Source organism: Ambystoma mexicanum, chromosome 8, assembly GCF_040938575.1.
Source record: "Ambystoma mexicanum isolate Mex_15411 chromosome 8, UKY_AmexF1_1, whole genome shotgun sequence".
Taxonomy (NCBI): Eukaryota; Metazoa; Chordata; class Amphibia; order Caudata; family Ambystomatidae; genus Ambystoma; species Ambystoma mexicanum.
In genome coordinates this window covers 538593996-539747428 of record NC_090929.1, presented here as the reverse complement: position 1 = coordinate 539747428, position 1153433 = coordinate 538593996, and the positions used below count along the sequence as shown (strand labels likewise).

Below are 1153433 nucleotides of genomic sequence, written 5' to 3'. Positions count from 1 at the left end.
ACAAAACTGGAAATGACTTAGCTGATCAGCTGGCCAAAACCGGGGCCATCCAAGGGGATCTAATTGAGATTGAGTCCCTGTTGGGGGAAATCCAGGTCACTGCTATCACTAGGTCCCAGCCAAATGCTCACAACGACCTTTCAATTGCACAATGGAGTAAGGAGACCCCTGATGCCGATTTGATTACAGCTCAGAAGGGGGATCCAATTATTGGTAAATTTTACCAGCACCTTGAGGACCCTGAGAACTTTCCCCTGACGGATACCGATTACATTGGGAAAGAGGACCTAAGAGTGTTGATGAAATGTCCAAAAATGTTCCGAATCCAAGACGGTTTGCTGGTAAGGAAATCCAAAGCTGGCCACGATCAGTGGGTGGTTCCTACCTCATTCGGAAGCCTGATGTTAAGTCACGCCCATGATGCGGCCACCGCCGGTCATAGGGGGTTTCACACAACATTGGAAATCTTAAGAGAGGTTGCATACTGGCCACACATGGGGCAGGACCTCGACCAATACTTGAAGGGGTGTCTTGTGTGTGCACAATTTCAGCCATCATCCCTCACGCACCGCGCGCCTCTCCAAAAGCGGGGGATGACACTGCCATGGTCAGATTTACAAATCGACTTTGTAGGCCCCGTGATTCGCTCTGCTAGGGGGAATAAGTACATGTTGACTGTGACATGCTTGTTTACCAAGTGGGTGGAATGTCTCTCAGCCCCAAATTGCAAGGCAGAAACGGCAGCTGCCCTGATGATTAACCACATCTTTTCTCGTTTTGGTCTACCTCAAAGGATTGAGTCAGACAGACGTAGCCACTTCACCAGTGAAGTAATGACAAAGATGTGGGAGATACTGGGGGTCAAGAGAAAGATACACATTGCTTATAGACCAGCTTCTTCTGGGGCAGTAGAGAGATATAACCGAACCATTGTGAGCATATTAAAGAAGTTTGTGGCAGATTCTGGGCAAAGTTGGGATATCCGATTACCTCTGGTCCTAATGGCCATCAGATCTACCCCTTCATCTGCAACCAAAATGTCACCATTTGAATTGATGACTGGGCGCAAGATGGTGCTTCCTCAGCATTTGCTCTACAGGACCCAAGAGCAGACACTAATAAATGCCTCCACAACTCATGAGTATGTGGAGAATTCAAGGAAACACCTCCAACATGCTTTTGCTTACGCTCAGCGGAATCTAGAAAGATCGGCTGATAGCATGAAGACCCACTATGACCTGAAGACTTCCAGGAAGGAATATCAGGTGGGGGACCGGGTCTATCTATACAACTTCCAAAGAAACCAGGCAAAGCAGCACAAATTTTTGCCTACATGAAGGGACCCTTTGAGATCATCGACAAAATCTCCCCTGTGGCCTACAAAATCCACATCCCCAAAGGTCCTTTGGCAGTGGGGGAAGACAAGTGGGTCCACATAAACCAGTTGAAATGTTGCCATCCCAGGCACACTCTGCAACAACTGGAGGAATCCTCTGGAATCCTAGCGGGTACTGTCTCAGACTAATTCAGTTCCAACCATAAAACATACCACATCTAGTCTCTAAAATATTGTGATTTGCATGAAACTGTCTCTTAGTTATACTGTTTTTTTTTCAAAATAAGAATGTAATGTTTTGTTATGATGAAATGCATATGCTGCCCCACTATCTCAACAGTGGTGGAAAAATGTCTATGAATAGGTATTGCCGCTCTTCCTTTGTCGTCCTAGGAGAAAGAAAACCTGGAGACGGGCCAAGGAGGATGATCCGGAGACCGGGAGCAGAGACGCAACGGGCCCGGGGTACCGCCCAATATTCCCATCAGGACCGGCGAGGAGAACCAATCGATCAGTACCGGATGGAGGAAAAGATGCTGAACTGTGCCATCTACTGGAAGAAGATGAGAACTACATCCCAGATCTTGCGTGTCCCACCAGTGAAGGATCAGATGGCCACCGCAAGAAGGGGGGCTTGTGGGATGTATTTACCCATGCATCCGAGCCCTACCTCAAAACTGTGCAGTACTGACATGAAAACATCATGATGGCCAGAGCTTCCCAGAAAATGCACAGGGAAATGCATGAAGAATAGGCTGCCACTCATTTTTGCCAATGTTATGGGCACAGAAGGAAACTGCCTAAAACCACCATTGGACTACCCACACAGTAGTCTGAAACCATTGGGAATGGCAATGCTGATTGCCAAAAGCAAACCCATAACTGTTGGGAATTCATTTTCTTAAATCCCAAAAAGGGGTGCAGTACCAGTACTCACCACTATCAGAAAGCCGGCGTTTTAAAACCACCAGATTTTACTTTTTTGTAGAAAACTGAATAAATGAACCCAAAACAGGCCAAAGAAAGACTTACTGAGAGGTGGATACAATGTAAAGTTATATTCTGAAGTGACTTGAAGGTTTATAACAAGACTGGCTGAGCTGTGGATTTCAGCAGTTTAAGTAAATTTGGACTGAAAGACACTAAAAAAAATCTAAATGTTTAAATTGACTGAATGACCTACTTTTGAGTGTCACATAGGTTGCAATTGTTTAAATGTCATAGTTTTAAACTTAGAATCAGCCTTCTAGCTGCATATGTGAAAATGTTTAGTTTTATTTGAATGCAGAAACTGGGGAACAGAAATGACATGTAGCTAAAAACTGGCTTAAAGAGATTCCAATTTGCCTGGCAACTACCCCCATCAGGAGTGAAACTTGAGTCACAGCTGTGTTCCCAGGCCTAGCTGCCCTTTTGCTGCTCACACCAAAAGGGATATGACACTTCCCTGATTGAATTACCTGGGCTCTGCAGGAAATTGAACAAAGCCCTGTCTTGACTCAGGCAAATGTTTTATGGCGGGAGTCGTAAATGGAGATTTCTCCTGGAAGCACAGGGGAGGGGCACTGCCTGTGAGAGCAAGCTGGCTTGGCAGAACTGGAAAAGCCAGAAATTCAACCTTGTGCTGGAGGAAAACCACACCCCTTTGGGGCCAGAACATAACTCTAAAAAGATGAATAACTCATAGAGCGGACATGTGAAAATTGTATAAATTACACCATAATTCTTGTGATTTTTCTGCCCACATTTTAAGAGGTTTTTAGAACCGGTGGCATCTTCAGGGGGGTTTTAGCGGAAAAGAGGATATTACTCAAAATGTGTGCATGTGAAAAATCTGACACTTCATCAACTAATGTCCATACTCCTTGCGCACATGTTTGTAAATTTGGGTTAATGTCCAAAATTTCGAAACCAGTTAAAAAGTGAAATATGTGCCATTTTTGAATGCAAGCCCCCAGGAAGAGCAGATTTGGACAGGGTATACCTCCTGTGATATGTGAAGGGTGCATGTAATTTTAAACAAATGTGTACCTGTGCAAATATGTTTTTTTGAGCAAATATAGATTGTGTGTAAAGTTGACAGGGGTGGGTTCTCTGTATCATAAACAGACCTCATCATGATGACACTTCATTTCATTCCCCCAATCAAGTGGAAGCGGATGAAGTGGCCAATGACAAGTGGAGAGGGGCTGGCTAGTGATGCTGCTCACACACACCCATTTTCAAAACACATAAAAGCAGAGAGACAGGACAGATAGGGACTTTCAAATCCATTTGCAGCTGGAAGCTCTGCCGGGAAAATCCATACTTTACCTCCATCAATCTCCAGAGAAAGCTGTGCAGAAAGATCCAGACTTTAAATCCCTCAATCTTCAGAATCCAGAGAGAGAGCAGACCCAGATCACTGGGAAATGCAGAGACCAGAGTCCCGTCTAAAACCTGACCAGATCCATGGCGAGGCCCATTTCACTCAAGAATATAGTGTGAGTACCTAGAAAACTGTGCAGAACCAATCTCCTAGTTAAAATAATATAATTCAATCTAGCTTAATCTAAGTAGAACTGTCTCCTAACTGTCACCTGTCATTTGCAAAGCTGTCACCTGTCATTTTCTAGTTGCAAGCTGCACTTGTCTTTTTGAACTTTAAAAATTTCAAATCTGAAAAACGACCTTTATTTAATCGCTCATATCTCCGTGACCGTTTGTGCTAGAGACTTGCAGTAACTTTCATCTGGAAGCTGAGATCCTAGGCTTTCCTAGGGCCCCAAAACGATATTGCTAGCCCTTGTAGTCCCTCTGTAATCGCACCAGACGCATTCGCGAATTTTACCGCGATTTGCAAATTTCTCCACTTGCAAAAAGATAGCTGCTTTTGCTTTCCTCTGAAAGAAATTCGTTTGCCTCATAAAAACCATCCCTGCATCATTGCTAGTGTGAGCCTGGACTAATATTAACTAGATACCACTCACCCTGAACCTCTAGAGGGAATTAAAAGCATTTTAGCATATTTTTTCTTCATTTCCAGCACATTTAAAAGCATTTGGGCCTGTGTTTTCAACTTCTGTAGTCTAAGTTGCTGGGGTGAACTGAATCACATTTGATTGCATTTCTGAGAACTGTGTGCTTCCCTCCATTTCCTTGCATTGCATAAAAAGGGGGGGTGAATTGTCCAAGAAAGTGATTACTTTGTCTTTGCTGAAATCCTATCAAGTTATTTTCTTTACTGCATTTCATTCCACATTGCATCCATTTGAAACCATAAAAGTATTGTTGCTATCTTATCCATTTCATGTCAACTCCTTAGTGATTATAAAGAAGTGTGCTAGTGCCTGATTCTCCGTTGTTAATCTTTATCATATCAGATTAAGTGTGCTATTCAATTATTAATTTATTATAAAGTGTGATATATATCTATATTGTTTAAATTCTCAAATAAACCTTTTAACTTGCAAAACAGAACTACTTCTTGGCTCAGTGGGGTCAGGGGGATTCCAATAGAGGGGTGTTATATAGGGGTAGTCATCCAGAACGCATGAACTGGACATAAAGATATATCAATAAGGGTTTCCATTCAGTATCCCAGACTAGGCATTGACTTGGCTGTAGTGTTGACTTGAATCCTCTTACACACCCTAGGCCAGGAAATAAGCAAGTTAAAAACTGAGTTACAGGAAAGTAAATTGGCCCTCCAGGAGCTAAGTAAACTAAGAACTGAGCATGGGAAGCTACTGGAGTACGCCAGACGGGTAGAAGGTGATCTGAAAGAGAACACCCAAGCCAAAGATACACAAACCCAGGAGATGAATCTCCTGTAACAGAAAATATCTCAGTATTCCCAAAACATGCAGGGAGCGCAGAGAGACAATGAGGCCCTCCGTGAAAAAATGTATGGGCTCCACCAACAAGTGGCAGCACAAGAGCAGATCATTGAGAACAATAAGGCCTTGATAGATGAACGAAAGGCTCAGATCTTTGCTTATTACCAAGAACTAGGGGCTGAAAAAGAAAAGCTAGCAAGGTTGGAGAAAGAGGGTTCTGGACAAAATCCTAACTGGAGGGACCCTGAACAGGTAGAGAGGGACAGGGCAACCCCTGATAATAGCATAAGGACCTCTGTACTCAGGGACTCAAAGCCATTCAATACCATAAACTCTGCCAATTTCATGTGTACTGGCTCACATGAGCTGGGAGCCATTGGGCTGGCAGAATTCAATAGAAGTGGTAAAATGGGACTGACAGATCAGCGCCTCCCAGAAATTGATGAACGGGTGTCCCTGTACAGATAACCAAATGTTAGGGCTGATATCTCTGACAAGGAAGAACTCCTATGAGGGGAGGGTCAGGGAATCAGATCCACTGAAATACCGCCTTCCAAGGGACCAGTTGGTTAAATTTGAAGGGGAACTAAAGGAAATAAGTCACAAAAAGAGCATCCTGAAGACCTCTACCCAGTTAGGGCAGTGGGGAGGATACTCCATCAACCCTGGGAGCAGGGAAGAGTCAGAAGACTCTTCTGAGAACCACTGGTGTAGAGAAACTAGGCCCCAACATTCTGCGAGCCCTTCTCAAGCTCGCAGAATCTAGTGTGCCTATAGGATCAAGAAGGGACCACCAGTAGCAGCGCCTCTGAGTCTGAGGACGAGTGGACTTGGGTGATTAAAACAAAGCAGGCAAACAAACTTAAGAGAGCTATGAACAAAGATCCCATTAGGCAGATTAAGGCCGTTAGGAGTGTCATAACTCCATATCATAAAAATGCGAAGTATTCTGTTTGGGAACACTTATAAGCAAATGATGGATACTTTTCATATGAAGGACAGCCAGAATTGCATAGAATATGTAAAATTGTCCTTCTCCCCCGAATACTCAAGTTTCTTTGCGGGACTGGAGGACCAGAACCACTCCAGATGGTCCACCTACAGGGCGGCTATCTTGAAACATTTCTCTGCTCGCAGAAACCCCCTAGAGGCCCAACAATCTGCAGTGCGGGGAAGATCATCGCCCCCCAAGAATTTGTGCAGGAGCTCAAACGTGCCTTTGTGCAGACCACCTGGAGGGTGTGCACAGATAGTCGGGAGTTCATCACCACCTTTTTTCATGCACTCCAAAAATATATAATGACCCAGTTGGTGAGGGACTTTCATGAGAAAAGATCGCTGGACTGGGTCATAGAGCAGGCAACCTGCATTTATGAGGTCCAAAAACCTGCAGATAACAAAACTCCAAACAAACGCCCCAATCCAGCCAACAGGCCTGCTGCTGCTAAGGTGGTGGAGGTGAAGGTTGCCCACATTTTAGATCTGAGGATGGGGGGGGCTAAAAATATACAAATCAACCCAATCAAAGACCCAGAAGGCCCTCGGGCCAATCCCAGACAGGTGGTAGTAAGGGAGGCAATCCCACAAATGGGATCCCTAACTCCCCTGATTATATCAGCCCCCAATACAAGGGTAACAGACCAATTCTGGGGTAAGTATGGACTCCCCCAGCCCAATTTAGGGGTCCAACCAGGTAAGTGCTGCCCCAGGAAACTTCCCTCCTAACTTTCCCCAGGCGGGCAGTAATCCTCCAAATGCCGGATTGAGTTTCTTTCCCCGGTACCAACAAAACCCCAACCTGCAGGACAACCCTCCTTTCTTTCCCTGCTTTCTGGAGCCCAGACAGCCCAATCCGGGAGAGGGGAGGCCAAGGGTGGAGGGTTACCCACATTTTCCAATACCAAGGGTACTATGGGAGAAGGGGCTCACCTAGGGTTGACCAGAGACCCCTATACCAGCCGGAACGGGTGTCCGAACTGGAGCGCCAGGTCCAGAACCTGTCCCAGGATCTGGGTCGCATGTTGAGGGCTCAACAGAACCCTCAGATGAACATAGCTGCAACGAAGGGTCTGGTACTCCAGAACAATGACGGGAAAGGAACCACAACAACTTACTGGTTCCAGAGAAGGAGGCACAGGGGGAAGGCAGGTGTAAAGCCCTAGGGGAAGCTTCCTTCGTCACCTTTGAAAAGCCCCTGGACACCCAGGAGCCGGAACAAAAATCTGCCCCCGAAAACCTGCCATCCAAGGAACAGAGGGTGGGTAGGAGAAATAAAGAAACCAAAAATACCCATTTTGTGGAGGAGGTTAGTGCCTTCCAATTTGAAGGAGAGGAATCCTCAGAGGATACTGGGAAAAAAAATCTTCTCCTTCAGGGGCGGGGGAACTCCTCCCAAAGAAAAATGGGTCCCAAGAGATCCAAATGAAGACTGGGTGAATGTGGGGACTGAGTCAGAATCTCCCATCATTGAACCCCAGAATGAGCCTCAAGGAAACCACCCTGTCCAAACCAAGTCTGGGGACTGCCTACAAAAAGGGGGGTGGCCCAGAATCAGAAAAAGGGGAGCCTAGAACTCCCCACATATCCCAATATCAAATTCTTCTTTCAGATCCCCAAACTCCAACACCGAATCATGCCCAAACTACCCATGTGTCGAAATCAAAAATAAGGAAATGTACCACCAAACTTGCCCAGAATGCCCATTACCTTTGCCCCTTGGAGGAGAAGGAGGGTAGATTTTACGCCCCAATCCAGATGCAAGAACAGTGTACATTTTCGGCACTGGTGGACACTGTATCCCAAGCCCCTCTTCTGTTAAAGAGGGCCTTTGATCAGCTGAATTCAGGAAGGGAGAGAGATACCAGATCCCTCTCACCCCTCTTCCTGGACAACTTCAGAACTTTGATGGGAATGAAATTCCTGTCGAGGGGACTGCGGATTTGGAAATAAAAATTGGGCGACACAAGGTGAAACACCCGGTCATAGTCGAGACTCCAGAGGGCACACCCTGTCTACTGTGAAATGACATCCTGCGTAGGTTGTCCCCCCTAATAGACTGTGAGAACAAGGTCCTCTGGACCCAGACTAACAGACCGATAAAATTAAAACATAGTGTCAACCATGTTAGTTTAAATGGCACATGCCACATGGTTGAACAAAAACCTGATCATATTGAGTTCCATTTTCAGAACAACCAAATACCTGATGTGACAGTAATTGCTGTAGGACAACAAACGGGTGATGGGAACTCCTCTCCATTTCTGAAAATCAACCTTTCAAGTGGCATTCCACACTGGAAGGAAACATTTTGAAATTCTATACCAATGCACAATCTGAAAATCCCAATTCCCAAGAAACTTTAAAGACTTTTATTTCTGTAGCAAGAATTAGCAAAAACTTAAATGTTTGCAGTTTTTAACTTAATTCTGTGGGCTATAGTTTAAAACTTGGTATAACTCATTGCCGCATGGGGAACAGAAGTTACGAAATATGACCAATTCCAAGGAAAGTATTAATGTGGCAAATATAAGATTTTGTACATACTTCCCTGGGGACAATTCGCATTTGTGTATAAAATTGTGGAATTTTAGGACAAATCTTTAAGGTGTAAAATTACCAAAATGTGTCAGAAAGGCGAAAAAAGGTCGCACAGACTGGAGGTTTGGACCAATCTGTGCTGCACATCATATGTAACCTGTGGGTATAATTTGCCAAGAGATTGCAAGTGTATAAAGGTATGTTTTTGGCAAAATCAGATTTTCAGTAAATTAAATGTGGGAGTTTCTGGACATTATAAACCTCACCTCATAAACATGACATCATTCCCTTGGAAATGCAACCAGCAGAGAGCAAGGCGGAGATGACTACCCTTGACCAATCCTATTGTTAGGTGTGTGTGTAGTCAAGCCTGCCCCTGTCATATACTGTGATGATGTCACCTGGCATTATAAATAAGAGCCCCTGACAACACACAGGACACACTGATTCCTGACCGAAGACTGATTTCCTGCCCGGCGTCCTGTCCTGTTCCTGTCTTCATCTTACATTTATTCATCTAGACTCCAGATCCCAACCTCAAGGCCAAACCTTTTTGATCTTGCTTCAGCTAGGCCTCAATTTTAATTAATCCCAATAACCAAGGGAAATGCTGTGGTGTTTTGGTAAGCATACTGAACTAACCTGGGTTGCCACTCACTGCATGCTGCTGCCATCCTGCTCTCCTGATGCCCTATAGTATCCAGTAACCAGGATTGCCAGTCCAGAAGAACTATCCTTTGGTATCCAGTCCCTGCCCAGCTGACCCTGTCCCGCTGATTTTGTCCAGCTGTCCCGTGTTAGACCAGATGTTATGCCATGGCCACAGAGACCGATGGCGGCTCATGGAACTTCTACACTTACCCGATATGTTGTCCGACTACGTTCTGCCAGGTGTGGCATGTTTTTATGTCACCGAATACGGAGCTTTGTGGCCCCATTTCATAGACGCTGGAGGTTACATTAAGGGTCTGTGATTCGGATGGACTTCAATTCCCATCTTCCTTGGTTCCGTTCTATCATCCAATAGGAATCATGGAGACTCGCTTTGAATTGCATATTACGTTTCATCTAACACGGAAGTACGCTTCCTATTGAAGTTACTCCGGTGCTTTGTTTCTCCTGAAGTTCCGTCTTCACTTACCTTAAGCATTCTTACCTTGAAGATTTCTGCCTGTGTACTGAACCTTCAGCCTGTTTACGGACCATTCTCTTCGAAGCTGCTTTTGCCTTGATTCACTTCTAACCGTGTTCCGGACCTTGACTGCTATACGGATTGGCTTTGGAACACCTCCACTCTACAGTGCGAAATAGCGCATCCCAAGTATCTTTGTCCTACCTGGGTAACCTAGTTTGTCTTTTCTGTGTGTTCTTGCTTCTTACCAGTTAAACTGTTTCCTCATAATTTTTCCTTAACTTACCTCCTCTGTGCACGAACGCTCTGCACCACCACGACTCTAGAGTGATCTGCATGCCGTCGGGTGTAGTTCCCCTACTAATCTTCCTATTTTTTGTTTTCTTTACTCTGTCTACATTAAGCTCCAATCAACACAGTTAGACTAACAGCTCAGTACAAACTTCTGCTTCTTCAGTTTTTTACCATGTTATAATTAGTTCAGCTTCCACTTATTCCATTGTCATATCTATCTTCAGTGTTAGGTTACCTAGAGGAAGAATCAGCTATAGTCAGTGAAGGTGTTATTATTATACTGAGAATTAGCTGTGTTGAATTCTCTATCCTTCCTTGATATTAACACATTTTCATTTCTTTACAGCTCGTGTCTATAGCAGTGTGTGTTCCCTCTCTTTTGAGTGATCGGTGTCCTTGATTGTATCTTTTGAACAGTCTGGGGACATATTGCTAAAAAGAGTTATTTTCCCTCAACAGAGAGGAGGCCCTGGTTAGGTCTAACTATGGGCTCTACTATCAAGTCCTGGGTCAAGGTTCTGCAGTATCACCAGGATTACCACCCGGTGAGTGACACCAGATCCTTGTGGTGACTAGAACCACTGACTGTCCAAAATCCAAACTAAAAGTGGACTGCGAGTAATAATAGGAACCATAGAAAACATAGCATACCTTGCCTTGCTTTGTTCCATCCCAATCTCTAGGTCATCCTATACTTATCCTGATAACTTGTAATATTGTCAAAAATCTTTCTTGAAACCCTGCTTTGATTTCTTGCGCTAGCCCCAACATCTTTAATAATTTTGTCTTGTAAAATCCTAAGCGATTAATCCTGTTTGGAGTGATCGGAGTGGGTGCGCCAGGGCGGGCGTGGAGGTGCTAGGGTTGAACTCGCGAGTCAACCCCAGAGCTTACTGTCTCTCAATCTGGTAGCCTAGCCTGAATGCACTAGTGTACAGTAAAACTGTCCTTGTCAAAATTGATTTCCGTTATTTTTATGCACCTTAATTTTCTGAAAAACGCACCTCACTAGATCTTGCATAACTCACTCAGTTTAACAGCTAAATACCTCATTTCACTTTTATATTGTACCTATGATCCAGAGCTAAACCGCAACACAAAATCTGCATCGCGATTTACAATAATTCACCTATTTTTATGAAAAACTGTTTTGGTAAATACAGGCGGGATTTGCAAATGTGTGTTAATTTTATAATGTGTCATTTTGAATATAGACTGTTTTCAATCTTCCATTCAATTTCGATTGTATGCTTTTGCTTGATCCATTGCTTGTGATTGCTAGTATCTGTCCAGTGTTGCTCCAGTAAAGAATTGTTTTTGTTTCAAGAGTTATACCTATTCATTCATTTATTCATCCATTTCCAAGTGTCAGTTTAGCATTACCAGGGTTTGAAATCCACTTGTTTGGGGAGGGAAGGTCGGATTTAAATTCTGTTTCTTGTCTTTCATTCCTGATTACCTGCTGATTCTGTTTATCCACTTAAAATTGATTATGTGTGGGTTGAGGGAACATTGCAGTGGGAAATTGTAACTCCAGTGCTATGTTACCTAAAATCAAGAAGTGCTCCTATTCCCTAGTGTTTTGTAGTTGTGTCAATAAAAGGTTATACTAAGTGCATTGCTTACATTCATATTGTTCTCATCACCCCATTGGTGATTGCTGCCCCACATTAAAAATGTGTATGATTTCTTTAGAATTTTGAAATAAATAAATAAATATTATTTTTTTTTTATCAATCAGCCTGGTTCATGGTCCATTGTGACCCAGGGTATTTGAAAATGGAGTGTGATATGAGTTGTGTATCATCTCAATATTGAATCTAATCTAACATAAGCATTTCAATTGCGCGCTGCATACTGGGCCGAGACTAAGGTGTGTGTCGCCTGATTGAAATCCTTAACAGTTTATACCTCCGGTGGACATGTATTATTAGATAACTAGTTTGGGGAATTTTATCAATTACCTTTTTTTTCTTTAGAATGGGACACTAGATTGCATCATAGGTTTTATCCCTAATTCAATTACCATTGTTGGATAATGGCTACCTGTCGTAGTTGTTGCCGGGTGCATCATGACAAAACCCACCCTTATCACTAAAAATAGGAAAACCCTTGTATCTAAAGTTTTTCTTTGTGTATGTAGGTAGAACCCCATCATTGGATGTTTACTGGGAACACTAAAGGTATGGCACACACTTAGCATGTTATTAGGATCTTTGACCTTAAACCCAAGCGTAGCACTGCAAAATTCAAATAGTTCAATGCAATATGGATGAAAGATAAAAGCCAATGATGCATCGTTTAATAGCAGGCAATCTCCTAATAATCAGATTATGTTTATTTTTATTATTACTAGATACTTGTGATTAACGAACACCACCACACACACGCAGTGGAATTGTGGAAATAGATAATTGGGCTGAAACAATTGCATTGAAGACATTTAAATATCATGGACTTTGATCTATTTAATTTTACAAACATAGCGTGTTTGCCTTACAAATACAGGATAGCTCAGCATTAACCTTAATACATACATGTGCTCTAGCACCTTGAAGCATCTGTGTGCTAGATGGAATTACCAATAAAATATCTCAGACCAAACAACCAGACAGACCCAAAGGAGATCATAAACTTCTGCTTTAATCCCAACGAAGTAAAGTAGGATGAATAAACACACATCAAATCGATTCATGCGGGATCACAATGTCTTTTCGATTATACTCAGTTTATATAATGCTAGATGCATCATCTATGATGTCATCCTACGTGGCAGACTGTAAAACTTATCAAGGGGTGGGATTGGATTAGGGGCACATGTCTACATAGAGAATATGTAAATATTAGTTTCTCATTGGGTTGGATCTCTGTACTCTACTTTGACACTGCCGTTGTTTTTTCTCTACTGTAATGACATTGGGCCACATTACGAGGTTGGAGGCAGCCATTGAGCAATTAGCTCCATGGCTGCCTCCAAAACCCTTCTGACTCCGCCCTGGTGAATAGAGCAATTACCGGTCCATTCCGAGGTCGGAGGGACCAGTAATTCCCCATTGACCAGGGCCATTCCCCATTCCCATTTGAGCCCCCATAGGGCTAATTGGGAATGGGGAAGGCGCTAATAACGATACCACAAATTGCGGTACCGTTATTAGCTCTAGAGTCCCTTTGCGGGTCCCGTCCTTAACGCCTGCAAAAACCAGGCGTTAAGGAAGGACCCGCAAAGGGAACTCATAGTAGGGAGGTAAGGGATTACCGGCACTGGTGCCCTTACCGGTGCCGGTAATCCCTTACCTCCCACCTCGTAATGAGGCCCATTGTGTTGTTCTCTACTGTATTGGCATTCCATTGCATTGCCTGCATTATTTACTTCTGGTTTCCTTGGTTGTGCACTGTGCCTTTGTTGGGTTGGGTCTCTGTACTGTACTTTGACACTGCTGTTGATTTTTCTCTACTGTAGTGACATTGTGTTGTTCTCTACTGTATTGGCATTTCATGGCATTGCTTGCATTCTTTACGTCTAGTTTTCCTTGATCGTTTATTGTGCTTTGCTGATGGGTTCTGTATAGCACCTGATTTTGTAGGTCCGTTTTTTCTTGTTCTGTGCTGTGCTCCTCTCTCTGTTGTGTCCCCTTTGCACCTACCTGCTGTCTGCCCCCAGTGCTATCCCCCACCCACTGCTTGGGTTCCACTCCCCCACCCTCTCTTCTGCCCGCACCCTCTATTGTGGTCTCTGTCTCCCTTATCTTCTCTAACTACTATTCTATCAACTCTCCTATCCCTCTCACTAAGTCTGGCAGGAAGAAGATCTAAAGGGTCATCCCGGTCTCATCCTGGTCTCCAACCCAGGCCTCCCTATCGCTGATACCTACACCAGTGCTTCCTCCAGACAGACCCTTACCGACATCTTCTTTGTCATTCCCTCTCCAGGCCTATGGACCCCCCATATGGTCTCTGTTCTCTCTCCTTTTTCCTCATCTCCCATTAATGATGTCACCCGGTGGGAGGTGCTCCTGCCCCCCTTCCACTGCTCTAAGACCATCACTAATATCTACCTAAATGGCACAGTTTTGGTCCGGGCCCTCAGGCCAATCTCCTCCTTTTTGATAGACTCTTCCCGCGCCATACCCTTTGTTGGTGTGGATTGATTTTTGTTAACAAACCAGATGTGTCCAGTCTTACTCTTATTGATGTATTTGAATAAAAATCTTGGATCACTTCTAATATGTGGTTCGGGAAACCCCATGAATGCATCTTCTCCCATAGCCTCAATCAGTTTACCATATCAAAGGCTTCGGTGAGATCTATGAAGGCCATATAGATTTTCTTCCCCTTCTTTCTCTCCACTTGTGCTTTCAGGAGGTTGATTAGAAATATGTTTAACGCAGTTCACACTCCCTTAATAGATCCCGGCTTGCCATCTGTCTCTGCGGTTTGCTTCTATGCTCCACGGTCTCAAGCTCTTCAAGAAGAGTGATGCAAAGATCTTACCAGCCACATCGAGCAGGGCTATAGGCCGATAGTTGCTCAGGTTTGTTCGGAGACCTTTTTTAAATATCGAAAGGATAACCGATGCTTTCCTGGAGACAGCAATAGCTTGTTTTTCCACAATGTGCTGAAATAGGGTCGCCAAAAATGGAGCCCATTCAATTGGGTGTTGCTTCAATTGTACATTCGTTAGCCCATCGGGTCCAGGAGCTTGTGAATTGTTCAGTCTGCCTATTGCGTTCCGTACTTCCTCAAAGTTGACGTCAAATTGGTCCCATGTCTTAGTGTTCATATTGTCAGCTGTTGGTTCAGGCGCCTCCTGGTGGCAAAATTTCGCAAAGTATGTTACCCAGGTTGTTGCAGCAATTGGATTAGAGAGTAATGCATCTTGCCGAGCATCCATGTTGTTGATAATGGACCAGATTTCTAATGTATTTTTAGTTCTAATTATGTCTAGCATAGTATCAGCGTCCTGTTGAATCAAGAACTTCTTCCGCTGCTTCCTTCAATTTCGATAATGTTGTTTCAGTTCAGCAATCCCAATTGATGGGTGGGTGTGGTGGTGTGTGTGTGTCATCTGTGTGTTACATGAGCTTTCCCTCTGCCAGGATAATAGTATGTTATATGGGTGCCTTATTGTGGTTGTGTGCATGGCCATTGTTGGGTGCCCACTTCTGCTGTACCTGTATGGAGTGGAGGGTTCCGGGCGGTGTGCCAGGTATGCTACCTGCAGTTCTAAGGGGGTTGGCAAATGCCTGTGTTGCACCCACTTGTATCATTTCCATCCGCAATGCCTGTAACAATATCCAGTTCAATGATGGGAGGCACCTTCTGTTCCCAGCTGTCCGGATGATGGTGTCTAGTTCCCCTTTGCCGGTGTAGTTCTTTGCCCCTTGGGCCCTTGAAATCCCATTACGCATTGCATGGTTCAGATCATTCCATTACTTGCACAGGTCTCCCTTCTCTCATGGAACCGCAGCAACCGTATTGATAGCCGCTACAATGGTTGCCCACATGTTCCTCTTCTCGTGTCCAGTGTTTGTCTGGGCCTCTCATCCGAGGCAGGAGCACTTTCTAGTCTCTCCCACTTACACTTTATCACATGGACACTTCAGTAAACAAATGACGTGATCTGTTAGGCAAGTTGCAAGACGTTTCCATTGAGTGTTAGCACAATTAGTAGGATGACAAAATGATCTCCTTTTATAACATTATTGCAACAAGACCCTCCCAAAGAAGAGTGTGTCCCTGTTGTTCAAAGCATTATGAGATTTGAATGAATAATTTTATCTTTGATGTTAGAACGTCTTTTAAATGTGAACATGGTTTCACTGACCATTGGTTATTAATAGAAACGCTTTGTTAAAAATAGACTCCAATGTCTGCAAATAATTGATTACAATTTCTCACCCATGGGATCGTGCCAGTTCACATGTTAATGAGTCCGAATTTTTGTGCTGCTCAGATTTATGTTAAGTCAATTCACACGATTTACTTCTTGACCTAATGATTCTTTATTTCTGACCAATAACCCCTTTCTATGAAATTCTCCGCCATTTTAGATGCAATAATTTCAAACTGATCTAAACTTGTAGAAATATCTCTCACTCATCCAAATTAAGAAGCTCTCTAGCCCTCAATAAAGGCAAAACCGAGCTGCTTATTATGGCTTCTGCCCAAAGGCTCAAGAAACTCAGCCCAGAGTACAGCAGCTTCAGTATTGCTGTCAATTTCATCAGTGTAGCCAAAAGCGTAAAGACCTCAGGTGTGCTTCTCGACTCTGAACTCAACATGAAATCACACGTTTCGCACACCAGGTCCTCTTCCGCATTCACATCAAAGCACTACACCATATTCTGCCTTTCATCTCAGCCAGTAACTGCCCCAATATAGCCACTTCTTCAGTAAATTCAAAGCTAGATTATTGTAACTGTTTGTTGGCTGGTACTGCGCAATCAAAACTGCACTCCCTCCAAGTCTCTCAAAATGGCGCAGTGTGTGACATCTTTGGCCTGGCAAGACGTAACCGTGTTTCGGATGCCAGAAGGGAACTACATTTGGTCCCCATCAGATACAAGATCACTCATAAGATGCTGAAACTTTCTTATAAGTGCTGGACAGATAAGGCCCCTCAATACCTGAAGGACCGGATGAAAGTCAACATACTAGGCAGCCTCCTGCATTTTCCCAGGATCACCACAAATTGTTTCAACCTAGGCACAAGCTTGTCAGGTTTGACAGCACAATCTTTGATGTCTAGGCCCTCTGACCTGGAATGCATTACCAGCCTGGATCAGAGCTGCAGGATGGAATGGTCTTTTTTTTAAATGGGGAAGCGCCACCTATTCGACCTCAGTCCTGGCTAAAAGCCTTGTCTGTTTTTCTTTTCATTGGCACTGACGACCTTCTGGAAAACTGTATCTGTCTTGTGTGCTCTGTTTTTCGTCTTTCTGTTTTATAAATGCTCTGAGGTCCATGGGTATGTGACGCAGTACAAATATTAAATAATAATAATAATAATAAAGATAATACTATTAATAATAATATTATGGTAAACCATAAAAAGTACATTTAGGATGCTGCAAACCTGGTGATTAAGGACTATTAGCATCAGTTAGTTTAATATACAAGGAAGCAATGCTGTTTCCTGTTGCAATTCAATCCATCTAGCAGGAAAAGTGATTGCCCTAGGACCAACGATATTCATTAATTTAATGTGTGGATTCAAAGCATTTAACTCACTCAAAAATACATCTAAGGATTCACTGCCCTCATTCCACACAATGGAAATAGCCTCAACGTAATGGAGCCAGTGGACCCCCCTTGCCTTGCTGTTACCATAAATACAAAGTCAATATCAACTCTTTCTTGAATTTCTCCATTAACAAAGAAGTAGAATTACGAGTAAATGGGGAGGATGGATAGCTCAGGGACAAAGCGTTTGTCTTGGAATCAATACAACGCAACACAGCTTCGAATCCCGATCCTGTGCTTCGGAACCACTCTTTGGTATTAAGCGCAGTTATAAACGAACACGTAAAAAAATATAAATGTGTCACCCCAAAGATGTCTCAGTAAACTGCCTGTAGTAATAAAAAGTTGAATATTTTTTTAAATCTGAGATTCAAGTGTATTAGCAGTACTTTCCTTAATGTTAATATGAGAGACCATGCAGGATTATGGGGATTTTTTATAAAACAAAGCCCTGGCTATGGGTCTAGCATGGAGCACCTTTTAAAAAAACATATATGTGTGTGCTATGAAAAAGACGAATGTCAGACATGACAACATAACAGTAGGTCTGCATGAATTGTACAGCTGAATGAAGAAAAGTTACTTTTTGGGCTGACTGCCCAAAATACCCAGACTTGTCATTAGTGGAAAAGGTTGCTTTAATGTGACAGGCTGTGGCTTACAAAAAAACACGCTAACCTGGCTCCCTAGCCTTACTGACTAACAGATCAATTAACCATCGCCAAAACAACTAAATAAATAAACAATTCAAATTCATCACTTCCTGCCCCTTGCTCCCTCCCCTCCGTCAAGTCCTCTCAACCTTCATTCCTGCTTTCTCCCATCTTCTCCCGGAGGCCACGTCCCTCCTTCTTCAATACCTCTTCCCCCTCTTTGTACCCCCGGGGTAGCCTGTTTGTGCAAACAGCACTACCCACCCTCCTTAACGCAATAATCCTTCAGCTTCAACCAACCACCATTTAACCAACCGTGTCCCAGGCTACCGTCCCACTATCCCCAATCTCCCCAAAGTAAAGTCTGAAGATCCCCAAACTTTCCACCAATCTCCTCTTCTATGAAAGCCAGACTGGCCTGCCACATCAGCAACAAGAAACACCACAGTACAAATATTCCTTTCTTTCTAACTGCCGTGACCTGTCACCAAAAAGAAACCACTTACTCTCCTTATTAATCACCTCACCTTAACCTGCACACCCCTAGAAGGAAAACACTACCTTCAAACCAAAGTTAACAGGGTAGGAGGGCGGGCAACATAGAACGGTGTTAACTGCCAAAAGTTACTGCACCTTGGCCGGCACCCATATATACCAGCTAATGAGGACAATCTAGCCCCCACCCAACTGGCTGGTCGGGGGCAGAGCCCAAAACCTCCCCAGGGAGCAACACGTTCTGCATGCTCCCGGGGGCCCCTCTTCTTAGATGGGCCCAATGGAGGTGCAGATCTCTTGAGAGACTAGCAAAAACACATTACCGTTTGTCTGGCAGCAGTTCCTATGCAGATGACCAAAGAGGTACAGACTGTCAGAAACCCTATCATCATGTTCTCTTTGGGCTTTACATCTCAACCAACTGCAATTTCAAGGGAAGCGTATGTGTGTGCTGTATTTGCAAGGTTGTCTATAGTGTGAAGCAATGGAACGCTGCACACCATAGGAATACAGTAATGGGCACAATACTATGGACACATATAGAAGGATTGCAATAAGGGGTACACGTGGAGGGGCATAGAGAGGGGGGATAAGAGGGTAACAGGGAGCAAAGACTAAAGGGGAAAAAGCAGACCCAGACTGGATTCATTTGTTGGTGGAGCCTGAGCTGTGTTCGCGTTTAATATCAATTCCTATGAGTTTGCCATAGTCAGGCCTTCCTAATTGCACTGTTGATTCCCTGGATCTGCATCAACGAATCTCTGGTATTCATTTCTTTTTCAAATGTATATGTTTAAATAGGTTCTGCCTTCTGTGCACTGAGAAAATAAAGTGGAGCTTGTGAGCTAGCTGATAATGTTTGAACCAGACTATTGCAACATGATATTCCTGGAACTTTCCCAAAGACCAATGTAAACTATGCATGGTTCAGAACCAGGCAACTGGACAATTTCTGGCCCCGGAGGAATTTGATCATAGCTTACTGGCCCTAAAACCAATCTGCCAGCTCCTGGTGGAATTCACGGTCACATTCCAGAGAGTCCATACCATACCTAGGCTCAACTACACTCTACCCTAGCAGGGAACCGCAAATAGGTGAGAGATGGTGTAAAATCGAGTCGTCTCTAGAGGACCAGACTGTGGAACTCACACAGACCATCCAGCAGAACTACCTTACCTTCAGAAAGAGCATGAAGGGAGGTGAGTCCCAAAGGGTAAGCTCAACAGGCCGGCGTAGACCGGTTTTGGGGTGAATGCATGCAGAGCTCTCATGTTTCCTATGGTCATGCGTGTAAACCTCATCCGGTCCTGTTTTTTTCCCTTTTGGATTCTAGGACTTGTATTTTTCATTTCCATTTGAAATTTATGAAAAATACAAGTGCCAGAATTCAAAACAAAAGCAGGACTTTTGCCTTTTGTCTTGTCATGACTTGTTATTTCTTTTATGTCTTGTCATGTATTCGTGTTTGTATGTAGATACACATATATGAGATGCATATAGTGTGAACCTAGTTAGCAAGCAATACAAGGGAGAGAATACGGAGGGAGGGCCGGAGATATGAATGGGAGGGTGTGCGAGAGGGGGACTCAAGCAACACTAGGGGTACTGAGAGAGGACAGGGAGATATGTATGGATAGGAGATTGTGCGAGAGGGGGAAGAGGCCCCACCAGGGGTACGGAGAGAGGACAGGGAGATATGGATAGAGGAATGTGTGAGAGGGGGAAGAGGCTCCGCCAGGGGTACAGAGAGAGAGGACAGGGAGACATGGATAGGGGAGTGTGTAAGAGGGGGGAGGGGCTCCGCAAGGGGTACAGAGAGAGAGGACAGGGAGACATGGATAGGGGAGTGTGTAAAAGGGGGGTGGGGCTCCGCAAAGGGTACAGAGTGAGGACAGGGAGATATGGGTAGGGGAGAGTGCGATAGATGGAAGAGGCGTACGGAGAGAGGACAGGGAGGTATGGATAGGGGAGTGTGCGAGAGGTGGGAGAGGCTCCGCTAGGGGTAACGTGAGAGGACAGGGAGCTATGAATAGGGGAGTGTGTGAGAGGGTAAGGGGCACTGCAAGGGGTACGGACAGAGGACATGGATATATGGATAGGGGAGTGTACGATAGGCAGAAGGGGCTCCGCTAGGAGTACTAGGGGTACCGAGAGCAGGCAGGGAGATATGGATAGGGGAGTGTGCAAGAGGTAGAAGAGGCTCCGCTAGAGGTACGGAGAGAGGACAGGGAGATATGGATATGGGAGTGTGTGATAGGCAGAAGAGGTTCTGCTAGGGGTACGGAGAGAGGATGGGGAGATATGGATAGGGGAGTGTGTGATAGGGGGAAGAGGCTCCACCAGGGGTATGGAGAAAGGACAGGGAGATATGGATAGGTGAGTGTGCGAGAGGTGAAAGCGGCTCTGGCAGGGGTAAGGAGAGAGGACGGGGAGATATGGGTAGGGGAGCGTGGGAGAGGGGGAAAAGGCTCTGCTTGGGGTACGGAGAGAGGACAGGGAGTTATGGATAGGGAAGTGTGCGATAGGGAGAAGAGGCTCCACCAGGGATACAGAGAAAGGACAGGAAGATATGGATAGGGGAGTGTGCGATAGGGGGAAGAGGCTCCACCAGGGATACAGAGAAAGGACAGGAAGATATGGATAGGGGAGTGTGCGATAGGGGGAAGAGGCTCCACCAGGGGTATGGAGAGAGGGCAGGGAGATATGGATAGTGGAGTGTGCAAGAGGTGGAAGAGGCTCCGCTAGGGGCATGGAGAGAGGACAGGGAGATATGGATAGGGGAGTGTGCAAGAGGTGGAAGAGGCTCCGCTAGGGGTCTGGAGAGAGGACAAGGAGATATGGATAGGGGAGTGTGCGAGAGGGGGAAGAAGCTCTGCAAGGAGTACAGAGAGAGGACAGGGAGGTATGGATGGAGGGGTGCAAGAGGGGGAGAGGCTCTGCAAGGGGTACGGAGAGAGAACAGTGAGATATGGATAGGGGAGTGTGCGATAGGCAGAAGAGGTTCCGCTAGGGGTACGGAGAGAGGATGGGGAGATATGGATAGGGGAGTGTGCGAGAGGTGAAAGAGGCTCTGCCAGGGGTACGGAGAGAGGACGGGGAGATATGGATAGGGGAGTGTGCGATATGGGGAAGAGGCTCCACCAGGGGTATGGAGAAAGGACAGGGAGATATGGCTAGGGGAGTGTGGGAGAGGGGGAAGAGGCTCTGCTTGGGATACAGAGAGAGGACGGGGAGATCTGGATAGGGGATTGTGCGATAGGGAGAAGAGGCTCCACCAGGGATACAGAGAGAGGACAGGAAGATATGAATAGGGGAGTGTGCGATAGGGGGAAGAGGCTCCACCAGGGGTATGGAGAAAGGACAGGGAATTATGGATATGGGGAGTGTGGGAGAGGGGGAAGAGGCTCTGCTTGGGGTACGGAGAGAGGACAGGAAGATATGGATAGGGGAGTGTGGGACAGGGGGAAGAGGCTCCACCAGGGATGCAGAGAGAGGACAGGGAGATATGGATAGGGGAGTGTGGGAGAGGGGGAAGAGGCTCTGCTTGGATTATGGAGAGATGGCAGGGAGATATGGATAGGGGAATGTGGGATAGGGGGAAGAGGCTCCGCCAGGGGTACAGAGAGAGGACAGAGATATGGATAGGGGAGTGTGCGATAGGGAGAAGAGGCTCCACCAGGGATGCAGAGAGAGGACAGGGAGATATGGATAGGGGAGTGTGGGAGAGGGGGAAGAGGCTCTGTTTGGGGTACGAAGAGAGGACAGGGAGATATGGATAGGGGAGTGTGCGATAGGGAGAAGAGGCTCCACCAGGGATGCAGAGAGAGGACAGGGAGATATGGATAGGGGAGTGTGGGAGAGGGGGAAGAGGCTCTGTTTGGGGTACGAAGAGAGGACAGGGAGATATGGATAGGGGAGTGTGCGATAGGGGGAAGAGGCTCCTCCAGGGGTATGGAGAGAGGACAGAGAGATATGGATAGGGGAGTGTGCGATAGGGAGAAGAGGCTCCACCAGGGATGCAGAGAGAGGACAGGGAGATATGGATAGGGGAGAGTGCGGGAGGTGGAAGAGGCTCCACCAGGGATACAGAGAGAGGACAGGGAGATATGGATAGGGGAGTGTGCGATAGGGAGAAGAGGCTCTACCAGGGATACAGAGAGAGGACAGGGAGATATGGATAGGGGAGTGTGCGATAGGGAGAAGAGGTTCCACCAGGGATGCAGAGAGAGGACAGGGAGATATGGATAGGGGAGTGTGCAAGAGGTGGAAGAGGCTCCTCCAGGGATACAGAGAGAGGACAGGAAGATATGGATAGGGGAGTGTGCAAGAGGGGGAAGAGGCTCCACCAGGGGTACAGAGAGAGGACAGGGAGGTATGGATAGGGGAGTGTGCAATTGGCAGAATAAGTTCCGCTAGGGGTACGGAGAGAGGACAGGGAGATACGGATAGGGTAGTGTGCGATAGGGAGAAGAGGCTCCACCAGGGATACAGAGAGAGGACAGGGAGGAATGGATAGGGGAGTGTGCAAGAGGGGGAGGAGGCTCCACCAGGGGTACAGAGAGAGGACAGGGAGGAATGGATAGGGGAGTGTGCGATAGGGCGAAGAGGCTCCACCAGGGATACAGAGGACAGGAAGATATGGATAGGGGAGTGTGCGATAGGGGGAAGAGGCTCCACCAGGGGTATGGAGAAAGGACAGGGAATTATGGATAGGGGAGTGTGGGAGAGGGGGAAGAGGCTCTGCTTGGGGTACGGGAGAGTGGACAGGGAGATATGGATAGGGGAGTGTGCGATAGGGAGAAGAGGCTCCACCAGGGATACATAGAGAGGACAGGGAGATCTGGATAGGGGAGTGTGCGATAGGGAGAAGAGGCTCTACCATGGATACAGAGAGAGGACAGGGAGATACAGATAGGGGAGTGTGCGATAGGGAGAAGAGGCTCCACCAGGGATACAGAGAGAGGTCAGGAAGATATGGATAGGGGAGTGTACGATAGGGGGAAGAGGCTCCACCAGGGGTATGGAGAAAGGACAGGGAGATATGGATAGGGGAGTGTGCGATAGGGAGAAGAGGCTCCACCAGGGATACAGAGAGAGGACAGGAAGATATGGATAGGGGAGTGTGCGATAGGGGGAAGAGGCTCCACCAGGGGTATGGAGAAAGGTCAGGGAATTATGGATAGGGGAGTGTGGGAGAGGGGGAAGAGGCTCTGCTTGGGGTACGGAGAGAGGACAGGGAGATATGGATAGGGGTGTGTGCGATAGGGAGAAGAGGCTCCACCAGGGATACACAGAGAGGACAGGGAGATACGGATAGGGGAGTGTGCAATAGGGAGAAGAGGCTCCACCAGGGATACAGAGAGAGGACAGGAAGATATGGATAGGGGAGTGTGGGACAGGGGGAAGAGGCTCCACCAGGGATGCAGAGAGAGGACAGGGAGATATGGATAGGGGAGTGTGGGAGAGGGGGAAGAGGCTCTGCTTGGATTATGGAGAGATGGCAGGGAGATATGGATAGGGGAATGTGGGATGGGGGAAGAGGCTCCGCCAGGACTATGGAGAGAGGACAGAGATATGGATAGGGGAGTGTGCGATAGGGAGAAGAGGCTCCACCAGGGATGCAGAGAGAGGACAGGGAGATATGGATAGGGGAGTGTGGGAGAGGGGGAAGAGGCTCTGTTTGGGGTACGAAGAGAGGACAGGGAGATATGGATAGGGGAGTGTGCGATAGGGGGAAGAGGCTCCGCCAGGGGTATGGAGAGAGGACAGAGAGATATGGATAGGGGAGTGTGCGATAGGGAGAAGAGGCTCCACCAGGGATGCAGAGAGAGGACAGGGAGATATGGATAGGGGAATGTGCAAGAGGGGGAAGAGGCTCCACCAGGGGTACAGAGAGAGGACAGGGAGGAATGGATAGGGGAGTGTGCAATAGGCAGAAGAAGTTCCGCTAGGGGTACGGAGAGAGGATGGGGAGATATGGATAGGGGAGTGTGTGATAGGGGGAAGAAGCTCCACCAGGGGTATGGAGAAAGGACAGGGAGATAGGGATAGGGGAGTGTTCGATAGGGGGAAGAGGCTCCTCCAGGGGTATGGAGAGAGGACAGAGAGATATGGATAGGGGAGTGTGGGAGAGGGGGAAGAGGCTCTGCTTGGGGTACGGGAGAGTGGACAGGGAGATATGGATAGGGGAGTGTGCGATAGGGAGAAGCGGCTCCACCAGGGATACAGAGAGGACAGGGAGATCTGGATAGGGGAGTGTGCGATAGGGAGAAGAGGCTCCACCAGGGATACAGAGAGAGGACAGGGAGATATGGATAGGGGAGTGTACGATATGGGGAAGAGGCTCCACCAGGGGTATGGAGAAAGGACAGGGAGATATGGCTAGGGGAGTGTGGGAGAGGGGGAAGAGGCTCTGCTTGGGATACAGAGAGAGGACAGGGAGATCTGGATAGGGGATTGTGCGATAGGGAGAAGAGGCTCCACCAGTGATACAGAGAGAGGACAGGAAGATATGGATAGGGGAGTGTACGATAGGGGGAAGAGGCTCCACCAGGGGTATGGAGAAAGGACAGGGAGATATGGATAGGGGAGTGTGCGATAGGGAGAAGTGGCTCCACCAGGGATACAGAGAGAGGGCATGGAGATACGGATAGGGGAGTGTGCGATAGGGAGAAGAGGCTCCACCAGTGATACAGAGAGAGGACAGGGAGATATGGATAGGGGAGTGTGCGATAGGGAGAAGAGGCTCCACCAGTGATACAGAGAGAGGACAGGGAGATATGGATAGGGGAGTGTGCGAGAAGTGGAAGAGGCTCTGCTTGGGGTACGGAGAGAGGGCAGGGAGATATGGATAGGGGAGTGTGCGATAGGGGGAATAGGCTCCGCCAGGGGTACACAGAGAGGACAGGGAGATATGGATAGGGGAGTGTGCGATAGGGAGAAGAGGCTCCACCAGGGATACAGAGAGAGGACAGGGAGATCTGAATAGGGGAGTGTGTGAGAGGGGGAAGAGGCTCCTCCAGGGGTTCGAAGAGAGCACAGGGAGAAATGGATAGGGGAGTGTGCGATAGGGGGAAGTGGCTCCACCAGGGATACAGAGAGAGGACAGGGAGATACGGATAGGGGATTGTGCGATAGGGAGAAGAGGCTCCACCAGTGATACAGAGAGAGGACAGAAAGATATGGATAGGGGAGTGTGCGAGAAGTGGAAGAGGCTCTGCTTGGGGTATGGAGAAAGGACAGGGAGATATGGATAGGGGAGTGTGCGAGAAGTGGAAGAGGCTCTGCTTGGGGTACGGAGAGAGGGCAGGGAGATATGGATAGGGGAGTGTGCGATAGGGGGAATAGGCTCCGCCAGGGGTACACAGAGAGGACAGGGAGATATGGATAGGGGAGTGTGCGATAGGGAGAAGAGGCTCCACCAGGGATACAGAGAGAGGACAGGGAGATCTGAATAGGGGAGTGTGTGAGAGGGGGAAGAGGCTCCTCCAGGGGTACGAAGAGAGGACAGGGAGAAATGGATAGGGGAGTGTGCCAGAGGGGGAAGAGGCTCTGCTAGGTGTACGGAGAGAGGACGGGGAGATATAGATAGAGGAGTGTGGGAGAGCGGGAAGAGACTCTGCCAGGGGTCAATTGCTGACGGTCCGGCCTTCTATTGCTGTACCTTGCTAGGGTGTGCCATGCAATGTTATTCTATGTTATGTTATGCTAGTATAGCGATCTGTGCCCTCTTTTTGCATTTGATTGAACCACGCAGCCATACAGCTATACATGTCGAAGCAGCACAATGTGGCTGGATATCCACCATACACTAGCAACTTGTATGGTCGCAACCACAGCTCTTTGCAATATTGCTCATCATATCCACATTTTCATGCTGGCGGGTGCTATTAAAGGGTAGCCTAGTAGGCTATGAGTATTTGCCAAGCAGTTTGGCATGCTGTTATGTTATAATTGCAAGGTTTAAAGTCCTTGCCGCCTCCCACCGAACTCTACAATAATACAGTTGATTTGCCGCACACAAATTAAGTGCACTCTATCCCCCGCTCTCGCCACCTCATCATACACGTGCACAAATCCACCTGCAGGTGACAGGCTTCTCTGAACACCAGCGCCAAGCCCAACTGTAAAGCAAAGCACACGGAAAGCAGATGCGCACGACCAACAGTACAACCTGGACTGCTATGAACAGCAGATTTTTCCGCAACATCTTCTCCGCTCCCTCTGATCCCACTAACCCATCCATAACCCCAGGCTTTCACATGGAGGACCCGAAGTGCCACAAGGCCATGTGGGTGACAAATGCTTTGTAGTAGCTAGCCCCAGTAACATAAAGACACACCTGGGGCTCATTACAGGGTTGCCAGTATCCCTGCCTTACCGATATTCCAGGTGGCAGAGTGACGGTTAGTTCCCACTCCCATGGGATGGGAATTACTGAATCACTGGGATCGTTAGTAACGGTGCCAGTAATTAAGGCATTTGCTTGCCGGTCGTATCCGTGGCCCCCACCAGCAAGCTTAAAGTGTGCCGGTCTGGTAAAAAGGCAGGAGCCGGAATTGCCAGCATTGTTACCTGAATTTTTACTGCACCGACACACTTGTAATGAATCCCTCTAGAGTCACTGAGGCACAAATGCATATCCACAGAAAAACGGGAAAATTCTAAAAAAGATACACAGATACACGACTTCCAATAAAGCGCTCATAAACGCATTATGACACTCAGATATGCACTTATAGACAGTTGCAGAAATTTGCCAGAATTGACAACATTTTTCCAACTTGAGCTCCACCTTTTCCGGACGGCAAAACAAAAAGAATGAGAGAAATGAAACCAACACCAAAGAATTGGGGGAAACCAGGTATCATTGGTGAATGTGTTACCTCCGGTGCAGACACTAACCTCAGTGTAAAGAGGAGAATTCACAGAAACAAGACACAGTAAAGACATAATGCAAATGTAAAGACACAAAAGTCGTGAAATGTACTTCAGTATTATATTTCCTTAAGAAATCTTCTGAACCTGCCTAAGTCCAAGTGTGACACTTTCGGTTTTTTACATATGTGTATGTGCCTGTACGTCATCGTTCACTCATTATTTGGCATAAATCAATTTGACTTCCCCATTCTCCTCCTCCCAGGTTCTCTCGGTTCATTTTCTAGGTGCATTTCAGGCGTGGGCCTGGCATTCTTGCCGTTGCAGGGAACACAATGGATCTTATTTATAAACTAGCCTCATTAGTGCCAGGAAATGAAATAGGGTATTTACTAACACGACACGGTACTAATCTCGGTATTCATTGGCTGCGGCAATTGGCTCGCTTATACCTTTACTAGAGCCCTTTTGAATTTAAAATACCTGGTGGAAAGCATGAACGCACTGTATAGAAAACACATACAGCTCAGAGGGATTTAAAATTCTCACGTGCAAAACAGTGGGAGCTAAGCCCAAAGGCAGTCCCTTCTCTGCTGCGTCATGTATTCTTACCTCAGCAGGGCCGGTAATCCGTGCTCAGGCTCAATCGCCACCAGTGCTTTATTTGTACATAAGTAAGTGCCAGCCCCAGCTCAACTATTTTCTAGCACGCATGTGACATATGGGTGCTGCGCCGCGATTGCACTGCTGACACCCACTGTTGCGCCCTACTGTGCCCACATATCTGTGGTTGCAGCTGTAAATCCCACCGACTCATTATGGGTGATTTGTGCAACACCAATGGCAGATGTGCAATTTACAAATACTAACAAAACAACATGACAAGATAACATAGGAGAGTAGTTGTATCTTGAAATGAGACACCAAGGGCCCAATTCATAGAATATTTTCCCAGTGCAAAGTGACTTTGCACTGCTGAAAAGTGACTTTGCACCGCCGACACAAACCCTGATTCATGGAACTGTGCAAAGTGTATTTTTGCTGTGCAAAGTCTGGGCAAAGTCATTTGTACTGTAAAAATGACTATGCGCTGACTTTACACTGCAAAAATACACTTTACACGGTTCCATGATTCAAGGTTTGGGTCGGCCGTGCAAAGTCACTTTTCAGCAGTGCAAATTCACTTTGAACCGTGCAAAATATTCTATGAATCGGCTCCCAAATGTTTAACTGCTTCTTAAACACACCACTACTGTTTGATTGCTTTCTTCATATAGTAAAGTGGTTGACAAATGCATAAAAAACTGATTGCTAAACTAATCAAATTGCCTGTCTAACACCTTATCCGGATCTTCTGTAGGTCCGCACTCAGCACAGGCACTAGTCCGTGCCAATGGCTTTTCCCTGGCCGTGCCCCTCTGCCGGTGCTGTTGACTGTCTTGTTGTCCCTCTGTGTGCTGGTTGTCCTAGTAATCCCACTTGCCACTGTTCAGCACCAATCACAATCCTATGCCAGTGTGTGTTTAAGACTCAGTGAGTTGCCGGCCTGGCACGAGCCTACGTATTGGTCCACCCCATGCTGGCTTCATACCAGAAGAAAAAGGAGAAGTGCCCAGCTAAATAAGGTCCTTCATGTGCCTGCTGAGAGCCCCCTCCTGTGGAGGTGCGGCCAGGCTAAACACCAGGTGAGCTCCCCGATCTTCGGAGTAGTGAACATCAGCCAAGGAGAGCACTGCTGGGTGACAATCACAAACCTAATGCTAATCACCTAAAAGCAATTCAGGGACTACATCAGATTTTATAGAATAAATGGAATATTGGGCAAAGAACTTGCAGTCCAACTAGGGCCGAAACAACAAATAAGCCACCAAACATGTGCAATTTGCCTTGGATGGGTAATGTAAGAGATCTGAAACACTTTTGTATAGGTTTGTTTGTTTTATTTGCTTGTATAGCGCACCAAGCCCAGGGGTATCTGGGTGCTTTTCTTGAGGTAGATGTCACATAGTTATATGCAGTAAAAAGATACAAGGTACCTTGAATTATACATTGGAATATAAAGGTAATCAACATTTACAAATATATACATGGTATTAGAGATTTACAAAATGTACAATAAAGTTAGGTTCATTATTAGAGCTAGTAGGACTACAACTGGCTTTGGATGGCATAGGAGTGAGACCTAACAAGGCTCTGGGCATAGTCGAGTGGGTGGCAAGGGTTTGGAAATCACAATAGGTCAGAGTGGTTCTTTAGTTGGATTGTGAGAATAACCAGCATTTTGTTTTGTTCCGAGAGGAACACAGGGTCGGTTCTTAGAGCAAGTGGGAGTTTGTTCCAGGTCTTGGCTGCTAGCACCGGGAAGCTGGAGCCCCCTGCTTTGTTTAGTTTAAAGGTGGGAATGTTTAGGCAGTGGGAGTAAGTAGATCTGGTAGGCCTAATGAATTCTCTCCTAGAAAATGTATTCCTCAGGTATTTAGGCGCTGAGTTATTGAGGCATTTGTGGGTGATCATGAGTGTTCGGAAGGTGATCCTGTCTTTGATTGGGAGCCAATTAACGTTGTGTCTAGTTTGTGTGCTGTGACTAGAACGAGGAATGTTGAGTGCAGCCCTAAGGGCAGTGTTTTGCAATACTTGAAGTTTGAGTAGATTCTTTTGACTGTGCCCAAGTAAAGAGTATTGCAATAGTCCAATGTGGACATTATGAGGGCTCTGGCAAGGGTGAGACAACTGTTGGAGTTCAGAAATGGTAGACAGGCATTTATCAATTTGGATGTGTAAGCCGTAGATGAGGCAGTAGCATTGATTTGTCTTTGGAGGAGCGTTATAAATGCCATATCATATCATATCTCAAAGCTCCAAGAGAAAACACACATAAAGACACGCATAAACATACACACACGCTTGTGCACATGAATGTATGCAAGCACACACGCGCACACGCATTGATGCATGTACACACATACACATGCACACCATGCATGCACGCAGGCACACACAAACGCACAAACTCCATTGTTTTCTAAAGAAACATTGTTGTATAGGCAACCCAGTTCCTTTCATCTGCTCAGCCACAGGGGCCCTGCAGATAAAGGGCGCCACCAGCTCACACAATGTAAAGTGTCAGTCAATTACTTTCTATTAGTGAGTTTCTCACTAATAGACACTTTACATGACAGTGAGTGACAGAGGCGCAGTGCCAGTGCCTATTCAAGAATCACGCTGTGCCTCTTTCAAATGCAACAGCACCCTGCAAACTTTGACCCCGCCCCCCAGAGAAAGGGATTTGTTTGTAGTCTACAGAACGTGGGATGGGGGGGAGGGCGCTGCTAGACCTGGAGCCGGCACTGATCCTAGGTGTCCCTGCAGCGTCCTTTGGACCATGCTCATCCCCTGTTAGCTATTCCATGTGGTCGGGTACAATTTGTACCACACATGGGAGCCGATGAGTATGCAACAATATCCCTCTGCTCCACGTGGCAAATCCAACACTGGTTCCAACGGTACACCAGCTGCTCAAGATGGATGCACCCCTTATGCCAGTTGATGCCGGTGGACAGTCATCTGAAGTTGACGTCAATTGTACGATGAACGGGGAGCACACTCACTGTTTTTAACTCAGATCTTATTAAATTGCCTAAAGGTGAAGAGTAACACTTCACTAAACAAGATAAATACACACAAGTACGAGCTGTGCACAAAAACCTCCCTTGCAGTCCTTACTGTGATATATATAGCCTCCAAATGGGGGGATACATTGCTTACTTATAACTCCACAGTTAAGGAGGCAATATTTTGTTTCCATGAACCCAGATACAAATAAAAAATCCTAAATATTTCGAAATATCTACAAACCATGATCTTGAAATTCAAGGCACGACATCTCCCACGCGCATCGCACTGTAATGCGATACATGCGATGCCGATAGCCGCCCAGGCAATCTCTGGGGATGAGTTCTGCGTTGCACTGCTCTTCCGGTTGCGATGGAAACCTGTGGAATGGATGAGCAAGTAAACTTTCCAGCCTCCCCTTCGGTCAATGTGTAACCCTGGAATCCACAGCGTTTTATCACTTCGCGTGAAAATAGCTGCACAGATCCCATGCTGCGAGTCTCTAGTAGAGAGCGGCTATGCAGGACAGCTCTGTGCCACAGTGGTAGTTCTCACGTGAAAATATCTGCACAGATCCCATGCTGTGAGTCCCTAGTAGAGAGCGGCTATGCAGGACAGCTCTGTGCCACAGTGGTAGTTCTCCCGTGAAAATAGCTGCACAGATCCCATGCTGTGAGTCCCTAGTAGAGAGCGGCTATGCAGGACACCTCTGTGCCACAGTGGTAGTTCTCCCGTGAAAATAGCTGCACAGATCCCATGCTGTGAGTCCCTAGTAGAGAGCGGCTATGCAGGACAGCTCTGTGCCACAGTGGTAGTTCTCCCGTGAAAATATCTGCAGAGATCCCATGCTGTGAGTCCCTGGTAGAGAGCGGCTATGCAGGACAGCTCTGTGCCACAGTGGTAGTTCTCCCGTGAAAATAGCTGCACAGATCCCATGCTGTGAGTCCCTAGTAGAGAGCGGCTGTGCAGGACAGCTCTGTGCCACAGTGGTAGTTCTCACGTGAAAATATCTGCACAGATCCCATGCTGTGAGTCCCTAGTAGAGAGCGGCTGTGCAGGACTGCTCTGTGCCACAGTGGTAGTTCTCCCGTGAAAATATCTGCACAGATCCCATGCTGCGAGACCCTAGTAGAGAGCGGCTATGCAGGACTGCTCTGTGCCACAGTGGTAGTTCTCCCGTGAAAATATCTGCACAGATCCCATGCTGTGAGTCCCTAGTAGAGAGCGGCTATGCAGGACAGCTCTGTGCCACAGTGGTAGTTCTCCCGTGAAAATATCTGCACAGATCCCATGCTGTGAGTCCCTAGTAGAGAGCGGCTATGCAGGACAGCTCTGTGCCACAGTGGTAGTTCCTATTACTGCAATGAAGATTATTTGACTTCTGAACACTGAAATGTTATGCCAGCCCAATGAACAAAGTGCAATCTCTGCATCTACACACTGGTCTGACTGTCACCGAGGGCTTTCTTGGTTTCATTGGCGTAATACCGTCTGCTAGTAGACTGTTTCCTTGCTGTGGTCAGGGCAGGACTGGCCTATATGGTATGTTATGCAATGCTATTGAGATTTATTCAGCGCACCACTACTCTCTAGGCGCTCTGGCGGACATGAAAAGGGAGGGATTGGGAGGGGTTAGTTAGTGGGATTATGAGGGAATTTATAAAGCACAAAATACGGCTAAAAAGGCATCTAGGCGCTATAGAGAGCAAGCTGAAAGATTAAAATAGATGAGTTTTCAGGGAATTGCATAACCAAGAATGGTCACTGGTGTCACGGAGATGGAAAGAAAGGGCATTCCACAAAGAGGGGGCAAGCCAAGAAAAAGAGCGGCCTCCCGCATGCGCCCTTCAATAGCGCGGGATTCTAAGTAGATTTTGCAAGGCTGAACGCAAGTATCTAGTAGGGTGATAACAAACCAATTTAGATTGTATATAGTCTGCACCCGTGTTGTGGATTACTCGATGTGCAATACATAACATGTTGAAATTCATTCAAGCACTTACAGGCAACCAGTGGAGCTGGCATAACAAGGACTGTGAATGAGTAAACCTGGGTGCGCCAGGGGCAAGACGAGCTGCTGAATTTTGAAGAATTTGTACAAGATGAATAAGAAACGCAAGTTGGCCGAGGTATATTCCATTACAGTTATTAACGAACCCATAATGGAAAAGGTGACCACCATCGTCTGGCAGCCAGACAGCATAAATTTCACTTTTTAATGCATTACTGGGGACAGGACAGTGTCCCAGAGAATCAGGCCAATATCAGTGCTCCAGAATGTATTGCAATGAGGAGGGCCAATCACCACAACCTCCATTTTCTCCCCATTAAGCTTCAACCAATTAGTGTCCTGTTGGCTGTTGTGGAGTGTCAGTGAACTTTCTGTAGTTTCTGGTGGTTTTTGTTTTGTTTGCGGCAGAGTTGTGTGTCTTGTTTTTTTTGGTTTTGGAGGGTGGATATGCAGAGTATTTGAGAGTTTTTGAGTAGGGTTTGTTGGCGGTCATCTGAGTCTTTTTCTGCCATTTGGGTTGATCCGTCAGGCTAATATTATTCTATGGTGTTGTACGGTTGGAAGATTTATTTATTTGGGTGACCCTGTTTTGGGGTTTCAGGTTTTCAGTGGTTTCATTTTGTTGCGTTGGCAGTTATCCTTCTGTTGGGATGCATGTCCAGCTCCCCTGTCCATCTAACCGATTCTGGTTGAGGAAAATATATTAGGAACGCAAAGAAATTACAATGCATGGCAGTAGGGAACCTGGGGGTTGGGGGTGCAATATGCAAAGCTGGGGTAGTGTTTTGCGAAAAGGCATAGTGGATCAGGGCTAGACATCGTGTGTGTATGTGTGGGATAATATAATATAGTTATAAAGCAACAAGAATGACTGACTTGTAGCCCCCAGTCCTGCGGCAGGAAACACTGAAGAACCGCCACACTGAAAATTGAGGCCTAGTTTGGCACAGGCTGCAGTAAAAGCAGCAGCACATCATGGCACCTAGTCCTGAAGCACTTTCCCATCCCCTTTCCCAGCACGGGAGCTAAACGAGAGGTAGATAAAATATAATTGTATAGTGTTGCAGGCCTGTGAAACTAGAAAGGAATGTGAATGGCTGAGCACGGTAGGGCTGCACCTGTCCCGAAACGAAAGGACAAGCCCCTGGGATCTGGGACAGATGTCTTGAGCTACCAAAACATCCCAACCCAGATTTAGGGCACTAGCGCCCCCCAGGATAATGGTCATTCTATTTGAACCGCCAGATGCCCATAAAACAATGGTCATTCTATTTGAACTGCCAGATGCCCATAAAACAGAACACCTGAAGCCCTCACAATTTGGCTGATTAGTGTGGTCTTGGAGAGGCCCAGGTGAAGACTCGGGGAGGGGATGCTGCCAAGGGGGATCACAGAGCACAATGTCCTGTGATTTGTACTACGAGGTGCGAGGGGTGATGCCAACAAATCCACTCTTGCGACGAGGAGGCATGTCGGGGGCACCTGCATGTGTGGGATAACGAGAAGTACTTCTTCATTCTAAAAGGCTAAGTTGACCGTGAAAGTGCCCACTGAGCTCATGCCAACGTCCAGGTGCGCATCACGTGATTCGGCCCACAGGGAGGGTAACATTCTTAAATGCCAGCCAATCATGTACAGAGAACTAAAGGTGGTGGGGCAACAGACCACGTGCTGCGGGGTTAGAATACGTTGGATATGACCAATCAGTTGAAATACTATAGGAGACTGGTAGTATGTATATAGGGGGTAACCAATAATGAGGGTGGGGAATGAATACTGTATACTGCTTGCATCACGAAGGACGACATTGTCTCTTAAAATGCTGTGTTTGCTTTGAACTAGCCCAGAGAGAACTGTGGCAATTCAGTTCTATATTACCCTCTGGCACTTCCTTTCTTTTGTATGCAAAATAAACCTTGTTATCCTTGCAAGAAGTGCACCAGGCCTTTTTTCCTTAGAGTATTGTTTTTTATTGTCCGGTGGTCTTCCTTACACTTTGCTGGTGTTTCCTCTTTAGCTTGGTGAGTTAAAGAGCCGCAAACATTCCTCCTCTTGTCATGCACCCACTCCCTGGAACTCGATCCCGTTCATATAAGGAGATAGAATTACTATATGGTCCCAGCCCAATTCCTACCTTGAATGGTGTACCTCGTCACAAGGTTGCGGATAGTAGGTGGTCCGGAATATTAAATATCAAAGCTGTCCTCAATTTATATATTTTTGTCTTAGATTGGCATTTTTCATAAAGCCAAACAGAGGTTTTTTGTTTAGAGTCCCTGGGTAATACAAAAACATGAAGGCATATCACAACTTTTATTATGACCTGCCCACCTTGGGGGCCGTCTCTTGGATAGGGATCCTTCAATCCACCCTCAGCCTCACGATTGGGCACAAAATAAGGTAAATGTATACGGAAATAGTAGTTTCGTTTTAAGGTTGGGGCACGGTTTCTGGGTCTCTCCATGACACAATTAAGGAATATAGCGGAGTAAAGAATAATAATTACTCAGCAGGGCGATGGCATGGAGCTTGAGATGTAACCACTTTCACATGCCCCTCCTTCTGTGTTTTCTGCCCTTAGGATCCAGCACTCCTCATTTAATATACATCGAGGACAGCTTTGATATTTGATATTCCGGACCACCAAGTATCCGCAACCTTGTGACGAGGTACTTCATTGAAGGTAGGAATTGGGCTGTGGCCATATAGTAATTCTATCTCCTTATATGAATATGAGTAGGAGAGTAGTATGGAAGACTCAATGTATTTCCTTTGTAGGCAGTTGCTGCTGAGCACCCCACATATGGGGGATGTCTCCATACAGTGATCGACGAGCTACGACTTAACTAGGTAGGTAGCCATACCATGTGTTTGTCACTAAGCTTATGTTACTTCCTCCTAAAAGAAATATGTCACACTCCTCCCTTTTGTTCTGTTCCCCTTGTAGAAACAATACACATTTGGCTGTGTACGCTATAAACTATATTTCGTCCTGATGAAGGCTGCATAGTTGTGACACCGCAGTGGGTGAGGAGACGGTCAAAACACACTGTGTCGACTTTTACATACAGCTACCACCATCACTGCTTAAGTTAGGGCATATTTTACACAAATAGAAAAATTGGAATTGAAAATAGAACATTGGAAAACACTAGTGTTTGGATTTTGTGTCTGTAATAGATATGTATTGTTATTTTTGTATAAAACATTGTATGAAGGCCTGTTTATTTGGGCCAATGAAAGTGTAAAAGTGTATATGGTTTTGTTGCAAAGAATATACATTTGTGTTACCCTGGTACAAAATAAAAAACATATGTTTTTATGAGAAATTAAAAAGTGTTATGGTACTGGTGTGAAAAGAAGGGGAGTGTGACATAATAGCCTTGGCGAATTTTTGTTTTGTTTGCCTATAACAGGCCAGTTGGTTGATGCACAGGGGCGGACTGGCCTACAGGGAACGCTGGAGATTTCCCAGTGGGCCTCTCTTGAGTGGGTACCCTCTCTTCCATGCTCACCACCCCATTGAAGATTATTTTATTAAAACTCCCAGTATGCAATTCCTAATTTTTATCAAAAGGTATAGGTCCGTTTTTTGTTAGATTTAACACATTTTGATCCATATTTCGTGGAAAATGTGTTTTAAAAAATGACTATTTTGACTGACTTTGTCCAAATGTTCTTGTGGGAGAACTCGCTAAACCCTACTTAGTGGGATTTGGCTTGCTTGCATGGTTCCATAATAGGGCACTTTGAAAGATATCTCCAGAGCCGCATTGGTTTGCCCGTCTACCCCTTTTGATGCATGGTATCCTGCACGCAATTCTTTGTACCTCCAGAAGTTAATTAAGGTATTTCAGAGCCAGGGTGATTTTCTCACTAAGGGTAACTTTAGCTACATGGTTTTGGAGTAGTTGGATTGTTAGAATTGTGTGACGTGCACGGCGACACCATTGCAGTAGTCTATGGCATGAATACAGATGTTCTCTTCACGTCAATCGTGTGTTTGTGCCTCAAAATGGGTCATGTATTCTCGAAGAGGTGGATATGAAAGTGAGTGTTCTGTGTGGCTGCCCTCCCCTGGCGGACGAAGGATAATGTTGCATTAAATGTGCGCCTGGGTACCGCTCCTGTGGTGACAGTGCGCGGTACAAATACCTTTAACATTAACATTAACAAATGAGATGCCCAATTTCTAAGCTTCGGCAACTGACTTACTATCGTCGGGGAAGAGGGAATCTAATATTCAGGTCCATTAAACTGCAAGATATTGACATTGGTTGTACCAAATACCAGGATGCCAACCTATGGACCATTGAGATCAAGACCCACATATAGTTGTGCATTTTGGTCGGGCACATTGTTATGTGGTGTGCACTTTTCCCTAGGCAGATCTATTGCATGCAATGGAAAAGCATGATGTATTTGCCTATCCAAATGGGTTGAATCACATGAACGAAAAAGCAGCTAAAACAAGAACACACAGCTGGAATGCTGGAGCCAATGTGACAATTTTGGATGTCCAGGGCAAAATGCTGGTTCGGCACGGATCGCATGTTTTTATATCCAATATGGGCCCCTGGGAAACCTGCGGCTTGTAACACTCTAGCCACCTGCCTAGAATTGCCACCTGCATAGAATTGCCTTATCGTAGCAAGGCCTAAAACCGCTAAAACCGAAGCCCTCTTGTTTCCTTCTTGTTGTACTGTAGCTTCCCTCCCTATTCCTTTTCTTGTTTCCCTCCTGTCCATCTTCTTCTCTCTGATATTGCACACATCCTTGCCATTACTTTTGACTCCTTTCTTACTTTCCCTACTCATATCGCTAATATCTCCAGAAGCTGCAGCTACTAACTGTTTGATATTCTAAAAAGCAGCCGTCAACTTTCTATTTCCACTGCCAATATCCTTGAGTCTGCACTTGTATTTTCTCGCCTTTTTTTTACTGTTCTTGCCTTTTCATGGGCCTCCCTGCTTTTCGTTTAGCCCCACTTGGCTCTATTTATAACCATTATGTTCGAATTGCCCTTTCTCGCCCGCTCGGCCTTCTATTTCTGCAGCTGTCCACTCACTCTCCTGGCTCTCCTTAGGATCCCGTCTTTTTCCCCCATTTTCTCTGTCTTTTATTTAAATGCTTTCATGTTCTTGCCCCTCACGATCTGTCTTCACTTATTCCTTTTTATTCCCCCGTCTCTTCGTTCTCAATCTTTCTTCCTTCTGTGCCCAGATCACCCGCTTTCGCTCTTTCACCCTTCTTGCCCCTAAGTATTGGAACTCTCTCCCGCTTTCTATCCGCTCTTCATCCTCCCGTCCCCTGATTCGCTCTCATTCCAAAAACTCATGTTATCTCTTCTCTTCCCCAAAGTAATTGGTTGCTTTTACCATTTCCATTTGTTATTGTACTGCATTATCCTATTGTACAGCGCTACAGCGCAAGCGCTTTATAAATAAATAAAAAATACAAAATACAAGGCACTGGCCAAGACCTACGGCAGGGCTCCTTCTGCACCTGGGGAGGTTCAAGGGAGATATTGCTCCCTCTCAGAACAACTTGGCTGCTCTTGGTTTGTGGCATGCTAGCTCTTTGCTGAACCATGAATTGCCTCCTTTATGGGTGTGTAACCTTTTCCCGTGTACTGGTATGGCTAAAGGGTGCGGTATGCTTTCGATTTCATGGTGCCAATCACCTATCAGGATGTATGGGGTAGGGGATCCTTCACGCTATTCCTGTGAAGGGCGAGAGCGTTGAAAAATGCTTCCTGTGTTGTGTATTTGGTGAGTCGTATTCTTCTGGATTCTGGTTGACTGGTGTTTGGTTTAGTGAGTGGGGGCATAGGGTAAGTCAAAATTCCTGTGATTCCACAGTGACCCGTTCATAACTGCTCCACAGAGATCGGGTGTTTCATGTTGATGGAGGAGGTGAAGAGCACATCAACGGTATGGCCACCTTTGTGGGTTTGGGCTTGGACTACTTGGGTAAATCCCAAATTGACCATTTTATTTAGTCATTCTAGTGATTGGTCATCCAGGTACATTTGTAGGTCTTGCATAACCAATAGTTTCTTTTCTGGGGTTTGTAAGTCTTGCATTAAGGCCTATCATGTGTCTAGTCATTACCTACAAAGCGGTCACAAATAAAATACCACTCTGCCAGCAGAGAAAGTCACCTTGTCAGGAGGCCAGTGCACCACCAGAAGCCATGACATGGATTAAGTTAACAAGCCAGACAAGACTGGCATCTCCATCCCTACCTTTCAAAGAACATCTCGCAAATTGCTCATCGCTCCACTGAACCCCAATTTTCACTCCTCTCGAGCTCTGCATTCCCTTGCTCCCATTGGCCATCTCAGCTCCTCTGCTACCTCATCATCCTTACTTGCAACCACCTGAGTGCTCCCCCAATCTACAGTGCTCCTTTGCTTCCCAGCTAAAGCGGCGCACGTTGCATTCCATACATACATGGGGAAAAAATGTTTTTTTAATCATGGGGCAATATTTAATAAATATGGTGGAGGATGGGGTGTAACTGAAAATGACTGGCACAAAGTAATGGTGCCACGCTGCTCTTTCTTCAATTTAATGCAGTGCCTCAGGTTGTCTCAGTGTGTCTCCACGGTCACGTATGCAGGTTGTTTATTTACTGGTTATGTTGTATCGTGTTGGAAGCACAGAGTCCAGGTTGGTGGTACAGCTGTTTGTGAACCATTTTTCAGTGAGGTCAAAAAGAAAAGGTCTCAGGTGTGTGAGAGCGTTTTGCAAATTGGGCGTGTAAATGTTGGCCGAGTGGTCCTTTATAGATCACAACACTGTGTTGTTCTGAGCATGGTTGATTTGTGAGTTGGATGGCTTTGCAGGTTGAGTAGGGCACCTATAATCTGACCCACTCTGGGGTTTCTCATGGAAAGGGATTACGGGAAATCTGGTATTTGCTGGAGGAATGGCCTGCAGTTATCCCACTTGCGATTAGAACCAATGAGTTTCTCTGTTCATTTGGTCGAGTGTGGCTCCTAGCGCCGGTAGGTTACCAGTGTGGGGCTTGGTTGTTCAGTTGCTATATCCCCTTGAAAATCATTTTCTTGATTGACTGACTTTTGCAGTGGGGAGGTACCGGGTGTGGGGTGTTGTATATAGAAGACAGTGTATCTATTAATCAGTCAGGGTGAGGGCAGTTTTCTGATTGTTGCCATACCAGTGTGGGCTTGGGTGGAAGAGACTGTAGTATATTATACGTTTCTCTCCCTATCACCTTTTGAACCCTTAGTAAGGGGCCACAAGAGGCCAGATGTTTTGTTGAAGGGGTGAGAGGGGAGACATGACCAATATTGTAGGTACATTTGTTATTTGGGGTGATCAGGGTGAGACAGAAAGCCTTAGCTGGGGTTTGGGGGTTCTAATGTAATTTGTTTAGCTTTAGTGGATGACTGAACCTTGCACTGAGCATGTTATGGTGGTACTTCTTGCTTGGGTCGTGGAAGTGTTTTTGTCGCTTTAGTTAATAGTATATTTGCGGATGATGGGGAAAGTCTCCGTTATTATCGATCTTTCAGCACCTTGAATGAGAATGGTGTTGCTGTGTGTGCTGATTCAGAATGTGCTTGATCTACATTAAAGCACTGCACTGGGGTATAGTCAATTTTCTGCACTTAACGCCTAGTCAAGCATTATTCCGGTGGGACAGAGAAGAATCTGTTTGAATGATTGCAACGACTTGCATTGCAAGATAACACCTCAAAGTGAATCACCCATGAGCACTTCTAGACTAAGCAGACTGGCCCCATTAGTGATAGGTAAGTAAAGTAAGTAAAACTCAAGAAAATACAGTTATTTGCCCAAGATCACACAATGATGGTGAAATAAGGTGAAAAACTAGGTCTCTTACTTTCTGAAAATGGAAAAGCGGTGAGTCAATACAATGCTCTGAATACCTATGCACAGACCTGGAATTATCCAACTTACAAAAACAAATCCACACTAAATATTGAACATCCTAGCTGAAAATTCTATTGTTGATCATGATTTTAACATCCGGATTCACTGTGTCTGCGACCAAATGTCTGATATATGATAGGTTATTTATAACGCGCTTAATACCCAGAGGTTTCTAAGCGCGGACCCGGGGATCGAACCCATGTTGCTCCGTGTCATCTTGCTTCCAAGGCAAGCACGTTGCCGTTGAGCTATTCCTAATTGGTCACAAAACATCTTTAATCGATATTCCTAATTGGTCACAAAACATCTTTAATCAAATGACTGATAATCATGTCCGGAAAGAAGATGCAAGGTCCTCCATTTAGGAAACCTGGTAGAGTCACCACTAAATTTAAGAATCAGGAGACCAATAGCAGCCGGAGGTGACTCAAGAGCATCACTGGATGCCTGCTGTGAACTGCCTAGAGTGGTATGGGGGTGGCAAACTGCGGGTTTGAGGCAAAGAGATTCCCTCCAGTTGGCCATGCATGCTGGACAGCTGGAGGAAATCCTTTTGGGATCCAGGAGGCCAGGGGTGGGGCAGAAGAAGGGCTACTGCCATCCTGTAGCTGGCAAGGTCAGCTGCTTTGACTTCACCACTTGCCAACACCTGCAAGCAGTTTCTGCCTCTAGGTTGAGTGATGATGGAAAGCAGGTAATGCACAGTGAAGGCTGGGGAAGAGGTACTGCCAGCAGAGTTTTCAGTAGCCGTGCCTCTAAATTTGGAGGCCCTGGTAGAGTTAGCAGGATGGAGCTTCAATCTCCTTTCGTAAAACTCTAAATGAGGCCATTGTTGTCTCTACCATCGGAAAATCAAATACTTAATGTTCTCACCAGCTCCCAAATATTACTTAAGGGCTTACTCATTATTCACTATTAAAGGCTTAATGCACTGGTGAGTAACTCTATGGCTTTCGACTGAATCGTTTCGAAGTATTCAAGATGCATATTTAAAGTTGCCTCTTCCAGCACCCGCTGATGTTTCTGATCAGCGTGTGCAAGGTTGCCATTGAAGACTGTGTCTTGGAGCGGATGCAGCCTTTTCCTGGCGGGCTGTTGGTAGTAAATGCCTGTCCCTCCTTGGCTCCTTATTCTCTTTTTGTGTGCTGAGGAGTGCCCATGGCTCTGCTCTGTCCCCTCGATTTGCCTATATTCATGCTAATGGCTTTAATTTCTACCTTCATAAAGATGGCCCAAAGATCTCTCTCCCTCTGGATCAGGGTGCACAGGTATGGCTCTGATCAGATTCAGGGCATGGACGTAGCCTGGCGTTTGCTGGATGTGCCACAACATACCTGAAAGTGAATCGCTGCCAAATGGTGAACTTAATTGTGAGAGACAAAGCGACCGGCTGGGCACCTGATTTTTGCCATAGCTTCCTGTAGCAGTGTCCTGAGGTAGCGGATGCATGTCTTTTGGGGGTCGCGATGGTTTCCACGCACTACCCGCATGTAACTCCTTGTGTGCCCTGTGGAATGCTTTGCCAATACTGAGATTTAATCCATCTGACTAATGATTTTCTATTTCAATTTCTATATATTTATAGAGCTCCAAATCCCCCAAGCATCCAGGCGATACATAGAAGACAAATTGACAGGAACAGGACAGAATACGATAGCAGGTGGTCAGGACTCTATCTAAGCGAATAATCTGGTCTTCAGAAGTTTCCTCAAAATCGGATGGTTTTTCTCCTTCCTTGGTGACTCAGGAAGCTCGTTCCAGGCCTGTGCCTCCCGAATAGGAAAGGAACGACGATTCCCCCAGACTCTCTTAAACGATTAATTTTCAGAGTACAAGCCTCCATTGAGCGCAGGCTCCTGCTTGGTTTATAGACCTCGAGTTTCTCCTTTAGGTATCGTGGAGCGGCCCCAAAGAGGATTTGTGTCTCAGCGTCAGCATCTTAAAATTAACTCTAGATTCCACGGGAATCCAATGAAGCTCCCCGCGGGCCGTAGTTACTGAGTCTCTACGTGCAATTTTGAATATTAAACGCACTGCTTCATTTTGGAGCTTCTGCAGTTTATAGATACATTCCTTGCTGATCTATTGATCTATTAAGACTATGCAGCTCTCCTAGTTTCAGTATCTAACGGCTTATGGCTGTTAGGTAGAAATGTGTGTTCACTTACACTGCCTCAAGTCCTCTAATGCCATGCGGACTGCAGAGTTTACAGTGGTCGTGGATTTCACTTCCACTACTCCTATGATTTCAACGAAATGATGCTCCGTATCGGACTCTTTGACACTGCAAGGTTTGCAAAGAGTTGGCTCCCTGCGAAATTCAAGCAACGCATGAGTGCAGCAGAGCTTTTGCTTTCTAGGTACATTTCCGGAGATGATATTACCTAGAAAACTAGGGGAGCAAATAATGGCTGCCAGGCACATTGACTATGCCCAACTTCAACTACTGGATGCCACTTCAGAGACTCTGATTAGTTTCCAGCTCGGTCTTTGCTCTTACCCTATGATAACACATGTCACCTCTCCAGGTTCTTTCAGGCTAGAATGTGGAAACTTTGCAAGCACATCGCTGTTCTGAAATCTGGCCAGGACTTTGCCGTCCACCCCGAATCCGCAGTGGATCAATGTGAGTGGGGCAGCTTTGCAATATGCGCCTCTTTGCTCACAACAGCAATGCCTGGATGAAGGTCTGCAGGGGACACCAGAGCTCCTTCCATTCGTTCGATTTTGCAATGCAAGACCAGGGCACATTCCCAGGAGCTCTTGGGAGGCTATGTCCAAGTGCACGAGCTGCAGTGTGAAACGCCCTTTCATATGACAGTGATGAGGCCTTCTTCCCAGCCCTGTCAATCATCAGCTTCTCGAAGGGATTTCCTGCTACTGCTGAATGAAAGACAATGCATCTGGCAGGCAGAGAAAGGCCCAGTTTGCAGTCTAAGGATTCTTGCCCGGGACCAGTCTACGAGCAAACATCTGGCGCAGTATTACAGAAACTTTGTACCAGTGCAAGTACAATTAGCACCAAGGCAAAAATTGCTCTGATATAAAAAATATATTCTTTCAACGCATTTTTCCAATGGGGCGAACATTGTCCTGGTGCATACATGCATTAAACAAATAGGTAAACATTTTCAGTAATCCCGCTCCTGCAATATGACTAAACACTTCGGAGAGATGCTATAGAAATGACCCTGCGCACTCACCCCAGGTGCACAAAGAAACGCAAGAAGTAAAAAGCCACATTGTCACGTCTAAGTCTCCACTTCATTCATTGGACCTGACTTTCATTAAAGATACATTGCATTACATCCCCTACCTGCTAAGCTGAATTGAAGCTATACCATGCATAATGATGCATAGCGGCTAAGTGGCTCCATGTCATCTGACGGGCCAGTTCGGGTTTTGTGCATGGCATGCTTGGACTTGTAGGCCTGTGTTTTTTTCATTGGGGAAAAGGAAGCTACCTGCGCCACATGCAATGCAGAAAACCAGGACTGGCCAACGGCATACACATAACATGAGGCCAATTGGCAGCTCTGAAAATATGTGTACATGCTTCTATCCAGAGGTGTACCGGCCCAGGGGGTGGGGGGTAGGGGCAGCTTGGCCCCACAGTGGGTCTTTTAAGAGCCAGACTGGGACATTTGGCTGTGAGACACCTCTCCCGTTCAGCACCTTCATTCACAATGAGGGCAACGAACCGGAACGGTGCCCCGTAGGCAGGACAATGCACCTAAATGACAAGTAGGTCCCGCAATATGCAGACCCCCTCAGCAGGACAGCATAAATCCCGCGTTTGCTGCGGGCTGCCTGTGAGGTGGTCGGCAGGACGCGGGACCCACCCTGTCCTTTTGGCCTTTTCTGGGTTTACACTTTCGTGTGTAGGCAAGAGGGGGGCTCTCCCAGGGACCTGACACATTGCTCTGTATCAACAGAGCATTACAATGGGAGCCATTAGGCACTGATGGGAGGGAGTGGGGACTATTAGCAGGGACTTTTGTCACTTAAGAAATGTGAATGGGGTGATCAGAAGTGAGAAGGGTGCATAGTGCTGCATGCATTATGAAATAATGACTACGGCTTAAAAACCCAAGGTGAACCTGTTAGGCTCACAATAATCTGCATTTATCCTGTTTTTGACCTTTTTCATTTGTGCGTTGAAATGTACATATAATGAATTAAGTTTTGTATTTGATAAAAGTTGAGTTTCTCAGCTAAATTCAATAAAAAAAAAATAATAATCTGCATTATGCTATGGTGACTTTGCATGCAGAATGGGGCAAATAAAACTAAAGCCATACTCATATTGCTCAACATATTTCTATTAAGATGTATATAGCGTAATGTTAGTTTATTATGAAAGGCTAGTTTATTAGGTAATGTGGTTTGCTTCCCAGGCAATGCTATAAATAAAGTATTATTTAAGAACATGAAATGCAAATCAAAACCTTAGTAAATATCTATATGAACTAAACCTGGGAAGATGTGTTCAGTTGCCTAAATTGTCCACATCCCAGTTTCACCATTTATCCAAACTGTGTGATCCTGCGAAAATCAATTAATCAAACTGTGCCTTATCTGCAGCTCCATGAGTCAATTAATAGCTTATGTTAATATATCATGCTATTATAAAAAAAAAAGCCTGATGATTATAGAGTTGCTCATACATAACAATAGTGCAACTTAGGTATTTTGTACCACAAAGCTATTTGCCACTTGGCTTACTCATGGCAACTTATTCTAAAGTCGCTTCCATGGTGCCTCCAAGTATCAAAGACTGATGATGCACCTTGAGATGTCCTTTTCTGTGAAGTCATTTCTGTTGGTGCAATCCATATGCAAATTAGGAGGTTGCATGTATTCTGCCCCACATAGCCTGGGCAGAGCTGTAATAGATGTGTTTCCTGCACCTGTAATGGTATTGCAGTTTTACTTTATTTGTGTTATGCGTATGTGTTCAAATTCGATCTGCCACTAATGTTACCAAAAACGTTGATGGGCGGGTGGGGTGTGGGGGGAGCGAATGATAACGTATGGAGTTGCACGCACTGCATTTAGAGGGAAGGGGTAGCAGGGCTTGTTTCGTGGCATGCCCTTCCCCTCCCCCGCCACTCTTGCAATGCTGGATACTACCCTGCTTCTATCCAGGACAATTAACTGGAGCATCGAGGAGAGTGCTTGCTTGTTAATCAGGAGTCATTGAATCCCCCACAACTAACCAACTGGAGATCCAAAGGCTTCTGCCACTGGTGTCCAACATGGAGGCCACAGGCTGGAACCCCGCAGATGTGCAATCCACGCTTTCGTTTTACAGAGTCTGGTACATTGAGTAACTATAACTGGTTAATAATAATGCGAGGCATTCACAGAAACCGAGGTAGAAAATGCTATTTAAAAGAACATCTATGCAAGTGTCGTTAGGGTGTCCACCTGGAGGCAATAGCACGGATTAAAACACGTAAATAAATCATAAAAAAAACACTTTAAATGTCAACGTTTTCATTATCTTCTAGTGGTGGAGGTTGGTTTGTTTCTAAACACTATCACATTTCATAGATTAATAAAATGAGGCACGGGAGAGGATGAACGTTTCCCAGCATCACACAATAAACCCAATTAACGAGGCTGGGATCAGAGCACCAGCTTCCAGTGGTAAGGACAGACCATCTCCCATGTATACTGTGCTTTAAGCGCTATATCCGGAAAGAACACACACACGGCAGAGGTACCAAACAAGAGGAAACACTTGCTTTGTAAGAAGAAGCCGAGTGTAGGGGCCTCCGGGTGGCAAGTGAACGCCCTGTGCTGGCTTCCCTGTTGAGGAGGCAGCTTCGCCGCTTTGACCCCTTCTTGACTCCAACGTACGTGCCTTCGTCGTGCGTACGAGGTATTTCCGAAACTTGCAGGTTAACAAGTAACTTACCTCCGAGATGTGTTGGGTATCTGCCAGCCGGTCGCCTCTTGAGAAACCGCAGTAAAGTTATTTTTGCTATGGATCGGTGTTTTCAACCCGCCGGACCACGGTTTAGAGAAAAGTCTCAAGTATACATGTGTTGAGAAGGCCGCCCGTGAGCTCGATGGCCGAAGGCCAGGCGCCCCGGGCTCCGTTCCAGAGCTGCTTCGTAGAGTGGGAGAAGGGGAAGCCTCGCGCTCTGCCGCTTCCCCCGAGAGTTGAGCCCCTGTGGACTGTGTGTTTTGTTCTAAAGTAGGAGGGGGAGGAGAAGAAGGGGAGGAGATGGGCCTGACCATTCCGGCCTTTCATAGGAGAATTCAGATGCCATCTGCAGCTGACTCAACGTGATGACCCGACTAATGTAGGCACTGGAGCAGAAACAAGATCCTGCCTTCGTTTCTGTGATTTGTACATAGTTGGCATAGGCGTAGGGAGGGCAGGGCCTAACCTTGGAGGAAAAAGCTAATTACATGTTGCCACACACTGTGCTGCTGGTCACTAACCTGTACACAATTGGCTTATTAAATGTACTGGTAGGTGTGTTAAATTCATCCTACGGTTGGCAGGGCCCGTGCTATTACTAGGCAAGGTTAGGCGCTTGCCTATATGTTGGAAATGTTAGAGCGGCTAAATGCTGCGTTAACATCTCCAAACGAATTACTGCCTTTCCTCTAGTGATAGCACCGGCCCTGCCCTGTTGTTACACCGTCTGCAGGCTAGCTGCAGCAGCAGACCAGGTGGCGACATGAAAGTTGGGACTTGGGGTCCGGTCAGGGTCATGAGTGGCATCGGCATGGCACACTGGCTCCTGCTTATTAGCACACCACAAAGCACTGCATCTGACCCCTTGACCGATTGTCGACTCAATGGTATTAGTCAGTGAAAGCTGCAGTGCACTGTGGAGCCTGGCTGAGCCCCCTGAGCCTGGTAACTTGAATTTGTCCGGACTGTCAGACGTGGTTGCCGCCTGCGCACCCTGCACTAGCTGCGGCCATGGAGCAGCATTTTGCTGTGCGCTGCACCAGGCCAGTGCCTCTACTAGGCCACCCAACTCATCCTGTGGTGGCTGCTGTGAGAGCGGCCCGGTGCAGGGCCCTGGCTGTGCTGAGAGAGTAACAGTCCAACGCAGGTGAGGACTGAGGTGCCATGCGGACTACTGCCGAGCGACACCATGGTGCATCATGCATGCAGTGCTCCCCAACCGTATGTCTTAAATGCTAAAAGTAACAGCCCCTCAGGGAATGGGGCCGCCTCAAGTCTGCTGCTGCGGCTTACAGCAATATTATGGAAAATAATGGAATCCGTTTTTTACGCATTTACTGATAATTTGTTATTGTTATAGCGCGTTCGCTGTATGAGTTGCTCACATTAGCATATACTGCATAATCTTTGTGCCCTGATGCAAGTGAACCAGTCCTGGATACGCCTCTACCCCTTGTCCCACCAGGACACTAGACCCCTGATCTCCTCTCTCAGTTACACACTGCACGGTCATTGCCGTCGTCAGCCGACCCTATTCTTGCAAGTAGCATGCCGACTTTCCAGTCACTGCCTGGCTGCCCCTCTGTGCCCTGCTCCTGTGTTCTTGTCCCAGTCGCCTCTGCTCTTCTGTCAATGTCCCACTCCTCTCCCGTTCTCTGCCGCCTGTGCATTTCCTCCTTTACTCACACCCTCCCTTGCCCTTAGTACTTACTGCATTCCCCTATGTCGTCTTTCTGACAACGTGCCTTTGCGGCTTTGCCCTGTCTCTGCCTAACAGCCTCCGTCCTTCTACCATGCTCCCTGGTCCCATCTTCGTTTCCACAACACTGTGGCTGGGATGCCATCTCCCTTTCTCTAGTCTATATGCCCTTCTGTACCCACTTTTAATCCCTGTGTCCCTTAGACCAGCCCTCTACCTGGCCCCTTTCTTCTGCCGCCTGCCACTCACCTGCCCCTATGCCCTATCCACATATTACCATCCCTCTATCCTGACTGTGTGCATCCCTGTCTGATCCCCTCATGTTTCCAATGCCCCCTTTCTCTTTCTAGTTTCCTGTTCTTGTCTACCTATCTTGTTCTCACTGTTTTCTTCCCACATCTCACAGCAATGCCCCTCTTCTTGACCCGTTGCATTCTCGCCTATATCCGATAATCCAATGCCTGGTAAATCTAGTCTCCTCGGCAATGGTCATGCTGGGTGGGCCGAGTTGCCCCATCGTCCACTGTCCCCTCCGACTGCTGCAAGGAAGTCGGAGGGGTGCCTTAGCAATAAGCACATCTTAAGGTTACCACAGTCCACGGCAACCCACAAGATCACGTGTAGGGGGTATGCTGAGAAGATACCCACGTCTACAACTCCCCTGTGCCTCACCATGCAAAGAACCTGTCCGTGCCCGTTTGCCCTTCTTTTTGAGCCCCCGGCTTTCAGTCAACTGATACGTTCTGGTGACTGTAGATTTGGTTACAATTTTTAAAGAAAAAAATGCAGTTGGGCCCAGGCCTGCCACAATGGTGATGGAGGTGGCGGGCAGAAGGAGCAGTTGTCCTGCAGTCCTGGACTTCACGCAGGCCATGTGATGAGAGCAATGTCATGGTCACAGGCCTCAGAACACAAAAACCACACCATCTAGAGATGTGGGCAATGGGTCACTTGACTCACTTATGTCCCTTTGGGAGCCATAAACACAGGGGCCCAGGCTGCACTCAGTCCTGGCGCCTTTGGCGCCAGTCTCATATAGAGATGTGAGCAGGAACACTTTATTTCAGTGCAGGAGTGCTTTTACTTTATTTCAGTGCAGGAGTGCTTTTATTTTACAAGCACTTTCCAGGAGATGAAAGCCTTTATTCCAGAGAACATCCTCTTGTGCTGACTCATCGGGTGTGGCTCCCTAGCCCTGGTCTTCATGTGCTGACTCATCTGGTGTGGCAGGGTGTGGCAGGCAGGCTGAACCTGGTGGGCGTGGCTTCAGAAACTCAAATATATCAGCTGCCCCATCCTTAAGGCTGGTGCTTCACGTTACTGTGCACTTGCGTACAACACAACGCTCACCGCCGCTTGGACCAGTTTACTTACCTTTGAAACTAGGGGTTCTCCTGCATACTCACCTCCAGGAAACCGGTGCTTAGTCGCTTCATCTGCAGACTCATCTCCTGACATCCAGTGATCTTGATCACGACGCCGCAGCACTGCACTCTGCATCCACAAACTCAGACCCTGTGAAGACGAAGAAAGACAAGGTTAGACCATCCGTCCTAGGGCTGCACCGCATTTAAACCCCACACGCCCCCTAGTTAACAACTTACCAGCTACTGTACCGCTGCAGCTTTGTTCCTCATTCACTCCGGCTGCTGCCTCGAGCTCTGCAATTTCTGCTGGGCTGGCAACATCACCTGCAAGGGAAGAAAGCAAAAGAGCGAACATCAAAAGTGGAACAGACAGCAATACAAGACAACAAACTTTACAATACAACAAAAACAGATGAGGAAAGACAAAGGCAAACAGGAACACTTACCTGGAGCATATTGGCTTAGTCGCAGCAGGACTGGACTACCACGTGCAAGGGACCAGTGAAGGAACTCGGCCCAGATCATACAAGCGCCCCTGCCAGAAGCAGCAGGACGGACTGCTCGCCAAAACGAATCAACAGGTAAGCTTTCCAGGGACAGCGCATCCCACGGGTACCACGGTTTGGAAGAAGGTGGGAAGGGGATCAGGCATACAAGCTGGCATACTCACGCCCCCTATTCTCCACGCAGGAGCAGTCCAGAGCTGCATCACCTATTACCACCAGTCACCACATAAGCACAGAGGGCGAAGTCGTACCCGAGCCGCCTCACCCCCGGAAGGGCTGCAACCGTGCCCCAACGCCTCCACAGAGACCAGGTGAGCTTAACAGAATGCAAAGCCTCTTCGAATCTGTGCCTGAGCGTTATGGAAACTTCTGAAACAGACCAGTTTGCCCAATTACTGGGAGAGTTACGGGCTGAAGTTCATGCCTCAAGACAGGAATCCAATGCCCTAAGGAGGTATCTAATTGTGAACCGGGAGCGGACAGATGAACTAGCAAGGTAAATGCTCCAGCCACAGGCAGGCCAGGTCCCTCTGCCGGGGTATGCCCCTCCTGCCGTGCCTCCACAGCCCACGCCAGTACAGGTGGTTCTTCCAGGGGGGGTTCCCATGGTCCCACCAGAATGCTTCACAGGTGATCCGAATAAGTACGCCATCTTCATGAATCAATGTCGCCTACATTTCTTGTGCAGACCTGGGGCATTCCCCAACGATCAAGCCAGAGTGGCATTTGTACTCTCATATTTGGGAGGCAGTGCAGCGGAATGGTCAATACCCTTGGTAAACCAGGATGATCCTTTGCCTCGAGACTTCAGAGATTTCCAGCGTGAAATGGAGAAACTATTTGCACGGCATACTCAAGGGCGGGCTCTGGACAATTAACTGTTATTACTACGGCAGGGTAATAAAGACTTACTAACATATATCACTTCCTTCAATTGTCTGATAGCACAAATTAACTGGCCAGAGGAGAAAAGAACTATGCTCTTTTCCCGAGGTTTGCAAGGGGAACTTAAGGACGTATTAACCCAAGTAGTAAATCACCCAAAAAGATGTGCTGAATACATCGACCTGACAGTGCAGCTCGATCACAGATTGCAGGATCGGAAGGTGGATCAGGCCAAGGCCGAGGGGCAGTCGGTCTATGTGCGACCCCGTAAGAATCAAAGCAAATCACACGACTAGTTCGAGCCAATGCAAATCGGAGGCTTGCGGAGCGCACTCACCAAGGCAGAAAGGGAGAAAAGGAGACAGCAGCAGCTTTGTTTGTACTGTGGTAAGGCAGGTCACTATCTCCAAGAATGCCCGGTAAAACCACCCAGGAAAGCAGTTGGAGCAACTGACAAGGGTGAAGAAGAAGAATAGGACTCGGGGAAACTCCAACGAACGGCAAGCATAGGGGTCCACTTGTCGAGCGGTGAAAAGGAACCTATACAGACCTCACATCTAGTCATCCCTGTGCTCCTGGTAAACCACAAGCAACCGTCGAAAATACATGCCTTGGAGGCATACATTGACAGTAGGACTGTGGAAATTTACATGGACCAAGATCTTGCTACCCGGATAGGCATTCCTCTCTGACAGAAGCAGGTTTCGGAAAATGTCACAGAAGTTGATGGATCTCAGCTATCATCCGGCCCAGTGACGCATTACACCGAGAAGGTCACGCTTCTGTGTCAGGACAGTCACCAAGAGGACATCACCTTCGAACTCATCGGCGCTCCTTAGTTCCAGATGATATTGGGAATGCCCTGGCTGGAGTCCCAGGATTGACTGGTGTAAATGAGTTCTGACCTTTCCCCAAGACTGTGCCAACATCTGTTACAGCAAGGGATTCTCATTAAAAGCTCTTACCAACCCAGGTTCATCGAAGAAAGAAACCATACTGGGCCTCACCAGTTCACTACCACCTGAATACCTGGATTACCAAGATGTCTTTCAAAATGAGCAATCAAACACCCTACCTCTGCACAGACCATATGACTGCCAAATTGATCTGGTAGCTGGAGCTCAAGTCCCTGCAGCCGGATTTACGCCCTAACAGTATAACGCTCACCTGGTATCCACAGGGACGTCACTCAGCCTGTTCTGCCCTCATACGACCTCGAACCCTTCCCTGGAGTCTACTCGCCTGGAGACTGGGCCTGAAACACATGATTGGTAGAGTTTAACTCCCTATTGTCTCTGTGTGCTTGAACCCCTTCTTCCCCAGGGTCCAACCCTTCCCTTTGATCCACAGCTCACCTGGTTTTCTTGGAAAGTGTGCTCTCCATCCGCTTTCAGCGCAGGGGCGCGTTGATTGATGCAGGCTCGTTGCTGCCTAGTTACTTCACTGGCAAGAGTCCGACAGGTAAGTATAATGAGTCTTTTGAACAGTTCTCTAACTTCGTTCCTTTCCTTCCTTAGATGATGGCCGGTGTCTGGGGATGGCGACGTACTGCCGAGATGAGTAGCGCTGAAGGTGAGTGAGAGTGCGATGCGCGGTGCGACCCTTTCGTATTTGTATTGAACTGAGTTATTTTTCTGTGTCTTTTAGGTGCCGCGACGTTTTCAGCATGGATGCCGGTTATGAAGAAGAAATGCGGTGAGTAAGCACGGTATGCGGCGCCTCTAGATGTTTCCACGCTAACCTGGAGTGTCTTTTCCCTCTTGCAGATGGATGAGAAGTTCCGGAGACAGAGTTCCCCCAGAGCAGCTGGGATTCAGGTAAGCGTTTGAAGCTCGTACAGTCTTTAAAAATAAGTGAAGATTTGCTGAATGCTAACTAATGCCTTTTTTCTGTTCTTTTCTCTTTTCCTTAGGAAGCGGCATGCTGGGATGGGAATGACACCACCGAAGATGCCTGCAGAACAGAAGAAGCGATGAATGATGGGCAGAAGCGCCGCAAGGTAAGGCTGTTCCTAACAGTGTTCTTGTTCTTGCAGGAGCTGAGTGCAGAAGAAAGATGCAGGCCTCCTGGAGACCGATCCGAACACGGTGAGTGTCACGCTGCAGGTGCAGAAAACACAAAGCATGTTTCTCAGCCTGGGCGTGGCTTAAATAGTCTCTGGGTATCCCAGGTGTCTCTGGGCTGAACCACACCCAAAAGACTAGACTGCACATGCAATTCTGGGAACCGAAATATGTGGGGGCATCCATCTTGTCCCCATCAATGCACTACAAGTCCAATCCCCAATGTTATCCTGTGGGAGTGAGTGAGTCTGGTGCCACAAGCGCCAAGTCTGACTCCAAGTGGGTCTTTGGAGGGATGGAGAGGCCCTTGAGGGCCATGTAGGTGATTGTGGCCTGGCTCCAACCTGACATATTGGAGGGCTGGGGACTGAGGGGAAGGAATCATGACAAACAGAACAGGAAAAACAGCATCTAAAAACCTACCTCGATCAGTATCTGGCAAATGGCTTCATTCGTCCGTCCAAGTCCCCTTCATCCTCGCCCGTCTTTTTTGTGCCTAAAAAGGAGGGAGACCTGAGAACTTTAATTGACTACAGAGCACTTAACCAGATCGCGGTAAAAAAACGGTACCCGTTACCGCTTATACCCGAGCTCTTGGATCAAGTCAAAAACGCTCAGATATATACAAAACTAGACTTACGAGGGGCCTACCATCTAGTAAGAGTCAAAAAAGGAGACGAGTGGAAGATGGCCTTTCGCACGAAATATGGCCTTTATAAATATCAGGTAATGCCCTTTGGACTATGTAATGCCCCAGCAGTGTTCCAATTTTTCATGAATGACGTGCTCCACGAATTGTTGGAAGTCTGTGCTCTTGTCTATATTGATGACATTCTTATCTATTCAACCACCAAGGAGGACCACGTCAATCTCTCAATGAACAGCTGTATGATCTTAGCCAGAGCCCTTATCCTCTCCAAAATAGACTACTGCAACGCCGTATATATCGGAGCTAATAAATACATCATTATTAAATTACAGATACTCCAAAACAACACACTTAGAGCTCCACTAAATATATCCAGGAAAGAACACATATCCGACATCAGAAGGAAGCATAAGTGGATAGCTACACATTAGAAAATTAAAGTAAAAACAGCATCCCTCATCCACAAATGCCTGAACAACAAAGCACCACAATAATTAATTGAACGATTTGCTAGAAAAGTAGCCACTAGACCTACGAGACTAGTGAACTCCAACTGCTTACAGGTGCCTCGCTTTAAACTATCCACCATTGGGGGTACTAGTTTCCCAATTAAAGCTTCCCAATTGTGGAACTCACTACCTACCCCACTCAGAATGGACCAAACCTTCACGAAATTCAGACAAAATCTGATTACATGGCTTCTAGAGAATGAGTCTAAATAAAGTCTGCAGACCTTGGACACCTTTGTAAATAACTGTACATTGCAAATAACTTTATATTGCCCTGTATTTACTACTTGTATTTCATTACCACTGATTCTACTCGTGTACAATGTGAATACCACCTGCAGTTACTTACTACTGAGCCTCTCTATGTATAGTGGGAATAATTGTGAATGACTATTAGTTTAGCGTTTGATCTGTTACTGTTGTAGCATATGTAAATTTGTAAATCATGTACTAAGCTGTATGACTTCTTTAATTACCGCGCCCTGATACCCTTGGGTCTGGCGCGCCTAATAAATTCTAAACAAACAAACAAACAAACCATATCCAGGAAGTTTTGGAGAAACTGCAGCAACACCGACTATATGCCAAATTGGAGAAATGCTTCTTTCATGTGAAAGAGGTAGAATTCCTCGACTTTATTCTCACACCACAGGGCGTACGTATGGACACGTGCAAGGTAGACGCTATCCTTAACTGGCCCTTACCGACATCCATAAAGGGAGTACAGAGTGTACTCAGGTTTGCCAACTTTTATCTCCGCTTCATTCCCGGGTTCTCCCAGATCGTCCACCCAATCACCTTTTTCCTATGGAAAAATAAAAAATGTAATTGGTCCGCAGAGGCAGAGAAAGCCTTCCAGGAGCTAAAACAAGCATGTACCACAGCATCAATTCTACTGCATCCTCGACCAGAACTACCATAGGTGGTCAAAACTGATGCTTCCAACATAGCAATCGGGGCAGTCCTGTCACAACGAGACCCCGAAACATGTCAGTTGCATCCCGAGGCATTCTGGTCTCGCAAGTTTTCAGCCCCTGAATTGAATTATGCAATCACTGATAAAGAACTGCTAGCAATAAAGGCAGCGTTCAAAGCCTGGAGAGATTATCTTCTTGGAGCTAGACATACAGTCACCGTCGTCATGGATCATCGCAATCTACAATATCTGAAGACCGCTAAAGCGCAATCATCACGCCAACTCTGCTGGGCTCTCTTCTTTGCGGAATATGACTTCGTCATCACCTATAGACCCAGAGTATGCAATGGAAAAGCGGACACCCTGTCTCGCATGAGTGAGGGAGAAGAGGCATTCACTACACCAGACCCCGTGGCCATCATCCCTGAAGGACGAATCCAAGGCATGATTGCTGCAACCACCACTCTAGACAATTTAAAATCTGACCTGCAACACTTGATGAGTCCACCAGCGCAACAGGAATGGCTAGGGAAGGGTGACCGGTATACGATCGTGGACAACCTACCATACTACCAAGGACGATTGTACATCCCGGATAACAAATTACAGAATCAAATCATCGCAAACTATCATGATTCATTAGGAGAAGGGCATCCGGGAATAGCCAAACCCCCAGCTAAAATAAAGAAAAATTACAGGTGGCCAACTTGGCAAAAGGACATTGTCCAGTTCATCACAACTTGTGGCACCTGTGCACAACACAAGTCCCAAAAACAAAGTCCCGCAGGTCTGCTACGTCCTTTAGAAGTACCCCCAGCACCTTGGCATACGCTATCAATCGATTTTATTACAGACCTTCCCTCCTGTAACAGATACAATACCATCTTAGTCGTCATAGATCTGTTTTCCAAAATGGCCCACTTTATTCCCCTGAAAGGTCTCCCAACTGCTTCTACTCTGGCTAGCGGGTTTTTTTGAACAGATCGTCAGGCTACATCAATATTGATATCAGACTGAGGAACTCAGTTTGTCTCTGTATTCTGTAAAAGGTGTTGTAAAATTGCCAAAATCGACCTCCGTTTATGTACAAGCCATCACCCCCAGACTGACGGCCAGACCGAACGGACTAACCAGACCCTCGACCAATACATAAGGTGTATGCTGCAACAAACTGAGGATACCTGGAAGGACATACTTTTGGTAGGAGAATACGCATATAGCAACTCAATTCACACCAGTACGGGACAAAGCCCATTCTACATAGTGTACGATTGACATCCTCGGACATCTGTTTTTGACCCACTCGAATCATTAGAAATGCCTGCTGTAACAACCTTACACAAAACCATCACCCAGGTTTTTAAGGAAGCAGCAGAGCATCTTGCCAGAACCAAAGAGAAACAGAATCAGTTTGCGGATCGACAACGAAGGGAAGCTCCCAACTACCAAGTCGGAGCCAAGGTTTGGTTAGCATTCAAAAACAGTCCCCTGTAAGGACCACGGGCGTTCCGCCCCAGATATCTGGGACCCTACACTATCAAGGCTATGATCAACCCTGTGGCAATTAAATTAGAATTATCGGCCCACATGCGGATCCACCCGGTGTTTCATGTCTCCCTCCTAAAACCATTGAGACCAGGTACATGGATCGATACTCCACCGGATCCCAAAATAGTTGAAGGAGAACCAGAATACAAAGTTAAAAGGATCCTAGACTCTAAGATGGTCCGGTCCAAGTTATACTACCTTATAGACTGGAAAGTTCATGGACCCCAAGATCGGACCTGGGAACCCAGTGAGCATGTCCACGCTACACGATTAATCAGGTAGTTCCACTGCAATAACCCCACTAAACCAGGGCCAGGGAGGAAACCACCCATGAGAGGGGCCTTGAGGGGGAGTGTTGTCATGGCCACAGGCCCCAGAACACAAAAACCACACCATCTAGTCATGGGGGCAATGGGTCACTTGACTCACTTATGTCCCTTTGGGACCCATAAACACAGGGGCCCTGGCGCCAGGCTCATATAGAGAAGTGAGCAGGAACACTTTATGTGCTTTTACTTTATTTCAGTGCAGGATTGCTTTTATTTTACAAGAGCTTTCCAGGAGCTGAAAGCCTTTATTCTAGAGAACATCCTCATGTGCTGAGTCATTGGGTGTGGCTCCCTAGGCCTGGTCTTCATGTGCTGACAGAGTGTGGCAGGCAGGCTGAACCTGGTGGGCGTGGCTTCAGAAGCTCAGCTATATAAGCTGCTCCATCCTTAAGGCTGGTGCTTCGCATTACTGTGCACTCGCATGCAACGTGACGCTCACCGCCACTTGGACCAGTTTACTTATCTTTGAAACCAAACGTTCTCCTGCATACTCACCTCCAGGAAACCGATGCTTCATCACTTCATCTGGATACTCATCTCCTGACATCCAGTGATCTTGATCCCGACCCCAGAGCACTGCACTCTGCATCCACGAACACAGACCCTGTGAAGAAGAAGAAAGACAAGGTTAGAACTTCCGTCCTAGGGCCGTGCCGCATTTAAACCCCACGCGCCCCCTAGTTAACAACATACCAGCTACTGTACTGCTGCAGCTTCATTCCTCATTCCCTCCGGCTGCCGCCTCGAGCTCCGCAGCGTCTGCCGGGCCGGCAACATCACCTGCAAGGGAAGAAAGCAAAAGAGCAAACATCAAAAGTGGAACGGACAGCAATACAAGACAACAAACTTTACAATACAACAAAACAGACGAGGAAAGACAAAGGCAAACAGGAACACTTACCTGAAGTATAATGGCTTAGTCGCAGCAGAACTGGACTACCACGTGCAAGGGACCAGGGAAGGAACTCGGTCCATATCATACAAGTGCCCCTGCCAGAAGCAGCAGGACAGAGTGCTCGCCAAAACTAATCAACGGGTGAGCTTTCCAGGGACAGCGCATCGCACGGGTAGTACGGTTTGGAAGAAGGGTTCTGGAAGGGGATCAGGCGCACAAGCTGGCATACTAACACCCCCTATTCTCCACGCAGGAGCAGTCCCGAGCAGTCACCACATAAGCGCAGAGGGTGAAGTCGGACTCGAGCGACCTCACCCCCGGGAGGGCTGCATCCATGCCCCAATGCCTTCGCAGAGACCAGGTGTGCGTAACAAGCATTTAATTTTTGTTTTGGAAAGCACCACCTATAATCCGAACTATTGCATCTGAGTGGGCAGCAATGGCGTATGAGTAGGGAAACAAAGGGTGTCAGCGTTGTTTGCTTATTGACCCATCCATTGACTACCCAAATGCCATGCTAATCCCTATGCCATTTCAACCCACTTTCCGCCCAAAATGCATCCACTCCTGGGATGTCTTTGAGCTTGATTTACTCAAGCCTTATCATACAACTTTGCACTTGTAGTGCCTGCCAACGGTTTTTCAAAGCATTCTTCTGAGAGTTATTCACTTAATTTGTGCTGTACATGCCCTACTGATATCATAAAAATGTCTTTCCAGGCCTGCCTACCGTCACTCGATTCAAAAGCACTATGCTGTCCTTCACTGAAGTACTGTTAAAAACAAGCATTGACAAAGTCAACATTTTTGACTTGTGTGTAGGTATTAGGCATTTGCCAGGCACTGCAGTTATATGCCCAGGTACTCGCACCATTTGCACCTGCTACCAACATTGGCCAGTTAATACCACTATGGCAGTGCCATGCAAATGTCTTTCCCTTGTCCGCAAAAAGGCCCAAAGTATTGGCATTACCAATGCTTGTTTCTTTTGGTGGTGTGGTACCAAAGCTGGCTGGGCACCTGGAACAGCTGTTTTGAACTGCCCCACATTTATTTGCTGATTTCTTTTTATGCATGCTGGCCTAGAAGTCAGCCCCTCCTGCAGGGCAATTCACACCTTGTGCACACAAGGCTGTTGGGTGTGTGGTTATGATATGATAGGTTATTTATAGAGCGCCTAATACCCAGAGGTTTCTAAGCGCGGACCCAGGGATCGAACCTGTGTTGCTCCATGTCGCCTTGCTTCCAAGGCGTGCACGTTGCCGCTGAGCTATCGTCCTGTGGTTTGTGGGATGAGGGCAATTCAATGAGAGTGAAGGCAGCCGGCTTATGCCAACAGCTGTCTTCCGCCCTTTAACCTGGGAGCATGCTTTTACATGACTCTGCTCTTTTTTTAAAAAAATGATCAGTTCATCTTTTTTGAAATGTAGAAGTGAGGTTTGTTTGATTAAGTTTGTCTACTTCTCAAATTTTATTTCTCAGCATGTGTCCCTCCTCATTTTTGACATGCCACTTGGTAGTGTTACACAGACGTGTTTCTAATGTTTTGATCAACCTATTTTATGGTGTTAACGTTTGAAGATATACATTTCCTCCTGTGGTCATTTCTCCTCTAAAAGCAAACTGGGTATGTTTTGCATAACATGTTGGCAATTCACATATGAGCCTCAGTTGTTTCTCAGAAAACCCAACCAAATGTTTGGCTATGTTTGTTGGGGGAGATATTCTGCAAGGTGGGTCTTCGAAAGACAATGGATCTATGGGATATTTGTGTCAAACTGTTGAAAGTGCATGCATGTAATTTGGCAACATGAACACTGGATCAGAAAAATGGATGATTCAGGTTACCGAAATTGTTTAATCCTGTCGCTCAGTCCACTTACGTTTCTAAATTGTGAGCGCATGAACCTGCAACCTACATGAAAGATATGCAGATAATATTATCACCCAACCAAAGCTGGTATCCAAGCATTGTCCTTGGAAGGATACAAGGTTGTGTTGGCCATGCCCGGATTCCAACATGCACCTGCAGATCACACACAGAACGCTGCAGTGAGCGCTGAACCCACTATCTATCTTATGGCTTACATTCCTATGTTTACGTTGCATTTCTAGGAGGTTCTGTAGATGATTATCCAAACCCGTTCCCAAAAGCCTACTCCCCAACAGCCTTCAGGATGAAACTAGGGGGGGATTTCAATAGCCTTCCCAGGAAATTTGGTAAGGTAACTTTTAAAACTTATTTATAAAATTAGTAAATAGCTGCAACAAATCTGGTCTTTCTACAGCTCATCACATTGGATGGAAGAGGACTTAGCGGCACTGTTTCACTGAACCATGCACAAGTATTTGATGGAGTAGAAGGGGGTTTGCGGTAATTGGTAACAAAATGAGGACGGTTGGTTGAGAACGGTTAGGATATGGAGTGAGGGAGCACCAAACTGACAGTTTGCGTAGGGTGGCAAAATTCCTTGCACCGGTCCTGAAGCTTGGAGAGTCTTTGGTCATGCATGCAGGCAATACACTGACACATTCGGTATGTTGAAAGTAAGGCTGGCACGCCACACAAGGCATCCCCTACCTAGCTATCACTTGAGGCTCAGGAGGATGTCAGCGACCAGCATGGCTAGCCTTATGGCAGGAACCCCGAGTTTAAGAAAGATATATAGAACCTAAAGGCACACCTGTTTATGATGTTTATCTCATCAAAACTAGTTAGATGAAGTGGGGAAATTGAGGATGAATTTGAGGTGCGGGGGGAGAAAGGCTCAACCTTGGCATCTGGGTTGGAAAAATAGAACAAGTATGGTTGTTCCCAAAAATTCTTTGGGAACTCCCATCCCCTGCACACTGTCGAATATCTAAAAAATCAGATCAATAACTCAAAGGAGTTTTTTGGAGTTTTTTGTTTAGCATATTCTTTTAGGCAAAATTTGGCCAACAGTAATTTTGACAAACATTTTTTGTAATACATAAACCATTTTTCTTAATCAAGTAAGAGATATTTTGAAGAAACAAAGATTTTGGTGAAAGTATCTTTTCCTTTATTGTACATAGTACATGATGATGCCCAACGCGTTTTGAGTTAATCAACTCTTCTTCAGGGGCAATGGCACAATTTTTTCAATTTTTCTACAAAGTGAAAAGAGGACATAAGTCATATTTTTTGGTCCATTATAACAATTCATATAACTTGTCTCTGTTTTTAACTCAATAAAACAAGTGGCGATTTCGTTAGACACATGATGACAATTTTCAACAAATAGTAACTGTTTGGGAAGTAGTGGGCATACATATATTGATTTGAAAGCAAATCCTTGGAAAACACATAGTGATGTTCTTGATTTACACAAAAGAAAAGAAAAATGTAGCTCCTATTCAGCTAAACCTATCTACTTTAAATCAGATCATAAATTCTTAAAAAAGATTTTGTTGCTGCGGTCATATCTAGAACCATTTTAAGTAATAGTATGTACAAAAATGCCTTTAAAAAGCGTTTTATGTTGTGATAGGTGAAGAAGTATAGAGGAGCGAAAACTTACATATCTTAAAAGGATCGATAAAGTGTAGTGAATGCATAGTGCATCTGGTCGCTGTCATCAAACACGGACGGATTATAGGAGGCGCTCAAAGTCGGAAAACTACTGTTAACCAAAAAGATCAAGGTGGAGGTAAGTATCTAGAAATAGCCTTCAACTAATCTGAAAGGCGCCAGGTGGCAGCAAGTACTTGCATCGAGTCTTTTATAGAAGGCGTTCTTCGGATGGTCGCATCTGCCGGTCTGGAGGTAATGCGCATGTGTAGATAGGATTCGTCATGTTTGCTAATGTTTACCAGAACAAAGGTGTTGCTTTATGTACGTCAGCCGAGTGACGTCCCATTCACGCTTCTCAAGAAAAGGTAAACAAAGTAAAAGAGAAATGGAAAGGCGAGCAAGGGGATGCTCGAAAATAAAGCTGTAGTACAAATTATAGACTGGATGTTATAAAATCCGTACGGTTCAGTAAACGCACTCGGATGCTGTTTAGATGATAAATAGTGTTATTAACCTAAGATGGTGTGGCATTCTATAGACAAACAGCGTCAGTCGCGTAATGGACTCAGAAGAAAGGAAAGTTGTTTTGCATAAGAGGAGAAGAAATAGTCAATAATTGGTGTAGTATGCTAAAAGGAGTCAGCAAGTCAATCTGAGTCGAATGCATAATGATATAAACAGAAAAAAACATTGGTCTAATCATGGATGTGAGAATTTCTATATAGGTGTACAAATTGACCTTTCTGTTGATATCAATCAGTCTGTGTTACATCAGCAAAGAAATCGGTATGGATGTATATTTTTTCCTGCTCCAAATGGATGTACATTCTAATTCTGTAGACTGGACCATGGTACACACAATTTCTGAAATGTGCATAATATTACAGCGGCAGAACAACAACAATGTAAAGAGATGCTAAATTATAAGTAAGGGCCTAAGTAATACTCTTCATTCATCCCTAACGGGGTAGGAGAATCAAGGCAGTGTATCCAGTATAATTCTCTTTGTGACAACATTTTTTGTAGATCACCACCTCTTGGGAGAGGAAGTACGATTTCAAGAATTACAACTCTCATTTGGGCCACGTTATGTTTGTGGTCTCTGAAGTGTCTATATACTGGGGATTTTGTATTTTTGGTACGGATGTTTGATTTATGCTCCGTCCAACATTCTTTTGCTTTTCTGGCTGTTTTTCCCACATAGTACAGTCCACAGGGACAGCGTAGGGCATAAATGACATTTTTTGAGTCACAGGTGGCATATTGTTTTAATAGTATTTTTTTACCCGTTTTGGCATGTCTAATGTGATCTCCTTTTATCACATTTGAACAATGTTGGCAGTTCAGACAAAGAAAGGTACCATTTTTGGTTTGTTTAAAAAGGTCTGATTAGGAATCTTCCACTTTTCAGCTTTAATTAGTTTGTCTTGAAAGTTCCTGCCCCTTTTGTAGGCGAGCATCGGTGTTTCTGGGAACAGCTGATTGAGCTGTGGGACTGATTTGATAATGTCCCAGTTTTTGTAAATTATCCTTTTTATCTGAAAACTTTGACTGGAGTATTTCAGTGAGTGTATCAAGTTGGTTTTGGTTTCCTTGGGTTTAGTAGCCAATAGGTCAGTTCTGGTCTGTCCTTCTGTTCTGAGTATTGCCTTGTCTATAAGTTCAGTTGGAAAGAGTCGATCTTCAAATCGGGATTTCATAATTGAATATTCTTCTTGAAGTTTGTCAGCCTCTTAGGTAATTCTCTTCAGGTGAAGGAGTTGGCTATATGGTAGGTTTTCTTTAAGATGTTTTGGATGAGAGCTGTAGAAGTGGAGAGTACTGTTGACATCTGTAGGTTTTCTGTAAATTTGTGTCTTAAGTGCTGAGTTGAAGATCTCTATAGTAACATCCAAGAAGTTGATAGATGGTTTTCCAATTTCAATTGTCAACTGGATTCTGTCATTACATTGGTATAAGAATTCCCAGAAGATCAGTAGCTCAGATTCCGTGCCCTTGAAGATGCCAAAAATGTCGTCGATGTATCCTTACCATTTTTTAATTTTTCCTTTCCATGTTGGATTTTCCAAGACATAGGTGTATTCAGAGAAATGCATAAAAATGTTGCCATAAGCAGGTGCCACTGGGGACCCCATCGACGTCCCCGATGTTTGTAGAAAATATTGTCCGTTAAACCTGAAGTAATTATTGAACAGGATGATATTGATTAATTCAATGGCAAAGGTCTTTTGTATCTTGATTTCCTGATGTTTAAGGAGGAACCATTCAAGCACTTCAATACCTTGGTTGTGCGGAATTGAAATATACAAGCTACTCACATCCATTGTGAATAGTATAAGGTCAGGTTCAGTCATGTCAAGATCTTTGATGTTCTGTAGAAAGTGGGTAGTATCCTTAAGATAAGTATTGGTTTCCTGTATTGGCGGTTGTAGTGCTGTATCAAGGTAAATGGCAAGGGGTTGAAAAATGCTTTCTGTCCCTGAGACAATGGGTCTTAGTGGTGGATCAGTTCTGTGTTTGTGGATTTTTGGGAGGCCATAGAACACTGGAGTCACTGGATTTTTGTTGATTAAGAAATTGCTGGTATTTTCTGAAATCCAGTCTAGTTCTTCCGCTTTTTCAACAGTTTTTTTGATGATTTCCATGATGTCAGTGATAGGGCCATGATCTAGTTTTAGATAAGTGTTCTGGTCCGATAAGAGTTTAAGGCAACCTTCATTGTAAAACGAGGTATCCATGATAACTAGGGCTCCTCCTTTATCCGCTTTTTTGATTGTGATCTGATTGTCTTCTGCCAAATTCTTAATGATATTCAGTTGATGTTTTTTGATATTTTGTCTGCTCGAGGATGTGAATTTCAATTTCTTCAGAGCCATAGTAGTCTTAGTTTTGAATAAGTTGACCAATGGATGGTTAATCTGGGGATGAAAATTGCTTTTATTCTTCATTTCTAGGAATGGACATTTTTCCTTTTCTCTAGTATCCGGATTAAGATTATCAAAGAAAATTTTGAGCTCCATTTTTCGGATCAACTTGAAAAGATTTACCTCTTCTTCAAAAAGAGTTGAATTGTTAGTAGGTATGAAGGACACACCTAGATTCAGGGTGTCCATTTCTGATTTTGTTAACACCTTAGAAGAAATATTTCCAATTATCGGTTCCTTCAGTGTTTGGTCTTCTGACGGCCTTTTCTTTTTCCCTCGTCTTGCTTTTCTCCTCCTCCTAAAAAAGGTTCTGGTGCAGGAGTAAGGTCTCTGGCTGGAGGTGGAACCACGCTATGTGGTTGTGCAGCTGGAGTTGTTGTAGGTGGTGCGGCGTTACTGGAGGAAGGCCTCTCTTCCAATTCTCCACTAGTAACTTCACTGCTGTCTGTATTATTATTAGCAGGGGCTGGTCTTGGTTGTCTTGGGTTAAAGTTGGTAGGTCTGTTGCTATACAATTCTTGCCAGGAATAGACAATGTCTCGGGCGTAGTCAAGAGTGTCACGTCTGAACTTTCTGATCTTTCTCTGTTCTATTTCTTTTTTATAATTATCCAATTTGTTGTTAGTATCTTCCAGAATAGCCTGCAGTTCTGCTGCAGTTTTTAATTTGGATAGTTGTGAGGAAACTTCATCAATTTCCTGATTGATCTGTATAAGTGATTTAGATAGTTCTTCAATTGTCAACAATATAACATCCAAGGAGCACTTGTTCAATATTTGTTCCCAACGTTTTACAAATTCGTTATTGTCCTTACAGAGAGTGGGGCGTAGATATATCTGCAATCCTCTAGGTATTCTTTTTGCTTTAAAATATTGTGACAAGTGAACAAGTGCTCCTTGGATGTTATATTGTTGACAATTGAAGAACTGTCTAAATCACTTACACAGATCAATCAGGAAATTGAGGAAGTTTCCTCACAACTATCCAAATTAAAAACTGCAGCAGAACTGCAGGCAATTCTGGAAGATACTAACAACAAATTGGATAATTATAAAAAAGAAATAGAACAGAGAAAGATCAGAAAGTTCAGACGTGACACTCTTGACTACGCCAGAGACATTGTCTATTCCTGGCAAGAATTGTATAGCAACAGACCTACCAACTTTAACCCAAGACAACCAAGACCAGCCCCTGCTAATAATAATACAGACAGCAGTGAAGTTACTAGTGGAGAATCGGAAGAGAGGCCTTCCTCCAGTAACGCCGCACCACCTACAACAACTCCAGCTGCACAACCACATAGCGTGGTTCCACCTCCAGCCAGAGACCTTACTCCTGCACCAGAACCTTTTTTAGGAGGAGGAGAAAAGCAAGACGAGGGAAAAAGAAAAGGCCGTCAGAAGACCAAACACTGAAGGAACCGATAATTGTAAATATTTCTTCTAAGGTATTAACAAAATCAGAAATGGACACCCTGAATCTAGGTGTGTCCTTCATACCTACTAACAATTCAACTCTTTTTGAAGAAGAGGTAAATCTTTTCAAGTTGATCCGAAAAATGGAGCTAAACATTTTCTTTGATAATCTTAATCCGGATACTAGAGAAAAGGAAAAATGTCCATTCCTAGAAATGAAGAATAAAAGCAATTTTCATCCCCAGATTAACCATCCATTGGTCAACTTATTCAAAACTAAGACTACTATGGCTCTGAAGAAATTGAAATTCGCATCCTCGAGCAGACAAAATATCAAAAAACATCAACTGAATATCATTAAGAATTTGGCAGAAGACAATCAGATCACAATCAAAAAAGCGGATAAAGGAGGAGCCCTAGTTATCATGGATACCTCGTTTTACAATGAAGGTTGCCTTAAACTCTTATCGGACCAGAACACTTATCTAAAACTAGATCATGACCCCATCACTGACATCAGGGAAATCATCAAAAAAACAGTTGAAAAAGCGGAAGAACTAGACTGGATTTCAGAAAATACCAGCAATTTCTTGATCAACAAACATCCAGTGACTGCAGTGTTCTATGGCCTCCCAAAAATCCACAAACACAGAACTGATCCACCACTAAGACCCATTGTCGCAGGGACAGAAAGCATTTTTCAACCCCTTGCCATTTACCTTGATACAGCACTACAACCGCCAATACAGGAAACCAATACTTATCTTAAGGATACTACACACTTTCTACAGAACATCAAAGATCTTGACATGACTGAACCTGACCGTATATTGTTCACAATGTATGTGAGTAGCTTGTATACTTCAATTCCGCACAACCAAGGTATTGAAGCGCTTGAATGGTTCCTCCTTAAACGTCAGGAAATCAAGATACAAAAGACCTTTGCCATTGAATTAATCAATATCATCCTGTTCAATAATTACTTCAGGTTTAACAGACAATATTTTCTACAAACATCGGGGACGTTGATGGGGTCCCCAGTGGCACCTGCTTATGCCAACATTTTTATGCATTTCTTTGAATACACCTATGTCTTGGAAAATCCAACATGGAAAGGAAAAATTTAAAAATGGTACAGATACATCGACGACATCTTTGGCATCTTCAAGGGCACGGAATCTGAGCTACTGATCTTCTGGGAATTCTTAAACCAATGTAATGACAGAATCCAGTTGACAATTGAAATTGGAAAACCATCTATCAACTTCTTGGATGTTACTATAGAGATCTTCAACTCAGCACTTAAGACACAAATTTACAGAAAACCTACAGATGTCAACAGTACTCTCCACTTCTACAGCTCTCATCCAAAACATCTTAAAGAAAACCTACCATATAGCCAACTCCTTCCCCTGAAGAGAATTACCTCGGAGGCTGACAAACTTCAAGAAGAATATTCAATTATGAAATCCCGATTTGAAGATCGACTCTTTCCAACTGAACTTATAGACAAGGCAATACTCAGAACAGAAGGACAGACCAGAACTGACCTATTGGCTACTAAACCCAAGGAAACCAAAACCAACTTGATACACTCACTGAAATACTCCATTCAAAGTTTTCAGATAAAAAGGATAATTTACAAAAACTGGGACATTATCAAATCAGACCCACAGCTCAATCAGCTGTTCTCAGAAACACTGATGCTCGCCTACAAAAGGAGCAGGAACTTTCGGGACAAACTAATTAAAGCTGAAAAGCGGAAGATTCCTAATCAGACCTTTTTAAACAAACCAAAAAATGGTACCTTTCCTTGTCTGAACTGCCAACATTGTTCAAATGTGATAAAAGGAGATCACATTAGACATACCAACACGGGTAAAAAAAATACTATTAAAACAATATGCCACCTGTGACTCAAAAAATGTCATTTATGCCCTACGCTGTCCCTGTGGACTGTACTATGTGGGAAAAACAGCCAGAAAAGCAAAAGAACGTTGGACGGAGCATAAATCAAACATCCGTACCAAAAATACAAAATCCCCAGTATATAGACACTTCAGAGACCACAAACATAATGAGAGTTGTAATTCTTGAAATCGTACATCCTCTCCCAAGAGGTGGTGATCTACAAAAAATGTTGTCACAAAGAGAATTATACTGGATACACTGCCTTGATTCTCCTACCCCGTTAGGGATGAATGAAGAGTATTAATTAGGCCCTTACTTATAATTTAGCATCTCTTTACATTGTTGTTGTTCTGCCGCTGTAATATTATGCACATTTCAGAAATTGTGTGTACCATGGTCCAGTCTACAGAATCAGAATGTACATCCATTTGGAGCAGGAAAAAATATACATCCATACCGATTTCTTTGCTGATGTAACACAGACTGATTGATATCAACAGAAAGGTCAATTTGTACACCTATATAGAAATTCTCACATCCATGATTAGACCAATGTTTTTTTCTGTTTATATCATTATGCATTCGACTCAGATTGACTTGACTCCTTTTAGCATACTACACCAATTATTGACTATTTCTTCTCCTCTTATGCAAAACAACTTTCCTTTCTTCTGAGTCCATTACGCGACTGACGCTGTTTGTCTATAGAATGCCACACCATCTTAGGTTAATAACACTATTTATCATCTAAACAGCATCCGAGTGCCTTTACTGAACCGTACGGATTTTATAAGATCCAGTCTATAATTTGTACTACAGCTTTATTTTCGAGCATCCCCTTGCTCGCCTTTCCATTTCTCTTTTACTTTGTTTACCTTTTCTTGAGAAGCGTGAATGGGACGTCACTCGGCTGACGTACATAACGCAACACCTTTGTTCTGGTAAACATCAGCAAACATGATGAATCCTATCTACACATGCGCATTACGACTACCTGCCGCGCATGTCATTTTCTTAACAAACAGCATTACCGTCAGTATAAAAGGAGATGTTTCACGGGTTGGACGCATCTCCAGACCGGCAGATGCAACCATCCGAAGAATGCCTTCTATAAACGACTCGATGTAAGTAGTTGCCACCACCAGGCACCTTTCAGATTAGTTGAAGGCTATTTCTAGATACTTACCTCCACCTTGATCTTTTTGGTTAACAGTAGTTTTCCGACTTTGAGCGCCTCCTACAATCCGTCTGTGTTTGATGACAGCGACCAGATGCACTATGCATTCACTACACTTTATCGATCCTTTTAAGATATGTACGTGTTCGCTCCTCTATACTTCTTCACCTATCACAACATAAAACGCTTTTTAAAGGCATTTTTGCACATACTATTACTTAAAATGGTTCTAGATACGACCGCAGCAACAAAATCTTTTTTAAGAATTTATGATCCGGTTTAAAGTAGGTAAGTTTAGCTGAATAGGAGCTACATTTTTCTTTTCTTTTGTGTAAATCAAGAACATCACTATGTGTTTTCCAAGGATTTGCTTTCAAATCAATATATGTATGCCCACTACTTCCCAAACTGTTACTGTTTGTTGAAAATTGTCATCATGTGTCTAACGAAATCGCCACTTGTTTTATTGAGTTAAAAACAGAGACAAGTTATATGAATTGTTATAATGGACCAAAAAATATGACTTATGTCCTCTTTTCACTTTGTAGAAAAATTGAAAATATTGTGCCATTGCCCCTGAAGAAGAGTTGATTAACTCGAAACGTGTTGGGCATCATCATGTACTATGTACAATAAAGAAAAGGGTACTTTCACCAAAATCTTTGTTTCTTCAAAATATCTCTTACTTGATTAAGAAAAATGGTTTATGTATTACAAAAAATGTTTGTCAAAATTACTGTTGGCCAAATTTTGCCTAAAAGAGTATGCTAAACAAAAAACTCCAAAAAACTCCTTTGAGTTATTGATCTGATTTTTCAGATATTCGACAGTGTGCAAAAAAATAATTTTTGGGAACAACCATGAGGAACCCCGAGTTTGTCATGGTTGTGGTGAGAGAAGGCGCAGCAGGCGCCCTATTGAAATTAAACTTGCCCTGCAATTGTGAGTGGGGTGCATTTAATAACAATAGGGCGCTGTGCCTTCGCATCAGCACCTATTGAAAAATGTGCCCACTCCGCATTATCGGAATTCATCAAAAAAATCAACAAAAAAAAAATTCGGCACTGAGAAAAAGAACAAACAAAAAAATGTTTGAGTAAGGGGAGCAGTGTTTGCAGTGGGGTCCCCCGCTCTCCTTACTCACCAATAATGGAAATCGGTGGCAGCGGGGGTGTCCCCTATGTCTCTAAAAAGGAAAGCGGTGGACAAATTAAGATTACAAAAAAGTAAAATAGCCCCCTGCGGCAGAAGTTCTGCCTTTCAATGGGGAAGCAGAACTTGTGTCGCAGGGAAAGAGCTGTGCAGAGGAGCAGCAGGTACGTGAGCGCCGTGCAGAGGAGCAGCAGGTAAGTGAGCCGCAGAGGTAAGTCTGGATGGTAGGTGGGTGCAGGGTGGGGGATAACGGCCAGAGTTGGTGTGCGTGATTATTTCGTAACAGGCATTTAGAATTAAATAATTTTCGAATTCGACATTTTCCTGTATGAAAGCAATACATACAACCCGCGTGACCAGGGGCTTGCTGGGGGTCGCCAAACATGTGCTGCTGCTGCAAAGGCAGTGCCCGCAATCAGCCGTGACATAGGATGAACAAGAGCTCTTCTCTGCCATCAGTGAGCAGCCTGCAGTTACAAGCTCGAATCACAGCATGGTCGAATCAGACCGAATACTTCCAGGCCAATGGTCGATTGATTGAGGACCATTAAAGTGGTTCATAATACCTAGTATTGCAGCGCGTAGAAGTAGGAGTGTTTCCAGCATGAAGCGATGGATATAACAGTGATATTATTTTCAGGGATATAAAATAAAAAATTCTCTTCTGCAAAAAATTGAGGAAAAAACTCCACTATCAGGTGCTGTAGAAAATATGCTTTCTTCTTTTAAATATCTATAATAAAAAAACGACACCCTGGCACCCTTTAAAAAAATCATATGGTCAGCAGAAGTGATACCAGAAGTGACTTTTCGTTTGACCACATGATGACATCACATGAACTTTAAGATTTGGCCTTCACAGTAAGTAACACCACACAACCTTTGACTGGGATGTAGGTACAAGAATCGAATGCAAAAAAGATTACACTAAGGGGAAAACAAACAAAACCCTAAAACCTTACAGACGCTGAGGCCTATGAGTCGTGGGGGAGAGGGGGCAGATGGGCTTTTTATTGGTGACCTCCCTCCCCCTGCCCCCCCCCAAAGACAGTTCCATTTCGTTTTATGTACCCTACGTCCATTTAAATACCAGGCTTCCTTTTCTGGGTATTCGTGTGCATCAGGAGGCAAGGTATGGTAAATCGAGACCCCTTTTAAGGGGCTGACCCCTTAACCAGTTCTATTTTTTTGCAGGCAGAATTTCGGAAATTCCTTCAGCCCTCTTCTTAAGGTCAGCATTCTCAAGAATAGCATACATAAGTCCCAGATGTTGGCATGGCAGCGTTGTACAGCTATCTGAAACACAACCTAACATCTACCACAACAAATACCAGGGTGCAGAATTCTGGGGCCGCAGCAGAGCCACTTCAGCTGGCCCCAGGAAGAACTGTACTGCAGCCCTAGAAGAGGGGGCAGTCAAAAGCACGGACTGACAAATGGGTCAGGCCGGGCCATAAAAAGAAATATACACCAGAAGTGAACTATTCGGTAGTGACCCCGACTCGGAACAAATGCGCCCCGAAGTGAAACCTTTCACATGGAATTAAGTGACATTGTCAGTGTGGTTAATCATCTTAATTGTCGAATCGTCATCGCAGATTATGGCTGGTTCGCCTGAAAATGAACTCTAATATCCCATTGAAGATGTCTCATTCTCTCTTATTTAAATTGTTTAGTAGGGGAATGTGAATCTTGGAGTTGTCACTGCTGTCTGTTCCTTGCTACCATATCAAGGAGGAGGCAGTAAGGATGCATAGGGCAATGCGCATCTCTGATGGTGTAGGTGCTAGGAGTGCCAGGGGCACGTGGGTGGCAATTTGAAAACTAAAGGATCGCTTTCAAGACTAATGACAGTCGTGGCTGGAGGGGAAAGGTTGCTGCCATTCTTTCAGTCAGTCAGTCAGTCAGTCAAAAAGACTTTAATTAGGTTGAGTGCCATAAAATCCGGGTACAAAAATCAAATATCTTCAACATAATGAATTCTACAACATACAAATTTCAAAAGGTAATACACATATTTATATATTACCATGTACCTAACATTTCATCATCCAAGGGCATATAAATCATAAATTCATTAAATGATTGCATATAACTAAATGGCTAGAATTCCAACATCCTAGCACATATAAAGTAATATGTACTTTATATGTGCTAGGATGTTGGTCTGTGAGGAGAAACCTGAGCATATTCTCACTCCAACTCCCCTGGGATCTTCTTCTCAAGTGGCCAGGTAAAGGCCATCGCTTTTGGATCCTGACCCTGGGGCTAGACACACAAGGGAGGATCACCTGGGTCAAGTGTCCTTGGGGATTGGGAGTGAGGTACCTGCAGGCGAGACATCGTATCCCCCGTTGGCTTTAGAAAGTCAACCAACCTCTACCAAGTCTGTCTGGACTATTACAAGTCATCTCCCTTCATTTTCCCACCTTTGTCCTTTAACAGTACTGTGACGAGGAAGTGGCGACTAGAAATAATGACCACTAACAACTCCCATGTCCACTTTAACACTGAGACGAAGAAGATGCCTGCTAAAAGCTAGTGGGGTTAGGCATGTCCTCTTAATCAAAGTCAGGCAGAATTGGACAATGGTAAACACCTGCAGCCTATTGAAGGACTACAGGTATATCAAATGAGAAACCAAGAAGTGAACAGAGAGAGAGACCTGGGGAACTGTCGAGGCAGACAGCAGCACAAAACCCTGGAAGACTGGAGGCAGCAGCGGTGGAACCTGAAGTGGAGTCGGGACGCCGGCCGACATCCTCAAGCCATAGGTCTCGGGAGAATGGCTCAGGGGCAACCTGCTTGCCTTGGAAGCAAGACTACACGGAGCACCACAGGGTCGATCCCCGGGTCCGCGCTTAGAAACCTCTGGGTATTAAGCGCGTTATAAATAACCTATCATATCATATCATAGGGAGCCTCCGATGCAAAGTGGGAGCAAACAGAGCAGCAGAAATGCCAGAGCGAAGAGGACGCTGTGTCTGTCCTCGCAAAAGCAGAGCAGCAGCCGGTGCTAGCCGAGATCCAGTCCACTGGCGAGCGGGGCTCATTGAAACAGAAGCAGCAACCAGAGCAGAGGAGAAAAGCAGCGAGTCTTCCAGAGGAGGAAGCCGACGACCGGTGAGTGCTGGGAAAGCCACTCAAAGACTGGGGAACTCAGGGCGGTCTGCAAAATCATAGAACAGTGCTGAAGGAATAAATGCTTCAGTTACAGATACATCTGTGATAATAAGTGAATGCAAGAAAGTCAAGTTGCGCGAGGCACAGTAATTGCCAATATGGAATAATGAACTGAAATAAAGTAGCAAGTCAAGTTAAGGACTTGGACTACAAAGCTGAAGTCAAGTCTGAGAAACCATTTGTTTGTTGAATAGGGAACTGATTGAACCCTAAAACCGTGCCCAGAGGACAGTAACCTACATACTTGAAAGAAGGTAAGCATGAAGGGGGAAAAAGGGGCACCTAAAGAAAAGTGTGAATAAGAACCTGAAATACAGTGAGACATTTAATGTGTATAAGGATGCCAAGGGCTGGCTCAGAGATATGTGGTACTCTACAAAAAACCTAAAAGACTGATACAAGGAAGTCAAGGAAACTCAAACACAGAGGCAAGATACTGAGGAGCCTATGTGTGAGCAGGAGAAAAAAGGGTTCCTGGTTGCATGACCTGTGACGGGTGGACCGTGTGGTCTAACAACTGCGTCCAGACCAGAGAACCCCAACATGTTGAAAAAGGTCAAGATACATATGCCAAGTGTCATAAAGGAAAACTATCACTGTTTTTTTTAATTTTATTTTTTTATTTACGAGATTTAATTACACTAGTAATTTTTACAAGAAAGTATTGCAAATGGAAATAAGTTCAAGTCTGTTTGGAGTTATTTAAAACTACTCCAATCTGAAAACGACTGTAGTGCAAAAAAATTCTTAGTCTATACAGGCAGAACTGAAGACCGAAAAACGGTCATTTTGTCTGAGTAGAAAATGTGTTCTAAAGTCTTGACCGTTGCAATTGCCCAGGAAGTCTTTTCCCCACCAATAGGGCGGGTCCACCAAAGTTCTTCCTCGTGGATTCGTGATGCGGCCAAAGCTTCTTTCAAGTAAGGGGCTCTAAAACTACTTGTGCTCTGGCACGACAAAAGGAGGTGACGTAATGTTTCAGTCTCTAAGGCGTTTCGACAGAATCTGCAACTGTTTGTCGTTGAGATGCCTCTGATTTTTAAGATTTAATTAGAGGGCAAAAGATTCAGCCTTGCTCTAAGTAAGATGTCACAAAATGGCCTGCTTGGATGTTTCTTCAGAAAGGGCTGGAAGTCATTTAGTTTTCTAGCTACGACCGGTAGATGTAATGTGATCTTGTATTTTGTTGCTTTATCTAAAGTAGTAATCCAGTCAAACTCGTCCAGCCTTTTTTTTTGTCTTGGTGGGATTGTGGACTTATTCTTCAGTCGAACTCCCGATCGACGCTAGTTTGTCTTTGCAGGCTTTTTCCCAACAATTCAGCAGTGTACAGCGGCCGTTTGTCATCTCCATCCATATCATGGTAAATATCACAGGACTAGATGGATCCACTATTTTCCTGTAGAGCATAATTGTGTTTCGCTCCACAATTGCCTCTAAGGAAGTCAGGGACAGTTCCTGTCTGATTAAGGTGATGGGTGTAGATTTTGGAATATTTAGGACGGATCTCCAAAAAAAGCTCTCCACGGTTGGCCATATCGTTTTAGGAATACAGGGTAAAGCTTCCGCTCCATAAGTAATAGCAGGTACAACTTTGTTTCTGTAAAAATGTATTGTTGGCAAAAGTGAAAAGCGGCCATATCTTTTGTCCACGATTTTGGCTTGTGAGGGCAGATTTCTTATTTTCCTATGGAGGGACTGTTGCTGAGAGATTTCCATTTTCGAACTGTCCAGTGATACTCCCAAGTAGATGAACTCAGCTACCTTTTCTATCGGCTTTCCGTCCAGAAACCATTTTGAGTTTTCTCCTTTCTTTTTGCTTTTCTCGATGATCATAATCTTTGTTTTTGCCTTGTTGATTTCTAGGTCGTTTGACAATACGTAGTTGGAAAGATTGTCTAGTTGCCGTTGTAACCCGATAGCTGTCTGGTCAAGCTGAATCAGGTTATCCGCATATAACAGTCTCGGGATTTTTTCCAGACTGATGGACGGAGGAAAACCTCTTGTTGAAGGGTTTGCATCTTTATAATCCCCAAAGTATGATAGAAAAAGTGCTGGCGCCAGGGGGCATACTTGTTTTACTCCCCTAGTAGTACGGATGCCAGCTGAAAGTAGGCCTCGTTGGATTAACCGTACATAAACGTTAGTATCATTGTGCAAAGCTTTTAATGGTCCTAAGATTCCTGGCGGGCACTTCCAGTTTTCCAACTTCTGCCACAGTTTGACTCGATTGACTAAGTCAAATGCTTGGATGAGATCTATAAAAGCCAAAAACACCTGTGGCTCTCCATCAAGGATCTTAGCCTTTATGATGCTCAAAATCATGATGTTGGCGCTTGTCCCCGTGATCTTCTTAAAGCCTGTTTACAAGGGGTCAGCACATGGTGCATTACTTGCCCATGTTTGAAATATGCTCAAAAGTAGTGAGCCGTAGACCTTCCCAATAACATCAAGTAGGGTGACTGGTCGAAAGTTACAGGGGTCGTCCTTTCTGCCTTTTTAAAATATCGGCACTATGATTGATTCAGTCCAAGATGATGGAATTTTCTTAGGGTCTGCACATCTCTTGAAAACAAGGCTTATAAAGGATGACCATTCTTCCGGTGATTTCTTTAGATCGATACACTATCACTGTCACATTTGAAGCTTGGGGAAGGAAACCCTGAGCTGTGAAGAATTTGAACTCGTAGACTTCGGACCTTTAAGACGAGGTAGCAATACTTAGAGATGAAGGGGGATGCAGAATTTACTCAAGCATCAATAATCAAAACCGACTCAGGATGTTGGCAAAACTTTGTTCAGTTTTATTTGCAATTATCTAAAACAGGGAGGTTACAACGGACATCATACGAAGTTCGCTTGAGCTCTCAATACATGTCATAAAAACATAACTTTTATAGTCAAAATTCGTCATCATTGACATCACACTACGTGGCAAACTACAAAAACCTACTTTGAGATGTGATAGGCTTACAGGGAACATCTAAGTACACATTCCATACTAACGAGGGTAGAGATTGAGTCTCTAACATCAGGTGGACAACTAAGCCCTCCTCTAGTGCAAGTCATCTTCATCATCATAAAATACACGACGATTTATTGGTTACACAAACTATAAGGCTCTTTGATAAATGGCCCTCTACAATTGGTTGGCACACTTGTACCCTTCTGGAATATTCCACATGCTAGCAGCACGCAGGCTACCACTCCAGGTGCTGGGAGGGTCGGCGTGGTCATGCCTCCCCACCCAATTAGACCAAAATCTATCATCACTCTTGCGGTCTAACATTCAATAAAGGCTTTGAGCTTGGTCTTGCAGAAGCTCTCTGTGCCTGAGAATTAAAGGGAGTTTGGCATGGTCTTATCTTCTGGTTTCGGTGTAGCTTGACCCAATGTCTATTTTCATCACACCATGTGACTGGAGACCACACTATCGAGCTCTTTGCTGCATATAATACTATTAAATGATGAACTCTTGGCACCTTCAGTGTTTTTCCATTTCACCTCAAACAGAAGTTTGTTTCTTTTTCACGTTCATTGTAACTACTTGATGGACAACCAGACTCACTGCGGCCTTGACTCTTGGTGCTGGGCCAACCAAGCCTTTCTTGAATTTCTATTTCAGCATTAGCTGTTTTCCAACTGCACCACACTTAAAACCTTTCCATACACAGTGTTTCAAGCCTTGCTAAAGTTCATTATGGAACATCCAGGTTTTATACATTCCTATGTATATACATTGGCACATCGCCACAAACTATTCACTACTTAGCCAGCCTTAAGATCACTTCGTCTACTTGCGTTACTGCATCTGTACAAGCGTAAAATGACTTTGCATTTTCTTCAGCGTTCTTTTGCATGAGCATCTTCATCTTGAGCCCGAAAATGTTGCTCATCTTCAACACCTCCTCTTCAAATCTTATAGAATTTTTATGTTTTCCATCTTTTGTATCTTTTCAGGGTGCGCCAGTTCTGCTTCGCATGACGTCACCAATCTTCTTTCTTGCTCACTCTCATACTTCTTCCAGAACTTCTTCCAAAAGAACGTTATTTCTTTGTGCATGCATGCAAATTCTGGTTCCCAACATGTAGGCAACATGGGGGTGGAGCTTCTGGTAGGGATACTTGGCTCTCCTCTACAAATTGTTGGACATTACCTTGAGGACAGAGCCTCAAGACCATTTCTTTTGTGATCACTCTTACATTGAACTTGGGAGGGGAACCCCAAGACCTTCTGTGATGAGACTGTATTGAACTTGGGGAAGAGAACCCAGAGAAGGGCGTGGAACTGTATTACCTTGAGTCTAAGAGAAGGTAACTTGAAAAGTGTTGTGAACTTGTTTGTACTTGGGGAAGGGGAGCTGAAGAAAGAGCCCTGAGCTGGAAATAGCTCAGAACTTTACTCTTGGAGCACTGTTCGGTTTATGATTGACATCCCTACACATTGTTTTACTTTAGGTGTGAGGGCAAGCATAGGTTTTGGACAAAGAAAGACTTTTAATTTGAACTGAATGACACAGACTATCCTTAGTTTCGTTAGCTAGGGAAATCCCACCTTAGCATAGAGCAAGTTAGGCCTTACACCAGCCTGACATTTAACTTAATACAAGTATTTCCGTTAAATATTGTATCTGTTGTCTGTGTTGTACTTCATGATGCCTTCACAGGTCCCAGAGTTGGATTCCATTTTTGTTAGACAATGTTACAATTCTTTAGGCCTGAGGAGACACATAATGCACCAACAAGCACAATATAATACTAACAAATTCACCTCTGTCAAGAAGTCTCACAAGGTAGAAGTTTCAGGAAAGCAATTTTTTCAGCCAAGATCTATGAGTATATTTAGCTACTGCAAACACATTAGAAAGATCATCCAACCTTCTACAGATTGGCATAGCTTAATTTAAAGTATTAATACCAAACCAATGGCATCTTGGCCTCAAATACAATGTTCTATAAGGGATATACAACGGGCACTAGTAACAAGAGTTCAAGCGATTCTATCCCATCCTGGCAATACGGACATTTGATTGATTCAGTGGCCTTCCATTTGTTCCGTACAGCAGCCACTGGCAGAATGCTAAACCTCAGTTTTACATACAACCAACGTAAATATGGCCATGTCCAGCCCTCCTCCTGTTTCGAGTACATAGACATCAGGCAGCCCACACTGCATGGTTACGCCTGCTGCTTGCATTGCAGGTGTCAGCACTTCGGTTTAGAAAAAAGAAAAGGCGACACCTTTTATTTTTTCTAACCCGAAGTGCTGACACCTGCAGGCAGCTCGTGTAACCGTGCAGCCTCTACAATGGCTATGGGCCTCATTACAACTCAGGCGGTAAGGGGTTTACGGCGCCGTAAACAGCGCCGACCCTTACCGCCTGAGTACGAGGTCCCTTAGCGCCATGGCGGATTTAACACCTGCTTTTAGCAGGTGTTAAAATCCATGGCGCTAAGGGACCATGGAGTTAATTACGCCACCGTAATTTACGGTGGCGTAATTAACGCCTTCCCCACTCCCATTATGCCCTATGGGGCAAAAATGGGAATGGGGAAGGGTAAATGGGGATTGGGGACTTACCGCCCCGCCAAACTCGGAATGGGGCGGTAAGTCCGCCAACCACCATGGCGTAAACGTAGTTTACGCCATGGTGGTAAAGTCACGGCCCAGGCGGTAACTTACCGCCTGGGTCGTAATGAGGCCCTATATGTCTTAATAGGCCACCATATCAAACCAGAAATGGCCTTATGTTTATTTTTACCAAACTGCCACCATGCCTAGGAGCACACAGTTTTGTCATTCTAAAACTGCTTGTAGAATTTCCAAGGTATTCACGTTTTTATTGCTAAAAAGGCCAATGCGAAATTTACAATATCTTTGGTTTTATTCAGGGTAGCAAGAAATTCTTTGGAGGGAATCTTCCTTAAGTAGTCCTGAATATTCACCTTTTTAGCAGATTTGGGGTAATACAAATCTGTTTTACACTTTTAGTGAACACAATTGTCTTGGGTACTTTCTAAAATGGAAGTTTCATGGTAGCTAACTTTTCGCTGGCATGTCAATTGCCCTTAACCAGCAACATGTATATAGGGGGTGTTTTATGTGCAGATATTGGTAAATTCCATTATAGGCCCAATGTTGGGGCGGTCATCTGGTACAGACCCACCAGCACCAGTTTTAAAACAAAAGAGCTTTCCAAAAGTGAGACTGTTTAGCAGATCTGACCTCCATGGCAGAATCTATTTACTAGAGATACTGAAATATCAGACAATTTGGGAAATCCCCCCAAGCAGATAGAATTCGGTCACAGGCACGACGCACCTTTTACTGGCATAATGCGCATAGCCAACACAATGAGTGTTCAGATGGGGCTACACTGGCCAACGTTGGTGCATCGAGTATGGAATTGTTTTCTTTATGAGCAAAGCCAATATGAGTGTTCTTATGTGGGAATATTGCCCTATATTGGTGCAGCTAGAATGAACATTTTCTTACACTGGCATGATTTTTTTTACTGGCATGATAGGCAAAGTCAACTTGATGAGTGCTGTTACATGTCCATACTTGCCTACATTGATGCAACTAGTATGGACATGTTTTCCTTCAGTGGCATGGCTTTTTGACTGGTATTGTCAGAAAAGCTAAAGAGGAAATACCAGAGCAGTTAGCTCAGGTGCCATGTACTCACAAATGTGGTTATGAAATAACCCTGTGAATTCTATAGTGAACTTCCTAAAGAATAATGAACTCCAAGATTCAAGAATTTCAAAAAAAGTATTTAGTAATCCATACGTTTCTCTATAAAACTGATTGTAAACTTTGTGGTTTTTTAAACATCATTTTGTACAGAAAAAGTACTGACAAATGCTTTATAATGCACCATTTTAACAGATTGCCCTTGGTGGGTTTGGGCTCCCTCGCTTTGCTCAGACTTTCCTGCATATTCATGGGAATTATTCACACCCCTCCAATTAAAAATATCACCTGCCACCATTGACCACTGGCAACTCCTAATAGCGTCCTTGCCTCTGCAGTCCGTTAACAATGGAGTTGCCGCCCTGTAGACAAGAGAAGATGCTGTTGTGCGGCTATAGATGATACATAGGGAGCTCTTAATGTTTAGCTTCATTCAATCCAGGGAAGACAATCGCGTCGAGCAATCAACATGGAGCCCTAAATTCCACAAGTAGCATTCTTCTAAACACAGAAATAAATATGTAAATAAATAAAAGGCCTTCAACTCCCCAAAGTTTTTTGTCTGACTGGAGATTATTAGCGTCTCAGTTCTGCTTATGCTTCCTGCCCAGCAGAGCTGCTATTTTACCAGATACTAAACTCTGCGACTTTTTGTGGAAAGAGCAGGTCTCAGGAATTCAGGAACTCAGGAATTTTCACCAGTCGTGGGACTCAAAACCAGGGCCATCTTAAGCATTTTTGGGGCCCCCTCCACCAAACCAAATGAACTAAGACATCAAGAAGACTGGCACCGCCCTCCCACCCGTCGCGCTCTCAACCTATAGGTTGATATGCTGTCTCGCAGCATAGTAAGCACGTTTACTCCCTTAATGTCCACTTACCCTCTTAATTCTTGCTCTAATCAGAATGATAAACAAGTAGCATTTGAAGACCAACATTAGCAGTCTACGAATCAGTTATTGTTCTAGTACATACAGGATACCTTTTATCAATAGCATCCAGGAAGGTATGCAGCCTGTAGTACTAATGCAGGACCGTATGTAAAAGGTACATGTAACCCATAATAGACAGAGAACTTACATTAGCTGCCTCACAGAATGCAAAAGCGCTCATGCATGGATTGAGGAGACCAATTGGAAGGAAGGAGAAAGCTACACTTACTGTAGCATGGATAGTGGATGCAGATTCAAAGCTACCAGGAAGGTGTCTTTATCCAGACAGAGATTAGAAGTGGGATATGATTTTCAAATAGTGTTGCCATTAGATATCAAAGGAACAAATGCCTGTGGTGTGCGATATAAATATGCTACTATTAAATGGAAGGAACCCTATAGCCAGTGAAACCGTGAATAAGGCTTTTATGAAGATCATACCATGAAAAGGAAATCACTCTGAAGGGCTGACAATTTTGAAAGGTTTAGGGACTGGCAATATTGAGAGGTTAGGCAATACAAGATTAAATAAGATGCCCAGGATCGCACATTGGTTAAGGGGTGAAGGGGTTAAACTGGGATTAGTGCCAACTCTGCAATTTCTGAATTTCTTTTCCGGGTCTTACCATGAACTAAAACAATCTCATTTTATGAAAACAGACTTGGAAAGTACACAAATGACATTACCAAGCATGACGATTTTTAAACAAAATATTATAGAAGGGTGTTATACAAAATGGGAATGATTCTAGCTTTATTCTCTCCATCATCAAGGGAAGTATATAAGTACCAGCATACCAATCGATGTGATTTAACAAATTTAATCTGGGTTTGTCTTCTGTATTTTAAAGCTTTAAATATTTCCAAAACAATGGCTTGTGCCATTTTCATTTATAAACGTGCATAAAAACCGTTGACTTTTACCAAAAAGCAAACCATTTTTTTTTTGTGTCAAACAAGCAGATCTTAAAATATGCTTGCCTGAGGCCTACAACATCTGGTCCGCTCTCTTCTGTCTACCAACCCTTCGACCCAAATGGCCTACATAAGATGAAATATCAAGTAATGGGCTAAACGATACAAGCACCATGCAAGAAGGCAAACTTCACAGAAGACAACACAGTAATGTAAGATATATTAGATGATTTGACCAGAATCACTGTAACGTCTGCTGGCAAATGCAGGATACAAACATGAACGCAACAAAAAAGGTAGCAGGCGCCCCTCTCTCGAAAGAACACGGCATGATAACCTGTTCAGTGGTTATTAACCACATAGAGAGTTCGCAGCCATTGCTTTTTGCTCACTGTACCTTCACAGATGGGAAATACCCATTTGCATATCAGTCTTTGTCCCGCCCACAACGGCAGTCCAGCACCGAAATGCTATGGCAATTCCTCTCTGAACAAGAGTACCATCAGCAACCCCATACACGTGTTTCAGCCTTGTTGGGCATCATCAGTGAGGTGAAGCTGAGCCTCTCTAAGCACAGTGAGCAGGGAGTCCACGTCTGGTTGCCCCCAGGTAACCTAGGGTGACCAACCCCAAGTTCCTTTCAAAAATGCAAAAAAGGTAGCAGGCGCCCCTCTCTCGAAAGAACACGGCATGATAACCTGTTCAGTGGTTATTAACCACATTGAGAGTTCGCAGCCATTGCTTTTTGCTCACTGTACCTTCACAGATGGGAAATATCCATTTGCATATCAGTCTTTGTCCCGCCCACAAGGGCAGTCCAGCACCGAAACGCTATGGCATTTCCTCTCTGAACAAGAGTACCATCAGCAACCCCATACACGTGTTTCAGCCTTGTTGGGCATCATCAGTGAGGTGAAGCTGAGCCTTTCTAAGCACAGTGAGCAGGGAGTCCACGTCTGGTTGCCCCCAGGTAACCTAGGGTGATCAACCCCAAGTTCCTTTCAAAAATACAAAAAAGGTAGCAGGCGCCCCTCTCTCGAAAGAACACGGCATGATAACCTGTTCAGTGGTTATTAACCACATTGAGAGTTCGCAGCCATTGCTTTTTGCTCACTGTACCTTCACAGATGGGAAATATCCATTTGCATATCAGTCTTTGTCCCGCCCACAAGGGCAGTCCAGCACCGAAATGCTATGGCAATTCCTCTCTGAACAAGAGTACCATCAGCAACCCCATACACGTGTTTCAGCCTTGTTGGGCATCATCAGTGAGGTGAAGCTGAGCCTCTCTAAGCACAGTGAGCAGGGAGTCCACGTCTGGTTGCCCCCAGGTAACCTAGGGTGACCAACCCCAAGTTCCTTTCAAAAATACAAAAAAGGTAGCAGGCGCCCCTCTCTCGAAAGTATTGTCGATGCTGATTTAGAATTCGACAGAATACATTTCTTTGCTATAATACAACCCATGTTAAACAATCCGTGGATTTTAATGCTAAACTTTCCTATGTCCCCCAACAAATATTTGAGGGTGAAGAGGGTGGGAGGAATCTTGGTCATTGCATGCAGCACTTCAGCTACCTCCTGCCAGAATTCTGCCACCTTCGCACAGCACCAAAACCTATGCATTGTGTTTGCTCCCTCTTTTCTACATTTCAGGCATTTATCTGACGGGTTAGGGGAGAATCGTGCTACTTTTGCTGGTGTTTAATGCAGCTGATTCAGCACTTTGAACTGTATAAGTCAGAGTCGTGCATTGAGGGAGATTTCCTTTGATAAAAGAGAATACCTTTGCCATTTAGTCTCATCTATGCTTGCTTCTATGTCCACCTCTCTCCTCCCCTTAACCGTGTTATGTTGTTCCCTTCCACCCTGCACTGCCCCATATAGCCTTAACATCAGCACGCTCCGGTTATTACCCGGCAATATAACTTTGATGCAGTCACATGGCATCGGTTCCTGGGGGAATGATGGCCACCTATTCCACACTGCTGCTCGTATACAAAAATCTTGTAACATCCTAACATGATTATCCGCCAATTTCAGTTTGAATACTTCCTCCATTACAAATCTACCCTCTGGGTATAAATCTCCCAGTTTCATGTCCTTTCCTGGGTCCCATGATACTTGGATATCGATATCAAATGCAGGGGGAGGCCCGGACAATTCCACAATGGAACTTTGTTTCTATAAGGGGCATCTACGCCCAGGCATTTAAATATTCGACTCCATGCATTTACCGTTGTGCATGAGCCCACATAGTGGTCATCCAGAATGACCGATTTGAGGTCAGTCTGGCCGCCCGTAGTGCTCTAGTGCCCGGTATGGAGGGCTGTGGTCCGGTCTGTACAAAAATCCTGCATGATGTGCTTGTGCTACCAGGTAGTACAACTCGAAATCCGGGGCTGCCAGGACCCCTCTATCATAGGGCTCTGGCAGAGCCTCCCAGTTCATGCGGGCCACTCTGCCTCCCCACACAAATGGCACTGCCAATGTCCAGAGCTTCACAAAAAATGTGTGCCCTCGCCGTATTGGAATGGTATGAAAATAATATAGCAGTTTGGGTACCACTACCATCTTCAACAGAGAGATTCTGCCATATAGTGACATTGGGAATTTAGACCAAACATTCACTTTGACTGCTAGTGGATTGAGATATATTTCGTGATTTCTTTCATATAGCAGTTTCTGTGTTCATGATACTACAACCCATAGGTATTTCAAACTAGACAGAGCCCAGCGGAATCCACAGAGATCCTCTGGTTCGTCATTGCTCTCCGTGAGTGGCAATAATTCAGATTTAGCAGTATTGATCTTGTACCCTGAATGTTTCATAAACCTGGCTACCTCTTCCATTACTGGCTTAATGTTTAGTCCGGGGTTCCGCAAATATAGTAAAGTATCATCAGTGTATAATGGAATAATCTGTGGGGGTCCTGCTATATGTATCCCTCTGTGCCCGTGGTGGCCTCTCATTTGTCGTGCAAGTGGTTCTATTGTGAGCGCAAACAGGAGAGGGGAGAAGGGACAGCCCTGTTGTGCAGGCCCTGGCAGTCGGGTTGGTATATAGCAGTCTCACATATACGATAAAGTCCCCAACCAATCCAAAGTGTCTAAACACACCAAATAGAAAGTTCCAAGAAACAGAGTCGAAGGCCTTTTCGGCATCCAATGAGGCCGCAACCTGTGAAATAATCCCAAAGAGGTGTCGCAGATTTAAGGCTGTCGATCTGCCAGGTATAAAGCCTGATTGGTCGGGATGTACGAGACTGGGCATGTGTGAAAGGAGCCTGTTCCCCAGAACCTTCGCAAATACTTTTGCATCAGAATTTTTCAACAACAATGGTCAATATGAGGATTCTTCTCCAGGGGGCCTTCCCGGTTTCAGCAATACCATTATGACTGCCTCAGATAGTGATGATGGGAGAAGTCCGTTAGTGCAAGCCTTCTCCCATACCTTGAATAGGCGAGGGGTCAGGATATCCTTATACATCTTATAGAGTTTGATTCCCAATCGGTCTGGACCCAGTGATTTGCCCGTGGCCAGCTCTTCTAGGGATATCAGTCCACCAAGCGCCTCTCTGGCTTCATCGTCAAGACTGGGGAGCGCTATCCCATCTAGGTACTGGTGTACTTCCTCCTCACTACTAGTATCTGCATTTCCATATATTTCTTCATAGTACTTCAGATACACTTGTTTATCGCATCTGTTTCTGTTATAAATTGTCCTTCTGACCCTTCTATGCCTGCGATAAGTTGCGTCCCCCTCTCGCCTCTTGCTACTCTAGCCAGGAAATGTCCAGGTCGATCCTCTTCCCCATATCTATGGGCCTGAACCGGTTTTGCCATAAAGCGTACTTCTTGGTCAGCTAACTCGCGAAACCTCAACAGGTTCCCCTTAATGATCCCTATGAGAGCACTGTCACCGGATGACCCATATTCATTTTCGAGCATGCGCAGCTCCTGCTCTATCCCACCCAGATCCCGCCTAGTGTTCTAAACCCGTATACCCAACACTAGGCCCTTTAAGACGAGGTATCAATAATTTGAGATGTATGGAGATGCAGAATAAACTCAAACATCAATAAACAGACTGACTCAGGAAGTTGGCAAAGAACGTCTGTTTTAATATCAATTATCTAAAATAGGGAGTTACAACGAACATCAACGAACATCCGCTCAATCTTCTCACTCAACGAATTTCATAAAAAATACATCTATAGTAAAAACTTGTCATCATTGATGTCAATATACGTGGCAAACTACAAAAACCTACTTGGGAAAGTGATTGACTTAACAGGAACATCCAGGTATACGTTCCATACTTGTTGGGAAGGTGATTGGGTCTCTAACATCAGGTGGGGCAACTAAGCCCTCTTCTAGTGCAAGTCACTATGAACGTCATCACATACATGATGTCCCATTGGTTATACAAACTATAGGGCTCTCTATTACGTTTCCCTCTACAATTGTTGGCACCCTTGACCCCTCTGTACTATTCCACACATGCAAGCAGCATGCAGGCTGGCATCCAGGTGCTGGTGGGCTGGTCATAACTATAGCTTCACACCTCATTAGCCTGTCATCTAGCATCACTCTTGTGGTCTGCCAGTCAATTAGCCCTTTGATCATTGGCCTTGGAAATGTTCTCTGTGCCTGAGAATAAAAGGGAGTAGAGGCATACTCTGTCTCTTGGTTTCGATACAGCTCAACTCAGTATCTATTTTCATCCATCCACGTGACTAGAGACCATGTTTCAGAGCTTTTCGGTATTTGAAATACTATTAAATTATGAACCTCTGACGTCTACAATGTTCTTGCTCCTCACCTCAAACAGGAGTTTGTACTTTTCACACGTTTTGGAGCTACTGAATGAACATCCTGGCTCACGGTGGCCTTAACTTCCTGCTACTGGGCCAACCAAACTCTTCTTGAATCTACCCCCGGAATTAAGTCGTTTTCCAACTGCACCACACTGAAAAAGCCTGTTTCTTTACTGGGGCCAAACTCTGCTAAAGTGCGTTGTGGAACATCCATAGTCTATACATTCCTATGCATATATGTTCGCGCATTGCTGCAATCTATTCACCTTGTAGCCAGCCTTTAAGAATACTTTGTCTACTTGCGTTACTGCATCTGTACAATTGTAAAACACTTGATGTTTTCTTCATTATTTCTGTAGCATGAGCATCTTCATCTCGAGGCCGAAATGTTGCTCATATTTAACACCTCCTCCTTAGATCTTCATAGAATACTTACATTCTTCAGCCTCTTGTCTCTTCTCTGGATACATCAGCTCTGCTTCGCATGATGTCATCAATCTTCTCTTTTGCTCGTTTTTCACACTTCTGGGATTTCAATCAAATGGCCATCATACTGTTGGGGATGCGTATATGGCTTTCTCAATGGGTAGCTTACTTCCAGGATTCTTTTCGGTATATGTACTCTCACTGGTACTGCACGTCTCTCACACTCTGGCTCTCAACATATAGGCATCATGGGGTTGGAGGTTTGAGTGGGGGTACTTGCCTCCACCTCTACAGTTTTTAAGTATTCCGGAAGTGGCCAAGATCGCTGTTCCGCGTAGCCATACCTTGAATCTCTCCCATACCGTTGTGTAGCATGACACTGGCTCAAAAAAACCTTCTATTTCTTTATGTAGAGTTGATACCAGTGCAGCATCCGATAGTGCCGCTGGTGCCATCCTCCACAGGGGTCAGGGTCTAGGTTCTTTATTTAGTGACAGAGACATCACCACCAGGGAAGGGCCTGACAGGGTGTGCTGCAAAATCTTACTTCCACGCAATCTGTGCAAGCAGGTCACTGACATCAATCAGAAGTCGATTCGGGACAGCGCGTCATGAACCATTGAATAATATGTATACTCAGCAGTCCTCGGATGTTCCTCCCTCCGAAAGTCCACCAATTCATGTTGAATCATTATCTGCCTAATCGTTTGGGCTGCTGCTGTGATCCCTCGCTGTCTGGTGCTGGATTTATCTTTAGTTATGTCTAGGATTGTGCTAAAGTCCCCACCCCACAATGCAGGGTTATCCACCACCCTCCCTAATGGTTTTGATGTGTGGACAAAAAAACAGAGGTCGCTGGTGTTCAGACCATATTTGTTCACTAACTCTATTTTTTCCCCAGTGATTACCCTGACAACAATGACATATCATGCCCCTGTGTCTATTTGAATGTCCTCGGCTTGAAACATTAATGATTTATGTATTAAGATAATTACCCCTCTTGCTTTGTGACGAATATGAGGTATAGTATCTTTGCCACCCTCATTTTGGTGCCAATCTATTGAGTACTGAATTCAAAGCATGTGTTTCTTGTAGCATTACAATTTTAGGGGAGTGTCTTTCGAGATAGGACAGAACCTTTCTGGCTTTTACGGGGTTGTTAAGGCCTCATACATTCCACGACATCAGTACTATTGGTTCACCAATTTGTCTCTTGTTATTGGACATACTGTCTATGTGTGCCCATCCGCGCCCCAATAATTGCCTCTCGATGCCGCCCCAGCCTGTCCACCTGTCTGCCAGCTTGTATACACCAACTTATCTTCCCAATCCCTCTATCTGGTCTTCTTGGCTGTTCATTCGAAGTCCCTCCCATTGCCCCCTTCCCAACTTGTTTTACTCCCCTTGCCTCCTCCCTACCGCACCATCTACCCCAACCTGATGATGTACCCCCTGCATAACCATGCAAACTCCTTGAGGCGTGTTGTTGGCAGCCATACCTTCCCATGTCTGCTACGATAGCGCCTCTGTCTTGGCTTCAAATAAATGATCTTTTGTGCCTGCTTACATTGTCACAGAATCGAACATTAGTACCCGGCACGCGCGGCGCAAAGGAAATACTGTGTGGTTATTGGCTCATTTGCGAGCCATACCACACGGTATTCCCAGCTACGCCGTGCGTGCCGGCTACTCTGTTTCTGGCGAGGGGCGTGGCAGCCCCTCAGCCAATGAGGAGGTTCGAATCGGGGCCATCCCCGCTCCGAGCCTCCCCGCGGCTGAGAGGCTGCCTTCGCGCCCCGCCGGGGACTCGGGTAAGTCTTTTTTTTATTCCCTTCCCTCACACCGACCCCCCCCAACTTACCTTCTTGTTCCTGCGTCCCCAACGGGGGATGAGGGAAGCCTCCAGCCGTGTGGAGACTCCGAGTGGGGCCATCCCCGCTCTGCGCCTCCACACGGCTGGGGGCTTCCCTCGTCAGGTACGTTTTTTTTTTTATCCTTTTTCGGGAGCGGACGCGCTGGGAACACTTGTGTTTCTATGAAAGAAAGAATTACGTTTAAATCTCTCACTATGGTTCACCGCTGCTTATACGGCAATGCACCAGCTTACCTTAAGAAACATTTCAAGTGGTATGCGCCAACTAGGCGGCTCAGATCCTCTAATACAGGCCAACTGCAAACCACCACAACAAAAAAGCAGCACGGACTTGGAAAATCCTTTCCGACTCTAAGCATAAAAAAATGGAACGAACTTCCCACCTCACTGAAGCTCGAGTCCAACTACATGTTCTTCCGAAAAAAATTGAAAACATTACTTTTCAATTAACTTCGAGAAACAGGCTTAATCATTCTTGAGGAAATCGGTCAATTCACACTGTGTCCTGTTTTTCACCATTCGTTGTCCTGTCTTTTTGTCAGCGCTCTGATGCCCGCGGGCTTTCAGCGCTTTACGAACAAATAAATAAAAAATAAATAAATAGCGCGTCCGCTCCTGATGGCCGCTATGGAAAGGGAAAACGGAGTCCGTTTTCCCTTTCCATGGCGGCGGCCATTTTCTTGGTTGTTTTTTTTTTTCTGTTCAGAAAACAGAAAAAAAAAGCAATTAGTACCCCGGTCTAATGGGCCGGGGTACTAATGGCAATAAGACCCTCGGCGGCACGCCAATACCACCCACGGTAATGCCTGGGGCTTCGTTAACTACGGCCCCGGGCATTACCTGGAGAGTTATTGGCCCGCTGCCTCGGGTCTTATTGCCACAATAACAACAATAGTGACTCCTGCTCAATACCCGACATTCTCCTGATCGCCTTCCCCTCTCAAGGCCTATTTTGATCCCTGCCCCAGACCAACAGTGAAACAGGGATGGACGCTTCCATGTAGGTCATTGGGCCTCATTCCGAGTTCGGAGGTAACCATGCCGCTATTTGCGGCATGGCTGCCTCCGAACTTGTCCAAACTCCGGCCTGGTGAATGGAGTAATTACCGGTCCATTCCGAGGTCAGAGGGACTGGTAATTCCCCATTAACTAGGGCCATTCCCCATTCCCATTTGAGCCCCCATAAGGCTCAATGGGAAGGGGGAAGGTGGCAATAACGGTACCGTAAATTACGGTACCGTTATGGACCCCGGAGTCCCTTTGTGGGTCACGTCCTTAACGTCTGCTAAAAGCAGGCATTAAGGAAGGATCCGCAAAGGGAACTCGTAGTAGGGCGGTAAGGGTTTAACAGCACCGGTCTCGTTACCGGTGACCGTAAACCCTTACCGCCCTACTCAGAATGAGGCCCATTGTGTCCATCGAGTTCTCAAAAAAATGTCCTCTCCTACCATGCTATATTTGTAGTTTTGCTGGAAATATGAAGGCATAGCGGACTCGTCATGCTCTAAGTAGCCGTTTCACCGGATCGTATGTTCTTCACTGGGACTGGAACCCGGCGGCAAAAATCCAGGTAAATATAGATGATTGTTTGCTTCATAGAATAGCGTTCCTTGCTCTCTGGACAACTTCAGGATGGTGTCTCTGTCTCTGTAGGTAAGCACTTTTGCAATGATCCTGCGCAGTGGCGCTCTGGGTCTTGGCACCGGGGCAAGAGTTTGATGTGCATGCTGGACCAAAATGTGTGTTGAAAAGGTGGCGGTATCAAACAGGGTCTTTAGGAGTGCTTTGATAAATGGTTCCATCGGGTCTTTACATGCCGCATCCGTTAGGCAACAATGCGCACATTATTCTGCCTAGATCGCAAAATTAGGTCATCACATTTATTCCTTACTTTGACAAGTTCTGTTTTTAGAGTTACAATATCGCGGTCATGTTGGCCCACCTTGTCTTCCTCTTCACTAATCCTCATTTCTACTTCATTGATGCGTCCGCTCTCCTTCTCTAATTTGAATTGGAGGGACCCTATTTTTGCTACTATGTCATCCAATTTCACTTTAATTGACATGAAGCCGTTTTGCATGGCTGTTAGGAGGTGGTCTTCATGGGAAATGTCTTCCATTGCTTCTGCCCCACCCTCACGGGACAGGCCGCTGGTCCCGGAGTGGAGGCCCGGGGCTGGCGAAAGAGGCCATTGGATCTTTGTTTTTACTGCCACCTTTTTTCATACTGTATTGCCAATTACTGATGGAGTTATTTCTTATTCTATTCTTAAGGCTTCCACCGTCTTCTCTCACCTGCACACGTCTGTGGTATCCGTCGAAATCAGTCTTGCGGTGCACCAGGATTTATTGTACTGTGGGCCTTTTATCAGAATGTGCCGTAATGGCCTTTCTTTATGTGATAGTCTATAGTGGAATGCTGTATCTTCTTCTATTAGTTAAGTGTCTCGAGGGATCTGTTCCACAAGGATTTTCGTCCATACCCCTCCTAGTGTGGAACCAACAGTTCTCTGCACGCCTCGTGGATCATTCGGAGGTCCCAGGCCTGTGGTCAGGCTTCAGGATTAAGAGGCAGTGCGAAAGCAGGCTCTCAGCGCACAGCATCTAGTTGTCTCTATTCCAAATATAAATGCTGTTGTGTCTGTGCTGGGTGACCAGGTCGTTGCGCTGCTGGATTAGGTGACTTGCTGCATGCAAACTAATCACAACAGTGCATCAGGTGTCACCCCACTGCCTCCTTTTTTAATCAAAAATATAAATGCAGCAGAGGGAGAGAGTTTAATCCCTTAAATGCTGAGCTATAGGCATTTCTATGCAAATAGGGCAAGCATACTCGTCCTCAGCACTTACAATGATGTATACAGATGGTTCCCGTAAGAGTCCATTCCTTTGACAACAGCAGTGTAAAAGCAAAATATAACTGGCAGGGCAGGAAGCATGCCAGTACAGGAGACACATTGGGCACTGCACTGTTGGAAACTTAAACATTGATGCCCACCCTCACTTGAAAATGTCCTCAGGGCCACCCACGTACCCTGCCATTATGACAAAGTACATAATGCCTAGGCCCTCTCAGGCAGAGACGCTAGATCCATTAATTGGTGCACTCTGAGCGCTGCTTTTTTACCATTGCAGCATGCAGCAGACCCTAAATGCCCCGGAAGAAGCCTGGAGGCGCATGCCGGCACCATATAAAACACCAAAACAAACAAGACTGTATTGTTAATGCAAACTGCTAAAGGCCTGATTCTCTTGGAAGCAAGACCACAGAGCAACAGGGGTTCGAATCCCGGATCCACCCTTAGAAACCGATCTCAGGTATCTCAGGAACGTTATACAAAACCAATTAAACTATTAAAAGGCTTCTGGTGAATCAGGCCCTAAGTGTTAGTTAAGGTGTGACTTGCAGTTCATTTGACTGATTGTAGTATCCTTTGCGTTGACGTTTTCAAGATTTGTAGAATTTACTTTTAATAGGTAATACCCTTATCTCCCTGTAGCAATAACAACACCAACAGTATAGTTGAGGTAACATCAAACTTTACATTGGAAAATGCTAACACACTTTCCTCTTTACTTTTGTTCAAGTTCATGAAATTTCACCAAATTTAGCAGCTCCCAATGCACACGCACAGTGGCCAAACCTCAACACGCATGATTAGTTTAGGGAGTTTCATCAATGTTTCATGCAGAGAAACATTGCTAAAACAAATGTTTTTTTGCATTGAGCTACAAAAAAAATGCACTAATTAGCCCCTGATTTCTAAAAATTGTCTGTCTTGATTTTCAAGAGTTTGGGCACACACCTATACCTTAAGCTGCAATTGTGCATGCTACAAAAATTTAAATAATTTGATGAGCTTAATTTGAGAGATTCACTTTTGAGGCAAGAAAAAGTATCAATATATTCGAACAGGGCGGTAGGTGCCAAGAGAGAAACGGAAGAAAAACATACCGCAAACCACTCAAAAACATCTGCAGCCTCCCAAATAAAAACACACGCAAACCTATTCATTCATCTGCAGTAGGGTGGGTAAGGCAAAACAAAATATACCACACAATGAATAGATTTTTCAAAATGCACAAAATAACCTCCCATGAAAAGCACGCAGCAGGGCCATTGTACATGCGCAGAAGGGTCTGAGGGACAAAACAAAAATGAAACATAGGGTAAATGAACAAATGTTCTGCAAAACGTACAAACACAAATATAGGTGCAGTTCCCAATACACACACACATTCAGTCAAGCAGGCTACGGCTAGAGGGACACAATTAAATAAAAAAACTTCAGCAAAATGAAAACTTTTAAACAAAAGACACAAGCACATCTGTAGACCCCAATACACAAGCATACAACTATTCAAATGTGCACACTACTGTGGTAAAGGTGCTAATTTAATGCCGGATAGGAGGACGCACCTTCCAACTGTGGGAGTAAAGAAGATGCACAGTGGGGGTGGCCTACTTGGGGAATAACACAGATACTCTGAGCCTCAGGCACACTGTATAAAGGATTTCACCGGGAATGGTGGGGGCGTAACGATACTTTGGATGTAAACTTGGTCCAAAACACTGCTCTATGATTAGCTAAAGGAGGGGGAAGGACACAAATAGCACAATCATAAATACGCGTAGTGGGAAATCCTTCGGGGCGGGCTGGACCTGAGAACTTTCGATCAGTAAACACGTGATCACAACAACAAGGATCTGCAAAGGAGGGAGGAGGCTCAACTTAGTCTTCATAAGGGAATTAGCACAACCGGAACTGGGTGATATAACTGCAGGCGGTCAGCCAAATAAGCCGCCCTACATGGTAGCGGGAAGGGAGGCTCTGTTCCAGTGTACTGGTCACTTGACCGCCGATACCTATCGGCAGGCAGCAGTGGGAAGGAAACACTGGACAGAGTTGCGTTCCTGGGATGACCAATCAGACGGTAAGTTCCTGAGCTCTGACGAGGTAGCCAGACCCCAAAGTATCTATCACAGAGTTTGCGAAGGTCATTATCTAACATGTATTGTGTAAATGTCCTCTTTCCCACCAGCTGCAGGGTGTCTTGTGTTCCGTTCTCAATGGTGCTGACCAGTGGCATTGTATTAAAGTTCTGGCAGTCAGCACACATGTTGTTTCATTAATAACAAGATGTTCCAGGGTGGGTTGTGAATAAAATGTGATACCGCATGGGGAGGTGAGCGGAAACTATTAAACTGTTTGTTCTAATTACGCTTCACTAATTAATGTAACTAACGAGGGGGAGGAGAATGCAAACCAATCAAATCCCTGGGGAGCGCAGAAAAACAAATTCACCAACTTGCAAGTTTCTCCTGGCTTCCGACTTTTGCATTTCTTGTTATAAAAGTACTGTTCGTAGTCCATTCAGATGTGAGCCTCTCTATCAGAGCTAATCCACTGTTCTGTTTTTTTGAGTATGTGTTTTTTTTACTATGCACTAATTAGCGGGCACCTGACTGCACTACCATCAGAGGGGCAATATTCCGTTGTGTGAAGTAGAATTGAAAGGGCAAAACAAAATGAAAAATATAGTGCAAAATAAAAAGATTCCACAAAATGCACGAGATGATCTAGCACACCAAACATCGATTAGGGTCAAAGAACTTGTGCAGTGGGTCTGAGGGACAAAATTAAATGAAAAATTATATTGCAAAATGAAAATTATTCTGCCTCTAAAAAATCAGTAACAACACACCTATCTACAATCACACTAAAGCTAACCAACACAGCGCGCAAATGAGGAGGATGCTGTGCAAAAAAACATGCCCCAACATCCCCACACATCACAGCATTCAAACAAAAAAATATGAATGAACCTAGTCATACAACAAACACTATCACAAATCATACAACTCCCAGCAACACAGTCGCAGGGACCAACTTCTACTGTGGAACTTATGGTCAGAGGCACACAAGGGAATTAGGAATGTATACTACAACATAAAAAAGACTATGTCCCACAACAACAAAAAAGAATCCACCACAAATGATCAGTTGGTCAGCTGGCGCAAGTGCATCTAGGTCATGTGCCCACTCCTTCGTCCTCTTGCTAATCTAAGCAAACCTTTTGCTACTCTTTTTGGTGCTCTCGACTGCTCCACCTCTTGATTTCACAATGTATGCTGCCTCCCTGCCCCTTTTCCTTTGCAGATGGTCAGCTGCTGCAAGTGGGTCTAAGTCATGAGCCCTCTGCCACGCTCACCTGCTAATCGCTGCTAATATTTAAGTCAACTTTTAGTGCTCTTTTTCTCTATCCCGCCCCAATCTTTCTCTTGCAAAGCTGCTTCTCTTGCTCTTTTCTTTTGCAGTTTGTCAGCTGATGCAAGTGGGTCTAGGTCACACGACCCTCCCCTTGTCACCTGCTAATCACTGCTAATCGTTTAGTGCACTTTTGGTGCTCTTTGTGTCAGCACTCTCCCCTGACACCACCAACAGCCATTCACCACTGAAACCTTGACACAACAAACATAAGCCCTCCACGCATTGGTACTAACAGGAACTCCTCTACCACAAGAGTGGCATAAACTGACAAGAAAAGCACTGGTGAAAATCCCACAAAGTAGAAATTCTCACCTTGACAACCCTCGGTTCAGCATGAAGGACACTCATCAATCATGATAGCCAAATCAAAATACTACAGAGAAACCACCCTGGAAGCACACCACAAGAGCAAACTGATCTTCCAAGCCATGAAACACTTCATCAACCCTCTGCCGGACCCCGCTATACCAAATCCACAAACAAATGCAATGCCATCAGCAACCTTTACACAGACAAGACAGACAAGGTAACACACTGACAGACGTCTCACTCACAGCAGCCTGCCACAAACCAAGATGGACGGGACTCAGGACAATTAATCTAGAAGACCGACCAACATTCTTACCACCCTCAAACCCACCACGTACAAAGATGGCATCCTGCCCTTCTCCTTCTCAATGTCATCAGCCCATCCCTCACACAAGGCATCTTACCAGATGCAGTGAAATGGAGCAGATCCTCTCCCCGCTTAAGAAACCTACACTCGACCGGGATAAGCTGACCAAGTGCCCCAACACACACCTACCCTACCTCATCAAAGTGTTTGAGAAGCCAGTCTCTATCAAGTTGTGTGAAAGAATCACTCAGCATGATGTTATGATGCAGCACAGAGACCTCCACCATCCAAGTTATCAATGAGTATTGACATGCATTGGACAAAGGAGACATCTGCTTGCCTGTCCTGCTGAATCCCTCTGCCTCCATTGATATCATTGGCCATGAAGCCTTCCTCAACATCTTGGCCCCATGCATGGGCTTCTACTGAGCAGTGCTGCAGGGGTTCACCTCCACCTCTTCAACAGAGATCAACCTGTCCAGATGGACCCCGATAGATCACAGCACCACCCAGTAACCTGCTGAGTTCCACAAAGACCCATCCTGTCCCCTGATTTCTTGACCCTCTACATTGAAACTCTGGGGGTACTATTTGCCAACACCTACATCAAGATACATATATAATACACACTTTGACCTAAAAATCAATTGTATCAATGTTATCCATTGACTAAAGAACTGTCTGTTTCACATACCTGACAAAGATCAAATTAATTATCCTAACATTCACACCCCAACTGTCACCCAGTGAAAACTGTCACTGCTCCACCATTAAATGTGACCTCTCATTTAAAATACATGATTGCCAATAAGATGCAAGTGGCATGGCACCAGCTGGTGCTCCTACGCAAAGTCAAGTCATTCTTCACTGCCCCAAGAAACTCACCATCTCCAGAAACTAAATATCCATTGCCACAGTACAGCATACTCTTACAGCATGGAAATGAGAAGTGTATAGGGCAAGAATCCGCCTCAATACAACAGCATACTATCTCCATATTCAAACATGACTTTAAATCACATAGGCAAAGGTAGTAAAACATGTGCACATTACAAATAATACAACTCACAGTAACATAGAAACATGCTTGAAGGGACCATTTAAATTAAGATTTATACCATGCAGTATATAGTCAAAGGGGCATAACAAAATGAGGAATATACAGCTCAAAAAACAACACCATCCACAACAACATATCCATAGCATGTAACACAAATGAACCGTAAGAAAGTCACAATACAAAACATAACTCACACATCATCATAAAATGTAACCATTAGCATGCAGAACAAACACACACACACACACATGAACACCATACATGTCCGTACTTGGCAAGTGTGACACCAGGGTGGTGGCACTTTCCCAACTTCTCAACGAAGAACAATTTAAAACACACATAAAAGACAAGCAGCACAGCATTGCATCACACTTTCACACTCTTCCAGAACAATCCAGTCAATCATCAAATCGCATGCACAGCTTTGGCAACCGTGGACACACAGTTATGACTGTCAAGCCTCTGAATGCATACTCTTAACACACCCCACTAATGGAACGCTTCCCTCTTTCTGTTGCAAACCACAAACAGAAAAGATCCCGGAATCAGCGGAAGCTGTAGCCAAATGCAAGGCACTTCAAACATTATGAATTTGATGAATACTGTATGGCAACACTGTGAATGCACAAAGGTCTTGGATGTTTCTCACATAGATAGATCCGTTAACGCGCATTGTGTTTATTTCTCATTGATGTAATGGTTTATTGAGGACATTGATTGTGCATTGTTTAGATGTGCTTTTATGTAATGCGCTTTCAAAATAAATCGGAACTAAAGTAAGCTGTCCTTAATACATTTAATGGTACTGAGTTTACTGACTTCCTAAGGATGGAAGGCTCAGTTATTTTTGCCTCAGGATTCAAGCTTGTAAAGTGCAGGCTGGCCAGATGTGAGGGCCAGCCTGCACTTGACTTGCTCTTGACTTGCACTTAACTTGTGAGCAATCCACCTGGTAGAACACTGCCTGCACTTCTCAGTTATTTTCACACATTGAGTACTAATGGAAATACCACTGTTGTGGTTATTAATCCAAAAAGACGTAAACAAGCACTGGAAAAGCCAACAGTTTTGGCAGTTGCTTGGTATGGAACAGATATTTGCCATGTGCTTTCATAACGTTACTACCTGTCCACAAGAGGGCATCAGCTGACAAATGGTGTGATTACCTGTACAAATGTTGTTAGTGCCTGGCACATGCCTATCTAATGCCCATACAGAAGCCAAAAGCGTTGGCCTAGCCAATAATAGGAATTCAATGCAACTAACAGATGCGAGGACACACAATGGGTTATGAATCCATTGGATGAAGTCACTCTAGGTTACGATATTTGTATTACAACAGGTACAATTAAGCCAATACACTTCAGAAGACGTCTTATCAATAACAATGGCAGCCTCATAAAAGCCCTTTGTTTGTTGTTACTGTGTGAAAGAGCTAGCACAAATAGATCTCAGGAGGATGTGTTTTGGCTGGGGAAAAGTGGGTAGTGGGTGGCAATGGCCATTGGTGGTCATTGGGTTGGTAAATAACCAAACCACACCTACTTGCTGTGTCTCTCTTCACATTTCATCTGACTCTTAGGTGTACTCAAGTGCAATATTTGCAGGTTATAGATGTTGCCTATTGTTAGGCAGGATCCTAAGCACTACAGAAGATTAAGACCACAGGTGTATGCAATAAATCCCCTTTGGTATCAGTCTGTACCAAACAGATTTAGTAGGTAGCTGTGGCTGAGCAGTCAGACTTATTCCAAGAGGGAGATGAGCAGTATTCAGGGTTTACACAATAGGACTACAATACTATGGAACAAGGAAACACTGACCAAAGCTTTGTGTCAAAAAGAACATATATATATTTATTTTACACAATCTTAAGTTCAACACACACATCACTATCCTTAAAGCAAGTTAAAACAGTCAAGATAAGTATACACAACTCCCTATTTAAATTGTTGACAAGTCTGAGCAAGAGTGAAAACTGAGCAAAATGGTACATTTTAAACCAAGCAGAAATGGCACTCTAACAATTTCTCAAAAGGGAGGGAAAGGACAAGTTATACAGGTTTAGACTCTAAAACACACCAGCAACACTCCCCAGTTAGATTGTGAACAACTTAGGCAAAGCAGTACTTTAGCATAAGCAATACTTAGGTGAAAACCGAGCAAAATCGCACTTCACAATATTAAAAAGGAGAAGGAAAAGGTGGTTATAAGAATTTAGGTGCACCAACACATTTCTGGGTGAAAAGCAATCTAGAGAAGGCAGTTGTAACAGATTTAGCCAGAGTCAATTGGCCTGTGCCAGAGTCAGTGGTACCAGGCAAAGTGCCCAGGATCAAACGGTTCTAGTAGCTGCAGTCAAGTCTTTGTTTAACGATTTGGAAAGGCTGTTGCAGAAGGTAAAAGATAATGTTAGATGATAGGGGCGGCCAACCCAGTAGGTAAGTAAAGGATTTAAAACATCTTTAGCAGTACCCAATGAAACGGGAGGCCTGGCGGAACAATGTACCTTAAAAGTGGAAGAGGCTCCTGCTGTGGTGGTAGTTCCTGGCAGTTCCGCCAGTTTGGGAGATCCAGCAGAGGAACAGAGGCTCTCGCCGTGGAGGAAGGTTCAAGTTACTGCACTGCCCAGGGATGAAGCCAGCCGCGGTGCTGCCAAAACTAAATAAAAGGTACGCTCCTTTAAATCGTGGTTGTGGTGGACGGGTGCCTGGCTATCCAGTCTCCTAGTATAGGGTATGGCGATTCGACCAAGGCAGCTCCTTAAAGGTGATTGGCGAACTGGTTGGCCCCACCAGCTCAAGGGAAGAAGACTCTTGCAGGTGAAGATCATCTCGAGTCGTTGGAGAAAAGTGGTGAGGATCTGCAGCAGGGCTTCGCCGGTGGTTTAGTGGTTGCAGATGTCTTCAGCTTCTCTCCTCTTTGGGTTTCTTAGTTCCAGTGGCAACATCTTGTCCTCCAGTCCTCAGAGCCCTGCTTTTATGCAGAAAACCCCCCATTCACACAGCTTAGCTGTCATTCACACAGTGGGGTGGCTATCCTGGTGAGATAACCCCCCAGCCTATCAGGGCAGAGTGTGACTTGGGTTGCCTAGGTAACCCTGTCCAGGATGCCTATTCCCCCTCCCACACATCCTGTCTCCCCCAGACTCAGTGGCGCCGAGAGGAGGGCTTCTGTGCAGAAGCCCGCCAAAAGGACGAACAAAGGATCCCTTTGTTCCCTAGGATTTCAGAGAAAGACACGAGAAAGAAATATTATCAAAGATCTGGCAATAAAAACCTACCGGAGTAAAGTTAATGATAAAATAAACCGCCGTTTATGTTAGAGGCTGTCAGTAAAAATGGGAGCCTCGAACAATGGGAAAATCCCATAGGGAAATATTCGCGGTCGAATATTTACAGTAGTAACCACTGCCACCAGCCAGAAACTTTGGAGAGGGACTGAACGGTACCCTCTCGAAAATGAACACCAGGGAAAAACTATTAACCCTTTCCAGTACTTCCATAGTAAGATGGGTTGTACTGGTTTTGTTCATAATTATTGACTAGTAAAGTCAATGGGGACTTTGCATGCCCTGGGAGACAGTAGTCAGTCCCAGGGTATGGATTCTATGTTTGGGAGTCACTATGCCACCCCTGTGTTACTGCACTGAGGGTGCTGTGTAACACACATGTAAAAAGATGATACCTATGAAGGTGAGAAACACCCCATAGACCATAAGCACAAAAATAGCCTATAACATACATCAGCAATATGTCTATGAGTGGGAAAAAGAGTCTCACTCTTAGCAGGAGAAAAAAATAAACCCTTCAAATCCAGCAAAGCTGCTGGGGGACTCTATAGGTAAGGGAAATTAGCCTTAGAAGAGAATTCTCCCTAACCCTCACCCCCCACCCCCAGACTAAGGGACAGGAGGATCTAATCCACTCCTGGATGAGTCTCTTACCTCCAGTCAGTTAAAAACATCCTAGAGTGACGACCAGCATTTTAGTGGTGACATCCTGACCTGTGCTCAATGGTAAAATCAAATCCTTGGAGGCAGATTGACCATCTTGGGTTCTCCCCTTTCTTTTGCATCAACCATCTCAAGGGTTGGTGGTCAGTCTGAATATTAAAAGTAGAACCATACAAGTATGGCCTAAACTTCTTCAGAGACCACACAATGGCAAAACATTCTCTCTCAATAGTTGCCCAGCTTGTCTCAGGTTCCTTCAGTTTCCTACTGATGAAGCAAATGGGTGTTCCTTACCTTTCTAATCCAGGTGACTAAGGACTGCACCTAAGCCTGTATTGGAAGCACCTGTTTGCACAATGAAGGGTTGGTGGTAGTCAGGAGCTCTTAGAACTGGAGCTTGACAAAGGGCTCTTTTCAGGCTTTCAAAGGCCTGATTGCACTCCTCATTCCATTTTACCTTTTTATGGAATTTTGGAGAGGAGATTACATTCAGTGGAGAAGCTATGTCCCATAGTTCTCAATGAAATTCCTGTAATACCCAGTGATGCCTAAGAAGGCTCTCACCTGGCTTTGAGTAGTAGGTGTTGTCCAATTTTGCACAGCTTCTATCATGCTGGGCAATGGCCTTCTATCACCACCTCCTACCTCATGACCTAGGTAGACCACTTTACTCTGACCAATTTGACATTTACCTGCCTTTATGGTCAGTTGGGCCTGCTCAAGAGCCTGTAAAACATATCCTAGGTGGTGAACATGTTCTTTCCAAGTAGGGCTGGACACTGCAATGTCATCCAAGTATGCCATGCAGAAGTCCTCCATCCCATTCAGAACCTGATTAACCATCCTTTGGAATGTAGCAGGTGCATTATTTAATCCAAAAGGCATAACCTCAAAATGGTATAAGCCAAATTGGGTGGAGAATGCAGTTTTCTCCTTGGCATGGTCAGTCAGGACTATTTGCCAATAGCCTGACGTGAGATCAAATGTGCTGAGGAACTAGGTTGAACCAAGTCTATCCACCAGCTCATCTGTCCTTGGCAAAGGATGGGCATCAGTCTTAGTGACTGCATTTAAAGCTCTATAGTCCACACATAATCTCAACTCCTTGGATCCTGCCTTTGATACTAACACAACTGGGCTAGACCATGGACTAGTAGAGGGTTCTATTAACTTGAGATCAAGCATCTTGTTGACCTCTCCTTTGATGTGGGTTCTTACATTCTGTGACATTCTGTAACCCCTGCTTTTGACAGTTAGACAGTCACCAGTGTTGGTGGCATGCTGGCCCCAAGGGGTAAAGCCTGGTGAAAGTGAAAACAGGGGGCAAATTGATTAAACAAAACTTTGCATTCCTCCTGTTGTTCAGAAGTCAGATTAGAAGAGAGATTAACTGATTCTATTTTCTCATCTAAAGGTTCGCCTCTGAGAAGGTCAGGCAGAGGTTCACTCTCCTCCTCCTCTTGAGCTGAAGCTAGAAGCAAAGCTCCCAGTTCTGGCCTCGAGACATAAGCTTTTAGACGGTTGGTGTGAAAGACTCTCGATGCTTCCTTAGGGTTGCCTAAGTCCATCAGATAGTTCACCTCTCCAGGTTTTCCTACAATCTTGAAGGGTCCTATCCACTTGTTCTGCAAGGCCCTCTGCCTTGTTGGCACCATAACAAGAACTAGCTGGTCGTGAGCTAACTCAACCATGTTGGCCTTCTGGTCATGCCAATGCTTAACCGGAGCCTGACCTGCTTTCAAGTTATCACTTGCCTCAGCCATCATGTGTGACATTCTCCTCCGGAGTCCCATCACATAATCAGTCACTCTGACTGGCTTGGAGGAAGGAACACTCTCCAACCCCTCCTTAATCAGGGCCAATGGACCTCTGACTAGATGGCCATAGAGAAGTTCAAAGGGACTGTAACCCACTCCTTCCTGAGGTACTTCTCTATATGCAAAGAGAAGGCATGGCAGTAGGAGGTCCCACTGTAACGCTCACCTGATTCCCGCAGAGGCGCCGGTCTTGACTGGGTGAATGCCGTATCTTCAAAGGTGATGTGTAACACACGGTTGGCTCTTTGGGCTGGACCTCTGTGCACTGTATGTCTGACTCGAAGAGTAAGATGTCTGCAGATAGAAAATATGGGATTAATGAACTGGGGTTATTGGGTGCCTCTCTCCTCTTCCCTTTCTCTTCTCCTGTAGAACCCCAATGGTTAACGCCCTCACCTTAGGTAAGTGAACGCCGAGCTCTCCATCTGCCTCGGGGCAGGGTGCCGTAACCAGTTTCTTCACTGGATAAGGGTGCAGGCCTCTTGACCTCAGAGGACTGCTGTCCGTCGTTAACTGCACGAACGGTAAGTTCTGGGCACTTCAAATGTCTTAAAAGTCTTTTGTAATGATATCTCTTGTTTTGCAGGGTTCCGGCGATGGCGGATGGCGGGCTGATGAGAGTTGAGGATCGAACCCGCGTGAGGAATAGAAGCGCCTGGAAGCACGTAAGTAAGCGCTTGTAGCCTGCTTCACGATGCGCACTAACTGTCCCTTTTATCTTGCAGGTACAAGTTCAGAGCTTTAGAGAAGCTGAAGGGTGCTGGAATACCCACTGGATTCGGCGTGGGAAGGAGTAATGGCACGTGAGTAATAAAGTTGCCCAATGTCTTTAAACGCACCTTCTTTTGTCTTTCAGATGCGGGATGCAGCGCCGAAGGCCTCCGGAGCGTGCGAAGAGCTGGTAAGCTTTTGTCTTTCAGATGCCGGAATGCAGCGCCAGGCGTTGGTGACAGCCGATGGACCAGGTAAGAGATGCGCAGCCACTGAAGACCGTAGTGCTAACCTGTTCTTTCTTTGTCTTTACAGGTGCTGCTGAAGACTGGATTCCAGGATGGTAAGCCTTTGTTCCCTTAGGCCCAGGATCAGAAGCAGAAGACACGATGAGCGTTCTGCTGCAGAGAATGCAGAATAACACAAAGCAAGATTCATCCATCGGGTGTGGTTTAAATAGCCTCCTGTAGTCTCCTTCCACAGCCACGCCTAGGTAAGAAAAGAGTTCCTGCTTTCCAGAAGAGTTCCAGTGTTCTGAACCTAGGGAGTGGCTCCTCCCCCACCCAACAGGAAAAGTAGTCCCAAACAGAAGAGGATCAGGGGTTCAACTGGCAGGTAAGTAAGCAGCATGGTCTGCTGCAGGTAAGTCCACCCAAGCATTATGAGCCCGGCGCTTCCAGCGCTGGGACTGGGCATCTTTATGAGCCTGGTGCCACTGGCGCCAGGACAGGGTCCAAAAGGTCCCAATTGGGACTGGCTGGCACTCGGAACCGGGGTTATGGGTCTGCTTCCAAGGGAGTCGGGCAAGTCCTGATCTTTTGGAAGCAGAGATCATGACAGCACCCCCCCTCAAGGCCCCTCCCAAACCGGGCTTCTCCGGGGGTTTGGGCTTGTTAGGAAATGTTCGATGAAATCTTTTGATTAGACGAGGCGCGTGGACATATTCTGCAGGTTCCCAGGATCTTTCTTGGGGACCGTAGCCTTTCCAGTCAATCAGGTAAAATAGTTTAGATTTGGAGATCTTGGAATCCAGGATGCTTTTGACTTCAAACTCGAGTTCTCCATCAACTAGAATAGGTTTTGGAGATGTAGTTATTCGGGTTTGAGGTTGCACGGGTTTTAATAGAGAGACGTGGAAGACCGGATGTATCTTCATGTGAGGGGGCAAGTCCAACTTGACCGCTACTGGATTTACTATGGTAGTGATGGAATAGGGACCAAGGTATCTTGGGTTGAATGTGCGTGGTCCTTTTAGAGGTAGATATTTGGTGGATAACCAGACTTGATCTCCTACTTGATATTGGGGGGCTTCCTTCCGATGTTGGTCTGCTCCTTTCTTGTATTGTTCTTTAGCCCTTTGAAGGTGAGAAACGGCTTCCTTAAAGGCTTGGGTGATTGTAGAATGCAGGTGGTCTACTGCTGGTGTTCCAAGATCTTGGAGTGGATCCAACTCCAAGGTTCGAGGGTGACTACCGTATAAAAGAAAAAACGGGGTCTTCCCAGTTCCCGAGTGGACAGAGTTATTGTAGGCATATTCGGCTATCCAAAGGATATCTTTCCAAGTTTTTTCAGTTTGTTGTAGCATGCAGCGCAAATACTGTTCCAGAGTTTGATTGGTCCTCTCGGTTTGTCCGTCGGTTTGAGGGTGGTGGCTGGTCGAAAGTCTCACATCAATTTGAGCCGACCGACAGCAACTTCGCCAAAAATGAGAAATAAATTGACTACCTCGATCCGAAATTAGAACTGAAGGAAAACCGTGCAGTCGGACGATGTTTTCGAGAAATTCTCAGGCCAGAGTTGCTGCTGTTGGTAAGCCTTTGAGTGGAATGAAATGCGCCATCTTGGAGAATAGGTCCACGATTACTAGGATCGTATTGTATCCGGAGCATGGAGGTAGATCGGTGATGAAGTCCATAGAAAGCGCATGCCAAGGGCGAGGCGGGATGTCAATAGGGCGTAAGAGGCCGGCTGGTTTTTCCTTTTGACTCTTGTTTTGGGCGCATACTCCACAGGACATTATAAAGTCTCTGATATCTTTTTTCCAAGACGGCCACCAGAAGTAGCGCTTGATCTTTTCTGAGGTCTTGGTCATACCGGGATGTCCTTCCATTAAAGAATCATGATAACAAGAGATTACCTTTTTCTGTAAATCTGTGCTGGGCAGGTATAACCGTTCTTGGAAATATAATAGGTTGTCCTTCACCGTAAAGTCCTTTCCCTGCAGATGCCAATTCTGTATGTCTGCTGGAGTTACCAGTAGCCTGGCTTTATCCTTAACTTCCTCTATGGATTGTGTGGCGATTACACCTAGAATTCTTTGTTCGGGAATGATATGTACAGGTTTAGGATTGATCAAATGTTCTTCCACTCCCATCCGAGAAAGGGCATCAGCTTTACCGTTTTTTGTACCAGGTCGATAGGTAATTATGAAGTCAAACTCGGCAAAGAATAGTGCCCAACGGAGTTGCCTAGAGGATTGAGCTTTTGCGGTTTTCAAATATTGCAGGTTTCGGTGATCTGTAATCACAGTAACGGTGTGTCGGGCCCCCAGAAGATAATGCTGCCAAGCCTTAAAGGCGGACTTGATAGCTAGAAGTTCCTTATCAGTAATAGTGTAATTGATTTCAGGAGGCGAGAATTTGCGGGACCAAAATGCCACGGGATGCAACTGATTGGTTACTGGGTCCTTTTGTGATAGAACTGCCCCCATGGCAAGGCTCGAAGCATCAGTTTCAACGATGTAGGGGAGTTCTGGGCGAGGATGTTTTAAGATCGGTGCAGAGATAAATCTAGTCTTCAAATTCTGGAAAGCTTGTTCCGCCTCGGTAGTCCATTCAAAACGTTTGTTTTTCTTTAACAAGGCGGTGATGGGCTGGACTATTCGAGAGAAATCGGGGATAAACCTGCGGTAAAAGTTAGCGAAGCCTAACATGCTTTGAACACCTTTTACGGAGGATGGCGATGGCCATTTGAGAATTGCATCGACCTTCTTTGAATCCATACGCACTCCGCTAGGTGATAATATGAATCCCAAGAATTCAACTTCAGTCACGTTGAAAACACATTTTTCCAACTTAGCGAAAAGTTTGTGTTGACGCAATCTCTCGAGGACCATTTTCACGTGTTTCCGATGTTCAGTTTCCGATGAAGAATAAACGAGGATGTCGTCAATGTAAACAACAACACACACATCTATGAGCTCTCTGAGGACATCGTTCATAAAATATTGAAAGGCGGCCGGGGCATTGCAAAGTCCGAAGGGCATGACCTGATATTCAAATAGCCCATACTTGGTGCGGAAGGCCGTCTTCCATTCATCGCCCTCTTTTACTCGTACCAAGTGGTAGGCTCCTCTAAGATCCAGCTTTGTATATATGCATGCTTTTCTGACTTGGTCCAGGAGTTCAGGGATCAAAGGTAACGGATATCTATTCTTAACGGTGATCTGGTTCAGGGCGCGATAATCTATACAAGTTCTATGGTCCCCTTCTTTTTTTGGAACGAAGAACAAAGCTGAGGAAGCAGGGGACTTGGAAGGACGAATAAACCCATTCGCTAGGTATTGATCCAGGTATTGTCGGAGGTGAAGATTCTCAGGCTCGGTGAGGGCATAAATTCTACTACAAGGAGGAGTAGATCCAGGTATCAGGTCTATCTGGCAGTCATAAGACCTATGAGGAGTTAGAGAGTTAGCCTGATCCTTCCGGAAAACATCTTGGAATTCTAGGTATTCAGGAGGTAACTGGGGAGCCTCCGAGGAAATTGCTGCCAGTGCAACACCAGGTCGAGGGTGACAAGTAGAGACACATTCTGGAAACTGAACCGTTCTTGCTCGCCAATCGATCTGAGGATTGTGCTTCTCTAACCAAGGAATTCCTAGAATAATCTGGAACTGAGGGGCCTTGATCACATCGAACACGATCTTCTCATGGTGTCCATCTTGACTTACTAGCGTCACTTCTTGGGTGGTATGCGTTACTGGTCCGGAGGCTATCTCCGTACCATCCACCGTAGTAATGACGTCCTTTACAGCCTTTGGACAAAGAGTCAGATTCATCCTCAAAACCATTTCATGATCCACATAATTGCCGATGGCACCGCTGTCGACGTAAGCTTCAATCGCATGTAATCGATCCGGATGTTCAGGGCTAATGAGGACCATAGGTATCACGAAATGCGAGGTCACTGAACTGGTTTTAACGCTCGGCAAGAGGACCTCTATTCTTGTCGGGCGAGGTTGTTTCCCTGCTCAGAGTTTGTGACCCTGGTAACTGCAGCTCCTACTGCCTTCTTGGCTGGTTTCACCGGACAGTCTCGAAGAAAGTGCCCCGAGTTTCCGCAATAGAGGCATAATTGCAGCTGTTTTCTCCTTTCCCGCTCCTTTTGTGTTAGTGGTCCTTTCAGGCCCCCTATTTGCATGGGTTCCCCGGAGTCTACTCCTTTGGTAGGAGTTGGTGGTTTGGAAAATACTCGAGCATCAAACTTGGAACGATCGGCCTTCCTGTTCTGCAGTCTGTGGTCAATTTGAACGACTAAGTCAATATAGTCCGAACAGTCTTGCGGGGGATTCACTACTTCGGCTAACACATCTTTGAGCTCTCCACATAGACCTCTATAAAACAGCGTAATCCTTTTGTCCTCAGGCCATCGAGTTTCCACTATCAGTCTGTTGAAAGACGCAATATGAGCCAAAAGGTCTTGATTACCCTGTCGCAATGAAAGGAGCTCATTGTCCAAGGCCTGCCCCTGTGAATGTCTTGCAAACAGTTTTTCCATACTGAGCTGAAAAGCTTGAAAATCATGGAGAACCGGATCATCTTGATTAACTAGAGGGATCGACCAGTCTGCCGCATTGCCACTAAGGTACGAAAGCACGAAAGCTACCTTAGCTTGATCAGTTGGAAAGGCTGCTGGCCGGCATAAGAAGTGCAACCGGCACTGATTAATAAATACTGCAAACCTCTTTGGGTCACCAGAAAATCGTTCGGGCGGAGCCAGAGGTACATTCCCAGGTAGGTTGATCTGCACTGGGTTCGTAGAGGATGTTGAAGGAAGATTTGCCCCTGATGCGGGTAACAGAGTTTGTCCGGCTTGTGACTGTAGCAATTGTCTAGCGAGATCGTCTGTTCGCTCCTTGGAAATAATCAGTTCCCTTCTTAGGGCATTCGTTTCCTGACGGGCTGCATGCACTTCTGCTCTTAGTTCTCCAAGTAACTGGGCTAGCTGGTCGGTATCCGAGGTTTCCATAGCGCCTGGGAGTTTTGCGGTAGGCTTTGTGTTCTGTAACGCTCACCTGATTCCCGCAGAGGCGCCGGTCTTGACTGGGTGAATGCCGTATCTTCAAAGGTGATGTGTAACACATGGTTGGCTCTTTGGGCTGGACCTCTGTGCACTGTATGTCTGACTCGAAGAGTAAGATGTCTGCAGATAGAAAATATGGGATTAATGAACTGGGGTTATTGGGTGCCTCTCTCCTCTTCCCTTTCTCTTCTCCTGTAGAACCCCAAAGGTTAACGCCCTCACCTTAGGTAAGTGAACGCCGAGCTCTCCATCTGCCTCGGGGCAGGGTGCCGTAACCAGTTTCTTCACTGGATAAGGGTGCAGGCCTCTTGACCTCAGAGGACTGCTGTCCGTCGTTAACTGCACGAACGGTAAGTTCTGGGCACTTCAAATGTCTTAAAAGTCTTTTGTAATGATATCTCTTGTTTTGCAGGGTTCCGGCGATGGCGGATGGCGGGCTGATGAGAGTTGCGGATCGAACCCGCGTGAGGAATAGAAGCGCCTGGAAGCACGTAAGTAAGCGCTTGTAGCCTGCTTCACGATGCGCACTAACTGTCCCTTTTATCTTGCAGGTACAAGTTCGGAGCTTTAGAGAAGCTGAAGGGTGCTGGAATACCCACTGGATTCGGCGTGGGAAGGAGTAATGGCACGTGAGTAATAAAGTTGCCCAATGTCTTTAAACGCACCTTCTTTTGTCTTTCAGATGCGGGATGCAGCGCCGAAGGCCTCCGGAGCGTGCGAAGAGCTGGTAAGCTTTTGTCTTTCAGATGCCGGAATGCAGCGCGAGGCGTTGGTGACAGCCGATGGACCAGGTAAGAGATGCGCTGCCACTGAAGACCGTAGTGCTAACCTGTTCTTTCTTTGTCTTTACAGGTGCTGCTGAAGACTGGATTCCAGGATGGTAAGCCTTTGTTCCCTTGGGCCCAGGATCAGAAGCAGAAGACACGATGAGCGTTCTGCTGCAGAGAATGCAGAATAACACAAAGCAAGATTCATCCATCGGGTGTGGTTTAAATAGCCTCCTGTAGTGCTTAGGTGTCTCCTTCCACAGCCACGCCTAGGTAAGAAAAGAGTTCCTGCTTTCCAGAAGAGTTCCAGTGTTCTGAACCTAGGGAGTGGCTCCTCCCCCACCCAACAGGAAAAGTAGTCCCAAACAGAAGAGGATCAGGGGTTCAACTGGCAGGTAAGTAAGCAGCATGGTCTGCTGCAGGTAAGTCCACCCAAGCATTATGAGCCCGGCGCTTCCAGCGCTGGGACTGGGCATCTTTATGAGGCTGGTGCCACTGGCGCCAGGACAGGGTCCAAAAGGTCCCAATTGGGACTGGCTGGCACTCGGAACCGGGGTTATGGGTCTGCTTCCAAGGGAGTCGGGCAAGTCCTGATCTTTTGGAAGCAGAGATCATGACACCCACTTTCTTTTAAGGGGGTCTTCTAAAGCTCCTATCATGCTCTTCATGGTTCTGTTAAACCTTTCTACCAACCCATGTGTGTGAGGGTGGTATGGGGTAGAGAACTTGTAGGTAACTGTACTATGAACAGTTTTTCAACATGGCCTTCATGTAGTGGGACATAAAATTTGACCCCCTGTCGGACATTACCTCCTTAGGAAACCCAACCCTGGTAAAAAATACCAAGGAGGGCCTTAGCCACAGCCTGAGCTGTAACTGTCCTCATAGGAATTGCTTCAGGGTAACTAGTAGCATGGTCTACTACAAGTATAAACCTGTTGCCTGAAGAGGTTGGAGGGTCAAGAGGACCGACTATGTTGATTCCCACCCTCTCAAAAGTACTCCCACCACAGGGAGAGGCACTAAAGGTGCCACACTCTTGGAGTCACTTTTACCAGAAGTTTGGCAAGTGTGGCATCTCTTGCAATACTTATCTACCTCAGCCCCCATTTTAGGCCAATAAAAGTAGAGAGAGAGCCTTTCCTTGGTCTTCTTGAAACTCAAGTGACCAGCCAAAGGTATCTCATGGGCTAGTTGCAAGAATTGGAGTCTGTTCTCTTGGGGCACTACAAGTCTTTTGTACTCTCCAGGGCTTGACTCAGTCGGTTCACTGTAGAAGAGGCCATCTTCCCAGAGAAAACTATACTTCCCAGGCTCTTGCCTGGTGGTGAAGACCTTCTAGAGTTGGACATTCTCTTTGCCCCCCACTGAAGTCTGCCCTGTTGGGTCCATCTTCTGTCAGTAAAGACTGCAGCTCAGGATGGTCCAAAGGGTCCAGATCTACAATAAGATCCTGGCCTTCTACTAGATCTGAATCCTCAGGCTCTAGTTCAACCATACAGGGTTGTACCTCACTCTAAGCCTCAGCTGGAGGAGGAATAACAGGTGTGATTCTGGACAACCTAGTGGATGTCCTTGTTGGAAGCACAGGAGTGCTTGCTGCTGGTTTCTTCTTAGAAGTCTTGGGTTTCCCCTTTGCCTCTGGTTGCTTAGAAATTGCAGTTAGTAGCTCCAGTGGAGTAGGAGTGATTTTTTGTTCTATCATCTCCTTGGGAGAGCCTCTCAAGGTCCTCTCCCTTGCAGGTCTGGTGAGCTCCTGTAATCTTTTACTATGAGGTCTGGGAGTACTTGACACTACTCAGATTGCACACTAACAGGTATCCTGACAGTCATGTCATTGCGCTGGATGAAAGCTGGTAACTGGGGAAGCATCTGCACAGGCCCTCCAGCTAACTTGGTGAGGCGTTTGGGTGCCTTAGCAACATCCTCCACCTTGAAAAAAGATTCATCCACCACAGTTATTCTGGATACAGTGTCTCTAATGGCAGGGGTCTCCTGCCCATTCACTAGGACACTGTCTTTATAATACTCTTTAGTATTATTTGGGATAGAATTATACACATCTAAATTCTGTTGTTCCCACAACCCCAAGGATACTAAAGATACACTAGCTGAGACTTGGATGGGGTCTTCAGCTAGGTGTTGAAAGTTTCCACTGGTCATTGGTACTTCCTCATCTAGAGTGAAGGCTAAAGAGACAGTGTGGACCCCTGAAGGTTTACCCTTACATCTGGGATCCCCTTTCACATGGTCAGTAGAACCACAAACATAACATTTTCCAAATGTCTTTAAGAAGGGTGGCTTTCTAGCCTGATTCGGTTTCCCTTGTGGCTTACCCTTAGAGTTTTGTTTGTGGCCCTCTTTGGAATTGGAATTATTTGAATTCTCTTTGTTGTCTTTCTTCGGCTGCTTTCCCTCATCCTTTTTCTGAGTGGCCCCAGAATCCTTGTGAGTAGCCCTGTTGGCCACCCACAAGTCAGCAGCCTTAGCTAGTTTCCTGGAATCTATTTCCTTTGAATCAGCCAAGTGTTGTCTGAGATCAGGAGAGCAGGCATCATAGATAGACTCCAACATGACAAGATTTTTCATTCCTTCGTAAGAGTTCACTCTGTAACCATCCCTCTAAGTTTTTTAAACACTCACTCACCCAGGTAGCCCAAGGCGTACTGTCATGCTTTTTGAGGGTCCTAAACCTCTTAAGGTACTGGGAAGGGGTCTTCCCAAATCTAGCAACTAAAGCTAGCTTCACACATTCATAATCCATCCTATCCACCTCACCCAACTCCATTACCACATCAGATGCAACAGGGGGGAGCCTAGAGAATAATCAGGGAAGCAACTGATTCCCTGTGATTTTCTGGAGCTCATGATTGTATTCAAACATAGCTAACCAATCTAACACATCCAACTTAGGTTCATACATACCCACAATCTCTTTAGGCATCCGGGGTCTCTTTGGACTGGAAGATTTAGAGGATGCGGGGAGAGAAGCATTTTCCAAAGACAATTTCTTCATCTCTAGCTCATGATTGAGCTCCATTTCTTTGAGCCTTAGTTCTTGGTGTTTCTGTTCAGTTTGGGCACTAATTCTTTTGAATTCAAGTTCAAGCCTCATATTTTCTAGTGAGAAAAATCCAGGACTTAATGTGGGACATGACAATGGTCCAGTAGCCAAAGCTTGAGGCCTTTCAGCAGGCAGAGGGCCAGAGGGCGTTACATTGTCAGCCTCCTATTCCTCAACTGCTTCAATAATAATATCATCAACATTATTATCCTCAATGTTTGCTACATTTGCTGGAGGAGTAGGCACTACAGCCCCATTCTCCAGACTTGTTTTTCTAACAATCTTTCAATAATTTCTGATTTCTTGCCTTTGACAGGAAGACCTTTCTGTCTACACAGATCCCTCTCTGGCTCTAGCTTTCCATCTTTGACTTTTTAAAATTAACTTTTAGTGATTGTTAAGCATTGTGGTTAATTGAACCAAGGTACTAGCAGCACTCTAAAATGTAAATCCAATACTGTTATCCTCACCCCTGTACACCAGTGTTAGGTAGAATCATATGCAGTTACCTCAGGGAGCACTATAGAAGATTAAGACTACAGGTATATGCAATAAATCCACTTTGGTATCAGTCTGTACCACACAGATTTAGGGGGTAATTCATAGAAATCAGCGCACAAGTGGCGCACACGGCTGACGCACAGTGTGCGTGTGCGGCAATCTGCGGCAGTCTGCGCCAGCCGCGTGCGCCAAAACCCATTTCAGCGCACAGCGTATTCATGGATTTCAACATCCATAACCAGCCGTGGTGCAGAGTGGTGCAGCGACCCTGCAGCAGCGCCATTTACGTCCCCAACCCGCCCCATGCACCATGAACAGCGCACAAATCCAGTACATAGCGCAAAGGCCAGTGGACCAGCATACAGCCCCTCAAACATGGAAACGCATGTAAAACTCCCTGCGCACACTCCAGAATACACGTACCCCGCTCGCGCCAGCGAAAACACATGTAAAACTCCCCGCGCACCCCTCTAAATACACGTACCCGGCTCGCGCCAGCGAAAACACGTGTAAAACTCCCCAAGCACCCCTCTGAATACACGTACCCCGCTCGCGCCAGCAAAAATGCGTGTAAAACTCCCCGCGCACCCCTCTGAATACACATACCCCGCTCGGGCCAGGTAAATTGCATTGAAAAAGCACCTCCCTGTGGCGTGGGCTGCCTGTGGGCCATGCCCATGGTGGATGGGGTGCCTGCGTGTATTTGGGGGGAGCGTGGGAAGTTTCACACGTGATAGCCCCTGTGCAAGCGGGGTATGTGTATTTGGGGATTGCGGGGGATGTTTCACACGCGATATGCCCTGTGCGAGTGGGGTACGCATATTTGGGGGGTGCGCAGGAAGTTTCACATGCGTTAGGCCCTGTGCGAGTGGGGTACGTGTATTTGGGGGGTGCGCGGTAAGTTTTACACGCGATATGCCCTGTGCGAGTGGGGCACGTGTATTTGGGGGCTGCGCTGGAATTTTCACATGCGATAGGCCCTGTGTGAGCAGGGTACGTGTATTTGGGGGGTGCGCACAAATTTTACACGTGTTTTCGATAGCGCGAGAGGGGTACGTGTATTCAGAGGGGTGCTCAGAAAGTTCCACATGCATTTTGGCAGTGAGGGCCCTCCCTGGTGTGTCCCTAACCCCCTCCCCATGCCCTGCAGGCAACCCTCACTACAGGAAAGCACCCTACACTGCCTGGGCATGCCCCACAGGCAGCCCATCACCCCATGCCATGCCCCGCAGGCAGCCCATCACCCCTGGGCATGCCCCGCAGGCAGCCCGCATGTCACCATGCATCTGGGAGCCTTGACACATGTCCCCCACCCCACCCACCATTGACGGGTATCTGCCAGAAGGCCCCGACTCATGCCCCCCCAACCCCACCCCCAGTGACGGGTACCTGCCAGCAGGCCCCGACTCATGTCCCCCCACCCCCACCCCCAGTGACGGGTACCTGCCAGCAGGCCCTGACTCATGTCCCCCCACCCCCACCCCCAGTGACAGGTACCTGCCAGCAGGCCCCGACTCATGTCCCCCCAACCCCACCCCCAGTGACAGGTACCTGCCAGCAGGCCCCGATACGTGACTCACCAAATACCATGTTCTCTCAAAACAGACACATGGGCCTAATGCCTACACAAATCCCCCCTGCCCCCCAGTCCAAGCACGCAAGCATCCACTGCCCCCACTCACAAATTACACATCCAAGTCTCAAAAGAACCACCATGGGCATGCATAAATGTACAACAGAGCCACAAAGTGGCAACACATGACAGAGGCAATGCTCATTGAGCAATGCCCAAAACCAATGAGAGTACACAACACCAATAATGAAGAAATATGATGTGTATTAAAATACGTAATTAAAAAACAGAAAGAAAAATCAAACTAGTAAATGAAGAAAAGACAAAATCCAAAAATGGTGATGAATCCAATGTAAATAAAAAAAAACACAAGAGGAAAAAAGGGAAGTGGTCCATTTCAAAAGTCCAAATAAAGTACTTGAATAAATAAAAAAAAAACATTGATCCATGGTGATGACAGAATATGTACAAGTCTTCAATTATATACACTGAAAGTTTGAAGGGTCCATGATGGCCAAACAATAGGAAACCCACCAAAAAACCCTATAAAAATACCTATGTACATAAAGTGGAGCAAAGTCCATGAACTCCAAAATAAAAAAAACAAAGGAAACCTAGCACTAATGAACTATATACAATGGCGGCGGGAAAGTCCTACGGCTCACTAGTTGATTTCCCAGGCCAGGGCATTATCGAACTCCTGTTAAACGTCCTGGAGGCGGCCCTGTTCCCTGGCCCCGAGGCCTCCCACGTTGAGCCTGCCGCTGCCTCCGACGCAACTGCCTCTGCCAGCACGACGGCATCCAGGCTGATGGAATTGACCGGCGCCGTTGTGCACGTGCCCTGCCCGATGATGCTGGCACTTCCTCCATCTGCTGGGTTCCAGTTGCTTGGGTGTCCAGCCCTGCTGGACCTCCGACTCCTGACTGTGGCAGGGATGGGATCTCCACCGAGCTGGCTGCGTTGGTCGGGGCAGGTGCACAGGAGGCCCTGGTGGCATCTGGGCCGGAAGACGGCATGGAGAACGACTGGCCCATAGTCTCCACAAAGGAGGAGAGGGCCGCTAGAGTGCCTGACACATGTACGAAACCCCCAACCATGGCCCCTCCCAACTGGGCCACGTTGGCACGCAGCTCTTCATGATGACGTGCGTGCTCCCCCCAGGAAGCACGCACGTCATCACGAATGTCACACATGCACAACGTGACACCAATCAGGACGGTCTCCATATGGTCACGGGACCCCTTGTCCGCAGGACGGGCCAGGGATGGGGCATCCCTGCTGGTGCATGGTGGTGCAGTCACAGTGTCAGGGACAGTGACATGCACAGGCCCCTCCACAGTGACCTGTGCTGCCTCCTGCCCCTGCCCCTGGACTGCACCACTTGCACCAGTGGTACCACCCCCACCAGGCCCCATGTGCGGCTCAGTAGCGGCCTCCTTCTCCTCTTTGCGAACCACCCACCAGGATGGCTCCACACTGTCTTCCGCTGTTGCAAGCCCCTGTGGGGGCTCACCAACCCCTTCTTCTGCAGCTGTAGTGGCAGACGCGTCACCAGTCCCCTTGCTCCCGGATGATGGTAATTCCTGGGATGGTGACTGGGCCTTGCATCGCCGGCCAGTGGAGGGATCCCCGCACTTTTGCTCCACAGTGCCGTCTCCGCCCTCTTCTTCACTCGCCCCTGTGTAGAGGGAGACATAGAAAACAAGCATCAGGGTACTGTACAATAGTCTCCTAGACAGGAAGCAATAGCAGATGAGTGGCACTGTCAATCGTCACTTCCATCATGTCTCCCAACAACACATGGGTCAGTGCAGGCAACGCACATGCAGGAACCGGCATGGCACATGCAACTAACATTTGCATCCATATCCAACGCACCGTAGATACATCCAATGGTGGGCTGAAACTCACATGCATCATGGGACATGCTGATCACATGCACACGCATGACGGGAGGGTCATGCATCTGGTCATGTATGCCCACAGACACAGTGGATACAAGTATGAGTAGGCTGTATCAGTGATTCGACACATCATCACAGACATGTGTCATGCATCCATGACGCGCACACTACTCTGACACACGGACATGTACTTCATGCATGTCCATGACAGCAGCAGACATCTGTCACACCACAAACATGTCACGGTACAGACACAGGCATGCATACATGTGTGGATTCCGCAGGCTGCTCAGCATGATGCATTGTAACACATACACCATCCATGTTGATCAGGCCTGACTAGACTCACATGCAGCACCATCATTTCCCTGCACACACACATCCATACATGACCCATGTGACACATGCAGCCGAGTAGCTAACTACCACCACGCTTCAACATGCACTGTTTCAAACGTGAATGCATGGGCACTTACCGCTCGACTCCAGGCGGGCCTGCATCATGAGGATCTGGTGGTGAAGCACTGGGCGAATGCGTTCCAGGACCCTCATCTGCTGGGTGGTAAGCTGGGCCCCGTGCGCCACTGCATCCACTGCCTCCAAGAGATACCGGGCCTTCTTGAGGGTCCTAGATTTCTAGTCCTCCCAGCGCTTCCGGACGTGTTTGATGTCGTGGGGTGCCCCCACCTCTGCATTGATGGCAACCACTATGTCCTCCCAGATCCTCTCCCGTCCTTCCTTGTCGGCGCGCCATGGTATAAAGAGGGCATCATAATGCCCCAGAACTTGCTCCACCAGGATACCAACTTCCTTATCGCTGAAGCTGGTAGCCCTCTGCCTCTCTGGCTGGGGGTCGCCAGTGGTCTCTGATGGTGTTCGCCCCGACATGGCGACCACCGAGGCAGGTGTGGGTGGGCAACTGGGTCCTAGGGCTGGGCTGTGGAGTGATGGTACACCAGTCGGGAGTCTTCTGTTCCAGCAGGGGTGGTCACAGCAGCTGGACCCCTGCAGATGGCAGATGTGCAGGCACCAAATGGCAGGGCACGGTGGCAGCAGGCAGGCAGGCAGCAGCAGTTGGCTCGTGGGAGGCTGCTCGGGGCTCTGGAGGGCAGGAAAATGGCCTTCTGAGCAGGAGAGTGGTCTTCCGTGTATTGTCACGTGGCCAGCTTGATAAGGAGTGATTTGGCACGTGAAAAAACTGCACGTCAGCGTGTAATTCGAGGAAAGGCCCTTTGCGCATAAGCGTGTATGTGACATAACACGCGCAGGCGTTTCCCTGGCACGGGTTGAGGGTCCCACGTGGGTTTCCATCGCTCTGTACGTGCTTTTTGTGGGAAGCAGTGCATGTGTTTTCCAGGCATTGGGGTTCACATGCGATTACTTCACAGCGGGTGGGTGTTGGCTCCGCGTTCTTCTTCTACACGCAAGGCCGACGGTGAGTCGCACACGCTATTTTTCCCAAAACGGGTGTCCATGTTTGTCGTGTACCCCTTTTTTTATGGGCATACTAGCCTGCATGTTGATCGCATGCGTATTTTTTGTGTTCCTGGCTGCCACAGCGTACTGCGTGTGTTTTTTTACACACACGTGGGCAGCACAGGTTGCTTATCTCTTTTTCTTGCTTTTCTGGGATACCTGTGCATTACGTGACACGTCTTTTCTCCTAGGGGACCACAGAATGGGACATTCATTGTAGCAGTATATATGTGTTTTTTGTGTGCGCACATTTTTGTAATGCGCAGGGACGCTACCGCCTGCCTTCGTGTGGCGGACGTGTTTAGGCCTGTGCGTGTGTTTGGCCGTGCGCGGGTTTCCCCTATTCGATTCCATGAATACACGTGGTTCGTGTGGGCGTTCCGTGTATTTCCCTGCAGTACTTCCCCAGTTACACCTTCTTTTTCACGCGTTGTTCCCCATTCCGTTACGACCCATGTTCCGCCCACTTTTTGGTGTGTGCGCTAAAGTTGTGCGCTTTCGCTGTGCGCATCGCGCACGGCGTTCAGGATGTTTCAATGACGTGTGCGCCCGTGTGCGCCACGCACGGATTTGGCGCACATCCAGAGGGAAACACACGCAGGGCCTTCCAAGGCGCGTGCGCCAGCTTTTTCACGCTTGCGCCAGCTTGCGCCAAGATTTTCGGCGCACATTTGTTTCATGAATCGGCCCCTTAGTTGGTAGCTGTGGCTGAGCAGTCAGACTTATCTCAAGAGGGAAATGAGCAGTATTCAGGGTTTGCACAATAAGACTACAATACTATGGAACAAGGAAACACTGACCAAAGCTTTGTATCAAAAAGAATATATATATATTTATTTTACACACTCTTAAGTTCAACACACAAATCACTATCCTTAAAGCAAGTTAAAACAGTCAAGAAAAGTATTCACAACTCCCCATTGAAATTGTAGACAAGTTTGAGCAAGAGTGAAAACAGAGCAAAACGGCACAGTGTAAACCAAGCAGAAATGACACCCTAACAATTTCTCAGAAAGGAGCTAAAGGACAAGTTATACAGGTTTAGAATCTAAAACACACCAGCAACACTCCCCAGTTAGATTGTGAACAAGTTAGGCAAGGCAGAACTTAAGCATAAGCAATACTTAGGTGAAAACCAAGCAAAATGGCACTTCACAAAATTAAAAAAGGGGAAGGAAAAGGTGGTTATAAGAATTTAGGTGCACCAACACATTTCTGAGTGAAAAGCAATCTAGAGAAGGCAGTTGTAACAGATTTAGCCAGAGTCAATAGGCCTGTGCCACAGTCAGTGGTACAAGGCAAAGTGCCCAGGATCAAACGGTTCTAGTAGCTGCAGTCAAGTCTTTGTTTAACAATTTGAAAAGGCGGTTGCAGAAGGTAAAATATAATGTTAGATGATAGGGGCGGCCAACCCAGTAGGTAAGTAAAGGATTTAAAACACCTTGAGCAGTACCCAACGAAACAGAAGGCCTGGCGGAACAATGTACCTTGAAAGTGGAAGAGGCTCCTGCGGTGGCGGTAGTTCCTGGCAGTTCCTGCCGTTCAGGAGATCCAGCAGAGGAAGAGAGGCTCTCATCATGGAGGAAGGTTCGAGTTACTGCACTGCCCAGGGATGAAGCCAGCCGCGGTGCTGCCAAAACGAAATAAAAGTTACGCTCCTTTAAATTGCGGTCGTGGTGGACGGGTGCCTGGCTATCCGGTCTCCTAGTGCAGGGCACTGGCGATTCGACCAAGGCAGGTCCTGGAACGCGTTTGGCGAACTGGTTGGCTAAACCAGTTCAAGGGAAGAAGACTCTTGCAGGTGAAGATCTTCTCGAGTCGTTGGAGAAAAGTGGTGAGGACCTGCAGCAGGGCTTCGCCGGTGGTTTAGTCGTTGCAGATGTCTTCAGCTTCTCTCCTCTTCGGGTTTCTTAGTTCCAGTGGCAACATCTTGTCCTCCAGTCCTCAGAGCCCTGCTTTTATGCAGAAACCCCCCCATTCATACAGCCTTGCTGTCACTCACACAGTGGGGTGGCTATCCTGGTGAGATAACTCCCCAGCCTATCAGGGCACAGTGCGACTTGGGTTGCCTAGGTAACCCTGTCCAGGATGCCTATTCCCCCTCCCACACATCATGTCTCCCCCAGACTCAGTGGCGCCGAGAGGAGGGCTTCTGTGAAGAAGCCCGCCAAAAGGACGAACAAAGGATCCCCGACCCAGGTTAGGATTTCAGAGAAAAACACGAGAACGAAATAGTATCAAAGATAAGGCAATAAAAACCTACCAGAGTAAAGTTAATAATAAAATAAACCAGCGTTATGTTAGAGGCTGTCAGTAAAAGTGGTATTCGAACAATGGGAAAATCCCATAGGGAAATATTCGCGGTCGAATATTTACAGTAGTAACCACTGCCACAAGACAAAAACTTTGGAGAGAGGGACTGGATGGTACCCTCTCGAAAATTAACACCAGGGAAAAACTATTAACCCTTTCCAGTACTTCCATAGTAAGATGGGTTGTACTGGTTTTGTTCATAATTATTGACTAGTAATGTCAATGGGGACAGTAGTCAGTCCCAGGGTATGGAGTCTATGTTTGGGAGTCACTATGACACCCCTGTGTTACTGCACTGAGGGTGCTGCGTAACACACATGTAAAAAGAGGAGACCTATGAGGGTGAGAAAAAACCCATAGACCATAAGCACAAAAATAGCCTAAAACACACATCAGCAATATGTCTAAGAGTGAGAAAAAGAGTCTCACTCTTAGCAGGAGAAAAAAATAAACCCTTCAAATCCAGCAAAGCTGCTGGGGGACTCTATAGGTAAGGGAAATTTGCCTTAGAAGAGAATTCTCCCTAACACTTATGCATCACCTAATAGCCCAAACTAAAAATGGAAGACATGACGGCCTGGCAGAGAATCATGGGGCCTTGTTCTAGCGCCATGTCAATAGGTGGTCAGTAGTACTAGCATTCCAAAGGTGGGGCAAAGTCATAGGACAATGATGATTGACTGAAGCTACATGTTAAGTTTTGAAGTTTGCTGTCGTAGGTCGGAGAGCAGGAGTGTAAGAGGGCCAGAGATCCTTCACTCATTACCGTTTGTTTTATTGCCATGTTCCGCTGACATATCACCACCACGTCTGGTGTAAGGTTTTTTTAATAGCCTGGGTAAAGCATAATTTTGCTGCCCTCTATTTATTTTTAAAGCCTCACACAGCCCCTGGGCATCGAGGGGCTGTTACAGGAATTGTTCGGTTTTTTTCCATCGTGTAAATGTGTTTTTTTTTTGTCTTAGTTGCTTCTTTATAATGCACTTAAACACCCAGAGGTTACTAAGCGCAGACCCGGGGATCGAACCTGTATTGCTTCGTGTCGTCTTGTTCCCAGGGAAAGCACGTTGCCACTAAGCTATCCTCCCAGTCAATCACTGCATGCTCTAGCCCAAAAGTATCCACTGCCTTTCCATGCACCAACAACGTACCTACAACCATCACATGCCATGCCGCAAATGTGCCTGTGGTCCTCATGCACATCCAGTCTTTCTCAAATACACATCATCAACCTTCCCTTTCGGCCAATTTTTTTTACACCTTCGTTTTTTAAATGTTTACATTTAAACGCTCCATTTCTCCCTTGTACACACGTATACTTTCTGATACTAAGGCAGGATTAGAAACCGGGACTATAAAAAGCAGGATAGACATCAAATCCATTAAGCACCACCTCGAGTCAAGCCCCGGCTCCAGCCATCCTTATGGCAAGGTTCCCAGCAGGTTCTCTCCTGTAAGACACCCTTCTAATCCTTGTCTTTTCTATATTTAGGGTCACTTATTTTGACCACCTCCTTTTATGCACCTGCCTTATTATATTGCCTATTTGGCTTATTTATTTTATGTTATCACACTGTTTTAAATAGCACGAACATAGCTAAAAGCAACAGAGCAGCAACAATATATATACAATTACAATTAGAAACATGATGCAATTAACAAACCAACAATCAAATATTGTACCAGTCCTACCATTCACGCACATGAAACCCTCACACTAAAATCTGATTATGGTCACTAAAGGTTCTCGCTTGCTGTCCTTTTCTCTTCACTTCACCACTGAAAGTCTGAAATGCTGCCCTAATACCCTGCAAGTCAGGAGATTCGTCCTTCTTCTTGCAGTTAGGCTTTGGCAGTGATTGTCTCATTGAGTGTTCTGATTGGTCGGTTTCTCCATTAGTGTGGTTCGTGATAAGTGCACTCCTAATAGTACCACCTCCTCCCCATGTGCATATCCCTTTGACTCACTTATTGAGTATAAAGGGCCTGATTTAGAGAAAAAGCGCAAAGACCCTGAAAAGTACTATGCGCGTAAAACAACGCGCAAGTTGCACCTTTAACGCCCACAACACGCTCCCACGTAAATAAAAAACATTGCCAAAGAGCAACCTTTGCATTTATCTTTGCTCCTACCTTTGCCCCATCATCGAGCACCCCGGCAAAACTGTGCACCGTCCTCCGTAAGTCAAGGCTGTACCCTGGCAAAACTGCATCTGCGGTCCCTCATAAGTCAAGGCTGCCCCCAGGTTGAAACTGCGCGCTGCCCCCTGTAAGTCAAGGGTGCACCCCTGGGAAACTGCATGCACAGTCCATCGTAAGTCAAGGCTGCAACCCTGGAAAACTGTGTGTAGTCCCCCATAGGTTAAAGCTGTACTTCAGGGAAACTGCACACGGCCCCCCGTAAGTCACGTCTGCACCTTTGGGAAATTGCATGCGCGGTCCCCCAATAAAATAAGGATGCACCTTGCGAAACTGCAGACTGTCACCCCTACTCTCAAGGCACCCAAACTGCTGGCCTATAACCCTAAGTCATATCAGCCCCCTCAAGTCCTGTCATCACCCACCAGCCCCCCTGTCTTCTGCTACTACAGCCAGGCAGCCCCCTCAAGTCCTGACACCACACACCAGCTCCCCTGACCTTCACCACTACCCCAGTCAGCCCCTTGACAGTAAACCCCCTCCCAACAACACCATGACCTCTGCCACTAGCCCCAGGCAGCCCCGTCAAGTCCTGACACCTCCAACCGCCCCTCGTGACCGCTGTCACTACCCCAGTCAGCACACACCCCTCCCCACACCCCTTGACCTCTGCCACCACCCCAGTCAGCCTGCTGACAGTACACCCACTTCCCCACACACCCATGAACTCTGCCACTACCCCTAGGCAGCATCCTCAAGTCTTGACACTAGCCTCCTGACCTCTGCCACTACCCCAGTCATCCCCCTGACAGTACACCCCTCTCCCCACAACCCACCAGACCTCCACCACCACCCTCAGGCAGCCCACTCAAGTCATGACAACACCCACCAGCCCCCTGACCTCCACCACTACCGCCAGGCAGCCACCAGACAGTACACTCCACTCCCCACACACCCCTGACCCCCACCACCACCCTCCGGCAGCCCCCTCAAGTCCTGACACCACTCACCAGCCCCCCTCATCTCTGCCACTACCCCAGTCAGCCCCCTGACAGTACATCCTGCTCCCCGTATCTCCATACCTTCGCCACTAACCAGAGACAGACCCCTGACAGTCTGCAACCCTACCAGTCCAATGTGGAGCTGCAACTTACCTCAACCTCTCTGGTCTGCCTCCACCATGAAGTACACCTGCCATATGTCTTCCACCAACACGATCAACTGGTAGCACTCTTGTTGAATCCAGGACTGGAGCATCTCCTGCCACTCCCTGGTAGCACCTCAATTGTGCAGCACACTGTTGCACTACCTACACTCTGGCCACCCCATGTACATGTGACATGTAAATGCAATGCAAAGTGTCAGGTGTATAGTGCCCATGTGCCATTGCAATTACCTCAAAACTCTGCAAGTGAATGCCTGTGGAGGACAGAAGTACACAGAATCATAGATTGTGCATATCTGCAAAGAATGACTGGGTGCATTTTAGCCTGTGCAAAAGTAGCCAGGGTGATAGGGGTGGCAGAGTCCCTGTCAGGGAAAAAACATGACAGGCCTGTGTATGGGAAGCCAGTCAGAGAGTGTGTGACAGGAAATATGTGCCGTCACACTGAAACAGCAATATGGGACTCATCTTCATTCTAGTGTCAGAGGTGGTTCATGACATGAAAACAGGCAGTGCGTGACTGCAGATGTGTGTGGGTGGGTGACCATGACATGCGAGTGACAGCAATCAAAAGTCAAATGCACAAGTGATTTGTCCAGGCCACCCATCCACAGTAGCCCACTTCCCACTGCAGCACTCACAATGCCAAATACAAACAACAGTGAATGGAATGTGAGCACATGCACAATCCAAAGCATGTGCCAAGGGAACACCTGAACAGCAGTGGACCTAGAATGAAATCAATGCAAAATAAACTCTACCTCCAGTAGTAAATGTGCAGAGGCAATATCGATGACACCAGATACAACTCACAATGAAAACATGTAAAACATGTGGCAATACAAATGAACAGGTGGCTATGCATCCCCAATGAGAGAGTACAAAAACCATCATAAGACATCCACACAACCATACCCGTATGTGCACCATCACACACACAACTGAAGCATTCACTCCAACAACACCAACAAACTGACACCACACAAGCAGTGCCCCTGCACACGGAATGGAATCTGAAAATCATCCAGTGCACCGTCAAGCTGTCAGATGGCCATACTCCAACATGTCAGGCACATGTGCACCTGTCCCCCAGCAAACATCACAGCATCAACATAACACACACAGTGAGGTCACAATACACAGGACCGACAATGAACAGATGCACTGGAATAACATTAAATAATAAAATGTGTAGACAGACGAATAGACTGCAGAAAATGTGAAATAAACTGATGCAAAACCTGCATTAAAACTGAAGTATATACACAAGAAAATGGAAGGAAGATCAAAATAGTCCAGAGAAATAAAATAAATAAAATAAAAAAAATGAAACCTAATCCTAAAGAACTATTTACAAAGGCAGCAGGCCAGTCCTCTTCGATCTCAGACAAAGCCTCGACCAGGGCTGATTCACAAGCAATATCCTCCTCCCTGAGGCGAGCCTCCGTTGTTGCCTGGAGGGCTTGCAGTGTGGCCATCATCTGCTGCTCTGCCTCCTCTGTCGACCTGCAAGTAGCCTCCGGGATGGCAGTCTGCCTCCTTGCTCGCTGCAGCGCCACCTCATCCCTGGCCACCATCACTGCTGTCTCCCTTGCATGCTACCTCTATGCTACCAGTTGCCTCTGGTACCTTCGACAAAGCTTGCATGGCCTCCCTTTGGTCCTCCTGTCTCAATTGTGCCACATGCCGCCTCTGGGTGGAAACTCCAGTGATATTCTGCCTCCTCATGGCTGCCACCTGCTGCCGCTGTGCAGAGTGCAAGCTATGTAGGTACGCCCTCAGACCTGATGGCTGTCGTTGGGGGTCGTACAGCACCTGCACTGCCCCGAGGTGCCTGCTGACCACCCACTGCCTGTGTCTGTTTTGATACCTTTGTAGGCACAGTGACCACATCATCTGATGTAGTTGGGACTCCCACCTCGGGTAGGGACGTAAGCTCAACTTCCACGGTGGCATGTACAGTCTCATGCCCCTGGGACAGGGTTGCAGCATGTACACCCTCCTTGAGGGCCCCACCTGACCCCATGGGCTGGCCTGCGATGGCCTCCTCCTCCACATCCACCTCCAGCAACCTGGATGACTCGAGGGTGTCTTCTCCTTTAGATGGCCCCTGTTTGGCATCACCTTGTGCAACTGCTGCTGAGGTGTCCCCTGCCTCCTTCAACTCCTGGATCTTACACCCAGCAGCCACGCCCGATGAGGAGCTGTTACGGTGGAGTGGCTAGGGGTTGCGCCTTGGTCTGGAGGCCCAGTCCCTGCATCCATGCTCTACAGCACTGCTTCTGCCATCTTCGCCAGCTGCAGCAACTGTGGGGAAGCGGACAAAGAACACAGACATCAGTCAACAGTGTCAAAGCATGTGTGGAATACACAACATTTACATTAACATAAAGTCACCGTGTGTCAACCAGCAACAGCCACACACACATGCCCACATGACCCATGAGTGTAGGGTCAATGATGAGTCACGACACATTCACATGTCAACACTGCACATAGACGGTGGTCCACAAACACATAGCAAGAAACATGACATGGCACAACAACAATGCCAAAGTGACCCAACTGTAACCTACTGCGTTGCCATGCGAGTCATGGCACAGGGGCACAGCAGTGGGCAGGGAGTCAACTGGTAGGTTGGCCAACCACAGAATGCATGGAAGCACAGATGGGGAGGGGTACTGCCTGGAACACATTGGTGGCAAGACACCCAGTTGAATGCTGAATCAACGTCCCTGAAAGGTCAATGCACCAACATGGCAATCACCAACATCCATACACACTTGACACCGCCAGTTATTGAGGGTGGATGGCTACACAATAATTAGTTCTGCATGCATGCCGCTCACATGGCACAACCTCATAATCTGCCATCCTTACACTCCAAGCATGAGTAACCGTCAACTGACATTGCATGTACACGAGTGGCGCAAGTCACCAACTATGAACACTGTACATAACAGCGCATGTCCAATCAACAGATGTCTGACATCACAGATGTCAAGCATTGTCTGGGGGCTGCATGCCGCGGTGGATCACTGAAACACACATGCTGAATACAGAAGGGAATAACTGCAATTATGCGTGCCCATGCGCAACCCACACGCACTGTAGAGCAGTGCTGCACATGGCTACTCACCAGCAGCATCCAGTCATTGTTGCCACTCACAGATCTGGGGATGGAGCTCTGGGTAGAACCTCTCCAGGACCCGCAGATTGGCTGATGAAAACTTGAAGCAGCCTGCACGGTGCACCTCCACTGTGGCACCGGCCTCGATGGCTGCTAGAGCCTGTCATGGCCAGAGGGCAAGGACCACAAGTTACATCACTTAAAGGGTCCAGTTGGATCCAGTCCTGGCACCTTTGGCGCCAGGCTCATGAGAAAGTGTGCTCTGCACACTTTATTCCTAGTGCACGTGTTATTTCATCTCTTGCAGGGCCCCCACGTGCATCCAGGCCGGGCGTGGCATAGGAATGCATTGGGCTACACGTGCAGCATCTTCTGGGAGTGGCAGGGTTGAGCCATCAAGCAGAGCAAAGGGGCGTAGCTGGGACCAGGCTATTTAAGCCTGCCCCGCCCACATGCCAGCGCTTTGTGTTAGGCTGCTCATGCAGCGTAACGCTCAAAGCTGCATGAAGTTCATCTTACCTGATTCCAGCAATACCATCGCCCGAAGCCTACCATCGCCAGAAGCGCATCTTACCTGCTTTCAGCTATACCATCTACCATCTAAAGCCGGTCTAAAGCGCACCTACCTGTCTCCAGCAATACCATCGCCTGCAGCGCTCCTTACCTGCTCCGCAGGTCCAACACTTACGCGGGAGCTCTTCTCTACCAGCATCCTCGGGGCTGCAGACATCTATCAGCTGCCGACAGATCATCGGACAGCTGCTCCTCATCTGACAGCGCGAGGCCATACCTGCAGGAGAAAAGGACAAATAAGGTCAGAAACCACATAAAGACAATTTGCTAAGGTCACGCGCTACTCAACCTTCGCGCTGACTCTAGGGCCCAAACATACCATCTATTCTGGGACATTGAATCACTTCCAGCACCATGACTCCACTGGGCCTTCATCACCTATTTGGGAGAAAGAAAGACATTACTAGGGATACAAACACTAATCATGAGAAAAAATACATTGTAAACGAGTACGGACAATAATCATTGTTGAAGAACACTTACCTTCGAAGTGGATCAGCCACAGCCGGTCTGGGCTGCCACGCACAAGGACCAGTGAAGGAACTAGGTCCAATTAAGGCACCCCTGCACCTAAGAAGCAGGACAGAGAGCTCATCCTCATAGTGAAACAAGTGAGTCTATATGGGCAAACGTATGCTCAGCACATTCTGGAAAGAATGGTTAGAGAATTACAGCCATATCACAGCATCCTCACGACCTCTCGTATCCTCACAGGGGCAGTTTCAACCACCAGAGCAGTCCACAACACGGGAGCAGGGGAAGCAGCCTGATCCAGGGAAGACAGATCCTGGGAGGACTGCAACCGTGCTCCAACGTCCCCGCAGAGACCAGGTGAGCGTAACAGAACGTAAAGCCTCTCTGAATCTCTGCCTGGGTATTATGGAGACATCAGAAACTGACCAGTTGGCCCAACTACTGGGGGAACTGTGGGCCGAAGTTCATGCTTCCCGATAAGAAACCAATGCCTTACGAAGGGACCTAATTGTAGCCTGAGAAGGAACTGATGATTTGGCAAGACAGATGCTTCAGACTCACGCAGGTCAGGTTCCATTACCAGGGATTGCACAGCCTCCTCTGCCGCAGCCATCACCACCAGTCCAAGTGGTACTTCTAGGGGCAGTGCCACTGGCCGCGCCCAAACGTTTTACCGATGACCCAAACAAGTATGCTATATTTATGAACCAATGTCGTCTTCACTTTCTGTGTCGCCCTGGAGCCTTTCCTAACGATAGCGCAAGAGTCGCCTTTGTTCTTTCATATTGAGGAGGTAGTGCAGCAGACTGGTTGATATCATTAGTAAACCAGGATGATCCTCTACTCCGAAACTTTGGGGAATTTCAACAGGAAATGGAAAAGTTGTTTGCTAGGCACACCCAAGGACAAGCTCTGGATATCGAACTATTGTCCCTCAAACAGGGGAACCAAGATCTGCTGACTTATATTGCCACCTTCAATTGTCTCGTTGCACAGACAAAGTGGCCAGAAGAGAAGGGGACCACACTCTTTATCGGGGATTGCATGGGGAACTAAAGGATGTGCTAGCCCAAGTGGTCAACCCTCCTGAAGGTTGTGCGGAGAACATCAATCTGACGGTAGAACTTGATCACAGGTTGCAGAATCGAAAAATGGATTGCGCAAGAACAGAAGGGAGGTCGGTCTATATGCGACGTTGGGATAATCCAATCAAAACCCATGAACCAACAGAACCGATGCAGATTGGGGGATTACGGGCTCTTATCTCCAAGGCGGAGAGAGAGAAGAGGAGACAACAACAACTTTGTTTATACTGTGGAAAAGCAGGACATTGGCCCTCATTCCGATCTAGGAGGTAAGTACAGGTACTTTCCGGCATGGCGGAAAGTACGACACCGGCCTGGTGACAGACCGCTAATTGCGGCCCATTACGACCTCGCGGACAGGTGCTTTTCACCATGCTGGAAAAGTACCTAGCGGCATGCTGCTAAATGACCCGCAAAACCCCCAACCGGCATGCTGCGACACGTACATTACAACACCGCCTTGGAAGCAGCAGCGTCTGTAAATAACGGTGACCGTAATTTACGGATCCCGTAAATTACGGTCACCGCAAAACAACAGAACCGGAAATTTCGTCATCGCACAGGAACGGGAAGGAGCGCGGCGGCCATCTTTAAAAACATAATCCATTGCCATCCTCATCAGGCAGCACCCTTGGGAGCAATCCGAAGTCGGGGAAAGGACCACAAACCCAGGAAGAATGCCTAAAGCCCCAAAGAAGTCTGCGGACCGGCTCCGCAAGAAGAGATTCAGCCCTGAAGAGCTGCAGGCCATGGTGGACTACCTGGCAGAGCACGCTGACGTTGTGTTCAGCTCCGACATGCGGAGAGAGTCAACAATCTGGAAAAAAAGCATCTGGGTACAAACCGCCCAAAGGGTGAGCGCAGTAGGCACCACCCCCCGCACCCCTAGGGACTGCCCAAAGCGGTGGGATGACATGTGGGTGTGGGTGCGGGGCCTCCTCTCCGCCAACCGGAGTCAGGCAATGCAGACCAGAGGGGGCCCAAGTTCCCCAGTGAGACTTGAGCCATGGGAGGAGACATGAGCGGCATTGATCGGGACCGAATCGATTGAGGACGTCGGCGATATGGAGTGCGGGGCAACGTCGTCTGCCGATGGAGGTGAGTGTCCAAAGTCAACACTGCCAATGGCAATTGCATGATGTATAATCCCCCAAGGGTCATCAAAGGCACCTTGTCATGTTGCCTTCCCCCCCATCCAACTAATGCAGAGCCAACTGCCACGCAATCAAGGGCCAAGTGCAAGTACATAACGTACATCAACCATAGTGCACTAACTTGCACATCCCATCATGCACACTGTGCAGCAGGTTCGGCAGTGTGCGAGCCAGACTGCACATTACCAGGGGAGGATGAGTCACTCTGACACCTGCGTACATTTCATACACATGCATATGTACTAGTACTGTTGCAACGCCCAAAAGGCCACAAACCCCAAATGACTGAAATGTGAATGCAGCCATCAATGCAATTACTGCATCAAACAATCACTCATGTTGTCCCTCTCCTCTACCCCCACAGGCACCGATCATGACAGCGGGGATCCCCAGACGAGCCGTCCAACCACCTCCACGGGCAGAGGCAGGTCCAGCCGCATTCCAGCCTGGAAAAAAACACCCACCCCGGCTCCCCAAAGGTCAGTGGAGGATGCACCATCACAATCCCTCCCTGCATCGGCACCTGCCACAATGGCCACCCCAAGATCAGCAGAGTCGAGCATTGCTGGGGAGGTGGCAGCTACGGGCCCCCAGGAGAATGTGGACAGCCCCATATCCATCTGTGGGGTGTCCGAGGAGGAGTTCTACCCCACAGTCCACACCCATAGCCCAGCAATGTCCCCCTGGCATCGTGCAGTGACTCTGGGGAGCCTGAAACACCTGGCCGTAGTACTCCTGCCGAAACACAGGGAGACGCCGATCGTGGCCCAAGTTCACCAGTGGAGGCCATGCCAGGGCACGTAGGCCCAACATCCTCCAGGGAAGAACAACCATTAATTGATGCACGTCGTGCAACTCAGCTGACTGACCTCATCACTGTGTTCATGGAGGACACCCGCCAGGCCATGGTGGAGTGGGTAGATGAACTCTGGCAAATGCGTCAGGCGGTCACTGAGAACTCAAACAGGTTGTGTGAGGTCCTAGGACGCATTGCAGATGCCCTTTAGGCTGCACCTAACAATCAGCAGCATCAGCAGGAGGACACGCCCTCATCCAGTGGTGCCACACCAGCAAGCCCACCAAGACACACTCTGCATTCCATGCGGCGCAGGGACATGCCTCCCCCGGGCCCCGGGAGCATGGATTAATCGGCAATGCTGCCACATGTGGCTGTAACGTACTACATGGGACTACTGTTGTGGAGTTGGGGGGGAGGGGGGTGAGGGTTTGTTGTGGAGTTGGGGGGGAGGGGGGTGGGAGGAGGGTTTGTTTTGGAGTTGGGGGATGTGGGGGGTGGAGGGAAGGTTTACACTCATCCATTTTTTTTCAATACACTATTGGTGTTGCAAAGTTTAACCGTTGTGGACATTCATCATTGGGCATGTGTATTATGACGTCTGACAGTGCATAGTCTACAAGTATACACACACCCAGTACCCTGTGTGTCCATGTAATGCCGCCCTCTGCTGACTTGTGTTTTGGTTATTATGTCCAATCATTGTTTGGCACACGACATGTCCCTCAAGTGCACCGCCTCCATGATGCTTTCTTGCCACTTCCTCCTCCTCCTTCACTCCATCTTCATGTGCTGCTAGAAGTCCCATGTCAGGGGACAGAGCCACATTCAAAGGGATGCACATTTTGTTCAGCTTTACACATGACATGGGGATCTTGGACACCACATAACAGTAGATGGGTCCCCCACAAGTCCAGCTTCGGCAACTCATATGTGCCTTATGCAAGCCAGGTGACTGCTTCATCTCCACGCATGCACGGGTATGGCCAGTGTTTTAGTGCTCCCTTGGCCTGTTCTGTGGGTTGCTGACAGGGGTCATGTACCATGGTGTCAAGGGACAGCCACCAACACCTGCATGTCTAGCCAATTAAGGTAAGTGTTTGAACTGTCACGGTGGAGAACTGAACTTGGCTGACATGGCAGCGTGTTACTGATGGCCATACGCACATGTCCATGGATGCATTTAGCCCATTCATGGCCACAATATGTGTCTACTGCAATGGAATGCTGTAGGGGGGTGCGTCTACAAGATGGTCCATGAACAATGGCACGGACATCTCGTGATACATGCTTCGTTGATGCATGCAGCAGTCTTGATGTTATATCCATTAAGTGCTGTGTACTGTGTGAATCCGTAGTTGGGTGTGTTGGATGTAGTCAGTGGCTCATAATCATCATACTGCTCTGATCCACACTATGGTGAATTCCAACACTCCTATGGGTGTGCCAAACCGGTGACGTGGTGTGGTATCCCTGCTGCCCTCAGTTCAATCCACTCCCAGGGATGAGTCTCCGGTGTGGTGCCATGCTGGGGGCAGCCACATTCTGCATATGCAGTGTGTCTTCCTATATGCCCTTACGGTTGTGGTGGCCGCCAATGAGTGGTGCATGTGTTGCGGGATTTGGCTTTGTCAGATGTTGGTAATGTTGTGTTTGGTGTGTGCCTTACTCCATCGATGTGGGAATCTGTACTCATGTGCCGTTACACTGGCTCTGTGGCAGGATGTTTGGTGGGGTGAACATTGTGCACTGGCTTAATCATTTTGACCAAGTTTGTTCATGCAGGCACCCACCTCATGACACCAATGCACTGCCATGACACAGTCAGACGACTCACCAAGCAGCCAGGCACGTCATCCTGCATGTCGCCCCATGCGGCATGGTAGCCTGGAGTTCAGCTGGCCCATTGAGTCATGAGTTGTTCCTTGATGTCGGGCCCACCAATGTGTGATGTTCTTGCTTGCGTTGCATTCCGTCTGCACATTGGGGAAGTGGTATTGCTTGCAGTTGCAATCCGCCACCTGCATGCCATGCTGGTCCACCTAAGACATGTGGGTGCTGTCAGGGGCACCATGTCATTTGGCATGCCTGCCAATTCATGGGGGCCACCTTTTGTGTCGTATATCTCCTTGGTAGTCCATGTTAGGGATTTGTAGGCCCTTGTGTGCTTGGTGAGGTGAACCAGCACTTGTTAATGCGTCCGTGTAATGGACGGTTGTGACATGCCATGCATGGACCCCACTGTGTGCTGGTAGGTGCCTGTGGCATGTGTGTGGAGCACAGGCAACACCTTCAGTTGTGCCGGGATAGCAGTGTGTATTTGTATGCTGCTCGCTTATCTCGTTATTTCTCGGCCCAAATATGGTGGTGATGGTGTCACAGTCAAGCTGGTAGGGGGTGTGTATCTGCTCAGAGGTTTCCTTGAGGGACCGGATATGCTGCGTGGAAATGGGGGCTGCTGGGGTGGTGACGGAGGCTGCACTGGTGCTGCATGCTGGGCCTGTCTCCCCCTTCTTCTCACCCTGTGTCTCCTCAGTGGGGGGGGCTGGTGTTGTTGGTGTAGTTCTTGTGGTTGTGCCCTTGCTGGCAGGGCCACCTGCTTCATGTACTGCTACCACATTGGTCTCATCTTGGTGTGGGAGGGGGTGTGGTGTGTGGGTGTGATCCTTTTCTGCTGTGGCAGCCTCCACTGCCTCCACCTGTGCTGATTGTGTGCACTTGTGGCTCTGGGAACCACTGCTCAGGGTTCTTTACTCCTTCTCTGAGATGCCTGTATGTACTCCATGCCGGTAAGGTACTTTACGGCCTTAAGGAGGCCGTTATTTACGTGTGCTCCTTACTTGTGATCAGCTCCGGTTTACGCCATACCGCTAATTTCGGCATGGTGGGGTGCGCGCGCGACCCAAGACCAGTATTTACAGCATCATAGATTACGGTGCCATAAATAGCAGTCTGACCGGTTGGAATGGCCCGTAGCGGTAAGCGATGCCGGTAATCCTTTAGCGCCATTGTTTTTCCCTTTACTCCAACCTCGGAATGAGGCCCATTTCCTTTGGGACTGCCCAATCAAACCCCCCCAAAAGGATTGTAGGTGCAACGGACAATGGTATCGAAGAAAAATAACAAAATCCGGAAAACTCCAATGCCCGACAAGCGTAGGGGTCCACTTGTCGAGCAAAAAGAAGGAATCTGTACAGACCTCACATCTGGTCATCCCGGTACTTTTGGTCAACCATCAGCAACCAAAGGTACATGCCTTAGAGACATATATTGATAGCGGAGCAGTGGGAAATTATATTGATCAAGATCTGGCTGCACAAAGAGGCCTTCCTCTCCAGCAAAAGCTCAAATCGGAAAACGTCACAGCGGTGGATGGTTCTCAGTTGTCATCCGGCCCAGTGACGCAACATACCGACAAAGTCATGCTGATGTGTCAGGATGGTTATTGGGAAGACATCTCCTTTAATCTTATTGGGGCTCCCCAGTTCCAGATGATCTTAGGAATGCCATGGCTGGAAGCACACAACCCAAGGATCAACTGGCAAACACGAGTACTGACCTTTCCTCCAGAGTGCGCTAACATCTGCTACCACAAAGAAGTGAAGAGCAAGGAACTAAAAACAAAACCTATCTTGGGACTCTCTGGTTCCCTACCCCCGGAATATCTGGATTACTAGGATGTGTTCCAGAAGGAGCAAGCAAACACCTGCCTCCCCACAGACCTTATGACTGCCAGATCGATCTGGTGCCTGGAGCACAAATTCCCTGCAGCTGAATTTACGCTCTAACAGAGCAAGAAAACCAGCATCTGAAGTCTTACCTGGATCTGTACCTACCCAACGGTTTCATCCGCCCGTCTAAGTCCCCTGCCTCCTCAGCTCTTTTCTTCGTACCAAAGATGGAGGGTGATTTAAGAACCTGTATAGATTATAGAGCACTGAACCAAATCACAGTAAAGAACAGATACTGCCTACCACTCATTCCTGAGCTGCTTCATCAAGTTAAGAATGCTCAAATGTACACTAAACTGGACCTACGAGGGGCCTACCATCTTGTAACTGGTTAAAAAAGGAGACAAATGGAAAACGGCATTGCAAACCAAATATGGACTTTTCGAATATCAGATCATGCCCTTCGGATTATGTAATGCCCTGGCGGCGTTCCAATTCCTCATGAACGATGTGCTTCACGAGTTGTTGGACGTTTGCGTACTCATTTACATCGATGACATTCTTATTTACTCTACGTCCAAGGAGGATCACGTCGGCCATGTAAGAGCAGTTCTGGAAAAGCTTTGTCAGCACCGGCTGTTTGCTAAACTGGAAAAATGCTTCTTCCATGTAATGGAAGTTGAATTTTAGGGCTTCATGCTTACCCCATGAGGAGTTCACAGGGACACACGCAAGGCGAATGCTATCCTTCAGTGGCCATCACCAGCATCCACAAAAGGAGTACAAAGCGTGCTCGGATTTGCCCATTTTTATCAACGGTTTATCCCCAGGTTCTCACCAATAGTTCATCCAATCACCTCCTTATTGAGAAAAAATAAGATATTTCTTTGGTCCCCTGAGGCAGAAAAAGCTTTGGAGCTGAAACTGGCCTTCACCTCAGCACCAGTTCTTCGGCACCCGCGAACCGACCTGCCACATGTGGTCGAAACAGACACCTCCAGCATAGCCATGGGAGCCCTCTTGTCACAGAGGGACCCGGACACAGGACAACTACATCCCATAGCATTTTAGTACCGTAGGTTTTCTGCTCCAGAATTAAACTACGCAGTCACTGACAAGGAACTGTTAGCATTCAAAGGAGCCTTCAAAACATGGAGACACTATCTTCTGGGAGCCAGATACATGTTCACGGTTATTACGGATCACCATAATATATAGTACTTGAAAACAGCCAGGGCCCAATCTTCACGCCAGCTCCGCTGGGCTCTTTTCATTGCAGAATACGATTTTGTCATTACTTACAGACCATGAGTGTGTAATGAGAAAGCCAACGCCCTATCACATATCGGAGAGGACAAGGAAGCTTTTGCAAGATCTGAGCCTGTGGCCATTATTCCCGAAGAGTGGATTCAGTACCAAATCGCAATTCTGTTTGGAAGACTTAAAACGGATCTCCGATCTCAGATGAACCAAACTGCACAACAGGAGTGGTTAGCTCAGGGAGACCAATATTCCATCAAGGATGACCTACCCTATTTTCAAGGAAGACTATATATTCAGGATAAGAAATTGCAAGATCAGATAATAGCAAATTACCATGAGTAATTAGTGGAAGGACATCCTGGGATCGCCAAGACTCGGGCCAAGATTCAAAAGGGCTATTGGTGGCCAACCTGGAGAAGAGACGCTGGCCAATTAATTGCCACCTGTGGTGTATGCGCACAAAACAAATCTCAGAAGCTAAGTCCCACAGGGTTATTACATTCCTTGACTGTACCACCAGCACCATGGCATACGCTGTCTCTGGACTTTATCACCGATCTTCCTCCCTGCAACGGATTTAACACAATCCTGGTTATTATGGATTTATTCTCCAAAATGGCCCATTTTATTCCATTAAAGGGGCTTCCTACTGCTTCCGCCCTTGCCACTGTGTTCTTGGAGCAAATTGTCAAGCCACAGGTTTCCTGTCGGTATTAATTTCAGATCGCGGAACACAATTCGTCTCAGCTCTCTGGAGGAGGTGCTGCAAAATAGTCAAGATCGACCTCCGTTTATCCACGAGTTATCATCCCCAAACCGATGGTCAAACGGAAAGGACTAACCAGACTTTGGAGTAATACCTAAGGTGTATGCTGCAACAAACACAGGAGTCCTGGAAAAATATCCTGTGGTTGACCGAATTTGCCTACAATAACTCTGTCCACACTAGCACCGGACAGACCCCGTTCTACACAGTGCAAGGTTGGCATCCTTGAACGTCCACATTTGATTCACTTGATGAACTGGAAATGCCAGCAGTAACAACATTGCACAAGGCTATTTCTCGAACCCTTAAAGAGGCAGCTGAAAATCTGACCAGGGCCAAAGAACAACAGAAAAAATGTGCAGACCGATATGGAAGGGAGGCTCCGCATTATCAAGTTGAGGATACGGTTTGGTTGGCATCCGAGACCATTCCATTGAAAGGACGCCAAGCCTTCCTTCCTAGGTACCTAGGACCTTACCCCATCAAGGCCATCATTAATCCCGCTGCCATGAAATTGGATTTGCCAGCTAACATGTGGATCCATCCGGTATTCCATTTCTCTCTCTTAAAACCAATGAAGCCAGATATTCGGATTGAAACACCACTTGAGCCTGACATCATAGAAGGGGAACCAGAATATGAAGTCAAAAACATTCTGGATTCCAAGATACTATGATCTAAACTGTATTACCTGATAGACTGATAGACTGAAAAGGTTATGGACCTCAAGATCGTACATGGGAGCCTAGTGAAATTGTCCATGTCCCACGACTAGTCAGACAATTTCATCGAAATAACCCCACCAAACCAGACCAGGAGGGAGAGTGCCTGTGAGAGGGGCCATGAGGGGGAGTGCTGTTATGGCCACAGGGCAAGGACCACAAGTTACATCACTTAAAGGGTCCAGTTGGACCCAGTCCTGGTGCCTTTTATTCTTAGTGCACATGGTATTTCATCTCTTTTAGGGCCCCCACATGCATCCAGGCCGGGCATGGCATAGGAATGCATTGGGCTACACGTGCAGCATCTTCTGGGAGTGGCAGAGTGGAGCCATCAAGCAGAGCAAAGGGGCGTGGCTGGGACCAGGCTATTTAAGCCTGCCCCGCCCGCATTCCAGCGCTTCGCGTTAGTCTGCTCATGCAGCGTAACGCTCACAGCCGCATGAAGCGCATCTTACCTGATTCAGCAATACCATTGCTTGAAGCGCATCTTACCTGATTCCAGCGATACCATCGCCCAAAGCCTGCCAGAAGCACATCTTACCTGATTCCAGCAATACCATTGCCTAAAGCCTACCATCGTCAGAAGCGCATCTTACCTGCTTTCAGCTATACCATCTACCATCGTCTAAAGTGCACCTATCTGACTCCAGCAATACCATCACCTGCAGCGCTCCTTACCTGCTCCGCAGGTCCAACACTTACGCGGGAGCTCTTCTCTACCAGCATCCTCTCGGCTGCAGCCATCCATCACCCGCCGACAGATCTTCGGACAGCTGCTCCTCATCTGACGGCGCCAAACATACCATCTATTTTGGGACATTGTAAACTCCTAAGGGCTCAGTTTGGGCTCACTTCCAGCACCGCGACTCCGCTGGACCTTCATCAACTATTTGGGATAAAGAAAGACATTACTAGCGATACAAACACTAATCATGGGTAAAAGACATTGTAAACGAATACGGACAATAATCATTGTTGAACAATACTTACCTTCGAAGCGGATCAGTAACAGCCGGTCTGGGCTGCCACGCACATGGACCAGTGAAGGAACTAGATCCAATTAAGGCACCCCTTCACTTGAGAAGCAGGACGGAGAGCTCATCCTCATAGTGAAACAGGTGAGACTATATGGGCAAACGCATGCTCACCACATTCTGGGAAGAAGAGTTAGAGTCTTACAGCCATATCACAGCATCCTCACGACCTCTTGTATCCTCACAGGGGCAGTTTCAACCATCAGAGCTGTCCACAACACGGGAGCAGGGGAAGAAGCCTGATCCAGGGAAGCCAGATCCTGGGAGGGCTGCAACCGTGCCCCAACATCCCCACAGAGACCACATGAGCGTAACAGAGCCTTGGAGTCGGTCACGATTTTGAGGTCCTCCCACCGCTTATTCACGGTCTTCGGGCAACAGTCTGCCACTCCCTCCATGTTGATGACAGCCATGATGGTCACCCAGATCTGTTTGCATCCTTCCTTCCCCAGCTGGGTTGCTGGGTTGAAGAGGGCATCATAACTCTCCAGGACTCCATCCACCGGGATGCCAACTTAATTGGAGGTGAAGTTTGCAGCCCTCTGCCTCGCTGCCCTGGATGTGCCACTCGGTGATGAGGAGGATGGACCAGACATGGCAACCCCCGAGGCAGGTTTGAATAGGCAAACTGGGTCAAGGAAATGGGCTGTGCAGCAGTGGTGGTGTAATGGAGAGGTGGGAGTCCAAGAGAACAGATGAGGTGGTCACAAGGCCAGACACAGGGGCACAGGCAATGCTAGGTCAGCAGGCACTCCAATACAGTGCAGGTGGGCAGTAGGCACTCACTCTCAGCAGGAATCAGCAGATGACAAGGTGGAAGGCAGTAAAGGGCAGGAGGAGGCAGTTGAAATGGCACCGGAGGCAGGAGAAGGGATGTCATCAAGTCTCACGTCTGAGGCAGCTGAATGCAGGGTAAAGGCCCTTAGCTTGTAAATTAAGTGCTTAGCGCTGCATGAAGCTCACCTACGTGGCTTATGCGGTACATGGCACTGACAGTGATATTTAAGAGGTGCAACGCGCATCACTAGTTGTGCACGAGAAGGTACAAAGATGGACAAGTTTCGCAGTCACGCATTTGGGGGTGCTACGCAAGCCATTTCCTTCAAGTAACGTGTAGCACATTTTTCTTTTTGGGGTTTGCCTGTGCACACATGTGCATGTGTTCTTTTCCATTTTGAGCCCTACGGTGTATCACATATGCAATATTTTTGTTTTGGGGTGCCTCTGCATATCGTGTGCCACTTTTTTCCTCCTTTTGGAAGCTTTCCGGGTATCGTGCACACAATTTTTGGCTCTTGGAGTGCCAATGCGTAACACATGCCACTTATTTTATTTCTGAAAGCTTTCCGGGTATCACGTACCGCATAGTTTTGCTTTTGGGGTGCATTGGAGCCTTGCTGGACCACACATCTGCGTATTACATTTCTTCAGCTGAGCGTGGAGAGCGGTCGCCGGTGGCCCTAGGGGAACTGCAGGCCTGGGAAGCCCTGCCTGGGCCTCCGTGAGTGTTTTCAAAATAATATTGAATTATTTGCTTTTCGCGCTCTGAGCCCGGTGTTTGGCCTGCTCCTGCTCCCCCCTCCCACTTCCTGGTCCTTCTCTCCCCCCCCGCCTCCCTGCCCGCCCACCCCCCCTCTGATTGGCTGTGTGCCTGCTTCCCCTCTGGCCTACTCGACGGCCGTTCCCCCCGCTCGCTTCTTTCTTCAGCTGAGCGTGGAGAGCGGTCGCCGGTGGCCCTAGGGGAACTGCAGGCCTGGGAAGCCCTGCCTGGGCCTCCGTGAGCGTTTTCAAAATAATATTGAATTATTTGCTTTTCGCGCTCTGAGCACGGTGTTTGGCCTGCTCCTGCTCCCCCCTCCCACTTCCTGGTCCTCCTCTCCCTCCCCGCCTCCCTGCCCGCCCACCCCCCCCTCTGATTGGCTGTGTGCCTGCTTCCCCTCTGGCCTACTCGACGGCCGTTCCCCCCGCTCGCTTCTTTCTTCAGCTGAGTGTGGAGAGCGGTCGCCGGTGGCCCTAGGGGAACTGCAGGCCTGGGAAGCCCTGCCTGGGCCTCCGTGAGTGTTTTCAAAATAATATTGAATTATTTGCTTTTCGCGCTCTGAGCGCGGTGTTTGGCCTGCTCCTGCTCCCCCCTCCCACTTCCTGGTCCTCCTCTCCCTCCCCGCCTCCCTGCCCGCCCACCCCCCCCTCTGATATGCTGTGTGCCTGCTTCTCCTCTGGCCTACTCGACCGCGGTTCCCCCCGCTCGCTTCTTTCTTCAGCTGAGCGTGGAGAGCGGTCGCCGATGGCCCTAGGGTACCTGCAGGCCTGGGAAGCCCTGCCTGGGCCTCCGTGAGTGTTTTCAAAATAATATTGAATTATTTGCTTTTCGCGCTCTGAGCGCGGTGTTTGGCCTGCTCCTGCTCCCCCCTCCCACTTCCTGGTCCTCCTCTCCCCCCCCGCCTCCCTGCCCGCCCACCCCCCCCTCTGATTGGCTGTGTGCCTGCTTCCCCTCTGGCCTACTCGACGGCCGTTCCCCCCGCTCGCTTCTTTCTTCAGCTGAGCGTGGAGAGTGGTCGCCGGTGGCCCTAGGGGAACTGCAGGCCTGGGAAGCCCTGCCTGGGCCTCCGTGAGTGTTTTCAAAATAATATTGAATTATTTGCTTTTCGCGCTCTGAGCGCGGTGTTTGGCCTGCTCCGGCTACCCCCTCCCACTTCCTGGTCCTCCTCTCCCCCCCCGCCTCCCTGCCCACCCACCCCCCCCTCTGATTGGGTGTGTGCCTGCTTCCCCTCTGGCCTACTCGACGGCCGTTCCCCCCGCTCGCTTCTTTCTTCAGCTGAGCGTGGAGAGCGGTCGCCGGTGGCCCTAGGGGAACTGCAGGCCTGGGAAGCCCTGCCTGGGCCTCCGTGAGTGTTTTCAAAATAATATTGAATTATTTGCTTTTCGCGCTCTGAGCGCGGTGTTTGGCCTGCTCCTGCTCCCCCCTCCCACTTCCTGGTCCTCCTCTCCCTCCCCGCCTCCCTGCCCGCCCACACCCCCCTTCCTCTCCCTCTGCCTATAACCTCCCCCCTCCTGGGCAGCCCTCTGCCCGGCAGCCCCTGCGGCTAAGGGCCCCAGGCCAAGGGCGACTCCTACAGTGCGGCTCCCTGTGTGTCTGCAGGTGTCCGCAGGGGACGCCAGGCGCCAGTTCCACCTGTTCTCCGTTCCCCGGCCCACCCCTCCTACTCCTGGTTACATCCGCATGGGGCCTTGCCTCACTGTATTCACAGTTGAGGTAAACTAGGGTGTTATCCTCCCCTCGCAGGATTCTCAAACTTAGGTGGCCCGGTACCTAATACGCATTACTGTTTGCTCTGAACTGTGGTAAACTAGGGTGTTTTTCTCCCCTCGCAGGATTCTCAAACTTAGGTGGCCCGGTACCTAATACGCATTACTGTTTGTTCTGAACTGTGGTAAACTAGGGTGTTTTTCTCCCCTCGCAGGATTCTCAAACTAAGGTGGCCCGGTACCTAATACGCATTACTGTTTGCTCTGAACTGTGGTAAACTAGGGTGTTTTTCTCCCCTCGCAGGATTCTCAAACTTAGGTGGCCCGGTACCTGATACGCATTACTGTTTGCTCTGAACTGTGGTAAACTAGGGTGTTTTTCTCCCCTCGCAGGATTCTCAAACTTAGGTGGCCCGGTACCTAATACGCATTACTGTTTGCTCTGAACTGTGGTAAACTAGGGTGTTTTTCTCCCCTCGCAGGATTCTCAAACTTAGGTGGCCCGGTACCTAATACGCATTACTGTTTGCTCTGAACTGTGGTAAACTAGGGTGTTTTTCTCCCCTCGCAGGATTCTCAAACTTAGGTGGCCCGGTACCTAATACGCATTGCTGTTTGCTCTGAACTGTGGTAACTAGGGTGTTTTTTCTCCCCTCGCAGGATTCTCAAACTTAGGTGGGCCGGTACCTAATACGCTTTACTGTTTGTTTGCTCTAATTGTGGTAACTTGTGCTTGCCGCTCACTTCCTGTCTGCGTGCTCTCGTTTCGTCTGTCTCCCCCCCCCCTCCCTCCTACTCCATGGTGCTCTCTGTCTCGCCTATCTTCTCTAACTGCTTCTCCATTGACTATCCTGCTCTCCTCACTAAATCTGGTAGGAAAAAGTTTAAAAAGGACATCCTGGTCTCCAACCCAGGCCTCCCTATCGCTGACACCTACACCAGTGCCTGCTCTAAGGAAACTCTCACTGACATCCTCTTTTTCGTGCCTTCGCCTGACCTATGGACCCTTCATATGGTCTCTGTGCTCTCTCCTTTCTCCTCCTCTCCCATTAATGGTGGCACCCGTTGGGATGTCCTCTTGGCCCCCTTCCGCTCCTCTAAGGCCATCATTAATGTCTACGCTAATGGGACCATCTTGGTCCAAGGCCCTCAGGCCAACCTTCTCCTCTTTGATAGACGCTTCCCACACCTCATCAACTTCCTCTCCTCTCCTGCTGTCCCCCCTCCTCTATCCTTGGCTACCTTGCCTCTACCCTCCCTCCCTGCCCCCTCTCGTGCTCCTTCTTCACCTCCTTCTTCAACACCTCCGCAGGGCGTACCTCTGATCTGTACCCTTCCCCGGAAGTTCTTCAAGGAGGGCAACCTTCTCCACATTGCCACTCTAAATTCTCGCTCTGCCATCAAGCACTCCTCTGATATCTGTCACCTTCTTGAGGAACTGGACCTCGACGTCCTCTGTCTCACTGAGACATGGTTCACAGCCAGCTCTGCCACCAGCTTTGACACACTCCTACCTGACGGTTACAAGATCCTCTCCATGCCCAGGCCTAACCGTGCAGGGGGTGGTGTTGCCCTTATCTTCCCTGAGTGGATTCCTGCCACTGTCACTCCTACGCAGACCTACTCCTCTTTTGAATGTCTTGTCTGCCGACTCTCTCTCTCTCCTAGCCATTCCCTTACTGTGGCTACTATCTATCGGCCACCTGGTCAAATTTCCTCCTTACTCTCTGAGTGGGCTGACCTCTCCTCCTCACTCCTGTCCTCAACCACTCAACTCCTCTTTCTTGGCGACTTCAACATCCACCTTGATGCCTCCAGTCCCCCCACTGCTCTCTTTCGTGACCTCTGCGACTCTCTCTCACTCTCTATTCTCCCGTCTGGGCCTACTCACTCTGCTGGGCACACTCTTGATGCTCTGATCTCTTCTGACCTTCCCCTCTCCGTCCCTCTCTCCACTCCTCTCTCCTGGAGTGATCACTTTCTCCTATCCTCCCACCTCACCCTCCCTACCCCACAGGCAAAGCCACCCTTTTCACTGCCACCCACCTTCTCGGTCATCCGACCCATGAAGCGTGTGTCAGTTGATGCTTTCGCTGCTACCTTCTCGCCCCTCCCCGCCCCTTCGGCTGACTCCCACCCTGACACAGCCCTCTCCATGCTCCACTCTGCTATATCTGTTACTCTTGATATCCTTGCCCCCGTCATGAGAATCCGCCTGAAGCCCAAAGCCAAATGTAACTCCTGGTATGACTCGGATCTTGCCACCCTAAAACGCAAGTGCAGGGTTGCAGAGAGGAAATGGCGTGCTTCATGTTCATCCTCTGACAAACTGGCCTGCCGCCTGCTCCAAAGGCAGTATTGGCTCTCCGTTCTCACCAAGAAGAGAGCCCTTATCCAAGCCCGCATCTCTGCGGCATCTAACAACTCCGCCGAACTCTTTAAAATCTGCAAGGAGCTGGCCAACCCTGTTGCACTCTCTACCTCTCCTGTCCCCTCCCAGGCCCTCTGCACTGCATTGGCCTCTCACTTCATCTCTAAAACTCAGGACATCCTGTCCTCGCTCTCCTCCTTTCACCTCCCTCCCTCCCTTCCCGGCTCTTCCTCTGGCCCTTCTGCAGTCACCCCTCCTCCCTCTTTCTCTGCCTTTCCACTTTTCTCTGCTGACGAGGTTTCCAGACAAGTCCGATCTATGAAAGTCTCGTCTAAACAGGTTCACCCCTGTTCCTCCAAAACTATCAAGGACCACATCGACTCCCTGGCTCCTGCCTGGCTGACTTTTGCAACCACTCCTTCGCCTCTGGAGTCTTCCCTTCCCCCCTCAAGCACTCCCTTGTGCACCCTCTTCTCAAGAAACCCTCTTCCGACCCCTCCTGCCCGGCTAACTATCGCCCTATCTCCATCACTCCCTTCCTGGGCAAGCTCCTGGAGAAACTGGCCATCTCCCAGCTTAACCTCCATGCTGAATCTGTTGGTAGTCTTCATGACCATCAATCTGGTTTCAGAGCTGCCAGAAGCACGGAAACTGCTCTCCTGAACATCCGTGAAGACCTGCTCTTGAACCTCGATTCCAACACTCTGTGTGTTCTCATTCTGCTCGATCTCTCCTCTGCCTTTGACACTGTCAACCATGCCATCCTGCTCAACCGTCTCCGTGAAAACCTGGGTATCACTGGTCAGGCTCTGGCGTGGCTGACCTCTTTCCTTTCAAATCGACCCTCCCAGGTCCAACTGGGGTCCTTCCTCTCCGACATCTTTTTCTCCACCTGTGGTGTCCCCCAGGGATCTAATCTCTCTCCCTGGCTGTTCAACCAGTATCTGGCACACCTTGCCCACCGCATCGCCACTCTCTGCCCTAATTTCCAGTGCTATGCGGACGATACCCAGCTCATTTTCAGGCTACCCTCAGCCTCCCCCTCTCCTTCCCTCATCTCTGACTGTCTGTCTGCTATCCAGGAATGGTGTGCCGCCAATGACCTCTGCCTTAATGCCAGTAAGACTGAGATTCTACTCATCGGTACACCCACTCCCTCCTTCCCTGCAGCTCTCTGGCCTGCCTCCCTTGGCCCCCTCCCTGCTCCTACCTGCAATGCAAAAAACCTTGGGGTCATCTTCGACTCCACACTCTCCTTCTCTCCTCATATTTCTGACGTCGCTAAGAAGTCACACTACCAGCTGCACCTCCTCAGAAGTATTCTTCCCTTCCTCTCCTTCCCCCAGAAGCTCACTGTCTCCCGAGCCCTGGTTCTCTCGAAGCTGGATTACTGTAACAGCCTGTACCTTAATCTGCCTGCCTCCACTCTCCGCCCTCTGCAACTCATACAGAACAGAACTGCGAGACTTGTCCTTGGCCTCAAGCCCAGGGACCGTATCTCTCCAGGACTGAAATCTCTACACTGGCTCCCAGTGGCTGCGAGGATAAAGTTCAAAACCCTCTGCATTGTCCACAAGGCCTTCTGGGGCACTTACCTTGCACTTGCCACCAGCTGGCCCTATTTATTTATTACTTTACGCCACTTACCTTGTACTGCACTTCCCCCCCTCCCCTTCCCCTTGCACTTTTCCCCCTCCCCCACCCCTGCACTTGCGCGATCTGAATGACACCTGGCCTAGTAGGATCGTTGTCTGTCTCCCCTTGTTTCCTCCCCTCCCTGCCTCGTCGCGCCTTGAAACACCTGTGTATAGGCGCGTTACAAATGCCATATCATATCATATCATATCATATCACAGACTGTTCCCTTCCTCATTTTGCCGAGAACAATATATTGGTGTACATTCCATTCATCCATTTATCCTGCACCATGAGTGGTAAGGCCCCAAAAAGGAAAGGGAGAAGACAGGGACATGGTGAGCACACATGTGCCCCAGCGCCAGGAAGACGTGGTGTGTCTTAGCCTACAGATGACCCAGCACCTGTACGTGGTCATGGTCAGAGGCAGGCAGGTAAACTAGCACCACCTAGGGCAGCTATGTTCAAGAAGGGACACCCTGCAGAGCAGGAAGAGGCTCCACCCCAAGACACGACACAGGAGAAGGGTCCATAGAGGAAGAAGTGCTTCATTGATGTGGAGCTTCAGATCCTCGTAGACTATGTGACGGATCACCGTCATGAGATGTACCAGTTTATGGGCAGCGCCCATACTCCTGCACAACGATTGGCGCATTGGAAGTATGTCCCAGGACTCATCAATGCATGTGGTGTGGAGAGGTGCACTGTTGAACAGGTCCAGAAGTGGAAGAATTATCTCACGTGAAGGAAGCGGAAGCTCAGTGACAACCTGGCTTCTGCAGAAGAGGAGCAGCTAACCCCAATTGAAGAGGCTGCAAGTACACTCATCAGCCGTGAGCAGGTGCAAGGCGTGGGAAGCCTGGAGACCTATGAGGACACATATGGTGAGTCACATTTGTGTGCATCTTATGTGTGGACAATTATGGTTGACCAACCCATATATGTGAAGTAGTACAGCTGGCTGCAGTTGTCAGCCATCCTTGCCCAATGCATGTTTGCTCCCATGTACACTTCTGACACATGGCCTGCGTTCTGGGAGATTGCTGTGTGGTTCCCATGTGTGCCACATGTTGTTTGTGTGACAGAACACATCATTGGCTAATGTGCTGCACAGCTGTGCTAGTACGCGCACGTAGGGTTGTAATGTCCAAAATATGTGCACATTGCAAGACCCCATGATGTTCTCCCTTTCACAGGCACACACCACCCACAAGGCACACCTCTGTGTCACCCAGAAAAATACCTCATCCAAACAAATCAATCATTGCCACGTGTATGTGGCCTTTCTCTTTGCATTGTACATCAAGTACATGTGATATATGTTGTCCACACACATCAGTTGATGCTGAGATGCATGTTTGTTCTGTCATCTGTTTTACGGAACGCCTTGTCAGAATGCATTTCTAAGCTGCCTATAATGACACACTGTGGTGTATCCAGCCTGCTGGGGTATGAGTGCCCACAGATCACTGCCCTGTGTAGCAGGCATTATGTAGAAACATCTTACCTTGTATAATGTAAGGGGCGACACTAGACAAAACAAGGGGAAAATCAGCTGATGGTGGGTCATCATTCCAAGGTGAGCAGTGTGGTACTCTCCTATTGATATGTCTGTAGACAGCCTATGCTAAAGGTTACGGGGATGATTAATGCCAATGAGTGTGCCCTGTGCATGGCATGTTATTTATGTGCATGCTTGAATTGTAAATATGATTATATAGTTCAAATTTGAATCTCCAGTTTGACATGAAAGGCATGTATGTGGTTATCAGTCGATACATGACAGACACATGCAGTGTTGCTCGCATCACTGTTGATGACACTCACCTGAACATTTCCCTGTCTGTGTCCTTGAGACATACATACTTGCCCAGACATGTGGATTCTGTTTGATTTGGAATGACATGGCAGCAACACCTCCCACTCAGATGTAGCATGAGTTCTCTGTTGCTACTTGTGTCATGAGATTTGTAGATGATGAAGTGCTTGCACTCAGTCTGAGCATGCCCGGTCAACAATACAGACACATCTTTGTAGGATGCTGCTCATAGAGAGGAACTGATGTCCCAACAAGATCACCCATACAGGAGGCATAAATGTAGGGAATGATTGTTGCACCTACGTACAATTCCCAAACCATGAATGACATTTAGCATTACGAATCATAAAGCGGCTCTTGACATGTCATATGGGGTCCACATTTACACAGACACTGCCTCCTCGCCATTATGCATGACTCATGGGTGAATCGTGCACAAAAGATCAGGACCCTGCTTTGAGTGACAGTGCTGGCATTAGTGTATCTACTTAGTGCTGGCCTGCAGCCAGTGAATACATTTTGTTGCAGTGTGGTAAGGGGGCTTGTTACAGTAGAGTGTTATATTTGTGGTGAATTCTGTGATTGATTTATGTGATTGAGTGTGGGTACAGTATGGCACACTCATCGTAGATACATATATCAGCATTCCGAGTGCAACATTGTATGTGCAAACGACACAGAGCTGGCTCAAGGGACTACCAAGTTGTGCGGTTACACAGGCCCAGGGCGAATATAGTGCACTGCCAACACACAATGTGAAGTTTCCCTTCACATTGTGTTAGATGACACCGCCCGTTACATGACAGTGTCATGAAGAGCGACAGTCAATGACTGTCAGTCACTCACTCATGGGCAGTCATTGCCTAACACTTCATGTGAAATGCGCTGTCATCATACACAATGGGCCTCATTACGACCCAGGCGGACTTCGCGGTGCTAAATGCACCGCGAAGCATGGCGGAAAGCCGCCGATAGCGCCATGGGGGTTGGCGGATTTACCGCCCCATTCCGACCTCGGCGGAGCGGTAAATCCCCAATCCCCATTCTGCCCTTCCCCATTCCCATTTTTGCCCCATAGGGTATAATGGGAGTGGGGAAGGAGTTAATTACGCCACCGTAAAATACGGTGGCGTAATTAACAACGAGGTCCCGTAGCGCCATGGTTTTCTCCGCCTGGTAAAACCAGGCGGAAAAGGCCGCCATGGCGCTACGGGAACTCGTAGTATGGCGGAGAGGTACGCCATGCACTACGCTGGCGTAACACCCTCTCCGCCAGGGTCCTAATGAGGCCCAATGTGAATTGACACTGCATATACATGTATTGTGCTAGGCACATAGCAGGGGACTCACCTCCATGTAAAATCTCACACACGGTGCTGGTAGACCTGGTGTCATCATTGATGTGACACATCAGACGGTAACAGTCATATGTGTAGTCACATTTTTATCCAGCACAAGGAGGCCTTCACTGTGAGGGTTGTGATTTGGCTAGTGCACTCATCATTTCTGCACGCATATCACGTCATTGATTGTACATAGACTACAGTCTGCACAATGACACAATGGACCCTGCTGTCCTAATCAAGGTGCAGAGTCCCATTGAGGAGACATCTGACAGTGGTTGGCATGCTGGGCGGATGGAGAGGATGTTGATGGTGAGGGAATGCATGTAGCCCATATTCCAATGCATCCACTGGAGCACTTTGGCAAGGACATCACATTTTGCCTTCTCAGGCATGTAGCATATGCAGCAATGAAGTGAAAAGAATGAACAGTCTTCATGTGGAAATTGACATGGTATGGTAATCAAGCACATAGTTGGAATCACATAATGCCTGTCATATTTCGTTCTTGGTAGTATATGTGGATTTAGCCGGCTAACTGTTGCCATGTTCTGGTCTTCAGCATTACAATTCAATGCCCCATGTGCAGTAATTGTCCCTGGGTTGGGTAATCAAATGCTTGTTACATTGTCCATCAGTCCTGAGTAGGCCACATTTGTACGGCTATATATTCACTAACGGCATGGACAGGATCTAGGGGGATTGCGGGGAGTTGTGTGGGCGCATGTCAGCAAATACTATACATCTGTGGCATAAGTCACCATGTCTGATGTAGGGGTGTACAGCCATTTTGTGTCTGTATGTACTTTAATGCATATGTGCATTTTTGTCAGGAAATACATGACTCAAAATGTCGTTGTTTGTCCATGTGCAGGTGATGATGCAGCGGATGAATAGGAGGAGGTTGTACATTAGTCCACCAGTGGAGGCCGTGGTGCTGTACGCCATGAAAATCTACAGGTGCTACAGGCGATCATCTGTCATGCTCCTGCTTCTTCAGACTCATCTGACTGTGCAGATTTGGATACAGAACCAGGTGTGGATGACACATTGAGGGGGAAGGTGGGTGCCCCAATGGGCAGACTGGATGGGGCCGTTGAGCCTGCGGCGATGCATCAGGGTTCACAAGGCCAGTCAGTGATAAGCCCCATGCCCACGGTGGTTACAGCTGCAAGATCTCCCTCTCATGAGTTGGGGTCAGGTTCTGGGTCTGATGTCCAACGGAGGGTTGCAAACCTGCAGCCAACTACAGGGGCCCCACAGCAACAACCTAGTCCCTTACATCACACCGCCGTCAGCCCTTCACACATGGTGGATGTGTGCATGTGGGAGAGATAGTGTGGGAGCAGCATATGTTGCGTGCCGGCATCCAAAATGGTGATAGGTTACATCATATTGCTGAGGGCATGGATCGCCTTGCTGAGAACATCTCCACACCAGCAGCCCGGGATGCAGAACAGCAGCAACTTTTGTCCAGCCTGGAGAAGAATCTGCATGCTGATATGCGGTCCTCAAGGCTCTCCCACAGACTGGACATGAAGGCACACATCAAGGGCCGATGGGCAAATATAAAGTGTGTACAGGACTCCCTGCATGCAGATGCTAAGGCACATAGAGAATCCCCGAAGCAGGAGATGTTGGCATCTCGAGACTCCAATCACTGTGAGATGGAGATCTTGAGGGCTTCACTGCATGATGAACTCTCAGCCACAAGGACCTAGCTCCACAAAGAGATGGACGCCTTGAGGCAGACATTGTCCCAGCAAATTGATGTATCACGAGTGAGCGCACACACAGACTCTGTAGAAATTCAGGAAGAAGCGCATTGTGACCTCACTGCCTTTGGGATGCTGGTGCATGCATCTGTGTCACAGCTCAACCTAGCCAATAAAAAAATAGTCATAGGTGCCCCTCTGCGAGAACGAACACGGCTAAATTACCTGTTCTTTGGGAAGCTACCCACTCGAGAGTCCGCAGTCACACTTTAGCTCACTGTACCTTTCATAAAAGGGAAATATCAATTTGCATATCAGTCTTTGTCCCACCCACATGGGCAGTCCAGCACTGAAATGCCATAGCAATTCTCTTCTGAACAAGAGTACCAACAGGCTACCCCAAGTATTGTAAAGGTTTACTCGACAATGCTCATGGTCAGGAGATAAAAAAAAATGATGTAATCAAAAACAGGCAAAAGGTTGCAGTATCAAAAACATATATCATGCATTTAACATATACACTGCACAACAATCTGTAATGCATCACGACATCCTCTAAAGACGGCTGTGCTACAAGACCTATTTCATGGGCCTAGAGAACATTGTATATATGCTCTGTGTTTATGTGGGGTTAGTAAAAATCTGACAAGCGTTACACTAAACAGGTCGACACATTGGGGTCGATTCATAGAGCAAACGTGCGCCGAAAATCCCAGCGCAAGCAGGCGCAAGGTGGCGCAAGCGTGAGAAACCCAGCGCACGCGCACGCGTGCGATTCAAGGAAGACGCTGCGTGTGTTTCCCGCTGTCCATGCGCCAAAACCTGCCATGGCTCACGCGGGCACACACGGTGTGTGCTACGCGCACAGCAAAAGCGCACATAGCGCGGCGCACACAACCAAAGTGGGCGGAACAGTGGGCGTAACACGCGGTATGGGGAATAACGTGTGCAAAAGAAGGCGTAACTGGGGAAGTACTGCAGGGAACTACACGGAACGCCCACACGCACGCGAACAACCCGTATTCATGGATTCGAATACGGGAAACCCGCGCACGGCAAAAGATGCACACAGGCATCAACGCATCTGCCACAGGAAGGCAGGCGGAAGCGTCCCTGCGCACAGTATAAAAGTGCGCGCAAACAACACACACGTATATACAGCTACGATGAATACCCCATTTGTCGCAGCACTGATCGTGGGACACCGCAGGAGGAGGAGAATAGCCAGGGCACGCATTTTCGCACCACGGACAAGCCTTTTTGGGATGCCTGATGACCAGGTCTACGGCAGGTATAGGTTTCCACCCCATGTCATCCTAGACCTGGTTAGGGAGTGGGAAGATGACCTTACATCCCCCACCCTTTTCTCCCAAGCATTGAGCCCCTTGGAGAAGGTGCTCAATGTCCTGCATTTCTTGGCCACTGGGTCATTTCAGCAGACTACTGCCATAGTGGGGGGGTCTCACAGGCCATGCAGTCACGCTGCCTACACCAGGTACTGGCAATCATGACAGCGCGCCCCTCAGTCTGCAGGCACATATACATGCCCAGAACAACTGCAGAAAGGCAGGCCGTTGTCCTTGATTTTTACAGGGTGGCACACTTCCCCAAAGTGCTCGGTGTCATAGATTGCACCCATGTGGCCCTACGTCCACCTATGGCCACTGAGCACATCTACCGAAACCGCAAGCATTGGCATTCCATCAATGTACAGGTGGTATGCGATGCAAAGGGAATCATCACCTCTGTCTATGCAAACTACCCTGGCTCCACTCATGACAGTTTCATATACAGAATGTCTGCCCTGAGCTGGGCCCTGGAAGCTGAGCAGCATGGCGACATATGGCTCTTAGGTGAGTACAAATGCCCTTGCATATGCATGCATGTCACACACACACACAAATACACAAACCCCAATAATCACAACCATTTACACCTCCCCAGGGGACAGTGCCTACCCTCTGAGCAACCACATGATGGCGCCAATCCGGAACCCCACCACACCACCCCAGGTAAGATACAACGCCGCCCATATTGCAACCAGGGCCATATTGGAGCGCACATTCGTAGTGCTCAAGTCACGTTTCCGCTCCCTTGACCGCTCTGGCAGGCAGCTACTCTATGCTCCCCAGTAGTGTGCAGGATCATTGTGGCAGCATGTGTCCTGCACAATGTTGCAACTTGGCAGGGCATACCGGTGGACATGGTGGTGCCCCCACATCCCCAACCACAGGCACAGGCGCTGCCCATGGGAGGGGACAGGGCACGTGGCGAGGAAGCCCCGACCCAGCTTGTGGCCACATTTTTCACCTAAACTCCCACCCCTGCGCAGTGCACACAGGCCTGGCACATACCAGGTGACAATCGATGATGACAAAGAGACAGTCAACTGTCACAACCTTACCACCCTGAGATTGTTGCCATGGAAGTGCCACATTGTCTGCATCCCTAGCTACTTAAACACAAGCTATCCTGTGTGACTAAAAGGCACACATATGACATATGACATGATGTGGCATTTGTAATGTGCCTATACACAAGTGTTTCAAGGTGCAACGAGGCAGGGAGGGGGGAACAAGGGAAGACAGACAACGATACTACTCGGCCAGGTGTCATTTAGATTGCGCAAGTGCAGGGCTAGGGGGAAGGGAAAAGTGCAAGGGGAAGGGGAGGGGGGAGTGCAGTACAGGGTAAGTAGAATAAAAAACAAATAAATAGGCCAGCTGGTGGCAACTGCAAAGGTAAGTGCAGACAAGTGCTGGCAAGGGGGAGCTGTAGGGATAGAGAGACAGTCCCGCAGTGCAGGGGTTGCCAGGGAGGCAGTGCAAGTGGAGAGTGGCTGAGCCAGGGACCGAGGTCGGTGAGAGTGGCCCAGTTGCAGATCCAGTGCAGTTTCAGTGAAGAATTTAGCAAGGGAGAGGGAGAGAGAAAGCAGAAGCAAAGAGGAAGGTTTTGAGGTGCTTCCGGAACCGGAGATGGTTCTCCTCAAGTTCCAGGGAGGCAGGAAGGCTGTTCCAGAGGGAGGCCCCTGCCGCGGAGAGAGATCTACCCCCAGCTCGTTGCTTCGAGAAGCGGCTGACCCTGACATGCAAGGTGTGAATCACACACACCTGCAAAACAGGCCATGACCATCACTGTTATGTCACTCAACCCCTCCCAAACCACAACATGACATGGCAAGCAAAAGCCATACACCAACACAGTACCAATAAGGTACACATTGCCATGTCAAAAATGTACATTGGCATCAGACAATGATGCCTGACGTGGAATCAGATGAAATGACTGACCAACAACCTCCCACCTAAAATAAGTCATTCCCAAATGCATTCCAAAAGTTGTAGACATAACATAACAATGAATGCCTGTCTACATGCACATTGTGCATTGCAAAATCAACACTGCAGCTTCTGTGTGCTGTATCCAACTCCTGCAACACACTGCTCAGTGCACAGCACAATGAACAGATATTGTGTCTGATGCACACCCTGAGCATCACATGTAAGCGACAAACCACATCAAAAAGCAAATTAGGCATGTACAGGATCCATAATTGGTCACAGAATATGTGCTGCGGGGACACAGTGGGCACCAGAAGGCAAACAGAGTGTACACGTGGATATCCAAGGGTGGTTGTACATGTAGTGCATCATAGTGCATGTGTGTGGGTCAGTAAGGACATGCACTCAACATATGCATGTGCAATCAAGTGACCATCAGTGTCCTCTACACATCACATGTGAACATTCACCATGTGTACACCCCAGCATGTCAAACCACAACTATCCCCTCACACCTGAAAGGTAAACACAACACATGAACAGGCATTGATCAGCAGAACACAACATGTACATAGGATACCACAATTACAATGTCAGGGTTCCCATCACACTGCAGGGCAAAGCAACTATCAACAACAAAACACACCCCCTCCCTCACAAATGACCATGACCCACTGAACAACTGCACCTGGGTCATGGAGCCTTCAACCCTCAATTTCACCTGGCCACAGGATCACCCTTCCCCTTCGTCACCATCTCCCACCTTGTGTGTAAAAAGGTGCCTGCACCCTCAGAGTCCACCTTCATTTGCAAAATCACAAAATCCAAGGCAGAAAAACGAACCAGAACAGCCTCCAGTAGATGACTTGAAGTAGCAGTACCTCACAAAGGCCAAGTACTACCACAATGATGTAACAACCAAGGTAGCACAGTAAAACAATGTCACAACAGGATGTGAACCATGTGTGGTACATAACATAGAATGATGCACCACGAACGGATGTGTACTGTCACAGGTCCCGTGTACAGGCGCAGGAGTGGCACGAACCAACCACCCCCACCGTGGCCCGGGTGCCTGCAACGTCAAACTCACACATGCCTCTGAGACCCTGGTGGGGAAGGAGGGTCAGGAATATGCAGTCAGGACAGGCGTTGGCACACTGGATAACTGGAATGAGTGGCAGGAGAGGGGAGGAGGAATGACACATGAAAGTAGGGAATGCACGAAAATGTACTACCTGCATGAACACATACACAATCCGAACAAACTTGTACATCATTGTCATGGCCTTCTGGAGTCCAGGTTTAGGAGTGGCACGAACCAACCACCCTCTCTAGGGTTTCGGCGCCTGCAAGCTTGGGGCTTACACAGGCATCCGCAACCCCAGCGGGGAAAGAGGGTTAGGGAACGTTGGTTGGATAGGTACGGGAAGCAGGAACACCGGGTAGAGGGTACTGGGTTTAGAATTGGATAGGACTCCGGGTGATAAGGGGAAAAACAACATACCAAATTGAATTACACATTCATCCATGCATTAGTGCACCCCCCAGCAAGCCTATGCAGAGCAGTTTGAAAGAAAAACAACAAGACACTTAGCTCTGGTTTTGAGTGCTGGCCTCCTGCCTGTGCACTCTCAGGTCCGGTTACAGGATCACTTGAATGCTGCAAAGAGAGCCACAGTTAATGAACTGTGCGTGCCCATAACACAAAAACACACCACCAAATATGCCCCATAGCAACAAACTACTCTACAAACAGACAATCTGGTGTGGATGCTCCATACCCATATGTAACATTTCCCCTGTGATGGGTCATACACAGTCAATGCAGTAAGTCAGCCGCCGGTGGGTGTGTGGCAAATGGAACACCAATGTGTCACAATTCACACAACATGCAATGTTCCCTGGGTAAGCAGACAGACCCATATAGCAAGGCATGACTTCAGAACAAGTCGTGTTCCACCATGACCGAAACAAAGTAGGCAGTGCATGTTTCAAAATGTACATGGAAATGAAATGCACTGCACCCGAGTATGTCCTTTGCTGTATGTCCCTGTGAGCTGCTCCTTTCCATGTCTCGGAAGGCTAAATGGTTGATACAAGTGCCTCAATGGACCTTGGTGTACCGGAGGGTATGTGCCACTGCCCCTGCAGGTGCCCCAGACAACCTTACAATCAACAGCCATCAGTCCACCAACACATCTGAGCTGTATTGTGTGCTTCAACACCAATATTCGTCCAAGCTCACCCTCAGTGCTGCTACTAAGCCTGCATGTGCAACTGGCCTGGTGGAAGCTTTGCTGTGTTGTGGCCCCCCTGTGCTGCTCACCTTGCCTGGAGTTCCTTGGAACACGTCAGCAGTTCTAGGATGTAGGTCTGCAATCCCTGTGCCTCTGCTTGTGCACACATGTGCATGTGGGCACCAACAAATGTGTCCAGAATCCAGAGGTTCAATGGGCCATGTCTGCTGGCAAAGGTGGTCTGGAGGCTCATCCCCCTGCAGAAAGGGCATGAAACAAATGATTAATGCTTTAAAGTCATCGGTGTGTGTCTCTTCAGGCATCTCATTACTGGACCATGTCAGAGACTTACGTCAGAAATCAAACCATCAGTCCGTCTTTCACATCCAAAGTGTGGAACACACTATATACGGCATGAATTGCAACAAGCACGTGTACAGTAAAGATAAGAAACATGCTACACAATGCATAGCAATGAATGTACACATTAATCATGAAAAACCCCATCTAGCAAAAGCCGAACAGTGGTCAATAACACCGCAATCATCCCCACTAGGGGTGTTAACACAAGTTACACAGCACCAGACATGCCACAGATATGACAGTCCAAAGCCCTTGTGTAATAGGCTGTCACACCGAACCATCCTTGCGAGCCCATGGATAAGGGAGGCAGGAGTGGCATATGTGAGTCAAGGACCCCAAGCAGCAAACACATACACAAGACAAGCCTGAAAAGCCCAGCTGGAACAGACAGTGGATGCTTTCAAAAGCCACAAAGCACTGCACCGTCACATGAAAGCACAATAGACAAGCAATTTTAAACTATATTAACTAATTACACTAACTATGAAAAACCTACATTACCTAATTAAACTAACTATCAAACAGAAACTTAACTAACTAAACTAAAAGAAAAATCAAAAATGGCCACATACGACCCGGGGGGGAGGGGAGGCACCCAGGAGGGGGGAGGTACAGGGTGCTGCTCAACACCCACATGCGATGATTCTGAGCCAAAAATAAAACCTCCATGGGCTCAACGCCTGCACAGCACGGCATAAGTGGGAGATAGATGGTGGTCCGAGTCTGGCTCATCCTGGAAAGGAGGACGTGGCACAGTAGCCTGGCCACGCCTAGCCGCAGCTTGCCCCTCGTCGCCGGCAAGTCTGCCGGACGGGTGAGCCTGGTTCTGTGTGGCGATGTGACGTAGGTCTGCATGCAGAACCTCACGTGATACACGTGCTTCCTCTTGCAAGGTAGCACGTGTAACACGGAGTTCCTCCTGCAAGGCCTGGCTGGACAACCGCTGCACCTCACGGCAAGCCTGTAGCTCAGCCGAGATGGTACGCTGAATCTGTGCAAACCTCTCCTCTGCCCGCTGCCTCTGGGACATCATAAGGACACCCAGAGTGGATTTGAGGGAAGCATACTCCTCCCTCAGGGCATCCATGTGCGCCTCTGCGTGAGCAGCAATTGCTTTACGCAGAGACGACATTTCAGCCTGGCGTGCCCTGTCTGAGGCTGCCATGCCCAGCCTGAACGAGCGGTGGGTGGACCGTGCCGCCTGCTGCTGGAGAAGCACCTGCCTAGCAGGGGAGAGCACAGATCGGGCCACAAGCTCCATGCTCTCAGCGATGTTCTGCATTGTTGCCCCCTGCCGTTCTGAATTGACAGTCATGTCTTGCTCCAAACTCAGTATACTGCGGTTGTGAGCGGCGACTGCGTTGCTGGGCTTGACCCCTGCGGGACCCAAGGACTGGGTGTCCTCGCTGTGTTGCCACTGCCCGCGGCTGCACGACTACATGCCCCCGTCGACGTGATGTCCCAGGCACATCAGTGACTGGTGTGGAGGGTGACCCTGCGTCCCGATCCACCACGGGCGGAGGAACCAAGACTGTCTGATCCCTCAGTGCAGGTGTCGAGGAGTGTCCACATCAGAATCACTCACCCCTGACACATGGACTTGATGCTCATCCAACTCGACATGGACGTCAGAGTCGTCATCAAGGCTGGACTCATAGGCCGCCAGAGACAAGATGGACTGTAGCACTTGGGGGTTTTCGTGGCCTACCACACCACGACCCCCACTTGTGCCGGGTTGATGTAGTGGTAACAACCCTGTGTCTGGCATGACAACACCATCCTCCGCCTCCATTGCGTCACCAACTGAAAAATAGAGAGAAAAAAGGTCACTACACATGTCAGAAGCACACAACACACACACACACCGGCAACAAACACATCAGGCAGACATGTGACACACAACATAGAACCTGGCATGCATGCTGGGTCAACTTTGAATTGCTTCTGTGATCAGACCTGTTGAAAGGTGGCAGTTTGCATGGAAGTGGGTCTATGCAGTGCAGAAAATGTGTACGTCACTCACTACCTACATGTACAGGGACTCCATGGTGTGTGTCAGGAAATTTGAAGGCAGTGCAAGGTCACATTCAGGCATCACGTGCACTGTGCATTCAATGGGTAGCATATCTACAAGCAAAGCACCCCTCCACCCAAGTACAAAAGCAGGGATGCCTAGCATGGTATCAAAAGGCTGACCATACACCTGTGTATTGACAGGCAGTGTTGACTGGCATCAACAGCTTAATGTGATTCAAGTGACAACACTGCAAATGATAATGGGACAGTAAGCAGGACACATGATGAAAACTCTGGAGGCCGCCCACGTGTGAAGAAGACACTACAACAGTCGGACAGAGTCATTGGCCATTAAACAGGCTGAGGCCTGTGAGCCACACAGATTGTCAGACCCTAAACATGTGTGCAACGCAGTACTGAGCCACAGTTGACATGGGAAGGCTGATGAGATGCCATACAATGTATGTCACCCAGGACTTGTATTACAGTGATCATCCAGTCAAGGACACATAGGGGCATGCGTGCAATACACATGGAGCATGAATGGGCACTCATGTCCCTGCGGGACATCTGACCTATGCACAGTACAAGTGAGATACCCTGCATCAAGTACTAAGGCTGTACCACACGGCATATGTCTGGCAGATTGTACGCTGGAAGTTAGCATGTACACAGGACGCATGAACAGGAAAGTACACATTGGCAAGATTGAAGCAGACCAGTGCAAAGGTGGAACTGGGGTGCAGAGTGGCGGAGGAGGGGCAAGGGAGCATGCCTACATGGAGTACCCGCATGCAGGCAGAGGACACATGCACGTCAGTCATGCAATGACATTGTGCCTGGGCTGAGAGGAAGGTCACCCCACGCCACATGCAGAAGGGCCAGTGAGCTGGAACATGGGCCGGTGGGGCATACTTGTAACCAGCATGTGAGTAGGGTGCAATAGTGGTGATGCGGACAGTCCCCGTCTGCTCCACATGTCCAGCATCCAGCAGAGCAGGCATGCATCACGGAAGCATTGCATTACTTACACATCAGAACCATGTACACGTCACTTGTAGTGGCAATCATGCACAACACATCCCACAAGTGAAACACACACATCCTCAACAAACACGCATCAACACTCACTGGACTGGGCATCAAAGTCCAGCATCTCTCCCACTCCTTCGACCAATTCAGGTGGTATGAACTCCGCAACGAGTGCCTCATGCGGAGTGAGCTCTTCCTCCTCTGGTGCAGGCCCACCGCCAGTCACCAGAGTCAAGTTGTAATTTGAGGCACGCTTAGCCTTAGCGCTGCGTTTGAGGTAATTCCGACGCTTTTTGCACTCTTGCGCCGTGCGCACCTCATGTCCGAATGAACTGACATGTTCCGCAACATGCTTCCAGTGGGTGTCACGGTGGGCAGCCGTAGTCTGACTATTGGCACCCACTACCATGTCACGGCTGTGGCCCCGCACGTAGTCCACGAGGAAGTCCAATTCCTGCTTGCAGAAAGGCTTCTTCCTCAATGTGCAGGAGGTTGTGGCTGTGTGTGGGGTCCCAGCCTGTGCTGCAGGTGCAACCTTCCTCCTCTTGGACTGTGGCACAGACCCTGGCTGGCTAATGCCGCCCGGACCAGTATGGCCAGTGGGTTTGGTGGATTGAGCCAAGGGAGTGGCAGGTGGAGGGACGACCAAAGGCCTAACTTGTGTCAGTGGCATCTGGGTGCCCTCTAATGGACCCTGCGCAGCAACATCCGCTGTGGCAGGGTCATTGACCGCAACGGTCCTGGTTGGCAGACTCACAACCGGGGTGTTGTTGGGTGCATCTGCGCCTGCACTTTCCAACACCTGGCTGTTCGGGGCAGCAGATGACATAACTGCCCCACGGACACGTGTCTTGGTCAGAGCAGCCTGCGTGCCCCTATGGTTTCCCTCCTGGCCTGTTGGAAATCTACCAAGGGCTCCTCAAGTGCCAACGCAGCCTGCGCTGGCAGACCCTGAGCCTGGGTGGCGGTGTCCACAGCTGCACCTGCAGCTACCACTACCCTTGGGCCGCGGGAGTCGATGGAATGGACTGCCGGGTCACACGGGCGCCAGTGCCAGATGCAGAAGCTGCATCCCCCGGAACCACAGGGGGTGGTGGCATGACTGCACCAACACATGGCACAGCATTGTGCTCAAGTGGCGCACCCCTGCCTCTTCCCCCTCTGTGGCTGCCCTGGACACCCTGGAGTCTCCCTACTCCCTGGTCACCACGGCCACGTCCCCGACCACGCCCGCCATGAGGAGTACCCCCAGCTAAGGCGCCCCTCACCTTTGGTGTCCTCCCAACCATGGCCCAGATGTAGTAGTGCTGGCACAGATGGAGTAGTGCCAATGGGAGGTGTACCCCACAATTGACCTGGGCAATTGGTGTGAAGGGGGTGGGAAGCAAGATGTTAACAGCCCCCCTGCACCTGCAAGGCTGTATGTGACCCCGGTGATGTAGTGATGGGTCACGCAACGCTCAGGCACCCCAAAACTGCAGTAAAACCATGCACGCAACCCTGCAGCCTACGTGCGTGGAATCAACCTCCCGCAGTACGCGGTGGCACCCAGTAACACGAATAACACATACGCGTGTGACACGCAGGCTACTAGGACCTCGAAAATGGGTGCGATACACAGGGGCACCCGCAGTGGGAAAAATAGCATGTGCGACTCAACGTCTGACTAGCGCAATGCAGAAAAACACGCGTAGCCAATACCCCCGCCAAAAGAAGAGATACGTCCTTGATAGCTGTGAAGTTGTGATGGCGTGCGAAACAACAGGAAGCAGCAACACACGTCGGTCTCCACGAAAGGCACGTACAGCGAACTGCTGCCCCCGGTCACCTTTAACCCCTGCTGAGGGAAACGCCCGCGCGCGTCACGTCACTTACGCGCATGGGCCCTTTCCTCGGATTACAGGCATTCCCACGTGGACGTGCAGTTTTTCAGGCGCGCGGAAACGCCCGTGCACACCCGCGCGCGTCACGTCACAGAGGCGCTTACGCTTGAAGGGCCTTCGGTCCAATGAAATCGCGTATGCGTGCAGACGCGCTTACGTGCTAAGGGCCTTTCCTCGAATTACACACTGACGTGCAGAATTTTCACGTGCCAAATCACTCCGTATCGAGCTGGCCACGCGTAAGCACACGGAAGACCACGCTCCTGCCCAAAAGGCTGAATTACTGCCCCCCAGAGCCCCAAGCAGCCTCCCACAAGCCATCTGCTGCTGCCTGCCTGCCTGCCTGCCTGCCTGCCTGCTGCCAAATGAAAGAAATGTACACACGCATGCGCGAGGGTATAGTGTATCAGAACTGTGCTGCGATGGGACACGTAGAACGTTGACGCAGCATTGGTTTCACACTACACACCCACGCATGCCCGACGCATGCCCGATGAGGCCCTAGTCAGTTCCCACATGTACGCCTGCGCGGTTATGTAGCGGTCTAGTCTGCTCACGCGCTAATGTACACACTATGGGAACAGATCATCACTATGCGCATGCGCTAGTAATAAGCGTCCAGCCCGCTCGCGGGCATGCGCACTGATTCCCTTAACAACACATAAAACAGTAACTAGGAAACACGCTAGGGACCGGAGAACCGCGATCGATGCTCCGTGGACCTTAGGACTTCCGAAGACACACGCATGCCGTGAGCTAAGGTGAGAGATAGGTTCAAGACGAACTTAACGGGCAGAATTTTGGATTAGGAACCACTACTCTACATACATTTTGTGGAGATTTAGTCTGACTAGTAGCTTACAGCCAGACTACTCCTCCGGGTTGCATGATACAGTCAGACCTATAGCAATCAATGCATACTTAACGGGCAGAATTTTGGACTATGAACCATTACACCACATACATTTTTTGGAGATTTCAAGAGGCCAGACTGAATTTAGTCTGACTAGCATACTACAGCCAGACTACCTATCTGGGTTGTTTTATAAAGCCAGACCTACTGCATGGGGGAGAGGGAATCTCCGGTTTTTACCTCCCCAAACTTAGCGGTTTACCCAGTAAACTTATAAACACACTCTAGTGATTAACACACTAAGCACACCACTATTTTCTTTCTGTTGTTTTCTTTAGAAACTTGTTTGGAAGAAAAATTCCATGAAGTAGGAGCGTCCTTATACAGAGCAGATTAGGTGCAGCTATACCTATCAACAAGAGGTTTTCCAAGAACCAGGAAGCAAGGTGCCAGTGGCATTAGAAGAAGGTGCGTTAAGAGAAACGTTTTATATTGTCTGAAATGTAACATTTCAAGTCAGAATCTTTTGCTGTTAAGTTTTCTATTTTTTAAAAAGTGTTGAAACACTTATAGTGAAATACTATCTATGTTTTTACCGTAGGAATTGAATCCAAGAACACATGTATTATTGGAAGAAGTAGTATCATTAGCCCTGAAGATGGACTGTCAGAAAAGTCCGAAACGCGTTGGCAACATATTTACAAAACTTGATACTATTTTGGTTTGGTGACTTTAACCAGGAAAATTGTTTGATTTCATTCTTTGTTGTTACCCAAAAAGGAGTTTGTGAATTCATGTATACAAAAAAAGAACCTTATGGTTTAGAGTGTATCTAGGAATAAGTTTTCGTAAATTGTACAAATTATAGATTTTGAAAGAAAAATCTTATATATCTTTTGATTAAAACAACCCATGAGGGGTCTTTTTACTTTTCTTAAAGTTGTATTGTCTTACATCAAAGAATCAATATACACATCCTGAAACTTTGTGAAATGAATTGAAATAGGAAGACATAACTGCTTGGCAATCTAACTGTTAAACAGCGATTATACACCTATCCACCTTATTTACCCAACTAACTTATAAAACTTAGAAAAAAGAAATCGATACTCCCAGCTAAATTTAGAACCGCAAGCAGTGAGATGTTCCACTAGAACTCACGAGCCTGCAACATTGATACTTTTTGGGATTATATTCCCTTGGGAGTGCACTAAGGGTTGGCAGGTAGTAATACATGCCTCTTTTTTCCCCAGACCATTGTACAGTACCCTGATGCTTGTGTTCTATGTCTCCCTCTACACAGCGCAAAGTGAAGAAGAGGGCGGAGACAGCGCTGTGGAGCAAAGCGGCGGGGATGCCCCCACGGCTGCAGCGGAAGGGGTGGGTGAGCCCCCACAGGGGCTTGCAACGGCGGAAGACGGGGTGGAGCCATCCAGGTTGGTGGTTTCCACAGAGGAGGAGGAGGCTGCTACTGAGTCGCACATGGGGCCTGGTGGGGGCAACCCTACTGGTGCAAGTGGTGCAGTCCAGGAGCAGGGGCAGGAGGCAGCACAGGTCGCCGTGGAGGTGCCTGTGCATGTCACTGTCCCTAACACTGTGACTGCACCACCATGCACCAGCAGGGATGCCCCATCCCAGGCCCGTCCGCAGGTAGGGGGGATGTCCATGTCATCTGACTCCCCTCCACCTGCGGACGAGGGGACCCCTGGCCGTATGGAGAAGGTCCTGATTGGTGTCGCGTTGCGCACGGGTGTCATTCGTGATGAGGTACATGCTTCCCGGGGGGAGCACGCACGTCATCACGAAGAGCACCGTGCCAATGTGGCCCATTTGGGAGCAGCCGTGGTCGGGGGTTTAGTACATGTGTCGGGCACTCTGGCGACCCTCTCCTCCTCTGTGGAGGCTATGCGCCAGTCGTTCTCCATGCCATCTTCCGGCCCACATGCCACCAGGGCCCCCTGTGGACCTGCCCCGAACAACGCAGCCAACTCGGTAGGGATCCCATCCCTGCCACAGTCAATGTGACGGCATCATCGGGCAGGGCACGTGCACGACGGAGTCGGTGGATTCCATCAGCCTGGAAGCCGTCTTGCTGGCACAGGCAGTTGCGTTGGAGGCAGCGGCAGGCTCGACGTGGGAGGTATCATGGCTCGGGGCCATCAACATCAGGGGGGCAGGCATCGGCCGGAGGGCAGGAGAACCCTGGAATGGGAGTGTCTTCCATGTGGGAGTGGTTGGGCCAGCAGATAGGTGCGGAGCGGCAGCGGGCAGAGGAGGAACGGCTCACAATGGTCAGGGCGGAGAACTCCATGCGGAGGGCGGTGAGGCGGGCTGAGTGCCTCGAGGGTATTCGCAGGGAGTTGGAGCTGGACACTGCATTATCCCTGCGAGACCTCGGGGCCAGGGAACATGCCTGCCTCCAAGTCATTGAACAGGAGTTCGATGATGCCCTGGCCCATGACAACAACCAGTGAGCCGTTGGACTAGCCCGCTGCCCTTGTAAATAGTTATGTAGTTAGTGTTAGGTTTCCTTTGCTTTTTTATTTATTTTTGACCTTTTGGACAATGGACCACATTTTTGCATATAGTTTTTTTATTAGGTAGTATTTTTAGATAGGTTTCATTTCTTCAGTTGCGATCATGGACCCTGGATTGTTTATCTGTATATAGTTTACTGTTGGATTATGGGTTTTTTTGGATTTACCCATGGAGCAATGGTTTTCGGTTTTGTTTTTCCCTTGGATGTACTTTTTTGAACTGTGACTTTGGACACCTTTCCTTTGGATTATGATTTGTGGTTTTTCATTATTTTACGGACATGCTGCTTTTTGTTTTTAATTCCCATTGTCTTTTTTTATTTTTTATTCCATTTATGTTGCTTTTAATACATTTTTTTTCATCAAACTTCAATGTGTAGTATCATCTCATTGGTTTCATGCATATCATGATATGGGTTTTGACGTTAACTTACACCCATTGTGTGCATGTGAGGGACATGTGTTCATTTATATACTTGACATTGGGGTTGCATCATGTAATTGGCATTTCTAAGTGGGTGGATGCAATACTTGGGTGGGTGTTTGGCATGTGGAGGCTGCCCATAAGGGCCAGGGATCTAGATTGTGATGACGTGTTGGCTGGGGGACATGTGTCAGGGCCTGCTGGCAGGTGCCCCACAATGCTGGGGGGTGGGGGTGCAGGGGGACATGAGTGGGACATGAATGGGGGCCTGCTGGCAGGTGCCCCGCAATGCTGGGGGGTGGGGGTGCAGGGGGACATGCGTGGGACATGAATGGAGCCTGCTGGCAGGTGCCCCGCAATGCTGGGGGGTGGGGATACAGGGGGACATGAGTCGGACATGAATGGGGGCCTGCTGGCAGGTGCCCCGCAATGCTGGGGGGTGGGGGTGCAGGGGAACATGAGTGGGACATGAATGGGGGCCTGCTGGCAGGTGCCCCGCAATGATGTGGGGTGGGGGTGCAGGGGGACATGAGTGGGACATGAGTGGGGGCCTGCTGGCAGGTGCCCCGCAATGCTGGGGGGTGGGGATGCAGGGGGACATGAGTGGGACATGAGTGGGGGCCTGCTGGCAGGTGCCCCGCAATGCTGTGGGGTGGGGGTGCAGGGGGACATGAGTGGGACATGAGTGGGGGCCTGCTGGCAGGTGCCCCGCAATGCTGGGGGGTGGGGTTCCAGGGGGACATGAGTGGGACATGAGTGGGGGCCTGCTGGCAGGTGCCCCGCAATGCTGGGGGGAGGGGGTGCAGGGGGACATGAGTGGGACATGAATGGGGGCCGGCTGGCAGGTGCCCCGCAATGCCGGGGGGTGGGGGTGCAGGGGGACATGAGTGGGACATGAATGGGAGCCTGCTGGCAGGTGCCCCGCAATGCCAGGGGTGGGGGTGCAGGGGGACATGAGTGGAGGCCTGCTGGCAGGTGCCCCGCAATGCCGGGGGGTGGGGGTCCAGGGGGACATGAGTGGGACATGAGTGGGGGCCTGCTGGCAGGTGCCCCGCAATGCCGGGGGGTGGGGTTGCAGGGGGACATGAGTGGGACATGAGTGGGGGCCTGCTGGCAGGTGCCCCGCAATGCTGGGGGGAGGAGGTGCAGGGGGACATGAGTGGGACATGAATGGGGGCCTGCTGGCAGGTGCCCCGCAATGCCGGGGGGTGGGGGTGCAGGGGGACATGAGTGGGACATGAGTGGGGGCCTGCTGGCAGGTGTCCCGCAATGCTGGGGGGTGGGGGTGCAGGGGGACATGAATGGGGGCCTGCTGGCAGGTGCCCCACAATGCTGGGGACTGGGGGTGCAGGGGGACATGAGTGGGACATGAGTGGGGGACCGCTGGCAGGTGCCCCGCAATGCTGGGGGGTGGGGGTGCAGGGGACATGAGTGGGACATGAATGGGGGCCTGTTGGCAGGTGCCCCGCAATGCTGGGGGGTGGGAGTGCAGGGGGACATGAATGGGGGCCTGCTGGCAGGTGCCCCGCAATGCTGGGGGGTGGGGGTGCAAGGGGACATGAGTTGGTGATCAGTAGTGCAAGGAGACATGTGCCCTTGCTGGGGGGCATGCCCATGTTGAGTGGGCTGCCTGCAGGACATAACCAGGGATGCAGGGTAGTCCCCTGTGGTGTGGGTTGCCTGCAGGGGCCGTGGAGGGTGTACAGGGAACACCTGGGAGGACCCGCACTGCCAAATCACGTGTGGGACTCCCCGGCACCCCCGAAATACACGTCCCCTGCTGAAATCGCGTGTGAAACTTCGCGCGCACCCCGGTAATACACGTACCCTGCAGAAATTGCGTGGGAAACTTCCCGCGCACCCCAGTAATACACGTACCCTGCTGAAATCGCATATAAAACTTCCCGCGCACCCCAGTAATACACGTACCCCACTCGCACAGGGCCAATTGCATGTAAAACTTCCCGCGCACCCCAGTAATACACGTACCCTGCTGAAATCGCGTGTAAAACTTCCCGCGCACCCCAGTAATACACGTACCCTGCTGAAATCGCGTGTAAAACTACCCACGCACCCCAGTAATACATGTACCCTGCTGAAATCGCGTGTAAAACTTCCCGCGCACCCTAGTAATACACGTACCCCACTCGCACAGGGCCAATCGCGTGTAAAACTTCCCGAACACCCCAGTAATACACATACCCTGCTGAAATCGCATGTGAAACTTCCCGCGCACCGCAGTAATACACGTACCCTGCTGGCACAGGGCCAATCGCGTGTGAAACTTCCCGCGCACCCCAGTAATACACGTATCCTGCTGAAATCACATGTGAAACTTCCTGCGCACCCCAGTAATACACATACCCCGCTCGCACAGGGCCAATCGCATGTGAAACTTCCCGTGCACCCCAGTAATACACGTACCCCGCTCGCACAGGGCCAATCACGTGTGAAACTTCCCGCGCACCCCAGTAATACACATACCCCGCTCTCAAAGGGCCAATCATGTGTGAAACTTCCTGCGCACCCCAGTAATACACGTACCCCGCTCAAACAGGGCCAATCGCGTGTGAAACTTCCCGCGCACCCCAGTAATACACGTACCCTGCTCGCACAGGGCCAATCGCGTGTGAAACTTCCCGCGATCCCCAGTGATACACGTTCCCCGCTTGCCGTACTGGTACAGGGTTAGCGCAGCCCTTTGCGCTGGATTGGGGATTTTGATGGCTTTTCCCTGCACGAGGGGCGTTCTTGGGGGCGTAACTGGCGCTGCTGCAGGGTCGCTGCGCCACTGTGCGCCACGGCTGGTTTTGGTAGCTGGAATCCATGAATACGCTGTGCGTGGAAATGTATTTTGGCGCACGCGGCTGGCGCAGGGATTCGCACGCGCACACTGTGCGCCAGCCGCGTGCGCCACTTGTGCGCTAAATTCTATGAATTACCCCCATTGTGTTTCTGGCTCAAAGGGAAGACATTGTCTTGCATCAATCAGGATTTAATGTGTCCCTCCGAACTTTCTTCATGACACCCAGCACAAGGCGATGTAAGGCTATTTAGTTCCCCAGTTATGGAGAACATCTCCAGATGAACACTGCAAATGAAAGACGTAATAGAGTTTAAAAACAGACCATGGGAGGTACCATTGTGTATCCAACCAGTATGCCAAAACTGACCACCCACATTCCATTGCTTCTGTGTGTCTTGGCCCACTTGCTTATACACATAATGAGTATGTGGCCCTCATTACGAGTTCGACGGTAACCATGCCGCTATTGGCAGCATGGCTGCAGCCGAAATCGCGTCCAGGTCCTCGGAATGAGGACTTACCGGGCCATTCTGAGTTTGGAAGGCCCGGTAATTCCTCCCTCCAAGGACCCGGACACGGTCCTTCCCCATTCCCATTCAGCCCCTATAGGGCTGAATGGGAATGGGAGAGGGAGCAAACAACGAGCCATTACGAGATGGCCCGTTGTTTGCTCCCTCTTCCCCTCGCGGGACCCGGTAAGCACGCCTAGTTTTCCCAGGCATGCTTACCGTGTCCCGCGAGGGGAACTCGTAATGCGGCGGTACGGAGTGAACAGCGCCGGCACCTTTTACAGCGCCATTCACTCTGTACCGCCAGGGTTGTAATGAGGCCATGTGTGTGTTCAATGATTTATTGCTAGGAGACAAAAAAAGAAGGAAAGGGGAACCGTGTTATCTTCATCCCTGTGTGACCTATAATCACAAACTAACTTGATAAGGCTACCATCAGAGTATCTTAAAATCACTTTTATGATTGGTGCCTCTGGTGCTGCGCCTGTCGGTCAATAACACCGCAATCATCCCCACTAGGGGTGTTAACACAAGGTACACAGCACCAGACATGCCACAGATATGACAGTCCAAAGCTCTTGTGTAATAGGCTGTCACACCGAACCATCCTTGCGAGCCCATGGATAAGGGAGGCAGGAGTGGCATATGTGAGTCAAGGACCCCAAGCAGCAAACACATACACAAGACAAGCCTGAAGGGCCCAGCTGGAACAGACAGTACCTATAGGGCTGAATGGGAATGGGAAAGGGAGCAAACAACGAGCCATTACGAGATGGCCCGTTGTTTGCTCCCTCTTCCCCTCGCGGGACCCGGTAAGCACGCCTGGTTTTCCCAGGCATGCTTACCGTGTCCCGCGAGGGGAACTCGTAATGCGGCGGTACGGAGTGAACAGCGCCGGCACCTTTTACGGCGCCATTCACTCTGTACCGCCAGGGTTGTAATGAGGCCCTGTGTGTGTTCAATGATTTATTGCTAGGAGACAAAAAAAAAAGGAAAGGGGAACCGTGTTATCTTCATCCCTGTGTGACCTATAATCACAAACTAACTTGATAAGGCTACCATCAGAGTATCTTAAAATCACTTTTATGATTGGTTTCTCTGGTGCTGCGCCCGTCGGTCAATAACACCGCAATCATCCCCACTAGGGGTGTTAACACAAGGTACACAGCACCAGACATGCCACAGATATGACAGTCCAAAGCTCTTGTGTAATAGGCTGTCACACCGAACCATCCTTGCGAGCTCATGGATAAGGGAGGCAGGAGTGGCATATGTGAGTCAAGGACCCCAAGCAGCAAACACATACACAAGACAAGCCTGAAGGGCCCAGCTGGAACAGACAGTGGATGCTTTCAAAAGCCACAAAGCACCGCACCGTCACATGAAAGCATAATAGACAAGAAATTTTAAACTATATTAACTAATTACACTAACTATGAAAAACCTACATTACCTAATTAAACTAACTATCAAACAGAAACTTAACTAACTAAACTAAAAGAAAAATCAAAAATGGCCACATACGAACCGGGGGGGAGGGGAGGCACCCAGGAGGGGGGAGGTACAGGGTGCTGCTCAACACCCACATGCGATGATGCTGAGCCAAAAAAAAAAAACCTCCATGGGCTCAACGCCTGCACAGCCCGACCTATGTGGGAGATAGATGGTCGTCCGAGTCTGGCTCATCCTGGAAAGGAGGACGTGGCACAGTAGCCTGGCCACGCCTAGCCGCAGCTTGCCCCTCATCGGTAGCAAGTCTGCCGGACGGGTGAGCCTGGTTCTGTGTGGCGATGCGACGTAGGTCTGCATGCAGAACCTCACGTGATACACATGCTTCCTCTTGCAAGGTAGCACATGTAACACGGAGTTCCTCCTGCAAGGCCTGGCTGGACAACCGCTGCACCTCACGGCAAGCCTGTAGCTCAGCCGAGATGGTACGCTCAAGCTGCGCAAACCTCTCCTCTGCCCAATGCCTCTGGGACATCATAAGGACACCCAGAGTGGATTTGAGGGAAGCATACTCCTCCCTCAGGGCATCCATGTGCGCCTCTGCGTGAGCAGCAATTGCTTTACGCAGAGATGACATTTCAGCCTGGCGTGCCCTGTCTGAGGCCACCATGCCCAGCCTGAGCGAGCGGGCCGTGGACCGTGCCGCCTGCTGCTGGAGAAGCCCCTGCCTAGCAGGGGGGAGCACAGAACGGGCCACACGCTCCATGCTCTCAGCGATGTTCTCCATTGCTGCCCCTTGCCGTTCTGAATTGGCAGTCATGTCTTGCTCCCACTCAGTATACTGCGGTTGCGAGCGGCGACCACGTTGCTGTGCTTGACCCCTGCGGGACCCAGGGACCGGGTGTCCTCGCTGTGTTGGCACTGCCCGCGGCTGCACGACCACATGCCCCCGTCGACGTGATGTCCCAGGCACATCAGTGACTGGTGTGGAGGGTGACCCTGCGTCCCAATCCACCACGGGCGGAGGAACCAAGACTGTCTGATCCCTCAGTTCAGGTGTCGCAGACAGAGGAGTGTCCACATCAGAATCACTCACCCCTGACACATGGACTTGATGCTCATCCAACTCGACATGGACGTCAGAGTCGTCATCAAGGCTGGACTCATAGGCAGCAAGAGACAAGATGGACTGTAGCACTTGGGGGTTTTCGTGGCCTACCACCCCACGACCCCCACTTGTGCCGGGTTGATGTAGTGGTAACAACCCTGTGCCTGGCATGACAAAACCATCCTCCGCCTCCATTGCGTCATCACCTGAAAAATAGAGAGAAAAAAGGTCACTACACATGTCAGAAGCACACAACACACACACACATCGACAAGAAACACATCAGGCAGACATGTGACACACAACATAGAACCTGGCATGCATGCTGGGTCAACTTTGAATTGCTTCTGTGATCAGACCTGTTGAAAGGTGGCAGTTTGCATGGAAGTGGGTCTATGCAGTGCAGAAAATGTGTACGGCACTCACTACCTACATGTACAGGGACTACATGGTGTGTGTCAGGAAATGTGAAGGCAGTGCAAGGTCACATTCAGGCATCACGGGCACTGTGCATTCAATGGGTAGCATATCTACAAGCAAAGCACCCCTCCACCTAAGTAAAGTACAAAAGCAGGGATGCCTAGCATGGTATCAAAAGGCTGACCATACACCTGTGTATTGACAGGCAGTGTTGACTGGCATCAACAGCTTAATGTGATTCAAGTGACAACACTGCAAATGATGATGGGACAGTAAGCAGGACACATGATGAAAACTCTGGAGGCCACCCAAGTGTGAAGAAGACACTACAACAGTCGGACAGAGTCATTGGCCATTAAACAGGCTGAGGCCTGTGAGCCACACAGATTGTCAGACCCTAAACATGTGTGCAACGCAGTACTGAGCCACAGTTGACATGGGAAGGCTGATGAGATGCCATACAATGTATGTCACCCAGGACTTGTATTACAGTGATCATCCAGTCAAGGACACACAGGGGCATGCGTGCAATGCACATGGAGCTTGAATGGGAACTCATGTCCCTGCGGGACATCTGACCTATGCACAGTACAAGTGAGATACCCTGCATCAAGTACTAAGGCTGTACCACACGGCATATGTCTGGCAGATTGTACGCTGGAAGTTAGCATGTACACAGGATGCATGAACAGGAAAGTACACATTGGCAAGATTGAAGCAGACCAGTGCAAAGGTGGAACTGGGGTGCAGAGTGGCAGAGGAGGAGTACCGCATGCAGGCAGAGGACACATGCACGTCAGTCATGCAATGACATTGTGCCTGGGTTGAGAGGAAGGTCACCCCATGCCACATGCAGAAGGGCCAGTGAGCTGGAACATGGACCATTGGGGCATACTTGTAACCAGCATGTGAGTAGGGTGCAATAGTGGTGATGCGGACAGTCCCCGTCTGCTCCACATGTCCAGCATCCAGCAGAGCAGACATGCATCACGGAAGCATTGCATTACTTACACATCAGAACCATGTACACGTCACATGTAGTGGCAATCATGCACAACACATCCCACAAGTGAAACACACACGTCCTCAACAAACACGCATCAACACTCACTGGACTGGGCATCAAAGTCCAGCATCTCTCCCACTCCTTTGACCAATTCACGTGGTATGAACTCCGCAACGAGTGCCTCATGTGGAGTGAGCTCTTCCTCCTCTGGTGCAGGCCCACCGCCGGTCACCAGAGTCAAGTTGTAATTTGAGGCACGCTTAGCCTTAGCGCTGTGTTTGAGGTCATTCCAACGCTTTTTGCACTCTTGCGCCGTGCGCACCTCATGGCCGAATGAACTGACATGTTCCACAACATGCTTCCAGTGGGTGTCACGGTGGGCAGCCGTAGTCTGACTATTGGCACCCACTACCATGTCACGGCTGTGGCCCCGCACGTAGTCCACGAGGAAGTCCAATTCCTGCTTGCAGAAAGGCTTCTTCCTCAACGTGCAGGAGGTTGTGGCTGTGTGTGGGGTCCCAGCCCGTGCTGCAGGTGCAACCTTCCTCCTCTTGGACTGTGGCACAGACCCTGGCTGGCTAATGCCGCCCTGACCAGTATGGCCAGTGGGTTCGGTGGATTGAGCCAAGGGAGTGGCAGGTGGAGGGACGACCAAAGGCCTGACTTGTGTCAGTGGCATCTGGGTGCCCTCTAATGGACCCTGCACAGCAACATCCGCAGTGGCAGGGTCATTGACCGCAACGGTCCTGGTTGGCAGACTCACAACCGGGGTGTTGTTGGGTGCATCTGCCCCTGCACTTGCCAACACCTGGCTGTTTGGGGCAGCAGATGACATAACTGCCCCAGGGACACGTGTCTTGGTCAGAGCAGCCTGCGTGCCCCTATGGTTTCCCTCCTGGCCTGTTGGAAATCTACCAAGGGCTCCTCAAGTGCCAACGCAGCCTGCGCTGGCAGACCCTGAGCCTGGGTGGCGGTGTCCACAGCTGCACCTGCAGCTACCACTACCCTTGGGCCGTGGGAGTCGATGGAATGGACTGCCGGGTCACACGGGCGCCAGTGCCAGATGCAGAAGCTGCATCCCCCGGAACCACAGGGGGTGGTGGCATGACTGCACCAACACATGGCACAGCATTGTGCTCAAGTGGCGCACCCCTGCCTCTTCCCCCTCTCTGGCTGCCCTGGACACCCTGGAGTCCCCCTACTCCCTGGTCACCACGGCCACGTCCCCGACCACGCCCGCCACACGGAGTACGCCCAGCTGAGGCGCCCCTCACCTTTGGTGTCCTCCCAACCATGGCACAGATGTAGTAGTGCTGGCACAGATGGAGTAGTGCCAATGGGAGGTGTACACCACAATTGACCTTGGCAATTGGTGTGAAGGGGGTGGGAAGCAAGATCTTAACAGCCCCCCTGCACCTGCAAGGCTGTATGTGACCCCGGTGATGTAGTGATGGGTCACGCAACGCTCAGGCACCCCAAAACTGCAGTAAAACAGTGCATGAAACCCTGCAGCCGACGTGCGTGGAATCAACCTCCTGCAGTACGCGGTGGCACCCAGTAACACGAATAACACATACGCGTGGGACACGCAGGCTACTATGACCTCGAAAATGGGTGCGATACACAGGGGCACCCGCAGTGGGAAAAATAGCGTGTGCGACTCACCGTCTGACTAGCGCGATGCAGAAAAACACGCGTAGCCAATACCCCCTCCAAAAGAAGAGATACGTCCTTGATAGCTGTGGAGGTGTGATGGCGTGCGAAACAACAGGAAGCAGCAACACACGTCGGTCTCCACGAAAGGCACGTACAGCGAACTGCTGCCCCCGCTCACCTTTAACCCGTGCTGAGGGAAACGCCTGCGGGCGTCACGTCACTTACGCGCTTGGGCCCTTTCCTCGGATTACAGGCATTCCCACGTGGACGTGCAGTTTTTCACGCGTGCTGAAACGCCCGTGCACACCCGCGCGTGTCACATCACAGAGGCGCTTACGCTTGAAGGGCCTTCCGTCCAATGAAATCGCGTATGCGTGCAGATACGCTTACGTGCTAAGGGCCTTTCCTCGAATTACACGCTGACGTGCAGAATTTTCACGTGCCAAATCACTCCGTATCGAGCTGGCCACGCGTAAGCACACGGAAGACCACGCTCCTGCCCAAAAGGCTGAATTACTGCCCCCCAGAGCCCCGAGCAGCCTCCCACGAGCCATCTGCTGCTGCCTGCCTGCCTGCTGCCACCGTGCCCTGCCATTTGGTGCCTGCACATCAGCCATCTGCAGGGGTCCAGTTGCGGTGCCCACCCCTGCTGGAACAGAAGACTCCCGACTGGGATACCATCGCTCCACAGCCCAGCCCCAGGACCCAGTTGCCCACCCACTCCTGCCTCGGGGGTCGCCATGTCGGGGAAAACACCATCTGAGACCACTGGCGACCCCCAGCCAGAGGGGCAGAGGGCCACCAGCTTCAGTCAGAAGGAAGTTGGTGTCCTGGTGGAGCTTGTCCTGGGGCATTATGATGCCCTCTTCGGATCATCACGCGCCGACAAGGAAGGACGGGACAGGATCAGGGACGACTTTGTGGTTGCCATCGATGCGGAGGGGGTGGCAACCCGCAACATCAAGCAAGTCAAGAAGCGCTGGGAGGACTTGAGGTCCAGGACCCTCATAAAGGCCCGGCGCCTCGTGGAGGGGGGCCGGGGCAGCATGAGTACCATCCAGCTGAGGGTCCTGGAACGCGTACGCCCAGCGCTCCATGCCCAGATCCTTGAGAGGCAGACCCGTCTGGAGTCGAGCGGTAAGTGGCCAAGCATTGCTGTGTGAGATAGGGCATGTTGCAGTGTGCTGGTTGTCTGATACTTGCCTGTATGTGTGACATAGGCCATGTACGCGTGTGTGTGTCCAGGGACATCATGGTCATGCATGTGAGACCAGTAATGTGTGAAGCACACGGTTGGTGTATGTGTTTAAATGCTACATGGGGAGCCCTATTCGAAATGGACACATGAGAGCATGCCAGTCTCTGTTCCTGGACATGGGTGGGGGTGAGGAATGGGTGATGATGGGTTACCAGTCATTTGGTCGAAAACCAAATGGTCGAATGACCATTTGATCGAAGTAAAATGGTCGAAAAAAAAGGTCGAATTTTTTTTTTAATTTTATTATTTTATGGGGGGGTTCCCCCCCACAACTCCCCTTTTTCTTTATTAAAAAATATTTTTTAAGCAACCAAAACTAAAAAAATATATATAAATAAATAAATAAATTCAACCTTTTTTTTCGACCATTTTGATTCGATCAAATGGTCATTCCACCATTTATTTTCGACCAAATGACCGGACACCGTGATGATGCCATGTACATGTATGGTGTCCATGTCTGTGTGTCTGACCTGCGTGTCTGTGACTTGTGAATGCCATGGATGCATGACACATGTCTGTGGCAATGTTCATATTCATTGATGCAGCCTAGTTATCCTTGCATCCACTGTGTCTGGGGTGTACGAGTCCAGATGGATGAAAGTACGGTGAAGTGTGTGCATGTGATAGGCATGACCCATGATGCATGTGAGTTCAAAAACAACATTGTATGTTTCAAGAGTCCCTTGGACATGTTTGCTAATGTCCATAGCATGCGCCATGCCTGTTACTGCATGTGTTTTGCCTGCACTGACCCATGTGTTGTGGAGGGACATGATGGAAGTGATCTTTGACAGTGCCACTCATCTGCTATTGCTTCCTGTCTAGGGGACCATTGTACAGTACCCTGATGCTTGTGTTCTATGTTTCCCTCTACACAGCGCAAAGTGAAGAAGAGGGCGGGGACGGCGCTGTGGAGCAAAGCGGCGGGGATGCCCCCACAGGTGCAGCGGAAGGGGTGGGTGAGCCCCCACAGGGGCTTGCAACGGCGGAAGACGGGGTGTAGCCATCCTGGTTGGTGGTTTCCACAGAGGAGGAGGAGGCTACTACTGAGCCGCACATGGGGCCTGGTGGGGGCATCCCTGCTGGTGTAAGTGGTGCAGTCCAGGGACAGGGGCAGGAGGCAGCACAGGTCGCCGTGGAGGTGCCTGTGCATGTCACTGTCCCTGACACTGTGACTGCACCACCATGCACCAGCAGGGATGCACCATCCCAGGCCCGTCCGCAGGTAGGGGGGATGTCCAGGTCATCTGACTCCCCTCCACCTGCGGACGAGGGGACCCCTGGCCGTATGGAGAAGGTCCTGATTGGTGTCGCGTTGCGCACGGGTGTCATTCGTGATGAGGTACGTGCTTCCCGGGGGGAGCACGCACGTCATCACGAAGAACACCGTGCCAATGTGGCCCATTTGGGAGCGGCCGTGGTCGGGGGTTTAGTACATGTGTCGGGCACTCTGGCGACCCTCTCCTCCTCTGTGGAGGCTATGCGCCAGTCGTTCTCCATGCCGTCTTCTGGCCCAGATGCCACCAGGGCCCCCTGTGGACCTGCCCGACCAATGCAGCCAACTCGGTGGGGATCCCATCCCTGCCACAATCGGGAGTCGGAGGTCCAGCAGGGGTGGACACACCAGCAACTGGACCCCAGCAGATGGAGGATGTGACGGCATCATCGGGCAGGGCACGTGCACGACGGCGTCGGTGGATTCCATCAGCCTGGATGCCGTCGTGCTGGCACAGGCAGTTGCGTTGGAGGCAGCGGCAGGCTTGACGTGGGAGGCATCATGGCTCGGGGCCATCAACATCAGGGGGGCAGGCATCGGCCGGAGGGCAGGAGAAGCCTGGAATGGGAGTGTCTTCCATGTGGGAGTGGTTGGGCCAGCAGATAGGTGCGGAGCGGCAGCGGGCAGAGGAGGAACGGCTCACAATGGTCAGGGCGGAGAACTCCATACGGAGGGCGCTGAGGCGGGCTGAGTGCCTCGAGGGTATTCGCAGGGAGTTGGAGCTGGACACTGCATTATCCCTGCGAGACCTCGGGGCCAGGGAACATGCCCGCCTCCAAGTCATTGAACAGGAGTTCGATGATGCCCTGGCCCATGACGACAACCAGTGAGCCGTTGGACTAGCCGGCTGCCCTTGTAAATAGTTATGTAGTTAGTGTTAGGTTTCCTTTGCTTTTTTATTTATTTTGGACCTTTTGGACAATGGAACACATTTTTGTATATAGTTTTTTCTATTAGGTAGTATTTTTAGATAGGTTTCATTTCTTCAGTTGGGATCATGGACCCTGGATTGTTTATCTGTCTATAGTTGACTGTTGGATTATGTTTTTTTTTGGATTTACCCATGGAGCAATGGTTTTCAGTTTTGTTTTTCCCTTGGATGTACTTTTTTGAACTGTGACTTTGGACACCTTTCCTTTGGATTATGATTTGTGGTTTTTCATTATTTTACGGACATGCTGCTTTTTGTTTTTAATTCCCATTGTCTTTTTTTTATTTTTTATTCCATTTATGTTGTTTTTAATACATTTTTTTCATCAAACTTCAATGTGTAGTATCATCTCAATGGTTTCATGCATATCATGATATGGGTTTTGACATTCACTTACACCCATTGTGTGCATGTGAGGGACATGTGTTCATTTACATACTTGACATTGGGGTTGCATCATGTAATTGGCATTTCTAAGTGGGTGGATGCAATACTTTAGTGGGTGTTTGGCATGCGGAGGCTGCCCAAAAGGGCCAGGGATCTAGATTGTGATGACGTGTTGGCTGGGGGACATGTGTCAGGGCCTGCTGGCAGGTGCCCCACAATGCTGGGGGGTGAGGGTGCAGGGGGACATGAGTGGGACATGAGTGGGGGCCTGCTGGCAGGTGCCCCGCAATGCTGTGGGGTGGGGGTGCAGGGGGACATGAGTGGGACATGAGTGGGGGCCTGCTGGCAGGTGCCCCGCAATGCTGGGGGGTGGGGTTGCAGGGGGACATGAGTGGGACATGAGTGGGGGCCTGCTGGCAGGTGCCCCGCAATGCTGGGGGGAGGGGGTGCAGGGGGGCATGAATGGGACATGAATGGGGGCCTGCTGGCATGTGCCCCGCAATTCCGGTGGGTGGGGGTGTAGGGGGACATGAGTGGGACATGAATGGGGGCCTGCTGGCAGGTGCCCCGCTCGCACATGGCCAATCGCGTGTGAAACTTCCCGCGCACCCCAGTAATACACGTACCCCGCTCGCACAGGGCCAATCGCGTGTGAAACTTCCAGCGCACCCCAGTAATACACGTACCCAGCTGAAATCGTGTGTGAAACTTCCCGCGCACCCCAGTAATACACGTACCCCGCTCGCACAGGGCCAATCGCGTGTGAAACTTCCCGCGCACCCCAGTAATACACGTATCCTGCAGAAATCACATGTGAAACTTCCCGCGCACCCCAGTAATACACGTACCCCGCTCGCACAGGGCCAATCGCGTGTGAAACTTCGCGCGCACCCCAGTAATACACGTACCCCGCTCTCACAGGGCCAATCGTGTGTGAAACTTCCCGCGCACCCCAGTAATACACGTACCCCGCTCTAACAGGGTCAATCACGTGTGAAACTTCCCACGCACCCCAGTAATACACGTACCCCGCTCGCACAGGGCCAATCGCGTGTGAAACTTCCTGCGCACCCCAGTAATACACGTACCCTGCTGAAATCACGTGTGAAACTTCCCGCGCACCCCAGTAATACACGTACCCTGCTGGAATCGCGTGTGAAACTTCCCGCGCACCCCAGTAATACACGTACCCCGCTCGCACAGGGCCAATCGCGTGTGAAACTTCCCGCGCACCCCAGTAATACACGTACCCCGCTCGCACAGGGCCAATCGCGTGTGAAACTTCCAGCGCACCCCAGTAATACACGTACCCAGCTGAAATCGTGTGTGAAACTTCCCGCGCACCCCAGTAATACATGTACCTCGCTCGCACAGGGCCAATCGCGTGTGAAACTTCCCGCGCACCCCAGTAATACACGTACCCTGCTCGCACAGGGCCAATCGCATGTGAAACTTCCTGCGATCCCCAGTGATACATGTTCCCCGCTTGCGGTACTGGTACAGGGTTAGCGCAGCCCTTTGCGCTGGATTGGGGATTTTGATGGCTTTTCCCTGCACGAGGGGCGTTCTTGGGGGCGTAACTGGCACTGCTGCAGGGTCGCTGCGCCACTGTGCGCCACGGCTGGTTTTGGTAGCTGGAATCCATGAATACGCTGTGCGTGGAAATGTATTTTGGCGCACGCGGCTGGCGCAGGGATTTGCACGCGCATACTGTGCGCCAGCCACGTGCGCCACTTGTGCGCTAAATTCTATGAATTACCCCCATTGTGTTTCTGGCTCAAAGGGAAGACAGTGTCTTGCATCAATCAGGATATAATGTGTCCCTCCGAACTTTCTTCATGACACCCAGCACAAGGCGATGTAAGGCTATTTAGTTCCCCAGTTATGGAGAACATCTCCAGATGAACACTGCAAATGAAAGACGTAATAGATTTTAAAAACAGACCATGGGAGGTACCATTGTGTATCCAACCAGTATGCCCAAACTGACCACCCACATTCCATTGCTTCTGTGTGTCTTGGCCCACTTGCTTATACACATAATGAGTATGTGGCCCTCATTACGAGTTCGGTGGTAACCATGCCGCTATTGGCAGCATGGCTGCCGCCGAAATCGCGTCCGGGTCCTCGGAATGAGGACTTACCGGGCCATTCTGAGTTTCGAAGGCCCGGTAATTCCTCCCTCCAAGGACCCGGACACAGTCCTTCCCCATTCCCATTTCAGCCCTTATAGGGCTGAATGGGAATGGGAGAGGGAGCAAACAATGAGCCATTACGAGATGGCCCGTTGTTTGCTCCCTCTTCCCCTCGCGGGACCCGGTAAGCACACCTGGTTTTCCCAGGCATGCTTACCGTGTCCCGCGAGGGGAACTCGTAATGCGGCGGTACGGAGTGAACAGCGCCGGCACCTTTTACGGCGCCATTCACTCTGTACCGCCAGGGTTGTAATGAGGCCCTGTGTGTGTTCAATGATTTATTGCTAGGAGACAAAAAAAGAAGGAAAGGGGAACCGTGTTATCTTCATCCCTGTGTGACCTATAATCACAAACTAACTTGATAAGGCTACCATCAGAGTATCTTAAAATCACTTTTATGATTGGTGCCTCTGGTGCTGCGTCCGTCGGTCAATAACACCGCAATCATCCCCACTAAGGGTGTTAACACAAGGTACACAGCACCAGACATGCCACAGATATGACAGTCCAAAGCTCTTGTGTAATAGGCTGTCACACCGAACCATCCTTGCGAGCCCATGGATAAGGGAGGCAGGAGTGGCATATGTGAGTCAAGGACCCCAAGCAGCAAACACATACACAAGACAAGCCTGAAGGGCCCAGCTGGAACAGACAGTGGATGCTTTCAAAAGCCACAAAGCACCGCACCGTCACATGAAAGCACAATAGACAAGCAATTTTAAACTATATTAACTAATTACACTAACTATGAAAAACCTACATTACCTAATTAAACTAACTATCAAACAGAAACTTAACTAACTAAACTAAAAGAAAAATCAAAAATGGCCACATACGAACCGGTGGGGAGGGGAGGCACCCAGGAGGGGGGAGGTACAGGGTGCTGCTCAACACCAACATGCGATGATGCTGAGCCAAAAAAAAAAACCTCCATGGGCTCAACGCCTGCACAGCCCGACCTATGTGGGAGATAGATGGTCGTCCGAGTCTGGCTCATCCTGGAAAGGAGGACGTGGCACAGTAGCCTGGCCACGCCTAGCCGCAGCTTGCCCCTCATCGGTAGCAAGTCTGCCGGACGGGTGAGCCTGGTTCTGTGTGGCGATGCGACGTAGGTCTGCATGCAGAACCTCACGTGATACACATGGTTCCTCTTGCAAGATAGCACATGTAACACGGAGTTCCTCCTGCAAGGCCTGGCTGGACAACCGCTGCACCTCACGGCAAGCCTGTAGCTCAGCCGAGATGGTACGCTCAAGCTGTGCAAACCTCTCCTCTGCCCAATGCCTCTGGGACATCATAAGGACACCCAGAGTGGATTTGAGGGAAGCATACTCGTCCCTCAGGGCATCCATGTGCGCCTCTGCGTGAGCAGCAATTGCTTTACGCAGAGATGACATTTCAGCCTGGCGTGCCCTGTCTGAGGCCGCCATGCCCAGCCTGAGCGAGCGGGCCGTGGACCGTGCCGCCTGCTGCTGGAGAAGCACCTGCCTAGCAGGGGGGAGCACAGATCGGGCCACACGCTCCATGCTCTCAGCGATGTTCTCCATTGCTGCCCCCTGCCGTTCTGAATTGGCAGTCATGTCTTGCTCCCACTCAGTATACTGCGGTTACGAGCGGCGACCACATTGCTGGGCTTGACCCCTGCGGGACCCAGGGACCGGGTGTCCTCGAAGTGTTGGCACTGCCCACGGCTGCACGACTACATGCCCCCGTCAACGTGATGTCCCAGGCACATCAGTGACTGGTGTGGAGGGTGACCCTGCGTCCCAATCCACCACGGGCGGAGGAACCAAGACTGTCTGATCCCTCAGTTCAGGTGTCGCGGACAGAGGAGTGTCCACATCAGAATCACTCACCCCTGACACATGGACTTGATGCTCATCCAACTCGACATGGACGTCAGAGTCGTCATCAAGGCTGGACCCATAGGCAGCCAGAGACAAGATGGACTGTAGCACTTGGGGGTTTTCGTGGCCTACCACCCCACGACCCCCACTTGTGCCGGGTTGATGTAGTGGTAACAACCCTGTGCCTGGCATGACAACACCATCCTCCGCCTCCATTGCGTCATCACCTGAAAAATAGAGAGAAAAAAGGTCACTACACATGTCAGAAGCACACAACACACACACACACCGACAACAAACACATCAGGCAGACATGTGACACACAACATAGAACCTGGCATGCATGCTGGGTCAACTTTGAATTGCTTCTGTGATCAGACCTGTTGAAAGGTGGCAGTTTGCATGGAAGTGGGTCTATGCAGTGCAGAAAAGGTGTACGTCACTCACTACCTACATGTACAGGGACTCCATGGTGTGTGTCAGGAAATGTGAAGGAAGTGCAAGGTCACATTCAGGCATCACGGGCACTGTGCATTCAATGGGTTGCATATCTACAAGCAAAGCACCCCTCCACCTAAGTAAAGTACAAAAGCAGGGATGCCTAGCATGGTATCATAAGGCTGACCATACACCTGTGTATTGACAGGCAGTGTTGACTGGCATCAACAGCTTAATGTGATTCAAGTGACAACACTGCAATTGATGATGGGACAGTAGGCAGGACACATGATGAAAACTCTGGAGGCCACCCACGTGTGAAGAAGACACTACAACAGTCGGACAGAGTCATTGGCCATTAAACAGGCTGAGGCCTGTGAGCCACACAGTTTGTCAGACCCTAAACATGTGTGCAACGCGGTACTGAGCACAGTTGACATGGGAAGGCTGATGAGATGCCATACAATGTATGTCACCCAGGACTTGTATTACAGTGATCATCCAGTCAAGGACACACAGGGGCATGCGTGCAATGCACATGGAGCATTAATGGGCACTCATGTCCCTGCGGGACATCTGACCTATGCACAGTACAAGTGAGATACCCTGCATCAAGTACTAAGGCTGTACCACATGGCATATGTCTGGCAGATTGTACGCTGGAAGTTAGCATGTACACAGGACGCATGAACAGGAAAGTACACATTGGCAAGATTGAAGCAGACCAGTGCAAAGGTGGAACTGGGGTGCAGAGTGGCAGAGGAGGAGTACCGCATGCAGGCAGAGGACACATGCACGTCAGTCATGCAATGACATTGTGCCTGGGCTGAGAGGAACGTCACCCCATGCCACATGCAGAAGGGCCAGTGAGCTGGAACATGGACCAGTGGGGCATACTTGTAACCAGCATGTGAGTAGGGTGCAATAGTGGTGATGCGGACAGTCCCCGTCTGCTCCACATGTCCAGCATCCAGCAGAGCAGACATGCATCACGGAAGCATTGCATTACTTACACATAAGAACCATGTACACGTCACATGTAGTGGCAATCATGCACAACACATCCCACAAGTGAAACACACACGTCCTCAACAAACACGCATCAACACTCACTGGACTGGGCATCAAAGTCCAGCATCTCTCCCACTCCTTTGACCAATTGAGGTGGTATGAACTCCGCAACGAGTGCCTCATGTGGAGTGAGCTCTTCCTCCTCTGGTGCAGGCCCACCGCCAGTCACCAGAGTCACGTTGTAATTTGAGGCACGCTTAGCCTTAGCGCTGTGTTTGTGGTCATTCCAATGCTTTTTGCACTCTTGCACCGTGCGCACCTCATGGCCGAATGACTGACATGTTCCGCAACATGCTTCCAGTGGGTGTCACGGTGGGCAGCCGTAGTCTGACTATTGGCACCCACTACCATGTCACGGCTGTGGCCCCGCACGTAGTCCACGAGGAAGTCCAATTCCTGCTTGCAGAAAGGCTTCTTCCTCGACGTGCAGGAGGTTGTGGCTGTGTGTGGGGTCCCAGCCTGTGCTGCAGGTGCAACCTTCCTCCTCTTGGACTGTGGCACAGACCCTGGCTGGCTAATGCCGCCCTGACCAGTATGGCCAGTGGGTTCGGTGGATTGAGCCAAGGGAGTGGCAGGTGGAGGGACGACCAAAGGCCTGACTTGTGTCAGTGGCATCTGGGTGCCCTCTAATGGCCCCTGCGCAGCAACACCCGCTGTGGCAGGGTCATTGACCGCAACGGTCCTGGTTGGCAGACTCACAACCCTGGTGTTGTTGGGTGCATCTGCCCCTGCACTTGCCAACACCTGGCTGTTCGGGGCAGCAGATGACATAACTGCCCCAGGGACACGTGTCTTGGTCAGAGCAGCCTGCGTGCCCCTATGGTTTCCCTCCTGGCCTGTTGGAAATCTACCAAGGGCTCCTCAAGTGCCAACGCAGCCTGCGCTGGCAGACCCTGAGCCTGGGTGGCGGTGTCCACAGCTGCACCTGCAGCTACCACTACCCTTGGGCCGTGGGAGTCGATGGAATGGACTGCCGGGTCACACGGGCGCCAGTGCCAGATGCAGAAGCTGCATCCCCCGGAACCACAGGGGGTGGTGGCATGACTGCACCAACACATGGCACAGCATTGTGCTCAAGTGGCGCACCCCTGCCTCTTCCCCCTCTCTGGCTGCCCTGGACACCCTGGAGTCCCCCTACTCCCTGGTCACCACGGCCACGTCCCCGACCACGCCCGCCACACGGAGTACGCCCAGCTGAGGCGCCCCTCACCTTTGGTGTCCTCCCAACCATGGCACAGATGTAGTAGTGCTGGCACAGATGGAGTAGTGCCAATGGGAGGTGTACACCACAATTGACCTTGGCAATTGGTGTGAAGGGGGTGGGAAGCAAGATCTTAACAGCCCCCCTGCACCTGCAAGGCTGTATGTGACCCCGGTGATGTAGTGATGGGTCACGCAACGCTCAGGCACCCCAAAACTGCAGTAAAACAGTGCATGAAACCCTGCAGCCGACGTGCGTGGAATCAACCTCCTGCAGTACGCGGTGGCACCCAGTAACACGAATAACACATACGCGTGGGACACGCAGGCTACTATGACCTCGAAAATGGGTGCGATACACAGGGGCACCCGCAGTGGGAAAAATAGCGTGTGCGACTCACCGTCTGACTAGCGCGATGCAGAAAAACACGCGTAGCCAATACCCCCTCCAAAAGAAGAGATACGTCCTTGATAGCTGTGGAGGTGTGATGGCGTGCGAAACAACAGGAAGCAGCAACACACGTCGGTCTCCACGAAAGGCACGTACAGCGAACTGCTGCCCCCGCTCACCTTTAACCCGTGCTGAGGGAAACGCCTGCGCGCGTCACGTCACTTACGCGCTTGGGCCCTTTCCTCGGATTACAGGCATTCCCACGTGGACGTGCAGTTTTTCACGCGTGCTGAAACGCCCGTGCACACCCGCGCGTGTCACATCACAGAGGCGCTTACGCTTGAAGGGCCTTCCGTCCAATGAAATCGCGTATGCGTGCAGATACGCTTACGTGCTAAGGGCCTTTCCTCGAATTACACGCTGACGTGCAGAATTTTCACGTGCCAAATCACTCCGTATCGAGCTGGCCACGCGTAAGCACACGGAAGACCACGCTCCTGCCCAAAAGGCTGAATTACTGCCCCCCAGAGCCCCGAGCAGCCTCCCACGAGCCATCTGCTGCTGCCTGCCTGCCTGCCTGCCTGCTGCCACCGTGCCCTGCCATTTGGTGCCTGCACATCAGCCATCTGCAGGGGTCCAGTTGCGGTGCCCACCCCTGCTGGAACAGAAGACTCCCGACTGGGATACCATCGCTCCACAGCCCAGCCCCAGGACCCAGTTGCCCACCCACTCCTGCCTCGGGGGTCGCCATGTCGGGGAAAACACCATCTAAGACCACTGGCGACCCCCAGCCAGAGGGGCAGAGGGGCAGAGGGCCACCAGCTTCAGTCAGAAGGAAGTTGGTGTCCTGGTGGAGCTTGTCCTGGGGCATTATGATGCCCTCTTCGGATCATCACGCGCCGACAAGGAAGGACGGGACAGGATCTGGGACGACTTTGTGGTTGCCATCAATGCCGAGGGGGTGGCAACCCGCAACATCAAGCAAGTCAAGAAGCGCTGGGAGGACTTGAGGTCCAGAACCCTCATAAAGGCCCGGCGCCTCGTGGAGGGGGGCCGGGGCAGCATGAGTACCATCCAGCTGAGGGTCCTGGAACGCGTACGCCCAGCGCTCCATGCCCAGATCCTTGAGAGGCAGACCCGTCTGGAGTCGAGCGGTAAGTGGCCAAGCATTGCTGTGTGAGACAGGGCATGTTGCAGTGTGCTGGTTGTCTGATACTTGCCTGTATGTGTGACATAGGCCAGGTACGCGTGTGTGTGTCCAGGGACATCATGGTCATGCATGTGAGACCAGTAATGTGTGAAGCACACGGTTGGTGTATGTGTTTAAATGCTACATGGGGAGCCCTATTCGAAATGGACACATGAGAGCATGCCAGTCTCTGTTCCTGGACATGGGTGGGGGTGAGGGATGGGTGATGATGGGTTACCAGTCATTTGGTCGAAAACCAAATGGTCGAATGACCATTTGATCGAAGTAAAATGGTCGAAAAAAAAGGTCGAATTCTTTTTTTTTTAAAATTATTTTATGGGGGGGTTCCCCCCCAGGTTCCCCCCCCACTACCCCCCTTTTTCTTTATTAAAAAATATTTTTTAAGCAACCAAAACTAAAAAAATATATAAATAAATAAATAAATTCGACCTTTTTTTTCGACCATTTTGATTCGTTCAAATGGTCATTCCACCATTTATTTTCGACCAAATGACCGGACACCGTGATGATGCCATGTACATGTATGGTGTCCATGTCTGTGTGTCTGACCTGCGTGTCTGTGACTTGTGAATGCCATGGATGCATGACACATGTCTGTGGCAATGTTCATATTCATTGATGCAGCCTAGTTATCCTTGCATCCACTGTGTCTGGGGTGTACGAGTCCAGATGGATGAAAGTACGGTGAAGTGTGTGCATGTGATAGGCATGACCCATGATGCATGTGAGTTCAAAAACAACATTGCATGTTTCAAGAGTCCCTTGGGCATGTTTGCTAATGTCCATAGCATGCGCCATGCCTGTTACTCCATGTGTTTTGCCTGCACTGACCCATGTGTTTTGGAGGGACATGATGTAAGTGATCTTTGACAGTGCCACTCATCTGCTATTGCAGCCTGTCTAGGAGACCATTGTACAGTACCCTGATGCTTGTGTTCTATGTCTCCCTCTACACAGCGCAAAGTGAAGAAGAGGGCGGAGACGGCGCTGTGGAGCAAAGCGGCGGGGATGCCCCCACGGCTGCAGCGGAAGGGGTGGGTGAGCCCCCACAGGGGCTTGCAACGGCGGAAGACGGGGTGGAGCCATCCAGGTTGGTGGTTTCCACAGAGGAGGAGGAGGCTGCTACTGAGTCGCACATGGGGCCTGGTGGGGGCAACCCTACTGGTGCAAGTGGTGCAGTCCAGGGGCAGGGGCAGGAGGCAGCACAGGTCGCCGTGGAGGTGCCTGTGCATGTCACTGTCCCTAACACTGTGACTGCACCACCATGCACCAGCAGGGATGCCCCATCCCAGGCCCGTCCGCAGGTAGGGGCGATGTCCATGTCATCTGACTCCCCTCCACCTGCGGACGAGGGGACCCCTGGCCGTATGGAGAAGGTCCTGATTGGTGTCGCGTTGCGCACGGGTGTCATTCGTGATGAGGTACGTGCTTCCCGGGGGGAGCACGCACGTCATCACGAAGAGCACCGTGCCAATGTGGCCCATTTGGGAGCAGCCGTGGTCGGGGGTTTAGTACATGTGTCGGGCACTCTGGCGACCCTCTCCTCCTCTGTGGAGGCTATGCGCCAGTCGTTCTCCATGCCGTCTTCTGGCCCAGATGCCACCAGGGCCCCCTGTGGACCTGCCCCGACCAACGCAGCCAACTCGGTGGGGATCCCATCCCTGCCACAGTCGGGAGTCGGAGGTCCAGCAGGGGTGGACACACCAGCAACTGGACCCCAGCAGATGGAGGATGTGACGGCATCATCGGGCAGGGCACGTGCACGACGGTGTCGGTGGATTCCATCAGCCTGGATGCCGTCGTGCTGGCACAGGCAGTTGCGTTGGAGGCAGCGGCAGGCTTGACGTGGGAGGCATCATGGCTCGGGGCCATCAACATCAGGGGGGCAGGCATGGGCCGGAGGGCAGGAGAAACCTGGAATGGGAGTGTCTTCCATGTGGGAGTGGTTGGGCCAGCAGATAGGTGCGGAGCAGCAGCGGGCAGAGGAGGAACGGCTCACAATGGTCAGGGTGGAGAACTCCATACGGAGGGCGCTGAGGCGGGCTGAGTGCCTTGAGGGTATTCGCAGGGAGTTGGAGCTGGACACTGCATTATTCCTGCGAGACCTCGGGGCGAGGGAACATGCCCGCCTCCAAGTCATTGAACAGGAGTTCGATGATGCCCTGGCCCATGACAACAACCAGTGAGCCGTTGGACTAGCCCGCTGCCCTTGTAAATAGTTATGCAGTTAGTGTTGGGTTTTGACATTCACTTACACCCATTGTGTGCATATGAGGGACATGTGTTCATTTACATACTTGACATTGGGGTTGCATCATGTAATTGGCATTTCTAAGTGGGTGGATGCAATACTTGGGTGGGTGTTTGGCATGTGGAGGCTGCCCAAAAGGGCCAGGGATCTAGATTGTGATGACGTGTTGGCTGGGGGACATGTGTCAGGGCCTGCTGGCAGGTGCCCCACAATGCTGGGGGGTGGGGGTGCAGGGGGACATGAGTGGGACATGAATGGGGGCCTGCTGGCAGGTGCCCCGCTATGCTGGGGGGTGGGGGTGCAGGGGGACATGAGTGGGACATGAGTGGGGGCCTGCTGGCAGGTGCCCCGCAATGCTGTGGGGTGGGGGTGCAGGGGGACATGAGTGGGACATGAATGGGGGCCTGCTGGCAGGTGCCCCGCAATGCTGGGGGGTGGGGTTGCAGGGGGACATGAGTGGGACATGAGTGGGGCCTGCTGGCAGGTGCCCCGCAATGCTGGGGGGAGGGGGTGCAGGGGGACATGAGTGGGACATGAATGGGGGCCTGCTGGCAGGTGCCCCGCAATGCCGGGGGGTGGGGGTGCAGGGGGACATGAGTGGGACATGAATGGGGGCCTGCTGGCAGGTGCCCCGCAATGCCGGGGGGTGGGGGTGCAGGGGGACATGAGTGGGGGCCTGCTGGCAGGTGCCCCGCAATGCCCGGGGGTGGGGGTGCAGGGGGACATGAGTGGGGGCCTGCTGGCAGGTGCCCCGCAATGCTGGGGGGTAGGGTTGTAGGGGGACATGAGTGGGACATGAGTGGGGGCCTGCTGGCAGGTGCCCCGCAATGCTGGGGGGAGGGGGTGCAGGGGGACATGAGTGGGACAGGACATGAATGGGGGCCTGCTGGCAGGTGCCCCGCAATGCCGGGGGGTGGGGGTGCAGGGGGACATGAGTGGGACATGAATGGGGGCCTGCTGGCAGGTGCCCCGCAATGCCGGGGGGTGGGGGTGCAGGGGGACATGAGTGGGACATGAATGGGGGCCTGCTGGCAGGTGCCCCGCAATGCTGGGGGGTGGGGGTGCAGGGGGACATGAGTGGGACATGAATGGGGGCCTGCTGGCAGGTGACCCGCAATTCTGGGGGGTGGGGGTGCAAGGGGACATGAGTTGGTGATCAGTAGTGCAAGGAGACATGTGCCCTTGCTGGGGGGCATGCCCATGTTGAGTGGGCTGCCTGCAGGACATAACCAGGGATGCAGGGTAGTACAGTAGTGGGGGGTATTTTGGAATACCAACCATCAGTGTCCTGCGCTAGATAAATAAAGGTGGCAGCTGAACAGTGGAGTAACGAAGTAAATAAACCCCCTACTCCGGTAAAGTGTAAGTAAGTATATAGGGCTCAGAAGGAGCCCTGCTCCACTTGTAGGTCAAGCGCCACAAAATAAGGAAAATGCAGCAAACTGTTAGATTTTCATAAAAGTATATTTTGCAAACAGTTGCCCTATAGAGACACGTGTTTCGGCGAATCACTCGCCTTTTTCAATCAGGGCTAATTAGTAAGACAGAAATCAAAGGGAGGGGGAGGGGGAAGGATTATTAGGAACAATAGAGAAAACATCACAAAAGGAAAAAACAAGAGAAACAAGTCATTAGATATTTTGTATGTGCAAATTATATGTGTGTTAGTGTTCATAAAGTGGAGCCAGGACTCCTCACTTCCACTTGCAGTTCATTGGCAACTGAGCCATCAAATGGATGACAAAAATGGTATTAAATTTATTGGCCTCAAAAAAATCAGCATAGGAAGAAGAGGGGGTAATCGAGAACTTTCCTTGAGACAACAGGAAGCCCGTACCATATGCCACTTCAGAGCTACAAGAGTGGGCCTTAACTCGGACAATGAGATGGGAGTTTTCCTCTGAATTAATGAAATTTATGCTTCTTTGCAATGTAATATTTTCTACGATATTAATACTGAATAATATTTTTGGATTGAGAGTTGTGGATACTAACTAACATTAGAAATAGTTTATGGTATTTTGGTCTTCTATCATATATACTAATATGCAAGTGGTAAATGAGTTACTTCATATATAATACACAACCCATTAGTTACAAGCTTCCACCGATAGAATTCCAATTCACCTTCGTACTATACTTTAATATGGGGAAACTGTTTTCAAATATAATCTACTTAGTCGTATTTTTGATCAGGTGTCTATATTAAGTCCTGACCTGATTTTCACATAAACAGTTTAAAATTTGAAATGTTCATACCTTTAAAAGATGGCGCCCAGCTTTTCGATCGCCATTGTGAAAGGGTAGAAGGACTACCGTCACCGTAGCGACGGCAGTTTTATTACCGATGCATAGCGCGGCGTCTATGCTCGCTTCCAGACGCCGACGCTTGCGAAGGAGACCACCTCTTGTGAGGTCAGTTCCAAGCACTTCATCCTAGTATTAAATTGTCCTTGAATGTACTCGAGCCGGCACTACAGTGCATCATAAGCAGTATATTACGAAAAATGCGCTAACTACGCACATTTAAGGAACAAAACTTGTTTAATATTGTATAAAACTAATGTAAATACTATCTAATCACATTTAATATAAAGAACTCGCCCATTAATATGGGGAAACTGTGCTCAAACATAATGAATTAGTCCTATTCTTGATCGGATGTCCATGTTAATTTTTAATTTTATTTACATACAATTTAAATTTGAAACGTTTACACCTTTAAAAAATGGCGCCTGGTTTTTGACCGTTATTTTGAAAAGGTAGAAGGACTACCGTCACCATAGCGACGGCATTATCAATACCGATGTATAAGCGCGGCGTCTGTGCTCGTTTCCAGACGCCGACGCTTAGGAAGGAGACCATCTTTTTGAGAGGTGAGCCCTAAGCACTTCACTTTAGTACAAAATTGTTTTTTTAAATACACTCGTGCCGGCACTATAGGGTACTAGTAGCGGTATGACACGAAATAAGCTAAGTATGATCCCTTTTGACATAAGTTACCAAGTACCTATATTGTAACTACTCGCTGGGGCACAGTGCTCGTAAAAACAGATAAATGCTCATTTTATATCCAAAAAGAGTATACTCATGATTGGGTATAATACATAACACATTTTTTTACAGGCGGGATTGATCCCATGAAATTTTTCTTTGTACTTTATGAACACTAACACACATATAATTTGCACATACAAAATATCTAATGACTTGTTTCTCTTGTTTTTTCCTTTTGTGATGTTTTCTCTATTGTTCCTAATAATCCTTCCCCCTCCCCCTCCCTTTGATTTCTGTCTTACTAATTAGCCCTGATTGAAAAAGGCGAGTGATTCGCCGAAACACGTGTCTCTATAGGGCAACTGTTTGCAAAATATACTTTTATGAAAATCTAACAGTTTGCTGCATTTTCCTTATTTTGTGGCGCTTGACCTACAAGTGGAGCAGGGCTCCTTCTGAGCCCTATATACTTACTTACAGGGATGCAGGGTAGTCCCCTGTGGTGTGGGCTGCCTGCAGGGGCCTTGGAGGGTGTACAGGGAACACCTGGGAGGACCCACACTGCCAAATCACATGTGGGACTCCCCGGCACCCCCGAAATACACGTCCCCTGCTGAAATCGCGTGTGAAACTTCGCGCGCACCCCAGTAATACACGTACCCTGCAGAAATTGCGTGGGAAACTTCCCGCGCACCCCAGTAATACACGTACCCTGCTGAAATCGCATGTAAAACTTCCCGCCACCCCAGTAATACACGTACCCTGCTGAAATCGCGTGTAAAACTACCCACGCACCCCAGTAATACACGTAACCCACTCGCACAGGGCCAATTCCATGTAAAACTTCCCGCGCACCCCAGTAATAAACGTACCCTGCTGAAATCGCGTGTAAAACTTCCCGCGCACCCCAGTAATACACGTACCCTGCTGAAATCGCATGTAAAACTACCCACGCACCCCAGTAATACACGTACCCTGCTGAAATCGCATGTAAAACTTCCCGCGCACCCCAGTAATACACGTACCCCACTCGCACAGGGCCAATCGTGTGTAAAACTTCCCGCGCACCCCAGTAATACACGTACCCTGCTGAAATCGCATGTGAAACTTCCCGCGCACCCCAGTAATACACGTACCCCGCTGGCACAGGGCCAATCGCGTGTGAAACTTCCTGCGCACCCCAGTAATACACGTATCCTGCTGAAATCACATGTGAAAGTTCCCGCGCACCCCAGTAATACACGTACCCCGCTCGCACAGGGCCAATCGCGTGTGAAACTTCCCGTGCACCCCAGTAATACACGTACCCCGCTCGCACAGGGCCAATCGAGTGTGAAACTTCCCGCGCACCCCAGTAATACACGTACCCCGCTCTCACAGGGCCAATCGTGTGTGAAACTTCCCCCGCACCCCAGTAATACACGTACCCCGCTCAAACAGGGTCAATCGCATGTGAAACTTCCCGCGCACCCCAGTAATACACGTACCCGCTCGCAAAGGGCCAATCGCGTGTGAAACTTCCTGCGCACCCCAGTAATACACGTACCCTGCAGAAATCGCGTGTGAAACTTCCCGTGCACCCCAGTAATACTCGTACCCTGCTGGAATCGCGTGTGAAACTTCCCGCGCACCCCAGTAATACACGTACCCCGCTCGCACAGGGCCAATCGCGTGTGAAACCTCCTGCGCACCCCAGTAATACACGTACCCTGCTGGAATCGCGTGTGAAACTTCCCGCGCACCCCAGTAATACACGTACCCCGCTCGCACAGGGTCAATCGCGTGTGAAACTTCCCGCGCACCCCAGTAATACACGTACCCTGCTGAAATCGCATGTAAAACTTCCCGCGCACCCCAGTAATACACGTACCCCACTCGCACAGGGCCAATCGTGTGTAAAACTTCCCGCGCACCCCAGTAATACACGTACCCTGCTGAAATCGCATGTGAAACTTCCCGCGCACCCCAGTAATACACGTACCCCGCTGGCACAGGGCCAATCGCGTGTGAAACTTCCTGCGCACCCCAGTAATACACGTATCCTGCTGAAATCACATGTGAAAGTTCCCGCGCACCCCAGTAATACACGTACCCCGCTCGCACAGGGCCAATCGCGTGTGAAACTTCCCGTGCACCCCAGTAATACACGTACCCCGCTCGCACAGGGCCAATCGAGTGTGAAACTTCCCGCGCACCCCAGTAATACACGTACCCCGCTCTCACAGGGCCAATCGTGTGTGAAACTTCCCGCGCACCCCAGTAATACACGTACCCCGCTCAAACAGGGTCAATCGCATGTGAAACTTCCCGCGCACCCCAGTAATACACGTACCCGCTCGCAAAGGGCCAATCGCGTGTGAAACTTCCTGCGCACCCCAGTAATACACGTACCCTGCTGAAATCGCGTGTGAAACTTCCCGTGCACCCCAGTAATACACGTACCCTGCTGGAATCGCGTGTGAAACTTCCCGCGCACCCCAGTAATACACGTACCCCGCTCGCACAGGGCCAATCGTGTGTGAAACTTCCTGCGCACCCCAGTAATACACGTACCCTGCTGGAATCGCGTGTGAAACTTCCCGCGCACCCCAGTAATACACGTACCCCGCTCGCACAGGGTCAATCGCGTGTGAAACTTCCCGCGCACCCCAGTAATACACGTACCCCGCTCGCACAGGGCCAATCGCGTGTGAAACTTCCCGCGATCCCCAGTGATACACTTTCCCCACTTGCGGTACTGGTACAGGGTTAGCGCAGCCCTTTGCGCTGGATTAGGGATTTTGATGGCTTTTCCCTGCACGAGGGGCGTTCTTGGGGGCGTAACTGGCGCTGCTGCAGGGTCGCTATGCCACTGTGCGCCACGGCTGGTTTTGGTAGTTGGAATCCATGAATACGCTCTGCGTGGAAATGTATTTTGGCGCACGCGGCTGGCGCAGGGATTCGCACGCGCACTCTATGCGCCAGCCGCGTGCGCCACTTGTGCGCTAAATTCTATGAATTACCCCCATTGTGTTTCTGGCTCAAAGGGAAGACAGTGTCTTGCATCAATCAGGATTTAATGTGTCCCTCCGAACTTTCTTCATGACACCCAGCACAAGGCGATGTAAGGCTATTTAGTTCCCCAGTTATGGAGAACATCTCCAGATGAACACTGCAAATGAAAGACGTAATAGAGTTTAAAAACAGACCATGGGAGGTACCATTGTGTATCCAATCAGTATGCCAAAACTGACCACCCACATTCCATTGCTTCTGTGTGTCTTGGCCAACTTGCTTATACACATAATGAGTATGTGGCCCTCATTACGAGTTCAGCGGTAACCATGCCGCTATTGGCAGCATGGCTGCCGCCGAAATCGCGTCCGGGTCTTCGGAATGAGGACTTACCGGGCCATTCTGAGTTTGGAAGGCCCGGTAATTCCTCCCTCCAAGGACCCGGACACGGTCCTTCCCCATTCCCATTTCAGCCCCTATAGGGCTGAATGGGAATGGGAGAGGGAGCAAACAACGAGCCATTACGAGATGGCCCGTTGTTTGCTCCCTCTTCCCCTCGCGGGACCCGGTAAGCACGCCTGGTTTTCCCAGGCATGCTTACCGTGTCCCGCGAGGGGAATTCGTAATGCGGCGGTACGGAGTGAACAGCGCTGGCACCTTTTACGGCGCCATTCACTCTGTACCGCCAGGGTTGTAATGAGGCCCTGTGTGTGTTCAATGATTTATTGCTAGGAGACAAAAAAAGAAGGAAAGGGGAACCGTGTTATCTTCATCCCTGTGTGACCTATAATCACAAACTAACTTGATAAGGCTACCATCAGAGTATCTTAAAATCACTTTTATGATTGGTGCCTCTGGTGCTGCGCTCATCGGTCAATAACACCGCAATCATCCCCACTAGGGGTGTTAACACAAGGTACACAGCACCAGACATGCCACAGATATGACAGTCCAAAGCTCTTGTGTAATAGGCTGTCACACCGAACCATCCTTGCAAGCCCATGGATAAGGGAGGCAGGAGTGGCATATGTGAGTCAAGGACCCCAAGCAGCAAACACATACACAAGACAAGCCTGAAGGGTCCAGCTGGAACAGACAGTGGATGCTTTCAAAAGCCACAAAGCACCGCACCGTCACATGAAAGCACAATAGACAAGATATTTTAAACTATATTAACTAATTACACTAACTATGAAAAACCTACATTACCTAATTGAACTAACTATCAAACAGAAACTTAGCTAACTAAACTAAAAGAAAAATCAAAATTGGCCACATACGAACCGGGGGGGAGGGGAGGCACCCAGGAGTGGGGAGGTACAGGGTGCTGCTCAACACCCACATGCGATGATGCTGAGCCAAAAAAAAAAACCTCCATGGGCTCAACGCCTGCACAGCCCGACCTATGTGGGAGATAGATGGTCGTCCGAGTCTGGCTCATCCTGGAAAGGAGGACGTGGCACAGTAGCCTGGCCATGCCTAGCCGCAGCTTGCCCCTCATTGGTAGCAAGTCTGCCGGACGGGTGAGCCTGGTTCTGTGTGGCGATGTGACATAGGTCTGCATGCAGAACCTCACGTGATACACATGCTTCCACTTGCAAGGTAGCACATGTAACACGGAGTTCCTCCTGCAAGGCCTGGCTGGACAACCGCTGTACCTGACGGCAAGCCTGTAGCTCAGCCGAGATGGTACGCTCAAGCTGTGCAAACCTCTCCTCTGCCCAATGCCTCTGGGACATCAAAAGGACACCCAGAGTGGATTTGAGGGAAGCATACTCCTCCCTCAGGGCATCCATGTGCGCCTCTCCTTGAGCAGCAATTGCTTTACGCAGAGATGACATTTCAGCCTGGCGTGCCCTGTCTGAGGCCGCCATGCCCAGCCTGAGCGAGCGGGCCGTGGACCGTGCCGCCTGCTGCTGGAGAAGCACCTGCCTAGCAGGGGGGAGCACAGATCGGGCCACACGCTCCATGCTCCCAGCGATGTTCTCCTTTGCTGCCCCCTGCCGTTCTGAATTGGCAGTCATGTCTTGCTCCCACTCAGTATACTGCGGTTGCGAGCGGCGACCACGTTGCTGGGCTTGACCCCTGCGGGACCCAGGGACCGGGTGTCCTCACTGTGTTGGCGCTGCCCGCGGCTGCACGACTACATGCCCCCGTCGACGTGATGTCCCAGGCACATCAGTGACTGGTGTGGAGGGTGACCCTGCGTCCCAATCCACCACGGGCGGAGGAACCAAGACTGTCTGATCCCTCAGTTCAGGTGTCGCGGACAGAGGAGTGTCCACATCAGAATCACTCACCCCTGACACATGGACTTGATGCTCATCCAACTCGACATGGACGTCAGAGTCGTCATCAAGGCTGGACTCATAGGCAGCCAGAGACAAGATGGACTGTAGCACTTGGGGGTTTTCGTGGCCTACCACCCCACGACCCCCACTTGTGCCGGGTTGATGTAGTGGTAACAACCCTGTGCCTGGCATGACAACACCATCCTCCGCCTCCATTGCGTCATCACCTGAAAAATAGAGAGAAAAAAGGTCACTACACATGTCAAAAGCACACAACACACACACACACCGACAACAAACACATCAGGCAGACATGTGACACACAACATAGAACCTGGCATGCATGCTGGGTCAACTTTGAATTGCTTCTGTGATCAGACCTGTTGAAAGGTGGCAGTTTGCAAGGAAGTGGGTCTATGCAGTGCAGAAAATGTGTACGTCACTCACTACCTACATGTACAGGGACTCCATGGTGTGTGTCAGGAAATGTGAAGGCAGTGCAAGGTCACATTCAGGCATCACGGGCACTGTGCATTCAATGGGTAGCATATCTACAAGCAAAGCACCCCTCCACCTAAGTAAAGTACAAAAGCAGGGATGCCTAGCATGGTATCAAAAGGCTGACCATACACCTGTGTATTGACAGGCAGTGTTGACTGGCATCAACAGCTTAATATGATTCAAGTGACAACACTGCAAATGATGATGGGACAGTAAGAAGGACACATGATGAAAACTCTGGAGGCCACCCACGTGTGAAGAAGACACTACAACAGTCGGCAGAGTCATTGGCCATTAAACAGGCTGAGGCCTGTGAGCCACACAGATTGTCAGACCCCAAACATGTGTGCAACGCAGTACTGAGCCACAGTTGACATGGGAAGGCTGATGAGATGCCATACAATGTATGTCACCCAGGACTTGTATTACAGTGATCATCCAGTCAAGGACACACATGGGCATGCGTGCAATGCACATGGAGCATGAATGGGCACTCATGTCCCTGCGGGACATCTGACCTATGCACAGTACAAGTGAGATACCCTGCATCAAGTACTAAGGCTGTACCACACGGCATATGTCTGGCAGATTGTACGCTGGAAGTTAGCATGTACACAGGACGCATGAACAGGAAAGTACACATTGGCAAGATTGAAGCAGACCAGTGCAAAGGTGGAACTGGGGTGCAGAGTGGCAGAGGAGGAGTACCGCATGCAGGCAGAGGACACATGCACGTCAGTCATGCAATGCCATTGTGCCTGGGCTGAGAGGAAGGTCACCCCATGCCACATGCAGAAGGGCCAGTGAGCTGGAACATGGACAAGTGGGGCATACTTGTAACCAGCATGTGAGTAGGGTGCAATAGTGGTGATGCGGACAGTCCCCGTCTGCTCCACATGTCCAGCATCCAGCAGAGCAGACATGCATCACGGAAGCATTGCATTACTTACACATCAGAACCATGTACACGTCACATGTAGTGGCAATCATGCACAACACATCCCACAAGTGAAACACACACGTCCTCAACAAACACGCATCAACACTCACTGGACTGGGCATCAAAGTCCAGCATCTCTCCCACTCCTTTGACCAATTCAGGTGGTATGAACTCCGCAACGAGTGCCTCATGTGGAGTGAGCTCTTCCTCCTCTGGTGCAGGCCCACCGCCAGTCACCAGAGTCAAGTTGTAATTTGAGGCACGCTTAGCCTTAGCGCTGTGTTTGAGATCATTCCAACGCTTTTTGCACTCTTGCGCCGTGCGCACCTCATGGCCGAATGAACTGACATGTTCCGCAACATGCTTCCAGTGGGTGTCACGGTGGGCAGCCGTAGTCTGACTATTGGCACCCACTACCATGTCACAGCTGTGGCCCTGCACGTAGTCCACGAGGAAGTCCAATTCCTGCTTGCAGAAAGGCTTCTTCCTCGACGTGCAGGAGGTTGTGGCTGTGTGTGGGGTCCCAGCCTGTGCTGCAGGTGCAACCTTCCTCCTCTTGGACTGTGGCACAGACCCTGGCTGGCTAATGCCGCCCTGACCAGTATGGCCAGTGGGTTCGGTGGATTGAGCCAAGGGAGTGGCAGGTGGAGGGACGACCAAAGGCCTGACTTGTGTCAGTGGCATCTGGGTGCCCTCTAGTGGACCCTGCGCAGCAACATCCGCTGTGGCAGGGTCATTGACCGCAACGGTCCTGGTTGGCAGACTCACAACCGGGGTGTTGTTGGGTGCATCTGCCCCTGCACTTGCCAACACCTGGCTGTTCGGGGCAGCAGATGACATAACTGCCCCAGGGACACGTGTCTTGGTCAGAGTAGCCTGCGTGCCCCTATAGTTTCCCTCCTGGCCTGTTGGAAATCTACCAAGGGCTCCTCAAGTGCCAACGCAGCCTGCGCTGGCAGACCCTGAGCCTGGGGTCTGCCAGCGCAGACCCTGAGCCTGGGTGGTGGTGTCCACAGCTGCACCTGCAGCTACCACTACCCTTGGGCCGTGGGAGTCGATGGAATGGACTGCCGGGTCACACGGGCGCCAGTGCCAGATGACGAAGCTGCATCCCCCGGAACCACAGGGGGTGGTGGCATGACTGCACCAACACATGGCACAGCATTGTGCTCAAGTGGCGCACCCCTGCCTCTTCCCCCTCTGTGGCTGCCCTGGACACCCTGGAGTCCCCCTACTCCCTGGTCACCATGGCCACGTCCCCGACCACGCCCGCCACAAGGAGTACGCCCAGCTGAGGCCCCCCTCACCTTTGGTGTCCTCCCAACCATGGCACAGATGTAGTAGTGCTGGCACAGATGGAGTAGTGCCAATGGGAGGTGTACACCACAATTGACCTGGGCAATTGGTGTGAAGGGGGTGGGAAGCAAGATGTTAACAGCCCCCCTGCACCTGCAAGGATGTATGTGACCCTGGTGATGTAGTGATGGGTCACGCAACGCTCAGGCACCCCAAAACTGCAGTAAAACTGTGCATGCAACCCTGCAGCCTACGTGCGTGGAATCAACCTCCCGCAGTACGCGGTGGCACCCAGTAACACGAATAACACATACGCGTGGGACACGCAGGCTGCTATGACCTCGAAAATGGGTGCGATACACAGGGGCACCCGCAGTGGGAAAAATAGCGTGTGCGACTCACCGTCTGACTAGCGCGATGCAGAAAAACACACGTAGCCAATACCCCCGCCAAAAGAAGAGATACGTCCTTGATAGCTGTGAAGTTGTGATGGCGTGCGAAACAACAGGAAGCAGCAACACACGTCGGTCTCCACGAAAGGCACGTACAGCGAACTGCTGCCCCCGCTCACCTTTAACCCGTGCTGAGGGAAACGCCTGCGCGCGTCACGTCACTTACGCGCATGGGCCCTTTCCTCGGATTACAGGCATTCCCACGTGGACGTGCAGTTTTTCACGCGCGCGGAAACGCCCGTGCACACCCGCGCGTGTCACATCACAGAGGCGCTTACGCTTGAAGGGCCTTCGGTCCAATGAAATCGCGTATGCGTGCAGACGCGCTTACGTGCTAAGGGTCTTTCCTCGAATTACACGCTGACGTGCAGAATTTTCACGTGCCAAATCACTCCGTATCGAGCTGGCCACGCGTAAGCACACGGAAGACCACGCTCCTGCCAAAAAGGCTGAATTACTGCCCCCCAGAGCCCCGAGCAGCCTCCCACGAGCCATCTGCTGCTGCCTGCCTGCCTGCCTGCTGCCACCGTGCCCTGCCATTTGGTGCCTGCACATCAGCCATCTGCAGGGGTCCAGTTGCGGTGCCCACCCCTGCTGGAACAGAAGACTCCCGACTGGGATACCATCGCTCCACAGCCCAGCCCCAGGACCCAGTTGCCCACCCACTCCTGCCTCGGGGGTCGCCATGTCGGGGAAAACACCATCTGAGACCACTGGCGACCCCCAGCCAGAGGGGCAGAGGGCCACCAGCTTCAGTCAGAAGGAAGTTGGTGTCCTGGTGGAGCTTGTCCTGGGGCATTATGATGCCCTCTTCGGATCATCACGCGCCGACAAGGAAGGACGGGACAGGATCTGGGACGACTTTGTGGTTGCCATCAACGCGGAGGGGGTGGCAACCCGCAACATCAAGCAAGTCAAGAAGCGCTGGGAGGACTTGAGGTCCAGGACCCTCATAAAGGCTCGGCGCCTCATGGAGGGGGGCCGGGACAGCATGAGTACCATCCAGCTGAGGGTCCTGGAACGCGTACGCCCAGCGCTCCATGCCCAGATCCTTTAGAGGCAGACCCGTCTGGAGTCGAGCGGTAAGTGGCCAAGCATTGCTGTGTGAGACAGGGCATGTTGCAGTGTGCTGGTTGTCTGATACTTGCCTGTATGTGTGACATAGGCCATGTACGCGTGTGTGTGTCCAGGGACATCATGGTCATGCATGTGAGACCAGTAATGTGTGAAGCACACGGTTGGTGTATGTGTTTAAATGCTACATGGGGAGCCCTATTCGAAATGGACACATGAGAGCATGCCAGTCTCTGTTCCTGGACGTGGGTCGGGGTGAGGGATGGGTGATGATGGGTTACCAGTCATTTGGTCGAAAACCAAATGGTCGAATGACCATTTGATCGAAGTAAAATGATCGAAAGAAAATTCAATTTTTTTTTTTTTGTATTATTTTATGGGGGGGTTCCCCCCACAACCCCCCTTTTTCTTTATTAAAAAATATTTTTTAAGCAACCAAAACTAAAAAAATATATATTTTTTTTTTTTATTTTTTTTTTATTTATTTGTTTTTGGTTTTAAAAGAAAACCTTTACAAAAGAATAGTGCATTTCCTTAGATAAAATTACGAACGGTTCTCGGAAACCAGGGAATAACTAGATTACTGAGAGGCCAGTGAGTGTCGGCCAGGAAGCTCAGTAGGCTGTGTCATCTTTTGATACTTTGTTAGAATAGTAAGTTCCTCTGATACTTTTACTATCGCTGCAGTGAGCATGATTTCCTGGCCGGAGATCAGTCTGTTCCAGAATGCATCTTGAATTAGGCTCTCTTCTCTGCTGACGAATCTCCTCAGAAAAGACACTCTTATGGCCCATGTGCCTTCGCACTCCAACAGTAGATGTTTCAAGGTTTGGAGGTTCGAAGTTTGGCAGATTTCGCAGAATTTTATTGCCTTCTCTCCCTGGTTTCTTTGAGCCAGAATTTCTCCTGTGTAGGCTAAATTCAGACGTAGTCTGAGAAAGCTGTTCCTTATCTCGCGATCTGGGAATTTTTCCAGGTAACGTGGCATGGTTCCAAGTTTCCTGTCTACTATCAGGAAGGAGTTCGGTGATTTTAGGTTTCTAACTCTTGTGATTGTGTCGATCCAGTCAGCCATAAATAAATAAATAAATTCGACCTTTTTTTGCGACCATTTTGATTCGATCAAATGGTCATTCCACCATTTATTTTCGACCAAATGACCGGACACCGTGATGATGCCATGTACATGTGTGGTGTCCATGTCTGTGTGTCTGACCTGCGTGTCTGTGACTTGTGAATGCCATGGATGCATGACACATGTCTGTGGCAATGTTCATATTCATTGATGCAACCTAGTTATCCTTGCATCCACTGTGTCTGGGGTGTACGAGTCCAGATGGATGAAAGTACGGTGAAGTGTGTGCATGTGATAGGCATGACCCATGATGCATGTGAGTTCAAAAACAACATTGTATGTTTCAAGAGTCCATTGGACATGTTTGCTAATGTCCATAGCATGTGCCATGCCTGTTACTGCATGTGTTTTGCCTGCACTGACCCATGTGTTGTGGAGGGACATGATGGAAGTGATCTTTGACAGTGCCACTCATCTGCTATTGCTTCCTGTCTAGGGGACCATTGTACAGTACCCTGATGCTTGTGTTCTATGTCTCCCTCTACACAGCGCAAAGTGAAGAAGAGGGCGGAGACGGCGCTGTGGAGCAAAGCGGCGGGGATGCCCCCACGGCTGCAGCGGAAGGGGTGGGTGAGCCCCCACAGGGGGTTGCAACGGCGGAAGACGGGGTGGAGCCATCCAGGTTGGTGGTTTCCACAGAGGAGGAGGAGGCTGCTACTGAGCCGCACATGGGGCCTGGTGGGGGCATCCCTGCTGGTGCAAGTGGTGCAGTCCAGGGGCAGGGGCAGGGTGCAGCACAGGTCGCCATGGAGGTGCCTGTGCATGTCACTGTCCCTGACACTGTGACTGCACCACCATGCACCAGCAGGGATGCCCCATCCCAGGCCCGTCCGCAGGTAGGGGGGATGTCCATGTCATCTGACTCCCCTCCACCTGCGGACGAGGTGACCCCTGGCCGTATGGAGAAGGTCCTGATTGGTGTCGCGTTGCGCACGGGTGTCATTCGTGGCGAGGTACGTGCTTCCCGGGGGGAGCACGCACATCATCACGAAGAGCACCGTGCCAATGTGGCCCTTTTGGGAGCGGCCGTGGTCGGGGGTTTAGTACATGTTTCGGGCACTCTGGCGACCCTCTCCTCCTCTGTGGAGGCTATGCGCCAGTCGTTCTCCATGCCGTCTTACGGCCCAGATGCCACCAGGGCCCCCTGTGGACCTGCCCCGACCAACGCAGCCAACTCGGTGGGGATCCCATCCCTGCCACAGTCGGGAGTCGGAGGAACAGCAGGGGTGGACACACCGCAACTGGACCCCAGCAGATGGAGGATGTGACGGCATCATCGGGCAGGGCACGTGCACGAAGGCGTAGGTGGATTCCATCAGCCTGGATGCCGTTGTGCTGGCACAGGCAGTTGCGTTGGAGGCAGCGGCAGGCTCGACGTGGGAGGCATCATGGCTCGGGGCCATCAACATCAGGGGGGCAGGCATCGGCCGGAGGGCAGGAGAACCCTGGAATGGGAGTGTCTTCCATGTGGGAGTGGTTGGGCCAGCAGATAGGTGCGGAGCGGCAGCGGGCAGAGGAGGAACGGCTCACAATGGTCAGGGCGGAGAACTCCATACGGAGGGCGCTGAGGCGGGCTGAGTGCCTCGAGGGTATTCGTAGGGAGTTGGAGCTGGACACTGCATTATCCCTGCGAGACCTCGGGGCCAGGGAACATGCCCGCCTCCAAGTCATTGAACAGGAGTTCGATGATGCCCTGGCCCATGACAACAACCAGTGAGCCGTTGGACTAGCCCGCTGCCCTTGTAAATAGTTATGTAGTTAGTGTTAGGTTTCCTTTGCTTTTTTATTTATTTTGGACCTTTTGGACAATGGTCCACATTTTTGTATATAGTTTTTTTATTAGGTAGTATTTTTAGATAGGTTTCATTTCTTCAGTTGGGATCATGGACTCTGGATTGTTTATCTGTATATAGTTGACTGTTGGATTATGTTTTTTTTTTGGATTTACCCATGGAGCAATGGTTTTCGGTTTTGTTTTTCCCTTGGATGTACTTTTTTGAAGTGTGACTTTGGACACCTTTCCTTTGGATTATGATTTGTGGTTTTTCATTATTTTACGGACATGCTGCTTTTTGTTTTTAATTCCCATTGTCTTTTTTTTATTTTTAATTCCATTTATGTTGCTTTTAATACATTTTTTTCATCAAACTTCAATGTGTAGTATCATCTCATTGGTTTCATGCATATCATGATATGGGTTTTGACATTCACTTACACCCATTGTGTGCATGTGAGGGACATGTGTTCATTTACATACTTGACATTGGGGTTGCATCATGTAATTGGCATTTCTAAGTGGGTGGATGCAATACTTGGGTGGATGTTTGGCATGTGGAGGCTGCCCAAAAGGGCCAGGTATCTAGATTGTGATGACGTGTTGGCTGGGGGACATGTGTCAGGGCCTGCTGGCAGGTGCCCCGCAATGCTGGGGGGTGGGGGTGCAGGGGGACATTAGTGGGACATGAATGGGGGCCTGCTGGCAGGTGCCCCGCAATGCTGGGGGGTGGGGGTGCAGGGGACATGAGTGGGACATGAATGGGGGCCTGCTGGCAGGTGCCCCGCAATGATGGGGGGTGGGGGTGCAGGGGGACATGAGTGGGACATGAATGGGGGCCTGCTGGCAGGTGCCCCGCAATGCTGGGGGGTGGGGATACAGGGGGACATGAGTGGGACATGAGTGGGGGCCTGCTGGCAGGTGCCCCGCAATGCTGGGGGGTGGGGGTGCAGGGGGATATGAGTGGGACATGAGTGGGGGCCTGCTGGCAGGTGCCCCGCAATGCTGGGGGGTGGGGGCAGGGGGACATGAGTGGGACATGAGTGGGGGCCTGCTGGCAGGTGCCCCGCAATGCTGGGGGTGGGGTTGCAGGGGGACATGAGTGGGGGCCTGCTGGCAGGTGCCCCGCAATGCTGGGGGGTGGGGGTGCAGGGGGACATGAGTGGGACATGAATGGGGGCCTGCTGGCAGGTGCCCCGCAATGCTGGGGGGTCGGGGTGCAAGAGGACATGAGTTGGTGATCAGTAGTGCAAGGAGACATGTGCCTTTGCTGGGGGGCATGCCCATGTTGAGTGGGCTGCCTGCAGGACATGACCAGGGATGCAGGGTAGTCCCCTGTGGTGTGGGCTGCCTGCAGGGGCCGTGGAGGGTGTACAGGGAACACCTGGGAGGACCCACACTGGCACCCACGAAATACACGTACCCTGCTGATATCGCGTGTGAAACTTCCCGCGCACCCCAGTAATACACGTACCCTGCTGAAATCGCGTGGGAAACTTCCCGCGCACCCCAGTAATACACGTACCCTGCTGGAATCGCGTGTGAAACTTCCCGCGCACCCCAGTAATACACGTACCCCGCTCACACAGGGCCAATCGCGTGTGAAACTTCCCGCGCACCCCAGTAATACACGTACCCCGCTCGCACAGGGCCAATCGCGTGTGAAACTTCCCGCGATCCCCAGTGATGCACTTTCCCCACTTGCGGTACTGGTACAGGGTTATCGCAGCCCTTTGCGCTGGATTGGGGATTTTGATGGCTTTTCCCTGCACGAGGGGCGTTCTTGGGGGCGTAACTGGCACTGCTGCAGGGTCGCTACACCACTGTGCGCCACGGCTGGTTTTGGTAGCTGGAATCCATGAATACGCTGTGCGTGGAAATGTATTTTGGCACACGCGGCTGGCGCAGGGATTCGCACGTGCACACTGTGCGCCAGCCGCATGCGCCACTTGTGCGCTAAATTCTATGAATTACCCCCATTGTGTTTCTGGCTCAAAGGGAAGACAGTGTCTTGCATCAATCAGGATTTAATGTGTCCCTCCGAACTTTCTTCATGACACCCAGCACAAGGCGATGTAAGGCTATTTAGTTCCCCAGTTATGGAGAACATCTCCAGATGAACACTGCAAATGAAAGACGTAATAGAGTTTAAAAACAGACCATGGGAGGTACCATTGTGTATCCAACCAGTATGTCAAAACTGAACACCCACATTCCATTGCTTCTGTGTGTCTTGGCCCACTTGCTTATACACATAATGAGTCTGTGGCCCTCATTACGAGTTCGGCGGTAACCATGCCGCTATTGGCGGCAGGGCTGCCGCCGAAATCGCGTCTGGGTCCTCGGAATGAGGACTTACCGGGGCATTCTGAGTTTGGAAGGCCCGGTAATTCCTCCCTCCAAGGACCCGGACACGGTCCTTCCCCATTCCCATTTCAGCCCCCATAGGGCTGAATGGGAATGGGAGAGGGAGCAAACAACGAGCCATTACGAGATGGCCCGTTGTTTGCTCCCTCTTCCCCTCGCGGGACCCCGTAAGCACGCCTGGTTTTCCCAGGCATGCTTACCGTGTCCCGTGAGGGGAACTCATAATGCGGCGGTACGGAGTGAACAGCGCCGGCACCTTTTATGGCGCCATTCACTCCGTACCGCCAGGGTTGTAATGAGGCCCTGTGTGTGTTCAATGATTTATTGCTAGGAGACAAAAAAAGAAGGAAAGGGAAACCATGTTATCTTCATCCCTGTGTGACCTATAATCACAAACTAACTTGATAAGGCTACCATCAGATTATCTTAAAATCACTTTTATGATTGGTGCCTCCGGTGCTGCGCCCGTCATCAATGGGTTATCTTCCAACTGGCAACCAAACTGAAAACACTCCAAATGAGGAGACTCTTCAATGTTGTCTCGTGACAGAGAACTCTTTTATGATTATCTGTCCAAAAGTGAGAAACATCTGTTTTGAATCATCCGCTACTCACAGGAGATTCAACCCATGGAGTGCCTGTGGTAACAATTGTACACACCAAATGGTATGTTAGCTAAATGCTCCCTCTTATATATCCACAAATACTGCAAGGACCAAAAGAGGCACTGCATATAGTCCTCATTTATGTCAAATTCCAAATTGCCTTTCCAAGTGGACAGGGACCTGAACCGCTGTTGTTAAGGTCTGCAAAGAGCAGCATGTTTCCATGCTTGTCCCACCGGTAACCGGTCATATTGTGCGGACTGTTCCCTTACATTCTGAAATGCAGGGCAGAGGTTTGTATACGTCTGACTTGCTTCATGTGTTCCGGAGAGATGAATGGGCTTCCATATTGCTTACATCGCTACATGCTTTTTCCCACCAATTGTAACAGGTGCCATCTTGGAGGTGGCCACGGTGTGCTGGGTGCCTTCTGTGGATATCTCTATTAACTAGTCCAACCAGGGGCCAAAAAGAGGAGACAACAGTGTCTCTCAAAAAGAGTATGTTCCGCTCGTTTGGGAGCCGACACTGCTGAAAATAAAACCCAGTCTCGTGCTCCTAACACAGCCCAGCCATCGCTCAATAAATGGTTGCAGCTTACAGCTGGTGGGGATACCAATGAGAGAACTCCAAAACCGTGGAGACCAATGAACTGTTATAATAACAGCATAATCTTCTAGTGGGATGTATGAAATAAAGGGTCTATTAGGTCATCTTATCCAGTGTGTAAGATCAGATCGAATGGAAGGCACCCCATTTGTGTTAATAACAAATTAGAGTCCCAGTGCATAACCACTTCACAGTGCAAAAAAGATTCCACTCAACAGAGGTGTTTAGATCTTTATTAACTGAGTCCAATCTGAAAATCCATTTTTGCTCTTTTTGTCTCAATATCAGGTTACGGTCCCCGCCTCGGGTCGTGCATTTCATTGTCTGGATAACAAACCATGATAAATCAGTGTGTTTATGCGATGCTGCCTTAAAAAGGGCCACCATGGGTTTGTCTGCCTCCTGGTTCTTGATACAAGACCGATGTTCACAGATCCATTGTCAGATTTCTCTTTTTGTTTTCCCAATATAGATAAATCCACATGGGCATTAAATCTGCATGGGCATTTGATTCCATAGAATGCCCATTTTGTGAGACAGTTGGTGAATGTTTTGAATGTCCAGGTTAAACCATACAAGTCTATCTCCTTCCTGTCTTTCGTCAGTGCACACACTGAACATTTGCCACACCTAAAATGACCAATTACTGGTGGTAATGACCATAGAGTGGTCTGGGATGGAGGTTTATTCTGTTGTTCCTCATATGTGTGCACAAGTCTGTCTTTTAGATTTGTTGTATGTTTAAATGCGAACCTGGGTTTTTCCAAATTGAAATTCTCCGTTTTTAAAATGTTCCAACTTTGGAGAATTGCCAGTCTCAAATAGTGAGTAATTGGGGTAAACATGGTCACGCAGGTGATTTATTTATTTTTAAATTTGTTTATTGGCATTTTTAGTCATATCAATTACATGTCTTTCAAATGTGCCTTGCGCATGTTCAGTTACAGCGCATTTCAATTTAACTTTTACAGTATAACAAACAACAAACAACAATAACTGTCTCCTTGCCATGTTCGTATATTTCAGCGTCTCTTGTTTCGGGGAGGGGCGGTGTGGGGGGGGGTTGGATAGCTTACTCAGGGGGGGAGTGGGGGGATGCCTTCCTGGGACCCACAGTATCTCCGATTAGTTCTCTTAGGTTGCCCTTTCCTGTGTTGCAAGTAAGTTTGTTTCAGATCGTTGGCTCATGGGGGTTTGTCATCCGAGGGGAGAAACATGTGTCTAGTAAGTTCTTTCCATGCCTCGAGGGCTCTGCTGGACTCATCAGTAGATCTGGCAACACATTCCTCCCAGGCCTTAGTCTCAGCCAACACCCATTGCTCTGTTTCGCTGTGCCATGCTTTGTATTGTGGTCCCGCAGGTTTTTTCCAGGACATGGCTATAGTTCTTTTGGCCAGTATGCACGTTATGTCCATAAGTCTAACCGTGTGCTTTAGTTTGGCTAGCCTGGGATAAGTTCCCAGTAGGCACTCTTCGGGTGTCCATTTGTATTTGGTCATGCCTGTTTTCTCGCATGTCTGTTTCACCTTGTCCCACTGTGTCTTTGTTTTGGGACATTCCCACATCATATGGAGTAGATCTGCTTCCTCCCTCATGCACCAGGTGCAGTTTGACTACGCTTGTTTGCTATATTTGGCTATTCGTTTCGGGGTTAGGTAGGTTTGGTGCAGTACATTCATCTGTATTTGTCGGAATCTATGGTTTCTTGACACCTCTTTGGGAAATACGAGCGCTCCGTTCCACTCCCCCTCTGTCATTTCTCTACCTATATCTGTTTCCCATTTACTTTTCATTTCCATGCTCCGGGGGTTAGGTATGATGGTCACACAGGTGATTTTGTCCACCTTATGTTTCTTTTGTCTGGAGAGACATAGCTTCCTGCATGTACTACGTGCCTTCCTACGGGCTCTTTGTATGAGGATATCCCCGGTGTTGTAGTCTGATGCTGAGATTTTTACTATTGTCATCGAAATCTGCCATGGTACTACAATTCTGTCGGATCCTGAGGAACTGGCCGTAAGGGTGGTTCTCTTTCAGGCTTAACGGGTGAAAACTACCATACGCCAGTAGGGTGTTCTTATTGGTGGGTTTCCTGAACAAGGCCGTGCCCACCTTATTGTCCCCAATTTTGAAGATCTCAAGATCTAGAAAGGACATACTGTGCATGTCAGAGTGCATAGTACATTTTATGAATTCATCCTGGTTATTTAACCATGACCAGAACACCTTTAGGGTAAAAGAGGGGCCCTTCCAAACCATAAACACGTCATCGATTTAACAGTACCAGCAGATCAGATGTACACCAAACAGATTATTTCATCGTAAACCATTTTGGACTTCAAATTGTCCATGTAGAGGTTTGCTATGTCTGGCGTAAAGGTTACTGCCATACTTGTGTTGTGGCACTGATTGTAAAACATGCCCTCACCCATGAAGAAATTCTCGGTCAGTGCCAGACGGATGCATTCAAGTATGAACTCTGACGGAAAGGCAAGATCTTCTCTTTTCTCTTAATACTGCCACATCACCTCGATGATTGCCATCTGCGGTATGCTAATATACAAAGCCTCAACATCAAGGGTGACTAATATGTTGTTCTCCTCAATGGTAAGGGTGTCAAGGATCTTGATCATAGCTGTTGTGTCTTGGATAAAAGATTGCCTTTTGCAGACAAAAGGTCTTAGGAACAGGTCTGCATATATCGACAGAGATTCAAGGGTGGAACCAATGTCTGAAACTATTGGTTTCCATAGAGGACATGTGTCATTCTTATGCACTTAAGGCAGACAATAAAAGGCTGGTATAGTAGAGTGCTTTTTGACCAAGAATGAGGCTATCAATTTCAACTAGTAATCTAGCCATGGGATTGGTCTCTAGTTTCTTATAGAACCTGTTGTTCTCCAGGAGGTCTACACACTTCATATGGTTTTGTCTGTATTCCACTGAATATTTAATGTTGATTACAGTTTTGTGTGTATATATATGTATCGTTTGAACCAAGAACCAATGAACCCAACCATTTTTACATCCATTGTACTGCTTATGTGGTTAACAAAAAAGAAAAAGTAAAAAGTAAAAAAAGTATAAAGTCAACTAACAGCCAATTAAAGAAAGCTGTTTAGAAAAGAACAATGTGTATTCTTGTATGTTTGTAGACTGATCCTGTGAACGCAAAACAGCCTTGAGAATGGGTGCCAAGAGCAGAATGTTTGCTGGGCATGGCCACAGGAGGCAGCAGAACATCCCCCATCCACCGGCAGCCCTGGGAGGAGACTTGCATTAGTGTGCTGCACCTCGGATCAATTGAGGAAGTTGGTGCAGCGGAGGCCAGAGGCATGACATCTGAGAAGGCTGGTGAATACCTGTAACCCCAATGTCACATCAACCTCCCTGTCCACCCTGCATACACTAGAGTTGCCAAACACATCAAGTACATTGTGCACAATGCCAGTACAGCCCTGCCAGCCAGCCACCCTGCCACCTGGTTGCACACATCCACATACACCTTGCCCCCAAACATCATTCATACTCCACTCACACAGCGAACATATCACAGGCCCCATGTATCACCCTCACAAGATGCTCCTGCAGGCACTCAGACACACATCCCCCTGCCACGGCCTAGCTTGTGTTATTACCGCTGTGCTAGCACAGGCCCAAAGTCACATCAGTGCCAAGCACCTACACCACCAACAAATGACCAGCAGCACACACCAAGGAAACACATGACCCCCTCGTCACATCCACCATTACCCATGTCGCCAAATCGTCACCGACGCCGTAAGTGCCAAAGGCAGCTGGCACATGTGTAACACATCCATGGCACAACCAGCCACATCACAACATCATACAGCTTGTGCGCCACACCCCTAGCACCCTACCCAGAAAACACAAGTACACCACGGAAGCACCACTGCACACATCATGTAGGCACATCACACATCCACCCGCACAGTATCCCTGACACAAGCATGTGTGCACCATGCCATGTACCCCACCATGTCCCTGACACAGCACTGTCATCAAAAAGTACTAGCATTCATGTCTGTCTGATCAATCCACACCAATCACTGATGCCCTGCCTTTCTGACTCCCTCAGACACATCATCTGGCAATGAGGCTGGCCAGCCCAGTACATCGAGGGCCACCAGGCCTCACCGCAGAAAGACCACCACCACCTCAACACAGAACTCCACAGCCTCAACAGGCAGGAGTGAAAGTGTGACCCCATCCGCTTCCCTCCAGCCGCCTCCGATCCCAGTGGCACCTGCAGCCCAGCCGCCTCCAATCCTGGTGGCACCTGCAGTCCAGCCACCTCCGATCCCGGTGGCATCTGCAGCCGAGCCGCCTCCAATCCTGGTGGCACCTGCAGCCCAGCCGCCTCCGATCCTGATTGCACCTGCACCCCAGCCGCCACCGATCCTGGTGGCACCTGTACCCCAGCTGCCTCCAATACCGGTGGCACCTGCACCCCAGCCGCCCTCAATCCTGGTGCCACCTGCACCCCAGCCACAAGGACATGCACAAGGGTGTCCTGAGGAAAACACTGGTGGCGAAGCTGGAGCCGATACTGGTGACACAGACCACATCTACGAAGAGGCCATGCCCTTCAGTCTGACACGGTTGGAGCAATGACAGGATGCTCTTACATCCCTTGTACAACAGCACCTTAATGAGGCAAAACTGATGCGAGAGAGTGTGCAGGCCAGTTCAAGGTGGAATGCACAGGCACTGGGGCAATGCACCCCTGCCATCTTACAAATGTCACGCAGGGTGAGGGAGGGCAACAGTGTCACCTCCTCAATAGCAGAAACTATGGCCATGTTGCTCCAGGCCTTCCTGGACAAAAGTCCCCTGTCAACACCTCCGTCTCCCTCCACTAGCACCACACCAGGGAGTTCAGTACAGAGCAGCCCAAGGCGTCGGTCGGCGCGGCTGTCTCTGCCTGCACAAAGCTGCACCCCGGAGCATAAAAGGGCCTCAAATAGGCCATGGATCCATGGGTGCCCTGTCCTGAGAATTTTGCTGATGTACATAGTTATACAGGACAGGATTTGGCCATAGACAGTTTGGTAAGGGGGTGTAGGGAGCGATAGTTGGGCAGGGGACTGGGGAGGGATAGTTGGGGAGTGGGTGTGGGAAGGGATGGTTGGTGAGGGAGTGTTGGGGGATATTTTGGGAGGGTGTGTAGGGGGATAGTTGGTGAGGGGGTTTGGGAAGGGATAGTAGGGGTGCACAGTATAACTTAACATTTGTACATAGTTTCTAATCACAAAATATAGTTGATGTGGCAAACTGAAATAATGACTGGAAATTCATTATTTCATGCGATTGTATTTATTTACGTGCAATGCCCAGTGCGCAAGGTGGCCTGTGCCACGTGTGTGATAGGTGATTAGAAGTAGCGCTGTATAAGTTCATCCCGTGCAACACGTCCATCCATTCCGTCACATCGCTGGGCAATTTCCTGATGATCATCACTGTCATCCTCAGCCTCAGGTGGGTGCATCTCCATGTCGGGGGGCAGGGGGACATTGCGTCTGATGCACATCTTGTGCAACATGGCACAGGCAAGCACTATCTTTTCCACCTTTTCTGGACTGTACATCAGTGCTCCCCGATCTGCTCAGGCAGCAGAACCTTGCCTTCAACAGGCCAAATGTCTGTTCAATTGTGCCCCGAGTACGTACATGCGCACGATTGTATGCCTGATCATGAATGTTGTGTGGTTGCCTCACAGGTGTCATCAGCCATGGCGACAGGGGGTAACCAGCATCACCTGCACGGGGGCAACGGAAAGTATAAAATGTAACTCCGCTGTCCATGTCATGTTGGCACAGGCTCTATAGTGTTCATTTGAGTGAACAGACATGCACATGCAACATTTAGTTCAGCTAACATATGTCCTGTATCAGGTGCCTGAAATGCACTATGTCAAAATGCATGTGGGGGGGGGGTGTGCGGTCTGCAGTGGCATTCACTTGGGCCATTCACAGGCAACAGGACCTCCGACCTTTGTAGTACCAGAGACAGCAATTGAAAAGCTGCATCTATCATTCTTGTTTTATGAAGGAAAAGTTAACAAGAGGTCCATGTACTAGTGTACTTTTATATTAGATATGAGAAGCATGTGTGATTTTGGGGTTCAAACAGGCTGGGGACATGGACAATTGGTGTGTTGACAAACACTGTTATGTGGGTGGGTGCAGTATTGTTCTCTGTCTGTCCATTAGGTGTTATTTGTTTGCTCGGCTGTGTTATTGCTTCATGTTTCCAATCTGTTGTGGTGCATTGTGGTACATGTTGTTTTCTTGTTTATAATTGTACAGCATTGTTGCTCTAATGCATGCACTGGATCGATTTCCAAAAGTGTGGCACACCTGTCAAGGCCTTGCACTCAGGCATGCTATAACTGTGTAACAGCTTCAGTCACAAATGTACACTTTCATGTTTAATGCACGCACAACACAAAGAAGATACTTCTCCCCTTTCATTTAGTGATTGAACATGTAGTACTATTGGCTTGAATCATGACAATTAATCTTATTCTTGGCAACCATTCCCCTTTACACTCCCTTTCCTGCACATGTTCCATTTCATGGTGTTTTTGTTATTTAAGGAGCACATGTTAGTGGGATGTAAGATGGAATGAAGCATTCAATGTGCACAGCCACTGGTGATGTGTGTTAGACATGGCCCCAATTCAAATGTGCCTATGGCTTTGTAGTTGAACTCACCCAGCAAACCGGTATACTATGCTGTTTCATGCCCCCGCCCCATTTCAAATGTGCTCTTGGCCTTGTAGTGGAACTCACCCAGCAGCCAGGTACACTATGTATGCTGTTTCATTCCACCCCACATTTCAAATGTCCTCATGGCCTTATAGTTGGACTCACCCAGCAGCCAGGTATGCTGTCCACCGTGACATGCCATGTACCGAGGCAGCGTGGAGTTGCGCAGTACCATGGAGTCATGGGTGGAACCGGGAAATCTGGCACAGCAATGGGTGATGATGAGGAGGGCATCATACACCATCTGCACGAACAGTGAATGATATAGTTTTCAGTTGTGGTACACAGTTTACACAGCATGTCTGGCCACAATCTCCAAGTGTGTGCAGTCCAAGGCCCCTCCATACTTGAAGGAAAGAATAATCAGAAAAACCTCTGTACGACCTTCCAGGACAACCAATTCCGACTGCCTTCAAATACCTAGATTCAGACTTAAAAGAACAGGAGGCAACAGCTTCCCAGTAAAAGCGGCCCAGAAATGGAATGCACTACCAGTGGAGCTCAGAAGGGATCAGTCCTATTACAGTTCAGATGCAACACCCTCACCTGGTTACGCCATAGTGACCATTACGCCTAATGATCGCAGTTGTATGTATACGTTATGCTTCCTACCTGTACACCTCTACATTTGTAACTAACCTTCTAAGTACTCTTTGTACCTTTCTATACCTGTAACTAAGCTTTAAGTATTCTTGTTATGCTGTGCGCCCAGTTACCTAAGGGTTTGATGCGCCCTACAAATCAATAAACAAACAAACAAACAAACAAACAAACAAACAAACAATGGGCCTCATTACACGTTATACGGTAAGGGATTACCGGCACCGGTAAGGGCACCTGTGCCGGTAATCCCTTACCGCCCTACTACAAGGTCCCTCAGCGAGTCCCGTCCTTAACGTGTGGTCAGACCACACGTTAAGGATGGGACCCGCTGAGGGACTTCAGAGTAAATAACGGTACTGCTAATAGCGGTACCGTTATTTGCTCCTTCCCCATTCCCATTGAGCCTTATGGGGGCTCAAATGGGAATGGGGAATGGGGAATGGTAATTGGCATGGGGATTTACCGGGTCCTCCAGGGTCGGATATGACCCGGTAAGTCCCAATACCGCCAACCGGACCCAGAAGGCCGTAGGGGGTAGCCATGGTGCTAATAGCGCCATGGTTACCTCCTACCGTGTAATGAGGCCCAATGACATTCGGCATGCCTGCAAGAGCATGGAAGGCTATTTTCGTGAGATTGACCTGGCTTGCTGTTCTGGGTAGACTGATGTGGTCTCGAACGTGACACAGGAGTGCATAAACGACCTGGAACAGGGCACGTGAAAAACAGGGTTGCGATATCCTATGCAACCCTCCAACAGTGTGCTGGTATATGCCTGTGGCAAGAAAGTGTCGGCGTGATGCACCAGGCTGGACAATGGGGTTTTGATAGTCCATGATGGCCCTCCTTTTCCTCAAGTGCCTACACTGCATCCTATGCCTCCCTGCCTCTTCAAGTAATAGTCCTGCAGGCATGACTTCCAGCTCCAGTACTGCCACTGCTAGCATTGTGGTGTTGTAAGGGGTGTGGGGTGTGGGAGTGGTCCTTTTGTGCTGTAGCACTGCTGATTGGTGGTGTAGAGAAGAAGCTAAGTACCCCCACCTCAATCACTTTATCCAGAATGCCTATATGTTGGAAACTGGAGTATGTGACATATAAAGAACAATTGAAATGACAGATGCCAAAGGAAATCCTGGAGGCATGGTTCCCATTGAGAAAACCATACCTGCATTCAAGACAGTATGATGTCTGTTTAAACGAAATCCCAGAAGAAGAAGAATGCCTGACTGCAAGAGTCGAGCTGACATAAATAGAAGAGATGCATAGACGAGAGAATGCAGATATTCTATAAGGCATCAAGAAAGTATTAAAGATAAGCAACATCTTGGGCTCAAGGTGAGGAGGCTTATGCTACAGCAACGATGAAGATATTAACAGGGTAATTCATAGAAAATCGCACAAAAGTAGCGCACGCGACTGGCGCACAGCATGCCCGTGCGAATGTCTGCGCCAGCCGCGTGCGCTAAAATGGATTTCCGCGCACAGCGTATTCATGGATTTTCGCATCCAAAACCAGCCGTGGCGCAGCGTGGCGCAGCGACCCTGCAGCAGCGCCAGTTACGCCCCCAACAACGCCCTCGCGCAAGGAAAAGCCTTCAAAATCCCCAAATAATCGCAAAGGGCTGCGCTAACCCTGGACCAGTACACAGGGCTGGCAAACAGCAAACGCCAAGCGGGGAACGTGTATAACAGGGGTTCGTGGGAAGTATCACACGCAATTCCAGCAGGGTACGTGTATTTCAGGGGTGCGCGAGAAGTTCCACACGCGATTTCAGCAGGGTATGTGTATTTCAGGGGTGCGCGGGAAGTTCCACACGCGATTGGCCCCGTGCGAGCAGGGTACGTGTATTCCAGGGGTGCGCGGGAAGTTCCACACGCGATTTCAGCAGGGCATGTGTATTTCATGGGTGCGCGGGAAGTTCCACACGCGATTGGCCCCGTGCGAGCAGGGTACGTGTATTTCAGGGGTGCGCGGGAAGTTCCACACGCGATTGGCCCCGTGTGAGCAGGGTACGTGTATTCCAGGGGTGCGCGGGAAGTTCCACACGCGATTACAGCAGGGTACGTGTATTTCAGGGGAGCGAGGGAAGTTCCACACGCGATTGTCCCCGTGCGAGCAGGGTACGTGTATTTCAGGGGTGCGCGGGAAGTTTCACACGCGATTGTCCCCATGCGAGCAGGGTATGTGTTACACACGCGATTTCAGCAGGGTATGTGTATTTCAGGGGTTCTGGGGAGTACTACACGTGAATTGGCCGTGTGGGTCCTCCCAGGTGTTCGCTCTACAACCTCCACGGCCCCTGCAGGCAGCCCACACCACGGGGGACTACCCTGCACCCCTGCTCATGTCCCGCACGCAGCCCATCCACCATGGGCATGCCCCCCAGCAAACCCACATGTCACCTTGCACTACTGATCAACAATGCATGTCTCCCACCACCCCCACCCCCCAGCAGTGCAGGGGCAGCCTCCACCAGGCCCCCACCCATGTCTACCACCACCCCCACCCCCCAGCCACCAGGGGCAGATTCCACCAGGCCCCCACTCATGTCTACCACCACCCCACCCCCCAGCCACCAGGGGCAGCCTCCACCAGGCCCCCACTCATGTCTCCCACCACCCCCACCCCCCAGCCACCAGGGGCAGCCTCCACCAGGCCCCCACTCATGTCTCCCACCACCCCCACCCCCCAGCCACCAGGGGCAGATACCATCAGGCCCCCACTCATGTCTCCCACCACCCCCACCCCCCAGCAGTGCAGGGGCAGCCTCCACCAGGTCCCCACCCATGTCTACCACCACCCCCACCCCCCAGCCACCAAGGGCAGATTCCACCAGGCCCCCACTCATGTCTACCAGCACCCCCACCCCCCAGCCACCAGGAGCAGCCTCCACCAGGCCCCCACTCATGTCTCCCACCACCCCACCCCCCAGCAGTGCAGGGGCAGCCTCCACAAGGCCCCCACTCAGGTCTCCCACCACCCCCACCCCCCAGCCACCAGAGGCAGCCTCCACCAGGCCCCCACTCATGTCTACCACCACCCCCACCCCCCAGCCACCAGAGGCAGCCTCCACCAGGCCCCCAACCATGTCTACCACCACCCCCATCCCCCAGCCACCAGGGGCAGCCTCCACCAGGCCCCCACTCATGTCTACCACCACCCCCACCCCCCAGCAGTGCAGGGGCAGCCTCCAACAGGCCCCCACTCATGTCCCCTATTACCCCCACCCCCCAGCAGTGCAGGGGCAGCCTCCAACAGGCCCCCACTCATGTCCCTATTACCCCCACCCCCCAGCAGTGCAGGGGCAGCCTCCAACAGGCCCCCACCCATTTCTACCACCACCCCCACCCCCACCCCCTAGCCACCAGGGGCAGATACCATCAGGCCCCCACTCATGTCTCCCACCACCCCCATCCCCCAGCAGTGCAGGGGCAGCCTCCACCAGGCCCCCACCCATGTCTACCACCACCCCCACCCCCCAGCCACCAGGGGCAGATTCCACCAGGCCCCCACTCATGTCTACCACCACCCCCACACCCCAGCCACCAGGGGCAGCCTCCACCAGGCCCCCACTCATGTCTCCCACCACCCCCACCCCCCAGCCACCTGGGGCAGATACCATCAGGCCCCCACTCATGTCTCCCACCACCCCCACCCCCCAGCAGTGCAGGGGCAGCCTCCACCAGGCCCCCACCCATGTCTACCACCACCCCCACCCCCCAGCCACCAGGGGCAGATACCATCAGGCCCCCACTCATGTCTCCCACCACCCCCACCCCCCAGCAGTGCAGGGGCAGCCTCCACCAGGCCCCCACCCATGTCTACCACCACCCCCACCCCCCAGCCACCAGGGGCAGATTCCACCAGGCCCCCACTCATGTCTACCACCACCCCCACCCCCCAGCCACCAGGGGCAGCCTCCACCAGGCCCCCACTCATGTCTCCCACCACCCCCAACCCCCAGCCACCAGGGGCAGATACCATCAGGCCCCCACTCATGTCTCCCACCCCCCCACCCCCCAGCAGTGCAGGGGCAGCCTCCACCAGGCCCCCACCCATGTCTACTACCACCCCCACCCCCCAGCCACCAGGGGCAGATTCCACCAGGCCCCCACTCATGTCTACCACCACCGCACCCCCCAGCCACAAGGGGCAGATACCATCAGGCCCCCACTCATGTCTACCACGACCCCCATCCCCCAGCCACCAGGGGCAGCCTCCACCAGGCCCCCACTCATGTCTCCCACCACCCCCACCCCCAGCAGTGCAGGGGCAGCCTCCACTAGGCCCCCACCCATGTCCCCTATTACCCCCACCCACCAGCAGTGCAGGGGCAGCCTCCAACAGGCCCCCACTCATGTCCCCTATTACCCCCACCCCCCAGCAGTGCAGGGGCAGCCTCCAACAGGCCCCCACTCATGTCCCCTATTACCCCCACCCCCTAGCAGTGCAGGGGCAGCCTCCAACAGCCCCCCACTCATGTCCCCTATTACCCCCACCCCCCAGCAGTGCAGGGGCAGCCTCCTCGAGGCCCCCACCCATGTCTACCACCACCCCCACCCCCCAGCAGTGCAGGGGCAGATTCCACCAGGCCCCCACTCATGTCCCCTATTACCCCCACCCACCAGCAGTGCAGGGGCAGCCTCCAACAGGCCCCCACTTATGTCCCCTATTACCCCCACCCCCCAGCAGTGCAGGGGCAGCCTCCACCAGGCCCCCACCCATGTCTACCACCACCCTCACCCCCCAGCCACCAGGGGCAGCCTCCACCAGGCCCCCACTCATGTCTCCCACCACCCCCACCCCCCAGCAGTGCAGGGGCAGCCTCCACCAGGCCCCCACCCATGTCTACCACCACCCCCACCCCCCAGCCACCAGGGGCAGATTCCACCAGGCCCCCACTCATGTCTACCACCACCCCACCGCCCAGCCACCAGGGGCATCCTCCACCAGGCCCCCACTCATGTCTCCCACCACCCCCACCCCCCAGCAGTGCAGGGGCAGCCTCCACCAGGCCCCCACCCATGTCTACCACCACCCCCACCCCCAGCCACCAGGGGCAGCCTCCAACAGGCCCCCACTCATGTCTCCCACCACCCCCACCCCCCAGCCACCAGGGGCAGATACCATCAGGCCCCCACTCATGTCTCCCACCACCCCCACCCCCCAGCAGTGCAGGGGCAGCCTCCACCAGGCCCCCACCCATGTCTACCACCACCCCCACCCCCCAGCCACCAGGGGCAGATACCATCAGGCCCCCACTCTTGTCTACCACCACCCCACCCCCCAGCAGTGCAGGGGCAGCCTCCACCAGGCCCCCACTCATGTCTACCACCACCCCACCCCCCAGCCACCAGGGGCAGCCTCCACCAGGCCCCCACTCATGTCTCCCACCACCCCCACCCCCCAGCCACCAGGGGCAGATACCATCAGGCCTCCACTCATGTCTCCCACCACCCCCACCCCCCAGCAGTGCAGGGGCAGCCTCCACCAGGCCCCCACCCATGTCTACCACCACCCCCACCCCCCAGCCACCAGGGGCAGATTCCACCAGGCCCCCACCCATGTCTACCACCACCCCACCCCCCAGCCACCAGGGGCAGATACCATCAGGCCCCCACTCATGTCTCCCACCACCCCCACCCCCCAGCCACCAGGGGCAGCCTCCACCAGGCCCCCACTCATGTCTCCCACCACCCCCACACCCCAGCAGTGCAGGGGCAGCCTCCGCCAGGCCCCCACCCATGTCCCCTATTACCCCCACCCACCAGCAGTGCAGGGGCAGCCTCCAACAGCCCCCCACACATGTCCCCTATTACCCCCACCCCCCAGCAGTGCAGGGGCAGCCTCCAACAGGCCCCCACTCATGTCCCCTATTACCCCCACCCCCCAGCAGTGCAGGGGCAGCCTCCAACAGGCCCCCACTCATATCCCCTATTACCCCCACCCCCCAGCAGTGCAGGGGCAGCCTCCACCAGGCCCCCACCCATGTCTACCACCACCCCCACCCCCCAGCAGTGCAGGGGCAGATTCCACCAGGCCCCCACTCATGTCCCCTATTACCCCCACCCACCAGCAGTGCAGGGGCAGCCTCCAACAGGCCCCCACTCATGTCCCCTATTACTCCCACCCCCCAGCAGTGCAGGGGCAGCCTCCACCAGGCCCTCACCCATGTCTACCACCCCCCAGCCACCAGGGGCAGCCTCCACCAGGCCCCCACTCATGTCTCCCACCACCCTCACCCCCCAGCAGTGCAGGGGCAGCCTCCACCAGGCCCCCACCCATATCTACCACCACCCCCAGCCACCAGGGGCAGATTCCACCAGGCCCCCACTCATGTCTACCACCACCCCACCCCCCAGCCACCAGGGGCAGCCTCCACCAGGCCCCCACTCATGTCTCCCACCACCCCCACCCCCCAGCCACCAGGGGCAGATACCATCAGGCCCCCACTCATGTCTCCCACCACCCCCACCCTCCAGCAGTGCAGGGGCAGCCTCCACCAGGCCCCCACCCATGTCTACCACCACCCCCACCCCCCAGCCACCAGCGGCAGCCTCCAACAGGCCCCCACTCATGTCTCCCACCACCCCCACCCCCCAGCCACCAGGGGCAGATACCATCAGGCCCCCACTCATGTCTCCCACCACCCCCACCCCCAGCAGTGCAGGGGCAGCCTCCACCAGGCCCCCACCCATGTCTACCACCACCCCCACCCCCCAGCCACCAGGGGCAGATACCATCAGGCCCCCACTCATGTCTCCCACCACCCCCACCCCCAGCAGTGCAGGGGCAGCCTCCACCAGGCCCCCACCCATGTCTACCACCACCCCCACCCCCCAGCCACCAGGGGCAGATTCCACCAGGCCCCCACTCATGTCTACCACCACCCCCACCCCCCAGCCACCAGGGGCAGCCTCCACCAGGCCCCCACTCATGTCTCCCACCACCCCCACCCCCCAGCCACCAGGGGCAGATTCCACCAGGCCCCCACTCATGTCTACCACCACCCCCACACCCCAGCCACCAGGGACAGCCTCCACCAGGCCCCCACTCATGTCTACCACCACCCCCACCCCCCAGCCACCAGGGGCAGCCTCCACCAGACCCCCACTCATGTCTCCCACCACCCCCACCCCCCAGCACCGTGGGGCACCTGCCAGCAGGCCCCCACTCATGTCCAACTAATGTTCCCCTGCACCCCCACCCCCAGCACCGTGGGGCACCTGCCAGCAGGCCCCCACTCATGTCCAACTCATGTTCCCCTGCACCCCCACCCCCCAGCACCGTGGGGCACCTGCCAGAAGGCCCCCACTCATGTCCAACTCATGTTCCCCTGCACCCCCACCCCCCAGCACCGTGGGGCACCTGCCAGCAGGCCCCCACTCATGTCCAACTCGTGTTCCCCTGCACCCCCACCCCCCAGCACCGTGGGGCACCTGCCAGCAGGCCCCCACTCATGTCCAACTCATGTACCCCAGCCCACATGTCATGACAATCTAGATCCCCGGTCCCCATGGTCAGCCTCCAAATGCAAAACACCCACCCGAGTATTGCATCCACCCACTCAGAAATGGAAATAACATGATAGAACTGCAATTGCAAGTTTGGAAACGAACACATGTCCCTCACATACACCCAATGGGTGTCAGTGAATCTCCAAACCTGTATCATGATATGCATGAAACCAACGAGATGATACTACACATTGAAGTTTGATCTAAAAATATGTATTAAAGAAAACAAGAATTGAATCAAAAATAAACTAACAGAAATGTGAATTTAAAAAAAGTAAAAAGAAGCATGTCCATGAAAAAATCCTAAACCAAAAATCAGAATCCAAAGGAATGGTGTCCAAGGTCACAGTCCAGAAAAGAAAATCCAATGTGAAATTATAATAGAAAGCCATTGCTCCATGGGTAAATGGTAAAAACAAACGAAAATCCAACAGATAACTATGTACAGGTGAACAAGCCAGGGTCCATGATCCCAACAAAAGAAATGAAATCTATCTAACAACACTACCTAATAAAAAATAACTATATACAAAAATGTGGCCCATTGTCCAAAAGGTCCAAAGAAAAAGCAAAAACAAAGGAAACCTAACACTAACTACATAACTATTTACATGGGCAGCGGGCTAGTCCAACGGCTCACTGGATGTTGTCATGGGCCAGGGCATCATCGAACTCCTGTTCAATGGCTTGGAGGCGGGCATGTTCCCTGGCCCCGAGGTCTCGCAGGGATAAAGCAGTGTCCAGCTCCAACTCCCTGCGAAGACCCTCGAGGCACTCATCCCGCCTCAGCGCCCTCCGCATGGAGTTCTCTGCCCTGACCATTGTGAGCCGTTCCTCCTCTGCCAGCTGCCACTCCGCATCTATCCGCTGGCCCAACCGCTCCCACACGGAAGCCACTCCCATTCCAGGGTTCTCCTGCCCTCCGGCCGATGCCTGCACCCCTGATGTTGATGGCCCCGAGCCATAATGCCTCCCACGTCGAGCCTGCCGCTGCCTTCGACGCAACTGCCTGTGCCAGCACGACGGCATCCAGGCTGATGGTATCCACCGACGCCGTCGTGCACGTGCCCTGCCCGATGATGCCGTCACATCCTCCATCTGCTGGGGTCCAGTTGCTGGTGTGTCCACCCCTGCTGGACCTCCGACTCCCGACTGTGGCAGGGATGGGATCCCCACCGAGCCTGCTGCATTGGTCGGGCAGGTCCACAGGGGGCCCCGGTGGCATCTGGGCCGGAAGACGGCATGGAGAACGACTGGTGCATAGTCTCCACAGAGGAGGAGAGGGTCGCCAGATTGGCCGACACATGTAGGAAACCCCCGACCATGGCCATTCCCAACTGGGCCACGTCGGCATGGTGCTCTCCGTGATGACGTGCATGCTCCTCCCGGGAAGCACGCACCTCATCACGAATTGCACCTGTGCGCAACGCAACACCAATCAGGACCTTCTCCATACGGCCAGGGGTCCCCTCGTACGCAGGTGGAGGGGAGTCAGATGACATGGACATCCCCCCTACCTGCGGACGGGCCTGGGATGGGGCATCCCTGCTGGTGCATGGTGGTGCAGTCACAGTGTCAGGGACAGTGACATGCACAGGCCCCTCCACGGCGACCTGTGCTGCCTCCTGCCCCTGCCCCTGGACTGCAACACTTGCACCAGCAGGGATGCCCCCACCAGGCCCCATGTGCGCCTCAGTAGCGGCCTCCTCCTCCTCTGTGGAAACTACCAACCTGGATGGCTCCACCCCGTCTTCCGCCATTGCAAGCCCCTGTGGGGGCTCACCCACCCCTTCCGCTGCAGCCGTGGGGGCATCCCCGCCGCTTTGCTCCACAGAGCCGTCTCCGCCCTCTTCTTCACGTGGCGCTGTGTAGAGGGAGACATAGAACACAAGCATCAGGGTACTGTACAATGGTCCCCTAGACAGGAAGCAATAGCAGATGAGTGGCACTGTCAAAGATCACTTCCATCATGTCCCTCCACAACACATGGCTCAGTGCAGGTAAAACACATGCAGTAACAGGCATGGCGCATGCTATGGACATTAGCATACATGTCCAAGTTATTCTTCAAACATACGCTGTTGTTTTGGAACTCACATGCATCATGTGCCATGCCTATCACATGCACACACTTCACCCTAGTTTCATCCATCTGGCCTCGTACACCACAGACACAGTGGATACAAGGATGACTAGGCTGCATAAGTGAACCGGAACATTGCCACAGACATGTGTCATGCATCCCAGGCATTCACAAGTCACAGACACGCTGGTCAGACACACAGACATGGACAGCATATATGTACATGGCATCAGCACCCATCCCTCACCCATGTCCAGGAACAGAGACTGGCATGCTTTCATGTGGCCATTCCGCATAGGGCAACCCATGTTGCAATTGAACACATGCACCAACTGTGTGGTTCACACATTACTGGTCTCACATGCATGAAGTCCCTGCACACACACATGCATACATGGGCTATGTCACACATACAGGCAGGTATCAGACAACCAGCACACTGCGACATGCCCTGTCTCACACAGCAATGCTTGGCCACTTACTGCTCAACTCCAGACGGGTCTGCCTCTCAAGGATCTGGCCGTGGAGCGCTGGGCCTACGTGTTCCAGGACCCTCATGTACTCATGCGGCCCCGGCCTCCCTCCATGAGGCGCCGGGCCTTCAAGAGGGTCCTGGACCTGCAGTCATCCCAACGCTTCTTGACATGTTGGTAGTCGCGGACTGCCACCCCCTCCGCGTTGATGGCAGTCACGATGTTCGTCCAGATCCGAGTCCGTCCTTCGTTGTTGGCGCGCTTACTTCCGAAGAGGGCATCATACTGCCCCAGGACTTGCTCCACCAGGACACCAACTTCGGTGGCACTGAAGCTGGTGCCCCTCTGCCTCTCTGGCCGGGGGTTGCCAGTGGTGCCAGATGTAGCAGTGCCCGACATGGCAACCCCAGAGGCAGGAGTGGGTGGGCAACTGGGTCCTGGGGCTGGGCTGTGGAGCGATGGTATCCCAGTCGGGAGTACTCTATTCCAGCAGGGGTGGACACAGCAAATGGACCCCTGCAGATGGCTGATGTGCAGGCACCAAATGGCAGGGCACGGTGGCAGCAGGCCGGCAGGTAGGCAGGCAGCAGCAGATGGCTCGTGGGAGGCTGCTCGGGGCTCTGGGGGGCAGTAATTCGGCCTTTTGGGCAGGAGCGTGGTCTTCCGTGTGCTTATGCGTGGCCAGCTTGATACAGAGTGATTTGGCACGTGAAAATCCTGCACGTCTGCGTGTAAATCGAGGAAAGGCCCTTAGCGCGTATGCACGTCAGCACGCATATGCGATTTCATTGGACCAAAGGCCCTTAGCGCGTGAGCGCGTCTGTGACGTGAGGTGCGCAGGTGTTTCCCTCATTACACGTGATGACAGAGCACACGTGGATTTCCACCAATCGCGTGTGGAACTTCCTGTGCACCCCAGAAATACACGTACCCAGGCCAATCGCGTGTACGCTCACTTCCCTCCGATTACACGCGATGACACTCGGACGTGCAGTTTCATTTCATTGGCCCAAAGGCCACCATGCGCAGCTGTGACGTCACGCGCATGGCCGTAGAGAAAGGCGCGTGTAAAAATGAAGAGATACACGTCCGAGTGTCAAAGCACGTAATTGGTGGAAATGGCCTCATCGCGTATGCGCGTATGTGACGTGTGTATAAAAGGTACGTGTAGGACGCCATTTCCTTGTACGTGCTTTTCGTGGAGAGCGAGTGGGTGAAATCTGTACTTCTTGTCGGTTCACACACGATTTACTTCACGGCGTTTCCAGTTCGTACTCCCTGTTACCTCTGACAGTTTTTTCTCTTTTCCTCTTTTCCCTGGGCCTGTTTCCTCAAACAGCTCCCCTACTACTGTTGTCCTGTCTCCTCAGACAGCGTACAATTCTTCTTTTGGCGGGGGTTTTGCCAACGCGCACACGCGCATATTTTTCATGCTTTTGTTCCTGGCAGACGGTGAGTCGCGCACTTATCTAACATCTGTGCTTGCCCCGTGTGTCACGTACCGCTTCAGAGGTCATTCTAGGCTGCGTGTGACACGCATACGTTCATTCTTGTGTTCCTGGGTGCCACAGCGTAGTGCAGCTTTTTTTTCCATGCACGTGGTCTAGGAGGGGTTGCGTGCACCTTACTTCCCTTTTTTGGGCTGCCTGTGCGTTGCGTGACCCGTCATCTTTCCCCAGGGGTGACATACAGCCTTGCTAGAGCACTAGGGTACGATTACCATCTGGCACCCAAGCCCTTTGACCCCCAATTGCCCAGGACAATAGTTCACATCAACTCCCATACGCACAATAACATCAGTGCCATGGCTGGGAGACGAACAAGCCGTAAGGGTGGCAAAGGTGGCCGAGCCCCAGGTGGTGGCCATGGTGGATCCGGTAGGGGACGTGACCGTGACTTGCAGGGTGCCCCTAGCCCCCCATGTGTGGAGGAGCAGTCAGGGACACCCATGCCCCCCCCCCCTGGCTGACACCATCCATGCTCAGCCCTTGTTGGACCAGCCCACTGGAACCAGACCTGGCACAGGGTGACTCCATGGCTGACTTCCAGGTCAGCAGGTCTAGGCCACGTGCGCCGGTGAACGTTGGTGTCATCAGGCCACGTGGATCAGGGGCAGCTAGGTCATCTGCTGCCCCACGTAGGCAGGCTGGGGAGGCTGCAGGGGCAGCTGCGGCTCCATCCACCCCACCTCTCACACACCCAGCCAGGACAGTGTCGGTCCAAGTCCATCATGCTGACATTCCCCCTGACACCATCACACTTGAGATAATGCCTGCACCAACTCCCATGCTGAGTGTGCAATCCCACGCTCCTGCCCCTAGTGTCCAGAGCGGCGCAGGACACTCCGGATCCCCACCACCTTCCAAGCGGAAGAGGAAGAGTGCTCGTCCAGTAGAGGCTGATGCCCCAGACACGGCTACACAGTCCGGCCCGTCAAGGAAGCCCAGCTTCAATGAGGCCGAACTGAATGCACTTGTAGAGTATGTGTCCGCACATGACCGCGAAATGGTGATTGTTGCAGGATCCAAGACCACACCTGCACAACGTCAGGCACACTGGCAGACCATTGCGGACATCATAAGTGCCCTTGGAATCGTGAGGCGCACAGCTAATGATTGCTACAAGCGCTGGAATGACCTGAAGCGCAGGGCAAAGAATAAGCTGGCCTCAAGTCATGCCGCAACTCTAGTGACTGGAGGTGGGTCTTCAGCAGACGACATAGAACTCACTCCACATGAGCAGGTTGCTGGGACCTACGTCACGGAGGAACAGATCCAAGGCATGGGAGTAGTGGCAGATTACGAGGCATTGTCCGGTGAGTGCACATGCATGTGTGTGTCATCCATGTGCATGTTGTGTGTGGGAGGGCTTCTGTTTGGGTGCCAGGGGAGGGTGTGTGTGCCTGAGTGGTTCGGCTCACCCATGTGCCTCTTCCAAAACATTCTTTGCACCAGCATTTGGGTATAGCAGCATCCCTTCGGCCAACATTAGACATCCAGCCCAACCCCACGCCAGTTGCCCTTGGAGTGTCATCTTGCCACTACACTGTTGCTTATTTACCTCTGCTTATTCAGGCAGATTGTTTGCATACCACCACTTTTACTCGGGATTTCTCAGTCCTATTGTCACATGTCTGACATGGCTGTGGTACAGTGGACTGGCTCTGTTTCGTGGACATGATTAGTCTGGACATGTCCCTGTGCTATAGGACCATTTTTGACTGGCAGCTGCATGTTGAACATTAGAACCATTACAATGAAAATGATCAATCATATGAACAAACTGGACTGAATGAACAATTGGTGACCTCCTCTCCCTCTTCACTTCATGGCTAGGGTACATGCCATCTGTGTGATGGCATGTGTATTTGACATGCCAATCACTGGCCAATGTGTGATGGCACTGCTAGGCAGCATGCAGCAAATGTGTTCATCTTCCATCTTGGTGTCATCAATGTGTGGCATCTGCCTCCCCATCACACGCAGTGTCGGTGCATGCATGGGAGTGTTTTAGTCATGTGGGACATGTGTCAATCAAGTACTGTTTCTGTAGCCTCTCAGCCCTCATTGTGTGCCATGGTGTTAATGCCTGTTTCCATTTGTTTTCTTTTATGTCTTTGCAGGGGAAGACACACCTGATACTGCTGGGGTTGTGGAGATGGTGCAGACCCAGGGGGGGTCTGAGGGCCGACCGACCACCAGTGAGGGACGTGGTGTGGTGGTGGGTGAGAACCCACAACTGCTGCAGGTCGTGCTCTCAAGGGGTGTCTCTGGCTGCACCTCCCCCGAGCTGTACTCAGGTGTTGATTCGGATGATGAGTCCTACGTGCCGTCGCAGGTGAGTGTTCCTGGGAGGGATTCTGTTCTGTCCGACCCACCTGCACCAGGGTTAGAACCCTCAATGGGGGTGTCAGTGTTGGCAGGTACGCCTTTGGTGGTTATGGATGCAGGGTTACACTCGGCGACATCTGATCCTGTTCATGGGCCAGCAGATCAGAGGGGGAATGCAGTCCTGCAGCCTCAGGCAGTGCCGGCACAGCAAGGCGCAGTTCGCCTTGCCCCAGACATGTGTGGTGCCCGCCGACGTGGTGGCCGTACGCCACCTGGCAATACCGCATGGGAGCAATCCATTTACGGTATGGCAACCCAACAGGCAGCATCATCAGAGATGATGGCTCAGGCCATGGATAGGGTGGCCACTTCCATTGTCCCCCCCGAGAGGCTGATGGAGCGACTACAGCAGGCAACCGACTCCATCTGCCAGTCACACAGGGAGGACATGTTGACGTCCAACAGGGACAGGCGGGCGGCACTGGCGACTCTGCAGGAAGCCATCTCCATAGAGTCCCAGGGCCACAGGGAAGCCCTGAGGCTGGAACTCCTTCACCTCAGGACGACTCTTGTTGAGCTTGAGGCTTCAACAGACCGAAGGACAGAACAGCAGCTGGAGCGTCTCACCCGTACGCTCTCAGCTGAGATGCAGGCAACTAGGGCGGAGGTCCGGGCATCTCGTGAGTTGTTACATGGGGACCTCCGCACACTCATCCTCCAGAATGAGACCTACCACACCCGCATGCTTGCAGCCATGGAGGAACAGACTAGGGCCTTGCATGGGCTGCCTCCCATAGTGCCACCACCTCTGCAATGTGGCTGCACAGGGTGAGAATAGCGACAGCAGTGATACTCCCACAATAGGGTAGCCGTGTGGGCCATGAGCCCATGGAGGTGTTTTTTTTTCGCAAGATCCACACAGGTGGGTTTTGGTGTGCACCCTGTCCTCGGACCTCCTGGGTGGCCTCCCCAACCCCCCGGGCTCATTAATGGCCATTTTTATTTTTTTTATTTTTTATTTTTTTTTTATATTTTTTTTTTTTGGGACAGTGTGTTGCCTTGTGTGGCTCCCGTGGGCATACGCTGCATTGTGGCTGGGCACATGCAGGCTTGTCATGTATTTGGTTCAGATGCTTGGGTTTTTGTCACACACATCCCTCCTGCTTCCCGTTTCCATGGGCTTGCAAAGGGTGTGCCCAAGTGACATTGACGTACATGGTGACATTGGACTCCCATGAGCTGTGTGGGCAGTCTGTAGTCAATACTGTGTATACATTCATAGTGCATATTGTTGTTGTATTGTACACTGCGTGGTGTATTGATATGTGCCTCTGCATCCATCTCATCCTCCATATTTGCAGGTCCATTCCTCATGTCTTCACAATGCGGTCCACCTTGGAACTGGAGTCCATGTTGCAAGCAGTGCACCTACACTCTTGCGTGGCGCCAACACTGTATACTTGCAAGTGTTCGGAGGGCTGTCATCATCAGGTGGTGAGGCTAGCTAATTTTTAAGTCTGTAATGTCATGTTTTAGGTGGGTTGGAGGTTGTGTAGGTGATTGGTATTATTGGTAAGTATTTGGTAATGTGGGCTGTAGGTCCTGCATTACTGTGAGCATTTCATGTGTGGACAGGTTTCCATTAGTGACACTGTAGCTGCTGACACTTGGGGCATGTTGTGGGGATTCATTTCTTTCCTCTCACATTGCATGACATGCCATGGTGTGTTGAGTGGCCGTGCCGTGGAGGGGGTGGATGACATGGCACTGTTTTCATGTAGTATTTTGCAAGTGGGTATTCATTTATGCAGCATGGAAGTGTATTTTCATGACACTGCATTGGTGGTGTTTGTGTAGGTAGGGATGCACACATTGTGACACTTCCACATGAACAATCTCAGGCTGCTATGGTTCTGACAGTTGACAGTCCCTTTGTTCGTCTTGATTGTCAGGCCGAGTCATCATTGCTAATCAGATGGTATGTGCCAGGCCTGTGTGCACTCCACTGGGGTGTGATTTCTATGTGAAGTAATTAGCCACCAGCTGCGTACGGGCTGCCTCACCCCGTGCCCTCTCCCCTCCCATGCGCAGCGGGCGTGCATGTGGTTGGGGATGTGGGGGCACCACCATGTCCACGGCCAGGCCCCGGCGTGTTGCAACATTGTGCAGGACACATGCTGCCACTATGATCCTGCACACTACTGGGGGCGCATACAACACTTCTGAATTGGCGTCATCATGTGGGTGCTCAGAGGGTAGGCACTGTCCCCTGGTGAGGAGGTGATGGGTATCATTAGTGGGGTAGTGACATTACTCTGCATCTGACATGCATGCATGTGCAGTGGCATTCATACTCACCAAGCAGCCATGTATCACCATGCCGCCCAGCTTCGAGGTCCCGGCTTAGGGTAGACATTCGGTAAATGAAGCTGTCGTGGGTGGACCCTGGATAGTTTGCATATACTGAGGTGATGATTCCCTTAGCATTACATACTACTTGCACGTTGATGGAATGCCAGTGCTTGCGGTTCCTATAGATGTGCTCAGATGCCCTGGGGGGACGTAGTGCCACATGGGTGCAGTCAATGGCACCTAGCACTTTTGGGAATTGTGCCACACCGTAGAAATCGAGGGTGGCAGCCTGCCTTTCTGCAGGTGTCCTGGGCAGGTATACGTGCCTACAGACTGATGGGCGTGCAGTGATGATGTTCAAGACCTGGTGTAGGCAGTGTGACTGCGTGGCCTGTGACACCCCACCCACTATGGCACTTGTCCGCTGAAATGATTCTGTGGCCAAGAAGTGCAGTACATTGAGGACCTTCTCCAGGGGGCTGAGTGCTTGGGAGCACAGGGTGGGTGATGTGAGGTCATCCTCCCACTCACTGACCAGGTCAAGTATCATGTGTGGGGGAAACCTGTACCTCCCATACAACTGGTCATCAGGCATCCCAAAAAGGCTGGTTCTGGGAGTGAAAATTCGGGCCCTCACTATTCTCCTCCTCCTCCTTTGGTAACCCACGGCCACTGCTGCTAGGAATGGTATATTCATCCTGGCGTATGAGCTTGTTTGTGGTTTTCGCGCACTTTTATGCTGCGCGGGTCGACGTACGCCTGCTTCATGCGGGCGTACGTGTGTCAGGATTGGACACTTTTTCGGCACGTCATAGGCGAACGTGTGAATCTTCCCGCCCACACCAGGAATACACGTAGCACGCTCTCACAGGCACAGTCGCGGGTAAATATTCCCGCCCACCCCTGGAATACATGTGACCCACTCTCACAGGCCCAATCGCGTGTGGAAGTTCACACGCACCCACAGTAATACACGTACCCAGGCAAATCGCATGTGGAAGTTCACGCGCACCCACAGTAATACACGTACCCAGGCAAATCACGTGTGGAAGTTCACGCGCACCCCGAAGTACACGTACAATCATGTGTGGAACTTCACGCGCACCACGAAGTACACGTACCCAGGCAAATTGCACGGCTGGGGGGTGGGGGTGGTGGGAGACAAGGGTGGGGGCCTGGTGGAGGCTGCCCCTGCACTGCTGGGGGGTGGGGGTGGTGGGAGACATGAGTGGGGGCCTGGTGGAGGCTGCCCCTGGTGGCTGGGGGGTGGGGGTGGTGGTAGACATGGGTGGGGGCCTGGTGGAGGCTGCCCCTGCACTGCTCGGGGGTGGGGGTGGTGGTAGACATGGGTGAGGGCCTGGTGGAGGCTGCCCCTGGTGGCTGGGGGGTGGGGGTGCAGGGGGACATGAGTGGGGGCCTGGTGGAGGCTGTCCCTGGTGGCTGGGGGGTGGGGGTGCAGGGGGACATGAGTGGGGGCCTGTTGGAGGCTGCCCCTGCACTGCTGGGGGGTGGGGGTGGTGGGAGACATGAGTGGGGGCCTGGTGGAGGCTGCCCCTGGTTGCTGGGGGTTGGGGGTGGTGGTAGACATGGGTGGGGGCCTGGTGGAGGCTGCCCCTGCACTGCTGGGGGGTGGGGGTGGTGGTAGACATGGGTGGGGGCCTGATGGCGGCTGCCCCTGGTGGCTGGGGGGTGGAGGTGCAGGGGGACATGAGTGGGGGCCTGGTGGAGGCTGCCCCTGGTGGCTGGGGGTTGGGGGTGGTGGTAGACATGTGTGGGGGCCTGGTAGAGGCTGCCCTCACTATCCTCCTCCTCCTCCTTTGGTAACCCACGGCCACTGCTGCTAGGAATGGTATATTCATCCTGGCGTATGAGCTTGTTTGTGGTTTTCGCGCACTTTTATGCTGCGCGGGTCGACGTACGCCTGCTTCATGCGGGCGTACGCGTGTCAGGATTGGACACTTTTTCGGCACGTCATAGGCGAACGTGTGAATCTTCCCGCCCACACCAGGAATACACGTAGCACGCTCTCACAGGCACAGTCGCGGGTAAATATTCCCGCCCACCCCTGGAATACATGTGACCCACTCTCACAGGCCCAATCGCGTGTGGAAGTTCACGCGCACCCACAGTAATACACGTACCCAGGCAAATCACGTGTGGAAGTTCACGCGCACCCCGAAGTACACGTACAATCGCGTGTGGAACTTCACGCGCACCACGAAGTACACGTACCCAGGCAAATTGCACGGCTGGGGGGTGGGGGTGGTGGGAGACATGGGTGGGGGCCTGGTGGAGGCTGCCCCTGCACTGCTGGGGGGTGGGGGTGGTGGGAGACATGAGTGGGGGCCTGGTGGAGGCTGCCCCTGGTGGCTGGGGGGTGGGGGTGGTGGTAGACATGGGTGGGGGCCTGGTGGAGGCTGCCCCTGCACTGCTGGGGGGTGGGGGTGGTGGTAGACATGGGTGAGGGCCTGGTGGAGGCTGCCCCTGGTGGCTGGGTGGTGGGGGCGCAGGGGGACATGAGTGGGGGCCTGGTGGAGGCTGTCCCTGGTGGCTGGGGGGTGGGGGTGCAGGGGGACATGAGTGGGGGCCTGTTGGAGGCTGCCCCTGCACTGCTGGGGGGTGGGAGTGGTGGTAGACATGGGTGGGGGCCTGGTGGAGGCTGCCCCTGGTGGCTGGGGGGTGGAGGTGCAGGGGGACATGAGTGGGGGCCTGGTGGAGGCTGCCCCTGGTGGCTGGGGGTTGGGGGTGGTGGTAGACATGTGTGGGGGCCTGGTGGAGGCTGCCCCTGCACTGCTGGGGGTGGGGGTGGTGGTAGATATGGGTGGGGGCCTGGTGGAGGCTGCCCCTGCACTGCTGGGGGGTGGGGGTGGTGGGAGACATGAGTGGGGGCCTGTTGGAGGCTGCCCCTGGTGGCTGGGGGGTGGGGGTGGTGGGAGACATGTGTTGGTGATCAGTGGTGCAAGGTGACATGTGGGTTGGCTGGGGGGCATGGCCATGGTGGATGGGTTGCCTGTGGGACATGAGCAGGGGTGCAGGGTAGTACCCTGTGGTGTGGGCTGCCTGCAGGGGCCGTGGAGGGTGTAGAGGGAACACCTGGGGGGACCCACATGGCCATATCACGTGTAGCATTCCCCTGCAACACCGAAATACACGTACCCAGCCAAATCGCGTGTGAAACTTCCCGCGCACCCCTGGAATCCACGTACCCAGCAAAATCGCGTGTTGAACTTCCCGCGCACCCCTGAAATCCACATACACGGCCAAATCGCGTGTGAACTTCGCGCGCACCCCTGAAATCCACGTACCCAGCCAAATCGCGTGTTTAACTTCCCGCGCACCCCTGAAATACACGTACCCAGCCAAATCGCATGTGGAACTTCCCGCGCACCCCTGAAATCCACGTACACAGCCAAATCGCGTGTTGGCCTTCACGCGCACCCCTGAAATACACGTTCCCGGCCAAATCGCGTGTGGAACTTCCCGCGCACCCCTGAAATCCACGTACACAGCCAAATCGCGTGTTGGACTTCACGCGCACCCCTGAAATCCACGTACCCGGCCAAATCGCGTGTGGAACTTCCCGCGCACCCCTGTAATCCACGTACCCAGCCAAATCGCGTGTGGAACTTCCCGCGCACCCCTGGAATCCACGTACCCAGCCAGTTCACGTGTGAAACTTCCCGCGCACCCCGAAATACACGCACACTTTATTTTTCAGTCAGCGGGTGTCCGTGTTTGTGGGTACCCCTTTGCACGTCATTTGTCCTGGAGCCACAGTATTGGACATTCATCATAGCTGTATATAGGTGCTATTTTTTGGCGCACCTTTTGGCGCACATTTTTTACAGGCCCAGGGACGCTACCGCCTGCTTTCTTGTGGCGGTCGTGTTTGTGCCTGTGCGCTGGTTTGACCGTGCGCTGTTTTGCCCTATTCGATTCCATGAATACGTGTTGTAGGCGAGCGTGTGGGCGTTCCGCGCACTTGCACCCTGTACTTCCCCCGTGACGCCCACATTTTGGCAAGTTGTTCCCCATTCCGAGTGTTACGCCCCGTGTTCCGCCTACTTTTGCAGCGTTGCGCCGCGCTATGTGCGATTTTCGCTGTGGCCTGTGCGATTTTCGCTGTGACCTGGCGCACGCCGTTAGATGGCCTGTGCGCCAACGTGCACCGTGCACTTTTTTAGCGCACATCAGATGGTTTTTTCGCGCACGCCCTTCCATGAATCGATGTGCGCTGCTTTTCGTGCGATTTTCGCAATTGCACTGCGATTTTCGCAATTCCACTGCGATTCGCACGTTTTTGCCCACTTGCGCCGCGCTATTTATTCCATGAATCGGCCTGTAAGCCAGTTCACACGTGTACAAATGTAAAAGTAATGCAAGCAGACAAGGTTTTTATGCATAGCTGAGCTAAAGGAGAATGGTCACTTTATTCAACATGGCGCAGTTAGAAAACAAATGGATTACAAGTGAATTTCAGAAAGGCGAGGTTGAACAAGCCAAGAAACCAAGGTCGTATTCGGCTGAGAAGAACAGAAATTAGTTACAATCTTGTGAAGGAATGAACATCCTATTCAGAAGCTTGGAGAGAACAAAGAAGACATCATAGGCTGCTTGGAAAACAGTCTTTTTAATACACTGAAAGCTCGATTTAGTGGTCTTCAGTCACGTGGGGAGAAGGAATTGGACGAGCAGGATGGTCATACCTACAGGGCAGAGTGCTCCTCTACTCCCCTGTATCTTCCAGAGCAAAAGAACACTCGCAAGGACAAGTTCAAAGGCCTTAATTGACAACCAACCACTGAAGTGATGATGGATGATGTTCTAATTGGTGGGAAGCGAATGTTAAGACTAACTCACCAGCAGCTGGACGCTTGGCCTGCTAGCGTAGGCTGAAGGATGCTGACGGAGGTTAGAAGCCAACCAATGATAGAGGATCACATGATAAGGGGTCCTATAATTTTGTAGCCAATGGGACGTCGTGTATTTAGTGACGTTCATAGTGACCTGTTTTAAGCGAAGGGCTTAGTTGCCCCACCTGATTGATGCTAGGAAACCTATCACCTTTCTCACGCCCATTAGACGAGTATGGATTATATACTTAGTTATTCCCTTAGACCCTATCACTCTCTTCAGTAGGTTTTTGTAGTTTGCCACGTAGGATGACCTTAGTCATACGCAGGTTGTATGTCACCTATGATGAGATTTTAGTATAAACGTGTGCTTTTTTATGAAGTTCGTTGAGACTTTACTATGATGCATTCAAGGACGTTTGTTGTACTCCCTGTTTTAGATAAATTATATTAAAAAAGTTATCTTTTTGCCAACTTCTTGAGTCATTTCGTTTATTGATGTTTGAGTAACCTCTGCATCCCCATTCCTCTCAAATGTATTGCTGACCCATCTTAAAGGGCTGGATGTTCTCCAGTTCACGTGGTAACAGAGAGAGGATGGTTAGATTTCCATCGAGATAAGTAAGCTTTGGGATCCCCGGCAATATGGAACAACCTCTAGCTCCCTGTGGATAGCTGTTAAAATAGGTTAAGGCTTGTACAAGTGTGGGTGTGACGGGTTCCCTGGTTTCCACGATAACCCCTCCCGGCATCTACAGGAAGCTGAATGGACAGAAGGTTGGAGAGGCCGCAGAAGGAGGCGTTGCAATCCCAAAGGTCGGAAGCCGAACGTACGAATGGTGAGTACAAACTGAGCAAGATGTCAAAAAAGTATGAATGGGCAGTGGGAAAGGAGGGTGATAAGGGGAAAAATGAGTAACGGTGGGTTGGAAAGGGATGGTCAACTCGAGACGATGAACATCGAGTTTAATGGGGATAATTGACTCGAGACGATAAGAGCGTTGAGTAATTTAAGGTTGACTTGAGATGATGAGCATAAAGCAAAAGACCCTGTGAGATGAGGAACGTCACAGTGGGACATACCCAGTTTCCTGAGTTTGTAAAAATGTCAGCAGGATCTGTTCCCTAGAGCCCTATCACAGGTGACGTATAAGATAAACTTGTTTTAAAGAGCAGTTTAAAGTGGGAAGATCACACTCAATCAGAATATTTTTTAGGGGTATGAAGAAGTTGAGTCTTGAAATATAGACTGATATATGTGACCGGTCAAGTATGTCTGTTTGTCTGTTTGTTTTATGTGAGTATGTATATGGTGAAAAATGAATGGAGACATTGATAGATAAGGAAATTAGAACAAGAGAAAGTGAATTAAAACTGTTTATTTATGATATTGCATTGATGGTGCGTAGTGGCAACAGAGTAAAAAGAGAAAATGTGACGTAGAAAGGATTGGAGCATGCAACGTTTGGTGCAAGCTCATATTATGTTATTTTTGAAAAACCCATTATTTTTATGAAATTGCAAAGTGTACAGTTGAGTATTGACTGTCAAGAATGACGAGTCAACATGAGGAACATTGATCCATTTATACATTGCTGCAACCATACACTCGAGTTTAAATAGTGTTGTGTAAAAGGTGTAAAGAGACCATAGACAGCATTATCATGCCGTGATAGTAGGAGGGATCGAAACGTTTTTTTTTGCAGCACATGACGACATGATTGCATGCTTTTTATACGAGATCAAGTTAGATCAGCGACTAGCGAGCTTAGAACTCTGGGAAGAATGAACGAGGAGGAGAGAGAAGAGCTGCCTCTTATGGATAGGACACTTACAATTTGCAAAGAGGGGGGTGAAGAGCCTTCTGCTCCACCCGCCACGCCTGACATGGACAACAATAGTAAGAAAGATGAAGGGCTGTGCCCATTGAGAAGGCTTAAGGTAGCAACACGGTATAAGTGATCTGGCGCATGAGTCGCCTGCGTAAAGCGGTGATGAGAGAACAGACAAAGTTCCTGAAAAAAGATGTAATCTCCAAGATCTCAAAGGACAGGGAGAGACACGATAAGGAGAAGAGTGATAGGACCAGTGTATTCTCTGAGATGAGAAATAAAGAGATATAAGAAAACAAAGGGTAAGGACTGATAGGTCAGTGCCCATACAGGATGAAGGATGGGTGGTCAGATTGTGCTCAAACACTCGACGACAAGAACATTTTAAGGAATGGAGACAAAGGGAAGGATACGAATGATCGCTTTAAAGGTACGCAGTTGTGTGATAGGGAAGGCTCATCTAGTTTTGAGCTCAGAGAGCTGTCTTTAGACAGACTGACTCTGAAGAAAAACTAAGAGGAGACAAGTCGCATAAATTGAAGATAGGATAAATTAGGCGAAGATAAGTAAGCCTTCTGTTAGGAAGAGGGAGAAAATACAAGGGGGTTCTGAAGATGTTTTATTGGGAAAACAAGGACATTAGGTGATTGAGTCCAGGCCTCCCTATCCCTCGGGCATCAAAGCTCTTTGACGTGGCTGGATCAATCTAAAAAGGGGCAACCCTATGGTCAGAAGAGGGACGACAAGCCTGCACGCATATTTGCAGCAGGAATGGAAATGAGTTTGCTCAGGGACAGACAGTGCAGCAAAAGCGAGCGCTGAGGATGCTACAAGGCTTACAAAAAGATAGTTGCAATGACGTCGCTATAAAGGTAGCCACAGCAGTCACCCATGTAGATGCAGCAGAGCATAAGTACAGGACACTTAATGAATCTTAGAAAAAAGGGGTGTCACCGTTGACTTGGGAGGTAAAACCTGTACATTCTTTTTTAAGAAAGACACTGATGCAACATGCACATGTACACAAGCAGGGACATTTTGATGGTTGGAAATGTCACAAATATTTAATACTTCCAGTCTTTATAGGAGAGTGTGACATGTCTGTGTCACAAGTATATTTAAGATGGACACGTATCAGTATTATAGATTGAGATTTAGTAACAGAAAAGTTTAAAATAATGATTTTGTTTTATTAATAAAAGTATGGTGTTTTTTATATTAAGAATATATTGGTTGAGCATGAGTTGTTTATGGAATGTATGGGATGAGCGGGCACAGAAGGGATGTTTTTAAAAAATGTGACGTTTTTTATTATGAAGTGTGCATTTTTGTTAGCATGATTGACACGTTTTAATGGGTAAGGTTGTCAGAATATTTGATCGTTTTGTATTAAAGGTATTATGATTAAGAGCGAAGGCTGAGACTTTCTTCTTTTTAACATTATCATCGGCTATAGTATAAGAGGGATTAGTCATGCTTGATAGATGTTGAATGAAATGACAGTCACTAGGCCATGATGATTGCCATTAGGAAGGGTGACAGATTGATTGAAGTCATTAATAAGAAATTGTTTAAAAAGATCATGGAAAGGATGGCTAAGCAATTTTGGGATATGTATTGTTTAAATGGGAGGGAGCAGGTAAACATGAGAGTCTTTGGGCAAATGATATTTGCATGAGAGCACCTGGAATATTTTGATTGAGACTTGATGGAGAATGCCAGTTTTATAATGGGCAAAGACTAGTTGAGCAAAGCTGAGGAGAATAGAAGAGGAGCTTTTGATGAATGAAAGAAGGAACATTGAATATACTCCAGTTCAAGGATGATTAAATCATATTGAGGAAAGTCCTTTTTGCCATATGCAAATGGAACTGAAATGAAAAAAATGTGCACATGCAGAGACTCACATTTAGGTGGGCCTCGGGCGCATTACAGGATTATTTTTTGACCCAATTAGAAGGGGTCACTCCCCTTGCGACCAAAGATGACAGCCGTTGAGTATGCCATTATGAGGGCTGACAGTATGGTGATAAGATGATTTTGTGACGTAATATATTGAACATGAGGTGGGGTATTTCTGTTTAGGAAGATCTGAGGCTATGTTGGTGTCTCCAAGGGCTACTGCCCATGAGGGGGGTTGTGTTAAAACTAGTGATCAGATAGTAAGACATAGGAAAGGGAATTCTGCCATGGGTGCAGCAGAAAGCACTGGCAGAAACTGAGCAGGCTCATGTTTGTTTGTATTTTGAGAAATTGTATAATGAACCATCGAACGTAAAGGAAGAGATATTAGCAGTGGGGGAGATTCTCTTTATTGACGGTTCTTCAAGAATCGATCAGGATAAAAGACTTAGAGATACAGGTGCCGCTGGGGTAAAGCACACGACAAATGGAGAGTTTTGAAGTATTGACAAGTGTATGACTTCCGTTTCACTTTTTGGCACAGGCTGATGAATTAGTGGTGCTGATTGTCGCGCTAGGAGAAATCGTGCAGACCAGGAAGTAATGGTGTACAGTGACTCCGCCTATGTGACGTCGACAGTACATGCAGAACAAGCACATTGGAAAAGGAGGGGTGATCTCCGAGCGGGCGGCACTCCAGTGCAGCACGCAGCGTTATTGAATAGACCCACACGAGCGAGCACTACGACTCCAAGTAGCCATTGCAGTAGGATGAAATGTGTATCTTATGCTGAAAGAAGCAGATTTTATTTCATGTTTAGTTTTATAAAGTAAAAATAAAGACATGAAGTGAATGGTATGAGAAGGATCTTTGTTGTGATGGTATGGATAAAATGGATATGAATGAAAGAGTGGTAATGATAAATATATTTGAAAAAATTGTTATGTTAAAATATATGAATATTTCATCTTTAGAAATTTAAAAGGAAAAACGCCAAGATGAAAAGGATTGGTGAACGTGGAAAGGGTGTTTTTAAGCCTTTCCGAAGCATTGTGGCGACGAGACAGCACTGGTAAACCTTGTTAAGAGTGGTGATAGGATAGCTACACTGCCTTGTGCACGTTGATAGAAAAGAACCACGATGCAACGAGTGCGAGGAATCGTTCGGTTAGAATAAAGTAGAACATGCTGCATTTTGTATAGTAAAGTGCAATGCATGTTAAAAGATTTACTGTTGGGCACATGTTGCGCACTGTTAGGATTATTTTTGAAATAATAGGGAATCTTTTTTGTTATCCATGCTGATATTACAAAAGCGATAGATAAACCTGGGTATATGATTAATAGACGCATGTTTTTTCTCAGGGTGGACTGAAGATGGATCGTGTATACATGACCAGATGCCACCTGTGTGGTGAAGTTAGAGGTTCACACAGTCTTCATAGATAAGAAATATGCAAAGTAGTAAAGAAAGATAATGGTCCTTATTTTTCATTTAATGAAGCCTTTGAAAGTTAGAAAGAAACCCGACAGCCTGCTTAAGGAGAGAATAGCCAAATGGGAATTGATTATAAAGGAAAGGATGGGTTGCATTGTCTATCACTGGCATTGTATGGGATAAGGAATTGGCCAGGGGTGGATCACCATCCTATCTCGCAAGGAGAAAGTGACAGGGAGGTGGATGAGGAAGTCCCTCACCCCTCCATCTAGACTTAGAAGTGATGCCCAAGCAGCAATAGAATTGTTAGGAAAGGGGCTATGTGTGTTCCTTATGTGTATAACTTCAAGTATCCTTGTCATTTCAGATGAGCTCCAAAGACAGGGCTGTGGGGCAGCGCAAAACACAGAAGGAGATGTTACAACAACATGAATTAAAGGAATTTGTCTTCCCAAATTTTTCACCAGACATCAGGTCATGAACTTTGCAAAACCTTACTAAGAGGAGCGAGCTTTGCCTCAAGTAGCCGTCCATTAGGGAGGTGCGTGACTTCACCTGCAGCCGAGGACAAATGCACAGGGCTAGTCATCCGTAAAAACATAAATACATCCATTAAAGAATCCCCTTCACCCCAACCCCAGAGAAAGCAACGATCGGAAGCAAGCATCGGGGAAGAACCTCAGCATGTTCAGACTAAATGCGTGATTGGAGAAGAAGGATGCAGAAGCAGTCAAGTAAAATCAAGGAGTTTATTGAACTGTGGTTTATTTCGAGACACTCCTTTACTCACTGACAAATAAGAGAGTTAAAGGAAGTTATAGGATCTTGAGCCACAGGAGCTTGTTGACATCGGACTGAGATATGCTTAAGTCTCGATCTAGAAGGCAAGGAGGCCAGATATGGAGTTCCTGTTTCGATAATTGGAAGAGGGAGCAGTATCCTGATTCGTTTTTCACTGAAATTCTCTTCGGAAGTGCCTATGGTGGTGCCCAATGAAAACATTGTAGGAAAACATTTGAGCAAGGTTTTCTGTTCACATTGTGTGCTCATCTTTCGCTAAAGAAGAGAAGAACTTTGGCGACTGAAAATTCCTGCAGTCTTGAGAATGGTCAAAAAATGAGAAATATCTGCAGCAATCACTAAACAGATTCTGAAGCGTCCTGAGTTAGTGGGGAAACACAAATGCCACTGCCACCGGATAAAGCGCTTATATTGGGCCTCATTACGACCCTTGCGGAAATGGAAAAATGATGGCGGAAATGCAATACCGCCATCGAACACCGCTCGTTGCGATCATGACCCGTCACCGTAAAGTACGATGCCATTAGCGACACCGCAGTGAACGGCAACGCTAACTGCACCAAGTACGCGCACACGCGCCTTGCAAAACCGGAATCACCGCCATGGCGCAACGGTACGCGAATTCTGACCCTAGCGGACATGTACTGAACGCCATCAAGCACGTCGTAAAGTACCATTCCGCCATGGCGAGAAATACGGCAACGCGAACCAACCGTAAATGGCCCACTGAGTGCCTGTACTCCACTCCCTGGCCTCATTGCACAACTCCTGGCAGGCGCAATGTACTCACACTATGCAACCAGTGAAATCCACAATTCACCCATGCATGCCAACGTAGAAAAGCATGCAGGGGCTCAAAGCGCCCCGTGAGTGGGCATCCATGTACGGCATGACACCATAGCCGTACTGACGCAGCACAGGCATGTGAAGCTACAATACATCAAAATGAAAATCAAGAACACATGACACAAAACAACAGTAGTCCCCCATCGCTTGCCACCAGCGCAAGGCAACATCCAAAACAGCATCCTGAGGGGGATTGCACCAGCCCTGTACTCATGCCAGTAAACAAACCAACCATCAGCAGAAGCATGTACCACACAAGTCGGCAGAGTGACTGAGCAGCCAGGCTCATCCCAAGAGGGGCCGATGGGAGCTGCAGGGCACAGATGGCATCAATACAGAAGCTATTCCAATGGACATGACCCCAGTCCCCCTCCAACAAACGCACGCAAACACAGTCACCTGTGACCAGCCACATTCTGAACAACCCATCATTCCACCAATCGACCTGGCTGACAGGCACCAGTCGGCCAAAAGCCAATCCCCCGCCCCTGAACAGCACATCATGTAAACAGTCACAATGGCAGCCCCTATCCGTGACCATACTGTGCTACGTAGGCAAACGCGGCCAGTACTGTACCACACAACTCAACTCAGAAGCCGGAACACAATGCAGATCATCACGCAATACATACCGCCACAAAGCGAAAATCGCCACATCACCTGCAAAGAACAACGCAACACGACAAATATCGGAATACAATTTAAATGCACATCCAAATGACAAAGGCCCCACAGCAATTTGCAAAATACCACCAAAACAACCATCATCACCGAGGGCTGCATCTGCAATAATTGACCGGCTTCCACTTGTGTGACGCCCTGTACCATCATGGCACACAGGGCCTACATCAACGTTCCAAAAGGCCACATGGAAGCGGCAAGAACCGCAGGTCCGTCCCATGAGGCAGGCACTAGTCGAGCTGAAAGGCCGAAATGTTGCACCTAGCCACCAGTACAGCGTAAGGGCATGTGGCCCATTGGCGATCGTCCCATATGATCGAAATGGTGCTCCACTGATTCACCCGAAGCTGCAGGAGTCGAGAGTAAAAACCATCTGGAGGAGTGGCGTAGAGATGGCATCTGCAATAGGGCAGGAGATACCTGTCACCCAAAAGAAACACAAATCAACCGATTGCATTACGGGACTCATGATGCATTACAATCTTCATTCAACACACCAAATCCACACCCATATGCATGCTAGCCCACTCCAAAGGAATATACACACCCCTAAATCAGTATCGAATCATAACGAAACCAATCGAGCTAAATACACCATTGTCAACGTCGGTTACTGTGCATGCGTCCGTCAAGATAGAACCCATGACATGGGATTAGTAACGTGCCTAGACACAAGTGTATGAAGGCGCGTCGAGACAGGGAGGATCCGACAAGGGCAGATAGACGTATGTCCCACTATGGCAGCCTTGCATCACATAACGCAGGGGAAGGGGAGTGAATCAAAAAACCCATGTACATGGCAGACCCTAAACGGAATCATCAGTCCATGCATCCACACATCATTCCCTCATACCGCAATGAAAACGCATGAATATTCACTCACATAATATGTGAAACTTCCATCGCGTCTGTGCGTAATGCAGTCCGCAAAAACCACTGTGCCCCTGGCCGGATCTGTAGTGTTGTGAAGCAAGATGGATTTGGGAACGTCCTGCCTTATCGTCCACTACGCTGTTGCGCATCCCATTCAATTCATATCATTCATTGCCTGCTCGTTATGGGCCATGTCCCAAGGACATTCTACAATAGAACGTTACATTTCCAGCCAGACCTGTGGGCGTATCCTCGCCGCTACTTCAAAACCCAAAATGCTGGCCTTCGAATTCCTCACTTGCAACATTACGTCGAAAAGGCTTCTGTGAACGCTTGCATTCACAATTACATCAATGTAGTGCGGCTGTGTGTCATGATGCTAACTGGCTGCAATCACAAATGGCACGCCACGCCCGTCGGTGAAGTACGTTACTGTGCTGCATGAGGGTCGGCCATCGATCGAGCCCTACATACCACTGACTCTTCACAGGTATGTAAGCGGCTGCAATCATAGCATGTGTAACAATGGGAGCATAGCATGAAGATCAGTCAAAGTACATCACACTGCCATCGGGATTTGATACATGATTCAAATCCCAAGATGCCATGCGGCCAAATGCAGCCTTACGTGCGGGACGTGCTCGGCCAGAAGGGATTGCATCTGCCACAGATTCATTCAATCAGCACAGGTGGAGGCCATACAGGCCGACAGCACATATATTGCAGACCCAAACCCCTCCCACAACCACTCCCACTCCAAAATGCTACCGGCAGGACTAGCGATGTTGGGCCTGGGGTACCAGATAGCACTGCAAGTGCTACAACTACAAGAAGACGACGAACAACAACAGGTACAACAACCGGGCGCACAGGGGAGACGGAGGAGAAGGAGGAGGAGGAGGGCAAGGCAGGGTCAGCAAGGCCCACAAGCACTGCCACTACCACCACGCAGGCGGCCCGCAATCCCACGCCTCCGAGCCGATCCGTTCAACCTCACTGCTGAGCAGATCCACACCCTCTACCGTTTGGACCGGGACACCATAATCGCCATTGTGGACATGACACATGCTGACCTCGTGAGCATGATAGATAGCCCAACCGCCATCCCACCCCTACTGAAGGTGGTGTCTGCACTCCACTTCCTGGCCACAGGCACCTACCAGCACACAGTGGGACAGTTGCATGGCATTTCACAGCCACTGTTCTCACGGACACTCTTCCAAGTGCACGATGCCCTCCTGAAGCACGCCGACGACCACATCACACTACCACGCACGTACCAGGAGATTACCAACGCTAAAGTGGGATTCCATGCACTTGGCGGCATCCCGGGTTGCATTGGTGCCATCGACTGCACCCATGTTGAATTGGTTGTCCCACATGCCATGGAGGTCCAGTACCGCAACCGGAAACAATTTCATTCAATCAATGTGCAAATGGTGTGTGACTCCAACAAGATATTTACGCATTGTTGTGCCAGATTTCCAGGATCTACCCATGATTCTATGGTCCTGAGGAACACAAGAATACCACGCTACATGGAGAGACACGCAGGGCACAGATCCTGGCTACTCGGTGAGTCTCATTCCATGCATGACATCGTGGCCCATTTGATGCGTCAATGACCTTGCAGGGGGGGGGGGGCTACTTAGCACTATCATTCCACTGACACCCTTTATTCGTCTCATACAGGTGATGCCGGGTATCCACTGAAGAGATGGCTCCTTACACCAATCCGGAACCCACAGAACGAGCATGAGGAGGACTACAACCATGCCCACTCACGTACCCGTGTGGTCATTGAACAGGCATTCGGCCTACTGAAGGCTCGTTTCCGCAGCCTCAGCAGGTCTGGCGGGGCACTCATGTACAGCCATGAGAAGGTTTCTAAGATGGTCATGGCATGTGTCATGCTGCACAACATGTGCATACGTAGGAATGTGCCCATGCCCCCTGACGCTGTACTGCATGCACCTGAAGATGATGATGATGATGAGGGTGGGGATGTGGAGGCACCTCAAGGAGTCCATGAGGCACAGGATGTACGTGCAATCCGACAGAGCATCATAGATGCATGCTTCTAGCAACCACGCATGGTGCCTATTACACGGAAAGGGGACCTGTGGCACTGTGTGTGTGTAGTACAGGCACATTGTGGACTGTACGCCTATGAAGGCCTCGTACGCAAATATCAATGTCCACACATGTCATTGGATGATAATGAGGTGCTGTATTGTTAATGTGATTTGATTTATACACCCTATGGACCCGCCACCCAGTGAAGCCCAACACACCCCCTCCACCCTACTACCTCCCCCCCCAACACCAGTGTCCAAATATGCATGCTGTCCGTGGGTAGACGCTATTGCAAGCCCCCTCTACGGGTATCAGGGGCACCCCTGCCCGTGGAGCGCAGGTTCCTGCCAGATCTGCGTTGGGGGCTGCCCTGGACGGAACTTGCCACGGATGATGTCTCTGCCTGCTCGCGTCCATGCATGTCTCTGAGGGTTTGTGAGAGCTCCGAGAGCACACGGCGCACAGCAGCAAGTTCAGCACAAACGTCTTTGGACGTCGCATGCAGTTCCCCCCTCAGGCTCTCGGTGCTTTTCTCCATTTGTGCTCTCAGGCTCTCGGTGCTTCTCTCCATTTCTCCCCTGAGGCTCTCACTACTTTTCTCTATTTGTGCCCTGAGTGTCTCGGTGGATGTTTCCATGGCTGCCCTGGAACCCCCGCATTCATTTGCATGGTCCTTGAGTAGCGTGGACGCTTCCTGCTGTTGCTCGATCAGCAGGTCGAGGGACTGTTGCCTCTGCTGGGCCATGGACATTTGCGGTGGTGTGACAGGGGGGCTGCTCAACACATGTTGCCTTGGCACAGGACTTGTGGGGGTTGGCCAGTCGTCGTCTTCAGGGTGCCCCTGCGTGGTTTCGTCATGGTGTAGGGGATGGAACATGCAGGGGGATTGGGAAAGGTCATGGATGGTACCTACGTCGCCAGCACTGTTTTCCGTGTCGGAGCATGCTGGCATGATTGCTGTGTCACCTATGGTGCTGCTACCACCAGAGGCAGTGCCATCAGATACGTTCTTTGGGGGGACCTGTGGTGCTGGGGTTGTGGACTTGCTGGCTGCTGGGGTGCCTGTTGCAGTCCCCTCCAGTGTGCTGCCACTTGATTCCTGCTGCTGCCGTGTCTTGATCCTTGCACCTGAGGTGGAGGCTCTTGGGACGTTGGTCCTGGCCCTCTTTGCAGGCGTGCTGGTAGGGGTGTCCTGCAGCTCGTCGTTGGTATCGGACCCTGTGGTGGAGTAAAGAGGGGCGAGCGTTAGTTATGGGTCTGTCGGATTTGGAATGGCAACGTATCAAATGCATTGGGGTGGTACATGAGGCTGATTTGGGACTGGGCCTTGGAGGTGGTCTCATTTTCGTGTGGATTGAGGATGCATTCATTTGGCTGCCTGCAGTTAGGGGGTGCATGCTGCACATGTAGGGGTTGTTTATGGCTTCTTGATTGATTTGTTTGTTCATTCTGACTTTTAGAGGGCGCTGTCAGGGCAAAGTATGTATTGCACTATGGGGTCACATGGTACTGCACATGTTCGTGGTTTGTGGATTTCGCATTGTTTCTCTTGGCCAACCTACCTGATTCTCCGGATGTCGGCACTCCTTTCTCCATCCCTCCGACTCCCTCTATGCTCTCCATTCCTATGGTGGAGGCGCAGATTTCCTCCCAGGGGGTCAACTTGATGGGCGACTCTGAACCCCCCCCGGTAGCTGTGGCGATGTTCCTGTTCGCAGAAAGTATGCTGCGTACGCGGATCCGCAGGTCGTCCCACCGCTTGCGACATTGCTGTGGCGTGCGGGGTGTTGTCCCCACCGCACTTACGCGCTGTGCCACCAGGGCCCATATGGCCTTCTTGTTGGCAAGGGCCGTCCTGGTCATTTGACTGGAGAAGACGACAGCGGAATTTTCCTGGAGGGTCTCGGTGAGCACGGTCAGTTCCTCTCGGGAGAAGTGTACCTGCCGCTTGCGGTCACACGCTTTCTTGGCTACCTTTCCCATATTTATTTTTTTAACTGGGGTTGCTAACGGGTTGGGATGTGTGTCAGGGTCGGATTTTTTATGGTTGTGTTGGGATTCGGATTTTATAGTTGTGCGGCGTGCTGTTTCCCGTTCCGGCCACATGCTTTTACTTCCGTTTCCGTATATTTACGGTGGCCGTAATTTGCGGTGCACGCTCGTTACGGTGACCGCTCATTACGGTGACCGCTAAGATGGGTGGCGGTATTGCACCTGGTGCAGCGTACGGCGGCGGTAAGGGCCGTTTTGGGGTCATTTCCGCCATCGCAGCCTTTCGGATTCCGCCATGGCGTAATGCTCGTGCCCGATGGGTCGTGATTGGCCGCACTTTGCTCCTTCGTGCAATGGCGGAAACGCTATTTACGCTGTTGCGGTCCGGTCAGTCACTTTCCGCCAGGGTCGTAATGAGGCCCATTGACTATTCAATTATTTCACTTTATACTTGAGGAATTTCCATATGCTGTTGGAAAACGGACTGACATCAGAACATTCTTGAGAGACCCGAGAAACAATACAGTACTGTTGCAATTCTTGAGAGACATCATGACCGAAGTGAATGTGCATTCTGAGATACCAAGAAGTTTTGAATAAAAACTGTCGAGGGAGGAAAGCCAAGTACGCTGATCAAGGAACTTTATTTCATGCTGAAAAAAAGATCCTCATGTCGTCTGATATTAGACAGATTCGAGGTGTACAATGGGAACTGGTGTACGTCATTGAACTAATCCAGCCAGCTGAAGCTGTTTGAGGAACTTTTTGAGCCAATTCAGCATATTCTGGGTCGTGTTGCATGATGTTGCCCCAGTAAAAATGTTTTCCTTCCTTAGTAGAGTAAAATGGACAGCATCAGAAGCAACTTTATCATGGAGGATCATGAGAGATGTCCACGATGTGTGAAAAGCTGTTGTTGTCATCTTTCATATATGTGTGTAATCTACACCTGTGTTTTATTCATAGTGGTACTGCTGTCACTTGCGATACGCAAGGCATATTATGTTGAGACGAATGAGATAAAAACTCTGGTGTATCGTCCTGTAAGAGAGAAAGAGGATACAAACGTGGCAAGTACTAGGCAGCAGAAACCTCATGTGATTGTTCCCACTCTAAAGGTACCCACGAGAGCACCTGATCCTGTGATAATTGAACCAAAGTTACCCTTTGTAGAGAGGTCACGTATGGAAGTGTTTGCAGACCTTATATGGCCATCATTTGCTGCTGCTAGACAAAAAGAGCAGGATAGGGAGAGGCTTTTGCACATTCCCCTATACAAATAGCACATGAAAACACACCCAGTCCATTGACAAATGCTCCAATAATTGGTCCACAAAGAAAGAGTTATACTGAAATGCTTCATGTTTTGATAATAGAAGCCCGCATGGAAAAAGCAAGACCAAAAAGAAATGCCAAGGAGGATGATTATGAGCTGAATAACTATATGGACAGTACATCGCATTTGGGGAATAACATTTGGTACCAGCATATGAAGGAAGTAGGAAGAAGGCCATCAACAGGGGAATTCTTTGTATGTGCACTCCTGCCCTATAGTATGGGGAAGTCCAAGATCTTCATAGCTTTTGAAATAGACGTTCAGACAGCTCATTGTCTGTCACACATAGCACTCTGCAGAACAAGAGACCAGTTCATGGGCCGAGATGCCTATCTAAAATGGGCAACTGAATGGACAGATCCAGATGAAGATGACTATGTCCAGGATACGAAGACAAGAAATAGGGAGCATACCAAGAATCATGTGATCAGATATGAAACGCCTGGAGTAAAATGGGCTGGAATCAGATGGTAAGTAAACAAAAAACGTAAGAAAATAGGAATAAATGCAGAACAGAATCATAAATGGAAAAATAGAGGCCAGGTGCAGATTTGGGGATCATTACTTTCACCAGATGGATGGGAAAAAGGAGTGATTATTTGCAGAGCCTGGGTTATCATTGGGTTCTATAAAGAAACTGTTGACCTAGTGCAAAATGAATGTAAGCCATTATGGCCAAGACTTGCTAAACTACTGACCTGAGTCGAAGACAGAGGAGGACCCTTGCAGATAGTGGCTCTGGAAAAGTCAAAACTGTGTTTCAGAAACAATGGCACCAGAAAAGCTGGAGAGAATCAGAACTGTGGGCGAATCTTTGATGTACCAGGAATGAAAATTTGGACAGCAGTGATCATGGATCATTATTGGGCATGCAGAGCCAAGGCTTACATGAAGCTACCCGAAGACTGGGGAGGAATATGCACCTTGGTGAATGTTCATGTTCCAGCATTTGTGATTCCAAAAAGTGATTTGAACATTAACAGTTTCCTGAAAGCAGACGATCAATCTGAGGAAGAAAAGATCTGTAGGGCTGATAAGTAGAATGAAGCGAGACAACTATTTCTCAGCCAAGTCCATAGAAGCTTTTGACTCTATTCCTTATGAGCACAGACTGTTCAGCCAGACTTCGTCAGTATTCATGATGATCTTCATGCCGAGAATCCAGGTTGGAGCAAATACCAAATGGCTGCAGATTACCAGATGGGAATTGCTGCAGACGATCAACACGACCATAAAGGGATTCAATGCTATCAAGGAAGAACTGAGAGCTGTAAGACTGATGACTCTTCAGAACAGATACGTCCTGGATATGATTACAGCTATGGATGGAGGTGTTTGTGCAACAACTGGAGAATCATGTTGCACATTCATACCTTCTCATGATGACGAGAATGGCACCTTGACAGAGGCCATAGAAATGCTGACAAAACTACACAGCCAGATGATAGAAGAAGTAGGAGATATTGCTGATGATAGCTGGTTTGGAGCACTCTTGTCTTGGATTCCACAATGGATGGCAGATTCAAGTTTCTTGGAGCACTGATCTTGTCAGTGTTGCTAGGATTCTGTGTGATCACGATAATAATCTGACAAGGCAGGAAGACAGCAAAGTAAGCCATATGGTTGAAGATCATGATTGATGTTGAGTCAGGATGGAAGACTAAGGACCTGACAGATGAGGACATTACAGACTTGTGAAAACCAGTATCCATGCACCTGAGGGAACAAAATTCCTGTATCCAAAGGATCATAAGATGTATGTGGGAAGATGGATGTACTGCAGTCCAAATGGACAGTGCATGCTTATGACCTGGTACAAGGATGAGCATGTGAAGACAGCTGGATGCCTGAGGGAGGCTCATAAAGAGATGGGTCCCTAAAAGGCATATCTTCAGATGAGGATGTTTGGATATGAAGAAGAAAGGGAGAGTGGTCGATGAATCGCCCAGAGGGGGAGTGGAGAGAAGGAGCTAAGTACCCCCACCTCAACCACTTTACCCAGTATGCCTATATGTTGAAAACCAGAGTATGTGACATATGCAGAACAATTGAAACGACAGATTGCAAAGGAAATCCTGGAGGCACGGTTTTCATTGAGAAAAACATACGTGCATTCAAGACAGTATGATGGCTGTTTAAACGAAATCCCAGAAGAAGCAGGACTCCTGACTGACGAAGCAGACTGGTGACGTCATGTGAGAGTCGAGCTGACGTAAATAGAATAGATGCAGGGACGAGAGAATGCATATATTCTATAAGGCACCAAGAAAATATCAAAGATAAGCAACATCTTGGGCTCAAGATGAGGAGGCTTATGCTTCAGCAACGATGAAGCTATTAAGCCAGTTCACACATGTACAAATGCAAAGGTAATGCAAGCAGGCAAAGTTTTTATGAGGCTAGCTTTATAGTGAATAGATTGCGCCAAGCACCAATGTATGGATACATAGGAATGAGTAAAGAACGGATGGTCCATTACGAACTATAAGCAGAGCTGAGCTAAAGGAGAATGGCCACTTTTTTCGCCATGCCGCAGTTAGAAAACAAATGGATTACAAGCAAATTTCAGAAAGGCGAGGTTGAACAAGCCAAGAAACCAAGGTCGTATTCGGCTGAGAAGAACAGAAATTAGTTACAATCTTGTGAAGGAATGAATTTCTTGTTCAGAAGCTTGCAGAGAACAAAGAAGACGTAAGAGCCTGCTTAGAAAATAGTCTTTTTAATACTCTGAAAGCTCGATTTAGTGGTCTTCAGTCGCGTGGGGAGAAGGAGTTGGACGAGCAGGATGGTCACACCTACGCATGAGGCAGAGCGCACCTCTACTCCCTGTATCTTCCAGAGCAAAAGAACACTCCCAAGGACAAGTGCAAAGGCCTTAATTGACAACCGACCACTGAAGTGATGATGGATGATGTTCTAATTGGTAGGAAGCAGATGTTAAGACTACCTCACCAGCACCTGGACGCTTGGCCTGCCTGCGGCTAGCGTAGGCTGAAGGATGCTGACAGAGGTTAGAAGCCAACCAATGATAGAGGATCGCATGATTAGGGGTCCTATAATTTTGTGGCCAATGGGACGTCGTGTATTTAGTGACATTCATATTGACCTGTTTTAAGGGAAGGGCTTAGTTGCACCACCCGATGCTAGGAAACCTATCACCTTTCTCACGCCCATTAGACGAGTATGGATTATATACTTAGATATTCCCTTAGACCCTATCACTCTCTTCAGTAGGTTTTTGTAGTTTGCCAAGTAGAATGATGTTAGCAATACGCAGGTTGTACGTCACCTATGATGAGATTTTTGTATAAAAGTGTGCTTTTTTATGAAGTTCGTTGAGACCTTACTATGATACTTCCGATGACGTTTGTTGTACTCCTTGTTTTAGATAATTGATATTAAACCAGTTATCTTTTTGCCAACTTCTTGAGTCGTTTCGTTTATTGACGTTTGAGTAACCGCTGCATCCCCATTCCTCTCAAATGTATTGTTGACCCATCTTAAAGGGCTGGAAGTTCTCCAGTTCAGTGGCACCTCTGCTGATTATTTGCACATGTGGCATGTTTCTACATACATGATCCTACTTAACGCCTGGTACGCAATGTCAGTGTTTCCGGCATTGATTTCACATTGATACCGGCATGTCCATGCCGGTAATTGCGTGTCGGTGCTGCTCGTAATGTGCACTTAGTAACACCATGGTGGTATGGCAGGCACGGCTGTCGCGGCATCCCTCAGATACCAGCAACGGTGTTGCCAGATGCAGCGGGTCTCTTGTGGTGCCGGTGTTACCGGCATCCCGACTCAGTCTGTGCCGGTCTGGAAAAAAGTGCTGGTACGGAACTACCGGCACCATTGTTTCCATTCCGGCTTCCTTGTAATGAGGCCCAATGAGTCTGTGTGTGTTCAATGATTTATTGCTAGGAGACAAACAAAGAAAGAAAGGGTAACTGTGTTATCTTCATCCCCATGTGGCCTAAGTTTGTACTGGTTTGTACATGTGGACCTCTGATGGCCTTTACCTGTGTTTATTTATGTATTTATTTTATTGTTAAGTAAAATACTGTTTCAAAGCTCCCACAGGACCAGGACGGGGGGCATGGTTTCTGGGCAAGGCAAGGGCAGCCAGGTCAGAGTCGTACGAAGAGTTGCACTTTTTGGAAGGCTTCAGTTGGACCCTCATGACAGGGGCAAGAGTGTCAAGAGTGTTGGAGATAGAGAGATTGAGGTTAGCGAGGGCTGTGTCATGGTGGGAGTCAGCCGAGGGAGTAGGTGGAGGAGAGTGGGAGGAGGCAAATGCGTCCACTGTCACTTTTTTCATAGGTCTGATAAATTTGAAGCCCAGTGGCTGTGCTCGATGTAATGCTACAAGAGGAGAGGAGAGCTTAAGGTATGTAGATAGCAGAGAGTGGTCAGTCCAAGAAAGGGAGGTAGTGAGAGGGATCAAAAGTGGGATATCAGAATAGATGAGAGCATCCACGGTGTGAACCGTGGTGTGTGTGGGGCCAGAGGGAAGTATAGAAAGGGTGAGAGAGTCGTAAAGGTTGCGGAAAGGACCTGAGGAATCAGGAGAGTCCAGATGGATGTTCAGGGCACCCGTCAGGAGGAGTTGAGATGAGGAGGAGAGTAGGGAGGAGACGAGGTCAGCCCATTCTGACAGGAAGAGAGTGGACTGACCTGTTGACCAATAGAAGGTGGCCATAATGAGAGAAGATTTTGGGGTGAGAGGAGAGAGTGGTCTGACAAGGAGAGTGGTGTGATTAGTGGGGAGAGTGAAAAGAGCAGTGTGGATGAAGGCATCACGCGTGTGTCCGGGAGAGTGGGTGGGACCAGAAAGGAGAATAGAGAGGTCATGGAAGAGAGTAGATGCCGTGATTGAGAAGTCAAGGTGGATGTTGAAATTGTCCATGAGATGGAGTTTAGTGATGATTGTGAGGAGAGAGGAGGAGAAATCAGGCCATTCAAAGAAGAACAGGGTGATAGATAGAGCCAGGTGGCCTGTAGATGGTGGAATGGTCAGCAAGGTGGTGGGAAGGATGACCAGCTTGCATACCAGACTCTTGCAGGAAGGGCAATGCTGGGTGGGTATGAGGAAGAAGGGACCCACTCAGGGAAGATAAGAGCAACCCCACCACATGTACGGTTAGGGCATGGCTTGGAGATGATCTTATAGCTATCAGGGAGAAGAGAGTCAAAAGCAGTGACTGAGCTGGCCTTAAACCACGTCTCGGTAAGAGCAAGGATATTGAGGTCAAGGTTTTCAAGGAGGAGGCAGATGTCAGCAGAGTGTGTGATGGTAGAACAAGCATTGAGGATGGCTAGATGCAAGAGGTCTCCACCATTGAAGGTTTTCCGAGGAAGGGTACAGGGGCTTGGTACACCAGTCGGAGGGAGTGGGACAGAGAGAGTGGAAGAAGGAGTAACAGGTGTGGGGAGGAAGTTAATGAGGGATTGCAGGCGCCAGTCTAAGAGGAGGAGGAGGTTGGGTTGAGGATCCTGAACCAGGATAGTACCAGTGTGATATATATTAATGTTAAACCTGGATGTTGCGAAGCCCGTCAAGAGGACTTCCCATTTAGTGTCATCATTAATGGGTGAGGCTGTAAGAGGAGAGAGAGTACATATGAGATGAGGAGAGCATGGATATGGGGAAGGAACAGAGAAGAGAATATCAGTAAATACCTGTCTGGAGGTTGCGCTGACATAGGTGTCTGCGATAGGTAGGCTGGGGTTAGTGGTTATGTCTTTTTTAAGCTTTTATCTTCTAGACTTTGTGAGAGAGGGAGGATAGGTGATAGTATAGCAGTTAGAGAAGATGGGGAGATGGTGAGTACCATAGTGGCAGAGGATATGAGGAAGAAAGAGGAGGGGCTGCACAGCACAGTACAAGCACAAACTTACCAGGCGGCCATTACCTGACTGCACAACCCTCATTGTATTGACCTCACAGGGATGAAAGCCTGAGAACTGCCATGTGTGGTAGTACTTTCAGGCTATCTACAGACTTGGAATAAACTCCCTGCTAAATCACTCCACACCTCTTTACCCCAGCCGAAGTCTGTTTTCCATTTCAACACCTTTCCCTAACTGTGGAGCTTTACTCAAATTATAACATACAAGGGAATCATAGTTGTGGAATGTAAATTACTTTGTGGGCTGGGCATTGCAGTTAAAGTCACAGTACATATGATACTGCTTTATGATAAGTTGGGATTCTTTGGTAGATGGATGTGCATTCCAGCTTCAGAACATGGACATTTTTGTTCTCAATATGGGTTTTTAGGCACAGTATACTCCAGACCAGGACTCTTTCTACTGGCCGGGGATGCAGCACACAATTAAAACACTTTTATTTTATTTATTATGAATACAGTTTGAGAAGGCACCCAACCCATCTCACACCCACCTTTACAAACACCCCTGGTCGCAATGGACCATGAACCAGACCGGTGTGTAGTAATACAATTTGTATTTATTTTTAAATTCCACAAATTTAATATACGGCAGTAATCACCAGCGTGGTGATAATTACACTGTAAATTGATAGAATACACTTTGACCTTTTTACCTATAATATATAATGCACAATTGAATAAAGGCAACATTACTTTTTGGGAGGTATTTTCTGATAGCACCACAGTTAATATTTCCCCCTGCAACGCTCCCTCAAACACCTGTTAACCGAATCTTGTGTGGGTAGCAAGGGGAAGCAAGGAGTCAGATATACTAGGCAACAAACAGAATAATAATCCTAGGCAACAAACAGAATAATAATCCGACCTTTCTCCTCGGAATGGGAGGCAAAATCGGATTGCAAACCTTTGAAATTGAGCAAAAAGGCACTCAGAATTACTAAATAATTATTTTACATGGGCGGTTGAATGAATGAGGTAGAAATGAGTATGACTGTATCAAAGAAGAAAGAACACTAGCAAACTATAATGTACTGTACAGTGCAATGTACTAATAATGGGCATATAGTTCAGAAAATCAACTTTGGAAGGAACAATACAGTGCAGCTAAATCACACGTGGAGAACTTGCATTTAATTAGTTTCATGATTTTAAAATGACAAAACAGCTTAGAAAATGGGTTAAACAGACAAAATCGGAAATCGGATTTGATGCTAAGGTACAAAGACAACTCACAGGTAGGATATGAAAGTGAAAGGGTAACTCTGTATGAAATGACAGGATGGGATTTTTAAAGGGGAAGGAAAAATCGGTTTTAAAATGAAAGCAGTTGCACAGGGAAAATCGGTTTCAAAAGGAAAATGACAAGTTCTACTAAAACTATATTTTCGTGACTAGATTATCAAGAAGAGAAATGCTGCCCATGAAAAGGGTTAAGCTGCAGTTTTAACCCCCTCACATCGTGTGTTTCTTTATGTGGGAATTAATTAATTTATTCAAAATAGTAGTATAGGACTTGTACAACAGACTAAAAGGATTGGAAAGAACAGCGCTAACACATGGAGCTCACTACAGATTTTCCTAAGAACAGGGTACACAGAGGATTCTGACAATTTTAAGGATTTTGCTAGGGCAGTTTATAGGATCTCTATGGGATTGGACCTAATACAAGATTGCACTTGGGGCTGTAGCTGCAATCCTACTAAGCTTTGTTTGTTAGCTCTGACTTTAAGCCTCATTAAAAAAGGTTTTTTTTTATAAAGGATTTACAGAATAACAAATTCTTTGGCCATTGACTTTGACCTGGAACAGTTTGCAGCAATATTTGCAGTAAGATAAAAGTTGGTGCTGTTGTATGAGACGCTGCCTGGAAGAACAAACTTTCTATCAATTTAGCGGTAGGTCAATGGGACCAGCAGATAGTGGCAGCGCAATGTAACTTACCGAAAAATTCCAATTTAGAGGAAAGGATTGTGTGGTGTGACCAGGGTGCATCAGAGAAAATGGGAGAGCACTCTTCTTAGGATGTGGAGACGATTGATTAGCAGAACGTGCATCCTCACTGAAGAACGCAGGATCTTCACTTCACATCACAGGGAGAAGATATTCAGACTCACAGCAGCATTTGCGAGAATTTTTAAACAGGTAACTGGAGTCAGGACCTGGAAGCATCAGTGACTTCTGCATGTAAACATTTTAATATCATTTTTTTTCTTTATTTATTTGCAGGAGGAACAATGCTCTTTTGATCACAAAAGAATGTAAAATAGATAAGACATCATATTTGACGGGAAGCAGTGAGCTTCTTACAATGGGGTGAATTTGAGGGGCATTCTGACCAGGTTGTGGAGGGGAGTAAATGGAACAGTCACTGGGGAAAATACATAAGTGGGCATAAATAGATTAATGACAAACAACATTGGAAATTTTTAAGTGCAGGGAGGCGGTACAGCCAGCTGTGCTCAGAATAAAACCATGATGGGTAAAGTGCTAGAGTGGAGGCAGAGAAAGTGAGAAACAGATGCAGGTTATATTTTTTTATAATTGGTTATTTATAACGTGCTTAATACTGAAGAGGTTTCTAAGCGCAGACCCGCGATTCAAACCTGTGTTGCTCTGTGACATCTTGCTTCCAAAATGTGTGCGTTGCCACTAAGCCATACTACATGTGCTACGGGTTAGAGGTGAGAGAAAAGATGACAGGTAGATTAAGAGGTAGCTCTTGAGGAGGTAGGCTTTTAGTTTGGTTTTGAACACATTTGTTTGGACTGTTTCTCGGATGTCCTGGAGAAGAGTATTCCATGCAAGTGGAGCAAGAAGAGAGAAAAAGCAGAAGCAAGAGGTGACACATTGGGGGCGAGGAGCCACAGGGTAGTCAAGGAGGCAGAGCAGAGATTACGAGAAGGCTTGTAGAGTTGAATAGAGGAGTATAGATACAGTGGTGCTTTACCGTGGAAAGATTTGTGAACCAAGAGAAGACATTTAAATCTGGCCCTGTTTTGCATCGTAAGCTATCTGTCAGGATTCCATGGTATATTGCCAGGCTTTCATACAAGGGTATACACTCAAAAGATCCATTTAGGTATCCACTTAAAGGTACACAATTTAAACACTTTAACTGGAGGTGCAGGAGGGGTGGTCAGTAGGATGTTGCAGTTAGTGTATGGTTGTGGATTGAGGAGCTGGGGGTTATGGATTCGGACTGTGATATTCTTCCTTAATATTGCTTGCAGGAAGCCTTTGTTTTCCCAGGGCAAGATGGAGGCTCAGCTCAGCAGCGATTGGATGAGTCTGATGGTGAGGTAGATTGGAATTCTAATAGGAATTCTAAACTGTCTTTCATTCTAGTTATCACGGGAACAGGTCGCAGTTTATAGTTCAGCAAGATTTTAGTTAAGAAATCCTGGTGATTTCATTTCTGAAGTAAAGCGGATAAGTTAAGACAAGAAGAAACCACAGGAAGCTGAGAAGCAAGAGTCAACTGTGGAAGAAACAGAAGAAGAAAGCTAAGTGTTCATGACTCAAGTTCTACAATTTATCATATTTATGTAAAAGTTTAATGTTTTAAGCAAGTGAGTTTGTTCAGCATGTAGTTAAAGGCACATAAGACTTGCATATAAGGAAAAGGCAATTTGATTTAAATGTAATTTGGTGAGAACTGTATTCTGCAGGTCCGCGTGCAACGCTTTTGAGTGATACCAGTGTTTCGTGTTGCAGTTCGCATATTGATCATTAACCCAGTGTGCGTGCTGCGATTTGATGCGACGGTGAGATTTAGTCGTTTGATAACTTTAACTAAAAGAAAACTAACTTTAGTTTATCCATCCTTGCTTGCGTAGCAGTAGCGTTGCATCAGGTCTTTAGAGGAAAGAACCTTAAAACGCACGACTACGTGGTGACGAGAGCTTTCAAATGAACTCAAAGGAAACTGTCAATTGAACAGCTGATTGTGTCCGCGGCTAAAAGTAGCAGGCAGTTAACGTAGCAACAAAAGCACAAGGTGAAAAGACAGTAAAGGCTGGAACGAATAAAGCAAAAATCAAACCACGTAAGAAGTTAAGAGAGTTCTTAGATAAGCAGACAATAAAGACAAGCAAATTGTGCGTATAGCATGAGTGAGGCAAGGAACTTGAGAATTCAGGATCCCTAAGGTTAAATTGAAAACGCAATTGAAAGCAGAGATAACATGCAAAACATTTAAAAGCTTGCAAAACTAATAGCAATGCATTGAGCAGATTAAACTACGCTTTTGAAAAAAGAACTGCAGAAACTTTTCAAGAGAATTGTTCAAGTTTCCAAGGAGATAAAAGACTCAGCAAAGCAAATTCTCAACTGGAACAGTGGGTGACTTCAAGAAATAAAAGAACTTTCTGCAGTTGCTTTAAGGAAGCCTATAAGCACAGGAGGCATAGGCTGCAGGTATTGAGGGTCGTGGGAGAGAAGCAAAGTTTAGGTAAGAGAGGGTAAGAAATGTGCTGATATTAACAGTTGATAACTGTGGTTACGTTTTAGGTTCTCACAGCAACTCATACCCAGTGTTACCAGTTCAAGAAGACAGCTGGAGACAAGGGCGCTAGAGAGGACCTGCTTTTTTATTTTCTCCAATTCCCCTTTCCCCTTGGGTTTGCCAGCTTGGTAGTTATATCTATTCAGAGACTGTTGGGCAGGCAGACTACGGGAGTCTGGAGGTCCATCATCAGTCCTGCAGGAAGTCACAAGCTGGACCTGACACCTTCCTGCCTGGTAAGGTTTCGAGGAAGTAGGTGTGAAATGAGGGAGTTCAAATAGAGTCCTGGTATCAAAGATAATGAACTTGTTGAGAGTACGGAAAGCATTTTTGGGGAGACCAAAGCACAGTAGTCCAGTTTACAGAATACAGGAGTGGTTAAGAGATGCTTGGCAGTGTTGAAAGGAAGGAGGGGCCTGATTTCCCTAACATTTAGGAGGTTGAGGCGAGCTGCTGTTCCAGTTTTGGAGATGAGAGTAGAGAAGGTGTGAGACAGGGTCATATATGACGCCAAGGTTACTAGCTGAAGAAGAGCAGGGGAGAGGGTCAGATGGGGACAGCATAGGCAGAGGAAGAGATGAGAGAGAGCTTTTGGCAGGGAAGAAGAGCACCTCTGTTTTGGTACACTTTAACATCAGAGAGTGTGAAGCCATCCAATATTTAATGGCATAGTGACAGATGGAAATTTTGCTAGAGAGATCAGAAGAGAGTGCAGCAAAAGCAAAGAAGATTTGGGTGTCATCCACGAAGAGCTGGTATGAGAACCCAAAGGAGGAGATTAGTGCCCTAAGAGCAAAGATGTAGAGTGTAAAGAGAAGTGGACACAAGGCAGAACCTTGTGAAACACCAACAGTTAGAGGAGTGAGTTGAGCAGTGTTGTTGCTCCAGGTGGCAAAGAATGAGTGAGATGCAATTTAGGATTCAATCCAGGCAAGGGTTCGATCACAAATCCCAAGAAGAAAGAGACTATTAAGGAGATTTGAATAATCGACAGTGTCAAAAGCAGCAGACCGGTAAATTAGGATAGAGGATAGGTTGGAGTGCTTAGCAGAGACAATGAAGTTGGACACATTCATGAAAGCAATTTCCGTGGAGTGACAGGAGTGGAAACCTGCTTGTAAGGGGGCTTGCAGGTTGCGCATGTCTAAGAAACTGGTAAGATTGTTGAACACAACCCTTTCGAGCACTTTAGAGTAGAGCGGAAGGAGAGACACAGGGCAAAGGTTAGCCAGTAGAGTAGGTTCAGGTCACCCCCTTGTTTTTTTAGGAGAGGGATGACGGCGGCTGTTTTGAAAACAGAGGGAAAGCAAGCGAGGTGAGAGACCACTAAAGGGGCAATAGGACTGACTAGCTGAGGAGCAAGAGGGTCTGATGAGGCAGAACAGGGGTTCATTAGCCTTCTTTTGTAGAGATAGCACTTTGCCAGTATCAGCGTGACTAAGGTGGGGGCCAGAGGCAGAGGATGATGGTAAAGTAGGCGGATTGTGTAAAATGTAGGAGGAGGGAGTGTGAGGAAGGTCAGGAGAGAGTGTCTAATTTTGGAAATGTTTGCAGTGAATTATTCAGCTAGAACATTAGCTATGAGAGTTGATAGTCATAGAGGTAGGATGAGTGAGGATTGAGTTTAGGGTGGCCTGTAATCAGCGAGGATGGTTGGAGTGAGAATCAATGAGGGTTAAGTAGAATTCCCCGTTCGCTCGATCCAGAGTGGACTTGAGAGAGTTCAGGGCAGAGAGGTAGAGTTGCAGGTCCTCATGTGAGTGGATACGCCTCCACTTGCGCAGCACCCGACGCATGTTTGTGCGGAGAGAGTGTATGAATGGGGTGACCCAGGGTTGAGGATGCTGAAACTTAGAGGTGAAAGTAAGCAGTGGTAAGTGAGAAGCGTTTGAGTCAAAAAGTAGGGATTGGAAGCTGGAGAAGGCAGTATTGGCTGGAAGAGGCATCGGGTGTGGAGGAGAGTGAGAACTGTAGGTCAGAGAAAAAGGAGGGAATGGCAGAAAGTTTCAATTTCTGTTTAGTTTCCTAACAAGTTTCCTTTTCCTATGAGGAATTCAGAACTTGGAAGCGACATTGAGTGCTAAATCTATGTAAATTCATATATGCATTTAAATTGATACATATTATTTGAGTCTAAAAGATTACTTCTTCAGTGACTCTGATTAATCCAAGGGTAAGTGACAAGTAGACATGTAATTTCAAGAAAGAACGGTAAAGATGGGAAAACTAGTTAAGTTCTCAAGTACACCTTGCATATTGTTTAGGGAATGTAAGATAGGAAATACAAAAATAAAAATCCCAAATTTTGGAAAGGTATAAGAGAAAGTACATCAGAGCTTTCACATTGTTAATGCTAATGTTAATGGGTCTTGTACCCCAAACACTTGCCTCTTGCGTGGTCTCCTGGCGCTCTGGCGGATCTTCAATGGAAGGAGGGTTGGGGGGTTTGTTAGTGGGATTGAGAGAAGAGCAAGAGAGCTTTGATGTACTGTTGGCAGCTTCAGTTCAGAGAAACCGGTCACTGAGCGTAGGTGCGTTTTCGTTTGGTAGCCGTCATGTGGTGTTGAGGTATGGTTGTGCATGGTTTGGTTTCATGTTGGGTGTTGTGAAGTGCATGCAGTTTGTAGTGCGGTAGTAGTATAGTTGTGGGTGAGCACGCAGAATGGTGGGTTTTGGTATGGTATGTTAGGAGCTACACATTTCCTACCCCCAACAATCCATCTCAGTGTGATACATGTCCTACCCTCAACAATCCAAAGGGCAGCACATTTCCTGCCCCCAGCAATCCATCTGAATGCGGCATATTTCCCACTCCCAATATTCCAGTTAAGTGCGTCACATTTCTTATCCCCAGCAATCCAGTTAAGTTGAGTGCAGCACATTTCCTGCCCCCCAGAAATCCATCCCAGTGCAATACATTGGTTGAAGTCCGCTCAGGCAAACGGGGTGGACATATTGTTAATCTCCAGGCAATTCAGCAAAGTTGACCAGGCATACTTGGTGTTACAAGGGGGGCATCTAAGGTATCTGTTAAAAAGAGCATGTTTAGGTAACGCTGATGACCAATGATTGTCTGTTTCCACGGAGCTCCAGTTTCCATGTACAGGAAGGAAAATTGAGAATAAGCGGGAAGGAGAAAGTTCTGTCTTTTTCAATTATATTCAGTTTTCCTTTCTCTCTCTGAGGGTCATAACTGTAACTGGGAATACAGGCACTTTCATACAAGACACCCAATGAGGGTCTGTGGGGTAAGCTACAACTCCTATGGGATTTATACTGAACTGTACAGATTCCATTTCCAAGGCAGTGACTAATTACGCTTAATGGAGCCATCCGCTGCAGGCGGCGACTGTGTCACAAGGATTGGAAGAATGGAATTATACAAGCAGGAATACTGTGCCTTTAACAACGCCACTCAAGGTCAGGGGATGCTCTGTAAAAAAGTGCGTAACTGGCTAAATGTTTTTTACTGTCTTAGGTCTAACCCATTTTGTGCAAAACCATATTAAACCTGCTCAGGAGTTTGGGGGGGCAATTTCTTTGGTACAAGCTATCCCTCTGCTTCCCTCTCTGCTAACTGCTTCCGACTTGAACCGAGTTTGGATTCATATGTTATTCTAACATAAACAAAGTGCCCCAGTTCCTCCAAGTCATTTGTAAAACCTTCTCCCAGTCTTCTTTTTTTTTTGTCCGGAAGTACTTTCCAAATTGGAACATATGTTTTTCCTTTTTTTCCTCATTGCAGATATTGGCCAACAAGTCTATTCATGCAAAATGCTCTTTGCTAGGCTTCACACATGAAGGCTTGGTTAGTCTTCACACATGTCATAGTGCGCATGATATGATATGATATTTATATTGCACCTATACACAGGTGTTTCAAGGCACGATGAGGCAGGGGAGGGGAACAATGGGGGACTAGACAACGATCTTACTAGGCCCAATGACATTGAGATGGCACAAGTGCAGGGGAGTGGAGAGGGTAAAAGTGCTGGGGGAGAGGTAGGAGCAGCAAGTACAAGACGTAGGATAAACATCAAAAAAGAAGTGCAGCCAGCAAGTGGCAGTGCAGGGGTTAAGTGCAGCAGCAATTGTTAGAAGGTGCAGCTACGGGGACAGTAGGATTGCAGCTACAGCCCCCAGTGCAGGGTTGCCGGGAGGCAGTGCAGGTGTGCAACTGGGAGGCCAGGGACCTGAGCCAGTGGTTCAGAAGGGTATCCACGTAACCAGTGCAGTATCAGACAGGAGATCAGCATGGAAGAGGAAGATAGAAAGCTGAAGCAAAAAGGAAAGTCTTGAGCTGATTCCGGAACAGGAGATGGTTCAGCTCAAGTTTCAGAGATGCAGGGAGGCTGTTCCAGAGGGAGGCGCCAGCTGAAGAGAGAGATCTGCCCCGAGCTCGTTGCTTGGAAAAGTGATTGACCCTCAAGGAGGTGGAGGAGGAGGAACAAAGAGCTTAAGTAGGAAGATACTTCAGTATAGAGAGCTGGAGATACTTTGGTCCTATTCCCCAGAAAGCCTTGTAGACAATGCAAAGGGTCTTAAACTTGATCCTTGCAGCCACTGGGAGCCAATGGAGAGACTTCAGCACTGGAGAGCTACGATCCCTGGGCTTGAGGCCAAGGACAAGTCTTGCAGTCCTTTTCTGGATGAGTTGCAGAGGGCGTCAAGTCGAAGCGGGCAGATTTAGAAAGAGGCTGTTACAGTAGTCAAGCCCAGAGAGAACTAGAGTTCTAGAGACAGTGAGCTTCTGGGGGAAGGAGAGGAAAGGGAGAATACCTCTGAGGAGGTGCAGTTGGTAGTTTGACTTCTTAGAGACATCAGAGATGTGAGGAGAGAAGGAAAGTGTGGAGTCGAAGATAACCCTGAGGTTCTTGGCCTCACAGGTGGGAGCAGGAAGAGGTGATAGTAGATTGTAGAGGCTCACTCGGTTTCCTCTTAACATTAAGAAATTATTTTACAATCAGTCTGTTATTATAATAATTTCAAGGTGCTCCTTGTTGGATCTGTGCTATCAGATTAGGTATGTGAGAAGAGAGCAGGTCCCTCGAAAACGAGGGGCAAACAAAGGCACACAACAAGCAATATAATTGTTAACGTTTTTGCACTTGCTTTTAACCAAACAAAAAGGTACTTTTTAATAAGATTTTATATTGAAGATTTCAATTCATACAATTTCAAGCATTAACTTGATATCAGAAAGATTATTCATACAAAGTAATTAATGGCATTACTGTATGTACAATTTCAAACAATTCACTGGTATTCAACAAACACTAGTTAACAGGTGTTACGTGTTTATAATAAAGGTTTTCTGCATGTTGCAAACAATTCTGAAAAGTAAAAATGGGTTCAGTCTTTGTGAGTCCAGATATCTCGATAGGGATTGTTTTGATTACACTGGTGGGTGTCCCCTATCTGCTACTACGTGTTTCGGGCTCTTGCACCCTTCTTCAGGTGTAATCAAAACAATCCCTATCGAGATATCTGGACTGAACCCATTTTTACTTTGGAGAATAACATTGCAACATGCAGAAAACCTTTATGATAAAGATGTAACACCTGTTAATGGGAGCAGGAAGAGGGCCAAGGGAGGCCGGCCAGAGAGTGGAGGGAAAGAGTGGTGCAGGTGTGCCAATGAGAAATATCTCTGTCTTGCTGTCATTCAGGCAGAGATCATTGGTGGTGCAGCACTCTTGGATATCAGACAGACAATCCGGGATGAGAGAAGGAGAAGATGCAGCAGAGGGGAGCCTGAAGGCAAGCTGGGTGTCATCCGTATAGCACTGGAAGTTGGAGCAGAGAGTAGCAATGCGGTGGGCGAGAGGGGCTAGATATTTGTTGAACAACCAGGGAGAAAGGTAAGACCCTTGGGGAACACCGCAGGTGGAGAGAGAGATAGAGGAGAGGAAGGACCCTAGTTGGACCTGGGAGGGTCGTTCAGAGAGGAAAGAAGTCAGCCAGGCCAGAGCCTGATCATTGATACCCAGATTATCACAGAGCCGGTTGAGCCAGATGGCATGGTTGACTGTGTCAATGGCAGAGGAGAGATTGAGTAGGCTGAGGACAGAGGGGAGATTAGAATCAAGGTCAGAGAGCAGGTCTTCACAGATGTTCAGGAGAGCAGTTTCCATGCTTCTAGCTTCTCTGAAGCCAGACTGGAGGTCATGGAGACAGCCCATATATTCAGTGTGAAGATTAAGCTGGGAGATGGCCAGTTTTTCCAGGATTTTGCCCAGGAAAGGAGTGATAGAGATCGGTTGATAATTAGCCGCAATGGAGGGTTCGGCTGAGGGTTTCTTGAGAAGAGGGTGCACAAGAGAGTGCTTCAGAGAGGAGGAGAAGGTTCCAGAGGTGAAAGAGTGGTTGCAGAATTCAGCCAATGCTGGAGCGAGGGTGTCAATGTGGTCCTTGATGTTTTTTGATGAGGTTTTCATAGATCTGACTTGTCTAGAAACATTGTCAGGGGAGAATAGAGGAAAGTCAGAGAAAGGAGAGGGGGTGGCCACAGGGGGGCTGGAGGAAGAGGAGAGACGGGAGAGAGAGGAGGGTGAAGCTGAGAGGGTGGACAGGATGTCCTGGATTTTAGAGATGAAGTGCGAAGCCAGGGCCGTAGAGAGGGCCTGGGAGTGGACAGGAGAGGTAAAGACTGTGGCAGGATTGGCCAGCTCCTCGCAGATTTTGAAGATTTCGGTCAAGTTATTAGATGACAAAGAAATGCGGGCTTGGATGTGAGCTCTTTTCTTGGTGAGGACAGAGAGTCAGTATTGCCTTTGGAGCAGGCAGCAGGCCAATTTGTCAGAGGATGTACAAGATGCCACCCATTTCCTCTCAGCCACCCTACACTTGTGTTTAAGGCTGACAGGATCAGAGTCATAACAGGTATTGCACTTGGCTTTAGGCTTCATGTGGATACTCATGACAGGGGAAAGTGCATCAAGAGTATCAGAGATTGCAGAAGAGTGCTGTGTCAGGGTTTGAGTCAGTCAGTGGTGCAGGAGGGGGAGAGAAAGAGGTGGCCAAAGACTCAACTGACACACGCTTTATGGGTCGAATGACTGAGAAGGTGGGAGGCAGTGTGGGGGTAGGCTTGGCCTGAGCGGTAGAGAAAGATGAGAGGAGAGGAGAAAGTGGTCACTCCAGGAGAGAGGAGTGGTGAGAGGGTTAGAGAGGGGGAGGTCTGAGAAAATCAGAGCACCAAGAGCGTGCCCTGCAGAGTGAGTAGGGCCAGAATAGTGTGAGAGAGTTGCAAAGGTCATGAAAGAGTACCGTGGTGGGACAGGAAGCATCCAGGTGGATGTTGAAGTCTCCAAGGAGGAGCAGTTGAGCGGTTGAGGTCAGGAGGGAGGCAGAGAGGTCTGCCCACTCAGAGAGGAAGGGGGAGATCTGACCAGGTGGCTGGTAGATAGTAGCAACTGTGAGAGAGTGACAAGGGGAGAGAGAAAGTCTACAGACCAAGCATTCAAAGGAGGAGTAGGCCTGCGTAGGAATGATAGTGGCAGGAATCCACTCCGGGAAGATCAAGGCTACACCCTCACTGAAACAGTTGGAACTGGGTGCAGAGAGGATCATGTAGCCATCGGGAAGAAGTGTCAAAGCTCACGGCAGAACTGGCCATGAACCAAGTCTTGGTGAGACCAGGGACATCAAAGGTGATGTCTTCCAGGAGATGGCAGATGTCAGAGGAGTGTTTGACGGCTGAGCGAGAGTTAAGAGTGGCGAGGTGGAGAAGGTTGGCATCCTTCCAGGGAGGAGTACACATCAGAGGTACTCCCTGCAGAGTTGTAGAAGGAGTCTGAGGGGGGACAGAAAAGGTAGGAAGAGAGGGCAATGTAGCCAAGGGGGAGGAAGAGGGTGTCACAGTAGTGGCAGAGGGTGGAGACAAGGCAGTCGATGAGGGGAGAGAAGGGACTGCGGGAGAGGAAAGGAAATGAATAAGGTGCGGGAAGCATCTATCAAAGAGGAGGAGGTTGGCATGAGGGCCTTGGACCAAGACAGTGCCATTAAGGTAAACATTAAAGATGACCTTAGAGGAGTGGAAAGAAGCCAGGAGGGCCTCCTACCGAGTGCCACCATTAATGGCAGAGGAAGAGTAAGGAGAGAGCAAAGAGACCATATAAAGTGTCCATAGGTCTGGCGAAGGAAGGACAAAGAGGATGTTGTGAGGATCTATCTGGAGGAAGCACTGGTGTAGGTATCAGCGATAGGGAGGCCTGAGTTGGAGAACAGGATATCCTTTTTAAACGTCTTCCTACCAGACTTAGTGAGAAGGGTAGGATAGTCGACAAAGAAACAGTTGGAGAAGATAGGAGAAACAGAAAGCACCATAGGTGATGTGGAGGAGGGGGAGGCGGAGAGAGAGGGGGCGGGTGGGAATGAGAGAAGGGCAGAGGGTGGAGAAGACAAAGGGAGGAGACCAGGGAGGGGGTGCAAGCAGGACGGAACAAGACAGGAACAGCAGGACAGAATGAACATAATGCAGCCACTGGGCACAGCTACAATCGAAATCAGCAGGAAAAAATGAAAACACAATGCTGCCACTAGGCACAGCTGGTAGCTCAAGTATGACAGCTTTAGCTCAAGTTTCCATTGGTGGCGAGAGCTTCGAACGTTGAGCATATGACTAATTCTAGGTCCATTTCCATAGGGCAAAACTACTCTCAGGCACCCAGTGCTGGTCAATGGGTGGGCTCTCACTGGGTCTGAGATCTGGCATCTGATGTCTCCATGGATCTCGGACCCAGCCTGCCTCAGCCCACCTCAGCACCTGGCAAGGCTTTACCGAGGCCCAGTTTCGCTGATAGAAGCTGGGGGCTAGGTGATTTAATCTGCTCTGTGCTCCTTTCCTCAGCCATCATTCCTTCATTTGCAGGTCCTATCTGCCTAGCCTGTTTCTTTCTTCTGGCCTCAAAGGGATACCATGAGAGTCAATGGACCATAACTATCACCGGAGTGGGGCCATCACTGTTAAAAGCAGGCTTTCTACATGCTGGGCACACTGTTGTTTTCGAAATGTGCATCTTACACTTTCATAGAAAGAAAAAAGTAATTTCCAAGCTCGAAAATGCTAACTAAACTTGCATTCACTAGTTTTCTTTGAAATGTGTTTTGTTTTTTTTGACTACCACATAAATACCCTGTAATGTTTGTGCCCCTTGCTTTGTTTTATCGCAGGTTATATTTTTAAAGATGTTATATGCTTGTCAAACTGCTTAATCACAAATAAATGATTTTGTTGTGCTGACAGCAGTTATTAGGAAATTAAACTGTGGGTTCATGAGTGCTCACGTTTGATTTTCACTATAGGGGCAGAAATATCCCCATCCCGGCCCTGAATGTAAGCAAGTGACCAGCCCTACTCATGCCCTGGCCAAACACATTTTCTAGCACTTGTTTTTTTAATAAGGAATTGCAGAAAGTAATACGATTAACAACCAGTTTTTAATATATAACATCTGAGCAACCGTCTCTCAACCTGCTGAGCTACCCTGGTACCCTTCTACTGTACAGTGTTTCTATGGATCCCTTAATGTACTAAAAATCACTGCATTACCAACAGTATTTTGGGTGCCCCACTGCCATGGAAGTGATTTAAAGTTGAATTGGTGTACAGTGTGGAGTTTGGAAAGAAGCAGCATGAAAGAAATTGCACCATTTTAAAACTATTATTTTGAACCTTCGCTTTGAGCGGAGTCCAACTGCTAGCTCCGACCCGTTGGAACTCCACCCCTCCACCAAACTCCACCCCCACACCGCCCCTTGTGGGATCCCCCTTTAAATGTTTTCCATTTACAACCCTAGGCATACCTGGAAAAAGGCAATGCAGTCAGAATTAGGACGCAAACAGTACTTTTAATGCGTGCCATTTAATCAGTGTGGAGTGTTGGTGCATCAAGCTTCTCTTCCCGGTCTCAGGATGGTTTTCAGAAAGTCTCTGGTTATCCCCTTGGCCCATCTCTACCCTAAGTCGGCAGCTACGAATCCTATTGCGATGTGCTTTTCCTTTTCGTAGTCGACATCTTGGAGCTCACAAATGTAACTGGTGGTGGTACCTCTTCCAAGGCAAGTGGATGCATTTTTACTCCTTTCTGTATCAGCTGCTGATGGAATTCGGCTCGGTCTGTAATTATTTTCTGTAGAAAAGAAACAAACGGTCATGCATTCGTTTTTTTTAACCGCCATAAACAGCACTCACCAAATTCAAGTGATAACACTCATGTTCTGCAACACTGCTAGCTTACATTTCAGTAGTCACTTAACATTACATGGGTTGAATGATGGGAAACACTACAGCTCTCAAGAATTGTGCTAAGATAATCACTTTCATTGTGTTTCCCATGTCCAGAATGTGCATTGGCGACCTATGTATAATTTTTGCATGCACCTATTAATAATATAAAAGGCCAGATGTATGTTTGTCCGATGTGGTCATGTGCAGACATGAATGCCCAAACGCACAGCTGGCTAGAGGGAGCTGTTGCTTTAGGGTATACAGTGGTCCAAAGTGCATAGCTTCGCCTGCTATCACCACTAGAGGGAGCTGTTACCATATGCTGTATGGAGACAATGCCAATTTGCATAGCTTTGCCTGTTATCACCACTAGAGGGAGCTGTTGGGTTAGGATATATAGTGGTCCTACTATGTTAATGTACATGTGCCTGTACACTAGTAATGATATATTAACCTCCTGGGCCACTTATAGTGCGTGGCTTAGCCAATCGAAATACTTGGATTGCAAGCCGATTACAGGCCACATTCTGGATCACCTAGGTGAAGGTGCTTTCCTCAGTTTTCCTTCCCCACCATTCCTACACCACCAACGCTCACTTCAAGTGGCTGCCTCCTTCTAATTACGCATAAACAGGGAATGTATTTCTATAGTTGTTGGTTGTTTTGTCCCACAACTTCCTTCTATGGGAAGAGCAATTGACATGGGTGTGCCTGTTTTATGTAATTTCTATTGCCCATTTTATTATACCATTTAAAAAAAAAAAAATCTGCATTACTGGTCGAAGACTTCTATTTTATCTCCCCCAGTCCTATAACTCGCACCCAGAGCCGTTGTATGCATCCCGTGCAGGGTTTAGGAATACGGCAACAGGTGTACAACATAGTGTGCGTCTGGGAGAGCGGTGAGTGGTTAATCTCATGTAGATCGCCAAGACTCGAGCACATCTGAAGCAAAAATGAAAACATGCATGCGCTTCTGATTGTAGCTCTGGAACCCTTCTTTCATGTACCTGCATGGCGCAGGCTCTGTGTATCTGTTCAGGCGCTGCTCAGTCCTATGTCTATCTCTATACCAGACATGCCAACATTCCGAAGCCCCGAAGAGGGAGATTTCAGCACCGAAATCGGGAGAATGCATTTTCTCCATAGGAATGCATTGGGGATATTGTTATTTTAGGCTGGAGACAGTATAAAATAGCACTGTTTTTAATGAAAAAATCGGGAGTCTCCCGCCTAAATCGGGACGGTTGGCATGTATGCTATACTTCTAGAGCGCACGAAACAACGCGATCAACTTGAAATTGGAACCTTTTCAAACGTTTTGCGAAAGATCGGAAAGTGGTCTATCTTGCACATTTCTTCAGCCTCCGTGCTCACATTTGAATAGAGTAGACCGAAACACTTTTCCTTTTACAGCTTGGTATAAGCGCTAGCTATATGTTACTTGACCTTAGACACCTGTTGGATTCATGTCACTGCACTTTATTATGCACATACTCCCGGGCAATAGAGTGCTTTTTGGATCAATATAAGGGCTTTAAATGTGTAGCGACTATTAACTGACAGCTAATGTAGCTTCCAGGGAGGACTGGCAAAATTGGGCCTGAGGGATTTGTGTACTTACCTGGCCCAAGGTGCAATGGCCCCAACTTCCAGAACAAGTAAACTCAATACTAACCATTCACCCTCCCCACACATTCTCAGGTATATATAATAGACATTATCGATAGTACATTCCTTTCATGCTAAATATTTTTCAGTTATGTTGGTGGTTTCTTCCAGAACCCTGGAAATTCTCCCAGCTATTAAACAGTACAATTATTTCACCAGGATAATGTTATTGGTGAAATGGGAAAGCTCGGATTTGAGCCCAGTTTTGATTGTGTAGCAATTTGAAATTTGATAGCAGGCTTGATCTCGTCCCCTCCCATCCCATCTTTAGTTTTAGAACAACATTAAGAGGTGGTGAAGCTAGATAATTCATTTGTACAGCAGAGCCATTGCTGAACCAGGGAGTCTGGGTTGCCCCCAGAGCCAAACATGAGCTGGCATGGCAAAGGACACAGACCTGACTTCCTTCCTCTCCAGCCCATAACACAAAATCCATACCTGCCCCCATTATACTCCCCCCACAACATAAGACACTCATATGTCATCCAGCCTCCTCACCAGTATGCTTTACACAAATAGCTAACATTATAATTATTTCTAGAGTAAAACTATAGAGTATAAACCCATATGAGTGAGGCTTCTTCTACAGAAAGTTAAGGAAAATAAGGCACAGTGATGAAAAGTGATTTGCTCAGGATCCTATCATGTATGAAAGGTGGAAGGTGGGGATTTGAGCCCCGTCTTCCTGGTTTCACAGCTACAATTCAGAATGTAGGAAAATTCGAAAGAAAGTAAATGCTTTCTGCAAAGTTGTTATTCAAGGGCTAAACTAGTATACCGAGGTGATATGCACCTCAGCGGCAGGCTGACAATGCAGGTAACAGATCGCCGTCCAAGGGCCCGAGCACAGTGAGCGTCCCTTAACGAAGGTTGCAGTGCTGTTACCGAAAGGGTTGGCATGCCACTGATGGGCATATTGCCATTAGCACCTTTTTTGCAAGCCCGGCACCTCGCAGTTTTGCTGTCAGAAAGTCAGTTTTCGAGGTTGACAGGAAAATGGCCTAAGCTGACAGCTGCTATGCACATCACTGAGCCGCGTAAGAAAGGTACGCTTATTTTTTATTTTTTCAAAACGACACCATTAGCACCCATGTGGCAAACTACACACTAAGCGGTCAGTCACAGTGGGGAAGGGAAGGGGGTGCTCACCACCCAGGCTACTTGGAACGTGGGCTTGTACTAGAGAATACAGCCCACGCTCCGAGCATCCCGATTTGACAGCTCCTCTCCTAAGTTGCTAATGTTCAATAAATCTGGTTTTTAAAGTACCAATGTATCTACAAGGGGGAGCCTATTAATCGGCTGTAACCTGAGGCAAATACATCTGAGAAACAGACTAAGATTATAATGAAAACTTACTATAGTTAAAATCTTAGTCTGTACAATTGTGTGTACCCACAAAGCACCACATAACATGATAAAGCAACCTGAACAAATATAAGAGAAGTAGTAATTGAAACATATCTTCATAAAGCAAGTATGCACCCCTCACTCAGAAAAGGCGGTCAAGCCAGTCTAACAATCGGGTGCAGTGAAATACAGGTCAGACATAGATCTCAGCAACAGTAAACCTGCTGACATACCATTCCAGATGTGTACCTCTGTCTCATGTACTCTATTTTCCTTATCCATCATCCTATGCTGTCCTTGCCTTGCACCACATTCTCAATGCCCCCGTTTCTTACGATTCATTTTCAGAATTCCGTTCCTCTTTTGCTCCATCCTTTAACTATTAATTGACTCCCTTTCTCCTACCTTGCATGCGCCACCTTCCCTTGCCAACAATGCTCAGTCACCAATTCCTTGCCACCGATGCCCTTTAATTGCTCATCATACCAAGCCCATTCCTTGTGTCTCACCATCTTCCGTTGCCCTAGCTAACAGATAGTAGACCACCTTGATTTGCCAGTCAGCCTCTGCCAGACAGAACAAGAAGCTGTGGGATGTCTCAACCCACTGGTCCAGGCCCTGCAACATTACTGTGCATTGATGGCAGCAGAAGCACCAGAAATGGCCGTTGGAAAGCATGCTGCTCGCTAAAAATCACCAGAAAGTGGCAGGAAAAATCTGAAGAATAGGCCGCCATCCACTTTTGCCTATGTCAGTGGTAACACAGGAGACCACTGCCAAAACCTACCATTGGGCTACCCACAAAGTAGCCTGAGATCACTTGAAAAAGCAATGCTGATTGTCAAAAAGAAACACAGAGCTGTTTGGAAATCCATTTTCTTGATTGTCAAAAATGTGCAAGAATCATGGCTCACAAACCACCTAAAAGATCCAACCTCCTTGTTGGGTGTTCCACATTATTCTACTGCAAGAATCCACATAAATACAATGTCAGCAAGAATCATAGGTTATCAGAACAAAATCCTTTTTTAAAGATACTTGATGGAAAGAAAACTGTCAAAAATGAGTGTAGTACCGTTACTCACCTCTGTCAGAAGCCGGCGATTTAAAACCTATTATGTGTAAAGTGAACATTGAACTCAAACTATGCCAAAGAAGAGAGTTCCATCAAAATGCCATATAAGAGTGCCACACATTGATTTTCATGTTGAAAAAGGACTGGAAGTAAAGATGGGTTTGCTTATTTTAAATTTATAAATGTATTTTTTTCACAGGAAACTAGGTAACAATTGACCAAAAGGTAACCTGATTCAGTTAAAACTTCCAGAGAGGCCTTCTTCCCCTGGGAAACTCACACCTTGTTCGTTCCCACCAAAAGGAGGGATGAGGCATGGGCCTGTTAATCAGGAGGGGAGGAGATTTCCTGTGCTGCCTGGAGAAAGAAACAATGGATTCCTTGGGCTGAATAGGAATGCTAATTTGGGTGTGACTGACCACAAACTGCTCTGGCAGGAAGGCAGGCCATGTGACCCTCTAACTCAGCCCAGCTCTGGTTGCGGGCCAGACTGAAATTGTTGATTTGACATTGAAGTAAATGTATGTTTTATAAAAAGGCTTATAGCAAAGTGTACTGAACTGACAAAAATATGAAACTTAGAGATTGTTAAAATGAAAAATTCACTCACAGTTTAAGACTAAGATGGAATCTGTGCGATGTTCTGAGACTGAACCCCAGAAATTATTCATATTGTAGCCATGGTGTTTATGGTTAGGAACATGAAAAATTACAGGAATGTGCCCAGAGGGGACGTGCATGCATGTATAAAAATTGGTGCAGAACTTACATTGAGAAACCCACCAAAAGGGTGAAAAAGTTGTCATTTATGAACCATAGCTCGCAGAAAGATGGGAGTTGACCAGAAATGTATCTTAAGCAATCTGTCACATAATTATGTATTATTAACAAGTTGTGCATCTTGGAAATATGTTTTTTGGGGGAAAATAGAGTTTCTATGTAAAAGCAGAGGGGAGGGATTTATTTTGGATCATAAACACAGCATCACTCTGACATATGATGACACACAATTCCTTTCTCAAATCAGGGGACAGGGAATTCTCTGACCTATCAGATCCTTAGAGGGCTGGGCATAGATAATCAGCCTCCCCACCCACTTTGGAAATGGATAAATAGGGACTGGTGAGGACCCAGAGACACACACTTTTTCCACTCCTCAACTGATTTCTTGGCGAATCACCCTGCAGGAAGATCCAGGCTCCAGACAGAGATCCAGAGACCAGACTCTAGAGCCAAACTCTAGAACTTTGAAGCAGAGAGGCCTAACCCAAGAAGCTGAACCCTTTTTCAGCAGGCCTCAGAATCTTTTGCAACCTGATTCTAACCTGTAAACTTCCAAGGGGCACCCCATAAAATCCAACAGCCTGGCTGAGCTGTTTCGGTGTTCTAGCTAAGAACCCCATGCTAGAACCAAGATGCAGACCCGCAGAGCAGAGCTGTAACCCAGAACCCGTCAGATCCAGTCCAAGAGGCCGCGCAGACCAGAGTGCCATGCTGAGAGCAGAACCCAGTGCCTGAGACCTGTCCGGTGGCAAGCGAATCCCCGCCAAACCCTTGACCAGATCTGTGATGGGCCCCTTCCATTCCAAAGCCATAGTTGTAAGTATTTAGTGTAGAACTGTCCATAACCAACCTCTAAGTCTTAAGTAACCCAATCCAACCATTCCAATCTATCCATAACTGCATTATTGAATCTCTTTTGTCTATTCTAAATGTTTCTCTCCTCCTCATAATCCCTTATAATTGTAGTGATAATCATCTTGGCGCTAATATATATTTTCTGGAGAAAGGCAATCGTCTCGTTCAGACAGAAACCATCCGGAGGTGCCTCTGGATAGGTGGCTGGGCTGTCGTGTAGTTTGCGGCTCCATAGGCTCTTTAGTGTTAAGAAATCTTTGTTTCAAATCTTCAATGGCGCATCTTTCATTTTGAAATCTTGACTCTGTTTCTGAAAAATCGACCTTCACAAAAACCTCTGTAACATTTGAAGCACATGTCCTAGAAACGAAATTTAAATGTCATTTTGAAGCTAAGATCCTCAGCTCTCAAATGAACCCAAATTCCAATTCCTTGTAGTTTTTCCGCAATCGCGTTTCCCGCACGCGGAAAAGTTGCTGCGATTTGCAATTTAGCTAAATTTCACTCCACAGAAAAACAGCTATTTCTTGCTTTCAACTTCTGAATTTCGTTTTCCATCTGCTAATCATTCTAGAATCATTGCTAGTGTTGACCTGAATCAATCCAAAGCCATTTGCACTAGTTCTGAATCCATGTAGTGAATTAAAGTCATTTTTAGCATTTTCCCATTGATTGCAAATCACATTCAAAAGCATTCTGACCTGTTTTTAAAACGTACCTGTTCTCTCTAAGCTTGCTGGGGGAATTGGGTTTGAACTGCATTGTTAATTGTTATTCCTGATCCCTGTGTGCCCTCATTGCATATCTTCATATTGCATGTTGGGGGGAGTGAGTAGTAACAGGTGAAAGAGTGATCATATTGTCTTTTGATTGAAGTCATATCAAGTCTTATTTCTGTGTTGCATTCTTTCATCTCATTGCATTTCCTTGAACCCACACGAGTATTCTCTGCTACATTATTCTTCCTATTTCTACTCCTAACTGATTAAAGAGATTGTTGATATTGTAATATTACCCATTGCTGATCATTGTTCATATTCATAAGTGTGGTATTCAGATATTATTCATATTCATAAAAGTGTGATTTATCTATTGTTCAATTCTTCAAATAAATCTTTTAGTTTGGAAAACAGACCTACTTCTTGGCTCAGTGAGGTCGGGGAGATTCAAAGAGAGGGGTGTTATATAAGGGTACATCATCCAGAATTAAACAAATTTTGACAGAAAAATATATAAATAAGGGTTTCCATTGGGCATCCCATACTAGGCATTGACTTAGTTGGAGTGCTGGATTGAAATCACTTACAAAGCCATGGTCGAGGTCTTGCTGGTTATTGTGGCTATGGGGTCTGCGCTTGGACATTGCAGAGCAAAAGACACTGAGGAGATGTAGCTTTTTTGTGCTGCCAAGTTGCCCTTTTTTGGAAAGTCGGCTGCATATTTCAACTTGCAAAAGCAGAGAGAACTGCAGGGGCAACATACGCATTGGACCTGGTGATGTAGAGGGAGCAAGAGCGGCCTATTATATTTATGTCTGTTTTCAAATAAGGTGGATTGTGTGCGTGTGGTTTCGTGTGTGTTTGTGCCTTTGAGTGTATTTGTGACAGTATAAAGTATAGGATGTATCAGTTTTCAATTGACTTTGCAGCTACATATTTGAATCTGGTGTTGATTTGCATGCGTGTCTTTTGTTGGTCACAAAAATCCAAACTGACCCCAAATTATTCAAATCTTTCTTTTTAGTGTACAGAATGGAAGCACATGTTTTTACACGGGGCTATGTTGAGGGGGTAAAAGGGTGGGCATCTCTGATTGCCTCCTCTCACCACCATACCTATATAAAGTTTAAAAGGGCTAGAAATTACTCTTTTGTGCATAAAGAAAATGAACAGTAGTGATATGAGCCACTGCTGTACATCATCCATTTATTCCTTCACATGGATGCTTAAAAATGTTTTTTTTTAAAACTTTTTCCATTACACCCATCAGAGGTGGTAATTCTGAAATGGCACTGGAGTTATTCCAGAAATACTGTTGGTGGTAAATGTTGAATAGAGTGGATTTTCAGAAATACCACAGACGAAGCTGTTAACTTTCTTTAGGGTTATTAAAAAATGTGCCCAACTCTGAATGACACCCTTAGTTTGTAGTCGTCTAATAATTAATAACTGAATATTACATCTTTCTATGTATGTTTTTCCACTGTGTCCAAAAGTAAGTACCACAAACAGACCAACAACCATGTCTATAACCACTATACAAGTAACATCCATGGATGCCATTGAGGGTGGAATTAAACTCTTTTTGCATGAACACACTGGTGATCAAGAAATTCACCAGAACATAGGGCCTCATTACACGGATGGCGGTAAGGATTTACCGGTACCGGTAAAATACCGGTACCGGTAAATCCTTACCGCCTTACTACGAGGTCCCTTTGCGGGTTGGGGGATTTAACGCCTGCTTTTTGCAGGCGTTAAAAACCAACCCGCAAAGGGACCCAGGGAGCTAATTATGGTACCGCAATTTGCGGTACCGTAATTAGCGCCTTCCCCATGCCCATTGAGCCCTACGGGCCAAAAATGGGAATGGGGAAGGGCAATGGTGGAAGGGGGAATTACTGCCCCGCCACCCTTGGAATGGGGTGGTAATTCCCCTTTCCGCCAAGGCGGTGCCGGTATTTTACCGGCATGAACCATGGCGCTAATAGCGCCATGGTTCTCCGCCATCCGTGTAATGAGGCCCATAGTGTAAGCAGTTGTACAGAATCAAACTGAGGACAAACTCTAATACGATATGGACCCAAGATAGGCTGCTATAGATTGTAACACACCAAGGGTGTATGGGGTGCTGTGGTGCCAACCTTACCATCCAGGGTCACAGAATCTGTTATTTAAATGCATACATTGTCACTGGGTGGTATGAACACGTCTCTGCAACCTAGACTCCTCTCCCTATCACTCACTTTGGAAGTCCATGTGGCGGGGGGCACCCAGGCATATCTACAACATTGCTTAAAATCAAGACGAATGCCTTGCCACATTTACAGAGAGATAAATAAATAAAAGTCCCCTATGCAAAGAAGACATCTGAGTACTCAAGTTATAACTTTACACCTGTCCCGTTAAGAATGCAACATACATAATAAGGGGCAGTTTGCAAAGTCAACATATCTACATATGGAAGACAACTTACTGTCATTATACCAAATCAAATAGTAGGCCTTGACCATGTAAAATAATTATAATTGGTTATTTATAACACGCTTAATACCCAGAGGTTTCTAAGCACGGACCCAGGGATCGAAACCTGTGCTACTCTGCTTCGTCTTGCTTCCAAGGTGAGCACCCTGCCCCTGAGCTATCCTCCCGATGATAGTAAAGTAAATAGTAAAGGCTAAGGCAGGTGGCCATCAAGGGTCAACACTTTCATGTTATTAGGACACATAGTAATCAGGACTAGAGTAGCTAATGTACTGGATGGATAGAAGTTGTAATAGTTTTAGAGCTGGGTTTGAAGCCGGCATTCCACTACACATTTTGGACTACGACACTATGGCCCTCATTACAAGTTTGGCGGTCCGGTAACAACCCACCGATAGCACTGTGTATTAGGCCAATTCCGAGGCAATTTGCTGGTAACACTGGCACCGGTAACATCACACCGTGTGCTACTGGTGTTGGATACACAGGCATCGGAAGTAGCAACACCGCCAGACACCTGCTGGAAACACTGGCACTACGGAGCCACTGGCACATTACGAACATGGTAATTCCTGTACTACCAGTATAAAAATGCTGGTAGTACCGGAAAAACCATTCCGGAAACACTGGCATCGCAGACCAGGTGGTAAATGGCCCCAGGTGGTGCCAAATAGGCCACAGGGGCACCAATTCCCAATGGGTGCACCCAATAAAACCAGGAACACTAGAAAAGACCCACACCCATACCTAGAACACTCCACCAACACAACCATGCTGCCTGTCTCGGCAGTAGCAATGGACATGGTGGCGCTGCATGCTGCAGGACAGCTGAATGAGCTGGAGCAGCCCCAATGGCGGCAGGAGGCCAGGGAGAGGAGGAGGAGGAGGATAGCTGGGAAGAAAGTGGCATGGTGGAGGCAAGCAGTAATACCCCACACAAGGGCCACACCGTGGGCCCTGACAGATGTGCACATACATACCCTGCACCGGCTAAACAGGGAGACAATACATGAACATGGCATATCGCAGCCCGCATTCTCCAGAGTGCTGGTGCAAGTACTGGAGGCCCTCCTGCACCATGTGGGCCAGCACATCCCCCTCCCAACCACACTGGCACAGGTGAATGCCAAGGCCCACTTCTACACGCTTGCAGGCATGCCCAACGTGCTTGGTGCATTGGACTGCACACATGTTGAGCTGGTGTCCTCACATCCCACAGATAAGGTGTACAGGAACCGCAAGCAGTACCATTCCCTCAACATACAGATGACCTGTGATGCTGACCTCACCATCACGCATTGCTTCGCCTGGTTCCCAGGGTCAACCCACGAATCTATGATTCTGCGGAACAGTGCTCTGCCAGCATACATGTCGCGGGACAGCGGACAAAGTACCTGGATGTTGGGTGAGTACATGGACAAGTGCACAACATTGCTGCATGGGTCACAGACCAAAGGGGGGCATGACAGAAATGCTTGTCCCACAACCACCATGCATCTGAAGGTACAACCAGTGCATGCCCAAAAGTCAGTCCATGAAGCATGGGTGCATCACCAGACTGTTGTAGTGTAAGTCAGTGTCAAGTACATACATGAACCCCGAGAAAGTAAACAGGCAACACACTACAGGTACCAGACTGCAACACTGCCACTACAACAAATCAATACCTGCAATGCACTGTCCTATCCAGGCCAATGAGGGTATGTTCTAGCATGGTGCATGCAATAATGCACTGACTGTGTAGAACCCTCAGTTACAGGCAACACCACTGCAGTGCACCACCTGCCAAGCATTTACACATTCAATGCAAACATCAAAGTGCCCCATGCAGTGTACCATTGTCACTTGTGTGAATGCCTGGTGCACAATTGTAACTGCTATCTGACAAGCACAGGGGAGTAAGTCAGGAAAGGATGGGAGATGTACAACACATCCATGGAGTGCTGTTGCCATCTACTGTGATGCCAAAGAAGTAATGTGTATACTGACACTACTGGGCATGTGAGCCCTCATGCATGTCAGTGTAGGTCCAGACCGCATTGCGGGCATCATGTAGTGTGTGCAGACACTGTTGGGTTGGTGGCGATTACCACACCACGGGGATATGCATGCAGGGCCTGTTGGTGGCTAGTGTAGTCCAACCACATCAATCGACCCCAGGGATTACAACACATCTCGGTACAGATGACACACATTTGCCTTCACAGGGTGCATCACTGTGCATGACGCACATACTTAACATGGTCCGGGATGCATGAAGTATCATGGAATACAATTACGTGCTATGAGAACGTCATTCCTGCCACATGCATGCCATGGCTCACCTTGTGCCCCTGCCCCCCTTGCAGGTGATTCTGGATATCCACTGCTGCCCTGGCTAATGACCGTGCTGAGGGATCCACAGTCACCAGAGGGTATGGCATACAATCGTGCCCATGTGCGAACAAGGGCAATCATCGAGCAGAGGTTTGGACTGATAAAGGCATTTCAGATGCTTGCACCGATCAGGGGTTGCACTCATGTACAGACCAGAGACAGTGGGGCAGATAGTCCAGGCCTGTGCAATGTTGCATAATATCTGCATTACTTGAAACATACATCTGCCCCCAGACCTGTAAATGCCATCACCAGAGGGCGGAGATGATGATGGCGAGGCAGCACCAGCCAGGCACAGGCATATGCACATAGACACCAGGGATGTGTGTATTGTCCGACAAGAAATCATAAACAACTTCTTCTGAGGACCCCTCACTGTGCACCACTGTTTTCGATGTGCTCACTCAATAAAATTCATACACATGAATAACGACTGTCCACCCATTGTTGCAAGTGACTAAATATATGTATTGAATTGTTCTACAATCTACAGACCAAACTCTGTGCCCACCACCCACTCCCCACCCATCCACCACCCCCTCCCCATACACTCTAACAAGAAAGTGTCACATGTGCACGTCCATGTCTCACTATCTATGCCTTTTTATGGAAGGACCCTTGCCATGGTCAGGTCTGCCCATAAGTCTTTGTGAGGGGCGCCTAGGGCTGCTCTTCACAGAGCTTGCAGGAGTGGCTGTACTCGAGGTGGGGTCTGAGCCCTGAGCACCCACGCACTCCTGGTTTGCCTGCTGGGAGAGTGCCACAGACTCAGCGAGAGCTGACACCCCTTCATTGCCCTCACGGACCCTCTGAGCTAGGAGAATGAGGGCAGATGTAGTACAGCCCAGGGCACGGGCACAGTGCCAGCCAGTTGCCTGTATGGAATCCTGTATTAGTCGGGACTCTGTCAGGTGCTGGCGATGGATTTCGGCCATCTCATTATGGTGGCCTTCATCTGACGGATGCGTTCGTCCATCTCTCGAATGGATGGCATTAGTGGTCGTGGTGGGCTGTGAAGGGTTGAGGGACTGAAGGTGGGGGAGGGATAAGTGGAGCACTCTGCTGAGGCATCAGTGTCTTGCCCTCCATCTGCTTCATCGGAGGGGGCGCCGTGGTATGTGGGGGCCTGATGGGTGATGGACACTTTCGATGGGTGCCAATGGTGTGCCACTGCCTGGGCCTGTAGAGCAGGCTGCTGGTTCTGGGATGCTGGTAGGGCCTGTGGAGCAGGCTGCTGATCTTGGGCTGCTGGCTGGGCCTGTGGAGCAGGCGTAGCCATGGATGTGGTTTGTGTGGGCTGTTGGGCAGCCCGACTGGGTCTCGCGTGGCCTACAGAAGGGGCCACTGCTGTCGCTGGCAGTGAATGAGCCTGTTAGGGTGAGATGACAAAGCAGTTAGATGCCTGCATGTGACAGTGATGCACTTGTATTACGCTAGTTCAGCATTGCATGTTGCCTGGCCTGGTCAAGATGTCTGTATGTGGATTGTGCACTGGTGCATGCATGCATGCATGTATGGTGTGAGTCCATTTTGGTACGACTCATGGCACGGTGGCTTGTTGTGTGTGCATTGGGGATGTGCTAATTGTCAAGTACTCATGTGCATGGATGCTTGTTGTGTACAATGCTGTTACATGGCTTGCATTGACCCCAACCCGTGTCAGCTCTGTGTACACAGAGACTTTAGATGTTGATGTCACACCTACTACCCCTTTCCTTGGGCACATTTTCCTGATCTGTTGTGTGTGCACTATTTGTGTGGGGCTGGGCATTCTGGTGTGGCTTGTACTCACCGCCGTCCCCTTGGGTCCCTGCTCCGGCGTCTGCACCTCCAACACCCTCGATACCATCCAGATGCATTTTTGAGCTGCTTCGCTCTTCCCATGGCATGAGCTTAATGGGGCAGACCATCCTGCCTTCTGTGGCCATGGTCTTGCGGTGGTGGGGTGCCAGCAGGTTGCGCACCCGCAGCCACAAGTCGTCCCACCTCTTGCGGCAGTACTATGGTTTTGGGGGACGGGTCCCACCACTGTAACCTTATTGGCCACCTCCTGCCATATGGCCGACTTGCGGCGTTGGCTGGTGCAGTGTTTGTCCCGGCCAAACCGCATCTTGGCATTTTCCACAATGTGGTCAGTCAGCACAGTCAATTCTGCCTCTGAGAAGCGCGGCTTCCGGAGTCAGGCTTCAGGCAGCCTACTTTTCATGCTTCCAAACATCCTGGCAGTGTTACCATGCGTGGATGGCAACAGGAAATGTTGGATTTAAATGTCTTTTTTTTATTTATTGGACATTTGTATGGCACCTATGCATAGGTGTTTCCAGGTGCCACAAGGCGGGGGGTAGGGGCATGGGAATCATAAGAATACAACAATAAAGAACAAAGAAACAAAGAAAATGGTTATATTGGCCTCGTGACAATCCTACTGTACATGACAAGGTAATAAGTGCAAGGGGGTTACAGGTAGAAGTGCAGGAAAGGGGTGCTCCCACAGGGCGGGCAAATGATGATCAGGCCAAGGCAGCAAGTGCAGGAGAAAGGGCAGGGGGGGAGTGCAGTGGACAGGAGGGCTGAGTTGGGAAGTCTGGGAAAGGGAGTATGAGGGCAAGTGCTGGAAGAGGATGCTGAGAGGGACTGGTGGGGGGTAGTCTGGTCCCTGTATGACTCTGAAGGGATCCAGGCCCCAGTCACAGTGACAGGTGTAGGGTTAAGCACGGGAGGGGGAGAGGAAAGGAAGTGGAGAAAAGGAAGGTCTTGAGAAGTTTCCGGAACTTAAGTAGATCCGGCTTAAGTCTGAGGCGGGGGGACAGAGGCTGTTCCAAAGGGAGGTGCCAGCCGAGGAGAGGTCTCTACTTACCACTCTCTGATTGGAGAAACGTTTGACCTGCAGCGAGTTGCAAACAGAAGACTGAAGGATTCTGGCTGTGAGGTATATTGGAAGAGAAAGCTGAATGTAGGGAGGTCTCAGGCCCCAGACATCCCTGTGAATGATGCAAAGGGTTTTGAATTTGATCCTTGCAGTCACCGGGAGCAAGTGGAGAGATTTTAGGGCTGTAGAGATGCGGTCCCTGGTCTTGATGCTAAGAATAAGTCTTGTAGTCCTATTCTAGATTAGCTGAAGTGTGCGAAGGGAGAAAAGAGGAAGGTTCAGGAAGTGGTTATTACCGTAGTCAAGACTAGAGAGAACCAGGGTTCTGGAGACATTGCGCTTCTGGCGGAAGGTGAGGAAAGGTAAAATGCTGCTGAGGAGGTATAGCTGAAACAACTTCTTGGAAAGGTCTGTGATGTGAGGAGAGAAAGACAGAGAAGAGTCAAAGATGATCCCAATGTTTCTTGCCTCACAGGTGGGTGAGGGGAGGGGACCCAAAGAGTCTGGCCAGAGAGTGAGGGGGAAGCTAGGAGCAGGCGTACCAATGAGAAGGACATCTGTTTTTACTGGCATTGAGGCAGAGATCATTGGCAGAGCACCATGCCTGAATAGCAGTCAAACAGTCAGGTATAAGGCAGGAAGAGGAAGAGGTAGGGAAAGGCAGCTGGAAACAGAGTTGTGTGTTGTCTGCGTAACACTGGAATGAGGGGAGTAGGTGTAGATCAGGTGGGCCACAGGGGTAAGGTAGATGTTGGAGAGCCATGGCGATAGGATAGATCCCTGAGGGACAACACAGGTGAGGTGGAGGAGACAAAAGGACCCATTTGGAATTGGGAGTGTCTGTTAGACAGGAAAGAGGTAAGCCACGCCAGTGCCCTGTCTGTAATGCCTAGGGTATCACGGAGACGGTTTATGAGGATGGCGTGGTGGACAGTGTCAAATGCAGAGGAGAGATAGAGGAGGATAAGGACACAAGGAGTGTTAGAGTCCAGATTAGAGGTCTTATCGGGTATTCAGGAGAGCAGTTTCAGTGCCTCTGGCTGCCCTGAAATCAAACTGGTGGTTTTCAATTAGATTGAGTTTTCCAAAATGGCCACCAGCTAACTTCCAGTTCCTGCAATGACACTGTTTACGGTGCCAGTGTTTCCGTCAATATGGGAGAAAGAACCGCTGTTACCAGCTTTTTTTCTACGTTGGCACCAGCATTTCACACTTCATGCCATTGACACCGTTTAAGGAATTGCGGGATACATGCGCCCGCAGAGTTGGAATATGCCAGTGATTCTGTGGCACCGGTAGCCGGTAACGGTGCTACTGGATTGGCGGTACCACTGGCATCGTTCCGGAAAACTTGTAATGAGGGCCTATGACTCCCATTTATTCTCACCATAGCTTATGCTGAATAGTAGTGGAAGTTGTTATGTAAAACCTCTGGAGATCCAAAGCTTGCAGACGTTTCCTATGTTGCATCTAAATTGTCATTTGCTATGTGCAAGAGCAACTTTCTGTAGTACCCCAACCATTATTTACAATGCTTGACAAATGTTTTCCGACCTCCGTGAAAGACAGGGTATATTGCATCTGTGCTGTATGTTCAAATTCAGTCAGAAATGCTCCCCCCTGAGTGGTACTTACCAGTAACATCATTGAAGAGTTAGAAGGTGATGTGCTGCCTGATTTTTCATATGATGTCATCACTGATGGCATCTGACATGTCCTAAGTGGCTAGGGATTATGATTAAGTGGAAGGGCGGTACATGATGCGAGTATTGTCAAGTGTGGACACACCTTGGCCTACACTCAGTGCTTGGTTGGAATCACCTCACATGTAGATGTCAGGGAGAGCGTGCATGAAAATGTGATCTGTCAGTGAAAGCCACTTGGTGATAGACATAGTGCAATGTCAATGCACATGTGTGACATACTGGGAAATGTAAATGTGCAGGCAGGTTACCCAGATACTACGCCATATCAAAGGGACAGTAATTTTAAATGCAAATTTCAACCAAGCTTTACACCTGAATCCACCCTTAAGTGCAGAAACCATTGTCTAAAAACACATCTTTAGACACTACTCTTTTGTTCTTTTGAAAATAAAATAACATTGTATATGCTGAGAGTCTTTTGTTATGACACGCTGAAACACTGCTTCCTGGATTCAAAAATACAAAACGACTTGCAAGCATTGGATGCTCTGCCTTCTGGAAGCTCAAGCCTCGTTCTCACTATATTTAATATTGACAAATGAACGGGCCCATCTTCCAAACCTTGCTTTGAACTTGACTAGGGAAATACTGCTTCTGCGTTAAGGAAGAATACTATTTCCTATGGTAGCGTCTCAATTGCACGTCTGAAGTAAATGTTCTTTTTGGGAAAAAACGATGTTGCACGGATCAGTGTCTCTGCAGTACGCAGTAGTGTCTCAAATGCGTGCATGAAATAAACGTTATTGCCCCTTCTTCAGATAGCTAACACTGCACATATTCACTGCGGACTAAACTTCTCCTTACACGAATCACATGGTAATGCGCTTGAAGTCACTCAACACTGTAGCGCACAGTCTATTCCTCTTTTAATACTGAATTTGTACAAGCAGTATCCACCTCAGAAACAATTAGGAACTGATGATTTTCTAATATGTACATATTTATCTATAATAGACTGAGACGCTCAAATTCTTTACAGACCATAATCGCTGCACTCTCACCAACTGTCTCCATACTGTCCCACAAAGGTTCTCCGAACTGCTTATGCTGCCAGACTAGTAATTAAAAGGTTTCTGACTGCCAAGTAGGCCCAAGGTTACAGAGAAAAACTAAACAAGACCTCTCTGCCTGTAATCAATCATTAAAGGCAGTTTAGAATGTTGACAGCCAACGCAATGTTAGGGTATGTCCGATTAGTGGCCAGATGCTCCTCTACCATCTTAGCTTGGAACACCTCATGCTTCTAAACAAACTGATTAAGGCTTCAAATGATTTATTCTATCAGTTTTATATATTCCTGCTACTCTCCTTATATCCCAGCTACTCTTCATGCCTTATGTCAGGACCTGACAGTAGTGGGGGACTGTGACAAGGAAAAATTACGTTATAGTAGTGGGGGACTGTAATGAAGAAGCGTGAGGTGAGAAGTTGTTGTCATGGTTTAACAGGGAAAAAAGAGGTGTGGCTGTGTAAGTGAAGATGCGTGTGAATAAGAAATGCCAGAGAATTATTTCTATAACTCAGATTCCATCAAGGAGCTAGAACTGTCCTATTTCAAGGTGATGGAGACACTTCTCAAAATGTAATGGTCGAAGGACTGTGCTGAGGTAGTGTGGAATCTTGAGAAAGATTCTAAACTGCCTTTCCTCAAGTACATTGACTAAGGTGGTCACAGCTTACTTGAGTTGCTAGGCAGTAGATTTGTGAAAAAGAAAAGAAACTAACTAGAGGATAAAAGACCAAAAGGACAAACCAGAGCACCAGATTAGATAAGTGGGACTTTAGAGAATGACTTAGACATTGTGGGCTACATTGACCCACTGAACAGAATTTTGCCAAAACCAAGCTGCATTTGCGCAGAAACAGCGAAATGGTGGCACTGGCTCCTGTGAGCACCATGGCCTCAAAACTGCATTTTGCAGCAACAAAAAGAGGCCTGCACCGTCTTGCCAAGCATACATTGGGCAGGATCGAACAAAGGGACACACTGAGGGAACGTGCCAGTGTGTTCTGACATATACAGATGGAATAAAGCGAAAAGGCAGCACTGCTTTGCTGAAAGCCCTAAATCCCCTTTAAAAAGGAAACTTTTTAACCTTTAGAAAATGCTGCTCTGATGCTATTTTCATCTATTTTTCCTTAAACCACTGTGATTAATAAGGCCCTGCCATGCCCAGTATCTCTCATTGTGCTTCAGAAAAACCAGGCATGATTTCTGAATGACAGGTCCGGTCAAATCAACTCTATGGAAAATCAACCAAAGACCTTCACTTTTCCCGCACGGGAAAACGCAGTCATTTTTCTTTACAATGTATCAAAGCTCAGTAGTTCAAAGAAACTCCAGCTATCTGAGCCATATCAATTTCAATTAATCTGTGCTTCAAACAAAACTCCTGCATACAAGGAAACAACTATAGCTGCAAGACAGTGTGGGAATCCAGAAGGAGATGCAAAATCGAATTTAAAAAGAAATGCCAACTTTTCACCACACATGTAAAATGGGCTTTGCAAACTCAGAGAGAAAGGCCCGTTTTAAAAGTAAACTTTTGAGGGGAAGCCTGCAATTAACTAGCAATGTGAAGGGGTTTATTGCTGGGGAAAATACACACATGGGATCTTTTATTCAACTGGCTTTTTTAACTCAGGACCAAAATATAAGAAAGTAAGGGCCTGATCACGACTTTGGCGGTAATGCCGGCGGTATTACTGCCGGTGGTATTAGCCCTACTGCCGAACTCCCTGGTGCTAATAACGCCGGATCACGAGTTCGGCGGTAATGTAATTCCCCATTGAGCCCATTCGGGAATGCCCCATTCCTCATTGGGCTCAATGGGGAAAATTTGCGCTCTTACCACCGGCGGATTCACTGCCGGCAGTAATAGCGCAAATTTTCAGCGGATTTCCCCCAGCTCAGAGCTGGGGCGAAATCCGCCAAAGTCCTGATTTGGCGGACCCTTAAATCCGGCGGTAATAGCGCTACCGCCGGATTTAAGGGTTACCGCCAAAGTCGTGATGAGGCCCTAAAACTGTTAACCTATATTGGCTGGATTTTGCAAGTTTCAAAAGAAAAATAGGTTTCTGCTTGGGGGGAATGCTAGCAAACAGGAGGGCCTCTCTCGGCAGATACTAACACCCCAGTGATAATTATTAGGTTGGACAAAATCTAGTCAAGGCTGAAACCACTGACAATGGGACCTCCAGGACAAGGAAGTTTGAAGTGGGGTAGGGACAATAAACCTTCAATCCAGATGGGAAACCCCCACCTTGCTCTGGAGGAAATGACAGTTGGTGGCAGCTGAAGAAAGAAAGAAATGGCCCAGTGACAGACAAAGGACTGCCATTTGCTTCCAAAGACTATTTATGATTAGAAATGTAAAGACTTTTATCTCTGCAGCAAGACTTTGTAAAAATGTAAAGTTTCTCAGTTTAAAAGTGATTTTTTTTGGGCTTTCATTTAAGACATGGTAGAATTCACTGACCCTTTGGGAATGGAAAAGGCAAAGAATCGGGAATTACAAGGAAAGTATCCATGATGCCAATGCACGTTTTTATACTTACATCCCTTATGTTAATCCACACATGTGTATAAAGTTTTGGAATTTTAGGCCAAAGCGTTCATACTCAAAATGACCAAAAAATCTTAGAAGGGCGAAACAATGTCTCACGGATTGCAGAGTGGGAGTGCTATGCTCTACATAAAATATGTAACCTATGTATATAATTTGCTAAGAGATTTCAACTGTATAAAGGTACCGTTTGTGGCAAAATCAGATTTTGGCTAAAATAACAGTGGGAGGTTTTTGAACATTGTAAACTCACACCATAAAACTGCCCTCCTGCTTTGAAGTCCAACCAGTTGAGAGTGGGGCGGAGACTAGCACCGCTGGCCAATCCCGTCAGTTAGAGGTGTGCTTAGCTAAGCCTGCCCAGCCATATACGTGGATGATGCCACTGTGCATTATAAATAAGAGTCCCTGACAAGACTCTTTAGACACACACTCTTCCTGATTTTCCTGTGCTGGCGTTCTGGTTTCATTCATCCTGCTGAGTCCAGATTCCAACTACAAGGCCAAAGCATTGCTGACCCTACTCCAGGGCCCACTGCAAAACCCAAGCAGTGCTGATCCTTTTCCCAGCAGGGCCATTGATCCAGAATCAACCCACTAATCTCCCATTAAAAAGGGGGAAGATATGGTATTCTTTGGGAAGCATCCTGTACCAACCTGGCTTGCTGCCCACTAACTGCTTTCCCACTAACTGCATCCAGAGGTACCTGTGCCATCCAGTGACCATAATTACCATTGGGTGACCCGACCTGCCCAGCTGTCTTCTGCTCAGCTGTCTTTTGCCCAGCTGTCATTTGCCCCACTGTCCTTTGCCAGGCGTGCTGCCGTGTAGTGACCAGAACCATTGACGGTCCAAAATCCCAAACTAAAAGTGGACTGTAAATTGAATCCCTGCCCGATAGAAATCTATAGACTACCTTGCCTCGCATTCATGATTACCCCAATATCTAAGCCATCCTATCCTTATCCTGGTAACTTGTTAAAACTTTCAGAATTCTCTGTGATCTTGCCTTTGATCTCCAAGCGTTAGCGCCACTTTTCCCTTAATTCCTGTCTTGCATGGATCATAGATCATTAGCGATATTTTGATTAAATTAATTAATTTTCCCTCAAGAAAAGGGGTACACTGCGTGAAGGGTTACAACAGCAGCGTAACTTTGATATTCACGGGTGGCGTTCCTCTTTTCTTAGCCATTAAATCTAGTTTAAGTAAACGCTGCCTTTTACTTTTAAAAACCGAGTTTCTCCAGAGATCGAAGTGGGCAAGAGCGGTCGGGAGCGCTGCTCCTCTCCTATACTTTTTATTTTTAAGTTTCACCGTTCCTATACTTTTATTTTAAAAGGAAACCGTTCTGGAATGGTTTAGTTTTAAAATAAATGTTTAGGAAGAAGTTGAAGCTTGCATTCAGTGCACTGCACTACACATTCCCATAAAAAGCAGTGTGTTTGTTTGGGGGTTTAGATTGTGTGTCAGAGGGAGGGTGGTGATGGGGTTTGTAGGGAGCGGGGGCAGGCCAGCAGGGAACATAGTTCCACTACTTCTTTTCGTACACTTCGACCACTGAGTTTCTCTTTTTCACTGCTCTATTTTCCTAAAAGCGAACCTCACTCTACCTTCCAAATCTCAATCAATTCAGCAGCTAAAGACCTATTTTCACCTCCATGTTGTACCTGTGATAGATATCTATCCCCCAGCCCAAAAAACACACTCCAAATCACAGTATTTCACACGTTTGTATTTGAAATAATTTGGGTGAATTTAAATTGAAAGGAAACTTTTACACGTGTCATTTTGCTGCAACATGTGTTAAACTTTCCACTCAGTATTCAATTATATGCTCTTGGTAATCCATTGCTTGTGATTGGTCGTGTCTATGCATTGTTGCTTTAGTGAGAAATTGCATTTACCTTAAAGTTTTAACCGCACATTAATTAATTATTTGTTCATTTCCGAGTGTCATTTCATAACATTGCACGGGGTTTAAAATCCGTTTTCCACTCTTATTTGGTGAGGGAAGGTCGCATTTGGATTCGGTTTTCTGCCTCTTATTCCGGATTACCTGCTGTGCCCTTCTATCCATTCAGAATTGGTGTTTTGTATAGGTTCCACTAGAAGGGTAAACCAAGTGTATTGCATACATCCTCATTGTAATTATCACCCCATTGGTGATTGCTTCCCCATATTAAAAAGTGTATGATTTCTTTTGAATTTTAAAATAAATAAAAAAATATTGCATTTTACCAACCAGCCTGGTTCATGGTCCATTGTGACCCGGGGTATTTGAAAAGGGGGTGTGATACAAGTGGTGTACCATTTCAAATTGAATCTGCATAAGATAAGGAGAAAAGCATCTCAGTTGCGCGCTACATACTGGGCCGAGACCAAGGTGGGTGTCGCCCGATTGAAATCCTTAACAAATTCTGAAGAATATTTGTAAATATATAGTTAGCAATGAAAGTTATAAGTTAATATAGATAGTTCCTAAGTTAGAAAAAAGTTCATGAGTTCAGACTAAGTATAGTAAAACTTAACATTTTCTAGCACCTGCTTGGTTTATTGGGCAGCAGTGAAAACAAGATGAGAAGCTTGTGTGCAATGGTGACAGCGCAAGCTACTGGTCGATGGAGTTACTGTGAGCTGCTTCACTTGTTGCAGGGGTACGAGTAAGGAACCCTATAATGAGTAAGGATCCCTATAACGTGTACAGAGTGCAGTCTGGAGTGAGCTTGGCCCCTATTTGGAAGGATAGCGCGGGAGCTCAGTGAATTTAAAACAAAGAGAAAAGCCATACCAGAGAGCGCAGGAGCACAGTGAACTTAAAACCAAGAAAATAGTTGTGTCAGAGAGCGCGGCAGTGTAGTGAATACTCAGGAGAATATTAGTATTTAAATAGCATGGTGTAGTGAAAGAACTTCAGAGACTTTTGGGAAAAAGCACAGAGTCCATTTTCCTGAGTTTAACAGACAGCGTGGTGGATTAAATAGCAATTATGGATACAAGGGTATTGTACGAAATTACAGAGGGCAAAAAGTCTGAAGCACAAACGTCTGACCACTATTTGTTTGCATATATATATGTGGGGGGAGAGGTAAAGTTAATAAAAATGTATAGGGGTAAGGTGGGGGGGCCGTGGGGGTTTCCCCCGAGCATAATGGGTATTGGCCACAATGTGCTAAACCAGCATAATGACATCCGGCCAGTGGTAACTGAGCATTTATGACTATGGCAGCAATGTGCTACTTGAGCATGATGGAATAAGGGTATAATGTGCTCATTGGACATGATGGAAACTGTGAATAATGTATAAACTGCCCATAATGGAGGCTAGCCTAACTGGTGCACAAAGGAAAACACACATGCATGCATACTGCCACTCACACACCAGGCATGCAGCCCATGGCCATTTCACCCCATCCAACGCCACTCTTTAGAATACACAGCACTGAAAACATGTGCGTGACAAAGGGGTTTTACATTGAGCTATAGTGCTTTGAGCTTCGTCTCCGAGTTTTTTTTTTTATTTAGAGCTTGAGCCATTTTATGTGAACCCTGTAGATCTTTATAAGGCGTCTCACAGTTATCTAATGGAATGACAAAGGAAAACGCGAAACCACAATGGAAAACCAAGAAACATCAAAGTTCATTAGCTAATAACGCTTTTGGGCAACGCCGCAGGTACCAGGCGAGACCGGGTAACCCGTGCCCCATGGCAGCCAGGCAGGGGAGAGGGATGAGCAACAGCCCAACAAAGTGGGGGCGTGCTCCTCCCTCTCCCCAGTACAACTACAAAGCAACACACAGTCGCTGCTGGCCCAGGAAGAGAAGAAGGAAGGGCGAGGTGTTAACACCTCGCATTTCCTCCCCAAGGGGTGCTAAGCACCAGTATTGGGACAGGGCAGGAAACAGACAGGAGCAGCAGTGTAGGCACCACATGGTGCAATTCCCGTCGGCATCAGCAGGCTGGGGAGAGGCACCCAGCCCCCCCACAGGCACAAAAAGACCCAGGGGCAGCCCTGGGTCCAATATAAGGAGCTGCTTTTGCAGCAAAAAAACAGAATCAGCTTGTGGTGCCTGCACGGGGTCCGAAGCGATCCAGTTTGGGTCCTTGGACGGGGACACAAACAAAAGAGTTCCTTGCGAACGCAGAGTCCCTTCTTTTTCTTTAGAACATTGGTCTGTTCGAAGTTTCACTTTCCCAGGTTGGAGTTTTCACTTACCCCGCCTTGGGAAGTACAGCCGATCCAGTTCGAATTGAAGTTTGTTTGGCTTTCATCTGCCCCGAAACTGCTGGAGCAGAACACGTCCTGAGGACCGAGGAGCAGAAATACCTGGCCGCAACTATCATACGTCCATGGCGCAGTTTTGCCATCCAGCCAACCGAAAAAGGAAAACCCATTTCTGATGCCTGTGGGACCGGTCGACAGCCCAGGAAGCGCCACGAACCGAGCTGCTGCAGCGTAACTGCATGAAGGCTATGACGGCAGGAGCAGGAGGAATCTTAGCTACACTGTAGCTATTACGAAAACCCCGGCTGGGGTTACCTAGGAAACATGGACAAATCGCAGAAAAGAAAACGATTTTTGGAAGCAGGACGACACGGAACGTCTCCGAGAGAGCCGGGCAAAGACACATCACAAGCATTTCTATCTACACAGAAGTTTTTACTCAATAAACGAGAGGCAGCCTGGAAATCGAAGCCTGTGATACATGTTTCAAAAGACGAAGCGGCAGAGTGCAGAAGAGTAAAGGCATATTTAGCACAGCAAAGCAAAAGCAACACGACAGCTGCCAAAATTATTTCGGGGGCAACACAAAACAATTCAGGCAGCGCTCGGCTGCAGTGCAAGAGAATACGAAGTTTATAAATTACAAATTAACAACAGGCAACAGGCTTTCGGAAAGCACGTTGGAAGCAAGACGACACGGAACGGTTCATAGGGAACGCTTTGCAGTACAGTTTTGCAAAAACATCGCAATGAAACAAGAACCAAGTGTTACTGATTGGAGGAAACCCGGGGAAAGAGGGAGAGCAGATGAAAATGTCTGCCGTTCTAAAACTGATAATTGTTTTAAGACAAACACGGGCAGCCTCTCACCCTATACAATGTTTTCGTGCACTCAAAACAAAAAACAACAAGGTGCAAAAGAACAATTTTTTGCATTTTATAACAAGAATGAGTCGGTGAACAAACTAAAAGGAGTCCGAAGCGTGTCACAGTCATAACACCGCGCATTTTATAGCACGATGCAAGCCCTATAGCATGATGGAAAGGTTACCAGGCAATCTTAGGACCCAGGCGTTAAGGGTTAAGGCCTTCATTAACCCTTAACGCCTGATTCCAATTTTAAGGGCTGCTTTTAGCAGGCGTTAAAATCCATGGCGCTAAACGGCCTTGGTGCTAATTACGGCACCGTAATTTACGGTGCCGTAATTAGCGCCTTCCCCACTCCCATTATGCCCTATGGGGCAAAAATGGGAATAGGGAAGGGTAAATGGGAAATGGGGATTTACCGCCCCACTCACCTTGGAATGGGGCGGTAAATCTGCCATGTTTACACCATGGTGGTAAAGTTGGTGTACTTACCGCCTGGGTCGTAATGACCGCCAAATGAGTTTACAAGACACAAAGCAAGGACGGCTGCACAAATCTAAGCCAGGGCAATACTCAGGGCAACGGGACAAACAAGAGCAATTTGAACTAGTCAAGAGCACATTACAAATTCATTTAAAGCAATTGTCAGCGCCGCATAAACTTAAGAAAAGATCCAGCGACAACTACAAGAGGGCGTCGACCCAGATAAGGTACCCGGGCGACAGCGAACAGCGGACAGTCTCAAGGTTTTTGAAAACAGGATAACACAGAGCGAGGGGCATTGCGTAACCTAGAGTCCGCCATAGGGGCTGGATCAAAGAACAACTTCATCCAAACAGAACGTACCTGCAGCCACAATGTTTGTTTTTCGCTACGAGCAGAACAGCGAACAAGCTAAGTCAAGCTAAAACAAAATAGATTGAGCAATTTTCAACCATAAGAAGCAACCCAGTACCCCGAGCACGGGGTTCAACGAGCCATAAAACAGCCCCCCAATAAGTCTACAACAACAAATGCATACCTGGCAAGGAGTCATGTTAGTCAGATTTAAGAAAGTCAGTGAACACCATCCATAAAAAGATGGACAAACGAAGGAGAACCAAAAATAAAGGAGAACGTTCTGGTGGTCACTCGGCACTTTAAAAACACTAAGCAGTCAGCACCGCTGGTGCAAGCACTAACTTTTCAGACAAATCCAGACAAAACCAACTTTACCACAGTTTTGGAACCCGGCAGGGTCAGCCCACAAGCCAATGCGAATCAGCACCACCTCATGGCACGTGTTATGTGTTACAAGATGATGGCCTGTAGCAAGAAGTAGCACTAAAACAGCCACAACAAACCACAGTAAGAAGCTAACCGCGTTTAAATGTCTCCACAAGTATTTAAGGGGAGAAGAAGTGCAAATTTATAACAGCCTGAAACAGAAGGCTAATAAACAGAGAACCCGTAAAAGGGATCCCCAACTATGGCAAATATGTCTGTGTATGCAGAATAAACAACAGAACCCTTAAAATGGGGTTTAAAATCATCAGCTCTCACAACTAAGGAGAACCCATACTCGTAGGACCCAGTTGCAGCAACACTCCTGAAGGTGGCAACAGAAGCAGGCCGCAGGCACAGAACGGGGCGACACCAATCCGGCAAAGGAGCACGGAAACAGACTCGACATCAGGAGTTAGCGGTAAGGAGCCATGTGAAGAAGGGGAGACGACACCAGAACACCAAAGACTAGCTGGTAAGAGAACACCCAGGGGGGGCAATAGAGGGCACTCTATTTCCCAACTGCTGACGGTGCCACAACCAGCCAGGGGCCCAAAAAAAAAAAGCACCACACTAAGGCAGACAAAAACCAAAGCTGTCCCAAAACTTCCCGTTAGCGGAAAACTAGAGAGGACAGGCAACCAAACAGTCAGGTAGCTCAGCGAGCAGAGCACTCGTCTTCTTTGCTCACATCTGCTCAGACTGCTGAACCAGTTTCAGATACTGGCAGTGCCTAACACAGTCCACCATCCTGACAAAGTCAAGATATTCATCACATACCCGGGGGTGGGACAAAACCAAACCCAGAGGCTTGATAAAAAATCCTCTCACATGCTAGATAAAGTCCAAACCACCGTTTTTGACACTACGTGCAGAGCACCCACCGAACAAAATGGCCATGCACAAGACAGAATTGGGGCGAGGGAAAAAGATCAGAGAGGACCCAAGAAGGTACTCTGGTACCTGCAAAATACAGATGCAACACATACTCAAGAAGGGGTCCAGAAGATGGCAGTTCCCGCAGCGTTCGGGATGAGTTACATGGGATGGTGACCAGTTTTTCCAGTCTGCAGAGCGGAACAGAGCACGGCAAGGACAACACAATGTTGATCCACCCAAGGAAAACAAAAGGAGCACTGGTTCCGATTAGCGGATTAAAGCAGTACTTCAGTTTTCGAGAGTATGCAGTCGACAGGGTTAAGAAGCAGGCACATCAGCGCAAGAAAACAGAAAAACAACCAAACTGGGACCAAAATGAAAATCCAAGGTTGCATCGAAACAGGCAGCCAAAGTAGCAGCAGTGGCGAGACATCTCTAACGAGCATAGACGCCAGCCCGCAAAACTGTTTAACAGCAGAAAAGAGGGGAAAAAAAACAAAGGTGAAGGATCGCTAAAAAGAATAACAGTGTTTGGGTTGAGCACAAGGGTCATAAAATACAAAGGGGGGCATGGCTTGATGGCCACGGAATAAGACCTGGTCTGGATGTGCTCCTGCTGATCCGCATCGATCCGAGGAAAGAAACACACTCAGGGCCTGCATAACGTGGCTGCCTTGAAGATGTGAGCATGGGAATATAAAAAGCACACAGTGGTCAAACAACTGGAAGAAATGGAATAAGAACTACTAAGTTATGGGTCGGAGAAGTTACCAAGACTCGAACAACGACCAAAACAAAATGGCGCCCAATTTAGAACAAATAGGCAAGCATTCGTTCGACCGCACCGAAATACTGAGTTGCGGCACCACTATCCAGTAACAGTGGTCTCTGCTAGTCAAAAGTGCATTGATATGAACTGAATAGCAGCAGCATGGCTACAGCTGATGAGCCATAGAAGCCAGCAGGGACGCGGTGGATGGCAGAGAAACTGTAACAAACTATTACCGCGATACCGACAGACTGGTTGCCGAGACTCAGGTGCACTGCACTGCTACTAAGTAGCACTGTACCACGAGCAACTTGCAGGAAACGAGGACGCCGCACACCAGACAGTTGGGAAAAGGTACTGTGAAAAGGACAGCCGCACACTGCAGCAGGAGAGGTGCGCGGTGTTTGAAAATGTGGCAGACCCCCACGTTACTAAACAACGGCGTAGGGGCATCCACAGTATGAGGACCATATGTAAAAGTCAAAGGGATGGCTGCATAACACCGACGAGAAAGCCTGCATGCAAAACAGAACGTTGGACCTCTGAAGCGCAGCGAACACAAGGAGAATGCAGCGTTCAGCAGGAAGACGCGAGCTGGAGATCTGGTGAGAGGTGCAATTTGCAGAAGCTCACGGAGGATCCCTATTGTGGTGACCACATGCATAGCACACCTTGGGGACTATATATTGAAGCAAACACCAGTAATACCACAACCCAACCCATATAAAGGCAATACCATTGGCGTTCCACCACAACATAGTGACGACTACACTGCCTGGCTCAGTGTTATGTGACAGTGGTAAGGGCGAGAGACGGCAAGATGGTTGAACAAAGGCCCAGGCAACTTTGAGGGCAGCTGGGCAGCAACCGGAGGATAGTGCCGGAACACCTCAATTTATGTGCTGGATGCCGGCCTCGCCATCAGTTGGCTAGCAACATACTAAGAAGAGTACATGCGCCAGATCACTATAACAGCACCATACAAATTAAGCCACCATTTGTGCAGCACCCATGAAGGGCTTAAGGGGGTTCTGTGCTGCAAAGACAAAGACTGAGGATCTGTAGCCATCTGACGCCAGGTGACTCGGCAGCACCAGCAAGATACAAAGCAGGCACAGCTGAGGCCCCCATACAGACAGATGCATTGATCGCACCAGCGCAAGCAATAGTGTTGGGAAACCGGAACCCAGCCATCTTGAACTAAGGCATACAGCGACATTGTGATGGTGTCCAAGCTGCCCAAGACAAAAGGGAAGAAACCCACAATGGAGGAATTCACAAGCATACCACAGACAACGGAAGGGGCTAGAAGTAAAGAGAGGAACCTGCAAATGGACACAACACCAGCACGTAACGATCAGCAGATCCTTGAGGCGATTGCGGACCTGAAAGTAATGTGGGAAACCAAACTAGAGGCAGCCATAGCTGAACTCACGGCAACATTGGAACTTAAAGTGGGCGCAGTGCAGGTGGATGTCAACCTTCTTAGACAAGACGTAAGAACAATGGCGGAACACACAGGCAAATTGGATAAAGAAGCAAACTCAAACACAGCTGCATGCGCATCACACGCCTCGGAGATTCATATACTGAGGCAATAAGTAAGCAACCTAGAAAATAGAGCGGAGGAAGCCGAAGGGCGCGCTCAGAGGACTAACATATGTATTGTGGGGCTTCCAGATGGAGAGGAAGGACCTAACCCAATGGACTATGTTTTGACTATGTTGCTGCAAGATATAGGAGGAGGGGCGCTCACCCAAGGGTTCGCGGTGGAGAGAGCACACAGAGCCCTGACAAGGAAACCACCACCAGGAGCCCCCTCATCCCCGAGACCAATAATTGCTAAAATACTGAATTACAAAGACCGGGAGAAAATCCTGGAACACTTTCGGAAAGGGGGCACAATACAAAGGGCATCTGTGACTATTACGGCATACCCAGAATATACACTTCTGTTGCAGGGACGGCGACTGAACTATGGGACGGTGAAGAGGAGATTTTGCGAGGCGGGCTATAAATACATGCTGATGTACCCGGCGAAACTGAAAGTGTTGCACAAGAACAGGGCCCTGTTCTTCGAGACCCCTGAAGATGCGAGAGAGTGGTTGGATACTCAGAAGGAGAGTGGAACGGATAAGTGAAGCAGCGATTCCAGAAGCCGAGGCGCTATATAAACGGTGACATTGGGACTTGAATATAAGATAGGGTAATGTAGGTTGAGAAATGTGTTGAGCAGGAACATACGAGCGAGCATAGTGTAATGGTGCATAATTGCAAGAGACACAGTGGACTCACTCTTATACACCCCTATAGATAGTTTAGTTGGGTTACCGTTAGTGTGGTAACCCCCTGCTGTGTTCCTGGTGCCGGCATCGCAGAGAAAGGTCTAAATTCGGGATAGCCTGAGATCCAGGGATGGAGCTGGGCAACAGTTGGGAATGGAAAGGTTGGGGAGTGGGAGAGGAGTTGGAGGCTGTGGAGTGGTTTTAGTTAGGGAACAAGCTTATGACTACGCGCCGCTGCGCAAGATGCAGGCTATACAGGGGGACAGTGGCAGGACTTAGTATGGATGAAAGATGGGAGACCTCAATATAGTTACCTGGAATGTCAGGGGGCCCAACAGCTACCTGAAGAGAAATAAGATCATGATGTACCTGAGGAGGCAGAAAATAGATATTGCTCTACTACAAGAAACTCACCTAACGAAAGAAAAACAAGAGGTGATAAGGAAGAAATGGAAAGAAACCACTGTGGGGGCAACGTATTCAGCATATGCCAGAGAGGTTATCACCTAGGTAGCACCACATGTCCCCTTTCAGTTATTACAATCGGAAGTAGAATTGGACGGGAGGGTGGTAACGGTAGGGGGACTGATAGGAAACAGAGAAGTGTGTATTATCAATACATATGCCCCAAACCAAGATACTGTGAACTACTTTAAGACCTTATATAGTAAAATAAGCCCGTACCTGGGGGGTGCGGTCATATGTGGAGGCGACATTAACTGTACGCTTGATCCCAGGGTTGATAGGTCTGTCATAGTCACTAGTCATGGGTCCAGTCCTTCCTCATCTTCAGGGTCCCATTGGACCCAGTCCTGGTGCCTCTGGCGCCAGGCTCATGTTAAAGTGTGCTCTGCTGTCAGGCTGAGAGGTCCTGTGTCCGCGGAAGCTGCTGAACCCCCGACAATCCCCCTGAAATGTAATTCCCAGAACTAGATATTAATTCAGCTCTGCAAACTACACCCCAAAGGGAAAGGGGGAAGTGGATAACAAAACAACACCAGGCTGACTGCGTCAAGGCTAACCAAAGCTGAACCTGCAGAGGATATAAGAAAAGCAGATACAAATCCTTTTATTACTTACTTAACTTTTAGAGTGGGAAAGACTTTAAATCCTTAACTAATAATTAAGAATCATACCTGGTTCTTCTCTTGAAATTTCTTAGAGAAGCTTGTAAAGAAGCTGAAAATCTCTCTTACTTGAGACTCTTGAAATTCACAGCAACTTCTTAATTTGGGCAAACCTGGAAAGTTTTGCTCTTTGCCTTTTTTCCAAAATTCACTAATTGTCCAGTTAAATAGTCTTTAATTTTTTCTTTCTTTTCTTTCAAACTTTTCTTTAGTTTTCAAACTTTTTACAATTCTATAAAGTTTGTGAATTCTTGAAGAAACACGTGCTAAACACACACGCAGATAATCTCAATACTGAAGATTCGCACGTTGAAAACTTCCTGCGTTGAAGAACACGCGCACTGTAAGAAAAGTCCACGTGCAGAAAACACACGTGCTTGTAAACACACGCGAAGCAGAATTCACGTGCAAACGGAATCACGCGCAGATAACACACGCGCTTATAAACTTCCGCGCTGATGAATTCCCGCGCCCATTCACACGCGCCTTATAACCCACGCACAAGAGAGTTCACACGCGGTCGAGTACACGCGTTAAAAAGCACACACGCTGGTAACCACACGCGCAGTTGAGTTCTCGCACCGAACCACACGCGCTTGAAAACACACGCGCAATAGAGTTCTCACGCGGCTAACAGACACACGCGCTAGGAAACACACGCGCTATAAAGTTCTCACGTGGCGAACAGATTCTCGCGCTAGGAAGCACACGTGCTGGAAAACACACGCGCAGTTGAATTCTCTCGCACCCGCAAAGGTTCAACAGTTAGTTTCAGATAACACGCAGTACGCGTTTTACAAATAGCGTTCACCCGTTAACCTCGCGCAAATCTTCAAGCGCACTCAAAAAGTTCAAAAATATAAATTCAAAGGTAACATTTTACGAGTTCTCACTTAAATGTCTTTAAGATAAACAGAGCAGCAGTTAAATCAAAGTCACTTATCTCCGGAACGATTTCTTAAAGATCTTCAGAGTTTCCTGTCTTCAAAACGCATTCCTGACAGCTGATAACTTCTCCTGAAACCCACAAGAAAGTAGCCGCTCAACTGCTAACGCCTGAAGGATAAAATCCACCAGGCCCAAGTCTAAAGCAGGAGCAGCCACTACACACGTCCTCTCAGCTGGGGTTTAGATGATGAAAGGCAAAGAGTGACAGTTTAGAATGTTCATTGTTGTTCAGCAGTGTTTTCTAATCAATCAGAGCTGTCACTGTGAAACTCCATTTTGCCTTGGGTCAGAACCAGGATTCTGAATCAGGAAGTTAAGGCCAAACCAACTACAATAGAAAACTTCCCACCCACACAAGGCTAATCTAAAAAGGATAATAAAAGAGAAATAGAAACTTGAATAAGGGGAAATAGCCTGAATAGGGGAAGGAAACCTGACATCTGCACACTCTAGGCCTAGGGCGTGTGCAACTGGGCCGGGCATGGCCCAAGGAACAGAACTGGAAGGCACGTGCTACAGGCCCAAAGAAGGGCAAGGTGGAGTTTGTAGGCAGAGCTATTGGAAGGGGCCTGAACCAGCCTATATAAAACCAATCCATCCACGTGCCCTCGCTTCGCTTTATTCTGCTTCCAAGAAGCGTAACGCTCTCCGCTGTACCTACCTATGCCTCACTGGTTTACAGCCTCATCTTCGAGATTTCCTGGGAACGCTTCTTACCTGTAGTCTTCCGCCTCATCACTGCAAGCGTCTTCTCTCCAGCTACTCCGTCGCTGCGGACGCGTCTTACCTGCTGTCAGCCGCTCCATATCTGGATGCGTTTCCCATCTGCTACCAGCCTCTACATCGCTGAGCATGCATCTTACCTGTCACCAGCTGCTACTTTGCTGAGCGCGCATCTTACCTGACGCCAGCCGCTACATCGCTGAGCGCACATCTTACCTGTTGCCAGCCTCTACATCGCTGAGCGCTCCAGCTACTACATCGCTGAGCACGCCTCTTACCTGCAACTATTTGCGGCCTGTGCCGAACTCATCTTCTTACCTCCATTTCATTACGGCCTGAGCCGAGTCTTCTTCCTAACCGACATTCCACCACGGTCGGAGCCGGAGACGCCCTCCTGCAACCGCAAATCTTCATCGAGGACCCGGACACCATTCTTCATTGTCGGCCTGCACCTACGAGAGAAAAGAACAAACAGGTTAGAACGCATATGCATTCACACGGCCACATATATACAAGAGACTAAAGTTCCCTTATAAAGACCAACTTACCTGTCACTGTGGAAACTCCATCAACCTCTAAGGTTTCCGGACTCTCCTCAATCCAGACTCCCTTCCCGTACCTATGGAAATGGAATGAGACATTGCAAGAATTACCGCTAGAAGGAATACAGTAATTCTGATCAAACTATAATCATACTAAAGACTTACTTCATACGTGGATTGGTCGCAGCTGGTCTGGATCAACCTTCCCACAGGCCAGTGAAGTAACTTGGTCCATTCTACGCGCCCCTGCTAAGAAAGGCAGGACGGGTAGCTCAACATCACAAAACTACAGGGGCAACACCCATATCCTGAGCCGCAGGTCCAACCACTCTCTGAAAGGGAAGGTGATTTTGAGGAACCAGGCCAAGGAAGGACTCCAACCGTGCCCCCGCGGAAACCAGGTGAGCGTAACAGGTCAGACGGGAAAATAGACAAACCCAACCCTGCAGCCAAAACCTTGAGGACCCTGTTGGGAGACTGTAAGCTACAAGACATATGGAGGCTGCACCACCCATATGACAGACACTATTCACATTATTCAGCCCCACATAATTTGTACACACAGATTATATGTTCACCTCCCCGGAGGTGACAGGAGAGATAGTGCGGACTGAATATAAAGCGAGAGTCCTTTCAGACCACTCACCAGTGGTCATAACATGGCAATATCAGGCTCCTAGAGCCAGTATCCCAACGTGGCAGCTGAGAGCCAAATCATTGAAAGACACAGTGTTTGGAGAGGACCTAAGGAGGGACATTTTAGAATACTTTGAAAACAACACTGGAAACATAAAATCGGCCGGCACCCTATGGATGGCATTTAAAGTGGTGGTGAGATGATCAGCGATAGCAAAATCGAAAGGGCTACAAGGAGGCATATTGCAAGGCAGAGGAGGAACTAGAGGCAGTCATGCGTAGAGGAAATGACTCCCTGGAAGAGGCTGGCACTATAAGCCAATTATGGCAAGAATGTGAAGGGTACTGGAGAAGTTATGTATCTTAAATTATAAGAAATACATTGAAAGGCAGCACGCTGGCGGGGACAAGCCAGGGAGGTTGTTAGCATGGTTGTATATAAGCAAGACACCATGACCAACGATTAGAGCAATACAGAGGGAAGGGGGACAGGTAATGTTTACCCAGGATTGAGTGAACGGAGGGTTCCTCGAGTTTTATAAACAATTGTATGGAGATACAGAGGGAGGTGAAAGGGGCGAGATAGCAGAAACATTAGAGGACATAGGCCTACCTAAATTGAGTGCTGAGGAAAGAGAGAACTTAGACGCCCCAATCACATTGGATGAACTAAAAAAAGTGATTGAGGAATTAACCACTTGCAAGGCCCTGGCCGCGGACGGACTCCCTAGCGATTTCTATAAAACATATAAGACTGAAGTGCTTTGCCCGCTATTGGCAATGCTAAACAAAGCTTTTGAAACAGGGATACTGATAGAATGCCTAAGAGAGGTGATAATCATTCCGATCCTCAATAAGCCGAGCACGGACCGTGGATCGTATATACCGCTATCCATGCTGAGCCAAGACAGCAATATACTTACGGCTGTGTTGGCGGGGAGATTGAAAAAGGTCATAAGCAAACTTATACATCCTGATCAGACTGGATACGTCCCGCACAGGAGCATATCCGACAACCTTAGAAGGCTCCACCGGGTCATAGAGCAAACAGAAGGAGACACGCAGGTAGTCGCAATTGTTTCATAGGATGCAGTGAAGGCCTTTGATTCTGTTAAGTGGACGTGGCTGATAGCAGCTTTAAAGGAATATGGAATAGGGCCCCGGTACCTGAAGTGGGTGAAACTGTTATATAGCTCACCACTAGCCAGAGTTAAGACGGGAGTGGTTATTTCAGAAAGATGGCAACTCAGCAGGGGTACCAGACAGGGATGCCCATGGTCCCCGATGCTGTATATTTTTGCACTGGAACCCCTAGCGATATACCTAAGCCAACAGTACAAGGAGGTAGGGATTTTCACTAAGGGAGGGCCACAATATCATTGTACGCAGATGATATGTTGTTATACTTGAGATACACAGAGGAAAACCTGCAATATATTCTAGAAGTAATGGAGCGATTTGCGTTGCTCTCGGGCATTGCTGTCAACCCCAAAAAGTCGTGTGTATTCCCCCTACGGACATATAAAGGGATTCCGCAGGAACACTTACCCATTTTACAAATACCCTGGGAGACAAAACTTTTAGATACCTGGGGATAGATATCTATCACACGGTGGAAGATGAACACAAACACAACACAGAGAAGGCAGTGGCAAACATTGAGAATAGCATGAGATTCTGGACTAAGCTCCCTTTAGCCATAGGGAGGACGGCTCTGTTGAAAATGGTTGCATTCCCGAGGCTAATACACTTTTTTGGAAATATACCATACATGATACCTAAGCGATTCTTTGCTAAACTCCAAAGCATATGTAGAGGCTTCATCTGGCATAACACCAGAAACAGAATAGCCCTGTGGAAACTACAGAATACGTATGATAAAGGAGGCATAAAACGTCCCAATTTTGAGGTCTATCACTGGGCCAGCCAGCTACAATATGTGGCTAGGTGGCTAACGGAAGCCTTAACATCGGAATCCAGACTGCTGAGGTCAGAATGTACTCTGTTTTTCTTGAAAGAATGGATATGGCTGCCTAAATCAGAGTTAAAAGGGTGCCCGAGAATGCTGGAATTGGGATGGAAAATGTGGCAAAAGGCTTGCCAGGCCATGGAGAACCCGAATCCATGCTCCTTGCAAGTACCGCTAGTAGCGCTGACCAAAGGGGATGAGCAATTGAGGAAGATGATACGCAAGCACTGGGAACCGGTGGGTATTGCAACAATGGGAGATATATGGCAGGATGGGAAGATATTGGAATTTAACGCACTGGTAGAGGAAACGGGTCTACATCTAGGACAACATATTACATACACTAGACTGGTGCGACGGGTGAGAGAAACATGGTCTGAAATAGTGCTGAAAGACCAATCCAATACGGCCATAGGAACAATCTATGACATCGCAGAGGGAGGGCATGAGGTTTCCCGAATGTATGAACTGTTGATGACCAGAGTGGGGAAGGAAGTGACCCAGCTAAGACGTGATTGGGAAGAGGAAGTGGGAGAAAGCATGAATGATGGGCTGTGGAAGAGGGATCAGAGGTACCATAAAAAGGTGTCCAGGAATGCAAAGCTGCAACAAATTCAGCTATACGTAACCCACAGAGCGTACATGACCCCCCAGAGGATTGCCCAATTTAAGAGCGCGGAAATACAAATATGTCCCAAATATGGAGAAGTGAATGCTGGGATGACACATATGTTCTGGGCATGCCCGGAAATTAGTAAATTCTGGGGAGAAGTAGCCCACCGCCTGACCGAAAGAGGGATCATGTTAAATGTGGAATCTGTGTGGGCATGTATGGTGGGGGGGGTTCCCTACACCACACAAGCTAAATCATTTGAGCAAACCTTAAGACCTGGCTTACATACGCACGAAGCGCAGAATTGCCATGGGCTGGAAAGCATGTAACAGACCAAAGGTAGAGGTTTGGTGGAATGATCTCAAGAAATGGGCTGAAACGGAAACGGCGGTATAGAACGAAGCAGTCAACAGGGGGGAGGAGGAAGAAGCAGATACATTGATGGCCTGGAGGCACTTAGTGGCCACTTTGTCTGGGTCCACCCAGGCGTGCCGAAGTAAATTGATACCTCCCCAAATACGGAAGAGGAAGTATCCCTGGAGGATATAATGGCAGTGAGCGACGCGGAGTAGGCTCTAGTTAGGGGGGAGGGTAATGAGTAAACACCGGCTATGTTCTAATATGATACAAGATACTTAAAAATGCATAACATATACCGCGATGTTTGTTTTCTTTTGTGTTGATTGGATGTTGTAAAAGTTAATAAAACTTTTTTTTTAAGAAAAACATACAAACTCCCCACAAATTCATTCTTCTGGCCCAATAACACAGTGAGGATGGTGCTCACTTTGACATCGGTATAGAGCCTGTTTAAGCAGGTTCGAACCACCGGCATGTTAACGATTTCAATCAGGCGCTACACACCTTGGTCTCGGCCTAGTATGTAGCGCACAACTGACATGCTTTTCTCCTTATTTTATAGAGATTCAATTTGAGATGGTTACTCAAAAACCTTGGCTTGGAAGGTTTGGTCTAACTTGGCGACATCTTATAGTAGTGAACAAAGAAAGTAGTTGATACAATCAATACATTAAGTCCATGGAGTCGCGTCTCACCAGGTCTGGGGTTTAGCCAAGTACAAGACCCCTTGCAAAATAGTGTAAGGTATAAGTAACCTGGAAAGAGACTGCGCCTAATTTTTGCAAATTAGTTTTATTTCTCAGAAAATTGCACTTATAGTTGATGACACGTGTTTCGGTCCTCCAAGGACCTTTTTCAAATCAGGGCTATTGATTAGTCTTGTAGTCATGTAAGATACCCCTGTCACATAATGTGAAAAATGGGGGCCCCTTCGAGACTTGTAGCAACTTTGCGATCGTACGCGCTTATTCTGAACAGAAGGGATTTACCCTTTCGATATATGGAAGCTCATTTTTCACATTATGTGACAGGGGCATCTTACATGACTACAAAACTAATCAATAGCCCTGATTTGAAAAAGGTCCTTGGAGGACCGAAACACGTGTCATCAACTATAAGGGCAATTTTCTGAGAAATAAAACTAATTTGCAAAAATTAGGCGCAGTCTCTTTCCAGGTTACTTATACCTTACATCAATTTGAGATGGTACACAACTCGTATCACTCCCCCTTTCAAATACCCCGGGTCACTATGGACCATGAACTAGACTGGTTGGTAAAATGCAATATTTATTTATCTATTTTAAAGTTCAAAAGAAATCATCCAATTTTTAATATAGGGCAGCAATCACCAATGGGGTGATAATTACAATGGAATAGTGAGCAATGCATTTGGTTAACGTTCCCCTAGAAAATATATACAGAACAATGGAATAGGAGCACTTTTTGATTTAGGAAAGATAGCACCCAAGTTAGGATTTCCCCCTGCAATGTTCCCTCAACCCATAGATAACCTGATTCTGAAAGAAAGAAGCTGCAGGTAACCTAATAATACAACCTTCCCTCACATGTTAAGAGGCAAAAACATACTTTAAACCCTTAACAAAGGCCTAAAATAGCAATCGGAAACAGCAAATAATGAATTAATGTGTGGTTATATTATAATATACATATGTTTTATCACCGTAGCATGTAGGTTTTATCACTGGCAATCACAAGTTAATGGATCAGCAAAAGGCATACAATTCGAAATGAGTGGAAATTTTAGAACACATTGCAGCCAAATGACACGTGTAAAAGTTGCATTTCTTTTCAATTTGTGCTTTAAATTACCCAAACGATTTTTAATAAAAACCGGTGAAATATTCTGATTTAAAGTGCAGTTCTTGGGTTGGGGAATATATATATATATATATATATATATGTATATATATATATATATATATATATATTTATATAGATATATATATGACAGGGCCACTCTAATAGGTCTTTAGCTATGAAAACTAAAGGAGTTATGCAAGATAGTATCCGGTCATTTTATCGAATGCATTTCTTCTAAATGCAATTATGTCGAAAAAATGTTGCTGATAAAAATATATTTCGAATGTATTATTTTTTATTTAATGTTTTAATATTTTTTTGGGGGGTTTTGAAAGTAAAAAACACGCTTATAAAAACGGGGGGTTTAGGGAGGGAACCCCCCCTTTAAAAAAAAAAGACATTCGAAATATTTTTTTTTGGCGTCATTTTTTCGCCATTATGGCATTCGCAAAAAATGCTATTAAAAAAAGTCACTATAAACCATGCAAGATATAAAAAGGTGTGCTGTGAGTAAAATGAAGCAGTGAAAAAGGAAAGGAAATCAGTTGTGACAAGAACAGTTTTACTCTAAACTAGAGTACTCAGACTAGACCACCAAAGATGGAAACAGTAAGATCCAAGGTTGATTCGCAAATTGAACCCTGTCACCCCAGCGTCCAACCCTGACGGAAACCAGTCCGATCACTCGAAATAGGACTAATGGTTTAGGATTACACAAGACAAAATTGAAAAGAAATTGCGCTAGCACTTTAGAAAGTCACGGGCAGGGTGCACAGATAATTCTAACAATCTTAACAAGTTATCAGGATAAGGATAGGATTGCTTAAAGAGTGGGTTAAGGACAAAGGCAAGACAAAATAGGTTATGGGTTTGTATGGGGTAGGGATATACTCACAGTCCACTTTTAGTTTTGGGATTTTTTTGGACAGTCAACAGGTTCTGGTCACCACACGGATGCGCGCCTGGCAAAAGAAAACAGCTGGGCCATTCTGGTCACCAGTTGGCAAGGACAGCGGAATGGCAATTCTGGTCACTGGATGGCACAGGTACCGCTGGATGCAGTCAGGTGGCAAGATGTTAATGGGCAGCAAGCCAGTCTGATTCAGGATGCTTCCCAAAAAAATACCACAGTTTTCCCCTTATTAATGGGAGATTAGTGGGTTTTCAGAATGGAGGCCTTGCAGGGAATAGGATCATCAATGGGTTTTGCAGTGGGCTCTGGAGTATGGTCAGCAGTGCTTTGGCCTTGTAGTGGGGTTTGGAATCTGGATGCAGCAGATTAGGAACGCAGCGCAGGAACTTCAGGAAGAGTATCTGGAGTCTTGTCAGGGACTCTTATTTATAATGCATAGTGACATCATCAAAGCTGGTTGGATTTCAAGGGAATGATGTCAGATTTATGATGTGAGTTTTACAATGTCCAAAACCCCCCACAATTACTTTAACTAAATTCGGTTTTGCCCTAAATGGCACCTTTATACAGTGGAAACATCTAAACAAATTACATAAGCAGGTTACATATTTTATGCAGCACATGGAGGTCCAATCCCCCAGTTTGTGAGACATTTTTTCGCCCTTCTACCAGTTTTTCCCACTTTCCAGTGTGAAATGTTCAGCCTAAAATTCCATAACTTTATACATATGTGTGGATCACCATAAGGGATCTAAATATGAAGATTTGCATATTCTTTATGATTTCTGTTCCCAAGGTGTCAGTGAATTCTACAATGTCTTAAATGAAAGCCCATAAAATTACTTTTAAACTGCAACCTTTTTACATTTTTACAAAGTCTTGCTGCAGAGATAAAAGTCTTCATATTTTTATTCATAAATAGTCTTTTGAAACAAATGCCAGTCCTTTGTCCCCCATATTTGGGAATAGCTTCCAAGCTTCCCCCCTGAATGGGAGGGCCATCATGGAGATCTCTTCTGAAGCCTCCGGTAGAAATCACAAAGACGTGTGACTTTCTTTTCACATCTCCATGTCCTGGAAATTCCATTGTCAGTGAGTTCAGCCTAGACTAGATTCTGTCCAACCTACTAATTATCATGGAGGTGTTAGTATCAACTGAGAGGCCCTTTTATTTCTGTCATCCTCTCAGCAGAAACCTTTTTTTTCTTTAGCTGACAATACCCCCAGCAGCCACTGAAGTTTGAATTAATTGTATATATTTTGGCTCTGAATTGTAAGAAAATCTGCTAAATAGAACCTTTTCCTTCATTGTATTTTCACATCACAATCCCCTTCACATTGCTAGATAAGGGCAGGGTTTCATTCACCAGTTGAACTTTTTAAAACTGGCATTTTTCTGCTCTGTCTGCAAAGTCCATTTTTACATGTGTGGTGAAAAGCTGGCATTCTTTTTAAATTCAGTTTTTCCTCTCCATCAGATTCCCACACTGTTCTGCAGCCAGAGTTATTTTCTCTTGTAGGCAGGAGTTTGTTTAAAGCACAGATGCGCTGAAATTGACATAACACAGATAGCTGGAGCTCCTTTGAAATACTGATCTTTGATATTTTGTAGCACAAAATAAAGCGTTTCCCATGCACGACAAGTTTCTTGGGCCTTTTTTTTCAGATTTGGCTTAACAGAGCCTGTCATTCAGGGGTCATGCTTGGTTTTGCTGAAGCACAATTGGGATATGAATGTGCATGGTCTGGGCCTAATTAATCATAGTGGTTTAATGAAGAGAAGATCAACATAGAGTCAAAACAGCATTTTGTTTAAAGGTGAAAACATTTCCTTTTTTATGGGGACTTTGGTCTGGCAGCAAAACAGCACTGCTTTTTCACTCTGTTTCTTATGTATATGTAAGAACACACTGGCAAGCTCCTTTAGTGTGTCCCCTTCTTCCATCCTGCCCACTATGTGCTTGGCAAGATGGTGCAGGTATCATTTTGTTGCTGCACAACACAGTTTTGAGGCATGGCGCTCACTGGAACCAGCACAGTCATTTTGCTGTTGCTTTTGAAGTGCAGCTTGGTTTTGGAGAAATTCTGTTCAGTGGGTCAATGTAGCCCACAGATTCCCCCCCCGACTCTTCTGAGATCCTTGTCGAGGGAGAGTAGGGCATTGTGGGCTTCATTGGTTAGGAGTCCTTCTTCCATCTGAGAGAAGAACGTCCCGGTCCTCTTGCTGTCTGTTGTTGAAGAGTGGAACGACACCCACAGCTTTCTCTTGGATCTTCCTTTATGGTGTGGGGCGACGCCCCCAGATTTTCTTTGATTTCTCCCTTCCTGGTCGCCGGGGAGGTCCTCCTTGGTCTTTGAATGGGCGCAACCAGTACAAATCTAATAAATAAGAACAGGTTACTTCATTTTCCCACTAACTGCCTTCCAATAGGGTTGACAGCAGTGAGACATGCATACACTCAATAATGACAATTGATAGTGAAGAAAAATACTGCCTGTTACATAATTATACTTATAAATCCATTGTTCCCTTCTGATTCTTCTTTTTCTTATTCTCATGCTTCAGATGTCTCCTCTATTTGATTCTCTTTTGGTTCCTCAATTTGCTGCAAAATGTGCCTAGGATAACAACTCTTTAGCTGATTAATATGGATCCATTTCTCTTCTGTCAGTTCTCCTTTGGGGATGCGGATTCTATAGGTGACAGGTGAAATTTTATCTACAATTTCAAAAGGACCGCGCCAACTGGGCAAACATTTGCGCTCTTTGGTCTGGTTCCTTTGGAAATTGTACAAGTAGACCCTGTCTCCTACTTGGTATTCCTTTTTTGGTTGTTTTTAAATCATATTGAGTCTTCATCCCCTTTGCCGATCTTTCTAGATTCTGCTGAGCGTACACAAAAGCCTGTTGAAGGTGTTTTCTTAGATTCTCAACATATTCATGAGTTTTGAAGGCGTTTATCAGTGTCTGCTCCTCTGTTCCATAGAGCAGATGCTGAGGTAACACCAGCCTTTGTCCAGTCATCAGTTCAAATAGAGACATCTTAGTTGCAGAAGAAGGAGTAGATCTGATGGCCATCAGGACAAGCGGTAATCGGATGTCCCAACTTGGCCCAGAGTCTGCCACACATTTTTTAGAATGCTCACAATGGTTTTATTGTACCTCTCAACTCCACCACTAGAGGACTGCGGTATGCAATGTGAAGTTTTCTTTTTACCCCAAGTATCTCCCACATCTTTGTCATCACTTCGCTGGTGAAGTGACTTCCTCGGTTTGACTCAATCCTTTGGGGTAGGCCAAAACGCGAGAAGATGTGCTTGATTATCAGGGCAGCTGCTGTTTCTGCCTTGCATTTTGGGGCACGGAGACATTCCACCCATTTGGTAAACAAGCATGTTACGGTTAACATGTACTTGTTCCCCCTGGATGAGCGAATCACGGGCCCGATGAAGTCTACTTGTAAATCTGACCAAGGCAGTGAGTGATGTTTGCTGAAATTGTGCACACACAAGACTCCCCTTCAAAGATTGGTCGAGGACCTGCCCCATGTGTGGCCAGTCTGCAACCTCTCGTAAGATTTCTAAAGTAGTGTGAATACCCCGGTCATGTGGCCGCATCATGGGCGTGACATAGCATCAGGCTTCGGAATGAGGTAGGGACCACCCACTGGTCACAGCCAGATATGGATCTCCTTACCAACAAACCGTCTTAGATTCTGAACATTTTTGGACATTTCATTCTCACCCTGAGGTCCTCTTTCCCCATGTAATCGGTATCCGTCAGAGGAAGGTTCTCAGGGTCCTCAATTTGTTGATAAAATTTACCATAAACGGATCCCCTTTTTGTGCCGTGATTAAATGAGCATCTGGGGTCTCCTTACTCCACTGGGCAGTTGAGAGTTCATTGTGAGCACTTGTCTGGGACCTAGTGATTGCAGTGACCTGGATTTCCTCCAACAGGGACTCAATCTTGAGGAGATCCCCCAGGATGGCTCTGGGTTTGGCCAGCTGATCAGCTAGGTCATTTCCAGTTCTGTCTGGCCCCTCTATTCTGGAATGACCCTTGATCTTCTTCCAATAGATGTTAATCCCACTAGAGGTGACCAGATCATCAATATTTTGAATGAGCTTGCCATGTTTGAGAAGTTTATTATTAGCACATAGCATGCCTCTGGTTTTCCAATTAACCAGGTGCTCTATGAACCCATTCCGTACATAATCTGAATGAGTGATTATGACCAGTTTGTGGAGTTGGTGTTGGACGGCAGTGAGGATGGTCTGATGAACTGCCATCAACTCCGCCACCTGACTACTCCATGGATCGATTTTTTGTAGCCGGCGGAGGGCTGCGGGGCATCATTCACCCAGGCATTTCCAATGCCGGCCACCAGTTCCTTTTCCCCGCTGTTGTCAACATGGTAGGAGCACCTGTCCACATAAACTGTGACCATTCCCTTGCACTTGTCTTCTTCATAGACTTTGTACGGGGAATTCAGGTACGCCTCCATGTGGTCCTTGGTTTTAAGACTTTCGTCCTCGAGACAGTTTTCTCTGGCACAATCATGCAAGTCATCCAAACCTTGCGCGAGGGGACTCTTCCTGTTTTGGCCATATCTGACCTCCACAGGAAAGCCTTGCATTGACAGAATCCAGGAAGTAATTCTGGAATTACTCACATTTCCGGCCTGGATTCTGTTACTTTGAAGGTATTGTAAAGGCTGGTGTGGAGTCTCCACTATGATGTGTTCCCCCTGGATGAACGGGTGGTAATTTTTCAATGCCCACACCGTTGCCAGGAGTGCCTTCTCACAATCATTGAATTTTTCCTCCACAGAGGATAAAGTCTTACTTTCATAGGAGATGACATTATGGACCTTGTCATGCTTTTGATATAATACTGCTGTCAAGCATGTATTTGAGAACCCTGTCTCCAAGAAGAACTCCTTGTTTTTGACAGGGTAAGCTAGACAAGGTGCTTGTCAGAATCTTCTTTTGAGTTGCTTTACTGCCTCGGCTTGTTCTGGACCCCACTTCCATTTGACCCCCCCTTCAACAGATGGATCAGGGGTCTTATTATCTCTGCATAATCCTCAATGAACTTCCAACTGTAATTAGTCTGTCCAAGGAGGCTTCTTAGCTCATGCAGAGTTGTGGGATCTTTAAGTTTTAGGGGTGCTTCCACTTTCTTTAGTTTTGCTCCGGCAACCCTCAACTGTGTCAGAACATAACAGATTTCTGCTATGTGTTCCTCCACAGCTGATCTTTTTATCAGGACATCATCCACATAGGCCATGTTACCTCTTTCACCCAAGTCGGGCATGGCCTTATGTAGGAAGATGTTGAATTCTTTGCCGGAGTTGATGTATCCGAAGGGAGTCCGGGTCCACGTGTACTGCTGCCCCCCGAAGGTAAAGGCCAGCTTGTATTGGTCCTCCCTACTGACAGGCATGGTCCAGTACCCATTGGTCAGGTCAATGGCAGTGCATACCTTTGACCCCTGGATCTGGCCCAGCCCTTGGTCAATATATGTGAGTGTCTCCACTGGCCATTCAGTTTTAAAATCCCCAGCACCGGATTATTAAAGGTGCTGTGGACTGGACGAATTATCCCACGGGACTCAAGGTTTTTGATTATTTCCGTCAGGGACTCCATGGATGCTAGAGGCAAGCGGTATTGCTTCACAAACACTGGAGTCACTCCAGGGTCCGTGGGAATCGTTGTAGTGTGGATCTGGTGTGACCACAGTCATACGGTCCACCGCAAAGAGATCTTGAAAATCTAAGAACACCTGTTTCAAATGTAGCTTTTGCTCCAGAGTCTCACAGGCATCAGCTAGGTTGACCCGCTCTTCAACCATCTGCCTGAAGCCTGGAAAGACTTCCGGTTTTGGTATCTCAGCGGCCTCCTCCAGCTGGGTGGAGAGGTCCCTGGTTAGAGTATTGACCTGGACAGAAGGTTTCAGGTAAGAGAGGCTGTCATTGTGGACCTGGAAGATTACCTCGTCCTGCCAAATGTCACAGGTCACCTCTTCCTCACCGTAAGGGCAGGAAGAATATACCAGGAAATACCCCCCTTGCCGGGTGAAGATCCTGTCTGGTGGTAAGTCGTGGTCACTATCACTGTCAAAATAGTCATTGGAGATTGGTCCTATCAGTTCATTACCTAAATCCATGGAAAAATGTCGGTCATCAACCGCCATTTCAATAATGGGCTTGCGCCCAGAGTGATACTCCTACAGTCGCTGTTATCCATCAATATTGGAATGGTGTTGTGTTCTGTACTGACTAATGGGATTGGGTTTAACCCCAACCCCAGCTTTTGGAGATGGGCGTTGAGGTGTACATATGCGTCAGGATTTTGCAGTTTCTGTCCTCTTTCAATTCAAGTGGGAATAGTTGTGTCCGTCCTGGGATGGTGATCTCCTCTCCAATTTGAACTTCAACTGCATACTGCAGCAATTGGGCTGACCGAAATACTTTTTCTGAATCATCAAAGTATCCCCTAGTCAGGACCAGGCTTTGTAATTTATCAGGTCCAAGTTAATGGCAAAATGATTGCGAATGTCACTGCCTAAATAGAATGCAGCAGGGACATCTCGCACGACCCAACAATTATGTACTATGCTTGTGTTTCCTATAGAAATTTTGAGCATACACCTGCTAGGCAGGAGAAGTTTGGAATTGGGAGTTTCCAGGCCCATTTCCCACTTATCTATCAATTTAAATGTGGGAATGTCTGCAACTTTTGGGAGCTGCCTGAACGTGGCTTCGCTGATGAAGTTCTTACCATTGTTCACCCACACTCGTGCGAGAACAGATTCCTTCCCCTCATTTAACTGAATAGGGATGAATAACTTTTCTCTAATTTTCTGAATGTCAGCTAAACTCTGAGCTGGTTTCTCGTCACTTTTGGCTATAGGATTGGGGTTTTCAGATTGTGAAGCAGTATAGTATTTCCTTCCACTGTGGAATGCCACTTGAGACTGAAGGGAGGTTGATTTTTAGGAATGGAGAGGAGTTCCCATCACCAGTTTGTAGTCCTACAGCAATTACTGTCACGTCAGGTATTTGATTGTTCTGGAAATGAAACTCAATATGATCAAGGTTTTGTTCAACCATGTGGCATGTGCCATTTAAACTAACATGGTTGACACTCTGTTTCAATTTTATTAGCCTGTTAGTCTGAGTCCAGGGGACCTTATTCACACAGTATATTAGGGGGGACAACCTGCGCAGGATGTCATTCCCCAGTAGACAAGGTGTGCCCACTGGAGTCACGACTATGACCGGGTGTTTCACTTTGTGTCACCCAATTTTTATTTCCAGATCCGCAGTCCCCTAGACAGGAATTTATTTCCCATCAAAGTTCTTGAGTTGTCCAGGAAGAGGGGTGAGAGGGATTTGGTATCTCTCCCCCCCCTTCCTGAATTTAGCTGATCAAAGGCCCTTTTTGACAGAAGAGTGGCCTGGGATCTAGTGTCCACCAGCGCTGCAAATGTACATTGCCTTTGAACTTGGACCGGAGCATAAAATCTACCCTCCTTCTCCTCAAGTGGGCAAAGATAATGTGCACTTGGGGCCAGCTGGGTGGTCAGTTTCCTTATTTTTGACTCTGTCACAGGGGTAGTTTGGGCATAATTCTGTGTGGGAGTTTGGGAATCTGAAAGAAAAACTTGACATTCGGATATTTGGGGAGTTTTGGGCTCCCCTTTTTCTGATTCTGGGCTGCCCCCCCCTTTTTGGAGGCAATCACCAGAATTGATTCGGGAAGTTTGGGATCCCTCTGTTACTATGAGGTTTCCTGGATGCTCATTCTGGGGTTCAAGGATGGGCAATTCTGAGTCGGTCCTCCCACCCACCCAGTCTTCATTTACATCTCTTGGCACCCATTTTTCTTTGGGAGGAGTCCCCCCGTCCTTGAATCAGAAGATCTTTTTCCCAGAATATTCGAAGGATTCTTCTCCTTCAAATTGTAGGACACTAACTTCCTCCACAAAATGGGCCTTTTTGAGTTTTTTATTTCTCCTACCCACCCTCTGTTCCATGGGTTGCAGATTTTCGGGGGCAGGATCTTTTGGTTCCGGTTCCTGGGTGTCCAGGGGCTTTTCACGAGTGAGGAAGGAAGCTTCCTCCAGGGCTTTACATCTCCCTTCTCCCGTGCCTCCTCCTCTGGAACCGTTGAGTTGTCAGGATTCTCTCCCTGTCATTTTTCTGGAGTACCAGACCCTTGGTTGGTGGGGTTCTGAGCCGCCATGTTTATCTGAGGGTTCTGTTGAGCCCTCAACATGCGACCCAGATCCTGGGTAAGGTTTTGGACCCGGCACTCCAGTTGGGACACTTGTTCCGGCTGGTACAGGGCTCTCTGGTCAACTCTAGGTGAATCACGGGAAGGGTAACTATCCCTTCTCCTGTAGTACCCAGGATATTGTGACTTTTGTTAAACCTCGGCCCTTGACCTCCCCTCTCCCAGATTGGGTTGTCTGGGTTCCTGAAATCGGGGAATGAAAGGAGGGTTGTCCTGCAGTTGGGGGTTTTGTGAGTATCGGGGGAAGAAACTTAACCCAGGATTTGGGGAATTACTGCCCTCCTGTGGAAAGTTAGGAGGGAAGATTCCGGGGCAGTCCTTACCTGATTGGATCCCCCCCTTGGAGCTGGGTGAGTCCATACATACCCTAAAATTGGCCGAGTGTCCCTGTATCGGGACTGATAAAATCAGAGGAGTTAGGGTTCCCATTAGTGGGATCAACTCCCTGTCTGCCACTGGTTTGTGACTGGCCTGAAGGCCTTCTGGGTCTCTGATTTTGCTGATTTTGTGTTGGTACATTTTTAGGCTCCCCCATCTCTAGGTCTTAAATGGGGGAAACCTTTACCTCTGCGACCTTAGCAGCAGCAGGGGTGTTTGCTGGTTTGGGATTCTTGGCCGAATCTTTATTTTCTGCAGGTTTTTGGACCTTATAAATGCGGGTCGCCTGCTCTATGACCCAGTCCAGAGATCTTTTGTCATGGAAATCCCTCACCAGCTGGGTCATGATATACTTGGGGAGTGCTTGAAAGAAGGTGGTTACAAACTCCCTGCTATTCGTGCGCACCCTCCTAGTGGTTTGTGCAAAGGCACGTTTGAGCTCCTGCACAAATTCTCGTGGGGCCTGATCTTCCACGCACTGCAGATTGTTGGCCGCTTTGCGAGCCTCTTGGGGTTTTCTGTGGGCGGAAAAGTGTTTCAAGATGGCCGCCCGGTAGGTGGACCATCTTGAATGGATTTGGTCCTCCAGTCCAGCAAAGAAGCTGGAGTACTCAGGGGAGAAGGTCCATTTTACATACTCTATGCAGTTCGGGTTGTCTTTCAGATGAAAAGTGTCCATCATCTGCTCATGGAGTTCCAAGTGTTTCCAAACAGAATAGTTTGCGTTTTTATGCTATGGGGTTATGAAACTCCTAATGGCCTTAATATTCCTAATGGGGTCTTTTATCATAACTCTCTTGAGTTTGTTTGCATTCTTTGGCTTAGTGACCCGAGTCCACTCGCCCTCTGACTCAGAGGCACTACTACTTGAGCTCCCCTCATGATCATCTAGGCACCCCCTGATTCTGTGAGCTTGAGAGGGGCTTGCAGAATGGAGGGGCCTAGTTTCTCTATTCCTGTGCTCAGGAGAGTAGTCTTCTGACTCTTCCCTGCTCCCAAGGTCGGCAGAGTATCCCCCCACTGCTCTAATTGGGTAGAGGTCTTCAGGATGCTCTTTTTGGGCCTCATTTCATTTGGTTTTTCATCAAATTGAACCAACTGGTCCCTTAGAAAGTAGCATTTCTGTGGACCTAATTCCCTGACTCTCCCCTCATGGGAGACTTCCTTGTCAGAGACATCAGCCTTAATGTTTATAAAGGGACGCCCATCGCTCACTTTCTGGGGGGCGCTGACCTGTCAGTTCCATCATGCTTGGTCTATTAAATTCTGATGGGCTCATGATTTCCGGCTCATGTGAATCGGCAGCCACGAAGTCAGCAGTGCACAAAGTGTTAAATGGGTTTGAGTACCTTGATATAGAGGACCTTATACTATGATCAGGGGTTGCCCTGTCCCTCTCTATCTGTTCAGGGTCCCGCCAGTTAGGGTTAAATGTAGCACCCTCTTTCTCCAACCTCACTAGTTTCTCCTTCTCAGCCCCTACTTTTTGATGATAAGTAGAGATCTGAGCCTTTTGCTCAGCTATCAAGGCTTTACTGGCCTCTATGACCAGCTCTTGTGCTGCCACTTGTTTGTGGAGCCCATCATTCTTTTCACAGAGGGCCTCATTGTCTCTCTGCGCTTCCTGTATGGTTTGAGAATAATGAGACAATTTCTGTTGCAGGAGACTCAACTCCTGAGTTTGTGCATCTTTGGTTTGGGTGTTCTCTTCCAGAGCACTTTCTACCTATCTGGTGTGCTCCAGTAGATTCCCATACTATGTTTTGAGTTCATCTAGTTTCTGGAGGGCTAACTCACTTCCCTGTAATTCTGTTGTTAAATCGCTTACTTCCTAGCCTAGGGCGTCTCTCTACTGATTTAGGGTGCCTCTCTGTTCTGCCAGGTCATCCTTTTGTTTCTTGGTGGTATTTAATTTTTTGTGCTCTTGATCAAATTTTGCTTGGGAGTGGAGGTCTCTCATAATAGGTTATTTGTCCTGAGCAGGTGCTGTAATAGGTTAATTGTTGAGTCAGCTTCTAGTCAACCTTTTCCTGACACTCTATTTTTACTGCTTCTAGTTGGGCCTCTATGTCTACATTATTCCGCTGTTGGAGAGCCAAGTCCTCTTTTAATTTTATGATGTAATTTCCAGATTCTACCTCCAAATCTTGGCTCTTTTGTAATTTTTGTTCTGCTAATTGTAGTTCTGTCTGGACTTGATTTAATAGTTCAGATTGATTCCGCGCTAGAGATTCATTTTCCTCATGTTTTTCCCACATCACTCCCATGTGGAGCTACATGTAGGCCGCGATTCTAACAATTTTGATTTGCTCCTCTTCAATTTTTGGGGTCATATATAATTCACTCAAAGCTTGGTGTAATAGGCCACCATCCTGTCACATATCCAGGTTCATGGCGGTGACCTGTTCTGTTGTTTCTTGTAGCCGGACTTTTTCATCCTGTTCTGGCCATTCACCTCTGACAAATAGCTTGTGCAGAAGGTGCTCCCTAGCCATATTGAGTTCTACTGAAACAGCCATTTTGGAAATGTCCTTTCTTTATTCATTTATTTATTTATGTAAGGGTAACCTGTACTCTATTGCTTTCTGTCTATTTTAGGGTTGATTTACCTTTAATTTCTAGACACAGACCTGGTACTTAGAGTATTTGTTTTTGGGAGGCGCTTGTATAGTGTAACACAGTATTCCAACCACATAAAGTATCACTACCCTACAGGTTAGTCTGCTGTGCTAGACTGCATGGGTGGTAACCAAACTCAATCCCGGCTAATGAGCCCCCAAGTTTGTTAAGGATTTCAATCAGGCGACACACACCTTGGTCTCGGCCTAGTATGTAGCGCACAACTGAGATGCTTATCTCCTTATTTTATACAGATTCAATTTGAGATGGTACACAACTCGTATCACACCCCCTTTTCAAATACACCTGGTCACTATGGAACATGAACCAGGCTGGTTGGTGAAATGCAATATTTATTTATTTATTTTAAAATTCAAAAGAAATCATCCAATTTTTAATATAGGGCAGCAATCACCAATGGGGTGATAATTACAAGGGAATAGTGAGCAATGCACTTGGTTAACCTTCCCCTAGAACATATACACAGCACAATGGAATAGGAGCACTTTTTTATTTAGGAAAGATAGCACCCAAGTTAGGATTTCCCCCTGCAATGTTCCCTCAACCCACAGATAATCTGATAAATCTGATTCTGAAATAAAGAAGCAGCAGGTAACCAGGATGAAGAGGCAGAAGACAGAATAATAATACAACCTTCCCTCACAGAATAGGAGGTAAAAACGGACTTTAAACCCTTAGCAAAGGCCTAAAATAGCAATCAAATAGGCAAATAATGAATTAATATGTGGTTAATTTATAAAATACATATATTTTATCGCCATAGCATGTAGGTTGTATCACTGGCAATCACAAGGCAATGGATCAGCAAAAGGCATGCAATTCGAAATGAGTGGACATTTTAGAACAGATTGCAGCCAAATGACACGTGTAAAAGTTGAATTTCTTTTCAATTTCTGTTTTAAATTACCCAAACGGTTTTTAATAAAAACGGGTGAAATACTCTGATTTGGAGTGCGGGAATAGATATATATCACAGGGAAATGAAAATGAAAATGAAAATAGGCCTCTAGCTATGAAACTGGAGGAGTTACGCAAGATATAAAAAGGTGCGTTTTGAGTAAATTGAAGCCGTGAAACAGGAAAGGAAATCAGTTGTGACAAGAACTGTTTTAATCTAAACAAGAGTATTTAGACTACACCACCAAAGATGGAGACAGTAAGATCCAAGGTTGATTCGCAAATTGAACCCTGTCACCCCAGCGCCCAACCCTGGCGGAAACCAGTCCGATCACTCAAAATAAGACTAATGGCTTAGGATTACACAAGACAAAATTGAAAAGAAATGGCGCTAGCACTTTAGACATTCACGGGGAGGGTGCACAGATAATTCTAACAGTTTTAACAAGTTATCAGGATAAGGATAGGATGGCTTAAAGAGTGGGATAAGGACAAAGGCAAGACAAGATAGATTATGGGTTTCTATGGGGTAGGGATTATACTCACAGTCTACTTTTAGTTTTGGGATTTTTTTGGACCATCAACAGCGGAATGGCAATTCTGGTCACTGGATGGCACAGGTACCGCTGGATGCCGTCAGTGGGCAAGCAGTTAGTGGGCAGCAAGCCAATCTGATTCAGGATGCTTCCCAAAAGAATACCACAGCTTTCCCCTTATTAATGGGAGATTAGTGGGTTTTCAGAATGGAGGCCTTGAAGTGAATAGGATCAGGAATGCTTGGGTTTTGAAGTGGGCTCTGGAGTAGGGTCAGCAATGCTTTGGCCTTGTAGTGGAGTCTGGAATCTGGATGCAGCAGATCAGGAACTTCAGGAAGAGTGTCTGGAGTCTTGTCAGGGACTCTTATTTATAATGCAGAGTGACATCATCAAAGTATATGGCTGGACAGGTTTAGCTACGCACACCTCTAAACTACTGGATTGGTCAGGGGTGCTAGTTCCCGCCTCGCTCTAAGCTAGTTGGATTTCAAGGGAATGATGTCAGATTTATGATGTGAGTTTTACAGTGTCCAAAACCTCCCACAATGACTTTAACTAAATCCAGTTTGGCCCTAAATGGCACCTTTATACAGTGAAAACATCTAAACAAATTACATAAACAGGTTACATATTTTATGCAGCACATTGCAGTCCAATCCTCTAGTTTGTGAGACATTCTTCTGCCCTACTACCAGTTTTTTGCGCTTTTCAGTGTGAAATGTTCGGTTAAAATGCCATAACTTTATACATATGTGTCGATCATCATAAGGGAAGTAAATATGAAAATTCGCATAGGCAGCATGGATACTTTCCTTATAATCCCTCATTCGTTATCATTTCTGTCCCCAAGGTGTCAGTCAATTCTACCATGGGCCTCATTACGACCCAGGCGGTAAGTTACCGCCTGGGTCGTACCTTTACCACCATGGCGTAAACTATGTTTACGCCATGGTGGTTGGCGGACTTACCGCCCCATTCCGAGGTTGGCAGGGCGGTAAGTCCCCAATCCCCATTTACCCTTCCCCATTCCCATTTTTGCCCCATAGGGAATAATGGGAGTGGGGAAGGCGTTAATTACGCCACCGTAAATTACGGTGGCGTAATTAACAACATGGTCCCTTAGCGCCATGGATTTTAACACCTGCTAAAAGCAGGTGTTAAATCCGCCATGGCGCGAAGGGACCTCAGAATCAGGCGGTAAGGGTCGGCGCTGCTTACGCCGCCGTAAACCCCTTACCGCCTGGGTCCTAATGAGGCCCCATGTCTTAAACGAAAGCCCATAAAATTACTTTTAAACTGCAACCTTTTTACATTTTTACAAAGTCTTGCTGCAGAGATAAAAGTCTTTATATTTTTATTCATAAATAGTCTTTGGAAACAAATGGCAATCCTTTGTCCCCCATATTTAGGAATAGCTTCCAAGCTACCCATATGAAGGGGAGGGCCATCATAGAGCTCTCCACTGAAAACTCATGTAGAAATCGCAAAGACGTGTGACGTTCTTTTCACATCTCCTTGTCCTAGAAATTCCATTGTCAGTGAGTTCAGCCTAGACTAGATTATGTCCAACCTAGTAATTATCACGGAGGTGTTAGTATCTACTGAGAGGCCCTTTTGTTTCTGTCATCCTCTCAGCAGAAAACTATTTTTTTCTTTAGCTGACATCCCCCTAGCAGCCACTGAAGTTTGAATTAATTGTATTTATTGTTGCTCTGAATTGTAAGAACATCTGCTAAATAGAACCATTTCCTTTATTTTATTTTCACATCACAATCCCCTTTAAATTGCTAGATAAAGGCAGGATTTCATCCACCAGTTGTACTTTTCAAAACGGGCATTTTTCTCCTCTGTCTGCAAAGCCCATTTTTACATGTGTGGTGAAAAGCTGGCATTTCTTTTTAAATTCGGTTTTTCATCTCCATCACATTCCCACACTGTTCTGCAGCCATAGTTATTTTCTCTTGTAGGCAGGAGTTTGTTTGAAGCACAGATGCACTGAAATTGACATAACCCAGATAGCTGGAGTTCCTTTGAAATACTGATCTTTGATATTTTGTAGCACAAAATAAAGCGTTTCCCGTGCACGACAGAAAGTGAAGTTTCTTGGGCCTTTTTTTCAGATTTGGCTTAACAGAGCCTGTCATTCAGGGGTCATGCTTGGTTTTGCTGAAGCACAATGGGGATATGGATGTGCATGGTCAGGACCTTGTTAATCACTGTGGTATAAGGAAGAGATGAACACAGCGTCAGACAGCATTTTTTTAAAAGGTTAAAAGGTTTCCTTTTTAATGGGGACTTTGGTCTGGCAGCAAAACAGCACAGCGTTTTCAGTCTGTTTCTTATGTATATGTAAGAACACACTGGCAAGCTCCTTTAGTGTGCCCCCTTGTTCCACCCAGCCCACTATGTGCTTGGCAAGATGGTGCAGGCATCTTTTTGTTGCTGCACAATGCAGTTTTGAAGCCATGGTGCTCACTGGAACCAGTGCAGCCATTTCGCTGTTTCTCTTGAAGCGCAGCTTGGTATTCGAGAAATTCTGTTCAGTGGGTCAATGTAGCCCACAGGCATGGCCAAATCACAGCATTCCATCCCTCCCAGGTCAAAAACAGAGAAGCACACACCGTGGGTAATAACAAGCAGCGCTCAGATACTTGAGATTTCGTAGCACTATACAAATGCTAAATTATTTAGCCACCAACTCATTCCACTTACCGACACGGGCATAGCAGAACACGAATTCGGAAAAGAGGCAAATCACAGACAAAAAACAAGTCATGCAGATATTACATTGAATGTTAATAAACAGAGCAGCACAGACTCGCAAGACAACCAAAAAGGCCAATGCCGGAGCACCATTGCCAAAGAGCTGCAAATAGCACTAAACCTGAAAAACTGTTTTTTCAACAAAAAAAAGAATATATATATATAAATATATGAACAAGCACTCAGTTGAGTGTGAAACGCGTTGTGTGTGGGTCGTGCATACTGGTGTCCTGCCTCTGTTTTTGTTGCTCCTTCCCAGACGTTTTTTACATATTTTTTGTCCATTTCTTTGGTCATATTAAAGTATTTCAAGACCTTAAATTTCTTTTGCGAGCTGTGCTAATTTTGGGTCTTTCTATGGATTTTTTGTCTCCTAGCTGACCGTGGAGAGTGCGGTTCACTCTCTCCTCTTCTTTTGTTTCCATATATATATATATATATATATATATATATATATATATATATATATATATATATATATATATATATAAAGCAGTGGCTAACACTGCACAGCTGCAATATATCAGGCCAATGCCAGAAGGCCGGGGCCAAGCGACAAATAGCACGATACCTGAAAACAGGTTTAAATAAATAACTAAATAAATAAATAAATAAATAAAAAGCTAGGTGGTTAGGAGTAATACTAGAAAACTAGGGTAGCACACTGGGGCTCCCCAAAGAGCAAGGGCAAGCACCAGCACAATGCGGGAAGCAAATTGATAAAACACAGCAAATACAGTACAAATATTAAGTACTGCAACAAGTAGATAAAAAAGAAGAAGGCCCAGAATCGGTAAGACCAGAAACGGTCAGAGCAGGAGCCTCTCAACCCAAGTGGATGTCAAGGTTTAATTTAGCTTAAACTGGAGTTTTGGGTTTACTAAGAAACAAGCCAGCCAGCCGTGCAAGGGGAAAACAAGAGGCCAAACTACAAGCTAACGAAGAGACGGTCAAATAGCAAGGGGAATGTGTACCATTTAAGAACACCCTCCCTAAGGAAAAGACCAGGTAAATGACAATACCCCATAGCCTCTGGAGGCCAATTCAGGGACAACGTGCTGTTCTTGGAAGCAAGACGACGTGGAGCAGGTTCGATCTCCGCTTCCGCGCTTAGAAACCTCTGGGTATCTAGCGCATTTCTAAATAGCCTATTAAAATACTAATGTATACAAAAGCAATAGAATGCAAAAATGTACAGAAAAGGGTACCCCATTTTGGGACCAGTACCAGGCACGATCGAGGGGCGAGCCCCAACTAGTATGAGCTGACAATTCAGCTAAGGGAAGAAAGGAGCAACAACTTTTGTGGGAACCTGGACAACCGTTAACCCATCCAGGTCGTGGCAGCACGGGCCAGAGGGGGTGACCTCGGGACCCGATGCTCAAAAGTACAGCATATTATGGTTACTGTAATTATGATTATGTTTTGTTATGACCATAAGTGTGCAACAAAATCTCATAGCCTTTTATTGCCAACACTCACCTAATGCTCTTGTGTACTACCTGGGGGGAAAAGGTATGGGTTTGTCAAACACAGGCTATGTTACCACTCTGCCTGCATATGGGTCCAATGGTCATGGGCAACGCCACAGGTAGCAGGTGAGGCCAGGTAACCCGTGCCTCATGGCATCCAGGCAGGATAGAGGGACGAGCAACAGCCCAACAAAGTGGGGGTGGTGCTCCTCCCTTTCCCCCAGTACAACTACAAAGCGACACACAGTCGCCGCCGGACCAAGGGGTGCTAAGCACCAGTATCGGGATGGGCAGGAAACAGACAGGAGCAGCAGTGTAGGCAACAAAACAGAAGAGGCAGGGGATACCAGGAATATCTTGGTACTATGATCTGGCCTGGATAGAACCTATATATTTATGTTAACATCAGAGATCATAGTACTTGTGTTTCTATGTGGTGAGCTCAGGCGTAGTTATCTCATGTTGACAGTCACCATTTCATCATTACTTCAAAGTATTGTGAAGAAAACGTGTCTCTAAACAGTGGGATGAAAGGCATTCAATTCAAATCAAAGGACTCTCTCTAATCAATATTTTTATTAATATGTAGAAAAAACATCGTAAAAGATTGATCTCATTATTTTTTAGAAAAACATCACAAGTGTCAAAGTCAGTGTAAACATTTACCAATCTGAGAAAATCACTGGTTCTTCTGATAAAATACATCATTCTCATCTAAAACCACATCAAACCATACGCCAAACATACCTCATTCATACTCAGATGATTCATCATTTCATTCACGACTAATATCTAAATCATCACTTAAAAACAACATCCTACAATACAACAATACGACTTTGTGTCCATTACAAATATGAACGGTAGGATTTTAACAACTGAGTCGACGTCAATTATTTGGTCTAATACATCACAAAAAGGCTCAGTATCATTTATATCAGAGCTGTTACTAATGACAGCACATTCCAAAACCCGACATGTTTCTTTCTGTACAACGATTATTCAACAGAAATTCTTCAGGGGCACAACAGTCCAGCGTTGTAAAAGGAACGTCAGTGGAATTAGGAACATGTAGACTACACCAACAACTCACCTATAAATAAAAACATAGAAACACAATCAATCGGACTAAATGTGCAAGTCTCCAGATTGATCATTGCTATCACCGCACCGTTAATGTACGGAGTGCAGAGTAAGGGTTATTAATACCCCTATGTTTCCTTCACCAATACAGGGATCATGCAGACCACCAAGGGAATCATGATCAGTACACCATCTAAATCGGTGTATTTGAAAAACACCATCTCAATTAGTGTATTCAAAAAGCACCACCATCACCGACACCGCGTGACACATCAGGACATCCAGGACTCGTAATGCTATCCCAGAGGGTAAAGAAGTGACTGACTCGTACCGAATAACAAATCAATAATATAACAAATATATAAGAATATATCCAATGGACACTCACAGCTGGTCTCTAATTCTGGTGTTCACTTGGTACGCTCATCTCATCAAAAATGATGGTGCAGTGTTACCGTTTGCATGGTCATGATCCGCAATCTTAGGGACGGATGCAGAAATGTAGAACCCGATGATTCACAAGGGCAGGTCCTCACAAACCTACGATAACGCAAAAATGGAAGCGAGTGTAAGGAAAAATGGGAAAAATGACTAAGGTCACTCCCTCGTCAGCTAACCTGTCCTTAAGCAAATGGAAAACATGTGCTTATCATAACAACTGGTCCTAACCTTCACAGTCAGGAAACACTGCTTGCCTCTTATATCAGAGAGTGTATCAGGAACCACGCGTTAGTGATTCAGCGAGCCGTAGGAGCAACATATGAGCTCACGGACACTGGATCATGTGAGCTCTCGTACTGTCACGTGATATTCACGTTACGTGAACTTGAACGTGATCAGTTTTTAAAGGTGTAGCCTCATTAAGTGGGTATAAACGGGTCATTGGGATCAAGCTCGGTTCAGAAAATCGCTAATCTATGGACAGTCAATCCTAAAATGTCCAACAGTTATTTAAATCTGTCAAAGTGAGAAAAAATATTATGAATTATATATGCCATTCAAGAAAGGTAGAGGTATAACACTAACTCATCCCGGGGAGTCCAAAACATGTAACTCTGTGTCGAATGATGGTGATATGCCCCAATGGCAAGGGAAACATACAAATCCCACGGACAATGGCCGTGCAAAAACACAACAAAACAGAAGAGGCAGGGGATACCAGGAATATCTTGGTACTATGATCTGGCCTGGATAGAACCTATATATTTATGTTAACATCAGAGATCATAGTACTTGTGTTTCTATGTGGTGAGCTCAGGCGTAGTTATCTCATGTTGACAGTCACCATTTCATCATTACTTCAAAGTATTGTGAAGAAAACGTGTCTCTAAACAGTGGGATGAAAGGCATTCAATTCAAATCAAAGGACTCTCTCTAATCAATATTTTTATTAATATGTAGAAAAAACATCGTAAAAGATTGATCTCATTATTTTTTAGAAAAACATCACAAGTGTCAAAGTCAGTGTAAACATTTACCAATCTGAGAAAATCACTGGTTCTTCTGATAAAATACATCATTCTCATCTAAAACCACATCAAACCATACGCCAAACATACCTCATTCATACTCAGATGATTCATCATTTCATTCACGACTAATATCTAAATCATCACTTAAAAACAACATCCTACAATACAACAATACGACTTTGTGTCCATTACAAATATGAACGGTAGGATTTTAACAACTGAGTCGACGTCAATTATTTGGTCTAATACATCACAAAAAGGCTCAGTATCATTTATATCAGAGCTGTTACTAATGACAGCACATTCCAAAACCCGACATGTTTCTTTCTGTACAACGATTATTCAACAGAAATTCTTCAGGGGCACAACAGTCCAGCGTTGTAAAAGGAACGTCAGTGGAATTAGGAACATGTAGACTACACCAACAACTCACCTATAAATAAAAACATAGAAACACAATCAATCGGACTAAATGTGCAAGTCTCCCGATTGATCATTGCTATCACCGCACCGTTAATGTACGGAGTGCAGAGTAAGGGTTATTAATACCCCTATGTTTCCTTCACCAATACAGGGATCATGCAGACCACCAAGGGAATCATGATCAGTACACCATCTAAATCGGTGTATTTGAAAAACACCATCTCAATTAGTGTATTCAAAAAGCACCACCATCACCGACACCGCGTGACACATCAGGACATCCAGGACTCGTAATGCTATCCCAGAGGGTAAAGAAGTGACTGACTCGTACCGAATAACAAATCAATAATATAACAAATATATAAGAATATATCCAATGGACACTCACAGCTGGTCTCTAATTCTGGTGTTCACTTGGTACGCTCATCTCATCAAAAATGATGGTGCAGTGTTACCGTTTGCATGGTCATGATCCGCAATCTTAGGGACGGATGCAGAAATGTAGAACCCGATGATTCACAAGGGCAGGTCCTCACAAACCTACGATAACGCAAAAATGGAAGCGAGTGTAAGGAAAAATGGGAAAAATGACTAAGGTCACTCCCTCGTCAGCTAACCTGTCCTTAAGCAAATGGAAAACATGTGCTTATCATAACAACTGGTCCTAACCTTCACAGTCAGGAAACACTGCTTGCCTCTTATATCAGAGAGTGTATCAGGAACCACGCGTTAGTGATTCAGCGAGCCGTAGGAGCAACATATGAGCTCACGGACACTGGATCATGTGAGCTCTCGTACTGTCACGTGATATTCACGTTACGTGAACTTGAACGTGATCAGTTTTTAAAGGTGTAGCCTCATTAAGTGGGTATAAACGGGTCATTGGGATCAAGCTCGGTTCAGAAAATCGCTAATCTATGGACAGTCAATCCTAAAATGTCCAACAGTTATTTAAATCTGTCAAAGTGAGAAAAAATATTATGAATTATATATGCCATTCAAGAAAGGTAGAGGTATAACACTAACTCATCCCGGGGAGTCCAAAACATGTAACTCTGTGTCGAATGATGGTGATATGCCCCAATGGCAAGGGAAACATACAAATCCCACGGACAATGGCCGTGCAAAAACACAACAAAACAGAAGAGGCAGGGGATACCAGGAATATCTTGGTACTATGATCTGGCCTGGATAGAACCTATATATTTATGTTAACATCAGAGATCATAGTACTTGTGTTTCTATGTGGTGAGCTCAGGCGTAGTTATCTCATGTTGACAGTCACCATTTCATCATTACTTCAAAGTATTGTGAAGAAAACGTGTCTCTAAACAGTGGGATGAAAGGCATTCAATTCAAATCAAAGGACTCTCTCTAATCAATATTTTTATTAATATGTAGAAAAAACATCGTAAAAGATTGATCTCATTATTTTTTAGAAAAACATCACAAGTGTCAAAGTCAGTGTAAACATTTACCAATCTGAGAAAATCACTGGTTCTTCTGATAAAATACATCATTCTCATCTAAAACCACATCAAACCATACGCCAAACATACCTCATTCATACTCAGATGATTCATCATTTCATTCACGACTAATATCTAAATCATCACTTAAAAACAACATCCTACAATACAACAATACGACTTTGTGTCCATTACAAATATGAACGGTAGGATTTTAACAACTGAGTCGACGTCAATTATTTGGTCTAATACATCACAAAAAGGCTCAGTATCATTTATATCAGAGCTGTTACTAATGACAGCACATTCCAAAACCCGACATGTTTCTTTCTGTACAACGATTATTCAACAGAAATTCTTCAGGGGCACAACAGTCCAGCGTTGTAAAAGGAACGTCAGTGGAATTAGGAACATGTAGACTACACCAACAACTCACCTATAAATAAAAACATAGAAACACAATCAATCGGACTAAATGTGCAAGTCTCCCGATTGATCATTGCTATCACCGCACCGTTAATGTACGGAGTGCAGAGTAAGGGTTATTAATACCCCTATGTTTCCTTCACCAATACAGGGATCATGCAGACCACCAAGGGAATCATGATCAGTACACCATCTAAATCGGTGTATTTGAAAAACACCATCTCAATTAGTGTATTCAAAAAGCACCACCATCACCGACACCGCGTGACACATCAGGACATCCAGGACTCGTAATGCTATCCCAGAGGGTAAAGAAAGTGTAGGCACCACATGGTGCAATTGCTGTCGGAGTCAGCCGGCCGGGGGCGGCACCCAGCCCCCCATACCAAGGGGCAGCCCTGGGTCCAATATAAGGAGCTGCTGTTGCAGCAAAAAGCCAGAATCAGCTTGTGTTCCCTGCACGGTGACACAAGCGATCCAGTTTGGTATGTTGTCTGTATCCCCTTTGCACCAGGTGTGTTTTCAGTGTATCAGAAGTTCATAGCTGTTACACGCAGAATGCTCACAGGCATCTGTAAGGCTAGTGTCAGCTCTGATGGTCCTTTTTAGCTTGGGCTATTAGGTGGCGCCTCCGACACTTTTAAGCCGTAATTATTTCATTAGAGTACGGTTATAGAGGAATGGCATATGAGGAACACACAGCCTCTAGGTGTTGTTTGGTTATGTGCCCACCCATTGACTGCCCATGGCCATGCTAATCCCTATGGCCATTCCCCCTCAGTACCTGCACGCCCAAAACACCTCCTCATAGGATCTCTTTGAGCTCGCTTTAATTAAGCCTTACCATAAAACCTTGAACTCAAAGGGCCTGACAGTGTTTTTTCAAAGCAGTCTTCTCAGAGTTAATAATGACTTAATTGGAAGTGTAAACCTGTTACTGGTGTATTAAACATGTCTTAACCAAATCTGCCTTCTGCCAGTCGATTTATAAGCTCTATGCATGTCCTTCACTGAAGTCCTGTTAAAAACAAGCATTGGTAAAGCCAACAGTTTTGGCTTGTGTGCACGTATTAGGCTGTAGCCAAACACTTCTATTAGATGCCCAGGTACCCACACCATTTTGCACCTGCTAGCATCAATGGCCGGTTAATACCGCTATGTCTGGTATGGGAAATGTAGGCATGGAAAAATGGCTTTCCCATGCCTACACAAAAGCCCAAACAGTTGACATTGGCAAGGCTTGTTTTCTGTGCTACCTGCATCTATGAGACTCAGTGCAAGGCACCCACAGGGAGCATAGGCTTTGGAGCTAGGGCACAACACTACACCTGCAGTGCTCCGACTGAAGTCTATTGCTTGTTGGCTAAACCTCGCAATGCCCCTCCGTGAATAGGGGAGACTGGCGAGGTCAAATTCGTGGGAGTGCCCTTGCATGTCGGCGCCTGCAGATGAATCGCAAAAACACATCTTCCTCAGAGACCGGAAAGAAAGGCCGAGTGAGAAACCACCTTACCTGCATAGCCTCCAGTATTTCGGTGTCAGAAAGTTCAACCTGTGGTGGTTTTGCTCCCGCTGTGCTGTAGGTAGCTTGTAGTATTTTACCGCGGAACCTTTCAAACTTGTGGAGAAAACAGAGAACAGAAGTTTAGATAACTGACAAAACAAGTTCCTTCACCAGTAAATCCTGGTAGGTGTTCCCGTAGGTGCTGACACCGGACCGGGGCTATATTGCACAAGCTTTGTTAAGTGCACGTGCAATTTTGCTCGATATTAGCGCTACAGCAAAAACTGTCCCAGTGCGAACACATTCTTTAAATGTATGTTTGCCCCAGGTTCGCCAGGTGCAAAAAAACCATTGAAAGAATAGGCTTTTGGAAACAGGGCAGTTTTTGCCAAGCAAATCTCTGCTAGCGCCAGAGCAACATTTCTGTAATCCGGCCATTTTAAGACAATTTTTCGTGGTATTAGTACTAGGGCAATAATTGACCTAGTGCAAAAAAAAAACCCACATATATATATATATATATATATATATATATATATATATATATATATATATATATATATACACATATATACATATAAATGCTATCCGTGCATGTTTTCAGCAGATAAAAGTTTACCCTGGGCACTTTGAAACACAATTTACTTGATGTATACACGTCTTACAAATGCACAATAATTAAAATAGATAAAACTGTTCGGTATTAGTAGAAGGGCAAACTGAGCTCTGATGCAAAAACGTAGTAAAAGAATGTTTTTTGCATTATGGTACTTCTTTTTGCATTATTGCTAAAGTCATGTAAATTGAACTTTCATCAATACTAACGTTTTTGCAGTCTGGTCCCTGCTGGTGAAACGCCATCAAAGCATAAACAGGGTGTCATAATAATAATAATAACATATTTCTTATATAGCGCTTTACACCCATAGGTCTCAGAGCGCTGAAATAACAGAAGACATTATTATCCCAGAGAGTGGTACTCATTTTTTCAACCTCAGAAGGATGAAAGCCTGAGTTGACCATGCAGGGATTCGTACCTGCCACAGCAGGCTGCACACAGACATCTAGGGGAAGCGCTTAGCTCGCTGTACTATCTGACCAGCTATTATGAAACATATTGTGAATCATATTGTGAACCATGTTTCGGGGGAAACAGCCGATGTAAAGGTGCAATTCTTTTTTTGTATTAACATATTTATTTGATTTTTAACCATAAAAACATAACATTTACATCGAAACTCAAACATATATACAGATAAATTAAAGTCAATTTCTTCACAGTTTGGTCATAGTTCATTGGCAAATTGTCAAAATAGATCATACAGCAACATTGAATTTAAACTAACTAATCACAACTCTAAAAACCTTTCCCAAATGAGTTGATACACATTTCTTTTCTTTTCTCTGTATAGAATAAGTCTCAAGATCCTCGACATGTTCTGCAAGTCCAACATCCAATCTGACACTGCTGGCGTTTGATCACTTTTCCATTTCTGTAGTATAATTATCTTTGCAGAATTCGAAGGTTGAAAAACCAACAGGACTGCGGGAAAGAGAGATCTTCGATCAGATCCTCTTCTCCCAGAATAATACTTGTGTAGTCATAATCTAAATCCAGCATCAGTACCTTGTTCATTGTTAATGTAATCTCTTTCCAGTAGTTTCTTAAGCTGTTGCATTCCCAGATCATGTGCTCAAAAGTACCCATACTATGTTTAGATCTCCAACAGGCCTCCGATTGCAACACGCCTCCTGCATACAGTTTTTGCAGAGTCCAGAATACTCTGTTCAAGATTTTGATTTGTCTAGCTCTTTCACCTAGATTCAATGATGTCAATGCCAGGTTCTTACATAAATTCATCCACCTGCTGTCACCCATCTCTGATCCTATCACTTCTGACCATTTGTCCAGTAACCCTTTATTAGGTTCTTTGTATTGAGACAAATGTTTGTATACCTTTGAGGCTATGTGACCATTCAATCTATAGTCTTGCAACCACTCAGGCCAGTCTTTACCTTTCTGGAATCCTATCCCCCACTTCCTTCTTCAATTCCCTGTATTACCCTAGAGTACATTCTTTAAGATCCTTTTCCCTAGTTAATCTTTTAAAACAAATCAATTTTTCATCCTCAAATAGGTCTCCCAACCATTGGATTCCACTCAATAGCCAATTTGGCCATTATAGCCTTTTCCCTCCCAGTTTAATGTCTGGATTTAACCACAGAGAAGAACTACTAGAACTAGAGACTTCCTTTTTCGTTTTTATCATTAGTTCTTTCCAGCATTCCTGTACAAATTTAGTTGGTGCATATGATCTGCATCCTGCTGCGTCTTCTGATGTCAGAATAGCACTGGGTGCTAACAGAGTGCATCTACAAGTCTCAGATTGTGTCCAATATCTGATGAGGTTTCTAAGAAAGGAAGCAGATGTCGTGCTCCAAACACCAGATGGTAATTTTCAAAATCTGGCACTCCCAGACGACCGTTTCTGATGATAATTGAAGTTTCCAGAGTTTCAAGCGTGGTTACTTTCCATCTCACAGAAAAGATTCTATCAAGCTTTCTATTCTCTTTATAGCTTTCTTTTTAACCAACAGGGGATCGTGCTTAGAATGTAATTGACACGAGGAGTTGGCATCATCATTATTGCATTCATTCTCCACCAAAGGCTCATTCTCAATTTGTTCCATCTTCTTAAGTCTTTTTCCAGGTTATTCGTAATGTATGACAGATTCACATCCATCATTTTATCTACTTCTTTGGTTAGCCAAATACCCAGGTAGCGCATTTTATCGGGGCACCATTTGAAATTATAGGCACTCAGCCGGTGACTTGTACAAGTTATCAATTTAATTACTGACAGAACAGATGTATCTAAGTTTTGTAGTACAAGGAGCATATCATCAGCGTAGAGCCATATCATTTGACTGGCTTCTCCAAATTGTATTCCTTGAATTAGTGTATCTTTTCTTATCTTTGCTGCAAGTGGGGAGGGGGCATCCTTGCCTTGTTCCCCTTTCCAGTTCAGATCCTCGTGACATAAGACCATTTGTTTTCATACTAGCTGTTGGACTTGAATATAGAAGTTGTATCCAACTAATTATATTTTCTCCCAATCCAAAACCTTCTAATGCAGCTATGAGGTATTCCCATTCAATTCGATCGAACGCCTTCTCTGCGTCCAGTGATAAAACCACCACCTCCTTCGGCAGTTTCTTGCTTTCATGTAAGGTTAGCAATAACCTCTGCATTTTCTCTGAGGCATGCCTCCCTTTAACAAAGCCTGCTTGACTCTGATCGATAATGTTTGGCATTAGGTACTCCATTCTCAATGCTAAGGCTTTTGCAAAAATCTTATTGTGAGTGTTTATCAAGCTTATAGGTCTATAGCTGCTTGTGTTCACTGATGGTTTCCCTTGCTTCAAGAATAGGGAAATAGTGGCATGCCTTGTGGTAGAAGGAACCAAACCTTTACTTAATGAAGTACGTAGCATGGCCAGCATTAGGGTAAAAACTTCACCCAGAAACATTTTGTATAGCTGGGCTGGGAGTCCATCCGGCCCTGGATATTTCCCTGAATTTGGAAGACTAGCTGCTCGTTTAAGCTCTTCTACATTCAAATCCTTCTCTAGACACACTCTGTCCTAAGTGTTTAGACTTTTTAAATTACGCTCTTTAATATATTGTTTCATTTGATCTTGGCTCATATGAACCTCTGAGGAATATAACTTGAAATAGTATTACTTGAACACATCATTGATCTCTGTTGGCACAAATGTTAAGTTACCTGTCCTGTTATCAATAGCGCTGTGATGCTGGAAATGCATCGGAGGGACAGGGCCTCCGTATCCTTGTCCTTTACTGCTTTTTATCGTGGGTTCTGTCGTGTTTTCCGCACAAGAGTTCATGTGGGACTCCTGGCGGTGCAACTCTCTCTCTTTTGGTTTGGTGAACAGACCTCTGGATACCCTTATGGCACCCATGGGTAGGGGTACAACCCTGTGCCCCTAGTGTATGTTTTTGGGCACCTGTGTGTGACCCACAGAGCAGGGTACAGGCTGGTGGCAGCTCTGTGCTGAAATGATTGGTGCCCTGAGCGTCCTCCATTTTGGGATGCCCAGACCCTGTCATTGGAATCGGTAGATTCCTGATGGAGACAAAATGGCCCCCATGGCCTCTTGCTTTCCATCACCTGTTACCTCGATCTTCCCGAAGTCCCGGGAAGCCCTGCCTCTGTCCCTTCCCCCTGACTGGCTGTTGGGTGGAAGTTCCGTATATGGTAGTGTGGGCAAGTGCCGACCAGACTGGCTGGAGCCTTCTCAATGACAGTATGTTGTGGGTACGCCTGTGGGTGGGACCTGGGTGAATGGAGTGTGTGACGAATATGCATTCTATGTTGTGGCTGTCTAGTAGCTGGTGTTTGACACAATGGTTGAGACAGCCCTGCCCGAAACCGGTATGAATGCAGCTTGTAGTGTTGAATGACTCGGTCCTTGTCCCAATTCACATAACTTGTTGTGAGTGTCTGGAGAGAAGTGAATGGCCTGAATACCTCGTGTGCCTGATTGGCTGCCTGCCTGCATTAATGCCCGCAGTCGTGATTGAATGCTTGAGTGTGACCCAGCGGAATGAATGGGAGATCAACAGTATATCTGGGGACCTCTCACTGCTATGAATCGTGTTCAGAAGCTGAAGTCCACTACGATGAGTAACTGGAGTAACTGAAGCTTAACCTTGAGCCCTGCTGGACATGAAGAATTGCTGTTGCTCTCCTTCACAATCTGAAAGCTGCTGCGTCTCCAAGGACTGACCCAGAGAGGACCTGGTAAGGCGCCCTCTTCCCAAGCTTCGAGGAACCATCGTGCACAGCTGATCTTTGCCTAAGCTCCCTGGTAGACAGACCTTCGACAGGCTGCTGACCCGATACGGAGATTGCTGTGGAACTCCAAGGAGAAGCGCCTGGACTGTTGTCTGCCACTGTCGACGACCACCGTCGCCGACTGGAGCCGCCATGATCCCGTTGCCTAAGAACTTCATTGAGCCAAGGACGCTCTCGTCCGCATCATCGCTGCTGTATCCGGCTGGAGAAGGCATGAACGTTGATGTGCCGAGGAGTATCCACCGGTGGGTTTCCCGCCACCCAAAGACCACAGAGACGCTGACAACTCGACGCCCTTGCTGGGCCACAGTTCTTCAACACTTTGCGGTCCAGAACTATCGACACTGAGGTGCCCTGCTTCCCCGTCAATGAGCACTGCTAGGAACGACACGGCCACTTCACCGTCGTAGCTCGACCTGTTCTCCGTCGGACGTTCAATGACCCATGACTCCTGCCTGAAAGGGAGGACACACAAGAAGGGTTGTCGATTTCCCCGACGAGGAACGCTACAACGCCAGGTACTTTGGGGTTGCAGAACTATTGGAAAGTCTACTGTGAACAATATATGGACTGGGCTTGTATTTTTCTTCTACAGGTTGACCAGGTGGGGGGATCTCCACACAGAACTGTGTTTGACGGTAGTTACCAGTATTCTGCCTATTGCTCAACCATCTTGCTTTCCTTCCTCTCTCTACTGCTGGTTTCCTCTTTATTTTGATTTGTGTGTCATTCTGACCGTATGCACTTTTAATGAGATCTAATAACGTTAGTGGTACCACTTTAGAATTGTACATATTTACCATTGTTGATTTTCGGAGTACAAAGTGAGTTAGCGTGATCGTGTATATGACCTTGAATATTAATCATATAAAGACTGTGTTGTAACCGATACAGTGTGTGGACATTCCTTTGTGGGTGCTTGGGGACTACACTGTACTTATGAACCAGCTTGCATCACCTCCCGAGAAGCTAGGCCTTGATTGCTCGTCCATTGCTACCATAATAGATAATCTTGGCAGGGGTCTCTGTGCCTCCCTCTACCATATAGAGAGTAGAAGTGCAGACCCCCCTCTGGTCTTTACAGCTGGTGGCAGCAGTGGGATGCTTATGGTTTTAAGACTCAGTGTATAACCGTGCCACTTACGAAGGATATCGGCACTTTGTTAAAATAAGGTTCAGTCGTGTACAAGATAACTACATTACAAGCAATGGAATCTATTGCGAATGGTAAATTGACTCGGATGAGCTTAGAGGCTCTCCAGAGTGCTTGTGAATCCAGGGAATTAGACTTTGTGGATAAGTCTGGGGCTGAGCTGATAGCTGCCCTGGTGGACTACCAGATCGATTGTGAAACTCTTGAAGGTGGGGAATGCAACCAATGAGGACTCTACCCCGGGGATTGTCGCCGAATCCGATTCTGGGAATGCCACCATTCCTGCTGCTTCTGTTCCAAACCCCAGCAGTTCTTTAGAGCTTGAGTTATTAAGGATGAAGTTGGCCTATGAATATCGCAAGTTGGAAATAGATGCTGAGCTTAAGAAAGAGGAGTTGGCACAGCAAGTGGAGCTCAAGAATAGGGATCTTGAACTCAAAAATAGGGATCTTGAACTCAAAGACAAGGACACTGAATGTCAGCGAATCTAGCTAGAGAAAGCTCAAGTGGAGACTTCAGCTAAACCAGTTGAGAGTGTCAGGTCCCCAGCAACCAAGTTTATGAAAGATTTGGTTGGTGTGTATGCAGAGGGTTCTGATATCCTCCAATGGATTGAAGCGTTTGAAATGGCTTGTGCAATTTACGATGTTGATAAGAGAGATTAGGCTAAGTGTTTGTTAAGCAGAGTGCCTCAAACTGGATATGACTGTATTCTAAAACTGAGTGTGGAAGAAAGGGGTCAGTATCAGTGCATGCAGTCTCTTTTAATTGCCCGGTTTGGCAAGACGCCTACCCAATATCTTAAACGGTTCAGGGATTTTAAGAAACAAGAGAATGTGTCTTGGATTGACCGTGTGAGCACTGCGCACATGAACATGATGGGGTGGATTGATGGTTACAAAGTGAAAACGTTTGTTGAATTGTCTCACCTCTTGTTTTTTGAGCATTTTTCAGAAGCCTGTTCACCAGAGCTGCGTCAGTATGTTGCTGACCAGAACATTTTGGACCCCTTTAAGCAGGCTAGGTTGGCTGACAAGTGGGTCTCCCACCGGGTGTCCCCTAAGGACTCCAGTGGGAAGGACAAGGACAAAGAAAAGGGGGCCTATCAGAAAGCTGAGGAGTCCCAAAAGCAATCACAGTCGGGTAAACCCAAACCTTTTTCTCTGAAGACCCAAAAACCTATTGGGGATATGTCTGTTGTGGGTGGGAGTAAGAGTAGTGGCCCACCTGCTGCAAAGCAGGGTCCCAGTGGCTCCAGTACCGTACTCCGCACTCCTGGCACTTGTAGGGATTGTGGGGCCCTGGACCACCGAAGGGGTGACGCCAAGTGTAAGAGTAAAGCACTTGGAGTCCCGGCTGCTAGCATGACCTACCCCTACTCCATACCTGAGGTGGAGGCCACTGTCCTCCTCTCCTCTACTGGAATCACCTTCGGTGCTCCCGTAGAGGTTTCCTTAGTGTCCCTTGGGACCTGGGACCAGTACGCAGAAGTATGGCGACTATTCCACAAAACACTCGTAGGTTTTTGAGAAGTGTCCTCTTGAATGGCCAGCCTTCTACTGGTTTGAGAGACACTGGGGCAAGCATGACAGTGGTGGACAGGACCCTGCTCAAGCCAGAGGACTATGTAAGTGCTCCTCTGAGAACCACCAGGTTAGCTGGTGGGCCTCCCAAATTATCGCCTGTAGCCTTAGTCAACATTACGATTGGAGACAAGACAGCAAAGCTTCCGGTCCTGGTTCAGGACAACGTAGCCGCAAAAATTTTGTTGGGAAACGATTTGGTCGAGTTGGGATGATCTCGGATGGTCTAACCATGGCTGCTGTGGCGGTCACCCGATCGCAGGTCACACAGGGTCCGGCTGCGAGCCTGGTATCCTTGCCGATGGGGAAACCCAAGGCACGAAAGAAACGGAGGAGTAAGAAGGCCGCCTCTGTGGAGGGAGCCCCCGCTCTTCCTGCTTTCCGACAGCACCCTTTGGGATCCATGCTCCGGACGGGCTGGGTCCAGTGGTGAATCCCGTCTCAACTCATGTGGGAGATGAGCCAGAAGACTTTCCTGTGGGAGAGGCTCTTAACCCGGAGGATCATCCCGACCTTCAATGTTTGTTAGCTGAAGGGGGACCCTCCCGGGCAGACTTCTGTAAGGGACAGAGAGAGTGCCACTCTCTCGAGGGTCTGAGGACACAGGCCCTGTCCCAGGCACAAGGAAAAGTGCCTAGGATGTTTTGGATTTATTGGGAAGGTGAGCTCCTTGTTAGTGAGCCCACTAAGCCTGAACCTGGTTCCCTCAATAGGTTGGAGGTACCCCAGGTTTTCAGGCCCTTACTGCTGCAGGTGGCGCATGAGGTGCCCTTGGCTGGTCATCTTGGTACCAAGAAGACGAAGCAGAGGCTCTCGCCCCATTTCTACTGGCCACGGATGGGAGTAGAAGTGGGGTCCCACTGCAGGACCTGCCCAACTTGTCAGTTGTCTGGTAAGACTGGAGGCAGAGTCATTGCCCCATTGCAACCATTGCCAGTGTTTGGCACACCGTTTGAGAGTGTGGGCATCGACATCGTCGGTCCCCTTGACCCTCCCACGTCAGGTGGACATCGGTTCATCCTGGTCTTGGTAGATCATGCCACCAGGTACCCTGAGGCTATACCCCTTCGGACGGTTACGGCCAAGGTGGTTGCCAGGGCTCTCCTGGGCATTTTCACCTGTGCTGGATTCCCTAAAGAGGTTGTCTCCGATAGAGGATCCAATTTCATGTCGAGTTACATGAAAACCATGTGGAAAGAGTGCGGAGTAACTTATAAATTCTCCACGTCCTACCACCCCAGACCAACGGATAGGTTGAGAGATTTAACAAAACTCTCAAAGGCATGTTGGGTGCTTTGGAAGAGCCCCTCAGGAAGAAGTGGGATCTTCTCCTGCCATTCCTGCTGTTTGCCTACAGAGAGGTACCTCAAGAGGGTGTTGGTTTCAGCCCCTTTGAGTTACTCTTTGGACATCCCGTGAGGGGGCCCCTTGCCTTGATCCAAGAAGGTAGGGAGGCCACCCCTCCAGGTTCCACCAAGCAAGTGGGGGACTATGTGTTAGGCCTCAGATGGAGGATGACACAGATGATGGGTCAGGCAACAGCAAATCTTAAGGCCAGCCAGGAATTGAATAAGTACTGGCATGACCTTAAAGCATCGCAAGTGGATTGGACTCCGGGACAGGAGGTCCTCGTGATGGAGCCTACCAAGCCTCGGGCTTTGGCAGATAAATGGACTGGACCCTTCAGGATAATCTCCAAGATGGGCGAGGTCAATTATCTGGTTGACATGGGAGCCTCGGGGGTAGCCCCTCAGGTATTCCATATCAACAGGCTCAAGCCTTTCCACAGGCGAGCCGAAGTCTCATGTCTCTTGCTAGCTTCAGGGCAATAAGAGGATGAGAGTGAGCCCCTTCCTGATTTGCTGCATAGCAACCCTCAGGATGGCTCTGTGGAGGGAGTGCATCTCTCTCCCGATCTGACAGCAGAGCAGCAGAGGGCCTGCAGGGCTTTGCTCTGGCAGTACGCCTCTCTTTTTTCCCTGACACCAGGCCTTAGACCATGGTGTAGGCATGAGATTGAACTGGTGACAGTGGGCCTGTCAAAAGCAGGTGTTACCGTATGTCAGATACCGTCAAGAACCACATCCAGGCTGAGGTTGCCAAGAAGGTTGGATCTGGGTGTTATTGAACCCTCAACCAGTCCCTGGTCCAGTCCCGTAGTCCTTGTCCCCAAGGCAAGTTCCCAGGCAGGTACCAAGGATTGGAGGTTCTGTGTGGACTACCGAGGAGTCAATGCCGTCACCAAAACTGACGCACACCCATTGCCCCGGGCTGATGAGCTCGTGGACACGATAGGTGCTGCCAAATTTGTGAGCACCTTCGACCTTACCTCAGGCTATTGGCAGATAGCTCTGACGGACCATGCCAAGGAAAAGATGGCGTTCTCAACACCAGAGGGCCTCTACCAGTTTAGAGTCATGCCTTTCGGGTTGAAGAACGTCCCTGCCACTTTCCAGAGATTAGTCAACCATGTGCTCAGTGGGCTGGAAGCCTTTTGTGTGGCTTACCTAGACAGCATTGCCGTCTACAGTTCCACTTGGGAAGAGAATTTGACGTATCTGGATAAAGTGTTGCAGGCGTTAAAGAGGGCTAACCTCACTATCAAGGCCACCAAGTGCCAGATAGCTCATGGGAAAGTCACGTATCTTGGTCATGAGGCAGGAGGGGGTCAAATCCAACCTCTCCCCAGTAAAGTACAGGACGTACATGACTGGGAGACTCCCACTACTGAAACCTAGGTGAGAGCCTTTTTGGGCCTCACTGGGTATTATTGCAATTTCATGTCAGACTATGGAACCATAGCTGCACCCCTGACAGCTCTGACTTTGCCCAAACAACCGAGGAAGGTTAATTGGACGGAGACTGTCAGAGGTCCTTTGATGGCTTGAAAGGAAGTCTGTGTAGGGCACCCGTGTTGTGTGCGCCTGATTACAGCAAGCCCTTTATCGTTCAAACTGACGCCTGCAACACCGGAATTGGAGCTGTCTTGTCCCAGTTAGATGACGAAGGAAGAGAACATCCAATCATATTCATCAGTAGACAACTTAAGGGTAGGGAATTTAGGTGGGCTACTGTTGAAAAGGAGTGTTTTAGTATAGTTTGGAGCCTTAAGTGTTTTAGGCCCTGCCTTACCGGGTCTACCTTCAAGGTCCAAACCGATCATAAGCCCCTTAAGTGGCTTATGCAGATGAAGGGTGAAAACCCGAAACTGCTCAGGTGGTCAATTAGTCTGCAAGGGCTAGACTTTACCATTGAGCACAGACCAGGGAAGAGTCACGATCATGCAGATGGCCTTTCCAGAAGGTATGCTAACCGTCTGGATGAGGGTGTCTATCTCGTGGGAGATTAGGCACCCTAACCTCAGTCAGGGGGGGGGGCGGAAGTGATGCTGGAAATGTATCGGAGGCACAGGGCCTCCGTATCCTTGTCCTTTACTGCTTTTTATCGTGTGCTCTGTCGTGTTTTCTGTGCAGGAGTTCACGTGGGACTCCTGGCGGTGCAGCTCTCTCTCTTTTGGTTTGGCGAACAGACCCGTGGGATACCCTTATGGCACCCATGGGTAGGGGTACAACACTGTGCCCCTAGTGTATGTTTTTGGGCACCTGTGTGTGACCCACAGAGCAGGGTACGGGCTGGTGGCAGCTCCGTGCTGAAATGATTGGCGCCCTGAGCGTCCTCCATTTTGGGATGCCTAGGCCCTGTCATTGGAATCGGTTTTCCTGATGGAGACAAAATGGCCCCCATGGCCTCTTGCCTCCCATCACCTGTTACCTCGATCTTCCCTAGGTCCCGGAAAGCCCTCCCTTTCCCCTGACTGGCTGTTGGGTGGAAGTTCTGTATATGGTAGTGTGGGGAAGTGCCAACCAGACTGGCTGGAGCCTTCTCAACAACCGTATGTTGTGGGTACGCCTGTGGGTGGGACCTGGGTGAATGGAGTGTGTGACGAATATGCATTCTAAGTTGTGGCTGTCTAGTAGCTGGTGTTTGACACAATGGTTGAGACAGCCCTGCCTGAAACCGGTATGAATGCAGCTTGGAGTGTTGAATGGCTCGGTACTTGTCCCAATACACATAACTTTTTGTGAGTGTCTGGAGAGAAGTGAATGGCCTGAATACCTCGTGTGCCTGATTGGCTGCCTGCCTGCATGAATGCCCGTAGTCGTGATTGGATGCTTGAGTGTGACCCAGCGGAATGAATGGGAGATCAACAGTATATCTGGGGACCTCTGACTGCTAGGAATCGTGTTCAGAAGCTGAAGTCCACTACGACGAGTAACTGGAGTAACTGAGGCTTAACCTCGAGCCCTGCTGGACGAGAAGAATTGCTGTTGCTCTCCTTCACAATCTGAAAGCTGCTGTGTCTCCAAGGACTAACCCAGAGAGGACCTGGTAAGGTGCCCTCTTTCCGAGCTACGTGGGACCATCGTGCACAGCTGATCTTTGCCTAAGCTCCCTGGTAGACAGACCTTCGACAGGCTGCCGACCCGGTACGGGGATTGCTGTGGATCTCCAAGGAGAAGCGCCCGGACTGTTGTCCGCCACTGTCGACGACCACCGTCGCCGACTGCAGCCGCCATGCTCCCGTTGCCTAAGAACTTCATTGATCCAAGGATGCTCTCGTCTGCATCGTCGTTGCTGTATCCGGCTGGAGAAGGCCTGACCGTCGACGCGCCGAGGAGTATCCACTGGTGGGTTTCCCGCCACCCAAAAACCACAGAGACGCCGATGACTCGACGCCCTTGCTGGGCCACAGTTCTTCAACTTTTTGCGGTCCAGAACTATCGACACTGAGGTGCCCCGCACGCCGCTTCCTTGAAGGACGTTTATGCTTCCCCGTCAATGAGCACCGCTAGGAACGATGCGCCCACTTCACCGCCGTAGCTCGACCTGTTCTCTGTCGGACGTTCGACGACCTGTGACTCCTGCCTGAAAGGGAGGACACTCAAGAAGGGTTGTCGATTTCCCCAACGAGGAATTCTACAACGCCAGGTACTTTGGGGTTGCAGAACTATTGGAAAGTCTAGTGTGAACAATATATGGACTGGGCTTGTATCTTTCTTCTACAGGTTGCCCAGGTGGGGGGATCTCCACACAGAACTGTGTTTAACAGTAGTAACCAGTATCCTGCCTATTGCTTAACCATCTTGCTTTCCTTCCTCTCTCTACTGCTGGTTTCCTCTATATTTTGATCTGTGTGTCATTCTGACCATATGCACTTTTAATGAGATCTAATAACGTTAGTGGTACCACTTTAGAATTGTAAATATTTACCATTGTTGATTTTCGGAGTACAAAGTGAGTTATCGTGATCGTGTATATGACCTTGAGTATTAATTATATAAACACTGTGTTGTAACCGATACAGTGTGTGGACATTCCTTTGTGGGTGCTTGGGGACTACACTGTACTTAAGAACCAGCTCGCATCACCTCCCGAGAAGCTAGGCTTTGATTACTCGTCCATTGCTACCGTAATAGAGAATCTTGGCTGGGGTCTCTGTGCCTCCCCTCTACCATAAAGAGAGCGGAAGTGCAGACCCCCCTCCGGTCTTTACAAGCGCTTATTGTTTTTTCACTGTCAATTACATGTAAACGATGAGCCAATAGCCGGTCACATTTTTCACCTCCCTCACAATATTTACATCTTGTTTTAAATAGGAGTTTTTCTGCCTTCCCTGTAAGTATTTCTTCTAGGTCTTTTTTTTCCTTCTGAGAACATTGTAAGAGTCCAGTGAGGAAACTATCATATTTTGCTTTTCTAGTTTAACAATTTCTTCACCCAGGTTCTTTATCTCCATTTCCCTTTCTTTTTGCTTGAGAGACCAATCATTCTACATGAGGGGTAAAGGTGCAATTCTTAAATAACACACCAATGGCATGATGTAACGTGGCACAGGCCCTTGGAGTTTGTTTGTTATTAATAATTTCCCAAAATATACAATACAATGGACACAATCAGAGACAACAGTTCAAATACAGAGAAGAAATGAGTGTTATTTAAGAATGAAAGCTTGCACTTTAAAGGAAGTCTGCCTACCAACGTTTTACGTTATGGCTGTTTTCACTAATCAAATGCTCAATAATCACAATTAGGGAAGAGGGAAACTGCAGGGGAAATAGAGAGAGAGAGAGAGGAAGAATGAAAGAGAGAGAAAGAGAGAGAGAGAGAAAGAGAGAGAGAGAGAGAAAGAGAAAGAGAGAGAGAGAGAGAGAGAGAGAGAGAGAGAGACTTTGGGCTGGGGAGATAGCATAAAGCGGACATCACTTTTAGGAACATTTATTGTAGGCACTGAACTGGAAAGAGAAAACGTGGAAAACAGAGAATATTTGGAGTTAAGGGTAAATATATTTGATAGAGGAAAAAGAGCAAAACCAAAATGTTATGTGACCTCTGGACCAAATCCTGATGACAAAGTGGTGGCAATCTGGATTATTAAGCATACAGTGGGGGGAACTGGCCTTTACTGACTCCTTGGGTTTGGATGAAAAGGGGCTGGAGTTATGCCAGTAACAAGAAAAGGTGTTAATTAGATGTTTTTTAAAAAACTTAAGCTTCTTGAGTAGTGGGGCCCCGCCTCACTAGGTCTGGGGATGCCCCGGTGAAGTCTTCACCCAACATGGTCTGGGGGCTTGCAGCGCAAGAAGGACAAGCTCAGAAGGGGTTGCAGTTGACCGTGACATGTGGCACGTGTTCCATGCCACGTTCAGCTGCAACCCCTTCTACTCCAGCTTCCTCGCGACTCATATACAGGCACCATGTAGCTCTCTCAGCTTTCTGTTTCCTGATTGTGAGCAGCACAGCAGAGCCGAGGATGGCCTGGAAAAATAGGTAAGGAGGTTTTTTATTTAATGTAATGTGTATTTGGCATGTGTGAAGTGCGTGTCAGATGTATGTATTTGCTATGGGTCAGTGAGTGGTGGGTGAATGAGATGAAATGTGATAGTGTGTGTGTTTGAATGTTCTGGGTGGGTGTGTGCCTGTGTAGATAATGCAGTGAGAGTGGATGTAAGAGAAGGTGTATGAGTGAGTGACTGGTGGGTGAATGAGTATGAATGTGATAGTGTGTTTCAATGTTCTGGATGGGTACGTGTCTGTGTGGAGAATGCAGTGTGAGTGGACGGGAGAGATGGTGTATGGGTCAGTGAGTGGGGGGTGAAGGAGTAGAAATGTGATAGTGTGTGTTTGAATGCTCTGGGTGGGTGCATTGCTGTGTGGAGAATGCAGTGCAAGTGGACGTGAGAGGTTTATGGGTGAGTGAATGGTGGGTGAGAGAGTAGGAATGTGAGTGTGTGTGTGTGTGTCTGTGTACATTTTCTAGGTGGGTGGGTGCCAGTGTAAATGTATGTGAGAGAAAGTATATGGTTAAGTGACTGGTGTGTGAATGGGTATGAATGTGATTGTGTGTGTGAATGTTCTGGGTGGGTGGGTGCATGCCTGTGTGGTGAATGCAGTGTGAATTAATGTGAGAGATTTATGGGTGAGTGAAAGGGTATGCCTGTGTGTGTGTGTGTGTGTGTGTGTAAGGCTCTTGGAGACTGGGGATCACTAGAGCATTTTTGACACATCCTTTATTGAGTTTGCATGTTTTACTAGTATTTTTGGGCAAAGCCAAGTTCATGTGTCATTACCTGGCTAGACTGGCATTTTGGTACAGCCAGTCTAGCCATTGCTTATTGTGGCATGACATTTATTACTCAGCATCTTTGATAAAGCAAGCATGATAAGTAGTATTAGCTCGCAAGACTGATGTTTTTGTGTAGCGGCCTGTATATTTCGTACTGTAGCATGACTTTTTATTACCTGAGCATCTATGCTGAAGCAAGGATGATAAGTGTTCTTATGGGTCTAGACTGGCTTACACTGGAATCAGTTTGGACATGTTTTAATTTTGTGACATGTCACTTTTAATGGCCAAACCGATTAGAGTATTTTCTTGCATATTACTGGCATATAGTGGCAGAGGCAGCTTTGTGCCAAGTGCCAGTAATGATACTATAAAAAACATCTCAAAGCAAACATGAGTATGTTCTTACATGGAAATACTAGCATGTATTACATACATTTACACTGCAACTAAGCAATATGTTTGTGGAGGCAGCATGGAAATGTGTGGTCACAGCCAGCATGAAAATGTTTTTTATAATAGCATATATTGAAGGGGCCAGCATGACAATGCATTGGGAAATGCGCGTGTACTTTTGGTGACTTGCATTTATTGTACTTTTTTTCCATGAGTTACCCCACACCCTCCAAAACCGATTGCAACCTGTCTGGCCTTCTACCCAAATTTTCCCGGAAAGTGTGGTGCCTAATGCACAGTTTTAACCCATTGTTCAAAACATTTTCTCATTGGAGGGGGAAGAATCCCACTGCCCCCCCAACCCGTTTTCGTTAGTCCTGACCCCCTCGCTATGCTCAGTCGCAATCACATATCTTTGGCAAATATTTACACCCTCCAATAAAGCAACTCACCACCACGGATGGCTGGTATATTTTGGGACCAGGCACCACCCCCTTCTATCTATGGTAGGTGAAACATTTAAGCTATGATTTTAAAACATATTTACTTCTTTCACCTGCAGCAGCATCATTATCATGGACATTGCACCCACGTGGTAGTCCGTGCCGGCCCAGAGTGTGAAGTACCCTGTGCTTTGTTAATGCTCTTGGGGGTGGGGCCCTAAACATGTCTCAGAGGGTTCCCACAAATGTTTGGGCTCTGCTCACCTTGAACAAATTCAAGTGTGAAGTGAATGGTTGAGAGGGGCTGCAAACTCGACCAGGACCTTGCTCTGGTGTCACACTGTTTAAGAAAATAAGCATTGGACACAGAGTCTCAGAAGTGAGACAGCCATGAAGTGACCCACCCCTCCCCAAAGAAACTCTTTCTTGCAAAGAGCTTTGTGAAAGCTTCATTCAATGCCCTGTTTCTGGAGTGGCCATTGAATACCGCACCTCTCACATAGAGCTCTGAAAATCGAGCCCCACCCTTGAGGGAAGAGCAGCCCCCCACTAGCCTCCCCACCGCTTATCCCATTGAAAAAGATTCACAAAGAGTCATGTATCAAAACCTAGGATAATAAGGTGTTATGTGCTGCTAGGGGTTGTGGGGGACAACATGTGGCTGCTTGTCAAATAACTTAAAGATACATGGACACGGAAAACAGATGGCCTCAGCTTACATCTATTGTAGTGGTAGCCGACTCACTGATACATTTATAACCAGAATATTTTGTTGATACTAAATCTTGGTTAATGATTTAATTTTCAGGCCTTGCTCGTGCAGCAATTTACTTATGGGTGAACAGACATTGCACACCACCCCAGGTCAGTACTTTTTTTGGCTTGCTTAACACATCAGTGCCACAGATGACAAGTACGTCTGTGTCCATTGATCTATAGAAGTTTCATACACTAGCTGTATCCTGTGTTAGAGATTTTGGTTACCCTGTTACAAGTACTGCATTATGTATGTTTTACATATAGGCTCCACGTCGAATCTGCAAAATCACAGTCCCCAAATGTGTGATCATGGACAACTATCGCCTCCCTCTATGCCTCGGTTCTTATAGCTGGCTGAAATGGGAGTGCCTGCATATACAGGTGTTAGACGCATCTGAAAGTCATGTGCCATCATTTTGTAGGTCACTTGGGGGTGGAGTAAAATTACATCACTTCCTGTGATGTCATCTGAGGTCAATCAGCATGTGATGTCACTTCTGCTATTGCTGGCATTTTGGTGAAATGACATCCCTGTTTAAGAAGCATGTATTTTGGACAATATGTACTTATTTTCTTTAGAGTTCAGTTTTTCTTTTTTTTTTAACTGGATTTTGGAAATTATAAAACATTTGCATTTTAAATCATGGAGTGAAGTTGACTATTGTATTCAAAAAGTAAGGAATTATACTTGCATAAATGCCATAATCAAAATTAAAACTTTTAAATATAATTCTAAAAAACAACAACCGGTTGTAGGTTAATTTCAAAACTGATAGGCATTGATTTATAAAACCTTTCAACAGGATTGCACCATTGTAAAAAGCTTTTGGAAATCAGGCCTGTTAAGATGGATTTCTGAACTCTGACCAGAGGTTCAGAAGGCCAGCCTAGTTTCTTGGAACAGGGCAACCTTCTGGACAAGGCAGATCAATCAAGGTAGCTTGGCGGCGGTCAAGACTAGTTCTCAGGAGGGGTGAGGGTGACTGAAAGACCTCAATGAGCATGCAGAGTAAAGGACACTTACAAATCACTCCCAGTCAGGTGTAGATATATTAAAAATACAAATACATTTATTTCAAGGCCTTTGAGTTTCAACACACAAAGCAAATCACAGTAATACTTATTAAGCCAACTCAATCCTATCTAAATACATATATAAAGACCAATGGGGCCTAAAGGGTTAATGCACGAAATGGGTTCACAACCTAAAAGGGGAAGGAAACAGGCAGTGCAAATAGACTTTAGTCCCTTCTGCATCCAGCACACTCCTAACTAAGAGGCAGTCCAATCCCTAAGAAGAGTGGAGGCTAATGCTCAAATGTACATGCAATGCAAGCGCACGCGGTAGTTCAAATGGGCAAAACAGGGTCTCTTCAAGGGTCTGTAGCAACTCAGGAAGGTGGGTGAGGTGATGAAGAATAGGTTCCCACTATTCGAGGAGGGTCTCCACTTGAGGGCAGAGGCGAATCCAAGAGTTGGGAATAGTTTGCTAGTTCGCACTAGCAGTGGAAAGGAGAGGGGCCCCCAGGGGCCACTTGTGCGTAAAAATGGATGGAGGCGCTAGGGACCACCGGTTAGGGTTGTGATTACTCACCGTCCCCCAGCGCACTCCGGACCAAACTTTGGCAGTCGAGTCTACTTTGGTTGCACGTTCAAGTGTGGCAATTTGATGGCTCAGCGGCTTTCAGCGGCAAAGATACAGTGATGATTCCCAAACGGGACAGTGGCGATTTCTCAGTTCCTGGTGGATGGATCAGGCCAGTTTCACTGCAGCAGGCTTCAGGGGCAAGAGGGTCACAAATGCAGCGCACCTGCAACGTTCGTCACCACGGCTGGGAGACACAGTAACCGCATGTACTCCGGTTCTGGCGCACTCGTCTCACTTCAGACCTGGGAATGCCAAGTGTATGCAATTTGGTGTGAGGGTGCCGAGAACACAGAGATAGCGATATACCAAGTTTTGAGGGCCTCCTCAAAACGGTGGCGGAATCAGGGTAAAGAGTCTGCGTAAGCTGGTCAGCCCACTGGTTGGCCCAGGGACACTTCCGAGAAGGCTTACTTGCAGGTTTTGATGAAGGTGCCGAGAATGGTTGGTCCCACTATTCCAATGGGTCGAAATGTCGGGACGACAGCGGGCTCAGGGTGCCAAACATTCCAGCGGGTCACCAGCGGTTCCTCCACTCGGCTTCTTGGTTGCAGGAAACTTGGATCGTATCCTTTGTTTAGTGAGAACTCCAGAGATCGACATGGTATGGGGGTTTGGGGCCTTCTCTTATCCAGAATCTCCTTCATGCCAAAACAAAGAGGACCCAATGGGAGATATGCTTACATACAGGCATACCATACATGGAGCAATCACGGACCACAACGGTCCCAGGCATTCACAGCACTCCAGACGCTCTGGCACCCAGGAAGTGTATTGGAAGCAGACGTTCCAGCCCACATCCTGGAGGCATACACACAAGGCATGCAGAAGCCAGCGAAAGCTTGGCATTTCACGGGACAATGCATGCCCAGACAAGGACTGGCACGGGCTGGCTTGACCTGGGGAAGGGGAAGGGGAAGGGGCAAGATTGCCAAAGGACAAGACAAAGAACCTCGTGGCATGGCCATTTTGGAGCCAGGCCGCCTATTCGTTTCAAACACGGAAATCGCAGTTTACCTGGCAGGAAAGGGTTAAAAATATGCGCAATGATAAGCTGCCACCAGCCCTGTCCAAGGCACACCTGCACTTCTCCTAAAAAAATCCTTTGAGAGTATCTAGGGCCTTTGGAAATGACTAATAGACCCAAGTGTACTGTACTGGAAGGTACCTTGTACACTTGTTACATGTTGCAGAAAAGTTGCAACATTGGAAAGGACTAAGGGAAACAAAGTCTCCCAGTACTGACTGTCTTAAGGGCATGTCAGTTTCCCATAAAAAATTAGTGAAAAACCCAGGAGTGCAGCAGAAGGCTGGCCTCCTCTCGTAAAGTCATGGTTTTAAACATCAGCAAAAAGTTGGGGGGTACACAACTGGAGGGAAAATTACACATGAAATGGACATCTTTCCTAACAAGGCCCAAATAGCCAATGTCTACAGAGGGCATAAGGGTGGGGTTGCTATACACACACACACCGAGAAAACACAGGACAAAGAAACAGACTGCAACAACAGCGAAAATCCACACATTGAAAGGCTCTCGAAGCACAGTTCACTGGTGGGGCAGTCCACGTGGCCGCAACTGAATCTCTGCTATCTCACACTTTGAAAGGGTCTTTAATCCACTCCTTTACATTACGTGTTTCCCGTGACTTCAAAACTTTGGGAATATGACCTTTGGCAATTAATTTAGCTCTGGCCATCTAGTGCTGAAAGCAATCTTCCCTTCTTGCACAGAGTGTAGGATTGTTACAGTGCACCTTCACAGGCCTGGTTCACCCTACATCACATCCACCCAATGTCCCACTTCTTTCCAAAACTGGTCGCCGAAATAAGAGGGTAAAGTGTGAAGGTGAACTCGCTTTTATTCAAATGAACTGGTTTAAATATTTCCTCCTCAATCAAGTACTTAAATAGTTCAGAGTTTTAGGTGCTCCTTGTTAAAGTCTGTGCTACCAGACTGAACTGAAAATGTAAAGTGATGGCTTCCCGTGATCCATGGGATGCGAAAACAGGGGCACACTTTTGTCCGATTTAATCGGAAACAATTTTAGAGTACAGATAAAGCTTATTTTCTGTATGAATTCAAAGAAAGTAAAAATGTTTGCACATTTATCAACATTTAATTTAAGAACTATCTGTTCCCTTCAATCTACAAACAAAATCAATAAAACATTGCCATTGTAATTCACAGTCATTACACTTTTTCAAACATAATATGTAGAGAAAAACTCAGTTGAATTTAATCAATTTGACAATTCCATCAAAACATATAAGTATTTATGTCATATACAAAAACATGCTTTTTAGATAATTCCAAGTATTGTCTGATATCCTGATAGGATTTTGAGTTCAATGTCCTGTATTGTTGTTGGTTCTTCTTAACAAAGACAACTCCTATCTTTACATTAAGCGTTTTGGGCTATCTTTTAACCCTTCTTCAGATGTGCATAACAGATCTATTCATAAATTCATCTAAAAGTAATATAAAATATTTTCGTTACTTCTTGTGATTATTTCCCAGTTAGACATTTATCATTCTTCGAGTTCTGTCGGCACCCACTTTAAACCAACCTTTAAGATACGTGTCCGGCCAAATGACATAAGTTCTTGTGAGATCCAGTCTCGTGTGTTCAGTTAATTTGCTCTTTAGCTGCTGGTGTTGGTGTCTGTTCTGTAAAATGAAGGACACCTGATTTTAGTGAGAAGTCTATATTTACACTGCTTCCTGATACTATGTTTTGTTGTGACGTATTGTAGGACCAGTCGCTAAATAAGCAGTGGGTCCCACTCTTATGTCACGGATCGTTTTGCGTTTAAAAAGTACTTCTAGCCCTATTCAGAGACAGGGGGAAAAAAACTCACCACTTTGGTGTTTTGTTGTGTGAACTAGATGCGTCGTGGATTTGTGAGCCGCTAATCTGTTCAGAACACTTGGTTACAGTGGTCATCCGTATCTTTGTCAACAAGCTCTGGTTCTGGATTTGTGACCTTCCTGCAAAAATATATGTAAGCTAGATTTTAGTCAGCCATCTAATAGGTTCCAACGTCTGGTTGTTGCTTGTTGTTCGCGCTCTTACCGGCGAGTCCTGCAACGTCCTCTGCTACTCGATTCTGTCTTGCGTTTGCTTCCTCCTCACCGTGATTCTATTACGGGTTGCTTCGCAAACCGAAAAACTAGTCCTTCTTCTCTTACTGTCCAATGTTTGTGATAGGTCCCAATGATGCCGCCATCTTGGGTGTGTGTTCACCTGCTGTCAATGACTGTATAAGTCATTTACGTTCTTGGGTAAATTGAGAAGTATGTTTGCGTTTGTTTTAAAAAATATATTTCTTTCTATTGACTATCTAGTGATGTTGATAAGTATTTTTTCATAGAAAACAAGTTAAATCCCACTCATGGTTCATACCTTGAGGATGCATGCTGTCTAATTTCTCGATCCAATATATTTCCCGCTGCTGCAGGCGCTTTGCTATATTGCCACCTCTTCTGGGTAGAGTCACATGTTCCAGGATGATGAATTGGATCTGAGCAATTGAATGTTTCAGTTCTTTAAAATGTTGTGATACGGGTGACTTGATTGATTGTTGCCTGATATTTGATTTGTGTTCCACCCACCTAGTTTTCGCTTTTCTGCTGGTGAGTCCAACATAATACATTCCGCATGGGCATTTTATCCCATATATTACGTTGATTGTGTTGCATGTAGATGTATGGGTAAGTGCGATCTTGTGTCCTTGATGTGGATGATTGATGTAGTTTCCTTTGATCACACTGTTACAGCAGTTACAATTATTACATGGAATTGTTCCCTTGTAGGTTTTTTGAGTAATTTTTTCGTAACCGAAATCTGATTTGATTAAGTGATCCCGTATGGATCTGCTTTTAGTATATGCAAATAGTGGTGGGTTGGGAAACAATGCTGACAATGTTTTATCCATATTTAATAATTTCCAATGTTTCCTGATGATTCTTTTGATGCTATTGCTTTGTTGGGAGTAAGTCGTAACATAAACCAATTCAGTCTTTTTATTTTTAATTTTGGGTTTTAGGGCTTCAGGTCTGGGTGTATTCTTGACCTTTCTCGCGTTTTTGACTGTTTCTTCCATGTAACCTCTTATCATATTCTTCCTCATTGGAGATGATCCTCCTGTAACGTAAGAATTGACTTAATGGAATGCTTTCTATGGTGTTCTTTGGATGAAAGCTGGAAGCACATAATAAACTGTTCCTGTCAGTTGGTTTGGTAAACACTGTCGTCTCAAGTTTGTCTCCTTCTGAATATATCAAAACATCTAGAAATTCTAATCTTGTTCTGCTTGTTTTGTGTGTGAATTTGATCCTTGGTACTAGGGAATTCATGAAGTTGAAAAATTCTTCAAGCTCTTCTTCTGTTCCTCTCCATATTCCAAACAGGTCATCTATAAAACGCACTAGGAATTTTAAGTTATTCCTCCATTTGGTATTTGTTAGAATTTGAGTTTCCTCCAGGTATAACATAAAGGTATTAGCATAACTCGGTGCCATGGTGGCCCCCATGGAAGTTCCGGATATTTGTATAAAGTAACGATCTTCAAACATGAAGTAATTGTTTTTCAGTACAATATCCAAGAGTTTCAGTATAAACAGTGGCTCTCCCCTCACTGTTTCTTCTGTATTTAGTAGTAACCATTCCATCGCTTCTAATCCTGCATGATGGGTTATATTGGTATAGAGACTTGTGACATCCATAGTAAACATAATGTCTTTGATTCCTTCAAATTTTACTGTTTCGAGTTTTTGTAGAAAGTGATTAGTATCCTTAATGTATGTTGTAGTTTTTTGTGTTAATGGTTGAATTATTTTGTCAATATATTGTGCAAGAGGTTCCAGCAGGCTGTTGTTTGCTGCAATGATTGGTCGCCGAACAGTCCCATTGCATATTCTTAATTCGTCCACCTCATATCCCCAACAAGTATCACTGTCTAAAAGTCCAAGTTATAGTTGGGGTCCAGTGCAATATAAACAGGACCCTTTGTTAAATGATTAGCGGAGAAAGAACTGCTTTACACTGGAAACATGCGGAAAACTCCTTTGCCTGATCTTCCGATAAATCTAATCCCAACTCCAGTGCCCAATCTTCTTGAACCTTTTCTACCTTCCTTTCTCTATCGTATTGCATGGAGCTTGTCTTTAATATATCTGAGGCACCCAATTTATTTTCCCTTAGTTTTCTGCACAATTTAGTTTTCATCCTGAAGCTTTAGCTTCGCATGTTTACATGCTCATCCTATTTCCATAGACATGCATAATAACCCAGCAGTTAAGGGATTAACAGCCTTATGACGACGCATATCTGTGCCTTTCACTGCTGGGAAATGTACATTTGTCTCTTCCAGGCTCCTTCTGATGAGTCCAGGAAATCCAGTCGAGCAGAGATGGACAACACCCGCGCCCTTGACCTTCACTGCTGGATTTTTACTACAATTCGAACAAATAATGGTACGTAAATCTGGACTCTGCCAAGGTTTCCATGGCATTATGGCTTCAAGCAAATAATGTGCCAGGCTACCCAATAGTGTTTCTTTGGTAAATTAGGCCCTTATTTACATAGAAAGCACTAAGTCCACACTACTTAGCGCAGACATAGTGCTTTTTTTGTAAATCAGGCTCATTTAGCACTGCGCAAAGAGTACTTTTGCAGTGCAAAGTCACTTTGCTCCAGGCTAAACATTTTGTAAATTAGGCCCGGTGCAAAGTGTACTTTGCAGTGCAAAGTAGACGGTGCAAAGTGCACTTTTGTAGTACAAAGTCACTTTGCTGCACGCTTAACGTTTTCCAAATTAGGCCCATAGAGCACTTGTCTTTGCATCTTTCAATGCCTCCGTGCAATTTTAAGGGTTGATGATTTTAATGGTTGATGAAAATTAACCTGTCGGTGTATCAAAGGTTTGCATTTTATTGTCTACCCATGCATCCTTCAACAGAGGCGGCAGACAGGAAGAAGACTTTGAATCCACTTATAATAGTGCATATACACTACACGGATGCAAGACTTGGGTTGTTGTTAGACTAATCTTTTCTATTAACAGGTGAATGTCAAATAGTCTTTTTCAGGCCTTTGACCAAGTAAATTCCCAAATAAATGCTGATTTGGCAAAATAACTTTTAAATCAGGTCTTGGAGAGTAGTAATACCTCTGATTTCCCCTGAGTTAGTTAATATTGGGGCCAGATCGTCCCACAACTATCCATAGTTTCTAGTAATGACAGTCCAGATGTGTCTTGGTTAGACATACAGCCAATTCTGACATCAGCATTACGAAGAAGCTTATTATTTTTTGTACGTACTTGACGAGCACTACAAACACTACATTGAGGCTATTTTTCTTACTGAAATGTTATGTGAAGGGGGATTTATAAAGCACATCTTTCTTCATCTGGAAGAGTTTTTCCAGTTTGAAGAAGCAGCTTAGCACCCAGGTATCTCATCTTCTCTCTATACAGCTTAATTGTCAGGGGTAGAAACCGTTTAATAATATGGCAGGATAGACTATGTTCAAGCACCCCCAAATCGTTCAAATGAGGAAACCTCAGCACAGGCAAATGAAGCAATGTTCCCAGGATAATCAATTTTGCCAAAGTGGAGTACAGTGGTGGAGCAAAGGAGACATGGAGCCACAGGGAAAATGTCTGTGTGCCTGGGGTTAGCTGTGTGTGTCCGTGCACATGCCCAGTCCACATTGCATGGACGTCCTTAGCCTAATTACAGGGCCTGTGGTAGCGGCCCTGTGGTTATGGATAAGTTGCTCAACCCATAGGAAGAGCACGTTTTTGTCGGCTTATAACTTCGCAGTCCCTGGACGAATCTTCATGAAACTATGCATAAAAAGTATACAGCTTTGTCAGAGGGGGGACAAAGTTATATGGGGGTCCCAAAATATGTGGTTTTTCCCATAGACGCAATGGAAAAATAATTCTGCTCACGCCTACAGCCCAAACCGCTGGACGGATTTTCACCAGATTTGTGGCAGGAGCAACGGCTTGGTCCGGAAAGCGTGCCTTTGTAAATTTGATGTAAATCCTTCCAGTCGTTTTTTTGAACAACCAAAAAGAAGGTAAAAAAAATAGTGATATCTGGGTTCGGTCTGCAGACTCACTTCCTTGTCTGGTCCGCGGAGGGGCCTCCCATTGGCCCAGGGGCTGACGTGAGGTCCACAGACATCAGATTTGTCCGATGATTGGATGGTGAAAAGCATGAAGCATCATATTTTGGGAAACGCCGGCCATGTTGGATTCGCAGACAGGAGCCAGTGTCCGTGAACATTGTGGTAAAACCATATTAAAAAACACAACATTGCACTTGTCAAACTTTTCAAACCATCTTTGGGGAGGTGAGGAGTGATGAGGATGAGATGGGATATGGCCGTAAAAATAAAAAAACTGGTGTTTTTGTTCTCGAATGTCTGTGAACATTCAGGGGCAGTCCTGAGATGTCCGCGAACATCTTAGATGTTTGGGGGCATCTATGCTTATTTGTGCATTTCTGGGTTGGTGAAAAGCAGTTTTTGGATGGCTTATAACTTTGGCTCCACTCAATGAAACTGCATGACATTTTGGAATTTCATTCTAGACCTGGTTCTGAATACCTTTGGAAAGTGTGGTGCTGTTTTGTCAAGAGGGAACGAAATCAGAGAGGGGTCCCAAAATATTGTAAAGGCTTATAAATGTTGTGCCTTTTGATGAATGTGCACACAAATTTACAAACATGGTTTGAGATCTAGATATAAATATTTTTGCAAATTCGGTGGGATTATGTCAAGAGGGGGCAAAATTAGATGGGGGTCTCAAAATATTGTAAAGGCTTATAAATCTGGTGCCATTTGACAAATCTGTACAAAAGTTTGCAAAAAGATTTTAGATCTAGATATACATGTTTTTGCAAAGTCTGGTGGGATTTTGTCAAGAGGGGGCTAAATTAGAGGGGGGACTCAATATTTTTAGATGCTTATTACTTTGTTGCCATTTGACGAATGTGGACAAACATTTTCAGAAAGATTAGAGACCCAACCTTGAATGTTTGTGGAAAGTCTGGTGGGATTTTGTTAAGAGGGGGCTAAATCAGAGGCTGGACTCAATATTTTTAGATGCTTATTACTTTGTTGCCATTTGACGAATGTGGACAAACATTTTCAGAAAGATTAGAGACCCAACCTTGAATGTTTGTGGAAAGTCTGGATGGATTTTGTCAAGTGAGGGCGAAGTTATATGATTATTGTATGTACATTTTGACACTTTTGAAAAAATAAAACATGGGCGGATTTCCAGAAAACGTGCGCAGGGAGCGTTGGCAAGGACCCGTAAGCATGGTTTTTCATATATGTCCGTGATTTATTTTTTGACAAGTGTCATAATGTAGGTACAAAAAATAGTGATATACCTTTGGTGACTGAGGTATAACCTGTGGCCATGGGCAGTGGCCAGATTTTCCAGGTCATGGCATAAGGTCATGACCCAGACAATCTGGCTACTGTCCATGACTGCGAGGGACGACCAATGGGGATAAAGTGAACATGTCCACCAGGGACCGACTATGTGGCAATGTTTTTCGAAATTGGGATAGGTTTGAAAGGGAAAATAAAATGTGCTCATGGTAATATGGGCACAGAGTTTTCTCTTCAACTTCTACAGGCTGCCATGGAAAGGGAAGAGGGGATCGGTACGGAACCCCACCTTCCCTTTCCATGGTGGCCATCTTGGAAAAGGATTTTCTTTTCTACAGCAGGACACCGCTTGTATCCTGGTGTAGTAAGAAAAATCCTTTTTCTTTAGCACCCCGGGTTACCGCTTTGGCAACCCGGGGTGCTAATGGCCTTCATCCCCCATTGCAGGTGCTGGAAGGGCAGATAACGGTCCGAGCCCTCATTATCCACCCTCGCTTTGCTTTGGCCGATAACTTGGGCTGGCAGGCCAACGCCACATTATTCCCATTAGCATGACACAAAATGCTAATGGAAATGTTGGAAATCTTATTAAGTCTATATACTTTACAGAGAAATGTAAAGTAGACAGATTTTTTGTTTTAGTTCTATTTTATTACTGTGGAAGGTGGTTCCTAAAGGAACCTTTTTTTTTGTTTTTTGATTTTTGAGTTCTTTTGCAAGAGAGGTTAGAACGTAACGTGGGGAGGGAAATTAGCGAAGAGGCACCAAGCACTAATATGGAGGGGCAGGTGGACAGGGGAAGATGTTGCACATATGTTACATCTAAGGTAGGCGCAGTGTTTCTCACGCTCCTTGATTACAGCTTCAAAACACTTTGAAATTGCTCCCCTCTGCAGAGCAATGTGTTGCAGTATATACAGAGGACTGGTGTCTTCGAAAGACATGGATCAACACCCACTTTTATTGCTTGCAAGGTAGCTGGTGGGATTTTGTGTCCCACAGAAGTAGGCTGTGTGGTTACAGTATTGATTGAGGAAGTTGAGGTGGAAGAAGACAGCCTACTACTTGCTAAGAAAGGATCAGCCTTTCTGAGAGCATTGCAGTGGTTGGATTGGGTGTGGTGGCGCATGGAGTTGGTCCTGCAGGAGTACTGTCCAGGTAGTAAATGACTTACTCACTTTGGTAGCTTTAGCCTTTGGTACATGCCCAACAGTGGTAAAGAACTGCCACACCAATGATTATCTCTTGGTGCTAGAGGTAGGCACTTCCTCTACATCATTTTCTTGGTCCTTTTCATTGTATTTGGAAGTAATGTACTTTTTTTGTTGTGTATGTCCTCCAGTTGGTGGTGGTGGTTGCTCTTGGGGAGGAGGGATGGAAATAGCTGATGCCATCTTTAAGATAAGCAGCAGTTTTGCTAATATTCTTTCAGGTATGTGCTCTGTATTAGATTGTTAATGGATAATAAGTAGGAATAGGTGTAGGAGCTGTGCAAAGGGAACATTTTGAGCTTAAAAGTTCCTAGATCAGTAGAAAATGCATTTTCGAACTGTCCGCGTAGCACGGACCCGATCGCAAAGTGCGGATGCATTCACAAACACGTCATCATGCTGTGCATGTGGTCATGTGACACTGTGTGGAAAGTCTGCAATGACATCAGACGTTTGCGAATGTTGACGGACACAAAAACAGTGGAAAAAGTTGAAAGAAGTGTATAGAAGTGTTAAAATGATGCTAGAAGGTGAGAAATGGCAGAGTTTTAAGGAGAAACTTTTTAAATTGGACAAAAATGTTGTTATATTGGGGCAAGTATGATATTAGTAAGTTGTAGGAAATTAGCATGCACTGGTAAAAACCCATGAAATTCACTGAAAAAACTTTGTTAAAGGGAAGTTATGTTTAAGTTGCACTAATAAAAACCTATTTAATTAACTGAAAGAACTTTGCTAAAGGGACGTTATGGTTAATTTGCACTAATGAAAACCTATAAAAGTATATTTTTTAACTTTCTATGGTCCTTTTCTAAATAATGTGCTCAACGTCTAACAGTTCTCTTGTGATTGAGAAAGTGTGGGAAATTTGGAATGGGGCTCTGTATTCTTTCTCTACACTCTGCAAGACCCACTAATCCTGGGAAAGTATCCTCCAGTTCAAGAAGAAAGCAGATGATGATGATGATAATTATGACAAAACGGTTTGGCAAGGGTTATATTTGTTTGATCCACTGTAGGTTTGGAGGCTCTGTATTATTGTCACCATCTGCTACTCACGAACTTCCTGAACAAATACTGCATACTGCTTTCTAGATGTGTCTCGTGCAAATCACTGGAGCATTCTAGATCTGTGCATTTGAGATAGGTAGACGGCGTTGGGTTTGCCAAAGGGCATTGCCGAGAAAATTAATGATTTTGCCATCTGTTCGGATATTTTAAACGTCTCCAAGATGTGATCCACTTTGTCTGTAAACCACTTATTTCCCTGAAAAGACATATATATTATCTTATTCTTGACTTCGAACCGACTCCTTTATTGTATCCTATAAAGACCTCTGTGAACCCTAGTAATAGACAGGGCATGTAGCCCCACACCATAGGCCCCTGTGGCATACTCCATCCATTTCACAAGCCCTAGGAGATCCTGGCAATCCTAGGGCTATTTACCCCAGATAACGAACAGCTGCAACTGTAGATACGCCCTCACAAACCATACCCTTCTTTGGACCTAAAACAATTTCACACAATCCCCTTACTAATGACAGGACTGGGAGCATAATTTAGTAGTTGGCTCACATTTCTCGACCATAAAACAAACAAATCTATCATCACCCATCGGCAGTCCACACCCACCCCAACTCACTATCTCAACTGACCCAGCTTCTAATTATTATTCCGGATATAATGGGACCTCACACTCAAGGCTGATACACGCTACAGGAGTGATGACCTTGAACAGAAACTCCATCTTAGATAGGTACAATCCTCCCTGCAGCCTCGAAACACCAAGCCACAATGAGATCCCACCCAGCTATGGCACTACCAGATCAACTGAATTACACAGAGAATAACCTGAGTGATCTTGAGCCAGCAGTTAGTTTCCATCCTCCTACCAGTCACTTCTCAGCGGATCCTGCTGAAGATTGTCATAAAGTGTAACGCATTATTATGGACCAAGAAGGTAGGACCATGTCAATTACTCCTTCCTCTGTAATGGATGATTGTTATAAGCAGTTTGCTTGTCTGTTCTACGCTAGGGAGACTACATACCCCAAATTATCCATGAGTATGTAGTACATTGTCACACATTAATATTCAGATTGAAAGGAATCTAAGAAACCACTGGCTTCCTTTCACATCATACTCTGCGATTCAGTGAGATCGCTACCTCACGCTTGTCACCTGCTTCACTGTCCTTCAGGCCCACCACTCCCAGAACCAACACTCCCATCAATCTGTCACCTAACATCTATCACCGGCAGAAGAACAAGTTACTTACCAACTGTAACGTTCTTTCGATTGGATGTTCCTCCCACATATTCCTCATCTTAGATATATCCTTACCTTCAGCTTTGCTGCTTCGAAAATTTGTTATCTCTCCACTAGAGGGTGCTGCACTCGAGGCCGTGGCGCGATGTCCTCGGCCGCATCCATCGAGCACCAACGTCATCCGCTGTATAAATGCCTTGAGCGCGCCCGTTGGCCTCAGTTCTGTTTTTTCATGTATTATAGCCCAGGGATTATAGTTAAAGGGGCGTGCCTCTTTTGACCCAGGTCTTAAAAGAATTTAGAGTGTAAATCACATAAACTGTACTGTGGGGTAGGCTGGGAGGGTCGATGAGGAATACGTGGGAGGAACATCCAATCGAAAGAATGTTACAGTTGGTAAGTAACTTGTTCTTCGAATGGATTGTGTCCTCCCACGTATTCCTCATCTTAGATAGATTCCAAAGCAGTTTTGTATTGGAGGTGGGAGTACAGAAATTTGAATCATGTACAGAATGAAGTACTGATTTAGCGAATAGACCTCCTTGAGAAGAAGTCGGATCTAAAGCATAATGTTTTATAAAAGTGTGCATGGATGACCATGTGGCTGCTGCGCAAATATCTTGCACAGGGACACCCCTTTGAAGTGCTGTCGAAGTTGCCATGCCCCTGGTTTAATGAGCCCTCAGCTCATCTGGCGGTTCTTTCCCAGCCAATCTATAACATTCTGTTACAGCTAAAATTATCCATCTAGATAATGTTTGATTAGTTCCAGCAAGTCCTAGTTTGCGGCCAGTGTATCCCACAAAAAGGCCCTTTAAGAATTGAATTATTAAAGGTATCTTAAAGTAAGATTCTTCCTCTGAAGAGCGCTTAAAAATGGATAGCGCTGCTAAGTATCCTTTTATCGTACCAACCTGGAGCCCCAGATTAGCCAAATGTAATTGAAAAGACAATACTGGGGGAATATTACATTGAAATGGGTCCACATTCTTTTCTCTGCACCAGTTACTGAACTTGTTCCAACGACACCAATACAGAGATTTAGTTGCTGGCCTTCTGACTGAAAGCAAGATCTCCATTAAGTCATCCGGAAGGTCCCAATCCTTGTATCTCAACCTCTCAGAAGCCATGCGTGAAGGTTGAGTGTGTTGACCTCTGGATGGAGAACGTGACCTTCGTCTTGCGAGAGGTCTCTTTTTGGAAGACGTATTGGAGGGCAGATGGACATGTCTAGAAGGTCCGGGTACCAGGTTCTCCTGGCCCAATCCGGAGCAATTAGGATCATGGTTTTCCCAAACTTTCTCAACCTCCTGATTACTTGAGGGATCACAGGGACTGGAGGGAACGCGTACAGAAGAGGGAATTCCCATTCCACCACAAACACGTCCCCTAGAGCTCCTCTCAGGGGAAATTCCCTTGAGCAGTACAGTTCACACTTCAGGTGGGCACTGGTCATGAACAGATCCACTTGAGGGGTTCCCCAAAGGGCGAAGATCTTTTGAAGGACTTCCTGAGCTAGCTCCCACTCGTTGGACAGTGTGCTCTGCCTGCTCAGAGTGTCCGCCGCCGTGTTTTGCTCTCCTGCTAGATGAACTGCCGACAGAGAGATCCCTTCTTGTATTGCCCAAAACCAGAGCTGCATTGCTTCTCTGCACAGTGGCAGTGACCCTACTCCTCCTCTCTTGTTGAGGTAGTACATGGCCACTGTGTTGTCCGTCATTATTAGGACATTCTTTCCCAGTGGAGAGGGCAGGAAGGCATTCAGTGCTAATCTGATTGCCCTCAACTCCAATAGGTTGATATGTAGTTTGGACTCCAATGGAGACCAACGACCGCTGATTGTCAGATCGTTGGTGTGAGCTCCCCACCCCATAAGTGAGACGTCCGTTACTACTGTTATCTCCGGCCATGGTTGCCAAAAAGATTCTCCTTTGAGGATATGTTTCCTGAAAGCCCACCATTGTAGATCCTGTGCTACTCTGGTTGGAACTTGCAATAGATCTGACATTTCCCCTGAGACCATTGAGTCCTGAGAGCCCATTGAAGGGATCTCATCCTCAATCTGGCTTGTGGCACCAGAAAAATGCAGGATGCCATTCGACCGAGCAACCTGAGAAAATGGAATGCCAGTTGATACTGTGCATTCTGGAATGTCATTACCATCTGCAGAATGTGGTGAGATCTCTCTTCGGGAGGAGAGGCTTTTCCCGAACAAGTATCCAGGACTGCTCCAATAAACTTGAGTTTTTGTGATGGTATCATGTTTGACTTTTAGAAATTCAGAGAAAACCCTAGTTTGTGAAGGAAGTGGCAAGTCTTGGACAGATGATCCTGGGCTTGTTCTGGAGAACGTGCCCTGATCATGCAATCGTCCAGATAGGGGTAGACGTGGATCCCCCCTCTCCTGAGACTAGCTGCCACTACCGCCATCAACTTGGTGAAAACTCTCGGGGCGGAGGTCAACCCGAATGGCAGAACTCGAAATTGATAGTGAGAATTGCCAATCGCAAACCTCAGGTACTTTCTGTGCTTGAGATGGATTGGCACATGAAAGTAAGCATCCTGAAGATCCAATGACACCAACCAATCCTGGATTTGGAGAACCTGAAGAATCTGAGAAAGTGTGACCATCTTCAATTTGTCCTTCCTGAGGAACTTGTTCAAGTCTCTCAAGTCCAAGATAGGTCTCAGTCCTCCGTCTTTCTTTGGAATGAGGAAATATGGGGAATACCAACCCCTGTTCCTCTCTGCTGCAGGTACCTGTTCTATTGCACCTTTCTGTAGCAGGGTTAAAACTTCCTGCAACAGGAGCGGATCGGGATGTTTGACAGAGTTGTATCGCGGTGGGTAATTCTGAGGTTTCTTTAGAAAGGGAAGGCAGTAACCTTGGGATACTGTTTCCAGTGCCCAAGCATCTGAAGTAATGCCCCGCCATTCTTTCAGATGCCCTGAGATTCTGCCTCCCACTAGAGTCTTGAGGGTGAAAACCTCAGAGTGGCTTTGTGGCAGCTGCAGCAGCGGCTGAAGGGACAGATGCCGCTGCTGGGGCAGATCTAGCACCTTTTCCTCGCCCCCGAGGAAATTTTCTTTGACCCCTTTGACTGGCCTATCCCCTTCCTTTTTCAATTGAGGAATAACATTGAAAGGGACGACCCCTCCAGGAAGTTGAGCCTGTGTAGGGGCGTTGTTGAGGTTGTCTTATAGCGGCACTGAGTGATTTTGCCGCCGCTTTGGAGGTCTGCAGCTTCTCCAAACTTTCATCTGCCTTGCTGACAAACAACCTCGAGCCGTCAAATGGCATATTAAGAAGCCTGGATTGTGTGTCCGGTGCAAAGCCTGACTTCCTTAGCCATGCAAATCTATGTAGCACTTTGCTAGATGCCATGGACCTACCTACTGATATTGTCAGCTGTGCCCAAACCTGATTGAAGGCATTCCCCCGTAGCCTCCTTTCCATCCCTTCTTATGGCTAGGAATCCATCACGTTCCTCACCTTCTGGAATGTGCTCAGCTGCCGCTGACATGCAGTCCCACAGGGTATATGTAAATCTTGCAAGGATGCAAGTTATATTGGTGAATTTTAAAGCCATGCTTCCTGATGTAAAAACTTTTCTGGACCATGCATCAACCTTTTTGTCATCCCTATCCGGAGCAATTGTAGGGTATGCAGCATTTCTAGTAGAGGTAGCTGCTTCAACTACCAGACTTTCTGGAGATGGATGCTTGCTCAAGTATTCCGGGTCTGAATTACAGGGTCTATATTTTGACACAAATTTCTTATTTACTGCTGGAATGGTTTCAGGATGTTCCCATGCAGAATTAACCCTTCTTTGTAAAGCTACATGAAAGGGAAGTATGGGGTATTGCTGAGGTCCTCCTGACAGGATATCAATCATGTCATCATCTTAATATACAGGTGAATTCCTACCCCATCCCATGTATTCAGTAACTCTACTCATTAACTTTTTATAGCCCGCATCAGCATGTTCTGCTGGGTCAGGCTTTTCAAATTCGTATTCTGGAGAAGTATCCAGACCACTTGCTGATTGCAAGCACTCATGTAAGTCTTGTATTTAGGATTGGGGGTCAATTAATTCTTCAGGGGCTGGTCTTGAAACTTCTTCATTTCTCCTTCGTATATGGATGACATGGTCCTAAAAAATCATGTCTACTCTCAGGATGAAAGATCTTTTCAGGTGGAATAGGTTTTGATACTGGCATAGGCATGGGCGTCGACAAACACGTCAATGGCGAACATGGTGTAGCTACAACCTTTGATATTGTCGAAGTAGCCTTCGACGCCTTGAAAGGAATCATAGAAGGAGTTGTCGAGACCATTGACGCCGTCGACGGAGCCTTTGAAACTGTCGACTGTACACTCAAGATCTGTTTACGTGGAGTCATCGACGCCTTGTGCTCGACCGCCCTCGATGGCTTTGAGGACATTTTCGAAGCAGCCTTTGAAGACGTATGAGAGTCTGACGCCATCTTTTTTACATCTACCTCCGATTTATGCACCAGTAGACTTTTTCCATGAGGTGTCTGGGAAGAGTCCCTGGATGACACCCTTGAACACTTTTTGTTGGATTTTCTTGTTTTAGATCTTCCCCTGTCACTTTTCTTGTGAGCAGGGGCATGGTCTTCGTCAGACTTTTTTGAGGCGGTCTGGGCCGCGTTCGCAAAAATCTTTAACATAGAAACCCTAAAGGCTTCCCATTTTTTCAGAGAGTCATGTCTTGAAGGACATGTTATAACTTCCTCAGATGACGTTGAGGAAGAAGAGGAAGAAGAAGGAGACCAGTGTCGTCTTTTTTTCTGCCTTTTTGGAGGTCGAAGAAGAGTACTTTCCTGATCTGCTCCTCGATCTAGATTTTTTTATGATGTTTCATCGAAGACTCAGCCAAGTCTTTTCTCACCTTCGAAGAAAACTTTGAGGATCCCTCCCCCAACACCAGTTTACCGCTTCGTTCTTTTAAGGCCTTATGGGTCATCAAATGACAAGAACCGCAGTCATCTATACGATGGTCGGAGCTGAGGCACAAGAGGCAATTTTAATGGGGATCAGTCAGCGACATCTTTTTCGCACATTTCTGCCATTTCTTGAATCCAGTTTTCGGTGTGGAAGGGTTTGATGAAGATGACATTATTCACACGAAATTGAAGCGCCGTTGCAACTATCCGAAGCGAAGCTAACGGAAAAATTGAACTGAGGCCAAAGGGCGCGCTCGAGGCATTTATACAGCGGATGACGTTGGTGCTCGACAGATGCCGCCGAGGGACATCAACACCACGGCCTCGAGTGGAGCGCCCTCTAGTGGAGAGAGAAAAAATTGCTGAAGCAGCAAAACTGAAGGTAATGATATATTTAAGATGAGAAATACGTGGGAGAACACAATCCATTCGAAATATATTTCACTCTTGGTGCATCTGTATTGCCATTTAACATATCCCCATTTGAATTGGTGATTTGTCTATTGGGCATCCCTGAGGGTCCACCCAATGGATGGACATGCATTACAATACGTCACAGAGGTGACTGCCAAGTTTGCAACTTGATGGAGTTTTGTCTTTGTTCAAGCTGCTTAGCGTTGGGCTTGTGGTGATGCACGTGGTATTGCAGGGTCCAAAGGAAGCATCATACTTCATTGGAATTACTACTTTCTAATGATCAGTCACTTGGGACTCCACCAGGCAGGGAAGTGGACATTCAGGGGACTTGGGTGGGTCTGCCAAGGGTGGGGGCGGGGTGTCGGGGGTTTAAGCAATAGTTTTTTCTCTTGAGGACCAGTTGTCCTGGAGACTAATGATGACACAGACGACGGGTTTGGCATTTTTCCCTATTGGTGACTATGGGCCTCATTACGAGTTCAGCGGTAACCCGCTGGTGCTCCCAAAGGACTCTACGGGAATGGGGGCATGGAAGCACCGGCACCATTACTAACGGTGCTGGTGCTTCTGTGAAAACCATGCCTGCAGGAGCCAGTGCCCCTGCAGGCATACTTGTAGTCTGGTGGTCCAGAAAGGGTGCAGGGTACGCTGCTACCGGCACCCTTATTTCCGCACCGACAAGCTATGTATTACCACCACATTTGAATACAATATAAAACACTTTCATGCAATAATGAGATGGTACTGACAAGAGGACATGCACTGATTGTATCTTTGTCTTATCAGACAATTGTGCATGTCATTTGCAAGTGACTGCATGCTAGTCATTGTGCATGTTTTCTGCATGTAAAGTATAGCACAGCCCTCAACTTTAGACAGTTGCCCTAGGGATTGAAAGACTATTTATAATATCCATGCCCCCTCTTGCCCTGCAACCTATAGAATACAGCTGAGTCCCATGAAAAATTAAGTCCCAATGTCACATAGTCACTGATATAGCAGTCTGCCTGCGCCTGAGCAAAATGCACTGCATGATATAAAATCTTTTAAATGTCATCTCTGCTAATCACAAATTCCAATTTGAATGCACGCATTGTATTGCTCCTTTTATTTACATGTTTGAATAGACTACAGTCTTCTGAAGGACATCCATCCACCGTAGCACTATGAAGTCATACCAGTGGTAGTCGGCGCTATACAAATATAAAAAATATAACATACTGTGGAAAACCTTGAAGAACTCTAACCCCCATGTCTCCTCATAGCTTTTGACTTCAACATGGATTATGCCACAGAGTTCACTCTGTCGAGTTCCGCCCGAATGATGCGTTTCAAAGTACCAATAACCTGTGAGGTTTTTAATAGGTTAAGTTTAATTAGCATCCGTGGGAGCGCCACCAGAAGGCTCAAAATAAAGGTTTAAATTGTACAGATAAGCCTACATTCCACTCCTGCCTCCACCGCCACACCCCAAGCCACCATCCTTTTTGCCCGTAATTGGCCCAGGCCTGCGTAACCGCTTTGTCCCGTTACTATTTCTCCTTTGACTATTTTGTTTTTTAAACATTTTTCTGTTGGAAATTGGCAGGAGGGAGTCACCTGTTAAGTGTTTCCCATACAAAACAACCAACAAATCATTAGCATCCAGGGTTGCATTAAGGTCCTCCTTCTGATGTGGACTTTGAATCTGAAGTCTTGCTACAAAAGCTTGGGATGAAGGGCCATTAATTCCAAAACCCAACCTGAAGGATATCCTAATTCTATGATAAAAGTTGAATGACAATGAGAGATATAACCACCTCAAAGCCTGGTTTACTACTCTCACCACAGTTCTCCATACCCAGGTATATGATTGTCCAGTATGGTTCCATCTCTCCCACTCCACGGATGGATTCAACTGTGCACAGGCTTCTGGGCACTGGACGAGTAACACTATGTAACAAGCTGAGTAACACTTAATGGGATTCTCTCCTCATGTGCCCTTTAAGCTGTCATTAATAGTTCTGTTTTATATCAATGTGGTAAGGATGAAGATGGATTTGAATCTGAGGTATACACATCAACGGGTGATACATGGACTGTATTATACTTCTCTTAGGCTGTGGCGATGCAAACAACTCCTGGATGATAGACGTTGGACGTGCGTGAAAGAGAGGGAAACCAGCCCCGCCCATGTTCTGGTGTGATAACATTGCACCCTTCTGGAATGCCCTACTGCAGGGGTGCCTCTAGAAAACACCATCTTTATGTTCCCTTTTCTCACCAGGGCTGTCTTCCAAAATCCGATTGAAAAATGGCCAGACAGGGCTCTCCATGTGGCCATAAAACAGACCCTAAAAGTGTGGAAGGTGAGCAGTCCACCAAATGTTGTGAACCTTTTTTTTGAATTATAGGGTTGGATACATTTTTCCACGAGCCTTTCTGTTGGTCAGAGACAGTTTGTTAACTCAAATGAGGAAACAGTAGTTCAATTTATGGAGAAGTGTGTACTACGGCACATTACATGTATAGCACACCCATAAGAGGCCATAGTGAATCCACCAAACCTATTTTGCATAGTAGAGTAATTGTCTTCACCACTAAGAATCCTGTCTAGCAGCCAATTAACTGTATTCCCACAATATCAATTTCTTCTCAGCAGCCTTCCCTCTTATCCCCTCCTTTCTTGCAGGCTAGCTCTTTAAGCTTCGCCCATTCGCCAAGCTGCTGAGATCAGGATACCTTCAATGCCATGAAAGTAGGGATGTCATCTTTGAATCGTGAATTCAGTTGCTATTGCCATTACTTTGGCTAGCGTATGGTAATCACAGCAGCAAGCTACTGTATCCATGTTCCAACCCTGTCCTTAGATTTACCAACTCCTCCATGTGCTGTGTTGCTCTTTGTTTATAAGTACAGTTCACACACTTTTCAAGTCCCTTTTAAATATTTCACAAAAATGTCAGAAAGATCTGCATGGAAAAGATGACATTGTAAGTGTGAACAAATTAAAGAAATATGAATCTACATTATGTAGTTACAATTGAGGAGCTTGGGGTGTGCAGTCCATCATCATAAGGGACGGCGATCGTGTATGTGGGTAATCTAGTGTTTTGCTCATCCAAGTAATCACCATAGTTTCTCAGCAAGTGAGACTTTTTCTCAAGGAAATGACGGCAGCTGCTATGCTTAGTTTAGTTTTAGTTTAGGTTACGGTAACTTATAGAGTGCAACTTACATCCAAAAAGGATTCCCTGTCGCGAAGCGTACTAGCACATGTTGTCCTATAAAACAATATTTATCATTCAAAAGATATTTATATTAAAAAGAGGGAATTCTTAATTATTGCAGAAACAATAAAGGGTTCAACGTTTTCCTGGAAGTAAGATGGTTGGTTGCATTGTTTCCTTAGAGACTCAGGTAATGTGTTCCAAACAGCAACAGCCTGGAAAGAAAAATAACTCGACCCCCATTCTGCTCAGTGTATCCTAGTGATCAGTATGATTATGGCTCCCTGATTGAATCTGGCGAGCTAGTGTGTAGTTCTGGAACGTATCTATAGAGAAAAATGCATAGTGATCTAGGCACAGCGATTTATTTTTGATTTTCTCTATTACAAGGAGCCATTGCACTACGTGGCTATTGATAAAAGGAATCATTATCTACTGGACCATTGACCCTCTCTGGGATGAAGCATTCGTTGGCTTTCATTTTTATCTTATGTTTGTCATGGGTTACCTTTGAGTTGGTGGCTTCCAGTGCCACTTTCAACTGCGACTCTGAGAGTTCTAAGGCATCGATTTTGCTCTGAGCCTCATCGTTGTCATTCAGTGCTTTCTTCAGCTGGTCACGGCTGGAGGCCTCCTCGGTCTGGACTTTCTGAATGTCACTCTTCTGCCCACCAATGATGCTGTTCCTCAGTTCCAGTTCAGAGGTCAACTCTGTAACAGACTAAAGGGAGAGAAATAATGAAGTCCTTTTGTTTCGCAACGTTTACAAAGGAAGGTGTATAAAGAGGAGGTGGCCTAAAGACAAACACTGAATTGGAATAAATGCCCTCCATATGGCATAGGTATCGATGGAGATCTAAGAAATCCACATAGAGATGGATTACCTAATGCATTTTCTTACGTTATGATTAGTAAATGTAGTATTAACAAGAAATGGAGTTCATTATGTTAGAACAACATTAACCATTGCAACCTACCTCAGGAACAGTAATAGTATTGAAACTGTCACAGCTGTCATATGGGCATCTGCACATTCATTCACAAATCTCTACTGTTCTTGTTAATGCTAGAACAGAAGCTACATTTAAAGAGATTACTTGCTGCATTTCTTGGCTTTAGGAGCTCTCGTTTTCGTTCACCGGAACAGGACAGCAAGACTTGTCCTCGGCCTCAAGCCCTGGGATCGTTAAATACCCAGCCCTGAAATCCCATCATTGGCTCCCAGTGGATGCAAGGATTACATTTAAAACCCTCTGCATTGTCCACAGGGCATTCTGCGGTCTGGGTCCAAATTACCCTCAACTATCCCTCTGTAAATACCTCCCCTCTCGAGCCCTTCGCTCCTCTACTTCTAACTCCCTCAGGGTTAGTCGTTTTGCAAAGAAACGAGCTGAAGGTAGATCTCTGTCTACAAATGGTGCCTCCCTTTGGAAAAGTCTCCCAGCCACCTTGAAACTTGAGGAAAACCATCTCCGGTTCCGGAAGCACCTCAAGACCTCCCTCTTTGCCTCTGACTTTGCCCCCCGTCTCCCTTGTTGATCTGTTTCTTCTCTTGGCATTGTACACCTGGCCACCCTCTGTCATTCGGGCCCAGGTACCTGCTCACCCTGCCACCCTCCTGCACTGCCTCCTGGCCACCCTCTGCACTAGGGTTCTGTATCTGTACCCATACAGCCCCCCTCCCACTTTTCTTCTGCACTTATCAGATATACCTTATCTGACTTACTTTTACCTGCCGCTTGCTGGCTGCACTACCATGGTTTATCGCCCTTATTTATTTATTTAATTTAATATTTATTCTGTTCTCTCCTCTGTTCCGCACTTTCCACTCCCCCTTCCCGGGACTTTCCACCTTTTCCATTTTCCATGCACTTGCGCTTTCTTAATGTCACTGGACATAGTAAGATCGCTGTTTTCTTTTTTTTTCTCCCTTGTTTCCCTCCCTTTTTGCCTGGTTGCGCTCTGATATACTTGTGTACGAGCGTGATATAAATACAATATAATTTCATTTCACCACATACAATGATGATATTATTCCAGCCATTATCATGAAGTCAATCAAGGCACCAAATGATCTTACCTTAGCTCCAAATCAATGCATCACTCTTGCAGGAAACCAATTCCCCACCTCACTGAATACAAGCTTAATATACCCATTCCTCAATAAGCAAAGCTGGACCAGGTCACCTAGCAAACTACCACCCTAGAAAATTCCTCATTTGGGGGAGATCACTGAGAAAGATCCAGCCAGGCATTTAACATCATGGGAAAAGTGGACTCATGCCTCCTAGTTCTGCTCAACTGCTCCACAGCCTTTGACAAGGTTAACCACACAACACTATTACATGATTAGCTACATTCTAAGACTGCGTGCCCAACTGGTTTGCCTCTTATTTATCCCACAGACTCCACCTGGCTCCGATGTGGAAATATAAATCAAGGCTCCTCCCTGTCTTGGGCTCCATTTTGTTACATAGAACCTCTGGAAGCTCTCCTTAGTGACCTTGACATCAAGGTCAATGATACACCAATGATACTCCGCTGTATCTGAAGGTCAGCAGCACTCAAGACATCTCGCAACAACCTCATGCTCATTCAATCCTAGATTTCGGGCACCTACTTAAAACTCAATTTGTGATGAGCGCCTGCTTGTGCTCAGTGTCATAAGACAAGCACTTAATGAAAAACCAGTGTTTTCTAATATTCCAATTTTCACTGTACAGCTCTTAATAAACCAATAGAATCCTCAAGTCATAGTGGGTTATAACATAAAAAATAGTAAACTTTATAATTATTTTATGTAATGAAACAAAGAGTGAACCTATTTGATACATTTTTTGTTTTTTAAGAAAGAGAAGTCTTTATGCACCACCACAAATGCTTCCTACAACAAATAGGCCGCTATCATATTAATAGGCTGCAAACAATGAAGCAATGCCTCAGTACTTAATACTGTAAAACCCTCATGAGGGGAGCACCTTGCAGAATTCATGTGCTGGTAAACATATGTCGGACCGTCAGTTCTTGGATTTGTCTCCTCTGGGGGGGAGAAGGGCAGGGAGAATCCTGTTGGGGCTGTCCGACGCTTCTTCAGTATAAAAGAAGATGAAGAGCCTCTTTTGTTGCTACTGTCGTGGGAGCAGCCGGGGAAGTCAATGAACACTTTAAAGGCTCTACATCTATCTCCCTTTTGATCTGTGGTGGTGTAAAGCTTGTGAGGTGGTTTGGTGACTTCTGGAAGAGATTTCACTGTTTAAGTGTTCATTTTCTGTTTTGTTAGCTGCTCACGTAGGGTGGAGGGAAATGTGTGTTCAATCAAAAAGTAAGGGGCATGCCTTTTCCTGAGCCTCGAGGATTCATGTTTCTGCTCTCTACCTAGGCTTTGTGGATGTTCAGACCTAGGCACATTCACATTGTTGCCCTGTGTACATTGCATGCCACAGACCCTAGGATGTCAGTGGCCCACTTCTTTTGTGTGAGACAGCCCAAACCGAAAGTAGTTCTGCATGTCAAAGGATAGCTCTTGATCCAACTCTACCAAGTCTTTTTTCAAATGCAATGATAAAATCTAAAATCTTTTCCTCTTTTCTACAAGGCGCCCAAGAGAAGGAAGAAGAAGAGGTTGTAGGTATTCTCCGTTATGCCAGGACAGCTGATTCAATGATAGATTGGGCTGAAGGGTTCAATACATGACATAGCTTCACTCCTGGAGGGACTCTGAGCTTGACATTCAGCCTGAGAGTTCCCTTTCGTGAGCTACTTGGGACAGCCTGCTCTCACATTGAGCATCCCAGCTTGGATGAATCTGATCCTGAGTAGCCCCAAACCAGAGCTTCTGTGCATCAGCACAGTTGTGAAAATCACATTTCTCCTTGCTTGATCAACTATTCATTGCCACATCAGTGTCTGTCAAGTTGAGTACTCTTGAGCCCTGTATCAAGGATAGCAAATTTTGAGAGCAAAGAAGATTATCTTCAGCTCCAGAACACTGATGTGAAACGTCCAAACCTATGGGCCCCACATATCTTGTATCTGGGCTTAAGGCTGAACCTATTGCAGAGGTGGAGGCACAGGTGATGTAGGCACAATCTCTTAAATAATATCATTAAAAAGGATCTCATTGTCATTATTTGCCTGCATTTTTTAAGAAGTGTCCCTCCTGCTGAGGGTACCTGACCCTTGTGCCTGGTTTGCGTTGGGTGGCAGGTTCTGGGTTGGGTTTGATAGAGCAGTCATTGAGACTGTGTACCCAGCAGGGATAGGGCGAATTTACCAAAAATGTTTTTTAATAACATATTTTATTGGTTATTTTAAAACATACATACAACATACCAACATCCCCCCCCACCCTCCATCCCCTGGTCACCGGGTTGGTCCATCAATCTGCTCGTGTCTTGCCACTCTGTACATTACTTTGAAGTACAGTGTTACTTGCCGAGTTCCGTGTTGCGCTCCTGCGCTTTCTCCCCCCCACCTTTTCTTCTTCCTCCCCCAGTGCTGGCAGTCCTCAGGTCACACGTGCTTTCCATTTTCCCAAAATTTTGGTGGCATTTGCTGGGCACCCCCGTGCTGTGTATATTCTGTGTTCTTTCACCGCGCAGATGTCCATTTCGTTTGACCATTCAGCCACTGTTGGGCACTCCGGGGCTCCCCATTTCTGCACTATCTCACGTTTTATCTGGCCGATTGCTATCGAGAGAGAAATACCCTCCCATTTGTTTGCGGTGTTCTCATCTGGGGCCCCCAGTAACATTATTGCAGGCTGTAATGCTATCGTGCGACCCAGCGTTCTTCCTAATATTTGAGAACTTTGTGTCCAGAAGGTCTTGATTTTGGGGCATTCCCAGAGGAGATGGATGAATGTGCCTTCCTCCCCCGGCATCTCAAGCAGTTGGGATCCGTTGCCCTTCCCCAACCGAAAAGGACCACTCGGGGGTAGTATACCCTATGGAGTATCTTGAGCTGAATCAGTCTTATTCTGAAGTCTATTGCAATTTCACGTGGGTGCATGAGAACCTGGATCCAGTCCTCAGGTTCAATGGCCCCAACATCCCGTTCCCATCTGGCCTTGAGGCTGACCAGTTCCGGGGTAGTGAATGCATTAATGGCCTTATATAGGATAGTTGTTACCTTGGTGAGGATGTGTTGTGTGAGTAGGTTGCGTTCCAGGGGTGTGCAATCTGGTGCATCGGTAAGTGCTTGCCTGTAACCATTGAGGGCGTGTCTTAGTTGTGCATAATGGTAGTGTTCTGCTGCTGGGATTCCAAACTTCTGCTGGAGTGTTTCAAAGGGGAGGATGGAGCCATCGGTAACAATATCTCCTATTATGGTTATCCCTGCCCTCAGTCCATCCGTTGAGTTTTCGTACCTACGACAACATGTGGTTGTTCCACAGCGGCTGTGCCGTGGTGATCTTGTTTCCCCAACCTATGTGCATGTGAGCCTGCCTCCAAATGATTGCGATGTGGGTCGACATTGTTTGTGCTGGGGGCCTGGATAGACTCTGATATAATGTTTCAAGTGGTGGGGTGTCCTGAATAATAGGTAGTTCCGCTCTAATATGTGGAAGTTCGCGATCCCCGTGGAGGAGGTCATTGACTACATTTAATTGGCTGGCCCAGTAGTAGGACCTAAGGTGTGGGACTCCTACATCCCCCTCCCAGATAGAGCATTGCAACGTGGTCAGTGCAATTCGGGGCTGCCCTCCCTTTAATATCAGCTCCTAAGGAGACGCTCCACTCGGATGAATACCGAATTTGGTATAGCTAGTGGGGCGTTTTGCAGTATGTAAAGGAAACGTGGAAGTGCCATCATCTTAAAGGGGGCCGCTCTGCCCATAAGCGTAAGGGGTAGGAGCATCCACTGTTGTACATCCCCGGCAAAGGGGTCAATTAGTGGGAGCAGGTTGTGAAGCACATAGTCCGATAGAGCCCCTGAGACCCATATGCCCAGGTAGCGGGAGCCCTCCCTCTGTACTCAGTACGCGGTGTCTCGAGAAATTGCTAGGTCGCCACCTCTTACTGGGTAGAGGATCGACTTTCCCCAGTTTACTCTGAGGCCACTGAAGTCCCCATAGGTCTTTAGCATTTGGGTTATGATTGGACATGCGTGGAGTGGGTTGCTTAGATAGAGTAATAGGTCATCTGCGTAAAGGGAGAGCTTGTCCTCTCGCCCTTCTGGCCAGTGGAATCCGGACCATGTGGTGACCTGTCGGAGCCATCAGGCCAGTGGTTCTATTGCTAGGGCGAAAAGGAGGAGGGACAGAGGACAGCCCTGTCGGGTGCCTCTGCCCAGCGGGAAGGTCCCAGTGGTCCAGCCATTCATACTGACTGCGGCTAATGGGGCCTCGTATAAAAGTTGGACCCAGCTAAGAAAGGCTTCACTGATGCCCATGTGCCTCATTATTGCCCAGAGACTTGCCCATACCACCGAATCGAAAGCTTTCTCGAAATCAACTGCGAGTAGCGCAAGCAGTGTTTTGAGAGTTGGGGCTCTTTCCAATAGCAGATGTAATCAGCGTGAGTTCATTCTAGTCGATCTTTGCGGCATGAAGCCGCATTGATCTTGATGAACCAGTGAGGATATGACCGGTTGGAGCCTATTGGCCAGTACTTTAGCCAGGATTTTGGCTTCGCTATTAATAAGCGATATCGGCCTATACGATGTGCACTGGTCGGGGGTTTGCCTTGTTTGGGAATGACCACAATGTTGGCCATTCGTAGATCTAGTGGAAGGGTGCCCTGCTCCCTGGCTGCAAGGAACAGGTCGCGGATGGGGGCGGCCATCTTGTTGCTGCCCAGCTTCTTCCAGGTCTCGGCCGGGAAACCATTTGGGCCCGGTGTTTTCCCGGACTGTAGCTGGGTTATAGCCTCCACTATTTCAGCTTCGTCCAGTTCCCTATCTAGGTGTGTTCTCTGCACTTCCGACAAGTGCAGGAGCACAATCTTATCTAGGAGGGATGAGTCTATAGGGGCCATTGGGGCGGCATAGAGCGTGGCATAGAAGTTGGCGAATGCCTCCGCTATCTCTGGGTCTGTTTGGGCAAGCTCATTTTGGCTGTCAGTAACCTGTTCATAAATTATGGTCTTTGACTCCCAATGCGCCTGTCTTGCGTTGTCTAACGCCGTGTTATGGAGGGCTGCTCTCGCTTTCAAGAGGGAGCGATGTATTTCAGGGGTAGCGTCGGAGATGTATTTGATTTCCCATTTCTCAACCTCATCCTCAGCCTCCGTCACTTTCCTATGGTGTTCTCTTCTTTTATTGCACGTCTAGGCCGTCATTTCCCCTCGAAGTACTGCCTTATGTGCCTCCCATAGTGTCACTGGGTCCTCTACCGAGCCTGTGTTTAATTTGGAAAATTTGTTAGATTTTTCCGTGATGGGTTCCACGAAATCGGGGAAGCCCAGGTAGTAATTATTTAGCCGCCATGTTTTAGGCGGTAGGGGACGTTCCGTACGGAGCGTCACCTCCAAGGGAGAGTGGTCTGATATGCCACGGGGAAGGAAGGAGTTCAGCCGTTCTTACCCTATATGCTTCGGGGGTTGGGAGGAAGAAGTAATCTAGCCTGGATAAGGATGCGTAGGCCCCAGAGTGAAAGGAGAATCCTCGGTCTGTAGGGTGGAGTTCTCTCCACACATCACTCAAACCAAGCACTGACACAAAGGTTGCCAGCCTTGTGGGCCGGTTTGAGTTCTGATTGTGGATGTGGGACCGGTCTAATGTGTTGCACATAACATCGTTAAAATCCCCTCCCAAGATCCATAAATCCGATTGTTGTTGCGCCATCAAGGATGTTGCCTCCCTCAGGAGACCCTTCCCCAACCCCGGTGGGGAATATATCGCTAAAATGGCCACTGTCTCCCCCCAGAGTATGCCCCAGAGCATCACGAAACAGCCACAAGGGTCCTGCGCCACAGCAGATAGTTCAAAAGGGAGTCGCTTATGTAAGAGGATCAGGACGCCCGGGGAACCCATTGTGTACCCCGTGTGGTAAGCTAGTCGATAGTTAGTTCTACAGAAGAATTGGCATGTGGAGCCTGCTAAGTGGGTCTCGGTTAGGAGGGCTATGTCAGGAGAGCATCTATTAAGGAATTGCATGATCAGCCGTCGTTTTATACCTGTGCCCATGCCATTTACATTGCAGGTAAGGATTTTAAGAGACCTGTGGTGTTCATTGGGTATCATTGGGGCTTGTGTATTCCCATTAATGGAATCTACATAGTGCTGTACGGCCATTGCTGTTTAAGAATCTGGGATGTTGTGCCTGGTAGGTGCGTGGTACATTTTGCCGTGGGGACACAGCGTTCACGTTTAGTGTGGGCATGGGCGGTGAGCACGGTATGTTTGGTGGCATCTTGATAGACAGTGACATGGTGTGACCTCCCGGAAAATAACTAACATGAAACACTCCCCCCACCCACTCCCCATACTCCTCCCCAACATGAAGTATCTGTCGCCCAAACTCTACTGGCGTTTAAAACTATATCGCCAGATTTAACTAATATGAACTGTTTACCCCTTTCCCACTGACTTACTACTCCTTTGTGGGTTTGGTGTCTCGAGTCGGGGATGTGGCGTCCGCCGATGGCATGGTGTGTTAATGGCAACCGCGTATGGCTCATGTGATCCCTTATACAGGGGTGAAGGCAACTCACTGCTACTGTCCCTTCAGGAGGAGTGTTGCATAATAGGGGGTTGCCAGGAGAAGGGTTGGTTCTTGAGTCCATGAGTGGTTCAGTTTGCTCCTGCATCCGGCTGGTAGTTCCAGTTTAGGCCGTGCTAGGGATTGGGGTCTCTGTCTGGCTCAATTGGGATCTCAGGTATACGTTTCTGGGCTGGTCTTTCTCTCTGCGGTCGGGGTCTTGATCTACCCCTGCGGTGTTGGTCCTATCTGGTCCAGTCGCCGCCGATGTGGGTCTGTGCCCATTTCCAGGCTTCCTGTGGGTTGGTGAAGTGTACAGTTCTGCCTTCATGTTGGATGTTTAACTGGGCTGGGAACAGCAGCCCGTATCTCACGTTCATAGAGTGAAGCTTCCTTTTTAGGTGCTCAAAGGATTGTCTGGCTTTCTGGACTTCGCAAGTATGACCTGTAAAGAAAGCAATTCTGGCTCCGTTAAATGTCATTGACCCTTTTGTTCGGGCCATTTGTAGGATGGCATCTCTGTCACAATAATTAAGAAGCCTTGCTATGATTGTTCTCGGGGGTGCACCCGGGGCCGGGCGACCTGCGGGCATGCAGTGTGCACGTTCCACTGAGAAAAAGTTTGAGAAAGTCTTTGGCGCAAAGAGGTCCGCCAGCCATTCTTCCAGAAAGAGTTCCACACTGGGTCCCTCTGTGCGTTCCGGCAGTCCCAGGATGCAAATATTATTGCGGCGGGACCTGCCTTCTCCCTCGTCAACTCGGGCTTCCAGGGTTTTCAGTCGGGTTAGTGCTTATGTAAGCTGTTGGTACACCCTCCCCGAGGTCATCCTCCACGCCAGAAATTCATTTTCCCACCTCCCCGGGTCCGAGATGAGAGTTTCTGGAGGTCGTGGCGGAGGAAGGAGACCTCCGTGGAGATAGTGTTCATTTTCTGTTCTACTGAGGAGCGCAAGCTAGCGATGGCGGCCATTACGTCTTTTAGCGACAGGGCCTCGTCTGGCAGAGGGGAGTCCCCCCCCGGGTCCTCGACGCTTATTGCTGTAGATGTGCTCGTAGCATATTGGTCCATTGTACTTTGCGTCAAGGGTTTCTTGCTCTTTTCTTTGCCCATGATGTTGCTTTGCGCGAGTCGCCGGTGTAGGTTTGGAGGAGCATTCCTTTTTGTGGCGTTGTTCAGGCATTTACCAGTGCTTGCAGCGCCTTTGCGGTCGGCGTATGCGGGCGTATGCTATGTTTTGTCGCAGTTTTGTCGCAGGAGCGTTCCCCTCCGGGTGCTTCGGGGATGCATATATATCTTAAATTCAGGCAGAGAAGCCCCACGCGGCTCACTCGTTGCCATCTCTCACCGGTCGTCGGGAGTGGAGATATGGCACCAGGGGCGTCACTGCCCACGTCGGCCTCACCCACAGGAGGAGTCCGCTCTCTGTCCTAGTCCCGAGCTACTCACTTATCTGCAGGCGACGTCGCTCTGCTCCCGGTGGAGATCTGGTGGTCGAGGGTCGCTATCCACCTCCGCTTGTCCCCGTCGCAGTTCAGCGCGTCTCGATGGCGGCCATCTTGATTGGGCCCGGGCAAAGTTTCTGCCAGTTTTTTAACACGGATAATTTGCGTTCCCCTTCATGGATTCGGCTCCTTTTACCGTGAGCGTTGCCCCGAGGTTCCGCTGCCCGGGGATGTCGTTTTTAAGCGTTTTCGTTTCCTATATCACATGATATTGCAGGATCATGGGAGCGCCAAAGAATCACGTCTCCATTGCACGCTCACTGGCCATGCCCCTCGAGAATTTACAACATTGAGTAATGTGCTGAAGGAGGTGGAGCTGTGGATCACCCCTATTTACTGAGCCAAGAAAAAAGGTTTTTCTATCCGGTCAGGCCTCTTGCTACCAATATTGTGTGAAGCCTCTTTAGCAGGAGAAATGCTGCTTCCTGACGGAGACACCTCTGTATTCAAGCCCTTGTATTAGGGGCACAGCCCAAACCAGTCAAAGGCTAATATTACTTTTTTTTTGGTGCCGATGGCTAGGTTTTTCAGGCGTCACTTCCATTATGTTTATCCAGCTATGAATCAAGCAAGAATCAAAAGCTGATGTCTCCACCACTAGAGAGAGGCTTTGTATTAAAGCTCATCTAAGTTGGGTTCTGTGCATTAGCCATCCGCGCTTAGGCGTTTGCGACCTGAAATGGAGCCATATGACAGTGACATCACCCCCATACCATGAATGAAGCGACCTAAAACAATATCTTGGTAGTCTTCGAAACAGGCTTATGTGACGGCACCGTCGAGCCTTGCAGATTTCCAGGTGTATGTTGGTGTATGTTGTGCTTCTAGAGGTCTGGCTGATGCCTTACCCTGAAGTTGGGTCATAGACGGCCAGGCATTTGTGTCAGGATTCCTCATGGTGAAAAGTTCTGGTGGCTCCTCAGCCATTGGGCTGGTAGTACACCATGCCAGACCCTCAGAGTGAACTCCAGTGTAAGAGATTCAAGAACCTCTGCCCGTCTAGTGCCTCCTTGGGAAGAAGTAAATACGCAGAGTTCCCGTGCAAACAATGGTGTTCTTTTATAACTCTATGCAACACAGTCTTTGAAGTCCTGTGTAGTAGGAAACGCTGTTTCCATTTCCTCAAGCAGCCAGACAGAATTCACCAAAAGTGCAAAAGTAACTCACAGAAGACACAATTCGGTCACTCTTGGTTTTGTGCGTGTGTTGATTTTATGAAAGGCAAATGCCATTGGTCCTGTGCAATTTGGGTGGTTATGCAAAGTCAATTCAATGAATTGTGTATATTTTACCTTGATATGTTAATTTCTGGTGATGTTGCATCCAATTGTGTTTGTTTATGAGTCCAGTAACAACCACCTTAGACACAGCATGTGCATTTCTGGCACTGTATACATTGTTCCACACCCACCACAGTGTCTAAACCCTGTCCGCGATGGGATAGATGCGAGGGAGAAAAGAAAAAAAAATTCTTGGCAGAGGGCGCTGTGCTCGAGGTTGTGGCGTCGACTGTCCCTCGACGGGCTCTGTACTCTGTCGACGCCACTGATGGTATAAATAGCTCAAGCCGCGCCCGTTGCTTCAGTTCAACTTTTTCAATGAAACTATAGGAGGAACACCCAGGTGTGCCTCATGACTGATGCACTCTTCGTGAGAGGAAAGTGGAAGAAAACGTAAACTGTACTGCGGGGTAGGCTGGGAGGGTGGATGAGGAATACGTGGGAGGAACATCCAGTCGAAAGAACGTTAAGTTGGTAAGTAGCTTGTTCTTCAAATAGATTGTGTCCTCCCACGTATTCCTCATCTTATGATAGACTCCCATAGCAGTGTCAATTTTGAAGGTGGGAGTACTAAATACTGTTTTCATGGACTGAGTTAAGTACCGCCTTGGCAAACAGCCCCTCATTGGAGAAAGCGGTCTCTAAACAGTAATGCTTGATGAAAGTATGCATTGATTTCCAAGTTGCAGCTGAGCAAATGTCTGCTGCAGGAACTCCCCTATTTAGAGCCGCAGAAGTAGTCATTCCCCTTGCAGAATGGGCTCGAAGCCCATCTGGTGGGTCTTTTGCCTCTAATCTGTAGCATTACAGTATAGCTAGAATGATCCAGCGGGATATGGTTTGTTTTGTCACTGATAAACCCAGTTTATGACCAGTATAACCCACAAAAAGTTGGTCATCTTGGTGTAACTTTGACATCCTTGAAATATAGAAACTAAGAGCCCTCTTGGGGTCTAGTCTATGTAGTATCTCCTCTTCTTTGCCCAAATGAGGAGGACAATAGAAAGTTGGTAATATTATTTTTTGTGACAAATGGAAGTCGGAAACCATTTTTGGTAAAAAGGAAGGTTTAACCTTCAGAACTACCTTGCCCTTATAAAAAATAGTGTATGGAGGTTTGCATGAGAGAGCCTGAAGTTCACTAACCATGCAGGCTGATGATAAGGCCACAAGGAGAACAGTCTTTAAAGTTAGAAGCCTCAATGGACAGGAGTGTAGAGGCTCAAAAGGTATACAAGTCAGAAACTTAAGTACCAAATTTAAATCCCAAGCTGGGACATGAAAACGTACTGGAGGGTATACGTTAGTAAGTCCTTTTAGGAATTGTATTATTAATGGAATTTTGAAGTATGAAACCTCTTCCAAGGTGCGCTTGAAAATGGACAGCGCAGCAAGATATCCTTTAATTGTTCCTATCTGGAGCCCCAGATTGGCTGGATGCAATAGAAAAGAAAGCACCGTTGGGGTGCCACATTGAAAAGGGTCCACATCCTTATCCCTGCACCAGTTACTGAACTTATTCCAGCGACATCGGTACAAAGACTTTGATGCTGGCCTTCTGGCCGAAAGCAAGATCTCCATTACGTCATCCGGAATATCCCAATCCTTGTATCTCAACCTCTCAGAAACTATGTGTTTCTGGTTGAGTGTCTTGACTTCTGGATGGAGAACCCGACCTTCCTCTTGCGAGAGAAGATCCTCTCTTTGCGGAAGACGTATTGGAGGGCAGATGGACATGTCTCGAAGGTCCGGGTACCACATCCTCCTGGCCCAATCCGGGGCAATTAGGATCATGGTTTTCCTGAACTTTCTCAACCTCCTGATTACTTGAGGAATCACGGGGACTGGGGGAAACGCGTACAGCAGTGGAAACTTCCACTCCACTACGAATGCGTCTTCCAGAGCTCCTCTTTGAGGAAATTCCCTTGAGCAGTACTGATCGCACTTCCGGTTGATCGTGGTGGCGAACAGATCCACTTGAGGGGTTCCCCAAAGGGTGAAGATCTCCAGAAGGACTTCCTGAGCTAGCTCCCACTCGTGTTGTCCGTCATTATCAGAAAATTTTTTCCCTGTACAGAGGGCAGAAAGGCCTTCAGCGCTAGTCTGATTGCCCTCAGCTCCAATAGGTTGATGTGTAGTTTGGACTCCGATGGAGACCACCACCGCTGACTGTCAGATCGTTGGTGTGTGCTCCCCACCCCGTGAGTGAGGCGTCCGTCACTACTGTTATCTCTGGTCATGGTTGCCAAAAAGATTCTCCTTTGAGGATATTGTCGTTGCAAGCCCAACATTGAAGATCCTGAGCAACTGCGCTCGGGACTTGCAGAAGATCCGACATATTCCCTGAGAACTGGGACCACTGAGTTCTGAGTGATCATTGAAGGGATCTCATTCTCAATCTGGCACTAGGAAAATGCAGGATGCCATGAGGCCGAGCAACCTCAGAAAATCGAAGGCCGGTAGATGTTGGGCATTCTGGAACTTTGTCACCATCTGCAGAATGTGGAGAGCTCTCACCTCGGGAGGCGAGGCTTTTCCCGAGGAAGTATCCAAGACTGCTCCGATAAACTGGAGCTTTTGGGATGGTATCATGTGGGACTTCTTGAAATTGAGGGAGAAGCAGGTGATCGAAAGATGTTCCTGAGCTTGTTCGGGAGAATGTGCTCTGATCAACCAGTCGTCCAGGTAGGGGTGGACGTGAATCCCCCCTTTCCTGAGACTCTCTGCCACTACCGCCATCAGCTTGGTGCAAACCCTCAGGGCGGAGGTCAACCCGAATGGCAGAGCTCGAAACTGATAATGAGAGTTGCCAATCGCGAACCTCAGTTACTTTCTGTGCTTGGGATGGATTGGCACATGAAAGTAAGCATCCTGAAGGTCCAATGATACCAACCAGTCTTGGAGTTGTAGAGCCTGAAGGATTTGAGAAAGGGTCACCATCTTGAACTTGTCCTTCCTGAGGAACTTGTTCAAGTTTCTTAAGTCCAAGATGGGTCTCAATCCTCCGTCCTTTTTTGGGATGAGAAAATGTGGGGAGTACCAACTCCTGTTCCTCTCCGCTACAGGTACCTGTTCTATAGAACCTTTCTCTAGCAGGGTTAAAATGTACTGCAACAGGAGTGGGTCTGGAATTTTGACGGAGTTGGTTCCCGGTGGATGATTCTGAGGCCTTTTTTGGATGGGGAGACAGTAACCTTGAGCTACTGTTTCCAGTGCCCAAGCATCTGAGGTAATGCCCGCCATTCCTTCAGATGCTGAGAGATCCTGCCTCCCACTGGGGTTTTGTGTAACAAGGTCTCAGAGCGATTTGGAGGCGGCTGCAGGAGTGGCTGAGGGCAATGATGCCACTCCTGAGGCTGTTTTTGCACCTCTTCCTCGTGCTCCACAAGGGACATTTCTTTTGCCTCTTTGAAAAGCCTGTCCTCTTTCTCTACCAAAAAAGGAGTAGTACCGAAAAGAACGACCCCTCCAGGAAGATGAGCTGGAATAGGGTTTTTGAGGCTGGCACATGGAGGCACTAAGAGATTTAGCTGCTGCTTTTGAGGTCTGGAGTTTTTCTAGGCTTTCATCAGCCTTACTGCCAAACAGCCTCGAGCCATCAAAGGGCATGTTGAGAAGTCTTGTCTGCACATCTGGTGCAAACCCCCACTTCCTCAACCACGCAAATCTGCGTAGAACCGTGCTTGCAGCCATGGATCTGCTGATACTATCAACAGTATCCAGTCCAGACTGGAGACATTCCCCCATTGCCTCCTTCCCGTCTTTGTCTATATTCAGGAAGCCTTCCCTTTCCTCGCCTTCCGGAATATGATCAGCCGCCGCCGAAATACAGTCCCACAGGGTATGGGTGAACCTGGCCAGGGTACAGGTGACATTGGTTGATTTAAGGGCCATGCTGCCTGAAGTGAAAACGTTACAGGCCCAAGCATCAATTTTTTTATCCTCTCTATCCGGAGGGATAGTGGGATATGCTGTTTGTTTTGATGTATATGCTGCCTGAACAACTAGACTTTCTGGAGTCGGATGCCTGTTTAAGTATTCAGGATCAGAACCAGCTGGTCTATATTTCCTGGGAAAATTACTGTTTGCAGCAGCAATACTTTCTGGATTTTCCCAGTTTTTTTCCACTGTCCTCTGAAAAGCCCTATGGAAAGGGAGAACGGGATCTTTTTGAGGACCTCTGACAATTATGTCTGTTATATCATCCTATTCAAAAACGGGCGAAGTGTTACCCCAACCCATATATTCAATTACTCTAGTCATAAGACTCCTGTACCCTGAGTCTGCGTGTTCTGCACGATCAGGTCTGGCAAATTCTAATTCTGGTGACGTGTCAATGCCACTAGCAGAATGCAAAATTTCCCTCAGGTCTCTCATTTTAGACTCTGGATCTATAAGTTCCTCTAGAACTTGCTTTGTGCCATATTGAACTCCAAAAGGAGAGATTTCATCATCCTCTGAGGCAAATTCCTCATAAATTGAGGACATAGACTTAAAAAAATCAGATCTGGGTAAAGGAGTAAATCTCCTCTCTTCCTGCACAATATTTGTCAAAGGAATAGAAAAATCCTTCGAAGTTGTCGAAGGAATCTTCGATGACTTCTATGAGGACTTCGAAACAGGCGTCAAAGATGCTTTTGGCTTCGATGCCGAAGCGATCGACGCCGATGGCGTCGACAAAGTCGTGGAAGCCTTCGACGACTTATGTTTTTTATTTGGCACCAGAGAGGTATGCAACTCTCGAAGAGTCTTCGACGACTTGGCGTCGACTCAAGTTTTTTGAGTATCCTCGACACTACTGGCTTTAACCATAGTAGTTTTCGACTTCCCTTTGACTTCCAATGGAGCGACTTTAGGGGTATGGCTCTTCTGAGGTTTATTCGAGGGGGTCGGGCCGCATTCTCGAATACCTCCACCATCTTTTTTCGAAATTCCTCCCATTTTCTGGGGGAATCCGATTTTGTCGGACATCGAATTTCTTCAGTCAATGACTCAGAAGATGATGAAGGAGACCTATGTCTCCTCTTCACTTTTTTAGACGAGGAAGGTGACGAGCGTCTCGACCTGCTACGAGATCGAGATCTCTTGAAATGTTTACGGCGATCCGACTCCTTCGAATCGGTCGATTTTTTATGTTTTTTGGACACAGCCTTAGCTTTAGAAGCTTCCCTCCCCACCGACAGTTTACCTCTTCTCTCACGAAGGGCCTTCTCCATCATAGACTGACAGGAGCCACAGTCGTCGGTTCGATGACTTAAACCGAGGCACCAGAGACAAACTCGGTGAGGATCCGTAATCGACATTTTTGATCCACAATCGATGCACTTCTTAAACCCAGTCTTGGGTGTTGAAGGTGTAGAAGAAGACGACATTTTTCTCTCAGAAAAACTTGAAGCGCGCCGTTCTCGATAGCGAAGCGATCGGAAAAACGGAACTGAAGCAACGGGCGTGGCTCGAGCTATTTATACCATCAGTGACGTCGACAGAGTATGGAGCCCGTCGAGGGACAGTCGACGCTGCAACCTCGAGCACCGCGCCCTCTATCGAGAATTTTTTTCCCGAAGCAGCGAAGCTGGAGATAACGAATTATCATAAGATGAGGAATACGTGGGAGGACACAATCCATTCGAAAGGCATGGCTGTCTGTGAATGTTTCTGCCCCATCCTCACGTAAGACGCAACTGACCAGTAGGAAACATGCACGAAGGAGGTGTGTGCAGAGGCATATCTGCCCGAGGGCCTGCCACATCTTGTCTATCTAAACTTGGAAAGTCATTTCTAAGATGGTCCGGTGCTGCCCTCTTCTTTGAGAAAGGTTCCATTAGTATGAAAGAAAGGGGGCAGAATGTAGGAGTAACATTGTTTGAGAGACTATGATACATGTGAAGCTGCATATGCGATTTACAATACATAATGCCTGTGAGGAGTACTCTACATTGGAGACAATCGAGAATACATTTGAAAACATTGTTGACAAGCGAATTGTTTTGATGGAGTGACATTTCCATAACATTATATTTCTTCCCTATCTGTTTGGAAAGGGCATGGTGCAATTTTCCAAAGGGCACACTGCTGTATTCACTTACTATAAGACTCTATATTTGCTGAAAACTGTCATTTTGAAGGTAAGGTTCTGAAATATGCTTCCTGGCAAAATAATCATTGTTTAGTAGGCAAGAAAAGGGATCAGTCACTATTAATACCCAAAGTAGAGTTGTCACCCAATCAGCAAGCTAGGAACACAGGCTTTACCCGCCAGCACAATGGTGCATTCCAAGCGAGCTTATGGTCGCATTTTCTTGCTGGCTACAACTTGCACTGTCAGAATGAAAACATTTTACCTTTTCCCCAGTATCAACTCCTTTCTTTCAGCTCCAGGGTATTAATATGGATTCCCAAAATCAACCCAGGCTGTGGGTTTTTGGAGGACACCCTATCGTGGTGAACAGGGAGACACTGATGACTAGCCAAGTCCAATCAAAGTTAGGTAGCAGAGCGACATAGCATGGTCCCAGGACGGCTGTGAGAGTGGGCTAGGGCAGCAATGAGTCCACACAGAGCAACCCCAATAATTCCAGTTACACAGGTAAGTACAAAAATGTACAATGGTTTATTAAGCTTTTTAAAATACACACTAAGCAAGTAAAGATATCTAGGCAAACATAGTCACACCAACACTATAAAACAGAGAAAACCATTCACCCTTATGAGAAGAAAGAAAGCATATACTTCAATAACCAGTGAACCACAGGTACCTTTATGCATGAAATGTAGATAAGACACTTTAGAATAACAAAGAACAGTTTCCCTAGCTCTTATAATGTCCAACTCTAAGGTGGTTTGGGGCCTTGTTCCCAAACGTCACCAGTCCCAAAGACATATTTTTCCAGGTAGGTTTATTAAGAGATTGGCGATGTGACTGGTTATGATTAAAAGAGTCATAAAGTTAGATAAAGTTCAGATAAGTAAAGACACTCAATCCCAGACAATAGGAGAGGCCTAGGAAGGGATCCTTGACTAGGCCACCACCCACCAAAGTCATGAAAGAGTGATTAAGGGACAGGACTTTACACCCATGTAACCCTATGGAGGACAGGGGCTGGACAGAAACAGGTATATTAACTTACCCCCTGACTTCGATTTCTGCAGAGTCCACTGCTAAGGTTCCGCATTCTGTTGGGGACACAGTCTTCTGTGCTTGCTCCCGCTGACGAAGTCCCAGGGGTTGTGGGTGCAGAGGTATATTTAGGGCATGGAATTCAGTTTTGGTCGGTCACGGGAGAAGGATTTCGGTTCCAGACACCTTATAGCATTTATTTGGTTTTTTATATAGCGTACCTAACCCGGAGGTATGTGGGCACTAGTTTGCAGGTTACAGTACGGTTCAAGAAGTTTCATTACATATAACAATATAGATACATAATCACAGCTGGGAGAGCTGGGAAACATGTTGTAATACATGTGCATAAAAACAATTAACAGTACTGTTTACAATGTGACGCATACATCTGTCCATACATAAGGTACTATGAAAACATAATGTTAATGGTCCTGTGGCATGGAAGCATCAACGTTGTCATTTCTGTGCAAAGAGCCATGTTTTCAGTTTTGTGCGGAAGGCCCAGAAGGCTGGCTCAGCTCTTAGGTTTGCTGGCAAGGCATTCCAGAGTTTAGCGGCTGGTACTGGGAAACTCTAACCCCCCCTTTTTTCTAGTTTGTATCTGGGTATAGTCAGTAGGTTGACATGGGGGGATCTAGTAAGTCTGTTGTTTTGCTTATTTGTGAACTTATTGTTTCGGTATTTGGGGGCTTTGTTTGACAGGCACTTGTGGTTTAGTGAGAGAGTCTTAAAGGCAAGTCTATCCTTCACTGGTAGCCAGTGGGCATTTTGTCTGGCAGGAGTGATTTGATTGGCTTTACGGATGTTTAGGGCATTGTTCTGTAGCACTTGTAGTTTTTTAGATTGCGACTGTTAGTCCCAATATATAGGGCATTGCAGTAGTCCAATCTAGATAATATAAGTGCTGTGGCGAGGGTACTACAGCTTTCATTGGAGTGGAACGGCCTGCAGGCGGTGATACGTTTGGCAGTGTAAACCACCACAGATGCTGTTCCATTGATTTGTTTAGTGTGAGAGAGGGTTGAGTCAAGATAAATCCCTAAAGTTTTTACTTCTTTTGAGACTTTTATGGTGATGTTATCAATGACAAAGGATTCAAACTGTTCTGATAGTTGATGTAAACGATTTTGGGATCCGATCAGTACTATCTCTGTTTTATTGTCATTTAGACAGAGGCCATGAATGGACATCTATGCCTGAATGTTTTTATAAATTTAATTCACGCGTTTGGCATCAGTGTCATAGGAGCCTGTAATAGGAATGAGAATTTGGGTGTCATCTGCATAGTTAGTGTAGGTGACAACCAAATTGTCAAGGTTGTCGAATAGAGGCTTGGTAAAAATATTATACATAATAGGGGGGACACAGGATCCCTGTGTTACTCTGCATAGCACTGGGGCAGGGTCAGCCATGGCCGTCGGGGCGAATACCCTCATAGTTCTATTAGAGAGAAATGATTGAATCCATGATGATGCTTTAGTGGAAAAGTGTGCCGCTGATGTCAAATGTTTGCACAGGACTTCATGGTTGACCAGGTAAAAGGCTGCAGATCGGTCTAGTAGCAGAAGGAGGGCAATGTTGCCATTGTCCTTTATCTCATCCATTTGTATATTTAAATCTATGAGAGCAGATTCTGTACCGTGACCTGGTCTAAAGCCTGACTGGCGAAGGGCCAGGAGGCTGTTTGATTCTAGAAAATTTTGAATTTGCAGGTAAGCTGCCCTTTCCAGAATTTTAAGTAGCAATAGTACCGTAGTAATAGGCCGATAATTGGTAGGAGTGTTGTGGTCAAGTGTTGGTTTTTTTTAGAAGTGGGAGGACCCAGGCATCCTTAAGTTTAGTTGGGACAGTGCTACATTCAAATGATGCACTTATTAAGGCAGTGATGAAAGGAGCAAGCTCCTCTGATGCCTCTTTGATGACCGTTGCTCGGCATATATCCCCTGGACATCTAGACAGTTTGAGGATCCCGATAATTATTTGGACTTCAAATACCGAGACAGGGGCAAATTCGAAGGGGGTAGGTCAATGGTCTGTAAGTTCAAAGTGTTGGCGGTCAAAGGGCAGGCTGAGTTTTTTAGCTTCAATTTTTATTGAAGAAGAGAGATTTTATCAAATAGTGCTTTTTGGATATTCGAGCACCAAGATGAATCTTTAGTGTAAGGTTCCTGTGGGGTCACCAGAGATTCTAATTCTCTGAGGATGGTAAATAATGATTTGGTGCCTGAGTTAGCATTTGCGATTGTCTCCTTGTAGGGTGTCGCTTTTTGTTTGGTGGATGGCGGCTTTGTAGATAGAAAAGGCAGTGAGAAATGTCTCTTTCTTTGTAGTTGATGGTTTTTTTTCTCCAGTTCCCTTCGGCAGCCATCTTGGTATTACGTATGTTTTTTAGGTTGGAGGTATACCAAGTATTTAGGTCGGCCTGGTTTTTATGGCTTTCTGCATTTTTGAAGGTGCTACTTTGTCTATTGCCTGCGAGAAGGTCTGGTTGTACAACTCTACCAGCGCTGAAGGGTCTAAGTTGTCAAGGTTTGGTTGGTTGGTGATAAGGTGGAGTAATGGTAATAATCTTTCAGCAGTAATATTCGGTTACTTCTAGTGAGGGCAGGTAGTGCCATGCTGAGCCCTTGGTTTGAGATGGGATTATCCTGAAAGGTGAAAGTAATCACGTGGTGGTCGGACCAGGCGCAAGGGGTATTGAAAGGATCTTGAAATTACAGTTTTGATCTGCTATCCAGTCAAGTGTTCTGCCCTTGTTGTGTGTGGGATTGGTGATGCAGTTAAGAAAACCAAGCTCAGATACAGTGTTAGCTAGTGATGTGGTGTTGTCATCCTTGGGGTCGTTAAGACCAAGGTTAAGATCTACCATTAAGACAATTTTAAACCCAGTTTTGGCATTCCTAGTCAGAAGATGTGTAATGTCTTCATCAAAGGATGTTGTAGGACCTGGCGGTCTATGTATCATGTGTATGGTCAAGACTGAAGCGGCAGTAAGTAGTGATTTCATAGAGGAGTTCTCCTGACAAGAATAATTGTTTGGGAGTGTCAATTATGCCTAGTTGTTTTTAGCGATAAGGGCTACTCCGCCGCCTCTCGCGTTTTCTCTGTCTGTTCTGAAAATTGTATAATCATCTGGAATAGCCAGTGATAGGGCCTGGCCTGCTGCCGCGTGCAACCAGGTTTCTGAGATAGCTAAGAAGTCAAGTTTGTTGGTCAGGATGAGGTCGGAAATGTCAAGCGCATGACAGATCTAGCGTTTATATGTGCGCCCATGATAGGTGGGGACTCAGTTGAGAGAGTGACAATATTTCTTTGCATCGAGACAGGTACAGGAAGTGGGGTATTACAGTGTTTAATCTTATTGAGAGCAGAGTCTGTTGTGGGTATCATGTCTTGGTCTGAGACTCTAGGGCTATTAGTGTCAGGAGATGAACTCGTGGAACTCTTAGTGGGATTAGACATATAGAGTGAGCTGTTTCCTCTGTGGCTCCTAGATTTGATGACCTTATTGAAAGTCCCCACATAGTTCTTACCATTGAAAATTTTGTTAATGTGAGTACCAGGAGGTGAGGTATTTGTGAGTCGTGATCTAAGTCTAGAGATCCTAGTACTAAGTGGACAGGGTGCATTGGGTGTGGGCCGGGTGGCAAATTTTAGGGCCTCATTACACGGATGGTGGAGAACCATGGCGGTAAAATACCGCCACCGCCTTGGCGGAAAGGGGAATTACCGCCCCATTCCAAGGTTGGCGGGGCGGTAATTCCCCCTTCCACCATTGCCCTTTCCCATTCCCATTTTTGCCCCATAGGGCATAATGGGAATGGGGAAGGCGCTAATTACGGTACCGCAAATTGCGGTACCGTAATTAGCTCCCTGGGTCCCTTTGCGGGTTGGTTTTTAACGCCTGCAGAAAGCAGGCGTTAAATCCCCCAACCCGCAAAGGGACCTCGTAGTAAGGCGGTAAGGATTTACCGGTACTGGTATTTTACCGGTACCGGTAAATCCTTACCGCCATCCGTGTAATGAGGCCCTTAGTATCCATTTGGTGGGAATTAATGGAGTGTTAGTGTCATGAACTGATTCGGGTGTAGCTTTTGCGGCATTGCTGGAGTGTTGAAGTGCGGGGAGGAATTTGGTAGGCTGTATGAAGTGTGCTTGGGGAGGCGATCTAGACATGGTTAGGTTATTTAGTTAGCGAAAGGCCAGTTTTGGGCTAGGCTGGTCGACCCTAGGCAGTTACGGCTTGTAGTTTCCATATCTAAGGTGCGTTATCTATCACAAGGTGAATACTGTTGCATAGCTAGGTTATTTAATAAGAGTCCTTGGAAGTGGTATACATTACCAGGATAATACAATGCAGACGAATCAGAAGCTAATCAGCTGAAAGTCCTTGTCAATATGCTTCAGCAGCTAGTAATACTGGCTATATGCAGACATATGTAGTAGGCTATTGAGTGAACAGGCAGTTAAGTTTACTCTAGAACACCCAATGAAGAGAAGAAGAAGACCTCTGCCAGCAGACGACCTCAGGATACCTTGTGGGAGCGATGAAGATGTGATTCAACAGGAATCACCATGATCAGGCGGCAACAGGCGGTCTTCAATTGATGAACAAAGCAGCAAGCCTAGCACAGCTTGTATCAATGCAAGGAGGTTGAAAATGCAGGAGTAGGTGTCTTGTTACAGAAGTTGAAAATCTTCCAAGTGCCATGGACACACTCGGAATGGTGACAGCTGCAGTGAGGTAGCCTGGGAGAGAGCTGATCAGTCCACTGATTGCTCCAGAGACACACTTCCAAAGGCTCAGAAGGCAAATAGCAGGGTTCAAGACTGGTTGTTCACACCAGTCCAATGGTGAAACTCTAATGAGGGCCTTCTTGAAATCAAGACAGAGGCACAGGGTTTCAGTGGGACAGAAGTGGAGTTGTTGCTGGCCAGCTCCAGAAGTCATCTTCGGATTGTCAGTGGGCTGTTTGAACGGGCATTGCACATATGGCAGTGGGTAGACCCCCTCAAAATCCCCTTAGAATATTTTGAAGAAAAGAAAGTCTGACAAGTTGAGAGAATCTCCTCGACGGAAGAGATCAAAGAATGTCATTACAGAAATAGAAATAAGGATACAAAGGGCCTGATTTACAAAAGCCTTTTACAGTGGCATAATTTTCTTTTTTTTAAATTATTATTTTTTAAGCATAAACCTTTATAAAAATACATCACCTTTTATCTCTCAATTTTAGTCATTATGTTAAACTCCAACCTCATGATGTGAGCAAAATATTCTCATATGATAATAATTTGTCTTGTTGCTAACGACAGACTTACTTTATTACCTAACACCACCATTTGTTGGCAGGAGGAGAGAACAATCTTTCAAATGGGCACTCAAGTAATTGGTTCTTTCCGTTATTAGGGACTTACATTCTACCAATAAATGGAATAAAGATTCATACTAAGTCTTGGTACTACAATATCTACAATAGCCTTGATCCTTTACCAACTGTTTGCGGAAAACCAAGACTTCCTGTGTTGATAATATATTTAGTCTTAATCTCAAAAACAGATTACTATGGTATGACAAAGGGAATTTGGAGAGGTACACAGGCAGGTCACCTAATGCCCTTCTGTCATATTTTAGATCGAGGGCCAGTCTATACTTAGGTCATGCCTCTTGTGCATCAATCCAATCATGAAGCCGCAACTTCAGTTTTATTTTATCTGTGTTGGTAATTAGCATTTTGACCGATCCACCCAGGTTATGCCACCAATCTTTGCAACTTTTTTTCCACTCTTCCAGCGCCCATTCAGTGTTCTCGCCTTTTGGTTTCCTCAAAACCACAAATGGGGTTACACAATCTCTGGTTTCACATTTCCTATATAGTTGCAGTGATTTCCACAGTACTATCGAGCTCAGTGATTGTAGTCCAAGTTTATATCTCATTGTACTAATTGGTAGACACATTGGAAGTCTTAACACTCCTTTCCAAAACAGGCCTTCTAGTCGGCTCCATGTTGACCATGATAGATTTAGCACAGATCCTGCTCCCCAAGTTAGCACTGGTTGTACTTTCTGCTTGTGAAATGCAATCAGAGGAATTAGGGTAAACTCCCCATATCTCTTATCTAAGATCTTTGCTTGTGCTCTTAAGGTCATAATTTTTTCTCTTACTAAGTCCAGCCATGGTTTATCGTTTATGCTCCCATTCATTAGTACGCTGAGGTATCTCATTGTGCTTAATTTGTCGATTTTGGTCTTTCCTATATGACAAATTATTTTCTCCCAAATTTTTGTGCGGCACTGAACTTTAAGATTTTGGATTTCTCAATATTAATTTGTAAGTTGTTCTCTTGTGTGTATTCCCAAAATGTATTCATGCTTCGCTGCAATCCTATTGAAGTCAGATCAAGAATGACCAAGTCATCTACATAAATTATCCATGGTATGTGGAAGTCTTGAATTCTTGGGGAAAAACCTTTTGCTGCAATTTGTGATTCCTTCAGGTCTGATAGGTAGAGATTAAACAAAATCGCAACTAATAAACGTCCTTGCTCCAGACCTCTATACGTGTGGATGTCCCTGGTCTGTTAGACGAATTCTGATTGAAGTTCCAGAAAATAGCGCTTTTATTGCTTCAAGGTTTATTGGCCCCAGTCCGACAGTCCCGACATTAGCGTAGCCCCGGGTCTTTTCCAGACCTAGCAACACCCCTGGCTAGTTGGAAAGGTCTTTCATATTTCCTGTGTTATCTTTAAGGAGTGGTTTGATGTTGGCCGAGTTGAAGGCTTGGAGCAATGATCCTGTTGCTAGTGAGAGGTTGAGGAGGTTAAGGTAGTATTCTGCCAGTGTTCATTGGGTGAGGGTGGCTTTGTAGATGTCTGGTGGGCAGGTGTTTGCTGGGGAACCCGCTCTGTTGCTCACCAGGTTGCTGAATTTATCAGTTGAGAGTGGCGGGAGGCATGCAATCGATACTGAAAAAGGACTAGTTGGCCCGGGTGTGGCAAGGAAGCTGATAACTAAAATAAGAACAAGTTACGTATTTTACAGGTGATGTTAATTCTGCTAGATCCTCTGTAGATTAATTGACTTTTAAATGTCTAGCTTACATGATGGGCATCAGAAAAATGTAAATAATGCTCACACATGCCCACATGCCCTGACCTTCCCTGGAAATGACAGTGTCCAGGGTATAAGTGGCACTTCCTCGTCTGAGCCCAACAGCATCCCGGATTGAGCCCAACAGGATCCTGGATGCTTTCCATCGCATGTTGATTGGGAGAAGTCTGAGACAACTGAGGGGAGTAGGGCAGGCAGAAATGGGATATGCAGAGGAGACATCCATCAGATCCAACACTACATGTAAGGTACATAGCTTGTTCTTCTAATGGATGCCATTTCCTCATCAGACTCTTTATCATAGAAAGATTCACTCAACAATCCCTAACAGCTTAGGAAGGTGGGCATCAGATGCACCAGGACAATGTTAAAAGGTCTAAAGATGTGCCACACCACACATCCCCCAGACATCAGCTAGGTTTGTCAGACCTATTCACTGACCAGCAGCTTGTCCTCCATGGACCCTGTCCCAATGCCATGTCTTCATACCAAGTTTCACCTGAGAAACAGCAAAATACAGGCATGTATGAGACCCAACAACCTCTGGCACACCCGTGTTGCAGTCTTGCCCCATGGCTTCAAGCTGGCCAGCATGTTCTTGATTGCCTGAAACCCTCTGGAAGCGGAAAGCTTTCAACTGTGTTGGTCGGGCACTGTGCCGATAAACTGCAGTTGAATAGTCAGTTGCATATTTGATTTTTTTCATGTTCAGACTGTGCAGCTGCCATCTGGCACATATAAGTACCGCCAGCACTCTGTTCTGACTTCACCAAGCAGTCATCTAGGTAGGGGTATACCATCACACCTGCCAGATACAAGTGTGCGGCGGCCACCCCAATCAGATTGGTGAAAACCTTAGGTTCACATGTTAAACCAAATGGCAGAGCACTGAACTGCCAATTGTGGTCTGTCTCCATAAAGCAAAAGAACTTTCTGTGCTCTGCCGAATTTGGGACATAAAAATATGCATCCTGGCAGTCCAAAAACACCATCCAGTTTCTCCCTAACATTGCCACTCTGATATGGGATATTGACACCATCCTGATCTTTTCTTTTTGCATGTATGCATTTGGATCAAAAATGGGCCTTTATTTTCCTGGTTTATACTTTAAGATTAGAAAATATCTTACTATAAGGTATTTGTTTTGGGCACTGCTATGGCCCATTTTTGGCCTATATTATCTAATTATTCAAGCAGCCGTTACTGATGAAGCTCCTGGTTCTGTTTTTGTGGTGGACAATCTGGGAAAAGGAAGATTGTAATTTCTTTTCACAATCTGCTGGTCCATGGTAATATTTTTCCACTCCATAACAGGGTCTCCCAGCCTACCCCTAACTGGCGTAGAATGTTCAAAGGCCACATCGACATAGCTTTCCTGGGACAGTTGCCCCCTAACAAGCCACTGGCTGGCTAGCCACTTTCTTCTGACCCCTACCTGTCACAGGTTTCTTAAGTAATAACTCACCACTCACAGGAGTCCTGCTCCTGAAACAAGTCTTCTTGGTCACTGGCATTGACCTGCACTGTTGTGCTGTGAAAAATTGCTTCAGCATGGCAAAAAAATCCAGGTACCTGGCAGTCCGTCTAGATTCTTTCAACTTTTCAAATGTCTGATCCACCTTTTCTCCAAACATCTTATCCTCCTCTTCGAAAGGCAGATCCATTCTTTTGGCTTCGACATCCAGAGAATAGCCTGACAGCGAGAGCCAAATTAGGGATCTGCTTGCTGACGTCGATATCAACCTAGCCATTTGTAGCCTCTGTTTTTTTCCCCCTGGCCCGGGAAGCCTAGTATTAAAGATACTCCGTGCCAGGAAATGGACGAAACCCCAAGGACACCAACCCAACATCACAGTCCACCTGTTCTGGTGGGGCACGCTAAGCAGCCTGCAAATAAAAGGGTTAATACAGGAGAAGGGCCACACCCTGAGTTCCTTGACCTTAATAAGGCACAGTACACCGGAGGGGAGTTTTGGTGCCCATGTGAGCTTTTATATAAAATAAACTTCAATCCTTAGACATATCAAATTCCTTCAACACAACCTGCCCCCATCTATTTACTCATTCCATGTTTGCTGATGCATTAATATAGATAAGAGATACCCCACTGCTCAAACCCCTATTCATGTTAACCTTAAGCAGGTAATCAATTACTTCACCCTAGGCATCCATCTTATTACATTCCACAATACTTTCCACATGTACTTTTCCATTGCAACACTTCAAATAACCTTGGAAGCTGCAGTCTGCCCTTATTAACTTAACCACAGTCATTTTGGTCAGTCCTGAACACAGTCAAAATCAATAAAGTACAGTACCTTTTAATGTTGCCATCACTGCTGCTCTGTACTGTACCCCTGCACTCAAACTCCCTGCTGTGCTTCAGGTGGCTGTCACAGGACATCTTGTTGAGAATCCCTACTAGGGCCTTGGGAGCCCCTATGGGGCTGTTAGGGCTCTGGGAGCCCTTATGCAACTGGTAGGGCGTTGGGAGCCCTTGTGCTGCTGCTTTCTAGCAACATGGATTATGTTTTCCTCTGTGGTGGTGTTTTTCTTATTTGTTTCAGACTATACCAACCTCAAATGTCTTCTTGGGCGTTTATGAGCCCAGATTGCACTGCACTGCCTGCTGGCCAGGCGTGCAGCAGTTCATATCCCTCCTCTTTTCCTCTGTGGCAGTGTTTAAGGGGGAAGAGTTGGACACCACCCAGGCCCGCCTACATAGGAGGAATCTTATCCCCAGTAGTGCACATTGCGTTAAGCCCCGGCCGCTTAGGACTTTGCGGCAGCTGCTCCAGGTAAGTGTTGCTATGCCACTCTCCCAATCTAACCCCGGGGAGAGCGGATGCCGTGCAGGCCCTCTAGTGGTGCTGGCATTCTTGCTGGTGACGCCGGGGTCTTCTTTTCTTCACCGCCCGCCCTGCTATCTCCTGAACGACAAAGCTCTTCACCCAGGCTGCACCACGCATGCAGCCCAGGACCTCACCTACCTCTGGGCCACCCAGACTGCCCCCCCCCACCAGTTATTTTCACTGGGGCACAGCAGAGACAGCCCAGAACTTTTTCTTCCTCTGGCCCGCCCGGGTACGGCACCAGGCCTCCCTGGTCACAATCTTGCTCAGGGTCCGCCCTGCACACACAGCCCAGGTGCAGGCATTTTCATTAACCCAGGCCACTCCCTGCATGCAGTCTGGGCTGTTTCCTCTCCCCTACCGGGCTGCATCTGACAGACACAGCCCGGCTCAGCAAGTTCAGAGAGCCCCCTGCTACCCCCTCTTTTTTCCTTTCTTTCTGTGCTCCATCCTGCTTTCTTGTCTGTCTCTCTATTTGCTTCCTCCTTCAACTGTCACTTTTCAACGTTTCCTTTCCTTCTCCCAGGTGAGTCCAGTTCATGTCTCTGTTGGTTGGCAGGGGAGACCTGCCATTGTCCTTCATCCGCAAGGTTCCATGTGTCCCCCATGGTAGGGAACCTGGTACGGTCAGGTAAGTCAGTCTATGTAAAACACATAGGCCCTCATTACGACCCTGGCGGAAATCAACTGACATGACCGCCATAGCGTAAATAGCGTTTCCGCCACTGCACGATGGAGGAAAGTGCGGCTAATTCTGACCCATCGGGCACGAGCATTACGCCATGGCGGAAGTGCAAAGTCCGCGATGGCGGAAATGACCACAAAACGCCCCTTACCGCCGTCGTACGTCGCCCTAGGTGCAATTCCGCCACCCATCTTACCGGTCACCGTAATGAGCGGTCAGCGCAAAATACGGTCACCGTAAATATACGGAAACGGAAGTAAAAACATGGGGCCGGAACGGGAAACAGCACGCCGTACACCTATAAAACCAGAATCCCAACACAACCATTAAAATCCGACCCTGAGACACATCCCAACCCGTTAGCCACCCCAGTTAAAAAAATAAATATGGGAAAAGTTGCTAAAAAAGCGTGCGACCGCAAGCGGCAGGTCCACTTCTCCCACGAGGAACTCACCGTGCTCACAGAGACCCTCCAGGAGAACGCTGCCGTCGTCTTATCCACGCAAATGACCAGGACGGCACTTGCGAACAAGAAGGCCATATGGGCGCTGGTGGCACAGCGGGTAAGTGCGGTGGGGACCGCACCCCGCAACCCACAGCAATGCAGAAAGCGATGGGACGACCTACGGATACGCGTCCGGAGCATACTCTCTGCCAACCGGAACATTGCCACAGCTACCGGGGGAGGATCGGAATCACCCATCAAGTTGACCCCCTGGGAAGAAATCTGTGCCTCCACCATCGGAATGGAGAGCATAGAGGGAGTCGGAGGGATGGAGAAAGGAGTGCAGACATCAGAAGAATCAGGTAGGTGGCCCAAATAAAACTATGGCAAATCCCCAATTACCAACCATGTGAAGTACCATGTGTCCCCATAGTGCAATAGAAACACATGTTCAGGAGAACGACCACATACAATGCCATGACAGCGCCCCTTAAAAGTCAGATCAAACAACTAAATATTCAAAAAACCAAAAAACACACCCTACATGTGCAGCATGCACACCCTAACTGCAGACTGCAAAATAACAGCATCCCCAATGCACACAAAAATGAGACCACCTCCAAGGCCCTGACCCAAATCACCCCCAGGTACCACCCCAATGCATGTGATACAATTGCCATTACAATCACCACAGACCCATGAATAACGCTCGCCCTCCTTTACTCCACCACAGGGTCCGATTCCAACGACGAGCTTCAGGACACCCCTACCAGCAAACCTGCAAAGAGGGCCAAGACCAACGGCCAAAGACCCTCCACCTCAGCTGCACGGATCAAGGCACGGCAGCTGCACAAATCGAGTGGCAGCACACTGGAGGGGACATCAACAGGCACCCCAGCAGCCAGCATGTCCACAACAGCAGCACCACAGGTCCCCCCAATGGATGCCACAGAAGGCACTGCTTCTGGTGGCAGCAGCACCATAGGTGACACTGCTTTCATGCCAGCATGCTCCGACACAGAAAACGGTGCTGTAGATGTAGGGTCCATCCATGACCTGTCCCAATCCCCCTGTATGTTTCATCCCGTACACCATGAGGACACCACGCAGGGGCACCCACAAGACGACGACTGGCCAACCCCAACAAGGCCTGTTGCAAGGCAACATGAGGCGTCCAGCCCCTCTGTGACACCACCGCAAATGGGCATGGCCCAGCAGAGGCAACAGTCCCTCGAGCAGATGATAGTGCAACAGCAGCAAATGGCCACGCTCCTCAAGGAGCATGCTGATGAATGTGGGGGTTCTAAGGCAGCCATTGAAACATCTACTGAGACACTTAGGGCAGAAATCGAGCGAAGTACAGAGACACTAAGGGCACAAATGGAGAGAAGTACCGAGAGCCTGAGGGGTGAACTGCATGCGACGTCCAAAGACGTGTGTGGTGAACTTGCCGCTGTGCGCCGTGTGCTCACTGAGCTCTCACAAACCCTTAGGGACATGCATGGACGTGAGCAGGCAGAGACATCATCCGTTGCAAGTTCCGTCCAGGGCAGCCCCCAACGTAGATCTGGGAGGACCCGGCGCTCCACAGGCAGGGGTGCCCCTGATACCCGGAGAGGGAGCTTGCAATAGCGTCTGCCCACTGACAATGAGCGTCATTGGACACTGGTGTTCGGGGGGGAGGTAGGAGGGTGGAGGGGGTGTGTTGGGCTTCTTTGGGTGGCGGGTCGATTGGGTGTGTAATGTCTTCTCACATCTGCAATACAAATCTTCATATTCATCCTATGAGATGTGTGGACATTGATCTCTGTGTACGAGGCCTATCCTGGCGTACAGTCCATATTGTGCATGTCCCAGACACACACAGTGCCACAAGTCCCGTGTCCATGTAACAGCCACCAGGCGTGAGTGCTAGAAGCATGCATCTATGAGATTCTGCCGTAATTCACGGGCCTCCTGTGCCTCGCGGACCCCTTGAAGTGCTGCCACATCCCCACCCTCATCATGCCCATCTTCAGGTGCTAGCAGTTCTGCGTCGGGGGGCATGGCCACATTCCTACGTACGCACATGTTGTGTAGCATGACACATGCCATGACCATCTTTGCCACCCTCTCATGGCGGTACAGGAGTGCCCCGCCAGACCTGCTGAGGCAGCAGAAACGAGCCTTCAGTAGGCCGAATGCCTGTTCTATGACCACACGGGTACGTGAGTGGGCATGGTTGTAGTCCTCCTCATGCTGGTCCTGTGGGTTCCGGATTGGTGTAAGGAGCCATTTCTTCAGTGGATACCCGCAATCACCTGTATGTGGACAAGAAAGGATGTTTGTAGAATGTCATTGCTACGTACGCACCCCCCCTTCCTGCCAGGTCATTCACGCATCACCTACCCCACATACTCATGCATTAAATGAGACTCACCGAGTAGCCAGGATCGGCGCCCTGCGTGTCGCTCCATGTAGCGTGGTATTCTAGAGTTCCGCAAGACCATAGAATCATGTGTTGATCCCGGAAATCGGGCAGAACAATGTGTAAAGATCCTGTTGGAGTCACACACCATTTGCACATTGATGGAATGATATTGTTTCCGGTTGCGGTACTGGGCCTCCATGGCATGTGGGACAACCAATTCCACATGGGTGCAGTCGATGGCACCAATGCAACCCGGTATGCCGCCAAGTGCATGGAATCCCACTTTTGTGTTTGTTAGCTCCTGCTCCGAGCGTGGTAAAGTGATGTAGTCGTCTGAGTGCTTCAGGAGGGCATCAAGCACTTGGAATAGTGTCCGTGAGAATAGTGGCTGTGAAATGCCATGCAACTTTCCGACTGTGTGCTGGTAGGTGCCTGTGGCCAGGAAGTGGAGTACAGACACCACCTTCAGTAGGGGTGGGGTGGCGGTTGGGCTATCTATCATGCTGACAAGGTCAGCGTGTGTCATGTCGACAATGGCGGTTATGGTGTCCCGGTCCAAACGGTAGAGGGTGTGGATCTGCTCAGCTGTGAGGTTGAACGGATTAGCTCGGAGGCGTGGGATTGCGGGCTGCCTGCGTGGTGGTAGTGGCTGTGCTGGTGGGGCTTGCTGGCCATGCCTTGCCCTCCTCCTCCTCCTCCTGCGTCTCCTCTGTGCGGCCGGTTGTTGCAGTCGTTGGCGTTCGTCTTCCTCTTGAAGTTGGAGTACTTGCAGTGCAATCAGGTCCCCCAGGCCCAACATCGCTAGTCCTGCCGGTAGCATTCTGGAGTGGGTGTGGTTGTGGGAGGGGTTTGGGTATGCAATTTATGTGTTTTCAGGCTGTATAGCCTTCACCTGTGGTGATTCATTCCACCTGTGTCAGCTGCAATGCCTTTCGTGCGAGCACGTCCCGCACACGACGCTGCAATTCGACGCATGGCATCTTGCATTTGCAATCATGTTCTTAATCCCGATGGCTGTGGAATATTGGTTTATATGTTAATTCTGCTATGGTCCCATTGTTGCACATACTATATTTGCATTCGCGAGCAGACTTGTGAAGGGTCAGTGGAATGTAGTGTTCGATCAACGGTGGACCCTCATGCAGCACTGTACCGACGTCCTCCGACGGCGGGGAGTCCCATCAGTGATTGAGGCCAGTTACCATTTTCACACACAGCCGCACTGCATACATGTATTTGTGAATACAAGCGCTCACAGATGCCTTTTCAACGTGATGTTGCAAATGAGGAATTCGAAGGACAGCGCTTTCGGTTTTCAACTAGCGGCGTCGAGACGCCTACAGGTCTGACTGGAAATGTAACGTTCTATTGTTGAATGTCCTTGGGACAGGGCCCATGACGGGAATGCAATGATTGATATGGTCTGAATGGGATGTGCCATGGCGTAGTGGACGATAAGGCAGGACGTTCCCAAATACATGTGACTTCACTACACAAGGAATCCGGGCAGGAGCACAGTGGATTTTGAAGGCTGCATTACGCACAGACTCTATGGAAATTTCGAATGTTATGTGAGTGAATATTCAGGCGTTTTCATTATGGGATGAGGGAATGATGAATGGATGCATGGAAAGATGATTTAATTGGGAGTCTGCCATGTACATGCCTATTTGAAATCTGTCCCCTTCCCCTGCGCTATGTGATGCAAGGCTGCCATAGTGGGACCATCGTCTGTCTGCCCTTGTTGAACCCTCCCTGTCTCGACGCGCCTTCAATCACTTGTGTCTATGCACGTTGATGATCCCATCTGATCGATCCTGTTCTGACAGGCGCATGCACACAGACACTCGTTTGAAATAGTGTATTCACCTCGATTTGTGTCGTAATGATTCGCAAGTGATTTTTGGGTGCAATTGATCCTTATGAGTGGGCTAGCATGCATATGGTTGTAGGTTTGGTGTGTTGAATGAAGTGGTTAATGCATATGGAGTTCGGATGCCCATACTATCATTTTTTTCATTTGGGTGACAGGTATCTCCTCCCCTTCTGCCGCTGCCATCTGTACGCCACTCCTGCAGATGGCTTCTACAGTCGACACCTGCAGCTTCGAGTTAATCAGTGGAGCACCATTACGATCTTATGGGACGATCGCCAATGGCCCACATGCCCTTACGCAGTACTAGTGGCTAGGTGCAGCATACCTAGCTTCCAGCTGGACTAGTGTCTACTTCATGGGACGGCCCTGCGGTCCTAGGCGCTTCCATGTTGCCTTTTTGGACGTTGATGTAGCTCCTGTGTGCCATGAAGGTACAGGGCGTCACACATGGGGAAGCTGGTCATTTATTGCGGATGCAGCCCACAGTAATGCTGATCATTTGTGATTTTATGTTCTAATGGCTGTATGGGCTTGGTGATTTTGATGTGCATTAAATTTATATTCAGATATTTACCGTGTAGCGTTATTCTTTGCTAGTAATGTGGCATATTCCGATTTGTGGCGCGATGTATTGTGAGGTGTTCTGCATTGGGTTCCGGCTTCTGGGTACAGTTGTGTGGTACGTCCTTATGCTGATGGTTGGTTTGACTACTGGCATGTGTACAGGGCTGGTGCAGTCTCCCTCAGGTTACTGCTTTGGATGTTGATTTGCACTGGTGGCAAGCGATGGGGGACTGTAGTTGTTTTGTGTCATGGAATTTTCTGTTCGTTTTGGTGTACTTGCACCTTCAGATGCCTGTGCTGCATCAGTACGGCAATGGTGTGTTGCCAATTGTGGATGGCCACTCACAGGGCACTTGGGGCCCCTGCATGCATTTGTTCGTTGGCATGCATGGGTGACTTGTACATTTCGCTGGTTGCATGGTGTGACTGCATTGCGCCTACGAGGAGTTGTGCAATGTGGCCAGGGAGTGGAGTACAGGCACTCAGTAGGGCCATTACGGTTGGTTCGCGATGCCGTATTTCTCGCCATGGCGGAATGGTACTTTCCGCCATGCTTGATGGCGTTAGGTGAATGTCCGCTGGGGTCAGCATTCGCGTACCGTTGCGCCATGGCGGATTTTGCGGTTTTGCAGGGCGCGCGTGCGCGTACTTGGTGCAGTTAGCGTTGGCGTTCGCTACGGTGTCGCTAATGGCATCGTACTTTACGGTGACGGGTCATGATCGCAACGGGCGGTATTCGATGGCGGTATTACATTTCCGCCATCGTTTTTCGTATTCCGCAAGGGTCGTAATGAGGACCATACACATTTAATAAAATCTTTAAACAAAACTCCTAATGTGTCTTGTCTTAATTTATCTGTATACTTTTCATATATGCATAACCCCCTAGCTAACAGGGCATATATGGGCCGGGGGGTTACGCATTACTTCCACAGTGTCTAGAAATGCCTCTATATATGCCTAAAAAACTCATTATGATCATCCACCCCCTCCCTCATTAGTTCTGAGCTGTCCACGTGCTGGGTAATCGACTTCACCACTACCCGTCAGAAGGCAAATGGGTATCTTCCTGCATTGTCATTGTATTAACAGACTAAGACCAGTGTGTCAGATGTTAAGATTTTATTGGCAATAGCATCTGACTCACTATCTGGAGGCAGGGAAGGAAAAACAATTGGGCACCCCCTTGAATTGTCAGGATGCACCACCAGTGAGTCTGCCACTGGGTGCTCAAACTGATTTGTTGGGTCCCTCTTCACTGTTCTGTGCTTCCGCAGCATAATTCTGTTCAGAGACCGGCTTTTCCCAGATGTCAATGATTAGATCTTTAAAGCACTCCCACCGTAGGAAAAAGGCTGGTTCTCAATAGGACACTTTTGAATCATATTTGTGATTTTGTCCCTCTCACCATACTCATAAGGAATCGAAAACTCAATGTCCATCGCTTTGACTGCTGGCCTCAAGTTGCCCACATAGGCCACATAATCATCATTTGGATGGAATCTCAGGTGAAGTTTCCAGGTCACTCGCATGCTGCAGATCTCTTCATCCACTCCACCAAGCCTGGTTTCCCTAGAGCTTTCTTGAGATGCTCTCAGTTAACAATGCCATACTCACCATCCATACCCAACAACGCAACCGCTCTCCTATGTGCCTCTAGGCCAGGGGTCTCCATCAGTTACTCAGACATCACAACATCTTTGGATTCTTACTGCTGTCAGTCTCATGCTGTCCTCTCTCCACATCACTATCACTGTCCTCAAATGCACAGAATGAATAGAGGTGTCCCTGTCGAACATGTCAACAATAACAGCCTCCTGATATTTGGCAGTGGTGTTAGGAGCCCTCCAACAACACAGGGTCCTGTGGCACCAGCTCTAATGATCCCCCTGACTCAGCAGGCATGGTGGGAGGCACTGATCGCTGTTGGCACAGCTCTGCAAATATAATTAACATTTAATGCTGGAAGGATTCCAAATTCCCTGATGCTATTGGCCCCATACTGACGAGAGATGCCAGTGTTGCATGTCAGCCATTACCAGTGGCCTGACTGGGGGTTTATTGGCCAAAAAATCCACCTTGCTCTTCCTTTTTGAATGCTTATGCTTCGAAGATATGGAGTCACTCCTGGACTGAGACCTCATATGTTTCTCTCTTTGGAGCCGGCAGAAGGACTCTGATCGGAGTCCAACCCCAGCAAGTGATCTGAGTGTGCATGCTCTTGCTTCCAAGGCATGCTCTTGCTTCTAAGAGCTTGTGAGACCACCCGGCAGCAGGTTGGTCTCCTAGGTCTTCATCGCAGACATGAACAGTCGGCTCTCCGTGTAGCTCCTGGCCTTTGAGATTCAGCCCTGTCAGACCTCATAGCTTTTGCTGTTGTGATGAAAACCCAACCACCATATGCAACAGTCATGGGTGTCAGTGATGGATGTCATCCTGGAACATTTGCTGCATGGTTTTTCTCATTCTCGAAAACGTATATAAAAATTGCCAATTGAGAGTAATGAAAGCAGCCAAAATCATACTTTCGTTACCATTTCTGTCCTACACTCCAAGTGTTTTCCAAAATCCAGCTAACTGTGGTGTTGGAAAAGAAATCGTCACACTCAGGCCCGGTGGCACCACTTATACCATGAACACTGCCACTTCTGTTGGAGGCCACAAGAATGCTCTCTAGACACCGCAGGTATAGGTGGGGCCACGGCACTGAGTGATCAAGATTGACATTTTTCAGAGTTTACACCCAATAGGATGGACATTTCCAAAATAAGAATCTGTAGAAGAGATAGTGTCCATTAGAAAGTACATTTTCATTTTTTGAAACTGCATAGCCCCTGTTTTTTTCTTGTGGCGTGCCAACTGTACCCTGGCAGGTTTTATGACCTCATGGGGCATTCTTCAGTATCTGTGACCTACAAATCACAAGCCCTTTAGCAGACCTCGTTGACACCAAAGCTCTTCTTTATTGCAGGCAGCTACCGTCCGAGACAGCCACCATTTCGGGTATCATCATCTCATTGGCCATTCGTCTGTATCTGGGACCTACATACACATTAGCAAGCCTAGACACCACCACCACAACTTATGGCGTTCTTGTACTTCCACTTAAGTGAAAGGGATGGTAAACAAGCATTGGCAAAAGCAACAGCTTTGCCTTTTTTATAGTTAAAGCATCCTTTCTGTTTTGTTGGTGATTTATAAAAGCCGCATACTTGTGGGCAAAAAAAACCCTCATGGCACAAGAGAGCAAAGGTTGAGAGGGAGGAAGTAGAATATAAGAGATTGCGGATAACAACATTACATCATCAGAGTGTTAAGGGGGCAGGAAGAAGAGTGCAGCCGAAGTATGTGTGAGATATCCATTCGCATTTTACAAAGAACAACAACATTCAAGGAATTTAAGACTTATTAAACAAGACACCTACTCACCCAATGTCCAGCTCTGCATGATACCTATAATAGAGCTTTTAGTAAGTTTGTTCATTCAACTGAGAACATTGAAGGCAACGCCTTTTGGGCATATTGTGTCTGTGGATCTTCGTAGATATTATCAACTGCATTGAGGGTTTTATGGCTACATATCACAGGCTTTATAAACGCCAAATAACGGCATAATAGGAAATTTCCATGCAATGATGGGCCATGCAAGCCCAGGCTATCAGCTAGAGAGGGTTATGGTTAAGGAGGGTTAAGGTAAACGACTGATTATCTGTAAAAGACTGAATATCTAATCATCAAATAATTGTTTCGGAATTTTAGGAACACACATCGAATGACTAATATGATTAATTTCTAGAATGTAATTGCAACATTAATGTTCATTTGTATTTTCATTAAAATTGTATTGTTTAAGAACATATATTTCTATTGCTAATGTATATTTTGTTTTCAATGTTTTTCTTTCTCTTGATCTCTTTATTTGTATTTTGCTTTCATTTTTACTTCTTTCTTTATGGAATGTTAAATTTGAAGTGTGTAATGTTAATAACTGTAAAACAAGAATACAGAAAAAATGCTCATTAATAAGCGTATATGAGTATATCAGACCAAATGTAGCAGAAGACTTTCCCAGATGTAATCTGGTAGAGGGAGATCAGCAAGCAAGGTTTAGAGGCAGAGATGTGTGTCTATGCACCCAGGGTTATGCTGATGTCACATTGCTAGTTAGATCTTTGTGCGTTAGGGACACAAGGGAAGAGGTGTCAGGTTTCATGGGAGATTCCATGCACAATAGATAACATGCACATTAGAGTCTCTATATATTTCTATACATTTTAGCATTATGTATATTATGTTATTTTTTCATCTTAACGTTTTTATACTGTAAGCTTCCTTTGATGTTGGTTTGGGCCTTGACCTATTTTATTCAGAGAGCTGGTAGGTTCCCGAACCAAGATGGAGGGAAGGAACGGGACTAGTGATTGGAGGATGGAAGGACAAAGGGCAAACAGAACATTCTAAACTGGCTTTCATTACAGTTGTCATTTGTGTAGGTCATGTTTTAATTAACTCCTGAGTTTTTAGGCCTTAGGTTTCCAGAGAAGCAACACAGCTCATCAAGAAGGAGAAAAGAAAAGAGAGAGAGCATCTTTATTCAAGAAAAGAAAACATTGATAAGAATATTCACCAAAAGCTAAGTTAAATTCTGTAGTTTTAATGAGAAAGAATCTTCTTAGTTAAGTTAGTATTGAATTCATAGTTTAATGAAAAGATGTCGGACCGGTCGACTCGTTAGGAAGTAAAAAGTGAAATAAATGAGTTGACATTGCCGTGCATGCTTTCTTCTTCTTGCCGAAGGGGTCGGATTTCACGCTGTGCCACTAATGTACTTTTTTCCTTCCACTTCATAAGGCCAGCATACGTCGCGTAGAGAAGACCGGAAGAGGTCAGGAACTGTGTCGCGATTGTGAGAAACCTGAAGGCGTCTCACTGTCAGAACCCTGGGGATCTCTTTCTCAGGGGACAAGGCACGGCCATTGCCCTTGGATTCAAACCCTGGGGGTGGACAAGTGCGGGACGATCACATGGAGAGGGGTCCTCATGGAATGGGGGTGAGACATCCGATGGCAAGACACAGTATTTCCCCCCTTTTGACACTTCCTTCTCTTTTATAGGTTATTCTAAATCCTGTCCCGGTACCCCACCCCTAATTTCAACAGGTACCAACACAGAAAGGAGGCGTGGGAAACCTAGGAGAAAGAAATTGCAATTACCATGTCGTGTATTACAACCACAGGACTATCCCCCGTCTCAGATATGCCACTACCAGACATTGCTTCAGTTGAAATAGCATATTGTCAAACCAGTTCCATTATGCCCCCATACCTTCATTATGCCGCCATACCTTTCTGTAAAACCACACCAACACATTTATTTACCGCCACACACTCACCCTGTTTATTTGGACAAAACCCTACACAGTTTTTCCTAATTGATCAGAAAAACAACAACTCCCACAATACCTCCATACTGGCTTTCTCTACAAACACTGAGACGAGGAAGAGGGGTGCTGAAAGAATGAAGATCTCTCACAACACCACTGAGAGACTATGCCATACTAAGACTGGACTGTCCCGCCAATGAGGCCAGGCAAGGTCACGCCTCTTTTTCTAACTACTCACACCTGACTCCACTTGAGACTCCCAGGAAGTATAAAAGGCGGAGCAGGAGAGCACACTTTGAGCAAGATTGGGATGCTAGAAGGCGTTGAGATGGCAGAGGAGGAACAGTTGAGCTGCAGAGTCCCTGGGAGACCTGGAGGAGGAAGAGGAGGAAGAGGAGGAAGAGGAGGAGGAGCAGGAGGAGGAAGAGGAGCAAGATGAGTAGGAGGAGGAGGAAGAGGAGGAGGGAACCACCACACTGGACCTTTGTATGCAGGAGAGGCTGCAGTGAGGGGAGAGACCTGTACCACCAGGAGACAAAACCAGGGGAAGCTGGGATCTCCTTGCAGGGCCACACCAGGGCTCCTCCCCTGGGCCCAGCAGGCAAGCCCAAGTCTCCGAGGGGCAGGCGATGAGGCCCTGAACTCAGGACACATCCCCAGTGAGACTGCTGCAGCTCCCAAAGCCATGGACTGCCATGTTGGGGAGCTGTGAAGTAGGAGCAAAATAGGGTCCACACCTGGCAGAGGGAACCCTTAAAGCAAGGAGAGAAGGACTGAGCATGGAAGAGGGGGGCCTGGGGGACTGCACCCGGCAGAGGGAGACCCTGAGAGTGAGAAGTTCTGAGAAGAGGGAAAACCCAGTGAAGCACCAGCAGCAGAGTGGTCCTGCGCCACCTAGGCGCTCATTCGAAGGACTCTGGCTGGTCCCCTTTGTGGAAATTGCAAATACCAAGAGGCCCTCGGAGAGGATGGCATAAGAGGTCAAAGTGGTCATACAAGGGTGGAGCAAAACCCTTGTACAATCGAAAGTCTTTGACACACTGAGGAAACAAAGTGAACTGTGTTACTGGGGGCAAATATGAACCCGACTGAGGGATGCCTACGAATTAGAGTGACCAGTAACAACTGTGAGAACATTGTGTTAATAGGACTGCGTGATGCCTGGCTGGGAGTTTTAGGGAAAGCCTTACTGGGGCTGCGGCCTGGACTTAGGTAAGAAGTGAACCTAGAAGTTCTACAATGATTTTCTTGTTAACTGTGGCAAGTGTGAACCCGACGGAGGGATGCCAAAAGAAAGCTAGGGGAAGGGAACCCTGCTTTCTGATTAGATGATAAAATCGTGAACTGTGTTAGAATGGCCATGTGAACCCAATGGAGGGGTGCCAGGAGTAAGGCTAAGGGAAGTGAATCCTGCATTGTGATAAAGCAAAGTGAACTTTGTATTTGGCTGTAGTAAACCCGACTTAGGGAGGCTAACATTAAAAAGAATCAGAGCCCGGTTGAGGGAGATCCAAGGGTGAAGAGTCATCACCCAACATAAGAGATTACGGAAAGGAACCCTCAGAGGCAAGAGACTTGGCCGCAGAAGGTGCTGATATCGCTGAAAAGAACTGTTACCTCGGTTGGAGAAGCCCATGTGTGTGTTGTGCTCAGGTGTGAGTCCCGCCTTGTCTCGTGCTTAAAATGTGGGGAAGGGAGACCCCAGCTATACCATCCTGACATATCATTTGGTGAACACTTCTTTCTTTTCTGGTGAACATTATCCCACACTATTTTGGAACTTATTCTGGAACTTAACGGTAAGGATTGGCAATAGTTTTTTTTAGTATAGGCCCTTTTTATTTCACAAGACGCCACTAGGACTGCCTTATTATTATTTGATGGTTGTAGCTTGCTCCCATCTTAGATTTTGGTTTAGATTAGGTATTTTTCTCACCCATTTATAGAATTTAATAAACACCCTTGTACTGTGATAACTTGTGTCTGTCTTTACTGTTGCCATCATGAGTTCCTTACACAATCCAGGCTGAGAGATCGGTAGGTGAGGAAACTAAGCAGCGTTTCGAGATGGCAGTGAGATGCTTGAGGTGAGGAAACAGAGCAGCATTCTTGGATCCCAGCGTTTTATCGAGGAAGAAAGTGAGAGGCGTGTGTTTTGTTCAGTGCAGCGAATGAAGATCAAAGACAGCTTTTTTTGTGAGCATGTAGTGCGCAGTGACTGGAGGTTTATATACAGACTTTCTATCTGTTGAACTCTAAGACACAAGCTTTTCTAAAATCTAGAGAAAGGTTTACACGTTCTAAAGATGACAGAGAGTTAGGTAGGTTGGTTACAGAGAAGGTCAAGGGACATGGCAAAGTTTTATCTTGACCTGAAACAATGTAATTGGTTTAGGGCATTTAGCCTGAATAAATAGGAAAATATAGAGTTTCGGTTTAGTATACCTTAAGTTAAAAGGATATTCAGGAAAGAAGAGAGACCTAAAGATTGTGACAGGAAGAAGTTTACTAAGGAAGAATTCATTTCAACAAAATCTTCAGTCAGCTTTTGGCTGGAGATTGAGAAACAGTTCAGCAGAGTAGAGCGTCAAGTTAAATACAGTATATTCCTCTAAGCTGCAGCAGAGGAATATCAGGCATTGTCTCTCTTAAGGTTGGGAATTTGAGACAAAAAGGTGGAAGAAGGGTGCACTTACATTGTATATTCTATTCTCATCCATGCAGATACCAGTATGAGTTTGGAGATCCAGTGTCTGAGTTTTTTTATTATATCCAATTACCCTTTCCCTCAAGGGTGTGTCGAACTCAGCTGCAAATTAAGTTAGTTGAGAGCGTGACACCTTTGTGGGTCTGTAGGGTTCAGCAGCTCTTGCAAAGGTTAAGGAACAGGACTTGACAAGAGGGTGGAGATGGAAGGAACATCACAAACAGAGCAAGCAGGGAAGCATGGGTTGACGGGGGCACTGGGAGGAAACGGGATTCCACGGCAGCGGACAATTCAGAATGGGGGCACTGGAAAAGTGGGGGCCAGTAGAGTGCTGGGGGCTCTGTAAAGAGGCGCAGAAAATAATCACAGTTTGAGGGAGAGCATACAATGATAACATTGAAAAATACATGGTCAATATCAACAGAGAATATACATGGAAATCAGCTTCAGTATAGATGGCTTCCCTGAAGGCTCAGATACATGCTTTTTGCCATTAGCTCTCTCTTCGCCTTGTCATTTGCTCTACAAGACTGCTAACACCGTTGGGAGATAGATAGATAGATAGATAGATAGATAGATAGATAGATAGATAGATAGATAGATAGATAGATAGATAGATAGATATCTTTTGTTTCCAAATAAATGCCTTTTAAGCACCCGAAGGAACGCCAAGCTTGAATGCAGCCTGTTATTTTTACATGCATCAAGGAGGTTGAAACAGCATCCATGACCAACTTACACATCATAAAGAGGTTGAGAGCGTTGGCTACAGGCTTTGTTTTCAATAAATACATTAAAGGCTGAAAGTCATCTAAAAACCTATAAGCCGGATCCTTCTTTTCAAAATGCCAGATATTTGTTGCTAAAAACATCATGCACAGTGGTACATGTGTCTTAACTAAGCTATTTAAATTGCCCATGAGGAAGGTTATCTAGGAGTCTTGCCTTAGAGGGGAGCGTTTGAGTGTGGTGTGTTGCTTCGTACTCTTCGTTCTTGGAGGCCTGCCTGCCCTCATTTTAGCCAGCTAATCTGCCTCCCACTGCTTGCACATTCCAGCTTGCTTCACAGCAGAACTGTTTAAAGTACTAGTAAATCAGGCTTACCTGTCGGAGACTGTAATTCTCTTTCTCCATGGCCGCCAACATTTCTTCATGTTTCCGTTCGTCCCGCAGGTTAGAAAACTAACAGGAAGGGAAAAGTACCCATTACAGTTGTTTCACAAAAGTGCATTGGACCTCTTTAAAGTAGACTTTGCCAGCTACAACATTCATAGAACATGGAGATCGTTATTCACCTCCTCTCAACCAATCAGAATGTTTAGTGCATAGTCAATAACTACAGGTATTTACTGCATTCTGGACATACTGACGTCAAAAGCAGATAGGGAAACCACAATGCAATTTCCAGGCAAGGTTTCTTTCAGCAAGATACTTCTTCTCGGGGAGCACTTATTTTTCACAGCAATATCCTATTTAACAAACCAGAGAGAAAGCTCAAACATAGGAATATTCTTTTACTTTCTTAGAGGTAAATTGTTTACTATTACAAGAAACCTACTCCATGCTTATGTTAAACCGATTCCAGTTTAACCAACTTTGCAGTTAAAAAAAATAGCTTATGAAAACCACCTTGTTGTATAAACACTAAAACATAAAACCACATTTAACTTACGAACTCGGTTTGACTATTTATACTACTCACTATTGAAGTAACAGTTTTACCTCACCACCAAAACTCCAAAACATGTATTGATTCTACTGCTATTTGCTAATAGACTTATTGATCGGATAGAGGCCTGGGGGTCATTATTGCTTATAATGACCCTTCCCCAACGTATGGCCCTCGGCTTTGCGATGGCCATAAAGTTGTGACGGCTCATTCTCCCGCGATAATGACCCCCCTCCTGAGGCCTATAATGTTATATTAGTGCATATTTTCCTCTCTTTTGACAATCAGGGGCCAGATTATCCATATTGTCCAAATTGTGCCCTTGTGCAAAATTATGGAGCAAATGAATTTAGCAACCGATGGGATCAAAAAGGTTTAGCTCCAATCCGTATTATCTAAACATGTTTTCACTAGGGCAAAATTAAAGCAGACTATTTCATTTACTGTGTGTGCTTTGTAAAATAAAATAAAGAAGAGGCTTCCCATTTGTTCTTTCACAGCTTACAGCACGCTTATAAATCTGACATTCTTTATTACATCATCATAATCACACTATTCATTAATAAGAATTACTTGATGATGCATATTTCTTATCACTACATACTTTTCTGTACATTTTAGAATACATAACTGGGGCACTATTTTATCAACACATACACGTTGTTGACAGCGCAGGCAACATAGAACATATGTATCCTATAAAAAAAGTTCCATACATTAGAGAAGCTTCGAAGGACATTTTCAAATTGTCAAACAAACATGCAAGGGGGTAATGAGGTACAATGATTCACCAATCAACATCCATACTCACCAAAGTGGACAATCCATTGGTCTAACCCTCTCGTTTGCCCATTCCTACATTTTGATATGTGTTGGAGTGCATACTGTACGATTATGAACCTCTCAGAGCAGTGCCAAATCTATCGCCACTCTGAAGGGATTTCTGCAAAATGTAATATGCTATTGGCTTTCTGACAAGGGCCCTACATCTGCTGGAGAGCTTTTGATTCAGGAAGTTTACATCATATGGTCTAGCGGTAACAAGGAACCACCCTTAGACTGATATTATTTGGGGGCGGGAGGGCGGTGCACTATGCCTATTCACAATAAATGAACAAATGAACCTCTGAATAATGATGCCAGTGGTACTGCTTGTGAATATGACTATAGAATACTGAAGCTGAGGTTTGCTTTTTAAAGCTCAGTAATTTTTATTTAGATTTCAGCAGGTGACAATGAAATATGGTACTGACACAAGTGATGGGTCATTTATATATTCTATGGCATAATTGTGGTGCATTGGCTTGGAAGAGGTAAAGCACTTACTGGGCGTGGCTTTGCATAGTATAGCATAGTCATATTGTATGCTCTTTCCCTGACCTGTAGTGCATTGCGAGGGAAGTGATAGCAATTGTGCAGTGTTCACGCTGAATGTCTCCTTGTTGTGTTGTTGGCATTGGGTGCCGGCATGTCGGAAATAGACGATGGGTTTTCTGATTTGTCTAGTTACCTTGAGGCTAAACATTTTGCTTTTGCTACATAGTCGTCTGAAGATTTGTTAACTTGGCATGCAGGATTAGCACTGAAGTGGAAAAAGACGTACCCAATGAGATTTTTGAAAATGGGTGAATTTTGCAAACATGTCTCTTTTGACTATTTCAGGCAAAAGAATGCAAACAATAGGTTGACTGCATTATTCGATTGTGTGCCAAACTCTGGTTATCATTGCATGAGCTCATTAAGCTGCGAGGAAAAGATTCTGATTTCTTAGCTAAGTTACAGTGTAGTTTAGATGCAGAACGTAAACAGTTGATTGATTGATTGATATTTATTAAGCATGGCATTGTCCGAAGGCATCTTGGCACTACTGGTAGAGCAAGGAGCAAAGGGACCAAGAAAGAGTTAGAAAAGAAATGTTTTCAAGGGTTTACGGAAAACTAGGTGGTCAACTGTAGATATCAAGGAGCATGGAAGCGTGTTCCATAGGGCAGCAGCCACTACCAAAAAAGAACGCCTTCCAATGTGGCAGTATTTTAGTGCAGGTGTCGGCAGAGTGCAGGGCCCGTCCTGGAACATAAGGACGGAACATGGCCTGCAAATATTCTGCTCCTTGCAGATAAAAAAAGCACAAGGGACCAGGCACAAAGCTTTGAAATTAATGCATGTGGCTAAAGGGAGCCCATGCAGCCTCCAAAGAACGGGTGAAATATGTGAGCAGCGGTGAGTGCAAGTGGCAAGTCGTGCAGTGGAATTCTGAAGAACCTGAAGACGCTGTATCACATATGCAGGTTAAGTACGAAAAAGAGAATTACAGTAATCAATAGATGAAGAAACAAGGGAAGAAACCACTGCGGCGTGAAGATGTGCTGGAATAAAAGGGAGGACTCGACGAAGAAGCTTAAACTGACAGTAACCCCGCTGACAGACAGCACTGACCTGGGGTTCCATGGAAAGAGACGATGACAGTTTGACCCCCAGGTGTTTAACTGTAGAAATGGGGGAAGGCTGAAGGCCTAAAGAGGAAGGCCAGAAATCAGAGGTCCAGAAGGAGGAGGCCGAATGGGGCCCCACCACCCGAACCTCGGTCTTGTCACTGTTCCACTTGAGCCAGTTGTTCTGCATCCACACTTCTGTATTCCATCTGTGTTGGCTGATACAGATGAAAGCAAATTTGAAACATAGAGAGCAGGACACGCAGATCCACACTAAATGTAACAATCTCAGTGCATAGTTGATTCAGAAAGACATCTCTAGTCAGGGAAACTTGCCAGCATCTGTCCGCTCGACAAGGCCTGGCTATGATCCAGTGTTTGAGGCCGATCCTGCACACCCACAACAGAACAGGGGGAGGAATGACACATTGCATGATGCACTGTGCGATGCATTAAAGATAATGAAGTCCATCAAAGCTTTCATCAAACCATTTAGAAAGGGATCAGATAGCTGTATCGAAGATCATCTCAAAGTTGTGACCGAGATTTTTCAGATGCTTCAAGTTCCTAGAGCCCAATATGGTTGCTACTTTCACCTTACATTACACTCTACCTCTGCCAGTGTTATTCAAGGCCTAAATGAGCAGCAGAACTTGTCATGGGAGGATTTTGAAAAAGATATTAGATGCCAATGTTTGCTGTATCATTCTATACAGCAGGCCAAGAAGGCTGCTTACAGTATGTCAGCTGAGCCAAATGGGTCGCCTCGCCAATTCTTTCAAAACTTAAAAGGGCATTCTCATGTTTTGATGTAACCTTTAACCCCAATTTAGTAGAATTCAAAACTGCTTACTTTTATGGGCTTCAGTGAGATATCGTGCCTTAGCTAATCCGTGAATTTGACAGGGAAAAACCACTAGAATGGATCATTTAACAGGTAACTAAAATCTATGAGGTAATAACTAATGAGAAGGAAGAGACAGCGAAGAGTAGAGAACCTAAACCAAAAGCTAAAGAATCCACACTGGCTGTCCAAGAGGTAAAGTCTGTAAAGATGCCACTAGAAACAGCCCAAATTCAAGCAAAGAATGACACATCACACAATCAAAGGGGCGTGGCTCTGCAGAGAACACCATCTCAAACTCCTATGTTCCAGCCCATAGACCTCAGTGACAGACACACATACATTAGACCTCGGTTTCTTGGTAATGCACCCAAGCTGGGATTTTGCTATGATATGTCAGCGCTAAATAACACCCATAATCAGATGTACACTGGGCCATTTCAGGTATTAGGAGCCCAGAGTAGGTTTGACCATGCCACCATATGGTATATGGAAATCAGGCAAGACCAAGATATGTAGATAGGTTAATTGAAAATGAAAGGTAACAGAGGGAACAATCCCACCTAAATCAAAGACAGAATGTGAACTATGCAACTCGCCAATACAGTCAGTCCCCACCACAGGTTGACTATCGTCAAAGGATGGTCACCCCATGCTCCCCACTCATTGTGTCTCAGGAATTCAGGGGAAACACAAACAGAAATAAATCTCCTGAAAGGTACCAGAACAGGCCTAATCCGGGTGAATTCAACCATTAAAAGCCTAGACCACAGAGGGATGAGTTTAGGGACATGAACAGGTTTGAATGCTTAGAGGGAAATGAACAGGTTTGAATGCTTAGAGGCCCAGGTTCAAATGTTGTCTGAGCAAATAGGGAAATTGTGTCAGTACACAAACAACAGCCAAATGAAAGTGCAGAATGTCACAGGAGTGATCTTGCATGCAGCGACATTTTCGCTCAACATACATGTGCCCTGGTAAGGCGCTGGTGCGCCATTGGCTGTAGTGGCGAATGGGTTGGCATGCAAGCTTGTCATTTGATTTTGACGGGTGGGGCGTGTCTGCACACAGTGCGGGGGTCTCTTTGTGCGTTGTACCCATAGAAAACAAAACAGCCATCCGAGGGGTACCAACCAACGCAGACATGTTTATTTATGGCAACAAGTGTTGGTGAGAGTGGTGCCAGATATCACACGTAAGGAATGGAGAGGGCCCTCTGACTTTGTTTTCCATCCAGTAGCTACCCCCGAGATATTGCCTGGCACCGTTCCGTCTCTCGATTTGCAGGGGGTACAGGTTTTTTGTGGCGATTGGCCTGGACATGCATGGCTGTGAGTGGCAGACAGTACTATGTATTGACCTAAACATACCACTCCGAAAACTGACGGATTAAAGGCTGTTCACTGACATTGACACTGACTGGGAAATAATAATGGAAATATGCATTCCTTGTGACATAATGACACAAAACAGACCAGTAACAAACCTCCTCATGGCCATCGTCAGTGCACCGCCATCTTTTTGTGATGAGGACTTACAGCTAGTGCCACCAAATTTGTGGACTACAAACCCTCATGATGTAGGGTTATTAAAAGAAGTAACCCCAATACAAATAAAGCTTAATCCAGGGGCAGTATTACCCAGAGTAACACAGTACCATTTGTCGCAGGAAGCGGAGGAGGGGATAAAAGACACAATACACGCATTACTAAAACACGGCATCATTGCCCCCTCCAACTCCCCATGCAATACTGCAATTTATCCGATTAAGAAAGCGAAAAGGGGGTCGTGGCATATGGTGCAAGGCCTCCGTCTGCTTAATGACATTGCCCAAAAAGAGTTCCCTCTTGTTCCAAACCCGGCATCCATATTGTGCAGCATCCCAAAGGAGGCCACGCATTTCCCAGAGGCGGACCTGAAGAACGCATTTATCTCAGTACCACTTGACCAAGAGTCCCAATACCTAACAGCTTTCACCCTAGGGGGGAAAAGGTATGAACACAGCTGACTACCCCTGGGGTACTGCGAAAGCCCAACTATTTTCAACAGAATATTGCACGAAGACCTCAGCAATATTGCTGTTTAGAGCACCACCATACAATGCATGGATGACCTAGTGTGTAACGAGGGGGTAAGAAAGATGCAGGAAAGACTCTGTTACCCTACTCTCATTTCTAGCTCACAAGGGGTACAGGGTAGATAAAAACAAACTGCAATACTGTTTGGCAGAAGTATTGTAACTAGGACAATTGATCTCGAAAGATGGCAGGAGAATACTACCTGACAGTGCTAGCAGCAGCCAGACCCCACACAGTGAAGGACATGCAGAAGCTTCTCGGCACCTGCAACTATTGTAGGGAATGGATTTTAGATTATGCTGCCTACACCCGACCCCTATTGCAAAGCCGAAAAAAAACCCAGAAAGACAACAGAGCAATAACATGGACACTGGAAATGCATACTGCTTTCACAACACTAAAAGAAGTAATATGGACAGCCCCCATCCTGGCCACACCAGATTATGAACGGGAAATTTTTCTGTTCTCACATTCAAATGGAACATTGATGACTGCAGTACTGACACAAGAAACCTCCTTGGGCCTGTAAGGATATTTGGTGTGTTACAGTACAGAGTACAGCACTACTGCACAGGTAGCAAACAGCACAGAGTACAGCACTACTACACAGGTAGCAAACAGCACAGAGTACAGCACTACTGCACAGATAGCAATTTTTTTCGCAGCACCACCACAAGGGTGCGGTGCATTGCTATATGGGTTACCAGATTAACAAGGAAAGACAGGCTATTCAGTCAAAAACGATTTTAACATATAAGATGCAAATCTATTTTTACAGTTAAAAGCACACGTGCTCATTTAAAAATGCACACTATTTTTCACCTGAAATGCCTATGGTGCGAGAGACACATTTGAAAATGAACAGCTAACCTATTAACCATTAACCTGACTAATAAAACCAAGTGGCACAGCGAGTAGAGCGCTCGCTTTGACACCCGTGCAGAGCCTGTTAACGCAGGTTCGAATCCCGGCGGGGCCAAACTCAGCCTTTCATTCTTCCGAGGTCGATAAATGAGCACCACACACCGTGGGTAATAATAAGCAGCGCTCGGATACCTGAGGGTTTGTAGCGCTATATAAAAGCCTAATTATTATTATTATTTAACATAACCCACTAATAAAATGTGTTCTCCACTGCAGAATTAGGCATACTCTGAAAGCCATTTAAATGTGTGTGCAGATTTTTTTTTCTTCTCTTCTCTGCCTGATTCTCCGTGTTTTTGTGCACAGTAACTGCAGGAAGAAGGAAGTCAGATTTGCAACAATTGCAAATGTATAAGCGAAGCTATTGTTGAAGAGTAGGAGGATGAGAGATGATGGATTTCATTGGGACACGTCATACAGAGGGCTGAGAGGAAAGTTTTAGTGGGCAGTAACGGGGAAAAAGACAGGCAGACATTTTTCTGCACTACTGGGGAGAAGACCTGGCTGTGGGACTCCTGACTGAATGCAGATTCCTGCGTCCTGCTGCAGTCGAGATTGGGGAGAGCTGAAAGAAGGACCTTTCCACTGGCTGAGGCATTCCTATCTGCAAAAGCTGAGAATTCCAGGCAATGACCCCGGTTTGAGAAGGCAAGCGTTCCTTTTTGCTGGAGTTAATCCAAGGGAGCCACATTCACAAAGAGAACAGCCAAAGAGAACAACTAAAAAGATAAGGTAATGAGAAGTGTGGGAGCTGAGTGTGTACGGTAATATGCAGTCAGTGTAGGATTCCTGTGCATGCCTTAATCAAATGCTAGTGTTGCAATTTGAGTTCTGTTCTCCGCCACTCTCTTTGCAGTGTGTCATAGACAATGCTTTTACTGTACCATTTTATTTATTTCTGTAAAGAATGAGATCGTGTTTAAATGCAACTTTTATAATACAGAAAAATATTTGAAAACAGACGGGTGGTGTATTGACTATTTACCATTACAATGCCGATGATGTGGGGAGATTTTTAAACAGTGCAATGGTCATTTTAAGACAGATGTGTGCCTGTCAGAATCAGTATGAATAATTGTGAGTGACTGTAGCATAGCTTGTTGGAGGTACATGAGCCAACGGGAAGAGAGACTCTCTGAACATAGCTCCCTACCGTATATAAGGTAGTGGAAATTACCACAAGACTACCATATATAGCTCTCTGTCGTAAATAAGTCAGTGAGTTCGCCCATGGTGGCACACCAACACTATCACTGAAAATGTGGTATCCCTAAAATGTAGGTCTGAGGTCTCTCTAGTGATCACACGAAAAATCTAAGCAAAGATAAGGGATTCTGGACATTGGGGCCACAAATAAAACAAGGGAATTATGGTCACCAAAATACCACCAACCACGTATACCAAATATGCAGGTCTGGGTGCTGAAATAATGCATGTCCATTGTATTATTGTTGCACATGGCCAAATCTGAATACAAAGAGTGATTATTGCTAAGTTATTTTTCGGCGGTAATAAAATACCGTCAGGCCCCAAATCTCCACAAAATACCCTACAGGCCACAAACCGTTAGCATACTACCGCAGTATTCTAGTCTCAGTAATGCAAGGCCATTTTCCGTGCGAAACAAGCCTTTGGAGCGGCCACCTTCCCCATTAAAAAAGTGCCACAATTGTGATGGGATGCTCCGTCACATTGTTTGTAGAACAGTCCTTGAATGTTCCAAATCCACGCTCACGACACAGAGGGATACAGCCTATGAAATTGTCATCTCAAGCCCAAACATCTATGTGATACATTGCAAAATGGTCAATCCAGCCACATTTCTCACAGAGCCATGCATAGTAGAGGATATACAAAAACATTTGTGTCACTTATGAGGGAGAAGGAGACGACATTCCCAAAACCAGTGAAAATGCATTGAGTGAGGGTGAGGTGTACTTTGTAGATGGGATGACATCCATTTGCCCATAGACTGGTGGAAAACATGCAGTAGTAAGGTTGGAGGAAGGAGAATATGAAGTACTGGTACAGAAATGATTGCCCATGCACTATTCAGCACAAGCAGGAGAACTAGTGGCATTAATTGAAGCGCTCCATGCAGCCAAAGGGTGTGCAGTAACAATATATTCTGATTCAGCAAATGTAACGACCACGGTACATGCTGGACTCTAGATGGAGAAGAAGGGGGTTCCAAAGGGCGGATGGGTCCCGCGTGTAGCATGCAAAATTGTTAAATGAACTGACCGAAGCACTTGCAAAACCATCAGTGGTAGCACTTGTAAAATGCCAAGCCCACACACGCAATAGTGATGAAGTATCCCTAGGAAACGCGAGGGCAGACGCCGCTGCAAAACAAGCAGCATATTTTCGAAAGAACCAATAACAGAGTGCATGTTAAAATGCAGAGTAGAAGAACCCAAAGAAAACAGATATAATGCCATCCCAATAACACAGATAATAGACATCCAAAAGAAAGCACCACAGTCAGAACAAGAACTATGGACAAAACGGGGATCTGCGCAGTGGCCATAGATCTCTTATGGAGGCAGGACAAAACAGGAAAAAAATGACTGCAAACAGCATTCTAGCAGCTGCACTTTCCCGGCCATACCTCAAAACAGTATGTAGCTGCAGACATACAGGAGGATTGGTTCATCCCGAACCTTCAGGAATACCTCACTAAATTCACTAATGAGTGTGCCACATGCCAAACTTTTAATTCAGGACTGATCCTAAGGACACTACGAGGAACATTGCCCCGCCCCATCTGACCTTTCTGTGAGCTGCACATTGATTATGCGGACATGGGAGAAAGGTGCAATGGGGCAAGGTTCCTAATAGTGGTGGTCTGTCCCTTTTCATGCTGGGTGGAAGCAGGGCCCTGCGCCCACCCGGACGTGAAGTGTGCAGCAAAATGTTTAGTAAATGAAGTGCTCCCACGGGAGGCATATGCGATGTCATATGTTTCAACAATGGGACACACTTTGTGAATGACCTTTTCAAACAAGTAACTACATTACTGGGAAAAAAACACAAAATGTACTCAATTTACCACCCGCAAGCGAAAGGACTGGTAGACAAAATGTACGGCCTTCTTAAAGGTAGGTTATCTAAACTTTGCCATACTCTCAAAAAGAACTGGGTCTACTGTCTTCCACTGGCCTTACTTCAGTTACGCATGCAACCCATGAAATAGTGACTGGTAGACGTATGCAAACGCCATTATCCCCAGTGAGAAGGATGTCCGATGCACACAGAACTGCAACAGTACTAGGTGAAGAATTTAAAGAGTACCTCACACAGCTCACAAGAGCAATACGAACAATTTGTCAAGGTCCGGCTGACTGAATTCCACAGGAGCTGATGCTGGCCCCACAGACCCTCACCAGGAGTTCACCTCTCAACCCTAAAGTAAAAGCTGAGCTGAGAACCCCAAGAAAGGGAAAGGGGTATTTGGAGAAAATAACAACGAATACACTGCAGACCTGCAACCTTCTGGTAGGCTCTGGTATCTGTAGTAAACAAATACACTTGGTTACTTATACATTAGTGTAAACTTCTTTCCTTAAATTATGTTTAAACTAACTCTAACTTCTTTACCTCTCAAACCTCTGTTTAAGACTTAGAGGTTAATTATCTGTATGGAATATCTTGTAAACTATTGTAATGCTTTAGTGCATATTATCACTAGCCATTCAAGTCTCTTTAGTATCCTAAAGTAAATTACTCTTACAAGCACCTTACAGATTTAGATATTCTTCTTTCCTTTTAAAGTTCATTTAACTCTATGAAGTTTGAGTTTTAAATGCTTTTGAGAAATGCAGTCTTTCTTTGAAGTATTGAATTCCCATTTGCGTGAAAATTACATTAAATAGAAACTCATAAACTTTCTGGAATGCTGCTGCTCCTTCTGCGTGTGAATCTTTCCTTTTTTACACGTATGAACGTATAGTTACTTTCTTGATGCGCGTTTTGAAATCACGTACTCACTCCCTGCACCCATGCGATTAACACGTGAAATCACAAGACGTGAAAAATTGTCCTTGTGCTGAAAAATCACACGTGCACCTTAACAAATACACGCACAGGTGAAAACACGCGCACGTGCGGAAAAAACAACTTGCGCTAAGTTAAAATGGACTCGTGCTCTATCACAAACCGAACACATGCTGTTATACGCAATGTCACTCACGTGAAAATTGTACAGGCGCTAAAAACAACTCGCGCTTAGTTAATATGGACTTGCACTCTATCGCAACTCAACACGCGCTATCATACGCAACGTCACTCACATGAAAATTGTGCACGCACTAAAAATAACTCGCGCTATTCATTAGGACACGCACTCTATCGCTCTGATACCCGCGCGCTCCCATAACGACGTTGCTGAAGACACGAGTACTTGCGCTGCACGTTAAACAGTCTTGAAACACTTTTCACGCAGCTAACAACTTTTAAACTTGCGCGCACAGTCTTTACACTTGTTTCCTTATTGTATTTAAACTGTAAAACGTTTTTCTCTCAGTAAACTTTAAAACTCGTTAACACTTTAAGTTTCTTATAAAAAATGGAAGTTCACTGTGAAAATCTTTAAGCTTTTAAAAGTAACGATCCCACCTGATGTCTTCTTGTTCACTCTGGCTCAGCAATCGATTTTCTTACTTCTTTAGTAAATCTTCTGAACTCTGAAAGGCCTTACTTAAGGAGCTTAACTAACGTACAACCAGCCACTGAACTACTATGGATGAAAGGCAGTTTAGAATCTTGCTCACCTCCCAAGAATCCAATCCATTATCCTTTCCACCAATCAGACAAACCAAACATATCATTGTTCCTTAAACCAATCAGATTAAGTTTATTTCTCTCCATCTTGACTTGGGCAACGACAATGTTAATTCTATGAACATACTCTTTCTGGTTACTACTCCAGCCAGCCCTGACACAATTGCTAAACAGACAGCCCCACCATTCACCAGGGAAAGTGAAACTGACACTTCAACAGCCTCAGTAGACAGCCCAACAAAACCCCTGATGCCCAGGGAACTAGTGTACGTTTGCAGCTTTGTGGGGAGGTGGAATGCTCCAGGATTTCATGGCCCTTATAAAGTGATATATTGCACACCTTCAGCAGTAAAGGTGTAAGGCCTGAAATATTGGAACCACCTGTCAGATGTCAGAAAGGCTCAGGACAGTGTAGTTCCAGAAGTAGCACAAGAAAATGAATGCGAAGTGGCAGTCCCTTAAGAAGTGTGAGAAAAGGCACGATACTAGGAAAATAATGGCATATAAGTGACACTGCATTTGGGAAAAACATGTTTGCAAATAAGTGACATGTTAATATATATATCACTAACAAACACATTGTTAAAGGGACGTTATGGTTAAGTTGCATTAGCAAAAGCATATGAAATTCAATGGAAAAACGTTGTTACAGGGACGTTATGGTTACAGGTAAAACCGAAACCCCCCCGAAATTCGACAGTTATGATAAGCTAAGCAACCATAACTCGTGCCACCAGTGTGCACTGCAAGGACTAACACCCATGACATTAAAGATGCCATCACAAATCTCATTCTGCAGTGTCACGTGGGCATGGTAAATGTCACATTACTTTGATTTATCTGCTGCTTGCTTTTCCATGACCCGTGAAACAGATTCATTTTGTCCGCACTCAGCAGCGTGACGGAAAGTATCAAGAGGTCGCCTGCCGATCGTACAGTTCAAGAAAACATGTAACTGCAGGTGGGACAGTTTGTACTGAGTGTGCAAAATGGCAAAGCTTGTGCACCTTCCTCACGCACATACTGGTGCATGTAAAGGCAAGTAACGAAACAGCAGAATATGCAGAGCGCAAACAACCTTAGTGGTGGTCAGAAAACCGCTGTAGCTGCATGGGTCGCACACAATAAATGGCTTCCAGCTGTACGTAATGAAGCTGTATTTCGCATTGTTGTAAACATTCTTGTATTCCACAATGTATATATATATATATATATATATATATATATATATATATATATATATATATCTGTTAATCCTACCCCTAACACTAATGGCGTAGCATAAAGTGTTTGTACTGCATGTGACGACAACTGAAATGAAAGCACAAGGGACCAGAGTGCAGGCTACCGCCCTTCCAACAATTACGTAGGTTACTTTCATATACAGCATTTCCCACATTTGCTGCGGGCAACAAGAGGGGCACCCCTGTAGGGCAGTGCAGCTGGAAAACAACCTTAGCAAACTATGTGCCGCGCTACAGACCCTTACCCGGCAAAGGCATTGTATTGTGCATGTACTGCAATGAGCTACTGTACAGAAGGAAGGTACTTGGAAGTGGGAACGGTCCTTACGGGAGCATTGCAATGACTGGTGCATATGTACATGAGGGCCACCCAATAATTCTGTCTCCCGGCACATCCTCTATAGTATCCAGGCAGGTGCTGCCCCTTCTGTACTGGACCTTTGTTGCCGTTCCTTCTGTGGCATGTGTGAGAACACCATAATAAATGACAATGAACTGGGAAAGGAAAAAAGGTAAATAAAGAAAGCCCTTTTTACAGATCAACAACAGTATTGCCAATGCACGCATTCAGAGCAGGAGGCGTGGCAGTGTGGTAAACACTGTAGTTCAATCGGATACAAAGGGGGTCGCTGTACAAAGAGTTTTTTTATGTGTTGCAGAGAGTTTTCAAGAGAGTGGCAGCGGAACACTAACCACAAAAAAATATCACTACTTTCAGGAAGGGCACCAAGCCAATGTAGATGGGGTGTGCAAAAATCGGGATGGCTGGAATAGTAAGATGAACGTTATAGCTGAGGAAAAGTTTTCATGCTGTGAAACGTCATATTACCAAGGGTGAAGTATGCCATTGGCACATGTCGAACAAAGGCAGAAATACACTTCTTTGCAATGTACCGCGCTGTCTGCATTCACTGATCAAATAGAAAATGACGCTCCCACATCAGTGGCTGCATAATGCCATAGAAACTTATACAAGAGATTGGAAACAAACGCATGAACTGGGCAAGTTCCTCCTTCATCGCAAACGGCACTGAAACTTGTGTAACCTGCTGTGCAATTTTCCCTGCACAATGAACAACAATAATATCAGCAAGATTGCGTGTCACCAAAGTGTCACACAGAGAAACCATAATCAGGCACTTCATTGTAGCTACTCCATAGGACTACACATGCACATCATAGATTGCAAAATGAGTAGCCACTGCACAGTGTTTTTCCATTCACTTTCAGTCAATGTATGTCGGAATCCCGTGAAACCCGCATGCTGTGCCTCGTGAAACACACAGCCATAATTGCACCCTCTGCATTTTTGTCGACAAATACACTGTGCAGCAGAGTCTGTCTGTACACACCACACCCACAAACTTTATTGCCCAATCCTGCAGCCTCTGCAGGCCCATTTCTATGGCTGTCATCTGCAAAAGGGGCATATGTAACATGTGCCACCCTGCAACTCTCCCGATATTCACTGACTTTTCGTGCTGGGTGCACGCAGGAGTGGGGGAATAATTTTCAACCACAGGAGCAGACGTCGTTAGTTCTGGTGGCTCTTAAAAGAACCTTTGGGTTTTAAATTTTTTTTTAAAAAGGTGCATCCCTAGAAACACTTTTTTTGCAGTTTTTATACGTAAATGTGTGTTTTCAACGTCTTCCAATAGGGTCTTTAGTGCAGTGTGTAGATTGTGAAACACTATTTCATTGCCACTGTGCAACAAAGATATGCCATTTGCTTTAAAAAGGTGTATGTCTCGCAAACCAATGTTCTCATTCTCACAGTAGAACATCCCAGCAGCACTTAAGAAGTCACACATGCTTCTTTTGATGAGACCCCTTCCGACCTCTGGCTGTCGACAGAAATCATTGGAATACTTCTACACTATTCTCGGGGGTATACATGAGAAAAGCACCTTGGCAGTTGGAAAAATGCGCTGCACTGCTTTCATCATAATATTCAGTTGATGGAACATATGGGAACAAGGCATGTAACCCACAAAGAAGGCTCCAAAGTGCACAATCACTACATGTACAGTTGACAGAGAGGCCACACGTCGACATTCTACAAGCAGTCTGCCGAAACAGCACTCTTCGACCCTACACTACAAAGCGTCCATTCCCTCCAAACCGAAATTGCCAGAGAAGTCTTCTTGGAGGGCATACAAGCACAGAACTTCCACAAAGCCAACACCCATGACGAAAACTGTGCGTCTTGCCATGTTTGCCAGCCACAGTACACAAAATAATGGAAACAGTGAATGCCACCATTTCCTGTGACGCACACGAAGAGCACCTGGCCAAAGGCCATAGTCCCATTTCCATTGGCCAGCATGCTGAGAAGCGCAGAATGTGGCACGTGCATTTCTCCAATTACTGCCAGGGCCACGCCTCAGTAAAGCAGGAGGAATCCTTCTTCCTATAGGTGCACTTTCCTCTGACGCACACCCTGAGCACCACCTGATAGGACAATCGCTACAGTCTAATTTCCATAGGCCAGCAAGGTGAGGAGTGCTGAATGTCGCACGTCTGGGTCCCCAAGTACATCGAGGGCTGGGCCCCAGTGAAGCAGGAGTCCCTCTTCCTATTGCCGCAGACCCTAAGCATCTCATTGGACAATCCCCACAGTTCCATTTTTCGTGGCCGCCACCCGCAAAATCCCCGGATGTGGCTTTCGTGCTGCGTGCAGGCGTGGGGTGAATAACCTGCAACCAGGGCAGGGGGAGTTTGTGGTAAGACGCAACTCTTAAAAGAGCCAGTTGTTTTTTTTTTGTTTAGATGCTTCTACAGAAACACCTTTTTTCGTTTTTTATTAGCTTTTGTGTTTTCTCGTGCTCACATTAGTAAACTCTTCACTGCATCCTGTAGACGAGCAAACAAAACTGCATTGCCAATGGGTGACAACAAAATGCCATTTTCTTGGAAAAACAGTATGCATGCTTCTGTTCATGAGACACCTTCCTGCATCTGGCTCGAAACAACATCCATGAGCAGTGGGCCATACTCTTCGTGGTATTATAGATGAGAAAAGCGCCTTGGCGCTGGGAAAAACCGTCCTCACGACATGCAGCAATCTCCTCAGTGTCCGGAACAAATCTAAGCAAAGCAGGTAACCCATATGCATGCCGCCGTAATGGATAACGATAACATCTACAACTGGAAAAGTGGCGAGGCCCTTACAAAGTGCACGCATATCGAAGAAATTGTTCTCATACACAGCGTTCCACAATGCGTCCACTCCTTCCGAACCAAAATTGCCATCAAAGTGTCTTTGCAGGGCATAGTTGTGCAGATCTATGACAAAGGGATCACCTACAGTTAACACAATGTGTTTCGCCATGTCAGCCACCCTCAATACACAGAGTATAATGTACAACCGTTTCACCTCCCCTTCCCGTTAACCACACCCACACTACCTAATTGGCGAATCCCCACACTGCCATGGCAATTGGGCAAGGTGGTGTAAAGGGCAGATTTTGGCCTCCCAAAGTAGCGTGAGGGCTGCACCCCTGTAAAACTGGAGCAGTCCTTCTTCCCTTTGCACTATCTTCTCTGCAGCTCTACTTCATTGGGTTACACATAAGTAGGCACAAACGCAGCCACCAATCGCATCGAAGCCGCCATCATCCAACACTGTCACTCCTGTACAACACTTGAAATCTACCATTACACATTTACAGTACAAATGTTGTGCCATTCCAAAGCACGTCCACTACAAAGTTCAATGAAAGTATGCACGATTTCTCCATCCACGTACATCCACATAGCCACCCAGGATGTGGCACGTGCAAGCCTGAAAATTCCCCGTAATCCACTACCTTTTCGTGATATTGAGGAGCCTGGGGGGGGCTAAACAATATCAAACTGGGTAGGGGATTCAGTATTCCAGCGCAGATGTATAAAGGTTTTTTTTTTTTGTGACCTGCATGCAAGTCATTTTTTTGTATTTTCTCTTTATATGCGTTTCCGTTTGCCTCTCCTCACATTTTTGACACATTCTGGTCAATGCTTCTTGCACAGTGTAAATAAAATGGCATTGCCAATGGCGATCAAATAAATGCCATGTTTACGGAACCACTGCATATTTTGTGACCTCATCATCTCATAGTGGGTGGAGAACATGGCAGCAGTCTGCATAAACTTACGCATACTCCTCTTGGTGTTATGTATGAGAAAACAACTTTGGCAGTAGGAAAAATATGCATCACTGCGGTCAGCAACCTGTTCAGGTAATGTATTTATCGTCCACACGACACCCAAATGTAGACTTCCATAGTGCACCATGACAAAGTCCACGTTTGTGACGGACGCCACATATCTGCAAAGGCGAACCATCGTGCCAAAACTGCAGTCACCCTAACAGGCCCAGAAAGCGTCCACTCCTTCCAACCCAGAATTACCAGCAACGCCTCTTTGCATGCAACACCTGTGCAGATGGCGCACAAAGGTATCACTGACCATAAGCACTGTGCGTCTCTTCATCTCGACCACCCTCACGACACAGTATTGGGACAAAATGGTACCGCCCCGTCCTATGAACCACGCACTAAACTCCTAATTGCCTATTTCCCACAATTCAATTTTCCTTCCCACCGTGCTCATAATGGCAGGATGTGCACGTGCGCTTTCCCATCTACAGTGAAGGCCATGGCCCAGTGAAGCTCAGACAATACTTCTTCCCTTTGCACAGTCTCTTTTTGCAGCACTCCCCCATTGGGTGCTGTCAAATTTTGAAACACGCATGCACCAATCACATACAAAACCTCTGCATTGCACACTGTCATTTCTATTCACCACTCCATTTGTACCGTTAAACACTCTCAGTACACGTTCCATTTGATTGCAAAGACCCTCCACCAGAAACTTCTGCTAAAGAATGCAAGATTGCAGAATCCACAAACATTCTAAGACACACCCAGCACACCTTTGAACATGTACACAACATTGCAACCCTTTCCACACCCACCACAACACTATATATCCAAGCAAGCGACCATGTGGGCACCTAACATTATGCACAAACGTAACATAGGTAGCTGCCCAAATCCCAGACACCATAAAACACCCATTCACGAAAACATGTCACACTTAGCAGAAGCCACAAACATACTGCAGCCTGCACCACCCCTACGCACTGCCATTCACAAGCTATTGTGTCACTGCCAACCTATGCACAATAGCTTCACAACATTGGGCCTACTTCATTAAATCTGCACACAGCAGAGTAACCAACCACATATAAACTGCACTTCAACCATACCCACTTTCATACTCACATTACGTACACCCTGCACCCTGTGGCCAGACTACACAACTTCTCACTGCACCATCTCTTGCCGCACACCAAATAATGTAGCATGTTCCAACTATCACCACAACCATAGAATGCACAATACACACTTTGTAACTCACGTGTGCTGGTGTAGCACGTCGACAATGTGTTCCACACCCATTCTCCAAAGATCACCACCCTGTGCCTCATGCACTGTCAAACCTGCATTGCTCCAGAGGGTGTGCTCCTTGCACACATTTCCCCCACCGTAATGCAACCATGCATGTCAGCATGTCACCAACTACCACTATGCTTGTATGCACCACTGGCACCAGCACTTCTAACCAACCTCCACACTGCAATGGAGATGCACATTGTTACATGAAACAGTTACCATGATGTATAAACATTACACTGTCGCCGGCACCCCTATGCCCTTTCATTCACAAACTATTGTCTTACCGCTTCCACTCAGAAAGGATTGTGTCACTGCCAACTTAACCACAAAATGTTTACAACATTGCCCATACTGCAAGCATTGTGCACAAAGCACACTATCCAAGCACATATAAGCTACCCTTCAACCATACCCTCTACCATACTGACAGTATGCAAGCACTGCACCCAGTGCCCACACTCCGTGACTTTTTACTGCAGCATCGCCAACCACAGCACACCGCCATGTAGCCATGCAGCAACAAATTGCAACAGTTACCATAATGTACAAAGAAGACACTCTCTCCTGCATCCCTGTGCACTTTCAATCACATACCATGGGCATACCCACTTCCATTCACAAAGTTTTGTGCCACTGCCAACCTACCCACAATCTGTTTGCAACAGTGGCCTATAACGGCTGAAATGTGCTACACACGCATTCCTTACATGTCATCACCCTCTAACTGATGCACATTCAAAAATGCACTACTGCTGTGGGTGTCCTCAAGGCCTAGGCTCTTGGGTGCATGGCCGGCCTTGAACACACCCACAGCAACGTAATGCCACCATGCATGTCTCCATGTCAGCAACAATGACAATCCACATACACACCACTGCCACCAGCACTCCTACCCAAGCTGTACACCGCCATGGCGCTACACAGCAACAAATTGCAATAGTTAACACAATGGCCATGTGGGCAGCTAACATTTTGCACAAACCTGCCATACGTAGGTAGCGGCACTTCACCCCAACTCCCCCACACCATAAAACCCATTCACAAAAACAGGTCGCAATTACCAGAATCCACAAACATACCACAGCCTCCACCCCCACTAACCACTGTGTCACTAACCACAACATTTTCACAACATTGGGCCTACTTCAACAAATCCGCACACAGCATAGGCCTTGAACACCCCTACAGTAACGTAATGGCACCATGCATGTCACCATGTCACCAACTATGACCATCCACATACACACCACTGCCACCAGCACTCCTACCCAACCTGCGCACCGCCATGCAGCTATGCAGAAACAAATTGCAACAGTTAACATAATGTACAAACAAAACACTATCTCCTGCATCCCTGTGCTCTTTCATTCACATACTATGGGCCTACCCAGTTCCATTCACAAAGTACTGTGTCACTGCCAACCTACCCACATTCTGTTTGTAACACTGGCCCTACTGCAACCAATATACACACACCACACTATGCAAGCACCACCCTCCACCGAATGCAGAGTCAAACATGCGTTCCTGCAGTGGGTAAGTTGCGGCCCTATGCTCTTGAGTGCATGACCTACGCCCTACGGCCTTCGGCAATACACCCAATAGTGCAATACTTTCACACACCCACCGCACCTTCATTCACCAATGCATGCCACCATGTGCCCAACTACCGCATTGCATCCGCAGAGCAATCTCTCCTGCATACCTGACCACTTTCATTCACATACTATGGGCCTACCCACTTCCATTCACAAAGTACTGTGTCACTGCCAACCTACTCACATACTGTTCGCAACACTGGCCATACTGCAACCAATCTGCACACACTGCACTATGCAAGCGCCACCCTCTACCGAATGCAGAGTCAAACATGCGTTCCTGTGTGGGTAAGTTGCAGCCCTACGCTCTTCAGTGCATGCCCTACAACCTAAGGCCTATGGCCTTCGGCAATGCACCCAATAGTGTAATCCTTCCACAGACCCACCATACCTTCATTCACCCATGCATGCCACCATGTGCCAACTGCCGCATTGCATCCGCAGCACACAGCCACCCACGCTCCCACCCAACCTATGTCATGTGCAATTCACTCCCCTTCTCCAATTGACCTGCCACAACTCACCACGAAAAGAGGTTGCTGCCAACAGGTCGCTGCACAAGCTATGGGGCTGTTACGACAGTCCTCCAATCACCACACAAAGTACTCGCCTACATATGTCACATGAACCACTTCTCACTCTCCCACCCGTTCCCTCCCTTATTGCCGGCAGAACATTCCGTATGGTACATTTTCCAGACCCTTCCGCTGCCGCACTGTCCTCCGATACACCATGGCGGCTTTCCCCAAAAATGTTGAAGCACACCACGCTTCCCTCCAGCCAACCACCGGCCGCGTCCAAATTTCTCTAACATCATGTCGTACTGCGAGCCAATGACACTTCTGTCCGCGGGGCGAACAGGGAAATGGGTCTGCGGAGCGGACCCAGATATCACACATTTCTTGGGACGTGCATTTCAGTTCTTTGCAACAAAAGTACTGGTGGGATTTCCACCAAACACACAAACGCACGCTTTCTGACCCAAGCCCCCGCTCCTGCTGCAAATTTTGTGAAAATCCGTCCAGACGTTCGGCTGTGTAGCCATGCGCAAAGCTTTTCCCCATTCAGTCTATGGAGAAAAAAAATGTGGGACCACTCCTATATGTTCCCCCCCATGCACGAAACCTTGCCCAACTTGGCAAATAAATTCTGAGCCGACCATATATTTTTTTTTGCAAGCTTTGGTGAGCATTCCTCCAGGGGGAGCGAAGTTATAAACCGCCGAAAAAGTGTTCTTCCTATGAGTTTAACAACTTAACCATAACTACACGCCTTGTAACATATATAAACTTAACCATAACTACACGCCCGCTACCGCGGGCCGTGAAATATATATATGCATATGTGGAATGTTTCTCCCTCTCTATGCACTACAAACGTTTCATTTTAACTGAAAGTATATTTAACACATTATATTCCACTTTGTAGGTTCTACAATTGCAGAAACATGGCCACTTGCTACTAATAGAACTCAGTTAGGTAGCAGTAGGAATGCAGTAAGCTCCACTAGGGCATATTCATATGACTGTGGCTTTTATTTTACGGCCATTGTGCTCGCTATAATATTGTTGTGTCTAGGAATGTACTGGAGTATTTGTTTTATTGTTGGTGACATAAAAGGGGGGGACTAATACAAGAAGGGGGCCAACTGATATGGGACGGAGTGAAACTAATATGGGGCCATAATACCTCCTTAAACCTTACTTCACTGCACAAAAACCGTACAATGGTGTCACCACAACATGGGTTGCTTGTAAGGAATGACAGTGAAAACGTAATTTATGTACATGATGATTATTTGCCTACCTCACCAATGCTTACAATGCCACAAACTGACTCACAGACAACCAGATACCTTACCTAATATGTTAAAAATGTGTATACTTTGTCTCCTACTTACATGTCAGATGCCCTCCAAAGCCCTCAGTACTGGCAGCTTGATAGCAATTCCAACGTGAACGTGAACACAGGTCTCTTCCCTACTTATCACCTGCATGATTTTAATACGCACAGAACGTTGAATGTTGATAGCAAATGGTACAAAAGGTAATTTACTGGTGGTAGAAATGAATTGACACACAGACGAAGGCGGAAAATAAAGCATTATAAATATGATGCATATCATGGGTTGGTGTTGGATAAAGTAGAGGATCTTCGTCATCTGGACCAGTCTAACAAGTGGTACTCTGACATGAGTGCCACAGGGAGGCAGGCCACAAATGGCAACTGTTATGTGTGTTCACTGATACCTCATGCGTCAGGAACGCCTATGGTTTTAGTGCCACAAGAATCTCCCCTAGTGGAAGCCAAATGTCTCATTCATCTCACACTGTGTAGGATCAGGAACACCTTTCAGGCACACATAGTAAAACTACAACTGCTTCCTCCTGATGAGAAAATATGTAAGTAGAACCCTGAAGGCGCAACATGCTTTAAAGAACCGTTCTTAGCAATAGAAGGGACAATGTTCACTGAAAACAAATGGCAAGATGCAACAGTGATGTGAAAAGCAGAAGCACTACGGGGCTTATCGGATAAAAGAATGCAGTGGAAGGAAGATATGCGTGCCCAGATATGGTCCCAGCATATCGCAGAGCTAACATGGGTGACAGCCCTCGAAAAGCCAATCAAAATCCAGCATGAAGAAAAATATGAACTATGCTTCCAGGGTGAATGAAGAGTACCCATGGGTACAAACTCACACTGCAACAGAACCCTCATCATCCCTGACATGGGAAAAAGGAACTGCAGCATTGATGGACCACTACTGGGTGTGTGGCAACCAGGCATACTTGCACCTCCTGCCCTCATGGAGGGGCTACTGTGCTCTGGCAACGCTGCACTCAGCCCTGCTGGTAATTCCGGAGAAACACATGAAGAGGGAAGGGGTGCCCAACCAACTGCAACCGGCACCCATGATCGTGACTGAAAAGCCCCCCATTTATGACATACTATCGGAAGACAAGCTACAGAATCAAGTGTCGCACAAAAAGAGAGCATCTAGCTACCTCTCTAAAGACTCTTCTGACCTCTTGCCACATATCCCTGATGAGTACAAGTTGTTCAACTCAGCAGAGACATTTTTTGCATCATTGATCCCCAGTATCCAAGCACGAGCAAATGCCAAGTGGTTGCAGATCATCCGCTGGGAGCTGATCTAACTAGCCAACGACACAGAAGAAAGGTTCAATGTCATCAAGGTAGAACTAAGAGCACTTAGACTAATGACAATGCAGAACCGGTATGTCCTCGACCTGCTCACGGCCATGGAAGGTGGTGTTTGCAGAAAAATTGTGAGTGCATGTTGCACATTCGTGCCTTCTTCAGATGCTGAAAATGGTACATTTTCACATGTAATTTCTGTAGTGCATGAACTTGGAGTGAAAATGAAAAAGGAAGGTGGCACCCAGAACAGTGACTGGTTCAGAATGGTGTTCGACTGGGTGCCCTCGGGCTCGGGACTGCAATGAAGCTACTGATCCCCATTATTGTCTGCTCCGCTGTTGATCTTCTGTGTGTGTCAGTTAGGAATCTGATGCTGTGCTAAGGCAATTCCTAATAGTGCGATGAAGATGGTGACCATATATAACCAAAATAAAAATGGGAAGATGCCTCATGATACTAGGGAAGCCCAAGTACAAACTGGTGAGCTTGATGAACCCAAATACCGCATGGTGGCCATATATGACACTGGGGATGTAGTGGATAATTTATGGCATACAACCATCAAACAACCCCAAGATCTAGAAAACTATAAGGAGGTGTGGGCTGACCTAGCAGGGGACTGGGTTGTATTTGCATTCCATGTACTCCTGAAGAATATGCATGCTGAGGAGAGAGTTTAAGGAGTGTGTGCTACGCCTGGATGCCAATAAAAGGCACCGCGCCTGGGATGAAGCAGCAAGAAGGGCAGAGATCTGCCAATATGAATGATACATTTCAAGGCCATAGATAGCAGCGTTTTGACCAGCCAACACTAAAAGTGTAATTGAAGTTTATTGCGGGAGAAAGGGCTGTATCGCAGGGAAGGAGTTACTATGAAGTGTGCTCACAGCTCTATTTTAGCCTGAAGAATAGAATATGCCATCGCTGCAAGGGGAAATGTGAGTTTGCTATGTGCGCTTTCATTCTGGCATTACAGAAAATATCATGCTGAACTCATTGTATTACATATTTCGTTTTGTGTTAGTCATGAACCTCAGTTGCTTACAAAGTACATGAACAAACTAGATCAGTTTTTGGTCTATTATTCTGTTTACTAATTACTCATGATAACGCATAGAGAGGTACAAAGCTAAGGAGGTATTTTATTACCGCCTGCAGTAAAAAGTAAGGTGCACCAAAACACTGTGAACTTGGCCAAATCATAAGGAGCTGATTCCCCATATTGTAGCTTTCAGGTGAACTGGTAAATCCAATCTGAGGGCCTCATTACGAGGTTGCCGGTAAGTGAAAAACGATGCCGGTAAAAGATTACCGGCATTGCTTACCGCTCTGGTGTATTATGACCCAGCAACCCGGTATTAGTGGCGCCCTAAATAACGGTGCCGCTAATAGCGGCATGGGCGCCTACACGCGACCCTTCAGTGAGTAAATACCGGCATGCTGGTAATAGGGTGACATCCCAATCCACGCGGACATGCAAATGCCGGAATCGCGAAGCCGGTAATCACGGGCTGCACGATGCTGGCCATACAGGCATCGCAGACAACCCGCAAACAGCAATCAGGAAACAAGCCAACTGCCACAGGTGCACACAATCCCCACAGGTGGAGTCAATGGAGGCTGGGCCAGTATAAAATGAGCACACCCACACACCACACCCGTTCCAACACAAAATGCTACCACTAGCTGTTGCAATCATGGCGCTGGAGGACATACAAATACTGCAACAACCACAGCAACAACAGCAACTCCAACAACAACCGCAGCAGCAACAACAGGCAGCACAGAGGAGATGCAGGATGAGAAGGAGGGTGAGACAGGCCCAGCAATTACCACCAGCGCAGCCAGCAGTGCCCCGTAGGCAGCCACCAATCCCTCGCACCAGACCCAGCCCATTCAACCCAACCCCTGAGCAGATCCACACCCTGTACCGGTTGGACCGGGACAACATCACCACCATAGTGGACATGATACACAACGACATTGCCAGCCTCATAGAAATACACACTGCCACCCCCCCGCTACTAAAGGTGGTGTCTGTGCTCCACTTCCTGGCCACAGGCACCTATCAACACACAGTGGGCCAGCTGCATGGCATTTCGCAGCCAGTATTTTCACGCATGGTGCTGGATGCCCTCCTGAAGCACGCAAGCACCCACATATCCCTACCACCGACTGGCCAGGAGATAGCCGACACCAAAGTAGGCTTCCATGCACTAGAAGGCATGCCCAATTGTGTTGGTGCCCTGGACTGCAACCATGTGGAATTGGTAGTCCCCCATGCCATAGAGGCAGTGTACCGCAATAGCAAGCAATACCACTCCATCAATGTGCAAATGGCATGTGACTCCAGCAAGATCATCACACATTGCTGTGCCTGATTTCCCGGATCAACACATGAGGCCATGGTACTGCGCAACTCCACCCTAACCCATCACATGGAGGGACATGCTGGACCACGTGCCTGGCTGCTTGGTGAGTTGCACAACTGAGCCATGGCAGTGCTCTGGGGCACTGATGTGCAGGGAGGCATACTTCACCTGGTTGGGAAAGGGGTAGGGGGATGCATACCCCACCTGGGTGGCAATTGTCGGTGATTGGAGAATGCATGCAGAGCTAAACACTCCAGACCTGAACCTCACAAACGGAACATGACACATCACTGGCACAAATTAAACAAATAATGCATATCGATGACAACAAGTAAGAGGCACAACCAGGCCACCCTGGTGATGGCAAGTAATGCATGGCTGTACAGGATGGCAACTGGGCCAATGTGGCTAGTGTGACCATGCATAGAACTAACTGCTTGAATGGGAGACTAAACATTGTCGTACTACCACAGTACATCGCCTCAGCATGCATGATTACACCCTGCATCATCTATTGAACGCCATCCAGACTACCACACCTCATAACAGTTTAGAATGCATCTAGGTGACAATTTTGCATACGTACAGGGACATGTACATGTCCACACCAAATAGCTGCCGTCATGACTGTGCTTCCTGAAGGTGCCAGCTCAGAGTGACATACACCTATTTGTATTTGCTTGCAGGTGACGGAGGATATCCCTTGAGGCCTTGGCAACTTACCCCTGTGCGGAACCCGCAGAACAGCCATGAAGAGGAGTACATTTGTGTGCACACCCGCACCCGTGTTGTGATAGAGCAGACCTTTGGCCTGTTGAAGGTGCATTTCCGCTGCCTAAGCAGGTCTGGTGGGGCACTCCTATATAGGCCTGAGAAGGTGGCAAAGATCACCATGGCCTGTGTCATGCTGCACAACATGTGCGTCCGGAGAAATGTACCACTGACACCTGACATTTACATGCATGCCCCGGGTGAGGCTGATGAGGATGGAGACGGAGGTGAAGTAGCCCCCCTGCTAGTACATGATGCATGGGTTGGCCATGCAGTACGCCAAGCACAGACTCACTGTCAGGCTGAGAGGTCATGTGTCCTCGGAAGCTGCTGAACCCCCAACGATCCCCCTGAAATGTAATTCCCAGAACTAGATTTCAATTCAGCTCTGTAAATTACACCCCAAAGGGAAAGGGGGAAGTGGATAACAAAACAACACCAGGCAGACTGCGTCAAGGCTAACCAGAGCTGAACCTGCAGAGGATATAAGAAAAGCAGATACAATTCCTTTATTTACTTACTTAACCTTAGGAATGGGAAAGACTTTAATTCCTTAACTAATAATTAAGAATTATACCTGGCTCTTCTCTTGAAATTTCTTAGAGAAGCTTGTAAAGAAGCTGAAAATCTCTCTTACTTGAGACTCTTGAAATTCACAGCAACTTCTTACTTTGGGCAAATCTGGAAAGTTTAGTTCATTGTCTCTTTTCCAAAATGCACTAGATGTCCAGTTAAATTGTCTTTATTTATTCTTTCCTTTTCTTTCAAACTATTTACAATTCCATTGAGTTTGTGAATTCTTGAAGAAACACGTGTTAAACTCACACGCGGGTTATTTCCATACAGATGAAGTTCACGTTGAAAACTTCCTGCGTTGAAGAACACGCGCACGGAAAGCAAAATCCACGCGCAGAAAACACACGCGCAAGCCTAACCACGTAAAGTAGAATTCACGCGCAAACGAGAACACGCGCCTTATAATCCACGCGCAATGAGTTCACTCGTGATCGAATACACGCGTTTAAAAAGACACGCGCAAGAGACCACACGCACAATTGAGTTCTAGTGCAGAAGCACACGCGCTTGAAATCACACGCGCTTTAAAGTTCTCGCGCGACAAATGAATCTCACGCTAGGAGCACCCGCGCTGGAAAACAAACACGCTCTTGAGTTCTCACACGACAAACAGATTCTCGCGCTAAGGAGCACCTGCGCTGGAAAACACACACCCTCTTGAATTCTCACGCGACAAACAGATTCTCGCGCTTAGGAGCACACGCGCTGGCAAACACACGCGCTCTTGAATTCTCACGCGACGAACAGATTCTCGCGCTAAGGAGCACACGCGCTGGCAAACACACGCGCAGTTGAATACACTCGCACGCGCAAAGGTTCAACGATATTTTCAGATTACAAGTAGTACGCGTATTTTCAAATAGCGTTCAAGCGCACTCAGGAAGTTCAATAGTACAAGTACAAAGATAACTTTTTACGAATTTTCAAGGAAATGTCATTAAGATGAACAGAGCTGCAGTACAAACAAAGTCACTTATCTCCAGAGCGAATTCATAAGGATCTTCAGAGTTTCCTGTCTTCAAAAACGAATTCCTAACAACTGGTAGCTTCTCCAGAAACCCCCAAGAAAGTAGCCGCTCAACTGCTAACGCCTGAAGGATAAAATCCACTAGGCCCAAGTCTAAAGCAGGAGCAGCCACTAAACACGTCCTCTCAGCTGGGGTTTAGATGATGAAAGGCACAGAGTGACAGTTTAGAATGTTCATTGTTGTTCTGGAGTGTCTTCTAACCAATCAGAGCTGTCACTGTGAGACTCCATTTTGCCTTGGGTCAGAACCAGGATTCTGAATCAGCAAGTTAAGGCCAAATCAACTACAATAGAAAACTTCCCACCCAAATAAGGCTAATCTAAAAAAGGATTAATAAAGAGAAATAATGAGAAGGAAACTTGAATAAGGGAAAATAGCCTGAATAGGGGAAGGAAACCTGACAGTACCCCCCTCCTAATGCCCAGTCTCTGGGCCTACCTTATGTGGATTTTTAGCATGAAACTTAGCAACTAAACGGGGGGCATGTACATCAACTGAATCTTCCCATGATCGTTCCTCAGGTCCATATCCCTCCCAATCAATTAAATACTGCAACCTTCCCCTCACTTTCCTGGAATCCAAAATTTGTTTAACCACAAATTCCTCAGATGAATCCTCCAAAATCACAGGGGAAGGTGGTGTTCTAAATCTAGTTCCTGAACAAACTGGTTTTAAAAGGCTAACATGGAAAGTAGGATGTACCTTCAATTGCTTGGGTAATTTCAATCGTACTGCCACAGAGTTGATGATTCTCTCTACCTCGAATGGGCCTACAAATCATGGACTGAATTTATTCTTCCCCTTAATTTTTAGGTACCAGGTAGGAAGCCAAACTAAATCTCCCACCTTATATTCAGGACCAGCCTTCCTTCTCAAATCAGCACACCTTTTATATTTCAATTTGTTTTCTCCCAGCACCTTTTTTGCTCTATCCAAGTTATTCTTCATTACCAACAAACGATCTTCCACTCTAGGATTCCCAGAATCCTCCAACACCTCAAAACTCAGAAAGCGAGGATGAAACCCAGGACCCAAAAAGAAAGGGGACATAGAAGTAGCATCTTTACCACAATTGTTGTAAGAGAATTCTGCCAACCATACCAAATCCACCCATTCCTCTCTGGCTTGTAAATAACACCTTAAGAACTTCTCCAATTCCTGATTTACTCTCTCCACTTGTCCATTACTCTCCGGATGATACCCAGAAGTCAAACTAACTTCCACTCCAAGTTTCTTACAGAAGGCCCTCCAGAATTTTGAAATAAATTGAGAACCCCTATCAGAGATAACTTGACTTGGGAGTCCATGTAGTCGAACTACACCTTGCAAAAAACTATGAGCCAGTTTTTCCGCGGTAACCTCTCCCTCCATTGGTAAAAAATGTGCTTCTTTAGTAAGAAGATCCACCACAACAAGAATGGTAGTACAACCCTTATCTTGAGGGAAATCAACAATGAAATCCATAGAAATAGTGTGCCAAGGACGAGGAGGAACAGGTAATGGCTCCAATAAACCATGCGGCTTCCCAACTTGACTTTTTGCTTGTGCACAGACTACACAAGTTTCAACAAAGTTCAATGTGTCTTGGCAAATTTTTTCCCACCAAAAATTCCTTCGAACCAGTTCCAGAGTTTTTCTGAAACCAGGATGTCCTGATAAAATGGATTTGTGACAATTTCTCAAAACCTTTTCTCTTAACTCTTCAGTAGGTACATAAAGCTTGTTATCCAAAAAAGGAAGATCATCTTTCAAACTTCTGGCTGGATCCAGTCTCACCCACTCCTCCATCTTCTGCAAAGACATGTTCTGGCGAACTTCCTTCAAAAAATCCATTTCTTTAATGGTTCCAGCTAAGAAAAAACGTTCTGGAGCAATTATAGGTTCTGGTTCCAGAATCTCTCTCTCCTCACTACCAGGAAATTGGCGGGATAAGGCATCAGCTTTTTTGTTCTGACTTCCGGGTTTAAAAGTCACAATGAAATCATAATCGGCAAAGAATAAGGACCAACGAAGTTGTCGTGGAGACAAAGTTCTTGCAGATTTTAAAAACAATAAATTTCGGTGATCAGTAAGGACCGTTACTGTGTGTCTTGCCCCTTTCAGAAAATGTCTCCATTCTTCAAAAGCGGACTTTATTGCTAATAGTTCACGATCTGCAATTGTGTAGTTCACTTCAGCGGCAGAAAACTTCCAAGAAAAGAATGCAACTGGATGTAGTTGACCAGTATTTTCATTCCTTTGAGAAAGCACCGCCCCCAACGCTAAATTAGAAGCGTCCGCCTCCACAAAAAAAGGTTTAGGGAGATCAGGATGAATTAGAATTGGACTAGAAGTAAATCTTTGTTTTAACTCTAAAAAAGCTTTTTCTGCTTTAAAGTCCCAGTCAAATTTCACTCCTTTTTTCAAAAGTCTCGTTATAGGAGCAACCAGCCGAGAAAAACCTTCGATAAATCTCCTATAAAAATTGGCAAACCCTAAGAAACTTTGTATTTCCTTAACCTTTGTAGGAGAGGGCCATTCAAGAACTGCTTGCACTTTTTTAGGATTCATTTCTAAACCCTTAGGTGAAATTATAAAACCTAAAAACTCCACAGAATCTGTATGGAATTGACTTTTTTCCAATTTGGCAAACAAATGGTTTTCTCGCAGCTTTTGTAAGACTAAGCGCACATATTTCTGATGTTGATCCAGGTCAGAAGAGAAAATCAAAATATCATCAATATACACAACAACAAAAATATCTAGGTATTCTCTAAAAACCTCATCAATGAAAAATTGGAAAGCCGCTGGAGCATTACATAAGCCGAATGGCATAACTTGATATTCAAACAGCCCAAACCTGGTCTTAAACACTGTCTTCCATTCGTCCCCTTCCTGCACACGCACAAGATGGTAGGCTCCTCTCAAATCTAATTTAGAGAAAATATTTGCTCCTTGTATTTGATTAAGCATTTCCGAGATGAGAGGAAGAGGATACTGGTTCTTAACCGTGACTTTGTTAACTGCTCGATAATCTATGCAAGTTCGAAGCGTTCCATCCGGTTTTGGTACAAAAAATAAAGGAGAGGCGGCTGGTGACTTAGAATGACGAATAAACCCTTTGGCCAAGTTTTCCGACAAATATTCTTTTAAATAATCATTCTCTTTCTCGGTAAGAGCATATACCCTACTACTAGGCAAAATTGTCCCTGGCTCCAGCTCAATTTTACAATCAAAGGGCCTATGGGGTGATAAGTCTCCTGCCACTTTCTCATCAAATACGTCCCAAAAATCTTTGTAACACTGGGGAAGTTGACCCACTACAGCTCCCACATCATGACATCCAATTCCAGTCTCAGCCAGAAAACTAGACACTGAATTACTTTGACATCTTCCTCTAAGAGACTTCCTGAAAAGCAATTCTCTTTACAAAAATTGGACTGCATGTCAATTGTCCTAGCACTCCAATCAATCAGAGGATTATGGAGAGTAAGCCAAGGCATACCCAAAATAATCTTCAACAAAGGAGCATCAATTAACTGAAACGAAATTATCTTTCTGTGACCTCCTGATAACTCCAAAGTTAAAGAACCAGTCCTATGAGTAATAGGACCAGAAGATAGATATGTACCATCAACAGCCCTAGCCTGCTCTACAACCTCCTTCTGAATAATTGGAATTCCCAAAGACTTTGCCAGACCCCAATCCATGAAATTCCCGGGGGCACCAGAGTCAAGCATTACAGGACCATTTCCCTTACACTCCAACTCAAAGAACAAGGATACATTTACGGTTATATGGGGAACCGCTGTCTGCACCGTATTGGCGATCTGTTGCACCTTGACCGCTGAGGTAGAAGTCTTCTTGGGAGTGTAAGGACAGTTCCCTAAAAAGTGCCCACCTCTTCCACAATATAAACACAGATTGATATCTCTCTTCCTAGCCTTTTCTTCCACTGTTATAGGGCCTCGGACCCTGGGAGATGGATTATTCCCTTTGGATCTACTCTCTATCTTAGGTCTATCCACTCTAACTAGAGACTTTACGTAACTCTGACAATGACGCCTCTCTGCCTTCCTTTCACTCAATCGAAAGTCCAATTGAATAACCAAATCAATCAGACCTTCACAAGTAGAAGGGCGTTCAACTACTCCAGACAATGCATCCTTTAACTCATCTCTAAGGCCCCTATAAAACAACGAGGCCTGTTTAACCTCGGGCCACTTGCTTTCTAACACAAGGGACTTAAATTGTGTTATATAAGCAATCAAGTCTCTATTACCTTGTTTTAGTTCTAAAAGTTCACCATCCACTTCCAGAGATAACTGTCTTCTATCAAACATCTTTCAGAATATCTCTAAAAAACTGGTGTAATTTCCTAAAACCGTACTCTTTTGACTCACCAACAACCCAGCCCAAGCAGATGCCTCCCCAGAAAGATAGGACAACATAAAAGTTATCTTAGATGCATCCGAGGGAAATAATTCTGGTCTACTCATAAAATGTAATTCACATTGTGTCAAAAACACCCTAAGCCTCTTGGGATCCCCATGATAACGTTCTGGAGGCGCCAAAGGAACTGGCATAATTAAACTCCTTACCCCTTCTGCCACTGGAGGCGCCCGTTGTATTTGTGGTAAATGATCTTCACCTTCCCTTTCTAAGTCAGGTGGAGAACCAGCGCCCCCTGAAACCTCATCCTCTCTCCTTTCTCCCCTCTGTTGAATTTGTGTTACTTTAACACTCAAGTCATCCACCTTTAGACTAAGTAAGGCATTTTCATCCCGAGATATTTTCAACTCCTCCCGTAACTCCCTGATCAAAGATCCTAACATCTCCATGGATTCGTCGGGGTTCATGACAGCTCGGGCGGACTAAATTATTGGCCTTTCATTCTGTCAGGCTGAGAGGTCCTGTGTCCGCGGAAGCTGCTGAACCCCCAACGATCCCCCTGAAATGTAATTCCCAGAACTAGATTTCAATTCAGCTCTGTAAACTACACCCCAAAGGGAAAGGGGGAAGTGGATAACAAAACAACACCAGGCAGACTGCGTCAAGGCTAAACAGAGCTGAACCTGCAGAGGATATAAGAAAAGCAGATACAATTCCTTTATTTACTTACTTAACCTTAGGAGTGGGAAAGACTTTAAATCCTTAACTAATAATTAAGAATCATACGTGGCTCTTCTCTTGAAATTTCTTAGAGAAGCTTGTAAAGAAGCTGAAAATCTCTCTTACTTGAGACTCTTGAAATTCACAGCAACTTCTAACTTTGGGCAAATCTGGAAAGTTTAGTTCATTGTCTCTTTTCCAAAATGCACTAGATGTCCAGTTAAATTGTTTTTATTTATTCTTTCCTTTTCTTTCAAACTATTTACAATTCCATTGAGTTTGTGAATTCTTGAAGAAACACGTGTTAAACTCACACGCGGGTTATTTCCATACAGATGAAGTTCACGTTGAAAACTTCCTGCGTTGAAGAATACGCGCATGGAAAGCAAAATCCACGCGCAGAAAACACACACGCAAGCCTAACCACGTAAAGTAGAATTCACGCGCAAACGAGAACACGTCCAGAAAAAACCCACGCGCTAAAAAATTTACATGTTGATGAACTTCCGCGCCTATTCACACGCGCCTTATAATCCACGCGCAATGAGTTCACTCGCGATCGAATACACGTGTTTAAAAAGACACGCGCAAGAAACCACACGCGCAATTGAGCTCTAGTGCAGAAGCACACGCGCTTGAAATCACACGCGCTAAAAAGGACTCACGCGGCAATTAGATTTTCGCGCTGGAAACACACACGCTTTAAAGTTCTCGCGCGACAAATGAATCTCACGCTAGGAGCACCCGTGCTGGAAAACAAACGTGCTCTTGAGTTCTCACGCGACGAACAGATTCTCGCGCTAAGGAGCACCCGCGCTGGAAAACACACGCGCTCTTGAATTCTCACGCGACTAACAGATTCTCGCGCTAAGGAGCACACGCGCAGGCAAACACACGCACTCTTGAATTCTCACGCGACAAACAGATTCTCGCGCTAAGGAGCACACGCGCTGGCAAACACACGCGCAGTTGAATACACTCGCACGCGCAAAGGTTCAACGATATTTTCAGATTACAAGTAGTACACGTATTTTCAAATAGCGTTCAAGCGCACTCAGGAAGTTCAATAGTACAAGTACAAAGATAACTTTTTACGAATTTTCAAGGAAATGTCATTAAGATGAACAGAGCTGCAGTACAAACAAAGTCACTTATCTCCAGAGCGAATTCATAAGGATCTTCAGAGTTTCCTGTCTTCAAAAATGAATTCCTGACAACTGATAGCTTCTCCAGAAACCCCAAAGAAAGTAGCCGCTCAACTGCTAACGCCTGAAGGATAAAATCCACTAGGCCCAAGTCTAAAGCAGGAACAGCCACTAAACACGTCCTCTCAGCTGGGGTTTAGATGATGAAAGGCACAGAGTGACAGTTTAGAATGTTCATTGTTGTTCTGGAGTGTCTTCTAACCAATCAGAGCTGTCACTGTGAGACTCCATTTTGCCTTGGGTCAGAACCAGGATTCTGAATCAGCAAGTTAAGGCCAAACCAACTACAATAGAAAACTTCCCACCCAAATAAGGCTAATCTAAAAAAGGATTAATAAAGAGAAATAATGAGAAGGAAACTTGAAAAAGGAAAAATAGCCTGAATAGGGGAAGGAAACCTGACATCAAGTGTCTGTTATACATGTCCTGTTGTATGTCAAATGTAAGGAATTGTGTCTCCTTGTTGGCTGAAATCAAGTAAAGGTTTAATGCGATTCTACAGATGAGAAGGAATCGCACATAGATTGATGTTCTTGAGTAAATTGGCGGTATAAATGATTTGGCGGGAAGGGATTGGATTGGAGCTCGTTGCATTTGATGCTAGCTCATTGTAATGGGAGTTTTGGACTCATATAAGGATATCAAGAGAAACAGAGTTAAGCCTGCAAAACATTGCTCCAATTGGAGGAGTGGGTTAAAGGTACCGCCCACAAGATGTTTATGCAGCGGCCACAAATCGAATTTTAATCTAAGGCCATCCTACAACGCATGGCAGCTTACTTGCATGCCGCATATCCAAGCAAAAAGTTAGAAAAATGCTATGCTGTTCTCAAATTGTAAAAATATAAGAGCAAGGAAAGAAGGAAGAGCCTCCAGCAGCTTGGTTGCAAAAATAATATGCACTGAGAGGGGTGAGACACCTGCAGCGACGCCTGCCCTGCCCGAAACAGGAACCGAGGGAAGTAAGCCTGAGGGACTCTACCCATTAAAGAGAGCTAAAAGCAGCCACAGGGTATAGCAACCACGCTTATGAGTCGCCTATATACAGTAGTAACAAAAATCAAGGGAAGGATAAGGGCAAGAATCTCACATCCCTAGCCCCAAGGGACAAGGGGAGATGCGATGATGCGTTAATAAAGGAGGGGATCAGGCACAGACAAGTGCATCTCTCGACAAGGGGAGAGAGGGAAAGAAGAGGAAAGAAAGTGAAGACAGAACGGATGAGACAGCATTTACAAAGGACGAATGGATGGGAGGACAAATCTCATTGAAACTCGAAGGGAAAGGAAGTGATGATGGGAGGTCTAAAGAGAAGTTAGAGGAGGCACAGAGGACGAAGAAAAAAAAAGGAGTTAAGGGACAGAAGGATAAGAAGGAAAGTTAGGCTAAGGTGAGAACAGCTTTATCGCGAAGAGCAAGAAAAGCAGCTCAATCGCAAACCAGAGAGCAGCCTATGAATGTGACAGACAGAAAAGGCAAAGGTTAGAAGAAAAGCAAAAGGTACGTGAAGGAAGGGATGAGGAAGTTCAAAGGAAAAATGAACGTAGAGATAAAGAGAAAAGGAAGAAGATAGGGTCAGAGAAGAGGCGAGGAAGCGCAAAAGGATTGGTCACAGAAATAAACAAACAAATAAATAAATAAATAAATCAGGAAGTACTGAAAATGAGTGGTTATCTTGAATAAAAAATGAATAAAGGGAAAATTGAGAAATGGGAACAATTGGGCAAATGAATAAAAGGATAAGAGATACACTCAAAAGCATTAAAAAAAAACAAAAAGTGGAAAACAAATAACACTCATAAGGTCTCCTGGCTAACAGAAAAAAAGGAGCGTTGGGCAATAAAAAACATCAGGAGACCATGAAGACCAAGAAAAGGAGTATGGCTGATAAAATTGGGTCAATTAAATGAAGGAAACTCGCACAAGCCATTTTAAGTAAATATGGTGAAGTAAGCAAAACAACTTGTGAATGCCAGTAACAATTTTGATTTATTTCAAAGACAAGCTATGGACCTCTTGCGTGGAAGCACAAGAAATTGTCTGCATGGCCTTAAATTAGGGAGAAAAGAGAAAAAGGTAAGTACTAGTTCACACCAAAAGGGTGTGAACACGCAATTGATCAACACTAAAGGTAAAAGGATCCAGGTGAGTAACAGGAAAAGGTAGCAAGAGACACAAGGTCTTCACAAGTTAGCTGTTTTTCCCAAGATAGGTATAATCAGGTGCGGAAAGAGTAGAGAAATAGATAAACAGCATGGCCATTCCAGACAACCACAGAAAACAGAAGTAAAATTGAAGGTGAGTAATTATTTTCATGTTCATAATGTCAAAAGGATTGTTATGATAGAGGTATGCAAGCATTAGAATAGGCAAACGTTAATGGGAACAATAAAGGTGGAGGTACATAGTAAGAATTGGTGCCATAGTCTTAGAAGACAGGGGTAGGCTAGATCAAGTTAGACAGGGATGGTGTGCAGTGAAACGCCTCTGTTTTATCTCCTTAGAATGAACACAAAGCACAAGCATAGACCATGGTCCAACTAACGAAGAAAAAAAAAAAGAATAGGAAGAATGGCTGCTAAGCTGAAGAAGTTTGTGCAGCTAACCAGGAAGAATTTACTGTTAAACTGAGGAAGTATGTGGAGCTAACCAGCAAGAATTTAACACTAACCTGCAAGAATACAGCTAAGCTGAGCAAAGAACGAAGCTGAAATTAAGTATCTCCGCGGGGTGGTTGGGAATTAGTTGCTTATGTGCACCAACGAATAGGGGAGAATGACCCAGAGAGTATTTTTTGCTAGAAGAAAAGGAGGAGAGGGCTAAAGTCAGGAAGAAAACCTGACCCCTTCCAAATGCCCGAAGGACTTTTGCCATATTTTGACTTTCTACAGACAACAGGGATCCCCAAGGACGTTTCTGTCATCTACTACGGATTTGCCTAGAAGACCAGGAAAGATGACGACATCTTTCTTTAATTGTTTTGTCTCTTTAGGGTTGCATGTGGCACGCGGAAGGGGAAAATATGTCCCATGAAGGAAGTGATGTATTGTGTGGTATTGAAAACAAAAATAATTTTCTTAGCCAGCTGACACAGAGCTAGGAATGGGGGTTATTTTAGTTATGATGTGAAAATTACCCACAAAAGGAAAATGTTTAAAAGGAAATGTTTTGTAGCTTGTCTAGGAGTCAGGGGTGTCAAATAAGAGGGAATGTCTCAAATCTAGGGATAAGGTACAGCCAATGCGATAAGAGGTTTTAAGGAAATGGGTTGGCAGGAAATGTGTTAAATAGCAGAGATCTGTTTATTTTACAAAAGAAACTCATTCCGTTTTATATTACAGGTATACGTCGAGGGACCTGTATGCCTTGGGAAATTGACGTTGAACCGCGCAAGGAGAGAGGGAGGTCGTAGAGGAACCCAGTGAAAGCCCGACGCTGAATTATGTCTGCAAAAAGACTCCCCCAACCCTGCATCCCCATGCTGAACCGTCCCCTCTTATGAACCTAATGAACAATGAACCCTTTTGAAAGAGAAACACTCTGGAAAAAAGTGAACTTCTTGTGAAAAAACAATGGACTTCTGGTCTAAGCATCTAAAGAACCTGGGAGACCGACTGTGAAAACAGCACAATGGAAAGGAAAAGGCGTCAGGACACAGACGGTCCACTAACGCCAAACTCATGACAACTACAACAGAAGATGCAGAAAAAGAAAGAGTGTGGAAGAGTGTTAAGGACAAAGTGAAAACAATATGCATGGGCAGGAGAAGGTGATCAAGGAGAGACTGTACCTTGTTGGGGTGGGAGTTGCAGGCAAGGTGTGACATACGAAGAGACAATGGGCTAAAGGGTTACCTCAAAGCTGACAAACCTCTCGAGTCTCACAATGGCTGTGAATCGTCCAAGGCATACAGTTAAATTAAAGGCACACAATTACAGGAAGTAGGGCTTACATGTAAGGAGATGACACACAAGAATGACAATACGTTAGTATATGCTAAATTATAAGATCGTGTTAAGATGTGTTTAGATAAATAGTAAGGAGAAATAGACATCAAATATGTTTAAAGTTGTTTTTTACAAACAACTGAACTTTCAAGACGGGGGAGTGTACTGAAGGTCTCAAATTAAATATATATTGAATCAACAGCTGAATGAAGTGGAGCCCCCCCCCACTTAAACATAAGCAGAGAAAGTCATTTGGATTAATATGCAAAAATGGTATTCACAATGTTAATATACACTAGTATTCAAAGGACATTGTGTTTGTAATGTCGCAAATGGCATTACCATGATGTAATAAGGTGGCAAGGCACAGAATGGACAATGCGATATTCTGTACACAGACAGAAAATCGCTCTGGCTAAATGCCTTTAATAAAAATTCATGCAACCAAAATGTGGCTAAAATGAGAAGAAACTGAGTGGTGCTCGAAGTGTGTAAAGATGAGGTCATTTTAAAGTTGAGACGTTCAAGGACACCGTGCTTTCAGAAACTTGACCGATGAGGAGAACCTAGACTTTTATTTAAGCCGTGTCTGAAACCTAATCTGACGAGTCCAGCTGCATCAACTATAAATTTAACAGAACACCAGAGGAAAAGTCAGACATGCATGCTAGAGCGTATTTCATTCTGAAGGGTTAGTCCAATTAAAATTAATTGCCCAATGAGCTAATGTTTAACGATGAAGTCGCTTAAGACTGTGCAGGAAAAGATGGGGGCAGATTTGCTCCCTCACATTTTGCTATAGAAATTAGCTCTGTGTAATACTGGGGGGTAGTTGAGTGAGGGAACTTGACTACCATGGATACGTGTGCTCTGTTTCAGCTATGACATGAATTAAACCCTTATGAACTTAGCAGTCTCTGTGCTGATCCATTGAGTGGTCCTTATTGAATTGTGTTGGAGTATTTGAATCCTGCACCCCAACCTCCTCAAGGTGCAGCTATCTTGTTTTACAGGTACTAGAGGGTGTGCTCTGACCTGTGGGCCTGTCAGAGGACTCTGCGCCCTCCTGTACAATACATGCACTCTATGCAACCATGTTGCACAGGAAGAAGTCCCTGATGAACACTTTGTGTATGTATCAGTACCTAACTGTGAATCCATTCCATTTCAACAACTTGCACAAAATGCAAACCATAGCAGATTGTGTACTACCTGCAATTCAGATAATCGCTCTACCTTACAAATACAGACACATAGTAAATACACAATACTAATGCTTTTACGTTACAATGCAGATGGTACCAAAAACAACTGCAAGCTGACTGGATTCACACATGGTCAAGTATCACTTGGTAAGAAAACCTTCACAACAATAGGTATAATCTACCACGCAGGAGCCACAACCAATGCAGGTCACTACACCGCATATATAAAGAAGAATTGTGGATGGTTTGAATGTAATGATAGTACCATTACTTTAAAGCAGAGATTACCAGCAAATCTTATACACACTTATTTAATATTCTTAAAACCAAAATGTTACAACTAATCTCTGCATAAACATTAACAAAACTTCAATTAGAAAACTATAAACAGTTAGAATACTCCAACAGGTATCTAACTGCCCCAGGATTCGGCAACAACCCAACAGATAGATGAATAACTTGAAAGTATAAATAAAAAACTATAAACAGTTAGAATATTCCAACAGGTATCTAACTGCCCCAGGATTCTGCAACAACCCAACAGATAGATGAATAACTTGAAAGTATAAATAAAAAACTATAACCAGTTAGAATACGCCAACAGGTATCTAACTGCCCCAAAAAAATCTGCAACAAGCCAAAAGATACAAGAGTAGCATAATATTATAATTAAACAATTAGAATACACCAACAAGTATAAAACTGCCCTAAAAATCTGCAACAAGCCAACAAATAGAACATTCGCCAGAAACAACAAATAAGCAATGAAAACAAAGAAATAAATATATTGTACCATAACAAAACAAACATAACAAAACACATTTTTTTAAAATCCAGCATTTTTCCCACAGACCCAATAATTTTATAAGCAAACACAGAAACTGAGCAAATTGCACAGTACACTGGTTTGTAAAGTACTAAATATGAGGGTCGAAATAATGCAGAAATGTCTATTATGCAATGCATGGAATAGCTCATTATGAACTACCTACACTAACTTGATCTTTTCTTTTATCACAGAAATTGAAATAGAATATCTGCTCCAGTTACCCAAGTCATAAAAAAATATATCCAATCACAAAAAATCAAACAGTATGTATATAGAATAATTCAACTCACAAATACTGCTCCATAACACAACCATTCAAGCACAATCCAAAATGTTTACTTTCATGGATTTGTAATACTACAGTGCTTGTTACCAAACTCTACAATCTTAATTGCATGACTTAGCCAAAACTTCACATACAAACTATACAAATCAAACAGTACACAAACTTTAGATTTGTGGATATTGGTTGGATATTTGATTCTATTGGTGTGTTATGCTGCAGTGGTTGTGGCCAGGGCCTAGAATCTTGCGTGCATGGCCGAAGGGTGCATGTAATATAAAACATAGTCAAAATTTTAAAAGCCTTGACTATTGCGTTAAGGGGTTGCTAGATTGGCTTGAGAACAGAAGGGACAGGCACAGCAGAGCAGCCATCTTGTACCATAAACATTTTTCAAAACCTGCATATGTTCACAGAAGTCCATGGTGAAAATTGCCAACACTGGCTTTTCATTTATAAATGCTTCTGTTTATATAAAAACTGATCAGCGCATATTAAAATTATCCCTTACATCTCTAAATCCAAATACACATATTTCTAACAAAAGCATCATGACTGAGGGGCAACACCCCTGTTCAGAATCAAGAGGATGAATGCAATTTATAAGCGCATGGCAGTTGGGGGATTTTCATTGAGGGGAAGATCTTTGGGCAACATTACCCTGTCTACAATGAGAGAATTTCAGGTAGTGCTAACATATACATTGGCAATGGGCAGCCATGGGGATGTTCATCCTCGTCCAATACACCAGGGACATCATCAGGACTCCACACTGCCTCAACTCGTGGATGCCCTACTACTCAACTCGTTAGAACTTACCTTGGCAGACATGGCTTGCAGCTGCATGCCTCGCTCCTTAAACTCTTTTTGTAATTTGCTGAGGTCTGACTCTGTTTTCCGAAGTTGAGATTCTAGCGATGCAAACTGTCTTTGCAGGGAGGAGGAGAAACCTGAACAAAAAGATGCAGTTGTGTTAAAAGCAGAAATCATAGTTAACCATTCAGCAATGCTAACAACTAGATACCCAGCTTCAACAATCCAATGAAGTCTTTCTGACCTATTTAGATGAAAGCAGACACCGGAATGTTTCCAGGCGCTCAGTTTTCACATAATAAATTGATAATTTCGGGTGTAAAATGCACACTGACATTCAGACATACATTTTCTGAAATTTGATTAGTCATTTGCAAACCGATTCAGATAGGCAACTCGGAATTCCTATTGGCCGTTTGACATTTTGGTTTTGCTTCAAGAATTTGTGGAGTATGATTTTCTCGAATTGAAATACAACCAACATTTGGCTTCATCTTATTCTACAAAATGCATGTTATTCCCCTTACTTTTTTGCATTGACCTCAGCAGACCCACATAATGCACTCATCTACAAAAGCCATTGGTGGATAATTTTATACGAAAAAGGTCAATATACAGGGAATCAATGGTATGACGTGTTTGCCACAGTGCTAGAGAGCCTTTCACCCACTCAACGTATTGACGACCAAAACACTGTGAGGGTAATTCATAGAATTTCGCAGAAAAGTGTCGCAAGCGGCTGGCGCAGAGTGTCCGCGTGCGATTGACTGCGCCAGGCACGTGCGCTAAAACCGATTTCCGCGCACAGCGTATTCATGGATTTTAGGCTCCCAAACCAGCCGTGGCGCAGAGAATCGCAGCGACCCTGCAGCAGCGCCAGTAACGCCCCGAAGAACGCCCTCGCGCAAGGAAAAGCCATCAAAATCGCTAAATCATCGCAAAGGGCTGCGCTAACCCTGGACCAGTTCACCGGGCTGGCAAACAGCAAACGCCAAGCGGGGAACATGTATTTCTGGGGTGCGCGGGAAGTTCCACACGCGATTGGCCCAGTGCGAGCAAGGTATGTGTATTTCAGGGGTGCGCGGGAAGTTCCACACGCGATCGGGCCTGGGGGAGCGGGCTACGTGTATTACAGGGGTTCGCGTGAACTTTCTCACGCGATCGGGCCTGGGGGAGCGGGCTACGTGTATTTCAGGGGTTCGTGTGAAGTTTCTCACGCGATCGGGCCTGGGGGAGCGGGCTACGTGTATTTCAGGGGTTCGCGTGAAGTTTCTCACGCGATCGGGCCTGGGGGAGGCGGCTACGTGTATTACAGGGGTTCGCGTGAACTTTCTCACGCGATCGGGCCGGGGGAGCGGGCTACGTTTATTTCAGGGGTTCGTGTGAAGTCTCTCACGTGATTGGCCCCGTGCAAGCAGGGTACGTGTATTCCAGGGGTGCGCGGGAAGTTCCACACGCGATTGGCCCTGTGCAAGCAGGGTACGTGTATTCCAGGGGTGCGCGGGAAGTTCCACACGCGATGTCAGCAGGGTATGTGTATTCCAGGGGTGCGCGGGAAGTTCCACACGCGATTTCTGCAGGGTATGTGTATTTCAGGGGTTCTGGGGAGTACTACACGTGAATTGGCTGTGTGGGTCCTCCCAGGTGTATGCTCCACAACCTCCACGGCCCCTGCAGGCAGCCCACACCACGGGGGACTACCCTGCACCCCTGCTCATGTCCCGCAGGCAGCCCATCCACCATGGGCATGCCCCCCAGCCAACCCACATGTCACCTTGCACTACTGATCAACAATGCATGTCTCCCACCACCCCCACCCCCCAGCAGTGCAGGGGCAGCCTCCACCAGGCCCCCACTCATGTCTCCCACCACCCCCACCCCCCAGCCACCAGGGGCACCCTCCACCAGGCCCCCACTCATGTCTCCCACCACCCCCACACCCCAGCCACCAGGGGCACCCTCCACCAGACCCCCACTCATGTCTCCCACCACCCAGCCACCAGGGGCACCCTCCACCAGGCCCCCACCAATGTCTCCCACCACCCCCACCCCCCAGCCACCATGGGCAGCCCCCACCAGGCCCCCACTCATGTCCCCCTGCACCCCCACCCCCCAGCAGTGCAGGGGCACCCTCCACCAGGCCCCCACTCATGTCTCCCACCACCCCACCCCCAAGCAGTGCAGGGGCACCCTCCACCAGGCCCCCACACATGTCTCCCACCACCCCACCCCCAAGCAGTGCAGGGGCACCCTCCACCAGGCCCCCACTCATGTCTCCCACCACCCCACCCCCAAGCAGTGCAGGGGCACCCTCCACCAGGCCCCCACTCATGTCTCCCACCACCCCCACCCCCCAGCCACCAGGGGCATCCTCCACCAGGCCCCCACTCATGTCGACCACCACCCCCACCCCCCAGCCACCATGGGCAGCCCCCACCAGGCCCCCACTCATGTCCCCCTGCACCCCCACCCCCCAGCAGTGCAGGGGCACCCTCCACCAGGCCCCCACTCATGTCTCCCACCACCCCGAGCCCCCAGCCACCAGGGGCAGCCTCCACCAGGCCCCCACCCATGTCCCCCTGCACCCCCACCCCCCAGCAGTGCATGGGCACCCTCCACCAGGCCCCCACTCATGTCTCCCACCACCCCCACCCCCCAGCCACCAGGGGCACCCTCCACCAGGCCCCCACTCATGTCTCCCACCACCCCCACCCCCCAGCCACCAGGGGCATCCTCCACCAGGCCCCCACTAATGTCTCCCACCACCCCCACCCCACAGCCACCATGGGCAGCCCCCACCAGGCCCCCACTCATGTCCCCCTGCACCCCCACCCCCCAGCTACCAGGGGCACCCTCCACCAGGCCCCCACTCATGTCTCCCACCACCCCCACCCCCCAGCCACCAGGGGCACCCTCCACCAGACCCCCACTCATGTCTCCCACCACCCCCACCACCCAGCCACCAGGGGCACCCTCCACCAGGCCCCCACTAATGTCTCCCACCACCCCCACCCCCCAGCCACCAGGGGCAGCCTCCACCAGGCCCCCACTCATGTCCCCCTGCACCCCCACCCCAGCAGTGCATGGGCACCCTCCACCAGGCCCCCACTCATGTCTCCCACCACCCCCACCCCCCAGCCACCAGGGGCACCCTCCACCAGGCCCCCACTCATGTCTCCCACCACCCCCACCCCCCAGCCACCAGGGGCACCCTCCACCAGACCCCCACTCATGTCTCCCACCACCCCCACCACCCAGCCACCAGGGGCACCCTCCACCAGGCCCCCACTAATGTCTCCCACCACCCCCACCCCCCAGCCACCAGGGGCAGCCTCCACCAGGCCCCCACTCATGTCCCCCTGCACCCCCACCCCAGCAGTGCATGGGCACCCTCCACCAGGCCCCCACTCATGTCTCCCACCACCCCCACCCCCCAGCCACCAGGGGCACCCTCCACCAGGCCCCCACTCATGTCTCCCACCACCCCCACCCCCCAGCCACCAGGGGCATCCTCCACCAGGCCCCCAATCATGTCTCCCACCACCCCCACCCCCCAGCATCCAGGGTCACCCTCCACCAGGCCCCCACTCATGTCCCCCTGCACCCCCACCCCCCAGCAGTGCAGGGGCACCCTCCACCAGGCCCCCACTCATGTCTCCCACCACCCCCACCCCCCAGCCACCAGGGGCACCCTCCACCAGGCCCCCACTCATGTCTCCCACCACCCCCACCCCCCAGCCACCAGGGGCACCCTCCACCAGGCCCCCACTCATGTCCCCCTGCACCCCCACCCCCCAGCAGTGCATGGGCACCCTCCACCAGGCCCCCACTCATGTCTCCCACCACCCCCACCCCCCAGCCACCAGGGGCACCCTCCACCAGGCCCCCACTCATGTCTCCCACCACCCCCACCCCCCAGCCACCAGGGGCATCCTCCACCAGGCCCCCAATCATGTCTCCCACCACCCCCACCCCCCAGCATCCAGGGTCACCCTCCACCAGGCCCCCACTCATGTCCCCCTGCACCCCCACCCCCCAGCAGTGCAGGGGCACCCTCCACCAGGCCCCCACTCATGTCTCCCACCACCCCCACCCCCCAGCCACCAGGGGCACCCTCCACCAGGCCCCCACTCATGTCTCCCACCACCCCCACCCCCCAGCCACCAGGGGCACCCTCCACCAGGCCCCCACTCATGTCTCCCACCACCCCCACCCCCCAGCATCCAGGGTCACCCTCCACCAGGCCCCCACTCATGTCCCCCTGCACCCCCACCCCCCAGCAGTGCAGGGGCACCCTCCACCAGGCCCCCAATCATGTCTCCCACCACCCCCCACCGCCCTGCCACCATGGGCACCCCCCACCAGGTCCTCACAATCCCCAATCATGTGCATAATGGTCAGCCTCCACAGCCAAAAAGCCCTACCAAGTAACCCATTCACCCACATGGAAATGGAAATCACATGTTACACCCCCAATGTTCATGAAGCTAATGAAGCCATGTCCGTCACACACAATGGTTGCAATTGAATGGGAAAACACACAACATGACATGCATGAAACCAATGAGATGATACCACACAGTGAAGTATGCAAACAAAATTGTATTGAAAAAAAATAAGAATGCTAAAGAAAGAAAACTAACTACAATGTGAATGAGAAAAAAGTAAGCTGCATGTCCGTATGAAAAAATGAAACTTGAAATCCAAATAGAAAAAAATTTTGTCCAAAGTCAAATGTAAAAAAATCTCCATGCAATAAAGAACTATGTACAAAAATAACAAGGGTCCATGAGCCCAACTGAACAAAGGAAACCTACTAAAAAATCTACCTAAAAATCAACTATATACAAAAAGTGGAGCAGTGTCCGTCGACTCCAAATCATAATACGAAAGAAAGGAAACCTAAAACTAAAGAACTATATACAAAGGCGGCGGGCAAGTCCAGCGGCTCACTCTGTGGTGTCCCGGGCCAGGGCATCATCGAACTCCTGTTCGATGTCCCGGAGGCGGTCCAGTTCCATGGCCCCGAGGGTCCGCAGGGACGACGCTGTGTCCTCCTCCAACCCCCTGCGGATTGCCTCGAGGCACTGGGTCGCCTCAGGGCCCTCCGCATGGAGTTCTCTGCCCTGACCATTGTGAGCCGCGCCTCTTCCGCCCGCCGCCACTCCGCACCTATGGCGTGGCCCAACCGCTGCCACACGGAAGACACTCTCTGTCCTGGGTCCCCCTGCCCTCCGGTCGATGCCTGCCCCTCCGATGTCGAAAGCCCCGAGCCTTCATGGCTCCCACCATGTTGCTGCTGCTGCTGCTCTGCCTCTGCCCGTGCACTGCCTCCTGCTGCCTGCACATCCTCCGCCGGCTGGGGTGCACTTGTTGATGTGGCCACCCCTGCTGGACCACCGACTCCCGACTGTGGCAGGTATGCCTCCTCCACCAGCCTGGCCGCACCGTCAGAGGCAGCTCCACAGGGCACCCAGGTGACTGATGGGTGGGAAGATGGCACAGAGGACGATTGGCGCGTAGGGGGTCCAGTTGCGGAGGGGGTCGGAGCAAGCCCCATCAGACGGAGGAATCCGGCCTGGGTGACCTGTCCCAGCAGGCTGACGTGGTCAACGAGCCATTCGAGATGACGTGCAGTCTCTCCATGAAAAGACTGCAGGTCACCTCGCATGGCCCGTTGACGCAACGCCACACCAGCCAGGACAGGCTCAACCCGGACCTGGATAGCCATGTCCGCAGGCAGAGGAAGGCCAGTTGACGTCAGCTCATCCCCTGCCTGGAAACGGGTCTGGACGTAGGCATCCCTGCTGGTGCAAGATGATGCAGGGACAGGATCGGGGACAGGATTGCACACAGGCACCTCCGCGGCGGCCTGTGCTGCCTCCTGTCCCTGGTCCTAGACTGCACCACTAGCACCAGTGGGATCCCCACCTCCAGACCCCGTCTCTGGTGCTTGCACGGCCTCCTCCTCCACCAGACCCCCCACCAACCTGGATGACTCCGTGCCATCTTCCCCTGTTGGGCCCTGTGGGGTCCCAGCTGCCCCTTCTGCTGCCGAGGAGTCCAACTCCAACCTCCGCCTCTTGGACCTCCCCCCGGCAGCTGCGGCCTGGGACGCGGCACCGGACTCCTCACTCCCCGACGAGATGACAACACGGGAGGGGAGCCGGGCCTTGCGTCTCCGGCTGGCGGTCGGATCCCCGCCGCTGTGCTCCACAGCACCTTCTCCGCCCTCTTCATCAGTTGACGCTGCAGACAGGGAGAAACAAAACACAGGCATCAGGGCACTGTACAATGGACACATACACACATGACAGTTGCATATGAGTGGCATTGGCAAACCTCAGACATGTCATCACAATCCCCAACACACATGTCATTGCAACTCGCACACATGAGCCATACCACAGCCATATCGCAACTGCCACCACCATCCATACACATACAACAGCATGAGCAGCCAAAGGTGACCCAGACATCACATGCAACACAGGAAGTGCACCACACATGTACACACACCACCACACTTGCATGCATGTGTACACCTCGGCCAAGTGTCGCACTGTTCAGACGGGCATCCATGTCACATCTGCCAATCAGGCTTACACATACTGCAGTCACATGCATCCATGTTGCATCACTGTTGCACCCTTGTCAAATACACACACATGCACATGTACACAGTGCTCATACATGCAGCCCAATACAACATACATGCGTGACATCACGGACATGTCTACTTACATACACATACATACAAACATGTGTGCATGCACAACTGCATTTGCCATGCAAGCCTACACACACAAGCACCATCCATGTCTCACACATTACAGCCCTCGCATGTGTCAGCCCCACGGCCATGTACACCCCCACCCATACTCGACCCCATACAAACAGATGTGCAACCTGCACAATACTGAATAATCACCACACGCACTGCTCACAATCAGGATGCATGTACACTCACCGCTCGACTCCAGACGGGTCTGCTTCTCCAGGACCTGGACGTGGAGCGCTGGGGATATGCGTTCCAGGACCCCCATCTGTTCTTCCGACAAGTGGCCCCGGCGCCCCTTGGCATCCGCTGCCTTCAAGAGGCGCCGGGCCTTGTTTAGGGTCCTGGACCTGATGTCCTCCCAGCGCTTCCTGACATGTTGTAAGTCCCGGACTGCCACCCCCTCCGCGTTGATGGCAGTCACGATGTCAGTCCAGATCCGAGTCCGTCCTTCCTTGTCGGCGCGGGAACTTCCGAAGAGGGCATCATACTGCCCCAGGACTTGCTCCACCAGGACACCAACTTCGGTGGCACTGAAGCTGGTGCCCCTCTGCCTCTCTGGCCGGGGGTTGTCAGTGGTCACAGATGGTGTTTGCCCCGACATGACAACCCCAGAGGCAGGAGTGGGTGGGCAACTGGGTCCTGGGGCTGGGCTGTGGAGCGATGGAATTCCAGTCGGGAGTCTTCGGTACCAGCAGGGGTGGTCACAGCAACAGCACCCCTGGCTGATGTGCAGGCAGCAAATGGCAGTGCACGTGGGCAGCAGGCAGTCAGGCAGCAGCAGATGGTAGGTGGGAGCATGCTCGGGGCTCTGGGGGGCAGTAGTTCGGCCTTCTGGGCAGGAGCGTGGTCTTCCGTGTGCTTACGCGTGGCCAGCTTGGTACGGAGTGATTTGGCACGTGAAAATCCTGCACGTCAGCGTGAAAATCGAGGAAAGGCCCTTAGCGCGTAAGCGCGTCAGCACGCATACGCGATTCTATTGGACCAAAGGCCCTCAGCGCGTAAGCGCGTCTGTGACGTGACCCGCACGGGTGTTTCCCACACAGCACGTGATGACAGAGCACACGTGGAAAGACTGCACGTCAGAGTCTCATCGCGTGTGATTGGTGGAAATGGCCCTACACGCAGAAGTGACAAAGCGTGTAATTGGATGAAATGTCCCTACACGCCGAAGTGACAAAGCGTGTAATTGGAGGAAATGTCCCTACACGCAGAAGTGACAAAGCGTGTAATTGGAGGAAATGTCCCTACACGCAGAAGTGACAAAGCGTGTAATTGGTGGAAATGGCCCTAGCGTGTACACGCCGCGTAAGTGACGCTGGACGTGTGGGCCTGTATAAAAGGTACGCGTAGAACACCACTTCCTTGTACGTGCTTTTCGTGGAGAGCGAGTGGGTGAATTCTGTACTTCTTGTCGTTTCACACGCGATTTACTTCACGGCGTTTCAAGTTCGTATTCCCTGTTACCTCTGACAGCTTTTTCTCTTCTTTCGCTTTTACTGGTTTACCTGGGCCTGTTCCCTCAAACAGTGTTCCCTTCTACTGTTGTCCTGTCTCCTCAGACAGCGTACAAATCTTCTTTTGGCGGGGGTGTTGCCAACCAAACGTGCTCCTTTTACACGCTCGTTTACCAGGCAGACGGTGAGTCACGCACGTATCTAACATCTGTGCTTGCCCCGTGTGTAGCCTACCCCTTCAGAGGTCATTCTAGGCTGCGTGTGACACGCATACGTTCATTCTTGTGTTTCTGGGTGCCACAGCGTAGTGCAGGTTTTTCTTTCTGCACACGTGGTCTAGGAGGGGTTGCGTGCACGTCATCTCCCTTTTTTGGGCCTCCTGTGCGTTGCGTGACCCGTCATCTTTCCCCAGGGGTTACATTCAGCCTTGCTAGAGCACTAGGGTACAATTACCATCTGGTACCCAACCCCTTTGACCCCCAATTGCCCAGGACAATAGTCTACATCCACTCCCATACGCACATTAACATCAGTGCCATGGCTGGGAGGCGAGGATTCCGTAAGGGTGGCAAAGGTGGAAGAGCCACAAGTGGTGGCCGTGGTGGATCCGGTAGGGGACGTGGTCATAACTTGCAGTTTGAGCCTGTCCCCCCATGTGTGGAGGACCAGTCACGGGCACCCATAATCCCCACCTCCCCCCTCCCATTGAGGCTGATGTGGCTGACACATCCATGCTCAGCCCTTGTTGGACCAGCCCATTGTGGCACCAGACCTGGCTGACTCCATGGCTGACTTCCAGGTCAGCAGGGCTACGACACGTGCGCTGGTGCACGTTGATGCCATCATGCCACGTGGATCTGGGGCAGCAAGGTCATCTGCTGCACCAAGGAGGCAGGGCGGAGAGGCTGCAGGGGCAGCTGCGGCTCCATCCACCCCAGCCCTCACACACCCAGCCAGGACAGTGTCGGTCCTAGTCCATGCTGCTGACATTCCCCCTGACACCATCACACTAGAGCCAATGCCTGCACCAACTCCCATGCTGAGTGTGCAATCCCACACTCCTGATACAGAGTCCACCAGGGCTCCTGCCCCTAGTGTCCAGAGCGGCGCAGGACACTCAGGATCACCACCACCTTCCAAGCGGAAGAGGAAGAGTGCTCGTCCGGCACAGGCTGATGCCCCAGACACGGCTACACAGTCCGGCCCGTCCAGGAAGCCCAGCTTCACGGATGACGAACTGAATGCACTTGTCGAGTATGTGTCCGGACATGACAACGAGATGGTCAATGTTGCAGGATCCAAGACCACACCTGCACAACGCCAGGCACACTGGCAGACCGTTGCGGACATCGTAAGTGCCCTTGGAATTGTGAGGCGCACAGCCAATGATTGCTATAAGCGCTGGAATGACCTAAAGCGCAGGGCAAAGAGTAAGCTGGCCTCAAGTCATGCCGCAACTCTAGTGACTGGAGGTGGGTCTCCAGTAGTAGACATGGAACTCACTCCACATGAGTCAGTCGCTTGGACCTACGTCACGGAGGAACAGATCCAAGGCGTGGGAGATCTGGCTGATTACGAGGCATTGTCCGGTGAGTGCACATGCATGTGTGTGTCATCCATGTGCATGGTGTGTGTGTGAGGGCTTCTGTTTGTGTGCCAGGTGAGAGTGTGTGCGCCTGAGTCGTATGGGTCAGCCATGTGCTTCATGCAATCCTTCCTGCGCAGCTGCATTTGGCCATAGCAGTATCCCTTCTGCCAACAGTAGACATCTAGCCCAACTGCACGCCAGTTGCCCTTGAAGTGTCACCTTGCCACAACATATTTGCTTATTTTTCACTGTTCATTCAGTCAGTTTGTTTGCATTCCACCACTTTCACTAGGCATGTCGCTGTCCACTAGTCACATGTCTGACATGGGTATGGTAAAGTGGAGTGACTTTGTTACCTGGATATCATTTGTACACACATGTCCCTGTGCAATTGGACCATTTCAGACTGGCAGCTCCAGGTGAAAAATCTGACCTGTTAGAATTAGAAAAGCAATTACATGCGGGAACTGGACTGAATGAATAGGTGCTGCCCTCCTCTCCATCTTCACTCAATAGCAATGGTACATGCCATCTGTGTGATGGCATGTGTGTTTCACCTGGCAATCACAGGCCAATGTGTGATGCCACTGCCAGGCAGCATGCAGAAAATGTGTTCATCTTCCATCTTGGTGTCATCAGTGTGTGCCATTTGCCTGCACTTCATACGCAGTGAGGGTGCATGCATGGGAGGGTTTTAGTCATGTGGGACATGTGTCAATCAAGTACTGGTTCTCTTGCTTCTCAGCCCTCATTGTGTGCCATGGTGCTAATGCCGGTTTCCATTTCTTTGTTTTCATGTCTTTGCAGGGGAAGACGCACCTGATACTGCTGGGGTTGTGGAGATGGTGCAGACCCAGGAGGGGTCCGAGGGCCGACCAACCACCAGTGAGGGACGTGGTGTGGTGGTGGGGGAGAACCCACAAGTGCTGCAGGTCGTGCTCTCAAGGGGTGTCTCTGGCTGCACCTCCCCCGAGCTGTACTCAGGTGTTGATTCGGATGAGACCTACGTGCCGTCGCAGGTGAGTGTTCCAGGGAGGGATTCTGTTCTGTCTCACCCACCTGCACCAGGGTCAGGACCCTCCATGGGGATGTCAGTGTTGGCAGCTACGCCTTCGGTGGTTACGGATGCAGGGTCACACTCCGCGACATCTGATCCTGTTCCTGGGCCAGCAGATCAGAGGGGGAATGCAGTCCTGCAGCCTCAGGCAGTGCCGGCACAGCAAGGCGCAGTTCGCCTTGCCCCAGACAGGTGTGGTGCCCGCCGACGTGGTGGCCATACGCCACCCGGCAATACCGCATGGGAGCAATCCATTTACGGTATGGCAACCCAACAGGCTGCATCATCCGAGATGATGGCTCAGGCCATGGATAGGGTGGCCACTTCCATTGTCCCCCCAGAAAGGCTGATGGAGCGACTAGAGCAGGCAACCGACTCCATCTGCCAGTCACATAGGGAGGACATGTTGGGGTCCAACAGGGACAGGCGGGCGGCACTGGTGGCTCTGCAGGAGGCCATCTCCATTGAGTCCCAGGGCCACAGGGAAGCCCTGAGGCAGGAGCTCCTTCACCTCAGGACGACTCTTGTTGAGCTTGAGGCTTCAACACACCAAAGGACAGAACAGCAGCTGGAGCGTCTCACCCGTACGCTCTCAGCTGAGATGCAGGCAACGAGGGCGGAGGTCCGGGCATCCCGTGAGTTGTTGCATGGGGACCTCCGCACACTCATCCTCCAGAACCAGACCTACCACACCCGCATGCTTGCAGCCATGGAGGAGCAGACTAGGGCCTTGCGTGGGCTGCCTCCCATAGTGCAACCACCTCCGGATGCAGCTGCACAGGGTGATAATAGCGACAGCAGTGATACTCCCACAATAGGGTAGCCGTGTGGGCCATGAGCCCATGGAGGTGTTTTATCTTCCTAGGATCCACGCAGGTGGGTTCTGGTGTGCATCCTGTCCTCGGACCTCCTGGGTGGCCTCCCCAACCCCCCCGGGCCCATCAATGGCCATTTTTGATTGTTTCTTATTTTTATTTTTATTTTGATTTCTTTTATTCCCAATTTTTCTGGGACGATCTGTTGGCTTCCGTGGTTCCTGTGGGCATACGCTGCATTGTGGCTGGGCACATGCAGGCTTGTAATGTATTTGGTTCAGATGCTTGGGTTTGAGTCACACACACCCCTCCTGCTTCCCGTTTCCATGGGCTTGCAAAGGGTGTGCCCAAGTGACAGTGAATTACACAGTGACGTTGGACTCCCATGAGCTGTGTGGCCAGTCTGTAGTCAATACTGTGTATACATTCCTAGTGCATATTGCTGTTGTGTTGTACACTGCATGTTGCATTGATGTGTAACTCTTCTTCTGTGTCTACCTCCCAATTTGCAGGTCCCTTCCTCATGTCCACACAAGGACCTCTAGTCTGGAGATGGGGACCATGTTGGCAGCAGTGCACCTACAACTCTACATGGCGACAACACTGCACAGTTGGTAGTGGTGGGAGTGCAGGCATTTCCAGGTGGTGAGACTACTAATATGTAACATTTGTGATGTCATGTTAATGGTACTACGAGCTCAAGTATGTTGTTGGTCCGGCATTGCTGTGAGCATTTCAGGTGTTGCAGGTTTCTAATAGTGCCACTGTACATAGTGAGACTGATGTCATGTTGTGGGGATTACTTTGTTTACCTGCAATTAGCATGACATGGCACGGTGTGTCGTGTGGCGGTGCTGGGGTTGGGTTGGCTGACATGGCACTGTCCTCTTGTTGCATTTTGCAAGTGGGTATTCATTTTAGCTGCTTCAATGTGTAACTTCACAAAACTGCATTGGTGGTGTCTGTGTGGGTAGGGATGCACACATTGTGACACTTCCAGGTGAACAATCTCAGGCTGACATGGTATTCCCGGTTCATTCTCCAGACATTCAGGATCAGTGTCAGGTTGAGTCATCATTGATTGTCAGATGGAATGTGCCAGGGCAGTGTGCACTCCACAGGGGTGTGATTTCTATGTGAAGTAATTAGCCACTAGCTGTGTACGGGCTGCCTCCCCCCGTGCCCTTTCCCCTCCCATGCGCAGCGGCTGTGCATGTGGTTGGGGATGTGGGGCCACCACCATGTCCACGGCCAGGCCCCGGCGTGTTGCAACGTTGTGCAGGACACATGCTGCCACTATGATCCTGCACACTACTGGGGGAGCGTATAACAGCTGCCCGCCAGAACGGTCAAGGGAGCGAAAGCGTGACTTTAGCACTCCGAATGTGCGCTCCACTATGCCCCTGGTTGTAATGTGGGCTGTGTTATATCTTACCTGGGGTGGCGTGGTGGGGTTCCGAATTGGCGTCATCATGTGGGGGCTGAGAGGGTAGGCACTGTCCCCTGTGGAGGTGGTGATTGGTATCATTGGTGGGGTTGTGACCTTGCTCAGTATCCAACATGCATGCATGTGCAGTGGCATACATACTCACCAAGCAGCCATGTATCGCCATGCCGCCCAGCTTCTAGGTCCCGGCTTAGGGTGGACATTCGGTAAATGAAGCTGTCGTGGGTGGAGCCGGGATAGTTGGCATATACTGAGGTGATGATTCCCTTGGCATTACATGCTACCTGCACGTTGATGGAATGCCAGTGCTTGCGGTTCCTATAGATGTGCTCAGATGCCCTGGGGGGACGTAGAGCCACATGGGTGCAGTCGATGGCACCTAGCACTTTGGGGAATCGTGCCACAGCGTAAAAATCCAGGGCGGCAGCATGCCTTTCTGCAAGTGTTCTGGGCAGGTATATGTGCCTGCGGACTGATGGGCGTGCAGTGATGATGTTCAAGACCTGGTGTAGGCAGCGTGACTGGGTGGCCTGTGACACCCCACCCACTATGGCACTTGTCCGCTGAAATGATCCAGTGGCTAAGAAGTGCAGTACATTGAGGACCTTCTCCAGGGGGCTGAGTGCTTGGGAGCACAGGGTGGGTGATGTGAGGTCATCCTCCCACTCACTCACCAGGTCCAGTATGATGTGTGGTGGAAACCTGTACCTCCCATACACCTGGTCATCAGGCATCCCGAAAAGGCTGGTTCTGGGTGTGAATATTCTGGCCCTGACTATCCTCCTCCTCCTCCTTTGGTAGCCCACTGCCACTGCTGCTAGGAACGGCATGTTCATCCTGCCGTCTGAGCTTGTTATTGTTAAAGTCCGCAAATTTATGCTTTGCGCGTGTTCTAGGCGAGCGTGTGACCCGCGCACCCCTGGAATCCAATTCCCAGTCCAATAGCGTGTGGAAATTCACACGCACCACGGGATACAGCGTGTGACCCGCGCACCCCTGGAATCCAGTTCCCAGTCCAATAGCGTGTGGAAATTCACACGCACCACGGGATACAGGTTCGCTGACGTACTTGCGTGTGTAAGTGCCCACGCACCCATTAAATACACGTACATAGGCCAATCGCGTGTACGCGCACTTTTGTCCAATTACACGCGATGACACTCTGACGTGCAGTATCTCCACGTGTGCCCCGTCATCACGTGCTGAGTGGGGAACACCCGTGCGGGTCACGTCACAGACGCGCTTACGCGCTGAGGGACTCTGGTCCAATAGAATCGCGTATGTGTGCTGACGCGCTTACGCGCTAAGGGCCTTTCCATCCAGATGAGGGTCCTGGAACGCGTACGCCCAGCGCTCCACGCCCAGATCCTTGAGAGGGAGGCCCGTCTGGAGTTGAGCGGTAAGTGTCCATGCATTACTGTGTGAGACAGGGCATGTTGCGGTGTGCTGGTTCTATGATACTTGCCTGTATGTGTGCCATAGGCCATGTATGCATGTATGTGTGCAGGGACATCATGGTAATGCATGTGCGACCAGTGATGTGTGATGCACATGGTTGTTGCATGTGTTGAAATGCCGCATGGGGAGCCCTATGCAGATTTTGAACATGAGAGCATGCCAGTCTCTGTACCTGGACATGGGTGGGGGTGAGGGATGGGTGCTGATGCCAGGTACATATATGGTAGCCATGTCTGTGTGCCTGACCTGCGTGTCTGTGACTTGTGCATGCCATGGATGCATGACACATGTGTGTGACAATGCACAGATTCAGCAAAGCAGCCAAATTACCCTTGTATCCGCTGTGTTTGGTGTGTTTGGGGCCAGATGGATGTGACTGAGGTGAAGTGTGTGCATGTGATGGGCATGAGCCATGATGCATGTGAGTTACATATCATTGAATGTTTCAAGAGTCCATTGGACATGCATGGAAATGTCCATGGCATGCACCATGCCTGTTACTGTGTGTGTTTTGCCTGGACTGACCCATGTGTTGTGGAGGGACATGATGGAAGTGTACGTTGACTGTGGTGCTCATCTGCTATTGCTTCCTGTCTAGGGGACCATTGTACAGTGCCCTGATGCTTGTGTTCTTTGTCTCCCTCTACGCAGCGGCTAGTGAAGAAGAGGGCGGAGACGGCGCTGTGGAGCAAGGCGGCGGGGATGCCCCCACGGCTGCAGCAGAAGGGGTGGGTGAGCCCCCACAGGGGCCTGCTACGGTGGGAGACGGTGAGGAGCCATCCAGGTTGGTGGTTTGCACAGAGGAGGAGGAGGCCGCCACTGGGGCACACATGGGGCCTGGTGGGGGCATCCCTGCTGGTGCAAGTGGTGCAGTCCAGGGCCAGGGGCAGGAGGCAGCACAGGTCACCGTGGAGGGGCCTGCGCATGTCGCTGTCCCTGACCCTGTGAGTGCACCACCATGCACCAGCAGGGATGCCCCTCCTAGGCCTGTCCGCAGGTAGAGGGGATGTCCATGTCACCTGACTCCCCTCCACCTGCGGACGTGGGAACCCCTGGCCGTGCGGAGAAGGTCCTGATTGGGGTCGCGATGTGCACGGCTGTGATTCGTGATGCCGTGCGTGCTTCCCGGGAGGAGCACGCACGTCATCACGAAGTGCACCGTGCCGACGTGGCCCAATTGGGATCGGCCATGTTCGGGGGTTTCCTGCATGTGTTGGCCAATGTGGCGGCCCTCTCCTCCTCTGTGCAGGCTATCCACCAGTCGTTCTCCTTGCCGTCTTCCAGCCCAGATGCCACCAGGGCCCCCTGTGGACCTGCCCCGACCAATGCAGCCAGCTCAGTGGGGATCCCATCCCTGCCACAGTCGGGAGTCAGAGATCCAGCAGGGGTGGACACCAGAGCAACTGGACCCCAGCAGATGGAGGATGTGACGGCATCATCGGGCAGGGCACGTGCACGACGGCGTTGGTGGTTTCCATCAGCCTGGATGCCGTCGTGCTGGCACAGGCAGTTGCGTCGGAGGCAGCAGCAGGCTCAACGTGGGAAGCATCATGGCTCGGGGCCATCAACATCAGGGGTGCAGGCATCGGCCGGAGGGCAGGAGAACCCTGGAATGGGAGTGGCTTCCGTGTGGGAGCGGTTGTGCCAGCGGATAGGTGCGGAGCGGCAGCGGGCAGAGGAGGAACGGCTCACGATGGTCAGGGCGGAGGACTCCATGCGGAGGGCGCTGAGGCGGGCTGAGTGCCTCGAGGGTCTTCGCAGGGAGTTTGAGCTTGACACTGCGTTATCCCTGCGGGACCTCGGGGCCAGGGAACATGCCCGCCTCCAAGCCATTGACCAGGAGTTCGATGATGCCCTGTCCCATGACAACAACCAGTGAGCCGTCCGAATAGCCCGCTGCCTTTGTATATAGTTGTATAGTTAGGGTTAGGTTTCCTTTGTTTTTTTGATTTTTTTTTGGTTGCGATTGGACAATGCACCACTTTTTTGTATATAGTTCAGTTTTTAGTTAGTAGTCATAGTTAGGTTTAATTTGGTTGGGCTCATGGACCCAGGATGATCTTCTTCATGGTTCTTCATTGGCTTATTTTAATTTTTCAGATTATTTTCTTGGACATTCATCTTGTTTTGTTTGATTTGCTTTGTGTTTTTTCTTATTTCATTTCCATTCTACTTGCTGTTCAATACATATTATTTTTTTAATCTTCAATGTGTCGTATCATCTCATTGCTTTCAGGCATGTCATGTTGGGTGTTTTGTCATTCACTTGCAGCCATTGTGTGTGACAGACATGTGTTCAATTGCATTATTTAAATTGGGGGTGTAACATGTAATTGCCTTTGATATGTGGGTGGGTGTGATAGTTGGTTGGGCCTTTTGGCAGGGGAGGATGGGCATTACGGACATGATTGGGGAATGTTGGGACCCAGGTGCAGGGGGGCATGGATTGGACATGGGTGGGGGCCTGCTGGCAGGTGCCCCACAGTGCTGGGGGGTGGGGGTGGTGGGAGACATGAGTGGGGGCCTGGTGGAGGGTGACCCTGCACTGCTGGGGTGTGGGGGTGGTGGGAGACATGAGTGGGGGCCTGGTGGAGGGTGACCCTGCACTGCTGGGGTGTGGGGGTGGTGGGAGACATGAGTGGGGGCCTGGTGGAGGGTGACCCTGGTGGCTGGGGGGTGGGGGTGGTGGGAGACATGAGTGGGGGCCTGGTGGAGGGTGACCCTGGTGGCTGGGGGGTGGGGGTGGTGGGAGACATGAGTGGGGGCCTGGTGGAGGGTGACCCTGCACTGCTGGGGTGTGGGGGTGGTGGGTGTCATGAGTGGGGGCCTGGTGGAGGGTGACCCTGCACTGCTGGGGTGTGGGGGTGGTGGGAGACATGAGTGGGGGCCTGGTGGAGGGTGCCCCTGGTGGCTGGGGGGTGGGGGTGGTGGGTGACATGAGTGGGGCCTGGTGGAGGGTGACCCTGCACTGCTGGGGTGTGGGGGTGGTGGGTGACATGAGTGGGGGCCTGGTGGAGGGTGACCCTGCACTGCTGGGGTGTGGGGGTGGTGGGTGACATGAGTGGGGGCCTGGTGGAGGGTGACCCTGCACTGCTGGGGTGTGGGGGTGGTGGGAGACATGAGTGGGGGCCTGGTGGAGGGTGACCCTGCACTGCTGGGGTGTGGGGGTGGTGGGAGACATGAGTGGGGGCCTGGTGGAGGGTGACCCTGGTGGCTGGGGGGTGGGGGTGGTGGGAGACATGAGTGGGGGCCTGGTGGAGGGTGCCCCTGGTGGCTGGGGGGTGGGGGTGGTGGGTGACATGAGTGGGGGCCTGGTGGAGGGTGACCCTGCATTGCTGGGGTGTGGGGGTGGTGGGAGACATGAGTGGGGGCCTGGTGGAGGGTGCCCCTGGTGGCTGGGGGGTGGGGGTGGTGGGTGACATGAGTGGGGGCCTGGTGGAGGGTGACCCTGCACTGCTGGGGTGTGGGGGTGGTGGGTGACATGAGTGGGGGCCTGTTGGAGGGTGACCCTGCACTGCTGGGGTGTGGGGGTGGTGGGAGACATGAGTGGGGGCCTGGTGGAGGGTGACCCTGGTGGCTGGGGGGTGGGGGTGGTGGGAGACATGAGTGGGGGCCTGGTGGAGGGTGACCCTGCACTGCTGTGGTGTGGGGGTGGTGGGTGACATGAGTGGGGGCCTGGTGGAGGGTGACCCTGCACTGCTGGGGTGTGGGGGTGGTGGGAGACATGAGTGGGGGCCTGGTGGAGGGTGACCCTGGTGGCTGGGGGGTGGGGGTGGTGGGAGACATGAGTGGGGGCCTGGTGGAGGGTGACCCTGCACTGCTGGGGTGTGGGGGTGGTGGGTGACATGAGTGGGGGCCTGGTGGAGGGTGACCCTGCACTGCTGGGGTGTGGGGGTGGTGGGAGACATGAGTGGGGGCCTGGTGGAGGGTGCCCCTGGTGGCTGGGGGGTGGGGGTGGTGGGTGACATGAGTGGGGGCCTGGTGGAGGGTGACCCTGCACTGCTGGGGTGTGGGGGTGGTGGGTGACATGAGTGGGGGCCTGGTGGAGGGTGACCCTGCACTGCTGGGGTGTGGGGGTGGTGGGAGACATGAGTGGGGGCCTGGTGGAGGGTGATCCTGGTGGCTGGGGGGTGGGGGTGGTGGGAGACATGAGTGGGGGCCTGGTGGAGGGTGACCCTGCACTGCTGGGGTGTGGGGGTGGTGGGGGACATGAGTGGGGGCCTGGTGGAGGGTGACCCTGCACTGCTGGGGTGTGGGGGTGGTGGGAGACATGAGTGGGGGCCTGGTGGAGGGTGACCCTGGTGGCTGGGGGGTGGGGGTGGTGGGAGACATGAGTGGGGGCCTGGTGGAGGGTGACCCTGCACTGCTGGGGTGTGGGGGTGGTGGGTGACATGAGTGGGGGCCTGGTGGAGGGTGACCCTGCACTGCTGGGGTGTGGGGGTGGTGGGAGACATGAGTGGGGGCCTGGTGGAGGGTGCCCCTGGTGGCTGGGGGGTGGGGGTGGTGGATGACATGAGTGGGGGCCTGGTGGAGGGTGACCCTGCACTGCTGGGGTGTGGGGGTGGTGGGAGACATGAGTGGGGGCCTGGTGGAGGGTGACCCTGCACTGCTGGGGGGTGGGGGTGGTGGGAGACATGAGTGGGGGCCTGGTGGAGGGTGACCCTGCACTGCTGGGGTGTGGGGGTGATGGGAGACATGAGTGGGGGCCTGGTGGAGGGTGCCCCTGGTGGCTGGGGGGTGGGGGTGGTGGTAGACATGAGTGGGGGCCTGGTGGAGGGTGACCCTGGTGGCTGGGGGGTGGGGGTGGTGGGAGACATGAGTTGGACATGGGTGGGGGCCTGCTGGCAGGTGCCCCACAGTGCTGGGGGGTGGGGGTGGTGGGGGACATGAGTTGGACATGGGTGGGGGCCTGCTGGCAGGTGCCCCACAGTGCTGGGGGGTGGCGGTGCAAGGGGACATGAGTTGGTGTTCATTAGTTCAAGGAGACATGTGCCTTTGCTGGGGGGCATGCCCATGGTGGGTGGGCTGCCTGCGGGACATGACCAGGGATGCAGGGTAGTCCCCTGTGGTGTGGGCTGCCTGCAGGGGCCGTGGAGGGTGTACAGGGTACACCTGGGAGGACCCACACTGTCAAATCACATGTGGAACTTCCCGCACACCCCTGATATACACGCGCCCAGGCTATTCGCGTGTGGAACTTCCCGCGCTCCCCTGAAATACACGCGCCCCCAGGCTATTAGCGTGTGGAACTTCCCGCGCACCCCTGAAAAACACGCGCCCAGGCTATTCGCGTGTGGAACTTCCCGCGCACCCCTGAAATACACGCGCCCAGGCTATTCGCGTGTGGAACTTCCCGCGCACCCCTGAAATACAGGCGCCCAGGCTATTCGCGTGTGGAACTTCCCGCGCACCCCTGAAATACACGCGCCCAGGCTATTCGCGTGTGGAACTTCCCGCGCACCCCTGAAATACACGCGCCCAGGCTATTCGCGTGTGGAACTTCCCGCGCACCCCTGAAATACACGCGCCCAGGCTATTCGCGTGTGGAACTTCCCGCGCACCCCTGGAATACACGCGCCCCCAGGCTATTCGCGTGTGGAACTTCCCGCGCACCCCTGAAATACACGCGCCCAGGCTATTCGCGTGTGGAACTTCCCGCGCACCCCTGAAATACACGCGCCCAGGCTATTCGCGTGTGGAACTTCCCGCGCACCCCTGAAATACACGCGCCCAGGCTATTCGCGTGTGGAAATTCCCGCGCACCCCTGAAATACACGTACCCTGCTGTAATTTGCGTGTGGGACTTCCTGCGCAGCCCTGAAATACACGCGCCCAGGCTATTCGCGTGTGGAAATTCCGGCGCACCCCTGAAATACACGTACCCTGCTGTAATCGCGTGTGGGACTTCCCGCGCACCCCTGAAATACACGCGCCCAGGCTATTCGCGTGTGGAACTTCCCGCGCACCCCTGAAATACACGCGCCCAGGCTATTCGCGTGTGGAAATTCCCACGCACCCCTGAAATACACGCGCCCAGGCTATTCGCGTGTGGAACTTCACGCGCACCCCTGGAATACACGCGCCCCCAGGCTATTCGCGTGTGGAACTTCCCACGCACCCCTGGAATACACGTAGCCCGCTCCCCCAGGCCCGATCGCGTGAGGAACTTCACGCGAACCCCTGTAATACACGTAGCCCGCTCCCCCAGGCCCGATCGCGTGTGAAACTTCACGCGAACCCCTGATATACACGTAGCACGCTCCCCCAGGCCCGATCGCGTGAGGAACTTCACGCGAACCCCTGTAATACACGTAGCCCGCTCCCCCAGACCCGATCTCGTGTGAAACTTCACGCGAACCCCTGAAATACACGTAGCCCGCTCCCCCAGGCCCGATCGTGTGAATAACTTCACGCGAACCCCTGTGATGCACGTACCCTGCTGAAATCGCGTGTTAGACTTCCCGCGCACCCCGGTATACACGCACACGTATTTTTTGTCAGCGGGTGTCCGTGTTTGTGGGTACCCCTTTGCACGTCATTTTTCCGGGAGGGCCACAGTCTGGGACATTCATCATGGCAGTATATAGGTGCTATTTGTTGGCGCACCTTTTGGCGCACATTTCTTACAGCCACAGAGACGCTACCGCCTGCTTTCTTGTGGCGGTCGTGTTTGTGCCTGTGCGCTGGTTTGAGCGTGCGCTTTTTTGCCCTATTCTATTCCATGAATACGTGTTGTAGGCGAGCGTGTGGGCGTTCCGCGCACTTGTGCCCTGTACTTCCCCCGTGACGCCCACGTTTTGGCAAGTTGTTCCCCATTCCGAGTGTTACGCCCGTGTTCCGCCTACTTTTGTTGCGTGCGCCGCGCTATGTGCGAATTTCGCTGTGGCCTGTGCGATTTTCGCTGTGACCTGGCGCACGCTGTTAGATGGCCTGTGCGCCAACGTGCGCCGCGCACTTTTTTATCGCACATCCGCTGGTTTTCTCGCGCACGGCCTTCCATGAATCGACGTGCGCTGCTTTTCGTGCGATTTTCGCAATTGCACTGCGATTTTCGCTATTCCACTGCGATTCGCACGTTTTTGCCCACTTGCGCCACGCTAATTATTCCATGAATCGGCCTGTGTGTATTGAAAGCATGAATCTCTTTAAGAAGATTTGGACAGGTGAAAGCTTTTTGAAAGCACTGAAAACGGTTTCACTTGCAATGAATAATGTGCTGTGTTCTATTAACATTTCTTTAAGCTCCACAGAGAACAATGCTGTAGCTTCTCGGCTCAACCCACTGTCCTCCGAAACTGTCTTTTTCAAGCCTTTGGGAACATCCATGACCTCTTGGCCTTCTCCAAGGGTCCCAAAGAATGCCTCTTCCCCTTACCTCCATTCTTACCCTCGCCATCTTGCCCTAGAATTTAGAGACAATCATGGAGGTGTATGCAGTAATTCGCAAGAGTAAAAGAAACAAAACCATTACTATTCTGACGAATGGCAGCTCAGCCGAGGGAGCCTTAAGATAACGAGCCTTAGAATGAGCCACTCACACACTCTATTGGCTTTATTATCACAGGAACAACACATGTATGTCTCTCAGAGCAATGAGAGATTTGCTGGCCCTCTGCGTGCTAATAATACTGTATTCTAGAAGCACTTGTGCAACCCCTTTTTGGTTTTGGCACATTTTGGTGGTGCAAAGCACAACCATAACGCCAAAACGATTGCTACCAAGGACAGAGAAAGAAATGGTGTTTTGGAACATGGTGTCTGGTTACCTCTTCTTCGGAGGTAACAGATATGACATTAGTACACTGATTAGATGGGGAAGTGAGAAAGCGGTTTCAACGGCATACTATTTTGAGAATGGGCCTCCACCTACCATGTATGAATGGGAGTAACTAGTAGATGCCCACAAATTCCCAAGACATAGAATTAAATAAAGGGTGTACAATTCTACTACGGCACAGACATAAGAAACCTAAGGCTGAGTCTCAGTGTTCAAATGATTTTTATTACTAACCAAGCTGTCTGAGAATCAAGGTTTTGAGCACAAGGTAACTATTTACGCCAAACACGTTCCTGTTATGATCACCCACTACTTAATTGTGTTTAGCTGGAATAACATCATAGGAACTAGATGCCCCAGTATGGCAGTTGAACAGTGTGGAAAATGGACAACCCCACCCAGGCCTCAGTAACCCATTCTCAGAACCTCCTTTGAAATGACCTCATACAGAATGCCCGAAGACACAGGCGCTTTAATCACCTGCTGGGCGGCACTCAAACTCCTTTTCTAACTTCTCTTCAGCATATCATACTGAAGGAACTCATGTAGAGGTTCTGCAACACATTCACTTTTTGATTTTTTTCTGGTATACCACCTAGAAGCAAACATAGGGCGCAGAAACTCCAAAGTATATGTGACACGCTCGAATGGGCACAAGTATAGTGCTCGCACTCAATTCTTTCCTCAGGGACACACAGTAGGCTGCCATAGCATAGCGCTTAAGAAACAAGAGCGGCTTCTTTTCACAGGACGACCTGTAGGGTACTCAAATAGGGCATGTATAAATAAAGTAATGACAGTTAGGGGTAAAAAAAAATTCTGATCGCTAAACGCTAAACGTGTCACTGAAGAGGGGGTCCCTGGAATGGCCCTCGTGTCCCCTATGCGAATGTCAGCCCCTAAGGATAAGAAAAGAACGATGCAACTAATTTTTCGGGCAACCACCTGGTGTGCCAGTGTATCCTACATATGTAAAGAGACCCTTTAAGCCATATCCAGTTGATGGTTTCGAAGACACAGTTGCCTCATCGATGGATCCGGTTGACAGATGACAAGATCCAGTCGTGATTACATCACTAGTGACAACAAAACATTGCCCCTTCTCCCCCTGCGCTCCCCCTCTCCCCTGTGGATCTGCTCTTTCCTGGCAACGTGCACCTGGCCACCTTCTGTCCCCTGGGGCCAGATACCTGCTCACCCTCCTGCACTGCCTCCTGGCCACCCCTTGCACTGGGTACTGCATCTGTACCCATACAGTCCCCCACGATCCCACCATTTTCTTCTTTTTCTGCACTTATTCAGACTTACCCAGTCTGCTGTTGTAAACACAGTACTTGTCACTTGCTGGCTGTACTACCACTGTTTATTCCCTCTATTATCTATTTATTTTTATTTATCTGTTCTCCTCTGCTCCGCACTTTCCACTGTCCCCCTTCCATGCACTTTTACTCCTTTCCCTTTCCCAATGCTCTTGCGCGTTCTCCATGTCACTGGGCCTAGTAAGATTGTTGTTTTGTTCTCCCCTGTTTCCCCTCCCTTGCCGCACTCTGAAACACTTGTGTACAAGCGCGATACAAATAAATGATCATATCATATCATAGCAGCGTTAGTCACAAAGCAAACTCGCATTCCTGAACAAAGATACGCAGACCCACACACATACACAAAGAACATGCTTACATCTTCTATACATAGAGGACAGATGTACATACTATGAAGAGATTTTCCTTTTCATTAGCCAAATGCAGAAATGCAAGAAAGCTAAGCCTACATGGACTGAGCTTGCAATCGCTTTACCGCAACTAATCAAAAGGAGCTATGAGAATGTATAAGCTACCTATAGAGCTCTATCACAACTAACCTCTAAGAAGATATTAGGACATGTAAGGAAACCATAGAATGACTGTAGTGAATACACATAAAACCACAGGCCTCGAATCCATGGAGGGGAAAAGTGCAGTGCCTGCAGCACGAAGCACAGAGACAATGTTTTCAGCTAAGAACAAAGGGTGGTGGAAGATTCCAGATTCCAGAGGTGGTGAGCCACCTGTGAAATACAGAATACAATCCTCATAATTGTAAACTGAAAGGCTCTGTTTTGTTGTCCTCGCACAGCAGAGCCGAACAATGGCTATTTACTCGTGGTGAGAATAGGAGCTGTTTCTAGTGAAGCAGGGACGATTGATACATGCATTGTCCACCAAAAACTGCAACCTGCAGACACTCTCTCAGGCTAGGAGATTAGACCAGTGGCAACAATGGGGACACATTGTCTTTCTCATTACCTTGAAAAGGTACAGTGAGTGCTGTGAACAGAACAGGGTCCCAGGCCTGGGGAGACCCACTCCAGCCAATCCAGATGCTCAGATCATGGGGTGGTGTAGAATGTTGCACAGTCCAATGGTTTTTGTGCGACCTTGCAACAAAGTAATAGATAGTTTTGTGGGGAAGTCTCAGGCGAGGCCACCTGACATGTGAAGTCCAGTGAGAATTCAGATGTACATGTGTTCTATAGGTAGTATGCCCGAGCTAACCAATAGGGTGTCCCTGTAGGTTTTTGGGGATTGCGTTAATGTTTGCGGGTCACCATGATACAAAACCAGGTGACACAGGCTCAAACACTGAGATTGACAGAGATTTTGTTGTTTTCTGTATGATCTCGGTCTATTGGAAAATAAAGACAGTGGGCCTGATCACGACGTTGGCGGTAACGCTGGTGGTATTACTTCCGGCGGTATTAGCCCTACTGCCGAACTCCCCGGCACTAATAGCGCCGGATAATGAGGTCGGTGGTAATATAATTCCCCATTCCCCATTGAGCCCATTCAGGAATGCCCCATTCCCCATTGGGTTCAATGGGGAAAATGTGCACTCTTACCGCCGGTGGATTTCCCGCCGGCGGTAATAGCACGAATTTTCGGCAGATTTCCCCCCAGCTCAGAGCTGGGGCGAAATCCGCCGAAGTCCTGATTTGGCGGACCCTTAAATCCGGTGGTAATAGCGCTACCGCCGGACTTAAGGGTTACCGCCAAAGTCGTGATCAGGCCTAGTGTATTTTCCCCCATGCCTGAGATCTCCGTTATGGCCGGGGAGAAGGTTTACGGATAGGCCCCAGATACCACAACAACAATACCACAAGTTACTCTGATAACTTGTGGTATTGTTGATGCGAAGACCGCCGTCCTCTTGGATACTATTACACCATTACATGTGCACCCTGAATAAACACAGCCACCAAGAAAATGCTGTTTCGATCGGCTGAAACCAACAATACAAAGAAGGCATAAAATAAGCAATTAATACATGCTTTGGGAGAATTGTAAAAATCTACACCCATTGAGAGCAATATCCCTCTTACCTTCTCTGGCTTAAAAGTATGAGGGGGCGTATAAGTGATCACCCTTACAATGCAAACATCACTCCTAATATGTCTTCTTTCAGCCATTCTAAGGTCTTGCTTTCAGAGACCCAAGCTTGCCAGTAGATATCCATGTACTCTGTCATCAGAAAGCCATACATTTGCAGAACCATTTTGTATTTGTATACATGTATGTATTTTGTGGTGGTGCCCTCCTTATCGAGGAGAAGGTGTCCTAAGCGTTTTGCAGGGGGCTTCCCCTTAGCCCTGGGACATAATTTGTTCTCCCAGTGCCAGAACCTGTGATCACTAGTGGCTCCAGTCACCGACTCATCGACTTCTCTCACAGTCCCAACTGTTAAAATCTGTCAGAAACACTAACTATAACTGGCCACGTCCACTGTCACACAAAGGTCTGCAAAGCCGGCAAAATGTTCCGAAAACAGAACTGCTCTCTGAAGTGAAGTTTGTGTTACCAGAGTACCAGCAGGAACTCTATGGAATGTAGTGCTGTTACTACCCAAACCAGAAGGGCAACTAAACCTCTGATCACTTGCATCAACTCCCAGGAGAAACTACACAACCAAACACACACACACAAGCAGAAAGTAATCTCAATATGAATAAGGGGTGTGACAAAGTTGCCTGTTCATTCAGGGAGCATCTGGTGGGGTCATCAAGGAGCCAGGACCCTTCTCCTGTGCACATAGCAGATTGGCACCAATATGCCACTGAGGCTCCTTAGAGTGGTTATATCACATCTGTTATCTCTGAAGAAGAGCTACAAATGGGTTGCATGAGTGATTCTAGGATACAGTATTTTTGCGACTGAGGTGGCCATGTTATCTCTGACTGTGCTGAGAGAAGTACACCTCACAATAGTGGATAATGGGCTGGATGTGATATGGGGATGATCTCCAGTGTACTCCCAAGTTAGCCCTGTCTCACGGCAAGGGACAGTCACATGATACCAACTAGGGACCTGTTCCCTTTAAAGAACGTAGCCCTGAAACCTGGGGAGCAGAGACCGCATTGGATCCAGGAAATCAGGCACATAGTGCTTCCAGTTCACTGCAACTCAGGACTCTGTAGCTATAACACCTTTGAGGAAAGTGAGGTCGGTTGCCCCTTGCTGCTGGTAGAGCCTGCCCACTTGCCTCACATCATATGCAAACAGAATCCCTTCTAAATCTACAGAGGAAAAGAGAGAGACCTGAATTAGGGAAGGCCACACAACAGTAGCCACTCGCTCATCCATCCATTTCACAAGGCCACCAATCGCATTAGTTAAGAACTGATAGTTTAGGGGAGTCTGCCAAGGGCCAAGGTTAGGGCGTGGCAGACAGGGAAAGGACCACCCAAGATGAGGGACTAGACTAGAAGCCATCCTCAAGGGTGGTGCTAACTAGCCAATCCATACACCAAGTTCCTATGTTCAGTTTCCCTAGAAGAGAGGCTTGAATGTAGGGCCAGGGTGGAGCAGGCAGAAAAGGGAACACCCAAGGGGAGGGCAAGCCGATCCAAAGTCTGATATCCAGATTGTGAGGCACTCCAAGACATGAACCCAACATATAGTCCTGATACTAAACAGCAAACATGAAATCCCTTTCTCCAGATAGAAGTGTATGGGAGGATTGGTCCAAGAGACCCCCCTCCCCTGCAGCCTCTCACCCCCTGTGAAGTCCATGGCTCGTCAGGGGTTCCCCCTGCCACCAGGGCCCAGGTGGCGGGTGGACCACTGGCTGAAGACATTGACCAAACATGCTGTATTTAGCTAGGCCCTGGAAACCATTTTGGGAAATCAAAGTTGTTTGAGCCCTGTACACCGCAGCGCGGCCCCCACCCTTGGAGAGTCTCACTTGTCCCTGCGGCCGCTGCTCCCTGGCAGATCCGCTGAGAGCCCGTTCCCACGAACAGACGGACATGAGGTAGTGCTAGATGCAGACACTGTAACATTTCACCTTCCGCAGAATATCACTGTTCCCAGTATGACCCGGCCAGCAGGGCCGGGGTGGAAAAGAACTGTAAAATGGTCCCCTGACAAAAGCAGAGCCCCCAAATACTAATGAGCAAACTACCTGTGATGAAACTCTTCTCCCCATGACCTTTCTGACTAAAAAAATGTAACCTCCATGAAGATGGCAGAATGTGTGCTTATATGGCATTCGGGTTGAAGTACCCACATCCCCGTAGCTGTGCGCAAATGGCAAAAGTGTCCCGGGGTTTTCATGTTATATGTTTCGCCGAGAAGGCTGCACCCCAAGGTCCCATGCCATAACTGAACTAATGCTGCTAGAGTGCAAAGGAAGACAAATACAACCCTATTGGGAGCTCATGTAAATGGTGCACGAAAATGCACAGTGTGTATGTCCAAGCTCACCATGTGTCACTGCCATCCGTCTTATTAGCCGGTTGTTCCTGCGTGCTCCACCTACCTTACTACTACCTCGCTTTCCGCGCATGTATAGAAATGTAACAAAATGTTGTGGTTGTTAAATACTTAACATATAGGTAACGTATTTGAAATGGCCATGTAAAAGGCACTAACAATGTTGAAAACATAAGCTTTGAAATGACTCAATGAGTATTGTATATTATATGAATGTTTATGCCTCTTCCACTTGAATCTGAAACACACGAGGAAAATACCTTTGTGGGCATATCCAAGGCCATTCCCCCTTCCTCCCCATTGAAGCCTGCCAGACGGAAAGCAGAGGCCTGTGCTGCTCTGCTCCACCTCCCCCAATTCGGCTGGAGCCGCTTCAAACATTCACATTCCCCCGCAGCACCCAGGGCCGCGGCCTGCCACCTGAATTATTTACAACCCAGCAATAAACCCCGGCCATAAACGCAGGCCCAAAGGCGCCCTGTTTTAGACTCCACGACCCACCGGCTCACCCTAGGTTAATGGCCCCTGTAAAATTAGGACACCCAATATTATAGCAACACTACAGGAACACATTTATAATGACTTCTAATGGGACATGATAACTCGGACAGCTCGTCCCTTGCCAATCCAAAGTCTGATATCCAGATTGTGAGGCACTCCAAGACATGAACCCAACATATAGTCCTGATACTAAACAGCAAACATGAAATCCCTTTCTCCAGATAGAAGCCAGATGGTGGGAAAACACCACTGTAAGAGCACACAGTCCCAGTCTGTCAGTTGGGTGTTTGGAGTGGGTTAAGGAGAGTGGAGACAGGAATTGTTTTGGATATGGCTAGATTGGGAGCAGTACCAAGGAGGCTGCAGGAGAGGTGAAGAAGGTTTGGCTATGCAGGAGACTGAGAGCTCAAGGAGGGACCCAGGAGACCAAACCAAGGAGGAAAGAAAACAGGAGTTATTGGTAGAGAGCAGGCAGGAGAGTGGTGGCCAAAGAGGGCACCCATAGTGAAGAAGGTTTGGATAGTTACAACAGTGCCCAAAGGGATGAAGAATGTGAGGAGGGTGATAACAGTGCCCAGTGGGGCAAAGAGAGGACAGCACTGGTAGTGGTTAAGATAGTGGGCATACTGGCTGCAGTGCTTAAAGAGATGACTAAGGAGGGGACAGTGACAACAGTGCCAAGAAGGGTGAAGACGGTGGAGATAACACTCTGATAGCCCAAAGGGGTTAAGAAGATGAGGACGTAATAGCAGTACCCAAAGAGGTGAAGACAAGTGGCCGGAGATTCGGAGCGAATAAAACTGAGGTTGGAGAAGAAGGACAAAAAAGACAGTAGACATCTTAATAGAAGAGTCCACCATTGAAATGTGTGAAAGGGGATGTTAGAGAGAAGGGGTGATAATGAGTAGAGAGGTGTGGGGCATCAACTACTGACAGAAGAGCTGCTAGAACACTGGAGAAGAGAAGAGGAAGCCTTGAAAATGGAGTGGCTTAAAGTAGTGGAAGAGAGCAAGAAGAGAGGCTCCATTGCTGGTGTTAAAGGAATGCATAGCTAGCCACCAGAGAGACAGTAGGATAGTTGGCCACCAAATACACTGCTAAGCTCCTCTGGTCCAAATTCTGGACTTTGGAAGATACCACACTCACTATGCAGTTCGATCTCTTCTGGTTCCGGCTCCCCAGCCCCATAAATATCTTACCCCAACTTGCCATCTGCATTTTGCGTCAAGAAAAAGTGGAACAAAATCGATACTAAAAAAGTTGGTGACACTGCAGGTTAGCAAAAGTAGGGTATACCTCTCTTTCCTGAACAAGGACATCAACATTCCCATTATGGCAGGTTATCTTGAGGAGCAAACAGTGGGAAAACCAGGGAGGGACCAGAATATAGTGACGTTCAAGTTGTAGGACACAAAGGAGGAGGGGGATGAAAGGGGAGATGTTCCCATGAACCATGGGCAAACCAAGGACGTCTACAGATTCTGGGACCAGGCGATTCCCATTCACTGGGAAGCTAAAGACTTGTTATTAGACAAGGTTTGAATACCAGTGAAGGCTGTAAATATTTGTGCTTCTATGGTACATCTTTCTACCTAAATGGGTCATGTAAATTCTCCTGTTTTATTCAATACTTCGCAAGTAATTCGACCACTATGGTTAGATCTTTTTGGCCTTTAATTAATCATAAAGGCAATATCTTATCACCAATAGGCTTCATACTTTGGGTCTTTTAATTTGTTATTGCACTTTAATTGCATCAGTCACTTAGCGTTCAACCACTATGATTTTATTTCTGTCTATAAAATTGACCTGGATACATTTTGTCGGACAAATAGGTTTTAAATTGTGCTGCTGCTAAGTATTGAATATACTCTAACTGCACATGTCCCTTTATTGCCCAAATCTCATCCATTTCACTAATGTAATTCAAGTCTGTTTTCTACTTTTCATAGAAACTACAATTTTGCACCATGTATTCTGGGTATTGTAGTTCTTGTGTATAATCGGTTTCCAAGGCCAGTCCTATTTTGTTTTCTTTGAACTCACCATGATTAAGCTGTGGTATCCTGACACTAATATTTCACGTTATGCCCACCCATTGTATAAGTTCCCAATTAAGACTCCACAAATGTATGCTTGTTGTTGTCCGGTCATTTGATCGTCATCACAAATGTGACAGGAGTTAAACTTGCATCCATTGGAAGAGCCCACTCATCACTCATAAACAACGTGATATCTCTGACTATTATCCAGCAGAGCCTCACCACCCCTGCCAAACTCTCCAAGGCCATGGCCTACTCACCCGTGCATAGTTCGTAGTCCCTCTTCAGTTTATCCAATTCTATTGCCAGTTCCTGGTTCTCGATTTGTAGGTTTCCTAGCTCGACTAGCACTTCATCCTTCTCGGTTTGTGTTCCTTTGCCATTCATGCCACTGCCTGTGTCACCAGAGCCGGCGCTGCTTGCCCTTGAGGTGGGACTTTGAGTCTCCAAATTCTTGGAGAGCGAAAGGAAAATGTTTGTTACACTCTTTCCCCGTAAAAATCATAAAGTACTAGTGCAGCATCTGTTACAGATTTTCTGACTGTGATAACATTGTTAACTACTTGTTGTCATAATAAAAATGATGCAATTCATTAAATATTGGCAGAAAAGCCGACTAAAACATTTTTGGGGTATTTTCTATTTTTGTGAAACCATGTGGATATATGTTTTGAAAGGAGAAGAACATGTCAAATCCAACAACGTTTTGACATTTTTAAGATTGTTCTTATTTTGGGTGAATAACTCCATTCAGGGGATCATTCAATCCGGAGATAGTCAGGAAATGTCTTGATAGATTGGTACCCCCAAAACATGCATATATAGATGTGCATGACATGTGATTGACCCCCATTCATCCCAACCTTTCTCTTTGTCAAGTATGCCACTTATTTCTTTCAATGCAGGATACTAATGAGGGATGAATAAGGACCTGAGGGCTGGGCTCATATGCTATGCTGAGGGTAGTAAAAATGTGTTAGACAGTACACAAGATGACAGATGGGCTACAGGGGGCTCAAACGCCTTTCCACATAGCTTACGTCACCACGTACTGATTGCACGACATAGAGCTCATGCTTACCTCTTCACTTGACTGAAAAATTGAATCTGGCTGTTCCTCCACGGCTTCAGAATCACCTTCCAGTTGGAGCTCTGCCTCCCCGTCAAGATCTTGGCCTCGTCTGAGGCTTAGGTCTCCCCCCAGTTCCCTGAGATCCTGAGGTGTAGATTTTTGTCTGAAGACGTCAACCACAGAAGCAGGTTCCCTGCGCTCCTCCTCTCCAGGATAGAATAGTGCATCTTCCTGCAATGGAGCATTAAACATATTGGTTTCCCTATGCCATTGTCAAGGATGAGAACATTTCTAGGAAAAGTACAGACCCTAAAGAGATGACGCCTTTTAGCAGGCAAACGCAAGTCCATACCAATGCTATGGGTACATGAATATGCTTTTGATGCCTCAGACCTAAACAAAAAGGTCATCCTTAAGCATAGTGCAGTTTGGCATACTTTTTATGCACCAATTTCGGCAGTGTGAGTAATGGACTGGTCTGTTAGAGATGGGAGAGAGAGCAAAGGAATACTGCCTTGTACGGTGGCTTCAATACCACTTGGAATGGATCAAAGTCTCCTTAAGGCGTCAGCTCAAGCAATAAAGCTGCACAAAATGATGGCCTGCAAGACTCAATGCAATTTCAATCGGTAACAATGTAAATATCAAAATATCAAACAACGAAATTTCTCCTGCAAAAAAATAAGAACTCATTACCAAAAAAACTTCTACGGGAACGAAATAAATAAATAATACTGTCGTTGTGCTGAAATCGGGTTACATTCCCAATAGGGGTTAGGCTTACAGAATCCAGAGGCAAATTAACTTTTACAGTGGTAGAACATGTTCAAGTAAATGACTAAGGATGTCATGTATTTGCCGCAAGGCATAGTATCACTAGAATATACCATATCCTGTTTAAATGCAGTGTTCATTTAATGATTAAGTTTCCAGCAAGGGAATGCTGTTTTACTTTTGTAAAAAAAAACAAAAAAAAAACACTGCGGTTTGCTTTTCGTTTTTTTGATCCGGGCAGTCGGCATTTGCCATGTTATATTGTTCAATTTCTAGATTGCAGTCTGCATATTAGTGTAATGACACATTATAAATTACATGTTTCATTTTCGCTGTTTGCATTTCACAATGGACATATTAGGCTTCACCTTTAATGTTATCCTAAAAGCTACATTGGAACTTTACTCCAACTCCCTGCTTAAACGTATTTGTATTTATTTGGAAAATGGGGATTTCCATATCGATCACAAATAACTTACAAAATCTTATTTACAGATGGTGAATGCATTACACGGATGGGTGTCTGTCAATAGCATAAAGATGAGAACATGCAGAGAGACACTTCATGGGGGTCTGAACACAGTGGTACATAGACCAGGTATAAAAACAAAAACAAAACAAAATATAAGAAGCATGTGACTTTCGAAGGCAAGTGCTTCAAGCTAAGCAGGAGTGTAGAACAAAAATACACAATTAAATTACTACACAGCATTGGAGGGAGTGGTGGTGTCAGCTCGGGAGGATGGGGGAGGGGACAAGGGGAGTTCCCTCTTGGGCAAGTAAGTCAAGGTTAAGCCGAACTTTGAGGAGAGCCACGGCTTTGATTGTGATGGGCAGGGGGCTACATTGGAGCTTGGCAAGTAGAAAGAAAGAGCAAAAGTGAGAGGAGGCCCGGGGTGATTGGGACAGTGAAGTTGAGTGCAGAGAAGGAGTGGAAGGAATAGGATGGTGAGTAGGCAGAGCTACAGTGAGACAGGTGCTAAGAAGAATGACTAGTGGTAGCTTGGTAGACCAGGAGATGGAACTTGGAAAGGGAGCAGTTGTGTATGGAAAGGCAACGCGCATAGTGTCAGTAGAGTAGTGTGGGTAGCGAAGTTGAGGACTTTTTCTAGAAGGCATAAGGAGTAGAAGGGAAGGCCAAGGCTTATGCAAGCGCAATGGTCGATTTCTCTGAGCATGAGGTTGCAGCTTGGAGACGTAAGAAATTGACACATTTTCAGAATGTTGAGATAAGCAGCAGAGGCTGTGGTAAAGATGAATTGTTGCGGTCAGAGTTTGCTCTCAAAGAGAACACATTTGCGACCCTGGGGTGAGATAGGCAGAATGTCAGGCAGTATAGGGAGAGGATATGGGAATTAATGCGTTGAAAGCTGGGAGAAAGAGAACTTCCATTTTTAAGAGTTCAACATGAAAGCAGCACACAGAGACATCCAGTGAAGGATTGAAGTGAGACAGTTGGTAATTGGTTCTGAGATGGCTGCGGTAAAGGAGGGAAAGGGAGTACAGATTTGAGTGACATAAACAAAGATGTTATAGTGGAAGCCAAGGGACAAGTATAGTCTTCTTAGGGCAGTGGTATAGACGTTGAAGTGGACAGATTCAATGACTGCTTATCAGGAGGGATGTAAACAGGGAGAGATATGGGGTCAGAGATTTGCGAGGAGATTTATGAAACTCAAGGTCCTGGAAAGAGGAGGAGAACGGAGGGCTGACAGTGTCAAAAGTGGCAGCCCTCCAAATAGGAGGAGTACAAAAGAGAGTTTACAGTCGTCAGCATCATTGAGAAAGTTGAAAAGATGCATGAGTGCAGCCTCAGTGGAGTGTTTACAATGGAAGGCAGATTGAAGTGGATTTCCAAGGCCATTATTCTCAAGGTAGTTTGTGACCCAGTTGAAGACAACCCGCTCAAGGACCTTTGAATAATGGAGATGGTGGAAAACTGGGCAAAAGTTTGCCTGGATGTTTGGGTCAGCAGAGGGTTTCTACAAAAGAGGTATGACAGTTGCAGATTTGAAGTAAGCAGTAAAGAGGCCATCAGAGAGAAAAAGGGGTTAGAGAGGTCAGATAGACAAGGGCAGGTGTTTGAGACTAATTCTTTGACCATTTGAGTATCAAATTGATCAATAGGAGCACAAGTTGGGTTTGTGCTGCAAAAGATTGCTAATTCAGTAAGAGGGGTAGGGGGATGTAGTTGAGACAATAGAAGAGGTGGGGCTGTTGGAGGCTTGAGGAAACAGTGATAGGAGGGATGTGAGGGTGTTACGAATTTCTGAGATTTTAGAGGAAAAGTGGCGAGCAATGTCATAAGCGGAGCGGGAGGAGGCAGTGGATATTGGTTTGGGATGTGCAAAAGCATTGTTCCAGGCCGAGTTTGCAGTTTTAAGGCGGTTGGAGAGAGGCACGCGTGAGGATTCTCACCTCCGCTTGTCAGGTGCAATTGCCTCGCCACCATATAGAGAGAGATAGATCTCAGCAAGATTATCCACCTCAAGCACAGCTGGAGAAGAATAAGTTAATGCTAACTGTGTTAATTTGAAGTATTTTATAATTGTATTCAAGATATATCCTGTGCACACTGCTATGCCTGATTATCATGTACAAGTTGTCAAATCCTGCAGGAGTTGCCTGTTCCTCAAAACCCCTCCAAAGAACCAGTGGTCAACTGAATTGTTCAGAGCTTAACCATGGGTCTCCACAAGGGAAAGGGCAAGTGGATAAATTAATCAAAGAACAATTATGCCAGCTACAGGTCCTCCTTCAAATTTCTGACAACTCTGGCTGGAATCTGTTCAACCTTTGCATATTCTAAGAGGGGTTTTAGCCCAGCAAGATCCTGATTCATGGTTTTAACAATAAACTGTTTACATGAATACAATAACATATCCTTATCTTCAGGAGACCTGAAAACCCCCTTGTCTACTTTGCTTTTGCCTGACTGGTGTACTGTTGAGCATTTGGCCAAAACATTGGTGTTTCACAATGCAGCCCAACCTTTCTTTCCTCTGGTGAGAGAAATGTTTTTTCTTTTGGACTTAAAGTGATAACGGTTTTCGAGTCTTTAACATTCATGCATGAGGAACGTGGCTGCTACCTCCAATGAATCCAAAGAGCACCCGCGCTTTACTTAAAATGTCTGTTCGTCCGCGCACCTGTCCACGCTTCTACTGACTCACTAGAAACAGACAGTAGCTCAATTACTACACTGCATCACATGCTACTGGTTACTGCTGATGTTCGTAACGTCACTGTGTCACACACAACAGCGTCCCTTTCCCAAATTGCCTTCAGATCGCGGGCTTCAATCCTGAACCGCCACTAATACGTTTATCATGAAGGAGCGCACGCTAACAATGCCATGCTGTTCACACTTACGCTCCAGTTAAATACTGACTCACTGGAACAAAAAAAGTTTTCAAACATGAGTTCTTTTAAAACTCTGTCTGAAACATAAGCAAATTCTAAAATCCACTTTGAGTCTTTTTCTTTATCCTTTATATCTTGGCAACGATGCTAAAAATTAGTTTAAAAAATCATACCAATTCTCTGCAACATGTACCTCGCAGGCAGGAAATCGGTGTTCTTCTCTTAACCCAAACTGGCAGGCCTTCCTCAGTGAGTAGCAAAAACCAGGACCTGCTTATTCAAAGTTTTAGGGTGAAAGGTAGTTGAGAATGCTCTCCACCATTCCACATTCATCCATTTGAGAGCTCCAGAGACAATCAATACTTGACACCTCCTTTGCCATCTTGGAAAGGGGTTCCCTCATCTTCCTGAATGATAAGGTTAAGGAAAATACTGTGTATGACAACATAACACATTCATCACACACACACACACAAGCTCTAACCTCACCCGAATGCCCAGCTCCCTACCTTCCCTTGTTTCCCAGAGATCTGACACTGATTAAACAAATGTTCACTCTTTCACTTATTACCCAGAAAATCATGAAGGTCTACAAAAAAGTATTCTGCACTCTGAAACTATATTCACGCTCTTCCAGTAGGTCCAGGGTCTCCTGACACCATTACTTGGAACAGGGAGAAGTGCTCCTCCGCCCATGCACAACCCAGATACCCACAGAGGACCACATTGTTTCCTGCACTACAGGGAGACTTGAGGAGACGAACAAATGTTTTCCCTGCAGCTGCAACCCTTGCAGACAGAGAGTCTCTCACAGTCACCACCTCCCTTGAAGTCAAATGGAGAAACACCTGAACGAATCAAAATTCTGGATAAATGTTTTTCCGACACCCCATCCATTAAAAAGGAGCTTTAAACCGACACACTGAGTGCCAGCTAAGGAGAAAGCCAGCAAAGAGAGGTCCTGCATCGAGAGTAGGTACGCAACAATTCCACACAGAAACAACAAGTAAATGGCAGCTGACCTATTTAAACACAGAGTCTGCACTACAAAGCAACTTTGTCAGGAGGATCAATGAAGACCAAGCTTTAGCAAAGGCCCAGCTCCCAGGAGAAGAGTGGAGTTGTGGAGTGCAGAGTTGGTGAGTTGTAATACTTGACAGCTAGAGTGGTGGAGAGAAAGAGGAGACTAGGGAAATGGAATGTGGCGATAAGGAGAAAACGCAGGGAGTGAAGAAAGTTGGTAAAAAAGAGAAAACTGACAAGTGGAAGAAGATGGAGTGGATGAGAAAAATCAGAAGGCAGAAGAAGGTGTAAAAGAATATGAAGCAACCTAAAAGAGGAAGGTGGAGAAAGAACCCAGAGGGTGAAGGAAAGAGGAGAGAGAGAGAAGAGCCAAGTAATAGTGGAAGGAGGAGTAGAAGAGGAACATAAAGGAGAAAAAGAGGAGGAGTACAACCTCTTGGTCCTCGAAAGAGAAGGTGAGGAGCACCATACCCCAAAGGAAGAGAACAGGTGTCCAAAGGTGTGAGAGGGGGAGAGGAAGGATTGCAAGGTCCCAAACCCAGAAAGTAGAAGAGTGATCCAGACCTCAATTCCCAAAGATAAGTCAGAAGAGTGGCCAGGGCATTAACCCCTGAGAGACTAATTCATAGAACAGGGACACTTTTGGGAAATCCCAGAGAAACTAATAACCATCCTAACAAAGCAAATATACCACCTCATGTCTCTGGTAGTGGTAGTATCAGGCCTTGGAAGCCAATAGTACCAGTAAGAGCTCTCACGAATATATCCCAAAGAAATGTTTCCCATGCCATTCATAGAGAGCAATAAAATAAGGACTATATCTCACAGAATTCCCCACCTAGAGAGAAAGCCACTTGTGTTAATTATGTCTTCTAGAGAGGCCTTGACCTAGTTGACAGGCCTCGTCCTCATGAGGATGCAGCAGGCAGTAGATACAGAATTTGTGAGGGTTCTGCTGACCCAAGTTCTCTCTCAGGTATTTAAGACATAACTTGAGGAGTCACATCCTTCTTGGCTGATCAGAAAAGCACAAAACTGCAGCAGCCACCAGCCACTCTCACCAGTCCTCTCAGCTTTGGCCCAAACTGGCAGTGAATCCTATTTTTAAAAAAGAGCAACAAAAATGACCCCCCAAACACAGTCAAATACAGCTGGGCAGTGAGAATTAAGCTATGGAATGTGGTCTGACAGCACCGTCTTTCATAATTGCGTAGCTGTGCATGTGCTCTTAAAGAAGCAGAAAACTGTTTCGCCACATGATGGTCTAGTACAGGAATACATGGGAAATTTCCTATTCTGTTTGTGGTTTGTTTAGAAAAATGCAGTGGGTGCCCAGCCTGAGAGATTGCAATGTTCAAAGCGTGTAAACCTAACAAAAATGTAATGCTGGAGATATGTCATATCCACATAGCATGCACAAACATTGAAACACTAAAATAAAATAAAAGAGTATATATTTAATGTGCTTATGTGCTCATAGCAGTCACCATGACACAACCGGACATGGGTTATATTTAAAGATATACATGTCACCAGACTGACTAAGGCATACAATTATTATAATTTAGATCAGAGGCATGGGAGTTGTCAAGCCACATTGGCCTGCAATGAGATGCCTTGGCAGCTGTCAGGGATACAAATGACCTCTGAATTCACTTTGTGACATTGCAAAGCTGGCACTGAAGATGTCAGGAGACTGGCTGCGGCCAAGGCACACGTTTGCACTAACATTTTGGCATAGAACATGTATGAAAGGGGAACTCCCTTTCCCAAAACAGAATCAAACCATATAGTTTTATGTGAATACAAAAAACTAGGGCTTTCACACACTTTCAGATGGCAATCCTTCAGAACAGTAGAGTGGGATGAGGTTGGGATAGAGTTTGGGGGTACTGCAGTTGGGTAGAGTGGGTGTGGCAGAAGGGATAGGTTAGTACAATTGTGAGGGGTGGTGTGAAGTAGTGGGGCAGTGTAGCCTAGTGTGGTAGGTATATTTGTGAGGTGGGGTATTGAGGTAGAGAAGTGGGGGAGGTGAGTGGGGTAGGGTAGAGTGGTGGGTGGGGTGGAAGGGTGGGTTGAGGGGAGAGATATCATGGGTGGGGTATGATGGATGCGCAGTGGGGGTAGAGTGGTGGTGGTTGGGTGGGGTAGAGTGGGTAGGTAGATGAGCTGGGATAGAATGGGCAGGGTAGATGGATTGGGCTGGAGAAGAGTGGCCAGGGTTGGATGAAGCGGGGAGAGTTTTGGGAGGGAGTAGAGTGGGGTCGGGGGGAGTGAGTGATGTAGAGTGGAGTGGGAGGGGTATAGCGGAATGAAGTGGGGTAGATGGGTGAGGCAGAGCGGGGCTAGATGGGTGGGGGTAGATGTATGGGATGTAGTGGGATAAGGTAGCGTGTGTGGGCACAAAGTAGGTGGTGGGGGTAGAGTGGGGTGCAGGATGGAGTGGGTGGCGAGGAGTGGTTGCAGAAGTAGAGGAATAGTCGGGATGGGTTGGAGTGGAGTGGTTGAAGGTGGGACAGAGTGAAGTGGATGTGGTGGAGTGGCTGGTGGTAGACTAGATTGACTGGGGTGGAGAGGACAGGTGTGGAGTGTAGTGGAAAGGAGTGGTCATGGGATGAGTGAAATGGAGTGGTTGGGGTTTGAGTAGAGTGGTTGGGGTGGAGTGGAATGATTGGGATGGACGGGAGTCAGTGAGAGGTGTGACTCGGGTGGAGTAGAGTGGAGTGTGTATGGTTGGAGAGCCAGGGTAGAGTAGAGTGGTTGAGGGTGGGGTGGAGTGGAGTGGTTGGGGGTGCAGTGATTCTGGGGAAGTCGGGGGAGTAGTTGGGGTGGAGTGGGATGTTGATGCAGAGTAGAAGGTGGGGGCAGGGTGAGGTGTGTGGCGGGCATGGTGGGATGGCTGACAAGGAGGCAGCCAGAAAATGAAAAAAGCAGAGCAGACCATGTGTCACTGCTGGTACCAGACCGTGCATCATTATGTCTAGAAAAAGGAGTGTCAGGGGCTTGAGAAGTTGTCGGACTGGGATACAGAATAAAAAAACGAAGCCGCCTGGCTTATCATAGTCCTGCAGGTGGGAGGGTCAGAGGACCTTTGAAAAAAAAATGAACTAGCCTGTCTTGTTGTGCGGGCTGCCACTTTGCATTATTTTGTAGAGCTACTGCTCAGTGGGCAGGAGAGGGAGAGTGAAATAGTGGAGGGGCCACACATGTAACAGGACTGCAGCTGGTTCAGTCTCTGCAACGGCAGACATAGGAAGAAAGTAAGAGCACTGTAATTGATCCCTTCTCACATGAAGGTCCTGTGAGGAATTGCCATCTGACCCTTGTTGTGGAAGGGTCTGTTTTTTTGGATTTTTATTAATCAATACAATGATGTTGGTAATTCCATCTCAGTGACCTGCCAACCAGACCCCTTGTTGAAAAGTGCCTTTGGTTACAGATCACTCAGAGCCTCAGGCACAAGACAAAAAGAAACGTCTTTACTTAAGTTACAGGTTACATAGATTCCGTTACAGGAATCAGGTACATAAGGACGGACACATCAGGACACCTCTACCGGCCACCCTCTCAATAAGACAGCCTCTCATCAACTGTCATTAAGAGAACACCGGGAAGAGAACATTCACACAACATTCCACATCCAGGCACTCATGACATCACATACATAGTGAGCAGAGTAGATAGGGAAAGGCCAGTCACAACACCCCTCTTTCATAACTCCATGGCAAAAGCATAGTGTACTCCTGTGCCCTGGTGGATCAGTAGCCTGGATACAGGTTCAAGGGTCACAGATTCCCTCTTGATAGGTGCAGTGACAGCCAAGTAGCTGCAGCGCAGGGGATGCATTTATGATATGTAACTCCGATCCCAAACCATATAACTATGAGAGGCACTATCCCGGTGGCAGCTGTAAACTCGAAATATAAACCATACATGAGTTAGGGTATGGTGGTTAGCATCTCTCATACTTACTACAGCCAGATCACTTCTTGATATCACACTTATGTCAGCACTATGAGCCCAGCTCAGCTGTGCAAAGGTTATGTGTATTTTGGTCTGACAGTTTTGGCCCTGCCAATTGTAAAGGGAGGAGACTGGATGACTATGCCTTTCCCTTGATCCATTTTGAGATCCCCAGCGAGCCAGACTCTGGAAGCAGAAATCAAAGGCCATGGCCATCCCAAAAAGACTAGCCTTACACCACGGTGCTGCATACTAGACAGGCCTTTGATGCTGTTGATAGGGGAAGGTGTGGAGTTAGTGTACACAGGGGGAGATCCGATGAGCAGGAGGAAGATATCACCATCTTGTTTTCTCTCTTCATCTCTCTTCCTTCCCGTCCCCTCCATTTCCTTTAACACCAAGCACTTTGGGAAGTGATATTAGAAGGCAAAGACCACTTGCTTGCTTTAATCCAATCACCTGTGGACTTTTGCTCCTTCTGTGATTCATTGCTCGACTTCAACCCTTATGAATTTGTTTGGACCCGGTTTGGAGAGCAGTCCTTTCCAAAGTCCTCCATTTGTGAGGAGAAGACAGGTAGTTCAAGGCATAGGCAAGCTCTGCTGACTAACCATCCCCAGGGCACATTGGGGATGACCTGCAGCTGGAGCAAGATCTGCCTCTCTGCCAGCCACACTGGTACCCAGGACCTCGCTGTATTGATGGACCCCTGAAGGTGTGTGCCAGCCTCCCCCATGTTTGGGAGCCACGAGAACAAGGACTACTTTTGCCCCTCGCAGTGGGACTAACAGCTCCCAAGAACCAAGACACCCATGATTCCTGCACTTTCGATATTGAACCACTTCGAGCCATTTTTCAAGCACAGTCGACCCTGTTTGAACGAACAGGACCCTCCGGAACTGCCTTTGGTACTTGCTGACCTTCGAACCGCAGTACTGCTTGTTTAACCAAGTTCACTGCCAACTGTGCCAGCTGAGGTGGGTTGTTGCCGTAGCTCCAACAAAGAAGCATTGTGCAGCTGAAACGCTTGAATCGCCATTGGAACCTCTAGCCTTTTCTTCACTGATCCAGTCGACGGTCGAACCAACCCTGGTGTTCTTTTTGGACCACAACCTTTGAAGACAGCATCAGAGTGACTCGCCTTCCGCATCCTGACATCAGCTTTTTCCACCATCGTACCACGACCTTCGAACTGAACCTAGTGGTGTCCATAACCTGCATTGCTTGAGCTTCGCTTCAAAGCACAGCAACCTTCAGTTTGACACCAAATGGACATCTGCTTGCTGTCTGGACTACTGCGGCTGCCGCATTCAAGCATTCAAGCCCAAAACGCACTTCCAGCACAGGGCTGGGAAGCCTGGTTTGCCATTGTCGAATTGCCTGACAACTGCCCCCTGGTCCAATTCTGTGCCTGAGAGAATGGCTAAATCACTTGAATCCCTTTTGCTTCAAAAGAATGTTATTTCTGAAGAACACTGGGCCTCATTGCGAGTTTGGTGGTAATTCTGCAGCAAATCTGCTGAATTACATCCAAACTCAATTAACGTTACTGCAGCTTGGTCCGGCACATTTACCATGGAATTACAAGTGGTGGTAGGGAGGTGTAAGTCCCCATTGTTGGAGTTCATAGGACTGCATGGGGATTTCAGTGGTATTGTCATCAGCGGTAAATCTGCAGATGTATGGTGGTGAAGTGGCAGATTCACCTCTGGTCTTTTGCTGGAGATAAATCTTCAACTTCTTCAGAAAACTCGTAGTACAGTGGTGCGGTAATGTGGCAGTAATGGAATTACCACCGCAATGCCACCCTTTTTACCCATACCACTATAGTTGTAATGGTTGTGTTTCTTATTGCCTATTGTTAGTGCTATTTTTGTTTATTCTGTGTTCTTTCTACAGGAGTGTTTTTATTTAGTGTTTTTTATTTAGTTATTATTGGATAAGATGTGTTTAATTAAAGTATATATATTTTTATAGAACCTTGATTCAACTTAAACTTTATTATTTACTGTTCGACTTAACTGATTGGGTTACTACTATTTAATATTCACACCCCTCTTGAGAGTTAGCCTTCCTTCTGTCCATGTTACCACAGAAGGCGAAGGTATGTTTCATAACTGTGCCTGTTTTACCTTTATGATTGGGTTTACTTTTTGTTTGTAGAAGCGCGATGGTTAAGACGTTGTTTTAGCCTCTACTCATCCTTATACTCCTACAGGACAAAAGTCAATCCGTCACAGGGCCAGAACACATTTTTATGTTTCAAAGATTGTGATTCTGAGAAACACATTTAAACAAGCCTTCATTGGATTACATGTTGCCATTTACCATGCTATCCATATTCCCCTTCTTAAAACCTCTTTCCTCTCTCTCTCTTCCTGTGGCAATAGATTCAGACATATTATGGAGACCTTATCACCAAAATATGGCATAACCAAAAAGGGGTTTCCGAAGACATAGCCAATTATTTACCTATATCACTGATTAATATTTGGCAAAGCCCTCCTTAGCTGTCTTGATCTCTGGTGCATGGAATATCAGATTGTGTCCCCCCCCAGGTAGTTTTTCGGCAGGATGTAAAGACAAAAGATCAAATATTCCGGCTGAAGCTTGTCATTCTCTAGTTTGTTCTATTAAAAGGTAAGGTGCTGTATGCTGCATGTGATTTCAATTGATTTGAAAATGGCGATTGACTGTTTTCGGTGCCACACATTTACAAATTAACAGCCAGTTATTGGATGCTATTGAAGGCCATTAATCTGAAAACTTAGCCACAGGTGGGGCATGGATGGTGAGAAACCTAGACTAAACCCTGTTGAGGTGTACGCTCAGCATTCATGTGCCCCAACCCCACTACTTTTTACTTTGTTTATTACTGATTTGGCTGTCGACGTTTTTATCTAAATGTTTTGATATTCCCAAATTAAACAGCAGTAATGTAGGCATACTACTATTTTCCGATGATGGTGTGCTGATTTCTAAAACTACAGAGGCAACTCAAATTTGCCAATGTTTGTAATAAGAAGGGGTCAATCACGAAAAAAACAAGTTATTGTGCGTCATTAATACAAAGTTGAACCGTTGAAGTTGCAAACAAACCTTTTGCTACAGTGAACACTTTTGTCTATCTTGGTATCTGTCTTAATATTAGTTGACCATGGACCCATCAGGTTTTAAAGAGTGACTTAGTGCTAAAAAGGCAGACAGGTGTTAGCCACAGCTTCTCAATCTGATTTGGTGACCACAGAGTTAGCAATGTGCTTGAGGTTTATATAGCTGAAGCCCAGGTAGCACCCATCTGTGGTACAGAAGAGAGGGGGCTGCTAATGTTGATTCCTTGAGACCAAGTCAAAATGACAGCTTTACCAACTTGAGCGGCAAACATTCCACTGCATATTGAATTTGGTCTTGCTGATATTGACTATGTAGTGTTCATCAAACCCTTAAAATATTAGTTGAGAATGTGGAGAGCACCTGCGCTTTTGGTATACAAGTATGCAATACAAGATGTTATTAATTACCAGGCTTGCTTTTGGTTAAATAATGTTAGACAAACTACTAAGAACCTTGAGAAAACAGAACGAGGATGGCTAGAAGGTTTTGAATGAATCATGACTTCTGCCATTTTTCCGGGAAACCATCCAGACCACGGTTTTTGAGGCTACCCTGCCATTGCAGAAAAGGAGAGAACAGTTGCAAATCAGGCTCTGTACAACCCCAAAAGGGGCAGTCCTGCCTATACTGCTTGGCCACATCCCTTCTGCACGAGACCACAAGCAACCCCAAATATGCTTGTCCCACTCGTGATAGCCAAACAGAAAGGTGATAGCTGGAATGTTATGAATGAATCATAACCTCTGGCATTGCTCTGGACAACCCTCCAGACCATTGTTTTACATCACATCATGCATTGTGCTGCTAAAATAAAATCAAAGTTAATTGCTTAATTCAAATATAAGTTACTACACAGGTTGTTAATGTTTAAAACCATAGGCTATATGTCATAAACATTTTTACAATAACATAGCAACCACTACTTTTCATTTATTGTGTTAAAAAACTTTTTTATCACAGTGAATTATTCCAATTAAAATGATGCAATGTATAATATGAGTTTTTTCATATCCAACACAGGCCACCATATATCCGGGTGTGAACTGCAGTAAGCGGTCTAGTTGTCCGCATTTACTCTAATGTGAATGGCATTTTCCGACTCAACCTTGGAAAGGAAAAAAGAAACATGCAATGGTAAGATATTAGTATCACCCCGAAGTCTACACTTCAGGGGAATCCTAATAGCAATAAACCCCTCTGTGGGGGATGGTGTGGGGCATTACTGGTTCATGTAATGCCCCGGTGCAAACATTTAGCAACACAATTCAGGAAAGTATAGGGTGCACGAAAATTGTAAATACTTATAGGACATTTAGCATATGGTCTAAAGCATTACAGTAAGCCATTACAGATGAGAAAGACCATATGCAAATCAGACTCAGTCCCTCCCAGAAAGGGGCAGTTCGGCGTGAAATACTAGGTCACATCCCTTCAGCATGAGATCACAAGTAACCTCAGACATTTCTGGGGTTGCTTGTTTTTCCATGCAGAGGAAACATGGCCTATTTGTTCAGACTGGACTGCTCCCATTGGTGGCAGGACTAAAAGTGATTTGCATATGGCTGGGCCTCTTCTGCAATAGCGCTAGCAGGCTAAAAAGCAAAGATGTGGAAGGTTGCCCCCTGACCCCAATGCCTCGCCTTCCCTCTAGCCAGTGGGCAGCTTGAATAGACTAACTACAGATTCTTCCTTCTGTGTATAAAGGAGGTGATGTGGCGCACAACAAGGGTGGGAGCCTTGATACAAACATCCACATGGCTCATGTTGTCTTCAGGTGTTGGATTGGACAGCAAGTGCTGGAATTGCTGGTGTCTGTGTTGGGTTGTTTCAGTGTCTTGTAGGCTAAGCAACTTCTTCCAACTGCTGCAAAGAGGGCCCCTCAAAGTCACCATTCCATACACAACCTGCATTGCCTATAATAGGTGAGCAGGGTGACAGTTTGCAGTTATGTGTTGCATGTTTAATACCCCCTCTTCCACCTCCTTCACCTCCTCCTCCGCAGTCTTTATACTCGTGAGGAGCACTCTTCTGAGGTGTTTAATTATTCTTCTTGTATTTTATCAAAAACTGTTTCACATTAAAACTCGTCACACCCTCTATCTTTGAAAGTCAATGTTGAGTCCAGTGGATCACAGTGGGCACACTGTTAATGGCTCTATTTGCGATTCCCTTATTAAGTAAACTGCAGAATTACTTGAGATTTTGAGATACATAATGAAGCGCATCAATTCAATGCTGCAGATTTTAGTTAGGTAGCAGCACGATATATTGCCCCGAAAGCTCTGATAAGAGTAGTGACAATACCTTTTGTAATTATGCAATTTGTCAATATTCGAGGCATTATCCCTCAGTTGAGTTTTAGTTTTAATTACCTTTTTATAGTGGGGACTGTCATCAAAGATTTCTAATTTGAGTCCCAAATTTGCTAGATGGTTTTCCGTGAAGATTTTTAACTTGTCTATAAATTGGTTATTACGCAAGAGCGATGCCAATGGTAAAGATACATTTCATAACATTCTACCCAACATGTTTTCGGTTGTAAGAAAATGGGACTGGAGCATCTTTGGGATACCCAGTTCAAGTTAGGAGCAATACTTTTGAACCTTTTTTCCTGAAAGTTAAAAAGAAAAAAAAATGTATTGGCCATTTAGTTTAATTACAAAACTTTAAGCACATATCTTGTAAGGAAGACAATTGCAATTTAAAATGTATAGACACTTTGTCGTAAAATTATAAAAGAAATTTGAGAACATGTCTTCAAAGACATATAAAAATTAATTGCTTTTGCAGTAAATCATTCTTCATGGTCGCCATTTAAAAGTTACTAAGATATCATTGTTACAGGGACTCCATTTTCTTTAACGCAAGTATCCATATTGCAAGAGCAGCAGCACTAATCACTACAGATTGGGCCCCAAACAATGTTGATCAGAATTGATTGTCACATATATTGTCTATACAGCTGATGTACCCCCAGAAACCCCTCAGGTAACAGTCTTCCATAGCTGGACAAACTGTAAGAACATGCCGACTCGTTTCAATATCTGTTTGACAGAGTCTACAAAGAAGATCTTATGATGGAGAAGCATGCCATGAACTTATGTATTCTTTAGTAGGGAGAGTGTTAAATCAGAGACATATAATGAAGCGCGTCAATTCAACGCTGCAGATTTTAGTTAGATAACTGTGCGGTCTATTGTTCGGAAAGCTCTGATAAGAGTATTGACAATACCTTTTGTAATTGTGAAATTTATCAATATTTGAGGCAGTATCCCTCAGTTGAGGTTTAGTTTTAATTATCTTTTCATAGTCGGGACTGTCATCAAAGATTTCCAATACGAGTCCCAAATTTGCTAGATGGTTTTCAGTGAAGATGTTTATTTTGTCTATAAATGGGTTATTACGCACATCATCCAATCTTTCAACCAGGAGCTGTAACAATGCATTTGAACTTAGATCAGATTTTCACACTTTGGAGTAGTGCAAAACTCTTTGAGTACACCATAACGAATTAAGTGATGGTAGGCCGTATTCCAACCTTAGTGCCTCGACTGGTACAGCCTTAGGGAGATTTATAACACAGCGCAATAGTTTTGCCTCAAGCTTCCCCAACCAACTTACTTGCTTGCCTTGAAGTACTTCCACTGCATACATTATGGAGGGAATAATACTAATTCTGAGATATGTTTTCCAAATGTTAGCCTTTACAAGGGATTCATAATAGGAGTGAGGATGGACAGGTTTTAACCAGAAAGCCCAAATACATGAATTCCTGTGTGTTTTCCCACACAGTTTTATCAATACTTCATTTGAAGTTTTCTCTAGCTGTATGGGCCCCTCCAAGGGACATCGTCTTTGTCCTTAGTGTATTCATTATCATGCCATTATCCTTTGCACATGCCGATAAGGCAGCGATTGAACGTTGTCAGCCAATCAGAGTTTGGTCAAAAAGTATTATATCGTCTGGCTATGACAGGATGACGATCTGTGTACCATTAATCTGCAGAGGAAAATTACAGGCCTAATGTAAATTAGGCTCTAAGTCGGTGGTGTAGACATTATACAGAGTAGGGCTCAACATGCATCCTTGTTTCAGGCCCCAATTTGTTTGATAATAACCAGAGTGGTAACCTTCAGAACTGAGCTGTGTAGAAATAGAGGTATTTGAGTATAATTGCTGTATGTAATACATCAGAGTTGGATCCATCCCCCATTGCTTACATTTTGCCCAAAGTTTAGGTCTAGAGACAAAGTCGAAATCCTTAGTAAAGTCCACAATAATAGGATGGCTCAAGTCGATTGCCTTTTGGAATATTGGAACCAATACAAACCTTTGCCAACTCTCTGAAATAATACCAGTCTGTCCTATTTGCATAAAAAGAGTTTTCAATATTTTTGCCCATTATTCCAGCTGATCTCTAAAGACTATATTAGGAATGCTATCCGGGCCAGGTGCTCGAGTAGCTTTTGTTTTACCTATTAGTCTAATAAGGTTTTCTTCTTGAAAGTCTAAATTGAAAAAGTACTGTATCATATTTACTTTTGTCAATATGGCACTATGCCCATCACATTCAAGGTGTCAACTACCGGTTATCCGAGATGTAATATAGCTCCTGAATATGTTTAAACCATACCTCCTAAAATATGGGATTCAGTTCGATTGGAGATAGCGCTTTATAAAAATCGTTATATCCCGACCAAAACGTACTTGCATTATGCGTTTTTAGCCATTGGAACAGTCTTTGCCAATTGGAACTTCTAGTAGAGAACTGGTGTTGTTTGAACCAGTTTCTATATTTGGTGGTCAAATTTGTGAGATCTTTTTCTTTTTCCTGGTTATTCAACCCAGGGTTGGCTCTAATAATGGCCCGATCCTTTCGAAACAGAATGTTATTATTACTACTTTTCCATTTTTTTATTTGCAATGACTGTGTTTTGATAGTAACAATTTTTCAAAGATCCCAATCTGCCAACCTCAAGGCGTCTACCAGGCTTAGATGGTCGTGGAGCAAGGTGCCATTTGTGAGTTGAATGTTCTTGGCGGACCAATGTGAGAAATTACCATGTAAGTTAGAAGTAAGGTCGAATTTTCTAAGAATTTGTTCGGACTGGCATATCATGCTCATAGGACCAGCCAAGAACAGCATAGTCACTGAGCCTATTATGCATTACCTTGAAAGGGCTACAGCAGATCCTCAAAGCCAAGTTCATTAAGCCATAATGTGTGAACTAACAATACCATTTGACCGAGTATAGTTGCTCAATTGTGGGCCAGAAGGGAGGAAATCAAGGAACATCAAATCAAAATGGTCCATTAATTTGTGCCAACAGCTGAGGGCAAGAAGTCCTCTAGGGGACGCTAAATGTAGATCTCTTTTATTAAAATCATCGGCAATCACTACCCGTCCAGCAGGAGAAATTTCAAACCATTTACAAATGTATCTTTCCAAAATCCCTTGAATCATTTTCATCTGGAGGCCCCCAGGGGTCATAGAGATTGATAATTAAGTTCTTTCTGATTCAATGATAGATGAGTGTAAAACACACATCATCACATATGGTGAGGTTGGCGAGTGTGGAAAAGGGGTCAGATTTAGATTTGATTTAACCCCAATTAGCAAGCCTCCACTAGCCCGCCCCTTTTTAGAGGGGATTTGCTTTGTGAGAAAGAATATGAAAACCATCAATGGTAATTGGTTTGGTATACCAAGTTTCTTGCAGAATGAATACAACCGCAGCCTCCAATAGGTTTTTATCCTCTGGTTGTGCCAGAAAGGAGCAAAAGCCCCAAGTGTTCCACGATATCCAATGATGTTGTTTTGCGGGTGCAACAGGTGAATTTTCCCCATTTAAAGGGTGCTCAGGCATCCAATATTCCACATCGAGCACCCACTCACTAACTCTGATGCTTTGGGCTTGAAGGGCTCTAAGCGCCTCTCTCTCTGAGATCTAGGAACTGGAGTGAAGGTTGGAGAGTAGATCTTCCTCCCGGTTTCCTTGAATTCTTGTTTTTTGTACCTTTCTACATGCTATCAGGGAAAGATCCAAACAGTTGAATAGGTCTGCATGAGTTTTCAACAGGCCAACCGTCAATGGAGAAGCAAATTCAACTAATGTCCAGTTTGTGGAGCTATTCCACTCCGGTAATTCCATTTTTTGAATATCTGATTATTGAATTAAGTTCAAGTATGGTAATTGCTGGAAAATAGCCAAGAGACAAGTCCTATTCAAAAATTGGCAGTGGGGTGGGTTTCCTCAAGGATAATCCACTTTCCCAGATCTTTAAAAGCGTTTGGGGCAATAATCGGTAAGTCAATAGTCAAGGGGCTCATTGGTTTCTCTATTTGCAATTTTTCTTCTGGAAGCTGTACATTTGTGGTGGTCCTAGAGTCTGTTGAGGCTCTGTTCAGATAAGACTGATTTTGTTCCTCTGTGCTGAGTTGCTTGTTATCTACTTTCTTAATTTGTGGTCCAGCACCGTGTGTTTTGTCCTCAGACATTCTTTTTCCACCATTCTTAATCGGGCCATGTAGATGTGCCTGCTGAGTTGTACCATCAGTTGTACAATATTCGACTAAGGTATGTTTCAGAGAGCTTTCCGTTTTAGGGAAATGAAGAACAAGTTATTTCGGTCTCAGAGCTCTTACATCTTCCATGTGACTAAGGCAGCGTGGCTTTAAACCCCAAGATAGCTCTTTGTTTTCTGTGGTCAAGGCATTTTTTAATTCAGTCGGGGGTGGAATATAGATTTCTTGTAGTCCCATCCCTTAGGTGTAGCTTTTACAGATTTTACAAAAGGGTGCAAGGTAGTATTGACCATATGGTTGTCAGCACCGTTTCGTGAGATATGTTCACTCTCACTGTATTTTTTATCCAGCTTTTTTTATTGCTTTATGGCACTCCAATGAAGCTGTTTCTTTTGTGGCCAGGGCAGAGACTATTTCCAGCACGAGGGCCAGGATTGGCTTAGCTTCTCGTTGTTCCTACACTACAGATGCTAAAAAAGCAGTCTGTGCTTCAATTTTCGAGACAATTACTTTCATACCGTTTTTAAATTCATTTGTGCTCAAGTGATCTGTTTCATTAGAAATAGACCCATTGCTTTCACTGCTAGAGTCTTGGCTGTCCCATGATCCAGAAAAAGAAGCGAGGGCAGCCAAGTCAGGGGAGTTTGACAGATCAATATCAATGACATCATCCTTGGAGTTTGGTTCAGATAATGCTTGTTTGCGGCCCAGAAAAACGCATTTAAGTTTTAATTACAAAACTTTAAGCACATATCTTGTAACGAAGACAATTGCAATTTAATATTTATAGACACTTTGTCGTAAAATAATAAAAGAAATGAAAGAACATGTCTTCAAAGACATATAAAAATGAATTGCTTTTGCAGAAAATAATTCTTTATGGTCGCCATTTAAAAGTTACTAAAATATCATTGTAACAGGGACTCAATTTTCTTTAACGCAAGTATCCATATTGCAAGAGCAGCAGCGCTAATCACTACAGATTGGGCCCCAAACAATGTTGACCAGAATTGATTGTCACATATATTGTCTATACAGCTGATGTACCCCCAGAAACTCCTCAGGTAACAGTCTTCCATAGCTGGACAAACTGTAAGAACATGCCGACTCGTTTCAATATCTGTTTGACAGAGTCTACAAAGAAGATCTTGTGATGGAGAAGCATGCCATGAACTTATGTATTCGTTAGTAGGGAGAGTGTTAAATCGGAGATATATAATGAAGCGCGTCAATTCAACGCTGCAGATTTTAGTTAGATAACTGTGCGGTCTATTGTTCGGAAAGCTCTGATAAGAGTATTGACAATACCTTTTGTAATTGTGGAATTTAGCAATATTTGAGGCAGTATCCCTCAGTTGAGGTTTAGTTTTAATTATCTTTTCATAGTCGGGACTGTCATCAAAGATTTACAATACGAGTCCCAAATTTGCTAGATGGTTTTCAATGAAGATGTTTATTTTATCTATAAAAGGGTTATTACGCACATCATCCAATCTTTCAACCAGGAGCTGTAACAATGCAATTGAACTTAGATCAGATTTTCATACTTTGGCGTAGTGCAAAACTCTTTGAGTACACCATAACGAATTAAGTGATGGTAGGCCGTATTCCAACCTTAGTGCCTCGACTGGTACAGCCTTAGGGAGATTTATAACACAGCGCAATAGTTTTGCCTCAAGCTTCCCCAACCAACTTACTTGCGTGCATTGAAGTACTTCCACTGCATACATTATGTAGGGAATAATACTCATCTGTATATTTCAACAAACCCCTCAATAGTATGACCCCCATGGTGCTCTATGTAGTTCTTTTACATGAGATATGTTTTCCAAATGTTAGCCTGTACAAGGGATTCATAATAGGAGGAGGATGGAAGGGTTTTAACCAGAAAGCCCAAATACATGAATTCCTGTGTGTTTTCCCAAACAGTTTTATCAATACTTCATTTGAAGTTTTCTCTAGCTGTATGGGCCCCTCCAAGGGACATCGTCTTTGTCCTTAGTGTATTCATTATCATGTCAATATCCTTTGCACATGCCGATAAGGCAGCGATTGAACATTGTCAGCCAATCAGAGTTTGGTCAAAAAGTATTATATCGTCTGCGTATGACAGGCTCACGATCTGTGTACCATTTATCTGCAGAGGAAAATTACAGGCCTGATGTAAATTAGGCTCTAAGTCGGTGGTGTAGACGTTATACAGAGTAGGGCTCAACATGCATCCTTGTTTCAGGCCCCAATTTGTTTGATAATAACCAGAGTGGTAACCTTCAGAACTGTCAGGCTGAGAGAATTCCTGTGTCCGCGGAAGCTGCTGAGCCCCACCAATCCCCCTGAAATGTAATTCTCAGAGCTAAATTAAACTCAGCTCTGCTAACTACACCCCTAAGGGAAAGGGGGAAGTGGATAACATAAAAACACCAGACAGATGGCGTCAGGACTAGCCGGTGCTGAACCTGCAGTAAATACATAAACAACACAAGGCCTTACATTACTTACTAGTCATGTGGTGAAATAAGACTTTAAATCCATAACTAAAATGTTAAGAATCATAACTGGTTCTTCTCTTATAATTTCCTAGAGAAGACTGTTGAAGTGGCTGAAAATCTTTCTACCTCCTTACTTGAGTCTCTTGAAATTCAGCAGCTACTTCTTAACTTAGGCAACTAGAAGGCCTTGAACTTAAACTGAATATTGTTCCATTTGAAATTGTCTTTAATGAATTCTGTTATTCCTTCTTTTCTTAAAAGTTCAGTCAGAGACAGATTGCGTTGAAAATTGAAGATCGTGCGCATAAAGTACACACGCGCATGGAAAAAAAACCTCACGTGCAGAAAATTCACGCGTGTAAAAATAAAACACACGCGCTAAAGAATTCATGCGCTGAAAACCCATGCACTAACTTACACGCACGCTGAAAAATGCACACGCGCTGTAAATTTTACACGCCAAAGAATTCATGCGCAAACGAACACTCGCGTTGCCAAAACCACGCACTAACAAACTCACGCTTGGAAGAACCCGCGCGTTAAAAACTCACACGCTGAAATTCTCACGTGCTGACGTATACGCACGCTGAGGAAAACACCCGCTATAAAATTTCACGCGCTACAGAATTCATGCGCAACCAAACACTCGCGTAGGAAACTCGCGCTGACGAATACACGCGCATAAAACTCACTCGCTGATGAACACACGCGCTGAAGATTCCACGCGCTGAAAACCCACGCGCTGATGAACACACGCACCACACGCTACGAACGAAACGTTCCCAAGCTGGTCTCGCGCATACGTTAATAACGAATGTCCAACGTTCGCGCTCACAAACGTACAGATTAAAGTTACTTTCCAAATTATAAACTTTACATTCTCTCACTTGAAATGTCTCTGAGCAAAAACCAAGCAACAGTTTTTAAAATCCAAACGAAAGTCACTTATCTCATGAACAAATCTTCAAAGAACTTCAAGTTTTCCAGTCTCAATCCTATTCCAGACAAACGAGATTCTTCTCCTGAAACCCCAGATGAGTAGCCGCTCGACTGCTAGGGCCAGAAAGCTAGAATCCAAAAAGGCCCAAGTCCAAAGCAGGAGCAGCTACAACACACTACCTCTCAGCTGGGGCATCGACGATGAAAGGCAGAGAGTGATAGTTTAGAATGTTCTTTGTTGTCCTGTTCCGCTCTCTAGCCAATCAGAGCAGTTATTGAGAAACTCCATCTTGCCTTGGGCTAGAACCTGTATTCTGTAATAAGTAGTTAAGGCCAAACCAACACAATAGAAAACTTCCTGCCCACACAAACTAACCTAACTAATAAAGGAATAAAGGAAACATGACTTTAGAGTTAGTGTAGAGAAAGAGACTAATGAAGGAAGAGGAGACCTGACAAGAACTGAGTTGTATAGAAATAGAGGTATTGAAGTATAATTGATGTATGTAATTCATCAGAGTGGATCCATCCCCCATTGCTTACATTTTGCCCAAAGTTTGGGTCTAGAGACCAAGTCGAAGTCCTTAGTAAAGTCCACAATAATATGATGGCTCAAGTCCATTGCCTTTTGGAATATTGGAACCAATACCAACCTTTGCCAACTCTCTGGAATAATAGCAGTCTGTCCTGTTTGCATAAAAAGAGTTTTCAATATTTTTGCCCATAATTCCAGCTGATCTTTAAAGACTATATTAGGAACGCTATCCGGGCCAGGTACTCGAGTAGCTTTTGTTTTACCTATTAGTCTAATAAGGTTTTCTTCTTGAAAGTCTAAATTGAAAAAGTACGGTATCATATTTACTTTTGTCAATATGGCACTATGCCCATCACGTTCAAGGTGTCAACTACCGGTTATCCGAGATGTAATATAGCTCCTGAATATGTTTAAACCATACGTCCTAAGAAATGGGATTCAGTTCGATTGGAGATAGCGCTTTACGAAAATTGTTATATCGCGACCAAAACGTACTTGCATTATGTGTTTTTAGCCATTGGAACAGTCTTTGCCAATTGGAACTTCTAGTAGAGAAAGGGTGTTGTTTGAACCAGTTTCTATATTTGGTGGTCAAATTTCTTTATTTGCAATGACTGTGTTTTGATAGTAACAATTTTACCAAAATCCCAATCATCCAAGCTCAAGGCGTCTACCAGGCTTAGATGGTCGTGGAGCAAGGTGCCATTTGTGAGTTGAATGTTCTTGGCGGACCAATGTGAGCAATTACCATGTAAGTTAGAAGTAAGGTCGAATTTTCTAAGAATTGTTCGGACTGGCATATCGTGCTCATAGGACCAGCCAAGAACTGCATAGTCACTGAGCCTATTATGCATTACCTTGAAAGGGCTACAGCAGATCTTCAAAGCCAAGTTCATTAAGCCATAGTCAATGTGTGAACTAACAATACCATTTGACCGAGTATAGTTGCTCAGTTGTGGGCCAGAAGGGAGGAAATCAAGAAACATCAAATCAAAATGGTCCATTAATTTGTGCCAACAGCTGAGGGCAAGAAGTCCTCTAGGGGACGCTAAATGTAGATCTCTTTTATTAAAATCATCGGCAATCACTACCCGTCCAGCAGGAGAAATTTCTAACCATTTACAGATGTAACTTTCCAAAATCCTTTGAATCATTTTCATCTGGAGGCCCCCAGGGGTCATAGAGAATGATAATTAAGTGTTCTTTCTGATTCAATGATAGATGAGTGAAAAACACACATCATCACATATGGTGAGGTTGGCGAGTGTGGAAAAGGGGTCAGATATAGATCTGATTTAACCCCAATTAGCAGGCCTCCACTAGCGCGCCCCTTTTTAGAGGGGATTTGCTTTGTGAGAAAGAATATGAAAACCATCAATGGTAATTGGTTTGGTATACCAAGTTTCTTGCAGAATGAATACAACCGCAGCCTCCAATAGGTTTTTATCCTCTGGTTGTGCCAGAAAGGAGTAAAAGCCCCAAGTGCTCCACGATATCCATTGATGTCGTTTTGCGGGTGCAACAGGTGAATTTTCCCCATTTAAAGGGTGCTCAGGCATCCAATATTCCACATCGAGCACACACTCACTAACTCTGGTGCTTTGGGCTTGAAGGGCTCTAAGCGCCTCTCTCTCTGAGATTTGGGAACTGGAGTGAAGGTTGGAGAGTAGATCTTCCTCCCGATTTCCTTGAATTCTTGTTTTTTGTACCTTTCTACATGCTATCAGGGAAAGATCCAAACAGGTGAATAGGTCTGCATGAGTTTTCAACAAGCCAACCGTCAATGGAGAAGCAAATTCAACTAATGTCCAGTTTGTGGAGCTATTCCACTCCGGTAATTCAATTTTTTGAATATCTGATTATTGAATTAAGTTCAAGTGCGGTAATTGCTGGAAAATAGCCAAGAGACAAGTCCTATTCAAGAATTGGCAGTTGGGTGGGTTTCCTCAAGGATAATCCACTTTCCCAGATCTTTAAGAGGGTTTGGGGCAATAATCGGTAAGTCAATAGTCAAGGGGCTCATTGGTTTCTCTATTTGCAATTTTTCTTCTGGAATCTGTACATTTGTGGTGGTCCTAGAGTCTGTTGAGGCTCTGTTCAGATAAGACTGATTTTGTTCCTCTGTGCTGAGTTGCTTGTTATCTACTTTCTTAATTTGTGGTCCAGCACCGTGTGGTCCTCGGACATTCTTTTTCCACCATTCTTAATCCGGGCCATGTAGATATGCCTGCTGAGTTGTACCATCAGTTGTACAATATTCAACTAAGGTATGTTTCAGAGAGCTTTCCGTTTTATGGAAATGATGAACAAGTTATTTCGGTCTCAGCTCTTTCATCTTCCATGTGACTAAGGCGGCGTGGCTTTAAACCCCAAGATAGCTCTTTGTTTTCTGTGGTCAAGGCATTTTTTAATTCAGTCGGGGGTGGAATATAGATTTCCTTGTAGTCCCACCCCTTAGGTGTAGCTTTTGCAGATTTTACAAAATGGTGCAAGGTAGTATTGACCATAGGGTTGTCAGCACCGTTTCGTGAGATATGTTCACTCTCACTGTATGCTTTACCCAGCTTTTTTATTGCTTTATGGCACTCCAATGAAGCTGTTTCTTTTGTGGCCAGGGCAGAGACTATTTCCAGCACGAGGGCCAGGAATGGCTTAGCTTCTCGTTGTTCCTACACTACAGATGCTAAAAAAGCAGTCTGTGCTTCAATTTTCGAGACAATTACGTTTATACCGTTTTTAAATTCTTTTGTGCTCAAGTGATCTGTTTCATTAGAAATAGACCCATTGCTTTCACTGCTAGAGTCTTGACTGTCCCATGATCCAGAAAAAGAAGCGAGGGCAGCCAAGTCAGGGGAATTCGACAGATCAATATCAATGACATCATCCTTGGACTTTGGTTCAGATAATGCTTGTTCGCGGCCCAGAAAAGCGCATTTAAGTTTTACGGTCACGGGAGTCATTTGTAAGTACGGAGGAATGACAGGTTTTAGTAGTGGATTTGGAGGCGAAAAAGCCTGCAATCTCCGATTGTGAGAGAGGCGTGTACATGGCCTTCTCAGGCTTACTCTGTTTTTTTCCGGCACAGGCCATAACACTCCTTTTCTTTACAATATGTGGGTTCATGAGTGGAGCGTGGCTTTACGGGTCATGATGAAGCAATGTTGCAAAGTAAAGGCAGGGCAAGCAGGTGCTTACCTCGATTAATGAAGAAGAAGGGGCCCCGGCAGCCTGCGACCCGCAACACAAGACACGGGCCACTCTGTCAAACACTCCAACGTGTGCGCTGATGCACACATTGTGTGATTTTGTAGCTGAAGGCTGCCACAAGTATGTAGAGGAAGTGTAGAGCAGCAGAGTACCTCCAGACCGAGGTTGTGTAGCACCAAATCCTCCTAGGCACGTAGATTTTGGAAAATGCAAGTAGCAGCAAAAGCCAGCAAAACCAGCAAGCTAGGGTCCCTTTAAGCACAAGACACCATGTCACACACGCCAACGCGCACGCTGGCGTGCATTGTGATGCTGGAAATGCATTGGAGGGACAGGGCCTCCCTGTCCTTGTCCTGTAGTTCTTTTTCATTTGTGTTCTGTATTGTTTTCTGCCCAGGAGTCCATGTGGGAGTCCTGGCAGTGCAGCTCTTCCTGTTTGTGGTTTGGTTTACAGACCCATGGTTTGGTGTACAGACCCATGGGATACCCTTTTGGCACCCATTGATGGGGGTACAACCCTGTGCCCCTAGTGTATGTTTTTGGGAACCTGTGGTTGGCCCACAGAGCAGGGTATGGGCTGGGGGCAGCTCCATGCTGAATTTGACAGGTGTTCTGAGTATCCTCCATTTTGGGATACCTTGGCACTGCCATTGGAATCAATTGATTCCTGACAGAAAACAAGATGGGCCCTGTGGCCTCTTGCTTTCTATTGCCTGTTACCTTGTTTTCCCAAAGTCCTGGGAAGCCCTGACTCTGTCACTTCCCCCTGACTGGCTGTTGGGTGGAAGTTCCATATATGGTGTTGTTGTGAAGTCCAGTCCAGAGTGGCTGGAGCCTTCCCAGTGACTGTATGTTGTGGGTACCCCTGTGGGTGGGATCTGGGTGAATGGAGTGTGTGACCACTCTTCTTGTTGTGGTTGTCTGGTTTCTGGTATGAGAGACAAAGACTGAGACAGCCCTGCCAGAAACTGGCCTGAATGCAGTGTGTAGTGTTGAATGGCTGGATACTTGTCCCAATCCACATTCCTTGTTGTGAGTGTCTGAGAGCGAGGAGGATGGCCTGAATGCACTGTGTGCCTGATTGGCTGACTGACTGCATGAATGCCCTTCTGTATGATTGGCTGCTGAGTGTGACCCAGCAGTGTGGATGAGAGACAGAATAGTATACCTGGGGACCTCTCACCACTGGAAATTGTTCAGAAGCTGTGTCTACACTTGAAGAGTAACTGGAACTGCTGATCCTCGACGCCCAGCTGGAAGAAGAAGACTTCCTGTCACATTTGCTTCGACCTGATCTGAAAGCTGCCGTATTCATCGAAGACTGATCCGAGAGAGGACCTGGTAAGGCACCCTCTTCCTGTGCTCAGAGGGACCATCGAGCACTGCTTACCTTCGCCGAAGCTCCCTGGAAGTCAGACCTTCGAAAGGCTGCACACCGGAGACGGGGACTGCTGAGGAGAACTGAGTGAAGCACCAGGACTTCGCCGCGGTCGAAGTCCATTGCTGTTGACCAGGGTTCGCAGGTTTGTGTAACCGCTGGAGGCCCATCGAAGTCGTGTTGCCCCAGAAGAGGGGACCATTTGACGCCATGCCGCCGACGACTGGAGCCGCCCACTCCTTTGCCTAAGAACATTTGAATCAGAGGACTCCCTTGTCCGCAACGTCGACCGCTTTGTTTTGCCGAAGAAAGTTAAGGCCACCATCGCGCCGGCAAGAATCCACCAGTGGGTTTCCCGCCACCTGAATGCCACAAAGACTTTGACGACTCAACGCCCTTGATGGGCCACAGTTCTTCAGAAACTCTTTGCGGTCCTGAACAACCAATCGCCGAGGTGCCCCGCACACCTCATCCTCGCAGGACATCGCCGACGAGCATCGCCTGGATCGACACCGTGGTCTTGGCACCCTCGAACTTCTCATCGACGCAGTCGACGCCAAGTTTACTTTCTTCAACGCCTCTCGTTGATCCATGACTCCTGCTTTAAAGGGAGTCACTCAAGAAGGATCCGTCGACGCTTCTTCGAAGAACTCTACTCCACCAGGTACATTGGGGGGGTAAAACATTATAGGAGAGAACAAGACTATTGAGCAATATATGGACTGGGCTTGTGCTATATATCTTTATTTTACAGGTTGCCCAGGTGGGTGGATCTCCACACAGAACTGTGTCTAGGTAGCTGGGCCAGTAGTCTGCCAATTGTGTCAACCATCTTGCTTTCCTTCCTATCTCTATTGCTGGTTTCCTTGTTATTGATCTGTGTGACATTCTAACAGTATAGTTGATGCACTTTAATGAGATCTGATAATATTGGTGGTACCACTTTAGAATTGTCTATATTTACCATTGTTGATTTCTGAGTACAAAGTGAGTTATTGTGATAGTGTACCTACCTTTGAATATTAATTATATAAAGACTGTGTTTTCAGTAATACAGTGTGTGGACATTCCTTTGTGGGGGTTTGGGGACTACATTGTACTTAAGAACCAGCCTGCATCACCTCCTGAGAAGCTAGGCCTTGATTGCTCGTCCATTGCTACCCTATAGAGAATCTTGGCTGGTGTCCTCTGTGCCTCTCCTCTACCATATAGAGAGCAGAAGTACAGACGGAGGTAATGGAGCGCCAAATCCTCCTAGGCACATAGATTTTGGAAAATGCAAGCAGCAGCAAAAAACAGCAAGGTAGGGTCCCAGTAAGCACAGGACACTGTCACACACTCTGATGTACCAGATCCGATTATTAGAAAGAACAGGGTTGAAGCCACCGGTTTTAGAGATATGACAGGGTTCCAAAGAGATAAAGGAAGAAGGGGTGGATGGACGCGCAGCAGCACTTTTTCCTGAAAGTTCTGTTTTAAAGATCTGACTGGGAATTCTACCTTTTGCAAGGAGGACCCAGCTTTATAGCAAAGATTCCTTGGACACTTCTCCGTACTGTCCTATCTGGGGGAAGATATTCCATACCTTTTATTCTTTCGACCATTGTACAAGAAAGACATGGGAACTTTGGCTTATGCCAATTTTGAGGAGTACTGGAGCTGTTAGCGAAGCTGTAAGTCTTTGCAAGGCAGGGGATCAGGATCATATCATTTTTGAGATTGTTAACAATCTTATATGAGTATTTCTCTTGCATAGAAGTCAGGATCTATGGACTGAAAGGAAGTGCCCGACAGGCAGTGGTAGTGCACAGGGTGTGAAGATGTTTATCTGTGAATAGAGGAGCATCAGTGGTTCTGAAGTTGGGTTATTTCTGGTGAGTGTTGTGAGTATATCAGTCTTTCCTGCCCTCTTTCCTTAATGGTCCTATTACAAATATGGACTTTTCCTTCGCATCCCAAGGTGGAAGGGAAGGTCAGAATTACTGAAGGAAGGAGACCTCTCTACCCGACAATATAGTTGATTTCTGCCTTTCAACTGAAGAGATCCATGAAGTTGAACCTTTCCCTGCAGGACTCCTCTTTAGGGCCACTCTGCACGTGTTCATCGACAAAGAAAAATCATGTGGAAACAAGTTGCCTCCAAAGGACATGATCGTGAACTCTGGTGGGCTAGTTATAGTTATTTGGGAAATGTGATCGGGAGTATTTGATGAAAATCATCTGTGTCTGAGGCATATAGATAACAGTAATTGGAGGGAGAGCTTCATTACCTATGGGCATACTATCACCAAGATCCCAAAATTATAGACAGATTCACGTGTCGGCCTTGTGAATTAATTCCTCAGAAACGTCCAGCACACAAGTGCACCACGCGCTTACTCGGGCAGAATGTACAGTGTTGGAAGAGCAGTGTGTTTGCATCTGCATTGCTCAGATGCCTAGCAGCCTTCATAGTTGGGAACACTAGAGAGTTCTCGCGGATAGGCGGCAGCTAAGGCAAAGAAGTGCATTCAGAACAATATGGAGAATGGCATTTTCTTTTTGGCACGTGAAAGTTTTTCCCTTTTCTACAGTGCTATCGTGCATGTGCACAACAGTGGCGTATATCATTTTCAGTGCAACAAAAAAAGAGTGTTATTGAACGCGGTGAGCAGTGTCTCAGAGTTCAGTTTCATCAGCACTCATTTTCTATCGATCCCTCTCTCTCTTTTCTACTACGGGAAAACAACTGAAAACTGAGGATTGAAAATATGAACCAAAAAAGGAAAATAAGGAGAAAAGTTAAAATGAAGAATCCAAGACCCTTGGCCAAAACAGTAGTGATATTAGGGAAACTAAACTTGGTATCTCGGGCTAGAATGTAAAATAAAAGTCAACAGAAGCATAGTAAATTGTTTAGATAAAGTTTATTCGACTTTTCTTAGTAAGAGACCTGAAGTTCTTCCTTAAGGAAATTGTTACCTGGAAAAGCATTACTGAACATTAGCACCCTGGTGGGCGCGATGGCCAATAAGGATGCTAGGAATGAGGGCTATATTCACAGGTACAAGCCTGCATTCCGAGTAGCCTGAGCCCTACATGTTCCTGCCCCTCGGTGCCTTTGACCGTTTAGCACACGCGATAAGCATACGCTGGTGTTAAGGAGCATTTCCCAATCCAAGAAAGAAAAAGAATACCCCCCTTATGTAATGTGCACCACCGCTGAGTTTTTGACTAAGACCCTTTTGAGCGTTGATGAAGTCATGGCCCTCAACCCAGAAAATGGACTTCACCATAAGGAGATTACAGATATTGCAAAATGATGCCGTGAGAATTGCAAAAAATATGCCTAGGAGAGAGCCTGTCTCTGAACACCGTAGGGAGCTTCATTGGCTACTGGTGGAGGCAAGAATTCAGTTTGAAATAAACCTCATCACTCATGGATGTTTGTTTGGTGAAGCCCCTTTATACTTAAAAAAACACATCCTGGCTCGAAAATCGGTCAGAACTAACCGATCCACAGATACGATATTGTTAGTCTGCCTGAAAATCAAACTTTGAGGAAATGACACTCCTTCCCTGTATTAGCAGCACGTTTTTGGAACGAGCTCCAGCTAGAGTTACGAATAGAAAGGATTGTACTCACCTTTATGGAAGAAGATCAAGACGTTCCATGTACTGTGACAGTCTAGAGGGGTTTATGCTTAGAGAGGAACCCATTTTGATAGTTTTCTTCTCACGTTTCAGATCAGTTGAGTTGAAGAAGATGAGAACCTGGTGTATGTTATTCTGTCCCATTTCCTCTTTCCCTTAAGTATGTGCAGGGCAAAGCAAAACAGTAATGCTTGCTGTGAGCTAGACGATTTTAGGGGTAAGTGGGGTCAGCAGCTTCTGCAGAATTTCATTAGCTGGACCTGTCAGTGATAGGATTTTAACGGCATTAGAAAATGTTACAAAGCAATTAATGTAACTTTATAAAGACTTTTGTATTGTTTATTTAAAAAAATGCTATTTATGACTTATGCTTTCCTATGTATTTTTTGCAGACATTTGTATGGATTGTATCAAGGTTTGTATTTTGGCAAAAATGTGGTGGTCGTTTTTATGGTTTGCTGGGCATGTACCTGAAAATTCCCAGATAACTAACTACAACCACTGAATGGACTCACCTGTCTACAAAGAACTCTAAGACTTTCACTTCAAAAGTAACATTTTCTCTCATCCATCACATAAAGCTTGTTAGCAACTAGAGCAACCAATGAATATACTGTCTCTGAATAATTCTAAGACTTCTTACTCACAACTATTATTTTGTCTCATCACAAAATAATGGCACACTCATTTACAGCCACTGAATGTTATCTCCTTGTTGCCTGGAAACAAGTCTGACATATTTTCTTCACCCCCTAATCACTGACAATAAATGTCACCTCTGAATATGTTATCCAAGGTGGTCACTGGGATTCTCGCCTTCCTCCTAGTAGTCACTAGTTACAAATGTTTGGCATGAAATATCTCAGTTAGGATTGCACAATCTGGCCAGCTCTCGACGGCTATCTTGACATGTGACAGATTAAAGCACGGTTGTATAAGTGCACCTCTCGCTTAATATTTAACCTATATTTATCAGATCTTCAAGAGGCACTAACCACCGCAAATAGCTTCCCTCCTAAATTGGGGACGGCTCGATTACGGTGTTTAGGTTATGCCGATGACCTTGTTTTCCTAGACTGCATGGCTTAGGGCTTGCAACATTTACTCAATTCACTTGCTAGCTATTCATTTAAAAATTGATTAACCATGAACACTCAACAAACTAAGACTATGATTTTTCAGGCTGGAGCAGGCAAAGTGAGAAATAGTTTTGTATGGAAACTAAATAGTTAAAGCTTAGCTACAGTCAGACAATTTGATTATCTGTGGGTAATGATTGATCACAAGTTGAGACGGACCTACTATTTTGAAAATCTTCAAGTTTTGATACACGGGTTGTGTCAAATATTTTGCTACTAGACATTGGGAATATCCCCTTAAATACATCATTACGATTTACACCAGAAAGCTTCTCCCCAAAATGTTAAATGGGGTAGAAAACTGGGGCCCAAGCAACCTTAGAAAGCTAGAGGTTGTTAGAGGGCCATTGCTTGAGGTGTTGACAGCTTTTCCGCATGCTTTCCCATTAAAAACCTTTATTTAGAATTGTGTCTCTTTCAAACTTGCTTAAACTCAACTAAATCTCTATTGGATGTTAACAAATTCTATCCCCTGCACTTTACTGGGAATTATCAACAGTTGTAAAGATAATTCCTCTTTAGGTGCCAAAGTCTTGCCACTTTTACAAACAATTTGAAAGGTTCATGCTTGCTGTCAGTTGCTCAGTGTGGACCCTTCCACTGTTAACAGAATCATTTTAAAATCCATTTTGAAAAAAAGGTATGGATGTATTTGTATATGAACAAACTAGAGTAGACCTAGATGGTAAATCCATGAGTGGAGAGTTTTTATTAAACTTAGCTAAGTGTAAGAACATCCCAACATATCTTGAAGCTTTTCCAAACAACTGAATATTGAGAGAATACTTCAGCATAACATTTAATTTAGTCGAGGTGTATGAAGTACTGGGAGTCAAGCAAAAGCTACCCAGATATTGCCATACCTGTAATTTTTGTGGCTGTATGGAAGTGGAAACTCTTAGACATTTAATACTAGATCGTAAGAGCCTAGGTGGGTTACATGGAAGGCACCTCTTGGCATACGGGAGACTGGAAGTTCAAACCGGCCGTAGAGAAGAGCTTTGTGCAGCCTTTATCCAATGTAATGGCGCTGGACTGATTTACCATTTGACTCCATTTTAGGTTACTATTAAGGTAAATCTTAGGATATTATGTATGTGATTATCATGGTTTTAAATTATAGTTACTTAGGAGGAGACAGAGTGTATTTTCTGTTCGTTTTGTGAGAATGTATAAAACAGCCTAATTTGGTCGTATTTATACTAATAAATAAACAAGAATCTCACTTTCTACTTCTCACTCAACTAAATCCAATTTTAATTTCTGACCTCTCCCTAAACTAAATCCCTTGTTAATGTTCTACCCCTGACTCAACTACGTGCCCCGGCAATCTCCTGCCTCTGCCACTGCCACTGCCTAGAAGACTGATACTAAAATTGAAGCATGCATGCCCTATTTTTACCATTTTCCCTCAAACTCACCAAAACCTCTTTCCCAAATCCTGGATAAAGTTAGATTCAATTGAAACACCTAATTTGTTATTTTTTGGATTGTTGCCAACTCATCTTGTCCAGGCAAATTCATTAGTCCCTGTGTTTAAGGCATGGCCTTTGACACAAGTATCTTTCCTGCTGTGACCGCTGGACAAGGCCTGGGGCTAAGCCTTGCAGTCACTGTGCCTGGGGCATTGCCTCCAATCATGCCTTTATGCAGTTTCGTCTTTATGCATTCCTTGTGGTCCAAAGTAAGTCCTGAGTTTGTCAGAGCATTCATGAATTTGCATAGTTCCACTTCCCAAGTCTACAGTACCAGCCGTGATCCGGAAATACATTTTGTAGTTGATATTTTACTAAAAAAGGGTCCTAATTCATCTGTTGCTGTTACGCTCACCTGATTCCCACGGGGCGTCGATCTGGACTGGCCCGCTGTTGCTTCCACCAGAGTAACACGTAGAGCCGAGATGACAAACTGGACAGACCCACTTAGCTTCGTTTGTTGGACTCGTACGAATATCTTTCTGCAATGGAGAAAGGGAATTAACCTCCCGTAATCTGAGCGTTAACCCGCCTTCCCACTCCCCTTGTCTGCCCACAGAACACTCCTGAAGTTCCCTCTAAATCTCACCTGAAGATTTGGAAAGATGAGCTCTCCATCCTGCGTCGAGAGAAGGGGCGCTTAGACGACCAGTTACTTCACTGGCGTGGAGGAATTGGTGAGTTCCAGTATTGACTCTAAGTCCAATTGTTCGTAAGAGTTCAAAAGTCTGATCTTCACTCTGCCAGATTCCTTGCAGATTGCGGATTTAAACCACCAGAAGAGTTCCAAGTGGCAATTGGTAAGATCCTGGTAAGTCTATTGTGGTTCTCCCCTTTGGGGCCGGGGTACAGCGATGATGCAGAATTAACTGCGCCGACCTGAAATGAGGTGAGTACCCCCCTGTGGTAATCAGGTAAGTCTTCGGGGGTGATTTGTACGCTGACCTCTACGCTTGCCGGGCGTGATCGTTTCCCGAGTCAGGTTTCAAGTGGTTTTCGTCTGCTGCACCTATAGTTTTCTTGGGTGGTTTTACAGGGCAGTTCCGAAGGAAATGACCAGTAGCTCCGCAATATAGACATAATTGCTGTTGCCGTCTTCTTTCCCTTTCCTTCTGAGTTAAGGGTCCTCTAACCCCCCCGATTTGCATGGGTTCTGAGGCATCTACCCCCTTCGAGGGTACGTAGGTTTTAACCAAGACCTTGTTTTCAAACTTGGTTCGATCAGCCTTTCTGGTTTGAAGTCTGTGATCTAACTGGACCACAAAATCTATATATTCAGCACAGTCTAAAGGCGGGTTCACGACTTGGGCTAAAACATCCTTGAGTTCTCCCCGAAGCCCTCGATGGAATAATGTAATTCGCTTGGCTTCAGGCCATTCGGTTTCCACAACTAATCTATTGAAAGTTGCAATGTAAGATAAAAGATCCTGATTACCTTGCCGTAAGGATAAAAGTTCGTTATCCAAAGCCTGTCCTTGGGAATGTCGGGCGAACAGTCTTTCCATGCTAGTTCGAAAACCTTGGAAATCTCGAAGAATGGGGTCATCCTGATTTACTAGCGGAATGGACCAGTCCGCTGCACTGCCGCTGAGATATGACCGTACAAAAGCTACCTTGGCTTGATCGTTTGGGAAAGCTCCAGGTCTACATAAAAAGTGTAAGCGACATTGATTCATGAATATAGCAAACCTTTTAGGGTCTCCGGCAAAGCGTTCAGGCGGAGCCAAGGGAACGGCTCCAGGAAGGTTTATCTGCACCGGGTTACTCGGTGGCACCGGAGCTGGGCTGGCCCCGAGTCCAGGTAGAGGTGTTTGTCCAGCCTGGCTTTGTAATAGCTGTCTGGCCAAATCATCAGTTAGTTCTTTTGATACTATCAATTCCCTCCTGAGGGCATTGGTTTCCTGACGGGCGGAATGCACTTCGGCCCTTAGTTCCCCTAATAATTGGGCCAACTGATCGGTTTCCGAGGTCTCCATGACGCCCAGGTGGGTATTTGTGGGTAGGCTTCACGTTCTGTTACGCTCACCTGATTCCCACGGGGGCGTCGATCTGGACTGGCCCGCTGTTGCTTCCACCAGAGTAACACGTAGAGCCGAGATGACAAACTGGACAGACCCACTTAGCTTTGTTTGTTGGACTCGTACGAATATCTTTCTGCAATGGAGAAAGGGAATTAACCTCCCGTAATCTGAGCGTTAACCCGCCTTCCCACTCCCCTTGTCTGCCCACAGAACACTCCTGAAGTTCCCTCTAAATCTCACCTGAAGATTTGGAAAGATGAGCTCTCCATCCTGCGTCGAGCGCAGGGGCGCGTAGACGACCAGTTACTTCACTGGCGTGGAGGAATTGGTGAGTTCCAGTATTGACTCTAAGTCCAATTGTTCGTAAGAGTTCAAAAGTCTGATCTTCACTCTGCCAGATTCCTTGCAGGTTGCGGATTTAAACCACCAGTAGAGTTCCAAGTGGCAATTGGTAAGATCCTGGTAAGTCTATTGTGGTTCTCCCCTTTGGGGCCGGGGTACAGCGATGATGCAGAATTAATTGTGCCGACCCGAAATGAGGTGAGTACCCCCCTGTGGTAATCAGGTAAGTCTTTGGGGTTAGGTTGTATTGTCCTTGTTTTTTCCCCTTAGGGGCCGGGGTGCGGCGGTGATGCGGAATTGACTGCGCCGACCCGAGATGAGGTGAGTACCCCCCTGTGGTAATCAGGTAAGTCTTCGGGGGTGATTTGTATTGTCCTTGCTCACCTATCTGTACTTGTCTCCCCCAGCTGTTGAAGAATGGCCTGGAGATGCTGGATTCGCGATGGAGTAAAGGAATGCAGCCCCGGTTGGTGAGTTCAGCGCGGCTCTGCGAGGTGCGTGGCAATGCACCTGAGAAGGCTTCTCTCTTCCAGATCGACGATGTGCTGGATCAAGGATTCAGGTAAGGGTTTTGTTCTGACCTCTTCTCGTTCTCCTTTTCTTGTTCCAGGTGTTCCAGGGCAGAAGCGGGCGTGGCTGAAGACTGGAGCTGCTGAAGACATGGTGAGCGTTACGCTGCAGCAAGCAGAATAACGCAAAGCACGTGTGGCTGTCCGGGTGTGGCTTAAATAGCCTTGGAAGAAGTCCCAGGTAAGTATTCTTCCACAGCCCCACCCGAGAGGAAAGGAGTCCCTAAGGTAAAGTAGTCCCTTTAAGCCTCATTTGGCTTGTGGCTTCGTGCAGCATGGTCTGCATCAGGTAGGTATGCAGCATGGTCTGCAACAGGTAAGATTTCTGTAATGAGCCTGGCACCCTTGGCGCCAGGACTGACTTTATTCTTATGAGCCTGGCGCCATAGGCGCCAGGACTGTAGCCAAAGAGCCCCTAACTGGGGTTTTTGGGCATGCTTCAAGTGGCATGATGCCTGCTTCCGGGGTTGCTGGGCCTGGTCTGGCTTTCCGGGGGCAGGCATCGTGACAGTTGCCAAGATGCACTCACCATCCAAAGGGATAGACTGCTATGTGCGCCCTTCAAACTTTTGAAGAACCAAGATTTCACCCAGACAAAATGTATCACTCCTGCATTTACCAATGGCATTCTTAGATTATTTTGAATTTTGGTCCTGGTCTATCCCCAAACCCAAAATGAAATATATATAAATAAATGTCCCCTGCTTTTTTTGATGTTGGTTGGACTTTCACCAAACCAAGTCAAGAAATTAGCCCAGATGCCCACTACTAATATGTGTTGATGCACAGCCATTGATTGCTATTTGCGTTGTGAGAGAGAAAAGATGTCCTATGGGAATTTGAATGGCTAATTAAACCTTTGGAACCACATCCACAACTTTGGCCCTCCTGGATGGGGCTACACAGAACCTTTCTAAAGAGGCAGTGTATTGGATGTGTTTTTTTTTTTTAACATTTTCTGCAGTTTTATTGAACAATGTTAAAATGAGCAATTTTCTCTTCCTTTGGGAAGTCTAACGTAATCATAAAGTACAGTGTCGCTATCTCCAACTATGTAATCTACATACATTTGATAGGCCATGCATATCAGAATATGGAAACGGTGACACACATGCAGAAATGTATTGAATAAGTGATTGCATCTCATTTTAACATGCAAACACTTGGCAAAATACTCACCGTCTGCATGAAAAACTCATTTCTGGAATACAACTTGGCTTTTTTTTAAACATTATGGGCACATCCCTTGAACTGTTCTCTCAACCACCACCTCTCAATATTTTGACACCACAAGTTTTGAAGGGTTAATGACACATTTATAATGTATGGAAACCCCCTTTTTCCCACTGGTGTCATGTGTCACACATGGTACAAACAGAATATATAAAAAAAACAATGTATCAGACATTATTCCAATTGAAGAGGAATTGTCAAATTTCCCAACTACTGTTATGAAGACTAGAACCTTTCTTATGCTAGACAACTCCAATACATTCACATTAAGACATCCTATAACTAATAGCAATCCCAGTGTTGTTGCTCCTCTGTAGAAAGAATACGTAAAGTTATATAAAGTGTATCAAAACCCATATCAAGTGTAAAGTGTGAAGAGTCTCTTGAGCTAAGCACCATGTTCAGACATCCACAGGACCGTCCCCTATACTCATGCATGAACCAGCCACACCCAAACACCTACCTATCGTCCAATGAAACTACTGGATATGTGTTTTGATATCAGGACTTTCTGTTCAAATTAGGGCAATGCAGGAAGTGTGGATTCCATTTGTGATTCTGCTGAACGTGGGTGTGTGCTGGTTGATTGGTATCCTGGTGAATTATCTTTGCATAATATTCAACGGGTTTCAGGATGATACTCGGCCCTTCGAAGGCAGGCATGCCCATTCAGGACTAATCCATAAGGCACATATCTAAAAACCTAACTTTTAAAATTTGTATTTAATTGACGTGCATATGATTAATACGCAAACTTTACACATTGTGTTGCTAGTAATACAATAATATGCTGAAAATCGACATAACCAAAAGACCAACAGCCCATTTGTCTAAAAATCGAACTTATTGTTGGGGACCTATGCAATGGTTCACCTCACCACTGTAGAAGGGAATCATCAAGTGGTTGCATTTGAAAATTACCCTATCCCTGCGTGCCGCTTCGTTCATAAGGTGATAGACGTGCCCCTTCAGTCTTTGCACTTCCTGCTGCAGCACAGAGATGACGTGATCTTTCTTCATATTCTCCTCTTCCACCTTCGATAGACGAGTGACTTCTTCTCCCAACCTCTGCAGAAACCGCTCCTGAAACCAGAGGCAGAGACATGTTGGCACTCTCCTGGAATCGCAAACACATATATCAACCAGCAATCTAACATCTTGAATTGCTTCATTTCTCATGGAGTGTGGTAATAAATGCATAACTTATATGATTGTCACCATAGCACACACCTTGCAGCCCTTTCCCTTTTAAACTGTACTAGTGTACAGGCCGGTGTGCACGGGCCAAAGGGCAGGTTTTCATTGACACAGTAGCACCACTATATATCCTAAGCCAACAGCTCCCTCTAGCAGTGACTACAGGCAAAGCTATGCAAATTGGCATTGTCTCTATACATCCTAAGGCAACAGCGCCCTCTAGCGCTGACAACAGGCAAAGCTACTGCATCTGGCAAACATACAGGGACAAACATACAGCTGGCCTTTTATTATATTGTTAGATTACTTCCTTGCCTGTCTTTACATAAAATTAAGCCACAGCCTGAAAATGTGGCACCAAGATTTTTACTGGTAATATATTAGCATGAGCAATTGGATTGCAAGGAAAATCCAGAATATGAATCTAATCTGGACACTATTCCATTCTTTCTCAAAGGAAAACATTTCCCAAGCCTCATTCACACCCAGGGAAGGGCTCTCAGCCAATCAGGTGGCTAGAAACATGGGCGGGAAAAGCCAATGTCCTGCCTATGTTCTACCAGCCAGCCGAGGCGCTTCCCCTGGTACTGCCATTGTTTTTAGGTGCCTTGGCATCATGGCCCCTGGCGCTTCATCATAACCCCTCTGTGGCACCTCCCTGCCTCCTCCACCATGCCGCACATCATCCTTCAACCCCCCACCCACCCCACTTAACTGGTGGGGCTCCCATCTCCTGGCTACACGGCTTCGCCTTCTTGTCTCGGCCCAATGCCATAGAAATAAAAAATGGATTGTGGGTGAAAATCCTGTTTTTTTCAGGATAGACTGGGCTCACACAATAGGTACACAGCCCACATCCCTTGAAAATAAACGAATACAACTAATTACATATATAGATATCACAACTGTGTCGGGGTGCACGGATTTGGTAACGGCCCGGATCCCTTTCCGAGGCACTTGTTTCGCTCGGCTATGCCTAGGCCTGTTGTCAGTCCGCTATGCACCCCGAAGCTGGGGTGGTTGCTATATTATTCCACAACGTTCTGGTGAACCATGATGAAGCTGACAAACCTCTAAATGATGGCAAATATCAATAGAAAGGAAAAAGTGTGTGGGTCTCATGAAACAATGTGGTGGTGTGATTGTGATTGCGCCTAAACCTAAACATTCATCTGACTTTTAACATAATCCTACTAAAACCATGCAAGGAGGGGACCAGGTAGGAAACGGTTCCTCCTCCTGTTATTTCAGAAGGTGACGAAGGTGATCTGAGGATGTTTAGGAGTATGTTGCAATATCTAGTATTATTAGTATTATTATTATTATTATTCTTGTATTTATTCAGTGCAGACCAGGCTTTGAGAAGCAACAGAGCGTTTTACAGAGGTATACAACAATACAGATTCATAATGGAACGCTTTTCAGAGGTAAACAAAAGTACAGATGCAAACCGGAGGGTTTTTCAAAAAATAGAACAGCTATACAGTGGGCAGGTGGGATAACGAGGGGCACAGAGGAGGGGTTCAGCTGTACCCGGTGGCAGGGAGGAGAGGGGCGGGCGGCGTCTAGAGAGTCAGGTGGCGCGAGGGGCGATATGATGGCCTATGTGTTGAGGCAGAGAGATTCCTTAAAGAGGTGGGTCTTGAGTTCTTTTCTGAAATTTAGGAGCGGGGGGGCGAGCCTAATGCTGATGGGTGGAGGTTCCATAGTCTTGGGGCTTAGGTAGAAAAGGCTTGTTTTCTGATCCTTTCCTTTTCGCAGCAGCAGATTTCAATTCTGCACGTGTTCTGACTTCTGGTGGTGCGCTGTCCGCCGCAAAGCTGAGTTTCTCCGCAAGGTACCTGGGAGGCTTGAGGGAGACTGCCTTATAGATGATGCAGCAAGACTTGAAGGTGATTCGTGCATGCAGTGGGAGCCAGTGAAGGTTGATGAGATTGGAGTAGATCAGAAGTATTCTGTCCCTGGGGAGAAGTTGGGGTTGTCTGCTCGTTATGGTCATGCCCCTCATTTGTGGTCAAATTCCATTGAGTAAACCCTCTCAAACCTGGCCCAGGGGTACGGCCTTACAGAAGGGGGAAACTTGGATTCCCATGCCAGGGAGTAGGCTGGGCCAGGCAGTGCTAATGCATAAGGTGGGCAGTGTATGTTTTGCACTAAAATGTTTTAGAAGGGTTCAGGGAGCATTAGATCTCGGGTGCCACAATATCACAGTTCATCCCTTTAGGGGTAAACTGTTGGCTGTGTCTGAGTGCTATAAAGAGGGCCCAATGGAGTTCCAGATCTTCTTAACACATCAGCTACACTGTGTCATCATGAGATGCTTCCAATCGCATCATACAAGGTAGCTTTTATTATTTTATACCTATCTGAAGATATTGGTGCCTGGTCACTACCTCTGTTGCAACAAGGAATTTCCATCTGAATGAGATGCACCCTTTTTAAGTCTGAGTTTCATAATATATTCCACTAACTGCAGGTTTCCAGAGTGTGGATGGATAATAGTTTGACTTGAAACAAGGAGTCTGGATCAAAGCATCTACCTCACACATTTCATTTCCCCGGTATTAGAGAGTGGTTGGCCAAGGAAAAGAGGGCATAACTGTGCTTCCAGTGGTTGAATGACAAGCTCAAGGATGCCCTGGCAATGAATGTGGATAGACCCATCTGCTGTGAAGCATTAATATCCCTGGTAATGTAAGTGGACTACAGACTTACAGAATGTAGGCCAGGACTTAGGCAGGTTTATTTTCAGATGGGAGACCCTGGCAGTTGGTAGAAACACTAAGGGCCTCATCACAAGTTTGGTGGTATTTTGGCAGTAAATCAGCACCAAACAAAAATACTGTTATGGCCACTTGGTCCTGTGGATTTACCGCAGCAATACAAGTGGTGGTAGGGGGGTGTAAGTCCCCATTTTTGGAGTCCTTAGGATTCCATGAGGATTTTGGCAGATTTGCCGCTGGTGGTAATTCTGCATGCAGTAATTTGGCTGATTTTGCCATTTTTGATGTGAAGGTGGCAGATTTACATTCAGTATTTGCTGGAGGAAAACCATCTAGTTTACCACGAAGCCTATGGTACAGTGGTGTGGTAATGTGGTGGTAACAAAATTACTACCACGTTACCGCTGTTTTTTACTGCACTGCCATACTCGTAATGAGGCCTTTAAGGAATTTTGGGGATACAGTGCTAAACCACCAGATTATGATTCAAGTCCCTTTCTCATGGGAGGAGAGAAGAAAAATGAGAAAGAACCACCTGTCTCTATATTTATTAAAAGAGGGGTACTTGTGGAGTAACGTCCTTGTTGGGCACGGAAATTCCAATCACCTTCAGTTAAAACCCAACAGGCGGTGAACGCTCTTCACTCTGAAGTTCACCACTAGACCATATCCTTTCTCTGGGAAGGGAAGTGTAAGCGTTGTAGACCAATCATTATTGATTCTGAAGCAACCTGGAATTTCATCAAGTGGGGGTTTCCTAGGTTAGTGGGAATCCTGATCTTGCGGAAAGGGCCAGAGGAACAGGTGAGGGAAGTGGATAGGATGCAACTACCTTCAGGGAGGACATAGGTTTCTTATGGATACCCTGCAGTTGTGAATGATTCTGAGGAGGACCTGACGGCTGCCACATAATTCCAGCATTGGCTGGGGTAAGAGAGCCAGTACATTGAAATTCATGTTCTTCAAGGAGGGTTGCTTTAGGGACAAGCCAATGGCAAGACTACAGAACCAGGAGGATGACATTTGCATGTGTCAAGGAGTAACAGTAGTTAAACATCATTCATTGGGAAATTCGGTAGTTGAGCTGCCAGCCTTTTATCAAGATTTATGGGGCGTTTTTGATTAAGTATAAGTAGGTACGCTACCCTTTATCACTCTTATGACGGCAAGGTAGATCTGGAGGCAAGGACGCCCATTCCTTGTAGTGGAATCTATGCCTTGACAGCAAGGGAAAACAACTCTTTGAAGATAGATGGTCACACAACTCCTGTCTCCAAATCAGTCAAAACACTGGTCATTTACCTGGATGCTTCACTCAATATTACCCGTCAAATCAATAACAACAGCCTACACACCAAAGCGCATATGAGCAAGTAGTCCTTGTCTATCTACCACCAACTGCCTCATGGTTGCCTGCGCTATTGTGATGTCCAAGTTAGGCTACTGCAATGCCTTACTCTGCGGTGTCTCTGGCAAAAACTTGAACAGGCTTCAGGTCATTCAAAACAATGCTCTCTGAGCAGCATAGGACTTAAACAAAACTGACCACATCATCGAGGTAAGGCAGTCAGTCCATTGACTCCCCATCCAGGAAATAATTAAATTAAAAATGTTCACAATTGCACACTGCTGTCTGGTGAATAAACCCCCACTTATCTTGTCCAGAGGATCAAAAGATACTCACCAGACAGACCACTCAGATCTTCTAACATCCAGCAACTGCTTACCATCTGATTTAGATGGAAACGTGCAGGTGGCTCAAGCTTCCCTGCTGTCGTGGCCAATCTCTGAAAGAACCTTTTGCTTCATCTGCATTCTGAGATGTTTTAACAACTCTTCAGGAAAAACCTAAAGACTCATCTGTTTACCTAACTTTTGTCCTGTACCACCTGCTTGGACTATACCTATCCATGTAACTAGCGCACAGATGCCCGAGTGCTTGGTGCACTGCTATAAATGCACAAATAAATAAATAATAAGGAGTATTAAGAGATGGATCTGGCATAGAGGTTCATTCAGCATTCACAATCGACAGCAGCTTCACCCCTGTTCTCCGTGACCAGGAAGGACAAAACTCCATGCACCTACATTGACTACGGAGTCCTGAATTAAATCACAATTTCGAACCACTACCCACTACCAATGATTTCGGGGATGCTGGATCAGATCCAAGGGGCAATCATGTTCACTAAATTGGCTCTTCAAGGAGCTTATCATCTAGTGCACGGGGTAAAAGGGGATGAATGGAAAAGGGAATTCAGAACCAAGTTGGGGCTCCACGAATACCAAGTGATACTTTTTGGATAATGCAATTCTCCGGCCGCTTTCTAATATTTATAAACAAGATTTCCAAGGAAAATCTCAACGTGCCTATGGCAATAAAAATCAATGACAACCTAATCTACTCTAGAGACCCATCTCTGCACAAGGGACATATTGGCGAGGTTTTGCAGAAGCTATGAACAAATCATGATTTAGCAAAGTTGGAAAAATGCCAGTCCCACACAGAGGTATTGGGGTGTATGGGTTTTGTGATCTCGCCACAGGGTTTTTAAAAGGGCTCTCACAACGTTTAAGCCATCAAGGAGTGGCCAAATCCCACGTGAGTCAAGGAAGTTCAACATTTTCTGGATTTCACCAACTTCTACCACAGTTCATCCGTAATTTCCTCTCCCCGCTCATTACCAATCACTAAGTTATTAAAGAAGGTGGGAAATGTAGCTTGAACTCCAGACGCTGATAGGGCTTTTAAACTTCTCAAAAACTTTTTTTCCATTGGCCTGATTCTCTTACACCCTGATGTATATCAAACTTTTGTCTGTAAAAGCATATGCCTCCAATTGGTATCGGGGCAGTGCTTTTTCGGCGTCATCAGACAACCAGGTAGTTACACCTGGTGGCCTTTTTTTCCAAGAAAGTGTCTTCAGCAAAGGTTATCTCTATCATTTCAGATTGAGAAATCTTGGCCATTAAGTCAGCATTCCAGAGTGCAGACACTATCTTCTGATGGGCTAAGGATTCTACTGGTACAAAGTTCACTGATAATCAGAATATGTTTTTCTTGTGGTCAGCAAAGACATTAGAAGCTTGGCTGGTTCCTATTCTTCATGGAATAGGACTTTGTTATACCTTTTAAACCGGGGTCACTGAATGACAAGGCAGATGCTTTTTGCTGATAATTGCCTGGCAATGAGAAGCACAGCGCTGCAGATCCAGGGCCTATCATTTTCGAGTTTCATTTTATTGTACATGGGACTAATTTGGTACTGTATTTCTGCCAAGAGGTTCAGCAAAGTATGTGATTGCAAAAAATGCTGAATTGGGCCGGTAAAGATCCTTGCTGAGATTTTTCACCTGAGCTGCGATTACCTTGGGCTTCATTGGAAACAAGAGTCAAACACAGACATAAAATGATCTAGGGCACCAATTAGTATAATAAGTCCACAATCAAAAATTACAATTCATCACTTTTTGGGACAGCTTGTTTGCGTAATACCAAAGGTGGAATTTGTGGTCAAATATATTGCAAATAGTGCATTTTAAAGTCGATTATTTAGTAAAATTGGTTAAAACTATTGCAGTTATTCAAAAACTGTCCCACTTTGCCCAAAAACCTGGCGCAGTTTGACCAAAAAACTGGTCCACACAAGAATGTTGGGCATCTCTTCAGGCATTGCCCTATTACCCTGCGGGCTAGTCCTAGTCTGCAGGCAAATATGCTCTGTGAACTGAGGGAGCTACTGCAGTGACTCTACGGTCATCCCGTAGAGAGAGTCACATACTTAGCGGGAAGGAATTGAGCCTAAGGGTGAGTGAATTGCAGACACAAAGAATTTTCTCACCATCAAAGTCTGAGGTTCATCTGAATTCCTCTGATCTGTTCCCTCCGAATGGTTCTTGGGAAGGAAACAAGGAAGAAATAGGAAGTCCCCCTTTGAACTAAGGTTTTCCCTTGTTATAGGTCAATGAAAGGCCGAAGATGAATAGAGGGTCTGGTTTTGTTATTTTATCTAGGTCACCTTTCCTTCAGGAGTGTTGTGAATTCAACTAAGAACTATAAACATTGTGGGTTCGATATTCACTGGGGACCTGCAGGGTGCATCAGTCCCAGTGGAATGCAATTTGCTGGGATCAGACAATCTCAAGAGACAAAGGAATTGGTTTTACTGGAGGGAGTTTGAGCCTTCTGCTCCTATTGGGATAGTTGCATACATTTGGTGATTGTCATTTGTTTTAGAACAGTGTCTGGTAGAGTGCAAAATGTGTAGGTGACAATTTCAGGGCACTATGCTCCAGAGGATGGCAAACGGTAGATGAATATACAAGTAGGAGGTGTCCCATATCAATTACGATCACTGCTTTTTGAAGGACTAATCAAACGTATTACTCCAAGGAAGCAAGATGCGCATTGCACGGCCTATTGGAAGCTACCTGTGGCATGTGGTGTGTTACAAGAAATGTGTATACAGAAAACTTCTCTGTGATATGCCCCTGTACCTTGGGTATAACGCATCCCAATATTAAGTGGGTTTTACGATAATGCTAGGAGAGAGTGTGCTTGGGGATCTGAGGCTGGCTGGAGTCCTTATGCTATGTAGACACCAGAAGTGTATTTGGCCAAAGCTGCAGTTAGACACACAGCTGGCAGACAATCCATCAATATGGGGTAGTTATGAACACTGCCCCTATCGCTTTTGGGCCAAAATGAAAAAAGTGACTTACTTGAGAACTAGAAAATCCTGTCAGGTTGTCAATGATAGATAAAGTAATAGGATTGTAAACACGTTATTGTAATAGAAGATTCTTCATTTGACTATCCGTGTTTCCGGGTAGTGCCAATGACATGAAGGGGGAGTTTGAATGGCACACAAGAAACAACATTCATTCAGGTGTTGTTTACCCAGGAGACTCTGCTCCTCTCTGAAAGAGCCTTTGCATGACAGGGGACTTCTGTTTTAGAAACCCATATGCATATTGTATTCCATTTCTCCATTTCTCAATTTCTGAGGCCCTGAGAGGCCCCGCTTCCTGAGGCAGATTCATACTGCCCTACCACAGAATTCCTCCACACATGATGCTAAAAAAAGTGAACAAAAATTGTGGTGGCAAAACAGCAGGTTTTAGGATTTCGGAGGAACCCCGGGTTTGCACTTAACTGAGCAAATGTTTAAGTGCTGCCTCTATCTGTTTCCGGGTAGAGATTCAGTAACACACAAAGACGATAGAGGGAAGTCTGTTCGAAGGGAGGCTAACTGAAAGTGTGATCACTTTCAGTGTTTAAAAAACATTTTAATTATTATCAGTATCAATACACAAACATGAACAAATTGACAGAAAATGAATTTTACATATATCAAATTGAGTGTGCAAAGTTTTCTAGGTCAGACTCTTGTGGTGGTAAAATTGAACTAAAGGACGCTGGTTGTTCGATGTGGTTTTTCTTACTGGGAGGTGCAAATGAGCCATGCATCTCATTCAGATAGAGTACCTTTCACTGTCGGGCTGGCAATACAAACTCAGAGCTGCCATCTCATGTTAATAAAGCATGGATCATAGGAACCTTGATATACGGTCTCTTTATTTTAATTCCTGTCTCTCCGTTCATCATCCCTTCCTCCATGCTGACTGAGCCCAAATCCTCCCCACACAATAAAGACTTGGACAGGCAGCATAAAGAATGCTAAACTCTCCCCCTGACTTAAGTACATGCTCCCATAATCCCATTTCTCCAATCCAACAAGCAGGCCATCACTTGAACCTTATGGTCATTATTGGAGGTGTCTCATGATTGTCACTCATCATGGATTCATTTATTTTCAGAGCATATTCCTGATCTGACAATTCTTCATCCTCTGCATACCCTGCTTCACCCTGGCCGCTGTTGTCAGGACTCAAAGACAGTGAAGGTACCCTTCTGAAGAATTATACATTAATGGTGATTTTCTTACTGGCACCAAATGTGATTATTTTGCTCTTTGTTTTGTATCAGCATACATTTTCATTTTCTCCTTTGATATGGTATCTTGGTCTTTTTCATCTGTCATCTCTATATGAGTTGTGGTGTGCTTGGATGCAAACTTCTCGCTGCTGGGCATTGTTCTGTTTTGCCGAGTGGGGTATTTCTGTAATCCCACAGCAGTTGCTACAGGGCCTGTTAGAGGGGTTGGTTGGTGATGTTGCATATTCCTATAGTATTTTTCAGATTTCGCATGAAGCAATCTATGTTCCTATTTGTTTGGGGCCAGAGAGGTGTTATATGTCTGTGTTGAAAAGGGGCTAGAGATGTGTTATACGTCTGTGTTGAAAAACCCATGTGTTCTGCAAAAGAGAGAAATTCTTGGTTTGTGAAACAAGTACCATTGTCAGACTTTACCGGTGTGGAGATTCTGTTTACAGTAAATATCTTGCCTAATGCATGTATTACTGCTTAGTAAGCCATTGAGTCTACAAAGTGTAAATCTGGGCATCTTTAGCATTCATTCAGTACCAACTGTATGTAAGATCTGATTGTAAATGGCTGGAAAAAGCCACTTTCACTTCTCTTGATATGTTAGCCGGTAACAGAGTCTTGTGAAGTGGTACAGGGAACCTGTGGGGTTGTAGGTTCTTGCAGATCTTGCATGCTTTCAAAGTTGTTTCCAAGAGATAGTCCATCTTCGGGAACCATACTTTGAGGCTGGGATTACTATTTTGTTATTGTTCAACAGGCCGTGTGAGTCTGGCAAGGATAATTCATCCTTTACTAACATTGTTCTTTAGGAGTGTAAAAACCACTGCTGGGGGGTTGACATATAAACCCTTTGCATGTTTCCATTATCCTGACATAAGACATGTGATGATGGCTAGCATCTGATCATGGAAGATCTTGGCAAACAAGCATATTCCAGAACTAAGACGCTTTTAGTGAAATAATCCTAGATGTGTCATAAATGTTGTGATGTATCTAGATTCTGGGCTGAGCTTAAGCTGATGAAATCCTTTGTTTAAATTTTATTTTGAGAACATAGTGGCCACCTTAATTAGATGTATCATGTCTGTTATTCTCAGGGCTTGGTCTCTCTATTTCTCTTTCTTTCTCTCTCTCTCCCTCTCTCTCTCTCTCTCCCTCATTTTCTCTCTCGCCTGATTTGGTACTCACATGTCTGCCCAGGACAAATGTGCTTGTCTGATCCTTTCTTTGGCACAGAGTCTGTGAGAGACCCATGGCATGGGACACTTTGCTGATTTGATGATACCTTGTTTTATAAAAGAGTATCATTAATCTAACACTTGACAGTGCTTATTGAAAGGGATGCCTCTTTAGTGTTGTGTCATTGGTTTGATGGAATCTTCAATATGTAACTTGACTTAGAATAGAGATGGGAATAGCTTTTCTATATTTGTAGGTGTCTACATATGGGTTTGTCATCATGGGATATAACATGTGAATTAGGCCCATCTTTACATCCATTCTGAAACAATTTAAGCCTGTCTTGATAATATGTATTTGTATTTTGCCTGCAAGATTTTTGTAGGAACATATAGCTGTAAACATTCCTTTACCTGACAGGGGAAGCTTTGATCCATATGGGTAAATGTCTGCTTCCACCCTTTTAAGTTTGGGCAGCTTCGGCATGTACAAATAATCAAGTTCAATTATGATGTTCACCATAGTTCCTGTTTCATCAAAAACTCAAGCGGATTGTCATTGATGTGTAATAGCGACATGGGACAGTGCTCTATCGCAGTGCTGTTTCTCAGTGCAAAAACAACCTTTTTTTCTCTCACCGCTTGTTGACATATCCGATTCATTTGCGGAGGGTGACATGGTGATGAGGTAATGAATTTTCGTTCGGGATCTGTGTCTGTGTCTTCTTTAGAGTGATGGGGATCATCCTCGGAATGTCTGAGTGCTTTGCCTTCGGGGCGGTCTTTGTTCTTTTTCTCATCTTGGAGAACATTGCACCTGTGTGCTGAGGCATTGTCACCTACTGATGCCATGCAGGTTTGTGTTCCTGGGCATACTGACCTAAAATTATTCTGTTTGTCTCCCAAAGGCAGTGCATGATTGCCCATCATTAGGAAAATCTTGGCTGCATGTGTAACATGTTTTTCAGGTTTCCTATCTTGTGTTTGGGATCATTTCTACCTGTCAAACAGTGGCCATTGCTCATCTCAGAAAAGGTGAAAAGCACAGTGCTTGACTCTTGTTCTTAGGCGTGTGACAAAATTGTTCATGGTTTCTCCTCCTAACTGCATAGTTTTGTCTTGTGGAATACACGATGCTCATAATGGACATTTGTGTGTGGAGTGAAATGATTATTTCAGCATTTTGTTGAAATCATGAAATGTACCAATGGTGTGTCCATCATTTCATATATGACATCTCACACTAACGGGCACGCTGACAGTGTCAACAGGCCCTTTTTCCATCTGTTGTCTTGTGATCCTACTGCATCCAGGTATACTTCCAAACCACATTTCCATCTTATCCATCAGGGTCGTAGACTTGATCCGGTAATGCCGAATGGCAAAGTTGTTTGTATTGAGAACATGTCAATGTTCATGGATGGCCATGGCAGTGGCTATGTACTTGGAGCATGACTGGAGGATGATACTTCAGTTTCAGATATTTTTCCTGCAAGATTTTGTGTATTGTCTTCTTGGCGTGGTTTGCTCTTGGTGCCTTCAGTTCAACATCATTTTGAAATGTGCTCGATCTGGTGGTGCTGGTAGGCTCGGACATCTGAGTTGCTTGATTTTGGATGTTTTCTCACCTCACGTTGCTCGAATTGCAACACATTTTTTGGCAACTCTGGGTTCCGGTGGATGGAAATGTACAGCTTGTGCTGTAGAAATGCTCTTCCATGGCAAGGAGCTAGGAGCTTTTGGTTTATGTTGTTCTTTTTGTTTACTCTGATATGAATGTGTTTTATCTGCAGCTGTTTTGCAATTTTACATGCCCTCCCAGGTAGCATAAAATGGGGTTATACAGGCATAGTGAGCGTTCAATGCTACAACGCCCTCCTGGGCACAGCAAAATCAATAGATGAGTGGGGCATGCAAAGTGCAGCAGGGCAGGCACAGCAACCGCTCGCCAAGCACCAACCTGAATTTCAGGAACTTGCCGCCTACTGGGACACAACGCAGGTTCACAACCACCTCTTCTTCACCAGTTTCACAGTTGGCCTAGTAATGCAATCCGAGAGCTTCCCACTTACATTAATAAAGCACAGCCTATGGGAAGATTGCTTGACGGACTTCTTTATTTCAATTCCAGACCCTAAGTGACAACTTCCTACCTCTCCCTTCAACACTTCCTCTATGCTACCAGAGCCCATGTCCTCTCCACCCATGGACAAACAGCCGAAAGCACTCTGCAATCCCTCATTTTGAAGGCATTGCCCTACTGCAAACTCTCAGGCTTTTCTTTAGGAAGTCCACCTTTCCAACTTGAGGGCCCTAATGGTCTGCTTTATTACCACTTATTAATATCATTAGGTCTTTCAAATGTTATAGCTAAGGAAGAGTCTAATTGGGCATATAGAGGACCTCCTTATTCGCACCAAGTCATTGGCATGATTATGTCTCACCTTCTCATTGAGCACTGAGATGAACCAGGGAGGTCTCAGCTCCCCCGACATTTGTTCAGAAAGGACCCCCGACTTGATGTTTTGAATCGATGCAGCTGGTACCGGACGCCCGTCCACAAAAGATGGGAACTTCGGCATGTCCTGGAGAATGTGAGGAAGCTTTCCAACTGGCAAGGAAAAAAAAGAAGTGAACAGAAAAAAATCCATCAGGCATGTAGACCTTTTCATCCTTTCCAACCAGGCCTTTCTAAGACTTTAATCTTAGGCTTTTGTGAAAAATAGAGATCTGCAGGAAAGCATGATACCCAATGTTCTTAGGAACCAATGCAATGGGCCTCATTACGAGCATGACGGTCCGGGAACTACGGTACCAGTAAGCATGCCGGTACCGTAGTTCCCGGGCCGTCATACTATGGGCTGTGCTCGCGGGTGCCTGACAGCCCACCCGATTTTTCCTGTCGGGCTGACCGGCACCTGCGAACACAGCACGTCGGACGCACCGGCACAACTCTGCATGCGCCGGTGCATCCGACATCCCCATTCCCATTCAGCCCTATGAGGCCGAATGGGGATGGGGAGTCCCATGTTACCGGCACCCACAAATGGGCAATTACCGGGTCCACCGAGATCGGCATGACCCGGCTCTTGCCCATTCGTGGGTGCCGGAGAAAATGCAACTCTGGCAGCAGCTGTGCAGTTGTTAACGGCACGGCTACTGCTAGAGTTGTAATGAGGCCCAATGTCTCCAATCTGCCAGTAATAGAAATCAAATCTAGGGTCAAACAGTTGAGCCTTCAAAGAGCACACACAGAGCACTCTCTCTGCATACTCAGCCCTTGAAACATGTACCACAATACAAATAATATCACCCCTACTTTCTGTTTTAGACAGGCATTGTCACTTTTACATTTTGGGTTGTGACACCTAGTAGAGCAAACACTACCTTTATGAATAGTGATGCACAAACATGTGCTACTTTAGTAATGTCATTATTCGTGTTGTATTTAAGATGGCCACTGCCGCAAACGTTACCATGGAGACCGCAGCAACAAACGAATCGGGACGAACCGACTAGGACCCACACCTTGCGCCGACCTCCCCTCCTGCTTTAAATGGAGGGGAGGCGCACCGCGAGGCAAAGCCGCCGAGGGAAGGCCAACAGGAAAGGCCGTCGCCCCTCTCTGCAGCTCTCCGCTGCTCTCCGCTGCTGTATGCAGGAACCTATGTCTGCAACAAAGGTAATAGTCACACTGGCCGCAACGTAATACCTGCCCATACTACTCACCCACCCGATTTCAAGCGTAGAAACAAGGTCCTTCGGGTGCGCACTGCCACTCAGCAGCCCTGCTCATACCAGCCCAATATCGCTACGAGGAATGGTCGCCTTGGTACAAGGTATGCCGACCGAAACTGCACAAGCCGCCCCGCCAGCATGCTCGTCTGCCGCATCATCAGTAAGATCCTTTCTGATGCCGGATGCAACTCCGGCACCAGCCAAAGGCTCCGCCTCCGTCACGATCGCCGAACTCACACAGCTGCTAGGAGTCTTACTGAGTCAGCCTCCCCCACCACAACAGCGGAGCGCTTCCGCAAGACACGTACAACGCCCAATGAACCTCCTGCAGAGGCCATAAGCTGCTCTCCTACGGACCCGCAGACATTGAGTAAGACCACACCTGACCCTTCCACACAACAGCCCTATATGCCCATCTCAACAACCATCAAGAGAGGATACGCAAACACCTTTGATGCACGTGCCGATGCACTGTCTTCATCACAAGATGTAAGTTCTATCCGTGCAATTGTTATCTCTATGTCAAATGCCATGTATGTCAATGCTGTTAATTATGTTAGGCTAGTCAATGATGCCCCCACTGCCATGCTAGTCTATGATGCCCCCACTGCCATGCTGGTTAATGCTGCCCCCACTGCCAAGTATGTCAATGCTGCTAATGATGTTAGGCTGGTCAATGATGCCCCCACTGCCATGTTGGTCAATGATGCCCCCACTGCCATGTTGGTCAATGATGCCCCTACTGCCATGTTGGTCAATGATGCCCCCCACTGCCAAGTATGTCAATGCTGCTAAAGATGTTAGGCTGGTCAATGATGCCCCCACTGCCATGTTGGTCAATGTTGCCCCCACTGCCATGTTGGTTAATTCTGCCCCCACTGCCAAGTATGTCAATGCTGCTAATGATGTTAGGCTGGTCAATGATGCCCATACTTCCTTGTTACCCAAATCTGTCTGCACCCCCTCCACACTCCTTACCTGCGCACTGGTGAACGCCCGCTCTATCCCAGTGCACACGCTTGATGTGCATGATCTTATCACCAGGGAGAAGCTCAACCTTCTCTTTGTCTGTGAGACCTGGCTACAAGACACCTGTGGACCTGCCCTCTCGCTGGCCGTCCCATCTGGCTACACCATATTTAGGCAGGCTCGGCCAGGACAAAGGGGGGGAGGCGTGGCCATCTTAGCCAAGGACACCCTTGACATCAGAAGAATTCAGGGGGAATTAGGACACAATGCTGAATACCTCCTCATCAAATTCAAAACTTCACCTAATTCCACCATCGCTTTTCATCTTGTGTATCGCCCCCCAGGCCCACCATCTGACTTCCAAGAAGCCCTTTTCCACTCTCTAACAAACAACGTGACCAAAACAACCAAAGTAGTAGTACTGGGTGACTTCAATCTAGGGCTAGACAACCCCCATGATACTAATGCTACTGCCCTACAAAAAGGACTAGCCACCCTAGGGTTTGCCCAAACCATCACCAAGCCCACTCACATCAAAGGGCATACCCTTGATTGGATTGCGCAACATAATTGCTCCATTCTCCTTTCTACCATCTCCCCCATCTCTTGGTCAGACCATTTATGTATTAACTTTCAGATTGACACCTCTACGGGACCATCTCAACCCACCTTCCTTCTTCCTGCTGCACTTTCAAGGAGCTCTAAGAAGCCAACGAAAGATACTCTCCTACCTCAACTTCATGTTCCAGCACTGCAACCACCATTCCCTAATGACCCTGGACTCCTAGCTAACACCTTCAACCAGGTCTTAACCACTGCAGTAGATACTATCGCCCCCCCTTACAGCCAAAAATGCTAAGAAAACTAAGCATTAAATGCCTGGTTCTCCCAAGCACTCAAGGATCTCCGCTCCAAAAAAAGGGTATCACTTGCCACATGGAAAAGAAACCCCACCGAACCCAACAAAATTGCCTTCAAGACCATTGCGAGAGAATATAAAACAGCTATCACACATGCCAAAGCTGAATCCTACAACACAAGGATTAATAATGCAAACTCGGGGACATAGGAAATCTTTGCAATTTTCAGGGAACTGGAATCTCTCTCAGCCCCACCATCTACCATTATCAAAGACGAGACTTGGTGTAACCAAATTCAAGGAGCTATGCATGACAAACTCAACTCCCTGCACACCAAAATTCTAGCCCATCAAGAAGCTCTCTCTTCCCTATTCACCTCTCACACGGTACCCCCTACTTGTAATACATCCAACCAGGTATCAAAATTCGAATTCGCTGCCATGAGCGAATTAGAAGTCATTCCACTCATAAAGTCCATTAAGCCCTCCAACTGTAAGGGGGACGCATGCCCGGCGCACATTATTAAAGACTGTGCTCCAGCCCTCGCCCCTTTTGTTACTGCCTTCATCAACTCATCCTTCCAATCATCTCATGTATCCACTTCCCTCAAAGAAGCCTGGGTCCGACCATTACTAAAAAAAACATCTCTCAATCCATTACTATTGTCCCTTTCCTCTTAAAGATTTTGGACAAAGCAGCTTACCAGCAAGTTCAAAAATGTATTGAGGACAACCACCTTCTTGGACTTCGCCAGTTCGGCTTTCGTTCTCGTCATGGCACCGAAACGGCTCTACTTGACCTCAAATGGATGACCTGGGAGACGCAGGCAAACCTGTGCTCCTTCAGCTCCTAGACCTCTCTGCAGCCTTTCACTTGGTAGAGCATAAAACTCTTTGCCACCATCTCTCGACCACGGCAAACTTCTCCCCAAATAGAGTAATGAAGGTGTGCCCCGAATCCTCTAATGCCATCCCTAGTCCTATCAAATGCGGAGTCCCACAGGGCTACTGCATTGCCCCCACCCTGTATAACCTCTTTACCAGACCCCTGTTCAGAATCCTGGACTCACTGGGCATCTCATATACTAACTATGCAGATGACACCCAGGTGCTCATTCCTCTCTCGGGCGATTATCTAACTGATACGAACACCCTCAATTTCATTTACTCCACCATTCAATCTTGGATGGCAGATAATTGACTCTGTTTAAACAGTGAAAAAAACGAACTCCTGCTGATTGGGTCCCCATTCACATTGAGCATACTCGCCAAGGAGTATCATGCCTTCACTATTGACAACATCTCCATCACTGTATCACAAGCGATCAAGACACTGGGCATGTACCTCGAACCAAGCCTGGCCATGGACAGGCAGGTCAATGCCATCGCCTCCTCTGCAGCGTATCACTCTAAACTTATCAATGCTGTCAGGCCATTCTTGTCCCAACAGAACTGTATTACCATAGCCAGAGCCATCATTGGCTCCAGACTGGACTATTGCAATGCCCTCTTCATTGGAACCTCTCAAAGAAACCTGGCTAAACTCCAGATAGCCCAGAATAATGCCTTAAGAGCCGCAACAGGCATCTCATGCAGGGAACACATCTCAACGGTCAGGAGACAGGTGCATTGGCTACCTATCAAGGAAAGGGTTGTCTTCAAGACAGTGGCCCTAACCCACAAATGTCTTCATGGACTTGCACCCAGGTATCTAGTGCAAAGGATCTCCAAACAAACAGCGTCTAGACCCTCCAGGTCCGCCTATGCCAACCGCATCATTGTTCCTCACACGTGGAGAGTGCGTGCTGGGGGTTCGAGTTTCCCAACAACGGCTGCTACTCTCTGGAACAACCTCCCAGACCAGATCAGATCAATCGAGTCTCATGATGCCTTTCGCAAGGCTTTAAAAACTAGGCTCTTTGTCTAAATGGCTTATTCCGTTGTGCAATATTCTACATACTCTACTTCACTGAAATTGACACACTATGCCATGGAGAATTATGTACCATGTAATATAACCTTGTAAGCAACTGTCTTTAAGCTTTATTCCTGGGCCGCTTAATGTAACCCTCAAGCAAGCCTTCTTAAGTATCCTTTACAGCGCCTCAATGCCTGTGGGCTGCAGTGCGCTCTACAAATCCAAAATAAAAATAAAATAAATTCCCTCGTTTTGAATGGTAAACCTTATTGCTGTCCATTAGTCCTTTAGTGAAAGCATGGCATTTGTTGGCGAATTTGAGTCTGCACCTGACACATGGCAGACAAAGCCTACCAGGTTTGCGAATGCTTGTTTTGTAATGAGGGCCTTTTAATGAAAATGGACCAACCCCTTGTGGAAATTCTCCTTGCGGTCCAGGACGAAGGTAGAAGAGAGATTTACCACCACCTGTATCAGTTTGTCATTATCCACCATACTGCTTGCAAAGAAACAAGTATTTGGGGTTTCTTTGTCAGAAGCAATTTACACCTAAGTGGGAGGTCAGAAAGCAAACCTTCCCCACAAAACTCCATGAACTTAGATATCTAAAGGCGGACTTCGGGACTACATCCCTGATAATGCAATGTTTCCAAATACTCAAAATCTAAAGCAGATCCTGGATTTTCCAAACTGGGGTGGGAGTTGAAATAGGCACAGGGGGAGCGAGCAACATTGATGGAAGCCCCATTCCTCATAGGGTGTTTTGGAAAAAGGGCACCCAAACAACTCTCTAATTTCCATCCAGTCCATAAAGTAAAATATCAATCATGCTTAAACAGTCTGAGCTGCAAAGAGGGCAGCTCACAGACATATACAAAGGCAGGTCAGGAAATCACCATAAGACACTTGTCTGTTCTTAAAATGGAGGGGAAAATTAACATAACCTACAGTAAGCTATGCTTACCTGGATTTAAGAAGGGGGAGAGTTGCTGACAAGAGATGAATGGACACAAAGGCTTAGGACCCATCAGGGCCAGGCAAAGCCAGGAGGAAGGGTCCAGCAAATTAGAGAGTTTATCATCTCAATCACCATATTACACTAAGTATGAAAGAGACCCTGTTCCTGCAGTTAATGTGAGTTGAAGCAAGAGAGCAGACATTACTGGGAAACTTGTGCTGGGGCAGAAGGACCAAGAAGGATGGTTGGTGAGGGAGAGTTCAAGGTGGAAATGATAGACATAGTGCAGGAAGGTGGCAGAGAAAGGAAAAGGTTGCTGGTGGAGGAGGGAGAGCGAAGAAAGAGGCTCAGAGAAAATAAGGTCAAGGAAGAGATGGTTATGTGAGGGACATGTTGGCATGGCAGGTGGGACAGATGAGTAGGAAGTGGAAGAAAAATGTGCACTGGAGGACCTTGAAGGTAAGAGGCAGAGAGAGAAGAGAGAGGAATTAGAACACTGGAAGCAGTCGGAACATTAGAGAACAAGGAGGGTCAGAGATGAGGAGGAAGGAGCAAAGACATCCCTAAAAAGAAAGAACACAAATTGTCCTAGGGAAGACAGGGGAGTGATGAGAGCACTTGGAACTGTTGGTTACTGCGCCTAACTTCTAGTGAGATACCGGGTTTGATTGCACAAGCAGTTGGTTGTAGCAAGCAAAGGGCCTGTGCTCTAGTGCCCCAAGTCTGGATTAGGTAGGTTTTTGTTGTGTTCCTACCTAAATGGTGCTTGCACACATGGTTAAACGCATTTGTTGTCATTCACTGTTCAACATAAATACGGTGTATAGTCCACACGTTTATTTCTGATACCATTGTGCATTTTTATTTTTAATTGTTGATTTGATCACCATAGGTGCCGATACGTGTTTCGACCAACAGAGGGTCTTTATCAAGGCTTGGATTAGGGTGTCTCTTGCGTCGTGATTCAGGTGGGGTAAGTGGCCTCGGATATCACCAAATTTGGTACATCTCTCTAATGCAGTGCTTGTAAGCACTACGGTGTAGTCAGGACCGATCGACCGGCAGACTACACCATAGCGCTTACAAGCACAGCATTAGAGAGATGTACCAAATTTGGTGATTAAATTTATGCTGGGCCACTTACCCCACCCGAATCACGACGCAAGAGACAACCTAATCCAAGTCTTGATAAAGACCCTCTGTTGGTCGAAACACGTGTCGGCACCTATGGTGATCAAATCAACAATTAAAAATAAAAATCCACAAAGGTATCAGAAATAAACATGTGGACTATGTTAAGACTGATTTCCTATACTCTGGCCCGGTGGACAGATGTATAGAAGGCCAACCTATATTGTGACAGGGACAACTCTGGGAAGCTGTAGCCAAACCAGTTTAACGTAGCAGTGACAGGCGGTCTAGGCTAAGATCTTCAGAGGGGTGAGAGTGCAAAAGGTCCTCAATGAGGTCACACAATGGGAGTCACAAATTACACTTAGACAGGATGTATGAAAATACAGTTATTTAATTATGGCCAAACACACTATAAGAAAAATGAATACAAGCAGGTAGACTTATCAACCAATACCATCAAACTAAAATACATATATACAGTCACAGGTTCAAGTGCATAATACAAATCAAAATACTCCTGCAAGGGAATGAATAGGTGAGTATCACACACAAAAAGGTCCACAGAGATGGTCCCTAACTAATATTGTCCAACCCTAAGTTGCCTAGGGCCTTGTGCCCTATTGTTCAGGATACAAAGACAAAGCACTCAGGAGGCAGGAGAAAATGTAGGTAGGGTCTCTGGGGTCCAGTGATGGATTCTTAGGGCCAGGGTTCAAGATAGACAAATGTCCAAAATTACCCCCAACAGTTAGAAGTCTTGCCAAGGCAAGTATTGGCAAAGCCAATAGGTTTTAGATAAAGGATATTATAAGTCCATTGACTTACAATGGGAGTGTAGGGGTATGTTAAAAGCTCAGTAACTTACCACCCTCACTCTGAAACTTCCCAAGACTTCACAGAACAAAGGAAGGGTGTCCTGGCTTGCTTTTCCAGCCAAATTCCCCGGTCCTCGATTTTCACATGTTGCAGGTTTGAGTGATTCTCCGGTTAGGATCTTTTGCTTGCGCAAGGACTCTTGATGAAGAAATGCAAAAACAAATGATGCAGCACCGTTTTCGGGACTGGAGAAGGGTCAGAAAAGCAGGTTTCGACCGTGCACACAGCGCACAGCGGTGCAGCAGGATTCAGTAGCCGTGGTCGGACTTTCCGGTCTTTCTCGGGTTCCCTTGGAGCTAGTACACCGAAAATCCGTAGAGGGTGTCGTTGCAGTGGCAGCTGAGGGTGTGCCAAATCTCAGGTGGAAACTCAGAACGGCAACAAAGATAACCTGGTAGCCCTAAAACGAAGCTGGTCAGCCACAGGACGATTCCGGGCACTTCCGAAGGCGGTTTTTGCACTGGGCACTGAGTAGGCATCAGGAATGGATGTTCCCTCCACTCCCGGGGTCGTAGCACCTTTGCAGGTCTACTGGAGATCACGAGACAGACAGGGCTCCACCAGGACTGCAGCAGAAGTTGGTTGCCAGGCCTCCTTCAGACAGGTCACAGGTTTGTTTGCGGGTCTTCTTTGCAGGTCTTCTCAGCTGGACGGATTCTTGGCTCCTTCAGGTTCTTCCAGGATCTCTGAGAAATGCATGTACAGGCCGCCCTCTTCTTATCCTAAAAGTCAGGTAGGAGTCGAAACTCCCACTAGCCAATGGCAGAACTAGCCCACACACACACCCCACAGTGGTCCAATCAGGACCACCGGCGGGAACACTCATGCATACCACTCAGACACACAGAAACCAGGATGTGTATTGGGGTCAGACTGACCCAGCCCACATCCTGCCTGCAAACACACAAAGTCCTCCAGTAGCCCGCCAAAAGCTGCTGCTTTCTCAGGCACTGGAAGTCCTTATAAGGATCTTTCTGGCCTCTGAGGCCAGGAAGAAGGCTAAACAACAAGATGCAAAAAGAATGGACAAAAAACCTTTTGCCACGGCCATGTTTGGCCAGTAGCCACAGTAAGTAGCCAAACGCGGTAAACGTGTTTAAGTTAACACAAAATTCCCCAAAAAGTGGGGAAAAGTCACTGCTGCCACCAGCCCATCTTTTAAGCACCTCAGAATAACCAAAACATCCTTTGAGTGTTAGTCTAGGGCAAAACAAAAATGAACCCCATTGCACTGCAGTGTAAGCTGCTGTGTGCAATGATAAAAAGTTACCACATGTGATACAAAAGTAACCACAAGTAGCAACACTAAGACTGTTTCCCAGTACTGTTAGCCTTAAGGACATTTCAGTGTCCCCATAACATGTGAGCAAAGGCCAGTACAATGAAGCTTAACGCTTCACTGTACTGCAAAAGGTACAGGTCAGATTGAACAATAAAGGCAAAACGTTTTGGGGGTTCCATAAAGATGGAATAAAGGTGCAGTAAAGAGAATCTTTCCTAAAAGCCTATACACTGTATTATGTTGAACAGTGAATGACAACAAATGCTTATAACCATGTGTGCAAGCACCATTTAAGTAGGAACACAACAAAAACCTACCTTTCCTAGGGAAGAGTGCTGGGAGGGGGTAAGCTGAGAGAGGGGGGAGGGGAGTGGAGATGAGGCTAGGTGCAGAAACCTGTGTGTTTTTTTTATCCCCTTCCCCTTTCCTCCTGGGTGTTTTGGGTTCAGCTGTGAGTAAGGTCAACTGTAGATGAGGCACCCTTGTGGGTCTGTGGAGTTCATCAGCAGGGAGTGCTCAACATTTTCAGCTCTCCTAGGCTCCATAGGAAGGGACCGCCACCCTTTCAATTGGCCCACCAGGACTCCCTGGGCTACACCTGGCATACGTGGCCCAGGTTTAAGAGAGCCCCCCCGCCCCCCACTCTGCATCTGCTTGCTGGGCTGCTTCTAGCATACGCAGCCCAGCTAGAGAACACTTGGGGCCCCCACACACTGTTGCTGCCTGTTGCCTACTATAGATCAGAGCTGCTCGCCAGCGAGCCATCGCCACCAAGCTGAACATCAAGAACAGAGCAGCAGCAAGGACCTTGAGACTGCCCTGGCCAGGCTTTTCTCAGAAGTAAGGTGTTTTTATGTAGTTTTTTGTACAATGCACTGTATGGACTTTGAATATATTTAAGGACGTTTACATTTTTTTAAATATAAAAGGACTCTTTAGTTTTTTTAAGATTTAGATATGCAGCTGCTTACGTTTAGGTTATCTGTATATAAGATATAATATGATATGGCATTTATAATGCACCTGTAAACAAGTCTTGTGGGTATAAATAAGCATACAACACAAAGAACCATACACCAGCATTCCTTTGTCTTCCTTTCTTTTGGAGGCACTGCTGAGATCACCTTTGGTATGCCTATACCTCCCTATCCTACATATCTACCTCATACTCACCCTTTTTCATTCCCGTGTTAGTGTACAGCTAGCTACTGTAAGTTTCAGTTTTTTTCCAGTCAATCAATTTGTTTGTGCAATTTTGTGGATAGGGAATCGTACTTTCTAATCTTTGTGTTCTTGAATTTTATCGGATTTGCCAGCCTATCTGAATTGTATCAGATTTGCCAGCCTATCTGTCAGACACTTACCAACCTCATAGATCGGCTTCAGGTATCCGGATGGGCTGAGGGGATAAAGCCTGATCATTACTTTATCATATATGACATTCCTTGGAGCACACCTCTACATTAGGTGCACAAGTTGATAGCGTGCCTAGCGACCCTTACTGGCCTGGTTAAGTGCCTGGGTAAAGCCACTGGCCTAGCAGGGACCAGTATCCTGGTGTGCTACGGGCCTAAGGAAGTCAATTCTGAGACATTGCTCCTTATCATCCTTGGGGAAGACCCTATAGTCCGATATCCTCTTTGGGCATTGAACACACAAACATGGTTGTAGGCTAGTGCACCAATCACACCACCTGTTCCTAACCCAAATCCTGCCTTGCCCAGCACTGCGCCCAGACATCCCGCAGCACCCAGTGTAGGTGCCAACAAGGCTGCACCTGTAAGCACCCCTATTTCACCAGGACCTAGCACAGGTGCCAGTGCTGCACCAGAGGATAAAGGAAACAGACTGATCACTTCCTCCATGACGGATGCTTTCAAGGATTATAATTATAATTCTTCTTTTATAATGCGCTTGATACCAGAGATTGGTTTCTAAGCATAGGATAGGGATTTGAACCTGTGTTGCACTGCATTGTCTTTCTTCCAAGACAAATACGTTGCCCCTGAGCTATCCCCCCCTCACGGATGTGTTACAAAAGGTCATTGCGACACTATTTGAGCATGGCAACTCAGTCCACCTGAGACCCTTCTCTGGGGAGAAACCAGCCCTGAGGGGTGAAGAAGAATACCAACTTTGTGCGGACCAGACAAACCACATACAACTGTGAAAGAAGTGGAGGGAGCAATAAGGCATTGGTGGCGGGAATGCACCCGGCTCAGACAAAATAAAGACGAGGTACAAATCTTGGCATGAGTGTTGTGTTGCGTTTTCAACGCAGCTCTAATAGGTGGTGCTGTCCCACAGTCATGGCGGGAAGCAGGGATTGTGCCATTTTTAAAAAGGGAAAAGAAGTTTACCAGGGAACTATCAGGCTATCTCTTTGTTAGATGCTGCAGGAAAAATCTACGCTAAAGCCATACTTAGCCATCTGCAGAGGTGGGCATTCGACACTGGAATAATAAACCATCTGCAATCTGGTTTCCAGAAAGGAACTACCAGCACGCTTGATAGGATGTCCAAACTTAAATTGCTCTTAGAAAAACATACAGAGCCTGATTCACAAAACGTTTTCCTATGGGCTTGCACCATTGTAAAGCGCTTCTGTTAATCAGGTCCATAATGTTAAATAGAACCAAGGTGTACGCCATCTTTGTAGATCTCAGAACTGCCTTCGATTGTGTCCCTAGAAACCAACTCTGGTGGGTAATAACAAAAAATAACATCCCTGGGAATTTACTGGCTGCCATTAAGACACTATGGGCCTCATTACGACTCAGGCGGTAAGGGTTTTACGGCGGCGTAAACAGCGCCGACCCTTACCGCCTGAGTACGAGGTCCCTTAGCGCCATGGAGGTTTTAACACCAGGTGTTAAAATCCATGGCGCTAAGGGACCATGGAGTTAATTACGCCACCGTAATTTACGGTGGCGTAATTAACGCCTTCCCCACTCCCATTATGCCCTATGGGGCAAAATGGGAATGGGGAAGGGTAAATGGGTAAATGGGGATTTACCGCCCCGCCAAGGTTGGAATGGGGCGGTAAATCCGCCAACCACCATGGCGTAAACGTAGTTTACGCCATGGTGGTAAAGTCACGGCCCAGGCGGTAACTTACCGCCTTGGTCGTAATGAGGCCCTATATGAAGACGACAAGGCATCAGTGTGCTGGAGACTAGGAGGGGGATTTACAGATCCTCTTGGGGTGAAGAGAGGAGTACAGCAAGCTTGTGTGCTGGTTTCTCTCCTTTTTTGTATCTACATTAATGAGGTAATTGAGGAGCTAGTCACACATACCAAAGATCCTCCAAAAATGGGCAACGAAAAGTTCCCAGCGTTATTTTTCGCAGTGACGCGTGTAAAGTCCCCAGTGTGCACCCCATACAGAACGTACATGAACGGATCATCAGGTGGGGCTCCGATAGGGCCATAAATATGCAGACACGCAGATGGGTCAAAACACGTCTTCTTTATTATCAACTGTCATGGCAAACTGCCGAAACACATCCCACGTGATCCCTTCCACCAACCCCCACCCCTAGCCCAACATCCCTCTTGATGCGGTTCGGCCCAAACTCAGAGCCGCCCACATAATGATGCGGGAAGGCAGTAAAAGTCATGTCACAACATGACATCTCCCCCTTTTTTAAAGCACAACTTCACTCAGAGTCTTTACCCCATTTCTTCAATAAGCCTGAGTGGTTTTATCCAGCTGCGTTGAGGTCTTTGAGGGCATGGAAGTTCTTGTGCAGGTGAGTATCTCTCTTCACTCTGCTCACCGTCTCCACAGAGTGTTCACTTTCTCAGGAATGCGACATGGGAGTCTCTTTAAGCGAGAGGAGTTTCTGGTTACCTCTTGGTGGCGCTCCCCACATGCTGTTATCATGGTGCCTTTTTTTGTGGTAACTATCAGCGTCTCTGGGGCAAAGGTCTTGTCTTCCTTCCTGGACCTCGGCTGACATGTCACCACTTCATCTCCCAGGTCTATAACAGTACTCTGTGCACCTCGTCGAGAATCAGCTCTCTCCTTCATTTTCTCCTTTTTGCTCCTGATCACGATCCTTGACTTGTTTTTCAAGAGGTGTGAGTGGCCTTCTGACAGTCTCGTCCTCGTGACTCTACGGAACAAAAAATTGGAGGGACTCACGCCATTAGTGCTATGAGGGGGTGTGGCGATAATCACAAAAAAGTTGATATAGTGCCTGCTCAAAAGGTTTATTGATTAAATTAGCTATCTGCAGTGCTCCCTTGATGTTGGCCATAAATCGTTCAATGATTCCAATGGCTTGAGGCCAACGTGGGGTTATTTTATGATGTGAGAATCCCATGTATTTTGCAAAGTTTTCAAAATCATAACTTGTGAATGGGGGTCCATTGTCTGACTTTAGCACTTTTGGTATTCCATAGATGGACAAAATTCGGTCTAATGCTGGAATGACACACGTCGCTGTAGTACAATCAATGAGTTGTGCATCGGGAAATCTAGATTGTTCATCGATGACAACTAATACATATTTTCCATTTTTCAGGGGTCCAAATAAATCTACTGCTATTTCTTCCTAGACACCTTCCGGAAGTGTGGACATTTGTAGAGGGTTTGGCCGTGGCGGAGGAGCTACTAGTGCACACAGGTCACACTTGCCAACCACCTCTTCTACCAGAGTGTCCACCTTTGGAAAGCAGACTTTCTTGCGTAGCAGACATTTCGTGGAGGCTATCCCCTGGTGACCTTCTTGAGCTACCATGACCACACGTTCACGTAATGAAGAAGGAATGAAAAATTTAGTGCCTTTCATCAAGATGTAGTCATCAACTACCATCAACTCTTCCTTTACGAGTTCCATTGCCCTGATGTCTTCTTTGACGGTCTCATGTTCTTGTCTTGCCTGTTTCTTAGCACGTGACAACCTGTTGGTTTAAATGCAGTGAATCATGATGGTTAGAGCTTTATCCTCCTCTGACTCTCTATGTATGGTGGTCCATTCCACAGGTAATGGCTAGAGATGATGTATGAGGTAGATGATGTAATTATCAGCTATCGATGGACCTGTTTGGGCTGAGCCACTAGGGTACCTAGAAAGGTAATCTTCTAGGTTGTTTTCTTTCCCAGGGTGGTGAATGATATTGAATTTATAGTCTTGAAGGAATAATCCCCATCTGGCAATACGGGGAGACATTCTCACCTTGGGATCACCAAAAATTGTAAGAAGTGCTTGATGATCAGTGATAATTGTAAATGCTTTTCCATATAAGAAGAGGTGAGAATATGTGCAAGCCCATACCACAGCTAAACTCTCTTGTTATGCTTGCGAGTAAGCCTGTACTGATGTTGTTAGGCTTCTGCTTGCATATGCCACAACTAGTTTTGCAAAGGGATTTGTAGGGTCACACTGTGTCAAAATGGCACCCAGGCCTATTGGGCTCACATCCACTATCACTTCTGTTTTCCTGTCTGAGTCAAAGTATGCCATGGCTTCAGCTTTGGCAATGTTGTCACGGATGGTCTCAAAGGTGTTTTGACACTCAGAGGTCCAGTCAAACGGTTGATTTTTCCAGGTGAGTAGGCGTAGTGGATTGCTCACTGTCACATCATATTGTAGTTAACGTGAACAATAGCTTGCCAGACCAAGGAAGGAACGTAATTCTGAGACATTGTGTGGCGGCTGTGCAGAGTTTAGGGTAATCACTTTTTCAGGGTCCGGTTTCATTCCTCTTTGTGAAAATATGTGTCCGAAAAACCGGAGTGATTCTTTTCTGAATTCACACTTTGTTTGATTAAGTGTGAGACCTGCTGTTTCAAGAGCTGCACACACTTTGTGAAGAGCAGCTTCATGTTCCTCCTTGGGTTTTCCATATACTAGCACATCATCAGAGTAATTTAGACAGTTCGGGATGTGACGGATGACCTTGTGGATCTCCCCTTGAAAGATCTATGCAGCTGACGATATGCCAAAACATTTATATTGGAATAAACCCAAATGGGTGTAGAAAGTGGTAATGTACTTGGACTCTGGCACTATTTCTATCTGATGATATCCTTAGGTGAGATCCAATTTTGAGAAGTACTTGGCTCCATGTAAATAGTGAATCATGTCTGTGATTCTCGGTGCTTGGTGTCTTTCTCTTTCTATAGCCTCATTTGGCCTTCTCATATCCACGCAAAACCTGATGGAACCGTCTGGAGATTTCTTCAGTACAGGCACTATCGGAGAAACCCATGGAGTGTGTCCTGTCACTGGCTCTATAACATGTTGCTTGAGAAGTTTGTTGATTTCTTCTTCCACTTGAGTTTGTATATTAATAGGTATGCCTCGATAATGTTGGGTGACAGGTTTTATGTGTGGATTGATGTGAAGCTGGATTTGTCTATTCTTTATGTTCCGTAAACCTGTGAGTAATTTCGGGAAAGTTGCCTCGATGTCTTCGGGTCTAGAGAAATATTTGTGTGCCATCAGCTGGTACAGGATGTGAACTAAACCCATTTCCACTGCAGTCTTGAAACTGAAAATGCATCCGCTTTTTGCTTCTGTTTTGAAAACATGAACTGGCACTTTAGCGACGTGGGACTTGTGTGCACAAGTGACTGAGATGACTCCTTTACACGTCAGGAGTGTGGTGGAACCGTATGGATAGATAGCCATCATGGCTTTCTTAAGTTTTGGTGGGTTCCGGAGGGTTGTGTATGCTTCTTCACTAATTATATTAACAGTGGCGCCAGTGTCAATGAGAAAGTCCATGGTTGTGCCATTTACTTGGATGTTGAGAACAGGACTGTGCTCGGTTGTGGTGCTGTTGTTTAAGACCCACACATACCCTTTCCTACGTTGATCTTCTCCCGATGACGATGACTCGGTATTAGAGGGTAATTTCATTTCAATGTAACAGACGCCGACTGTGTTGAGAGATGTCAGAGGGTCTGTGTTCTTCTGTAGAATACATTTTCTTGTTGTCTTTCTCTTCATGGTTGTGCCATCTTAAGTCTGTATCTGGGCCTCCTTCTTGCGCTTTTGCTGATGCAATTTTTCTTGACTCTTTGAAACTTCTCCTAAGATTGGGCTGATGGGGACATATTTCCACATGGCCCGGTAGTGCCCATAGCCCCCACAAGAGGCACATTTTTGTCCAAGGGAAGGGCAGTCTCCTGTATGGGGGTATTCATACCCACATCTGTAACATGTGCCCTCAGGGCGATTTGGGAAGGAATGAGCAGAGGAGCCTAATCTGTTAACAGTTTCCTGACCGGAAGATTTTATCTGTATGTTGACCTTTTCCAGATTATCCAATTGAGATTCCACTGCTGCCTTCATGCGTGCAAGGGCAAGAGTTTCATAAAGTGAGCGTTGCTTTTGTAAAAGCTTCTTGCGAAAACTTTGAGAATCACACCCAGCTATTACTTGGGATTGGAGTGCCTCCTCATTGGAATATCGATGGAATTCAAAATGCTTCAACTTGATATGTAGTCTCATTACGAAGTTGTCTATGGACTCTCCCTTCTCTTGCTGTGTGGTATGAAAAATATGTCTCTCATAATCCACGTTGGTTAATGGTGTTAAATATTCCGTTAATTTGGTGTGCAGCTCTTGGTAGAATGCGGTGTTGAGATGTATTATTTCTCCTACAATGTCTCTTACTGCAGGACCCACTGGCATGGAGAGCGTGTTTTTAAGCCTGGTGTCATCTTGTAGTCCAATGGCACCTACATAGAAATTAAAGTCACGTAGCCAGGTTGCCCACTGTGGCCCTAAATTGCTGGTATCTCTAATGTCAAAAGCATTAGGTAGATGTAGAATTTGTGAACCTCCACTGGTATGAGGTGTAGTCTCAAGTGATGGACCTGCGTGGATACAGGTTCTTCCCCTGAAAAGGTTAGATATTTGGTTCCTCACAGGTGCTTCTGCACAGTTAAGACTTATCCTGTTTTGTTTTATGTATGTTTTCTTTAAATCAATGTTTGTTTGACTTTATTTTCCTGAGGATATGCTTTCTGCACACAAGGCTGAGCTAAATTGCTGTGACCTGCACGTTTGTGAGTTGTCACACGTTAATCCTCACAGGATTGATGATGCTGGGCCACACAAGGCTAAAGTTACTGTGCTGCGTGTATGTAACGTTTCACTTTTCTTTTTCTCTTTATTATTATTAGCGCCAGGCTCCCTTTGTTTCTCTTCATCCTCCCCCCGGTCTTTTTTTTTTCTTGGTAAGCAGGTCTGAGGGGAAACATGCACACTCATGCAAGTATGCAACTTTTTTTTTGCTTTCCTTGCCGGTGCTAGGCTTCCGTATTTATATACTGCTTAAATACCTGTCATTCTTGTCCTGACCAGCAGCATATGGAGGTGCACCGACATGCGTTATCCAGTGCACGGCCGCACCCTCCTTGACAACTTTCTCACCCTATGACACACCGACCTTGTGACGGTTTTATATCTTGTTCACCTGGTGATCCTCTTCACCAACTGTAAAGTCCCCAGTGTGCGCACCACTCAAGACGTACATGAACGGATCGTCAGATGGGGCCCCAACAGGGCCATAAAGACGCGGACATGCAGATGGGTCAAAACACGTCTTCTTTATTATCAACTGTGATGGCAAACTGCCGAAACACATCCCACGTGATCCCTTCTACCAACTCCCTCCCTAACCCAACATCCCTCTTCATGCGGTTTGGCCCAAACTCAGAGCCGCCCACATAACGATGCAGGAAGGCAGTAATAGTCACGTCACGATGTGACAACGCGGTCCTGCTAGCCACTTCACCAGTGGGTCTAAAACATTATTTGGCTATGTTCATTAAGAAGTGCAAAGAGTTGTGCCTCAAATTAAACCAAGGAAAAACTAAGGCCATGGTCTTTAGACATAGGTCGGCAAAGCGTGCCAAACTGACTAGTGATATTGACGGCGTTTTCTTGGAACAGGTGCCCAACAATGACTATTTAGGCACCAGGTTTTCTGAGAATTGTCTATGATCCCATCAAATGACCAAAGCAGTTGTAATCCATGGAAAACAAAGTAGTGGGATTAGAAAACTCCACATAGTGCGTGTGTCTGGGTCCGGCTTGACTGAATTCCACAGAAGCTGATGTTGGCCCCACAGACCCTCACCAGGAGTTCACCTCTCAACCCTAAAGTAAAAGCTGAGCTGAGAACCCCAAGAAAGGGAAAGGGGAATTTGGATAAAATAACAACGGAGACACTGCAGCCCTGCAACCTTCTGGTAGGCTCTGGTATCTGTAGTAAACAAATACACTTGGTTACTTTTATATAAGGGTAAACTTCTTTTCTTAAATTATTTTTAAACAAACTCTAACTTCTTTACCTCTTAAGCCTCTGTTTAAGACTTAGAGGTTAATTATCTGTATGGAACATCCTCTAAACTATTGTAATGCTTTAGTGCATATTGTCGCTAGCCATTCAAGTCTCTTTGGTATCCTAAAGTAAATGACTCTTGCAAGCACCTTACAGACTTAGATATTCTTCTTTGCTCTTAAAGTTCATTTAACTCTATGGAGGTTGAGTTTTAAATGCTTTTGAAAAAATGCAGTCTTTCTTTGAAGTATTGAATTCCCATTTGCGTGAAAATTACATTAAATAGAAACTCATAAACTTTCTTGAATGCTGCTGCTCCTTCTGCGTTTGAATTTTTCCTTTTTTACATGTACGAACGTAATGCGATAAACACGCGAAATCACAAGACGTGAAAAATTGTACTCACGCTGAAAAATCACACGCGCACCTTAACAAAATACACGCGTGCGTGTAAACACGTGCACACGCTGAAAAAAACAACTTGCGCTAAATTAAAATGGACTCACGCTCTATCGCAAACCGAACTCACGCTGTTATACGCAACGTCACTCACGTGAAAATTGTACACACGCTAAAAACAACTCGCGCTCAGTTAATATGGACTCGCACTCTATCGCAACCCAACACGCGCTATTATATACAACGTCACTCATGTGAAAATTGTGCATGGGCTAAAAACAACTCGCGCTATTCATTAGGACACGCGCTCTATCGCTCTGCATACCCGCGCACCCCCATAACGACGTTGCTGAAGACACGAGGACTCGCGCGTGCGTTAAACAGTCTTGAAACACTTTTCACGCAGTTAACAACCTTTAAACCTGCGCACACAGTTTTACACTTGTTTCCTTATTGTATTTAAACTGTAAAACGTTTTCTCTCAGTAAACTTTAAAACTTAACACTTTAAGTTTCTTATAAAAAAATGGAAGTTCACTGTGAAAATCTTTAAGCTTTTAAAAGGAACGATCCCACCTGATGTCTTCTTGTTCACTCTGGCTCAGCAATCGATTTTCTTACTTCTTTAGTAAATCTTCTGAACTCTGAAAGGCCTTACTTAAGGAGCTTAAATAATGTACAACCAGCCATTGAATTACTATGGATGAAAGGCAATTTAGAATCCTGCTCACCTCCCAAGAATCCAACCCATTATCCTTTCCACCAATCAGACAAACCAAACATATCATTGTTCCTTAAACCAATCAGATTAAGTTTCTTTCTCTCCATCTTGACTTGGGCAACCACAATGTTAATTCTATGTACATACTCTTTCTGGTTACTACTCCAGCCAGCCCTGGCAACCACAATGTTAATTCTATGTACATACTCTTTCTGGTACATACTCCAGCCAGCCCTGACAGCACGGGGGGATTGATAACGCCTGCGCTTCAGGTATACAGATTACAAGCTTGCTCCTCAGCTACATATGACGCTGAGATATGGAGGCACATAAATATCCAAGAACTAACAACAGTACAATATGCATTTCAAACTACTACTTATGCAGCCCATCAATGCACCCTTGGCTAGCCTGTGATTGGAATGTGATCTCTACCCAATATCAGATTTTATTGGCTTGAACCCATGGTTTCAATGGGTGAGAAAATGGTCCTCCCCTTTTTTATCCAAATATAGAGGAGTACTCGTCTATTTAATATCCCTGGAGATATCCCAATTGCTCCCTTGGCTCAAGCTATTCAAATTGAACCTTGGTCATTTGTGGGAGTCGCCAGAGAGAATGAAAGATTCAGGAAAAGGACTGATTAAAAAGGCTGCTGCTGAGGCATCACAACGCCACATGGTTGAAAGCTGCCACACTCTGCAAACAGGTTGATTATATTTAGGAACTTAGACTGTTTACAGACTTGAAACATACCTTGACATCTCAAGTCTGTGTTTCGCAAATACTCTTTTTATTCAGTTCCGTAACAATATGTTAAAATTGGCAACTTTTATAACAAAGTGGCACAACTCTATTGGCCCAGAGTGCAGGATTTGAGGGGCGCCAGCCGAGTCTACCATCCATATTCTACTACTCTTCCCACGGTATAAGGATCTGAGACAGAAGTATCTCCTGCCGCTGCTCAGATTAGAGAATATACTGTTAATGTTAATGTTAATGTTAATGTTAAAGGATATTTGTACCATGCACTATCACCACCAGAGTGGTCTCCAGGCGCTCTGGCGGCTCTGGAAAGGGAAGGGGGGTGAGTTTGTGGGAATTAGCGGGAAAAGTGCAATAGAGCAGTGATGTGCCATTGACAGCCTCAACCCGGTTAACACTGTTCGCTGGGCTTGGGTTATTTTTCGGTCGGTAGCCATCGTGTGTTGCTGTGCAAGTCTATGTGTGGTTTGTTTTGTTGTAGCAGTGTAGTGAAGTTTGGGCGGTTTGTTGTGCTATAGGGTTGTGGTTGTGTTTGGTTACAGTTTGAGAGGTGTATGCAGAGGGGTGAAGTTGTTAGTGGGTTGGTTATTGGTATCACTGCCTGGAAGCAATGTGCTAAATGTCCGCGGTGTGGCACGTGAACATCTCTGCATTTCTGTCTAGGTCTGGCATCCAGCGATATTCACAATACCTTCCATATATGAAGCCCATCAGTATTCACAATTGTGTCTAAATTCAGCCCCTGCCCACCTTTGAAGCCTGTCTGTATGTGAGGCAAGCAAGTGTTCGCGATTCCATCCAAATCTGCCCTGATAGAATTCCCAATGCACTACAGACGTGGCATCGGCCAAGAACCGCTACTCTATCCAGATGTGGCGATGGTCGGCATTCACAACCTGTCCAGCTGCTCACGCAGGTTACCGTTCACACCCCATCCAGGCGTGGCACATGCCAACACCCACAACTACGTCCAGGCACGGCACATGCCTTCATTCACAGCTTTGTCCGTGCCTGGCGCATGCCAACGTCCACAACTCTGTCCAAATGTGCCTACCTAAATGTGCCTACCACCAACACGCAGAATTCCGTCCGAGTATGGCACTTGGTAGCGTTCATGGAGGGGCCAAGGTTGCCATATGGAGTTGGGCAGGGATGCTAATTTCTGTCCTCATGGGGTTGTCGCTTGTGTCCTATTCCACCTAGCGTCATCTCTTTGGTTATTGTCAGGGTTTCCCCAAGGCAGTTGGAGGGGGTTGGGCAGGGATGCTAATTTCTGTCCTCATTAGGTTGTCGCTTGTGTCCTATTCCACCTAGCGCTGATTAGCTTGTTATTGTGGGAGTTGCCCTTAGTTGGTTCTAGGTGTTGTCTGTGTCATCCTAAATTCTGTCCACCTCTTCTTTGTGTTTCCTGTTTGATTGTTAAGTTGTTTCAATTTGATTCTGCTGTGTTGAAGAGCCAGGTTTTTAGTAGTTTTCTGAATTGTAGGTGGTCTTTGGTGTTTCTTATTTCTTTCGGGATGATGTTCCAGGTTTTTGCGGCCATGTGAGAGAAGGATGATCCCCCTAGTTTTTTCTTGACGTACGGTTTTGTTTCCAGGTAATTGTATTGCTTGATCTAAGGAGTCTTATTGGCTTGTAGATTGTTATTTTCTTTTGTAGGAATTCAGCTCCCTGTCTGCTGATTGGACTCCCAGATTTTTTACTACCTTAGATGGCATGGGCGCGGTCCCCATTTCCATTTTCTTGGTTTTTGGATATAATCATGATTTCTGTGTTTTCCGGGTTGATTTTCAAGTTGTTGGTGTTCATCCAGTTAAAAACTTCTTTAAGACACTCAATTAGGGTTGAGTGATCTGCTTGAGTGTCTTCCATTTTTTAGATGATTTGAGTGTCGTCTGTGTAGTTGTAGCCTGTAATTTTGTATTTTTTGAAGATTTTGATTACTAGAGTCCGCTAGATGTTGAAGTATAGTGGTGGTAGTGAGGATCTCATCGTTAACTCATGGAGTAGATTTGAAGGGTTTTATCCATACGGTTTCTGTTCTGTCTGCTAGGAATGGTTTAATCCAGAGTAGTGCCATGTCCGTTATACCTATATCTTCCAATCTTTTGGTTCAGGTTTTGTGGCTTACTGTGTTGAAGGCTGCGGAGAGGTCGAGCAGAATCAGAGCTGAGGTTGTGTTGGAGTCTACGTTTGTTTTTAGGTCGTCCCAGCTTGGTCTAGCAAGTGGTGTTTTTCTACATGTTCTTGGGTTCATTTGTATACGTAAGTTTCTAGGAGTTTTGCTGGGAAGGGAATGTTTGAAATCGGTCTGTAGTTGGAGAGGTCCTCCACATCGCCACTTGTGTTTTTTAAAAGTGGTTTGATATATGCTGATTTGAAGGATTGTGGTACAATTCCTGTTGTGAGTGAAAGATTTAGGAGGTTTCTATAGTATTCTGATGGTGTTCCTTGTGCGAGGATTGATTTGTAGATGTCAGGGGGGCAGGGATCCATGGTTGATCCCGCTTTCTTGCTGTGTTTTACCAACTTGGCGAATGCCTCGGCTGATATTTCAGGAAAGTGATGGAGTTTGTGCTGTGGCTCTTCGTTAGGGCTGGTTGGTTGAGTGTTATGGTTGGTTGGTCTGTTTTGTATGATTTGTTGGATGTCGTTGATTTTGTTCTTGAAATGGTCTGCCAAGTCATTGCACAGTTTCTCTGAGGGGGTTGGAGTGTTGTCGCAACCCAGTGGGCTTCTGATTTCTTTTATGATATTTTAAATTTCTTTTTGTGTGATGGTGGCATTGGTGAATGTGTCATCATAATGCCTTCTCTTTGCCTTTTGAATTTCCTTCTTGTATGCGCGGATTTGTTTTTGAACAGTGTTTTCTTGTCCCGGTTGTATTCTTTCCTCCATTCCAATTCCAGTTTCTTGGTGTTCTTTTTCATGGTGCTTAGTAGTGGAGTGAACCATTTTGCCATTGCTCTTTTTTTTGAGCGGGTAAATGGTTTTTCCGAAGCGATGTTTTCAATAGTATCAGCGATCCATTTGTGGAGTAGCTCCGCTTCCCCGTCTAGGTCTGCCAGCTCCAGTTCTGTAGTTGAAGGTTTGGTCATCTCCAGTTGTTCCATTAGGTTGCTTACTTAGACGGTTTTCCAGTTTCTTTTTGTGATGGTTGTGAGCTTAGGGGGCTGGATGCCGACTTGATTTAGTAGTGCGACCACGAATGGGATGATGAGATGTTCGCTCCACAGTATTTGTATCATTGGTGTCGTGGTGATAAGTTTTTTTTTCCTCGTCAAAGATTGCATCAAGAGTGTGTCCTGCTGAGTGTGTTGCCCCGTTGACCAACTGTTGTAGTTTCATGGTTGTTAGCTGCCCAACTAGTGAGTTTTGAGAGTTGGCGTGTTTTTCTTCGAAACCAAATGTTGAAGTCCCCCAGGATTATTAGATGTTCGTGCTCAATGGCTATGTTGGTGATGGCTTCTATGAAGTTGTTGACGAAGGTTGCATCATATGTCGGTGGTCTGTAGACCAGAATTAATGTGATGTTTGTTTTTGGATTCGCTGATAGGTGTATGACCATGGTTTCGCAGTTGGTGATGTTAAGAGGTTTGTCTGTTTTTTTTTTCTGGTGTCCTTTGAATGCTATTGCAAGGCCTTCTCCTTTTTTTTATTTTTCCAGTTTACCTGAAGACATTTGAAGTTGGTGGAGAGGCAGCTTTGGAGTGTGATTGTGTAGTTGTCATCCAACCATTTTCTGTGATGAATAGGATGTCAATGCCGTTGGTGCTGAGAAGTTCAAATATCTCTGTTGAATGTTTGGACATGGATCTTGCGTTTATTAGGTTGCAGTGGATTTCAAAGGTGTAGTTTGGTTTGTGTTTTAATGTCGGTGTTGTCTTCTTACTGGTGCTGCGGTTTCCTTCCAGGTCGATCTCTTGTTGAGGTGTTGGTACCGTTGTATCTGTGTGGTCGAAAAGTTCTTCTATGTTCAGTCTTGGGTTTTTGTTTTCATCAGGTTCCTCTTCTAAGTTTTGTGGCTGTCAAGTGGAGGGTCCTCTTGTTTTGGCGATGTAAGGTTTTAGTGCGTTGATTATGTTCTTGTTATTTCTAGCATTGTCCGTTCTTCTTCTGCGTCTTGTGTTTGGTTGTCTGTTGTTGTTGATTTGTACATTGGGTTGGCTCGTTCTGGGGACTGGTCATTTGCGAGCTGAGGAGTTAGGTGGAGGGATTTGTATCTTCTCTCTACATTGGTTCTGTAGTCGTTCCTGTCTGTGGGAGTGTGTTCTGCAGTAGTGAGTCTTGGGCGGTGTTCAGTTTTGTTTGTTCTTTCCACTCTTTGTCTTTCATTTGGTCCAATTCGTTTGCGTGGCATTTTGAGCTAGAGCATTTTTTTTGTTGTTTTATTTTTCTTTTTCTGTTCGTTGATGCCGAGTTGGTCTTTTTGCTTTTGGTCCGGCTGTCCTGTGGTGTTGTACTCGGTGTGAGGTTTGGGCTCAGTCTGTTGAGTAGTTTAGTCAGGTAATATTGCTGGATGGTTCAGTCGCTGTCTCGAGTTAGGTAGGGGAGATTTACAAGGGTTATATCATTGGGATATTCCAGTGGCTGTCCCTAATGTGGGTCTCCCTGGAAGAGGCTTACTGCAGTAAGTAAACTTTGTGGTGTGAAGAAGGTATGGCTAATAGCAACAGAATTGTCTTAATGGGCACAACTGATAATCACTGAGTCATCCCACGAGGCGCGAGCCAACAATCACAGGACCAGCCCTCAGTGATGCTCTCTAGATGTGAATTGGTCATTGTGTGCCAATACCAGACAGTGCAGATTGAAATGGGACACAGCTAGATCTGAGAGTCTTGTATAGTGGGAGAGAGGCCCACAGCTCACAATGCAAGATCAATACCAGACAGTGCAGATTGAAATGGGACACAGATAGATTTGGGAGTCCTGTTTAGCTGGAGAGAGGCCTACAGCTCACAATGCAAGTTCAGTACCAGACAGTGCAGATTGAAATGGGACACAGCTAGATTAGCCATCCCTGCCTAGTCCCTCTACTGAGTTGCCACTTATCTGAAATTATAGTACCCGTTTTGACACTTGCAGTCAGGGAGCTGTATAACATTTTGACCCATCTAATATACCCTGGTCCTATCCCGTACCCTTTCAGGGCCGCCATCAACCATGGCCATCTCACTGAGTCGAAAGCTTTGACCGCGTCCAGCAACACGATGGCCAGTTCACCCAGGTCTTTTTCAGTATAATCAATAATATGGTGGAGCCTCCTATGGTTATCTGTAATATTTCTGCCAGGGACGTATCCCGTTTGGTCCGGGTGTATCAATTTGCCAATTACTCGCTTAAGCCTATTAGCCAGGACCGCCGTGAGAATCTTGCTATCTTGATTAAGCATCGATAAAGGTCTATAAGACCCACAGTCCCCATTCGGCTTGCCCGGTTTCAGGAGCGGGATGATCACTGCCTCACGGAGGTATTCCGGAAGCTTCCCTTGTTCGTAGGCCTCATTAAACATGGCCAGCAGTGGCTGGAGTAGCTCCTGATTATATGCTTTATAGAATTTGCTGGGCAACCCATCCGACCCAGGCGCTTTACACGTGGGCAAGTGTTGGATCACCGCTTCCAGTTCATCTAAGGTAATTGGGGCCTCCAGATCTGCTCGCTCTAAGTCGTCTAGGGTGGGAAGCTCTATATCTTCTATCGTGTCCTGAATTTCTTGACCCACATCTCTGCCTGCATCCTCATATAAGCGCTTATAATATTTAAGGAACTCCTCGTTTACTCCGACTTTGGTGTTACGGATCTGGCCTTTCTCATTCCTGACTTCTCTGATCACTGATCGGGGTGTCTCATTTTTATATAGCCAGGCCAGTAGTCTGCCTGGCTTGTCTCCGCCCGCATGTTGTCTCTCTGTGTATTTCTTATAATTTAGCTTGCATAGTCTGTCCCAAAGATCACTGCTAGCTCTCTGTAAATCTCTTATTTTAGCACTATCCTCTCGTGAAGTCTCCCCCCTTCGCATCAGGTCCTCTAGCTCTGTCTCAGTTTCATGCAAATCCCGCTCTATGCCCCCCTAGAGTCCCCTAGATTTTGATATGGCCACCCTGCGCACCACCACCTTAAATGCCTCCCATACTGTTCCCATAGATCGTACACTGCCAGTATTAATGTCAAAGTATTCCTCAATGGCCTCTCTCAAGTCCTCTCGGAATCCCAGGTCCTGTAGAGCCTCAGCTCTGAGCCTCCATGTTGGGATTCGCGCCCTGCGGGGGTGATATTGCCATTCCACCACCAGGGGCGAGTGATCCAAGAGCACCCTGGCTTTGTATTCTGCGCTCACCATTTCTTCCACTATCCCGGCGGCAGCAAACACATAATCTAGCCTGGTATGCAGGTCATGAGGCGCTGCGTAATGCGAGTATTGCCTGTCTGTTGGGTGCAACCGTGCCCACACGCCCTCCAGTTTGAGGTCTGTCAGCAGTGTCCCCAACACTCTAGCTGCTGGCGCAGGCTTTAAGTTGCTATCCAACCTGTCTATTTCAGGGTGCAATTAAAATCTCCCCCCACAATATCGCGCCTCCCAACAGGAGACTAATTTTACCATACAGTGACCTAAAATAGGTTGCAGTATCATGGTTAGGGTCATATAAGTTTATGATGTTTACTTCTTTGTTTTCCAGGAGCCCCACCAGCATCACCATTCTACCTTCTGGGTCTATCGTCGACCTGAGCAACTGGAACGGCACATGTGGTGTCACCCCTGTGACCACCCCTCTTGCGTATGCTGAATATGTGGCTCCCGTGACGCTACCCTTCCATTTCCTTCTTACCACCTCTAATTTCTCCTTGGTGAGGTGGGTCTCCTGTAGCAGAGCTATATCAATCCTCATCCTCTTTAAGAACATCATTATTTTATTCCGTTTTAGGTAACTGTTGAGGACCCGCACATTCCATGTTACTATTCTGAGCTTATCCGATTCCATTTGCTTGATGTTCTCCTACTCCCCACCACTTCCTGTGTCTCCCCCCATGGCTTGTTTCCTGGCTCAGTTCCCCCCCAACTTCCCCAACCTCCCCCACACCCACTGCACACACCCCTTTCCCTCCCCCCACCCTACCCAACCCCAACAAATGCCCAGCTCCATCCCTGGATCTCAGGCCCACCCACGTCTGGTCCTATCTCGTGGTATCGAGGGCTAGGACCCCGCGGGGCGTCACCAATCTAATAGTGACCTAACTAAGCGTACTGCTATGGGGTTTCAAGGGTTGACTCCCTGGAGCTCCCCCTTGTGTAATTAGAATTATTCAGTCCAAACGGATCCTGCAAACCAGCACATACCCAACAGCGCAAACCCGAGAGCCTTCTTTAATACTATATTCTAGTCCCAGTATCTCGCGCTATGTCACCATGGGTGCCGCGACAGCGTGCTACTTATCTTCTCCGGCTCCTGTCTGGATTCCCGATTCTTGGGGGTGGCTCTACATATCCAGACAGCCCATAGCGTCCTTCGGCGAATCAAAAGACAAAGTTTTGTTCTTGTGGAACACCTTCAGTTTGGCTGGATACAGCAACATGTATCTATGACCTGTTTCTCTCAATCTTCTTTTAACTGCCCCAAAGTTCATTCTGCTGCTTTTTACTTGCAAGGTATAGTCAGGGTATGCAGTTATTTTGGCGGGCCACCTCTCGATCGTCCCCCCTTTCCGGAAGAATTCAAGTATTCTCTCCCTATCTCGGTAGTTTAGAATCTTTGTGATCAATGGCCTGGGGGGAGCTCCCAGGGGCGGCCTCCTCATCAAAGCCCTGTGCGCCCTTTCAACGGCAAACCCCTGGGTCAGTTCCCCTCCGGTTATTTCCTGAAGCAACATGGTTTCCACATATCCCATAGGGTTAGACCCTTCCATTCCTTCTGGCAATCCAACAATGCTGATGTTGTTGCGTCTAGCGCAACCTTCCGCTTCTTCTGCTCTGTTTTCCAGGTTGCCTACTCGTTGCACAAGGGCATGGAGTTCCGATCTGTGGGCGGCGGATTCCACTGTGTTTGGGGCCATCTCTTTTTCTAGGTTCCCGGTGCGCTCCGCAAGTGTTCTCACGTCCTGTCTTAGTAAGTTCACGTCTTCCTAGACCACTCCAACCTTAAGGTCTAGTGCCACTTTCAGTTCGTTCATGGCGAGTCCCAACTTAGTCTCCCAGGCCACTTTCAGGTCCACAATTGCTGCCAGCACCTCCTGGATTGTGCCTGGGGCCTCCTCGTTTGCAATGGTAGTTATGTCCCTGCTCCCAGCGTGGGCTGTTTATTCCTTGGTCTCACGACTTTGTTAGACATTTTGTCGTGTCCGCAGTATGTGGGCCGACACAACTATCTCTTTTGTGAGGGTCTCTGTCTCCGTGGTGTCTGACTATTTTCATGTATAGGACCTGCTTTGGCTGTGTTAAGAGTACTCCTCTGCTGCCTACTGCTCCCCCAGAGTGGACTGTGTTCTACCACGTGCCCACCTCCGCTCGGTGTAATTTCGCTGGCCCTCTAGTGGTCGGGCGCTTTCTCCGGTCCCGCACCCCTTTGCACCGGTACCCACCAGGGCCCCTCCACCGTCCGGTCCACAGTATTGCCTCTGGTGCCTTTATCCAGCCCCGTGCCGGTGCAAACTTCCTGTTTGCGTGTACCCTTGGGTTCCTCAACCGTTCCGGGGTGAGCTGCCTTCACTGCCCTGTTCAGCTGGCGGAAGGGTTCCCCGGTACTCGAGTTTTGTCTGGGCGGCGCCCTGTATTATCTACCTGTTTGTGTAGTTATGTGGGAGCCACAGCACTTGTGAATGGCTACAGCCACGGTTCAGCCCCCCTTCGTCCTCAGGCTACCCTGTACAGGTCCCCCTTCACCAGCCTATGCTGTGTTTGCTGCATCCCCAGCTCGTGTGCAGCGCGTGGTGTACTGCGCGGGGGCTCGTGCTCCCCGGCACCCTCCTGGGCCGATTCCCGGCCCCAGAATGCGCCCTGCAGCCTGGGCACTCCAGTTTCCACAGTTTTGTGGTGCTTGCGGCCTGTTTCTGACAACCCATATCCGGGTTGTTTGTTCTCTCTGGCTTTCCTGACAAGATTCCCCCGGGCACCACAGTCTTTGATTGGGCCAGCTACTCGGAGCAGCCTCCGTCGCCTCTCCCAAGTGCGGCGGGGACCGTTCTACCAGCCCAGGGCTTCCACCAGGTCCGGCCCCAGCCCCCTGGTGTTCCGCGCTCCGTGGGGGCCGACGTGTTGTGTCCCACCCCCTCCTGGGCTCCGTCGAGGCCCCCACTCCACCAGGGGTCTCCTCGCGTAGCGTAGTGCGCGCAGGGTGACCGTCCTGTCAGCCCTACAGCCCTACTTCGCTATCAACAGCGCCGCCGAGATCCTGCTGTTCCGGCACTCCACAGTGCCCGGCAGTCTGAGGCAGTGCAGTCTTCTGCCGTGTCCTCACTTGTCGCGGGCTGCAGTGCCCGTGTCTAGGTCCGGCTGGGTCCTCTGACCACGACCCCGTTTCTGCCCCCCGGCAGGGCTCAGGCAGCTGTTCGGTGCATCGGGCGCATCCCCCGCAGCACCAATCCAAGCAGCAACTGCGGCTCGTCATGCGGGCCCCCTCCGGCTAGCCGCACCATATCCTTCTCGGGCTAGTCTCCACAGGTGGCTCAACGCCGCGGCAGACTCGAGCCCGGCCACAGCAGCAAATATTTCCTCGGCTGCACCGTGGTCAGTTCATGGCCCTTTGTCTGCTGCTGGCCATATTGTCTGCCTCCGAAACGCGGGCACTCAGTTTTCCGCGGGCCGCTGCATCTTCCTTAGTTAGCTGCGGCTAGTTCCCTTTTTGATGCTCAGTGCATGCTCCAGCTATTCACGAATCCATGGGATCTATGTCGGATCCTCGGGAGCTCCTCCATCCTTCTACGCGGCCATTAAGCCACGCCCCCCTGTTTTAACATGTAATGTTTGTATGTAATTGATTGAGATGTGCTTTATGGCTCAACGCTGAATAGAAATGTTATTGTCACAATCGATCGGACATGTATTTCCGAGCATACATCGATTATTCTTTAAAAAAAATCCAATGCAACTTACCAAAGTAGCTTACCCAGATGATAAGGGTTAGGGTAGGTTTTGTGCAACATATGGGGGCTAAAATACGGATCAATTTTGGGCTATGATATTTTCTTCTGAACCATTGATTGTTGTTGCTGCTACCCATCATGTCTGGGACATCGCTAAGATCAAAATGAACCTAGAAGATCTTCCACTCACTTGGTTGAACATTGGTCACCTAGTTTTTATTATTTTTGCTTTTTGTTATTTTATTACTTTAGATGACAATTATTAGTAAATGTTGATTGGTTAAATTAATTTGGATGAATCTAGAAAGGGAATGCCATTGTGTGTGCTATTTAACTGAAGCAATGTGTTTTATTTTGTATCTATATATTTTGTAATTGGTAACTTTGTTATTTTCTATGCAAATGACTTGAATTAGCCAAAAGCATTAATACAAAATAAAAAAATTAAAAAAAGAACCAGGGACTCCAGATCCTTACATCCAAGGAGGAAGGAAGAAGTAAGCACAAAGGTGGTCGAAGAACGAGTAAAGTGATCAAACTGGACCAGATTCTGAGTGGCAAGAGGCAGTGCAATAGTGAAGAAAGTAACCCAGCAACAGGCGCTAGACGGATGTGAAATAAGAGCACAGAGGAGATCGAAGAAGCATGTGTTTGCAACAAGCAGGCAAGAGTATAACCACTTTGCTTAGCGCAGTATAGTGGTTGAGATGGCAAAAGACGGAACATGCAAGGAAGACTTTAATCAATTTATAAACGAGAGAAGGTAAAAGGGCTGGCAAAAGTCGGCAACATGCGGGTCTCACAAAAGGGATAGAATCGACTAGCGAAGCAGATCAGTAAACAAAATACAGTCGGCTAATCAAATTTACTAACAGAAAACATTAAGCCAGAGAACTCGTTCAGAAGCAACCAGCAACTGTCTGTGCACTTCTTAATCCTCTAAATCCGGCACAGTCAAGTACAAACATAACACTGCAATTCGGTGCACCACTACTCATGCAATTTCCAAGGTGTCATGCATCCCTGAGAGTTGTGGTCTGCTTCCAGGGGAAAGATGTTTATACTACAATTGCCTTAAAAACTACATTGTGTCGAAACACGTGTCGGCTGTAATCAGAAATACTTATGGATCAGAATAAATCGTGCTTGTTTTGTGAACCACAAACTGTACAGGCGAATTTGTGATATATACTGATAACCAGTTGATACTTTCTGTTGGTTAAGAGCGAATCACCAGTATAACCAGACAAATTCCAGGGGTGAATAGTTGCAAGTTTATAACCCCATATAAACCCCATATCTCCACACCATATAGGGCAACTCAAGCAGTTTGTACATTATAGTTATCAATAACTGGTGAGACAGCCCATTCTCCATAGCCAGCATAACATGTCCTATGGCCTCTGCTATTTTTCTCCAAAGTTATACAAGATTTTTCAATCTAAGAGGACCAGGAACAAGCGTCTAAGAACCTAACACCGAGATTGTCATAAAACCTGACCTGTTCCAATTTAGTGCCATTCACCTCCAAGGAACAATTACAAGGTTACAATGTCTTAGGCCTAAACACCACAAACTTTGTTTTGTCTTTGTTCTAGGTTAACCTCACCTCATGGCACGTATTAACAAAACAGCCCAAACTGTGCTTTATTCCCATCGGTGATGTTGCCAACAAGACGCTGTCATCTGCAAGGAATAGCGCCGAAAATATGTCAGAACCGAACCTCAGAGAGTCAAACCTCTCCACAAACATTTGTTAGAGTTCAGTGATTACTTTGTTAATATACAGGCAGAACAGGAGCAGGGCAAGGACACAGTCTTGCTGCATGCCCCTGTCTAACCTAAATGGGTCAGTAAACCCTCCAGCGAGACCCCACCACGCTACAGCAGTGTTATCTGTTTAGAGTTGGGAAATAACAGTCAGTAGTGATCCAGGCACCCCCCCTCCTAACCAAGACATGCCAGAGCTGGGCTTGCGGTGCACAGTCAAACGCAGTCTTCAGGTCTACAAAAACCACGCAAACCCTCAGTTTATTCAAGACTGTGTCATTGCGTGGTGTGGCTACCTAAACCGCTATGAGATGACAGACCCAGAGACATTCTCAATAGGGAAGCCCACACTCTTGGGACATGTTTAAATCTTTTATTACTTGAAGCCCAAACTTCTCTCAATGATCTCCAGCAGCCTTCTCGCCTCAGGAATTCCACGCTTTACTCCCAGCAGTGAAATCCAGCCATATGTTCTATCATTCATTGGTTGTCACATTCTGTCACTCATTGTCAACCACAGCAGTGCTGTCTGGATGTCCAAAGAAACAACTGTGATGCCATGCTCAGGTCCCGGACGTCAGAGAATAGAAGACACCAGTCACCCAGTCAACAGCTACCACAAAATAAACATGACTGAACACAATAAAATCAGGCTGTGGACGGCAGCCAATTTGATGAAGGATGTAACCAGACTTCCCCACAAGATGGTGACTTTAGCTGTTGTTCATTGCACTCTCCCTTATTAGTATTAATTCTTGTGCAACTCTTCCAAACACTTTCTCTAAATAGTATTCATTCTCATGCAAGTTTGCCAATCTGTCTGTCTCAAAGAATACTATTGCACCAATATGGAGTATTTGGCAGTGTACCCCGACTATGCTCACTTGTCCACTTCCCCACACATGTACTACAGCAGTATGGGCGTTCATTTCTTCACCAAACGCATTATGGGCTTTGTAGTCTTATAGTAAGCGATAACAGCCAAAAAAATGCTCTTACTTTTTTCTTTTTACTCTGCTCATTAAAAATAAGAAATCTTAACATTGCAGTATTTCAAATGTTCTTTACCAATTTAAAAGTCCACATCTCCGATGCTCACCATTCATTATCTTTTTCGTTTCGCACACACTCCAGCAGTTGGTTGACTTTATATTATGGCTCGCTCAACATCTGCAATTTTTAAGACAATAAACCCTGACACAATGTCAGATTAGTCACTGCTCATCTGTACCCTCCCTCCCAAACTGTTCCACCTGCATTTACATTTCAGATAGGGGCAATGGTTGAACAGCATCCTTATTGGTCTCAGTAAAATGCACTGCCCACAAGCTATGGATGTCAGCATTTCATTTGTGAGTGGGGACAGTGACAACCATAACATGAGGGAGAGACAGTTACGGATACTTTTACGAATATTGAATGATTTCCACAGAGCAGTGAGTGCAAAGGTCGTGCAACACAAGAGCCATAATTAGAGTTATAATGCATGAGAAGCCATGCGCTAGGTCCACACAGGGGAGATGTTCTGTGATGGCTGGAAGAGTGACCCAGGCTGTGCATGAAGCGGGTGGATATTTTACAACCAAAAGTTACAGAAGGGTTTAGCAAAAGTTGACACTGTATGAGGATGTTTGGGCCAGGAATGAGAGCATGGGGTTGAGGCACGATTTTCATTTGCTTTTCCTTGGCTAAAGTTCTCTCAGGGAGGTGGGCCTGTCCTTTTCCAAGATGAAGGAAAAGCACCTCAAGATTGTTTGGCTGAAACCTATCAGTGAGGCAGTGCAGAACCTTTAGGTGGGTTCTAAACTTCCTTTCATCCAAGACATCAAGCTGTCAGGTCGCAGGTTTCAAGAACTGCATACTTAAGCCATTAGAAGACAGAGAAACCAGGAGTAAAGGCTTAAATCTACAGAACAAAACACCCTGAGGAACTGCAGCAAGCAAGGTAAATTCAATCAACCTTTACATTATGATTTATTATATATAATTGTTATAGATCTGTACATACCATACAGTAGCGAATGTAGTAAGAGCTAAAGTAGAGTAAGCAGTGAATCATATTTGTGTTATCCTAAAGTAATGTGCGTTGCACCAACTAGATTATAAGGGAGTAAGTGTTGCTGCTCTTTAAGTAAACTTCTGCGTGTGTGGGAATGGGTTTAGTGCATGTACAACAGTAAAGTGCGTACAATTGAGAGGTGACATAAGAAAGAGGAGTACCTAAACTATCTACAAAGTGGCAAATGATTGCCCTGAATGTCATTAGGGTGACGAGTTGTTGTACCATTAACAGTGCAAGCTTTCGTTCCACACAGTGCATGAGCCCCATGCACCAGCCCGGCCAGGCTAGGGTAAAGCATCGTTGCGCATGAGGATCGTGAGCCAAGACTGGACCAGATTAGACATCCGTCATCAAGCATTCTTGCAACAAGAATATCAGAGCACTGCCCGCATAATTATCGCAGGCCAGAGAAAAACAATTTCGGTTTGACAAGACTACCTCTATGGTGCCCAGATTTCTGTGAGAACGAATAACAGCACTCTGACCTGCTCGACACTATGGATATTGATGGCTAGCTGCTCTGTCTACCTAGGATTTCCAATTGCAGTAATGGCCAGTGAGAACAAATGGGGATGATGATGTACTGTCCTGATGACCATGCAACAGAGACATTAGAGATGATGCTAACTGGGTGGAAGTGTCAATACCAGGAGTGAAGGTTATCTACCAAGCCGACAGCAGCACTGTATGGACAGCTACACCCATTTCATTGAAAGCTATAGAGTGAATGAGAGCATCTGCAGAAACTATTCTGGCTTGCTGCCTCAATGATTCCACCCTGAAAATGTCACAAATGATGATGCTGATGAGAGAAGAGATCCAAGGAGCCCTGCTTGAAGATCTCAGTATTGCTGAGGGGCTCACTGCAAAAGCTCCTTGTGACAGGGCTTTAACTGCTTATCACCAGGCCTCAAAGCCATACTATTGCTGAGGGAGTGGAAGAATCTAGTGGTCACAAGAGGAGTCCTGCATCAAGAGTGCAAAAGAGAGAACCTAGTAATCAATCAGATGATTTGCCCAGAAAATAATGACAAGAACTTGTATAGGCCTTACATGATCAACAAGGACATATGGGAGCTGAAAGAACGAATAGTTTGAGGATGTAGAGAATACTTCCACAACTGCAACAGATGCATTGTTAGAGAATCAACTGCAAGACCCACGGTTTACCTACAGCATCTACAGAGCGCTTGAGCCATTTGTCTTGTCTGTATACACGTACTGTGTTTAGAAATGGACAATAAAGGGATATAGAATATATTATGGCTGTCATGCCCTGCCCGGAGGGCGGACATGGTCTTTAAAGGCCTGTCAGCCCAAACTAAGGCAGGCCCAAGCGAAGTGACTCCCTCGGCTTGGGCTGTGGGCCGTTAAAGACCATGTCCGCTCTTCTGGCAGGGCATGAAAGCCAAATTCATCTGGGGTGGGAGATCCGCCCTGCTAGCGCAGCCTATCTCCCGATGAAAAATGAAGAAAAAAAACATGTTGCCCAACGCCATATGTCTATGGTGGCAGCCAACCAGGAGGAGCTCCGGTTCCGGAGCGCAATGCTTTGGTCTCGCAGGTAAGTGAAGTGGCATGGGGAGGTAACAGGGAGAGGGTCCCTGTTGCCACCGTGCAATGATAAAACATTTTTTTTTTAAACGCCACACGGGAAAAGGCCTCAGGTGGCTGGGACAGCGGGTGGGGATTGTGTATTCTTGCCCAGCTGTTCCAGCCACCTGATTGGCTGAGCGCCCGTCCCTGGGTGCAAATGGTCATGAGAGCACACTTCACCGCTATGCCCAGGCATTCCTGACCAAAGACCAGAAGGCTACAACTGTAGCCAAGATTTTGTGGTAAAAATACTTAGTTAATGGGTGGCCAGCACATATTTATTCTGACCAAGGAACTGATTTTGAGTCAAGTTGGAGATGCACATTTTACAGCTTATGAGTGTCAAGAAAACAAGAATAACTCCTTAGCCCTCAAAGGGAGATGCACAACCTAAATGATTCAACAGATCCCAGTTGGGCATGCTGGGGGTGCTGCAGCCTGAACAGAAGGCTTGCTGGAGCCAGCATGTAACCACACTAGTGCATACCTAAAATGGTACCTGATTTGATGAACAGCTTGCACCTCATACTGTCTGATCTTTGGATGTGATGCCACATTGCCAATGCACCTGCGTTTTGGAGCGAGTCCTGATGGGTGTGGACGTAAGACTTACCTGATGTATGTCACACAGCTAAAGCAGAACCTGGAACAAGCACATCACCCAGCCCAAGGTGCTGCTGCTGAACAGATATTTGATTAAGCAGAGTTGAGATGAGAATGTCAGATGCTGGCCCTGCAAGCAGGAGATTGTTTTCTGATACAAAGTTTGGCAATGAGAGGCCGTAGTAAACTTGCAGAGAGAGCTGAATCTGAGATCTACATTGTGGAATGCCAGTTACCTGCTCTCCCACTGTGTCGGATGCGAGAAGGAAAGTCAAGAAATTGCAAAACACTGCATCATAACATTCATTTGCCAACCAGTAAATAGGTGCAGATGAACTCCCATAGTGATCCTGAAACTGACTTTCAGAGAGGGCCTCACCAAGGAGAAAACAAGCTCGACAGCTGTCAAGTATTTCATGATAAGAATAAATCACCTAGCCAAGAGTGAGATTTCAGCCAACCTGAGATGAGAGAAGAGAATCCCAATACTGATTCCAGTGATACTGATGGTCTCTACAGTGAAAAGGAAGCCATCATTCCAAATAGTCCCATAATACCTCTGAGAACCCATTTCAACGAGCAATTTCTCAACACTATTAAATCATGCCGTAGCTGCAAGCGCAGCATAGCGCGGCAAAGCAGCTGGTGGGCGGGCTCTTGCCCTGTTGAGAAGGATGGAGGCTGGTCCGTGAGTGTGCATGTGCTCTCGCCAATGTTAAATCATGCCATAGCTGCAAGCGCAGCATAGCGCAGTGGAGCGGCTAGTAGGCTGGCTGTTGCCCTGCTGAGAAGGGAGGAAGGAAGGAGGCTGGTCCTATTAAATCGCATTGTAACTGCAAGAGCAGCATAGCGCTGTGGAGCTGCATATCGGACCGGCTGTTGCCCCGCTGAGAAGGAAGGACACTGGTCTGTGATTGGGTGGGTGCTCTTAGCACTAGTAAATCACGCCTTAGCTGCAGGCACAGCATAGCGCATTGGAGTGGCTGGTGAACGGGCTGTTGACCTGTTGAGAAGGAAGGCGGCTGGTCCGTGGTCGGACTTGTGCTCTCAGCACGATTAAATCACACTGTAGTTGTAAGCGCAGCATAGTGCGGCAGAGCGGCTGGTGGGTGGCTGTTGCCCTGCTGTGCCCTATTTGCCGACTCCTGACTTTTGCTTTGAGCCACTTGCCCATGTAATTTTGTCGTCTCCTGTTTTGAGTCCCTCATTTTTCCCTGCCCTACCTGAGACACTATCTGGGATACTCTTTTGGAGAGGTGGCAGCACGGTTCCTTCCACGTAACTTGAGTTCAGCACCCGAGGAGAGGAGGCAGTCGTGAGCTTGTGCAGGGGAGACCCATTGCTGGTTTTACCACCAGACATCTTCGCCTTCGCTGGTCATTGGCCTTCATTGGTCCTCATTGCACCATTATTGCTTTCACAAAGTCTGTACTGGCGAATGGGATTGAAGGCAGGTGCAAGAGCCCATGTCGGATGGCAGAAAGTTGAAGATAACTGCAAACTCTTTGTTGATCTGTCCTGATTTGCACGTAATTCTCATGTGGTGCTAAGGTGCTGCCCCAGGAAGTGTGTGGCTAAGGGTATTATTTGGGAAGCCCTGCCGCGGTGCATTTCATTTGGACATTTGGACTCCGATTCTTATTGAGATAGGCTGGCACAGGCTGCAGTGGCTGGTATCTGAGCATGTGTACTTCTTTACCTTTTTTAGTAGCTGCACAAAGAACTTGGCTGCTTTATAGGTATTTTAGGGCTTTTTAAGGTGGAAAAAGGTGGTAAAAGGTGGAAAGGTGGTCCTGTGTGATGCGCTGAGCGCTTCGTGTTTGGAATCAGTGACATTGTACAGTGCTTATAGTTTTTATCCTACGGCTGCGGTCCTCCACTGTGTAACCTGGAACACTGGAGCACTGATTATGAAGGTTGTGTCTGGGCTGGCTGGAGTAGTAATCAGGAAGAGTTTGGCTGGAGTAGTAATCAGGAAGAGTTTGTACATAGAATTAACATTGTGGTCGCCCAAGTCAAGATGGAGAGAAAGAAAATTAATCTGATTGGTTAAAGGAACAATAGTATGTTTGGTTTTCTGATTGGCGGATAGGATAATGGGTTGGATTCTTGGGAGGTGAGCAAGATTCTAAACTGCCTTTCATCCATAGTAACTCAGTGGCTGGTTGTGTATTAGTTAAGCTCCTTAAGTAAGGCCTTTCAGAGTTCAGAAGATTTACCAAAGAAGTAAGAAAATCGTTGGCTGAGCCAGAGTGAACTAGAAGACATCAGGTGGGATCGTTCTTTTTAAAAGCTAAAAGATTTTCCCTGTGAACTTTCATCTTTCCTAAGAAAACTTAAAGAGTTAATGAGTTTTAAAGTTTACTAAGTGAAAAGACGTTTTACAGTTCTATTAATATAAGGAAACACTTGTGAAGACTGTGCGCACAAGTTTTAAAGTTGTTTACTGCATGAAAAGTGTTTCAAGACTGTTTTAACGCGTGCGCGAGTCCGCGTGACGTCAGTAACGTTGTTATGGGAGTGCGCGGGTATTCTGAGCGATAGAGCGCATGTCCAAATAAATAGCTCGAGTGGTTTTTGAGCGCGTGCACATTTTTAACGTGAGAGACGTTGCGTAAGAAAGCACATGTTGGGTTGCGATAGAGCGCAAGTCTATTATTTAACTAAGCGCGAGTAGTTTTGAACGCATGTACAATTTTTATGTGAGTGACGTTGCGTATAACCGCGTGTGTTCAGTATCGATAGAGCGCAAGTCCATTTTACTTAGCGCGAGTTGTTTTTTAGCGCACGTACTCTTGTTTTCACACGTGCGTGTATTTGTTAATATGCGCGTGTGAATTTTATACACGAGGACAATTTTTCACGTCTTGTGATTTCGCGTGTTTATCGCAAACGCGTGTCAAGAAAAGAAACTATTGCGTTCATATGGGTAAAAAGAAAAAGGTTCACACGCAGAAGGAGAGCAGCATTCAAGAAAGTTTATGAGTTTCTATTTAATGTAATTTTTATGCAAAAGGAATTCAATTCTTCAATGAAAGACTGCATTTCACAAAAGCTTTTAAAACTCAAACTTCATAGAGTTAAAAGAACTTAAAGAGCAAAGAAGAATATCTAAATCTGTAAGGTGCTTGCAAGGGTCATTACTTTAGGATTCTAAAGAGACTTGAATGGCTTGAGACTATATGCACTAAGCACTATAATTGTTTACAAGATATTCCATACAGATAATTAACCTCTAAGTCTTATACAGAGGTTTAAGAGGTAATGAAGTTAGAGTTTATTTTAAAATAATTTCAGAAAAGAAGTTTATATTAATATATAAGTAACCAAGTGTATTTGTTTACTGCAGATACCAGAGCCTACCAGACGGTTGCAGGGCTGCAGTGTCTCAGTTGTTATATTCTCCAAATTCCCCTTTCCCTTTCTTGGGGTTCTCAGCTCAGTTTATACTTAAGGGTTGAGAGGTGAACTCCTGGTGAGGGTCTGTGGGGCCAGCATCAGCTCCTGTGGAATTCAGTCAAGCCGGACCCTGACAGGATGAAAGGCCCACGATAATTTTTCCACCTGAGCTGATATGGATCCCACAGAAGCATTAGCAAGTTCCATTAGGGACATGTGTTCAGAGTTAAAGGAGGAGATGAGGGCTGTGCGAAAAGAGAACCAAGAATTACAAGTTAAGTTTGAAGAATTAAACTCTAAGGTTACCCGGAGGGATGAGGACATTTCTTTGGAGTCAAGAGTTTCAGAGAATCCTAGTAGAGAATTACCAGTGTTAATTAGAGAGGATTTGGGTGAAGGAACAAGTTCTCAAGGGATAAGTAGGGGACGTTTGAATATACCTATAGGTCCAGTCCCTTTAGCACCTCCAGAACGTTTTGGGGGAGATGCCAAGAAATGCAAAATTTTCCTTACACAGTGTGAACTTCATTTCCTTTGTAGACCTGAAGCTTTTAATACAGATGCTATTAAAATAGCTTTTATGCTGTCTTACTTTACCGGTGAGGCGGCAACTTGGGCAGTGTTATTAGTTGGTCAAGAGAATCCTATACTAAAGAACTTGTTAGCCTTCAAGTTAGAATTTAAAAAAATGTTTGACAGACGACAATTATCTCAAGAAGTTGATGGAGAATTATTAGAGTTAAAACAGGGAACCAAAGATTTAGTGTCTTATATCACACAGTTTAGATCTTTAATATTAGAGAGCAATTGGCCAGAAGAGAAGCAATCATCTTTGTTTTATAGAGGCTTGAGAGAGGAGTTAAAAGATGCTTTATCTACAATGGTTAATAGACCCACTTCATGTGAAGATTTAATTAATCTAGTCATACAAATTGATTATAGATTAGGGGAGCGCAAGGCTGAGCGTAGAAGAGGAGGAGTTGAGCAACCCAGAGTTTTCCCTAGAGTTGATAAGGGAATATTAGAATTTGTAAATAAAGAATTGAGAACTGGGAATGCAGAAAGAGTAAATAAAGTGAGAGGTCCATTAACTAAGGATGAGAAGGATAGGCGAAGGCAGAATAATTTATGTTTATATTGTGGTAGATCAGGACATTTTGTTGGAAATTGCCCTTGGTGTCCAAAAACCTCTTGGTCTACAAAGAGTTCCAGAAATCAACAAGTGGCAAATACAATCCAAGCTGCGGTACCGCATATTACATTGAATGTATCCTTGTATATAAAAGAGGAATTAAAGGGAAGTGGTCCAGTAGTAATTGATTCTGGACCCACTGGAAACGTCATGGATTGGAATGTGGTTAAAGATATGAATGTGCCTTACATTGTAAATAATATACCAGAGAATGTGAGAGCGGTGGATGGGTCTCAACTGACTTCAGGTTTAATTACCCATGGAACAATTCCATTGGGGATGGAAATTGGAGCCACTGGGAGGAAATTGTGTTTGAGTTAATAGATACTCAACAGTTGAAAATAATTTTGGGAATACCCTGGTTGACGTATCATAACCCTCAGATTGATTGGGGAAGAAGAGTGGTGAAACTGGATTCTTCGTTTTGTGTTACAAATTGCTGTAAGGAAAAGGTTCAGGAGGATGTTTCCGGTAGTTGTTCAGAAGTAGTGGAAGGTTTGGTGGAATTGGGAACCATAGTACATTCTATTGGGGCAGTAATTGGAGAATTACCAAAGTGTTATCAAGATTTTAATGATTTGTTTAGTGAAAAGGAAGCTAACGAATTACCTCCTCATCGAGAATACGATTGTAAAATTGTAAAATTGATTTAGAACCAGGAGCCCACATTCCTTGCAGTCGCATATATGCCCTGACTGACAAAGAGAATCAACATTTAAAAGATTACATTCAAGAAAGTCTGGCTGAGGGGTTCATTACACACTCTCACTTGCCAGAAGCTTCTCCACTATTTCTTGTCCCAAAAAAGGAAGGTACTTTACGGACATGTATCAATTATAGGGCATTGAATAAAATTACAGTTAAAAATAGATATCCTCTGCCCTTAATCTCTGTGATGTTGGACCAGATTCAAGGAGCTTCAGTGTTTACCAAATTAGATCTTCATGGTGCATACCATTTGGTGCGGGTACGTCAAGGTGATGAATGGAAAACAGCATTTAGAACAAAATTTGGTCTTTTGAATATCAAGTAATGCCATTCGGACTGTGCAACGCCCTGGCGGCTATTCAATTTTTTTTATAAATGAAGTGTTGAGAGATTTTATTGACATTTTTGTAGTAGTATACATTGATGCATTCTCATTTTTTCTAAGGATCTACTGCAACATGAAGAACATGTTAAGAAAGTTCTACAGCGACTAAGGGAAAATAAATTATTTGCTAAATTAGAAAAGAGCCAATTCCATACCCAAGAAGTGGAATTTTTGGGTTTCATTATTTCACCCAAAGGTTTGAAAATGGACATGAAGAAAATTAAAGCAGTAGTACAGTGGCCCATTCCAACTTGTGTACAAGATATTCAAAGCTTTCTGGCTTTTCTGGGTTTCGCACATTTTTACAGGAGATTCATAAAAGATTTCTCTCAAACTGTTTCTCCCATCACCAAAATATTGAAGAAAGGAATGAAATTTGAGTGGAAAGATGAAGCGGATCAGACCTTTAAAAATGGAAGAACTGTTTTACATCTGGACCAATTTTATGACATCCCGATTCTTCCCAACCATTTTTTGTTGAAGCAGATGCTTCCAATACTGCAATTGGAGCAGTACTTTCTCAAAGGTATCCTGAAACTGGGCAACTGCATCCTGTGGCCTATCTATCCATGAAGTTGCTTCCTGCCGAGATAAACTACACGATTACTGATAGAGAACTCCTTGCAATCAAGAAGGCATTTAAAGAATGGAGACATTATCTATTAGGAGCAAGATTCACAATAACAGTTTTAACTGATCATAGGAATCTTCTGTTTTTGAAATCTGCTCGAACATTATCACCAAGACAACTTAGATGGTCACTTTTCTTTTCAGAATATGATTTTGTGATAACATTCAAGCCAGGGCAGTTAAACGGTAAAGCGGACGCTTTATCTCGACAAAATTCTTCAGAGGAGGTAGAAAATCAGTTAATACCTGAGCCAGTGATTACAGAAGATAGATTTATTCTAAGTACTACGAAAGAAGAGAATCTGCTTCTTGAAAAGATTCAAAGGGAATTACCAGAAAAGGCGATTCAATCTTGGCTTGCGGAAGATTCTGGAAGACATTTAATTGATGGATTTCCATGTGTCCATTCTAAAATTTACCTTCCAAGTAAAGAACTGCAAAAGGAAATTATGCAAGAATGTCATGAATCAGAGTTGGTGCGTCATCCTGGTATTCGTAAGACAATTGAATTGGTGGAATGAAAGTTCTGGTGGAAAGAGATGAAAAAAGATATTGAAGACTATGTGAAAACTTGTGAAGTCTGTGCTCGAGTGAAATTTGAGGAGGAAAACCATCTGGATTACTTAACCCGTTACCAGTACCCCCTAGTCCATGGTTTACAATCTCTATGGATTATATTGTAGATCTTCCTAAAGATCAAGGTTACACTACAGTATTAGTAGTTGTGGATTTACTGACCAAAGCTGGGCATTTCATTCCCATAAAAGGAGAGGCCTCTGCAAGGAATCTGGCAAAGAGCTATTTGCAAGAAGTGGTGCGAATCCATGGTTTACCAACACAAATTATATCAGATCGAGGGTCTCAATTCATTTCTAAGTTTTGGCGAGCTTTCTGTAAGGAGTTGGGGATTGAGATAAAGCTTTCTTCAGGTTATCATCCACAAACCGATGGCCAAACAGAACGAGTAAATCAGGAGTTAGAAAAATATATCAGAACTTATTGGCAGGAGAAAGGGAGCTGGGTGGATCTTCTTTGGTTGGCAGAGTTTAGCTATAATAATTCTGTCAAAGACTGTACTAATTATTCTCCTTTTTTCAGTAATTACGGTTTTCATCCAAGAGTTTTGAAACAAGTGTTACCATCCGAGTAGTCCAATCCAGAGGTTGAGCATCGTTTGACTAGTATTAGGGATGGTTTAGAAAAAGTAAAGAACACTTTGGAGAAAAGTAAATTAAGGTTTAAGGCCTTTGCTGATAGAAAACGTCAAACTGCACCACATTATAAGGTGGGTCAAAAAGTTTGGCTGTCCACAAAAAATCTACGCCACCACCAACAGTTTTTACAGAGGAGAATGAGGAAGAGTTTGAAGTTAAGAAAATTTTAGATTCCAGGTTAGTTAGAGGTACTTTGCAGTATCTTATTGATTGGAGGGGATTTGGGCCTGAAGAAAGATCTTGGGAGGATCAGATTGATGTACATGCCCCTCAATTAATAAGACAGTTTCATAGAAAGTTCCCTGCTAAGCCAGGCCCTGGGACAGGGCTTTGAAGAGGGGGTACTGTCAGGGCTGGCTGGAGTAGTAATCAGGAAGAGTTTGGCTGGAGTAGTAATCAGGAAGAGTTTGTACATAGAATTAACATTGTGGTTGCCCAAGTCAAGATGGTGAGAAAGAAAATTAATCTGATTGGTTAAAGGAACAATAGTATGTTTGGTTTGTCTGATTGGTGGATAGGATAATGGGTTGGATTCTTGGGAGGTGATCAAGATTCTAAACTGCCTTTCGTCCATAGTAACTCAGTGGCTGGTTGTGTATTAGTTAAGCTCCTTAAGTAAGGCCTTTCGGAGTTCAGAAGATTTACCAAAGAAGTAAGAAAATCGTTTGCTGAGCCAGAGTGAGCTAGAAGACATCAGGTGGGATTGTTCTTTTTAAAAGCTAAAAGATTTTCCCTGTGAACTTTCATCTTTCCTAAGAAAACTTAACGAGTTTTAAAGTTTACAGAGTGAAAAGACGTTTTACAGTTCTATTAATAGAAGGAAACACGTGTGAAGACTGTGCGCACAAGTTTTAAAGTTGTTTACTGCATGAAAAGTGTTTCAAGACTGTTTTAACGCGTGAGTGACGTTGCGTATAACCGCGTGTGTTCCGTAGCGATAGAGCGCGAGTCCATTTTACTTAGCGCAAGTTGTGTTTTAGCGCGCGTACTCTTGTTTTCACACGTGCGTGTATTTGTTAATATGCGCGTGTGAATTTTTTCCTCGAGGACAATTTTTCACATCTTGTGATTTCGCGTGTTTATCGCAAACGCGTGTCAAGAAAAGAAACTATGCGTTCGTATGGGTAAAAAGAAAAAGGTTCACACGCAGAAGGAGAGCAGCATTCAAGAAAGTTTATGAGTTTCTGTTTAATGTAATTTTTATGCAAAAGGAATTCAATTCTTCAAAGAAAGACTGCATTTCACAAAAGCTTTTAAAACTCAAACTTCATAGAGTTAAAAAACTTAAAGAGCAAAGAAGAATATCTAAATCTGTAAGGTGCTTGCAAGGGTCATTACTTTAGGATTCTAAAGAGACTTGAATGGCTTGAGACTATATGCACTAAGCACTATAACTGTTTACAAGATATTCCATACAGATAAATAACCTCTAAGTCTTATACAGAGGTTTAAGAGGTAATTAAGTTAGAGTTTATTTTAAATAATTTTATAAAAGAAGGTTATATTGATATATAAGTAACCAAGTGTATTTGTTTACTACAGATACCAGAGCCTACCAGACAGTTGCAGGGCTGCAGTGTCTCAGTTGTTATTTTCTCCAAATTCCCCTTTCCCTTTCTTGGGGTTCTCAGCTCATCTTATACTTAAGGGTTGAGAGGTGAACTCCTGGTGAGGGTCTGTGCGGCCAGCATCAGCTCCTGTGGAATTCAGTCAAGCGGAACCCTGACAGGTTGTGTTAAAAGGAGGAGATATTTGATGTTGCCAAATTTTGATATTGATATTTGATATTGCCAAAACTCTGCCCGATTGTCTGGTTGGTTCAGCCTGAATAGTCTGCGAGAGGCATGTCTGGGCTGGGGGGGGGGCAAGAAGAGGGGGCAAGCAGGACTTTGTTTTACTCCCAAGCTGTCAGGGCATGCCCAGCTCAATCCTGATTCCTTCTTTTAATATGCATAACCTTCTATCTACCTAACCAGTCGACCTAGCCCATAGAGATTGTGAGAGGTGTGTGGGAGGAGAGGGCCGAGACGTTCTTTGATGGACCCCCAAGCTGTTGGGTGTGCCCTGCCCAACCCCGGTTCACTCTTTTAACATGAACAACATTTATTTGCTTTACCAACCCAGCCACATTTTTGTCTATTTGTCTGGCTACTCATCTGACCTTCATATAACGAGCAGAACAATAAACCCCTTAGGTAACTTGTTGAAGCAAAATCAGTAGTAGTGTTTTAGCTTATTCGCAGATTACACGCAATAATGGTTAAATGGAAGGCAAATACCAAAATAGAAGAAGCAAGAGACAGAAAGGCTAAGAAGAGCCCTGCACCTTCCTTAAATAAGCAAAGTATGCACATTCAATCCATTCTAGATACTTTTTTGCCTCATTCCCATGGTGGTGGGGGGACGCGGGACCCCAGCCTGAAATTTAAAAGAAATTGTTTTTTACTGTCATTTTTTGCTTGTTTTTGTAAAAGAGGTATGAAAAAGCGTGGGACGGGACAGGCACGTTTGTTTATATCCCATCCTACCATGGCCCCCGCCACACATGCTCACTGCGACAGGGCCAGGCTTAGGGTCAGTGGGAGTGGCTGACCCAGGAAATAGACACCCTGGAAGCGCGTTCTCAATCTCTTTCCAGAGAGCACGCTTCCGGGGTGTTTGAATCCAGTAGCAGGAACAAAACGGGTCCAGGATTATATGAGGTATGGGGGACCTGGAGTTGTTTGTGGAAAGGGTGGTGGGGATCTTTTGGGTTGTGTTTGGAGCGAGTGGGGGGTCCTGGGGATGTTTTTGGAGTGGATGGGTCAAGCCCTAAGGTTGTTTTTGGGGCAGGTGGGGGCCCTGGGATTGTTTTTGGAGCGAGTAGAGGATCCCTGGAGTTGTTTTTGAAGAGGTTGGGGCCCTGGGACTATGCAGGGTGTGGGTTAGGGGGACCCCAAGAACTAAGCAGGGTGTGGGGTAGGGAGGAGCAGGGTGGGGGAGCACTGGGCAGGGGCGGCTTGTCCAAAATGGGTAAGGGGGCGTTGACTCAGTGTGCCTCTCACCCATTATGTAGGAGCTGAGGAGCCAGCCCAGTGAAACACTGAGCGCTCCCTCAGCTGCTTTTTCAGCTGAGGGAGTGCTCCTGGGCTGGCTGAACTGTCAAAGCGAAACAATGTTTCCCTTTGTTCAGTTCCCCAGTCGCACATGTTCAATGAACCATGCAAGGCTGGGGCCGCTTTGCTTCGCCAGCCTTGCATAGCTCATTGGAAATTCTGGCTGGGGAACTGCATGTCTGTATATGCGAGGGGGACCGCCTGTGCCTTCTCCCACATACAGGCACTGCAGGCTGGAGCGGGGGGTGGCGGGGTTTCAGCACCCACGCTCAGGCCCCTGCACGCATGTGCAGGAACAAGGAAGCTCTTGCTTCCCGATTCTTGTACATGATACGGGAGCTGGAGCACAGGGGAGGAAGCTTCAGGGCCGCGGCTGTAGGTAAGTTTATGTTAATTTAAACAAAAGGTGCGTATGGATGCATGTGTGCTTGTGTTATAAGTGAATGTATGATGATGGGTGCTCATGTGAATGATAGAGTGCTTGCTGTGTGTGTGTGTGTGTGTGTTTGCATTGGTCCGTGGAGCTAATTTTGGGGAGTGGGAGTCGTGGGGGGGGGGGTTGTAAAACAAAGGCATTTAAAAGCTTTTGTTTCACAATCCCCCTACCCACCTGCCAAAATAAGCTCTCCTTCTGAGGTGCTGTGGAGCCTAGTGGACAGGTATGGCATTTTCTTACTGGACATCTATCATAGATGTCCAGTAAAAAATACCATGGCTGACTCCTGGGCCGCCCAGCGCCTCGCATACACACAATCACGTTGATTGTGTGATTGTGTTAGGCGTCGTGGGGCCCAGGGGACAAAGATGTTATCTTTTTACTGTACATCTATGATAGATGTCCAGTAAAAATGAAGCCATAACTGCCCCCTGAAGCCCTAGCACCAATTACAAACTGTTTGGCTTTTTACCCCATTTTTTAAAAAGAATGTTCTAAAATGCAACCTTTTTTACCCATTATTTTGAAATACTTCCCGGGGGGAGATGCCCCCGAGCACCTCTTGATTGCTTCGGGTTTTGGGCTTCTTCGATACGCTTGCTCGCTATGGCATATCTGGGGGAAAGACAGCAGCAAGTGCGGGTATGGTAAGGGAAAATGCAGTAGGTACATAAAGTCGGTACTTTCAAAACAAACAGCGAACAGGCATAGGGTATGCCGCCTAATGGAATGCACCAACAAGAGAAGTAACAACTGCCTTCTACAATCTTACCGCACACCTGCTTCACATTCCAACAAAGGACAAAGAGGCAGAGTTAGGGACGGCAACTACTGAGAGCAGAACGTAAGTGCAACGTACTAAGTACACAAAATTTTATGTTATAATTGCACAGGTCCTGTAGTGTACAATAGTAGGAAAGCATAATATTTTATTTTTGTGCACAGCAATGACAACCACCCTAGAATGGGTGGAAGAGAATTTTCTTCAGGAAAAGATTAATGAGGACGATAACCCCATTGGTAGGCACCGCAGTGTTAAAAGGGAAAGAATTACTGCAAGTGCAAACACCCTAGAATGGATGGAGGAGAATTTCCTGCCTGACGGAATGAGTTACCATAGTAACCCCATAGGTAGGGAATGCAGTGTGAAAAGTAACACCATTACAATATATTGCTTCATGTATACTAAAAACATTTAACAGAACATACGGGAATGCAAAGGAGTAGACCAGAAGAGGCACCTCTCCCACAGCAACATACGGCCATATAAACTGAAGGAAATGCTGTAAATATGAAAGTAGACTGCCTGGACGCCAAAATGAATGAATTGCTGAACAATTTTGCCGCCTTGCATAATTTTGTACACAAACATATTATGGAGAAAATAAAATAACACTGCCCCACCCGCACATGCCCCCCTTCCCATTTCCCAGCCCCCCATCCCTGCAAATTGCTTGTCATGAGAGACGCTTCAATGAGACCTCAATCCCTTCCTCCGCTCACCACCAACTTGTAGAAATGCCAAAATCTCCAGTATAAGTATCCGTTCCTGATCCCTCTTCCATTTCCGAATAGTGGCTATGAATTTTTTCTAAATAAAGGTTGATATGGAAAGTGTTACTGAATTTATATGTCCCTTTTCCTTTGTTGTAAGAAGGCCATTGAAACTCTGAAAGGCACAGCACTAAATGATTCCGGCAATGGGGGCAACTCTAGCCCCTAGTGTCGCTAATTTCTACATGGAACAATTTGAAGTCAACATAGTTCTTACTGATCAGAACCCCTTTAAGACACATATACGTTCTTGGAAAAGGTACATTGACAACATCTTTGTGGTCTGGAAGGGAGGCTCTAATGAATTTTGTTGAATACACAGGATGTTTACCTCAAGTTTACCATCACAAGCAGTATTGAAACATTGAATTTCCTCGACTTAACCATCGTCGCTGAAGGCCAGACTAAGGTGTTGAGTGTTAGACCATTACAAAAGAACACAGACAAGAACTGCTTATTACATTATGGAAGTTTCCACCCTAGGCACGTGAGGAACAACTTACCACTCGGCTAGTTCCTAGGGTTAAAACGGAACAGCACGAACAAAAAGAAGCAACCGTTCTTGGCGAACGCCTACACGAGAGAGGTTATCCTAAAAATCTAACATCAGCAGCTGCGAAACGCGCAAGCAATAACAACAGGGAAGCCCTACTCGAACATAAAACATGTCCGCAAAAAGGTGAAGAAGACAAACTGGTCTTTGTGAATACGTTTAGTCAGCTGTCTAATCCTATTAAGAAGATCATGTTGAAAAATTAACATTTTGGCCTATAGGGACAAACCACTGGACACACCAATTGTAGCGTTCAAAAGAAGCGCACATATTAAAGAACTGATATCTAGAAACAACGTCAGTCTAAGACCAGTAAAACAGAGTATGCTCCCTGAAAAATGGGGCTTATCTAAACTCAAGGGTCATTTCCCGTGTGGTCAATGCACTTGTTGAAATTCTACCACTAAGAGCACAGAAATCAATCTGGGTTTGAGTACAAAATGGAAATAAAACTACTTTACTAAATGCAATTTCAACATGGTCGTGTACGGCATTTGGTGTCCGTGTAACCTATTATATATAGGCAAGATGTAAGGAAAATAAAAATCTGCATTGGCGAGCACAAAAGTTGCATCCGCAACAGATCTATCAATGCACCACTAATAGGGTAGTGTTGAATATTTGCATACAGTTGAAGATCTACGGTGGACAGTAATATGGAAACTGAGCCCTACAGCTGATGGTCACAAAGATAAGAAAACTTTCTTGAACAGACAGCAAAGATTAATATATCTGGATAAAACATCAATTAAAGGGCTCAATGAAAAGCTGGACTGGACAGCCTGATCCAACCGAAATATATCCATCAGTCTCAACCTCAGTATGGCTACGATTTCTAACACCCATAATCCTTTAGAAAATGACGTAGTATCATACTCAATCTAGTTCACAGGCAGTGATCGCACTACCTCTTTCCAAGCTGGTGCACGTTTGCCACTATCACAATTTAACTTTATATTTTAATCGACATCCTATTTGATGCCGGCCTTCGCTGTTAGAATCAGCACGACAGTGGATATATATATTTTTTTCAGTTCCTGATGGCATTTTATAATATCGTACATCGGGCTGGGCTATCACACTGTTTAGAAAATCTGTTTTGTCAACTACAGTCGAGATAACAAAAGATGTATATTATTATGCGATACTCCGACACAGCACTAGGAGTATTTCGAATACCCTGTGCCCAAAATGCCTTCTGTTAAACCACAAAACTGCATTGCGGTTAATACGGTATGGATATCATGGGCTTGTCACTAGCATTCACAGCAAACAGTGGGTACAACCGATGCAGTTTAGCCATAGTTTCAGCATTGATTGGTTAAAAATTAAACGCTGTATATATTTCCTTAATTGTATTAAGGAAGTATTGATTCAAGTTGATGAATGGGTTACTAGCGTTTCCTATTCTTTACCCACTTAGAAGACATCACAGATTTAACTTTGGCAAACACCTTTTGACAAGCCGTGACTACAACCACTACAAGGCGCCACGAAGTTACTACATCTTTGATGCACCCACTCTTTGCTTAGCAACAAATTAACATGCCAATGTCACCTGGCTATAAAGGGCACAGTTCAGACTGATTGCAGTCTACGTTCGAGCCGCGAGAGCAACACGAATTTGAAAACTTTATGAAAAACAGGACGGGTTTCGGGATTAATTTACGCTGATCCGCCTGGGAAGATTAGAGAAGAAGATGATTAACTAGTAACACAGTAAACCCATAGCCCTCTCTGTCTAAAGAACACTCTATCGAGATGGCCCGGAACAGGCACTTTGTCAACACCTTGGCAAACGGCGATCTGTATCTTCCAGCTCATTTATGTCTGTAATTGTCCACATGTCTTTTACTCTCCTGGGGCATGCCTCACGGACCCACGCAAGACCCACGTGCTGAGTGCTGGTCCTTGCCTTTAGGGGCCTGGACGTCTCAGTGCCTAACGGTTTAACTGCCCACTTCCACAGAATCACAGATGAACAAACAGACTTTTCTTTAAAATCAGTCTTCTGTTACGTGTGTATACATTGGAAGCAGGTTGCCTTGACCGTTAACAAGAGTTTCCGCCGATTTGTTTTTTAATAGTGTGGATTGAACGTATCTACATTCCGACGGCTGCCGGGTCCATGTGATTATTATTAGCAATAATTTTCGGAGGCCGCGAGAGGCATTGAGGCATTTTCACTCTCTCTCGCTGACTTAGCCTAGGTCACGTGTAGACCACAGGGCCATCATAACAAGGCTTTGTTTGTTCTTCCCTTTCGTTGCTTATCCTAGCATTAACACCTCTATCGACACGACAAGACGAGATTCCTAAATGATTCAATCTGGGCTCACGTTGCAAGTGCGCACATGCTCTTAGGCTGTTCCACCCTCCTCGGACCGTAGACAAGAGGTGGTAACTGGTGAGCGTGGAGGCTTATTTAATGCTCTGTTTAGCTCTATCTGGTGAAAGGATGAGGCAATTCCGGGATGGATTGTGCTATGCACATCCCCAGTATCACTGGCAAGTATAATTATGTAGAAGCATTTACTCCAACTTAGCCTGTCCACCGCCATTAAACTGCAATTGAAGTTGAGGACCAGTAGGCTCACGTTCGAAGCTAGCTGCAATCATAACCAGAAAGATTGTTTGATGATGTCTCTAATTGATGATACAGCACTATAACTCTTTTGAGTGGTTATCCAGCACTTAGGATGCTGGTTCTAGATGTGGTTATTAAAGATCCACAATAGATTGGCTGATTTAATGGCTGTTTAGGATTTAAGATTAGTTTTTAATCTTTGCCATATCTCTTTTCTAGGTCTTTTCTAGGTGGGAACACGTTATCTCTCGCACCAACCAAGCGACTAAATCCACCACAGTGGGAACTAATAGACCAGAGTGTGACTGATCCAATTGTTGATCCATCTATTGGATCACTACCGAAGACCATTATAGGCTTTCTGTTTATGATAAATACAGTGGAGTGTGATTACATGCAAATGAGCACCGCTGATGAATTTCCATTGATTTTAGTATGAATATGTTTTGTGAGGAATTAAACATGTTGGGTTGAATGGGAATGGAGTATAGTGTTTGTGAATGAACTATTGAGTTTTTAAACAGTTTTGGTTAACAACTACAGTTATTGTTGTTAATTAAGAGGCTAGACCAATTACATTGTCGAGCCAGAAAACCTATTAGTTGTGTTTTCGTTTTCCCTGTTGTATTCTATTTTGCCTGTTATTATCATTTTTGTTACTATCTCCTATTTCCACAGAACATGCATTATGTATATTATTACCATTTGTTTGTGTCTTTGAATTTTAAGTGATGGTCATAAATAAATTGACCATTTTTCTATTATATTGAGTAGTCCATTATTTGGTAGAATACTCCAAATATGACTGATGGTTACCACTCAGCACCAAGCTGCATAGTGGTCTACCGTCTTGGTCGACTCAGTGTTAGAGAGAACACGTGTTAATTTCTCTTCCCCCCTGGATTAGAGTTCTGCGCACCAGCACTTCTTTTTTTTTAGGTTGTACCTAATGTGGGGCATGTTGCTTGTGCGCAAGATATTAGCTGTGACCCTACCTCTTTGCGTGACAATGCTAAATGATTTGGCAACAGTACCACCAAAGAAATTGAAATGAGCTCATACTACATCAACTAACAAAAGCACAGACAAACGGAGTAAAAAAGACAAGACATACCCAACTGCACACACAAAAAAAGTGCCTCTTCAAACACACCACATACCCTTCCATCAAAGTACTCAGACACAGATGGAACTGGTCCATTCAAATTGTCAAATACAACAGGTGTTAATTGCCATGCAAATGTCACAATAAATGTACTATTCCAAATGCCAGCAATTGTGCAAAACATTTATTTAAATGGTGCAGACCAGTTATGTTTACAAATGCTTGTCCTGCACAGAAATGCAGAAAGTAATCCTGCCAACATTTACAGTGTCTCAGGAGTAAGGGAAGAGTTTGAGTACTGTGCTGGAATGGTGAAATTCACTTTAAACTGACAAGACGATGCACAGGAATTTGTAATGTACTTACTGCAAATACTGGAAAGGAAAAACATACTCATAAATGAAATCTTTCACATTTCCTACATGTGTAAACATACATGCAGTCTCTGCAACCATCTCATTCAGGAGCATGTCCCAAACAAATACTTTGTGTATGTACCAATACCTAACTGTGACTCCATTCCATTTCAGCAACTGGTGAACAATGCAAACTATAGCATATTGTGTACATCATGCAATTCTGATAATCGGTCGACGCTACATATACTCTCACATACTCAATATGTAATTGTAATGCTCTTAAGATACAATGGCGATGGAACCAAAAACAACTGCAAACGTACAGCCTTCACACATGGCCAGGTATCACTTGGCAAGAAAACCTTCACAACAGTACCCATAATCTACCACACAGGCGACACAACCAGTGGAGGCCACTATACTCCATACATTAGAAAGCAATGCTCATGGTGGGAATACAATACTTCCATCATTCCAAAGCAGAGATTACCTGCAAATCTTGCAAATGCCTGCTTAATATTCTTGAAGGGAAAATGTAGTCATTGATGTACAAAACTACTATACCTTACTCCACAACACCAACCAGTACCCTTGTAAAGGCACAAATAAAGAATCACCTTCCACAATGTTGCCTTAAAACAAGTTAACATACAGCACGCATTCAAGAAATGCAGTAAAGTGTGAGGTGGATAATTTTATACCCGCTGAACCCAATGAGCAACAATACAACAATACGTGTACAAAAATGACAGTAGCACTGTTTTCCAAATAATACTTAAAAGGGAAAGTACTAAATATGAGGGTTCAAAACTATGCTCAGTAACCTCTGAAACCACCAAGTACACAAATGAGTCACTGCCTCTCTAAAAATACGCATTCAAATGCTATACATATGGAACTATCACTACGTAAACCCAAAATGGTATAGCACCACTTCAGAATGTACAAACATGTGAAAGTAGCAACATGAATGCAGAAGCTTGTAAACCTATCATACAGGAATGGGACACTGTAAACAGTTAGAATACGCCACCTGGAATGTACCTTAAACCATAATACTACAATGTTATTTGCAGCATTACAACAACCCAACTCAACCTTCAACAACCACTGTGCTACAAATATATCCTCAAACCCTTCCAAAGTGTGAGCAGTTACAGTACGCCAACAGGTATGTACCTACCGTCACAATTCTACAGAAGCACAGTACAATGCCACAATACTTGCAAAACTGTAATGCTTGCCTCTGGTGCCCTGCAGGAGTGCCTGGTCTCGACTGTTCAGCCATGCTACCCCCTCACTCGGATTAACTGCACACTGAAGAATACCCAGCCACTCTCTTCCCCAGCAGTCTGCCGGTGGATTAAACTCCAGAGGACTGTAAGGCTGGGAGGGACCTGGATGGACTTGGTTCCTCTAGAAAATGGTGTTCGGTCGGTCTGGATAACCTAAAGGTAAGTGTATGTATTTAGTATTGGTTTCTATTGCTTTCTCTCCCTCCTCCTGTCTCTCCCCTTCCCTGAGGTAGCTGGCTGGCACGTTGCAGCTTTTGTTCACAGTAATGAACTGAGGACTGAAGTCCAAGGTTAGCTGGTAGCTATCCGACTCCAATGGATACAGAAGATGAGCAGGTAAGTTCTGGTGAGGCCTTATTCTAGATCTTGGCCACTTCTCAATGTGAAACATAGCTTGTATGTACAATGTCTTTGTTGATGCGTTGAATATTAATTGTCTCTTTATTTCATCACTTCTACACAAAACACCCGCAAGCTGTCTGGACTCAGAGCGAAGCGAAGAAGCTGGAACTTGTATGCAAGCGAGTCCAAGTTAAACCAGGTATGGGAACTGGGAAGAACGTGGTATTTCAGTCTCTTACTATTGTTGTTTTCTGATTTCAGGTTCCCAGGAGCTGTGATTACTGTGGACTGCAGACGAAGGACCAGAGAAACCGGGTTACCAGGATGGGACGCCACAAGTCTACCGAGGTCAAGGTAAGGATCAGGACCAAAAATGAAGCAGAAGCCCGCCGGGGCAAGTAGTTCTTCAATTCCGGGTGAGAATGCTGCAAACTCACGTAGGTGCCGATCACACATGCAAAATAAACAGGAGCGGTAAGCATAACACTGCTCTGTTAGGAAGCAGACTAAACGCTAAACGCAGGGTGTGGTGCTGGGTGTGGTTTTATAGCCACGGACCGGGCCCTGTCAGCACTAGACCACCCAGGGATATCAGATCCATGTATTTATCCAGTGCCATCTTTGGTTCCACAGTGGGTTCCTCTTTGGCAGCCATGTTGGGATGGGATGTTGGGAGGGGATGCCGCCTTGTTGCATATACGCCTCTGCCAGTCAGCCATCCCACAAACCCATCGTCTCCCTACACTGTCATGGGGGATATCCACCTGGCCCTGACCCATCTGCTTTGTTCCCGCACTGTAATCGTGACAGCATCTGTCTAGAAAGCCCCCCCCCCACCAAGGAGGGCCGACCCAGGTACTGGCTTTGTGGGATGATTATGTGGTAACGGGCTAATAAACGGGGTGCATAAATGTTTTCTACTGGTTCCCAAGTCTGATCTAAATGCTGTACCCCTTCCAATCCAGCAGGTAAAGTGAGATTCGTCTAATCTTGGAATCTAAGATGTCCTGTACCTCATACGATTTCTACCTATTCAGAATTTCATCTGGAGGAGGATTAGACATGGAGCTTTGTGTGCCAGGGTGTACTGGTTTAAGTAATGATGCAAGACAGGGTGGATCTTCAATGACGGGGTAGCCCCAGTTTAAGTGCAGCCAGCAGGGTTAATGATGGCTGTTATGGGGTAGGGACCAATGAATTTAGGGTGAAACCTTTTGGGGCCTTTTAACCAAATATGTTTGGTGGAGAGCCAGACTTGGTCGCCGATTTGATAAACCAGTGCATTTCTTCTTGTTGTTATCGGCAAAACGTTTCTGAACAGCTTTGTATCGTGAAGGTGGCTTTTCATAAAGTTTCTGTGATACCAATATGCAGAGACGTTACAGCGGGCATTTCCAAAGTGGTAGTGGGATCGAGAGCTGTGGTACGTGGATCCCTTCCATGTAGAAAGTAGAAGGGTGAAAAACCAGTGCAACTGTGAATACTGTTGTTGTATGCATATTCCACTGCCCACAGCAGATCAACCCAACTGTCCGCCCTGGGTAAACATGCAACACAGGTATTGCTCAAGCGTTTGGTTAGTTCTCTCTGTCTGACCATCGGTTTGTGGGTGATGGCGGGTGGATAGTCTGATTTCAATTTGAGCCTTATCAAAACAACTCCTCCAAAATTAGGATATGAATTGACTCCCTGGGACCGTGATGATTATGGATGGAAACCCATGTAATCGTACAATTTCTATTTAGGAAAACTTGAGCAAGAATCCCTGCATTTGGTAAGCCTTTCAGCGCGATAAAATGTGCCATCTTGGTTAGGAGGTCTACTACTACCAGGATGGTGTTGTACCCGTTAGAAAGAGGTAAATCAGTAATAAAGTCCAGTGATATTGTATGCCATGGAGCAGATGGTATGGACAACTGTCTAAGAAATCCTGAAGGTTTAGTTTTTGAAGTCTTGTTGCGGGCGCACACATCACAAGTCTTTACATATTGGATGATGTTCTTTCGCCACTTAGGCTACCAAAAATGTTGCTGAATTTGCACTAGAGTTTTGGTCATTCAAGGATGGGCAGCAGTTAAAGCATTGTGGTAGTTGTGTCTTGCATGGTCGTCTCCGTTAAGTACAGACGCCCTCGATAATACGGTAGGCCATCTTCCATGGTTCGTTGAGGGTCTTGGGACACCCAAACCTGTAACTGTTCTGGTGTTAGATATTGCCTAATTTCAATGCACAGCTGATCTAAAGGAGGCAGCGTTGAACTTGTCAATCCCAACAATTTACTTCCTGTGATAATAGCCACTGGGTCTGGAACCGCATAATCATCTCTTCCCTCCAGATTCCATCCGTTGCAGGATAGGACATCCGCCTTTCCGTTTTTTGACTCCTGGATGGAAGGTTATGACAAAGTCATCTTCCGAAAAGAACTGGGCCATCTAAGCTGACGGGGAGTTTGCGCCTCTGCTGTTCGCAGATATTGTAGAGTGCGATGGTCAGTGTAGACAGCAACTGCATGTTTTGCGCCTAACAGATGATGACGCTATTCTTTGAAAGTAGCTTTAATGGCAAGCAACTCTTTGTCACTTATTATATAGTTCACTCCTGCAGGAGAGAATTTCTTGGACCAAAACACCACAGGATGTAATTGATTAGTGGTCGGATCCCGTTGTGACAATACAGCTTCCATCCCCATGCTGGACGCATCAGTTTCAACGATTAATTGAAGTTCAGGATCTGGGTGTTTCAAAACCAGTGCTGAGGTAAACTGTGCCTTGAGTTGTTTAAATGCTTGTTCAGCTTCATCGGTCCACATGAAGGTTTTGTGCCTTTTCAGTATAGACGTGATGGGGTGTGCAATGTTCGTAAAGTGGGATATGAATCGCCTATATAAGTTAGCGAATCCTAAGAAACTTTGCAAATTTTTCGCAGACGTAGGCGTGGGTCACTTTAAGATTGCTTCCACCTTGCGATTGTCCATTTGGATGTCGTGCAGTGTTAAGAAGATTCCTAAGAACTCCACTGTGCTCACGTGAAAGTAACATTTCTCCAACTTTGCATACCATCAGTGTTCACTGAGTTTTGCTAGGAGAGCTTTAACGTGAAGCACATGTTCTTTTTCGGTGGCTCAGTAGATCAATATATCATCGATATAGACCATGACACAAACATCCAGGAGTTCTCGTAAAACGTCTGTCATAAAGAACTGGAAGGCTGCCGGTTCCTTACACAGGCCAAAGGGCATGACTGTATATTTGAATAACCCGAATTTGGTGCGAAAGGCAGTTTTCCACTCACCCCCCTCCTTTATGTGGACTAAATGTTAAGCACCTCGCAAATCCAATTTGGTGTATATCTTGGCCTCTTTAATTTTGTCCAACAATACTGGAATGAAAGGTATGGGGGACCTATTCTTCACGGTTATCTTATTGAGTCCCTATAATTGATGCAAGTTCTGCGGTCCCCTTCCTTCTTTCGTATGAAAAAGAGAGCTGACGAAGCTGGGGTCTTGGAGGGTCGAATAAATCCGTTTATCAAGAACTGGTCCAAGTACTCTTGCAAGTGCTGATTTTCTTTTTCCGTAAGAGCAGAAATGCGGCTACTTGGAACCTGCAAGCCTGGTATCAAATCGATTTGGCAATCATATGGCTGGTGAGGAGGAAGGGTATTGGCTTGTTCTTTTTGAAACACGTCTTCAAATTCCTTGTATATGGCAGGTCGTTTTTTCTCTCCATTGGGCTGTATCATGGCCCCCAACTTTTGTGTTCTAGACACTGTCTCCTTGGCCACAACCGATACAAATGGGCAACAATTGCGAAGGCACTCGGATGGAAAGATTACCGTATGCGTTTTCCAGTCAATAACAGGATTGTGGTACTCCAACCAAGGCGTGCCAAGTATAAATTGGAATTGTGGGGCATTAATCAGGTCAAAGGTTATATGCTCTCGATGGTCGTCTCTGCACAATAGGTCAACCTCTTCCGTATACTGCATTACTGGCCCAGATGACAATGGTGAACCATCTACTGAGACTATGTTGTACAACTTCTTCCTTCGTTTCCCCGGTATGCCGATTCTCTGTGCCACTTTCATATCTATGTAATTACTGATTGCACCGCAGTCGATATAGGCTTCCAAGGCATACATCTTTTGGGGTTGTTCTGGTCTGATAAGGATGACAGGTACTGTAAGGTGTGAGACCATGGTTGATTACTCCTCCCTCGACAAGCCGATCCTTACTCTTGTTGAGTTTTAGGATGGTGGAGTGGGACCTTTTGGGTTCACTGGGAGCACCTCAGCTGCTCCCAACAGACGTTTGCTTGGTCTGTTAGTACAGTCCTTCAGAAAGTGGCCTGCTTTGCCACAATATAAGCACAACTGTTGCTGGCAACGTCTCTTTCTTTCCTCCTTGGATAGTGGTCCCCTCACACTACCCAACTCCATGGGCTCCGGGGTATTCTCCTGAGCACTGGGTTGCGTTTCACGTGGGTGGATATATAAGGGGCTATTATCCGATCAGGCACGGTATGTCTTTCTCTCCTGTAATCGGTGGTTTAGCTGTGCTACTAAGTCTATGTATTCTGAGCATCGTTCAGGCGGATTAACCACTTGCACCAACACATCTTTAGGTTCCCCAAGCAGACCCTGATAGAAAAGGGTGGTTCTTTTTTCTTCATGCCAATTGGTTTCAGCGATGAGTCACTTAAATGCAGTGATGTATAGTAGCAATTCCTGTGGTCCCTGCCGTAAGGCCAACAACTCCCCTACTGAGAAGGAAGGAAGGAAGGAAGGAAGGAAGGAAGGAAGGAAGGAAGGAAGGAAGGAAGGAAGGAAGGAAGGAAGGAAGGAAGGAAGGAAGGAAGGAAGGAAGGAAGGAAGGAAGGAAGGAAGGAAGGAAGGAAGGAAGGAAGGAAGGAAGGAAGGAAGGAAGGAAGGAAGGAAGGAAGGAAGGAAGGAAGGAAGGAAGGAAGGAAGGAAGGAAGGAAGGAAGGAAGGAAGGAAGGAAGGAAGGAGGCTGGTCCTATTAAATCACGTCGTAAATGGAAGAGCAGCATAGCGCTGTGGAGCTGCATATCGGGCCGGCTGTTGCCCCGCTGAGAAGGAAGGAGACTGGTCTGTGATTGGGTGGGTGCTCTCAGCACTATTAAATCACGCCTTAGCTGCAAGCACAGCATAGCGCATTGGAGTGGCTGGTGGGCGGGCTGTTGCCCTGCTGAGAAGGAAGGAGGCTGGTCCGTGGTCGGACTTGTGCTCTCAGAACAATTACTCACGCTGTAGCTGCAAGCGCAGCCTAGTGCAGCAGAGCGGCTGGTGGCCGGCTGTTGCCCTGCTGTTGCCCTATTTGCGGACTCCTGACTTTTGCTTTGAGCCACTTGCCCATGTAATTTTGTCATCTCCTGTTTTGAGTCCCTCATTTTGCCCTGCCCTACCTAAGACACTGGGCCTCATTACGAGTTTGGAGGCAGCCAAACTCTGGTCTGTGTCTGTGGTCCCTGAATGGGGAAATACCAGACCATTCCGATTTTGGAGGGTCCGGTATTTCCCCATTCAGGGAACCCGGACCTTCCCCATTCCCATTTGAGCCCCCATAGGGCTCAGGGTCAATGGGAAGGGGGAGGGAGCTAACAAAAGGCCCATTAATGACGGTCCCGTTGTTAGCTCCCTGGTCCCCTCGCGGGACCCGCAAAGGACATCTGGTAAAACCAGATGTCCAGAGCGGGTCCCGCGAGGGAACCTCGTACTAGGGCGGAATGGGTTTAACGGCGCTGGCTTCTTTACCTGCGCCGTTAAACCCATTCTGCCCACCTCGTAATGAGGCCCACTATCTGGGATACTCTCTTGTAGAGGTAGCAGCACGGTCACTCCCACGTAACTTGAGTTTCAACTTAAGTTGAGGAGATGAGGAGAGGAGGCAGTGGTGAGTTTGTGCAGGGGAGACCCATTGCTGGTTTTACCACCAGACGTCTTCAACCTTTTCTGGTCATTGGCCCTAATTGGTCCTTATTGCACCCTTATTGCTGTCACAAAGTCTGTACTGGCGACTGGGATCGAAGGCAGGTGCAAGAGTCCGTGTAGAATGGCAAGAGTTGAAGATAACCGCAAACTCTTTGTTGATCTGGCCTGATTTGCACGTAATTCTCCTGTGGTACTACGGTGCTGTCCCAGGAAGTGCATGGTTAAGGGTATTATGTGGGGAGCCCTGCCGCAGTGCATTTCATTTAGACATTTGGACCCCAGTCAGAAATTTAAAAGAAATTGTAATTTATTGTTTTTTACTGTCATTTTTTGTTTGTTTTTGTAAACAAGGTATGAAAAAGCCAATTTACTGAAGCCATCAAGATGCCAAGGTGATATCTGTCCAGCATCCCTCATGAAAGAATATGCGGATAAGCATACCCCATTCATCAGAACCTTGATTAACAATTCCTTTGCCACTTGCAATGTACCAGAACACCTGAAAGAAGCCGGGGTATTGCCACTGCTAAAAAAAAACTACATTAGACCCAAATTGTCCCGACCAACTATCGACCGATTAAAAATACCTTGAAACCCACCAATCAGGTTTCTGCCTGGGGCACAGCATGGAAACGGCCCTCCTAGACCTCAAAATATAAATGGACCAAATCAAAGATAAAGGCGACATGGCAATACTCCTCCTCTTATACCGACAAGCAACCTTCAACTTAGTCAACCACAATATTCTTTGCCAAAATCTGTCCCAGGCAGCGTACTTCTCGACCAATGGCATCAAATGGATTAAATCCTTCCTGACCAACCGCACCGTGAGAGTCTTGTCCACCACTGCAGCAGCCCTCCCTGCCCCTGTCACATGCTGAGTCCCCCCAGGATCCTGTGTCTCTCCAACACTCTATAACGTGTTCACCAAGCCCCTCTTCAACCTCCTTGACAAATTGGGCGTCACTTATACCAACTATGCAGATGACACCAAAATACTCCTACCTATCACAGGAAACCACGAAACCGACACCAAATTACTGAACAAAATGTACCTTAACATCCAAGCCTGGATGGCACAACATGAACTTTGTCTTAATGATGAAAAAACCGAACTACTCATTATTGGCAACCCCTCTAGGCTAAACACACTACCTCAATTCTACAATTCCTTTAATATTGACGGGAACATCATCCCGGTTACTAAGGAGGTAAAGATACTAGGAGTCTATCTGGACTCTTCACTATCACTAACAAGACAAGTCAACGCGATTGTTTCAGCAGCAGCCTACACCTCCAAACTAATTATCGCCAGTAGGCCTATCCTAACTACCGATAATTTTATCACCTTGGCCAGAGCACTTATCTTGTCAAGAATTGACTACTGTAACTCCCTCTTTGTAGGCTCTAACGCACGAAACATCAGGAAGTTACAAACTATTCAAAATAATGCAATCAGAGCCGCCCTCAACATACACAGAAAGGAACATATCTCCTCAGCCACGCACAATCTACAATGGTTATCGGTGCAAGATCGTATCAAATTCAAAGCCCTATCGCTAGTTTTATATACTTAAGGAATTTAACTGAATTGAAGCTGTTTAATGACTGTACAGTGTGTGGATTATATAAACACTTTTTAAAGCAATAAGAAAGAAAGAAATAAGACTGGGCGTGACAAGTTTGTGATGTTGTTTTGCGCGTGTTGAAATTTCTAACGGCATTAGCGCGAGCGCAAGTCTTGGCATCCAAGCAGCGTCATTCACAGAAGCGCGTGTGCGTGAGCAATAGTGCACGAGTCCAAAATGAATTGTACGCAAGTCCGTTTTTTAAAGGAAGAGCGCAAGCGCAAGTCTTCACTTCTTCAGTTGCGTTGTTCATGGAAGCGCGTGTGCGGTGTGTGGTAGTGCGCGTGTCCAAATAAACTGTGCGTGAGATCACTTTTAAAGAAAAAGCGCGAGTTTTCATATCTTTTACTGCGTCGTTCAAGGAAGCGCGTGTGCGATAGTGCGCGTGTCCAAATGAATTGTGCGTGAGACTTTTTTAAAGTAGAGTGCAAGGGTTTTTCTGAGTTTTGAACGCATGTTGTTAAAACTGTGTGTGTGCGTGTTTATTTTTCTCATTGAATATGCGCGTGTGAATTACTAACTCATGCGCGGAAGGAGCTGCATTCAAGGAACTTAAAGAATACCTAGTTACATTCAACTGTTATACTAAAAGGAGATTTAATAAAAGGAAGAAACCTGCATTCATTAAAGCGTATGTATCCAGACTTTACAGAGCTATATGTAATGAAGCAAAAATTTACAAATATCCAAGACTATTAAGCACTTGCAAGAGTCATTCACTTTAGAATTTTAAAGAAACTATAGTGGCATAGTGGCAAGTTTCATTAAGAGAACAAAAACAGTTTTTAAGGGTTTTCAACATAAATATATAACCTCTATGCCACAACAGAGGTTAAAAAAGGTAAAGAAGTTAGCATATATTAAAAGATATTTTAAGAAGATAATTTTACATAATGCATAACTAATAAGTGTACTTGTCTTATCACAGATACCAGAGCCTACCAGGGCAGTAGTATCTCGTTTGTTATTTTCTCCACTTCCCCTTTCCCTTTCTTGGAAAGCTCAGCTTTTAGTTAATGGTGAGAGGTGAACTCCTGGTGAGGGTCTGTGGGGCCAGACTCAGCTCCTGTGGAATCCTGACAAGCCGGACCCTGAAGGTGGGAAGTGTGATGCACTTGGATGAATTTCGGGGGTGGGAGTTGTGGCGCAGTTGGGTGAACTTCAGGGGTGGGCGATGTGATGCACTTGGGTGGATTTTTACGGGCGGTGTGTGACGCACTTGGATTGATTACTGGGGTGGAGAAGTGGTGCACTTGGGTGGATTTCAGGGGGAGGGTAGCGCTCCTGGATGGATTCCTACGGTTGGAGATGTGGTGCGCTTGGGTGGATTTCGGGGGTGGGAGGTGTGGAGCAGTTGGATGGATTTCCAGGAATTTCACCAACAATCCTACTAATAAACTCACTCCTCTGCATACACTTCTAAAGCTCTGGACTTACCGCACACCAGACCTCTATAGCACCACAGTCCACACATACTTCACAACACCACAACAACAAAACAAACCACACATAATCTCGCACAACAGCACATGGTGGCTAACTTCAAAAAAACACATTTATGCTCATTGAACAGTGTTTCCAAACTGAAGCTGCCAACAACATATCACAGCGCTTTTGCTCTTTTCCCGCTCAACCCTATTAACCTACCACCCTCCCTGCTTGCATTACAGATCCACCTCAGTGCCTGGAGACCAGACAAGTGGCATCAGGGTGCAGTATAAAAACCTTTAACATTAACATATGTGCCGATAACAAGACCATTACACTTTTCGGGTCTTCTGGTGCCTTAGTCCTTCTTCATTTATGTTGTACTAATCCAAGGTTCTGTCCCTCGGTTTGATGTTGCTTTCCATTTTTTTTATTTAATTATTGAATTGACTAACTCTGCATTATTATTTTTGGGATGGACTGTTGCAATTTCAATAAACAATGTCATAAATATATCACTTTGGAGTGTCATACTAGGACAGTGACAAATGGGAAAACTTATTTCTATCACCCTGCCTTCTGTTTGCTTAAAAATATAGAGTGGGCATGGCCAAAGGCCATGGCTAGTGGTCTGATAGTGTTCGAAAATGGACAAAGGGCATGGCCAAAGGCCATGGCTAGTGTTCTGGTGGTGCAGAAAACATCGATGGAATAACAAAACCTTTGAAATTCAAGGAAAAAACTTTAGCTGCAGGGACCTTAAGGTGAGAACGTAACGCACCAAAACCTCTGAAATTCAGCTAAAGCCACCTTAAATTCGTAACACCTGTTGTGCAGCCTATGACCACAATGATGACATCCCTGATGACATTACTGATGATATCACTGGTGACATCATCTATTACATCACTGATGATATCGCTGATGGAATCACTGATGACATCACTGTTTACATCATATATGCCACCATTGATTACCTCTGTGATCACATCAGACATACTAGCATTTATGAATGAGATTATAAAAGCTTTGATTAACTTGATTACAATTTATGCCATGGCCTTTGCAATCCCCAAAGGCTGTTAACACTGTGCATGGACGAAGGCCGTGGTTAGTGGCTTGTTAGTGTTGTATAATATACAGTTGGCACAGTCGAAGGCTGGACCATTGCCTATGAATGAAGGCCATGGCTAGTGGCTGGTGAGTGATGTAAAATATAAAGCAGGCACGGCCAAAGGCAGTGGCCACTGTCCATGGCCAAATGCCATGGCTACTGCCTCTTAATGTGTTATAATATACAGGGGGGATGGCTGAAGAGCGTGGGCACTGGCCCTGGCCAAAGGTCATGGCTAGTGGCTGGTTAGTTTTGTGAAATATAAAGTTGGCCCCGCCAAAGACTGTGTCCACTGGCTATGGATGAAGGCCATGGCTAGTCACCACTTAATGTGGTAAAATATACAGTGGGCATGACCGAAGGCCATGGCTAGTGGCCCCTTAATCTGTTAAAATTTACAATGGGCATGGCCGAAGGCCATCAGCCACTGACATGGCTAGTGCCCCTTAATGCATTAAACTATACAGTGGGCATGGCCAAAGGCTGTGGGCACTGGCCATAGCCGGTTAGTGTTGTAGTGTAATCAGAGATTCCATCAGTGATGTCACAGATGATGTAATAGATGATGTCACCAGTGATGTAACCACTGATGTCATCATTGTGGTCACAGACTGCACATCAGGGGACGTGAAGTTAAGGTGGCTTTAGCTGAATTTCAGGGGTTTTGTTGTGAACAAAACAAGAGTGGTGGCATTGATGACATCACTGATGACATCACATATACAATTAATTTTGATGAAAAGTCCCTACAAGGGGTTGCGTTTATAATGTTGGTAACAAGATGTTAGGGGTGATTGGGAGACCTATCCTGAACTACTTAATGTATTAAAGAATGTACTCATCTACACAAAACATTATATTGGAGTGTTGCTGTTAATTTCAGTCCTTTGGAAGACTGCTTTCCCCTGGTTGTGAGGGGTTAACTGTTAGCAGGAAACAGAGCCTGGTGCCTGGAGGAGGTGCTTATTGGTCAAAAGGACTTTACAACGCGGAGCGCGCAAAGTCCCGCAGAGTCCTTTCAGTCCTTTGGAAGACTGCTTTCCCCTGGTTGTGAAGGGGTTAACTGTTAGCAGGAAACAGAGCCTGGAGGAGGTGCTTATTGCTCAAAAGGACTTTACAACGCAGAGCGCGCAGAGTCCCGCAGAGTCCTTCCAGTGCTTTGTGTCCTGTGTGTAACGGTGGATGTGTACATCATATCTTGAGGAAACAAGGCAGAGACAAGCGCAGCTGTAATACCAAATGATCCTGTATAGCGTCATTTAGGTACTGTCTTTCCACTTTGAACTTTTCTTAGGGCGGGGGGGAGAGTCGGACACTGGCAGCTCCTTAAGATGCCGGGCGCTCCCCGCCCTCTGGTCATGTGGCATACACCTCACACCTTACAGCATATTGTTGTGGTGTTTATATTGACAGCTTGGCAGCTTGCACTTTCCGAGGTGCATGAGAAACAGAAAACGAAAAACGAAAAAGAACGGTTTATTGGGAGTTTTGTTGAGTTGTTGAGTTGGTCTAGGACCGGGACTGAGACTGGGATTGGTCTGGACTGGACCCTGTTTAGGGGCCTTAGGGGGCTGCGAAGAGTGTTCTCTCCCCTTCTCGCTCTCTCCTTGGCCCTGTAGGGTGGGGGGCTACAAGCTCATTCTCTCCCCCCTTTTTTGCCCCTCGCTCTTTAGAGATGTTTTTATTTTAGGTAATAGGATGTCCAAGTAAACTTTTGTACCAGTATTAATTGGTATTAATTGCAATTTGTTAAATTGTATTCATTGTAACATTATATTTTATTAATGGTAAATAGGGGTGTGCGGTTCTGCGCTTGCTTTTATTGTATCATATTGTATTTTAGGGGCTTTTATTGAAGCATTTTGGGTATTGTTAGCTAATCGTCAGACAAGGAATGGTGTTGTAAAGCTTTTGCCATTAGATTTTATTTTGTTTGGACTGTTCGACTGTTCCTTTGTTCTATCAACCTAGTGATCTATTGTTCCTCTTTATACCAACCACTTGTGTCTTTAAATTAATGGGGAAAAGAAAAGCTGGGGATGAGGGGAGATCAGGGGCAGTGGGGGGTTCTGGGAAGGGGGCGAAAGAACCTAAAAATGTCAAAACTACTAATGTGGGAAAACCCACCCCAAAACCTGTATCTAATGTATCCCAGAGATCCCTTGATTCCTATATGGATGTAATGGCAAACAAGATAGTTAGCATGCATGAATGCCGCAGAGCTAGCCTCTAGAGAAGTAGCCCCCTGGCTAGAGGGTCAATGCAATGGAAACAATGGGGTTGATAGCCCTGGACCCTTGCAATGTGTAAAGAGGTTTGAGGGTGGGGCTATAGAGGGTTTGGGGGTAGTACGGGAGTTTGAACAGGAATCATCCATATTTGGTATCTCCAGGTTGGGTAGGCCAATGTCTGGGGGCCATGCCAGCTTGGATTTGGATTCCTCCTCAGTTTGTGAAGGGGATAAGGTGTGGTTGGAATCCATACTTGATGACAAATTAAAGCCTCTCCAGTTGATCCTAAAATCCCTGCAGGGATTGAAGGCGGGGGTCCTAAATACTTTAGCAATTATGGATGACTCTATTAGAGCCCTTTCAACTAAGATGTGTGATCTGGCTGTGTGAGCTAGGTTGGAAGTGGCAGTTGGTCCTGGGCCCTATGCTCTGTGTGCATCAATGAAGGGTGGACACTCCCCCAGCTGCGATATGGCCGCAGAAGAGACAAGTCGGCAATCATCCGTTGCAACTATAGTGCACATGGATGAAGGGCATGCGGCCCATAAGGTGGGGATGGGATCTACTTGCAATTTAGAAAGGGATAAAGTTTCTGGGGAGACTGTTTCTTTACAAGGGGTAGGAGACCAAACAACTTTAAACTTACCACCCGAAGCAGCATCACATTAGATTAATACCAAATTGATGGGGCCTAAGGTGGATCCCGGAATCATTCGTATGGCCAGAAGAGTGGGTTGGGTTGTTAGTAGGCCAAAAAACTTGCATGGTGACTGTGTAGTGGTGACCTTTTCGGATGCAACTATGGCTAGTTATCTTTTGAGCTCCAACCTTTCCCGAGGTCTCAAACCGAATGGCAATAGTCTTGTTAGTAAGCTTCTCCCCTTGGACTACTTCTATGTGCGGGTCGGGGGGCAGGCGGCCTGGAGACAATCTCAGGGTAGTAGGGCAGAAGGGGGGTGGGGAGGAGCGGGGAAAGTGAATATTGCAGTCCGCCCAGCACCTGATTGTGACACTGTGGGTGGCTTGAGCCTAATCCCCACGAAAAGAGGACCGATTGTTAATAAAGAAAGGGCCCCCCTATCACTCTGGAGTTGGCCAATCTGTTCGAGATCCTCACTTCGTGTGAGGACCTGGACTGACAGCTGGTTGTTCCAGGGGGTTGCCATGCTTCTGAGATAAGATTGGGAGAGCAATTGATGGTTCTTATTTTGGTTGATAATCTTCTGGCAACTAAACCTGTAGAGTTTCACTTGCTTTCTTGGAATATCGCAGGCTCAAAGAGGAAGTTGGATAATGGTCCTGTTGTTGAGTTTCTTCAAGCCAATGAGGTGATACTTTTACAAGAAACGTGGGCATTGTATACCCTGCAATTAGATGGTTTTGTTTCGTATGGAATTCTGGCTAAGAAAAAACCGAGGGGCAGATGCTATGGGGGCCTGTCCATTCTGGTTAAGACCTCGTTAAACTGTGGGGTCAAGGTGATTGATACAAATATGGATTATTTGCAGGTGGTCCATCTTTCTACTGTAAGGGGTGAATCGATCTGCATTATTAATTTTTATAATAGCCCGCATATCTCTGAGGCTGATAGAGTAAGAAAGGTTAAAGGGTATATTGAGGACCTATTGTCTACAGGAAGGAATAGAAAAGAAGTATATATTTGGGGTGGTGATTTTAACATCAAAATGGCAATGGGCATGGTTAAGGACCTCTTAGATCCATTGGAGGATTTGTCCATGAATATCCCTGCTCCAAGTATGAGGGATGAAAGGGTATGCCCAAAGGGTTTGCAAATGTGCTCGTGGTTGACAGAATGGGGATTACGGACGGTTAATGGTTGCTTGGCTCTAGATATTCCAGGCCAGGTGACCTTTAACAACCATTTGGGCACCTCACCAATCAATTATTTCTGTATTTCAGTGAGCCTTTGAGAACGGCTTTGAGGTGATCCCTGATATGAATAGTGATCACCACCCTATTTGTTTGTCCTTGACGGGATTGCTTGGGGTAGGGATACAATCGGTTGTCGCTCCGTGTCCAGTGATGGGGGTGTCTATTGGCTCTAAAAGAATCAAATGGGGGACTATTCTGGAGGAGAAATTGCATTATGAATCAATTGTGGAGAATGAACCCCTTTTGGCGGGCATAATGGGGGATAGCTTACCACCAAAGCTAATTGTGGATATATTTGTGGAGCTAGTGAGTGCCCTCTCCAGTAAATTTACGATAGCAATTAAGGCCAAGGGGAGAGCTCCGCAGAAGTGGTGGTTTGATGAGGCCTGTAGAGTGGCAAAGAGGGGACTATTGGAGACTCTAAAGGATCCAACATACAGTAGAAGAGCGAGTACCCAGGCTAGAGCACATTATCAAATAGAGCTTAAAAGAAGGAAACGGGAAATTGAAGGGGTCTCCTGGGAGGGCTTTCTGAACGCAGCTACATGAAGGGATCAGAAGGCTTTTTGGAGTTTGAGAAGGGTGGCTCTGCCGGGTGCATGTCCAATATGGGCACTGGAACCTATGTAGAGGAAGGGGCATGGATAGAGTATTTTGGGAGCCTGTTTTGGGTAGTGACCTCCGGGGGATGGGTAGATCAAGCCGCATCCTGTTTTAAATTTGAAGTGGAGGAAGTAAAGAAGGCCATTAACCAGCAAGCCCATAATCGGGCGCCAGGCCCTGATATTATCCATCAAATATGTTTCAGGATCCTTTGGATTCGTGTGCACCACTATTAACGGTGGTGTTCAATGCCTGTATGTAATCTGGTAGTTATCCCTCTTCATTTTTCAAATTTTCAAAAAAGAGAACCAGGCTAGCCCAAGTGCCAAGGTGGCTTTAGCAAATTTCCAGGGTTTTATTGCATTACATTCTCACCTTGATGTCCCTGCAACTAAAGTTTTTCCTTGAATTTCAAGAGTTTTGTTACAAGGTATTGCTCACCTTAACTTCCCTGCAACTAAGTTTTTTCCTTGAATTTCAAGGGTTTTGTTATTCCATACACAAAATTGCATATTTTTTAATATTATTATTTGTAGCCGCAGCTACAGCATCAGCCAATGAATTACAGGATTTTACGTGCGGAGCAACGACTAGACTTTTATTCACAGCTAAACTTCTGCCCCTGTTAACAGTGCAACCAGGGAAACAAACAAACAATTGGGAGATTTGAATTACTGAAACTGCATAAAATAAATTACAATAGATGTTGTAATATATTTTTGCAGCCTGTGTTCAATTTTATCTATTTTTACAAGTTAAAAGGGCCATTTCGGGGGAGGGAAAGAGGGCGATGGAATAGGGGAGGAACGCATATGTGAATTAAACATCTAACAAAGGGAATTAAAATAAAAAGCAGCATATATATATTTTTTTTTTTTAAAGGGGGGGACTGCCACTTAAAACAAGAAATAAGAATTATATGTAATCAGGTATTCAGCTATTAACTTCTACCATTCCTCAAATGTAGCACCTCCCTTGGATACCCATTCAAGACATCATCTCAACATGACTTGCATCATGGAAAGATCGGGCGTTGGTAAAACAGGAGTCTGTGCTGTTTACCCCACTGCTGAAGTTGATTATGCACAATCAAAGCTCACAGCTACATCAAAGATATAATACCACATATAAGTAAAAAAAGAGTGCAGTCCAGTAAGGGACAGAGCATCTTGACAAATTTCCAATACGCATAATCCACATCATTCAAGAAGACTCACACCAAATGACATATCGTGATTAATGTCCCCAAGCTTTGAGACAGAACATTTGAAGTCCCACGGCATAGAGCTTTGTTGCAGAATGTGCAAAGTACTTCCTGTGTTTATTAACTTTAAACAAGTGCCAACTCTCAGCAGTACTATTCATGTGAGTTGCCTTCTTCGTCAGTGGCAATTAATTTAGAAACCAAATGATAACATCATCACTGCTGGTACGCTCGTGATCAGGCATGTCAGAATGTCCAACCGGGAAGGAATATGTAAAAAAATAAAAATGACAACATGAAAAAGACAATGGGCCTCATTAGGACCCTGCCGGACTGGAAACAAGGGTGCCGGTAAGCATATTACACTATCGAATTAGAAAAACCAAAACACATACAAACCCTGCTCGCCATCAAACGTAGCCGCGGATATTGAACACGCCTACAAAGCTCACTTGTAGCCGCAGGTACACGTACATTTTTCTGCAAGCCCCAAATCAAACTAAATTGGCCTTGAAACCTTCAAATCAAATAAGTGAAAAACCAACTACATGAAATAACATACACAAATATAAATCTGTACTATATCATCCACATAAAAGTATGACCATTGCACAGAAAATGTATAGTTATAGACACAGCTTTAAATATACCCGCGGCTCCAGCCGCAACGAATGAAACGCAGTGTAGGATCGACACGCCTATGCCCATGCTTTTTTAATAGACGTGGCTATACAAGAGCCCCTCTTAGACGTCTGTTGATAGCCGCGGCTATCTGCAAAAACTTTTAATTCAAAATTACATTTTCACTACACCAAACTCCCAAAACTGTCCCCAACATGCCTACCAGCCCCCCCTCCACTCCTCAATCCTCTTCCACGCCACTAGTCTCTTATAATCCTCCAAAACACTCAATTCATATAACATGCCTCCCCACCCAAAATTTCGGATAGCCGCGACTACCCGACATCCACAAACATATGACTTGTCACTTGCTCTAATAATGCTGCAGCTGCAATGAGGGAGGTGTCTACCCGCTACTAACAAAGCTGCAAGCTGGGCGGCTGTTCGAATAGCCGCGAATACTAACAATAGCAACATCCACCAATTAGAATGTACAACATACACACATCATACATACCCTACTCATACAAACTACTAGAAATTCAAAGTAGGAATAATTATCCTGGAAACAAATACTGCAGATATCATGGCTGCTTTCAAAACTGTGTGGCGGATGGGAGACAGTTGGCTGTTGGTTCCACGTTTTTCCAAAATTGTTAAGTCTGAGAAGTACAGGGCACCCAGACGTCATACTAATTCATTGTGGAGGCCATGATTTGGGGAATGTACAAGGGTTGTCCTTTACTTTAATGTTGAAACAAGACATGCAAAAACGAATGGAACTATTTCCTCACACCATCTTCATCTTTTCCAATCCAACTCAGAGGCAAAAATGGAGCTGTACCACCAGATTTAATGGTAACATTGAGTTATCCCGGATAAATGTTAATAAAGCAGTTTCAACATTCATGACAGACCACAACCAATTATGGATTTCGAACAAGAACATACAGTTCTACATGGATAATTTCTATAGGCATGACAGAGTACACGTAACCGATGAAGGAAATGCAGTGTTCCTTGATAACATCAAAACAGTACTCCTGATGTGCTAAAATTCTGCACTCCTTTTAAGGACTATTTATCATATATAAATGCACAAATACAAAAAAATAATAACACATTTTTTTTTATTATACCCGTGGCTACAGTTCATTGACTTTTATCATAGCCGCTGTTACTAAATGTTAGTTGAGAAGAGGACTGGTTTTAACTTTTATACTACTACACAACTTGAATAATCAGTACAGAACAACAATGCTAATGTACTTATATGAAATAACTGAAAAATAATAAAAATATGTAACAATAAACTAGGTAGGCTAACATTCCACAGCCACATAATATAAATCCATAATTGAAAATACACACCCTAAAATATATTCTATTGTACATGTAAAACCACACTACAATTCCTCCTTTTCATATTAATTTTGTTAAACAATTTTCTTCTATTTCTCTCCAAAGTCTCACATGCTCAAAAGTCTGAAAAAACACATCCAAAATAAAAAAGACTCTCCAATACGTACCAAGTCTCTGACCATGGTCTTTGGCCTTTTCCAGGGATTTTTCACCCCGACAAGACTATATCTAAACAAAGAACTTAAAAATATATATAAAACACTGACACCCCAAACTATATAGCTGCACTTACCGAACTACACATACCTGCGGCTATCTGTAGTTGTTTGTAGCCTCGAATATAGCCGGGAATATTGTCAAAATGGCAGAAAAAAAATGTATCCCTGCCCCCCAGGCCCTCACCAATTGCCCCCTTCATCTGTGCCTGCTCCCCACTCCCCAGATGGCTTCCTCACCTCCTCTACCCTCTCCCTTTCACCCCAGAACACACACTGCTTCTGTGATGCAGTTTGCATTGAGATGTCGGCTATTTGCGGCTATAGCTGAGGCTACGGAAAGCTTTGTGCAGGAACCTCGGCCCCTACGCCCCCTCCAACTCCCAAATTTCAGTCAGTTCCCTATGGCCATCCCCCCACCTCTACCCTGATAACATTTGTATGTTTTTGAGCTACAAATAGCTTTTAACTGCGTTTCATTTTCCCATAACCTCGGCTATAGCCGCAAATATCTCTCGCATCAAGAGAAAAACAAAATGGTGGTTGTTTCATTTCTGAAAACCATGATCCTGAAATGCTCCATAGGAGATATAACTATTCTTTTTGTGGGGACGAGGGTACCCCCTTCTTCATCAAATTTTAAAATAACCACTGCAAGGAATAAGCCCAAACAACAAAGTCAACGCTTTGTGCCCAAGTTGTTTCGGACGTGGTCCAAATCCATCCAGCGGTTTAGGCTGTGGGTTTAGGCATAAATAGACCGTTTTTTGTCTATGGGAAAATTAATGGGGAGTAGGCCGCACTTTTGGGGAAAAAAAAAGAAATGTGACGCTTAATAGCTTTTTATTTTGTTAACAAATCTTTACAAAACTTTGCAGTCCGGGGGGGGTGCAAACTTTTAATCACTTCTGAAATTCCAGCCAAATCCGAATCTAAGGTTATTAAGAATAGAATTTTGACGGGTTCCTACGCGTCCCCGACTCACCTTAACTATAGGGCGTCATAATATGTCCTGCACCTTTAAACACAATGAAGGCTGTGGGGTAGATTCTCAAAAATTAGCGCAAAATGTAAGATGCTCATATTTAGATGATCTTTGTTTATTGGCATCGCATCACTCATGCCAAAAACGTTTTGAGAATCTGGCCCTCTGATGTCATGTCACCGAACTCCAGATCTCCCCAAAGCCATGCATTCTGCTGGCATGAGTGAGGGGCTGGTAGGCTAATGTCCCCATGAGCAACACTGTGCAAGCAGCATCTGCAAACAATCTGTATATTTTAAGAATGTTCATTAAGCAGCGACGGAAATTAAGTTACAAAATAACTTTCCCGGATTCAGAGGGTCCTGAAAATGGAGGAGCAGAGCCCAATCACCCCCTTCTGACCAGCCATCCCTGGCTCTGAGGGGACTATTGGGATGTCATTCTGATGAGTGCCAATGGCCATCCTTTTCAAGGCCTTTATCTGCAATAGTGTGGTGGGCTGGACCGGGAGGTCTGTCTTATTGCAGATGATATTCATATCTGTATTGGGCTGATATTACACAGGAAGTGAAACAATAAAAAAAGAGTGCATTTGCTCTAAAAAGGAACACGTGCCTGTTTTGGAAGGCTTTGATTAAATGACAGGGAAAACATGAATTGTCCAATGTTACTTGTCAAAAACAAAATTAAAAGACGCAGTAATGGAGATCTGTATTGAGATGATACCGCAAAGAGAATAACAAATAATAGATTTCACTATCTGAACCGTTTTCAATGTACAGACAGACATCTGCTTCCAAATTAATTTCAAGAGACAGTTCATAGCTGCAAAATGCGTTGCTCTGAATCAGGCGTGACACCATGAGCTCGAGTTGTCGCTTATGACCCACGGCAAATTGGCAGCTATGACTCATGGCCATAAAGAAATATGCCTGAAAGCAAACCCATTGTGAATGGTGGGACATTGTTTACAAAGAATGCACCATGACTTTAGCAAAATTCTGAAGCTGACAGACTAATTGTGGGGTGCTTCAACAACTATCTTTGTTTATTAATGCATTGCTCTGTTACAGACGCGTGAAGCCACCCATGACATGCGAAGACTGATGATAAAGCAACATGTTATATCCAATCCTTACCCTTGCTACCGGGCTCTGCTGAGTCGAAATTCGATGAAGATGGCATGTTGCTCGGTGCTTTGCTTTCCAGATTGTTGGCATACCCATAGCAGGAATTGTTCCATCTATTCACGTTGATATGTATGTCAGAAGTAGCTGCTGAGCTGCTTTCTAAGAATATGTAAAGGCTGGGAGTTACGAGATGTTTCTGAACATTTTATTTAAGAATGCAATAAAAACGAGTACAACACATGCATATTCAGTTATTGTAAAGTGGCAATGATCATTGTAAAGAGGCAATGATCTTCTATTGTCTAAAACGACTCTGTGCAATAAACTCCTCGTTTGAGGACTTGTTTCTAAAGAAAACTATTTGCAGAGAGACGATGTGTCATTTATTCATTTATTTATTGGATATTTATAGGCTGCTTATACAACGGCACAGTGCTTCAAAGCGCCACAAGGCACAAGGGAAGGGAACAAGGGAGCAAATAATTAATGAAAATGACAATGAACAAAATAGAAAAGAACAGTGGTCCAACTAGGCCTTGTGACATTCGGAGTGTGCAAGTGCAGTGAAAAGAAAAGGGGGTGTGGAATAGGGGCAAGTGCTATTAGGTCCCCTGGGGGAGGAAGTGCCAGAGGTGCCCGTTTGGGAGAAAACAGGTGAGTGCAAGGCCAGAGACATCCCAGGCGAAGAGGGACGCCACCCGCCCAAACAGCTAAGTGAAGGGCAGAGGCAAACCACCCGACAGGCGCAGAGGGGTGCTGGGGCGACTGGCCAGAAGGCCAGGACCCAACTGGACTCTTGATGGACCAATCCGCCAATCTCAGCGACAGAGGGGATGGTTAGCACAGGAGGGGGAGAGGGAAGAAGAGAAAGGTCTTGAGTTGTTTGCGGAACTTGAGGTGGTCTGGTTCAAGATAGAGAGAGGGAGACTGTTCCATTGGAGGGAACCAGTTGAGGAGAGAGAGATCTACCCCGAGCTCTCTGCTTGGAGAAGCGTATGATCAGCAGAGAGTTGGAGAAAGAAGATCCAAGGACTCTGGAAGGAGAGTATTTAGTGAAAGAGAGTTGCAGGGACTGTGGTCTCAGGCCCCAGACAGACTTGTGGATGATGCAAAGGGTCTTGAATTTGATCTTTGCAACAATCGGGAGCCAGTGGAGAGATTTTAGAGCTGGAGAGATACAGTCCCAGGGCTTTAGGCCAAGGATAAGTCTCACAGCCCTATTCTGGATTAGTTCAAGAGGACGGAGTGAAGAAAGAGGCAGGTTGAGGAAGAGGCTGTTACAGTAATCTAGCCTGGAGAGGATCAGAGCTCTAGAGACATTGGGCCTTATTATAAGTATGGAGGTAGCCATGCCGCTAAGAGCGGCATGGCTATCCCCATGCCAGGTATCGGGTCCGGGTTCCCTGAATGGGGAAATACCGGGCCATTCCGACCTTGGAGGGCCCGGTATTTCACCATTCAGGGAAGCCGATCCCAGAAGCCGATCCCAGTACATCCCCATTCCCATTGAGCCCCTAAGGGGCTCAATGGGAATGGGGATGATGCTAACAACGGGCCCGTTAATGACAGGCCCGTTGTTAGCATCATGGTCTGCTCGCAGGACCCGCTAAGGACACCTGGTAAAACCAGGCATCCTTAGCGGGTCCTGCGAGGCGACCTCATAATGGGGCGGTAGGGGGTTAACGGGGCCGGCAGCTCTACCGGCCCCATTAACCCCCTACTGCATACCTCGTAATGAAGCCCATTGAGTTTCTTGGGGAAGGTGAGGAAAGGGAGAATGCCTTTAAGGAGGTGAAGTTGAAAGTGGGCCTTCTTGGCAAGGTCCAAGATGTGATGAGTAAATGAGAGCGAGGAGTCGAAGAGGAGCCCAAGGTTTTTGGCCTCAGTGGAAGGAGAGGGAGGTGATCCCATAGAGGGCGGCCAGAGTGCAGGAGGGAAACAGGTAGCAGGTGTCCCGAAAGGAAGGATCTCACTGGCATTAAAACAGAGATCATTGAAGGAGCACCAAGACTGAATAGGAGACAGGCAGTCAGGGATGATAGAAGAGGAAGAGAATGGGGAAGAGGGGAGCTTGAAGAAAAGTTGAGTGTCATCTGCGTAACACTGGACATATGGAGAGAAGGCAGATATCAGGTGAGCGAGGGGTGCAAGGTAGATGTTGAAAAGCCAAGGCAAGAGGATAGAGCCCCGGGGAGCACGACATTTTTATTTTATTTTATTTATTTGTAAAGCATGAAGCATTGGCCCTGAGGCCTGGAGGTGCCAAGACAAGACATAAAATACATACAACAAAATGACGGAGAGAGCAGTATCAAAGAAAACTAGGAGAGGGAGAGAGGTGGAGGAAGTGGAGGAGAAGGAGCCCAGGATCATCTGGGAAGGGCGATCAGTCAGGAAGGAGGTCAACCAGTCTAGTGTCCGGTCTGAGATACCAAGAGTATCTTGTAGCCACTTTATAAGGATAGAATGGTTGACCGTGCCAAAGGCAGAAGAGAGGTCACGGAGAATGAGAACAGCAGGAGAGTTAGAGTCAAGTTTTGCAAGCAGTTCTTCACGGCTGTGCAGGGGAGCAGTTTCTGTACCTCTGGATGCTCTGAATCCAGATTGATGGTCGTGTAAACAACCAACAAGCTCAGTGTGTTGGGTCAGTTGGGGAAGACCAACTTCTCCAGCAGTTTCCCAAGGAAGGGTGTAGTAGAGATAGGGCGGTAGTTGGCCGGATACAAGGGGTCGGCGGAAGGCTTTTTTAGGAGGGGGTGCCCAAGGAAGTGCTTGAGAGAAGAAGAGAAAGAACCAGATGCTAAGGAGTGGTTGCAGAAGTCAGCAAAAGCCAGAACGAGGGAGGAGATGTTGTCCTTAAAGGTTCTGTAAGAACAGGGAGACACCTGTTTGGATGAGACCTTCATAGAGCAGACAACTCTAGAGATCTCATCTGTTGTGATATGTGAGGAGGAGAGAGTGGGTGGGATTGGAAGAGAGGCCAAGGGATGCCGGGAGGACAGGGTGAGCAATAGGAAGGATCATGATGTTACGGTCATGTAGATATTCCTATAACCACAACCCTCTTGCGATTGTCACTTGGATTTTAGGCCTATTTAGAGAGAACTTTATACTCTGCTAGCAATATTGCAGGCAAATATTAAAGGGAGCGTAGTGCCAGTCAGCTACTCCAAGATGCAGAACATGTGCAAACTGCTGTAAGCTCTCTTCGAGACGTGGCTGTTTGCAGTAGCATGTGGTGCTGCCGGAGTAGGGGAGAGATTTTTGAACGATGCTTTCAAAAGCATGTTTTTTCCCCGTTGCTAGGTTCATTCATGTATTGTTCTCATGTTGTGCTTCATCATTTTTTTATCTTATGTTTTTGCTCTTGCAATACATGTACATTTAATCAGCCAGTCCACAGAATGGCTCACGATGAAGGGGAAGCATGCACATGACACACACAGAACTCACGAGGCACTAAACCAGACTTTTCCCTGCAAAGTGCCACCTGGGCTACTCCAGGAATGGTGGTAAGTATCGCATTTCAGGTTAAAAAGAGGTTTGATTCATCTGGACACCCGTAATGCTGATGTGGCCTAGGAAGTGAAGCTCTTCCAAGTCACGCCAAAACAGACCACAGTGAAGGGGGAACCCACATGGAGGAAGTGTGCATTTGCAGGGAGCAGAGTGTGGAGTATGAGAACAGAGCTCATTGCTCCAGCTGAACAGCTTTGCCAGTCAGTTGGGTCATGGAACTTGTATATGCCAGGAGCTGTACTGCTATGAATTTACATTAGGGTTATAGACAACCCACTTGTTTAGGACACCCCTCATGCTGACTCCGTCCCTGGAACTTCAACCCATTTCAGTGCCCATTCAATTATTTTCACCCACTCATCCATCTATCCACCTATACAACCATATTCATCTACTCACTTTTTAAAAATGAGCCAGGCCTTTGTCAATGCTTGTTCAACCTTTTTTCTTAGCTCCTCTAGCATTAGGACTTTCAGAGCCTCATTCTGTTTCTGGCATGGGGATGTGGGTGCGTATGCTGAGCAACACCAATCCTTGTGCAAGCTGTAGATGGCCAGTTTATACTGCTATTGTAAGCACTACCCACATGTGAACAAAAGGTATCCCATTATGTATTGGAGTTCAAAGACTGATTAAATGCACAACCCAGATGTGCAGTCTGTATATTTATTATCTGAGTGTTATAGCAGCAATTTCCTTAGTTATATATTGCTGCCTAGAATTTGTAAATTACTGAATCTACTGTCAGGAATTGCTAAAATACCCTCACCTTGTACACTGTGCCGAATTTTGGCTATCCTTGGTCATTGCATTAGGGAAAATGTGGCTATAATTGTGCTAATCCTTCTTTCGGAGCTTCAACATCCTCACTGCTAGACTCCATCACAAGGATCTTTTGCCAGTGGCAGTGCACAGGACCTTTGCACTTCTTTAAGAAGTGTGTTAAACATGCACCTTCACAACAGAATTTGCGACTTATAAAGAGATTGTCATTTTGGGGGCTACTAAGGATTTTGCTACGTCATAAGGTATGGCTAGGAATCCTTGTTTCTTTATTTGCGAATTAGGTGCTACAGTGTCCTGCTTTGATACTTTCCTTATTTTACTGTCCAAGCATACACAGCCCCTTAGTTCCTGACTTCTGGCATAAGAGATACCCCCTTATTCCTATGTGTCCTCCTGACCAGGCCAAAGACAGATGACCTAGTTACTTAGTGAATAGTCTGCTAGCAACACGAATGGGATGTTGGTCACTGATAACCCCCCTCTGATATACCAAATGACTGAATAAACTGCTTTAGGCCCACTCCACAAAGTGTTCTCTAACACTCCCCTTGTTAACTTCCAAGTCCTCCGTTGTCCTTGTTTGCCTCTCTTCAGACAGCTAGTGGATCCAGAGTAAATGTACTCTATTTGGATACTTTTAAAGTAGTGTATGGGGCCCCCTTTCATGCACATCAAAATTGTGACAGGTGGGAACGCCCCATGCTTCCGTCCTTAGACCTGCCTCCCTTTTGATAGGGTTTTAATATAAAGTGAATATACATTTTATATAAAAATGATATAAAAAATGATATTGATTTGATATGAAATGTATATTTTATATAACGTGTGTATAAAACAGTTATCAAAATGTTATGATAGGATGTTGAGATGAGTTGATATAAAGTGACTATACATTTTATATAAAAATGTATTTAAACATTGGAGCAGCAAGTGGTGGTGCTGCGTGGACGACTATGGGGGGCGAAGTGAGCTCTACAAACAGAGACTGTGAACTTAGGGTTTTGCAGAGTGATGCGGTGATGATGCCAAAGCAGGGTTTGGAATTTAATGTGATATGGAGCGTACATACAATTTTTATATTTAGTATAGATGATGCCATGATTTTATAATTTAATGACATAGGCTAGAGAGTTAGCTTCAACAGCTAGTAACATTAAACTTGGATATAGATTTGATGTAAAGTGCAAATAGAGGCTGGCACGGCAGCCCTATGTGAATTTGATTTATAGGCAACGTGTGGTTTTATAGTGCTAATATAAAAGAATTAAAACTATTGGCTTTGGACAATGTGTGTAGCTTTTAAATAATGAAAACAATTTGTTTTATAAGCAAAGTGTGTTTTCTAGAGCCTATACAAAAGTCCAAAATATGGCCTTTGGCAATGCGTGTTTCTTTTAAATAATGAAAACAGTTTACTTTTATAAGCAAAGTATGTGCCATAGAGTCTATACAAAAGTCAAACTATTGACTTTGACAATGCATGTTTCTTTTAAATAATTAAAGTAGTTCATTTTATAAGTAAAGTGTCTTCACCAGAGTTACACAAAAAGTCCAAAATACAGCTATGACAAAATATAAATGACAGAGCGCAAAGTGTCTTCACTAGAGTTACACAAAGGTCTGCAGAGCTGCACAATGCTTTTTTGCCCATTTTTAAATGAAGAGTGGAACATTTACATAAAACTATGGAAATTGTCAATGCTTGTTTCTTAATGATTTGCAAGGGTGTTTTAACACAGATGTTGAACCAAGTTGATTCAGTGCCAACACTTACAATTAAAATTTGACTTTATCATACCCATACAAAAACACCTGCTATTGGCTTTGCCAATACGTGGTTTTGTTCTAAATGAACACACTGCACGGTTCTCTTAGACCTTAGATGCTGTTTAAAAGGGCTGCAGCGGACATGCTGTGCGTGACAGAGAGAAATGCCGGCGCTGATCAGCTGTGATATAGGGAGCTGCAGTTGGGAGGGATTTTTATCTGCCAAATTCAAGACTTTTGCAGTTTCGCCGAGCGCAGCAGAAAACATAGATAAGAGTCTGATACGGCCTGTCAAGCTCAATGGAATATAGGGGTGGGAGCCTGCAATACACAATATTGTTATCAATGACTGGCCAGAGGGGGCCAGGGTCACGCCCCTGCGGAAACCATGGTCTCTGTGGCATCGATGGTCTCTTAGACGGATTGCGGCCATCTTTACTCCCAAGATGGCCGCCGCTACGGATGGTGTGGGTCTAGGTTTACACCAAGACCGCGTGGTGGAAGGACCGCTCCCCGGCTCCGGAACCGGTTCATCTGTTCCTGCAGACAACGCGCGGACGCGTTGCTACTCTTCATCAACAACGCTTCGTGAGTTCGACACTAGGATCTACTGCATACTAGTTTGTTTGTCACTCCTTCTGTGTAATTCTACCCTTTTCACTCACCTATTTTCAGACCTGACTCCTTCTCCCAAATCTTGCACGACATCGGAGACTTGAGTGGACTCTCTCAGCCTCACTCGTTACAAGCTGAACCTCACTGATCGGTTTGCTAGTGAGAATTTCTCCCTGGCGAGCGATACGTGAGAATTGATAGTCCCTTGTAGAACCGTGGGTTAGAAATAGACCCAGGATTGACACCTAATATTGTCTCACCTCTGCAGAAACAGGGATATGCGGGGTCCGATCCGCAGCATTGAGATTTGAGAATCGTTCTCTTTCGGGAACGGCCTCAAGGTTACTCCTATCCGAGTCGTATCGGAAGATCTGCAATATAGCTCGAAAAGTGGTATCCCCCTTCTGATCAGGTACTCTTCGTTTTCTCTACCCATATTCTGCTTTCTAGTTTCCCTTCTTAAACTTACCACTTTCCTCTGTCTTTATTCAGACGGCTCCCCTTCAGCGGATAGTCCGGGTACCAAGAACCTCTCCAGACAGACGACATCCATCCAGAGCATCGACACAGGGTTTTCTGCCCCAGAGGGTTTCCCTGGGGTCCTTCCCCTCCTTACTCCTTGTGTTGTGGGCGGAGGAAGGGTCTCAGGGAGGCACTCGTTCTCTACCCCTGTCGGAATCTTTCTGAAGAAGGCAGCTTAGGAAGGAGAACGACTGGTGTTTCTCTAAGGTAACCTTTTGGTGTTATTCAAATTTCTTGTAAGTTATCTAATTATTACAGTTAGCAACGCCCAAACAAAGATTAGAAGTTACTGGGGCTTCCCAGGCGCTGAACGGTTGCCTTAGAGAACTCAATAGTTCAAGGAGATATCATGGACGCAGCCCAACAGCAGCAATTGGTTTCTGCAGTCCAGTCTTTGACTGCGGAAGTCCAGGCATTAAAACAGGAAAATTACTTCTTGAGACAACAGGTAGGAAGGGTACCTAGTTGTTCAGAATTACCTCCAGGTCCCATTCCAGGGGGTTTATATGATGGGAATCCCCACAAACTTAAAGCTTTTATCGAAGCATGTACTGTCCAGTTTCCGTTCAAGACGGCCTTCTTTCAGAGTGATCGTGACAGGGTGGGACATATGATAGCTAACTTGACTGGACCGGCATTGGCATGGGCTACACCACTGGTTGTGACAAACAACGCTCTGCTAGACTCCTATCCCACCTTTCTGAACAGTCTTAGATCCATGTTCAGTAGACAAGAGATCACTGTTTCCTCCCAAGAGCAATTATTGGACTTCAAACAGGGATCACAGGATCTACTGTCTTATATCACCTCTTTTAAACAGCTTGCTGCGGGAACCTCTTGGGCTGATGATGCTCTGATAACACTATTTCGTAGGGGTTTGAATGAGGAACTTAAAGACGAGGTGTCTAGAGTGTCTCGACCACCCAACCTATCGGAAATGATTACATTAGTGATGCAGATGGACTACCGTCTACAGGAAAGGCTCAGAGAACGACGTCGAAATCGTTCTGTGAGACCATTGACTACGCATCCTACTAGTCCCATGAAAACCCCAATTGATGAACCAATGCAGATAGGAATCACAAGAGGAAGAGGTAGACTCACCTTGGAAGAACGTAATCGACGGAGAGCTAAAGGCTTGTGTATGTATTGTGGGTCCAAAGACCACCCAGTACAGGATTGTCCCATCACCCCTACCAAACGACAGGGAAACGCTTCCTCCCAACCGCATGGGGAACCGCGGCTAGGGAGCCAATAAAAGGTTCCTCAACCAAGTCTTTGACTTCTCAAATCACAGACACACCCGATCCTCCCATGATTGTCATTCAGGTTTCAATGGAATGGGGCACCTCCGAGCCAATTTTGGTTCCCGCATTGATTGATTGCGGAGCTGCGGGGAATTTTGTAGATACCCATTGGAAGAATGACAAGAATATACCATGCTCCCTAAAGGCCATTGCGGTTCCAGTAGAATCTGTTGACGGAAGTCCATTGATTTCCGGTCCTATCAGGGAACAAACAAGACCGATTCAAATGAAGATTGCATCTCATCAAGAGACTATTGTATTCGATGTCATTCGTACAGCACATTATCCCTTGATATTGGGGTTACCATGGCTTAGAACCCATAATCCATACATTAATTGGAAGGCCGGCACAATCTTTCTAGGATCAGAACATTGCCTTACTCATTGCGTTTCTGGTGGAGCGTTAGGGTTCTGTTCTACACACTCCCTCCAAGAAAAGAATTGCACTACCTCGGTGTTACATAACATCCAGGAGATTCCTCCTGACTACCAAGAATTTCAAGTAGTGTTTTCCAATTCAGAGTTCGCAGAATTACCTCCTCATCGTAGAGATGATTGCGCCCTTGAACTAGCACCTGGTGTTCCAATCCCTTTTGGGCGCATGTATATACTATCAGCGCGCGAACGGGAAGTCCTAAAGGAGTATCTCCAGAAGAATTTACATAACGGTCTCATTCAGGAATCCACTTCTCCTGCCGGCGCCTCACTGTTCTTTATCCCTAAGAAGGATTCGACAGAACTCAGACCATGTGTAGACTATCGGGGTTTGAACAAGATCACCACTCCGGATCGCTACCCGATGCCCTTAATCCCGGATATTCTTGAGGCAGTAAAGGGTGCCAAGATATTTACCAAGCTAGACCTATGCGGAGCTTACCATCTTATCCGAATCCACCCAGGGGATGAATGGAAAACTGCCTTTCGTACTCCCTTGGGCCACTATGAATACAAAGTGATGCCATTCGGACTTTCCAAAGCACCAGCTGTTTTCCAACGTTTTATGGATCACATATTCTCGGATATTCTTCTACATACCGTCATTGTCTATTTAGACGACATACTGGTCTTCTCCGTATCCATGTCCGACCATATCCGGCATGTGAAGGAAGTATTGCAGAGACTGGAGGAGAATCATCTTTTTTGCAAGTTAGACAAGTGTGAATTCCACAAGGATAGAGGGGCCTATTTGGGTTATATACTATCCGCCGAGGGAGTTGCCATGGATCCCAGGAAAGTCTCTGCTATAACAGAATGGCCAGTTCCACTGGGTGTTAAAGATCTGCAGAGATTCTTAGGATTCGCCAACGTTTATAGGCGTTTCATTCCCCACTATTCAGAAAAGATTCTCCCTATGACGGCTCTCCTTAAGAAGAATGCAAAGTTCTTTTGGTCAGACGGGGCTCAAATAGCCTTTGAGAGTCTCAAGGAAGATTTCACCAAGGAACCTATGCTTCTCACCCCTGACCAAAACAAGAGGTTCATTGTAGAATCGGACGCCTCGCATCATGCGGTAGGTGCCGTTCTACTGCAAGAGAATGAACAAGGAGACGAGTGTCCTGTGGCCTATCTATCTAAAACACTCTCACCTTCAGAGATCAATTACTCAGTCCTTGAAAAGGAATTATTAGCTATTAAGAGAGCCTTTGAGGAGTGGCGACATCTGCTACTGGGGGCCAAACATGCCATTGAAGTACGGACCGATCACAGCAATCTCCGAGCCCTACAATACTCTCAAACACGAAATAGCCGCCAAGCTCGTTGGGCCCATTTTTTTCGCCCTATGATATCGTCTTCTCCTTCATACCGGGAAGAGTCAACCTCAAGGCAGATGCATTATCCAGAAAGGATTACAACTCAACCACTCCTTTCCGTTCCAAACCCTTGTTTCCCAAGGCCAGAATTTTGCAGGAAATCACCACCTTTCTTCAACTGGTGGCTATGGATACCTCTCGATTTATTCAGACCAATCCTCGATTTGCCGCTCTCTGGATGCTTAACTCATCTCAAGGATGCTTCTATAGAGACAAACAGTTATTCATTCCCTCCGAAGAATTAAGAAGAGTAGTCCTTCAACTCTGTCATGATTCTCCAATGGCAGGGCATCGAGGTATGGCTAATACCAAGGAATTGATTCAACGCCATTTTTGGTGGCCAAGGTTGAGTAGAGATATCAGAGACTATGTTTCAGCATGTGCCATATGTTTACAAACAAAGGTCCCTCAATCGGCCCCAGTTGGTCTCCTATCAGTGATGCCGATTCCTGATCGTCCCTGGCAGATAATTTCGACAGATTTCATAGTCGAACTCCCTATCTCGGAGGGCTGTACAGTAATTATGGTTACAATCGACTACTTTACGAAGATGGCACACTTTATTCCTCTACCATGCATTCCCACTGCAGCTCAGATGGCGAAAATATTCCTTTCACGGGTCTTCACGCTCCATGGGCTTCCAGAAACCATCATCTCCGATCGTGGTTCCCAATATACTTCACGTTATTGGCAACAGATATGTAAAAGCCTCAAAATTTCCCGGGCATTGAGTTCTGGCTTTCATCCTCAAACTAACGGCCAGACGGAACGACTGAACCAGACATTGGAGGGCTATCTGCGCTGCTACATTTCGGCCTCACAGGACAACTGGGTTTCTCTATTACCATTGGCGGAGTTTGCCTACAACAACTCCCGTCATTCCGCTCTGGGTTCCAGTCCTTTTTTCTGCTCATATGGATTTCACCCTTCCTGTTTTCCTACTGGCCTTCCTTCTTCATCACGATTTCCAGATGTGGATAACCTACTTCAAGTTATCCAGACAGGACATTTGGCGGCCAAATCTTCGCTGCTTGAGGCTCAGGATAGAGTCAAACGATTTGCAGACAAGCACCGTTCTCCAGCGCCCTCCCTGAAGGCGGGTGATTTGGTATGGTTGGCCTCTCGTTTCTTACCACGGCATCTGGTCCCGTCCAAGCTGTCTCCTAAATATTTTGGACCTTTCCCCATCCTACAGAAGTTGGGTTCCTCTGCTTTCAAACTCAGACTTCCCCCTTCTTGGTCCCGGATTCATCCCGTGTTTCAAGTATCCCAACTGAAGAAAGATGTGTGTGATCGATTTTCAAGATTAAGGAATACTCACCCTCCTCCGGTGTCTACCTCGTCAGGTCCTGAATATGAGGTGGCGGATATTTGTGACTCTCGTATCTTTCGAGGTCGCCTTCAGTTTTTGATTGACTGGCAAGGTTTTTGGTGTTATTCAAATTTCTTGTAAGTTATCTAATTATTACAGCCAGGTAATTTTAGTTTTTTTACAACCCCCAATTTTTGCAAAGTAAGCCCAAAATACACGAGTTCAGGAAACCTGGATGTGTTGATATAATGTCACTACATTTATAAAGCGCAACTATGGACTGTGGGCCTCTAGGTGCTCAGCAGTTATAAGAACACTGTTCAGGGAGGGTTCATGTTCTTTAAAGGGGGCTTCTGCCTGCACAGGCTGTCCCTTTGCATGGACTTGGGAATTCTGGCAGAGCTCCGGCCCAGTGTTTTCACTGCTACACAGATAATTTACAGGAACATCTGATTGTAACACTACGTGGAAACCTTGTTATCTGGATTTAATTGGATTTGATCATGGCTCTGGGAACTCCTACAAGGCTTTTAAAATGGAAACAGGCCTGGTCTTTAATTCATATCAACATTCAGAAAAAAAAGGTGAGTTCTATTTACTTTCACATTTAAAAAAACAGTTTATATTTTAATGACATGTTTAAAAAATGTACATCTTTTTGTGGGCTTTGACTATTGAAGGATTGACAAAGCTTTAGTTTAAAAGGTGTTTGTAGCTTTGAGTGATACTATATTTTACCGATATTGCACACAATTTTTTTAGGCAGGCTAGTTAAATAAATCCTAGTGTTTAAAAGGCACTCAAAGGTGCTATCCTGTCTACTGTCTCGGGAGGGTAGTGTGGGATGTATTGACCAACTCCGTTGTGCTATGCGGCATCACTCTGATAGTTATGGTGCAAGAAACAGCAACAATGGCGGCAAAACTCGTGTGCTCCAAAAACCTACAAAAAACACGTGTTTCAACACACAAAAATATGGAGGGACAACCTGCCACCCATGGTGCATAGGTAGTGGGATAGAGCACACACTGCAGAAATTGTGCTAGTAGGCTCAATGACCAGCAAACAGAGTGCAGAGAGAGAAGGAGCACTTTACAAATGAAACTCCAAAATGTGACTATGAATGACATTTGCTTTGTTGCTATAAACTCCAAAATGCATATAACACAACACTTCTCGACATTCAAAATCTTGCTCGGCGCTCAAATTCATGTAATCTTATGAAGCATTGCGAACATACAAAGTCCTAAATGTGAAGAGCAAAGCATTTCTTCAGACAAACTGGATTGTCTGTAAACTGACAGCACCTGTCAAAATGTGTGTGCAGTACTGTGGGCTACCTGTGAATGACAGCTGTCAAATGTGCTCCTGATGAAACTTCAAAGTATTTAAACTAAAAGTCTGCCGGATTAGCAAACATAAAAGAATTGGTGCTAAAAGGAATACAGATCTTAGTTGTGTTTTTGATCCCACAGATTTAAAGCTAAGAAAGTAATGTATTTATGTGATTTATTGCAACAAGTTTAGTTTTGCTGGATTTTTAATTAAGAATAAATTAGCCTGGCTGAGCTCCAACCCTTTGGAAATGGAAAAACAGGTTTCTTTCAAGGGGAGGGGAAATCCTCTCAGCAGAAACTCACTGGTAGATGATAATAGTGGGTTAGGCCAGACTTTTGTCTACAGAAAGAGAATGAACAATGGTAGAGCTTCAGCCCAGGAAAGGGGTCATAAACTGCTCCTGCACGGAACTCCCCAAGGGAGGGGGCTGCTCCCGGAGTGCAGGGAGAGACAAATGGGTGGACCATTTGCTGTTAAGCATGAACAATTAACAATTTTTAAAGACTCATAACTTGTGATTCAAAGTGGTGAAAAATATATAAAGGATAGATCTGTTAGTCTAATTTTTGGCTGCACATTACAAGAGGTGGTAGAACTGTGTAACATATTCTGGACAGGAAGGGCAATATATGTGGTTTTATGTGAACTGTGTTAATGCTAAAATTGCGAGACTTTACACACACATCCCCATGGTAAACACACACATTTGTGGAATGTTGCAGAAGGTTTGGAAATTGTGTTCATGGCGAAAAGGACAACATTCTGTAGAAAGGTGAAACAAGATCCCACAGCTGCAGGATTTTGAGGAACAGATACTGCATAAAATATGGAATCTTTGTGTGTGATTTGTGTAGAGGTGACCAATGTAGAAATATGTATTTAGGATAAAATTCAATTTTGAGACCAGTGGCTAAAGTGAGGTTTCTAAGGACTGTAAAGCAAACCATAAAATGTGACATCATCTGGCCTTGATCCAATCAAAAAAATTTCCTGTAGCCCCAGAATCAATAACACACGGTCCACCACATCTTATCTTACCTTCCCATTTAAAGGATACGTTTAATGTGATGTATGGAACGGCTGTCTGAACTGTATTTGCCACCTGTTGACCTTTTCCTGGAAATTGTGGAAATCGTTTTGGAGCTCGTGGACAATTCCCTACGAAATGAGTATTATCACCACAATACAAACACAAATTTTCTTTTCTCCTTCTATCTTTTTCTTCCTTAGTCAAGGGAGGTCTAACTGAATTTACTGAATCATTTCGCATTGAACTTTTACTCTCCTTAATAACTTGTTCTGTTCTGGGACGTTCATTCCTGAACCAAACCATATTCTCAGAAAAATGTCTTCACTTTTCCAATCTCCTCTCACTCAATCTCATATCTAACTGCATAACCAAATTTATCAGATCTTCACTTGAATTAGGTCTCTCTACAATAGTTGATAGGGCATCTTTCAACTCATCGCGTAAACCTCTATAAAAAATGGAAGCTCTTTTTTCTTCTGGCCAACCACTTTCTAACACTAATCCCCTGAACTGGGTGATGTAGGAAATTAATTCACAATTTCCCTGACGTAATTCTAAATGTTCCCCAGCTACACTCTGGGAATGTGTTCTTCTATCAAACATTTTTCTAAAAACCTTCTTAAAATCCAACCAACTATGTAACTCTTCTGCCCCATTTTCTACAAGGGATACAGACCAAGCGACCACTTCTCCTGTGAGATAAGAGATTAAAAATGCTACCTTTGAAATCTCTGTAGGAAATGCCTCTGGCCTACACATGAAATGTAATTCACACTGCATAATGAATGATTTCAATTTCCTGAAATCCCCTCCAAATCTTTCTGGTGGAGCTAAAGGTGTAGGTACTATTGTTCCTCCTGCAAAAAGATCTACTCTCTTTTGTTTCTGTGTCACTATTCTGGGTTCTTTTTCTTCTGCCTTTTCCGGAAATAAAATGGGTGGTTCTCCTTCAAACCCTAATCTCAAACCTGAAGGTCCTGCTGAATCTCTCTTTTTGACTTGGCTATTTAACTCCTCCATCTTAACTCCCAGAGATAAGGTTTCTTTTCTCGTCTCCCTTAATTTTTCTTTGACTTCAAATAAAATCTTTTCCAAAGTTACTAAACTCAGCCCTGACTCAGGATCCATCTTCACTCAGGCAGGATCAGTTTCGTGGACCTTTCATTCTGTCATGGCTGATGCTGAAGAATCCTGCAGGAGTGAAGCTGGTCCTCTAAACCCCCTAAGCCTGTCTGCCCAACAATTCTGTAATTATAAAACTACCGGACAGACAAACGCAAGGGGAAAGGGGAAGTGGATTGAGAGAAAAGAGACAACAAGTCTGGAACTCTCTGGAACTCCTACTGCTGGCACTTCTGTCTATCTTCGCAGGAAAAATCTGGTATTAGTTTTTTCAGTAGTGTTCCTAAAATAAAATGCAGTTTTAGAACACCTTCTTCTAGTTCAAAACTCAAAACTAATCATGTGATTAATAGATTTTAAAAAACTGTAGCCTAAGCTCTGATTGCTGTTAGGCTATTTACTTTCTTTCGTGATAGATGATTAATTGTATGTAATCTGCTGTGACTTGACTCTGGTCATTGCTTCTTTATATATATATGGTTTCCTCTTATTCACTCTCGAAAATGTCCTTAAGGATAAATATAAAAAATAACTAAATCTCTATACCTATATATATATATATATATATAATTCTTTAGAACTTAACTTAAGAAATAAAAAAAAACTATACCTTGTACTATCTTTGTTAAAGATGAGATTATGTGCAAATGATGAATTAAATCAGACAAAATAAACTTCTTAACTTCTTTAAGTCTGTAATACACCTTCGAAGTTCTCTCGTGTCGATACGCACTTGTGTTGAAGAAAGAATATTTTCTAAAATGGCCGCGACGCAAAACAACGTCTTTGGGTCCTTTTTTCTAGTCGCGCGCTTCCAAATGTTCATTGTACACGCTCGCGAGTACTACGGACTTGAGAATGCTCTCGTAGAAAAATAACCAAAAAGGTACGCAAGCAAAACCACGCGACTAGCGCTTCAAAAATAAATGAAGAAAAATTGTATTAGTATTTTAGCTGATTAATATTAGTAGCGCGACGCTGAAACCGCGCGCATAATCAAAAATTACAGAACCAACAGTTTTCACAAAAGTATTGTTCAATCTTGGTTAAAAACAAACATTAAATTTCACTTGCATTCCAGTAATGAAACTTCAAAAAATAAAGTCCAAAGGTCACTTAGCTTAAGGCCTCATTACACGGAAGGCGGTGAGCCATGGCGCTATTAGCGCCATGGCTCATGCCGGTAAAATACCGGCACCGCCTTGGCGGAAAGGGGATTTACCGCCCCATTCCAAGGTTGGTGGGGCGGTAAATCCCCCTTCCGCCATTGCCCTTCCCCATTCCCATTTCTGCCCCATAGGGCTCTATGGGAATGGGGAAGGCGCTAATTATGGCACCGCAATTTTGCGGTGCCGTAATTAGCTCCGAGGTCCCTTAGCGGGTTGGTTTGTAACGCCTGCAAGAAGCAGGCATTAAAGCACCAACCCGCTAAGGGACCTCGTAGTAAGGCGGTAATGGTTAACGGTCACCGTTACCATTAACGGTGGCCGTTAACCATTACCGCCTTCCGTGTAATGAGGCCCCAAGTCTTTTACTGGATAACTGAATACAGCTGCTCAGCATCAATTCAGTGGCAACTGGTTCTCTGGATACAATGCTTCAGCTTCAGAGTTCTTTGAATATTAGATACTTTCTTCAACTGCAGACTTACATTAACTTGAATACTAAGTTCTATGTAAAACTCAATGTTTTTCAGTAAACTATCATTAAAGATTTTAAAATATATTATATCTATGGGAGCTAACAAAAGCATGACCTACTCTAATAAAGCCTTCAATGAAAGGCAGTTTAGATTTGTAAGCAACATTCTAAATGACATCACAATACTGCTTGCTATTAACTAAACCAATCACTGTTGAGAAAGTGTTCCACCATCTTGACTTGGGGACATTTCATCTATCGAATGAAAGTTAGTTAAGAAAAGAAAATGAAATTAACTAAAACAGAAAATGCTCTAGTTTCTAAACAAAATGTATTTAATATTTTAACCCCTGAAATAGTATTTGCAACATCCTCTTCTCCTAGGAATCTTGCTAATGTGAGATATAGAATGTGAAAACCTGACACTAAAGGGAGGTTTCTAAGGACTGTAAAGCAAAGCATAAAATGTGACATCATCTGGCCTTGATCCAATCACTCAGGTGTAAGGCGGAGATGAGGTTTTGATTCAATCCCAGCTCACAGGGGCAGGCTTAGTTAAGCCGGCCCATACACCCATTTTGTGATGTCATTTGAAAGGATAAATAGAGACAGCTGACAACACATAGGGACTCACTGATCCACTCATTTACCTGATTCCAGCGAAGCACTCTGATCCAGCATTCTACATCCAGCTTTAACATCCTTCCAGATCCAGATGCCAAGACTCTTGCAAAGCAGTAGAGAACTATTGATTTCAGCAAGGCCTAAATCCTCAAACTTATTCTTGCAACCCAGTGAAGTGATGTGGTGTGAGAAGGCCTTTTGAACTAGTATCCTGAAACTCTCTGACTTGCTACCACAAGGCTGGCCTGAGGAACTCGCTATCCAGCTGATTGAAATACCCACAAACAAGAAGGGCAGATCCTGTGCAAATCCGGTGATTGGCTTAGCTGATCCAGTCCCGCGCCTGATTTGCTGTTCTTCCTTGACAGATCCAATACATGACCAGAACTGACGGTTCAATTTAATAACTTATTCTGTGAGTATTAATAGGAAGAACAGTGACCCATAATATATTTGCATTGTATGATCCCAATCTCAAACCCATCCCATCTTTAATTCAGAACCATAGTATTGCTAGAACTATCTTTGCGCTGACTCTTTTCTCATCTGTGTAGAACCAGTGTGATTGGCCCGTTATAGCGGATATTGCACAAAGAAAAGTGTGCCGCAAATTGAAATTCTGAAAGGTTTTTACACGTGTGAATTAGCTTTAAACTGCTTCCCACTTGGACTTTGAGATTTCAAATGTTTTCTTTTGACTAAATCATTCTTTGTGATTGTGTGCAACTGTTCAAAGTGGCTCCCATAGGAAATTATAATAATGAAAGTATTTTTTACCACATTTGGTGTTTTTGCTCAGTCAATTCCAAAGACAATTGCAAAGCCATTCTAACAGCTGAAAAGTCAATTCCGTTTCTCTCTTGTGTTGGAAGGGGGAAGGTGGGAGTGATATTCTGTTGGATTTGTGTTATTCCCGAATACCTGCTCCCTCCTCACATCTATTTAAATTGCTTATTGGTGGGTCGAGGCGTGTTGCAGGGGGAACCTCTAACCATAGACCATCTGTTCTAAACCAACCCAACAGTATTCTTTTCTGGGCTGTATTTGTTTTGTCCTCATGACTTGATTCATAGTGCATTAAATATATTATTCAGTGTTCTGTCACCCCCATTGGTGATTGTTGTTTACCTATTAAAATGTATTGTGATTTAATTCTAAATACATAAATAAATATTTACCTTTGCAAACTAAGTAAGTAATCAAGCGTATTTGTTTTATCACAGATACCAGAGCCTAACAGACGGTTGCAGGGCAGCAGTATCTCATTTGCTGTTTTCTCCACTTCCCCTTTCCCTTTCTTGGGGTTCTCAGCTCAGCTTTTATTTTAGGGTTGAGAGGTGAACTCCTGGTGAAGGTCTGTGGGGCCAGCATCAGCTCCTGCGGAATTCTGACAATCCGGACCCTGACACAATGTGACCTGGGGGTCTGAGGAGAAGGGTGTGATATGAGTGGTATATCGTTCAGAATATATTGAACTTATAGATAAAAATAAATAAGGGTTTCATTTGCGCATTACATGCTGGGCGTGACTTGGGTGTGTGCCAGATTGAAATCACTTGCAGCTGCTCAGCGGCAATGTGCTCGCCTTGAAAGCAAGACGACACAGAGCAACACAGGCTCAATTCCCGGGTCCGCGCTTAGAAAGCTCTGGGTATTAAGCGCGTTATAAATAACCAATCATATCATATCATACTGTGGATTTGCATGTTGCCTAGGCCAAAGTGTAGAGGTATTTGTAAGTGTTTTTGGGGTGTCACATAGTCAATCAGTACTTTATATATTATATATTATTTATATATATATATTAAAGCTTGGGAAGTATGAGGTCAAAATTATAGAGGGGGTAAATTTCCTACCTAATACCGCTATACAATTATTTAATCCTATACTGCTCTAAGTACACAAAATGGCCAGATTGCTACAAATGTAGACATTTCAAGTTTATAACCTTATACACTGCAGAGATGACATTTTTGTACAAAATGTAATCTTCAGCAGCCAATGCGGCGTGTATGACTTCAAACACTTTGCAAGTTTGAAAATGTGTCTTATAGTTCACACGCCTATAAATCTTTATATTTATTTATGGGTCTGGATGGTGCAGCACTAAATGAACTGTAATACTGCACCATTTTTCCAAACTTTGCAGATTTACTGTTTGTCCTGGTTACAAAGGGCCAGACAATAGCGAAGCGACCAAGTCATTAATGTAATATAGCAACATTTAACCTTTAGCAATGACAAGTGACGATAAACTTGGTAAAATATTTCAAGCGTGTGAGCTATTCAGATTGTATTCAAATGTGTGCAATGTAAAGTTAGTATTTGAGTCTTTCAGTTTTTTGTCAAAGATCACACATGTTGTGGAAATGGTACTGCTGAGATTTATTCACGCAAAGTCCTGCAGTGGATGACATTTTTTAAGGGTGCAAGTGCGGGGGTGTATCATTGATATGGATATTTGGATTTTTCAAAGAGGTGTTTGGTAATGTGTAAAAACCGGCTTCTTTCAAGTTTTTAGGACTGTGTCAGTTCATGTTTTAGATTGTGTTGGATTTATTCTGTAGTTACAAGTACGCATTACATTTCATATTACTTTGAGCGGAAAGTGGCACAAAGTGAAACAAAATGTGTTTATTATTTGTGTGTGAGGGAAACGCAGATTGTTGGGGGGCAAGTGCAGCAGCGTTATGTTGGCCTCAATATGTTATGTAAGACGTGTTATGCATTGATGGGTATTGCCACTGTGTAAAAGATGACCTAGCCTGATTTTATATTCTTTTTTGTAGAAACAGCATGTATTTCAACAGCAGGATGAAGCTTCAGGCAGAATCCAAAGAAATGTCCTGTGTCAGCCAACAAGAGTCACCCGTTGGATTTATGGAGATTTGTGCATCTGATTTAACAAATCCTGGATGTTTGGAAGGCTCGAGGAAGGGGTTGGATATATTCACTGGATCGGCAATAGGCATGCCTGGATTGTAGCTCCAGCAAGGGGCGATGGATTGGGTGCCAGGGACCTCATTTGGGATTACCAGGGGTCCCACCTGCAACCCCTGAGGTCTCCTTTGCTACCCCAGTGGTCACACTTGCTACCCCTTTTTTTATTTTTTTTGAAGAACCTGGGCTTTGGCCAGCGCCATGTGGATCGTGGTTTCTGGAGTGGCTGGATTTCTTGTTCAGGGCTTTTTAAAAAACAGGGGGTTCCACAAGTGTAACACTTTGGGCAGTGACACTAAATAAGAAAGAATAGGAATAACAAATAATGTGTCTTTGTGGAATTATATACAATAATTGCTAGACTCCTTAAAGGTTTATTTCAGGCACACTTCAGAGAGTGGGTTACTGATTTTGTTTGTTCTTGAACACCTCAAATTCAAAATGTAGACAAAATCCTTGTGCCAATAAGTTTGTGTACAGTGTAGAAATATTTGACCGTAGCACATAAAGTGGCACTTGATTTAATTGTGCCACAATTAATGCTTTGTTGTAATGTGTCTATCTTTCCTATCTTCATGGCATGCTGTTCAGGGTGTTTGTTTGCATGTATGAGGTAACAAGTGCCCAGAGTATGGGATGCTGTGTGAGTGTGCTGCTTTCTCTATGCTACTCTAAATTCTGTAATACACAGTTATGAACCCTCTGAATGGTATGTATTTTGGCAATCTCTGACGCCTGAAAAGTAGATCCTCGCAGGCCTGACCTGTGACCAACTTTGCAACAGACCTGCAGATTAACTGGCCTGCTGTTAAATCTTAGTTACCAGTTTAATGGTGTAATTTGCTTTCTGACTTTGAAAACATTGAGACATTTAATTGCTCATGTTTCTATAGCCGGTAAGATAGCTTATAGTCGGTAACATAACTCAGTGGGTTGAGCGCTCACTGTTGCAATGTGTGTGTGATCTGCAGGTTCGAATACCATCACTGCCAACTCATATTTTCAGCCTTCTAAGGTTGATAAATGATGAGTACCAACACAGGTTGGGTGAGATTGTATGTATATTTGTTCTACATAAAGTGTTTAAGCGTCGGTGCTATATAATAACACATTGGGCCTCATTACGAGGTTGCCAGTCCGGAAACAATGGTATCGGTAAGCTTGCCGGTAACTGTTGTTTCCAGACCGGCAAACTACGAGTTCTGCAAGCGGGACCCGCTCGCAGACCTAGATAGATGCAGACCTTGATGGATGCACCGGCACTGTTGCACACAGTGCTGGTGAATCCGTCCTCCCCATTCCCATTGAGTCCAATAGGACTCAATGGGAATGGGGATTTTCTTTTTTCCGATATTTACTGGCATGGCTACCGCCAGAGCCATAATGAGGCCCATTGTTATCATTTGGCCTAGAACATCTTCTTACATTCACAGTAATTTGGTAATATCAGCCTATACATACTGATATTAACAATATGTATGGTGATGCATTCTTGTATGAAATGTATATTACATTACAGTGATATTGTAACTTTTTGTAGTGTACTTAGGAACAATGCTATGTGATGCCACTTACTGTTTTGTCAAGGGGTGAAACTTCCTGTGATGAAATCAGCACTCAAGGATCATCTGATGTCACTTCTGCGACCCCCGGTGTTTTGGTGAAATGAAGTCCCTGTTGGGTGGCCCAACACAATGATTTGTTTTGCAGATGCATCAATGGGTATAGTTGGATTGGTGCCCCAACAAGGGCCGATGGATTGGGGGCCACAACAGAATGGATTTTATCTTATGATTCATCAACAGGGGCATGGATGGTTTGCAGCGCCAGCAAGGGCCTATGGAAATGGGGGCCTCAACACAACTGAGATTGGCTTTTATGATTTATGAACAGGGCATGGTTGATTGCAAGTCCAGCAAGGGCCGATAAAATATCTGGGGGCCCCCACAGAGCAGAGTTGATTTTTCCTGATTTATCAATGGGCCTTGGCAATAGGTGGCTTGGAAGTGTCTGACAAAAAGACATCTATTGTTTTACATGGGGGCTGTGATGGGGCCGCTATATGTTGGATGATTTATCACAGCATCTAAAAGTATGTTGCCTGTGATACACATTGGCTGGTGGTTTATACAGTCTTTATATTGTTGAAGAAAATATACAAAACTGGAACATGTTTTTATCTCCCGCTTTTAGGTTAGCTAGAAAGGCCATGCATTTAATTAGTAGTTTTTCACACAGCGCTTAAACACTGGATACAGATGCGCAGATATAGCAGTGTTTGTTTTAGGGACCACCCCAGAAGGTTGAAAGGCTGACTCCAACTATGATTTAAACCCACCCGGGGGATTTACAGGTAGATATCTGTACATGGTTTGTTAACCCTCGAGTATTAGTCATTATGGATAGCAGGCTACAACATCAATTTGCGTGTGTGCTGGCAAGGCCTTCCAGTTGCCGCAAGAGTTACTTTGCCATAAAATGTTTAGAAAACAACCACACCGCAATGACTACTATTCCTGAAAAGAGTGTTTGGTTGTACAGTTGCTGCAACCTCTTTATACCACCTTTGAACAACTGTTTAAGCATCTTTGGTTTGTAAAGGGTATGCCCGACAGTCTCATTGACTATCATTTATTGCCTCTGAGTATGGTGAATATGATTAACGTGGATGATTTGATGACGGATCGGGGGCCAGAGCACCGAGCTAGAAAAAGCTTTACTCAATTTTCCCATCACCAGAATCTAAGCATTTGTTACATCATGCAGAACCACCTGTTTAACAAGGGCAAGAGCAACGGATCTATAACACTAAACGCTAGTTATATAGTGTTATATAAAAACCCTCTGGATAAATAACAAGTAGCCATGATAGCCCACCATATGCATCCATCCAAAACGCATTTCTTTATGGAGGTTTTTGAAGACGCGACCAGTAAGCCCTACAGATATCTTTTGGTTGATTCAAAAACAACCACTCTAGAAGATTATGGATTGCGCACAGATATGTTCCTGCCAGGCTACCCGCTGTTTATACTGCTAAAAAGACATTTCAAAAACAACATTAATCGCAATACCGCTTTAGTTGGCAGTCATACTTTCATGATGTCAACATGCATATGGAGAAACATTGCACTGCTCAAAATGCTTGCATATGGCACCCCTCAACAATGCAAGGCCATTCTAGCCGCATCCTCTGATGATCTGGTGGCCGCTATTTCGGGGATTGCACAAAACACGATAAAGGGACATGTCCCTCTTTGACACCGTCAAATAAGTGTGTTGAAAACGAAAATCATCAAAAAACTGATCAATAAGCGGATATCGGTAAGGGCTAAAAGAAAACTGGTCTCTTAGGCTGGCAGATTTATAGGACCTTTGATAGGTATAACCCTACTGCTAATCACTAGCTTGCTCAGGGGACAGTGATGGAGCACACCCACAAAATGTATTTGGTGGACAAACATCAGTTAGAAAGTCTGACGACCCCCACACTCCTAGCGGATTCGAATATATGGAAGGTTGCCACCATGCGGCTTGACTCGGAAATGAAGGGTGTTTTAAACAGACCTGATTTACCGGCACATGATAAAGCGGCCATATATATGGATATTCTGCATAAACATTTAAACCATGCCTGGCGCGTCGATGAGGAAAAAACAAACAGACTTTATGCATGCCCCCAGGAGAATCTAGCAGCATGCAGGCTCCACCAGGGGCAGATCTGGTAGCGGCGGACGTGGTGAATACTCTTAACCAATGCTATAAACCTAACGTGGAAACTATTGCTACATAAAATGGAACTTCCAAAGGATGTGGCCACCTGGACCGATAGGTGCAAGTTTATTAACAGAGGCAGGATTGTAAGGGATTCAAACCTGCATGATCTAGTAGGGGGTGTTACGAATCAACACCCCACGTCTATAATACATTTTCAGGTCCCCTTTTGGGCAGTTAACCAGAAAGAGACTATGGGGTCCACATTTTGGTGTGAAACACAGGAAGTGTGCTGTTAAATTAGGATAATCTGTCTGGGTTAGGCTGGGTTTCACTTTTCCTTAACCTTCTTTGTAACAGTCTGGAGCCAACCCAATCCAAGATGGTGGTAGTAATCCATAGCATATATTGGCTGACATGGACAATGAGGTAGTTTGGGGTGTTCAGCAAGATTATAAATTGCCTTTCATTCAGCCATTGATCCAAGAAGGTCACAACATTTTGCGCTCCAGAGAATTCACAGAAAAGATCCTACAAGAACTGAGTTTAAAGACAGAACTAGGTGAAGGACGCTCTTGAAGAAGAAGTCAAGGTTGAACTAGTGACAGCAACTACACAACCAGTTAATCTAAATGCTTAATTCAGAACCACAGTAAGGTAAAGAAACTGTATTTCGTTATGACTCTAAAAAACTGGGAAAATTAAGGACAATATTTTCTGTACAGCAGTCCAGTTGAAATTTGTTAGTGTTAAGGAACTATGTAGCAGCATATAATTGCAGAAGTGAAACAAGCACGAGTTCAGTACATATGCAGCGGAACGTTTAACTTTTTGGAACTGTGCAATTAACCTACTAATGTTGACGCGTGTGTACTAACATTTTGGGCAAAGCACACGCCCACTGTGCTGTCATTAGTTTGGCAGACAGTGTTCCTAGTAAAGGACCCTAACATGCGCGCGTATGTGACACACTCTTCATGATTGCAGTTGTTTGCGTCGGGGAAGCAGGCAAACTCTCCACAGCATGTCAGGAGTCAGCCAGCTGACTGGAAATTCTGCGCCATCTGTTTTCAAATTCAGAGAATGCAGACAACAGCAGCCCGCCTCGGAAAGACAAGGAAGTTAGTTGTATGAAAAGAAAGCAGATTTACTTTATTAATGTTAGAGAAAAAGACACAGAACGCTAAAACTGAGGAAGCTCAGATTGTATATAGTTTTACACGTTAATAAACCACAGAACTTGAAATAGAGACTACTTAAGAGATTAAAAGCAGTTTAGAGGAAAATCCTAAATCATCTGTCAGAGTCTAGGGATTTGAGATACAGAAGAGATCTTCAGCTGTTTGTTTGAAGTCCCTTTCAGCTACCAGCAAAGGGTTCATAGGTAGCAGGCAACAGGTAATTCTGAGGCTTATTTAACACTTAAATATCTCCTTGCAGGTCAGAGTCATCAAGCAGTGAGCAGAGGTGCAGAGGGCGGCTCGCTGAGACCTGGTGTATTGATTTATTCACTTCACCTTTCCCCGGGGGTTGCCTATACTACAATTTGTTGAAAAAAGACTGCAGGGTGGGCAGGCCTAGGGGGTCTGTGGGATCATCGACCACTCCTGCAGGAAGAATGTGCTGGGGCCTGAGATAAATGCCCCCATCGACTGGAACAAATGTATGCAATCGGTCGCTGATTTAAATATCCAGACGGCCGTTTTGAGTAACGTCGCCCGACAATGCCTTCTGGAGTGGTTAAAAACTGGTTCCCCTGCAATTTCTCACCAACAACACAGCCCTATAGATACCCTATGAACAGCCCCTGTTCCCCCAGCCCCAAAGAGGGGTGGAATACCAGTTGGTATGAGGATTCTTTACCCACCCCCTCGCAAATCTACAATGCCCGCTGCATTCATACCTCCAGAGCGTTTCTGCCTCACAACAGACACTTCCCCCTATATGGTTATCCGATTAACGCGAGCCCCATCTTTGTCTGAATGTATATGTTTCTTTTTTCTGTATTGACATGTTTGTGGTATAACTTTAATTCTTTTTGTATTAAGTATGTCTTTTTATTTTTTATTTTTGCAAATATAAAATGTTTTCAAATCACAAAACCGACTGGTTCTTTATTATTTATTATGTATAATAACACGTGATGCTTGTTGATTTTCAAAAAGTTATTCTATTGATATATGTATCACTAGATAGACGACCTGCATTTACATTAAACTGTAATGATTTTGCGAGATCTATACACATTAGGGAACGTCTATAAACATTAGGGAACATCTTGTTAACAAATCTGGCCACCACTTCATCATTTTGATTGCGATTGCTCGAATACATTTTTAAAACAGCCGTCAGTGACCTCCATTCAGACATTTGACTGATAAAGATTATACAGTGCTGACCACAGTTAATAGCTTTAGAGTCTTGACCTGGCACAGTGGTATAACGTAAATACTTTGCAATGTTTCTCACATAGTCGATTAAAACTCTGGCGTATATGAGGTGTTGCGAGAAGAGTGCCAAACTGTCAAACACTGTAGCACGTTCCCCTCCAACCACAAAGCTATCCAGTGTGTTCTGTCCCAGGCCTGTGGATCAGTGTTCACCACCAGGCTAACTGGTCGATCCCTGGGTAGGTGCTTGGGGCATGTATCGCTGGCATACACACCATGAAAAGTTTTCTGAGCGTGCCTATGCTTACACAGAAATCCTTTTAAAGTATCTGTTAAACATCAAAGAGTATGTTTCTCTGCGTGTTGATCTCAAGAACGCTATCGAAAACACTCCACACTAGCAACAAGTGCGTGGCGGTTAGATTTCTTTCAAACTTTATCCTTGTGCATAGGTTTCTGCTTCTCAGAAGGTTAAAATGAGCCACTGATGCATTGTCTGGTCTTTGATCGAAGGCCAGTAGGGTATAGTTAAGGGCATACTCGTTGCATGTGATTGAAACCGGTGCATCACACATGTGCTTCCCCGTGACAGGCACCAAGCCCATGTATTCCCTGATCATGTTCATACCTCCAAAGTTAGGACTGTATGCTTTGGCAGGAATCAGAAAGGTGTCCTCATGTAGCGCTGCATAGTTCATGTTGCAATGTTTAAAGTCAAAGGGATTTCGATCGTGTGCCCCAGTGATCAACAATGTTTCAACAATTCCCATGATGAGTTGATTATTTTTGGCAGATGTCCCAATAACAGGTTGTCTTCAGTGGTACCACAGCTACCAGTAGGAATGCTGAAGACTTTAAGGGTGACTCTCTCCACAGGATACTTCACGTTAGATATTTGCAGTGCCTCTGCATGTGCCAGTCTAATGGTCGGAGAGACACTAACACGTTTAACGAATACACTCACTGATATAATAACTAGCTTGTGTTGTTCAGCGTCCCCACTCATAAGGCAAAAAGCATTAGTGTTTCTGGATAGTTTCACTTTAAGGTCAACGGCATTGATCAATAGTTTAGCCTGAAAGAAAAGATCTGTGTGTAGACGGCCTAGAAAAACCAAAACACCTACTGGTCCTGGCGCGGCAGGCTCTCTTTACAAAAAAAAGTTTTTTTGCCATCAACAGCAGTGTTGTTTTAAATGCTCTGCATTGTTGGGATAAAAGTGGCCTGCCGGGAGCTGTTTATCCAGGGTACTGTATCCAAACAAAGAGGTACCCACGCTTATGACAAACATTGCTCTTGTCATTAATTCCAATTATTTTTGAAAGAAGAAAAAATGTGCTTCAAGAGTCACATAAAACCAAAAACAAACATCCTTAGGGTGCAAGCCTAATTTAATATCAAGAGAAAGTGTTTTTTTGCTTAAATTCTTTGAACTTGTAAATCTTTTTTACATAAACTTGATAGAAATATTGACAAAAGAAAAAAACATAAGACAAAACATTCACAATATATACATGAAGCATAAAAGAACAAAAGCAGAACATCCTTATAGAACAATAGAAATGGTTTTCTGCCAGATTAGTTGGATAACACTGCAGGAGGCGGATTGCTGCTGCAATAAAAAACTACCAGGGTGTATTAAAAATTACCCTGCTAGGTTGGTAAAGGGTATCAACATGATTAATAAATAAGCATGACTTTTGTTACCTGCCTGCGTGTAAGAGAAACCAGAAAACAGCAATGCTGTTCCCTAAGAAAAGGAGCCAGGCATGGAGACATATTTCGGTGTGCCAGTATTCGTGGCATTCGTAGTTGAGCCTTCCTCAGGGCAGGTGTGGTGGGTCACCCTATAAGGGGCAGAAGATAGAACAATATTGAACTAAAGTCACACACTACTGGATGTGTTCTGAGGTTAAAAACTGAATCATGCTGCTGATCCAAATTGGGGTCCACAGACTACTCACCATGTGTGGACATCAGGGACAGGATACTGTGGCCATTATTTAATAGGCTTGCTGTAGGCGTACATATTGGCACTCTGTGTTATCATTAGATGGCCCAGCATCACGTCCACCTGATTGAACATGGTGGCTATGGGATAGGCGATCGTACCCACACGTGCGGTAGCTCCTTTGTCGGTCCCAACCCCCTTCGTTATTTTACAGGTTAGATGCAGCAGTATATCATTCAAATTCATATACATGTCGTTTGTGCCGAATGAAAACAATTCTATGGGTGCTAGCAGCGATACAGCCACCAGAAGCGAGACCTCAATGAAGAAACAGTTATCGATGCTGGTCTGGGTCAGGGGTATGGTGAAGAGATTGAGTTCTGATTTCAGTCATTTCCCCAGAAGCTCCATGTAAGAAGGCCATTATTCTTAAAAAGATATCACCCCTGTGTGTCTTTTAGGAATAACTTGCTTCTTATATTTACTCGGCTGTCCACGTCAGGCTGTTGATCTGTTTTTATTGGTGGGTTTCGGGGGGCTGCGGAGCACAGACGCTGACCACTTCCTCTTAATGTACTTGCATGGTTTATAAATGAGTCCAGTTCCGTCCTGGCCGCCTTTATCTGTTCAGCGCGAAGCTCAGCAACCGCTGTTGTCATGCTTCCTATGGCATCTTTTGCAATATTGGTGGCTGCTGTTTTTACATGTGATTTAGCTAATTCAAATCAGCGGCATTAAAAGGGGCATCAGGGTCTAAAATGATTTCTAAAGATACCACTGAGCCCGCATCATACATTTACGGGGGTTCTGCTAAAATATGGCTGATTGTCGTAACCAGCCTGGAACATGTAATATTCTATATAGGCCTCAGCCTCTCCATAGTTCTTCACCACAACCATTATAACGCTGCTTTATTAGTCTTTCAGCTGGAGCGCTCTGAAGTGCAGCCGCTGCCAGGTTTGTCCATATTTAAATTATACAAACTGCCCCTGGCCATCTCTTATCTGTATGTTAATGGTGTCTAAACGGTTTTTACAAACAGGAACATAATCAGGTTTGTTGTATTGAATGTTTACAATATCATTGTTGTTTCCTTTAATGTCCACGGTCCTAAATATCAGGGCATAGCTATCCCTCTCCCTTTGATACTCCACAAAATCGCTGTAAATCAGTAAGCTATAAAAAAAACCTTGTTAAGGTTGGTGCAGGTATTCTTCCACTGTTCTTTAGGATTACATTCTCTGAATACTCATTGAGGGATCCTTCATGTTTCCCCTTCATTGTGTGCACTGCTATGTGCTTGATTAGTTTCAGGCAACATTTCTTGTGTTCTTACAATTTAAAAGGTGCCTCACTCGTGCTTTGCAAGTGCAGACTGGCCGTGCACTTTGGTCTGGTGCACATTATGGATTTCATTTTGAGGAGAAGGAGGTCGTTGAGGCTGAAGTCAAAATTCGCTAGCTGGAGATAAGGGCAGGTAAAATCTCATATAGACTATGTAATTAGTCTGTACCTGCCCACCGCACAGCCCTCAACTTTTGCCTCTACCAAGTCTGAGGTCAATTGACGCACGCCTTTGTGCCATTGAAAATCGGCAGTCAGAACTGTCCACCATGGAATGCCAGCAGCTTGAAGTAATGCACTTAATGCATGCATGCATGCAGGCGACCAGCTGCAGGACGGTCCCTCGGCCATGCCACCGCAGCCATAGTCACACTGGGATATAGGGTGTGCGACTACACAGAGGCATCCTGAGCCTCTGCTGAGTTGCTCAACCAGGCAATCCAGATGACCCTGCAGTACATCCGGGCACAGGGGTCTGAGCCATCCACCTCTGGGACCCCCACAGGGGGCTCAATACCCACCAGCCCAAGGCTCCGCTCACTGCGCCACCTCACTGTCAAAGAGCAGGAGAAGTCCCCAGGCCCAAGAGGGGTAGGAAATGACAGTCAGGCACTGCCAGGGTGGTTTGAGGGTGAGTCTTTGGTGAGGGTGTTTTGGTGTTGTGGTGAAGGTTGTTATCCGTTGCAAGATTAAATTATATTCAATTGAAGCAATGACAGGACATTCCTTATTGTGTGCAAGTGTTGAAAGTGTGCAAGAAAATACATATTTTACCAAGGTGCCAGTGGAGTGCAATTTGGTGGCTCATTAGAAGAAATTCACAATAATTTCCTGCCAAGCCAGTCACATGTGCCTGAACTCCACATGCTTGGTGCGTGCATGCATGGCACCCAAACCCACAATGTCATCCTCCTCAGGGGGTGGCATTTCCACATCTGGGGGCAGGGGTATGTTGCTCTGGATGCGGATGTCATGCAACATTGCACATGCTAGCACAATCTGGCCCACCTGCACATGAGCGCACCTCCCCCTCCTCTGTGCAGTGTAAACATCAGAAGCAGGCCTTCCACAGGCCAAAGGTGCGCTCAATTGACACCATGGTCTGGGAACGGTTGTATGCCGCCTCCAGTGATGTCAAGGGGATTCCTCAGAGAGTCACCAGGTATGGAAGCTGTGGGCATCCAGAGTCACCTGCCAGGGGAATAGACATAGGTATCATCAGTCATGGTGATCTGTGGATGTGTTGCCTGTCACAGCAGCATCTCAATAGACAGTCTGTGCATGCATGTCCCATTTGTCATCCAACTACGCTATTTCACATTCCGGTATCTGCATGTGGAGTCAACTACTCATGGGGGGTGTTTGGTCTGTTTTGGCAAATCTTGCAGACAGCCGACCCTTGTGGCTTCCATGGTAGGGGGTTGACAGGTCAGGTCAGCATGACATGTTGGGTGGTTTGGTCCTGTGCATTGCTCCCATGCATGGTTCCTGATGGGTGTAGGGTTACACATGTGTGGATCAGTTGATGGATTCAAAAACATGGTGCCCTGATTAAATGCCATTGCAAATGACAGTGTCATGTTCGTCAGTTGCAGTTCATGAGGACAACATTATATGTGTGGCAATATTCTTCACGCCCTGACATGACAGACACCTCATGGGCTCAATTGGTGTTAGTGGGCCATACCCCTGGTCGTTACCCTACCCAGGCTTGCAACAAGAGGATCTGGGCCTGGGAAGGCTGTTCATACTTCCAGGGTGTCGTAGTGGCAACTACACTCCTTGTGTGTAATTTGTAATGTGTGGTTCCACTTTGCATAACCTTGGTCACTGGGTATGTTGCCATCTGTAATCTTTGCACTTCTACCACGGCTCTTGCTGCACCCCCTGACATACTTTGGACATCCCTAGGTGGGCCAGCCTTCACCCATGCGGACCATGCATGTAGTGGGATGTTGCATTCTGGCACCTGTAGTCCAGTGTGTATGTTGCTGGCCTGTTACCCTTTAGCTTACAAGCTAGGAAATGTCCTTGGCAGCTCAGGGCAGGTGTGAACTCAATCTTCCCTAACATGCATAATGTAGGAGACCAGAGAGACCCAAGTTCAAGATGGTGAAAGTAATTCTTAGAATTGATTGGTACTTCAGCTTCTGTGAGGTAGTTTGGAATCTTGTGAGAGGTTCTACACTGCCTTTCATTCGGCCACTCAGACAAAATGGTGACAGTTTATCAAGCTCCAGAGAATAATTCATAGAAAACCATATCAAAAGAAAAGAAAACCCAAGACAAGGTCCAGTAGAAGGAGAGGGCAGAGTTTAAAGAAGAAGCACAGTCAACTGCAGCAACTGAAAGCAGAGTGAAGTTTAGACTTTAAAGCTAAAGCAGAAATATAAATGAAATAACTTAAATGTACATATGCGTGGTTTGTAACCTTGTGCCTGTAAGTTCTGCCTAAATTGATTCACTCGCTTAGCGGGGGAAAGACCAGCAATGTTACATCAAATTTGCGCGCATATTAATTAATTCTGGCACACGAAGAGGAGGACTACCAAATTAACTAAAATAACCTGTTGTGGTGTTGTACACACACTAATTAATAGCTAACGTGCGCGTTATACCTTCCTTTCTCCGTTCAGCTGTCATCCGAAGGGCGGACGTGTTGCGTGGGCCCTTAGAGTAAGGGACCTTCGAAAACACAATTACACATGTGCGCACTTCGCTGAACCTCGCAAAAGCCGGTGTGACACTGCGTCGGGGAAACCTTTCCTCAGTGGAGACAGCAGAATTTTGCTCGCAAAGAGTGAGAGAGTGCGGTATGTTTGAAGCAGCACAGGGGCAATAAATCAGAGACTTTTGAAGCAGAAGGCAATGTTTTTCAAGTAGGCTACCTGAACACAAACCGTAAGGCAATTTATTATAGTATCTTAGGAAACATATTACTTGTAGCATTTTTAGTATGTTTTAGTTTATGAATCCTTAGTTCAAGTTTCTAGGAACTGATTCAAGTCTTCATTTAGGAGGAAGGATTAAGATTGATAGAAAACGTTTTCAAAAAATGAATCTCAATACATTTCAGAGGACTGAGAAGAGGATTACAGAACCTCGAGTGGAGTAAAGACAGCGTCAGTCTAGTTTGAGTGTAGACAAAAGGAGTTCTGAGAAGGAGATTGTCAAATAACCTTTCAGCAGAGAACAAAGGCTTACAGGTACAATAGGGTTGCATGGGGAAGCATACACAGGGAAGTTAGGAAGCATTCAACAAGGTAATGTTAATATTCTGCATGTTTGTCCGAATGTCGAAGTGAGTCGCCTAATCCAGTGCAAGGCTTCTGAGGACAGCAAGCAGGACCTGGTTTATTATTTTATCCACTTCCCCTTTACCCTCAGGGTTATCAGCCCTGCAATTTTTAATTAGAGGATTGCAGAGTGGAAAAAGCTAGGGGGTCAGTGTGTCCATTGTCAGCTCCTGCATGAAGTAAGAACTGGGACCTGAAAGAATGCAAGGCCCACGGAATTAGTCCTGCCTGGGTGACACTGGAATCAGAAACAAAGTTAATCCTGAACTCCCTGGGAAGGATGTTGAAGGAAATGAGGGATGAGATAACGGCAGCTAGAAAGGAAATACTCTCCCTGGGGGCTAAGATGGAGGAGTTAAGTGTAAGGGTGCATGGGTCAGTTGAGGCTGAAGGGACTTCATTTTTGAGAAAAAATCTTGAGGAACAGCCACCAGTGTTGTATACAGAACCCAGTAGTAGGTCAGTGAAAAAGGATCCAGTAGGAGTTAGTAGGGTTAGTTTGTCCCCAGGAATGTCATTAGTAACTATGCGCTTAGCAGCTCCAGAGTGATTTAGTGGGGATTCATGAAAATTCAAGTCATTCCTGACTGTCAGGGCTGGCTAGAGTAGTAATCAGGAAGAGTTTGGCTGGAGTAGTAATCAGGAAGAGTTTGTACATAGAATTAACATTGTGGTTGCCCAAGTCAAGATGGAGAGAAAGAAACTTAATCTGATTGGTTTAAAGAACAATAGTATGTTTGGTTTGTCTGATTGGTGGATAGGATAATGGGTTGGATTCTTGGGAGGTGAGCAAGATTCTAAACTGCCTTTCATCCATAGTAATTCAGTGGCTGGTTGTGTATTAGTTGAGCTCCTTAAGTAAGGCCTTTCAGAGTTCAGAAGATTTACCAAATGTCAGGTACTGTCAGGTTACAGTGGCATATTCACAATTACATTGGGTCAGGGGCGACACATATTTAGTATAGAAAGGTTTTGGGAAGTTATTATGGAGTTTAATTTTAAAACAGCCAATTTTGCCCTTAACATTCATTGCAGTCTATGGAGAATGCCCCAAGCCAAGATGGAGGTCCTCAGTCTAAATTCTAATTGGCTGGTGATTGTTTATAGGGAAGACAGTGAACATTCTAAACTGCCTTTCATCGTCTTTGCCCAGCTGAGAGGTTGTGTACTAAGCTGCTCCTGCTTAACTTGTTCAGGGGTTTCAAGTTCAAGCAGTCGAGCGGCTTCTTTGGAAAGTAAACAGGAATCTTTGTGGAGTTCGTTTTGGCACAGGACAGGAGTAAGAAGATTTCAAGTTCCCTAAGAAAATAAGTTTCCAAGACTCTTCACAAGATAAGTTCTTTAAAAACTCAAAACTCTTTATCTAATGTTCTTGTTGAAGAGTTAAATTGATTTTCAAGTTCATATGAAAACATTTAATAAGAACTGTAGTGCTATCGTTTGTTTTTCTTGGCTACGTTACGTTTTCTATGAAGCGCGTGGTTTTTCCGTTAACAAAAGCCTGCGCGTGAAAGTCTTCGCTTGAGAATCTGTCACGTGATACTATAGCGCGTGTGTTTTTCTACCCGCGGTTGGTTTTCAGCACGTGTGCGTTTACTCGTTACTTGGATAAAGCGCGTGTGTATTTTTCCCGCGGGATGGACATTATCGCATGTGCTTTTTACTCGCTCCTTGGATAAGCGCGTGTGGATTTATCCCGCGGTTTAGACTTCAGCGCGTGTGCTTTTTACTCGCTCCTTGGATAAGCGCCTGTAGATTTTTCCTGCGGTTTAGACTTCAGCGTGTGTGCTTTTTACTCGCTCCTTGGATAAGCGCGTGTGGATTTTTCCCGCGGTTTAGACTTCAGTGCGTGTGCGTTTACTCACTACTTGGATAAAGCGCGTGTGTATTTTTCCCGCGGAATGGACATTATCGCGTGTGCTTTTTACTCGCTCCTTGAATAAGCGCGTGTGCATTTTTCCGCGGTTTGGTTTTCAGCGCATGTACGTTCTACACGCAGTTTGGATTATTATGCGGGTGCAAGATATTTCCACGTGAAATTTTTCGTCGCAAGTTTCAAAAACAGTTTAAAAGTAAAAGACACTCTAAAAATAATAATAAGAAATATAAGAACTTTCCAGAAACACTAGAACTTCCATTTACTTTTAATGAATGTAAGACTATGTTCAAGCTTCTTCAGTTTTTAGAAGATGATCTGCAAAGTTAATTTCACATTCATGGACCTACTGAGAAGGCTGGATGATCATTGAGATTCAAGTCAACTAGTAAGGAAGTCTAGTCAGCTTATCACTTCTCTGGGCATTCTGTAGAGAAGTTCCAGGTGAAGAACCAGCTAGTCAATAGCTTCCAGCCTGGTGTTTGTTAATTTGTCCCTTCCCCTTTTCCCCTGGAAGTGAGGTAAACTGAGCAGTTATATAGTATCAGCTCAGAGTGCCACATTTTGGGTGGATTGTCGGGGGCTCAGCAGCTTCCGCAGACACCAGGATCTCAGCCTGACAGAATGAAAGGCCTATAAAAAAAAAAGTCTGCCCAAGCTGTATGAACCCCGACGAGACAGCCATGGAGGCGTTGGGAGAAATGGTTAGGGAAATTAGAGAAGAGTTACGGGTGGCTCATCAGGAATATTCAAATCTTAATAAAAGAATAGATGAGTTAAATTTAAAGGTAACACAAATACAAGACATAGAAGTTAGAAGAGAAGTGGAAGTTTCGGGAAGTGCAGGACACCCACCTGAGTTGGTGAGAGTAGGGGAAGAACAAGAACCTAGGCTTCCAAGAGAAGTGGTGGGTGGTTTAGGAACTTTAGTTATGCCAGTTCCTTTGGCTGCTCCTGAGCATTTTTTGGGAGATTCGAGAAAGTTTAAATTTTTCAGACTCAGTGTGAATTGCATTTCTTAAGTCGTCCTGAGTTATTTTTAACGGATGCTTCAAAGGTCACATTTATATTATCCTATTTATCAGGAGGGGAAGTCTTTTGGTGAGTCAAAAAAGTTTGGCTTTGAATAGTTATTCCCTGTTCCAGGCCGAATTTAAAAAGATGTTTGATAAGAGACAGGTTTCTTTCGAGTTAGATGGAGAACTACTGGAGCTGCGTCAGGGAGGAAAGGAGTTGATTTCTTATATCACTCAATTTAGAACTTTAATTCTAGAGAGTAGATGGCCAGAGGAGAAGAGGGCTTCCTTATTTTATCGGGGCTTAAAAGATGAATTAAAAGATGCTTTGGCTGGAGTTTTGGAACGACCAACTACTTTAGATGCTCTAATTGATTTGGTAGTTCAGTTAGATTTTCGTTTAACTGAAAGACGTTTAGAGCGTAGACGTTCTCAGGGAGAAGTTAGGTTTCCAGGAAGAGTTGAGAGATCTAAGGTTGAGGTGGTGAACAGAGAAGTTAAGTCAAAGGTAAATGAGCTGCAGAGTCGGGTGAGAGGTCCGTTGTCAAAGGAAGAAAAGACAAGAAGAAGGGAGAATAATTTGTGTCTATACTGCGGTAGGAGTGGTCATTTCCTTGAAAACTGTCCTTTTACCTCCAAGAAGATCTTCAATTCTTCAGGCAGAGTACAACAAGTGGGTAACACGATACAGACAGCTGTCCCACACATAACTGTTAACGTATCCTTGATGTTTGAAAAGAAAATCCTAGGTTCTGGGCCAATTATTATAGATTCAGGGGCTACAGGAAATTTTATGGACAGAGGATTGGCAAAGCTTCTAGGTGTTCCTTTAGTGGCTAAGAAAGAAGTGGAGCAGGTAAGGGCAGTTGATGGAACATCTCTTTCTTCAGGTCCAATCACTCATAATACAGAGGTACTTGAGATGGAGTTGGCTGGAGGTCATAAGGAAACTATCCCTTTTCAATTAATTGACGCCCCAATCTTGAAAATAATCTTGGGTATGCCCTGGCTTACTCTTCATAATCCTAGAATTGATTGGAGTGCAAGAATTGTATCCTTAGAATCAACTTTTTGTAAGGAACATTGTTTCTTAGGAAAATGTCATGAAGAGGAAGAAAGATTTGTGAATTCAGTTTCGTTTTCACTTGCAGAAAGAGGGGCAATCGGTTTTGATGTTGGAGCAGTAGTGGGTGAACTTCCTACTTGTTATCAGGATTTTTGGGATGTATTTGATGAAAAGGAAGCTGGAGAGTTGCCTCCTCATAGACCTTTTGACTGCAGGATAGATTTGGAGCCTGGAGCTATTTTACCTAGCAGTAGGGTTTATGCCTTGACAGAAAAAGAGAATGACTATTTGAAAGAATACTTAAAGGAAAATTTGGCTAAGGGATTTATTCGGCACTCTCAATCGCCGGCTGCATCACCATTGTTCTTTGTGTCAAAATCTGACGGTTCTCTCAGAACTTGTATAGATTACAGGGCGGTAAATAGAATGACAGTAAAAAATCGGTATCCTCTCCCTCTCATCTCTGAGATGTTAAATCAAATCCAAGGTGCCACCATTTTTTCTAAATTGGATTTACGTGGAGCTTATCATCTTGTACGAGTTCAAGAGGGGGATGAGTGGAAGACGGCATTTAAGACCAGATTTGGCCTGTACGAGTACCAAGTGATGCCATTCGGTCTCTGCAATGCCCCAGCGGCTTTTCAATTTTTTATCGATGAGGTTCTCCGGGAATTTCTTGATATTTTTGTTATCGTTTATATTGACGATATTTTGATTTTTTCCCAAAATTTGGAGAAACACAAAATTCACGTTCGACAGGTCTTGAGAAAATGGAGAGAGAATAATCTTTACGCTAAATTGGAGAAGAGTCAGTTCCATACGAATTCGGTAGAATTTTTAGGTTTTGTGATCACTCCTTATGGTCTCGAAATGAATCCAAAAAAGGTGGAAGCGGTTCGTGATTGGCCTACTCCAAAGAAGGTGAAGGAGATCCAGAGTTTTTTGGGATTTGCCAATTTTTACCGAAGATTCATTGAAGGCTTCTCCAGTTTAGTAGCTCCAATTAATCGACTTTTGAAGAAAGGCGTTCCATTTGTTTGGGAGGTTAAGGCTAATCAGGCTTTTCAAATATTGAAGGAGAAATTCACAACTACTCCTATCTTGATTCATCCTGATACTTCTAAGCCATTTTTGTAGAGGCTGATGCTTCCAATGTGGCAATGGGAGCAGTGTTGTCGCAGAGGCATAATGTTACTGGACAATTGCATCCAGTGGCCTACTTTTCTAACAGGTTCTCACCAGCGGAAGAAAATTACACCATTTCAGATCGAGAGCTTCTTGCGATCAAAGCAGCATTTGAAGAATGGCGACATTTTTTAAAAGGAGCACGTCATACTGTGACAGTATTAACTGACCACCGAAATTTACTTTTTTTGAAGACAGCAAGAACTCTGACACCTCAACAACTAAGGTGGTCTTTATTTTTTGCAGATTATGATTTTATAATTACTTTTAAGCCAGGAAATCAAAATAAAAAAGCAGATGCTCTGTCACAGCAATTTCCGGAAAGTGAAGTCAAGTCGGTCTGTGAGTCACTTCCATTGATCGCTCCAGAACGTTTTGTTCTTGCTGGAATTGAGAAGGAAAACGAAATCTTCAAGAAAGTACGAGAATCCATCTCTGAGACACAACTTGAAAATTGGGTTCGTTTGGATCCAGCTCGCAAGATTAAAGATGGTTTGCCTTATCTTGACGACAGACTCTATTTACCATCTATTGAACTTAGAGAAAAGATTTTGAAGGAGTGTCACGAATCAGTTCTGGCAGGACATCCAGGATAGCGGAAAACTTTAGAGTTGGTCAGAAGACATTTTTGGTGGGATAAAATTTGACAAGATACTCTTAATTTTGTTAAGACCTGTGAAGTTTGTGCTAGATCTAAGAACCTCGTCGGAAAGCCTTCTGGGTTATTGGAACCGTGGCCAGTTCCACCGCGGCCTTGGTACTCAGTGTCTTTAGATTTCATCACGGATCTACCACAAGATAAGGGGTGTACATCAGTATTGGTTGTAGTTGATTTACTCACTAAAGAAGCACATTTCATTCCAATGGAGGGAGAGGTTACCGCCGATAGTTTAGCTCACAGTTTCTTACAAGAAGTAGTAAAACTGCATGGAATTCCCAGTCAGGTCATCTCAGACAGAGGGTCTCAATTTATTTCTAAGTTTTGGAGAGGTTTTTGTAAGAGATTGGGAGTTGAGGTATGTCTATCATCAGGTTACCATCCCGAAACCAATGGGCAAGTAGAAAGGATACATCAGGAGTTGGAGAAATATTTGAGGTGTTATCTGCAGACAGGGGAAGAGTGGGTAGATATGTTGTGGGTGGCAGAATTCGCATATAACAACTGTAGTAAGGATGCCACCTCTATGTCTCCGTTTTATTTGGGACGAGGTTTTCATCCTTGTTTTCTTAGTATTGAGGTCAATAATGACTCTGGAAACCCGGAAGTGGAAAAGAGACTAGAACTCATGAAAAGAAATTTGGAAAAGGCAAAAGGGGTGGTGGTGGAGAGTAAACAAAAATATAAAAGATTTGCTGACCTTAAAAGAAAGACTAGTCCTCAATATAGTGAGGGAGATTTGGTGTGGTTATCAACCAAGTTTTTGAGAATTAAAGGAAGAAATAAGTTTTGCCCTCGTTTTGTAGGACCGTTTGTTGTCGAAAGGGTGATAAATCCAGTGGCTGTTCGCCTTAGATTACCAAGACATATGAAAACTCATCCAACTTTTCATGTTAGCTTGTTGAAACCTGTGGTTAAAGGAACTAGATTGACACCTACTCCTTCAGCAGTTGTAATTGAGGAAGATGATTCAGAAGAATTTTTAGTTAAGAAAATTCTGGACTCTAGAAGAGTGAGAGGAAAGCTACAGTATCTCATTGATTGGGAGGGTTTTGGTCCTGAAGAACGCACTTGGGAGAAAGCAAGTGATGTGCATGCTCCTCGTTTGGTTGAAAGATTCCATAAGAAATTTCCATTGAAAAGTGGCCCAGGGACTGGGCGTTAGAAGGGGGGTACTGTCAGGTACTGTCAGGTTACAGTGGCATATTCTCAATTACATTGGGTCAGGGGAGACACATATTTAGTATAGAAAGGTTTTGGGAAGTTATTATGGAGTTTAATTTTAAAACAGCCAATTTTGCCCTTAACATTCATTGCAGTCTATGGAGAATGCCCCAAGCCAAGATGGAGGTCCTCAGTCTAAATTCTAATTGGCTGGTGATTGTTCATAGGGAAGACAGTGAACATTCTAAACTGCCTTTCATCGTCTTTGCCCAGCTGAGAGGTTGTGTACTAAGCTGCTCCTGCTTAACTTGTTCAGGGGTTTCAAGTTCAAGCAGTCGAGCGGCTTCTTTGGAAAGTAAACAGGAATCTTTGTGGAGTTCGTTTTGGCACAGGACAGGAGTAAGAAGATTTCAAGTTGCCTACGAAAATAAGTTTCCAAGACTCTTCACAAGATAAGTTTTTTAAAAACTCAAAACTCTTTATCTAATGTTCTTGTTGAAGAGTTAAATTGATTTTCAAGTTCATATGAAAACATTTAATAAGAACTGTAGTGCTATCGTTTGTTTTTCTTGGCTATGTTACGTTTTCTATCAAGCGCGTGGTTTTTCCGTTAACAAAAGCCTGCGCGTGAAAGTCTTCGCTTGAGAATCTAGCATGAGCTCTTATGTGTCACCTGATACTATAGCGCGTGTGTTTTTCTACTCGCGGTTGGTTTTCAGCACGTGTGCGTTTACTCATTACTTGGATAAAGCGCGTGTGTATTTTTCCCGCGGGATGGACATTATCGCGTGTGCTTTTTACTCGCTCCTTGGATAAGCGCGTGTGGATTTATCCCGCGGTTTAGACTTCAGCGCGTGTGCTTTTTACTCGCTCCTTGGATAAGCGCGTGTGGATTTTTCCCACGGTTTAGACTTCAGCGCGTGTGCTTTTTACTCGCTCCTTGGATAAGCGCGTGTGGATTTTTCCCGCGGTTTAGACTTCAGCGTGTGTGCGTTTACTCACTACTTGGAAAAAGCGCGTGTGCATTTTTCCCGCGGAATGGACATTATCGCGTGTGCTTTTTACTCGCTCCTTGAATGCGTGTGCATTTTTCCGCGGTTTGGTTTTCAGCGCATGTACGTTCTACACACAGTTTGGATTATTAAGCGGGTGCAAGATATTTCCACGTGAAATTTTTCGTCGCAAGTTTCAAAAACAGTTTAAAAGTAAAAGACACTCTAAAAATAATAATAAGAAATATAAGAACTTTCCAGAAACACTAGAACTTCCATTTACTTTTAATGAACTTAAGACTATGTTCAAGCTTCTTGAGTTTTTAGAAGATGATCTGCAAAGTTAATTTCACATTCATGGACCTACTGAGAAGGCTGGATGATCATTGAGATTCAAGTCAACTAGTAAGGAAGTCTAGTCAGCTTATCACCTCTCTGGGCATTCTGTAGAGAAGTTCCAGGTGAAGAACCAGGTAGTCAATAGCTTCCAGCCTGGTGTTTGTTAATTTGTCCCTTCCCCCTTTCCCCTGGAAGTGAGGTAAACTGAGCAGTTATATAGTATCAGCTCAGAGTGCCACATTTTGGGTGGATTGTCGGGGGCTCAGCAGCTTCCGCAGACACCAGGATCTCAGCCTGACACCAAAGAAGTAAGAAAATCGTTTGCTGAGACGGAGTCAACTAGAAGACATCAGGTGGGATCGTTCTTTTTAAAAGCTAAAAGATTTTCACAGTGAACTTTCAGCTTTCATAAGAAAAGTTAAAGAGTTAACGAGTTTTAAAGTTTACTGAGTGAAAAGACGTTTTACAGTTCTATTACAATAAAGAAACACGTGTGAAGACTGTGCGCTCAAGTTTTAAAGTTGTTTATTGCATGAAAAGTGTTTCAAGACTGTTTAAACGCGTGCGCGAGTTCGCGTGACGTCAGTAACGTTGTGGGAGCGCGCGGGTATTCTGAGCGATAGAGCGCTTGTCAAAATGAATAGGGCGAGTGGTTTTTGAGCGCGTACACATTTTTAACGTGAGAGACGTTGCGTAAGAAAGCGCGTGTTGGGTTGCGATAGAGCGCGAGTCCATTTTTTAACGAAGCGCTAGTTGTTTTGAACGCGTGTACAATTTTCAAGTGAGTGATGTTGCGTATAACCGCGTGTGTGCAGTAGCGATAGAGCGCGAGTCCATTTTACTTAGCGCGAGTTGTCTTTTAGCGTGCGTACTCCTGTTTTCACGCGTGCATGTATTAGTTAATATGCGCATGTGAATTTTATACGCGAGGACAATTTTCCACATCTTGTGATTTCGCGTGTTTATCGCAAACAAGTGTCAAGAAGAAAACTACGCGTTCGAATGTGTAAAAAGAAAAGAGTCACACGCAGAAGGAGAGCAGCATTCAAGGAAGTTAATGAGTTTCTATTTAATGTAATTTTTATGCAAAAGGAATTCAATTTTTCAAAGAAAGACTGCATTTCACAAAAGCATTTAAAACTCAAACTTCATAGAGTTAAAAGAACTTAAAAAGCAAAGATGAATATCTAAATCTGTAAGGTGCTTGCAAGGGTCATTACTTTAGGATTCTAAAGAGACTTGAATGGCTTGAGACTATATGCACTAAGCATGATAATTGTTTACAAGATATTCCATACAGATCTCTAAGTCTTATACAGTGGTTTAAGAGGTAATGAAGTTAGAGTTTATTTTAAAATAATTTTAGAAAGGAAGTTTATATTAATATATAAGTAACCAAGTGTATTTGTTTACTACAGATACCAGAGCCTACCAGACGGTTGCAGGGCTGCAGTGTCTCAGTTGTTATTTTCTCCAAATTCCCCTTTCCCTTTCTTGGGGTTCTCAGCTCAGCTTATACTTAAGGGTTGAGAGGTGAACTCCGGGTGAGGGTCTGTGGGGCCAGCATCAGCTCCTGTGAAATTCAGTCAAGCCGGACCCAGACAGGATGAAAGGCCCACGATAATTTTTCCACCTGTGCTGATATGGATCCCACAGAAGCGTTAGCAAGTTCCATTAGGGGCATGTTTTCAGAGTTAAAGGAGGAGATGAGGGCTGTGCGAAAAGAGAACCAAGAATTACAAGTTAAGTTTGAAGAATTAAACTCTAAGGTTACCTGGAGGGGTGAGGACATTTCTTTGGAGTCAAGAGTTTCAGAGAATCCTAGTAGAGAATTACCAGTGTTAATTAAAGAGGATTTGGGTGAAGGAACAAGTTCTCAGGGGATAAGTAGGGGAAGTTTGAATATACCTATAGGTCCAGTCCCTTTAGCACCTCCGGAACGTCTTGGGAGAGATGCCAATAAATGCCAAATTTTCCTTACACAGTGTGAACTTGATTTCCTTTGTAGACCTGAAGCTTTTAATACAGATGCTACTAAAATAGCTTTTATGCTGTCTTACTTTACTTATGAGGCGGCAACTTGGGCAGTGTTATTAGTTGGTCAAGAGAATCCTATGCTAAAGAACTTGTTAGCCTTCAAGTTAGAATTTAAAAAAATGTTTGACAGACGACAATTATCTCAAGAAGTTGATGGAGAATTATTAGAGTTAAAACAGTGAACTAAAGATTCAGGGCCTCATTACACGGATGGCGGTAAGGGTTTACCGGTACCGGTATTTTACCGGTACCGGTAAATCCTTACCGCCTTACTAGGAGGTCCCTTTGCCGGTTGGGGAATTTAACGCCTACTTTTTGCAGGTGTTAAAAACCCAACCCGCAAAGGGACCAGGGAGCTAATTACGGTACCGCAATTTGCGGTACCGTAATTAGCGCCTTCCCCATTCCCATAAAGCCCTATGGGGCAAAAATGGGAATGGGGAAGGGCAATGGTGGAAGGAGGAATTACCGCCCCACCAACCTTGGAATGGGGCGGTAATTCCCCTTTCCACCAAGGCGGTGCCGGTATTTTACCGGCATGAACCATGGCGCTAATAGCGCCATAGTTCTCCGCCATCTGTGTAATGAGGCCCTTAGTGTATTACATCACGCAGTTTAGATCTTTAGTATTAGTGAGCAATTGGCCAGAAGAGAAGCAATCATCTTTGTTTTATAGAGGCTTGAGAGAGGAGTTGAAAGATGCTTTACCTACAATTGATAATAGACCCACTTCATGTGAAGATTTAATTAATCTAGTCATACAAATTGATTATAGATTAGGGGAGCGCAAGGCTGAGCATAGAAGAGGAGGAGTTGAGCAACCCAGAGCTTTCCCTAGAGTTGATAAGGGAAGATTAGAATTTGTAAATAAAGAATTGAGAATTGGGAATGCAGAGAGAGTAAATAAAGTGAGAGGTCCATTAACTAAGGATGAGAAGGATAGGCGAAGGCAGAATAATTTATGTTTATATTGTGGTAGATCAGGACATTTTGTTGGAAATCACCCTTGGTGTCCAAAAACCTCTTCGTCTACAAACAGTTCCAGAAATCAACAAGTGGCAAATACAATCCAAGCTGCGGTACCACATATTACATTGAATGTATCCTTGTATATAAAAGAGGAATTGAAGGGAAGTGGTCCAGTAGTAATTGATTCCGGAGCCACTGGAAACTTCATGGATTGGAATGTGGTTAAAGATATGAATGTGCCTTACATTGTAAAAATTATACCAGAGAATGTGAGAGCGGTGGATGGGTCTCAATTGACTTCAGGTTTAATTACACATGAAACAATTCCATTGGGAATGGAAATTGGAGGACACTGGGAGGCAATTGTGTTTGAGTTAATAGATACTCCACAGTTGAAAATAAATTTGGGAATGCCCTGGTTGACGTATCATAACCCTCAGATTGATTGGGGAAGAAGAGTGGTGAAATTGGATTCTTCATTTTGTGTTACAAATTGCTGTAAGGAAAAAGTTCAGGAGGATGTTACCGGTAGTTGTTCAGAAGTAGTAGAAGGTTTGGTGGAATTGGGAACCATAGTACATTCTATTGGGGCAGTAATTGGAGAATTACCAAAGTGTTATCAAGATTTTAATGATGTGTTTAGTGAAAAGGAAGCTAACGAATTACCTCCTCATCGAGAATACGATTGTAAAATTGATTTAGAACCAGGAGCCCACATTCCTTGCAGTCGCATCTATGCCCTGACTGAGAAAGAGAATCAACATTTAAAAGATTACATTCTAGAAAATCTGGCTAAGGGGTTCATCAGGCACTCTCAGTCGCCAGCAGCTTCTCCACTATTTTTTGTTCCAAAAAAGGAAGGTACTTTACGGACATGTATCGATTATAGGGCATTGAATAAAATTACAGTTAAAAATAGATATCCTCTGCCCTTAATCTCTGTGATGTTGGACCAGATTCAAAGAGCTTCAGTATTTACCAAATTAGATCTTCGTGGTGCATACCATTTGGTGCGGGTACGTCAAGGTGATGAATGGAAAACAGCATTTAGAACAAAATGTGGTCTTTTCGAATATCAAGTAATGCCATTCGGACTGTGCAACGCCCCGGCGGCTTTTCAATTTTTTATAAATGAAGTGTTGAGAGATTTTATTGACATTTTTGTAGTAGTATACATTGATGACCTTCTCATTCTTTCTAAGGATCTACTGCAACATGAAGAACATGTTAAGAAAGTTCTACAGCGACTAAGGGAAAATAAATTATTTGCTAAGTTAGGAAAGAGCCAATTCCATACCCAAGAAGTTGAATTTTTGGGTTTCATTATTTCACCCAAAGGTTTGGAAATGGACATGAAGAAAATTAAAGCAGTAGAACAGTGGCCGATTCCAACTTGTGTAAAAGATATTCAAAGCTTTCAGGGTTTCGCAAATTTTTACAGGAGATTCATAAAAGATTTCTCTCAAACTGTTTCTTCCATCACCAAATTATTGAAGAAAGGAATGAAATTTGAGTGGAAAGATGAAGCGGATCAGGCTTTTAAAAAATTGAAGAACTGTTTTACATCTGGACCAATTTTATTATATCCCGATCCTTCCCAACCATTTTTTGTTGAAGCAGATGCTTCCAATACTGCAATTGGAGCAGTACTTTCTCAAAGGTATCCTGAAACTGGGCAACTGCATCCTGTGGCCTACTATCAAAGAAGTTGCTTCCTGCCGAGATAAACTACACAATTACTGATGGAGAACTCCTTGCAATCAAGAAGGCATTTCAAGAATGGAGACATTATCTGTTAGGAGCAAGATTCACAACAACAGTTTTAACTGATCATAGGAACCTTCTGTTTTTGAAATCTGCTCGAACATTATCACCAAGACAACTTAGATGGTCACTTTTCTTTTCAGAATATGATTTTGTGATAACATTCAAGCCAGGGCGGTTAAACGGTAAAGCGGACGCTTTATCTCGACAAAATTCTTCAGAGGTAGAAAATCAGTTATTACCATAGCCAGTGATTGCAGAAGATAGATTTATTCTAAGTACTACGAAAGAAGAGAATCTGCTTCTTGAAAAGATTCGAAGGGAATTACCGGAAAAGGCGATTCAATCTTGGCTTGCGGAAGATTCTGGAAGACATTTAATTGATGGATTTACATGTGTCCATTCTAAAATTTACCTTCCAAGTAAAGAACTGCAAAAGGAAATTATGCAAGAATGTCATGAATCAGGGTTGGTGGATCATCCTGGTATTCGTAAGACAATTGAATTGGTGGAAAGAAAGTTCTGGTGGAAAGAGATGAAAAAAGATATTGAAGACTATGTGAAAACTTGTGAAGTCTGTGCTCGAGTGAAATCAGGAGGAGGAAAGCCATCTGGATTACTTAACCCGTTACCAGTACCCCATAGTCCATGGTTTACAATCTCTATGGATTATATTGTAGATCTTCCTCAAGATCAAGGTTACACTACAATATTAGTAGTTGTGGATTTACTGACCAAAGCTGGGCATTTCATTCCCATGAAAGGAGAGGCCTCTGCAAGGAATCTGGCAAAGAGCTTTTTGCAAGAAGTAGTGCGACTCCATGGATTACCAACACATATTATATCAGATCGAGGGTCTCAATTCATTTCTAAATTTTGGCAAGCTTTCTGTAAGGAGTTGGGGATTGAGATAAAGCTTTCTTCAGGTTATGATCCACAAACCAATGGCCAAACAGAACGAGTAAATCAGGACTTAGAAAAATATATCAGAACTTATTGGCAGGAGAAAGGGAGCTGGGTGGATCTTCTTTGGTTGGCAGAGTTTAGCTATAATAATTCTGTCAAAGACTCTACTAATCATTCTCCTTTTCCAGTAATTACGGTTTTCATCCATGATTTTTTAAAGAAGTATTACCATCTGAGTATTCCAATCCAGAGGTTGAGCATCGTTTGACTAGTATTAGGGATGGTTTAGAAAAAGTCAAGAAAACTTTGGAGAAAAGTAAATTAAGGTTTAAGGCCTTTGCTGATAGAAAACGTCAAAATACACCACATTATCAGGTGGGTCAAAAAGTTTGGTTGTCCACAACAAATTTACACTTAAAGGGAAGAACTAAATTTAGCCCGAAATGTATTGGTCCATTTGAAATTGAAAAGATAATAAATCCAGTGGCAATCAGGCTGAAATTACCCCCCAGTATCAAAAGTCATCCTACATTTCATGTCAGTTTAGTTAAACCTTGTGTGTTAGGGACTAGATTGGAAAAACCACCACCAACATTTTTTACAGAGGAGAATGAAGAAGAGTTTGAAGTTAAGAAAATTTTAGATTCCAGGTTTATTAGAGGTACTTTGCAGTATCTTATTGATTGGAGGGGATTTGGGCCTGAAGAAAGATCTTGGGAGGATCAGATTGATGTACATGCCCCTCAATTAATAAGACAATTTCATAGAAAGTTCCCTGCTAAGCCAGGCCCTGGGACAGGGCTTTGAAGAGGGGGTACTGCCAGGGCTGGCTAGAGTAGTAATCAGGAAGAGTTTGGCTGGAGTAGTAATCAGGAAGAGTTTGTACATAGAATTAACATTGTGGTTGCCCAAGTCAAGATGGAGAGAAAGAAACTTAATCTGATTGGTTTAAAGAACAATAGTATGTTTGGTTTGCCTGATTGGTGGATAGGATAATGGGTTGGATTCTTGGGAGGTGAGCAAGATTCTAAACTGCCTTTCATCCATAGTAATTCAGTGGCTGGTTGTGTATTAGTTAAGCTCCTTAAGTAAGGCCTTTCAGAGTTCAGAAGATTTACCAAAGAAGTAAGAAAATCGTTTGCTGAGACGGAGTGAACTAGAAGACATCAGGTGGGATCATTCTTTTTAAAAGCTAAAAGATTTTCACAGTGAACTTTCAGCTTTCATAAGAAAACTTAAAGAGTTAACGAGTTTTAATGTTTACTGAGTGAAAAGACGTTTTACAGTTCTATTACAATAAGGAAACACGTGTCAAGACTGTGCGCTCAAGTTTTAAAGTTGTTTACTGCATGAAAAGTGTTTCAAGACTGTTTAAACGCTTGCGCGAGTTCGCGTGACGTCAGTAACGTTGTTGTGGGAGCGCGCGGGTATTCTGAGCGATAGAGCACGTGTCCAAATGAATAGCGCGAGTGGTTTTTGAGCGCGTGCACATTTTTAATGTGAAAGACGTTGCGTAAGAAAGCGCATGTTGGGTTGCGATAGAGCGCGAGTCAATTTTTTAACTAAGCGCGAGTTGTTTTGAACGCGTGTACAATTTTCAAGTGAGTGACTTTGCGTATAACCGCGTGTGTTCGGTAGCGATAGAGCGCAAGTCTATTTTACTTAGCGTGAGTTGTTTTTTAGCGCGCGTACTCCTGTTTTCACGCGTGCATGTATTAGTTAATATGCGCGTGTGCATTTTATACGCGAGGACAATTTTTCACGTTTTGTGATTTCGCGTGTTTATCGCAAATGCGTGCCAAGAAGGAAACTATGCGTTCCTATGTGTAAAAAGGAAAAAGTCACATGCAGAAGGAGAGCAGCATTCAAGGAAGTTTATGAGTTTCTATTCAATGTAATTTTTATGCAAAAGGAATTCAATTCTTCAAAGAAAGACTGCATTTCACAAAAGCATTTAAAACTCAAACTTCATAGAGTTAAAAGAACTTAAAAAGCAAAGATGAATATCTAAATCTGTAAGGTGCTTGCAAGGATCATTACTTTAGGATTCTAAAGAGACTTGAATGGCTTGAGACTATATGCACTAAGCATGATAATTGTTTACAAGATATTCCATACAGATCTCTAAGTCTTATACAGAGGTTTAAGAGGTAATGAAGTTAGAGTTTATTTTAAAATAATTTTAGAAAGGAAGTTTATATTAATATATAAGTAACCAAGTGTATTTGTTTACTACAGATACCAGAGCCTACCAGACGGTTGCAGGGCTGCAGTGTCTCAGTTGTTATTTTCTCCAAATTCCCCTTTCCCTTTCTTGGGGTTCTCAGCTCAGCTTATACTTAAGGGTTGAGAGGTGAACTCCTGGTGAGGGTCTGTGGGGCCAGCATCAGCTCCTGTGGAATTCAGTCAAGCCGGACCCTGACACTGACGCAGTGTGAGTTACAGTTTATGAGTCGTCCTGAATCTTTTCCCACAGACACTTAGAGAGTAGCCTTTGTAATCTCTTATTTAGTTGGCGAGGCAGCGGCTTGGTCCCTACCACTAGTGAGTAGAGGAGATATGGAGTTGAACGATTGGGCTCTGTTCAAGGTGGAGCTATGTAAAACATTTGACCAACGCACCTTATTCCAGAGTGTTGACTGAGAATTGTTAGAGTTGAGATAGGAAAGTGGTTGGCCCGACGAAAAAAGGGCATCCCTTTTCAACAGGGATCTACAGGAGGAGTTAAATGATGCTTTGGCAATGATTGTGGATAGGCTAAGCTCTAGTGAGGAATTAATTTTCCTAGTAATGCAGATGGATGCTAGGTTGTCGGAAATAAGATCAGAGAGGGAAGGGGAGGGGTGAAAGTGCTCACCTTGGGGCTGCATCCCTGTAAATCGGCAATCTTGCTGACAGCGGCAGGCTGTGGAGATAGTGATTGTCCCACATGGGGGAGAGTGAGCTTGTGGTGGGGGACGGATTTAGTGCGCGAAATGGCCCCTGCTCTGCCGGCCCACGCTCTACTGTCTGATGGTGTGTTGCGCTCGGCAGGGCTGCAGGCAGAGGAGGAAGCAATATTGGGGAGGTGCCCCTCGGGAAGAGGTACGATGCAGCGTTCCAGACCTTGCACGGAATGAGAGCTACAAAGTGCAGCAGGTAGCTCTGAAATTTGCTGAGGCCTGTGTGGGTGTAGCACCTAAGTCAATTGTTGTAGGACTGGAATCGCTGAGTTTGGATGCCAATCTCTGATGTGAGATAAGGGGGGGTTGACTGCAAAGAAGGGTACCGTGAGTGACGAGCTGGCTTGGAAGGTGGTACTTGCAGAGGACTTAAGGGTTGTGGTGTCCACGGACAGGCAGCTTCCTGTGAGGGGATAAACAGTGTGGGACTCAACCTGCAAGGGCCTGGAGAGTGTGACGTGCTGAACTGCCTCTGGATTGATCAGATAAGAAGAACACTGGCAGGTGATTACAGAGGGCTGTGGAGTGAGCTTTGTGCCTCAATTTGGGGGGCACATAAAGTTTAGATCACAAGCGAGGCCGGAGACTTGTGGTGGCACTGCTGGGAAAGTCTGTAGGCTGAGTGGTAAGATGCCAGTTTCAGCTGGCCAAAGTTAGTTACAGGGATTAGCGACGGACATGCGGAGGGGAACCACATCATCTTCTAGCAGTTCTTTGCAGACACTGCTGCAGTAATATCCACAAGAGTGGTGCAGCAAGTTGGGTGTCAGCACAGAACATTGTAAGTGCTGGGGCTAGACTTTGACATTCAAGATGATTCCACATCAGGGGTGAGCAGACATTGCCCCAAGGGGGGTTGAGCTCACTTGCGGTTCACTACCCACACTGCTCTTGCATGACTACCAGACAGACCACTGCATAAGAGTGGCATAAAGAGCTACACGGCAGAGCTGGAGTGACACGTGGGGTAAGAAGCTGGGGCACATGAGGTGACAGATTCATGGTGGAGTTTGGGGTGAGGTCATATTATCTGGCACATACATAGAGCAGGGACTTTATAAATAAGTAAGGATGCCTCCTATCTGTGCCTGTCCATACAGAGACATGCATGTGCTGCTTCATTGGAATCCCCACAATACCCATTCCCCAAACGCTAAGGATGCTGATCCCATAGCCTCTGCAATCTGGTCCATGCAAACTCGCCAACAAGGTAAGAAGAGTTCTGCCTCTTCTATATCGCAGCTCCATACCTCTGCCCAGTCCTGCCCTACCTGCTTCCTGCCCCCTCTCTCACACAACCATTGCTACAGAAACACTGTCAACCCTCTCACATCCCCCTTCCTCCCACCACTTGCTCCCTGGCCCTCTGCCATGACAACAACAATGAGCCTTGCCTCAGGCACCCTACAACCAAGACCTCAAGCCCCTGTACCTGCACACCACGCTGGTAACATGGCCAATACAACTCCTGCCAAGCCACTACACATTCAAAGCCACACCATGCCCTTCCGCTTACCTGCCCCCACCCACCCTACTAACATCTCACCAAGGAAATCCAAAACACCTCCTACTACACTTGACCACCCTGGTCCGATCACTGCTGACCCTACCAGTCAACCATGGCTCACCAGAAACATTTGGTCCCCGCCCCTCACAGTAGGCGGGAACTCCACCACTGACCATCCCCAGGCCTCATACTTACACTCTTACAATCTCGACAACCACCGGTCACCCGCCAGCCGCCTGCCTAACCAAATCAGATGGACCACACTTCAACGGTGCGACCAGACCACACACCTCACCTCACGCACCACTAGACCCACCAACCTCTCCTTCCCTCACCCCATATCAGAGCGCAAGATCCACCTCAAATACTGCACCTCACACCAGCCCAAATTTCACCCTACTACACCCCCCAACAGTTAGCAACAGCTCATCTGCCAACCGCACCCAGCCCAACATCCCCCTCTCACCGGAGCTCCCCCCTGCACTGCGCACTACTTAACACTAGATCGCTGGTAGCTCATGCACATTACATCCATGACCTGATCACTAGCAACAACCTGGAAATCCTCACTCTCACTGAAACCTGGCTCACACTCTCCTCTGGCCCGGCGCTCTCCCTAGCAGCTACACCATACTTCACTGTGACAGATCACAGAAACTAGGAGGCAGTGTTGCCCTGATTTATAAAGACACCATCACCCTGCATCCCCTGAAGACCCCCTCTCTCCCCAACTGCGAAAGCACCTCAGCCAAATTTGAATGCTCCGCCAATGCTTCTGTCACCCTCGATCTCATCTACTGAGCCCCGGGTCCGTTCGCCAGCTTCGAGGCAGACCTCTCTCCATTAGCCCTCAGCAAGCTGAAATCGACCACCCAGCTCCTCATTTTTGGTGACCTCAACCTTGGCTACAATGACCCTCTAAACACAGAAGCCACCGCCCTGGCAAACTCAATGACAGCTCTTGACTGCACCCAACTTATCTCTGAACCCACCCATGCTAAAGGCCACACACTAGACTGGATCCTTGGACCACAAAACCAATGCCACCATCCTAGCCAAATGCCCCTGCCCATCGTCCGACCACAATACCATATTCTTCTCCATCTCCATCCCCGCCCACCACAACCATACTGCCCCCTCCAACACCTAAAAACCTGCCACCATCCTAGCTCGCAATACCCGCAACTTTACAAATGACAGCATCATCCCTCTCCTCAGGCAACCCCTGCCCAACTCCAACGACACCACCTTCCTGGTGCAACACTACAACAACCTGCTCACCAACACCCTTGACCTCCTGGCCCCCCTCAAAAACAGAAAACAAAACAAGGCCCAACACCTCAAACCGTGGTTCACACCAGACTCAAAGGCATGCAAACCAAGAAAAGAGCAGAAGAAACCACCTAGCGCAAGAGCCCTACCCCAACTAAGAAATCTCTGTTTTCCTCTGCAGACAATCAATTCACAAGGCCAAGGCATCCTCATACAACGAAAGAATCGCCAAATCATCCTCCAGTTCACGCGAACTCTTCACCATCCTCTGGGAGCTGGAAACCCCCTCGATCCCCCCCTACCACCTTCCACAAAGACAATGCATGGTGCAATGTTGTCCAAGACACCCTCACCAACAAAATCACCCTCCTACAGCAACGGATTGTAGTCAAGAAGGTTAACTCCACTCCCACCCCTCCCTCACCACCTACAGAACCTCGGGAATCCCCTCTCTTCGGATTCCAACTCATCAATGACCACAGCCTCGGAAAGATCATCAAAGGCCTCAAACCTACCCAATGCAATGGGGATTTCTGCCCAGCTTCCATCATGAAGGAATGTGCAGAATCCCTCCTCCGCCTCATCTCAACCATCATTAACTCCTCCTTCACCTCCTGCACTGTCCCTGTGGCCCTCAAAGAATCTTGGGTATCCCCCTCCTCAAGAAACCCTCCCTTTTCCCAACCATCATCGCCAACTACTGCCCCATCACCACTGTCCCCTTCTTGCTAAAGCTCATTGACAAGGTTGCATATCTCCAAATCCAGGACTTCCTAGAATCCCACCACATCCTGGCCTCCCGACAGTCCGGATTCCGACCCAAACATGGAACCAAAACAGCATTACCATACCTCATAAATCAACTTGATGATGCCAACGATCAAGACAACATCTCCCTACTCATGCTTTTGGACCTCTCTGCTGCATTTGACCTTGTCAACCACAACACATCATGCGACCAGCTCATGTCCACAGCACACTTCTCGCTTGATGCAGCTAAATGGGTCACATCGTTCCTTGCTGACAGATCCTCCAGAGTGTTAACCGGAGAAGCCTCGGCACGCCCCACTGCCACAACATGTGGCGTACCACAAGGCTCATGCATCTTCCCCAACACTCTACAACATATATACCAAGCCCCTATTCAACCACCTTGACTCGCTAGGAATCTCATACACCAACTATGCAGACGACACCCAGCTCCTCATCCCCCTTTCAGGCAACTACACACAGGATACACTCAAGAATAACCTCCGCTATGAAATGATCCAAACCTGGATGGCCACACACTGTCTTTTCCTCAACGATGAGAAGACAGAGCTTCTCCTTGTGGGGCTCCCAGCAAGAGTAGCAAAGCTTCACCAGACCTATGAATCCTTCAGTATCGATGGCCACATCATCCCTGTTGCCTCAACTGTCAAAATCCTAGGTGTCTATCTTGACTCCACCCTTAACATGGCAAGCCAAACCAACCACATTGCCTCTTCTTCAGGCTACGCCACCAAGCCCATCACCGCCAGTAGACCCTTCCTGTCACCAAAGCATTGCCACCAAGTTGCTCAAGCACTTATCTGCTCAAATCTGGACTACTGCAACTCACTTTTTTGTGGCACATCCTCCAAAAATCTGTGCAAACTTCAGTCGGTGCAAAATAATGCTCTGAGAGCTGCACTTGACATTGGAAAGAGAGACCGCATTTCTGAAGCTAGGAATTCTGTTCACTGGCTTCCGGTCAAGGATAGAATCAAATTCAAGATCTTATTCATCATGCACTGTTGTCTCTCCAACACCGCCCCCTCCTACCTTGGAACAAAAATCACCAGACACATAGTAACAAGACCACAACGTACCGCCTACATAAACTGCCTCGTCACTCCCAGATTTATTCACAAAAGAGGGGTGGGGCAGCTTCCCAGTCCATGCCCCTGCTCTCTGGAATAAGGTCCCTGTCCACCTGCGTAACAAACCATCCTATAACAATTTCTGAAAGAAGATCAAAACCTACCTCTTCAACTAAGACTGCCCTCCCTCCCTCTGTGCCCACTCCCTGTTCTCCTCCTATTCCTCTGCTATCATGTCTGATTGATAACCAGCGCATGGATGCCTTTGGCCTTGGCGCGCTTTTATAAATGTTAAAATAAATGAATACATAAATAAATAAATAAATCCCTGATAATAGGACTTGGGTAAAAAGTGAGCGACCAAAGGTTGAATCAGTCTCCAGGAAGGCTAAGAGTTCAGGAAGGTCAGTTTAGACCACTTCTGACTAAGGAAGTGAAGGAGACGAGACACAAGGAGAATATTTGCTTGTATTGTGGGGATGGAACCCACTTCGTGAGCAGGTGCCCGCGCTCTCCAAGGCGGTACACAGCAGAATCCGTAAGGAGACAGCTGGTGGCAAACACAATCCAAACATCAGTTCTTCACATAACATTGAATGTATCTTTACATTGGGAAGGGAAGCTGAAGTGTGGTGGTCCCTGTGTAATTGTTTCTAGAGCTACAGGAAACTTTATGGATAAGAGTCTAGCTAGTAAATTAGGAGTCCCAGTAGTTGATAAAGAAGTTCCCGAGCAGGTGAGAGCGTGGACGGTACACAACTCTCGTCTGGTCTTATCACGCAAACTACTATTCAGCTGGGAATGAAGATTGCAGAACGGCATAGGGAAGAGATAGTGTTCGAGGTAATGGATGCCCCACAATTGCAAACCATTTTGGGTTTGCCTTGTTTAACCCAGCATAACCCATTGATAGATTGGGATAGGAGAACAGTAGAGTTTAAGTCAGACTTTTGAAAGGAGCAATGTTGTTTGGAGGCAAGTGAGTGGGGTCAGCAAGGTGGCAAGGAGATTCTGGGAGTGTGCTTGGCTGGTGAGTTTTCACAAGAATTGGTGGTGGGGGCTATAGTAGGTGTCCTGCCCGAATGTTACATGTGCTTTGAGGACTTATTTAGTGAATAAGAAGCAAGCGAATTACTGCCACATCATCAGTACGATTGTAAAATAGACCTAGAAGATGAGGCTGCAATTCCTCGTGATATGATTTATGCCCTGAGCGGAAAAGGAGAATGAGCATCTAAAGGAATAGCTCTAGGAGAATTTGGCCAAAGGGTTAATTTGTCATACACAGTCCCCAGCAGCATCTCCCTTATTCTTTGTTCCAGAGAAAGATAAGACCTTCAGAACCTGTATCGACTATAGGGCTTTAAACGCCATCACAGTGAAGAATTGTTATCCTATGCCTCTGATATCTATGACGCTAGACAGGATTTAGAGGGCAAACATATTCACTAAGCTTGATCTTAGAGTGTCCTAGTCACAATTTGAGAGGGTGATGAGTGGAAGACAGCGTTCAGGACAAGATTTGGGTTATTTGAATACAAGGTAATGCCCTTTAGTCTTTGTAATGCAATCGTGTCAGGTTGGTGCTAACAAATTACAAGAAAACCATTTGTTTGCCAAGTTAGAGAAAAGCCAATTGCATACTTCTAGAGTAGAATTCTTGGGATTTGTAAGTTCACCAGATGGATTGGAAATGGACTCAAGCAAGATCAAGGCAGTGAAGGAGTGGCGACGCCAACTAACGTGAAGGACATTCAGAGTTTCATTGATTTTGCCAATTTTTATTGCCAGTTCATTTGTGATTTCTCTCAGGTAGTGGCTCCAATCACCAGACTGTTAAAGAAGGTAATGCAGTTTGTGTGGAGTGGCAAGGTGGTGGAAGCCTGTTGTTGTTATCTAAAGGAGAAGTTCATCTCAGGACCAATTTTCCTCTACCCGGATGTTGAGCAGTCCTTTTTTTGTGGAGGCGGATGCTTCGGATGTGGCCATGGGTTCTATGTTGTCTCAAAGACATTGTGAGATGGGACAACATTGGTTTATAGTGATAGCCTCAAATGCAAAAGCATCGAATGCAAAAGTATCGAAAAAAATGCACCAAAAATGCATTTTTTTTAATGGGGGGTCCCCTCCACCCCTGTTTTTTACCCCTTAAAACCCATTATAATAAAAATAAAACCTTTACCTTTAAAATAAATGCATTTTTTCGATGCTTTTGCATTCGATGCTTTGTATTCAATAGAATCACAACCTCACCTGGTCACATTTTATACCAAAAATGTTCTTTGGGAGAACAGAACTATACCATTTCAGATAGGGAACTACTGCCTATAAAAGCAGCCTTGGAGGCATTATCTTCTGGGCACCAGGCATGGAGTGACAGTGTTGACTAATAACAGAAATGTAACCTTCCTAGGCTAAAACCTTAACTCCTGGACAACTTTGTTGATCCCTCTTCTTTGCAGAATATGATTTTGTAATGACGTATAAGCCTTGGCACTAGAATGGTAAGGCTGAAGGATTGTCCAGGTGTTACCCAGGAAGTTCCAAGAACAATATAGATCTTCTGACATCATTGTTATCAAAGAAAAAGTTTGTAATCGGAGAAGTGCTGAAGACTAAAGATTTTGATGAACTGTTAAGGCAGCAAATGACCGCAGAGCAGCTTCAAGATTGGGAGAAGGAAGATCTGGTGAAATGAATTCACAAGGGTTTGCCAGACATGTGTAGCCCGTGGCCCCATTTGGCCAGGGTAGTTGAGCTACATGCTGGCCCTCTGGGGAACACAGAAAAGAAAGATACAGACGCTGGGGTAATAAAGGCTTTTATTAAATGTGTATTGTGTGTGTGTTTTATTTATGTAAGTGTTGGAAGAAACCGCCCGGGGCCATGGCGCCTGTCGGCCCACCGAGGGGCGTGGCAAGGGCCTCCCAGGCTCATTAAGAACAGCCTGGCCAGGACTGCATGTGCCCGGCTGTGCCCCCAAAGGTCTGCCTCCTGACAAGCGAGGCGGGCCGGTCATCAATGAAATCCTCCCGGGAAGGAGGAGCCTGGGAGGGAATGTAGAGTGTGCAGCGGAAGCCCCGGGCTGGCCTCGGCCGCCTACCCAGGTGAAGATGAGGTGATAGCAAAGTCCCAGGTTGCTCCGTTGAGCAGCCCAGGTGAATGAAGCCCTGGGCTGCCCAGAGGAGTAGCCCGGGTGAAGTTGCGGCCCGCTCCCTGCGTTGCCACAATGCATTGCTGAGGGGGTAGGCCAAGAGAAGGCCGCACAGCATGGCGGCATCCCCATTGGTATGGGGACACCACCTGATCTGAAATTGGAGCCCAGGAGCAGCTGTGACATCGGGTGGGCCCCACAGGTATTGGAGCCCACCCATTGAACTTAAATAATGCCGTGGGTCACAGCAGTGATGTCGGGTGGGCCCCCCAGCCAACGGGGTCCACCCTAAAATGATATTTATGCAGAGGGTTGCGGCGATGATGTCGGGTGGGCCCCCAGCCAATGGGGCTCACCCCAAAATAATATACATACCCTGGGTCACAGCGGTGAGTGTGGGCGGTCCTCATGTGCATACAGGGCCGTCCAAGGCAGTTCACAGAGTGCAGGCAGTAAGGTGACCCCAAGTGGTGGACAGGGTCACCCTGAAGGACCCCATTATGTCAAACAGGAGACAAACACCATAGGAGCCAAGCACCATCTTCCCACCCATTGTCATCCAGCCTGCAACCAGCACCTCTCAGGATTGTGTGCAATCGCCCAGAGCCAGCGCCCCAGGACAGACCTCAAAGGTACTGTTTAGGGGTGACTGACTGCAGCAGTCACCCCAATGTTATGTATGTTGTGTATATGCGCAAGTCTATGTATATATGTATGAGTGGTTAAGTGTATATGAATTAATGTTATGTAGGGTAAATGTTAGTAAGGGGGAAATAGAGAGTTGGTGTATTAGGGGAATGTTAAGTAGGGTAACTGCTAAGTAAGGATAGATAAGAAATTATGTAGATGGCCATGGTTATTAATTGGGGGTAGAGGGGAGGCACCCTGGCGTGAGGTGTTGGCATAGGTTGGCGGGTTGCCTAAGGCCGCCTTGCAAGATGGGACCACCCACAGAGACCATCCTCTCGCCTTACTCTCCATGTGGGTGGTACCTGAGTTTAGGAAGGGGATTGGTTGCAGCAAGCTCATCCTTAGGGTCCCGGTGATCCCTCCAAGGAATGGCGAGCTGGTGTAGCTGGTCCCCGCTTAGATGGAACGCACTCCAGGGGAATCCTTGGGTCTAATAAGGGTATCTATAAAAGTGCACTCTGGTGTCTGTGGGCCTCATTACGATTCGGGCGGTAGGGGATACTGGGCACACGCTAAGGGACCAGGGTGCAAATAACAGGCTTGCCATTTGCAAGCCCGTTATTTGCACCCTCCCCATTCCCATTGAGCCTCTCAGGGCTCAATGGGAATGGGGAATGGTTTGTACAATGGGGATTTACCGGTCCCTCCAGGGTCGGAATGGACCGGTAAGTCCCCATTGTACAACACCGGAGTTGGTACCGGTATGGGAGGCAGCCATGGAGCTAATTGAGCAACCCAGCAGAGCAACTGGTCTAGGATGGTGGGGTGGTATCCCTGGAAGCTGTCTCTGCTGCTCCGGGGAATGGAAGAGTACACCTTTGCCCAGAGCGGAACTGGTTAGCTGGTTGACATCCACAGGTCTGTTCCTGGCCCAGAGTATTTATAATACCAGGCTTCCCGGGCCAGGATAAAAACAAAAAAAAACAGGGGCTACACGTGGATTCTAAATTGTATTTGCCAACTGAAGATCTACAAGAAGAAGACTTGAAATGTTGTCATGACTCCCCTTTGGCTGGGCATCCCGGTTTCATGAAGACCTTAGAACTTCTAAGGAGGGAATTTTGGTGGAAGAGTATGCGCGAGGATGCCTTGAATTACATACAAACTTGTGAAGTGTGTGCTCGGGCCAAGTCTGAGAATCAGAAACCGGCTGGTTTGTTAGTACTCCTGCCTATTCCCCCACATCCATGGCATACGGTGTCCATGGATTACACTGTGGATCTCCCTCCAGACAATGGGTGCACCAATATCTTGGTAGTGGTGGATGTGTTAACTAAAGCTGGACATTTCATTCCAATTAAAGGCGCTGCTACCGCCCCTTCGTTGGCGCAGACCTTCTTGCAGAAGATGGGTTACCAAGTCAAGTGATCTCGGACCGAGGATCTCAAATTGTATCCAAGTTTTGGCAAGCCTTCTCCAAGGAACTGAAGATTGAAATCAATTTAACTACCAGCTACCATCCCGAGGCCAACGGTCAGACTGAGACAGTGGCACTCATTACAATTGTGCCGGTCCGGTAACAACGGTGCTGGTAAGCTGACGGCACTGTTGTTACCGGACCGGCACACTACGAGTCTGCGGACGGATGTAGTCCCACCCGCCAGTGTCAGACCTGGCGAGCAGAGCAACACCAACCCGCAGACTTTCACGGAAGCACCAGCACCATTATTAACGATGCTGGTGCTTCCGTGGTCCCCACTACCATAGAGTCCAATGCGACTCTATGAGAATGGGGATCAACATTTTACCGGCGCCTGACTGACCAGACCGCGGGGGCTTTAATGCCCCGGTGTTTCTGGCAAGTCAGGTGCCGATAAATCATTACAGGTCCGGCGGCTACCTGCAAGTTTTACCGGCATGGTTACCGCCAGACTCGTAATGAGCACCAGTGAACCAGGAGTTGGAGAAATACTTGCGTTGTTGTTTGCGGTCAGATGAAAGCTGGGTGGACTTGCTATGGCTTGCAAAGTTCTGTTACAACAACACAGTGAAAGATTTAACTTCTATATCCCCCTTTTTTGTCAATCAGGGTTTTCATCCACGGTTCTTAAGAGGTTTGATTCTTGAGGAAGCGGGGCTTCCAGATGTAGAGGACGGAATCCAAACTATGGGGCAAAACATAGAAAGAGCGGTACGAGCTTTACAGAAGAGTACGTTTAATTATAAGAAGTTTGCTGTCTGAAAGTGTAGATTAGCGCCTGAAATCTGTAGGTGGAGTTAGTATGGCTTTCTACGAAGAACATAGCCTTGAAGGGGAGAAACAAGTTTAGCCCACGTTACATCAGTCCATTTGAAAATGAGCAAGTCATTTCTCCTGTTTCGTTTAGGTTGAAGTTACTGCAATGTTTAAGAGTGCAGCCCACATTTCATGTAAGTCTCCAAAAGCCATGCAGGAAGGGAACTTGGTTGCATGGAATGCCTGGCACAATGTTTTCTCATTTCGCTGACAATTAATACGAAGCACATACCATCCTAGATTCTAGGGTTTTGCGAGGAAGTTTGCAATATCTAGTAGATTGGAAAGGTTATGGACCTGAAGAGAGATCTTGAGTGGGGGCAAAGGACGTTTATGCTCCTAGGTTGCTTAGGTGATTTCATCGTATTAGACCTGAAAAATCAGGCCTTGGGACAGGGCATTATGGGGGGGTGGGGTGGGGCACTGTCAGGTTCCGCTTCAGCTTACAAGCAAGGAAAGGTCCTTGGCAGCTCAGGGCAGGTGTGAAATTCAAGAAGGATGCTGGATTTTAAAATTGTTGTTCATTTATTAAGAAAGCCAAAACCCAGTCTTCCTTAACATGCATACTGTAGGAGACAGGAGTGACCGCAGTTCAAGATGGTCACAGTCATTTTTAGAGTTGATTGGTTCTTTAGCTTCTGTAAGGTAGTTTGGAATCTTGTGAGAGGTTCTAAACTGCTTTTCAATCAGACACTCAGCTAAGATAGTCACAGTTAAGCAAGCGCCAGAGAAAAAGTCAATGAAAACCATATCAAAGGAAAAGAAAACCCAAGACAAGGTTCTCCTGCAGCAACTAGAAGCTAAGTGAAGTTTTGACTTTAAAGCTAAAGTAGAAATGGAAATGTAAATAACATAAATGTACATATCCTTGGTTTGCAACCTTGTGCCTGGAAGTTTTGCCTAAATTGATTCACTCGCTTAGCGGGGAAAGAACAGCAACTTTACTTCAACTTGGTGCATGTATTAATTAATTAAATCTGGCATGAGAAGTGGCAGCCTACCGAACTAACTAAAGTAACCTTCTGTGGTGTTGATAACCAACACATGTGTTACACCTTCCTTTCTCTGTTCAGCTGTCATCAGAGGGGCTGGAGTGTTCTGTGTGCCCTTAAAGTAAGGGTCCTTGGAAAACACAATTACATGTATGCGCACTTCGCTGAACCTCGCAAAAGCTGTTGTGTCAGCGCATCAGGGAAACCTTTCCTCAGCGGTGACCGCATAATTTTGCTTGCACTGAGTGAGAGAGCGCGGTATGTGTAAAGCAACAAACAAGAGACTTTTGAAGCTGAAGGCAATGTTTTTCAAGTAGGCTACCTGAACATAAACTTTGAGGCAATTTATTATAGTATCTTGGGAAACATGTTAGGAGGAAGGATTAAGGTTGATAGAAACGGTTTTCAAAAATAGTCATCTCAAGACATTTCAGAGGACTGAGATGAGGATTACAGAGCCTCAAGTGGAGTAAAGACAGCGTCAGTCTAGTTTGAGTCTAGACAAAAGGAGTTCTGAGAAGGAGATTGCCAAATAGCCTTTCAGCAGAGAGCAAAGGCTTACAGGTACAATAGGGTTGCATGGGGAAGCATGCACAGGGAAGTTAGGAAGCATTCAACAGGGTAATGTTAATAATCTGTATGTTTGTCCGCAGATCAAGGTGAGTCATCTAATCAGTGCATGGTTTCTGAGGACGGCAAGAAGGACCTGGTTTGTTATTTTATCCACTTCCCCTTTCCCCTCTGTGTTGTCAGCCCTACAATTTTTAATTAGAAGATTGCAAAGTGGGCGAACCTAGTGGGTCTGTGGGTCCATCGTCGGCACCTGCAGGAAGTAAAAACTGGGACCTGAAAGGTATCATGCCTTTGCCCTTCACTGCTGCATTGTGAGTCATGTCCTACTCCGGTGAGTTGCAGTCTGTAATGTGTTGGGTGTGCGTGTGGGTCTTGCATGTATTGGACCTTGTCAGGGCATCTAATCCCTATGTGTGGTTAACCTCCCGCCATCCCATTGCGTGCCACCTGTACAGCAAGGTTAGTGTGATGGAACATGTACTTACCCAATGCCCAGGTAGGTTGGCCTCTATTCCCCTCCATCTATGCTGGGAGAGTGCTGTTCTGCAGGAACATTGCATCATGGGTTGATCTTGGGAACCAGGCACTGCAGTGTGTACGGTCAGCATCACAGGTGACCTGGATATTCAGGGAATTTATTCTGGTGTCTGCAGACCTCCTCTGAGGCATGGGGAGGTACCAGCTCTACATGCGCATAGTACAATGCTGCCATCACATTGTGCATGTCTGCAAATGCATAGAAGCAGCCTTTGGTGGCATTCAGCTGTGTCTGCATGGTGTGGGAGGCGCTGCGCTGGCCCACATGGTGTATGAGTGCCTGCAGCACCTGCACCAGCAATCTGGAGTAGGCAGGCTGAGATATGGAATGCAGCTGTCTCACAGAGTGCTGCGGCAGAGTGCTGCGGCCAAGAAGTACAAGACGATACCAGCTTTACCAGGGGTGGTATGACCATCCTGATGCTGATCCGGCTCCATATGTCCTCCTGGATGTGGGTGAGGAGTTCTATCATTGTCTCTCTGTTGAGGCGGTGCAGGGTGAGTATTTGGATGTACGTGAGGGTCTATGGGTTTTGGGGGGTATGGCTGCATGCCTTGCGTGGCGTCTCCTCAACACCTGCATCCTCCTCCTCCTCTACAATGCCTCCTGTTCCCTCTGGTATTCCCTCAGCCCCGGCTGCTCTATGTAGCACTGTGATGAGTGGCAGCATGGTTGTGTGGGAAAGTGTTCTTGGGGAAGGTGTGGCCCTTTTGTACTCTTCCTATGTGCATTGGGTGCACCTGGGTGGATTGGGTGCACCTGGGGCCTCATTTCCATCACCTGTGGGCATTTACTGGCTACTATGAGGTATTGGTATCTCCGGCTTGGTTTAGCTAGTATTACTGGCTAAATTGGTCGGTATTACTGGCAAATCCAAACTCGTAATTTGCTGGTTATACTGGTATGTCTGTGTCAGGTACTGTCAGGTTACAGCGGCATATTCTCAATTACATTGGGTCTGGGGAGATTTAGTATAGAAAGGTTTTGGGAAGTTTTTATGGAGTTTAATTTTAAAAACAGGCAATTTTGCCCTTAACATTCATTGCAGTCTATGGAGAATGCCCCAAGCCAAGATGGAGGTCCTCAGTCTAAATTCTAATTGGCTGGTGATTGTTTATAGGGAAGACAGTGAACATTCTAAACTGCCTTTCATCGTCTTTGCCCAGCTGAGAGGTCATGTACTAAGCTGCTCCTGCTTAACTTGTTCAGGGGTTTCAAGTTTCAAGCAGTCGAGCGGCTTCTTTGGAAAGTAAGCAGGAATCTTTATGGAGTTCGTTTTGGGACAGGACAGGAGTAAGAAGATTTCAAGTTGCCTAAGAAAATAAGTTTCCAAGACTCTTCACAAGATAAGTTCTTTTAAAACTCAAAACTCTCTATCTAATGTTCTTGTTGAAGAGTTAAATTGATTTTCAAGCTCATATGAAGACATTTAATAGAACGGTAGTGCTATCGTTTGTTTTTCTTTGTTACGCTACGTTTTTTCTATCAAGCGCGTGGTCTTTCCGTTATCAGAAGCCTGCGCGTGAAAGTCTTCGCTTGAGAATCTAGCGCAAGCTCTTCTGTGTCACGTGATACTTTAGCACGTGTGTTTTTCTACCCGCGGTTGGTTTTCAGCGCGTGTGCGTTTACTCGCTCCTTGGATAAGCGCATGTGGATTTTTCCCGCGGTTTAGACTTCAGCGCGTGTGCGTTTATTCGTTACTTGGATAAAGCGCGTGTGTATTTTTCCTGCGGAATGGACATTATCGCGTGTGCTTTTTACTCGCTCCTTGGATAAGCGCGTGTGGATCTTTCCCGCAGTTTAGACTTCAGCGCGTGTGCGTTTACTCGCTCCTTGGATAAGCGCGTGTGGATTTTTCCCGCGGCTTAGACTTCAGCGCGTGTGCGTTTATTCGCTACTTGGATAAAGCGCGTGTGTATTTTTTCCCATGGAATGGACATTATCGCGTGTGCTTTTTACTCGCTCCTTGAATAAGCGCGTGTGCATTTTTCCACGGTTTGGTTTTCAGCGCGTGTACGTTCTACACTCAGTTTGGATTTTTATGCTTGTGCAAGATATTTCCACGTGAAATTTTTCGTCGCAAGTTTCAAAGGCAATTAATAAGAAATATAAGAACTTTCCAGAAACACTAGAACTTCCATTTGCTTTTAATGAACTTAAGACTTTGTTCAAGCTTCTTGAGTTTTTAGAAGATATCTGCAAAGTTAATTTCATATTCATGGACCTACTGAGAAGGCTGAATGATCATTGAGATTCAAGTCAACTAGTAAGGAAGTCTAGTCAGCTTATCACTTCTCTGGGCATTCTGTAGAGAAATTCCAGGTATGGTTTTTACTTTTATTGGTAAAGGATATTGAGAATTAAGGTTAGTATAGTACTCAATGAATACCAAGGTGTATATATGTTTATGTTTTTACTACAGGTGAAGAACCAGCTAGTTAATAGCTTCCAGCCTGGTGTTTGTTAATTTATCCCTTCCCCCTTTCCCCTGGAAGTGAGGTAAACCGGACAGTTTATAGTATCAGCTCAGAGTGCCACATTTTGGGTGGATTGTCGGGGGCTCAGCAGCTTCCGCAGACACCAGGATCTCAGCCTGACAGTCTGTAATACCAGCACTTGTTTAAGGTCTAGTCGGAAATTCTGCTGCTGGTATTTGCAGCGCTGGTATTTCCAGAAATGGGAATACCGGCACCGGTAATACCAGAAATGGTGTTTCAGCCAACTTGTCCTCGGCCAGAACGGTAAAATTGCTTGTAAACGGAATTACTAGCACTTTTACTGTATACAAGCAAACTCGTAATTAGCCCCTATGTCTTGACTTCACAGGGCATGCTGCCCCATGGCAGGAGCTCAAATGTGTCTCAGTGGCTCAGTACATGAGTTACGTGGTTTCCGGTCCCTTAAAGAGGCAATTCTCATTAATGGCACAAAATGAAAATATCCTTCCAGGCAACCTGGGACGGGTAGAGTAGATCAGGTGATCCACCAACACTACCCCAATCTTGCATCACTTAGCAGGTGGCAGTACTGGCCCTGATGGCTACCCCTTCCCTGTCCCTTTGAACCAGGCAAGGACCTTCAGCACACATTGTACATCCAGCTGTCAACAGATAATTCTCATTTACAGACTACAAACGGGTATCAATGATATGTACAAGGATATCACACTCAATACCATCATAGGGATGTATTTTCATTCCTCTTCATCAGGAGGTATGGAATATATGCTCAACCTGACCTATTTCTTCTTTGAGATCTAAATCATTGGTATCTTTCCTCAGCATTTGCTCCACGTTCCTTCCAGGCTGCTAAGAGCACTCCTATGTTACCTGTTTCGCGGACAGTGGAATGCAAGGTGTTTTTTCTAAGACTCTATAGCAAGACCTACTGCTGTTAGATGCAGCACCAATTTATCTAAAGTTATGGATTGTCAAACTACTGGGAAATTGGCTATGCTAATCGCCCTCTTGTTGAGGTGACATGGTTGGGATGGGAGCAAATTAAGTCACACATGTTTGGTTTGCTGGCATCTTGGTTGGCTCCCTCCTCTACAATCTCAATATGCTGATCAATAAGATGCATGGCTCCTCTGATGTTGCCTTAGGTTATACAACAATGGTGATGGAGTCTGGTAGAAAGGGTGATTGATACATTTGGTATAACGCAGACCTGTCTCTTGCTCTGTGAAAGGATGTGGATGGGTGCTTTGATGGTAAATTCCAAACCACTCTTACTGTGTCCGTCTACATCTTAATTGACACTAGGGTTACATTCTTGTGTTTATAAAACAGCTGCATCCAATCAGATGGAAGGTCTAAATTCTTTGCATCTCAGGCCTAAAATATGCTTGTTTCTGCCATGCCTGCTTTGTTAGCACCAATGTTTGTTTTCATTCTTCTCAGAATCGTGTCTGCTGAATCAAAGGACATCCGTAGGATGGCATCAGACGTGAGCACCCTTTCTTCAAATACATTCTCAGCCTGAAGTTGTTTACCCTTGAGAAGGAACTCAAACAAAGTATACATTCTTTCCCAAAGATTCCTTTCATAGCAGGACAATATAGTTGCCGTTTTGTTTTCACTTACGGCAACAGACACGGACAGAAGCACTTTTTTCCATACAACATCCAATATTTGGGTTACATTCCAAAAAGGCAAAGTAGTAGGGAGCAATTGTGAATTTGGTTCCCTCCTCACTGCTGTCACCACAGGTAACATGACCTGCACTGATTCCTAAATCAAACAGGGCCTGAATTAGGCCCTTTGTATTTCTTATCAGGGCCACGTGCCAACTGTGATGCTGAGAATAGAAACGTCATGCTTTGTTAAGCGATACACCATTTCTTCGACACTATGCAAATTTGCAATGCATATTTTTGGGACATATTTGTCAGGGTTTCTCATTTCCTTCGCCATACTGTCAGGACTGTCAGGGGTCCATGCTACAGTCAACGCTTTAAGCATTCTCTCTGGAGGTGTAGGAAGGGGGAATGGTCCAGGATATAGTTTGCTGCTGGGTGTGGAGTTGGTTTGGAGAAATGTTTCCTTAATGTTCCTTCCAAGGAAGCCTTTGTTTACCCAGGTCAAGATGGAGGGTTGAATCTACAGCAGTGATTGGTTAAGGCTGTTTATGGTGTAGTCTGCCTTTCATTAAAGTTTTCTCAGAGCAGGTCATAGGCCTTGTAGTTCCTGTAAATAAAGAGTTAAAAATTCCCATAGTTCTAAGATAATTATTCATAGAGAAAAGGATTTAATAACAATTTGAGAAGAGACACTAATAAGGTCTAGGAAGTGACTGTCTCTGTGTCCAGAAGCAGAAAGAAGAAGAGACCAGTCAGCTGTTAGAAGAAACCAGAGCAAGAGACTAAGCTCAGTATTTTGTATTTCAAGGTATTCCGAATTTGGGTAATGAGGAATTGATAAGTGCAATGAAATAGTAAACAGCAGCGTAAAGCAGTGATTTAAAAAGCATGTTCAGAAGTCTTTTGGTCTGCATAGCAACCCACGAGTGAAGGTCATTGATACCCTATAGCGTGTGTAACTAATTTAACTCAAGCTTGCGGGCGGTTCAGGTGGAGGAAGATTACTAATATCATTAATACTAACAGTAGCTACAAGCAGCGAGTGAATTTTCGGTTCGGGTTGCGCGTCCAGAACTCTGCGTTGCGAGAGCATTCGAGGAAGGCACCCGCTACGTTACGTGCACGCTATCAGAATTCAACGTGCTTCCGTACCGTCAGTCAATGGAAACGCTCAGTGACAGCCATTTCTCCGGTGAGCTGAAAGACTTATTCCTAGTTTGAAGTTGCGTTCCACTTATACAGCAAGAAGAGATAAAGACCGCGAGACGCAAGTACGTTTATGAACTTCGCCTTGTGCGTCGGCATTGTGCTTGCCACAAATAAACTCTTCTAAGTATAGCCAAGGAGCTGACTTATTAAAAGACATTATTTGTTTTTACAAAAGAAAGCCAAAGTCAAGCACAAGTGTCTACGCTAGAAGCAGCAGTGAATCCACAGATCAGGGTGAACTCTGCAGTCCATGCGTCCTCATCTGTTGAAGCAGTCAGAGACATAATACAAGCCTAATAGCTTTACAGCTTAGGCAGCAGGTATTGTGGGGAACTTGGGTTTAAAACAGATTTTAAGAATTAGATAGCAGCAAGTTAGAGTGTGTAATCTGTTGTCATCTGTTATAGGTCTTCTACTGAAGATTCCAGTCAGGAAGATAGCAGGATTCGAGAACAGTAGAAGATTTGCATTTGTTTCTCCACTTCCCCTTTCCTCTTGGGTTTGATAGCTTCATAATTGTTTAAAGAAGGATTGTTGAGTCGGCAGGTTTGGGGGGTCTGGTGGGCCAGCCTTACTCCTGCAGGAAGAAAGGGCGGACCTGACAGTTTTCCATTTGACATTTTAAAAATCTCCTCTGTGACACATGCATATCAGTCCCAATAATTCCATATTGTCACTGGGTGGGGATAGAGTTGGCAGCAAATATTGCTGCATTTAGTTATTTGTGATTATAATTTCCCAAGACTCCTCCTCAGGGGTGTTCCTAAGTCTGGAAAAGATCTGGGGCTATACTAATGTTGGGACTGGCGGGACTCGGGGCTAGCTAACCTTTTGGTTGAAGTTATGCAGGGCTTCAACCAAAGATCAGGAACTATAGCCCCCCCCAGCAACACCTCTGCTCCTCATCTCCTTCCTCATTCCTTTCAGATTCCTTCTGTAGCCCTTCATGAATGGACACCTCATCCTCCTTCCGTTGGAATGCAAGCAACATATGTGGCAAAGAAGGCACCTCCACAGGAGCTCACTGAGAGACTACCAAATCAACATTATCATCTCACAGGTCTTCTCACTCAAAAGAGGAGTCATACTGTGCATTTCCTCCTGACTTGGCAATATAAAAGGCATTTCTGAAGAGACCCCTGTCTGTTTCCTTGGGGGTCGACGAAGGTCCCTTCCAACAACAACCATTGTAGAGATTTTGACCACCAACAAGCCCTTGATCTGCAAGACCTTGATTGTCTGTACGATGGCTGCTGCCATGATCTTGACATTGGGTTCTGGATTTTCGATAGCTGGTGCTCACTCATGATCAACAGTGTCCTTGGCGGCATTGACATCAATTGGAAATCTTGTCCCTCTACTTGGTTTTATGCCATAATGCTTCTTTATATAAACTGCATGATCTGGGTGCCGCTTCTGCAAGCACATTCCCTGATTCCACCAGTCAGTCATCACTTGCACCATTCTCTTCCCCCACCTACTCCTTTCCCTTTTTTTCGAGTGGGTACCCATCGGTCTTCCCATCGGTCTTCCCAGCACACTCTCATTTTCAGGGGGTTTCCCCACAAGCCCCTCAGGCACTGTGTGCCACGATTGGTGGTTCACCGGAAATGCCCAGACCTGCTGCATTTCTCTTTTGCCTGCCACTCACCTTTGAAATGTGTCCCCCACATTCACAAAGTCTAGGCTACTACTGCCCCCTAAAGTTGGCCCCCCATTTTACCCATATCTCCTACAGTGGCACATCTTAACCTGTGTGCTCTGCCTCGGCCTGCATACTCTCCTCCCAGGCCCACTATGATACTTGTCTGTCGCCGACAAGTTCTCTATTTTGAGTGCGCCTTTCTCCCTGTGTGGTGTCCTTTGTGATCTCTTCAAAGAGCAACACAGTGAACATGAAATGAAGATTCCATGCGTGTAAATTTAGCATCATGCCATCATACAAACATGGATCACTTCTTATGACATGCCTACATCCGCTGCTCTCCACACAAACCCTGCCACCTTTTGTTAGTCTGCTTGATTGGACAAGTGAGGCAGATGCCCTTGTTTTATAAACATGTCTGGTGTCACTGCACCCTCTGTCATTTGACTTTCTCAACATCACTTTTGAGCACACTATCATTCACATGCTTGTTACTTTTTTTGGTTTTTCTTCCCTGATGTGGAACTAATTCTTCACTCTCTACCCCTGAGATCCCCAACATGGGAATGTGAGACTAAAACCCCTGAAGATCTCTAGTGCTGACAGCCTGTTTAAACTTCATCACCATAAGGAAATCTGCTCTGCCACAACCCTACTTTCAACTCTTGTTTTTCGTTTTTACACCTTTGACCCACCTTTGACCCACTACTCAAAGTTCTTAACTTCAGAAGATATATTGCTTGTAAACTCTGAAGATAACAACCCTCTAACTTCCACCCACTATTGATACACTACATGGCTACTTAATGCAGCCACTGCTCTCTCTTTACATTTCTCATTTTAGACCACAAATCAATCCATGATCATGCCCCCATCTTACTGTCTCTATATTTCCACACTCGCCACCTCACCCCCTCCACTTACAAGGTACACTCAATCACTCTATATGTCGTCCACCTAGTGCTACCTACTCCTACATCCTACTCCTTTACCGTTATTGCTCTTTTCCCTTGGTATTTCCTACCCACTGCCTTCAAGAACACGACCAATATCCTATCATTCAAGACAGCTTCTCTTCTATTTCAGTTTCTCTTTGTCGAAGGAGACCCAGCTCTATCCCATCAGATTTCTCTGATGCGTTACTCACTCTCCTCACTTACCTGCCCACAATTGTAAATAACTGTACACATGTGTGTAATATTTCATGCACTTATTACTGCATCAATAACCATACAGTACTATCCTAATTCAAAGCACTCATTCGCGGGATCACTTTGATTTCTGTATTGCCCCTATTGTAAGTTGAGTCTTATTGAGAAATCATGTCCTTTACCAAAAAATACAAAAATATATATGGTGTTCTTAACAATAATCAATTGACTGAGGACAATAGTGTTTTCTTTACACTTGAGCCACCTGAGGACAACAGTGGTGGAAACGGCAGTCTTTCTTCCCAACGGCAATCCAACCACCACCAGCTTTTTTACTGCTTGTACTTTTAAACTAGCTGAATATTCTGTAGCAGGTCTAGGTCAAGGACTGTGCAGACCTCCTGGCCCCACTGATAGCCTTCATCAATGCCTCTTTCAGAACTGGTATCATCCCAGACAGCCTCAAAGAAGCTTGGGTACATCCCCTTCTAAAAAAAAACACCCATGACCCTGCACAGCCCAACAACTACCGACCTATAACCACTGTCCCATTCCTCCTCAAGATCTTGGATAAAGCTGCTCACTGCCAAATCCAACACTTCCTCGAAATCCACTCTATTCTTGGAATAAGGCAATCAGGTTTTCGCAAAGGACATGGCACAGAAACTGCACTGGTGGACCTAAAAAAACAGATTACCCAAATCATGGATAAAGGCAAGCCAGCCCTCCTGCTAATAAGACGCCGAAGCACTCCATACAATATACTCCACCATCCAGGGCTCAAAGGCAGCCAAATGCCTCTGCCTCAATGGGGAGATGACGGAAATCATCATATTAGGTCTAAAAATGACATTAGCCAAACTAGAACAAATTGTACTCCAACTTCACCATTGACAACACCATCATCCCTGTCTCCACATCAGTAAAAACCCTTGGCGTCTACATAGACTCCACGTTATCCATGTCCAGGCAGGTTAGCACCATCACCTCTGCCTCAGCACACACCACCAAACTCATAAATGCAGTAAAACCTTACCTATCCAAGTCCAACTGTCTAACAATAGCTAGAGTAACTATTTGTGCTAAATTGGACTATTGCAATGCCCTCTTAGCAGGTACTTCGGCTAAAAATATAAACAGACTCCAAATCATGCAAAATAATGCGCTCAGAGCAGCATTAAGCCTTCCCAAAAGGGGACACATTTCCAATGCCAGACAGGCAGCTCACTGGCTCCCAGTTAAAGAACGCATCACTTTCAAAATCCTCAACCTCACCCACAAATGCCTCACCTCCACAGCGCCCTCATATCTTGCACAGACTATAACCACACCTATTCACACCAGATCCATTAGGACACACTACACTAACTAACTACACACTCCCTACATTAACAGGTAAAAAGCGGGCGGGTTAGGCTTCCCCTACATAGCCGGCAAGCTATGTAACGCCCTACCCACTGACATCAGAACTGAAAACTCTCTCCTTACTTTCTGCAAAAAACTCAAAACCCACCTCTTCATCTGACCCTCTGTATGTTCTGTTATATCCTCTTGCCTGTATATATGAATGCAACTGTTCACCATTTCTGTAACTAAGTAAACTGTCTGTAACCAGCGCCACAATGCCTCCGGGCTGTTGCGCGCTTAACAAATGCAAATAAATAAATAAATAAATAAATAAATAAAAGCCTCTGTGGTTAGGAGGTATCGTTTTTGTCTTTTCCTCATGGACAGGGTGCTCCTCTCTCGCATTTTTCTTTGCTTCATTACTTTCATACTTCTTAGGATATTTTTGTTTCGACTCATTGTTGGGATTCTGCAGATAGCACAATAGCGTCATCTTTCTGTCCTGTCTGGTTCTCAAACTTAAACGTGAATACAGACTGCTGGAATCTTCGAAATGGGGGTGGTGGAGAGTAAATGCAAAGCTGAGGTGTGCAGTTTCTATTTGAGATTCACTCCGCCCTTACTCCCATTCCTTACTCCTCATTGGTCCATTTTATTAATCCGTCTTCATCCTTACTCATCAGTTCTCACTCCTCCTGCTCGCACCTCTTCTTCACTCACCACACACTGTACATTTTAGACTATTATGATGCATCCTTCTCTCATGTCATAATTGGTTCTGCTTTCCTCCTCTTCAGTTATCAGTGGTCAGCCTCAGACCTCACATTTTTATGCCCTCCCTCATGAATCGTGTAATTAAAATGCAAGTTCAGCGCGGTATGGTGGAACATACTTATCAGCTGAGAGAGTAGCACTGTAAAAGGGTAAAGGGATCTTTCTGATGCATGGGAAATCAAAGGCTTATAAAACTAATCGATAAATGCTGGGGCATAGGTAAGTATAATCATGGCTTGTGGTAGAATGAAATGAGGTAAATAGGCCCTAAAAAGCTTGCTTCTGCTTTAAACGTGTGCAAGCATTTTGTTTGCAGCAGAGGATGCTGCAGCTTGTAAATTAGTGCAGAGTGTGCGATCCCAGGCCAGCTTTAAGAGAATTACACAATGGTTGTTATTTTCCAAGGTCAACAGAGCTCCCAGGTTTCGCCAGCAAAGAATGAATACATGACCATTTATAATTCAAAATCATTTATGAAATACGATTTTCTAGTGGAGCCGGCAAGAATCACAGCAGTTTCAAATCACCCCATAGAACGTTTTCCTGGGAAAAGAGTTAGAGTGTCCCCAATATGCAACATTTTGTGCAACAGTATGTCTGTGGTTCAAGACTCTGATGGTGACATGGTGGGTAGCGGTTCTCATGTGAATCAGTATGAGGTGACCAGGGCAGATTATTAAAATTCCGCTGATCGCCTCAAATGTTTCAATTCCATAATTTTGTGTTGTGGGAATGGGGGTGGATTGTGATGTCACAGGAGATAACTGAGGGCGGTGTGGGAAGGTCCATGAACCCAATCATTGCTTGTAATATATGTTTCTCTATATGGGTTTGAGGTGTAAGATCCAAACAAACTTGTGTGGGGAGATTATTTCATGTCGTACAATCACAAATGCTTAATATTTTGTTTACTATAAATGATTCTAGTGTTGGGGCATTTCTTTGACAGCTCCTTTTCATGTAGTCTGTTCTGCAATCTGTTTGAATTTGCTGACCCAGCTGGGAGAGGGGCCCTGAATGAAATTGCATAACTTCTTGCACCGGTGTACACTGTTTTTTGACTACTTTTTACATTTTTTGGTGAGTTCTACGAGGCGACCCCTGGCACAAATCAGTCATCATTTCTACCCTTCAGTCATCATGTCTACTCCTCAATCATCATTTGTTATTCTAACACCTTAATGCTCCTCTTCCCAAGCATGCAAGACGTAAGGCAGGAAAAGCAGGGCGATATCTGAAAGTATTGTGAACAACAAAAACAAATTTTACTTAATACCACCAGAGTATTTTAATTAAGTGAATGTAAATATTATACAAAGTTGCACGTATACAGTACATTAAGGTTAAGTACATGAGAATGAAGTCTCATGAGTGAGGAGGATGCATTATACGAAGGTGTGAGGGGGAAATGAGGATGTCCTTAAATTGACTCACCAGTGTGCATTTTAGCTCATCCTCATTACTCCTTTGCAAACCTCCTACTAACTTCTCAGTCATCTTTCTCACTCATCATTTCATTCTTATTACTAACTCCCCACTCCTCATTACTCATCAGAAATAGGAATGAAAACCGATGAATGAGGAGAGTGTCTGGGGAGCGACGAGGAGAAAGGAGATTGTCTGGAAAGGAAGAGAAAGGAAGCATCACATAATTCAGATTTCATTGTATTATCTGATCATCATGCCTTACCAAATTGGGCTGGAGAGAGGAGCATCTTGCTCAGCCTGGAGCATGCCGGACAACTGGAAAAGGAGTGTTGTAGATCACTGGCAGAGGATAGCTGGCTTGTTCGGAAGGAACTTGTGGAGGACAAGCGTGGAGTGAAAAGCTGCCAAACGAGAGGAGACAAAACATAAACTGAATACCAGATACATATTTTATATCCAGGTTTGAGATATGCTTCATAGATGCAGTATTGGTTACTGGGGCAATCCATATGGCCTCAGTATCACAGGGAATGCAGTAATGGAAGATCTTATGGGAAATCCCCATGGAGTCCTATTGACTCCAAAAATGGGGACTTAGACTGCCCTACCACCACTTGTAATCCCATCGTAAATCCACAGGACCAGGTGGCGGTAACGATAATTGCATTTGTCAGTATTTTGGCAGATTGACCGCTAAAATACTGCCAAACTTTAATGGGGCTCAATTGCCTTCTGAAACAAGAAAATAACCATGACTGTACCCTGAAACAGGAGTCGACACACTGTTAAATATAGCATGATGGACAATGTAGCAATGTGAAAAAGGAAAGTGCAGAGATTGTTTCCTGGGAATCCCACACACAAACACTGGCAAAAAAGGACTTCAAGAACCATAAGACAAACCTTTGCCGAATATACCAGGAATGCTAAGTAACTGAAGGTTCAAGATAGGAAACAGGGAGCAAGAGTACTAAAGATAAAGAACAAAAGCACTTTGAGCTGGAAATGCAGACTGGAAACTATGGACTGGAGTCAAGGAACAGTGGACTGGACTGCAGATAAGAATCAAGGAAATTACAGACTGAAACTATGGACTGGAATCAAGTAAACTATGGACAGAACTGTAGACTAGAATCAAGGAAAATACAAACTATGATCAAGGATACCTATGAGCTAATATTGTTGGAATTAACATGATTTCTGAACCAAAATGTATTTCTTAATTGTAAAAAGCACTTCCCACATATTCTAGGACTGGGTTAATTTAATGACTTAACTGCAGTCCTACAATATTTGAGGAAAGTGCTGGATGGTTCTCAGGGAGTACTGGGACATAAATACTGTTAAAAACGGTTTCAGAAATGACATTTCTTCTAACGATCCTATCATTGGATACCAAGCAATAATACTTTGGAGTGAAACTACAAACTGATAACACAGACTGCATACAGAAACACAGGCTGCAGATAGAGAGCAAGATGACTGTCAGGGAGGGAAGGGGCTATAGGTAGGGTGCAAAGGGGCTGCGGAAACTCAATCAATGTGAGAACAAAGAGGAGCAGTTGCTTAAATACTGAACAACCTTGGGCTGAAACAGGCTCAGTAGCTGCACCTGGAGCGCCATACCTGAAAGTAATCCTTCTGCTTCTTCCCTGAACTTTGGAAAGGGAAAGCAACACAAACCCACTGGTCTTCTTGGGATTGAAGCTCTGAAGAGCGTATGTAGAATTATACTGGTTTTCTAAACCAACAAGTGGTGTTGCATTATTAGACAATTAATTTCTAAAATCAAATATGGTAGTTCCAAGACTTTCCGAAGGAATTACAAGTCAGAGATAACCATGAAAAAGGTCCTTGATAAATTGTGGAATGGGTTCTGAGCCGGGCTACTCCACAAGGACTCTTTATGCATTACTCCAGGATTCATGCAGACATAAGACAGACATGTTATGGAGTAGATTACACATTTTGATGAACCAATAATAAAGTAAAATAACCCACATGGTCATTCAGGTACTCTTAATCATAGCTCTGCCTCTTTCACAACTTGTGTAGAAGTCTACTACTGTACTACTGCAACGGGCAGGGAAACTGTTCTAAAGATGCTCCAGGATGCAGCTACAGAATTTGGAATCCTGAACACAACGCTGCGTTCATGCGCCTGGGTAACCCGCTCCTCCTGTAAGACGAGCCCTAGTAGCTTCACTGCCATTTCCCACATTTTTATTGGAAGCAGTAGTGTACATGAAAAACCATGGAGGTAATTTTTCATTACTCTTATGTGCAGGTGCTCTCCCTTCTTCCCAATTTGTTGGCACAGTTTACAGCAAAAGGAATTGTGCTGGTGAGTTGCTGATCAGGAGGTCACAGCATTTGCCACCTTATTTCAGGTGAAAAAGTAAAGTCCTGGCACCCAATTAAGCAACACCTGGAGTTTCACTTTCAGTGTTTCGTTTTTAAATGTATTCATGTTTTAGCCTCTGCCTTATCTATGCTCTTTGGTTTCTTTATACCATCCCTCAAGAGATTCAGCCACTCAGTTTCGTCTCTCTGTTCCTCACCACCCCCCCACCCCTTGCACTTCCTCTTGGTTTCGCTTCTTTCAACCGCTTGCTCCTGCTCTCTGGAATTCTATTCCACTTTCAATGTAATCGTTCTCTAATCTATCACGATTCAAACTACATCTAAAACTCCATATTCTTCAATCTGTTTCTTAATGCTTGATGTAACATTGTTTCTGTATTGGTTCGTGATCCTGCTCTCATCAATTTCCTTATTTTTACGTAATTTCATTCTAAAATGTTCAGCGCTTTGGATCAAAGCAATATATTCATTTGGTAAATAAATAAATACATAAGGTTAATTCAAAAACTTATACCCATGCATGACATTTCATTGTTAGAGTTTGTCTCCCTAAGTTAAAGAAGGCATGCACAGATATGGGTCCTTCCTTGATGTGCCATACAAAAGCAAGCTTCACCTAACAGATACGTCCCTACAAGGCCGAAACATGTCTGCGTTGCTTGTATTTCTCTGCAGAGGGGACATAAATTAGCAGTCCGGCTGGTCTGCGTCCATTGGTGGCTGTTACAATACTGATTTTCATTGGCTGGTCGCCATTCGCAATGGCGCAGATTGGCTGAACAACAATAGTGTGGGGTGGTTTTGAAGGTTTACCGACAGCTATTGCCAGTGTTGCCAGTGTTAAAATTAATTAAACAACATGCAGCCTCACAATTATTGTTCATAGTTTTCCTCCCTAAGTGAACAGGTAAGTGCTATGGTAAAATAAATTGTGGAGGAGGCAGACTGACTAGGGGTGATAACAGACTACACCAAAGCTTTCTTACTGGTAGACCCTCTTATTATGCCAGTAATGTACACGCCTACTAAGATACTTTAGCAACTCCCCAGGGAGGCCTATTATTGCAGCCATGGGAAGCCTCTTAAAGCCCTTATCTCAGTATCTAGATAAGGTGATACAGCCTCTGATTCAGAACAGTGCATCTTATATTCATGACAGAACCCACTTTCTACTGAAATTGAAGGCTGTAGATTTGGTCGAAGAGAGATCCTCTTCATGATGGATGTCACGTCCCTTTATACTTCTATCGTTCAAGAAGCCGGGATGGAAGCCATGGAATGGCACCTACTCTCGGCAGAGGCCTGTGAAGCAGGCGTCTTTCTTCTTACACTGTGGAAATTGGTTCTTTTTTTTAATCACTTTATTTATTATTTCAAAATAAAACATACAAAAGAACAGTAACATCAACATATCCATAACATCAGGGATTTTCCCTCAGATTGTAAGATACATGAATATGTTATGTAATCGAACATACAATTTTGCAATTCATAAAATGAAGACCTTAATAACTACTGAAAACCTCTATTCAACAACCAATTTTAAACATTTAACTACAATAGACAATACAACACCAACAAACACAGCACACAACACCATATAAAAGTCACGATAATCCCCAACTAATATATACAAAATACAATTTATGTGGTTAATGAGCTTTCGCTGTACAATTCATTAAAAGGACCCCGGATCCGAGAGTACTGCCCCTCCCGCTTTTGTTTTATTAGAATTACTTTCTCGTAGTTAGATAAGGTGCGGATATCTAACAGCCACTCATCTACACTCAGCTTTTTCCTTGATTTCCAAACTTTCAGTATTTGCTTAGCCGCCATTACCAAAACTCTATTGATTCAGTCTGTTCTCACTCTGGCCTTGTCCCCTCTCCCTCTGTTCGATAACAGAATAATCGAGTTGGAAGTGTGTGGGAGTGAGTCTCCCAGTATAATGTCTAATCTGTTTAAGACTTCACTCCAAAAGGTGGATACCCTTGAGAATGACCACAGCATATGTATTAAGTAGCCCCCACTGAGACCACAACCCCAACAGTTATCCGTATCCAACAGTCCTTACTTAGCCATTCAAACAGTGGTCCAATACAATCTACAAATAATTCTTTGTCTCATATACCTTAGTCCGAGATCAATTTTTGACTGTACACCAATACGAAGCAGATGCTCCCATTCTTCACAAGGAATATCCATCCCAAGATCCTCCCCCCAAGCCTGGCGAAGTTTTTCCCATGCTTCCATATGTGAATTGTCTGTCGGCATTAGCTTCATGTACGTTGACACTGCACAAGTGCAGATAATCTCACAGGCCGAGGGTCTCTCTCTCATGGTATCCCATAGCATTCCCTGGCTTTCTGTCAGAAGAATTTTGAGGTCTCTATAACGCCCATGTTCCCTACCCCCAATCCCGAAGGATTCCCATAGGTGTTCAAATGAGATCATATGACCGCCCTCCCAGACATTACGTTTCTAAATATGCCCTTTCTGATCCAACTTTGCCAGCATAAAGTCCTATTTGCTATTTGTAGCCCCTCATTATGCCATAGAGATGCATCGTAGTGTATCCAGATGTTAGCCCCTCTATTTGTCATGAAATTTTGTAAAGCCTCTCTAGTTGTACACATAGTGGATAATCTCACTGTAGAATTTGGCATCTTAGACATCAAGTACATATCACATAGAGCATAAGGCGAAAACTGTTCACTCTCAATAATCTGCCAGTAAGGGACATATTTGATAACTTTGGAAAAATACAACAAACCCAGTGCAATAATCCATTAGTTTGGATATCCAAATCCTCCTTCACAGAGAGTGTTAAAATATGCCTAGGAATCTTGGGTCTGTTACCCTCCCACCAAAGAAACTCCTGAAAGACCTTATCAATACCACCGATAACCTTCTTGGTGAATTTCAGGGGGACTGATTGGATAATGTAAAGCACTTTCGGTAAAAGAAACACTTTTATGGAATTAATTTTCACCCACAGCCCCAGTGTTAAACGACCCCATTTCAATATATCTCTCTGGATTTTCTCCAAAGTCTTTGAAATATTATATTCCGCCATTTTGTTCAGGTCACAGACCATGTAATTTCCTAAATACTTCATTGCTCCAGTCTCCCATTGACAATTCCTGGAACCTATAACATTCCTGGGTTGTCCAACATCCAGAGGAAAAACCACTGTCTTTTCCCAGTTTATCTTGTGGCCAGATAATACTCTCACATCCTTGAACATACATTGAAGCTTCTCACATCCTTCCAACGGGTTTGACAAGATGATAGTCATGTCATCCGCATAACACAAGATTTTAACTTTGCTATCCCTAAATTGAAGCCCATGAAGACTCTGTTCTTGTTTTATATATGCAATCAACGGTTCCAGTGCCAAATTAAACAGATATGGTGATAACGGACAGCCCTGCCGAATACCTCTGTACAGAAGGAAAGGAGAAGACATAATACAATTGACCCTGACTCTGGCACTAATAGATGAGTTCAACGTTTTGATAACTCTTATAAAAGTGTCCCCAAAACCCATTTTCCTAAATGTGTATTCGAAGAAGGCCCTATCAAAGGCCTTTTCCACATCCATAAAGATTAAAGGTGTGTTCTGAATCTTTTCCTTCGGTAATCCCATTATGTCTATTAGTGTCCTTACATGGTCATACCCGTATCTACCCCGCATAAATCCAACCTGAGAACGACTGATCAGATCACCAATGCACCTATCAAGCCGATTAGTCATTATTCTTGTAAATAATTTAAGGTCAACATTTAAAAATGAAATCAGTCTGTAGTTTTCAAATTTTTTACAGTCTTTGTCTGGCTTCGGGTCACCACAACGCAAGCCTCTTTCATTGTGGGACATACAATCCCATCAGACATGAAACCATTGTATAGCGTACATAAGAACGGTATCAATACTTGACCCAACGCCCGGTAAAACTCTACCGGAAGACCGTCTGAACCTGGTGATTTACCTATATTAAGCTGTTCGATGGCTGCCAATATTTCTTCACCACTGATGGGACCATCAACAGTCATAGCTTGGTCGTCAGACAACCATGGTAAAGTAACTTTATCAAAAAAACTATCCATATTCTCAGATGTTGGAAATTGGTCTTCCCTATAAAGAGATTTGTAAAATCTCCTGAATCTCTCGCATATCTCACCTCTCTTAACTTTATACTCTCCGCCTTCACCCTCTATTTTCTGGATAAAGGAGTTATCAAGTAGACCACATAGCCTATTTGCTAACAACCTACCATTCTTGTCCCCTTGTTCCCAGTACTTCTGCCTCATGATGAACATGCCTTTCTCATACTGGACATCCATCTCCTGTCTAAGGCGTTACCTCAATCTCTCCACATTAGCCTTATCTTTGCTACTTTTTGTCATTTGTTATTTCCTCTGGCCTGTGCCCAATTCACTCTCCAACCTCTTAACCTCAGCCATTCCTTTTTTTCTCCTACGAGCTGTGATATTCATCAGCTCCCCCCTAACGGCCGCCTTAAAGCTGTGCCAGACCATTATATTGGATGCAGAACCCTTGTTTATAGTGAAGAAATTTGTGGTGAATTCTTGTAGGGACTCAATCACTCCTTGTTCTTGCAATATGTAGGTTTTGAAACGCCATTTAGAGGATCCAGACCATTCCATTCCCCTATACAATTGCATTGTCATCAAGGAATGATCTGAAATACCCCTTTCTTTAATATCTACACTCGAGATCTTTTCAGGAAGTCTTTCTGAAATCAGGAAATAGTCAATCCTTGAATATGAATTCTCCCTGGGGTGCATGAATCTCCAAGCATCAACTAAGTCCATACCGTGTAAAAACTCATTAAACGCTTTACTCGTGCTCTCTGCTGTGTATTTGCACTGGGCGGAACGCTCCATTCTTCCATCAAGAACACAATTAAAGTCAACCCCCAGGACCATGTATTCCCCATTCATTTCACTTAAAAGTGTCAATGTCCTCTTAAAGAAACTGCTCCTGTCAACACACGGTCCACAAATAGACCCTATTGTGATCAATCTACCTTCATATTTAGCATCTATCAGAATTGCCCTTCCCTTCTCATCCATCACTACCTTGTCCATGCTCAAATTCAGACCCTTGCGCAGTAGTATTCCCACTACCCTCGATTTGGTACTGTGAAAGTTAAAAAATACTCTAGTAAACAGAGTAATTTTAAGGAGGTGCTTGGATTCTTTCAGCAGGTGAATTTCCTGTATAAGAGCAATATCAATTTTCTCTCTCTTCAATCTTGTTAGCACTTCCCTCCTCTTCCTAGGAATATTAAGGCCCTTAACATTCCACGAACAGATGTTAAATTCACCCATCTATTGCCATTCTCCAAAATGTATCCAACCACCTAATTCAAATACCTTCCCCTGAAGCAGGATATGAGGGGGCAGAAGATCATAGGTCGCATAGGTGCCCACAAGACAACAGTCAACAAAAACAAACACACATAAACTACTAAAACACTTAAAAGATATGCATAACACAACACCCAGTATCTCCGCAAGGTGATACTGAGTTACAGTATGTACAAAAACACTACTGTCTTGAACTGAAATTACTCCAAAGCCTGTGCCTGGTTTCTTATTCTTTAAACGTATAGTATAATAATAATCATCCCCGCCCCACCCTCGCTAGCCTCTGTTATTCAATAAACATCACGATCTTCCTATCATCAGTTCATTAAGCCAACCAACTGTACATCGCCTTAAACCATATCCTGTATTGGCCAACAACGCTGTTACCCAGGCTCCCCTACCGTCCATTAATCTCCATATAAGCCCCATAATTCATCAGACAGGCCCTTCTAATGATGAATCTTTGCATGTTGCACACAAACATAGGATGTACATATTCACTGAACTCCATCATCTACACGACCTGCAGTAAATCTGGCCATCTCCCACATTGGCTCACTCACTCATAGTATATACTCAAACTTGGGTTCCACTCACATATAACAGTTAATATAAACAACACAATGTGAGTTCCCCAACCCAACATGTTATCCATCACAGCATTCAGCGTAGCCCGCAGCCTAATATCCTGATATCCCAATATCACTCATCAGCCTATTCTCACATAATAACACTATTGCCAAGAATATCTTTCACATCACAGTTGCAGGCGTGAAGTATCAACAGTAGCTTTCTTGGCATCAAGACAATGGATCACATCTCATTGATTGCACCTCAAAGCATTCAGTATGAAAATAATGTGACAGCTTCCAGATAGGGCAGAAAACAGATAACAGAAATTGGTTCTAAGAAATCATTTCTTTATATTTGGAGACAGACACTTTGTACCGATCTCAGGTACTAGCATGCCAACATGTACATGCCATACCTGGAGACTGAATACGTCTTGACATCGGAGAGATGGTGACATCTTGTACTTTATACAAGATACATATATGATGCATTTGGGATATGGAGAGGTATCCAAACCAATTTACAGAACTTTTTTGAAATGATGGATAACATGCATTCTCGCATTAAATTCACTTCAAAATATAGGGCCTCATTACACGGTAGGCGGCAAGGGTTTACCGGTACCGGTATTTTACCGGTACCGGTAAATCCTTACCGCCTTACTACGAGGTCCCTTTGCGGGTTGCGGTATTTAACGCCTGCTTTTTGCAGGTGTTAAAAACCAACCCGCAAAGGGACCCAGGGAGCTAATTACGGTACCGCAATTTGCGGTACCGTAATTAGCACCTTCCCCATTCCCATTATGCCCTATGGGGCAAAAATGGGAATGGGGAAGGGCAATGGTGGAAGGGGGAATTACCGCCCCGCCAACCTTGGAATGGGGTGGTAATTCCCATTTCCCCTTTAATAGCGCCATGGTTCTCTGCCGCCTACCGTGTAATGAGGCCCATAGTCTTAATAATTTGCTCTTCCTTGATGTAGAAGTGTGCTGAGAGGAAAACATGCTTAAGACAAAGATTTTCACACAAAGCACAGATCGTAACAGTGTAACCAGTTTTTACCCCAAACGGACAATGGATAGTGTACCATTAAGTCAGTTCATGAGGTATTGGAGGAATATCTCTTCAGTGGAAGAACACAAGATTCAGGCAACCAATCTTAAGGGCAAATTCAGGCAGAGAAAATACAACCCAGAACTCATTGATGAGGTAGCGAGGAAAGTAGAACAGATCCCTAGAGAGGACTTATTGAAATCAAAATCCACCAAGGTGAATCCTTCATTAGTTTATGTCACGACCTATTCGGTGCAGAGCCGCAAGATTAAGCAGATTGTTAAAAGAAACTGGGAAATTATGAAGCTAGACCAAACCTTAGAGAAGCTGTTCCCGGCTCCACTGATCTTTGCTTACAAGAAAAGTGCAGCATTGAGAAATATACTGGTATAAGCAGAGTACAAACAGCAAGATCTGACAAGATCTGACAAAGAACAGATACACAGGACACAACCATGCCACAATTGCCAATATTGTGGTTACATTCTAAAAGGGAATGTCATTATGCATTGTTATTCAGGCAAAACATCTTTTACGGCATTCTGCCACTTACGATTCCTCCAACGTGAATTATTGGCTTAAAGTCCTCCTGTGGCTTTTGCTACATTGGCCAGAACACAAGTCTAATATCAGGCTCAATAACAAAAAGTCACCAGTGATGAGTCACTTTATGCAAGCCAACCATAATAATGCACAGTTTGAAATGTATGATTTTGGAGAGGATGAGCGTTTCGAAGAGAGGGGTTTGCCAACAGAAGAAGCTCTTACAGTGATACATAGCATGGATCAAGATTCTAGAATCTTTAACGCCACAGGGTATGAATTCCAAGTGGGATCTCTCATGTTTTCTGCAAAGGTTTTCTATAAATGACTCTTTGGACAGATTAAACTGGTTGTGTACTTCTTATGTGGCCTATGACAGGAGATATACAGTGCTACTTTAATGTCTTTGATAATGTAGAATGCTGTATCGGACTAGATTGTGAACAGATCTGAGCTCTGGGAGAAATCAGCCATATAATGAGTGAGATAATGCAGAGATCTCCAGATGTTCTCTTGTCTTCAATTTGGAACGGTAGGGATCAGATTGTGAACAGCCCAGAGGAATGAGCCATAAGGTGTCTAACAAGTAGCAGAAACCCCAGAGGAATGACTTAGCCACTATTGGATAGGGACTTGCAGCACAAATGAGTATACATGAGTATAGATCTGTATGCATCATAGGAGGTGGTGTCACATAGATGCCTAGCTGTGTGTAGCTATGGCTTTGAATGTACCTGCCGAAATAGACAAATACATACATGATATGATTGAAATATGAGGCTCAAGGGTTGAGTCGATTGGGAGAAAAAGAGAGAACAGATTGTCAAGCGGCTTGCCTGGAGTATGCACAAGCTAAATGACATGATTACGGTTATTGAGCTAGACACTTAGCGGTGGTACGGTGCTAACAGTAAAGGTAATTCATGGGTTTGATTTTTACCCTATTATGAGTAAGGAATTGCCTATCCTGGTTCCAATAATGTAATTGAAGTGCCTTTGGAATATACCATAATGCTAGAAATACCACGTTAAGATGGCCGCCGCTGGCTCTGTGCTTCAGCCGAGTTTCCATCGGGCTGTTGCCATGGTAGCAGTGACAACAAATAATGGATGCAGGGCACCCGACCGGTTTGCCAGTCTGATGCCCCATTGTCCATGTGAAGAAATCACCAACTTGAAAGGTTGGAGCCACAGTGGGCTCCTTAGGTTGTATAACCTCGGTATGCATGCGGAGCCAAACAAACAGGTGTGTCTGTTTGCACAGGTTCGCTGGGAGTGCGGGCTTCAGAAGTGTGTGCATAACTTTGAATGGAATAGCTCCCTAACCAACAAGAAGTCGGGTAAGTAGCGTGTCACGTTGCTTGAAGGCCCTCTAAGTAAATAATGTGGGGATCAATTAGTGATTTTAGCTTTTTCTTGTTTAAGGGCTATGAAGAAATATAGAAACATTTATTATGATAAGCGTTTGGTGATGGGAAGTAAAATGGGTTAGGGGATTTCATTAATTTAGCCCATAAAAATGGGCCTTAAATTGTTATCTACAATGAGGCCTAAAGAAAATTATTTTGTTTTATAGGCGACTGTGGGCTCTTTCATGAGTGAGCAGTATCCCGGCATTAAATATGCTGGTATACCGTCCAACGCAAATTGCGTTACCACAATTTAGCCCAAACTATTAGCACTGGATCCCAATATGCGGGGTGGGGGACGGGGGCGGTAAGTCCCCATTGCCATTTGGTCGATTGGACCCAATGGGGCATTCTTGGCGCTATTACTGCGGTACTAATAGCACAGCAGTAATAGCGCTGAAATGGGTGGAAAGTGGACAGATTTACCTCCAGCTAAAAGCTGGAGGTAAATCTCCAACTTTCCACCCAAACTCAGGATTGGGCGGTGCAGTAATGCAGCAGTAATACCACTCCACCTAACCTGTGATGACCCCCTGCGTCTTTTGTTATTGAATTAAAAACGACAGAAATGTAGCCTTTGAAGAAGCATATATGGTGATATCCCAAAAGCATCTGTAACAACACTGAGCCAAGGATTATTGACTATGCTGTTTAGAATTTCTGTTGTGGGATATATGTAAAAAGCCATATGTATGTAAAATGTGAATCAGAAAGAGTTATGGTTTCAGAAAATTGAAATCCTATTTATGTTAGAATTTAATGATGTATGAATCTTTGTTTATTTCATTTGAGCAATACGTATCTGAGCTGTTTTTACCAAATATGTTTCTGACTGTTGTAATTGAGTACAACATTCTACACAATGGACCAGTGGATGAGAGGGATGACCTCTACTAATATGTTTGTCTTTTCATAAATACTGACAAACCAATTCTTTCAATGTAAACATACATTCACAACATACACATAAAAAATGAAATTTTACACATTTTTTTCTCAAAAGATTAATTATTTCACAAACATTTTTTCAAATTTGTTTTTGAATCGTCTAGAACGGCTACTTGCGAGTCGCGGGAGTAATGCGAGTCGAGTGAGAGGATCACCCTGAGGGGCACTATAAGTGGAATACTGACTCTGGTGCACCTAACAGACGAGGCACGAAACAATTGGTGACCTAAATTGGAAGATATTTGTAGGAAATCGAATAAATAAGGCTATGGGAATGGCCTCATGGTGAAGAAAGATCACAGTCAGAAATCAGTCGACCCCGACATAAATAGGAAGACACACGAAGTGGATGATCGAATGTCCTACTTCTTGATGCTTATCCAGATTTTGGTGGTTCTGTAGCTGTAGATGAAGGTGGATTAATTCCTGAATCTGAATCACCACCACAGATTACACAGCGGAGGCGCTGTGGCTAACCCTATCCAACGAGACAGGACTTAGAGAGGTTGCTATCTCTGCCGTCCTGAAGAAGATTGTATTATTAGGGGACTTAAAAATAGTCCACAGACAACTGAAACACGTGTAGACGATATACATCTGTGAGATTAGAGCTACACAGATTGAGTTACCTTTCAATAGATCGAAGGAACTAGATAGAAATGCAACAATAAATTTAGGGTGACCAAATGTAAATGGTCCAAGAAAAATTGAATATGAGGTATGAGTGTAATGTAGAATCAGAGTGAGTGAATGGTAGGAAATTGAACTTGTGAGTTGAGCCCTTTTTTTCAATAACTTTTTTTTTAAAAAAATGTTTGCGAAATAATGAATCTTTCGAGAAAAAATGTGTAAAATTGAATTTTTTATGTGTATGTTTTAAATTAAAGTGAATTTATGTTTACATTGAAAGAATTGGTTTGTCAGTATTTATGAAAAGACAAACATATTAGTAGAGGTCATGCCTCTCGTCCACTGGTCCATTGTGTAGAATTGCGTGATAAGTTTAGCCTGAAGGACGAGGTGTTGAATAAGGCATTCCCTGTTTTTTTTGTTACTGTTTTAATTGAGTATAAATATGAGGTGAGGCGTTATCTCCCGGAGCGAGTGCCCCAGGATTACATGTTGGTAACAATGGGTCTTTGTATGACTACCCCTTTCTCACTGCGCCATAGGAAATTAATCCTCACCTCACTGGTTCGGTCCAAAAAAGCCAAAACATGTCAAGGCTTGCTTGTCTTTCTGTACAAAGTGGACGTGGCCTAGCAATTCATGCTGGTCTGCTATGGGCTTGTCCAATACCGATTTGCATAAGGCTGGTCCCTTTTCCACTGGCGCACACAGGCTAAACAACAGTGTTGAAGGTTACCCAGAGCTATACAGAGGCTAAGGTGAACTTAAAATCTTCCACCCATCACACTTTTGGGTTACACGCCGTTGCAAACATAGAGACATAAGGCATTTAAAGGCCTACAAATCTCAGGATTGCCCAAGCACTCTCTCTAACTCCTCATGCACCCAACACTACCCGATCTCAATCTTATAATACTCCAAAACTGCCATGGAATCCCAGTGAGTATGTTAGCTCAACACATACTTCTGTGTCGCCTCTCTCTAGATAGAAGATAGTCTGTATATAATGGTGTAAAACACAGCCATACTAATACAAGCAATTAACCCTGCCTAACTCCCTCACTTTGTCTGCAAACTCCTTCCAGACACACTTTCCCTCCCTGTTACTTCACACTTGCTCATGTTATTTTTCCTAACAGACTAATGCCTGGTTACTCGGGCAGAGAGCATGTGCCTCGGATTTGGTACTTTGAAAAGACTGGGGTGGTGATTCAGCGCGGTACAAAATCACAGTAATGTAACATAACATAAAATGTGGTACCACTTAAGTGGAAGAGGCCAGAAGGCTACAGGGTTTCTGAAAAATAGATCCCTTTTAAGAAAGTTTTTCATGGAAAACTTTGATTGTTTGCTGCATAGCAAAAATCTCGCTAGTGGGGGTTGTGCCGAGAATTCCTTAGGGAAACAGAATCATCCAACTGGAGCAAGGTTGGATTTCTTCTGGTTCATTATTAAACAGAGGTTGGCCAGAGTGATGCACAACTTTTTAATGTTGTTCTTCGGATGAGCTCTAGAAGGGGCTCTAATAAGCTAATCATGCAGGTAGGGGTACACATTATTCCCCTGTAGCCTCCAGTGCACCTTTACTGCAGCTAGCACTTTGGTGAACACCCTGGGGGCATCATTTAGAGTAAAGGGAAGACATTTGCACTAAAAATGATAACCTCTATTTGTGTACCTCAGGAATTACCATGATTCTTTCCTGATAGGGATGTGAACATTGAGCGATGCTTGCAGAGACTACAAGATGACTGTACCGGACAAGTACTGTTTGCTGCCGCTGCCCCTCTGCTTTGTATCTGATTGGACTTGTTGGGACTTGTTGGCAGTTATCGTCGCCGCACTTCTGCCTTGTTGCAGTGAGCAGACTTGCCAGGAGGACGTCTTGGCTGGTAACACCAGCGTGCCTGACCCTAAGGTGACTTTTTCTTCGGGGAGCTCCCTTGTGCCGCCTATTGTGTTCGTACCATTTGAACTCGTGTGTTTCACAACTTGTGCGTTTCACAAGCTGCACGCTTTACGGTCTGCGTACAAATAGTTGTGCACAAGTGGTTGTGTAACTCTAACTACAGGCACTCAATTTCACCTTCTCCTTTTGTTTTTTAAAGGTGTTTCCTGTTTTGGTGGACACGCCCCCTGTGACGAGACACGTAGCCTGGGTCCTTAAATTGTAGCAGTCTGGCGCACCCGCGCCGCGCACCAAGTACCGGACAAGTACTATATGCTGTTCGCGGTGCGTGGCGCGGGGTGCGACAGGGTGCTTTAGGGCGTCCGCCACTGCTCATACAAAGAAGTCTTCTGCGCATTAGGCGATTGGCACTGAGCCGGCTGGGTGAGGTTTCATTGTGTCCTTAAGTTCAAGCATGATAAAAAAACTGCGAAATGGGAAGAGATGTTTAAATGGATCTCCATCAATGTTGTCTGAAGGGAACATGTCAGATGATGAGCCCACCCATGAAACGGTAAACCAAATTAGGAAAAGGGGAAAGGGTACAGCTGAGAACCTGAGTATCAGTTCACAATTGAAGTCAGCATTGAACACAAAAGGGCTCACCTTGACAGCATCTGAGTCAGAAAAAGTTAAAATGCCTGAAACTGAAAACGAGGTGAATATAGTGGCCCACGTCCATAGGGAGGGGTCGATGGGGATAACTTATCCACCAAATTTGATACATAATGTACCGATTACTGACTACAAGATGACTGCAATCTTAATCATGTGGAATTCTTTTTTCAGCAGGAGGAAAATATTTAGTAATTATCAGATTTTTGAAAACTGGAATGCCGAGAATAGAATCCCTGACCTCTTTGGTAATCTGGTGTTCAGGAAATTCCTCGATTGCATCTAAAAACAAGAGTTCTTCGATCTCTAAGGGGGTATTAGGTCGCTCTCTGATGACAAAGACTGAATGAAGGTGGAACTCATGGAAAACTTATTGAGTATCTCATCATTACAATGTTTATGACACAACTACTTTGAGAAGCCTCTCATTATTCATGAAAACATTGTCTTATCTTGCCCCCTACTGGTAAGGAAATGGCTTTAAAAATGACAAGGTGTTTGGGCACCAGAACTTGAAAAGTGTCACATAGAGGTCTTGGAAGGGTCCCCAGAAGGCACAGGCACATGCTTTACATTTAGGCAAAATCTCTTCTCTTTAACCGCCAAATTAGACTCAAAACAAGCACGTTTCTGAACTTCTAGTCACTGAATGCATGTGAGAAATTTCTGGTCAAAGAAAAAGATTTAGCTGATGAGACAAGGAACTGTCAGTAAGTCTTGTGTGGTTGAAGAACTTCATCTGTCTTTGGTGAGAAGGGTGTTTTCCATGTTCTCTTCTATGTCTAATTTGAAATGTGATGCCTTGGCATAAGCATGGTACTCATAATACCAGCCTTAGACATTACACAAACCCCAGGGTATGCAAGGTCTCTTTCAACCGGAAATTGGTCTTAAGAAGACTCCTTTGACAAATTTAACAGAAAAGCAAACCTTCCTGCTGCCGCTGGTGCTAACTCAGAGAATGTGTTAATTTCATTCAGAATGTGAGTGGAAACTTGCTAAATAGATGCCCAATTAATGCTAGACGTCTGTATTAAACGGTCTTTTAACAGACACATCCCCAGTTATGCTTTCCTTATTCATGGATGAAAAATGTGCGAAGTATTCACCTGCTGTGCAAATAATTAGCTGCATGTACCAGTACATACCACTGGAACCTCTCCTGATGATACCCTGTACTTGTCCAGGCTTTTACAAAATGTAGGCTCCAAATTAGGGGTGGTTGCATTGAAAAGGTGTACATTGCAACACACATCACTCTACAGCCACAAAGAGATAATTGTCTTTCAATTCAATTTTTGAAAAGATGTCAGAGCCTGTGGATTTCTCGGGAGGGGAAAACGTCTAACCCCTCCAGAGCTGTGACCATCACACCGCTTAATTGTCTGGTAGAACAGACAGTTCCAACTTAGAGGAGGAGACTGTATCTATTATATGAGGACCCTTGGCCAATAGAGCAGAGCTCCCCAAGTGTATCAGTTAGCAGTTCCCAATATTTATTTGAGGACAGAACATTACAATGTTGGTCAGAATCTAATGAAGATTGGTGGAAGATTGATGGAGGAAGTGTTAAGTCATGCATTTTCCTAATTATAGGGGCAGTGGAAAGGCATGGGAGATCAGGGTGAGTCTACACATGCAGGGGCAGACTAAAAACTGTCGAAAGTGCAAGTGTGTGATTCTCTACCAAAACACCAAAGGAAATCAGCTGCTGCATATTGTAAATGACAGGCGCGTGGTACTGCATGCTAGTCAAAAACATTCAGTACCGTTGGACAAGAAGGTGAGATCTCTGTAACCGCAGAAAAAAAATTGTTGGAAACGGCAGAGTACTGGAATTTTCAGCAAAGAGACACACCCCAGCTCATCATGGATCACAACGGCAAGAAATACTTGATCAGTCAATCAAGGCATTTCAACCAGCACCAGGCCCAGTATCCGAGGGGATGAAGAATCCAACAAAGCAATGAGAAGCTGCTTTTTGGACTTCTGCTGTTCTTAGACTGTCTCTTTATTTTTAAGAGAAATACTCTGGGCACCAGTGAATCTAGTATGGTACATTGGTACCATACTTTAAGTAATCCTTTCCCTTCTTGTCTTTATATTGTAACTCTGAACCATGAGCAGAATAAGATGAATTTTCCGACAGCAAACAAGGCATTTTCGATGATGGACCTATGGTACCACCCCTGCCTTTTCACAGGTTTCATCTGGAGCTTGATCAAGTCCTCGGCAGGGGATAAGACCTTTTCAGAGTTGATCTAAGGATTTAAGGCCCTTCTTCAGTACCATAATATCCATTTACGGTAGCACAAGGGGAACTGATACCAAAGGATTGGTGGTAGTCACACCATGCTCATTAGTAGGCTCACCAGGTACCTGTGTCCCTGAAGGCCTGGAATGAATAGTCCCTGGATGGGTCTCATGAAGCACACTAAGGATATGAGACATCCTGCCCTGTACCAACAGAATTTCTAGCCAGCTACGGCATACCAGGTACAGAACCCCCTTATGGCCAAAGGATTGTGGCTGAAGAGGAATTTCCCCATCGTCTCCAGTTCTGGACCCCTTTATTTCACCTTCATATTTAAAAAATGCCTAATTAGGGACTGAGGAATATTTCCTGCATAAAAGTCCACAAGACTGCATTTTTTTTTGATTGCCTACGAATGTGATGCAGTCTCTGTGTTGGTCTGCAGATGAAAAGGAGCACTACACACTTTATCAGTGATATGTGAAACACCACCGTAGCTCTAAAATGAGTCATTGCGAAGAGTAAAAATAAAGTTAGAAAACAAAATGCATTTACATTGTGTTATTTATTTTAACATTTTTCAAATGTAAAAATGCAAAAAGAACTGGGACGCAAAAGCAGTACACACCTTAGAAGAAAAGGATTCTCTCTGTTGAAATGGAACAGAGCAGCCAGACCACTAGGCAACAACAGAGGAACCAGTGGTTAGGCTGCTGGGGCAGTAATCAAGTAGCCCCAGTTACCAACGGCACCTGATGAGAGCATATATTCTGAAGAGTCCCAATTTCATCTTTTTACTCTATTGTGCAGCATCTTTTCAAGTGTCAAGTGAGCCGTAGGAGCTTGTTAGTCTGTATGGAACAAACTGCAGCAGAACCAACTGAGAACGTAGAAAATTATATTTTTTCACAACGGACTTTTGAATTTGCGTATACAATGCGCACCACTTCAAGCAAAGTGACTGTGTACTTAAATGGGTTGTGAACAGTGGAGGCTGGTGACATTTTGTAATTGGAATGGTGCCACAAGTTTAAGGGAAAGATCGATAACAGAGGGGGAGCCAGAACCACAAAGAGGGTTCAGGATGGTTCTTCCCCAGGTACATTTTTTAAATAATTGGTTAAAATTGTGTATTTTTAGAATACACATTCTATGAAAAGTTAGCTAAAAAGCTACTGTTTGCAATCGGTTTTGAATGGTAGCACGTAAACAATTACAATAGGTGCAGGTCAGTAAAAGTGCACAGAAGCCTTATATGTTCTGAGAAGTTATAAGCAAGGTGAATGTATAAGCTCTCCTGTGTGTTGATTTATAAATAAACACTTTTTTTTAAAAGTGCACAGAAGCCTTTTCCAGTGTATTTTCATGGTACCTCTCCCCACAATTTATGCCAGTATAAATAACATTAAAAAACATTTGTATGCTGGTTGTGCCCATACGTGTACTTGCAGGTTGCACCAATAAATGCCATTATTACTGTTTAAGTAAATGGCGAAGTGTGTTGAAGTGTAGAGCAGCCTGCAGTCGGAGTGGTCAAGCAGCAGATATCCTGTTTTTTCCTTGTATTTGAAATGAAGTCCCCCCTTAAGAACTGCAATTCAGGAGGAGGGGCTGCAATTTTAAGAACATCACTTCAGCGCGAAGCGCGTGCGCAGCAGTGTCTTGAAGTGTACAGCTGTCTGCAGTCCGCAGACCATGTATTCATGGGGGTTTCAAAATCTAGATGTGGACTTCTCCTTTTTAATTGTGGTGGGTGGCTGGCATAGATTAACTTACAAAACTGAGATGTATAAATCACAGAGTAGAAATGGCAAGGAACCTAGTTTGCCGACAACATCTGACTTAGATTCATTACATGTTGGCGGCTTTGATACGGGTCAGCTGACCTCCCTGGACCTCACTGATATGACACCAGTCTTATTTTTGTTAAAACTGGATTCTCTTTTAGCTGCTTTGGTCGGGAACTCTGAACATTCTGTCGCTTTGACTACGTTGATAAATCCACTCTCCTCCCGTCCTGTCCCTCTTCTGAAAGACTCTGCCACGGTGGAAGCTGTAAATGCCGGTGATCAAACAGTGATGTCTACTTCAGAAGGCCTAGATCGCTCAGCCTCTTTCAATCCTAGTCTGTAAGTAACTCCTAAATCGTGTCGAGGGAGAGGAGGAGAGAGATTAGCCTCCCTGACCCAAAGTAAGATTGACAACTTCTATGTAGCAGCAGTCACCACAACCAGTACCAAAGTATGCCAGCCACCGTTAAGGAGAGTCTCTGCTACAAATATGGAAGATCAATTAAACAGAGCGATTATGGACACTGACAAACATTACATTGTGGATGATAGCATGTTAGAAGCTGCACCATTAATATTTGGCCCTGAGGTTGCCCGGTGGGGGATTACGAAGTGAATGAAAAGGGATAATTTGGGAATATTTGGCTAGATAGCTCTGATCAGGAAGACCCAAATGGACCCACCTTCATTCCTGATGGAGCAACTATCTTCTCCTAATACCCCTAGCGAATAATCTTATATGATATCAAATATGGCAGATAATAGTCACCCTTTACACCACACACTGAAAGAATTTGAAAACAAGTGGAATTGACCTCTCCTTCGATCTCTGCCCTAAATGTGGTTCTAAAATCATTCGCAGAACTTTACGATAATATTACATTTGAGCTGGTGGCGCATACTATTCAACTTAGTGAGATTAAACTGAAATTGGAAACTATTGAAGCTAATACATATGGTGTGATTTCCTTAGCATAGAAGGGGTGTCTCACAAAAAGTCCTACAGAACCATGCAAGCCAGGCTAAAATATGATATTAACTGAAGAGGTGCTGAAGGCATGCCTTACCACAGACTCAGTTGTAATTCAGGAAATCAGTTCTGAGACCTCGATATCAACTAAAGAGAATGCAGGGATAACTAACAAACAAGACAGGTTCCTTCTGAAGAAGTAAAAAAGCCAATCAACTAATAGTAGGAGGGCCAAAAAAAGAAATAAAGTATTAAAAACTTTGTTAAAAACCTACATTTTCCAGCCTTCTTAATTTCTACAAAGAAAAGCCAAAATACTAACAGCTCTTCTGTGGAGGGCTCTCTGAATAAGATGGTGCCTGAACACATCTAGTTGGATTCTATTTCATCGCACCCTAGGAACAATATGGACCCTTGTGAGGGGGCATTGTTGTACCGGGAGCGGATCTGACAATGGAGGTGGCTTTACCATACAATCTCTGTTTGTGCTGGGAGAGAAAGTCTTAATTGATTTAACTATGATTGGAAAAGACAACAGCACCCACACTGAGAGGAATGGTGTTGAGACTCTTAGTTCAGAGCCACATCTAAGCCGCCAGTTTGCTCTGACCAGTCCAGTAAGTGTGATGGAGCATTTCAAATAGGGGCTGCCGAAATGACCATAAAAGATCTTTCAGCAGACCAGGCAACTATAGTAAGCGAAGTGGCCTCCCAAGTATTGCATAACCACATGATGCTGCCTTTTAGGACATTTAAAAATCCTATATCTAACACCAATGTATTATTACAATCTGCCACGCACAATCAATGAGAACCACAAATGGAGATTAGTCACTCAGTTCCGTATCGCATGCCAGAACAAAACTCAGTTTGGTTGGCTAAGCAAAAGGAGGTCAAAGACATAAACAACTTTAACAGCTAACGTAAGATGAATGACTGTGTATTCATTGGTCCTTCTGTATCTTCTAACACCGTTACTGAACCCATAAGGAAACATATTGATAACCTTGGGTTATCTTCGGTCAATACTAATGACGCTTTTCTGCTGTAAAGCTCTGCCTTTAAATTTCTTCTGGATGTGGTATTTCGATCTGTGGGCCCGATAGTTCTAAATCGACAAAATGTTTTGTATCTTTACTACGTGATTCTCTGCCTACATCTGCTTTCAACAAAGGACATATGTTATGTTATGTAGGGATATATTCATGCATGACATATTTGTGCAAACAACAGCACGTGTGCAGCGTCAAAAAGAGTTAAAGGGGTTTTCATAGTTTGGTATGTAAATGCAGCCATTTCGAAATAGGTGCGAGGCACAGCTTTTCAGCAAGCATTAATTTTTGGAAAAGCATTTAGCCAAACCAGCAAAATGGGTTTAGTTTCAGAAACAATTAGCACAATGTGCTGTCATTTATAAATGCAGAAAATGTGCATATGTACAGATGGGGTGATTTTCTCTGTGTGGAACTGCATTGGAAATATATAAATAACTAATACTATACTAATTTGTCCCACTAACCCATTAACTGTTCCTCTAACATATAATGCAGTTCATTAAACACAATGAGATTCATGCCATCTTGTGTTTTTCTGTGGAGAGGAGAAATATTGGAGAAATATGCACCGGCAGGAACTAGATGAAACAATTTTACATTGAAGCCTTCATTGTTCTAGCAGGCAAGGAGCTAGTGCAGGACATCCTTGTAATTTGATTGGTAGGGATCAAGAGGTGGCAGAGCTGATGTCAGAGAGGGCTGATCTAAGAGTGACAGACAGGGAGAGTGTTTTCTTTTGCAAAAAACATTTTATTAATTTTCCATACACAAATAACATTAGCAAAAGTAACAATGTTTCACAATATGCAGAACGTACAAATATACAAAATAATATAAGCATCCGAAATATTCCCACCAAGAAATGACCAATCTTAGTGAAACAAATTCAACAAATTATCATGAAAATACAAAAGACAACACAAACACAAAAGACAATACAAAGGACACCACAAATGGAAGGAAGAGAGAGAGGAAGAGAAAAAAAGAAGAAAAAAAAAACAAAACACCCCACCAACCTTACTATAAATACTACTGCCATAAAGACAATCCACTCTTCGCTTTAATCATAAAGAGTCATAAATGGACCCCACAGTTTCGTATAATCCTCTTCCTTATCCTTATTATGAAAGGAAACCTTATCAAATTGTGCCAAAATATGCAACTCTGCCAACCAATCATCTACATTGGGCTTTTTTCTCGTTTTCCAGATTCTGAGTATCAACTTAGTCGCTAACATTATGGCCCTATCAATCCAGCAAGAATGTATCCTAGCCCTACCACACCTATCCTTACGGGAAAGCAAAATTACATTTCTCGCTAATCTGCGCAAAACAATACCAAAAATCAAATCAATCCTATCAATGACCTCCTTCCAAAACGTCCGTACTCTCGGGCAATCCCACAATAAATGCAATAAAGTACCCCTATCAACATCAGAACTCCAACATAAATCATTATGTCTCAATCCCAATTTAAACATCCTAACTGGCGTCCAATACAATTGCCCAACAACCTTCTGTCTAATTAAGCGTAAACCCATATCCGGACCCAAATTCAAAGCAACCTTCAGAACCTTCTTCCAATCCTCATCAGAAATGTCATCTTGAACATCATCCGACCAAATACCTCTCAATCCAGACCACGCAAATCTGAGTTTCTCATCAATAGGCATGAATTGCATATAAGTAATAATAATATATAATTATATATATAATAATAATAATAATAACAACCTACAAAGCTCATTTTTTTCCCAATAGAACCATCAGCCATATCCATCCTCCTATTAATCATAGAAAGTAAAGCCAAATATCCATCCCTTTCACTCCGTCTCAAACCATATCTATCCCGTAACTCCCCGAAACTCAATAACCGGTCTCCATCCATCACATCTGCCAGTCTCAGAACACCTCTATTCATCCAACTCATCCAATACAGACATTTATTATCTATCTGTAACGCTTCATTAAACCATATCGAAGCATCAGGGCTGAAACCATAACTCTGTCCATTCTCTCGAAACCACGCCCCCACCACCTGTCTAGTTGCCACTATCGGAATAAACTTCAATCTCTAATTCGGTAATTTATCCATACTGTATAGACTTCCTAAACCAAAACGCGCACAAATGTCCCTTTCCATGCGCAGCCAAATTGGGTCATTTGCATTCTGTTCACCAAAATATTATGAGCTTTTTTTCAATAAAAAGGCTTTGTAATATTTCATCAAATCAGGGAACCCAAATCCCCCATCCTCAACCTTTTGCAGCAGCATGTACTTCGGAATACGATGTCACTTCCCAGGGCCCCACACAAAAGAAGAAAAGAGTTTTTCAATGTTGACTAACTGTTTTTTATACAACAACAACAGGACAGATTGTAGAGCGTATAAGAGCTTCGGTAAGAGGACCATTTTGATCACATTAATCGTGGCCCATAAATTCAAAGGCAACTTCTCCCACCTCTTAATCAGTAATGACATATTCGTGGCTACTTAGTCCAAATTAAACTGCAGCAATTTCTTTAAATCCCCTATAATATGTATACCTAAATATTTGACACCCCCCAGTGACCATTTACAATTCCATGAATGTAAAACAGTACTATCACATTGGTTGGACAAGGGAAAGACCTCAGTTTTCTCCCAGTTCACCCTATGACCTGTGGTTTTAATCAGCTGGACTGGGGAGAGTAGGCAGAGCTGCTGGAATCTGAATGCAAAAACAGTCCTTCCAGGGATTCGGATGCTGCCGGTGTCTCCTTGGATGGGGGCTCGGTGAATGCAGCTTTGAAAACAACTGGCAGCCCATAAAAAAAGGACGGGTTGCTGTCATTGAAACAGGAGGAGTTCCGAACTTTGTGTCTGTAAGGTCTTGGCAGCAAGAAATTCAGACTTCGCATGTCTGGGAGAGTTTGTTTTCAGTAAGGGGTGTGGAAAATATGAATGAGAAATTATGTATTTTTGCCAAACAGTGTAGCGAGTTAGGGTTAAAAAAAAGTGTCAGATTTCTTTCTGCATAGTTGCATTTGCGATGTGCTTGTTTTATTTTTTATTATCTTTTGTATGCTCGATGCTGTGACCAATGTGGTAAGAGCAAATGATTATAACATTGCATAAACCTTGTTATTATGATCGTGTAATACATTGTGTACTGAAAGTAGATAGGGTTTTTCCTTTGTGCTTCATTTCATGCGTCTGTTTGTCATTTTTCAAGGGAAAGGGAAATCATAAGGGTTTGATGTTTATGCCAGAGCGGTAAAGCATTTGCCATTTTATTGCCAAAGCTAAGGTAGTAAACAAGGAAGAGCATATATATATGTCTATATGCAAGGTAGGAAGGTGTGTGTAAGTGTTTTGAATGATCTTTTCTCTGCATGTGGAAGAGAAGACGGTGCCCCAGATGAATGTAAGTCAGTAACACGAGTTACATGCAATAAGTGGCATTCTGAATAAACTCACTGGGTTCCCTAAAGGTGGTAGGTCCACGGAGCACCTGCAGTCAGCCAAAAGTGGTTCACAATTGTAAAGAGGGAAAGTTTGTTCTATGATGGGGCGATAGTATAAAAGATATGCTCACCACTATACCACAAAAATAAGGTAATTCTAGACATACCACCAAAAATAAGATATCACTAAATTACCGCCAATACAAGCTAACACTATATTATCACCAAAATAGGGTAATACTGAACTATCTCTAATGGTAAGGCCAGTTTACCGCCAGTCTACTGCCAAATTACTACGGTACGAAAATACTGCCAAATCCAGAATTGGGCCCAGAAGACAAAACCTCCCACAAAAATGGTGCGTTGGCCGTGTGGGAACAGACTGTAGAGCAACTACTAGGTGTGGCAAGTGTGTCCCACACCGCCATACGTGCATTAAAGGGAACTCATTTTGTGAGATCAGTGTGACACTGAAAGTGGAATCTCAGGATGTCTCAAATTGATGCCACATTCTCAGAATTGGTGAAATACCTAGAGGCTAAATTATATGCACATGGAACATGGTCATCAAATGATGCCACAGAATGGCATGACCGTATCTCTGGGGAAGTTCAGAAAGAACCACTAGAGAGCATTTTTGAAGAGGACGGCATAATTCAGGTCTGTCTTCTGAGATTATTTAATGCTGCTGACAAACATTCAGAGAAAGACTGTTTGATACAGCTCTGTGCCAAAACGTGGTTCATTTTAAATAGGTCTCTGCGAATGCAAGAAAATGATGCTAAGCTAATTAGCAGACTAAAAGTCAAATTAGATGGAGCTAGTGAACAAGAGAAAAAGTTAAGAACTGGAGGTATGTCAAAAAGACATGCAATCAAAATGCAATGAATTTGACACCAAATTGTCTCAAAGAAGAAAACAGTTTGAGGACAGTGAACAAGAATTAAAACACCTGAAAAGGTTGGTAAGCCACATAAGACAAGACAAAGTGGAGGCTATTTTAGAGATGCAAGCTTTACAAAGAGAGAATCTAGAGAAAGAAGGTGAGCTCCAAGCTGTTGAACAAGAGATAGATAAAATGTTTAAAGAAAGGGACAAGCGGGACCAAGAGTTTAATGAATGCCAAATACAGATGAGCGATATGCAGAATGTGATTAATAAAATGGGCGATGAAAACACTTACCTGTGTAAGGAGGCAGACCGGCTCCTTAAAAATTGCAAAGATTTGGAACAGCAGATTTGCGATTTCAGGTCTCAGAACAAGCGACAGGGCACCACATTCAATGGGATTGAGGTTAACTCCATTTCTACACGGGGAAATAGTGTCCCAGTGGCTGTGCCGGTTTCTGGACTTGGTTGCAGCGCCTTTGGGGGTTTAACACACCCATTGGGGGTAGCCACCAATCCCATACACCTGAGAAAAGAGTTGAACCACAAAGTAATGCAACTCCAAACATAGCGCCATTTTATTGCCAAAGCTAAGGTAGTAAACAAGGAAGAGCATATATATATATGTCTATATGCAAGGTAGGAAGGTGTGTGTAAGTGTTTTGAATGATCTTTTCTCTGCATGTGGAAGAGAAGACGGTGCCCCAGATGAATGTAAGTCAGTAACACGAGTTACCTGCAATAAGGGGCATTCTGAATAAACTCACTGGGTTCCCTAAAGGTGCTAGGTCCATGGAGCACCTGCAGTCAGCCAAAAGTGGTTCACAATTGTAATGAGGGAAAGTTTGTTCTATGATGGGGCGATAGTATAAAAGATATGCTCACCACTATACCACAAAAATAAGGTAATTCTAGACATACCACCGTAAATAAGATACCACTAAATTACCGCCAATATAAGCTAACACTATATTAACACCAAAATAGGGTAATACTGAACTATCTCTAATGGTAAGGCTAGTTTACCGCCAGTCTACTGCCAAATTACTACGGTATGAAAATACTGCCAAATCCAGAATTGGGCCCAGAAGACAAAACCTCCCACAAAAATGGTGCGTTGGCCATGCGGGAACAGACTGTAGAGCAACTACTAGGTGTGGCAAGTGTGTCCCACACCGCCATACGTGCATTAAAGGGAACTCATTTTGTGAGATCAGTGTGACACTGAAAGTGGAATCTCAGGATGTCTCAAATTGATGCCACATTCTCAGAATTGGTGAAATACCTAGAGGCTAAATTATATGCACATGGAACATGGTCATCAAATGATGCCACAGAATGGCATGACCGTATCTCTGGGGAAGTTCAGAAAGAACCACTAGACAGCATCTTTGAAGAGGACGGCATAATTCAGGTCTGTCTTCTGAGATTATTTAATGCTGCTGACAAACATTCAGAGAAAGACTGTTTGATACAGCTCTGTGCCAAAATGTGGTTCATTTTAAATAGGTCTCTGCGAATGCAAGAAAATGATGCTAAGCTAATTAGCAGATTAAAAGTCAAATTAGATGGAGCTAGTGAACAAGAGAAAAAGTTAAGAACTGGAGGTATGTCAAAAAGACATGCAATCAAAATGCAATGAATTTGACACCAAATTGTCTCAAAGAAGAAAACAGTTTGAGGACAGTGAACAAGAATTAAAACACCTGAAAAGGTTGGTAAGCCACATAAGACAAGACAAAGTGGAGGCTATTTTAGAGATGCAAGCTTTACAATAAGAGAATATAGAGAAAAAAGGTGAGCTCCAAGCTGTTGAACAAGAGATAGATAAAATGTTTAAAGAAAGGGACAAGCGGGACCAAGAGTTTAATGAATGCCAAATACAGATGAGCGATATGCAGAATGTGATTAATAAAATGGGTGATAAAAACACTTACCTGTGTAAGGAGGAAGACCGGCTCCTTAAAAATTGCAAAGATTTGGAACAGCAGATTTGCGATTTCAGGTCTCAGAACAAGCGACAGGGCACCACATTCAATGGGATTGAGGTTAACTCCATTTCTACACGGGGAAATAGTGTCCCAGTGGCTGTTCTGATTTCTGGACTTGGTTGCAGCGCCTTTGGGGGTTTAACACACCCATTGGGGGTAGCCACCAATCCCATACACCTGAGAAAAAAGTTGAACCCCAAAGTAATGCAACTCCAAACATAGCGCCGAGTAGCCCTATCAAGATAATGGGCCCTAATTAAACCGTTCAAAAAAGGAGGGAGTGCTGTATAGAAGACCACCTAGAAGCAGTACATGATATATTTAAAGCCCTAAAAATACCTAAGGAACAATACAGACAATACTTTCACTTAACTCTGGATGCTCCCACAGCGAGCATCATCAGAGGATTGAATGAACAGGAGAATATGTCATGGACAGAATTTGAAAAAGAGGTCAGGCACCATTTTTCTCCATTTCAGTCATTGCAAGATGCAAAAAAGCTGCCTACACAATGAAGGCAAGGCCAAATATGTCGCCTCGCCAATTTCTCCAAGAACTAAAAAGAGCCTTCTCTCGCTTTGATGTATCTTTTAATCCCAATTCCAATGAGTTTAAAACTGCCTATTTCTATGGATTGCAGAAAGATATTATATCACAGTTAATTCGCAAGTTTGATCATTAGAAGTCCCTTGAATGGATTGTACACCAAAGTACTAAACTGTATGAGGTGCACTATTGCCAGAGTGTAGAGGGAGATAAAATAAAAGAAACAAGATCAAAACTAAGGAATCCTCAGCAAAAGTAATGGAGATCAGATCTGCTAAAATGTCACTTCAGTCAGCTCAAACTTCAGGCAAAAATAATATGACACCCGAACAGAGGGGTACACCACAGTGGCAGCCACCCCAAGCACCAATGTTTCAGTCACATGATCCGAGTAATAGAGAGAGTTACATTAGTCCTAGGCATCTAGGAGACAGACCCCAGGCAGGATACTGGCCCGATATGTCCGCATGAACAACAATCAGAGACAAAATCAGGATCAAAGAAGTAATAATCCTTACGAGACATTGGGGACACAGAGCAGATTTGACCACAACACTATGGTATATGGTAACCAGGACAGACCATGGTACGTGGATCGATTTATTGAAAATGGGAATCAGCATAGGGAACAGTACTCACAAAATGAGAGACAGTACTTGAGGCACAATTTGAACTATGCTCCACGTTAACACAATCAATCATCGCCACCAGAGGACCACATCCAAAGAATGGGCACACCTCGTTCCCTGCCTCACATGAATCAAGAGTTCAGAAACAATTCAAATAGGAATAGAGTGATATCAGAACAGATTTAACCAGGGGGAGAACAACCAATTCCCGGCCTAGGACCCAAAGAGAAGATTCTAGAGAAATGGACAGGTTTCAATGTCTTGAGGCCCAAGTAAAAGTGTTGGCTGAACAAATTGGGAAACTCTGAACAGTTCTAAAACAGTCATCAAATGAGGGGGCAGAAGGTCATAGAAGTGACCTGGTGGCTTCTGATAACAAGTGACTAAATATTCATGACGCCTGCAATGATAAAAAGACAGATTCCCATAAACCAGTTTTGCGTAACGGTCCTGAGCTGCTTGATGATTTAAATATGAAAATGCCTGCAAATGAGCATGAGGCAGGAATTGCAACCATACCTAAAAAAGAGGTTTGGTTTAATCTATCGTTTAATCAAACTTTGGAAGTCTGTACAAACGAAAAAGGAAAAGGAGAAAAATATGAAGTTCCAAAGGAGCAAAGAGACAGATTCAAGAAAGACAACCTATTGTCATGAAAGGAGGTTCATGGAAGATATGGTCCCGGTGGAAACTCCGCTAGTCCTGTTTCTATCTCTCTGCAACTATGTATCTCTTCCCCTTTAAATGCAGGGAAGCCACGCCCCCTCAGTGCGTTGCAACTGTGTTGCGGTTTCCTCGCTCTCTGGTTCTCTCGTAGTTCCAGCCTTCCTTCGTTTCTTCCTGAAAGCCCTCCGTAGCGCTTCTTCCTGAGCTCATTTCTTCCTGCCTGTCTGTCTACTGTTGTTACCTTTTTCTGCACGCAGTAATTCGAGGTTTTCTGACATTGTTTTCTTTCACTTTCTGTCACGGCGCTCGCCGCTTTTCTTACTCCGCCACTTTCAGTCCCTTTGATTACCTTACCTTCCTTACAGGAGTTCCCAGGTATCCTGACCACTTTGCTCCCGTTTCGGTGCCTTCATTCTTGGGGTAAGAAGTTTTCCACTTGCAGGGGTTTCTTTTTTACACGTTAGTACGGTGACCTTATGCGCCTGTATCATTCTCTCTTTCTTATACCAACTTAAACTCCTTTTACCTTTTCCCCTGATATTTTCCTTGGTTTCCTTTCTCCTTCTATTTTTCCACCGAAGTTTCGTCTTCCTGTCTCTGGTCCTCTTCCGCCCTCCATTTCTTCTTCAGAACTACATTTCCCAGTTCGCATCTTGCCTTCAGAGTTTTGTCTCTTCTTCGTCCGCTGGATCTCCATCATACCAGCCTCCAGCAGCAGATTGGCAGAAAGAACAGTTACTTTTCAACTTACCTGATTTATTCAAGTCATTCTACTGGATCGGACAAGCCATCACCTCCACACCTTCTTGCCATTCCATCTATAGGGGTTTTTTGTGCCACAGGCTTTTTCCCCTCCGTGGTCTGCACAGGGGGATTGTCATTTCTGTCTGTGACTGTTACTCAGCACGACAATTGTGGCGAGCTCCCGGAACAGACCTTACCTCTTCACAAAAAAAGGAACACCTGATCTCTCGGCAACGACTCTTTCCGGATCCGACCTCTCCTCCGGCGAATCGGATCTCGAAGCACAGGTGAGCCCCACTTTTGATGACAGTTTGCAACGCCAAAAGATGGCTACGGCAGAACAGGTCCAGGAGTTGCTGAACGCAGTTCAGACCCTGTCTCTGGAAGTACAGGGGGTTAAGGCTGAAAATGCAACTCTTCGCCAGATAGTCGCTGCCAGAGACGCCCACCAGACTGATCTTCCACCCTTGTCTTTAGCAGTTGGGAAGTTTGATGGAGCACCCAAGAGAGTGAATGAGTTCCTGGATGCCTGTATGGTATATTTCACATTTAGACCGGCTACCTACGCTTCGGATCGCACCAGAGTGGGGTTTCTTGTCTCTAACATGATTGGAAATGCCCTGGCATGGGCCACCCCATTGGTTACATCCAATAATCCGATTCTACAAGACTACAACGCCTTCACTATGCTTTTTCGACAGACTTTTGAGAGACAAGAGATCGGAATTGCAGCCGGCGAAGCCTTGTTTGATATCAAACAGGGTACAATGGATCTTTTGTCATATATCTCGAGTTTCAAACTGAACCGGTCCAATATACAGCATTCAGAAGGGGCTTACATGAGGATCTGAAAGACGAGTTGGCGCGACTACCCAGACCTACTACTTTGGCTGATCTTTTTACGCTGGTACTTCAAATCGAATACAGGATATCGTCCGGATCTCCTTCATCCCTACCACTATCTTCGAACCGTACTGGGGACGAACCGATGCAAATCGGCACGGCCAGGGGACCTTTGTCATCTACAGAACGAAGCCGACGCCGGGACAAGGGTTTATGTCTTTACTGCGCCTCTGATTCTCACCTGTTGAGGGATTGTCCTGAGGTTCCCCCACGGCGTCGGGGAAACGACGGACCCCGGTCTTAGAAGGAGCCGCTTACCGGGGTTCAGTCAAAGGCTCACCTTGTGCACAAACATCAGGAGAGGACTCTCGCCTCATGGTTCTTCAAGCAACCATATCCAAGAAGAACCAACAAAAAAAACTTCTTAGCCCTTATTGACAGTGGAGCTGCAGGAAACTTCCTTGATATCCATTGGGCCAAACAAGAAGGCATCCATCTTGTTGATAAACCGGAAGAACAGAAGGTAGAAGGTGTGGATGGCCGTCCGTTAAGTTCTGGACCTATTGTTCAGGCTGCAGTGGACCTTCAGCTTTGTATCTCCCATCATCATGAAACTCTCACTTTTGATGTTATAAGAGCAGCTCACTTCCCAATCATTCTGGGAATTCCGTGGCTTCGCAGACACAACCCGACGATCAACTGGTCTCTTAACACCCTGAAATTTGAATCCGAGTACTGTGATCAACGATGCGGAGTTTCCCGAAGCGAGGTTTCCAACAAGATGAAAGAAGCTGTGGTGACTTTTCCGTTCCTTGTCATCAGATTCGCTTCCAGTCCATAATATCCATTCTATCTTCCAAGAGTTTGTCGACGTATTCGAAGACAAGTTACCTAAGGCTTTGCCTCCACACAGACCCGAGGACTGTGCGATTGACATTCTGCCTGGCTCTTCGGTCCCATTTGGACGCATGTTTTTTTTAACCATTCCTGAAAAACAAGCACTAAGAGAGTATTTAGATCAAAACCTTCAAAACGGTCTCATCCGACCATCTAAGTCTCCAGCTGGGGCGTCTCTATTTTTCATTTCCAAGAAAGATTCGAAAGAATGACGTCCTTGTATTGACTATAGGGGCCTGAATAAGATCACAGTGAAGGATCGCTACCCAATGCCTCTAATAAGGGATATACTGGAAGCCGTAGAAGGATCACGCCTGTCCAGCAAACTTGACCTCAGAGGTGCCTACCACCTTCTCAGGATTAAAGAAGGGGACGAATGGAAGACGGCGTTCCGTACTCCCTTTGGACTGTACGAATACCGGGTGATGCCCTTCGGCCTAGTCAACGCCCCGACAGCCTTTCAGAGGTTTATGGACCACCTTTTTGCTGACCTTTTTTTTGTCTCAGTTATTATATACTTAGATGACATCCTGGTTTTTTCGCGACACCCTCACCAACATCAGGCTCATCTCACAGAGGTCATGCAGCGACTAAGACGTCATCAGCTGTTTGCAAAACCGGAGAAATGTCTCATTGCAGTATCTTCAGTACCCTATCTAGGTTTTATACTATCCGAACAAGGAGTTGAGATGGATCCCAAGAAGGTTTCCGCAATTCTTGCCTGGCCCTCCCCTTGCAATGTGAAAGAGGTACAAGCCTTCTTAGGTCTTTCAAATTTTTACAGGAGATTTATCGCCAACTTCTCAGAGCGGGTACTACCTATCACAGCCTTATTAAAGAAAGATGTTCGGTTCGAATGGAATTCTTTAGCAGAACAGGCATTCTGTGGGCTTAAGCAAGCCTTTTGTTCTGCACCCATCCTGAAACAACCCGATCAGAGTCAACCTTTTATTGTTGAGACTGATGCCTCTGCTGGAGCCCTAGGAGCCGTGATTAAGCAAGAATATAATGGAGTGGAACATCCGATCACATATCTCTCTCGCACTCTATGTCCCAGCGAGATCAATTACTCCATAATTGAAAAGGAATTGTTGGCCATTAAACAAGCCTGCTCTGAATGGAGACATCTTCTCCAAGGATCAAGACATCCGTTCGAGATACGCACCGATCACAGTAATCTCAAGGTGCTTCAAAACATGGAGTGCAGGAATTCCCGCCAAGCCCGATGGGCATACTTCTTTGCTCAATATGATTTTTACATAACATACCTTCCAGGAAGTAAGAATATCCTAGCCGACAGTTTATCTTGCAGTCCCAACTCCTTCAATAATCCACCTTTTGAAGGCGAGGTGTTGTTTCCTAAAGTCCGTTTTATACAGGTCATTTCGAAATTCTTGATAGACGTCAAGAAAGCCTCTCCAGAAGCCCTACTTCCGCTTCCCAGAAGTCTATCAAGCAGATTAACTACCAAAGAAGATCTATGGTTTTACCAGGGGAGACTTTTCATTCCGGACACTAGGTTACGAGCACAAATCCTTCATTGGGGTCACGATTCTAAGATAGCGGGACACAGGGGTGTCACCACCACATCCGAACTCATAAGTCGGATGTTCTGGTGGCCGAAAATGCTTACTGACATCAAACTTTATGTGCATTCCTGCCCTATATGCGCCAGAAGTAAGGGATCCACATCTAAACCGGCGGGTTTGTTACATCAACCAAGACTACCTCTGACTCCATGGTCTCATGTCTCTACTGATTTTGTGGTGGATCTTCCCAGGTCAAAGGGATTCACAGCGATCATGGTCACTATCGACAGTTTCAGCAAGATGTGCCATTTTTCGCCCTTAAAGGGGATTCCCTCTGCTCCTGAAATGGCACAAGTGTTTTTGAGAGACGTGGTACGTCTCCATGGTCTCCCAGAAACGATCCTGTCAGACAGAGGTTCACAATTTACCTCAACATTTTGGAAGACTTTATGTGCTCTTTTAGGAGTAGAAAGAGCTCTTACCTCCGGATACCATCCTCAGTCCAACGGCCAAACAGAGCGACTCAACGCAACCATGGAACAATATCTGCGTTGTTTTGCCAATGAACAACAGGACAATTGGGCATCTCTCCTCCCCATGGCAGAATTTTCATACAATAACACTGTTCATTCTGCTATCAAGATGTCCCCGTTTTTCTGTGTTTTTGGTCGTCATCCTCGTTCTTTCCCTTTGAGTAACATCCCCAGTTCTTCTATACCTTCGGTGGACTCTCTTCTTGATGATATTGCTAGGATACAAAAGAATTCCATCACTAATTTACAGTAAAGTCGTCTCCGATATAAGCTCCAAGCAGATGCACACCGCACTCAGACTCCAGGATGGCAAGTGGGAGATAAGGTATGGCTATCAACAAGATACTTACCTAGATGGACTCATCCCTCCAAGTTGAGCCCCAAGTTTCTGGGTCCCTTCCTCATCACGGCCCGCATCAAACCAGTGGCTTTTCGACTAAGACTGCCTTCTCAGCTAGGCAGAGTTCACCCAGTCTTTCATTCCTCCTTGTTAAAGACCTATCTCCCGGATCTCCACCATCGGAAGAAGGTCTTTAAATTGCAAAATAAGAAACCGGAGTCAGAAGTCTATGAGGTGGAACGTATTCTGGACTCTCTTTACCATAGAGGTAGACTACAGTACTTGGTTCATTGGAAAGGATACTCTCACGCGGAAGACTCTTGGGAACCTGTAACCAACATCTCCGCCCCCAGATGTCTACGACAGTTCTATGCCCTTCACCTAGGTAAACCCGGGCCCGTCGCCCCAAGAAGGGGACATACTGTCATGAAAGGAGGTTCGTGGAAGATGTGGTCCCGGTGGAAACTCCGCTAGTCCTGTTTCTATCTCTCTGCAACTATGTATCTCTTCCCCTTTAAATGCAGGGAAGCCACGCCCCCTCAGTGCGTTGCAACTGTGTTGCGGTTTCCTCGCTCTCTGGTTCTCTCGTAGTTCCAGCCTTCCTTCGTTTCTTCCGGAAAGCCCTCCGTAGCGTTTCTTCCTGAGCTCATTTCTTCCTGCCTGTCTGTCTACTGTTGTTACCTTTTTCTGCATGCAGTAATTCGAGGTTTTCTGACATTGTTTTCTTTCACTTTCTGTCACGGCGCTCGCCGCTTTTCTTACTCCGCCACTTTCAGTCCCTTTGATTACCTTACCTTCCTTACAGGAGTTCCCAGGTATCCTGACCACTTTGCTCCCGTTGCGGTGCCTTCATTCTTAGGGTAAGAAGTTTTCCACTTGCAGGGGTTTCTTTTTTACACGTTAGTACGGTGACCTTATGCGCCTGTATCATTCCCTCTTTCTTATACCAACTTAAACTCCTTTTACCTTTTCCCCTGATATTTTCCTTGGTTTCCTTTCTCCTTCTATTTTTCCACGGAAGTTTCGTCTTCCTGTCTCTGGTCCTCTTCCGCCCTCCATTTCTTCTTCAGAACTACATTTCCCAGTTCGCATCTTGCCTTCAGAGTTTTGTCTCTTCTTCGTCCGCTGGATCTCCATCATACCAGCCTCCAGGAGCAGATTTGCAGAAAGAACAGTTACTTTTCAACTTACCTGATTTATTCAAGTCATTCTACTGGATCGGACAAGCCATCACCTCCACACCTTCTTGCCATTCAATCTATAGGGGTTTTTTGTGCCACAGGCTTTTTCCCCTCCGTGGTCTGCACAGGGGGATTGTCATTTCTGTCTGTGACTGTTACTCAGCACGACAATTGTGGCGAGCTCCCGGAACAGACCTTACCTCTTCACAAAAAAAGGAACGCCTGATCTCTCGGCAACAACTCTTTCCGGATCCAACCTCTCCTCCGGCGAATCGGATCTCGAAGCACAGGTGAGCCCCACTTTTGATGACACCTATGCACTCATAAAATAACTGATGGGGGAGTAGATGTGACTGTTAGAACACCATCCCTAGACAATCAAGATGCCGATAAAATGCAGCCAGGAAAAATAAGTACTAAAAAAGAGGGTACGGTTAAGTCACCTGAAGAGTTTTTTGAGCCACATATTTTTGAGGAAATCAAAAAGGCTGCTATCATGCCAAGTACCAATAAATGTCCAGAATTAGAAAACAACAACCTATCATGTGATGTTTATAAGCATGTTCAGTTGGAGAATTGCAGTGTGAACGCTGATGATCCCTGGACAGTGGGGCGAACAGTGGCCACACTCCAAATGATCTCTGAACATGGAGAGATGGGCAAGGTTTCACAAAAGGAAATGGGGAAAAAGGGAGGGAAAAATGTCTTTTCATTTACCGATGTGCTTAGCCGATGTGTGGGAAGGGCCTGAGAAAAGTGAGTCCTGAAATCAGTAAAAATTCACACTTTCTGTGTGTATTAGAGGAAGTTGAGGACAGATATTATGCTCCCATTACTATGGAAGAGAGATGCAATACATTTGCAATGATTGACACAGGTGCACAGGCCACAATTATGTCCAAAGAATTGGTAAAACGTATCAGTGAAGGGAGATCCTCACAGAATCAGATCAAAGTGAGACAAAATGAAGGCCTAGTACATAACTCTAACAGTGAGGAGGTACCCATTGAAGATGTCACTGAAGTTGACATAAAGATAGGAAAACACAGAATGAGACAGGAAGTATTGATCACATCTATTTGTGAAATTCCATTCTTGATGGGAATAGATTGCCTGAAAAGATTGTCATCTCTCATTGATGGGGTAAATGGGGTTCTGTGGTCTTTAACCAAAAAACCATTAAGGCCTAGGAAAATAAAGTCACAAAACAGCAGTGTAAACGAATGCCATACTGTTGCTAAATCAAATGATGCAGTGGAAGTGTATCTCCAGAATAGCTGTGTGCCTAGTGTCTCTGTTATTTTAAAGTGTCAGAACAAAATGCAAAGTAAAAAAGAAAAACAACCCATGCAGATGTGTTTGGATCCTAGGAAGAAATGGCAAACTGAAATAGATGAACACACATTACGCTTCTATTCAATATAAGAGAAGTGCAAACAAAACACCATCCCTAAAGCAGACACAGAAAAACATATCACCACCCTTGCTGAAATACATATGGAAGATGAGCAACCATGGATTCATGTTGGTATAAATAGCCATTCTGAAGTGGTAAAAGCCACTTTGGCACTTGAACAGGGAGGAGTTTTATTAATGAAAAATTATTTCAGAGAATAATGGAAAGGGAGGAGATCCCGAAGTTTAGAATTAAAAACCAATACGTCATGGATTGGCCAATCCAGATTTTGAAAATCAAAATTGCAGGAAGGTGATGCTAAAGATTACTGTTGGCCAAAAAACCATCTACCACAATGTGGAAAGTGAGTGGAACACAAAATGATTTTTACCTGGGCAATGATATAATGCACAGGATGTGTATGGTGTTACATTTCCTTAACCAAAAATTATGGTCCCGGCTAGGCGGGTCTGCACCCGAATTTCAAGACAAAAGAAAGGCTTATCATTTTGCACAATTGGTGCCATATGCAATTGAACTACAGGTGCAGAAGGATATTAATAATCCTGCATTCACCAGGCAGGTTGCTATAACACTAAAGCGATGAAATGGGCAGCAAATGAAGGATTCAGATGCATTTGGTGCTTGAATGAGTCCATGAAACAGCAAGGACTGGACTATGAATATACCCCATTGGTAGATATTGGGGAAGGGTCCGTCAAAATCATGGTGGATAATAAAGGGTGTCAAGATATTTACTTGGAAGAGAATTCTGTGCTAGTAATGGCAATACAAAAATCACATTATACTGCAGATTTCAACAATATGGTGATTGGGAATATCCCTGAGAGATATGTAGATGCACAGGGTGTGTTGCCAGAGTCCCTGGATTCTCATCCCAAACGGATGTTCAAAATTCAGTCCCTGTACCCTTATGATTCCAATGAGACGGTGTGCTGTCACCAAGAGAATTGCATATTATTTGACTTAAGTGAAAATGAAACAGGAAATCAGCACATTGAAATGGAGGCTGATATTCCAAAATATTCAAAAGTGGCAACTCTGCAGAGAGATACAGCCACACAGTTGGAAGAAAGCACAGAGGTTCCTCCATTGGAGATTTCCAAGAATTTTCAAAAATGGTAGAGGAGCAAATTCTGTTAGCAGATGCCTGTGATAGTGAAGATTACGGCCTAACTGATTTACATGTTGCCACATTACCAGAAGGGTGTGGTAGAAATCCGGTATTTGTGCACCAATATGGATGGCCACTGGCATGCTTGGAGTCATTGACAGAGATAATTAAAAACTTAGAGTCTAGGGGAATTATCAGGCCCATTCATAGTACTTCCAACACTCCCATTTTGGGTGTATTAAACCCAAATGGTCAATGGCGTCTGTGTGCAGACCTGAGGGAATTAAATAAAAGAGTGCCAGTGTCTAGATGGCCGCTGCCGTTCATTGATTAAGACCTTGCTCAGGTGCATGGGTCAAAGGTGTTTACCATGTTAGATCTTACATCCGGTTACTGGTGTGTGCCACTGGCAGAAGATATTCAGAATTTGTTTGCATTTTCGTTTGATAAAATGCAATACGCTTGGTCCAGATCACCATTTGGGTATGTCAATAGTGGGAGTGAATTTGGCATATTTTTGAGAAAAGCTATGCCAGATGCAGCAGAAAAGGGACCATAGTTTATGTAGATGATCTACTGATAAAAAATGAAAGTGTGAGAAGTCATTTTGATGAAATTAGACATGTACTTGGCCAATTGCAGAAAGCGGGTGCCAAAGTATTTTTACAGAAAGTCTAATGGTGCAAGAAAAACAGGCATTTCTTAGGCAATAAAGTAACTGAATATGGGTTAAATCCACAAAAGAAAAAGGTGGAGCCCATACAGAAATTGAAACATCCTAAAAACATGAAAGGTTTAAAAAGTCTATTAGGAATGACAGGATATAACAGGAAATGTATTGAAAATGATGCTGAAATCACTCAACCATTCACTAAACTGTTGAAATCTGAATGCACCCTGGCAATGAGAAAAGGACAGTCAGAGGCAGTTGCTAAATTGAAGGAATGTCTCATAAACGCACCATGCTTGGCATATCCCACAAAGAATAAATACTTTTTTGTAGAAATAGGATTCACTGAGCAGTGGATGTCAGCAGTGTTATCTCAAAAACATGATTTGAATTTTAAAACTATTGCCTATGCAAGTAATGTATTTTCTCAGGTTGAAACTAAATTCAGTGAATGTGAAAAGGCTCTTCTGACCACTGTATAGGAATTGAAACATTTTCATCCCATTATTCAAGGGGAAAAGGTGATCATTGAGACAAATCAACCATTGCAGTTTTTACAAAGTAAAAGGATTAGATCAGACAACCTAGTGCAACCCAGAATTACTTCATGGACATTGGCATTGCAGGGTTTCCCTGTAGAAGTGAGATACGGACCAAATAAAAAGAGCCCAATTGCTCAAGGGTTAGCAGATTTACATGACTGTGTGGCTGAGTGTGTCTCAGATGAGATAGAGGTGGAGTCCAATGTACAGGAGTTTGAACAATCACCACACAAAGCTTTTGATGAAAATACGTGTAAAGACTTGCCAGTTGTGTATGTCAACAGGTGTGCTTTTCACATTGAAAATGACAGTAATAAACAGTTTGTGTCAGGGATAGGAAATGTCTGGTTGAGATGTGAGTACATTCCTAGTATAGGAATGAGAATTGGAGCCAGGAGTAGCCAGATAGCAGAGTTAGCGGCCATTTATAAAGCAATTACTACTGCAGTGGATAACAATTTCAGTGGAATTGTCCTGGTGACTGATTCTGATTATGCACGAAATAGCTTTGTAGAATATTTGCCTGGCTGGAAAGCAAGAGGCATGCTCACATATAACAAAAATCCCCTTAAACATGGGACAATGATTCAAGCTATAGACAAATTAGTGTCAGAGAATGGTTTAACAATACAGTGGAGGAACATTCGTGGACATTTGAAAACACCAGGAGAGGATAAGGAGGGAAATGATAGAGCAGATCAATTGGCCAAGATTGGGGCTTTTATACGAGAATTGTTGCCCATTGAACACCTAATTGGTGAAATACAAGTAGATGCAGTTACATGCTCCAAAGCTCCAAAAGATGTTGAACAACCTGCAGTGCAATAGAGTAATGATACGCCAGATCAGGATTTGATTAAGGCACAAAAGAAGACCCAGTATTGGGGGTTTATTGTAATCATTTGATAGACCCCGAACAAAATCCCTTAACTGAAAATTATTGTACAGGAAACGAAGAGTTGAGAGTGTTATTAAAGAACAAAAAATGAATTAAACTTCAGGATGGTCTGATGATCAGGGAATCCATAACAGGGCAGATACAGTGAGTGGTACCTCTTTCGTTCAGAGGGCTAAGGTTACACCATGCACATGATGTGATAACTGCAGGACACAGAGGTTCACAAAAACTTTAGAAATACTAAAATATTATGCTTACTGGACACACATGTCCCAAGTTGTGGAATTATATACCTGGGGGTGTCTGGTATGTGCACAATTGAAACCTGCTTCACCAATGCATAGAGCTCCATTAATGAAAAGAGGTTTTACCCTTCCATGGTCGGATTTACAAATCAAATATGTAGGGCCTGTAAAGAGATCAGGTAGGGGAAACCGATATTTATTGACGGTGGTATGTTTAATGTCGAAATGGGTGGAATGCATTCCTGTGCCAGATTGTAGTGCACAAACAGCAGCTACATTACTGGTAAATCACATATTTTCCAGATTTGGGTTACCCCAAAGAATAGAGTCAGACAGAGGAAGTCATTTCACAAGCACTTTGATGAGCAAGGTGTGGCAGATATTGGGGTTAAAAAGGAAATTGCATATCTCATATCGGCCCGCCTCTTCGGGGAACGTAGAGAGAAGCAATAGATCTGTCGTGGAGATACTAAAGAAGTTTGTGGCAGAGGCAGGTTCTAGTTGGGATTTATGTGTACCTTTAGTGTTAATGGCCTTTAGGTCAACTCCTGCTAAAGCAACAGGTACCAGTCCTCATGAGATGTTGGCAGGAAGAAAAATGGTACTGCCACAACATTTATTGTACAGGACGCATGAGCAAACACTTGTGAGTGCATCTACAGTTCACAAGTGTGTGGAAGAATTGAGGAAGCATTTGCATTTGCACAGCAAAATTTCGAAAGCGCTGCTGAAAGCGCAAAGTCCTATTATGATAAAAAAAAAAGACATCTGTGAGAGAATATAACATAGGAGATCGGGTATACAAATTCCATTTTGGTAAAAACAAGCATAAAAATTCAAAATTCCTTGTAGCATGGCAACGAGCATTTGAGATTGTAGATAAGATATCCCCCGTAGTGTATACAATATTAAAGACAGAGGGTTAAATGTTGACAGAGCAGTTTGTCCATGTTAACCAAATTAAGCTCTGTCACCTAAAGGATGAAATCAGGTGACTTGAGCAGATGGAGATGGGTTAAGTGTACTGGTTGCATAAAAAAGAAAGTTGTCTTAAAGAATGGAGAGCACAGTATGTTTAATGTTAGCGAATGCATTGTAGTGCAGTTTCATAATGCATGTAACCTAATGATAAGATGGTGTGTGTTTCACTCCATGAGAAATCAGAGATATAGTTAAGTGTAGAAGTAAATACAAATGGAAATGTCACATTTGGAAAAAAGGAAGTGTGATACTATGCATTAATGGAAGGTGCTGAATTAGGTTAACTTACTCTGGTACAGTGTGGTAAAATTATGCTGCATGAAAATTATTGTGATGTATAGTAATGTGAGATGTAAATATTGTTGTTTTTCTCTAATGTGTGTTTAATTGCAGGTTCTAAAAGTGATAAGTCATCATGGCTTAAAAGAACATTTTTATTTTTGGCTGAGTGGTGAAAGGGATGCAAATTTATTTTGTGCTATGTACTTAATCTGTTCTTTTCTATTCAATTTAGATGTAAATAACGAATTGTCCTGACAGGGACCGGAGATCGCTGGACCAGAGACCGCTGGACCGCAGACCGCAGGAACAAGGACCCAGGAAAGCTTCTGGACCGAAGTATGGAGGTGAAGATAAATAGTTGAGATGCCAAAAGAGAGGATTTCTGTGGAAAAGGCCCATGAGCGCCGGCCCAGAGGGATTCCACTGAAAAGGATGCGAGTATGGAAGTTCGGTGATCAGGACATCTCAGAGGTGTGGTCCTGAAGATGGTGAATGCCATCAAAGGAACAGTGGTCAGTTGAACTTAATTCCACAGCATTGCTGGTGGGGCATAGTATTGTGCTGTGCTTGACCCAGTGAGACTTGAACTGGAGACAGTGGAAATTGAATATTTGTAATTTTAAGCCATTTTGTTATTTTATTTACTTATTTTATTTAATTATTTTATTTTATTGTTTTGTTGTGATGCATACACATTAATGAGAACTGTTTACTCCATAAAATACAATAGACAAAGACTATGATTCAAAAATACACATGGAAATGTGCGGGTCAATCAGAGATATGCACATATGCTATTAGATCACATGCACTTGTGTGTGAGGACTAATATGCCGAATTTGGGTTCTATTTCATTTTTATGTTACAGTTAAACAATGATTTGTTGTAAAATGCTTAAATGTTCATTTCATTAAGATGGTATTATTTCAACCGTGATTCATCTGGCAACAATGGGGAAGGAGAGATGTCCCGGGACGCATACATTTTAGAGTTTGATACGTGTTTCCTCCAATTATGGGTTTGTTAGCCAGAATTGTCAGAAAATGGAGGGTATGTAGGGAAATATTCATGCATGACATATTTGTGAAAACAACGGCACGTGTGCAGAGTCAAAAAGAGTTAACAGGGATTAGTTTAGTATGTAAATGCAGCCATTTCAAAATAGGTGCAAGACACAGCTTTTCAGCACGAAGCCAGCAAGCATTAATTTTTGGAAAAGCATTTAGCCAAACTAGCAAAATGGGTTTAGTTTCAGAAACATTTAGCACAATGTGCTGTCATTTTAAAATGCAGAAAATGTGCGTATGTACAGATGGGGTGATTTTCTCTGTGTGGAACTGCACTGGAAATATATAAATAACTAATCCTATACTAATTTGTCCCACTAACCCATTAACTGTTCCTCTAACATATCTGTGGAGAGGAGAAATATTGGAGAAATATGCACCAGCAGGAACTAGATTAAACCATTTTACACTGAAGCCTTCATTGTTCTAACAGGCAAGGAGCTAGTGCAGGACATCCTTGTTATTTGATTGGTAGGAATCAAGAGGTGGAAGAGCTGATGTCAGAGAGGGCTGACCTAAGAGTGACAGACAGGGAGAGTTTTTTTTAATCAGCTGGACCGGGGAAAGTAGGCAGAGCTGCTGGGGATCTGAATGCAAACAGTCCTTCCAGGGATTCGGATGCTGCCGGTGTCTCCTTGGATGCAGCTTTGAAAACAGCTGGCAGCCCATAAAAAACAAAAGAGGACGGGTTGCTGGCATTGAAACTAGAGGAGTTCTGAACTCTGTGTCTGTGAGGTTGCACTGATAAGGTCTTGGCAGAAATAAATTCAGACTTTGCATGTCTGAGTGAGTTAGTTTTCAAGTGAGGGGTGCGGAAAATATGAATGAGAAATTATGTATTTTTTGCCAGACAGTGTAGCGAGTTAGGGTTAAAAATAAAATGTGTCAGATTTCTCACTGCATAGTTGCATTTGCAATGTGCTTGTTTTTATTTTGATTGATTGATTGATTGATTGATTGAATGATTGATTTATAGAGCGCTTTACACCAAGGCGCTGTACAATGGAACAACAAAATACAGAGTAATAACAACAAATAACAATGTGAGCAAAGTGGCAACTGGAATCATTCAACAACAAAACAGTGCAAAGAGCAATTGACTGAGAGGGGGGAGAAGTGGAGTGCGAACAGGAGAGTGAAGGGAGGGGCGGGGAAGGATTGAGTGAGAGTAGAATGAAGGGAGAGAGAGTGTAAAATAGAAAAGGGAAGGTGGAAAGGGAGGGGAGGGATTAGAAGAGGGGAAAGACGGGGGGAGTAGAGAGGGCAGGGGGGCTTCGAGGTGGGGAATGGAGGAAGAAGGATTTAAGGGAAGTGCGAAATGAGATGAGGGTAGTGGAAGAGCGGATTGAGAGGGGGAGAGAGTTCCAATGCAGAGGAGCAAGAAGTTGGAAAGAGCGGAACCGGGAGGAAGCGCAAGGGGAAAGAGGTACAGAGAGCAGGAAGTGGTCAGCAGAACGAAGGGAGTGAGAGGGGGAGTAGAAGCAGAGAAGGGAGGAGAGATAAGGAGGGGCAATACCATGAAGGGATTTGAAAACAAGGCAGAGAAAGTGGAATTTTAGTTGTAGGTGGAAAGGTAGCCAGCCTAGTCGCGAGAGCGAAGAGGAAATGGAGTCACGGGAGGTAAGGAGACAGAGGGTTCGAATGGCAGAGTGGTATATAGATTTAAGAGGGGGAAGCTGAGATGAGTGAAGACCGAAAATTATAGAGGAGCAGTAGAAGATTTTATTATCTTTTGTAGGCTCGATGCTGTGACCAATGTGGTAAGAGCAAATGGTTGTAAAATCACATAATGTAACCTTGTTATTATGATTGTGTAATACATTGTGTACTAAAAGTAGATTGGGTATTTCCTTTGTGCATCATTTCATGCGTCTGTTGGTCATTTTTCAAGGGAAAGGGAAATCATAAGGGTTTGATGTTTATGCCAGAGCGGTAAAGTATTTGCCATTTTATCGCCAAAGCTAAGGTAGTAAACAAGGAAGAGCATATATATATATATCTATATGCAAGGTAGGAAGGTGTGTTTATGTGCTTTGAATGCGCTTTTCTCTGCATGCGGAAGAGAAGGCGGTGCCCCAGTGCACATAGGTTACTGAATGTAAATAAGTCAGTAACACGAGTTACATGCAATAAGTGGCATTCTAAATAAACTCACTGGGTTCCCTAAAGGTGCTAGGTCCATGGAGTACCTGCAGCCAGCCAAAAGTGGGTCACAATTGTAATGAGGGAAAGTTTGTTCTATGATGGGGCGATAGTATAAAAGATATGCTCAACACTATACCACAAAAATAAGTTAATTCTAGAAATACCACCAAAAATAAGATACTACTAAATTACTGCCAATATAAGCTAACACTATATTATCACCAAAATAGGGTAATACTGAACTATCTTTAATGGTAAGGCCAGTTTACCGCCAGTCTACCGCCAAATTACTATGGTAAGAAAATAACGCCAAATCTAGAATTTGCCCCAAAAGACAAAACCTCCCACAGTTATTTGACATTAATATAGCGCTCTATATATCATTGGTATGACCTCCAAGCTCTGGTAAGTTGAACACCCTTGGGGACCATAGTCCAGGTCAGTTGAGAGAGTAGGGTGTCGAAGGGTGCTTGGGTGCACCAGATAAGTGTGCAGAGATGTAATTGCCTGATGGTAGCTGCATCCTAGCATTAGGTGTGGTCGTATTGATATCGGTTCAATGTGTGCAGTCTGGATAGGTGGGCACCAAAACTGGGTTCTGGCTGCGTTAGGCCTGTGGTACGCTTATGTGTGCAGCTAGGCCGGTTTGTCGTGGGATATAGCTGTGTTTTATTAGAATGATGAGGTGTTCATGGGATAGTGTTCGTATGTGAGTAGCAAGGCCGAATTGATCGAGGGGTGTAGCTGCACTCTAATTGTGTAATGGTGAAGAGAAGAGAGTAAGCATAGTGTTATGATATATTTTATACATAGACAGAGTGTTCTTTCCAAATGATGAAAGGACAGATTTGGTTGAGCTTACCATCAACTAACAAATAGTGCCTAAAATGCTACTAACGGAAGTAGAACAGCTGAGAACAATCGGCAAAGACTTGGTCCCTTGTGGGCCCTTGTGTTAATCATCTAAGGAAGTATTTAACTGAGGCTTGGGCAGCACATCCAATGAAAATGGGGAAGTCAAGTACAATCACTTGCAAGAACTCGTCTAACTCACAGAGATCATTCCAGTTTACTGATTCCATTGTTAAAGCCGGCAATCAAGATGCAACGGATTGGAGATGGAGGACCAAGATCCCTTTCTTCCAACTTCAGAAAACTTGGAAAATCTGAAACTGGTCTTTAGCACTCCCACTGAAAAAGCTAATTTGGACATATTGGTCTGGAAAACAAGCAGGCACAGGAGTTTCATGGAGCATGATGAAGTAAAGCTTTTATTCTCTGTAAATACCATCATAATGCTCAAAGAAACATGGCAGACCAATTATATATTTGTGGATGCTTTTGTTTCAGTGCAACAATTGGTGATGCCATGGATGGGGGGCGTGCATCGGGAGGCCTTTTGACTTTAATGAAAACAACAACATAGGAATCCGTGGAAATCATTTCAAATGTGATTTATGGGCTGCTTAATGCAAAAGTATTGTCTAAGTCAATGTGTAAGGCTAACCCCCTCTACTTAGTTAATATGTATTGGAACACAGTGCTGTTGAACATAGAGTCATTTTTAGCACACCTTTCCAAGATGGGTGAGAATATAATAGTTGATAGGGTAGGAACTAACATTATCTTCGCGGGAGATTTGAACTCTGAATGTCTGGTAATGGTCTAGGCACTTGAGATAGGAGCAAGAATAAAGGTAATGGGGACAAATTGAAAAATGTATTTAAAACTAGTACACGTACACGGGCCAAAGTGCAGGTTTTCATTCACACAGTTGGACCACTATATATCCTAATTCTACAGCTCCCTCTAGCTGTGACAACAGGCAAAGCTATGCAAATTGGACCACTGTATATCCTAAAGCAACTGCTCCCTCCAGCGCACCATTCTGTGCGTTCGGGCAGCCTCTACTGCACATGGCGGTATCAGACAAACATACATGTGGCCTTTTATTATTGTTAATGTGGAATTTAAAGATACTAAACAGAAACATATTGGGGAATATTCCAAATAATCCCACATGGTATGGCAATAGTACTTTCTCTTGTATGGAGTATGTGGTTGTGTCTCCCACTTTGTTTAACCAGTGCACAACATTCAAAGTAACTAAGGAATCCCTGAGTGATCATTGAATATTGCTAGTGAGCTTTATAATTGATCCTCCTGCATCAAGGCAGGGTTATCAAACCAACCTCATCGCAAATATTAAGGGACATTGAGTTAGACAAAAAAATAGGTAATTGGCCAAAGTTGGCTAGTATGAGCAAACATTTATTATTGACCACGTCAATCGAGGGAAAGTATGATTTTTTCTCCCCAGTCACCTTTATGAAATTCTACTTTGACTCAGACACTCAGTCGTGGTAGAGAGCTTTAAGATAAGAAGTTAGAAAGTTGCAATGTGCTAATCTTCCAACATATTTATTGTTAGAGAAATTCAAATGAGCAAAACAAGACTATAAAAACAGGCTCATATCGCATTGATTCAAAAGGAAGCAGGGTGAACAAATGATCAAAATAGTGACAATCAATAACTCACAGAATTTTTGGTCAATAATAAATGATCGGTGTACCACGCAGGATAGTCTACGAGCTAATTCAGTGACTGAAGAAGCTGGAACTAAGCACATTAAAAACCTACATGGCTCCATACTATGTGCCTACCAGGCTCTTCCAGAATACTGTGTATGGGATTTCCAATTTGATTCCCTGTAGATTGAGCAATTAATCAAAAATGCATCCAATTCAGGTGCTCCAGGTCCAAGCAGACTTATTAATAAATTGGATCCTTGGGTATGGTCTGGCATGCTTTACGTGCTCTTTAGAAATATATTGATTATGCAAAGGTTCCCTCACACTTGGTCTCAAGCAACTATCATTCCCATATACAAGAAAGAGGACAGGGCAGACAGATCCAGCTATCCTGAGAGAAAAATGTTTGCTTCACTGATCCTGAAATGGCTAATGTCATGAATCAACTAAGCAAAAGGCAGACATTGTTCAGGAAGGGTATGAGTACTTTAACAAATGCCTATCTGGTCAATTGCCTTTAGGAAATTGCTAGTAGTGCTCAACCCTCACACCCCATCAATATTGCGGCAATAGATTCCTCGCAAGCGTTTGACACTATCCATTGAAAACTCCTGTGGGAAAAACTGAGATAAAGTAATGTACCATCTTATATACTCGCAATACTTGTTATTTTGCACAATAACACGTCAGTACAGGCTCAGTCAGACTGAATGGACAGGGTGCCTTAACAGGCCCAGTGCCAATCCATCGTGGGCTACGCTAGTGATGTGTCTTGGCACCCTGCCTCTTTAATCTGCTCATGTCAGATCTGGAGGAGCCGCTGGCGAGGATGGTATTTGCGTTGGTAAAAATAAGCACCTTTGTAACAAGTTGGTTATCATACGCTGATGATCTAATTGTATTGGATTGAAGTGCTTGATTAATACAACAGTTGAACTTGCCCATGAAAGTGACTTGGTTATTAACATTAAACAGACCCAGATCATTTGCCTGTGTAGGAACAAGAAAAAGCCATTTGCATTCACTTGGAGTTTGGACACAACTGTAATCATTCCAACAGAGAAGATGAATCTAGAGCATCTAAGTCAACAGTACTCAATCGCTTAAGATCCAAAGCAACTCAAAGCGATGCACATCTGAAATGGCTAAAGAAAAATACTGTTGATTCAGAATATGGCCTTTAATAGAGTGTTATAAACTCAAGGTGGTACCCTCACTATTGTATGGCCTGAAATGAACTATTTAGCACGTAACCTTGAATGGGACCCATTGGAATCAATTACCTGGAAGAGGGCCCTGGAATTACCACCATGCGTTCCAATAGTAGCTCTGCGATACGGGTTGGGTCTGGTTTCTTTAAAGGGTTGGTACAACTGGAAGATCTTAACAATGTACAGGAATATCTAACAGCCTTCTTTGGGCTTGCTACTTGTAGATATCCATAAAAAAGTCACTCTTAAATCGAGATTAAATCTGTTTTTCAAGCTATGCAGACACCCTTTTGGCACTATGAAATCTGAATATAGAATATAGAAATCTATCTTATGTTCAGACTCAGTAAAGGCGAAAAGAGTTCTGTTTGAACATGACTGGATAAATACCATTGCCAAGATGAAAACCTACGTACATGTTGTACAGGAGTATGTCTGTGGGAGATGAACTATGGGTACATTGCCTAAATATCTTGAAAGATTTCTGAATCCGTATTGGAGGTCGCAATTTCTTCAGCACAGAATGAATGTTATTAACACAGGAGAAATTCTTGGTGTTAGATTTTTTTAAAAACCTGTTACCGTATGGTTGTTGTCTACGTAAAATAAGTGATCTGATGCACTCCAGAGCAAATATCATATCCAAATGTGTAGCGCAGGGGAGCACTAGATTAGAGCTGTTTTTTCAATATACCCACGACAGATCATGGCGGGAGACCAAAGATTTCTTGTATAGAACGAAGAGTGGAAATGAAATATCTTTGGCTATTACTGTTTTAAAGCTTTTGGGATTGGATTCAAATAAGGAAAAACTGAACTATTTTAAGGTCTAAAAATAGTTCTCTTCAGTTTGAATTTTAAAATGTTGTTAAAGTTGTTTATGTATGAAAAACATTTAATCAGGTTTTTAAAATGTGGAATCTGTAAATGTTTATGATTGATTAAGATGAATTTGTTTGTCAAATGTATGCTATGTAATGTTGTCATTGGTTAACAAATTCATAATAATTTGAAAAAAATAAGCACGTGCTCCTGTTGGCATTGCCAGTAAGAAATGAATGCCACAGTAAAACAATGTACCCAGACTGGTTGCACCAATGTAATCCAGTATGGCCATGAAAGAGCACTCATTGGGCCTCATTTCATCTGTGGCGGTAAGGCAACAACGTCGCTGGTAGTAATACCGGCGCCGTTGTTACCATGCCGCCACATTACGAGTTCTGCTTGCGAGTGCCGCTCTGGACAGCTGGTCAGACCAGGCGTGCAGAGCAGCACCTGCGACCAGAACAGGATGGTAGCAACGGTACTGTTATGAACGGTACCGCTGCTACCATCCTCCCCATTCCCATTGAGCCCTATGATTCTTCTCCTCTGAACACACTAACTCACAGGAGATGGCTCTAATCCTGTTGGTTAGAGTTGGGCCGTGCATGCAAAAGCTGTTAACTCAGTAATAAGAGGGGGGGAGCCATACTGTCTATGCCCCTTCGGCCTCTCATTATTGTGCTCTAGATCTCTTTCATTGAACCCCCAGTGATGAGCATTACAAAAGCAAAAGAAAAGAAAAATAGTGTGGCGTTGCAACCCTGCTCAGAGGCAGGCAGCACAGTCCCATCTGTGAACAAAGCACAGTGCTTTGTGTGACAGATTTACGTTTAGATTAACATTCTAAATGTACATTAGGATGGTAATCTAAACATTTATCTCTTCACCCAAAGTAAGGGGGCAGAGCCCTTCTACCCCCACAAATGAGTGGTTGTGAAAACGATGCTGCCTCAATGTTATGTTTTTGGCTGGCCACCCAAGCAAACTTTGCCCTAATTCAGCCTGATTGTTTGACAAATGTGGGTCATCCGGGTAAATTACATTATTTCTCTGTGTCTTGGTTGACCATGATGCCAAAATAAAAAGTGCATGTAATAGAGCTGATACCTGCATTTTTTAGGCTTTTATACCGCATTGTAAGTCAAATGTGGTTCTTTCGGAAGTGGTGTCTGTAGTCTTTAGTCATGGTTAGGGGCTGATTGAGACGTCATAGCTCCAAATACGCACAGAGGTGTGCTGCAAAGTTTTCATTTTGGAAAAAAATGCATTTTGAAATAACAGATTAAGTGGAATTGGACCTTTCCGTATTTTTCGTACCCCTCGCCATACCTTCTTCTGTAGAACTGATCTTGGAACGATCTTCTGCATTTTAGCATAATTTTCATTTTGACATACTGTTTCTTTTTGATGGTTCTTAATGGATCTGGCTACCCTCCATTCACACCTCCCTTGCTATCTTGTTCATGTTGGTTTCTGTCATATTTGTGGTTGTGCGATGGGTGTCCATTTCTCTTTAGACTTGAAGAGGTTGTCTACTTGTCCCTTCAACAGGGGATTTGGAACCAAGCAGGTTCTAGGTTTTCAGTTTCCTCCTGATTCAAGGAAGGTACAGCCTCTGTTTGTCATTTTAGCCTTGCAGTCCTATCTGTCTTACTCTCTCATATCTGACATTTCTCTCCTTTCTATTTCAGCTTGAGCAAAACTGCAGTGTGGCATGTTCTTTCTGAGCTTTCTGTTGGGCTTCGGGTCAATGCTTATAGACAGGGAGAGGATAATGATACCCAAAATAATTGAATCTAATAGCAATATATAAAAAGGCGAGATGGACAAAATCGTGGTCTCCTCACATGTGATTCAAGACTCGAAAACAAGACCTATTCATTAAGCTATAATTGAAGATAGTGATCTACCCATACTCCCTTGAAATTTCCAGTGAAGAGAACATCCAGCAAGGTCAAGTACAAGGAAGAGGCCTTGGCTGAAGGCTTGCCTGATGACAGATGGTAGACTGATGGGGCAATTGAGCAGTAGTCTGACGCCGTTCTCTGCACCTGAGTTTCATTGTGCTTACGTGATGCTAACAAACCGAATGTCCAAAGTTGGGTGAGAATGCCAACCAATTTTAAGGTCCTATGCAATGGTGAACATACAATGTTGCAGAGACCAATGCACGGCTGTTATGCTGCTATAATCTGTATTATATGTAATTAGTGGAGAGTCCAAGTAATGCCTGCCAGATGAGGGGCAGCCGATGATGTTACTAACACTTATAGAAGTTATAAATATATAGTGTTCCCCAAACCAAACCATCCAATAGGGTTTATTATTTGCCATGTAGGATGACATCATAGCTGACGTACATTGAAGTATAAAAGTCAGAGGAGGAAATGAACAAGGTTTAATAGTATTATCGTGGGGGGTGGCTGCCTGAGCACAACTCAGGGGCAACATCAGTGCGTATTGCAAAGTTTCTTAAGAGTTGAGTGTGAAGTAGTCACAGCACATTGGTGCCATCAGGGCATAGATGCCAGTGCTGCCTCATTTAGCAGGGTTGTATGCAGTATCCTTGAACAAAGAGAGGGCAATGCTTCTAAGGATAACCGAGTTTTCCTGTCAGCATCAGAAGTCCTTTTCCAGTTTACATGCTGCTGTGAAACATCCCGTTGTTGATGAATGCAGCCTTGTTTGCTGGACGGCTGCACACCAGGACCTAATATGCTATGACGCTACCATTCACACTCTCTGGCACCACTCACATATGGATGCTCACATGCTGTCTGATCGGGGCGAGGATAAGAGTGGAATTCTGAAATACCATGTGGGAGGTAGGTTGGAGCGCTACGTAGTTAAAAAATCACCCTCCTTGTCTCGTGACGCACCAAGCTAGCGCATAAAAGCCAACTGGGCACCACCACCATGCAGCTCATTGGGAAGGTGACAAGAACGTAGGAACGGGCCGGGTCAAAGTGACAAAGTCTTTCACCTGCTCCCCCCATGTGGCTTGACCTTAGATGGGGGCCAAGTACCAAATGCTTGAAAAACATGTGGGGTGTAGTCCATGTTGCCGCCATACATATATTTATTAAAGGTACAAGGTTCTGAATGTCTACAAATGCCACCTTCACTTTGTAGAATGTGAATGAAGCCTGTAGGGGAAAAAAACACTATGCAAAGTGTAGGCTTTATAAATTCAAGACACAATCTACCAGAAGATAGTGGCCTTGGCTGCCGCATGTGCAGTTCAGAGTTTTGGGAAGTGTGTGTGAAGTAGTCACAGCACATTGGTGCCATCAGGGCATAGATGCCAGTGCTGCCTCATTTAGCAGGGTTGTATGCAGTATCCTTGAACAAAGAGAGGGCAATGCTTCTAAGGATAACCGAGTTTTCCTGTCAGCATCAGAAGTCCTTTTCCAGTTTACATGCTGCTGTGAAACATCCCGTTGTTGATGAATGCAGCCTTGTTTGCTGGACGGCTGCACACCAGGACCTAATATGCTATGACGCTACCATTCACACTCTCTGGCACCACTCACATATGGATGCTCACATGCTGTCTGATCGGGGCGAGGATAAGAGTGGAATTCTGAAATACCATGTGGGAGGTAGGTTGGAGCGCTACGTAGTTAAAAAATCACCCTCCTTGTCTCGTGACGCACCAAGCTAGCGCATAAAAGCCAACTGGGCACCACCACCATGCAGCTCATTGGGAAGGTGACAAGAGCGTAGGAACGGGCCGGGTCAAAGTGACAAAGTCTTTCACCTGCTCCCCCCATGTGGCTTGACCTTAGATGGGGGCCAAGTACCAAATGCTTGAAAAACATGTGGGGTGTAGTCCATGTTGCCGCCATACATATATTTATTAAAGGTACAAGGTTCTGAATGTCTACAAATGCCACCTTCACTTTGTAGAATGTGAATGAAGCCTGTAGGGGAAAAAAACACTATGCAAAGTGTAGGCTTTATAAATTCAAGACACAATCTACCAGAAGATAGTGGCCTTGGCTGCCGCATGTGCAGTTCAGAGTTTTGGGAAATAACCACTGCTTTGCAGGAGCACATGGATAAGTAGTAATTGAAACTCCTGCTCAGCTCCACACTACTAATACACTTGCAGTGATCCCAATCAGAAAGGAGGACAAGCACAACATGAATGTTACGCTTCGCCTCTTGAAGGTAGCATGGATCAAGGGCAGGCTGTACTCTTCAAGAGGGATCCTGTCAAGCACAAAAGCATCCCAATAGTACTTCAGTACCAAAATAACAGAAATCTCCAAACAATGTTCTATAAAAGTTGGAGACAATTGAAATACAGAGGTACTAATCAAAAACACTATAACCCAGCCCTTTAAGAGAAGACACAGCACGATAAAAGAGGCGCTCTCAGTCTAAAGGGGGGTGGGGAGGAACGGCAATATTTTCAACAGCAAATGTTCAACTTCAAGATGTCTTAAACAGGGCAAGAAGAGGCGGTGGAGGTCCTAAATGTCACTTGGAACTTTTAAGTCAGGCCGGGGTCACAGGACCGCTACAAATACCCTTTAGGCTTGTTCTTGAAACGTGAGAGCATCAGCAGACTTCTAGGTGCTTTTTTTTCGGCAGTTTGTTACAACATCAACAGAGGTCGAGTCGGCTACCCAATGGGTCAAGCTGGCATGTGAACTCTCTCTGGGACAGAGACACATGTGAAAAGGTGTGTTAGGAGGGGTTTTAATTTACTCACTACAAGATGAGCGGGCAGTAGGCTTCTCTTTACCAAACATCAAGATTTAAACCAAACAAAATAAAGTTTTCCTTTTCAAGTAGCCTGCATTTTCTGCTCAACTACCAAGACATGTTAAAATATGTTTGAAAAACAAACCTGTTGCTCATCTGAGATACACGGAAAGATGATCAAGGGTGTGGAGGATGAAGGCTTGATGTCTGGATGGTCTCATGTTCCCCACAGTGAAACTCTGGCCTTGCCCGCCTGTTGGGCACTGCTGTGACATCAGCATCCATTTGTTACATAGGCTAAGGGTGCTGTTGGGTTCCATTCCCTTCTGATGCAACAGCAGAGATATACAGGTCAGCAACCAATCAGCGGGCGTTCCTTTTCAACACTTCTCACTTCGTAACCAACGACCTTACGTCACTGAGAAGCAACGTCTGTTTTCACGGCCTTGTTCGATAAGGCGCTTGGAATTAAGGCATTCTGAACCCTGAGCTCTGGCGGCTGTTGCATGACTCCACAGAGCTCTGTCCATGGCTCGCGCAATTTGGATTCCTATTAGTGTGAATGCACCATCCTCTTTTTTTCTCGCATCGCTGGATTATTGAGTGTAGGAGAGGTCTATTTAAGTGGTCGGTATAGCTAAAACGGAAGGGCTTTGTAATTGCTTGCTTTGTCCCCTCATTGGCGGTATAGCGCAACCACTGGCCTCGTGGAGAGTAATGGGGCTTCGGTCACCAGATTTTTTCATTAGAACAAGGATTACATTTGCAGTCCAATATTTGTCATGTTTGCACGAGGAACCATTTGCCATCTTGCCCCTATGAATTTTGTGGCCTCTATCTACCAAAGCAAAAACGATTAGTGTGTATAGAGGTAGATGGCAAATGTCATGTGTCTAAACACACGTGGTGTGTCATGAAAGGAAGCGCCCCCAATTCAGCACGATCCTCCCCGCAATGAGAGACAATAAGGGACTCTCCCGCAGTGGGAATAAGGCCAAGACAGAGTGCGGGTGAGCGTAAGTGGGAGTTTATCCAAAAATAAGGCATGCAAAGAACTCTGCAACCTACGAGAGCGCTCTGTCTGACAATAGCAAAGACAGGCGTATTTCTAATACAAAAAACGTCATCAACACCTAAACACTATAGGGGGCACAAGTTAATTGGGATTGGGTGGCGTCGACTAACTATAGGTGTTGCTGCAGCGGGGTTGGTCTTGGCGTGACGACGTCACTGGTCAGCCTCGTGGGTTGGGTTGGGCCTGGCAGGCCGGCTTGAGGTCATCCGCGCGGTGTTGATGTGCTGGGGCAGCCTGTGACAATGACGAATACCTTTCCTGTCTCATTTGCCCTAGGCCATGCACACTGTAGTTATTCAGAAAACGACATTTAAGTTCATTAATAAATCGCTTTAGCAGCTTATCTTATAAAATAAACGCAACACATGAGGAATGCACCTCGTGAGAGGTCTGGTGGTTGTCGGTTGGGGTGAGATTTACCTGTGTCCTATTGACCGGTATTTTAGGTCGCGGGACGGGGCTCTGGGGCCTGGGCCGAATGATACATGTCTGTCTGCTGCGTTAGAAGTTATTATATAGATGGGTCTCTGTGTCTTGTCCCAATGATGGGGATCGTCCTTGCGCGGGGTCAGGATTCTTGGGGGGTTCGTGGGATTTATGAGAGGGTGCTGGTAGATCAGTGGGTTCAACCGTGGGTTTATTACCGTGCTGTAAATAACACAGGTGGCGGGCTGTGGCCTTGGTTGCGGCGCCGGGGCCTCTGACTCTCTGAAGTAACGCCAGCTTGGTTGGGGGAGGTGAGGGAGCGCAGCACAAGTCTTAGCTTTTTTATCTGGCAGGCTTGGTGGGGTGGGAGAGGGAATGGCCTTGCATATATCCACAAAGGTATTTTCCTCGTGCATTGCTGATCAGTGAATGCAGAAGTTTTATACTGTTCTGCCTTATTTTGACGTTATTTAGACACACATATATATTTCAATTTCGTTACACATTTCTTTAATACAGTCGGTTCCGGTACCTTTTCATTACCTAACATTATATTCACTACATTGTGTGCGTATTGTATGTACATTAGACGTTATACGAGGGATATCTAGGTTATGGCCTACAGAGATTGATGCTCGCCGCTTTGGGTGATTCAGAAAACATATATGAGTTCAAGTTTCTACATACTATTGAAAAACACTTTTACAGATAGAGGTTACACGTTTGGTCAACATCTTTCTCCGTGGTTATAGCAGCATTAGTCCAGACCTGGAGGGATATCATATAACGTTACATTTTTATAGTTTATACACATTTTAAACAGAGGTAGTTCATTAATACCAATACTTGAATTGTTTTCTACCTTCTTCAGATAGTGATGCTTCAGCTTTTTCCCCGTTACCCCGGCCTTGCGGTCTGGGTCATACGGGGTGCAATATTACATTGTGACTGATAGAATGTTGCCGTGTTGGCATCTCGGGTTTAGCTCATCTCCGACTTTCTCATGGGAACGCGCTCGCAGCGGATCTGCCAGGGCTGCTGAGGCGGCAGAGATGCATGAAAGGCCCTCCAAAGGTGGGGGCCTCGTTACAGTGTGCTGAACTCACACCATGTTTGCTAGGCAAGATGGCGTCTAGGCCTAACTAATTTTTGGTAAATGCAAGGAAAGGATACGTGTGGGCAATGTCGTCGGCGGGTGAATCCTCCTCCACCTGGGCCCGGGTGGCATGAGGGGGCGCCCACCGAGTCATGGTCCTCACCTGGGGAGGAAGCTGTAGGTGAGGAGGGCCTCGCGGCCATTCCTCCCCTACATTTCCCCCCTTTCGTTACTAAAGTAACGAATTCTTTAGCTCTTCCAATCTTCTACACTCTTGTTCCTCTATCACTGCGTCATCCCATGCAGGGGTTCCTTTTATAGGCATCCATGCTCTGCACACCCCCCTTAAACTCTCACCTCTCCTAGCATACTCGTCTGGTGTACATGTTAAATATATACAGTCGCCAGTTTCTTCCAGATCTACCCAGACCTCCTCATACCATTCCAGTTCTACGTCTCGCGGTTCTTTGATAGTGGTGTGCCATAGTTTATCTACTATGAACTTATCACGGCACATAGGCACTAACTGGTACCTGGGGGTGTTATCTGCTCCTGTCTGCACATGTACTTCTTGTGTTGCCTTAATTGTACCACCAGAGTTGCCCATTGTCACCATCATCATTGCACCGTTAGGAACTGCGTTAGCACAACATCGGAGGCCCACCTGGCACAGGCAGAACATCACAAGGACGATCACCACTATTGGTATCAGGAACTTCATTGTCACTCCAAGCCATGAGGGAACCCAAGAGAAGATATTGTCGAACCACGAGCTATCCTCAGCTCCACCTTCCATTTTCATCTTCTCGCCCAGGTTATGTACTGCTTCAATAACGTGGGACAGGGACCCATTTTCTGCGTCTTCGGAAGGTACGAACGTGCAGCACGCACTTCCTATTTTTTGGCAAACACCTCCATCGATCGCTGTTAACAGGTCTAGAACATACCTGTTCTGCATGGTCATTAGTCGCAGAGCTCGTAGTTCCACCTTTATTATGTTGAACCCTTCTTCAGTGTCATTGGCCAACTGGATCAGTTCCCACCGTGTGATCTGGAGCCATTTTGCATTTGCTCTTGCTTGGACACTTGATACTAGCGAGGCAAAGAATGTTTCCACGGAGCTGAACAGGCGATACCTGTCTGGGATCTGTGCCAATAAATCAGATGATGCTTGCGATATGTAGTTCGAGGCTCGCTTGTTCCTTGAGAGCTCTTCTCCTTTCCCTCCGGAGGACAGGACATAAAGGTGCGCTTGTGTAGTTGGAGAAGCTACATCCTGGTTCAAGCCTCCTTTCATCATGTTACTTCTGTCAATGTGGCTTTCTGGAATCACCATTAGTGTTGAATGCAGAGTGGCCATTGAGCAGCTACCACTCCATGATTGGGGAAGGTGCAAGTACGCCTTGTTTCCGCATACCCAGTATGTGTCCATTAGTGCTGCTGTTCCTTTTTTCATATCTGGGATGGTGAGTGTTTTGTTACAGTTCTTGTTCGTTCCCATTGCCATTTTTCCTTCTCCCTTGAAACATAGTTCGTTTTGTATTTCACTTTGTAGCTTGAAGGGTTTCTCCATCGCTGTTACCCATGTTAGTTTAGGGATGTGTTCTTTCCATATTGGCAAGCACGTTCTTTCCATCCACCGCAACTTGTCCGGTTGGACACCTTTCAGTGCTTCTGCCTTACACAGTACTTCTTCGTCTTTCCATTTGTTTTCGGAAAACAGTGTCCCTTGTATTGCAAAGAAAGGTTCTTTAAGACAGATCACTCCAGACGCTTGTGAATAGCACGTTTTGTTGTTCTGTAGCATTCTGAAAGAGACATCGTGTGCTTGAAAAGTGTTCTTTATTCTACACAGCGTGAGATGAAGGAGACATTGGGCATCCACAATGGGCAATTCTCGTGGCAACAACACTTTAGGTGTGCCTGATGCATGGGGGATAAGCGAGCAGACATAGCAGCTCTCATTGGTTGTCTGTTTGGCTGTTGTGCTCATATCTGCATACCATTTATTTGCTTGGTGAGGGTGTCGTGGGTCTTCCATTTTGTCTAACCCTAGCCCATAATACTCATCATACCCCTGTCCACCAGTTTCTCTTCTCCGCCTACTTCTCTCCCTTCTTCTGTACTTTTTCGTTATAGTAGGTGAAGAACCAGGCCCCCCTTCCTCCTTCCCACCCCCCTTTTCTAATTCTTCATATAGGGACTTGTGTTCTGTCATCATAATCACTTTTCCATCCTCCTTAATAAACAAGAGATCGTTGTTTGAAATTGGGGCGGGAGGGATCGTGCGGTTGTTGTCTGTTCCAGGTTGGGACATTGTGTCATTATTTACATTTTTGGTTCTCGATTGTGACAGGACAGCAGTGGGTGGTGTAGTATAGTATCCCCACACAAAGTGTGATCCATCCCAGATCAAGAAATCACCTTCGTTGATACCTACAGTCGGAATTGTTTTCGTTCCAGGGGCAAGGGTGGTGTTGTTCCCCCCTCCCCCCTCGTTCATCTCGGTAGAGATGAACGCTATAACCCAGTGTAATACTAGACAAAACATTGAGATGAAGAACACAATAGCACACATTGATAAACCACATTCAAATGAATATGTCAATCTAGCCACTAACATTTCTCTAAATCTAACATATCTATTAGTTGCAGGCTGCCCATTCGATGCCATGATAAATCCTGTTTGAGACACAAGAGTTCATTAAGTACAAACATGTAAACATTTCCACGTTGTAACGTTTCGGTGATAAAATATAGGATTGGGTGAGGGAGGGGGTGTGTTGACAGACAAGGTAGCCTTTCAATCATCATTATTCGTACCTTACTTAATATATATATATATAAATAATAAAAAACATGACAGTTTAAAAACAACAACAACAAAAAAAAACATCTTAAAGAGCACAGGAGAGAAAAAAAGAGAACCCCACGCAAAACTTTCAAAAATTGTAATAAAAAAAAAGAAAATTTGCATATACATATGTACATGTTTTAGTCCAGGACATTTGTTGCGCGCTAATTGTGTTCACTGTTCATCTCATAATGCACACAAAATTCCAATCATTCATTCCGCACAACTTCATCGTCCGCTGTTGCCTGTGCCTCGTCCTGCACCTCACTCTCCGCAGCGCTGTAAGCTTTACGTACGTCTGTCAAATGCACCCAATATCGCAGGCCCTTCACCTTTACTGCTGTGGGCGTGCAAAACGCTACCTCATAGGGGCCATGGAAACGTGGTGCATTCCACCTCCGCACAAAACTTCTGACATATATAAGGTCACCAGGCATTAGCTGTAGTGGTTTTTCAGGCAACCTGTTTGGTTCAGTCGCGTTCCCCTCCTCTCTTGTTGAGGGGGGGGCTAGTTGCTTTGCAATTACGCGCGCTGCCCGTGTCAGTTTTCGCAGGTATTCTGTGAACTCCTCCCCCAATATAGCTGCGCTTCTGTGTGCATCAGAACGCTCACGGAGAGGCGAATGCGCTGTGTGCATTCTTCTTCCCGTGACGATCTCGTGCGGGGACAAATGGTGGTCCTTACTTGGCTGGTTTCGTAGTTCAAACAAGGCCAAAGGCAGGCAGTACATCCAAGTCTTTTTAAGGGAAAAACAAAGTTTTGATAATCTGCTTTTTAACAGCCCATTTATCTTTTCCACGACGCCATTACTTTGAGGATGATAAATCGAACATAATTTGTGCTTTATTCCCAATAATGTAGTCACTTCTTTAAATAGTTCATTAACAAAATGCGTCCCGTTATCTGAGCGAATAACGTCGCAAATTCCCCATCGCGGAAACACTTCCCGCACTAGGAACTTCGCGGCGCCCTTCGCGTCAGGGCGGGCACATGGGCCTGCCTCCACCCACCTCGAAAATGGACATACAACCACAATCATGTATCGAGCCCCGTTACACCTTTCTCCCATGTCTACATAATCAATGTGGAGCTCTCTGAATGGGCCACTTGGTTTTGGTATCGTACCCCTTAGTGTGCGCAATGTCATACCTGAGTTGTAAATTTGACATGTCGTGCATTCTAGAGCTAACCTTGTGACGTGTTCCTGGAGGCAAGGTGCAAACCAATCTTCTTGTATCTCTGCCATTATGTGTTTCTTTGTGTTGTGTGCGGGAAAGTGTAGTTGTTGAAATGCTATTTCTAACAGCGTAATTGGCATTACCACTTTTCCTGAACTCTCTTGTCGCCACAATAAATCAGTCGGTGATTTGCTGCATCCTCTCTTAGTCCACAGCAATTTTTCCTCTGCACTAGCTCCCTCTTGCAGCTCTATTATCTCCTGTGTGGACATCATGTTGTATCCTGTGGGGACCTCTTGGCTTGCTGTGTGGTGCAACATGTACTCTCCTATTTCACCTTTTTGTAAATATGAAGCTGCTTTGGCAGCGGCGTCTGCTGCCGCGTTCCCCAAAGATATAAAATCTGTATTTGTGGTATGAGCTTGACATTTTACGATGGCCACTGCCGTGGGGTCTTGCAGGGCCTCAATCAGTTCTTTCAATAATTCTGCATGCTGGACTGGCGTTCCGTCTGCTCGCCGAAACCCTCTCCGCCCCCACCGGGCCAACCCACCGTGAACTGTTGTTGTCATGTATGCTGAGTCTGTATATATGGTCACTGCGCACCCCTTGGCGGCATGCAATGCTTCTATTAGCGCTATTAGTTCTGCTGCTTGCGCTGAATAGTGTGATGGGAGGCGGTGTTGTACTAGTATCTCATATTCATCTTCCTCTAATCGTACCACTGCCATACCCACATGCTTTTCTCCTGTCTCCATGTCTATTGATGCTGACCCGTCCACAAAATACACCTCACCCTCGGTCAGGGCATTTTCAAAAATCACTTGATCCTTACTTTCGTCACCTGTGTACGTGGCGCAGTTGTGGTTTTGCATGTCCTCTACGGTGCATGCCTCTGTGATGAATGTGGCTGGGTTCACTGTTTTACATCTTACTATATGGATGTTAGCGCTGGACAATATTATCTCATATGCTGTGGCGCGTTGTGTTGTCAATGTGCTCTTTGTTCGCTCTAATATTGCAAAAAGTGAGTGTTCCACAAACAGTGTCACCGGGCAGCCCATCACTATCGTGGCACTTTTTTCAATTGCGAACGCGGCAGCAGCTAGGGATTGCTCGCACGCGAAATGACCTTGCATTACTGCGTCTAGGGTGCCGCTATAGTAAGCAAGTGGTTTGTGCCCTAAAGATGTTTTCTGTGTCAGTACTGCTGTCATCAGTGTTCCTTTGCAGTGTGAAAATAAGAAGAATTCGCGCCCATAATCTGGATTTGCTAGTACTGGAGCGCTTGATATCAGCTCTTTTAGTGAGTTAAATGCTGTGTTCATCTCCTCTGTCCATTCTATGTGTTTGTGTTCTTGTTGTGCTTCTTTCAGTGCCTGTAACAAGGGCCTTGTGTACGCCGCATAGTCCAATATCCATGCTCGGCAATAGTTACACATACCCAGAAATTTCTGCATCTCTTTTACTGTTTTGGGCTCCCCAATTGTTCTAATCGCCTGTGCCCTGTCTGGTATAATTCGCTTGCCATCCTTTGATATCAGCTGACCCAAGTATAGGACCTCTGTCAGACAGTATTGTAACTTCCCCTTGTCCACCTTGTACCCTTTATTGGCCAATAATGTCAAGAGTGTTATCGAGTCCTTTCTGCACTCTTCCTCAGCCTGTGCACAAACCAATAAATCATCAACGTACTGAATCACTGTGCTTTCTACAGACAAATTCCCCAGATCTTCATGTAGTACCCTGTTAAATATGCTTGGGCTCTCGCAATATCCTTGTGGTAGTCTGCAGTGTTCGAACCTCCTTCCTCCCAATGTAAATGCTGTCAAGTACCTGCTCTCTTCTGCTAAGGGAATCGAGAAAAATGCATTTTTTAAGTCAATTACTGTGAAGTGTGATGCTACTTTTGGAATGTTGCACAGTATTGTCGCCGGGTTCGGGACTAAAGGGAACTCCTTCATTACCACATCGTTCAGTGGGCGTAAATCTTGTATCATCCTCCATGAACCCCCCTTCGCCTTTTTGATTGGGTAAATGCATGTGTTGCATGGGGAGTTTGAGGGCACTATTATACCCTGTGCTAGCAGTGCATCTATTGTCTCTCTGATCCCTTCTTCTGCTTCTCGCGACAGTGGATATTGTTTCACCCGGGGTAGTATTGCTCCCTGTTTTAATTTTATCACCACAGGCTGAACTTCATGCAGCAACCCTACATCGTGGGGGCCATTAGTCCATAAGTTAGTGGGTACTGAACTCATGTCCTCATCAAAAAATGTGTGCGGTGCTCCTACTACCGCCATTAATTCAACCTTAGTTTTTCTGGCTGTAACTACAATGTCGCAGGGCATTGCTAGTTCCATCACTATTTCACCATCTCCCTCAGTGTCAGAAAATAGCTCCTCGTCCGAGAGCTCTCTCAGCGGGATATTTGCATTTGTACACAATACTGTCCGCCACTCGCATCCTTCCATGTCAATACCAATCACACATATTCTGTTTGTTGATACATGTACTGCATGCAAATCCAACGATAGTACTGCCCCAAGAGCAGTGTCAGGGCTTGCTATGGGACGAAAAAGGAATTCTGCTGGGATCCTCCACTCCACCCTTTTTAGTTCTGGTACTATGAGAGCCAATGTTCTCATACCTTCAACAAACATCTCCTCATTTCTTGGTACCCCTCTGATCTCTTTCATGATTGTGTGGCCGTGTATTACTGCTAATATACGGAGGGGGCATATGCCTGGCGTTGAACATACGATGCCGCTCCCTGTGAACGATATTGTCATATTTAGTTTGCTTAAGAGATCTCTCCCCAGTAAGTTGATGGGAGAGTTTTCATAGTACAGTAAGGGTGCTTTCACTGTTCTACCCCCTACTGTCACATCCAATACCTCTGTGTAAGGAACTTCAATTACAGCCCCAGAGAACCCCTGCGTCTCTAACGTTCTATTAGATAACGGGAACCGGCCCTCTCTAATGCATGATTTCTCCGCTCCCGAATCCACCATGAATATGAATTGCTTGTCTCCTATCTGCGCTCCTATCAATGGTTCCTCTGATGCATTGTGGGTCGTAGACAGTACTGGACACGCAAGTGCTCTCTGTGGGCTGTCCTATGCGGGGTGTCTCATTGCCCCCCCCTGATCGAAAATGTTCCCCGAAACTACTGACACTCCACTGTAAGGTGCGGGGGCGGGTGCCCCATTAGCTACTGTGGCGAAAGTGTTACCAGGCGTGTAGTGCACATTGTCATTATTCTGTGGGCTGGTTTGTGTTCGGTACTGATGTCCGTGTAGTTGTGCGTTACTCCTTTGTACTACATTGTCTGGTTGCTGGTATTGTCCCATGGGGAGGCCGTAGGGGCTTCCTGGATGGGGGTGTCCGTACTGTTCTATCTCTTGGAAGCCGTTGTTTTGTCTGCTCCTGCATTCTCTTGAGTAATGCCCCCATCTCCCACAATTCCAACAGCTCCCCTGTGGACCTCTGGGACCCTGCCACCCATTTCCTCCCATTCCTCCATACCCTTGTCCTCCTCTTCGACCCCTGTACCCACCTCTTCCCCCTCTTGGGGCCCACTCTTGCCACGTTGGACCTCCGTTCTGCTCCTGCTCTGTCCACTGTCGTTGCCCTTGTCCTGCCCAATTCGCTGCTATTCTTCCTTGTATTGCTATTTGCCCCTCCTCTCCTTCCTCTCCCTCCCGTATGAGTGGGAGTCCCGCTACCGCTGCTGCGACCTTCACCAATTTTGATTGCACCAACTTCGCCTCGTCCGCCAACCTTTTCTGTGCTACTTCCCTCTCTCTTTCTTTGATCCGTTTACAATGGTGTACTATTATGCTTTGGATCTCCGGCCAGCCTTTTGCCTCAACGCCTGCTATTTTATCTAGTGCCTTTTGCACTTCCTTTGGGAGCCCTCTCTTAATGATGAAATAAAATAGAGATGTGGATTGGTGCCAGGGCGTACCCGTTTCCGCTCTCCACATCTCCTGCACCCGGAGAATGTAATCCATAGCGTCCTCCCCGTCATTCATGGTACATTGCATTACTGACTGCAAATCAGGGGTATCTGGGAAGGTTTCCCGCAGTGCGTCCCACACCCTTGCTCGCACGGTGTTAAAAGAAGCCCCATCATGGCGATCACACTCTAAAGTTACAGCTGGAAAACCCGCTTTAGCCCATACTCTGTCTGCCTGATCCCCTACTGCGGACACTAGTAGGCTCTTCACATCGCCTACTGCCAGCGGTATACCAGCGGTATGTTTCTCAAATGCATATATCCACTTGCTTGCCCCTCCTGACAGCTGAGGTAGTAATTTCATTAAATTAGCCTTATCCATCTGAGCCCACGGTATATAGTTTGGCCTCCCGCCCCCCCTGTGGAGTAATGGGAGTTGTAATTTCCCTTTTGCCGTTGCAGCTTCCTTTTCCTTAGTCACTGCTGACTCCAATGACGCCATCTTCCCCACCCTATTTCTTAGTCGTCCCATCCATTCATCTTCTATAGTCCCCAGTGAACATGCACCATCTAGCTCCTCGCCTTCTCCTCCTACTGCCATGCTCAATCTATCACTCTCATCCACCCCTCCTCTGACATCACATAACAAATCCTCTCTGATCCCTCTCTCTCGTGAGACATCACCAATGCTTCCTTCTGCTGTCCCCACTTCTATTATTCTTGTCGGTTCTTCCTCAATTCTGAACAGTATTTCCCCCTTTTTCCATCCCTCCTCAATTTGTCTATTTTCGCTCGACGCTCTAGACGTGCGTCCAGATTGTGTGGGGGCGCATGCTGTGCGTTCACATATGTCTTTTATTCTTGAGAGTTCATCTCTTGCCACTGTAAGCCTCGACTCTAAGTCACTCGTTAACTTCTCTATATCCACCCTCTGTGTGCCTCCCTGGGCGCGCTCTCTGGTGTTTTCGTATGGTGGGGGTGCAGTTGGTCTTTGTGGTGTGCTGGTCGAAGGGGGAGGCACATAAATCGGGTCGCTATATCCTGCTGCAGGGGCTGGTTTAGGTAATATTGGGTACAACATAATCACCTCCGCCGGTTGTTCTGTACTTAGCTGTTCCTTTTCCTCTCGCGGGATCATTAGTGGATTATCTGTGGTGGAAGGTAAATCAATATTTGGTGCTGGAGCTTTGGGTGGGGGTACTTCCTCAAACAATCTCCAGAGATCTAATATCTCCTTCCTATTCTGCCATTGTTTCCCCTTATACTTGAGGCGAATACATGTACATACCATATCAAGAACGCTTTTGTCAAAAGACCCTCCTTCTGGCCAAATCTGGGGCAACCCCTCCCCTTTCAATTCTGTTAACCATTGATCATGATATTTATTTATGCGTTCAGTATATCCCGGCAAGCTCTTACAAATGTGTGACAAGGGAGTTTCAGCCCCCATCCTCTAAATCGCTAGCGCTACCGCGTTCGCCTTCGTTACTTTTGATTAGGTGTAGATATGCGTATGTATACCTTTATGGCACAGACAAGAGCGGACCTCTCAAAATTATCACCCACGGTTATTCACTGTGCAAATCTCTTCTCACTCACCATATCTCATCTCCTTCCCATTCCCAGGCACTCTTATGTGATCTCACTTGCAATTGATCAAGTACTGGTTATGGCCACACTCTCTGGCACCACCTCGCGGCCACCCGTTCGTCTCCAACACTCGTACGGTGCGCGCACCCTTCACAATGCTTTCCACTCACACTTTTGTCTTTTTCCTCCCTTTCCTCCCTAGCCAGCTGTCCCTGTTTTCCTGCTAAGGTTACTGTGTTCACGTCTGTACGTGCCACTACTGAGTCCCCACTTTTTAAGATGTTCTACTTTTTTTTTTTTTTTTTTTTTCCCCTACAAGTCTAACTACTTTATACCCTTCTCATTTTCACCCCCTACCCCGTGGAAATGGAAAAAAAGAAATAGAGAGAGAGCACAATCACTAAAAAATATTCCCGGTGTCTCCTTTTGCTAGACACCAATAACTTATTTCTCACTTCTTCATATATTCCCAGTACTAGTCTAGATAGCACTATGCGGCGCCGCCTTCCACCCCCTTTCGGAGCTAGGTTTCCGTCACTTCTACCACGTCACTTATTTCTTACTCCTAATGGCCATATGCAAAGAAAGAATAAAGAAAGTTTCAAGACCCGTCTTTAGTAGACCTCCGCAATTCTCCTCCTCTACCTTTCCCCGTTCTTTTATTCCCAATTCCCCTTCTTTTCCCCTTGACGATCACTCGCACTCGGTACTCACGTGCCCGTCTTGAACCGATACTCTCCGAAACTGGGTCCGTCCAGGCGGCGTCACCGGTAACTCAACGGTCAGCCCCTGGCTCCGGCGAGCGGCACTCAAAGGGGATTTTTTTCCAATCGGGATCCCGTACCCTTTCTCATTGAGTGCGCACTTCTTATTGTGCCGGTCGCCGTTGGCGGGCGGCCTCCCGGAGACGGCTCACCGTGCGTATCCCTTCTCGACCGGAGATTCTCGTGCCACAAGGGGGTCGTTAAGAAGGAGTTAGGAAAAATAGTTTGGAGATATCACGCTATCGGGGTCACCACTGAAAGGAAGCGCCCCCAATTCAGCACGATCCTCCCCGCAATGAGAGACAATAAGGGACTCTCCCGCAGTGGGAATAAGGCCAAGACAGAGTGCGGGTGAGCGTAAGTGGGAGTTTATCCAAAAATAAGGCATGCAAAGAACTCTGCAACCTACGAGAGCGCTCTGTCTGACAATAGCAAAGACAGGCGTATTTCTAATACAAAAAACGTCATCAACACCTAAACACTATAGGGGGCACAAGTTAATTGGGATTGGGTGGCGTCGACTAACTATAGGTGTTGCTGCAGCGGGGTTGGTCTTGGCGTGACGACGTCACTGGTCAGCCTCGTGGGTTGGGTTGGGCCTGGCAGGCCGGCTTGAGGTCATCCGCGCGGTGTTGATGTGCTGGGGCAGCCTGTGACAATGACGAATACCTTTCCTGTCTCATTTGCCCTAGGCCATGCACACTGTAGTTATTCAGAAAACGACATTTAAGTTCATTAATAAATCGCTTTAGCAGCTTATCTTATAAAATAAACGCAACACATGAGGAATGCACCTCGTGAGAGGTCTGGTGGTTGTCGGTTGGGGTGAGATTTACCTGTGTCCTATTGACCGGTATTTTAGGTCGCGGGACGGGGCTCTGGGGCCTGGGCCGAATGATACATGTCTGTCTGCTGCGTTAGAAGTTATTATATAGATGGGTCTCTGTGTCTTGTCCCAATGATGGGGATCGTCCTTGCGCGGGGTCAGGATTCTTGGGGGGTTCGTGGGATTTATGAGAGGGTGCTGGTAGATCAGTGGGTTCAACCGTGGGTTTATTACCGTGCTGTAAATAACACAGGTGGCGGGCTGTGGCCTTGGTTGCGGCGCCGGGGCCTCTGACTCTCTGAAGTAACGCCAGCTTGGTTGGGGGAGGTGAGGGAGCGCAGCACAAGTCTTAGCTTTTTTATCTGGCAGGCTTGGTGGGGTGGGAGAGGGAATGGCCTTGCATATATCCACAAAGGTATTTTCCTCGTGCATTGCTGATCAGTGAATGCAGAAGTTTTATACTGTTCTGCCTTATTTTGACGTTATTTAGACACACATATATATTTCAATTTCGTTACACATTTCTTTAATACAGTCGGTTCCGGTACCTTTTCATTACCTAACATTATATTCACTACATTGTGTGCGTATTGTATGTACATTAGACGTTATACGAGGGATATCTAGGTTATGGCCTACAGAGATTGATGCTCGCCGCTTTGGGTGATTCAGAAAACATATATGAGTTCAAGTTTCTACATACTATTGAAAAACACTTTTACAGATAGAGGTTACACGTTTGGTCAACATCTTTCTCCGTGGTTATAGCAGCATTAGTCCAGACCTGGAGGGATATCATATAACGTTACATTTTTATAGTTTATACACATTTTAAACAGAGGTAGTTCATTAATACCAATACTTGAATTGTTTTCTACCTTCTTCAGATAGTGATGCTTCAGCTTTTTCCCCGTTACCCCGGCCTTGCGGTCTGGGTCATACGGGGTGCAATATTACATTGTGACTGATAGAATGTTGCCGTGTTGGCATCTCGGGTTTAGCTCATCTCCGACTTTCTCATGGGAACGCGCTCGCAGCGGATCTGCCAGGGCTGCTGAGGCGGCAGAGATGCATGAAAGGCCCTCCAAAGGTGGGGGCCTCGTTACAGTGTGCTGAACTCACACCATGTTTGCTAGGCAAGATGGCGTCTAGGCCTAACTAATTTTTGGTAAATGCAAGGAAAGGATACGTGTGGGCAATGTCGTCGGCGGGTGAATCCTCCTCCACCTGGGCCCGGGTGGCATGAGGGGGCGCCCACCGAGTCATGGTCCTCACCTGGGGAGGAAGCTGTAGGTGAGGAGGGCCTCGCGGCCATTCCTCCCCTACAGTCATTATTATTCCCTCCTTTTGTATGTTGATGGCATTGTGATTTTCTGAAAGGTGAACTTTATGTGTGTGCCTAAGTTGGTATTGGGGGCTTTATTATCGATTTAATGGCAATAGCTTCAGATTTCCAAAGCCTGCCATGACAGTTCTTTTTTGTTTCAAGTCTGTGCCTGTTTTGGGTTACGCATTTAAATGACAGTTAACACTTGCATTGTTGTCAACCGTACTGCTGCACTTGAGTCGTTGCCATGCTTGCTGTTATGACACTGGCTGCTCATCTGTACACGAGCGTGGAACAACATATTATTTATGCATGCATTCATTTATTTATAGTTAATTTGTTAAGCGCCACCAGTGAACACTTTCACTTTGTAGCGCTATAAGTAAAAGGGAGAAATTGATGAAACAAAACAATGGAACTCCCTGCTAAATTCTACAGCAGGGTGAGAACTCAAGGACCTTGGCAGAGAGAAAGGGACGATCAGGGGGGTCCTGGGGCTGACTGAGAAATCCTGTAAACTGCCTTCCTAATGAAGCAGATTGCCTTATGCAGAGTGATCGCCTCTTCATGACACTCTTTTTATTTTTATTAATTGTATTACAATTTTTACAAAAGAAAGAAATCCAGGAGGCTCTATTTTGGATGATCTTCATCTTCGGTTAAAATCCATCGTATTTCCTCGTCCGGGCTCCTGGAATCTTTTCCCCATGAAACTGTCCAAGTTAACTGTCTAGATTTCCCAGACTGATATTTCTCATGAGTGAGGTTACTGCGATCACCCACCTCGTTTTTTCACCACTCATCAGAAGAGACCACACCACGCTTCTTCATCTAGCGTTTTTAGTGATCACATGATTTTACCCAGGTAGGTCTCTCTGGCCGTCCGTGTGCCACTACAGGTCAGCAAAAGATGTCGCAAAGTTTCTATTTGGTTACTGTTTTTACAAAAACAACAACCATTTGTAATGGATTTATCTCTGATGGCCATTATTTCTCTGGTTTTCAGCAGGTTTAGGCACATTCTCATGAATGTTCTACTCAGCTGTTTATTTGGGGATTTTTTCAAGGATCCTCTTGCTTCGTTCACCTTCTATAGATCAGTAGAGACCTTCACAGCAAGTTTATAGGATGCTGCCTCTCCTAAGGTTTTACTCCAATCTAGGTCTATTAGATTCTTTATTGTTTTACAAGGATTATTTATAAGCTCCTCCTCTTCCAATGAGCATAATTCCTCCAATAAGTGTGTATTATCCCAGGCCCATTTTGTTAGCATATTGTTTTTGCCTTCTTCGAGTTCTTTTGAAATCATTTCGAAGATTTTTGGCTTTGGATGTTGTATGACCTTTCGATACAACAATAAGGATTTGCGATAATTTATTGTTTTCAGTGACGACATGCAAAGTTCTCTACGAGCCAGGATCACTACGGTAGAGGCTGGCAGTCCCAAAATCTGACGCCAAAACCGGCCTTCGAGTTTAGGCCAGATCTTTGCCGGAATCTTAGGCATAGCTTCGGGTCCATATGTTACACTTGGGACCACGTTAACCCTGTAATAGTTCAGAAGTGGGATCAGCGAAAAGCGACAATATTTCTTGCCTAACGCCTTAGCTTGTAATATTAAAGATTTCATTTTGGCGTAGATGTGTATTTGCATCGGTTCTTCCAAGGAATTGCTGCTTAGGGTTAGTCCCAAATATTTAAAGTTTGTCACTATTTCCAGAACAACCCCCTTGGCATACCAATTCGATGTCTTGGATTTTCTTATGGTTTTTTCAAATTTAATTATTTTTGTTTTAGTTTTATTTAACTCCAGGTTGTTTTCCTTCAGGTAGATCATTAGGTTGTTTATTTGCCTTTGTAGGCCTACCTCAGCATAGAGCAAACGCGAGATCTTAGAGCCACAAACTGTCGGTGGAAAGGCTCTAGTTCCTTTTTCACTGTCCTAAAAATCCGCCATATAAGCGTTATAGAGAGTCAGCGCCAGTGGGCAACCCTGTTTGACGCCTCTGACTGTTGGGATGTCAGTTGTTAAGTTTCCTTGCCGACTTAGTCTTACTTTCATAGATGTTTCTGTATGAAGGGCTTTAAGTGGCCCCAACAGGGAATCTGGACATTTCCTTTGCTCCAGCTTTCTCCAAAGGTGGTCCCGGTTGAATTGGTCGAAAGCTTGTACCAAGTCAACAAACACCATAAAAACTCTCGGTCTCCCCTGCAGGATTCTTTCTTTGAGGCTGCATAGAGCTGCATAAGAGTAAAATGTTTGCTGTGGTTCCTGTGTGCTTCACGAACCCCGTCTTAAACGGGTCAATATAACCTACCTTTTGTAACCAGGTCTGTAATTCTTCCAAAAGGAGGGCCCCAAATACTTTACCAATCACGTCAAGCAATGCGGTGGGTCGGTATTGACGTGGATCGTCCTTGGCTGCCTTTTTAAATATCAGCACTACATTTGCCGTTTTCCATGAAGGAGGAATTGAATTAGATCTATTACAGTTGTTGAACATTTTTGACAAAGGTTTGCCCCAAACTTGGGGATACTTTTTTAGATCTATGTTCGAAATCCCATCCGGCCCTGGTGCCCTTGAGCTGTTAAGTTTGGTGATTTTGAGTATGATGGACTCTGGGTCACAAGGATCCAGCCATGGGCCAGTAAACTGCAGGGGTGGGGGAGGGGGTTGGCAAGGCGTTCTTTTCAGGATGTTTGTATAGATTTTCAAAGTGGTCCATCCATTGTTTTTCTCCCACATTATTTGAAATGGGGTCGATGATATTTTTCTTTGTTGTTATTACAAAAGATCAAAAATCTCGAGATTGTCTTTCAGAGATCACTCAAAGCATCATCTCTGCGTCATGCTGGCACATTATTGATCAGTGTTGGATCAGCCAGTTCTTATATACTTTTTCTGTGTTTTTGGCCTTCAGTAGATTCTCTGGTGATTGGAATCTTCTTGCTAGCCGTTTTAATTGTCGTAGGGTTCTCCTTTGTTCGACCAGTTGTCGGTCATATATATGGTTATGAGTTTGCAAGGGGTCCCTTTTTGCTGCTTTCGCAAGACGGTGTACCAGAAGAAGTGGTACGTAATCCACCATTACTTTTGGTTGGATAGAGGTCTTTGTTGGGTCCATCTTATAAAGCTGATATTGGCTTGAGATTTGAGCGATGGCCTTTTCCAAAGGTTTAAGGCGTGTGCCTCCATCGTTCGTTTCCAGATCGGCTATCATATGATCTCTATGTTCCTGCGGTGCCTTCCATGCTGTTATTAGGATGTTATGGTCGCTATTTCTAGCTCTGCACCTTAAAAGAATCAATCAGAGGCTGCATGGATCTTGAGACAAAGGTGTGATCAATTGTAGCCCTCTGATTCTGCCGCTCCCACGTTGGTATTGATTGGTTAGTTTTTATTCTTAACCAGTGGAGATTATGTAAGTCACGGGCATCCATAAGATTTGCCCATTGCCTTCCTCCCTCCTCGCCTAAAGATGGTTTTCTTGGAAGGACTTTTCGCACCCCGATTTCTGGGCAGGTCGAATTTGAATCTCCAGTTATTATTATGTGGTCGATTTCATGTGTTATATAGGCTTCATCCAGAATTGTTTTGATTTCCTTAAGGTAGACTTCATTCAATACCGTGTTAGGGTTCCAATAAGTATTTGCCACTAAAATAGTGGCGCCTGCAGATTTGTTGGTTAAGTTACGCCGAGTCCAAGTGACTTTTCTGACCTATGTCAAGGTTGAAACAGATTGTCGATTCCAGTTCTAAACCACGACCGGAGCGAATGGCCGTGATCAGACCAGCCGATAGGCACCCTGCTCCTTTAACTGCTGATGTAAATGCAATGGAGTATCCATCCAAGTGTGGTTTTATGGTGAGCCATGTTTCCTGAAGGCAAAGAACATAGAACTTTCCAAGATTGCCATCGCTCTTTGTAGTGAGATGGCTGAAACCTCTAGTGTTCCAAGAGGCCATCAAGAGCTTATTTGTAGTTGGTTGATTCGCCTCTGTTAATCGGGTTCCTGGTTTCTCAGCATTAGATTAGTAACGTTCGGAACAGATAAGTAGCCAGCGCAAGCTAATGGATGATTGCAGAAAACACACAGGAATCCAAGGTTACAAACCCTGCCACACAAGGCAAAGCAGCAAGTGCAATAACATGGGACCTGGCTCAGAACAGTAACATGCGCAAGAGCAAAGGTAAAGCCCAGGGGCAAGAGGTACCAGTCAAGGAACAGGTGCACGAGAGGACATCAGCAGTTCCAGTTGCAGTGTCAGTGAATAACAAGCAGTAAAAAAGCAAGTGGCAGGAAGAGAGGCTGATAAAGGGAACCTTACAGTATAAGCCACACCTAAGCACATATTCAGGGCACAGCAGCACACAGAGGAATACGGTCCAGGTGCAAAAGCCACCTAAGAGAGAAGGTGAATCCTGAGGAGGTGAGTCTTATGCTCTTCCCTAAAATTATCATGACTCTTCGTGTGCCTGCGACAGGTAGGAAGGGAGTTCCACACGCCCATAGAGTCCTGCCACCAAACCTGTGATGGGCAGGAGTATCTGGGTGTCATCTGCATAGCTGGTATACGTGACGCCCAGTTTGTCTAGCTTGTCAGAGAGGAGCTTTGTGAATATGTTGTATAATGTGGCCGACACACAAGGGCCTTGTGCTACACCGCATGACACTGGGGTTGGGGGGCGCTGATGATGCTGAGAAGACTCTCATGATACGGTTGGACAGAAATTATTTGATCCATTCAATTGCATCAGGAGGGAAGCGGGCAGCTGTTTCTAGAAGTGGCAAAGGATTTTGTGATTAACCAAATCAAATGCTGCGGATAGGTCGTGCAAGAGGAGATACACAAGTTACCTTTATCCATGAATTGGTCTATTTCCGTTTTTAAATCCAAGAGTGCCGTTTCCGTTCCATTACCTGGGCAGAAGCCAGACTGTCTCAGGCATAGGAGTCTGTTAGATTCCAGGAAGTTTTGGATCTGTAGATAGGCAACACGGTCAAGGATTTCTAATAATAATGGCACTGTGGTAATTGCTCTAAAGTTAGTTGGAATATTCGGGTCCAGTGTAGGCTTTTTTTATCAAGGGTAGAAGCCAGGCTTCTTTTAAATCATCTGGTACTTTGTTTGTGGCAAACAATCTGTTGATGAGTGTGGTAATGAAGGGTGCTAACTCATTAGCTCATTCTTTGATAAAGGTGGCAGGGTAGGTGTCCCCTTTACATCTTGAAGGCTTTAAGTCTTTGATAATGTCTATGGTTTCTCCAGTAGTTGAGGGTGTGAATGCAAATTTGAGGGTGATTTGTGTCGTAGCAGAAGAAGCAATTGCTGATGGAAGGCTGTTATGGTGACGTTTTGTTTTCTTGATTTCAATTTTGTTCTGGAGGAGGGTGATTTTGGCAGCTAGGGCCTCTTGGACATTAGTGTACCATTGCTGGTCTTTGATGGAATGGTCGGGTGGGGGCTGGTTATTCTAGCTTGCGTAGTATAGCGAATAGTCGCTGGAATTTGATTGGGCCATCTGGATTCTCTGATTGTAAGAGTAACCTTTAGATTTCAGGGTTGCTTACATGTATTTGTTAGCTTAGGCAAGAAAGTGGGCTTTGTTTACCATTGACAGTGTTTTTAGCCAGATACTTTCAGCTGATCTTTTGGCTGCACGTAGGATTTGCAGGTCATTGGTAAACCAAAGGTTGGCAGTGCTATTGGTTTAGCTTTTTTTCGATTTGAGTGGAGCTACTTTATCGATGGCATCTGTCATAGTTTTGTTGTATAGTGTGACTAGTAGAGTGGGATCAGCATGGAGGTCTGTCATGTGAGTTAATGGCAGCAGGAGGGTAACATGTTGTCTTTGTTGATGTTTTTTTGATTTCTTGAAGGGAGGGTTAATGTAAGTATGGTAGATTTTGCAAGTTTGGTAATTATTGTAGTGGCGAAGAGGATGTCGTTATGGTCCTACCATGGATAAGGGTTGTTGGTTAGGATGTCTGTGTCACAGTTGTTGTCGGCAAGCCAATCTAAGGTACATCCTTTTTCGTGGGTAGGACTGGAGATACAGTGTGTGAACCCTTGGGGTTTCATTGAGTTAGCCAGGAGGAGAGCCTGGGTGTCAAGGGGGTTGTTCAGGCCTAAAATGAAGTCACCTAGGATGATTGTCTTAGATAGAGGTTTCGTGTTGGAGGCTAAGATAGAGGTAATGTCGTCCTCGAAGGAGGATAGTGGGCCTGGGGGTCTGTAGACTATGTGAAGGGTGAGGGTGCAGGTATTGGTGAGGGCGACTTTCAATGTGATTACTTCACCTGAAGTGAATTAGTGTTCTGCTGCTATTCTCAGGTCAAAGGTATTTCTGGCCAGGAGGACTACTCCACCTCCTTTGGTGTCCATTCTGTCTTTCCTATAAATCGTGTATCCTTCTCTGATGGCTAAAGAGAGGGTGGAGCCCGAAGCTGCGTGGAGCCCAGTTTCCATGATGGCAAGGATATCTAGGTCATTAACTTTGATAAGGTCTGTGATGTCAAGGGCGTGAGCTGTAAGGGATCGAGCATTGATAGGGCTTCTTTCAAGAGTAAAGAGGTGTCAGCATTCTTAGCGTTGGACTTCAAGGATTTCGTGCTATCTAGCAAGTCTACTGCAGGTGACTGTTGGTGTGTTGCCAATGGTTGGAAGGGTTTTATAGATAGTGAGCGAGATTGTGTCAGTGAGGATATTGTCTTTGCTGTTGTATTAGGCGATGGGGATTGCTGTGGACTCCGTAAAGTGAGGGGAGGCGAAGTGTGGGATGGTGCCTTAGTCGGATCACATGGGTGGTGTAGGCGGGTTCAAAAACAGAGATTAGTTCTCCTTTTGATCCCTAGGATAGGGCAGGTAAGGGGTGGTGGTGTGGGTTGTGTTCTGGTACGGAGGTTCGATGTGTGTAGTCAAGGGTGTGTGGTGACGTTGGCTGTCTTGGTTTAATATTGGATAACTGATGGTTAGATGAAGGGCGGGCTTGAAGAGTGTCCAGTGTGGTGTCTCTAGGCTGCGTCATGGCTGGTGTGCCAGTGTTAGAATATATTTTTAGGGCAGGGAATGGTGATACTTTGGGAAGGAAGGCAGTTGTGCATGGTAGGGGATGGTGTCTGGTACACCAGAGTCGGGCGAGGCCATTCCCTACCTGCGTGAATGCGTCTGCTGTGCAGGGCAGAGCCACCAGTCTGACAAGATCCACGAGGAGTGCACTGTTGAGGTAGGATCCGTGTGGACTGGCTTAATGGCGGTTCAATGTTAATTAGTACTACTCTAGGAATATGGGGTAATACCGCAGGTACCAAGTTAGGATGGCTTTACCTCTGTGAGATCTTAAGTTAGAGGTAATAGGCTGATAGGTTTCCTAAGTAAGAGACACTGGAGTGGCACCACTAGTGGTACTCTTCATAGCTGGCCGTGTCAGATGCAGCCAATAGTTTGAGTAAACAGGCAATGGCGAAAGGTCTGACTGATTTAGACCATGATCAAACAATACTTGGTGTCATCACAATATCTGGCAGTATCTAAGGCAATGGCTTATTCAGGCAGTAGTTGGAGATGTCTGGCTGCTTTTATGCACAGCAGTTACTAGGCTTGGATCAGGGTCAAAGTAAGGGGAGTAATAGCGCATAGTAAAATTTTGTACGGCCAGCTACAGTGGCAGGGGTGCCAAACAGGTGGCAACCAGACGTGGACTCCCTGCTCACTGTGCTCAGAGAGGCACAGCTTCAACTCACTGATGAGGCCCAACAAGGCTGAAACACGTGTATGGGGTTGCTGTCGGTACTCTTGTTCAGAGAGGAATTGCCATAGCATTTTGGTGCTGGACTGCTCATGTGGGCGGGACAAAGACTGATATGCAAATGGATATTTCCCATCTGCGAAAGGTACAGTGAGCAAAAAGCGTGTGCTGCAAACTCTCATCCCAGAACAGGTTATTGCCATGTTCATTCTGGAGAGGAGTGCCTGCTACCTTTTTTTTAAATATGTGCAAGGAACTTGGGGTTGGTCACCCTGAGTTACCTGGGGGCAACCAGACGTGGACTCCCTGCTCACTGTGCTCAGAGAGGCACAGCTTCACCTCACTGATGAGGCCCAACACGGCTGAAACACGTGTATGGGGTTGCTGTCGGTACTCTTGTTCAGAGAGTAATTTCCATAGCATTTCGGTGCTGGACTGCCCATGTGGGCGGGACAAAGACTGATATGCAAATGGTTATTTCCCATCTGTGAAATGTACAGTGAGCAAAAAGTGTGTGCTGCAAACTCTCATCTCAGAACAGGTTATCATGCCATGTTCTTACTGGAGAGGAGCACCTGCTACCTTTTTTTGAAATATGTGCAAGGAACTTGGGGTTGGTCACCCTGAGTTACCTGGGGGCAACCAGACGTGGACTCCCTGCTCACTGTGCTCAGAGAGGCACAGCTTCACCTCAACGATGAGGCCCAACAAGGCTGAAACACGTGTATGGGGTTGCTGTCGGGACTCTTGTTCAGAGAGGAATTGCCATAGCATTTCGGTGCTGGACTGCCCATGTGGGCGGCACAAAGACTGATATGCAAATGGATATTTCCCATCTGGAAAGGTACAGTGAGCAAAAAGTGTGTGCTGCAAACTCTCATCTCAGAACAGGTTATCATGCCATGTTCATTCTGGAGAGGAGCGCCTGCTACCTTTTTTTGAAATAGGTGGCACATCAATACATAGATCCAATTAAGTGATATTCGTAACATCAATCAGATTAGGCTGGTCTAGCAGTTATTATGTATGTCGCGCTACTTTGGCAATAAGGTTGCTAGGCTAGGCTGACTGCGATGTCAAGGGAAAAACACATAACATTTTCAAAGGCACAGGTACAACAACATAGTGCACAGTTGAGGCAGTCCATGCAGAATATTGAACATCGTCAGGTTAGAGTATGCTGGCAGTTGCCAGGAGGGTCTGGTTACTCTTCATAAAAACTACAGCAGGGTAATAGCTCAGTGAGGATAGCGGTAAAGTCAAGGCAGGAGCACATATGAGGAGCAAGGTGCTACAAGAAGGTGCCTTGGCAGTATAAGTACAGTGTTGATCTCCCCATCGGGTACTGTGTCAATTGGGTTTCCGATTAGATGGTTTGTCAGTATAACAGTTTTGTAGCGGTAGGGTAGATGGGGTGCGTATAATCAAAGGTAGACTTGCAGAGAGTGGCGCCTATGATTCAGCAGAACATACACATCCAAGTTATCAAAGAAAAGGATTAGCATAGCATTGTTTGCGTGCGGACGGATAGGTTAGTGGAGGGCGGTAAATGTGGCGCTTGGTAGCCGCAGGCAATGAGACACAGGGTCCAAGGTATGATCATGGCGTATGGTGAGTAGACCACAGACGTAAAGGGGGTTGTGGTATTTCAAGATCAGGCTGCATGATAGGGGGTTAAGGTGTGTGGGATGCACAGCGTAACGTATAGCAATTAGCTAAGGCTGTACGGCAATGGACTGTATGCAGACAGTAGGACAATAGTGCAGAAGATTGAGGATTTGGACTTGTTACTTACCGTATGAAGGGCTATCAAGGATGAAGTATAGGTAACTCTTTCATACGGTAGGGTGGCCTCGGGACAGGACGTCTTCTCGGCTCAGACAGGAGCCTTTTTATGTTGCCTTAGTTGGGGGCTGGCTTCTGCCTGCCAGTGGGCTCTTGTAAGCCAAGAGATGTTAGGTGGCCAATCAGCTGCCAGGGGGAAGTGTGAAGGCACTGCAGGTGCTAGAATGAAGCGGCGGCCATCTTGGGTGGTGCAAACCTCGCTGTTTACTGAAGCAGATGGTTTAAAAAACAATGAAAAATGTGCTCTGCAACGCTTGTTATGCCGGCAGAATCAATTTAGCGAGATGTAGGGTAAATCTGGCTACTACAGGTCGAGTTTATTATGCAGCAAAGAAATGCAACTGGATGAGGTGTAAAAAGCCCACAGGCTTACCTCAAAGTCAGCAAGTGATCTGAAGATGATGTGTGCACTGCTTCTTTAGCGCACGCTGGAGAGAGAGCTAGATAGACTATTTACAGATTTCAATTCCAGACAATACCAAGGCCTTAGTCACTTCCAAATTATGTGAGGAGCTGAGGAAAAGAAGTATGCAGGTAGGTGAAGCTGGAAATTAGATTTCTTGGCTAGTTCTGAGATCTGCGGTGTGAAGGACAGCAAGTGTCAACAATGAAACCCAGGTTCTTGGCCGAGGTGACTATAACCATGAGGGGGATAGGCACAAAAAAGGAGACAGAGGAATATGTAGTGATGGCGGAATAGAGGGCCCAAAGTAAATGATTTCTGTCTTGACAGCATTGACGAACAGACATTTGTTGAACATTCAACCCTGGACACCAGTGAGGCAGGAGGAAGTGTCACTGGATGCACGAGAGGCGGCACCATCCAGTGTAAAAATTATTTCTGTCTCATCAGCATACATATGGAAGGTGCAAGAGAAAGGTGAAATGAGGTCTGCCTAGTGAGAGAGGAAGATGTTAGAAATCCAGGGAAAGAGAGGATAGAGCCTTGGAAGATTCCACAGTTTGAAATGGCACGAGGAGATAAGAAGGAGCAAGATCTTATCAGACCACTCTATTACAAAGAAAAGATAATGTCCATTACAGGGCCTTCCCTTTAATGCTGAGCAAAGACAATTGACAGTTGTGAAGGCTAATGTTAAGGCAATAGGATGGCAATAGGATGGCCGGGTGATAATTGTCCATCGACTGCAGGAGGTCCTCGCAACAACGTATCTCTAGCAGGATGAAACCCAGACCATTGGTCATGGAGTACACGATTAGCTTAACTAAAGGTGAGGATATGGCACTGGGCTCTCTTCTCCAGGATTTTTCTATTAAACTGAATTATGTTAATAAGCCCACAGAAGGCCAAGAGCACGGCTGTTGTGTGCCACCAGTATGTTAGGCGACACAAGAGCTGTTCGGTGTAGCAGACATAAGGCTGTTCTCCGGTTACCAATGGAGGAGTGGAGCGCGGGTTACCGCAGTTTGGTACGAGTTCCTGGTATGTAGATTGAAGTGGGGGTTTGCTTAATCAAGCAGTGACTGCTTCTGTCCATCTCTCTTTGGCGTTCCGCAAAGACCCCTGTGTAGGGACCCCTAGGAAACTGGATTGAGGTAACTGGGCCACTGCTCTGACATTGAGGAGTGAAACAAATTGTGGAAAAAACAAGGGGGTGTTGCCAGAGCAAGGAGCGGGAGACAGACAAAGGTGGTGTTCGAGTGTGCCCTGTTTCTGCAGCTGACCACCACGGAGGCTTATATCTGCAGGTTACATCACCTATTAGTACCCAGATGAGGGGGATCCTGAGAGTGAGGGGGGGTGACGGACTAAGACAGCCTTCCAAGCTCCTCTTCGATATTGATGGTGCTGTGAAGGGACCTAAAAAGAAGGTCATGAAATCTAATTGTGTGGAGCTGTTAGTGGAGCTGTTAGATAGGGCCAATATAGTACCCTTTGGAACATTGGTAGCGGTTGTTGGAGTTGGTAGTAGTGAAGTGGCAACAAGTGGGTTGTATCCATTATCAAAAAGAGGTAAGGTTAATGAAAACCATAATGAACAACTGGATATGTTTGAAAAAATAGGGCTGGAGGGAGGTAAAATTTATAATATTCCAGCAAACGCTACAGGTTCTAAGGGGCCAACTGCAAGCAGCATAATTGAACTGCATATTACAGTCTCGAATTGCTCCATCAATTTCATTGGAACTGACTGTGTAGCTCCTCCTGTAACCTTAAGCACAAATCGATCCAAAAGGGAGAGTCCTACCAAATCAATATAAGTATTTGCAGTTACTCCTACCATTCCCACTACAAATAGATTTGCTATCGTAGGATTTACTAGTGAGGGTGACAACCATGCGTCCAAGTCTGCCCATAAGAACAGAAGAAGTACAGATGGTGGGGAGGCTTTCTTTACCACCTATGAGGTGCCTCCTAATAATCATGAGGGGTTGGATGCTCCGGTTGCACCTGCATCTATAGGTTCTAATAGGCATCAGAGGGACAGCAACAAAGACATTTTGGTGCAACTTAAAACATTAACAGTTCTTGTAGGTAATCTGACCAAATTGGCGGGATAATATGTGATGTGAAATCCCTTGGTTCTGTATCTCAGACAATAGAAATCCAGCAAAAGGCTCCTAGAACTGAGCTAGATGAGGTCCTGTGCGACAGCAAACAAGAGAATCAATGGGTATGAACATTCCCAAAGGTGGTATAGATGAACTAACTCCCAAAACCTAATGTGACTAGCGTTATGAATTCAGCTACCCTAGAGGCTAACCATGCAATTAACTCCCTTAACTGGACTCAGGCCGTAGCTGAGACAATAAACAGCCATGTTAAAACTAACCCAACCAGGAGAAAATTGAGGAACCAACTGAATGTTGGGTCTAAAGCCCATAATAGCATGTGAAACTGGGCACTTTCACGATAGTTCTATGAGGGTAGGATCCCTAAAGGGTGCCTCACGGGGAGGGAATTTTGTTGTGATGCACAATGTGCCTAGGCTTGGCCGTGCCAGCTACGAGAGCAATGAATCCTTAGTCAGCAAGTGCATCCTCTGTATTTGGCACGTGAAGGGATGCACTTTGGTGATGCCATGACAAAGCTAAAAGACTAGACGCACTCAGCGTGAATACATTGAATACAATCCCAGCAGTATCCAACCTAGAGAAAATTATGGGGAACGTAGGGGATACCAACACTGGAAGTAGGGAGGGACTTGATGATGTAGATTGACCACCATTGAAATGTGGGATGGAAATGGTTAGAAGCCACACTGCCATCGAAATGGTTTCATTGCATTTGCTGGGATCGGGAATCATCTTGTGGATACCACTTGGTGTAGTTTTATCCAGGGGTATAGGCTAATATATGCAGGAAACCTGGGCTACAGAGCATGTAGATCTGCAAGGTTATCATGCCTTTTGTGTTGCATCCCAGAAGGGCTCAAGAGGAAGGACCAGTGGTGGACTTTTAATATGGGTTGATGCTGATCTTAATTGGGACATAGAGGTTTGTGATATTGGGCCCCCTGATTTGCAACATTTTATTTTACCTATAAGCCAAGGCAAATGCATTAACTTGTTTAATGTGTACAAAAGACTCAACAGTAAAACCCAACCTAAAATGTTGGATTTGATGCAGGGATTTGTTGGAAAATGGATGCAGCATGATCCTAAGAAAGCACATGTAATAGTGGCAGGGCATTTTAATTTCCATGGAATGGGAAAAACAGGATATCATTTGGGATATTGCAGACTTATTGGCTAACTACCCGAATATCCGGTAAGACTGCATAGTTAGGCCATAGATACCGCCCGCTTTTTGTCTGAACTTGAGTTGAGAGCTTGCAACTGTGTTTTGGCCTGGATCAACCAGCGAAAAACACTTAATACGGCAAGAACAGCTCAACCATGATAGAGTACTTCTTAATTTCAATGCACAATTTGGGCCTGGTGGAGATGTTTGAGGTAGTTAAATGCCATGAAAGTGAGCATATGCTGCTTTCCATTGTATTTGAGAACATTAGTGGACAACATCAGAGTCTCTGTGGCAGTGATAGGGATAGGACCACTGCATCTCTTCCTCCGGGTGCTCCAGTCGCTCAGTAATGTAGGCTTATTCAGATGCAAATAATAGCGTTCCAGGCATTTTCCTAGTAGCTATTGGACAAATAGAAATATTATGTGGAGCAAATTGCTCAGACCAACAAGTGACCAACAAGTGATTCAAGAATGTGTTACTATCTCTAAGGCAGAAGTGAAAAAACACACCCTGAGTTACCTGGGGGCTACCAGACGTGGACTCCCTGCTCACTGTGCTCAGAGAGGCTCAGCTTCACCTCACTGATGAGGCCCAACAAGGCTGAAACACATCTATGGGGTTGCTGTTGGTACTCTTGTTCAGAGAGGAATTGCCATAGCATTTCGGTGCTGGACTGCCCATGTGGGCGGGACAAAGACTGATATGCAAATGGATATTTCCCATCTGTGAAAGGTACAGTGAGCATAAAGCGTGTGCTGCAAACTCTCATCTCAGAACAGGTTATCATGCCATGTTCTTACTGGAGAGGAGCGCCTGCTACCCTTTTTTGAAATATTTGCATGGAACTTGGGGTTGGTCACCCTGAGTTACCTGGGGGCAACCAGATGTGGACTCCCTGCTCACTGTGCTCTGAGAGGCACAGCTTTACCTCACTGATGAGGCCCAACAAGGCAGAAACACGTGTATGGGGTTGCTGTTGGTACTCTTGTTCAGAGAGGAATTGCCATAGCATTTCGGTGCTGGACTGGCCATGTGTGCGGGACAAAGGCTGATATGTAAATGGATATTTCCCATCTGTGAAAAGTACAGTGAGCAAAAAGCATGTGCTGCAAACTCTCATCTCAGAACAGGTTATCATGCCATGTTCTTACTGGAGAGGAGCGCCTGCTACCCTTTTCCGAATACCCGGTAAGACTGCATAGTTAGGCAATAGATACCGCCCGCATTTTGTCTGAACTTGAGTTGAGAGCTTGCAACGGGTGTTTTGGCCTGGATCAACAAACGAAAAACACTTAATATGGCAAGAACTGCCCGACCATGATAGATTACATCTTAATTTCAATGCACAATTTGGGCCTGGTGGAGAAGTTTGAGGTAGTTAACTGCCATGAAAGTGAGCATATGCTGCTTTCCATTGTATTTGGGAACATTAGTGGACAACATCAGAGTCTCCCTGGCAGTGATAGGGATAGGACCACTGCATCTCTTTCTCCGGGTGCTCCCATCGCTCAGTAATGTAGGCTTATTCAGAGGCAAATAATAGCGTTCCAGGCATTTACCTAGTAGCTATTGGACAAATAAAAATATTATGTGGAGCAAATTGCTCAGACCAACAAGTGATTCAAGAATGTGTTACTATCTCCAAGGCAGCAGTGAAAAAACACACCCTAAAGACTGCAGATTAGTATGATAGTGAATGTAAGGCGGCCAAGAAGGAATTAATTGCTTGTTTAAAAAGAAATACCTCTCTGGATAAAGGCTCCCTGCGTACTATAAAGCGAAGTACAGAAGTATTCTCAATCGTAAGAAAAAGTTGTTTGCAAGCGAAAAGTTGGATGATCTGCTATATGTGGCAATGGTAGGCAATTCCTTATCCTTCTGGAAATTGGTATCCGATAGTAGGCGATGCTGGCATCCAAGGCTGTATAGGTTCTGATGCCTGTACAACCATTCTAAAGAGCTTTATGTAGGAACGAGTGATAGTTCTCCTGATGTATTAGGTTTGACATCTGACCAGGGATAAGCTCTAAGTGTAGGAGAGCAGAGCTTTAGCTTTGCACTAAGCGAAGTTCAAGATGTTTTCAAATCACAGAAGGGAGGAAAAGACCCAGGCCCAGATAAGATCCAATTGATCTATTAAAGAAGTAATTAGCAGTTTGGGCCCCAGTATTGTGCTATAATTAACTTTGAAAAAGTCCCTGAGTCCTGGAGGCATGCTGAAAATGTCCCTGTTAATAAAAAAGGAGGGAGACATATAATTGCGAATTATCGTCCAATATTCTTGTTGGATGCTACTGGGAACATTTTCACAAAAGTCCTGCTTAAACATCTGCAGGAGTGTAGTCATTCGCTCTAAATTATTAGTCATTTACAGGCTGCATTCCAGGCTGGAAAGAGTACCATAGATCAGGGCTTCAGACTCTTTCTCATCTTGCAGAAGTAGGTCATTTTCATCAATCTGAAAACTGCTTTCAGTGGGATGCCACCAGATCAGCTATGGCAGGTGTTAAAGGACAGAGACATTCCTGGACATCTTCTTCCACTAGTTACCTTGTTGGATATAAACAACCAAGCTGCAGTTCGCTGGGGTTTGGCAGGTGAATTAACGAGACCCTTTGATGTTGCCAAGGGCTATTAGGCAGGGATGTATATTGGCTCGACTGCTATTCTGTGTTTATATTAATGGGGCCATCAGTAAACTAATAGAGAATAGCTTGGTTTCATCTAGATTGGACTATGATAGGATCTGTGCCCCTTTTCTTAGCGGGTGACATGGTCCTTTTGGCAACAACCCTGGTGGTGCTTAGGAAAGATTTGGACAGCTTTCGTGCCAAATATAAAGTTATGCGCCTAGAGATCAATGCAAGAAAGACCAAGGCAATCATCTTTCGACCCAAACATACCAAAAGCTGTGTATTAAACATAAGCGTGGATGGGAAAAGACTAGAACAAGTGACATTGTATGATTACTTGGCCATAAGGTTAGCTGAAAATTGCATTTGGCCAACGCTACTTGCTGAAGCAAGTATTACTCTGGAAAGAAACAGCAGGTCTGTGAGGAAATTTGCACAAAGACATGGCGGTGGGGTGGTAACATCAGCCACTGAGATGTAAAATTCAGGCTAAATCTTCTGCATTCTATGGGGCAGATGAACAAGTTACTTTCCCCTGGTAACGTTCCTCCCACGTATTCTTCATCTTTTGATACATCCATATCCAGCTCTAGCGGCTTCAGAAACATTTTTCAGCAGGAGACGCTGTGCGTTGGTGCCGGTCAACTTGATGTCCCTTGAGGGCCTCCGTCCCGATGTCAACATCACCATTGGTGCATGCAGCGACCGTTAGCTTCAGTTCCGTTTTGATGCATTCCCTCAATATTATATGGTGTTACCTGTATAAGACCGAATTCTGCCTTGAAAGAAGGTAAAGGGTAACAAAATGGAAATTCTGCTGTAGGGTTTGCTGGGTGGGGAGATGAGGAATACATGGGAGAAACATCCAGTCGAAAGAACGTTACCATGGGTAAGTAACTTGTTCTTCGAATGGATTGTGTCCTTTCACGTATTCCTCATCTTTTGATAGACTACCAAAGCAGTGTTGTTTTGGAAGAGGGAGTACAAATTTATGAGTTCCTTAGGGGTTTATATAAACGGTATGACTGCCTTCCCAAACCCTCCTTCCTGGCCTGAGGAAGAGTCCAGACAATAATGCTTTGTAAAAGTATGAACAGAGGACCATGTGGCCGTTGCACAAATATCTTGGATTGGGACTCCTCTCTGTAAAGCAGGCGATGTAGCCATGAACCTGGTCGAAGGAGCCCTCAGAACCCCAGGAGGATCTTTTCCTGCTACTTTATAGCACTAATTTAGAGGAGCAGCTGTGTGCATCTGCAGGAGATCCTTCCCCCCTACCTCCTGTGTATTGGGGACATGAGATTGTGCGGTGTCTAACACCCGCCATAGTACCAATACTGCAGTGAGTGTTTGAAAGAAGATACCCATTGAGACAACCGCATCGAATGTACCCTCGATGTGATGATAACCTGCAGGAGGAAAAACCTGAAGGAGTGTGAAAAGGAGCTAACCAATGAGTCAATGACATCATAAAGAAGTGTGCATGACATCCTGAGATACTGACTAAAGATGATGTATAGATCTGGAAGAACCTAATGACGAAGTAAAGAGTTGAAGTAAGCTTTCCAATATAAGATAACAGTGCACGAAGTGCTACAGAAAAACAACCGTTCAATAAATGTACAGCTGCTGAAATGCAAGATAGATGAAGTCCTCATAGAAGCTGGCTATGAGTAGTGTAGAGAATGCAGGTGAAGCCGCCATTGTACAGAAACTGGGCATTGGTATCATGCATTTAGTAGGCCAGAACCCATGAAGCTGGAATAGAAAACTGTGTTGCGGCAAGAATACTAGTCTCATGGAGCTGCATGGCGAGGCTGTCTGGCCTGGTGTCGTTGTCAAGACCGAAGCAACCAAGGTCAACTATCTATTCTGGAAAGGAGCGAGTGTGCAGAGAATGAATATTCCCTTGTTAAGGTGCAAAAAAGAACACCAAGGATGCCAAGTGTTAATTCATTTAAAGCATTTAAAACCTACAAAATGTACCAAATCATGGTCTCCTGTCACATGAACCAAGGATGGAAATAGTTCTTGAAATGGAAGTACTAGACACGATAGCGAGCGCCCTCACTCCTGTGCGTTCTCAAGACAAGGATACTCTGCAAGGCCAAGTACAAAGACATTTTCTATGGCAGAAGGCATGGATGATGACAGATGCTGGGTTAATTGGGTGTTGAGGTAGTTTCATGCCCTATCTCCTTGCACCGGGGTCTGGGCTTATGTGCTGCTAAATGAACCGAATGTTCCAGAAATGGCACAAGCGTGCCAACCAATTATATCAGTCCATATAACAAACAACCTTATAGTTTGAAGACCAATGAGAAACTGTGTATCTAATGTTCCTGAAATGACATATTTTTTAGAGGTAGCCATAAATCGTCCACCTGATAACGGACAGCCAATAACAATCCTAGCTCCTATAGAAAAGTATACTTAGATGTCTCCCTTAACCAATCCTGACCCTTGATACGTTGTTTCATTATTGCCACGTAGTATGATGCAACTCTGATGTATTTTTTGTAATAAAAAACATATTTTGTGTAAAGATCATTGAGAGACTGGGCATACATCCTTTGATGGTCATTGTAACCTCCCTGTTTTAGATAATTGTTCATAAAACAGTACTTTCCCATCTTACTGGATTGGTTCCGTTATTTGGACTCAGAATTATTCTGGTGTGATCAAATCCATTACATATGCACGTTCCTAAAGGGCCATATGCTCAGATGGTAGCGGTGCGGATGGTTTAAAGAGTTTAAAGAGCCAAAATATTTTGGTTCCAAAGTTTCGGACGATGGGGCATCCTCCACCAAGATGATCGCAAGTTTCCTGTGGAGAGCGGCTGATAGATATAAACTTGCAAGAAGAATCAAGATGGTGGGCAGGTCCCTCTTTGAAGAAATCCCTGCTCGGTTCACACGGGCGCTCTGCGGATGGGAGGCAAAGTGGTCGGATTGAAGGAGGAGTCGATACCGAAAGCCTTGAGTTGATTAACAATTGTAAATAGAGTAAGGGAAATGGCAATATAAAGGGGCGGGATTGTAATATTTTGAGTAACAGGACATTTTGTGTAGACAAAGATAGTGCCTAGAAATCCTATTTCAAGGGAATTGGAAGAAGACATTTCAAACTCCAACAGGAGTAGTAATAATAAGAGAAAACGCACGGTCAGGACCATGAAAAGTGATGTCTTAAACCCTGTATAGTGTAAAATAAGTAGAGGCGGGAGAAGTATACCCCTTATTATGAATGATTAATAATGAAGGGAAGGTGATCACAGGGGTTATTAATGTGTAGTGTATGATTAGTTTAAATATTGTTTGTTGTGTGAAGTATCAAGGAGCAATAGAACTGTGAAAGGTTGAAAAGTAACAGTGATTGAAGTTAAGGTGTAGTAAATGAGTGGGGCCAATCAAAAAGATCTGTAAGAGGATCTATAAGAGGATTGAGCTGTGATTCATGGTGCTTGCTCATATTTGTTGTTTTAAAACATTAAAGTAGTGATTTGAGTTGAAATAAAAGGTTAATTTAATGATCTGGTAAGTATTGACAGTCAATTGAGACTTATTATTATGGAGGACACTCCTCTCATACATCTATGCAAAACACTGCCAAAACATGCACCCAAGCACAAACAGTATAGTGCAGAATGGGTAAAGGGCACATCAGATAAAATGTTCATGCCATGGGCACGAGGGGGATCATTGTCAAAAGCGGTATTGCAACACATGACCACATACGCGCATGCTGCGTACACAGGAAAGAAATTAGAGAAAAGACTGGCAATTTTAGAACTTTGAAAGATGTACCAAGAGGAGAAAGAGGAGAAAGAGGACCCGCCACCAGAGGAGTGGATGCGTAATTAGCATAAACGAGAGGGTGTTGAGCCCTCAGCTCCTCTTCCCTTGCCTGAAATTCAAAGTGTGTGTACAGAAGAGATAGGAGTTTACCATTTAAAGGAGTTGAAGGCAGCAGTGGGGTATAGTGACCCGAGATATGAATCCCCGCTTACAGTAGTGATGATAGTCCAGAAAAGAGTAAAAAAAAAGGAAGATGCTTGTAAGTTTTCATGAGAGAAGGAAGAAAGAGGTTAAAGGACAAATTTATCGACAGACATAGATCGAGCAATTAAGCGATGGAAGGGAGAAAAGGACAGTGCTGAGGAGGCAGCGCTCACACAGAACGAATGGATGGGAGGACAGATACTACTTAAGTTAGATGGGAAAAGCATAGAGGAAGTAAGGCAGGGAGAGGATAAGGACAAGCAAGAAAAGAAGGACAGGGAACGAGAAAAGAGATTGAGGGAGGATGAACAAGGAAGGACAAAATGGGATCAACAGGAATAAATATACAAGGAGGAACAAGAAAAGGATGAAAAATGGGCAGAGGAACAAAGAAAGTATGACAACAGACCAAGAGCGATAGAAGAAAGGGACAGGAAGGAAAGAAAGAGAGAGGAGCAAGAAGCACAAATGGTGAAGGATAAAAGGTTACAGAGAACAAAAGAAGAAGAGGAACAAAGAGAAGGAGTAAGGAGGGAAGAACGAAGGCAGGGGGAAGAAAAATCTAAAAGGGATGCGAGAAAGCAAAGGGAAGTAGATGAAGAAATAGAGCAGAATAGGAGGCAGCGAGGTATGGATGCCTGTCTCTTCCTCAAGGAACAAATAAGGACAAGTGCAGAAATACGGTGGGATAGAGTTAAAGATATTCTCCTGATAAAGGAGATAACGCCAAAAACACCTAGAATAGCGCTGAAAGAAGAAAGATATGATGCGGAAGGCATTGCAGAAAGGATCAATAAGGTCTATCAGCAATTAAGGCAGGATAGCGAGTATGGAACTCGAGGGAGCGGCAATTTACCCCCGGTACCTCAACCACGAATTGAGGAGGAAAACCTGTTTAGTGATGAACGCCGAGCACCGTCTTTAAGCAGACTAAATCTAGGTAGAGGTGAGGGGGATGATAGCCACAATAGTTGGGGTCTAGAAATGTCAGACGAAGAAAGAGAGTCAGGTCGTGGAGCATAAGGAGAGGGTGCATGCACCCCCCTGGGAAGCCAACAGATGGATAAAGAAGTAAGAGGGTCATATCTGGAACATCCTAAAGAAAGAACGCCAGATCCCAGAGCATATCCTGAGCTCCCCTGAAGATGATCGTATGGTGAGAAGGGAGAATCTCCACCATATGTAGGCAGGTTAAGGTCGCTACCAGCAAGTAGGCAGATAGGGACGATTACCCCTGCCATAGATAGACTTATACTGGGATCTGACTATGGGATGGGTTTCCTACAGTTCCCCTTGCTAGCAAAGGGAGGAGGAAGACCATAATACATTCCATGGCCGCAGATGGATAAGATAATTTAAAATGCAAACTCCCTAGTTTGACTTCGGGGGCTTGGAAGTGGATATACACCTTTTCTTCATTTGTCATGAAGACGAAGATGAGTGTTGAGATCCACTCCTATATTGAAATCTTTTAGCTTTCTTCTGACGAGGAGAGTCACCCCTCGACTCATCAGAGGATCGCTTTTTCAGCTGAGTCGTCAAAGGTAATTTATGTGCCCTACCTGCAGCTACCTGCAGCTAACATCCCTTTACGTTCTTTCAGGGCTTTCAATGTAATCGAAAGGCAGGATCCACATTCCGATGTTTTATAACCGATTCCCAAACACCACATACACACCCAATGGGTCGCAGCATTTTTTAAACCTGATCTTGGAGTCGACGATGCTGACTAAGATGCCATAGTTTACTTTATAAGTTTCTCAAAGGAACCGAAGCGTGCCGATCTTCGGAAGCGATGGCTCTCGTGGAAAAACGGAATTGAAGCTAACGCCCGCTGCGCACGCTATATGTACCAGTTGTGAGGTTGACATCGGGACAGAGGCCCTCGATGGACATCGAGTCGACTGGCACCGACATGCAGTGCCCCCTGCTGACATTTATTTTCGAAGCAGCTAAAGCTGGATATGGATATATCAAAAGATGAGGAATATGTGGCAGGGCACAATCCATTCAAAATCTGGGATTATCTTAAAGCTCAGGATTTAGCAACAATTGAAAATATCCTTCTAAAAAATCTACTTTTGCTTCTCATAAATTCCCCAAATGCATTAGTACATATGGAGACAGATATAAGACCTATCACAGAAGAGATAGGACTTGGGCCTGTGATGTCCTGGATCCGGTTATGTAGTTCACCGGAGCTAGTTAAGTACAGGGAATCTTTAATACATGTCATGTCTTTGGAGGAGAGCGCTCATTTCGTGGCTCTTGCCTATCAAGAGTTGGCTAGCAATCCTAGGCATTAATTCATATTGGTATAATCCTTTATCAATGAATGCTGAATCAAAGTCTGTAGTGAAATTTGTAGCTGTTAATTCATCATGCATAAGGATGGAGGCTCCCTGCTTAAAATTATCAATGGGACCTTTGTATGCGTTTATTGTGTAAGCCGGACTTTGGAGTCAAAGAATTTTTGGACAATGTATCACCTCCAAAAGCACGTGAACTTTATCTAAAGTTTTGAATGCATACTTTAACTATGGCTAAGTTTACATGTACTTGGAAGGAACTTCTGTGGCAAGAGGGAAGAGACGGTAACCCATTTCATGTTCCTCTGTGATGGGTTCAGGGATTTCAGGATCAAATATATAAAGCCGTTTCTCAACCTCCTTAACATCTGCAGGCTTGATCATACCATGAGTATGTGTAAATGAACCCAGAACCTTAATATAGCTTACTTGCATCCATCATGCCTGGCTAAGAAGAAGCTACTTGACAAAGCAGGCAGCACAGATCTGGAGGTTATTGATTTGCATAATTTTGTTTTTAATTAATTAAATTGTGTTATTATGGAAGTGCTGTGATTTTAATTATGCTCTATAGTGCAGTATATTTGTATTGTCATTATTATATTGTATACATTTATGAAATGCACTTTAATGTGCCTTATTACTCAAGCATGTAAGCACTGCCTTGTGCACCCCCGCCTAAAAAAATCAGTCTGCAGACCCTTCGTACCTGGTGAACTACTGCCCTATCTCCACCACCCCCTTCTTGGGCAAACCTTTGAGGAAGTTGGTCATACGCCAACTAATCCGTCACACTGAATCTTTTGGCTGCCTCCACAACCACCAGTCTGGCTTCAGAGCAGTCAGAGGCATGGAAACTGTTCTCCTGAACACCCGTAAAGACTTGCTCTCAAACCTCGACTCCAACTCTCACTCTGTTCTCATCCTCCTTAATCTGTCCTCTGCCTTTGACAGGGTCAATCGGGGCATCATGGACGGGGCACTGGCTTGGCGGACCTCTTTCCTTTCAAATCGGCCCTCACAGGTTCAAATGGGCCCTTTTGTCTCCTTTATCTCACTCTCTACCTGCAGCATCCCTCAGGGTCCTATCCTATCACTGTGGCTTTTTTACATTTACTTTGCTCCTCTGCTCACCTGATCTCCACCTTCTCTCCTCACTTCCAGTGTAATGCGTATGACACCCGGCTTTCCTTTAAGCTTCCCTCCTCTACCTCCACTTCCTCTCTCATTCCCGATTGTCTGACCGCTATTCAGGTACAGTGTGCTGCTAAGACTCTTTGTCTCAATGCCAATAAGACCGGGATTCTTCTCATTGCCCCCCCCCTTCATTCTTCCCTACTCTCTGGCCCCCCTCCTTGAGCTGCCTCCCCTCACCTCTTGTGAAGCAAAAAACCTGGGGGTCATCTTCGACTCCTCTCTCTCCATCTCTCCTCATATTGCGGACCTTACCAAGAAGGCTCACTTTCATCTTCACCTCCTCAGAGGCATTCTCCCTTTCCTCACCTTCCCCGAGAAACTCAATGTCTCTAGCGCTCTCGTCCTCTCCAGGCTGGACTAATGCAACATGCTCTACCTTAATTTTCCTCTTTCCTCCCTTTGCCCTCTTCAACTAATCCAGAATAGGACTACAAGACTTATCCTTGGCATCAAGCCCAGGGACTGCATCTCCAGCCCTAAAAGCACTGGCTCCTGGTGATTGCAAGGATCAAATTCAAGACCCTCTGCATCATCCACAAGGCTTTCTGGAGCCTGAGACCGTGCAAACTTCAATTTTCTCACACTTAATACCATCCTGCTAGAGCCCTTAGGTTCTGCAGCTCTAGCTCTCTGCAGGTCAGTCGCTTCTCTATGCAGAGAGTGGGGGGTAGATCTCTTTCTTCAGCAGGAACACCCCTCTGGAACATTCTCCCTGCCCCTATCCGACTTGAGTCAGATCTCTTTAAGTTCCGGAAGCTTCACAAGACTGTCCTCTTCTCCTCCTCCTTCCCTCTGCCCCTTCCTTGCTAATCCCCCCCCCATTTATACAACTTGTTGCCTGGTCCCTTCTGGGTCATACAGTGGCCAGGCCCCCCTCGGCCAGTCTGCCTCAGCACCCTGCACTTGCCTTCAGGCACCCCTTCCTGACCTAACTACTGAGTTGGGTCATCCCCCTCCTTTTACTCACCCTCTCCCCATCCCCCATAGCACTTGCAACCAGGCCTCACCTAGTGCTTGCCCGCTGCCCCCCAGCACTTAACCAGCCTCCCCAAACCCCTCCTGAATGTTCCCTCCCCTCCCCTCACCAGCTGAACGTGCATGGTGAAAACTTCCCTCTCCAGATTTGCTCGCCGCTTATAAAAGCTCAGTAAAAACATTCAAATCTGCTGTGATTAAGGCTAAAGCCGCCTATTACAGCAATCATATTCAACAAGCCAAATCCAGATCCAAGGAACTTTTTTCTATCCTTCAAGAATTTAACTCGAACACTCGTACTACGGGGCAGGCACCACAGGATGACGCCTGGTGTCAAACCATCCATGATGCCTTCTCTGCAAAAATTGCTTCACATCTTGAAGCCAGTACTTCGACCACTACCAATGTATCTGTCATCCCTCTGTCTCCTCCTCTTGATCCTACACTTGTTCACCTACCTGAACAACCTTTGTCATCAAAGACGACCCATGACCACTCATCCAGTAGTGCATCTATTGATTCTTCCCCTCTTTCGTCCCAAGGGACAACTTCCAACTTTGCTACTACGAAACCTTATTTTTCTTTTACCCCCCGCACGGTATCTGAAGTAACTGCTATCATCCGGAAAATGAAGCCCACCTCTTGTAAAGGCGATGCCTGTCCTTCCAGGTTGCTGGTACAATGTCTTGATACCATTAGTCCTTGGATCACTAAGCTGATCAATCAGTCCTTTATAGAGGGCCAAGTACCAACTAACCTCAAGGAGGCATGGATCATGCCCCTGCTCAAGAAAGCCAATCTTGACCCCCTTCTTGCTACACACTATCGTCCTATCAACAACGTGCCCTTCCTCTTGAAGGTCATGGACCGAGTCGCTTATCTTCAGTTACAGAAATTCATTGATGATAATGCCATCCTTGGGCCTCGTCAGTCTGGTTATCATGCCTGTCACGGCACTGAAACTGCCATGCTTGATTTAAAATCAAATCTTGGATCCATCATCGATCGTGGCCATCCTGCACTTCTGATGTTGTTAGATATCTCAGCCGCGTTCGACTTGGTCGACAATGCTCTCTTGGCAACTAGGCTACAATCCTTTGTCGGCTGCTCAAATCTCACCACACAATGGCTAGTCTCCTTTCTTGGTGCTCGCAATGCTTGCGTGGTCATCCAAAATGCTACCTCTATACCCTCTCTGCTCACCCTGTTTAACATCTATATTCTCCCCTTGCTTCTTATGCTTGACGACCTGGGTGTTCTGTATACCAACTACGCTGACGACACCCAGGTCATCCTTGAACTATCTGGCTCCTATCCCACAGACTCCAACGCCATCTCCACCATCTATTCTATCATCCACTCATGGATGAGTCAGAATTTCACGGCTCTGAACGCTGATAAAACTGAGCTCCTCATTGCAGGATCAAGCCACATGTTAAAAAATCTTCCGAAGGAATACGACTCATATACTATTGCTAATGTATCTATTCCAGTGGCACGAAGCGTTAAGACTCTTGGCGTCACCATTGATGCGGAGCTCCCAATGCACTTGCATGTCACTAAAACCAGGGCAACCTGTAGCTGGATTAACAAGCAACTCTGTGCAATGCACCCTTTTCTCTCTGGCAGCAATATGTCTCTTCTTGCATCTGCCCTTGTTAATTCCAGGTTATAGTGCTGCAATAGTCTTCTAGCGGGCACGTCTGCTGTTAATATTGCCGCTCTCTAGACAACCCAAAACGGCGCAATCTGAGCAGTGCTTGGTTTACCCAGGCATTCTCCTATCACTGAAGCCAGGAAAAAACTGCACTGGCTGTCCGTCAAGCATAGGGTATCCTTCAAGATATTCACTCTCACATTCAAATGTTTGACTGACTCTGCACCCATCTATCTGACCCAGTGTATTCATCGCTATGTCCCTGGTCGCTCACTCAGGTCCTCTGAGCAAGCCATGCTTACTAAGCCACGCTTTCGCTCAGTCAAATTTGGCAAAATCATCTTCAGTGTCGCGACCCCTGCTCTTTGGAACACTCTTCATCTTCACCTTAAGAGCTCCTCCTCACTGATCCATTTAAAAAAAAATCTTAAGACCCATCTCTTCAACTCTCCCTAGTTTTGCTAACGGTCTCTTCTGATTTCTGCATCTCAATTTTCTTGTTCATGTTACTGTCTCGTTTGTTTTCTGTGCGCCGTGAGGCCTTTGGGCGATTTGGTGCGTTATCAAGAATTACAATAAATAAATGAGAAAATAGTGCCTATTGCTTTATGGCCTGTGGGGACACATTTTTAAGGGTTGATATGTAGCTGAACGTGCAGTGTGAGGTGAATGTCAGGGGAAGGAGAGCATGACTGCCCCTTTACTCCACGACCAGACGTCTGCAAACTATTTCTCTCCATATCCTTCAGAGTTGTAGTCCAATACATCTGGAGAGCCACAGGTTGCAGACCCCTGCCCTATACAATGCCACTGTGGGGGTCGAAAGCCTGAAAGGGAGGAGCTAATATATTTATCCTCAGAGTGTGTGTGACAGATGCGGTGCATTGTTCTTAGAGTGATGTGATCCATGCCCGAGAAATTGAGATCAGAACAAATATGTTTGGCTGGGCACTGTTATGGGCCAAAGTGAGAGAGTGAGTGGGCATTGTGTAAGTGGTTCAGCGAGTCCACATTGTTGTAGATTAGCCATTTGTCTATGAGGGAACAGAGATAAAGACCTCAGATATGGTCTTCTCAATGGGAAGTCTTAAGCTGTCTTCCCACTAAGGGGACAATGCCTGGACAGCATTGCCTAAAACTTGAACAGGTGGGCATTTGGTTTGCCTGGAGTTCTAGGATGGCATAGGCTCTCAAAGGGACTGCAGTGAAGGAACTGAGTATCATATAATACATATGTCCCCTCTGTGTGATACAAAGAGACATTGGAAAGACCATATGTGGCATCATGTCATGCAAAATGTGGGACCGTAGGGGAATAACTCTCTTTGGTTCTGTGGTGTAAACGTAGGTCTACTGAGGGTGCATTGGCTTTGGGACCCCAGGGCGTAGGCCAATAACGTGGGGCGGGAAGCCACCTCCATCTGCAGGGAGTCCGCTATGATATGTGCACAGGAAGGAACATCTGAGTTTCCACAGTATGCATAACAGGAATAGCACTGTGGATAATTGGCCTCACCATCGGGTGTCATTGGGAAAGAAACATCAAAGTTTGCACAGTCAGCGAGTCAACTTGATAAGAGGGCATGGGAGACAGTTGCCTAGAGACAGGGACATCACCCAGAGTGCTAGCGTTTGGAGAAAGTCCCACAGAGACACAGAGACCCAAAGTCCAAACATCCCTTTCTTTCATTGGTGAGTAATGTGTGTGTCTATGTGGCGCAAGATTTGGGAACACATTGTTGTCACCAGAGTGTTATACCTTGCAATTGTGTTGGTTGGGTAAAAGTGATGCATCATAGTGATTTGTTGCATGGCATATTAGCAAGCCTTGAGTGTGTGCACCATGCTTTCTTGTAGCCCCTATGTTCCAGTGTAGTTCATTAATTGTACTTTGCTACACAATATGGAGTGTACACTCAGTGACATGTTTCTGATTCCTTTATCAATACAGCAGAGGAGTCCCCAACACCAATCAAAGTGGAGGCACATACATAGAGTCTATTATGGGGGAGAGTTGCATTGGGGAGGCCCTCAGTTACACTATTACTCGGGTTCCCCCTTTTTGAGCTTGAAGGGTAAATGCACCCAAGAATGCAAGCACAGTGCCCTGAGAATACATGCTATGGGATTCAGGAGCCAGCCTATAAAGGGCTACAATGTATGCATTAACTGAACATTTAACTCCTCCGTCACAAAAGGCCAACAGGTCGTATTGTTTAAAATTATGTTACACCGATTTAATAGACCAGCCATTGATTATCTGAAGGATGCGCCACGATTAACAAACAAATACTGAATGCGCAGTTTGGATGAACGAAAATAACAGTGAATCTTTCTGTTCCATGAACAACAGTGAATACATTATAGTACGGATCATGAAATAAATACGGTTCTGTACCACTTGATCTGTCTTTACATAGTCTTTCATACTGAAATGTAATCTGTCACAGCCCAGGTGTCACCAGATTGCGGCCTTTGGACCCAATATATTTAAGCTAACAGGCGACCTGAAGGGTGAAGCTACTACTTTTCCTACATATTTTTGAGGCACGCATGGTTAGAGCCTACACCTGGAATAGGCCATAGAGTTTCACATGCCCTGATTGATGGTTTTAATGTTACTGGAATTGTAGGTTTTCAGAGACCTGGTTCAGGAAAGCTAGAGAACTATCTAGAAATGTGTTGGGAGGCGAGGGAATTGATAAGCTTGGTCTGCACAACAGCCCCAGTCAACCCTTGCCAAGTCTGCAAGTGCTAGGAGATGCCTAGTGGACAGGAAGTCAACATAGTGTATGAATGTGGCCTGCAAAACATTTGAAAAAAAAAAGATTCATAAAAATGAAAATGGAATCAAAGGAGGCCTTACCAGTTGGTCGGAGGATGGTCCTGGGGCAGACTTGCTGAAGTTCTCTCTCCGGGTATCATTGCTTGGGATCTTCCACACCGCGGTCTTTGGCCGACGGCTTGCTGAGAATGAAGGGTCCAGACACCCATTCATCTTCAAACCATTCTGGTCTTTCATCTCATCAGAGAAGTTTGCCACGGTCTCTGCTTTTGGGAAAAGCAAACTTATTTAACATACATCATGATCTCTTTTAAAAAAATAATAATCATGGGATTCGATAACTGTTAGCCCCAAGAATGGCAGCAGGACAGCTGTGCTCCTGCCTCACCCCCAATCCTCCTGAGAACTTTGATATATATATCTGGCAAGTTTGAATGTTTACTTCGGTAGTGGACCTACAACCACATTAGTGGATAAAGGGCACTACCCAGCCCACCAAAATGAACAAATGGAGCACAGAGCAGAGGAGGAATACAGGAAAGATAACTGTTTGGCACATCCAAATGAAGAAAAAAAAGTTTATGAAAGAGGAGACCAGAAGTACTACGCTGAAATAATTAGACCTGAGAGGGCAGCTTGGCCACGCTTACCTCTGAACTAGAGGGTGAGATTTCTAAAGGGGAGGCCTCTGGCTGCCCTCTCCAAGGAAATACAATCACTGACTCTTTAGCATGGCCAAGCCAATCAGAAAATGTCTGACGAGGAACATTTCTCTCAGTGTAATAACATCAACATGTCTGGAATAATGGAGGGAGCTGAGAGGAGTTCCCCTATCATATTTCTCAAAAGGAAACTCTCTTGGACCCACTAAAGAGCTCAGTTAAAAAATCTTGGCAATGGAGGGGATTTACTGAGCATCTGTCCGAAGCCACATGAAATTAGGACACCTTGGCAGATGACTGTTACGTTTTAATACTTTCAGGTGAAGCAATTGAGTATTAGGAATGAAAGAAACCTTAAACATGTGGGTACAAAAGATTGATGTTCTTCAGTGATCTGAGGTAAAGAGTTATGGTCCAGTGAAAGCTCTTTAATGAATTGAAGGTATCAGCCTCGAGAACAGGTGAGGTAGTTATTGACAGGTGATGGAATTCTTATTAGAATTTGCTAAGAAGCTTTATCAGTCTATCCCACTGCAGATGGATCTTGTAACCTTCTACAACCTTGACCTCCTAAGGTTAGGGCCCACAGACAGAGTACAATTAGATGTGTGGCTCTGCAAGGTGGAAATCAAAATGGCAGTTGAATTGATGAAGGGGGAGGAAAACACTGGTGACAGTTGGTTTTCCAAATGAATTTTATAGGTATTTGGCACCCACCCTGACCCCTTTGTTACCTGATCATTTAATGAATCCGTAATCAGAGCCAACGGAAAAGGCTTTAATCAGTTTAATCTGTTAGCTAAAAAAGAACAATGCAGAATATGCAAATTATAGACCTATCCCACTGCTAAATGCAGATATAATAATCCAAGGAAAGGTGTTTGTGGTGAAATGGCAACGTGCTGTAGGAGAGCAGGTATGAGAGGTGGTTAAACCTCCTACTCAGCCCTGCACTACTACTAATCAACAAGCAGCAACCCTAATTGTACAGATGAAACAGGTGCCGTCCAAAAGGTATACCACCTTTGCCGCTTTTGGTAGTGCATACCAAGGTCAGGTATATCTTCAAGAGGTGTGTGATGTGATAACAGTACCAACACAAACAACTTAAGTACAATAGTTAAAAATAAAAGAATGTCCAATCAAGGTTCTATACAAATATAGCATTTTTAATTAAACAATACAAAATACAAATAATAACTAAAACACAAGCAAAAACTCACCTATGTAAAGAAACACAGAACATTCAACCTGTTGGGTTGATGAACAGTGGTGTTGAGGCACTCAATTGTGGCCTCTGGAACTGGTCAGACAAACGTCAGAGTAGAAGGTCAGCTTAAAAGTCACTATGGTCCCAAAAGGTGGACCAAGAGGCCAGAGCATATTCACATTCCCTTATGTTTTTCTTTGCGGCTCAACGGCATTGAGCCAGGCTTTTTGGTGTTGAACAAGGAGTCTAGATGCTTTCAGTGCCGGATCGGGGTTGAGTCATGAAGCGGTGACAACACGTCCCAATCATGTAGTACTGTTCAGCAGTGGCATTGGCTTGCCAGTTGAAGACGCTGGGAATAGAGGGCAGTATCAGGTCGGTATCACTCAGTGATTGTGAAGCAGAGACTTGCCTTTGGTGTTGAGTGGGCTCAGCTGACTCAACAAGGCATCAGGGCACTGCAGCGACTTCAGCTTGCAGTTCAAAGGAGATAATGATCATTAATGGTGTCGATTTGTGGCTGATCGAAGTCTAAGCCAGCATCCGATGCAGATTCGTGGGAGCTTTGCCGCCAGGGATGTCGAGACGTTTGGGTGTTGAGGTTGGTGAGGAATCAGGCTGCACCCGTGCAGCAGTTTTGACACTGTCAAAGTTTCCTAAACCAGCGTTGATTCAGTTTGGAGATACAGGGAGATCCAGGGATGACTTCTTTAGTTCTGCAGTTGCTGTGATTCCATTACCAGGGTATCCTCGACAAGGTTAGTCCTTCAGTTTTACTTCCCTCCATGGAGCTGGGCTTGCACAGGGGCTCCTTCACCTTCAGTGAACAAGGCCCTGGTTCCAGTGCAGCCAGCAGGTTCACATAGTTCACCTCTAGGGCTGAGGACTCTGGAATGGACTGCACTCCAAACAGAGGTCCAGGAGTGTATTCTTCCTCTTCCTGGTGTCCAAATATGAATACAAGAAAGGTGGGGTGCCCCTCTACTTGTGTAGAAAATGTACTGTGACAAATCAACTTACAGGGCACCAGTGGTCCAGGGATGAATATCGGTTTCTAAACCATCAATCAACCCCATACCGCTAGTACACCAGAAGGGATCCGAACAGATTGGAATACAGGTGAATTATAAGACCCCCTTGTCCAATTTTGGTAACAAGGACAGAAAGGCAGGCTTTCCTCCGCAAGGTCGTGGATTGTTGGTTAGTTGCAACACAGTGAAAATACAATTATTACCCAATCATAAAAGTGACTGTCCAGTCAAGGTTGTATAAAAATATCTACTTTATTATTCCTACAACAGACATTTCTAGCACACTACAAAATACAAACCACCCTGAAAGGAACACAGAGGACAGACAGATTCATGAAGGAAAGGGATGCACTCTGGATACTGACAAGAGGGTAGTTGGTAAAGTAATCAGTCTTACTGTTCAAGATGATTTGGTTTCAGCACCAAGGGGGCAAAGGGTCGTAACTGTCTCTAGGGGCCTTCAGAGAAGAACCAGGAGGGCAGAACCACAATGTACCTGGTGCTGAAGAAGTTCTTGGTGCTCGACAGCATCGAGGCGGTTCCAGGGCACTTCATATCCCTTGGGACAGAGTTAGTGGCGGGAGACAGCTGCGGGTACCAGGCGGCAGGCAGTTCGACAAGCAAGGCTGGAAGGACGTCTGCAGGCTGTCCGACACAGCGGCTCAGGGCCAAGAATCGCTGTTTGTGTGGTGGTTGGCGGCTCTGGAATGCTGGTCGAGGCAGCTCAGATGGCTCATGTGCATGTGGCGTGACAACAGTCAGCAGTGCAGCCGGAGGCGGTTCGAGGACTTGACTGGCGCGAAAATGTCCTTAAAAGATGGACGCTGGATGATGCTTGTGTGGCACTCCTACAGCTTCTTTGCAGGGCTCGTGTCCTTACAAAGCACACTTCCAACCTAGGAAGCTTGGTGGCAGAAACTAGCAGGGCACGCTGTGTGCTGGCTGGGTATGGGTTCTGGAGCTGCTGGACGGGTCCTCTGAGTCTGGTATCTCCCTCTGTTCCCTCTGAGATGTTTAGGGGAGCAATCTTGCTTCCCTCTTGGAACTCCTGGCCTTGCTTCACTGACATAAGATGTAAGGTAGACTGTACCTTCAGCTCAAGTCCAAATGAGTCCTTCTTCTTACTCCTTTGGAAGTCTGCTGATGATCTGCTAAGTGAGGGGTTCACCTATCTTTTAAAGCCAAAGGGGCCCCAGTGATTGGTGCAGGCTAAACCCACCATAATGAATCAATCCTGGGTCCCCACCAACAATCTTCTGTTATGCATGAGGTCAGGACCAGAGTTCTCTGCAACAGGACAGACACGGGGGTGACAACATATACCTAAGTCCCACCCATCTCCCTGTCTGTTGTAGATCAAAGTGTCTCTCGGGTTAACTGATCCGTTAGGGTGCAAGTGTGTGGTGGAGTGTGAAATTCCACCTTAGGAGGGGTATCCTTACCACTGGCTTCTTTCAGACAAGTAGCTAGATGTTGAAGCAGGGATTGGTCCGAGACCAACTCTTCTGGAACATTGGGAGTTCCAAAATACTCATAACCAAAGGTACGCATCATCTTCCTCCTCATCTTCCTCAAAGATGGACCCAAAGGACCTGAAGAAATCCGTCTTAGATTTGGGTTTAAAACTCGTCTCTGAGGTCGACGTCTAAGGGCCCTTCGACTTTGACTACTTCAAGGATGAAGTCACCGAAGCTTTTTGCTTCGAGGAAGTCTCTGTGGTCGATGCTGTCACTGCTACGCAAGATGACATCTCTGAGGTCTTCAGACTCTGGCATTTGGGCGCGTGGATTGAAATCTTGCTGGATTCCCGGTCAGTCTTGGAAGACGCAGCGGGTTCAACAGCAGGGGTGGACTGGGAGCCAAAAGAGGCCCAGGAAATTATTTTTAATGTGGCCCCATATTCCACGGTTTCAGAAAGCTGAACCTTTTTCCTAAGAGAACATTTCAAAATTAAAATAGATTACCACACAAAAGAGGCCCAGGATGCAGAGGCCTACCAGGAAATCTATAGAGTTCCCTATAGGCCAGTCCACCCTTGTTCAACATCCTTTTTCAACTCTTGTGAGGGAGCAGGAGGGGATGCATTAGAAAAGACCTCCACCATCTTTTCTCTGACCTTTTCCCACTCGCCCGCAGAAGCAGTCTTATTGGGAAAGGTACCTGCCGCATGTCGGGCGAGGAACAATGGCGTAATTTCTTCAACTTCTTCCATCATGACAAAGAGGAAGAATGACAGCAATCGCTTTTGGATCTTGAGCATTTAGAACGTTGAGATTGTTTCTTGGGCTTTCTGGAGATGTGTCTCCATTGGAGCTTCTACCTTCGGAAGATTTTCTCTTCGAAGGTGTGGAAGACGAATACTTTAAAACCGACCGAGATGGGGCGAGCTTTGATCTTCTCTCATTCAAGACCTTGCTGTTCATCGATTGGCACTCGATGACTTCATGCTCTTTGCAGAGGTACCAGAGACAAATCCTGTGTGGATCAGTGATCTACATCTTCGAATCACAGTATGCACATCTCTTGAAGCCTGTCTTCAGCATAAACATTGTGAGATTTTACTCAAAACAGGGTGAAGACGTTAGTCAAGAGATTCACTTAGGCAAGTCGAATCATTCCAAGAGGGTGCTGCGTATGCGGAATAATTGAACTGAGGCAATGGTCGGAGTGCATGCTATTTATACTGTCTTCAATGTCACGTCCGGACGTAGGCATGGTAACCATCGAGTGACATCTACTCGATGCCGCACAGCTCCCAAATAATTTGTTAAAAAAGTTCAGAGACTGCAAAGCAGGATATCAATATAAGACGAGGAATCCATGGGAGAACACAATCCATTAGAAGTATAGTTTTGGGGAACTCTTTTCAACTCTATTTTAATCACTTTATTTGGATGCTGGTGCGCATGCTAGCACTAATAGACTGCAGCCAGAGGCTTTAAATTAGGTTGGGTGACAAGGTAGGGGTGCCCGTTGTCCCCCCAATTATTTAAAGTGGACTTAGAGCCACTGCTGCTCTCCATTCACCAATTCACAGATATTAGGGAAGTCTCAAATGTGTGGTACAAACAAAGAAACTGGCTTCTGCTGATGGCCTGTTGGTCTTGGTGGAGAATCCGGAGCAATGCTTGGGCGCCATAATGACATTTCTTCATAGAAATTGGACGGTGTCAGGTCACAAGGTGAACTGGGTGAAGAGCAAGGTGCTACCTCTGTCCAAGATCTGTTTTTTCAAGGTCTTTTCCAGGGAGTGGAATAAATGGTGTGAAAGGTAAGTGAGATACTTGGTGACTATTTAGAGGGACATTGCTAATTTGATGTTGGTAAACACTGCAAGCATGATGGTAGGGGTAAACTACAATATATGGTCACAGTGCCACTTGAATATGTCTAGCTGTGGAAAACTGCTATAATTAAAATGGTGGTTCTACCTAAAATATTATACATTGTTAATGCCATTCAACACCCCCTGTTCAAGAGGGAAACACAAAATATTCACAAGGTTTTTAGAGCTTTTTGTGGGAGAAATGGAAAAGAGAAAAATATTGCTGGTAAATTCTCCACAAGAGTACATTGAATAGCTTTTTGGTTTCCACGTGTTTAGAAATTATCACTGGGATTTTCTGCGGCAAGCATTTAGATCCTGGATCAATCCTGGAGGACAGGGTAAATGAGACTGGGTACGATGCAAGAAGGAATGTAAACAGCCCTAAAAGTTAGAATCTTTGCTGACCTTAGAATGCCAAATAAACGGTGACTCCATCGCTCCAGCAGCCCTATACACTGTTGATAATTTGAACAGCTGTATTTACAAGATGGATCACATTTACTGATTGTGTGCTAATGCCTCGTTGTGGGGCAATAAAGTTATACTATTAACAAGCTGTGTTGCACAGTGTTTATCTTTGCAGGGGGGGTAAACAGGTTTAGGGGTAACTGGGGAAATGGTTTATCCATTGCCACCTTGAAATAATGTGGGATAACATCTGCAGTAGCATGAAAAGAAGTTAATTAAGCATTAAGCCCAAGCAGGGGGGCCATTACCTGAAGTGGTAATCCCCCCTTGCGAGGGGCAATGTAAAATAAATGGCTGCCGGGGAAGGGAAAGCGAAGCTTGTTTTCCCTTTTCATGGAGGCCATTAAAAATCAATGTAAAAAGGTAAACAAACAAAATGGCGGCCACGGAAAGGGGCTACAAGTAGTCCCTTCTCCCTTTCCATGGCGACCATTCAAAAATAGGGAAAAATGTAAACAAAGAAAATGGGCGTCATGTAAGGGAGAGAAGAGACTACGTGTAGTCCCTTCTTCCTTTCCAAGATGGCCTGTCGCGGATCGGGAGTCGATGCGCTGGGGACAGAAGAGTTCCCAGTGCGTCCACTCCCAAAAAGGACAAAAAAGAAGGTAAGTGGGGTTGGGAGGGCGGGAGGGGATTCTTTGGTTTGGGGGGCTGGGTGGAGGGAACACACTTATCTCGATCACCGGCGGAGGAAGATGGCGGCCTCCAGCCGTTTCGTGGCTCGGAGCGGCGATTACCGAGCCTCCTCATTGGCGGAGTGGCTGCCACTCCCGCCCCCCCCCTCCCCGAGGACAGAAGGAACGTTATGGGGAGAGGGATTCCCGGTCGGGTAATGCCCCGGAGAGGGCCAATGAGATTGCATGTTGCAATCTCATTGTCCCTCGCCAGGTACTAATGTGACCTAAATCTGTGTACACCATGCAGAGAGACCTTCTGCACCAATTCTGGTCCCTGGTAAGTCAATACAAACGTTCCCTGCTCGACTCTCAATGCTTACTGGTCCTGTTCGGGAAGTGGGGTCTCAGGTCTCACTTGGGCACATGTCATGGAAATGTACATGGGTAACAGGTTTCTGGGGGTGATGTTTTTGACAGAATCTTACTATCGGCTGATTCTTCCATACTTCTGTCTCCGGCCACAGCAATCTTCAGCTATTTACCTCGATCCATGCTGGTATCCTTTCCTGCTTGGTGTTGGGTGTACAGCGCCCTAACATGTGCAAAGAAAGACATTTTAAAATTATGGAAATCCAACAGGAAGCCAAACACTGAGAGCTGGATCTCAAGCATTGTATCCTTGTTAAGGTATGAAAAAAGAATGTACAGCAGGAGGGTGAAACCTGGTGATTATTAGGAGGTCTGGGAGTAGTTCAATGATTTATATGTCTACACTCTCGCTCAAGCCACTCCTGATATAGCGGATATTTGATGTGTGCTCTGGTTGGTTGTTTGATTGTCCTGTTTGTGTCCTCCTTGTCTCTTGTACTGTGTTCCACGATGGAACTAGAAGGTTACTATACTGGTGGTAGCCAGGAAAAGTCTTTCTTTCTGCACACTTGCTATAAAGTGTAATGGGTTTCAATTGTGACTTTTTAATGACCAGGGACCACTTACTTTGTATTGTATACAAATAGTGTACAATACAAATACAATTTTACAAAATAACAAAAGAAAAACATAATCTGCCCTATTTCTCAATATTCTAAATGCCCAATTAGCTGGCATTCATTACGAGATAAAACAGCAACATCATTTGCTAGTTAAAATAAATTGCCGCTAGTTAACAATTCCCACCTTTTTAATAATATGGTAGTCAACATGCCCTACTAGTTTAATGCCCAAATAGGTGAAATCACCTAGCAAGCTCCACAAATGGACATGGTCCACCAGTTACCCCCAAGATGATTTGATTGGTCCTAGGGGCAATTATTTGTCTTAGAGAGCATTAATATTCTTCAGTATCTTGTCTGGGTGTTTAAGGTCTAGTGTTGGGTTATTTAGTATGTACTATTCCACCTCATTGCTTACCTTCCAATCTAATCTCAGTCCATGCATCCTCCGCTCACACGATCAAAAGCGCCATACCCGGCCAATGCTGTACCTACAAGATAATGGTAATGAGTCATTAAAAGTGAAATACCACATTATTTAAACTTTCATTCCATTAAATAAATATAAGAGATTGGGAGCAGAGGAAAACCGTACTATTCAGGGGCCCCTCAATGTGGGCAGTTACATGGGGAAATCAAAGATACCACAGGGACTTATCTCCCAATGAATAGATAGAGGGGCAAACGGGGGCGTCAAATTTCATTTAAAGTGGTATGCGACACATTCAAGGGGCAGTGAATAATATAACAACACTGGAGTTTCCCGCGCAGTCACAGAGCCTCATTAGAGCTTCTCCCATGCAACCGGAACACTGGGGCAATGAGAGCTCTTTTGAAGGGACACACAATGGTCCCAAGGACCCTCCAGTACCTCCTGTGTGCCACTCTGATATCCTCATAATAGCGCCCTCACTAAAAAGCCCGTGTGGTGGAGCAAAGGTCAGATGCCGGCAGCATACAAAACATGCTTCGCCTTCCCCGAGTGCTGTGTTTCCGTTTATAGGTTATTTCGTTCACAGGTTATTTTTCGTTTGGGCTATTAGCACCTTAGAGCCATGTAAAAGCCTTAACTATTTCATTAGAGTACAGGTAGGGACAAATGGCATATGAAGCGGGACACAAAGCTTATAGGTGTTGTTTGGTTATTTGCCCACCCATATGCTACCCATGGCCATGCTTATCCCTATGGCAATTCCCACCCACGTCCTGCCCTCCCCGTCCAAAACACCTCATCATGGGAAGCCTTACCATCAAACTTTGCACTCGAAGTACCTGCCAGAGTTTTTTTCAAAGCAGTCTTCTGGGGGTAAATTACTTAATTGGAGCAGTAAACATGCTACTGCTGTAATAAAAATATCTTAACCAGTCTGCCTTCCGCCACTCAATTTATAAGCACTGTGTGTGTCCTTCTCTGAAGCCATGTTAAAAACAAGCATTGCAAGGCCAACAGTTTTGGTTTCTGTATAAGTATTAGGCATTTGCCAGGCACTGCTATTAGATGCCCCAGTATCGCACCATTTTGCACCTGCTACCACCAAGGCCTGTTATACCACTAAGGCTATACCTGGCAAGTGGCTTTCCCATGCTTACACAAAAACATTAACTGCCGGCATTACCAGTGCTTGTTGGTAATGGGGTGAAAAGCACCAGTTGTGCCTAGTTCAGCTAAGGGCTTCTTTAATCTAGCCCCTTATACGTTTACACCTGGGACATCTTTATGTGAAGGTCCAGATTCTTTTTTTTATATAACCTTTTACTAACCTTTATTTAGTCGTTGGCAGTTTTGGCAGATTAAGTGGAAGAAATTGTTGATTGTACAGATTCAATAGGATGATAATCACTTATTAGAACGTACACGTAAGAGCTAATTTTGAACTCAGTATAACACATGAAAAATGCGTCGAAGCCTTGCGTACGGCCTTTTTACGCACGTTTCCTACGTCACAGTCATTTTCCAGTATTTGTATGGCAGAGAGGAGGGGCGGAACGTAGCTTACGTGTCCGCGCTCCTTTCCTCTCCACCATACAAATATCCCAGGAATGAAACTTCATGGATTTACATGCTGGAGATTCCCATGGAGTCCGCCGGCCTTTTGCAACATAGAGAACCACTGTAAATGCTGACTGCAATGCATACAGAGCAGGCATTGCTAACTGAATTTGCACAGAAGAGGGCACACGGAGAGGGTAAAAGGCAGCACACACGCTTGTACACCGCCTTATGCCCTCCCTTTTTCAATTGTCTGGGTATGCGGGTGTTGAGGGTGGGGGGTCCCATGTATGTGAAGGTGCGGGTGGGGGGGTGGGGCCCCCTGTATGTGAAGGTGCGCACTTAACGGGTCCCAATTGGTAAATGATGGGAGGTTCAAAAATAAGCTCTGTAGAAGGTAGAAAAGGCAACTCCCAAAAGCCATTCTCCAGGTTCATAGAGTAATACGTTCTCTATAATTGTCTCGGGAGGATAGCTCAGTGGCAATGTGCGCGCCTTGGAAGCAAGACAACACGAAGCACACGGGTCCACGCTTAGAAACCTCGGGGTGTTTAAGCGCATTATAAATACGCAACTAAGACAAAAACAATTACAAAACAAACAATTCCTGTAACAGCGCCTCGATTCCCGGGGGCTGTGGAGCGCTTTAAAAATGTAAAATAAATTTAAAAAATGATACCCTCTCAGTAGCAATTCATTATTGTGGGTGAGTTGAGGTTGCACAGGCACCTATTTCATTGATCACTTGGGGTCCCTTATTGTTAGTCTTTCTTGACACTTGAGATTTTATCTGACTTTAGCTAAAATATTTGCATGTGTATATGTACAAAAATACTGCTTGTTCCATTCACACATTTATTGTAACTGTAAATATCTGTGCTTGTTAAAAATACAGCACTTCACATTAAACAGCAACTAACATTAGCACGCCACCTACAAACAAGCACACATGCATCTGTATTCAAACTAAACTCATAGTACTATTAAGATATCGACACATTCACCACAAATCAAAGAAAGGGTGAGTTAAGGTTTCGCAATGTTAGCGTTAATGTTGGTTGTATTTGATCTAATATTTATTCTTAAAGTTGGTTTTATATTTAATAATAGGTTAAACATTAACACTGGCATTGTCAAAGTGTATAGACATTGGTACATATAGTAACCGTTTATTTTTTCTCCACAGGTTCTTTCCCTATTTCCCCGTTCAGTGGGTGGCATGGCCCTGTCGTCTAGTCCAGAACAATGACACTTTCCCGCCCCGTGACCCGCTGTCCGCTACTGAGCTTTGGCCCCGATGGGCCTCTGCAGTGACAGGGTGGATGTTTAGGATGCCCTTGCAGGGACCTGGATGGATGTTTAGGATGTCCTTGCAGGGACCTGGATGGATGTTTAGGATGTCCTTGCAGTGACAGGGTGGATGTTTAGGATGTCCTTGCAGGCACCTGGATGGATGTTTAGGATGTCCTTGCAGGGACCTGGATGGATGTTTAGGATGTCCTTGCAGTGACAGGGTGGATGTTTAGGATGTCCTTGCAGGGACCTGGATGGATGTTTAGGATGTCCTTGCAGGGACCTGGATGGATGTTTAGGATGTCCTTGCAGTGACAGGGTGGATGTTTAGGATGTCCTTGCAGGCACCTGGATGGATGTTTAGGATGTCCTTGCAGGGACCTGGATGGATGTTTAGGATGTCCTTGCAGGGACCTGGATGGATGTTTAGGATGTCCTTGCAGTGACAGGGTGGATGTTTAGGATGTCCTTGCAGTGACAGGGTGGATGTTTAGGATGTCCTTGCAGGGACCTGGATGGATGTTTAGGATGTCCTTGCAGGGACCTGGATGGATGTTTAGGATGTCCTTGCAGGGACCTGGATGGATGTTTAGGATGTCCTTGCAGGGACCTGGATGGATGTTTAGGATGTCCTTGCAGGGACCTGGATGGATGTTTAGGATGTCCTTGCAGGGACCTGGATGGATGTTTAGGATGTCCTTGCAGGGACCTGGATGGATGTTTAGGATGTCCTTGCAGGGACCTGGATGGATGTTTAGGATGTCCTTGCAGGGACCTGGATGGATGTTTAGGATGTCCTTGCAGGCACCTGGATGGATGTTTAGGATGTCCTTGCAGGCACCTGGATGGATGATGGGAAACAGCATCACCATCATAGCCTGCGTTTTGCCTGATGCACTGGTTAAGGGGACTGTATGGCAGCTTCACTCCAACTGCCCCACCCTCTTCCAAACCTGGGGTTTTGATTCCGGTGTCAGTGTCACAGAGAGAAAAGACAGTGGGCCTCATTACAAGTTTGGCGGTAGTTCCCCAGCAGGAGTGTGTAAAAACTGCATATGCAACTTCTTCCCTGCAAAAGTGCAACACAAATGTGAGTGTGCCTGATTTCCTGCAGGAGGGCATCACAAATTGGGGGTGTCCCCCCTTCCCCAAAGGAACATACCAAACATGTTGTGTGTGCTCCTTGTCTGTGGATTTGCATCAACAAATAGATGTGCACTCCTTCTCTGCCTGTGTGTGGCAACACCTGTGTGTGCCCCTTCTGTGTGGGAGTGCAGAAAGAATGATCTGCACCTTCCTCCTTATGGGAATGTAGTAACAGATGTGTGTATGCCCTTTCCCCAGCAGGAGTGTGTCAAAAACTGCATATGCAACTTCTTCCCTGCAAAGGTCCAGCAATAATTGTGAGTGTGCCTGATTTCCTGCAGGAGGGCATCGAAAGTTGTGAGTGTTCCCCCTTTCCTGAAGGAGCATAGCAAACATGTTGTGTGCGCTCCTTGTCTGTGGATTTGCATCAACAATTAGATGCGCACTCTATCTCTGCAGGTGTGTCGCAACAATTGTGTGTTCCCCTTCTGTGTGGGTGTGCAGCAAGAGTTGTATCCAATTTACGCCCTACGGGAGTGCAGTAAAAGATGCGTATGTCCACCTTCTGTGGGGGTATGTCAAAAAGTGTGCGCGTCCTTTCCCTGTTGGGTTGCAGCAAAAACTGTGTGCACCTTTCCCATTGGCAGTACATCAAAAATGTACATGTGCCCCCTTAACTGCAGGAATGTATCAACATTTTGTGTGTGCTCCCTTTTCTGTGGAATTGCATTAAAAATTAGGTGTGCAGCAAAAGTTGTGTGTGTGCCCACTGCTCTTCTGGGAGCAAAGCAAAAATAAAGTTTGTACCCCTTGCACGTAGGAGGTGTCGAAAACGGTGTGTGTGCCCCCTTGCCTCTAGGAGTGCAGCAAAAACTCTGTGGGTGACCCCTTCCCTGTGGAAGTGTGTCAAAATGTAGGTCTGCACCCCTTCCCTGCAGGAGTGCAGCTGAAAGAGGGTGTGCACCACTTTCCTTGAAGGAGTGTGTCAAAAATGTGTGTGTTTCCCTTCCATGCGGGAGTGCTTAAAACATAGTGTATGCTCCCCCCTTTCCTGCGGGTATGTGACAAACATTTTTGTGTACAAACTCCCCCGGAGTAAAGCAAAATGTGTGTGCAACCTTTCCCTAAGGGAATGCAGTAAAAATGCATATGTGCCCGCCCCCCCCACCTGCACTTGCCCTATGAGGCTCCCTCCCCCTGGACTAGCCTGGCTGGGCCTGCACTCCTATTGAGCTCATCCAGCCCCAAGCTCACACTCAGCATGTGTCACCTCCATTCCCCTGCACTCTCTGCATTCCCCTGGCACTTGTCCACCTGGCATCCCGTTAGCACTCGCTTAGCCCAGGGGCCCTCTCCCCCTTCTTTCTTCTAACCCCCCCAGCACTTGCATGCTCTCCACTCCGACCTGTACTTCCTTCCCTCCTTAGCATTAGCGCATTCCGCTCTGTCTGGCACACCCCACAGGCCCCACTTCCCTGCACCTCTTGCTACTGCACTTGCACGATCTGAATGACACAAGACCTAGAAGTACTTGAAACACCATTTGCTATATAGGCACATTATAAATACCCAATATATAAATATCCAATAAATACATTTCTTGTGGGAGTGCAGCAAACATTGTGTGTGCACCCTCTTCCCTGTGGGAGTCCATAAAAAAATGGCAAGGGTTCACCTTTTTCTTCAGGAATGTGGCAAACATTAGGTACACCTTTTTACTGTGGGAGTGCAGGAAGAAATGCATTTGTACAGCCTTCCCTGCGGTTGTGCATTAAAAATTGTATGTGGGTCCCTTCCCTCTGGGGTGTGTTATAAATTGTGTGTGCGCCATCTTCTCTGTGGGAGTGTGTAAAAAATGTTGTGTACACTCATTCTGCAGAATTGTGTCAAAAATGAAGTGTGTGCCTCCTTCCCTATGGGAGTGCATCAAACATTGTGTGTGTACCCCTCCCCGGCAGGAATGCACCCACTCTACCGTGGGAGTGTGGTAAATATTGGCTGGGTTAGTCCCACAGTCTGTTAGCTCAATAGAGTGTCAGACCCAAGCAGGGGAATGCATCACCAAGCATTGTGCTGTATTCTGATCATAGACATAGGTAGCAGGCTTATTACTTAACACTTTGGGGCATCAACAAAATATATGTATATCCTAGTCGATAACACAGCCACCTTCTATCACCATCACAACCACAGTGTTGTTTAATCTTCAGGCCCTTTGCTAGTAGAATATATGACAATAGGAGCCATCACATCCACCCCACTGCCCTGGCTCATCTGCCTTCCACTAAGGCAGAGGTCAGCTTCTGAATCTACTGTGAGAAGCTGCTGACTTTCTAAAGGCACCTGGATCTTGCCAGCAGCTGCTGAGACCACGTGAACATTTATTTTGGTGAATGCAAGCCAGAAACCTTGGAGTCATGTTTGACTCCTCTCTCTCCTTCCTCCCTTACCCTCAGGACATTGCCAAGAAGTCCCACTTTCAACTCTTCCTTCTCAAGTGAATTCTCCCTTTTCTCACTTTCCCCCCCGAAGCAAACTGTTTCCCGAGCCCTGGTTCTCTCTAGAGCTTGACTATTGCAACAGCCCCCTCCTCAATCTACCTTCTGCCACTCTGCGAAACCTTCAGCTAATCCAGAATATAGCAGCAAGACTTATCCTTGGCATTAAGCCCAGGGACCTCATCTCTCCTGCCCTAAAAAGTCTCCACTGGCTCCCAGTTGCCGCACAGATCAAATTCAAATCTGTCTGCATCATCCACAAGGCGGTCTGGGGCCAGGGGCCATACCATCTACAACTCTTACAAAATCCCTTCCTTCTAGACCTCTATGTTCCTCTGGCACCAACTCCCTGTGTGTAAAGTGTTTCGCTAAACAGAGAGCAGGAGGTCGTTCTCTTTCCTCAGCTCAATCCCTCCTATAGAACAGCCCCCCCCTCCATCTGCGTCTTGAGCATGACCTTCTTAAGTTCTTAAAGCACCTCAAGATTCTCCTCTTTTCCTCCTCCTTCCCTTCTTCCCTCCTCTGCTAATCTCACAGTCGCTGTGATTGGTGCCTTGGACCCTTATGCATCCTCGGGCACCTGACCACTCACACCCAATCTCCCAGCTTATGTCTACCTTCAGCACTTGCCTCGGCACACCTTCAGCACTGGAGACATACACTTTTCCACCCAACACGGGTACCTGGCTGCATAGCACTTACCATACCTTGCACTTCATCTGTGGCCCTCCCTCGAGCACGGACACCCTAACACCTGCCCCACTGCCCTATTTCTTCCTGCACTTGCACGTTCTGCATACTCACAAGGCATAGTAGGTTTGGCTGTCCCTTCCCCCCAGAACAAGAAACCCCATGAGGATAATGGGGTCTCCAGTTTGAAAATGAATACATCAAGACAACAGTAAGGAAAGGTATTTAACCATTTTCCTTCATTCTTTTCTTTCTTCTAGTTTTTTGACTAGACTAGTTGAATCCTGGGGTGATTAGAACCTCGCAGTTATAATTCTACATTCTCATGAGTGTTACCAATGGATAAGCTTATTACTAGCCTACTAGGACACATTCAGATGACTCTGTCATTATTTGATTTCATGGTTACTGGGAGTTAGCAATGAATAGCAATACTCAGGCTTATTGCAAGCCCATTAGGTCACATTCAGATGGCTCTATGGGGATGTGATTACAGTGCACTTGACATATTATGAATGACTAAGTCATGTCTAGTAGATCAATACATGTCCAGCCATGGTTTGAATACAACTTGTCAGTCATGTTGACTACATACCACTTCTGAATGAATATATATCGTATGAGTCTTTGTATATGATGTTTTCCCTACAGTCCGTAAGGCTCAGGAAGAAGAGGTGCAGACCTCGACACTTGTCAGCCATAGACAACGACCTTGAAAATTGCTTTACATATAAGTGTTTGTAATATTTGAAATCAACATTGTTTGCTTTTATAAAAAATCTTTTTGACGAACACGTCACGCTGTAATGATTTATTATTCAACAATAAGTTAAGATTTTTCTTTAATTGTTTGACTCTTTTGTACAGTTTTTGGAAAGTGTGCAGGGGACGGAAGGATCTGACCTTTGGATCTTCTTCTTCTCTCTTGTATTGTGTGGTGATTCTGTGCCAGGACCACAGTTCCTCCCCTGCACCTAGAATTCTATTGAACAGAGTGAGTAAGCTTTAAAAGTGTGATGCTCAAATATTGGTGTGCACCTTCAACTTCCCTGTTCTGCTGGTCCCACAGACCACTTGGGGAACCAGTACTTAAGAGAGTCTTTGGGCCTCATTACAAGTACTCCGGTCCGGAATTAACACTGCCGGTAAAACCATACCGGCACCGTTTCCACGTCCGCCCAATCATGACCCGCGGCCCCGGAAATAGCACCACCCCCATCCGCCACCGCGGAAATAAGTGTTCCGTTAAGTCCGTCTGCACGGAAACCCCTCCGTTACCGGCAACACGAAACACCGCGAGCATCACAACTAGCGCGGACACGGAAACACTGCCAGAAAAATGGCGTTAAAACCGTGATCACGGTGGCGGTACCGCCGCCACCGCGAACATGACGTTAAACACTGCCTGCTGAACTGAATCAGGGTACAGGTGCACCAAATCAGCCCAGCTGGACCTAGCAGCCCGCTGGGAGCCTGCAAAAGGGCCACACCCAGCCCAACACAACACAGAACCATGCAGGCAGCAGCTCTAGTAGCACTGGGACTGGGCCTACTCAACCAACAGGCAGCACTGCACATGATGGCAGTAATGGCGCAGAGGAGGAGGAGGAGGCGCAGGCGGCAACCAGACAACCCTGCACCTATGGGAAACCCCATTGTCCAGCCAGCCCTAGCCCGCAGGCAGCCAGCAATACCAGGCATCAGGGCCTCACCCTGGAACCTCACCCCAGGACAGATCCATTCACTATACCGGCTGGACCGTGCAACAATACTGCACATCACCGCCATGATTGAGGACGACATCAGCAGCCAAGTTGACACCCCCACCACCATCCCGCCCCTCCTGAAGGTTGTGGCAGTACTGCATTTCCTTGGCACTGGCACCTATCAACACACGGTTGGTGCGCTGCACGGCATATCACAACCCTGTTTTTCAAAAATCCTGGTACAGGTACTGGATGCCCTGTTGCGCCATGTGTCGGAACACATAGCCCTACCCTGCACCCTCCCCGAGGTCATTGCCACCAAGTTGGCCTTCCATGCCATAGCAGGCATGCCAAATTGCATAGGCGCAGTTGACTGCACCCACGTTGAGCTGACAGTACCACGTGCAATTGAGCTGGTGTTCTGCAATAGGAAACAGTATCACTCGTTGAATGTACAGATGGTATGTGATGCCATGCAACTGATCACACACTGCTGCGCACGTTTCCCAGGCTCAACCCATGACTCAATGGTACTGCGGAATTCCACGTTGCCACGGTACATGGAACGCTATGCCGGACAAAGCACATGGCTATTGGGTGAGTACAGCTGACAATGCACCAACCCTGTCGAAGTGGTGTGTGTGTGTCCAGGCCAATGAGCATTGGTAGTGTGCCGCTGTGACCGCACATGCATCACCCCCCCTTCCATCTTCCAAATACACAGCGGATACCAAACATCACAAATGAAGACATGACAGGTCACCACAATGTGCCCGTGCACACCCTGCCACAGCCCATCCCGTCACTGTCCCATGAACCTTGTGCCACTGCAGACACCCACCCTCAAATGAAACACTTACCACTTCAGTACAGTGGAGTCACTCTGCCATGTGTGGACAGCACTGCACTATGACATGCTCACAATCAAATGTCACCCGCAGGGCACAATAGACATGCACGTTAATGTGTTGGCCCATATCCAGTTTCCGACATACATTCTGATGCACAATATACGCCTCCAAACACTGCATGGCACATATGCATGAATGAACAATGATACAAGATTGCACAGCATCAGATGAGTACATGATGCCACAAACACTGACATGTTCCCCCATCTACATCCCATGCAGGTGATGCCGGATATGCACTCACGCTATGGATGATGACACCTGTATGGAGACCAAGGAACAGGCATGAAGGGGCATACAATAGGGCACATGTCCGCACACGTAGAATAATTGAGAGGACATTCGGACTGCTGAAGGCACGATTCCGCTGTCTGAGCAGATCTGGCGGATCACTGCTGTACAACCCAGTGAAGACAGGTAAAATCACGCTCGTATGTGCCATGCTGCACAATATATGCCTGCGCAGGAACATCCCAATGCCACCAGACGCAGATGAGGAAGATGGGGATGGGGATGGGGATGGAGATGGGGATGGGGATGGGATGGAACCACCTCCCCCTGGGGGTCCACTTGATGGCCAGAGAGCACGGGATGGCCTGATTCGCATTTACTTTTGAGACACAGCACATTCACAGCAATGCACGAACATGGTGACGACAATAAATGATTAGTTGCACTGCCAACGAAATGATCAATGTCCACACATGTATGTCTTGATTTCAAATGGTGATATATTGATGTAAACACAACAGAGAAGGAGGTTCATTGGTTAGGGAAGCTGTACACCCAAGCCCACCCACCACCCAAACGTACCCACCCCCACCTAGGCCCCATTGTTCAAACCCCCAAAACTACCTCCCCCACCACCCAAACGTACCGACCCCCACCCAGGCCCCATTGTTCAAACCCACAAAACTACTTCCCCCACCACCCAAACGTACCCACCCCTCTCACACCCTTCAAGTCCACGTGTGTCCTGCACTGCCCCACACACATGCCATCACTTCCGTGTGCGTTTCTGTGCCTGTGCAACCTTGCCCGAAGGCCCCGTTAGCCTACTGGAGCGCCTCCTTGGACTGGCAGTAGTGGAGCTGGATGGGGTGGTGGTGTTTGATGGCACTGAATCTGGTATTGATGGCATCCGTGCCAGATTTGCCTGTTGCCCAATCAACATGGCCTCTATGAGCCTGGTGGTGTTGTCATTACCCTCCCGCACATGGCGTGCAAGGGTGACTATTGTGCTTGCAAAGCGTCCAATAGACCTTGACAGGCGACGCACTGAGGTGCTATAGCTCTCCCTCTACAGCCTAGATTCCTCAAGCTGCCTCTCCACCAGCTGGGTGAGGGTAGCCTGCTGCTCCTCCATCCGCTGCATGCGGGTATTCAGCTCGGCCATAGATGGGGTGGGTGACCTCATGGGACTCCTGAGTGAGGTGGGGCTAAACTCCAGCTGATGGAAGGAACCCATGTCCTCAAATGTGGGCATCTCCCCTTGTGGCCCAGTATCAGAGTGCTCTTGCGGGGCACTGTTATCCCTACAGGCCGCCCCCTCTGCAATGCTGCAGCCTTCTGTGTTGGGTTGGGTGGCCATGATGGGTTCCCGTGGCACCTGTCTTGCCTCAGGCAGTGTGGAGACGGTGGGGATGTCGGTGGTGGTGGGCGGCACATCTGTTGCAGTTGGTAATGTGGGCAGAGATGCCGAACTGCCGGCAGCATCCTCTTGTGTGGTGGCGGTGGCTTGGGCACTTGCCGGTGCAGATTGCCTGGCCTGTTGTGCAGTGTCACTGTCACTTGATACAGCTGTGGGGACACAAAGGACATGCAATTAGTGTTGTGGTGGTGGCTGATGGGTGCATCACATGCGTCATACAGGTTGGACATTGAATAGTGTTAGTTACATGCATCTGATTGCTGGGGGTATGCATTTTTCTGATGTTGGTTGCCATACGGATCATGTGTCCTATGGGCCAGTCATGCGCTGCTGGGGGGGGTTGTTAATGGGTCCTATGGGCCAGTCATGAACTGCTGGGGGGGTTGTTAATGGGTCCTATGGGCCAGTCATGCACTGCCGGGGGGGGTTGTTAATGGGTCCTATGGGCCAGTCATGCACTGCTGGGGGGGGAGGGTTGTTGATGGGTCCTATGGGCCAGTCATGCACTGCCGGGGGGGGGGGGGTTGTTAATGGGTCCTATGGGCCAGTCATGCACTGCTGGGGGGAGGGGGGTTGTTGATGGGTCCTATGGGCCAGCACTGCCATCTACATATTCTCATATGGCATTCAGGTTTCACCATTTACCAGCATCTGCAGGTGGGCTCACTCCTGCCTCAGCCTCCCCGATCCCATGGATGCCCTCAAGGTGGAGGACAGTGCTGCAACGCTGCTCCCATGCTTGCAGCCTCAGTGGGGAAGGGGGTATTCCACCTGTACCACTGCTGCGTTGGCGGTGTGTGGATATCAGGTTGCGTACCCTCAGCCTGAGGTCGTCCCACCGCTTGTTTCAGTCCTTGACGCTCCGCAATGTCACGCCCACAGCGGTGCACTTGCGTGCTGCTTCCGCCCAATCTTCCTTCCTCCGCTGCTGTGTGGCACGCCGTTGATCGGCGCTGAACAGCATCTCTGCATTCTCCACAATGTGCTCCACCAGGACAGTTAGCTCCGCCTCACTGAAGCGCTGTTTGCGCTGCCTCCGAGCTGGAATCCTGGCAGACATGCTGGTGGTTCCTTTTGCCTTCTCACAGTATGGATTGTGCTTGTGCTGACTCTGGATGGCAATGGATTGTGCTTTTATATGATGGCCGCCTCTCTGTTTCCTGTTTTGGCGATCATGGTATTTCAGGTTCCGTGTCCGTGGCGACGGAGGCGGACATGGGTTTTGCGCTACTTGTGGCAGCGCTATGTCCATTTCCGTGACTTTTTCCGTGATGGCGGTAACAACGTTTCCGCGTCCGTGTGGTGCGCACGACCGACAACATGTAATCGGATGGTCTTTCCGCAACCTTGTGGACACGGAAACGTTTTTACCGCCGTCACGGATCTACTGCGGTCCGGCCCTGGCAGGTTGTAATGAGGCCCTTTGTCTTTTCTGAACTCGCATATACAGGGACGTCATTTCACCAAAATGCCAGGGGTAGCGGAAGTAACATCACACGACCCTTGACCTCTGATGAAAATACAGGAAGTGATGTCATTTGACCCCACTCCCAAATGACATCACAGGAAGTGATAGCACACAACCATTCAGCCCTTGACAAAATAGGAAGTGGCATCACATAAAACTGTTCCTCAATACACTAAGAAAAATATGGTTATGATATTACTATAATATGATATACATTTCATACAAGAATGGATCACCATACGTAGCGTTAATATCAGCGTGTTTAGGCCCATATTGCCAAATTTCTGTGAATGTAAGCAGACGTCCAACACAATAACCTGTACATCACTGTGGCTAAACTGTAAACAGACAGAGCATCTCGAAGAGGTCTAAACCCCAAAGCGCAGACATCCAGTGCCTGCCAAGTGTCTGGCCACAGACTGGAAACAGCAACTGACCTACACAAGTCCAACCAGAAGACAATCAGAAGCTGTACCACTACATGCCTTTACACTTGTACAATACGTGCAGGGATTGTTTTATCAATAGTGCACTTTGAACCATTGAAAAGCAACCCACTCCCGCCAGTCACCCAGAGCCTGAATATCCCCCAACCATTTTAACCACTGGCTCCCCCTCCATCAACTGCGAGTAGCTAAGGGTCCTCCGTCAACAGCTTTAAATGTCTGGCACCCACTCCACCACCTTACACCTCCAATGCCTTGCTCCAACACCTTCATGTTTACACAGTCCCACCCTCCACCAACTTAAGTCTCCAGCATTATCCAGCACCATCAAACTCAAGCAAACTAGCAGCTTAAGCCTTGAGTAGCCTCCTTCAACAAGGCAACAGTGTGAGTCTCAATTGTCCTCCTCAAACATCTAATATCTGCATACAATGCATTTGAACTCTTACAACAAATGATGTCTCAACCACTCTCTGCCAACATCTGTAAGTCACTAGTACAACATCTTAAGAAAACAACCTCGACATTGCATTATCATTAGCACTTGTGTGTGCAGTAATTCAGTATTCTTTTTCAGTTTTGTTCAGGGAAGAATTATTACATTGAGCCCATATATATTAATAAAGTAGGACATCTACACTAACTCTATTCCTTGGCTGATTCAATCCCTACGCATTCTACATAAATACACCTAGTGCACAATACTTGCATTACATACATAATAACAAGAAAAATTAAATAGTACTGGACCAAGGGCTGGCATGGATCTATGCAGAGTGGGCAGGTGCCTGGACATTGGTGGTGACACTGGATAAAATGTGCCTGGGATGTTCATTTGTTCACGCTGCCTTAATTGCTGCATATTAATATAATGGTGGTCTGGGTCCACTAATATGGTCAGATTGTGTTGTATTACATGTCCTGTGCCAGTCCCTGAATTGTGTTCAATGCACTATCCTGACGCTAGGTATTGTCGTATATGCTGGGTGTATCCTCAGATACTGAGGTTTACTTCCCCTGACGCTGGGTATGCAGGAGATGTTGGTGTGTAGCATTTGCTTAGCTACTCGCTTTGCGTAATTTAAGATAAAACCATACACACAATAACATATGTGCCCTGCCCTTACTGGACATTTCCTCAGGGTTGTCTTATGTAAAATTGCTGTCTCCAGAGGGTGGCCAATATTCTCAGGTTGGTGCCGGCATGGTGAGCTTTCGATCCTTGGATGTGTTTTTATATAATGCTATGGTCCTAGTGATGTTTGTATACAGAATGGACTGGTTGACATTAGAGCACTGAGAAATAGGCAAAAAGGTGGGCATATGCTTAAATCATTGACCATCCAATGAAGTGACACCTGAATAGGTTCAGATAAGTTTTGCATAACATGTAACAAGGTGTTTTTCAAACACGTGTATTCGCCTCTGTAAGCCACAAATCGTCATGGCTCTGAATGCTCGCCCCCCCCCGCCCTTTCATCAAAGGGAGCCACTTCAAAAACTGCAACTCATGCTTTTCACAGTAGATCAAGGCATCAGCAATTCATGATTGTTTGGGAGTTGTGACAGAAATACAAGGTTATACTAACACCGCTTTAATGCCCCTGCATCCTCTAGCAACTCACAGGGCAGCGGTCACAGCCTGTAAAGTGAGGGGGCTGGGATCAGGAACATCTGTGTGGAAGTGTTTTTTCTCAGACAAGTCATGAAATGCCTGTCATCTTGCGGGTTCATGGAGAAGTGAAAGCAGGGTGTCATGCTTCCCTAATGTTAGGAGTAGCCTCGTATTTGGTATTTCTTTATTTGTATAGCGCGCCTGGCCCTCGGGCATCTGGCCGCGTATCTGAAGTTACAGCGACAGATATTACGAATACATGAAAATGTAAGATACAGTCGAAATACATACAGCAATAAGAAGCATGGTTTTGGCTACATTGATAGGGATGTTATCCACTGTGAAGGAGCAATATTGATCACCTACTTTACCCAATGTGGACGGGGACCCAATTAGCAGAAGTTCGCTCTTCTCACTGTTGAGGCATAGCCAGTTTTCTGCCATCCAGGACTGGATTGTGGAGTAGATGGAGTTGAGGGTGTTAAGGTCAGCAGAGTAGTCCCCTGAGAGTGGGCTGAGCACCTGAGTATCATCAGCATAGTTAGTGTATGCGATGCCCAGTGTGTCAAGGATCTTGAACAGAGGTTGTGTGAAGAGGTTATAGAGTGTGGGCGCTATGCAGGAACCCTGTGGGACCCCACACTTGATGAGACTAGGGTTGGCACAGGCGGTTTCCGAGAAAACCTACATCACTCGATCCTGCAGGAAGGAAGTTATCCATGCACAGGCCCTCAGAGAGAAATTGGCTGCAGTAGCGAGGTGGTGGCATAGGGTTTTATGGTCCACCAGATCAAAGACAGCAGAGAGGTCCAGGAGCAGAAGGAGCACGGGTTTGCCTGCGTGTCTTATGTCATCCATTTGGTTTTTTAGGTCAAGCAAGGCTGATTCCGTCCCATGCCTGGGCCAGAAACCGGTCTGCTGGAGACCAAGGAGGTGGTTGTTCTCAATGAATTTTTGGACTTGCAGGTATGCTGCCTTTTCCAGAATTTTTAGCAAAAACAGCACACTGGGCGTCTTCATTGAACCTGATCTTTCCTTTCCATACCCAATTGCCTCAACAATGCTAGGGCGATTATAGGGTCAAGGCTTGACTTCTGTAATGACCTCCTCGCTGGCACCTCCCAAAAGAATCTGACCAAACTACAACTAGTACAGAACAATGCCCTGAGGGCTGCAACTGGCATCTCCCGACGAGATCACATCTCTGAGGTCAGGAGGAAAGTCCACTGGCTCGCTGTGAAGGAAATAATTACCTTCAAGACACTAGCACTGATGCACAAATGCCTTCACGGCCTTGCCCCACCCTATCCAGCTCAAATAATCTCCCTCGACACCCCTTCCAGACCTACCAGAGCGGCCTATACCAACAGAATTACTGTCCCTTTCACCCGCAGAGTTCGGGCGGGCGGTTCCAGCTTCCCCAACATGGCAGCCACCTACTGGAACTCTCTATCTCCCTTCATTAGGATGATTGACTCCCATGCAATCTTCAGGAAAGCTATCAAAACTAGGCTATTTGTTTGACAGTGCATTAATGCCATGTGCTGTTTATGCTCTTTACAGTCATGTATGTCTTCTGCTGTTTCTGTAAATCCTGTAATTGTAACAATCCTCTAAGTACCAAGCTTTCTTTGCTGAGGCCGCATTTGTGTAACCTTGAATCAAGGCTTCTTAAATTGTCTCAAAGTGCCTCGATGCCCGTGGACAGCAGTGCGCTCTATAAATTAAAATAAATAAATAAAGTACATACAGTACAGGATAAATCGAAATTGGGCGAAAAACAAAGATGAAATCATCTACAGTCAAATTTACAACACAGATATATACAAGTATGTGTGCAAGGTTATAATCAGGTAGGGAGCAGGGAGATGGCCACTTGAGGAAGTAAGACCAATTCATAGAGGGGTTGTCACAGTCATATAGCCACAGTTTAGTTTTACTCTTGAAGAAGTGGAAAGAAGGTTCTGACCTGAGTGTCGTGGGTAGGGTGTTCCATAGTTTGGTAGCTAGCACAGGGAAGCTACTTCCACCCACTTTCTGCAGCTTAAACCCAAGTTGAGTGAGGCAGTGGGCTTGGGCAGTTCTCTGTGGGTGGATGGAGGTGTGGGGTGTAAATCGGCTAGCAAGGTAGATGAGGCCTGGTTGGCAAGACACTTATGGGTGAGAGCCAATGTTTTCAAGGAGATTCTCTGCGTTACTGAGAGCCAGCCCAATTTGCGTCTGGTGTCGGATATGTGCTGATTTCTTGGAATGTTGAGGGCTGCCCTGATAGCGTTATTGTGTGTGACCTGAAGTTTATTGAGGTTATGTTGGCTAGTCCCAAAGTAGAGAGCGTTACAGTATTCAATCTTCAATATGATGAGTGTTCTGGCCAAGATGGTACAGTTAGCAGTCGAAAGAAAGGGGCGGCATGCAGTAATGAGTTTGTATGTGTAGGCGGAAGCTGACGTTACAGAGTTAGTTTGTCCGGAGAGTGACAAGGTGGAGTCAAGGTAGATACCTAGAGTTTTGGTATCATTAGAGACCTTGATGGTGTTGCCATCGATGATAAAGGACTTAAATGCAGGATCTAGTTTATTGAGATGATAGTGAGAACCAAGGATGAGGAGCTCAGTTTTATCATCGTTGAGACAAAGCTCGTGTTGGCGAATCCAGGCCTGGATGATCAGGTAGACATCATTCAGGGATTTGGTGTCCACTGTATGATCTCCAGTGATGTCAGGTTTGTCGTATCAGAGGAACCGGATATTTACAGTCGGGACGTCAACAATAAGAGCATACCTTCAATGGTACTGTGTAGCTTTGAAAATAGACAGCATTAAATACTTCAGTATTTGTCAGTGGCTTACTTGTCTTCCTCCTGTAAGGATATTTGGCATGTTACAGCACAGAGTACAGCACTACTGCACAGGTAGCAAACAGCACAGAGTACAGCACTACTACACAGGTAGCAAACAGCACAGAGTACAGCACTACTGCACAAGTAGCACATTTTTTTTTTGCAGCACCACCACAAGGGTGTGGTGCATTGCTATATGGGTTACCAGATTAACAAGGAAAGACAGGGTATTCAGTCAAAAACGATTTTAACATATAAGATGCAAATCTATTTTTACAGTTAAAAGCACACGTGCTCATTTAAAAATGCACACTATTTTTCACCTGAAATGCCTATGGTGCGAGAGACACATTTGAAAATTAACAGCTAACCTATTAACCATTAACCTGACTAATAAAACCTTATTTAACATAACCCACTAATAAAATGTGTTCTCCACTGCAGAATTAGGCATACTCTGAAAGCCATTTAAATGTGTGTGCAGATTTTTTTTCTTCTCTTCTCTGCCTGATTCTCCGTGTTTTTGTGCACAGTAACTGCAGGAAGAAGGAAGTCAGATTTGCAACAATTGCAAATGTATAAGCGAAGCTATTGTTGAGAGTGGGAGGATGAGAGATGATGGATTTCATTGGGACACGTCATACAGAGGGCTGAGATGAAAGTTTTAGTGGGCAGTATCGGGGAAAAAGACAGGGAGACATTTTTCTGCACTACTGGGGAGAAGACCTGGCTGTGGGACTCCTGACTGAATGCTGATTCCTGCGTCCTGCTGCAGTCGAGATTGGGGAGAGCTGAAAGAAGGACCTTTCCACTGGCTGAGGCATTCCTATCTGCAAAAGCTGAGAATTCCAGGCAATGACCCCGGTTTGAGAAGGCAAGCGTTCCTTTTTGCTGGAGTTAATCTTCAAGGGAGCCACATTCACAAAGAGAACAGCCAAAGAGAACAACTAAAAAGATAAGGTAATGAGAAGTGTGGGAGCTGAGTGTGTACGGTAATATGCAGTCAGTGTAGGATTCCTGTGCGTGTCTTAATCAAATACCAATGTTGCAATTTGAGTTCTGTTCTCCGCCACGCTCTTTGCAGTGTGTCATAGACAATGCTTTTACTGTACCATTTTATTTATTTCTGTAAAGAGTGAGATCGTGTTTAAATGCAACTTTTATAATACAGAAAAATATTTGAAAACAGACGGGTGGTGTATTTACTATTTACCATTACAATGCCGATGATGTGGGGAGATTTTTAAACAGTGCAATGGTCATTTTAAGACAGATGTGTGCATGTCAGAATCAGTATGAATAATTGTGAGTGACTGTAGCATAGCTTGTTGGAGGTACATGAGCCAACGGGAAGAGAGACTCTCTGAACATAGCTCCCTACCGTATATAAGGTAGTGGAAATTACCACAAGACTACCATATATAGCTCTCTGTCGTAAATAAGTCAGTGAGTTCGCCCATGGTGGCACACCAACACTATCACTGAAAAATGTGGTATTCCTAAAATGTAGGTCTGAGGTCTCTCTAGTGATCACACGAAAAATCTAAGCAAAGATAAGGGATTTTGGACATTGGGGCCACAAATAAAACAAGGGAATTATGCTCACCAAAATACCACCAACCGCGCCTACCACCCACGCATACCAAATATGCATGCCTGGGTGCTGAAATAATGCATGTTCACTGTATTATTGTCGTACATGGCCCAATCTGAATACAAGGAGTGATTGTTGCTAAGTTATATTTCGGCGGTAAGAAAATACCGTCAGGCCCCAAATCTCCACAAAATACCCTACATATTTATGGTGCGTTGCAGGCCGGGAAAGTGATCATAGAGTACCTACTGGGCGTGGCAAGCGTGTCTCACACTGCCATTTGCACATTAAAGGGAACCCATTTTATAATAGCAGTGTGCCACTAAAAACGAATTTCAGAATGTCACAAAGGGAAACCACATTCTCAGATCTAGTGCAATATTTAGAGGCAAAGTTATTTGCACATGGGAATTGGTCTTCGAATAGCACGTTAGAATGGAGTAACCGCATTCAGGGTGAGGTGCAGAAAGAAAAACTAGACAATATTTTTGCAGAAGGCAGCATAATTCAGGTCTGCCTTACAAGATTATTGAATGCAGCCGATAAAAGTGCAGAGAAAGACTGTTTAATACGGCTATGCGGCAAAATATGGTTTATTTTAAACAAATCCCTGCGAATGCAAGAGAATGATACTCAGCTAATTAACAGGTTAAAGACTGAATTAGAGGGGGCAAGTAAAAATCAGGAAATGTTGAGAGCAGAATTGGATGTATGCCAAAAAGACATGCAATTAAAATGCAGAGACTTTGATACTCAGTTATCCAAAAGCAAGAAACAATTTGAAGATAGTGAGCAAGAATTGGCACACTTAAAAGCCTTAGTGGATCACATTAGGCAGGATAAAGATGAGGTTGTTTCAGAAATGCAGATTTTACAAAAAGAACATTGCAAAAAAGAAGGTGATCTCCAGAGTGCAGAACAAGAAATGATTAAAATGATTCAAGAAAGAGACAAGAGAAATAAAGAGTTCAATGAATGCCAAATGCAAATGTGCGATATGCAGGAGGTGATTAATAAAATGAATGATGAAAATAATTATTTGCAAAATGAAGCAACCAGACTCCTTAAAAAGTGTAAGGACTTAGAACAGCAAATGTGCATTCCCAGGTCCCAGGAGAGGCGGCAGGGTACCACATTCAATGGAGTGGAGGTGAATTCTAGCTCTGCCCAAAGAGCTAGTGCCCCAGTGACTGGGCCGGTGACTGAACTTGGTTGCAGCGCCCTTGGGGGATTTGATACTCCCATTGGGGGCAGCCACCAATCTCATACACCTGAAAACAGGATTGAATCACAAAATAGTGCAATTCCATGCATTGCAACAAGTAGCCCCATAAAAATAATGAAATCCATTAAAGCCCTGATCAAACCATTTAAAAAGGGAGGTGAATGCTGCATTGAGGATCACTTAGAAGCGGTACATGACATTTTTAAAGCACTCCAGATACCTAAGGAACAGTACAGACAATATTTTCATTTAACTTTAGATGCCCCGACGGCCAGCATCATAAGGGGATTAAATGAACAGCAGAATATGACATGGCTGGAGTTTGAAAAAGAAATTAGGCGTCATTTTTCTCCTTTTCAGTCATTGCAGGAGGCAAAGAAAGTCGCGACACAATTACTGCTGGACCTAATACATCCCCTCGCCAATTTTTACAAGACTTAAAAAGAGCATTCTCTCGCTTTGATGTATCTTTTGACTCAAATTCCAATGAGTTTAAAACTGCATACTTCTATGGGCTACAGAAAGACATCATATCCCAATTGGTCCGTGAATTTGACCGTGACAAGTCCCTTGAATGGATTGTACATCAAAGCACAAAGCTATATGAGGTACTCTATTGTCAGGGTAGAGAAAGTGATAAAATGAAAGATACCAGGCCTAAATCTAAAGAACCCTCAGCCACAGTAATGGAAATCAGGGCAGCCATAATGTCCCTTGAGTCTGCTCAAAGCCAAGGTAAAAATAATGTGACACCTAAACAAAGGGGTAATCAACAAAGATCGCCATTTCCTGTACCAATGTTCCAAACACATGATCCTAGTAATAGAGAGAGCTACATCAGCCCTAGATATTTAGGGGATAGACCCCGGGTAGGATATCGGCCTGATATGGCAGGTATGAACAATAACCAGAGACAAAATCAAGATCAAAGAAATGATGGTCCCTACCAGTCATTGGGGACACAGAGCAGATTTGATCCCAGCACCATGATATATGGTAATCAGGATAGGCCCCGATATGTGGATCGATTTACTGATAATGGAAATCAACATAGGGGCCAGTACCCACAATCTGAGAGACAGGACATGAGGCAAAACGTGAACTACAATCCACGCCAGTACAATGATTCCCCACCAGGGGACTATAATCAAAGGATGGGTGCAACCCGCTCCCCTCCACAAATGAATCAAGAGTTCAGAAACCATCCCAACTGACATCAATCACCTGAGAGGTATCAGAATAGATCCAATCAGGGGGAAAACAACCAATATCGACCTAGGCCACAGAAAGAGGATCCTAGAGAGATGGAAAGGTTCCAGTGCCTTGAGGCTAAAGTGAAAATGTTAGCTGAGCAAATAGGAAAGCTCTATACAGCGCAAAAACAACCTTCCAAAGAAGGGGCTGATGGCCATAGCAATGACCGGGGGGCTTCCGAAAAGTGACTAAGTACTCATGATAATCGCAGTGCCAAAATGACAGATTGCTCTGATATAATTTTGCATAACAACTCTGAGATGCCTAATGGATTAAAAATGAAAGTACCAGTAAATGAAATTGTGATAGAAAGTGCAAATACTTCTAAAAAAGAGGTACGGTTTAACTTAGAGCTAAATAAAACAGTAAAGATTTGCACAAATGAAAAAGAAACATTAGGAATTCCAAAAGAACAAAGGAACATATTTAAGAAAAATGACTCATGCATGGGGAATACCAGTGAACAGGGAGTAAGTGGGGATGCCATAGCTCCTTCCCTGGGCAAGCAAAACAATGACCAAACACAGACAGAAAAAGGAAATACTCACAAGTCAATCACCTGAAGAATTCTTTGAGCCACATATTTTTGAAGAGGCTGAAAGGGCTGGTATTACACTAAATGATCACAAATGCACAGAATTAAAAAATGACAAATTGCTGAATGATGTTGTTATACATGTTCAGTTGGAAGGTTGTAAGGTGGTCTCTGATGTTACCCAGATGGATGGGCGAACAGTGGCCACACTCCAAAAAACCTCTGAACATGGAGAAATGAATAAAATATCTCGCACAGAAATGGGTAAAAAGGAGGGAAAAATGTCTTTTCATTTACCAATGTGCTTAGCCAAAAGTGAAAAAGATCTGAGAAAGGTGAGCCCTGAAATCAGTAAGAATTCACATTTCTTATGTGTATTAGAGGAAGTTGAGGACAGATATTATGCACCCATCACTGTAGAAGAAAAATGCCACACCTTCGCTATGATTGACACTGGCGCACAGGCCACAATTATGTCCAAGGAGCTGGTAAAGAGTATCAATGAAGGGAGGCCTCCACAGAGTCAGATCACAGTGAAGGCAAATCAAGGCCCAGTGCATAACTTTAATGGGGAGGAGGTGCCCATCATAGGTGTAACTGAGGTTGACATAAAAATAGGAAAGCACATGATGAAACAAGAGGTAATGATCACATCTATTTGTGAAATTCCATTTCTGATGGGGACAGATTGCCTGAAAAGATTGTCTCCTCTCATAGATGGGGTGAATGGAGTGCTGTGGTCCTTAACCAAAAAACCATTGAGGCCTAAGAAACTAAAATCACAAAACAGCAATATAAATGAATGTCACACCGTTGCCAAAACAAATGATGCTGTGGAGGTATATCTCCAGAATAGCTGCATACCTAGTGTCACTGTTATATTAATGTGTCAAGACAAAATGCAGAGCGACAATGAAAAACTACCTTACAAATATACTTGGACCCAAGGAAAGATTGGCAGACTGCCATAGATGAGCACACATTACGTTTCTATTTAAAAGAGAAAACATGCAAACAGAATATTGCTCCTAAAACAGATTCAGAAAAACACATTACCACTCTGGCAGAAATACACATGGAAGATGAGCAACCATGGGTTCATGTTGGTATAAATGATTATCTTAAAACAATAAAAGCCACTTTAGCACTTGAACATGAAAGGAGTTTCATTAATGAGAAATTGTTGCAAAAAATTATGGAGAGGGAAGAAATCCCGAAATTTAGGATTAAAAACCAATATGTTTCTGGGTTGGACAGTCCAGACTTTGAAAACCGAATTGCAGGCAGATGCATGCTTAAAATTAGCATTGGGCAGAAAACAATTTACCATAATGTATGGATAGTGAGTGGAGCACAAAATGAATTTTACATGGCAATGACATCATGCACAGAATGTGTATGGTGTTAGATTTCCTTAATCAAAAAATATGGTCACGCCTAGGTGGTCCGGCACCTGAATTTGAAGACAAAAGAAGGGCTTATCATTGTGCACAACTGGTTCCTTATGCAGTCGAATTACAAATGAGGAAAAATACTATTATTCCTGCATTTACAAAACAGTTTGCAATAACACTGAAATGCAGAAATGGGCAGCAGATGAAAGGCTCTGATGCATTTGTATGCCTGAATGAATCCATAAAACAGCAAGGCCTGGATTATGAATACATTCCATTGGTAGACATTGGTGAGGGATCTGTAAAAATCATGGTAAATAATAAAGGTTATCAGGATATTCATTTAGAGGAAAACTCCCCATTAGGAATGGCCATACAAAAATCACATTATACGGCAGATTTAAATAACATGGTGATTGGGAATATTCCTGAAAAATATGTAGATGCCAAGGGCGAGTTGCCAGAACACCTGGACTCTCAGCCCAAAGGAATATTTAAAATTAATTCTGTGTATCCTTATGATTCAAATGAGACAGTGTGCTGCCATCAAGAGGATTGCATAATATTTAATTTAAATGAAAATGAAACAGGAAATCAGCCCATTGAAGTGGAAGCTGATATGCCAAAATATTTAAAAGTGGCAGCTCTACAAAAAGACACAGCCACACAGTTAGAGGAAAGCGCTGAGATTCCTTTACCAGAAGAGTTTCCAGAATTTTCCAGAATGGTAGAAGAGCAGACCTCCTTAGCGGATGCATGTGACAGCGATAAGGATAGAGACGACCTGAGGGAAATATTTATGGAGTTTAAGGATGTATTTGCAAAAGATGCTTATGATTGTGGTTTAACTGATTTACATGTGGCCACACTACCAGAAGGTTGTAGCAGAAATCCAGTGTTTGTACGCCAGTATAGACTACCGCTGGCATGTTTAGAATCATTGGCAGAGATTATTAAAAATTTGGAATCACGGGGAATAATCAGGCCCATTCATAGCACATCCAATACGCCTATTTTAGGTGTGTTAAAGCCAAATGGTCAATGGCGGCTGTGAGCAGACTTAAGAGAGTTAAATAAAAGAGTACCAGTATCTAGATGGCCACTACCATTCATTGATCAGGGCCTAGCTCAGATACATGGTTCAAATGTATTTACCACATTAGATCTCACATCTGGATATTGGTGTGTGCCATTGGCAGAGGAGATACAACACTTATTTTCCTTTACATTTGACCGGACTCAATATGCCTGGCTTAGAGCTCCGTTCGGGTACATCAATAGTGGGAGTGAATTTGGCATATTTTTGAGAAAGGCCATGCCGGATGCAGCGGAAAGAGGAACAATAGTTTATGTGGATGATGTCCTGATAAAAAATGAAAGCCTGAAAAGCCATTTTGATGAAATAAGACATGTACTTGGCCAATTGCAGAAAGCAGGCGCCAAAGTATCTTTGCAAAAAGCACAATGGTGCAAGAAAAAAGTGAACTTTCTAGGGCATGAAGTGACTGAACGTGGGCTAAATCCACAAAGGAAGAAAATAGAGGCCATACAAAGATTAAAAGATCCTAAAGATGTGAAAGGAGTAAAAAGTTTATTAGGGATGACAGGCTATAACAGAAAGTTCATTGAGAATTATGCAGAAATCACTCAACCATTGACTAAACTGCTTAAACTAAATACTCCCTGGAGATGGGAAAGAGAGCAGTCTGATGCAGTGGCTAGATTGAAGGAATGTCTTGTAAAGGCACCATGTTTAGCATACCCCATAAAGGACAGGGATTTCTTTATAGAAATAGGTTTTTCTGAACATTGTATGTCAGCAGTGTTATCACAAAAACACGATTTGAATCACAAAACCATTGCATATGCAAGTAAGGCATTTTCCCAAGTTGAAATGAAATTTAATGAATGTGAAAAGGCCCTATTAACCACTGTGTGGGCGCTACAACATTTCCGCCCCATTGTTCAGGGAGAAAAGGTGATTATTGAAACAAATCATCAACCTTTGCAATTTTTAGAGAGTAAAAGAATTAGATCAGGCAATCTAGCACAATCCAGAATCACTTCATGGACGCTGGCATTACAAGGTTTTCCCGTAGAAGTGAGATATGGACAAAATAAAAAGAGCCCAATTGCTCAAGGGTTAGCTGACTTACATGATTGTGCAGCTGAACAAATACCAAATGAAATGGAAGTGGAAACTAGTTTGCAGGAATTTGAACAATCATCACACAAAGCTTTTGATGAAAAAACATGCAAGGATTTGCCAACTGTATATGTGGATGGTTGTGCTTTTCACATTGAAAATGACAGTAATAAACAGTTAGTGGCAGGAATAGGAAATGTCTGGTTGAAATGTGAAGGCGTCCCCAGTATAGGGATGAGGATTGGGGATAGGAGCAGTCAGGTGGCGGAATTGGCAGCCATCTATAAAGCAATTGCTACTGCAGTTGATAAAAAGTTCAGTGAAATTGTCCTGGTGACTGATTCTGACTATGCACGGAATAGCTTTGTGGAGTATTTGCCTGGTTGGAAAGCAAGAGGCATGGTTACATACAACAAAAAGCCACTTAAACATGGAAAAATGATACAAGCCATAGACAAATTGGTGTCAGAAAATAATTTAACAATATACTGGAGAAAAATTCGTGGGCATTTAAAAACACCAGGAGAGGATAAGGAGGGAAATGATAAGGCAGACCATCTGGCTAAGATTGGGGCTGTGATGGGAGAATTGCTACATATTGATTATTTAATGGGTGAAATACAAATTGATGCAGTGACACGTTCTAAAGCACCAAAGGAGGTAGATCAACCGGTGGTGCAGTGGAGTCATGACACGCCAGACCAAGATTTGATTGAGGCACAAAAGAATGATCAAATTTTGGGAATCTATTATAATCATTTGATAGATCCTGAACAAAATCCTTTAACAGAAAATGATTGTATGGGAAAAGAAGAGTTGAGGGTGTTATTAAAGAACAAAACACGAATCAGATTACAGGATGGACTCATGATTAGAGAGTCCATAACAGGACAAATACAGTGGGTAGTACCCCTTTCATTCAGAGGACTGATGCTACACCATGCACATGATGCCATAACTGCAGGCCATAGAGGTTCACAAAAAACATTAGAAATATTAAAAGATTATGCTTACTGGCCACATATGTCCCAAGATGTGGAATTATATACTAGAGGATGTCTAGTATGCGCCCAATTTAAACCTGCTTCACCAATGCATAGAGCACCATTGATGAAAAGAGGCCTAACTCTCCCATGGTCAGATTTGCAAATAGACTATGTAGGTCCTTTAAAAAGGTCGAGCAGGGGACACCGTTATATTTTGAGTGTGGTATGTTTGATGTCAAAGTGGATTGAATGCATTCCTGCACCAGATTGTAGTGCGCAAACAGCAGCCACATTGCTGGTGAACCATGTGTTCTCAAGGTTTGGGTTGCCACAAAGAATTGAGTCAGACAGAGGAAGTCATTTCACAAGTACTCTAATGAGTAAAGTATGGCAAATACTAGGTGTGAAAAGGAAACTACATATCGCATATCGGGCGGCGTCTTCAGGTACAGTTGAAAGAAGCAATAGGTCTGTTGTGGATATTTTAAAGAAATTTGTGGCAGAAGCAGGTTCCAGCTTGGATTTACGTTTACCGTTGGTTCTGATGGCAATCAGGTCGACTCCTGCCAAAGCAACAGGTGTTAGCCCTCATGAGGTCTTGACAGGTAGGAAAATGGTGTTACCACAACACCTACTATACAGAACACATGAGCAAACTCTAGTGAGTGCATCCACAGTTCATGAATATATTGATGAACTGAGGAGGCATTTGCAACATGCATTTGCTTTTGTGCAGAGAAATCTGGAAAGAGCTGCTGACAGTGCAAAGTCATATTATGATAAAAAGACATCAGCAAAGGAATACAGTGTAGGGGATCAGATGTACAAGTTTCATTTTGGAAAAAGTAAACAGAAAAATTCTAAATTTCTAGCAGCCTGGCAGGGGCCATTTCGGATTATAGATAAGGTCTCTCCTGTAGTGTATAAAATTTTGAAAAATGAAGGTGAAACAGCAATAGAGCAGTTTGTCCATGTAAATCAAGTCAAACCATGCCATCCCAGACATGAGATCAGGCGGCTTGAGCATGTAGAAACAGATAAAATCCCTTGAACACAAAAAGAGAAAATAAATGGGTACAATCAGGAGGCAATGACAAAGAAGTTAAAAAGTTGATTGTTATGAAGGCACATAAACACTGTAGTATATGTAAAATATAATATAAAATAAATATAAATAAATAAATAAATAAATAAATGCACATATAATGGAAGCTCATGGTTGGTGTGCAGAGAGAAAGTGTGTTAAATATTGAATATCTGCTTGTTTTCTTTTAACTTGTGTTTAATTTCAGAAAAAAAAAAAAAATGAAATATTTTTACCAAGCATGTTTTATTTTTGGCAAAAGGATGAAGTTAGTATTGTGCTATGTACTTAATCTGTTTATTTTCTATTTTGATTTAGATAATTAACATTATTTGGTCGGAGGTTCCGGGATCAGAGGCCACGGGAGACGATGGAGTCCTGGAGTCCCCTGGATGAAGACCAAAAGATGCCTGCCTCCAGGTGGAGGTGAAGACAAAATAACCGGAATGCCAAAAGAGATGACTACTGTGGATTCAAGATTGCCAAGATGAAAGAGTACTCGAATGAACCGAATAACATCGCTGGTCGGGACATACCAAAAGAGACAAAACAAAAGTTCCGGCATATGAAGTTCCACGTATTTATTATTTTAATTATTTATTTTAATTTGTTATATTAATTATTTGTTTTAGTTAGTTGTTTTATTTCGTTGTTTTTAATTGACTTGGAAAATTTAAACTTAAAGTAATGCCACTTCCACTGAGAAGGCAAATGTGGAACATTTTATGGACTGATGGACTCAGATGAAATGTTGATTGCAAATTTTCATTGATGCACATGAATATTCATTTTGTTGGATTGCTATATTGTAAAAAAAAAAAAAAAGAACAAGTTGTTTTTAGGAATTGGCTTGGATTATAGCCAAGTTCTAAAAACAAAAGGAGGGTATATGTAAGGATATTTGGCATGTTACAGCACAGAGTACAGCACTACTGCACAGGTAGCAAACAGCACAGAGTACAGCACTACTACACAGGTAGCAAACAGCACAGAGTACAGCACTACTGCACAAGTAGCACATTTTTTTTTTGCAGCACCACCACAAGGGTGTGGTGCATTGCTATATGGGTTACCAGATTAACAAGGAAAGACAGGCTATTCAGTCAAAAACGATTTTAACATATAAGATGCAAATCTATTTTTACAGTTAAAAGCACACGTGCTCATTTAAAAATGCACACTATTTTTCACCTGAAATGCCTATGGTGCGAGAGACACATTTGAAAATTAACAGCTAACCTATTAACCATTAACCTGACTAATAAAACCTTATTTAACATAACCCACTAATAAAATGTGTTCTCCACTGCAGAATTAGGCATACTCTGAAAGCCATTTAAATGTGTGTGCAGATTTTTTTTCTTCTCTTCTCTGCCTGATTCTCCGTGTTTTTGTGCACAGTAACTGCAGGAAGAAGGAAGTCAGATTTGCAACAATTGCAAATGTATAAGCGAAGCTATTGTTGAGAGTAGGAGGATGAGAGATGATGGATTTCATTGGGACACGTCATACAGAGGGCTGAGATGAAAGTTTTAGTGGGCAGTATCGGGGAAAAAGACAGGGAGACATTTTTCTGCACTACTAGGGAGAAGACCTGGCTGTGGGACTCCTGACTGAATGCAGATTCCTGCGTCCTGCTGCAGTCGAGATTGGGGAGAGCTGAAAGAAGGACCTTTCCACTGGCTGAGGCATTCCTATCTGCAAAAGCTGAGAATTCCAGGCAATGACCCCGGTTTGAGAAGGCAAGCGTTCCTTTTTGCTGGAGTTAATCTTCAAGGGAGCCACATTCACAAAGAGAACAGCCAAAGAGAACAACTAAAAAGATAAGGTAATGAGAAGTGTGGGAGCTGAGTGTGTACGGTAATATGCAGTCAGTGTAGGATTCCTGTGCGTGTCTTAATCAAATACCAATGTTGCAATTTGAGTTCTGTTCTCCGCCACGCTCTTTGCAGTGTGTCATAGACAATGCTTTTACTGTACCATTTTATTTATTTCTGTAAAGAGTGAGATCGTGTTTAAATGCAACTTTTATAATACAGAAAAATATTTGAAAACAGACGGGTGGTGTATTTACTATTTACCATTACAATGCCGATGATGTGGGGAGATTTTTAAACAGTGCAATGGTCATTTTAAGACAGATGTGTGCATGTCAGAATCAGTATGAATAATTGTGAGTGACTGTAGCATAGCTTGTTGGAGGTACATGAGCCAACGGGAAGAGAGACTCTCTGAACATAGCTCCCTACCGTATATAAGGTAGTGGAAATTACCACAAGACTACCATATATTGCTCTCTGTCGTAAATAAGTCAGTGAGTTCGCCCATGGTGGCACACCAACACTATCACTGAAAAATGTGGTATTCCTAAAATGTAGGTCTGAGGTCTCTCTAGTGATCACACGAAAAATCTAAGCAAAGATAAGGGATTTTGGACATTGGGGCCACAAATAAAACAAGGGAATTATGCTCACCAAAATACCACCAACCGCGCCTACCACCCACGCATACCAAATATGCATGCCTGGGTGCTGAAATAATGCATGTTCACTGTATTATTGTCGTACATGGCCCAATCTGAATACAAGGAGTGATTGTTGCTAAGTTATATTTCGGCGGTAAGAAAATACCGTCAGGCCCCAAATCTCCACAAAATACCCTACACTCCCTGATGCTTTCTGCTGTTAATCTCCCTTTCAGCGTTCCAGAACGCATGCGTGAGATTGTGTGACAGCTCTCCTTTACTATAATGAACCGAAACGTCCCGTTCAGACTTGCATCTGTTGTCATTGCCATGAGCTTCCTGGCAGGGCGGGAGCTGCCTTACTCAGCCAACGCCATACTAGGGTTCACCAGCATGTCTCTAAGGGAAGTATGCCGACAAGGTCATGGTTGCTAAGAAACCATGAGCTCGAGTGAACGTCCAGGCAGACACAGTGGAGCTGAGCCCTGTGCCCCAACCGCTGCGGCGCTGCCTTAAGCTTGAGTTCTGCTTTTCAAAAATAATGTGCTCAAGCCCACGGGTCAGGGGTCACACTATGATGGCCAGGAATCACTGGGGAGACATCAGGGGTCGCAACAGCGACCCTTGGTGAACCCCAAATGACGTCCCTGGACATATATTTCTCAAATATGCATATACCATCTGTTCAGCAGTGGGTCTGCTACTGTTATATATTCTACACCTAGGACCGGACATATTGAAGAATGCATAATCAGGAAGTGAGTCCCACAGGGGTCTGTGTGAGGAACTGTTCACCCTACATGGGGTTGCTCTGTACCTGACAAAGTTGCACTTGTTAAGAGGAGGTTAGATCTGGTCTGAATGGCTGCTGTGGATACACAGCTGTTTTCTGCTCTTGATACCTCTTTAGTATAAGCAAATGTTCTTGAAAATACCTCTCAATTTTAAAACTGCACCTTTCAACTGAATCTTCTCAATGTGCCATCTTACTCTCAAGGAGAGATGCCAAAAGGTGTTCAGTGCTTTCTTTCATGAATTGTACATGTGGATTATCGTGAAAAGTTGATAGTGCTTGTCTTACCACCTGTGCAATGTCTAACTCGCTTCTGCTTTCATGTTTTGTTGCTTTTTTGTCAGGTTTATTTCTAACAAGTATATCAATGGAAGTACGTTACTAAGTGGCATAAAGCTATGGCTCACAACATGTGCGGCTTCATCAAAGGGCCATAGGACACAACAGACATTGGACATGAGCTCCAACTGAGTTGTTGTGAAGATGATGGCCCTGTCCAATGATCGATTGTGACTGTAGATGCAGTCACACACAGCATTGCTTTGTTCACACAGGTGGCCGAGCATATGCAAGGTTGGAGTCCAGTGGGTCGACACAGACATTTTAGATTCTGTTGTGGCAGTTTGTGTTGCACAGCAAAACGTACAAAGCATTTGTAATCTAATGTAGGTGGTCTTGTGCTGCACCCTCCTACCATTATTGGTGGCTTCATTGCACATGGCTCTATAAGAAAAAGGAGGAAGGGTCAATAGTGGACAATGGGAGAGGCTGATGCGAAACCTGTGATCTAGATGGGTGCAGGTTGGAAGTACCTGCAACCTGTGTACCAGCCTTCTTTCTATGGGTTTGGTGGAGAAACCTGTGTGTATGTTATTGATAGGGGAAAGCCCAACATCTGAATGACCACAGCACTTTGGTTTTGGTTAGGCGCTGATGTAGGAGAGTTTGAAAGGGCTAAACAGGAGAACTTTGTGGTAGATCAGTGAGCGTGCTAGCCGCTAAGTCTGTGGTGGCTGTGTGTGAGGGTTTTGTATGTGCCATATAAGGTGGAAGGAGATCTTAGATCTTACACTCCTACCACTGGCCTCTTACAGACAGGTACAATTGTAGTAGCTCACATTACCACTGTCAGTTCCTCTCTCTCTCTCTCTCTGTCTCTCTCTTTCTCTCTCTCTCTCTCTCTCTCTCTCTCTCTCTTTCTGTCTCTTTCTCTCTCTCTCTCTCTTTGTCTATCTCTGTCCCCTCCCTCTGTCATCAATAGACATTGTATCCCTTGTAAAACAAAATAATCATCTGCCAGTTGGCAGATGAGGGAAAGGTGCAGTCTGGAAAATCCATGCATCACCATAAGCTACATGCTAAGGGTTATGGTAGGCAAGACCTTTTGGTTCAGAGAAAAGGCTGCTTGTAATTTGAGGACTGCAGTTGCATATTTATCGTTCCTTAGTATGTTGGTTAGAAGGCTAAGGGACACCGGAAATCTAACTCTAACATGCTCAGCTGCTGTGCTTAGTGGCCAATTGGGACTTTTGCTGGACAGGAGCAGGGCCTGGTTGGGGGCAGGTCAGGGGGAATTTGTCAGGCGTTTTTGTAGGTGGTCGAGGTATGGTCCAGGATTCCTGCTCCTTTCTCCCAGAGGTCTATCCTGCTGTCTGCAACAATCCCTGAACTCTTCCCACATCCCAAAAGGGCACAACCACCAGGTTTTGAGGCGGCATCAGGACGTCAGTATCATAGTGACGAGGGGATTTTTCACAATGAAATGAGGAACAGAAAAGATAGAAGATTTTATTTTTATTTTTACATTTGTATAGCGCACTTAACCATTAGGTATCCAGGCCCTTAGATTTAAGATTACAGTTACAGATATTACACTTAAGGTTGCAGTTACAGATTAGGTCAGATACATTTAACGATAGGCACATGCACATCTCTCAGATGTTCAGACGCAAGACAAGTAGGTAGGTATTTGTGACAGTCTGATAAAAGCCTTGCCTCGTGTTGTGGTGGGTCATATTATATGTGCAAACAAGAAGATGTAACAGGCAGGTATGTACAGTCTGGTAAAGCCTCGCATCATGTAACAGGTGGCTACATCAGATGTGCAGACCAGCAAGAGGATGAATGTAATACGTAGGTGTGCACAGTCTGGAAAAGTCACGCCTCATGTTAAAAGGGGCAACATCAGATGTGCAAGCAAGTAAGAGACCATAATAGGTGGGTGTTCATAGTCTGGCATCATGGAGTATTAGTCCGATTGAAGGTGCAGGTGAGAAATGCACTTCAAAGCGCAGGGTCTAATGTCAATCGATGGGTGCAGGAAGCAGCACTTCATATTGAAGATCCGAAGACAGCCAAAGGGTGAAGGAAGTCAGCACATCCCCAAACAGTTCCAAAGCAAGTGAGTGAGTTCTACAGTCATTTCGGTGCTGGACTGCCCTGGGGCAGGACAAAGACTGATGTGTTGTGTACATTTCTCTTCTGTGCAAGGATGGTGAGTTAAAGACTTTGGTTGAGACTCTAAGCCAGGATATAGTCCGGTAAAGAGACAGTCACAGGACCCCCGTTGTTTGTCCATATTAAGTATTTTGGGGTTTTCACCCTTAGGTACTAGGGTAATCCAGACGTGGAACCCTTGCTCACTGTTCTTAGAGAGACACAGCTCCACCTCACTGACGAGGCCCAACCGGGACGAAACACGTGTCTGGGGATTGCTGTTGGTGCTCTTGTTCAGAAGAGAATTGCCCAGCATTTGGGTGCTGGACTGCCCTTGGGCAGGACAAAGACGGATGTGTTGTGGACATTTCTCTCCTGTGAAAGGATGGTGAGCTAAAGACTCTGGTTGAGACTCTAAACTGGAATATAGGCCGGTAAAGGGACACTCCCAGGAACCCCCTTGTTTGTGCAGGTAGGAAAGAGCACACCATAGCAGAGTATCAACGTCATTTAGTGGGTGAAGAGTGTAGGATTTCAAAGCAGGAAACATAGCTGCATTCTGGAAGACCTGATCTCAAAAATAGAGGGGCTGTAGCAAGAAAGCAGGAACCATGATCAAGGTGGTGAAGAATGACTGAGTTGAGATGATACACAGGGAGTTGAATCCCATAGGGACAGATGCCTCAGTCCGGGTACATTGCCTGGAAGGGTGAGGAAATCAAGGGTGCCAAAGGAGTATGGCCCAGATGAGATTCAATGTCGTCCGGGGGCCTCAGTGTGGGTCAGATTCACTTATCGGTTCCCTTCCAAACCCAGGTCTTATGTGGAGCACAACATACCAACAGCTTCAGGAGGCATGAAAATGGAAAAGTGGAAGAATGGACAGGCCCCTTCCTCGCTGTGCCAGAGTCCGTCTTGTAGACAGTTTGGCAAAAAAAGCAGAGCAAGGAACGAGGAGGCATCAAAAAGCAGTTTGTCACCAACCTGCGGGCCCTCGCTCCCTGTTGGCTCCAACGTCCAGGCCCAAGCTGGCATCCGGCCTCATGGTAGTGGAGGTGGAAAGGGGAAGGCAAGCATGATATTGAGTGTGACGGGGCAGAAGTACTCACGCTCCTGCTACTCTACTGGGCCGTGCAGGGTCACTTATTGGGCATGCACCCAATTAGGGGTGGTCCTCAGCACATGCTTCTCTAGATGGTCATCTGATCTCCGGGAGTCTTCACCACCGCACGGCACTGATACCTTTCGTGCTGCAGAGTGCAGCAACCCTCCTCGCCCGTGATCACTAGCCGCTCTCGCATCCAATGCCCGCTTCATAGGTTCCCCTCACCCTGGGACGGCCTGCATAAACTTGGACGGATTGTCAGACCTTGGCTTCATGTGGAAACACTAGACAGCAAGCAGACCATGTCCATTTCACTGCTGTGTTATTCGGCTGTATCTTTGCATTCCTGGGCTCTACAGCTTGGAATTTGGAACAAGCTTTCCTTGGGGGCTCCTAGACCTCTGGGGTAGCTGAAACCTGAGCGGGGGGGCTCAAGGCCCTTCTTTGCCCAGCGGGCACAGAGCTACATAAAATCGCCAGTGCCTACCTGCGCCCCCTGGTGCTAGAGTGTGGATTCCTCAAACGTGCAACGCCTATGCATACAAGGGGTGCATCAGCTGCAGAATGGTGAAAAGCAGTATGCTGACAGTGACAGTAAAGGGGTTTGGGTAGGGAGGATAGGATGGACTTTTTAAATAGCATCGCAATTCTGCATTTGCACCGCTAGAAAATGTTCTCTGGCTAATTTCCTTACAAAGCTGTGTGCCACAGCTACATGATGGACCCAGGGCAAAAGCAGCCATGCTTTATTCTTACATATTTTGAGGGCTGTCCTTCCAGGGGCAGGGGGGATTGTCAGGGATTGGCATATGCACAAGGAGTGAGAGTTATGCTACATGGGTCCCCTGGAACCAGGAAGGTATTTCCTCATCCATTAACACCTATTTATACTACAAAGAAGAGGAATGGAGAAGAGGGTCTTGCTTTCTGGAGTAAGTGTTGACTGAATTGTGCCATTGCCTAAAAGTTACGACTTTTAGGCAAGTTTGTATGATGTCTTGGGAAGAATGTCAGAGTTTTTTGGTTGCAATGTTTTGAACTGGTTGCAAAAAACATGAAAGGGCATATGTTTTGGCCATGTGAACGCCCTTTGGTTGCCTGGTCATTATCTACTTTCTGGGGCTGTATGACTGGTTGAAATGAGAGCAGATCTCGTGTGCAACAGCAAGCATTTCACTGATAGGGTAATCACTCACAAAACACATCACCACAAGGTGGAGAACATGCGAAAAGCATGCAACATGTATTTTATTCCCCAGTCTGAGGGCAGAAGTGAGATTGGAACCATTGTACTCTGACACAAAGCCCAAGGACAGCTTCCAGGGATTTGGCCACTCTGACACCACCTGCTTATTGTTATGCCAGATGTTTGTACCTGTGTGGGTCTTGCCATCAGAGCCTAAAATGAACAATGTGGTTTGTTAGTGAACGTCATGCTGCTGTGATGAACCCTCTTGCAGGCTGGTGTTGCCACTAGAGGGAAAGGTAACATTATACACTCTTACAGCTATATTGTTAGTGCTTTGGTAGTGCTTTGGCAGCTCATCCACATTTCCGTTGTGAAGTGGACCTTCCTACCTTCCTGCCTGTCCAGTGTCTTTTCTCACTGAAGGAACTACTGCATCATACAATTTAGGTATAGCAGTGCATGCAAAGTAATGCTGTCTAGGAAATTTCCAGCGGGCATCAGCACTTGCCATCATATCCTTAAAACCTTTGTTCCCAAAAACAGGGGCATAGCAAAAGGTCTACTGCCAGGATTAATACCAGTTTAGCACTTAGAAGCTGTACTCAAAGATGGTGTGACGAATTGACTCTGTCCTGCTGTCGTACAAGGATGAGTAGAGGCTAAGCACCTACTCATCCCTCACATGTCTACAAACCAAGAACAAACGCAATCATAAAGGTGAAACAGGCTCAACTAAGAAATATACCTATTTCGCTTTTTGCAGTAACATGGGCCGAGGGAAGGGTATACTCTCAAGAGGGGTGTGAATGTGGTTCAGTAGCACATCAAACAGCCAAGTACAGCAGTCCAAAATAAAGGAATGTCCTATTTAGGTTCTATACAAATCTGTACTTTAATCACACACACCATGTACAATAATAACTAACTAGAAAACACTAAAAAACCCACCCTGTAGAAAGAACACAGAATATGCAAAGATAGAATAGAGGCATCACTCTGGGTAATGAGACAGGGGAGAACATGTCAATTAAGAGACCACAATATTAAAAATGATATGACTTGTGCTTGCAAAAAAAGGGGATTAAAGTGACCTATACAGTTTCAAGAGGCCAAAGATGGACCAAGGGGGCATATATCAGTCAATAACACCTTTTCAGGCGATTTGGCAGTTTGGCAACATCGAGCCAGACTTCTGGGTGCAGTTCTAAGTTTTGGCTCAAAGATACAGCAGTCATGGGGATCCAGCAGTGAGTAGATGTCGAGTCGAACAGGAATGTGGCTGTCGTTTGAAAGGTTACTCCAGTGATGCGGATCAGGCATTCAACGGATTCAGTTTGATGGTCGATGTTCAACAGCGGCAAGCTGGTACCAGGATATGCATGTGAGTCGGTCCAATGCTGAAACTTGGAGGTGGCGGTTTAAGGGACACCAGACTCAATCGACTTACAGGGGTGGCGGCAATGAAACAGGTGAGAGTCTGAAGTCAGTTTGAGCAAATGCAAAGGCAGCGGTACTTCGTGGTTCGAGCCAAGGCAACAACGCACTTCAACTTGCAGTCCAGAGAATGCCAAAGGCAGCTCTGGAGGGTGCTTCTAGTTCGAATTGTGTCAAACACGCTCGAATCATGGCTCCAAGTGGTTTGGTAGCCAAAGTGTAGAGATCCAAGGTGACTTTTAGGTGGTGGGAGGCCCAATCCATGGACTAAGGGACAAGATGGTTCCTTGTTTGCGTGCTCCCAAACCTGGGGGAGGCTTGCACACAACTGCAGGGCTTCTCCAACCTGGTGTGGTCCTGGGTACTGCTGTGGCTGGCAGAGAGACAGGTCCCCTGCCAGCAGCAGGTCACCCTGGATAGTTAGGCGACAGAGCTCCCCTCTAAAGAGGAACAACTGCCTCCACCTCACAAATAGAGGACTCTGGAAAGGACTGCTCTATAAGCAGGGACCAATGAAATCTTCTCAAGTGATGAGCCAAGGATAATTCCCAAGATGATCCATAGACAGGGTGAGAGACCCCTTCTTTTAAACTTAAAAGTCTGCAGGTGATTGGACTAAAACTAGCCCACCTTCGTGGTCCAATCCCTGTTCTTGAAATGAGTGGGATTTTGCCTTCTGACATCACACCAAAAGTGCTTTGTTGTTGAAGAAGTGGAGGGGACAGGAAATGGAGAGAGGGGCAGAGAGAAACAAGATGCTGTACTTCTTCCTCCACTGTACAGAGCCCCCAGTCTATTCTAAACCCACCCTCTTCCCACTAGGAACAAATACATTTTTAGAAATGCAGCACCTTGGTGAAAGGCTACAACCTGTGAATGGGAAGGCTCTTTTGATGCCTGGGCTCAGGACAGCTGCCTGTTATGCGGCTGTCTCTGGCAGAGAGTGTTACACGCCGTCAAAAAGAGATCAAAGAAAGGCTCCTGTCCTGGCCTTCGGCAGGATCAGCCCGTCTGACCAGAATACAGATCACCTTCCACAGCTGAGCTTGACTCACAGGCGCTGACACATGTGTGATATCAAGTTGGATGTGGCTGTAATGATCATAAGTAGTACCGTGCACTCTGCCTTAACTCAGGTACAGATTATATTTACAGTCTAGCCTGCCTCCAGCTTGAGCTACCTGTTATCATCATAGTTTTGCTGTAGGGGTGCATATCTTAAATGCAACCCATGCTCTGAAGAAACTTGGCTGTCACTGCAGCTGATCCCTCTGAACCTGCTCTGTGCCACTGATAGAGCAGGTGCTGCAAATCATGGTACTGCGGTAGCAGGACTCATACACACTGTGCTTTTGGCATGGAGTTTATGAAAGGGGAATCTGATCAGCAGATTACCATTTCAGAGATGGAATTACCTCCATCATTTTATCAGTTAATAAAAAAAATTAAAAAAACAGGCTTCCACACCCTTGCCAGATGGTAATTCCACACCAATAGTTACAATGATATTTCTGGCTGTGCTCAAATGACTCACTGAGGCTGGGTTGGCACATATTGATTGTTCCCTAACCACTACTATAGCTTTCTTTGCTGCTAGTAGTTTTTGCTGAAGGCTTAACCCACCGCCCGCTTATGGGGTACAGAGTGTGGGGCAGTACCAGCATGCCGATGAGTTTTCTCTTAGGGTCTGTTGACCTGCATCTTAGTCCAATTTCTGTGCATGATGTCGCTTTATGTGGCCAGATTGGTTCTTGGCTTCAGCTAAATACTGTTTTTTGGCACAATCTGCAGGTGGCAAGGTGCAGCTATTGACCCTGAACACAATATATCTGCACAGAAGATAGCTCTTTAGGCCTCCAGAAGGACTGTGTAGGCTGTGGAAAGAGGTAGGCGGAGAGGAAACATGGCGCCTTTCAAGGCAGACTGGTGCTATAGGTGTCACTGGTTGCTGCGACAGCCTGGTTGGGACTTCCATTGCTTGATGACAAGGGAGCCCTCTGACATTTTGGGGGGTCAGATTAGTTGTCACAAAGAAAGTGTAGACAGAATGAATGCTTTGTGGAATACCTGTACTCTGGGCAAATGCTGGGGTCGTGCTTGCAGGCGAAGTTTCAGAGTTTGCTTTCTCCTCCTTCAGTTCCTCTGGCTCCCTGCTGGGCTGGGGTTGGATTCTGTATTGCTGATCTTAGATCTACATCTCTGCCTTCTCTTATCATAAGGTGGGCTACAGCCAATGGCTTGTTCATCATCACCTCACCACATTTATCGGCATCACCCTTGCCATCATTGCATCAGAAAGGAGAGGAAGCAGTGGGGGGGGGGTGCGATGGGGCTGCATTAAACATGACAGGTCAAGACATGTTCTGTACCTCTAAAATAGAAAACTGAACATGGCCCTGTACCCCTGATCCGCTACTGAGAGCTGCAACCACACACCCTCCTCATTAAGAATGTTCCCCTCATAACAGATTCAGTGAGCAGCCTTCCTCCCGATAGCTCAGCAAAGCCCTGCAAACCTTGGCTGTTGCAACATCCGAGGATGACATATATCCCCACTTGTGCCACAATCAGATATCGGGGAAGGTGGGCATTTGGCTGGTAGCCAATACACAGCCAAGCCAGTGATGATATATGAAGCACTAGTTTCTACTTCAACCTATGTTTCAATGTTTCTCTGAGTACTTTCACCTTTGGTCAATTCACTATCTGTGGTTACTTCATAGTGTTGGGCTATGACGCTAACCACAATTCATAAATCGCCAGCAATTACAGCCAAGCTATTTTGTTGTAAACCCTGCAACATTTCCCTGTTTTCCTTTCCTCTGCCCACGTTCGGCTGCTGTCCTTTGCTCTTGACTAATGCCATACACAGCTCAGACAATGACAGCCCTGAGTCCCTTTTCAAAACTTGGTGGTGCTGTGCTGTTTTGTCTCGCACCTGGCCTCAAATGCGCAACCCTTAAAAAATGTCTTTGCAGCAATTGCTGCTCTACGCTCAGAGTGTGTGTTGACAAGAAATTCCAGTGCCTCCTGTAAGCTATGCACTTATCCAAGTCATGTGTGAGGGCGTGCTGAATCAAGCCATGCCCGTCAAAGGGCCTCATTACAACTCAGGCGGTAAGGGGTTTAAGGCGCCGTAAACAGCGCCGACCCTTACCGCCTGAGTACGAGGTCCCTTAGCGCCATGGCGGATTTAACACCTGCTTTTAGCAGTTGTTAAAATCCATGGCGCTAAGGGACCATGTTGTTAATTACGCCACCGTAATTTACGGTGGCGTAATTAACGCCTTCCCCACTCCCATTATGCCCTATGGGGCAAAAATGGGAATGGGAATGGGGAAGGGTAAATGGGGATTGGGGACTTACCGCCCCGCCGACCTCGGAATGGGGCGGTAAGTCCGCCTACCACCATGGCGTAAACGTAGTTTACGCCATGGTGGTAAAGTCACGGCCCAGGCGGTAACTTACCGCCTGGGTCGTAATGAGGCCCAAAGACTTTTGTCCTTTCTCAAACTGTGCTGAGAAATTAGACAAAGGCCCTCATTACGACCCTGGCGGAGTGGGTTTACGCCAGCGGTATTCGCGGCGGACCCGTCCGCCCTACTACGAGTTCCCGTAGCGCCATGGAGCGGTTTCCGCCTGGTTTTTCCGGGCGGAGAAATCCATGGCGCTACGGGACCTTGTTGTTAATTACGCCACCGTATTTTACAGTGGCGTAATTAACGCCTTCCCCACTCCCATTATACCCTATGGGGCAAAAATGGGAATGGGGAAGGGTAAAATGGGGAATGGGGATTTACCGCCCCGCCAAGGTCGGAATGGGGCGGTAAATCCGCCAACCCCCATGGCGGTATCGGCAGCTTTCCGCCGTGCTCCATGGTGCATATTGCACCACGATCTCCGCCAGGGTCGTAATGAGGGCCAAAGAAATTGAAGCACTTTTCTAAGTCTTGTGTGAGCACACATTCAATCAAACTACAGAGGTGGTGTGATGTACCACACACTCAATCACCTGCGAATAATTCTTCGGCCTGATTGATTAGCAAGACCTGTAAACAATGTATCCCCAGCCTGACCCACAGATGTTTCCCCTTCACTCAAAGTGTGCTAATAAATTTGACAAAGGCGACAAGTGCTTCTGTGTGTTTCACTTACTTCACTTAACCAAATTGTGCATGAGCATGCGTTCAAAAGAGGTGCCTAGCACAAATTCTTCCACCGTCCAGGCAGGCGGAGTACTGCATCAACCACCCAATCCCCCTGCCACTAATGCCACTGCCTGAGTAATCAGCAAGTCCCTGTAAACAACCTTTCCCAGCATGACATAAAATACGTTTTACTTTCCCTCAAAGTATACTAATACACTTGACAAGAAATTAAAGTGCACAGGTGTATCAGGTATTGTGCTCAACCAGGCCACGTGTAAAAGTCCGTTCAAAATACTCACATGCCCTAAAGACTTTCCCCCCTTATTTCATAAGGTACTAATTAATGTGATGGCATGTCCAATTGCATGCGTGTGTCAATAATTGTGCTCAACCAAATTGTGTGAGAGTGCATGTTAAATAAAGCCACTGCAGTGCACATTTTTTCTGAGTCCGGGCAGGTGATTTATTAATCATACAATCAGTCATCCTACCTCTAATTCCAGTGTCTTAGTGACCAGCAAGAACCTGCAAACAATGTTGGTCTTCTTGGTCCATAAGAATGGCTCCCTTCTTCTGGAAGACAGCCAAAGTTCAATTCTAGAGGATGCAGAAACAAAATGTTCTCAGGTATTGCAAATCAAAGTTTCAAAAAGGATGCCTTGGGTTGGGTTTTCCAGCAAGGAACTCTGAACAAAAAGTCTTGTATTTCCACAGAGTTACGGGGATGACTCCCCCGCCCCTTTTTGCCTTGCTCAAGTTTTCTCAATGCTAGGACACGTGCCATTCTTCTCCTGGCCTGTTTGTCAATGTTCGCTCTACCAAGAGAATGACTCCCTTCTTCTGGCTCTTTATACAATGTTCAACAACACCAGAGCATATTTCTCTCCTCACTTGGTTTCTTTCACGCTCTTCACAGTGGCAAGAGAATGGGCCACTTCTCCTGGCCCTTTATACATGTTCAACAACACCAGAGGGCATTTCTCTTCTCCCCGGGTTTCTTTCCTGCTCTTCACAGTGTTCACAAAGGTCACAGCCCCCCTGGTTCACTATCCTGCCAGCTACTGTGACCGTAGGGGTGATCTCTGAGCCAGTACGTTATTATGTGTGGGTCCCAGACCCTTCTTGCCTTTTCTAGTTTCACAGGACTTATAACCGGTTCACTATCCTGCCAGGTATTGCCTTTGTTGGGTCCCAGACCCTCTTCCCATTGGTTTCTTTTTCTCTCTTGTAGTTTAGGTAGCCCTTGTTTCCCAAACTGCCTGGGACTGCTTCTCTCTGGTAGGTCCCACATCCTTTTGTATTTATTTCTTTCTCTTGGGTCCCAGACCTCTTTGAATGGATTTCTTTCTCTTGTGTCCCAGACCCCTTTGTATGGCTTTCTTTCTTTCTCCCATGGTCTAGGCACCTCCTGGTTTCCCAGTCCGCCAGGGACTGCCACGAAGAAGATAACTCTGGATGTCACTTCTTACTGGGTGTGGGTCCCAGGCCTTTCTCTCAGTGTGTTAAGGTCTCGCGGTTCTCAACAAGTCTCCCGGTTTCCCAACCCTTCTCTGGCTTCTCACCGGTCTTTGTTCATGGCTTCTAGGTCTCTCGCCCCCGCTCTGGCACCTCCTTCACACCCTTAGCTCTGTGGCGGTTCGGCAGCAGCTTTCTGCTTTCAGATCGCAATGCTCGCGTGGAAGACATGCTCCAGCTACTTCCTCCAGCTGGTTGCCTGTGCTCAGTCTTCCTTCTTCTACTCGACTGTCGTAGATCTGTCAGGGAGGGCTATGTCAGCGGGCAAGCATCCCGTTCGTTGCACTTTCGGCATCCCAGTCACTCCAGCGGCCCACAAAGCTTTGGGTTCCTCGAGGGAGGATCTCTCTCCTGGTTCAGATTTCCCTCTTCTATTTCAGGTATGTTCTGATCAATAGAAAGTTTGTGTAGACTAGACTATTCACAATGGTTTCTGAAGGTAATCTTCATTCTTCCGCACTTCTTCCTTGTCCTAGTACTGATCTTGCAAACTCCCATTGGGTCAGTTGGTCTCTCCCTCATCTCAGTGAATAACGAATGTAAGTCCCTTTTTGAGTCTTCACTCTTCCTTGTCCCAGTACTTTCTACATTTCTGGTATGGCAAAGGCAAATGGATACACTAGGGAAGGTGTTACAAGTAGTGGGTAGAAAGGTGTGTTGGGGTTAGATGGGCTATGGGGATACCATGTCCTCCCCAGGTCATCACCAATCCCATAAAGGGTTTCCCCCCCATGAGATCCACCTAATGAGTACCACCCCCTGGGGACTATCGGGTAGCGGCCTCACCTCCCTGCCTCATGGAAAGGGGCTCCACCTAGGAGAGAAGTAACATCATCCGGGGATTAATCACAATGAGAATGGCAAATTAATGTCTGTCACCATAGGGCAAATTGTTATATATGTGTGCCATTTTGGGTGAGTAACTGTACTTTTTCGCAATGATAATTGAAGCTAAAGTTAAACTTGTGTTTGTGGTGTTGTCTTAAGGAATAATAAGATAGAAAACGAACAACTGAAAAGAAATCTATTGATATAAGTATTGGGATTATAAGCACGCTTGCCAACAAATTACCAAGCAAGTAATTAAGAGGTAAGGACAAGTAAATTGCAAGTTCAAAAATAAATTGAATGCATACTGATAATATGCAGATATTTGTTGCACGGTAGGTTGATAAGAAAAATGGGTTACTTGCACCTGGCTACTATTATGTATGCATGATAAGAAGCATGAGTAGATAAAACATAAGTAATGCGTTTAAATTACTTTTACAACAAATGTAACAATCTAACTATGGTCCACCTTTCAGACTGTAGTGTAACTTGTATATTCATAAGTAAGTAAATGAGTAGGCAAAAGTATACTCATATAGAGGGTTAATTTGCCATAGGTTTCAGCCATGAATGGCATGGTTCTTCCAACTCATACAATGCTCTTCGCAAAAGTCATTCTGAAATCCATGCATATTCAGTGAAAAATAGGATTATACATGATCGGTATTTAGACCTGTGATAGTTGTCTTTAAGTAAAAGATGGTTATAGTTTCTTCCTGACGCATGATTGGCTCACCCTTTCCCGGCCTCTCATGAATGTAAATTTTCTATTTTATCATTTAACTGATTTCTTCAATATCATCCATTGTGCGCTCCTGTTACCAATTATATGATATCAGGTATTGAGGGTCTTGAGATTTAATAGCATAGATGTGTGTGTTTCTGGCTCTGAGTTTTTATTTTGAATTACCTATGTACATTTTGTTACATGTACAAACAATTGCATACATGACATAGGTGCTTTTACAATTTATAAATGTATTGATCCTTGTCACTTAACCATGCAGTGTCTTGAAATATGTTACACAGCATAATTGCATTACTGAACGATTACCACATTTGTGGAAAACCACTCTAGTATCATCTGGTTTTTCCTAATAATAAAATATAATTTACATAAAATATTTTTTAAGAGAGTTTTTGCTCGATTGACAAGGGATAATTAGAAATAATTTAACACTGAATGAATACCCTATTAAGAGCTCAAACAGGCAACGTAAGATCCTTAGAAATCCCTAAATCGTTTATGCTTATTTGGATATATAGTACATGGATGCTCATTCCGAGTTTGGCTGTGCAGGAAAAAAGGTGGCAGTAATTCCATCACTGTCACATTTTTTGGCAGTAATGGAATTATCTCGGTTTTTCCCACACCACCAAATTACATGCATGATGCTGAAGGTAAATTACCCAATCTTCCTCCAAAAATCTGAATTGCCACTCTGTAATTCTGCTTCTGGTAATTCCGCCAAAAATCCCCAAAAGAGGCCCAGGGACTCCATAAATGGGGACTAACCACCACCCTACCAATGACAATAGGTGGGCACAACCCAGTGTGTAAATCCGAAACAATATATTTCAAATGTATGGGAGAATGGCAGTAATAAACCTTGAGTACCAGGGTAAAGAATACACACAAAGAAATCCTAGGACAACTGTGCTATGAAAACCCATACTCAACCAACTTTTCTCTTAGAGCTAATGACCTCATTCAAACTTGTACATAATGAGTTATATGAAGTGTGTACAAATTATGATAAAGCGCATCATCAAAAATTGACAGAATTCAGTGTAAACATAGAGGAGGACAATACATTTTCCACAAAGTCTGCCGATGCATTTCAGACTCAGCCGGTCTTCAGGGAAGCATGATTATAATAGTGTTATAACCAGTTCGTATATTACAAAAGAAAATGTCACAAGTTAGAGAAGAAAAAAATAAACAGAACCAAACCAGAAAAAAGGCAAAGGATTAGACACTATCAGCAACACACCAAATAGATAGTTAATTACACCTAATCCATCGTCATCTTCTACAGCCACAATACCTCAATGTGTCCAAAACTCGATGTGTTCTAGAAAACACATGAATAATGGATGAGAGTATTAAAAAAATGTGATGGGTCTATGGTAAAACAAAAGCTCCAGGGTATCATTTTACCTGTTAACTATCGAAAAAATCCTAAACCAAAGAAAATGTAGGCTCCTGAAAATGAATAAATATTCTGTTGTGAGCCCAACTTGAAGTGTAAACTCATGTATGACAATACTTAGCAGAGAGGCAAAAGCGTGTGTAAGTACTTACAGCCATGCATATGGGCGACACACCACGGGTGTGTCACTGAGCATCAATGTCTGCTCTAACTTCAAACACCTGTTTAATGTCTTAATCCTCACACGCTGAGGGATACCAGCATGTCGAAGGGGCGGCCCGATGATGTCATAATGTGTGACATCATCATGGCAAAGCCTGTGACTTAATGCACAACATTAAAGAAAAACAATAATGCGGACAGTTAACAAAAGGACTAATTGCGTGTGGTAAAAAATGACGCTGTTTGTGCTCATAATGACACAATCCAAAATATGTACAAATGTATGTCAAGAGCAAAATCGTGTGAGTTCAATTGTGCCTTCTGACCATGGAGCTCAAGAGCATTGCAAATTCGAAGCATAACCAGTGAATACTGCACTTTACATATGTTTGGTTAAGCCTCAGGTGCTAAAAAAAAACATACACACTTGATAACAATGCTAATGTCTTATGGGGAATCTGCAACTATTCGTGGAGAAAGTAACCCATTGTGTACTCAAAATAATAATAACCAAAGTATATACAAATATATGATAAAAAACAAAATCATGTAACTGCATTCATACCAGAAGGCTCAAAAACCTTCAGAATTTAAGGGAATAAATGCCAGTAAATATTGTAGTTCACATCCGTTATATGGCACCTGTAACTGCTTCTAGAGAAAATAACACAGTGTGATGATACTAACCCAAGTACATACAAGTGTGTAGTGAAAACAAAGTCATGTAAAATCAATCCTACCATACGACCATGACATTCTAAAGCTTTCTGAATAGAAGGAATGGCGGTGAATATTACAGTTCACACCTATTAGGTTATATCTCAAGTCTTTAAAAAGCTTTCATACTCAGTGACAATGCTCATGTCAAATGGGAAGTCTTACAGTTTTCATCAAAGTTTAAGAAATTGCTAGAAAAACCTTAAACAAAATCTAGACAACTTTATTGTAGGTCAATTGTGTACCTAGATGTCAAAACAAAGTTATAAAGCCATAATCAAATGCAGGTCACACAATCAATAATCTAAGAATACTAAGATTCTAGTGACCTGATCAAAAGTGTAACTGAGCATTTTGAAAGGATTACAGAAGTCCAAAATGAGGTAAGTGTTATAGATAGCAAATATAATTGCAGTCTTCATTCATCCCATGTGGAGTAACTGAGTCCGAATGATCTATTCAATAAGTCTCTCTTTGGTCCAATCTCTATGATAAGTTATCATGTGGTCCCTATTTTTGGACTTTCTCCAAAATCTGGAAGCTGATTTGGGTGATGTTATGCTATTGTTCTAGACAGAGCTGTGCTACCAAGGAATACAAGTTTCTGGTACGGATGTTGGCAATGATGTTCATTCCAGTGCAATTTACACAGTCTTCCTTATTGTCCCATGTACTACATACCACAGGAGCAATGTATTGCATGTATATTAGATGTGTCACAAGTGGCATAGGTCCTTAGCAATATCTTCTCTCCTGATCTTGGATGGTACACAATATTAGCTGTATCCGATTTTGGCCAAAATATTACTGAATTACCGCCAAACTCGGAATAAACCCCTGTGTCTATTTCAGGAACCAGTTTAGCAGCAAGAACCCAACCCTAAACAAAATTAGGTTCAGTGCAGGAGAACCGCAATCCCATGGTATTGTATGAAATATTTAAGCCTGCTGTGTTTTGTGGAGTGCACACGTAATATGATTTGCTAGTAACATTTGTAATGACCGTTTCATCCAGCTTTGGGGGTTGGATTCCACTTTGTGTAAAGGGCTTTCGATATTCAATGTGTTGTCTAATACAGTGATCTGCCTCAGTATTGTTTGTTAACATGCAACGGCCGCCTTTCAAATGGGACACTTATTACAGTTTTTATTTTGGTACAGCAATCGACCTACATGTCATTGTTATCTTTGCTCGTTTCTTGCTTGGTTCAGTGTATTGTATATTACAAATCCAGCACTCGACTGGCATGTCTTCGTTATCATTAGATGTGTCAATCTCAGCACAGTGCATTTTATGACATGCAGTTCAATTGTGGCAAGTTGAGTCTTTTGATTAATAAGCTGTTCAATATGTTTTTCTGATTACATTAAGTGCTTTTGTTCTTCAGAATATTTCACCACAACCCGAAAAATGAATGTGCTGATTTCCAACTTTAACCGATTGAGTTATTTTGTTTAACTATAAAGATATATATCACATACTTACATTTTATTAAGGAACACACCAAAACATGGATTATCTTATGTGCAACTTGTTAGACATAATTCAGAGGTGTACATTGTACAAAAGAAAATACCAAAAGATAGTTTACCTAACTTGTTAGACATATGCCACAGTTGTATTTCATATTAAAGAACATACCGAAAGATGGATTACCTTATTAGTTTGATGTATGTGAATGTCATATTATACAACACACTGAAACACTCAAGATATATGTCTGGTAAAGTTGGACATTAGCAAACCCAAAGTGGTTAAGTGTTCATGTTTCTGGAAGAGCTGTGAGTGCTAGGTTTGAGGATTCATTATTCTTTAGTTATCTGCCTTTGATAATGTCATTTAGGGACGGGTTTGGGTGTGGGGTGTAATCACATTGAGGCATGGCTATCTAGATTCCTAGTCATCGGGTTTACAATGTCGTGATTCGTTCAATAGTGCATGCATGATGTTGTTGGCCTATATAGTGGTGACAGTATGCATGCAGAGATACAATGCATTTTTCTCCATACTCAGAGAACTAGAATCCCTGGTCGCTCCCAATGACTCATGTATTAAAAATGTACAGATATCCAAGACGTTCTCTGCAATAAAATAACCATGCTCCAAGAGAAAATCTTAGCCAAAAAAGGTACTCTACACAAGATTGCCCTAGCAACTCAAGAAGCCATCCTGCAAGAAATTGATATCAATCAATCTAAACCATGTAACCAGTTAAAATTTAAATCAATCTCAACAACAGAGGTTGTAAACATAATCACATCACTCAAACCCCCTTGATGCCTTGGGGATACTTGCCCAGCATCAATCATTAAAGAAGCCGCAGAGAACCTAGCTCCCTTCATCACCACCTTCATCATCTCCTCCTCTGAATCCTGCTCAGTTCCCACCAACCTTAAAGATGCCTGGGTTCTACTCTTACTAAACAAACCTAATCTGGACCCCAGCATCCCCACTAATTATAGGCCAATTACTACTGGACCATTTCTCCTTAAAATCTTGGACCGAGCTGCAAATCTCCAGATTCAATCTTACCTGCAGATCAACAACTTACTAGATACCCACCAATCAGGCTTTAGGCCAAGGCACGGGACAGAGACAGCACTCCTTGACCTGAAAAACCAACTGGATGTCTGGAAAGACAAAGGAGAAGCTACCATTCTGCTCCTCTTGGACATATCTGCTGCATTCGACTTGGTTGACCACAAAGTCTTGTACAACCACCTAAAATCAGCTGCCCACTTTCCAATGATGCTACCACTTGGATAAACTATTTTTTAGACAATAGATCCATAAGAGTTTTCTCACCCTCCTCAGAGCAGACACAGTACCCATCACATGCAGTGTACCACAGCTTTCCTGTGTCTCCCCGACTTTGTATAATATATTTACCAAGCCTCTCTTCGCTATACTTGATAATCTGGGTGTCTAATACACAAATTACGCTGACGACACCCAGATACTCATCCCTATCCAAGGAGACTACGAAAAAGATGTAGAATTGATCAATAAAATGTACTTTATTATACAAACTTGCATGGCCACACATGGATTATGCCTCAATGACGAAAAGAACAAGCTCTTAATAGTCGGGCCTACCAATAGACTGATCAAACACTCACCTCAATATAGCTCTGTTACTATTGATGGAATCAAGATCAAGGTCGCTAAAGAAGTAAAAACATTAGGCTTTTACCTGGATTCTGCACTCAACTTCAACAAACAAATAAATGCTACAGCCTCGGCAACAAGCTATACCTGTAAACTGATTCACGCATGCAAACCATTCCTGACCACAGACAACTGCACCACAATTGCACATGCATTAATCTTATCCAAATTGGATTACTGCAATGCACTATACATGGGCACTAGCAAACACAACCCTAATAAACTCCAGACACTCCAATATAATGCCTTAAGGGCTGCCTTAGGCATTCCCAGATCGCAGCATATCTCCCACAAAAGACGATCTGTCAATTGGCTTGCCATAACGGACAGAATTAAATTCAAAGCACTCAACCTTACTTACAAATGTCTCACTAATAAGGCACCTATATAGTTGACAGATAAATTTACCAAAGATACATCAGAAAGACCTGTCAGAAAGGCACAAGCAAATAGCCTTAGAGTACCCAACTTCAAACTTAAAAAAACAGGAGGAACTAGCTTTCCAGTCTTGGCAGCTCAACTCTGGAATTCTATACCTGACACCTTAAGGGCAGCACCTTCTCACCACTCCTTTTTAAAAAAAATGTTTTATAACTCTGTTTATTGAGTTTAAACAATGCAATGAAAAAACAAACATGAATCATAGGCATACAACAGATGAAGGCAACAAGGCAGTATCAAAAGCAAGAGGGGCCCCGCAGGGCCAAAGGCCGTAAGACAGTTGTGAGACAAGGCGGGTAAACAATATTAACAGTGGTACTGAGCCACTTCCACCAGCGGATTTCAGTGAGCATCAAGCCATTTGCCCCATATTTTTTCGAATTTGTGGGGGCAACCGCGTGCGTTATAGATCCAGCGTTCTGAAGCACCACATCTGTCCAGCTCATTACTGCAGCGGTTCAGGCACAGTGGGTCAGCAGAGCCCCATTTAGCCACAATTAGTCTTTTGCCTGCCCCCAGCGCAATCGCCAGGAACATTCTTTCGTATTTTGACAGGTCTACTTCTCCCCAGATGCCTAAGAGTACCATTTTAGGGTCTTTAGGAATTGGCACCGCCAGGCCAGCAGAGATCGTGTTAATACAGCTCTCCCAGAAGAGCTGTAACACCTGGCAGTCCCATATCATATGGTAGAAGGTGGCAGGCTCAGTTTTGCATCTGATTCATGTCCTGTCTTCTACTCCCCCCTATCTGGCCATTGCAGTACGTGAGTGATATGAGCGGTGAAGGATTCTCAATTGTATTAGTCTGAGTCTAGATTCTATCCCAATTTCCCTGGGGGACATTAATGCATCAACCCAGTCTTCTGGTTCCAGTTGGCCTACGTCTCTTTCCCACTTCGCTTTGAGCCCATCCAGCTATCTAGTCCCGAAAGAGTTGAGGGCCTGATAGAGAGTGGAGGTGACCTTAGAGGAGATGCGTTGCGGGAGGATATTGGTCTCGATGAGAGAGCGGGCGGTATGTTTGTCGTGTCTGGGAATTGGGTGCGGATGGCGTGGGCCAGCTGCGCATGTCGAAACTGGTCCATTGGTGCCAGGTCAAATTGCTCTTGCATGGTCTTGCAAGTCCAGGAGGGAACCCCCTTGTATCATATGTGCTAGCGTGTGTATCCCCTTTGCGCGCCAGTGACCAAAAGAGCCCATTTTTACTATTTCCGGGAGGAGCGCGTTGTGCCATATGGGTTGGGATAATGTTGGCTTTCCTTTCCATCCGATTAGTTTGTGCGCATCCCGCCAGGCACGACGGATATGGTGCGTCGTTTTTGGCAACGTCGGGAGCTGGTTGTGGGTGGCGTACAGGATCTGCAGCGGGGATAACGGGGCCATGGTCTCTAGTTCAATACGGATGTGTGGTAGTGTGGGGCCTGCGTGCATCCAGTCGTCTACTACCCCGATCTGTGCCGCAAGGTAATACGTGCGTATGCAGGGTAAACTGATGCCTCCCTCCCATACTGATCTCTGGAGCGTGTCAAGGGCGATTCTGGGTTGTTTCCCTCCCCATAACAGCGTGCAAAGGTTTCTGTCAATCAGTGAGAAAGTTTCTCGGGGGATGATAAATGGGGCGTTTTGGAGGACGTACAAGAGTCTGGGGAGGGTCATCATCTTGAATAGCGCGGCTCTACCCATTAGCGATAGGGGGAGTGATTGCCAGTGGGAGGTGTCTCTGTTAAACCGCTCTATTACTGGCTGAAGGTTGAGTTGGAGGAACCCTTCAAGTGTCAGATCGAGCCGTATGCCCAGATATTTAAAGTCCCTGATAGAGATATGGTATGGGCAGGTCTCAGGGATCGCAGACTCGCCACCTTGGATTGGGAAGTAGATGGTTTTGGCTTCATCCACCTTTAGGCCCGCAAAGTTCTGATACTCCCTAAGGATGAGGGAGACAGTCGGGCATGAAGTGCTCGGGTTACTAAGGTATATGAGGAGGTCATCCGCATATAGTGAGAGGTGATCCTCTCCCCCCCGTCAAACGAATCCGGTCCAGTTAGTGTTGGCTCTTAGCTCAATTGCGAGTGGTTCGATGGCCAGGAGGAAGAGAAGCGGGGACAGCGGGCACCCCTGCCTCGTACCTCGACCCAAGGGAAATGATTTAGAGGACCTGCTGTTCACCCTTACCGTGGCATCCGGGGATACATAGAGGAGTTTAACCCACGATATAAATGTTTGCCCCAGGTTCATCCGAGCCATGATTGCCCACAGAGCATCCCACCCCACAGAGTCGAATGCCTTTTCAAAGTCCACCGCCAGGAGGGCTAGTGGGGCAGGAATTTCTTTGGCTCTACTCAGCGCCAGTTGGATTCTGCAAGGTTCATGCGAGTGGATTTATTGGGCATTAATCCAAATTGGTCTGGGTGGACGAGGGTCTCAATCACCTGCAGTAGTCTGTTAGCAAGTGTTCTGGCGAGGACTTTGGCTTCGCCATTGATCAGGGATATAGGACGGTAGGAGGCACATTCCTCTGGAGGCTTCCCAGGTTTATGTATTACTACTATGCATGCCTTCCTGAGGTCCGGGGGGAGTGACCCTAGCTCTTTGCCACGTAGGAACATACGGTGCATGTGGGTGGATAGTGTACCACCAAGGCATTTCCATGTCTCTGTAGGGAAACAGATGGGACCCGGAGATTTCCCGGGTTGAAGCTGTGCAAGAGCCTCTTGCACCTCGGATTCTGTGATTTCAGCATTCAGAAGATCTGATTGGTGCTGTGAGAGTTTCGTGTCTCAATCCGGTCGAGGTAGCATGAGGGTTCAGATGACGAGCTCCTGGTGGGTGGGGTATAAAGATTCTTATAGTAGGCGGCAAATGCTTCAACAATGTCAGAGTCATCTGTCAGCAGTGTACCATCCAGAGATTTAATGGCAAGGACATGCCCTTGCTTTGCTCGCGTCTCTCCAACCATGCCAGGGTCTTATTTGCTTTGTCTCCTCGTTCGTAAATTTGGCTCCGGACTAGCTGATGGGCTGTTTGTGCATTGTCTAGAGCCAGGTTGCTAAGGGTATCTTGTGCCGTGACCAGAGCCTCTTTTGCCTCTTGGTTGCTGCTTTCTAGGATTTTCCGTTCACACTCCAAGACTCGTGCTTCTGCTTTTCTGATCATTTGGACTTGTCGTTTTTGGTGGGTGGAAATCGCTGAGATAGCTTCCCCTCGGAGGACAGTCTTGTACGCCTCCCAGATCGAGATCGGGCAGTCCACTGAGCCTTCGTTGATTTCGAAATATTCCGTTGTCTTTTTTTCCAGTTCCTCCGCAATTTCTGGGAGTCGTAGGTGGTACGTATTCAAGCGCCAGTTACGATCCGGACATCGACAGGAATTCTTCATAGTTAGAAGGAGCGGAGAGTGGTCCGAAATTCCCCTGGCGAGGAATTCAGCATCTAGGAGTCTGTGATTCATGCTGCGGGGGATGAAGGCATAGTCAATCCTGGAGAGCGACTTGTGGGCGCCGGAGAAAAAAGAAAAGCCAGCCTCGTTGTTATGAAGTGAACGCCATGTGTCTGTCGACCCCAGGGCTTTGGCGAACATGGCGAGTGGTGTGGAAGCAGGGCGGTTACCAGATCTCCTATGAGATCTATCGACTGCGGTGTCCATCACTTCGTTGAAGTCCCCACCTATCACCCATAAATCGGCCTCTTCTTCCAGGAGCAAGGTCTGTAGTTCGGAGAGCAGTTCTTTCGTAAGCGTGGGGAGGCATATATTGCTGCGAGGCCCCATTTCTCGCCCCAGATGTCAGAGAGTATCATTACATAGCGGCCCCAGGGGTCAGCTTTGACCTTCCTAAACTGTAGGGGGACTCGCTTGTGAACGAGTATCATCATGCCCCTGGTGCCTTTCGTGAACCCGGCATGGTAGGTATGCGAGTAGTTAGATCTTTTGAAAAAGTTGTTGTTCGTTCTGATCAAATGTGTTTCATTTAGGAGAGCTATGTCTGGCGAGTAACGGTTGAGATACTGGAGCACCAATCTTCGCTTTATGCTGGAGCCAAGGCCGTTAACGTTCCAGGAGAGTAAGGATACCTTATTGGAGTTCATTCTATCTGCGTGGGTCTCTTGTCGGGGCATCTGGAAAGATCAGTGGCAGTTGCGTATCTGCCGGAGGTGTGTAGAGATGTTCCTTTGGGGGAGACATCCAGGGGTCGCGCCGTAGTGGTGTGCCTAATGACTGGATGATTTTGGTGTCAACGGTCCTGCCCATAGCCAGTGCTTGAATTTCATGCCAGCGTTTGTCGGTATCATGCCTTCTCATCCCGTGATTCTGTTTCTTTTGCCAGAGTTTGTCGGTGTCATGACTTCTCGTCTGTTTCTTTACATCCTTAAAACTCCCCCCACCCTGTACTTCCCCCCCAACTGGAAGCACCTGTCACCAAAACATTAAACTTATAACTTAATAAACTTCTTCGGGATGACCAAGACTGAGATAGCGCCCGCGCCGCATGGGGAGCGGCGGCCGCCAAGTGGGCGTTTCCCTGTTATTGTTCTGCAGATTAACCCCCACATTTGCGTAGGCCTTATCCCTTTTCCGTGGAACTCCCAGCCGGGTGCTGCGCTGTGTCACCATTCGTATTGGTCGGAGATCGAGGGGGCGAGGGCCGCCTGGACCAGGGCTTCTGCGTGGGCGGGCCCAGTGGTGCACGCCACGCTCTGGAATCCGTGAGGACTTGGGTTTCAAGCCTGTCCCATGCCTCTTTGGGGTTGTAAAATAGATGAGTGGTGCCCTCATAGTGGACCTTGAGCAATGCCGGGAAGAACAGGGCATATTTAATAGATAGCGACTTGAGTTTCTTCTTGATAGAGTCAAATGACTGGCAAGCTTTTTGGACTTCCTTGGTATAATCTGGGTAGAACCTGACCTTTTAGCCGTTATATGTGATCGGGCCAGAGGCCCTTGCCATTTGTAGGATCACATCTCGGTCGCGATAATTCAGTAGGCGTGCAATTATTGTTCTAGGCGGGGCTCCCGGGGTAGGTTGGCCGCTGGGGACTCTGTGTGCCCTTTCTATGGAGAAGAATTTGGATAGTTTTTTGGGGGCAAAAACATGAGTGAGCCAATCTTTGAGGAAAAGTTCAGCGCTGGGCCCTTCCTCTCTTTCTGGTATCCCGGGATCCTAAGATTATTGCGCCGTGCCCTCCCCTCACTGTCCTCAGCACGGTATTCCAGTTGAGCAACTTTTTGAGTGATTGTAGTGAGTTGTTGCTCCAGTCTGTGGACAGTGTCTTCTGTGACTGACACTCTTTGTTCCGCCTCGCCAACCCTGGCCGACAGGTTGCGGAGGTCCTGGCGTATGAGGACACCTCGGTGGATAGACCACCTATTTTGAGTTCCAATGATGAGCTTGAGTCCCCAATCACCTTCATGAGGTCTATCAAAGAGACTGGGGGGTCCTGGGGTTCTTTGCAGGTCCCCTCCTCTTCTGGAGACTGAGACCCGCGGCTGGGAGGAGCCCCCACGGTGTAAAGGTCCCTTTTGCTTTGTAGAGTTTGCCACTTGGACTTTTCTTTCCCCATGTCATGGTTGGTCGGCCCTGTATGGCGGGGGGGTCCGGGTGCTTCCCGTTGTCGCTCCTGGGGTGAGTGTGGAAATGGTAGAGGTTCTGCGTGGGTCAAGTGACCGTGTAGGGGCTGCGTGAGGCGCCTGGTGTGTATCCGTGTGAGGGCTGCGCCAAAGACCGAAAAACGCGGTCCCTGTGGGTATTGGCCTCCCTTCTGGGGTCGCAAGGCGCAAGTAGAGAGCGCAGCCTGGGCGGGGGAGAAGTTGCTCCTCTAGTAGTGGTGCCCCGTGAGGGTCGTTCTGGCTCGTGTTCCCCCCGGGTTGCGGACGCTGCTCAGTGATGAGGGAGAGAGTCTGGGGATCCCCCGTGAACCAGGGGGGACCCAATTGGTTGTGTGGAAAAGTGCGTCTCATCCCCCTTTTCGCAGCTCAGGTCCACTGCGCATAAGTCTCATGGGGAGGAGCGTGTCCCTGTTCCATACACTAGTGTGGAGCTGGCCTGTGCCTATCTCTGTCGTGCATAGTAGCCCACACAGGTCCGCTGTCTTTTCCGCTAATTTGAGTGGTATACAGGGCCTCAATGGGGAGATGGTGCAGCGTACCTTATCGTAGGAGGGTCCATCTGCAGCGGCTCATCCATCAGCAGGGGAGTGCAGCACACAGCATTCCTCCCCGTGCTGCAGCTCGACCCCGGGCGTTGAAGTCTCTCTGATGGGGGATCCCAGAGGGAAGGCTGGTAGTGTGGGCCCGTACCTCGGGTGAATGGTTTTCAACGCCCCGCTTATCCGTAGTGCAGTCTAGGCCAAAAGGGGTGCCGTCGTGTGTGGCCCACTTCTTTGTATTCGGGTCCATTTCCCTCGTGATGACCACCCGCAGGGGAGCGCAGCACTCGATCCTCCAGTCGTGCCGCGACTCAACCCTGGACGGTGCAGTCTCGCTGAATTAATCACTGGGGGAAGGCTGCCAATGTGGGCCTGGGTCTAGGGCGGGCGCCCGGGCCGCTCGTAGGCCTGTGCGTGGGGGCCGTTGGAGCCGGGCCCTCGCGGTCCTCTTGTAAGTCCAGGGAGGAGGGAGGGGCTGCTCGAATGTTCGCACCGCCGGGGCAAGGGAGGGGCGCAGTGTGTCAGTGGGAGCAACCGCTCCAAACCCAGCTCCCCGCAGTGTCCCCAGGATCAGGCGGGACCAGGCGGGTGGGGGGGGAGCCCAGTTGTAGCTCTGGTGGTATCGGAGGAACCGGTGTCTCGGCGGGGTAGGGGTGGGTGGGCGCTTCCGCACACGTTGTCTTGGCCGACGGCAGTCTTCTGTCAGTTTACGGGCATCCCCCGGTCCAGTTCAGCTCCAAATCGCAACGACGGCAGCACAAGTATATCCGTCGCTGCTCATGGGCAGATGGAGTACCTTCATGCAGCAAAAAAGGGTAATAGTTGAGGATAAATGTGTAGTTGCGGCCGCCGGGAGCCGAAGTGCTTAGGTCCGCATGCGTCGCGCGCGCATGCGCAGTCCCCTCACCACTCCTTTAAGATTAATGCTAAGCACTGGCTGCATTCTTGTGACCAGTGATCTTTCCAGGTTTATGAACCTGGATGTCCCACAGCATTACCCACGACTTTGTATAATACACCTCTTAAGCACATACTGTATTTATTCTGATAGAGTCTGTACAAGTCTGTAACTGTTCCACTCTGTATATTCCCTCATTGTGATATAACCCCACCTGCAACTTTGATAATTGTAAATGTCCCTTTTCTGTTCACTTACTTATTTGATGTACCTTTCACCTGTAACCTTTGAAATATGACCTTTGTAAAGCGCCCAGATGCCTGAGGCCCCGGTGCGCTCTATAAATAAACAATACAACATTATACAATGCATGTTCTATTTAAGCAATAGAACCCGAGGAGGGGGGTATTACCAGTCGGGTAATGTCCCTGGAGCGATAGTTAGAAGCCTGAACGAAGTGAGGGCTTCAATGTAGTCCAGGGGGCATTACACAACCGTAATGCCTCGCCTCCGAGGATTCTACTCTTATTAGTACCCCGGCACATCGTACTGGGGCAATAATAGTATTTTTTCTTGAGTTGAGAAAGGCGTTGAAACCGTTTCTGAACTTGAGAAAAAGAAATGGCCACCAGTTATTGGGGAGAAGGGATTACATGTAGTCCATTCTCCCTTTCCATGGCGTTCATTGAAAAAAGTAAACAAAAAAGATTGCCGCCATGGAAGGGGGAGAAAGGACTACACGTAATCCCTTTTCCTTTACCATAGTGACCAGGACGTGGGGCAACTGGCCAAACAAAGGATTTGTCGGGCTGCTAAGGACACAGCGAGGGCCAATGAGCTTGCTTCTTAGAAGCTCAATGACTCTTGTGGGTACTAATTAGAAATAAGTGTAGATGAGCTGCATCTGTGCGTGCTATTTTTAAAATGGACTTGTAGGCCGGGGCAAACACATGGAATCCGCTTACCGGCATCAGTGTCACTGCCTGACAATCTCTGTGTGCTAGACCTATTTATTTATATATTCACATTTGTTGAGCGCACAGCAGCCCATAGGCATCATGGTGCTTGTTACAGTTTGTGCTTATACTTAGTTACATACAGTGATACCGTCTGTATAGGTTACATTGGACGAGATGGCTTTGTTACATACATATACTGAATGGTAGGTGTATGGGTGCAAGTAGTTAATTTAAGAGAGCAGTTTTGAGTTTTTTGCGGAAGGTATAGAGAGACGTTTCGGCTCTGAGGGCAGTAGGGAGAGCATTCCATAACTTAGGTGCGAGGTATGGGAAGCTTATTCCCCCTTCCTTGGTCCTGTTGATGCGTGGTACCCTGAGTTGGTTAGTGTATCGTAATCTAGTTGGTCTGGTTGATTGTGATCTAGATATAGTGTCAGATAGGTATGAGGGTGCTGAAAGGTTGATGCATTTATGTGTGGTTGTGAGAATTTTGAAAGTGATACAGTCTTGACTGGGAGCCAGTGGGCGGTCTTTCTTGCTTGTGTAATGTGGTCTCTTTTAGGTATACTAAGGGCTGCTCTGAGAGAATTATTTTGGGTGGTTTGGATCTGGCTAGATTTCTTTTGGAGGTGCCAGCTAGGAGCGCATTGCAGTAATCCAGTTTGGCTCCTATAGTTGCTCTGGCGATGGAGAGGCATTTATCCCTAGTTAGGAATGGCTTTATAGCATTGATAAGTTTCATACTCAGTGCGGAGGCAGAGACAATGGTGCTGACTTGTTTATCCATGGATAGAGTAGCATCAATGTGGACTACAAGAGTTTTAACCGAGATAATACTGGGATGATGCAGTTATCTATGCTGAAATTGAGGTAAAGCGGGTCATGATTGGCTAGTGTGGATTTCTGACCAAGAATGAGGATTTCAGTCTTGTCCCCATTCAGGCAGAGGACGTTAGTGGCCATCCATGCTTGTATGGTGGAATAGATTTGCTGTAGTGTTGTAGCGTCTTGGTGATAGTGCCCAGTAGGGGGAAGGAGCTCCTGGGTGTCATCAGCATAGTTTGTGTATGTGATCCCAAGTGCATCCAATTTATCAAAGAGAGGCTTGGTAAAAAGATTATATAAAGTAGGGGCAGTACAAGATCCTTGGGGACACCACAGTGGATGATAGTGGGCTCTGCATTAGCTATGTTGGAGAACACTTTCATAGCTCTGCCTTCTAGGAAGGAGGTAACCCATGTCGCTGCATCCTTGGAGAAGTGTGCAGCATGCGTGAGATGACTGGTGAGGGTGTTATGATCAACCAAATCGAACTCTGCTGAGAGGTCTAAGAGGAGGAGAAGTACGGGCTTGCCTTTGTCGAGGATATTGGTGATTTCGTTTTTTAAGTCTAAAAGGGCGGTTACAGTTTAGTGCCCTTTGCGGAAGCCTGATTGTCTCTTTCCTAGGATTTAGTTCGATTCAAGGTATAGTTGGATCTGTCTGTGGGCGGCCTTATCTAGTATTTTCAGAAGGAATGGGACTGTTGTTATGGGTCGGCAGTGCTTAATTTGTGCTGGTGTTTGGAGGTCCCCAACACCGGCTCTCTTTTTTCGGCACCGGAATAGTTGCCGGGCAGAAATCATGACGCGGCCCTGGGAGCCAGTTCAGCCCACCCAGGTGTGGGCTTCAGGAACCGGCCCCCAGGACCTCGCGGGACGCCTAAGTTGCAAAGGATCTGTAACTTACAGATCAGTTGCGGCCCCGCCGGTGCCTGCCCGCTGCATTCATTAAAAAAAGTTAACACCGAAGTGTTACCATTTATTGATGAATTTGACGGGTCGCGACACTATGGCGCCAGGCCAGCAGTCAGTGTTACAAAACAATGGGAGGGAGCGGCAGGGCTGGGCAGGGCTGCCTCAGCCCGGCCTGCTCCCTCCCAGTGATTTGTATTACAAACCGTCTTGAAGCTGCGTGAGCTCCGCTGGGCCGTGCACAAAGAGGACAGCCGAGACCCAGTCATGGCTCAAAGACAAAGGAGAAGCGGCCACAACCCCCCCCCCCCCACTCCCACTTGGGCACCATGGAGAAGTTCAAGGCCGCCCTGCTGCTGACCGGCGTGGGGGACACCCCCGCGTACTGGAACCTCAGATGGGAAATCTGCGGCTCAGGTGTGCAGATCCACAGAGAGCTGAAGGAGCTGGGAGGGCTGGAGAACCTGTACTTGTCCCCGGAGCAGTGGCCAGTGAGTGACAACACACTCATGCACATGGCTACGACGGAAGCCCTGGTTGCAGGTAAGGCTTTCTGAAGACCCAGGGAAAACGAAGCGTCTGGCACACCCCCAGGACATTATCATGCCTTGCAATATGTGGCTTGGTTATTGGCATCATTTACTTTCTACCGTATGTCCCAGCTGCCCCACTGTGATTCTGCCCACTGGGGGTTGCCCCCATTTGCCCCACTGTATAGAGACATCTTTATTGTCGCACTGGGGGGATGCTCTAAATTGCCCACTAGGCCCCTCACCTAGAAACCTGCAGGCAGGCTGAGTGCCCTTCTGCTCTGCACACGCCACCTCAACAGCAAAGCACTTCCCCTGCTCTTCTCGCTAACTCACCTCACCACCCTCAGAACGCCTTGCAAATACATAGAGCATGCAAAGAGTTACGAAAAAATGGCCAGGCACCGATATTTTCAACATCCCCTGAACATGGGTATTGCTGACACATGAAAGGTCACGATGCACGTCTGTCTTATACAGCGTTTTGAACCTATACTTTCAATTTGTGAAAGCTCTGTGAAGTGGCCATAATACACCATGTCGGTGCAAGGCACACAGATGCATCAATAAATTCGTTTAGTAATCGCCAGTGCCTTTAGTGAGTACAGTACAGAACTGAAATGATGTGCCAGTTGTGTTCATATCTGGCTGCAATAATACTGACAGAAATGTTGTGCGAAACTCTGGTTTTCATTTCACTTCTTTCTGCCTATGATTCCTAGATCCTTCCCTGGGATTGCGACACTTGAAAGAACAGTTCTCCTTTTGCAGGCGTTTAGTTTGCTCTTAACAGCTGTGCCTGCATTTCAAGACAGACAACATGGCGCGTTTATATCAAGCCCTGCACGCTATATTAAATTCATGAATATTCTATTGGGCACTGTTATTAACCAACGCCCAAGGTAGACGTCTTAGCCACATGTCTGCCCCTCTAACAAGGGTAAAGGTCAGTTACCTCATAATGGAATGTTAGAATGTTCATTAATAGTAAGCGTGGCACTCTCATTTAAGGTAGCCCAGGTAATGTAGGACTCAGAACGTGCATGTTATCACCCCATTCGCCAATAGTCACACGAATGACCTTAACTGCGAGCTGTAGAGGAGACGTTTTTTTTCCAGACGTGTTACGTGCCTCCTCTTTGTCCGAGCAAAGGAAACAGTGTGTATGCTACTCACCGTTCCCCGAGCTGGCAGGCAGAACTATATTTAGGGGCCAGTGTTCACGCCAAGGGAATGCGCTCCATCCTGTACAGACAGTTGCTAGGCCCAAAGTGCATTATCTCGTCTATTGCTGATAAGCTTAGGAGGTAGCCCACGGTATCTACAGAGGAGATGCCTCTGGCAATCCTCACGGCACCGCCAGACACCGTGACTTGGTACTGGGGGGCAGACTGCAGACCAAGTACACAGACATGCTGCGGCGGCACAAGGAGAGCCGGAGGTGGCAGAGGCCACTGCCCAGCCTGACGGGCATCCTTAGTGGCATTCCGGTCAATGCAGGTGAGGGAACACCCCGTGGCAAGTTCAAGCAGTGTCATGGTGACGATTGGGATAACTTCTGGCAACGAACTGCCCGCTAACTGTTGGGAAATGGACGCAATGCAATGTTACATACCTGCTGTATGCTGCAGGCACGCGTGTTGGCATATATTATGTTATGCTATGGTGAATAGTGTATCACACTGTAGGGTGTATGACTCCAATGGGGAATCTTGGTATGAAACAGCTACGATAGGTTATGTTTATACCAGTATGTTGGCTTTGGGGTTATTAACAGTAGAAGCTATGGGTTGTACACTACAGGTCATGTATTCCTTGAGAGTGAATTTAGCTTATTATGCCCTAGTTACAGTAGACATGTCTACAATACGGCACTTTCTAGTCAACATTGTTATAATTTGTCTAATTGTGTTGTAGGGTGTGCCGAGAGACCACATATAGGGTACGCGGGGGGGTACATATATACGTGTGTGTTGAAGCAGTATAGGGCGGTGCTCAGGTGCACAGTAGTGCGTGTGTTCGCAGTTAACACACAGCTGGGGAAGGCTGCCATCTTGCAGACAGGCTCTCCAGGGCGGACACGGTTAGTGGATTGGAGCAGGATGTTTCTTTGCATGTATGAGGTAGTGCTCAGAGTACGGGATGTCCTGTGAGTGCGCTGCTTTCCCTATTTTGCCAACCTCTGAAGCCTGAAAGTAGATGCATGCAGGCTAGGCATGCGCCAACTTTGCACCAGACCTGCAGATGAACTTAACTGGTCTGCTGTTAAATCTCAGTTAGTAGTTTAATGGTATCCACTACAGAATAATTACTCATTTTACTATAGTTGATATGATAGCTCAGTCGGTTGAGCGCTCGCTGCTGCGATGTGTGTGTGATCTGCAGGTTGCAGCTTCGAATCCCCAGCAAGGCCATCTCAGCCTTTCATCCTTCTGAGGTCGATAAATGAGTACCAACACAGGTACTCAGTCACACCATTACCCAGCTATTGCCATCTTGTGGCCAGGTACCACCATTATGGCAGTACCTGGCAAATGTCTATCCCACTGAACTGACCCGGGCGGCCGTTGCCCACTGGCTCCCGGGCTGGCATTATGGGGCCAAGATTTTTTGGGCACTGGCACTTATTATTTTTACAAATTGAGCACTGTGGGTTGGTAGTTATTAGGTTTAGAGGGGTCTAGCGTAGGTTTTTTTTAAAAGAGGGCGCATCCAGGCCTCTTTGAGGCTATCCGGGACAATGCCTGTTTTGAAGGAGGCGTTGATGAAGGCAGTAAGTAGAGGAGCAAGTGGTTCTGCACATTCCTTGGTGATTTTGGGAGGGCACACATCGCCCTTGGATTGTGATGGTTTGAGATGTCTAAGGATGTCTATGACATTTGCTTGAATGATTTCCGTAAATGAGAATTTGGGCAGGTTGCTTTTTTTGGAGTTGGGCTGTGTCTGCGCGCAAAGGTTCTGCTTAGGTAGGGCTTTGTAATGGTGTGATATTTTGTTTTGGAGGAGGTTTATTTTTTCTAGCATGGGGGTTTGTATGCTTGTGCACCAGGCTTCGTCTTTGACGATCTCATCAGTGCAGATGGGCGGTACAGTTAGTTCTTTAAAGATACTAAAGAGTTCTTTGGTTTGGGAGTTAGCAGCGGTGATTCGGTGATTGTAAGCTTCAGATTTAGCATTGAAGATCGAGTCTTTGTATTTCTTAGCAGTAGATTGGAAGTTATCTTTGGATATGTCACAGGGATTGATCTGCCAGTTTTTGAGCGCCTGGCGTTTGCTTTTGCGCAGATTTTGGAGCTCCTCTGCGAACCAGGAGTTGGAGTGGAAGGATTTTTTCTCTTTTTTATTTTCCAGTGGGGCAACGGTGTTGATTGCACTGGTGAGGGTGTCTTTGAATATCTCTGCTAGGATGTTAGGGTCTGACGAGAATGGTGGTGCTAGGCATGGCAGGTTAAGACAAGCGCTGATATTATCCGCAGTGAGTTTTTTTGCACTTCTGGCTAGGGTAGCAGGTGCTGAAGTAGGTGACTTGGCGCATGGCGTTACTGGGATGGTGAAGTGTAGATAGTTGTGGTCTGTCCCTGGGAGGCTAGTATTAGAAGCAATGACTGTATCCCAATTGTGGTCTATTACCCAGTCTAAGATACGGCCTTTGGCGTGAGTGGGAGATGTGATTTTTTTGGGAGAAGCCGAGATCGAGGAGGTCCTTGGTGCGAGAGGTGGCAGTTTTGTCATTAGAGTCGTTGAATCCTAGGTTTAGGTCTCCTAAGAGTAGTGTTTTGGTGGATTTTTTAATATTGTCCCCTAGAAGGTGGGTGACTTGACCTAGGAAATCGGTGGTGGGCCCAGGTGGACGGTGCATGACATGGATATTTATAGTATTATTTGGAGAGAGTGCTAGTTTGACTGATAGAATGTCTACATTTCCTTCCCCTTGGCGAGGTACAGGCCTGAATGATAAGGTCTCTTTGAAGATTAGAGCTACCCCACCTCCTGTTTTGGGAAGCCTGTCTTTTCTGAGGATAGCATATCCTTCAGGTAGGGCTAGCGTGATCGCAGGGCCGGAAGCCTCATGAAGCCAGGTCTCTGTGATGGCTAATATGTCTAGGTCTTCGGTAGTGATTAGATCATTAACTTCTAGCGCATGGGCATTGAGAGAGGGTACATTAAGTAAGGCGCACTTGTATTGCAGAGGCCACCGATTCTTTTTATGTAGAGGTGGAGTGTCTGTTTTAGTTGAGGCAGTACGTTGTTTGAAGGAGTTGTGGCTGGGTGAGGCAGGGGTCAGTTTAGTATTGTTGCATTTCCGGGCATTTAAGCAGTGGTGGTTCGTGTTCACTCTGATGGTGCGTGAGCCTAGTCAGAGGTTTCTGTGTGGTGCCAGTGTAGGAATGGCATGGAAGTTCATGGGGAGGGTGCATGATCTAAGTCTGAGCAGTCTGTAGTGGTGGTTAGGCATGTGTCTGCATGCGTGGTGTGATGAGGAGGGTGTGTGGACTTAAGCAGGATGTCCATCTTAAGAGGATTGCTGCTGCTGGAATAATAGCGGTTGCTGGGCTATAAACTGGGATTGTTAGGTGTGGTTTTAGCAGTGAGCAGGGTGCCTAACAAGCATATGTAAAGAGGCAGGGTGTACATGCTGCAAATGAGTTCACAGTTCATCCGGTAGGTATAAACTATTGTTGCTAGTCTGACACTATCTGATGGTCTGTAATAGGCTGAATGCAGATACTACAAAGTAGGCTGAGTGCCAGTATCGCAGAATAGGCTAAATGTAAAAATCACAAACTAGGCTGAATACAAATATCACAGAATAGGCTAAATGCAAATATCACAGAGTAGGCTGAATGCCAATATCACAGCGTTACATTAAGCTATGAATTGTACTATTCTAAATTGTGCGGCACCCTATGGGTAGTTCCATGCACAGGTAGGTACGCATTTGATGCGGTTGGTCAATATGCAAGCAGCAAGTGTTAGGTGTTACAGTATATAGGGACGGCTTAATGGTCAAGATGCAATGTGAGCTAAATGTACCTATCACGCTGAAATGCTCAAATAGACGAGCTGGCCTAGGCAAGATGCAGCGAACTTTGGACATCAAGATGACGGTACAGGTTGAGAACATTGATCAATGGAATCGGTTAACTAAGACAACAATACGATGCCCTTACAATAGGGCGCAGAGGGCTCGATATACCTACTGCGAAATAAACAGAGAAAGCAGTCGGTTTTAAGGTTCTATTTCTGAGAGTTGAACGTATGAGAGGAGGTGTGTGCGTGTATGTGTTTGTGTATGGATAAGTACTACATTTGCACACACTTTTCTTTTGCTCTTTTCACAATGACTCCATGTCTGGAACCATTGGCTGTGGTGTGACAAAGCAGGTGGTGTTCTGGAGTTTCCTTGTTCAACACCTTGCAGCTTTGCGAGCTTCAGTGTGGAGGTGGATCTTTAAATTGTGTGGTTACATGAAAGCAGGTTCTGAAAGAGCATACACATGTATCTGGTCATTGTGTCCCTGGGTCGCATGCTGTCATGCATAATAGAGGTGTTTCTGGAAAGCTTTCCTTTACTTGTACGAAGAGGATGGGTGCACGGATTTACTGTATGTATGTGGAGTTGTGTTTCTTTATGAACTTTATTTTCATCCATGTGGGTTGGATAATATTTATATGTGTTGGGGGATGGCCATTTTAGTAACATGGTTCTGAGGGAGTGGTTTTCACAGGATCCTCAATTTGTGATTGGTCATTACATTATTTGCTTGCACCTGCCACAACCTTTTCTTTGCTCACATGTTTTCTGGCATAATGGATCTTTCTGAGAAGCATTTCCAAGCATTCATTGTGAGTGTGTGTGTGGTGTGTGTGTGCATGTTGTGTGTGCAATTGCGCTATTTTATGGTGTGTACATCGCTCTGTTTCTGTTACAGATGCTTGTATGTGTTGCGCAGTTTAGCCCTTACTTGCTTTCACCTTGTACTAGCAGGATGTGTGTGTGTGTTGTTTGTGGAGCTGTGCTGTATTACCTTATTCTGTGTGTCTTTCGTGCTGTGGATAATGGTATGCATAGCACAGTTTGTCCATGAATTTATGTCATCGGGACCACCTTACTACACTTGTGCTGGATGTTACCTGTGCTGTTTGTGGATGTGTATGCACTAGAAACTTCATTTGTTTTGTTCCTCGCAACTACAGTGCATGTTTAGGTGGTGTCAACGTCATTCAGTTTGTCCCTGCGGATCTACTAGCCTTGTTTAAAAGTAGCAATAACCTTTTGCCCTTAAAAATTGAGTATCTCTAGTTTGGCTGATGCGATTTTCAAAACATTTGCAGCATGCCCAGTACTGAGGTGTATATCCAGAAGCTCAAAAATCAAAGATTTATTTTCAGATATTGTGGGCTAAAAAGTGAACTTTTTTCAGCCCCCGTGGAAGGCTCCATGCAAAAAGCTATATTTTGTCAACAATCATATGAAAATGCTGATGGGCCTTTGCAGAACTTGGCATGAGTGTTCGGATTTGGCCTGATTAGTGGCTTGCTAAATTAGGTGAACTTTTACTGGTTGTTGACAGACCCCACTGTACCAACTCGGACTTGGAAATTAACACGTTTTTCTATTTCTATGTCCACTGTATGATATATTAAGAACCAAGTGGTTAAAACGAATCCTGGTCAACCAAGGAATCAGGAATTTGGATGATGCCATTTTTTTTTTCTTCAAATGAACCATTCAGAAGATACACTTTAAGTGATTTTATCGTTCTTAAATCAAGCATGGATTTCTAGATGCAACTTCATAATGAATGTCTAACATTTTAATTAATACTAAATGTATTATCTGTTTGCTTGTGAACTGACTTTAATTTGATATTAATGACAATTTTATACTTATTGGCATTTACATTTGTCAAAGGTCTTTTGGCGAAATCGATTTTATTTCTATTTCTATTTGTATCTGACCGTGTCCTTGTTGCTTTACTAGAAAGTCCATCATTACATATGATAATTGAGTACGTTTGTAATGTATCTGTTTATGCTTTAAAGACTTCTGCGGAAATAAAGCTACAGTTGAATTTAATTGAATTGAAAAATGGCTAGGAACGAAATTTACAGAGAAAAGCAGTTTTGCATTTTCCTATTTCAAGTTAGTTCGAAGTAACCTTAACTGCATTACGATTTCCATACAGACTCAAAAACCAAGCTTCCAGGCTGCATATCTCAAAACTGTCTGCTGCAATTTTCGATATCTTTGGTAGAGAGACCTCTTTCTGAAGTCGTTGTCACAAGGAGTTTGAAAACGTAAAAAGCCAAACTCGAGACGTTAAATTAAGAAGTGTCAGAGGGTAAACCCTCCAAACCCCACAAGATGATCTACCACAACCAACACACAGTACATGTGCTGTAGCATTCGAGGGACAAAATAAAAGGCAAAAAATACTGTAAAATGTACATATAGTTCTGGGGCGTGGGCAAGGTGGCAGCCGAGTAGCAGAGCTGAGCCGCCGCTCCTCCTCAGAAAATCCTCCTTCATCCTGATGCTATCGCCTGATTTGCAGCGGACATGGGTGGACAATGAAGAAACCAGTGTGGCTCATCCAGCGTGGTGACTGATGGCTCAGAGGTTGCTGAGGCCTCGGGGCATGAAGGCGGGTGCCACGTGTCACCTGAGCCCCGCCCAAGAGCACGTTTACGCTGAGAGATGATGGAGGAAGTGGGTGGCGGTGTGGCCACTGATCTGGTGGGGCCCCTGGAAGAGTTGCTGAGTGTTGTGCGTGCACTGGCTCCCTCCAGGAAACACCAATTGATGCTGCAGCACAAAAGCGGAGGAACTGCCCCGATTCAGTTAGGGTCCTGGTTGGTGGTGGCTGATGGTGCGGCCAGGGTGCAGGATACAATTAGCATCACTCGAGGTGGACGGCGTTTGGCGCCTCTCCTTCATCCGCTGGCAGGGGGCTCTGGTGAAGACTTTGAGTGGCAGAGGTGTGACTCGGAAGACTTCTGGGGCCAGCCTGGCCTATCGCAGTCCACAGAGGGATTCAGACAGCGGCATGCTGAGAGTGGCCGCAGGTGCACAGATGAGGTGGTGGGTGCTGTTGTAGTGGCACAGACAACAAACATTACTATTGCTGCAATGCTGTGGAGCGCGCTTGGGAACAACTGGGGCTGTGAATAGCCTGCTGAGAATTGTACACTCGGCCACCTCTAGTTGGCACCGTGGGCTAGGCTGGGCCCTAACATAACACCACACGGTCCCGTGTGTGAAGGAGCCCTGAACTGAACCAGCCACACCTATTAACTGGGACATCACAACGGGCCCCAGTGGCCTTTGAGCTGCTAGTGATCCCTCCCAAATGACAGGGAAGAAATCAGGAAAGACACCTGCCTCTAAGACAGACAAGTACCCAATACATCCCTGGTGGGGAGCTCAGCGCAACTCTCTTTTGTGGAGCAATCCAAAGGGTCCACCTTAAAACGTGTACGACCTTAAAGGAGGAGACACTGGAAGGAGGAAAGTAAAAGGAGGGGCGAGTGAAGGAAAAGGGGCATTTGATAAAGGAGGAAGAAAGAGAAGGTCGCACCCTGGCTGGGCTCTGCGTTTCTCTCTGAGTAAGTGCAAGAATGTGTGCATCCAAGGTGTGGCTGACAATAAAACAACTGATGACGCAGAGGAGACGAAACCCACTTTTGCCAGCACCCGGAGGTTCCTGAAGGCATTCCACGACTACGAATAACGCTTACCGGCAGTCTGCCGTTCTAGAGGGCATTCCACCACCATGGTTGATGTACACCGACAGTCCGCCGTTACAGAGGGCACCCCACCACCCACTTAGATGGCAGTCTGCCGAAGGCTGAACACAGCAGTCCACCGCAAGACACCACATTGGGCATCCACTGATCCAGCAGGTTGTATGCTGTGATTTGAGGGGACAAGGAAACACGCCACACACACAAGGTACTTCCAGTAGAAGGCAAGCTCGAGAGTGCGTGGCTCGCACAGCACCCGCGACGCAAGCAGCGTGTTGCAGGCCAGCGCCCCCGAGCGTGGGAGGAGCATCTGGGGATTCCAGGGTACTGCAGTGGCGTAGCAGGGTCACAGGCCAATCCACTCTTCGAAAGGCAGTCCGCCTCTGCCAGCAGCGGCAAGGCATCATGAAAGGACAGAAGCACAGGGTTATAAGAGGTGACGCGGTTTAAGGGGGAGTGACGCGTACATGGCAGGGTGCCAACGAGCACTCACATCCGGTGTGCACCTGTCCACGGAGGAGAGGTCCACAAACCCACCACCGGAAGCCAACAAAAGGGGTAGATGAATATCCCTCCCCGAAGCTGCAGCTCCATTACTCCATTGACGATTCAATGAGAGGTGGCACACACAGGACAGCAGAGAGAGCACCAACAGTGAAATCGGAGGAGCAGGGAAACTCACGACATATCCAATATGGGAGAGGAGGAAGCGAGAGGGGGGGGCAAACAGCCTACATAACCTGAGGAACGTTCTTAAGAATGCCCCAACCATTCCAACTTCAGCCACAACAGGATCACGGCCCTGGAGTGGCTGGAGGACTTCACAGATTTTATGGAGGCAATCAGAGACAGCACGTCACCAGCACTCCTGCATATATTTACAAACTTAGCAGGGAAGGAAATAAAAGGAATACTGAAGACCATACCCACACAGGAAAGATCCATGTACCAGCAGGTCATTGCAGCACTGAACAAGAAGTTAGTAGCACAGCCAAACAAAGACTTTGAGAGATATACCTTCAAAAGGTGTGCCCAACTACCGCACGAGACAGTGGGGGAATCGTCATAAGACCACAAAAAAGCATAACACACTGTGAGTTTGGACAATTTTTGGATGAGGAAGCAATACGCCTGAGAAGTATAGAGGGCTGCTCCTTGGCGGCCCTGAGGAAGCACCTCCTAAGGAAACCCCTCCTGCTAGAAGAGATCTTAGAGTTGGTGCGCATTCATGAAAGGGTGGAGGTCCAAGCAACGACCATCGAATGGCCAAAAGAAGGTGAGAAAGTGGTAGCAATGCACGCAAAATTGGCTGGAATGACGCAAAGGCAAAGCAGCATGGATGGAAGGCCTGTGCAGCATACCACAGAGCAAAAGTGTTACAGGTTTGGTGGGATGTTCCCACACAGGAGACTGTGCCCAGCAATGGGGCAATGGTGCACTAGATGCGGAAGTTAGAATCACCACCCAGAAGTTTGTTGAGGAGTCCTCCACCCACCAACGCTAATGCCTTCTGAACAAAGGAGAGTGACCCGTGAATTAGAGGGGAACCATCTCCAAGAGCACGAGAGACATGATGAATCACAAGATGAGTACTACCGAGGCTATGCATGGAGGCCAGGAGAAAGAGGAGGGGATGGAGACACCTGGTACTAAAGAGTGTGACACCCACAAGGGCCAGAGAAGGACTGGACACCCATGAGAGCAGCTTGGCAATACATTGGGGGGTGGGGGTGTTGTGGAGTAAACCAAAGTGTCCACTTTAAAACATGGATGACCTTAAAGGGGGAGACACTGGAGGAAGGAAAGGAAAAGGAGGGGTGAGAGAAGGAAAAGGGGCAGTCAGTAAAGGAGGAATAAAGAGAAGGTTGCACCCTGGCTGGGCTCCATGTTTCGCTCTATGTGTGTGCGAGAACGTGTGCATCCGAGGTGTGGGTGACAATAAAAGCTCAAGCTTGGAGTCCACCGCTTGTGGGGTCAATGGAAAACAACAGTGGGTTCCAGCTGCAGACGGCAAACAAGGATCTCAAACAGCTGATCCTTGAAGGCAATAAACGCATCTCGGGGCACATCGTGTCACTATCGCAGAATGCTGCACTGATCCAGCAGTATATGGAAAACCTCAGAGAGAAAGCAATGGAAAGAGAGTAGGGGGTCTCATGGTGGAGGATTTGCAAGCAAGTGCAACAACGGACGTTGCCAAAATTATAGGCAAATACGCTGTGCTAACAAGCTCATTTGTGCATAAAATCGCTCGCCCATAACAACATCCACCTTTTGGGTTTGCGGAGGGCTCGAAAACATTTCTTGAGGGCCTCATGCCCAATATACTGCTCCATGACCATGAGCTATGCTGGCTGGTCCCAGATAGGGCACATCAGATCCTGGCACAGCACCAATACCTGTTGCACCACCAGGAACCATCATCATGAAATGCCTCAAATCCCAGGACAGGGTGAAAATATTAGAGCCAGCTAGAGACCACGGTGATATTATGCGTAATGGATCAAGGGTGTTTCTATATCCGGGTTTATAGTATTGCGACACAAAAGCAGAGACAGTCATTTACCAGCGTTAAAAAATGCATATACGTGAAAAGTTCGAATCAAAAATACTGATGCAGAGAATGCTGATTCTTTTCATTCTTATTTTTCGACCTGAAATACGGACGGAGCACACCCAGAATCCCCTGCAGACCTCCAACTTCCCTCCTATCCCCTTACCCCACTCCCCATCTATTTTTGTACAAACAAGTGGGAACATTCGAACAAATAAATTCAGCATTTTCTTCCTCTGTATTTTATCATTTGAAATTTTCTACGGATAACTTAAAAAAATCATTATGTGATCAAGAACTACAATATGCATTGCTACCACCTGCATGGCTGTGAGTTGACATAAATGGCAAGAGGCATTTTTTTGCAGATCCGAAAGAGGCTGCAAGATTTGTTGAGACACTACCTAAGCATTAATAGGCCTCCAGCAGAGACCGAATCGAAGACTTTAGTTGGGGCACCAACTTGTATGTTCCCCCTGAAAAATGACATGCAAATATCTTAATGTTTTAAATTGAACTGTTGATGTGGGAGTGAATGACTAGTAGAACGTGTGAAGTTGCAGTGCATAAGGCGTTAATAGTTGAGGACGGAGGGAGTAGCAAGGCCCGTGTGCATATAAAGTGGTTGCCCTATCCATGTCTTTGTACGCCGCACACATGCCCTCATGTGAGTCCGGTGAAGTCATCCAGCTTGTCACCCAACTTGAGCAGATGTCAGGCCTACTGAGATCCACATCAACATGTTGGTTATTAAAGTTTACATCGGGAATGGCTTGAATTACAGCTTTTGGGGGTTGGCGATGGCCTATTGTTTCTTCACAGGTTGGCGGTATGGAAGCATGGTGGGAAGGAGAAGAATCGGACATGAGCGTATGGAAACCATGAAAATGGCTGCAGTGTGTGGTATAAATCAACATAACATAACATGTTTCTATGTTATGTTACAGCGACAATTTAATTCACATGTTGGCCTTATGGTGTGACAACCCAAACTAATGGCTGTGTGACATGGAATATCAGGGACATTAACAAATTTGTAAAAAGACACAGGTCCTCATTATGAGTTTGCCGTCCCGGAAACCGTTGTTTCTGTGACGACACTGACATTGTTTCCGTGACTGCAAGGTCGTGTAATCAACTGCCGATTACGGCTTGTCGGACGCGCGCACCAGACCAACGGTGAAACGGTGTCACCGCCAGCATGGAATCACCCACAGACACGGAGAAATCGCCCTAAAAATCTGTGGAATTACCGTGACCGCCCCCGCCGGCAAGTGCACAGAATCACCGGATGTGAAAACACCATGCCCGCAAAAAACGGAAAGAGAGAGGCAGCCATTATTTAAACCACAATCCACTGCCATCCTCACAGACCACAGGCCACATCACTTCCATGAGCTGTGAAAATCATCCACCACAATGGCATCAAGGATTCCTACAAGAAGACAGCGCAAGCAGAGGTTGAGTTTGGAAATGCTCACAGTGCTTGTTGAGCACATAGTGGAACATGCTGAAAAGCTATTCAGTGCAGACCAGCAGCGCAACACCCAGCAACGCCCTAAAGAGGTCTGCGCCGAGGCAGCACGCAAGTGCACTGCAGTAGGGGTGACCATACGCACCGTAAAGGACTGCCACAAGAGGTGGGATGACCTCCAGCTCTCATCGCTGCACACCGCCAGCACAGCACTGGCACCGGTGGAGGCCCAACATCCCCATTGAAACTGCAGTCGTGGGCGGAGCGGTGCAGAAGTGTCCTGCACCTTGAGGGCATACAGGGCATTGCCGATGCAGAGGCAGGAGTGAGCCCACCTGTTGATGCCGGTAAGTGCACAATATACAGAACCATGAGTGTGAATGGACCCCAGGAGTGATCCAATGCACCCACTGAAGACCCCCCCACAGCCAGGGCAGGAGTGACCCTATGCACCCTCCAATCACCCAGATGACAAGCAACACGCACTCAGTACATGCCCCCTGGACATGCACACAGTGCGTGACTGAGTACAAGCTGAGACGCACACACCCGAGTGCATAAACAGTCAAATGTGTGTACATGCAAGTGGTCACAGATCGTTCAGTGTGATGCATGTGATGGACTCATCAAATACCACCACACGACTGACTGCATGCCCTCTGTCTCCCCACAGGCACGACAAGTGACAGCGACAATGCCCAACAGGTGACGCAACATCCATCTGCACGTGGCCGATGCAGCCATCCTGCCGGCGCTGAGGATGCAAGCACCTCCGGGACACAGACACCAGCACCATCTGCAACTGTCACGGATGCACCAGCCCACGTGTTCACCCCTGTACAGGCTGCCGCCACACAAGTGGCACTCCCACCATGGCCACAGAAACCATCCTGCAGGCCGTCTGCACTGCGGAGGATGCTCTATCCAGTAGCAACAGTCCCCCGGTCATGCAGTCCGAACATGGAGGACAGGAGGAGGAGGTCAACATGGATGACCTGTCATCCCTCCACAACCTGCACTTCAGCCCCCCTCACTGCACAGCCCCATGAGGTCACCAACACCCTCCATGGCAGAGATAAGTGCACGCATGCAGCAGATGGAAGAACTGCAGGCCACCCTGTCCCAGCTTGTCGAAAAGGCAGCTGGAGGAGTCGAAGCTGCAGCGGGAGGAGGTGACACAGCAGCGGGAAGAGGCTAGGCTTATGTGGGAGGAGATGAGGCTGCAGCGGGAGGAGGTGACGCAGCAGCAGGAGGAGGCTAGGCTGCAGCAAGAAAGCAATGCAACATCGGTGCGTCGGCTTTCCAGGGCCATCGGGCGTTTCGCCACTACCAATGTCAACTTGGCATGCCATGTCCGGGAGGGCAACAGTGTCATGTCCTCCATCGCAGAGTGCATGTATGTGTCCCAGCAGGCGTTTCTTGGACGTGTGCCACCAGTCGCACCACCAGTGCATTCCACCAGCACCACACCAACAAGCTCCATCACTGGCAGCCCACGGAGGCGCTCCAGTTGGCTGAGTGCACCCTCAGGCAAGGACGCTCATGAACATAAGCGCGGCCAGAAATAGTGGCATGTGTGAATGACTGTCCACAAGACAATCTGGGAAACATTGGGTGTATGGGGGTGGGTACGTTTGGGTGCTGGGGGAGGTCTTTGATGGGTTAGTGGTCTGGAGCATGGTTGGGCATGGGTACGTTTGGGGGTGGGGGAGGTCCATGATGGGGTTAGTGGTCTGGGGCATGGTTGGGGGTGGGTATGTTTGGGTGCTGGGTGGGCACGGGTGTACAGCTTTCCTATCCAATTCACCTTCTTACCTGCTTTGTTGGCAATAAATCACTTTAGGAATAGACTTTACGAGTGGACATCCATAATTAATTTCATTTGCTATCAATCTATTTATTGAGATGCATCATCATAATCATGCAATGCTGTTCATGTACAGTCTCTCAAAAGTAAATGCGAATGAGTGCATCCCGTGCATGTTGACCATCATGTGCCCCCCTCCGAGGGGTTGCAGCCATCCCATCCCCATCGCCATTGTCATCTTCATCATCTACTTCTCCATCGTCCTCTGTGTCTGGGGGCAGAGGGACGTTCCTGCGCATGCACATATTGTGCAGCAATGCACACACAAGCACTATTTTACCCATCTTCACTGGGTTGTATAGCAGTGATCCACCAGATCTGCTCATGCAGCGGAACCTGGCCTTCAGTAGGCCAAATGTCCTCTCGATCATGCCACGTGTGCGGACGTGTGCCCTGTTGTAGGCCTCCTCATGCCTGTTCCTTGGCCTTCATATGGGCGTCATCAGCCATGGCATGAGTGCATATCCTGCGTCACCTACATGGGATATAAATGGAGGGGACATGTCAGTGTTTGTGGTAACCATGTCTTGATCAGATGCAGTGCAATCATGTGTCATTAGTCAATCATCCATATGGGGCAAGCAATGGTCTGACCAGTGTGTGAATGCATTTCCTGGGTTATTGTTGTCCACATTGGCGCTTGGACATTGTCCAACGACTTGCTGTGCATATGTAGTTGCCCTTGTGCTCATTTGTGGTTGAAAGTTTGGCATCGTGCAGTGGTGTACATACATGGGGGAGTCAGTCAATGGATACTGTGATGATGTGGTTGATGCACAATGTTGGATGTGCACTCATCATGTGCATTGGGGGGGCACTGGTGCATTGGGTGGGTGGGTTGATTCACTGCCTCATGATGTATTGGCCTCGGCTACCAGTACATGTCTTGGTTGTGCATCTCCTTTGTCAGGGTGTGAACAGGCACACTGTGCCCACCTGTAATGTGTAGCTTTTAAAAGTGTGGGTTGTGGTGTCTGTCCATTACATTGGCCAAGGGGTGATGCATTGCCAGTTGTAGGAACCCAGACACACAGGTCATTGCCCTGGACACCCCCCACCCTTTCACAGGGGCCGTGCATTGGCAGTTGTACTCACCCAATAGCCATGTGCTTTGTTCAGCATAGTGTTCCATATACCGGGGCAATGTTGAATTCCACAGGACCATTGAGTCATGTGTTGACCCCGGAAAACGTGGGCAGCAATGTGTTATCACTTGTCCAGCGTCACATACCATCTGTACATTCAGTGAGTGGTATAGTGTCCTATTGCGGTACACCATCTCCATTGCACGTGGTACAGTCAGCTCTATGTGGGTGCACTCTACTGCACCAATTCAATTTGGCATGGCCGCAATGGCATGAAAGGACAACTTGGTGGAAATGACCTGGGCAAGGGTACGGGGGAGGGTGATGTGTTCCGACACATGGTGGAGCAGGGCCTCCAGTACCTGGTCCAGTATTCTTGAGAAGCAGGGTTGTGACGGCTTGTGCAACTCACCGACAGTGTGCTGATACGCTCCAATCCCAAGGAAATGCAGTACCGAGACCACCTTAAGCAGGGGTGGGATTGCCGTCCGTATGCCAATGCAGGTGCTGATGTCATCCTCAATCATGGTGACGATAGACATGATTGTTGGACGGTCCAGCTGGTATAATGTGTGGATCTGCCCTGGGTCAAGTTCCAGGGTGAGGCCCTGATGCGGGGTATTGCCGGCTGCCTGCGGGGTCATGCCGGCTGCACATTTGGGTTTGGTATGGGTGCAGGGTTTGCTATCTGCCGCCTACGCCTCCTCCACCTCTGCCTCCTCCTCCTCTGCACCATTGCTGCCACCATGTGCAAAGCTGCCTTTAGGTTCAATAGGCCCAGAACCAATGCTGCTACAGCGGCTGCCTGCATAGTTGTGTTTAGAGATGGCCTGGGGGTGGCTGTGGCCCTTTTGTAGGCTCCCAGTGGCCTACTGGGTCCAGCTGGGCACATTTGGTGCGCCTGTGGCCTGATTCAGCTCACCTGACACTGTTTAACGCCATCTCTGCGGTGGCAGCGGTACCGCCATGGTGTTCACGGTTTTACCGCCACTTTTGTGGCAGAGTTTCCGTGTCCATGCTACTCGTAATACACACAGTCTTACCTATTGCTGGTAACTGTGGGTGTTGTCGTGCTGTGTCTGCCGACGTAGTTATCGGGTGCGTTGTCTCCGCAGTGGCGGTTTTCGGGGTGGTGGTGTTTCCAGGATCGAAGGTCGGAGTTAGCCGGTCCAGTAAATGGTGCCAGTATGGTTTTACCGGCTGCGTTCAATCCGGACCGGCGAATTCATAATGAGACCCACGGTGTCATCTCATATGTGAGATGCCATAGTATAGATTGCTATGTTGCAGGAAACGCACCTCACAGGCACTGGGCATATTAAACTAAAAAATAAGATAAAGGGTCAGCTTTGCTTCGCATCCCTTTTGTTGGAAGCCACAGGGATGGTAATCTGGATGGCACCAACGGTTCAATTTGATTTGCAAAAACAATTTTCTGATGACTTAGAGGGTTAGACGCCTGTTGAATGGCACACAGGTGTTTGTGGTAAACACATATGTGCCCAATGTAGAAGACCCTAGGTTCTTTGACATGATTTCCCAGATACTGTTGGATCAGTTGGGAAATGTGATTATATGGTGTGGCAACTTGAATTGTATACTTGACACAAGGCTCGATAGCTCCAGTACATTAAGCCCCTCCCCCCGGGACTAACATCTTGGTCACTAATGCAGGCTGTGACAAGCTCAAACTGAAAGATGTATGGAGGGACCACCGCCCTGGCATGGCTGGATACTCATACTAGTCACAAACGCACAACATATTCTTACACGTTGATATGGTATTTGTATTTGTTTATTTTTAACGCGCAGACCATCAGGCCCGGGGGCATCAGGGCGCAATTTGTACAGGGTTGCAAGAAAAGAACATACAGGGAGATACATTACAAAAAAGTATAACAATACACCTTAATAACAATCTTAATAATTACATATCTTACACATGGTACAGTGTCCCTAGGCTCTGCAGAGGAAGTATCCCTGAGGTAGTTGGGAAAGGTAGCAGACCGGAAATCGAGCAGGGGAACAGGCGGGTTGGGTAAGTAGGACCTATGTCTAACACAACTATTGCTGGTCAAAGAGCCAAGATTTGGTTTTATTCTTGAAGGCGTTGAAGGAGTCTTCAGCTCTGATGGCAGCGGGGAGGGTGTTCCAAAGTTTGGAGGCTAGGACAGGGAAGCTAGTGCATCCCGCTTTTTGGAGCTTAAACCTAGGGATAGTAAGGAAGTGAGTCTGAGCAATTCTTTGTGGTCGGGCAGTGGAGTGGCACGAAAGCTGACTGCAGAGATAGATCGGAGCCTTGTTGGCTAGGCATTTGTGCGTGAGGGCAAGCGTTTTTAGGGAAATTCTCTGCTTCACGGGTAACCACTTAAGGCTAGCTCTGGCTTCTGAGATGTGGTGGTTACGAGGGATGTTCAGAGCCGCTCGAATTGCATTGTTCTGGGTGGTTTGGAGTTTGGACAGGTTTTCTTGGCTGGTGCCTAAATATAGGGCACTGCAGTAATCTATTTTTGCCATGATAAGTGTTCTCGCTAGTGTGACGCTATTGTGGGTGGTGAGGAAAGGTCTGCAGGCTGAAATGAGTTTGCACGTGTAGGCGGAGGTGGATCTGACTGCATTAGTTTGTCTTGACAAGGAAAAGGTGGAATCCAGGTAAAAGCCTAGTGTTTTGGTGTCTTTCGAGACTTGTATGGAGTTGCCGTCTATGGTGAATGACTGATAGGATGGCTCCAGTTTGCTCAGGCGTTGTGAAGTACCCAGAATAAGTAGCTCCGTCTTATTGTCGTTCAGACATAGCTGGTGCTGGGCCATCCAGGCTTGGATGACCAAGTAGATGTCATTGAGGGCCTTGGTGTCAGCAAGATAATCACCCGAGATGGGAATGAGTATCTGGGTGTCGTCCGCATAGTTGGTGTAAGAGACATCCAGATAATCGAGCACATCGAAGAGTGGTTTCATAAAGATATTGTAAAGGGTAGGAGACACGCAAGAGCCCTGAGGAACACCGCAATGAATAGGGGAGGGAGCTGCGGCAGCGGAGGGTGCAAAGACCCTCATAGATCTGTTGCTCAGGAAGGATTTGATCCAGGCCGCTGCGGAGGGAGAGAAGTTGGCAGCAGAGTGGAGGTGCCTGCAAAGGATCTGGTGGTTAACCAAATCAAATGCGGCGGAAAGGTTGAGGAGTAATAGCATTGCTATTTTGCCCTTGTCCTTCAGGACTTCGATCTGGGTTTTTAGGTCTAATAGAGCCGTTTCGGTCCCGTGTCTGGGCCGAAATCCGGATTGTCGCAAACCTAGCAGATTGTTTGATTCAAGGTAGTTTTGGATCTGCAGATAAGCTGCACGGTCCAGTATCTTCAGCAGGAATGGTACTGTAGTAATAGGTCGGAAATTCGTAGGTATGCTTGGGTCAAGGGAAGGTTTTTTTAGTAGCGGGATCACCCAGGCGTCTTTAAGGTTTTCCGGGACAATACCTGTTTCAAAGGAAGAGTTAATGAAGGCTGTAATGAATGGGGCTAGGTCATGGGCGGAGTCCTTAATGATGGGAGCTGGGCACGGGTCACCTTGGCAGTTGGAAGGTTTCATCCTGAGGATGATATTTTCTACTTCGATGATAGTGAGAGGTGCGAAGGTGAAGGGTTTGATGTTGGCAGAGTTGGAGAGGGTGGGCCTAGTGGGGGAGGATGAGCGGTTGTCACGCCTCAGGCAGTCCTGCTTATTTTTTATTTTAGATTGGAGCATAGAGATTTTGTTTAGGAGGGCTGCTTGAATGTTAGCACACCATTTTCTGTCTTTTGTGCAAGTGTCTGGCGGGGAGACTGGGGTTTCGAGCTCTTTTAGGACTCTAAAGAGTTCCTTGGAATTAGAGTCGGCTTGTGTGATACGATTATTAAGCGATTCTTTTTTAGCAATGATGATGGCGTCTTTATAAATGAGGGAGGCGAGGAGGAAGCCGTCTTTATGCTCATCAGATGGGTGGCTTTTCCACCGGTTTTCCGCGCAGCGTTTGGCTTTGCGAAGGATTCTTAGCTGTGGAGTGAACCATGAGTTGAGGTGTGCTCGTGGTTTAGCCTTTCTAAGTTTAATTGGTGCTAAGGTGTCAATGGCCGTGAGCATCGTTTGGTTGTAGATGTCTGCAAGGGAGGTGGGATCAGAGCAGGCGTTGGTCGCCGCATTAAGAGAGGGGAGTAACAGTGGGAGGAGTTGTTCTCTTGTTATATTTTTTTTATTGCGGGTGGGGAGGGCTGGGGCTATAGGTGTTGGGGCTCGCGGGGAAGCTTCAATGTTAAATGTTATGATGTGATGGTCAGACCATAAGCATGGGGAGTTATTGAGGACCTGGATGTTTCAGTTGGAGCCGGCTAACCAATCAATGGTCCTGCCTTTAATATGGGTCAGTTCTTGTAAGTACAAGGTAAGGCCAAGGTCAGTAAGAGCATACTCCAGATCAGTTGCTACAGGATCCTTAGGGTCGCCGCGACCAAGATTGAGGTCACCTAAGATTATTGTTTGGGAGTTGTTTTTTGTATTGTCAAGAAGAAGAGTGGAAATTTCACTGACAAAGGTGGGTGCCGGCCCTGGGGGCCTGTAGATAAGGTGAAGGGTGGCCGTTTGGTTAGGTGTTAGAAGTAATTTGATTGTCAGCAGTTCAGCTGATTCGAGTTTGGAGTCGGATACCACTCTTAGGTCAAGGGAGTTTTTGTGGATGAATGCCACGCCGCCGCCTCTAGTATGGGCAGAGGAGCGGTCACAGCGTGTAATGCCAGGCGGTAAGGCCAAGGATAGAGAAGGGCCAGAGGCGGCATGTAGCCAGGTTTCGGATATGGCAATGAAGTCAAGGTTGGCAGTAGTGATAAGGTCGGCTATGTCAAGAGCGTGTGCTGTGGGGGATCTAGCATTGATGAGGGCACCCTTGAACACAGGCAATTTAACTCCTGTGGTCTTAGTATTGCAAGTGGCGGAGGGCGAAGGCGGGCTGGGTGGTGTGTGTGGGGCTTGCTTAGTGCTGTAGGTGCGGGAAGGACGAATACGGAATCTGGTGCCTAGTCTCTTGTTCCTGAGAGTAAGGGGGCAAGGTTGGTTAGGGGTTGGTTTTGTGGCAAAGTGTTTGAGCCAGAGAGCAGGGTCATTAAGGTATTGGTTAATCTGGTTGCAGGGGTGGTGAGCGTCAACGGAAGTTGCTGAAGGACTCGTTGAGGGTGTCAAAGTCATGGTGGGTGACGCTGGGTCACGTAGGTAAGGGCAGGCCAGGATATTAACATCAAAGGTAGGAGTGGTTGACTTGGGTGGTTGAGTGAATGGGGCAAGGTATGTGGTTAGGAGGTAGTGCAATAGAAGGCGCACGCTGATGTGCATGATGGTGGTGCTGGCTGCCAGAATAGGTTCCCTATGAGCTTGTTGAGAGGGACCAGTTAGGGTCTACTTGAGTGGGCTTGGTGAGATAATGGAAGGGGGTGAGGATGCTATGGTATGGCTGGAAGCCTCGGCACCTAGATAGGGATAACCCGATGGCTGGAAAGGTCAGGGCAGCCCTAGATTAGCGTAGTCGCAGGCTGTCACCCAGGGCAGTGGTAAGCCTAGATTAGACGTGACCCAAGTCAGGTACGGCACAATACAATTTGAAGCGCCCTAAGGCACAGCACCGTTGAAGTGGTCAGTGGGCTACCAAAGGGTATATTACAATTGAAATGGTCTGTAAGCGACCATAAGGCACAACACAATTGAAATGGTCTGTAAGCGACCATAAGGCACAACACAATTGAAATGGTCTGTAAGCGACCTTAAGGCACAACACAATTGAAATGGTCTGTAAGCGACCATAAGGCACAACACAATTGAAATGGTCTGTAAGCGACCTTAAGGCACAACACAATTGAAATGATCTGTAAGCGACCTTAGGCACAACACAATTGAAATGGTCTGAAAGCGACCATGAGGCACAACACAATTGAAGTGGTCTGTAAGCGACCTTAGGCACAATACAGTTATAAGGGGGTCTACTAGTGAACATAAGGCATAAAATACTTATGATATTCAAAGGTTCGAGAGTTTCAAGGGAGGCATGAAACACATTCAAATAATAGTGGCTCAGAGTACATGCCTACAGTAGTGTCTCCGGTACTGGCATGCGTGATTATACTCCTTGAAATGACGGTCCATGTAGAAAATGGAGTACAGGTAAAGGCGACTGAGGGGGAGTCGTATCATTGCAATGTCAGTAAAAGGAACAAGGACAGGGGCAAAGTACTTACAGTGGGTTCACCTAGTGTGAATGGGGGTATTTGGATACTTGCTTGCGATAGCTTGCCTCGGACTTTGCGGAAGGCGGTCGGGGAGGTTTAAATTGCGCAGGGGGGGTGGCCACGCCGCGCTCCCATGCGCGTAACAGGCGCAGGAACAGGCCTTTGTGTGGCCTTCGTGCTGGCCACCGGCGGTTCCGCCTACCGGCGGATGAATGCAGTTTTACACTGCTTCGAGCGAGGATCAGCCTCGCTTTCGTGTCATGCGGCACCTGGCATGCGGGAGTCAGGCACCCTTGAAGACAGGGTCAGGCAGGCCCTTCCATGGTGCCGGCGAGGTTCTGCGATGCACTCCGTGTGCGTAGAGCAGCTTCAGGGATGGGAGGGGGGGCTCCTGCCCTCTACCCTCGGCGAGGATGGATGGAATGGGGGCACAGGCGCAGGAACAGGCCTTTGTGTGGCCTTCGTGCTGGCCACCGGCGGTTCCGCCTACTGGCGGATGAATGCAGTTTTACACTGCTTCGAGCGAGGATCAGCCTCGCTTTCGTGCCGCGCGGCGCCCGGCATGCGGGAGTCAGGCACCCTTGAAGACAGGGTCAGGCAGGCCCTTCCATGGTGCCGGCGCGGTTCTGCGATGCACTCCGTGTGCGTAGAGCAGCTTCAGGGATGGGAGGGGGGGCTCCTTCCCTCTACCCTCGGCAAGGATGGATGGAATGGGGGCACAGGCGCAGGAACAGGCCTTTGTGTGGCCTTCGTGCTGGCCACCGGCGGTTCCGCCTACCGGCAGATGAATGCAGTTTTACACTGCTTCGAGCGAGGATCAGCCTCGCTTTCGTGCCGCGCGGCGCCCGGCATGCGGGAGTCAGGCACCCTTGAAGACAGGGTCAGGCAGGCCCTTCCATGGTGCTGGCGAGGTTCTGCGATGCACTCCGTGTGCGTAGAGCAGCTTCAGGGATGGGAGGGGGGGCTCCTGCCCTCTACCCTCGGCGAGGATGGATGGAATTTATGAGTATAGCTCATGTGCATAAAGCGATGCAAGTAGATTTCCTGGCCAGGTCTTTATCTGACCACTCCCTGCTGTGACTGATGTTGAATTTGGGTGGAGCCGCCATGTTCCCACCCAAATGGAGACTGCATCCCTCCATTTTACAAGCTGCAGCGTATAAACACATGGTAGGAGAGGAGATCAGGGAGTTCTTTGAAAGAAATAGGGGCTCAGTTACTTCAAGCGGAATACTTTGGGAGGCATTTAAGGTCACCATCCGTGGGTCTCTGATGTCCAAAACCTGGGGGGTAAGACATGTGCTGCACATGGTAATGACTGAGCTAGAAAGGCAAATACAAGTAATGGATGCCTTGCTCCACACAGACCCAACAGTTTCCACACACCTTGCAGAAACACAGGTGAAAATGAACACAGCACATGACAGGCTAAGCAAAGTTAAGTATTGTGAACACACCATGTATAAACATGAGCTCAAGGAAAAGGCAGGGAAATCCCTAGCTTGTATGACATCGAAAGCATGGGATAGGAGACCAATTACCCAATTTGAAACATCTGGGGGGAGTGTTGCAGAGGACCTGCAATTGATTAATGATACATTTAAAGAGTATCACATGGGCCTGTACATGGAAAAGAATGGTGCTTATGTGATGCCTAGAATTGGCTACTTGGTGTGTTTTTCTTAAATGACTCTGCTCTTTTAAGACCAATCCTGTGCGCCCTTTGAATATTGAGGTCTGTGGACGGTTGTAGATTCAAAATAGGAATATATATATTTTTTTTAAAAGAGCCACATTATCCCCTTCAACTCATCAGGAAAGTCGAAGACATGTAGATTATTTCTACGATTTCTATTTTTCCAAGTATTCATTTTGTTTCTGCAGAGTTAGTATGGGTTGCTCCAAGTGAGCTACCTCCGAAGCAACGTCCTCAGGCACACGGACCCTTCTTTCAACCTCATCAAATCTGTACTCAAAGCTCATCCATCTTTCATCCACTTGTTGAAGCTTGGTGTTGGTAGTCTCCATGAAAGGCTTCAGTGCTCTTATTTCTATCAGGATAGACTCCATATTTGACTCCAAAATTGTTTGGGTTGGAGAAGGGAAGTCACTTTTGGGTCCTCTTTAGCGTGGCCGCTGCTATTGTTTCTTTATTGGATGAACCTTTTGTTTTGTTTTTTGGTGCAGACATCTTGATATATGAGTTGGGGCCACAAAAGGATCTAGTGAGTACAGACGTTCCTTCCCCCTCAGTTATATCAAGGCTGAAGCTGGTTGCCTGATATTAATGCCACTTATTGAAAAATAATATTAGTTGCAGGTCTCTGGCAGATCTACATCAATAGTAGGAGGTGACAGGATTCACCATATGTACCATTTAACCAGAGGAAACCTTCTTTATGTTCTCCTTTTTTTATAGTCACCTCTTTATTTTCTTGCTCCTTGAATATATACGCAAATCCAATTGATCCTGCAGAAAGCAAAAGGGATGGATCATCTTATACGGAATGGCCATAGAATCTTAATTTCACAAGATGTCTCTAAAACACAGCGCAAAGGAGGAAAGAACTACTCTCATATCGTCCAGCGCTCAAGCAATTAAATGCTAGATATGGCCTGAGTCAACCATGCACTTTCAAGTTTACCATTAATGGTAAGAAATCCTCATTTGAGGACCCAACCGATTTCAAAAACTACATAAGACTGCAGAAGATGGAAGCAATGGATGCAGGCCGCACTAGCCACCAATGATTGCTTTCTCTTTCCTACAGGTTTCTGCTTCATGATCTGCTTCATTAGCATTTCGTTTTGAACAATCATCCCACTGGAACTGCCATTTTTAGAACTGCCTGGAGCTGATTTTTTTCTCTGGTTGCTGATCTTAAACAGTTTAGTTTTTGCATAATAGGATGTAGCAAAAATGAATGAATCTCTTGTTGTATTTGTTACTACCGTTATACTATATACTGTTACTTTATGAGCCTAAATGTTGCGCTATTTATAATTCATGTTTCATACAAACTCAGATTGTACTTGTGTATTCTGACATTAAATAAATAAATACATCTTTAAACAAAAAAAAAAGAATCGACTACTTGACGTGAATAACTTTACAGAGGGTGGCCCAATCCGAAAACTTGACCCTAGAGGGATCTATAACGACGCAGGGCATCCAGTGGGCAATTTTAAATCTCCCAAACAGCAGTAGCAGTGGGGCCAGACGGCCTACCCACTGAATTCTATACCACATTTAGCGAGATTTTAATCCCATACTTGTAGGATTTGTATATGTAGGCCATGGAGAGAGGACGACTGCTGCCCTCATTGAAAAAAACTATAATTATTGTACTATTGAAGCCTGAGGTCAAGTGCTGCTCCTACAGACCTCTTTCTTTTACTAAATACAGATGTGAAGATAATCATTATTATTATAGAACCACTGGCGAACAACCTTAGAACGGAATTTGCAGACCAGGGCATTACTGTGGCTATCACCAGAATGTGGTTTCACTATATGCAGACAACATCCTATTATACATGAGGGAACTGAAAACCAGAATGCCTCTTATGCTAGGGAGATCGAACATTTCAGAAAGGTTTACGGCCTGTGCATTATCTGGCCTAAGTCAACACTGTATCCACTGCGTGGTTCTAGTGAACTGGGGATGGACTACTTGCCACTTAAGATGTCGACCAACTCATTAAAGTATCTAGGCTATGGATTAGTGCAGATTTTGACAGTATGTACAGGGAGGATCTGAAATGTATGGTACCTAAATTAAATAAACCGGTGACTACTTGGGCTGGCCTTCCTTTATCGCTTATGCGGTAACAACTGCTGCAAAGATTGTTATCCTACCAAGACTCTTACATTGCCTACAAGTTATGACAGTGGCTGTACCGCTCACATTTTTTAAGAAACAAGATGTGATGCTGCTCACTATTATGGGGCGGCAAAATCCTGCAAATTGCGCTGTCTGCATTGAAACTGCCCATAGAAAATGGTGGGCTGAGTGCTCCGGACTTTAAATTGTATTATTGCACTGCACAATTGCAACATGCGGTGGTTGGTGATCTATAGAAGGGCGTAAACGAGTTGTTCTTTCAGGAATTCTGCCTGAAGTGCAAGAACGTGATTTCTTGCATAAGCCGCAACAATGACAGTTCTCCGTGGACTGTTGCCGGACTTAGCCCAAACTCCTACTGAGCCTGGGATGGGTACAGTGATTAAGGCATTAAAGTATGGGGGAGACAAGTTTCGAGCCCACACAGGGCACTTATAGCGGATCAGTCCCCAGGAACTAGGAAGGTTAGGGAAAAATGGGAACAGGATTTGGGCACAAACATAGACGATGCAAAGCGGAAAGAGATCTGCCGGCATGTCGGAGAGGTCTCCTCAAATGCCAGACTAAAACTAATTCAATACAAATACATACGCAGAATATACTTAACACCTGAATGCATACATAAATTCACCCCAGAATGCCCCGATGGATGCCCTAGATGTATGGCGCAACCAGCCAACCTCCTACATGTGGCCTGGGGCTGCACTCTGACTCGCTAATAGCTAGGCAATTATGGAAATTACAGAATTGGAGTTAGTCGTTGACCCAGAGGTATGTCTGCTGGGCAAAATCCATAAAAAGAAGAACGGGAAAATAAACAGGAAATGTATAGCACTTGGATTTATTTTGTTAAAGTGCAGGATTGTAATAAATGGAAAAGCGCTACTGCTCCGGCTCTTGAGGACTGGAGGCAGGATCTCATTAGATGGTCCACTGCCGAAAGAGATTTACAAGTTCAGAGAGCCATCAGGGCAGGAGCTGAAAGCCTTCATTCACAATGGGATGAGATCAATGGTGTACCGAGCAGGGGGGGCTGAGGGGGGGGCAGCTTGCTCTTTCACTAGTCAGACTGGGACATTTGGGATAGGGACACCTCTCCCATTCGTCACCCTCATTAAAAATGAGGGTGCCGGTCGGGAAAAGTGATCTGCTGGCAGGACAATGAGGGTTGCTGATCCATCCTCCACTTTAAATCCAAAAGTCATCTAGTTTGCAGACAGAGGCACAATTGCTGCTTTCTGTAAATCGGACAAAATCCCCATACAGTCCTGTGGACTCCAAAAATCGAAACTAACAGCAGTTACTGCACTCATATTTCTGCAGTAAACTTGCAGCACCTAGTGGTGGTAACAGTAAATGAGTTTGATGGTAATTCCTAGAGAATTACTCCCATAATATATGATATTATATAATATTAGAACCCTCAGCAGGTGCGGGAGCCAATCAGGTTGCTCCAAATCTACTGATGCAAGCCTGGGTTCGGAGCAACCTGAGGGCTCTGTGCACCCGCCCTCCACTGGCGCTAGTGTTTTCCCTCCTTCCCTACCCCCACTGCCAAATTCAGCCCCTTAACATCCCCCACACCCGATCCAACTTACCTTAAATGGACTCCTCCGCCCGGGTTCCTCAGCCCGATCTGCCCCATCAGCTTGGTTTTCTGGTAAACCATGGAAATGGAAGATGGGATCAGAGCGGAGCTCCGCCTTCCATTTCCATAGTAATTCTGACTCTTCCCTCCCGCTGCTGTGAACGAAGCAGCGCAGCTGTTTTATTTTTTCAATTGCTATTAGTACTTTGTGGGTTTGCATCAGGGTGCTAATAGCAACAATAACGTGATCTACAGGCTTCTCCGAACCAGTAACGGCACCAGGGCCCGTCGTTAAGGCTCTCGCTTCACTCGGGCCTATAACTTGGTCCCCGGTGGTTACCGGCTGCTTTAATATATTCTTACTTTTATCTTCATACTACATGTAACACCAAACAATAACTAACATTAAAATGCTAAGTTCAAGCATGCCCACATACAATAGCAATATACAGTCAAAACGCTATTAACACATTAAAAACAATCCAAAACAAAAGGTGCGAGTTAACATTCCAACAATGTTGGGTTTATTTTATGTTCATTGTTAAATAATAGCTCCTACTTTCAACCTACAATCAGGCTTGGACTGGCCTATAGAACAATAGGGTGATGCCCAAAGCAAAAATGTTTAATACTGGTGTGGGGCAGTTTTTTGGGGGTCAAAGTGGCCCACTTTTTTGGCTCATGTGGCCCAGTTTGATATGTTACTTCACCGTGCGGCTAGTAGTTTTGACCATTGCTACTGAATGAATATTCTTTAAAATATACAATTTGTATCACATTTTATCAAAAACCTTCCCTTTGAGTACTACTCAAACATGCTGTCACAAAAGGAATGAATTGCCACTTGCAACTGTGGGGCACTTTTTCATTGGTCCCCGAGACAATTGTATGCGCCAGTCGGACCCTGCCTACAATAGCACAGTTAGCGTGACAGCAGCAGATATATTGAAGTACTTTTGTCATTAACTCTGCTTATCTGGTAGTGTGGATAAAGAAGCTTTGGGACATACCTGGAAGACATTTAAAGCAGAATGTGTCAAACCTACCGACCCAAAATTACAGTTCGCAACATTAGAGGCACGCTGTGTGCCAACCCTTGGCAACCAGGGGCAGCCCGTGATTACCCAGTCATGCCTGCCAAAGGCGTGCCATCGCTTCGAGACGTGCCCACATGCGACCACCGTTCCCTGTGGATATTATGCCTTTGGCAATGCACAGTGTCTCTTGAACCTAGCTACAGCGACTGGCAACGCCCAGGCACAGGCTGGGGGACCCTTGCTGCAGTGCTTGCAGGGCTGTGACCACTCCCTGTAGGCGTCCTGCCTTGACATGACCTCTGGCCTTGCCCGGGTACGGGGAACCTGCCTGCAGCCAGCCCCTTGCAGAGTAAACCAAACTACAGTGGTGTAGGCCACTGTACCTGGACTTGTTGTCAAAGCAGTTCCCACAAGGCATTCAGAAATGCCATAGTCTTTGGGCGCAGCGGCAAATTCAACCTATATGGCATGCACGGTGCCTGGGCCACAATGAACCTATCTGTGGTGCCTGCATGGCATGGCTGCAGGTTATGCCCTGCGTCTGGGACTTGGCCGTCAGACAGATATGATGCCACGAGTACTTTGACCCAGTGGCCAGACATATGTGTGCAAGGGGACTGTACCTTGTTCATTCCTTTCCTACAGTGAAACCATAATTACTGTTCTTGTTGATTTCTAGAGTGCTTCGTGCTTAACTCCTTGAGCTTCTAAGCGCCCTACCGGGGATCAGACCCATGTTGCATTACATGTGTTGCCCCTGAGCTATTCTCCCGGCTACGATAGAATCCATGATTGGGTGCTTTAATTCATATTTTTCAATGGCTTTAAACCCAATGATTCAGGATTATAGCCTATGGCCCATCAATTCCATGTTATACAAAATACATTAAAAAATCATGCCATAGGGTGATACGTACTGATAACCGCTTATTCTCCTACAATACCTTGGCATTTACACTACTCAAACTTCAGTCTTGTGATGGAGCATGTCACCAGAACCCTCTGGTGTCATTACATGTTATGTATCCCCAATACTCTGCATACATGTAAAAATACATTCTAAATATTGGAAACAGTCTTTCAGAAGGTAAAGAAGTGCCCATTTCTATTACAGGTGTTAACATTTTCAGAGCATCATCAGGTTTTCAGTACATACCATTATCAATCAGAACATGGATCAATGCCTTCATGTAAAAAGCAGCTCTGGCCAAACTCAACTCATCTTCTGTTGGTGACTGTCCATGACGCTTAACCCCAGGATGACATCTCTTTAAAAGAGAGACTCCCCCTCCTGCTTGTATTTAGTCTACCTGGACATGAGCTAGAAGACAGAGCAGCACAGCCCAAGTCTGGTTAAAAATAAACAACTGCTCGCCTGGAGCCTAAAACGGAATGTTCAGAGTCTGGAATGCTCAGGTGAAGTGATGTTTGGAGCATGGACGCTTCCTCTGTGATGGCCACATACACTCCAAGCAATCAGAGGTTACTAACTATGAGCGCTACTGAATGAACCAAACAAATGTGCACAATGAACGTTAATCTCCAGTTAACGGGTTTTAGGATATCCACGTGGATATGGAAAGCATTTGGCCTATGCAGCTGATCAGTAGATGTTTTGAATTGTGTTGATTGGTCAGTTCCCAAAGGGAAGTTGCAGTGCTCAAGTGAGCAATTTACGCTCTGATACTCATGTCTACACTTTCATTGGCAGTGTAAGAGAGACCAAGGCTTAATTGTGAAGGGGTACCTTACTTGATTGAATGAATGAATTAATGCTTGCTGTTGGAAATGGCCCACGCTGTGGTACTAGAAATAATTCCTAATTGCATTGGGTCAGACCCTTGTTGATGCTACATCGGTCATTGCTGCTCACTTTAGTATTCAGCACATACAAAAGCCCTGTAGCAGAGCTTCTGGTACTGTCGCATAAGAGGAAGATATGGCAATTGCGTGTTTAGAAATGCGGAAGTAATTCATTGCAGGGCTGTAGAGCATCCTTGCTTACAACCGTGGGAGCGCTAGGCTCTCTGACCAACACAAAGCCTGGCAATAGTTAGAGTACAGGACCATTGCCGTTAATTGTTCAAACATGAAAAGCAAAGAGAAGACAGACATAACAATCCGAGCACATGCTCTAACCTCTATCACATTGCACTCTTGTTTGTACCATTACTTAAATCCCAATTTAAATGCACTTTGGCCAAAAAACTAACCACTGAAACATCTCGTGGTGGATATGACGGATCTCACGCTGAAAGAAGATGCTACCACAGCAAACATGTTATAGAGTGCACAAAGATTCTTGTCACAAGCAACAATGCTGTAAAGCCACTGGCATGTGAAGGCTGTCATTTTATGAGGAAATGTGAAGGCTGTCATTTTATGGGGAAAGGGGAGGTAAGATATAATGGACTGTCTGAATAGCCAGGGTGGTTAGAAAAGGTTCTTAGGAAAACATTAAGTTATACCCAGCACTGAGTGCCCTTTGAAGGACGTATGCAGAAGGCCAATATAAATGAGCATATGCAAATCTGTAGTTAGCAATCAAACATGGATGTGGACAATACACAGGAAAGAAGACTCTCACTGTACTGAAGGCCGACCAGTCACTCTCTATTTGTAGTGTTTGCTATTAGGTGGTGCTAAAGGGCCAACCAGAAGCCAAAACGAATGCAGTGAAGTGCAGCTAGGGGTGGTGGGATATAAGGAAGAACACACAATTTATGGGTGTTGTTTGGTTATTTATCCACCCATTAATTGCCCATAACAATGCTAATCCCTATGGCCATCCCCATCCACTTCCTGTCCCTCCTCACCCAAAGCAAATCCTCCTGGGATCTCTATCTTTGAGCTAGCTTTATCAAACAGTGACATCAAGCGTTGTTCTGTAAGCCCCTGCCAGTGTTATTTCAATACAGTCTTCTGAGAATTAATGACTTAATTAGAGCTTTAAATGCACTACTGATATAATACAAATGTCCTAACCAGGAGTATCTCAGCCACTTGATTTATAAGCAGTATGCATTTCCTTGCACAGACTTCCTGTTAAACACAAGCACTGACAAAGCCAACAGCCGGTCAAGTGGCACAGCGAGTAGAGCACTCGCTTTGACATCGGTGCAGAGTCCCGGCGGGGCCAAACTCAGCCTTTCATCCTTCCGAGGTCGATAAATGAGCACCACACACTGTGGGTAATAATAAGCAGCACTCAGATACCTGAGGGTTCGTAGCGCTATATGAATGCCAAATTATTATTATTATTATTATTATTATTATTATTAGTTTAAGCTTCTGTATAGGTATTAGATAGGCATTTGCCAAGCACTGCTATCATATGCCCAATTACATGCACCATTTTGCAGCGGCTGCCATTAATGGCCATTAATGGCCAGTTAGTACCCTTATGGCAGTGCCTGGCAAATGCCAATCACATCCCTACACAAAAGCCAAAACTGTTGTCATTGACAATGCTTATTTGTTTTGGAAGCAGGTCCTAGAGAGAGAGATTCTAGATCCTACTGGTATTTCAAATGAGTTCCTTTTACCCGATGTCCAATGCATCGCCATCCCTCTAAATTAAAGGTGCTAATTCAGTGCCAGACAGAGGGACGCACCTACCAACTGCAAGAGTAAAGAAGGGAGACGGTAGGAGCAGCTAGACGGAAAATGACACAGGTATTCTAAGCCACAGATGCCCTGTACCAAGGGCTTCACCCGGAAATCTAGGGGGTAATGATGCATTGGGTGTTCTCACAGTTCAAGATACTAGCTTATGATTAGTCAAAGAAAGGGAAGGACGAAAATAGCTCCATCATAAACACACGTAGTGGGAAATCCCTCAGGCGGGCTGGTCCTGGGAAACCTCGAACTGAAACGCGTGACCAATATGACAGTGATCTGCAAGGGGGTGTGGGGCTTACATTACTCATCGCGAGAAAAACAACATAACTAGAATAAGATGATGTAATTACAGGGCAGTCAGCCAAACTAGCTGCCATGCACGACAGCAGGGAAAAGTGGCTCTGTGCCAGTATGCCAGTCACATGACTGCTGATGCCCATGAGCAGGCGGCTTTGGGAGAGGAACACTGATCAGAATGGCGTTCATGGGAGAAGCAATCAGGCGGTAGGTTCTTGGGCTCTGGGGAGGTGGTCAACCTCCAAAGTATCTACCACAGCATTCGCAAAGGTCATCATTTAACAGGTATTGTGTGAATGTCCCCTTTCCCATCAGCTGCAGGGTGTCTCGTGTCCCGTTCTCAATGGCATTGGCCAATGGCAGTACATTCAAGTTTTGGCGGTCAGCACACGTTACTTCTGTAATTACATGTTGTTCTGGGATGGGGTGTCAATAAATTTGGTACCACATGGGGAGGCATTGTAATGGGAAACTGTTAAACTGTTTGCTTAAATTACGCTTCACTAATCAACATAAACTTCGAGGAGGTGATGTCAATGAGCCAATGAAATCCCTAGGAACATACAGAAATTGCATTCTCCAACTTGCAAGTGTTTTGATGGATTTCCGACCATTATATTTCTTGGTATAAAACTTATGTTCGTATTCTATTCAGATGTCAGCGTTTCGATCAGAGCCTATCCATTGTTCTGTTTGATTTGTGCTCACTCAGCTGTAATAAAAAGCATTGCTTCTTGCCTGGTGTTTGCTCTACTTTTTGAGTATGTGGTTTTTATAATGCACTAATTGGTGGACCCCCTGACTACGCCACTTTTCCCTTGTGCAACAGTTCCCTCCATCCAGCATGCTGTAGGTACCCCACTATCTAACGTTGCCTTTGAAGGTAGAAAATGGTAACCACCACGTAACTCTAAATAAACATGTAAGGAGACATTGCAAGATGCAGACATAAGATGATGTTAAATGAATGACCAGCAAGATCAATGGGTCCTCAACTCGTTTTTACACTACAATAGATGAAAGGCATCAGAGAGTGTATATGTTGTGAATCGCTTCCTTGGGCAACCATTGGCTACAATTGTTCTTTCAAAATGCTGAATCTTCTGAATCTTCTTGCAGCACAATCACGCCAGAGGATTATGCTTTTCATAATCCTCTGACGCCTTTGCATCATGTGTCTCTTTTGTGTGGGTACACTGGTTTTATTCCTCACTCTTAGCATTTGCTATGTGTCAGTTTATTGTTTTATTGAGCGCTTTTTAATCCCTGTATCCAGAAAAATGTTCTATAACATTCACTATTGACCCAATGTTTTAAAAATGTTCTTGCGGGAGAATCGCCGAAACCTTACTTAGTGAAGTGGGGCTTGCTTGCACGGTGTAATATGAGGCCACCTTGAAAAACATGTCCAGGGCCACGTCTGGTTCCCAATCGACACCTACAAATGGCAAGCAGATACAGAATTTTATTCTGCTTCCCTAGGTACCCTGGAACCTGAGGAAAAGACAGAAAGTAGGCAGAGAAAACTTGGGGGGCCCCTGTAATGGGGGGAGCCACAATACGGACAGTTTAACAAAACTGTGGCTTCTGCGCTAACATGGTCTGCTCTACCTCGCTGAGTGTTGGAGCTGAAGCTCTCACAAACAGATAAACAGCAAGTTAATGCTTTCACAGAGAACCTTTTTGGAAGGGAGGGAGTGATGGTATTGAGGGTGGGAGTTTGGGGGTCAGGAGGTCAGGTAATCGGATTATCTGTTACTGTATCACTAGATTGGGGCTGGGAAAGCACTCTACATAATTAAAGAGGAGGAATTTGGGGTGTGATGCCAGGTGTTTGATTTGTTGAGGGGAAAACGGGGTGAGTTACCAAAAGGGCAATAGGGGAGGGTGGCAGGACACCAGGTGTATTTCTGACTCTTTTTGGGGTGGAGGAAGGACAAGAGGACACAGGACGGAGGTGTGGAAGGCTGGCCAGACATCAGGTAATTTTCTTCCTCTGGTGCTTGGGAGAAGGAGGAAAGAACCCAAGGGAAGTCGGGTTGGAGACAGGTCGGCAGGTAGGTTAGTTTAGTTTGTTTATATGGGGCTTTTCTTATTGTATTATACTTGTCATTTGGATAGCACCAATTTTACCATTATTATAGTCTCAATGCGCTGTTAGTGGGAACGCCCACTGCAGACCGAAGTCCAGAGTGTTGGAGGTCATGGAGCCCGATTGGGATGCATGCGCAAATTTGGCCAAAAAAAGGCTTAGCAGGACTAGCCAGGCTCTGATAGAGAAGCAACCCATGCGGTCAGGCATGTGGATGGGTGCTGAGAGGAGTAGGGGAGGCATCAGTGCTAGAGACGCGCTATATGTTCAGCATGCCCAAATGTGTCATAGGTCTGTGCTGTATTCTGGTGTTGAGGCATAGTGTAAGTATGCAGAGAGTTTATGTGAACAGTACAACCACATTTTGTCGTAGTGCTTGCTGTATACTGATGTGTGTAGATAGCCATGCCTGCGACTAATGGAGTGGTGTATTATATGTACCTTGCTGCCATTGATGGCACTTTCTTGTTAGGGCATCCACTCAGAGATTCAACAGTACATGGAGAAACACCTACATGTTGGATAGACTATGTTGTAATCCCCATACTCTACAATTCTGGTCCAGGTAATCAGTGCAGGGGATAGGAAAGTGAAACAATTTACAATATAACCCCACAGTGGTATATATTCCCATAGTTGATAGCTACCCATCTATAATTCTATATGGATTTACCAAAGGGACATACATTTTGATAAGGTGCCATCAAAAGGGTCTGAGAATGCTTCTTAGTTCAAAATTCAAAGACAAAGTATTGCATAAAGTTGCTTCTCATTGCACATATACTAACATCAAATCAGCATCCACAACCAAGATAACCCGGTCAAATGGTTTACGTGCAAATCATCACTCCCAGTCTAGCATATTGTACTGTATTGATTGGCAATTTTAGAGCATGCTCAAAGAGCAAAAAAGGCATCAAGGCGCTTGTGAGAGACAGATGAGGACAAATCCAAGACAGGATTAGAACAGAGTAGAAATTAGGATCTTCCAAAATTGAAGATATGTTACGGAGGTCCATTGGCAAGGCGTTCCAAAGCGTAGGGGCCAGCACCGTGAAAGATCTTCGTCCAGCCCGGGCATGGTGGAATCTGGGGATACACAGGAGAGATTGACTGGCAGAACAAAGAAACCTACTAGGGTTGTAGGGCATGAGCCTAGACCGTAGGAATTCTGCACCAGCATTGTGAGTGGCTGGGTGTACAAGACACAAGACCTTGAACATAACCAGGCTCTTAATAGGAAGCCAGTGCAGTTTACATAGTAGGTCCTGAGAGTGCAAGAAGGGTAGCTTCATTCTGAAAAGTCTGCAGGTGTTGCAACGAAGCCTCAGGTTGACCAAGATAGATGCCGTTGCAATAATCAACGGAGCCCATAATGGATGCAGTGACAATCTTAGCCTTAGATTCAGGCATAAGGAAAGGTAACACTTTTTTCAAGACTTTTAATTTGGTAAAACCAGATTGGCAAACAGCAGAAATGTGAGCCTCTCTGGAGCCACAGGCCATAAGTTTAATAGCTCATCTTTTCACTGTAAGGGCAGGCTCAGAACAGGAGCCTAGGGAGGTGGGCCAGTAAACAGCTGTCCATGGCATCCCTAAGGTGTTTGATCGAACCAGGTGAACTTCTCTTTTGTCCCATTAAGTTTGAGACATTTTTTGTCCATCCAACCTCTGGCCACAGATAGACAATCTATCAGTTTAGAGGGAGGATCAGATCCAGCAACATTAAGATGGAAGAGGATCTGTGTATCATCAGCATATGAATAGAAATGTACTCCATGGTCAGCAATCAAGTCGGCAAGAGACTGCATATATGAATTGAACAAAAGGGGAGCCAGAGCAGAGCCCTGAGGGACCCCACAATTCAGTGCTGTGGGGAAAGATTTAAAAGGAGGGAGAGAAACTGTTTGTGCCCGGTGTGCTAGCAAGGAGGCAAACCAACAAAGTGGGGTGCCTGATATTCCCACCTTCTGAAGACATTGAAGTAAGTTCTGATGGTCAACAGTATCAAAAGCTGTGGAGAGGCATAGGAGAATCAGAGCTCCCACCTCTCCCTGGTCTTGAAGCAGGGCAATGTCATCCATGAGAGCAACCATCACAGATTCTGTGCCCATAGAAGGACGAAAGCCTGACTGAAAAGGATGTAGTAGCTGATTAAATTACAGAAAGTCTGAAAATTGAGGGGTCACAATTGACTCCATCAGTTTCATAAAAACCGTAAGTAACGAGAGAGGACGGTAATTATCCATTACCGTTGTGTCAAGTTGTGCTTTTTTAGTAGTGGAGAAATGACTGCATATTGAAGGGGTCCTGGAATAAGCCCTGTCAAAGAAGAGGAATTAACTTGTCAGAAATCGCTTGAATGATACGAATAGGGCTCGGATGAATAGGAGAGGCAGATCTAAGTTTCAGCAGTAATGTGGAGACCATACTGTCTGTCACAGTGCTGAATTGAAAAGGTATGGTCTGTGTCTCCTCGACCTCAGAGATTAAGGGGTAAGGGTCTACAGGGTCTGATCTTCCCATAACAATCAAGTCCCAAATATTGGTAATTTTGTCCTTAAAGAAGGAAGCAATATGATCGCTGTGGGCTTGTGTCTGTAGAGCCTTTAAAAGAGGACATGCTGGGGTAGAAAGTTCTTTTGAGACTTGAAACAGTTCCCTAGCTGAACATGATGCTGTCAAAAAGTGCTGAGCAAAATAACAGGATTTGGCTTGTTTATAGCAATCTGATATTTAGTGTGGGCCTGTGTGTAAATCCTCTTGGCCGAGGGGTCGAAATGACTATGCCACCTGTGTTCAGCTTGTCATCATTGTTGTTTAAGTTTAGTTTAGTTTAGTTTAGTTTAGTTTATTTATTTATACCGCATGCCGAACCCTGGGGTAACTGGGCGCCGGAAACTTGGAGCAGGTTACAGGAGAATATAGACATACAAGATAGTAACAGTAAGTGCAATTGACCGGGTTGCATGGCGGTCGAGAGGCAAACACAGGAAAACAAAGTGCAGTGATTAGTGTGTCAGACACTGGTAGAGTTCTTGTTGGCAAGCCAAGACTTTGTTTTAGCTCTGAAGGTCCAGAAGGAAGGTTCCACTCTACGGTTCAACGGTGTAGCGTTCCACTGTTTGGTGGCTAGGACTGGGAAACTGGAGCCGCCTGCTTTTTTTAGGGAGAATTTGAGGATGGATAGGCAGTGCAGTGAGAGTACAGCAATCTTGTTGGTCTGGTTCAGGTGTGTTTGTTGAATTTGTCTGCTAGGTATTTGGGGGCATCATTAGAGAGGCATTTGTGGACGATGAGGAGAGATCGAAGGGTAATTCTGTCTCGTATAGGGAGCCAATGGGCATCTTGTCTAAAGCTGGAGATGTGTGAATGCCGTGGGATACTTAGGGCCGCTCTGAGGGCATTGTTCTGTAGTACCTGCAATTTGTTCAGATTGCGCTCTAAGGTGCCAAGAAAGAGGGTGTTGCAGTAATCGATTTTTGAGAGCACTAGTGCTCTGGCTAATGTGATGCAACTGGAGGGCGAGAGGAAGGCTTTGCAGGAGTTGATGAGCTTATTAGTATAAGCTGTGGAGAAGGCTGTGGCGTTTACCTGTTTTTTGAGCGATAGTGTGGAATCTAAATAAACCCCTTAGGTTTTGATTTCTTTGTCCACAGTGATTAGGTTACCGTCTATGTTGATAGAAGCGTAACGAGGGTCCAGTTTATTTAGCCGTGGTTGGGAGCCGACGAGAAGGAGCTCAGTTTTCTCGTTGTTGAGGCATAGGCCGTGTTCAGCCATCCAGGCTCGGATCTAAAGGTAGAGGTTGTTGATCCGTATGGAGTCCTCTTCATAGCAACATGAGAGGGTGATGAGAACCTGGGTATCATCAGCATAGTTTGTGTATGTGACATCCAGGTTATCAAGACGGTCGAACAATAGCTTTGTGAAGATATTGTATAAGGTCAGCGAGAAGCACAAACCTTGTGGGATGCCACAGAGTATGGGGATGGGATGGGCTGAAGCCCCCGGGGAGAAGGCCCAGGTGGTTCAGTCGCCTAGGAAGGATTGGACCCAGGCGGTCGCCTGGCTGCAGAAAGCAGCTGAGGCCATCAGATGTTCCGTGAGGATCTGATGATCAACGAGATCAAAGGCTGCTGAGAGGTCAAGCAGCATGAGAATGGCTAGCTTCCCCTTCTCCTTCACCTCGTCCATCTGAATTTTTAAGTCCAGAAGGGATGTCTCTGTTCCGTGCCTTGGTTTTAAGCCAGATTGTCTAAGGCCCAAGAGATTGTTCTCTTCCAGGTGATTCTGGATTTGTAAGTAGGCCTCTCTTTCTAAGATCTTTAGGATGTAGGGGACCATAGTGATTGGCCTGTAATTAGTGGGTGTAATTAGTGGGATTGTTGGGGTCTACATTAGGTTTTTATAGGAGGAGCATGACCCAAGCCTCCTTGAGGCTATTAGGGACGAGCTTGTTTTGAAGAAGGTGTTGATTAAGGCTGTTATGAAAGGGGCGCGGTCGCCGGCGCTTTCCTGGATGATGGGAGCTGGGAAGGAGTCCCCTTGTCATCTTGAGGGCTTGAGGCCTTTGATGATGCTTTCCACTTCTTTCGTTGAGACCGGGGTGAAAGAGAAGGAAGGGCAGGTTGGTGTTTTATCGGTGGGTGGCGATGGAGAGTTTGCTTTTTTGACTATGGTGGATTTTTTCTGTTCAATTTTGGATTGTAACGTGGCAATTTTGTCTGCAAAGCTTTTTGGATTCTCTCACACCAGTCTGCTTCTTTCACACAGGTATCTGTGGGTGGGGAGGGAGACTTGAGTTCCCTCAGCATGATGAAGAGCTCTTTTGTTCTTGATTTGACATTCTCGATTCTGTTGTCATAAGTCTCTTTTTTGGCTCTGAGGATAGAGGTTTTGTAGGTGGTGGCTGCTGCCGTGCATAGAGTTTTGTTTGCCTGGTTGGACGTTATTTTCCACATGGCTTCTGCAGTTCGTTTGGCGCTCCGAAGGATTTTGAGCTCGGGAGTGAACCATTTATTCAGGTGGGCCACCGGTTTAGCTTCGGTGAGTTTGATAAAGCTATGATATCTACTGCTGATTCAAATGTTTTATTATAGATGTCAGCAAGTTTATCTACAACCAAATTGGTATAGTTTGCAGGAGCGAGGATGTTGTAGATTAGGGGGCAAAGGCTTTGCAAGGTGATGTTGCGGTTATTCCGGGTGAGGGTTTGTGGGATAGTAGCCGGAGGGGTGTTCGGCTGCCTCTTCCCTTGGATGGAGAAGGAGATGACATGTTGGTCTGACCAGGCGATTGGCTCATTTTTGAGGATGGAGGTGGAGCAGTTGTGATCCGCCAACCAATTCAGGGTTCTGCCTTTGTAATGCGTTGGGGCTGAGATCCTATGCTTGAACCCTAGATGGGAGATAGTGTTTTCCAGTGAAAGGGCGTTGAGATCCTGTTTTGGTGTTAGTGGTCAGGAGGTCGGATATTTCTTCCTCAAATGTGGAGATGGGGCCTGGTGGTCTGTAAATGAGGTGCATAAGGATAGTTTGTGCTGCAGAGAGTTGGAACTTGACTGACAGAAGTTCAGCGGACTAGAAGCTGGACAGAGGGGTTACTCTAAGTAGCCTGAGAGCTGCCAAGAACCAGGGGGCAGAGGGCCTAGAGCGACCTACTGAAGACCTTAAAGGAGCCAAAGCATCAGCCGGCTCATGCAGGGCATCTATCAGGGCATTATAGAGATCTTTATTTTTGCTCACTATCCCATTTTGAGTAAGAGCTGTGATTAAATTTGTGATGGAAATAGGGCAGACCTTGGCCCGTGTCGAAGGGTCTGAGTTGACACATTAGGTGCCTCATTACGACCCAGGCGGTAAGTTACCGCCTGGGCCGTGACTTTACCACCATGGCGTAAACTACGTTTACGCCATGGTGGTTGGCGGACTTACCGCCCCATTCCTACCTTGGCGGGGCGGTAAGTCCCCAATCCCCATTTACCCTTCCCCATTCCCATTTTTGCCCCATAGGGCATAATGGGAGTGGGGAAGGCGTTAATTACGCCACCGTAAATTACGGTGGCGTAATTAACTCCATGGTCCCTTAGTGCCATGGATCTTAACGGCTGCAAAAAGCAGCCGTTAAGATCTCCATGGCGCTAAGGGACCTTGTACTCAGGCGGTAAGGGTCGGCGCTGTTTACGGCACCGTAAACCCCTTACCGCCTGAGTTGTAATGAGGCCATAGGTCTTTGCTTAGGCACCTGGGGGGGAATGGAGAAGGGAAGCAGATAGAGATCCGACCAGGACATGGGAAGGGGCTTAAAAGTATCAAGATTTCTCAGAATAAAAGAACAGTCAGTCAGAAAGGACACAGGTTTCTTAACCTGCAGAACACTTAGGTTGTTAGGGAGCAGGTTGAAGTTGGCTAAAATGACTAATTTTGAATGACTCAGGGAGAGATCTGCTACTAATTGTGCAAAGTCATACAGAAGCTGGTTGGTGGCATTCCCTGCTGGCTGGTATAATATCAGAAAATGAATGGAAGCAACGGGGGAGGCTTGAATCCTGACCAGAGGTAGCTCACATGGCAGCCTGTGCGTCAAAGAAAAAATCGAGCAGCTTAGCGAGCTTTTAAACGTTATAACTACCCCCCCCACGCCCCCCCAGCTTTAGAAGCCGATCGATCAAGTTGCAGAATATTGCATTGGGGAGGAAGCATTTGTACTATAACTGGACCGGAGGTTGCAGTAAACCAAGTTTCAGTCATACATAAGAAGTCGGTTTCAGAGTCTTCTAAAATTTAATAAATGTCATCTCTGTGAGCTGCAGCCGATCTGACATTTATTAAAAAAAACTTTAAGATATCAGTACAATGACTAGCATTTACCTGAGCTTCCCTAGGTAGGGAAACTATAAATCCTGTAAGCCAGCAGGAATTCAGTGGGGCTAGAGCAGTCAGGTCGTTGTGTGCATAGATGCACCGAGGAGTTTGATTCTGCAATTTTGAGGTACATATTTGGGGTAAAGCCCAAGGTCCGGATCGGCCCGTTGCGCCCATCCTCTGCGCAGGCGTTCTCTGTAGCACATTTATGGTGCAAGGGAAGTAAATGATTGGGCGTGCACGAACGCGCAAAATCAGTCGAAAGGAAAGACACACTCACCTGCAGGAGTGCGAGTTTCCAAGTTAAATAAAAGCACCCACTACCTTGCACAGTTCAATACACAGTTTCGATCCACATTGTCAGGAGAATCCTCATATGTGCAAGCAAAAAGTTGGTTAAGAGGACTGAATGATTGCGCAAATCGATTATATTGCAAGCTTTGGAAGGCTCAGTGTGCACACCCTGGATTGAATTGCCTAAAACCCCAGAGACACCATAAGGATGTATGTACATCTCTGGGACCTGATCACAAACTTCCCCAAAGACAGTCATGCATTGGCTGCCCTACCATTATCAGAGGGTTTATAGCCCCCCCCCCCCCGAGATGCTTCAGTAGTTACTACATTGGAGCATTCTGTTGTGTACCAGGTGTTCATAGCAATCTTCTATTTTAGAAGATTCCAACAGATAAAATGGCTTTTGGATTAGCACCACGGACCGACAGTGGTGTATGAAATGTTCAGCAGAACACCAGACCTGGTGAACTTTCAGGTTGTTAGAGTCATAGCAATGTTTCTGGAATTCGCAACGAAGCAGATGAGCCAGGGTCACCGCTCCACCACAGTGTCTACTTGTTATAGGCAGGAGTCCACAAATATCTCTGCTGCAGTGTAACTGACATGGCTATCTTCGGTTTCACAAAGCCTGGTTTTGGGCCTCTCTCAGATTTCCATGAAGGCTATGGAGCCCATTTGTTTAGCAGCACCATGGTTGAGAATACTCACTCTTTCTGAATGCCAGTTCTGTATGTTGCAACCATAAGATGGTGGCGCAACGCACTGTGTCCTTGATGGAGTTATTACGTCAGACTCAACATGGCTCTGATTCTTTATGTGAAAATCATGTTTTTTTTCTCCAGTCATGACACTATAAAAGTGTATGGAAGCAAATACCAGTGTATTGCAACTCTTCCAGTAGACGTGTAGGTCAATGATTTGGCATGCCTTTCCCTTTATTTTCCTGTATCTTGCTCTTCATCCTTCTCATGTCTGCTGTGTAGTTTGCAACACCTTTTGTGGGGCCATCCTGTTCATGAGCCTCTTGGACAGGTGAGAGCGTGGGGACAAAAATGGTGCTCTTGCGGGGTGACTGGAAGCTTTTTTGCGTGGGTGAGATGTGGTGGATTTCTGGGTTTTGATGGGAGATTATGGGGGTGCTTAGTTAAGTGAGGATACATGTGGTGGTTGCATGTGTTGAGATTGAGTGTGAGATGCGTCAAATTACTGCCTTAAAATGAGTGGGTGCAGTAAAGCGATAGTTATGTTGTAGTTGCTTCTGGGATTAGGGGAGCCATGAAAGGGCCAGTGTGATAAAAAGGATGTCAGAAAGGACAAGGAAGGATAGACTGAGGGTGATATAAGGCAGAGCAGAGGAGATGAGGCCATGTTTCTGATAAGGTTAGTGACCCAAGCGCGGCCACTGTTGGAGCGCCTCATAATGAACCTCTAATACCCATAACTCTAAAAAAAAGTCACAGGTCAACAGTGCTTATCTAAGGAGCATGCCTACAGTCCGGTCTCGCTGAACATCCACCCCATTCACTAATTCCAATGAAAACCTGGTTACAAGAGGAGCCCAACCAACTCTTCAGCCTCTGTGCAGGCCTCTAACACCCGCGCCTGTCTGCCATTGCTGCTGTGGCCAGCCCTACTGTGATAACTATCCATTTAGAGCCCGGGCCTACTCCAACCATCTCGCTCTCTCCCTTTCTCTCTCTCCCTCCCACTCTCTCACATCGCTTAGTGCTCTAACCCAGCTATCTGGGTAAGGAGGACGACTTGATTCGCAGTCAAACAACCCGAAAAGGCATGCCAGAAGAGCAAATTGCGTCCATTAAGTAACAACTTCAACACGTTGTTCACAGACACTTCAGTATAGTGCGCAAACACATCTTCAAAGGGTTTGGGTTAATTACATCGAAAACATTTGGTCGAATCTGATTTGGTCGCGTTTTTTTCTCTTGATCAAATTTGCCTAAAATATATGCCCAGGGAGATCCTGCGCAGCCCGCCCGACCACCCCTATATTTATATTCACGATCCCCCCACGCCCCTATATATATTTGCGGCCAGTTTCGTTTAAAAAACTGAGACCAATTCGGATTCGACCAGATGTGCAGCGCATTAATCTTCCATTCCCGCTCACAGAACCCCATAGCTGCAGGACGAATATCCTCATGTTCAGCCTACATCGACGACTCGCAACACAGGGTAGACAGTCCAGACGTGCAAGTTGCAACCACAGTGGAGGCACATACCATCATCACGGTCCAGGCTTCCCAAAGGCAAACAATTGATATCTTAATGCAGAATGATTGTGTTTACCACGATGTGTCACTCTATGCCAACCAGTCACAAGTGCCATCCCATGTCCCAGGTTCATCTACTCTGCTCACAGACAGTACTCCCAGGTGAGTAGGACAGACGCCAGACGTGCCCTCATATAGGGACTGACTGTAGCCTGCGCATCTCTCTCGAATCCAGTATGTGAAGTCCAACAATGACTTGTAGACAGGTAAAGATACTGTTCATATCTTTGAACTCAACATACTCTCAAAAACTGTAATGCAACGTCAGAGTAATCCTTCTGACTGCTAACCATCGCCAGCGCCACTGCCTCGGCCCTCAATGGCACTGGTGCCTCGCCCGCATCTTGGCCCACCCTCATCTCATACAAATATTTAACAGACAGAAGCCAAACAAAATATGCCCAAGTCAGGCTTTTTTCATTGCCAGAGTCTCCAACCCTCCCACCCTCATTACCATTGTGTATTCCATGTCAATGAGCAAATGGCATGCATGTTTCTGTGCTACTCAACTGTCTCTGGCTGCTACAAATACTCCACCATGACAACCCAGTTGCTCTACCATCTCCCAATTCCCCATGCATGATGTTTTTTCAATGCATCCACAAGCTCAAGGGGAAGCTGCTCTCTCTCTAGATAGATATAACAGTAAAAAGTGTAGCACTGGCATACAAGCAAAGCCATCCACCATCTAGTGGGCCAATACCTTGCATACCTCAAAAGCCTGTCCAGGATCAAAGAAGCAGACAGCGCCTTGTTCCAGTTTTTCTCGGTTGCCGCAGGTCAAAGTGCATGGGGCAACCAAAATGATATTGTGCATCGACTTGCTCCTCCCAAAAAAAGCCAATCACGGGACAGTGTGAGATCTCACAAGTGCAGGGGTCTGAAAACGTTGGCTCTCCAGATGTTTTGGGCTACAACTCCCATTAGCTGCAGTTAGCATAATCAATGGTGAGGGATCATGGGGGTTGTAGTCCACTACATCTGGAGATCCACAGGTTGCAGAGGCCTGCACCAGTCTGATCTTGGCGGAGCAGGCCTGTCCTCAATTTTAGACCTCAGTACAGGATACCACCTACTAGAGCTCTATCCCTTGTCCCAGAATATACGCACACTCACTGTGCATGTTGATTTGCACTTCTGCAATAGTCTGTGCTTCAGTGTGTCCACATTTGCGTAAATATTTCAAAATATCATCAGCAGGTTACTAGCAGGACTCTTTAGTGTGCTCAACATACACACCGTTCTGGGCTGTGCTACAGATGCAAAACACATCCACGTGCCCTTTACTCACATCGCCCAAAGGGTCCCGAAAGTTAGCCTCACGATGGACAAAGACAACGGCCAACACATGGCCACGCAGGTAGAATTTGTCAGCTGTGTGTTTCCATCCAGTGACCATCACCTGTTTCAATGAAATCAGAAGACGTCAAGCACTTCCCACCACCCATGTCCCTCCCTAAAATGAACTTGTGACCTCACCAAACTTCATCCAACAAGGCAGTGGAACCAAGAACTCCAATAACCAATCCCCACCATCACAAAACCTCCATCAAAGAGGTCTGCAACCTGTGGCTCCTCAGATGTTTTAAACTACAAATCCCATGAGCCCTCACCATTGGCTATGCTGGAACATTGAACGTCTGGAGTGCCAAAGGTTCCAGAAAACACAGTGGCCTACCTTTACCTACGGTCTGACACAAAGATACTCATGTCAGTCTCTGAAATATTCTGTGCCCAACAGTGTACCCACTACTGTTATTAATCATTTTGACAGTTAGGGAAGTTTACTAAATTCAACACCATTTTGCAATAGCAACGAAATACCTAACATCACACTATAAACTATCTGTGAGTAGTCTCAGGGACTGATGCTGGAGAACTCATGAAGTGTATGGAAGAAAGATTCTCTTCCGAGCTCCACAGTGATCCACGTTTTGTGGTCTAGACCTTGCACCTTGGCAAGGACAAAGACACCAACCCAAACAGCAACAGACAGAAAGGAACACATGCCGCCGGAGCCCTGCACTGCTGTGCTGGACCTGATGCCCAAAGATGCCAGGCTCACGCAACAACCCCAGCGGCCATCCTAGTCCCGATACACCAATCCGCCACATTGACAATCATACCCCACATCACCATAATGATCCAAAAGACTCTGGCTGCTATGCTTTCAGGAGCCTCTGTGTGGCACCTTTACTCACAGGGAAGAGTGCTCTCATCCAGAAAGAGGGCACTTGTCACCGCCCACGGCATGCGTCTTTATGTCACTAGAAATCATTTACCAGCCTAAATTACCACAAGCTCATATCTTCATTTTTAAAGACTCAACTGCAAAATCACTGGTGGCCATTAAATGTTGGAGCATACAGCTGAACACCCTTTATTACAATGTAAGAAACGCCCACGTTCAGCTAATCCAGCTGATTACTTTTCTTGCCACCAGCCCCAGGGGACAGGGTCATATCTCTCTGCTTACAGAAGAGTATTTGGCTTTCTTGGGTTAAGACACCCTCCTGGCAAGCTATCACCTTATACGAGCTAATTATAGTATAATAGGTGCTTTCAACCTTTGACATATTGTGCTCTTTCTCCTCAAACATCATCATATGCACATTCCTGGACAGTGAAGCAGAGGCACAGAAATGTTTCGGAGTCCTGTGCAAGAGTAAAGCAAGAATTGCTGATGGCTGTGCAAGGCCTCCTCCTGAGTGGATCACAAACGATTGGGAAATATCACATTTTAATTTAGATCTTTAGTACAAGCTTATCCATTGCAATGTGCAATTAAAGCAAACTGGCCTGGAATAAAACAAGTACTAAGCTACTTATAATTATGGAAAGAAAACGGGCTCTAGGTTGGAACCTGCCTTGCTGAGCTCTGGTGATATGTTTTCCTGGTTATTGTTATTGCGGCAAGATCACAGGTTAGGATTGAGGTGCAGCCCACACCTCGTTTGGTTTGTAGGAAAAGAAAGGGAAACCTGGATACATTGTCTTATTTTTATATGTTGAATAATATAATGTCCACACAATTTTGTGTTTCAAGTGATGTCTTTGCAGCATGGTTGGTTTATTTTCTTTGAGTTATTAACATTTTTAGTGGGTACAAGTGAACAGGGGTCCTATTAGCCCCGTGTGGTCAGCCGACACGTGTTTCGACCTGTAGGTCCTTTTCAAGGCTATGCGGTATTGTCCTGCGCCCCCTGTGGGGTCCTGTATTCAATCTGTTCACTTGTAACCACTAAAGATGTTAATAACTTAAAGAAAATAAATCAACCGTGCTGCAAGGACATCACTCGAAACACAAAATTGTGTGGACATTATATTATTCAATATATAAAAATAAGACAAGGTATCCAGGTTTCCCTTTCTTTTCCTACTTATAATTATGATTTCAACCTTTCTTGTTGGATATTGTGTAAGGCCCTCAGGCTTATTGGTGCTATTTCTAATTGCGTACTCGGAGGGCTGCCCGATTTTGGCCTCCAATCCATCTCTTTCTTCTACCCTAAGACGGTCACAGATACCAGAGCACACTATCACCAGTTACTTGGATGGCTGCATCGCTTGTCTGACCATTCCCACAGTTGCCCATCTAAGGGTAGATCTAAAGCAGATTTTCTGCAAATAAAATACGAAAAAGAAAATGTGGATGGGGTCTGGAGAGACTGCTGGTCGTAGATGCCCTGACTTGATCCATAGAGCTGTCATAGCCCTTAGTCGGATCTGAATCTGAGCTAGAGGTAGAAACTTCCCACCAGAAATTTCAGAAGCTGCTAAAGACTCACCTCTTGAAGCATGTCTTCCTTGATGACTAAGAGCATGATGCCCACAGCCTTATCCCTTGAAGGCAACGTCGACGCTGCCCTCAACAATTTGTGAGCCGGTGCTGTAAACCTAGTCAGGCCATCCATCCACAGCAATTGAATGTTGACTTGACTCCCCATGACTGTTCTGTTCTGACTGCACTTCCAGGCACCGCCTGGCCCTCAGACCTACGCTTTTCCTCAATCCCTCCCCTTTGCACTTATCTGATCTGAATAACAAAGGTTTGCAAATGGTCAGTTTGTCTGTCTTCCCTCCCTCCCTCTTGTCACCCCTTCACCCCCTCCATTGGAGGTCCACAAGTAAGTCATTTTGTATTGCCATTGGTGAATCAATAAATAAGTAAATCCCGAGGAATCATTTTCGTTGATAAACCTCTCTTTGTTACACTGCATTCACCTATGTGTACAACAATTCCACAGCATGATCCTTATCTTATCCAGGTGGGCGTAGTTCCTCGACTCCCAAAACAAGTTCTTTAGCGTGACGCTCATAGCTGTAGTTTAGGCCCTTCAGTGCAAAGGGTGTGTATGAAGCATCCCACATAAATTCCAGCTCTGATGCTCTAAACTGTAGCTAAATATGTCTAAGCCAATGCAAAGTTTGAACATTGCCCAAGGCGTTAATCTCCTTGTAGTGTGCCTGCAACAACAGAGGCATCAGTGACAGAGACAGCATTTGGGGCCAGGGAGGGAGGATAACAGGGCACCAGTGGGAGAATGCTGGGTGCACTGGGCACCGGGGGGAGCCAGGGGATTCGGCCGCTCCCCTTTGTCCCCTGGCTTCGCTACTGAGAGGCATCGATGCTGCAACTTCACCTATCGGGTGAAGGCCCAGTTAGTATCAGGGGACCACAAGCAATCCCCTAGCCCAGCTGCAAAAGGGACCTCAAAGAATCCTTGAAGCTACAGCCAGGTTTGACAGCTTCATAGAGACCACATACTGACTGGGCTTTACACGATTCCAGAGGGGTGCCAACAGTTACAGTAAGCTTGCCAGCTGGCAAATGAATGTTACAACACTACCAGCTGGTTACTGGAGCGCTCTCTTGCTATTCTCGATCTTGGTCTCCCGTGAGGATATATTCCGGAACATCATAATAACACACATGAAGGAGTCCATGATTATCCTAGTGGTATGATGCACAATATATGTACTCCTGCTCGTCCTCCTTGACAGACCCAGCAGCATTGTGAAATATAAGCGATGCTAGCTATTTTGAACACCTCAACAAACCTCACTGAGAAAATACCCCAAGGAGTAGTAAAAACTAACAATATCTTAAGTCAACCTCCTGGGCAAGAAAGATCGGGTGGTGCAGGCAATTCAATTTGCACACATATCCTATGCCAGACCACCAGCCTGTGGGAGTGAAGCACCGCACAGTAATAACCTCCTTGTACCATATACTACTGAACCACTACATGGTTGTTTCTGGAGTCGCAACCCTGTCCTCAATAGCATGTGCGTTGAACATATAACGCCAGAGAGCCCACGGTTAGTGTACAGGCACTCTACTAAAACTAGCAGTTCACACTAGTTGTGCACCAACTATGGTTCTGCACTAAAATGTTACTCTGTACTGGTCCCAAGCAAACAAACATGTGCTCCCCAAATAGGTACGTTGGACTGCACAAGCACAAAATCTCCCCACTAATGTGACTCTCACTTTGACACTTTGGGGGTATCACCCTAACCACAACTTCTCAGCAGGCTATGCCCGCTCAAACCGGCCCCTCAACAAAGTAGCCATTTCAAGATCCAATGCACGCATCTGACTAAGCCCCCTTTCCATGCATGCTTTGAAAACCCAATCCAAGCTGTGTACACAGTGTAGAACCCATCAGGTGACATCCGACCATGCAATCCATCCAAGAAAAAATAAAAGCTCTCTGATGCAACCGCAGCTCAGGAACAAATTGCAGAAACCTTTTCACACCTTTTCACACAAGCACCTACATGGTTGTCACCTAGAAGAAATAATGGTCCCAGTAATCGGGAACAGCCATGTGGTGCTCCACAATACTACGACCATCTCACACCACCTATGCACAACTAACCCTTGGTGCATTTTTTTTTTAAGTATAGGTTTTTGCATTATGACATCAGTGTCAAAGGTGTAATTGATATAGATGCATTTGCGAATTAGCTATGCTGATATGGATAAACAGGTGCTGCTTCTTTCTCAGAGACATTTGTAATGGAAATAAAGAAATGAACAGCTCAAACAACTCATTTGAGAATTTTCAAGATGACAAGTGGATGTGAACCTGCAACATTGCCACCATTAAACCCATTCTGTAATTCTTGAACTAATGGGTCTCCCTTCGGAAACCACTGCTTTTTGCATTATGACATAGTAGTCAAAGGTGTGATGGATGAAGGTGAGTGTGTTGCCGTGTGTTGCTGTGTGTTGGACCTCCTGTGACAAGCTACTACCAGTCATTCTTTTTTCAGCTTCTATTGAGAAAGGAGGTCCCTAAAACATTAAAACTCACTGCAGCAGCGAAGCGCAGCAGAGTGCGGCAAGTGTATTGCCGTGTGTTAGACCTCCTGTGACAAGCAATTACCAGTCAGTCTTTTTTCACCTTCTATTGAGAAAGGAGCTGCCTAAAACATTAAAACTAACTGCAGCAGCGAAGTGCAACAGCGTGCGCAAGTGTGTTGCTGTGCTTCCGTGCTTTGCTGCGTTGCTGCTGAGGCGACCGGTGTTGCCCAAATATCCATCGAACCTTTGCTTGCGGCTCTATCTGAGGAGTCATCTGGATGGCCTGTGGATGACCCGGATATAAGCGCGCCCCCCGATTTACTGCACGTCAAGACTGGTAAGAGGCTGAAAGCCATGTGTGAAGTGCATCGGAAGAGTTGGGTAGTAAGCGGATTCACAGGGAGGATTCTTTATCCTTACTGATTCCGATTACTGTCGCCCCCTTTCCCGGCTCACTGTCGGAGAAGGTCCTGCGTAATCTCAGAGCACCAGGCAGGGGAAGCGGAGGGGCTCAAGGAGGCACTCAGGGGATTTGGAGCAGGTCTGGTGAGACAGAAGCACCACACGCCAGCGTGCCGACTTAACTGACCATTTGTGGAAAGCTATGCAAGTGGTCTTTCTAGTGATTTGCGCTCCAGCCTGGTTTGAAGACCTAGCACTATCTTCTCTGGCTCAGTGACAGTAAGCAATGACATCCTGGGAATTCTAGCAATACAAACTATTTTTAGGGATCCTAAAGTAGATATGGTGTTATGGGTGGTTATGGGTGTTATGGGTGAACCCTGTCATCTCACCTCTTATTCCCTTACTGAGTAATTTGGCAAACATCTAAACACAGTAAAAAATTCAATATGGAGCGGGTGACATCATCCTCACTGGTGATTTAAACGCCCAGTGTATTAGAACTGGAATAAATGCGGACCCCTGGAAAGATCCCACGCCTTCTGGACGTCAATGGCTGGAATTCCTGGATGAATTAAATCTCCTGATGGCTAATTGTAACATCAAGGGGGATTTTCCACCAGCTGTCACATGGTCGAGGGGTGGGCAGGGCTCTAACATTGATTATCCATTTTTAACAAAAGACCTTTTTGATAAATGTAAAGAATTCAATATTGAGAAGACGTCCTGGAGTGACCATCACAGGATGACAGGATCAATACATCTAGTCACGGAAAACAATGAAGGTCAGTATTTATCGGCCCTGGTAGGGAATAACACTGGTAATCGACTGGTACAATTTGAAGGAGGCAGACTTTATCGGAAGCGGGAACTAACAAGAAGTTGTCAGAGAAGGTCAGATCAATAACTGAATGTCCTCTATGACCCAGTAACGTTTATGGAATCCCTATGGGATGCCCAAATGGCTAAATGTGTAGGAGAACAGCCATGGCATTATCAACGGCACTGTTTTAGAGAAGAAACACTATTAAAGAAGAGAGAAGGAAGTAACTTTGTAGGCTCAATAATAAAGGTCTTGATAAGGAGGATATGAGTGCAGTGAGAAGAAAGATACGTCGTAATTATAATCACTGGTCAAAATCTCAAACACACATTAGACTACAAAATGATGGCGAACAAATGCTAAGAGACTTGGGGAACCACAATTTGCAAAACTTTTGGGCTATCCTAAATAGGAGAGAACAGAGACAAGTGATCACCCAAAGAAATGTCATACAGGAGTCTGATTGGGCGAAGCACTTTTCTGCCTTATACAGACCTCTGGGAGACATTCCTGAGTCTGGTCAGGGCACGAGCAGGTGGGGGTTAAATTTTAGCAGGGATTTGGTAAAGGAGGCCATTAAAAAATCATCAGGATAGATGGCCTCAGGGCCTAACGTTCTTACTAACCAGATCTTTAAATCAGATGACATTCTGTGCTCAAATATTATCTTTAATCATTTTGGGGAGATTGTCAGCTCTAGAAATGTACCGGAGTCATGAAGGGATGCCATAGTAATACCTAGATACAAGAAGAGCAATCGGGCGGATCCTATGAACTACCGCCCGATCTCCCTTCTAGATGCAGACAGTAAAATATTTGCAAGCTAAGTGCTGAAGGATCTTGAAAGCTGGATAAAAACTCATGGGATACTCACGAAGAATGAAATTGGGTTTAGGAGGGGATTGTCTACCACGCTGAACAGCCTAATCCTCAGTATAACATCAAGCAAGAGTTTTATGAAGGGTGGTCCAACTCTGTTCGGGGCTTGTGTCAATCTGTCCCAGGCTTCATATACTGTAGACAGAGAACGGTTATGGTGGAAATTGAGACAATGGGGAAGCTATGAATCACTTCTATCTATTATCATAGAGCTCCAGAATAAGTAATTTTGAGGATAAGGCTGGATGCTAGAGGAAATCTATCTACTCGAATCCGGACTCATAAGGGAGTGAGACAGGGTTGTATGGTGGCCCTGTGCCTCTTTAATCTGTATCTTTCAGATCTGTCCTTTAGCCTGCAAGGGGAGGGCCTCTCTAGTCTGATGGTTGGTAAGGAGAGGTTGAACTGGGTAGCGTATGCAGACGACATTGTGCTACTGCACTTTACCCCGATTGGACTACAGAGACTACTGGATGATTTGGGAGAATTTCAAGGGTTAATAACCTAAGGATAAATCCGGCCAAATCAAAATATAGTAGCGTTCAAAGGTCCTCTAACTAGGGAACCCACTTTCAGATGGAAAATGACAGGCCAAGTGATTTCTAAAGGCAAGGAGGTTCTGTATTTGGGGTTTTATATCCATGCATTCCCATCTAAGGGCTACATAGAAGGCATTCTGGAAGAAAAGCTGATTAATCTGGGGAGCAGATGAAGAAATTGAGCTCTCATTACTGTAAGTTCTCAATAACACCCCTGTTAAAATTCTATGTCAGTAAAGTCATTCCAACTTTGACTTATGGTGTAGACGTAATCCCAGCAATTACAACAATAAACTGGGAAAGGCCAGAAGGCTTATTGTGAAAAAAGTTTCTCTCCCTCCCTCAGTGTCTCCCGATAGCTTCGCTGAGGTATGAATTGGGTCTTCATTCGTGTCAGGAACCACGGCCGGAAGTGCTGGAGCCGGTGGAAGTTTTGACTTCTCGGGTGGACCCTCTAGTCCTCGCCCAACATGGCGCCTATGCCTTTAAATTCAGGCTCCGCCCACAAGCCGGTGCATTGTATCTGTGTTTCCTTCGTGCAACGCTCCGTGACCTGTGCTTGTGTCACCGTTGCCCTCCAGTGTTTGATTCTCTCGATCTACCCTCCCGTTATACTGTGTTTACTTTGTGCTCTGTCTACGGTACTATTATAGCTCCGCTTCATTTGGTCCTGCTGTTTCTGCCTGCACTCCTTACTTGTGAGTTTCTCAGCGTTCGCCTTCCGTTCCTTTCGGTCGGTGGCGCCTTTTGTTTCGCGGATCTCCCGCGTACTTTCATTCATTCTAGCGTTCGACTTCCGCCCCTTTCGGTCGGCGACGCCTTCTGTTTCGCAGATCTCCCGCGTACTTTCATTCATTCTAGCGTTCGCCTTTCGCCCTTACGGTCAGCGACGCCTTCTGCCTGCGGGTCTCCTTGAGCTCTCCTTTCATCATTTACCTACCTGTGCGGTCCACTCTGGGCAACACTTCTGTCTAACTTCTGTTTTTCCCTCGCCGGCAGCCGCCCTGGAGTCCCAGTTCACCATCCTCCAATCTTGCGAGGCTCCTTTCTTGACGGCACCAACCACTTATTGTCCTGCTCTGCGCAGGATTTCACTTGATTGTTAGCCTTTCTCCTTCTACCTTTTGTTCTGGACCTTTCTTGTACTTTTCATTTCTTGCTAGTGTTCCTGTGCACGTTTCCTCTTTCTGTGAACTTCCTTTACTTCCTCTTCTTATGATTTCCTCTCTCACTTTTACTTGCTAACGGTGCACTCATTTGGTATTTCTTCTGATTACTCCATTCACCTCTCCGGGAGCTGTTATTCCCCCTATATGGCCTCATACCGAATTCTCCATTTTTGGATTGCTACCTTTTGAATCAGTCATCCAAGATTTGGATCATACATACTTGGAACTTTGGGCTATTGCTTTTGAAGATCGGTGTCACCACATCATTGAACCCTTCTATGGACTAGGGTTTTTTCTGCCTTTGGGCTTGTTCCCTAGAATTGAGGCTGGACCCCTGGGATCCCCCTAGGGCAGGTACCCTCTTCTGTCACGGTGGCCTCCGGAGGGGCCAGACCTTATCTACACGAGAAAAAGAAGGTTAGAGCACCCAAAGGCAAGGCGTCTTCAAAGAAGAAAGAACGCAAGAAGACGGAGGCGGGCCTGCTGGTACTAACCTCCGAGGATTCAGGTGAGGAGAAGGGGGAGGTAGACTCGGATCTTGACAATTCGCTTCCCTCCGACATAGAGTGGAGAATATTGTCAGCATATAGATCGATTAGCTGGCCTTAAGTTAATACCCTTCACAAAAACCTAAACAAAGAACTAATGAAGAATTGCAATACTTTCTTGTCAGGTCTAACTGCCTATGCGCACAACATCTTGAGCTCCTGTGATTGCGAGGTGAGTGATCTTTGTGACAACCCAATGTATGTCGAAAAACAACAAAAGTAGAAAGGATTGGATAGCAACAATCACAGAAATGAGATCAAGAAAATGGTCACATTCTCACTCGCTTCACGATAAACCTCAGGGTTTCCCACCGGGTTACCTAAGGTGGTTTCCAAATGCTAGAGGCCAGAATGACTTCCTAAGATTCCGTCTTAACATTCTATCAGTGAGGGAAATTCTCTTCTCTAGGCATAAGGACCTGTATAGCGATAGTACATGCCGACACTGCGAGAGCACAAGCATAGAGACACTGGGACGTGTCCTGATTGAATGCCCATGTACTCGCTTGCACAGGATTATAAAAACTATCCAGATTTGTGGACAAAGTATTGTGGCTGGAGACCCAAACCTGTTGGGACCGGCTATGTTCTTGGAAGTGATAATACGTGAACTCAGCCTCTTAAAGTGAGACTATGAAGGGATGTATCATGAAAATTGCTATATTTTCTTGTCTTTCATGTTCTTATTCCTTTTGTCTTTCCTTCTCCGTTTCCCGTGCTTTTTAAAAAAAATGTATGTACATGTGTACATTTTATGAATTGATATTTTCTTTACTTTTATCATTGTAACTTTGTGAAAAGTCACATTTTGTTTTTACTTTGACTGAAACACAATAAATTGAAAAATAAATAAAATGCAATGGATGAAGATGCACCTGGTATAACTAGCTTTGCTGGTTTGGGTAAACATGGGTGTTGCTCTCTTGCTCAGAGTAATTTGCACTTATTTCTTCCCGAAGCAAAGCTCAAACTACGAGACCAGTTATTTTCAAGCCAATGAGCGGACTTCAACAGGCAGCCTTGACAATAGAACTCTTGTGCTAAGCTACTGGGTCTCCCTAAAAAAAAAGAATAACTTTTTTCATTATGCCACAGCTCTTAAAAGGTCTAATGATGACGATGCATCTGGGAGCTACAAATGGCAGTTTGGATAAACATAGGTGCTACTAGCTCAGTAATTTATAAAGGAAATAAAGATAAAACAATATATCACTTTTATAAAACTAAAAAACATCAAAAACTAAAAATAGTATCTATTCAGTCCCAATACACAGCTCAAACTTCCAGTTTGAGTACTTGCAAGCCAATGAGTGGACTTCCACCTGTAACCTTACCACTACTAAATCCACACGCTTATCTCTGAGCGTCTGGGTCTCTCTTCAGAAAGCATAGCTTTTTGCATTATGACAGATTCATCTGGGAACTATCAAAAACCATAGGTGCTGCACTATGTCTGTGGCTCATTATTGAAGGAAATAATGATAAAAACTATATTTTTGTAACATTAAAAACTAAAAATGTTAAAAAAATTCATCCTAATACGCAGCTCAGCCTATTAGGTTTAAGCCGATGAGTCGATTTAAAACTGCAACCTTACCACCTTTAAAGCTATGCTCTAATCTCTGAGCTACTGGGTCTCCCTTCAGGAAGCATAGCTTTTTGCATCATGCCACAGCTGTCAAATGTGTAATGGATGAAGATGTATCTGGCAACTAGCCAGGGTCGGACTGAGACATAAAAGCATCCATGCACCAATGAAAAAGCGGTCCACAATCACACATTACAGTTCATTAATACCCAGAAGACTCTGACTACTACCCAAATGGAGATGTTTATGGTAAAATATGTAGCAAATAACGCATTTGAAAGAATATTTGCTTAGTAACATTGGTTAAAACTTAGTAAACTGGCCCGCTCTGACCAAAAACCTGGTCCATTATGGCCAAAAAACCAGGCCCATTCTAGAATCGTGGGCTGGCACTTTGGATATTGCCAAATAGGCCAGTCCGAGCCTGGTATCAAGGGGCAGACAGGCGTTGCCAAAACCCAGTAAGACACGACCTCTGACATGAGTGTCAACGATTCATAAATTAAGTTAATAAATAAAGATGGGCTTCTGCCAGCTTGGACTCGCTCTTGAACAAGCCTTTAGATAGGTGGTCTTCTGTTTTGTGCTGCTCCAGTGGGGATAAAATTACTCGGCAGACGAGGGCGTTCAGCAGGACAAAGAGTGTTGTAAAATGCCGGAGGGTAATAACTGCAAGGGAATACTCGGGTCTTACCTTATCACTGTGTGTTTGGGAACCCGTGCAGGGACATCATTTGGGGGTCTCCATTGCTACCCATGTGATTTCCCTTGCTACCGCAAATAAAAAATGTAAAAAAAGAAAAAAAATGTTTTGCTTCAAATGAAGCTTCTGGTCTGTGGCCAACGCCATGTGGCTCTTTGTTTCTGGAGTGGCTGGCTTTCTTGTGCATGCCTCTTAAAAGAAGAACAGGGGGGTGCCACAAGTGTAACACTGTGAGCAGTGACCCTAAATAAGAAAGAATCGGAATAACAAATAGGCTTTCTGGAATTCTATACAATAATTGCTAGACTCAATAAAGGTTTATTTTAGGCACACTTCAGGGGGTGAGTCACTGAATTAGTCTGATTTAGTCTGTTCTTAAACACCTCAAATTCACAATGCAGACAAAAACTACATGCATTTTGCTTTCGCAAGTTGCAGTTATAGTATATTGTTTTCTGCTGTTGTCTCTGTTACGATCATCACAAGACATTCCATCTCGGTCTCCTCTGTCACTTGACAAAATCCTTGTGCCTAAAAGCTTCTGTACGGTGAAGAAATGTTTGACCATAGAACATCAAGTGGCCCTTGATTTAATTGTGCCACATCTAATGCTGTATAGTAATGTGTCTATCTTTCCTATCTACCTGGCATGCTGATCAGGATGTTTGTTTGGATGTATAAGGTAACGAATGCCCAGAGTACGGGATGCTGTGTGAGTGCGCTGCTTTCCCTGCGCTACTCAAAAAAGTTTAATAGCCAGTTGGTATGTATTTTTCCAACCTCTGAAGCCTGAAAAGTATATCCATGCAGGCTTGACATGTGGCCAACTTTGAACCAGAACTGCAGATGAACTGGCTTGCTGTTAAATCTCAGTTACCAGTTTATTGGTATCCACTACAGAGTGTAATTTGCTTTCTTACTTTGAGAACATTCAGGCATGTTATTGCTCATTTTATTATAGCCAGTAAAATAGCTATAACTGGTAGGATAGCTCAGTGGGTTGAGCACTTGATCCTGCAACGTGCGTGTGATTTGTAGGTTGCCTGTTCGAATCCCGGCACAGTCAACTCAGCCTTTCATCCTTCTGAGGTCTACACGTGAGTACCAACATAGGTTGGGTGATATTGTATGTATATTTGTTCTTTATAAAGCACTTAAGCATTATGTTTAAACTAAATGATTTTAAATAAATAAAAATAAAAAATAAGTGCTCTATAATAACACGTCATAATTTGTTGACCTTGGACGTCTGCTTGCATTCACAGTAATTTGGTAATATGGGCCTATACGCACTGATATTAATGATACCTATGGTGATTCATGCTTGCATGAAATGTATATCACATTACAGTGATATTGTAATCATATTTATCGTGGTGTACTCAGGAACAATGCTATGTGATGCCACTTGCTGTTTTTAGTCAAGGGGTGAAAGCTTGTGTTCCATCAATGTCATTGTGGGGTGGGGTCAAATGGTTAAGGGTCGTCTGATGTCAATTCCGCTACCCCTGGCATTTTGGAGAAATGCCGTCCCTGATACCCGTGATTAGGATCAGATCTATAAAGCTAGTACAGTAGGTGACCCGTAGCTGCACTTATCGTGAGATGCCGTGCCTCGAGATTCTTACAGCATTGTGGGCTGGGCTCCATGGTAACCAGGAAGCAGACAGGCTAGTAAACGCAGGCTTTGTGGAGTGCCTTGAAAGAGGCAGTGTTTAATACCATTTCTCTTTTGTGTCTGCTGTGTAGCGGTGTGCAAGAGCTCTTGCCGAACCTTCCAGGAACTGTAACCAGATCAGAAACAAGGAATTCAAAGTATCTGAGAACCCCTCAGTGCTGGCCCCAGACAATCTTGAAAGGCTGATGGAGCACTCTGGGTTTTGTGTACTCGAATGGCTCGCTACCGCACGTGGTAGGCCTAAGTGTTATGACTATTGACACAGCAAATGGTTTCCAAGCCTCTCCCTCAGTCACCTCGTGCATTTGGAGCTCCCTCAATACTTAGCCCGTGTTTACAGAAAGCAAAGTAGGAGCGGCCTCGTTGCGAGATCTAGTTTAATCGTTAGCCAACCTTAACGTTAGCCGGTCCTTGCTAGAGCCACTTGTACCGCTTTCTGGTTTACCTAAATTTGGAATGCCCCCATTCTATTACGCAGCTCAGTCGGTTCCATGTATTAAAATCGCTGCAAAAATAGCTGTTTACAAAAAAAAATCGTGGCAAAAAGGCTGTGGTTGTAATGGATGCGGGGGACACTCCCGCAACCCCCGGACCCATTATACCAATTAAGCGGAGCGGGGTGTACCCCTGCAACCCCCGATCCGCTTAAATGGTATAATGGGGTACACCTTTCCCGGATCAAACCACTGCATTTTTTCCACAATTTTTTGTGCAGACGACTTTTTTGCCACAATTTAAAAACTGCATTACCGCTCAGTCAACTTCGTTGCACCACTATGTACTCTCTGAGGTGCTCAAAACTCGATAAATCTCTCTCTCTTTCTCTCTCTCAATCTCTCTTTCTCTCTCCACTCATGGAGATCAAGACCGATTGAATAACATGTGTATTGATCAAAGTAAAAACAAGGGCATTAACATTCAATTTCAAAGTTGCACACTGTGGAGTCAGGATGTCAGAAGCGGGCGCAGTCACATTCTTTTCCAACATGATGGGGATGTGAATCGTGGCAGAGGCAGGTTTTGTAGTCAGGTGGAGCACTAGGGGCCTCTGCAGGTTGTAGGTCAAAGGCTCAACACCAAAGGACCGAAAACCAAAGGATCGAATTTTTTTTTAATTTTTATTTTACATTTATTTTTATTTTTTTGGGGGGTCCCCCCCAGCCTCCGTTTTTGTGGTAAAAAGCACTTTTTTTCACTAAACGAAAACCCCCCCAAAAATATATAATAAAAAAAAAAATTCGATCCTTTGGTTTTCGATCCTTTGGTGTCGATCCTTTGACCAGACACCGCCTCTGCAGTGTTACGGAGGTTAGTGGTCCTGTCCGCCTACAGGCTGCTGTAACAAATGGAAGATGTGTCCTAAACTGTATGGCAACTGACCCCAAATTCTGGTGCCTCGCCTACTTTATTTCTTTTACCAGGCCACAGGATTGCTGTCACCACGCTTGCATTCTTGGCATGACTCCAGGGTGGTGCTCCATGCCAAGACCTTGTAACACTAGGGTGACCAGATTTCCAGAACGAAAAACCGGGACGACCAACAACATAAAAGAGGGACTACCCCATGCAGCCCACCAATTACCGCCCCTCCCCCAACACGCCCCCACAACCACTGCACAATCCTATTTCCAGCACTTCTCCTTTCTATAAACTGTGTATGATCTCATTTGTGCAGTTTTGTCTGTGAATCTTGGCATGTTAATTCAAGACAGGTGTTTGCTCTAATTGATATAACATGGCTTGCTGTACGCTCGTTTCCAAGCCAGTCTCTATGGCACAGTCAGTAAGTGTTGTGACTTGCACCCGATAGGTTGAGCCAATCCTCCAACTTCAAAAATCTGAAAGCCTTGTGAAAAAAAAATCACAGTTTTAATTACCGTAGCCACCCAACCCTGCAAACCCCGGACAGGGTTTCTAAAATCAAAAACTCCCGGGACCAAGTACCGTGCAAGTACCGCTTGGCCGCTGTCTGCTGCTCATTCCTCTTTGGATCTCCTCTTTTACAGAAGGACTTCGGATACCAGCAGGCTGTGCGACAACCTTTCACACACCCCTTTGGAGGCGTGTATTTATTCAAACTCTCACGCGCACCGCGCGCGCGCACCGTACCAAGTACCGTGCAAGTACCGCTTGGCCGCTGTCTGCTGCTCATTCCTCTTTGGATCTCCTCTTTTACAGAAGGACTTCGGATACCAGCAGGTGAACATCACATATATATGGACTAAAAGACATTATTATATGAACCAAGTTCCTCACAGCTACTTTATTTTGTTTGTTTAGGCTGTGCGACAACCTTTCACACACCCCTTTGGAGGCGTGTATTTATTCAAACTCTCGCGCGCACCGCGCGCGCGCACCGTACCAAGTACCGTGCAAGTACCGCTTGGCCGCTTAGCCGCGAAGCCGCGGCGGTGCGGCGATATATTTTGTGCTTAATTTAATCTAATTTATTTTTTTATTCTCATTTTAAACAAATTTTGTTTGCTTTGTTTATTTAAGTTTGGCACATTACAATATTATGTTCTGTTTGCTTTGTCAATCATGATATACAACATCTGTGACTAGCAGTATTATTACACACGTAGTTTTGAGGAAACCATCACTTGGCCCTGCCTCTTTTGAAGCCGACTTTCTTTTCATGCGTTCATATACTTTGAAAACAAATATGCCCGAGGTACTTGACTTACCACTTACTCCAGCAAATAATATTTCCAAAACTACTGACCAAGTCAAACGCATGGCCACTCGACAAAGCATAACACTCACACCAGTGCCCAAAACATCTTTATCGAAGCATGACATTCGTTCTTTCTGTGCGCAGTCCACAAGTCATGTTCAGGCCACTGTTTTGGCCTTGGAGCCGTTAGAAAAGACTCTAAATAATACCTCCCTAATTTCAAAGCACGCACAGCCGTTACAATCTCTGCCTTTGCAAAATGAGGAACAGTGCGTGTCGGACAACACCATTCTGCAAACCATTAAATCTCCGATCATCAATTTAAAACAATATGCACCTTTACCATCTGTGGCGGAAGAAGAAGATCATAATGAAGTGTTTCTCAACACACCATCATGTGCCACCAATATGATTCAGAACTCATCCGTGGTGTCAAATACAACGGACTACCGAGCACTGTGTTCAATGGACTCTAGTGTTTCTTCAGTAGCCTCTTTTATTCAACCCACTCCTCGACGACGTTTAGTTTCTCCTGAACGTCCGACAACTTCGTCAATCTCTACCAATAACGGCCTCTTAGAGATTACCCTCACAGCGGTAAATACCACAATTAAAAGCTTATACAAAATGTTCGAAACACTTGAACAAAAAATCAATCATCAATCAAAGCAAACTGAAAAAATTGCAACGTGGATACAATTCCACCCCTATATGAATCAGCCTAAACCAAACAATAACACAGAGGATGTGCATTCACAGGCAATTCTAATTGAGGATGAAATCCAAGAAAACTCCCGGGACCCCCGGACAGAGGGTGAACGTCTGGTCACCCTATGTAACACCCCAATGTTATCACAAACATACAACAGTTGTTATGACATCTCTGTCCATTGCTATCACTAGTTTTCTTTGAGTGTAACAGAAAGATTTCTGGTGATTTTGGTGGGGTATCCTGGCGTCGGTGGATTGTTCTCTGCCACTTTTGATGGTGCCTCCCATTCTTGGATTTCTGTGGTTGGAACAATCTCTTCCCTTGCCCCCTGTGGGTTGTCATTGGTAGCTGTTACTTCCACTATGCCTGCCCTGTGTTCAAAGGTTCTTCTAGGTCATAGTCCACCGCATGGGCACAATATTGTTCCTAGTCTTTGTTGCGTGCCCATAAAATTGTCGGACCCATTTCAGGTTATCAGGGAGTGGCCTTCACTGGCTACGATCATGAAGCCACGCACCCAGCCTACAACCCATGGTTGTGTTTCATGTGACATGCACAGGTTGAGTACGGGTTGCCTATCAGGAGGTATCCTGTTGTTTCTACAAAGTAAATGACTTTGCTGTAATTTACTTGTATATGTATTTGTTGGGTAAGGGGCAAAAGGGGATCGGGAGGGGTTTGGCGTGGGGGTGGTAGTGTAGGGGAAGGGGGTATGCCTACCCAACAAAAAAAATGGAAGTAACATTTTGATGTAATACCCACGAAGTAAATTTTAACAAAGTAAGTTAAATAATTGAAATGTCATGGAACCATCAGGACATGGTGACCCCGGTGCAGTGTTATGGGACATACTCCCCTTCTGACACTTCCTTTGGCATTATTACCCCGCACCTGCTTCTGCCAAGTCCCAAGCACATGAACGATTTGTACAGGGCAGGAACAGAGCGATGCAATCAGGCCTCTTTTTGGTCCCTAACCCTCAGTATCTCTACAGTAACCACAGCCAAAGTGGAGTGGTGTGTATTGTGGCCTTCCCCCCTCCTCCCTTGCACCTCTGTCTGTACACTTGCAAAACCTGAATTTATTAGGCCTAGTGAGTTCTGTCTTGTCCCCCCTTTGTCTCCCCTCCCTTATCTGGTTGCGCCTGGCCCACTTCATGCACTTGCACTAAGAGAAATGCCGCCAGGCCTATTACGCTAGTTACTTTTTTGTTAGATCATTTGGAAACTTCAAGGCCTAAGAATGACTACTGTATTCACTTGTTCCCTTCCCGCCTTGAAGCGCTTTGAAGCACTTCACTTGTGTATAAGCGCTGTACAAATGGACAATTGCAATTACAATTCCCGCAAGAAGGTCATGAGGGAAAGTTTCTGGTCTTCTCCTTGTGCCAAGGCTATGCAAAACACCTTATTAGGCATTCACATGTACCTCTCTGCTTTGCCGTTTTCACTGGGGTGATCCTTTTGTGTACTTTGCCTTGGTTCTGTAAGAATGTGCGAAATTCAGTCGTGTGACATCTTTGACCCTTATCGGTCCGGAGGACCCCTGGTAGTACGTGGCGCATACATAGAATCTTTCAAGCGTCGGTATCGCTGTTTGTACTGCCGTCAATAATGATACGATATTTTATTTATATTGCGCTCGTACACAGGTGTTTCAGAGCGCAACCAGGCAAAGGCAGGGGACAGGGCAGAGAACAAAAACAACGATCTTACTAGGCCCAGTGATATTAAAAAGGGGAAAAGTGCATTGGAGTAGGGAGAAATTGGAAAGTGCAGAGCATAAGAGAGCACAAGATAAATAATAAGTAAATAAATACGGTGATCCAAAACAGTGGTAGTGCAGCCTGTGAGGGCCAAGTGCAAGGTTAGTCAGATAGGGAGTATCTGATCAGTGTAGACAAAGAGTGGGAGGGGCCTGTATGGGTACGAACAGCACCTTGCACAAGTTTGAAAACTCGGGAATGAGAACAAGAGAAAACACGCCCTGGAGTTCCTTGGATTCAACACCCACAAGAAGCTTGGTGAATGACTACATCGCTCAGGAAGGCGTTTCTGTGGCATACTCAAGCGTTGGCGAGGCTGTGGAGTTGGCAGGAGTTGTGTGAAGGAGTGGAGAAGGCAAAGTGCAACAATAAATATGTGCTTTGCTTGTCACCCGAGCAATGTTATCTGCCTGGTATTCAAATTGATGATAATGTGTATGTGTACAACAAGAAGACGCTCATGGAATGTTCGCGGGAAGACAGTGCTGAAAATGGAAAATATTAACTGGGCGTTCCCAGCAGCCGAGGAGGGAGTGGGGGAGGGACACAGAGGGGCGGGGATTGTTTAGGAGCACAAGCGTGGGCGGAGTTGTTGTAAATTAAGGTGCAGGAGAACTCACCATATTTTTCTTGGCACGCCTCCCCCCAAAAATAAACTTTAGTATTGATATTTCAGGGGATTAATAAATACATTATTAAAGAAAAGGGGAGTTTCTTGTAATGTTGCAAGTAAACTAGAAAATGTGTACATCTTTTAAATGTACAAAGCTGTTCTTCAGTATTTTCTGCAGAGTACAATCCTGGCAGGAATATTCACTGATGCTTTTTACAGAAGTTCTTTTAGGCTAGTGGTAAAGTCCCACTACTTTGGTCCTTGTGATCCGAGTTCGAATCCAGGTCTCAGGAACTAACACAGGTCGTTTGCAGTAATGGGTAGAAATAGTTTTCCCGAATCGAGACCAGAGGAAAACATTTTTTGCCGGATCTCGGATCCGGGGAAATCCTGCCCAATGATCAGCGCTAGATATCTACCACCTTTGAATGATTTAGCACTTTTCTGGAGCACGATTTCTTTCTGTGGTCCGGGTCCTTGCAGGCAATAATATTATTTGGATGATTTATTTGCTGTTGAGAAGGAGGGAAGTGCAGAGAGCATGTGCAAGCTTGTTAGATCATTTCCAAGAATTGGCAGGTGACCTGGTCATGTCGATAGCACCAAAGGAAACAGATGGGGCCTCTAAGGGTTTGACTTTTCTGAGGATAGAGTTGGGCTCAGTTGCTACGAAATCGGGACTAGAGAGGGATAAAAGTCGAGCGGTTGCCTGTGTCGCTCTGAGGACTGGTCAGGGTCACAAAGTGTAAGGTCTCTCACTTGCAACAACAGCTGCAGCAGGGCACCTCAGTTCTGCTTGCAATGTAGGATTGCTCGATAGGGTATTTTGCAGGCAATTGGCAATGTCTCTGGCAGGTAAAAACGAGCTACACCACAGAGTACGGGTGCCAGCAGAATAAAGAAGATTTGGAGGAATGTTTTCCTAGAAGGGTATAATGGGGTGTCCATATGGATACCTTCTGTCAGGATGCTTTGGGATGGTATCACCCCATTACTGCGCAGCAGAAAATACCACAGACGTAAATGCCACATTTTTTACTGCGCATTACAACGCAATTATTTGTGGTGTGGTGGGTTAGGTTAATAAATAATGTGAGGGGAATATGGGGTTGTGCGGGAGGTGTCCCCACATATAATTGCATTGAAATGTGCAAAAAGAAAAATAAACTTTGACATTTTCAACTGTGGTATTTTATTTTGACAGCAATCACAGAGATCCCTTCGGAACATGACATTTTTCTAATGAGGCTGGGTCACCCACTTTTGGATCTTATTGGAATGGAATATGGTGTGCAGACAAATGGTGAGAGCTGTTAGGAAGCATAGCCGGGCCTCATTACAAGGGTGGCGCTCCCGTAATGAAGGGTGCCGGTACGGGACTGGCACCCTTCATTACGGGAGCGCCGATTACAAGTGCCCTAAAACCAGACGTCTTTTCCGGGCCCCGCGAGGGGAAGAGGGAGGTAATAACAGGCCATTCCTAATGTGCCCGTTATTACCTCCCTCCCCATTCCCATTGAGCCCTATGGGGGCTCAAATGGGAATGGGGATGGGTTCCTTCAAGGAGGAATTACCGGGTCCTCCAATGTTGGAATGACCCAGTTATTCCTCATTGAAGAAACTCGGTAATGAAGCCCGGTTTGGAGGTAGCCATGGTGCTATTAGCGCCATGGCTGCCTCCAAAATTGGGTCTGGGTTCCCTGAATGGGGACTTACTGTGTCATTCCAACCTTGGAGGACCCAGTAAGTTCCCATTCATAAAATCCATCCCCATTCCCATTCGAGCCCCCATAGGGCTCAATGGGAATGGGGAGGGAGCTAATAACGGGCCCATTTATAACGGGCCCATTATTAGCTCCCTGGTCCCCTTGCGGGACCTGCAAAGGGCGTCTGGTCTGACCAGACGTTCGGAGCGGATCCCGCATGGGAACCTCGCAATAGGGCGGCCCGGAATGAACGGGCCGGACCCTTGATGGTGCTGCACTTGGGGGGGGGGTTATAAGTGGAAGGACAAGAGAGTCATAATAGTGCAATAAAAGTGTGGTGGCACTGGTGAATCAACGGTATACACGGTGTTGTGAGGCTGTTGAGGAGACTAGTGTTAGAAATCCTCTACAAGAACATTCTAGACCTAAACAAATACCTGATGCTGCTGATGCCTTTTCTTGTTCACAGTGCTTGAGGTTCCATGGGCAGGCACCTGCGGTAGGAGAATGGCTGATGCCTGTGCAGAAGGAACTGTGGAGACTTAGGGTGAAACTGTCATGCAGTAGCATTAGGGGCCCTTGTGCTGTCAACATGATTGGGGTATCAGCTGGCCTGTTGAGGATTTGAGAAAAGGTGTAGCAGTAGAGAAAAGGGAGTTGCCATGATCTTGTGGTGAGGAGACTACCTTGAATGATGCTATCATGTGTATTGCCCAGTGCTGCTCTGCTGCTGTATTGAACTTTAATCAGACTCCCTTGGTGCCTTCTGTTAACCTTTATGATGCCAGCATGTCTGTTGCCCAGTGCGGCACTGCCGCTGTATTAAACTCTAATCAGCCCCCTTAGCGCCTACTGTTAACCTGTATGATGCCAGCATGTCTGTTGCCCAGTGCGGCTCCGCCGCAGTACTGAACTTTGATCAGACCCCCTCAACGCCTATTTTTAACCTGTATGATGCCAGCATGCCTGTTGCCAAGTGCAGCTTTGCTGCTGTATTGAACTTTAATCAGGCCCCCCTAATGCCCAGTACCACCACTAGCATGCCAAGATACCCCAATGCCCTCACAAACGTTGCCTCATCTCACCCAAACACTTGCACCTCTACAGCCAATACGAATGTGGCTCCCTGCCACACTACCGCAATACCTACACCCCTTGCCTTCTCACCCAATTCCCCAACCCCACCTTTTACACCTCTTCTACCCTCCCTCTACTCACCTCATCGCTTCCTACCCTCCAGCAGACAGGTGCCCCGGACTGTACACAGCACCAAATCATCATTCTCAAACTCCATCTTCATCTTTAACAACACTGCACATACCCTGAACCTCACACCTAGTCCCACCCCCTTCCTTCCTACACTCTACACATCGGTACGGCAACACACAAAGACCACCTGTCCCAAACAGCCAACACAGCCCACCAAAGCTCACCCAGTAACACTCCTGCAACCTAGGCCGGAAGCCAACCCTGGAACCTCTGGGCACTCACAGACAAGCCCATCAGTCGGCAGCGAGCCCACAGATGTGCCCCACACCTTTTTTTGCCCTTAACTACAATCTCAGTGCCAGAACTACCATGCAAATACGAATCTGCACCATGCGCTCCGCACCTTCACAGTCAAGATCCCCAGCCACCAAATGACTTCACAATGATGCCCCACTCAATCGCTTCCTGCAACCATAATCTCAGAACCAGAACTATCATGCAAACACAAATCTGCACCATACACTCTGCGCTCACATAGGCAAACCTCACAGGAGCCAGCAAGCCTACAATGCTCCCCTGCCCAACCTCCATCTCAGAAGTAGAACCATGGAACTTTCCTACCTATGACCCTTGCCTGTAACTATCTCCCGCATCCTGGTACCCAGGCCCAGCTCACACACCGAAAGAAGACACCCACTCTTAAAGCCATCCCCCCAAGACTCGCACACGAAATGCATCTATGCGCCTCCTCACACGGTACATTTTCACTCAACTAAAATTACCTTCAACATCCAAACCCACCTTTGAATGACTGGATGATCCTGAATCACCACCCGCATCTCAACTGCTCTGTGATCAACGCAAGACCAGCTGTTGCCCACGCACTCGACATCCATGACCTCATCATCACCAATAACACTAACATCCTAGCCATCACCGAAACCTGGCTTAACTCCTCCGCAGGACTAGCCCTATCCATTGCAGTCCCGCCCGGCTATGCCCTTGTTAGGGAAGACAGAATCTCTAGCAAAGGAGGTGGCGTTGCTTTTACCTATGAGGACCATACCCCTTTGCAGGTATCCCACCCTGCCCATCCCCCAATGCGAAACCTTAACCACGAAATTCAGCCCTTCTTCAAACAGCTCTGCAACTACTCCTGCTGTACCGCCCCTGGGGATTCCCAATACCTTTGAGGATGACCTGACCCAGAACATCACTGCCATCCTCAAACCTACCACACAGCTCCTAGTTCTAGGATACCTAAACCTGGGCTTTAACGACCCATCAGAGGCCCCGGCACTAGCCCTGGACAGAGCTACCACAGCCCTCAGCTGCACCCAACGTATCCTCAACCCAACTCACTCTCACGGCCGGACATTAGATTAGCTACTTGCTCACAAATGCAACATATCATTTGTTGCTAATACTCCCTGCCCTTGGACCAACCACCATCACGTATCCTTCACCTTCCCCCTACTCAAGAAAGCCCCAAGAATCCCCACGCTGGTGCCACCAATGCTAGCACGTAGGACCCGCAACCTAACAAGTGACAGCCTACTCCCTTTTCTCAAAACAGTGACTACATGCAAGCCTAGTAACTACAACATCCACACACTAGTAGAACACTGCAATGCCCTACTAGCCACTGCAGTCAACTCCCTAGCTCCTCTTAAGCTCCACAAAGTCAAGAACCACAAAAACAAGTGGTTTACCCCCCACCTACACACCCTGAGGGCAGAAAAACGAGCTGCAGAAAAATACTGGCTTAAGAACCCTAATACCACCAACTAGGCTCTCATCACAACCTAAGCCACCAAATACAACCAGGCCGTCCTGAGACCAAAGCAGTGTCCTATAATATGAGAATCTGAGAAGCATTCTCTTGCATGCGAGAATTATTCAGCATCCTCTGTGAACTCGAATCACCTATCGCTCCCCAATCAAAAATCACCAAAGACAACTCCTGGTGTAGCAGCATCCAAGATGCACTCACTGGAAAAATCAACCTACTTAGATGCACAATCAAAGCTCAGTCAGACAGCATTGCTAACACTGACACTCAACGCACTACCACTCTTTCACTTCAAGCCCATATCAGAACTTGACCTGACCACAACAGTCATCGGCCTCAAATCATCCCGATGCAAAGGAGATGTTTGCCCAGACACACTGATCAAACATGTATAGATCATGTTGCCCCACTTATTATTGCTATAGTCAACTGCTCCTTCACAACAAACACTATTCCTCTCTCCCACAAAGAATCTTGGATCACACCCCTGCTAAAGAAACCATCACTGGACCCAACCATCCACACCAGCTACCGACCCATCACCATGGTCCATTCCTATTAAAAATCCTTGACAGAGTGGCCTACACTCAAATCCAAACCTTCTTGAAAACCACTTCATACACAGTTCTCGTCAAGCACGGAACGTAAACCGCCCCCCTAGACCTAATAAAACTGCTAGATGAAGCGAATGATGCAGGGAAACTCTCTATTCTCCTACTACTCAATCTCTCTGTGGCATTTGACATTGTTGATCACAGAACCTTATGCCACCACCTAACAACAGTGGCTAGATTCTCCCAGGAAGCAACCGACTGGATCGCCTCCTTCCTCAACAATAGATCCTCCAGGGTCTTCTCATGCGAGGCAACTGCCCCCCCCCAACACCGGACACTTGTGGGGTTCTCCCCACCCTGTACAACATTCATACAAAACCCCTCTTTGACCACCTCAACAAGCTAGGCATCACATTTAGAAATTACGCAGACGACACACAAATCCTCATCCCTCTCTCAGGAAACCATACACAACACTGCTCCACTGTAAACTCTGTTTATGAAATTATCCAAAATTGGATGGCGAAGCACAGCCTGTGCCTGAACAATGAAAAGACAGAACTCCTACTAGGCGGCTTACCGGCCTGGCACGCCAGTTTTAGCCCAACCTATCAGAGCTTCAACATAGATGGTCATAAAATTGTAGTCTCCATATCTGTAAAAACGTTGGGTGTTTACCTTGATGCATTTCTGAACATGTACCGCCAAATCAACAGTATCTCTTCTATTGCAGCCTACACCACAAAACTGATAAAGGCAAGCAGACCTTTCCTGTCCCCCAATTGGTTACCAGTTGAGCGGCGGATTCATTTCAAACTATTGTGTCTTGTGTTCAGATGTATTCATGAAGTGGCACCAGTTTATTTGTCATCCAAAATTAAGATCTATAAACTCACATGGTGTTTGCGATCTTTAGATCAGGGCTTACTGATGATTCCCTCATCTAAAACTGCATGGGATGATAGATGTTTTTGGTGGCCGGCCCTCGGGCCTGGAACTCACTTCCTCCTTATCTTCGACAACTTGAGTCTACGGTCATTTTGAGGAAGAAATTGAAGACTTATCTATTCATATAAATTTGTGGGACTACGTAGGAATGCTATTCTAACTTGATCTGCACCTAGATGCAGCTTGCTGCTTGGCTCCTACAGATATGCACTATATACATTTCTAACCGAACCTAACCCTGTGTGAGAAACCTGAAGGTGTCTCACCCGCTAGTCCCCAGGGATCTGTCATCCAGGTGGCCAGGACACGGCCATTTCTTTTAGATCCCATTCCTGGGGCTGGACCAGTGCAGGAGGATCACCTGGATAAGGGGTCTTTGAGGAGTGGAAGTGGGACACCAAAGGGTGAGACACGGTATCCCCTTCCTTATGAGACCTTTCCCCCATCCTACCAGGTAGGATACCTTGGAACTCAACGCCCCCCTCTTTCCCAACACAAACACTTTCTCACTGACAGTTCACCATGAGCGACAACTGACTAACACCAGAGCCGTATACCTGACATCTCCCAACACCATGGTCAGGCAAGGTCAGGCAATTACGGATCATTACACACACCTAGCTTCCATCACACTTCCCCACATGGATAAAAGGCAGAGCATGCAAGAACACTCTGAACGAGGCAAAACACACGAGGAGACAGCAGTTCTGACCTGGCAGTTAAATACAAGGAGAAAGACGGCATGACCAGAGAAGGTCACAAGGAGGGAAGTACCCTGGAACTCTAAAGACTGCTACTTTTTTTAATCTTGGAACATAACAAAGGGAAGACCAGAACCGAAGGCTGATCAAACCTTTGCAGTGTGTCAGAGGTACCCAGGGCTCTCCCGTGTCGATAACCCAGAGGGGAAGGAGCAATTGCAATCATGGTACTGTCCTTGGCTCCTACAACAAAGCGGCTTCAGAAAAGACAGCACAGCCGGTGAGTTGTAAAGACTGATACCGAACCAGCTTGTGTTTTGAACCAAGGTTGCAAGCAGCAACTTTGTATAATGAGAAAAGTGTGTGAGGCGTTGCCGTTGAGCGACGCATATGTATCTGGAAATTAACAAGAGTAATTGGAATTTGGGAGAACGTTTCATTATTGTTTTGTGCAGCAGGCCCTCTGACTCGAGAGACTTGCAAAAAGTAAAGAGACTTGAATACAGAAGGTCTGGAACTGTGGAAATTGAACTGCATCCTCATGCCCCAGAAGCCAGAGCGCGTGATTTGCTCGAGTGACCCTCCTTACCCTGTGCTAAAATCGTGGGGAAGGGAGTCCAACAGCCCAAGCATCCTGACATATCATTTTGTGAACACTTCCTTCTTTCTCATGAACATTACCCCACATTATTTGTAAATTAGTGGTAATAATTGGCAATACTGTTTTTTAGTATTGGCCCTTTTTATTTGACAAGACTCCACTAGAACTGCGTTATTATTATTTGATGGTTGTAGTTTGCTCCCATCTGTAAATTTAGGTTTAGATATGTGTTTATGACCCCTTTGTGAAAGTTCAATAAACACCCTTGAACTGTGGTCACTTGTGTCTGTTTTACTATTGCAACCATGCATTCCTTACACCTGCCAAATGGCTCTCTGTGTCCCGAACCCTGATAGGATCCAAACTGGATTACTGTAATGCCCTGCTTTGTGGAACATCTGAAAAAAACTTGAGAAGGCTACAAACAATCAAAAATAACGCCTTCGATCTGCACTTGACCTAAACAAAACTGACCACATTTCGGAATCACGAAGAGCTACACAATGGCTCCAAGTCAAGGACCGAATAAAATTCAAATGCCTCACCATTGTCCATCGATGCCTAGCTAACAATGCCCCCCCCTACCTTAACCAGAAGATCACCAAATACGCACCAGGAAGATCGCTCAGATCCTATAACAGCCAACTTCTACTCACCCCACGATTCAGACGAAAACAGACAGAAGGCTCTAGCTTTGCGGTGGTTTTAGTGAACCTCTGGAACAATCTGCCATCACATTTACGATCTGAATCTTCATACCAACTTTTCAAAAAAAAACTAAAAACACACCTATTTAACTAACCTAGGACTCCCACCAATTAACTGATGACTTTCTTTGGATAATTAGCATATATATATATATATATATATATATATATATATATATATATATATATATATATATATATATATATATATCAATGTATCTAACCCACTATTCACTTCGTATGTATGTAAACATGTATGTAACTATATTTCTAACCCCTCTATCCACTCTCGCTTCCTGAATGTAACCTAGCACTGAGATGCCTGAGGGCTTTGTGCGCTGTTATAAAGGCCAAAATTAAAATAAATAAAAAAATAAAATAAATGACATGGCAACATGGGCAACGATTTATGGGGCAGTCTTTGTCTTTGGGACTTTATGGGACAAAATGACATATCTTTAGTCCAAAAATATCAGGGAGTTATCAGCTCAAAATATGTCTGAAGTGGGCCAACTAGGACAGCTAAACAATTAATTTCACAAAGGAAACACTTCCACAAACAATACTGATGATTCATCTAAACAAATTCCTCACACCTCTGAATCCTGGGGGTGGTTATCGCTACATTCCCATTTGTGAGACTCACCAAAGAGTCCATAGATTTGCTTTATTTTCAGTTCCAGTTTCTGTGTTTGTACCGAATTTGGCTCAGAGGGTATTCCTTGAAAGATCTGGGTCCACTGGTGGTGGTGTTACATGACAACAGAATTCTTGTCCATTCCTATCTAGACAATGCAATCAGTCATTCCCTATCCAGGGAAACAACAATAGTGTACACCCACGCATTGTGCAGGGTTCTAAACCTAGAAAACGATCACCTATCTTGCTTTCAAGATCTGAATTTCATCAGCACAAGATCCTGTATGAGAAAACACAGATTTTCTTCTTCAGAAGAGAAAGCAGCAAAGCTGAAACATAACCTACTGTGTGCCCTTATCACGAGTTGGGTGGAAAGTTGGAGGATCCACCGCCAGCTCTGTCATTTATCTGCCCATTTTCAATGCAATTACTGTGGCGCAATTACCACTGCAGTAATCGTGCCGAAAATTCCCCGTTGAGTCTAACGGACTGCAGAAAAATGGGAACTTACACCACCACCGCCACTTGTAATTGGGCATTAATACTGCCAGGCCAAGTGGCGGTAACGGTAATTGCATTGGGCAGTATTCCAGCAGATTTACTGCTCGGATACCACCCAACTCCTAATGACCCCAATATCTTTTTTTCCGTTGGGCAATTACGACAGACAGCCCATGGAGGTATGGTAGTGGCTTTACCTATTGAAAAACAATTATGACCATCTTCAGGATGTTCTTGACGAGAAAATGCTTGCTTTATTTTCTGGGCATCTTCTACCTTTATGGTTCAAATGGCCACACTGCATCCGGGGCCTCTTTTAAAGCAATGACTTTGATTCTTGCAACCATGCTCCCTGAGGTGTGATGACCTGAATGGAGTAATCAAGATAGTGGGAGTCTAACAAGGGCGGCTGAATCCAGTGAACCTGGCAAAGGGTGTTTCCTTTCTGGTTCCCCCTTCCCAGATCCTGACAACATGTGTTGGAAGCTATGGGTGGGTAGCAACAGTTTAAACCCTCACCACCAAGGGTTGGTGGTCAAAAAGGGAGAGTTTAAACTTTTTCAGTTTGAGTTTCTAAGGTTTGTGGGGGCCGCATAAGATGTAGGGGTTGGCAGGGCAACATGGAGGGGGCATGGGCGGACACCCACATTAAAAGGAAAAATGCAACAATCAATCTACCACGACCAAGTTTACCACCTTTAAATGTGTGCAGATGACACAACATAGAACCCATACCAGCCATTTTGAGCCCTCTGCTACTTCATTGTCTGAAAAAGAGGCTTTAATAATTCCAGTAGCATTGAATAGGGTTTTCCGTATTTGAAGGAATCAGCAAACACAATTTATCAAGAGAACGTGTTTCCTGAAAAAGTAGATATCGTTTTCTAATAAATTTTCATACTTGGCACATCTGCAAGGTCCTACGTGATGTTTATAAAAGGCATCCATTTAGGAACTCTCATTTCTCTCAGACGGGATTTCAATTGGATTTCTCAAACTGATCCGCCATCATACCCGCTACCCTCCCGCCCACTATCCCTCTGCTGATTATCTGGGGACAACCCCATAACCTCAGCTCATTCTCAACTGCCCTTCACTCGACACGCCTACAATCTCCCTAATCTGGGGGACTCCCCTGGAATCCTCAGCCACTTTCTCTATCCTTCCCCTTTCACTTCCCAGTGCGCTCACCCCCATCCTCGCACCCATATCCCCACACTTCCCCCTCAATGTATCGCTGCCTCTCCTGCCGACCTCTTCGCAAAGCACACATAGCTGCAGGGGCGTTTCGCACTGGATGACGTGTGACACTTCCTTTCTGTAAAGCGCACCAGGGCCCATGTGCAATGCCTAGAACTCAACAACAGGCTATAGATAAGAAGAACAATGAAAACCAAACAGGGTGCGCCCCTGAACGTGCTCTACAATAACCCCTCCCAAGAGAGGAGGTCCCGGGAGAAACTCTTGATCTTTCTTCCATTGCCTATCTCTAGCCCAGAAAAGTATTATGAGAAACCAGTAGCCAATCTCCCCAACAACTGCATACATTCTGGGGTTAGACTCTGAAGAGGGAGTCCCTGGAATGGCCCTTATGTCACCTATGCATATTTCAGCCCGAAGAATGAGAAACAAAAGATATAATTCGCTGTTCAGCTAACCACCAGGCTCACCAGTGTATCCCACATATGCAAAGAGATATTCTCTCAGGCGACTCTTTAAACCATATCCAGTTGATGGCTTCAAGGAGACAGGTGTCTCGTCGATGGATCAGGTTGACTGGTGATGAATTCCAGCCATGATGATGTCACTAGTGACAACACGACATTGCAGTGTTAGTCGTGAAGCAAATTTGCATTCCTGCACGAAGTTACAGACACACACACACATGTGCACGAATAACATGCTTACACCTTCTCTAGATAGAGGACAGGTATATGTACATATATACTGTCAAAAGTTTTTCCTTTTCTCTAGCCAAATCTAGAAATGCCAGAAAGCCAAGGATACATGGACCAAGCTTGCAACCACTTTATCGCAACTAACCATAAGGAACTACAGGGACGTATAAGGAACCTATAGGGCTCTACCACTACTAATCTCTAAAGAAGATACTAGAACATATAGGGAAACCATAGAATGGCTGTAGTGAATTTGCTTGAAGCCATAGGCCGCAAAACATGGAAGATGAGATACATGCTCTGCAGCACGAAGCACAGAGACGGTATTTGCAGCCAAGGACAAGGGCAGGCGGAAAATTTCTGATTCCCGAGGTGGTGAGCCACCTGCGAAATACAGAATCAAATCCTCAATAATTGTAGACAGAAAGGCTCAGCGTTGTGCTCCTCACACACGTGACCCAGCCGAGTCGAACAATGGCCATTTACTTATGGTGAGTAGAGGAGCTGTTCCCAGCAAAGCTGACAAGATTGAATAATGCGTTGTCCACCAGAAACTGCAACCTGCAGACATTCTCTCAGGCTTGGTGATCATATCAGTGGCAACAATGCGGACACACAGTCTTTCTCATTACCTTGTAAAGGTGCACTGTGTGCTGTGAACAGAACAGGGTCCCAGGCCTGGCGGGGCCCACTCCAGCCAATCCAGACACTCAGATCATGGGGTGGTGTAGAATATTGCATGGGTCAATGGTCGTCGTGCAACCCTGCAACAAAGTAATAGATAGTCTTTGGGGAAGTCTCTGGCGAAACCACCAGACATGGTAAACCAACGGGATGACTAACATAGGGGACATATATGGGTAATATCACCTGAGCTACCCAATGTGATGCCCCTTCGGTTTTCAGGGATGTGTTGGTGTTTGTGTGTGTCACCAAGGTGGCACAGGCTCAGACGTGGAGATTTCTGGATATTTGGTTGTTTCCTGTATGATCCCTGTCTATTGGAGAATAAAGACAGTTGATTTGCCCCATGGCTGAGTTCTCTGTTATAGCCGGGCTGATGGTTGCGGATGGGCCCCAGATACTCTGCTAACTTGTCGTATTGTTGATGCAAACACCCCTGTCCTCTGGCATACTATTACAAAGTGGTAGCATAGGATGGTTGGCTACATTTGATCAGTCAAAGTCATCTCGTCCCGTAGCAATGCCTGGAGGGCTGTGAGGTGACCCACGGAGACCGAGAGATACACAGAAGGTGCACACCGTGAAGTAGTCATCAGGTACTGCCTGGGAGAAATTCCTGCCCGCTGTTCGTAGGACGTCCAGCAGACCAGAAGAGCGGGGTGGTAGGTTGAGGGAGAGCCGGTGGCCGAGCACCATCAGCTGACCACAGAGTGTAAGTATAGACTCAGCCACATGGCAAATAGGGGAAGGGGCGAACAGATGTTGGGTTTGGGTGGTGTTAAATATTTTGGGGGTGGTAAGATGCAGTGGTGGATGTTAATTGTTGTGGTTAGGGAACATTCGATCTTGAGGTGACCAGTTTCGGCAGTTGGCCTAGATGATTGGGTCAAGGGTATTGATGATGGAAGTTATGTAAATATTGAATTTCCTGTGGGTTGGGCGTTGTAGCTTGGGTCATGGATGACGGTATCCCCATGTACAGGGCTTAGCACATGAAGCTAGCTTGAATCACGGAAGGTGTTCCTCTGGTTAAGTCTTGCAGAGGCGTTTAATCTACAAGGCAACGCTGCAGGTACAGATTGAGCATGTGAAATATTGGTATCCCCTGTTAGGAGGCAGGGAGGCGGCTGTAGATATATGTTGTTTGTCCCTGTTGGGGTGTTGGTGTATTTGGCAAATGTTCTGGTAAATTCTGTGAGGGGATGGGTGTCGGCGATTCTTCTTTCCTTCTCTCCTGTTTTGTGGAAGTTACTACACCAATAAGGTTTGTGTATAGGAATTGGAGTGGTTGTAACGACAATCAAGGATTTAAGAAGTTGTTGTGTCTTGGGGTGGTGTGTGGGAGGGGCATGCGCAAGTTTAGTGGGTGTGCCTTTGGATGCAGAGAATTGCAGAGGGGCGGTGCGCGCAGCACTCCCGGGTATTGGTTGAAAGCCGGAGAGGCTGGTGATTTGTGGGGCTCAAAAAAACTATTTGAACATTTGGTGGTAAGATAAAATAAAGTGAATTTGTCTAGTAACAGTGGAAGTGTCGAAAGCCCAGACTTGGGGTCAAGTAAGCATTAAAGTAATGTATTCTGGCAGAAACATGGGGGATACACTCCAACAGCATATGTGCTAATCCCTTACATGCTATAAGGACAAGATTTGTAAATATAGCATGGAATGGACACAAGGCACAGAGGGTAAACTGCCTAACCCATGGCCAAAAGGAGGTAGCTTCTCAAAATGTGTATAGCAACCATTACACACGCATATACACAAGGCTTACAAGGGAAAGAAACTGAGCAAGCGAATGGCTATATTTGAGCTGTGGAAAATTTTTCAGGACGATGGGAGGACATGGCATGGCATCACTGGATGCTGAACCAACAGGAGGCCACTGGAGAAAAAACTTCGGCCCCTACTCCTCCTCTTCCTGAACATGAAAGCGAGGTTGCAACAGCGGGTTCCAGGGATTATATCCAGATAGGGAATTAAGATCAGCGGCAGGCAATACCAATCCCATATTTGCATCTTCAGGAAATAGCAAGAGGGAGGGCAGGACGAGACTGGACAGACGGCCAAGGGAGCTCGAGGTGCAGGTGGTGAAAACAGGGAGCTGAGCGAGATTCAGGCACGCATAAAAGAGAATGACATGGGGATAGAGGGAAGAAAGGAGGAGCTGAGCACGTAGTTCTGAATGAGTGGGTAAGCGGACAGATACTGCTCCAACAAGACAGGAAGGTAGCGGGAGAGATGGGAGGCCCTAACCAAGAAGCAGCGGGTTGCAAGGATACAGGTGAAGCAAGAGAATGGGTAGTGCTAATGGAAGAAGTAGAGAGATGAGAGAAAGAGGAAAAGGAGGAGCGCGAAAGAGCACGAAGTGAAAGACAGATGGCAGAAGCGCAAGAGCGCGAGTATCAGGAGGTACAGAGACAGAGAAAGCTTGAGGATATGGCAAGAAGGAGGGCAGAAAAAGAGAAGGAAAGGCAAGTGCAAATAAAGGAGAAGAGGAAATGATAAGTGGAGCGACTCCTTAGAGAGCAACAGCGCAGGGAGGAGGATATGCGCACTGTGAGGGAAGTGCAAGTAAAGATGCGTTTTGCACATTTAAGTGATGAAAAAATAGAGATTAGAGGTTCAGGGGAGGCGAGACCGAGGCAGGAGACATAGCATGGCGGCCCCGCTGATAGACCGAGACGATATTGCATCCTCTGTGAGGGGCAGTGCGCAAGTATGGGTAACATAGAAGAGGGGCAGCAGGAAGGCACAGTGTTGAGGAGGCTTAGCTTCCAGGACAACTTTCACAGCGATAGTGGGGCTACAGAGTCTGATGATGACTTAGTAAGGATGAGGGAGTAGGGCGGTCTTTCCATCATTCTCAAGGAAAGAGCCCAGAATGAGACACAGTGGGCCTCATTCCGAGGTGGCCGCAAAGGGATACCGGGCACCGTTAAGGACATCAGTGCCAGTAATCCTTTTGCGCCCTATTCCGAGGTCCCTTAGCGGCAGCCGCCCTCCCTCTGCATCTGGGGCAGGACTTTCTTAAATTCCGGAAGCTCTGCAAGACTTTCCTCACTGCCTCCTCCTTCCATTCTTCTCTCCTCTGCTAATCTCACAGTTGCTGTGATTGGTGTCCTGGGCTCTTATGCATTCTCAGGGCACATGACCTCCCACACCTAATCGCCCCAGCCTCTGTCTACCCTCAGCACTTGCCTCGGCACACACTCTGCCATGGAGGCTTGCACTTCCACCCAACGCACCTCCAGGCTGTGTAGCACTTACCATACCTTGCACCTCATCTGTGGCTCACCCACGAGCGCGGAAACCCCAGCACCTACCTCCACTGACCTCTTCCTTGCTGCACTTGCACGTTCTAAACACTCACAAGGCATAGTAGGTTTGTCCTTTTTTCCCTCCACTGTAGTTCATTTTTATGTATTTTAATGTGTTTCATTCCCATGTTCCCTCCCGGTGGCCCTATAGGCATTTTGAAACAGAATTTAGTTACTGTATAAGCACCTAACAAGCGAAAAATAAATAAATGGGTTAGCTGAGTAGGTGCAAAAACAGCTCAAGCATCTAGTGGGCATGGGGGCTAAACTGTGGTCCGAACTTAAACTCACTGTAGTACACTATTGTATGCTAATGCAAGGAAATGCAGGAAAGAAGCACAAGGAAAGAAAGCAGGCAGAGGCAAAGTTACTATGGAAGACATTGTCAAAATATAAGATGGAAGGGGCGATGTCAATAAGAACAGAAGGATCAGGTACACTGCATGGGCAGTACAGACCGTCACCCACGGGAAGAGGCTTCATGGGGCGGGCGACATGTAGCATGGGTTCAGAGGAAGAGGGGGAACACCTAGGGGAAGGAGGTATGGGTATCAGATGCAGCACGGCCAAAAGGAGTTCTCAGGGGGCTATCAGAGATCAATGGGAGGACCACCACAGTGTTGGGTGTGTGGACGGATGGGGCACATTTCCAGAGGGTGTAGAAGTGGCAGAGGGATGCAACAGAATGGGGGAATGCAATACCAGCCCACATATCAGGTAGAACAGCCTGACCACTAAGCCCAAGACCCAACCCAGCAACAAGTGCAGACCACACCACAGGAATACCAGCCTATGCCACAGACACCCCAGATGCAGGGGCCCACAAAATCATACTCACAGGTACCACCTGCACAAGAGATGCAGAGCAACATGCAGTCACGGCACGTGGCACAGCAAAATTACGGGACACTGGCACACGCAGATTTAATTGGAAGTTCTCCAATTCGGAAGTTGGGGGGGTGACTGTGCTGGGGGCAACCCATTCACGGGGAACAGAATGTCATTTTACCCACAATAGGACAGCCTACAGATGGACCTGATGTGAACATCCTATCAATTACACCCAACCCGGCAGAGGAACCAAGTAGAGGGGTGACAATAGGTAACAAGACTTTTCTTGTAGACACGTGGGTGACAATTTCCTGTATCAGGGAGGGAAGGTATCCAATGTCAGGCAATGCCATGAATGTGCAGGGATTTTATGGGGTGACAGATTTGGTTCCTTTTACAGATGATCTTACACTTTCTATTGGGGAGCATGGCTTAGCTCTACCCTTAGTGTATTCTCGGCAGACACCAGTAAACATAATGGGAAGAGACATCATGGGTACACTTGACATGACCATCTCATTCACTGACCAAGGGATAGTGTGTTCCACACATGGGATTCACTGCCTAAATGTGAGAGAGATTATTCAGGCGGGCGTACGGTACAGAGGGGGGTACCAGCAGATGAGGAGCTATTTCAATATGGAGTGGAAGTAATAATAGCATGGCTCACAGGGATTCAGGGAGAACTATGGCGTCTTCCCAATGAGTACATATTCTGACCAGAACTATCATCATAAGAGTCAGAAAAGACAGTGATCGCACTACAACTAGAGGCAGTAATAGTTTGACAAGACAGGATAACATTGTATGGGACAGATGACACTGGATGAGCATGGAGGACAGTAATTGCAGTGGGAGAAGTTTACAGGTTGACTACCATGACTGATGAAGAACTATTCCTGGACAATCGCTTACATCACGAAATGGTACTCAACATTAGCATTATATACTGAGTAAAGATACACTACAGGGAAGTACCACAGAGAATGGCAATGATGCTGCAAGCACTGCTGTCATTACTCGAGGAAGACTTGGCAAAGATCGCCCTGTGTCTTATGGACCACAAGTCCCTATGATGTGGGGCTCTTGAAGGAGATAGGGGCAGTGAAGATAAAGCTCAAACCAGGAGCCATTTTACCAAGAGCAAAGCAATATCCCCTGTCAAGGGAGGCAGATGAGGAAATTTACGAGACCATTGTGGCCCTAGTTGAACAAGGCATTCTAGTGCCATCAGAATCACTGTGCAACACAGCGGTGTACCCTGTGAAAAAGGTAACAGGGGGTTTGAGGCATTTTATACAGGATTTACGCCATTTGAACCAGATTGTCGAGGCAGAATTTCCTTTAGTGCCAAATCCAGCTGCAATTTTGTGTAGCATTCCTACGGAAGCTACTCACTTCATGGTTATAGATCTGAAGAATGTCTTCTTCTCTATACCACTCCACCCAGATTCACAAGATTTGACTTCATTTTGACATAGAAATAAGAAGTGGAAACATACTCGGCTTCCCCAAGGGTAGTGTGAATGCCCTTCCATATTTAATAGGGTCCTTCAAGCGGACTCAGGCAACGTGGAATTGGAAAGTGTTGTTATACAGTTTGTGGATGACATTGTGATTAGCAGCAAATCTGAAGTGCAGTGTAGAAATTACTCAGTACATATGCTGACCATACTCGCAGAAAAGGGGTACAAGATAGGCAAAGCCAAACTACAGTATTGCCAGGAAGAGGTGTTATATATTGGACAGCTGATATCGCAGGAGGGGTGAAAAGTGACACCAGAAAGGGTGGAAACAATCGGCAAGACACCAAAACCCATGACCATAAGACAAATGCAGCAGTTTTTAGGTCTCTGCAATTATTGCAGAGCATGGGTATTTGATTACAGCACATAAACAAGGCCTCTATTAAGCGCACTAAAGGAAGCACAAAGAGGGGAGGGCACATTACAGAGGACAGAAGAAATGACCGGTGCACTTGAAAAGCTGAAGGCAGCAATATTCACAGCTCCAGTGTTAGGGATCCCAGACTATCACAAAACATTTCATTTGTTCTCACCCTCCAACGGATTAGTGATGACCGTAGTGCTGACACAGAAAACAACGTCACAAACCATTAGCTTACTACAGTGGAAAACTAGAACCAGTAATGAGTGGACACTACTCTTGTGAACAGGCACTGGCTGCTGCCGCATTTGCAGTAGAGAACTCAGCAAGTATTACCATGGCATGCAGCACCACTCTTTTTGTGTAACGTGTTCTCTTCGCAATAAAAGAATGACCCAAGAGCACACTAACTACACAAAGGGCGTCAGGGAATTAGGTAATACTATCAAATCCAGCCATAAAGGTAGTGAGATGCTGAGTTGTGAACCCGGCAACATTCGTCGCCAAGCGCATAGAAGAGGGAGATTATGTGCACGACTGTACCAAAAACATAGAAAGCTGCGATGACATCACGAGAGTGAGGGAGAACCCACTTCAGAGGGGAGAAGTAGTTTACATTGATGGCTCGTTGACAATAGACCAAACTACGGGAGAAAGACATACTGGGACGGCAATAGTGAAGCTAAAGGTGGATGGGACAAGTGAAGTTGTAGTAAGTGCAAGCTTACCATCACATTCTTCAGCACAAGCTGCAGAGCTAGTGGCTCTTATATTGGCATTGGAACAGAGAAAAAATCAGAAAATGACAGTGTATTCAGACTCAGCCGACGTGGCGTCTACAGTCCACTCTGGTCTGTCACGCTGGTTGAGGAGGGGCTTCCAGCATGTTGAAAGCACGCTGGTACATCACATGCTCTTATTGGGTAGACTGATAGAGGCGCTTCAATTCCCAATAGGCATAGGGGTCGCGAAATGCCAGGCCCAGGTGGGGGGAGGATCCCGTCTCCAGGGGCAATGAACCAGCAGATGTGGAAGCAAAGCGCGCAGCATATCTTGAGGATGTTGTCGATATGGATATCCCATCTAGAGCATGTAATTGTGCGTAAACTATGGTACTGAAGGAAGGGTACAATGCATTACCAGTGACACAAATAATGGAATGTGCCAAAAGAGGAAAAAGAGTTATGGGTGAAAAGGGGGTGCTCTATATCCCCCTCAGACACTCTATAGCGACTGGAAAGCACAGGTAAAGTAGTGATGCCATTAACACTGTTACATACAGCACTGGCACAACTACACCATCCTACCCACATGGGGGAAGGATGTACTTGCTGCTCACATTGGAGAAGATTGGTTTTGTCCCATCCCAGCGGAACATGTGGCAGAATGTATGACCAATTGCATTGTCTGCAAAAGCTTTACCGCAGGTCATACATTGAGCATAGTGAGTGGAGCCATACCTCGCCCACTGGGTCCTTTCCAACACCTCCATATCGACTATGTAGACATGCTCCAAGTATGCCAGGGCTAGCGCTGCATGATAGTGGTTGTGTGCCCGTTCTCCTGATGGATCGAAGCTCGTTCCTATTCCCATCCCAATGCCCTTAGAGTGCCAAAATTCCTGGTTAGAGAAAATGTTCCCAAGATGGGGCGTGTGTGGGGTCCTGCGGTCTGACAATGGCCCTCACCTCACTTCGGCAATGAGATGTTCCAGCACATTGCAACCTTGCTAGGAATCCAACACAAATACTCCTGTTCGTATCACCTGCAAGCGAACGGGTTGTGTGAGCGTCTCAATGGACTGCTCAAGGAAACCATTGCCAAAATAAAAGTAACCCTGAATAGAAATTGGCTCCACTGTTTTCCCTCAGCTCTGTGTGCATTGAGCAACAAACCAGGGTCCAACCACCAATTAACCCGACAGGAGGTGGTAACTCGGGTGAAGCACGCGGATTCCCCTGGCTCCTCCCAGTAGGGCTTTGACAGACACAGAGGTGGTGTGCAATGTATTGGGACAAGAAAATTATGATTTCACTGCTGCCTTGATGGCTAGTGTGTAATTTATTTCTCACCAACTGCAGGAGCAACAGGAGATACCCAAAAGGAACGAGGAAGGTAACATTACAGAGAACAGCAAAAATTGACTCAAGCCGCCACATCTTTACCCGTACCTGGTTTAAGCCCAGGTTCACGGAACTGTCACATAATTGATGAAGTAACTGATCGGGCTGTTAAAATGAGAGGGAATAAAGCCTGGAACTTCCTTGGGGGCGTGAAGCCCTTTCGAGTAGCGCCCTCTCCCAGCAGTGACCAGGAGGGGGCCAACATTGTGCAAGAAAAAGAACAAGAAAATCGGAAAGGATTATTACAGCCCAGTAGGGGCCACCCAATGATTACGCGTTCTAAGGCGAGAGACATAAGGAGAGGACTTCCTACACATCCAGATTGAGTATACACCCGTTGTTTTTTGTTCCTTTCTTTACACTTGGGTATTCATCATGAAAGTAGCAACTGTGATTTTTTTATTTGTCCCATGATTCCCCAAGATCCTCACCCCACGACCTATCAAGGCCAATTTGTTCATTTATTTAGAAGGTCTGAACAAGTAAGGAGACACTCTCACCGGTTTATTTTTCCGTGCTTTCCTGATCTATTTGGCCCAAACATACCCATGACTTCGCCAAGGAAGTCCCTCAGTAATTGAGATACTTCATGGCCCTAGAATATGCATTTTGTGGGAACAATTATTCTTTATCGAACTCACACAGTATTATGCTTGTGGAGCTTGAACTAATACGTATTAACAACATAATGACACATTTCTAGCGCTTTTCAGGCATATAATCATTACCTTTGAAGCTACACAAGATTCCGAAATGGAGTATGGTTGCCATTATTAAAAGTGTGATAATGATCATTTGTGTTCTTTTATCTCTCTCCATCTTTACCCTCATTTGTTGTAGAAGAGCAAGCTGTGAGCCCTACTAACCTAACCCCATTTATGGCAGGTATGGCTACCATGTCAGGTCGGAAGGTATGCACTGCCAAACTAGCAGAGAGAGTTAGGCCAGTTCTGATGCAGCTATAGGAGGGGTTGATTCCTAACAGATTCAGCTCGAGTATCTAATAACATGTGGTACAAGCACATGACTAAAGTAGGTAAACAAACCACTGGAGAAAGCTGCTACATCTGCTCTCTCGTTCCCTACTCCATGAGTGCCTCCGGAGCGTTTGTGGCAACTGAAATTCCAGCAGCAAGAGCACAGTGTCTTATGTACCTATCCATGTGTACCACCCGCGGAAGGTTCCAAGGGAAGACAGCAACCTGAAGGTGGATGTCTGAGACAACTTTCCCCTATGAAGACAGCTATATCTGACTGTTAACTTCTGTAACCTAAGCCTAAAGCTTACTTGAACTGCTTGCGCCCAGTTACCTTCGGGTTTGGCGCGCCATACAAATAAACAAAACAAACAAACAAACTAGACATGATGGACAGTTAATGGAAAAAGGACCAAGCTATAGAATACATTACTGAAGGCCCGCAGAAGGGAGGGACGAGAACAATAACATAAAAAGGATTGCCCTGTGGCAAGTGGGGACCAGCAGAAATAGGAGGAGAACCAGGATGCTGGGAAAAACCACAGATGTTTCTGTGTGGCCAAGTATACACAGCTGAAAGATGGAAAGAAGGAGTGGTGGGGAGCAAAGCACATACGCTCCTAACAGTTCCAGTTCGTATAGTACAAGAAGAGAATGACAAATGTCTAAAAGAATGGGAAGCAAGTGCAAAGCTACTACCATGGGTAGACAACGAGGCTGGGCCCAGGCCCATAGTACCACTGAAATGAGCAGCATTATTTTTCCAGAACAACGGTGTAAGGGTTGGAGAAAACAAGGAATGCAAGCAGACAATTAACGTTCCAGGCATGAAAGTTGGAACAGAAGTACTAATGGATCATTATTGGGCCTGTGGATCCAAGGCATATGAGAAGTGACCAAGCAGCTGGCGATTCGGTGCTCATTGGTACACATCACAAACCAGCATTAGTAGTGCCACAAAAGGACATTAAAGTGGACGAGTTTCCTAAAATGGACTCTTAACAGAAGGAAGAAGAGATCTGTAGAGCTAACTAGGTTGAAAAGAGGAAACTATGTATCATCAGCAATGGAAGACTCTCTAGACAAAATACCACGCTAGCGTCGATTGCTCAGTAGGACAGCAATGTTCTTTGTATCCATTGGTCCTGCAGTACAGGCCTACACAAATGCAAAATGGCTCCAGATCACGAGGTGGGAGTTGATGCAGACAATAGACTGGACCATCAAAGTCTTCAATGCTATAAAAGAAGAGTTCCAAGCAGTAAGGTTAATGGCCCTCCAGAATAGATATGTTCTGGACCTCCTGACAGCTATGGGTGGAGGGGTATGCTCCAAAATTGGATCTTCTTGCTGTACAATCGTTCCAGCAAATGACGAAGACAAAGGGACACTCACTGAAGCAGTTACCAGGTTATCACAAATGCATGCCAAAATGGAAGCAGAAACAAAAGATGCAGGGAAAGATGAAGGCTGGCTATCATACATCGTCTCATGGATACCAACATGGATGGCCAATGGACTGAAGGTATAAATCTCAGCATTAGTACTAGTGTTGCTGACACTCTGCATCATCAGAATATGCATCATACAATGCCGAAAAATGACTGAAAAGACTGCAGGCATACAGATACTGGTAGATACGGCTTCGGAAGATGACAAGATAGTAGTGGCTTGAGACACCCTAAGGGCTCGAATAACAGGTTGTCCACTGTTCCCGACTGGAGTAGTGTTCGATGACCCTGACAATTCAGGTGACTGTTCAAACCTTATCCAGTTCATGGCTTTGAGGAGACAGGTGTCTTATCGATGGATCAGGTTGACTGATGACAAAGTCCAGCTGTGATGACATCCCTAGTGACAACACGACACAGCAGCGTTAGTCATGAAGCTAATTTGCATTCTTGCACGAAGGTTCGCAGACACACAAACGTCCCCACAAAGAACATGCTTACACCTTCTCCAGATAGAGGACAGATACGTGTAGATACATACTGTCAAAAGCTTTTCCTTTTCTCTAGCCAAATGCAGAAATGCCAGAAAGCCAAGCATACATGGACCAAGCTTAAAACCACTTTATCGCAACTAACCATAATGAGCTACAAGGACGTATAAGGAACCGATAGGGCTCTACCACTATTAATCTCTAAAGAAGATACTAGAACATATAGGAAAACCATAGAATGGCTGTAGTGAATTTGCATGAAGCCATATGCCGCAAAACATGGAAGAAGAGATGCAAACTCTGCAGCACGAAGCAGAGAGATGGTATTTGCAGTGAAGGACAGGGTGGGTGAAAAATTCCAGATTCCCTAGGTAGTGAGCCACCTGCGAAATACAAAATAAAATCCTCAATAATTGTTGACAGAAAATCTCTGTTTTGTGGTCCTCACACACATGACCCAGCCGAGCTCAACAATGGCCATTTACTCATGGTAAGAAGAGGAGCTGTTCCCAGCAAGGCTGACAAGATTGATACATGCGTTGTCCATCAAAACCTGCAACCTGCAGGCATTCTCTCAGGCTAGGTGATCATGTCAGTGGCAATAATGGGGACACACAGTCTTTCTCATTACCTTGAAAAGTTACACCGAACGCTGTGAACAGAACAGGGTCCCAGATCTGGGGGGGACCCGCTCCAGCCAATCCAGATGCTCAGATCATGGGGTGGTGTAGAATGTTGCACAGGCCAATGGTCGTTGTGCGACCCTGCAACAAAGTAATAGATAATCTTTGGTGAAGTCTCAGGCGAAGCCACCTGACATGGTAAACCAATGGTATGACTGACATAGGGGACTTCTATAAGTAATATCACTAAGCTATCCAATGAGAATGCCTCTTAGGTTTTTGGGGATTGGTTGGTGTTTGTGACATCACCAAGGAATAAAACCAGGTGGCACAGACTCTTTGTTGTTTCCTGTATGATCCCTGTCTATTGGAGAATAAAGACAATTGATTTGCCTCTTGGCAGAGTTCTCCGTTATTGCCGTGGGAAGGGGGTTCCGAATGGTCCCCAGATACTCTGCAAACTTGTGGTATTGTTGATGTAAACTCCCCCCTCCCCCCCCTCTCCCCATCCTCTGGCATACTATTAAAACTCCATGGCCAGTGTGCATAATGCAACATTACCTTTAACAATTATGTGCTGTGTGTTTCAATTAGCAATTTCTGACACGAGAACTACATTTTGTGTGTGGACTCTGTCAGTCATGAGGGGAACACTGTGCTAAAAAGATCGAGTGATGGAGGTGAGTTGTGATACAACTATCTGTCGTGAAGCAACTGAGTGCCGTTCTGAGCTCTGCCATTACATGTTAAACCGTGCAATACACTCTGCATCCAAAAACACATGATACACTGTAAATTACATTGTAGGAAAATAATTCCTTTGGGAGAGATGCCTAGAACAGTAACATTATCTTTAATAGTTTTATGTTTTGTTGGCAGCACTCTGTGTTTTACTATTTCTGAGACGCAACTATCCATCCCGAAGAAACCGATTGCAGCATAGCTCACATCTGTTATTGGCATGACCACACAGTGATTTAAACGTGTCACTATAAAAGGATAAGATACACTTGCTGCTTTTATAGAGCTGTATGCCACAGTGAGACCACCTAATGGGGCTGAGGGTGAGAAGCAGGAAGAGAGTCTTGCCATTGCAGCCCAACAATGTAAGCCCAAGGACACCAAAAGCTCTTTACTCGAGGACCCAATATCCCCCAACGACCACGAACCTCCAGGTCCATAGTATGGGCCAGTTGGCAGCCCTGATTACTTTCCCATGTAAGGGTGGCCTTCAGTTTGAAGGCTCACTGCTGAGAATAGAGCAGTCTATGGGGTCTGCCAGCAAGGTACCCCCCTTAACTTCGCCACATACACTTAGTTTGTGATACATTTACTGGTTTATGCCTTTACTTTGTTTGCATCTTCACATTGCGAAGATGGTAATGGATGTTGTTAGGTTTGGGGTCAAGGAGTAGTACAGGGGAAAATATGGAGTGGAAAAGACAAAGTAAATATCTAGCGAAATGAATGTAGACAAAGTAAATGTCTGGCGAAGTAAATGTGACAACGTTAGTGATGGCGAAGTGAATGTTGGTAAAGACATATATCCACAACACCGCACAATTGAAGAAATCACTATAAAGTTATTTAATTTCTCCCTGGAATACATTCCCCTCAACGAAGCACATAACTGGGCTTACCTAGAGGTGCCTGTCCTTAGGACTTGCTGATGTGCTGCCAATCTAAAAGAGGACAGGACAAGAGAAACTCTTTCTCTCTACTACTGCGGAAAGTGCAATTTTAAAAGACGCATTCCCAACTGGTGCGCTAAGGAACCCATTTAATTCATCATTATGCGTCTCCCCAGGGAGCAAGCCTGATAGCTATAAAAACAGAGGGAGATACTAAATCAGCTCGTATCATCTCCCTATGTACAATGTGTAACCCTAAAACATGTAACAATATCTCTGTTTTGAGATTAACAACAAGGTCGACCGGTTTCAGTGGTATATTCCAAATGCACGGCCTTCTTCAGGGCCTGAACTACCCCAGAAGGGCTTTCATTACCCACTTCAGCAATTCCAATATTTAATCTGGAGGCTCATGTCAATGCGCCAGTTCAAAGCGCTAATTAGAATTGAGGTTGGCGTACATCAGTTTTCATACGCCACACACCAGTGGACCACCAATGGTTCTTCTGGCTTCTGCTGCTTTTCCATTCTGAAAGTTGTCAATGATTTTGCTCAGATACGTATGAGAGGAAGCAGCTCAAACCAGCATCGTATTCCCTCATTCACATGTGTGGACCCGCTTTGTCGTAACAAACAACCGCCAGCAAATCTACATGGCTCATTGTCACTGGCGACAGCATGTTGATATTACTTCATTTTTACAAAACTTTGTATGCTGGTACTATGGAGCCCATTGTAAACCACTGAGACAGCTCAGAGACAGCAACAGTGTGCTAAATGAAAACCCAAGACTGAAAAAGTAGTGTCCCTGTGAAATAGTGCTCCATTTCTAACCCTCTCTAATGGAGAGTGCCTGTTGTCCTTAAAGAGATAGCCAACCTCATGAAGTAGATACTATGAATATTCCCTCCCCCTTTGAAAGGATATGCTAACATGTCTCACATACCACGGGACCTCAAAGGTTATTCCGGCACCTCCTTCACTCTTTACATTTTAAATTAGGGAATTGGGTAATACCAGAGCGCAGAGCTGCTGCTGTTCTCTCTCTGACAGAGAAATATGCGTTAGCAGGCCTTCCACTCTGAAGATGACCCTTCCTCACCTAGGACACCCTGCTCTCCGGTAACACCCATTAGTTGAGTCTGTCAATTGCACTGCCAGCCCCAGCCCCAGCAGCTTCTCAGAGGCACACGCCTGTCAGCAAATCTCGCAGGGCCCGATTCATGTAATCTTATTGCACGGTGCAAAGTGATTTTGCACTGCTGAAAAGTGACTTTGCACTGCCGACACAAACCCTGATTCATGGAACTGTGCAAAGTGTATTTTTGCAGTGCAAAGTCATTTTTGCAGTACAAAATTAACGCTGCACTCACTTTGCACTGAAAAAATACACTCTGCACAGTTCCATGAATCAGGGTTTGTGTCGGCAGTGCAAAGTCACTTTTCAGCAGTGCAAATCGCTTTGAAAGGTGCAAAAAACCGTGAATCGCGCCCTTAATCTCCGTTGGTGGTGTGTAACCAGTAGTGATATGGTACGCACAATACTGTCTTTCCAGTCTAACATGGGGCCCAAAGGCCCACAACCTTTGAGTGACCTGACCTTCGACGACGAATCGCTGTCATCTTGAAATCTGAGGTGAAACTCAAAGATGAAATGTGTGGGACTCCGCTCTCTGTATGAGCGGTCAGGCCTGTGCTTTTATTAAACCTCAGACCAAACAAGCCCAAGCAGCGATTCCTTTTGTCCCGGGTTTTAAGGTTGACTTCAAAGTGGTCAAATCAATGCCAAACGCCAAGCTTCGAGCATTGTTCGGCCTCGGTCGTGTTGGGATGTCTGGCTGTGTTTGCATATGGTGTTTGTTTTCATCACGCTGACGCCCGCTATGTTTCACGGGAAAGAAGGATCTACCTGCATCAGCCCGGAATCACCACATCTCCATGCATCCGATTGCTAGAAGTCTCAGAGGTGCTCGGGCAAAATGGGAGCGGTTTTGCCCCATCTTGCGCGCTAGCACAACTATTTTCAGACCATCATAGTGCCTTACTTTATGGCAGAACCCACCACTGATATGGCACTGAAATGTTTCTAGCATCTTAGAAATCAGACATTACTCGAGTCTGGTCTTCATACATTATAATGGAGACCAAGAAATACAGCCAGGTTTATTAGCGACCGATTACCACGAGATGGCCAGCCAGAAGGGAGCTGAAACATTAAATGCCCACTGAAAAGCTGTCAATCCAGCTTTTTAAGCAAGTGGCTGATGTGGTGGAACCGGTTTTAAAAGGCAATAGGATGATAACACTTCTGTATACCCGGAAGAAAGTGATGGCCAACAGGGCTCCAGAAAACGCAGGTGTGAGGTGAGCTCTGCAAAGTGTTAAAGAAAAGAATATATAACCCTGTTATAAGACTGCCCAAAGGCAACTTGAGGGCAGTTGCTGCCCCCCCCCACTTTGGGGCTGAGGGCCCCTTTCAACTGAAAAAGATGAATGGCCCCAAAGCTGTCCCTGTGTGGTGCAAAGGCTATACAAGCAACCAACATAACGTAAGAGGAAGACAATGAGGGAGTTTCACTGTTGACTGGATTTCCTTAAAAGTATCAGAGGTGAGAGCATTACTCCAATCATCGCTGCTGTGTTAATGGGCCAGCATATGTGTGTCCTAGCGTGATACGGCGAAGGGAAAGGGTCATCATATCTAAATTACAGGTCTGTTTTTGGTTTGCTCATTGAATTCCCAGAGGCCCTGGTTCGCCCATTGAATGATATTGCTCGCTTGCTATTTCCTTGTTGCGATATTTGTACCTGATTTGACAATTTCTCACAGCTATCCTGTGCTTTAACATCAGGGGCCAAAGTACAGCAACTTTGCACTGGTGCAAGTGCAGCGTTGCACAGTTGTATCACTAGGACAAGAACTTATGGGACGACAGGTCAGTGGTTATATTTCTTTCTCTTTTGTAATACTCAAAGCTTCTTGCCCTCCAACCATACTCTCTAATCCCTCGTGTGGTGCTTGGCCCTAGACAGCACTGTTGGGCCACTTATCAAGGGTTAGGGGATAGATAAGAAGCGGCTTGCCCTAGATCCTTCAGGCAAATAACTGCATTAGAGCACCTTAAATGTGATGAGAGTTAGACGGCTGCAGACACAACAGTGAGCGGGTAACGAGGAGTGGGTGGCTCTGGTCTGAGGTATGTCCCTTAAGAGGTGAAAACGTTGGGGTGCGCTGTTGTGCAGTGAGCGGATGAGGAAGTGAGCCTCTGCTGCTCTGCCAGGGCGCCAACATCCTGCAGCAAAAATTCTGCTTCCCGATGAGATCCTGGAGGCATTTTGACAATCAGTGACAGCAGAAGATCCCTGCTACATTCTGCTTCGTCTTTGAGCAAAATCGGGGCCCGGGAACCCAATAATCGGGAACCAACGGCTGTGATCCTGCTGAGGCGCCATTTTGGCAAGGTGCCCGGCATGCTGCTGGGCCACTGGTGTGGAGAGGAAGGCGGAAAGACCTTCAGCTAGCGGTGCCCACTGTAATGCAGCAAGAGGAGAGTGTGGCCATCGGTGACCAGGCAAACAGATGTGCACGGTGGGGAGCAAATCCTGTGCAGGACCCGGCCTCGGCAGAGGTAGGTTGGCTGGGGGAAGCCGGGCCTGTGGCAGTGAAGACGGTGACAGAGGATATGTGCCACCAGCTCTGTGAGAACTAGGAGTGGTAGCCCAGCGTCCGTGGAGGAAGCACGGTAAAGCGAATCGCACCAGCGGCGGGGATCGCTAAGCCTGCCTGGGCTGCAGGCAGCCGGTGCTGATAGGCCCGTAGCTGGCACACGCTGATTGGTGATGTAGTGCAGAACGAGGGCTTAGTCCTGCGGCAGTGATAACAGGGACAGCAGGCGGCAGGTGAAGGCTGTGCCGCAGTGAGGGTTGCCTCACTTGTGGCAACGTGGGAGGCAGGAGCTGGGCCAGCATGGGTGAGATCTCTGTGAAGAGCCCACCGGGTTTGCGGTTGTAAGGCAGTCCAGCCGCGGGTGCAACAAAGCAGAGGTAGGCATTGGGCCACGTTGCTGGGCTCCGCAGCACTAGGCAGAGAGACATCAGGAACCTGATGTGAGGGCTGGCTGGGAGTGCAGGCCCGGTGTGAAGGAGGACTAACCCCCCTGAGGGCCATAGCAGAAGGCAGGCAGCACAAAAAGGCAGCAATAGCAGGTGCGTGGGTGCATGGAGAGGACCACCCACTAATGCTGGAGAAGTGATCCTAGAGCTGGGGGGAAAGGAGGCAAGTTGATAGTGGTAGATAGGTTAAGGGACACCCAAAGCCAACAGACTTTTGCTTATCCTGGAAAGGGGAAGGCCTGGCACTTCTCGCGTATCTGGTTTGTCCAGTGTTTTGTGACTCTAAGCGGTACTGCTGCCCACAGGCTGATGATCACTGCTGCTATGCGAGGAACATAAAAAGCATCCTGAGGTCACACGAGTGTGGCTTCTGAGAGGCGGGTGTTGGAGGATGTGCATGGGATTTAGGGGTGTCAGGTCACCCCTCAGAAACGACGGCTGACTGCGAGTGGGCATAAAGGTGGAAGACACGTCACATCGGGGACCAGAGTGGACCACAAGTGGTGAATTTCTGGGACCGGGACACTCTGCTACAAATGGCGAGGGCCACGGGTCCCATCAATTACAATGGCTACCGGATCGGGTTCTTCCCGGATTATACTAGTGAGGTCCAGAATGCGCGCCAGTCCGTCGACTCAGTCATGAATAAATTGATCTTGTTGGGCTTCAAATATGCCTTTTTTTTTCTGGCACAACTGAAGGTATATACCACAGGGGCACGGTTCAGCTTTTCAACAATCCCAAGGAGGCATGGACCTGGCTGGAAACTCAGGTACTGTCTGCACCAGGACTTCAGCGGCCAGGGGGAAGCTGCGGCCGGAGCCGGGTTCATCCCTGGTCCTATTTGAGACGCAACCCACAGAACATTCTACTGATACTGCGGCCCCTTCAGAGATGACAAAGGCTGAACTGCTGCCAGGCTAGCAGAGGCCCATGCTTAGCAGTTTCTCCGGCCTCTTTTGGGGGATTGAGGCTTGCAACGACAGCTTCAGACAATACCCCTCCCATGGTTGCAACTGTTCTTCCGTGTCAGTTTGGCGTGGCATTAGGCCGACAGGTGCTTCTGTTTGGGGGAAAGTACTTGGTGGAGGTATGGGGAGATTCTTGTTGTTGCATTTGGTTTGCTGCCTAGCTTCGGATATCTAGAGGCGGGCTGATGCGTATCTTGGGACGAGCATATTGTTAGGAGAGAGGGTGGGGGGGATTTTGTAGACAGGATCGTGGACACAATTCCCTGCGAATGATGGCTCACGATGGGGCGGTTTCTCTCTTGTCATGGAATGTAAATGGCTTGTGCTCCAGCATCAAACACAGGCTTCTGCTCCACGTCCTTAACAGATATACCCTTGGCATAGCACTCCTGAGAGAAAAACACCTAGATGGAACAGAATGCAGGTTCTTCAAAATAACGAACTTCATAATGGCCTTTCACGTGCGTTTCTAAGGAGGGGCACTGGGCATGTTAGTCTTAATGCACAAGAGGATTCCCTTCTATCTTATGGAGGTTCGGGCTGACCCTTAGAGGAAGATTTGTCTTGGTGAAAGCGAGTTATGGGGGGGCCACCTGGGGTATTGTTTCCATGTATGCACCTCCCCCCTATGTGCGAGCTACTGATCGACCTCTAAACTATGATAATCTTAGACCAAGCTGACACGTGGGGATTTTAATGAGGTAATGGACCTGGGCATGGACAGGGCGCATATTGGCAGCAGAAATCCAGCTCTCCCCACCAAGTTACACTCCTTTGCGGCTGCAATAGGTCTGGTTGATGCACGGAGGACGTTGCATGTGTCTGAGTCAGGGTTCTCATTCTTCTCTAATGCGCTTACCTCTATGTCGCGGATAGACTATTTCTTTATTCCCCACGGTATAGCGCATAGGCTGCTCTTAGTGAAGTTCCTGGCCAGAGGGATCTCGAATCACTTACCACTCCTTATGGAGCTCAAAGCAGGTGGTTAAAGCCCACAGCAACGTGGCGCCTCAATGCATATTACCTGGGCATCCCAGAAGTGTTGAAAGGCTTATCTCAAAAAACATCGAAGTACTTTACCTTAAATGAGGGGTCAGTCGGAAGTCTGGCCACTTTATGGGAGGGCTCTAAGTGGTGCTTAGGGGGGAAGCACTCTCTCTGGTGACAGCCAGGTGCAAGCAGCGTGCAAGGTCGGTCGAGGAGGCAGAGTTGCTTTCTGTTAGGGCGGAGGAGGAATTTCATGCCTTGGGGTCCCAGGCCTCACAATCTAGTCACGGCACAGGAGTCCGTGCGTAACATGGATAATGCTAGGTCAGCCCACTGGGCTGGCCTAGCATTATTACAGCTCCCCTGTGATCCGAAGCTGGTGCCAGATTTATGACTCTGGGGATAAGGTAGGGAAAATCCATGCCTAGTTAGAAAGGCGGGACAGAGGGAGTGGATATGTAAGGGCCATAGTGGATGCTGAGGGAGGGACGATAACAGAAGACGTGGACATCACTGGTGCATCTGCAGCGGTCTATTTGGCGTTGTACTTCCCCCTGCAGAGACTTCCCCTAGTGGACATACTGGGCATCCTGGATTCCGTGGTGATTCCCCGTCTCATGGTACAACAGGCAACAGGGCTTGATTCGGACCTCACTGAGTGGGAGGTGGCGGCTGCGCTCTCACAGGTACAGTCAGGCAAGACCCCGGGGCCCAACAGCTTCCTGGTGGACACCTGGAAGTGGCTGGCAGACTTGGTCACTGGGCTCATGTACTGCCTCTTCAAGCAGTGTCGGCTGGATGGATATTCCCCCACGGACCTCAGGAGGTCCTGCATAGTGGTCCTGCCAAAAACCCAGGAAACCACGTGAGTTCTATGCTTTCTACAGGCCAATATCATTGAGCAACTGGCTCCGGTGCTGGCTAATCACCTACTGGGGGTGATAGATTATTTAATACATGAATCTCCATAGAGTACAGTTTGCTATAAGTCAAGTCCCTCTGATACCATATCTGTTGGCACTCATGGTTGTGGACTTTGAGAAGGCCTTTCATTCAGTTTGCTGGTCCTTTCTCTGTAAGATCATGGGCAGGATGAGGTTTGGGGAGGGTTTCCTGATGTGGGTTTGACTGCTCTATGAATCCCCTGAAGCAATGGTTCGGCTCAATGGAGTATTTTCCAGGGCCTTTGCCCTAGGATGGTGGACGAGACGGGGTGTCCCCGTACCCCCCTGCTGTTCACTCTGGCCATAGAGCCGGTCGCAATTAAACTCAAAACAGCACCGGTGGGTGGGATTCAAATGACCCTGGCAGGATTGTGTTTCACTCTATGCTGGCAACCTCTTAATTTACTTGAGTAACCCTGCAGTCTCCTGTCAGGCCATGACCAGTATATTGGGGGAGTACTAGGGGTTTAATGGGCTCAAGTAAACTGGAAAAAGCCTGTTCTTTTCCTGATACAAGGGGTTTAGAGGGAGGGGACTGTCGGAATAGAAACAATATTATGCCTCCTATTGTAATAATTGCATGTGTATTGGCCTACGCCAAGTTGTCTAAACATCATGCGCGAACAAACTCCACGACAAGGTCTTGACCTTAGAGAAATTAATGTAAGCCGCCATCTTGGATTAAACCGCCATTTTAGGTTCTCTTGTTATGTAGAAGTCACCATGAACATCAAAATGGAGGCCAAATGATATTCTGAGTAAGATTCTGGCCATTGTGACCTCCGTACAACTGAATAATTAATATGCCTGCAGGCCACTTGTTGGGGTCGCGAACAGAGACCTTGTCCTACTGTTATCCTATATGTAAATGTACTACTTATATCAGTGAAACTAATCGAAATGCATATATTAAAGGATTCACCTGGCAAGGAACCCTAAGACCAGAATTAAATATTTCGCAGAATGGTTAACGCGCAAGAGGATTGGCCAAGGGCTGGACAAATTGTATAAAAGGCCCGGGTATTCCAATATGCGCTCTCTCACTAACAAATCGAACCCTCGTTGAAGTTCGTTATGTTATACTGAGAGCCGAATAGCTATCCGTTTGTCAATTCACTTGGTAACTGTTGTAGCTTGAAATAAAGCACTTGTATGTTTCTTTGTAACCTGTGTTGGTGTGTTTCTTTTTGGGCTTCCCGGCCTCATATTATTTTTCTGTTTCCACAGGGACAGTCCCCCAAAATTGTCTTTACCAGTTTCAGAGTCCGGTTTCAAGTATCTGGGCATCCATGTAAGTCTGAGCCACTCAGATTTCCTTCAGCTTAACTTGCACCTGGTGATGGATAAATTCTCCTTAGACACGCTGCATTGGAAAACTCTCTCATTGATGACTCTGGGAAAAGCGGCTCTCTTTAAAATCCTAACACTCCCCAGGTTTCTCTATGTCCTACAAAACGCCTCACTACCGGTTCCCAAAATGGTCTTCACCATGATCAAGGGTATGCTGTGCGGCTGTGTGGGCTGCTGTGAGGTGGGGAACAGCTGTGCATTGCTCTCAGAACTCTCTGGAAGGGAGTGGGGACTTTGTCGGCACTGCCTTTGAAGATACTACTGGGCTGCACAATTGTGGGGGGTGAATGACTGGCTACACTGTGACCCCAGGATCCATCACATCATGATAGAACGGGGCCAGATGGGATGGAAGGCACCCAAGCAAGTACTTTATGGCATTGGGAGTAGGACAGCGGACCTCCCGTTGATGCTATTACATCCCTGGCAGATAAGTGCCGACGCATACCAACACATAGGGTGAGGAGGAAACCTAATGCTGGACCAGCCCCTCCCAAATAACAGGTATCTCCTTGAGCTACTTCACAAGCTGGGAGGAACGTGGGGTGCATGTCCTGGCGGATGTTGTGAAGGAGGGGCGACTTTTCCCTTTTTAGTACCTGCAAGACATTTTTGAGTTAGCGAGTGGTGAACAGTACAGGCACGGCTCCCAGTTCCCCTCCTTAGAAGAGGTCCCCTAAACTGTTCACCCCTAGAAGCCAATCTCTTTCCCAAACCCATTGTCCCCAAGGTCACCTCGACACTATACCAGGTACTAATGGCGTTTGTGGCCCAGCAATTGTCCCGACTCAAGCATAGATGCAAGGGGAATGTCGGACCGTTGGACCCAAAGGAATGGGTAGATTGAAATTACTGCCAGGGCCCACTTAATTCATTACAAAATATTGCACCGGGTATATTACTCACGAGTGGCAATGGCTTGCTGGGGCATGTGACATAGAGACACTTGCTTGAGGTGTAGGAGAGTCGCAGGCACTTTCTTCCATACGCTATGGGAATGTGCACAAATCCAGGTATTCTGGGGGAAGTGTATCGGCAGGTTAACTTCACTGCTGGGGTCCCAGCTCCTCTGTGATCCGAAGCTGGCACTGTTGGGGATTTGGGGGGAGATGGGGTTCACCAAGCATGAAAAGGTATGTTTGTCTGTAACACTTGGGTTGGTGAAGAGAATTATTGCTGCACTGTGGGGCTCAGGTCGACAGGTGTGTGTCCCTTGTGAGGCGTGTGTACAATGTCCTGGGCTGTCCCCAAAAATGTCAGACATGGGGGGTTGTTGGGTGAGGGAGGGTTGAGGTATGGTCTTATTATTCTTTGACGCTACCTGCCACCAGGCACAATGATGAGTTGTTACTTCTGGGGTCTTCCCTTTGCCACTGTAATCTTATAACATACTCCTGATGATGTTCAACCAAACTATGGTAAATGTTTGTTCTGCTAAGAGCTTTATTTTAAAATAGTAAAAAGTTACATAAAAAAAGAGGTGAGAACGTTGGGTGACCATTATGGAAGGAGCGCATAAAGCAGCCTACTGTGTGAAACAATGGCTACAAGCATACATACAGGAGATATGTTTTGGCTCACATTACTTGGCAAGCTGGTAATTGTATGCTTACAATCGAGATGGGTAAAATTAAGCTACAATCACACTCTTTCTGCTCAATATGTTACTGGAATTATTTAAAAATTGTCAGTGAGGTTTATTATGTGACTTGTGCAGATTTGACGTCATGTCTAGTAAAATGTTGTGCTACTTTAATCTTCTGGGTTTGTCCCCACTTTCTGCATGCCTACCACTTCCCTGCCATGTCTCAAGACCTATCCCTGCCCCATAACTGCGCCCACTACCACCAGTCATCTGAACTTCGAAAATCAGGGTAGAACAGATGTTGGCAGTGGCCTTGAGCCACCGCCAGTTCTGTCATCTGGCTCAGGATTATAGTGTCACCAGAGGCAAGGAGCGAGCGAGGCTTCGTCACTTGGACACTTCTCAATGTAAATGGCTTCTACGATCAACGATGCAATTATGAAGTGCCAAGAAGCGACCCGCAGTCTTTGAGTAATTGTCAACAGAGGACAGCGGTAGCAGGTTGCGCCCACTTACCTATCGCTCTTTACAGAATAGGCCAGAGGAGTTTGTTTTTAATATAGTGCACACAAGAAGCTCAATTTGCTCAGGGCATATGGGCATTAGTGACCCACCCAGAGCTAAAACCCCACCATGGCAGTCAGAGCAGGCCTCAGCGGCGGCAGTGCACCAGACGGTTTCAGAAAAATGTGCCCCGCCCACCTCCCTCTGCGCCCCTGGTCAATGCCGGGAAGGGGGCACCCATTTTTATTAACTCGTCGCTCTATCACCTGAGAAGGGAGTTATTCACTGGAATAGGGCACTCATCCTAATGCATAAGCGCCCTATTCTAATGAAAACCACCTTGCTCCTGTGTCAGAGCGGGGAGGTAATCATCTCAATAGGGTGCTGATGATTTCGCATCAGCACCCTATTGTTATCAAATGAGTCCTGCCACCCCGTGCGCATTTAATAACAATAGGTCGCCTGCTGTGCATTCTCCCACAGTGCCAGTTCGCAGGAGCCCTTGAAAGACTCACCCGAGCTGTCATGGAGGATGGCTAATGGCGCCTGGCCCTCCATGCCCTAAGGCCAGCCCTGATGGCAGTGCACTCAGTCTGAAGCATGTGATGCACAGGCAGACAATGGTATGCCATTGCCTGTCAATCGCCCTGTTGCACGTTGTCTACCAAGCTGCCTGAAGCCCCTCACACTGCCATGTCTATATATGACGGGCTCCTCGCATTGTGCACGTGCCCAGAGTGCCTCAAATTGTCCTTTGTTTGCCATGTGACCTACACTTCTCACATTGTCTGCTTGTTTTCCCCATGGTCCTGACACTGTCTGGCAGTAACAGCAATATCACGTTTTGATATGCCTTTTATGCCAGATTCCTCCGTCTGAACACTGCAAAAATGCGTGCTATTATGAATCGATGGATCGATGTACTGGTTATCAATTCATCGATCTGGAAATGATGAGAGAGTGAGTCAGCCATGGCAAGTTTCAAACCTTAGACTGCATGTTGCACAGAGGTGTTAAGCGGCCAGCGCTTAACTCAAAAGCGATTTATTTCCGGCTGTGTACCAAGATACACTCTCTGCTTATGTGCCACAAGCTTCCCACACTCTGTCCAAGTGTCCCAAAGCAACTGGAATTGCCTGCTCATGCGCGTAAGCTCATCACACTGGCTGCCCATTGGCCATAGGTTCCTTAAACCCGCTGCCCATGTCGCAAAACTCCTCGCGCTTTCATCCCATGTGCCATAAGCTCCTTGCACAGCCTTAGGTACCTGCTGGAGCCTGGCTGGATGAGTGAACAGACTTGTGCTGGAGGAAGCCACCCCACCGTACCCACAACAACAAAACAACCCACACATAGCCTTGCCCAATAGCACATGGCGGCTACCAACCTAAAAACACACCTACACTCACTGCTGCCCTTAGCGGCGGCAGCGCCCTGGATGATTTAAGACAAATACCCCCCACTCTCTGCACGCCCCTGGTCAATGCTGGGGCGTGGGGGACCCGCAATTTATTTTACCTCCCGCACCGGGTCCTCAGCAGGGAGTTAATTCTGTAATAGCGCATTCATGCTAATGCATCTCAATAAGGGACCCTATTTTTATCAAATGCGCTTACCACCGCGGGCGCATTTAATAACAAAAGGGTGCCTGCCGCGCCTCCTCCCACTGCGCAGAGCTGGGGTGGCACGGGCTAATGGTACCTTGGTGGTTATAGCGCCCCGGCGGCTGCCCTGCCTACCCGGCCCTAAGGCTGGCTCTGCCTACACTCAGTGAACGTGTCAACCGAACTGAAGCTGCCAGCAGCACACCACAGCTCTCTTGCTCTGTTCACTGTTCAGTCCTACTAACTTACCCGCCTCCCCCCTTGCTCTGCAGATCCGCCAGAGCGCCAAGATATCACGCAGGTGGCAACAGTGCACGGTATAAGAACCTTTAACATAACATAACATACCCTCCAGACACCTACACTCAGATACATCTCAGGGGCTGGCAGGCACAGTCACCCTCAGGTCCTACCAGTGCAGTCATTCACTGTCTCAGGTGTGGCCTCATGTATCTGGGCTGTTTATGCTAATGTTTGCTTCTTGGTTTACATGTGAGTGAATGTAAACACACATCATGCTGCAAGCTGCTCCTTGGAGAGGCACTCAGATTACAAAGAGGTGGCCTGGGATTGTTATTATAGGCCTTTCTCCAGGTCATTAGTCCTCTCAGGCACAGAAAGTGTTCTCTTGTACAACTAGAGGGCAGCTCTCTGGATTGCATATGTAAATTCCATGGAATGAAGTGATACATGTGAGGTTCATCTCTGGCAGGTGGACCACCCCCACCCCGCACTTCACCTGCTCGAAGTCACCCGAGGCAGGCTGGCTCCCTTCACCAGAGCTCCAATGTTCAGGAGAAAGCCATGGCCTCCATCAGATCACCTCAAAGGACACCTGTGGCAGGAGGCCCTCTTCAGGTCCGAGCTCACTGTATTTGTGGCCGGTGAGATCCATGTTTGAGGTGATCTGTGCCAGGTGTCCGCCTCCTGTCAGAGCTCGCCTACAACAGGTTACGATTTACGAGCCCTGTATCAGGGCTGATCTATGCAGCCGGCGACCATCTTGCCTCCCAGAGCTCACGTATGCCAGATGAGACGACCACCACCCCCTGTGACCGGTGAACCACATTCGCTGCCTGCCTTGCTGTGCCCCTATCATCTCTCCCGCTCTAAAGCACCTGCGGGAAGCATGCCCTCATGCCTGGCAAAGCTTTGCTGTTCAAGAGACCCCCTCCCCGCCCTTTCTTTCAAAGATCGTCAGAATTTAGCCGTGATCCGTAGGCGGTATTCCTCACTTTTCAGGAGTGCAACTTTGCTGAATTTTTTGAGGGCAGATTTTTTCACTAACCCTCCACCGCCCCTCCCCCCACAAACCTACAGTTGGTAAGTGTGGGTTTCGTATATAGAAGGGGGTGGGCGGGTAACGCCATTCCTGTCAATGCTCACATGCCACCTGTACCACACCTCCGTGTCTCGAAGTCACCGGAGGCAGGCACGCCACACCTGACCGAGTTTCACTGTTCAGGAAACCGCCTCTAACTGTCCCCCTTAAAATGTGCCTGTGGCAGTCGACCCCCTACTAATGGAACTTACGTATGGCTGGTGACACCCCCAAAACCCCCTCGGACCCCCCCTCCCCCTCGCCTCCACCACTGTAATTTTGAGGTTCTGCGGACGTTGATGCCCTCCTTTCAGAGCTCGCCCCCGCCTACCAGATCTCACTTACGGCAGGTGACCTTCGCCCCTTCCCCCTCAGACGTCCCCGGTGGTGTTCGACCCTGTTCTTGTCGGAGCTCACCAGCGGCAGGCGATCTCCCTCTGGTCAAATCTTCCTTGCGTCCGGTAAGACCCACTTTCTGCCAGGCATCACCCGTGGCGGATGAAGTCCTGCTTCTGGGAGCTCAGCTGCCCCCCACCTCTAAGTCACCGTTCACCCCATGTCAGGTGGTCCCCATCAGCGCTCACCTTAAGCACGCGCCCATATGCTTCCAAAGCCCACCTGTGTCCGGTGTTCCAAACTCCCCCCTCAGAGCCCATCAGTGGCAGAGGACCGACCCCAGTCGTGCCCTGTCTTTGGACAGAGTTCACCTGTGACGGACGTCCCCTGTCAGAGCTCCCTTGTGGCGGAGCTGGCATTTCACAGGTGTTTCCATTTCCTCGACCAAACCTTACCTGTGGCAGGTGACCTTCAGAGATCCCCTGCGACTGGTGCCCCATCCTAGTGGGGCTCACCTGTAGAGCATGACATGCCCCTTGCCACCACCCCATTTGTGTGACAGGTGCCCTCTCTCCCTTTAAGCCACCCAGTAGGTGAACCCCAATGGCCCCAGCTCACCTGTAGCGTTCACCTTCGTCCTGGGCTCCTCTCCTCTCTGGTGTGTAGCCACAAGCTTCCCCTGCACACAAACCAGCGTTGCCAGGACCATCCCGCAGAACAATGCGGGGGAATTAAGCCCAGCCCACATAATAACAACCTGTGCGTGCAACACGTCCAGTCCAAGAAGCACCGCGAGGACAGGCTCGGTGGCACTGTCGTCCGCCAACTTCAAACGCTGTAATTATACGCTTAACTCATTGCAGCTTTTTGCACGACTGGTTTCTCTTTTTCCATTTAAATAATGCTCTATGATATTCCGTCAGCACTTGAAAACTTTTCTTGTCCCCCAGTATTTTTTTTCTTCCCCTTTTTCCACTTGAAACGAGATTGGTATTTCCAGCGCCACGATGGGCGAACGTAGCGCTCTGCAAGTCATATACCATACCGTGCATTCGCGCAATATCGTACCTTGCTATATACTGTGCCACACCATGCCCAGACCCAGTCAAATGTACAAAAATGAGCGCTAAAGATACTTCAGATATCAAAACTGTGCAGCTGCTGACGAGTATCATTAAACAGATGTATTTATTGTATGTGCTTTGTGCAGATGTGCTCTCTTGCTATCTCTCACAAAAGCACGAGAAGTGGGGAGAGTAAGAAATGGGGAAAAAACAGGCGTTCAGGTGTCATTGAAATCATACTGTGGAGAAATGGCTACAGACGGGTGGCTTGGAGGTGATGGATGGGGGGGGGGGCTAGGCAGGGTGTGCTATGCAGGGCAAGGCTCACCCTCGTTGCCTCATGTTCCAACCTGCTATTTCGGCCAAGTCTCAGTTATGTTCAGGCATATTTCCGGCAGGCCGACAGCTGATGTTCTGTATTTCAGTGTATGATATGTAAACACGCGCTATGCGTTTTTTGTGGAACCTCGCATGTTATGCAAGTTTTTTTTTAAATTAAAGCGTTAATAGTTGCAAATATAAATGTATAACACTATTAAACATAATACATTCAAACATCATCTCTAAACATAATAGCATATTACACTCTTACATTTGATACATACTGTAATGTTATAAAATCACGTTATAAACATCTTTTCAATTAATAATCATTACTATTTAAACTATCCATCAATAATTGTCTATAAACATAAATCAATAAGAAGCAACATTATACCATACAATTCAATCATTCCTCCCTCCAAAGAATAAAAAGAAACACACATGATCAATTATACTCCTGATCCATCGATCACCTTCCTTAATTTCTGCCAGATCTAGTAAGTGGCATCATACGGTTTAAGACATTTGCCTGAAATGATAAAAGCCCATGCCCGTGCCTGGTCGACTGCCAAGAGGTTCATATTAATAAACGCAACATAACCTTTCCTAGATAAGTCAATCAGCTTAGCACTATCAGTGAGAAGATGTCGAGGTGTTTCTAGCTCCGTTCCACAAATGCGACACACGCGTTGCGCAAGTAATCCTTTACACAGTCCTGGTGACTTTAGCAGACATGGGGGCTGATTTACAAATCGTTTCCCAATGGGGGTTCCCCATAGGAAAAGGCTTTTGTAGATCAGGCCCCTGTTCTCCAGGAGTGTGCCCAAGTTCTGATCCCCTCTGAGGAGGAAGTCAAGGTGTCCCATGCAGGGTGTGAAATAATCAGCCAGTCTTTTCTTTTACACTCGCAATAGATTTCTTTCTGGAAATTGTAGTCCTGAATTTATGTAGCATACAGAAATGTAACATCATACGTGCTACCAACACCTGGTCTTCCAAAAGATGAATTGAAAGCCCCGTTTCAGCATATTTTCTCGAAACACGACTGTGGATACAGTAGTAGAGTGAGAAAAGTGGGCATTAGACTGTCTGCATTGCTATCATTTCCTTTAGAAATGTGTTTTCTAATTGTGCAGTTAGGATGCTGTTGTGCAGTAGAAAGGGAACCATTTACCTCTCTATAATTGCATGTATCTGTTGGATTTACATATAGCAAACCTTTCAAACAAGCAATGGAGTACTATACAACAAAGGGGAGAATACAGAGAGAGAGTGTGACAAAATGACTCCTGCCCCGCAGGAATGATAAGGATGTGTTGTGGCTCAACCCCCCTACTCAGCCCCCATACTTCTACAAACCACCAGTGATTGAATCATAAAGATAAAACAGGCACAGCCAAGAGCTATGCCTTCTTCCCCTTTTGTGGTAACGTGACCTCAGGGAAGGCTATATACTCTTAGGTGGGATGTGAATGTGAAAACAGTAGCAAACCAAACAGTAATAGTACAACAGTCCAAAATAAAGGAATGGCCAATCAAGGTTCTATGATATAAAAATATATTTACTTTAACAAGACACATTATACACAAAATAACTATACTAGAAAAACATTAAGGGCCTGATTCACAGAAGCGTTGGAAAATGGCGCAATCCCATTGGATAACACTCCGTGAAGCAGGCCCTAACCCTCTGGAAAGAACACAAAATGTGCACAATGTAAATGATGCAAGCGCTGCAGTTAATGTTGCAGGGGTGAAAAGCAAATAAATCAGAACAGTGCCACAAAAAGCATATGTTCGTCAGGAAAGAGGTGCAACATTGACTTTGACCAGACACTTAGGCCCCACAAATGGACCTAGGGGACAGGGCCTCTCAATAGTACCTGATCCCAGTTCTTAGGCAGTTCAATGGGGTCGAACCAGGCTTCTAGATGCTATAGATGCATGTCAAACCAGGTTCCGCCTCAACGAGTAATGCTGGCAAGGTGGGCATCAAGTCAGTTTGAAGCAGATCTCAGTGCATTTCGAAGGTGGTGTTTGATGATGCAGTTCAAGGGCTAACCAGGGTCGGTTTGAAGGTAGAGACTTTGGTAATGGCTGGGTCGGGTCAGCGCTTGATGCAGTGCTTTCAGCGGTTCAAGTCAAGGTCGGGGTTGTTTGAATCTGGGATCCTGATGGTCCAATGTATGTTTTTAAGAGGTGGCGGTTCAAAATCATCCGCAGTGGCAAGCTAGTGTTCGAGATGAACAATTGACATGCTCTGCAGGTATGATGCAGTGGTAATGCCGGTACAATGGAGCAGTAAAATGGTTTTCAAGAAGGTTCGAAGAAGTGCCAAAGGCAGCACTGCAGGTCTTGATGTATTGAATGTGGTCAACGACGGTCGAATCACGGTTCAATTGCAGTTCGACATGGTAGAATGCTTGAAACAGCTGCTTTGCCTTTTCTCATGCTGTGAGTACCAACTCAGGGTACCAACTCAGGGGCTGAGGGATAAGATTGGTCCTAGTTCCTTTCTCTCCCAACCTAGAGAGGGCTAGCTAGCACCCGCACGAGTCCTTCCCCTCCAGTGAGAGGATTGGGTACTAGTGCAGCTGACAGAGAGAGTCAGGGTTGGTGTACAATAACAGTTAACCCCCAATGTGCCTTGGGATGGTTAGGGAGTAGAGCTTGCCTCTGCCTTGGAACACTCAAACTTCACTTCACTGGCAGCGGACACTGGAACGGACTGCTGTCCCAATAGAGGACCAAATGAGTTCTCCTTGAAGTTCTCAAAGGTCCAAAATGAATCAAGGAAGGAGTGGGAGTCCCTTCCTTATAAAGCCAAAAAGCCAACCAGAATTGGGCCATAGCAAACCTGATTTAAAGGATCCAAACTCTGTTAAGGGAACATGTGACATTTGCCTTTTGGCAACATACCTAAAGTGCTTTGCTTGTGCAGCAAATGTAGTAGACAGTAAACATAGAGAAGCCCACAAATACCAGGCTGGTGGAATCCTCCCTCCCTCCTGTTCTGCTCTTGACTCTTGGCTCTGTAACCCACCCCAACTCCCTTCTCCAAGCCTGCAATTCAAAGGCCCTTTGGTATGCAGCACACTGGTGAGGGGCTGACCCTTTTGTTTAGGGTGTACCCTTTGAGGCTTGTTTCCAAGGGAAGCTCCTGCTGGGAAATGACTATTAGGAAAGATTTCTTAATTGTAGGTAATTTTCCTTCCATGTGGCAACCCCTAAACTTTTTGCTGTTGTTTTTCACCATGATCTAGACTTTGCCAGAGAAGTGCAGCCTTCTGCCGCACTCCTCTGGGCTTTCGCTCCATTCTTTCGGGGAAACTGACATGCCCTTAAAACGGTCAGTCCCGGGAAACGTTGTTTTCCGTAGTTCTTTTATCATGCTGCAGCTTTCGCGCAACATGACACAAGAGGGCACTGTAAGCTAAGTTACTGCTCTCTTGAGTCTCTAGTCACTCTACAGGCCCTAGACACTCTCTTTGGATTGTTAACGAACGGTGCAAGTGAATCATGGACGGGACTGGTGGCAGCGATCATTTCTTTGTGTTTTGAGCTCCTTTTGGCTGTTTAAGCGCGTTTCTCGCGCTTAGCCCAAAATGGTGGCCTGGCTTCCAAAATGGCCAGACCACGAGGCTCTTTGTCCTGCCCGCTGACCGTCTTGCCACATTCACCTTCCCCAGGTGGAGCCGACCCGGGGCCTTCCTTACTTGGGCATGTACTTTCCCACGAAACACTGATGCTTTGGCGGGCTTCTACAGGCCTTGTGTGTGCCTCCAGGATGTGGAATGGGATGTCTGGTCCCAATACACATCCTGGGTGCCAGAGAGTCTAGTGTGTCTTGAATGCCTGGGACCACCGTGGTCCGTGATAGGTCCACATATGGTGGAGTGTTTTGTGAGCAGATCTCCCATTGGGTCCTCTCCGTTTTGGCACGAAGGGAACTCACGAACGACGGATACCGGAGCCAAGTATCCTGCAACTACGAGGCTGAACCGAGGAATCGCTCGTGACCCGCTGAAGGACTGCTCCTCTGCACTGCTGTCGCTCTGTGAAACCATTCTGCCTCTGATCGAACGAGAAAGCCTGTACTGGTACTTCGACCCTTTGGAATAGTGGGAACAACTATTCTCGGCATCTTCATCATCTCCTCCACGTAAGCCTTCGGAAGCGTCTGTGGGCCATCCAGTGGACTGACCAGCTTACCCTGGAGTCTTGCTCTGTAACCGCCATCAGGTTGCTGCTGTATTCCGAGTCCTTGACACTCTCACACGATTCGTACACTTGGCATTCTCAGGTCTGAAGTGAGAAGTGTACATTGGGCTGAAATACACACCGCCGCTTCGTTGCCCTGCTGTGGTAATAATCTGTGCGGGTTTGCTGCGTTTGGGACACCCTGAACTCTAACTTCTGCTGCCGCGGAATCTACACGACGCTGAGACGTCCCCTGCTCACATCTGAACCTGCCAGCACTGAAACTGACGTGGAGAAGCCTGGGTCTGCCTGCATCGGGGACCGGTGAGTAGCAATGCTAGGAACTGGTCGCCCTCCTGCAGTAGCCCGTAGCTTTTCCTCGCTGTATTAAACAGCACACCTTTTTCGCACTCGCGCTCTGCTTCTGCCCGCAAGTGGAGGCCGCGCTTGAGTAGCGGAGATCTGTTCGGCCCCCTTTGTTCACCACTCTGAACTGCCTGACTTCCTTGAAGAGACTCCCCTTGGCCCATCGGCACCAGCGTGTGCAGGTACTTTTGAGCACAAGGCTCCATTCTTCGTAGGGCTCGGACTTCCTTCTAGTTAGGTGGCCTCTGAAGGCGAACTGGGTCTAAACGATTACTTGCACTGCCTGTTTTCCTCCCCATCTAGGTGCTCTGCATATTTTGTGCTTCTAACTCTTTAGACCCTTCGGTAATTGTATATATATTGTATTTGATTGTGATGTGTTGGTTTACTTGAGTTTTATCGTGATTCTTTACCATGGTCAATATTACAAAGGCCTTGTAATAAATGTGTCTATATTTTTAATATAACACCTGCTTGGAGTAATTTGTAAGCGTCCTTGCTTTGTGTGCTCATTGCAGGCTTTCAGTCACCCTCACCCCTATTGAGACCTAGTCTTGACCGCTGCAATCGCTACCTTGATTGGTCTGGCTTGTCCAGAGGTTACCCTGTTCCAAGAAACTAGGCTGGCCTTCTGAACCTCTGCCCCTCCAGGACAGAGTTCAGAAATCCATCTTAACAAATTGGTGTACAGCAGTGGGATACGACTGAAGGTATCCAGTGTTGCGCACGAGCGAAGGCATTTCAAGTTCTTCCTACCAGGACACGTAGTGAATTGTCGTACTTTTAAAAGGCCATAGTCCTATCTAACAATATGGAAACAAATACTTTGTTAACTTTAAATGCTTCTAAATCCGAAACATTGAAAAAGATGTGTGCGGAGAGAGGTGTCTACTCTCAAGGCACCAAGTTGGATATGATCCAAAGAATCGTGGCGTGGCAAGAAGCTCAGCTTGACGCTATAACTTCCGAGGACAGTGCAGAAGGAGGTGGGCTGCTCTCACTGGCAGAACCGACGGTTCAGCCGCTGCACTGGTCCACCGCAACCACGAGGACAGGGAGGATGAGATGTCTACTGTTTCCTCTGCCAGTGTCGATGGGGAGGCCATGCTTGAATTCAAGAAGCAAGAGCTGCTGCTTAGGCAGAAGGAGCTTGAGTTCAATATGGCCAAACTACAGGAAGAGCTTGAGTTCAATAGGGTCAAGCTAAAAATCGAACAGGCAGAAAAACAGAAAGACAGGGATCACCAGTTGGAACTGGCCAAGCTTCAGGTTGCAAATGGATCCAAGGGTCCTGGACATGGGTCTGGGGCCTCCTCTCATCCACGGTTTCCAAAAGATCTGCTCAGTGTGTATGAGGAAAAGAATGACATTATGGACTGGCTGAATACGTTAGAGTATGCATGTGAAGTTCAACAAGTTGACAATGCTGATAAGATTGCCTGGTTACTCAGCAGACTGCCCCATTCTGGCTGTAGTGCCATTATGGAAATGTCCAAGGCTGAGCGAGCAGATTTTGCAATGTTGAAGCAAACTCTCATTTTAAAGTATGGAAAGACTCCTGCCCAATATTTAAAACGATTCCGAGAGTATAAGAAGAAAGAAGGTGGTACTTGGGTATCTTATGTAACCGAATCCTTAAAAAACTTGACTGGCTGGGTCGAAGGTTATAAGGTTTCTACCTTTGAAGGCATGATAAGTCTTGTCATGATGGAACATATTTTTGCATCTTCTTCCCCAGAGCTTAAGTAGCATTTGGCAGATTCAAAGGAGATAGATCCTAAGAAGCTTGCCATTGCAGCAGATTTATGGGTGTCACATCGAGTGTCCCATAAGGACAAAACTCATCCTGGTAAGTAGGAGGAAGGGAAAGATAAGGAGGGTGGAGAATCTGATAAATCTTCTTCTCAAAAGGGCCACAAAAAGAAAAATAAGGGTAAGACACAAGAGAACTCACAGGGTAGTGGAGGTCAGCCTCCGAAACAGAACTCTGGTTACAATAAGCCTCCCTTTGTAAACAGACCCAATGGATCTTGTTTTGCTTGTGGAGCAACTGATCACGTGAAGGGGGATCCCCGGTGTAAGGTTAAACCTTTGGGGGTCCACTCCGCTAATCTGGCTTTGTCCTCCTACGAGGAAGAAGAGATTTCAGGAGCATCCTTCTCCTCAGACTCCTTCCCCAGTGGGATAGAAGCTGAGGTAGTTTTAGTTTCCCTGGGTTCCTGGGAGCCTAAAGTCACAGAGGCTTATGCTAGGATTCCAGATAATACCAAGCATTACTTTAAAGACAGTGTGCTGATCAATGGAGTAGATACTCCAGCTCTTAGGGATAGTGGGTGCAGTCGAACTGTAGTGGATTCTACCTTGGTAGACTCAGAGGAAGTTGCCAGAGCTACTCTGATGCCCACTAAGTTGGCTGACGGCCCAACTCGCAGGTTTCCAGTAATACCTGTGAATCTTACTTTAAATGGTACAGCAGTCAGGATTCCAGTGAGCATTCAGAGAAACGTCCCAGGAAAGGTCTTGTTGGGCAACGATCTCAGAGCTTTAGGGCTCGTAGGAGACACTGCTGACAGACCCTGCGCACGGTCTCAAACACGGGCAGCATTGGCCAAGACCAATGCACTGCCCCAGCCAAAGGGGAAACCCAAGGCTAATGGAGTCAGAAAATCAAAACGAGGGAAAGACAATATTCCCCCGAACTCACCTACCACTGCGGTGGAGGAAGTTGGTCAATCGCCCGGGCCTGACGAGGAGGCGACTATACCTGAAGTATTTGACCCCAATGACCATCCTGAACTAAAAGACTTGTTAGTAGAAGGTGGTCCTGACAGGGGAGAATTCAGTAAAGGCCAACGTGAGTGCCCATCTCTGGAAGCCCTCAGGAGACAGGCCTGCTCCCAGCTTGAGGGTGAACCTCCTGGGAAGCATCGTATTTATTGGGAAGGTGGACTCCTGTATAGTGAGCCCACAGAGTCTACAGAAGGCGACCATAGGAGGTTGGTGGTTCCCCTTGCTGTAAGACCCTTCCCCCTGCAGCTGGCGCATGAAGTGCCCCTTGCTGGTCACCTTGGTATTAAGAGGACCAAGCAAAGGTTATCCATGCACTTCTACTGGCCCAAGATGGGGGTGCAAGTAGAAAGTCACTGCAGGAGTTGTGCCTCCTGCCAGTTATCTGGTATGAGTGGCTCAACAATCCAAGCTCCATTGGTACCACTCCCAGTTGTGGCAATACCATTTGAAAGGGTAGGGATCGACATCGTTGGTCCCCTCGACCCGCAAACATCCTCAGGCAATAGGTTTATCTTGGTGCTAGTCGACTATGCTACCAGATATCCTGAGGCCATCCCATTGAAAACTGTAACTGCCAAGTCAGTTGCAAAAGCGTTACTTGGCATCTTTACTAGGGTTGGCTTCCCTAAAGAAGTTGTGTCTGACAGAGACAGCAACCTTATTTCAAAGTATATGCAGGCTATGTGGAAAGAATGTGGGGTCACCTACAAGTTCTCTTCTGCATACCACCCCCAGACCAATGGTCTGGTGGAACGTTTCAACAGAACGTTAAAGAGCATGATTGGGGCTCTGGAAGAACCTCAGAGAAGAAAATGGGATCTTCTTTTACCATGCTTACTGTTTGCCTACCGAGAGGTACCACAGGAGGGTGTTGGCTTCAGCCCCTTCGAGCTTCTGTTTGGTCCCCCTGTGCGGGGACCCTTAGCCATAGTCAAGGAGGGATGGGAGATGCCCCTTCCCCCTTTTACTACCAACGTAGTCGACTATGTGTTAGGGCTCAGAAAACGGATGGTACTTCTGATGGGTCTGGCTAGTGACAAGTTGAAGGCAGGACACGCGCTGGTGAAACATTGGTACGACCAGAAAGCTTCCCACATCAACTTTACACCTGGTCAGCAAGTCCTGATCATGAATCCCATAAGGCGTAGAGCTTTACAGGACAAATGGTCAGGCCATTACACAGTGGTGGATCCCCTGGGTGAGATTAACTATTTAGTGGACCTTGGAAGGCCTGGACAGGCTCCAAAAGTGTTCCACGTAAATAGGCTCAATGCTTTCATCCCAAGAGTCGAAGTTGCAGCACTGCTACTGGCTTCAGATGTTGAGGAAGAGGAGTCTGAACCTCTCCCCGACCTGTTCCAAAGCGGTCCTTCAGATAGCTCCTTTGAGGGTGTCCGAGTGGCCCCTCACCTGACTTCTGATCAGCAGGCTGAGGTGAAAAGATTGCTTAGGCACTTTTCCCCCCTGTTTTCGCAGTCCCCTGGTTTGACACCCTGGTTCAAACATAACATAGACACAGGAGACAGCGTTCCTACCATAAGTAGAGGATACAGGATGTCAGACAAAGTACGGTCTTACATCAAGACAGAGGTCAACAAAATGTTAGATCTTGGGGTGATTGAACCCTCTAGTAGTCCTTGGTCCAGCCCTGTGGTTTTGGTTCCAAAAACAAGCACTTCTGAATTGAGGTTCTGCGTGGATTACAGGGCTCTGAATGCTGTCACCAAGACAGATGCACACCCCTTGCCTCGAACAGATGAGCTGGTGGATACCTTGGGCGCCTCCAAGTACCTCAGCACGTTTGACCTCACTGCGGGCTATTGGCAAATAGCCTTAGCAGAACATGCCAAGGAGAAGACAGCGTTTTCCACTCCAGACGGTCTTTACCAATTCAGGGTAATGCTGTTCGGGTTGAAGAATGCACCTGCCACTTTCCAGAGGCTTGTGAATCATGTGTTGAATGGGTTGGATTAATTCTGTCTCGCATATCTGGATGATATAGCAGTTTTCAGTGCCACCTGGGAAGACCATGTGAAACACCTCGGGATTGTGCTACAGGCTCTTCAGAAAGCACACCTGACCATAAAGGCTAGTAAATGCCAGGTTGGACAAGGCTCAGTGGTTTACCTTGGACATGAAGTAGGTGGAGGGAGGATACAGCCTCTTCCCAGTAAAGTACAAGCAGTACAAGACTGGCCTACCCCCACTACACAGACCCAAGTGAGAGCATTCTTAGGACTCACCGGGTATTACCGCAACTTCATGGCAGACTATGGCACCATAGCTGCCCATCTGACTACCCTCACCACTCCGAAGAAACCCAAGAAGGTAACTTGGACCGACGAGTGTGAGAAGGCCTTCAACGGCTTAAAAGACTCCTTGTGCCAGGCCCCTGTCCTCAGGGCCCCTGATTATCAAAGACGTTTTATTGTGCAGACAGACGCCTCTGACACTGGGTTAGGAGCTGTACTATCACAAGTAGATGAGAAGGGTAAGGAACACCCTATTGGTTTCATTAGTCACCAGCTTAAGGACAGAGAGCTCAGATGGTCCACAGTAGAGAAAGAATGTTTCTCTGTTGTGTGGGCCCTATGGAAGCTGAGGCCCTACCTCTATGGGACCCACTTCACTGTGCAAACTGACCATAAGCCCTGAAAGTGGCTGATGAACATGAAGGGAGAGAATCCAAAGTTGCTTAGGTGGTCCATAAGTCTACAAGGCTTTGACTTCACTATTGAGCATAGGCCAGGTGTCCAACATAGCAATGCTGATGGGTTGTCCAGAATGTTTAACCGACCTGAACAAGAGACTCATACAGGGGTGGATTAGTTCCCCCTGTCCATAGTCTGGGAGGGGCGAGTGTTAGGAAAGATTTCTTAATTGTAGGTAATTTTCCTTCCATGTGGCAACCCCTAAACCTTTTGCTGTTGTTTTTCACCATGATCTAGACTTTGCCAGAGAAGTGCAGCCTTCTGCCGCACTCCTCTGGGCTTCCGCTCCATTCTTACGGGGAAACTGACATGCCCTTAAGACAATCAGTACCAGGAAACTTTGTTTTCCGTAGTTCTTTTATCATGTTGCAGCTTTCGCGCAACATGACACAAGAGGGCACTGTAAGCTAAGTTACTGCTCTCTTGGGTCTCTAGTCACTCTACAGGCCCTAGACACTCTCTTTGGATTGTTAACGAACGGTGCAAGTGAATCACGGACGGGACTGGTGGCAGCGATCGTTTCTTTGTGTTTTGAGCTCCTTTTGGCTGTTTAAGCGCGTTTCTCGCGCTTAGCCCAAAATGGTGGCCTGGCTTCCAAAATGGCCGGACCACAAAGCTCTTTGTCCTGCCCGCTGACCGTCTTGCCCCCTTCACCTTCCCCAGGTTGAGCCGACCAGGGGCCTTCCTTATTTGGGCATGTACTTTCCCGCGAAACACTGATGCTTTCTTGGGCTTCTACAGGCCTTGTGTGTGCCTCCAGGATGTGGGCTGGGATGTCTGGTCCCAATACACATCCTGGGTGCCAGAGAGTCTAGTGTGTCTTGAATGCCTGGGACCACCGTGGTCAGTGATAGGTCCACGTATGGTGTGAGTGTTTTGTGAGAAGATCTCCCATTGGGTCCTCTCCGTTTTGGCGCGAAGGGAACTCTGGATAAGAGGAGGCTGGAAACACCACTACCATGTCGATCTCCTGAGTTCTCATGAACGACGGATACAGGAGCCAAGTATCCTGCAACTACGAGGCTGAACCGAGGAATCGCTGGTGACCCGCTGAAGGACTGCTCCTCTGCACTGCTGTCACACTGTGAAACCATTCTGCCTTTGATCGAACGAGAAGGCCTGTATTGGTACTTTGACCCTTTGGAAAAGTGGGAACAACTATTCTCGGCATCTTCATCATCTCCTGCACGTACCCCTTCGGAAGCTTCTCTGGGCCATCCAGTGGACTGGCCAGCTTACCCAGGAGTCTTGCTCTGTAACCGCCGTCAGGTTGCTGTATTCCGAGTCCTTGACACTCTCACACGATTCGTACACTTGGCATTCCCAGGTCTGAAGTGAGAAGTGTACATTGGGCTGAAATACACACCGCCGCTTCGTTGCCCTGCTGTGGTAACATTCTGTGCGGGTTCACTGCGTTTGGGACATCCTCAACTCTAATTTCTGCTGACGCGGAATCTACACGACGCCAAGACGTCCCCTGCTCGCATCTGAACCTGCCAGTACTGAAACTGACGCGGAGAAGCCTGGGTCTGCCTGCATCTGGGACCGGTGAGTAGCAACACTAGGAACTGGTTGCCCTCCTGCAGTAGCCCGTAGCTTTTCCTCGCTGTATTAAACAGCACACCTTTTTCCCACTCGCGCTCTGCTTCTGCCCGCAAGTGGAGGCCGCGCTTGAGTGGCGGAGATCTGTTCGCCCTCCTATGTTCACCACTCCGAACTGCCTGACTTCCTTGAAGAGACTCCCCTTGGCCCATCGGCACCAGCGTGTGCAGGTACTTTTGAGCACAAGGCTCCACTCTTCGTAGGGCTCGGACTGCCTTCTAGTTAGGTGGCCTCTGAAGGCGAAATGGGTCTAAACGATTACTTGCACTGCCTGTTTTCCTCCCCATCTAGGTGGTCTGCATATTTCGTGCTTCTAACTCTTTAGACCCTTCAGTAATTGTATATATATTGTATTTGATTGTGATGTGTTGGTTTACTTGAGTTTTATCGTGATTCTTTACTATGGTCAATATTACAGAGGCTAAATGTGTCTATATTTTTAATATAACACCTGCTTGGAGTAATTTGTAAGCGTCCTTGCTTTGTGTGCTCATTGCTGCGTGCTTTCAGTCACCCTCACCCCTCTTGAGACCTAGTCTTGACCGCCGCGATCGCTAACTTGATTGGTCTGGCTTGTCCAGAGGTTACCCTGTTCCAAGAAACTAGGCTGGCCTTCTGAACCTCTGCCCCTCCAGGACAGAGTTCAGAAATCCATCTTAACAATGACCTACTGAAGAGAGATGCTTTACCCAACCTCACAAAGGGTCAAAGAGGCCCAGTCTTCCTGTCTTTGTTCTGATGGCGAGTAGAGCCAGTCAATCTAACTAGAATACACACAGCCCTTCCCTGGCTGGCTTGGGCTCACATTGTTGACATGTGCATGCTACAAGCCAGGTGTAGCGTTTAACAATTATCTGAGCTACCCGCCACCATCCAAAACCTCGGCATGGCTTTTACTTCAAGATTACCCTGCCACCAGGAGGTAGTGTATCATAATTAGTATGGTTTTGGAACAGTGGCGAACGTTTAAATGCAACCTCTGCACTGCAGTGACTTTGCGATCACTGCAGCTGTCACACAGGACGTGTGACACCTGTGACTTCAGAACCTGCTCTGTGTTACTGGAGAGCAGGAGCTGCAGATCAGGTGACTGTTTCTGCAGGGCACATCTGTCACTATGCTTTTGGCATAGAGCTTTCTGAATGGAGGGTCTGATTAGCATACCACACGATCTGAGATGGAATTACCTGCATAATTTGATTATTTAATAAAAAGCCAGAACTTTTACCACGTTGCCTAATGCTAACAGATAAAGACTGAGGGAGCCGGGTGAAGGGAGACCAATTTAAAGGGTTCATTCCTGTGAGCCAGGTGCACATGTATGTAGTTCGCTAGAGATCTTTGTGGAATCTATATGCATATATTTGAATTCTGCCAGGGTCCTTCCTGCCTTTGGTCCTTAAGCAGTCGATAACAAAAGTACCATTTAGTTGGATAATTATAATTAATATCTCTTGTTTACAAAGCAATGAAGAGAGCCCATACATGCTCAAACATCAGCCCGGTCTGTGGTGTATGCAAAAGAAAGTAAGCTGTCCGATCATTTGGTCGACAGACAATTGGTCGACAGACAAATGATCGACACAATTTGGTCGAAAGACAAATGGTCGAATTTTTTTTTATTTTATATATATTTTTCAGGTTTTCGTTTAGGAAAAAAAAGGGTTTTTAAGCAAAAAAAGGGGGTTGGGAGGGGGGGACCCCCCCCAAAAAAATTTTAAAATACGGGGGGGACCCCCCCCCCAAAAAAATTTGAAAATACAAAAAAAGCATTCGACCATTTGTCTTTCGACCAAATTGCGTCGACCATTTGTCCTGTCGACCTTTTTTTTCGACCAAATGACCTGTAACCAGAAAGTACAACACTCCCATTATTTAAACATATCTCCTTTAGTTTATGGGCACCCCGGCCCTAGGCCTCTAGGTGTACACAGTGCGCCTCGTCCTCTCCCCCACAGTGAAATTCTGTCTTCATCAGGGCAGAATTTAATTCTCAATAGGAAACAGCAACAATGTTATTATAGGAAATATTCAAAATATATAAATAGTCTGCATACAATATTCAGTAAGATTGAAATGATGACACATTACATCACTGTACCCAATGTACTTAACTGCAGTGAGTGGGTGGAGCCTACAGTGATCCCTTATGGAAATTGAGGACGAGCATACACACCCTTAACACTTAAAGGTTCTGCACTCAATACATTCTATAACATTACTTTTGGCTGACAATTGGTGGAGATGAAGCACCACCTATGAGTTCAAACTAAATTCATCACCACTTCTGCTTTGAAAATCATGGGCAATCCGGTGTTTGGTACTCAAATATACAAGTCCTCATGCACAAAATACTAAACAACCCTTCAACAGTGTTTTCCAATAAATTAAATGCAATTCTATCATAATACTATTTTTTTTAAATGAAAAGTTCCTTTGGGACGATGGATAGTTTGTTGGTGATATTGCAAAGCAATAATGAAAGTTTATGAGATTAGGTTGTTGAATTTTTTGACACTTAGAATATGTGCACTTGACTGTGTTGGTTATCATTTGGGTGATTAATTGTATGCTGTACAATATTCTTTACACAGATAAATCAAGAGATGTTTGTTATGATTTAGCCATGAAGAAACTCACTAGCCTAAATTGAAATTGGATGCTAAATGAAACACATGTCGGCTATTGGAGAAAGCCTATTGGAGAAAACCCACTGACTTTGTTTTTGTTCTAATTAATTCATTTATTTATGGACTAATTTCTATTGTTACCGAAAATACAGTGTCAAAAAGAATAATCTGTGTTAATGTGATGTTGCTTTTTGATGCATGCCAGGCACAATTAGGTTTGGAATTACACTTTTGTTTGTTTTGTGATATAGTCCAGACAGGTTAGGACATAATCAAATACAGCAGTTCAGGGTAATGCAGAATACAGCCTATATCTAAATACACCTTCTCACAATTTCAAGTGATCAACTATCACTGAATGTTCTGTCGTGTATTTTCTCAGAATTGGTTGTTTTTGTATTCTACCAGATTTTGCCATTTATATGAGTATTTTGTGTGATGATTTATATCCTTAAAAAACAAATTCTCTTGCTTGTTTTATTTCCACTTTTGTTTCAGAATTTGCACTGTTCACCACCACACCTATGTAATAATGAAAAAAAATGTGTGATTGAGAAACACATGAGATATTCTTTGTGACTTCTTTAGCACTTTATTAAATCTATCAATTAAGTAGAATAGATACAACACATTATGTTGTTTTGCATCATGGTTCTATATGTTGTTCTTTTGAGGACATAATCAAACCCAGGCAGCCTGGGTAAAAGTAGCAAATACTAATAGATACAGTGGATAAAATGAAATAGGCAAATACTTTGATTTAGCGCAGAGAGGGCCAGTTTTAAGGAACTTGTGGGCTCTTTTGTATATTTAGGCTTCAGGCTTGTTTGGAAGTGAACTTGCTCCAATCATTTGGAAACATTTATATGAACACACCCTGCAAAGTCAGCTAGTACTTGGTGCTTAAAATAACCAGTGATATGATTGGCACTCCCGAAACACTGCCTGGATTGAAACATGAGGTGTGCAGGTTTCTTGCAAGTTAGACAGAACATGCGGGTTAGTCCATGGAGCTATTTTACAGATTTTCCTTTAATTTTTTCAAAGGCTCAGTAAACCACCAAGGAAGGCTGCGGGAGTTAGAGAGGTCTGAGTCTCAGAATGGAGAAGAGTGGGGCCATTTGGTCTGATGACTCTCTGGGTTGCATGCGCCTGTTGCAGAGATCTGTGTGTTACATGTGGGACTTCCAGCAGGGCCGATTCAGCCTTTCAATTTTCCAAAGTCATATAATGAGCACTCACTTCTACTGAGTAATTATTGTTCTCTTACGAGCTTTGGAAAGCTCTCAAACACTCGAGAGTGTAACGGTTTATTGAGAAGCCACCCTCAACATGGAAAGTTCCTTCCCTCCCCACTCAAGGGTTTGTGCAACAAACTGTTGAACAGATTCCTTTCTTTAGCCCTATCACAGACACATATCATGCCCCTTGGATCGCCCACCCTATAGTTAACAATTAGCCAAGAACCAGGCCGGTGTACGGGAAATATATTGGTATTTATTTAAATAAAAGTAATAGAATTTAGCATGAAAATGTCAAACACCACTTTATCCGTGGCACAACACAATCAACTTCTCTCAGCATAAATATCACAAAAGTGAGTTGAACAGAACACAATTACAATTCTTCACTTGCTACGAATTTCACTTCAAGAAATAATTATACTGGTCAGTAACGAAAGCAATTATTATGTAGTGTTGTGTGATTTTGATTTTCATGCAGGCTTAAAGGCTAGAGTAGGATTTCAAGATGGTACAAACACATGATTTTCCCACACATTTAGTTTAAAATAAACACAGGGTGATTTAGCGGGTTGTTTTTCAGACCTTCCCCAACTTTGGTCTGTGTTGGGGAATTCGGACAGAAAAATTGGAATGATTTGGGGAATTTTGGATTTCAGACACCCCTCCAGTGAATGACCTGCATTGGGGAAGCGGGACAAATAGATTGGGTGGATTTAAGAACAAAGAGACCACTCTTACTTAAAGAAGTCTGGGTCAACAGGACAAAAAGGATTATCCAATTAAATGATAGGCTGTAGTTTCCAGCGCACAATGGGAAGTGAGCTTTATTAATTTTGAATTTTAACAAAATTCAACTCGTAGTGATCTGCGAAATGGGGAATTAATTAAATGTATATTTTTTGTTAAATAGGCTAAGGATCTACACAGTTTTTCCCCCCACCTGACCCACTATAAAGGGAAAGTATTCAAGGCAAGCAGAATTGCCCACCTTTTGGTTTCCCTGGGCTCAGTTCTACTTACATAGAAAGTGTTTGTTTAAAGTTCAGGAAAGCCAGCTGCATCTCAGGACACTGTAGAAAGATAGGACAGGGGTCTGGTCACCTCACTCTCAAGGATGGCCTCCCACTCTCCACCATAGGATCCAGTCAGCTTTGAGGCTTTCCTAGGAATAGACAGCTCCACTCAGATGCACTCTCAGCAATCTCCTCTGGTGTTTCGTTACAGCTGTCAAATGGCAGGTTTCAGCAGCCCAATCTCTCTTTGTCTGTCCCGTAGTGCTAGTGCAGTCCCCCTTATATAGCAGCGATGACATCACCAATTTTACAATCTTGGGGAAGTACCCTGCAATAATTCTTGCCACTTGGATTGGACAGTTACCCTTCTCGCTCCTCCCAAACCCAGCCTCCAAGTCAGGTTTGGTTTAGGGGTCTGGAGAAACATATGACAATTCCCATTTGTAATTGCCACTTGTTCTCCTTTCACATTTTTGGCAAAAAAACGATTTATGGATCACAACTTCATTATTTTACTATCAACTGCCATTATATACATATTTTCAGATTTAGCTAATCATGAGGAATTAGATAAGCCGACCACCAAGTCTGTACTATATATTATGGCCATATGGCACTTTTCTGTTGTTTGCATAAAAAGCATAACAGTTGAGAATATGTAAGTTATTACCCATATCCCTAATTTTATTCTTCACCCGTTCACCAACTCTCGCATTTGTAATATGTTCAGATCAGCTAGAAACCTACTTTAACTAGCCATTGCAGTTCCCTGAGTCACAGGTGGAGGAATGTTACATCACTACAATTGCCTGGAAATTACATAAAACATGGTACATACATGAAACCAGTATGGTTTATGGTTTCTGAGAAAAAGGCCTAAATGATAATAGTCCTTTCAAATTAATTGTGAATCTTCATGTTGGACAAATGGCCATCCTCCTGCCTTCCGGCCTTTGTTTTCACTCGATCAGCCTCTACCCAGAGGCTTTTTTTATCTGTCTCACTTGTGTTGGAAGCTTGCTCTTTGAAGTTGTTGCCCCCATTTTCACACATATTAGTCATGCTCCAGCCAAGGTGAACTTCTCTTGCAGTCAATGCCTTCAGAGCCAGCAGGTCTGTAGAACACTGAATTTCAACACCTTTAGCAGGACACTTTATTGAAGTTGGCAATTAGATGGGAGATATGACATCCATACTGGGGGTGGGAGATATATCCTTGTGAAGTTTCCCACAGCCAGTAAAATGGTTTGTCTTGGGCTGAAATCTTTTCATGAACACAAAGTGACTTTTCAAATGTCACTGGAGTTTTGTATGTGAAGCCTAATATACATTGCTTTTTATCAACCCACACATCATATCTTTTCCCTGACATTTTTCTCTTAGCAGTGATAAATGTTCACATTTAAACTGCTTTTATTTGCACACACCTGTACAAGCCGTTTGTGTCACTGTTGAACAATCCTGTTTTCCATGTAACAGGGATCTTTGATTCCTCCTTCTTTTTTAAATTCCAATGCAGCTTTTCCTTTGGAAATGACAGGTAGGCACCTTTTACACATGGCTCTTTAATTTTACTTGAAAAACAAAGACCAAGCCGTTTTTGTTTCAGTGTTTAATGCTGTTCATGTGAAAGGGACTTCTGTTTGGAGCCTTTGAATGCACCCACATGATAGAGCACTAGCTGAGTATGGAGCACTATGTAAGTGCAGGTCCCATTCCTAACAACAATAATACATATTTGTCTAGCAGGAACAGGCAGGATGTGTTTAAGCTTTTTGTGAGCCTCTCATTGAGCATATTAAACCAGCACTATATTTGCACGCATAAGTAGAAATTACAATCAAATTGCAGCTAATGTGTTTTGTGGCACCATTACTTTTGTAATCCTAGCTCTCAGCTGCTGCATGTCAGATGATGGTGGTCTGTCCAATCCTGTGGTTTCCCCTTTGCTGTAGGGTACTTTTAGTTTTGCCTTTTCATTATAAATCCCCGAGTCCAAGGAGCAGAAAGCAAACCAAACATAAGACTGCTTACCACTCCAATGTGAGATCAATTTGTGCAATGAAAAAATAAGTGAGATTACAAACTCACTCGGCTAATTTTGTGTAAATGTACAATGTTTTACTACTCAGTATATGTTTACACATATTTACCTAAATAAAATCTATTTAAAAATGCTTCTTATTGTACATATGCAATATATTACATAGCGTGGCCATACCAATACAAAACACACTTTCGAAACTGAGTAAATGATTATACTTGCACTTTTTCTGTTCTTGTCCCCAACAAAAAAAATGCATATAGCAATAGTATAAAAACGTTCAACCACTGATAACACTGACAAACAACACAATCCAATGCTTTTGCTATTCTCCCTCCTCTTCACACCTACAGCATGTTTTTCAGGAGCCTCGTCCCCTTTAATATGGCAACAGTGAAAACTGTTAGCTTTGCCAATGCTTGTTTTGTACAGCACTTAATGCTACCATTGTCTGTCTGCAAAGGGTCCCCATCATGGCAGATTAGGTAAACAAATAACAGAGAATAACACAATTGTCCTAGGATCACACATGCATGCATTTTGTGTTAGGTCATGCTACTGCTGACACACTGCCCTTTAAATAACAAGGTAGGGTATTTTTGTTAGGTTGCCTTCCCTTTTCTAGGTAGCGGGAAGAATTGCTTTTGAAAAAGGCCCTCATGTTTAGAACACATTTGTGGTAAGCGTGTTGTATCTACACCAAAGGACATCCTGGCTGTGATTAGCTTGCATCGCATCTAGATAGAATTGTTATTCTTAACATGCACCACACTTAGAATTCTGAACTCTGGCTTCCGCCGCATCTAGATACAAATATAATGGTTAGAATGTGCCACACTCTTAGCTTGCATCGCATCCAGATAGAAATGTGAATGTCACATGTATCATGTATCGCACCCAGATGGAATCCCACAATTGCAAGGACAGCAATGCCAACTAAACAACCAACTAATAATTCCATCCCTCTGCATACACCTCTCAAACTCTAATCAAACACAACCACAAGACTAAAACGCAGCAATCCGCACAAACTTCACAACAACGCAACAACAAAACAAATCACACATAGACTTGCACAACAGCACACGCCGACTACGGACCGTAAAACACCCCAAGCCCAGCCAACGGACCCACCAGACTGAGGCTGCCAACAGCACATCACTGCTCTCTTGCACTTTTACAGCTTATTCCCACTAACCCACCCCCTCCTCCCTTTTCAGAGCCGCCAGAGCGCCAGGGGACCTCTTCGGTGGTGCTAGTGCGTGGTACAAATGTCCTTTAACATTAACATTAACATTAACATTGATGGATTCGCTAAACTGGTCCCATGTCCTCCGCATCTCCTTTATCCAGTCCTGAACTTTTATTCAACAGCACTTTACATGATTGGACTTATATGATATGATATGATATTTTATTTCTATCGCGCTCGTACACAAGTGTTTCAGAGGGTGAAAGCCATCCAGTATGGCGATAACTACAATGGGAAAGCAAATCTGAAAGTGCTGCTTGCTAAAAAAAACAACAGAACTAGACCAATGCGACCTTGGAGACATTGGGCCTTTTGGAGAATCATGATCATGCCCGTGGCAGCATATCCATCAGGTTAGTGCAGCACAGTATGGGGCTAGGGAAGTGGGAAGAATTCCCAAGCAAGCATTGCCATGTATTTGAACAAGAACAGTGTTTTCTGCTGTGGTGGATTCGCCTAGGGAAGTCCAGAGATTTTCCAGTAGGCCTCTGCACCATGGCACTCTTTTGTGTGGGTATTCTGCATTTTGTGGATTGCCAAATGCTATATACAACATGGTGAAGTTAAAAAAGCAATTTTGCAAATCCTAGGCAGCTTGGATACGCAGTCATTTTCTTGAAAATTGGAGACAGGTGTTGCCAAAGCCCCCTACAATTAGGGTGACCAGACGTCCAGGTTTTGCCAGCACGGTCCCGGAATTGGGCCCTGTGTCCCCCCGTCCCGAGAGTTTTCTAAATTTAAAAACCTGTCCTGGTTTTGAGCGAAGGACAACACTCACTGACTGTGCCACAGAGACTGGCTTGGAAATTATTGTACAGTAAGCCATCTAGTATCAATTAGAGCAAAAGTTTGTGTTTAATTAACATGACAAGATTCGCAGACAAAACTGTACAATTTAGATAATATATAATTTATAGAAAGGAGAAGTGCTGGAAATAGGATTGGGTGGTGGCTGTGGGGGCGTGTTGGAGGAGGGGCGGTAATGGGTGGGCTGCAACGAGGTAGTCCTTCTTTTATGTTGTTGGCCATCCCGGTTTTTCGTTTTGGAAATCTGGTCACCCTACCTACAATGCTCAAGCATGGCCGCCAACATGATATGAATGTTGCAAGGGCAGACAGAAGGAACTAGCTGGCATATGAGAGAGGGAGTCACTGCTAGGAACTCTCTATATGCGCAGCCCTTGAAGGAATTATTCTGTGACGGGCCCTGTCATGCTAAGCAGAATGGGCCTCATTATGTCTGTGTTGGTAAGGCAACAACGGCGCTGGTAGTGCTATCGGCGGCGTTGTTACCATGCTGCCACATTACGAGTTTTGATCGCGGGTGCCGCTCTGCACGTCTGTTCAGACAAGGCGTGCAGAGCGGCACCCGCGAGCAGAACAGGATGGTAGCAATGGTACCATTATGAACGGTACTGCTGCTATCATCCTCTCCATTCCCACTGAGCCCTATAGGGGCTCAAATGGGAATGGGGACGTACCGGCTGCGGGTACCGCGAAAGGGAAATTACCGGGCCCTCCAAGGTCAGAATGGCCCGGTAATTCCTCTTTTGCAGGCCCCGGAACTGGACCCGAGTTTGGGGGTAGCCAAGCCCTTATTAAGGGCATGGCTACCTCCAACCTCGTAATGATGCCCAATGTGATGCCCAATGTCTCTTTTACAGCTGTTCTCTGAGAGAGAACTACTTAAGAGGTCGTGCCTGGATTTAGGTTTCTGCAGCAAGGGGTAGCAGGATTTCAGGATTCACATTATTTCGAGATTTCTGGGTAAATGTGAGCTACAGCACTAGCATGGAGCATAACTAATGCTCCCAGTATCCAATTTGTACTGATTTCTGCAGATAACTACAGATGGAAATCACTCATTCCTTTCAGCATTTATTTACAAAAAATGGAGGAAAAAAACTGAAATGCACGTCTTTTGATTGGGTTTTAGCGTTGTCAAACATGCATGGCAGGTCTGTGGCTGAAACAAAAAAAGGTTAAAAAGGGAATTGATTTCTTTTTCAAGTTGGGTAAATGGCTGCACATATACAGCGCTTGACTTGTCCTAGAACACAGCTCTAGGATTTTCCCATTACAGGAATCCAAGCACTAGTGTGGTTCCTTCATGTAAAATAAGTGTGGAAAAATACTAGTTACAACTTATTTTTCTACATAACAGCAAATAAACATGGATAAATACTGAAAAAATTACGGGACAAAAACATGGATAAATACAGCAGGAAATGGTGCAAAAATGAATACCATAAAACCAGGACCCTTACGCATAACTAAATTGCCTGACGAATTTACTAATATTACACGATTTGTACACTGCTAGTTTATTTTGTGTAAGTAAATATTCAAGACTCCTCCCCTCAGGAATATATGCATACATTGCACAGGTAACACCTTGCTAACTGATGGTATTTAGCATGAAAATAAGGGAGATTAACATATGACACGTTCAACATTAGGCAACAGCAAACCAATTTCTACATGTAGAGGTGTACAGGCGAATAACAAATAATTCCACAATAGTTTGTCTAAAGCCAGTACTTATTTGATTTGATAAACTAGGATCCCTACTTGAAAAACACACTTTTTCAAACAAACCCGTGCACCTTTTGACACATGTGTTGTTGCCCTGCTTCTTCAACACACCGTCCTCATTCAATGCATACACGCTAGAAAGGAATAGATCAAGAAACAACAGTGATTAAACGTACGAATGTATGTTGCATATGCAAAGCCAGTTTTAAGCAAAGTAACAAGCCGCCCAAATGCAGTATTATTGTGCAATGAACAAACCCGACATTGCCAGTTTCTATTGCAATTGCAAATCGGATACGTTGCAACCTCTTGCAGGTTGCAAAGTAGACTAATTGGAAGGGACGTTTTCCACATTCCTTGCAGCTCACATGGGAATGAATTAGTGGTTTCTAGCGGCTCAAGGAGGACACAAGTTGAGTCTTCCTACTGTTTTGAGAGGGGAGATTTAGTGGCACAAATGCCAACCAGAGGAGGAGAGGACCCTGTCCAATTTAAAGGTTAACATGTTGAGCTGATTGTCAACTTTGCTACAAATACGTGTCATCACCCATTATGTTTGTTTTGAGCTACATTTTTTTATCTACATGTTTGTATCACAAAGCCATGTATCATACATATCATACATAGGGGACACAATTGATTGCTCAATACCGCTGTCTAGAGAAGGGCACTAATGGAAAATAGTTGTTTACTTTGCCCTGCAGGTTGTGAAGATTTACTACTTATTATATTGTTTTGCCCTGTCTATGGACACACCAGGCCAAAGACTTTGACACTAGTTCTGCATGATGCTGGTTTTTCAAAATGTCGCCCTGCATTGTATCATTTATTGAGGGCAGAAATACAATTAATTGGTTTGGCTATTTTTACATATCTTAAGCAAGCCCTGAAAAATAGGAAATATTATTTATCGTTGGCCTGTAATGACCGACTTGTAATAATCCTTCTTTTAATAACGTGATGTATTGAGATTAATATGTATGTTGTTATTCTTGTGAGGTTTATGGATGACATACTCTGAAATATACTTGACGGCTGAAAATGAACTTGCAATAAAAAAAACAATTCAAATGACTAAGCTTTTGCAAAGCTTTCTATTGCATTGTTATGAGGACTGTTGTTTGGCAGGTAAAAATGTATTTGTTCTGTTGAATTGCAGATTTAGGGTCTGATTCATAGAAAGTTTTGCACAGCGCAAAGGCAAAAATAACACTTTGTGCCGCGCAAAACCTATGTTGCCGATTCATGGATCATACTTTGCGTTGTTCATTACTTTGCGTTTGGTCGTTGCCTACTTTTCGCTGTGCTGAGCGCTTTGCGTGACACACAGCGCAAAGTGTGGGAATGGCCAGTGCAAAGAAATAAATAGGGGGTAGAACATGCATATTCCCCATTCTTTGCGCAAAATGAGGAATAACGAAGAATAACATGGGCGTGTTGAGGGACGCACCAAGCAAGCACCAAACACACCTTATCAAGCACAAAGACAACCCTGTTCATGGATTTCATTGCACAATTGTTATGTTATGTTATGTTACTTTGCATTTATATAGCGCCTCAAGTACCATTGGTGTGGTCTGAAGGCACTGGTAGATTGAACGCCCTTGGGAACCGGAGTTCAGGTCAGTCGAGAGAGTAGAGAGAGTCAAAGGTGCGTGTGAGCACCGGATAAGTGTGCAGCTGGTGTTGCATTCGTGTAATAGCTGCTTCATAGCGGTAGGTGTGGTGGTTGAGAGATCAGGAGTATGTATTCGTTCTGGCAGGATTTATCCAGACCAAATGTGGCTGCATTAGGCCTGAGGAGAACGCCTCGCTGGGGAGTGTGTAACCAGCAGTGTTTACTTAGAGTGATGGGAGGTATGCGGGAGAATGTTAGTATGAGAACAGTTATACCGAATGGTGTCATAGTATCTCTGTGTTCTAGTTGAATGATGGTGTAAAGAAGAGAGTAAGCATGGTGATGTGATATGATGGGTTACGTGTTCTTTCAAACTTTCCATGCATTCCAAAGTCCAAAGGAAAATGCACATCTCGCGATCTTACCGTCGCATGATACGTGTCACAAAGTACAAAGCGCAAAGAAAGCCTAAGTATAAAAGCAGCAATGTAACCTTATTCAAAATGGGACCACCACTGATGTTCGACCCCACTTTAGTGACACTGATCAAACATCATGGAACAAGGAGGAGGAGGATCAGGATTATTTGGAATGCCAAACAAGGAGGTGTATGCAAGATACAGATTTCTTCCCCATGTCACCCTTGACCTGGTCAGGGAGTGCAAGAATGTCCTTGCATAATCCACCATCTGTTTTCATGCACTGACATACCTAGGGAAGGAGCGAACAGCCCTACATTTTCTGGCAACAGGCTCTTTTCAGCACACTACTAGCATTTTTGGGGGTATATCGCAGCCTATGCAAGCCCAGTGCCTGCACCAGGTATTGCGCTGCATAATAGTATGTGTGTGTAGGTACATGCCATCCACACTGCAGCCAAGACAGAGAGTGTGGCAGGAGTTCTATGCCACTGCACAGTTTCCAAGTGTACTTGGGGACATCAACTGTAATCATACAACACGACAGCCTGTCCCCCCCCTACTCCCAAGCGAGCAAACAGTTGTATCGCAACCAGAAACATTGGGTGATTTGTGATGCCAAGGGAGTCATCATGCAGGTGAATGCCAATTACCAGGGAAGCACGCATCACAGCTACATTTACCACCATTCTCCCCATTACCAGGCCCTGGCATCAGGAACCTTTAGGACCACCTCGCTCATCAGTGAGTATCAACTATCACACACATTCAAGCAGTAACATTACACACAGCAAAACAAGCAATGGCAAATAACATTAACAATACCCATTTCCACCTTTGCAGGGTACAGTGCCTACCCGCTCTTACCATTCCTGCTCACAACAGGTGGTGTATTGCTATATGCCCGGCCAGTAGTATGCCAGATCATTGTGGCATGTTGTGACTCAATATTGCAGTGGAGCTGCAGGATAGAACAAGCTCTCATTCACAGGCACAACCCATCCACCCCCTTGACATGCCAAGGGGCACAGGGACAGGAGAGATGCAATCAGGTTGTACAAACAAACTTCACCTGAATTATAGTCCCTGTGGTGCACACACAGTGAAGCCAACTCTCGGATCACTTCATTGATGAAATAGGCCTAATCCAGCTTGCCCATAATAACACCCTGAGAATGTGCGCCTGGGAGAGGCAAACTGTGTGTGCCCATATACATCAAATGAAATGCACAAACCACTGACACAGTCATAGCAAGTGGAGACAATAGTATCCTTGTTGCTGACACAAAATCACACAACACAATCAAAACATCCTGTTAACAGTTTGTCCTTCTCCCCACCAATAATTGTGCACAAAGACACCGAATAAGACACAGGAGACCAGAAGTAGAAAGGCACAGCAACTGGAACCAACGCTTGGAGGACTGCATTGCCCAGCCTTAGCGTGTCTAGCCCTAAAATACAGGTGGAATGGCTACTTCATTCTCTGCCAATAACACATTTCATAAAACATATCTCCATATAAGGAGCGATACAGACAGAGAAAAGTCCAGGTTGCGTTGAACAAGAATGCCCCTGTCAAATGGCAGCTTTTGCCCATGACATCCTGCTCTGGCTGTCCTCAGACATGTACCAATGTACTTCTCTGTAGGGGCTCGAACCAGCCCAGACTGCCTGAAGTGTAGTGTGCAGGCATTCCACAGTCCTGTGACTTTTCTCAGCAGTAACCATCTCCCCTTTTAGAATGCCTCAGAAGAAAGGAAAACAAAAGGCTAGAGCAAGTAACACATCCTTGCACCCAATTTCACCATGCTGTGTGCTCACCTGAGTGCCATGTAACAACTGCAAGAAATTACTCACATGGCTCCCATCTTCAACATGTTTACCACTGCACCATTGCAGTGGAGCCTGCTCACCTCAGGCCATCGGACTAAAATAAATACCCTACACAGTGACCACATCCCCGCCCACAATTCCATACTTTGTGCCCCCCTGAGTACCATGCCACAAATGCAAGAAATGACTCTCCCATCTTCAACATGTTCACCTCTGCACCATTGCAACTGGACCTGTTCACCTCAGGCCAATGCACTCAAATATACCCCACACAGTGACCACATCCCCACCCACATCCCTATACCGTTTGCTCCCCTGAGTTCTATCCCACAAGTGGAAGAAATGACTCACATGTCTCCCATCTTCAACGTGTTCACCTCTGCAGCATTGCAGCTGGACCTGCACACCTCAGGCCAACACACTTAAAAATACCCTACACTCTGACCAGATCCCTGCACACAACATCACCATACCATGCGCTCCCCTGAGTGACATGCCACAAGTGCAAGAAATGACTCACCTTGCTTCTTTCTTCATCAGGTCTTGCAAATCACCTTGTCAGCTTGAATAGACATTCAGTGCATGAATCCAAATCAATGGGATAGACCACTGGGGCCTTCAGCTACTGGGCTTGCTTAGCCTTTACCTCTGTGACCTGGCCTGTTGGTCCATACCTGCTCTGGGGACCCAGTCCAAGTGTGGAGTAGCCCGTCCATTGCCCATCACACATGTCTGCCCCACAGGGAGACACTTCCTACCTACTATATTTGAGCCGGGCCACAGAAAACCGTTGCAGACTGCCAGGCCAACTAAACACAGGCCACCTAGTGTGACCGCTGCAGCCATATGGTAAGTTGGGCCCAGCCAAGGACTAGATGGCACGGGATGGTCCTGCTCGACCAGATGGCTGTGCAGCTATGGCTGTTGCGGCCAGAGGTACTGGTGGTGTGCACAGTGCAATGGGATCACACCTACATTGGTGTACGCCGGCCCTCACCTCCATAGTGCCACATGCTTTGGTTTGTCTCTGGAACTCGTACACGTTGATCTGTGTTACAAGATGGGTTGGGTGGGTAACCGGCATCACTGCAGATCCCTGGTGCCCATTGTGGGCTGGATGTGCCTGGGTGGGTGTCCTGCAAGGGATTTGCTGTTTGGGTGACCAAACTGACCACTGTGTAAAATCACACCTGTTTACCTCTCTATGGTATCATACCCTCTTTAACTCACTCTTTAAAGATCATTTCATCTTTCACTTACGGTACCTGTTGGCTTTCAGTCCCACCACCATTTTCATCCTAGAATGGAGTCAACCACCCTGTGTTGCATTCCCAAGTACTCGACTCAGAGAAGACCTGATCCTGCCATGCTTGGGGACGCTACCAGCCTTACACCATCCATGTGGTATGCCCTGAACAGAGGGACTCGCCTCCTGAGTGATGCTGATGAGTCTGTCTTCTGTATGCCACATTTCCTGCACCCGTTGCTGGATGTGGATGCAGCAGCGTGAAAGGAGCCCCTAGGGGTCCCTCGTGCTATGGAAAAAAGGTAATAACCATACACGAAAAGATGCGCCAGACACAAGGTTCAAATTCCCAATGCTAGGGTTTATTGCAAGCAAAAATAGTCCCAATCGGCCAAATTCTGGTCTCACGTCCCGCGACGTGAGTTTCCTAGACCTCGAGGGATGCAAGAGAGCGAATTACGTACATCAGTTACATATATACAAAATGCATATCATACAATCAGCTATGTCATGTTTAACGCCCTCCTTTATTAAGTTTCTTTGAACTCGGGATGACGATGGACATTTCCGACGGGTATGACAATTAGGACACTTTCGATGTCTATTCTAGTAACAATGTGCAATTTAGAAAGTGCGGAGGCATCTTTTAGATGTTGAACAGAATACGGTGGTTCTGTTCTTGGAAGCAAGCTGCACATGGGGGAAGAGCCACATTCCATTCTTTGCTATCTATGAGGTACTATTCGTGTCCTGGGAGCCGACACGCTCTAAAGGGTTTTGCGAAGGAGGGCCGTAGGAAGAGCATAATTCAAGCCTTTAGCTGTTTTATTCTAACATATTCTACCATCGTACGAGACTGGCTGGCAGCTGTGAAGTGATTAAATGCCCTGCAGCTCTCCCTCAAGGCTACAGAGAGGGAGCGTGGGCATTCCTTTCTAGGCTACTCATAAGGAGTTTTCCACGAACTCCTCAGTCCCGCGACCTTGCCCTTTCATATTCAGACAACAATGTTAACAGTTGAGCAGAGTAAGCAGAAACCGCAAGAATTGCAAGCTGCAAAGCAGTTTTAGACAGAAAGCAATGAGCAATGGTTAACAGGCAAAATGGCGATTCTGCTACGTTTAAAATGGCCGCTTGTTGGTCAAGCATAACAGTTTATATTTCTATAATTCGGTGCTTAAGACGTTTGGCCTACTGCCATCAAGTTACGTCTGTCATTCAAATGAAGGGTATTCACTTTTCCAGATTGACAAACCCTCCTTTTGGCCGTATGCCAAACGTCTTATTCATTCATTTTATCCTCCTCCGATGAGGATAAGTCTGGGGTATCTATGTCTGAAACTTTCATGCTATTATCAGCATCATCTTCATCATTAATGTCTATAGCCATGAATTGTTTTACTGTTTTTGTTTCATCAGTGTCTCTGTTATTTTGGCCACGCATTTGTTTTCCTCTCGACACCATGTGCACACATCCCTTAGTACATCCATCAGTTATTTCAGTGCAAACTATTGGTAAGCATTGTATGCAACAGCAACATGTTATGAATATACCAAGTACCATCATTAGTATCGAAATTAACTTCCATCCCCAAGACCGCAATAATCCCCAAAACCAGGATCCTATCCCCCAAGCCTCCTCTTCAGTAGAGAGTGTGGAACTTAGGACATGTAATTTCCGGATTGCTTTAAATATCGTAGGGGAATAATCATCTATATACACACAGCATGCAGTTTTTACGAGTTTGCAAACTCCCCCACGATCAACTAATATTATATCGAGAGCCATCCTGTTTTGGAGTGCCATTAGTCTTATTCCTTTTTCTTCTAACGTCATATTCAATAAAATATCCGTTGTTGAATCTATTGTATTTTTTAATATCCTAGACAGTTTTCTTATATTGTAAGAATTTTCTATTTGGGACAAGAATGATATAAATGATTTGGCTATATCTATTGCTATCATTCCATCCTCGCTACTCCTTTGAGTTCTACCTTTTGTTCGTCTGGCTACTTCTGCTGTCTCCAAGAGGAACACCCCTGGAAACAGTAGACCTAGGTAGCATGTACCTCCCCAGTTCCTAGGTAACCATGGATATGCTTTTTTCCCACATTTAAAGTAAATAAGGTCCCCTACATACACAGGTTCTATTTCGTGCTTTAAAACCACTGTGTTCAGGCAGTTGCTAAACGTTCCTACTTTATAGGAACCCTTTTTCTGTAAACATAGGGGATCAGTTTCGGGGCTGTGATCCACTGTATAGGCAGGGGGCACAGCATCTTTATTCCATTCATCCCTCATTCGAAATGTCATTACTGATGTTTCTTCTGCTGGCGGGGTTGGTCTATTTTGCCTATGTAATCTATCTAGTCTTGTTGTCTTTCGTGTATTCTTCCTTATGGGATCTGGTAAAAACACGCAAGCTTTGTGGAATATGGAAAAACCCACAGGTCTCATGATCACTTCCTCAAATTCATTCATATTTGTCTCATCTAGCTGACCCGTATGACTCTTGTTCCATTTCCCAAAGAGCATTGCACTCAATGATACTTCACACGAATAAACCAATGGTAACGGTTGTACATACCAGCCTATCCCTTTCCCACCGTGCTGTGGTAAATGGGCACAAACCCAGCAATCTTTTTTCTTTAAAACCGCATGGGTCATGTTCATGATGAGCAACAATGTATTGTTGCCGTATCCTTCTCTATGTCTTTCTTCTATTGGGGGCAAAGTACCAGTGATTACATGAACCGGGCTTTCAGTAGCTGCTTTTGGCAAAAGTGTTTCTAATGGGTGCGCATACTCCAGGAACCATAGTGTAATAGCTGTTATTGTTGGTACTACCATACTTAAGAAACACAGGACCAATGTCCAAATCAGTACCTTATTCCTTTTACCATGCTTTTTCCCTAAATTTACAGTCTCTAAATCTATCATCTTTTCAGCAGGCGTGCAGGAGGAGGCTGAAACCGGTCTTGATTTGTTCTTCATCGTCCTTCTTCTTGCTGGCAAAGTTTGTCGCAAATGTCTCTCGTTCTCAATGCCAGAAAAGTTCTATGAAAAATGTCACAGTTCAATTCTGCCAGCCCTTTCACAGCCTAGATCACCTATCCACTCCGAGCAAGATTAGTTGTTCTTTCTCCCACTGCTCAGACGATTTCTGAACAGTTCTTTATTGATAGAGTACTATGTGCATCCAGCTTGTCCCGCTCTGGCTTAGGACACATGTACTCTATCAGCCTTAGTACTTATGTGCGTCGAGCTTGTCCTGCTCTGGCTCCTGACACATGTACTTTTATAAGCGCACCGAGGAGCCGTGAGTCTTGAATTGTCCGACTTGCACAACTCTCACACTTCTCTCCTCTACGCCCCTGGCTCCTACTCCGTCTGTGAGTGGAACCAAAGGCAAAAGAAAAGCACCAAAGATCTGTGGATCACTTTGCCTGTTGAGGCCGCAAATTATACCGGTTCACTCCTGGTATTGTATCATCCGTGAATAGTGCCGTTGCACTTCCAGTATCAGGCTCAGTGTCAGCCTGTGGCACAATGATGGGTAGCGATGAGTGCCGTGGCAATGATGTAGTTTCTTTCTTTGGCTTTGGTGCATTTGCAGAAACTGGTGGGCGCCAAAGGGGAACACGCGCTGTTTCTGCTCGTGTTTGCAATGCAGGGTTTGTGTCGCTCGGCAGTGATGTTGTTTCTGCTGGGCAACGTTGGGCACTTTTCGCCCTCTCCCCTTACTGGCAGCCTCCTCAGGCTCTGTTTCGAGTTTCACTTCTCGCTTGGGCTTTAATTCAACTTTCACTTCTCGCTCAGGCTGATGCTGTGGCAATGGACTGGCAACGGTTTCTTTCATTTCCGAGACCGTTTCCTTTCTCTGGTCGTCGGAAGTTATCAGCAGTCCTGGGAATCTTTTGGCATGTGTCGCGTGGATCCATGCCTTCCGTCCATCTACTCGGATGGCCGTTTTCGTTGCCAAAAGTACTTGGTAGGGGCTGCGCCACCTGGGTGCTAATGCTGTCTTCCGCTCAAAGTTCTTTATCAAGACCCAACTTCCAGGCTCCAGCGAGTGCCCCGGTTCGGTGTATCGCACTGGTAACGCCTCCTGCACCTGCTGATGAATCAAACGCAACTTCTGCATTAAAAGGCCACAGTACGTGCTTAACATAGGATGCTCGACCTCACATAATCTTTTGGGCTGCGGTGCGCACCACACATTTGCCGGTCTCCCCATTATAATTTACTAGGGGGAGAGCCCAGTCTTAGCCTGCACAGACGTGCGCATGCACAATAGCGCTAGGGGTAATGCATCCACCCAACTCAACTTGCTCCCAGCGCAGATTTTAGCTATCTTTGACTTTAAGATTCCGTTATGTCTCTCCACAAGCCCGGCAGAACTGGGATGCCTGGAACTGTAGAATCTCTTCTCTATCTGCAGACCTGCACTGATCTGTAGCACTACTGCGCCCACAAAGTGTGGGCCGTTGTCTGACCATAGGACACGGGGCAACCCAAACTGGGAGAAATATTCCTTCAACATTACTTTTGCCGTTGACATGGCAGTACAGTCTTTTAAAGGATATGCCTCCACCCACTTGCTGAATGCACAAATCACCACTAACACATATTTGTAGCTCTGGCACCTTTCCATTTCTATGAAATCAAAATGGATAACCTCAAATGGCATAGAGGGTGGGCCAAAACTACCTACTGGAGTTACGGTTCCCTTCCCTACATTGTGTTGCAGGCACGTAATACAATTCTGCACTAACCTTTCTGCATTCTTTTTTATGTGCTAATTTTTCCATACTGTGGATAAATGCTGTACCATTTTCTTCGCGCAAATGTGGGCAGGGCTACACGCCATTGTAACCATTGCGGTTACGTAACAATTTGGCAACATCCAGTTCTTGGTCTCTTTGTCCACCCAACATCCCTCCAAATCTAACTCAGTAGAGCCCTCAGCCCACCCCTGAATCTCTTCGGTCGTGGCCTCAGCCTGCATTTCTTTGACTGTGGCAACTCCATTCTCTATCATACAAGGTACTTCCTCAGTCTGTACTGTCATCATTTTATTTCCCAAATCTGTGGCTGTTTGCTTCGCAATCCTGTCTGCAAATGCGTTTTCCTCTCCCACTTTACATGTTACCTTTTTATGCGCCTGGCACTACACTATAGTTAGGCGCTTTGGAAACGTGAGTGCAGACAACAATCGCACAATCAAAGGGCCATGCTGAATCCTGGCCCCATGTGATGTCAAGAAACCCCTCTCAGCCCAAAGTCGGCCAAAGTTATGAACCACGCCAAAGGCGTACTGGCTGTCAGTATAAATATTCACGTTCAAATTCTCAGAGAGTTCACAGGCTCGGGTCAGTGCTATTATTTCTGCGGCTTGTGCCGAATTGTAGGGGATTCTTCTGCTTTCTACAACACTCTCTAGGGTAGTAATTGCATATGCGGCCGTTGATGTGCCATCAGGTAATTTAAAACAAGAGCCGTCACAAAATAACTCCCCATCTGGCTCTTTCTGTGGGATGTCGGTCAAGTCAATTCTTCCCTTTATTTCTTCTTCAGTGACCATTAAACAATCATGGGGTGGTGATTCTTTGTCACCAATTTCTGCTATGGGCAGTGGCATTAATTCTGGAGGATTCAATGCGCTACACCTCATAATTTGGATGTGGGGTGCAAACAAGATGAGCTCATATTGTGTCAGTCTAGCTGAGGTGAGGTGTTGCGTCTGTGTCCTATTTAATAGAACGTCTATAGCATGTGGCACCATAAGAATTAAAGTGTGCCCCAATACCATTCCTTCCGTTTGTTTCACTGACGCAGCAGCCGCTGCGATGGATCGCAAACATCGTGGTAGTGCGCGCGTGCTACAGGGTCCAGCGCGGAAGAAAAATAGCCGCAAGGCCTATTTCTTCCACCTTGTTCCTGTGTCAAAACCGCCAATGCACATCCTTCACTCTCACTCACCAATAGTCTAAAGATCTTTTTATAGTTAGGAGTGCCTAAAACTGGCGCAGCACACAATGCATCTTTCAATTGCTCAAACTTTTTCTGACATTCCTCATCCCAGTGTAAAGGCATCACTGCATCCTTTTCAGTTAACTTTATCATCGGCTTCACAATCAACACAAAATTACTGATCCACTGCCGACAATAAGAGGCCATGCCTATTACAGCTCTCACTCCTTTTTGAGTTTTTGGAATAGGCATACTAGAAATACTTTCTATGCGTTCTGGTGTTAATCTTCTCCCTTCTTTCGAAAGTAGGTAACCCAAATAAGACACCTCCTTCTGATTATACTGGAATTTCTTCAAACTTGCCTTGTGACCATGGGTCGCTAAGTGTGTCAATAGTAATATAGTACTTTCTTTGCAGATCTCTTTTGTGTCAGCAGCTAGTAATAAATCATCTATGTACTGCAAGAGTATGCAACCTTTGGGTAATTCTAGCATGTCTAGCTGCTCTTTTAGCGCTCTGCTGTAAATGCTCGGGCTTTCTGTGTATCCTTGTGGAATGCGTGTGAATGTGAATGATCGACCTCCTAGAGTGAACGCGAACAGATATCTACTGCTTTTATCCACTGGAATGCTAAAGAACGCGTTCTTCAGATCAACTAAACTAAAGTATTCTGCAGTGGCCGGTATCATTGTCAGTATCGTTGTGACATCTGGGACCAAAGGGAATTGTGGGTCTACCACTTGGTTTAATGCGCGCAGATCAATTATGAAACGATAGGGTACTTCATTGCCTCCTTTCTTGTAGACTGGAAGAATCGGGCTGTTACACGTGCTACCTGCAATTTCTTCAACCACCCCCAATCTCACCAGGTCAGTAACAATACTTTTGAATCCCTTCTCACCTTCAACAGAAATTTTATACTGGGGAATTTGTGGTAGTGTAACACCTTCTTTCAAAGTTATTTTTGCTGGCTCTACTTTCAAGCATCCTACATCGTTATCATGCATTGCCCACAGACAGGTTGTTACTCTACTTAGCTCTTCTGGTAACGCTTTTGACATAAATTCCATCACCGGTGCATCGTGAGGCCACATCGTGAGGAACACCCCATCTGCCGTACAATGTATGACTGCCCCCAATTTTCTCAACAAATTTAATCCTAGCAAGTTCTCTCCACAATTTTCTGTCAAAAGAAATGGGCACTGTTCCGTAAATGATCCTATTGTAATTGGGACAGCTTCGTACATGGGGTTAATTACTGGTGTACCTGCGAACCCTACAGAAACATTCTTTTGCCCCGACAGTGGGATCTCCGGAACCAAATGGTGGTCTATCGAGCACTTCTGTGCCCCTGTATCTACAAGGAAACGGTGCTCCTTATTCCCGACTCTCATTTCTACGTAGGGTCCTCTCTGATTCATGGGAATAGACACTGGTTCCGACCCCTGCTGTGGGCTGTCCTATCGCGAAAATAACACATCATCCGATGTGTAGTCACCGCTGCTGCTATAATACGTGTTTTGCTGTGTATCAAAAATATTCCCATTTCCCCCTCGGTGTCCTCCATTCTGATCATTTCTCTTTTGGCCCTGCCCGCCCTGATTTTGGTTTGAAACACTTTGGTTCAATGCCTGGTTCTGTTGCGCTTGGTTTTGACCATAGGATTGGTTTTGAGTGCCTCCATTGGTATATCCCTGCTGCTGCTGCTGCATGCTATTTCTGCTTGGGCCGTTTGACCCCTGATGTCCTCTCTGAGGCCTTCTCTGACCAAACCCACCTCTATTCTGTAGGGGCGGGCATTGCGCTCGCCAGTGTCCTTCCTCCTTACAGTACGCACATTGATTTACTCCCAATGACACCCCATGCATATTATTCAAATTTCCTCTGCCTTGTGCATTTCCTCTACCTCAATTGTATCCAATGACCTGCTGCAGTAACACTCCTATCGTTCACATTGCTTCTTTTCTCATCTCCAATGGATACCCATTACATATCTCACTTACTTCCTTCACTGACGTTCTTTTGTTCGACATCCATCGCATTGTTTCCCCCACCCATACCTGCAATCTTTGTTTATCACCCATTTGTCCCGGTACCGGCAAATGCTTTGTACCACCTGAAAAAAACTCTCGGCCACGATTTTTACATATACAACCTCGACGCCTCCTTCTTACCTTTCTTAATGCACTCACTACTATATTCAGGTGTAGCAAACATCTCAGCATATCTGTCTTCCATTTCATTTTTCACTTCAATGAGTTTGTGCACAGGTTTTCTTACATCCTCATCTTTTTGCTCACTACGTGCTAACTTATTCAAATCTAACAATCGCTGTGGCGGTAAATTCCCAAGTATCTTTTTCCATTCTCCCACCAAAATTTCCCCCATGCATTCCAACACTACCTGTCTCTCGTTGCTTCTTCGGTACCCATACAATGAGGCCAATGCTGCCGTCCCATCGTTTCCTTCTATGTACATTTCTGCCTCTTGCCGTAATTCAATCTTTCTTTCTTTGCTGATCGCGCTGCGAGTTACCCGTCCAAATCCTGTTCCTTCAGCCCCGCCTCTCACCTCCCCGGTCTCAATTTCGACTTCGGGAGGGGCGGATGGTGCTAAACCTGTCTCTGGAGCGGGAGGTGCGGATGGGACAAGTGACACAGGTGGCATCTGTGAAGGGCCTTCGTGGGTGCTGGGAAATTGCGTGTCCGCGATCTGCGCTTGTGGGAGGGCTCGAGCTGTGGGTGGGGCTTGGGTTAATGCTTGCGTGAGGGGAAGTGCTTGGGCTACGGGAGGGGGTACGAGAGCTACTGGTTGGGCCTGCGCAGTCACTACTGGCGTGTTTGGTTTCGATTCTGGTTTTGGGCCTCGACCCGTGTTAGTTAACAAATGTTCCATTAATTCGTCTGCTATGTGTAGATCCCGCTGCGGGTATATTCCTTCTATGTTCATTTGGTCGCGTCTCCCTTCCCGTCTTAGACTTGCCGTCCACTCCTCCTCCTCCTTTTCTTCTGCTACCTCAAGCTTCGTTTTGTGCCTATGCGCATGCTTCTCTCTACTCCTAAATCGGAGCATTGCTTCCCTCCTCCAATCTTTGACAGTCTCAAAAGCTGCGGGTCGCGCTTTTTTCCTAATCAGCACCCTTTCTAGGTTATCTATCCTCGCAATGTCAAAGCTACCATTAATCGGCCACTGATGGTCAGGTTGCTTTCTAGTTTGCCTATGCCAAATTTCACAAAATATTATCGCACCCACACCATATTTTGCATACATGTCATAAACCGGCGTTCCCCCAGGTGGTGCACTTTGGCCATATTCCAAGGACTGTCTACCGCAGCTGAAAAGCCCTGCTAAAGTGGACAGTACTCCAGGCATGTTTCTTTAACCTTCCCCTTTGGTTAGCTAACCTTTACCTGGACGTTTGAATTTGCAAAATCAACACTCTACCAAAAATCAGGTTTTTATTTGAATCAGGGAATGACTCACCTGATAAAACAAGTCGCCTGTCCTAACACAACCTCTCCCAACGTCGTGTCTGCGCTTCTCTGGCTTCTGCCTCGTCTTGGGACCCTCGCCTCCTTTGCCCTCTGGCCCGGGACGTCGATCAGGGATCAAATGTGTGCAGATCTGCGGAAGGAATCTCTCCTCACTTCTACAGGGCACCCCGTACCCCTCTTGATCCCGGCTCGATCGTCCTGTCCTCGCTGTTCTTCCGCCTTTACTCTGTTACAACGTATACGATGGGGCAAGTGGGGGAGGGTCCCTATTCGGGCGCCATCCTGAAAGGGGCCCCTAGGGGTCCCTCGTACTATGGAAACAAGGCAATAACCATACACGAAAAGATGCGCCAGACACGAGGTTCAAATTCCCAAAGCTAGGGTTTATTGCAAGCAAAAATAGTCCCAATTGGCCAATTCTGGTCTCACGCCCCGCGACGTGAGTTTCCTAGACCTCGAGGGACGCAAGAGAGCGATTTACGTACATCAGTTACATATATACAAAATGCAAATCATACAATCAGCTATGTCATATTTAACACCCTCCTTTATTAAGTTCCTTTGAACTCGGGATGACGATGGACATTTCCGACGGGTATGACAATTATGACACTTTCGATGTCTATTCTAGTAACAATGTGCAATTTAGAAAGTGCGGAGGCATCTTTTAGTTGTTGAACAGAACACGGTGGTTCTGTTCTTGGAAGCAAGCTGCACACGGGGGAAGAGCCACATTCCATGCTTTGCTATCTATGAGGTACTATTCATGTCCTGGGAGCCGACACGCTCTAAAGGGTTTTGCGAAGGGGGGCCGTAGGAAGAGCATAATTCAAGCCTTTAGCTGTTTTATTCTAACATATTCTACCATCGTACGAGACTGGCTGGCAGTTGTGAAGTGATTAAATGCCCTGCAGCTCTCCCTCAAGGCTACAGAGAGGGAGCGTGGGCATTCCTTTCTAGGCTACTCGTGAGGAGTTTTCAACGAACTCCTCAGTCCCGCGACTTTGCCCTTTCATATTCAGACAACAATGTTAACAGTTGAGCAGAGTAAGAAGAAACCGCAAGAATTGCAAGCTGCAAAGCAGTTTTAGACAGAAAGCAATGAGCAATGGTTAACAGGCAAAATGGTGATTCTGCTACGTTTAAAATGGCCGCTTGTTGGTCAAGCATAACAGTCTATATTTCTATAATTCGGTGCATAAGACGGTTGGCCTACGGCCATCAAGTTACCTCTGTTATTCAAATGAAGGGTATTCACTTTTCCAGATTGACAAGCGGGCTATTTCCTCCACACAAGCTGTTACTGAGGGAATCCTGGTTAGTTAGTTCACCTCGGCTTGGTGATATGCTGACATTCAGCGGCTCGCCACATATGATCTGAGGCCATATTGGGTGAGCCAAAACTCGGGTGGCTGGGCTTGTGCAAGGGGCAGTTGGGGTGTTGTCCCAGCATGGTACCTCTGGTGTTGTCAAATGCGTGCTGTCCCGATCTGCAACAAAGACAACCTGGGTTGTGAGGCCTGCGCCCCATGCCCGTCCCGGAGGAAGCCAGAGCTGCAAGGTGAGATCGAAGTGACAATGATCAATGTGTAACACAAGTCATACTATTAAAATGCAGCTAGCTGTGTTCTTCATCGACATGTCAGCCAAGTCATCCACGGACAAGAGTCACAGACAATTATCATGTTATGTTGTTGTTAGGTTATTTGCATTTATAAAGCGCTACCTTCACCAACTAGGGCACCAGGGTGCTGGGAGGTAAGCAGAGCAGGAGCCAGAGAGAAAATGACAAGGGAATTCAGGCCGAGAAGAAAAAAGTTTTAAGAGTGCGTTGGAATGATAGATGGTCAATAAACACACGCAGAGACAGCGGGGAGGAGCTCCATGATAGGGAAGCAGTCACAGAGAAAGAACGACCACTGGCCCGAGAAATCCTGAATCGGGGAACAAGAATCTGAAGAGTGATAAAGGAGCGCAGGGATCGAGACGGTGCATAATGAAATAAACTTTTCTGGAAGATATTCTGGCTTGGTTTTGTAAAAAGCCTGGTGAACCAGGCAAAGGGCCTTAAACTGCACCCAATTGGGCACAGGTAGTCAGTGAAAGGCACAGAGAATGGGCGAGGCAGAGACATCGCGGGTAGTGCCAGTAGCAAGCCTGGCTGCAGAATTTTGAAGGACTTGCTGCTGCTGAAGTAAAAAGTGAAAAGAAAAAAACAATCTTCCCCAAAAAGAGCAAATTACAATAATCCATGGGGCCGGATTTGAGTGAAGAGACTACCAAATGGCGCAGGGTACGAGGAAGGTAGAACCTTGCGCAAAATGCGTAATTTGAAATAAATGGACTGGCAAATAAAGCTGACCTGTGCCTGCATGGACATATAAGCAGAGAGCTTCACATCCAAGTTTTTAACTACTGTGGACAGGATAGGTAAGGGACCAAGTTCGGCAGGCCAGAAATCTGAAGACTCAGGAGTAGAACCAATGATCAGGACCTCTGTTTTGTCCCAGTTGAGCCGAAGACAGTTTTTACCCATCCAAACATGGACCACTAACAGACACTTACGGCACTGCTCAGCTTTAGCCAGAAGGGAAAGACAGAGCTGCAACATAATTTGAGTGTCATCAGCATATGAAAAATACTGAAACCCAAAAGAATGAATCTCCTTGTCAAGAGGCTGGATGTAGTAATTAAAGAGAAGAGGAGAAAGAGCAGAGCCCTGAGGCACACCACAGGGGAGGGGGGAGGAGGGAGAGAGAAAGAGCTAGAGAGACTGTGAACAACCACTGAGGAAAGACCCAAACAAGTCAAGGATTAGGTCAGAGATCCCTGCTAGAGGCAGCCTCTCAAGAAGGAAGCCATGGCCCACGGTGTCAAAAGCATTGGAGATGTTCAGCAGAATCAGGGCACCGACACCACCCATATCCACAATCTCAGCCAGCTGATCCACCGCCAAAATCTATTTCTGCATCTCAGCCAGGGTGGAAACCACAATGCTATGGGTCAAGACACGAGAGTCCTCCAGGAAGGAACGGAGAAGAGGAGTGACCAAAGCTTCCAAAAGTTTCATAGAATACAAGAGGAGGGAGAAAGGCCAAAAATTAGAAAGGGCAGAAAGTCTGGGCTAGGAGGCCGATGGACAAGTAACAAATGAAGTGAACAGGAGGCAGAGATGGAAATACAGAGCAAGATAGCCTTCATGTTGGCCGTGTGATTAAGATGCACAATGGAACAATCAAGATTAGAAGGGTAAAGCTGAGAGAGCCCCCCCACTCGAGGTGGCGCTTCATCCATTCTAAGTATTCCATAACCAGAAGGCAGGGCATGGGCTAAGAGTGGCCCTGAGGAATCTTTCAACCATGTCTCTGTTACAAAGACCAGATCAGGGGTGTGATCTGAGAGCAAGGAGTGACAATCAGCTGCATGATCAGTCAACGAATGCGCATTAAACAGAAGGCATTTAGCCTGATATTGTGGGAGGACTATCAAAGGTACGGAAGCCATCGAGTTAGACTGCCAGCCCAAGGGAAACACAGTACCATAAGGGGCTGCCCTAATCTGCTCTTGATGATGTGCTAATTGCTGCAAGGTGTTAGTAGAAAGAAGTGTCCAGAGCCCATCTCATGCACAGATGAGCACACATGAGGCTGACTTTGGGCAGACTTTGGCTGGAGTGAGGCACTTTTGCTGCGCCCGTCCACTGCGCCTCCTACGGGGCGGTGCATTCTTACTGCAGATTCAATTGGCAGGAGCCAATCTGATCTCCGGACCAGTCAACAGCGAGGCATGACTCGCCAAGTGAGTGCAGGAAAGAAAAAAAGAAAACCGATTCAGCAGGAACGAGCCCCGTTGAAAACCTGGGAGGACAGGCAACTTCGCCCCACGAAATGCCTGTTACAAGGAAAGAAAAAGAAGTAAAGTAAATAAATCAAGGAATGAATAATAAAGAAAGTAGGCTGCATGAAGAGCAGTGTGTAGAAACAGCGTCCATTCAAATGCTAATGGTAAGGATATGCCGGTAAAAGAAAACTAAATGATAAAAGCCACAAACAAAATGGTAAAGGCCACCAAGTTAAGAAAATTAAAACAATCATAAAAGCAAATTAGCCCTGCAGCAGACAGTACATGTAAGCCGCAGCGTCTGGATGGCTTTTAAACAGAAGCCTCAGAACTGGCCAATCTAATCTACGGACCAGCCGACAGCGAGGCACGACTCGCCAAGTGAGTGCAGTTAAGAAAAGATGAAAAGAGACAGAGCGGGACCAAACACTGTTGAAAACCAGTGAGGGCAGGCAACCTCGCCCCATGAAGTGCAGGGTACGAGGAAAGAAAAAATAAGCAAATAAATCAAGGAATGAAAAATAAATAAAGTAAGCTGCATGTAGAGCAGTGTGTAGAAACAGCGTCCAGGCAAACGCTAACGGCAAGGATAGGCCGGTAAAAGGAAACAAAATGATAAAGCCAGCAAACAAAATGATAAAGGCCAGCAAGTTAAGAAAATTAAAACAATTGTAAAAGCAAATTAGCCTTGCAGCAGGCAGTAGCCATCCAGATGTCAGCCTGAATCTGCTGGTACAGGAGAGGCTGGGGGGAAGGAAGCCACCCATCCTTCCCACAAGGCAAGGTGGACCCGTGCCCTTTTTAGTATCCCAACCAGAAAGTCCAACAAGACCATTGTTGAACATAACAAATGGGTTCCTAGGGCACAGCCCGTTAAGTTTGCCTGCTGTCCTCTGTGGCAGCGTGAGGGGCCTCCACATAGTGACGGTGGCCAGGGCTGGTACGGGCATGTGCGTGCCTTGTGCAAGACCATCAGTTCCATCACAAGATCCAACTACGAGCAATTGTAAGTGCAGCAATTAAAACATATGCATTTGGAGCTGGAATTTCCATGGCTGCTGCCACCAGACTTGTCCTCCAATGTTTCCTTCTTAAAGGATGTGAAGTGTACACATTCCAATCACAGGCTCTCCAACGAGTCCTGTGGCATAAATTGAAGTCACTACCTCCCCAAATTGGGAGTGTGTAACTTGCATGCCTGCTGCCATCCTTGGATGTGGTAGCTGTTTCTCAGGCTCACTCTCTGGTTTTGAATCCCAAATCACCCTTACCTGTGATCACCATGGTAGGCACAGGAAGTTGACAGGGCAGACATCACAATGTATGTTTTGCCTCACAGGGATCAAGTGTAGCTACAGTCACCAAAGCGGCAGTGCCATGCAATATCAGTCCAGAATACACAAAAGGTAGCAGGCGCCCCTCTCTCGAAAGAACAAGGCATGATAACCTGTTCAGTGGTTATTAACCACATTGAGAGTTCGCAGCCATTGCTTTTTGCTCACTGTACCTTCACAGATGGGAAATATCCATTTGCATATCAGTCTTTGTCCCGCCCACAAGGGCAGTCCAGCACCGAAATGCTATAGCAATTCCTCTCTGAACAAGAGTACCATCAGCAACCCCATACACGTGTTTCAGCCTTGTTGGGCATCATCAGTGAGGTGAAGCTGAGCCTCTCTAAGCACAGTGAGCAGGGAGTCCACGTCTGGTTGCCCCCAGGTAACCTAGGGTGACCAACCCCAAGCTCCTTTCAAAAATACACAAAAGGTAGCAGGCGCCCCTCTCTCGAAAGAACAAGGCATGATAACCTGTTCAGTGGTTATTAACCACATTGAGAGTTCGCAGCCATTGCTTTTTGCTCACTGTACCTTCACAGATGGGAAATACCCATTTGCATATCAGTCTTTGTCCCGCCCACAAGGGCAGTCCAGCACCGAAATGCTATGGCAATTCCTCTCTGAACAAGAGTACCATCAGCAACCCCATACACGTGTTTCAGCCTTGTTGGGCATCATCAGTGAGGTGAAGCTGAGCCTCTCTAAGCACAGTGAGCAGGGAGTCCACGTCTGGTTGCCCCCAGGTAACCTAGGGTGACCAACCCAAGCTCCTTTCAAAAATACACAAAAGGTAGCAGGCGCCCCTCTCTCGAAAGAACAAGGCATGATAACCTGTTCAGTGGTTATTAACCACATTGAGAGTTCGCAGCCATTGCTTTTTGCTCACTGTACCTTCACAGATGGGAAATATCCATTTGCATATCAGTCTTTGTCCCGCCCACAAGGGCAGTCCAGCACCGAAATGCTATGGCAATTCCTCTCTGAACAAGAGTACCATCAGCAACCCCATACACGTGTTTCAGCCTTGTTGGGCATCATCAGTGAGGTGAAGCTGAGCCTCTCTAAGCACAGTGAGCAGGGAGTCCACGTCTGGTTGCCCCCAGGTAACCTAGGGTGACCAACCCCAAGCTCCTTTCAAAAATACACAAAAGGTAGCAGGCACCCCTCTCTCGAAAGAACAAGGCATGATAACCTGTTCAGTGGTTATTAACCACATTAAGAGTTCGCAGCCATTGCTTTTTGCTCACTGTACCTTCACAGATGGGAAATATCCATTTGCATATCAGTCTTTGTCCCGCCCACAAGGGCAGTCCAGCACCGAAATGCTATGGCAATTCCTCTCTGAACAAGAGTACCATCAGCAACCCCATACACGTGTTTCAGCCTTGTTGGGCATCATCAGTGAGGTGAAGCTGAGCCTCTCTAAGCACAGTGAGCAGGGAGTCCACGTCTGGTTGCCCCCAGGTAACGTAGGGTGACCAACCCCAAGCTCCTTTCAAAAATACACAAAAGGTAGCAGGCACCCCTCTCTCGAAAGAACAAGGCATGATAACCTGTTCAGTGGTTATTAACCACATTGAGAGTTCGCAGCCATTGCTTTTTGCTCACTGTACCTTCACAGATGGGAAATATCCATTTGCATATCAGTCTTTGTCCCGCCCACAAGGGCAGTCCAGCACCGAAATGCTATGGCAATTCCTCTCTGAACAAGAGTACCATCAGCAACCCCATACACGTGTTTCAGCCTTGTTGGGCATCATCAGTGAGGTGAAGCTGAGCCTCTCTAAGCACAGTGAGCAGGGAGTCCACGTCTGGTTGCCCCCAGGTAACCTAGGGTGACCAACCCCAAGCTCCTTTCAAAAATACACAAAAGGTAGCAGGCGCCCCTCTCTCGAAAGAACAAGGCATGATAACCTGTTCAGTGGTTATTAACCACATTGAGAGTTCGCAGCCATTGCTTTTTGCTCACTGTACCTTCACAGATGGGAAATATCCATTTGCATATCAGTCTTTGTCCCGCCCACAAGGGCAGTCCAGCACCGAAATGCTATGGCAATTCCTCTCTGAACAAGAGTACCATCAGCAACCCCATATCAGTCCAGGTTTGATTAATGCAGGCATTCCAGGAGGTCAGCGTATGCCAGCATGCATTTGCTGTACATTCACTGCAGTAATTTAAGTAACAGATGTAGCCGTCAAAGGGATCATCACTAACTCAATGAGCCATTTACAGTGTCACTGTACTGGCCATGTGTACAAACATGTGTATGGCTCAATCTTTGAGAGAAGCACATGCCACTGGCAGGATATATCTGGTAGCCACCTGCTGCAGGGTTGCAAGGTGGGGACTTGCTCCCGCCTCGGCCAATCTTCATGCCCTTGGGGCCATCTGTGGAAAAGAAGCAACAGAGCGTGCACCCCCCAACACTTGGGGGTGGACAGGTCAACCACATGACACCGGTGGGCCAGCCTGCTCTGGGGGTGATGGTGGAAGGGGACAACTTAAAGCAGCAGGTGTTACTGCACGCGCCACCAGCAGTATAGTGACAAAGGGGAAAGCAGAATGGACGTTCTGAACCTCTGCACATACGTGCTCGGTGGAAACGGGTGAACAGCATGGCAGAATGGGCTTACACTGGGACTAACACCACCCAACCCCCTTCCACTCTGATGTGACCACCAGTGAGATGCCAGCATGCTCAACCTTTGCTCTGCGTGGAGGGTGGAGTCATCCACATAAGGGGGCCCACCGAGGGGGCATACCCTTGATACGGTCCCAAGGCGGATGGACGCCAATTGCTTAAAACAACAGCGTGTGAATGCTGGAGGCATGCCAAAATGGGGAAGGCTGTGTAGGAGACCCCAGGCAGATCCACAATTGTGGACCTGGGATTGAGTGTGTATTGTATGTGCAGACAGACTGGGTCCCACCTCTGGCAATAACTGGCAGGTTACACCAAAGAGTGCCAGCACCAAAGAAGACACCAAAATCAATCAGAACTCAGGAACAGATAAATAACTTGAATAGAAGTAAACATATTTGCGGCAGGGTACGTTGGGCACATTGGACAAAGGGGTTCGTCTTCTCTGGGCTGCAGGCACAAGGTAGGGCATTGATGGCAGAGATACATGTTAGGCACACCCACTTTCATGGGACCCAGTGGCCTGTGGGGTTCCCTTGGATACTGGGGAGGGAAAGGGACACCAAGGGAGGCGGGGAGGGTTGGAGAAGGAATGTTCAAGTGGGGAGGCTGCTGGGAAGGAGGAAAGATATAAGGCTGTGGCTCCCCCACTCCAGAGTTTGCCCCCTCCCACCACCTCGATGGGCACAATAGCTCAGGGACAGGTCCTCTCTCCCCAGCTGTCACTTCCCCCTCATTCAGAGCCCCTCCCCCCCGGAGGAGCTGTTCCCAGGAAAGGCGCTGCAATCGTAGGGTGTAGTGCAAACACAAACAGGGAAAACAGATGCTGTAGGGAGAGGATGAAGTTTCTTAGGCATGCACCCACAATGTACAGTCACATACAATTCAGTCACTTAAAGTGCAAGATGAGAAAAACGTTTGGGAACTGAAAAGTCATGCAATACATTGAAGATGGAAAAACATAAAGAAAACCAATGGTAAACAACAAGTGACATATGTGAAACACAGGTAAAGGCTGTCAGGGGCCAACATGTGCCAAGCAGGCAAAATCTTGATGTCCAAGTGTGCTAAATCGGCACTGTGAAGTACAGGGAGGCTTACGGGCAGGCTATCCTGCCGTCCGTGTGCAAGTCAGCTAAGGTACTCCTTTTGGACAGGCACGCTGCTGGCGGGAAAAAAGTGGGACCTTCTGAAAACCACCACAGGGCTTACATATACTGCAAAACTGCCATGGGTCAGCAGGGTGCCCTCAGTAGGATAAGCTGTGCTGGGATGTTGAGTGGGTTGTGGCCATTGTCCGGGTTGGTGAAGGGAAGAGCCAGCTTTTGAGTGCCTTCCCGGAAGGAAAGGTGCTCTTCTATGTGGCAGATGCTGAGTGGGAGGGAATTCCAGAGTGTGGGAGCTTGGACACAGAAAATGGATCCTCCCATTCTAGTGGAATTGAAGGGATCACAAGGAGGAGTGCAGAACCTTATTTAAAGTTTCTGTTGGTTAGTAGCCTGTGAGTAAGTGTTGGAAGAAGTCAGGACCTGTCTTGTGGAGGGCACAGTGGGTGATGCACATGGCCTTGAAGGTGGCACATTGGCCGATTGGAAGCCAGTGAAGCACCTGGAGGGCAGGAGTGATGTGTCCTCTGGGGGCTGTGGAGTTATGGATCCGTTGGAGCTCTCTGAGCTGCTGATAGGCAGGGCACCCAGAGGAAGAGAATTGGCATAGTCTAGGCGGAAGAGGATGGTAGCCAACATTGCTGTGACTCTGTGATGGTAGGAGAGGTAAGGGAAGATTCATCTAAGGGTGCAGAGGTGTACATGACATACAGCATTGATGTGGTGAGAGAGTGTTCTGTCAGGATCCATGGTGCATACCAGGTTATTTACTGAGCCGGATGCTGTGGGTGGGCTGCCTAGAGAGGACGGCCAGGGGGTGGGTCAGTGGAAGAGTGCTGTATTATTGCAGATCAGGATTTTATTTTTACCAGGATGGAGGTGGTAAACTGTCATGCAGTGGTTAATTTCTGTGAGGCACGAGGCGAGGTCAGTATGGGGAGAAGCCGGGGTCTCAAGGATCTTAAAGATGATCTGAGTGTCATGTGCATAGTTGTAGCACGTAGGGTCATGTGGGCAGATAAGAGTGGGGAGGTGGCATAGCGAGTCCCCCTGTGGCACCCTGTTGGAGATATAGTGAGGGGAGAAGAGTGGTAGGATGGTGATTTGTGAATGGTCAGTGAGGTAAGAGGAGATCCATCTTAATGCAAAGTCCCTGATGACTAGAGAGTGGAGTCTGTCACTGAGGATGCTGTGGTTGTTACTGTCAAAGGCTGCTGATAGGTCAAGGGGGATAAGTTTAGTACAGCATTCTGAGTCTGCAGTTCCTTGTGGATTGGCAACCAGATGCCCAAAGAACATCCATGGCTGTTCAAGGAGACATGCACACACAGAGACATGTAGGCCAACTCACATCTTCAGCGACCATCACCGAAACATCCCCAAATCACATAATCCATGCAGACCCTAGGTGTGTCACTGCATGCCACTATTGGGGTGCAAATGTCACCAGCCATGACCATGATTGACAGTGCACAACCTTACCGTCTGGTACAGCTGTTCTGCTGTGAATCCCTCATCACCACCACCTACCACTGTACCTTGCACATTTGGGCATGGAGGGCCAGTGTCCAGCATAGGGAATTGGGAGTAGGGTGGAAAAAGGGTACTGGGTGGACCTCTCTAGCAGTGCGGACACTGAATGAGGCAAGATGCATGTAACAGCATAGGACATTGTTTTGGACCAGCTGAAGGAGTCAGTCATACAGCCTGCACAAAGAGAACCAATGTAGAATGTAATCTGCACCTGCATTTGGGAGGCTGTAGCAGTCCACAAAACCATGGCAGTTAACTCCTCTGCTCATGGCCACATGTCCAGTCCTCCAACTCAAAATGGCCTAGAGGGGGCAATGAGGTAACCAAATAAAAAAGTAAAAAGAGTCCATTGTGGACAGGGGTAAACATCAAATTAAGTCCACCCTGGACAAGAACAAAAATAAAAAGAAAGAGTCCATCTTGGATGGGGATCAAAACAAATATAGTCCAGCCTGTACGGAAACATAGAAAATAGAAAAAGGTCCATCTTGGACATGGAAGGGGAGGGGGTTGGGAGGGGTCCAGCTGTGTTCAGGCCCGTATGTAAACTGCTTTGCAAAACTAGGCCTCTCTCCAACTACACAGGATTCTCAAATCTAGGTGTGCTGTTCATCTTGTACTCAAACTGCATTGTGAAACTTAAACTGCACTGTGAAACTTAGGCCTCTCTCCCACTATACAGGATTCTCACATCTAGGTGTCTTGCCCCTTGTAATCTTGTACTCAATCTGCATCGTGAAACTTAAACTGCATTGTGAGTCTTGCAGCTCTCTCCAACTGTGCGGGATTCTAGAAACTGGGTGTGTTGTCCCTTGTAATCATGTACTCAAACTGCATCATGAAACTTAAACTGCATTGTGAAACTTAGTCCTCTCTCCCACTATACAGGATTCTCACATCTAGGTGCCTTGTCCCTTGTAATCTTGTACTCAATCTGCATTGGGAAACTTAAACTGCATTGTGAAATTTAGGCCTCTCTCCCACTATTCAGGATTCTCACATCTAGGTGTGTTGTCCCTTGCAATCTTGCACTCAAACTGCCTTGTGAAACTTAATCGGCATTGTGAAACTTAGCCTCTCTCCCAGTATGCATGATTCTAGAACCTAGGTGTGTTGTCCCTTGTAATCTTGTACACGAACGGCATTGGGAAACTTGAACTCCATGATGAGACTTGGGCCTCCTTCCCGCTGTGCGGGACTCTCTAATCTGGGTGTGTTGTCTCTTGTACTCTTGTATTCGGACTGCTTTGTGGGGCTTGGGTCTCTCTCCCACTGTACGCAGTTCTTGGGTATGGGTGTGGCCCCCGTCTCTGCCTACTGTGTTGTGAAACATATTGTAGCGTAGAAACGAGCCCTCTCCAACTATACTGGAATCGCAAATTTAGCTTTAGTCCCTTTCTCAGCCTATTATATTGTGCAACCTCCAGCCGAATAACTTCTAAGCCTACGGTACGTATACACACCACTAGTGTAGACACAGGCCACAGGCACGGCCATGCAACCATGCACCGTAGAATACAGCTATGGCTAAGCACATCCGGTCTTGCAACACACATAGCCGTCCAGACTGAAACACCTAATTTACCTCAACACCTCTGCCACTAGCATACCGCGACCACCATCCAAAAGAAATTCAGTATAGCTGGCCACTCATCGACTCGCTATACAATAGCAATCTATTGCAAACCACCAACAGCGTCCACCCATGTGCTTGGCCTCTCTTTGGGCTATTTAGTCGAGCCAAGCCCACACGCATCTCTTAAACTAAAACTGTTAGAATTTATTCACCACATTGACTACGGTCACTGAGGGCGTTCCTACCAGAAAGCGCATTGAGGCCACACAAGTGGGGAAAGAGCACTATATAATAACCAAATACAATACAATACAATACAATACAATACAATGCAATGCAATATGTGAACCAAAAACATTATTTAAAAGAAAAAATCATACCCCGTCCACAAGCTCACAGACACCAGGGCACAGGTAGGATAGGTGGCGTGGTTCAACTTGGACTAACATCCTGTGTTAGATCCTGGGATGGTGCACTCTGACCACGCAGTGCCAAAGACTGGTCTTCAATGGCTATGGCCACTTGTTACACAGATGCGTGCAGGGGGGTCCCAATTGCAACGAGGTCCTGATAATGTTCATCACGAGTGGCCACAGAGTCATTGTGCATGCTCACTCGTGACGTATCTAACTGCAGGGTGAGAGTTTGCGTCAGGGTGGCCAATCTCCTGGCGGTGGAGGTCCCTTGTGGTAAACATCACATTATGTAGATACTGCCTCAAGGTCTTCATGTCTTGATTTTGGGATGTCCTAGATGCCAACATCTGGAGCAGCAGACTTCTTTTATGGGTTACTGCGTCTCCATGAATTGATTCCCTCAAAGACACCATATCAGCCTGCAGGCTTTTGATGTGGGCTTCTGCGTCTTGATGATGGGAGAGCCTTGAGGAATCCATCTCTGCATGCAGGGTGTCCAACAACTGCCGCTGATGGCCCTATAGGGCAAATACTCTGCATCCTGTGCAGCTGGTGAGGAGAGGACATGATTAGTCCGGTGTTGGAGGTCCCTGCCATGTTAGATGGTTACTTGCATCATCTGCTGCTCCCGCTCGGATTGTTCAGCATGCACACGTTCACCACATGTGCGGCACCTACCAAGCTGTGATGTCGAAGCCCAGACCCTTCAATCTGGTGGGTGGCACTCTGCAACCCTCCATTGGACACCAGCCTCTGCTGCTGTTTCCATCATGGGCGAAGGCAATTTGTAGATGGCATATACACCATTAAGGCAGGGCGTCCCACTGCCGGGACCAGGGTCTTCTGGCTCTCCTCCTCTGACTCAGCATCCTCAAGGAACTCTTCGAGCTCTATGAAATCTGACTAACCATTGGGGAACCCTCCGTGCCCCTCAGTATGTCCTCCACATTAGATTCAGCAGTATCATCTGAAGAGTCTGCAGTCCTGCTGAGATTGACTGCAGCAGGAGGGGATTCCCACTGGACACAACAGCCCATGATGCACTGGTGGACAGTTGTGCATCCTCCTCCTCCCCATCTGCTGCATCATCACCCGCATAAAGACATACAATAACATTCAGAGATATGAGTACCTGGCACAACATGCATATGTGAATTACAATGCATACAGACACAATATGGGCAGCCACAGGGTGATCTGTAAGGCACAGATCCATGGCATTCAATGACCAGTGCAAGAATGTCAGGGCATATTAGGCCGTTCGACGTGTCATGGTTTGTAGGATCAGGAGAACATACATGCACACAGACATGATTGAGAGTGTGATTTCCACCAGTGGATGCATGGTTGGAGGTTTGTGTATCATCAGTGAGCCCCTATTCTAACCCAACCTTGTCTTCTTGCAACATGTGAAGTCTGACCTGCATATCTGTTGACCTGAACTGCGTACAGGCACATGTGTTGCCATGATCTCCCCAACTCCCATTGCCACATTACCCTCGGCCAGGCACATGGTAAGTCACGCTGAGGAGGACTCCACCCGACTCTGCCACAAGATTTGTGAGCATATCATGCAAAAATGCAAGCACATATGTAATTCACACATGGCCCTCACCTGACGTGGCCGTATAGGTCTCCACACCTCCCAAGCCAACCATCTGCTCACTTGCGACCTCTTCAAATGGAGTCAGCTTCAGCTTCTCCTTGCTCCACCGCAAGAGGTCCCCATCCTCTTTTGGAACTGTGCAGCAGTGTGTGTCTCCATGCCACAGGCATTGATGAGGTCTGTGACCTCCTGCCACATTATCATCCGTTGAGCTGAAGTAAGGGTACTCCCAGCTTGAGGGTAAAGTGCCACTTAGTGCTGCTGTGCAAAATCTGTGAGGATTTGCAACTCTTCATCTGTGAAGTGTTCCTTCCTCAGTGGCCCCTTCTGCTTCACCTTTGCCTCTTCATGGGGTGGTGCCTCTTCTGCTCTGCAGGCTGGCCCCAGTGGACCTTGGTGGTGCAGGGGCACCGGTAGGCTCACCACTCTCCTGTCCTTGTCCTCGTCCACATCCTCATCCTCTCCCTCTCTGTAGAGCCTTGCCACTTATGGTACAGTCAATCTGAAATGCACCCCAAAAACAAAAAGAAATAGGTTACATGATTCAAAAAGGCAAAAAGTGGTTCTGCAAGGCTCTGCGAGGCACCACAAAAAAAGAAGGTATGCAATGCCTAATGTACAGTACAAGGCTCGCGAGGCATCCCCAACAAAAAAAATAAGGTATGCTATGCCTACCGTAAAGGCACCGTTCGCAAGGCACCCCAACAAAAAATAAAGTGTGCAATGCCCACCTCAAAGGCAACTGCTCGTGAGGTACCTGCAAAAAATGTGTGCCAGGAAATGCGTGTCTGCAATCATAAACCCTCTGCTTCCGTACATTCACATGCAAAACAGGAAATACATGTTGCACACCTTAAATGTCTCTGTCACTGCGTTGGGCTGCATAGGTGTGCTGCATGCAGTGTGCAGTGTGCAAATTATGTGCTAGTGCCCCTTGCTCTTATCTTCACACTGCTGCCTCCTGTGCGCACATGAGCCACACTACTTTCCAGCGTTGTGCCATTTATTATCTCCTCCTGCCCTGTATTGCCTCCAAATATCACCATCTGCTGTTGCATGGCAGTGTGTGAGTGGCTGCTGACTACCCGCATTGCTTTGGAGTGCCTGCTGTTCCCCCATTGCTTGTTTTCCCGTGGCTCACCTGTAAGGCTCCGTGACCACCTTATCTGCTATCTTGGGACTTCCACCTCTATGTTCCACCAGCACAGGTCTGCAGCATATTGTCAGGACCCAGCTGATCCACAACTGTTTCAGTGTTTGCCATGTCTGCTCCATCGTCCGCTCCATCAAGCAGCAGCCCAGCATCCCCAAGGCGAGGTAGAGGACTGCCAACTTCACGAAAGTTGGCATCCTGGATGATCGGGTCCTGGCAAACTTTGAGGCCCTCTTCAACCCAGGGACGTAGCTTTACCCGTCCGGACGTCTCAGAATCTGGGAACTCATCACTGCTGCCATTAAGGTAGAGGGGGGGCACTGTAACGACCTCAAGCACCAGTGCCAGGATAAAGCGAAGGTGGCCCTTGAGGGAGGTGTCACCATGGAGGTGCACTGTGTGGCCCGCCTTTGGATACTACCCCTTCACATCCTGCTCCTGGAGAGGTTCAACCCAGCGCGCCATGCACAGACTGGCAGACAAGGATGGAAACTGCTGCTAAGTACCCGCGGGGTGCACTGCTCTACAGTGTTTGTGTGTTCTGCATGGGTATGCATGATTTCAGGTAATCCCTTCTGTACATAGCATGTGTGTTGCACTCATCTTCACCGGCATGCAGCTTCATCCCGATGCTGGCCGTATGTGATGGCAGACATCTGTGAAGTGGACACATCGGTATGTGCATTGTCAGTTCTTGGTGAGTAGGTGCGTCCATGCAATGTGCCAGCAGAACTTAATCTGCTGGGGTGCTCTTCTGAGTGGCCAAGTTCTTTTGTGGACCAGCAGGGTTCCTGGCTAACAAATGTGTCTCAGATGACTTACACCACAATGGCAGGGCAGCCTTCCCGTCTGTATCCCTGCAATGCATAGGATCATTTTGCGCACTTGGGTTGGACTGTTAGGCTGGCCATGGCCGTTGTGACAGGCAATGACATACCACCTGCATTGGGATGGTGTTGACTTGAGCCCATGCCCTTCAAGGAGTGTCCCCTTACATGGATGTCTCTCCCCTCCAAGCAGTGCAAAGGCAGAGCAGACCAACAGTTTCCCAGTGGTCATGTCAGAGTGAATGGGTGATGGGCTGACCACAGGGCCTGGCAAACATGCAGTGGGTGTGGCAACACGTGAGCCATGCCCTTGCACTTCTCAACCAAGCTCATTTTTCAACAGCAGTCCTGGGCAACAAAGGTTCTGCAGGGCGACAGCCCGCCCTTCCCCACACTGGTGGTGTAGGCGGGCACAGAAGCTGTCCCCTTCTCGCAAGATCTCTGCCTGGGCCCAGGCTTTCCCTCCCACCATACAGCTGGGTTTTTGGCACATGTGTGACCAACAGGGCCCCCCCAACCTGCAGCATTCAGCACTGAGGTCATACAGACAGGTCAGAGGGTGCAAAGCTCATCCCAAGGCCAGCCACCTGAGCACCTGTTACCTGGCAATGAACTTATATCCGACATGGCGAAAAGTTACATTAAGGCATGCTACTGAGTGGATCATTATTTAATGTCCAGGAGTTCCTCAGTCACGTGAAGTGATTTGGTAAGTGCACAGTGCTAATTTACCATCTGCTATTGAATGCTGGGAATGTGGCATAAAGTGGCCAACTTCACAGCACCACTCTGGAGGCACAAGTCATTACGTTGAAGATCAACCCACTGACGGTTTTATGCCACTAGCAGACCCCAGTACAGTATTGGTAGCTAAAGGCAAGAACCATGGTTGTAGCCTTAAGGCTAGCACAGCCTCATGGCCACAGGACCATCTGTTCCTTCGGCCAGGCCCAACTGCCCATGTGGTTGGCCAGTCCCACCAGATGGCCAGAGTCACAGCTAGTCTGGGTATGTTCCACATTTGTCTGCAGGTTGGCTGCATGAACCTCACTTTGTGCATGAATTGCATGCATTATAGTCTGTGGTGTCTCGCTGTGGACATAATAGTGGCTTGGGAGCTGGAGGGGCTCCTCCGTGCTGGCACTAGGGCACCAAAGCAGGTGTGTAGCTAAAGGTATGGCTGCAGTGGGAGTGTCCAAGCAAGGCCAGCAGTTGAAGAGCCAGGCAGGACAGATGCTCTGGTAGGCTTCCCAGGGAAGTGCTACTGGGGCTCCATAAGGCAGTCTCAGGAGGGTACTGCCCGAGAGCATCAATGGCATAGCCCCGGATGTGTGTGTTGTGACCCCGCACTTGTGTGCTGGTGTGTAGGCCATAGCTGTCAAGTTTCCCTGCCCCATGAGTGACTCCTTGTGGCCGTCCTGTTTGTATCCTTTCCCATGCTACATGTATATGCTATCGGACAAGGTTATATTGCGAGCCATGCAATGGGGGTCCTGAGACATGTGGCCAGGTGCAATTCCCATGCCCCTGCCTGCAGGTTACACTTGGGTAACTTTGGCATTGGTATTGTTACGTTTAACGATTTCTTACAATGTGTATGTGGCCAAACGTCAGTGTGCTAGGTTGACATGTGCGTGTCTCATGAATGTGACTCATGGTTGTCCCTATACTTGTGTATCAGTATTCATGCTGATTGCATAGGCATGTGTGTGTGGGGCAGTTGCTGGTTGACTTGTGCTGAATTCATAGTACTGTTAATGTTGTGTATGCCAAACATGCATTGTCACTGTTGACTGATGTCTATGTTCTTTGTCCCCTTCTCCACAGTTGCTGCAGCTGGCAAAGAGGGCGGCAGCAGTGCCATGGAGCACAGGAGCAGGGACAGCGCCTCCAGACCCAGGCACAGACCCCAGCCATGCCCAATTCACACCTCCTCTTGCTAGATCGATGTGGCTGGGGGAGATCCAGTACCTTCAGGCAGGGTAAATCCCAGGAGCTGATTGTAGTGGGGGACACCTCAGCGGCGATGGGACAGGGTGCTGCCACACAGGTGCCAACTCGGATGGAGGCCTCTCTGGAGTCATCTAGGTTGATGGAGGTAGAGGTGAAGGCCATTGTACCCCACACTACATGGTCAGGTGGGGGCATCAAGGAAGATGTTCAGGCTGCACCTTTAGCCCAGAGACATGAGAATGTGCAGTCCACTGTGGAGGGTTCGGCACAACCTCCGGTCCCTGTGCCATCTGCTGCTGCAGTGAACATCTTCTGCAATGCCTCACCCAGACTGATGCCCCACTTCAAGCCATGCGGCTATCCAAGATGTGGTGCAGCCCCTGCTGGCTGGTATGGTGAGGCGGACAGCTTCTATTCGTGATGCCGTACATGTATCTCATGAGGACCGTGTACAGCATCACGAGCACATGAGCATCTTCCTGGCACAGTTGATGACTACACCGCTCTCGGGTGGTCTCATTGGGCTGTCCACTGCAAATACCCCCTCCTCCACTGTGTCCCAGTCATCCTCCATTCAGACGTCTGTGCCACCTACCACCAAGGCCCCCTGTGCACCAATCCCACCACCAACGCCCAGTCTGGTTGTGCCTTCGTCCCTGCCCGAGGTGGAAGTCCCTATGACAGCACTTGGGGTCATTGAACCTGCCCAAAAACCCACACATGAACAGGCAGTGCAGTGACAGCAGGCACTTCAGGACAGTACAGGTGCCGTACTACACTCGTCATCCAGTAAGAGTGTATACCTACGCTGCTTGCACAATGCCCGGCAGCAGCAGATGATGACAGAGAGGAGGCAGTTCATGCAGGGCATTACCGTCAAGAGGAGGCAAACAGGCACCTACTTGGCCAATGTGAGGCAGGAGGCAGGAGGCACGCAGACACATACAGGCCATGGTGTCAGTGTATGTATGTTACAACAGGCAGTAGGTGGTGGAGAGGCAGCGAGCTAGGGAGGTAGCCATTGCGAGTGCCAAGGTGGCGGAGAGTGGGGCAAGGAGGTGGGCTGCCATCCTGGAGGACGCTTGCAGGGCAGCGGAGGAGCCAGAGAGGCCGATGTTGGACAGGCTGCAATCCCTCCAGGCAACAACGGAGGCCCATCTACAGGCACAGGATGTGGCAAGTGAGTTGGCCCTGGTCGAAGCCTTGTCAAACATTGGTAGGGAGTAGCCCGCTGCCATTGTAAATAGTTATATTATATCAGGTTTTATTTGGACTTTTTGTTGTTTTTCTCCATGGATATTTCTACCCTTTGCCTCATTTTTGTGTACATAGTTATTTTTAATACAGGTTTTCATACTGTTCATAGCACACTTCTTGCAGTGTCTTTGTCCATGTGCACATTTACTTTTTCCATGTTCTCCCACTGCAAATGTTCTATGGCAGTCATGTGGTTTGGGGCTTCACTGTGTGTGTTACGTTGTTACTGTGATGTCTGCTAGGGGATGTGTGCACATGCTCCAAGTGTGTGATAGTTTTTGCATCCATGCTCGATGGCCATGGATGGTCTCTTGTATATATGGGGAAGTGACATGCTTTAGGATTCACATTTTTGATAGCTCCGTCATGCACATCTGTTGCTTACCTACATGCATGCTTTGCAATACAGGCATGTTGTTGATGTGTACATGGTATGGATGTGTGTGTGAGAGTCATGTGCTGTGGTTGAGTTTGTACGCCATTCCTGAATGTGTTCATGTGTGTTTGGTGATGTTGCATGTTGTTAGTGCCTGAAAGGGTGGTATTAATTTGATTGACTTGGACATCTGCACATGTGTTTCACATGATCAAGTGGGGCCATCAGATGGCTGGAGGTGGCAATGGCTGTTTATCAGATTCCCTTCCTTGTGCAGGGGCGCTGCCTGTTTGGTGTCAGTGTGTTAATGCTGGTGGAGTGTAATGGTGTGCATACAGGGATGGTTGTGGTGATGTGTGAGATGTAACATGATGGTGTTTGTGGTCTCTAATTGAGGATGGGCACTCACTTGTACATGTGTATTGCAACATGTTCTACATGTTTTAGTTGTTTGTTGTATCTGGTGCAACTCATTAACCTCTGCCCATTCGCTACTGGGGGTTGAGTTTATTCTACCTTGAGTTCCTCTCTGGTCCACTGATGTTTAGGTGTTCCTTTAGCACTTACTTGTCAATGTGAATGTGCCCACACTTCATTCACTGGTATGGACTACGCTCATCACTTGTGCAATCAATGGTAGATTGCTGTATCCCTCCCAGGGTACAGCCGCCCACCAACACACATCTGCAATCACCCACCGCCTGCTCTTATATCGTGCATCACCTCGGCCACTGGAATGCAGCTAATTCCCACAATTACTTGTTAAGTCTAGCTGCACACAGTGTCAGTCTCCTTGAGTCACACACTCTCTGACAGCCTTCACATCACCCAACCACATGCCTGTTCTGCTTGGGTCATTGTTGGAGGAGGATATGTGGCAAGTGTACTTCATGGTGGAGGCAGGCTAGAGGAGTTGAGATAGGTTGTTGCTCTACATTAGACTGGTAGGGGTACAGACTAGCGGGGGCTACCTGGGGTTGGAGGCAGAGGTCAGCAGGGATGTGGGAGGAGGGTGGATTAGCAGGGGGCTTGAGGGGATTGGGTCAGAGGTCAGCGGGGGTCGTGGGAGGTGGCAGGACTTGAGGGGGCTGCCTGGGATCAGATGAGAGGTCAGTGGGGTTAGTGGGAGGAGGATGAACTTCAGGGTGCTGCTTTTAGTTACGGGATACAGGCTGCAGTTTTGCCAGGGCGTTGGTTTGAGTTAGGTGGGACGATGGACGGTTTTTCCGGGGTGTTGCTTTGAGTTAGGGGTTATGGGCAGCAGGCTTTGCTGGGGTGTTGCTTTGAGTTAGGGGGGCGACGCACAGTTTCTCTGGGGGTTGGTTTGTGTTAGGGGGTATGGGCTGCAGTTTATCCAGGGTGTTGCTTTGAGTTACGGGATATGTGCTGCAGTTTCAGCGGGGTATTGCTTTGTGTTAAGGGGTACAATGCACAGTTTTGCCGGGGTGCTGCTTTGGGTTAGGGTGTCTGTACGGACTGTAGTTTTGGCTGGGTGCTGCTTTGAGTTAGGTGGGACGATGCACAGGTTTGCCAGGGTGCTGCTTTCAGTTAAGGGGTATGGGCCAGAGTTTCTCTGCAGAGCTGCTTTGAGTTAAGGGGGTATGATCTGCAGTTTTGCTGGGGTTCTGCCTTTAGTTACGGGGTATGGCCTGCAGTTTCACCAGGGTGCTGCTTTTAGTCAGGGAGGTATGCTCCGCAGTTTCGCCGGGGTGCTGCTTTAACTTAGGGGGGACGGCCCGCAGTTTCACGGGGGTGCTGCTTTGAGTTAGGGGATCAGGCCGCAGTTTCACCGGGGTGCTGCTTTTAGTTAGGGGGGTATGGTCTGCAGTTTTTCCAGGGTGCTGCTTTGAGTTAGGGGATAAGGCCGCAGTCTCTGCAGGGTGTTGCTTTGAGCTGTGGGCAACAATGCGCAGATTCGTTGGGGTGCTTGATGGTGGTGTAATGGTCTAATGCTGCTTACTTGTTGGCATTCCTTGCATACTTTTTGACATTTGCCCGGCGCAAAGATTGTTTGATAGCGCAAGTTTTTGCTTGAGTGGTGTCGTGCTGTGGGCGTTCCAGTGCTGCACTTTATTCTTTGCACTATAGGTTACTTTGCGCTTTAGAATCCATGCATCAGCACCCAGTGGTAAACTTTGAGTACATGCAAGAACGTGCAATGTTCTTTATAGCGCAAAATAGTTCGCGCGGAGTTAGTAATTACTAATAGCATGTGACTTTCCCATTGGCTCCTTTACTGTGTGTGTTTTTAGGTCTTAAGAGTAGGAGAAGTGTTTACAGAGATAAGTTGTTCCTTGTCATGTTTCAGATGTTCAGCTAGGCCTGACTATAACGCTAGCATCAAGTTGCATTCTGCACTTATAGTTTTATATACTTAAGAGAAGATAACACTACACGTGCATTGTATGGATTCAAAATGACATGTGCTAAAAGGCAGGGCTCCATAAAAAGCACTGCAGACTCAGCATATTTTTAAACAATAACTGCGAATGATCCTGGGGTGACATTAAGTCAAAAAAGTGGGCAGCACTTTGCCAACATTACTAGGTGTAATGGAATTCAGCTTTTCCAGCAATTACTGTCCTTGTGTTTCAGTATTGTTTTAGCAGATGAGAAACCATGTTTTCTCATCGGCTCCTGGGGATAAAGTGACTTTATCCCCCGCAGCCGGGTATATACCCATTAGGTAAATGGAGCAGACATTGCCTTGCTCTGACATGTCCACCCATGTCACTTCCTGTGGCGTTGAGCAAATCATGCCCTCCTCTTTACACGTGCACCTTTGACGTCTCTAAGCATTGAATGATAGCCGTCTGTCAAGTGCACGGGGTACACAATGGCAAAAAGAAGGCTGTGTAACGCACTTCTGCTGTGCACTGAAGAGCATTTGATGTGGAGCCAGCAGTCCCCCAAGACCGTGGCATGCACCCCGAGCCCTTTTTACTATGCACGAGTTTTCATGTATTGTGACCTATGTAAAGCTAAGATCAAGGTTGCCATGTAGGTTGCATTGTGAAGGCAAATACAAGACTGCTATCCACTATAGAACCTATAACTGCATTCACAGTTGTCTGCAATGTGGCGCACCTGCATAAGCTCCCTCCTTCTTGTGGTGCTTCTCATTTCATATCCATAACATAGCAACGGATTGGCCTCCTCTTAGTGCATGATAAACTTTAGGTTGCAGTAGAATTTCTTCGGCCCAAGACAAAGGAATTGATTAAAGAAAACTGGACAAGAGGTCAAAGACCTGTACCTTGATGACAAGTTATTTAAAAAAAGGGATACAGAAACTTTTTGTATTGATACTCCATATGATACTACACAGAGAACAGAGTCCTGTACTGTGTGGCAGCACAAAAGGGGTTTCTAAATCCGAGATAGCTCGGTCACTTGCTGGTGGCAGTCCTGACTAGGTTCAGGAAAATCCACCAACACTTTTTAGTAACTAGTACTATATGACATAGGAAATAATAAAGTTGACATTTCTCCAATTGTCATAACAGTACACACATGCTGTATGTAATACAACACGTGTTTTTAAAGTCAATTTCTCTTGCACCTATCCAAACAATCTAGTGCAAAGGCAACCTTCTCTCTAAAATGTACCGCCCCTGGGTATACGATACATGAAGGCACCACTGAGGACATGTATCCACGAGGACCCAAATAACTGTATAAATGGCAAAATAAACCAAAAAAACTTTTCTTTGCATAATTCTTTTGTCAATTGCATTACCTGAGACTTCTTATGTGTGAAATCATTGAATAGTGTATGTCACAGGTGCAGGACCCAACACGGTCCAATATGTATATGTTTACTCCTTGCAGTGCTGTCATCAGGCCAGTTTATACATTTGGTACCAGATCTTGGGCTCTCTGACACCACAAAACACGCTTAGCTCTTATTACTGAGTACACTGCCCTATAAGGAGCATAGTTGAATTTGGGGCTAGCTAGAGGTACCATGTGCTACCCCGGGCAATCGTCTTAGCCCATGGCACTGCCTCTGAGATCCCTAGCTTGCTGACTCTCGTATTTACATGTCAAAGTGAAACCTATTGCTCTATTGCAACACTGAGGGCCTGAAATAAATCATGTTGGTTAAGTGTGTTTGGTCCCATTCCTCTTTTGAAAATAATGGCTGTACAGTGGCAGCCAGCATTGCAAGTAATTCCTGAAAGAGTAGACACTTTGTCCATTTGAATGATGAAACTAAACATTTTCCACCAGAGCACCTGCCATTGCACTTTGCTCTAGCGTGATAGCGTGTGTTTTATGACACTTCATTTTAAAATGTGCAGTACACTTATTTCTATGAACATTCATATATTTATTGTGCAGTCTGTAGAAAGGGTCGGGATGAGTATTGCTCAGTGAATTAAGTGTTTGCTGCTAGATACTGTGTTCCTCCTGTATGACCACAGTAAATCATACATGTTTTACCCGACAGGTGTTGACAAATGTATCTTTTATCTTTTCAGACTGATTTAGAATGTGGTTTGGTGCTTTGCATATCTGCTTTATTAAACAATGCTTCTGAGGATAAAAGAGCCTAATGCAGAAATCTTAGTATGTTTGCTGAAATTCAAGATGGATGGTAAATGTGGTCTATTGAATCAATTGGAGATATTTAACAGCCACGAATCTTGGCTTCTCCCCAAAAAGTGTCATCCTGAGAAAATTGCTTTACTTCACAGGGCATAATTTTCCTTATAACTTCCAAAGTTGAGATTTTTGGGGTGCAGTGGTGGTTAGGGTTGAAGACATGAAAGGCACATGGATAGAATGGACACCATTAACGCTCCTACTGGGACAATTCCCCAGGCGTAAGATGATGAAACAACAGAATACAATGGTTGACCTGACCCTATATTGGCTTGGTATAGCCCTACTGGTCCTACAATACTAGACTGGTCGATATATTTATTGAATTGGGCAAGAGCAGAGTTAGCAATGTTGATCAGAATCGAATATATGTACAATAACATGAATATAGCGAACAGAATGTAATGGGCAATATTATTGGATGGCCTGTTGTACTCTTTGGATGACAGGCCCCTGTGAGGTCTTCTTAGAAACATTCCTTGTTGAAAAGTAATACGATGAAGCAGCCAGAATGGACACAGAGGAGTTTGATAAATGCACTCCTGTACAGTGGTGAGAATGTGTCATATACATGACCTGGATGTGTTTTAGACTGGGTGTGTGGGTAATGTTTATGGGGGATTTGGGACGTAGCTCAACACGTTTTAGATAATCATGGGACTTCTGTGTGGCAATGTTTTTTCTTGGTTTAAGTCAGACTTATCCCAACAGATATTTTCAGTACCTTGGGCTAGGTCTTCGTCTGATACACTCCCTCTCCTTCATGGAGTTCCTTAAGGGTCTTTTCTTGGCATTTTTCTTTTTTCTCTGTATACTTCTCCGTTGGCTGAAGTTATTTCATCTTTTGGTTTATCCCATCACTTTTATTCAGATGACACCCAATTTTTCTTTTCTTTCTCCTCCTTTAGATCTGTTGTTCAAGGTAAACTCTCGGCTTGTCACTTAGCTATAAACACTTGGATGTCTGATCATTATCTTGTTGTAAATGCAGCTATAACTGAGGTTCTTTTCTTTCCTGCTAACACAAATCCTTCTCTTTTTCATCCTTCCTTGATTTCATTACTTCCCTCCCCCAGGTTTCCATTTCTCCTTCAGCACATAACTTGGGGCTCTTGCTTGATTCTGATCTATCTTTTGCTCATCATGTTTCTGTCTCTCAGGTGCCTATCATTATCATCTGCACAATATTCGAAAAGCTGGTCCTTTTTAACTTTTGAGTCTCCTAAACCTTTGATTTCTTCACTTATTTTTTCATGACTTTTTAATTGTTCTACAACTCTTTTTGGCCTTCTCGTCTCTCGTCTTGCACCTCTCAAATCTGTTTTCAATGCTTCTATTCGACTTCTGTATCTTATTGCTCCTCGGGATTCTTTTGCTTCCTCTCGTTCTGCTCTTGGTTGGCTTTCATTTCACTCTCGACTTAAATTTAGTTTTCTTTGTCTAGTCTTTACATTTCTTTATGGCCATGCGTCTGTCTATGTATCTTCGCTTGTTTCGTTTTACTGTCCTACTCATTCACTGCGCTCTCAATATTAAGTTCTACTATTAGTTCCTCGTCCGCTGTGTGCTCAGTCACATTTCTGTTTTTTTACTTTGTTAGCGCCTTTTCATTGGAATGTTATTCCACTTTCTCTCCATTCTATTACTTCATATTCTCAATTTCGCAATTCTTTGAAGACTTACCTTCTCCAATCTAATGTATGACTCTGATTATTCTTTTGTTGTAACTTGCATTTCATTTTATTTGACTGATTATTTTCCTATGTACAACACTTTGGTTTAAAGCGCTTTATAAATTACAAATACAATACAAAATACAATGATCTGTTGATTTAGAGTGTTAAGGATGGTATTGACGTTACTTAGTAAAACAGAAATAAAGATATCTTTAAAAAAAACTTCTTAAACTGAGATCATCAAAAGCAGTTCAGTTTAGTTTGTACTATAAAAAACAAACCAGCTGAATTATTTATCTGGCATTTCAGGGAAAATATTTAAGATGGCAGTAGGTGTCATAAGAAAGCACTGCTCCTAAAATAGTTCTGCTGGGTGTGCCCCTGGCACATCATGCCTTCACCTATTAAATATTGCAGCGCATCATAGTAAATATATGGTTGATAACTAAAATAGCCTTTTGTCATTTTATTCATCAAACACTGTACATTGTGTGAAGTAGTGTGGTAGTGAAGAGCATTTTACATCACTTTCTTTGATGTTCTCAAGGTCAATGTTCGCATGATGTTAATTCCTGTGATGTCATTGGGTATGTGATGTAATTTACGTTACCCCTGACATTTGGGTGAATTGACGCCCCTGATAAGTAGAGAGATAATTATAAACAGGACGGTTTCTCAGTGGGATCAATAGGATTGGAGCAGGGCCAATGATGAGTCACAAATCCTTAAATGCAACTGAATCTGCTCAAACATTAAGAGCTCTAAGAAATCACATGCCTCTTGGGCAGTCTCTCAATTTGATCATATGCCATTTCATGTCCCCATAGCCCTCCTCCTTACGACCACACTAGGGATGCAGGCCCTATATCTTCTTTATGTGCCTCCCTCTATTCAACTCTACTCCCCACAACACAAGTAGATAGGACTCTTTATCTCAGTGGGTCCACACAAAAGAAAGCTCTTATCAGTCACAGAGTTCCCGTTGAGGCTGACTCGCCAATAGTGTCATTGATCTGCTCCACGTTCTATCGGAAAGTAACAGATCTGGCTGTGAGCAGGATTCATTGATCTGAGGCGAGTGGTGTCAGAACCAAGATTAGTCTGTGTAGCTCCATACCTCCTCCTTCTTATGGTGCTTTTTTTTAATCTCCCTCCCATTGCACCTGTAGTATGGTTTACAGAAAATAATCATTTTCTTTCCCTTTAGGATGTTTAGTATTTTGCACTGTATTCACTCAGGGTTCCTAGATCAACCAAAATAAACATGTTGGCAGGAGAAAAGAGGGGGTGCACTAGGGGAGCGGCTTCCTCACTCTGAACCTTTCCTCATGACAAGTTGGTCACAGACAGAAGTTCAATGTTGAGGGGCAGCTTGGTGGGCTAGCAGTGGGGGTGTTGGATTGAAAACTGTGATTCTTTTATGGAACATGATTATCAAATGGCTCTTAAATTGATTAAAATAGGGGTCATTTTATATTGTGCTCTATGTACAACACCTCTGTATGCACCTCACTCATTGTGCTATTTGCCCAATTTTAGAAATGTTACGCTTTATTCAGTAATGCAAAGCGGAACCCTAGCTTTGCTTTGTACATCCGTGCTCGGTGTAAAAATGAGGCATATTCGCCCGCTCTTATGCGGCGTACAGAAGCATGCTGCGTCATATCCGCTTTGAGGTCTGCTTCATATGAAAGCAGATACTGGAGCGGAAACAGACGTGACCAGTGGGTGGAGCAGCAAACCTCCCCACCCAGGCCAAACCAACGACAACCCCGCCATCAGGGAAGCACAGGAGCATCTGGTCTCCGTCCTCCTCCTCTGACAAAAGAAAAACAAATACAAATACTCCCCTGGCCCCTCCCACCCCTTGCATGTTCCCACCTACAGACAGTCTACCAGGGCAAACCTATGCCACCCAAACTAACAGGAGGGGATGGAGCGTCAGGCCCCCCTCACAAAATAAAAACATTACAAATACACCCATGTAACCCCTTGGCTTTTCCTACCTACATGTCCTGTCCTTGGCCAAACCCACAACACCACCACGAAGGGGCAGGCGCTTCAGGGCTCCCTACCCACTCCCACCAAAAAAGCATAGTAAAATACATACGTAGCTCTCTTGCCTGCTCACACAGACCCCCTCCCAGGGCAAACCCTACGCCACGAGAAAGGGGCAGAAGTCCAAGGCTCCACCCTCTCACAAAAAAAGAATAATAAACAACCTTTGCGGATGAACCGTTTTTTTAAGCAGATATTTGTGGGTAGATCTCTATCCTCTGCAGGTGCCTCACTCTGGAACAGCCTACCTGCCTCTCTCTGCCTTGAGCGCGAGCGCCTTAAGTTCCGGAAACTCCTCAAGACCTTCCTCTTCGCTTCCTCCTTCTCTCTCCCTCTGCCCTGCTAACCTCCTCTCTTTTTCTCTCCTCCCTCACCCCTCCTTCCCTTGCCTAACTCTGTTCACTTTTACTGACTGGTAGCCTGGCTCACCTTCAGAGCCTCACAGGTCCCAGGCTCACTTGCCAGTCTTGCACTTGCCTCCGGGCCTCTGCACTATGTTCAGATTAGTGCACTTTCAGCATATTCTCCATGAGAAGTGTAACTTCTCTGCACCTAAACAGGGCTCTGTTGGACTGGGCACACTTACCCCCCATCCCCCTCGCACGTTCGTCTGCACACTGCATGATCTGAATTTACTAGGACTAGTAAGTTCTGTTTTGTCTCCCCTTTTTCTCCCCTCCCTAGTCTTGTCCCCCCTTTGTCTCCCCTCCCTAGTTTAGTTGCGCCTGAAACACTTCATGCACTTGCACTAGGAGAAATGCTGTCAGGCCTAGTACGCTAATTACTTTTCTGCTAGATCATTCGAAAACTTCAAGGCCTAAGAATGACCGCACACTCCCCCTACCCCCTTTTCACACAAACACTGGGCCGAGGAAGAGGGCAACTGAGACTAAAGATGCTAAACCTTACATATCGCATAGGACATGTCCTGCTAATTGGGTCAGGCAAAGTCAGGCACTCGACTTTAAGTGCACACATCTGATAGTAATTAGCTCTCCTGACACGCATAAAAGGTGGAATATAGAGACACACTCTGAACAAGATGGAACGCGAGTGAGAGCAGAACTTCCGGGGCAATAGCAAACCTACTGGAGCAGAGCAACGGACCGAGGGACGAGAGCAGAGGGTGGAGAACCCCAGGAGTTCCCTACAGGAGGTCATTGCCTCCAAAAGGCCACGAAAGACATGTGGAGAAGGCCGAATCCCAAACGAGAAGGCTGCATTGTGTTTGAAGGACGCCTGTCATGACCCTTGCCCCTAGGCCTCACTGGCAAGTCAGCCTTCCACTTAGGGCCAGGTCAAAGGCCTTAAAACCTCATCCAAGACTCTCTTGGAGTCAGTCTTGGCGCCTTTGGCACCAGGCTCATAACCATCATGAAGACCAACATTACAATGGGACTATTTACTTGGAACTATTTAACTTGGGGGGGGGGTTCAGCCAAAATGGAAGCACACACATAGCTCAGTTACAAGGAACTGAACTATGCGGTCTAGTCTTTTGGGTGTGGCAGGCCTGGGACTACTTTACCTGGACTACTTTGGGTGTGGCAGGCCTGGGACTACTTTACCTGGACTACCTTACCTGACACTATTTAAACCACACCCAAACAGCAGAACATGCTTTGCGTTATTCTGCTGTGGACAGTGTAACGATCACTGTGTCCAGTTCTTCAGTGCCAGTTTACCTGAAACCAAGGACCTGCAGAGAGAGAAAGAACACTACGAAACTTACCTGGAACAGTATCCTGTCTTCAATCCATCGCTGACTTTAGTTCCACTCACCTGAAGGTACGAACTCCATCATCCTGCACCGCATGCATCCTGGAATACCATAACCTGGAAAGAGGAGAAAGAAAGACAGCATTAGTAAGTGTTTACTCACGTTTCCTCCCAAATGAAGAAAGCCACACAATTATTACCTGGGTAGTCATCTCCTGGTCAGTATCATTGCTGGAACATTACGGCGCTCAGCGAGGAACATCACAACCTGCAAGGAGAGAAAGATACAGGTTAGCAATATAAAAAGGGAAACAGCGCCGCGCATCACGCATTACTCACCGGACAGCATTGCGCACAGTGTACTTTCGCCTACCGGCCCATGCTCATCTTCAAACTGCATGACAACACCAAAATACCTTTCCATACCTAAAAGGAAAGAAGCAAGACATTATTATTTGAACTAAGAGGAACATAAGAACTGCATATAAAGACTGTAAAGCATCAAACCTACAGAGTCGCCACAGGCCTGGATTCCCAGAAGGGGGCTTGCACCAGTGAAGTAACTTGGTCGCTGCTCGCCCCCCCACATCTACGCGACCCTGCCACGAGGAGCAGGACGGAGAATCCACCTCTTACAATATTAAGGTGAGGAGAAGGCCCAAAGGGGAGGAAGGAGTTGAGGCCAAGGGAGGCCGGAAAGCATAAAGACAATCTGGTATTGAATCCAGCTCTCCTACATTGCAGACCCATCTTTAACCAGAGGCCTTACCAAGGGACCGGGAGAGGGTTTGAGAGTGCAAATTATCCAACCAGGGCTGGGTGGCGTCCCCATGGATACCAGGTGAGCGTAACACGCCAGTGACCCTCGCGGGTGATCAGCAGAGTTGGGGAGGCAAGGCCAAGCCTGTGGTACTAACCTTTACTCGTGAATTGAAAAACTGTAAAGACAAGAAAGAAATGCGCACAGCCGGTGAGTTGGCAAGCAACATGAAAGAGCAGTGTATGTTAAGGAAAGATTGAAGTTGCAACATTATATTGCACAATTGAAGGCTGCACACGCACGGATGAGACGCGAAGAAAGGCAGACCTGTACATGAACTTTGAAGTAACGATAACTATGAAACCAGCGATACTAAATAACAGAGTGGTCTGGCAAAAGGAGGTAGCCCACTCAAAAGTCTCTGTGAAAGGTGAAATGTCTGTAGCGAGGAATAAAGTGAATGAACTGCAAAAGTGAAGTGATCAAAATTAACCCAGAGGAAAGGGGAGAGTAAAATGTTGAACGTTGAACTTGAGCTGAAGGGCAAGTCGAAGTGGTCCTGCAGAGGTCTTTATGCAAAAGCCACGCACATTCGAAAGTCTTTGACATCTGGAAATGGTCCGAGCCCGACTGAGGGAGACCGGACGTGTAAAAAGTGAGGGGAAGGAAACCCCTAAAGGATGTGAATTAAGCTTGGGGGAGGGATTCCCCTGCAAGTGTTTTGAACTTTTGTTTTGAAAGGTCTGAGCCCGACTGAGGGAGACCGACGTCAACATTTGCTTTAAGAGGTCAGAGCCAGACTAAGGCAGACCAACGTGAATTTTTGCTTTAAGAGGTCTGAACCTGACAGCGGGCAACCAGAGTCAACTTTTTGTTGAACTGTGTTTTGAAAGCTGGAAAGAGAGACTTTAACGTGGAATGTCAGGTGAGCCTCCATCCATATTTTGAACTGCCTTTGTGTTAAGAACCTGAGCCAGAGTGTGTCATCCTGCCTCCGGGGACCACCATGCTGTCTAAGGTAAGGAGGAGAGCTGACTCCTTTATATTTGAACACTGACTTTTTCTTTGCATAACATATTCTCCTTTACACACCTTTTGTACAAGAGGTAGGGCAGGCATTAGGGTTACACTAGTATAGGCCATTTTGATTTGACAGACTCAACTATCACTGTTTTCTTTATTATTTGATGGTCGAGAATACTCCCATCCTAGCTATAGGGCAACATAGGAGTTTTTTCAAACTGCAAAAATTGAATAAAGGTTTTACAAATGAAACCTTTTGTGTCAGTGTCATACTTGTGATACCCTGCCTCCCTTACAGTCCCAATAGGCCCATTACAGCATAATCTCCCCTCCATGCATCACACGATTTACTGACATTTAGTGGCCAATGAACGTTTGCAGCCAGTAGCATAAGTTTGCCAACCACTCTATTCCACATAACCTGGAAATCGCTAGCATATTTGATGATTGTGGGATCACACCACTGTTGATGCCCATGGCAACTGGCAGCCATTACATGGTGTCCATAGCAGGTGCATTGCAAGGCAACCCATTGGTGCACCCCCAACATGCACATCTGGCCAAATCATTAATCTGGCACATGTTGCAGCTGGGTTGGGATGAGCAAACAGATAACAAATTAAATGTGAACAATTACAAAACATGCCATGTAGTACGCATACATTGCACAATAGGGCTACATCAGACAATGTGTTGTTCATCGGAGCGAGGAAGCATGACACCAATGTGTCTATGCAAGGGATGTAATGCAAGCTGACACTGTGGCACACCCAACCGTAACCCTCACTTGTGCCTGCATGCATTATGTGCAACAAGTGACACTTGGAAAGGCCATTGGAATGTGTGCAGTAAACCGCAATCGCTTACCTCAACATACCTCCTCTGTGACTTCCAGGCCTAATTAACTGTCAGCAAGTGGACCAAGTGGCTGTTTGGCTGGAGACCCTGCGTGTCCTGTGATTAGCACCATCCTTGAATGGAAGCCTCGCTGCCCTGAATTGCGGCGAAACTGCTTTGGAAGTGCTTTGAACGTGCCAAACTGCCTGATCGCTCTGCCCAAAGCCCCGCCCACAATCTTCCTAGCAGCCCTACTTGAGGTCCTGTGCTCGCGAACCGCAAGTGGACCAAGTGGCTGTTTGGCTGGAGACCCTGCATGTCCTGTGACCAGCGCCGTCCTTGAGGGGAACCCTTGTTGCCCTGAATTGCGGCAAAACTGCTTTGGAAGTGCTTTGAAGTCAACATAATTACTTCCTGCTTCGCTCAGTCTGGACTATCATTGGACTCTATGTATGGACTTTCTTACTTACTTACCAACTTCTCTCTCCTCATTGTAGCGCGCCAAACTGCCTGATCGCCCTGCCCACTGCCCCGCCCACAATCTTCCCAGGAACCCTACTTGAGGTCCTGTGCTCGCGCACCCGCACACGCACCCCAAGTGGACCAAGTGGCTGTTTGGCTGTTCGGGTGGGCGGATGAGGCTGACATTGTCAAGAGTAAAATATCCCACGTGGATGGGCATCGACCAGCGACCTCTCTAGTGGTCCTAAATTGCTGCACGTGTCTTAAATCAAAAGAGACCAGGAGAATGCCATATCTACTAGCGCTGCCAAGACTGGTGTCTCATACAATCATGGTAAAAAATGTGAGAAGCGGAAAATGCCTCCATAACGGTCCTTCGAGCAAAGTGCCCGATTGCAATTTGCCTGATATCGTTTTAGCTGAAGAAGCGCCAAACCAGCCCCAATTAGGATTGCATTTTTTGGAGGGGGTGGTGGAAAGAGAGGCCTCCGGTATAGTTAAGACCAACAATGGTATAGTGTTGCATACTACCCATAACTCACAGCCATGTCATGCGCATGCTGTGAACATGCATATAACAACAAACGGCACTGACAAGTGCTGTGAGCCACCTGTTGGGGACGCGTATAGTCTAAACCCTGTTTCTAATGTTCCAATAAATGATAATTTGCTACTGGGTTTAGGTGGGGATGTATCGGGTATTCCACCGACTGACACATCCTTAGTGGTGCCGGCCATACTTGTAGAATTACATCAACGTGCACGTCTGTCCAACGGACCATCTACACTGGCCACGAGCTCCAATGGGGTCCGCGAACAAGTGCATTTTCATGCAGCTGTTGCAGCCAATCTTAAACAATTTATGTCTAACAGGGAAGAGGACTTGGCAGACTGATTGGGTTGTAAGCAAATTAAGGCTAGCTCCCCTGCACTTGATGCGATCAGTAATTCCAGGGAGCCAATCTATCCACCGTCACCAGTGCTGTGCTATTGTTTGGCCTCCAGCAGTCTAAAGTGTCTGTTGATCAAAGGCGGCATCCAAATTCATCTCTCCCTTTATATCCACTGGAGGAATCTCTCATCGACTTAAACCAACAAGAACTTCAAAATGTCCCTGTCCTTTCGCGGATCCTAAATTTATTATTATTAGATAAAGGACACAAATATACCCACACTGCTATTAATGCCTTGTGTTTATCAACCTCTGATATTTTGATTAGATTGAGTAGAATAGAGGGGTTTATGTTGGCCCAGGAAAAATGTCACGCCTTTTGGGCCACGCAGTCAGTTAGTGGCACAAGTAATGCACAAAAGTCACAAACTCCTCCAACAATTATCATGCAAGAACAGTGCACTCAAACTCACACACCATGTGACATACAGGACCTTCCATTGAAAACTTTTGCCCAAATCACACAGCAACAAAATCATCGGTCCGACATGCGAAACTTACCTCCCTTGCCTAACTACATGGAGGTTGCAAAACTTCAGCATGATCGTATTCTGGTGTTAGAAAACATTCTCTTGAAAGCAAATTTGGTACCAATGGATGTATTGTCGGGCGAATATGCTGTGAGTACTTTACCACCTACCGAATTTGCCATGGACACTCCTGATAGTCCGTCGGCACTAACCGACTTAATTGACTTTAATGCTGGCATGAATAATTCTCCCCCTTCCCTACCAGGTGAACAATTTTCACAGAATGATGTTTAAACAAAATACAATGTTTATGTCACGAAAAGCTAAAAGAATTCATGCAATGGCGCAAAAAAGGCATAAGCAAGCTAGTCTGTCAAACACAAACTCCTCTATTCCAAGTACCCCGAAAAAAAAACCTAAGAATTTACCAAATACAAAAATTAGAGAACACAATACTGCAATTAAAAAGATAGTCCAGATCTCTTCTGAGGATCTGGTTATCGATTTGAATCAATTCAATGCTGAAAGTCAATCACTCTTGGACATAAATAAGGGGCTACAAAATGATGATGTCAGTCGGTTACCACATGATCAGTTGCCTGTGGTAGGTTCCCCTCTACCTAAGGTTTCCGGCTTGCTGCTGATACAAACACAACTACAAAGATTTTTTGAAAAAATGGATAAAAAAATGATTAGGTCTTCTCAAACCACAAATCTATCTAATTGTATCGAGTATTTGGTTCATCCAGGGGGTGCTTTAAGCCTGCCTAGCTGTACCAAAAATCATGATATGATGAAGAGTGAATCTAAGATCTTAAACATGGGATCTACTCCTGCCACAGAGTCCCCGGCCCAAACTGAGCAGCCTGCAACACAAGATCAGGTTCTCTCAGCTTCAAATTTAGTGAGATCTAAAATGGCATCTACTGACACTCCCCTTGATCCCATTCCTAATCAAGTTGCACTTGTTATTACAGCGCAGGAGATTTCACCAGAGATGAGATGGGTGATGGGGTGTGGGGGATTAATTTATCTAAAATTGCGAAACTGAATCTGAATAGAGCAGCCCTTATGAAAATCTTTCATCAAATCCCTGCTCAACGCAATCTGATTTCAGACGATGTCGACTGGATCAGGTTGCCTCACACACCTAATCATTGCATGATCTGCAAGGTGCAGACTCCAATTTTTGCTACTCTAATATGAAACTATTCAAAGGAACTTGACATGTTAGGATATAATCTTTTTGCGTTTGAGTCAATGGAGCAGGCAACAAGTTTCATTGATTTTCAGCCGCAAGTGATGAGCACAGATACCATTTCAGGGGTAATGGATCAACAGTTAGCTGTACTCAATGAAAGAATAAGGTTGCAATCTGATTCTGTCGCACAAATATTAAATGGGCTCGCATGGCTGGAACCACTGATAAAATGTATAATCAATGTGAACATCCAGAGTGAAAAATCTTAAAATAACATCTTAATTTTATACTCATGGAACTGCTGCAGCTTCAATAACTTTTTTACTTGGTTTGCCACATTGCCGCCAGATGAGGACCCTACCCTTATTTTACTACAAGAAACTATGACAGTGAGAGATCTTCTAATAGATGCCTATACTGCTTTTTCCAAACACACTGAAAGGGGTATGGCAGGGGGGCCTCGGGGTGGCCAGGCGATTCTTGTGAAAAATAACCTTCGAATGAATGCATACCTGATTCAATTGAAGTCTCACTTTGTTCTCCACTAAATTGCACTTTTGTGATTGTATCATTGTATTGGAATCTTGGCTCATTGCAAATGGAGGTGATAATTCAACATTTAAATTAATTGTTTATGGAGACATTTATTAATAATCCGAATGTACAATACATAATTGGTGGGGATTTTAACTCAACACTACTTGCCTGTAATGCACCTAATGCCGCCAACCAGAACGCCCAATATTCTATCCTTTCTCATGAGAGAGGCTTGCTTTGGGGAAAATACTTGGCTGCGTGGGATATGCAAATTATCCCCTTTACATCTAACATCTCACCTATGACCTGGTCTCGTGGTGAGCATTCATCTTGTATAGATTATATTGCGCTCTCAGGTAGTCTGGGTGGGAAAGCTAGTCCTTGTAGTAACTATATCGCCAATATCAGCGATCATTGTATGTTGAAATGCACCATTGACATCATGATTCATACTTACAAACCATCATTACCCTGGGTGTTACCGGAGATAGACAGATATAGGTTATAAATAAGGTGGGTTCTAGCATTGTGCAGGCAATTGATCTTTTTAGTAAATCGCGATGTTCGACATATCGATGAGACTGTCATGTTAGAAGCAGAATGCAGGGCCATTGATGTGTGGAATGAACAGATGATTCGCAATCACGTGAATCAGTTAGCATTATTTAAAAGTGATTGTCATTTCTTGGATAACCCGGGCCTCTTCAGTGTAGCTATTGCAAGGTTCAAACATCAGAAAAACGTAGCAATTCACAATCTGAAAAAAAGGCCATTAATAATGCGGAATATAAAATGGAAAAGAAAGCAATTATACTAAAATATAAAAGGATATTCAAATTATTAAGTTTGAATCATATTTAAAAAGAAATCAAAACATGGTTAGTTTACTAAACAAACAAAAAAATCTGTGAAATTTGGGCAATCGTGAGAGATCTAACGGAGAAATCAACGGTTGCACTTCAATCTGCTGTCAGTGGCTAGACTTGGACAGAGTACTTTAAAAATAAATAGTCTCTGCCACATAGATTCAACTCTATTGAGTCAAAAGCTTTTCCTGCACTTATGCCACTACATTGTCCATGGAGTGTTGAGGACATAATGGCAGTTGTCAAGAATTTGAAATTCTCTAAGGCAGCAGGTCCGGATGGAATCCCTCCATGTGTTCTAAAGGATGATCTGAAATTTTGGGCTGGACTTTTGAAGCGCCGTTTTGACCATATCTTTCACCGTAAGATGATTCCAGCTTCGTGGTCAACAGCGATAATCATTCCTCTTCACAAAAAGGGACCGATTGACAACCCGGCAAATTTTCGACCCATTGCCTTGCTGGATGTGGCAGCGAAAGTCTTTGCATCTTTAGTTCTTAATGACTTGAATCAAGTTATTTGTTCTCAGCAAATCCTTTTGCGATGTCAAACAGAATTCAAAAAGGCAATGGGCACTCAGTTAAATGCCACAATATTAGCGCACCTCTTGACATCTGCCCATCAATCAAAAAATGGACCCATTTTTATGGCCTTACTTGATTTATCCTGTGCCTTTGATAGTGTTATCAGGGGAATCCTGTGGCAAAAAATGCTAGGCGTCCAGATTCCTGCACACATCATTGCCTTGATTGCCTCATTGCATAACAGCACAAACTATACAGTGAGAATTGACCATACCGGGCTATTGAATGACCCCATATCTACGTACATAGGTATCAAACAAAGGTGCAACTTGGCCACCATATTGTTTAACCTATATCTTGCTGACATTGACTCCCTCTGGACAAATGCTGACACGTTTACAGTCGAACTAGGTGCATTGTGAGTCAATTGGCTCGCTTTCACCGACGATGTGATCTTGTTCAAGTCAAACATTCTGGTACTTACGAATGAGAGAAAGATCACCTCCTATAAATGGGTACTAGACACCATTTCCTTCCACCGATCACTTGGGGTGACATACTTAGGCTATAATCTAACTAACACTAATTCCATCTTGAAATGGCAAATTGCTATCACCATCAAAATTCTTCCCTTGATTCTGCAGATGAAGTAATTGCACATAAACTATGTAGGTTCTCGCTATTGCCTCTTCTTGACTTCTACCGACTTAAGGTGGAAGTTACGATTTTATATGGACTTGACCTGTGTATACTACCAATTGGGCCTTTACTTAACACGATTCAAGGTATGATCAGGAAGAAGGTAGTGCACTTACCTAACTCCCTTCCCAATGCCATAATCATTCACGAACTCGGCCTGTCTTCGCTAGCATCTAGGCTAGTTTGGAGAAGGCTGATGTATTTGGCAAAAATGTTACAGCCTCCACAGAATTCTCTATATGAGGACCTAGCAGCTATGATAGCAAATGGTAATCCGAATTCCTTGACATTATTCTATAACCAATTGAAACTGATTCTAAATGCAATTGCCCTGCACCCTGGGCATTTGGTAACGTGTCCACAGATAGTAAAGAAAAAACTTTACGAATGGGATTGGGCAATGACTTCAGATTTGATAGGTACCTATGGTTCCTATGGTGAATATGCTAAGTTCAGACATAATCAAAAACCGTATCTTCCCTACATCATACAGGTGCCTTGCAACAAAGTCAGGATAGTGTTTAAGCGTTTCAGACTTAATCTTTTTGCAACCAAAGTACAGATGAAAAATTGAAAAAAAACACTGGTGTAGTCAATGATATTAGATGCATATTTTGTATTTCTGACACTGAATCTGAAACTTTGAAGCATCTGACTTAACACTGTGTTTTTTTCATCCAACCTAGACTTAAATATTTGAGCCTGTATGATAAAAAGGAAACAGCACATTTATCTGACACACTTTGGCGACATTGTGTGTGGGGGTATAGAAAATCCTTGTTGTTGGCCTTATTCAATTTTCTGAAAATTGTCGAAACTAACCTTGGATCATGGGAAAGTTGTCAAATCACAGAACTTAGTGGCTCAGCAGACTAAGGAGCGATTTCACAACCAATATTGTGGAAAGTCAATTGATGGTGATATTTTTATTGTCTATGGGCACCGTGGCTGGAATTAATTGAAAAGACGCTTTTTTATGTAAGTGATGGTGCATAGTAGTAAAAGGATGTAAATCACTGGGCAGTGTCATAGAACTCTGATTATTATTTCATATGATGAGAGGCAGCTGATTTGAATATGTGAAATGGGCTTGGTTTTAGTACTGAAGTATTTTTAAGATTGGGTTAGTGTAATTAAGAAGGATGTGCTCGAAATCTCAAGTGTTTCTGGAAACAGTGTGATGAAAAGTCTCTAACAATGCCTATTTGGTAGATAAGTTACTTTAAATTCTTCTCTCATTGTAAAGGTTTTTTGTAAGTTTAGTCATTTTACTAATGCAATGCAATTTTATCTATATGTTTTGTATTTGTTGTAAAGATGCTTGCGTCAAAAACAACAATAAAAATTATTTTAAAAAAAAAAACGGTCAGCATGCAGTGCCTCTGCATTGTCCAAGCATCAACATACCTCTGTGTATTTCCTCACAACCTTCTGTTTGATGCCACAGAGCTGGGGCAGTGGGAGGGAAGGAAACGATAAATGTAGCTCAACCACATTTCCTGCAACATGTCTGCAGCAACACATGAGAGAAAGGAAATAACACTCCCAACAATTTCTGGCTGCATGAAAATTGATAACATAGACAAAACACACTAACAGTCCAAGTATTGCTCGGCATCTGCCATTCATCAAGTCTAATGTCACAACATGGCCACAATGCCAGGCAACATACAAATCTACTGTGACTTCCCAATGTCTTGACAAAGGCAGTCAAGAGAGGCTCTATGCACCTGAGAAACAGGAAGCCATTATGTGGGAGTGGCGGGGGGGGGCGCATGCCACCACATCCTAAGCCACACATGGTATTACCTCACCATACCATGCTGAATTGAACGTAACATTTCCACAGCTACACAACTGAATTATGGTCTTGCCCTGGGACGGGGCGAAGGAACAAAGGTCAACAAAGATCACACATTCGGTTCAACTGCCCATGACCTATTTGTAGTCGTAGCTACAGGAGAAATGTTTTCCAAAGGAGTATATCCCCAAAACAATTACAAGGGTGCATAAGCTGAAGTATACATGGTCCATCTTTGGGATTTCCTGTAATGCCTTCCTGCTAGTAAGTGCCAAGGCCACATTGGTGGCTCTGTACTAAATTGTAAACCTTACACACATTCCATCATACTTATTCGACTACGCTTCTGGTGCATAAAATACACCATTCAGTAATGCACCACGCATACTGTTGGCATTGATGATTTGCATGTACAATGCACCCAAAGTACACTGAACCACTAACTGTGTGCTTTCTCCCACAGGGCACCAAAAGGACATTCACAAAGTGGGAGATGAAGAGGACGATGATGATGATGATGGATACACAGAGGGGGCAGGTGAGGCAGAGATCTATGTGCCAGAACCCTTTGAATCTCCACAGGGCAGCATTTCATTATCGGGCAGCCGCATGCACCCTCAGCCTACCTCCATCAAGAGAGAGCAGCTGGACAGCCATGATGACTGGGACAGCCACCTGATTGTTACAGCTAGAAAAGACAATACCACTGTGGCTCAACCAGAGACACAGCTCATGAGGGCTGGGAATATTTGTGTGGTGGAGGACACCACCAATCCCATGGAGACAACACCACCTCTATCATGTACATGGCTCAGTGGATCTTTGTCCAAAGGCTGCTAGCTTGAGAGTGGCATTGTGGAAGGCTGTCATTTGAAAGTCGCTTCCTCACAAGGTTGCACTCTACCAGTGGGCCATTTACAGGGGGGTTCCCCGTGCCCTCCCCGAACCTCTGCATGGCACTCCATTACCCCCTGCCTCCTCTCCCACCTCCTAACCACTGCATCCCCTTGCTGCACTACTTACCTGTCTCTCCCACTGGAAGTGTGACATGTTTTGCACATCAGCCCATGTACAATGCTCTGTTGTGCATTGGGCTTTGCCCTTGTGGTCATCAGAGCGCAAACAAGTTCACTGTACCTCCTCCAAAGACAGAGGGCAACTGCCCCGCTCCTTACTCCTGCACCCATAGTCACAGTTTCTGCGGCTGATGCTTTCTTGGCAGGGCTAGTTGAGAGAGTGTCAGCCATAGAGTCTGCCCATGCACAAGTGGAGGAGAATAGTAGGGAACTAGTTGCTGCCTGTACATCATTGGGGCCAATCTTGGTTGATGGAACTCTGTCCTTGGAGAAGGTGCAGGGAGAGGGGGAGGCAGGCAACACACTAAGGGACACATTGCTGGGGGAGTTGCAGAGCAAGTAGGCAAAAGGCCAGGGACAATGCACTGCTGATGCAGCTATAGCTGCATCTGAAATAGCCTCTGCTCAGGCCAGCGAAGATGTCCAGCTGGCCTGGGAGCAGGTTGCTGTTGATGTGGCTGCAGCTATAGGTGCATCTGCAACAGTTTGTGCTCTGGCCAGGGTAGATGCCCGGCTGTCCAGGGAGGAGGCTGCTGCTGTGGCAGCTGTAGCCGCCTGTGCTCAAGACACTGAGGATGCCCATCTGGCTGGAGAGAAGGCCTCTAGTCACAGCTAGACCCCTTGCCATGTTGCCCACACCTCCTCTTCTGCTGTCCTGCGATTGGTATGCAGCAATGCTGCCCACTACCAACAAATGCTGGAGGCTAGCCTGTGTCATGCACAGTCACAAATTGTGTCTACATGGTTGCTGCCCCACTAGGAGCAATCATTTTCCAATATTCTGGAGTACTTGGGAAGGGAGTCTTCTACCACCACATACTTCAAGCCTCTCTAACTCTACTCCTACTTCTGCACAGCAGTACCCCACCCATCCGAAGCAAAAGCGTTGATCCTGATAGTTGCATATGGTGCAACTACAAAACCCAACCCAACAGGGCTCTGTGCCCAAACATACATACCGGGGGGGGGGGTAGGTGCATCACCCCATCCCACTCCTGTTCCCTTTTTCCTTCTCAGGCAGGCATGACACAATGTTAATCTGTAATTGGCAGAATTCTGCATTGTCAGGGGCTTGTGAACCTTCGAAAAACCCATGTATTCCTCTATGTAATAGGGTGCTATGTAAATGTCCAACCTCTTTCCTAGGACAGGTGCTTACTGCCCTATGCTACATACAATCGCTTATCTCCACCTACAAATAGGGTGTGGAGGGGGTTAGACTCTTGTTCCTACACAAAATCGGGGTACAACAATTATATCCCTTTATATTTCTTCTTAGGTCAAAGTCAGCCAAAATGATTGATAAGAACAGAGCTTCATGGCTCGATCTTACTAGAATACTAAAGAAATGGCACACTGCCCCAAGGCTTGATTCTACATAACTAGCCTGGACTATTCCTGCATAACAAAGAGTTAATATTTCAATGGAGTTATATAGCAAATATATCCAGACGTGACTGTGTGATTCTGATTATAGACACATCAAAAGGGATGTCAGACAAACTAGTGATTGAATGCGCCAAATTAGGAGGCGAAATCAAGAAACTAGCCCCTCTAGAAGTGTTTAAGAAATGCTTAAACAAGATTAAAATAGAAAAGACAGAGTTCAAGGATTTTACCACAAAGAAAGGGTCAGAAGATTGAAAAAATGATCCAAAAAAGATCCAAGCAATTTCAGTCATGAGAAGGCATTCCCCTACTCCAAAGAAGATTATAGGTACCAGGAAGCTGAAACATTTTAACAATTACAGACAAAGAAACCCGTAAGATGTGTCAATACTGCCTATTGTTCTACCAAGCAGAGTTTGGGAGATGAGAATAGATATCAAGAGCAAGATAACAGATATAGAGGTAGGAACTTATAACAACCAAAGACCAAGATGACACAGAGGAAAAGGAAGAAGCGGTCAAGAAGGAAGATCTTTTTTAGATCATGACCACAAAGTATGGGAGATGGATCTGAGGATAACAAGGAGCGACCAAACCTCCTAGTTAATCTATCGACCCACAACCTGACTTTTACAGAATCCATTATGCTAAACAAAGGACTATGTTTCATTACTAAGAACAAACATGACAGTTTTAAAATTAGAATAGAATTTAAACAATTCATGTGGAAAACACATCTCCGACAATTCTTCCGAAACGAAACATACGAGACCACACCCATTGAGTCAGGTTTAAAGAATCCATCAGACTTTATGCCCCCCTCGCATAGCCACAATGCTGAAGCTATAGTGCTTAAAAAAATTAGTCCTTAAAGACTTAGAAAAATGGAAAAGTCAAATAAAAACAATTTCAAAATATCTCGAAAAAGGAAAGAGAAGCGATTGACAGTCTGGCCAGCAATGAAAAAAACATTATACAGAGAGCCTATAAAGGTGGAGGGATAGTCCTGTTGGACAGAGAAGATTACATCAAGGTATGCAAAAGACAACTTAATGATGAAACCTGCTTTCTGAAACTAGATACAGACCCCATGAACAGACTCCAAGGTACAATCAAAACCAAAGTAGAGAAAGCTTCAGAAATGGGATGGCTATGTAAACAAGAGGCTAGATTCCTTATTAATGAGACACCCAGAGTACCACTATTCTATACATTCCCCAAAATACACATAAATGTGGGAAGACCTATCGTTTCCAGCATCAATTATGTCCTGGAACCTCTATCCAAGTTTGCAGATGTGTATCTAAGACCTCTAGTTATGCAAATGAAGTCATATGTGCAAAACACCACAGCCCTCATCAAGCTGGTGGAAGCAATGGCATTTGACGCCACGAAAGATACACTGCTTAGTCTAGATATTGTATCTCTGTATATGATGATCCCTCAAGCTTACACAATAGAAATGCTAGAAGAACTGCTATACCTCAAACACACCCCAAATAGTACCCCCAGCTCATTTATACTATGGTGTTTAGAAATGACTTTAACAGATAACTATTTCATATTCCTCAATACTTTCTGCAGACAAATCCCCGGTACTGCGATGGGGCTATAGTAGCGCCAAGATTAGCCAATCTGTATCTAGAAATGCTAGAGGAAACCAAGATATATGTTGTCCACAATCCTTACAAAAACAAAATTAAACAATAGTAGAGATACATCGATGATGTTCTAATAATATGGGACAGTAATAATGAAGCCGAAATTGCCAGATTTGTTGCATGTTTGAACAACCAAGGCAGATGGTTGCAATTTACAATGAACTTCAATAACTTTCAGCTTACCTTCCTAGGAATAACTATTTTTGCAGGTGGGCAAAACAAAAAATTGGCAGTACAACCATTCCATAAAACAAACTGATAATAAAGCATTGTTGAAATTTGACAGTTGCATCCTAGATGAACCAGGGATAATCTTCCTTTCGAACAATTCCTCTGACTGAAACGAAACAGTTTGGTTAAAACAGATAATGAAACAGAAGCCAAGACCCTTAACAGTAAACTCACTAAAAAAGGATATCTGACATCACATGTCCAAATAAATCCTGTAAAAGAGCCAGAAAAAAACAACAGGGAAGCGATCCGTGAATACAGCAGTATAAAAGATTACAATTCTGAGAAGATGGTGTTTGTAAGTACATATTCAGATAGTTCAAAGGAAATTACAAAATCTATCAAAAATAATTGGAAAGTCTTTAGCGGAAGGAAAGACACCTCTGGGAACCACATTGATGGCCTTCAAGAAGAGCAAAAACTTGAAAGACCAAGTAATGAGAAATGACATTTGCCCCAAGCTACAAAATACAAATAAGTTTGCCAGCACTATGGGGAATGGAGAAGACAAGAGGACACGTACCCTGCGAGAAATGTAAATGTTGCGCCACTACAGAAAGATCCAAAGAGATGAACATAGGACTGAAGACTAAATGGCAGCAAACACCACTGACCAATTGTAACACTGAGATTTTGGTATATGCTATTCGGTGTCCTTGCCATTGCTCTACACCGGGAAAACAATAAGGAAAGTTAAAACACAGATAAGCGAGCACATAAAATGAAATGAACTGAAATTATATTTTATTTATATCACACTCATACACAAGTGTTTCAGAGCGCAACCAGGCAAAGGTAGGGGAAAAGGGGAGAACAAAAACAACGATCTTACTAGGCCCAGTGACATTAAGAGAGCGCAAGTGCATGGGAATGGGAAAAGGGGGAAAGTGCATGGAAGGGGGGAGAAGTGGAAAGTGCGGAACAGAGGAGAGAACAGAATAAATAATAATAAGTCAAATAAATAAATAAAGGCGATAAACAGTGGTAGTGCAGCTAGCAAGTGGCAAAGTGCTAAGTTAGTCAGATCAGGTGTATCTGATAAGTGCAGAAGAAAAGTGGGTAGGGGACTGTATGGGTACAGATACAGATCCCAGTGCAAGGGGTGGCCAGGAGGCAGTGCAGGAGGGAGGCAGGATGAGCAGGTACCTGGGCCCGAAGAACAGAGGGTGGCCAGGTGCACGGTGCCGAGAGAGAAAGCAGATCAGCAGGGGAGAAGAGGGGCAAAGGCAGAAACAAAGAGGAAGATCTTAAGCTGCTTCCGGAATGGAGATGGTTCTCCTCAAGTTTCAAGGTGGCAGGGAGGCTGTTTCAAAGGAAGGCCCCCAGCCGAAGACAGAGATCTACCCCCAGCTCGTTTCTTTGAAAAACAGCGGACCTTGAGGGAGTTAGAAGAAGAGGAGCGAAGGGCTCAAGAGGGGAGGTATTTACAAAGGGATGGCTGAAGGTATTTTGGACCCAGAATGCCTTGTGAACAATGCAAAGGGCTTTAAATGTAATCCCCAAATCCACTGGGAGGCAATGAAGGGATTTCAGAGCTGGACAGATACGATCCCAGTGCTTGAGGCCAAGGACAAGTCTCGCAGTCCTATTTTGGATTAATTGTAAAGGGCGGAGAGTGGAGGCAGGCAGATTTAGAAAGAGGCTGTTACAGTAGTCCAACCTAGAGAGAATCAGAGCTTGAGAGACACTGAGCTTCTGGGAGAAGGAGAGGAAAGTCAGAGTACGTCTAAGGAGATATTGTAAGAAGTTTGACTTTTTAGAGACATCAGAGATGTGTGCGGAGAAGTAAAGTGTGGAGTCAAAATGACCCCGAGGTTCTTGGCCTCGCAGGTAGGGGTGGGAGGAGGGCCAGGGGAGACCGACCAGAGAGTGAGGGGAAAGGATGGTAAAAGTGTACCAATGAGGAGGATCTCAGTCTTGTTTGCATTTAGACAAATATTGTTGGCGGCACACCAATTTTGAATGGCGATTAGGCAATTTGAGATGAGGGAAGAAGAGGAGGTGGCAGAAGCAAGCCTGAAAATGAGTTGGGTGTCATCAGCATAGCACTGGAAATTTGAGCATAAAATGGAAATGCAGTAGGTGAGAGTTGCCAGGTATTGGTTGAAAAGCCAAGGCGAGAGGTTAGAGCCCTTGGGAACACCACAGGTAGAGAGGGAGATAGAAGATAGGAAGGACCCTGTTGCACCTGGGCGGGATGATCAGAGAGGAAAGATGTCAGCCAGGCCAGAGCCTGATCGGTGATACCCAGGTTGTCACAGTGACGAATGAGCAGGGTGGTATGGTTGACCGTGTCGAAAGCAGAGGAGAGATCAAGTAGGATGAGGGCAGAGGGAATGTTAGAGTCAAGGTTGGAGAGCAGGTCTTCACGGATGTTTAGGAGAGCAGTTTCCATGCTTCTGGCAGCTCTGAAGTCAGATTGGTGGTCATAGAGAGAGCCACCAGAATCAGAATGAAAGTTAAGCTGAGAGATGGGCAGCTTTTCCAGGAGCTTACCCAAAAAGGGAGTAATGGAAATTGGGTGATAGTTAGCCAGACAAGAAGGATCGGCTGATGGTTTGTTGAGGAGAGGATGCATAAAGGAGTGCTTCAGATGGGAAGGGAAAGAACCAGAGGTAAAGGAGAGGTTGCAGAAATCGGCAAGAGCCGGAGCGAGGATGGACCTGTTCCTCAAAAACCAACAAGAGCTCCATTTGCAAGAAAGTTATGAAGGCACCTATAGTGGAACATTTTATAATACAAGGCCACAGCTACGAAGATATAAAATAGACAGTGATAAATAAAATATCCAAAAGTAAAAACAGCAATGTTGATAAGGACCGACTTTTTAAGAAAGAACAAGAGAAGATTTTTTTGACGAAATGTGATCAAGTTGGGCTAAACGAAAAAATTGAATGGCATAAGATTAAACAATAAATATAGGTAAAGTAGACTTAGGAGGCTATATACAAAAAACCTATAGGGGTAGGCTAAAACCAGTCACATTAATTGGAGATTGTAGTGTCCTCTGTTTATGTTAGTTATCACCAGAGAAGGACCCAGTAGGTAGGTGGGGTTACCGCCAAATGCAGGCAGTTGAATTGTAAGATTAAAGGGGATCAGACATGCGCAACCTGTCTCAATGCTTTATTTGTAGCGTATACATTAACTTCTTTCATCTCGCTTTAACATAACAATGGCGATGAGGATCTCGAAGCTGCATGTGCCGAGGATGAAATAACGTGTTTTCCAGTAAAGGTTTTCCTGACACCTCTATAAACAAGGAAGGGGGTCCTGCCTATCTAATTTCTAATCTATTGCACTTTATTCTAATGCAGTTATTTCTTGTAAGGCTGCCTGTCAGCATATCATTAGTTGACAAACAATGCCTTGCTGTGTACAGAAAATACAGTGGCATACTCAACAAAAAATAATGGTGTTCAGTTTACTACTAATGCCTGACCCATTCTTTTGAAATATATTCATGTTTTAAAATATTTAAAATATGCACTTTATAACTTGTGTGAAACGCGCACTACCTAAAAATCACAGAATGCAGTACATATCATCTTCTGGGTTTAAACATTTTACAAATGGTATGTAAAGTAGGGCTAGTGAATATCAGACATTTACTTCATGCTAACCTTCAGAGCAAGACTCAACATAGGCTAGGCATTGCTTCATGCCTTTGCAATTTGTCATGTAATTTGAAAACCATGCAGATGTCAATTGCAGTTACAGTAGTGTTTGTTATTTACACAGGTGAGCATGGAGTTAAACACAACCAAATGCATTACTTTGTGTGGCTTTTACATGCAGAAGTTCAAAAATAGAGGAATGTTCTAGTGTCTTTTCATAGATGAAAGTCTATTCAATGTATTTCATCTAGGTGGTTTAACCTTCACGAGGTATACTTTACACCAAAAGTCAATTTTCAGCCAGGCTAGAGGGTGACCTTAAAAAGTCGACGTCCGGATATTGAATCAAACCCCGAGAAGGGGGAAGAACCCGAAAGGCACCTGCGTGGTTGCGCTGGGGTTCATGGACGTTTCGGCATATAATGTGAGAGAGCCTTCTTCTGGAATCAAGGCACTTAAACCCCTGCAAGAAGCAGAGGGAACCGTAAGAAACTCATCATAAAAACCATTGTGATTAACTAACTTATTTTGAGTAACACAGTAAACTACACACAGACTAAAATACTGAGTTTAAGACTATTTATCTAAGAAAGCACAATTCTATTCTGGTACTGACCTTAATAGTAAAGGCGACAGGTATAGTCGCTATTCTGGCTTGTAGATTTTGGATGGGCGGGTGTGGGGCCCATGTTAGAAAAGAGGCTGTGGTTGGATCATCACACAGCAGGCGAATAGTGTCGCTATAACACTTAAAACAAAAGTAATAGTGCACAATCAGAATTGTGAACTCATGTGTCAAAGGAGGTTATAGATCATATATGGCAGCAGGCTCGTAAAGACTAGTGAGTGAATCAGTGGTGAAATACCTCAGTCTGCTTCATTGAAGTGAAAAAAGGGAGGGAGATTGACTCTTCATCTTCCTCGGTGGTTGGTAAGCAGCACGCTGGTAAAGTCGTGTTGGTTAAGGATCTGGGAGGGATGGAAAAAACGGAGAGACGGGAACAAGCCCTGTCAGGGAAGTGTTGAGGAGCTTAGCCAGGGGTAAGTATGGGCATTAGAAGGAGGACTGGGACGTAGGAAGACAGGTACTTACTGTCTGTCACGGAAGGCGGGTTCCAGGAACAGAGCGTACGGTGATACAGCACTGCGCTCTTCTGTCGGGAGTGAGGCTGTAATGTGATGGCCGGAGCTGTATAGGGAAGTAAGTGCGCGCATGCAGCGCGGATGGGATGCTATTCTCATGCGCATGCGCGGATCGAGAGGCACTTGTCTCTCAATGAACAGAAATCTCTTAGAAACGTGGCTGACAACACGTCGATCGTGATCAAGGCTGCCGACAAGGGAGGAGGTATTGTAGTCCAGAACAAAGAACAATATAAAGAAATGGTCACGACCCTCCTGAATGATGAAAAAACTATAAAAAACTGAATATCAATGAATGCCCTTTGGCCTTTGCAAGGCATCTGCAGCATTTCAATACTTCATGAACGATGTCCTATGGGAATTGATTGATGTCTGTGCTCTAGTGTACATCGACGATATTCTAGTATATTCCGCATCAAAACAGGACCACGTTAAACACGTCCGATCCGTATTGGAGAAACTCCGTCAACACCAGCTCTACGCCAAGCTCGAAAAGTGCTCATTACACATCTCCGAGGTGGAATTCCTGGGCTTTATTCTCAGCCCGAATGGAATCCGAATGGATGTACACAAGGTATATGCAATCCTGAACTGGCCATCCCCAAATTCATTCAAGGGGGTTCAAAGTATGCTGGGTTTTGCAAACTTCTACCGCAGGTTCATCCCAGGATTTTCGCAAATCGTGCATCCCATCACGTCATTGCTAAGGAAAAGCAACAAAAAGTTCCAGTGGACAACAGAAGCCGAGGAAGCTTTCCAGGAACTAAAAGCAAGATTCAAATCTGCCCCAATCTTACGCCACCCTCGCTCTGATCTCCCATACCTGGTGGAAACGGATACCTCAAGCATGGCTATGGGAGCCGTCCTCTCACAAAAGGACCCTGAAACGGGCCAGTTACACCCTGTTGCCTTCTGGTTGCGTAAATTCACACCCCCTGAACTCAATTACGCTATCACAGACAAATAACTCCTGGCCATTAAGTCAGCTTTTACGGCATGATGGCACTACCTCTTGGGCGCCAGACACTCAATCACCGTAATAACTGACCACCGGAACCTCCAGTACCTAAAAACAGCAAAGGCCCAATCCTCACGACAACTACGTTGGGCTCTTTTTTTTGCTGAATATGACTACGTGATTACATTTCGACCAGGGGTGAAAAACGGGAAGGCCAATGCCCTTTCCCGTATGGGGGTGGAAGAGCAAGGGTATCAGACCCCTACCCATTAGCAATCATCCCGAGTGACAAGCTCCTAGGAATCACAGCAACCATAACTCAGAAAGAATTACATGAAGAAATCCAAAACCTGATGAGTCCGGAGCAATTACAAGCGTGGAGTGCACAAGGAGAACATTACATGATAAAAGATCAGTTGCCCTACTTCAGGAATCATTTATTCTTACCAAACCAAGAACTACAAGAACAAGTCATGTCCAGTTATCATGATTCCTTGATCGAGGACCACCCCGGAATCGCTAAAACCCTAGCCAAGGTAAAACTAAATTATTGGTGGCCCACGTGGCGTAAAGACATTATCCAATTCATCCTGTCTTGTGGAGCGTGTGCTCAAAACAAGTCATCCAAGTAGAAACCGGCTGGGCTATTACAACCATTGGAAATCCCACCAGCACCCTGGCACACGTTGTCCCTCGATTTCATTACTGACTTACCACCCAGTCAAGGGTTTAACACTATTCTTGTTGTCGTGGACCTATTTTCAAAAATGGCACATTTCATTCCTCTTAAGGGGCTCCCAAATGCTTCCACACTGGCAAAGGTATTTCTTGAAGGCATCGTACGGCTCCATGGGTTTCCTTCAGTTTTAGTCTCAGACCGAGGTAGTCAATTCGTATCTAACTTCTGGAGAAAATGCTGCTCCATGGCCCAGATCGACATCCGGCTATCCACCAGTCACCATCCCCAAACAGATGGTCAAACTGAGAGGACAAATCAGACGCTTGAGCAGTATCTGCGTTGCATGTTACACCAAGCTGAAGGAAGCTGGTTTGACCTATTATGGATAGCTGAATATGCTTATAATAATTCCCTACACACCAGCACTGGGCAGACACCCTTTTATACCATGTATGGCAGGCACCCACGTACTTCTGAGTTGGACGTTCCTACAACCCTGGAAAGGCCAGCAGTCAAAACATTGCACACAACCATTTCTCAAACCTTTAAAAGGGCAGCTGAACACCTACTTCAAGCTAAGAATCGCCAAAAGAAGTTTGCTGATCAACACCGAGCAAAGGCCCCCAACTACCAAGTGGGAGACAAAGTCTGGCTGGCGTCCAAACACGTGTCCATTAAAGGAACCCGAACTTTCCGTCCAAGATACCTGGGTCCATTCACCGTCACCTCCGTGATAAATCCTGTGGCGGTCAGACTAGCTTTGCCGTCAAACATGCCGATTCATCCTGTGTTCCACGTGTCTTTCCTTAAACCTGTTCAACCTGGGACCCGGGTAGCAACGCCACCGCAGCCAGTAGTAGTCGCTGGGGAGCCAGAATTCGAAGTCAAGGACATCCTGGATTCAAAGTACGTCAGATCCAAATTATACTACTTAGTAGACTGGAAGGGGTATGGTCCACAAGACAGGACATGGGAGCCTTCTGAGTAAATCCATGCACCTCGCTTGCTTAGACGATTCCATCAAAACCATCCAAACAAACCAGGACCAGACAGAAGAGCCACCTTGAGAAGGGCCTTGGGGGGGAATGCTGTCACGATTCCTGCACCTCAATGTCCCAACCTCTCCAAGATGTCAGGCTAGAGCCAGGCCACAATCACCTTCATGGCCCTCAAGGGCCTCTCCATCCCTCCAAAGACCCACTTGGAGTCAAACTTGGCGCTTGTGGCACCAGACTCACTCACTCCCATAGGATAACATTGGGGATTGGACTTGTAGTGCATTGATGGGGACAAGATGGATGCCCCCACAGATTTCGGTTCCCAGAACTGCGTATGCAGTCTAGTCTTTTGGGTGTGGTTCAGCCCAGAGACACCAAGCATACCCAGAGAATATTTAAGCCACGCCCAGGCTGAGAAACATGCTTTGTGTTTTCTGCACCTGCAGCGTGACACTCACCGTGTTCGGATCGGTCTCCAGTAGGCCTGCATCTTTTTTCTGCGCTCAGCTCCTGCAAGAACAAGAACACTGTTAGGAACAGCCTTATCTTGCGGCGCTTCTGCTCATCATTCATCGCTTCTTCTGTTCTGCGGGCATCTTCGGCGGTGTCATTCCCATCCCGGCATGCCGCTTCCTAAGGAAAAGGGAAAAGAACAGAAAAAAGGCATTAGTAAGCATTCAGCAAATCTTCGCTTATTTTTAAATACTATACGAGCTTCAAACGCTTACCTGAATCCCAGCCACTCTTGGGGAACTCTGTCTCCGGAACTTCTCATCCCTCTGCAAGAGGGAAAAGATACTCCAGGTTAGCGTGGAAACATCTAGAGGCGCCGCATACCGCGCTTACTCACCACATTTCTTCTTCATAACCGGCATCCACGCTGAAAACATTGCGGCACCTAAAAGACACAGACAAAGAACTCAGTTCAATACAAACACGAAAAGGTTGCATCGCGCATCGCGCTCTCACTCATCTTCAGTGCTACTCATCTCAGCAGCACGTCGCCATCCCTGGACGCCGGCCATCATCTAAGGAAGGAAAGGAACGAAGTTAGAGAACTGTTCAAAAGACTCATTATACTTACCTGTGGAACTCTTGCCAGTGAAGTAACTAGGCAGCAACGAGCCCACATCAATCAACGCGCCCCTGCGCTAAAAGCAGGACGGAGAGCACACTTTCCAAGAAAACAAGGTGAGCTGTGGATCAAAGGGAAGGGTTGGACCCGGGGAAGAAGGGGTTCAAGCACACAGACAATAGGGAGTTAAACTCTACCAATCCTGTGTTTCAGGCCCAGTCTCCAGTCGAGTAGACTCCAGGGAAGGGTTTGAGGTCGTAAGAGGTCAGAACAGGCTGAGTGACATCCCTGTAGATACCAGGTGAGCGTTACATCCGCTCTGTGGGTCGAGACCCTGTGCTCCTGAAAGTCAAGGAGAGAATGTCTTCTGGCAGATGGCATGACTCAAAACAGGAAGAGAGAATCTTATCTGAGGTGGAACAGAAACAATTCAAACCTTTCATCTTCTAAAATACTCTATCCCTATCTCCAGAAGGTTTACTGCTAAAAGAAGATCGGATAGTAATTCCAGAAGCACTGCAGGACAGAATAATCAACATGGCACACACCGGGCACAGAGGAATTGTATTCCACTAGACGACAACTGCGAACGAAAGTATGGTTTCCTCAAATGGATACAAAAGTTGAAAAGATTCTAGGAAGCGGCACGATATGCAAAGGCCATTGCCCCACGCACATTCCCGGAACCCCTCAAAATGACAGAGATGCCGCCCCAAGTATGGAATGAGGTAGCGGTTGACATTTTTGGGCCCCTGTCCAACAACACGTACGCCTTGTAATAATGGATGAAATGTCAAGGTTCCCAGAGATACACTTAATACGCTCCATGGCAGAGCATGCTGTCATCTCAGCGCTAGAAGAGACATTTGCAGAATACGGCATTCCAGCCATTGTAAAGTCTGATAATGGCCCACCGTTCAGTGGACATGACTTCAGAATGTTCGCCGAACATCTAGGTTTCCTGCACTGGAAAATTACCCGACTATGGCCACAGGCCAATGGCCTACAGTGTTTCATGGCAGACCTAAAGCGCACCCTACAAGTATGCTCCATTACAAGAGGATCGTTCATGCAAGCAATCTGCACCCTACTTAGACACTCCTCATAGTTCCACAGGAGTGTGCCCATCAGAACTCATGTTTGGCAGAATTGTAAGAACCAACATCCCACATCTGCTCACTAATGATGTGACTGTGGACACTGAACTGAAAGTGAGAGAAAGGAACAAGGAAATCAAAGAAAGAAAGAGAGAAAGCATATGCTGATGCAAGAAGAAAGGCAAAGGAGCCAGAGGTGCAAATAGGGGACCAAGTGCTAGTGCGTCAAACACAAGGATCAAAAGAGACACCTGCTTTCAATCCACAGCCTCTGACAGTCGCCCACGGGAAAGGATCCATGTAACAGCAGCAAGTCCTAGTGGCACCATCACCCGAAATTCATTTTCTTCAAACGGGTAGGTAAAGAGACAACAATGAAGAGCGACTCGTCTGCGGATTGCTCAGACAGCTGTTCAGATTTCATGGATGCTGACGTGGACAACAACAGTGACAGTGAGGGGGACAATGTACTCCAGTCATCCGTAGCCTGTCCAAAAGAACAATATGAAGGCTCACAAGGTGGATTGAAGAAATGGGCTAAACAAGCACGTTATTGTTAAGTAAGGGGCAGATGTAGTGTCCCCTGTTTATGTTAGTTATCACCAGAGAAGGACCCAGTCCTCTCTTTATGTTGAGCGTTGATGATCGTGTCGGTAGGCAGGGTTACCTCCAAATGGGGGCAGTTGAATTGTAAGATTAAAGGAGATCATACATGCGCAACCTGTCTCTGTGCTTTATTTGTAGCGTATACATTTACTTCTTTCATCTCGCTTTAACATAACAGAGATATATTGAGCCTTAAAGAGTGATATGAATACAGACATATGATGACATATAGTACTGGGCCCACCCGCCAAGGGACGTGAAGCAGTAAGAATTAGAATGTATGTAGTGTTGCCAACAATGTATTGACAAATTAATTAATATATAATGTGAACTGTTGCCACGTGTTTTTGATTAATGTGTGTAACATAAGGATGTCACATAGCAAACTGCACAGCGCAAGTTTAAAGGCAAAATCCATCAGTTGCATAACAATGTAGACTACGAGCGCTAAGGTTCTGCAGCTGCTCATTGTGTGTGAACACACTCAGTCAAGCAATAAAAGCGGGACAAATCAGGGACCCAAACGGCACAGCTTAGCCCAGCGTCGTGTAAGAATTATGTATATGCCACTATAACACCGAGAAGGCATGCACGATTGCACAAAAGGAAAAAATAATAATGTGTACATTTTTGTTTTAACAACCTCATATCAAACAGTTTACTATTATAAAAACAGAAATAAGCTAATATGTTTATGGAGCCCTGAGAAAACCGCCGGGTGCGAGCCATTATACCCAGTGGCGTCGCCAGGAATCAAATTTAGGAGGGGCACAGAGGGTGCCACAGACAAAGGTAGGGGAGGCCGCCTAAAAAAGGGCAATGTGTGACGTCAGAAACACTCCTGCAGAGAATCTTTTGTGCAGACCATCAACTACAACACCCCTTTTGTGCACCTACCCTCCCACCAGAATGTAGGCACTAAACCATTAAGTCACTAATGACCCATCATTAGCGGTTTTGTGCACTACATTCTGATTGGAGGGGGTGCTCTTGGCTGCAGGTGGGGGACTTAACTTCATTGATGTGCGTCATCATTGATTGCTGCCCTGTGTGTGTGTGTGTGGTGTGCTGATGGACATAGCACTGAAGACAGTGCCGAAAAAGTAGCCCAGCTGAGGTATGGGGGGAACAAGAGAGGGGCAGGATTTCAGAGTAGGGCCCCGGGCCCCCAACCCGCCTCGCCAACCCCTCAACCTCCCTCCAAGGACGCCACTGATTATACCTCGGCCGCTTTTACTGCACTCGCATGAAATAGTATTGTACTCCTTTTTAAGATGGCGACCATTACGGGGAGTTCTTCTTCTTCTTCTTAATTATCGAAGGCGCGGGCGGACCCACGGAGGCGCTTCCCCATCCAAAACGATGATGTGCACCAACCCCACCAATCAACACTACATTCTGATTGGAGGGGGTGCTCTTGGCTGCAGGTGGGGGACTTAACTTCATTGATGTGCGTCAGCATTGATTGCTGCCCTGTGTGTGTGTGTGTGGTGTGCTGATGGACATAGCACTGCAGACAGTGCCGAAAAAGTAGCCCAGCTGAGGTATGGGGGGAACAAGAGAGGGGCAGGATTTCAGAGTAGGGCCCCGGGCCCCCAACCCGCCTCACCAACCCCTCAACCTCTCTCCAAGGACGCCACTGATTATACCTCGGCCGCTTTTACTGCACTCGCATGAAATAGTATTGTACTCCTTTTTAAGATGGCGACCATTACGGGGAGTTCTTCTTCTTCTTCTTCTTAATTATCGAACGCCCGGGCGGACCCACGGAGGCGCTTCCCCATCCAAAAGGATGATGTGCACCAATCCCACCAATCAACACACAGGCCACACTTCCACACAAACCACCAGCTACCCAACCACAAACAACCACACCCCCCAATCCAACACCACCAGCCACCCCACCGCAAACACACACCCCCAACCACTCAAAACACCACCCAGCGAGCCCCGGAGACCGGTGCGCAGACCCGCGAGACCCCGGTCCGTACGCCTACACATGCGATTCAGGCAAGGCACCGCACGCCGCCGCCCACCCACCGTGACCAACCCGAGCGACACCCACACTTCCACACAAACCACCAGCCACCAAACCACAAACAACCACTACCCCCAATTCAACACCACCAGCCACCCTACTGCAAACAACCACACCCCACCAACAGTCACAACACCCCAAACTCACACCACCCAGCGAGCCCGGAGCCCGGCGCGCAGACCCGCGAGACCCCAGCCCGTACACCTATACATGCGCTTCAGGCAAGGCACCACGCACTGCCGCCCAACCACCACACCAACCCGAGCGACACCCGCACTTCCACACGAACCTCCAGCCACCAAACCACAAACAACCACCACCCCCAATTCAACACCACCAGCCACCCTACCGCAAACAACCACACCCCACCAATCCACACCAACAGCTACCCTACCGCAAACAAACGCCCCCACCAACTCACACCCCGTGCCCAGCTCCGCCAACTACCCGCCACTTCCAAACGCATCCGCCATCCACGCAACACCTCTCAACAGCCCAACCACCTTCCTGAAACATGCCGGCCGCACTTCAGCCCTCAACTCGCAGCCACGCCATTACGGGGAGTTGCTTCCAGCTACGAGCCTACCCAGCGTAATCCCGTTGCCACTGGCTACCGGCTTATACTATATCATGCGTTGCGTGGCTGCGACATAGATACACAATTGTATGAAACGCAGCACGAAAGACAAGAGATGGTAGAGCACCTCAGAGAGGCGCTATGCATATATGTAAAGGGAACTTGGCCTGCATATTACATACTAGAGATTGGGTTGCTAAACAAAAGCTACTCCTCACAAATAGCTTTTCACATTATTTGCAGAATGCCATAGAAGCGAGATCTGCATTTTACTGAGGCATAGACGGCCGGATAAGACACATTCAAGCACCTTATATGGAAGTTGGTCTAAGAAACCGCCAAGTAAGTGTGCCATGTAAGAATTTTGAATTCCACAGTCAGTGTGGTGTAGTAATGGTTTAGCCCACTAAAAGCTAGCTTTATTCACTACAGAAAACAAGCAGAAAAAAACGTTTGGTGCCTTAGAAGCCCCTACCACCTTAAGGATTAAAGTACCTGCACAACAAGTAAGCACCTTTAATGTTATGTTACGTTATGTTATTTGGCATTTATATAGCACTCTATATTTCATTGGTATGACCTCAAAGCACTGGTAGGTTGAATGCCCTCAGAGATTGTAGTCCAGGTCAGTTGAGAGAGTACGGTGTCAAAGGGTGCTTGGGTGAACCAGTTATGTGTGCAGCTGATGCAATTGCCTGATGGTAGCTGCATCCTAGCATTAGGTGTGGTGGTATTGACATCAGTTGAATGTGTGCAGTCTGGAGGGTGGACACCAAGACTGTGTTCTGGCTGCGTTAGACCTCTGTGGAACGCTTATGTGTACAGCTGGGCTGGTTTGTCATGGGATGTAGCTGCGTTTTATTAGAATGATGAGGTGTTCATGGGGTAATGTTTGTATGTGAGCAGCTAGGCCAAATTTGATCGAGGGGTGTAGTTTCACTATAATTGTGTGATGGTCTGGAGTAGAGAGTAAGCATCGTGATAGAGGAGGTGAGTGTTTTGGGTGGAATTATGATCTAAGTAGTTCGCTATTCTGGATTTCAAGCATGTGTTTGCTTAATAGTGACTTAATAAGCGTATTCATTGGCTTAATTTCTCAGGATCTCATTGAACATTAGTCATCGGGTTGCAAGGTTCAATCGTTTCAGATGGTTGTGGGTGGAATTATGGAAAGAGCCACATATTTAGAGCTTTGCAGAACGTCAAAGAGTCTTGCGTGTGTCGAATATGTGGGAGGAGTGAGTTCCACAGAGATGGGGCCAAGGTTGAGAAGGTGGATCTTTAGATCCTGACAGAGTTAGAGGTCGGAATCACTAGTAGGAGGGCAGTGCTTGATCTTGGGTGCGAGATGGGAGGTAAGGTTTGGGACATGAGAGCCATGGAAGCGGATGTGGTAGAAGGGCAGAATTGCTGCACACCATGATTTCAGTTTTATCAGTGATCAAGAGGAGGTAGTTTATTGTCATCCATTGGTCAATATCACAGAGACAGGCTTCAAGGTCGGGATGGGGCTTGGTGCCTGACTTGGGAATTCTTAGGATCATTTGGGTATCATCAGCGTAATTGTAACAGGAGATGTTGTGCATACGGATGATTCTTGGTAGAGTGGTCATATAGAGATTGAACAGGCGAGCAGATAGGCATGCGCCTTGGGGTATTCCAGTGTTCACCGAGCGAGCAGTTGAGACAAAAGGAGATAGGAGGGTTATTTGTTTCCTTTTGCTGAGGAAGGAGGCGATCTATTTGAGAGCATTGCCACGGATTCCACAGGAGTGAAGGCGGTCAAGGAGGATTGAGTGGTTAACCGTGTCAAAGGCTGCAGCGAGATCGAGGAGCATCAATGCTGCGCAGCGTCTGCAGTGACCTTGAGATCATCCCAGATCGATATCAGGGTGGTTTCTGTTCCATCTCACCGTCTGAAGCCCAATTGAGCGAGTCAAGGAGACAGTTGGATTCTACAAAGGAGTTGAGCTGGGAGTATGCTGTGCGGTCAATGAGTTTCGCGAGAAATCTAGTGTTGGAGATTGGTCTGTAATTCTTGCGGTCAAGCAGGTCAAGGGATGCCATTTTTAGAAGTGGCTTGACATGCGCTATAATGAAGGCATCAGGGAAGATGCCAGAGGTGAGCGAGTCATTTAGTATGGCCCTTGCATGTTCTCCTGCGCAGGTAGATGAGAATATTTCTTTTAGGACAGAGGCAGGGCAGGGGTCGAGGGGTGGGAGGAGAATGCCAACAGTTGTGTTTCTGTAAAGTCATGCTGTACAGAAGAGACAGCCAGACAACAGCTAGATTTTTACTTATATAAGATTGCAGGTGTAAGTTGAAACTTCTTATTTCGCTGATATGAAGAGCTTGAGTAGACTTTAAGTATGAAATCAGGCATTTGCATGGTCTACACTAAAATAGTTAAAAAGTCCATTGCAGAGCAGTAGCCAATTATTGTTTTGCATGATTTATCCACAGTGTTAAAGGCGGTGATAAGCAAAAAGCTGGACATCACGCCGCATTGCAGGACTTATCAAAAGGGCCTATTTACTCCAGTTATAAAAAATATTTAGGTTGAATTTGACCAAAGAGGAAAAAGAGTCACAGAAAATGACATCTGAATTGGAGAGCTGTCACAATATGCTTACAAGAAACTTGGATCACAAAAAACAGCCATAATGTGATGGATTCATAATCCACATGAACCCAGCTATTCAACAAAGCAAAGGAATACCAGCATCAGGTATGCTGACCATGATAAAACTAGACTCAGTCTGGTCATTGAAGGCAACTAATAACCTGAATCCATGGATACAATGCACCATACTACAAAAGATAGATGATAACCTGATGAATAAGACCAATCAAAAGAGAAGGAACCGACCCACCCTGTTGGGAGTATTAAATCTGTAGTGGAAACCCCTAGCCATCAACAAGGCCATATTCATTTATTGTGTCTTTGCTACGATCGACGCAGCCACAGATAAGTATGAGAAAATAGAATGTATTATCTGTAGAGACTTGAACATACACCTCTACAACAAAAAAGGCCAAATAATGGAACAAACAGATTTGCAGAATAGAGCACGATTATGGACAAAAGAAATGTCCCTCTGAAAAAATGCCCCTTACAGGGTCGATCTTAGACGAAAAGCAGCAAGCTATTCCCACCTGGACTCGGGGAACTTCCAAAGCTGTAATTGACTATGTACACGTGTCCCCAGGTATTTTGGACACGTTATATAAAAATGATAATATCAACACAGATAAGAGTGATCATCACACATTGACAGTATTGTGATCAGGAAGTGGACGGACAAGAAAAAAACAACTCCCCACTTTAGAGATAAATATGGCCATGAACAGGCTTCGACTAAAGCCAAATCAGATGGAGACTCCTCCAGAACAGTATAAACAAACTCAGAAGGAGGGGATGAATAAATTGAACTACGAATGACTCATCACTGCATTTCAACAAAAAACGCAGTCTAAAGAGAGGAAAGCATTGATAAACAAACATCACTTCAATTAGCAAATTATGGAAAAAAGAAAGATCTGCGGAAACAATTGAGAGCTTTACGAAAATCCAAGACCGAAAAGAACCATAGAGAGATAAAATCGGCCAAGCACCACTATAACAACTGGATAAAAATGACTAGAAGCACTCTATGCCAACTGAATGCGGAACAAATCCTAGCAACCCTAAAAAACAGGAGAACTATAGAGTCTCTTTAAACCACTAGTGAAGCACAAGAACATATACTACAGAATGTAGTGGAATCGAAGTGGATTTGTCACTTTGCCAGCTTATACCATAAAAGGCCAGGTCAAACACTGAAGATACTTCAAGATCAAAATAAAATTGGAATCTCAGTTGGAGTAGAGAAGAAATTCTCAAGATAATCCAAAAACTGAATATGTCATCAGTCCCTGGACCAGACGGCTTATCGAATGCAATCATCAAGCAATCCCCAGAGAAATGAACAGAAATCATCATTGAAATCTTCACCTTAATGGGAAAATGCCATCATATTCCTTGTACGTGAAAAAATGCAACCCTCATACATATCTTCAAGAAGGGCAATAGGGAAGTTACGGTCAACTACAGAACGATTGCCCTGCTTGATTCGCTTGAAAAGATTTTTGCTACTCTTTTCCTGACCAAACTATGCAGCTGGGCAAAAAAAACAAAAAGATTTGCAGTCAGACAGACCGGATTCGTCCAAAAAGTGGGCACAAATTGAATTCTTATTTTGCTAAACCTCATTAAACAAGAAGTCATCAGGAAGAAAATAATGGTGTGGGCAGCTTTTGTTGACCTTCATCTAGCATTTGACGAAGTCAATCAGCAACTGCTTTGGGATAAACTGGCAAAATGGAAATGCCCATGTGAGATCATGGAACCCATACAAATGTTATACACGAATACAAAGATTAGAGTCAGGCTTTCTAAAGAAGGAGTCCAAACTCCCTTCATTGAAACCTGGAATGGGTTAAAGCAGGGTTTCCCATTGGCAGCAACCTTATTTAACCTATTTACAGCGGACTTCGAAGAAGAAATTAGTTTGACTAGTCTAAACCCGCCAAAAAATGAACTAAAAGTCAACAATGCAAAAACTAAACTCATGTCACTGACGAAACTCCCTACAAAAACGACAAGGACCCCATCAATTCTTCTAGGTGGAACCCCACTAGCAGTAGTTGCTACATTTAAATATCCTGGAGTATTGATCAACCAGTCGAAAAATGAAAAAGAATGGGCAGACCAACTGATGTCAAAGACCCAATCGATGGCTCGGCAAGGAAGGTTTCTTCACAGCAAAAATTATAAATTTTCGCTCAAACCCATTGTCGCTTTTTATAGACAAAAAGTCGTACAGACCCTAACTTGTGGAAGTGAAACAATGCCCAATCTTCCTACGACCATTTGGCAAAGAATGGAAGCAAATTTTGGAGAACATTTTTGATGCTGCCTCCCTCCTTTCCCATGACCAGGATTAGGTTTGAGGTAGCAACACAATCACTGGCATCGAATGTACTTTGGAAACAAGCAGATCTCTACCACAAAGTGAAGAATATGGATGAAATTCCAGCAATTGAAATTCTACGGAACAACACAAATGCATTATATGCCACAGCACTGAATGCTTGGAAGGCTGAAATTGCAACAAACTGAAAACCGAAGACATACCCTTGGAAATGCCATTAAACCGCCCACAATATGCTAAGAGGAAGATCCTAAGTAACGACTGGATTAACATGCTAAAAACAAAGACAAGGTACCACTCAAATCTATCGTGCGACCTAGATATTAGAGCAATAAACGAAGTGCCGAAGTAACTGATGATGTTCCCGGCTACAATGATCAGGAACACTTTCTTAAAACTATGCCTAAATAACTTACCCCCTTGACATAGATTGGCACAGATGAATCTAATACCGAAACTGCTACAACACTGTAGATTTTGCAATAATACAGACTCTCTGGAAACTATTAAACATATCATCATGGAGTGCCCTGCTCTTTTGGAAGAGAGAAATCTGTGCAGAGATTACTTTAAGATCTAGGCCAACCAGATGGAAGCTGAAACTAGATGATCACAGATTCTCCTAGGACAAGACAAGAAACTGATTTATAATATAGTGCACTTTTGGAACAATATTATGAATAAGACTGTTGAACCCAGTAAATAGTCGTAGATAACAGTTGCATTGTAATAATGACAGGAATTAGTAAGATGTTAAGACGCGATCATGAAAATGAAAAGTTTAAACTGTAAACTATACCATTTTAAATAAAAATAAATAAAAAAAGAGTCAGAGCCCCTTCATACCGCATCTGTAGGTGGATATAAGAGATTGTACGGCTCTTAGTAGCATAGAGCAGTAAGCACCTGTCCTATGAAACAGGGAGGACATTTGCGTACCACCAGGAATACAGATGTTTTTACAAGATTCACAAGCCCCTGAAGAAGTTCCACAGATCGAGTCTGAAAAGAGAGGAAAGAAACTAGTTGGGCATACTATGGGATTATAGATCTCTAACATGATTTTAAGATTAGTCGCAATATTTGCACACGTTTAGGTGTTTTACAGAGTTGGCACATTGCACTTTACATTTGTTGTCTTAGATGTGTTTTAATTTTATTACATTTTCAAATGAAGTGAAATTCTGAAAGTCACATGATTGTCTGGCTCTGCCTATAATAGCAGTCCAGGTTGGTTCCATTATTATAATACCTTCTCAAGACGGCACACGAAAGCACTACCTGGCCTGTTGCGGCACCTGAAGTGGTTGTTAAGAACCCCAAATCCATGCTCAATGGGGATTCAAATGCAGGTGTGGAGGCATTAGAGCATTGTTGTCTTGAGCTAACAGGATTCTTCAGATGTATCATCAGCTACTGATATATGGACTATCCTGCATCTCCTGTGGAGCAGAAAATACACTAGAAACAGTCAACATAACGATGGTGTCCTTTACACAAAACCACAATTAGCTTTGATGTGTTTCCATGGTAATATGTTGTAGTTATTGCTACTTTTATAGGTCTCTGGAATGTATTTACCTTTTATCAGGCAGCTTTTGCCAATGGTCATCGGTCTGTTTGTTGGCATGTTCTGTTGGGTAACCTGCACGCTGTTTAGTACATTTAGCGAAATGGAAATCTGAATGAATGAAACCAGACTAGACTGCCTACACTCTTCTGTTGTACACTTCCACTCCTAATAAAATGCCCGTTGCATACAAATTAGCCTTGGCAGGTGGCGCTTACTAATGATTCCCTATGGAATCTCCCTGCCCTTTGGTAGGTCCTAAATCAAGGCAGAGTCCATTGGATTCAAATTGTGTTATACTTGCCAGGGAATCGTGTGCAATTTTGAAAAGAATTGTACATGCACAACGGAGGAGGAAATCACAGCGGAGATGTTAGCTCTGCTACGTGCCCCTCCTCTGCCTTGAATCAGCACCGAAATGGGGCTGTAGGATTACGTTGTAGTAGCTATCGACAATGATTAGATACCTCTATTTGCCCATCTACCTGTTAGATAATAACCCACACACTGTAATGTCACGTACACCAGTATGAAAGTTTAGCACACTTGCATTTTTGTGGTTGTCTAGCATAGAACTTGTACGCTGCATTGCAAGGTAGACTGGTGGGCACATGTATGTGTGGGGCAGCAGGGTCAGAATCGCATGAGAAACCAACAACAGGTTAATGGCGTGGAATATGGTATGGGGTGGCATATGGCATGCATGAGTTCTCTCCTGTGATATTCTTGTCTACACTGGATTTCTGTCCGATGTATGCAGCTTATTGTGTGCAGTGTGGTACTGCCTCCATGCTGGTTTACAGACTGCAGGTTCTAGTACTGGCCTACATGGCCTATCCATATTTTGGATGAAGGGTCAGACATCACAAGATGCATGACCCTTTAGGTGACAGGCAATATCATGGCAATGGTACATGATGGCAGGTGCTTTCTAAGAGAGACCCAGATTTCATTTACATGTGTTATCACCTATCTGTCCCATTGTTATATTTCTGACTTGCCATACCATATGGCTTGCAGATGGGCCATCCTGCTCACATTTCACCTACATACACCCTGTGCGCATGCATCACTGCATTGTCCCCAGGTATGCTTGCACCTGGCATCACATCAATGGCGACATGTGGTGAGGAAAAATGGGGTGTCTCCCTTGTAGGAACAGTACTTTCCTTTGACCTCCCTTTATGGATATTCTGTCCTCCTTTCAGCACATAAACACCATACTGCAGTTGTCCCTTGTATGCATCTGCATCATGTGTTACATGGGTATATCATAGTGTTATTACTTTCTTCAACCAATGACCTCAGCCTCACAGCATCCTGTAATAGCCTCAATATTCCCTATGACTCGCACATCACCGCTCACTGGCTGCCTGTGTCCAGGTACACACATTCCCATTGTTATTCACGCTATTTTGTGAAGCATATGTCATACTGCTGGAATTGCATGCCCTCTCCTCTTCATGCTGTCACTCCTTATTAAACATGACTGCCTTGGCGCTCCCTCAGATATCTTCCGCTGCTCCCTTCTCCTCTTCCAACTGTGTCCCGGCCCTTTGAGCCACTTACATGGTGCACCTAAGTGGGTCTTGTTTCTCATCTGTGGCCTGGCTATCTCAAATCCCCCAGTCCTCCTTCCCTCGCCCCATACTCTTACAACCAGGGCTGCTGGATACACCTTTTGTTTATACGGACTGTTTCTTTCCCCCTGATCTGTTGATTTTGGACATGCTACCTCTGGCGGAAATGGCCATGTACGTGGGATATGCTGCCCTGTGGACCTGAGAACCACTGCTACCTTGCACATCAACTCAGGTGCTTTTCACACTCCCACACACATAAACAAAAAGAGACTCTGGATCACAACCTCAACAGTGGAGGTGTGTAACATCCGACCTATACCCGGATGGGCAAATTACAAAAAAACCTCAGGTGGCATTCTGGCACGTCTTTTCTTTGTAGCAAACAGGAGGGTTATGAATCAGTACGATTACAATCAATCTATGTGGGGGCTCATCATAAATGACAGCACCTAGATGGGTTTAAAAAAAACATGTAATTTAAATTTTATTTAAAAAATGCATAATATGTTCAAAAATCTAATTCAAGAGTTGCACATAATATAATCCCAATTCATTCTACACACTTCATAAAAGCAACACATAAACAAAAAGTTTAAAACACCTTAAAAAACGAAAGTGACTAATTCAGTTTCCTATCCACAGTTCAAATTAGATCATAAGATAGTGTGGGGAGAGTTATATTAACAGGTTGTCCTCCCTCTCTTTCTGCTCAACATGTTTCAGTTCTTTAACCCTTAGTTGTGAACTTTCTTCAGGAGCCTTTCATTCTGTCACTTCTCAACAAGCTCATATTATCTTGTTTAATTTACAGATCACTTCCTCCACAATCTCCTCCTCTTTCCTGTAAAAGAAAAGACAGGACACTCATTAGCACTTAATACTAATATATTATTAGGGGTGGCAGGACCTTAACCTACCACCCACTTCACTCCCCAACCCGCTGTAATTACCTGTGGAGGATTTCTAATGGTCACTGTTGGGGTGGGTATCCAAATCTCTGTCTGAGCGCCCACTGCTAGTCCACCTATAATACAGAACAGTAGATCAGTATATGGGCTGTATACCTCTAAGGTAGCATAGTCTCCACGTGTCCACTACTTGCTCCCACATTGCTCATAATCTTCCAAAAAACCAATAGGGACATACCGCTATAGCTAGGTGGGGTGCGGGCACTCTTCTGCTGGGTCTGTTATAAGTGTGTCATTATCACAAATGGCGTAACTATTCTTCTGTACTACATGGTCCGCTTCTTCCATAAATCTGGAAGCGGAGAACATGTGTAAATATTTCAAAGGTATTTATAAACCAAAGGTGCGTCTTCTGCACACAATTGTCTTCCTCTCTTCCACTCAGGTACTTTCCTTTGTATGTTTTCGGTGTGTCCTTCTGCTGCCTGTCTGTTCTGTCGGTCGTGTCCCGTCAGGTGCTCCTAGAGTTACCTAGTCCTAAAGCGGCAGCTTTTAAAAATAGCATGTATCTTACACGTATGTGTAGAGGAGCAGCTGCATGCCTCTGCAGGAAACCCCGCCCCTCTACCCGCCATATGTTGGAAACCTGAGATTGTGCCATGTTTGACACCAGCAGTTGTGCCAATACCGCAGCGTGTGTTCAAAAGAAGATACCCATTGAGACAACCCTATCGAATGTATCCCCAAAGTGATGACAACCTAAGGGAGGAATTTCCTGAAGGAATATGAAAAAGAGTGAAGAAAGAAGCTGGTGACATCACAAGAGACATAAAGTGACGTCCAGAGATACTGGTTGAAGAAGATGTATGGATTCTACAGAACTAATGACAAAGTAAACCATCAAGTGAACTTTTAAATACGAAAAGGAAGGTTACACGTGCACAAAGTGCTGCAAAGAATCAACCGTTCAATAATTGTACGGATGCTGAAACGCAAGCTAGAGTAAGTCATCATAGAAGCTGGCTAAACGTACTAAATAGAATGCAGGCATAGCCACCATTATATAGGAGCTGGACATCAGTGTCATGAATTTAGTAAGCCAGAGCCCATGAAGAGGAAAGGGAAAATTGTGTCGCAGTAAGAAGAAGCTGAATCATGAAGCTACATGTTGAGGTTGTCTGGCCTGGAGTCAAGACTGAAGCAGCCAAGGTCAGCTATCTATTCTGGAAAGGAGCGAACGTGTGAAGGATGAATCATCACTTGTTAAGGTGCAAAGAAAAAACACCAAGAGTGTAAAGTTTTATTCATTTAGAGCATTTAAAACCTGCAAAATGGACCAAATCATGGTCTCCTGTCACATGGGCCAAGGATGGAAATAGAGGTTGAACTTGGAGTCCGGGAACACGATAATGAGTGCTGGCATTCCCATGCATTCTGAATACAAGGATACTTTTACAAAGCCAAGTTCAAAGACAATCTTCATGGCAGAAGGCATGGGTGATGAGAGTTGCTAGGCTAATAGGGTGGGGAGGTAGTGTCATGCCCCATCTCCCTGCACCTGGGGCTGAGCTTACGTGCTGCTAAGTAAACCGAATGTTCCAGACCTGACACAAGCGTGCCAACCAATTGTAGTGGTCCATATAATGAAGGACCTTATAGTTTGAAAACCAATGGGAAACCGTGTATCTAATGTTTCTGAAGATGACATGTTTTAGAGGTAGACACCTGTTGTCCACTTGACAGTGGGCAGCCAATTACAATCATGGTTCCTATAGACAATATACTTAGATGTTCCTCTTAAGCCTATCCCAACCCTTAGTAGATTTTCTATTATTTGCCACGTAGTATGACGCCACCTCTGATGTATTTTTGATATATAACCTTTGTTTTGTGAAAAAGTCGCTGAGAGAAATCAAGCGTACGTTGATGTTCGTTGTAACTCCCTGATTTAGATCATTGTTAATAAAACAGTACTTTGAGTTGGTTCGGTTATTTGGACTCAGAGTTATTCTGTGTGAACCCATCCATTGCATGCACGTTCTTAAAGGGCCATAAACTCATGGTCCTGAAGCCTTCTTTTGCAGCCATCTTTGACGAGTGTGTGGACTAGACGAGTGTGTGGACTGGACGAGTGTGTTGACTAGACGAGTGTGCGGACTGGATGAGGGTGTGAACTAGACGTTGATAATGACCGATGAATCTGTGAAGCGGACGAGTATGAGGAATCGGACGAATATGTGCAACGGACGATACCTAACATGCTTTGGAATGATGGAAACACTTGAAAACATACAGCATACCACACCCCACGCTTACTCTCCCCCTTACACCACCACTCATCTAGAACACAGAGATACTATGACACCATTCGGTATAACTGTTCTCATATCTACATCTCCCGCTCACTCCACATCACTCTAAGTAATCATTGCTGGTTGCACACCCCCCAGCCAGGTGTTCTCCTCAGGCCTAACGCAGCCACACTGGGTAAAACTGACCAGAGCGAACACATACTCCTGACCGCTCAACCACCACACCTACAGCTAAGAAGCAGCTACCACTCGATTTCCGCACCAGCTGCACACATACCCAGTGCGCACACGCACTTTTGCTCTCCCTCTACTCCCTCTACTGACCTGAACTTTGGTTCCCAAGGGCGTTCAACCTACCAGCGCTTTCAGACCACACCAATGGTATATAAGGCACTATATAAATGCAAAATAACATAACATAACATAACATGTAGGTCTGCCCTATGGTTATTTTGTTGCTATATTCCGCAGCCATATTAGATAGGGCAAACTGGATTTCCAGTGCCCCTCACTTAGGCTCTGTTAGACCCCTGTTAGATTATTCTCTAGCTTTTAATCTTTTTATCTCTTTTTTTACATGTGGCCGTTCAACGGCCCCTCAAAAATCGGACACTGAACACCATTAAGAAAAAGTTCTGATCTTTCAAACTAATGGGCCATTTTCCAACAGGATCCAGTAAATAAGTTCTGTGAGTGTAATGGACAGATGAACAATACCCAATAATACAGTCGAGTGACATCACTTAAGGGCTATCTCTATGCATCTTGTTAACCCTTTCTGTTGTCCCAGACAATACTCACTCCTATTTATCCTATGAGAATCCCGGACGTTCCTCATTTTGAGTAGATGAATTTAAAATTTGTGCCACTCACCCCCCTCATTGAGGCCTCTACTGTCGCTCTTTGTCATAAAGATAAGTTCTTGTTCCTTTCGGATCAAGATCTTATCTTTTACTCTCACATTGGATCCATGAATTATTTGCAAGATGGTCCACGAGAACTCATCCCAGTTATGTTTTTTCATCATGAAACGCTTCACCATTGGTGCCAGCTCAATTTTATTTTTGTAGTTAAGTCCACATGGGAAGGTGATCATATAGACCACATAGTCAGAATTACAATTTGTAAAGCCAATCTGTATGCAGGTTTTCTTTAGTCCAATCTCCACTGTTTTAGATTGTTTAGTGTGTTTACATGCCCCAAACGTCCTGCATGGGAAGTGGCCTTTTATTGGGTTCATCCCCCAGGCCATCTGTATGGTGTTGTCATTTTCCTTACCATTTTCCAACCTGCTTTTATTCACTTTTACTCACTAGGTTCCAATTGTTGACCAGTAGTCTCCCTTCTTCATGATAGATCTTAATGTCTAGAAAGTTGATCTCCTGTGCCATTGTGAATTTCAAGTGTGGGTATTTTGTGTTTAACCATTCCAAGAACTGGTTGGCTTTTTCTATGGACACTTCCCATACCATACGTACATCATTGATGTATCTAGTCAACTCTCTGATGTGATCCCTAAAAGGGTTAGTATCTGCGTTGATCACTTCTTTTTCAAAGCTCTCCACGTATAAATTGGTGAGGCTGGGTGCCATACTGGTTCCCATCTCAGTCCACTCAATTTGCTTACACATTATACCAGCAAATTCAAAATATTTTTTAGTTAATGCTAATTCAGCACACCATGTCAAAAATGACTTAAGAACCGGATCATGGTCCGTCCTCTCCCATAGGACCTCCTCTATAACTTCTAGAGTTGCTTGCTGTGGAAGGTTAGTATACAGTGACACCACATCCAATCCAATCAACAGATGTTTAGTGGGGTCAAATTCAAACTTTTCAAATCGTTTGACAGCACTGGTGGTGTCCTTTCAGGGGTAATGATTCACGAATTGTGATAACAGTTCAAGGACCGAGTTAATACCCGAAACAATGGGGTGGCCAGGTGGGTTACTTAATGTCTTATGTATTTTTGGGAGGCAGTAGAAGGTAGGGACAGCTGGCTCTTATTTACATAGGAAGGCGGCCTCTTGTTTTCCAATACATCTGTGTTCCAATGCCTTGGTTATCTTGGTTTCTATAATTCTCTTCAAACCCTATGTAAGGTCACTAGCTAGCACTTGGTAACATCATCAGCCAGTTGTCTATTACATTCATTAACATAGTCACACCTGTTTTGTATGACAATACCTCTCCCTTTGTCCGCCTTTTTGATTATGATGGATTCCTTTTCCCCCCAGGGACTTGGCTGCCTTAAATTCTTTGGTGCTGAGATTATGGAACACCGAGGCACACACTCCCCAGTTCTTCTTGAAGTAGTGTTGGTGTGGGAATGGGGATGACCCATGGCCACAGCTCTTTGCAACTCAGTCCATTTGTGTTTGTGGCAGTTGGCTTAGATGTTTCAGGCACACATATACTCCTGTCCATAACTCTAATCCCCCTAATGTTTTGTCATGTAGGCCTGCTAATTTCCATCAACAATGATGTTGGTCTCCTCCCATACACAGGACCTACACATGGCCCTGCCTGTCTCATTGATGAGTCCTTCCAACACAGCTTACATCAAATTTGGTGGCCTGTCAGTGGCACTCCCTTCATGGGAGCGGACCCTGCCAACATGACCCATGTACATTTGGTATATGTGGTGTTTGTCCCTGGAGTATGTTTCTCTTATCTGCATGTGCTCCTATTACTCAAACAGGGAAATGTGTGTCTTGTGTGCATGGTGGGGTGGTGTTGGGTCACCCACAGAGTAGCAGTGTGATGGTATGCATTGGATGCAGGGGGGTGATCCTGTACTTATCCAGCAGCATTGCCCAGCTTTGCTCTAATCCCTCCACGATGCTTGGCAGATTGCTCTGAGACAAGATCATGAAGTCATGGGTGCTGCCAGGAAACATGGCACACATATAAGTAAAGAGCAGGTCAGCATCACAGACCATCTGCACATGGATGCAATGTTGCATACACCTGTTTCTGAAGACCTGCTTTATTTCCCTAGGTGGTACAAAGCCCACATGTGCAATGAAGGGCCCCTACCATGTTAGGGAAGCATGCAATGGAATAGAACTGGGTGTTTGTGTCAACTGGCAACTGGGTCAGTCTGGAAGGATGGGTGGTTGTGTAGCCATCTCATTTTGACATTCAGAACTTGTGGGATGTGGGAGGAGCATGGCTGGGCAATGTTGGAATGCGCTTGTGTCACATAAATGGAACACTGTTGGGAGTTTTAACATGTGGGGGATTTAGGATTTAGGTGTTGCAGTCTGCTTGTCATGTTGTATATAGCGCTTGCTTTCTGCCAGGAGGCTGTAGATGGTGGGCCTTTCTGTCTTCCTGAGGTATTGATGAAACATTTGTGAGGGCTCAGAAATGAGAGACAGACTCAAAGTGGTACTTTTCTCAACATTTGCCATGTTTATTAAAAATAAAAGGGGTTGGTATTAAGGGCCATCTGTCCCTATCTTTAAAAAAAGAAGTTCCCTGCCTAGCAAACTAAAAAAACTAAAACTAAAGAAAGTTGACCTTGTGTCCAAAGAATATCTGACCCTAAGACTAACATATACAATCAAAGTGGGCATGGAAAATGTATCTGTTTCCAGTTCAACGAAAATGTGCAACAGTTCCAAATGATAACTCTAATTAAGTAATCCTTGTACCCAGGGTTGGACTCCCTTCCTCATGATCAATTCAGGAAGACCTTTGAAAATGTTCTCTTCCAACAATAGTCTATTCAGTTCAAGATGAATTGTTTCTTTCATCCCATATGTCTCTCCAATTGGCAACACAAATGTCTCTTTCATACAGCACTGGTGCAAAACCAAAACAACTATTTCCTCCACCATATATATACCAAGTGCCATGACTCCTCAATATTTTCTTGAGGACTTAAGAATACTACACAGTCAGTATCATCAGTGACCCAGCACCTGTGTGATTTTGGTTCTTACCTAAGGGCACCATCTCTCAAGATCCCCTCACCGGCAGCAGGGTCTACTATTTTTACCCATGGTCAGCGCAGTGATCTGCATATTCTAGTGCTCTACCCACTTCATCCAAAGAATGTAGGCGCTGTCTTTCTTATAGAATACTCTTGTCAGAATGGCAAAGTCAGTTTCTCTTGTTGTACAATAGTTCATCACAATAGCAAAACAAATAGTTTCTTTCCACCACACCCTTTATAACACCAAAGTGGTTTTACTTTAAATAAAGGCTCCTCTTCTGGATTACTCGCTTGCCAGGAATGCTCTCTACTTCACACAGCTTCTACCTTTCCCGGTTCACTCTCCTGACAGGAAGGCTTTCATTTTCATATAACTGTTCCTCTCCTGGTTTATTTGCATGGCAGGAATGCTCAGTACCTCACAATGTTTGTTCCATTCCTGGTTGACTCTCCTGCCAGGAATGGTTTCTACAACAATTAATGTTCCTTTGATTGTAGCAATGAGGGTTTCTGGTTTCCCCAAATTGCGGTATCATGTGTGGAGAATTGTTCCCCTTTGCTCTTATGTATCTTCTCAAAGTCTCTTGGCTTATAGCACTGTAGGTTCCAGGTTTCCCCGAACGGATATCTCATAGGTGGAGAACTGTACCCCTTTAGCCCTTCGGTCTCTGATTCAATCTCTCTTGGCTGTTGGCAATACGGGTTCCAAGTTATCACAGACCGATCTGTAACCCACGGCCCCAAAGGGGCCCTAAAAGATAGGGGGCTATGGAAGTATACAAATAAATAAAGAAAAGACACATTACAAGTTTGTTTAAAGCTTTTATTAAATATGTATGTGTTTTACATAGACTGACTTACCTGATTGTACCATGTTCCCCACAATGGGGGACACATGGAACCTTGAGGAGGAAGGACAATGGCAGGTCTCCCCTGCCAACCAACAGACATGGACTGGACTCACCTGGGAGAAGGAAAGGAACAGTTGAAAATGTGACAGTTGAAGGAGGGAGTGAAAAGAGAAAGACACAAAGAACCCAGAAAGAGAGGACAAATATTTACGCTGCAGTGGGGGGTCACTGCCTTGAGCGGCCCCCCAGAGCTCTCTGAACTTGCTGAGCAAGGCTGCGTCTGTCAGCTGCAACCTGACAGGGGAGAGGAAACAGCCCAGGCTGCGTGCGGGTAGCAGCCTGGGTTAACGAACATGCCTGTGCCTGGGGGCGCGTGTGGGTGGAGGATCCCGACCCAGATGTGGCCTGGGGAGGCAAGGCCTGCCCAGTGGCCAGCCCGGGTGGGCCAGAAGAAGAAAAAGACATGGGCTGCATGTGCGGTGCGTCCCGGGCGAAAATAACACCCAAGCGAGAGTGTACTTTGAATACAGTGGTCATAGCATTAGAAACAGTTGCAGCTCAAATGTTCATATTTTCCAACGTTCCCATGAAGTTCATTGGCTAATCTGCGTCATATCCTTAGCTCTAAGCGTATGTTAGTGGAACATGATTGGAACAAACAGGTCAACAGTATCCCAAAACATCACCTCCCCATGTGGCACCACATCACTTCTCATACCTCCTGGGGGCAATTTGCAATTAGTAAAATAACATTTGTGCTGACCGCCGGCACTTTATTATTCTGCCATTGGTCATCACAATTGTAGAAGAAACACGAGACACACTGCTTCATGTGGGAAGGGAGACATTTACATGGCACCTGCCGGATAATGGACTTCCCAGACCTTGTGCTGGATACTCTGAAGGCTGGCCACCTCACAGGGGCACAGAAACATAGCATCTGATTGGTCCTCTCAGGCACGCCGCTCTGTGCAGTTTCACCATTGCCATATTCACCTGCTAAAAGGCATTTGTAACTATATGAACAGTTCTCTGGCTCAGGTCCAATTCCCCTCTATCCCCGAGTGCTCATGGTATTGTTTTGCTGCCCCGTCCTTACATTACCCAGTGCTGTCTCAGCTACTCCGGTCTGCTTGTGACACGCAGCCTGAGCTTCGTCTCTCTCCTCCCTCATCCGTGGTGTGTTGATCATGTGCTCAGTGCAGGTTTCCCAGGTCAGGCCCAACCTTGGGCATCCCTGCTAAATGTGTTTACCTGGGATTTTTCCCTATCTCGTAGAAATGTACATAAGCTTCCTGGGCCGATGGCAGGCACAGTGCGACCCTATGCCCACATTTCCCTGCAATGCCTTTATTCATGGTGTTACTACAGATCATTAATTTTCCTGTCTCTTTCTCACCTAGGAGATGTTCCATTCCCTCTTGCCTTTTCCCGTAGGTGGTAGGTGCGCCCCCCTATCTGGCACTGAAGTAGCAACTTTAATAAAGGGTCATCATCCTCATAAAAAGAAGAATATTGCATCTTCCTCAAGGGAGTCACCACTTCACCCCGACAGGCATCTCCTCCCATGTGCTCCTCCCTGAAAATGCTCCTCCAGGCTCAGGATCAGGTAGCGGCTGCCTTCTCCTGGTCACATGGGGGGGTTTGGGCTGGGGATCAGTGATGACTCTGCAGGATTCATCACACATTGCACAGACAAACTCTGACATGCCTACTGATGCCTTCATGCTTCAGAGGTGGCACATTTGTACACACAAATGTAGGTAGTAATATTGATAACTGTAACTCCTGTTACCAAGTGCTCTGAAACTGGGAAAGTCATGTGGTGCTATACACTATACAAACTACTGCAATTGTAGACAGAGAGACGAGCGATATGATGTGTGGAGGGACACACAGTCTTTGAACATTGCTTGTTATTTTCCCACCCATCGACCACTTATGCCGTGTTAATCCAGGAAGCTGTTCACACCCACTACTTGTCCATCCCTACTGAAAACGCATCCTCATTGGGATCTCTTTCAGCTAGCTCTCTTGCGCAGTAACATCAAACTCTGTGATTGCCAGAGTTATTTTTAGGCAGTCTTCTAAGAGTTAATAGTTTAAATGCCACTGTTAATGCTCCTGGTGTAATAAAAATGTCTTAACCAAGTGTGTATTCACCCACTTACTTTAAAAGGAATATATGTGTCATCACATCTTTTCCTAACACTGACGTCCTCTTCAAAAAGAAACATTGGCAACGCCACTAGTTTTGTCTTGTGTACAGGTACAACATAGGCATTTGTCAGGCACTGACATCCTATTCCCATGTCCTCACACCATCTTCTAGATGCTGCCATCTTATAACCAGGTTGTACCATTATGGTAGTGCCTGACAAATGTCTACTCCAGGCGTAAAAACAAGTCAAACTATTGGCTTTGCTATTGTTTGTTATTAATAAATTCATCGAATTATGGTCTCATTACGAGATTGTGTGGTATGAAAGTGGGAGCAATTCTGTTACTGTGACTTTTTTGGTGGTACCAGAATTTCTGCAACTTTTACTGCAGAATTGATTTCTGAATTTGAAGGTAAAGTCGAGGATTAACCTCCAGCAGTTTCCTGGAGGTGTGAATACGCCACTTCATCTCCGAAAATGGTGGAATTCCCGTCCAGTATTACCACTCACAGTAAATTCGCCAAAATCCCCATTGAGACCCATGGACTCCAAAAATCTGGATTTTACACTTCCATACTGCCACTCGTAATGCTGTGGTAATGCCATGGCACCTAGTGGTGGTAATGGTAAACGAGTTTGGTGATAAATCAGTAGAATTGCCACAGATTAACCAATAAACGGATAATGAACCAGCTAGTATTTTTGAATGTGGTAATAGCAACAAATCCAAATTTGATACCATGTTGGTAAGAGATTTGAAACCCCAGAGTTTTAGCACTTCCTAAAAATAGAAAACAGTATTCTTTTTTACTCAAAAGGTTCTTCTTTTCAGATTTGTCAAATTGGCACGAGGAAAGGTGTGTATTTTACATGCCCACTTCACCATCTCTCTTCTAAAAAGCATACAAAGATGCCTGCTATTATTGCAGCGACAAAATAGATAGACTTTTAGAGATTGTAAAAAGGAACGGGTGGAAAATCCCCATTAAAAAAAATGGGCAGAGATAAAATAAAAATAGCTGCCACATTGCACCCTGCCCCACAGCACACAATACAGAGAGGGGCGTTTTTGAAGGCAAGTACGTGGTGTATCCATGGTTGAAGACCGTGTTAATCCTCCTGGGCGAATTTGCAAATTGTTTTTGGCAGGCAGAGTGGGAGCGCAAAACAAAGATGACTTTCCTGTAAATTCTGCTTGTTAAAAAATAAATGTATTTTACGCCAGCAGATGGTTTTGAAGCTGGCGTAATGCATTGAATTCATAGGGAATCTCCCACGTGTTAGCATCTGTGAACAGCCCGTTGGATTCCATTGGGATCTGTGATAAAGTCCTCTGCACAGTCGTACATGTAGAGAAACATTTACGTTTGTTTGCACAAATAAGTGTAAATAATGCAAGTAAACCCAAGTCCGCCCTGATGCACGTCGCAGTGCATACAATTAAAACTGCACAAGGGGAATGCCATGCACAGGCGTTCCCCCATTGGTGGTCACTTCGATGAAATCAGGCCAGGTCCCCACATAGTATACCAAAAGAAATACCCAGGTACTATCAGGTGCGATAATTCAGCGAAGTAAGCACCTCTGACATATGTGTGCGGTCACAAGGTTAACTCGCGGTAAGGCAGGCTCAGCCTTTCATCCTTCCAGGGTCAATGCATCGAGTGTCATTGGACTGGACAATATTAACACCTGTTATTTCAGCGCATTGGAGCCGAATGTGCTATTTCAAAACATAGTAACCTACTTGTGCAGCCCCCTAGCTACCTGTTAATAAATATAATTTTATCAGGCCATAGGGAGAAAGCATAGCTTTAACTTCCCAAAGTTCTCTTTCCAAGCAAGTAACCCTTCATTAAGGTTGCAACCCTGCACGGAATTACTCTGTGTTTCAGTCTTCTGCTGAGCAGGAGATTCCACTGGAACCAGGGGTCAACAGTGGAGTAGGGTGGTTATTTAGAATGCTTTGAAAGTTGTGAGGAGACACCGCTCATTCAACCCTTTGGGTGCGCCTCCAGTACCCCTACCAATGCACATTTAATTGGAGTTATCTTTTCCATCTGGAGGAAGATCCAGCCAGAAGACTGACTGCTCTTGCAGGACTCGAGAAACGTGTCCCAGTTGGAGGGACATGCCGTGTAATTTGCTTGTTGAACAAAGGACACGGGTTAAAGATTGGCCCTAATCTGTTGACACTCGATGTGTAGTGCAGATAGCTTTCTGGCCAATCACAGACTGGACGCCGCTCAGTGTAGCCATGCAGTCACTGTAGTGACAGGATTGGGGTATGGCCACACTGGTTAGGACTTCCTTGAGTGGACAACACGTGTGTTCGGAGTGAAAAGAACTTTGAAAGTAAATCAAGTCATGGCTCAAAGTATGGATATTCGCTGTACGCTTTCCGAAATGGATGCGATCTTAAATGTTACCAGCATATGGTTGAATAATTGACATTTCTGACAAATCTCTTGCTTGAACACCTCTCCGGACGAACCCACAGTGCCTTTTCACACTAGGTTCTGCATTCTCTGTGTGTTTTTCCCAGGCAGGAGAAGGTTTGTAGTGTCTATAGTTAGTTTCTTGCACTGATAGCTTTATTAAAGTTCCTATATTTGTATATACCGTGATTGGACATTCTTTTATTGGTTCCATGTGTTAATATCCCTGCAAAAATATTGCCATACAAGATTGGCGCCATATTTATGCAGCAATATTAACCCATCAAACATGCGGGGGACACCCCCGCAACCCCTATATTATTTTAAAGGGAGCCTGGCGACACCCCCGTCACCCCCGCTCCCAATCACCCCAAAAATTATCCCCACTAATAATATCGCCTATGGCCGTTCCCGATGACCATATATATGGCGATATTATTGTTGGGGATAATATTACCCGATACCCTTATATTCGGGAACAATTGTACTGAAGCTGTTTAGGTTGCTACTACCAGGGCCGGCCTTAAGGGCAGCAGCGCCCTGGGCGAATTGGGGCCCTCCCTTGCGCGCCCCTGGTTAACAGGGGGCGGGGCAGAAGGGGGCGGTGCCAGGCTGGGCAACTTTTTTAATTAATTTTTTTGCTTTTTAACCTCCACGCTCCGGCGAGCACTCCATTGTCATTGAATGAGCCCGCCGCCACGGGTGCATTCAATGACAATGCAGCGCCTGCTATGCCTTCTACCACCACGTCAGCTCGTGGGAGCCCTTGAAAGACTCCCCGAGCTGCGGTCGCAGGGGGCTAATGGTGCCCTGGGGGGCGTGGCGCCTGGCTCGCCCCCCCCTAAGACCGGCTCTGGCTACTACTATCAGCGGACACCATTACTGAAGATATATAGCCTTTCCGGCAGCCTGTGCTACCACACAAGGAGAAGGAGATATACCTTTCTGCTGCACCTGTCTCACATTTATGATTGGGATCACTGCTGGTTAAGTAGTAGTTTGGAGCTGAGTAGGTGGTTTAGCCACTGCACATGAAAGAGAGTGAGCGAGAGAGAGAGAGAGCGAGAGAGAGAATACTTATCTTTTCTGTGTGTGAGGGTCATCCATTTTCCTCAACACTTGGTCATTGTGCCCCAACGCCATCCTGTTCGCCCACATCTCTGCCAGTTCCTCCAAGTCAGCACAGTCAGGAAGAAGAAAAGCAATTTTTTTGTGGGATTCAGGAAGGGAAAGAGAGAAAGAGTGTGTGACAGAGGGTGTGTGGTAAAGTGTGTGTGTGTGAAGTGGCATAGCATGCAAAGATGATTATTTACTCCACAGTTAATTTGTTAATGTACTTTTGGGCACACAGGCATGCTTAGAGAAGGTTTGTTTTTAAACTGTGAACAATTTTATCGGCAATCCCCATTCAAAGCAACCATTCAGGTTTTCTTTATTGCATATTCCCAAGTGCAAATAAACATATTTGTTGGTGGAGCACCAGGATTTCAGATACTTGTGCTTTTTTCTGATTAATTTGTGGATGCTGCATGTTTGCAAATTTGATTTCAACATAATGCACCATCCGTCGAAAAACCTTATCTGTTGACATTTTAACAAGAGACAAAAGGGCCTAAAGACGAAACATCAATGTAATACAATATAAAATACATTTATTACGTAAACGCAAAAACTATAACACAGTAAGAGAAAAATTAAGTAGCAGCATAAAATACTGCATTCACATGTCACCAATCCAAATGTTTCATTTTGGTTCCACTTCAAATGTTTCAACATTACTACATAGCAGATATGTGCTCTGTATGTAAGCACGTTTACAATACCTTTTCTAATGGACATAAGCCCTCATTAAACTAATCAGTTGATTTTGTTAATTAACACGAATGGGCCCTCTAAAAATGTCTGACCTGCCCGTATTGGGATGTTTTGACAGTGACCACGTGAAATTCAACCAATATCACTTACATTGGACAAGCATTCAGGGCATAATACAGTCAAAACACTGCAAACAGTGTATGCTTTAGGTTGTCCAACCTCAGGCCCCGAGGCCCAGAATCCTCACATGTTTTCAGGATATACCTCATTAATATTAATGAAAAGAAAATAGCATACAGATACCTATGGACGAATAGGGGGGACAGATGTTTCCCTTACAGCTGCAGGGAACCATAGAGCAAGGGGATCTGGCCATGCTTGAAGGATTTGATGTCGAGGGCAGGCCATGGACAACGGTAATTGCCATTGAGGAAGGGTATAGATTGACTGACGTCACAGACTAAGATATGTTTAAGGACAACCCGTCAGATAGTACTATCCGTCAGACGATGAATTCATATTGAGATGAGTATTACATATTGGATCAGAATAGAGAGAAGGGAGATCCCACAGCTAATGGTGATATTGCGGCAGCGCCCCGCATTTTTGATGAAGACATGGAAAAAGTGCCAACCTCTTCGTGAACTATAGGTCCTTATGACGTAGGCCTATTGAGGGGGGTGGGAGAAGTTAAGATTAAGCTGAAACCAGTAACACTTTTACCTCGAGCAAGACAGTACCCAATGTCTCGAGAGGCAGATGAGGGTATTTTTAAGACTATGTCAGCTATGATGGAACCGAGCATCTTGGTGATGTCACAGTCACTGTGTAATACTGCTGTGTACCCTGTGAAAAAATCAAAGGGGGGGGTCATGCGTTTAATTCAGGACATGAGACCAATTAACCAGATTGTAGAGGCAGAGTTTCCTCTAGTTCTAAATCCTGCGACGATTTTATGTAGTATTCCTACAGAGGCATGATATTTCACAGTGATTGACTTGAAAAATGCGTTTTTCTCAATCCTGTTGCATAAGGATTCTCAATATTTGACATCATTTACTCAGTCCTGTTGCATAAGGATTCTCAAGATTTGACATCATTTACATTTCGCCAGACTAAACTGAAAAGCACTTGTATACCTCAAGGGTATTGTGAGTCTCCATCAATCTTCAATAGGGTCCTGCAGATGTACCTGACCAATATTGATTTGCTAAGCGTTATGCTGCAGTACATAGATGATATTTTAGTTTGTAGCATGACAGAAGATGAGTGTAGACAAGATTCCATTCGGCTAATGATTATTTTAGCAGACAAAGGATACAATGAGGAGTTGAAAAAAGCAATTTGTACAGCTCCAGTTCTGAGGAGTTCTTCCTGTTTTCGTACACAATGGAAACAGTCATGACAGCAGTGCTTACACAGAGAACCACACTTGGATATAAACCTTTGGCATTTTATAGTGGGATTCTAGATCCAGTTATAAGAGGACACTTTCCGTGCAAACAATCGCTTGCTGCAGACGTGTTCGGCATTGAGAAGTCTACTAGTATCGTGATGGGGTGTTCCATGACTTTATTTGTTGAGCATGCTTTTTTTGCTGTTTTGTAGAGAAACCTAAGGGTACACTGACATCTCAGAGGGATTCTGCATATGAGGTAGTTATATCGAATCCAGCAATCAAAATCCCTCCCTTCTCACCTGTGTTTATTTATTTATTCCATCCTACTTTTCTACAGGGGCGTGTTGGGATGAGGAAACAATGGTAACGTGGGTAGCTGATGTAATCTATTGCTTCTTGCCTTGAAATGTTTATATTTTTTAAGAATGAGTCTTTAGGTAAGTAAGCTGGCGAAAATATTGTAATCTAAGGGCTTGAATAATTTCCTACGTTGGAGAGATCTCTCTTTCTAATAATGTGCTCTTTCTTTATCTTTTTGCAGGTTCCTGGAATTTGGGATAAGAATGATGACCGCGGATGGCTGCAGAGTTACTCGGGATGACAAAACGTTTTAAAAAGTAAGTTCGCCTACACGGAGTAACTGCAGCCTTCATGGAAGAGCGCGGAAATAACTGTAAGGTGAAAACTTGAAGAACCTTCAGGTACGTAAAAGCTTATCAAACTTCTTCTTTTATCAACTGTTAAATTTGTTTGTTAATTAAATGGAGATGGTGCAGCTGTGAATGAAACTTGTGACTGAAGATAACCGCTTCGGAGAATTACTTCAGTCAGGTAAGTCTTTTCTATAAACTATTGTATTCTGTAGTTTTCTGTAAAACTAAATGTCACTATTTTCTTCTTTTACAGGTTCTGTGAGGAGAAACGCTGGTAGCTTTACGCGCTGTCAGTGGAGCAGATGTGAAGCGCGCATTCCAGTGGAGGCGGGGCTTAAATAGCTCCCTCTGCAATATTGATATTGATATTTTATTTCTATCATGCTCGTACACAAGTGTTTCAGAGTGCGACAAGGGAAGGGAGTGGAACAGGGGAGAACAAAACACTGATCTCCCTAGGCCCAGTGATATTGAGAACATGCAAGTGCATGGAAGAGTGGAGGGGGAAAAGTGCATAGAAGGGGGGAGAAGTGGAGAGTGTGTAGCAGAGGAGAAACAGATAAATAATAATAAATAAATACATAAATAAATAATAAAGGCAACAAACAGTGGTAGTGCAGCAAGCAATTGGCAAGTGCTGGGTTTAAGGCACCAGACAGGGTAGGTCTGATAAGTGCAGGAAGAATAAAGGGGGGGGCTGTATAGATACAGATACAGACCCCATGCAAGTAGTGGCCCAGAGGCAGTGGGGAGGGTGGCAGGGTGAGCAGGTACCTGGGCCCAAAGGACAGAGGGTGGCCAGGTGCATGGTGCCGAGAGAGAACAGATCAGCAGGAGAGAGGGGGAGTGACGGCAGAAGCAAAGAGAAAGGTCTTGAGGTGCTTCTGGAACCAGAGCTGTTTCTCCCCAAGTTTTATAGTGTCAGGGAGGCTGTTCCAGAGGGAGGCCCCAGCCGAAGACAGAGATCTACACCCAGCTTGTTTCTTTGAAAAACGACTGACCCTGAGGGAGTTAGAGGTAGAGGTAATATGAATAGAATGTGCTGCAATTTGTGAATAGATCTTGCGGCGGCCATGTTTAGTGTATAAAAGTTACTGTTAAACATTACTGAGTCTAAGGAAGCATATGCTGTGAATGGTGTAAATGCCATATGTGCCAGGCTAGCACCCACCTTTGACCTGCTGACTGATATAAGGTTCCCTGTTTAGCCTGAATGAGGACTATGCTCACTGATTGGGATCATGACAAGTTCTATGATGAGATCCCAAGGGTAAAGGAGAATGCTCTAGCAGGGTAGAGGTTCTCTTTATTGACGGGTTGTTGAAAATTGATCACACTGATGGAGAAAGGCATCTAGGTTCAGCTGTGGTAAGGCACAGAGCTAATAGGGAATTTGAAGCGGTAGCAAGTGACCACTGTCTCACTTTTTGGTACAGGCTGCAGAATTGGTGGCGCTTATTGACAAGCTCGAGAATCACGCAGGGCAGCAAGTGACGGTGTACAGTGACTCCACCTATATGACGTCAACCATGCACGCAGGGCTAGCACGCTGGAAAAGGAGGAGCTACCTCCGAGCGGGTGGCACTCCAGTGCAACACGCTACATTATTGGACAGGCTTATTAAAGCACTAAAACTCCCAATAGCCATTGCAATAGTTAAATGCACAAGACATACTAAGAGAACTGAATTTATCTCACGCGGGAATGAAGCCACAGACAAAGAGGCCAAAAGGGTTGCATATTCGCCTGATGTTTTTAGTTTTGACACTACTAATGTAAAGGAAAAAATGGTCATGATAATGATTGTAAACAAAGGATTTAATAATTTGTCTAGAATGCATTTGATGGAAGTTCAAGGTAGTGCTGCGCCAGAGGAAAAGGAGCTATGGACACAGAGAGGGTGTTCTTTATCCCCCTCTGAAGCATTGTAGTGACAGGACAGCACTGGTAAAACGGTGATGCCTGTAAACTTATTGAGGGTAGCGTTAGAACAGCTACACTACCCAGCACATGTAACTAGGGAAAGCCTTGCAGCAGCTATTGCAGAGGATTGGTTTGTACCAAATTTGTTAGAACAGGTTGCTTTTTATGTAGTAAATTGCATCGTATGTCAAATGTTTACTGCTGGGCACATACTGCGAACAATCAGAGGAGTATTTCCTCCACCAAATGGTTCTTTTCAGCATTTACATGTCGATTACATTGACCTGCTGCAAGAATGTAGTGGATACAGGTATATGATATTGGCGGTGTGCCCCTTTTTGAGATGGATTGAAGCAGGTCCATTTACACACCATGATTCCACTTGTGCTGCAAAGTTTTTAATCCGAGAAGTATTTCCTTCCTAGATGGGAAGTATGTGAGATGCTAACATCAGATAATGGGCCCCATTTTGTAAATGAAGTATTTCAACAAATCAGTCTATCAATTAATATTAAACATACGTTTTCTTTTGCTTATCACCCGCAAGTGAATGGGATATGTGAGAGGCTCAACAGTCTTCTCAAGGAAAGAATCGCCAAACTTAAATTGACACTAAAGAAGGAGTGGCTGTACTGTCTGCCCGTAGCATTATATGCATTAAGGAATCAGCCCGGTCGGACCACCATTTCATGCCCATGAGCTAGTTACAGGAAGGTGAAATAGAACGCCCCTGTCACCTCCAACGAGGAGTAGAAGTAATGCCCAGACAACTGCAGAATTGTTAGGAAATGAGCTACAAGCGCATTTAACATGTATGACCACTAGTATCTCAGTCATTTCAGATCAACTCAGGCATAATGGGTGTCAGTCTCAGGACACAGATGAAGACCATTCAGCAACCGAATCTGTAATTCTTTTATCATTACCAAAACTCTTTATTGGTGATCCCGAATTACTCCACAACTTCACTAAGAAGTGGCATGAGCCCCGATTTAGTGGTCCTTTCATTGTGGACATTTTCACTCCCTCCGCAGTAAAAGTTCAAGAAAGATGTGCATGGATTCACCTCAGTGACGTCAAACCATATGTGGGTGAGATGGAACACCCCCATCTGATTCAGAAGCAAGTCAAGAAGAAGCAGTTCAGCACGTGCAGACTCGATCGATGACAAGGAAGAAGGAGGCACAGATTACTGTTTAAATAAATGCAAGTGTGCATTTGGACTGTGGCTTTCCGGGACACTTTTTTATAGATATTTTAGCAAGAGTGAGAAAGTAACTGTTCTTGAGCCACAGGAACTTGTTGAAATTGGACCTTAGAAAGTGCTGCTGTAAATGAAAAATGTTGGATCTTGATTTCCTTTTTGATGACTGGAAAAGGGAGAAGTTTCCTGATTTGTTTCCCACTGAGTTTCTTTTTAGCCAGACAAATGGTTCTGTCTGATGACAATGCCCACAGACTTCTTATTATGGTCTTTTATCACCTGATTCGAGTTCATCCTTATCTTGTTTGGCACAACACCAACACTTATGTGTTTCTGCCAGATCCATGTGCAATTAGTTGGTTATTTGTGAAGATAACTGAGCAAATTCGGCAACTACCTGAGCATTTAACGAGGCTGCCTCATTAAAAAAGTGTTTTCCTTCCTTAAAAAAACAAATACACAGGCACAATGAGGTTTATTGAGCATAATGCAGTTCCAGAAAGTGAGAAAATGCAACGACGTGTGGAGAGACATCAATGGTGGGGCTTCATGTGCATAGTTTATGTGTGCACAGCATCTGTTATTGTTTTTCTATTTTTGCTAATTCACGCTGCTTACTTTGTTGGTTCCAAAAGGATAGAAGTCCCTCTGATTCTCCCCACTCCAGTGACTTATATAGAGTTAGAGGTTGTAAGAAGGCCAAAGCCATATGTGATTGCCTCTACAACAGTGACACATGTGAAGTCACCTATTTCTCTGACAAGTTTTCCTATGATTCCTCCTGTAGATGTCTGATGTACTCCATGAGCATTTTGCATGTATTCTTCTGGACAAAAAAGATCCCCAAGAGAAGTGCAAGGGATGATGATTATGAGTTAAATGATTATCTAGACAGTACAGCACATTTGGGTAACACCATGTGGCATCAACACATGAAGGATGTAGGAAAGAGACCATCTGAGGATGATTGTTATGTTTGTGCTCTCCTACCTTATGCTATGGGAAAGTCTAAGATATTCATAGCTATAGAAATAGACGTCCAAACGGCTCATTGCCTGACTCACCTTACACTCTGTCATACAAGAGGTCAATTTCAGGGTCGAACAGCATATTTGCATGGGCAACTGAATGACAGCTCCAGAAGAGGATGATTATGTGCAAGATTTAAAGACAAGAGAGAGACCACACACATCATGTGGTGAGATACGAAAAGCCTGGCATGAGGGAGCAGGAATCCGATGGGAAATAAATAAAAAGCTCAATTGCCAAGGAAAGACTGATGAAGACATACAAAGATTCAAGGAGAGAGGCCAGATGCAGATCTGGGGAACAGTACATTTTCCAGATGGTTGGGAAGAAATCACAGTCATATGCAGAGCTGTGGCAGTAACTGCGCATCATATACCAGTTATAGAACATGTAGAAAAAGGATGCAGAGGCTTGCAAAGTTGCTGACATGGGTCGAAGATAAAGGAGGTCTGTTGCAGATAGTGCCTCTGGCTAGTTCAGAACTCTGCTTCAGAAATAATGGCACAAGAATAGTTGGAGAAAATCAATAGTGTGGGCGATTCTTCGATGTACCAGGAATGAAGGATGGGACAGTAGTGATAATGGACCACTACTGGGCCTGCGGATCCAGAGCATACATGAAGCTGCCCAGAGACTGGGGAGGACTATGTTCTATGGTGATTGTTCACGTTCCAGCACTAGTGATTCCGAAGAGTGACCTGAACATTGGTGAGTTCCCAAAAGCAGGTGCTCACCTGAGAAAGCAGAGATCTGTTGGACTCTGTGATCGAATAAAGAGGGAAAATTACTTCTTAGCTAAATCAATAGAAGCCTTTGATGCTATTCCGTATGAGCACAGATTGTTCAGCAAAACTGCCTCATTCTTTACAGTTATCTTTATGCCTGGGATCCAAACAAACGCAAATGCCAAGTGGTTACAGATAACCAGATGGGAGCTCCTGCAGACGATCAACACTACCATAAAGGGATTCAATGCTATCAAGGAAGAGCTGAGAGCCATAAGACTGACGACACTCCAGAATAGATATGTCTTGGACATGATTACAGCTATCGATGGAAGTGTTTGTGCCAAAATCATAGAATGATGTTGCACATTCATACCTTCTCATAATGACGAGAATGGCACCTTGACAGAGGCCATAATGATGTTGACAAAATTGCATGTCAAGATGATTGATTGATTGATTGTTTATTTATATAGTGCTTATACACAATGTGTTTCAAAGCGCTTCAAGGAGGGAGGGAACATAGGAAAATACAGTTACATTCAGTTAAAGTCCTTGAAACAATACAGAATGTGAAAAATAACTATCGTAATAGGCCTGTCGACATTTCTGATAGTGCAAGTGCATAGAACAAGTAAGGCAAGAGGGAAGGGAAAAAAGGAGAACAAAGCAAGCAGTAACATTACTATGTATGACGACAATTGATGTAGTGCAGGTGGTATACAAGAGGAGGGGTGGGGGGCAGGAGGGATATGAGAGGGGGGAAGGAGATGAACAAGGCACGCTACTGTGGACATTTGTCAGTGACAAATTTAAAAAGCAGGGGTGTGGGGAGGAGGGAGAAAATCAAGGAGGGGAGGAGGGGAGACAGACAAGCTGCCATCAAAAGTCCAGGGAACAGATGATAAGAGTAAGTGCTAAGAGGGGGAAGGCTAAGAGGAGGGAGAAAAGTGGGAATAGGGGTAGGAGGATGGTAGAAGAGGAGGGATTTATGGAGGAGGAAGGGGGGAGAAGGCAGGTAAGGGGGGGCAAGTGGGGGTACACAGAGCCAAAAAGGGGGGCCAAGGCAGGGTGGGGGCACACAGACACTCATGGGGGGCATGGGGGCAAACAGACACTCACGGGGGGCATGGGGGCACACGGAACACTCACAGGTGGCATGGGGGCACACAGACACTCATGGGGGGGCATGGGGGCACACAGACACTCACAGGCGGCATGTGGGCACACAGAACACGCACAGGGGGGCATGGGGGCACACAGTCACTCACAGGGGGCATGGGGGCACACAGACACTCACGGGGGGCATGGGGGCACACAGAAACTCACCGGGGGGTATGGGGTCACACAGACACTGCGGGGGGCATGTGGGGACACAGAAACTCACGGGGGGCATGGGGGCACACAAACACTCACGGGGGCATGGGGGCACACAGGACACTCACAGGGGGGGGCATGGGGGCACACACACACTCACAGGGGGGCATGGGGGCACACAGACACTCATGGGGGCATGGGGGCACACAGACACTCACGGGGGCATGGGGGCACACAGACACTCATGGGGGGAATGGGGGCACACAGAGACTCACGGGGGGCATGGGGGCACACAACACTCACAGGGGGGGGCATGGGGGCACACAGACACTCACGGGGGGCATGGGGTCACACAGACACTCATGGGGGGCATGGGGGCACACAGAACACTCACAGGGGGGCATGCGGGCACACAGACACTCACGGGGGGCATGGGGGCACACAGACACTCACGGGGGCATGGGGGCACACAAACACTCACGGGGGATCATGGGGGCACACAGACACTCACAGGGGGAACGGGGGCTCACAGACACTCATGGGGTGTGAAACGGCGTACCGTGGTGGACAGGGGTAGACAGGGCCTACGTTGTGGGCTTTAGGTGGGTGGGCCGGCTCCCGCCTCCCGGTTACAGCCATTGGCTTAAGGGGCCAATGGCAACCAATGGGAGAGGCGGCGGGAGCTGGTCCACAAAACAGGAAACATTCAACATCACTTTGCAAGAAGTACGAACGCACGGCCATCTTGGAGGGCCTTAGGCATGGTGGCAATGCGCAGGGCATCAGGTGAAAACAAAAGTTGAATGCATCACATTTAGCGTGGGCGCATCATGCTTGAAACACCAGCTAAGTGATCAATTACACAATCAAAAATTGTGTGAATTCCGCCAAAAATCGAAATCACTCGTATCGTCCAAAAAGTACATGTTAAAGTCTCACAGTCCTTACCCCGCGCAGGGCACAATGTTGTTGCAAGTCCAGTGCAGATGATGAGTGCTGGAGGGCAGAGGGAAGGGCTCCAGCTCGAAGTGAAGATGGAAGATGAAGTGGAAGACATTGCTGATTACAGCTAGTTTGCTTCAATCTTCTCATGGGTTCCACAATGGATGGCAAATATCTTCAAGTTCCTTGGAGCCCTGTCAGTGATGATCATGTTTGGATTCTGTGTGGTTAGAATAATGATCACACAATGCAAGAAGACTGCAAAGAAAGCGACAGGAATGAAAATCATGATTGATGTTGAGTCTGGGTTCAAACCCAAAGAGCTGACAGATGAAGAAATGAGAGACTATGTCAAGGCTAGCATTCATGCACCTGAGGGAACGAAATTCCTGTATCTGAACAATCATAAGAAGTATGTGGGAAGATGGATCTACTGCAATCCGAATGTACAGTGCAGTCTAATGACCTGGAGTATTGATGAGCATGTGAAATCAGCAGGATGCCTGAAGGGAGTAATAAAGATATGGGGCCTCATTAAACGGTAGGCAGCAAGGGTTTACCGGTACCAGTATTTTACCGGTACCGGTAAATCCTTACCGCCTTACTATGAGGTCCCTTTGCGGGTTGGGGAATTTAACGCTTGCTTTTTGCAGGCGTTAAAAACCAACCTGCAAAGGGACCAGTGGAGCTAATTACGGTACCGCAATTTGCGGTACCGTAATTAACGCCTTCCCCATTCCCATAGAGCCCTATGGGGCAAAAATGGGAATGGGGAAGGGCAATGGTGGAAGGGGGAATTACCGCCCTGCCAACCTTGGAATGGGGCGGTAATTCCCCTTTCCACCAAGGCGGTGCCGGTATTTTACCGGCATGAACCATGGCGCTAATAGCGCCATGGTTCACCGCCTACCGTGTAATGAGGCCCCATATGGACTCCAAAGAAACATATCTTCATACGAAGATGTCTGGATGTGAAGACTGATGGGAGAGTGGTCGGTGAAACGCCCGGAGGGGGAGTGTAAAGGAGGAGCCAAGTACATCTACCGGAAGTTCTGCCCCTTTTCTGCCTATATGTTGGCAACTGGAAATTGCGACATGCGCAAAGCCAATAATGGTGCCTATATCGCAAAAAGTCCTTGAAACAAGGTATCCATTGAGAAAACTCTATATGTAACCGCCGAGAAATTATGATCTTCTGAAGGATATTCTGGAAGAAGTGTGAAAACGAATCAAAGAAAAGACTGGTGATGTCACGTGAAGTAGAGGTGATGCACCCAGAAGAGATGCAAATGAAGTTAGAAGCTGATGACGAAGTAGTGAAGTAAGCAACATTTCAGGAGCGAAATGAAGACTGCACGTGCGGCGAAGCACTGAAGAAGATGCAAAACCATTTTATAATTGTACAGACGCAGTAACACAAGTAGACAAAGTAATCATAAGGCTGGCTACGTAGTGAATATATTGCGGCAATGAGCCAATGTACATTCCATGACACACTTTAGCAAACTTGGACCCTGTGAATGGAAGTGTGATGCAGCAGAATAGGATAGCTAGCTGCGAAGGAAGATTTGCAAAAGGCTTGTCTGGCCCAGTGTCAAACAAGGTGATAGGGATGAACCATCTAATTATCGACCTATCGCCTTCCTCGACCCTCTGGGCAAACTGTTCACTACCTACTTATTGCAAAAACTCACTGCGTGGGCTAATCAAGCGAATATATTTGCCATTCGTCAAACAGGATTCACATCCAACGTCGGAACCAACGTGAACCTTTTGCTTCTAAATCTAATAAAGCACGAAGCCATACGGAGTAAAACCCAGGTTTGTGTAGCCTTCTTAAATCTTCATATGGCCGTTGATGCCATAAATAGACAAATACTGTGGAACAAACCTATGGCCTGGAAATGTCCCTCTGAGATCATCGAGCCAATTAAACTCTTGTATTCTAATACTTCAGTTACAATCAGACTTTCAAAAGAAGGTGCCATTACCTCCCCAATAAGGATATGGAACAGATTGAAGCAGGGATGCCCCCTCGCCGCAACCCTCTACAATCTCTTCACAGCTGACTTTGAAGACCACATGCAAATTAATTCAGTCAACCCACCAAAAATCAATTCTGTGCCGATCCCGGCCATGATGTACACTGACGATATCGTGCTACTAGACAAAACGACAGCCGGCTTACAGAACATTCTGCAAATGATGGAAGAATACATGAAGCTTAACAAACTTCAAATCAACATCAAAAAAATGTAAATAATGAAACTAACAAAACTTAGAAGCAGAAACAGCCAGAAAGCAAACTTCACTCTAGATGACAAAGAGTTAACAGAAGTAAATACCTTCAAATACCTTTGAATTCTAATAAAGCAATTAAGGTCTGAAAAATAGTGGGTGACCAGCATTGAAGGGAAGATGCTATCCCTAGCCAGACAAGGCTGCCTTCTACATAGACAATATGGAAAGTTTTTGTTCAAACCCATCATCACGTTTTACCAACAAAAAGTTATACCCATCATAACATATGGGAGTGAAGCGATGATCAACGCAGCTCAGATAAACTGGCAAAGGCTTGAAGCTTCTTTTTGGCAGAAGATCCTGAGACTTCCTAACAACTTTCCATTGGCTAGAATAATATTTGAAGTAGTAATCCAGTCACTAGCATTCATCGTTTTACGGAAACAACTGGACCTACTTTGCAAGGCGATGTCATGATGCCTACCTCCAAGGAGCCAGGTCCAACCCAGCGACCCCAGAGGCAGGTATCATTTCCCCCAGGGGAGTGCCAGCGGGCCCAAGCTGGGGCCCTTTGGACGCAGTCCTGGCGCCTTAGGCGCCAGGCTCATGTTGGACCTCTGTCCTGGGGCCTTAGGCGCCAGGCTCATAAAGCTAGACATGTGTTCAAGTATTTTCATGTGCACTTACCTGATGCAGACCATGCTGTCACATCCAGGCCCTCTTGAGGCCTGAATGGAACTACTTTACCTGTGGGACTACTTTCCACCCGGGTATGGTCGGGGAAGGATACATACCTGATCGGAGGAAGGATACACACTTGGGACTTCTTCCAAAGCTATTTAAACCACACCCGATCAGCAACTCACGCTTCGTGTTGTTCTGCTCCTCGCAGCTGGACGCTCACCGTGTCAGCTCCTGCATCTGGACTTCAGCCACGCCTGTCAGCATCCTGGGTCACCTGCAAAGGGAGGCAAGAGATCTTACCAGCTAAATCTGCACCACGGAGACATCACCGACGATCATGAAAGGGAAGACATTATTTTTAAAAGCATTTCGTTACGATCGCTGCAGCGCTGCATTTCACTCACCTTTCCTGGGTTCCTCCATCTTCAGCAGCGATCATCCGGATACACAGCCACTTCCCAGAGCCTAGAGAAAAAGACAAGAATAAGAGGTGAGAGAAGGAAGGGAATAAGACTTACCTCATTTCATTTTGGGTCTTGCCGCTTCCAGGCATTTTCCGGACCCCGGCCCCTATGGGGAAAAAAGACAAAGACATTGAATGAGCGTATGCAAAGTCAGTTCCCGAGCGCTCATCCAGAACTAACCTGCCATTTACTGGAACTGGAACTGCACGTTTCACTTCGGGTCGGTGCCATATCTCCGGCATTCCGAACCCCGGCCCCTAAGGGGAAAAAAGACATAAACATTAGCGCTTGCTGCAAAAAGACAATGAACATTATTATTAAGCTTGGACTTTTGACCTTGCAACAGAACTTTTACAGAGCCTTACCTGAATAGTCAAGCTTACCTGAACTCCCATCAATCCTCAATCCAGTGTAGTAACTGGGTTTCAACGCGCCCCTGCATCAGAAGCAGGATGGAGAGCTCATCCTTCCTGACCCTAAGGTGAGACTTCACGGGGAATCGTGGAAGGGTATCGTGGAGGGTTGGAAGAGATTGGGAGGCTTGATCGTAACTCAGTCAGTAGGTAATACTCCCTTTTCACGCACAGGGAAATATTCCTGCGAGCCGGAGAAGCCAGAGTAGAGGGCCCATCCTGTCCATCTTCAGAGTCCTGCGCTTCACCATTGAAGAAGCATCAGCACTCGAAGCCAGACCTGCGCCTCCGTGGGAATCAGGTGAGCGTTACAGGCGATGAACAATGATAAAACGCTGGCCATCCAAATACTGCATGATATCCCTAACACAATGAATAACACCATCTTGAAAGCTTGGAAACACGAGTTAATACAATGGTTGAAAAAGGAAGATATTTCAATAGAAATGTTGATAAATCGCCCGCAAAATTCTAAAGCTAAGATACAGCATAACGACTGGATACAAACAACACACCACAAAACAATGTACAGCATGAATCTTCAATGCGCTAGTGACATCCGAGCTATCAATGAACTCCCTCGGTATTTGTCTCTTTTTCCGGATCAGACGATTCGCGATTTGTTTTTGAAAATTCGCCTGAATGTTATCCCGACCCGGTATAGACTAGCGAACACAAGACAAATCCTCATGTCTGACTAATTTTTCAGGTTTTGTCTGGATCAGAAAGCACCTGAAACACTGCATCATCTCATCATGATCTGCCCAGCACTCGCACCTAAGAGAGGCCTTTTTGGAGATTTCTTCAAGATCTCTGCTCAGCATTTAGATGCTGAATCCAGATGGACCTCTATATTGAATGGTCATAACAAGAAACTCATATATACTATTGTGCAGTTTCTTTGCCATATATATTTTTTTTCAAGTCTGTTCCTAAAAAGTAATGATGATGGCTGTTTAATGATTTTGCTGCTGCAGTTGATACAGTATGTACAAAGACTAACAAAAGCAGTATAAATCTCTTAAAAAGTATAAATGAAAAGTTTATGTATAAACTATACCATTTAAAAAAAAAGAAAAAATATATTCCACTGCGCACTTTAGCAAACTTGGACCCCGTGAATGGAAGTTTGGCGCTGCAGAATAGGATATCTAGCTGCGAAGGAAGATTTGCGAAAGGATTGTCTGGCACAGTGACAAGAGTTGGGGCCACCGAGAGTCTTGCCATGTACTCAAGAAGATAAAATAACTTAAGAGGCAAACTGAGTTCCTGTTTGAGGAATAATAGTATTTAATAGTATTTAATACAACAAAGAGCTCAAAACTGTGGTCTCCAGTCACATGGTCAGATGAAAATAGACTTTGGGCGAGCTTCAACCAGACCAGAAGATAAGGCCATGATACACTCCCTTTTATTCTCAGGCAAAGTCAGCCTCTGCAAGGCCGAGTTCAAAGGAGTTAATTGGATGGCAGACCAAAGGAGTGATGATGGATGTTGGGCTAATTGGGTGGGGAGACATGACCAGGCCAAACCCCCGGCACCTGGGGTACCAGCTTGCGTGCTGCTTGCAAGTGGAATATTCCAGAAGGGCACAAGCGTGCCAACCAATCATAGTGGCCCACGTATTAAGGAGCCTTATAGATTGAGAACCCAATCACGTCTCTGTATCCCATAGAAAGTATATGAAGATGTTCCCCGTTGACCAACCACAATCTCCTGTAGGTTTTCTTATTTGCCACGTAGTGTGATGTCAAGTATGATGAATATTTAGTATAAAGGCACTGTTTTTTATAAAAATATGTTGAGATAATTCTGTGCGCGATGTCCATTGTACCTCCTGTTTTAAAGACTTGTTATTAAAACAGCTTTGACTTTTGCCAAACCTCCTGAGTTGGTCTGATTATTGATGTATGAGTAAGATTTGCATCACCATCCATCTCAGATACTGTTACCTCATTTTAAAGGACCCGGTCCATGAGTTCACTATTCTTGAGTGATCACTCATCCAGAGTTTTCTGTGGTGAGACAGCCACTAATCCCATCCGTGTCCCCCACGTGTGCCAGATGGCTCCTGCATCTCCCCCACTCTTTACAACATATACACCAAACCCCTGTTTGACCATCTATACAATCTCGGCATGCCTTACACCAACTTCGCCAATGACACCCAGATCCTCCTAAACATCACGGGTAATTACTCCCAAAACTCTGCCACTGTCATACATGTCTATTGCATCATTCAGAACTGGATGGTCAATCACCACCTCTGCCTTAATGACAAAAAAACTTATCGTAGGATTCCCCCATTTGCTTGAAGTACCTTGATCCTGCATTTCCTTAATTACCATAGACGACAACCCCATCCCTGTTTCAAGACATGTAAAAACTCTTGGGGTCGACCTCAATCCTGACCTCGATATGCACAAACAGGTGAATGTCCTTGCTTCCTCTATTGTCTACTCAGTCAAATTTTTACAGAAAATGCCTCAGCAGAAAATGTCTTTCACCTGACAATTGCCTAACGCTCGCCAGAGCCATTATAGACAGCAAACATGACTACTGCAATGCCCTACTCATGGGCACCTCTGCTAAAAACGGATCCAAACTGTAACTGTTACAAAATAATGCCCTAAGAGCTGCATATGGCATAAAATGCACTGATCACATCTCGCATACCGGATGCAAAGTTCACTGGCTTCCAATCAAAGCTTGTATCGAGTTCAAAATCCTGATGATTGCACATTGTTGCATTTACAACGCCGCACCTGCATACCTCAACCACCGCAGAACCAGGGAGATTGCTTCACGCTCTCTACGTTCCTCCTACTCCCTCTCACTTTTCATCCCCAGATTCCGCAAGAAGCAAGCTGGTGGCTCCAGCTTCACTGTCACCACCCTCACTTTTTGGAAGCTTATTCCTCAATCCATCAAAGACGAACCATCATACTTAATTTTCTAAAAACATTTAAAAACATGGCTGTTTGAAAAATATCGATGATGCTTTCCCAGCCAACCTACCTCCTCAAATTGTCTCTCTGCACACTTTTTCTCCATGAACTGAAATACGTTCTCTACTGTCTGGGTACATGTGCCGTGGTACCTCAGGGACTGGGTGCTTTTATAATATTAAATAAATAAATACACTTAGTTTTATGCTGGGAGAATAGATAAGGGGCAAAACAGTTGTTTTGGAAACAAGGCAATGCAGAGCAACACAGGTTCAAATCCTGGCTCCCTGCTTAGAGACTAGTCTCCATTATTAAGCACGTTAGAAAAGATATATTAATTAATTATGTTGATGATTTGTAGCAAATATCACTTCCATGAGAAAATGTTTCAGTTGCCACATTTATACAAAACCTTCATTTAAGTCCTGAGGCCTTAAGAAGGCCCAAACTGCCTAGTAATACATGCATCTTTTCAAGAAAATCAAGCCCTCTCTGCGCCAGAAGCTTCAACACCACATTTCAAGCACTTGTTTCACATTTATTTTTATTTTTCATTTTATTGGTCATTTATATAGCGCCTATACACTTAACAACAAGCGTGTCAAAGTGCTCCAACGCAGGGAGGGATTACAAAGATTAACATTCTAAATATTCATTGGTACATTTAGAATGGGCAAGTGCAATATGATACACAGTATGATATTTTTATTATATTGTGCTCGTACACAAGTGTTTCAGAGCGCGACAAGGCAAGGGAGGAGAACAGGGGAGAACAAAACAACTATCTTACTAGGCCCAGTAACATTTAGAACGTGCAAGTGCATGGGAAGGGGGTAGAAGTGGAAAGTGCGGAGCAGGAGAAACAGATCAATAATAATAAATAAATAAATAATAAAAGCAATACACGTTGTTAGTGCAGCCAGCAAGTGACAAGTGCTGTGTTTAAGGCAGCAGACAGGGTATGTCTGATAAGTGCAGAAAGGAAAGAAAGGGGGTGGGGGACTGTATGGTACATATACAGACCCCAGTGCAAGGGGTGGCCCCGAGGCAGTGCAGGAGGGCGGCAGAGTGAGCAGGTACCTGGGCCCGGAGGACAGAGTTTGGCCTGGTGCACAGTGTCGAGAGAGAAACAGATCAGCAGGGTAGAGGAGGGAGGCGAAGGCAGAAGCGAAGAGGAAGGTCTTGAGGTGCTTCCGGAACCGGAGATGGTTCTCCTCAAGTTTCAGAGTGGCAGGGAGGCTTCTCCAAAGAGAGGCACCAGCCAAAGATGCCCAGAGGTTCTTAGCCTCGCAGGTAGGGGTAGGAGGAGGTCCAAGGGAGGCCGGCCAGAGAGTGAAGGGAAAGGATGGTGAAGGTGTGCCGATGAGGGGGATCTCAGTCTTGTTGGCATTTAGACAAAGATCATTGGCGGTACACCAATCTTTAATGGCAGTTAGGCAATCAGAGATGAGAAAAGGAGAGGAGGTGGCAGAGGGCAGCCTGAAAAGGAGTTGAGTGTCATCAGCGTAGCACTGGAAATTTGAGCAGAAAATGACATTGCAGTGAGCGAGAGTTGCCAGGTATTGGTTGAATAGCCAGGGAGAGCCCTGGGGAACATCACAGGTAGAGAGAGAGAGAGACAGATGATAGGAAGGACCCAAGTTGGACCTGTGAGGGTCGGTCAGAGAGGAAAGAGGTCAGCCAGGCCAGAGCCTGATCGGTGATACCCAGGTTATCACAGAGACTGTTGAGCAGGGTAATATGTTTGACCGTGTTGAAGGCAGGAGAGAGATCGAGTAGGATGAGGACAGAGGGAATATTAGAGTCAAGGTTGGAGAGCTGATCTTCACGGATGTTCAGGAGAGTAGTTTCCGTGCTTCTGGCAGCTCTGAAGCCAGACTGGTGGTCACGGAACGAGCCAACAGAATCAGAAGGAAGGTTAAGCTGAGAGATGGCCAGTTTTTCCAGTCGTTTACCCAGAAAGGGAGTAATGGAAATTGGGTGATAGTTAGCCGGACAAGAAGGATCAGCTGTGGGTTTCTTGAGAAGAGGATGCACAAGGGAGTGCTTCAGAGGGGGGGGTGGATCCTGAGGCAAAGGAGAGGTTGCAGAAATCGGCAAGGGTCTGAGCGAGGGTATCAATGTGGTCCTTGATGGTTTTAGAGGAACAGGGATGAACCTGTTTTGAAGAGGCTATCATAGATCGCACTTGTCTAGCGACTTCATCAGTGGAAGAAGAGGAAAGGATGAGAAAGAGGGTAGTGGGTGGTTGAAGGAGTGGCAGCAAGCACAGAGGGAGGGGAGGAGAGGGGGGATAGGATGTCCTGGGTTTTTGAGATAAAGTGAGAGGCAAGGGCATTGCAAAGAGCCTGGAAGGCAAGAGGAGAGGCAGAGACTGCAGCAGAGTTGGCCAGCTCCTTGCAGATTTTAAAGAGGTCAGCCGAGTTGTTAGATGCCGCAGAGACACAGGGCCTCATTCCGAGTTTGGCGCAAAGGGATACCGGGCACTGGTAAGGACACTGGTGCCGGTAATCCCTTTGCGCACTATTCCGAGGTCCCCCAACGGGACCCGTAACATACGTTTGGTCGGACCAAACGTACCTTACGGTTCCCGTTAGAGGACCAGGGCGCAAATAACAGCCTTGGCATGCGCCGGCCGTTATTTGCACCCTCCCCATTCCCTATGGGGGCTCAAATGGGAATTGGGATTGCCATTTTCAATGGGGACTTACCGGTCCCGCAAAGGTCGGAATAGACCGGTAAGTCCCCATTGAACCAGAGCGGACTCGGTACCGTTATTGGAGGCAGTTATGGCGCTAATAGCGCCATGACTACCTCCAATCTCGGAATGAGGCCCACGGCCTTGAATGTGGACTCCCTTCTTGGTGAGGAAAGAGAGTCGGTATTGCCTTTGGAGCAGGCGCCAGGCCAGTATGTCAGAGGAAGAACAAGAAGTCCTCCATTTCTTCTCAGCCGCCCTCGACTTACATTTAAGTGTAGCTAGTTTGGAGTCATACCAGGAATTGCACTTGGCTTTGGACTTCAAAAGGAACCTCATGACTGGGAGGCCAGAGGAGATCAAGACATCAAGTGTGTGTCCTGCAGAGTGAGTCGTGCCAGAGGGGAGGCGTGGGAGAGAGAATCACAGAGGTTGCAAAAGAGCACAGATGAGGAACAGGGAGAATCGAGATGGATGTTGAGGTCAACAAGGAGGAGGAGTTGAGTGGTTGAAGCCAGGAGGGAGGAGGAGAGGTCAGCCCACTCAGAGAGAAAAGAGGTGATTTGGCCAGGGGGTCGGAAGAGAGTTGCAACAGCAAGAGAGTGGTTAGGAGAGAGAGTGAGAGCCTGCAGACAAGGCATTTGAAAGAGGAGTAAATCTGAGTGGAAATGATAGTGGCAGGAATCCACAAAGGAAAGATCAGGGCTACACCCCCTCCGGGCAGGGTGGATCTGGGTGCGGAGAGGATCTTGCAGCCACCAGGAAGGAGAATGTCAAAGCTTGTGACAGAGCTGGCCGTGAACCATGTCTCAGTAAGACCGACAACATCAAGGTCCAGTTCTTCAAGGAGGTGGCAGATGTCAGAGGAGTGTTTGACAGCAGAGCGAAAGTTGAGAGCGGCAAGATGAAGAAGGTTGCCAGCCTTAAAGACCTTCCAGGGAGGGGTACCAATCAGAGGTATGCCCTGCAGCAGTGTATAGGGAGCTCGAAGTTGGGCAGAGGAGGAGGGAAGAGAGGGCAGGGTAGCCAAGAGAGGAAAGGAGGGGACAGCCGGAGATGAAAGGAAGTTAATGAGGCGAGGGAACTGCCTATCAAAGAGGAGGAGATTGGCCTGAGGGGCTTGGACCATGACAGTACCATTTAGGTCGACATTAATGACTCTGGAGGAGTCAAAGGAATCTATTAGGACTTCCCAGCAAGTGCCACCATTAATGGGAGAGGAGGAGACAGGACAGAGCACAGGGATCATTTGAGGGGTCCATAGAGCTGGTGAAGGAACGACTAAGAGGATGTGGTGAGGTTCTGTCTGCAAGAGGTGCTGGAATAGGTATCAGCGATAGGGAGACCTGGGTTGGAGGCCAAGATATCACACTTCTTCTTTCCGGATTTAGTGAGAAGGAAAGGATAGTGGATAGAGAAGCAGTTGAAATAGATAGGAGAAACAGAAAGCGCCATGGGTGAGAAGAGAGAGGAGGCAGTGGGAGATGTATGCAAGTACAGCGATATGGGACAGTCACAGGGCTAGCAGGTTACAATCATTGGCCAAAGTTAAATGCAAAACACACCCAAATTTGACTTTCAAAGTTAAATGCAAAAACACACCCAAATTTGACTTTCAATGTCAAAATGCAAAACACACCCACATTTGACTTTCAAAGTTAAATGCAAAACACATCCAAATTTGACTTTCAATGTCAAAATGCAAAACACACCCAAATTTGACTTTCAAAGTTAAATGTAAAACACACTCAAATTTCACTTTCAATGTAAAAATGCAAAACACACCCACATTTGACTTTCAAAGTTAAATACAAAACACACCCACATTTGACTTTCAATGTTAAAATGCAAAACACACCCAAATTGTTTTTCAAGGTTAGATGCAAAACACACCCAAATTTGACTTTCAATGTCAAAATGCCAAGGCACAGTAGGTATAGAATGGAGTTATGAACCAGAAGACACAGGCGAGTGCAGAAATGAGTCCATTTGAGAGCATAACAGGGAGTACTGTGAGAACAAGCAGAGATGGGAGTGAAAGGACCCAAGAAGGCGAAAAGGGTAATCAGAAGGAGGGAACTAACCCATTGTGAGTGAGGTAAGAGAGTCTTGGTAGTCCAGTTCCATAGCTGTGTGAGGTAGCAACCACAGGGAGGGTCGGATTGTGACAATAGTCAAATGTAGCATTCTGGTAGCGGACAGGGAAGCAGACAGGGGCCTTCGATGTGGGCCTTAGTTGCTGGTGTCGGCTCCCGCCTCCCGAAGACCGTGACTAGGTAAAAAGAAAGTCACTGCCTAATTGAAATGGGCCAGGCTGCAGGCACAGGGAAGAGCCAGCAGCAGATGCTTAGAAAGGATCGGCCATCTTTGAAATTTCAACAATACAGGGCTCAAAAAATTCATTTAGTGGTACATCATACAGGAGGAATACAAAGACAAAAAATAATGCACGTGCCTGACGGTCGTTCTACCTACGCAAGAGCGAAACAAGAAAGAGTGAGAGAGGGGATGGGGGAGGTGTAGGGTAAGACGAACAGAGCAAATAAGTGCAAAGACACATAGTGGGCTAGGAGGAAGTGGAAGTGGAGGCACAATAGGCACACACAATAAGCATCTAAATTCAAGTTTATGCACAGACACACTAACACATGAAAACGAAAGTGGCTCAGATGTAATGTCATTTTGAATCGAGGTAGATGAGCTGCCAACTCACAAATAAATCTGCTGAGTTTCAAGCGTTCTGGTGTGTCTTGCACAGGAGGTCACAAACAGCCCCCAAGTCTAGGTGACTACTAAGAAGTGCTGAGTAGACGGAGATGAAAGGGGGGCCAACGGTCCAGCCAGGCCCAGACAGGGGTCTTTGATGAGTGTCATGATGCCTACCCCCGGGGACCCAGACCAAGTCCAGCAACCCCAGAAGCAGGCATCAAGTTATTCTAAGCAAGCTCTACAACCCCTGCTAGGGGCTATTTGGGTGCAGTCCTGGCGCTTTTGGCGCCAGGCTCATATGGAGAGTCAGTCCTGGCGCCAATGGCGCCAGGCTCGTAGATTCAAACTTACCTGATGCAGACCATGCTGCAAACTCACATGATGCAGACCATGCTGCAAGAGCTCCAAGCCAAAAGAGGCTTGGAAGGGACTACTTTACCTTGGGACTATTTTTTTTACTCGGGTGGGGCTGGGGAGGAATACTTACCTGGGACTACTTTGGGGGCTATTTAAACCACGCCCGAAGAGCAGCACACACTTCGCGTTATTCTGCATCCAGCAGCGTAACGCTCACCGTGCCTGCAAGTCTGCATCCAGTCTTCTGCCACGCCCGTCTCGAGTCTGGAGCTCCTAGAAAAAGGGAGAAAGAAGGAGAAAAGGTTAGAACAAGAGCAATACCTTTGATCCTTAACTGAATTCCCGATCCATCGCGCCTTCGAGCTGGAAGAAAGAAGTTATTTCATGCGCGTCGCCTCGCCTGCAGCAGTGCCGCGCTGAACTCACCGGCTTCGCAGCATCTTCACATTCCACCGCATCCTTCTGCATGCTCCCGCCGCACTCCGGCACCTAAGGGGAAGACAAGAACAGCAAGGTGAGCCAAGGGAATACACAGAGGCAATATTAGTTACACCCCATAGACTTACCTGATTATACCGCCGGGGGTACTATTCCTCTTCATGGGTCGGCGCAGCTTCAACTGCATCCACACCGAACCCCGGCCCCTAAGGGGAAACAAAGGAACAGCAAGGTGAAACAAAGGGACAAACAAGGGGTAACCTCCTCACCACAATAGACGTACCTGATTTTACCGCCGGAGGCATTATTCCCCCAGACTTCATATTTTCTCTCAGCGCCTGAATAAGGGAGAACGCAACAGGTTACATATTGACATTATTTTATCGAACTGTGTTGGATAATACAAATCCTTACCTGAATATTACTGGTTGCCACGAGGAACTCTTCGCTAGGGTCAAGCTGCAACCTGCAAGGAATCGGACAAGAGTGAAAGTCAGACATTTGAACTCTTACGAACTACATACTTACGGCATCTTGTCGGGAATCTCAGAGTCAATATTGTTCTGGAACTCACCAATTCCTTCGAGCCAGTGAAGCAACTGGTTATCAATGCCCCCTGCGCTCAATGCAGGATGGAGAGCTCATCTTTCCAAACCATCAGGTGAGACTATAAGAGGGGACATCAAAGGTGATCAGTGGGGAGAACAGCGGGAGTGGGGAAGGGTTACACTCAACTCCACGGGTGGTTAATTCCCTTTCTCCATTTGCAGAAGAATATTCCTACGGGCCATGCAAACAAAGCTAGGTGGGCCAGTCCAGTCTGTCATCTAGGCACTACACATCACATTGGTGGAGGCCACAGCTGTCAATTTCAGATTGACGCCCCTGTGGGAGCTAGGTGAGCGTAACAATGAGGGCCTTAGGTGGAAGGGAGTGCCAATCAGCACTGCGGCAGTGCGAGGCAAGCAAAGGCACTCCGGTGCATAAAGAACAAAGGTGCTGGCGGCCATGATGGAGTAGGGCAGGCCGACCGGCATGAAACCATCAAGACCCATGAGTCAGCGCCACTGCAGGTGCTGCATGATGAACTTTTGCAGCCAAAACACACACAAACGAAGATACATTGTGGCATCAAAGGTGCGTGGCAAATCGAGCGGAGCCCCAGTGGGTTTACCTTGATGATTGATAAGTCTACCTGGTTGGTTGTCTCATGGGAGGGAGCGGAGGGCATAGAGCCAGATGAGTTCCCCAAGTGGGAAGGGAGAGGAAGTGATGTCCAGGCCAGAGCAGACAGAGGCCTTTGATGAGGGGCTTAGGTGGAAGGGCTGGCTGTCCCACCTGCCGGCTGCTGAATGGCCAGCTGTAGTGGAAGAGGGCCAATCAGCACCTCCACAGCGCGAGGCAAGCAAAGGCACTCCGATGCCTGAAGAACAAAGGTGCCGGTGGCCATGATGGAGTGGGGCAGGCCGACTGGTATGAAACCATCAGGGCCCATGAGGCAGCGCCACTGTAGTTGCTGCATGATGAACTTTTTGCAGCCACAACACACAAAAATGAAGATACATTGTGACCTCAAAGGTGCGTGGCAAATCGAGCGGCGCCACAGTGGTCTTACGTCAATGATTGATGCTAAATCTGCCTGGTCGGGTCATCTCATGGGAGGGTAGGGGCGGGGAGAGAGCCAGGTGAGTGCCCCAAGTCGGAAGGGAGAGGAAGTGATGTCCAGGGAACACAGGGGCCTTTGATGAGGGCCTTAGATGGAAGGGATGGCTGTCCCGCCTGCCGGCTGCTGACTGGCCAGATGTAGTGGAAGAGGGCCAATCAGCACCACCGCAGTGCCAGGCAAGCAAAGGCACTCCAGTGCCTGAGAACAAAGGTACAGGCGGCCATGATGGAGTGGGGAAGGCCGACCGGCATGAAATCATCAGGACCCACTAGGCAACGCCACTGCAGGTGCTGCATGATGAAAGGTTGCATTCACAACACACAAAAACAAAGATACATTGTGACATCAAAGGTGCACTGCAAATCTAGTGGAGCCCAAGTGGGCTTACCTTGATGTGGGATCCTGCACCAGGCTCAGTGAAGGCTTTATCCTCAGAACTCATGCAGTTCTAGAAACCGTTTCCGAGCACCAGGGTTTACTTATGCAGCAGACTTCTCCAGTAGCTGGAGTCCCTGGTTCAGCCACAGATTACACTGTGCCAGGCATAGGCCCACTCCAGATGCATGCTTTAGCTGCAGACCCCAGAATCTATGATTCATCCATGATTCAGCTACTGCTTGAACTTATGTCTCTTTAGTCGACAGATCTCTTTAAGAAGGAATTAAAAACTCTTCTGTTTACTTGAAGTCTTCTGCAATAGCAAATAATCTGGTTTTATAGTTCCTGTCCATGTTTCATGTTTGTCTTCGTTCTCGTTGCTCCCTTAAGCCTACGGGTCCATGGCCTGCGCAATACAAATAGCTAAAGTAAAGTAAAGGTCCCAATCAAGCGCAAAGGGAAAGTGTCATTGAATCAGCCACAGTTCTCCCTCCACAAGCAGATCTCAGCTTCAGTACCTACAGTCCCTGATCCAGCCAAAGTTCTCACTCCACCTTCATGGCCATCTTTCTCCAGATGCAGGCTTCCGCTCCACAGCCCAAAGTCTCTGAATGAGCCTCAGAGTGCTGCAGGAAACCGAATAACCAGGTAGAAGGACATCAGCTTGTGTGCTTTAAGACAGCTACCGGAATCAAAGCATCACCAGATTGCCAGCTTTGTGACCAGTCCCCGTGCAGTGCAGGAGTCCCCCGACGTCCTCACTCTTGTCCCCACGACTGAGGCTCAGGAACAGCGAGATCTGCAGCAACTGCCAGGAACAGAAGTCTTTAGCTGCATATTTTTCTTCAATACAAGGTACTGTGAAAACCTGACCGAGAGAACTTACCTCTCACCGCGAAGGTTCGTGGAACTTTGACAACTTGCAAGGCTAGTCAGCTTGTGACCCGACATATGAACCTTTATTCCTGCACTGCACGGGGACTGGTCACAAAGCTAGCAATCTGGTGATTCTTTGATTCTGGTAGCTGTCTTAAAGCACACAAGCAGGTGTCCTTCTCCTTGGTTATTTAGTTTCCTGCAGCACTCTGAGGAAACTACAACCAGCTCCGAGAATGGTGTCCAGGTGGCTTACAAGTTGATTGGTCCTACCAACTCAAAGGGAGATGTCGTCCTTGAATGGCTTCTCTGTCGAGATGAACTTGGCAATTCGGACCTGCAGCAAGGCTCCACCGGGCAAACCAATGGTCCAGTAGTTGCAGCAGCCATCCTCTTCCAGCTCATCTTCGGTTCTTTTGTTCCAGTGGTCAACTCTGCTTTCCAGTCCAAGAGACTCGCCTTTTAAACAGTTTTCGCCCATTCACTCCAGCCTAACTGCCACTCACGAAGCAAGGTGGCTGTCCTTGCTGGACAGTCAGCCAGCCAAACACACCAGAGTGCATTTGGGTCTCCTGGGAGGCAAAGCACAGGGAGTTTCGGGCACCTCCCTGACTTCCTGCCCACCCCAGACACTCGGCCGCCAGAGGCGGTCTTCAGTCCTGAAGCCTGCCAAAGGCATAGAAACAAAGGGACCAAACCTAGTTTGGCATGCAGAGACAAACTCTACAAGGACCTTTCCAAAAAGAAATGGTTAAACAAGAAGACCATGACCTGTTTAAACAAAGGGGGCTCAGACGCCATCTTGAAAAACATGGCTCCCGCGATTTTTAGCTACCGGTGTTCGCGGTCAGGAAAATTCATGGTAGTTCATTGTAAAACCACTGCCACCAGCCATTTTGATAGGAAAGGGTAACATTGGACTGTTACAAGAGTTTCTAGACATAGGGGATACTAGGTAAACCCTCCAGCACTCTATTGTGAGATAGTGCTGGGTCTAGGAATTTAAAAGGACTAGTAAAGTCAATTTAACTTTACATTCTCTGGGAAACAGTAGTTTATCCCAGAGAAGGTATTTAAACCTTGGGTAGGCCTAAAAAGTTTCCCTGTGTCACTGCACTGAGGGTGCTGTGTGACACACATGAAAATATGATGCCTATGAAGTTATCTAAAACCCCATAATCAAAGAACACAAGAGTAAAACACACATCAAAATACATGAGAGAGTGGGAATAAAAGGCTCACACTCTCTCCAGGTAAAAAAATCAAGTCCTCAAAATCCAGCAAAGTTGCTGGGGGTCTCTAAGGTGCAGGTAATTAGCACATTTATGAGAATTCGCCCTAACACAAATCATCACCATAGTGTTCATAGAACAACCGGCATGGTCGTCTAGAGGTGAATTGAGACCCCACCTAGGGTAACACCCTGACCGTGATCTGTTGGCTAAAAGAAAACAGGTAGACTAAAACATACAGACCTAACTCACAACATGTAGAAAAATGAAACCATAAGGTTGAGAGATAGCCAGGGCTTAAAGTGGGTCGGGCTAACAGGGCATAGCCTCGGTAGTCTCTGAAAAGTGCCCCCCTGCCCTCAGCCCTAGAAGTACTGGCCCTCGTAGGCAGCCCTAAAACCCAGCAGAAATGTTTCTTCCGTATAGGGTAAAAGGCTGACTGTGTTGGTCGCCACTTCTGATTAAGAAGCAAAAAGAACGGCACATGCACCAAAATGTGTGATAGCAGTGCACCCGTCTCTCCTTTCTTTTATTTCTTAATCACAGGCACAGACACCAGCTTGCAGCCCTTTCATCACACAGCTCTATTGGGTGAAAGGGCTGCCTGTGGGGTCGGCGCCTCTGATTAAGAAACAAAAGGTGAGGTGGGCACACTGCTATAGTACACTTTGGTGCATCTGCCGCTTTTTTTTTGTCTTAATCAGAAGGCGCTGGCCCTCACAGGTAGCCCTTTCACTATACACCAGAGACCATCTCTGTTGGGTGAAAGGGCTGCCTGCACGGGTCGTGCGTGTGAATGAGAAACAAAAGAGGAGGAGGGCACAGCAAAAAGGAAGATGGAAATGCACCAGGCTCTCCTGTCTAACTCCCAGTGCCCGCCCTTTGGATCAATTTCCTGCCCCCTTCCTCTGCTCCCATTGGCCATGCATCAGCCATGTGTCCTTGTTACAGCCCTTGTTGATCATTGGAATTAATATATGAAGGGCAGAGAGATTCCCTTATAGGCCAGGAGAACTTTCATGGAGGCAGTTACTAGTGGATTGGTGATAGTCATGTTAAGTCATGTTGTGGATGCTTTAAAATGTGCTCAAGAGTTCTTTGGAAAAGGGGGGCCTACTAACAAGATATGGTTCTGGTAAAGCTGAACACACTAACAGAGGTGTCAGCACCATTAATTGGTTGTGTGTAGAATGAGTACTTGGGGTCTCAAAAGGAACATTTGCCAGAGGTTCTTCCTCACCCCAAGCTATACTAGCCACTTGAAATTAATATTAGAGAATTAAATGAGAAATAAGATTGTAAAATAATGCATGGCAGACTCAATAGGTCAAATATGACGTTCACATTAAGGAAAACACTCTAGGAAGGCAACTGTCTATTGTAAGGCTTGTATGTAGACACTGGGCCTCATTACACGGAAGGCGGTAGCCATGGCGCTATTAGCGCCATGGCTACCGCCTTACCGCCGTCGGAGGCCAGGTTCCCGGAATAGGGACTTACCAGCCTACTCCGACCTTTGCGGGACCGGTAAGTCCCCATTTCGGAAACCATTCCCCATTCCCATTTGAGCCCCCATCGGGCTCAATGGGAATGGGAAAGCAGCAAATAACGGTACCGCAATTTGCAGTACCGTTATTTGCACTGAAGTCCCTCAGCGGGTCCTGTCCTTAACGTGTGGTCTGACCACACGTTAAGGACGGGACCCGCTGAGGGACCGCGTAGTAGGGCGGTGGGGATTACCGGCACCGGTGTCCTTACCGGTGCCGGTAATCCCCTACCGCCTTCTGTGTAATAAGGCCCACTATCTCTTTAGCAAAGGCTTAGAGGTCTTCCTTCACTGCCTAGGCGTGTTCATGCTGACGCCCAAGAGAACAGGTGCGCGCACACTCTTCTACTTTTTTTCTTAAGCCCGACTCAGGTCAATAGACAGAAATGCTTGGTGGAACTACAGGCCCTCTTAAATGAGGGGCGGGGGGTATCTGTCTCTCCTGTAGGAGCAGGGGCGTGGACCAGGTTGACTTGATGTTATTAAGGCCTGCTAGGCACTTTATGCGATGGTAATGGTGGTGTGGGAGGTTGGAATTCTCTTGGGGTGAGGCTGGGCTCTTCTCAGAGTTAATATGCATAACCCGGCCTTATACACCCTTCTTAGCCTGGGCTGCAGTTACTGTGTCCTGCTAACAGAGGGCATAAGGGTAATGGTAGGGTGAGCAGGGTTGTTGTGTCTGCTTATCAGCTTAAAGGTGCCAATTTACATTGGGTTTTGTGTCCCTGTTACTGAACTGAGTTAATATAAAGTGTATTATTTAGTTATTTGAGAGTTTGTAGTGTGCTACAGTCACCTTCCAAATGCTTCCCAAACCTTGTCTGCATTGTACAACATCACATGAGTTTACAAATACGACATGAGAAAACATGACAACATACAGCCTGATACAACTTGACATATCACAATGTGATGACATAACAAAGCTGTTATTATGTCCACAAATTGGAACGCGGAGAATAAATGTACAAATAGATTAAATGAAAAATGGCTAAAACTCCCATAAAAACAGAAAATTGCCTTCTGTAACATAATTGAAGTTTGAAAAGAAGAATGAAAACAAAACACAATGGTAGAAAGCAGTGGGGGTCCAGCGGGGACTGTGTGGGGCAAGTAAGGGGAAATTGGGGAAACCCCCATTAATGCAGAATTGAGGTGTATATTAAAAACAGAATTTCATGATAATATTTTAGGCCAAGTTGTATTGGGGAACACAACATATAGAGCTTGAGAGACCAACACTGTATAACATGTCACACCACACACGCAATGCATGCACATAAGACAGTGGCGGCTGCTATTATAGGGAGGCCGGGCGCCGCCCCCCCAAAAAAGAAGGAGAGAGAAAAAGGAAGCTAAAAGAGATTCAATCTGAGAACTTCTCTGATTGAATCTCTTTTAGCTTGCATTTGTCTTTGCCAACAGCGCGGGGGCGCTGTGGCAAGGCAACAATAACAAAGGGCCGGGCCCACTGCTTTCACAGCGGGGCGCATCCCGTTTTACGCTTCTTTAATCAATAGTAGAGTGTGTGGAGCTCGTAGCTCCACGCACTCTACGTAAGCCCCTTTAATTTAGAAGGCTGGCGGGGCGCTTCAGGGGTGACCCCGCCAGTCTAAAGAATGTGCGTAAACAGTGCAGGTCTCATCACTGAAAATTCCCCTCCCCAGCCCCCTCCTTGCATGGAGTCCATGGATGGACACAGTAATGTCATTGGCTGTTTGCCAGCCAATGACAACCCTTGCACCACCACCAGCCCAGCAGAGACGGCCTGGACCCTGGTCCACCACCATGACGAGTTGCCGGTGCCACGGGTAAGTAACTGGTCCCAGGCCCAGCCAGCAGATGTTTGTGTTTTGGGCCTCGGACCACAGACAGTCCACAGCCCCAGTCAGCAGCAACACTGAAAGACGTGTAGGTCCAGGGCCTACGTCTTTCAGTGTTGCTGCCTGATGAGACGTACTAGTTACTCGAACTTAATGTGGGGGTGGCGCCTGTCCTGTGTCTCACGAGTCGCTCGACTCATGACTAGAGTCGTAGTAGTCTCCGCCGGCAACCGGCGGGCCTTGGTGGTAGAGGGCTGGGGCCTGCATACCACCAAGGCGGGGGCTGCCTGGCCTGGGCCTTTACCCCACGGTCCGTGGTGGGCCAAGGCCGAGGGCCTTGGCCCACGCGGACAGCAAGGCCCAGGCAGGCGTGCGTGCTGCTGATGCTGCCCAGTGCGGGCCTTGAAGTCCATGATCCAAAATGTGCCGTTTTATATTTTTGGCATTTTTCCACAGAAAATGCCGAAAATATAAAACGGCACAAGTCACCACTAGTGCCACTGAGCCAGAGCCCTGGCAGTGTGAGGAAGAGGCCTGGCCGCCCGGTACAGTGGCACTGGCACCATCCACCACGCTGGTGCGGTGCCTGGTGGCCAGGCCTAGCACAGGGCCTCAAGGCCCAAGGCAGGTGTGCGGTGCTGCTGCTGCCGAGTGCGGGCTGCCCACGTAGAAGACGTCCATCCAAAATGTGCCGTTTTATATTTTCGGCATTTTTTGACAAAATATGCCAAAAATATAAAACGGCACAAGTAAATCAGTCACCACTAGTGCCACTGAGAGCCAGAGAGTATGCTGAACTCCAAGGTCAGCAACACGGCCACTCCACGTTCCTACATAAACATTTTTCGGTACAGCAGTCTGAGTCTGGCCTACAGGGCGATGACTGAGGGCTGGCACAACATTCTACTGTAGCCCAGTTTTTTGGGGCCAAAGTGGTCCATTTTGATTGGTTATTGCACTGTGCAGATGGTAGATCTGCCCCGTGCCACTGACCAAATATGCTTTAAAATACACTATTTGCAAATAAATTAACAAAAAGGCACTTACATAGTTCTCAAACAGTTTGCTTTGAAAAGTAACACATTGTCATTTTTGCGAGTCTTCCCTTGTGTTTTGTATGGCGCTGTGCCTGTTTCATGTGCCGAAGTCAAACCCTGATTCTCCATGGCGTTTATGAACAAAATCACGTTGATATCACCCAGGTGTGATGTAGTGAGATGTCATACATGACATATCAAATGGACACAGTGCATAGCACGCAAGCCTGTGTTTTTATTTTTGTGTTGTCCTTTAAATGCAAACTACTCACAGTGTTTATCGCACAGAGTTTAAGCAACCCTTTTTGTATGATGTGGAAAAATCCTCTGATGGCCTCACCAGATTTCAGATAGGGCCAAGTAAATTCTTCATCTATGATTGGTCGAACAGACAGTTCAGTCAAAACTGAAGATCAACAAATCTGTAATTAGACTCTACGAATCAGAGATTCTGATTTGCAAATTAGATAATGTCATTCGCAAATTGATTTGTTTTCGCCAATTATTGATTTGCATTTTCACATTTGTATTTGTATCCATCTATCTTTACACCTACACCCTACCTTCTACCCCCTCATCCCCCTGTTAACTTCAACTCCTGGGTCCTGGTGTTATCATCTCCTCCTGCAGCAGCCTGCTTCCTGATAATACAACATCTACATTACTCAAATATTTCTTCCCTCCTTCTTCACTCCCTCCTCCTGCCTTCTCTCACCCTCTGGCATTGCCACTTTCTCGTTAATCTTCTCAACTCCCACCTCCTTTTCTGTTCACCCCCCCTCTGAATTCTCCACCTGCTCCTTAAATGTCTCAACTCCCATCACCTCCTTGTTAACCCTCTTAGCTTCCCCACTTAATCCTGCTCTCTACTGCCAACACCTCCACCCACTCCCGCGTCTCTCCAGCCTCTGCTTCTTCCACCACTCTGCACTCTCCAGCCTTCTCCAAATGTAAGCCGCCTGCAGTCCACACGGTCTGACTGGAGCTAGGTGCTTTTATAGTGTGTTCCTTCCTCCCGCTGGGTGGGTCTTTCAGTGCGGGTCTGCAGCCGCCTGGCACAGTGGCACCACGCCACCACCACCACGGCTGGTGGGGTGCCAGCAACACAGGTTTGATCCCCGGGGTCCGCGCTTAGAAACCTCTGGGTATTACGGGCGTTATAAATAACTAATTAGAGGATAAGAGCAGAGATAATTGTTTTAGCTAAGTGGGGAGCCCGGTGTAAGCAGATATTCCTAATATTTAGGAATGCTAGTCTGGCTGAGTTGGCAGTGGCTGTCGATGAACTGAATGAGTTTCATGTAGCTGTGAAAGAGAACCCCAAAGTGGTGTGCCATGGGTAGAGGGTGGAGGTCATTGGGTGTCACTCTCAGTCAGGAAGCCTGGGGTCAACCTCTAAGAGGGGAGCAGGACAACATTCCCTGAATTATTCGTGGTCCCAGACTTTCATACCCATTACCCAGTAGCCTCTCTGGAGAGATCCTTAGGATGCACACAGATCCAGCATGCAGGGAGAATTTCACCGGTCATGAGCCCCGGAGCTGCAGAGGGTACTACAGCACAGTCAGAATTATGGTTATGAAACCATAGGGCGCAATCCTGTTCCCCCTGAGGGGCTATCACCTGGTGTGGCAGGAGTTGGGCAGGAATCAACCAATCCCTGTAGCATAAAATAAAGGATACTTTGTCTGTTGTAAGTCACAGGTCTGCAGTAGCCTCAACGTGGTTCCTTCTTAATGTGGACCAGGCTCTGGAATTGGGAAGGGCTGCTTGGGATTGATGGATTAAGGCGCTATATAAATAACACAGCATTATTTGTAAATGACGTATACCTGGTATTGAAGGTGTAAGAACATGATCATATAAGAGGGGCAGGGACTGGACATTCTATTTTTCAATATTGACATCCTGACGACAGTATTTACATATACAATAAATGCCATAGTGCGGTAGTCCTCAGGGGAGAATGTAGGGGAGGTGGGTTGGGCAGTTAGTTTGGATAGGAGTGAGTGGTGATTTCAAGGGCTCCCTCCATTGCTAGCATTTAGAGTTTGCGGCCCGTTAACTCCAAGGCGGGGGCCGCCTGGGCCTACTTTGTTTAGCCCCGGTCCGTGCCGTGGCCCATGGGCCTTGCCTTGGGCCACGCCGGACCAGTACACGGCAAAGCCCAGGAAGGAATTGTGCTGCTACTTGGGCAGCAGCAGCGCACGCCTGTCGCCTAGTGCCCTGGCCCAGGGCACTGGCAGGCAGGCGTGAGTCCAAATAGCAGCATAATCCCACTAAACTACCCCTAGCACTGAGAAGGCACGAAGCATGCATAGTCCTTACCCACCCAGGTCTACTGGCACATTGTCTGCATGGGCATAAGAACATCCAAATGGGGATGTGCAGGCTTCGCTGCTCGGTGCCTGCTCTCCCTGCAGCCCTCCCTTCCTGGCAGTTTCTCTTTTCGTATCCTACTGTCCCCCCACCTCTTCATTGAGCGCTTTGAAGCACGTCTCTATGTACAGGCGCTGTACATATAAACAAATTTTATATTAAATAAATAAATAAATCCCACTGGGGTTTGCCATCTGAAGCCAGTGACAGTCTTGGCTGAACCATGTGCCTTCACCACTCTTTGCTAAACCTCTTCCCTGAGTTGTGCCCAGGATGAACCCTGGATGTTCAGTCAAAGGCTAACACAGAATCGCCTGTGCCAGGGGCTCTGGTGCCACACACCGTGCAGAGGTCAGCATTGCCAGTTGACGCATGCGCACACACAATCACTACACAATTTGACTTCATGGTGAACAGGTTTAACCGTTGATGGTCTTTATGTCGTGTATATATACATGCTTTACTAAAAGAGGTTCCATTTTGCTCTTAGGCTATCTAGGGGGTAGTCAATTCTGTGCCTCCCTCTACCCATGTCCATGGGTACCCCTGTGTGCATGAGCTGCCAGTCTCAGTCCAACTCCGGCTGGGCAGCTGTGCACGCGTCACAGAGCCCCCATTTCTATGTATGGGCACTCTCAGCAGAGAGGCCTAGGGTGGAAGGGGCAATAATAACCTATCATCTCATATCATATTTGGACAAAAACAATATCTTTGTTGAAACACTGCTTTCGCTGCTCTGCTTTCAAATTGTGAAATATAGTGTAGCATGTGTATGCAAGATGATGTCAGCTGTTACAATATAATGTATATTCGATTTACATCCAGTAAAATATCCATGATGCCCTACTCAGATTTAATTATTGGCAGAACACTAGCAGTATATATTAACGTATAATTGCCTTGCAATTTTTGGCTTCATGACAATATGCGCAAAGTACTTAATATTCATGTAATATGACTGGAAAATGGTGATAGTTGCTGGTACTATCTTTACACATTGTACTAATGATTATTCTGGTGCAGCTTAAATGTTACAAGCAGTTAACTCTCTGTGTGAAAACCATTTTAATACTGCTCTGAGACTATGTTGCCCTTTCTCAGATCAGTCTCTCACTTTCTCTTTACAGACCATCAGCAACACCTTACATGAACAAATCCAACCAGTCCAGGGCAATTGTGCAACTAAAAACATCGGACTTCAACCTCCACAGTGCACCTTCCGGGATTTGGATTTCCCATAGCCTGAAGGAGTTCATTGCAGTGACCATTCTCCAGAACGAGGTGAGCTAGCATGAGTCTTTTGTAGGGTTTGTTGCTCAGGGCACTCCAACTCTGTTTGTGTTCATCTGTAGTAAAGAAGGCACACAGCTATCTTGTTTAAATGTATTTTTAAAAGAAGCCCATGTTTGTGTGGATCAATGAGGTGGGCGGAAATCTGATGAACAGTACAGACTACAGAATGGCATCTATGACTAGCTGAGAGGGTGGCATTTGAAAATGGAAAGTCATACATATAATGCAAAAAGGCCTGCTTATGGTTCAACGGAAGCAAACCTGTCCATTTTGAAACTGTTTTTCGAAGGATAGGATTGGGTGGTGGTTCCCACTTACCTCATGATGTCCTGGTATCTTCCTGTTGAATGGTATACAGTAATTTTTTTTACTGCTGTAAAATCCCAGTCTTTCAAACATCAGAATACCTTCTTTCTAATCTTCACCATTGCTCCCACAGTGCTTGGGAGGGGTTGGGGTTGTGTCATGCAGTCAGAAAAATCTCCCTACATTCTAAACAATGTTATTTTTAGAACAGTATTAACAGAAGAAACTTGCCTCATTTCTTCCTTAAGTACTCAGTTGCCAAACAAGCTGCAATACGTACTCTGTGGCTGGTGTCGCATTTGCTAATGGGCATGTGTGTTAACGCATGCATAGATAACATCGGCAATTATACTCAACGGTAATGGTCAATGATAAGTACAGCAGAGTTGTGTATAATTGCAGATGCTATCTGTGTCTAGTACCGACTAATTATACTTATGTGTTATTGAAGAGCATACCTAACAATGACTACATGATCCCATCTACATATACATGTACATAATCATTTTGCTTATTAACAGGTGTCACTGTTGCCGAAAATGAATTCAGTGGACCAATTACTCTCAAAACCATTTTCCGGACTCGCACACAGTGAAAAACTGGAGGTGAAAAGACTAGGGCCTGATCGGCCAGATGTAAAAATTGAACAGTCCGCAAAAGATAGGGGAAAGGCTTACACACGCACATTTTCCATGGTGTGGTATGAAAAGAAGACATGGCTCACTGGTAGCATTGCTAAGCGGTCTTTGTTCTGCTTCCCTTGCCTGCTGGTTGGAGGTGAAACGGCATGGACAAAAACCGGAGTCACTGACTTAAAGCATTTGTCAGAAAAAAGCAAGAGACATGAATCGTGCAAATCTCATATTGAGAATATATTACAGCTGTGCATGTTGGGAAGTGTAAACATTGCAACACAGTTGGATGATGCCTATCGCCGGAGCGTGATGAGGCATAATGAGGATGTGGATAAAAACCGATACATCTTGTCAAAGTTAATAGACTGTGTGCGTTTTTGTGGTGCGTTTGAATTGGCTTTACGTGGCCATGATGAAACTGAAGATTCTTTAAATCCTGGTGTATTTAGAGGCCTGGTGGATTTTGTATCCAGCATAGACAGTGCAATGGAACTACACTTAAAAAATGCAACAGTATTCAAGGGCACTTCAAAAACAATTCAGAATGAACTGCTGGACTGCATGCTCAGGGTCACCAGAGAGATCATTGTAGAGCAGTTAAAATGCACAGATTATGTGGCTATTCAGGCAGACGACACAACTGATGTTTCCACTAAGACTCAGTCTGTGCTAGTCTATCGCTACATTGATGAACAATACAGAATTGTTGAAAGGTTTTATGGATTCTCTCAACTGAAAGACTCTAGTGTGCAGACCATTGCTACTGCCATAATGGAAAAATTGGACAAAGTATTCCTTGAAGATTGCCACAAAAAAAAGTAATTGTGCAAACATATGATGCTGCGAGTGTAATGAGGGGGGTGTCTGGTGGAGTCCAAAAGAAAGTAGCTGAAGTGTATCCAAATGCACATTATGTACATTGCTATGCACACCAGCTTAACCTCATCATTGAACAGGCTGTTTCAAAAATCTCAGAAGCTCGAGTTTTCTTTTGTGATATCTCTGGCTTCTGTACATTTTTTTCTCGTTCTGCAAAAATAACCACAGTTCTAGATGAGGTATCAGATCAAAGACTTCCAAAACCATACCGCACTCGCTGGAGCTACCATATTCGGGTAGTGGAAGCCATATATCAGCATAGGGAAGCACTCCATACATGCTTTGAGACCATTATTGAAAGACGGACTGATTTTGAGGCGGTTACTGTGCATGAGGCCCAGGGATTCATTCGAACTCTGAAAGAGAAGGAGTTCCTTTTCTTCCTTTTTTTGTTCAATGACATAATGCCCATGTCGACATTCTATATAACCAGCTCCAGAAGCGAGACATTGACTCTGTTTATGTGCAGAAAGCTACTGCAACTTTTATCAAGTGCATTGGCAGAGTACGTGAAAGCACTGACAATCTGGAAGCTAAACTTCCATCAGAGGCAACTTTTTCAGGTCGCAATGTAAATATGAAGACTTTGAATCGTTTGGCTAAAGAAGTATGTGATATTATAGTTACACAAGCCCAAGAACGCTTTGCATTTACTAACCACTTGGAGGGGGCCAAATTGTTGCAGAGTGACCTATTTCAAACACATGGACAGTCTTTTCCCAATGATGCACTGAACACAACTGTCCAAGCGTATGCCATGTTAAACAAGGAAAGACTGCGCACTGAGCTTTCAATTGTTTATGAGAGACCAGAATTCTGTAGTTCAAATGGGGCAATTTCTTTATTAAAAGTGTTTGTTGAAAACAACCTCGAAGAAGCATTTAGTGAGACAATGCAGTTATTAAAAATTCTGATTACTACACCCATGACAAAAGCTGAGTCTGAGCGCTGTTTCTCCACCCTGAAGCGAATTAAAACATTCTTGAGAAACACAATGACTGAGGATCGTCTGAATGCTTTGGCCATGCTGTCCATGGAAAAACAACTAATTCAAGAGATCCCTAAATTCAATAAACGGACTATTGATAAATTTGCCTCTCTGAAAAATAGACGTGCACAATTTGTGTACAAACTTTCAAAATGATTGACCAGTGAATGTTCTGTTACAACAAGCTATTTGGAGTTATTGTGTGGGTTACCTTGAATTCTTTGTTTCAATGGCCTTATATGTTAGGATTATGTGTAAGGTTGCAGTAATCTATTTGACAGAACAGTGAGTATGTGAAGTATGTTTTGATGTTATGGTTGTTAGTTGATAATAAAGCACTCAACATAATAAACTTAGTAAACTATTTCTGTTGCATTTTTCTCCATGCAATATGTATGTGCTATTTCTGAGACCTGTGCATTCCACGTGTTGCAAGTTTGAGAAACTGAAGCAATGGCAAAGACAGCCATTAAAGGTGGGACAAATGTCGCATTAATTAAGTGGTTAAAAACTAAAGTAATATTTTAGCTTACTTTCCCCCTTTCAGAAAATGCCTAAAATCCCACCTTAGTAAGAGGATGAGCGCATGTGAATGCCAGTAACAGCATGACAAACATGTTTCCATCATTACTGACTATATAATGAATTTCTTTATGCATACACCATAGTACCAGCTATTCTCAATACAAGCTGCTGTAAAATACACCATCACACTTGCACACGTATGAATAGTGTACCACCATTAATATGTAAAACCGAATGCTTTTTTTCATATTTCGGTGGGTTTTTTGGACAATAAATTGCACATTTTGTATGCCATTTTTCCAAAATTTTTGCGGGGGGAGAAGCCCCCCGCTCTCCCCTTGGGGGGGTGGGCTCCCGCACACTGCGCGCGCTCGCTACTAAATTCGCCCTGGAAAATTTACGCCCCACCAACTTTCAAACTCACCAGCCGCCACTGCATAAGAAGATGATGGATATGGAATAAATAAGCAAATAAACCCAGAAAAAATTTTAATGAGCAAAAATCCCTTGAAAACAATAAATGGTCTTCGGCAACAGAACTGAAATTTGAAAAGCAAAGTTAAAATACAAACGTCAGGGCTGAAAGAAGTAGAAGTCCAAACAAGAGTGTGTGTGGGCGGGCGAAGCACTCTCGTGAAGGCAGAAAGAAGGCGCAGATTAAAAAGAAAAATCATGTAAACATTTCCAGCAAATATGTATAAGAACAAAATGCATCTATGTTAACACAACAAAATTGCAAAATTGTTGAATAACATACCCAGCCCCAAGAGGCCAAGTGAAAAGGAGAACAATCCCTGAACTGTGCGCCTTTCCCTGCTCTGGCAAATGAGTTAGAGCTTTCTTCTAGGAGGTTTTAAGTCCCGCCTACTGGAGAACATTTGGGGTGCTAATTCTGCTCTGCTGAAAAAATATAAGATGACCATATTTTTTAAAGCAACATCGTCTTCCAGAATATGACAAACTATCAAAACATACCTTACAACGGAATCAAAAGGAATATTTCTTGTCAGATTTCGACTAGTAAAAAAGAAAGTTTGTAATGAGGGTAGGTTTGGTTAAAGCTGGGGTTAGGTTCAGAAAAAGAGATGGCAAACAAAGAAAGTAAGAAGAAGGTGCCCCAGGCATAAACACACATCACCATAAAGTACTAATATAGGAGCTTAGAGCTGCAGGGTCCAGAGTCAGAAAGAAACACAGGAACATGCTTTAGGAATCCACACTTTTTCATCTGCAGGCCTCACCCAAGATACAAGCTTTGCTTCAGCTAAAGGCCTCACTTCAGAGTCCCTACAATCCCCTCTCCAACTGCAAGTTTCACTTCCTCAATAGCACTGGCTTCCACTTCAGCCAACCCTTCCACCTGGGTGTAAGGGCGCTGGCAATGCCAGGAGGCACATTTCAGTCATATGCATCACTTTAGAAGTAGGCCAGGGTCGGACTGGGGCATAACATTGTCTTGGGCACCAATGCTAAAGTGGACCACAGTTGCAAATGGCAATTCAGTCCTTTTGTGACAGACTGTTTGAATAGTACCCAATGTGGGAGTTTTTAAATAAAATGTCATACAAATTGTGCAATTTAAGAATATTTATTTAGCAGCAATGGGCAAAACTACTAGCCACATAGTGAAGTAACTCATCAAACTGGCCCATATTGTCCAAAAACACTGGCCCACTCAGACCAGAAAAACGGGCCCATGCTAGCTAGCATTTTTCGTTTTGGTTGCCCTGTTGCACCATAGGCCAGTCCAACCCTGAGGACAACCCTCACCTCTGTGGCATTTCACTGCAGCAACACACTTCTAAATCTCAATTACAGAGCAAGGTCCCAATCCAACATGGTCTCCTTCACTTCAGCAGCAGAAGGCCTCAAACCCACCTGCAGCCTTCATCGGGCCAGTCACCTGCGATTGGAATCCTGGGGCATTTTCATTTGAAACACTCCAGTGTTCTGTGGTTCGGGAATCTCCGAGGCAGCCGGCCCTGCGTTATCAGAGGAGGGCACCATGGGGCGTTGGCCACTTTTAGACGATGAGGTACACTGCACAATAGGAAGGTGTGGGGCTACCGACGAGAGGCCTTGACTGGATCATGCTGATAGTGAGGCTGAGTCTCCTGATGACTTCACTGCAGCCCGCAGGGGAAACCGAGGCCTCCAAATACGGTAAGTTCCTGTTGGTAGATTGTGGGTCGCTTGCTGAGCTGAGATACCACGGTATAAAAGGCCTGTATAGTGTTTATTTCATTGTAGTCCTTTTTTATACGCATATCTATATAGAATATCATTTGCGTCATAAATTGAAATATTTTAACTCGTTCGTTTTTCTATTTTTATTTCTTCTAATTTTGACATCTAAATATATAGATATTTATAACGTATAACGATATTTATGACGTTGCCCATAGATTCAAAATGTCCTTTACTGTTATATATTGACATGTACAAATATAGAATTTTCCAGCCGATAATGCCCAGAGTATTATTCACTGTGATCATCTGCTCATCTCTCACCTTCACATGACACTCCCGATGACAGAGACTTTCATATATTCTCCAGATTTGGCTTTGTTTTATCAATCCAATTGCTCCCCTGTGTTTGCCGCCAAATCATTTTGAATACATTCACTGGTTTTGCCTCGCCATTTCTGCTGAAAGGCTGTGAAAGGCATCACTAATCTTTCTGTTGAAAAACGTTGTTTTTCCTCTGCTTTTCACATTATATGTAGACCTATATGTGTAGAGCTATGTAGAATCTTGTGCATTGTTCAAGGTATATCTTTTTCAACTATCTTCCTGAGCTTCTTGAGCAGGAGTCTGCAACCTTTGGCTCTCCACATGTATTGGACTACAACTCCCAGCAGACCTTTCAGCAAAGTCAAAGGCAATGAATAATTGCAGTCATAGTCCAACCTATTTAGAGAGACACAGATTGCAGACCCCTGTTTGGGGACTGCAGTATTTGACGCTCCAGATATTTTGAACAATATCTATGACTCCCATGATCCCTCACCGTTGACTTTCTTGGCTAGGGATGATGGGAGTTATAGTCCTAGACATCTGGTGAGGCAAAGAATGGTGACCCCTGTTCTATACTCACAGAAGCCCCGCTCCCACTACAGAGGACTGACACCATGTATAATCCTGGGCAACATTGGCTTTCTTGCCCCCGCACTCGCTGATTTCTGCAACCACTCTTTTGCCACTGGATCTTTTCCCTCATCCCTCAAGCACTCCCTTGTGCGCCCACTCTGAAAAGAAACTTCTGCAGACCCTACCTGTCCAGTCAACTACCGCCCTATTTCCATCACCCCCCTTCTTGGGAAAACTGCTGGAGAAGCTGGCCTTGCCCCAACTCAACTTGCACACTGAACTTGTTAGTGGTCTTCACGACCATCATTCTGGATTCTGAGCATCCAGAGGTACGGAAACTGCTTTTCTGAATACCTGTGGAGAACTGCTCGCATCTCTTGACTCCAACTCCCCAGCTGTACTCACCCAATTCGATCTCTCCTCTGCCTGTGACACGGTCAACCATTCCATCTTCATACAAAGGCTTCACGATATGCTTGGTATATCGGATCGGGCACTGGACTGACTGGCATCCTTCCTAACTGACCACTCGTCCCTAGTCATCTTGGGCCCCTTCTCCTCTCCTACTTCCTTCTCCACCAGTGGTGTCCCCCAGGGCTCTATCCTCTCCCCTTGGCTCTTTAACATCTACCTTGCTCAGCTTGCATGCCTCATCTCCTCTTTTTCCCCCAACTTGCAGTGTTATGCAGACGGCACACAACTCGTTTTCAAACTTCCAACTGACCCTCTTGCACCTTCTATCATGCCTGACTGCATCTCTGCCATTCATTCCTGGTGCACCTCCAATGATCTCTGCCTCAATGCCTGTAAAACTGAGATCCTTCCCATTGGGACCCCTGCTCCCTCCTTCTTCCCCTCACTCTGGCCTTCCTCCATGGGTTCTCCCTCTGCTCCGTCCTCTGAAGCCAGAAACCTCTGAGTCATCTTCAACTCCTCACTCTCCTTCCTCCCTCAAACTCACGACATTGCCAAGAAGTCCCACTTTCATCTCTTCCTTCTCAAAGGAATTCTCAATTTTCTCACTTTCCCGCAGAAGCTTCGTGTTACCCGAGCCATGGTTGTCCCTAGGCTTGACTATTGCAATAGCCTCCTCCTGAACCTTCCTTCTTACACTCTGCGACCTCCAGCTATTCTAGAATAGGGCAGCAAGACTTATCCTTGGACTTAAGCCCAGGTACCGCATCTCTCCTGCCCTAAAAAGTCTTCACTGGCTCCTGGTTGCTGCACAGATTAAATTCAAATCCATCTGCATCATTCACAAGGCTGTCTGAGCCCTGCGACCACACTATCTTCAACTTTATCTCACCAAATACTCTCCCTCTAGACCCCTGCGTTCTTCTGGCACCAACTCTTTGTGTGTAAAGCGTTTCACCAAACAGAGGGTAGATGGTCGATCGCTTTACTCTGCTGGCTCCCTCCTAAGGAACAGCCTCCCCCTCCCTCTTTGCCTTGAGCTGGGCTTTTTTAAATTCCGGAAGCTCCTCAAGACCTTCCTCTTTACCTCCTCCTTCTCTTCTTCTCTCCTATGCTAATTTTACAGTTGCTGTGATTGGTGTCTTGGACCCTCATGCATCCTCGGGGCCCCTGAGCCCCACACCCAATTGCCCCAGCTCCTGTCTACCATCAGCACTGCCCTGGCATTCCCTCCGCCTTGGAGGCTCCCACTTATACCCAAAGTGTCTCCAAGCCATGTAGCACTCTCCATACCATGCACTTCTACTATGCACTTATCTGTGGCTAACCCACGAGCACAGATACTCCAGCACTTCCCCCCTCTGCCATCTACCTTGCTGCACTTGCACTTTCTGAATACTCACAAGGCCATAGTAGGTTCATCCTTTCTCCTTTTCCCTGTACTGTTTATAATGTTTTGCGTTTTTTAATGTGCTTCACTCCCTTGTTCCCTCCTTTGCCCTGTGGCCACTTTGAAACAGTATTTACTTGCTGTATAGGCATCTAACAAGTGAACAATAAATAAATAAATAAATCTATCTAATTGGTGCCTTACCTGCATCACGAGTGCTCCACTGTCCTCGCCACAATTAGGTGTATCTGACTTTCTCTAATTTTCCGAGTGAAAGTGTGGGAATAAGCGTGAGTCAGTGGCTGTGGTGCCCCTCACTTTTGTTTAATACTCTAGCCTGTTTTTTTCCCTTCATCATTCTGCTGACTAGACCAAAAGAACCAACCAACCTTCAAATAAACCACATTGGGCCTCATTACGAGTTTAGAGGTAGCCATGCCCTTAATGGCTACCTCCAAACCTGGGTCCGGGTTCCCTGAATGAGGAAATACCAGGCCATTCCGACCTTGGAGGGCCCAGTATTTCCCCATTCATAGGGCTCAATGGGAATGGGAAGCATGCTAACAACGGGCTGGTTAATGACAGGCCCGTTGTTAGCATGCTGGGCTGCTCGCGGGACCCGCTAAGGACGTCTGGTAAAACCAGGTGTCCTGAGCCGGTCCCACGAGTGGACCTCATAATGGGGCAGTAAGGGGTTAACGGCTCCGGCACCTTTACCAGCGCCATTAACTCCTTACCGCCCTCCTCGTAATGAGGCCCATAGACTATGAAATGATTGCTATATTGATTGAACATGTGAGTGCCTTGTATTGCTATGCCTTCACCAGCCCAAAAGGACCCTCCCCCCCTACCGGGCTTTGGGCACAAACCTCTTCTGAAATGGCATTCATTAATGCATTTATTTTTTTTATGCTTTTTTAATTGAATGATAGGTTCATAGGGTAAACTCTTACAAGGAAAATGTATAAATGTTGAAACAAGTCGACTACATATAACAGTATAGTAATGTGAAGAGTATGGAAAAGCCCCTTATAATTATTGCCCTTCATCAATTGTATTTTCATTAAATAGATACACTCTTATTCTCTCTGCTTGTGCACTGGACATCTGAACACTTTACCAGCGTTCAAGCTTTATGTTTCATTAAAAGCCAATAATACAATGTAATAATCACGTAAGGCTTATTTTGTACATTCTTTTCAACGCTACATTAAAATTTGCATCTAGATAGCACATAACTGCTTCTTTAAAATCATCCATGCGCCTCAACTTTAATAAGAAAGAACGGGATAGCTAAAACTCAGATAGGCTGCCATGTAAAGAGCAAAACAGAACACTGCCACTTTAAGGCGGCCAGGTTACTACAGCATCCCACGATGCAAGTTAGAGGCAGTTGGAGCTCGGTTGCTTTTGATGCTTAGTTAAGGAGAAATCTCTTTCCACTTTTCTCCAGTTCATTCCTTCCTGATCTCTCATGGTCAGGCATGTGGGCTGTTTTATTAATTTAATGTAGATGTCACGATTGCAAACAAGGATTACAAGTAACGTTGGAGCCTATTGCATTTTAAGATTGATTTCTGTCAGGATTCAGGGAACTAGTGGCAGATGGGGCAGGAATAGAATGAGAAAAGGATTACTTAGAGGGTGCCAATTTCGGCCCCAGTGGAAGTTGGGCAGTGAAACTGTTAGGAGACCAAGGGGTAAGAGATCCTCTTAGTTTATGGAAAACATGGTGTACGTCTATTACCTTCCAAAATGGCCCCCAGATTAGAACTGGGTGGAAGCGTAAACAAAGGACTAGCATATCAAGGGAATGAATGGGACTATAAAGTGTCAGGTCTAGCATGAAGAGGTTGCTTGCTAATGGTCTTCATTGTATCGCTCCTTGGTTTTGTTTTAGCCCCTTTTTTGATTCATTTGGATTTTGCTTGCTGGAGTTCGGCAGTTTTCTTTGCCCTCGCGACTCCCGTGCTGGGTCGAACTTCTGATCTGCTTTCTCGGCCACTCCCCCTTTCTTCCCCTGTACCTTCTGTGTGTCTCCCTTCTCAGCCTTCCTTCTCTTGTGCTGCCTCCCTGATTAGTCTCACTCTGCGTCAGTTGCTTCCATGATCAGGCACTCGCTCTCCCCACGCTCCTGCTGCCATGGTCCTGGTGATGTTTCTCAGCACATGGCACCACTGCATGCTCCCCCACACTTTCTGGTTCTCCAAGCTGACTCCTTCTATGCTACTGTTCTTTTTTCTGCACCATAGCTCTTCTCCTCTGCTGAGCATTGAACCCTGCTCTTCTTCAGCTCCTCGACGAAATGTCCTGATCCTCTGATTATAGTATGCATCGGTTTTGTAGGTTTTTTTCCTGAGGGTTCAAAAAATGTTCTCTGCCTTCTCTCCTGACCTATAGGGAATAGGAAGCGACAAGCAGGTTTTGGCAGGGGACCACGGCCATACACTCAATACCAGGCATGTCCTCTAGATCCCTTCCCCATCGCAGAGTTTTTGCTCATTCTCGTGGACAACTTATGAATGTTCCTTTGTATTTACCAGGGATTCTTGTGAAGAGCCTTCTCTCGACCTTCCCTTTTTTTGGCTCCCCCACTTCCCCTGTAAAAGGGGATTCCAGGGTGTAGCACTCACCCAGGAACTCTACGTTTCACCTAAAAAGAAGGGGTTGGTATTTGAGTTTTCCAGAATGACCTTGAAGTCCTGGCAATTTCTAAAGTCTAAATATTTCAACACTAACTAATGCTTGCTAGCTAACTTTTCCTTAGGAATACATGTTCTCATTTACTCAACCTCTTTCATAGTAATCTAACCTTTGCAAGGGAGTTTCAGTGAAGACATCGAGTTGTTTCTGTTTTATCAGCACAAGTCTTCTCTCCTTACCTGCTTTGTTGGGGTTATTGTATAAATGCTGTTGCAGAGAAGTGAAAGGATGAGCATACTGCGACTGTTGGTTTATTAAGGGATGGGAGCAAAAGGGGGGCAACAACATGAAGAGAAATATTTAAACAGATTCTTAAGAAATGCCTATACCACTTGGTAATCTGCCTGAGCCTCAGAATTAAGATAATGTTAGGCTGTGAAGGTATGGACTTACCTTCACGTTTCCACTTTACAGATCTCAGAAATAGCGATGATCCTTAAGACAGCCTCAATAACAGTTTTTTTTCTCTGGAAGAGAGAGCCCTCAGCTTGCCAGGAATGGGCTTGTTGACCTCTGATAACAGTGAAAGCGACTATCCATCTTGCAATGGGTTTCTTAGTAGTTTGTTTCCCTGATCTAACTGCTCCATAATCAATAGTTATTTATGGCGATAGGAGGAAGAAGGGGTGAATCAAGGGAGATGAAGGAGAGACCTGGTCACAAAGTTAATCAATTGTTAAGGGAGACAATAACGAGTTAGGAAGACCAAAGAGGATATACTGGCACAATGGCCTAGCTTAGAGAAAACAAGGGTGGTTATGAGATGTTTGGTGGATTTAAAGGGAAGGAAGTGCCTGATTGTACTGATATTTAAGAGGTTGGGGTGGAATCACCATTGTGGTTTTAGAGATGAAGGGGGAGAAGGTGAGTGAAGAAGCAAAGGTGTTGCAAAGGTTTCTAGCAGAGGAAGGAGAAGTGAAAAGTGTCAGGTGGGAAATGAATAGGCATTGAAGGAGAGGAGAGGATTTAGCAAGAACGAAACACAGGTTAGGTTCAGCAAAAGAGATGGGAAGTGAGAAAAAGGAAGTGAGAAAAAGGTACCCCATGCTTACATTTGTTTGATAAAAGTACGAAAAAAGTCATAAATACATAGGAGCCTATTAGGGAGAATTTTCATTTTTGTGCCAATTCCATTTAGCCTTGGAGACCCGAGCTTTTTTGCTGGGCTCAGGGCTTTTTACATTTTATGCCTGAGTGGAACTTTTTTCTCACTCATTCATGTGTTTTCCTGACTATGATTTTCTGTGTTCCTTATTGTTTTATGGAGATTGGTAAACCCCATAGGCATCTGCCTTTGCATTGTGACACACAACACGGCACCTTTTGTGCAGTACCGCTGTACATTTTCTTGGGTGAACTACTGTTCCAAAGAATAGTAATATGACCCCTGTCTTACTTACATTTACTCTATGGGTCCAGCACACACCACTCTATGTGGAGTGCTGAGGGGATTACTTAGTAATTCCTTTAACCCATTCCTCATGTTACATTTTGTTACACTAACTCACTTTAATGGCTGGTGACAGTGGTTTCCTTTTAACTACCTAGTGATATGTATCTGCAGGCTGATACCTCAGCTGCAGTGCTGCTCACAAGGGTGACAATTTTCTCAAAATGGACCCTGTCTTCTTTTTTCACCATTTCTTGTTAGTTAGTTTCTTCTAGGCTTTTACTCTGTTGTTTACGTCAGGTTTGAGCCCTTTGCGTAGTTTGCCTTTGGCGGGCTTCAACCCTGAAGCCTGCCCAGGTTCCAGTATGTCTGGAAGGGCAGTAAGTGAGGGGGAGTCCCAAAACTTCCCTGTCTTTTGCCTCTAGGTGTGGCGGAGTGAAACCAGTTCCTATTGGCCAGCTGGCTGTCCTGCGCGATTCACAGCCTAGGGCTGTGAATGAATGGCAACTTGCATAAAAAGCGAGGTTTTTGGGACTAAGAGCAGAGTCGACCACTGGAGGACAGAATCCGAAGCAGAGGACGAGAGAAGACGCTTGCAGCACCCTCCTGAACCGCAAAGTGCCCGGTGAAGCCCTGGAGCTGTGCGGACCCCGATTTCGAACCGACAGGGAAGACCCGCAAAGGGCATCTTCCTCCCTTATACTGGTGGGACCAACTAGCCTCGAGACAACCCCTCACTTGCTGCGACTTTCCAAGTACAGAAGCCCAATACCCGGGGTACATCGACCACTTGTGAGTGCATTGCCTTCTGAAGTCTAAATCCAGGCAGATCTTTGTAGGCATCCAGAGGACCCTACAGAAGCAAGAAATCCACGCCCAGAGTCCCCTCACCAGAGTCCAGGACCGAGGGATCAAGAAAATCCTTCTTCATTAGCATTGAGAAAAATGCACCAAAACCACAAAGAGCCGCTGAATTGACGGAAATCCATTTCTGCCGAGTCCCTCTCTCGAGTGCTGCCGCAGGAGCCCGCCAGACATCCTCCCTTTCGTCACCTCGAACAACGACCATGAATAAGGGTCTACTGCATTGCATCATGAAGGCAACCAGCTAGAAAACATTCTTCATTTTCAAGGTACTATGGGGCTTGGGGTATTTTATCCTTTTCCCATTTGGGGTGCTTCCTACCTTTGGGAGTGCAATTTAACCCAACACCAATATGACCTCTACTTACCTGCATTGGCCTTACAGCTTGTGCTTTCTAAAGGTGACTCCTCTTGAGTTGCTTTGATTTCTCTTTTGAACACTGACTATTTAAGAACATGAACATTTTTCTAAGAAGAAGAGCATCAGAACTTTGACTTTGTCCATTGACTTTGGCTGTCCTGGCTCCCTAAAGACCTCCTTCTGAACCTCTTGGCTTTGTCAGTGCATGTTCCCTTGCAGGTCTTAAACTCAATATTGCAAAGGTGATACTATATAAATGTTATACTGACCTCAAATGACATTACATCCCGGTGCTAGAACATGTTTAACATAGGAATGAATTACTCACCTGCTTTATTGTTCACTTTTGTAATTGAACCCTAACTTGGAATTAATGTTACAGCTAATTACTGCTTTTTAAAGAATGCTTTAAATATCTTTGTGTATAAATAAATAATACATTTATCATAACTTTAAGTGTGTAAGTGTTTACTTGGATACCTCTGTTTACCGGTTTTATTGGACATCTCTACAGGTCACATTACCCTTTTTAAGGTAAACCTGGCTGCTCAGTCACACTACCAACTTGTGTAGTACAGGCCTATATTAAAAGGTGGGTCTAATACCACAGAGATAAGTCTTGTGTAGTCCCACACCAGTTGCACTGCACTAATTCTTACCTAACACTGGGGGCAGCGGTGTGATTGGTGTAGAATGGTTGCAGTGACTACTGGTTGTACTTGTGCCCAAATAAACCATCTATAAAACTAAGCTCCACCAAAAAGAAAAGTAATCTTGTAACTGAAAATAATGCCAGCTGAACATAATTCATCCAGCTGATCTCCGTGAGGAGGAAGGATCAGCTGATCAGTGCCTGAGCACACCCATCCTCTGCAGCCTTCACTAGCGGCCTGGTAAGGCTTGTCTTTTGTTTTCTGGTCCCATCGTGTTTCTCGTGGCACTCTGCCTGCAACTACTCAAATTGAATCTGACTTTTGCTCCACCACCGCTGTTTTCACTGAAGCACTGAGTAACATGCTTTAACTTTGCTGGACTTGTGTTTCTGACACTTATGCTGCATCTTTAACGGCCTTTGCAGCATGGCCGCCCTATTTTGCTTTACAGCTGTAGTTTGTGTTGTGGCCTGAGCCTGCTCCCGCCCCTATTGGCTGGATTTGCCAACTTCATCCAATCACCATAACCGGGAGGTGCGAGCCGGCCCTTGTTTTCAAAGGCCTGCATCTAAGGCCCCTGTCTGCTCCCTGTCCGCTACCAGAACACTACATGAGACTATTGTCACAATCCGACCCTCGCTGAGGTTGTTACCTCACTCAGTTTGGAGACTGGACTACCAAGACTCTCTTACCTCACTCACCATCAGTTAGTTCCCTCCTTCTGATTGCCCTTTTTCCCTTCTTGTGACCTTCACTCCTTTCTCTGGTTGTTCTCACAATCCTCCCTGTTATGCTCTGAAAGCACTTGTTTCTGCTCTAACCTCTAACTTCTGATTCACAGTGATTCTATACCTACTGTGCCTTAGTATTTAACTTTGAAAGTCAGTCCTGGGTTCGTTTTTGCATTTAACTTTGAAAGTCAAACTTTGGTGTGTTTTGCATTTAACTTTGGAAGTCAAACTTGGGTGTGTTTTGCATTTAACTTTTAAAAGTCAGACTTTGGCTGTTTTTTGCATTTAACTTTGGTCATTAATTGTAACCTGCTAGCCCAGTGACTGTTCCATACCATTGTACTTGCATACTCCTCCCACTGCTGCCTCTCTCTACTCACCCATGGCGATTTCTATTTCTCCTATCTACTCCAACTGCTTCTCTATCAACTATCCTTCCCTTCTCACTAAGTCTGTTAAGAAGAAGTTTAAAAAGGATATATTGGCCTCCAACCCAGGTATCCCCATTGCTGATACCTATTCCAGTGCCTCTGCCAGACAGAACCTCACCAACATATTCTCTGTTGTTCCTTTGCCAGATCTATGCACCCCTCATATGATCTCTGTGCTCTGTCCTGTCTCCTCCTCTCCCATTAATAGTGGCACCCGCTGGGAAGTCCTCATGGATTCTTTCGACTCCTCCAGAGTCACCATTAATGTCTACCTAAATGGCACTGTCACCTCACCTCATCAACTTCCTTTCATCTCCAGGCTGTCCCCTCCTCTCCTCCCTTGGCTACCTTGCCCTCTCTTCCCTCAGCCTCGGGTTCCCTCCACACCTCCGCAGGGCGTACCTCTGATTTGTACCCTTCCCCGCAAGGTCTTTAAAGCTGGCAACCTTCTTCATCTTGCCACTCTCAACTCTCGCTCTGCTGTCAAACACTCCTCTGACATCTGCCACCTCTTAGAAGAACTTGACCTTGATGTCCCCGGCCTTACTGAGACATAGTTCATGACCAGCTCTGTCACAAGCTTTGACACTCTCCTCCCTGATGGCTACAAGATTCTCTCTGCCCCCAGATCCACCTGGCCCAGAGGGGTTGTAGCCCTGATCTTTCCTGAGTGGATTTCTGCCTTGATCATCCCCACTCAAATTTACTTCTCTTTCGAATGCCTTGTTTGCAGGCTCTCTGTCTCTCTCTCTCCTAGCCACTCTCTTACTGTTGTTACTGTCTACCGGCCCCCTGGTCAAATCACCTCATTTCTCTATGAGTGGACAGACCTCTCCTTCTCCCTCCTTGCCTCAATGACTCAACTACTCCTCCTTGGTACCTCAACATCCATCTCGATTCTCCCTGTTCCTCATCTGTGCTCTTTTGCGACCTCTGCGATTCCCTCTCCCTCTCTATCCTCCTCTCTGGCCCGACTAACTCTACAGGACACATACCTGATGTCTTGATCACCTCTGGCCTTCCCCAATCTATCCCTCTGACCGCTCCTCTCTCCTGGAGCGATCACTGCCTCCTCTCCTCTCAACTCTCCCTCTCTTCCCCCAAGCCAAGCCTACCCCAACATTGCCACCTACCTTCTCGGACATCTGGCCCATGAAGCGTGTGTCAGTCGAGGCTGTCGCTGCCACCTTCTCTCCCCCATCCACCGCAGGCTGACTCACACCCAGACACAGCCCTGTGCCTGCTCTACTCTTCTATTTCTGATACTCTTAATGCTCTTGCCCCTGTCATGAGGATCCGCTTAAAGCCCAAAGCCAAGTGCAATTCCTCGTATGACTCCGACCTAGCATTAAATGTAAGTGTAGGGTGGCTGAGAGGAAATGGAGGGCTTCTTGTTCATCCTCTGACAAACTGGCCTGTCGCCTGCTCCAAAGGCAATATCGACTCTCTGTTCTCACCAAGAAGACAGTCCAAATACAAGCCCGTTTCTCTGCCGCATCTAACAGCTCTGCCAAACTCTTTAAAATCTGCAAGGAGCTGGCCAACCCTGCTGAAGTCTTCACCCCTCCTCTTGCCTCCCAGGCTCTTTGCAATGCCCTTGCCTCTCACTTTATCTCAAAAACCCAGGACATCCAGTCCACCCTCTCCTCCCATGCCACTCCTCTCCCCTCCCCATCTGTGCTTGCTGACCCTCCTTCAGCCACCTCCCACCCTCTTTCTCATCCTTTCCTCTTTTCTCCCCTGATGAGGTCACTAGACAAGTCCGATCTATGAAAACCTTGTCAAAGTAGGTTCATCCCTGTTCCTCTAGAACCATCAAGGACCACATTGATACCCTCGCTCCGGCCCTTACCGATTTTTGCCACCTCTCCTTTGCCTTAGGACCCTTCCCCTCCCCTCTGAAGCACTCCCTTGTGCTTCCTCTTCTCAAGAAACCCACAGCTGATCCTTCTTGTCTGGATAACTATCACCCAATTTCCATTGCTCCCGTTTTGGGTAAACTCCTGGAAAAGCTGGCCATCCCTCAGCTTAACCTTCATTCAGATTCTGTTGGTTCTCTCCATGACCACCCCTCTGTCCCTATCCTACTCAATCTCTCTTCTGCCTTTGACACAGTCAACCATATCACCCTGCTCAACCGTCTCTGTGATAACCTGGGTATCACCGATCAGGCACTGGCCTGGATGACCTCTTTCCTCTCTGATCGACCCTCACAGGTACAACTAGGGTCCTTCCTATCATCTATCTCCCTCTCTACCTGTAGTGTTCCCCAGGGCTCTAACCTCTCCCCCTGGCTTTTCATCCAATACCTGGCAACTCTCGCCCACTGCATTGCCACTTTCTGCTCAAATTTCCAGTGCTATGCTGATGACACTCAACTAATTTTCAGGCTGCCCTTGGCCACCTCCTGTCCTTCTCTCATTTCCGATTGCCTAATTGCCATTCATCATTGGTGTGCCGGCAACAATCTTTGTCTAAACGCCAACAAGACTGAGATCCTCCTCATTGCTACACCTTTGCCATCTTTTCCCCTCACTCTCTGACCAGCCTCCCTTGACCCTCCTCCTCCTCCTACCTGCGAGGCTAAGAACCTCAGGGTCATCTTTGACTCCACATTTTCTTTCTCCACCCACATCTCTGACGTCTCTATAAAGTCAAACTTCCTACTGCACCTCCTAAGAGGTACTCTGCCTTTTCTCTCCTTCCCCCAGAAGCTCACTCTCTGCCAAGCTCTTGTTCTCTCTAGGTTGGACTATTGTAACAGCCTCTTTCTAAATCTACCTGCCTCTACTCGCCATCCTTTACAACTAATCCAGAACAGGACTACGAGACCTGTCCTTGGTCTCAAGCCCTGGGATTGTATCTCTCCAGCTCTGAAATCCCTCCAGTGGCTGAAAGGATTAAATTCAAAAACCTCTGCATTGTCCACAAGGCTTTCTGGGGCCTGGGTCCTAACTACCTGCAACTATCCCTCCGTAAATACCTCCCCTCTCAAGCTGTTTGCTCTTCTACATCGAACTCCCTCAGGGTCAGTCGTTTTTCAAAGAAATGAGCTGTGTGTAGATCTCTGTCTTCGGCTGAGGCCTCCCTTTGGAACAGCCTTCCTGCTCTGAAACTTAAGGAGAACCATCTCCGGTTCCGGAAGCCCCTCAAGACCTTCCTCTTTGCTCCTTGCTTCGCCCCCCTTCTCCCCTGCTGATTCTGTTTCTCTCTCAGCACTCTGCACCTGGCCACACTTTGTCCCCCGAGCCCAGGTGCCTGCTCACCCTGCCACCCTCCTGCACTGCCTCCGGGCCACCCCTTGCACTGGGGTCTGTATCTGTACCCATACAGTCCCCCACCCCCTTTCTTTTCTTTCTGTACTTATCAAACATACCCTGTCTTCTAAGCCCAGCACTTGCCACTTGCTGGCTGCACTACGACTGTTTATTGGCTTTATCATTTATTTATTTTATTTATTTATTATTTATGTTTCTCCTCTGCGCCGCACTTTTTCACTTCTCCCCCGTTTATATGCACTTTTCCCCTTTTTCCCTTTCCCACGCATTTTCAATGTCCCTTGCCTTGTCGCGCTCTGAAACACTTGTGTATGAGCACGATATAAATAAAATATCACTTCAACTCAATTCAATTCAATGGAGAATTTTAATGAATAGCCCCTTACTGCACTTACAATGGAACAATTTAAAGAATTATGAAGGACAAGGGGACTGAGTTTAAAGGGTAGAAAGAATGAGTTGATTGAAAAGTTGTTACATCATCAAAACCCTGGGAGTGGGCCCATAACCCCTACTCCCAACCTTGATATGGAAATTGATAAAACGGATAGTTTAGAGTTTAGCTCTAATCTGCCAAATGAGCAAGAAAGGGGAGGAGGAACCTCAGGAGTGAGCAAATCCTCTTTTTAGCCTGTGCCTGTACTTCAACAATATCCTATCACAACCCCTGTTTGTCACAATCTAAGCCAAGAATATCTATCTCTTGAAAGAATGAGACTGGAACTAAAATTCAAGAATCTTGCAGTACAATCTAAAGACAAAGAGATGAGGCTCAGAGAGAGGTTAATGCAGCATGAGTACGATATAAAAAAGATGTCCATTGATTCTGCTTCCTTCACAGGGTCCTCTTGGTCTACTAGTCACAAGAGACCTTGCTTACTAAAAGAGGCTGTAAGTATGTATGATCCTAAACTTGATGTGCTGGATTGGTTGAGTACATTTGAATTCACTTATGGTTTGCAGAATATTTGTGGGAATGATTTAGTCGCATGGATCATGTATAGGCTCCCCACAGAATGGTTGTGATGCTATTATGGAATTGAGTGCTACAGACAGGAAATATTATGAACTAGTCAAACAGGCACTTGTTGCCAGATTTGGGAAGATTCCTTCTCAATAACTTAAAGGTATTAGAGACCATAAAAAGAAAGATGGTACCCCTTAGGCTACCTGGTTTGTGAATGTGTGACAAACTTAGATGGTTGGGTGAAAGGATACAAAGTAAACTCCTTTAAATTAATGAGGAATTTGTTTTTACTAGAGAATATGTTTGATGCCGGCTCTCCTGAGCTGAGACTTCACCTGGCTGATTCTAAGGAACTTGATCCCAAGAGACTAGCTCAAGCTGCTGACTTATGGGTAGCCAACAGGATCACTCATAAGGATTCTGGGGCAACTCAGAAAAAGGATGAGGGGAAAAAGCACAAGAAAGATAGTAAAGACAATTCTAATCCTCCACCACCTAAAGAGGGCCACAAAAACCATAAGGGTACATTTCATGGGAAACCTTATTGAAACCCCTGGGGCCAAACCAGAGGGGCGTTACCAGAAACCATTCCAAAAAAGCTTTGGTAAATGTGTGGTTTATGGGTCTGGTGACCATGTGAAAGGGGATCCCAGATGTAAGGGTAAACCTTCAGGGGTCCACACTGTCTCGTTAGCCTTCACTCCAGCAGCGGAAGCTCCAATGACAGGTGTTCACTTTCACCTACTAGCTGATGACCCCATTGGAGTTCAAGATAGTGTTTCATTAATGTCCTTGGGTCTGTGGGAACAACAGAATATAGATGTGTATAACACAATACCTGACAAAACCAACGAATATTATAAGGACCGTGTATTTGTAAATGGCCAGTAGACTCCTGCCATCAGAGACACTGGAGCCAGGATTACAGTGGTTGATGAAAGTTTATTCAAACCTGAGGATGTAGCTAAGGCACCCAAAGGTCCCACTTAACTTGCTGGAGGCCCTAGCCAAAAGGTTCCTATTTTGCCAGCCCTCATTCAGTGCAGTAACATGACTGTAACAATTCCTGTTAGTGTCCATTATGAAGTACCTGTGAAAGTTCTGTTGGGTAATGACTTGAAAACTCTTGGAGTAATCTCCAGTACCCCCAGGCCTACCAGCCAAATGAGACAGGAGCTGACAAGATTGCCCAGAGAGGCAACCTTAAGAGACTTTCAGTTTGAAGTCAGGGAGCAATTCAGTACCTCAAACCAGCAGACAGGCCAACCTTCCACTTCTAGAAAGATGAAAGAGACCAAGGAGAAATCCAGAGTCTCTGGAATGAATAAGGGTCTCAAACTCGAACCTGCTCTGAAAAGAAGGACTTCCCCGAGAGGACAGTCCGAGGTCACCCCAGTGACCTTATCCCCAGTTGAAACTGAGTGGGTGGACAAACCAACTCCTGAAAACCTAGCTACTGGTGAAACAGAACTGGAGGAGATCCTTCCCTGCTTGGAAGATCTGGATCCTAGAGACCACCCTGAGCTTCAGACTTTGCTTGCAGAAGGTGGGTCCCTTAGGGCAGATTTCAGCAGAGGACAGAGAGAGTGTTCCCTTCTAGAAGGTCTGAGACAACAGCCAGCTATCCAGCTGGAAGCACAGGAGCCAGTGAAGCATAGACTCTACTGGGAGCATGGACTCCTCTACAGTGAGCCTACAGAATCTACCCCAGGAGACTTCAGGCGACCTCAGGAGGCAAGATCTAAGCTACTACAACTAGCACATGAGATACTTCTGGCTGGTCACTTAAGTTCCAAGAAGACCAAAGAGAGGCTTTCTCTGTACCTTTACTTGCCCAAGATGAGTGCCGATGTTGACAATCATTGTAGAAGCAGCAACACATGCCAAACCTCTGGCAAACGTGGATCCAAGAATGTGGCACATTTAGTGCCCCTTCCAGTGGTGGGAGTTCCTTTTGAGAGGGTGAGGATTGACTTTGTTGGTCCCCTAGACCTTCTTACTTCCTCAGGCAATCGATTTATATTGGTTCAATCAATCAATCAATCAATAAATCAATCAATCAATTACTTCTATAGTGCGCTGTCACCAAAGGCATCATGGCACTTTCGAAAGATCCCGGAAAGACTGGGTGGATGAATTACATAAAAAGGAATGTTTTGAGGTTTTTCTTGACGAGTACAAAATCTGTGGTACTCTGCAGCTGGAAAGGCAGTGAGTTCCAGAGCCTTAGCCCTGCAATAGAGAAGGCCCTGTCACCCGTTTGCTCCTTTTGATATTTAGGAATGCGCACGAGTGCTGCGCCAGTGGATCTGAGAGGCCCACCCACAATATAGCTCTGTATCTTCTCCCAAATGGCCAGACAACCTTTACCGCTCAGTGATCAGTGGATCAGATAGGATACTTTAAATTTAACCCGGGCAGCGACCGGAAACCAATGGAGGGATTGACGTGCCCTAGAGACATTCAAGCCAAAAGGAATATGCTTCACCAATTGGACTGCTGCATTTTGCAGCACTTGGAGACAGTGAATAAGATAAGATAGCTGTGCCAGATAAATCGCATTACAATAATAAATGTTCCTAGGCAGGCTGCAACTATTTGGGAATAGCATTTCTCAGGGATAGAAGGGAGAGCCTTCTTCAGCTGCTCTAGCTTAAGGAAGCCCAACCCACATAGTGAGTTTATCTGGGTCACCATTGATTATTGAAACAGGTATTGTAATACCCAGATTCCAGACCACTTTGGCCGGTTCAGGCAGAGGTCCAAGTGAAGACGGCCAGAAGTCGAAGGTCCAGCTGATCATTGCCTCTGACGGGCCATCGATCAGGACCTCTGTCTTCCCACCATTTCACTTAAGCCAATTGGCTTCCATCCAGCCCTGAATGGCGTCCAAGTAATTTTTTAATCTTTCACCCACATCTATCTGATCGTGATATAGCCTGAACACAATTTGTGTGTCATCAGCATAGGAAAAAACCCTAAACCCAAATGTACGAATAAGTGCCATTAAGGGCCGAATGTACAAATTGAACAATAATGGAGACCGGGCCGAGCCTTGCAGGTCTGCACAGGTCACAGCGACTGGGGAAGAACGATAGGGTAGCAGAGAGACGGTTTGAAAACGAGATTCCAGGAAGGCACAGAACCAATCCAGGACAGCACCTGAAAACCCTGCCTATTTCAGTCTAGATATTAGAATCTCATGATCAATAGTATCAAAAGCGGCTGACAGGTCTAACAAAATAAGGCCTGCCGTGCCACCTTCGTCTCTGATCATAGTGAGATCGTCAAGCACTGACTCAGTGCCCATCATGGAATGAAAACCCATCTGGCAGCTGTCTAAGATGTTTTGGCCCTCAAAAAAAGCCCTCAACTGTGGGGTGATCACTGCTTCCAGCGCCTTCATAAGAAAAGGCACCAGCAAAATGCGGCAATAGTTTGCTAGAACATAGGCGTCCAAAGATGGCTTTTTCAATAATAAACTTTTTTTGAAATAAGCCAAAAAGTGCTTTTTTTTAAATAACCTGAGAGAGTTGCTCTCTCTGCACTTACCCCAGCCTCCAACGACTGGGTGCACTTTGACCTCCCCCTCTATGTTACTCTCTATGCACTTGCACAATCCAAATGCACATGCCTGAAGAATGTCTGCCTGTTCTCCCCTGTCTTCTCCCTTTAAGTGCAATTGTAAAACTGCACAATTGCCGTCAGGCCTATTTGCTGTGTGTCAACCATAAACGTATTTTATGCACTCACACTGTGCAGACTATTATCATCTCAGAATTTGAAGGGCTCTGACTGACTGTTGTTTTTCCCCTTGTTTCCACCCTCCTTGAGTGCTTGGAAACACTGTCATGTATGTAGGTGCTATATAAATAAACAATACAATACAATAGACGGATTACCAAAGCTTCTTTTAATTTAGTGGGGATTTGACTGCAAGCCGAAGAGTTCACAGATTTGGCTAGAATCACAAAGAAATCCTTGGGCGCTTATTTTATTAAATGCACAGGGATATCATCAAGAGGAGAGGCTGATTTAAGGCTAGCCACCATCTTGCTCATTTATTTCCCATTTGTAGGGGTAATAACAAAAAAGGGGTGGCAGCCTCCTCTACACTAGAGGATGTAAAGGTTGTGGTAGACCATGCTATCAGGTACCCTGAGACTATATCTATGAGGACTGTTACTGCTCAAGTAGTGGCTAAGGCCCTCCTTGGTATTTTTACCAGGGTTGGGTTTCCTAAGGTCTCTGACAGGGGATCTAATTTCATGTCCCACTACATGCAGACCATGTGGAAGAAATGTGGAGTAACTTACAAGTTCTCAACTGCCTACCACCCTCAAACACATGGGTTGGTAGAAAGGTTTAACAGAACAGTGAAGAGCATGATCGGTGCCTTAGAAGATCCCCTGACAAGAAAGTGGGGCCTTCTACTGCCATGCCTTCTATTTGCTTACAGAGAGGTGTCTCAAGCTGGAGTGGGGTTCAGCCCCTTTGAGCTCTTCTATGGTCATTCAGTCAGAGGCTCATTGGCTCTGATTAAAGAGGGATTGGAGAGTCCTCCACCTCTGAAGCCAGTCCATGTCACTGACTATATGCTAGGTCTCAGGATAAGATTGGTACATTTGATGACTGAAGCAACAGAAAACCTGAATGCTGGTCAGGCTCTGGTCAAACATTGGCATGATTAGTAGGCCAACATGGTGGAGTTTACTACAGACCAGTTAGTATTGGTGATGGTTCCTACAAGGCAGAGGGCTTTACAGGACAAATGGATAGGACCCTTCCAGGTTATAGGCAAACCTGGAGAGGTGAATTATTTAGTGGACTTGGGCAACCCCAAGGAGGCCCCAGAGGTCTTTCACACTAACCATCTGAAGGCCTATGTCTCTAAACCAGAACTGGGAGCTTTGCTTCTAGCATCTGATCAAGAGGAGGAGAAGAGTGAGCCTCTTCTCGATCTCCCCAGGGGACACCCTTCAGATGAGACCATTGAAGGAGTCAAACTCTCTTCAGATGTGACTCTGCAGCAACAGGAGGAGTGCAAAAGTCTACGTCAGTTTGCCTCCCTGTTTTCTCTGACACCAGGCTTGACCCCTTGGGGCCAGCATGATATTATCACTGGTAACAGTCTCCCTGTCAAAAGCCGGGGCCACAGAATGCCTGATCATGTCAGAACTCATATAGAGAAGGAGGTTAACAAGATGGCTGACCTCAGGGTTATAGAAAATTGACCAGGGGGGTCCTGGGAGTCTCTCTGCCAGACATTAGTCCTGGTTACGAGAGACTTACCCAGAGTCTTTAGCTCACTATCTTTCACAGAGAAGAAATATCCCAAACATATCAGTCTTTGTCCTGCCCTGGGGCAGTCCAGCACCGAAATGCTAGGCAATTCTCCTCTGAACAAGAGTACCAACAGCACCCCCAGACACGTGTTTCGGTCTGGTTGGACCTCATCAGTAGGGAGGAGCTGTGCCTCTCTAAGAATAGTGAGCAAGGGGTCCACGTCTGGATTCCCCTAGTAACTTAGGGTGAGACCCAAAGTTACTTAAATATGCAAATTGACAAGGGGGGTCCTGGGAGTCTCTCTGCCAGACATTAGTCCTGGACTCTGGGTAAATCTCGCATAACCAGGACTAATGTCTGGCAGAGGGACTCCCAGGACCCCCCTTGTTAATTTGCTCAGGGTATAGAGCCATCTACAAGTCCATGGGCTAGTCCAGTAGTGTTAGTGCCAAAAGCAGGAGCCAAGGAATTGAGATTCTGTGTGGTCTATATACCTCTAAATGCAGTCACAAAGACTGACGCCCCTCCTTTACCAAGGACAGATGAGCTGGTGGATCTGCCAAGTTCCTCAGCACATTTGACTTGATCTCAATCTATTGGCAAATCGCACTGACAGACCATGCCAAGGAGAAAACTGCATTTTCCCCAAGAGGCTTATGCCAGTTTAGGGTTATGCCTTTTGGACTAAAGAATGCACCTGCTATATTCCAAATGATGGTGAACCAGGTTATGAATGGGTTAGAGGGCTTCTGCATGGCATACTTGGATGGCATAGCAGTGTTCAGCCCCACTTGGGAAGAATATCTTCAACACCTTGGATATGTATTGCAGGCTCTTGACCATGTCCATCTGACCATAAAGGCAAGTAAATGTCAAACTGGTCAGAGAAAAGTGGTGTACCTTGGACACGAGGAAGGAGGTGGTGAGATTAGGCCCTTGCCTAGCAAAGTACAAGCTGTACAAGACTGGGCCACCCCCACTACTCAAACCCAAGTGAGGGTCTTTCTAGGTCTTACTGGGTACTGCAGAAACTTCATTGAGAACTATGGGACCATAGCTTCTCCCCCCGAATGGCACCTCCTCTCCCAAATTTCCTAAGAAGGTCAGATGGAATGAGGAGTGTGCCAATGCATTCACAGGGCTGAAACAAGCCTTCTGTAAAGCTCCAGTCTTAAGAGCTCCTGATTACAACCAATCTTTTATAGTACAAACAGATGCGCCTAACACAGGGATAGGTGCAGTCGTAAGTCAACTGGATGAGCAAGGTAGAGAACACCCTATTTGCTTGATCAGTAGGAAACTGAAGCACCGTGAAACAAGGCGGGCAACTATAGAGTGTGAGTGTTTTGCCATTGTGTGGTCTTTGGAGAGGTTTAGGCCATACTTGTATGGTTCTTCTTTCCTTATTCAAACAGACCACCAACCCTTGAGATGGTTAATGCAATTGATGGGGACATTCCTAAATTACTTAGATGGTCTATCAGCCTCCAAGGGTTTGATTTTGCCATTGAGCATAGGTCAGGATGCAATCACCAAAATGCTGATGTCTTTCCAGAAAGTATGAATGACTGGAACAAGAGATTCATCCAGGAGTGGATTAAATCCTCCTGCCCCTTAGTCTAGGGGGGACGAGTGTTCATTTCTGTGCCAATTCCCTTTAAACTTTGAGACCCCGAGCTCTTTTGCTGGACTCAGGGCTTTTTACATTTTACTCCTGAGTGAGTGGGACCTTGTTCTCACTCACTCATGTGTTTCCTGAGTATGATTTTCTATGTTCCATACCGTTTTATGGAGTCTGGTAAACCCCATAGGCATCTGCTTTTGTATTGTGACACACAGCACCTTTTGTGCAGTGCCACTGAGAAGTCAGTTGGACTTCTCCCAATGTTTAACTACATTTTCTTTTCTGAACTACTGTTCCCAGGAATAGTAAGATGGCCCCTGTCTTACTTACCTTTACTTTATGGCTCCAGCACACACCACCCTATGTGGAGTGCTGGGGAGGATTACCTAGTAATTCCTTTAACCCATTTCTCATGTAACATTTTGTTACACTAACTCACTTAAATGGCTAGTGGCAATTGTTTCCTTTTACTACCTAGTGATATGTATCTGCAGGTTGATACCTCAGCTACAGTGTTGCACACAAGGGTGACCTTTTTCTCAAATTGGCCACTGTCTTCTTTTTTCGCCATTTCTTGTTATTTTGTTTTTTGTAGGTTTTTACTCTGTTGTTTGCATCAGGTTTGAGCCCTTTGTGTAGTTTGCCTTTGGCGGGCTTAAGCCCTGAAGCCCGCCCAGGCTCCAGTGTGTCTGGAAAGACAAGAAGTGAGGCAGGGTCCCACCACTTCCCTGTCCTTTGTCTCTAGGTGTACCTGAGTGAAACCAGTTCCTATTGGCTGGCTGACTGTCCTGAAAGGACAGCCATCCTGCTGTGCGATTGACAGCTTAGGGCTGTGAATGAATGGGAACTTGCATAAAAAGAGAGGTTTTGGAACTAAGAGCAGAGTTGACCACTGAGGACAAAATCTGAAGCAGGGAATGAGAGAAGATATCAGCAGCACTCTCCTGGACCGTGAAGTGCCCCTTGAAGTCCTGCAGCTGTGCTGACCCCGTTTTCGAATCAGCAGAGAAGATCCACAAAGGACAACTTCCTCCCTTAGACTGGGGGACCAACTAGCCTTGAGACAACTCTATTTCGGCGCAAATCCTGACTTGCTACGACTTTCCAAGGCAGCAGAAGCTCAATACCCAGGGTACCTCGGCCACTTGTAAGTGCATTGTCATCTGAAGTCCGAATCCAGCCAGATCTTTGTAGGCATCCAGAGGACCCTGCAGAAGCAAGAAATCCACATCCAGAGTCCCCTCACTAGAGTCCAGGACTGAGGGGTCAGCAAATCATAATCAGAGCATTTTGTTCTTCATTGGCACTGAGAAAAAGGCACCAAAACCACAAAGAGCCGCTCAATTGACAGAAATCCATTGCTGCCGAGTTCCTCTCTTTAGTGCTGCCACAGGATCCTGCCAGACGTCCTCCCTTTTGTCACCACGAGCAAGGACCAGGAACAAGGGTCTACTGCATTGCATCGTGAAAGCCACCAACTGGAACACTGTCATTTTCAAGATACTGTGGGACTTGGGGTATTTTATCCTTTTGCTGTTTGGGGTGCTTCCTACCTTTGGGAGTGCGATTTAACCCAATACCTCCACTTACCTGCATTGTCTTACAACTTGTGCTTTCTAAAGGTGACTCCTCTTGAGTTGCTGTGATTTCTCTTTTGAACACTGACTATTTAAGAACATTTTTCTAAGAAGAAAAGCATCAGAACATTGACTTTGTCCGTTGCCTTTGGTTGTCCTGGCTCCCTAAAGGCCCCCTTCTCAACCTATTGGCTGTGGCAGTGCTTGTTCCCTTACAGATCTTAAACGTTGAACACTTTAATGCTAGGATAATTGACTGCCTGCATCCCTTTGGGAGAATCGTACTGTTCTTATAACCTATCAGTCTGTTCTGATCTAATCCAAACCTTTCCTTCCTGAAAAACTCATTATTGCAAAGGTGATACTATATAAATGTTATACTGACCTCAAATGACATCACCTCTGGGTGCTGGAACATATGTAACATATGAATGAATTACTGACCTGCTTTATTGTTTTGAATTGAACCCTAACTTGGAATTAATGTTATAGCTAATTACTGTTTTTTAAAGAATGCTTCAAATAGCTTTGTGTGCAAATAAATAATTCATTTATTATAACTTTAAGTCTGTAGGTGTTTACTTGGATACATGTATTTTACTGGTTTCATTGCACAGCTCTACATCGCACATTACTGCTCAGTCACACTACCAACTTGTGTAGTACAGGCCTATATTAAAAGGTGGGTCTAATACCAAGGGGATAAGTCTTGTGTAGTCCCTCCAGTTGGACTGCACTAATTCTTACCTAACAGAGCCTACAGCCATGGGGCCCAGAGTCAGAAACCCAGCAACCGGCTTCAGGGGGCCACACTTTCTCACCTGCAAGCCTCATCCAAGATGCATGTTTCACTTCAGCCACTCTTCAGATGATAGACACAGAGTCTCTGATGTAGTGGCAGCCCCAGGCCCCACTCAAACTGCAAGTGTCACTTCCACAATAGAACTGACTTCAACTGCAGGGGCTAGAGCCTCGAAATCAGCTCACGCTTCATATCAGCAGTAGGCATCCCTTTCACCATGCTCAATGGATTCTGAGTGACAAGGGCTCACTCCAACGTCGCAGTTCGGAATCTCAATTACAGAGCGAGTTCCCAATCCAACATGGTCTACTTCACTTCAGCAGCACAGCCTTCACTGGGGCCAGTCACCTCTGATTGGAATCCTGGAGCATTTCCATTTGAAACACTCCAGGGTTCTGTGGTTCTGGAGCCTCTGAGGCAGCCTGCCCTGCAGTATCTGAGCAGGGCACCATGGGGTGCTGTGGGCATTTAGAGGACGACGTACACTGCACAATGGGAAAGTGTGGGGCTTCAGAGGAGAGGCCCTGACTGGACCATGCTGATAGTGAGGCTGAGTCTCCTGATGACGCTGCTGAAGACTGCATGGGAAACCAAGGCCTCCAAATACAGTGAGTTCCTGCCCTTCAACAGGAGGGTTCAGTCAGTACATTGTCGGCGCTTTGCTGATCTGAGATACCTTGCCATCAAAGGCCTGTACAGTATTTGTTTTAATATCGTTTTCAGGTTGTGCGAACAACCTGTTTACATCTTTCATTCTGTGGACTGTTCTTCATTTTAGATTAGAGGGTGGTATCCTATCACCTCTTCCATATATTATACCATGCTTCTTTGCTTACCATTTTTTAACTGTTTATTTTTGTACATTTTCCTCATAAGCAGCACTTGGACATTTTTCCTTGGCCTTCAGCAGCCCATATATTGCGACCTTTTAAGAAGACACGGCCCTATGGTTAGTAGGACCCTGGTCAACCATGCCCAAAGTATACTTAAGACAGCCCGAGCACATCTCGAGACCCTCACGCACCCAGACTTTACATTTACATATGTATTTATTATAAAGCAATCTTCACATATTCACCACCTGCGTACACACATCATACTCTGCAGCATTTTTCACTTCTGCACATACATCTTAATGTATTACACCATTTTGTGGTCAATGCATCCTAAGCAGACTAAGGTCCTGATGCCCCTGGGTGGAACTTAATGCACCTTCACTTGGACAAACTTTTCGTGCTTTGAAACTACTGTGGTGGTGAGCTGCCACAGCACTAAAAAAACGAATAATGTAGTGTGTTTTTACATTCATAGCGACTACCATTTTTGTCAAAAATTTAAATATTACTACTCGTCCCATAATTTTTAATTTCTTGTTTGATTTCTTTCAATTTCAATATTTAAATATCCATGTATTACCCGTAGATTTAAAATTGCCTATCCTATATTATATTGACATGTAGAAATATAGAATTTTCCAGCAGATAATGCCAACAGGACTACTCACTCAGGTCATCTCCCACCTTCACATGGCACGCCTCACAAAAGATACTTTATGTGTTCTCCAGATTTGCCTTTGTCTGCTCAGTCCTGTTGCTCCCCTTTGTTTCCCTCGAAACCATTTTGAATACATTACTGTTTTTGCCTCGCCATTTCTGCTGAAAGGCTGTGAAAGGCGTCACTAATCTTTCTGTTGAAATACGTTGTTTTTCTATTAAACCACCGCCCTCCACACAGTGACCTATATGTGTAGGACTTTTATTCTGACTAACAATATAGCCTTTTGTACTTTGTACAATTTATATCTTTGTCAGCCATCACCCTATGTTACTAGGTGTCTGCAACCTTTGACTCTCCAGATATTTTAGACTATGACTCCCATGATCCTTCATCATTGACTTTCTTGACTTGAGATGGTGGGAGTTGTAGTGCAATACTTCTCACGAGCCAAAGGCTGTAGCCCCTCTAAAGGGAACTGATTGCACGTGTGTTCCTGGGCAAATATATCAGAATGGTGCCCTACCTGTATCACGTGTGCTCATTTGTCCTCGCTGCCAACATGTGTAGATCACTGTATCTAATTTTCGAGTGAAAGTGTGGGTAATTACGCGAATCAAACTCACCTCAAATAACATCCCTTTTCGGCTGTGTCTGTAGACTGCCTTTTCCCTTCACCATTCTGCTGACTAAGCTATCAGAACCAACAACCATCAAATAAATGGTGTAGACTACGAAATAAGGTATACACTGCCATATTGATTGAACATGTGTGTGCCCTGCATCGTAAGGCCCTCCCCAGTCCACAGTGACTTGCCCCTGACAGGCTCGTGTGAATCATGTGGAAACAGTTGTGGCATTCATGAATGCATTTATTTTTTAAATACGTTTTTATTTTTTGTTAAATTCAATGATATTGAAACCCACAGTGAAAAGTAATGTATTTCGAAACAGCTCTACTACATATAATAATATACGGATATGGGGAATAAGGAATGGTCACTTATAATGTTAGTTCTCCATCAATGCTATTTTCTTTAAATACATAAATACTGTTTATCTTTGCTTGCACATTGGATTTCTGAGCACTTTTCTAGAGTAGAAACTGTATTTTTATTAAAAGCTAATATTGCAATTTGAAAATCATGTCAGGCTTATTTTGTACATTCTTTTCAACTCTAGATTATAATTTTCCTCCAAATAGCACATATCTGCTACTTTAAAATAATCTATCTGAATTAACTTGAATACGAAACTAGCTGGGTTCCCGCCGTTGCCTGTGTCCTGATCGAGTGGTGTCTCATGTGCCCTGGAGGATGTTACTCTTATCCTCATGTCAGCAAGTCTTGCTTCAGTTTGCTCTGGCATCTCATTTGCCCTGGAGAAAGTTTCTCTTGTCCTCTTGTCGGCAAGTCGTGCTGCTGTTTGTTGTTGTGTTTCAGAAGCTCTTGATATTGATTTTCGCTTTGCAACAGATGGAGCTTTTCCAAGTGATGTTAGTTTTTTGTGCTGCATGTTTCAGTCACTCAATAGCCTCAACACATTTGAGAACATGTCCAATAAAGATGGATTGATTGTGCTCCCTTCTCGTGAAAGAACTTAAGTAATCTTCAACCTTGCCATTTCCCAAATTTCGAGTTGCGTGATAAAACAAAATGTAATTTCTTTTTCAATTCCCTTTAAGAATGCTTTAATAAACACTTTCAAAGAGTATACTGTAGTAATACATTTCAAAGGAATAACCAACACATCGAATATGTTGCTTCAGACACTTTTCAAAATGTTGCCTCCTTCTAGTATCTACTGTAGTAAATCGGGGTATGCATCAGTAAATGAGGATGTCTACAGAGTGAATTTTTTTCATCCAATAATAGACTACAATCTTGCCCCAGACAAATGAGGAATCTATGAAAAATGTGGTAGCAGTGGGTTCAACGGTGTGGATTTGTATAGCCGGACTAACATACAGACACATCCCAATTTCTTTTTTTTAGATAAGATTTTTGCATCCAAATATAAACTACGATATATTGCCCCAGACAAAAGAGGAATCCATCCAAACTTTGGTAGACGTGGGTTCAACAGTGTGGATTTGTATAGCCGGACAAACATACACACATATAACCATTCTGCTTTAAGTATAAAGATAATTGATAACCCAAAGACAGATGGACTGCCATGTACAAAAACAAAGTAAAATGCTGCCACTTTAAGGTGGCCAGGTTGCTACAGCATTTCCCTGTGCACCAGAGTGGCATTTTCTCGGTTCTTTATTTGGATGCTTAGTTTATTTATTTTATTTATTGGACAGTTGTATGGTGTGTGTACACAAGGGTTTCCAGGCGCCACAAGACAAGTTGGGAGTTTAAGGGGACATAGGCAAGAAAGTAGAACAACAAAAACAGTTATATTGGCCTTGTGACAATTGTACCGTGCAAGTGCAGCAAGGTGGTTAGTGCAGGGGGGGGCAGTGGGAGAAGTGCAGGAGTGTAGTGCCCAAAGTGACAGGGGTGGGCAAGTGCTGGAGGGACTAAGACGGCAAGTGCCAGGGGAGAGAGGGGGGAAGGGAGGAAGAGTGCAGTGGATAGGGTGGACCAGGTTAGGTCTAGTCCGGGGATGGGAGCCCGAAGGATAGTGGTGGCAAGGGATGCTAGGGGGACTGGTATGGGGGTGGTCTGGCCCCTTTATGCCTCTGAAGTAACTAGGCCCAGTCGCAGCGGCAGAGGGAATGTTAGCACGGGGGGGTGGGGGGGAGAAGATGAGAAAATAAGTTTCCCTAACTTAAGATGATCCGGCTCAAGTCTGAGAGGGGCAGGGAGGCCGTTCCAGACAGAGAAACCAGCCGAGGAAAGGGAGTTAAGGAGAAAGCTCTTTCCTCTTTCCTCCAGCTCAGCCTACATGTGTGACCCAGAGACGTTTTTATGGGTGGACAAAGGGGGCACTTGCCCAGGGCCCCAATCTTGTCCCATCTTGGAGAGGTCCCACACGCCTGACTGCCTAGGTTGCTTCATTTTTAGGTTTACATCTATATCATTGCGGATGCGCCTGAAAAATGTTTTTTTTTAAATATAATTTAATTTATTTTATTTTATTAATTTATTGAACATTTGTATGGCGCCTCTACACCAGAAAGTGTTTTGAGGTGATTCAAAATATGCATGTGTTTACTATCCTGTACAGTATTCTTGTGCCCCAGGGAATGAAAACACATGCCTTCAGGCACAGAAGGGGCACCATGACAAAAAAAATTAAAGGATGAGGGATGCAACAGTCTGGTGAGTGACGGAAACCAAACATGAGTAAAAAAATACTGAGGGTGTTGCCTTTATTTGAATTCATAGTTTAGTGCGTGTCACGCTTCTGGTTGTCAGGCTTCCAGCGGAGGACCTTTCCCACGAGGCTACATGAACCATTTGTATGTGAATGCCTCATATTTAGATGTTGCTCTGCAGTTAATATTTCAACACGCATTGTTTTGTATAACAGATGTACACCTTTTATACTTTGCCTGTAACGTTACAGCAAAATTTCCTCTCTCAATTTGTTTTTTAGATGTTGATTCATTTTCTGAAGTCCATTGACCATTTGTCCTGTGCGATTTCTTGTAATTAAGAAAAGACAATTCAATTACTTTAACCTTTGCATGACATCTAACTTTAGCTATGTATGTTCCCATCCTGTGACTCTTCCCACCGGCTAGGTTGAGTCTCTCCAATTCCATGTGTTAAAATTGCAGCAAAAATGGCAGTTTAAACAAAAAATCGTGGCAAAAAGGCTGTGGTTTTGCCGCCGTAATCCATGTAATGGATGCGTGGAAACACCCCTGCGACCCCCGCTCCACTTATAGACTTTTTCATTGTTACAAATACTTCAGTACTTGCCCTAGAGCGATAGATTCTTCTGGGAGCCACAGATGACAGTGCCCTAAACTCCTCCCTGAAAGGAGAGAGCCTTGTGGTGAGACAAAAGACACCTTTAAAGAGATCTCTTCTCCCAGGTTAGAGGCGATTTAATCAATGTGTCTCTATGGAGGTTCCAGGCAACCTGAGTCAGGGTCTGTAGTGGGAGAACAAGAATAGGGACAAGGTTAAGGACTGAATAGTACTGAATTAAATAATCCCCCTGATCCCATAGAATGTACCTGAAAACCAATGGCCCTGACTGCAACCACCAGAACCAACAATGAGTTATTCTGTTGTTAATTTCACACGGAGAAGAAATGGAAGGGAAGCAAAAATAGGGCGTAGATTGCCCTCAAGCAGAAAATGTCGAAATACATAGAAAAACTCAGGGAGGTTGACACAAAAACTAGTTTTCAAGTCACTGGTCTTCCTTCTTCCTGGTGTATTTATGCTGGAAGCATTAGCATGGCTGTGTCTGATACATATTACATAGGACCGACGCAGTGGCCATCTTGAAATGGGCCAAATGTCATGATAAGAAGCCCATTTTACAGGGAGCATAATATGACATTCAATGAATAGAAAGAACTTTTTCTATGAAAATTGGTGGCCATATTGGTGGAGGTGTCACAGGCAGTCTGTCTGTGTCGGCCATCAGTATGAGTGCGACTCATATCTCGGTGTAGGATTCTGAGATGGGAAACGGTCTACTGACGCTAAATACCGGCAGGTCCACCGAAGTTGCCAGTCTCCCAGGAAGGAGGGGCACATTAGGCAAAGTGAGTCGGGATGTTCTAACAGTCCTCCCCTCTGCCATCTTTACAGCCAGTTTCTGAGATTTTTCCCATTGAAAACCAAAAAAATCACCAGCAAGATGATTCTTGTGCCCTTCGCAAATATTTTGCAGTGAAGCTGATGTTTTCCTTCAAATACTGTAAAACCAATGCCCTCAACAGCTTCAGTTTATGGGGCACTTTTCAGACTGCTTATCCAGTAATTGTATGATAGAGTAGCTTATACAGTACTTTTACGATAGGCCAACTGCTGGATCAAAACACTATGGGCATCTTTAGGAGTTTGGCAGTAAATCTACCGATTTACCGACAAGCTCATATACCATTACCGGCACTCTGTCCTGTTGTATTACCACAGTATTATAAGTGCTGAAATTGTGGTGTCAATGTCAATTCTTCGAGTCCCAAGAACTCAATGGGGATTTCTGGTAGATTCACAATGAGTAGTAATACTGCATGGTAAATCCATCGATTTTTTTAGGCAAAGAGGAGAATTCACTTCCAGGATTTTGCTGGAGAAGAATCCTCCACTTCACGGCGAAATTTGGAATTTGGCATTGGGGTAAAAGTGGCAGTTAGTCCTTTGCTGCCAAAAAAGTGTTGGTAATGGAATTGCTGCCACTTTTTCACTGCACCTCTAAACTTGTAATGAGGCCATATCGTTGTTGGCCCAGAGGGTCCACCAGATTGTGACTGCTACCAATAGGGTAAACAGCTTCAAGAAATGCATGTTAGTAGTCAACTTATTACACCTCCATCTTTCAGGCCTTAGTTGTGGCCCAAGAATGGTACACAATCCCATGTTCCCTGATGCATCAGTGAAAAGTTCCATATGAATCCTGTTCTCGTCCCCCTCCACAGGAGTATTGCATTATAATTAACCAAGAACTCATACCCTATTCTCAAATTATACTTCACTCCTTTCTTTGATATGGTGTAGTGATGTTTGTACCATAACCCAACAGTGGCCCAAACTGGCAGCAGCAAAAATGGCCTACACAGCAGCATCACCCTGGTGTCAAAATTGAGACATTCTATTTGGAACTTCAACTCCCTCAAAGACACGTTTGTTCTCTAGGAAATCATCCACTGGCTCTCTGAAGGTAGATACCTTTTCTGCCACTAGGTGGGGTCCCTGAGACACTGTGTCCAGCTCTTTTCCCAGGAAAGAAAGGCTGGTGGTCGGCCCCTCGCATTTACTGTGTGACAATGGGTCTCCTAGCATCACGGTCACTCTTTACAATGATCCACTAGCCTTCAGCACGTGTCCTCACCCTATGATCCCACAAAAAGGAAGTCATCCAGGTAATGGAACACACCTTTCAGATCACCCTCTTGTTCATAGAACCATTGCAGAAAGGTACTGTTCCTCTCAATCAGCACACAAAATTGTGCATCCGATTGGTGAAGAGTATTCACTGTAGTACTTGTGGTCGCACACTAGGTGACTCTCTGGATGAACTGGCAGCCTAAATGCTGACTTTATTTCTACTTTATCCAGCAAGGCCCCACCTACATTCTCTCTAACCATGACCATGTTGGTCAAAGAGGTGTAAGGCAATGTATATTCATCCCTAGATAAGTCGGGGGTCACAGAGTTCCCCTCTAGGACTGAGAGGAGATCATACTGTATTTGTGGTTACCATTCTGGGACCACGACCAGTGGCGACACCATGTTCACTAATGGAGGGCCCTAAAATGGACTTGCTACCCTGTCCCATTCACACTCCTTGTGTATCTTTCCCTGTAAAACCATCAGCATCTCCCTACCTAGCTTTAAGTTCTTAGCCTGAGAAGATTCTGTGGCAGCCTTACAAGGAATCCAGAACCCATGAGTGAACCCACCAGAAATATCAGTCTGTCCCTCTTGTTCAGGTATTGCGCCAATGGCACAGACAGGTCTGCAAACTTGGTGTTGGAAGAGGCAAATTGACAAATGTGCATTGCACTTTCAACTGATTAGCCCTTTATTCTAAAAAGACTAGTTTAATAGAAAAATGCTGCTCCAGGTGAGAGGAAGAAGTAAAAAAGTGAGATGGTAAGCTTCATCACTCGCAGCCTCTGTTGTCTAAAAGTTGCACTCATTTACCTTGCTGGATCTCTGTTTCCAGGCCCTGTATACAAATCCAATGGTTGACTCTGTAATGGCTTCCTCAAACTCCCCTAAGAGCAGTGAAAGTACTAATTCCTTGTTAACCAAGGAACCTTCCTCCCCAGCTGTGGGAGAGATGGATCTTGACCTCAAAGGGCAGATGAGGAGAAAACAGCAGCAGCCCTTGCCTTTCTACATGTCTTCCCCAACTCTGCCACTAGCAATCAGCTGATGGGCTCCCCTCTGCCTTTTGAGGGTGGCGCAGGAAATGCTGTGCTGTTGAAACAACAGTCAAAAACCAAATAGCCCTCTAACTGGTATTTGCCAATAAAGAGACAACACAGAGTGGATTGTGGTATGCCAATTGCAAGGTAACCAGCTTAAATTGCAAGTAAAACTAGGGGAAAAACAAGATTAACAGCCAAGCTCTCACTCAAGATTTTTCTCCACATCTCAACAGGAAACAGGGGTTTTTATAGCCATTTGATGTCATAGTTATGAAAACCTATCACTCCTGGTCTTTGGCTCCCTCTACTAAACTACATATATAATTTGATATGTCCAACAATAATGATTGGGCAATCCTTTATCTAAAGTCCCACCCATAAACCATCCCATAAAAATGTGCTACATCATCATGCTTGTATATTATTGGTAGGCTCTAAATTACTTCTGCAGTGAAAAAGACATGTGTTTATCGGTTAACATGCGGTCACACTCTCAGTGAACTGGCGGCATGATGACATGATATAGATGGGAGGAGAGGACAAGTGTATCACCTTTGTTCTTAATGAAATAAAACAGCCCATAATATCTCCGCCATGATGTCTGAGTTTCAAGGATCAACTTTGAATAATTCCGGCCCTCCTATCCCCGCAACAGTAACCGCCATTCTGTTCTTGAGACATTTATGAATAACTATTATTATGAATCCTGCTACTTTCACCACATGCACAGTAATTATTTGTCATTTTAGCCGCATCCGTGTTTCTCTGTCACGCCTAGCTGATCTCTGAGACATTAATCTGCCAACTACATTTTCTGGGATGTTCAGTTCATCCCATAGACTTCAAATAGTCTGTCGTGTTATCACAACTTGATTTACCCTGACAGTTGGATGCACACAATGGTATCTTGTTCTGCCATGGTACCCTCCCCTATGGAGTCTTGGGCCTTCACAATCATTTGAGGCAGCCAATCTAGCTGGCCACAGCATTTTCCTGGAGTAAATGCATTTGTTCAAATAGCGTGCTTAGCTGGGTCCTCTCTACAAGCTGCAGTATTTAATTCTCTGCTGTTTCAGTGCAGGTTTAAAATGGCAACTGTTTGTCACGTTATTTTCCTCTGCAAGACACATTTATTCAGCATTTATTTTGCTATTTACTGAGTTCCTGGTGCATGTCTGTCACATTATATTTCTCCCTATGGGTATCAGCAACCTTAGCCACCTACAGTTGTTCTGCCCTACTTGTGTAGTGAGTCCCTATCTTGTGTACACACCTTCCAGTCACCTAATCTTTTCTATTTTGAAAAACACTATTGTTCAAGCTAATGCCTCATCTGTTCCCTACTTATGTAGCGAAAAATTAATATCCTTTATGCCAGCTGCATTTCCAGGAGAATTTAAAGTGCAGTTTCAAATGTGTCCTTTCTTATCTTATAAGTTCATTTCTTCTGAGGAAGGCAGTGGGGAAGAGCCTGAACATGCTCTCTAGACAACAATTGCCCCACTACATTCCCCTCTCTGTCTGAGTCATCAACCACTCCTTCATTTTCTCTCATCATATTATAGCCATCCTTGGGCAGCCACACTCTGGTGACCTCCCTCAATTTACCTCCTTGGACTCTGTATTCTGCTGGACTGCATGTCATAAGCCAGAACTCACCATTGTCGTCACATTTCATCCACTGCTCGTTGTAGTTATGGGTATCTTTTGGGCATGTAACCAATGGTCCAGGTTGTCTAGCTGACTGACCCAATGGGTGCATGGGACAGTAAACTTCATCATCAGTTTGAGTGTACTGATGTATGATGTCAGCAACATTAACCATTAGTGTCATTTTGAGTGCCTTCTTGCCAGTGCCAGTCTTTTTACATTGGCTTATTGCTATTCTCAAGATGCAAAAAGCCATTAGGACCAGTACCAAACTTGCCAACAGGAATTTGAATGCATCTGTCAGACAGGTAGGCATCCAGGAGAAAAGATAACTGAACCAGCTATCATCCTCAATGTCATCCACTTCCTCCTCCATTTTATCGTGTAGCTCTTTCAAGGAGTATATGGCCTCTGTCAAGGTCCCATTCTCCTCATCATCTGCGGGTGAATACGAACAGCAACTTGGCCCTATCTTTGCACACACTCCTCCCTCCATGGCTGTGAGGAGGT

General features: G+C 46.2%; 1 protein-coding gene across 3 annotated transcripts; it reads right to left on the bottom strand.

Moving 5' to 3' along the window:
- Nucleotides 1-270232: 270232 nt before the first annotated feature.
- Nucleotides 270233-888123, bottom strand: CCDC27 (coiled-coil domain containing 27). Of its 3 annotated transcripts, none has more exons than XM_069610244.1 (15): nt 887916-888123; nt 797510-797582; nt 796642-796691; nt 788865-789049; nt 690656-690794; nt 616022-616171; nt 540208-540374; nt 527637-527798; nt 489001-489222; nt 488180-488372; nt 457259-457389; nt 416060-416137; nt 372886-373098; nt 333405-333509; nt 270233-270533 (listed from the first exon to the last, which is right to left on the bottom strand). In XM_069610244.1, the coding sequence occupies exons 3-15, from the start codon at nt 796649-796651 to the stop codon at nt 270384-270386; spliced, it is 1905 nt and encodes a 634-aa protein (XP_069466345.1). In that variant the 5' UTR covers nt 796652-796691; nt 797510-797582; nt 887916-888123; the 3' UTR covers nt 270233-270383. The 3 variants fall into 3 exon arrangements, with proteins under 3 accessions (XP_069466345.1, XP_069466344.1, XP_069466346.1); XM_069610243.1 differs by having other exon boundaries at nt 796585-796691; nt 887916-888120; XM_069610245.1 differs by lacking the exons at nt 788865-789049; nt 796642-796691; nt 797510-797582; nt 887916-888123 and adding an exon at nt 744962-745101.
- Nucleotides 888124-1153433: the final 265310 nt, after the last annotated feature.

Bases quoted from the DNA above. Each gene is read 5' to 3' on its own strand.
- CCDC27 (XM_069610243.1), bottom strand. The intron at 616,172-690,655 runs GTAAGGCATGAT...ACATATTCTTAG, and splicing joins CCTCTCTCCAGCCCAATTTG to AAAGCAGCTCAGCAGCTACT. The intron at 270,534-333,404 runs GTAAGGTGGTTT...TCTTTTCTACAG, and splicing joins AAATACTGGAGGCTATGCAG to AAAATAATTACAGACCGAGC.